General features: G+C 47.9%; 2 protein-coding genes, 2 long non-coding RNA genes, 1 other non-coding gene and 1 pseudogene across 7 annotated transcripts; 4 read left to right on the top strand and 2 right to left on the bottom strand.

Annotated features, from left to right (window-relative positions):
• Positions 1-41583: 41583 nt before the first annotated feature.
• On the top strand, positions 41584-89900 carry LOC140427312 (uncharacterized). Its single transcript, XR_011948462.1, has 5 exons — positions 41584-41639; positions 55278-55530; positions 71548-71601; positions 88264-88351; positions 89023-89900. It is a non-coding gene; the product is annotated as an uncharacterized lncRNA (long non-coding RNA).
• A 108030-nt stretch (positions 89901-197930) lies between these two features.
• Positions 197931-1036110, top strand: hmcn1 (hemicentin 1). 2 transcript variants are annotated; one of them, XM_072511250.1, is made up of 107 exons: positions 197931-198520; positions 312898-312968; positions 327400-327558; positions 331786-331908; positions 389955-390126; positions 401824-401930; positions 428992-429112; positions 429642-429905; positions 436076-436220; positions 445440-445561; positions 468131-468406; positions 505740-505881; positions 518087-518214; positions 521081-521194; positions 538671-538829; positions 539938-540132; positions 542476-542571; positions 571667-571794; positions 575521-575665; positions 587066-587178; positions 592670-592829; positions 597066-597237; positions 601028-601155; positions 614653-614922; positions 628202-628297; positions 634628-634819; positions 641437-641567; positions 643900-644047; positions 649766-649892; positions 652351-652505; positions 663151-663429; positions 675580-675864; positions 676800-676908; positions 682202-682365; positions 683179-683333; positions 683528-683651; positions 687137-687238; positions 691234-691410; positions 692417-692568; positions 703360-703483; positions 723493-723668; positions 734693-734789; positions 737421-737543; positions 745689-745850; positions 759926-760207; positions 761680-761847; positions 775658-775771; positions 778358-778444; positions 787381-787572; positions 788378-788551; positions 796240-796353; positions 796508-796653; positions 810346-810496; positions 812203-812409; positions 824346-824459; positions 824874-825061; positions 826001-826097; positions 826331-826492; positions 833091-833204; positions 840496-840698; positions 845900-845981; positions 856186-856317; positions 871197-871346; positions 873317-873476; positions 879296-879420; positions 879631-879814; positions 884288-884385; positions 888959-889237; positions 889752-889948; positions 891206-891287; positions 910508-910644; positions 912695-912836; positions 914902-915046; positions 919994-920121; positions 921285-921441; positions 923793-923914; positions 926158-926322; positions 927029-927136; positions 942912-943049; positions 943675-943809; positions 945861-946130; positions 947165-947355; positions 949353-949566; positions 951823-951957; positions 953200-953390; positions 953910-953991; positions 962718-962984; positions 975000-975170; positions 979460-979630; positions 981422-981592; positions 984748-984918; positions 986107-986277; positions 988456-988626; positions 995253-995402; positions 996357-996494; positions 1000782-1000903; positions 1005276-1005513; positions 1007681-1007743; positions 1007854-1007973; positions 1009845-1009979; positions 1011046-1011159; positions 1011472-1011597; positions 1013138-1013266; positions 1028390-1028746; positions 1029784-1029903; positions 1033170-1033296; positions 1035309-1036110. In XM_072511250.1, the coding sequence occupies exons 1-107, from the start codon at positions 198241-198243 to the stop codon at positions 1035673-1035675; spliced, it is 16929 nt and encodes a 5642-aa protein (XP_072367351.1). In that variant the 5' UTR covers positions 197931-198240; the 3' UTR covers positions 1035676-1036110. The 2 variants fall into 2 exon arrangements, with proteins under 2 accessions (XP_072367351.1, XP_072367352.1); XM_072511251.1 differs by lacking the exon at positions 1028390-1028746.
• On the bottom strand, positions 289823-323851 carry LOC140426453 (uncharacterized). 2 transcript variants are annotated; one of them, XR_011948205.1, is made up of 3 exons: positions 323624-323851; positions 320635-320706; positions 289823-290047 (listed from the first exon to the last, which is right to left on the bottom strand). It is a non-coding gene; the product is annotated as an uncharacterized lncRNA (long non-coding RNA). The 2 variants fall into 2 exon arrangements; XR_011948206.1 differs by lacking the exon at positions 289823-290047 and adding an exon at positions 310855-312012.
• On the top strand, positions 351048-351211 carry LOC140427536 (U1 spliceosomal RNA). Its single transcript, XR_011948555.1, has one exon. It is a non-coding gene; the product is annotated as a U1 spliceosomal RNA (small nuclear RNA).
• LOC140427538 (5S ribosomal RNA) lies at positions 664073-664190 on the bottom strand (annotated as a pseudogene).
• A 45519-nt stretch (positions 1036111-1081629) lies between the features above and the next one.
• On the top strand, positions 1081630-1097732 carry LOC140426451 (toll-like receptor 2). Its single transcript, XM_072511249.1, has 3 exons — positions 1081630-1081973; positions 1082679-1082737; positions 1092861-1097732. Exon 3 carries the CDS (start codon positions 1092943-1092945, stop codon positions 1095376-1095378), a length of 2436 nt encoding a protein of 811 aa, XP_072367350.1. The 5' UTR covers positions 1081630-1081973; positions 1082679-1082737; positions 1092861-1092942; the 3' UTR covers positions 1095379-1097732.
• Positions 1097733-1153433: the final 55701 nt, after the last annotated feature.

Raw genomic sequence — 1153433 nt, 5'->3', positions numbered from 1 at the left:
GGCTTGAAGAGGGGAGGGCTTTCAGGGACCCCATAACAGGATGCCCTTACTTGTGGGGTATGGGGTATATTGCCCTTGGGTGGGGGGGGGGGGGTGGTGGACCCACAAGCTCAGTTAGAGATCGGGGCACCACTTAAAAATTAGTTCTCTGAGTTCAGCTCCCCAGTGCTGAAGAAATTTGTGGACTAAACCGGTGAGAAACTCCCCAAGGCCCCAAAAAGTCACTAAGGGCGTGATCTTCCCAAAAGATAACAAAGTCCCGGAGCGAGTGCATTTAGAAACGTGTTTCCCGGCACTCGCAGTGCAGAGAAACACATGGCTGTTCAATGCAACTCACTTTGAATAAGGGCCCTAGAAGGGAACGCACGACCAAGGCCGCATATAGCCTCGGTTTTTACAATGGGGAGCTCCGCTTGCCAGAGCTCCCTGTTGTAGCGAGAGATCTACGAGGCCCCGAAAAGGATCCCCGACCTCCCCCCAAGCATAAAACGCAACATGGGACGATCCCCCGCCCTTCCCCGCACTCCCATGGCTAGCAACCCTTGCCCGCTTGTGTGCAAGAAATGGCAGCTGGCCACCTTAGCAGTACCGACCTGGCTGTGCCCCTGCCAGCTAGGAGTACTACCTGGGCACCTTGACAGTGCCAGGCTGGCACCCAGGGCGGGAGTGGGGTACTGTACAGCACATTAAACACCTTTTTCCACAACCATTATGATATCTCTGTTACTTTCTTCTGCAATGTAGGCTGACCTCCAAATCAATTGCCCATCTCTCCAGGAATCCCCCCATGCCTCGTGGCCATGGCATCCACCCACCCTCCAGCCGTGGGCATGTCCCCGGAGCTGTGTCCTATCTCCTGGGTGTTCAAATATTGCATGTGTGGTGTTGCCTCCCTCATTGTTCAGGCACAGTGTCCAGACATCATGGTGTGATTGGGATGCTAGGCAATGACCCCCATATGCTACATGGCCCACCCACCCACAGACCATAAGCCGCTATTGGGACTCTTTGAAGAAGATAATGCTATTCCACCCATAGCATCGGCCAGAATCCAGAGTGGGCGCTCCTATTGGCGGCATATGCCGCGACCAGCATAGCGCCGGCAGAACCCCTGATGGGCCACAGACTTCGGACCTGCCTCAGCCTTGCTTTTCCAGATATTGGCAGGAAATTGTGTCACAGTCAAGAACAACAATGGTGTTGCTCAGATAAGCATAAACAGACCAGACAGTTTGTACCAGGTGCCGGAGTCTACATTAGGAACTTCGGTGATGGTGCTAAGTGGGTTCCAGGCATGGTAGTTCAACAAACCAGGTTTGGGTTCAGGACTGCAAAATGAAGAGGCACCTGGAGGCACCTAGATCATCTCCGCACCAGGAGACCAGCGATATGCAACACAAATCCAGAGGAGCCAGCTTCGGCTCAGACAGCCCCGGCACCAGCAGCTTCGACGGCTTTGCCCCAAGGGGGATCCGATGCAGAAGTGAAGGAGGTCAAGGATAATGACTCTGACATGGAGACCCAGGCATCGGACCAATGAACAGATCAATGAGCGGCCACCAGTAGTCTTCCAACCACGTCGATCAACAAGGAAGCGACGTTAGCCATCTAGATGTACCGAGATGATCCGGCTCCACATGAGCATGCAGCACAGCAGCAGGTGAAAAGGAATAAGGCCAGCAGAAAGTTGTTCCACGCACAATTACTGCAAATCATGTTGAGGGTAGTTGGCCATTTAGCACAGAGCTAAAGAGCTGGCTTTTAAAGCAGACCAAGGCAGGCCAGCAGCACGGTTCAATTCCTGTACCAGCCTCCCCGAACAGGCGCCGGAATGTGGCGACTAGGGGCTTTTCACAGTAACTTCATTTGAAGCCTACTTGTGACAAGCGATTTTCATTTCATTTCATTTTTCATTTCCAAGGTTAGATGGGGTTACAGGGTAACAAGGATAGGGCGGGGGAGTGGGCCTAGGCAGGGTGCAGGCCCAATGGGTCAAGAGGCCTCCTTCTGCATTGGAGGGATTCTATGGATTCTATGGACAGAGAAAGGCTGTCGTGGTTATGATCTGTAGCATTTTGCTACATTCCACTTTCCACATTTGTTGCATTGTTTACAAATGCGAAACAAACTTTCCTGTTCTGAGGGTGGTGGCCATTGCATTTGGAGCAGAGTGCGCCCTATGTTGTGAATACTTCTGTTTCCCATCTAAAAGCTCTGCTTCTTTTTTCCGATTGTTCATTTAACTTGCAGATGCTAATGGCAGTTTGTAATGTTAAATCTTTCTTACATAGCAGCTGCTTATGAATTAGACCACAGACTATTCAATCCCTGACTAGCTCATCAGTGAGGGCACCAAATGCACATTGTTTTGCTAAGATTTTCAAGGTGGCCATATAAGATAATATTGATTCACCTGCTTTTTGGTTTGTTGTATTAAATGAATGCCTGTCAATGATTATGTTTTTCACTGGAAGACAAATTTTCTCTAATTTTTTTTGAATTATTTCATGTTTCCCGTTTTCCTCCTCCATCTGGGAAACCAGCAACTTGAATTTCCCAATGGCCTCGGTGGCTGCTACGTTTAATAAGGTTTGACTTGTCAGAGAATGCAGCACCGTGGTAAATATACCATTCCTTCTCGAACCTTTCCCAACTCTCTGCATTGTTTGCATCAAAGGCGAGTGGGTCGATTTCCTTAAGTCCTTGTTCCATACTGCCAACTCCTGACACCATGTAAATGTGTTGGGTTCCTGAAACGCTGACAACAAGGACTTATGACAATTAGTAGTTTATTCACTAGCTGAGCAACTGCTTCATGTTTGTACTCTGTTGCACTCCGACATGTGGCTGTTTTAGTAGCCGTGTCATCACTTCATCATGTGACCTGACCTAAATAAAAGTGACTGTGCTGCTATAATACCTTTTTGGAGACTATATAGGAGTCATCAGAAGAAAGAGAGTGGTTGGTTATGACATCTTGCTAGGGCCCCCAACCTAAGTCTGGGGGAGCAATGGTAGAAGGACATGAGGCCAAGCAGTGCAGCACATGCGCAATACTGTAAAATGCATGGCTCTAATAGAAACAATAATCAAGAAGTTGTTTAAAGAGAGAACAAACCAATGTCATTTATTTTGCACTGTTTCCCAAAGTCAAAATTACACCTTAAGTATTTGATTATAAAGATAAGAAATGTAACCAGGTTCCACATAAGTTGAAATCATGTAGCGACTTCTAAACTTGACAGTTTGACCAGGGCCGTAAATCTCTGGCTGTTGGGATTCTCTTTTCCCACCGGCAACATACCCCAGCCCGCTGGTTTCCTGGTGGCGTGGGATGGCTTCAATGAGAAATCTCATTAACAAGAGGCGGGAGTAGAGAATCCCTCTGCCAGTAAACGTCGCACTGCCGGGAAACATGCGCTGGCAGACCGGAGAACCCCGTTGCAGAATTGAAATGTCGAGCAACCTTGTCCACAGCACACCCCTAAATATTTTGCACAAATGTGTCTATATGTTCAGCAGATTGGAACCTCTGTCAACATTGCTGTGTTTCCTTTTACTGTAATAAGGCAGGATCTTTGGATCATTTATTCCACTATGATGAAATCACCGTTGAAAAATGTATGTTAATTTTTTTATACATTAACCCTTATTGGACTTCAAAACATTGATCATTCTTCTCTTGGACTAGTATGGAATATGATCCTTCTGACAAATAGACAAACATGAATAATTGTCATTTCTGCAATCTGATGAAATGGCAAAGAAGTGTAGATTTGCACGGGGAAGTTGGACTGATTGAACTGCTCAGCAGGGAGCTGGCATTGGCTCAATGGGCTGAATGGCCACCTTCGGTGCCCTAAATAACTTCCTCGATAAAATTGCCACAATTATGTTTCATTTTGATTTTCTACAACAAAATCTTTTAATTCTACCCTGCATTGAGAGGCCTTAAAGAAAATGTGTCACAGGCGAATGAGGTGATTGAGTTCAAACTTGTTATCCACTGCTTTTGCCATGTGCAAATCATTTATAGGCAGTGAATGCTTTGTTACTTAACCCTCACGCCTGTCCTTGGAGTTAATAAGTAAATGGTTATTGTATAATCCTGATAGTGCCAGTCTGGATATGTACTGTTAAATGGTTCTGGATGTGGCAGTCTGCACGTTTCCCACATTGACCCTGGAAAGGAGCTTCAATCATCAGCACACTGTGTGGGAAATCTACTCCTGATTGAAAAAAAGTTACTTTTTTATCATTAAACCAGAAACAACATTTGTTTTCTCTGGTGTAACAGTGGAGAATTGCATAAATGTTTTGAATAGAGCTGAGTTGCTGTTTACAAGGATTATTGTAATTCAATGTGGGTTCAAACTACTTCACAGGGAGGTAGCAAATTGGCTTTTAATATGGCTGGCTCACTACTATTTAATAAAATGTGGCATTTCTTATGCACTCCCCTGTTGTGTGACCTTAATTTCCAACCCTTTATTTCACTTCCTCAGGCTTAAGTGAGAAGCACACTCCCGTCTGGTCAGAAAGTTCTGGGTTCAAGTCCCATTCCAGGATTTGAGCACAAAACTCCTCCACTGCATCGAGGGAACGCTGCATTGTTACGTTTCTAAGGTGATTGTAGAACTTTGTGTAACTCATCAACTGCAAGGACTTCCGACAAAAGTAGTTTATTTCCAAACTTAACAGCTATATACAATATTTGTTCTCCCCCTGTGCTCTTGGGAATAACTCCCGCGGTCCTGCCATGCGACCTGTAATATAGTTGCATCATCAAGTTCTCATGTAACCACTAGGTCTACACCTTCTCCCTTTAAATAAATAAATAATCTTTATTGTCACAAGTAGGCTTACGTTAACACTGCAATGAAGTTAGTGTGAAAAGCCCCTAGTCGCCACATTCCGGCGCCTGTTCGGGTACACTGAGGGAGAATTCAGAATTGTCAGCTGGTACAGGAATTGAACCCGAGCTGCTGGCCTTGTTCGGCATCACAAATCAGCTGTCTAGCCCACTGAGCTAAACCATTTAGTTGGCACAACTAATGGCATGAGATGTAACAAGAGTGTGCACAGTAGGACACTGTGTAAAGACCATTGTGTGACATGCAATTAAACAAACTGACAATCCATAACTATTTACATGTATATATTGAGGCACAGGTTAGGCTGTACCCACTGGTGCATTGCTCATCATGTCTCCTTCTGCCTCTCCCCCTGCCCCATCCCCCTTTTCTGTGGGAAAGAAAGCTGAACTTCCACAGTCAGGCTAAGTGGCAATAAGGCCCTGGAGTCTTGTGTTCAGCCAGCTCAGGCGCCCTGACGTGTGATTACACCAGTAGGTGGTGTTACACTCTTTCTGTGCCAGTGTGCTCACTGTTAGCGACATGGGACATTTCACCCGTGCATTTGTCAGGTGCAGGATTCTCTGCATTGATCTCTGTAGGAGTCGGCATGTACACTGATGCAGGGGGCTGGTGCCATAGGCCGGATGAAGTGCTGTGTTATCTGTTGGTACAGGATCCGCTACTTGCAGAAGGTGAAAAGAATTCTCAACTGTACCATTCTGGGCTGCATTCCAATTTGGATGTGAAAGGTCCATGCCTATCGCTTGAGTTCTAATGGTTTTTTCTTGCAAATGAAAATGAATGAAAATCAATAACATTTACAACGAACATTGCAAGAAATTGTAGCAAAGTGAGGACTGGGTCGGAGTGCCACCAACTCTGGTAGGTTTAATCCAATGATCCTCCCACCAACCTACTCCAACGTCCCTGGCACTGTTGCCCGAGACTCCCTTCCACAAGGAACATTGCCTCCTATGTCAATTGTTTACCTGGTTGCATGATTTCTGATGGTTAAAATAGCCTTTACCCTCTGAACTAACAAATTAAAGTGGAAATTGGAAAAAAACAGTTATTTTAATGCCTCTAGGGTTTTTCACTGAATCGTCCAGGTTAATCTTTAATTCCTAGGAACTCCATAAGAGCCCTGGAGGGTTGACAACATTCATATTTGTGGGTGGGTTTGGGCGGAGGTTGAGTGGGAAATGAGAAACTAGTATTTTTGGTTTTGAATGGCAAATTTGCATCTTTGAAATATCCAAACAGTGACTCAAAAATAAATGTTGATTGCAAACCTGCATTAATTTCTCCAGGAATGTTATTAGTGCTCTTGCCTCATTCAGCAATGAATCCATGACTGATTCAGGATCTGCAAGGTTTTCTTTCTGCCCTCACCCCTGAGAAGCCGTTCCTTGTTAACAGTGCAGATTGCCACCTGGAAGCTTGACCAAGAATTAACAAAATAATTCAGGCCAATATAATTTGTGTGACAGGCAATTCCAACATGTGACATGTTGTTTGGAAGTTTAAAACATAAGGTCATCTCTTGAAGTGATACAGTAAGAAATCATACAACACCAGGTTAAAGTCCAACCCATTAGAACAGCCTGCTCTGAAGGCTGGGTAGTTTGCTGCAAACAATGGTTTGTTTCAGGTTGTGGGGTTGTTTGAAGGCAAGTAGTGGGGAGTAGAGATGACCTTGGCAAGATGTTCGTCTTCATCGATGACGTGTTGAAGGCTGCGAAGAAGATGTCGTTGTTTCTCTGCTCTGGGGAAGTACTGGATGACGAAGGGTACTCTGTTGGTTGTGTCTCGTGTTTGTCTTCTGAGGAGGTGGTGCGGCTTTTTGCTGTGGCGCGTTGGAACTGTCGATCGATGAGTCGAGCACCATATCCCGTTCGTACGAGGGCATCTTTCAGCGTCTGTAGATGTCTGTTATGCTCTGCCTCGTCTGAGCAGATCCTGTGTATATGGAGGGCTTGTCTATAGTGGATGGCTTCTTTAATGTGTTTACGGTGGAAGCTGGAGAAGTGGAGCATCGTGAGGTTATCCGTGGACTTGCGACAAAGCGATGTGCTGAGGTGTGATCCAGAATGTAGCGGAGATTGGCAGTGTTGAGTATTGAGGCTGTTGCAGCAATGCCATCGTCATGGGGGATGCCGAGACGTCCATTGTGACGAGGAATGTTCCTGGTTCAACTGGTCCATGGGTGCTGAGTTTCTGTAAGAAGTCCGTCGTATCGCGACAGAAGCTGGGCATTCCTTGTACGATGGGTTTCAAGATGCCCTCGATGTAGCCAGAGAGTTTCTCACACAGGATCCCATTGCCTGACACAATAGAACGGCATGGTGTGTTGGCCTTGTGTATCAATTCTGAATCACAACGTCTTCACCTTCAACAACAAGTTCTTTATCCAGGCACATGGAACAGCCATGGGGACCAAATTCGCACCTCAGCATGCCAACATCTTCATGCACAAGTTTGAACAAGACTTCCTCACCGCACAGGACCTTCAACCGACGTTATACATCAGATGCATCAATGACATTTTTTTGCCTCTGATCTTCGGGTAAGCGTTCTCCAAGGCAGCCTTCAGGATGCGCGACAACGCAGAATCACCGAGCAGAAACTTATAGCCAAGTTCTGCACACATGAGTATGACCTCCACCAGGACCTTGGATTCATGTCGCATTACATTCACCCCCCACCATCTGGCCTGGGCTTGCAAAATCCTATCAATTGTCCTGCATTGAGACAATTCACACCTCTTTACCCTGGGGTTATCCCTCTCTCTGGCTCTGTAAAGATTTAATTACCTGCAAATGCTCGCACTAAAAGTATCGTCTTACATCTTTGACGTTGTGTATATATATGTTTCTGGAACCTACCTCTTCATTCACCTGAGGAAGGGGCAGTGCTCCGAAAGCTAGTGATTTGAAACAAACCTGGTGGACTTTTTAGAAAAATATTTTTTATTCTCCTCCTTTTTCACATTTTCTCCAAAATTTACACCCAACAATAAACAATAATCAGTAGCGAATGTAATGTCATTCCCCATATCAATAACAACGATCCCATCCTCCCATCAAACCCCAGACATTAGCCCGCATGTTAATATAAACAAATGACAAAAAGGAATCAGGAATCACCCATAGTCACCATTAACACATACAGTCCCCCTCCCCCCAACCCTCCCAGCCCCCAACCCCCCTAATGTTCGGTGTGATCCAATTCTCGAAAATGCATAATGAATAAAGCTCATGAATTGTAGAACCCCTCCACCCTGCCCCTCAGTCCAAATTTGACCTTTTCAAGCGTTAGGAATTCCACCCCCCCCACCCCCCCCGGGCCACACCAGGGCACAGGGTGGAGTGGTTGATCTCCACCCTAACATGATCCGCCTTTGGGCAATCAACGAGGCGGAGGCTACAACATCTGCCTCCGCGCCCGTTTCCAACCCCGGCTGGTCCGACACCCTGAATATGGCCTCCCGAGGGCCCGGGTCCAGTTTCACGTGCACCACTTAAGAGGTTACCCTAAAAACCTCCTTCCAGTAATCCTCCAGCTTTGGCCCAAAACATATGAACGTGGTTTGGGGGGGCCTCCCCCGCAATGTTCACACACATCTTCTACCCCCTCAAAGAGCCGGCTCATCCTCGCCCTTGTAAGGTGCGCTCTATACAGTACCTTCAGCTGTATCAGCCCCAACCTGGCACACGAGGTAGAGGCGTTCAACCTCCAGAGCACCTCACACCAGAACCCTCTCCCAACTCTTCCTCCCACTTTGCCTTGATCCCTTCTAGTGGTGCCTTCTCCTCCTCCAAAATAGCCCCGTAAACCACCGATACTACCCCCTTCACCAGTCCCCTTGTCGTCAGCACCTCCTCCAGCAATGTGAAAACCGGCTCTACTGGGAAGCTCTGAATCTCCTTTCTGGCAAAGTCTCGAACTTGCATGTATCTAAATATTTCCCCCTGCCCCAGCCTATACTTCGCTTCCAGCTCCTTCAATCCTGCAAAACAACCCCCAAAAAATAAATCTTTTAGTGTCCTAATTCCTTTCGCCTCCCATTTCCAAAAACGTATTGGACTTTAACCTGGTGTTGTAAGACTTCTTATTGTGCTCACCCCAGTCCAAAGCCGGCATCACCAGATCATCGAAATTATAACCATAGGTCTGAAAGAATGCAATGTAACAAGTAGCTTATCAACGGGACAACCTTTTTCAGCAGCCTAGGTTTTGACTCCACTTGTAGAATTAAAAACAATCCTGTAAAGACGGAAGAAGTTGATTTTGATCTTTTTAGTTCACGTGGTTTTAAGTTCTCCAGTGTTTGGGAAAAGCTCTGTCTGGGTTTTTTTCTAATTTCTGTCCCATCTTCCATCAGCCCACCTTTGCTTTTGTGGGTGGGCAACTTGAAATGCTACCATTGGAAGCGTTTCAAGCAATCACCTCTGGTTGCCTTCTGTATGCCAAAGGGACCTGACAAGAAAGTGGCGTTCAGGCCACAATCAAATCAGCTCTAATCTTTTTGAATGATGGAGAAACTTGAAGGCCAAATGGTCTATTCCTATTCCTGTTTTTTATAATCCTTAGGTTTTTTATAATCCTCACATTAAGCCTCTACTTACACTGCTCACTTCAGCAATCCAATCATAGTGATCTTTTTTTTTTACTAAATATTTTTATTAAAGTTTGCATTTTTACACTGTAAAGAAATGGATGAAATGGTTATAATTTACAATTTACACGTTTTTCCTTTACAGTACCCCTCCTTCACTTTCCCTTTGCACCCCTGCCACTCCCCCCTTCCCTTTTCTGCTGTCTCTGGGTCCACTCCTAGGCCCTTCCCTTTGTTTTACTCTTATACCTTTGTGAGGGGCTCTCTGGTCCCCGTTCCCCCCACTCCTCCCCCCGTTCTATCCATTGTTGCTTCGAACAGGTCTTGGATCAGGCTGATGAATCGCCCCCATGCTTTGCGGAAGCCTTCTTCCGACCCTCAGATGGTATATTTGATTTTCTCCACATGGAGAAATCCTGATAGGTCTGCCAGCCGGCCTGTAGCTGTGGGTGGTGCTGCTGATCGCCAGCCGAGCAGGAGTCTCCAGCGGGCTATTAGGCAAGCAAATGCAAGCACATTGGCCCTCTTCCCCATATGAAGTTCTGGCTGGTCCCATACCCCGAAGACTGCCACTCTCGGGCATGGCTCCACCCTCACCTCCACTACCTTGGACATCGCCTCAAAGGAGGCTGTCCATAACCCAACAAGTCTGGGGCAGGCCCAGAACATGCGGGTGTGGTTGGCCGGGCCTCCCTGACCTCTTTGGACCTGAAAGACCTGAAAGCAGCCCCCCCCCCCCCCCCACTCACCAGCCAAATTCTCAAGAAATACCATGGTGTATTGTGCCCTTTAACAGCATTGTGTACGAGTGAGGGTTGGAGCTGAGGGAGGAATAAAGTATTGGACAGTCATCTACTGTGGAAAAGCCCAAAGAGGAGGAGAGTGAAAGAGAAAGATTGTGACTCCAATGAGGCAATGACTCCTCACATTGCTACCTGGGATGGCAGTGATCCCTTTTAGCTGTCAGGCTGAATTAGTTAGCACCATTGGACTCATGCAACAATCATATCCAGTGGCTATTCCTCCCCACCAATTGCACTGGCCCGAAGCAGACCTATGACCAAACATTTAAAAATGGCATATTTTCCTGCTGGTCTTCATCAACTTATTGCCACACACAAAGTCCTGAAAGCTTTCTAGTATTCCTACCCAATAATCATGTGCCATTGAGTTATTATTTAGGCTCATATTGCATTACACAGGACAAAATAGTTCTCAGCTGTATTTAATTAAGCTACAATGAGCCTGAAACAAAGTAAGTTTCTGTGGTTCCAGAGCCACAATTTGGCACAATATGGTACCTAGGGGGATGGCCTGGGGGGCACTCATTTGACCCTTGGCGCGAAGTTCCCAGTGGGCAGTCAGCAGTGTTGCAGGCTGCGGCAATGTTGTCTGTGTCCGGCCACCCCGACCCCTTGGCCCAACTCCTAACCACCCTCCGCTATTCCACCCCCCGCCCTGGCAGGCACCCCCTACCAGTGGCACAACTGTCAGCACACTACAGCGATGTTGTACATTGTTTGTACCCCCTGCCGTACACTCAGCAGCCATGTCGCCTGTTTCCCATCGGTAATTCCTCCTGGCGGAGGCGGAGCATTGTGGAAAGCCTGGAAAATACCAGGTCGGACGCATTAATGGTATGCTAACAGCCTTTACTGTACAATTTGCATGTCCATGGAAGCGTGCAGCATAGAATACGTTCACGCCGCTGTCAAGGACACTGAAAATGGCATTCCGTTTGGCGCCCGGCAGATGGTTGAGCATGACTAGCGCCTCGATACTGGGGATATTGGCCTGGGAGAGGGCGTTCATGTTGGTATGCCTATCCTGCCAATGGATATCACTCCAAGGATTTGAGGTGTCTGCTGTACATTGTCCATGTTTTTGATGCTTTGGAGGTTGGGGACAACAGCTGCTCTGTAGATCATGAGTTTGGTGTTGGGGTTGAGGTCTCAGTCTTCAAATGCTGTTTTTCAGGCGTCCAAAGACTGCATTGGCACATGGAGTCAATGCTGCTCGCACCATGGTATTTCTGGAGAATTTGACTGGGGGGGGCAAGTCCAGATCTGTCCAGGCACCTTGAGTATGCTGGTCACTTGCTCAGTTTCACTTCTGGTTGTCATATGGCTCTTGTACCATTCTTGAGTTCCATTGGTTACATTTCTCATGCGTGTGATCACCAAGTTTGAAGGGGGTATTCTTTATCTCCTAGCGAGAGGAGGCTCCCAAGGTAAGGGAAATTATCCACATTGTTCAAGGTCTCACTCTGGATCTTGATGGTTGGGGGGCAGTTTTGTGTGGCAGGAGTAGGCTGGTAGAGAACCTTTGTTTTCTGGATATTTAGTCTGAGGCCCATTCTCTCGTATGCCTCGGTGAATGTGTTGACGATGTTTTGTAGCTTGGTCTCTGAATGTACACACTCACACAGGGGTCATCTGCGTAGTGCAGCTCAATGACAAAGGTTGGGGTGGGCTTGGTTCTGGTCTGGAGGTGTCGGAGATTGACAGTTTCCCGCTTGTCCGGTAGGTTAGCTCTTCTCCAGCGGACAGCTTCAGGGTGACGGGGTGGAGTGTTGCTGCGAGGAAGATATAGAAGAGCGTTGGTGTGATGATGCAGCCCTCTGTGATCCCAGTTTGCACATGTATTGGTTTTCATGGTGAAGATCACGGCTTGCATTCATTGTGGAGCAGGTGGAGAATGGTGACAAATTTCTGCGGGCAGCTGAATTTAAGGAGGATGTTCCACAATCCCTCACGGTTGACAGATCCGAGGGTCTTTGTAAGATCAAAGAAGGTCATGTACAGAGGTTGATGCTGCTCCCTGCACTTTACCTGGATTTGTCACCGGCTGAAGATCATGTCCATTGAGATTCTTGATGGGTGGAAGCCGCTCTGAGACTCAGGAGGATCTCTTCCGCCACTGGGAGGAGGCGGTTGAGGAGTATTCCTACCCTTTGTTTCCTGTCTGCCAACCAGTTTTCTATCTATCTTAATCCACTACCCCTAATCCTATGTGCTTTAATTTTACACACTAGTCTCTTGTACAGAACTTTGTCAAAAGCCTTCTAAAAGTCCAAATAAACCTCATCCACTGGCTCCCCCTCATCAACTCTGCGATACATCCTTGAAGAATTCCAGTAGATTTGTCGAGCATGATTTCCCTTTCATAAATCCATGTTGACTCCGTCCGATTCTGCCACTGATTCTAGAATTTCCCCCAATATCGACATCAGGCTTACTGGTCTATAATTCCCTACTTTCTTTCCACCTCCCTTTTTAAATAGTGGAGTTACATTAGCTACCCCCCAATCTGCACAAACTGTTCTCGAGTCTATAAAATCCTGGAAGATGACCACCAATGCATCCACTATTTCTCAAGCCACTTTCATAAATACTCCGCAATGTAGATTATCAGGCACCATTTTACCATTTCTCCATAATATTGATCTCCCTGCATTCCCCAACATTTCTGGCATCTTATTTGTGTCCTCATTTGTGAAGACAGAACAAAGTATGCATTTAGTTGCACAGCCATTTCTTTGTCCTCTATTCTTCAGTCCCCTGGTTCTAAATGTAAGGGACCAACATTTTTCTTCACCAATCTTTTTCTCATCACATACCTATAGAAACCTTTACAGTCAGTTTTTATGTTCCCTGCAATCTTACTCTTGTACTCTATTTTCCCCTTCTGAATATCCCTTGGTCCTTCTTTGCTGAATCCTAAACTGCTCCCAATCCTCAGACCTGTTATTTTTTTTAAGGTGCCCAGGTGCCAGGTTGCCCATGTCAGGGATCGGACCTGAGGGTGCCATGACCTTAAGAGGTGGGGCGAGGGGGGACCCAAGGACCCCCCTAAGAGGTAGGTTGGGGCAATGGGGAGGCCCATAGGCTGCGGTGGTGGTTCTGAGCTTGTCAGTGCAGGAAATGAGGTGAGTGTGGCCTCAGCAGGCATTCTAGACCAAGGCCAAAGAAAAACGCCACAGTCTTGTTGGATAGTGGTGTCGTTCTCGGCGCTGCCCAATACGGATCTCTGTTTTTTGCCCCTTACTATGAATCATAGAATTTACAGTGCAGAAGGAGGCCATTCGGCCCATCGAGTCTACACCAGGCCCTGAAAGAGCACCCTACCTAAGCCCACACCTCCACCCTATCACCCTAAACCAGCAACTCCACCTAACATTTGTACACATTAATTTAGCATGACCAATCCACTTAACCCGCACATCTTTGGACTGTGAGGGGAAACCAGGGCACCCGGATGAAACCCACTCAGACATGGAGAGAACGTGCAGACTCCGCACAGACCCAAACCAGGAATCAAACCCATGTCCCTAGTGCTGTGAAGCAACAGTGCTAACCACTGTGCCACCATGCCGCCCCATTGTCTCCTCCCAAACCTTTCCTTGTGTTTTAATTAAAATAAATTTAACTCTGTGAGAATGTGGTCACTATTTAGAACACTAAGTCACAGGTGCTTTCCCATAACTCTCTCTTGTGGAAGTAACTGGGAAGCATGTGACTAAAAACTTAACCAAATTCAAAACTGTAAATAAAGTGTAAATTTACCTTTTAAAAAAAATGGACAGATACCATACAAAACATTTTCAGACACACATTTCCTGCATTACATCGCAAATAATTAAGATCTTACACATTCTCATACTGACTCTCAGATAGCACCATAGGAAAAAAACTTGTTCATTCTAAGAATTTGAGCGCCAGACACAAGGTAAAAATGTGTCAATAACATGTTTGCGCTCAATATTATGGTGGCAGGAATCAGGATTTTATTTCTGGAGTTCTGAGTACTGTTGCCTGTGAACATTCCCACAGCAAAACAATTTCCTGTTTAAGGTCTAAACATAGGTTTAAGACATAATAATATTTGTAAACAGAACACAAACATTAGTCATTGCCAAGGCCTGCTTTCAAAATACTGTTATAAACCAAAAGAGAGAGTTCTTGAATCCTTTTTAGGAATATTACTGGAATATATTATAAGCAAATGTTTCCCTTCATCCCTGAATTTTCTTGTGTTACACACCTTTTGTCGGCACACTGGAGAGTGAGGCTAGATTTGACTATATGGCAAGGGCCGACAGGGAAAAACACACTGGTTCAGCCAAGCTGTGCCTTTGGTGGACAACTGGAGACCTGAGGGCAAATTTTCAATATGTTTGGGCATAAAACAAACATTGTGTAATGGCTGCCTGTTATGCAAATCACCCAATTGTCATATTCTATCATTTTTATAAGGGGCAGTCAACCCTTAGCATCCGTTTTTGTTCAGCCGGAAAATTGAACATGTATTCCTGATTGCTAACATCTTATAAGATGTAGATATAGGAGCCGAATTAGGCTTTTTAGCACATCTAGGCTGCTCTGCCATTCGATCACAGCTGACCTCATCCTGGCCTCTACTCCAATGTCCTGCCCGTTGTCCATAACCCTTCAACCCATTACCAAATAAAAATCTGTCGAACCCCTCTGTGGTATTATCAGGTATTGCGGTACCTAAGAGGCTGATGACCATTGGTTAAACCTAGGAGTTTACCATTGGCTGTTGATACGTAGCGCCGTCCTGACAGGCGGAGTATAAGAACCAATGCCGTCCCAGCAGCCTTCACTTTCTGTACCGAAGCTGCTGGGGAACAAGTCCTAGTCGATTAAAGCCTTCAGTTATAAAATCACTTTGTCTTGAGTGTAATTGATCGTGCATCAATTTAATCGACTAGACTTAAGCTGGAAGGATGGATCTCCGAATCAAACCGAAGTGCCTACAACTCAGCCCCCACGCGGAGAACTCGGCTGCAATATTTAAACACTGGCTGGCGTGTTTTAAAGGCTACCTCGAGATGGCCGGAGGCACCCCTTCAGAAGGACAGAAAATGCATCTCCTGCGCTCAAGGATCAGCCCTGGGATCTCCACCTTTATCGAGGAGGTGTAGGACTATGATGCTGCGATCGTCCCAGCATCCACCGCACTCTGGGTTAGTGAATTCCACAGATTCACAACCCTCTGGGAGAAGTAGTTTCTCCTCAACTCTGTTTTAAATTTGCTGCCTCTTATCCTAAGACTATGACCTCTCATTCTAAAATCTGCTCCAGAAGCTCTCACACTGACAAAAAGACCTGAACAGCATGGGTGAGACAATCCAACATTATGTTGAGCCCCAGTAGGCCACGATACCGTTGAAATGCCTGTCATATCCTTGACATTCGTTTCCTTTCACATCAACTCACTGCAATGCTGCACAGCTGTACAATTACAGGGTAAGGCAAATAATTAGTTGTGGCAAGTTGTAAACCGTAGAAATATCCTTGGAGGACATGGAAAAATCAACCAATGTTCCAGTTTCTGACAGTTACCCAATGTGGGTAAGGATGAGTTTACACTGGGATATTGTATCACCTTCCCCACCACAGTGTGGGATCACACAGGAAGAATGATGACTTGGGTAAGGTAGTGGAAGTCTGCCAAGTTAGGAGACAGAATAAAAGTGGAACAAAAAAAAAGATTTCAACTTGCGTGTGAAAAGTAGTATTACTTATCATAGAATCGTAGAATCTCTGCAGTGCAGGAGGCCATTTGGCCCATCGAGTCTGCACCAACCCTCTGAACGAGCATCCCATGTAGGCCCACTCACTGCCCTATGCCCATTACCCCACCTAATCTTTGGACATTTAGCCTGGCCAATCCACTTAACCTGCACATCTTTGGATTGTGGGAGGAAACCAAAGGAAACCCCACGCAGGCACAGGGAGAAAGTGCAAACTCCACACAGGCAGTTACTCGAGTCAAAATTAAACCCGGGCCCTTGGCACTGTGAGGTAGCAGTGCTAACCACTGTGTCACCGTGCCGCCCTGTGGCAGTTGCTGTCATATGTGCAATCATAATATCGCAATAAATAGATATGAGCATTCAATAAATAATCTTATTATGAGCACAAGACAACTTTGTTGGTTCTTCTTGTGCAGGCATTCAGGTTTGAAAGTGAAACAAGGAATTTACTCAACACTTCTGAAATATTGTTGTGTTGTTATGTAACTGCTATGTAGTACAACAGCGGCGTCTCTGATTCCAATTGTAATGTAAATAATGTCTTTAAAAAACCTACTGTCCTTTCATAGGAGCCAGTTCTTGAGACAACAGTTCTGAACAGCCGGGAAATGGCACTACACAGTAAATTAAAATGATAAAGTGTCAACACTCTTGCCTCTGAACTAGACGATTGTGGATTCAAGCCTTGCGTTTGAGCACACAATCAAAGCAACGCTGAGGAAGTGCTGAAAACTCAGTGTTGTGCTTTTCAGATGAGACATTAAACCAAAGCCTGGTCCATGCTTTTAGGTGGATATAAAAGATCCCATGGCACTGTTCCAAGAAGAGCAGGACTCTTCAGTGTCCTGACCAATAGTTATCACCCAACCATCACTAAGAAGGCCAGATTCCTTTGTCACTATCACATTGTTGTTTGTGAGATCTTATTGGATGTAGCTTGCCTGCCTCATGTCCTACATTAAAGTAAGAAGTCTTACAACAGTCCAACAGGTTTGTTTCGATGTCACTAGCTTTCGGAGCGCTGCTCCTTCCTCAGGTGAATGAAGAGGTATGTTCCAGAAACATATATATAGACAGATTCAAAGATGCCAGACAATGCTTGGAATGCGAGCATTAGCAGGTGATTAAATCTTTACAGATCCAGAGATGGGGTAACCCCAGGTTAAAGAGGTGTGAATTGTGTCAAGCCAGGACAGTTGGTAGGATTTTGCAGGCCAGATGGTGGGGGATGAATGTAATGCGACATGAATCCCAGGTCCCGGTTGAGGCCGCACTCATGTGTGCGGAACTTGGCTATAAGCTTCTGCTCGGTGATTCTGCGTTGTCGCGCGTCCTGAAGGTGGCCTTCAGGCCTTCAGGCCTTCAGGACGCGCGACAACGCAGAATCACCGAGCAGAAGCTTATAGCCAAGTTCCGCACACATGAGTGCGGCCTCAACCGGGACCTGGGATTCATGTCGCATTACATTCATCCCCCACCATCTGGCCTGCAAAATCCTACCAACTGTCCTGGCTTGACACAATTCACACCTCTTTAACCTGGGGTTACCCCATCTCTGGATCTGTAAAGATTTAATCACCTGCTAATGCTCGTATTCCAAGCATTGTCTGGCATCTTTGAATCTGTCTGTATATATGTTTCTGGAACATACCTCTTCATTCACCTGAGGAAGGAGCAGCGCTCCGAAAGCTAGTGACATCGAAACAAACCTGTTGAACTTTAACCTGGTGTTGTAAGACTTCTTACTGTGCTCACCCCAGTCCAACACCGGCATCTCCACATTATGGCTACATTAAAGTGATTGCACTCAAATTTCATTATATTTCATGAACTGTAAAGCACTTTGGAACATCCTGAGGATATTAAAGATAGTGGCTGGGATTCTTCATTTGGAAGACTATGGGCGGGATTCTCCTTTCCCTGACGGCGATTTCGTAATCGGCGACCGGGCGGAGAATCCCTTTTTATGATGGAATCGGCGGTGGTGCCTGTTTTCGCATCCTCCACCCTTTCCAAAACAGCGTCATTGCGGCGCATGCTGCATGCCGTTGGTACGGCCTCAGGATGTCACCTGAAGGCCCTCCCCGATGCTTCGCCCACGGTGGGCCAAGTTCCCGACTGCACCGCGCGGTTAACTCGTGGTCTCAGCAGTCGGGAAATCGGCATGGCGGCTGCAGACTGTGTCCAGCACTGCCACAGTCGTGTGGGAGCCGTGCTGCTGGCCGGGGGGGGGGGGGGGGGGGGCCTTGGCGACGGCTGGGGGGACTGGTGGAGGGTGGCCAGGGGGTATCCAGGCGGGCACTGTCTGGCAGGTCGGGTCTGCACACGGCCGGCGCCATGTTGTACTGCACGACCGTTGCAGGTTGTCACTGCGCGCATGTGTGGCCACGGACCTGGCAATTCTCCGGCCGTTTATTTCGTGGAGGCCGGGCATTTTATGTGGCGCAGCTGCTCGCCCCTCACCATTTTGAATGGGTGGTCCAATAGCGAGGTCCTGCAGCTGCCACCCAGAACCCCTGCATCAGGGATCAGCACCCCACCCCCCCCTCCCCTACCACCACCCCTCTTCCTCCTGGTACAGGAGTGACCCAATCTTCCAGCCCCCAGAGACTCCCTAAATAGGGAGACGGACATGTCAAATAAATTATTCAGTACAAATGTGGGGGAGGGGGGTTGGCAGTTTCCTTTGGTGACTATGGGCGTCATTCTCCGACCCCCCAGAGGGTCGGAGAATGGCCGTTGGCCGCCGTGAATCCCGCCCCCGCCGAAGTCTCCGAAGGGAGAAAAGTCGGCGGGGCGTTAATGGCGCCGCTGCCGCGGAGAATGTCACGGGACTGCGCAAGGCAGCCGATTTTCGGCCTGCCGATATTCTCCCTCCCGGATGGGCCGAAGTCCCGTCGACGTGATAACCGTTCACGTCGACGTGAATCAAACCTCCTTTTCATCGGCGTGACCCGGTGCTCCAGGCTCACGCCGACCAGCGAGGAGGTGAGTGACGGCCTGGGGGGTTGGCTCTGGGCAGGAAATGGCGTGGCTGCAGACTGATTGCGTGAGGAGAGGTGTGTCTCGGCTTGTGTGTGTGTGTGTGTGTGTGTGTGTGTGTGTGGCGGGGGGGGGGGGGGGGGGCTGGTGGTGGTGGTGGGGGGGGGGTTAGAGTAGGCTGGGCTCCGGGGGAGTGCCGGGAGGGGGTCCGTGCCGGAGTGGAGGTTGGGGGTTGGGGGGGGTCCGTGCTGGGGTGGAGGTTGGGGGTTGGGGGGGGTCCGTGCTGGGGTGGAGGTTGGGGAGGGGGTCCGTGCTGGGGTGGAGGTTGGGGAGGGGGTCCATGCTGGGGTGGAGGTTGGGGAGGGGGTCCGTGCTGGGATGGAGGTTGGGGAGGGGGTCCGTGCTGGGGTGGAGGTTGGGGAGGGGGTCCGTGCTGGGGTGGAGGTTGGGGATTGGGGGGGGTCCATGCTGGGGTGGAGGTTGGGGAGGGGGTCCGTGCCGTGGAGGGTGATGGGAGGGCAAATGAGTTGGTCCACCTGGCCAGGTGCCAGCCTCCAACAGTTGGACCCATGCGGTCCATGCCACCTGGCTGGGGGGAGGAGGGAATATGGGCAATGATGACATGTCGTCGTTTCCCTCCCCCCCACCAGGCCGTCATGTTTTCAGACCATCCAGCGATGTTGGCCGCCGTGGTGGCAGCCGCTCATGTCTATGTTGCCCTGGATGAGGAGGAGGAGGAGGAGGAGGAGGAGGAGCGTGCCAGAGAGGCGGCGCAGGCTGCCGCAGAGGGGCAGGCGGCAGCCGCCCAGGCTGGAGGGACACCTGACCGACAGGACGAGGAGGGGGAGGAGGACGTCGCGGCCCCACGGCAACGGAGGCACCCGAGGGCGCCCCGTGTGTACCGGCCCCGGCAGTCATACCAGGACCTCACGGACCGGGAATGCAGGAGGAGCTCCGGATGAGGCGGGAAACCGTGGCACACATCTGCCACCTGCTGGCACACCTGTCACCGCGTGGCACTGGCGGGGGACACCCTCTCCCCGTGTCCGTCAAGGTTACGGTGGCCCTGAACTTTTATGCAACGGGGTCATTCCAGGCACCGAGTGGGGACCTGTCCGGCATATCGCAGACATCGGTGCACCGGTGCATCCGGGCAGTGACAGATGCCCTTTATGCCATGGCGCACCGCTACATCCGCTTCCCCGTGGACCGGGCCAGCCAAGATGCCCGGGCCGTGGGCTTCTCTGCCGTGGCCGGGTTCCCCATGGTCCAGGGCGCGATCGATGGGATGCACGCCGCCGTGCGGCCACCTGCAGATAACAGGGCCGTGTTCACTAATAGGAAGGGGACCTATTCGATGAACGTACAGGTGGTCTGCGACCACCGCATGATGATCCTGCACGTCTGCGCCCGTCACCCAGGCAGTGTACACGACTCATTCGTGTTGTCGCGGTCATCCATCCCCGGCATGTACGAGGGACGCCATCCCCGGCTGAGGGGCTGGTTGCTGGGCGACAGGGGCTACCCATTGCGATCGTGGCTGATGACACCTATACGGAGGCCACGCAATGAGGCGGAGAACCGCTACAATGATGCCCATGTAGCGACAAGGGGAGTGATCGAGAGGTGCTTTGGCGTGCTGAAGATGCGTTTCAGGTGCCTGGACCTCTCTGGGGGCGCCCTCCAGTATCGGTCAGATAGGGTCGGCCGCATCATTGTGGTGTGCTGCGTCCTGCACAACATAGCCCAGCAGAGGGGCGATGTGCCGCAGGCAGAGGAGGGCGGAGTGGAGGAGCAGCAGGAAGAGGCACAGTCCTCCCCAGATGAGGGGGATGGGGGCAATGGTCAGGGCAGACGGGGTAGACACAGGCGGGTGGCTGTCCACCGTTACCGGCTGGCCCAGCGGGCACGGGACAGACTGATAGACGCCCGCTTCACTGACTAGATGGGCATGGGAATCGGGTAGTATGGCCACAGACCGCACACCATGGCAACAGCCGACCACCCACACCCCCCACCCATCCACCCACCCAGCACCCTCACCCCCCTCCCCAACCCCACCCACCCCACCCGCATGCACACCACCCCCCCCCCCATTGCCGATCCACCGGCGGCACAACGGGCCGGGCTCACACAGTTGCGGGTGGACGCGTGTCTATCGCAGGCCATGGAGGATGATGACAACCCGCCCTGCGATGAACTCCTGGCTCTACATCGTTGGACTATGTCTGACCCATGGCCACAGTACCACCATCCACCCGGACCATCCCTGCATGCGGCTGTGACACTGCAGCGCACGGTCCCGTCCTCTGCCCGGGGGATGTTGATGGCGGCCCAGGGGGAAGGGGGCAGACTCACCTGGGGCTGAGGTAAGACCACCCCTCACACACACACTTGCGCTCAACGTACATGACACGCCCGCACACTTTGGACAGAGCACAAAGGCAGCTTCGGTAGGTGTAACATTGACTTTAATAACCAAAGGAGTTCATGCACGTGCCCTAGCCCCTAAAACTCATCTGTGCCCTGCACCCATGCCAACTTACTCAGTGTCTAATTGTTTGGCCTTACGGGCCCTTTGACTACGTCTACGTGGTTCCCCAGACGGTACAGCAGAACTGGAGGTGGACTCCTGTGATTCCTGCCCTCTGACACTGGATCCCTTTGGCGGCCGTTTCCTGGGGCGTCCTGGCCTAGATGGGCCAGGCTGCGGCCCGGGCGACTGGGATGGCGAGCTGCCAGCCTGTCCTGCCCGTTGCCCACCCGATGCACCTGGGACGGAAGGGGGGGAGTCCGAGGTGTCGCGGTGTACCGGGACCTCCCCTACAGAGGGAGCCGGGACGGACCACACCACCTCCTCCTCCTTCGGGGTGCCCGATGGTCCCCAGGCCTCTACATGGGTGGGGGATGCGAACGGACTGGCCATCCGACGCCCCCCCGACATCTGGCGCTGCCAGTCCTGGAGGCCCGTGCTGGTATCGACAGGGGTCTGCAGGTTTGCAGCCATGGAGCCCAGGGTGTTGGCCAACCCTGTCTGTGACAGTGCGACGCCGGCTCGCACATGGCCACTGGCGCCGATGCCCTCAGCGATGGCCTGCTGAGACTGGGCCATGGCCTGCAGAGACTGGGCCATGGCCTGCTGTGACTGGGCCATGGCCTGCAGAGACTGGGCTATGGCGTTGAGCGCCTCTGCCATCTGGCGCTGGCACTGGCTCATGGCCTCCTGTGAGAGGGCAGCCATTTCCTGGCCACAGACGCCACCTGCACGGAAGGCCCCAGGCCTCGCAAACCGTTCCCCATGTCTGACACCGTCGCAACCATTGCCTCCACCGCGGACGCCACCCGTGCGGTGTCAGCCTGGGTGGCACGCATGACCGGGACCACTCCCAGCTCCTGGACGCGGGTGGACTCCTCCACCTGTGACCGCAGCCGCCGCAAGCCGCCCGTCACCCTCTTCGCTCGTCTCCGGGTCGGTGGTTGCATCGGATCTATGTGTGGGTGTGGTAACTGCAGGAACCCGGGATCCATCTGGGCGGCAGATGTTCGCTTGGCCTGGGCTGCCCTCCGACCGCCCGGTCCCTCTGCTGCTCCTACCTCCACCTGCTGTACCGGGACGGCTGTGTTGTGCGCACCAGTGGGTGTACCAGACGCCTCATCACTAAAGTGCCCAACCGTGGTGAGTGTTTCTGCGATGGTGGAGGGTGTTGGTGACAGCAGTGGCGTTGTGTCGTGCTCTTCGTCCCACTCTGACTCCATGGCACTTTGGGGTGGGGGTTCGTCTCCACCCATCCACTCTGAGTCACTGTCCGGTATTTCGTCTTCACGGGTAGGGGTGTCCTGGGTAGTGCTGTCCCGGGTAGGGGTGTCCTGGGTAGTGCTGTCCCGGGTAGGGGTGTCCTGGGTAGTGGTGTCCCGGGTAGGGGTGTCCTGGGTAGTGGTGTCCTGGGTAGTGGTATCCTGGGTAGTGGTGTCCTGGCTCGGATGTGACGGGGGCCTGTGGCTGCCCCCCTCATCGCTGGGTGGTCGCTCCCGCACGTGACGGGGGTGTCGTCTCCCGTGGTGTGCGAGGGGCATCCTGCGGGTTTCGCATGCTGGAGGGTCCGGGTCTCTCCGTCTCCCGTGGTGTGCGACGGGCATCCTGCGGGCGTCGCATGCTGGAGGGTTCTCCCGTGGTCTCCGAGGGGCATCCTGCGGGCGTCGCATGCTGGAGGTCCGGGTCTCTCCGTCTCCCGTGGTGCTGCGAGGGCATCCTAGCGGGCGTCGCATGCTGGAGGGTCCCGGGTCTCTCCGTCTCCCGTGGTCTCCGAGGGGCATCCTGGCGGGCCGTCGCATGCTGGAATGGTCCGGGTCTCTATCCGTCTCCCGTGGATGGTTGCGAGGGGCATCCTGCGGGCGTCGCATGCTGGAGGGTCCGGGTCTCTTCCGTCTCCCGTGGTGTGCGACGGGCATCCTGTGGGCGTCGCATGCTGGAGGGTCCGGGTCTCTCCGTCTCCCGTGGTGTCGCGAGGGTCCATCCTGCGGGCGTCGCATGCTGGAGGGTCCGGGTCTCTCCGTCTCCCGTGGTCTCCGAGGGGCATCCTGCGGGCGTCGCATGCTGGATGTCCGGGTCTCTCCGTCTCCCGTGGTGTGCGAGGGGCATCCTGCTGGGCGTCACATGCTGGAGGGTCCGGGTCTCTCCGTCTCCCGTGGTCTCCGAGAGGGCATCCTGCGGGCGTCGCATGCTGGAGGGTCCGGGTCTCTCCGTCTCCCGTGGTGTGCGAGGGGCATCCTGCGGGCGTCGCATGCTGGAGGGTCCGGGTCTCTCCGTCTCCCGTGGTCTCCGAGGGGCATCCTGCGGGCGTCGCATGCTGGAGGGTGCGGGTCTCTCCGTCTCCTGTGGTCTCCGAGGGGCATCCTGCGGGCGGTGTGCTTCTGCGGGGATGGGTGCCTGGACGTTTGGTCCTGCGATACACAATGAAGCATGCATGGTTAGACATCAGGCAGTGATCAGGTGATACGGGGAGGGGGATATAGGGGAGGGGGGATATGGGGACGGGCTGTCGGTGGCTTACTTGCTGGTGGGCCCCCGACCTCTGCATCAGCAACCTCCTGGTCCTCAGGTCCGCCAGCCAGTTCCAGGGCCCTTTCCTCGTGTACGGTCAGTGGCCTCTCATCAGCGGGCCCTCCTCCAGTCCTCACATGCTCCCTATTGTTGTTGTGCGCGCTTCTCCTGTGTGGAGGGGGGGGAGGGTGGTGGCAGGGGTAAAAGGCAACAGTGTTAGGCAGGTATATGAATGCACGCCATCGGTTGCGCGTGCATTGCAGAGGTTAAGGTTAGGGCTGGATTCACTTGGGGATATGGGGGATATGGGGGATATGGGGGAGGGGGGATATGGTGGAGGGGGGATATGGGGGAGGGGGATATGGGGGATATGGGGGAGGGGGGATATGCGGGGATATGGGGAGGGGGATATGGAGGATATGGGGGAGGGGGGTATGGGGGAGGGGGATATGGGGGAGGGGGGATATGGGGGACGGGGGATATGGGGAGGGGGATATGGGGGATGTGGGGAGGGGGGATATGGGGGATATGGGGGAGGGGGGATATGGGGGATATTGTGAAGGGGGGATATGGGGAGGGGGATATGGGGGAGGGGGGATATGAGGGAGGGGGGATATGGGGGAGGGGGATATGGGGGAGGGGGGATATGGGGGATAGGGGGAGGGGGATATGGGGGATATGGGGGAGGGGGGATATGGGGGATAGGGGGGAGGGGGGATATGGGGATATGGGGGAGGGGGATATGGGGGAGGGGGGATATGGGAGAGGGGGGATATGGGGAGGGGGGGATATGGGGAGTGGGGATATGGGGAGGCTCACCCTGCCTGCTCTGACGAGGTCGTTCACCTTCTTGTGGCACTGGGTGCCTGTCCGTGGTGTCAGGGCTACAGCGGTGACGGCCTCTGCCACTTCCCTCCACAGACGCCGGCTGTGGCGTGGGGCAACTCTGCGGCCGTGCCCGGGATCCAGGGCGTCCCTCCTCTGCTCCACCGCGTCCAGGAGCGCCTCCACATCGCGTGACTCGAACCTCGGGGCTGAGCGACGGCCAGCCATCCAGTCGGGTGTTCCGGTCGGGTGTTACGGTCGGGTGGGAGGGAGCTGCGCGGCCTTATGAGCCGTCACACCATGCAGCGCGTATGACGCTGCACGGAGTGAACCACTGCGCAAGCGCGGATCCCGTTACGTCGCTGCTAGCCCATTTCGGGCCGGAGACTATCGTCCCATTTTTATGACGTGACGCAAGTGGGATTTGCGCCGTTTTTTGCGCCGATCGGCGGACTTTCCGCCGATAACGGAGAATTTCGCCCGATGTATTAACAACATTGCGACTATAATAGGAATATTTCTTCAGTTTAATTTCTAAAATAATCTTTGTTAGAAATCGTGATTGGACGGAATTGATTGCTTATTTGTAATGTTGTTGCACAAATGATTTGATTGTACACTGCTGCAATACTGAAAGGGCCATTATCAAAGTCACAAATGGCCATCGTACATGACTGTGAGCATGGTAAACTATCCAACAATATCCTTCATGACCAGTTTGCAGCCTTTGACCAGAGTTGACCACACTGTTTTCCTCCAATGTCTCTCCACTGACACTCAGCTGGGTGGGACTGCACACACCTGCTTCCATTTATATCTAGCCAGCTAAAGCTAGAGAATCACCTGCAATGGCTTCCACTTCCTCTCCTGCACCATCACCTCTGGAGCCACCTAAAGATCTTTCATATTTCCCTCTCCCTGTTGCTCTTGCTGCCATCATCTGAAAATACATTTAGAAATTGACACCTTGGGCGGGATTCTCCGTAATCGGCGCGATGTCCGCCGACCGGCGCCAAAAACGGCGCGAATCAGTCCGTCATTGCGCCGCCCCGAAGGTGCGGAATTCTCCACATCTTGAGGGGCCGAGCCCTTACCTTGAGGGGCTAGGCCCGCGCCGGACTGATTTCCGCCCCGCTAGCTGGCGGGAAAGGCCTTTGGTGCCCCGCCAGTCGGCGCGGAAATGACTTTGCCGGGCGGCGCATGCGCGGGAGCATCAGCGGCCGCTCACGGCATCCCCGCGCATGCGCAGTGGAGGGGGTCTCTTCCGCCTCTGCCATAGTGGAGACCATGGCGAAGGCGGAAGGAAAAGAGTGCCCCCACGGCACAGGCCCACCCGCGGATCGGTGGTCCCCGATCGCGGGCCAGGCCACCGTGGGGGCACCCTCCGGGGCCAGATTGCCCCGTGCCCCCCCCCAGGACCCCGGAGCCCACCCGCGCCGCCGTGTCCTGCCGTCTCAAAGGTGGTTCAATCCACGCCAGCTGGCGTGGGTTGACAGCGGCGGGACCCGCTGTCCCGGTGTTGACCCCGGGTTGACCCCGGTGTGGGGTCGGAGAATCGCGCCCATCGTTTTCACTCAGGAACAAGGTCAAATATTCATACGTGCAGATCAAGGTTCTGTACCACCCACCTCCCTGACTCAAGATGCTCAGTTGCTGTTCCGAAGCATGTTTACTTGGGCCTGAATTTCAAGCGCGGTGTTCACCATACATTGAGGCGGGTTGGAGCAAATATGAAACCCACTCCCACCTGAGATTGCGTTGTTTTTTTTTGAAAATATGTTTATTAAGAATTTTTAACAGAATTTTCAACCATATAAACAAACCCCCCCCCCCCCACCCCGTAACAAAAAAGAAGAAAAAACTCGCATAGCAAGACATAAACATGGCAAATCAATATGATACAGAACTTTGTACATTGGATTCCTCCTGTACACATCAGTTTTCCGGATCGTGTATGTACTTTCTTGCACAGATGCCCCCCCCTGAAGAACCCCCCTTCCCTATCGCTCCCTCTTCCCCCCCCCCCAGAAAGAGATATCCCCCCCAAAACATATGGGCATGGTTCGCCGGGCTTCCTGCGCACTCCCACATCTGTCCTCCACCCCAAAGAATCTACTCAGCCTCGCCCCCGACATATGCACTCTGTGGACAACCTTAAATTGTATCAGGCACACGAGGAAGAGGAATTAACCCTACTTAGGGCATCAGCCCATAGACCCTCCTCAATCTCCTCCCCCAGCTCCTCTTCCCATTTACCCTTCAGCTCCTCTACCAAAGCCTCCCCCTCTTCTTTCATCTCCTGGTATATCGCCGACACCTTGCCCTCTCCGACCCATACGCCCGAAATCACCCTGTCTTGAATCGCCTGTGCTGGGAGCAGCGGGAATTCCCTCACCTGCCGCCTCACTTGCATGTACCTGAAGGCATTTCCCGAGGGTAGTCCAAATTTCTCCTCCAGCGCCCCTAAGCTCGCAAACGTCCCATCGATGAACAGGTCCCCCATTCTTCTAATCCCTGCCCGATGCCAGCTCTGAAACCCCCCGTCCATCCTTCCTGGGACAAACCGATGGTTATTCCTAATCGAGGACCACATCGAGGCTCCCAACGCTCCCCTGTGTCGTCTCCACTGCCCCCAGATCTTTAGCGTTGCCGCCACCACCGGACTCATGGTGTACCTTGTCGGCGAGAGTGGCAGTGGTGCCGTCACCAGCGCCCCCAGGCTCGTTCCTTTGCAGGACGCCATCTCCAGTCTCTTCCATGCCGCACCCTCTCCCTCCATCACCCACTTACGGATCATCGCCACGTTGGCTGCCCAGTAGTAGCCACTCAGATTCGGCAATGCCAGCCCTCCTCTATCTCTGCTACGCTCCAGGAACCCCCTCCTTACCCTCGGGGTCTTACTCGCCCACACAAATCCCATAATGCTCCTGCTTACCCTCTTAAAGAAGGCCTTGGTAATCACAATTGGGAGGAATTGGAATACAAAAAGAAACCTCGTGATCACCACCATTTTAATCGACTGTACCCTACCCGCAAGCGAGAGTGGCAACATGTCCCATCTTTTAAAGTCCTCCCCCATCTGTTCCACTAGCCGCGTCAAATTAAGTTTGTGCAGTGCCCCCCAGCTCCTAGCTACCTGGATCCCCAAGTATCGAAAGCTCCTTTCCGCCCTCCTCAGCGGTAGGTCGTCTATCCCTCTTCCCTGATCCCCCGGATGCACCACAAAGAGCTCGCTCTTTCCCACATTGAGCTTATAGCCCGAGAAGTCTCCAAACTCCCTTAGGGTCTGCATGACCTCACCCATCCCCTCCACTGGATCCGTCACATACAGCAGCAGGTCGTCTGCGTACAGCGATACGTGATGCTCCTCTCCCCCTCGGACCACCCCCCTCCATTTCCCCGACTCCCTTAACGCCATGGCCAAAAGTTCAATTGCCAATGCAAACAGCAGGGGGGGGACAGGGGGAACCCCTGCCTCGTCCCTCGGTACAGCCGGAAATACTCTGACCTCCGCCGGTTCATGACCACACTCGCCACCGGGGCTTTATACAGGAGCTTAACCCAACTAATAAACCCTCCCCCGAACCCAAACCTCTTCAACAGTTCCCAGAGATACTCCCACTCTACCCGGTCAAAGGCCTTCTCCGCGTCCATGGCTGCCACTATCTCCGCCTCTCCCTCCACCGATGGCATCTTAATCACATTCAGCAGCCTCCGCACATTGGTGTTTAGCTGCCTGCCCTTTACAAACCCCGTCTGGTCCTCGTGAATCACCCCCGGCAAACAGTCCTCAATCCTCGTAGCTAACACGTTTGCCAGCAACTTGGCATCTACGTTGAGGAGCGAGATCGGCCTATACGACCCACATTGCAGCGGGTCCTTGTCCTGCTTCAGGATCAAAGAGATCGTCGCCTCCGACATTGTCGGGGGCAGGGTCCCCCCCTCCCTTGCCTCATTGAAAGTCCTTACCAGCAACGGGGCTAACAGGTCTACATACTTTCTATAGAACTCCACCGGGAACCCATCCGGTCCCGGGGCCTTCCCTGCCTGCATGCTCCCCAGTCCTGTAACCAGCTCCTCTACCCCAATTGGCGCCCCCAAACCAGCCACCTCCTGCTCCTCCACCCTCGGGAACCTCAGTTGGTCCAAGAATCGTCGCATCCCCTCTTTTCCCCCTGGGGGCTGGGACCTATACAGCTCCTCGTAGAAGGCCTTGAATGCCTCATTCACTTTCCCCGCACTCCGCACCGTAGTTCCCCTTCCATCCTTGACTCCACCTATTTTCCTCTCTGCCATCCTCTTACGGAGCTGATGTGCCAGCATCCGGCTCGCCTTCTCCCCATACTCATACATCGCCCTGTGCCTTCCTCCACTGTGCCTCTGCCTTCCCTGTGGTCAACAGGTTGAACTCCGTCTGGAGACTTTGCCTCTCCCTGAGTAGTCCCTCATCAAGGGCCTCTGCATATCTCCTGTCCACTCTTAAAATCTCCCCCACTAACCTCTCCCTTTCCCTACCCTCTCTCTTCTCCCTATGAGCCCTGATGGAGATTAACTCTCCCCTGACCACCGCCTTCAGCGCCTCCCATACTACTCCCACCTGCACCTCCCCATTGTCGTTGGCCTCCAGATATCTTTCGAAGCACCCCCGCACCCTCCCGCACACTTCCTCGTCTGCCAACAGTCCCACATCCAACCGCCACAACGGGCGTTGGTCCCTCTCCTCCCCCAACTCTAATTCCACCCGGTGCGGGGCGTGGTCTGAAATGGCTATGGCCGAATACTCCGTTCCCTCTACTTTCGAGATCAATGCCCTGCCCAGAACAAAAAAATCTATCCGGGAGTATGCCTTGTGTACATGGGAGAAAAAAGAGAATTCTCTGGCCAAAGGCCTGGCAAATCTCCACGGATCTACTCCCCCCATCTGGTCCATAAACCCCCTGAGCACCTTGGCCACAGCCGGCCTCTTTCCGGTCCTGGATCTGGAGCAATCCATCGCTGGGTCCAGCACCGTATTGAAGTCCCCTCCCATTATCAAGCTTCCTACCTTCAAGTCCGGGATGCGCCCCAACATACGTTTCATGAATCCAGCATCATCCCAGTTCGGGGCGTATACATTCACCAATACCACCCCCGTCCCCTGCAACCTACCACTCACCATCACGTACTGGCCTCTGTTATCCACCACTATGTTCTTGGCCTCAAACGACACCCGCTTCCCCACCAGTATTGCCACCCCTCTATTCTTCACATCCAGCCCCGAATGGAACACCTGTCCTACCCATCCCTTTCTTAACCTGACCTGATCTGCCACCTTCAGATGTGTCTCCTGAAGCATGACCACGTCTGCCTTCAGTCCCTTTAAATGCACAAACACTCGGGCCCTCTTAATCGGCCCATTTAGGCCTCTCACATTCCACGTGATCAGCCGGATTGGGGGCTACCCCCCCCCACCCCCCCTCCCCCCCTGCTGACTAGCCATCTCCTATTTTAGGCCAGTCCCGTGCCCCCGTCTCCCGCACCCTCCAGTCCCCCAGACAGGGAACCCCTGCCCCGACCACCTCTTCCATTTTCAGCCTCCCCCTCCCCCCCCGGCCATTGCAGCAGCAACCCAATTGCCCCCCCTCCCCCCCCCCCCGCTAGATCCAAATCCCGCTCTTTTGCTCCCCCCATAATACTTCCGTAAGTTAGCTGACTCCTGCTGACCCCGGCCCCCCCCCCCCGTCTAACCGTTGACCCCCCCGTGTGGAAATCCCTCCTCATCCTTGCGCTCCTCCCTCCCCCTCTCCCTAGCGTGGGAAAAAGCCCGCGCTTTCCCAAGCCAGCTCCGTCCCCTGTGGCGCAGCTCCTGTTGCGGCCTTATCCTAATTCCCCCATCCCCGAGTCTCACCTCCCTCCAGTACCGATGCCCACATTCCTCACTGTCTCTTCCCCCCATCCCCATTCATCGTCCCACCCATGAAACATTCTTTACCCATATTTACAACCCTGTATACAATCAACATCTCCCCCACTACCACAGCCCCTCAGTTCGAGTCCAATTTTCCCGTCTGGATAAAGGTCCAAGCCTCTTCTGGCATTTCAAAATCGTGTTGTCGGTCCTGGTACGTGACCCACAGTCGCGCTGGCTGCAGCATTCCGAATCTCACCCTTTTTTAATGCAGCACCGCCTTGGCCCGACTGAAGCCAGCTCTCCTTTTTGCCACCTCCGCGCTCCAGTCCTGATATAGTCGGATCACCGCATTCTCCCATCTGCTGCTCCGCTCCTTCTTGGCCCATCTCAGGACACTCTCTCTGTCCGCGAAGTGATGGAACCTCACCACTATCGCCCTTGGCGGCGCGCCAGCCTTGGGTCTCCTCGCCAGGACCCGGTGAGCCCCTTCTAGCTCCAGGGGGCTCGGAGAGGCCTCCGCACCCATCAGCGAATGGAGCATCGTGCTCACTTACGCCCCAGCATCAGCCCCCTCCACTCCTTCGGGGAGACCTAGAATCCGAAGGTTCTTCCTCCGCAACTTGTTCTCCAGGACTTCGAATCTCTCGGCCCACCGCTTGTGCAGCGCCTCGTGCGCCTCCATCTTCACCGCCAGGCCCAAGATCTCGTCCTCGTTCTCATTGGTGTTTTCCTTCACCTCTCGGAGCTCTACCGCCTGGGCCTTCTGGGTCGCCTTCAGCCTCTCGATCGCCAACAGCATTGGCGCCAGCATCTCCTTTTTAAGCTCCTCTACGCAGCGCCTGAGAAACCCCTGCTGGTCCGGCCCCCATGCTGCTCGATCTCCGCCCTCCGGCATCTTGTTTTCTCCCCCTCGTTTCTGCCGCTGCTCCAAAGCTTTTTTTGTCCCTCCACTTCTAGTCCCCTCCATACACGATGGAAGGGGGACCTTACTTCACCTTCCCACACGGGATTCGATCAAAAAAGTTCCGTTGGGGCTCCTCCGGAGAGACCAAAAGTCCATTCTAGCGGGAGCTGCCGAAATGTGCGGCATAGCTCCGCATCGCCGCAACCGGAAGTCGAGATTGCGTTGTTGTGGTGGTATGTATTAGGGGTAATACGGTACATGCCCTGACCGCTCACTTACAACAATGAAAAATGCGTGTTCCGCACCGATCGTCTAGCCATCCTGGGCTACGTAGTGCGTAATGGAGTGATAGGCCCCGACCCTGAACGCATGCGCCCCCTCATGGAGTTCCCTCTCCCCCACTGTGCCAAAGCCCTGAAACGTTGCCTGGGCTTCTTTTCTTATTACGCCCAGTGGGTCCCCCAATACGCAGACAAGGCCCGTGCACTAATCCAGTCCACTACTTTTCCCCTGACGACAGAGTCATGCCAGGCCTTTAGCCCCATCAAAACGGATATCGCAAAGGCCACGATGCGCGCCATCGACGAGTCCCTCCCCTTCCAGGTCGGGAGCGACGCATCGGATGTAGCTCTGGCGGCCACCCTCAAACAAGCAGGCAGACCCGTGGCCTTCTTCTCCCGAACCCTCCACGCTTCAGAAATCCGCCGCTCCTCAGTGGAAAAGGAGGCACAAGCAATAGTGGAAGCTGTGTGACACTGGAGGCATTACCTGGCCGGTAGGAGATTCACTCTCCTCACTGACCAACGGTCGGTTGCCTTCATGTTCGATAATGCACAGCGGGGCAAGATCAAGAACGACAAGATCTTGCGGTGGAGGATCGAACTCTCCACCTTCAATTATGAGATCTTGTATCGTCCCGGAAAGCTGAACGAGCCGTCCGATGCCCTATCTCACGGCACTTGTGCCAATGTACAAGTGGACCGTCTACAAGCCCTCCACGAGGACCTCTGCCACCCGGGGGTCACTTGTTTCTACCACTTCCTTAAGGCCCGCAACCTCCCTTACTCCGTCGAGGACGTCCGAACAGTCACCAGAAACTGCCAGATCTGCGCTGAGTGCAAACCGCACTTTTTCAGGCCAGATAGAGCGCACCTGGATAAGGCCACTCGACCCTTTGAACGCCTCAGTTTGGATTTCAAAGGCCCCCTCCCCTCCACCGATCGCAACGCGTACTTCCTGAACGTCATTGACTAATACTCCCGTTTCCCTTTCGCCATCCCCTGCCCCGACATGACAGCGGCCACGGTCATTAAAGCCCTCGGTACCATTTTTACACTGTTCGGTTTCCCTGACTATATCCGTAGCGACAGGGGGTCCTCCTTTATGAGTGACAAACTGCGTCAATTCCTGCTCAGCAGGGGCATAGCCTCGAGCAGGACGACCAGTTACAACCCCCGGGGGAACGGGCAGGTAGAAAGGGAGAATGGAACGGTTTGGAAGGCCGTCCTGCTGGCCCTCCGGTCTAGGAGCCTCCCAATTTCCCGCTGGCAGGAAGTCCTCCCGGATGCCCTTCACTCTATCCAGTCACTGCTGTGCACCACCACGAATCAAATGCCTCACGAGCGCCTCCTCCTCTTTCCTAGGAAGTCCTCCTCTGGAACGCCACTTCCGACCTGGCTAGCAGCTCCGGGACCCATTCTGCTCCGGAAACATGTGCGGGCGCACAAGTCTGATCCGTTGGTGGAACGGGTGCATCTCCTTCACGCCAACCCGCAATACGCCTATGTGGAGTACCCCGATGGCCGACAAGACACGGTCTCCCTGCGAGATCTGGTGCCCGCCGGAGCTACCCACACCCCCCCCCCCCCCAATGCCAATCACCACCTCCTCACTCCCGCCGGTTCATCCCGCAGCCACCCCCTTCCCGGGGTGTTCGGTTCTCCTCCCAGACCCGCCCAGGAGTAAGGACACAGGGGACAGCGCTACGCTCCCAGAGTCGACGGGACTCGAGCCAGCGCCATCACCACCACGCCCGAGACGATCGGAAAGGACGACCAGGGCGCCCATCCGGCTCATCGAATCACTTTAACTCTCAACGTTTTCAGTTATTGTGTCTTGTTATAGTTATGGCATCATGCCGACCCTGTTTGGCCCGTTGACCCAGTTGTCAGTTATTGTGTCTTGTTATAGTTATGGCATCATGCCGACCCTGTTTGGCCCGCTGGCCCAGTTGAAGCGATAATTTTGTGTTTTGTTCAAAGTTACGGCACAGTACCGACTCTGTAAACCCCTACCACCATGCGAACCACCATCCCGACGGGTTTTTCTTCAACAAGGGGTGAATGTGGTGGTATGTATTAGGGGTAATACGGTACATCACGTGTCGACAGGCTATTGGTGGAGGGATGCCAGGTCCTGATAGGATCTGCCACCTACTGAACTCCACCCAGAAATGCCGGTATAAGAACCCAGTTTTTCCCTCCATTTCCCTCAGCAGCTGCATTCTGTAACTACGCTGCTGGGGATAAAGTTCTGCTTAATAAAGCCTTCAATTGACATTACCTCAACCTGCCTCGCGTCATATTGACGGTGCTACAGTTGTTAATGTGATATTATGCTGGGTGGCCAATTAAACCCACCCCAGCATGTAACACATCCACCGGTTGGCTCCATGAATGGGCAGGAGACGGGAATGCGTTGGGAAATGGGACCTATGGGGACCCGGATTGGGGAAGGAGTTCTAGTTTAAAAGGGGAGGAGGCAGCTCCCTGAAGGCTGCCAGGAATTGTAGGGGAGGCTAAGCATGCTGTGTGTAGCGCAGCTATTCAGAGTAATGTCAACAGCGCCAGGAATGGTTCTCAAGGAAGATGGAACCCTAATGAGCCTTTCTATTTCCCATCAGCAGAAGGCAAGCCGCAATGCTATGGAGTGCAGCCAAACCTCTGGGGAAATCCCCACTCTGCTGCTGCTGACAAGGAGTGAGAGAGATGCTATTGAGCTGGAGTGCCACTGATCAGCTCGCTCACCCAGTCCTGGTGAGATAGGGGTCTGGGGCGAAGGTAAGTGTGTGGGTCCCAGATGTGTGTGCGACAGATGTGGAGAAGTCATGGCCCCTCTTATGAGAAACTGAGCTGCCCCAGTCAGAGTGCCCTTTAAAGCTTCAATGCAGGTGGCACCATGCAGCACCTCTCCATTCTCTCAGCAGGCCACCAGCATGCTAGCATGTATATTGATGATGATGATTGAATTCACTGGTATTGTGCCTTCCTTTCACAGATGAGCCAACCACAGCGGCCGCAGGTGACCCTAGGGACTCCCATTACACACCCAGGAAGCCATAACTCCTGCACCTATGTCACCCTGTACCTCGGAACCAGGCGCCAACACTGGAACTCACATGTCAGTGTGCATTAATTTGTCGCCTCCGTGCGTAGTACACAATGGTTCTGGCACCTCACACTCGCATGGGGAGGTGACAGAGGCAGAGAAGTCCCAGGGCATTGACAATGGGAGCACTGCTGGAGACCAGGACCATGTTGAGTCAGAGGCAGATGAGGATCCTCTGGAGATGTCCATCAGGTGGCATATGCTGTATGTATCATGGGATGTACAGGGAAATCTGGCAGAGATCCATGAAGGACTGCATGCCATGGCTTCTGTCGTTAAGCAGTGTATGCAGAACATGATCAGTGCATTAACCCTGAGCACTGAGCACGTTTCCTCCATTGAGCGAGTGACAATTTTTGTGGAGAAGCTGTTTCAATGACACCCTCAGGGGTTCCACGGCTCATGCGCGGAGCTGCAAGTCAGCACACTGGCTGTGCCCTCTGGAGGTCACTCCCAGTGTGAGATGTGACTGAAGCACCTAGTTAGTCTCTTTGCTGGGTGCCCGTCCATCAATGGTTAGCAGGTAGGTGCAGACGCACCTCATGCTGGCAGACAAGCTGTTTGCAATCTCTGTGAGAACCTCTCAGGGAGTTTGGAGGAAGGCAACAGCTCCTTCACCCCTTTACTATGGCTGCTGAATCTAATGATGCTGCAACATCTGCGGTGTACCCAGCATTGGGGCTGGATGCTCCTCCCCAGTATGAGTAAACTCAGGCACTGGGGCCAAAATCGCCAAGGCCACCACAACAGCAAAGTTAGCAGACTTTGTCATTGGATTGAGTTGGCCTCCATGCCTTGGATGCATAGCTGAATGATCGCTGGATCAATATATCCTTCATGTCCCAGCCCCCCTGAATGTTCATATCGTCTGCCCAAAAACCTGTGCAGGCCCACCCTCAGACCCATCACTGTAGTCATCCTCCCTGGCCTATGGTGCTGCCTCACTGTCCTCAGCCTTGATTGAATCTCCCTTGTCAGAGCTAGATTGTGTAGAGTACAGCGCCCTGGATACAGGGAAACCCAGCCTTTGCCGCAATCCCTCGTGTTCTCTCCACCTGACTTCCCTCATCAGTCCGGTAGTGGTTGACCATGTAGACATGTCTAAAGGTGGTAGCAGTTACCTGTTTGACACCTCTGTGCAGGCATCGCATAGATCCCTCACAGAGGGGGAAGTTGAGGGTCTCCGGCATGGGGTGACCCCTCCTTGCAGTCGGAGGCAATTTCGGACCTATCATGTTGCAAATTGATATCATTGTGTTCCCGGAGAGGCAAAGCCTCTTGCGGACTGGGCCTTGGACATCTGGAGGTAGTCGGTGTGCTGCCTGTATACTGTTGCCGCTGGGTAGTGGCGTCCCTTCCTGCCTCAGTCTCCCTGCTGGCCCTGCACCAACTGTACCCTCATCTCTTCTCTTACAGGTCTCTGCCTGGCACGCTGTGTGTGTTTTACCTTGCCTTCTCTCCCTCCTGCCTCTCTCTTTCTCTTCACAGGAGGTACCACCAGCAGGGCACTCTATCCGGAATGGATCAGATGTAGAGGATCAGAAACGGAACACTGTCCTCCAATCTTCAGGAAAACCTTCCAGGAAAATCCTCAAATGCTGAAAGTCACACTTCAAATGCTAAGCAATAACAAGCAAACCCAAACAAAGCTCCATACTCACACAGCTATGGACACTGTTACAGAGAAACTCCTGCTGCTCCAGGGACTTTTATCCCACCCTTGGATGTGGAAATGTAAAAACATAATTGGTGGCCAGCACCATACACACTGCGACCCCAGGTTGATGTAGAGCTGGATCATCTGGAATGCTTGGGGATCATCCGCCCTATCCATTGGGCTGTGCCAGTGGTCCCGATGCTTAAACACGAATGGTCCATACGTCTGCGTGGGGACTACAAGATGACGGTGAACTGGGTCCCATGCATTGAGGACCTGTACGCGAAACTCAGCAATGGAGCAGCATTCAACAGGCCGGCATCCGTCTCCGCATTCACAAAGCTCGACATGCGCCATGCATACCTGCAGCTGGTCTTAGATCCGGACTCTCAGAAGTACGTGACAGTAAACACCCACAGAGGATTGTATGAATACACCCGACACAGCATGGTGGCCTAGTGGTTAGCATTGCTGCCTCATGGTGCCGATGTCCGAGGTTCGATCCCGGCCCTGGGTCTTTGTCCGTGTGGAGTTTGCACATTCTCCCCGTGTTTGCGTGGGTTTTGCCCCCACAACCCAAAGATGTGGAGGGTAGGTGGATTGGCCACGCTAAATTGCCCCTTAATTGTAAAAAATAAATTGAGTGCTCTAAATTTATTTTTAAAATTAATACACCCGACTGCCTTTCGCGTTTCATTGGCCTGTGCGATTTTCCAACACGTGATGGAAAACATCCTGCGGTGGCTGTATACCTGGATGACATACTCATCAACGCGGCCCCGAAAAAAGAACATTTGGAGAACCTAGCAGAAGTCCTCCGGCATTTTGAACAGGCCGGCGTCCGCCTCCGCAGACATAAGTATGTTTTTAACACCCCCCAAGTCACTTATTTAGGTTACTGGGTTGCCAGGAAGCGACTTCACCCAGTGGAAGACAAGGTGCGGGCCATCTGGCAGACTCCAATCCCTAAAGGCCCATTCGAGCTTCGGTCCTTTATAGGACTTATCAGCTACTACAGGAAATTCATCCCCAAATTAGCGACACTGCATCATCCGCTTCACCAATGGTTAAAAAAAAGGACACCGGTGGGAATGGAACCCCCCACATCGGAAGGCATTCCAAGAGGTAAAAAGGCAGTTGGCATCCGAGAAGCTGTTGACACATTTCGACCACATCTCCTGAGGTGTGACGCTCCTTGCTAGGGTGTACAAGCCGTCTCGCATACCGGATGTCACACGGGTCAGAGCGACTGATAGCTTTCGCGCCGTGCACACTGGCCAACGCCAAACGGAACTAAGTCTAAATTGTGAAGGAGGGTCTGGCAGTTGTAGTTGGTGTAAAGAAGTTCCACCAATATGTCTACGGCTGTGCATTTACGGTCTATATCAACCACAAACCTTTACTTGGGCTGTTCAAAGAGGATCGAGTGATTCCCCCAATTGCATTCCCCAGGGTCCAAGGATGGGTATTACTCCTGGCAGCATACGAGTACACGCTGGAACACCGCCACGGGGATCCCACATGCCGATGCATTGAGCCGCCTGCCCCTCTCCACCAAACCACCGGCTCCCTCCTTGGCCGCAGTAGTAGTAGCTGTCACCTCACTTCATGGATTCCTTTCTGGTCGCAGTACTTGCGTAAAAGAGTGGACCCAGACGGACCCACAGCTATCGAGGGACCGACACATGGTGCAGTATGGGGGCCAACACAGAGATTTGCCCGAAGATCCGTTGGCCTATAGGTCCAAGGTCCCGGAGCTGAGCGTGGAGGAATGGCTTCTTAATTTAGGGGACATGGGTGGTCGTTCCAAAATGCGGTCGTGCTCTCTTGTTACAAGATCGCCACAATGGACACCCGGGAGGTATCCAAGATGAAGATGCTTGCATGCAGCTATGCTTGGTGGCCTGGAATCCTCTCAGACATTGAGAAGGTGGCCCAGTGATGCGGCACATGCCAGGAGAACCTGAAGCTACCGCCAGCTGTGCCAATACACCCTTGGGAATGGCCAGGAAAACCGTGGTCCCGTGTCCACATAGACTTCGCCGGCCCATTTCGGGGGCCGACAGTCCTCGTGATGGTAAGCGCCTACTTGATGTGGCTCGAGGCCCACAAGGTGCAAACCATGACCACAAAGACTAAAGTAGATAGGCTGCGATGCACATTCAGCACCCATGGCACACCCGAAGTGTTTGTTCGGATAATGGCGCTGCGTTCACCAGCAAGGAGTTCAAAGCGTTCATGGCCCCGAATGGAAATCAGCATGTACGGATCGTCCCCTATCACGCAGCATCAAACAGTTTGTCCGAGTGGGCGGTCCAAACTTTCACAAGGGCAATGAAAAAACTGACCGAGGTTCTTGGGAGACACGGCTGGCCCATTTTCTATTCAGTTACCGGACGACCCCTCATACCACTATGGGTGTGGCACCAGCAGAGTTGCTGATGCGATGTCAGCTTCTGGCCCGCCTCAGCCTGGTCAGCCTGGTCATAGGTGTTTGGATCCGCAAGTGACAGAACCACTCTGAGACAGACACAAGTTGACGCTTGCAGCGGCGCAACTTCAACTTCAAACTAGGGGATGCTGTATTCGTGCCAGCGCCACATTGGTCCCGGCAACTGGTTCGGTTTCCTATTCGGTTCATCCACAGGGTCATGAAGCCAGCTGCCACCTGGGCCACGCGGGAGTCTCCAGAACAGACTCCGGAAATGCCAGTCCAGGTCCGCCCATGGTCCCTGTTGCCACCTAGGTTGCCACACCGGTTGCCGTCGCCTCCGTCCACCGAAGTCCAAGAAGCCGAGATGCCTCATCAGAAGGCTCCGACACCGACTAGGACATGGACACAGGCCCGCCCGTCATGGTCGTCCAACACTGGCACCATTGCCGGCCACACTGCTCCCGACTCGACACCCGGCCCATAAATGTTGGTCACCGGTGTGTTACACTCCTCCCGGACCCGACCCGTCAATGCGCACCACAGTCCACTCGCTAAATGAACACTCAGCCTGAAGACATGGACGTTTCTCCGAACTTGTGGGGGGGGAGGTGTTATGACCCCCATACACAGTTGAATATGAACTCCCCCGGTAATTGGGGATGAGGTTTCCCCTTAACAAGGGAAAACTACTCTGTATAAAAACCTTGGCCTGGGTGTAGGTCAAGGAGAGTGGCCCTTCAGGGAGAGGAGTAGTAGTTTTTGTGAACTTGTGTATATCGTAATAAACCAGTCATCATTTTTACCCTACCATGGGTTCCTGTTGTCTCTCCTGTTCGAGTTCTACCTGCACCATATGCTATTAAACCAAAAATTAAAGAAGAACTAGAAAGACAAGTCCAAACAGGAACATTGAACCAGTTTCTACAAGTGATTGGGCAAGCACCAATAGTTGAAACGTGATGGCTCAGGGAGAATATGTGGAGATATTAAAACAAGTACCACCTACTGAAGGAAAGGCCTCGCGTAACCAGATTCTAGAACGTTGAATTCTACCCAAACCGAAAAGATGTCCACGTGAGCGACTTTATATATGTGTATAAAGATAATACATCAGTGGATCTGTTGTTTCAGTGTTAAATCATTGTTGTTGTACTAATGAAGTAAAACGGGAGAGGTGTTACCAGCAGGAATACATCCCTGCTGGTAAAGCGTCACGTGATGTGTTGTGAAGCCAGCAGAATGCTTGCAAGGGGTTTGCCGTCCTCCATCCTAGATTATATGAGCAACACCTCTCAATAAAACCTCTCATCCTACTTTTAAGAATCCACAATGTGGGCACCTCCGTACCTTTTACATTTTCTCTTTGTGGTTAACAAAGGACTATAACAGGTGCTCACCCATTTCCGCCTAAAAATTGCACGGGCAGCGTAAAATCACTGTCGATTAGACTTTTAATGGCCTTAATTGCCCCTTTAATTGTCGGTGGACGCGCATCCAATTCAGGCAGACACCTGCTGACCTAAAAATCACACGCGTGCACAATGGTATTCAGAAATGTTCTTGCGTCTTCTAAGATTGTACTTGTGCGTCCAACCCATAACATAAAGTTCTGGCCCTGGTGAATCTTTGTGTTTCCAAACTTATTCTGAAAATTTATATTTCATAATATTATTTTGTTGCTATTATTACTTTTTTTTAATAACTGATTGAGTACAAAATTCTGGAATATTTTGGTGAAAATCGGATAACAGGCCTTGATGGGAAAACAATTCTGACTTAGAACATTTCAGCTTTAGGCACTGGGTGCGCTTTAACGGAATTGAAACAGAGATCCGTGTCGGGCGCCTTTAACCGGGTGTTTTCCAGCACTTGCAGCACCTAAAATGACTCCGCCATTTTAAATGGCTCCTTGATCTTTGAACCCCACACTGCAGCCCCTGGACTCCCCAAGTTGTATTCTGTTTTATTGCAGCTTCCTACAGTCTACCCTTTCGGAAAGGCAGGATTGCTGAATTTACCCTATCAGGCCGAGTCAATGACTGCACTGTAATATCTCAGTGCTCTCACTCATATTAGATCATCAGAATTATTCATTAGTTGAACTTCTAAAGTGGGAATTCAGGCATTCTAAATGCCTTTGAATATTGGTGCCAAGGATTGTGACTGTTTTCTAGTTTCAGCTCTTTGGGTATCTGTGTTTCTGCAGATATATTGGTAACCACACAGAAGTCAGGTGCTGTGCTTCTTTGCCGTAGGCTAGTACACAGAATTAAAGTGCCAACCGTAGGAATCTTTCTTCAAACGATAAGATACGAGTATATTTTTCTCAAGTTTCTATTGAAGGGTTACAGACAAACAGAACTTTGACATTATTAATACTCATGTTACCCTGCAGACTTGATGATCTGACACAATTCTTGTGGAATTCCAGAACTTAGTTCCATTGTTCCATCGAGAGTCAGGGCAGCCAGAATTTTGAAAAGGTGAGGAAATCGCTTCAAATAAAACAGAGATATTCATGAAGTGCATTTGAATGAAAGTACAGTTGGGACCTTTGATTGTTTATCAATTTTGATTATCCACTGAAGCAGCCTCCTCACTGTGGTGGATAATTGAGATTGCATTGTAATTGTGCTGTTGCTTAAGTGTTTTTTTAAATCCAAGGAACCTCATTCATTCTCTTATATGTACAATGAAAAGGGTAATATTAAATTAAGGGCTATATTTGTTACCATCACCATGCAGGTGCAGTTTTAGCACTTTACTCCATTACATCATTGTGAGTGACAGGGTAGGCAGTAGCCTAACTTGTACAGGTTTAGAAGTATTTTTGTAATGGCGGAAGTAAAATCTCTAAAAGGGGCAAAAAAATAGGAGGGCCCTATTGCACTGCCATTTTATCCTTGTACGAAGTCTTACAACACCAGGTTAAAGTCCAACAGGTTTGTTTCAAACACTACCACTTTAACCTGGTGTTGTAAGACTTCTTACTGTGCTCACCCCAGTCCAACGCCGGCATCTCCACATCATTTTTTCCTTGGAGGCAGTAAAAATTATTTTGAAAAAATTAAATTTTTGTAAGACTGAAACATTTGTGTGGGAGCTGTGTCAAGTTAGCCAGAGATTTACAACTTGTATGAAGCGACATAAAAGGCTTCAACTGGTGTTGCACCTTGATTCATGGAACAGTACACAGAGAGCAATCTCGTACTCTTTCAGTTTAACGCGATGAGTAAGGTGATAGAATGAATTTCTACCACGGGAAATGTCTGAGGAACATAATCAAGGTGCAGCAGTGTCTTTGCATACCTCTGGCTGGGCAGACCAGCACTGGTGTGCAGACAGATATCGGTGACCATCTTGCGTGTCCATGTTCCATTGGCACCAGACACAGTATTAACTTAATGTCTGGATTTGCAGCCCACACACAGCATGGGAGGTAGTCCAAATACAAGCACTGTATCGAAGACACCAGTCATCGGGATTCACTTTGCCTGCTAGCAGTGTACCCCTGCCAGCAGGTTTTGTGGCTGCATGAGGTGGTTTCACCGAGAAATCCCTTTGACAAATGGCGAGAAGGTAGAATTCTGCCACCAGCGAAAGGCTCGTCGCCAAGCAACACGGGACTGGGAGACCGGAGAATCCCAGCCCAGTTCTCTGGTGATTCTGTCAATGGGCTGGGAGCAGTGGTTACTTATTGCTGTATTTTGTGAATAATTAAGCTGGTTATTAGCCAATTAACTGGCAACTGGTTATTTAAACCGTTACTCCCACCATGTGCTATGAGCCTGAAGACAGAAAGAGGAGTAACACATAACAAAGAAGATAAAAAGGCCAAATGCTAAAGATGCTAGAAATCTGAAATAATACAAAGAATGCCGGGAATACACAGCCGATCAGGCAGCATCTGTGGAGGGAAACAGAATTTACGGGTGGAACCGTACCACATTTTTTCCAAAGTGTCAGGCTCAAACTGAAAAGTGATGCCTAGCTCTCCAATTGCACAGGCCAGTTTTCACTCCAGGTCTTCAAACACTTTGAAAAAGAAAATGAATGGCGTGGTTTACGCCGTCACTCTGGCAGGGTTGGGCCTGATAGAGCTGCCATCTGGCTCCATGGCAATTGAGGCACCATCTTTACAGGGCGCCCCAATCAGAAATGATCATCGACTCCCCCTCCCCCACCTCCCGCCGATGTGTCCCGCTTCTTTTCAGATTTTCCGCCCGCGTTGTTGTTCTTAGCGATTGCGGGCTGAAAAATCATCCCCAACCTTGGATGGGGACCTTGGAAAGGACATCTGTCCTTTCATCTCAACCTGTTTCTCGCCACAAAAAAAGTTTGTTCAAATCAATACAGATTTGTACAGTGTAAAATTAAAGTTAGAAATAGAGATTGAAGAGGAAAGGAGACAATAACAGTGAATTTAAGTGTCAGAAAAGTAAGCAGAGGTAAAAATGTTACTTTTATGCAAAATTGCATTTTAAGTCCTTCTAACAGTCATTGAAAATTAATTTTATGGTAATTAGACTATTCCTGATGTTTCAATGGCAACCAAAATTGTAACATCTGTGGGTATTTGTGTAGTGACATGATGTGTACTTTCTGACTGCTGGTTTATCCCCATCAACATAAACATGTGAGTTGGGGTTAGGGAATCGGAAAGGGAAATGTTTTTGCAGATTCTTTCCTGATTCGTGCAGCACATAAGGAGACGCAGCATGCTTTCCCATCTGTTCAGGATGTGCAGTGGGCAGAGAAAGCAAGCTCCATGTTAGGGTGCAGATTTAGAGGGACAGGTCCATTTTTCCCTAATATTTAAAAAGTTATTTTCTCCAATACATCTTTGTTCCTATTTTAAATTTTTTAGGAAAGATATTGTTAAACTAGAAAGAGTGCAGAAGAGATTTACGAGGATGCTACCAGGACTTGATGGTCTGAGTTATAAAGAGAGGCTGGGTAGGCTGGGACTTTTTTCCCTGGAGCATAGGAGGATTAGTGGTGAACTTATAGAGGTCTATAAAATAATGAGGAGCATAGATAAGGTAGATAGTCGACATCTTTTCCCAAAGGTAGAGGAGTCTAGAACTAGTGGGCACAGGTTTAAGGTGAGATGGGAGAGATACAAAAGAGACCAGAGGTGAAATTTCTTCACACAGAGGGCGGCAATGCCAAGCCGCCTGGCAGTCTTTCCCTCTGAAGGACTTCCCTACAAATCCTTGTGGTCCTGCCCGCCCATATAAAGGATGTAATCAACTTCTCGACCCTTCCAAAAAAGGATTTAGGAAGGCAAACCAGCAGACAGAGGAACAGAAATAAAAATTGTGTCAAATGTTCACCTTGATCGCCTGGAGCCTGCCAGGCAAGGACAGGGAAAGATTATCCCACTTTTGCAGGTTGGTCTGGACTCTACCTACTAAAGTAGTATAATTCAGTTTAAGAAGTCGGACCCAATCCCAAGCCACTTGGACCTCCAGATATGTAAAGTCAGAACCTGCCATGCGAAATAGGAGCATCCCTAGATTGGCTCCCCTCAGGGGGTTCACCGAAAAACACCCTTTCCCAAGTTTAGCTTAAATGCTGAAAAGGAGCCAAAGCATCTCAGTATTTCCATTAAATCACCCATGGTGTGGACTGGGTCCGTGACATAAAATAACAGATCATCAGCATACAGGGACACCCTATGCTCCACACCTCCCCTCAGTATCCCTCTTCACTTACCCGAAGCTCTCAAAGCGATTGCCAAAGGCTCTATCGCCAATGCAAACAAGAGGGGGGACATGGGCCACCCCTGTCTTGTTCACCTATTTAATTGAACGTACCCTGAGCTTGTGATATTTGTTTAGACACGAGCTGCGTGGGCTTTGTACAACAAGCATATCCATGACATGAACTTGGGCCCCAACCTGAACCTCTCTAGAATTGCAAAAAGATACTTCATTCTACCCTATCAAATGCCTTTTCGGTGCCTAACGAGACGATTATCTTTGGATCAGGCCCATCAGACGGAGAAAGCACCGCAGTTAGCAATCAACCGCACATTGGACGGCAATTGCTGGCCTTTGGTAAAACCTGTCTGATCTTCTCCAATCACTTGAGGAAGGGATGGTTCCAACCTCAATGCTAACACCTTAGCCAGTATCTTGGCATCCACGTTAAGTAATGAAATAAGGTGGCATGGTGAACATTCCACGGTGTCCTTGCCCTCTTTTAACAGAAGTGAAATTAATGCCTGCATCAGCATCTCAGGCAGGGAACTCCTTGTTACCGAGTTCTCAAACATTCCCACTAATAATGGCACCAGCTGTCCAGAAAACCCTACTGCTGCTAAGGCCTCCTTTGCACACAGTGGCTCCTCCAAACCCTCATGCTCTTCCTCCCACACTTTGGGAAATTCTGAGCCCTCCAAAATCTCCAACATACCTGACTCTCCCCCGACCACTCCGGCCTATAAAGGTTCTTGTAAAACATTTCAAACACTCCATTAACTTTTTGTGGAGTGGACACCAGCCTGCCACCCAAGTCTTTGACCTTGTCATGCGTGAGTGCCTTTAAGAGCTGGATGTTTAAGCAATGTACCTTTAAGAAAACAGCGATGTCATAGAATGGGTGGAGCTCAGTTCAGGTCAGCCATTTTGGTGGTTTTTAGTTGCAGTTTAAAAAGCAGTGTGTGTGTGTCTGTGTGTTTCCAGAGAGCTGCAAGTTTTGCAGTTTAGTTTTGCAGTTGGAGAAAGCAGGTTGTGTGTGTCTGTGTGTGTCCAGAGAGCTGCAGGCAAAAAACAAGGTGCTGGAGCTGAAATCAACCAAGCTAATATATCTCTGCCATTCTACAGAAAAAATATATATCCTTTAACCTGATGTGATACTGTTTAAAGGTGTGAAGTCTCTTGGAAGTTTGAAGGAACATTTTAAGGAATTATTTACTGTTGCAATATTTTCTGAGTTATCTTTGAAGTAAGGGGTGTTAAGAGATCCAATGTTTATTTAAGATGTTAAGTTGAGTTCATGGAATAAAGAGTGTTTTGTGTTTAAAAACCCACGTGTCCATAATTGTAATCCCACACCTAGGGAAAAAGCCGTGTGCTAGGAAAAGCAACAAATCCATTAAAGGGAGAGGTTGGTTGAACTCCATGATACAATTTGGGGTTCTGAAAACGCCTCGCCCATAACAACCTAGATAATCTCCCGGGAGGCTGCCTGCTGCCTCAACTGGCAAGCCAAGGCACGACTGGGCTTCTTCCCGTATTCATAAGTAACTTTCCTCGAGTGCGCAACTGGGGCGCCGTTTTGTCCGTAGACAACAGGTCAAACTGCATCTGCAGCTTTTTCTTGCTTGCCAGGAGCTCTGGGGTTGGGCCATTCAAATACTTGCGCTCTACTTCTAAAATGTCTTCCACCACCTTCTGGCATTCCTCCCGAGCCTCCCTATCAATATGCGCTTTGTGATATGGCGCCTATGCTTTCGGCAATTGAAGGACTCGGGATCACGCAGAAGGCCCACGAAGCTAAGATCCAGGAGGTACAGAAAAGAGTCAGTCAGAACGAGGACGAGCTCGTGGGCCTGGCGGTGAGAGTGGAGCAGAACGAGGCGCTACACAAGAGGTGGGCGGGAAGACTCGAAGACCTGGAGAACAGGTCGAGGAGAAAGAATCTGCGAATCCTGGGTCTCCCTGAGGGAGTGGAGGGGGCTGATGCCGGGGCATACGCGAGCACGGTGCTCGAGGCGATGATGGGCTTGAAGGCCCCTTCGAGGCCGCTGGAGTTGGACGGGGCACATCGGGTGCTGGCGAAGAAGCCCCAGGCAAATGAGCCGCCAAGGGCGATGGTGGTGAGGTTCCACCAGTTCACTGACAGAGAGTGGGTCCTGAGATGGGCCAAGAAGGAGCGGAGCAGTAAGTGGGACAATGCAGAGATCCGAATATACCCGGACTGGAGCACGGAGGTTACAAAGCGGAGAGCGGGTTTCAACTGGGCCAAAGCGGCGTTGTACCGGAAAGAAGTGAAATTCGGAATGCTGAAGCCAGCGCGACTGTGGGTCACATACAAGGGCCAACACTATTACTTCGAAACGCCTGAAGAGGCATGGACCTTTGTACAAGCCGAAAAGTTGGACTCTAACTGAGGGTTTGTGAGGGTGGGGGGGATGTTTTGGGGTTTGATGTGTGATGGTTGTTGTATATAGGGGGTCAATCACGCGCAGGAAATGTTACATGGGCTGGGGGAGAGAGACAAGGCCACAACAGGAGCTGCGCCAGAGGGGGCGGAGCGGGCTTTGGAAGGCGCGGGGTGTTTTCCCGCGCGCGGGAAGAAAGGCGGGAAGGGGAACGAAGGAATGCATATGGATTGGGAGACTCCCACGCGGTGAGGTCAATGGGACGGCGGGGGAAGCCGGGGTCAGCAGGCATCAGCTGACTTACGGGAGTGACATGGGGGGAGCAAAAAAGCTAGACAGGGGTCTAGCGGGGGGGGGGAGGGGAGGGGGGGAAGGGGGGGAAAAAGGGTTGCTGCTGCACTGGCCGAAAGGGAATGGGACACAGAAGAGGTGGTCGGGACGGGGGTCTCCCCTCTGGGGGACTGGAGGGTGAGGGAGGCGTGGTCACGGGACTGGCCCAGAAAAGGAGATGGCTAGTCGGCGGGTGGGGTGTGTGTGTGTGTGTGTGTGTGTGTGTGTGAGAGCCCCTCCAATCCGACTGATAACGTGGAATGTGAGGGGCCTGAATGGGCCGGTGAAGAGCGCTCGAGTGTTCGCGCACTTAAAGGGACTGAAGGCGGACATGGCCATGCCCCAAGAGGCACACCTGAAGGTGACGGACCAGGTCAGGCTAAGAAAGGGATGGGTAGGACAGGTATTCCACTCGGGACTGGACGCGAAGAATAGAGGGGTGGCAATATTGGTGGGAAAGCGGGTGTCATTTGAGGCCAAGACTATTGTAGTGGACAATGGAGGGCGATATGTAATGGTGAGCGGTAAGCTGCAAGGGATGTGGGTGGTGTTGGTAAACGTATACGCCCCGGACTGGGATGATGCAGGATTCATGAAGCGCATGTTGGGGCGCATTCCGGACTTGGAGATAGGAGGCCTGATAATGGGAGGGGACTTCAATACAATGTTGGATCCAGCACTGGACCGCTCCAAATCAAGGACTGGAAAGAGGCCGGTGGCGGCCAAGGTACTTAGGGGGTTTATGGATCAGATGGGGGGAGTGGACCCATGGCGGTTTGCAAGGCCGCAGGCCAGGGAATTTTCTTTCTTCTCCCCTGTACAAAAAGCCTACTCCCGGATAGATTTCTTTGTTCTGGGTAGGGCGCTCATCCCGAGGGTGGAGGGGACGGAGTATTTGGCTATAGCCGTTTCGGACCATGCCCCGCATTGGGTGGAACTGGAGCTGGGAGAGGAAAGGGACCAACGCCCGTTGTGGCGGCTGGATGTGGGACTGCTGGCGGACAAGGTGGTGTGTGGGAAGGTGAGGGGGTGTATCGAAAGGTACTTGGAGGCCAACGACATTGGGGAGGTGCGGGTGGGGTGGTATGGGAGGCATTGAAGGCGGTGATCCGGGGAGAGCTCATTTCCATTAGGGCTCATAGGGAGAAGACAGAGGGTATGGAAAGGGAGAGGTTAGTGGGGGAGATTTTGAGAGTGGACAGGAGATACGCAGAGACCCCGGAGGAAAGATTACTTGGGGAAAGACGACGGCTCCAGACGGAGTTTGACCTGTTGACCACAGGGAAGGCGGAGGCACAGTGGAGGAAAGCGCAGGGGGCAACCTACGAGTATGGGGAATAGGCTAGTCGGATGCTGGCACACCAGCTCCGTAAGAGGATGGCAGCGAGGGACATAGGGGGAGTCAAAGATGGAAGGGGAGCCACGGTTCGGAGTGCGACGAAAATAAACGAGGTATTCAAGGCCTTTTATGAAGAGCTGTACAGATCCCAGCCTCCAGCGGGGGAAGAGGGGATGAGACGATTCCTAGATCAGCTGAGATTCCCGAGGGTGGAGGAGCAAGAGGTGGCAGGTTTGGGGGCACCAATTGGGTTGGAGGAGCTGAGCAAGGGTTTGGGGAGCATGCAGACGGGGAAGGCCCCGGGACCGGACGGATTCCCGGTGGAGTTCTACAGGAAGTACGCAGACCTGTTGGCCCCGCTACTGGTGAGGACCTTTAATGAGGCAAGAAAGGAGGGGACCCTGCCCCCGACAATGTCGGACGCGACAATTTCTTTGATCCTAAAGCGGGACAAGGACCCACTGCAATGTGGATCGTACAGGCCGATCTCGCTCCTCAATGTGGATGCAAAGTTGCTGGCATACGTGCTGGCCACGAAGATCGAGGACTGTGTCCCGGGGGTAATCCACGAGGACCAGACGGGATTTGTAAAGGGCAGGCAACTAAACACCAATGTGCGGCGGCTCTTAAACGTGATAATGATGCCATCGGAGGAGGGAGAGGCGGAGATAGTGGCAGCTATGGACGCGGAGAAGGCCTTTGACCGAGTAGAGTGGGAATACCTCTGGGAGGTGCTGCGTAGGTTTGGGTTCGGGGTAGGGTTTATCAATTGGGTTAAGCTCCTTTACAGAGCCCCAATGGCGAGTGCAGTGACAAACTGGTGGAGGCCGGAGTACTTTCGACTGTACCGAGGGACGAGGCAGGGGTGCCCCCTGTCAGCCCTGTTGTTCGCATTGGCGATCGAACCATTGGCCATGTCATTGAGGGAGTCTAATAAATGGAGGGGGGTGGTCCGAGGGGGAGAAGTGCATCGGGTGTTGCTATATGCGGATGACCTGTTGCTGTACGTGGCGGATCCAATGGAGGGGATGGTGGAGGTCATGCAGACTCTAAGGGAGTTTGGGGAGTTTTCGGGCTAGAAGCTCAATGTAGGGAAGAGTGAGCTCTTTGTATTGCAGGCGGGGGACCAAGAAAGAGGGATAGGGGACCTACCGCTGAGGAGGGCGGAGGGGAACTTTCAGTATCTGGGGATCCAGATAGCCAGGAGTTGGGGGACCCTACATAAACTGAATCTGACGAGGTTGGTGGAGCAAATGGAGGAGGATTTCAAAAGATGGGACATATTACCGCTCTCGCTGGCGGGTAGAGTGCAGTCGGTCAAAATGGTGGTCCTTCCGAGGTTTCTGTTTGTGTTTCAGTGCCTTCCCATCGTGATCACTAAGGCCTTTTTTAAGAGAGCAGGCAGGAGTATTATGGGGTTTGTGTGGGCGAATAAGACCCCGAGAGTAAGGAGAGAGTTCCTGGAATGCAGTAGGGACCGAGGAGGGTTGGCGCTGCCAAACCTGGGGAGCTACTACTGGGCAGCAAATGTGGCGATGATCCGCAAGTGGGTTATGGAGGGAGAGGGGGCAGCATGGAAGAGGATGGAAATGGAATCCTGTAAAGGAACGAGCCTGGGGGCGTTGGTGACGGCACCGCTGCCGCTCTCGCCGACAAAGTATACCACGAGCCCGGTGGTGGCGGCAACGCTAAGGATCTGGGGCCAGTGGAGACGGCACCGGGGTGCAATGGGAGCATTGGTGTGGTCCCCGATCAGGGGTAACCACCGGTTTGTCCCGGGGAAGATGGACGGGGGGTTCCAGAGCTGGCATCGGGCGGGGATTGGAAGAATGGGGGACCTGTTCATCAACGGGACGTTTGCGAGCCTAGGGGCACTGGAGGAGAAGTTCGAGTTACCCCCGGGAAATGCCTTTAGATATATACAGGTGAGGGCTTTTGTGAGGCGACAGGTGAGGGAATTCCCGTTGCTCCCGGCACAAGAAGTTCAAGATAGGGTGATCTTGGGTGTATGGGTTGGAGAGGGCAAGGTGTCGGAAATACACCAGGAGTTGAAAGAAGAGGGGGAAGCGCAGGTAGAAGAGTTGAAGGGTAAATGGGAGGAGGAGCTGGGGGAGGAGATCGAGGAAGGTCTGTGGGCTGATGCCCTAGGTAGGGTTAATTCCTCCTCCTCGTGTGCCAGGCTCAGCCTGATACAATTTAAGGTGGTTCACAGAGCTCACTTGACGGGGGCGAGGTTGAGTAGGTTCTTTGGGGTGGAGGACAGATGTGGAAGGTGCCCAGGGAGCCTGGCGAACCATGTCCACATGTTTTGGTCATGCCCGGCACTGGAGGGGTTCTGGAGAGGAGTGGCGGGAGTAATATCTCAGGTGGTGAAAGTCCGGATCAAGCCAAGCTGGGGGCTAGCAATATTTGGAGTGGACGAACCGGGAGTGCAGGAGGCGAAAGAGGCCGGCATTCTGGCCTTTGTGTCCCTCGTAGCCCGGCGAAGGATCTTGCTAATGTGGAAGGAGGTGAAGCCCCCCAGCCTGGCGGCCTGGATAGATGATATGGCTGGGTTCATAAAGTTGGAGAGGATTAAGTTCGCCTTGAGAGGGTCTGCGCAGGGGTTCTACAGGCGGTGGCAACCGTTCCTAGACTATCTCGCGGAGTGTTAGTGGAAGGTCGGTCAGCAGCAGCAGCAACCTTGGGCGGGGGGGGTGGGGGAGACGTCCTGGGAACGGTGGGGGGGGGAAAGTGGGGACTGCCTCGGAGGGTGGATGAGCAAGAGATAACATGAAGGGTTGGGGAAACTGGCACGTACGGGTGAGGGCCAGTGTACAAAGCTGTGTAAATATATCATTTTGCCATGTATATATCTTGCTCTGCGCGATTTCTCGTTTTGTTTTGTTTTTGTTACGAGGTTATTGTTTGTAAGGGAGAAAAATTGTGTTAAAAAACTTTAATAAATATATTTTTTAAAAAAAAAGAATTGACAGTGCAGAAGGAGGCCATTTGGCCCATCGAGTCTGCACCAGCTCTTGGAAGGAGCACCCTACCCAAGCCCACACCTCCACCTATCCCCGTAACCTCACCTAACCTTTTTATTTGGGCACTAAGGACAATTTAGCATGGCCAATTCTTCTAATCTGCACATCTTTGTACTGTGGGAGGAAACCGGAGCACCCTAAGGAAACACACGCAAACACGGGGAGAATGTGCAGACTCCGCACAGACAGTGACCCAAGCTGGGAATCGAACCTGGGACTCTGGAGCTGTGAAGCAACAGTGCTAATCACTGTGCTACCGTGCTGCCCACGGTCTATTTAGGGGAAATAGACCTACAACAGGGTACACATCACCTCTGTCTGGGCAGGATGCTATTCTATCCTCTGTGAGGTATTGCTTCGGTGCTCTGTAGTTCCAAACAGGCCGTTATATCCAGCAGGGAGTTTGGGTACTCCACTGTTTTATCATTTGCATACCCTTGAAGGTTCTTCCTTGATGTTTGTCATCTACTTTTTATTTTGCCAGCCACACCTGTACTCTAGAAAAACTGAAAATTAACTTTAAAAAATTGTGCTTCTTTTGGCAAAGCTAAAACCAAACAAATATACAGAAGTGGCCAATTACTTCCAACTGGCTATATCACTTTAATAGTGGCACGCAGCGTTTTAAGACCTGATGGTGACTCAGATTTCCTGTTCCACTCCCTCTTTGGGCAGCCTTCTAATTCAATTAGCTTGGGAATTCGCTTTGAATATAAAATGAGGACCGTCCCTGGAAGATCCAACAGCCTGTAAACTCATCGTCGGGATCAAAAAATATACTGGCGGTGTACGAAGATGAAACTTGCCCAATTGGCAGTCCCAGGGATTCAGAAATTTAACCCAAGGAGCAAACAGAATCAAAGCTTCCTCGCTGGTCTATTCTGAGTCACCTGGTCTCACCTGGAATGGCAGAAGGCGAATTACCATTGGAATTACTGTCTGGGTTTGGCAAAAGAGAAAAAAATTCAAATTAGGTTCACATTCCAGATCATTACTACTCCTGGAATGTGCATATCCCTGCACATATTAAGGGTAACATGACTTAAGGTTGTTAACCCCATTATCTGTTAACAGACGATCTGCCTGAGCTCATGATTCAGGTTTATACATGAAGAAAAGTTAGTGCCGGTGGAACTACATACTAGTTTGAGCCAGTGTTTTCAGGAGGGGGGTGCGGTTTAGCTCACTTGGCTGGACAGCTCGTTCATGATGTAGAGTTAGGCCTGCAGCATGGGATGGGTTCAATTCCATACCAGCTGAGATTATTCATGAAGGCCCCACCTTCTGAACTTTGCCTCTCACCTGAGGTGTGGTGATCCTCGGGTTAAATCACCACTAGCCAGCTCTCCCCCTCAAAGGGGAAAGCAGCCTATGGACATCGTGGACTATGGCTACATTTCTAAATACACCTGGAGAGGGAAGGAGGAGGAAAAACTTATGTTTTTCTCCAATTTCTGCAGCTCATGAAGCCTCGCACCATCAGGAGACTGATTCAACAAATGTAATGAAGTGTTCACCATGGTATGGCATCCACATACAGTGTGTTCCACAAAAGTTACATCACGCCATTTTCTGCCTCATTTATTGTGGCTCATTCATGCCTCAGTGCTAAACATCCAGTTGATCCCTGGTATATTTTTATGCAGTTTGACAAATTAAATGCTTTTCAGACTGTAAGAAGAATAAAAGCACACAGTCATCAGCGCCTCGATGCCACTGATGCCCTAGTTTCGGCTGAAAAGTGTTTATTATTCAACTTACAACAATACACACACAAACCACAGCAGTGTTCATTCTACTGATGTAGGTTTTGTTAAACTGTACGATGCTGTGTGTTTCTAACATAATCATGCGTCGCACTCATTGTATTCAGTGAATGGAACTGTCACATCCTGTAATAAACGCTTGTATGGATTGGTTCTGCTGAATTAAATGAAACAAGGCATTTGGGATTATGGCAAATTACAATTGGCAGGTTGACAATCACAGAAAACCAGCAACAAATTCTGGACAAAATTACAAGTTTCCACTGGTTTAGAATTGCAGCATAAAAAACATTCGATGTAGATATATAGGATGCGTTGGGGGAAGGATTGGCCAAACTGATTGCCATAATGAATATATTGCTCAATTGCAATGAAAGGGTTTTGCAAATTCAAAGATCGGCCATTGGTAAACACATTATGGGCCATGTGGGGCTTTGTTTAAAATGAGTCATTCCCTTTCTAGGATGATCTGGGCATTGTTTTCCGACAGCATTGTCAGACGTTTTAGATTGCGGTTGCAGTGTCGCTGAAGCCCCAAGACTAGTAATTGTCAATTGCTGCACAATTGACAGACTTCAGTTATCATGCAGACAGTATTAATGAATCTTGAATTGGCACCAAGGTGCAGCAAAAAATGTGCTACCCAGCACCTGAGCTTTGATTGCAGGAGATGCAGACTGAAAATAGATAGTCCAATCAATGTTTTAAAGATCCCTGGAGGTTCAGTGGACAGTCTGGGAAATTTTGAAGGAGGCTTTGCACTACACTGGAATTTTACAACAGTGTGAACTCAAACGTCAAAACATTTAGCTTCATAGTGCTGCTGCCAGAAATACAGAAGCCTGAAACATTAGAAATGTTGACTGGGGTGCTTCCGACCCATTCTGACACAATGCGCACAGTGTGCCGAGTGTAAAGGTGTGAATGTGGGCATGCCATGTGTGCACCATGTGGGCAGATTGTGACGTCAAACAGTGTCTATTGCTGAGTTGCCACCTGATCTTCTATTTTGGACCGTGCAGGTCCTGTGGACGTCCCAGCCGAACACAGGTTCAGCTGTATAAGGGACACACGGTTAGCATTATTTAAAGTCTCTCAGGGGGACTTCTATGTGAGGCGCTTTTGACCTTCTATTGCTGCTGCAGAATGAGTGGAGGTATCGTGCTGGCTATTATTGGGGGAGTCTGGAAAAAGTTTTGGCTTCACAAGGGAATGTTGCTGGAATTTGACAAGGAGGACAAAGAAGCCATGTGCCCTGTCAAGAGAAAGCCAGCTTTCAGTAACTGGAGCTATAGTTTCAGTTCTTCTTTGTAATGTAATGGGTTAATGGAATAGTTATGGTAATGAGTCATGTAGACCATGATGCAACAGTGACAATAGTCATGTGCTAAAGATTCTGCAGCAGATGGAGTAGTCAGCACTCAGAAGAGATGTGCCTACTTTGTAGCTCATCAAGTACAGTGTACATAATGTCAATGAACCAGTTTGTAGCAACTACCTCAATCACTACTGTTTCTCTAGATCAATGATTTTCAAACTTCTTTTCGCAGGACCCACATTTGCCAAGAGGCTGACCTTTGGGATCCACGCCAGCTGACCTTTGCGATCCATGCCAGGCGACCTTTGCGACACATGTCATGTTTGCTTACTGTTAACGTGAAAGGGGAGCCTGCTTGTCCTCAGGATCTCACTCAAATCAGGTTCACAGGAGAAGAGTGAAATGCGCATATCAGGTGTAGACTTCAGCTAGTTCCTTTGTGCCGTCTTCATCTTTGTGAGAACGGAAAATCCAACCTTGCACATGTAGGTCAATAGCGACAAAATGCTTGTTTTACTCAGCACTGGACACTCCTGTTCCAGAATGCTGACAGCCTCATGGACTTTTGGCTTGTTTTTAATATGCTATGACAGGTCAGGTACAGTAGCAGAGTTTTCTCATTTGGAGTCAGCTGTAAGTTAAGAACAGACTCTGGAGTCTCAATCTCAAAAGGAAATTTTCACCCACCACTTCTCCATCAAAATCTGAAACTTCTCTCATTTTTCAGTACTTCTGTGCATATAACACACATGAGCTTTGCATCCTTATTTGCACTGGCACAATTGGCAAAACCATACCTCAAGAAATATTTTTTATACTGCTTTCATTCCCGAGTTAAGTTTAATCTTTGTAGGCTGTTAATCAGAGGTCCTGGAGCTCAGTACAGAACTAACACTAGCACTGCCTGTCCTGTCCTGGCATCTCTTATCAGCTCTCTCCAGCAGGTTCAGATGTGAGATGCTGGCCAGTTGGTAAACTGCCTATTTGTGTCTCTGGCTGTGTCTTACATGTGAGAAAATGATTCACTTTCACAGTACTCTTGCCTTGCTTGCCAGCAGTTAGAAAATGGAAGAAGCTCTCCTCCATGATTTGGAGCCAAAAGCATGTACAGAGAGGGTGTTCGACATCAAGTGCACATGCAGAGCGCGTGACCTGCTCAACAATCTGTAAATACACCTAAGAAGGAGGCAAATGGGAAAATGGTAGTGATGACAGCACCATGCAGGCAGTCACTGCCCCTACCTCACTCAGCCTTGAGGGCCCACATAGAGGCCTACATTGGAAGTTGTGGCAAGAGAAATTGCTAAACTTTAGAGCAGTCTCAGGTCTCCTTACCAAAAAGCAGAAGCACCAGTTTAATTCATTTGTCTACCCCATGGGGCCCCCCTGAGAGGGGTAATTGAAGAGACCTTTGTAGACTTTGAATCAGTTCTTAAAGCCTTAGATGTGTGTTTTTTACTCTAAAACACAACCTCGCTGTTGGGCAAGCCTGATTCTTTTTCTTTCAAATATGTTTTATTGAAATTATTTTCCCAAACAACAATTTTTCCCCTCTTACAAAGCAAACGCAACAATAACAATACAGAAATTTTTAACAATACACAAGTAACAAAACCCCTTTATCTTTGACCTAAACTAAACTAAACCCCCCCCCCCCCTCCCCCTCCCCCCCCCCTTCCCCCTGGGTTGCTGCTGCTGGTCATCTGTCTTCCCTCTAACGTTCCCCTAGGTAGTCGAGAAATGGCTGCCACCGCCTGGTGAACCCTTGAGCCGATCCTCTCAGGGCAAACTTTATCTGCTCCAGTTTAATGAACCCCGCCATATCATTTACCCAGGCCTCCAGTCCGGGGGGTTTCGCCTCCTTCCACATGAGTAGGATCCTGCGCCGGGCTACTAGGGATGCAAAGGCCACAACGTCGGCCTCTTTCGCTTCCTGCACTCCCGGCTCTTCCGCAACTCCAAATAGAGCTAACCCCCAGCCTGGTTTGACCCGGGCCTTTACCACCCGCGAAATCACTCCCGTAACTCCCTTCCAATACCCTTCCAGTGCCGGGCACGCCCAAAACATATGTGCGTGGTTTGCCGGGCTCCCGCCACACCTCCCACATTTGTCCTCCACTCCAAAGAACCTGCTCAATCTTGCTCCCGTTATGTGTGCTCTATGTAGCACCTTAAATTGAATCAGGCTAAGCCTGGCGCATGAGGAAGAGGAATTTACCCTGCTTAGGGCATCAGCCCACATACCCTCCTCTATCTCCTCCCCTATTCTTCTTCCCACTTTCCTTTTAGTTCGCCCACCGACTCCTCCCCCTCTTCCCTCATCTCTCGGTAAATCTCTGACACCTTGCCCTCTCCGACCCACACCCCTGAAAGCACCCTGTCCTGTATCCCCTGTGTCGGGAGCAACGGAAATTCCCTCACCTGTTGCCTAGTAAATGCCCTCACCTGCATATATCTCAAGAAATTTCCCCGGGGCAACTTATACTTTTCCTCCAATGCTCCCAAGCTCGCAAAAGTCCCATCTATAAATAAATCTCCCACCCTCCTAATTCCCAACTGGTACCAGCTCTGAAATCCTCCATCCATTCTTCCTGGGGCGAACCTATGGTTGTTCCTGATTGGGGACCCCACCAGGGCTCCCCGCACCCCTCTCTGTCGCCTCCAATGTCCCCAGATATTCAATGTTGCCGCCACCACCGAGTTCGTGGTAAACTTTTTAGGTGAGATCGGTAGCGGCGCCGTCACCAGCGCCTCTAAACTCGTCCCTTTACAGGACTTTCTCTCCAGTCTTTTCCACGCCGCTCCCTCACCCTCCATCATCCATTTACGTATCATTGCCACATTGGCGGCCCAATAGTAATCGCCCAAGTTCGGTAGTGCCAATCCTCCTCTGTCCCTACTACGCTGAAGGAACCCCCTCCTTACTCTCGGAACTTTCCCTGCCCACACGAAGCTCGTGATGCTCCTGTCTATTTTATTAAAAAAGGTCTTGGTGATTAGTATAGGGAGACATTGAAATACAAATAAGAACCTCGGGAGGACCATCATCTTAATTGCTTGCACCCTGCCCGCCAGCGATAGAGGCTGCATGTCCCACCTCTTGAAGTCCTCCATTTGTTCTACCAACCGTGTCAGATTAAGTCTGTGCAAGGTTCCCCAGCTCCTAGCGATCTGAATCCCCAGGTATCGGAAGTTTCTTTCCACTTTCCTTAGAGGCAAGCCTTCTATCTCTCTACTCTGGTCCCCTGGATGTATCACAAATAATTCACTCTTCCCCATGTTTAGCCTATACCCCGAGAAATCCCCGAACCCCCTCAAAATTCGCATAACCTCTATCATCCCCCCCGCTGGGTCCGACACGTATAACAATAGGTCATCCGCATATAACGAGACTCGGTGTTCTTCTCCCCCTCTAATCACCCCTCTCCATTTCCTGGAGTCTCTCAATGCCATGGCCAGAGGTTCAATTGCCAACGCGAACAACAATGGAGACAGCGGGCATCCCTGTCTTGTTCCCCTATATAGTCGGAAATACTCCGATCTATGTCGACCTGTAACTACGCTTGCCGTTGGAGCCCCATAAAGAAGTCTAACCCAGCTAATAAACCCGTTCCCAAACCCAAACCTCCTTAACACTTCCCATAAATACTCCCACTCCACCCTATCAAATGCCTTCTCTGCGTCCATTGCCGCCACTATCTCTGCCTCCCCCTCCACTGGGGGCATCATTATCACCCCTAATAGTCGTCGCACGTTAACATTCAGTTGTCTCCCTTTTACGAACCCTGTCTGGTCTTCGTGCACCACCCCCGGGACACAGTCCTCTATCCTCGATGCCAGTACCTTTGCCAACAATTTGGCGTCCACGTTCAATAATGAAATGGGTCTATAGGACCCGCACTGCAACGGATCTTTATCCCTCTTCAAAATTAACGATATCGTCTCCTCCAACATCGTCGGGGGTAGAGTCCCCCCTTTCCTGGCCTCATTGAACGTCCTCACCATCAACGGGGCCAACAAGTCCACATATTTTCTGTAATACTCCACCGGGAACCCGTCTGGTCCTGGGGCCTTCCCTGCTTGCATGCTTCCCAGTCCCTTAATAACCTCGTCCACCCCAATCGGTGCCCCCAGGCCTACCACCCCCCGCTCCTCCACTTTCGGGACCTCAATTGGTCCAGGAACTGCCGCATCCCCTCCTCTCCCTCTGGGGGTTGAGACCTATACAGTTCCTCATAGAAGGTCTTGAACACCTCATTTATCTTTCCTGCCCTTTGCACCGTGTCTCCCCTTTTGTCTCTAATTCCTCCTATCTCCCTCGCTGCTGCCCTCTTTCGCAATTGATGAGCCAACAGGCGACTCGCCTTTTCCCCATATTCATACCTCCTCCCCTGTGCCTTCCTCCACAGTACCTCCGCCTTTCTGGTGGTCAGAAGGTCAAATTCCGTCTGGAGTCGTCTCCTCTCCCTGTACAATTCCTCCTCCGGGGTCTCTGCAAATTCCCTATCCACCCTTAAAATCTCCCCCAGTAATCTTTCCCTTTCCTTGGCCTCTGTTTTCCTTTTGTGGGCCCCAATGGAGATCAGCTCTCCTCTGACCACCGCTTTTAGTGCTTCCCATACCACTCCCACAGGGACCTCGCCGTCGTCATTGACCTCCAGATATCTCTCAATACACCCCCGCACTCTTGCACACACTCCCTCATCCGCCATCAGTCCCACATCTAATCGCCAGAGTGTTCTCTGCTCCCTTTCCTCTCCTAATTCCAGGTCCACCCAATGTGGGGCATGATCCGAAACCGCTATGGCTGAGTACTCAGCTTCTTCCACCCTAGAGATCAACGACCTTCCCAAAACAAAAAAATCTATCCGGGAGTACACTTTATGGACATGGGAGAAGAAGGAAAACTCCCTAGCCCTAGGTCTAAGAAATTGCCATGGATCCACTCCCCCCATTTGGTCCATAAACCCCTTAAGTACCTTGGCCGCTGCCGGCCTTCTTCCGGTCCTTGAGCTGGATCTATCTAGCCCCGGGTCCAGCACCGTATTAAAGTCCCCTCCTAAAATCAAGTTTCCTACCTCCAGGTCCGATATACGCCCCAGCATCCGTCTCATAAATCCCGCATCGTCCCAGTTTGGGGCATACACGTTAACCAACACGACCTCCATTCCCTCCAGCCTGCCACTCACCATTACATATCTACCTCCGCTATCTGCTACGATGTTCTTTGCTTCAAATGCTACCCGTTTCCCCACCAAAATGGCCACCCCTCTATTCTTTGCGTCCAGTCCTGAGTGGAACACCTGTCCCACCCATCCTTTCCTTAGCCTAACTTGGTCCGCCACCTTTAGGTGCGTCTCTTGGAGCATAACCACGCCTGCCCTTAGTCCTTTCAAATGCGCGAGCACTCTGGCCCTTTCTATCGGTCCGTTCAGGCCTCTCACGTTCCACGTGATCAGCCTCACTAGGGGGCTACCTGCCCCCCTCCCGTGTCGACTAGCCATTACCTTCTCTAGGCCAGTCCCATATCCAGCCTCCGCGCTCCCGCTCGTGGCAAGCCTGATTCAATCAAAGATTTTAAAAAACCAGGGGAATCTGTCGAATTGTTCCATACCGGCGTATACTTGTTATCTAGTTCTGGCAAACATGGACATTGAATAATGATCTCACACTCAGTCGGCTGCTTCATTGTGTTATCCAAGCTGAACGAAGGGAGTGGAATCGGCCTCTTGTCCGTTGACACACCGAGGTGTCACAAAAATCCACCAATTTCTGAGGCTCAAGGCGATAGCTCCACCCACTCAAAAGCACACTCAAAATGGCCAAAATGGCAGAAAACCTTGTAATAATGTCCTTGAAGTGCTTGTAGTACGACGCAAAGAAGCAGCACAGACAGCAAGATTGTCCAGCAGTGGGTGCATTGTGTTTCTGATGTGGGAAGCCAGTGATTCTGTTCATTAAAAAATTCCCCAAGGGAAGAAAACAACAAAACAATTGCAGCACACTCAAAACATCGGCCATAAGCAAACAAATGCCACCACAGATTTACAGGGAGAATAAAGAACTATCAACATGATTTCTCCTAATATAATAATCTTTATTAGTGTCACAAGGAGGCTGACATTAACACTACAATGAAGTTACTGTGAAAATTCCCTAGTTGCCACACTCCGGCACCTGTTCGGGTACACTGAGGGAGAATTCAGAATGTCCAATTCACCTAACCAGCACGTCTGTCGGAACTTGTGGGAGGAAACCGGAGCACCAGGAGACGCAGGGAGAACGTGCAGACTCGGCACAGACAGTGACCAAGCCGGGAATCGAACCCGGGTCCCTGGCACTGTGAAGCAACAGTGCTAACCACTGTGCTAACATTCAGTCCAAGAGAGGGGGGCCGAGAGAGCGAGGGGGGGAGGCTGAGAGAGAGGGGTTGGGAGAGAGAGAGAGCGAGAGAGAGAGGGGCAGAGAGAGAGAGAGGAGCCAAGAGAGGGGGGTGGCAAGAGAGAGAGAAGGGCCAAGAGAGAGAGGGGAACCAAGAGTGAGAGAGCGCGGGGAGGGGGGGGGGGTTGGCGGTGAGAGGGGCCAAGAGAGAGGGGCTGAGAGTTAGAGAGAGAAAGGGGCCAAGGGGGGGGGGGGGCAAGAGAGAGAGAAGGGCCAAGAGAGAGAGGGGAGCCAAGAGAGAGAGCGCGGGCGAGGGGAGGGGGGGGGGGGGGAGAGAGGGGGGCCGAGAAAGAGAGAGAGGTGCTGAGAGAGAGAGAGAGACAGGCAGACAGAGAGAGAGAGAGGGTTCAGCGAGAGAGAATTATGGGGGTGGGCTGTGACAGAAAGAGAGAGAGGCAGGGAGAGGCTGAGAGAGAGAGAGAGGTGCTGAGAGAGAGGGGCTGAGAGAGAGAGAGAGAGAGAAAGAGAGGGGGGGGCGTTGTGACAGAGAGAGAGAAAGAGAGATAGGGTGAGAGAGACAGAGAGAGGGGCTGAGAGAGAGAGGGGCTGAGAGAGAGAGAAAGAGAGAGAGAAAGAGAGGGGGCTGTGACAGAGGCTGAGCGAGAGGGGCTGAGAGAGCGAGGAAGTGAGACAGAGAGAGAGCGATGTAACAAGCAAAGTGAATAATGGGTATCCTGTAGATGTGGTATATCTGGACTTCCGGAAGGTGTTTTATAAGGTGCTGAACAGAAGGTTAATTCACATGGTATTAGGATTAATTTATAAGTTTGGATCGAAGGCTGCCTGACAGGCAGGAGACAGAGTCGGGATAAATGGGTCTTTTTCTGGATGCCGAGATGTAACTAGTGGAGTGCCACAGGGTTCGGTCCTTGTGCCCCAGCTATGTACAATCTTGTAAAACAATTAACAACTTGGATACAGGGATAGAAGGTTCTCTAGCCAAATTCACAAATGACACAATAAAGTGATGGACCAAACTGGCCCATCACTTAGGAATTCAAATGTTTTAAAACCGACTTTAAGATTGATATTAGAGGGGCGGCATGGTGGTGCCGTGGTTAGCACTGCTGCCTACGGCGCTGAGGATCTGGGTTCAATCCCAGCCCTGGGTCACTGTCCGTGTGGAGTTTCCCCGTGTCTGCAAGGGTTTCACCCCCACGACCCAAAGATGTGCAGGGTAGGTGGATTGGCCGCGTTGGGTATTCTAAATTTAAAAAAAGATTTCTATACTGGCTAATAATTTAGCATGGCCTAAAACAATTCCTGTCCAACCATTAAACATCAAACTTCAAGGTCCAGGTGGAATGAATCTGCAGGTGAAATGTCAGATCACAGCCAAACATCACCACAGATGGAGACAGATCACAGAGAACCTCTGTATTTTGTGTTATCAAACCATTTCTTTATTCGGCAGTAATGTATGCATGCAATTAGTATTCTACAAAAAGTGGGCAAAGTCCTACAACCAGACAACAGAACTAAATTCCCACAGCTCTTTCAGGGGCTTGGTAAGCTCAAACATGAATACCACATTATATTGCTTCCAGTTATTGTGCCAGCGTGCCAATTTAGTTAAGGGTGTTATGGTGGCACAGTGGTTAGCACTGCTGTCTCACAGCACCCGGAACTTGGGTTCAATTCTGGCCTTGGGTGACTGTCTGTATGGAGTTTGCACATTCTCCTCGTGTCTGCATGAATTTCCTCCGGATGCTCCAGTTTCCTCCCACAGTCCAAAGATGTGCAAGTTAGGTGGATTGGCCATGCTAAATTGGCCCTTAGTGTTCAAAGATCTGCAGGTGAGGTGGGTTATAGGGATAGAGCTGGGGAGTGTGCCAAGGTAGGGTGTTCTTTCAGAGGGTCAGTGCAGACTCGATGGGCCAAATCGCCTCCTTCTGCACTGTAGGGATACTATAATTCTTAGTCCCAGGAGGATACTGTAATGTTCTTGTTGGATGGCCTGATTTATATTACAAGAACACTTGTAGCTAAAGCTATAAATGGTTGATGAACATTAGCTGTGGGTAAACTATATACAAAACAACAGATGAATAACAGTAAAATGAAGAACAAACAACCTCTCTTCAGCTTCCTCCAGCCAGTCTGAGGGGTCACTTGACTCTAACATTCACTTACATACTAATAAGACTCCTAGTGGTCAGCCAGTGAATTACACCGCAACCATGATATCACTGCAGATACCACGGCCGGATCGGAGAATCAGTGGAGGGGTGCGAGAATCGCACCACGCCGCTTCGGCGCCGGGCCGCCGATTCTCCGGCGCGCGTGGGGTCGCCGCCGCGCCGGTCGGGGGCCATTTAAAGCGCCCCCAGGCGATTCTCCGCACCTCGACGGGCCGAGTGCCCGCCGAATTCGGCCAAGTTCCGCCGGCGTGGGCAAATACCCTAAAGCAGATTCCAGTCTGTTAACATTGATCATACCATCTGGATGCTTTTGCTTAAATCACATTCCCTTCGGGATATCATCAGCTCCGGAGATATTCCAGTGAACCATGTCCAGTAAGAAGGTAAACAAGGAGTCATTTGTGACATGGATGACATCCTCACCCATGAGGACACAGGGAGGTTATCAAAGCCCTACAAGAGGTAGTTCTCATTTCAAATCAGAAATTAGAATTTGCCAAAACCACTCTCAGTTTTCTCAGCCACAACATTCAAAGACATGGGGCTGGATTCTCCGATTCTGGGGCTATGTCCCCAAGGTGGCGTGGGATCGGTGGCGTTTTATGCCAGGACAACTGACGCAAAAAGGCCATCAATTCCCCGTTTTGCGGGGGGCTAGCAAGACGGTAGCGTAGAGCACCCGGCCCTAGCTGCTGATACGCGCCAGAGAATTGCCACGGCCGTGGGGACGCATGCGCACGCCGGCGGCCTGCTGCGGCTGCACCATGCTTCATGGCGGAGGCTGCTCGCGGACCCGTCCCGCAAAATAGTATCCCCCTTCGGCCGGCTCGCGGACCCCGGACCACCCCCCACAGTGCCCCCGCCCAGAATAATATCCCCCCAGCCCGAGGATCGGACCTCCCCTGACTGTGACGGTGCTGGACTGAGTCCGCAGCCACCCCGCCGAGTTCCCGACGGATGAGACCATGAGAGACCCACGTCGTCAGGAACTCGGCCGATCGGGGGGTGGGCCTCAGGCACCGCCTCCAATCAGGTCATCAACTTGGATTCTGCGGTTCTTCGCCGAATGCGATTTTGCCATCGGCGACCGGAGAATCCAGCCCAGGATATCATGGTGGATCCTCAAAAAATGAAAACCATCAGTGACTTTCCACAATCAAAGTGTGTCACTGACGTCCAGAGGTTCCTCAGATTGATTGATCAGATGGGCAAATTTATTGCAAATCTAGCTACCATTACAGAATCTTTGCGAGATATTCTAATTAAAGGGCAAACCATGGTTCAGAGGCAGTTTTGTTTATCAAGGAAAGGCTGGAATCTTCAGCTGTGCTGGCAAATTACAATCCAACAGTATTCACTGATCCATCCACAACAGGCATTGATGCTGTGCTTATTCAAGTCCAGGAGAATGGCAGAAAACCTGAATAATTTGCTTTAAGAGCATTGACAGAAACAGTGCAATGCTCTGCAACCACAGAGAAGGAGGCATTGGCAGTGACATGGGCAATAGAGAGGTTCTCCGACTACCTGGATGATCTTATATTTCCACATTGAGATAACCCAGAAACCATTAATTATCCTCTTGAATTCCACGGAGATTGTCAAAATATCCCATCTCATTCAAAATATCAGGCTCCGGTTGATACATTACCAGTACACAGATGTGTATGTGCCAGGAAATCGTGGCCCACGACTGATGCCCTATCCAGAGCTGTGGTGGACCAAGCTCGAGTTTTTAAATTGTTTCTGAAGTGGAAGCATTCTCGGAAACCGTAATGAACTCGATGCCAGTCTCCGCCAGAAAGCTGAAAGACCATAAGACACAGGAGCAGAATTAAGCCACTCGGCTAATCGAGTCTGCTCCGCCATTCAATCATGGTTGATATTTTCTCATCCACTTTCTCCTGCCTTCTCCCCATAGCCCCTGATCCTCTTATTAATCAAGAATCTATCTTATCTCTGTCTTAAAGACACTCAGTGATTTGACCTCCACAACCTTCTGCAACAAAGTGTTCCACAGATTCACCACCCTCTGACTGAAGAAATTCCTCCTCATCTCTGTTTTAAAGGATCGTCCCTTTAGTCTGAAATTGTGTCCACTGCTTCTACATTTTCCTACAAGTGGAAACATCCTCTCCATGTCCACTCTATCCAGGCCTTGCAATATCCTGTAAGTTTCAATAAGATCCCCCTCATCCCTCTAAACGCCAACAAGTACAGGCACAGAGTCCTCAACCGTTCCTCATACGACAAGCTCCTCTTCCAGGGATCATTCTTGTGAACCTCCTCTGGACCCTTCCCAAGGCAAGCACATCCTTCCTTAGATATAGGGCCCAAAACTGTTCACAATACTCCAAATGGGGTCTGACCAGAGCCTTATACAGCCTCAGAAGTACATCCCCGGTCTTGTATTCTAACCCTCTTGACATGAATGCTAACATTGCAAGTGCCTTCCTAACAGCCGACTGAACCTGCACATTAACCTAAAGAGAATCATGAACAAGGACTCCCAAGTCCCTTTGTGCTTCTGATTTCCTAAGCCTCTCCCCATTTAGAAAATAGCCTATACCTCCATTTCTCCTTCCAAAGTGCAAAACCTCACACTTTTCCACATTTTATTCCATCTGCCACTTCATTGCCCACTCTCCTAGCCTGTCCAAATCCTTCTGCAGCCCGCCTGCTTCCTCAATACTACATGCCCCTCTACAGATCTCGGTATCATCTGCAAACTTAGCAACAGTGCCTTTAGGTCCTTCTTCCAGATCATTAATGTACATTGTCTGAAGAGTATGGAAGAAAGTCGTGCAATGTGCCCAAGTCTGACACTTATGGCCAAGGAGGCTGATCTAAATCCTGTGCTGCTGACCAAATATCCTGAACAACACAGAAATATAACAATGGTGGATGATCTCCTAGACTTTTACCACTACTTCTGGGGCGAAATTCTCCGGTATCGGCGCGATGTCCGCCGACTGGCGCCCAAAACGGCGCAAATCAGTCGGGCATCGCGCCGCCCCAAAGGTGCGGAATGCTCCGCATCTTTGGGGGCCGAGCCCCAACCTTAAGGGGCTAGGCCCGCGCCGGACGAATTTCCGCCCCGCCAGCTGGCGGAAAAGGCCTTTGATGCCCCGCCAGCTGGCGCAGAAATGACATCTCCGGGCGGCGCATGCGCGGGAGCGTTAGCGGCCGCTGACGGCATTCCTGTGCATGCGCAGTGGAGGGAGTCTCTTCCGCCTCCGCCATGGTGGAGACCATGGCGAAGGCGGAAGGGAAAGAATGCCCCCACGGCACAGGCCCGCCTGCGGATCGGTGGGCCCCGATCGCGGGCCAGGCCACCGTGGGGGCACCCCCCGGGGCCAGATCAGCCCGTGCCCCCCCCCCCAGGACCCCGGAGCCCGCCCGTGCCGCCTTGTCCCACCGGTAAGGTAGGTGGTTTAATCTACGCCGGCGGAACTTCGGCCCATCCGGGCTGGAGAATCGCGGGGGGGGGGGCCCGCCAACCGGCGCGGCGCGATTCCCGCCCCCGCTGAATATCCGGTGCCGGAGAATTCGGGAACCGGCGGGGGCAGGATTCATGCCAGCCCCCGGCGATTCTCCGACCCGGCGGGGGTCGGAGAATCTCGCCCCAGGTCTTTTCAAAATTGATGCAGAAGGACATGCTCCTCGGGCTCCATGGAAACTATCTGGGGCTTGCAAAGTGTAGAGCATGTGCATTGCAATCTTTGTGGTGGCGGGGAATATACAAGATATCCAGGATTTTGTTTATAGAATCATAGAATTCCTACAGCGCTGAAGGAGGCCATCCAGCACATTGGGTCTGCACCGACCTTCTGAAAGAACATCCCCCTGTGGCCCAAGCCCTCATCCTATCTCCATAACCTCACCTAGGGGCAATTTAGCATGGCAAATCTACCTAACCTGCACATCTTTGGGCTGTGAGTGTAAACCGGAACACCCGAAGGAACACATGCAGACACGGGAAGAATGTGCAAATTGTTTACTCCTGCCGCACTTAGAAAATGAACAACCAGGCATGTGGAGAACCCCTAGGACCAACCTGAGTCCTAGACAGACCTTGGCAGAAACTGGGACTTGTCCTCTTTGGTTTCAGGGCAAAATATACCTTGTTGTTATTGACTACAAGTCTAGGTGTTTGGAAGCGGCTAGACTCCCTACCACTACAGCTGAGTTTATGATCAGAGCGCTGCAGACTATGTTCTAGGCACATGAGTTCCCAAACGAAATTGTCTCAGATAACACGGCACAATTTGTCAATGGCCACTTTAGAAACTTTACCAATGGCAATGGAGTCACCCATGTCACTAGTTCTCCTCCCACTAACGGAAGGCCTGAAAGAGGGGTAAGAACCATTAAGATCTTAATGGTTAAGAATTCTGACTGGAATGCAGCCCTGTTGCACGACAGAACCACTGTTGATGATTGGTGGTTTCTCACCAATGGAAATGCTCATGGGCTGACAACTGAAGACATGTCTCTCTGCTGCCAAGCAATCTCCAACCTAATGTTACACTAGCTGACCGCAATAGGGTAAGGATCATAGAAACTGGCTCTGTGAGGAGCAGCAGCACTACTACAACTCTAGACATAGGGTCAACACTCTAGCTCCCTTAACACTGGGCCTGTGGGTTTCAATTCAGGATCATAATCAGATGGTGTGGTCTTTCAAAGAAAAGAGCATCCACTGTCGTACCTGGTTCAAACACCATCAGGTACTTTCAGACGCAACAGGAGAGCTCTGATTTCATTGCTGCCCACAAGAACACAGATTTTCGATTACCACACGATGTGGGGTGGAGGCCCCAAGGACACTTCGAGCAGCCTGCGAGATGTTGACCCCCCATTGACCCAGCTCAAGACCACCTACCCTGCTCAGTGGTCACAACAAAATAGTCAGGGGGAATTGTAAAGGCACCACAAAGATTCTGATTGTTGGACTTGGTGGGGAGGAGGTGATAGAGCAAATGCAATATAGTTTTAAAAATGGTTAATACTGTTATTAAAGAAGTTGATAGTATACTTTGGGGGAGGTGTAATTGTAGTGATCTGTACATACATCTGCACATACACCAGGGACTGCAGACAGATATAACAGCCACAGCATCACTAGAGGGCATCAGAGATGGGTATAAAGGGTCCAGCCCAGGGTAGGATTCGCCTCTTTCAGAACCACAGGGCTAGTGAGCAGCAGCAGACAAAGACAGCTCAGCATAGGCAGCTTACCTTAGCTTCACTGGTCATACCTCTTGACTATATTATATATAGTTAAGCTCTGGAAACAGAACAAACCCACTGAATAAAGTATTTGTGTTAACTGGAAGTCTACAATCTTTATTCAGACTTAGAGAATAACAGTAATGTCATGGGTTAATAGAATTGTTATGGTGTTAAGTGATATCGACCATGGTGCAACAGTGACATCACCAGACATGTACAGCAGAAAAAAATAGTTGGCACTCAGGAGAGATGTGCATACTTAATAACCTGTCATGTATATAGTGCACAAAGTTTAAATACACCAGTTTGAAGGAGCTATCTGAGTCAGACTACTGTCTCTCTACATAGGATAGGCCTTGCAACTAGTGTATGAAATACTCTTGGGCTGTAACATAACTTGGAGATGGAAGGGGAAGCATGTGGTACAGTGGTTAGCACTGGGACTGGGGCGTTGAGGACCCGGGTTCGAACCCGGCCCTGGGTTACTGTCCCTGTGGAGTTTGTACATTCTCCCCATGTCTGCGTAGGTTTCACCCCCACAACCCAAAGATGTGCAGGTTAGGTGGATTGGCCGTGCTAAAGTGCCCCTTAATTGGACCAAAAAATAATTGGGCACTCTAAATTTAAAAATAAACTTGGAGATGGAGCAGAGGAAGCAGGGAGGGAAAGCTATACCAAAGGGAGAATGATGAAGAAGAGGACGATGAGGAAGGGGAAGAGGACGTGGAAGACATGAGGAGGGATCTGGAACCCATTTGCTCTGTACGAGATGTCCATGGCTGGCTAATCAGACACAAATTCCCCTGAACCATCCCCACAATCACTATTGCTTCACAATTTCCCGCATTTCCATTCCTCGGCTGTGGATCATCACAGTATCTATTTGGACAAAATCTTGAAATAAAAGATGATACAAAAAAAAATCTATAACATACTAAACTGAATATTCACCTTTGTGAATTCCCTGACTGCAAGGGCCATTGCCTGCCCTAGTGCTCCTAAGTAATGCTACCACAATTTCTGCATCATGGCAGGAGGAAAGATGGGGACTCTGCTTGAGGTGGATGGCAGATGATCTTGCAGGACAACATCTCACAGTTATGGACAGAGGGCCCAGCAATGAACTGCACCACCGATGCCAGGGCGGCAGCAAACTGGGCTGGCTGGGCTGACAAGCAGCAACAAGAGCACTGGCAGAGTGATAGTAGTGGGAGATTGAATGCTGCCATCTTGAGAGAGAACTGCAGGCTCATGCATCACAGAGCCACTATCACTCCCCCAAGGCAATGTCTCAGTAATTTTCACAATCAGTTGGAGAACAGATTGCTGGACTGCTGTGAGATCCTTCAAGAAGCTGTAAGCACTGACATCCATAGCCATGATGCCAGCTGTCTGGGCCTCAATGGCACCAAGCTGAGCTTGCATGGTAACAGGCATGGACCTCATGACCTCAATCTAATCTTTCACTGCAGCAATAGGATGTTGGGTGGCTTCTGCCTGTGTGCAGTGGGAACTGAGACGTAGGTCATCAGGCCTTCCATCACACCTGGATCTGCAAGTACTGTCATGGAGTTGACCACTACCATACTGGAAAAGAGGGGCTCGTAACCCTGTTCCGAGTTGGTGCTGTACTCCTTCATGCTCCTTGACAGTGACATGAGGCTATGTGACAGGCTTGCCAATGCACCAAGCATTTCTGTATGCATTCCCATTGGCATCCTCCTGATTGCCACCCCATCAAAGTCCTCATCTGTTGCCTCTGCAGCATAACTCACGTGTGACCTTGCCATCCACTGGCAGATATGACACAAGCTTTCCTTCCGTCCTGAGCTGGCCTTAACCCACTAGTCCTCGATGAGTCACCATGTGCGCGTTCTGACTCCATACTATCCTTTAAGGTATGGGAAGTGCCAGTATCTGAGTGTCAGTTCAATTGACAGTGCTTCCTCATCACAAGTTGTTGTTGACTGTCGCCCTTCAAAGTGAGCAGGCAAAACATCTTGGGTTTCTGAAAGCAAAAATGCAGAAGGGGAGGTTTGAGTAAGGGAAGTGGAGATGGGATGGATAGCAAGAGGTTCATGGTCACACATTCTGCAGCTTGCACTTCATGTTAGATAGCAGCAAAAGGGTAAAGCATCTTCATAATCAGACAGCACAGAAATGTTTGTGCTACCTGCTTCAGAAAAAGGCTTGTCCCGCATTAAGAACTCCCCTCCCAATGTTGAGCTTAATTGGACTGTTTCCCCAAAGTGATATAAGGAGACCTCTTGGAGCAGACCTCATTTGTTTGGCTTTAGTGTGGCCAGGCACTGGGGACCAAGTCCTGACTCCAGAATTATACCCTCCTTCGCTACAGTGATGTATCATTAGAGTTCAAAGACAAGGTTGCACACATCTGTATAGAGCTGGAGGCATGTTCCATACAAGTACAGAGCTAGGAAGTAAGGTCAACATCCTGGAACAACCTCCCTAACAGCACTGTAGGTATACCTACACCCCAGGGACTGCAGAGGTTCAAGCAGGCAGCTCACCACCACATTCTGAAGGGCAACTAGGGATGGGCAATAAATGCTGGCCTAGCCTTCGATGCTCACATCTCATAAATGATTTTTAAAAACATATAAGTCTTTTTTGTCTATGAATTTATTTTTCTGCCACGATGCACATTCTGATTTGTTTTAGCAGGAAATTTCCGAATACCTGCAGACTCCAGACAACAGACTAACGTGGAATTCACAGGTATTTTCTTCTCCCACAACACTTGACGTACGTCCACAGCCCAGTGCTCAATATATTTTTATGTGTATTAAAACTGCATTGGACATAACCCTACAGCTTGGAGATAACTTGTGTAAGACAGTGGCAGATGAACAAACTCACATATTCACAATTTTAATGGGGGTCATTACCCATTAATGTTTACCAATTTTAAGTTAATATCTCCATTAAAATAGTGGGCAAAGGCATGCAAAGTAGAAAAAACTGGAGGGAAAATATATATAGGAATTAAGTTAGTCTGGTTATCAAGTACAAAACATCCACCAACAGGGCTGCCATTCATTGCAGCAAGTTTTCAAAATAGCCTTAAATGAATAACCTATCTAGAATTTGTGGGAGTTGTGCATCCAACCAAATAATATAAATAACAATAATAAAAGCCAAATATCTTCCCTCAGTGAATCATATTGTGGCAATTACTGCCTCAGCGGTTCTGGAGCCTGGGACAGGAAATTGTGTAATGGTCCTTTTTAAATCAAGCTTTGTTCAGCCCACTTCCAACCGAAAAACCTCCTTACATTCCTCCAAGAAATTTCCATATCTTTCTGCCAACATGCATTGCTTGGCCAGCAGAAAAATAAGCTCCTTCCTTTGAAATCCAGTCAAGTCAGAAAAAACAAGTTCCTGAGGCAGAGCTTCAGACTGCCAATGCAGATGGGCAGGCTTGATTACCATTGGAATTTACACCGCCTAAAATAATTCAGCGAGATGGATCCCCAAGCAGAACGCGCCATGTTAGCAAAAGGAAAACCATCAAGATGGAGTCCTCGCGATTAGAATCATAGGCTGTGAAATTCATTCCTGTGACAACACTGGTGCCGACATTATAGCAGCCCAAAACTGAAAGAATATGTCTGTTGGAACGCCTCTGGCATGCTTGTACATCCTGACTGTTAGAGAAGGGGCGTGCCATGCGTGTGCTGAAAGTTTATAGAAAGACTGTGATGTCAAATAGGTTTGAACATTGCTCATTGATGACAACATTGTAAGTATAAGCATTATCTGCTCTAATGGTTTTCAATGCTTGTTCATTTAGCAGGACAGCTTGGGGCTGGTTTAGCACAGGGCTAAATCACTGGCTTTGAAAGCAGACCAAGGCAGGCCAGCAGCACGGTTCAATTCCCGTACCAGCCTCCCCGAACAGGCACCGGAATGTGGCGACTAGGGGCTTTTCACAGTAACTTCATTGAAGCCTACTTGTGACAATAAGCGATTTTCATTTCATTTCAGTTTGATAGTACATTACTCATGGGGTGAAATAATTAAGGCAGGTACGACTGCCTGTGACAACTGCCTGGGAATTTAGAGTTCACATGTAGGAATATCTTCCTGTGTCGCACACGACCTGAGCATTAATAGAATGGAACATCTTCTGATTTATGAGTCTCTCAGGTCTGTCAACGGGTGCCCTGATTGCCACATGTGTGGAATCAATTATCCCCTGTACCTGGGGCAAGTTGGAGACTATTACGCTCTGCACCCGAGAGGTCTGTATCTGTCGGAAAGGTGATGAAGTCCCTCATCTATGCAGACAGTCCATCTGTCACTGTGGTTATGCAATGGTGGGCTGTCACTTGTAAAGTACCACACAGGTCTGCAACAGAGCCCTGAAATGAGCAAGACTCAAAATATATTAGCACTACCATAACTTTGACTGCTATTGGCAGGACCTGTCAGCTGTTGGTTTGAGGTGCCAGTTTGCCCTGCACTATGGGCCGGATGTCTGTTATCTTCTATTTAGATATTCTCAGCCTTGTCCTACACTTGTTCTCCAACATGTCCAGATGGCTGCACCTAACATGATACACCCGGTGCTAATACTGTCCTTCTTGGTTGTGCCTCCTGAGGTTCTGCCTTCTGATGCCTGGGGACCCTTACTCCTGTGGTACATATCTGCCGCTGTTCTGCTTCAATGGCTTGAATGGTGTAAGAGACCTTTACCCATTTTATAATGCCAAACTGTTATTAGTTTGAGAAAGATACATACAAGATACTCCTTGAGAAAGATACATTTTCTGTGTTAGCCTGGCAATACTGTTTGCTGTCTGCGGAACTGCTGCTTGCAGTATTGTGCTGCCAGGTAGCGTTGCAGCACCAGGGGTGACCCAGAACTATTCCCTCCTTCTTCCCCTCTCCCAGATGTAAGGCCAATACTATGAACAGTGATGATCAGGTGACGTTAACAAACTAATAACAGTTTGGCATTGCTATTTAACAGAACAACACTATTGGCTGGTGTAATGTCACATGTAGCACTGACATCATTGGAGCATTCGGTGGGGCTTTGTGGAGTTCACCATTATCCCCTGTTTGAACAGCATCTTGTAAATAAACCCCTTGCACTATGTTATACAAACTCAAAGTGTGCCACCTCTAATTCTTTCACTTTGCGACTACAACAAAGAACACGATAGGCATAACATTGTGTGAAAACCTCCAACAGCATTGCTGAGGATGTGTTCCTGAAGTCCATCACTCCAGCAAAAGGAACGATGAAAATCAGGTCTGAAAACTTTTTCCACTACTTTTTATCTCTGAACTCAGATGCGAGACATGCCCTTCCCCCTTTCCTGTGCAGCCGGGATTACACAAAACTGGAAATGGGGGCAGGCCTTCTGCATCTAGGTCCCATCTGCTTTCCTGTTCAGCCCACATGGAGGCATGAATGCCTGGACTTCAGACTTTGTTTCCTCTGAGATTCCATTCCCTTATTACCATTAATCATTATTACCATTAACCATTATTACCCTTATTACCATTAATCCATAATGGAATGCTCTCCACTTGCCTGGATTAGTGCAGCTCCAACAAAACTCAAGAAGCTCGACACCATCCAGGGCAAAGCAGCCCATATCCATAACTGTACTTTACACTCTCTCACTGCTCCTCTCCAGCCTTCTCCCAGAAGCCTATGAGTCAGTGCTTTATATAGTTCTGAATCTAGCTCCATCTAATGGTTAATTATGATATGACATTAACCCTTTGTATTCTGAACATTTCACATAATGTCACAGGTACTAACAGTTTTAATGAGGAAATCTAGATTGCTGCTGCCCAATAATCATGATTTGTTGCATTCCAGTGGTTAAGGACCTATGTATTTTCGAAAGCCGTTAGTGGACCGAACACAATAGATATCAGGCCCAGAATGCACAACCTCTCATTCTAAGAACATAAACTGCTACCCCAACAATCAGGAAATCTAATGTTTGGAACCTCCAGGGCCGGGATTCTCCGTCGGCCGACACTGAAATCGGGAAACGCGATTGGGTGGAGAATCCGTTCCGTGCCAAATGGCAATTCTCTGTCACCTCGACAGCAGCGTCAATGCAGTCCGGAACACATGTACAATAAACACAGTTTGCATATAATTATAAGGCCTGACCCGGTATTCTCCGGGCCTCTGCGATTCCCCGCCTCTGAAGGGCTGAGTTACCAACGGCACGGTTCACTTGTGCTTTTAAAAATCGTGAAAGCAGCGTTGTAGCTGATGAGGGAGAGAGAGGCGGTAGGGCAGAGGGAGGCACGACTGGGGGCTGCCGGGTTGGACACTGGCTGGGCTGGCTGGGGTGGGGCAACCCTGCCAGGGCCAGGGGGGTGACGGGGGAGCAGCCGAGTGTCCGGAGTGATCCCCACTGGACTGGTGCTGAGTCCAGATGAGGACCACCATTGCCACGGCCTGCAAAGCAGCCATCTTTCTGTGTACCCCACTGCCCACCCACCTTGGCCCCTTGTTCTGCAGAGTGACACTGGCCACATGAGTGCCCCGACCCCCGCACCCCCTCAACCCACCCTCCGCCATACCCCCCACCACCTGCTGGGGGGCATCAGGCAGTCCACTTAAGGGCAATGCCCACTGTAGCCCCTACGGGGGCGCGGGCGGTAGTCGGCTGGCAAGGGCAGCACCAGCTGACGGTACCACTGTCATCAGGGATGGGTGCCAAGGCCAGAGGCTAGGGGCATGAGACACCGAATGGACCAGCCCCATCACCAGCAGGTCCTGTGAGACACATGACAAGACGCATGATTAGAATGCGGGCTGGGGGGTGATGTGTTAAGAAAGTTGGTTCAACGTTGACTGCAACTGGATGCAGTGAAACTAGAAACAGGCTTCTGACACAGGAGATGGTCCAACACTGTTTTATTGAACTTCCTGATTGCTGTACATAGTCTGCTGTGAGTTGACACTCTATCAATCTAACTGATAACCTCCTACTGGCTTGACCAAACTAACTCTCTACCTCATGGTGATAGTGCTCACTGGCGTGTGCACTCTTACTATCTCAGTAGCTGTGTCCTGTAGAGAGAGGTGTCATAATATACACATCAGTATATGATGGTGCAGAGACACACACTGACTGACACACTGCAAGACCAATCAACACACACAACACAGCAGCCAATCACCAGTTAGGGCACGGTCACTATAAAGACAGAGGGCACTCGTTTTCCCGCTCATTCGGGATGCAGCCTCTGAGACAGACAGCCCGCAGTCAGTAGGACAAACATCCACCATGTGCTAGCAGTATAGGCTGGTCAAGTTAGGCCTAGGTCTTCAGTCAATCTAACATAGTGTCGACCCACAGTACAAGTATGTTTAACAGCTCTTAGTTAAATAAAATAGAGTTGTACTATTACAAGTGTTGGTAGCCTGTCTATGTTACTGCTAAGGTAAACGCAGTCTCCACAGATCCAGAGTACCCAACACATCAAGAGGGAGAGTCTTAATGCCCTGTGTGCTTTATAGTGGTGGTATCCTGCCTGGTGATTGGTTGTTATGTGTCGTGTGTGTTCATTGGTTATCCTGTGTGTCAATCACTGCCTGTCTGCATCTCATTATATACATGAGTGGGGTTGGTGGGGGTGAGGGTGCTGTGGGGATGAGGGTCAGGATGAGGGCAATGCCGAGCGTGAGGATATGGTGGGGGTGAGGATATGGTGGGGGTGAGGGTGGTGTGGGGGTGAGGGTGTGGGTGGTGTGGGGGGGGGAGGGTGGTGTGGGGGTGAAGTCGGGGTGAGTGTGAGGGTGATGAGGGGGTGGTGTTGGGGGGGAGGGGGTTGACCTCTGCTCCGGGACCTCCCTTTCCTCCAGGCCACATCCATGTCCAGGGCCCTCTACTCTGCCATGGTGAGGGGCTAAGGCCTGGCAGTCCTTCTCCAGTTTTCTCCCGCTCCTCGTGGTTGTTGATTGATTTGATTTATTGTCACATGTACCGAAGTACAGTAAAAAGTTTTTTTCTGCGGCCGAGGGAACGTACACAGTACGTACACAGTAAACAAAAAGAATAATCAACAGGGTACATTGACAAATGGTACATCGATTGACAGTGATTGGTTACAGTGCGGAACAGGGGCCAAACAAAGCAAATACATGAGCAAGAGCAGCATAGGGTGTCGTGAATAGTGTTCTTACAGGGAACAGATCAGTCCGAGGGGGAGTCGTTGAGGAGTCTTATAGCTGTGGAGAAGAAGCTGTTCCTACGTTTGGATGTGCGGGTCTTCAGACTTCTGTGCCTTCTGCCTGATGGAAGGGTCTGGAAGAAGGCAATGCCTGGGTGAGAGGGGTCTCTTATAATGTTGTCTGCCTCCCTGAGGCAGCGGGAGGTGTATACAGAATAAATGTGAGGGTGGCAAGCTTGTGTGATGCGGTTTCTTGCGATCTTGGACCGAGCAATTGCTATACCAAGCTGTGATACAGCTGGATAGGATGCTCTCTATCGCACATCTCTAGAAGTTTGTGAGAGTCGATGCAGCCATGCCGAATTTCTTTAGCTTCTGTAGGAAGTAGAGACGTTGTTGGGCTTTCTTGACTGTTGCATCGAAGTAAGTGGACCAGGACAGACTGTTGGTGATGGTGACCCTCAGGACCTTAAAGCTATCGACCATCTCCACTTCGGAGCCATTGATGCAGATGGGAGAGTGTCTCTTGATACGCTTCCTGAAGTTGATGATCAGTTCCTCGGTCTTTCCGACATTTAGACAGAGGTTGTTTTCGGCACACCATGCAACCAAGTGATTTATCTCCCTTCTGTAGTCTGATTTGTCGTTGTTTGAGATACGATGATGTTTGGCGGCCTTCTCCGCAACAGAAAACGACAGTGTTAGACAGTCCGATGCATGCAGCCCAAGGGGTTGTAGTTGGTAGCCTCAGTGGCCAGGGCACCAGGCCATCGCGGCCCGTATGGGTGCTGGCATGTGGTGCAGAGTGGGTGTTCAGCCGCCCTCCGGGTTGGGTGGTGGGGGGTTACGGGTGTGTGGGACGTGGGTTAGTACCAGGGGCACAGTGCTACCTACTCACTTTGACCCCCTGAGTAGGTTGTGCAGTTTTGTATGGTACGGCTGGCTGGTCCAGACAGTATTGCTCGCGGCGCTGACCAACTCTGCCACCTGCGCCCAGGCACGGCGAATGACGGCGGCGAGCAGCCTCATTCCCAGTGCTAGCCCCTCAACACCCGCTGAATCAGTCCAGGTGTGGCGCCAGTTTTGCTGTCTTTGAACTCCACGAATCCTGCGCCGGTGTCAACGCTTCGCCTCAGGAATGAAGAATCCAGTCTCTGTTGCATGGAAATTCTTTTAGCAGCCCCTCAACGTCAGCAACATAATTTTAGTACAGCATTTTGGAGTGGAAGCATGAAAAATACAATACTTGGATAAGTTAAAAAAAATATTTAAAATTGCAATCTTTTATAAGCTTTATCATTCAAGTAAACATTTATATCTACAGTGTTTCCCAATTCACACACTTGTGTTTCATCCATTTAATAATCCAGAAGATTCAAAAACCCAGAAATATCTTGGTCCCAATCATTGGACTGGGGAGGTTAAAGTGACCTTTATTTTTCCCTAATAATTAAAATTGGTCTCATCCTAAAAGAAATTTACAAGTTTGGGAGTCCGGCAGTAAGTAATGGGCTTAAATCCCTTACATGTTCTAAAATGACAGTTTCCCAATTTACCTCTTCAATTTCGCCCATTACCTGCTGGAATTTACCTCAATATTTTATACCCTCTTACCTATTCTGCTGCATGGGGAGTGAAGGAAAAGACTTAGCTGAAAATCTTAAAATCACAGTGAAAATATAAGCTTTATGTTACATTTTTACACTCACGCACATTGTTTCTCTCCTCTAATCTTCCCCCTTCTCTACTGCTTGCCTTGCTCTCGTCTCCCGAGGGTACTCCGTTATCTTGGGATATTATTCTGGGGTGATGGACAATTTTTGTAGTTGATCCAATTTCGATGCTTCATGTGTTCAATAACTTTAGTTGGAAGTATTTATGGATATTGTGGTTTGCCTGTGGTAGCACATGAAGCCAACTTGGGTGTCAACTGCCGTTCACTTGGTGGCACTCTCACCTTTGAATTAGAAGGTTCTGGGGTTTGAGTCCCACTCCAGGGCTTCAGCACGAATATCTAGGCCGACACTCCAGTGCAGGACTGAGGGGTTCCTGCTGCACTGTTGGACATGTGTCTTTCAGATGAGACATGAGACTGAGGCCCCATCTGATTGCTCAGGTGAATGTAAATGACCCCTCGGCTCTATTTCAAAGAAATATCCCATGGTATCCTGGCCAATATTTACCTCTCAGCATCACATCAACAAATTAGCTGATCATTATCACCTCATTATTTGTGGGGATTGCCGTGTCCAAATTGGCTGCCATGGTTCCTACATTACAACAGTGACTACACTTCAAAAGCACTTCATTGCCGTTAAGCACTTTGAGACATAATAATAATCTTTATTGTCACAAGTAGGCTTACATTAACACTGCAATGAAGTTACTGTGAAAATCCCCTAGTCGCCACATTTCAGCACCTGTACAGGTATACAGGGGGAGAATTCAGAATGTCCAAATTACCTAACAGCATGGGCGAAATTCTCTGGTATCGGCGCGATGTCCGCCGACCGGCGCCCAAAACGGCGCAAATCAGCCGGGCATCGCGCCGCCCCAAAGGTGCGGAATCCTCCGCATCTTGGGGGACCGAGCCTCAACCTTAAGGGGCTAGGCCCACGCCGGACTAATTTCCGCCCCGCCAGCTGGCGGAAAAGGCCTTTGGTGCCCCGCCAGCTGGCGCGGAAATGACATCTCCGGGCGGCGCATGCGCGGGAGCGTTAGCGGGCGCTGACGGCATTCCTGTGCATGCGCAGTGGAGGGAGTCTCTTCCGCCTCCGCCATGGTGGAGACCGTGGCGAAGGCGGAAGGGAAAGAGTGCCCCCACGGCACAGGCCCGCCTGCGGATCGGTGGGCCCCGATCGCGGGCCAGGCCACCGTGGGGGCACCCCCCGGGGCCAGATCGCCCCACGCCCCCCCCAGGACCCCGGAGCCCGCCCGTGCCGCCTTGTCCCACCGGTAAGGTAGGTGGTTTAATCTACGCCGGCGGGACTTCGGCCCATTCGGGCCGGAGAATCGCGGGGGGGGGGGGGGGGGGGGGGGGGGGGGGGGCTCGCCAACCGGGCCAGGCCACCGTGGGGGCACCCCCCGGGGCCAGATCGCCCCGTGCCCCCCCCCCCCCCACCCCCACCCCCCAGGACCCCGGAGCCCGCCCGCGCCGCCTTGTCCCACCGGTAAGGTAGGTGGTTTAATCTACGCCGGTGGGACAGGCATTCTAGCAGCGGGACTTCGGCCCATCCGGCCCGGAGAATCGCAGGGGGGTGGGCCCCGCCAACCGGCGCGGCGCGATTCCCGCCCTCGCCGAATATCCGGTGCCGGAGAATTCGACAACCGGTGGGGGCGGGATTCACGCCAGCCCCCGGCGATTCTCCGACCCGGCGGGAGGTCGGAGAATCTCGCCCCATGTCTTTCGGGATTTGTGGGAGGAAACCGGAGCACCTGGAGGAAATCCACGCAGACACGGAGAGAACGTGCAGACTCCGCACAGACAGTGACCCAGCTGGGAATCAAACCTGGGACCCTGATGCTAACCACCGTGCTACTGTGCTGCCCCTACCGGCAGTCATGCAAAGTGTGAGATATATCTCGCGGAGCGTTAGAAGAAGGTCGTTCAGCAGCAGCAACAACCCTGGGGGGAGAGGGGGGAACGAGAGACTGTTTGAGGGGATGGACGAGCGGGAGATAGCATGGAGGGTGGGGGGAAACGGTACGCGCGGCCAAGAGCCAGTGTATAAAGCTATGTAAATATACCATCTTGCCATGTATATATCTTGCTCAGGGAGAATTTGCGCTATTTTGTTACGGGGGGGGGGGGGTGATTGTTTGTAAGGGGGAAAAAGTTGTGTTGTTAAAAAGCCTTAATAAAAAATATTTAAAAAAAAGAAAAGTGTGAGATAAACGCAAGTATTCTTTTCCTTTTAATTAGGCCCTTAAACACATGGGATGGTGGGATTGGAACAACCCATTTTACACCCTTCTAAATTTCCATTTCAGTTGAAGTTAGTAGAGAGGAATAGTGGATGAGTTATAAAACCAGCATCCAAACAGAATCTTCTGGTTTATCGGGACAAAATGATTTGCACCCAAAATTAATGGACATTATTATTTAATTTAGTCAAAAAAATTCAACTAAAACAGCATTAATTATTATTAATTTGCAAAAATGTTAACATTTTGCTGCATGTTCAGGTTTCTCTAACAACAGTTTAATACTGCACTGACCTCTACTGGATGTATTACTGCATATTTGTGGAAATACCACTCGCAATCTCTAACCTTGCTACTGACATTCAGCTGGTACTTTGAGCAGTGAATGTCGTCTTCTTGGACAATGCAAATTAGCGTACGATGGAACGGAATCTCAATGAATATGAAGCAACAAAGCCAAACATCCACAGCCTTGTCAGCAAAACACGACAGTTGCTCCTCCTATTTCAGTCCACAAATATCCCCACGGATCTAGCAGCTAGATTCCACATATCATTCATCCTTCACCTGCTGGCTGAGCTTTCTCTCAGACCCCATGTGTTTGCTATTCTAACTGGTAGAAATGGCAGGGTTTGGCAGGTAATACAATGGGTGAGCTGTCTATATATTGCCGATCAGCACTGGCAGCCCACCATAGCCCAAGAAATCTGATGGTTAGGATGCTACCTAAGGGCAGCCTGCAGCTCCTTAAAATGAAGAAATATTTTCCAATGGTGGGTAGTGGAACACAGGGCCTCCAGATTCCCTGATGCAGCAGTGAAGGTACTCATAAAGCATGTCAGCAACAAACAACAGGTCTTCTTTCTCTCCAAGAGGTAACAAATCCTCAGGCAAGCTTCTCAGCAGCAATGGAGGGAGTTGACAGAGCAAATAGATACCACAGGTATTGTCCCCAGAACCTGGTTGCAGTGCAGAAAAAAATGTAATGAGCTCACAAAGACCATAAGACCATAAGACATAGGAGTGGAAGTAAGGCCATTCGGCCCATCGAGTCCACTCCACCATTCAATCATGGCTGATTTCAACTCCATTTACCCGCTCTCTCGCCATAGCCCTTAATTCCTCGAGAAATCAAGAATTTATCAACTTCTGACTTAAAGACACTCAACGTCCCGGCCTCCACCGCCCTCTGTGGCAATGAATTCCACAGACCCACCACTCTCTGGCTGAAGAAATTTCTCCTCATCTCTGTTCTAAAGTGACTCCCTTTTATTCTAAGGCTGTGCCCCCGGGTCCTAGTCTCCCCTGCTAACGGAAACAACTTCCCTACATCCACCCTATCTAAGCCATTCATTATCGTGTAAGTTTCTATTAGATCTCCCCTCAACCTCCTAAACTCCAATGAATATAATCCCAGGATCCTCAGACGTACATCGTATGTTAGGCCTACCATTCGTGGGATCATCCGTGTGAATCTCCGCTGGACCCGCTCCAGTGCCAGTATGTCCTTCCTGAGGTGTGGGGCACAAAATTGCTCACAGTATTCTAAATGGTGCCTAACTAATGCTTTATAAAGCTTCAGAAGTACATCCCTGCTTTTATATTCCAAGCCTCTTGAGATGAATGACAACATTGCATTTGCTTTCTTAATTACGGACTCAACCTGCAAGTTTACCTTTAGAGAATCCTGGACTAGGACTCCCAAGTCCCTTTGCACTTCAGCATTATGAATTTTGTCACCGTTTAGAAAATAGTCCATGCCTCTATTCTTTTTTCCAAAGTGCAAGACCTCGCACTTGCCCACGTTGAATTTCATCAGCCATTTCTTGGACCACTCTCCTAAACTGTCTAAATCTTTCTGCAGCCTCCCCACCTCCTCCATACTACCTGCCCCTCCACCTATCTTTGTATCATCGGCAAACTTAGCCAGAATGCCCCCAGTCCCGTCATCTAGATCTTTAATATATAAGGAGAACAGCTGTGGCCCCAACACTGAACCCTGCGGGACACCACTCGTCACCGGTTGCCATTCCGAAAAAGAACCTTTTATCCCAACTCTCTGCCTTCTGCCTGACAGCCAATCGTCAATCCATGTTAGTACCTTGCCTCGAATACCTTGGGCCCTTATTTTACTCAGCAGTCTCCCGTGAGGTACCTTATCAAAGGCCTTTTGGAAGTCAAGATAGATAACATCCATTGGCTCTCCTTGGTCTAACCTATTTGTTATCTCTTCAAAGAACTCTAACAGGTTTGTCAGGCACGACCTCCCCTTACTAAATCCATGCTGACTTGTCCTAATCCGACCCTGCACTTCCAAGAATTTAGAAATCTCATCCTTAACAATGGATTCTAGAATCTTGCCAACAACCGAGGTTAGGCTAATTGGCCTACAAAGAGTGCAAGGGAAGACACCCATGTACAGTTCTTATACTCTCAACATAGACCAATACACTCTCCTATAGCCCCAGCCTTCGCGCTCCTCCGCTCCTCCATCTATCATCCCTCTCCTTCAGTCAGTGCTATTTTGATATTCATAACCTCAAGATGTCCTCCTGCTCTCAGAATTACTTTTTTCTCTTGGCCATACTGTTGCTCTTTCTAGCTTATTCTATTTGCTCTGTTTCGGTCACCTTTGCTCATGAGTTGCCAGGTATCTTTATGATACTGCCACGTGGTTCAAGTTTAGGTTATGATTAATAACACAGCACACCGCTTAGTAAGGATTAAAACAACGGTCATTTATTATATACAACAAGCAATATTAATACCCTAATACTACTTTCTATATAACAAACCTATCACTACTGGCCAATACTTAACTTAGGAAGAGCCCACCAGGTCAGGGAAACGAATGGCTTGTCCAATCAAATCTGGCCCGCGGGATTCAAAAGGCTGCTACAGGTCGGTGGCTAGGTGTCTCGACCGGATAGCGATCGTTGGATTCAAAACTTACTGCTACCGGTGGCTGGTCTTCCGAAGGTCTCGAGCAGGCGAAGATGAGAGAAAGAGAGATCTGAACTTGGACCTTTACTTTTATAGGGCCCAGGGGCTTCCCGCCTCCCGGGGCGGCCCTTGACCCTGAGTCCCAAGTGATTGGATTCTGTCCCCAATCTCTGGGGTCGATGTGTCCAATGGTGAGGCGATTCCTCGATCGGGGGTTGGTCGCTCACCTGTCTTTGTTTCGGCCACTGCAGGCGCCTACAGGTGTGGCCCGGTATTCAATTGCTAATATGTTGCAATTGTTCCCGGGGATAGCCGATTTAACTGTGGATGTCCGAGTTGATTAGGTGTAAACAGTCCTGAATGAAACTGCGGATACCTGGGTTGAAGGGCTGTTGATAGCCCTGAGTATCGATCTGGGCTACGTTCCCAGAGCTGAATATGCAAACCTGTCTGCAGCTGCCTGCTTGTGACTTCTTGGCTGCTTTTCCCAGCAGTCTTTCGGGTTAGCCATTTTAAACTGGGTTTTGGCCAGATTAATCGGAACGCAGCCATTTTACATGGCTACAATACTTGCTGCTTCTTCCTGTTATCATTCATAGCGTACTAAGCTGTTGCAGGCGTCTTGAAAAAGCCTCAACTGGGAACACTCTTACTTCCTTTATCTGTTCTGCTTGCAGGAGAAGTTGGCACACAACAGAAAGGAGAGTATGAGAACAAGAGAAGGATCTTCTCTAATACCCTGCTGACATTAATGGAAGAGGCAGCCGTCTGTATAATTGACAAATATATGGTACAGGCCATTGCAGATCAAAAGCTGGAGGCCATACACGGCAGACACATTCGACACCTTCCCTTAATCCTGTTTTTCTTCAGCTTAACTCTCTTGTACGACAATTTGGGTTAATCACCTGGCCTGTCCAGCCAGTGGATTTGTTTCTAGAGGGCTCCAGTTGTTCACTTGATGAAATTGTCAGTTAACCCATGGATGTGATCGTGTTGCAGTTCAGCTACTGAGTACAAGCTCCTGAGAGGAGTCACGAGCGAAGGGTGCAGGAGGGAGCTGGTATGTGGAAGCAGCCTACCTCACATTCACAGTATAGGGACAGAGAATGAGGGGATGGAGGATTGATGCAATCTAAAGACATCATGGCAGCTGCCAGGAGAGTTGGCGCAGCCTTCTCTAATGTGCTGGAGGTCATCACACCAGCTACACAATAATGAAGTTGGAACCTTTGTAAGTTACAAAGGGGCAGCACGGTGGCACAGTGGTCAGCACAGTTGCTTCACAGCTCCAGGGTCCCAGGTTCGATACCTGGCTTGGTTCACTGTCTGTGCGGAGTCTGCACGTTCTCCTCTTGTATGTGTGGGTTGCCTCCGGGTGCTCCGGTTTCCTCCCACAGTCCAAAGATGTGCAGGTTAGGTAGATTGGCCATGCTAAAGTGCCCTTAGTGTCCAAAACAAAAAGTTAGATGAAGTTATTGGGTTGCGTGGATAGGGTGGAGGTGTGGGCTTCAGTGGGGTGCTCTTTCCAAGGGCCAGTGCAGACTTGATGGACCGAATGGCCTCCTTCTGCACTGTAAATTCTATGATTCTATGATTTGGAAGAGTCCATATTGCTAATGTGGATGCAAGTCACTGTTAGACCATAAGACCATCAGACATAGGAACAGAATTAGGCCATTCAGCCCATCGAGTCTGCTCCGACATTCAATCATGGCCGATATGTTTCTTATCCCCATTCTCCTGCCTTCTCCCCATAACCCTTGATCCCCTTATTAATCAAGAACCTATATATCTCTGTCTTAAAGACACAAAGTGATTTGGCCTCCACAGGCTTCTGCGACAAAGAGTTCCACAGATTCACTACCCTCTGGCTGAAGAATTTGTTCCTTATCTCAGTTTTAAAGATGATGTGGAGGTGCTGGCGTTGGACTGGGGTGAGCACAGTAAGAAGTCTTACAACACCAGGTTAAAGTCCAACAGGTTTGTTTTGAATCACTAGCTTTCGGAGCACAGCTCCTTCCTCAGGCGAATGAAGAGGTGGGTTCCAGAAACATATGTATAGGCAAAGTCAATGACACAAGACGATACTTTGAATGCGAGTCTTTGCAGGTAATTAAGTCTTTACTTAAATCCCGCCGTATATTTTTTGAGACGGACTCTTATTAAAAGGGAAACTGAAAAGAGAAGCTAAGAAAGAAAACTGTCTCTCCCGGTTCCTAAGGAAACTAAGACTGAATCTGAGCTGACTTCTAGGAGGCTGAACCTGGTTGAAACCATCTAAAAGGACAAAGAGTGCTTCGAGCCCTGATGGTGAAGATGATTCTAGTGATGCTATACAGCAAGGCTGAAGAAGACAAAGGCTAGATCCAGAAGCTGAGAATAGGCAAATGTACAGTTGTTGCAGCTATTTGTGTAACTTGAAGATAGCATGGGTGGATCTTTACACACAAGCCACTGTTATGGGCCAGGGTTTAGAGAACCCCAAAGTGTATCAAGGTGTTCACCTGACCCACAACTTTTACTAGATTGTGTTATGGGGAGCACACAGTCCACTTTACAGGTGTGGTACAGCAGAAATGGAAAAGTATTTTTTAAAGCAAATCAATGTTTATCCTATGAACTCAAGTTAACCTTTTTAAAGCACACAGTGAACATCTTAGCAACCATTAATTCAAATACAACCCCCAAAGAATACAACACTAAGTAATCCTTGAGCTTTCCTTTTAACATCCATAAGACTTAAAACAAAACCTTTAACAGAAGCACCTCAGGTTTAACTTCACTACTGAGAACAGTTACCACGTTGAAATCAGCAAATGGACATTCATAAGCTTGCAGAGATTCACACACATCCTGCTGTGATTGCAGCGTCTCCAAAACTAAAATGAAACCAAACCCACCCTGCAGCAAAAAAGCCTAAAGCGAAAGTAAAAAGCTGACAGACAGCCCAGCTCCACCCACTCTCTGACATCACTGCAGTAATAAACACCCATTTCTTAAAGGTACTCTCAATACAGATATTTATATACACACCCATTTATAAACACCCATTTCTTAAATGTACTCTCACATGACACCACCATAAGCAGAGTTGACATGGTTCTGCAGGTATGTACCGGTTTTCATGAAGACCGTGCCTATGGAACTCAATAATTGTGCGCTGCTTTCGGCTGGAGATCTGGCTTAAAAAAAAATGTTTTAATTAAGGCATTTGTATATACACATCAAACACAACCAAAACCAATAAGAGAACAAACAGGAAATCTCATAACAAATAAATAACCAACACCCCCGCACCCCACCCTCCCTGCCATTACCCTGCAACCACTCTGCCACTCTGACTTCATAACTATCCTCGAAGAAATCGATAAACAGCTGCCATATCTGGGCAAATCCCTCCACAGTCCCTCTCCAGACGAACTTGATTTTTTCCAACCTAAGGACATCCGCGAGGTCGTTCCCCCACACAGCTCCCCCCCCAGGTTTCGACGGCCCCGAGTCTCTCCATTCCAAAAAGATTTGGCTCTGGGCTACCAGGAAGGCAAAAGCCAAGATGTCGGCCTCTCTTGCCCCCTGGACTCCTGGTCTTCAGACACTCCAAAAATCGCCACTTCTGGAGTCAGCAAACCCCTGCCAAACTCTCACCAGCTTCGGACAGGCCCAAAATATGTGGACATGGTTCGCTGCCCCCCCCCCCCCCCCCCCCCCCTGCACCGTGCACCACCCACACCTATCCTCCACCCCCTCCCACACCTATCCTCCACACCCTCAAAAAACCTACTCATTGTGGCCACCGTCATATGCGCCTTGTGGACTACTTTAAATTGAATGAGGTTAAGTCCAGCGTACGAAGAGGATGCATTAACCCTCCTCAGAGCCTCCTCCCATAACCCAGCCTCCTACACCCTCCCCAGCACAGCTGAAATTCTTCATGACAATTTTGTAGCACTTTATGAGATTGATGATATATAGCCTGAGTGGACTATTGCGCCAATCTTTAAAATCTGTTTTAGTTATATCTGCTTGCGTGGAATTGATAGCTTGTCAACTTGGCTAATTGTCAAATATCTGATTGTGTTACAAGACCTCAAGGCCAACCCAGTCAAAGGGACTGGAATAGTCATCCTTAACAAGTGTGAATTTTTCAACAAAATGCACAGTGTTTTTAATGACAGCTGGGATTTTCCACATCCATTCACAGCGGGCTTCACAATAGGTGCTAGCGGAAAATATCACAAGGAGGCCAGGAATTTATCGTTTCTCAATTGTGTGCTCCAATCATCAATGGCGTGCCGCATTTCGCACCACAGCACATCAGGAATGCCTTTTCAATATTTTGCGTCTCTCTATCAGGACTCGTCACTGGAATCGTCCCCTCACTCTGGATCAACAGGGCACGTCAGCATACAATTGGAACAACGTGATTCACAACGGTAATTAGGTGACGTATACATGGGGACCTGTACTTTGCTCGTGATTTCGACGTTTGTTTGACTACCTTATATTGCTTTGCAGGCAGCACCATATTATTTTCAGGGGATTGGCACAGGCAAGCCTCTAGCTACCAGGCCAGCGGTAAGGCGGCAATGACTTCTAATAGGCTGCAGGGAAGGTGGGTAACTGGCCTCAGGCAGGAGAAGGGGCTGCAGGTCTAGGGCTGCACTGCGTTTATGTATGGAGAATGTTCCACTCAGACACATGACTGGGGGGAGGATGGGTGAGGGTTAGCGTCCTCGGTACCAGGATGGGGAGAGAAAATGCTACAGATTAACAAAAGGCACTTGGGGCCATAGTGGCAAGAGGGCTGAGTGAAGACGCTCTTCAGTTCCATGCTCACACAGGGAAGGTCCAAGCTGGTCTGGCAGTGAGGGTTTAGCACCACCATCTTCTAACTTGCAACGATGGCGCAGTACAAAATGAAAATGAGGCGAAGCGCTGCTGGTGAGGGCTTTGCAGGTGTGTTGGAGAGCTGGTGCATGCACAGGGGAGGCTGATTAAAGGGACACCCAACTGGACTGTGCAGTCACAAATGAAAGAGGCACAGGTAAGACATGTTAAGAGTGGACCTTTGAAGACTAACATTGATTTAACCGTTTTTCATTGATACTGCAGTGAGGAGGCCTTCAGGAAGATGGATCATGGATTATCACTGCCTGCATGATTGCGCACAAACAGGGGACAAGATGAAGATTGCCCCAGAGGCACCTAGCTGACCAAAGGAATGAGTAAATCAATGCCTGACAATGGGGATGTCATTTTAGTGGTTAGATTCAGCTCCTTCAGCTCCTGACAACTCCTAGCAGCCTTCAGAGAGCTTCATCTTCCAATTTTGAACTCCCCCCCACTGGGTCCCCATTGGAATCGTTGCCCAAAGCCTTCCCACCCCCTGCTCAATGTGAGTCCATCCAGCAAACCCGTTCACACAGGACAGGCCTTATTTGATTGACCAGTGTAATATCATGTTGACAACTTAATAGAAAGATAGAATTTACAGTTCAAGGAGGCCATTCGGCCCACCGAGTCTGCACCAGCCCTTGGAAAGAGCACCTTATCTTGGCCCACACCTCTACCCTATTCCCATGACCCAGTAACCTTACCTAACCTTTTGGACACGAAGGGGCAATTTAGCATGGTCAATCCACTTAACCTTCACATCTTTGGACTGTCGGAGGAAACCAGAGCATCCGGAGGAAACCGACACAGAGAGAAAGTGCAAACTCCACACAGTCACTCGAGGCCGGTATTGAACCCGAGTCCCTAGAGCTGTGAGGCAGCAGTGCTACCACTGTGTCACCGTGCAACTTGATCTCAGGAAGGTTTCCCATCCACCCCTATCTGCGCTGATTTCGGACACACCCCAAGGGTAAAATTCAGGCCATTGTCTTTTTTTTCAGCAATTTATACTTTGTAATAGAATGCAACTTGGATGCTAATTCATGTTTAATTTATGTTGATTCTATGTTTTAGATTATAGATGGTTTAGTGTTTGTTTTGATTGACTCTTGTACAGTAAAAATTATTTTGGTTTAAAGCGTTAAATCTCGTGCCTTCATTCTTTCAGTAAATAACTGGGTCTTTGGATCTCTTTAAAATAAAATTACTCACCTCAACCAAGATCATAATAACTTTCAGTTAGATCCCAGCAACCTGTACCTCAATTCCATTTTCCTATATGCACTTAATTAAAACCTATCATCCTCAGTCTTGAACACTTCAATTAAGCTACCAAAATTTGTTTCCTGATTTCGTTCCTGAACCGTTGTGCTCTAATTTTCAGATACTTCAAGGAATTTTAACCACCGAGTTAGGTGGGTTTTGGTCAGGTGGAAGCTTAAAGTCTTAAAAGTGAGAACTCTGACCCAAACCTGCCTCCAACTTCTAGCAGCCTTCTAGCTTCAAGAGAGGGGGGAAGGGGTTGGGTGGCCACCCCGCTCTGAGACAGTTTGGTACTTCAAATGTTACAACGAGGTGTTGAGCCTTATTGTTCTATTTGTTTTCAAAATTATCTGTGGGTGGCCTGGTTTCCTGAGCATCGGAAAGCCTGGTAGCTGCACCCAGGTGAGAGCTGCCACCAGATTCAGAGATAAATGACTTTATACCTACCTACTGGATCCAGCGTGCCTGTCTCGGCAACTCCCATGATTAACCATTCCCACCGAGGCTTGCCATCTCTCAAAAATTATACCCCATCCTCCAATTCCCCCCTCCAGGCCTCCAATACCTTTCCAAGACTTTCAGTCCTCCCACTGAGGCATCTGACACACCGATCCCCCAGGAATCTGCAGGTTCAATGGAGTTTCCACTGATACAACTTCCATCCTAGAATTGATAGGCTCCTTCCCTAAAATCAACCCCTACTTTCTCCGTTTCCTACATTGTGAGCTCTGGACACAAGAGAGGGAAAACCAGACAAAGTTTCCCACTCTTAATCAGTCTCCAATGACTCCTGCATGTGGTGGACAATAAGGACAGGATAAGTTTGGTCATGATGCCCTCAGTGTCGCTGAATTGTGCATTAGACACACTCTTCCCTTGTGAAATAGAGTGTAATGGCAAAGGCAAGTTTCCAGAAATGTTATGTTCTGCTACAATGATTAAAGTAGATTATACAGTACACACAATGATTACTAAACGTTCGGGTGTTTTTTAGCACTGAATCAAGAGATTCCTCCTCCACATTTATAAATCTACATCTCGTAAGAGAAAGCCAACGTGTCCCTGTTTAAACATTAAGCCTTTTCTCAAAGATATTTTGTTTTTATTTTACTCTATAGGAATTTGTAAAGATGTAGCTATGTTTGTCCCCAAATCATACTTTGAATTGGGTAGGAAAGGCAATTTAAATTTGCTGCATCGTTATATTCATAACATACACTAAGATAAAGCAAAATAGGCAAAACAATCTACAGTGTTTCTAGTTATTTGAATGAAACTTATTTCATTTTCTGATAGTCATGTAGCGAAATAAACAAGAATATGCGTCCTTTTTTAAAAACTATTTCATCCTTATTGCTTTTAACTGCTGTTTTCTGTCCCCTGCTGGCATCCATTTGTATTGCATCACTCTGTGGGACATCAATTCGGTAACTTAAATGAGAATGCACTGTTTTGAGAAATGTCACAGAGGTCTAATATTCCCTTGGAGCTGTACCAGAGGTGAGAAACATTAGAGCTTTTCTTAATATGAGGCAATTACACCTGAATGCTCTTATGTGTTAGAATTTGGAAGAGGTAGATCTGTGCAAGGTTGAAAACCTGCTTTTTTTGTTACAGTTCTTTAAATGTAATATTAGGCCACAGATCAGTTGTAGTCATGACTTTAATATTTCAGATTCTGCACCTGACAGCACGGCTGCAACTGCCAGCCCTGACTGGCAGAAGGGCTGGAAGTCAGGTAATTGTTTCTGCTGGAGATAGACACAAAATCAGAACCAGAGAATCAAAGCGGAAGCAAAAGAGACCGGGCTGGATTCTCCAATTCTGGGGCTATGTCGCCACACCGACGTGGGAACGGTGGCGTTTTAGACAAAGTTGCGTAAAACGGCCACCAATCCACCGTTTTGCTGTGGGCTAGCATGCCAGAAGCGTAGAGCACTCGGCTCTAGCTGCTGATAAGGCCTGGAGAATTGCCAGGTCCCTGGCTGCGTAAGTTCACGGTGGCGGGCTGCAGCGGCTGCGCGGGGGCGCGGAGGCCATTGAATCCCATGGGTGGTCAGGGATTAGCATTATGGACCCGCGGGCGCTGAGACACCCTCCACCTCCTGCCAGCCGAAGCAATGTGCAGCTACTCCCCTGCACCGCCCCCCCCCCCCCCCGGATGGTGGACCACCCTGCCCGAGGCTGGCCCCCCGGGGGCACCCCATTCCCCTTCGAGCACCCTGGGAAGAAACCCCATTGTCCCCTGGGCACTTTGCCTGTAAGTGGCTACTCACCTCCTCAGGTCCCCACAGCAGCCCTTCCGCTAGCTTCATGTATTTAAAGAGGAGTACTGAGCGACCATCGCGTGACCACTTGCTGGCGAGGCTGTTAGATCACGGAGTGCTATTAGGTAGGGGGTCGCTCCCATTAATTGTATGCAGATTAGGCTTAAGTGGTGATTATTGGTTTCTTGCTACGCTACAGTGGGATCCCGATTTCGCCAATGGAGCGAGTCGGTTAGATCATAAAGATTGGCGCCCGGCACGATTCTAGTTTTTGGCCTCTCTCATGATTTAGCAGCACATGGCCATTACGCAATGCCAATTGTCACCCTTGGGAACCTGGGGAGTTTCCCACCAGTTCAGACCATGCATTGGGTGGGATTTAACTAGATGAAATGAAATGAAAAACAAAATGAAAATCGCTTATTGTCACGAGTAGGCTTCAATGAAGTTACTGTGAAAAGCCCCTAGTCGCCACATTCCGGCGCCTGTTCGGGGAGGCTGGTACGGGAATTGAACCGTGCTGCTGGCCTGCCTTGGTCTGCTTTAAAAGCCAGCGATTTAGCCCAGTGAGCTAAACCAGCCCCTCTATGAGAACAAAGTCTCATAGCAAAGTTCTGGGGGCCCCCCTCTTCAGTCCCCCCACACTCCCTTACAGCCACTCCCTCTGGAACCTCCACCCATTACCCCTGAAACTTCCAAAGATCCCTACTTACCTGCCTTGCACCCCCCCCAACCTTCATACCTACCCTCCACCCTCCTTTTATGGCATGGTCCCCCTCAGGCTCTGGCCCTTGGCGTGCCACATTAGCAACTGCTCACCATTGCATTGCCACCCTGGCATCCTGGCAGTTCCAGGCTCCTGCCAGCTTGGCAGTGCTAGGGTGGCAGTGCCAAGGTGCCTGCATTCCAGGGGGAGGACCACCCTGCACTATCCCGGCGTCTAGCAGCCTCCAATGGCTTGGGAGACCACTGGGGGGGCATTCTGCCTGGTCCACTTTTGTGTGGACCAGTACTGAATGGTTCCCGGCTGCAGTCTCCCTGCTGAGGTTGGTAGATCCCGGGAGGCTGGTAGATCCCGGGTAAGCTTGCCTATGTATGTTTAAAACCTACGTAGGTGCACGCTGTCTGGCCATCCCTCTTTTGGATGGGATTCTGATTCTGGCGCCTCGCGGGACTCGGATATATCCTGCGAGTCATAAAGGCTGCCGGAAAGCCCGAGGGAGGCCGCCCCCTGCATCTACCGGCCTTTGCGCACTCGTTCAAGTGCAATGTGAGCGGTAGATCGCGCCCATAGTTTTGAAAACTTTTAATAAATCTCCTCAACCTCACTACTCCACTGAAAATAGTCCCAGTATCTCAATGCCCACTACATAACTACTTTTTCTCATTCTAGTGAGGGAGTGCTGCACTGTCGGAGATGCTGGCTGCAATTCCCCGGTCGTCAGAATTCATTTTTCTCACTGTCAGTGCACCCCCACCAGCGGGTCTTGTGAAGACGTGGGGTGGATTCCGTTGGAAAATCCCATTACAAGCGGCGGGGGATAGAATCCCACCGCCAGTGAGCCACGCACGGCCGAGAAACACGGGCTGGGGGGCCGGAGAATCCAGCCTGCTGTCTTTCACACGAGCTGTTAAACCAAGGCCCCAGCTGCCTGCTCGAGTGGATGTAAATGATTCCATGGCACTATTTCAAAGTAGAGCAAGGGAATTATCCCTGTGGCATAGCTGATATTTATCCTCAATCAACATCACAGAAACAGATTATCTGGTCATTATCATATTGGTGTTTGTGGGAGTTTGTTGTGTGTGAATTGGCTGCTTCGTTTCCTGACTAGACTTCAAAAGTACAAAAGTACATCATTGGTTGTAAAGCGGTTTGAGATGCCTGGTATCATTCTGGTGAATTTGTTCAGGATGTTCTCTGTGGATTCAATGTCCTTCAAATAATGGATTCCCACGAATGAATACATTAAATAACTTTATGAATGCTTTTTTTACTTTTGTACTCTGTGTTTCTATTTATAAAGGCCCAAATTCCAAAGTTCTATTTTGTGGCTTTCGAAACATACGCTAAGTCCATGGAATTAAATATTAGAACAACTTGGTTACTCTACATTCCTTGTTTTTTTCTTACTGAAATATATCACCTCACACCGCCACATTAAACTGCATCAGCCAATCTGGCTGTACCTTGTGCTAACTTTGTCTTTGTCTTTCACAATCTTTTACCGTTTTCCTCACTGTTCGCCAAGGCTCACATTGCGCTTGAACGAGTGCGCAAAGGCCGGTACTTTTGTGTTGTCAGCAGATTTCAAGTTTGTGCTTTCTAGTCCCAAGTCCAATTCATTTACATTTACACAGGTCAAAATGGATCCAAGGCTGACTCCTGGAGCATTCCATTCCTTCCTTTCCCAGGCAATGCGTCACCCAGTAACCTGCTTTACTGCCTATCAACTTTGGATCCACGCTATTGATTTCCATTCATAATTTTTTTCAAATAATCCCTTGATGAGACTGCAGAGTGTCTTATGAAAAAGCTATTGTTACTGCACTCCTTTTAAGCAGCTAATTGGGCACTTCTTCACAAAAATTCCATGAAATGCATCAACCAGGATGCAATTTTGACAAATCTGTGCTGGCTGTCCTTGAATAAAGCATGCATTTTGAAGAGCTGAATAATTATATATTGACCTGAGGAGGTTAGTTGTAGGAAGATTAGCAACCTTCCACTTAAGGGTAAAGAACTTAAAATGGCCTATAACTTCTGAGCTCCCTTGTGTCGAATTGGAATGGTAGGCCAAAGATGTGCTGAGGAACCTTTCACGTAACTTCACAGGTAAGGTATCACAAAGTTCCCCTAGGCAATTGCCCTGTGCTGGGAACCATCTGAAAATGCGATTTAAATCACAAACTCGGGATGGTTCTGACAGGGCTACACAAACAGTTGCCCAGAAAAGGGTAGAAGAATTAAAATCTCATAGAACCCCTGGGTAACTATTGTACAGACCCAGAACAAATTCTCAAGGGAGTCACCCCACACCCCTGATGCCCCAGGGGACTCCCTCCACTCCCTGACCAAACCCTTCACCACGCAGACCACCCCATGATGTCCCAGGGGTGCGCCACCCCCCAACCCGACTTGGATGCACAGGGAGCAAAGTGTTTTGTGTTTAAACAAAGGAGATTACAATGGGATGAGAGAAGAGCTAGCTAAGGTAGGCTGGGAGCAAAGACTTTATGGTGAAACAGTTGAGGAACAGTGGAGAACCTTCCCAGCGATTTTTCAGTGTTCAGCAAAGGTTTATACAACAAAAAGGAAGGACGGTAGAAAGGGAAAATCGACCGTGGATATCTAAGGAAATAAGGGAGAGTATCAAATTGAAGGAAAAAGCATACAAAGTGGCAAAGATTAGTGGTAGCCTAGAGGACTGGGAAATCTTTAGGGGGCAACAGAACGCTACTAAAAAAGCTATAAAGAAGAGTAAGATAAATTATGAGAGTAAACTTGCTCAGAATATAAAAACAGATAGTAAAAGTTTCTACAAATATATAAAACAAAAAAGAGTGGTCCTTTAGAGGATGAGAAGGGAGATTTAATAATGGGAGATGAGGAAATGGCTGAGGAACTGAACAGGTTTTTTGGGTCGGTCTTCACAGTGGAAGACACAAATAACATGCCAGTGACTGATGGAAATGAGACTATGACAGGTGAGGACCTTGAGATGATTGTTATCACTAAGGAGGTAGTGATGGGCAAGCTAATGGGGCTAAAGGTAGACAAGTCTCCTGGCCCTGATGGAATGCATCCCAGAGTGCTAAAAGAGATTGCTAGGGAAATTGCAAATGCACGAGTGATAATTTACCAAAATTCACGAGTCTCTGGGGTGGTCCCGGCGGATTGGAAATTAGCAAATGTGACACCACTGTTTAAAAAAGGAGGTAGGCAGAAAGTGGGTAATTATAGGCCATTTAGCTTAATTTTGGTAGTAGGGAAGATGCTGGAATCTATCATCAAGGAAGAAATAGCGAGGCATCTGGATGGAAATTGTCCCATTGGGCAGATGCATATGGGTTCATAAAGGACAGGTCGTGCTTAACTAATTTAGTGGAATTCTTTGAGGACATTACCAGTGCGGTAGATAACGGGGAGCCAATGGATGTGGTATATCTGGATTTCCAGAAGCTTTTGACAAGGTGCCACACAAAAGGTTGCTGCATGAGATAATGATGCATGGCATTAAGGGTAAAGTAGTTGCATGGATAGAGGATTGGTTAATTAATAGAAAGCAAAGAGTGGGGATTAATGGGTGTTTCTCTGGTTGGCAATCAGTAGCTAGTGGTGTCCCTCAGGGATCAGTGTTGGGCCCACAATTGTCCACAATTTACATAGATGATTTGGAGTTGGGGACCAAGTGCAATGTGTCCAAGTTTGCAGACGGCACTAAGATGAGTGGTAAAGCAAAAAGTGCAGAGGATACCGGAAGTCTGCAGAGGGATTTGGATAGGTTAAGTGAATGGGCTAGGGTCTGGCAGATGGAATATAATGTTGACAAATGTGAGGTTATCCACTTTGGTAGGAAATACAGCAAAAGGGATTATTATTTAAATGATAAACTATTGAAACATGCTGCTGTGCAGAGAGACCTGGGTGGGCTAGTGCATGAGTCGCAAAAAGTTGGTTTACAGGTGCAACAGGTGATTAAGAAGGCAATTGAAGTTTTGTTATTCATTGCTAGAGGGATGGAGGTTAAGACAAGGGAGGTTATGCTGCAATTGTATAAGGTGTTAGTGAGGCCACACCTGGAGTATTGTGTTCGGTTTTGGTCTCCTTACCTGAGAAAGGACGTACTGGTGCTGGAGGATGTGCAGAGGAGATTCACTAGGTTAATCCCAGAGCTGAAGGGGTTGGATTACGAGGAGAGGTTGCGTAGACTGGGACTGTACATGTTGGAATTTAGAAGGATGCGGGGGGGATCTTATAGAAACATATAAAATTATGAAGGGAATAGATTGGCTAGATGCGGGCAGGTTGTTTCCACTGGTGGGTGAAAGCAGAACTAGGGGTCATAGCCTCAAAATAAGGGGAAATAGATTTAGGACTGAGTTTAGGAGGAACTTCTTCACCCAAAGGGTTGTGAATCTATGCAATTCCTTGCCCAGTGAAGCAGTTGAGGCTCCTTCATTAAATGTTTTTAAGATAAAGATAGATAGTTTTTTGAAGAATAAAGGGGTTAAGGGTTATGGTGTTCGGGCCGGAAAGTGGAGCTGAGTCCACAAAAGATCAGCCACGATCTCATCGAATGGTGGAGCAGGCTCGAGGGGCCAGATGGCCTACTCCAGCTCCTAGTTCTTATGTTCTTATGTTCTTAAAGCAGCATCCCAATTTAGTGATGCATCCCTGATGCATAAGGGGTGCAGAGAGTCATAGGGCGCGATCTACCGGAAAAGTTTCTAAGTGTGGTAGCGAGCGGAACAGCCGACGGCCGACCCAGCAAGGCCGTCACCGATATCTAACATTAATTAGGGCACTGGCTTCACATCGGAAATGACTGTCCCGCCAACTGATTTGCCTGGACCACACCTGGCAGCCCCCCCATTAACAAGGGGAAGCAGCTCTTAAACTGATCCGGTAGAGCAGCCGTGCTACCAAGAAGACCCGCACCACATATTGGTGATGCCCACCTGGCCCGACTGTTGGATGAGGTGGAGTCCAGATGGGATATTTTGTTCCCCCTAGGGTTTGGAGGGTCAGCCACCGGGCAGCCAGTGCCACCTGGGAGGCAGTGGTAACAGCCATCAGCACGGGGAGTGTCACCAGGAGGACCACCACCCAGTGCCACAATAAGCTCAACGACCTCCACCAGGCCGCACAGATGAGTTGGCACTGGCTCCCTGGCAATGGTCCCACCTGGCACTTACCCCCCCTGCAACCTGCGGTTGGCACCGCACAGCCCACCCACCCCCCCTCCCCAGCACAATATTGCACCTGTCCCTCAGCAAACCCTGGCACCCACCTGCACACCCCACCCATGCCTAATGGCTGTACTCACGCCTGAACCCTACCATAGCCCTCCCTCCACCCCATGGTGCATGAAGCATGTGGCTCACAATGTCCTCTCCTTGCCCCCACTGGAGATGTTGTCCCACAACCAACGGAAAAAGACACAGACGGGTGCCAGATTTCAGAGTCCTAACCCCCTACGAGGAACAGGCACTGGAGGTTGCAGAGGTGGCCAAGGACAGATTGGTTGTCGAGGACGAGATTGGCCTGTGTCGCAGAGGTGAGTATCCACTGGCCTGCACCCAGATGACCTGGCATACATGAGTTGTTCATGCCAGGATAATGATGCTTCTCTCCCATTGATCGCCTGTCCATTCTTCCGCAGGATCCATCCGATGGTGCCAGCCTATCCAGGATGGTCTCCCCCTGCCTTCAAAGAGAACACCTCGGAGGAGAGCTGCGAGGATGCACTGTCGAGGCATCACGGCTGTCATGCCCAACCTCGACCAGTGCCGACACACTCCTCAGTGGATGACAGTAGTGGCCAGGACACAATCTGGTGAAGTGATCACTACACAGTTGCTGATGCACATCAGGTGGAGACAGGAACATCCAGGGGGGGCAGAGGTCGGAGGCCTGCTGGGCCCTAGGACCCAGCTGGGTCCCAGTCTGATGTCGAGCCTCTGCAACAGATTTACCCGGAGCTGATGCAATCGATAGGGTGCGGGCGTGATATTCAGAGGGGAATGTCACCAACACTCCAGGGGGTCCTTAGCCGATTGGAGGAATCTCAAAGGCTACAGGCGCAGGACACGGTGCCGGGCAATGCATGGCACTGAAGCCAACACTAGGGTAGCTACCGGAGTGGAGAGTCTGGAGCATTACATCAGCTGCATGAATGGAGGTGTCCAAGGCTCAGTCAGTGATGGCCATGGCTGAGCATCTCGACTGCATGTCTCAGTCACTGGGGGACGTGTCCATAATGCAGGTGGACCTTGCTGAGACACTGCGAAGCATGTCCGAGTCTCAGGTTGGCAATCCAAGGCATTCAGAGCATTTCCCAGTCGCTGGGGGCCGTCCCAATCACAGGTGACCTTGTCGGAATGCTGCGGAGCATGCCCCAATCTCAGGTGGACATTGGCAAGGCACTGCAGAGTGTGGCTCATTCACAGAGGGCACCAACATCAAGGTGCAGACAATGGGGAGCATCCAGGGCTGGAAGAACAGATGATGCAGGGGCTTCTGAGGCACAATCCGGCTCCATTCCAAGGTGATCCGAGGGCCCTACGGGAACCAACCAGGAGGAGGGAGCAATGGAGGCCAATCGGGAGTTGTCCTCAGGTAGACGGCAGCAGTCACCAGCTCTCCTGAGTCCCCCCTCTTTTTAAAAAAAATATATTTATTCAAATTTTTCAACAAATTTTCAACAACCCCCCCCCCCCCAACAAAAAGAAAGAAACAAGAACACAACAATCAGAAATTATACATTGAATTTCCCCCATATACAATAACCCCCCACATAACATTTAAAAACACAAATAGGGAAAAAAAAACACCTTCACCCAAACGCCATCCCAAAAGATGGCTCGTCCGATACCCCAAATAATGCCAATCCCCAGCTCGACTTGACCCGGGCGTTCACCACCTTGGACATAGTCCTCGCAAAACCCCTCCAAAACCCATCCAGCGCCGGGCACGACCAGAACATATGGACGTGATTTGCCGGGCTCCCCGAGCACCTCCCACATCTGTCCTCCACCCCAAAGAACCTACTCAACCTCGCCCCTGTCATATGCGCTCTGTGAGTAACTTTGAACTGTATTAGGCTGAGCCTGGCGCAAGAGGAGGAAGAATTAACCCTACTCAGGGCATCAGCCCACAGACCCTCATCTGTCTCCTCCCCAAGCTCCTCCTCCCACTTGCCCTTTAACTCCTCTACGAGGCCTCCTCCTCTTCCTTCAGCTCCTGGTAAATCGCCGAAACCTTGTCTTCTCCAACCCATACACCCGAAATCACCCTGTCCTGAATCCCACGTGGCGGAAGCAGTGGGAATTCCCTCTCCTGCCGCCTCACAAACGCCCTCATTTGCATGTACCTGAAAGCGTTTCCCGGGTGTAGCCCAAACTTCTCCTCCAGTGCCCCTAGGCTCGCAAACGTCCCATCGATGAACAGGTCCCCCATTCTTCTAATCCCTGCCCGATGCCAGCTCCGAAACCCCCCATCCATCCTTCCCGGGACGAACCGATGATTCTCCCGAATCGGGGACCAAACCGAGGCTCCCACCTCGCCCCTGTGTCGCCTCCACTGCCCCCAGATCTTCAGCGTCGCCGCCACCACAGGACTCGTGGTGTACCTTGTTGGCGAGAGCGGCAGCAGTGCCATCACTAGCACCCTCAGGCTCGTGCCCACACAGGACGCCATCTCTAGCCTCTTCCACGCCGCCCCCACTCCCTCCATTACCCACTTACGGATCATCGCCACATTGGCTGCCCAATAATAGCCACACAAATTCGGCAGTGCCAGCCCCCCCATGTCCCTGCTACGCTCCAGAAACACTCTCTTCACCCTCGGGGTCTTATTGGCCCACACAAATCCCAAGATGCTCCTGCTTACCTGTTTGAAAAAGGCCTTAGGGATCATAATGGGAAGGCACTGGAACACAAAGAGAAACCTCGGGAGGACCATCATTTTGACCGACTGCACCCTACCTGCTAGTGAGAGGGGCAGCATATCCCATCTTTTAAAATCCTCCTCCATCTGCTCCACCAACCGCGTCAAATTGAGCTTGTGCAGGGCCCCCCAAAACCTAGCTACTTGGATCCCTAGGTACCGAAAGCTCCTTTCAGCCCTCTTCAGCGGTAGCTCGTCTATCCCCCTTCCCTGGTCCCCTGAATGCACCGTAAAGAGCTCACTCTTCCCTACGTTGAGTTTATACCCCGAAAAGTCCCCAAACTCCCTTAGGACCCGCATGACCTCCATCATCCCCTCCACTGGATCTGCCACATACAGCAACAGGTCGTCAGCATACAACGACACCCGGTGTTCCACTGCCCCCCGGACCAGTCCCCTCCATTTCCTGGACTCCCTTAGTGCCATGGCCAGCGGCTCAATTGCCAGTGCAAACAACAAGGGGGATAAGGGGCACCCCTGCCTCGTCCCCCGGTACAGCCGAAAGTACTCCGACGTCCGCCGGTTCATAGCCACACTCGCCACCGGGGCTCTATATAGCAGCCTGACCCAACTGATGAACCCCTCCCCAAACCCAAACCTCTGCAACACTTCCCAAAGACACTCCCACTCCACCCGATCAAAGGCCTTCTCCGCGTCCATAGCTGCCACTATCTCCGCTTCCTCCTCCACCGAGGGCATCATAATCACATTGAGGAGCCTCCGCACATTAGTGTTTAGCTGCCTCCCCTTCACAAATCGCGTCTGGTCCTCATGAATCACCCCCGGGACACAGTCCTCAATTCTCGTAGCCAGCACCTTCGCCAGCAACTTAGCGTCAACATTGAGGAGCGAGATCGGTCTATACGATCCACATTGCAATGGATCCTTGTCCCGCTTCAAGATCAAAGAGATCAGCGCCCTGGACATTGTCGGGGCCCCCCTCCCTTGCCTTATTAAAAGTCCTCACTAGCAACGGGCCCAACAGGTCCACGTATTTCCTGTAGAATTCAACCGGGAACCCATTCGGCCCCGGGGCTTTCCCCGCCTGCATGCTCCCCAATCCTTTAACCAGCTCCTCCAGCCCAATCGGCGCCCCCAAACCAGCCACCTCCTCCTCCTCCACCCTCGGGAACCTCAGCAGATCAAGGAATCGTTGCATCCCCTCCTCCCCCGCTGGGGGCTCAGGCCTGTACAGATTCCCATAGAAGTCCCTAAATACCTCGTTTATTCTCACCGCACTCCGCACTGTATTCCCCCCTCTATCCTTAACTCCACCAATCTCCCTCGCTGCCTCCCTCTTACAAAGCTGGTGTGCCAGCATCCGACTCACCTTCTCCCCATACTCATACGCCGCCCCTTGCGCTTTCCCCCACTGTGCCTCTGCTTTCCCCGTGGTCAACAGGTCGAATTCCGTCTGGAGGTTCCGTCGCTCCCTAAGTAGCCCCTCCTCGGGGGCCTCTGGATTCCTCATGCCTACCCTTAGAATCACCCCCACCAACCTCTCCCTCTCCCTCCCCTCTCTCTTCTCCCTGGGGGCCCTAATGGAGATTAACTCTCCCCTGACCACCGCCTTCAACGCCTCCCAGACTACGCCCACCTGCACCTCCCCGTTGTCGTTGGCCTCCAAATATCTTTCAATACACCCCCTCACCCACCCGCATGCCCCTTCATCCTCCAACAGACCCACATCGAGGTGCCACAGCGGGCGCTGGTCCCTCTCCTCCCCCAACTCCAGCTCCACCCAATGTGGGGCGTGGTCCGAGATGGCTATGGTCGAATATTCCGTTCTCTCCACTTTCGGGGTTAGCGCCTTACGCAAAATGAAAAAATCTATCCGGGAGTAGGCTCTATGGGCGTGGGAAAAGAAGGAAAATTCCCTGGCTAGAGGCCTGGCAAACCTCCATGGATCCACTCCACCCATCTGGTCCATAAACCTCCTGAGCACCTTGGCCGCAGCCGGCCTCTTACCCGTCCTGGACCTAGAACGGTCCAGTGCTGGGTCCAGCACTGTGTTGAGCCTTCAGTCCCTTTAAGTGCGAGAACACCCGGGCCCTCACATTCCAAGTTATCAGCCGGATCGGGGGGCTACCCCCCCCCCCCCCCCCCCGCCCGCCGACTAGCCATCTCCTTTTCTAGGCCAGCCACGTGCCCGCGCCTTCCGCACCCTCCAGTCCCCCAGGTAGCGGACCCCCGCCCCGACTACCTCTCCTATTTCCAGCTCCCTTTTGGCCAATGCAGCAGCAACCCAGTTCCGCCCCCCCCCCACCCCCCTCCCCCCCACTAGATCCTCATCTAGCCATTTTGCCCCCCCCCCATGACACTCCCAGAAGTCAGCTGACTCCTGCTGACCCCGGCCTCTCCCGCCATTCCATCGACCCCCCAGTGTGAGAATCCCCCCACCCCTTGGCAGTCAGTGTGCGCTCCTCTCCAGCACCGCCCTTCCCCCCCGGCCCCGCCCCAATCCTTCCCTAACGCGGGAAAAAGCCTGCGCTTTCCTGAGCCGGCCCCACCCCCTCTGGCGCAGCTCCTTTTTTCGGCCTTACCCCAACTCCCCATCCCCGGGCCTCCAACCCCCCTCTTCCTCCGTGGGGCCCTACCCCTCCAACACCGACGCCCACACTCTCCCACAGCCCCCACATCAAATCCATTCACCCATCCCCACCCAGCACCAAAACAAAAAGAACACTCGCCAAACGCAGTAAACACAGTAAACATCCCCCACGACAAACCCTCAATTTGAGTCCAACTTTTCAGTCTGCATAAAGTTCCAAGCCTCATCAGGCGTTTCAAAATAGTGATGCCGATCTTGGAACGTGACCCACAATTGCGCTGGCTGCAGCATCCCGAACTTCACCCCCTTCCTATGGAGCACTGCCTTAGCCCGGTTAAAACCAGCCCTCTTCTTAGCCATCTCCGCACTCCAGTCCTGATAAATTCGGATCTCCGTGTTCTCCCACCTGCTGCTCCGCTCTTTTTTGGCCCATCTCAGGACACACTCTCTGTCCATAAAGCGGTGGAACCTCACCACTACACCCCTTGGCGGCTCGTTGCTTTGGGGCTCCTTGCCAGGACCCGATGAGCCCCATCCAGCTCCAGGGGCCACGGGAAAGCTCCCGCGCCCATCTCGTCCTCGTTCTCCGAAGATTTTTGCCGCACCTCCCGGATCGCCACCCCTTGGGCCTTCTGAGTCTCCACAAGCTTCTCAATCGCCACCTTCATTGGTGCCAGCATGCGACCACTGCGCCCACGCTGCTTGGTCACCACCCGCCGCCATCTTGCTTTTCCTCCCTCGCACTTTTCGCTGCACCAGGATCACTTTTTTAATCGCTCCACTCTTGGTCCAATCCATATAATGTCGGGGGGACCTTGCTGTCACCTTCCCACACTGGAAGCCGTCGAACAACTGCCGTTGGGGCCCCTCTGGAGAGCCCAAAAGTCCGTTCCCGGCAGGAGCTGCCGAACGTGCGACCTACCTAGGCATAGCCGCAACTGGAAGTTCCTGAGTTCCCCCTCTTGACAATCCAGTGCTCAGCGGGGCATGTGGGACCCTCGGCTGGGTGTGGGGGACCCTCCGCAGGGGTGGGCTGCCATGAGAGGGTGTGGTGGAGGCACTGGGGGAGACAACTAGGGGGTCAATTGCTCACGGCACCACCATGCCAACCCTTGGATCCCAACCCCATGTCGGGGGCAACCCCTGTACCTGCCGTCTGCTCCACTGATCACCCATAACCTCCACCGACTCCTGAGGCCTCTGGCTGCGTGGCTGAAGGCTATCGCTAATAGAGAATTGGCAATTGTGATTAAGTGAGCACTTGACTCATGCCAAGTGGGTTACCATGGATAGGCGGGCCATGTAGCATGTAGGAGTCATTGCCTAGCATTCCAATCGGACCTTGATACCTGGACACTGGGCAGGGGGTCAACATCACACAGGCAGCAGCCAATATCCGAACAGCCAGGGGATGGGGCACAGCTCCCGGGACACGACCATGGCCGGAGGGTGGGTTGGTGCCATGGGGAGGGGGGATTCCTGGAGAGACAGGGAAAGGGTCCGGTATTCAGCCCACATTGCGGACGAATGTGACAGAGGCATCATAATTTTGTGCAAAGAGTTGTTTAATGTGCTGTACAATACCCCATTCCCGATAGTAACGCCCCCACCACCCAGCCCCTAACCCCACCCCCCGAACCTCCTACCTAACCCCTCCCCCATACCCGAGTGCCCTCAGTGACCCTCAATGTGCCCGGCCCTCCTAGCTCCATCACTACGCCTTGGTGTTTCCCCAGGACGCACATCTGAGGTGGGATAGCCATCTGCTTACCTCGTCCCATGGCCTTTGATGCCCCTGGCGGGCGTCCTCTGGGGGGGTCTGGGGCCGGAGGGCCATGGCTCACTTGTCGGCGACACATACACAGCCATACTGCCCCATCACGTGTGCTGACCCCGAGAGGCGGCCTTACCAGAGGGGTGAAACTCTGGAGTGCTGGTGGCCACCCTCGCCGGCCCATGACACGGGCCCAGGTTGACGCTAAGCTCCCCCTCCTCCTGGCTGGTGCCCATAGGGCCCTGGGGTTCACTCCGGCACAGTGGGGCAGCTGGTTCGGGCCCCGGCTGCCCCTGCATCATCTGGCTCTGCTAGCCCTAGGGGTTCCCCATAATCCGCAGCCCTCGGCAATGCTCCTCAGTGATTGGGACACATCCCCCAGTCACCGGGCCATGCTCTGCAGTGCCTTAGCCATGCCTACCTGCGACTGGAAAAAGCTCCGAAGCTCCTCGGCCATTCCCACCTGAGAGCGGGACATGTCCTGCAGAACCTTTCCAAGGTTGACCTGATACTGGGTGACATCCTCCAGTGAGGCAGACATACTGTCGAAACCCTCAGCCACGGCCATCACCAACTGTGCAATGCCTTGGACACCTTCACTAATGGTGCCGACTTTGTACGCCAGGCTCTCCACTGTGGTCGCCACCCTAGCAGTGTTGGCCTCAGTGCCACTCATTGCCCGTGCCATTTTCTTTGTCCGTAGCCTCTGGGACTCCTCCAAATGGCTATGGATCTGCTAGAGTGACGCTGACATCTCCCTCTGAACATCATGGCCACACCCTAACATCTCCATCAGCTACGGGAAACTCTGTCCCTGGGGCGCAAGCATCTGGCTGGGGCCCAGCTGACATCCAGCAGACCACCGACTGCTGTCTTGCCTGGGATTTTCTGCTTCTACCAGATGAACATCAACAGCAGTGCGGTGCTCACCAGATTGTTCCCCCAAAGCCGGTCTAATAATGTTTCCCACTGAGGTATGTGTATCTGCACTGGTGGAGGGTGGGGATGACAGCTATGCTGCGTCTATATCAGTTGCATCCTCTGAGGTGTTCTCCTCGGAGTCACGGGAGGGGGCTGCCCGGGATGGGCTGACTCCGTTGGCTGCAGGACCTGCAGGAGAATGGACATGTGGTCAGTGGGAGAGATGGATCAGTCAATCAGTAAGGCAATAACGTCACGTTTGATATGTCCTCCGGGTGGAGCCCCGTGGTTCCTCACCTCTGCGGCGTCCTTGGCCACACCGGTCATCTCCAGGGCCCGCTTCTCAAAGGAGCTGAGGATTCTCAGGTCCGGCACCCCATCGCCAGTCTGGGCCATCTCCCACCGATTATGGGAGAGCTTTTCCTGAGGGGACACAGAGAGGGCATCGTTAACCACACGCATGGTTCACATCTGTGGGGGAGGGGTGTGAAGGGAGGGTTGGAGTGGAGGGAGGGTTGAAGGGGTGAGTGGAGGGAATGCTGAAGGGGGAGGGGGATGGAGGGATGGTTGGTAGTCGCCAGGGTGGTTGTTCCGTTGGTGGGGGAGTGGGACGTTGGTGTCTATTCACTCTGGCTGCCAGGTGTAGGTCGTTGACCTTCTTCCGATACTGGAGGTCAGTTCACCTGGTCACACTGCCCGAGCTGACTGCTGCCGCCACCTCGCTCCAGGCAGCACTGGCTGCCTTGTGGCTCAACCTCCGGAACCCTCAGGGAAACAGGACATCTCTCCTGGTCTCCACTGTGTCCTAGAGCCTCCCCAGGTCAGCATCCCTGAATCTTGGGGCTGATCTCCTCGGCGCCATTGTTACGAGCTGGCTGGGGTTGGCTGAGCAAGTGCAGCTTAAGTGCTGCTCGACCTTGTTATCAGGGGGCTGGCGAACGCGATCCTGGCGAATCAGCTGGCGAGCTGGCATTCGGGGTGGGAAGCCCGTGAGACCTCGTTAAGTGGACCAATTAACATTGAATAGTGTTGCCAGCCTCGCCGTGCTGAGCGCCGGGACACTCGCGGCAATTCCCCCTCGCTACAGCACTTGGAAATCATTCTGGAGAACCCCGCCCATTAAATCTGAAGGAAAATTACACGGCTGTGAAAAGGCACTAATTTTAATCCAGTCATCAGCTCAACTGATACCCGTGTTGCCCACCCTCCTGCACTAATGATGACGCTGTGTCCAGTGAACACGTTTGTGGTAAACCACGTTATTGTCTTATATTCACTGTGCTGTATTGTCCATGCCTGGGATTGTCCAGGTTGGCTCCACCTGTGGCTCCTCCCCTCGGGCTTCTGTATAAAAGTGGCAAGTCACCGCCTCCGGACCCAGTTCGGGTCCACAGGCAGGAGGCTTGCTGTTTAGTGTATTAAAGCCTCAGTTACGTTTATCACTCATCGTCAATTATTGATGGTGTATCAAAGTTATTCACACACAGCCAAAGACGCTTCAGTGAAATTCAGAAGTCAGTTCTTTGGAGCTAGGTCGCAGTTGTGATTTTTCGTCTGCTAAATTTGACTGGCCACCAGCTCTCAACTCATCAGTTCTTTCCTGTTAAAATGATCCTCCATTCAATGTTTTCTCTGTAACGCTATTAAATTCAGCTCTAGACCTATATAAATGATTTAAAAGAACTTTCCACTCTAGTGTCACAACAGTGTTTCCCTCCCATTAAATTGATGGGCAGGTTCCTTATACTTCAAAGAAAAAAGGGGGAAAAAACTGCAAAGGCTGAAATTCAGATATAAAAACAGAAAATACCGGATTTGCACAGCATCTAAAAGCCAAGTTGACATGGTGTACACAGATCCTTTGTCTGAATTTGGTCAGCTGAAAAGCCTCTGTCAGAAACATTAACCGATCATCTTTGCTGCAGATGCTGACAGATGGTTCTGTATTTTCAGGATGTTCTTTAGTTATTGCTTTGCATTTAACCTTACTTTAAACAACAGTGGGCTCTTCAGGGTGATTCTCCAATGCCCGACGGCGGAATGGGATTTCGGATCACATGGAGAATGGAGCGCCGAGGGAAAAACGGCGACGTCAAACCCTTTGCCATGCTCCCATCCCCCGCTGGCGGCCTCAGCTGATTAAAGGGCTGGAGGCCCAATTCATCCAGTCTGCCAATGCCAAGGTGCCCAGTGCCAGGGTGCCTGTGTCAAAGGTTGAACCCGGGGGGCGCTGCCCATAAGAGGTGGGGAGAGAACCATGAGTTTGAGCCGGGGAGGGGGGGGGATGGATAGTGTATCCAAGAGGTGGAGGGAAGTTGGGCTGGTCAAGATGAGGGATCTGTATTTGGAGAACGGGCTCGCCAGTCTGGAGGAGCTAAGGGAGAGGGTAGAGCTGCCGAGGGGGAGTGAGTTCAGGTATCGACAGGTTAGGGACTTTGCGCGAAAGGCCTGGAGCGGGTTCCCTAGGTTGCCGGGATACACCCTGCTGGAGTGACTGCTGCTTCTGGATGTGGAAGGGGGGGGATGAATTGGGGATATATATAAGTGGCTGGGGGAGCAGGGAGGCAAGCGGGTGGTAAAGATCAAGAAGAAATGGGAAGCGGAGTTGGGAGGAGAGATCAATTGGGGAGTATGGAGTGAGGCACTGCGTAGGGTAAACGGGACCGCCTCTTGTGCAAGGATGAGCCAGATACAGTTTAAGTTGGTGCACAGGGTGCATATGACTCGGGCGAGAATGAGTGGGTTCTTTCAGGGGGTAGCAGATGAGTGTGAGCGGTGTGGGCGGAGGCCAGCGAATCATGTGTACATGTTTTGGGGTTGTGAAAAATTGGGAAGATTCTGGGCGGGAGTGTTCGCGGTCTTAGCCAGGATAGTGGAGGAGGAGGTGGACCCGGACCCTTTGGTGGCGATATTTGGGGTTTCAGAGAAGCCGGAGCTCATGGAGAGGAGGATGTCTTGGCCTTCGCCTCTCTGATTGCACGGCGGTGAATTTTACCCTCACCCCAACCCAACCCGCACCCCCAAACCCACCATGCCCACAGCCCCCCGGCCCGCAGTCTAATCGTGCGTCGTGTCTTGTTTCTAGCAGGACCTGCTGCTGATGGGGGTGGTCCCTTTGGCGTCCGCCGCCCCCACCAAGTGCCACAGCCAGAGCCCCTGGTGCCGAGCAGGGCCGAGTAGAGCAGAACGGACGCCAGCAATGGACCTGTGACCCAAGGCCCCCCAGAGCTCGAGTATGAGGATGACACTGATTTCCAGCACCCTCCACCATCCCAGAGACATTCACCTCGGTTGGGCACTTTAGTGAAGAGGCTCTTGGGACACTCTCTGCTGCTCACCACATTGCTGATCCGGTACAGCAGGTGGAGGTCTCTGTCCACCCGAGAGAGTGGACAGTCGGTGGGCAGGTCAGTCCCAGTGACTAGCTGCCGTTCAGATGGGTTTCGGGCTTCTGCAACGAACAGTCCCATCGATTGTGGAGATGCAGTCGCAGAGCCAGTGACTACATGAGGGGTTGTCGGCGAATATGCAGGAACTGCAGGTGCAGGTGGAGGAGTCCAACCACGTGCAGGAGCAGGAGGTAGTGCCGGCCATGCGTGCCACCCAAGCCAACACCGCACGGGTGGCATCCGCGCTGGAGGCATTGGGGGCGAGTGTTGTGGCTATGGATCAGCATGTCCAAGGTCTGGGGCAATCTGTGGAGGTGCTGGCTGAGGCCCAGAGCAGGGCTGCCACCTCACCTGGACATCGTAGCGGCACTTCTGAGCATGGCCCAGTCACAGCAGGCCGTGGCTGGGAACATTGGCAGTATTGTCCAGGCACTGGCCGTTATGGCGCAGACACAGAGGGAGGTGGCACAGACATTGGCTGATGTAACACAGATCCAGAAGGTGGTGGCACAGTCAACAGGTGATGTGGTGCAGTCCCAGACAAGGTTGACCACTCCCTGTGCTCCATAGCCACGAGCATGCAGACCCTGGTTTAGACCAGAGCGGGCCTCCAGGACTGGCAGCGCCAGGTGGTGGGGGAGCCTCAGGAGATAGCTCCACTTGCACTCCTGTCCTATCGAGTAGACCGGGGGCCATTGAGCACCCCGAGGGAAGAGTGATGGGGCCTGTGCAGAGACTCCCGCACGGAGGTGCCAGAACATCACAGCACCTCGGACACCCCCGCCCTCTGCCGCTGGTGCATCTGGTGGGCAGAGCACCACAGCACCATGCCACCAGGGACACTGGAGCAGCAGCCAGGCCCATCCAGGCACCAGATCAGAAGACGTCCAAGAACTGGGTCCCAGGTCGAAGGGTGGGAATCGCAGCAGGCTGCCTCCACTCCGGATGGACCATCTGGGGAATCACCAAAAAGTAATAAGAACATAAGAACTAGGAGCAGGAGTAGGCCATCTTGCCCCTCGAGCCTGCTCCGCCATTCAATGAGATCATGGCTGATCTTTTGTGGACTCAACTCCACTTTCCGGGACATCCGGGTGCGGCTATGCAGAGCTAGGTCGCATATTCGGTAGCTCCTGCTTGGAACGGACTTTTGGGCTCTTTTACAGGGCCCCCACGGCATTTGTTTGACATTTCCCGGTGTGGGAAGAAGGCTGCAGCATTCCCCTGACAGTGTCCCCAGGAATGTTGTGTCTTTTGGCTACCAGACCCGGCAGAAACAGTGAAAGATTTGGCTTGAGCTGCAGCAGTAGACGAGGGCCTCTTCCAGCATGCAGGCGGGGGAAGGGCAAGCTTAAAGCTGCAATCTGGCTTGACTCTATCAAAGGTGAATTCTAGCAGCAGAGGGAACAACTGTGAAAAAGGGCCATTGAAGAAGCAGGGACGGGGCTTCTGGTGACGGCCATGGAGGAGTAGGTCGCGCATTCGGCAGCTCCCGTCTGGAGCCGACTCTCAGACCTTTTTCAGGAGTTTCCATAGACTTTTTGGGGCAGACTGGTGAAGCAAACACTGCCAACTTCTATGAAACGGACCAGAAGTGTAACGGCCAAAGGAGCGGCACTGGAGCAACGGGAGAAGCGAGGGAAAGAAAACAAAATGGCGGCGGCCAGGGACAAAGGGGAGCTGCAGGAGTTCATCAAGCGCTGCTTCGAGGAGCAGCGCGAGGAGATGCGCAAAGAGATGTTGGCGCCTATGCTTTCGGCAATTGAAGGACTCGGGATCACGCAGAAGGCCCACGAAGCTAAGATCCAGGAGGTACAGAAAAGAGTCAGTCAGAACGAGGACGAGCTCGTGGGCCTGGCGGTGAGAGTGGAGCAGAACGAGGCGCTACACAAGAGGTGGGCGGGAAGACTCGAAGACCTGGAGAACAGGTCGAGGAGAAAGAATCTGCGAATCCTGGGTCTCCCTGAGGGAGTGGAGGGGGTTGATGCCGGGACATACGCGAGCACGATGCTCGAGGCGATGATGGGCACGAAGGTCCCTTCGAGGCCGCTGGAGTTGGACGGGGCACATCGGGTGCTGGCGAAGAAGCCCCAGGCAAATGAGCCGCCAAGGGCGATGGTGGTGAGGTTCCACCAGTTCACGGGCAGAGAGTGGGTCCTGAGATGGGCCAAGAAGGAGCGGAGCAGTAAGTGGGAAAATGCAGAGATCCGAATATACCCGGGCTGGAGCACGGAGGTTGCAAAGCGGAGAGCGGGTTTCAACAGGGCCAAAGCGGCGTTGTACCGGAAAGAAGTGAAATTCGGAATACTGCAGCCAGCGCGACTGTGGGTCACATACAAGGGCCAACACTATTACTTTGAAACGCCTGAGGAGGCGTGGACCTTTGTACAAGCCGAAAAGTTGGACTCTAACTGAGGGTTTGTGAGGGTGGGGGGGATGTTTTGGGGTTTGATGTGTGATGGTTGTTGTATATAGGGGGTCAATCACGCGCAGGAAATGTTATATGGGCTGGGGGAGAGAGACAAGGCCACGACAGGAGCTGCGCCAGAGTGGACAGAGCGGGCTTTGGAAAGCGCGGGGTTTTTTCCCGCGCACTGGAAGAAAGGCGGGAAGGGGAACGAAGGAATGCATATGGATTGGGAGACTCCCACGCGGGGAGGTCAATGGGATGGCGGGGGAAGCCGGGGTCAGCAGGCGTCAACTGACTTACGGGAGTGACATGGGGGGAGCAAAAAAGCTAGGCAGGGGTCTAGCGGGGGGGAGGGGAGGGGGGGAAGGGGGGTGGGGGGGGGAAAAGGGTTGCCGCTGCACTGGCCGAAAGGGAATGGGACACAGAAGAGGTGGTCGGGACGGGGGTCCCCCCTCTGGGGGACTGGAGGGTGAGGGAGGCGTGGACACGGGACTGGCCCAGAAAAGGAGATGGCTAGTCGGCGGGTCGTGGGGGGGTGAGAGCCCCTCCAATCCGGCTGATAACGTGGAATGTGAGGGGCCTGAATGGGCCGGTGAAGAGGGCTCGAGTGTTCGCGCACTTAAAGGGACTGAAGGCGGACGTGGCCATGCTCCAAGAGACACATCTGAAGGTGGCGGACCAGGTCAGGTTAAGAAAGGGATGGGTAGGACAGGTATTCCACTCAGGACTGGACGCAAAGAATAGAGGGGTGGCAATATTGGTGGGAAAGCGGGTGTCATTTGAGGCCAAGACTATTGTAGCGGACAATGAAGGGCGATATGTAATGGTGAGCGGTAGGCTGCAAGGGACATGGGTGGTGTTGGTAAACGTGTATGCCCCGAACTGGGATGATGCGGGATTCATGAAGCGCATGTTGGGGCGCATTCCGGACCTGGAGGTAGGAGGCCTGATAATGGGAGGGGACTTCAATACAGTGTTGGATCCAGCACTGGACCGCTCCAAATCAAGGACTGGAAAGAGGCCGGCGGCGGCCAAGGTACTTAGGAGGTTTATGGATCAGATGGGGGGAGTGGACCCATGGCGGTTTGCAAGGCCGCAGGCCAGGGAATTTTCTTTCTTCTCCCATGTACACAAAGCCTACTCCCGGATAGATTTCTTTGTTCTGGGTAGGACGTTCACCCCGAGGGTGGAGGGGACGGAGTATTCGGCTATAGCTGTTTCGGACCATGCCCCGCACTGGGTGGAACTGGAGCTGGGAGAGGAGAGGGACCAACGCCCGTTGTGGCGGCTGGATGTGGGACTGCTGGCGGACGAGGTGGTGTGTGGGAAGGTGAGGGGGTGTATCGAAAGGTACTTGGAGGCCAACGACAACGGGGAGGTGCGGGTGGGGGTGGTATGGGAGGCGTTGAAGGCGGTGATCAGGGGAGAGCTAATTTCCATTAGGGCTCATAGGGAGAAGACAGAGGGTGTGGAAAGGGAGAGGTTAGTGGGGGAGATTTTGAGAATGGACAGGAGATACGCAGAGGCCCCGGAGGAAAGATTACTTGGGGAAAGACGACGGCTCCAGATGGTGTTTGACCTGTTGACCACAGGGATGGCGGAGGCACAGTGGAGGAAGGCGCAGGGGGGCGACCTACGAGTATGGGGAAAAGGCTAGTCGGATACTGGCACACCAGCTCCGTAAGAGGATGGCAGCGAGGGAAATAGGGGGAGTCAAAGATGGAAGGGGAGCCACGGTTCGGAGTGCGACGAAAATAAACGAGGTATTCAAGGCCTTTTATGAAGAGCAGTACAGATCCCAGCCCCCAGCGGGGGAAGAGGGGATGAGACGATTCCTAGATCAGCTGAGATTCCCGAGGGTGGAGGAGCAAGAGGTGGCTGGTTTGGGGGCACCAATTGGGTTGGAGGAGCTGAGCAAGTGTTTGGGGAGCATGCAGGCGGGGAAGGCCCCGGGACCGGACGGATTCCCGGTGGAGTTCTACAGGAAGTACGCAGACCTGTTGGCCCCGCGACTGGTGTGGACCTTTAATGAGGCAAGAGAGGAGGGGACCCTGCCCCCGACAATGTCGGAAGCGACAATTTCTTTGATCCTAAAGCGGGACAAGGACCCACTGCAATGTGGATCGTACAGGCCGATCTCGCTCCTCAATGTGGATGCAAAGTTGCTGGCAAAAGTGCTGGCCACGAGGATCGAGGACTGTGTCCCGGGGGTAATCCACGAGGACCAGACGGGATTTGTAAAGGGCAGGCAACTAAACACCAATGTGCGGCGGCTCTTAAACGTGATAATGATGCCATCGGAGGAGGGAGAGGCAGAGATAGTGGCAGCTATGGACGCGGAGAAGGCCTTTGACCGAGTGGAGTGGGAGTACCTCTGGGAGGTGCTGCGTAGGTTTGGGTTCGGGGTAGGGTTTATCAATTGGGTTAAGCTCCTTTACAGAGCCCCGATAGCGAGTGTAGTGACGAACCGGCGGAGGTCGGAGTACTTTCGACTGTACCGAGGGACGAGGCAGGGGTGCCCCCTGTCTCCCCTGTTGTTCGCATTGGCGATCGAGCCATTGGCCATGTCATTGAGGGAGTCTAATAAATGGAGGGGGGGTGGTCCGAGGGGGAGAAGAGCATTGGGTGTCGCTATATGCAGATGACCTGTTGCTGTACGTGGCGGATCCAATGGAGGGGTTGGTGGAGGTCATGCAGACTCTAAGGGAGTTTGGGGAGTTTTCGGGCTATAAGCTCAATGTAGGGAAGAGTGAGCTCTTTGTATTACAGGTGGGGGACCAAGAAAGAGGGATAGGGGACCTACCGCTGAGGAGGGCGGAGGGGAGCTTTCGGTATCTGGGGATCCAGATAGCCAGGAGTTGGGGGACCCGACATAAACTGAATCTGACGAGGTTGGTGGAGCAAATGGAGGAGGATTTCAAAAGATGGGACATATTACCGCTCTCGCTGGCGGGTAGAGTGCAGTCGGTCAAAATGGTGGTCCTTCCGAGGTTTCTGTTTGTGTTTCAGTGCCTTCCCATCGTGATCACTAAGGCCCTTTTTAAGCGAGTAGGCAAGAGTATTATGGGGTTTGTGTGGGCGAATAAGACCCCGAGAGTAAGGAGAGGGTTCCTGGAACGCAGTAGGGACCGAGGAGGGTTGGCGCTGCCAAACCTGGGGAGCTACTACTGGGCAGCAAATGTGGCGATGATCCGCAAGTGGGTTATGGAGGGAGAGGGGGGCGGCATGGAAGAGGATGGAGATGGCGTCCTGTAAAGGAACGAGCCTGGGGGCGTTGGTGACGACACCGCTGCCGCTCTCGCTGACAAAGTATACCACGAGCCCGGTGGTGGCGGCAACGCTAAGGATCTGGGGCCAGTGGAGACGGCACCGGGGTGCAATGGGAGCATCGGTGTGGTCCGCGATCAGGGATAACCACTGGTTTGTCCCGGGAAGATGGACGGGGGGGTTCCAGAGCTGGCATCGGGCGGGGATTGGAAGAATGGGGGACCTGTTCATCGACGGGACGTTTGCGAGCCTAGGGGCACTGGAGGAGAAGTTCGAGTTACCCCCGGGAAATGCCTTTAGATATATGCAGGTGAGGGCTTTTGTGAGGTGACAGGTGAGGGAATTCCCATTGCTCCCGGCACAAGAAGTTCAAGATAGGGTGATCTCGGGTGTATGGGTCGGGGAGGGCAAGGTGTCAGAAATACACCAGGAGTTGAAAGAAGAGGGGGAAGCGCTGGTAGAAGAGTTGAAGGGTAAATGGGAGGAGGAGCTGGGGGAGGAGATCGAGGAAGGTCTGTGGGCTGATGCCCTCGGTAGGGTTAATTCCTCCTCCTCGTGTGCCAGGCTCAGCCTGATACAATTTAAGGTGGTCCACAGAGCGCACTTGACGGGGGCGAGGTTGAGTAGGTTCTTTGGGGTAGAGGACAGATGTGGAAGGTGCTCAGGGAGCCCGGCGAACCATGTCCATATGTTTTGGTCATGCCCGGCACTGGAGGGGGTCTGGAGAGGAGTGGCCGGAGTAATATCCCAGGTGGTGAAATTCCGGGTCAAGCCAAGCTGGGGGCTAGCAATATTTGGAGTAGTGGACGAACCGGGAGTGCAGGAGGCGAAAGAGGCCGGCATTCTGGCCTTTGCGTCCCTAGTAGCCCGGCGAAGGATCTTGCTAATGTGGAAGGAGGCGAAGCCCCCCAGCCTGGAGGCCTGGATAAATGATATGGCTGGGTTCATAAAGTTGGAGAGGATTAAGTTCGCCTTGAGAGGGTCTGCGCAGGGGTTCTACAGGCGGTGGCAACCGTTCCTAGACTATCTCACGGAGCTTTAGAGGAAGGTCGGTCAGCAGCAGCAGCAACCTTGGGGGGGTGGGGGAGGTGGTGGAGGGGACGTCCTGGGAGGCGGTGGGGGAGGCGGGGGGGGGAAAGTGGGGACTGCCTGGGAGGGTGGATGAGCAAGAGATAACATGAAGGGTTGGGGAAACTGGCACGTACGGCTGAGGGCCAGGGCACAATGCTGTGTAAATATATCATTTTGCCATGTATATATCTTGCTCTGCGCGATTTCTCGTTTGTTTTTTTGTTATGAGGGGGGGGGGGGTGGTTATTGTTTGTAAGGGAGAAAAATTGTGTTAAAAAACTTTAATAAATATATATTTTTTTTAAACTCCATTTTCCGGCCCAAACACCATAACCCTTAATCCTATTATTCTTCAAAAAACTATCTATCTTTATCTTAAAAACATTTAATGAAGGAGCCTCAACTGCTTCACTGGGCAAGGAATTCCATAGATTCACTACCCTTTGGGTGAAGAAGTTCCTCCTGAGCTCAGTCCTAAATCTATTTCCCCTTATTTTGAGGCTATGCCCCCTAGTTCTGCTTTCACCTACCAGTGGAAACAATCTGCCTGCATCTATCCTATCTATTCCCTTCATAATTTTATATGTTTCTATAAGATCCCCCAGCATTCTTCTAAATTTCAACGAGTACAGTCCCAGTCTGTTCAACCTCTCCTCGTAATCCAACCCCCTCAACTCTGGGATTAACCTAATGAATCTCCTCTGCACTCCCTCCAGCGCCAGTACGTCCTTTCTCAGGTAAGGAGACCAAAACCGAACACAATACTCCAGGTGTGGCCTCACTAACACCTTATGCAATTGCAGCATAACCTCCCTAGCCTTAAACTCCATCCCTCTAGCAATGAAGGACAAAACACCATTTGCCTTCTTGATCACCCTGTTGCACCTGTAAACCAACTTTTTGCGACTCACGCACTAGCACACCCAGGTCCCTCTGCACAGCAGCATGTTTTAATAGTTTATCATTTAAATAATAATCCCTTTTGCTGTTATTCCTACCAAAATGGATAACCTCACATTTGTCAACATTGTATTCCATCTGCCAGACCCTAGCCCATTCACTTAACCTATCCAAATCCCTCTGCAGACTTCCGGTATCCTCTGCACTTTTTTCTTTACCCTTCATCTTAATGCCGTCTGCAAACTTGGACACATTGCACTTGGTCCCCAATCCAAATCATCTATGTAAATTGTGAACAATTGTGGGCCCAACACTGATCCCTGAGGGACACCACTAGCTACTGATTGCCAATCAGAGAAACACCCATTAATCCCCACTCTTTGCTTTCCATTAATTAACCAATCCTCTATCCATGCTACTATTTTACCCTTAATGCCATGCATCTTTATCTTATGCAGCAACCTTTTGTGTGGCATCTTGTCAATAGCTTTCTGGAAAACCAGTTTTACCACATCCATTGGCTCCCCGTTGTCTACCGTACTGGTAATGTCCTCTAAAAATTCCACTAAATTAGTTAGACACGACCCTAATGTTAGGGTCCATAACACCAGAAAGTTAGACACCAGTTAAGTTGGCACGGGTACAGAGCACGGTTCAGTGATAGGGTCTAGGGCATGACTCTGTGTATACGTTGTCACATTAAACACGTGTTCACACTGTTACAACCTGCCTCTGTCAGGTGGATTGGATGGAATTGAATTGTTTTATTGTCACATGTACCGAGGTACAGTGAAAGTATTTTTCTGCGAGCAGCTCAACAGATCCTATGAAACTAAAATAAAAGAAAATACATAATAGGGCAACTCAAGGTACACAATGTAAATACAGAGACACCAGCATCGGGTGAAGCATACAGGAGTGTAGCATCAGGTCAGTCCATAAGAGGGTCCTTTAGGAGTCTGGTAACAGTGGAGAAGAAGCTGTTTTTGAATCTATTCATGCGTGTTCTCAAACTTTTGTATCTCCTGCCCAAAGGAAGAAGATGGGTGTGAGGGATGAGCTGGTCTGAGCTGGCCAGAGAGGGGGTGCGGGTGGGGTGAATGGCCGGATGTTGTGTGTGGCCCAGGCTCTGCCCCCGGGCTCCCCCCCCCCCCCCCCCCCCCCACAGGGGCCCCCGAACTAAAGGCACCACCCAGAGACCTAACTAAAGGGACCCCCCCACAGGGATCTCCTAACTAAAGGGACGCCGACTTCCGTTGGCGACTATGCTGTGAACAGTCGCACATTTAGCATCTCCTGCTCTTGGCGGTTTTTTAACGGCTTTTAAGCTGGATTTTCACAGAAATTCTTTCTAAAATAAGTGGATAAAAGTGAAAGGAGAAGAAGGCGACCCCTATCCATGGAATTATGCTCAATAAGTAATCGCAAAAGAAGGATTCAAAAGCTGGTTGGAAGTGAGGATCAGAGCTTGGTGGCTGGCAGCCACCATTAAGGAACTGGAAAAAGCCGTGACTGACATGAGCAACCGGATAACGGCCCTGGAGAAGGAGGTGGTGAGACTGGTCACAATGCAGGGAAGCCTGGAGGGCAGAGTGGATGATCAGGAAAACCGCTTGAGAAGGCAAAATGTAAGGATAGTGGGCCTACCAGAGGGGATCGAGGGTAGAAACCCCACGGCATACATGGCCGAGATGCTGGGCAACTTAGTGGGGAGGAAAACTTTCCCCAACCCACCAGAAATGGCAGAGCACAGCGGTCGCTGCGCCCGAAGTCCAAGGCAGGGGACCAGCCGAGGGCAGTTATAGCTAAACTGCACCGGTATCAAGACAGGGAAACAATCCTGCGCTGGGCCAGGAAAAACAGAACCTGCAAATGGGAAGGACACTTCATTAGAGTTTACGAGGACATTGGGGCAGACCTAGCCAGGACATGGGCCGAATTCAATAGCACAAAAGCAGCTCTTCACAAGAGCAACATGCGTTTTGGTATGCTGTACCCAGCAAAACTCTTGGTCACACACCAAGAAAGAGAATACTTCTTCACAGCCCCCGCTGAAGCAAACAAGTTTGTCGTGGAACACGAGCTGGAAAACCAATAGCAAGGGTAGAAATAATGGGCCCCTGGCAAGGGGCAACAGCACGCCAAGGAGGGGGGGGGGCGGTGTGGGGGGGAGGGAGGCAATGCCAGGCCGCCCCCCCTCCCCCCCTCCCCCGCCATGGCAAGTGCAGCCTGGACAAAAAGCAAACCACTACCCGAGGGACCGCTTCAGGTGGGAGACCAGGTCCCAGCACGAGGGAACGAGAGTAGCGGAGAAGGGAGAGCAAGCAAGAGGATGCAGGGTAGGATAGGGGAAGAGCGGGCAGAAAACCGTGGCGGTTGGGCGAGGGAGAAGTGAGACAGTAGCCCCCAAGAGGGGGCCACCACACTAGCTGGAAAGCTAGTGCCAGGGACATGCAAAAAAGCAGGGCCGCAGCGCGCCCCCAACAGGGGGGAAGGCGCCAGGCAGGGGTGGGGAGGGGGGAACCACTTAACAGAGACAGGAGAGAAAACGGGGATTGGAGCAGGGGAAAGAGGGACAAAAGAGAGGTATATGGGAAAGGGGAGATAAAGGGGGGAAAGGGAGTGACCGCCGGGGGGGGGATCACAGGGAGGGAGGGACCGGGGGGGGGGGGGGTGGGGGGGGGGGCACGTTGAAAGAGGGGCAAACAAGGCTAGAAAGAGAATAACAATAGGGCTACAAAGTGCCACAACCAAGGGCTCGGAACAAGGAATCGCTGCAAGCATCCACCCAGTATGGCCTCTGGACAAAGGGAAACCCCAGAGCGCAGGGACCCGACCGTATGGAGAGAGCAGTGACAGCGGCCATCTCGGACGGTCCCCTAACAAAGGGGAACTCCGGACGGCAGGGGCGCGTCCACCAGGTAAATATGGTTAATCCCACAGGAGCGGGGGGACAGAAGCCCCCCACCAGGATAGTCACCTGGAATATAAAGGGACTCAATGGCCCTGTGAAAAGATCCAGAGTCCTCACCCACCTAAGAAATATGAAAGCCGACATAGCCTTCCTCCAAGAGACGCACCCGAGAGAGCAGGACCGACTGCGGGTAAGAAAGGGCTGGGTGGGGCAGACCTACCATTCCTGCTATGGAACAAGGGCCAGGGGGGTGGCGATACTGATCGGGAAGAAGATTATGTTTAGGGTGACAAATACGGTTATGGACCCAGGGGGATGGTACGTCATGGTCACCGGGGTCCTGGATGGGGCAGCGGTAGTACCAGTTAAAGTGTACGCGCCCAACTGGGATGACACGAGCTTCATCAAAAAGACCATGGCAGAAATCCCCGACATAGCGACGCACCGACTAATCATGGGGGGGGGGGGGGGGGGGGGGGGGGGGGGGGCTGGCGGGGACTTTCAACTGTGTACAAGACCCAAAGACAGACAGATCAAACCCCAAAACAGGGAAAACCTCAAGCATGGCAAGGGAACTCGGTCACTTTATTGAACAGGTGGGAGTGGTGGATCCCTGGAGGTTCACCCACCCAGGGGAGGAGTTCTCCTTCTTCTCCCCAGTGCACAACGTATACACCAGAATTGACGTCTTTGTGGTGGGGAAAACGGTGCTTCCGGGGATAGACAAAGTGGAATACTCCGCAATTGTGAAATCCGACCATGCCCCACATTACATGGACGTGAGGCTGGAGACGGGCAGGGCCCAACGCCCCACATGGCGGTTGGACATTGCCCTAGTAGCAGACAAGGCCTTCAACGAAAAGATATCGCAGGCCATAGCAGAGTACATGGAGATCAACCAAAACGGGGAGGTCTTACCCTCCATGTTCTGGGAAGCGCTAAAGGCCGTAGTAAGAGGGGAAATTATCGCTTTCAAAGCGTGAAGATATAGGGAGGAAAGGGCAGCTAGGCAGCAGCTGGTTGACTCCATACTGGAGGTAGACCATGTATTAGGGGTATTACGATACCCAGGTTGATGCTGTAAGACCATTGGTGTGGGAGGTATCTGAGACAGCAATATCATTGGTGAAGCCTGCCTGCTGGTTCCGCCCAGTAAGGCGGAGTATAAGAGCCTGTGTCTCCCCAGCAGCCACATTCTGTACCTGCGCTGCTGGGGGAAACATCTAGTCCAATAAAGCCTTCAATTGTCATCCAATCTCGCTTCTGGAGTTATTGATCGAGCATCATACCGTAAATACTCCGAGGCCCCGACCGTAGAGCTCCTGGCGGCGAAGAAAGCTACAGAGGAACTTTGATCTGCTCTCCACCAGGAAAGCAGTGCACCAACTCCGCCAGGCACGTGGGACCTTATATGAACATGGAGACAAAGCCAGCCGCCTGCTGGCACACCAGCTGAGAAAGCAGGCAGCCACCAGAGAAATTGCACAAATCAGGGATACCAGAGGCACATTAGAAACAGAACCAGAAAAGATTAACAAAACCTTTAAGGCCTTCTACCAAGGGCTGTACACCTCAGAGCTCCCAATGGGGGAGTCCTGGATGAAATGGTTCCTTGATGGATTGGACATACCAGTCGTGGGGGAGGGCAGAAAATGGGGCCTGGAAGCACCACTAGCACTGGGAGAGATCATGGACAGCATTAGTTCCATGCAGGCGGGGAAGGCGCCGGGACCAGACGGATTCCTGGTGGACTTCTACAAAAAATTTGCGACACCCGCACCTGCAGGAGATGTTCACAGACTCGCTAGCGAGGGGCGCACTGCCACCTACGTAGCACAGGCCTCAATCTCGCTGATACCTAAGAAAGATAAAGACCCAACGGAATGTGGGTCATACAGACCCATCTCACTGCTGAACGCAGATGCCAAAATACTGGCCAAAATCCGAGCCAAAAGGCTAGAAGACTGCGTGCCAGAGGTGGTCGCAGAGGACCAGACGGATTTTGTCAAAGGTAGACAGCTAACCTCGAACATCAGGCATCTGCTAAACGTGATAATGACCCCATCCGGGGAGAGAATACCGGAGGTGATCGTCTCCCTAGATGCAGAAAAGGCCTTCAACAGGGTCGAATGGAAATAGCTCATAGAGGTATTGGAGCGGTTCGGGCTTGGAACAGGGTTCACCTCCTGGGTAAAGCTCCTATGCAACGCTCCCACGGCGAGCGTACGGACCAACAACACCAACTCCCGATACTTCCAGCTGCACAGGGGCACCAGACAAGGACACCCACTGTCCCCGCTGCTGTTCGCTCTAGCGTTCGAGCCATTAGCAATCGCGCTCAGAGCAGCAAAAAGCTGGAGGGGGATCCGAAGGGGAGGCAGAGAGCACAGCGTCTCACTCTATGCAGATGACCTGCTCCTCTACATTTCGGATCCACAGAGCAGCATAAACGGAATCATCGCGCTCCTGAAAGAGTTTGGCGCCTTCTCGGGCTATAAAATCAACATGAGCAAAAACGAGATCTTCCCGGTCAACCCACAAGGAGGGGGGCGGGGCAGCACTAACGGGACTGCCGTTTAAACAAGCCTGACACAAATTCCGCTACCTGGGGATCCAAATAGCCCATGACTGGAAAGGGATCCACAAATGGAACCTCACCAGTCTGACAGAGGAAGTAAAAAAGGACCTGCAAAGATGGACCACACTCCCACTCTCCCTCGTGGGGAGAGTCCAGATGATCAAAATGAACATGCTGCCCAGGGACCTCTTCCTATTCAGATCCATCCCGATCTACATCCCCAAGGCCTTTTTCAAAGCACTAGACAAATTAATCATGGCATTCGTATGGGGGGGGCGGGAAGAATGCTAGGATCCCAAAGAAGGTCTTACAAAAAACAAAATCCAGTGGGGGGGGGGGGGGGGGGGGGGACTAGCCCTCCCAAACCTACAATTCTACCACTGGGTTGCGACGGCCAAGCGAATAAGGGGATGGATCAAGGAGTCAGAAGCCGAGTGGGTGCGCACGGAAGAGGCCTCCTGCATGGGGACCTCCCTCTGGGCCCTCGCCACGGTGGCGCTCCCATCCCCACCCAAAAAACACTCCAGCAGCCCGGTGGTAATAGCCACCCTCCAGTCCTGGAACCAACTACGGCAACAATTTGGCCTGACCAGAATGTCGGGTAAAGCTCCCATCTGCAACAACCATAGGTTCATACCAGCGCTGACATACCAGGACGGAGGGACACTGACAGTCAGGGACGTATATACAGACGACAGGATTGCAACACTGGACGAACTGACAGAGAAATTCCAGCTAGCCAGGGGGAACGAGCTAAGGTACATGCAACTCAAAAACTTCCTACGAAAGGAGACAAGGACGTACCCAAAACCACCACGATAGACATTACTGGAAGAGTTACTGGACGCAAGCATCCGAGATAAAGGGAACTGTAGTGACATGTATGATCGACTGGTAGAAGAGGCCGACACCGTATTGGACGCAACAAGAATGAAGTGGGAGGAAGACCGGGGGATCGAAATAGGGTGTGGACTCTGGAGCGAAGCACTGCATAGGGTCAACTCCACCTCCACGTGCGCAAGGCTCAGCCTGACGCAACTAAAAGTGGTACATACAGCCCACTTGACAAGAACCCGTATGAGTAGGTTCTTCCCGGAGGTGGAGGATAGATGTGAGCGGTGCCAAGGAGGTCCAGCCAACCACGCCCACATGTTCTGGTCCTGCCCCAGACTTGCTGGGTAATGGACAGCCTTCTTCGAGGCAATGTCCAAAGTGGTGGGGGTGAGGGTGGAGCCATGCCCGAAAGTGGCGGTCTTCGGGGTATCAGACCAGCCAGATCTATTCCTGGGGAGGAGGGCGGACGCCCTTGCCTTTGCCTCCCTGATCGTCCGCCGTAGAATCCTGGTCGGCTGGCGGTCAGCAGCACCACCCAAAGCTGCAGACTGGCTGTCCGACCTCTCGGAATCTCTCCAAATGGAGAAAATTCGCCATCAGAGGGTCAGACGACGGCTTCCACAGAACGTGGGAGCCATTCACCCAACTGCTCCGGGACCTGTTTGTGGCCAACGAACAAGCAGAAGAATAGCCAGGTAGCCAAGAATCAGGGGAAAGTAGGCGAGGTGGGGGAGGGAGGGATAGACCGGGGGAGGGGAGTAACAGCTAAACCTAAGATAAAAGAAAGGCGAACCACAGGAGAAGGGGAGTGGGGGAAGGCTGCAGAAGGGGGAGGGAGGGGGGGAAGATGGAGGTGACAGGGAACAATAGAGGGGAACCAGAGAGGTGGGGGGGGGGAAGCAAGGGCATGATAACCGGAAGGAGGGCACGGGAAACGATAACAAACTTGGCATCTGCAGGGACAGCGAACAAGGAAAATCCTGGCGAAAGACGGGACGAGCAGCTGAAGTGGAGGTGAGCGCGAGACGACAACGGCAGCGAAACCCATCCGGGAGAAGCAAGTGACAACACCAGCACCAGATCCATTCGCGTATTGCCCTCTGTAATTGTTCTGTAATTGTTTCTCCGGCACCCCTCCCTATCTCTGTAACCTCCACCAGCCCCTACAACCCTCCCTATCTCTGTAACCTCCTCCAGTCCCTACACCCCTCCCTATCTCTGTAACCTCCTCCAGCCTCTGTAACCTCCTCCAGCCCCTACAACCCTCCCTATCTCTGTAACCTCCCCCAGCTCCTACACCCCTCCCTATCTCTGTAACCTCCTCCAATCCCTACACCCCTCCCTATCTCTGTAACCTCCTCCAGCCCCTACAACCCTCCCTATCTCTGTAACCTCCTCCAGCCCCTACAACCCTCCCTATCTCTGTAACCTCCTCCAGCCCCTACAACCCTCCCTATCTCTGTAACCTCCTCCAGCCCCTACACCCCTCCCTATCTCTGTAACCTCCTCCAGCCCCTACAACCCTCCCTATCTCTGTAACCTCCTCCAGCCCCTACACCCCTCCCTACCTCTGTAACCTCCTCCAATCCCTACACCCCTCCCTATCTCTGTAACCTCCTCCAGCCCCTACAGCCCTCCCTATCTCTGTAACCTCCTCCAGCCCCTACAACCCTCCCTATCTCTGTAACCTCCTCCAGCCCCTACAACCCTCCCTATCTCTGTAACCTCCTCCAGCCCCTACACCCCTCCCTATCTCTGTAACTTCCTCCAGCCCCTACAACCCTCCCTATCTCTGTAACCTCCTCCAGCCCCTACACCCCTCCCTATCTCTGTAACCTCCTCCAGCCCCTACACCCCTCCCCATCTCTGTAACCTCCGCCAGCCCGTACAACCCTCCCTATCTCTGTAACCTCCTCCAGCCCCTACACCCCTCCCTATCTCTGTAATTTCCTCCAGCCGCTACAATCCTTCCTATCTCTGTAACCTCCTCCAATCCCTACAACCCTCCCTAGCTCTGTAATCTCCTCCAGCCCCTACACCCCTCCCTATCTCTGTAACCTCCGCCAGCCCCCCCACAAACAGATGCCAACTTATGTGCTAAAAATAATATTGCCAATTCTACAGAGTTGCTGTTGTTGAGCAAGCGCATAATACCCTACCAGTTATTTAATTCTAATTTTTTTGTTGTTTTTTTGTGCATGTTCCCGTCTCTTCTATGTATATATATATATATTTTATTCTGTGTACATAATGGTAAATATACATTGTTCAAAAACTCAATAAAAAACATTTATAAAAAAAAGGAAGTGAGGATCTGAGCTTGATGGCTGCAATGGCAGAGAAGCGAGGTCCGGCCCCGCCGGCTCAATAATCGATAGATCGGTTGGTTACATACCTGGATGAGAAGTTCACCCGGCACTGTAAGGAGTGTGCGGAGGACCTGACCAAGATGGTAGCCTCGAAAAGGAGGCTGTCGATTGGATGGAGGTGACAGTGACGGCCCAGGACACTCGAGCCAAAAGCTACAGGAGCAGGCGACGGAGCAAGAGGAGCAGTCCACTGGGGTGGCACTGCAAATTGGCATTTTACAGGATCGGCAAAAGCGGCTGCTGGAAAAGATGGAATTCCTGCAGAATCGTTCCCACAGGCAGAACATTCGGATTGTCGGTCTGCTAGAGGGAAAGGAAGGATCGGATGCCGGTGCATATGTTGTGAAGATGTTCGAGAACATGGTGGGGGCAGAGGCATTCGACAGGCCGTTGGAGGGGGACCGGGCTCACAGGGCACTTATGCGCAAGCCCCAGGGTCGTGAGCCCCCGAGGGCGTTGGTGGTGAGACTACACTGATTCCTGGACAAGGAACGCATCATGAGATGGGCTGGGGAGACAAAATGGTTCGTATGGGAAGAAGCTGAGATCCGGGTCTACCAAGACTCGGGAGCAGAACTTGCGAAGAGGTGGGCGAGTTTTAATAAAGTTAAAGCGCCGTTGTATGCGAAGGGAATAAAATTTGGACTGCTCTACCCGGCCTGTCATTGGGTAACCTATGAGGACCGGGAACTATATATTGGCTCGCCGGAAGAAGTGGTGGTCTTTATGAAAAACAACAAACTGGGGGACCCATAAGGACTTTAAATAAAACTGGTCGGTAGTGATTTAAATCAAAAAGTTCTGTGGTGCACTATAACTTGAGTTGGGATGACCGGGAAGAGAAGGATTTCTCTGCGTTATCTAACTTTGACCTTTCAGTGTACGTACTAAGGTACTGTTTCTTCCTTTTTTTGTGTGTTTGTAAAAAAGAAAAAAGAAAAAAAATGGAGGGAGGGAGAAGAAAAGTTCTCATTGAGATGTTCTAGGAGGGAAAGACGCCTGTTTCAGTTTTGCATGCATAATTTTTTCTGTCTCTCCATTTATCCTGTTTGATTTCACGTCCATGTTTTGGGGCTCTGTTTGAAGGTGATGGGATCTATAAGATGTTGTAAAGGGGGAGGGGTGGGCCATTAAGCCTAGACCTTAAGTGGACGGTTGTTTTGCTTTCTGTGTTTGGTGCTATTGTTTTGAAAACTTATGTTAAGAGTTGGGGGGTAAAGATCCAGCAGGTGGTAGAATCCTCGGCACCAGGGGCGCGACCTGCTAGACTAGCTGGTAAGGCTGGTTCATGGGAGCGAAGTGGGGGGTGAGCTGAAAAGTGACAGGGGAGGGATTTGGGGGGGGGGTACTGCTGACGATTAGGGGACTTCCAGGAGGCTGGAGATGGAGACTAGATGGCGGTTGCTGCCGAGGGGCGGATCTGGGGAGGTGCGGGACATGGGCTAAGGGCTGGCCTAGGAAAGGTCATGGCTGATCGACAGGGGAGGGGGAAAGAGCCCCTTCGACCAGACTGGTTATGTGGAATGTTCGTGGCCTGAATGGGCCGGTCAAGAGGGCCCGTGCGTTCGCACACTTGAGACAGTTATAGGCAGACGTGGCCATGTTACAGGAGACACACTTGAAGCTGAGGGATCAATTTAGGCTGAAAAAGAATGGGTCGGACAGGTGTTCCATTCAGGATTGGACTTTAAAACAAGAGGGGGTGACTATCCTGATTAACAAAAGGGTGGCATTTGAGGTGGGAAAATGGTGACAGACCCGGGAGGCAGATTTATTATGGTTTGTGGGAAACTGGAGGGAATGGCAGTGGTGCTGGTGAATATATATGCCCCAAACTGGGATGACGTCGCGTTTGTTAAGAAGATGCTGGGAAAAATCCTGGACCTCGACTCACACCGGTTAGTTATGGGGGGGTGATTTTAACACGGTCTTGGATCCTCGGATGGACCAGTCGAGTTCTAGGTCGGGGAAAGTATCAGCAATGGCGAAAGAGCTGCGGGGGTTCATGGAGCACAAGAGAGGTGTTGATCCATGGAGATTTGAGAGGCCAAGGAGCAAGGAATATTCATTCTACTTTCATGTGCACAAGGCATACTCCAGGATCGCTTATTTTATACTGGACAAAACATTGTTAGCGGGGGTGGTGGACACAAAATATTCAGCAATCGTTGTATCGGACCATGCGCCACATTGGCTAGACCTACAGGTGAACACGGGGAATTCTCAGCGCCCACAGTGGAGGCTAGATGTAGGGCTGTTAGCAGACGACAAGATATGTGAGCGAGTGAGGGAGGCCATTTGGGGGTATATAAAAACCAACGACACGGGAGAGACCGCGGCTGGGGTGGTGTTGGAGCTATTGAAAGCGGTCATCAGAGGGGAATATATTTCGATTCGGGCCCATAGGGTGAGGGCCCATAGGGAGAGGGCTGAACGGGCGGAGCTGGACAGGCTAGCAGGAGAAATCTTACGTGTCGATAGGAGATAATGAGGAGCACCTGAAGGAGCGTCAGAGACTTCAAATGGAATTTGGGCTCCTTTCCACAGGTAAGGCGGAGGGACAGCTGAGGAGGGTAAAAGTGTACGAATATGGGGAGAAAGCTAGCAGGATGTTGGCACATCAGCTGAGGAAGCAGGAGACAGCGAGATAAATAAGGAAAATTAAGGATGTGAGGGGGAAAGTAGTGATGGACCCGGGGGCGTTAAATGACGTGCTTCGTGAATCCTATAGTCATTTATATGAGTCGGAACCCCCTTCGGGGGAGGAGGGAATGAACCAATTCCTGGGGAGGCTGGAGTTCCCAAAGTTAGATGAGGGGCTGGTGGAAGTCTTGGGGGGTGAAGTTAGAGGCGAATTGGGGGCAATGCAATCAGGTCAGGCCCCGGGACCTGACGGATTCCCAGTGGAATTTTATAAAAAGTTTTGGGGGCTAGTGGGACCGCTGTTAGTCAAGGCTTTCAATGAATCCAAGGAGTTGGGAGTGCTTCCCCCAATGCTATCACAGGCATCAATCTCTCTCATCCTGAAGCGAGACAAGGACCCAGAGAGCTGTGGATCGTACAGACCAATTTCCCTTTTAAATGTAGATGCTAAATTACTGGCAAAGGTCTTGGCCACCAGAATAGAGGATTGTGTCCTGGAGGTAATAGGTGAGGATCAGACGGGGTTTGTGAAGGACAGGCACTTGACATCCAATATTAGATGGCTTCTTAATGTTATAATGATGCCAGTTGAGGGGCGTAAGCCTGAGATGGTAGTAGCCATGGATGCGGAGAAGGCTTTCGACCGGGTGGAGCGGACATACTTAAGGGATATTTTAGGCAGGTTTGGGTTCGGGGAGGGATTTGTGGACTGGGTCCGGCTGTTGTATCAGGCCCCGGTGGCAAATGTGAGAACCAACTGAACCCGGTCAGAATATTTTAATCTCGGGAGAGGGAAAAGGCAGGGATGCCCGCTCTCCCCATTACTGTTTGCCCTGGCCATAGAGCCTTTAGCAATGGCCCTTAGAGCATCGAGTGCGTGGCGGGGGATAGTGGGGGGGAGGAGGGGGGGAAGGGGTGAAGCACAGGGTTTCTCTCTATGCAGAAGACTTGCTGCTTTATGTTACAGACCTGGTGGGGGGGGGGGGGGGGGGAGGTGACCGAAATCATGGAGGTACTGGGAGAATTTGGGCGATTTTCAGGCTACAATCTGAATATGATAAAGAGCGAGATGTTTGTGATCCAGGCACAGGGCAGGAAAGGAGACTTTTAAAGTGGTGGCGGGGAGTTTTAGATATTTAGGGATTCAAGTGGCTAAAGAGTGGGGGCAGCTCCACATGTTAAATCTGGGCAAAGCGGTCGGCCAAATGAAAAGGAATTTCCATAGATGGGACATGCTCCGCTGACGCTAGCGGGAAGGGTCCAGACGGTGAAGGTGTAAGCCCTCCCAAGACTGCTTTTCTTTTTTCAATGCCTTCCGATTTTTGTCCCAAAGGGTTTTTTAAGAAAAATAAATGTGGCGATTACAGGTTTTGTGTGGGCGGGGAAAACCCCGAGAGTTGCAGGAGGGGGGCCTGGTCCTCCCGAGCTTTATTAATTATTACTGGGCGGCCAACATATCGATGGTCAGGAAGTGGGTAGTGGGGGAGGTGTCGGCCTGGGAGCGAGTGGAAGCGGCATCCTGTAAGGGCACGAGTTTGGAGGCTTTAGGAACGGCGCCCCTGCCATTCTCGCCAGCTCGGTAATCTACAAGGTCTGTGGGGGTGGCAGCCCTAAGAGTGTGGGGGCAATGGACGCAGCACATGGGATTGGAGGGGGCGTCAGTGTGGTCGCCGATTTGTAACAATCACCGGTTTATCCCGGGGAGGTTGGATGGGGGCTTCAGGAGATGGCAGCAGGCAGGGAATGAGAGATTTGGGGATTTATTTATCCAGGAGGGCTTTCCGACCTTGGAGGCACTAGAGGAGGAGTTTGGGCTACCGGGCGGGAATGTGTTTTAATACCTTCAGGTCCAGGACTTTGTACAAAGGCAGGTTTCAGACTTCCCTCGCCTCCCGCTGAGGGGACTACAGGATAAGGTGATGTCAAAAACTGGGGTTGGAGAGGGGAGGATTTCGGAGATATACCAGGAGTTGATGGAGTGGGAGGGGGCCTCGATCAGGGAGGTGAAGCAGAAGTGGGAAGAGGAGCTAGGAAGAGAGCTGGAAATGAAAAAGCCTTGAAGAGAGTTAATTCATCCTCGTCCTGTGCGAGACTTCGCCTGATCCAGTTCCAAGTGGTCCACAGGGCTAACATGATGGTTGCCCGGATGAGCAGGTTCTTTGACGAGGTGGAGGACAGATGTGGGTGGTGTGGGGGTAGCCCGACAAACCATGTACATATGTTCTGGGCATGTCCAAAGTTGAGGGGATTCTGGCAGGGATTTGCGGATGTTGTGTCAGAAGTCCTGGCAGAGAGGGTAACTCCGAGTCCAGAACTGGCAATATTTGGGGTATCGGATGATCCGGGGGCCAAAGGGGGGGAGGGAGGCCGATGTTCTGGGCTTCTCCAACCTGGTGGCCCGGAGACGGGTTTTGCTTCGGAGCCCCCGAAGTCAGGTGCGTGGATCAGCGACATGGCAGGGTTTCTCAGTCAGGAAAATATCAAGTTCGCTTTGAGAGGATCAATTCATGGGTTCACCCGGAGATGGCAGCCGTTCATCGATTTCTTCAAAGAAATTTGAACGTCAGCAGTAAGGGGGGGGTGGTGTGTGGAAAGAAGGGGGGTGAAGTAAACAGGAGGCATGCAGTGTTAGATAAGGACAGGCAACTCAGTATACGGGTAATTAGGAAATAGGGCGGGCGTAGTAGGGGGCACTGTTTTTTTAGGTTTTGTGCGTGTGTCGGCCCGCGCGGTTGTTTAAGAAATGTTAATGTGTCAAACTGTGAAAATTACAAATGCTTCAATAACATATTTTCCAAAAGTAAGTGCATGATAAAATAGGACTGAGTCAACATGGTTTTGTCAAGGGGAGTCACGTTTGACAAATCTGTTAGAGTTCTTTGAGGAAGTAACAAGAAAGTTAGACAAAGGAGAAACAGTGGACGTGATTTACTTAGATTTCCAGAAGGCCTTTTGTAGTGATCTGTCCATCTGTACATACATCTGCACATACACCAGAGACTGCAGACAGATGTAACAGCCGCAGCATCACTGGAGGGCGGCATCAGAGACGGGTATAAAGGGTCCAGCCCAAGGAAGGATCCGCTTCTTTCAGAAGCACAGGGCTAGTGAGCAGCAGCAGACAGAGACAGCTCAGCATAGGCAATTTACCTTAGCTTCGCTGATCATACCTCTTGACTGTATTATATCTAGTTAAGCTCTGGAAACAGAACGAACCTACTGAATAAAATATTTGTGTTAACTGGAAGTCTACAATCTTTATTCAGACTTAGAGAATAACATATGATACCAGGAGTGATTTCACAAAGCTAGCCAGACACCAGCAAGAGAAGAAAAACTTAAACCGGATATTCGACTGTGGAAGACTTCGCAGCAAATGGATCCTCGACGACTAACTGATTCGATGGAACTTGTTGGACCTCCATGGCAGTTGGTAATTTAAGTTATAACTGGAAAATGTTTGAACAGCTGTTCCAAATATTTATCACAGCTAATGATTTAAGCACTGCCTCTGATGCAACACAAATAGCCCGACTACTCTCAACAGGAGGGCATGAAGCTAGAGAAATCTACAATTGCTTTAATTACTTAGAAGGTGAGGACAACACCAAAGTAGAGGTAATACTCAAAATTGTGCTAAACGCTGTAACAGCCAGTCTGGTGCGATGCTGGAAAGATTTAACTCTTCTCAGAGAAACAGAGGGCCCATCTCTGATTTTATTACAAATTTCAAGTTAATGCCACAAGGCTGTGATTATGCTGATTTCAGAGACACTGTGATAATGCATCAATTAATTTCTGGACTATCTGATAAAAGTTTGAGGGAAGAACTTTCACAAAATAAGTATCTAACTCTAGAAATCGCTATACAAAAATGCCTTGCTTGTGAACAAAAACAAAATCAGTACTTTGAGCCTCTACAAACACAGAATCATCATTTAGAAAACAAAAGCGGTAAAAATGGCACGAACACTCACCACGAGGCGGACGCAGGGTTGAATCGGAGGAAGACGGAGGTTCTGAGCGGCAGCCATCTTGGGAAAGGAGCCGCACATGTTCAGTTGCGAAAAGAGCGCACAGTACAGGAAACTCGGTGTGCACATGGGCATTTGAGTCCTACGCATGACATCACGAGCGTCATGATGTCAGAGGACCAGGACCATGCCCACTTAAAAGGGAAATGCACAAAAATTAACAAAAATAAATTTAAAGCTGCAAAACCCAATTTTCTTGCCTCAAAAGACAGAACAATGCCCGGACTTACACCAGCAGTTGAAAATAACTTTCACAACATCCTGGAACAAGCAGTTAGCACCGCCCTACAAGATGATATGGTCCTTGTAGACTGTGACTCAGGTGAAGATTTCATCTTGGGACAGCTGCCCCAGTACCAAATCTGAACCGCAACTAGAGGAGTTGTACCGGGAAGACCTCGACGATGAGTTCTTCGGAATGGGGAATCTTCAGCCCATCATATATGACATCCCGACTCGTGAGTGCAGGATTATGCTGCGGCCTGATGTCAAGAAACAGAAAGTGGTCCACGCACCACGAAGGGTCCCAGCTTCCACATAAGAAGATGATTTGTTCATTGAACATGAAGAGAACGATCACAACTCTGAAACAAAAAGCAATGATTTGTCTATCGAACAATACACACAATACTGCTCAGACATTCGGAGATCCTGATCACAGGATCAACAACACGGTTGAAAAGCTCAGTACGACTCTTCTCATGGTAGATGTATCCAATACCATGGTGCCATGGCAGATCGTCGATACATGGGATGACAGCAACACCCAAGAAGAAGACGACGCCACACAGAGAGCACAGAACGACTCTGTTGAGACAGTACAGCGAGAACACTGCACGACTCCACAAAGAGAGCAATGACAAACTCCACAGAGAGAGCGCTGAAGTACTCCACAGAGAGAGTGACGCAAGCCTCCACAAAGAGAGTGACGTAAGCCTCCACAGACAGCTCGGTGACAGACTCAAAAATGGAAACAAGCAAACACTCCAGAGGAAACGCCATGCATGTACAAGACCATGAAGATCTATCAAGCTTATTTGAGCCACCAGAAGAAGACACTGAATGTCTACCCACTGTATGTGAGCCAAGTGACGAATAAATCACAATTCCCATACAGGATGTGCAGGACCACAGCAAGACTGACATATCTCAGCTCATCTGCACAGAAGCACTCAATAATCAGAGGACGGCCACCATGAGTCCAGAGAGACCATGTCAATAGAAATCCTGAAGATTTTGACTCCAGAAGAGGAGCACAAAGAGATCAATGATGATTCAAATGAACCTGAAATGATTCCAAAAGAGGAGCACCAAGAAATCAATGATGGTTCAAGTGAACCAGAAATGACTCTAGAAGAGGTGTACCAAGTAAGCAAAGAAGAGGAATCAAATTCACCACAAATGACTGATGTCACCAACATCAATGCAACATCAGATCATTCTCACAATTCTCAAGAAGACACGCTCAATGTAGCAGATACCACAATGGACACTGACACCAATAACTATGACAAGGACTCAAATCATCCACATGGCACACTCATTGAGCGCAACAAGAACAACAAAAACCGCAAGAGGCACAGCAGAAACAAGAACAACAACAGCAACGACAAAAACAACATGCAGCGCAACAAGATGGACAAAAGCACCAAGAAGCATCCCAGAAACAACAAGCATGACAAGAAAAAGAACAAGAATAAAAGCGAAAACAACTAAAACAGAATCAACAAGCGCGACAAATAGACCAACAAGAACGGCAACGAAAACAACGAAGACAGAAAAGACAAAAACAACAACAAGAACGACAACGAAAATAACAAAGACAGAAACGACAGAAACAACAGCAATGAAACAACGACCTGTACAACATGGTACAACTCTGCACGTGAAGGACAATGCCGCAGCACACTGCGAAACAATGACAAGGCTACAAACATGCCATGGCAGATAAAGAATCTCACGAATTCACATCTGCTCCAGAACAAACAAGCAAAACAGCTTTCACGAACGATGACCACAAACACAGGAAAAAGTCGAGGTCAGACAACGGTGCGACACAGAATCGCTACCCGCAATCAAATGGAACAGGGAAAAAAGGTGTCCACATCATTAAACGACTCATCAGCAAAGCAGCCGAGTCACGTTCCGACATCAACTTAGCTCTATTATCATACCGAGCAACCCCATTGAGCTCAGGACTGTCGCCAGCGCAAATGCTCTTCGGCAGAGACATCCGGACAACCATACCGGCAAAGTAATTCCGAGACCCTGGCAACGTACCGATTCTCGACAACATGCAGGCACTATGCTCCAAACAAAAACTATACTACGATCAACATGCGATCCCACTCAAGCCACTGACAATAGGTGACACCATCAGAATCAGGGACCCAGAAGGCGGATGGTCTGAGCCAGCCACGGTGATCAGGCAGGAGGCACCGCGGTCCTACATTGTCAAATCACCTGCGGGAATACTTTTTCACCGTAACCGCCGGGATCTATTAGAGATTCGACCTACAACGCCAGTATTTCCCACACTGGACTTGACCGAGTCCATTTGTCCACAGAAGGTTCCTCGCCACACAATGCCAGACAGTACTCTTGATGACATCAAACCATCATCCCTACTACCACCGTTAGACGATCCAGCAGAAGCCGTAAGGTACCCGACCGGCTAGATTTGCAACAACACTTCAACACACGCACAAGACGAATATGGACATTTCTCACGATGGACTAACAACACAGTTAATTGTTTCTATATTACTTTTGTCATTTTCAAAGTGCGCAGATTTGCATATTGTCACCACTTGTTATGTACAGTTTTCTTGAGGCCAGTCTAGAAAATATGTCCAATAAAAGGGGGGGGGGAGATGTAGTGATCTGTACATCTGTACATACATCTGCACATACACCAGGGACTGCAGACAGATGTAACAGTCGCAGCATCACTAGAGGGCAGCATCGGAGACGGGTATAAAGGGAGGATCAAGGGAGGATCCGCCTCTTTCAGAAGCACAGGGCTAGTGAGCAGCAGCAGACAGAGACAGCTCAGCATAGGCAATTTACCTTAGCTTCGCTGGTCATAGCTCTTGACCGAATTATATCTAATTAAGCTCTGGGAACAGAACAAACATACTGAATAAAGTATTTGCGTTAACTGGAAGTCTACAATCTTTATTCAGACTTAGAGGATAACATAGGCCTTTGACAAGGTGTCGCACAGGAGACTGTTTAATAAGTTAAGAGCACATGGTGTTAAGGGTAAGATCCTGGCATGGATAGAGGACTGGCTGACTGGCAGAAGGCAGAGAGTGGGGATAAAGAGGTATTTTTCAGGATGGCAGCCAGTGACTAGTGGTGTACCTCAGGGGTTGGTGCGTGGACCACAACTTTCATAATATACATTAATGATCTTGAAGAAGGAACTGAAGACGCTGTTGCTAAGTTTGCAGATGATACAAAGATCTGTAGAGGGACAGGTAGTATTGAGGAAGCAGGCGGGCTGCAGAAGGACTTGGACAGGCTAGGAGAGTGGGCAAAGGAGTGGCAGATGGAATGCAATGTGGGAAAGTGTGAGGTTATCCACTTTTGAAGGAGAAATGAAGACACAGACTATTTTCTAAATGGGGGGATGCTAAGGAAATCAGAAGCACAAAAGGACTTGGGAGTCATTGTTCACAATTCTCTTAAGGTTTTTTTTTCTTTTTAAATTTAGAGTACCCAATTCATTTTTCCAATTAAGGGGCAATTTAGCGTGGTCAATCCACCTACCCTGCACATCTTTGGGTTGTGGGGGCGAAACCCATGCAAACACGGGGAGAATGAGTAAACTCCACACGGACAGTGACGCAGAGCCGGGATTGAACCTGGGATCTTGGCGCTGTGAGGCTGCAGTGCTACCATTGCGCCACCGTGCTGCCCTCGATTCTGTTAAGGTTAACGTGCAGGTTCAGTCGGCAGTTAGGAAAGCAAATGCAATGTTAGCATTTATGTCGAGGGGGCTATTATAGAAGACCAGGGATGTACCTCTGAGGCTGTATCAGGCTCTGGTCAGACCCCATTTGGAATATTGTGAGCAGTTTTGGGCCCCGTATCTAAGGAAGGATGTGCTGACCTTGGAAAGGGTCCAGAGGAGGTTCACAAGAATGATTCCTGGAATGAACAGCTTGTCGTATGAGGAATGGTTGAGGCATCTGGGTCTGTACTTGTTGGAGTTTAGAAGGATGAGGGGGGGATCTTATTTAAACTTACAGGATACTGCGAGGCCTGGCTAGAGTGGATGTGGAGAGGATGTTTCCATTTGTAGGAAAAACTAAAAGCAGAGGACACCATCTCAGACTAAAGGGACGATCCTTTAAAACAGAGGCGAGGAGGAATTTCTTCAGCCAGAGGGTGGTGAATCTGTGAAACTCTTTGCCGCAGAAGGCTGTGGAGGCCAAATCACTGAGTGTCTTTAAGACAGAGATAGATAGGTTCTTGATCACTAAGGGGATCAGGGGTTATGGGGTGAAGGCAGGAGAATGGGGATGAGAAAAATATCAGCCATGATTGAATGGCGGCGGAGACTCAATGGGCTGTGTGGCCTAATTCTGCTCCTATGTCTCATGGTCTTATTCCCCAGGGCTGTGGTGACTAACAGGAAGGCCACCATTACTGGTTGAATTCCAATACCATTGCCTGCAGGAGGTGAAAGGCTGAGCATAGTGTGTATGCCCAACCGAGCATGGTGTGTACGCCCATGCCTATCAGGCTACATGGCACTGCCCGCTCTGCCCCCGCATGTCCCCCACTTCGCACCCCTGGCCCCATCATTGCCCGGCACCGTGGGGGCCTCTGGCTCTCGCTCCCATCCCTGATGCCAAGGGCACTGTCGGCAGGCCCTGTTCTTGTCAGCAGTACACTCCACGGCCCCCGCCCGGTGTCCCCGTAGGGGTTGCAGTGGGCTTTGCTCTTGAGTGGGCTGTGTGATGCCCCGCCGGCGGGTGGTGGCCGGGTGGGGGGGGGGGGGCTGTATGACGGAGGGTGGGGTGTTGGAATGGGGGGGTGGTGGCACCCATACAGCCAGTGTCACTCTGCAGAACCAGAGGCCAAGATGGGTGGTCATTGGGGCGCGCAGCAAGATGGCTGCCTTGCAGGCCACGGCAATTCGGTCCGTGCCTGGGCACCGCCCCAGACCTGTGTGGGGTCACATTCCCCCGTCACCACCCGGCCATGGCAGGGTCCTCCCCCACCCCAGCCAGCCCGGCCAGTGTCCGACTTGGCAGACCTCGGTCGTGCCTATTTTATTCCTCCTCCTCTCTCTCCCTCAACAGCCATGACGGCGGTTTCACGATTTTTAAAAGCACAAGTGAACCGCTTCGTTGGAAACTTGGCCCAGCAGAGGCGGAGAATCGTGGAGGGGCCTGGGTCAGGCCCACTAATGATATGCAAACGGTGTTTACTGTACGTGCATTCCGGACCTCTTTGACGCTGCTGGAGAGGTGACTGAGAATTGCATTTTGGCGTCAAATCGGTGCTCGCCGCGATTTCGGCGTCAGAACTGATTCTCTGCCCAATTGGTGCGTTTCCCAATTTCAGCGTTAGCCAGCAGAGAATCCTGCCCTTGTCCTGAACAATACAATGTGAACCTACTAAGTGATGCTGGTTCAGCGCAGGTCTCTCTCCATAACGAGTTGGACAATTTTTAAACAGAGTGGTCCGTTGATATTCCAATCATTGCAAAATTTCTGGGGTTTTATTTTCCTAGGTGTAGTAGTATGTATTAGGGGACATGTGGGACTGGAAGCCCTAATGTCATTGGCTGACAGATCCCGGGTCCTGGTTGGCCGTTGACCTCTAGCTCCGCCCTGAAGGCGGAGTATAAGAAGCCGGAGTCCTCCCCCGCATGCCATTCTACTGTCGAGCTGCGGGGGAACAGACACGCTTAATAAAGCCTCATCGACTTCACTCTATTCGTCTCACGGAGTCTTTGTGCGCTACAATTTATTAAGCGTGCCTAAAAAGGACTATGGAGTTCAGGATCATCCCGGAATGCCTGAGGATCAGCCCCACGCAGTGAACGCGGCAGCAGCCTTCAAGCACTGGCAGACTTGTTTCGAGGCCTACCTCAGAATGGCCACCGGCCGGATCACAGAAGACCAAAAACTACAGGTCCTGCACTCGAGGTTAAGCACGGAGATTTTCTCCCTCATCGAAGACGCGGAGGATTTCCAGACGGCGTTCGCAGCACTGAAAAGTCTCTATATCCGCCCAGTTAACCAAATCTACGCTCGCTACCAGCTCGCGACGAGACGGCAAAGTCCCGGAGAATCGATGGACGAATTCTACGCCGCGCTGCTGATTTTGGGACGAGCCTGCAGCTGCCCTTCGGTGAACGCAAATGAACACACGGACATGTTAATGCGCGATGCTTTTGTGGCAGGTATGAATTCCTCGCAAACCCGCCAAAGACTTCTAGAAAAAGAGTCGCTAGGACTCTCAGAGGCACGGGCCCTAGCAGCCTCCCTAGACGTGGCCGCGCGTAATACCCGCGCCTACGGCCCCGACCGCGCGGCAGCCCATTGGGCTCCGTACGTACCCGTCGCAACAAACCCACCCCCCCCCGGACACCCCACAGGCTTGCGCGGTCAAAACGCCAAGTCGCACCGGGGGCGCCCGCTGCTATTTCTGCGGCCAGGCGAAACACCCCCGGCAGCGCTGCCCGGCCCGCGCAGCAATCTGCAAGAGCTGCGGGAAAAAGGGCCATTTCGCGGTTGTGTGCCGGTCCCGCGAGGTCGCCGCTGTCCCGGGAGAACAGGGAGCCCTGCACGCCGCTTACGCTCCCCAACCCCCCCAGCGCCCCATGTACGACCCGCAGGCGCAGCCACTCTGGGTTCCGACCATCGCGGTCCCGGGAGAACAGGGAGCCCTGCACACCGCTTACGCTCCCCAACCCCCCCCCCCCCCCCCGTCCCACCGGCGCTACCAATTTGGGTCCCGACCACTGCTGTCCCCAGAGATGAGGGAGCCCCGCGCGGTCCTAACGCTCCCCAACCCCCCCAGCGCCCCATGTGCGACCCGCAGACGCCGCCATTTTGGGTCCCGGCCACCACGAGGGGAGGAAGGGCGCCGCCATCTTGGACCACCCCAGACCTGTACGACGCATGGGGGCGGCCATTTTGTCCACCCCCGCCGCCATCTTGTGACCCCCGAGCCATGTGCGATGTAAGGGGGCAGCCATTTTGTTCATCCCTGACGCCATCTTGGACGGCAACAACGGACCCCAGTGTCGACGGCTCCACGGGGTTCGAGGAAGACGCTCCACTACTACAACCACGTCTCGCTTCAATAACGCTCGATCAAGCTCGGCCCCGGACACTCCAGACGACGACGACAACGGTACTAATAAACGGGCACGAGACACCATGCCTAGTCGACTCCGGGAGCACGGAGAGCTTTATCCACCTCGACACGGTAAGACGCTGTTCCTTGACCACCTATCCCAGCGCACAAAAGATTTCCCTAGCTGCAGGATCCCACTCCGTACAGATCAAAGGTTTCTGCATAGTTACCCTAACGGTGCAGGGGAGGGAGTTCAAAAACTACAAATTACACGTCCTTCCCCAACTCTGCGCCCCCACATTACTGGGATTAGATTTCCAGTGCAATCTACAGAGCCTTAAATTCAAATTCGGCGGCCAAATACCCCCACTCACTATCTGCGGCCTCGCAACCCTCAAGGTGCAACCCCCGTCATTGTTTGCGAACCTCACCCCGGATTGCAAACCCGTCGCCACTAGGAGCAGACGGTACAGTGCCCAGGACCGGACCTTCATTCGGTCCAAAGTCCAGCGGCTACTAAAGGAAGGCATAATCCAGGCCAGCAATAGTCCCTGGAGAGCACAGGTGGTAGTAGTGAAGACAGGGGAGAAACAAAGGATGGTCATAGACTATAGCCAGACCATCAACAGGGACACACAACTAGACGCGTACCCTCTCCCCCGCATATCCGACACGGTCAATCGGATTGCCCAATATAAAGTCTTCTCCACCGTGGACCTCAAGTCTGCCTACCATCAGCTCCCCATCCGCCCAAGTGACTGCAAGTACACAGCCTTCGAGGCAGACGGGCGATTATACCATTTCCTAAGGGTCCCATTTGGCGTCACAAACGGGATCTCGGTCTTCCAACGGGAGATGGACCGAATGGTTGATCAACATGGGTTGCGGGCCACGTTCCCGTATCTCGACAATGTAACCATCTGCGGCCACGACCAGCAGGACCACGACGCCAACCTCCAAAAATTCCTCCAGACCGCCAAAGCCTTGAACCTCACGTACAACGAGGACAAGTGCATTTTTAGCACCAACCGGCTAGCCATTCTGGGCTACGTAGTGCGCAATGGGATAATAGGCCCCGACCCCGAACGTATGCGCGCCCTCATGGAATTTCCCCTCCCGCACTGCTCAAAAGCCCTGAAACGCTGCCTGGGGTTTTTTTCATACTACGCCCAGTGGGTCCCCCAGTACGCAGACAAGGCCCGCCCCCTAATACAGACCACGACCTTCCCTCTGTCGACAGAGGCTTGCCAGGCCTTCAGCCGCATCAAAGAGGATATCGCAAAGGCCACGATGCATGCCATCGACGAGTCCCTCCCCTTCCAGGTCGAGAGCGACGCCTCCGACGTAGCTCTAGCGGCCACCCTTAACCAAGCGGGCAGACCCGTGGCCTTTTTCTCCCGAACCCTCCATGCTTCAGAAATCCGCCACTCCTCAGTGGAAAAGGAAGCCCAAGCCATAGTGGAAGCTGTGTGACATTGGAGGCATTACCTGGCCGGCAGGAGATTCACTCTCCTCACCGACCAACGGTCGGTAGCCTTCATGTTCGATAATGCACTGCGGGGCAAAATCAAAAACGTCAAGATCTTAAGGTGGAGGATCGAGCTCTCCACCTTCAACTACGAGATCTTGTAACGTCCCGGAAAGCTGAACGAGCCGTCCGATGCCCTATCCCGCGGCACATGTGCCAACGCACAAATTAACCGCCTCCAAACCCTCCACGAGGATCTCTGCCACCCGGGGGTCACTCGGTTTTTCCACTTTATCAAGTCCCGCAACCTCCCATACTCTTTAGAGGAGGTCCGTACAGTCACAAGGGACTGATACATCTGCGCAGAATGCAAACCGCATTTTTTCAGGCCGGATGGTGCGCACCTGATTAAGGCTTCCCGCCCCTTCGAACGCCTTAGTCTGGATTTCAAAGGGCCCCTCCCCTCCACCGACCGCAACACATACTTCCTTAATGTGGTGGACGAATACTCCCGCTTCCCATTCGCCATCCCCTGCTCTGACATGACCGCGGCCACAGTCATTAAAGCCCTGAACACCATCTTCACACTGTTCGGTTGCCCCGCATACGTCCACAGCGACAGGGGGTCCTCTTTCATGAGTGATGAGCTGCGCCAGTTCCTGCTCAGCAAGGGCATAGCCTCAAGCAGGACGACCAGCTACAACCCCCGGGGGAATGGGCAAGTAGAGAGGGAGAACGGCACGGTCTGGAAGACCGTCCTACTGGCCCTACGGTCCAGGGACCTCCCAGTTTCACAGTGGTAGGAGGTCCTCCCGGACGCTCTCCACTCCATCCGGTCGCTATTGTGTACGAGCACTAATCAAACGCCTCATGAGCGTCTCCTTGTCTTCCCTAGGAAGTCCTCCTCTGGAACGTCGCTGCCGACCTGGCTGGCGGCCCCAGGACCCATCTTGCTCCGAAAGCATGTGCGGGCACACAAGGCGGACCCGTTGGTCAAAAGGGTTCACCTCCTCCACGCGAACCCGCAGTACGCTTACGTGGAGTACCCCGAGGGCCGACAGGACACGGTCTCCCTGCGGGATCTGGCGCCCGCCGGCAACACACACACCCCCCCGACACCATTCACCCAACCCCCCCCCTTCCTGCCACCGCCGCACCCCGCGACCGCCCCCTTCTCAGGAGGATCGGTTCCCCTCCCCTCAGGCCCGACCAAGAATAAAGCCCGAGCTGAAACCGTAAGGCCCCCGGAGACGACAACACCGGAACAAGCACCACCACCACCACCGGGGCCGAGGCGATCGACACGGACGACCAGACAGCCCGACCGACTCGTGGCGTTGATCTAAATCAATATATGGACTTTTCACAAGAACATTTTGCTTTTCTCCCGATACCTTCTGTAAATAGTTGAAACAGGACAAAATTGTCCATACTGTATTGCCATATGAATGTTTTCCTCCCAGGACCAGCCCTGTAAACCCTTACCACCATACGAAGCATCACCCCACCGGGTTCATTTTTGACAAGGGGTGAATGTGGTAGTATGTATTAGGGGTCATGTGGGACTGGAAGCCCTAATGTCATTGGCTGACAGATCCCGGGTCCTGGTTGGCCGTTGACCTCTAGCTCCGCCCTGAAGGCGGAGTATAAGAAGCCGGAGTCCTCCCCCGCAGGCCATTCTACTATCGAGCTGCGGGGGAACAGACACGCTTAATAAAGCCTCATCGACTTCACTCTATTCGTCTCACGGAGTCTTTGTGCGCTCCACTAGGCATCCTGCATTGAGAGCTGTCTTGAGAGAAAATACTTTGCTCATGGGGACAAACATACGTCAAATAAACACTTATGTGAAATGGTCTGACTAACAGGGAGTGAAATGATGGCTCTGTTAAGGTTGGATTCTAAAATCTGGGATCTCTAAGCCTGTAATTCACCTGAGTTTGATTTTTATTCAGCTCAGTCTGGAGCCCAACCACAAATTCCCATTGCTCTAATGGCTATAAACTTCAAAGAACTTCGACTTCTTCAAATTAAAGGCCTTACATGCAGACTTTGCAGAATAGGCTGAATTTGTGTTTACCGCTCTCCTTTATTCTTATATGAGAACCAGAAATGGGAATTTATTCTGTGGTAAGTTTCCAACAAAACACAAGTTAAAAGCACTATGTGGGAATAAAGCAGTCTTCTTTTCCTGGCTCATAAATTTATTCTGTTGACTTGTTTGGGAGACAATGTAGATTTTAGCAGCTGTTCTACACCCTGAGGAGCATCATACAGGTCCCTCTGTGCAACTTCTAGAAAGAACTTCACAATTTGTCAAATAGCTTTAGCAGCTGTAGAATTTGCTTTTAAACCTTTTATTCTTTACTGCTTCCTCTTTCCCTCCCCACCTATACACATTAAATCATTTCTAATGTTAACTCTAATACTAACTGAGATGGCAGATGGAAGATGTTTGGATCATGTAAAAAGTCAATTCATAAACTGCTTCTCAATTTTTCATTCTAAATTATTTTAGCTCAATTTTGCGATGTCAAATTCAAACAGGAACAGATCCAGGTGTTTGGGAATAGAGATGGTGGGCACGATCTAATGGACTGTGTCGGGTGCGAATCCTAGCGCCGGTTAGATCACAGGAGAGTCTGAAACTGGGAACTGCGCCGAGTGCCAATCGGTTTCCGATCTAACCGGCCCACTACCGTTGACGAGATCCGGATCCCACCACGGCATGCCGGAGAAACAATAATCACCAATTAAGGCCAATCTCCATCACATTAATGGGAAGGACCTCCTATTTAACAGCGCCCTGTAATCTAACTGGCTCGCCAGCAAGAAGTCTAGCGGGAGCCCTTCAGCACACTTATTTAAAACCATGAAGTTAGCAACATGGCTGCTGTGGGGATTGGAGGAGGTGAGTAGCCATCTTGGGAGTCGGGCAATCAGTCCAGGGGCACGGGGCCTGGTGCCTGCACTCTGGGGGGGGGGGGGGGGGCGAAGACAAACTATGGGCCCGGATGGGGGGGGGGGGGTTTGGTCACCATCAGTGGGGGTCGCCCCTGGGCTGGGGGACGAGGGGCTCAGTGCCCGCAGATCTGACAAGCCACCCCCCTCATTGTGTATACTCATACTAGGGACAGCTCCAGCTGTTGCCCGTCCGCCCCACTGATCACCCCCAGGATAGAGCCCTGTCCGTGGTGCAGGTCACTTTAACCCCCTCTTAGCATGGCAGCCTCTGGCCACACAGCTGAAGGCTATCGGTAATGGGGAATTGACAATATCAGTTATATGAGCACTTCACTGCTCCCAAGTGAATTCCCGTGAGTAGACGTGCCTTGTCGCAGGCAGGTTTTACAATCAAACACCAAAGAGCTGGGCTTCAACATTGGGGGCATCCCCACGGCCTGAGGTGTGTGGTCCGGGGAGGGGGAGGCGGTACTGAGCCCTGTCCCAGTACTGTTCCTGGTGCGGGTCTGAGTTCCTGGGTCTGGGGTCCAGTGGCCAGGGACCCTGCTGTGGCCCGGGTTGCACATGCAGGGTGGGGTCCCCAGAACAACCGGCTCGTTGGATGGCACCCTGAGAGATGGCAGGAACTGTAAGGGCGGGGAGGCTTGGGGGATTTGAGTGTATTGGGGTGGAAGCCAGAACTGACTATCGGTCTCATACCACCTCCAATTCCTTACAGATTATCACAGTATGGATGATATTGTGGGCCCTGAATCAGCTGCCTTCGCGGTGGTGGTGGCAGACCAGATGGCCAGACGCCGGAGAAGGCAGCAGGGTTGACAGAGGCTCGAGGAGGCAGCCCATGTGGAAGGGCCCGCCCCACACCCTGAGAACCTGCCCATTCATCAGGCCAGTGAGAGACCTGGAGGGGGAGGCTGGCGTTAAAATTGGCAGACGTAAAGGGAAACGTACAGTTGGATGATAATGATGAGGATAGTGAGAAAGAGCGTCATAGTCGAAGGCTTGGTGGGAATCTATTTAAATATGTCCAAGCATTGCCAATGTTTGACGAGAAGGAAGTGGAAACCTTTTTCATTTCATTTGAGAAGGTAGCTAAACAAATGAAATGGCCACAGGACATGTGGGCGTTACTGATTCAAACAAAGCTGGTAGGTAGGGCTAGTGAAGTGTTTGCATCACTATCAGAGGAGGTATCTGGAATGTATGAGGAGGTGAAGAAATCCATCTTAAGTGCATTTGAGCTAGTGCCTGAAGCTTACAGACAAAGGTTTAGAAATTTAAAGAAAGAATTTGGTCAAACATACATGGAGTTTGAAAGGCTTAAACAGAGTAATTTTGATAGATGGATAAGGGCTTTGAAAATAGACCAAACGTATGAAGCTCTCAGAGAAATTATACTTTTGGAGGAGTTTAAAAATTCAATTCCTGATGTAGTGAGAACTCATGTGGAAGAACAGAGGGTTAAAACTGTGAGCTTAGCAGCGGAAATGGCAGATGATTATGAATTAGTTCATAAATCAAAGATTGGTTTCCGACATCAGTTTCAGCCGGTGAGGGATAGAAACAGGGGACATGAGAAATACTCAAGTGGTAAAGGTAAAGGTGATTTGATGGGAGACAATAAAGAGAGTGTACCTCAGATTAAAAAAGAAATCCAGGAGGGTGGAAAAGAAATGAAAAGTTTCAAATGTGTTCACTGTAATAAACAAGGCCATGTAAAGTCACAGTGTTGGTGGTTGAAGAAAAGCACTGGGAAGGCTGATGTGGTAAAACAGGATAAGACAGTGGGGTTTGTTAGCCCAAGGGAAGTGAAGGAGGTGCAAACGATTGTACAGCCTGTTTATGAAGTAATTGTTAAGAAAGTGCCAGATGTATTTAAAGAATTTACTTGTGTGGGTAAAGTTTACTCATGTGTATCAGAAGGAGCAGGTAAAGAAGTCACAATTTTAAGAGATACAGTGGCTAGTCAATCTTTAATGGTAAGAGATGAGGAATTATGTAGTTTGGGAAGAATGTTGCCAGAAAAGGTGGTGATATGTGGAATTCTGGGTGAGAGGAGTAGCGTTCCATTGCATAAGGTAAGGTTGGAAAGTCCAGTGAAGAGTGGTGAAGTGGTAGTAGGAGTAATAGATAAACTATCTTGTCCAGGAATACAGTTTATCTTGGGTAATGATATAGCTGGATCACAGGTGGGAGTGATGCCTACTGTGGTTGATAAGCCATTGGAAAATCAGTCAACTGACGTGTTGAAGGACGAATAAGGGGATTTTTCCGGATTGTGTAGTAACAAGGTCGCAAAGTCACAGGTTAAGACAAGAGGAGAAATCAAAGAGTGAAGACGAAGTTGAAGTGCAATTATCAGAAACGATTTTAGAACAGGTGGAGGGTGAGGCAGATATTTTTAGTTCAGGAAAATTGGTGGAGTTACACCAGAAAGATGTAGAAATAAAACGGATATATCAGAAAGCATATACGGAAGAGGAATCTGAGAGTATACCAGAGTGTTATTCCCGTAAAAATGATGTCCTGTACACATGCAGGCGGATGAAAAGTGGGCAGAAGTTCATCAAGTAGTATTGCCGGTAGGGTATAGAAAGGAGGTGTTGCGAGTTGCACATGAGGTACCAGTGGGAGGTCATTTGGGAATAAGGAAACATTTTTATTGGCCTGGACTACATATGGATGTAGTTAAATTTTGTCAATCATGTCACACATGTCAAGTGATAGGGAAATCTCAAGCAGTGATAAAACCAGCACCCTTAATACCCATTCCAGCATTTGAGGAACCTTTTACAAGGGTCCTAATCGATTGTGTAGGACCGCTTCCTAAAACAAAAAGTGGGAATCAATATCTTTTGACTGTAATGGATGTGTCTACTAGGTTTCCAGAGGCCATTCCAGTACATAATATTACAGCTAAAAGGATTGTGGAGGAGTTACTTCAATTCTTTACTAGAAATGGACTACCCAGAGAAATTCAATCGGATCAAGGAACAAATTTTACTTCAAAGTTATTCAAAGAAGTTATGGATAGCTTAGGAATAAAACAATTTAAATCAACTGCATACCATCCAGAATCGCAGGGAGTGTTAGAAAGGTAGCATCAGGCATTAAAGACAATGTTGAGGGCGTATTGTCAAGATTATCCAGAGGATTGGGATAAAGGAATCCCATTCGTATTGTTTGCAATTAGGGATGCACCTAATGAGTCTACCAAATTTAGTCCTTTGGAACTAATTTTTAGCCATGAGGTAAGAGGATCACTTAAATTGATTACGGAAAAATTGGTGGGTGAGAAATCGAAAATTACACGATTGGATTACATGTCAAATTTTAGGGAACGATTAAATAGAGCAGGTGAATTGGCTAGACAACATTTGAAAATTGCACAAAATGTAATGAAACGGGTAGCGGACAAGAAATTCAAAGTTCGTAGTTTTGCCAGTGGGGATAAAGTTTTAGTGTTGTTACCAGTGGTAGGGGAGCCTTTAAAAGCTAGGTTTTGTGGACCGTATCAGATTGAAAGGAAATTAAGTGAGGTGACTTATGTGGTAAAAACACCAGATAGAAAGAAGACTCACCGAGTGTGTCATGTGAATATGCTTAAAAGGTACTTTGAAAGGGAAGGAGAGAAAAAGGAGGCTTTAATTATTCTAACTCAAAGTGACGAACCAAATCCAGATGACTGTGAATTTGACATACCTCAAATTAAATTGGAAAATGAGGATTTCTTAAAAATTGGGATGAGTTGTTAAGTTACCTTCCAGAGGACAAACGAACTGACCTGAAAGAGTTATTGATATCATATGGGCAAGTTTGTAAAGATAAATTGGGAAGTACTAAAATGACTATACATGATGTAGATGTGAGAAATGCTATTCCTATCAAACAACATCCATATAGGCTTAATCCTTTAAAATTGGCACAGGTTAACAAAGAGATTGAGAGTATGCTTAAAAGTGGCATAATTGAAGTGGGTTGCAGCCAATGGAGCTCACCCATAGTGATGGTACCTAAACCAGACGGTACCCAACGGTTGTGTGTGGACTATCGAAAGATGAATGCAGTTACAAGAACGGACTCTTATCCTATCCCACGTTTGGAGGTTTGCATTGAGAAAGTGGGTCAATCTGCTTTTATTTCCAAATTGGATTTACTGAAAGGTTACTGGCAGGTACCTTTATCCGAAAGGGCGAAGGAGATTTCAGCTTTTGTGACTCCAGATGGTATATACCAGTTCAAAGTTATGCCATTTGGCATGAAAAATGCCCCAGCCACATTTCAACGGTTAACTAACAAAGTTGTTTCAGGATTACCCAATTGTGCGGTATACATCGACGATCTGATAATTTTCAGCCAGACATGGAAAGAACATTTAAAACATCTGATGGAGTTATTTGATCGACTTCAGGAGACGGGTTTGGTGATAAACCTAGCCAAAAGTGAATTTGGAAAAGCCCAAATCGCTTTCCTTGGTCATACAAACGGACAGGGTCGACTGCCCCCACGGGTTGTAAAAATGAAAGTTATTGGGGAGTTTCCGATACCCTCGACACAAAGGGAAATAATGCGATTTCTTAACATGAATGAATTTGATCGAACAGCTGTGCAAATGTTTTGTGGCATGATTACTCCACTGATGGACTTGCTAAAGAAACGTAAAAAATTTCAATGGACAGCGGACTTTCGACAGGTGTTTGACTGCCTGAAAGCTGTGATCACCAATGCTCCTGTATTGGAGAATTGCAAGGGACTCTGTGGTCAGATTGAACTAAAGTATCTGATTCTAAAGAGAAATGCCGAGGAGTAGAGGAATGGATGGATCGTGCAGAGGCTTTGTTCAAAGAGACTGTCAATCGAGAAGGATTTTGGTTGGAGGAAGAAGAGCAAAGAAAAATGGACTATATTATTATACCTGTTTGCGTGTGTTTTTTTTTTGCTAAACGGAAAAGGTATATTTACTGTGCACATTTCTTAGTGGATGGTGCAAAAGTGAAAATTGAAACCATCTTGACGTTGATGGGTTTTTGTTTCTTGGGGGAGGTGTATTTAAGAAATGGATGTGTAAGCAATGTACCTTTAAGAAACAGTGATGTCAGAGAGTGGGTGGAGCTCAGCTCAGGTCAGCCATTTTGCAGGTTTTTAGTTCAGTTTAAAAGCAGTGTTTGTGTGTCTGTGTGTTTCCAGAGAGCTACAAGTTTTGCAGTTTGGTTTTGAAGCTTAAAAAGTGCCTGGCTGGGTTTGCTGAGAGCTGTTTAAAAGTGCCTGGCTGTTTTGCTGGAGCTGAAGGCAACCAAGCTAATATGTCTCTGCCATTCTACAGAAAATATATATATTTTCTCTTGGAAGTTTGAAGGAATATTTTAAGGAGTTATTTACTGTTGCAATATTTTCTGAGTTATCTTTGAAGTAAGGGGTGTTAAGAGATCCAATGTTTATTTAAGATGTTAAGTTGAGTTCATGGATAGGCATAGGTCTTTAGTTTAATCTCACATCGTGTTAACCCACAGTGAAAGTATGTTCAACAGTTTCTAGCTTAATAAAATAGTACAATGCTATTTTAAGTGTTGGTGGCCTGCATCTGTTCCACGGATCCAAAGCACCCAACACATCATGGTACCAGTAGTTGAGGGATGTTAGAACTTCTTAGACCTACCTGCAAGTGATCTGCCTTCCACCAGCATACAGCCATCCTGCAAAATGGACCGCGCCCGCCCGCCGCTGCCGCTCCGCATCACCGGTAACCTAGGGGCCAACTGGAAGATATTCAAACAACGCTCCCAGCTCTACCTTGAAGCCACAGACCGGGAAGCTGCCTCAGACACCAGGAAGATCGCTCTCTTCCTATCCACGGCCGGGGAACATGCCATCCACATTTTCAATTCTCTCACCTTTGCTGATGGTGAAGATAAATCAAAATTCAAGATGGTCCTCCTTAAGTTTGACACTCACTGCGACATCGAGGTGAATGAACGTTTCGACCGCTATGTATTCCAACAGCGTTTGCAGGGTAAGGATGAACCTTTCCAGTCCTTTCTCACCCACCTCCACATCCTTGCGCAGTCCTGTAATTACAGGTCCACCTCCGACTCCATGATACGCGACCAGATCGTTTTCGGTGTTCAATCGGACCCCCCACGCCAGCAGCTCCACAAGGAAAAGCAGCTCACCCTAGCGATTGCCATCGAGACCTGCGTGCTACATGAACACGCCACTACTCGGTATTCCCACATCCAAGCGGCTGAAACGGCGTGGCAAGGTCCCCACAAGGCAGAACGGGTCCAAGCAATCGAGCAACTCCAGGGCCTCAGCCTGGATGAGGGCGGCCATTTCGCGCGCTTTTCGCGGACTCCCGCGCCTGTGCACACCGAACGAGGGGATGTCGACGAATGTACTGCGCAGGTGCGCACCACGTATGACCACATCGCGCATGCCGGTGGCGAAGTGAATGTACTGAGGCTACAATGTGCGGCAACAGTGGCTCCGCCCACTTAAAGTGGCAATGTCCTGCCATATCCCGACGATGCCTGCGATGTGGCAAACTTGGCCACTATGCTGCTTTATGCAGATCAGCTCAGCCTGCTAACTCTCGTCGCTTCAGCCAGCCTTGCAGGAATGTCCAGGCCATTCAACACGCGGTCACCGAGCCCGATGCGGACCTGCTACCCGATATTGACACCAAGGACCCGAAGGCGCCTTTTCGAGTCGGTATCATTACAAAAAACAGGGTGACTCCGAAGCAAAGAATCCAGCTTCTATTGGTATACAGCATCGATCCGGACGATGAGTGGTGTGCCACCCTTACATCAACCGGTCCCAAATATGATTCCGCCTGGACACCGGTGCCTCCGCCAATCTTATTGCGCGGTCTGACCTCCAAAGCCTTTGTGTCAAACCAGCCATCCTGCCAGCAGCCTGCCAGCTATTAGATTATAATGGCAATGCCATTGCTGCCAGTGACTCATGCCAACGCGAAGTGACGCACAGGTCACGCAAAGCCATCGTGGGCTCCTCGAAAGCCTCTCTGCTTGGCGCGCAGGCATGCAAGCTGTTGAACCTAGTTCAGAGAGTTCACTCTCTCTCTCCTGCTGACGCGTCTGCCTTTCAGGACACTGACTTCAGGGCGCAGCACGACACCATTATCAACTAGTACCACGACGTCTTCGAGGGCATGGGCACGCTCCCGTACACCTACAAGATTTTATTAAAACCGAATGCCACGCCTGTGGTGCACGCACCTCGCAGGGTCCCAGCACCCCATAAGGACTGCCTCAAGCAGCAGCTGCAGGACCTCCAGAACCAAGGAGTGATTTCCAAAGTCACGGAACCGACCGACTGGGTCAGTTCCATGGTATGTGTAGAAAAGCCTTCCGGCGAATTGAGAATTTGCATTGATCCCAAGGATCTAAATCGCAATATTGTGAGAGAGCACTATCCAATTCCCAAGCGCGAAGAGCTCACATGTGAGATGGCTCGCGTCGAGCTCTTCACCAAACTCGACGCCTCAAAAGGATTCTGGCAAATCCAGCTCGATAAATCCAGCAGGAAACTCTGCACGTTTAACACCCTCTTTGGAAGATATTGTTACAACAGGATGCCGATTGGGATCATCTCTGCTTCAGAAGTGCTCCATAGGATTATGGAACAAATGATGGAAGGTATTGAAGGTGTTCGCGTCTATGTCGATGACATAATCATTTGGTCCACCACCCCGCAGGAGCATGTTAGGCGCCTCCAGCGCGTATTCAGACGTATACATGAGCATGGCCTCCGCCTCAACAGGGCCAAATGCTCTTTTGGTCAGACAGAACTTAAGTTCCTCGGGGACCACATCGCCCAATTGGGTGTGCAGCCAGATGCGGACAAGGTAGCTGCCATCACAGCTATGAAAACACCAGAGGACAAGAAGGCGGTCCTCCGATTTCTGGGCATGGTCAATCTTTTTGGGAAATTCATCCCTAACCTCGCCTCTCATACCACGGCTCTCAGGAACCTGGTCAGGAAGACGACAGACTTCCAATCGCTCCCTGCCCACGAGCGCGAATGGAGGGAACTCAAGGCAAAACTGACCACGGCCCCGGTCTTAGCCTTCTTTGATCTAGCAAAGGAGACCAAAATTTCGACCGATGCCAGTCAATCCGGCATTGGGGCAGTGCTCCTTCAACGCGATGAGGCCTCATCATGGGCCCCCGTTGCATATGCGTCACGTGCGATGACCCCCACGGAGCAGCGCTACGCGCAGATAGAAAAGGAGTGCCTGGGCCTTCTGACCGGTGTTGTTAAATTTCACGATTATGTCTACGGACTTCCTCAATTCACCGTCGAGACCGACCATCGCCCGCTGGTCAATATAATACAGAAAGACATGAACGACATGACGCCTCGCCTCCAGCATATTCTGCTCAAGCTCCGGCGATACGACTTCCAGCTGGTATACACCCCAGGCAAGGACCTCATCATTGCTGTTGCTCTATCCAGGGTAGTCAACACTCCATGTGACCCAGCGGGATTCGTCTGCCAGGTTGAGGCACATGTGGCATTCGCGGCCTCCAATCTACCTGCCTCGAATGAACGCCTCATCCAAATTCGCCGCGAGACTGCGGCTGACCCCTTGCTACAGCATGTCATGCGCCATCTAACGGACGGGTGGCTCAAGGGCCAATGCCCTCAATTCTATAATGTCAGAGACGATCTGGCGGTAGTAGGCGGGGTTCTTCTAAAACTGGACCGCATTGTCATCCCGCATAGCATGCGCCAGCTTGTCCTGGAACAACTACACGAGGGCCACCTTGGCGTGGAAAAGTGCCGCCGACGGGCCCAATAGGCAGTGTACTGGCCCGGCATTAATGAGGACATAGTCAACACAGTGCTCAACTGCCCCACTTGTCAGCGCTTCCAGCCGGCCCAACCACGTGAGACCCTGCAGCCCCAAGAGTTGGTCACGTCACCATGGACCAAGGTGGGCACCGACCTGTTCCACGGGCTGGGTAAAGACCATGTCCTGATCGTGGACTACTTTTCGAATTACCCGGACGTGATACAGTTGCATGACCTCACCTCGTCTGCAGTCATTCGTGCATGTAAAGAAACCTTTGCTCGACACGGCATCCCGCTCACGGTAATATTGGACAATGGCCCCTGCTTCGCCAGCCAAGAATGGTCCAACTTTGCCAGGCGGTACAATTTTGCCCATGTGACGTCCAGTCCCCTGTACCCCCAATCCAATGGCAAAGCAGAGAAGGGAGTACATATCGTCAAATGGCTCCTATGCAAGGGTGCCGATGCTGGGTCTGGTTTCTACCTTGCCTTGCTGGCCTATCGCTCCGCCCCACTGTCCACTGGCCTGTCGCCAGCCCAAATAATCATGAGCGCACCCTGAGGACAATGTTGCCGTCCATCCATGTCCCAGACCTCAACCACGTTCCGGTCCTTCACCGGATGCAGCTGTCTCATGCACAGCACAAGGCGGCACATGACTCCCGTGCAGCTGATCTCCCTGCTCTGGCTCCAGATGACAATGTCCGCGTCCATCTTCCGGATGGTGGCTGGTCTGCAACCGCTGTTGTCCTTCGGCAGGTGGCCCTCTGGTCGTTCCTGGTTCGTCTACCGGATGGCTCTATTCCGCGCCGCAATCGACGCGCCCTTCGTCTCGTTCCACACTCGCCACGTGATCCTCCAGTGTCGCCTCGCCCTCCTGCTGACCCTGCCACAGACTATGCAGAGCTCCCTGTCACTCTGCCTCCCCCTGACTTTGACACAGTCCAGCCCGCTCCTGAACCGGCGGCTCTCGACCCACCCTTGAGGCGGTCAACCAGAATTCGTCGCCCACCTCCGAGACTAAATTTATGAACTTTTCGAATTTATGGACTCTCTGAATTGTTTTGTTGCTTTGTTTGATCGTTTCCCTGGTTTGTATATAGTGTTGATCTTGTTAATCTTGTTGCAGACTGCTTCTCTGCACCAGGCACCTTCCCATGTAAATAGCTTAGTTCTCATGTACATCGTCCTGTAAATATGTCTTCACACCCCACACATAGTTCGGAACATTATCACCACACATTATTTATTGCTGCACACATACATTTTTTTATAAAAGGGGGGATGTCATGATATACACCAGTATATCATGGTGCACACACTGATGGACACACAGCAAGACCAATCAACACACACAACACCGCAGCCAATCACCAGTTAGAGCACACTCACTATAAAGACAGAGGGCATCAGTTTTCCCGCTCATTCGGGATGCAGCCTCTCAGAAGGACAGAGCTTACAGCTTACCGCACAGATCTTCACCATGTGCTGAGTGCATAGACTGGTTAGGATAGATATAGTCTTTAGTTTAATCTAACATCGTGTTAACCCACAGAGAAAGTATGTTCAACAGTTTCTAGCTTAATAAAATAGTGTTGTTCTATTTTAAGTGTTGGTAGCCAGTATGTGTTCCACGGATCCAAAGCACCCAACACATCAGCGACGGCCCAAGGTGTGCAGGCATCGCTGGCTGTTTGAAGAGATCTCGGGCAGCATGTGCCACAGGAGGCTCCACCTCGACAAAGGGACGGTGCGACACCTGTGCCATGTCCTTGTGGTCTTGGCACCACATGGAGGAGGAGGACACCCACTCCCAGTGGCCATCAAGGTCTCTGCAACCCTGAACATTTACGTTTCGGTTCATTCCAGGGCTTGAGGGGGACTTGTGCGGCAATCCCAGCTATCAGCCCACAAGTGTATCTGTGAGGTCACAAATGTCCTGTTTGCCTGAGCTGCTGACAACATAAACTTTGACCTGGACCAGGCCCATTAAGATGCCCAGGCAGCAGGATTCTCCTCCATCGCTGGGTTGCCCCAAGTCCAGGGGGTAATTGGTGGCACGCATGTCACCTTGCACACACCGCGCGGTCCGGGAACACCCTTCATTAAGAGGAAGGGGTTCCACTTCCTGAACGTTCAACTTGTGTGTGACCACCACCTCAAGATCATGTACGTGTGTGGGCGCTTCCCTGGAATTGTGCATGACAGCTATATCCTGGAGCTACATTTGACTGGGAACCAGCTGGGTCCTAGGATCCAATTGACCACTGACTGCTGTCCTTGCTGGATGTTTTAGCACAGGGCTAAATCGCTGGCTTTCAAAGCAGACCAAGGCAGGCCAGCAGTGCGGTTCAATTCCCATACCAACCTCCCCGAACAGGCGCCGGATTGTGGCGACTAGGGGCTTTTCACAGTAACTTCATTTGAAGCCTACTTGTGATAATAAGCGATTTTCATTTCATTTCATTTCATGTTCCTGCCTCCGCCTGATGTGCATCAGCAACTGTGTGGTGCTCACCAGATTGTGCCCCAGAAGCCTGTCCACTACTTTCACCCATTGAGGTGTGTGTCTCTGCGCTGGTGGAGGGTGGGGATGACAGCTGTGACGACTCAACAGTCGCATACACGGAACTCTCCTCCCAGGTGTTCCCTTGGGAGGTGGGGGTTGGGGGGTAGTGGGGGGGGGGGGGGGGCGCAGCATCAGTTGAGGTTCCTGCTGGAGAGTGGACATGTGGTCAGTGGGAGGAAAGGATCATTATGTCTGGCATGAACAACAGACGTATGACGTGCATCTGGGTGGGGGCTGTTGGATACGCAGCTCTGCGGCGCAGGCCATGCTCTATGTCGGTGACTGCTCTGTCCTCAGCTACCCCCGTGAACTCCAAGACCCATTCTGGGTGAGGACTCTGATATCCATAACCCTGCCGCCTGCCTGGGCTCTTTCCCATTCGTTGTGGGCCAACCTCTCCTGCGGGGATAAAGAGAGGGGCATTGTGAGCCACACGCTTCATACATCGTGAGGCAGGGGGGCTTTGAGGGGGGACTGGTGTGGACACTACTGCACAGCATGGGTGGGGTGCTCAGGTGGGTGCCAGGGTGTGCTGGGGCCTAGGCGCAGTATTGTGCTGGGGGAGAGGGTGGTGCAGTGGCAGGAGGGACCGGTGCCGGGGGCCAATGCCAACTCACCCGTGTGGTCTGCTGGAGGTCGTTGAGCTTCTTGTGGCACTGGGTCCACCTGGAGACACTCCCCATTCTGATGGCCACTGCCATCCAGGCAGCACTGGGTGTGGCTGACCCTCCAACCCCCTTGGTGGAACAGGCTATCCTGTCTGGACTCCACCGCATCCAACAGTCTGGCTAGGTTGGCATCTCCGAACCTTGGTCTCCTTGGTGTCATGGCGACAAACTGTCTGGGTTTGCTCTAAGGGATCGATTTAGGTGCCAAGCTAGCATTTTCTGCACGTGCGTGATCAGCCCGGGGATGCCTTGCGTGGGTGTTGGGGAGGGGGGGGGGGGCGGGGGGAGGGGGTTGGGACCCTCGCATAGTGCCTTCGGGCTTGGAGGGTGTCATAATATCTACTCGTGTATATACTGAAGTGCAGACAGGCAGTGATTGACATACAGGACGACCAATAAGCACACAACACAGTGCAGCCAATCACCAGACAGGACAGTACCACTATAAAGCCAGAGGGCACTAGGTTTCCCACTCTCTCGGGACCCAGCCACTGAGACAGTCAGAGTCCACGAGCTAGCCAGTGCAAACACCATGCGGTAGCTAGTAAGTCTGGTCAGTCTAATACAAAGTCTCCAGTCAGTCCAGTACAGTGCCGACCCACAGCTGAACATGTATATCAGTTCTATCGTTGAATAAAACAGTGTTGGATTTTCTCCAGTGTTAGATGTCTGCTTCTAGCTTCCCTGCATCAAGTGCAGTCCACATCGAACAGTCTGCCTAACATATCATGGTACAGGAGTGATACTGATATTGACGGACTTACTTCGAGTGAATCAGCCATCCGGCGAAATGGAAAACATCCAGCCTCCTCCGCAGCTCCGCATCTCCGGCAACCTCAGTGCTGTCCAGCCTCCTACGCAGCTCTGCATCTCCGGCAACCTCGGCGCCAATTGGAAGATCTTCAAGTAAAAGTTCCTCTTGTACATCGAGGCCTTCGACATCGAAGTCGCATCAGATGCCAGAAAGATCGCACTATTTCTCTCAACAGCGGGGGCCAACGCCATCCACATCTACAACTCCCTTACGTCCGCTGAAGGCTAGGACAAACCAAAATTCAAAACAGTCCTGCTGAGGTTCGACAGCCACTGCAACATTGAGGTGAATGAGAGCTTTGAACGGTACATTTTCCAGCAGAGGCTTCAGGGTAAGGATGAACCTTTTCAATCCTTTCTGACCCATCTCCGCATCCTAGCGCAGTCATGTAACTATGACTCGACGGCTGATTCCATGATCCGGGATCAGATCATTTTCGGGGTACACTCCGACTTCCTTCGGCAGCAGCTCCTGAAAGTCAAACAGTTGACTCTCCCTCTCGCTATCGAGACGTGCGTTGTCCATGAGCATGCTAAGAATCGTTACTCCCACATCAGGGTGGCAGAAACTGTGAAGCTGGCCTCCCAAGAGGCGGAACGGGTACAGGCCATTGCACAGATGCAGGGCCTGAGCATCGAGGAGAGTGGCCGTTTCGCTTGCTTTTCCCGGATCCCTGCGCATGCGCACCACGACCGAGTGGACGACAAGGCCGACAACCCGACTGCGCAGGTGCATACGTCAACCGACCGCACTGCGCATGCGCGATGGCGCAGGGAACGCGCTGACGTCGGCATCATGACGTGTCCGAATTATGGCTCTGCCCATTTAAAGCGGCAATGTCCGGCAAAAGGACGCCGGTGTCTACAGTATGGCAAGTGTGGCCACTACACAGCCCTTTGCACATCTGCTCCACCGATCAGCAGCCAGCGATCCCAGCTGCGGCGCAGAAGTGTCCGCTCAATACAACAAGGCATGCCAGATTCCGATCCCGATAACCCAACAGACCCGATGCTGAGTGCCTCAAGTCCCCGCACCGGGTGGGCATCATAACTACACATGCGCTGCCTTCCACCACAACGGCGCAACGACTAGCCATCCTCAGTGTGGATCCTGACGACGAGTGGTGTGCTGTTCTCACAGTTAACAAGGCTCACATCCGGTTCAAACTGGACACTGGCGCATCGGCGAACCTCATCTCAAAATCCGACCTCTACAACATCCGCGCCAGACCAAGCACTCTTCCACCGGCCTGCCAGCTCCTTGACTACAATGGCAATGCCATAGCTGCCAGTGGCTCGTGTCAACTAGGGGTATCCAACAAGGCAATCAAGGCGATGCTGCGGTTTGAAATCGTCGGGCCTGACAGAGCGTCCCTGCTCGGTGCTCGCGCCTGCAAGCTCCTGAACCTGGTTTAACGAGTCCACACCATGTCATCATCACCGGCGACGGCCTCGCCTGATTGTAACTTGCAAGCCGACATAGATTACATTATCACGCAGTACCACAGCATATTCGATGGGATGGGCACACTCCCATACCGATATTAAATCCTGCTCAAGCCGAACGCCACCCCTGTAATTCATGCACCACGCCGGGTGCCGGCGCCCCTCAAGGATCATCTGAAGAAGCAATTACAGGACCTCCAAGTCCAGGTCATCATATCGAAGGTCACAGAGCCCACAGACTGGGTCAGCTCCATGGTTTGCGTAAAGAAGCCGTCAGGGGAGCTTCGCATTTGCATTGACCTGAAGGATTTAAACCGCAACATCATGCGGGAGTATTACCCAATACCAAAACGTGAAGAGTTGACCAGTGAAATGGCTCATGCCAAATTCTTTACTAAGCTGGACGCCTCCAAGGGTTTTTGGCAAATACAGCTGGACGCGTCCAGTCGCAAGCTGTGCACGTTCAACACCTCGTTCGGTTGCTACTGCTACAACTGGATGCCTTTCAGTATCATATCTGCCTCCGAAGTGTTTCATCGCATCATGGAGCAGATGATGGATGGCATCGAGGGGGTGCGAGTATACGTTGACGATGTAATCATCTGGTCCACAACGCCCCAGGAACACATCGCTCGCCTCAAGTAGGTATTCCAGAGAATTCATGAACATGGTCTCCAGCTCAACAGGGCCAAGTGCTCATTTGGTCAATCAGATATTAAGTTCCTAGGTGATGGTGCCAACTTTTGGTTGGCTCTTATTTCGTAATTTGCTCTGCTTGTTTAACCTTTGCTCTAGAGTCGCCAGGTATCTTTATGAGACCGCCACGAGGTTCAAGTTCAAGTAATGATCAATAACTCAACACACCAAATCAAATCAAAACACATTTATTATACACAGTAAATCACTACTCATGCATAAACTCTACTTTCTAGACTATTCCTATCACTAAAAGGCCTATACTTAGCTTCGGAATTGGCCCACCAGGTCAGGGGAACAAAAGGCCTTTCGTTCAGGTCCTGAGTCTGCAGGATTCAAAAGCTGGTATGGACTTGTAGCTAGGAGCGCCTATCTCGTAGCGAGCGTTGACTGGAGACTTACTTGGTTGGTGCGGCAGCTTGGACAGGTCATTCTCACGGGTTGATTCAAGTTGCTGAGTGACTCTGCCAAAGAAGGACGATTTGAACTTGGGCCTTTACTTTATAGTCCCCAGGGGCTTCCCGCCCTTCGGGGCGGACCCCGTACCTGGTTCCAAATTATTGGACTGCGTTCCGATCATTTGGATCGATTTCTCCAATACTGGAGTTGTTTCCTGATCGCTGGGCGGTCCCTAAATGTCCGTTGGCCTTCCTTTGTCTTGGCTCCTGCTGGCGCCGAGGAGTCTGGCTTGGCCTTATTCACCTTAACTGTTGCAATTGTGCCTTGGAATTGTTCATCACTATGCATGTGGCTGCTGGTTTCAGTGCTGTCTGTTTTTTTTACAGGTTTCAATACACATGATTTCTGTATTTGCTAGTCTTTGCCTGTGTTGGCTGAATTTCCCTTTAGTCTTTGCTGTTCTCCATTTTAAGTCGGGAAGTGGCCAACCCAGATGGCTACAATTACCACATCTCGCGGCAGGGCGTGCGGCCAGATGCCGACAAGGTCTCGGCGATCAACACAATGAAGACCCCGGAGGACAAGAAGGCGGTCCTCCGCTTCCTCGGGATGGTCAACTTCATGGGGAAATTCTCTCCCAATATGGCATCCCACACCACAGCCCTCCGCCATCTCATCAAGAAGTCGACAGAATTCCACTGGCTGCCCACGCATGAAGAGGAATGGCGTGAGCTGAAAGCAAAGCTCACCAGAGCCCTGGTTCTAGCGTTCTTCGACCCAACCAAGGAAACCAAGACATCAACTGATGCAAGCCAGGACAGCATTGGGGCGGTGCTCCTTCAGCGAGATGACTCCTCGTCCTGGGCTCCAGTGGCGTATGACGCCCACTGAGCAACGGTACGCTCAGATTGAGAAGGAGTGTCTGGGCCTCCTGACAAGGATAGTCAAGTTTCACGACTACGTTTATGGCCTGCCAAAATTCACGGTAGAAACGGACCACAGGCCTCTAGTCCACATAATCCAGAAGGATTTAAATGACATGACACCTCGGTTACAGCGAATTCTTCTTAAGCTACGCCGCTACGATTTCGAACTTGTCTACACGCCAGGCAAAGAGCTGATCGTTGCAAATGCCCGATCCAGGTCCATTACCACACCGTGTGAACAAAGTGACTTCATCTGCCATATAGAAGCGCAAGTGCAGTTGTGTGCCACCAACCTTCCGGCCTCTGACGAACGGGTGGTCCAAATTCGTGAGGAGACGGCCAAGGATCCTCTGCTGCAGCGTGTGATGCAGCACCTTACCCATGGCTGGCAGAAGGGACAATGTCCACAGTTCTATAACGTAAAAGACGACGTGACAGTGGTGGAGAGAACCCTTCTGAAACGCGACAGGATCGTAATTCCTCAGAGCATGCGGGCTATGGTGCTGGGCCAACTCCATGAGGGTAACCTTGGGGTCAAGAAATGCCGACGCAGAGCTCGGTAGGCGGTCTATTGGCCGGGCATCAGCCAGGACATTGCTGACACAGTCCTCAACTGCCCTATCTGTCAGAAGTTTCAGCCAGCTCAACCCAAAGAAACGTTGCAGCAGCACGAGATCGTGACCTCTCCGTGGTCCAAAGTAGGTGTAGACCTTTTCCACGCCAAGGGGCGTGACGACGTACTCCTGGTCGACTACTTCTCCTGTTACCCAGAAGTGGTGAAACTGTCCGACCTCACGTCGAAGGCGGTAATCAAAGCCAGCCAAGAAACGTTCGCAAGGCATGGGATACCGCTCACAGTAATGAGCGACAACGGTCCTTGCTTTTACAGCTGGAATGGTCTGATTTTGCACAGTCCTACAACTTCCGTCACGTAACCTCCAGTCCCCACTACTCGCAGTCAAACGGGAAGGCCGAGAAATGGGTCCATATTGTCAAGCCGTTGTTGTGCAAAGCTGCAGACTCAGGCTCCGACTTCAACCTGGCGCTGCTGGCATACAGAGCATCCCCACTGTCCACTGGGTTGTCTCCAGTGCAGATGCTCATGGTTCGCACTCTGAGGACCACAATTCCAGCCATCCATGTTCCAGACCTTGACCACCTCATGGTCTTACAAAAAATGCAGCAGTCACGGGCCCAACAGAAAGCCACGTACGATGCCCATGCCACGGATCTACCCGAGCTGGCCCTCAATGATCATGTTCGTGTCCAGTTGCCTGAGGGCGGCTGGTCAGCCACAGCTGTTGTGATCAAACAAGTGGCCCCAAGATCGCTCCTTGTCCACATGGCTGATGGCTCCCTGCTACGATGCAACAGACGGGCAGTGCGAAGAGTTCCACTCCCGCTACCTGACCGACGTGCCCCGCCGCCTACGATGCTTCCTCCGGCCATACCCTGCCACGAGGCCACTGATCTACCAGCAATCCTGCCGGCCCACTCGACCACTGCAATGGCAGCGATCCCGCCTATCCAAGTGCAGGCGGCTCCTAATCCACGTCTGCGGCGACCGACAAGAATTTGTCGCCCACCACAAAGGCTAAATCTATAGACTGAACTCTTGTACATTTTGTGACTTAATCGCTTTAACCTCTGTAAATATTGTTTTATTTGCCATGTAGCTGCACTATCGACACCTTCCTATGTATATACGTTCATCTAGACACCTTTTGTATATAGTCAGGCACATATATATATATATATACGCTCACACACCCTCGTATTTATTTACCTAAAAAAAAAAGGGGAGATATCATAATATCTACTCATGTATATACTGAAGTGCAGACAGGCAGTGATTGACATGCAGGATGACCAATAAGCACACAACACAGTGCAGTCAATCACCAGACAGGACACTACCACTATAAAGCCAGAGGGCACTAGGTTTCCCGCTCTCTCTGGACCCAGCCACTGAGACAGTCAGAGTCCACGAGCTAGCAAGCACAAACACAATGCGGTAGCTAGTAAGTCTGGTCAGGCTAATACAAGGTCTCCAGTCAGTTCAGTATTGTGTCGACCCACAGCTGAACATGTATATCAGTTCTATCGTTGAATAAAACAGTGTTGGATTTTCTCCAGTGTTAGACGTCTGCTTCTAGCTTCCCTGCATCAAGTGCAGTCCACATCGAACCAGCCAGCCTAACACATCAGAGGGGGCATTAGGGATTGTTTCAGGAGCCTTGGAGATCGGGACACCATTTAAAAATGGCGTCTCGATCTTTCACTACACTGGGAGAGTTCCAGCGAGCAGAGCTCCCCTACGTACAAAACGGGGCGATGTGCATCCTCGTCCACTCATTCCCCACTGAGGCACCTTATACAACGCAAGTCGCATTTAATAGCCACGTGTTTCACGGCGTTGTGAACGTCGGGAAACACGCGACTAAACAAAATCATTCTGGGACTTTACTCTCATTTAGTTGACCGGTAAATAGGGGGAGAGGTCGAAAACGGGAACCGTGCCGGGTGCTAAAAGTTTGCGGTGCAACTAGCCCGCTCCCAGAGACTGAATCGGGGTCTCGCTGTAGTGTGGCGAGAAACCAATTATCATCACTTAAGCGCCAATTCCATACAATTAACGGGAGTGATCCCATATCCAAAGGCCTCCCGTGATTCTTTGGCCTCCCCAGCAGGTGGTCATGCTGGCACCAATTAGTATTCCTTTTAAAAAACGTGAACCTTGTAGAAGGGCTTCTGTGGGGAGCCAAGGGGTGAGTACCCATCTTTGCTCACAGGCAAAGAGCCCGGGGGGCGCTGGCCTTGCCCCCCCAGTGCTCGGCGGGGGTGGGGGCCCCTTTGTACCCATTCAAGGGACAACACTTACCTCTGCCCGTCTACTCCACTGATCATCCATCATCCCCATTGACTGCCGAGGCCCTGGCTGTGTGGCTGAAGGCTATTGCTAATCTGGAATTGGCAATCGTGGTTCACACAACCCAAGTGGATCCCCATGGGTAGGCGAGCCAAGTAGCATGAGGGAGTCATTGCCTAACATCCCAATCACACCTTGGTGCCTGGACACTGTGTCTGAACACTGCGGAAGGCAACACCACACACGGAGCAGCCAACATCCGAACACCCACGGGATGGGACACAGTTCCGGGGACATATCTACAGCCGGAGGGTGGGTAAGTGCTACGGGGAAGTGGGGAGGATGCCTGGAGTGATGTCCCAAGGGATCCAACGTTTCTGAGGTTGGCCCGCATTGCGGAAGAAAGTGACAGAGGCATCATACTAGTTGTGGTTAAGGGTGATAATTATGTAGAACAATCCCCCACCCTCAGTCAGTGGGAGGGACGGGTCAGTCAGTAAGGCAATAACAACTCACATTTGACAGCTCTTTGGCAGGGGTCTGGTGGTTCCTCACCTCTGTGGCGTCCGCCAGCCTCCACGTTGGTGACCGCTCTGTCCTTGGCCACCCCAGTCACCTCCAGGGCCTGTTCCTCGTAGGAGGTGAGGATTCTTATCCGGCACCCTTGGGCCAGTCTGGGTGTTCTCCCGCCAATTGTGGGAGAGCCTTTCCTGAGGAGACACAGGGAGGGCAACGTTGGCTACATGCGTGGTTCACAGTGGTGGGAGGGGGCGTCGTGAAGGAAGGGTTAGGGGGGGTTGAAGGGAGGGGGTGAAGGGAGGGTTGGGGGTTGCATGCCCAGATCTCAAAGTGAGTTTCAGGGTCCCCCACCCATGGACATTGCGACCCTCCGCAGACATGGGCAGCACCCCCAACCTTGTCCACGGAGCGGTAAGCTGGCCCCATCACTAAAATGCTGCATGACACACATGCCACCCAGACATGAAGGTGACCTGATCCCACACCAATCCATCCTTGTAGGTATCGGGAAATCGCCTGCTCCTCCCAAGTGAACAAATCCCACTATGAGGTTGTGAGGGCCCCCCAACTTTTAAGGTTCCCTCCCTTTAAATTTACCCCCCTTCAGACTCCCACCCTTCAAATCCCCCTTCATAACCCAATCACCCCACACTCTTTATACCCCCCCATCACCCATGGGCATGGCTCCCCTCAGGCCTTGCCTCTTGGAAGTGCAAACCTGGTACCTGGGCACTGTCTCAGCATCCTGGACTGCTGACCTGGCTCTCCTGCTAGTGCCCTGCTGGGCAGTACCCTGCCCTGTCCTTGACCACCTGGGGACTCCAATAGTCTCCAAGCCCCTCTGGTGTGGCTATCACGTCCGGTCTCCATTTTTGGAGACCAGTATTAATTTGAGCTGGGGTGAGGCCTGGAAGGTACGGCTGGTGAATACCCAGAGACGGCATGATCCAGATCACATCGGGCGTAGCAGGTTGTGTGCATTGCGCGCAGCACAGCACCTGGCATAGGCTCTCGTAACGGGATTGGCGCCGGGTGAAACTTGATGGGAAAATCACGTCCATAGTCTAAATATTAGCTGCAAGATCACTTTAATTGAAAAATAAGGGACGGGATTCTCCCTTCTGGGGACTAAGTCCCCATGCCCACCTGAAAATGGGCGGGAATCACTCCGAACTTTTTCCTAGAAAGTCCGGGGTGATTCTCCGTCTTCAAGGGGGCCAGCAGGGTCCAGGCATGTGTCCCGCAGCTCCCGCTGCCGGCGGGGCCTTGCAATCGCGGCCACGCGGCCGCGCATCTGCACGGCGGCCAGCAGTGGTTCTGCGCATGTGCCTGGCGGCCGCTGCGCAACATGGCGGCGCCCTACCGGGGCCCGGCGCGGAGGAGCATAGGCATCCCCCCCCGGAATGCACGCACCCGCCGATCGATAGCCACCGATCACAGGCCTGGCCACCGTGGAGGCCCCCCACAGAGTCGGATCCCCCCACCCCCTCACCAGGACGCCAGCCAGAATGCCGAGGTCCCACCAGGTGGGACCACATGTGGATCACGCCGGCGGGACCCGGCGGAACTCAGCGGGCACTTGGCCCGTCGAACATGGAGAATCACCACGGGGGCCGCTTTCAACGGCTCCCGACTGACGCCGCATCGATCTCGCGTGGGCGCGCGACTGGCGGCGATTCTCCAGTCGCCGTATAATCGCGTGCTGGCGTGGGGGCCTATTTTGAGTAATTCTCCTCCCCTGCACCAAGCGCGATTTCGGCACGGAGCGTCCCAGAATCCCGCCCAAGGTCTAGAAAGAGAGGACACTACTTATTATTGGTTAATTAATCAAAGTACAATCACAGCTGGGTTAAGATCAATGCCTACCAAATAAGATTAAATACAAAATGAGTATTGGGGGGTGGGCCTCAGGCAATGTCGAGACGGCACGCGGGAGGGGGCGGAGCATCGCGGTCGTGAACGGGGATTCTCCAGCCGCTCGTGATCGTGATTTCGACATTGGCGACCGGAGAATCCAGCCCAATGCCTCAAAAACAGAGAATCCTGCCCATGCCATTTTCCTCTGATTTCTTATGAGGTATTTCCATTGCTACCTTGTTCTGAAGGCTCTTTTGGTCTGGTAATTCTATTGGAGAATTTCTGCTCATTGCAGCCCTCAGTGCACAGGGCAGTGTCATCTGCATTTCAGCAGATTGGGAGTGTGTATTCTGCTGGGGAAATCCTCTCTGAGGAGGAAGTGAAGGGCTGAAGAGGGAGAAGGTCAAATTACCACAGGAAGCATCACAGGGAGAGACTTTTGGGAGGAGAGGTGCAGGCATATGGGGTGCAGGGCCAGCGGGGTGAGCAAAGCGGACTGGCCCACAGAAGACTCCGCTATCCAGCTGCTAGGGTGCACAGGCAGTGATCTAACTGCCTCTGCATGTCCGACATCCAGTGCCACAGGGGGAGCTGTCTCTCTAGCAAAGCCATGACATCATTATGACACATGATTGGCCTGGAGATCATCTCCAACTGTGTGGTTTGACATCCAATGCCAGTGGCTCTGAAGTTCACAGTTGTCCTCATGTTTTATGCATCCGGACCTTTCCAGGGGTCAGTGGAGGATCTGTGTGGGTTGTCCCAATCAGCTATCCATGGTTGCACCAAGCTCTGTTCAGATGCATCCTCACATTTGCCAGATGGACCAAGCCAGCCAGGCTGAGTGAGCCAGAGGCTTTGCAGCTATTTCAGGGTAACTTTGCAGGGGGAGCTATTGACTGCACCACTTGGCCATCAAGGTGCAGTGGGTCAGCCGAGTACCTTTGTGAATAGCAAGGGCTATAATTCCATGAATGCCCAGGTGGTATGCAACCACAGGCCCCAGGTTCTGCAGGTCTGTGCAAGATACCCTGGCAGCTCCCATGCGTTATACATACTGCAGCACTCCCAGGTGCCAAGGCTGTTTGTGGTTCCAGCTCAGCTGGATGGCTGGTTGCTCGGTGACAAAGAGTATCCATTAAAAAGGTAGCTCATGATGTCACTCTGGCACCCTAGGACAGAGGCAGAAGAGAGATACAATCGGAGTCATGCCTACACCTTGGTGGTAGCTGAGAGGACAATAGTGCCACTGAAGGTGGGGTTCCGCTGCCTGGACCATTCCAGGGGTCCCTGCAATATCCTCCAGCGCACACGCTGCTTCTTGTCATGTTATGCAGTGTTCTGCACAATCTGTCACTGACAACAGGGGACCCACTCAAGGATGAGGCCACTGAGGGAGCTCCACACACTCCAGAACGTGATGCCTGGGCACTGTGCCTGAACACTGCAGGAAGCAACAACACTGATGCAGCAGCCAACATCCAAACACCCAGGGGCTGGACCCCAGCACCGGGGACATTTCTGTGGCAAGAGGGTGGGTGTGTGCACTGGGGAGGGAACTAGCGCCCAGTCCAGGTAACGTTACGTGTGGGTGTCCGGGGTACAGGGTCTGGGATCTGGTGACCAGTAGTCCCTGCTGAGGCTGGGGGTGCATGGACAGGGCGTGTTAGATGGCAGGGGCTGTGGGGTGGGGAGGGGGGGGGGAAACTGGGTGTATCGAGGGTCCCGGGGTGGGGGACACCGCTGGTTGTCAGTCTCTCACCATCTCCAATTCTTTACAGATATTACACAAGGTGGATGATATCTTCGAACCCCCCCCCCCCCGGATAGACGGATGACAGAAAGTGTGTGCCGCAGGAGGCTCTGCCTCAACAAAGGGATGGTGTGGCACCTATGCCATGGCCTTGCGGACATGGGCCCCGCATCCCTCGGTGCGAGCCTTCTCCTTCTCCTCAGTTCTCCCCCACCCCGTCCCCTACTTCCCTTCTCAGATTGTTTCTCCCTTTGCCCCCCCCCCTTCTAACCCCTTTCCCCCCTCACCTCGTTCCCTCCTGCCCCCGTGCAGCTGGTCATGAACAGGTCTTCAAAGAGGGTGGTGAATTGTTTCTAGTTTTAAAAGCTCCACTAGGTTGGATAGCCAGTCTGAGGCCTTGGACGGCAATGCCGACCTCCATCCGAGCAGGAGAATCAGGGAAATAAATGCCAGGGCGTCAGCCCCCCTACCCACAAAGAGCTCTGGATACCCTGAAGACTGCCACCAACAGGCATGGCTTGACATGGCCTCGTGCAGGTAGTCCAGAACCCGATGAGTTTGGGGCAGGACCAGAACATGTGGGTGTGGTTGGCTGGATTCCTCCTGACACTGCTCGCACTAATCCTCCACCTTTGGAAAGAACCCACTTACCTGTGTCCTGGTGCGCCCTATGCCTCACCTTTAGCTGCATTAGGTTCATGAGAAGGTGGAGCTTATCCCATGCAGAGCTTCGATCCAGAGTCCTCCTCTCATCTCCATGTCCAGTTCCTCCCCTATCTCTCTTACATCTTGTCCAGTGGGGCCCTAATCTCTTCTAACAATCGTTTGTATATATCGCCACATTTACCTTCCCCTAGCAAGTCCACTGCTAGCAGTCTATCCAGAATGGTGTGTTCGGTTACCTGGGGGAAAGCTGAGGTTTCCTTGTGGAGGATGTCCTGCAGATGAATGTACTGGAGCTCATTCCCTTTCGGGAGCTGGAGCTTCTCTGTTAGCTCCCAGAGGATAACTATTCTGCCATCCACGTACATGTCTCTTACTGTCCGTACCTCTCTGTTCTCGCTCCATGTTTTGAAGGTGGTGTCTATTTTCGCTGGGATAAATTTATGGTTCCTGCAGCTGGAGGCTGCAGCAGGCATGTCACCCAGTTTGAAGTGGTGCCTGAGCTGGTTCCAGTTCCGTAATGTGGCTACTACCACTGGGCTCCTCAAGTGCTTGGTTGTGGGGAATGGGAGTGAGGCAGTGGCCAGCATCCAGAGGGACATCCCAGTACAGGAGGATTCCTCCATCTGCACCCATAAGACAATAAGACATAGGAACAGAATTAGGCCATTCGGCCCATCGAGCCTGCTCCGTCATTCAATCATGGCTGATATTTTCTCATCCCCATTCTGCTGCCTTCTCCCCATAACCCCATATCCGCTTATTAATCATGAACCTATCTGTTATAACCTGCCTCTTTACTACTGGCTGGAGACTAATGGCAATCAAATAATCCTTAGTGAGTATGAGCTTCCCCAATGAGGTGGAGCGGAGAAATCATTAGCAGAGTCACCTGCATAAATAGAGCTGGCCAGTGTGGAACCAGTCAGAGAGGAGTGAGCAGCAAGGAAGTACTGCTGCTGTTGTATGTATGTAATTGTAAATAAAGTTATTTCTTTTGATTCTACAAACTCGTACTGGATTCTTCGCAGCCCTCACAAAACTATCTATTACTGTCTTAAACGCACTCAGTGACTTGGCCTCCACAGCCTTCTGCAGCAATATGTTCCACAGATTCACTACCCTCTGGCTGAAGAAATTCCTCCTCATCTCAGTTTTAAAGGATCATCCCTTCAGTCTGTTCCCTTGGGTTCTAGTTTCTCCGACTAGTGGAAACATCCTCTCCACATTCACGCTATCCAGGCCTCTCAGTATTCTGTAAGTGTCAATGAGATCTGACCGCATCCTTATAAACTTCATCGAGTACAGACCCAGAGTCCTCAACCGCTCCTCATGCAAGTCCTTCATTCCGGACATTATTCTTGTGAATCTCCACCGATTTCACCTATGGCTCACTCAACCACATCCTCTGTGTTTGCTGCCCAGTGATAGAACTGGAGGTTCGACAGAGCCAAACCCCCCATGTGTTGCCCTCTTTGTAGGGTGGTTTTCCCTATCCTCGGGCTCTTTCCCGCCCAGATGAATGCCATGATCAGTTTATGCACCCTGGCGAAGAAGGGTTTGAGGTTGAAGATCGGGAGTGATCGGAATAGGAAGAGGAACCTGAGCACCTTAGCAGCACCTTCATTTTTACCATCTACACTCTTCCCACCAGGGAGAGTGGAGTGTGTCCCATCTTCATAGGTCTCTCTTCAGCTCCTCCACCAGGCTGGACAGGTTTCACTTATGGAGCCGCACCCAGACGTGGGCTATCTGTATCCCCAGGTATCTGAACATGGTCTGGGTCAATTTGAACAGCAGCGTCCCCAGCTCTGCTCTCCCCACCCGTGGGGGGATTCAGTGGGATGATTTTACCTGCTCAGGTTTAGTGTGATCTCAAAAAGGCTCCGAACTCCCTCAGGAGTTGTCTTGCCCATGCTGGCTAGGGGATTCGAGCTGTACAGAAACAGGTCATTTGCATAGAGTGAAACTCTGTGCTCACTGCCTCCTGCCTGGATGCTCGTCCATCCCTTCGCTGCCCTCAGAGCATTGACCAGTGGCTCAATTGCCAGCGAGAACAGTAGCTGGAGCAATGGGCACACCTGCCTCATGACTCTGTGCAGCCATAAATATTCAGAGCTGGTGGTGTTTGTCCATACGCTTGCCATGGGACCACTGTACAGTATTTTCACCCACAAGGTGAACACTGCCCAAACCCAAACTGTTCAACCACCTCCATGAGGTACCTCCATTCTACTCGATCAAAGGCTTTCTCAGCGTCCAGGTAATCGATCATTCTGGTGTCCCCTCCCCAAGTGGGGTCATAATCATGTTCAGCAGGTACCTGATGTTCGCTGTTGGCTATTTGCCCTCGGCAAACCCGTCTGATCTTCCGTGATCACTTCTGGCAAGCAGCTCTTCAGTCGCCTCGCCAGAGGTTTCACCAGGGCTTTGGCATCAGGGTTCAGGAGTGAGATGGGTCTATATGACCCACACTCCATCGAGTCTTTGTCTTTTTTGGGGGTTATGATATCGAGGCCTGTGGTAGCATGGGCGGCAGGACCCCACTTGTTAGCGAGTCATTGAACATCTCCCGCAGGTGCGAGGCCAGTGTTGCCGCAAACGTCTTACAGAGGTCTACCGGGAACCCGTCCAGTCCCGGTGCCTTCTCTGACTGCATGGAATTAATGCATTCCATGATCTCTTCCAGCCCTAGCAGTGCTTCCAGACCCTGTCTCCTTTCCTCTCCTGCCACTGGTATGTCCAGCCTTTTGAGGAACTGTTTCATCTTCGAGTTCGGAAGTATACAATCCCCGGTAAAAATTCACGAATGTCCATTGATCTCGCCTGGAGCTGTTACCACCCTACCGTTCCCGTCCCTTACTTGTGCTATCTCTCTTGAGGCAGCCGGTTTCCTCAGCTGGTGTGCCAATAGGCAGCTGGCCTTGTCTCCCTGCTCATAAAAGGCCACCCATATCTGCTGGAGCTGGTTTACTGCTTTCCCAGTGGAAAGCAGGTCAAATTCCATTTGTAGCTTTTCCTCTCCGCCAGTAGTTTCCATGGTCAGGGCCGTGGAATACTGTCAATCCACTTCCGGTATGGAGTCGATCAGCTGCTGCCTAGCCGCCCTTTCCTTCCTGTCTCCAAGAGCGTATGCTATTATTTCCCCTCTTATCACTGCCTCAGGCGATGGTGGCCATCTTGATGACTCTTGAACAAAGGGAAATCCCGAATCAGGAAAGGCAAAGGAATTAACCAACTTTATGGAGCAGATGGGGGGAGGAGTGGACAGATGGCGCTTCAACCAACCGAGGGAGAAGGCATTCTCTATCTTCTCCCACATACACAAAGCCTATTTCCGTATAGACTTCTTCATAGTCAATGGGTAAGTATGGCTGACTCCATCGTGGGCTGGGGGGGGGGTTACAGAAACCCCCCATGAGAATAGTTACCTGGAATGTGAGGGGTCTCAATGGGCCGGTGAAAAGATCCAGAGACTTTGCCCATCTTAAAAGCCTGAGGGTCGAGATAGTCTTTTTACAGGAGACATATTTAAGAGAGAAGGACCTTCTTGAGGGTAAGGAAAAGATGAGTAGGACAGACTTATCAGGCGTGTTTTGACACAAGGACGAGGAGGGTGGCCCAACCATTTAACAAAAAAGTAACATTTAAAGCGACGAATACTGTGACGGACCCAGGGGGACGATAAGTCATGGTTAGCGGGATCCTGGAAGAACATAAGAACATAATCAGGATTCTACCCCATGGGCCTGGTCCACCTCTGGACTCTTGGCACAGCCCTCCTCCCCAACAAGCTTTCCAAGCATTGATGGCACTAACTCTGTCGGGTTCCCCCCTCTGTGCCCTCCGGTAGCCTGACGATCCGTAGGTTGTGCCGACGGGACCTATTTTCCTGGTTGCCTCCCTTTTATTTCAAGGTTGGTCGTCACCAACCTTGCCGCTGCGGCTTTGAGCGAGGCGATCAGCTTCCCCTGGTCCATGGCTGCCTTTTCCAGGTCTCGCCCCATTGTCTCCTGGGCCCCCAGTCTCCGCTCCACTCTGCCCATTGCTTCCTTTATGGGGGTCAACGTGGCCTCTGCTGCTGACCTCATTGCCGCCATGAGGCCCTCTTTCATCGTTTCTCTGTGCTTCTGGAGTTGTGTTGTAATTAACACCATCAGCTTCTCCATTATCACTGAGCCGGTGTTAGCTACCCTGTTGTGTCCGCCATGCTCGGTTCTGGGCCACCCCGCGGGTCTCCCTGTTCTGGGGCCGAGGTTTTCCTTTCCCTACCTTTGCTGTTTTTGTGGTCTGGTTGCTAGCTCCTCGGCACCCTGGTCAGTTGAGTGGTAGATGGAGAACATTTGCACTTTTGCTGCCTGTTTGACAGAGGTAAAAGGTCGAAACAAAAGTTTCTAGGAGAGAGCCACCTTTCGTGTGACCGCTCAGCTCATGGCCTCCACCGGATGTATCTTGTGTTTTCTTACATTTTGCTTATCTTCTCAGGCTATATACACAAAACCTGTTTTAAGTGGCTGCTGTTTTCCTTCATCTTTTTCCCTCATTTTTTACTTCTTGTTCTTTGTATTTACAAGTATCTTGGTGACCTTTTGTTTACTTTTACTTTCCACTAACTTCTTCTTTATTCTTTACATTCACTTCTCTTACTCAGTCCAGGACCCTACAGATAGTGCTCCCAACAATAGATGAGTACCAGCAATAGGGCTGACATCTGCTGAGATTCTTAGACCAACTCCATGTTCTTTGCACTTTCTCCAGCCATTCTTGTGGTTCTTGGGAAACTACACAGAAGAGAGTTTACAGCTGTTTTATCCTGAAGTATCTCCTTGAGTGCTGGAAGCCCTGCAGAGAGGGGAGCACAGGAATGCATGTGCTGAGAGACAATTACAATGCCTCATAAAACGTCCCCTTTTCATCACAGCATGTAATGCCTATAACGGGATTGACACTGGCAACAGCAACGATGCAGTTGTCAGAAATATAATTCAGGCAGAAAGATAGAGGTAAAAGCACCTTCAGGCAAAATGCAGTAATTTAAATGTAACAGTGAACCCCTTAAATTTAAACTGAAAGGTAACATTTTAGCTTTCAAATGGAGATATTGACCAGTTCATTAAAACACCTGGATTAAATTTACTTTCTAGAGTTACTTTCCTGACGAGCTTCAAAATTGTTCCCCAGACAGTTCTCTTGATAATGGTATTATACTCAACCATTAAAGAGAAAAAGGTCCCCCATCTGTAAAAATTGAACTGCGAGAAAAAATGTTGCGAAGGATTTTAGAATGTAAGGCAGTCTGGAGGGAGGAAAAGTTATTGTCCAGTAATCCCTGAGTATGTGTATTACATAAGAACTAGGAGCAGGAGTAGGCCATCTGGCCCCTCGAGCCTGCTCCACCACTCAATGAGATCATGGCTGATCTTTTGTGGACTCAGCTCCACTTTACGGCCCGAACACCATAACCCTTAATCCCTTTATTCTTCAAAAAACTATCTATCTTTATCTTAAAAACATTTAATGAAGGAGCCATAATGCTTCATTGGCAAGGAATTCCATAGATTCACAACTCTTTGGGTGAAGAAGTTCCTCCTAAACTCAGTCCTAAATCTACTTCCCTTTACTTTGAGGCTATGCCCCCTAGTTCTGCTTTCACCCGCCAGTGGAAACAACCTGCCCGCATCTATCCTATCTATTCCCTTCACAATCTTATATGTTTCTATAAGATCCCCCCTCATCCTTCTAAATTCCAACGAGTACAGTCCCAATCTACTCAACCTCTCCTCGTAATCCAACCCCTTCAGCTCTGGGATTCTATTCTATTCTATCATCAGCTTCTCTTTCTCACCACCAGTTGATCCCCTACTTCAAAGAATATACGAAGGTACAAGCAAAGACCTGTAGCATATTAAAGTTAGACGAGGGGACTGATTCTCTGGCCTCGTTAAGCTATCGCTCAAGCGAAATGAGGCTGATGAATAACGGGAGAGGTCAAATATGAGAGCTGTGCAGGTGGCAAACAGTTTGTGATGCAATCGGACCGCTCCCATAGGCGAAATCGGGATCTCGCGTTGTATGGCGAGAAACCAATTATTACCACATAAGCCCCATTACCAACCAATTAACGGGAGCTACCCCATATCTAACGGCCTCCCGTCATTCAGCGGCCTCCCCAGCAAGTACTTCTTTTTTAAAATGTGAACCTGGCGGAAAGGCTTCTGTGGGGAGCAGAGGAGGTGAGTAGCCATCTTTGGTCACAGGCAAAGAGCCTGGGGATGCTGGACTTGCCACCCCAGTGCTCGGTCCGGGGGGTGGGAACCCTCCGCAGGGGTTGGGGACCCTCTGCAGGAGTGGGCCGCCATGGGAGGGAGGGGGGTGCGCTGGAGGGGCAACCGATTACGGCACCACCATGCCAATCCCTGGATCGTGTTTATCCATTCCAGGGACAACCCTTGCCCCTGCCTGTCTGCCCCACCGACCACCCATAACCTCTGCCGATTGCCGAGGCCTCTGGCTGTGCGGCTGAAGGCTATTGCTAATAGGGAATTGGCCATCGTGGTTAAGTGAGTGATGCACGATCAATGACCACTAAAGCGAGGTTGTAGTCCAACTGAAGGCTTTAATAAGCTAGATGTTTCCCCCAGCAGCTCAGGTACAGAATGAAGGCTGCTGGATCGGCACGGGTTCTTATACCCCGCCTATCAGGGCGGAGCTATCATACATTCTACCAATAGAAAGCATACAGTTTCCACCAATGGTGTTTTAGCCTATCAAGTACCGTAATACCTATAATACCACATTCACCCCCTGTTAAAAAAGAGTCCGGCGGGGGGTTGGCCTGAAACTACAAAACATAGCAACATGGTATAATTAGTTATGGAGGTACCGTAATACCTCCGTACAGTGTTTAGTAAATATTTACAATTCTGAAAGCTATGTACAATTGATGGTTTATATTTACAGATTACAATTAAAATGAAGCAATCAGTCGATCGGGGGCCCTGGTCGTCCTCTGTGATTGTCGGAGCTTCGGTGGTGACTCCGGTGGAGGCTCGGGCATAAGACCATAAGACATAGGAGCGGAAGTAAGGCCATTCGGCCCATCGAGACCACTCCACCATTCAATCATGGCTGATATCAACTCCATTTACCCGCTCTCTCTCCATAGCCCTTAATTCCTCGACAAATCAAGAATTTATCAACTTCTGTCTTAAAGACACTCAACGTCCCGGCCTCCACTGCCCTCTGTGGCAATGAATTCCACAGACCCACCACTCTCTGGCTGAAGAAATTTCTCCTCATCTCTGTTCTAAAGTGACTCCCTTTTATTCTAAGGCTGTGCCCCCGGGTCCGAGTCTCCCCTGCTAATGGAAACAACTTCCCTACATCCACCCTATCTAAGCCATTCATTATCTTGTAAGTTTCTATTAGATCTCCCCTCAACCTCCTAAACTCCAATGAATATAATCCCAGGATCCTCAGACGTTCATCGTATGTTAGGCCTACTATTCCTGGGATCATCCGTGTGAATCTCCGCTGGACCCGCTCCAGTGCCAGTATGTCCTTGCTGAGGTGTGGGGCCCAAAATTGCTCACAGTATTCTAAATGGGGCCTAACTAATGCTTTATAAAGCTTAAGAAGTACATCTCTGCTTTTATATTCCAAGCCTCTTGAGATGAATGACAACATTGCATTTGCTTTCTTAATTACGGACTCAACCTGCAAGTTTACCTTTAGAGAATCCTGGACTAGGACTCCCAAGTCCCTTTGCACTTCAGCATTATGGATTTTGTCACCGTTTAGAAAATAGTCCATGCCTCTATTCTTTTTTCCAAAGTGCAAGACCTCGCACTTGCCCACGTTGAATTTCATCAGCCATTTCTTGGACCACTCTCCTAAACTGTTGAAATCTTTCTGCAGCCTCCCCACCTCCTCCATACTACCTGCCCCTCCACCTATCTTTGTATCATCGGCAAACTTAGCCAGAATGCCCCCAGTCCCGTCATCTAGATCGTTAATATATAAAGAGAACAGCTGTGGCCCCAACACTGAACCCTGCGGGACACCACTCGTCACCGGTTGCCATTCCGAAAAAGAACCTTTTATCCCAACTCTCTGCCTTCTGCCTGACAGCCAATCGTCAATCCATGTTAGTAACTTGCCTCGAATACCATGGGCCCTTATTTTACTCAGCAGTCTCCCGTGAGGCACCTTATCAAAGGCCTTTTGGAAGTCAAGATAGATAACATCCATTGGCTCTCCTTGGTCTAACCTATTTGTTATCTCTTCAAAGAACTCTAACAGGTTTGTCAGGCACGACCTCCCCTTACTAAATCCATGCTGACTTGTCCTAATCCGACCCTGCACTTCCAAGAATTTAGAAATGTCATCCGTAACAATGGATTCTAGAATCTTGCCAACAACCGAGGTTAGGCTAATTGGCCTATAATTTTCCATCTTTTGCCTTGTTCCCTTCTTGAACAGGGGGGTTACAACAGCGATTTTCCAATCCTCTGGGACTTTCCCTGACTCCAGTGACTTTTGAAAGATCATAACTAACGCCTCCACTATTTCTTCAGCTATCTCCTTTAGAACTCTAGGATGTAGCCCATCTGGGCCCGGGGATTTATCAATTTTTAGACCTCTTAGTTTCTCTAGCACTTTCTCCTTTGTGATGGCTACCATATTCAACTCTGCCCCCTGACTCTCTGGAATTGTTGGGATATTACTCATGTCTTCTACTGTGAAGACTGACGCAAAGTACTTATTCAGTTCCTCAGCTATTTCCTTGTCTCCCATCACAAAATTACCAGCGTCATTTTGGAGCGGCCCAATGTCAACTTTTGCCTCCCGTTTGTTTTTAATGTATTTAAAGAAACTTTTACTATCATTCCTAATGTTACTGGCTAGCCTACCTTCAAATTTGATCCTCTCTTTCCTTATTTCTCTCTTTGTTATCCTCTGTTTGTTTTTGTAGTCTTCCCAATCTTCTGACTTCCCACTGCTCTTTGCCACATTATAGGCTTTCTCTTTTGCTTTGATGCATTCCCTAACTTCCTTTGTCAGCCATGGCTGCCTAATCCCCCCTCTGATAACCTTTCTTTTCTTTGGGATGTACCTCTGTACTGTGTCCTCAATTACTCCCAGATACTCCTGCCATTGCTGTTCTACTGTCTTTCCCACTAGGCTCTGCTCCCAGTTGATTTTCGTCAGTTCCTTCCTCATGCCCCTGTAGTTACCTTTATTTAACTGGAACACCTTTACATCTGATTCTACCTTCTTTCTTTCAAATTGGAGATTGAATTCTACCATATTATGATCACTGCCTCCTAAATGCTCCCTTACTTTAAGATCTTTAATCAAGTCTGGCTCATTACATAACACTAAGTCCAGAATAGCCTGTTCCCTCATGGGCTCCATCACAAGCTGTTCCAAAAAGCCCTCCTGTAAACATTCAATTAATTCCCTTTCCTTGGGTCCACTGGCAGCATTATTTACCCAGTCCACCTGCATATTGAAGTCCCCCATGATCACTGTGATCTTGCCTTTCTGACATGCACTTTCTATTTCGTGGTGCATTTTGTGCCCCCGGTCCTGACCACTGTTAGGAGGCCTGTACATAACTCCCATTATGTTTTTTTTGCCTTTGTGGTTCTTCAACTCTACCCACACAGACTCCACATCATCTGACCCTATGTTGTTTAGTGCTATTGATTTAATTTCATTCCTAATTAACAATGCAACCCCGCCCACCTCTCTGTCTTTTCGATAGGTTGTGAATCCCTGGATGTTTAAATGCCAGTCCTGAACCCCCTGCAACCATGTCTCTGTGATGCCTACCACATCATACCTGCCAGTCACAATCTGGGCCACAAGCTCATCTACCTTGTTCCGTACACTGCGCGCATTTAAATATAGCACCTTTAATTCTCTATTGACCGTCCCTTTTTGTTTTCTTAGTGTGGTGGACCTTGGTTTACTGAGCCTTTCCATACACTGTGTCATATTTTGTGGGATGGGGACAATCGTAACCACTCTTGAGTTTTGTCTTTTCGTGCTTTTTTGTATTCCTAAGCAGCTACGCTCCCCGCTGATTACTTCACCTCTTTGTTCCCTGACTTTCCCTTCCCCCCCAATCTTTAGTTTAAAGTCCTATTGACCACCTTATTTACTCTTTTCCCCAGAACACTGGTCCCAGCTCGGTTCAGGTGGAGACCATCCCAACAGTATAGGTCCCCCCTGTCCCAAAACTGATGCCAGTGACCCATGAAAGGGAACCCCTCATTCCCACACCACTCTTTCAGCCACGTGTTAACTCCGTGAGTAGACACCATAGCACCCCCCCACTGCCCCCATCCCGCCAAGAGACTTCTCAAACCCCCCACTGGAGAGTCTATCCCACCTCCCCCTTCAGCCCCCCAACTCTTCCTCCATCTCCTCCCCCTTGAACACCTCAACCGTTCTTTCACACACAGCCCTCCCAACACTGTCCACATCTGTGACTCCGGGAGCATGGCTTCGATCTTGGCAGCTTCGGCACCCCTAGATGGCGCTGGTGGGGAAAGCGGTTGACCTGGGAAGGGAGCGCCTGCGGGGGGCGGGGGGGGGGGTGGTGGCGTCAGTGGGTGGGGGGGCCTAGGGGGCACCAATGGTGCTTTAGCCTGTCAGGTACCGTAATACCTATAAATACCACAGTGAGCACTTCACACACCCCAAGTGGTTTCACGTGGGTGGGCGGGCCATGTGGCATGTGGGAGCCATTTCCTGGTATCCCAATCACACCTTGAAGCTTGGACACTGTGCTTGAACACTGCAGGAGGCAACACCACACACGCAGCAGCCAATATCCGATCACCCAGGGGATGGCACACAGACCACGGCCGGAGGGTGGGTGGGTGTCACGGGGAGGGGGAGATGCCTGGAGTGATGGGCCAAGGGTCCGGAGGTCAGCCTGCATTGAGGAAGAAAGTGATAGAGGCTACATATTGGTTGTGCACAAAGCTGTTTATTGTGATTGACAATTCCCCACCCTTGCGATGGGTGCTGCCCCCTCCCTCACCCCCACCTCCAGCCCCCTCACTCAGGCTGGGACCCAGCTGGGTCCTGAGATCCAGCAAACCTCTGACTGCTGTCTCGCATGGGGATTCCTGCCTCCACCTGATGTACATCAGCAGTAGTGTGGTGCTCACCATATTGTGCCCCAGACACCTGACCACTAACATTTCCCACCAAGGTGCGTGTATCTGCGTTGGTGGAGGGTGGGGATGACAGCTGTACCGCGAATATTACGGTGGCATCCTCGGAACTCTCCTCCAAGGTGGTCTCTTCAGAGGCTGGCGCTGTCGGCTGGAGGACCTGTGGGAGAATGGATATGTGGTCAGTGGGAGGGATGGGTCAGTCAATAAGGCAATAACAACTCACATTTGACAGGTCCCCCGGGTGGAGTCCGGTGGTTCCTCACCTCTGCGGCGTCTGCCAGCCTCCATGTTGGTGACCGCTCTGGCCCCAGTCACCTCCAGGGCACGCTCCTTGAAGGTGGTGAAGATTCTTACGTCCAGCACCCCACCGCCAGCCTGGGCCCTCTTCCGGTGATTATGGGAGAGCTTTTCCTGAGGAGATACAGAGAGAGCATCATTAGCCTCATGTGTGGTTCACAGTGTTGGGAGGGCTGTGCGTGAAAGAACGGTTGAGGTGTTCAAGGGGGAGGAGATGGAGGAAGAGTTGGGGGGTTGAAGGGGGAGGTGGGATAGACTCTCCAGTGGGGGATTTGAGAAGTCTCATGGCGGGATGGGCGGGGTGGGGGGCTGCTATGGTGTCTACTCACTCATGCTGCCCAGTGTAGGTCATTGAACTTCTTCCTGCACTATAGGCCAGTCCTCCTGGTCACACTCCCGGCACTCACAATGCTGCCGCCTCATCCCAGGCAACACTTGCTGCCCTACGGCTGACCCTCCGAGACCCTCGTGGAAACAGGACATTCTTCCTGGCCTCCACTGCATCTGTGAGCCTCCCCAGGTCAACGTCCCCGAATCTTGGGGCTGGTCTCCTCGACGCCATTGTTGGAGCTGGCTGGGGTTAGCCGAGCAAGTGTTGCTTCACTGCTGTTCGACCTTGTTAGCGGGAGGCTGGCGAGCGCAGTCCCGATAAATCACTGGCGAGCCTTCATTTGCGGTGAGAAGCCCGTGGGGCCTCGTTAAGTGGACCAATTAATGTTGAATTGCGTTGCCGGCCTCGCTGGGCCGAGCGCAATTCCCGATCGCTACAACACTTAGAATCCCGGGAGCAGGGTCTTATGGCTTCTATCAGCCATGTTGTGCTGCGGCGAGCTGCTCTTCGGCGCAGCGCGGCTATTAATTTGCGCCCTAAACCAAATTACTTTCTACGGCTCTATGGCATTGTGATTTTGTTAGCTCCCATAAAGCACCTCCTCTGATTATCATTCACTATTTATTCAACTAATTTGAAGCAAAATGCGTAAACAGCTACAGAAATGCATGCAGAAGAATAGTCATAGTAATTGTTTGATTTTTATAAGGGCACCGTTTCTTTTCGAAGAAGAGAATCTCTAATTGGCATCCAAATAATAAAAATTGGTTTGTACGTGTTTTGGGTTCCTTCTTATCAGTGCAAATGGTAAGCATTTTTCTTGTAATCATATTCCACTGTTTAAAATAAAATTAATTACTTCAATGATTTTGGTGGTTAGTGGAAAATAAAAAGGCATGCAAATTCAGCCAAATCGTAATGTATGATATGCAGCAGCCACTTTTGAACATTGTAAGGTCACACAAATACAATATAAAATAACAACCAAATAATCTGTTTTAATGATGTTGGTTGAGGAATAAATATTGATCAGGACAACAGGGAAAGCTCCATTGCTCTTCTTCAAAGTGCTTCAAGGATCTCTTACACTCACTTGAAAGGGCAGACCTGGCCTTGGTTTACACGTCATTCGAACGACAGTGGTTGGAACATTCCAGCCCTATCTTGCTGGCGAGATCTTCCAGTGCCAACGAAGGTGATGCCCCCTTTGGCGGGTTACCTGGCGGCACAGGTGGCGAGCAATGCAAATGGGCATTTACTTCGGCAGCACTGGAAGACCCCACTGGCAGCCAATGGGGAGCCGCCTCCACCATTAGAAAACCGCTACTGGGGGGAGGGCAGGGGGTGTAGAAAATCCCGGCCAATATACTTTTAAAAATTGTGTTCTGTAATCTTATTTGGTTATCTTCCTGTGGCCACATGTAGAAGAGCAGTCACACACGAGGTGGGTCCCGCCAGAGAACTTTTATTTAAGCCTTTTTGGGCTGGAGTTTGGTTAGATCGGTGGGTTAAGATTCCCATGTCAAAGGGACACCCAATAAAGACTAGAAAAATAAGGAAATGTCATTGAACTTGGAAGCCTCGAGAGTTGTGGGTATGAGGAAAATGGCAGGGGCTCCTGCAGCACTCCACTAACCGTTGAGATGCTTCCAGGCATTCTAGTGGGGGATCTTCAGATACTACTGTGAGAGGTCTCTGAGAATCATGAAAGAGCGATTGAAGAGGCATTGCCCTCTATTCGAGCGGCCTTGACAAAAGTCGATGAAGTGGTAAAGGGTACGCAGAGCTAAAAGAGGTGGAGATGGCTCTTTCAAGACAAAGTGACCAGATCACCTCTCTGTAAGTGCCTGGTGATAATAAGGATTTGAAAATAGCTCCAGAAGACAGAACTTGAGGGTGATTGCATTGTCAGAGGGCTTGGAGGGTCCGATTCCGACAAAGTTTATGTCACAGTTGGTTTGGAAGACGGTGGGGGAGGGGGAAATGGCATCACCTCCTAAGTTGGATCAGGCCCACAGACCGTTGAAGCAGAAACCAACTGTTGGTGAGCCAATGCGTGTGATCATCATGCGCTTTCACAGTTTTCAGGATAAAGAGTTCTGGGATGGGAAAAAGATAATTGGGGCTCCAGATGGGAGGGCCATGTTGTGAGGATCTAACAAGATATTGGAGAGGAGCTGGTCAAGAGGCATGCAGTATTCAAAAAGGCCAAGGCTGTGTTGCGTTGGAGCAATGTTCGATTTGGCGTGGTTTACCCTGCGTGCCTCCAAGTGACTTATCAACCAAAAGATCACTACTTTGAATCTCCGGAGGAGGCTGAAGCGGTTGTGCAGAAACATGGACTGGGATCGAGATAACTGCGAATTATATTGGTTGGGAGATGTATGTCTGGGGGTGGGACTGTGTATTTGGGGTTTTGGTGGTGTGTTTATTGGGCGTTTTGAAGCTTTGTACCTGGATTTGTACTGTGGGTTTTGTGGGATGGCTGTTGTTTATTATCTTTATTTTTTTCCTGGAACAATTAAAGTTGAATTTGGGTGGGGGCTGGTTGTTGTTCTTATGCTTTTTACTCGGTGTGGGCACCATCCTTGCTAGCTAAATAGCTAAATAGTTAGTTAACAGGAACCAGGGGATGGGGGTATCTGCAGCTTATATTGTGGGGGAAGGGTTTAGTATGAGCTCCGGAGTTTTGTTTGATTGGGGGTTGGGAGGGCGAGGGGGGAGGACAGGAGTCTTTGTTTGCCTTGTTGTTTGCTGGGCTATTTGGGTGTGATATTGATGGGAGGCAGGGGGTAGGGGGACGGGAGGGGTATTTCCTTGACGGTGGCTCAAAACATTTATTTGTTCTGTCTTGACGGTGGATTTTAGCGGTCATCTTGGGTGGGCCTGGTGTCAGCTCTGTTTGAGTAGTTGCTGCATTGCCCCACATTGCGGGAATGGCTGACTTTGGGTCGGGGGTGGAGTGGTAGATGACCCCCTATTCGGCTGGTCATGTGGAATGTGAGGGGTTAAACAGCCCAGTAAAAAGCTCTAGGGTGTTGCACACCTAAGGAGTTTGAAGGCTGATGTGGTGTTGATGCAGGAGACCCATTTAATGGTTAAAGATCAGACAAGGTTATGGAAGGGCTGGGTGGGGCAAATATATCATTTGGGATTTGACAGTTGGGCCCAGGGGTTACGATTTTGATTCATAAGGAAGTATCTTTAATGGTGGCTAAGATTCTGAGAGATCCGAATGAGGGCTATGTAGTGGTCAGTGGGTCGTTGGTGGACACCCTGGTGGTCTTGGTCAATGTATATGCACCAAACTGGGATGATACGGATTTTGCAACAAGTTGCTGACTTCAATTTCTGATCTGGACTTGCACCAGCTAATCCTGGGAGGGGAGTTTAACCGTGTACTGGATCCTCGGCTGAATAGATCGAGGCCTAAGTCTTTGAGTCCTTCTGGGGTGGCAGAGGCACCTTTGTCCTTTATGGAGCAGATGGGGAGGGGGTGGGGCAGACTCGTGGAGATTTTTGCATCCAAATGATTTTTCCTCTCAGGTACATCAGGACGTCAGATCTACTCTTGGGTCGACTTCTTTGTCAAGTGTAGGTTTCTGCTTCCTCGGGTGGCTGAGGCAGGGTATTCAGCAATAGTGATTTGTGGTGGGATTGGGCCCCTTGGAGGTTGGAAATGACATTGTTGGTGGATAAGAGATTCTGTGAGAGGGTTTCTTCTGCCATTGGAGAGTACGTTGATTTTAATAGGATGAGGAAATTTTGCCTTCCACAAGGTGGGAGGTTTTGAAGGTGGTCATTGGTGAGAGGGGGGTTGATAATCTCTTACAGGGCACATAAAGAGAAGAGTGAAAGGGTGGAGAGGCAGAGGTTGGTGAAATCTATCCTGGAGGTGGATCACCAATACTCGCTTGCCCCCATGCCAGATGATAGTATTCAACTATTTCCTGATAGATCTGATAGGTAAAAAGGCTATTTTAATGTAAATATTAAGGCCCAGTTTTAATACCCATTTTAAAATGAGGATTTCAGCACCCATAACCCCAGGTTATGACAAAACATATAGCTTCAACAGAAGCACAAAAGCCTGACACATGCATAAACTAATTGCAGAGAAAAACAACATTTTCACTGAGCAAGATGAAAAAGCTATTGTTCTGATGAACATATTTTCAAAGTCAGTTTGACATTAATGAAATGAAAATCGCTTATTGTCACAAGTAGGCTTCAAATGAAGTTACTGTGAAAGGCCCCTAGTCGCCACATTCCGGCGCCTGTTCGGGGAGGCCGGTACGGGAATTGAACCGTGCTGCTGGCCTGCCTTGGTCTGCTTTCAAAGCCAGCGAAATAAGCTGTCCCAGTAATTGAGATCTAGGCCAAGTAAGCACCATAGCAATATGAAGGCACCATTGTCCAGAATGTGGATAAAGCAAAGTCAGCAGAAAACCAGCAGAAACCAGTCTTGATAAAAGCACAGAATCACATTCCATAGCAGACACAAATATTCAAACATGGAACATTCAGAACTTATGTTACACATTAAGGATTGACAGTTAATCATCGAATCAAATGTATTTGATTCTCACCCAAACCAATTAGGACAACGTAGAGGTGTAGACAGATGGCTTCAGACTGATAAAATTCTCTTTAAACATGATGGTCCGTATGGCTATCTTTATTCCGGGATCATCCTATACTTTGATCTAACTTCGCTATCCTTATTTTCATATTTTCACTTTTCTACTCTAACTCTTGAAGTAAATGCAAGCTGTTTTGCCGTAAGCAAGAAACCATTTCTGTATTATTTTGAAAGTTAAATTGTTTATCAGTTACTTCTCTTTAAGTCCTTTTGCTAACCGGACTTTATTGAGAATAGATTTAAGTTTCTCTCAATTGCAATCAAATAGAGGCAATAAAGATTCTTGTTTGCATTCGAGAAGTTTAACTCCAATTTCTACTGAGTTTTAGTGTTGCAAGACTTCACTAATTCCAACAATCAGAATGATTCACACTAACCCCACTGCACCACTATTAGATGAAATAGAACTGCAATAATATTGTTGAAATGTTATTGATCAATCAATTATTTGACTGTATTATTAACATATTGCTAATAGATTAACACTGAATCAGTATTGGGATTAATACTGACTCACGTTGTGGGAGGTTTTGAAGGTGGTCATTCGTGAGGGAGGGGGTTGATAATCTCTTACAGGGCACATAAAGAGAAGAGTGAAAGGGTGGAGAGGCAGAGGTTGGTAAATGCCATCCTGGACGTGGATCCCAATACTCGCTTGCCCCCATGCCAGAGTTGTTAGCAAGAAAGAAACTGCAGTTGGAATTTGGCTGCTTTCAATGGGCAGGGCGGTGTGGACACAGTACGCAGCCACCACGTGGGGTCCATGAAAAAAAATACCATACGTGTTCTGCACTGTCGGGAACTCGACCAATCGGGGGCGGAGCATCGGGGGAGGGCCTCAGGCGGCGTCCTGAGGCCGTCCATACGCCATGCAGCGTACTCCCCGAGTACGCCATTTTTGAGGGGGCGGAGCATCGCTAAAGCGGCGCCGCCCCTGATTTCGGCGCAAACGGGGATTCTCCGGCCGCGTTGGGTTGAGTGCGGGGTAGGAGGGAAGGACCGGGGAGAAGGTCTGGAGAGAAGCCACGGGGATGTGTGTGCAGGTGGAATGGATAGAGTGGGTGGGATGGTGGGTTTTTGGGTTAGGGCCTTCAGTTGGGAGTCGCCATGCTAGGAAGAAATGCTAGTGAATGGAAGTGATGTGGGGGAGGTGCTCAGGTTGTAGGCAGTGTGGGAGGAGGGGAAGTGGAGGGGAGGGGCTTGGGGTGGGGGGAGGGGGAGGCGACGTGGCAGTTATGGAGAGTGAGTTCGGACATGGACGGATCTTGGGTGGGCCCAATTCAGAATGGGGATGGCGGGGGGTGGGGGTGGGGGGGCGCAGAGCCTAAGGGTGATGGCGGACTCTAGAGGGGAAGGGAATGATATGCCGGAGATCTGCCGGAGATCTGCCAGATCCTAGGACCAAGCCGGGTCCCAGCCTGATGCTGAGCCTATGGACCAGGCTATCCCGGAGCTGATGGTGACGTTAGGGAGCAGCCGGGACATTCAGAGGGAGATGTCAGCAACACTCCAGCAGATCCATAGCCTTTTGGAGGAGTCCCAGAGGCTACAGTTGCAGGAGATGTCGCCAGCAATGAGTGGCACCGAGGCCAACACTGCTAGGGTGGTGACGGCAGTGGAGAGCCTGGTGCACGATGTCGGCACCATTAGTGAAGGTGTCCAAGACATTGTGCAGTCGGTGACGGTCATGGCTGAGGGACTCAACAGAATGTCGCCTCGCTGGGGGATGTCACCCAATACCAGGCTGACCTTGATAAGGTTCTGCGGGACATGACCTGCTCTCAGATGGGAATGGTTGAGGCACTGCGGAGCTTGTCCCAGTCGAAGGTGGGCATTGCCGAGGGCGTCGACACGCTGGTGAGGACCATGGGGAACCACCTGCCCTTCCATCCCATGTGAACCCCAAGGCCCGATGGGCACTGAGCAGGAGGAGGGGGTGCTGAGTGCCATCCCAGACCCATCCCATGGAGTGGGGATGGTGGCCATTAGCTCCCCGGGTTCTGCCGCTTTGATGAAGCTGCGTCTCGCAGCCAGCACACGGGACAGGGTGACACGGCTGTGCATGTGCCATCGACAAGTGTGCCAGGGCGCTCCGGTCCCAGATCCCCCAGAGGATAGCGGACAGGGGCTTCGAATGCCAAGGGATGTGGTAAGCAGCTGGCTGCTTCCACCTCTGATGTGCATCCTGGGGAGACAACTGGATATAGTGGTGGAGCTAGGAAAGCCAAGCACATCTAGGATCACTGAGGGCACCAGGGGAGGGGGGAAAAGCGGCTGGGGGTGGTGGGGGCGGCACCATCTGGAGAGTGGGGTATTGTGTTACACATTCAACATCCTTGTGCGCAACCAGCATGATGACTCTCTCACTTTCCTCCGCTATGCAGGCCAACTTCTCCAGGCATCCCCCCCTCCCCGGGCACACCACGTGCAGGTGATGGGTGTGAGCGAGGACTCAGCAAACAGCTGGCCCATCTCTCCAGGCATCCCCCCCTCCCCGGGCACACCACGTGCAGGTGATGGGTGTGAGCGGGGACTCAGCAAACAGGCAGAGGTCAGACGATGGCATAGCCTGAGGAACACCAGCGCTCAGCTCTCTGCGGGTTATCACCAGCCCCCTGCCCTCGACAGTGACCCGCAGACGGTGCCGACGTAATCCAAGCACTCTGGAGTGATGAGACACAGACCACAGACCCTGAGAGGGTGGGAAATGGGAGTGGGGGGGTGATGGACCAGGCCACATCCTCAGTGAATCGGGCGAGTATGAGGCCTCCCTGGCCCTCTGGGCTTGGCGGACCCTCACTGCTGTCACCTGTCCTGCAGCCTCCTGCTGCTCCGGAGCCACCTCATCATCCTCATCCTCCTCCTGTTCCTCGGAGGTGGCTACATGGTCCTCATCACCAACATCCAGCACGTCACCCCGCTGCTGTGCGAGGTTGTGGAGGACACAGTGGACCACCACAAAATGGGTGACCCTCGGGGGGGGGGGTTTATACTGGAGGGAACCTCCGGAGGGATCGAGGCATCGTAACTGCATCTTGAGGAGTCCGATGCACCACTCAATCACAGCCCGACTGGCCACATGGGCCTCGTTATACCAGGTCTCCACTTCAGTCTCCGGCCTTCGTACTGGCATCATTAGCCTAGTCCTCAGTGGGTACCCCTAATCCCCCAAGAGCCAGCTGCCCATCCTGGGGTGCTCCTCGAAGAGGCTGGGGATGACCGGCTGCTCAAGGATGTAGCTGTTATGCACACTCCCCAGGAAGTATGCATACACGTGCATTATCTTCATCTGGTGGTCACACAAGAACTGTATGTTGAGGGAGTGGAACCCCTTTCTGTTAACATAAGGCAGCCCAGATAACCCGGTGAACCCAGGGCAACATGCGTGGCGTCTATGACCCCTTGGACCTGGGGCATCCCAGCGATGGAGGAGAAACCTGCTGCCCGGGTATCTTGTCGTCTTGGATCATGTCAAAGATGATGTAGCTTTCCACCTACAGGCATACAGGGCATCCATGACCTGTCAGACGCATCTGTGGGCTGGGGCCTGTGAGATACCGCACAGGTTCCCGCTCGAGCCCCGGAATGATCCCGAGGTGTAAAAGTTCAGGGCTGAGGTGACCTTGATGGTCACTGCGAGCGGGTGACCTCCTCCTCCATGTGGTGCCAAGTCTTCGAGGGATTGACACAGATGCCACACCGTCTCCTTGTTAAGGAGGAGCCTCCTGCGGCACGCCCTGTCCGTCAGCTGTTCAAATGACCAGCGATGCCTGTACACCCTGGGCTGTTACAGGCCTCCCCCTCTGTTTCCCTCCCTGGCCTGATGGACGGCTGGGTCCTCAGGGTGTGGGGCGGATCTGGCACATGGGTCACCGCCTCGAGCATCTCCAGATGCTGTTGCCGCTTTCTCCGGCGCCTGGCCGCATCGCGTGGCAGTAGCATCACTCGGGCAAATTCTGTGTCCAGTATCCCTGCCATAGCAGTCAATATCTGTAAGGCATTGGGAGAGGGTGTTAGATTGACAAACAGCGGTGGCTCCCACCCCGGGACTTCCATTCCCCCATTGATACCCCCCTCCACCCCACCCAGAATGCCAAGGCCATGCACATCCGGCTGCAGCAGGCCCCCCTCACTGGATCCCAGGTGCTGAACTTCGGACACCTGCTCATAACGTCACCTGGACCGGGTGACGGTCACCTTCCCGTGGCACTCACCCACCCTCCGACTGTGGACAAGTCCCCAGAGCTGTCTCCTATTCCCTGGGTGTTCAGATGTTGACTGCTGTGTTTGTGGTGTTGTTTTCCACATTGTTCAGGCACAGTGTCCAGGCATCGCGGTCTGATTGGGATGCTAGGCACTGACTCCCACATGCTATAAGGCCCGCCCACTCACGGGAATCCACTTGGGTTGTGTGAAATGCTCACTTAACCACGATTGCAAATTCCCTATTAGCAATAGACTACGGCCGCACAGCCAGAGGCCTCGGCAGTTGGTGGGGGTTATGGGAGGTCATCGGGGCAGTCGGGCAGGGACAAGTCTTGCCCCCAGAATGGGTAAACATGATCCAGTGGTTGGCTATGGTGGTGCCGCGAGCGGTTGCCTGCCTGGTTGCCCCCCCCAACACCAACCTCATGTGGCCAACCCCTGCAGAATGTCCCCCATCCCCAGTCAAGCACTGGGGCAGCATGCCCAGTGCCTCCGGGTTCTTTGTCTGTAAGCAAAGATGGCTATGCACCTCCTCGGCTCCCAACTGAAGCCCTTCTGCCAGGTTCACATTTTTCAAAAGGAGTACTAATCGATGCCAGCATGACCACTCCAACTTCCATTAGCTGGGAATCCAGGTGGCCCATGATTGGACCTCAATAAACTAAAATTTTGCAAACCTGGTAACTGGGGTCAAGTTGGACAAAAGGAAGTGGGATCACCTCCCTCTGTCCCTGGCAGGCAGCGTCCAGTCTGTAAAGATGAATGTCCTCCCAAGGTTTCTATTTTTATTTCAGTGTCTTCCAGTTTCCTTCGCAAATCTTTCTTTGTGAAAGTCAATAAACCGATATCTTCTTTTATTTGGATGGGTAAGACCCCATTGATTTGCAGGGTGTTTTTGCAGAGGGAAAGGCAATCGGGGGTGGGGGCTAGCATTGCCCAATCTGTTATTTTATTACAGGGCGGCAAATATTGAGATGGTGCGGGGGTGGTTTATGAGTATGGAGTCCATGTTGGGGCGGATGGAGAGGAGTGCCTGTACAAGCATTAGTTAGAGGGTCTTGGTTATGGCTCCTCAATCACAAGGACCCCTGACATGGTGCTGAAGAAGGAGACCCAAAAGCTCACAAGTTTAGGTCAGACCAGAACATATGCATGTGTTTCGCCGGACCCCTCTTCCGTTTTCCCCTGCAAAGTGGACTTCAAGTAGGTGGCTGTGGCCACTCTGAGAATATGGAGACAGTTTAAGCAGCATTTCAAGCTGGGTGCCATGTTATTGTTAGCCCCATTTGTTCCAGCAGCCTTGGACTCGTTGTTTGGGGCATGGGGGGAGGAGGGGTTGGAGCGGTTCAGGGATATGTTATAGAAGGGAGGTTTGAGGGTTTTGAGGAATGGTTGGGCAAGTTCCAGCTTCCAAGAATGAATCTGTTTAGGCATTATCAGGTGCGTAACTTATTGTGTAAGGAGATTCCTTCCTTCTCCTTGGCACTCTCGCCCTCACTGATGGAAGGAGTTCTTTGATGGTTTTGCTGGTGGAAGGGAAGATCGCCAACATTTATAGTCGGCTTAGGTCTGTGGAGAAAGCTCCATTGGATGTGGTTAAAAGTAAGTGGGAGAAGGAGTTGGGTCAGGTCTTTGGGTGGGGGGAGAGAGTGAAACTATACACAGGGTCAACTCCACCTCCTCATGGGCTAGGCTCAGCTTGATTCAATTCAAGGTGGTGCACAGGGCACATCTAACCAGGGCACAGATGAGAGGGTTTTTTCCGAAGGTAGAGGATAGGTGCGAGCGTTGTTCATGGGGTCCGGCGAATCACACGCATATGTTCTGGTATTGCCCTAAACATGTGAGCCTTTGGTTCTCCTACTTCAGCACCATATCAGGGATTCTTGGGATTACGTTGGAGCCTTTCCTTTTGGTGGCTGACTTTGGGGTCTCGGACTCTCCGGAGCTGCTGATGGGAGCGAAGGCGGATACTCTGGCTTTCGACTTGCTGATAGCCCGAAGGAGAGGCTTGCTTGGGTGGAGGACTCCGGTTCTGCCCAGTGCTTCATTGTGGTTAAGTGACCTTATGGAGTTCTTGCACTGAGAAAAAGGTCCAATCCATCAAGAGAGGTTCGACAGAAGCCCTCCATTTTCTATTTCAGGGAGGGGGGTCAGAATTTGTTTTGGGTTTTGTCTTGGTTATGTTTCTTTGTGGGTATTGTGGGGAGGGGTGGTGGAGTCTAGAATTGTAATTGTACTTGTGTGATATGGTTTTTACGGTGTTATGTTGAAAAAGATTTCTCAGTAAAAATATGTTTAAAAAAATATTATTTGTTTTTTAATTATTTTATGTTTCTTGAATGCTTACCTTTGAATTAATGTTGCCAAATGCTTTTCCCAGCAACAACGAACTATAGCTACAGCACTTCCTTCAGGCCAAATTTAGATTAAAATCCAAGGGTGGGATTTTCCGGATCGGGTTTCCTCACAGCGGATGTGCCAAACCAGCAAAAGGTCTATTGACTTCAGTGGGACCGGGAGATCTTGGAAAATTCTGACCAAATTGTGTGTCAGTGATGCACTGTTATAAATATACAAATTTGATTTGATTTATTGTCGCATGTACCGAAGTACAGTGAAAAGTATTTTTCTGCGGCCAAGGGAAATTGACCAGCAGCCTGCAGTGGAGAAGAGATACCCATGCATTGTGAATCACTACAAATTACTGGCTCATTTGCCCACTCCATCATCACACTTGTGAAAATGACTTCTTGCACTTAAGTTTCCTGTGCTTTCCATCAATTGCTGCATTTGCAAATTAATTTTTACTAAGCCTCACAGAAAGTTAAGCCTAGCAATTAACAACATAAGTACCATTTTAATGCTGTGCCAAATATTAATGACTGCCAATAAACCTCTCACCCAGAAAATAAACACTTATTAGTGTGACATTACACCCCTCTAGGTTGTGAACTGTTTTAAGAAATTAAAAAATTACATTTCTTTCTCTCTTACTTCTGTTACTTTTCCCTCCTTTTCTCTGAAATCAATGTTTCTTCCCCTCTTGTTATATACTTTCTTCTCCTTCATTTAACATTGAATTCATGCACACTAATTTACCCTGCCTTTCAATCCTTCATCAGTTTATTTCCAAAATCTTTAATTTAATTGAATAAGGAGATACAAAATTTGTCTACAATTTGTCCTCAGATGGCCCACTGCCCTCCTGTAACTTTGTGGACATGAAGTGTAAACAAAATTAAACATGCATTAAAATGTCTAACAGAGCATGCTATGAAATGCCTAACTCCAGCAAAATTTGATCCTTTATCTTTAATATACTGTAATAGTGTGAATTTAACAGTACCTAACTTGTCATATAGTACCACTAGGGGGAGTCATATATCTTCAGATACTCTTCATGGCAACAGATACTTGATGAATTCAATATACCAGGTAATTTGACACGAACATTGACAGTCAATACTTTACAGGGCAGGGTAAAGTCCCAAAGCTTTATCAAAAAATGAAAACAATTCCCAATTTCTTCATGATAAACAACTATTATTTTCAGGACATTCCAGCACAATAAGTTATGGGTAAGGACTTGAAATGAAAAATGAAAATCGCTTCTTGTCACAAGTTGGCTTCAAATGAAGTTACTGTGAAAAGCCCCCAGTCGCCACATTCCAGCACCTGTTCGGGGAGGCTGGTACGGGAATTGAACCGTGCTGCTGGCCTGCCTTGATCTGCTTTAAAAGCCAGCTATTTAGCCCTGTGCTAAACCAGCCCCTTGCTAAACCGACTTGCTCTGAAAATGAACCTCAAAATTAATTTTGCTATAGTGTGGAAGATAAACCTGCAGTACTCTGAATTGTATTTTCTTTCTGCCAACCTTGACATACCCAAGTTTAACCTTAAACATTTTTAGAGGCATGGTTATGCCAACCTTTGGGTTATCATCTATATTTACAATTGAATTTATAAATGGAGGCGTGCACAATTAAGTGTTTTTGGAAAACACTCTATATCGTACAACAGTATTTCTTTAAGATTTTACAGCGGTGACAATGATGACAAAACTGTCGGCATTTGCTGTGATTGCTCCACTGAAACTGATGCCGACATCTGGAGTCTGCACATACACACATTAATACAAAAATCCAGAAATTGCTGTCTAATTCTACGCTAATCCAGAGGGTGCGTATTTGAGAACCCCTCAGAAATCGATGAACTGGCTCTTACGCCAATAGTTTTAACAAAGTTACACCTCGTTGAATAAAGTGTATCATTGTTTTTAATAGCATATTAACTTCTCAACTACTGCTAAACACCCTCATCGCTTCTGAAAGGCTTATTTTATATTTGTGGAATATCAAATTTATTCTGATAAAACTATTAAAACATTATTAATTTCTCAAAAGTTTACTTATCTTCAATTTACCTTCTATCTTAATGCAATCATGAATAATTAACTTTGATATGTGAAATTTTAAATTAAAAGTAAAGGGATTCAGTGATTTTAACTTCCTGCTTTCCCATTTATAAGACCATAAGATATGGCAGTAGGCCATTTGGCCCATCGTGTCTGCTCTGCAATTTCATGAGATCCTGACTAATCTCATGTGACAAGCCTCAACTCCAATTTCCCACCTTAACCCCATAATCCTTGGTTCCGTTACTGATTAAAAATCTGTCTATCTCAACCTTGAACATACTTAATGACACAGCCTGTACAACCCTCTGCGGTAAATAATTCCACAGATTCACTACCCTCTGAGAGAAGAAAGTTCTCCTCATTTCTGTCTTAAATAGGCAACCCCTTACTCTTCCTTTATACCCTCTGGTCCTAGACTGTCCCACAAGAGGAAACATCCTCTCAGCATCTACCCTGACAATCCCCCTCAGAATCCTATATGTCTCAATTAGGTCACCTCTTATTTTTCTGAATTCCAATGAGCACAGGTCCAGCCGACTCAACCTGTCCTCATAAGAAAATCCCTCCATACCTGGGACCAACCTCATGAACCTTCTCTGGACTGCCTCCAATGCCAGTATATCTTTCCTTAGATAAGGGGACCAAAACTGTTCACAGTATTACAGGTGTAGTCTAACTAGTGCCTTGCATAGTTTTAGCAGAACGTTCCTATTTTTATCCTCCATTCCCTTTGAAATAAAGGACAACATTCCATTTGCCTTCCCTATTACCTGCTGAACTTGCATGCTAGTTTTTTGTGATTTTTGCACAAGGACCCCCAAATCCCTCTATGTTGCAGCTTTCTGCAATCTTTTTCCATTTAAATAATATTTAGCTCCTTTATTTTTCCTATCAAAGTGTAGGGTGGCATGGTAGCACACTGGTTATCACTGTTGCTTCTGTTGCTAACTTTTGGTTGGTTCAATTGGCTCTGTTTTATAACCTTTGCTCTAGAGTCGCCAGGTATCTCTATGATACCGCCATGAGGTTCAAGTTCAAGTAATGATCAATAACTCAACACACCAATTAGTAAGATTCAAATCAATACACATTTATTATACACAGTAACTTGCTACTCATGCATAATCTCTACTTTCTAGGCTATTTCTATAACTAACAGGCCTATACTTAGCTTTGGACTGGCCCGCCAGGTCAGGGGAACAAATGGCTTTTCGTTTGGGTTCTGAAACTGCAGGATTCAAAAGCTGGTATGGACTGGTAGCTAGGAGCGCCTATCTCGCAGCGAGCATTGACTTGAGACTTACTTCTTTGGAGGCCGCCAAATAGGTCACTCTCAGGGGTTGCTTCGCATTGCTGAGTGACCCTGTCAAGAAGGACAATTTGAACTTGGGGGCTTTACTTTATAGTCCCCAGGGGCTTCCCGCCTTTCGGGGCGGGCCCCGTACCTGGTTTCAAGTGATTGGACTTTGTTCCAATCGTTTGGTTCGATTTCTCCAATACTGGGGCTGTTCCCTGATCGTTGGGCGGTCTTTAAGTGTCCATTATCCTCTTTCGTGTTGGCTCCTGCTGATGCCGAGGAGTCTGGCTTGGCTTTGTTTACCTTAAAATGTTTCGATTGTTCCCGGGGATCGCTCATTACTATGTAGGTGGCTGCTACATTACTATGCGGATGGCTGCTTGTATCAATGCTGTCTGGGTTTTTGCAGAGTCAAATACACAGTAACTTGCGCCTGCTAGTTTTTGCCTATGTTGGCTGAATTTCCCTTCAGCCTTTGCGGTTCTCCATTTTAAGTCGGGAAGTGGCCAACTCAAGTGGCTACACTTCACAGTGCCAGGGTCCCGGGTTTGATTCCCGCTTGGGTCACTGTCTGTGCGGAGTCGGAACATTCTCCCTGTGTGTGCGTGGGTTTCCTCCGGGTGCTCCGGTTTCCTCCCACAAGTTCCGAAAGACGTGCTGTTCGGTAATTTGGACATTCTGAATTCTCCCTCTGTGTATCCGAACGGGCGCTGGCATGTGGCGACTAGAGGCTTTTCACAGTAACTTCATTGCAGTGTTAATGTAAGCCTACTTGTGACAATAAAGATTATTATTATAACGTCACATTTTCATACAATATATTCTTATCTGCCAACTTTTTGCCCTATATCCGTTTGTACACTCATTATGCCACCCTCACCACTTGCCTTCCCATCCATTGTTGTGTCATCCGCAAACTTGGTAATAGTACATTCACTGCCCTCATCCAAGTCATTAATATGTATTGTAAATAATTGCGGCCCCGGCACTGATCCTTTTGGCATTCCGCTAGTTGCAGGTTGACATCCTGAAAATGCTCCTCTTATCCCAACTCCCTGTCTTCTATTAGCCCGTCCTCTAGTCATGTTGACATACTACCCCCAACACCATACCAACAACAAACTACCCCCAACAACATATTAAGTTGTCTTTTGTGTGGTACCTTATTAAATACTTTTTGGAAATCCAAGTATATTACACCTACTGGTTTCCCTTTATCCATCCTGCTTGTTATCACCTCAAAGAATTCTAATAAAATTGTCAGGCATGATTTCCCCTTCATGAAGCCATGCTGACTCTGCTTGATTATATTATGTGAACACTTCAATGTGATTGGCTACTTAACCTGCATGCTGACATCATTTTAGCTGCATGCCTGCTTCACATGGTGCCGTGTGCTCCCCAGAGATCACTAGATCTTTTTGGCCAGCTTTCTTTGAAGTCAGTGACAAACACTACAGCAAAATCCAGGCTTTAGTTTATTTACAATAACAGCACCATTTCTGGAACATATTCTTCTCAACTGGCCTATTTTAATTGGCATGTTAACATTAAATAGCACTGGTGGGAGAGAAGTGCAGTGAAACCAAGAAAATAATCCCTGTAAATATAAATATGAAGTGAGATGATTGACCATTTATACTACAATCAAGACTGAAATGTAAATTCATTTGAAGTTTCCCAGGCTGCTAAAATTCACTGATCCACTGGCTTAATAGAAAACTGTACTCTCCACCCAGCCAGGTATCAACTCAAATTCCATCTTTTCAGCAAACTGCGGATCGCGAAATTTCCTGGAACACCTCGTAATTACTGTGCTTACACTGGCAATAATGTGATGGAGAATTGAACAATTACCACTTGAACGTAATGGCTTATGCTTTAACCAGCCACTTCATTGGGGTGTTTGAATAGGATGAATTCCAGGAAAAAAAACTTTGCCTGAATACTACATAGTTTGTAGTAAATTGGTGCTTTGTTAGAGTTTAGAATTAACATATTGCATTAAATTAATTATTCCCTTTTGATCATAGACTAATACAACAAGCGATGGCATGGTGGCACAGTGGTTAGCACTGCTGCTTCACAGTGCCAGGGATCTGGATTCGATTCCCGGCTTTGGGTGACAGTGCGGAGTTTGTACATTCTCCCCATGTCTGCGTTCCTCCCACAATCCAAAAATGTGTCGATTAGGTGGATTGGCTACGCTAAATTGCCCATTAGGGTGGGGTCACAGGAATAGGACGGGGGTTTGGGCCAGGGTAGGGAGGTCTTTCAAAGGGTCGAAGCAGACTCGATGGGCCGAATGGCCTCACTCCACACTGTAGGGATTCAATGATTCTATGAAGCTTCCCTGAAAGTTAACAGGGAATATTTGAACACATACGTTAACTGCCCATTTAAGTAGTTTATGCTCAAATAGTTGCTCATGCAGTCAAATGTGACTTCGTTTCTTATCTGATACCAGAGAAAGGACTTTTAATGGAAGAAAGTGCAGGGGAAAACAAAGAATGTTGCTTTCCACCTCAAATCTGGAATTTGAATTATATTCTTATTTTAAAGGTGACGGTAGCCCTGCTGTGAAATGATGGCATTCGGTCTCCACAAGTGTCACCGATCAAAAATGTCCTTGAAAATGTTTTTCAATGACAAAGGCCACCGAGGGAATTGAACAGTCGGTTCTGGGGGAGAACGTTGCACAGTGGAGGTGGAGCAAAGATCAGTTCCTCCTATTTTCTCTCTGTTTCTGTTAAGTAGAAGCTCCGATTTTCTGCATCATCAATTACCGAGTGCTAATCTGTTTTCTTGTAATTACTTCGGTTCTGTAACTAGTGATGCAATTAAATGTCGGTCCCCAGCACAACTCTATCAACTTTAATCACAAACATACTTGTAATTACCAAACTCGCTTTAGAGAAAAAGAAACGTTAAAAAGTGCTGAGCTCGCCGTGCATTTTCCATTGATCCCTGGAGTCAAAAGTACTGAGGGCTGACCTTTAAACTTAACACTCGCCCCAAAGGGGGCCCCTAAAAATCCTAATGACTCCAGAGCAATGTGCTCCAATCGGCACACAGCACTCTCCAGGGTATCATCTTGCCTGCTTGAGGAAAGGAGGCTGACCAAAGCGGCGAAGCTGTAGTCTGAGGACAAATCCTCCAACAGCTAGGCTGCTGGCTGCTTCAGAGGACATTAGGCAGCGTAACTGTACAGCAGAGAAACGGAATCGAGGGAAAGGGGGAGATCCGGCTATCTGCAGCTTCGACTAATCTCTGTCTGCCTTTGGAGACCAGAACCAGACGAGATACAAGTTTTATAAGTGATTCTCAGATCAAAGTTGTTGCAAAACTTTTTTTTTTCTTTAAATGCATCGTTTAGCTTCAGACGCCTTCTAACTTTTGAAGGGGGTGTCTTTTATTTTAAAGTTGTACTGTCCTTATTTAAAATGACTGTGCCAATGAACTTTAAATGGTTGTTTAAAATCTGCACAGTGTGCTTGGTACTGCCTTCACAGTCAGCAGCTCAAGATGCTCCTGCGAGCGTGGGGAAGGCGGAGGACATCCCGGAGGGAGCCTCGACCCTAGCCTTTGTGTTTGATGTGACCGGCTCCATGTATGATGATTTAGTTCAAGTTATTGAAGGAGCCTCAAAGATTTTAGAAACATCCCTAAGTCGACCCAAGAAGCCCCTCCATAACTTTGCCCTTGTGCCCTTCCACGACCCAGGTAAGACCCCGAACCTTTTTCATTGTCTAATCGTTTTTTTTTTGTGGGCACACTTCCTTTTTTGTTTCGGTTCTTCGCACGGCCCTTGTTTGAGACATGTCCACGTTGTTATTAACTTGTTTTGCATTGTCAGCTGTTTTCAATGTGGCACGAATTGGGAACTCTTTTCCCGACGTTTGGCCGGCTGAAGATAAAACATCTTGTCATTTTCTTTGCAAAAAAGTGAACAAGGAAGGACCCGTTCTTTTCTGAGGACAGAACCAGTTCCACTTGATTGCTTGCATTTTTACTGGGACTAACCTATTTTGAGACTGTCCCTATTCGTCTTAGCGTGGCTTTCCTGAACGTCAAGAGTTCGGGGCACAGTGACAGAACACCGACACTGGGACAAATTAAATGGAACATCTCGACAGGGTAAAATCAGGAGTACGTGATGAGCACTGCATAGAACTGGTCAGCCGCAGAGGAAATGTGATCCATGCAATTCCCTGTCCACTCGGAAATATTATAATTGGCAGAGATTTAGTATCGAGGTCCTGGCTGAAAATATGCATCCTACTTTGAACAAAAAGCAGGAGAATGTCTGTTTATTTTTAACCTGCTGAGAAATCACATTCTCAAATCCTTTAATTGAGGTAGTGGGTCTTTTTTTTTAATGAGAGGAAAAAGGATCATCGTCTCAGCTACATAGAGGAATCTTAACCCATTTTATAAGAGCATGTTCATGTATATTCACATAGCAAATCTCCATGCATTGGAGAGCTTGTTTTATGACCGTAGATGTGCCAATAAATGACTGGAAAACTGTTAAACAAGTATGACCCACAGTATGTTATCCTTTTTAACAGGCGACATGGTGGCACAGTGGTTAGCACTGCTGCATCACAGCGCCAAGGACCCAGGTTCAATTCCAACATCTGGTGACTGTGTGGAGAACTGTATGTTCTCCGTGTCTGCGTGAGTTTCCTTCCACAGTCTACAGATGTACAGGTTGGGTGAATTGGCCATGCCAATATTAGTGGGAAGCCAACAACAGTAACTTGTATGTATATATTCAAAGTTTTGAGAGAAAATCACCATCCCTTTCTCTGCACCACGTGAAGCCAATGATTGTTACTGTCTTGAGAGTCTTTGATACAATTGTTTCCTAAACATGTTGGAAGCAATACTAACTTTCCTTGCGGATACGAGTAAAACAATTCCCTGACTTTTTTTTTTTAAATCATTTTATTGGCATTTCTCATTTATAAACAGTTGTTACTTATATACATTACATTTTTCTTGCCCGCGCTAATTTGCTTTATTTTACAGAGGGGTTTGTTTTGTCCTTCATTTGACTAACTGTACGTACATTTTGCTGCCCTCTGGATCGGTCTATGATATCTGCCCCCCCCCCCCCCCCCCATTGGTTTCAGCACCCTTCCTCTTCTCTTGTGGGTTCTCCATTTCCCCCCCCGGGTTGCACAGTCCTTTTGCTTCTTAATCTTTTTTTTTTTTTTCCCCTGGCTTACTCCTCGTTGCTGGCCTGGAACAGGCCGACGAACTGCCCCCCAGTATCCAGGAAGCCTTCCTCTGACCCTCTGATGGCATACTTAATCTTCTCCAGGTGGAGAAATTCTGAGAGGCCAGCGAGCCAGTCTGCAGCTGTGGGTGGTGCTGCCGATCGCCAGCCGAGCAGGATTCTCCGGCGTGCGATTAGGGAGGCGAAAGCAAGGGCATTGGCCCCGTTTCCCATTTGTAGCTCTGGCTGCTCTGATACCCCAAAGATTGCCACTATTGGGCATGGCTTCACCCTCACCCCCACAACTTTGGACATTGCCTTGGAGAAGGTTGTCCAGAACCCAGCAAGCTTGGGGCTAGCCCAAAACATGTGGGTGTGGTTGGCCGGGTCCCTCTGGCACCGTTCACATTTGACTTCCACCTCCGGGAAGAACCTGCTCATTCGGGTGCTCTGTGCACCACTTTGAGCTGCATTAGGCTGTCTTGAGCAGGAGGAGGTGGAGCTCACCCTGCTCAGTGCTTTGCTCCAGAGTCCCCATCCTATCTCTGTCCCCAGTTCGTCCTCCCATTTTTGTCTGGTCCCGTCCAGTGGTGTTCGGGCTCTGTCCACAATTCCCTGACTTGATGCCACTTCTACCGATGAAATTGAAACATCATTTTGGTTGGTATATGATGCCACGTTGTGGCTTTGGAATTCCTCTTGAATACATTTACAATGTCATTAACACAGCCACCAGAGCAATACTTCTCCCCCCAGGAAAATGATAAATCAATTTACCAGAATGGGATAACTCTCAGTTTAAAAATGTAGTGGTGCAATAAATCATTTAAGTCCTCAGCTGGTATATTTACCTCCGAAGATACTACTTCACATTGTTTGTTTTAGTTTTGATATGAGTTCTGGATTACATTCCTACTGTTAACCATTATGCCCTGGGCAATTTGATTAGCTTGCAGCCTTGTAACTCCTTCCAGGAATCTGTTCCATCACTTAAATGCACATTGTAAGCACTGTAACTCCTTTATTTAAAAGTTGCATTTGGAATACAAAATGCCGTGAGGCCAGCATTTCTTGTCCATCCAGAATTGGCCTTGAGAGGGTGGTGATGAGCTGCTTTCTTGAACCACTGCAGTCCATGTGATGTAGGTACACCCCCTGGGGATCGGTTAGCTCAGTTGGCTAGTTTGTGATGTGGAGCGATGTCAGCAGCGCAAGTTCAATTCCTGTACCGATTGAGATTAGTTATGAAGGCCCTGCCTTCCCTCTCCCCTTGCCTGAGGTGTGGTGACCCTCAGGTTAAATCGACATCCTTCGGCATGTTCTCAAAAGGGAGAGCAGTTTTATGACTAACGGACTATGGTGAGTTGCGTTTCATAGATGCACCCCCACAATGTTGCTAGGAATAGAGTTCCAGGATTTTGACTTGCGACAGTGAAGGAATGGTGATGGTGTATGCCTTGGAGGGGAACTTGCGGGCATTGATGTTGGAGTGCATCTTCTGGCCCTTCTAGGTGGTATAAGTCATATTCTGGTCACCCAAGTTATAAGATGGTATAGATGTACCAGAAAGGATGCCGAGAAGATTCACAGGAATGCAAGGTTCACATGAGAAATGTTGAAAGGCTCATTTCAAATGGAAAGTAGACAAAAACAGACCTTATAGTAATACCTGTGTATTAAAAAATCAAAACACTCTTTTTAGAATCTCTTGGATCATGAGCTGTATTATTAATGTGCGGAACTTAGCAAATAACAGTGTCTGCAATGTTTAACATCTAAATCTCTGATTTAAAAAAAATAAATAAAAATTAAGGATTACAGGCTGCTGCACTTTTTTCGGAATTGAGAAGTACTCCAGAAATAGGCACTCTGTGGTGACTAAATACTGTTCCAGTGGACAGATTTCTGTTCAAACTGTGAATGAACAGTGTAACTGGTGGAAGTGTTTTCAATAACTGGTCGAAGGTTATACGTTTTGGTTCGGGAACAGAGCCAATGTCCAAAGACAATTCAACCATATATCCTTCTAAAGGTAAACCTGTGCAGCTTCCGAGAATTGGATTCCATGTAAATTGAAATTAACACTAACCATGAACCTCGACATTGAAATGCGTGTCTGTTCGCACACACTGTCAACATCAGTAGAACTGAAGGCAATGATTTGCACATGTACTCTTTTGTATCTACAGTGATATCCAATTATGTTGATTTTATCTCCCTGGGTCTCATTGCTTTAATATTGGGTCAGCTTTCAGTGCAACATGGGTGAGGAGGGTGAGTAGGAAAAACAGTTTTCAAATTTGTCCATTTGCTTTGCAAACATTAACTTGATTTGAGGGAAGGCAAATCAGACAGTTGCGTTCAGATATTTATGTCGCAGAATTTACAACGACAGGAGAAGGCCATGCAGCTCCTCTTATCTGTTCCATGATTCAATCAGCTGATTTGTTGCTCAACTCCTTCCCTTGATGCTCTAAGATGATGATGATGGATAAAAAATTTCAATTTTACAAATTTGAACTGACCCAACAGTAGCAATCTCTTGGAGCAGATTCCAGTTTTTCATTAACCTTTGTGTGCTAAAAGGCGGTACGGTAGCACAGTGGCTAGCAATGTTGCGTCACTGCGCCAGGGTCCCAGATTCGATTCCCGGCTTGGGTCACTGTCTGTGACCCAAGCCATGTTCTCCCTGGGTCTGCGTGGGTTTCCTCCGGAGACGTGCTGTTAGGTAATTTGGACATTCTGAATTCACCCTCCGTGGACCTGAACAGGTGCCGGAATGTGGCGACTAGGGGTTTTTCACAGTAACTTCATTGCAATGTTAATGTAAGCCTACTTGTGACAAAGATTGGTATTTTTTTTTAATAAACAATTTTATTGAGGTGTTTTTGGCATAGTTAACAGTACAAAACAAATTAGTATATTTTTAAATAAATTTAGTGTACCCAATTCATTTTGTTCAACGAAGGGGCAATTTAGTGTGGACAATTCCCCATACCTTGCACATCTTTGGGTGTGGGGGTGAAACCCATGCAAACACCGAGAGTGTGCAAACTCCACACGGACAGAAACCCAGAGCCGGGATCGAACCTGGGACCTCTGCGCCATGAGGCAGCTGTGTTGACCACTGCGCCACCGTGCTGCCCTAAAGATTATTATATAAAATACTTCTTGATTTCATTGAGATCAGAACCGTTTTGTTCAGGACTTCATCCAGCAGAAGAAATATTTTTTCTGTATCAATAACTTTCTTTTATTAGTTCAACTACAATGATTAGATTCCTCCAGTTTCAAAAAAAGTTTTAAAAATATATTTTCTAAACGTGTATATAAAAGGTTACAAAACATAAACAATTCGGGACAGACTTCCCAACACAACTGTACAGTTTGTACAAATTTTTCCCTTTTCTCATGCCCCACCCCCCCAGCGACGTGCCACTCCTCAAACAAGGCCACGAACGTCCCCCACCTTGCCTCAAAGCCCTTCCCTTAAACTGAACCCCTTAATTCGTACTTAATCTTTTACAACCGAGCCACTCCAGCAAAATTCATCGCCAGGCAATCCGAGGTGAAGGCCACAACATCGGTCCTCCTCCCCTCCATCAGCTCCGGCTTCTCCGATATCCCGAATATCGCCACCAATGGGTCTGGCTCATCCTCCACAATCCTTGTTAGCACTGCGAACACTCCCACCCCGCCCAAAATCTCCCCACCTATTCACAGTCGGCTTCTCTGATATCCTGAATATCGCCACCAATGGGTCCGGCTCGACCTCCACCCCCACTATCCTTGATAGCGCTACAAACACTCCCGCTCAAAATCTCCCCCCCCTTTTCACAGCCCAGAACATGATTCGCTGGTCCCCGCTCACACTTCTCACATTGTCACTCCCTGGAAAAACCCACTCATTCATGCTGAATCATGTGTACCACCTTGAACTGTATCAGGCTCATCCTTGTGCACGGGGAGATCATATTTACCATTCTTTTGCCTCATTTATCTCCCCTCCCACCTCTCCTTAATCTTCACCCCCTGCTCTCCCAGCCACCCATACATGTCTCCGATCCTGCTCTCCCCTTCCACATCAGCGTTAACACCGACACCCCTCAGCTGGTTTCAGACCTTCACACTGTGGACTGCACTACAGGGCTCTTTTGAGTGTTTCCTTGATGCCATTGGCAATGCCCTATCACCACAGCTCTCAGGCTGGACCCCTGACAGAATTCTTCCTCAATCCTAACCCATTCTGCCCCCTCTCCTTCCCACCATCGCCTCACCTTCTCCACGTTCATCTCCCAATAATAATGTAGCAGGGTCGGCAACACCAACCCTCCCTTCTGCCTCGTCTCTGTAGCAGGGTCCTCTTAACCCTAGGCACCTTCCCTGCCCATAAAAGTCTGAAATAATCATGTCCGGTTTTCAAAAGAAGGCCTTCGGTACAAAGATCAGGAACCTCGGCAGAATGTTCATCTTCACCACTTGGACCCTCCCTGTCAAGTGCACCCATGTCCCACCTCTTCAAATCCTCCGTAACCTCCTCCACCAATTTTGTTAAATTCCATTTATGTTGCATCGCCCATTCCATCGCTACCTGAATTCCCAGGTATCTAAACCCGTCTTTGGCCACTTTAAATAGCATCCCCCCCACACTGCCCCGGATTGGCTCACCGACCCAACTCATTCACCGGGAACACTTTGCTTTTCCCTACATTTAGCATATCCCGAGAATGCCCCAAACTTCCCCAACAGGCCCATGATCCTCTCCATGCTTTCCAGCTGGTCTGAAACATACAATAGTAGGTCATCCACGTATACTGACAGCTGATAGACCCTTTGTTCCCTCGCCACTCTGCTGACCCCCTCGCCACTCTGCCGACCCCCTAAGAGCCATTGCCAGAGGCTCTATCGCTAGTGCAAACATCTGTGGCGACAGCTGGCACCCCTGCCTTGTTTTCCTGTGCAATTCAAAATTCCGTGATCCCCTGTCATTGGTGCGCACACTTGCCCTCGGTACTACATATAACAGGCGCACCCATGTCACACACTTTGGCCAAAACCCGAACCTTCCCAGGATCTCAAACAGATACTGCCACTCCACCCTGTCGAATGCCTTCTCTGTATCCATGGACACCACTACATCCGACAACTGGGCTCTCACCAAGATCATGATCCCGTTTAACAGCCACCTTCTATTACTACAAAGCTTCTGGCACTGTACGAAGCCTGTTTGGTCCTCCACAACCACCCCCAGGACGCAACCTTCCCACCACCAACTTAGCCAGTGCTTTCATATCCGTATTTAACAATGATATGATCCTATAATACCGCCCCCCCCCCCCCCCCCCCCCCCCCCCCCCGGTCTGTCCTGTACAGCTCCTGATTTGAGATTACTATCCCTGCATACTCTGCCCCCTCCACTCCAACCAAAACCTCCAGGCTCACCACAAATAGTTGATTCTTGAATGCACCCTATACACATGTGAAAAAAAGGGATACTCCCTTCTTCCTGGGTTCATGAAGTGCCACTGGTCCACCATACCCATGATTTCCATAAACCCGCCCAGTTCCTTTGCATTCATGCTTGACCTATCTAACCTCGGCTCTAGGACACAATTAAAATCTCCTCCCATAATCAACTGGTGCGTGGCCAAGTCTGGGATTACTGCCAGCAACCCACTCATAAAACCTACATTGTCCTAATTCGGTGCATACACATTCACCAACACCACCGGCGCCCCTTCTAATTTCACCCTGTACCTGGCCCATCCATATGGCCCCCTTTCTCCACCCCCTCACCATGTTTCTTCTCAAACCTCACCCCCACGGCCACCTCTCGGTCTTCTCCCCCCCCCCCCCCCCCCACCTCACTTCACCAGTATTAACTGCCAGCATGACAACTCCTGCCCAAAGGCTCCTCCTGCTGAACCCCCCCCCCCCCCCTCGCCTCTCTGTTCTGTGAAGAAGGCTTCCTGCTAACCGACCCCTCCCCCACCCAAACAAAGACTCATCTCGAACCACAGGGGACCCCCCCCCCCCCCCCCCCCCACTGCAAAAGAAGAACAAAAAGAAAAAATGCAGCAGGAGTGGGTTGGGGGTAGCTGTCCCCTTACAAACTTTTAATCACTGCTACCCTTTGTTGACCCAACAGTAAAAAGAAGAAAAAACCTTCCATGTCGGAGGAAAAGAATCCCAACCCCACTCTACCCATGTTCTCAATTATTTCAAAGTGCCAGCATCCTGTATCCCAAAACTGTTCAGTTCTCCGTCTCCCAAAATTGTTCAGTTCTCTCAAGTTTATGCTCCTGGATAAAGTCATTGGCTGCTTCTTGGGTCTCAAAGTTGTATTCCCGGCCTTCATAAGTCACCCATAGCTTTGCTGGATTGAGCACCCCAAACGTGATCTGCTGTTGATGCAGCACAGCCTTGGCCATGTTAAACCCTGCACACCATTTTTGCCAGCTCCGCTCCAAGTCCTGGTGTATTGAGACGTTGTTCCCCTCCCATTTGCAGTTGCGCTTTTCCTTGGCCCAATGTAGAATCTTCTCCTCCTTCATGAACTTGTGGTGCCTCGCGATCACTGCCCACGGCGGCTCCCCTGCTTTAGGCTTCTGCCTCAGAGACCTGTGCGCTCTGTCCACCTCTGGAGCCTTATCCAATACCCCCATCAGTATTGTCGAAACGTACCTCGTGACACTCGCACCTTCCACTCCTTCAAGCAGGCCCACTATCTGCAGACTCTGCCTTCTCGACCTATATTCCTGCTCCTCCACCTTTGTTCTCAACGGCTTGCAAAGGTTTTCTAAGAGCTCCGCCTCCAATGCCACATACCACTCCCGGGCGAAATTTCTCCTCTGACCTTCAGCTACACTTTTCTGTCGAAGTTGCACCCAATTTCGGGTAAAAAAGAGCTCTTTACTGCACCTTCAAGCAGGAGCTGCCTTGTGTGCGACCACTCACACCTTGGCCGCCACCGGACGTCTTAAGTATGCAATCAATCTCAGAATAATTTAACTACTTAAAACCTGTTTTTTTTTTTTTTTTTTTTCCCTGATGAATCTCAATTGCACCTTTCCCAGGTCGTTGTATCTTTCTGAAGTTGTGTCCAAAAGTGAATCCAGTGCCTCAAATAGGGATTGACTGGGTACAACTGAAGCATGTCTTCCTCATCTTTTGAATTCTAGCCCCTTTGGGAACTTTTTGATTACTTTTGAATCTGTGAACTAGCTTTTGGAGATATTTGTACCTGGACACCAAAATCACTTTGCTCGTGCGCAGCTTCTAATCTCTCGCCACTCTGATTGCCTTTCTTAGATACAAAGTAAATGCCTTCCCACTTGCCCATCTGCCATAGTTCTGTCCATTCACTTAATCTACCCATGTCCCTTTGCAATTTGCTGTATTTAGACTTGTCATCACAACAGTTTCTCAATCCTTCCACAGGTAGTCAGTATTTTTGAATCAATATCTGCCTGTCAATCAGCAGTGTCCTATCCAGCTGGGATTGAATCTTGCTTTGTGCAGAATTTTTGCAATAATATTGCAAGATTAGTAATTACCATTCATGAGAGTTTCCTCCAGAGCTATCCAGTAGAAGCTGTGAACGTTGGTGTGGGGCAGGGATGAAAGGTGCCATAGTGAAGTAGGGGAGGGAGATGACTGTCGGCACAGTGGTGCACAGGAGGAGAATGACTATTTGATTTCAGGAAGAGGGGAAAATGAGTGCAGCTCTTCAAGGGACTGTTGGATATGCGAACAAAGCCCCAAACATTTTCAGTTGTGTTTTGAGTTTGGGTAAAGGAGGAGTGTTCATTTCTCTCCTGCCCCCTGTGGAGGGGAAGACCTGCCTTCCTTCCACTGCAATATTTTTGACCCCTAACTGCTCTCTGAAATTGTGTGACAAGCAATTGTTTCTAATTTACGCCGAGGAAAGTAAATCACTGGATGTATCACTATCTTCTTAAGGGCAGTTGGTGATGGGCAATGAATGTTGGCTTTGCTTGTGACACCGACATCCTATGAATAGAATTTTTAAAAAAATATCCATTTTCTCCTGGAAAAACTGGAGGAAAATTTACATTTTTTTATTTGCCGCAAACCTGTGCACAAATTGTTAAATACTGCGGATGAACCTGCTTCATAGCGAGGGATAGGTTTAGGTATTTGAGGATTCTGGTAGCGAGGGAATGAACGGGGCTCCACAAGTGGAACTTAACGAAGCTGGTGGAGGAGGCCAGGGAGGATCTTAAGAGGTGGGATACACTGCACTTAACGTTGGCAGGGAGGGTCCAAGTGATGAAAGTGAATATTCTGCCGAGATTCTCGAACTTTCAAGTTCTCCCCGTCTTTATACCAAAGGCCTTTCTTCAGAAAGTGGACACTATCATTTCTGACTCTTTGGGCGGGGAAGTGCCGAGGGTGGGGAGGACCCTGCTACAGAGGCAGTAGGGAGGTTGGTGTTGCCGAACTTGCTTCATTATTATTGGGCAGTGAATGTGGACAAGGTGCGGTGGTGGTGGGAAGGAGAAGGGGTAGAGTGGGTGAGGATGGAGAAGGAATCTTGTAAAGGGTCTAGTTTGAGGGCTATGGTGACAGCAGCGTTGCCAGTGGCTCAGAGTAGGTATTCAAGGAGCCCGGTGGTGCAGTCCACAGTTAAGATATGGAATCCGTTAGGGAGGCATTTTAGGATGGAAGGAATGTCGGTGCTCACGTTGCTTGTGAGAATCATGGGTTTGAGCCGGAGTGGATGTATAGTGTATGCAGGAGGCGGAGGGAAGTGGGGATGGTCAAGGTGAGGGATCTGTATTTGGAGGAAGGGTTCGGCAGTCTGGAGGAGCTAAGGGAGAGGGTAGAGCTGCCGAGGGGGAGTGATTTCAGGTATCTGCAGGTTAGGGACTTTGCGCGAAAGGTCTGGAGGGGGTTCCCTAGGTTGCTGGGATACACCCTGCTGGAGCGACTGCTGCTCCTGGATGTGGAAGGGGAGGGAAGAATTGGGGATATATACAAGTGGCTGGGGGAGCAGGGAGGCGAGTGGGTGGTGAAGATCAAAGAGAAATGGGAAGCGGAGTTGGGAGGGGAGATCAATTGGGGAGCATGGAGTGAGGCACTGCGTAGGTTAAACGGGACCTCCTCATGTGCAAGGATGAGCCTGATACAGTTTAAAGTGGTGCACAGGTTGCATATGACTCGGGCGACAATGAGTGGGTTCTTTCAGGGGGTAGCAGATGAGGGTGTTTGGGGGGCCAGCGAATCACGCGCGCATGTTTTGTGGTTGCGAAAAATTGGGAAGATTCTGGGCGGGAGTGTTCGCGGTTTTAGCCAGGATAATGGAGGAGGAGGCCGATGTCATGGCCTTTGCCCCTCTGATTGCACGGCGGCAAATTTTACTGGAGTGGTGGTTGGCATCGCCACTGGGGGCAGCAGCATGGTTGGGTGACCTGTACGACTTCCTGTGATTAGAGAAGATAAAGTATGTATTAAGGGGCTCTGCAGGGTGGTTTGTGAAAGCTGGGGCATGTTTGTGACCGTGTTTGAGGGGCTGTCTGTCGTGGGGCGGGGGGGGGGGGTGGTGAAAAAGGGGAAAAATCTGTACAGACTGTATAGTTGATTGTTGGGAAGCTTGTTTCCCGGGGTGTTTGTTCGCTGTAACCTGTTTTGATACATGTTTGTAATAAAATATATATATTTTTAAAAGAACCTGCTTCATGCTGCACTTGTGACACTATCATACATTCATGTTTTGAGTCATCTTTTTCAAAGTTTTTGCTCAATTTTTACTATCTGTGTAGGTTAGTATCTGGTGAGTTCATGGAGTGGGAGAGTGAGAACACAAAGGTCTTCAATACATATTAGCATTTGAATTTTTGCTCCCATCCATTCTATTTGCACATTGTACAGAATTGTAGATGATCCTACAGAAAATAACCCTTTCTTCTAAACATTTTAATATGACATGTATTGCACATATTGTGATGGAGCCAAAACAAACTCCTGATGATTTTGTAAACAGCATATAATGTACAGCTAATTGGGACTGGCTCTAATTGTACAATGCAGAGCTAATGTCTGATACTTCAAGATCATAGGACTGCCTGATTGGAGGGGCTGCGTATAGCAGCTTGGGAATGTCTGGCAAACTAGTACAGTTTCTTCAAGGCTGAAATATGAAGTGCTTTGTATATCCAGTCTTGTGTATGATTAAAATAACTAAAACGCTCCAGACGTAGACAGATAGCCCATTCATTTGCAGTGACAGAAGTAGATGGGCACTTTGTTGGCCCACGTGCTGGAATACTACCATTTTAAATTTAAATTAGTAGCAGTGTGTGAGCAGGAAAACATTCCAATATTCATGCCTAGATGTCTGCGTACTTTAGCTGAGTTCAGCCCTAGTTTCTCAAGAGACCCCAATGTTGCTGAATCATTTCCTGAGCATATCAATGTGGTGAGCTAGCAACCTTGTCTACAATAAGTTGTTTACAATAAGTAAAGATGTATGTAAAAGCTGTTTCTGTGCATGGAAATGATTAATTTAGTAACTGAAGGCAACAGGCATTTTCTTGTTAAATCACTAAGTGGTGAGGCAATTTGTCCTTTACGGTACAGTACGATAATGATTATACATACTTCGCTCAAAGTGAGGACTTAGTACTCTGGGAAGGCATTTGTTTCCAACCAATAATAAATAAAATCTACTTAATACATGAATTCCCAATGACATTAATGTAAAATGTGTAAATAAAGATGTAATGGGTGAGAAATTGGCAATGGTTGCACCCGTTGTTTGCAACCTTGAGTGAGTTCCAAAATGCTATGATGTGGAGATGCTGGCGTTGGACTGGGGTGGGCACAGTAAGTCTAACACCAGGTTAAAGTCCAACAGGTTTATTTGGAATCACTAGCTTTCGGGGCACGACGCTCCAAAAGTTAGTGATTCCAAATAAACCTGTTGGACTTTAACCAGGTGTTGTAAGACTGTTCCCAAATGCTGTCCATGGTATGCATGCACTTGGGGTGGAATATGGTGATTGTCAGATAAGTGAAGGTGTATTGGTGCATGTAAATTGCATGTAGAGTTAAATAGAGCAGATGGATCAAGTCAACTTGCAGTGCTGCTCTAATGCCAGTGATGTACTATTTTGGAGCTCCATGCTTCATCTAAATATCTCTCCTAACTTTACACAGTTGAACATGCATTCAGCAGCAGAGAGGGTGTAATTGTTTTAAATTGGAAAATCCACCAGGAATGGTGTGGCAGATGTTTGGAGCAGTTTTACCAGTTGCTACCAGACATGTGTAGCCAGTAGGCATTCTCCCTGGAATTCAACATGACTTACATAATGAACATGCAGAGTTTGAAAATGCTGGAAGGAGGAGGGGTGTTTGGGGAGAAATTCTGCCATCTATACTTGAGGAAGAATATGAGAAATGTCTGCACTTCTCACTGAAATCAGCCACCTGCTGCAACCTCTGAGCAAGGCAAGGGTCACCATGGCTGGTGGCCAACAAGGTGATGAATGTGTAAGTTTGGCTTCTCCCAAGCCAGAGTTGAACTTGCAATATTGTCCATTATCATGTTTTCATGGTTGTTCTCCATTCAATGAACGCATCAGGTGGAATAAATGCACATGGTTTTGCTAGGATTGCAGGCTTACTCCTGGTGGAGAGTGCCATGGATTGTACCCTCCATTGCTTTGGGTCCACTGCATGTGAACTCTGCCCAATGTTGGAACTTTAAAAAAAAAAATTAAAAAACTTATCTCACCCAATTATTTTTTCCAATTCAGGGGCAATTTAACATGGCCAATCCACCTAACCTGCACATCTTTTGGGTTGTGGGGGTGAAACCCACACAGACACTGGGAGAATGTGCAAACTGTACACGGGCAGTAGGCTGGGATCGAACCTGGGTCCTCAGCACCATAGACAACAGTGCTTGCCACTGTGCCCCCACAAATGTTGGAACCTAAAGGGATTCACATTGTCACCTGTTCAGCTGATGTGTGAGCATAAGCAGTGAAGCATGCAGGATCACATGGGTCAATGTAGTCCATTGTGTGAATTCCATTTGCACCATCATGGCAAACCAAAAGGTGGCTTCTTGGTGACAAAAGTCGATCCTCTGACCACCTGGATAATACCTATGCTGCTGGACCCATGCACATGTGTATAGTATATATTCTGCTGTCACAAAAATGTGATTGAACAGTCTGTTGACATACTGATGTGTGTTCCTGCTGCCTGGACCCCTCCGGAGGAAGGCTGTCAACATTTATGGTGGTCTCCTGCAAGGCATACAACCCCACCATCCTTGGGGAACAGCTGTTCAGTGAGCCGTTGGTGAGGAGGAAAGGAGGAGACAACATTTCTAGCTGGTGAATTCATCTGACTGATACCAGTAACTTCATCCCCATTCACCAATAGTTCTCCACCTTTCTTTTGACAGTGGCCACCACAGTGCCCACTTGGAATCCAATTTCATCACATAAAATCATGCTTTATTACATACAAAAGTGAATAATCACTCCCGTCTATTCTGTTGGTGGCTGTCTTCCTGCCTTTGCCTGTCCTACCGCCTCTGTGGTGTTAGCCCAGTGGCTTCTGCATGGTTGCTGGGTCTTTCAGTGGAGGACACTGCATTATGGCCTTAGGAATACCTGAAACATCTTTGGCTGCTGACTGCACCATCACTGCATGGGCAGGGACACTGGTGGAGTGGGAAATTAATGCTGACTTCCTGAGAGCGAGGACATCTGGTGCATGCTCTTATGAACCCACTGCCACTCCCGCTGGACTGCTGTGCCATCCTGCCAAGTCCTATTGCACACTGATCCACAGACATGTTGGCAGCGGTTTGAGCTTCTGCTGCAGTACTGATGTTGCATGGCTTCTGCTTGCGCTGCAATGGAAATTGCAACATCAACCATCAGAAGCTCTGTCTAGATACCTCGCCATTGAGCATTTCTGCCAAATCTCTACTCTCACCTGCTCTTCGCTAAGAAGAATCAGTACAGCTTCACTAACCAGTCAAATGTACAAAGACACTCCCCACAACTGAGCTAAACCATTGCTACCAACCCCTTTTCTCACCATATTAAACTGCAATCCATACACAAACCTTCTCTTGCAGAAGAACCCCCTCCCATGGAACAGAAATCAATTTCATTAACTTTTTCTTACATGCTCATCATATCACCTCTGCTATAAGACAGACTTGACCATCCTCGTTGAGAAGAAAAATAACTTTGTCCCATCATCCTCCTACACCACCAACATCCCTTTCCCCTTATTCCCACCCCAGCTAATCTGAAATTTGACCTGACCTTCGAGAAGCCTATTCTGTCCTAATACGCTGTAGTTCATTCCAATCCAAATGAAACCATGAATCAAGCACCTATTAATCAACAATGCCCACATGTGCAACAAAAATCACTCCGCTCACATGGACCTTAATTTAGTTTCTGGTTCCGTGCACTTTCCCCCTCTTACTAGAGGAAGATTAGCCACTCCTGGTTGGAATTGTCTTGTGTAATTTTTGTTTCCAGTTCAACAAGGTTCCTCTTGCACTGAATCACTTGGACGTGGGCTATATAAAGTTTTTTTTTTTTGTTTGTTTTTTTCTCAAACTATTTCCAACCAAGATTGCCGGTAAAAGGCATTACTGCCTTTACACACTGTTCTGTGGCTATCTGCTCTGATATGGTTACATCACAAATGTCTAAGTAACATAACAATTAATTATGTACCTCTTTTCCTTTCTCTTTCTGCCACCCCCCCTTTATATTAAAAAAAAAAAAGTGAAATCTCAAAATATTTTTAAATTATTCAAATACGCGAATAGAGGGATACGGACCCGGATGTGTCAAGGTTTTGGTTAGATGGTTAGCGCAGGCTTGCAGGGCCGTAGGGCCTTTTCCTGTGCTGCACTTTTCTTTGTTCTTTGTTCTAGGTTATTTACATTCTCACCATCTCCCCATAACTCTTAATATTGCAAGTTGTGCTTATCTGATGCTCTTGCAACTCTTCCTGTTCCTGATCCTATCTTTCAGTACTTTTGGTCAAGGGTATGGTCTGTGCTTGGTTCTTGAACTCTAGTGACTCTTGAGGTGTTTGTGTAGAGTCTGTCAAGTCAACCCGATCATGGTAGCACTCAAATAACTTTTTCCTTCTAATAATATCTGCATTTTTATTTCTCTGGAGAGCTCAACTGTTGCCTAAAGGAGGGGAGGCAGTGATGTAGTGGTATTGTTGCTGGACTAGTAATCCAGAGACCCATGGTACTGTGGGGTCCCAGGTTCAAATCCTGCCTCTGCAGATGGTGAAACTTGAATTCAATAAAAATCTGGAATGATAAGTCAAGTGATGAATATGAAACTGTTGTTGATTGTCGTAAAAAACCACCTGGTTCACTAATGTCATTTTAGGGAAGGAAATCTGCCGGCCTTGCCTGGTCTGGTCTATATGTGAATCCAAACCCATAGCAATGGGTTGACTCTTAACAATTAAGGATGGGCAATAAGTGCTGGCACCGGCTGCGACACCCATGTCCCATGAACAAATAAAATAAAAAATACGATTGCAGATGAGTGTTTTCTCTAAACTGTACCTTAAAGCTTGGCAGTCTCTTACTGTATCTTTTTTTTATATTCTGGCACTACGTGGATAGTAGTTTCATTTTTATTTTCAAGCTTCTGGCTTCTTTGGTTGAATCTTATCTGCTCAATTTTCAGATTTTTCTGATGGTTGGAATAGCTATCAACATCCTTCAGAACCCGTCTCCATACAACGCTTCAGAAAATATTTTATTTGAAGCATTTATAATTTTAACCTTTTTAAACAGCAAAGAAATCCAACACCTACAAAACCCCCCAATCTCTCCGTACAATGCTGAGGCCTCATTGACTCCTTGCCTCGCCAGGGCATGACCTGCTATGGGCCTGATGGCATACAGAAGGATACTGACCTGGAGTATCTGTGTTCTCCTGTATGTCCAAAGCTGTCCAGTACCTTCCAAATTGGTGCCTCCAGAGCTCCCGTATAGGTCCTTTGCTGTAGACCCTCTGTTTTTATTGAAGGGCAGTAGAATGGGTGGTGACTGTTCAATCGAGCAGGTATCTTCTCTTGTTCACTTTCTGCCTCCTACCTATGTCTTTCTCTCTTTATTCCTCGTTGCAAAGTTGAGCTTCCAATATTTTTGTTGGGTTTTCCCATTTTTTTTTTTTTAAACAACCACAAAAATTGATGCAAAACAGGTACAGACCGAACAATTATGGCCAGCATAAATACAAGCAAAACGGTACAGATTCAGAACCGGCCAGCTGAGGAACCAGAGCCGCTTACTTAAATACAGGATCAATCCAACAACAAGATACCACTGAGTGGGGAAAAGAGGGCATGGTCATAGTAATACAGACGGATAAAAATACAGGTCACTCACTCCAGTATGTCGCAATTGAGACTAACAACTTGAAATGGATTAAATAGAGTTGAATGAAGATGAATTCACTCATGGAAAACCAACCCAGCAAAAGCAAGTCGACCAAAGTGGAGTCTATAATTTTCTAGGGGGCCCATACTTTACGGAGCGTGTCTGATTTGGAGAGGACAGCAGGGGTCAAATTCCATGGGGATGTTTTCCAGAATTGGCCTATGCCAGTTTTGGATGAAGGGATATTTGTCACTATTCTAGGAGCAGAGGATATTCTTACGAACAGCAATGGTCAGGATATGGCCTTGAATCTGTGAATCTCATCTCCTCTCCGGGAGACCCAGAAACTGAAATATGGGTGGATTCTCTTCTCTTCTCTCAACTCCTCTCCAGTTCCCTGATCACACTTGACCGATCGGAGTGAATCTTGATAAAGGCCCATCGACAATGTATGTAGTCGTCCTTGACTAACTGGCCCATCAGTGCAGGAATAAACCTGTGTCTAAGACTAGGTGTGATATGTATACGGTGTAGACTCTTGAACCAGGTCTCTGTTATCTTATTGCAAACTGAAATTTTATCGGCATAGTCCCATATGTTAGCCCATGTTTCCTCATCAACCTTGATAGCCAAGTCCTTTTTTTATTTATCCCCTGGCCTCAAGAATACGATGTGCCTTTTCTAAATTGAAATGCCCAGCATGTGTATCCAGCTTGATGTGGCAGCAAGTTCTCTTAAGAACTTAGCAGGGGTCTTGCATTCCACACCTTCCAGTAGACTGAAGATTGGGATATTCTTTCTCTGACCTCGGTTCTCCCATGTCCTCCAGGACGTCTGCCACGCGACTCAACCAGTTTTCCAAGGATTGAATTTGTGCCTCCGCAGAGGAAGCATCCTGATTCTCTCCTCCATGTGACTTTGGAGTGAGTGGTCACACACAGCAGCTCCCTGTTTGAAAGCACAAACAAGACCTCTGGAGTGGTATGTCTGCTGGTTCCCAGACCTGGCAGAAAGCCGGAAGAGATTTGGCTGACCAGTTGGAACAGATTTGTGCTGCAGCAACAACCACTTTAGACATGCAGGCGGGGGAAGGGCTGATGCAAGCTGGAAAGCTTCAACTTGACTTGATGGCCTTTGCTGCTGGAATTCAGCTTTAATAGAGGAAACAAATGCGGGAGGATCGTGCAAAGGCCATCGAAGAAGCAGTGGCACCCATGAAGAGTTCTTTGGAACGTGTGGAGAAGTGTTTGGAGGTGCAGGGTCACAGATTTGGGAGATTGAAGGAGTGATCTCGGACCACAGCGATTGTGTGGTGGCTGTGGAGGCGGAGATGGGCCTCCTAGGAGACCTCTGAAACGTTAAAGGCAAAGGTGGAGGAGCAGGAGAATACCTCAGACAACCTGCGAATAGTGGGCCTGCCAGAAGGTGTGAGTGCCACGAGGCACGTCTCGAAGATGCTGGCGGCAGAAGGGGTGCTAGATAAGGCGCCTGAAGTGGACCAATTGCATAGGTACCTGAGGCAGAAGCCTAGAGCTGGGGAGCCGCCACGGGCGGTGATCGTGAGACTCCACAAATTTGTAGAGCAATAAGATTCTGCAATGGGCAAGGGAGAAGCGAACCTGCGATTGGGAGGGGTATAGCGTCCGAATTTCAGGGCATTGGAACCGAGTTGGTGAAGTGACTGGCATGTTTCAACAAGGCCAAGGAGGTGCTGTACCGGCGGCAGATTAGGTTTGGGGTTCTCTATCCAGTGAAATCATGGGTGATGATTCTCTCCTCCGTATCATCAAGCCTCTTCTTTACATATTTATATTCAGGATATTTTCACTGGATAAACAACCCAACACACATTAAACATTCATACAATTCTCATTATAAACAATGCACCTACCATACCGCACTAAATGCCCTGTTTTATATCCATAGTACACCTGCACCCCCCCCCCCCCCCCAACTGATGGTTACCAACTCTTGAAGAAGATGAACTGCCTCCACCTCAAGTGGAACCCCTCCTCCGATCCCCTAATGGCAAACCTTATCTATTCCAATTGCAGACATTCTGACAGGTGTCACACCCACATCTCCCTTTTACAGCTCCTTAGCCTGCCACCCTAGCAAAATCTTTCCCCAGGCTATCTGGGTGGCAAAGGCCAAATTATCAGCCACTCTCCCCTCCTGCACCCCAGGGTCATCCAATATTGCTACCCATGTTCCCGGAGCCACCTTTACCCCCAAAGTCTCCAACATTGCCCCTGAAAAGGACTCCCAATTTTGGACAAGACCAGAACGTGTGTATGGTTCACCAGCCCCTTAAATACCACTTGCATCTGCCCTCCACCTCTGGAAAGAATCCGTTCATGCGGACCTTTGTCATATGTGCTCTGTGCAACACTTGAAATTGAATGAAGCTCACTTCACATCCTTTTTTTTTCTCCTCCCACTCCAGCGAGGCCCCCTCCTTCTCTATCAACTGCACATAAATATTGAAGATCTTACCCTTTCCTATCTCCTCCTCAGAAGCTGTCTTTTCTAGCAACAAAGGGGGTGGAAACATGGCCAGCTCATTCCTCACAAAATTCATAACTTGCAAGTACTGGAACCCATTCCCCATGGCAGCTGAAATCTTTTGAGGTACCCTCAATAATGATGCTTAGAGATTAAACAGTAAAGAAGGCTTTATTAGGCTAATAACTATACTACAGATTTGGACGAGAGCTGACTGCTATACAGACCATGAGGCAGGCCTTTATGTATCGCTCCCAGATGGGCGGAGCCAAAGGCGGAGTCCCCAGGGTTCCAAGCCTGGTCTTAAAGGGGACATCACCTTACATGATGATAAGGCAGTAACCGTTCATCACACCTTTCTAACCCCCCAGCCCTGCAAATTTACCCTCCAAAAACAAATCTCTGTCCCCTCCTGTGTGTCGAATCCAAGCTGGAATAAGCCTGATTTCCACATATCAGTGCCTACAACAACATTCCCTTCAGATTAAAATGTTGCCTAAATTGATAACTACCAGACTTGTATACAATATTTGTCCAGCGGGATCAAAAGTGGAGCCTTCCACTGTCCCTATGCATTGAGCTTCCTCCATCCACCCCCAAACCGACCTTCCCTCCACAACCCATTTCCAAATCTCAACGTTTGTTGCCCAATAATAACCAAATTCGCCATCGCACCCCCCCGTCCCACCTGATTGCCTGTTCCTCTGCAAAAAGGCTCTCCGGATCCTGCCCCCACAGGCCAAAACCATCCTATTAATCCTCCCAAAAAACGATTTGAGTAGGAGAATCTGGAAAATAAACACAAATTTCAGAAGGATTGTCATTTTCTCTGTTTGAACCCGCCCTGGCAACAAAAACGGGAGAACATGCCCCCCGCCCCCCTTAAATCCTCCTTCACCCCTTCTACCAGGTTGGCCACACAACTTGTGTAACTGCTATGTGTCGCCCGTATTCCCAGATGCTGGAAACTCAACCTGACCATCCAAAACAGCAACTTCCCCAGGCCACTAACTTGTACCTGGGAACCCACCAGAAACGCCTCCCTCTTTCCCATGTTTAATCTGTACCCTGATAAAGAGCAAAACTTATTCTGCATCTCCATAATCCTGCTCATACTGGTGATCGGGTCCGTCACATTTAACAAGTCATCCGCATGTAGGGACACTGTTCTGTACCCCCATCCCTTATTCCCCTTCACTCTGTCCATGCCCTTGGCTCAATTACCAACTCAAAAAGTAACTGGAAGAGTGGGCATCCTTGCCTTGTACCCCTTTGCAAATGGCAATACCCCATACCTATTGTATTAGTGTAAACACTGCTGTGGGGGCCCTATACAACAGGGAATGAACCTCTGAGCAAACCAAAACTGCCCCGATACCTATACTCCCATTTCAAGCCGGTCAAACGCTTCCTCCTAGTCCATGGAGATTATTACCTCCATTTCCTGACCAGTCAGGGCATCATCACCACATTCAATATCCTCTTAATATTTCCCCTTCACAAACCCTGTCTGGTCATAAGCCATCGCCCCCAGCAAACTTACCCTAAGCATGTTGCCAGCACCTTAGCATCAGTATATATTGATGAGATGGGCCGATGAGATCTACGCTACTCACGATCCTTATCCTTTTTCAAAATTAGCCAAATTGAAGCTTGTGCCAATGTGGGTTGTAGCTCCCCCCTGGGCTACAGATCATTGCACATTTCCATTAGATGCGGTCCCAGCTCCGTTGCAAACTTTTAATTAAAATCCATCTGGGCCCTGAACCTTCCCAGATTGCATTGAACCAATGCACCACATCACTTCCTCCAGCCTCTGCCGTTCCCCTCCTCCACTACCAGGAAATCCAAACCATTCAAGAACTGTTTAATGTCTGAGACCCTCTTTCCCCCCCCCCCCCCCCCCCCCTGCCAGCAACCTGTACAACCCCTGATAAAAGGCCACTTTACCTGGGTCAGAGACCACCCCCGCCCCAGGGTCTTATTTTCCCAATCTCCCTCAAAATGGCCAGCTGTCTCAGCTGGTTTGCCAACAACCGACTGGCTTTCTCCCCATGTTCAAACTCCATCTGGAGCTGCTTCCCCTACAACTCCTCCTCAGGTGGCTGAATACTGCCGATCCACTGCCAAAATGGCCTCCTCCGACCTCTGACTTTCCATCCTCCCCACCTTCTCCCTATGCGCCTTTATCGAAATTAGCTCTCTCTGATTACCACCTTAACGCCTCCAAGAACATGGAGGGAGAAACCTCCTTGTTCCTACTGAATTCACCATGTGCCTATAGCCACACCAATCCTCTAAACATGCCACCTTGTCTGCCAATATTGTCACATCCAACCTCCACGGCGGCTGCTGGGTGCCCCTTCTCCATGCACCGATCCACAAAAGTGTGCCATGTGGTCCGATAGTGTTAGCGTACACATTTGCTCACACCACAGGAACCCACTCCAACCTTCCACTCACAATCACGCATTTTTCCCCCGGATCCCCCACTTCACCGAATCACCGCAAATCTTATTTGAGAGGGGATCTTAGTGAAACTTCCAAGTTACTGCGAGGCCTGGATAGAGTGGACGTGGAGAGGATGTTTCCACTTGTAGGAAAAACTAGAACCAGAGGACACCATCTCAGACTAAAGGGACGATCCTTTAAAACCGAGATGAGAAGGAATTTCTTCAGCCAGAGGGTGGTGAATCTGTGGAAATCTTTGCCGCAGAAGGCTGTGGAGGCCAAATCACAGTGTCTTTAAGACAGATAAGATGGGTTCTTGATTAATAAGGGGATCAGGGGTTATGGGGAGAATCGGGATGAGAAAATATCAACCATGATTGAATGGCGGAGCAGACTCGATGGGCCGAGTGGCCTAAATCTGCTCCTAAGTCTTATGGCCTTATAGTGTGTCCCCTCATTTTCGTGTCCAGTCCGGAATGCAACACCCACCCCATCCTTTCCTCCACCTCGCTTAATCTCTAATCCTCCGATGAGTCTCCTGTAAAAAGCCCATGTCTGCCTTCAAACCGCGAACATCCGAGATAGTTTAACTGGTCCATTCAATCCCCTCTCATTCCATGAGAGCAGTATGGTCGACACCTCCCCAGATCAGCCATCACTTGATCTTAATAGACTCCCCAGGTACCATAGCTCACCTGCCTGCCTGGCCCACCCAAGATGGACATTGACACCGCCTCCATCCAATGTCTGCACAAAGAAACCTTTGTCGTCAGCAATCCCCAGACTCGTTTACCCCCCTCCCTAAACTTCGCTTCTGTTAATCAGCATTTCTGCTAGCAGGATATCATCAAGCCTCATAATGGTGCTTTGCAATTCTGCCTCTTGAGCACAACAGATTTTGGGTCAACACACCAAGTCTTTGGCCAATCACGCCGATAATGTCAACAGTCATTTTAACCATGCCAAGAGAATCCTGAAGAGCGCGGGCTCGAGAGACCTCCTGAGGATCAGGCCGCCATGTTGAAAGGGCAGCTCTGCTCCTGCTAAATCTGGTTGCCCAATTTTTATTAACTGATTTGTTGACCTTTTTTGGCATGCTCCTACCAATACTGAGACTTTGGGATAACAGCAAATATTCATTCCAGGATTAGGTAGATAAATGTCAGGCAATCTGAATAAATGAGATTAGAAGCAAGTGGTGCCAGAGTCTGCGGAAAAGCAGCTACTCCCGTGCTTGCATCGCTTGGTTTCCTGAGCTGTTACTTTTAGGAATGTTCCTCCGTTTTCTCTTCTGGTTTTCAAATCCATGACATAAGTTATTTTAAACTGCTGTTTCCACTGCCACTATGGTTTGGATCATTGAACTATGCTCCATGTTGGTTTTGCATTAGGAGCAACTCTGACTTGCGCTGTATAAGTTTTTACTAAAAGTATTTATTTACAGCCAATAATGCGCAGTGGCGCCGACACAACATGGCGCAGGGCTACAGGGGCCGGCGCGTAGGAAAGGAGACCCTCAGCCAGAGAGGCCGGCCCGCCAATCGGTGGGCCCCAATCGCGGGCCAGGCCCCAATCGTGGGCCAGGCCACATCGGAGCCCCCCCCCCCCCCCCAAACCCCCCCTGGGGTCCAGAACCCCTCCCCCACCGGCCACTACCCGACCTTTTGACGCCGAGGCCCCACCGGCTCAGAGTAAGTTGCGACGGCGGGACTCGGTTTTGTTTCTTACGGCCGCTCGGCCCATCTGGGCCGGAGAATCGGCGGGCTGGCTGCATAGAGTGGCCCGTGACTGGCATCACGCCAGCGCCAATGGCGCTGATTCTCGGCTCTGCGGAGAATCGTGGGGCGGCGTGACCCTGATGCGGGGATTCTCTGGCCCGGCCCAGGGCTAAGAGAATCCTGCCCCTTATTCTTTTGTGACCTCCTTTGGAATCCCTTGGTTATCTGCTCTGAAGTCATGCTTACATCATCATTGTCTAATTAACATAAACATTAGTCCTTTACTTCCCTATCCACTCTTTTTTCGCACTTCTCCACTTTCTGTCCCTCCTATTGTTTTCCTTTTCTATTCCCTTTCTTCTCTTTCATCTTCTGATGGTCCTCTTCACCTACTTCATCTCCCCACCATGTGGATGAAGAAATGGATATTGGCACTGTGCCACCCACCTTTTGTACTGACTGACCTTCCTTCCACTTCCCTCACTCTGGCCTCTCCTCACTCCTGCAGTCTGCCTCTCCTTCACAACTATCTGCCTGCGACTCCTGCCTTTTCCACCTGGATGAGTTTCCCAATGCCTGCTAATCTGCTTTTCCTAAATTCTCGACCCAATCTCCATTACCCATGTGCTTATATTAATTATAGTACATGGGGCATGTGCTACATTAAAACATGCACAGTTCCTGTTGCTCCTGTAGGTGGCGCATTGATGAGCATTTCCAATGATAAAGAGATGCACGAGCTGCTATTTTCTAGGTGAGTGTACCATATCCATGATTGTACAGAGTCCCACAAGATGCTGAAATTTCTTTCTGAAAATGTTTCAGTGGCTATGTTTTTTTTTCAGTAAGCAATATTTCTAACATAGCTTTAACAAGGCAATTGCATATGTTACTTCACAAACCATTGTTAAATTGGCCCATTAGATTGTCTTCTCTGTTTCAAGGCTTTGTTTTTCCCCCCAAAATCCAGGTCATGGAATAAATAATTTGGCTTGTTGTAATATTGAGTTGAATTTGTGTTGCTCTGTCTCCCAATAGCTGTCTCTGATTTTCAGAGGCGAGTGAAATAGGTGTCCGGGAGGAAACGAACGTGACTTTTTTTTTTGTGTAATGTTACTTAAATTTAAGAAAATAAATCCCTGGTTAAATATTGAAGTTTGCTAATTACCTCACCTATATTTTATTGGTGATTAACAAATGTCACCTTGCACCTGTGGGCCAGAGACTGCGTTCCAGCAGCTGTGACAGAAAGGGCAGGGAAAGAAAGTTGAACTCTGAAAACACGGCCTTTTCGAGGGGAAAGGTGAAAGGCCCTGTGGCCTCACCACCTGCCGTACAGCAAATGACTGGGGTCATATAGAGGGAAGGATGTTGAGTAAGTTCAAAGCAGAAGTAGTGGGGTTGTTGATGTAAGGGTAGACAGAGGGGTACTGTTGGGAGTGAGGGTGCAGTATGCAGAGGAGTAGGGATCTACAGCCATAAAGAAGAAGAAGAGTTCATGGCCGAAACACAGAAGGGAATGAAGACTGATGCAGAATCAGAGCAAGAGAGGCCGTGATGCAGAGACTGGTCTGAAAGACCATGGGTGGGATTCTCCGAACCCCCTGCCGGGTCGAGAGTCCCCGGGGGAAGGGGGGCGAATCCCACCCTGCCACTGGCTGCCATACTCCAGCGCCGGTTTTGGGGCGGGGTTCACACCACACTGGTCGGGGGGCCTTTGGCGGAGAATTTCGCTACTTCCGGTCGGCCCGACGCCGGAATGGTTCACGCCATTTTGACGGTGGCGTCGGGCTATTGTGCCGATTGCGGAGAATCCTGCTGCATATTCTTGTCGTACTGTGCAGAGTGCCATAATTGACAATCATCCAGATAAAAAGTCTACTCCAAAATGTTGGAAAATGCACCAAATAATATGTCAATATCCACATTATATGGGGACTATGTTTTCAGATTCCTTAGAAAGAATCAATGCATTCATTTTTGAATAAACCTCAATCTGTTTGGGAATAAAAGAACATTTCTATTATCTTGTGACTTTCCAATAAGGTGGTGGAATCCCAACTGCTGGCATGAGAGCCAGCGAGAACCCGGAGTCATCTGTTTCGGAAGACCAATGTGATATACCATCAATTCACTGAGAGACTGTGAGAACAAGTGAACATGAGGCTTTATTATCCAGGAACTTGCCAGCCAGTGTCTGCTGTACAAATGAGTGCCGTCCACAGGTGGCCGGTCTATATATCGCCCCGGGGAGGGCGGAGCAAGAGGCGGAGCCTACCGGGGTTCCAGTACAGTACCTGGAAGTAGACCGTATTATCATTTCCTGGTCATAGGTCACAGTATTATTCAGACAGTTCATATTCCGGTGAATACATTCACCACACTATGTCTTGTGCCACTCGGGCACAGGCCAGTGGCAGGCTTCTCCTCTGACCCCAGGTTCGAGGATTTTGAGGGCGGAAGTTCCGCCGCTGAGGACCGGTAGCTCTTCTGTACTCTGCAGCTACCAGGGAGACAGTGGCTACAGCTGGTTGCACCCATCTGCACCTTGGATTGAGGAGGAACCCAGGAAGAGGGGATCCTATGGCATGAGGAAGTCATGTGGGAGTTGGGTGTAATGGGCAGGGGGTTGGCTATTGGCAGGAGCCCCTCTATTACGATTTTGAGTTTCTCATTGAGGCACTGATTGGTATTGAATGAGGGACTTCCAACCCCTGGGGAGCCTGCAAACAAACCTGCCAGAGTTTGCTTGTCATGCTCCCCACATGAGAATGTTCTGTACACTGGGTTGGGTTATTTTGTTTTTAGCTCGCCCATGCCTGCCGCAGAACAATTTTTACCATCCACTGTGGTGGAATTAGAGCCTGGAACCCCAGAGCATCGTCCTTGGCAGTTTTGACGTATACCACTAGGCCATGGGGATGTTACTAGCGGTGGTGGAAAGAGGCACTGTGGGCATTAATTGCCCACTTGGGGGCCTCAATTGGCAGTGCTGCGGGAACTCCATCCACAGGCCTTCCTGTCCTGGACTTAACCAGGGCAGAGGTGGGAAGGTGGTGGGATTGCCACCACCTCACCCAATTGCACCCCCTGTCACCAAATTCACCACCTCTGGGAGCACAGGATTTTGTCCAAGGTTTCAGGACGACAATTAATGAATGACTTGGGCGGGGCGGGGGGGGGGGGGGGGGGGGGGTCTGCAGGTGGTGATGTTCTTGTGGGGCTGTTGCCTTTGCCCACCTAGGTGGTAAGAGATCACCGGTCTGAAAGGGGCCTTGGTGAGTTCCTGTAGTTCATCTTGCAGATGTAGATTGCAGCCACTTGGCTTGCTAATCAAACAATTGATCAATGAATCCACAATGCTGTCAATTGCCTCCTTCGTAGAAGTGCCAGGTTCCAGGATCTCATGAAAGGTAGGGTGGGAACAGGAGTGGGAATACCTGGCGTGTTGCTTACCAGCAATTTATTTTGGTCCCAATCATGAAAATCTGGCTCTCAACTTCCATGTACCTCCTCTGCTCACTGTGCAACTGACTGCAAATTCTATCATCTCATGAGAAAGAATAAAAGCAGAAAATGTTGGAAATGCAGGTTTGGCCGAATCTGTGGAGAGAAAAGCAGAGTAAACCTTTTGAGAAACAACCATGGAACTGAACTGGGAAAACCTTCCTTGGCATTCCTTCTCAAAATGTTGCAGAGGGAGCAGCAGCTTGGGGAATTTCCAGCTGCTTACAATTCCCAAGACTTTTTAATGAGTAAGTGGAGCTGGCAGATCAGAGGCCCAGGAGGGATTGTTTTGAAGGAAATCAGTGATTTGAAAACCCAGAGGAGGATGGCGCAGGCTGTCAGATGGGAGCTGGCAAAGGCAGCTTCCATCTTCCCAAGAACTGCCAGAAAATGCAGGCAATATTTTGATGATTTTACAAATGCATTTGAAGTAAGTCCAGGCTACGGTGCAATATACATTCTCCGCCACTCCTACGATTTCATCCATCACATTACCTATCATGACACTGACCAATAGCACTTCAGACAGTAAGCAGTGGATGTAGATGTTATTGTCTGTTAATGTCCATGAGTTTATTTCCTCTCAATATCCCCTCCACTTTAATTGGTTGTCAAACTTGGCTCAGTAGCAGCACTTTAGTTGGGAGGTTGTGGATTGAAGACCTAATCTAGAGAATTGAGCACAAAATCTAGGCTAACACTAGTACAACATTGAGGGAGGATGTGTGCACTGATGAGATGCCATGTTTTGAATTAGTTGGCCAACTAATATTCTATATCTTGAAGGTGGATATAAAGAAGAAGAATATGTAAGTGTTCTGGCATATAATTGTTTAATTATATGCCAGCACGGTAGCATTGTGGATAGTACAATTGCTTCACAGCTCCAGGGTCCCAGGTTCGATTCCAGGCTTGGGTCACTGTCTGTGCGGAGTCTGCACATCCTCCCCGTGTGTGCGTGGGTTTCCTCTGGGTGCTCCGGTTTCCTCCCACAGTCCAAAGATGTGCAGGTTAGGTGGATTGGCCATGATAAATTGCCCTTAGCATTGGGTGGGGTTACTGGGTTATGGGGATAGGGTGGAGGTGTTGACCTTGGGTAGGGTGCTCTTTCCAAGAGCCGGTGCAGACTCGATGGGCCGAATGGCCTCCTTCTGCACTGTAAATGCTATGAATTCACATCAATTAAAACAGTTTATCTAGTTGCTTTTAATGGGAGCTTGCTGGGTTAAAAATTGACTTGCTCTGCAGCGTATGTGATTTACAATTTTCCCACATTCTCATTCCATGCAGGTGGACAGCATGTAAACCTGGTGCTGCCACATGATTGTAGCCGAAGGCTGCTTCTGTGTCCTGCAGCCTTGTGCTGTTTGCACATAATACAGCCAAACGTTTGCTCTTTAAGATGGTCTGTCCCTCCTCAAAGACAGCTGCACTGTATACGATTGCTGAAATTTAAAACATGGACCGCCAGGGCAGAAACCGGATTTCAGCCTGACGACTGCTGTATTTGAACCACAAGTGGTTGAGGTGTGTGTGGGAGGCCAGGAGACCCATGAGGACCATCCCGTCAATGGAATAGAAGCGGACGAGGTTATTTTGTGGCATCTGCGCCTGAGAATCTGCAACAGTGTCACACACTCTAATCTCTCAAAGGTGGTGAAAGTCGGTCTTCACAGGACATCTACCCACTACACCACAGCCCTACTCTTCATCCATCAGCACTCTCTGGTACTCGGGACTTCAGTGTACCATCCAGATACCCAACCTTGCCCTCCAATACTCAATGCTGTCAGTCTCCAGACCCATTTCTCCAAGCCATGACAGGCACATTGCCAAAATGCAGTGCAAAGCAATTTGACATTCTGCTCCTTCTCTTGCAGGATATGGTGGCACACAATAGAGGAGAAGAACAGAACTGGTGGAGGACAAGAACACTTCTGAGTCAGTGACATCAAACATTACTTGGAGCAGGATGATGTCGTGATCCTGCTTACTTTCAGCACATCCTCATCTGAGATCTTGCAAGATGAGCTAGCTGCTGATGATGTACACATGGACCTCTTGCTTCTCACTCCAACCCTCCCCTATCACAATCTTCTTCTGGGTTTCTGCTTTCAGATACCCTTGACATGCTGCTTTGCCAGTCACAGCAGCCCCAGGAGAAAGAGTTGGAGTATCAGCATGGCACTTATGATGCAACACCATCACTTGATCTGGCATCACGCTGCACAAATCTTGGTCATGAGAGTAGGAATCAGAAAAAGTCAACTATTATGCTCCGTTGGGCTCTAATACATTTCCGGGGCAAAATATTATTTGTGGTCCAGGTCACTGGACAGCAAGGTCAAAGATGAATTCTGTTGAGGACCTCAATGAGAATAGAATAAAGGAGCATGCTGATGGACAAGGGCACAGAGATCCTGAGTGCATTGGCTGCCTTGTGATGTAGTCTTCTGTGGCTGTCTAGGAGCATAGGAGGAGCCCAGCTCCAACTTGGTGGAGGACATGATGCAGATTGTCATCTTCAATTTTTCCACTCCATCTCCCTGTTCTGCTAACCCAAAGACAGTGCAACTGTAGCTCCCTACCTGTTGATCCTTTTCAGTGGATGGATCACCTGCTTCTCTGTGATCTGTGAGGATGCAGCAGTACACCCTGGCAAATCGGGAACTTGCTCCATGCCTCCAGAAAAACTCTATGGTGTTTCCAGATACTTTACAATAGCCAAAATACTTCAAAGTTACCTTACTTGCAATTTGGCCTGACCTTTTAAATAACATTGATTCAAGGCCCATCTTGCAGCTCAAAATACTTGTTTGTTGCAGTGATGTGAGATTTGTTATCTATGTTATCCAAATGAATGAATCCAGCATATAGCACCGTGGTTAGCGCAGTTGCTTCACAGGGATTCCTGGCTTGGGTCACTGTAGAGTCTGCACATTCTCCCTGTGTCTGTGTGGGTTTCCTCCGGGTGCTCCGGTTTCCTCCCACAGTCCAAAGATGTGTAGGTTAGGTGGATTGGCCATGCTAAATTACCCTGAGTGACCAAAAAAAGGGTAGGTGGGGTTACAGGGATGGGGTGGAGGTGTGGGCTTAAGTAGGATGCTCTTTCCAAGGGCCAGTGCAGAATCGATGGGCCGAATGGCCTCCTTCTTCACTATAAATTCTATATATGGACCACCTGCTGAATGCCCATCTCAAAGGGGGCTCTGCTGGAAGCAAGTGGCAGCACAGTGTACTGCTCAAGTAGAGTGCAAAAGCTCATGTCCCTTTCAGCAACTCACGGAATCCAAATGTGCAAATTGGCTGCTGTGTTTCCTTGCCTGACAACTATGATTACACTTCAAAATTACTTAATTAGCTATAAGGTGCTTTTGTGAAGCCACGTGGCAGGGGGGTTCTGGGGCCGGTTATGCCCCGGCGCACTTGTCGGTGGCACATGCACAGTCGTGCCACCTTGTTCCGGGTGCTAACTGCGAGACACGGCCACAGAGGGGTGGAACTCTGGGGAGCTGGTGGCTAGGGTAGCCAGTCCATAGGATGGGTACAGGTTGCCACTTTCTCCCGGTCAGTGCCCATAGGGTCCTAGGGTTCACCTCTTGGATTGAGGGGCAGGCGGTTCGAGTCCCGGCTGCCCCTGCATCATCTGGCTCTGCCAGCCCTGGTGACTCCCCAATGTTTGGGCCATGCTCTGCAGTGCCTTGGCAATGACTGCCTGCAACTGGGACAAGCTTCTCGGCCATTCCCACCTGAGTGGGACATGTCCCACAACATCTCATCAAGGTCAGCCTGGTACTGAGTCATGCCCCCCAACTACGAAGGACCTCCGCATTGGCTGTCACCAACTGGACACTTGCACTCATGCTACCGCTGTCATGCACCAGGCTCCACTGCGGTCACCACCCTAGCAGTGTTGGCCTCAGTGCCACGCATTGCTGGTGATATTCCTGCACCAGTAGCCTCTCAGGCTCCTCCAATTGGCTATGGACCTGTTGTAGTGTCACTGGCAGTTCCCTCTGGATGTTCTGGCCGCTCTCTAACTTCTCCATCAGCTCTGGGTAAACCTGTTCCAGAGGCTCCCCATCTGGCTGGGTCTTGGGATCCAGCAGCCCTCTGACTGCTGTCTCATCTGGGGGTTCCTGCCCTCCCCTGATGTGCATCGGTGACTGTGGTGCTCACCAGATTGTGCCCCAGAAGCCTGTCCACTAATGCTGTCCACTGAGGTGTGTATTTGCTGGTGGAGGGTGGGGATGAAAGCTGTAAAGCATTGATGATTGCATCCTCTGAGCTCTCCTCCAGAGATGGTCGTAGAGGAGGGGCCACCCCGTATGGGCCGGCACTGTCGGCTGGGGGACCTGCCGGAGAATGAACACATGGTCAGTGGGAGAGATGGGTCAGTCTGTCTGGCATTAACAACTCGCGTGCGACAGTCTATCCGGGTGGGGCCCAGTGGACTCTCTCCTCTGCAGCATATGCTGACCTCTGCTCTGTCCACGCCCCACCCCCCCCCCCCCCCCCCCCCCCCCCGCCCCTGTAACCTCCAGGGCCCATTCCCCTAAGGATGAGGATTATGTCCAGCACCCCTCTACCAATCTGGGCCAACAAATGTGGGAGTGCTTCTCCTGTGGCGATAGAGGGCATCGTTAGCCGCAAGCAGGGCTCACATGGGACAAGGGTGGGTTAGGAAGGGCGGGGTTGGGACGGGGGTGTGGAAGGGCGGGGTTGGGACGGGGGTGTGGAAGGGCGGGGTTGGGACGGGGGTGTGGAAGGGCGGGGTTGGGACGGGACGGGGGCGGGGTTGGGACGGGACGGGGGTGGGGTGGGGTTGAGACGGGGGTGGGGAAGGGTTGGGACGGGGGTGGGGAAGGGTGGGGTGGGACGGGGGTGGGGAAGGGTGGGTTGGGAAGGGGGTGGGACGGGGGTGGGGTAACTCATACGTGTGGCCCAGTGTAGGTCCTCCTTGCGGCACTGGAGGTCAGTCCTCCTGGTCACGCTGCCCAAACTGACGGCTTCTGCCACTTCGCCGCAGGCAGCACTGGCTGCCCTCTGGCTCACCCTCCAAGACCCTCGGGAACAGGACATGCCTCCACTGCATCTAGGAGCCTCCCCGCATCTCCAAACCACGGGGCCGGTCGCCTCGGCATCATGCCTACGAGCTGAGTGGGGTTGGTTGTGCAAGTGCGGTTTGTGTTGCTTGACGTTGTTAGTAAGGGGCTGGCGGGCCCGGTCCTATCGGTTGGTGAGCTTTCATTTGCAGTGTGAAATTCATGAGGCCTCGTTAAGTGGACCAATTAACGTTGAATAGCATTGCCAGCCTCACTGGGCCAGCGCCTGGAAGCTCGCGGCAGATCCGGATCGCTGCCACACTTCAAAATCTTTCCAGCCAATCATGTCCCAGAACTGTGGTTAACCACCCCATGAGAACAACACTCACACCTGTCCTCCACCCCAGAGAGAAAAAAAATCATCCTCGCCTTGGTCAGATGAACCCTGTGCACCAATGTGATTGGATCAAACTAAGCAGAGCATAAGACGATGTGGAGTTGACCCTGTGAAGAACCTCTCCACACCTAGCTATCCAGAATAGGGCTAAATACACAAACAAATTTCCTTTTTAAATCTCATTCAACAGAGTCAACTCCACTGATAGTATCGGGCTGTGCAAGTGCAAATATCCGAAATACTCCCCTACCAGATCCTCTGGCTGTGCAAGTGCAAATACCCAAAATACTCTCCCTACCAGATCCAACCAAAGAGAAAATCCTCTTCAACCGGGAGGACGCCAAAGGAAAATCCTTACACAAAAAAAATCATGAATCTGAAAATATCTAAACTGATTGGTCCCAAGGAGTTGGAATATTCCAACAGCTCCTCAAAACGAACAAACCTTCGCACCACGAACAAGTACCGAAAGCTCTCCAAGCTCTTCCCCACCCAGGACTTGGAAGAGTCTAAGCCTGCTGGCATAACGAGGTGATTAGTACAGATAGGGGCCAGCAAAGACATGGAGCTAAATTTAAAATGCTGTCTGAATTGCTTCCAGATTCTCAGGGTGGACACAACTACTGGATTCAAAGATAATCTTGCAGGAGAGAACCTGCAAGAACTCTCATCCATTTGCCCCCATATGGAACTCTGATCACTAAACCACCCCAGTACGTTCTCAATATTGGCTACCCAATAACAAATTCAGTCAAGCTAGACCACCTGACTGTCCATCCTTCTGGAAGAACGATCTACAGATCCTTGGTCTTACTCTCTCTTCCCCCCCCCCCCCCCCCCCCCCCCCCCCCCCACCACCACCAAAAAAAATTGTTAACTCTTGACAAAGAAGGATTTGGCAAGAAGTGGGGAGACCGAGTGCTGCCGTATAGCGCCAGGAACCTTGGTTCAATTCCAGCCTTAGTGACCTGTGTGACCCTCTCAAGGCTAACTTAATCTTCTCCAGGTCGAGAAAGCTCACCTTGTCGGTTAGCCAGGCCTCTGACTTCGGGGCTTTGAGTCCCTTCAAGCTAATAATATCTGTCTCCGGGGTACCAGGGAGGCAAAGGCCAGAACATCTGCCTCTTTCTCCTCCTAGACTCCCGGATCTTCCGACACCCCAAAAATCGCCACCTCTGGACTCATTGCCACCCTCGTCAATACTCTGGACACAACGTCCGCAAACCCCTGCCAATATCCCCAAAGTTTTGGACACGCCCAGAACATGAGGACATGGTTCGCTGGTCCTCCGCACATTTTACACGCCTGTCCTCCACCCCAAAGAATCTACTCAGCCGGGCCACTGTCATATGGGCCCGGTGTACCACCTTGAATTGGATCAAGCTGAGCCTTGCACATGTAGGGGTCACGTTGACTCTGCTCAACGTGTCCGCCCATAAGCCGTCCTCTATTTCTCCCCCAAGCACCTCCTCCCACTTGCGTTTCACCTCCTCGGTCTGCATTTCCTCCGCCCCCATTAGTTCTTTGTAGATGTCTGAGATACTCTCCTCCCCCACCCATCCCCTAAACACTACCCTATCCTGGATCCCCCTTAGTGGCAGGAATGGGAAGGATGATACCTGCCTGCGCAGAAAGTCCCACACCTGTAAATATCTGAAGTCGTTCCCTCTTGCCAACCCAAACTTCTCCTCCAGCGCCCTCAAGCGAGGGAAGCTCCCTTCCGGGAACAGGTCCCCCATCCTCTCAATTCCCACCTTTCACCATACTCAAACCCCCAATTCAGGCTTCCTGGGGCAAACCGGTGGTTGTCACATATTGGGGACCAGACCGATGCTCCCACTGCTCCAACGTACCTCCTCCACTGACCCCAGATCCTCAAGGCCGCCACCACCATGGGACTGGTGGAATATCTCGCCGGCGGGAACGGCAGAGGTGCCATTATCAACGCCCCCAATCTGGTGCCCCTACATGAAGCTGCCTCCATCCGCACCCAAGCCGATCCCGCCCCCACCACCCACTGCCTTATCATAGCAATATTGGCCGCCCAGTAATAATTACAAAAGTTTGGCAGGGCAAAACCCCCGATTCCTCTCGAGCATCCCCGCCTTTATCCTATAGGACTTACCCGCCCAGACAAAGCCCAAAAGGATTTTATTAAACCTCTTTAAAAAAAGGACCGCGGGATGAAAATTGGGAGGCATTGGAATACAAATACAAATCTTGGTAGGACCGTCATCTTAACCATCTGCGCACTCCAAGCCAGCGACAGCGGTGGCGCATCCCATCTCCGAAACTCGCCCCTCATCTGCTCGACCAACCGGGACAAGTTCAGCTTGTGTAACCGGCCCCAGTTGCGCGCCACTTGTATCCCCTAGGTACCTAAAACTGTCCCCCACTAAACTAAATGGTAGCTCCCGCAGCCGACCCTCCTGACCTCTTGCCTGGACTACAAACATCTCGCTCTTTGTCATGATGTTCAGTTTATATCCTGAAAACCGGCCAAATTCCTCTAAACGCGCCATGATCTCACCCATTCCTGCCCCTGGATCTGCTACATATAAGAGCAGGTCGTCCGCATACAGCGAGACCCTATGGTTTCTGCCCCCCCCCCCCCCCCCCCCCCCCCGCGAACCAGTCCCTTGAAGCTTTCCGAGTAATTGCCAGCGGCTGTATAGCTAACGTAAACAGCAGTGGGGAGAGGGGGCATCCCTGTCTTGTCCCCCGGTGCAGTCTAAAATAGTCCAAGGTCGTCCTACTCGTCCTTACACTAGCCTCCGGGGCCTGGTACAACAGCCTAACCCAGTCAATAAAGCCCCTACAGAACCCAAATTGTCACAACACCTCCCATAAATAGTCCCACTCCACCCGGTCGAACGCCTTTTTCGAATCCATTGCCACAACTACCTCAACCTCCCTACTGTGCGGTGGCATCATAATCACGTTGAGCAGCCTTCTTGTATTGGCCACCAACTGCCTGCCCTTGACAAACCTGGCTTGATCCTCCATAATCACATCCAGCACACAATCTTCAATCCTGGAGGCCAAAACTTTGGCCAGCAACTTGGCATCCACATTAAGCAGGGAGATCGGCCTATATGACCCGCATAGCTCCCGGTTCTTGTCCCGCTTCAATATTAACGAAATAGTGGCCCGTGACATTGTCGGGGGCAGCACCCCTCTATCCCTCGTCTCATTGAAAACCTTGACCAACAACGGCACTATTATTCCAGAGAATTTCTTGTAGAATTCCACCGGATACCAGCCCGGGGGGCTTACCTGACTGCATTGCCTTCAAGCCCTCAGCTATTTCTTCGGCCCTGATCGGGGCCCCCAGCCCATCCACCAGCTCCCTTCCCACCCTTGGGAAGGTCAGTCCGTCCAAAAAGCGCCTCATCCCCTCGGGCCCCGTGCGGGGTTCCGAGCGATAGAGCCTGCTGTAAAAGTCCCTGAACAACCTGTTTAGTCCAGCCGAGTCCCCTACCAAATTCCCATCCCCTTCGACCACCTTTTCTATTTCCCTGGCCGCCTCCCTCTTCCTAAGCTGCTGTGCCAACATTCTGCTGGCCTTCTCCCCATGTTCATAAAATGCCTTTATAAGCTGCTCCATTGCCTTGCCTGTGGACAACACCCCAAACTCAGCTTGCAGCCTCCGACGTTCCCTTAACAGCTCCACCCTTGGGGTCGCCGTCTACCTCTATCTATCTGTAGGATCTCCTCAACCAGTCGGTCCGACTCTGCCCTATCCGTCCTGTCTCTATGAGCCCGGATCGAAATCAGCTCCCCTCTCGCCACTGCTTCCAGCGCCTCCCAGACCACCGCTGCTGAGACTTCCCCCGTGTCATTGACCTGCAGATAGTTCTGCATGCACTTCCTCAGCCTCTCGCACACCGCCTCGTCTGCCAACGAGCCCATGTCCAATCTCCATTGCGGTCGCTGGAAGCTCTCCTCACTAACCTGCAGTTCCACCCAATGTGGGGCATGATCCGAAACAGTGATGGCCGAATACCCCGTGTCCACTACCCCCGCCAGTAAATCCCTGCTCAGAATGAAAAAATCAATCTGGGAGTAAACCTTATGCATATGCGAATAAAAAGAAAACTCCCCCGCCCCACCTGCTCCATGAACCCTATCAGTTCCTTTGCCATTGCTGGCACCCTCCCCGTTTTTGAACACGACCAGTTCAGGCCGGGGTCGATGACCATATTAAAATCCCCTCCCATCATCTATTTGTTCGAGTCCAGGTCCGGTATCTTCCCCAGTACCCTCTTTATGAATTCTACATCATCCCAGTTTGGCGCGTACACGTTGACGAAGACTACCTTCCTCCCCTCCAGCTTGCCGCTCACCATGATATGACGCGCCACCCCCCCCTGTCCGAGACTATACTGCCCACCTGGAGTTGCACCCACTTATTGATTAAAATCGCCACCCCTCTAGTCTTGGCGTCCAGTCCCGAATGAAAGACCTGACTGACCCAAACCTTCCTTAGCCTGGCTTGATCCACCACTTTCAGGTGTGTCTCCTGCAACATCACCACGTCCGCCTTCAGATGCACGAACACACGTGCCCTCTTGACCAGCCCATTCAGCCATCTAACATTCCAGGTGATCAGTCTGGTTGGGGGCGCCCCCCCCGCCCCCCCCCCCCCCCCCTGCCGATCAGCCATCCCCTTTCCTGAGCCCGCCCCCAGCCCATGCGCCGCGCTTCCATCGGCCCGCCTCTTGGCAGCCCCCACCCCCGACTTCCTCTGTCCCAAAATCGAAGTCCCTCCCTCGTCAGCAGAGTGTGAACACTAACCGTGGCGGAGCCTATAATAATCTTCATTAATGTTGCAAGTAGGCTTACATTAACACTGCAATGAAGTGACTGTGAAAATCCCCTAGTCACCATACAGTGGTGCCTGTTCGGGTACACAGATGGAGAATTCAGAATATCCAAATTACCTAACAGCACGTCTTTCCGGACTTGTGGAAGGAAACCGGAGCACCCAGAGGAAATCCACAGGGAGAACGTGCGGATTCTGCACAGATAGTGACCCAAGCTGGGAATCGACACTGGGACCCTGGCGCTGTGGAGCAACAGTGCTAACCACTGTGCTACCATGCCGCCCACATATAGTAAACTAATCCAGGATATGAATTTTTTTGCCCAAAACCAAACCTCCCACGTATCTTGTGAAATTCCCACTCCAGCCCATCAAGTGATTTTTCGACATCTGTGGAAACGATCCACTCTAGTTTGGGAGGGAGAAAGGGCCACATATTTATTGGCTGACGATTGCTGATCCGTTATGAAACCTGTCCCGTCTTCTAAAATCACCTCTGGGAGGCAGTTCTCCAACCGCAGTGCTAGCATTTGTGCAGATAATTTCGTATCCAGATTCAAAAGCGAAATGGGTTGAATCAACCCATATTCCGTAGATCCTTGAGGATCAGGGAACTGGAGGCCTGCGCAAGTATAACAGGCAATAAACCACAGGACATGGAGTCATTAAACATATCTAATATTCGAGGGTTCAATTGTCCTGCAAACATCTTCTAAAACTCAATGGGGAATCCAACAGGGCTGGGAGCTTTACCCGTCAGTTTAGCTCCGTTCGCTGGACAGTTGGTTCGTGCAGAACGAGGACAGCACTGTGGGTTCAATTCCCGTGCTGGCTGAGAATATTCATGCCTTCTTAACCTTGCTGCTTGCCTGAGGTGTGGTGATCCTCCGGTTGAATCACCACCAGTCAGCTCTCAAAGGGGAAAGCAGCCTATGGACAACTGGGACTATGGCGACTTTATTTTGTACACTAGTGCTTTCAGTCCCACCTGGTATTTTGGGAATCCTGGTATTCCCCTCGAATGTATCCTGTTCTTCACAGCCCTACCGAGAATCCCCCCGCCCCCCACACACACCGGACAGTATTGGCTGCAAGGAGCTGAGTCCCAGATGCAACATGTGTGGCCTTTACAGGTGCCATCTTCCGCAGAACCATCCCAGGAATATAAAGCCCTCCCTCCTGCACCATTTTTCCTATTTCGGTACTTGCTTTCACATGACACTGAGAATAATCCAGGGATTGCTTCTCTTTTGAGGTCCTTCTTAATTTTCTGCCCAGCTACCTAAATTCTGATTGCAGGACGCCATCTACCTTCCTACCTAGGTCATTGGTACAAATGTGCACTCACCCTCTGGCTGTCCACCCTCTCCCAGAAGAATGTCCTGCAGCTGCTCTGTGACATCCTTGACCCTGGCATCAGTGAGGTAACACACCATGTTGGAGTCACCTCTACAACCACAGCAATGCCCTGTCTGTTCCCCCAACTTCTAAATGCCCCATCGCTATTGTGCTTCCTTTCTTCTTCCTCCCTTCCTGTGGAGCTGAGCTGCTCAATGTTACAAACCTGGCTCTGTCTGTACACCTGAGGAACCAGCGTCCTCACCAGTTTCCAAAATGGAAATCTGATTTCTGAGCAGGACCCCAGGGGACTCCTGCACTACCTGCCTAGTTCTTTTGGACTTCCTGGTGGTCACCCATTCCTATCTCCAGGCCCTTGAGCTGCGATGTGACCATCTTTCTGGACATAATATCCATGTGGCTCTCAGCCTTGCAGATGGGCCACAATGACTCCAGCCACCGCTTGAGCTCTGAACCTGGAAATCAAGTACCTGCAGCTGGCTGCACCTCCTGCACATATGATTGTCTCGGACACCGGTAGCGTCCATGGCTTCTCACATTATAGGGTACACATTACACTCGACTGAGCTACCCTGCCATACCTTAAATGCACTCTATTCTATTTTTGATTACTTTTTTGCCTTATTGTGTAGGACCTTTATTTCATACTCTAGTTTTTCCACACACTGCCCTTTCCACTGAGCATTTACTGGTCAATCCACTTGCCAGTTTCCTGTCTTGTCATGGTTGTCTTTTTGTTCAACACTGTTTCCTCACAGCAGCTGAAATACTCAACAAATAAAAAGCCTCTATTGCTGTGGCAGGGCAAGACCACTTTTAGAGATGAAAACGTTCGAAAGCAATAGAGCACAAATTTCCCAAATATATTCCCTCAGACTCTCACTCAGGTGATGTCTCTCCCAGTACTTGTGTGCCCACTTACTGACCAAGTCATCTTTTTGTTTATTGTTAGTTTGGAAACTTGTGCTTGCCTTGTTCAGGCAGTTGGTCACTTGCTGTTCCCCTTTGATTCCTCCTTTTGTACCCTCCATTTTCTGTGGAGTTGCGCAATTAAAGTTTCTTGTTCTGTAGATCCGGTTGAGTGAAGTGCAATTTAGGAAAGAAATACAATTGTTGATGTGTAATCTGAAGAACCTCCAATCTACTCTACCATTCTCTTTATAATTTCAAAATAATGCACTCAGACCATGTTTAGAAAGTGTCAAAGGTTACTCTAAGCAGGGTAAAAGTAGCAACATGGCACAGTGGTTAGCACCGCTGCCTCTCGGTGCCAGGGATTGGGGTTCGATTTTCACCTTGGGTGACTCCGTGTGGAGTTTGCACGTTCTCCCCGTGTCGTCATGGGTTTCCTCCCACAGTCCAAAGATGTGGTTAGGTGGAATGGCCTTGATAAAATTGACCCTTAGTGTCCAAAGGTGTGCAGGTTAAGGTGAGGCTATGGATATAGGACAGGAGACAGGCCTAGGTAGGGTGCTCTTTTTAGCGGGTTAGTGCAGACCTGATGGGGCAAATGGCCTCCTGCACTGTAGAAATTTCAAGGTTCTTAACACTGACTCCAGCACCAAAGCTCTGAAAAAGGTGGCTTTGCAGACAAACACCATCCTTCAGTAGCAGTGTACAATGGTATGCTCGTTACAGTATTTCTTCTGACTAAACCACCCTAATTTGATATAATTCTCCTTTGTTTATGATTACTTCTAATCTACTGAAGTGGGTAAAGGAAAGTAATCCAGTCTTCGGATTTATATTGTTAATAAACAACTGGAACTTCATGCTTGTGGTTTATAATATTATTGTAAAGTTTATATACGCTTCAAATAGTTTTAGATTCACAAATAAATTCTTAGAGTGCCTGCCTATCTTTTACAGCAGTTTTCATTTTTGTACTGTTAACCCATTCGAAATTGTGTGGAAGAATTATGCAAACTCTAAGCAATTATATGAGAGTTGGGAAGAAATGACTGGAGGCACATTAGTTTTTTGAGCAGAATTATAAATGGAGGACAATAAGAAGCAAGTTGGAAATATTTACGAAGGGAGTTCCAGAAAGAAGGTCCGAGGTAGTCCAAATCTCTGCCATTTGTTAGAGTACAATTGACAATATCTACATCAGGTCTGAGAAAGTTGACTTGAAATAAAGTTGGTGTTAGTATATGTGAATCGGAAAGCATTACGATTATCGGATTATACCTCAATTCTGAAAAGAATGCAATGTGGGAATGACTGTTACATAAATCATGAGGTTCATTAGATGGCAAACCTTGAACTACACTGCTGAAATTTTGTGGATTTCTATAAAACCCTTGATTATTTTCTTCCAATCACAATCTCCGCCACCGCCCCAGAATTATTCTTGCTGAACGATATCCATAATTTGGGAATATTGCAATATAACATGTGGAGGGAAAAAGTAGTTTTTCTGTACAAAAATCATACTTCATTGTCCAACCAAATTGTTTTCATCCAAAATAAGAGGCTGACTGTGGAATAAGGCCTCACTGGAGCAAGTCGGAGATACATTTGTGCTGAGCAAAGCTTCCTGAAATTAAAATTCCAAAATAAGTTTATTCCATTCCCTGTTTCGAGCAGCTCTCCTTTTGTTTTAAAAATTTAAATAATGAATGCATCAAATTACTAGGTCATGAATATTTCTCTTTGCATGGAGCTGCTGCTTGTGCAAATTTCTTGCACTATCAAAATACTAACTAATAAATCATAATTTGGGCTTTTGCAGATCAAATAGAATCCTATAATTTTCTTTCTCTGCCATCATTCATCCATTCACTTCAGCTGTGTCGTCTAATCACTAACACCATATAGGGCATCTTTTAATGTAAACAATGCAACTTGATGTTTAATTGATGATATTATAAGATTTCGAATCGTAGCTTTGGTATACCACAGAAGGAACCATTTGGCCTATTGAGTCGCTGTCTGCTCTCAATAGAATCATTTAGCTAGACCCACTACTCAGCCCTTTCTTTGCAGCCCTGCAAGTTGGTTTTTTTTTCCCTATCAAGTGCTTATTCAATTTCCTGACTGAATAAGCATCTCCATCCTTTGAGGCAGTGTTTTCCAGATTGTAATCCCTTGCTGCAAAAACTGTACATTGCCTTTGGTTCTTGACCCTTCTGCAGATGGGAACAGTTTCTCTCCATCTACTCTGTCTGGACTACTCATAATTTTTAACACTTCTGTAAATCTCCTCTCGGCCTTCCCTAGGAAGAACAATCTCATCTTCTCCAATCTAACCACTTACCAAAGTTCCTCATCCCGGAACCCATTCTCAGCTTTATCCCTCTATAGGCTTCCATTCTTCCTAAAGTGTGGGAGAGGATTTTCATTCCTGGGGAGGATGTAGGCTGTCATGATATTCAGGTAAACATCACAGCACATACATACTGATGGACAGATCAACGGACCAATCAACACACACACAACACCACAGCCAATCACGGGCAAGAGCATACACAGTACAAAACAGGGAACAGGACGCTTCCTGAGCATTCCAGCAGGAGTTAGCTCAGGGCACAGAGCTCCTAGCAAGCCACTCTGACATCCACCATGTGCTGAGTGCCACTACAAGATAGTATTAGGAATAGGTCCACAGATTCTAGGGTTATGATCGAACCTCAGTAACCAGTTTACCTCTGTAAATAAATGTTAGAAATATAGCTGAGTTGTACCATTCACAACAGTGTTGGTTCGTCTGTGTAGCAGAGTACCCAACACATCATCCATTCGTAGGCTCAATCGCCGGGCTCTTCGCCTACTTCCACGCTCGCTACGGGAACTTACACCAACACCGCGCCCACCTGTTGTTCCTGATATTTACTTTGTGGAGCTTCCTGCCACCATGCCCCTTCCGTCGTCGCCCGTGGCCAGGCCCATTCCTCAGTCGGTGGATCCAGACTCACCCTTGAGGCGGTCAACCCGAATTCGTCGCCCACCTACTAGACTGGACATATGAGCCTGTTTGTACATTGAACTCCTAATACCACTGCATTAATATGTTTCTGTTCTTCCTTGTCGTTACAGGAGTTTGTTTTTGTCGTTCAACATTTCCCCGTTCTTTGTTTATGTTACAACCTCGTTGTTATGTCACGCCCAACATCGCCCCTTGTATATAGTTTAGCCCCATGTACATGCTGTAGATATTGCACACACACATTCAGCTGCACTCAGTACACATCTCTATTTATAACCACATAGGCACATGTCCTTGTACAAAAGGGGGGATGTCATGATATTCAGGTAAACATCATAGCACATACATACTGATGGACCAATCAACACACACATAACACCACAGGCAAGAGCATACACAGTACAAAACAGGGAACACGACACTTCCTGAGATTCCAGCAGGAGACAGCTCAGGGCACAGAGCTCATAGCAAGTCACTCAGACATCCACCATGTGCTGAGTGCCACTACAAGATAGTATTCGGAATAGGTCCACAGATTCTAGGGTTATGATCGAACCTCCGTAACCAGTTTACCACTGTAAATAAATGTTAGCAATAAAGCTGAATTGTACCATTCGCAACCGTGTTGGTTCATCTGTGTAGCAGAGTACCCAACACATCAGGCTGGAATCTGGCAAGCCAGCCCAAGACGTGCAGAGGTAGCCACAGGCAGCTATGTAGAGAAGAATGTTGTTTTAAAGGTCTGACTTGATGCCATGGACTTTGTCCCTGTTAAAATAAAAAAAGGCCCTCCATCTCCCACCTCTTAACCCTTCTCATCTGCCAAGCATCCCTCCTATTCCCTACACCAAGCACAGCTTTCCATCTCCTGTCTCTCAGACCTCTATGATAAGCTCTACCTTTCTACTCACCACTATGATCTTTTATGCCCCCATGCTAAGTTCTGCCCTTTCACCCCCTGTGGCTGTTTGTGCCCCTTGTGGTAAACTGGACACTTCCATCCCACTGGCCACTCTACACTTTCTTGAACCAATTAACTCCATAGTGTATAGTGGTTTGTGTAAAAAATAAAGCCTTGGAAGAATGTTACTTTTTTCAATGTTTGGAATAAAACAAGCTAATAAGTGTCAATCATCCAGCCCTTTAGAAGTCTCCGAAAGTACAAACCTTTGAAACTACTTAACCTGTGTAAATAAACATATGAAATTAAGTGCAGAAATCGGAGAACTCTACATCAAAGAATGTTTCCTCTGGTGAGCAGTGGTTCTGTTATCCTAATAGCTATCTGGGCTCTCAGCCTAGATTTGAACTTCGCTTTTAAACAGCCCTCTCATGCAAACTATAGTTTACAGATCCTCTTTTTAAAAACCTGGCCTGACTCCATGTAAATTCCAGAGCAGTAGGACATGCCTATGTGGGCTTCTTACAGTGTCACGTCTTGGATGAGATCCCATATGTAATTTGTAAAACTGCCCCAGTTATCATATCAGAGTGATGACCCTGACCAGCATAACTTTTATGTTTAAAATAAACTTTTAATTTAAATACAGAATTAATCACATTAACAACAAGAAATAGCTTTACAGTTAAAACAGTTCTTTAAGTTTCTAAAAAAAACAACAACTTTACTTCCACTATATATATTCCAATTAAGCAAACCAATACAGTTCAGATATCACTTCAACAATTTGGTTTACTTGCTTTTCTCTGTGCAGAGACATTGGAGAGAACCTTTCAGGAGCAAACTGGATGACACTTCTTGGCTGGCTGACTCAAATCCTATGGTAAACTGAAACTACAAACAGACCTGGCTCCTTCCCTTGTATTATCAGTACTACAAGCACAAGGCATTCTTCTGTCTCCTCCCACAAGATGTCCCATGATCTGTTTAACCAGGACTGAATACAATATATTTCATAAATTATCGACACCCCAGGGACTTCCAAACCAAAACAATATTCCATTAGCCAGATATCTGTAAACAAGTAAATGCTTCTCAAATATATCAGCCAAACACTTCCCCTTCAAGATCAAGAATACCTCACTTTTACAACACACAATCACAGCTTCAGCAGACATACTGGCTGTATGCATCTTAAACCCATGTTTTAATTACATTACTGCAATAAATAGAAAATATAACAATTTCTTCGATTCATCACAGCAGGAATCTATCTGTACCCTGGGAATGGGGTTAGGAATCCTGGAATTGGGCCCACTTGCCATTTTTGAAGGGCCCCAGGTCAACCTGACTTGGTGAAATTCGAGGCAATATGCTGGTTGAAGCCAACCCAAACCAATGTTTTATAAAGCATATTCATAACATACTTCTGTACTGTGTCTTTTTGTTAAGCTATCTCTGTAACCACTCTTCAACATTCCCTGCCGCCTTCAACTATTTTAAGCATTCATTCTCCTAGGTCTCTGTTCCTGCATACCCTTTAGCATTGTGTCCTTTAGTTTATGGTACCTCGTCATATGCTTCCTACCAAAATGTATAATTTTACACTTCTGTGCATTAAATTGCATCAGCCATTTGTCCATACATTCCAGCAGCCTGTCTGTCCGCTTGAAGGCTATCACTATCCTCCTCCATTCACAACACTTCCAACTTTTGTGTTATCTGCAAATGTTGAAATTGTGCTCTGTATACCCAAGTTTTATGTCATTAATACATACCATGAGAAGCAGTGGCCGTGGTACTGATCTCTGGTGAACCACACTGTGTACCTTCCTCCAGTCCCCCAAAAAATAACCGTTTGACCTGATTCTGTTTCTTGTCAGCCACCCAACTTTGTATCCTTGCCACGACAGTCTCTTATTGCATACGCTTCAACTTTCCTGACGGACCTATTATGTGACACTTCATCAAATACTTTTTAGAAGGCCATATACATTATATCAACCACATTACCCTCATTAACCCCTTTATCAAGTTAGTTACATACAGCCTTTGCTTTCCTTAATTAATCCACACTTGTGGTATAACACTTTCAATTCTCCAGTCCTCTGGAATTACCCCTGTATTGATTCAAGTTAGGGCTAATATCAAGTATTGCAATATACACGTTTTACTTCTCTCAGCATCCTGATATGCATCCCATCAATCCTGGTGACTACTCAATTTTAAAATGATGTCACCGTTTCTCATATCTCAATTTTATCATTATTTAACAGATCTAGTCCAGCAGCTCCTCTCCACTGCTGTCTGGTAATGCAAAATTACCAGCATGCCCAACTCCACTGTAGAATAAATATCCAGCTGCAATGAACAGAAAATATTAGTACTCAGTGCTACGCTTTTTCTTAGCTCGCTCTCTCATTGCTGTGACATATTCCCATGTGGCTATCTGCAACTGCAGCTTCCTTTTGGTTTGGACTTACTGCATGAATCGGGTTCTTGGTCAGCGGAGAGTTTTGTGTGGATTAAGCTGAGCTGCCAATGTCAGGGAATGAAATATTTTTTCACTTGAACAATCAGCTTAAGCCAAACGTTTATATATAAAAATATTTTAAAAATGGAATTTCACATGATCATCTCTCTAGTTAAGCAGCACCAATCTCTCCCCCTGTAAGCGTACCTTGCATTTTCTCGGCGCACAGTGGGTAGCACTGTTGCTTCATAGCGCCAGGGTCCCAGGTTCAATTTCCGGCTTCGGTCACTGTGTGAAGTCTGCATGTTCTCCCTGTGTCTGCGTGGGTTTCCTCCGGGTTCCTCCCACACGTCCCGAAAGAAGCGTTGATAGGTAATTTGGACATTCTGAAATCTCCCTCCATGTACCCGAACAGGCACCGGAATATGACATGGGGCTTTTCATAGTAACTTCATGCAGTGTTAATTTAAGCATACTTGTGACAACAAATATTATTATTAAGTTTTGCTGCTGAATATCTTATTGGATAAGATCCCCAAGTAACACTAACATCAATATTTGCATGTAAACTCTAAATGACCTTCCCAGGTGTTCTGCAGTCTTTGTAGAAGGAAGACCAAAAAGCATTCTACCGACATTATAAACCAGCGAAATGGTTCATTTAATTAATAATAATCGTTTTTGTCACAAGTAGGCTTCAATGAAGTTACTGTGAAAAGCCCCTAGTCGCCACATTCTGGCGCCTGCTCGGGGAGGCTGGAATTGAACCCACGCTGCTGGCCTTGTTCTGCATTACAGCAACACAAATAAAACCAGTTAACATGAGATGTCAACTGGTTTTATTTGTGTTGCTGTTGCAGGCTGCACATCAATCACTAAAAGATGCCCCACTGGTGCAAGGGCATTATAAAAAGCAAACCTAAGCATTGGCTTTTATTTCTTGAAGGAGAAAAGTAGGAACGTTCTACCATACTTGTATCGTGTTATGGGTCAGGGTTTAGCGAATCCCAAAGTGTATCATGGAGTTCACCTGGCCCACAACTTTTAATAGATTGTGTTATGGGGAGCACACGGCCCACTCTACAGATGTGGTGCAGCAGAAATGAAAAAGTATTTTTTAAAGCAAAACTATGTTTATTCTACAAACTCAAGTTAACCTTTTTAAAACATAGTGAACAACTTAGCAACCATTAATTCAAATATAACCCCCAAAGAATACAACACTAAATAATCCTTTTAACATCCATAAGATTGAAAAAAAAACTTTAAACAGAGGCACATCAGGTCAAAGTCACTACTGAGAGCAGTTATTAATTTTAAATCACCAAAGGATCGATTTACAGTCTTTAGATTACAGCGAGAGATTCACAAACCTTCTGGTTGTGACTGCAGCTATCCAGCTCTGAAAAACGAAACTAAAACACACCCTGCAGCAAACAGCCTAAAACGAAAGTAAAAAGTTGACAGACAGCCCAGCTCCACCCACTCTCTGACATCACTGCAGTAATAAGCACCTATTTCTTAAAGGTACTCTCACTACAGATATTTATATACACACCCATTTCTTAAAGGTACTCTAACATGACAATCATTAGACCATGCTTGGAGCACTGTGCCATTCTGTCACCATATTATAAAATCTTTCCAGGCACTGGAGAGGGCGCAAAGAAGATTGACAAGGATAATAGCAAAAATGCATTGCTGTACATATCCGGAAGGATTGACGGGGGGGGGGGGGGGGCTTCTTGTGAATAAGTGATCTAATAGAGCTCTTTAAAGTTAGAAACAAATTGTGATGAATAAAACAGCAAATGTTTCCTCTTGTGGGGCGAGCATAACTAGAAGCCATCAACATTGGAGTCATCAACATATTCAACCGGGAAATCAGAAGAAATTATTGGAGTCATCAACATATTCGACAGGGAACTCAGAAGAAATTATTTTTACCCAAAGAGTGGTCAGAATGTGGAACTTCCTACCACAGTGATTTTTGGAAGCAAACATTATGCATGTATTTAGGGAGAAACTAAAGGGGGGAAGGGTTATGATGGTAGATTTAGTTGAGATATGATATAAGGAGGCTTGAGAGAATCCGACACTGGCTTGGGCTTGTTGGGCAAATGGCCTGTTCCCATACCATGGACAGGATTCTCTGTTTGGAAGACTGTTCCTGCTGGGACTGAATAGTGTGTGATTCGTGTTTCTGTTGGGGGCGATATCCGTTTTGCGATTCAGGACATGCACTGCAGCGCGGGTTGAAAGCAATTCCCAGCTGAGCAGGCAGTGTAACCGCTGGTGGTGGAATTAGCGCTAAAGCTCCTGACAGCTGGAGCTTTAAGCGCTCCACTTACCACCTACTCATTGCAGCCACTAAGTTGGCTCGGAGAAGACCTGCCCACCCCGAGGTCGGGAGTCAGAGGTGAATCCACTGCTTCATGCCAATGAACAGAGGAGGGACATCCTCTTTACCAGGGTGGGTTGCAGAATAAAGGCCACGCTCCTGAATGCCTGGGAGGTGGTGGCAGAGGCATTTAGTCTGCCAGCCTCACCAGGAGGAGGCAGCTTGTAATCCTGAGGTGTGGGGTAACTGGTGAGGCCTCTACTCTGAGAGGGACAGAGAACCAGGGAGGGTTCCAAAGGCCATGGTGCAGGTGTCCTTTGGTTTAGGTGAATTCTACTAATCCCTTTCTTCCTCTGCAGTGGGGCAGTGCTTCTGAGGACTGTCAACACCTGGTGGGCCCCTAATTGAGCTTGACCATACCTATCCCCTTGATGATGCAGCTGGGATATGAGGTTTTCTAGAGGGGTGGCCTGGGTGACTTTCCACATCACCAGAGGCGCTCTGAGCATTTAGAGGACGCAGTCAGCAGTGATAACAGCAAGGAGCCTGTAAGTAACATACTGCAACAATGGTGGCCTGAGCAAGGCCATCTTGATCCCGAGATGATCAAGGACTTGGCACCATGTTGTTCCTGCTACTGTCCCCAGCCTGAACAGTCACTCCTCAGCAAGCCCGACAATTTGAGGTTTTTTTAAGCTTCTCGCTCCTCCCTTAGCAGTCATGGCACCCAGTCACTGCTTGTGAATACTTGCACCAATTCGCGCCCATGTGACTGCCTAAGAGGGGTGGAGCATCGCAGACGGGTGGTGCATGAAGTGTCCGAGCTGCTAATATTTAAATCCATGCAAATGACAGTTTAGCTTGGATCCGCTGGCGCAGGGCGCAAACATTGCTATCACCACCAGTGAGGAGCCATGGCATTTGTCGCCGCTGGATGTAAACTTCATTTTTTCCATTTTGTGTGATTCTCTGCCTGATTGTGATTCTCGCCACTGGTGTCGTGAAGCGGAGAATCCAGCACCGTATATACTATGTAATCCTAAGGAGTTCACACACACACTTCCTCCTGATGTTTGAGAGAGAAGCATAGTTGGATCACCAAACCTTTTTAATCTTCATGTTCAGAGAATTGGTCTGAGCTGTCAGACATAGTGCTTCCCATGTCACAGGAGGCAAATCTCATCATTATACAATACATTTTTAAAAATCTCAAATATCGTTCCCCACACCAGCTATGATTATGGATTCGCCAAACAAAACAAAATTGCTCAATTGCACCAAGTTACTTGGAGCAATCGTGCTCAATGGGTTGACGCTGTTTAAGCTAATTTTAACTCGAGGCACATACAATCATGTCCCACTCAGTTTGGTTACCATAAAACAGTAGCAAAGCTTCAAAATCAGAAATTAAATCATTTGAACACCAGCCTAGAAAACATTAGGGGACGGTAGACAAGACATATCTCATTTATTAAGAATAATGTAATGCTTGCAATGAGGTTAAAGTAGTCTGAATTGTGGATTTTTGTTGAAGCTTCTGAAGTTTTTTAAAATTCGTTTATGGGATGTGGGCATCACAGGCTGTGCCAGCATTCATTGCCCATCCCTAATTGCCTTTGAGAGGGCAGTTAAGAGTCAACCACATTGCTGTGGGTCTGGAGTCACATGTAGGCCAGACCAGGTAAGGATGGAAGATATCTTTCCGTAAAGGACATTAGTGAATATTTTGTTTATGGGCCAGGGCTTAGAAACTCCAAAGTATATTATGAAGTCCACCTGACCTACACCCTTTATTTTGAATTTGGCTAGGATGAGCACAAAAGTCTTCCCATCAGGTGTGATTCAACAGTCTTCCTGGACACTTTAATCACAATATGCCTTATTCTAAGAATTAGTTAACATATATATCAACATCAGCAAGAATTGTTATCAATTACAAACATTAACAACGCCATACATCTCCAGTAATCTATGTATAACACTTAATGATTCCCCCTTAACTGTTCCAATTCAAAAACAAAATCCCATAAACCAAACCCCCTTTTCAAGGTCGTGGCCCAGCACTCTGCATTCTCACTTGAATAAGACTGGCTTTCCCTGCGATTCTGACCTCATCTCACCAGGTGTAAACCCTTCCGGAAAGCAAACTTCTATCTTTTAAATTATCAACGCAGGTAGCTCAATGTTTGTTTTTTACTGGAACAGATATTTTAAATGAAAATAGAGAGACACAGGCCAAAACACTTCTTTTCTCTGTCTGTAGTCCACAACAGTCAAAACTGAAAGCAAAAGTAAAACAAACCTCACCGCCACCGCTCGGCTCCATCCACAAAATGGCATCACTGAAGCCATGTGATAAGACAAAAACCTTTCCTAAAGGGACACTCCCATGACACAGTGAATTGCTGAATTTTTGATGTGTGTCAACTATACGTTTTCCTTCATATATTCTGTGTACTCTTATTAAACATATCTCTTCAGCACATAATGTTTGGGCACTCCTGACGTCATGTGAAAAAGAGTATGATGATGTCGGCAGGTGTTCCAGATATCATCCCGCTGCATCACTATATTACACTGGGTGCACATGCCCGAATGTCGGAAGCCCACCTGACGTCAATTAAAGGGATAATGCACTACAGTTATGAAAGTAATTTTTATTGTCGGCAAACAGGAACAACGAGCTAGCCGGGATTTTACATTTACACTTCATGTGCAGGGCAGGATAAAAGATTCTGGAGGAATGGTTGAGTGAGGAACAGGGGGGGGCACATGTTACTTGAAATTCTGGACAGTCCTGTTTAGTCAGTGAACTACCCTGCTCATTTCTTATAAGTTGGGTGGCTTGAATCCTTCTTTAAGCTTTTACAGACTTCTCACCACATCATGAAGGTTGAACCTCTGCAAAGCAGAAGATGAAAAATGGGCATTGTCATTTGAGGTGGAGGCACTTGCTCAGGTGAGGAGAAGAAGGGTGAGGAAGCCAGCAAGCTAGACACATAATCACAGATTTTAGTCAAAAACCCAAGCAACACAACTTTAAGGCGTTAGATCAGGGCTTGCAGTGGAGGAGGGGGAAGGGGAGGCGGATATCTTCAATATCCTCTGGAACGCATGATACATATTGTGGCTGTAGCTCTCTTGGGGGAGATCAAATGGAGGGTGAAGACTGCCATGTGCTTCCACAATCCATTGAGGAAGATTTCAACATAGACTGAGGAAGAACCTACTCGGCCACGGGGTTATGATGATGACCCAGTAATGAGGCAGGTTTTGGGGGTCAAAAGAGATTTTGGTAGTCCTCCAAAGTCAACGTTCCAAAGCATTGAACAGATACAGTTATGCGAGTGCTTGAAGCTCATTGAATCTCTCCTGACAACCTCCTTTCTCTTACACATCCTTCAAAATAAACTGTCGTGCCCAATCTCTGTTGTGAGTTTGAAGGCTTCCTATCCAGTGGCAGGTTTAGAGATAGTGCCGCCCCGTGCACAGCTCATTTTTGGCTCATCGTCCTCCTCCTCCTCCCCGGACCAGACCCCAAATAGGATATTTGACAGGAACCCCAATATTTGATTTGATTTGTAAGACCTGTGAGGAAAGGATACTTTGCTTCAGGAGTGATTCCACGCACAAATGGGGATATAGTATATAGAACAAACTTTATTACGAACACACTATTAAAATATCTTTAACATCCCACAAGAAAATAGCTTACAATTACCAGTTAAACAATACCTAACAATGTCAATGAAACCCTAAATCTGTTATCTTTTATATCCACTCTAGCAAACCCCATCTCTGGTTGCTGATTCAGGAATACTTGCTGCAAAGAGATGTCTTTGAGAAAGAGATCCTCCAGTAAACAGCTTGCAGATTCCTTCCTGTCAGACTACTGTTTAACCTGCCAGCCTTTTCAGACCCGCTGTTCTGTTCCCGGACACAATCTTTTAACTAAACCGCTTTGAGATAAACTGTTAGTCTATTTGCAGACAGATTAAAACTGAAGTCAAACCGCTGACTGCTTCAGCCCCTGGCTCCTCCCAGTAACTACATCGTCTTACTAAAGCTGAACACAATGAGTGCAACCTATTGGTTGTTCACGCTGGCGGGATATTTCGATCCCACGCCAGCGCACAGGGTTCCGGGGACGTCACTGGGAAATTCCATTGACAATGGCGGGGTCAGTAAATCCCGCTGGTGGGCTGCCTCCAGCACTGAAAATCACACAGCGGAACATGTCTCTAATTATCTATTCCCCAGGAGTATAAGCAAAATGCCATTACTCCAACTTTTACGATGCATTAATTGCTGCTTTGTACCCATAAATACCTGTCTTTTAAACCAGGACTTAAAAAAAAAAAAAAAATTACTGTAGCAATCATACACAAACTAACCCAGGCTTTGAACCCTTGCTGTACCAAATACATATAACACAGTATATTTGAAGTTCCTACATTCACCACACATGCCTAACTTCACTTCCTCTTTTGTGCTTTTAAACCCCCTTCCTGCAGCTGATTCAAATGAGGCCCCTGCACCAGCAAGGCTGGCTTAGTTTTTGTTTTTTGTTGGCAGACTGTTGGCCAGCCAGCACGTGATTGCTGACCGTTGCTGGCGTCCGGCAGCAGCAGAATTCCCATTCGCTCCCAGGCCTGTCCATCCCACGTGAGCATTGAGGGAAAGGTTCAGGCTGTGAATTTGTTCTGGCTTGATTTCCTGTTAAAGCACTTGCAAGGTCCCTAGGGGGACTGATGAAGTACAGTGCTTTAATCTGACCACAACAATCTGTGTTAAATATTTTTGATTTTCCATTACGTAATTGTATAATTTCCAAGTATTAATAGCAAGGCATAAATTACAGAATTGATAACTGGAATTTAATTTGTCACTTAGCAAATATTTTGAGAGAAGAGGAGAGACTATAATAGTTTGCTGGGGCCAGTTTAGCTCAGTTGGCTTGACAGCTGGTTCATGATGCAGAGCGAGGTCAACAGCGCGGGTTCAACTCCTGCACCGGCTGAGGTTATTCATGAAGGCCCCGCCTTCTCAACCTTGCCCCCTAGCCTAAGGTGCGCTGATCCTCAGGTTAACTCGCCACTAGTCAGCTCTCTCCCTCAATGGGGAAAGCAGCCTATGGTCATCTGGGACTTTGGCAACTTTACTGTAATTGTTTGCAAGCTGAATCCCATCTAAATTAGTATTGGTGGAGACGAGGCAGTGTTGTAAAGTTCATGATGAGCTTTTTGTGGTCTTTCCTTACTCTTGAAGTAAAACAGTTAGTTTCACTGTCAGAATCTGTATATGAATCATGTGTGTTGAAGAAAATTGAAGTGCAATGGAACCACAGTTAAACCTCCATGTGGAGAAGGCTCCCTCATCTACCAGTGTACAGTAGAACTTGGTGGATAATCTAATCTGTCCAAATTGCCATTCAGCAAGTGTTTCTAAGAACTTCAAAAACTGCTTGGTTTTACAGTAATTCATCTTTAATTGAAATGAATTTTGACTAGCGCAATTATTTCTGAAAACCCTGGTCAACCATGTAGAGTTCAGATCATCAGGGTTTGTTCCATGGTACAATCATTCCGAGCTCGGGTAGATTTTGGGTGATGCAGTAACAGTGAAGAAACGGCGATATATTTTCAAGTCACACAATTCGGTATTGAGGTTCACACTTAAAATGTAGTTAATTGGACAGATTACCATGTTGCAAACGCTGGGTAACCTTACCTGCGCAAGAAGTCTTTTTTAAGACCGTTAAAGGGGATTGGAAGCAAAAAAACATGGAATGTAATCTCCCAATGGTGAAGAAACTTCGAAAATCTTCCAACGAACAATATGAAGGAAGCCAAAAGGACAGTTTCTTCTCTGTTCCGTACGATAATCTCCCTTCAAAAAAAGTAAAATAAATAGACTTGTGCTCTTCATCTACCTTCATTCTAATATTCTTTGATAAGTCCTTACTCAAATTAATGCATTGGATTACTCGTATCTGTTCTGATAAACATTGTGTGCTGAGCTTGCAAATCTTAGTCAGGGCAATAGAAGGATATGTGAGTATTTTTGATTTGCTCATTGGGCTGAGGAAGGGAGAGGTTACTCTTGAGAACACGGGATGATACAGAATTGGTTCAGTTGTGATACCTTGTCCAAGGTGTCATAATATACACCAGTATATCATGGTGCAGACACACACACTGATGGATACACAGTGGGACCAATCAACACACACAACACCACAGCCAATCACCAGTTAGAGCACACGCACTATAAAGACAGGGGGCATCTGAGTTCCCGCTCATTCGAGCTGCAGCTTCTTAGTAGGACAGAGCTCACAGCCTGCAGCACAGACATTCACCATGTGCTGAGTGCATCGACTGGTTAGGACAAGGCTAGTTGTCCTAACCAGTCTTTAGTTAAAGCTAATATCGTGTTAACCCACAGTAAGAGTATGTTAAACAGTTTCTGACTTAATAAAATAGTGTTGCACTATTTCAAGTGTTGGTGACCTGTATGTGTTCCATTGATCCAGAGCGCCCAACACAACACAAGAGACTTCACTATTCAGTCCCACAAGGTGCTAGGCAGAGGTTTAGTGCAGTTCGTGGAACTGTGCTCCAGTTAAGTGGTTAATATCCTCAAAAGAAGACCAAATGCAAGTTTGTTGGTATCATCAACTAGTCGGAAAAGTAAACTATGAGGAGGGTGTAAAGAAGTTGTAAAGGAATTTAGGCAGGTTAACGGAACAAGCAAGAACGTGGCTATGGAATATAATGTGGAGAAATGTGAGGTTACCAATTTGGTTAAAACATAGAAATGTAGACTATTTCTTCAAAATGGAATATATTGGTATTGAGAGGGACATGGGTGTACTTGTGCATTTAATCATTAAAGTCAGCATGCAGGTAGAGCAAGCAATTAGGAAAGCAAATGGCATGTTGGCCTTTCTTGCAATTGGAGTAGAAGAGTAAAAAAATCTTACTGCAATTCTGTAAAACTTTGGTGAGAGAACACCTGAAGTACCAGAGTTTGGCTTAATTACCTAATCAAGGATATTTGCCACATAAAGAATGCAACAAAGGTTCATTTTATGGTGTGAATAGGATCATCCTATGAGGAGAGGTGATATAGAATGGATTTGTATTCCCTCGTGTTTAGAACGAATGAGAAGTTATTTCATTAAAACATATAAAAGTGCCTAATGGACGTGCCAAGGTACATGTTAGGAGAACTTCCCTTGGTGGAGGCACAGAGTCACAGTCTCACAATAAGGGATTAGCTATTTAGGACTGAAACTTGCAAAAAATTCTTCATGTGCGTCTTGGGATTTGTCTACCCCAGAGGGTGGATGCTCAGTTGTTGAGTATATTCAAAATGGAGATTGACAGATATTTGGATGCTGCCAAAATCCAAGGATCTGGGAATTAGTCAGGAAAGATGAAGCTGAAGTTTGTGTAACAGATTCAAAGGGCCGAATAGCCCACTCATGTTCCTATTTCTTACATTCTTCTGTAACAAGAAGGACAAAAACACCCAGTTACTTAGGGATTTCAAGCTACCATTTTGTGATAACATTCTTCTGCCAAACAGCTGTTTTCTATACAAATTCCTCTGAGCGTGATTTACACTGAGAAATGTAGCAATTTCCTCTGGATATCTTGTACAAACATATTAGTAATGTCTCGATTGTGTTTTTTTTCCATGAATGAGAATATTTTGCTGACTAACTCATTATTGAGGTTGTGCAAAATATACTTATTGCAACATTCTGTCTGCCTGCCACCCTTTTTGTAGCAAGGACCTCCTGACTTGAAGGTTTGTTAGTCCAAAGTTCTACCTTTTATGAGCCAGAATTTTGGAGTCACATAGTGAGTGGCCTTTGGATGTGAAAATCCATTTAAAGGATCAGCACAGAAGATGCAGAGATTTTGCAAGTAGTTTACCATTGCTTGTCACAATGGTAACCATGACAACAAAACATTGCCTTAGTGATGCTGGGGGATCAGTTTTATCTCCTGTAGATTCAATGCTTTTCCACAGTTAATCAAAAAGTCAATTAAAGCCTCTATTTACCCTCCAACTCTCTACAGATTAGGTGGATTGGCCATGCTAAATTGCCCCTTAGTGTCAAAAGATGTGCAAGTTAACTGGGGTTATAGGGCTAGGACAGGAGAGTGCGTCTAAGTATGGTGCTCTTTTGGAAGGTCGATGGGCCAAATGAACTCCTTCTGCACTTTAGAGATTCTATGGAGATGCTGGCAGCTCCAAAGTACTATGTCTAAGTGGCTAGATTTCATGGCTGAGTATGAATAGGCTATTTGAGCTTCAGTAGTCATATCCAATCCTCTCTCTACTTGATGTACGTGTGTGTAACACACACATTCACACAAAGGTTGTGGTGTCAAATCCCACTCCATGGCTTGAGTACAAATACCAGGCCTTGTGCATGTTATATTTGTTCCTCAGAGAAAAGGTATGGAGGTGCCCACACTCTGGATTCTTGTAAAACATAGTGAGAGGCTTAAGTGAGAGGGTGTTGCTCAATACATTCAAAATGGCGATCTGCCCAAAGCCTGCGCAAATACTCTGCTGACGTCACTACACATCACATTATGCAGAACCAGCAAGAATGTATTCCCAGATACATTGCTCACTCTTTACTTCATTAGTGGAATGACAACAATAGATCCCGATTTGTTATTTCTGGACATGTATACAATTCAATAAGACAGGACGTCTATTACTTTTTGGTAGAATTTGGCGTCAATTGAACTTGCATACTTGTGACCTCTGAAGTGTCCTCATTCCTTTCTGTAGATGGTACTTCACGAGTAGTCACTTCAGTATCTGTCACTATAAGCATTGAAATGGCTTCAGAAACAGAATCTGAACTTGTCGCTGTCTCTGGTCTCAAAGTAAAGGTCTCCAGATCTTCTAAAAGTAGAATCTCTTGCGAAGTTTCTGCAAACTCACATCATGCAGCAAGTCACTGATCAACATGACCTCACCAAACTCTTCCATTGTCTGTCTGGACAGTGTATGTTATTAGACCTGTCTTCACTAAGATCAGAGCTAGTACCCATTTCTCGTTAGTGGTATAGTTTCTAGCTAACACACACTCTGCCTGTCTCTTTTCCTCTTAAACAACAGCTTTGCCGGTAAACTTTGTGTGGTAGCATGTATATTAGTTATTTGACAAGATATTAGAAATTAATTTATTCTTCTTGATAATGTTACCTGGTCCTTCAGTGTTTTGATAGAATGCTTTAATGATTGCACAAAATGTTCACCTAATCCATATCGTTGCTGGATGATATGCAGCTGACTTGATATGGTGTACAGAGTTTAAGTAGTCTTCAAACTCCTTTGACGTAAACTCCATACCATTATCACTGACAATCTGCTCTGGTGTTCCACATGTTGCGAATACTTTGTCCAGTTTCTCAATGGTCTGTTCAGTCGTCGTTGACTTAATTATCGTGGCTTCTGGCCATTTCGAGTGTGTGTCCCCAATCATCAAGAGGAGGAGGCGGTGGCATAGTGGTATTAACACTGGACTAATAAATCAGAGACCAAGAGTAATACTCTGGGGACCCAATTTCAAATCCCGCAATCTGTAGATGGTAAAATTTGAATTCAATTTTTTTTAAAAATAAATAAAAAATCTGGAATTAAAAGTCTAATGTCATTTTTATGGAAGGAAATCTGCCTTTCTTACCTGGTCTGGCCTACATATGACTCCAGACCCACAGCAATGTGATTGACTCTTAACTGCCCCTTCAAGGGCAATTAGGGATGGGCAATAAATGCTAGCAAAGCCTGCGAGGCCCATCTCCCATGAATGAATAAAAAAACATGTTACCCTCCAATGGACCAGCATATTTGATGTGTAGTCTCTGCTATGGCTGTGTCGGCCATTCCCACGGATGTAATGATGGAGCGTTTCTTAGTTTTACACAAGATTGGTATTACCCAACTTTCCCTTGAATTTGAGCATCAAATCCTGGCCACCAAAAGATAACAGATTGCAAATTCTTTCATCCCTATCACAGCAGGATGTCACTCATACAGTTGGTCAAGGACTCTAGAAATAATTTCTCATTCTCCATAATTCTGTACTGTCGACTCAAGTCTTCGTGTGATGTAGGGCTTGAGCTTTGGATTTTTCTCATGAACATCTAAAATCGTTACTTTTTGGACCAAGTCCATCACCTTCCCCATCACTTGATTGCTTCTTATGTTTCTTTGAACTTGAAATGAAGTCACAGATACACTATCTAGGAGTGAGAAACACAAAATATTCTGGGTCATGCTTGACTTGTAATGGTAATCGTGGTAAAGTATCAGCTTTTGTATGTTGCTCTTACTTGAGATACTGTATATCGTAAGTGTGTGCTGACAATATCAATGTTCTACTAGCTGCCAAAGAAGGTACACATTTATATGGCCCAAAGATTGCAGTCAAGGATCGATGATCCATCAAAAGGGTAAAATGATGCCCATAAAGGTAATGCTGTAGATACAGAACAATGCTCCAAAACAGTATTGAGGCAATGTTGCACCGACTTCTTCCGGATGAAATTTTAAATCGAGGTTCCATCTGCCTTCATTCCACAGCACTATTTTAAAGATAAAATAGGGGTATTAACATAGGAACGCAAGACTTGGCAGATGTTTCCTAAATTGGCAGCTAATTTAAATAGGAATCCCAAATCATCATTCAGCCTTTAAATAATAAAAAGAGGATTGGGCTAATGAGGGAACAAGTGAGATTTATGCTTACAGGCAGGGGGCATAGCTGAAGTGTTAAACAAACACTTTGCATCTGTCTTTACCGAGAAAGATGTTGATGTGCTGGTTATGCTGAAAGAGGAGGTAATTCAGACACCTGAAAGATTTAAAAATGATGAGAAGGCATTGGGAGATTTGAGCTGCAGGTGGAAATTACAGGGGCACTGACCATAACATTGTTAAACTGAGGGATTTGGCCAGAGGACTGGAGAATTGCAAGTGCTACACCCTAATTCAAAATAGGGTGTAAAAATAAGCTCAGCATCTACAGGCCAGTCAGTTTATCATGGGGAAGCTTCTAGAAACCATTCTGAACAAAAGTAATCATTACTTGGGGAAATGTGGGTCAATTAAGGAAAGCCAGGACAGATTTGTTAAGGGAAAATTGGGTTTCACTGCTGGAGTTTTTTGAAGAGTTAACAATTTGATGAGGGTAATGCTGTTGATGTGGTGTGCTTGGATTTACAAAAGGCATTTGATCTCATGCCACACAACAGACATGTGAGCAATAAAAGGAACAGTAGCGTCACGGATATGAGCTTGGCTGAGTGATGGGTTCATGGATGTTTTTCGGACCGAAGTAAGGTTTGTAGTGGAGTTCCCCAAGGGTCAGCGTTGAGACCCTTGCTTTTCCTAATTTATGGTAATGACCTGGACCATGGTACAGGGCACAATTAAACAATTTATGGATGATCCGAAGCTTGGAAGCATTGTGAATTGTGAAGAAGACAATGGTAAAACTTCAAAAGAACATTACGTTGGTGGACTGTGCGGATATGTGGGTGATTCAATGCAGAGATGTGTAGGGAGAACGCGGAGATACAATATGAAGCCAAGGGAGTGCAGGAGCAAACGGACCAGAGTGTATATGTGCATAAATGGCAGGGCAGGTTGAGACCGTCGTTGGGTTGCGTTTGCTGTTCATTCTATGTACACGCAGTTGTATTGTTTTACTCTGACGTATTTATGATGCCACAGTAAATTTATTTATCAGACTAACTCGATACATTTAAACAGATGCTTTGTCGAATAAGGGTTTTGAAATTAGATTTTTGTAGACTGCATATTTCTCCATCATACAGATTTTAAAAATGCGAACACACATTTAAACAACAAAAGTGTCTTTAAAGTTTACTTCCAACAGCTAGGATCTTGTTCTTTCATGATTTTGCTTCAGATTTGCTTGCAGAGTAGGCTTTTTTTTTTAGAAAAGACACTAATTGCTGCTCCCACCTAAAATGAAATTATTCCTGCCATATTGGCATTGTCCACAACTTTCCATAGCAGGAATGTACACCTTTTCAAGACAATCTGTGTTGAAATGCTGACCAACTCACTTTTAAACATCACTGCCGTGTTTCTCCGGTATCCGGCGGGCGGGCAGTTCCGGCGCCAAGGAGTGGCGTGAACCACTCCAGCGCGGGCCGCCCGGAAGGTGCGGAATCCTCCGCACTTTTGGGGGCTAGGCCGGCGCTGGAGTGTTTGGCACCGGCCCAACCGGCGCCAAAGGGCCTCCGCCAGCCGGCGCAAGTTAGCGCATGTGCAGGAGCCCCAGCGTGTTCCCATAACCGCTGGTGTGATTCCTGCGCAGGAGATTTCTTCTCCGCGCTGGCCATGGCAGAGCTTTACAGTGGTCGGTGTGGAGGGAAAGAGTGCCCCCACAGCACAGGCCCGCCCGCGGATCGGTGGGCCTCGATCACGGGCCAGGCCACCGTGAGGGTCAACCCCCGAAGCCAGATCCCCCCACACTGCCCCGAGGACTCCGCAGGCCGCCCGCAGAGCCAGGTCTCGCCGGTAAGAACCTTGTGTAATTTACACCGGTGGGACTGGCCGAAAACAGGCGGCCGCTCGGCCCATCGCGGAGCGGAGAACCGCCAGGGGGGGCCACTGCCAACAGCCCCCAACCGGCGTGGCGTGATTCCCGCCCCCGCCCAAAAAATGGCGCCGGAGAATTTGGCAGTCGGCATCGGGGCGGCGGGGCGGGATTCACGCCACCACCCGGCGATTCTCCAGCCCGGCGGGAGGTCGGAGACTCCCACCCCACTGATTTCTGCGCACATGTGCGGACCAGTGCACATGCGTAGATGTGTATCGGCCATCTTTGCAAACATCTTGCATTGACAGACGATGTGGAGCAATTAATAAAGCATTGTGTTCCTAGGCTTATTAATTGGGGGCATAGAGTACTGGCTCTGCCTCAACTGGAGTCTTGTGCCCAGTTCTGGGCACCATATTTTAGGGAAGATGTACACACATTATAAAGGGGACAGGAAAGATTTACAAGGATAGTTCCAAAGATGAACAACTTTAGATTGGAAAAGTTGGGACCATTTTCCTGGAGGAGAGAAGGTTTTGAGGAGCTCTGATAAGAGATATTCAAAACCATGAGGGGATCTGAACAGAGGAGGGCACAGATTTGATGTAATTGACAAAAGAAGCAATGGAGACCTGAGGAAAAACTTTTTCATTGTAGCGAATAGTCTAGATCTGGCAAATGCTTCCTGAGAATTGTGGTGGAAGCAGGTTCAATAGTGACACTTGAGGGTTTTAGATTATTATCTGAAGAGGAATAATTAAAAGAGAGAGAATGCATAGGGAGAAGCAGGGACAGTACTATCGCTCATTCTGAGAGATGGCACAGATATGACTGGCTGAATGGCTGCCTCCTGCACGAACAATTCTGTGATTACAACAGCAGCTATACTTAAACAGTACTTCATTGGCTGTAAAGCACTGTGGAACATGAAAGATGCCATTCATGCAAATAATATCACCAATGTTGAAATCGGCTAAAGCTACTTTTATATACTGACTGTCATAGCAATCAAATTTCAGGAGATGGGTGTCCGAGATGACTCAATGCCTTTATACCAGTAAATCCTGCTTCATTATCTCGGCGGTAGGCTATTAATCCTGATTTTCATGGAACTATGAATCTGCTTCCTGGACAAGGGTGGATAGAATTATTACATAGAATTTACAGTGCAGAAGGAGGCCATTCGGCCCATCGAGTCTGCACCAGCTCTTGGAAAGAGCACCCTACCCAAGTCCACACCTCCACCCTATCCCCATAACCCAGTAACCCCACCCAACACTAAGGGCAATCTTGGACACTCGGCAATTTATCATGGCCAATCCACTTTACCTGCACATCTTTGGACTGTGGGAGGAAACCGGAGCACCCGGAGGAAACCCACGCACACACGGGGAGGATGTGCAGACTCCGCTCAGACAGTGACCCAGCGGGGAATTGAACCTGGGACCTTGGAGCTGTGAAGCAATTGTGCTAACCACCATGCTACCGTGCTGTAACATAAATGATGGATATCAGTTCACTGAGGCCATTCTCCCCAAATGTAATCTATAGATAGCACCTGAATAACCATTGCACCTAATCCTGGAAAGGCAGGCTGGTGTGTGGAGGGGCGAAGGAAGGGACAAGCTTGCACAGGGGTACTGGCGTGTCACCGGCCATTTTACATCAAGTCTCCTGACCAAATTTGATGAGAGTCCATTCCCTGGCTAGTGAGCAGGAGAGGAATTCCTGGTTGTAAGATGCCTGAACCAAGCACCTCTGGGGATGGTCCCTAGCTCTCGGGCAAGGGTGTGGTGGAACGATGGAGTGATGTTGAGACATGATCGTGGTCATGTGAGGGCAAAGATGTCTGGGGAATTGAAGGCCAAATGCTTCCTTGTCGGGCCTTGGGTAAGCATGTCTGTTCCTCATTGCCGCCATGGAAACACTTAGACATTTGATTAATCTTACCTTGTTTGCTCATATTTTGGTCCTGGATCCACATTGCGGTTGGTATTGTGCACAACTTACCTGGCTGCAGAAAACGCCTCACAAACCTGCCAAAACCTGAGACATGTAAAGCAGCCATCAGGAATACAGTACCAGTGGAAAGTGACTTGTAAAGCAGCCAGCAGGAATATAGTGTCAGTGGAAAGTGACTTGTAAAGCAACCAGCAGGTATATAATGTCAGTGGAAAGTGACTTGTAAAGCAGCCAGCAGGAATAGTGTCAGTGGGATATAAAGTACTGTGCCCCTATTTTAATCCCCACTTCTCATCAGGGGTGGGAGCTAAATCTGGAACTTAACTCACCTGAGAGGCTTCGAGTCTGTTTTAAAAGCTCTCCCAAGCGCTGTAAATCAAGTGATCTACAGTCATTTTTTACACTTCATGATACAAGATGAAAATCTCTCGTGCAACCAGGTTTCAGTTGATCCAGATATGTAGCTGGGCCCAGAATTTACAGATGGGCATCTTTATGAAGATTAAGGGACTGAAAATACACCATTTGTTATTACTATTTTAAGGAAGGCTTTAATCAATTGGTTTTAAACTGGTTAATGCTAGAATAGGAGAATAATGAATTTCAGAAAAATTCTTCAATTAGTTGCATGTTAATATTTTAGACCTTCATTTTAGACCCTCATCATTTACTGCATTGCATGTTTGCAGCTGCTCTTTGACTTGGAAACCAGTTCTTATATGCAGTTCATGTATATAGCTGCACATTCACATTGGGTTAATAGCTAGAAGCCATCACTCGTGTTCAGCTGTTTTAACCTATTTATTTCTTTGTACACTTTGAGGAAGTTTACTAAATTATCAAAGTCAAGATTATTCCCTTTAGGTATGACAACAGCGAGTGGACCATTTGTGGTCCCCGGCCCTAGAGGTCTGGCTGCTATTGTTACAATCCCAGTTGGTCTTATAGCTGGATGTGAAGATCCCAGAATAGAACCCTGGCTCAAAACTCGGTAACATTTAATTTTTGTTATTAAACGTGGAGGAACAGAGTCATAGAACTGCTAATTAGTTTTAACGACAAGAGAAAAACATTTATGAAACAATGTCGCTGCCGAGCGTGCGACTTAGCTCAGCATAGCCACAACCAGAAGTCACATAATTTAAAATTAACACTGATTACAAAGTACATCTTAACCTGTAATGGGTCTCATTAACCCACAAAGTCCCTTTTAAGCACACAGGATGACTGTGGAAAGACACACTCCTCTCTGAATCCAAGTGAATGTATGTGGATCTCCTCAAAATCCCCCCAAATTATTATTGTACCATGTGCCACTGTCCCACTGAACTCTGGCTTCCACACGAGTAATTTCAAATTCGGCCTTCAAAAGCCACACCTTCAAATCTTCTTTTAAATTCTGCTTTCCCTCCACTTCTTCCATCAAGGTTTAATTTTCAGGTTTTGTACCTCTCCCTTCAGGTTTCCTTTCTCTTAAAGGTTTTTTCCCAAACTCCGAGGTCCAGCCATAGATCTCCATAATGATTTCAAATAATGGGCGGGATTCTCCGTCGGCAGGTTTCTCCATTTTGCCGGTTCCCGGGAGTTTCCCGACGACGTGGGATTGCCCCGCAATGGGAAACTCCATTGACAGGCCGACGTAACGGAGAATCCCGCTGGCGGGACGAGGCAGAAATGTGGCGGAGCACAGAATCCTGTCCAATGTCTCCCAAACTGCAGTAGTTTCTCACAAACCTTAACAATGCTGCAGATATTTTTCTGGCCTCTCACGATCTAATACCTTTTCAACTCTGACTTTACTGAACAGTAATCTGTTCTGGCTCCCATTTTGCTCTGTTCTATTAAATCCAGACTTCTACTTCTCTTCATTTCTCTAGTTTCCTTAACTAGCTGGACTTTAGATTTCTGGCACCTCTTTTCTTAACCATTAATCCAAAGCATGACTTTTTTTTTTCCAGCAAGGCTGAGAGAGCTATTCCCTTTTTGGTCTTCTAAAACCAACTGCTTCTGGCAGAGTGCTGCCTTCTCTCTCACTACCTGGGGGCGATACTCCGAGCCCTGCGCCGGGAAATCGGCGCAACCACGCCCCGACGGCACACGTGATTCTCCGAGGTGCGGAGAATCGGCGCCATTTGCACCGGCGCGTTTGGCGTGGCGCCGGTGGCGGGCCGCTGGAATCGGCAGGGCCGCCAATACGACAGAGACCCGCTGACACCATTCACCTCTGGTCGCTGCCGGCTGGTCGGGGGACAGCCTGGGGAGGGGGAGAGGGGGGGGGGGGGGGCTCCTTCACCGGGAGAGGCCTCCGATGGGGTTTGGCCCGCGATAGGGGCCTACCGATCGGCGGCCCGGCCTCTTTCCCCCACCCCCCCGGGCCTACTTTCTGGCGCGGCCGGCCCCTGAACACCGATGCCATGTTGAGTCGGGCTGGCGCGCTAAAGAAGTCCCCCACGCATGCGCAGGTTGGCGCGGCCCAACTGCGCATGCGCTGGTTGGCGCCGCACGCATTTGGCGCCGCAAAAGGAGGCTGGAGTGGCGTGAACTGCTCCAGCACTGTGCTGGCCCCCTGTGGGGGCCAGAATCGGTCATACCCGGGCCTGGTTTGCGCCGTCGTGAAACGCGACGGCGTTCACGACGGCGCGAACACTTGGGCTCCATACTGGAGAATCGCTCCCTGTTGCTCTCTTTGGTTGTTTCTTAATTTAGCTCTGTTTAATTAAGTTCGCTCAAGAGTCACCAGGTATCTTTCGACACCGCCACAAGGTTCAGAACTGAATACTGATCAATGACTCGATACACCAATTAGTAAGTTCAAAAGCAATGCTCATTTATTTACACACAGTCAAATCTACTCATGCATAAACTCTACAAACTATGCTGCCACTATTACTAAAGTTTATACTTCGCTTCTGGTGCCCACTCAGTCAGAGGAACAATGGCCGTTGCTCGGTTCTGAGGCTGCTGGGTTGAGCTGTTTAGAGGGTAGCAACTAGGAGCGTCTATCTCGTAGCGTGCGTTGACTTGGAACTTACTTGGTCTGATGCAGCTGCTAGGCTGGTCTCTCTCTTCACTGAGAGCCAAAGCCAAAGAAGGAGGATTCTCCCTTGGGGAATACCTTTTATACTAAAAAGGGCTTCTTGCGTTTTTGGGCGGGCCTTGAACTTGGCCTCACCTAATTGGGTCTTTCCCAATATCCGGATCGATCTTCCTCCAATAGAGGGGTGGTTCCCTGATCGCTGGGCGTGCCCTAGTGACCGTTGGTCTGCTTTGTTTTAGCTTCATCTGGCGCCGGGGAGTCTGCCTTAACATTGTGTCTCTAAATGTTTCCCTTTTGTCCCCAGAGATGGCTCATTAGTATCGCAGTTTCTGGCCTGTCTGAGAGCTTAAGGTTCTAGTCTACAGACAGAGCTTGCACCTGCTTGTTTCTTAGTATTGTCCAATTTTCCCTGCATTCTTTGCAAGTGTCCATTTTGTAATCGGGACGTGGCCATCCCAGATGGCTACACCCCCCCCGATCTCCAACTGTAATCAAATTAGCTAAACTAAAACTTAACAGCTTCTCTATCTTGCAAGGCCCCCAGTTGCTCAGCAACCATTGCTGGTTTATTTACCCTTCACAGTGTAGCCCTCTCTCAGTGCAATAGAATCTTTGTTGGAATTGAAACCAACCCCACACATAGATTCATGCTGGACACATGAATCTAACTATAGATTTTATCCTTCCTGGCACAGAAACAATAAATTAACCCCACTTAAAACTATACCTTATTTCTAATATTTACTAAAATGTATATCCCTTAAAATTAGCTTTGTTTTCTTATTTGTACTTATTTTCCCTTGGTTTTTATTCTTTGTATTTTGGAAAGCGTTGTTTTTTGTGCCTGTTATGGGTCACAGTTTAGAGAAACCCAGAGTGTAGCATGGAGTTCAACTGACCCACAACTTTTAATACATTGTGGTGTGGGGAGCACACGGCGCACTCTACAGGTGTGATACAGCATAAATGGACAAGTGTTTTTTATAACAAAACAATGTTTATTCTATCAACTCACGTTAACTTTTTTAAAACAACCATTCAATATCTTAACACCCATTAATTCAAAGATAACCCCCAAAGACTAAGTAATCGTTTCAGCTGTCCTTTTAACATCCAAAAGACTTAACCAACCTGCAAACAGGAGCACATCAGGTTACATTCAATATATATATATATATATATAGTGAGAAAGGGTTCAACTGTGCTGCTGCTTTTGGTTACTTCAGCTACAGCCCCTTTGTTTTCTTCATGCATCTCACTGGAAACACACAGACACACCCAAGCTGCTCTCTCAAACTGAAAATCAAAAAGCAGAAGTGAGCTCAGCTCCCCCACTCTGACATCACTTCAGTAACATGAGCAGTTCCATTTCTTAAAGGTACATTTTTTAAACACCCATTTCTTAAAGGTACTCTCACATGACACCTCCCCACAAGAAAAAAAACCCCATCAACTTCAAGATGGTTTAATTTTTCACCTTTGCACCATCAATTAAGAAATGCACACAGTAAAAATACTTTATCAGTTCAAAAAAAACAATACACGCAAACAGGTATAATAATATAGTCCATTTTTTCCCCGTTCTTCTTCCTCCAACCAAAATCCTTCTGTTCATCACATTCGTGACAAAGCATCGGCTATCACGTTTTCTTGTCCTGCCACATGTAACAATAAACTCCAGCAAAACAGCCTTGCATTGTTATCCCGGAACCACTCCAAAAACGTCAACGGATTATGATCAGTATATATAATGGTGTCAGACGGATGGCTGGTCACATAAATGTGGAAATGTTGCAAAGCCAGCACAAAACTCAGTCTCCTTCTCAATCGTCGAATACCTTTCCTGGTGAGAATTCAATTTCTTTGAAAAATAATCAATAGGTCGCTCGAGACCTTCGTTGTCATCTTGTAGAAGCACCACACCTTCGCCCACATCACTCGCATCAACAACCACTTTGAATGGTTTGGTATAATTTGGGTGACGAACACAGGAGCAGTGGTTAACACAGCCTTCAGGCCGTCAAATGCCTGTTGACACTCCGCTGTCCACTGGAATTTGTTATGCTTCTTGAGCAAGTCCATCAGTGGAGCAACCACACTGCTAAAATTTGGTAAAAATTTCAGGTAAAATCCACTCCTACCAAGAAATTGCATTATTTTCCGTCGTGCCGAGGGTATCGGAAACTCCCCAATAACTTTTGTTTTCACATCCCATGGGACCATTCGACCCTGTCCGATTGTATGGCCAAGGAAAGTGACTTGGGCTTTTCCAAATCCACTTTATCACCAAACCCGCCTCCTGATGTCGATCGAATAACTCCATCAGATGTTTTAAATGTTCTGTCCATGTCTGGCTGAAAATTACCAGATCGTCAATGTATATCGCACAATTGGATAATCCTAAAACAACTTTGTTAGTTAACCGTTGAAATGTGGCTGGGGCGTCTTTCATGCCAAATGGCATAACGTTGAATTGGTATATACGATCTGGAGTGACAAAAGCTCAAATATCCATCGCCCTTTCGGATAAAAGTACCTGCCAGTAACCTTTCAGTAAATCCAATTTGGAACTAAAAGCGGATTGTCCCACTTTCTCAATGCAATCCTCCAAACGTGGGATAGGATAGGAGTCCATTCTTGTAACTGCATTCACCTTTCTATAGTCCACACACAACCGTTGGGTACCATCTGGTTTAGGTACCATCATGATGGGTGAGCTCCATTGGCTGCAACCCACTTCAATTATGCCATTTTAAAGCATACTCTCAATCTCTTTGTTAACCTGTGCCAATTTTAAAGGATTAAGTCTATATGGATGTTGTTTGATAGGAACAGCATTTCCCACATCTACATCATGTATAGCCATTTTAGTACTTCCCAATTTATCTCTACAAACTTGCCCATGTGATATCAATAACTCTTTCAGGTCAGTTCGTTTTTCCTCTGGAAGGTAACTTAACAATTTATCCCAATTATTAAGGACATCCTCATTTTCCAATTTAATTTGAGGCATGTCAAATTCACAGTCATCTGAATTTGGTTCGTCACTTTGAGTTAGAATCATTAAAACCTCCTTTTTCTCTCTCACTTTCAAAGTACCTTTTAAGCATATTCACATGACACACTCGGTGAGTCTGCCTTCTATCTGGTGTTTTTACCACATAATTCACCTCACTTAATTTCCTAACAATCTGATAAGGTCCACAAAACCTAGCTTTTAAAGGCTCACCTACCACTGGTAACAACACTAAAACGTTATCTACACCGGCAAAACTACGAACTTTGGATTTCTTGTCCGCTACCCATTTCATCACATTTTGTGCAACTTTCAAATGTTGTCTAGCCAATTCACCTGCTCTATTTAATCGTTCCCTAAAATTTGACACGTAATCCAATAATGTAATTTCCGATTTCTCACCCACCAATTTTTCCTTAATTAATTTAAGTGGTCCTCTTACCTCATGATCAAAAATTAGTTCAAAAGGACTAAATTTGGTTGACTCATTCGGTGCATCCCTAATTGCAAACCGTACGAATGGAATTCCTTTATCCCAATCCTCTGGATAATCTTGACAATAAGCCCTTAACATTGTCTTTAATGTCTGATGCCACCTTTCTAATGCTCACTGCGATTCTGGATGGTACGCAGTTGATTTAAATTGTCTTATTCCTAAGCTATCCATAACTTCTTTGAATAACCTTTGAGGTAAAATTTGATCCTTGATCCGATTGTATTTCTGTGGGTAGTCCATATCTAGTAAAGAATTTAAGTAACTCCTCCACAATCTTGTTAGCTGTAATATTACATACTGGAATGGCCTCTCGAAAACTAATCGACACATCCATTACAGTCAAAAGATATTGATTCACACTTTTTGTTTTAGGAAGCGGTCCTACATAATCAATTAGGACCCTTGTAAAAGGTTCCTCAAATGCTGGAATGGGTATTAAGGGTGCTGGTTTTATCACTGCTTGAGGTTTCCCTACCACTTGACATGTGTGACATGATTGACAAAATTTAACTACATCTTTAAGTAGCCCAGGCCAATAAAAATGTTTCTGGATTTTAGCTTGAGTTTTCCTTATTCCCAAATGACCTCCCACTGGTACCTCATGTGCAACTCGCAACACCTCCTTTCTATACCCTACCGGCAATACTACTTGATGAACTTCTGCCCATTTTTCATCCGCCTGCATATGTACAGGTTTCTCATCAAGACATCACTTTTACGGTAATAACACTCTAGTATACACTCAGATTCCTCTTCCGTATATGCTTTCTGATACATCCGTTTTATTTCTACATCTTTCTGTTGTAACTCCGCCAATTTTCCTGAACGAAAAATATCTGCCTCATCCTCCACCTGTTCTTGTTCATTTTCACTCATCTGATCAAAAATCGTTTCTGATAATTGCACTTCATCTTCACTCTTTTTTTAAAATAAATATTTTATTGAAAATTTTTGGTCAACCAACACAGTACATTGTGCATCCTTTACACAATATTATAACAACACAAATAACAATGACCTATTTTATAAACAAAAAAAAAAATGAATAAATAATAAATAACAAAAATGAAAACTAACCCTAATTGGCAACTGCCTTATCACAAGTAACACTCTCAAAATATAATTTAACAGTCCAATATATAATTATCTGTAGCATCGACCTATACATATTATACAGTATATATTAACAACCCTGAGAGTCCTTCTGGTTCCTCTTCTCCCCCCCCCCCCCCCGATCCTGGGCTGCTGCTGCTGCCTTCTTTTTTCCATTCCATCTATCTTTCTGCGAGGTATTCGACGAACGGTTGCCACCGCCTGGTGAACCCTTGAGCCGACCCCATTAGAACGAACTTAATCCGCTCTAGCTTTATAAACCCTGCCATGTCATTTATCCAGGTCTCCACCCCCGGGGGCTTGGCTTCTTTCCACATTAACAATATCCTGCGCCGGGCTACTAGGGACGCAAAGGCCAAAACATCGGCCTCTCTCGCCTCCTGCACTCCCGGCTCTTGTGCAACCCCAAATATAGCCAAGCCCCAGCTTGGTTCGACCCGGACCCCCACTACTTTTGAAAGCACCTTTGTCACCCCCATCCAAAACCCCTGTAGTGCCGGGCATGACCAAAACATATGGGTATGATTCGCTGGGCTTCTCGAGCACCTCGTACACCTATCCTCCACCCCAAAAAATTTACTGAGCCGTGCTCCAGTCATATGCGCCCTGTGTAATACCTTAAACTGAATCAGGCTTAGCCTGGCACACGAGGACGACGAGTTTACCCTGCTTAGGGCATCTGCCCACAGCCCCTCCTCGATCTCCTCCCCCAGCGCTTCTTCCCATTTCCCTTTTAGTTCATCTACCATAGTCTCCCCTTCGTCCCTCATTTCCCTATATATATCTGACACCTTACCATCCCCCACCCATGTCTTTGAGATCACTCTGTCCTGCACCTCTTGTGTCGGGAGCTGCGGGAATTCCCTCACCTGTTGCCTCTCAAAAGCCCTCAGTTGCATATTCCTGAATGCATTCCCTTGGGGCAACCCATATTTCTCGGTCAGCGCTCCCAGACTCGCGAACTTCCCATCCACAAACAGATCTTTCAGTTGCGTTATTCCTGCTCTTTGCCACATTCCATATCCCCCATCCATTCCCCCCCGGGGCAAACCTATGGTTGTTTCTTATCGGGGACCCCCCCAAAGCTCCAGTCTTTCCCCTATGCCGCCTCCACTGTCCCCAAATCTTCAGTGTAGCCACCACCACCGGGCTTGTGGTGTAGTTCCTCGGTGAGAACGGCAATGGGGCTGTCACCATAGCCTGTAGGCTAGTCCCCCTACAGGACGCCCTCTCTAATCTCTTCCACGCCGCTCCCTCCTCCTCTCCCATCCACTTACTCACCATTGAAATATTAGCGGCCCAATAATACTCACTTAGGCTCGGTAGTGCCAGCCCCCCCCTATCCCTGCTACGCTGTAAGAATCCCTTCCTCACTCTCAGGGTCTTCCCGGCCCACACAAAACCCATGATGCTCTTTTCAATCCTTTTTAAAAAAGCCTTCGTGATCACCACCGGGAGGCACTGAAACACAAAGAGGAATCTCGGGAGGACCACCATCTTAACCGCCTGCACCCTCCCTGCCAGTGACAGGGATACCATATCCCATCTCTTGAAATCCTCCTCCATTTGTTCCACCAACCGCGTTAAATTTAACCTATGCAATGTGCCCCAATTCTTGGCTATCTGGATCCCCAGGTAACGAAAGTCCCTTGTTACCTTCCTCAACGGTAGGTCCTCTATTTCTCTACTCTGCTCCCCTGGATGCACCACAAACAACTCACTTTTCCCCATGTTCAATTTATACCCTGAAAAATCCCCAAACTCCCCAAGTATCCGCATTATTTCTGGCATCCCCTCCGCTGGGTCTGGCACGTATAGTAGCAAATCGTCCGCATACAAAGATACCCCGTGTTCTTCTCCTCCTCTAAGTACTCCCCTCCACTTCTTGGAACCCCTCAACGCTATCGCCAGGGGCTCAATCGCCAGTGCAAACAATAATGGGGACAGAGGGCATCCCTGCCTTGTCCCTCTATGGAGCCGAAAATATGCAGATCCCCATCCATTCGTGACCACGCTCGCCATCGGGGCCCTATACAACAGCTGCACCCATCTAACATACCCCTCTCCAAAACCAAATCTCCTCAACACCTCCCGCAAGTAATCCCACTCCACTCTATCAAATGCTTTCTCGGCATCCATCGCCACTACTATCTCCGTTTCCCCCTCTGGTGGGGCCATCATCATTACCCCTAACAGCCTCCGTATATTCGTGTTCAGCTGTCTCCCCTTCACAAACCCAGTTTGGTCCTCGTGGACCACCCCCGGGACACATTCCTCTATTCTCATTGCCATTACCTTGGCCAGGATCTTGGCATCTACATTTAGGAGGGAAATAGGTCTATAGGACCCGCATTGTAGTGGGTCCTTTTCCTTCTTTAAGAGAAGCGATATCGTTGCTTCAGACATAGTCGGGGGCAGTTGTCCCCTTTCCTTTGCCTGATTAAAGGTCCTCGTCAATACCGGGGTGAGCAAGTCCACATATTTTCTATAGAATTCGACTGGGAATCCATCCGGTCCCGGGGCCTTTCCCGCCTGCATGCTCCTAATTCCTTTCACCACTTCTTCTACCTCGATCTGTGCTCCCAGTCCCACCCTTTCCTGCTCTTCCACCTTGGGAAATTCCAGCCGATCCAAGAAACCCATCATTCTCACCCTCCCATCCGGGGGTTGAGCTTCATATAATTTTTTATAAAATGTCTTGAACACTCCATTCACTCTCTCCGCTCCCCGCTCCACCTCTCCTTCCTCATCCCTCACTCCCCCTATTTCCCTCGCTGCTCCCCTTTTCCTCAATTGGTGTGCCAGCAACCTGCTCGCCTTCTCCCCATATTCGTACTGTACACCCTGTGCCTTCCTCCATTGTGCCTCTGCAGTGCCCGTAGTCAGCAAGTCAAATTCTACATGTAGCCTTTGCCTTTCCCTGTACAGTCCCTCCTCCGGTGCTTCCGCATATTGTCTGTCCACCCTCAAAAGTTCTTGCAGCAACCGCTCCCGTTCCTTACTCTCCTGCTTCCCTTTATGTGCCCTTATTGATATCAGCTCCCCTCTAACCACCGCCTTCAACGCCTCCCAGACCACTCCCACCTGGACCTCCCCATTATCATTGAGTTCCAAGTACTTTTCAATGCACCCCCTCACCCTTAGACACACCCCCTCATCTGCCATTAGTCCCATGTCCATTCTCCAGGGTGGGCGCCCTCCTGTTTCCTCCCCTATCTCCAAGTCTACCCAGTGTGGAGCGTGATCCGAAATGGCTATAGCCGTATACTCCGTTCCCCTCACCTTCGGGATCAATGCCCTTCCCAGCACAAAAAAGTCTATTCGCAAGTGGACTTTATGGACATAGGAGAAAAACGAGAACTCCTTACTCCTAGGTCTGCTAAATCTCCACGGGTCTACACCTCCCATCTGCTCCATAAAATCTTTAAGTACCTTGGCTGCTGCCGGCCTCCTTCCAGTCCTGGACTTCGACCTATCCAGCCCTGGTTCCAACACCGTATTAAAATCTCCCCCCATTATCAGCTTTCCCATCTCTAGGTCCGGAATGTGTCCTAGCATCCGCCTCATAAAATTGGCATCATCCCAGTTCGGGGCATATACGTTTACCAAAACCACCGTCTCCCCCTGTAGTTTGCCACTCACCATCACGTATCTGCCCCCGTTATCCGCCACTATAGTCTTTGCCTCGAACGTTACCCGCTTCCCCACTAATATAGCCACCCCCCTGTTTTTCGCATCTAGCCCCGAATGGAACACCTGCCCCACCCATCCTTTGCGTAGCCTAACCTGGTCTATCAGTTTCAGGTGCGTTTCCTGTAACATAACCACATCTGCCTTAAGTTTCTTAAGGTGTGCGAGTACCCGTGCCCTCTTTATCGGCCCGTTCAGCCCTCTCACGTTCCACGTGATCAGCCAGGTTGGGGGGCTTCCTACCCCCCCCCCCCCCGATTAGCCATCCCCTTTTTCCAGCTCCTTACCCGGTTCCCACGCAGCTGTATCTCCCCCAGGCGGTGCCCCCCCGCCCCCATCCCCTCCCATACCAGCTCCCCCCTCTCCCCAGCAGCAGCAACCCAGTAATTCCCCCCTCCCACCCCCCCCCCCCGCTAGATCCCCCGCTAGCGTAATTACTACCCTCATGTTGCTCCCAGAAGTCAGCAAACTCTGGCCGACCTCGGCTCCCCCCCCCCCCGTGACCTCGGCTCGCACCGTGCGACGCCCCCTCCTTCCTGCTTCTCTATTCCCGCCATGATTATCATAGCGCGGGAACCAAGCCCGCGCTTCTCCCTTGGCCCCGCCCCCAATGGCCAACGCCCCATCTCCTCCACCTTCCCTCCTCCCCCCATCACCACCTGTGGAAGAGAGAAAAGTTACCACATCGCAGGATTAGTACATAAAACTCCTCTTTTCCCCCCTTTTTAACCCCCCTCTTCGCCCCCCACATTCGCCCCACCACTTTGTTCAAACGTTCTTTTTAATAACCCGCTCATTCCAGTTTTTCTTCCACAATAAAAGTCCACGCTTCATCCGCCGTCTCAAAGTAGTGGTGCCTCCCTCGATATGTGACCCACAGTCTTGCCGGTTGCAGCATTCCAAATTTAATCTTCTTTTTATGAAGCACCGCCTTGGCCCGATTAAAGCTCGCCCTCCTTCTCGCCACCTCCGCACTCCAGTCTTGATAAACGCGGATCACCGCGTTCTCCCATTTACTGCTCCGAGTTTTCTTTGCCCATCTAAGGACCATTTCTCTATCCTTAAGACGGAGGAATCTCATCACTATGGCTCTGGGAATTTCTCCTGCTCTCGGTCCTCGCGCCATCACTCGGTATGCTCCCTCCACCTCCAACGGACCCGCCGGGGCCTCCGCTCCCATTAACGAGTGCAGCATCGTGCTCACATATGCCCCGACGTCCGCTCCCTCCGCACCTTCAGGAAGACCAAGAATCCTCAGGTTGTTCCTCCTTGCGTTGTTCTCCAGTGCCTCCAACCTTTCCACACATCGTTTCTGATGTGCCTCATGCGTCTCCGTCTTCACCACCAGGCCCTGTATGTCGTCCTCATTCTCGGCTGCCTTTGCCTTCACGACCCGAAGCTCCCGCTGCTGGGTCTTTTGTTCCTCCTTTAGCCCTTTGAACGCCTGTAGTATCGGGGCCAACAGCTCTTTCTTCATTTCCTTTTTGAGCTCTTCCACACAGCATTTCAAGAACTCTTGTTGTTCAGGGCCCCATGTTAAACTACCACCTTCCGACGCCATCTTGGTTTTTGCTTGCCTTCCTTGCCGCTGTTCTAAAGGATCCACTGTAATCCGGCCACTTTCTCCTCCTTTTTTCATCCGTATCCAGGGGGGATTCCCTTCTGGTTTACCGCACAGTGTTTTTAGCCGTCAAAATTGCCATTGGGGCTCCTATCAAGAGCCCAAAAGTCCGTTTCACCGGGAGCTGCCGAAACGTGCGACTCAGCTGGTCATCGCCGCACCCTGAAGTCCTCTCATCTTCACTCTTTGATTTCTCCTCTTGTCTTAACCTGTGACTTTGCGACCTTGTTACTACACAATCCGGAAAAAATCTCAGGATATTCGTCCTTCAACCCTTCAGTTGTCTGATTTTCCACTGGCTTATCAACCACAATAGGCATCACTCCCACTTGCGATCCAGCTATATCATTACCCAAGATAAACTGTATTCCTGGACACGATAGTTTCTCTATTACTCCTACTACCACTTCACCACTCTTCACTGGAATTTCCAACCTTACCTTATATAATTGAACGCTACTCCTCTCACCCTGAATTCCACATATTACCACCTTTTCTGGCAAATTCTTCCCAAACTACATAATTCCTCATCTCTTACCATTAAACATTGACTTGCTCCCGTATCTTTTAAAATTGTGACTTCTTTACCTGCTCCTCCTGATACACATGAGTAAACTTTACCCACACAAGTAAATTCTTGAAAGAGATCTGGCACCTTCTTATCAATCACCTCTTGATCAAGCAGTACAATATTTTGCACCTCCTTCGCTTCCCTTGGGCTTTCCTTTACCATTCTAACAAACCCCACTGTCTTATCCTGTTTTACCACATCAGCCTTCCCAGTGCTTTTCTTCAACCACCAACACTGTGACTTTACATGGCCTAGTTTATTACAAGTGAAAACATTTGAAACTTTTCATTTCTCTTCCACCCTCCTGGATTTCTTTTTTAATCTGAGGTACACTCTCTTTATTATCTCCCATCAGATCACCTTTACCGTTATCACTTGAGTATTTCTCATGTCCCCAGTTTCTATCTCTCACAGGCTGAAACTGATGTCGGAACAAAGCTTTGATTTATGAACTAATTCATAATCATCTGCTATTTCTGCTGCTAATCTCGCAGTTTAAACCCTCTGCTCTTCCACATGAATTCTCACTATATCAGTAATTGAATTTTTAAACTCCTCCAAAAGTATAATTTCTCAGAGCTTCATACGTTTGGTCTATTTTCAAAGCCCTTATCCACCTATCAAAATTATTCTGTTTGAGACTCCATGTATGTTTGACCAAATTCTTTCCTTAAATTTCTAAACCTTTGTCTGTAAGCTTCAGGCACTCCAGATGCACCCAAGATGGATTTTATCACCTCTTTATACATCCCAGATACCTCCTCTGGTAGTGATGCAAACACTTCACTAGCTCTACCTACCAGCTTTGTTTGAATCAGTAATACCCACATGTCCTGTGGTCATTTCATTTGTTTAGCTACCTTCGCAAATGAAATGAAAAAGGCTTCTACCTCCTTCGCGTAAAACCTTGGCAATGCTTGGACATATTTAAATAGATCCCCACCACGTCTTCGACAATGACGCTCTGTCTCACTATCCTCATCCATCTCATCCAACTGTACGTTTCCCTTTACGTCTGCAAATTTTAACTGACTGTCATGTTTCATGACCATTTTCCGAAGTTCAAACTCTCTCTCTTTACCTTTTTCCCTGATCTGTATCTCCTTTCTATTTCTTTTTATTCTGCTCGGGCTATTCTTTCTTTTTCTTTTTGTTCTGCCAGGGCTAAACTTTCTTTTTCTCTCATTGCATATTCAAGCTGCTTTAATTCTTTTTCATGTTCAAGTTGCTTTCATACTTTTTCATGTTCAAGTTGCTTAATCTGCAACTGGAGCTTTGTCATTTCTAATGAGTCAGAATGTATCTCAGGCAAATGTAAATGCTCAGCTACCACGGTAAGTAGCTCATCTTTTCACATTTTGGCAGGCAATGTTAACTGCAAATTTTTTTGCCAAATCTAACAGTCTGCTTTTAGTCACTGTCCGTAAGGTACTGCGTGTTACCGTGTCCACCCCCAAAAACTTCTGAGCCTCTGAAAGAGCCATTATCCACAACACACTCCCCATATAAACTAAAATACCACACCTGAAAAGCAACCACACTATATGCTCACCCCTCACTGTCTTATGTTCACTAAGCCAATCCAATAGATAGGCTTTTATCCCCCTCGAGCCCCAAATTGTTATGGGTCAGAGTTTAGAGAACCCCAGAGTGTAGCATGGAGTTCAACTGACCCACAACTTTTAATACATTGTGGTGTGGGGAGCACACGGCGCACTCTACAGGTGTGATACAGCATAAATGGACAAGTGTTTTTTAAAACAAAACAATGTTTATTCTATCAACTCACATTAACCTTTTTAAAACAACCATTGAATATCTTAACACCCATTAATTCAAAGATAACCCCCAAAGACGAAGTAATCGTTTCAGCTGTCCTTTTAACATCCAAAAGACTTAACCAACCTGCAAACAGGAGCACATCAGGTTACATTCAATATATATATATATATATATATATAGTGAGAAAGGGTTCAACCGTGCTGCTGCTTTTGGTTACTTCAGCTACGGGCCCTTTGTTTTCTTCATGCAGCTCACTGGAAACACACAGACACACCCAAGCTGTTTTCTCATACTGAAACTCAAAAAGCAAAAGTGAGCTCAGCTCCCCCCACCCTCTGACATCACTTCAGTAACATGAGCAGTTCCAATTCTTAAAGGTACTCTCACATGACCGTGCCATTGCCTCTTAATGGGTAAATCCTAAATCAGCACTAAGACCCGTTTGTGTCACAAACCTGCAATGTTATATTACAATAAATGTGAAGATGAAATTTCATGTTTTTTGTTGTTCCTGAGGTCCTATGATGTGCACCAATGTGTTTCGCAAAACAATTGGATACCTCTGCTCTATACCATGAATCTGATGCTTCTGTACTCTGTCATCATAGTGTTGCCAATTTGGCTCGGAGACACTAATAATGTTGCTCTTTTAATGAGTGGAATACTATCCCAACAGCATCACCAATAATGTTGCCATGTCTGGGGTATCTACTTTACTGAGATATTAGTCAGACCGTTATTAATGAGGATATTGCTTTCAGAGACACCAGGTATCAAATGATATTACCACTAGGTTCAACCGGATAGCAATCAAAGACCCAACAACCAGTCAGTTAGTTCAAGTTCAATAATAGTTTATTTACATACAAGAGTAACTCACGCATGCAACATAAAAACACTACAAGCTAAATTATACTTAACACTACAACAACCTGTACTTAACTTCAGGTACCCGGCTTTGGCAGAGGAACAAGTCCTTTGTTCGGATCTGGAGTGGCTGGGTCTGGAGAAGTAACTTCAGTTTTGCTGGGCTCATCCGTCTGGTAGCGATCGTTGATCTTGAACTTGCTTCTGGTCGGGGTGCTGCAGTTGGCTTCAGGTATAGGCTGGGCCGAAGAGTGCTGGTGTGCCAGGGCCAAAAAAGATCGAACACATGGCAATGTCTCTCTTCATCCTTTGGATAAATGGGGTTTTGTGCTCTTTTGGGCGGCCCTTAGCTTTGGACCCAATAGTTCGGCAGGCTTCGATTACTGCCTTTGATTTGAGCCAATAAAGGGACGGGTGCCTTGATGGCTGGGCGTGTCCTGAGCGGTCATTGACTTTGGCTGTTTGGGCTTCCTGGGTGAAGGGAGTGGTGCCGATGTGTCTGGAATTGTATCTGATACCTGAGTACCAGTCCTTTGTCCTGGGGAAATGGACCATTAGAATGCAAATCGGCTAGGGGTTTTGATACTGTCTGGTTCTCTGATAGCAAATATACATTAAGGCTCTGAGTTTGCCTGAATCCTGTATTAGCCATATTTCTCTTGAGTCTTTGCAAGTGTCCATGTTTCCTGTGTAAATGGCCATCCCAGATAGCTACAATTGCTCATCTACCTTATATTTAACATTAGTCTTGTTGATCTTCCTGTAAATGGTTACAGATATTAAAAACAATAGCATCAACCATTTTAGAAAAACAATGAGGTTATGTCTGTAACCTCTGTCGTGCATTCTATATATTTTCTGGATCTGAAATCTCTCCATGATGCATATGATTTAAAGAAAATATGCAATTACTGATCTAAATTCCATTCCAATTAGATACAAGTAGATTCATTATCATTGTGTGTAAGAAAAAACTGGACTCTGATTAAATTAACTTGGAAATGAAATTGTGGCACATTATTATACAAGAGTTTAATTGTAAATATTATTTAGTGTAATTTATTTTGGCCTTTAAAATAGTGGACAAAAGAGTGAGAGAATCATAGAATGGTTACAGCACAGAAGGAGGCCATTTGAATCATGTCTGTGCCAACACTTTGCCAGTGCAGCTCATCCAGTTTCAATCCCCTGCCTTTTTCCCTGTCACCCTTCAATTTCTTTCTCTTCAGATAATTATCCAATTCTGTTTTGGAGGCCTCGACTGAATCTGCGTCCATCACTCGGGCTGTGTATTCCAGATCTTAACAACTCTGCGCCTGGAAATGTTTTCCCTCATGGCATTGCTCCTACTTTTGCCAATTCCTTAAATTGGTGTCCTCTGCTTCATGTTAAGGATTTGTATAAAATATCACCCAGCATCATAGAACATAGAACATTACAGCACAGTACAGGCCCTTCGGCCCTCAATGTTGCGCCGACCTGTGAAACCACTCTAAAGCCCATCTACACTATTCCCTTATTGTCCATATGTCTATCCAATGACCATTTGAATGTCCTTAGTGTTGGCGAGTCCACTACTGTTGCAGGCAGGGCATTCCACGCCCTTACTACTCTCTGAGTAAAGAACCTACCTCTGACATCTGTCCTATATCTATCTCCCCTCAATTTAAAGCTATGTCCCCTCGTGCTAGACATCACCATCCGAGGAAAAAGGCTCTCCCTGTCCACCCTATCCAATCCTCTGATCATCTTGTATGCCTCAATTAAGTCACCTCTTAACCTTCTTCTCTCTATCGAAAACAGCCTCAAGTCCCTCAGCCTTTCCTCAGAAGATCTTCCCTCCATACCAGGCAACATTCTGGTAAATCTCCTCTGCATCCTTTCCAATGCTTCCACATCCTTCCTATGATGCGGCGACCAGAATTGCACGCAATATTCCAAATGCGGCCGCACCAGAGTTTTGTACAGCTGCAACATGACCTCATGGCTCCTAAACTCAATCCCTCTACCAATAAAAGATAACACACCGTACGCCTTCTTAACAACCCTCTCAACCTGGGTGGCAACTTTCAGGGATCTACGTACATGGACCCAGTATGACTGTTGTATTGCAAGCGACGATGCAGTGCTAAACTACAATGGTGATTTATTTAACTAAGAGTAACTTTATGTACAAAACAGTACAACTACTACACAGGTCTAGTCCGCTCGACTCCCAAGCATAATCTGACCAAACTCCAAAAGCCGGGTCTGCACCTAATCACCCGATAGGCTAACGTTTGCGCGCTCCATCCCCATAGACTCCACACTGGTCATGTGGCCGGTGAAGGATCGCCCCTTAAAGGGGCCATGCTACCACAGTGACTCTAACCTTTTTTGATAAACCAATACTTTTGTCACTTGGCATTAAATTACTGTCATCTTCAATTTATTTATGTCAATAAAGTAGAATTTAAATAAATGCTTGAAATTAATTTTTTTGTTTTTAATGACTGCTAAAGTAAACAAAAATGTACTTCTTTGACAAAAGATTCTGTAATAATAGCCTTTAAATTATATATTTAAATCTAGTTTTGTCAAGGCAGGACAAATGAACAGAATAAGATTTGTCTCGATCGTATTTTCAGTAATGGGTCAGTGGAAGATACGTGATCTGCTAATCCTACCTTCACTCACTATGTTTCCAGGTCGATCCATTAAGCAGCTGCACCAAACATGTTGGAGAATTCAGCTCAAGATTAACGAAACCTTAGATAGCATCTGGTGCTCCTTTGTGGCTTTACCATCTGAGCTCTTGACCCACCCTTTGTAAAGTGCACTTATTGAGACTTTGTAGCAATTGCTATCAAACAGTCCTTGCCTTGAAGTTTCCAAATAGGCTTTTTTAACTGGGATCAAAGCCACATTGACTCAGAGAGCCCACACGGTGCAATGTCGCAGCCTGCTTTTCATTAGAGAAGTGAGAGTATTGTAGCTAAACTGTATCTTAATCTGATTTTGTTCTGAGAAAACACTGGAGTGAGCTATTCATCTGCTGTTGGTTAGCATTTAGTGTGAGGATAAGGAATTGTCCTGCAATGAATAAATGCTGATTACCTCTAAAACTAAAAAAGCTTTCAACTCGCATGTGCTTGTATGAACAGATAAGAGCTACTAGGAATCTTCTGAAATCAGTATTTGTCTGAGAAGGCAGGAATAGAATGAACAGTCTGTTCATCCTTTTCCATCAATAGAACAGACACAAAAAATCACATTGATTGTTTGCCAGACTTGTGTTAGGTTCAAACTGTTGACATTTGGAAAATGCTCTTGAAGATGGTTTAGATGTCAAGTTAGCAGGATCAGCTATTTTGTAGAGATTGCTGGCCATGAGGTTCACTGAGTATTACAATAGTTATGATGTGGAGATGCCGGCGTTGGACTGGGGTGAGCACAGTACGAAGTCTTACAACACCAGGTTAAAGTCCAACAGGTTTGTTTCGATGTCACTAGCTTTCGGAGCGCTGCTCCTTCCTCAGGTGAATGCAGAGGTCGGTTCCAGAAACACATATTTCTGGAACAGACCTCTGCATTCACCTGAGGAAGGAGCAGCGCTCCGAAAGCTAGTGACATCGAAACAAACCTGTTGGACTTTAACCTGGTGTTGTAAGACTTCGTACTATTACAATAGTTGTTCAACCTATACATTCTTGGGAGTGTAGATGCTTTTAGCTGTGATTACGTGCCAACATACCTGCCTCCAGCCAACTAAAAAGTGTTAAAATACAATGTCAGCAAAATCTATTGGGCCAGATTTTACACTCCAAATAATGGTGAGTTGAATGGTATTACTGTTGTATTTGTGCAAATGGCACAGAAGCGATACATGGTTAAATGCATGTATAATATGTTTTCTATCTTGTCATTCCAGCTTAACTTTGCCAAAACGGCCTCTTAGTGTTTGCCTCACCATTGCAATGCATTAAATGGTGTGAAATAATTGGAATTTCTTGGCCAATATGAACTAAATTAACCACACGTTTAAGCCTGGTTATTTGAAGTCTAGGTTGTCTTCCTCAGCAGTTCTTCGGATTGAGGATAACTTGTTTTCATTCCGGTTTGATGAGATCTGAGGTGGCTGATAAGTCCAATGCATGATCTGTAGACTCTTGTCACATGCAGTGCTTGAAGAGTTGAGTTGGATGTTTGGAGGATTGTGTGCTCTGTCCAATGCTTTTACTTAGCTTCTGCAAGTTCCCAACAAAGTCTCTCAATGTATGGTGGCTTCCTTAATTCACATTTTGGTTGGTCACATGCCAGGGACTGCCATGAGTTGGTGGGGATATTAGACCTTATCAGAGAACATCCCTAAAGTGTTTCCTTTGTCCTCCTGGCACTATCAAGTTGAGTAGAGTGGTTGCTTCTGAAGTCTGGTGTCATCACGTGGAGCTGGTTTTGAGTGATTAGCACCTCAAAGCTGTGCATGTGGCTTGGGAAGGGTTGCTGCTATTGGGACATTCTATTTTGCCACCAGATTTAGAGGGTCCTGCGAAGACACCATTGGAGGCACTTCTCCAGTGCTCTGAGTTGCCTCCTGTTGGTTGTTCAATTCTCTGAAAGGAGCATGGAGATCACTGCTGCTTAATATATCATGACCTTGGCCTCGGGTTTGAGATCCTGGTCTTCAATTACTCTATTCCTAGGCTGGATGAAGGCTAAACTGGCACATTGGAGGCAATGATGAATTTAGCTTTTTATTTTATAAATTTAGAGTACCCAATTCATTTTTTCCAATTAAGGGGCAATTTAGCATGGCCAATCCACCTACCCAGCACATCTTTTGGGTTGTGGGGGCGAAACCCACGCAAACATGGGGCGAATGTGCAAACTCCACACGGCCAGTGACCCAGAGCCGGGATCGTACCTGGGACCTCAACGCCGTGAGCCTGCAGGGCTAACTTACAAATTTAGCTTTTTAATAAGCACACAGGAAGTCCACGCCAAGTAAAATAAAGAACTTTTTGATTTATTTACAATTGGGGTATATATACTTCCTGGTAGAACCCTACCAGGTCTCTTTCTGGTCAGTGGCTGACCTTTTATACACCACTAAATGGAGGTCCCCCACCCTCAGCGGGGAAGCCCATACTCTGTGAGAACCATGGGAAAGAGGACCATTCCCAGCCCGTAGTCACATGTGGGATACTACATTTTGCCCCCTCCCACTCCCCTGCCCAAAGGTCCGAAGACCCCCTCGACTGATGAGGAGAAGCAAATGGAAGACGTCAGACTATTGGGTTCCGGTAAATCATCGAACACCTGGTGCGTGGAAAAATTGCATATACCTCGCAGGAGAAATTCATCTGCGGCACAGATGCCATGGTGAACAATCGGCAGGAGGCGGCTGACATGTTGAATTTGCATCTGAGACCTCGGACGTCTGTCTCAATTTCTGAATCCAATGATACAACATTGGGCATGTTGGCGTCGACACATACTCGAGTCCGCCACAGCAGACTGGTTCGGCAATGGGGTCAGTGGATCCAGGACCGGTTTCTTCCAAAGAACCTCACGGCGGATCAACCTCCATGAGCGAGTATGATCAAATTGCCGTCGCATCAGTTGCCCTCTCACCCAACCTCGGTAAGAGACTGGTTCCGTTTGATGGACGATAATCCCAGAGAGCCAACGAGTGCATCGTTCACTCATGCAAGTTATGAATGAACACTGCAATGTCGGAGAGGTCGACATCGAACAGGGCGATGCTCTTGCAACTCCTGGTTATGGCGCAACTTTGCACTGATGTCTGGGGAATCGACCTCAGCCAGGTACGAAGCCTATGGCCCATGTGCATCTCAGCAGTGGCCACCTCAGTTACAGCTTGCGGCGTAGTCCTGTACAAGAATAAACAACATGCCAGCCTGGTGTTCCTCGAGCCCGAAGTCTGCTTCTTTAACTCCTGTTTAATTGTCTTCACGACTCTCTCTGCTAAGCCACTTGATGCCGAATGCAATGGGGCAGTGCAGACAGGCCGAATCCCGTTGCCTTTCATGAAAGCGGCAAATTCTTCACTTGTGAATGAGGCCCCATTACCTGTCACGAGCACCTCCGGGATTCCATGGATGGAAAAAGAAATGCACAATTGCTCGATCGTCACCATCTTGTGACTCTCCAGCCACTGGAATGGGTGGTCCACCAGAATGAGGAACATCGAACCCGGGAATAGACGGGCTAAATTTGTGTGTACACTAATCCAAAGGTAATGCCACAGGGAGATTCTGGTGCTTTTGAAAGATGGAGCACTATTAAGCCAACAGCTCTAACACTGTCCAAACCCGGCCATCAGACACAACCTCTCGCCAGCATCTTCATTTTGGACAATCTGGGGTGCCTGTCGTGATTGTCCTTCAGCATGATTGTCTGCCCCTTCGCCCAAACAACAACCCTTGCGCCCCACAGGAGGACACTGTCTTCTACGGTCAGCCCCGAGAGCTTGAACGAGGAAGCCTTCAACTCCCTCAATAGCTGTCAATCCTGGCCACCATATCGCACCATTTGCCACATGTTGGCAAGGACAGGGTCATTTTTCTCCAGTCACAAATACACAACGCAGTGAAGGGCAAGGAAACTACAAAATTCAGGACAGGGACCACTTTGCCTGCTGTAGGGGGGTTTTGTGGATTGGGTCTGTAGGGGAAGACAGCTCAACGCATCAACATGCGCAATGTGGGTATCTATGTGGTGCTCAGAAGAGTACTTTAAAGCAGCTAATAATGAGGCCCAGCACTGAATCCTTGCGGAAGCAATCGGTAGGATCACCTTGTCCTCATAGAAGAGGCGCAGCAACGGCTTGTGACCTGTGACGATAAAGAAGTGGCGGCCATATATGTACTGACAAAATATACTCCAAATACGACTGCCAGACCTTCCTTTTTCTATTTGAGCGTACTTTTGATCGGCCGCAGCCAGAGGCCGTGCGGCAAAGGCGATCAGATGGTCATTGCCATCGCGGTGAGGCAGGACGGCCCCAATCCCATACGGTGATGCATCACATGATGAATAATGGCTTTGAAGGACAGAAATGCGTCATCACCCCCGAAAGATGACAACCGCCGTTTCACTTCTTTAAACACCTTATCCTGGGCCTTGCTCCAGACCCAAGGCTGGAGCTTCTTGAGGAGCAAAGGAATGGGGGCCAGGATGGTTGCCAAGTTCGGAATGAACCTGTCATCATAATAACTGAACCACGGGGAAGACACTCATTCTCACCCTTCAAGTCCTGTGTGGGATACAACTGTTTTCTTCTGTTTCTGATTTGACATGGAATTCACACGCACTAATTCACATTTCTGTGCTGTTCACAATCCTTCAAACTAATTGGTTACACATTTGGTGCCCTATTCACTCGGGACCCAGGTGCCATGTTTGCCTCACTGCAGTATCAGCAACTTACCACACAACATTTAAAAACCCAAGGACTAGTGTAACTACTGTCCAGTGCTGTTAGATGCCCCACTGTAGTAAAAATCCAGGCCACTGTTCATGACTCTCTGCAGTTTCTTCCAGTCTTGGGCCGAGCAGTTGCCATACCAGGCTGTGATGCAGCCAGATAGGATGCTTTCTATGGTGCATCTGTAAAAACTGGTAAGAGTCAATGTGGACATGCCGAGTTTCCTGAGGAAGTACAGGTGCTGTTGTGCTTTCTTAGTCTTAGCGTTGACATGGGTGACACCAGCTGACAATGCCGCAGTCAAAAGTGGACGAAAAAGGACAACCTGGACAAACCAAGAGGCTCTGCATCAAAGCCAGAAAATGCCTGTCCAGCTCCATTGTCATTACATAAGTCTTGTTGAGGGCACAAAGGTGGAACAGATGTTTTTTCAAATTTAAATTTAACTTGTAAATATTTCTCATTCCAGTGGATTCATTTTATTCATATGTGTATCTTTGTTATTTTTTTAAATTTATCGCTTATTGTCACAAGTAGGCTTCAAATGAAGTTACCGTGAAAAGCCCCTAGTCGCCATATTCTGGCGCCTGTTCGGGGAGGCTGTTACGGGAATCGAACCATGCTGCTGGCCTGCCTCGGTCTGCTTTCAAAGCCTGTGACGAGCTTAGTCAGAGGGCTAAACATACTGGCATGCCTCTTGGTTGGCATGTTTTAATAGTTACCAGGGAATGAGGGGCATTTTTTTATAGTGGAAAAAAACAATGTGTTTTTATTCATGTTTTATTAAATGTTCATGTTGGTGTCAATTGTTGCGCCTGCGTTCTGTGGGACATGCTGAACTTGCAGGCTTAGCTGGCCCTCACTTCTATGCATTATAAAATACATTTTCTGAGATCAATTGTGTTCAATTGAAATGTTGTAGGTGAATACCAAGCCCTATAAGAACTCTGCCAGTCAATACCCTGAGCTACACCCACATTTGGATAGTACTGACACCGTCCTTTCGATCCCTCATTTTTTTACATTGACCAACTGTTCCAACCAGGCCCTTCCCACTTCACTCCTCCATGCTCCTGGCCACACCCTCTGCTCTCCCTCAGATCCCACTTTGTCTTCTCCATTCCCCTGGCCTCATTCCACACTCCCCGATCTCACTCCACACTCAACCTAGCCAGTCTTGACTCTCTATGCAAGCAGCCATTCTCCTGCTGCTCACCCTTGTGCAATAGAGTTCAACAAGTAAAATAGCTGACCTCAAACATAGCTGCACAAATCTGCCTGGTTCTTGCCACCTTTTTAACAAACATGGCAGATACAATTAGATTCTCATGTGCCGTTGACTTTACCTTGAAGTTCGGACTTTATTTTTAAGAAGTGTTTAAGTATTCATGGCATGCAAATATATTACAAGTATGAATCTGCCACAGGATGGCGTTGAGGCCTTAACCACAAACCTGTCGCTGACTTTAATCTCTTCATTTCAACCTGCCATCGGGAAATTGAAATTTTGCATTTAGCTGAATCCAGTTACCTGCTTGTTGCATTTTCCAATCTTGTGGGCTCCATAAAATCTCCCCCAGAGGATGAGGAGGAGGAAAAGCAATATGAAAGGGGGATTCATATGTGGAATCGATGTTTCTAGATGACTGCCTGGTTTCAGACTCTACAAAGGAGAGTTTCATAGAATTATAGTAAATATAGTACAGGAGGAAGCTATTCGGACCCCAATCCTTAGGTCAGCACTGTCTTAGCTACTTATAGTGAAGCGATGCAAAACGTTTCCTTATCTGATGCCATTAGTGATACGTATTGGAAGAAAAACTGGGCAGAGGGGACTATTTGAGATCTGATATTAAACAAGTTAATAGGGTTCCCAACTCTGGTTGAATGTAATCACATGATCATTTTGCCTTCAACCATGCACCCCAAACAGTCTTTTGTTCCCCATTTCCAATATTTTATAACAAATAAATTGAAGAGTACTCAACACGTGTTCCCTGTTTCGGCCCCTTATTCAACATGAGTCGTGTTAAATAGCCATTTATCTCTCAGCATTGCATGTTTTCTGTATAATGAAGAGCAAAAGCAGTTGAAGATGGTTTTAAAATCAATGTAATCAAAATAACATGGAAACTCATCTAGATTCATTGTCAGTATGCTATTGCCAGTTCAGTCGATATAATTACAGAGGGAAGGACAGAATTGAAGAAAATAACATTGATAAAATGCACAGTATCTGGAGGGGAAAATAGTTAAATTTTCCAGGAGTAAAAAATGAAAATGCTGGAAGTGGACTGTTGGTTGAAAGAGGAATTTTAAAGTTAACATTTTGAATGAGGCCCTTCATTTACGATTGATCTGATTATGAATATTGATGGAATCATTCATTCTGTCCCTCTCTGGATGCGATTGACCTGTGTTGAATTTCCAGTGTTTCAGCTTTTACCCCCTGGATTCAATTTTTAAAAATCTGTGATATATTTTCGTGGTTCTTTGTGTTTTTTGACAGTCCTGGGTCTGTGACCTCGTACAAAAAAAACAACTTAAAGCAATCTGGATTTATCACTCAAATTAGCATGCCTGCTTCCTGTGAGATAACTAATAACCCACTGGAGACACTATTAAATCGTTCATGTCTATTATTGAGGTTCCAGCAGTGTGCCTTCAGCGAAATCCCTGGATTTCCTGTATGCTAGCACTATTAGCATCCGATTTTGAAAGGAAATTGTGTTTTATGACTGTGTAGAGTCAGTTCCTGAATCTAATTTTACAACCAAAATTATTTGCAGCTTGAGTGAATGAGGTTCTATAAAGTCTAGGCTGAAGGTGAGAGATAACCTCTGGGGACTCCAAAAATGCTGCAATTTCAGTATAATGGCACGGTGGTTAGCACTGCTGCCTCACAGTTCCAGGGATCCAGGTTCGATTTCAACCTCCGGTGACTGTCTGTGTGGAGTTTGCACTTTCTCCCCATGATTGCATGGGTTTCCTCCGGGTACTCCGGTTTCTTCCCACAGTCCAAAGATGTGCAGGTTAGGTGGTTTGGCCATGCTAAATTGCCCATTCGTGTCCAAAGATTAGGTGGGGGATAGGGCCTAGGGGGTGCTCCTTTGAAGAGTCAGTGCAGACTTGATGGGCCGAATGGCCTCCTTCTACACTAGGGATTCTATGATTCTATGATCTGTAACTTGGAGAAAACTGTCAATAACTTGCTGCCAGTTGGAGAGTGATGGAATATTACATGAAATGTAAAGCTCAGGAGCAGCCGATTCAACCCAACACAATCACCCATCCTCCCACCTGACTTCTACCCCAAAGCAAAACCTTCTATTACTTTCTCCCTTCTGTTTATCTAGCTGCCCCTTGAATACATTTATGCTTTTTGCCATAACGACTCTTGGTAACAATTCCATATTCTAACCACTGTTTGTTTAGGCAAAAAGCTTCCTCTTGAATTTCCTACTTAATTCTTCAGTGATTTAATGGTGATGTAACTGCTTATTTCTGTGTATAGAATTGTAATTTCGCAGACTGTTCTTTGGCCATCTCCATATGTAGTAGTATTGAATATGATGGTGGTTTGCGGATTATTTCTGTCTTTTGGGGTATCGGTTCTAGATTGTGGCGTAGGACTTCGACCCTGTGATTCATTATTTATAGGAGTGTTTGACCTTCACTTGAATTCAAATGATGTTCAAACAACACTTGATCTACCTCAGGATGTTTCTTTACATTGCAATTGATTCTAGGAGAATCGATTACAATTGCAATGCTGCACTCCAGGGCAAGGCCAAAAAGCCATTGTCGAGAACTAGACTGACCAGCAATGTACACTTCTACAAACCCTTAAGTTGGTTTTGATTTGCATGAAATGAAGACTGACCATCTGTCGTATTTATTTGTATGTATAAACCATGAGTCTGGAATTCGCTGCCCGAGTTGGTGGTGGAGACGGCGACCCAGATCTCTTTTTAAAAAGTATCTGGATTTGCACCTTAAGTGCTCTAAGCTACAGGGCTATGGACTGGATGCAGGAAGATGGGATTAAAAAGGGCAACTGGGTGTCCTTGGGCTGGCATGGACAAGAAGGGCAGAATGGCCTCCTTGTGCTGTAACCTTTCTATGATTCTATGACAGTCTTCAAATATAATGAAAACATTCTGGAATTAGAGCTCATAAAGGAAATCCTCTTTCAAGGAACAAAATATGTGCGACAACACAAGTTATCATCTATGCAAGCCCAATATTAGCAAGTAATTGAGATGCTGCATCCCACAATGAAGTGTGTAGCACCGTTAAGTGCCATGGTGCCAATATCATGTCCAGTTCCATTGTGGCCAGTGTTATTCGCTAACTTTTTACTGCCGTTCACATTCTGAAATTAGTACCTTGATTGAGAGCCACCCTCGGGATGCTTCAACACATTAGAATTGCAACGCATTACGCTGTAGTCTGTGCCTGTGATTTCTCAATGCGCAGTAAACTCCTGATTTCAGTTGCCACTCCAGCTAATTGCTGAGTGGAAGCCAGGCACAGCCCCATTGGAAGGGGAGAGCGATGGTTGAAAAACCGACACCAACAGTTTTACTAAAACTGAGACCAACAGTTTTAATTGAATGTTTTATTTCAGGTATAAATGAGAACCTTGTCTCCTAAAAGTATTTTGTTGCATTCTCAAACTGGATATTAAGAGGAATGGGAACGACAGTGAATTCCCAAACAGAGAACTCTGGAAACACTCTGGGCAGGCAGCATCTGCCAAAGGAAGCCAAATTAATTATCCGTAAATGAACCCTTCTTCATAAATGCAAAATATTACAAAGCATTTCTCTCTCTTCCTCTGGAATGAATGCCTTTGTCACTCACATGTATCAGAGAATGCTCTGCTCGTACCTTCAGCTCCATTCATGGCATCCTTTATCCTTGGGAATCTCTGGAGTTGTTGGCTCTGTGCCTGGAGGCTGTGGGAGTGATAGCAAAATTAATTTGGCTGCTCCATAAAATGGGACATTTGTCACCTGGTGGACTGATGTCCCAACAGTTTTTGGTTAACGTTAAACAGGTGCCCTGCATCAACCCGAAAGATCTGTGGTCTTAAACGTTGATCACTTGGTGATCATTTTAATCGTCATGGACATAACAGTGAAGTGAGTCGACAGATCCTCATGATAACATTAGTGGTGTCCTTAACAGAAAATCCTAGCCATTGTGTGCAATGGTTTGATTCTCTCTTATTTGGGCATTTGCCTTAAACTCCTATTGGAGTGGGTGATACTTGGTGGGTTGCTCATCTCTGCCAAACTCCGAGTCTCTTGGCCTAACTATGCTGCTACTGTGACACCGCCTCCATTTACATTGGCACAGAGCAGTGTTGTCAATAGATAGTAGTGGTCGTGGGTTTGGAAGATGCTGCCTCGGGTGAGTTCCTGCAGTACATCTTGTAGATGGTACATACTGCAGCTACTGCGCATCGGTGGTGGAGGGTTTGAATGTTTGTGGAAAGGGTGCCAATCAAGCTGGCTGCTTTGTCCTGGATGGTGTTGAACTTTGTTGAGTACTGTTGGAGTTGCACTCATCCAGGCAAGTGGGGAGTATTCCATCAAACTCCTGACTTGTGCATTGTAGGTGGTGAACAGGCTTTGCGGAGTTAGGACGTGAGTTACTCGCCACAGGTCTCCTAGCCTCTGACCTGCTTTTGTAGCCACTGTGTTAACGTGGCTACTCCAGTTCAATTTGTGGTCAATGGTAAGCCCCAGGATGTTGATGGTGGAGGATTCCGTGATGGTAATGACATTGAATGTCAAGGGGCGATAGTTTGATTCTCTCTTATTGGAGATGCTCATTGCATGGCACTTGCATGGTGCAAATGTTACTTCTCAGCCCAGACCTGGGTATTGTCCATGTCTTGCTGCATTTCCACATCAACCCCTTCAGTGTCTGAGGAGTCGCGAATGCTGCTGAACATTGTGCAATCATCAATGAACACCCCCACATCTGAACTTGGGTTGGAAGGTCATTGATGAAGCAGCTGAAGATGGTTGGGCCTAGGACACTAATTTGAGGAACTCCTGCAGTGATGTCCCGGGAATGAGATGACTGACCTCCACACCCAGCACCATCTTCCCCTTGTGCTAGGTATGACTTCAATCAATGGAGAGTTTTCCCCCTGATTCCCATTGACTCCAATTTGGCTAGGGCTCGTTGATATCATATTTGATAAAATGCTGCCTAGATGTCAAGGTCAGTCACTCTCCCCTCAACTGTGGAGTTGAGATCTTTTGTCCATGTTTGAACCAAGTCTGTGATGAGGTCAGGAGCTGAGTGGCCAAAACTGAGCATCAGTGAGCAGGTTATTGCTGAGTAAGCGCTGCATGATAGCACAGTTGGTGACCCCTTCCATCCTTTACTGATGTAGACTGATGGTACGATAAGTGGTTGGATTGGATTAGTCAGCTTTTTGTGTACAGGATATACCCGGGCAATTTTCCACATTGCCGGACAGATGTCAGTGTTGTAACTGTACTGAAACAGCTTGGTTAGGGAGTCTAGAGCACAGGTCTTCAGTACTATCGCTGGAATATTGTCAGAGCCCATAGCCTTTGCAGTATCCAGTGCCCTCAGCTGTTTCGTGATATAAGAACATAAGAACATAAGAACTAGGAACAGGAGTAGGCCATCTGGCCCCTCGAGCCTGCTCCGTCATTTAATGAGATCATGGCTGATCTTTGTGGACTCAGCTCCACTCTCCGGCCCGTACACCATATCCCCAAATCCCTTTATTCTTTAGAAAGGCATCTATCTTTTTCTTAAAAACGTTTAAAGAAGGAGCCTCAACTGCTTCACTGGGCAAGGAATTCCAGAGATTCACAACCCTTTGGGTGAAGAAGTTCCTCCTACACTCCGTCCTAAATCTACTTCCCCTTATTTTGAGGCTATGCCCCCTAGTTCTGCTTTCCCCGACCAGTGGAAACAACCTGCCCGCATCTATCCTATCTATTCCCTTCATAATTTTATGTGTTTCAATAAGATCCCCCCGCATCCTTCTAAACTCCAATGAGTACAGTCCCAGTCTACTCAGCCTCTCGTCATAATCTAATCCCCTCAACTCTGGGATCAACCTAGTGAATCTCCTCTGCACTCCCTCCAGTGCCAATATGTCCTTTCTCAGGTAAGGAGACCAAAACTGAACACAATACTCCAGATGCGGCCTCACCAACACCCTATACAATTGCAGCATAACCTCACTAGTCTTGAACTCCATCCCTCTAGCAATGAAAGACAAAACTCGATTAGCCTTCTTAATCACCTGTTGCACCTGCACACCAACTTTTTGCGACTCGTGCACCAGCACACCCAGGTCCCTCTGCACAGCAGCATGTTTTAACATCTTACCGTTTAAATAATAATCCATTCTGCTGTTATTCCTCCCAAAATGGATAGCCTCACACTTGGCAACATTGAATTCCATCTGCCAGACGCTAAACCATTCACCTAACCTATCCAAATCCTTCTGCAGACTTCCGGTATCCTCTGCACTTTTTGCTTTACCACTCATCTTAGTGTCGTCTGCAAACTTTGACACATTGCACTTGGTCCCCAACTCCAAATCGTCTATGTAAATTGTGAACAACTGCGGGCCCAACACTGATCCTTGAGGGACCCCACTAGTTACAGGTTGCCAACCAGAGGAACACCCATTTATCCCCACTCTCTGCTTTCTGTTAGTTAACCAATCCTCTACCCATGCTACCATTTTACCCTCAATGCCATGCATCTTTAGTTTATGCAGCAACCTTTTGTGTGGCACCTTGTCAAAAGCTTTCTGGAAATCCAGATATACCACATCCATTGGCTCCCCATTATCTACTGCACTGGTAACGTCCTCAAAAAATTCTACCAAATTAGTCAGACACGACCTACCCTTTGTGAACCCATGCTGCGTCTGCCCAATGGGACAATTTCCATCCTTAATGATAGATTCCAGCATTTTCCCTACAACCGAAGTTAAGCTTACCGGCCTATAATTACCCGCTTTCTGCCGACCTCCTTTTTTAAACAGTTGTGTCACGTTTGCTACTTTCCAATCCTCTGGGACCACCCCAGAGTCTAGTGAATTTTGATAAATTATCACTAGTGCGTTTACAATTTCCCTAGCCATCTCTTTTAACACTCTGGGATGCATCCCATCAGGGCCAGCAGACTTGTCTACCTTTAGCCCCATTAGCTTGCCCAATACTGCCTCCATAGTGATTACAATCATCTCAAGGTCCTCACCTATCATATCTTTATTTCCATCAGTCACTGGCACGTTATTTGTGTCCTCCACTGTGAAGACTGACCCAAAAAACCTGTTCAGCTCCTCAGCCATTTCCCCATCTCCTATTATTAAATCTCCCTTCTCATCTTCCAAAGGACCAATATTTACCTTAGCCACTCTTTTTTGTCTTATATATTTGTAGAAGCTTTTACTAACTGCTTTTATGTTCTGAGCCAGTTTACTTTCATAGTCTACCTTACTCTTCTTTATGGCTTTTTTAGTAGCTTTCTGTTGTCCCCTAAAGACTTCCCAGTCCTCTAGACTCCCACTAATTTTTGCCACTTTGTATGTTTTTTCCTTCAATTTGATACTCTCCCTCACCTCCTTAGATATCCACAGTCGATTTTTCCCCTTTCTACCGTCTTTCTTTTTTGTCGGTATGAACCTTTTCTGAACACTGTGAAAGATCGCTCGGAAGGTTCTCCACTGTTCCTCAACTGCTTCACCGTGAAGTCTTTGCTCCCAGTCTACCTTAGCTAGTTCTTCTCTCATCCCATTGTAATCGCCTTTGTTTAAGTACAAAACACTAGTGTTTGATTTTACCTTGTCATCCTCCAACTGTATTTTAAATTCCACCATATTGTGGTTGCTCCTTCCAAGAGGATCCCGAACTATGAGATCATTAATCAATCCTGCCTCATTACACAGGACCAGATCTAGGACTGCTTGTTCCCTTGTAGGTTCCATTACATACTGTTCCAGGAAATTATCCTGGGCACATTCTATAAACTCCTCCTCAAGGCTGCCTTTACCAACCTGGTTAAACCAATCGATATGCAGATTAAAATCTCCCATGATAACCGCTGTACCATTTCTACATGCATCTGTTATTTCTTTGCTTATTGCCTGCCCTACCATCCTGTTACTATTTGGTGGCCTATAGACTACTCCTATCAGTGACCTTTTCGCCTTACTATTCCTGATTTCCACCCAAATTGATTCAACCTTGTCCTCCATAGCACCAATATCATCCCTTACTATTGCCCGGATGCCATCCTTAAACAACAAAGCTACAGCACCGCCCTTGCCGTCCATTCTATCCTTTCGTATAGTCTGATACCCTTGGATATTTAACTTCCAGTCGTGACCATCTTTTAACGATGTTTCAGTAATGGCCACTAAATCATAGTCCTTCATGATGATTTGCGCCATCAACTCATTTACCTTATTTCGTATACTACGAGCATTCAGGTAAAGTACACTTATCCTGTTTTTTATGTCTTTGTTATGAATCCTAACACCTTGATCAGTAACTTTTCGCAATTTATTTTTCCTCTTACCCTTTCTCCTAATTTTCCTTGTCGTTGAACCCATATCTCTACATAATAATCTGTCATGTAACCTGCTGCCTTGATCTCCATTAACCATTATACTGTCCATAGCTTTACATTTCCCTTATGTGGGGTAAATCGTATTGGCTGAAGATTGGCCTCTTGTGATGCTGGGGACTTCTGGAGGAGACCAAGATGGATCACCCACTCAACATTTATGGCTGAACATTACTGCGAGTGTTTTAGTCTTGTCTTTTGTACTGATGTGCTGGACTGCTCCAGCATTGCGGATGGGGATATTTGTGGAGTCGCCTCCTCCAGTGAGTTGTTTAATTGTCCTCCACATTTATGACTGAATGTGGCAGGACTGAATGGTTTACATCGGATTCCTTTGTTGTGGGATCACTTAGCTCTATCACTTTCTGCTTTTGTTGTTTGGCACACAAGCAGTCCTGTGTTGTAGCTTCACCAGGCTGACACATTTTTCGGTATGCCTGGTGCTGCTCCTGGCATGCCCTCCTGAACTCTTCATTGAACCAGGGTTGATTTCCCTAGAGTGGGGGAATAGGTCAGGTCATGAGGTTATGTGGCTGAGGACAACTCTGCTGCTGTTGATGGCCCACAGCACCTCATGGATGCCCAGTCTTGAGTTGCTAGATCTGTTCGAAGTCTGTCCCATTTCACACAGTGGTAGTGCCACATAACATGATGGAGGGTATGCTCAATGTGAAGACAGGACTTCATCTCCACAAGGACTGTGCAGTGGTCACTCGATGCTGTCATGGACAGATGCACCTGTGGCAAGATTGGTGAAAATGAGGTCACTTATGTTTTTCCCTCTTGATGATTTCCTCACCACCTGCTGCAGTCCCAGTCTAGCAGTTATGTTCTTTAGGACCCGGCCAGCTCGGTCTGTGGTGTTACTACTGAGTCACTCTTAGTGATGATCATTTAAGTCTCCCACCCAAATAACATTCTGTGCTCTTGCCACCCTCAAGCATTTCATCCAAGGAGTACTGATTCATCAGCTGATGGACGATGGTATGTGGTAATAAGCAGGAGGTCTCCTAGCCCATGTTTGACCCGAAGCCATAAGACTTCATGGGATCCAGAGTCGATGTTGAGGATTCTCAGGGCAACTCCCACCCGACTGTCTACCACTGTGCCCCCACCTCTGCTGGGTGTGTCCTGTCGGTGTGACAGGGCATAAGCCAGGGATGATTCTGTGTGTAAGACTGTGTCAGGCTGTTGCTTGACTAGCCTGAGAGACCGCTCTCCCAGTTTTGGACAAGCGCCCAGATGTTAGTAAGAAGGACTTTGCAGGGTCAACAAGACTGGGATGCCATGGTTTCCAATGTCTAGTTCGATGATGGGTGGCCTGTCTGGTTTTGTTCCTATTTATTGACTTTGTAGTGGTTTGGTTTGGCTGAGTGGCTTGCTAGGCCATTTCAGAGTCAAGCAACCACATTGTTGTGGATCTGGAGTCACATGTAGGCCAGATCAGATGAGAACTGCAGAATTCCTTCCCTAAAGGACATTATTGAACCAGCTGAGCTTTTGAAGTCAATGAACAATAGTTTATTAGCCATCATTAGACTTTTTAATTCCAGATATTTATTGGATTTAATTTCCACCATCTGCCGTGGTGGTATTCGAACCTGGGTCCCAGAGTATTACCCTGGATCACCAGTCCAGTGACAATACTACTACACCGCAGTTCAGTGCACGGTGTCAGTAATGGGTTAACAAGGGGCAGAATTCTCCCAAACCCTCCGCCAGCAATTTTGATAGTGGGCATGGGGGGAGAATATAGCAGGAGATCCAGAGATCAGTTTCACGCGGGCAAGAATTTAACTGTGGGGTCTTCGCTGGCACTCGCCATGGTGGGTCAGAAAACCCGCCAGATGCCTGCATAAACCTCATTTGCACCCCCGCCCCCCCCCCCGGTCGGGACCATCTGCAAGTGGACCTCCCAGATTCTGTGTCCTGGAGGGGGTCCATTTAGCAGCCTCTTAATGAAGAGAGATGTCCAGGAACATTATCGCTAGGTCCACCTTCGTTCTTCATTCAGCATGGTAGCACATTGGTTAGCACAGTTGCTTCACAGCTCCAGGGTCCCAGATTCGATTCCCGGCTTGGGTCACTGTCTGTGCGGAGTCTGCACGTTCTCCCCGTGTCTGCGTGGGTTTCCTCCAGGTGCTCCGATTTCCTCCCACAGTCCAAAGATGTGCAGGTTAGGTGGATTGGCCATGCTAAATTGCCCTTGGTGTCCATAAAGGTGAAGTTGGGTTACGCGGTTACGGGGATAGGGTGGAGGTGTGGGCTTGTGTAGGGTGCTCTTTCCAAGGCCCGGTGCAGACTCGATGCGCCGAATGGCCTCCTTCTGCCTTGTAAATTATGATTAGTGGGTTGGTGATGCTGGGTGCCTTTTCAATATGGCACCCAGACACGATCGCAGACTACATGCCTTCCAAGCCTGACCTGCCATTGAAAACAGCGTGAAACACTGTTGCGTGTTCGGAGCTGGAACATTTGACTTGTTTTGCCACCAGCCTCCGCAGCGGGAATGTTCCATTTTACAGCCCCCACCACAGCATTTAGTCTCAAAATGGGAGAATAGGTTCCTCAGAAGCCTGAAATCAGTAAGCAAAGTTAGAACCTACACCAACTTTTCACTCGTTCTTCTCTGAAGAAATTCCTGTATTTAAACAGTAAGGCAATTAGCCATAGACCAAAAGGGCATGTCAGCCTGTTTGAGAGACGTGGCTATACAGCCAGAGGGCAACCACCCCGCATCAAGCATGGGGTAATGCAAGGAGGAAGCCCTCCGTGAACTATTAAAGCCAGTACACACACTGAATCCATGCCATTGGCTTGATTTTGCATACAATAAGCGAATATTATTATTATGCTTGGGTCAGCTAACCAACTGAGCTAACTGACTGCACATTTAAATAGCACAACTATGCAAATAAACCTTGATAGATGCAAGATTTGCTTTGCCAAAATTGCAGTTCTTAAGAGGTGCATTTCTTTGATCTTTCCAGTGCAATAATGGTACAACAGCTTCACCGCTGAAGATAGTGAGGAAATTCATATTTTTGTTGAATACTAATGGCTGAAGTTTTCCTTTAACATGTTGCTTCTTCTGTTACTCCATCAATTTTGAGCTCCTTTTCCTCGATATGCCATTCCCCAAAACTCAGGATTAGCACCTCACTGAATTCTAAAGTTCTCGCAGTGCTGACTGCATGTGTAATCAGTCCCTACAAGGCATTACAAAAGTCTCTTTGAAAAGTGATGCTACACTCAAATAGTCCATCAGTCTGATAGAGTTTGAAAGGGGGGGGGTGGGTGTGGAGTGGGGTTGGTGGCAGCTGTGAGGGTTTGGGGCAGTACGAGTGTGTGCTTGAGATGAACATCACTGCTCCACATGCATTCATAAGTGTATATTAAATATAATTTACAGATTATCATTATGACTATCCCAATATCAATTGACACTGGCTATATTTAACAACATGACGGTATTATAATTTTGACACAGCCGATTTGTAGCTTTTTGCAAATATCTTTTTGAAAAGGATTTTGGACACATGTTGATTACTAAAAAAAAAAGAACTTTGGGCTGGGGTCTGTTTGAAATAGGATAGAGAATTATGAACATATGCTTGACATGTGTTGCACATTGAACTGAGATGAAAATTGTACATTAAAAGTCCGCAAGCTGTACTAGAAGTGTGAGCTGTTATTACAGTCAGCTAAATATAAAACATTTTTAATCCAGTACTGCTATCATAACAGCAACCAAGGCAGGACTTTTCTGATGTCTCCTTTTGTTAAGAATTAATAATCAAAGAGGGAGAGGGTTGTAAGTAATGTACAAACTCCAACCAAAGGATTCCATCTGTGAAGTAACACTTTAACATGCTTGAAAACCTGCCGTAAAAGGACCTTGTTACTTATTCAGTGTAAAGAACACTATTTAAAAGCTTTTTCGTGAATTGTAAATTTTCATTAAATAGGAAGTGAATTTGGGAACAGTATGCAAGCGGTGTATTAAAATCACGTATGTAAAACCCATCTCCTTCCAGTAAATGTGACTAAATGCAGTTGAGTGATTTGGGGTTAGCAGTCCATCTGGACCATCACCGTTGCAACCTTGAAGCACAAGGCCAGTCCATTTCAATAACCTAGGCAAGTTACTGCCGATTGCTCGGCCTCCTCAGGAAGCTCGTTCATTTGAAAAAAGCTGAATTGGCTTCTAGCCTCACCAACAGTGGCTCAACGCAAATCCTGTGGGTAAGGGTTGTAGTGGCAGTGGGTTGGGAGGTCACTTGTGAGTACTGCGAAGTCTGTGATCATCCTTGCCCCTCCCTGTTCCATAGAAATGTTTACTGGTAAGAGTTTTAAAAATAACTTGAATTTCTTTGGAAAGGGGACACTGAAGGTTCCTCAGCAGGGTCCTCCTGGAGCCTGTGTTGGTGAGGGGACCTAAAATACATGCAAGTGGCCCCACACTTGGTTTAGGTGGCTGCTGGGAATACTAATGTGGTAATTTTCAATGTGACAGGTCCATTACCTGAGGTGTAGATCAGCTGCAAGGCATTGTGTCCTTAGATTTGTGGTGTTGGGTGCTCTGGTGCACAGACGAGCCAACACAGTTGTATGTGGTACAACTCTATTTTATTTTAACTCTTATAATACAGTTCGTTCTGGATACTCTGCACGTGCTGTCTCCCTGAGTGTTTCGTGTAGCAGGTCTGTCCTGGTCCTCCTCTCCAGCTAATACTGACCACAAGGTGTCGTGTTTGTGCTTTTATATCTTTCTGTGATTGGTTGTGGCGGTGTGTGTGTTCTGATTTGTCTGTTGGTGTGTCTATCATGATGTGTGTGTTTGAATATCATGACATCCCCCCTTTTTACAAAGATATGTGCCTACGTGGTTATAAATATAATCGTGTCGTGAGTGCATCTAAGAGTGTGTGCGTGTGTTGTGTACAGCATGTGTATATGACGTAACTATTTACATGGGGCGATGTCGGGTGCGTCACACTAACAAGGTTGTACCATAACAAAACATGAATGCGAGAGAAAAAAAAACCAACTTGAACAGTGGTCTGGTCAGACGATATCTTGGACTGTTGGAGGTGATGCTGTTGCCGAAGTCTCTACTTTTCCATTTGTTGTACTTCGTGCAGTGCTTGGTTTTTCATTCGTGCAAATATAACATTCAACATCTTTGTTAGTGTTGCCTTGGCTGTGGTTTGGTTCTGGTGGCGATGGAAGGGGCATGATCCGTGGCATCTCCACGAAGTCATCCTTGGGAACCAGTGGAGGATCCGGCGTGTGCGTACGGTTCAGTTGCGAGCGTGGAAGGCGGCGCAAAACTCGCTGATTGCGCCTACGCACCAATCCATCCGCCCTGCATGCCAGGAACAAGGTGGAGTCTTTTTTCTTTTTATGTTTGTGGTGGACGGCATCTTGTAGCCGATGGGTCGTTGCCATCGAAGTAGCACCATCACTAATATCATGCAAGGCGATGACTGTGCCAGATGTGGAAGTTGGCTGAGACCGTGCACGCTGGTTCCGGCCACCTGCTGTGCCGGAAGGGCGACTCCGCAGAGAAACGTCGAAGCATGTCGCCTTGGAGAGAGAATTGTTGCTCGCATCAACGTCTGGCGATGGCGCGAATTGGTGTGTCCGTCTTGGACCGCCGGTGCTGGTCGCCACTGCCGACCCAGTGGGACTGCCACGCGATCCATTCCCTGTCGCCGTGGCATCCGCCGTCACCCTGAGCGTGCCATCACCGAGGCCGCGACACCGCCCGTCCGGAGCAAGGTCTGGCATGCGCGAATCACAGTCGGCGCTTGGCTGCTCCCCATCTGGAGTCATGTCTGCCTTCCGTCGATGCTCCCCGTCCGGAGTCCCAACAGGTTCACTGGAGGCAGCCGAGATTCCCTGAAGCTGCACTTCTGGAGTCGGAACATGCAGGAATGCACCAACCAGTGGAGAGGCTCGAGCCATCGAGGGTGGAAGCGGTGCGCCGCCACCGCAGTCGTCAGTGGTCCCACCGTGATCGTCGAGTGCCTCGGTACGCACTAGGCGAGGTCTGTCACCTTGCACCTTTTGCATGGGAAGTGGGATGCTGTCGTCACTCGTCTCACATCCCGTGGATAGATCCTCATTAGCAGCTTGCTGTTCACTAGGGTTGGGTAAATTGTCAGAGTTTTCATCTGGTGGTGCACACCATGTCGGTGGACTGTCATTGTCTTGCCGTTGTCCTTCATTTGGGCTTTTCTTCTTTGGAATTTTAAATCTTCACACAGACATTGCAGAACCTTGTTTATTACCCCCAAATTCTCCCATATGTATGGTCTCGAATATAGGATCCAATGTTTCTATCGACATTGTACTATTTTCCAAAGAACATTCCGTTTCACTTTTCTTCTCAGGTACCTCATATGTATCTTTGTCTAATGTACATGCCTTCATGGTCTCTGGGTCTGATTTTGCTGGGACTGGCATGGTCACAGTCTCTCTCTTACCCACATTATACTCCCCATACATAACTGCTTAATCACTGGGGTTAGTGTGGTACAATGGATAATCGGGTCGACCTTATCTGCATCTTCACCATTAGTGGAAAGCACACTTGGTTCACTTGAAACTGCTGCGGGTTATAAATTCGTTATCTGGCTCTCGATGTCGGTGTCCTCAGGATTCTTGCTCCAATGTTCTGCTCATTTATCAGTGGAGTGTGTATAGGTTCAATGCAATTAACATTCCCCTCAAGGTTTGAAGAGTCATTACTGACTAACTGCTGGTCTCCGAAGTTGGGACTTTGCGGCGTTGTGTTGAAGGGAGACATTTGTCCCTGCTGTAGATATGATTCAGGTTGTGTTATTTCCATTACCTGAGGATCAATGTCTTGTCCATTTTTTCGATCCGTACTAAAACACTGGCAATTCTCAGTCTGCTCCTTGCAAGTTAAACATTCAATTAATTTCTTTAGCAAATCCTCAGCATCCTTCTGTGACCGTGCAGCATTATTAATCTCTGTTCGGCTATAATGATCCTGAAGGTCAGCGCATAAACCTTTTTTCTTCGGGCTTGGAAGAGGCGATTCCTTTGGCTTGTCTTCAGTTGGGCTTGAACAGTCTTCAGCGCTGTGCCCTTCATTGTAGCATGAGAGACCGTCATGGTCATGCTGATGTGTAGTGGAGCATGGTAGGCTGTTATAGCCTTCTTGCTGTTCACGTGAGCATGGCAGACTTGCATCGTCTGCCGCTGGTTGGTCAGGAGAGGTTGCTAGACCCTCATGGTCTTGTTCCTGCAAGGACCGCACATTGGAGTCTTGCGTTTCTGCAATTGTGGAGTCTGTCCACAAGCTTGCTGTGGAGGCTTGTGACACTGGAGTCACTTCTGGTTCATGCGAGGACTGCGCTCTGGAGTCTTGCATGTCTTCTTTCATAGAGTCGGGAACGTTGAGCGGGACGTGGACCACGCTCTGTGTGGCAGCAGGGCGGTCTCCGTGTGCTTGCAGCGCTCCCTGTCTGTTAATGTCAGGCTGCAGCATCATCCGGTACTGATAAGTTGGGACGTCATATCTGCTGGATTGAAGATCCTCAAATCCGAAAAATGAATCCGCATCTGCGTCGGATTCAATGTGGGGGCCGCCAATGTGCAACACGAAAGGTTCGTCCGAGTCATAGTCGTATAGGACCACGGAGCTATCATTGGGCTCGCGAGGTCCGGAAACACTGTAAAGATCGTCATCGAAGTATTCAAGGTCGGAATCATCGGCTTGTGCGTAGGTAACTGCTTGTCGGAGGGTTCTTCGGAGGTCAAATTCATCTCCTGGGTCAATTTGCGGCAATGTGCTGTCATTCCAGGTGAGGGAAGGTTGTTTTACAGCTTTAACAGATTTTTGTTTTTTTGATTTGGGACGTTTCCCTTTTAAATTGGATTTGGGACGTTTCCCCTTTAAATTGGTGCGGTCTGGGGCCTCTGACATCCTGACGCTCAGTATGTAGCACGTAGGAAGCGACTGCGCATGCTCAGATCGCTGTTCCTTTACCGATGGCCGTTTTCTTGACTGCGCATGCGCAAACGAAACTTCCGGTTCTGCGCACTGCTCGCGCAACTGTGCTAGCGTGATACCTTTAGCAAGATGGCCACCGACCTCGACCCAGCCCTCTCTCAGGCCCGGGATTTCGGCCTCTGGGAATTCGGGCTCCGGGATCCCAGCCACGAGGTGAGTACTGCCGCTTTTCTTACCTTTACTTGCCGATTGGATTGCGTTTTCTTCACAGTATTTAGAGAATTTGTCCAGGACTGCCTGGTAATCATACCTTTGCTGCCTCCTGAAGAACCTGAACCTTGTGAATATTTCTCTTGCCCTTGCACCGGCGATGGTGAGGAGAAATTCAATTTTTTCGCTATCATCCAGGTCTTGGAGTTCAGCTGCCACCAGGAACAATTCGAACACTTGCCGGAATCGCCACCAGTTTTCGCAGAGATCGCCATGGCAATGGAGCGGCTGCGGAACCGGGAGCTCTATCATTTTGCCTGGGCACTGCTGGTTGTCTGTGTACACTGAGGTATGCCGGCAGGTATCGATCCACTCCTGTACCATGTGGTGTTGGGTGCTCTGGTGCACAGATGAGCCAACACAGTTGTATGTGGTACAACTCTATTTTATTTTAACTCTTATAATACAGTTTGTTCTGGATACTCTGCACGTGCTGTCTCCCTGAGTGTTTTGTGTAGCAGGTCTGTCCTGGTCCTCCTCTCCAGCTAATACTGACCACCAGGTGTCGTGTTTGTGCTTTTATATCTTTCTGTGATTGGTTGTGGTGGTGTGTGTGTTCTGATTTGTCTGTTGGTGTGTCTATCATGATGTGTGTGTTTGAATATCATGACAAGATTGTTTCTTCTCGCCTCCGTTTTCTGCCTGGAAAACAGGTGTGACCAACACCAATTTCTATCCCATACAAAGCTTGCCAATAGGAGCACTGAATAATGCACTCAAGTAATAAGTGGACACTTCCTCTTGAGCCTGATTGCAATCTGTGTCAAATACTGAATTCAAATTGCCTCATTTGTATTCCAAAATTAGACACATGGGTCTGGGTAAGAAACACCAATTCATTAATTTTATCATGATGTGGAGACTGCTGAACAAGAATTCAATAATAGGTAAGTAACATATTCCTAACCAAGCAAAATTTTGGTTGAATCAATATGCGATACATGCAGTGGAATTATATGGCCCTGTTACAGCAGAGGTGGGGCTAGAAAATGAGTTGAGCCATTTAAAAGTCCATTGACTTCGACAGGACTGGAAGATTCTGTCATCAGGAGGGGATGTAAAATGACACCCATAAAATAATGGGATGATTTGATTCTCAAGCTGAGCCAAATTTCTGATGCAGATACTGTCTTGGGCCTCTGTTATAGACATCTCAACCATAAAAATAGGGCACAGTCAGTGATTTATTACCAACCTCACTGAAAATTCTGACAGTTGATTATATTGTACACGGCAGAAGATTCGATTGCCTTTTCTGTAAAATGGAAGGTGAAGTGAGGAGCTTAGTTTAGTGAAGGGTAGCTTTGAACATTATTCAGTTCTAGTGTAGTCTTGATAGTTTGGAATTTTGCCTGAATCTGGAGCCAAGTGCACCAAGCTTCTATGTTAAAATGTCAGATTTAATTTTGGCTAATGACTTAGAAAGATTCCAGTAGTACACAATACAAGCATTTGTGAAGAAATGTGGTTACCCTGTTTTTTTTTTTTTTTTTTGCAACTATTTTAAAAACTAGAGAGTAAATAAGTTGAACCCTACATTAACAGTTTGTTTTTTTAAATTTAGAGTACCCAATTCATTTTTTCCAATTAAGGGGCAATTTTAGTGTGGCCAATCCACCTAGCCTGCACATCTTTGGGTTGTGGGGGTGAAACCCACGTAAACACTGGGAGAATGTGCAAACTCCACACGGATAGTGACCCAGAGCTGGGATCGAACCTGGAACCTCGGCGCCGTGAGACAACAGGGCTAACCCACTGCGCCACTGTGCTGCCCTAAATCCTACGTTAGCAGTTGCGAATGACCAAACCTTCAATGAAGATTGATTGGATTTACTTATTTTTATATAATTGATTGATTTGAGACAACTGTGGATCGGGGATGAAAATTGCATTTTTCTCATTTCATCCTCCACCATTACAGTTCCAGCTAAAATCAATGTAGTCCAGGTTTTGGTGCTATTAACTATCTCCTATAGAGTTATCCAGAGAAGTGGAGATATCACATTGACAGTTCATAAGATATAGGAGCAGAATTAGGCCATTCGGCCCATCCAGTCTGCTCCTTCATTCTATCATGGCTGATATGTTCCTCATCTACTACCTACAATGTTACAGACCAAGAGCTGGATTGTGAAATCAGCCAGAGCATCTCCTCCCTAGAACACATGGCTTAGGAGGAGGAGTAGATAATTTAGCCTCCAGAGCCTAACGCCATCAATGTGATCATGGCTGATCTCATCCTCGCCTCTATTCCATCCTCCTGCCCGTTCTCCATAAGCTTCAACCCATTACCAATTTAAAATCTGTCTAACTCCTCCTTACATTTACTCGGTGTCCTAGCATCCACCGCACTCCGGGCTTTATTGATAGGAGCATAGAGCAAGGAGATTATACTGAACTTATTTAAGACATTGATTAGAGTTCAGCTGGAATATTGTGTATGTTTCCGGCCACCACACTAAGGAAGGACGTGAATGCATTGAGGGATTGCAGAAGAGGTTTGTAAGGATGATTTCAAGGATGAAACTTCAACTTTGAGGATAGATTGGAGGGAAGAAGACAAAGAGGATATTTGACCGAGGTGTTCATAATCGTAAATGGGCTGAACAGCGTAAATAGGGTAAAGCTGTTCCTAATTGTAAAAGGATAAAGAATGAGCGGACACAGATTTAAAGTGATTTGCAAAAGAAGGAAATGTGATGTGAGAAAAATCTTCGAGGGCATTATTATTGGAATAGAAATAACGTGCAAGGGTATGGGAAAAAGACAAGAGAATGGCACAAAGTCATGGGTAAGGATGAGTGCCCGTGGGTTAGGGTGCTTAATTGGGCAAAGGCTAGTTACATCCAAATTATACAGGAACTGGGGAATGCAGATTGGGAGCGGCTATCTGAGGGCAAATCCACATCTGACATATGTCAGGCTTTTAAAGGCCAGTTGATTGAAGTGTAGGACAGGCATGTCCTGGCAATAATGAAGGATAGAAATGGCAGGATTGTGGAACCATGGATGACCAGGGAAATTGTAAGCTTGGTCAAAAGGAAAAAGGAAGCATATGATGGGGCTAGGCATTGAAAAACTGATGAAGCCCTTGAGTACAGTGAAAGTAGGTAGGAACTTAAAACGCAAAAGGGGCCAGGAAATGTCTTTAGCAAATATGGTCAAGGAGAATCCAAAGGCGTTTTCTTTATATATTAGGATCAAGAATGTAGCAACAGAAAGAGTAGGCCCACTCTCGGATAATGGAGGGAAGTTATGCGTGGAACCACAGGAAGTGGGTGAAATCCTTAATGAGTACTTTGTATCACCAGAGAGAAGAACATAACGGATGTTGAGGATAGGTTTGTGAACTCTCTTGAGAACGTCAATATGTCAGAGGAGTGTTGAGTATCATAAATTGCATTAAGGTAGACAAGTCCTTGGGGTTGGATGGGATCTATCCCAGTTTACTGCAGGAGGCAAGGGGAGAAATAGCTGGGGCCTTAAAAGATATCTTCACATCCTCTTTGACCACAGAGATTCCAGAGAACTGGGGAATAGCCGATGTGGTCCCCTTGTTTAAGAAAAGAAGCAGGGATAATCCAGCAAATTATAGGCCAGTGAGCCTGACATCAGTGGTGGGAAGCTTTTGAAAAAGATACTGAGGGACAGGATATATGCACATTTGGAGGAATATGGACTAGTTAGTGACAGGCAGCATGGTTTTATATGGGAAGGTCATGTTTCACCAACTTTATTGAGGTTTTTGAAGAGGTGACAAAGAAAATTGAGGGAAGGGGTGTGGATATAGTTTGTCTGGACTTTAGTAAGGCGTTTGACTAGGTCCCACATGGCAGACTGGTACAAAAACTAAAATCACATGGGATTTGCGGTGGGCTGGCTAGATGGATACAGAACTGGCTTGGTTTTGGAAGCCCGAGTAGCAGTGGAAGGGTGTTTTTCAGAATGGAAATCTGTAACTAATGGTGTTCAGCAGGGATCAGTGCTGGGACTTTTGTTTGTAGTATGTGTAACTGATCGGGAGGAAAATGTGGGTGGTCTGATTAGTAAGTTTCCGGATGACACAAAGATTGGCAGAGTTGCTGATAGTGCCGAGGATTGTCAGAGGATGCAACAGAATAGAGATAGGTTGGAAACTTGGGCACAGAAATGACAGATGGAGTTTAATCCGGACAAATGTGAGGTGATGCATTTTGGAGGATCAAATCTAGATATGAATTATACTGTAAATGACAGAACCCTTATCGTGCAGGTCCACAGTTCCCTAAAAGTGGCAACACGGGTAACCAAGGTGATTTAAGATGGCATATGGCATTCTTGTCTTCATCAGCCGGGGCATTGAGTTCAGGAGTTGGGAAATCATGTTGCAGCAACAAAAAGCCTCAGTTAGGCTGCATTTGGAGTATTCCATACAGTTCTGGTTACCGCATTATCAGAAGGACGTGGAAGCTTTGGAAAGAGTGTAAAGAATGTTCGCCAGACTGGGCTGCCAACATATCGATGGTCAGGAAGTGGGTAGTGGGGGAGGGGTCGGTTTGGGAGTGGATGGAGGCAGCATACTGCAAAGGGTATGAGTTTGGAGGCTTTACTGATGGCGCCCCTGCCGTTCTCGCCTGCTTGGTACTTTACAAGTCTGGTGGTGGAGGCAGCCCTAAGGGTGTGGGGGCAATGGAGGCAGCATATGAGACTGGAGGGGGCATCAGTGTGGTCACCGATCTGTGACAATCACCGGTTTGCCCAGAGGGGCTGGATAGGGGCTTTAAGAGATGACAGCGGGCAGGGATTCAGAGGTTTGGGGATCTATTCATCGAGGAGGGCTTTCCGACCTTGGAGACATTAGAGGAGGAGTTTGATTTGCCGGGTGGGAACGGATTTCGGTACCTTCAAGTGCAGGACTTTGTACGGAGGCAGGTCCAAAGCTTTCCTCGCCTCCCCCTGAAGGTACGACAGGATAAAGTGGTGTCAAAAACAGGGGTTGGAGGTGGGAAGGTTTTGGAGATATACAGGGAATTGTTAGATTGGGAAGGGGCCTCTATCGGAGAGGTGAAGAGGAAGTGGGAAGAGGAGCTAGGAGGGGAGTTGGAAACTGAACTGTGGGGAAAAAGCATGGAAAAGGGTAAATGCATCCTCGTCCTGTGCTGGACTTAGCTTGATTCAGTTCAAGGTAGTCCACAGGGCCCACATAACGGTAGCCCGGATGAGTAGGTTCTTCGAGGAGGTGGAGGACAGATGTGGACGGTGTGGTGGTAGCCCGGCCAACTATGTTCATATGTTTTGGGCATGTCCAAAACTGAGGGAACTCTGGCAGGGATTTGCGCATGTTATGTCGTAAGTCCTGGGAGGTAGGGTAACTCTGAGTCCAGAATTGGCAATATTTGGGGTGTCGGAGGATCCGGGGGCAAAGGGGGGGGAGGGAGGCCGATATCCTGGCCTTCTCCTCCCTGGTGGCGCTTTAGACGGATCTTGCTGCGATGGAGGGACTCAGAGCCCCCAAAGTCAGGAGTGTGGGTCAGCGATTATGGGAGGGTTTCTCAGTCTGGAGAATATCAAGTTCGCTCTGAGAGGATCAATACAGGGATTCGCCCAAAGTTGGCAGCCGTTCATCAATTTCTTTAACAAAAATTGAAAATCCGCAGTAAGAGGGGAAAGGGAAAAGGCGAGGTAGGGGGTGGGGGAGGAAAACAGGAGGCATGGTAATGTTAAATAAGGACAGGGAGCTTATTATACGGGTAATTGGGAACAGGGTGGGAGAAGTGGGGGACATGGTTTATTGTTTGTTCTTTTAGGGGGTATTTTGTGCGTCGACCCGCGAGGTTGTTTTAGAAATGTCAACATGTTAAATTGTGAAAATTGCAAATGCTTCAATAACATTTTTTCTATTAAAACAAAAGAATGTTCACCAGGATGTTGCCTGGTCTTGAGGATGTTGGCTATGAGGAGAGGTTGAATAAACAAGGATTGTTTTCACTGGAAAGATGGAGACTGAGGGGAGACCTGATACAGGTCTACAAAATTATGAGGCATAGACAGGGTGGATAACCAAAGGCTTTTTCCAAGGGTGGAAGTGTCAATTATGAGGGGGCACAGGTTCAAGGTGAGAGGGGGAAAGTTTAAGGGAGATGTGCAGGGTAAGTTTTTCATAGAGAGTGGAACGCGCTGCCAGAGGATGTGGTGGAAGTAGGCACATTAGCAACATTTAAGATGTTGGAATGGAAACATGAATCGGGAGGAAATAGAAGGATACGGATTGAGTAAGGGCAGAAAGTTTTTTTTTAGTTAGGGCACCATGATCGCCACAGGCCTGGAGGGCCGAAGGGCCTGTTCCTGTGCAGTACTTTTCTTTGTTCGTGTGATGCAATCCAATGACCATGCTGCACTGAAAAGCGGCTCGCCGCAACGATGCATGGCCAATAAAAGCCAGGAGACCCCGCTCCTGGGATCTACCCAGATCGCAACACCTCGCGAGATCCAACGCAATGTTGAGAGACATTGCGATTTAAATCACGCCCATTGTGGGTGGGAACACTTTTCGGCAAATCTGCATGTTAGAGCGAGACAGCTAGTCAAAATGGGGCTATGTGTGTTCCGCGCTGAGGTTCTTGTACAAAGCGAACCCCATTTGAATAGCCCTATATTTCTTGGCGCTCCAAGCGCCGGGGAACACATGGCTAAACGCGCTTGCTATGAGACTTTGGTCCCATTTAGTTGAATCGAGCCCAAGATGCTCATTTGGTGCCCGGTGCAGACGCAATTGGCCAAATGGCCTCCTTCTGCACCATAACAATTCTGTGAAGTCGGGCAGGCCCTGATTAAATGGGATGATGATTTGCTGAAAGAAGGTAACTCGATTGTCTCCAGGCAGCGGGCTGGCTGCCTGCTGGCAAAATGGCATGGTGGCAGGAAGGTATAAGGCAATCTTCTCATCTTGTTTCCCAAAGGGCCTGTCAAATTTAGCCTGAAATGTTGTAGCTGTTAAACAACATCTAATTGGGAGTGAATTTTGAGCAGGTGGGAGTAGAATGATTTGAAAGAGAGCAGGTAAGTGTCAGACCATATTCAAAAGGCGGCTAGATATAGCACTTGGGGAGAATGGGATTGAAGGCTATGTGGATAAAGCAGGATTAGACTATTGAGTTGGATAATCAGCCATGATCATGATAAATGGCGGAACAGGCTCGTAGGGCCAAAAGGCCTCCTCCTGCTCCTATCTTCTATGTATCTATGAAACCATTGGTTAGAAGCTCACGCTATTTTACATTGCATCCACTGACCAGTTTGTGATTTGATGAGGGAGCTACCCTCTGAAAGCTTGTGGTTCCAAATAAACCTGTTGGACTTTAACCGGGTGTTGTAAGACTTCTTCCGTCTCCGATTTGGAATGGGATGGATAGGTCACTGGTACCGAAGTAAGTCTTAAGAGTGGTGAGAGAAATTGGGGCCACTTTATGGGTGGCCAGGGGAAAGCTCAGGGAAACACTTCCATTAAGAGGCCAGAAGTATTCCTACTTATTGCTTGACTGAATTAGAAGGTCTGGGTGTCCCATTGTGTAGGCCATATAAAGTTGCCCAGGTGGGATGGTGTTGCTCTTTTTAGCCTTAGTTTATTAGCTCTGATTATGTCACCTTTGCTCACGAGTCACCAGGTATCTTTCTGATACCGCCACGTGGTTCAAGCTCGAGTTATGATTAATACGTCAGCACACCGCTTAGTAAGATTGAAATCAACGGTCATTTATTATATACAACAAATAATGCTTACACAATAATCCTACTATCTATATAGAAACCTATCACTACTGGCCAATACTTAACTTTAGGAAAGGCCCACCAGGTCAGGGAAATGAATGGCTTATCGAATCGGATCTAGCCCGCGGGATTCAAAAAGGCTGATACAGGTCGATGGCTAGGAGTCTTTATCGGGTAGCGATCGCTGGAGTCAAACTTACTTTATCTGGTTGATGTTCTTGCGAAGGTCTCGAGCAGGAGAAGAAGGGAGAGAGAGAGATCTGAACTTGGCCCCTCACTTTATAGGGCCCAGGGGCTTCACGCCTCTCCGGGCGGCCCTTGACCCTGAGTCCCAAGTGATTGGACTTGTTCCCTGATCACTGGATTCGATATATCCAATAACGGGGCGATTCCCCGATCGGGGGGTGGTCGTTCACCTGTCTTTGTTTCGGCCACTGCAGGCGCCGACAGGTCTGGCCCGGCATTCAATTGCTAATATGTTGCAATTGTTCCCGGGGATAGCCGATTAAACTACACATGTCTGGGTTGATGTGCTGCTAATGGTCTTAGGTATCGATCTGGGCCGACTTCCCCAGAGCCGAATATGCTATTCTGTCTGCAGCTGTCCGTTTGTGTCCTGTTGGCTGCTTTTCCCATCAGCCTTTCCGGTTAGCCATTTTAAATCGGGTTTTGGCCAAATTAATAGGGAATCAGCCATTTTAGGTGGCTACAATGGTGATGGGCAGGAATTGAGCAGGTAAGTCATTTTGCATGGTTATTGAACTGTGCGCCTGGCCAGCCTACACTTACCACCCAGTGTATCACAGCCAGCCCAGCTGGCCTGATGAGCAGCAAAGTTTTATTAGTGAGCCCTTTCAGCGAGTAAAATTACTACTGTGGGAAGGACTTTCCAATCAATTGTAAGAAGCTTAACAGTGCTTTACACTTTCTGAAAAGCTGAAAGCTGGACTCGAGTGGAGATCACACCAGATATGCAAGGTATAAAGTTGCCTTTTCTTTTACAGACTGACCCATGTGTGTGGAATTTTACAACAGGCTCAAGAATACAGGCTGTGTGTTCTCTGCTAAGTACTGTAATTCAATCACTCTGACAAATTATCTTTTCCAAAACCCAGGGTGTCTTTGTCCAATAAAGCTACCTAATAAAATAGCAAACATGAACACTTCAATTTCCTGTCAAGTCCATTGCCTGCTTAGTGTGAAACATGATGCACTTGGTCTCCGCTGGACAGGACTGAGCCAAAGGGGCAGACAGTCTGTTGATGTAGATGGATGAGGCTGTGGAAAATGATAACATTTGTTACTGCCTGATCCTTACTCTGTGCTGTGGAACAGCTGACATCAATTGGGTTTGGCAAAAGTGTGCTTTGTAGAGTTGAGCAATGAAGGACAGCTTGAGAACGTCTTAGAATTCATTTTCCGGGACTGCACAAGATTTCATACATGGAAAACATGTCTGTAAAATCAGCTTGTAGCTTTGTGCAGGAAATATTAATGCTCTGTATTCAGCACTGACATAATAATTGCTATCTGGAATTATAGTTTAATATTTAGAATATATCTGAGGCTGCACTCCTTCCTCTTTAACAGCTAATTACTTTACATCTTTACATACAGGAATTCATGTATGTATGAGAGCGGTGCGTTTATCCATTTAATAATAATCTTTATTGTCACAAGTAGGCTTACATTAACACTGCAATGAAGTTACAGTGAAAAGCCCCTAGTCGCCACATTCCGGCGCCTGTTCGGATACACAGAGGAAAATTCAGAATGGCCAATTTTACCTAACATCACGTCTTTCGGGTCTTGTGGGAGGAAACCGGAGCACCCGGAGGAAACCCACGCAGACACTGGGAGAACGTACAGACTGCGCACAGACAGTGACCCATGCTGGGAATCAAACCTGGGACCCTGGAGCTGTGAAGCAACAGTTCTAACCACTGTGCTACTGTGCCACCCTTTATTTGTAACTGGTATTAATTCATTCATTTTCTAGGAAGGAAAAGAAAACTAGTCTCCAGTAATGTACCTGGAATTAAATTCATGCTGAAATGTAGATAAACTGGGGTTTCATTCAAGGGTGGAATTAATAATCTTGCTCACATGTATCAAAATGGTTCCCTCTGATATTATTTCAAATTTAAACTTTTTTTTCTACAGAGGTTGGCCCAGTCACCATTACGACAGATCCAAAGAAGTTTCAATATGAACTCCGGGAACTATATGTACAGGTAAGATAAAAGTTACTAAAACTTAACAACAGCCAACATTTGAATTTGATCTGAAATGCATCCTTGGGTGGCACGGATTCGAGCACCGAGTGTAAAAACAACTTAAGTCATAATTTTTTATAACGATTAGTAACACAGCATAAAAATATCAAATGGAGATCTAGGCTGGATAACTGCTGTGCAAGCAGCTCACAATTGCTTTAACTCAAGTTCCAGACTATATTAAAATAGCATCAGACATTTGATTTACCTTTCAAAGAACAAAGAACAATACAGCTCAGGAACAGGCTCTTCAGCCTCCAAGCCTCTACCAGTCATGATGTCAACCGTGGACAAAACCCTCAGCACTTCCATGTGCCGTAGCCCTCTTTATCCATGTATTTTGCCTTTTGAATACCGTTAATGTACCTGCTTCCACAACCTCTCCTGGCAACGCGTTCCAGGCACTCACCACCCTCTGCTTAAGAAACCTGCCTCGCACATCTCTTCTAAACTTTGCCCCAGGGACCTTAAACCTATATCCCCTGGTTACTGACTCCTCCATCCTGGGAAAGAGTGCCTGCCCATCCACTCTATCCATGCCCCTTATAATCTTGTAGACCTCTTATCAGGTCACCCCCTCAACCTCCGTTGTTCTAATGAAAACAGTCCGAGTCTATTCAGCCTCTCCGCCTATCTAACACCCTCCAGACCAGGCAACATCCTGATAAACCTCCTCTGCACCCTCTAAAGCCTCTAAATCCTTCTTGTGGTGTGGCGACCAGAATTGTGCGCAATATTCCAAGTGCGGCCTTACCAAGGTTCCATACAACTGTAGTATGACTTGCCAGTTTTTATACTCGATGCCCCATCCAATGAAGGCAAGCATTCCGAATGCTTTCTTGACTACCTTGTCCACTTGTGTTGCCACTTTCAAAGATCTGTGGATCTGCATGCCCAGATCTCTCTGACTTTGTATATTCCGAAGAATTTTGCCATTTACTGTATATTTCCGCTCTGTTAGACCTACCAAAATGCATTTCTTGACATTTGTCCGGATTAAACTCCATTTGCCATTCCTCTGCCCAAGTCTCCAACCTATCTATGTCCTGCTGTATGTACCCTCTGACAATCTTCAACACTTTCTGCCACTCCGCCAACCTTGGTGTCATCCGCAAACGTACTAATCAGACTGGCTACATTTTGCTCCAAATCGTTTATGTACACCACAAACAACAGAGGCCCCAGCACAAATCCCTGTGGAACACCACTAGTCACAACCTCCCATTCAGAAAAACACCCTTCTTCTGCTATCCTTTGCCTTCTGTGACTGAGCTAGTTCTGTATCTATCTTACCACCTCACCTCTGATCCTGTGTGACTTCACCTTTTGCACCAGTCTGACATGAGGCCCCTTGTCAAAGGCTTTACTGAAGTCCATGTAAACAACATACACCACCCTCCCCATATCAACCATCTTTGTCACCTCCTCAAAGAACTCGATCAAATGAGTGAGGCACAACCTCCCTTCAAAAAACCATGCTGTCAATCGCTAATGACAGCAAATGGGTATAAATTCTGTCCCTGAGAATTCTCTCCAATAATTTACCGACTACCGATGTGAGGCTCACCGGCCTATCGTTTCCAGGATTATCCCTGCTACCTTTCTTAAACAGCGGTACCACATTAGCTATTTTCCAGCCCTCTGGGATCTCATCTGTAGCCAATGAGGATACAACGATGTCAGTCAAGGCCCCAGCAGTTTCCTCCCTTGCTTCCCTCATTTATTCTGGAGTAAATCCCGTCCAGCCCAGGAGACATATCTACCTTAATATCTTTTAAAAGACCCAATACCTCCTCCTTTTTGGTGTCAACATGACCCAAACTGTCCACACACTCTACCCAAGAATCATCTTCCACACAGTCCTTTTCTTTGGTGAACACTGATGCAAAGTACTCATTTAGTATCTCCCCCATTTCCTCTGGCTTAATACATAGATTCCCCCCACTGTCCTTACGTGGTCCAATCCCTTTCCTGTCCACCATGGAATTCATATTCCATATGAATAAAAACTTTGGGATTCACCTTAATCCTACTTGCCAAGGACTTTTTATGACCCCTCCTAATTTCCCGCTTAAGTATCTTCTACTTTCTTCACGCTCTCAAGGGTTTTGACTGTCCCCACCCTTCCAGATCGTACAAAAGCCTCCTTTTTCTTTTTGACAAGGTTCACCATATCCCTCGATATCCAAGGCTCCCTAAACTTCCCATACTTATCCTTTGCTCTCTCAGGAACATGACTTTCCTGAATCTTAATCAACTGTCGCTTGAAAGACTCCCACATTTCCGATGTTGATTACCCTCCAGCAGCCGACCCAATCAGGATTCTTCAATTCCCGTCTAATGTTGTTGTAATTTTCCTTTCCGCAGTTTAGCACCTTAACGCGAGGGTTACCCTCATCCCGATCCAAAAATACCCTAAACTTACTGAATTTTGGTCACTACTCTCAAAATGTTCCCCTACTGAAACCTCAACCACCTGTCCGGGCTAATACCCCAATACCAGGTCCAGTACTGCCCCATCCCAAGTTGGACTACTACATATAGCATTAAGAAGCCTTCCTGGATACACCTGACAAACTCTGCCCCATCCTAGCTCCTAGCACTAAATGAGTACTAGTCAATATCGGGAAATTAAAATCCCTACCACAACAGCCCTGTTACTTTTGCACCTATCCAAAATCTCTCTATCGATCTGCTCCTCTATCTCTCGCTGGCAGTTGGGGGGCCTGTAATAAATGGCCAACATTGTGATTGTCCCATTCCTGTGATTGTCCCCTTCCTGTTCCTAAGCTCTACCCAGATTGCCTCATTGTATGAGCCCTCCGAGGTGTCCTCCTGGAGTACGGCTATAATATTCTCCTTAACCAATAATGTTATTCTTCCACCCCTTTTACACCCCCCTCTATCTCTCCAGAAGCATCTATACCCTCCAACGTTCAGCTGCCAATCCTGCCCTTCCTTTAACCATGTCAAGATATTGGTGCCCTTCCAGTTTAGATGCAAGCCGTCCTTCTTGTACAGGTCCCACCTGCACCGGAAGAGATCCCAATGGTCCAGGAATCTGACACCCTCCCTCCTATACCATCAGTTTAGCCACATATTTAGCTGCACTATCCTCCTATTTATAGCCTCACTGGCTGCTGTTTAACTTCAAATCTAGTTACCGCAATTGCCTCTTTAACACAGAACACTTTGTTAACTCTGCCTTGAAATCTTCTGAACAATACTTTGGTCTCTGTTCACTTAACTCCAGTCATCTTAAATGTTGGTGCAATCTAAAGGCTGTGTTGCACCAGGTGTGGATCTGTGCGAGCTGGTTAGATCACTGGAGAGGCTGAAATTAGGATTCACGCCAGGCGCTGATCGGTTTCCGATCTAACCAGCCCGCTCCTGTTAGCGGGTTCTACACCCTGTCTAGATGTGGTGAGGTTCCAATTAAAAATTGAGAGCAATCTCCATTTCATTAATGAAATGGCCGCCCAAGCTAACGGCCTCCCGAGATCTATCCAGCTCCCCAGTGGGAGGTCACGCGAGCACCCTTTAGCACACCTATTTCAAAACTGAAAGCTAGCTGGTGTGGGGATCGGAAGAGGTGAATAGCCATTTTTGTAACTGGGCATGCAGCCCAGGGGCACTGGAGCTGCAGGCAGGGAGTTGGGGGGGGGGGCAGGTTGGCGAGCTGGGCGTCATCAGTGGGAGGTCACCCCTGGGCTGGGGTTTAAGGGGCTCAGCACCCGTGGGTCCTACCAGCCAACTCCCAGATTGTGTATACCCATAACAGTGGCAACTTCAGCTACTGCCTGTCTGGCCCACCAAACACCGCCAGGGCAGAGTCCTGTCTGTGTAATATGGTGCAAGTCACTTTAATTCTCTCTGACTGTACAGCTGAAGGCTATTGCTAATAGGGAATTGGACTTGTTAATTATATGAGCACTTCACAGCTCTTGAGTGGAATTTCGGGGGTACACTTGCCATGTCGCAGGCAAGTGCCTAACATCCCACTCAAACTGAGGCCTGGACACTTTTGCCTGAAACTGAAGGGGTCAACCTGGAGGCATCAACACCAGGAGGGGTCAACACCATAGAGGCAGCAGCCAACAATCAAACAAAGAGCTGGGCTTCAGCGCTGGGGACATCCCCACATTCAACGGGTGAGTGTGTGTGGATTGGAGAGAGTACCCCAGCCTGGTCCTCGTAATGTTGGTAAGATGTACGTAAAGCCATCAGGGACGCCAAAAGGCAATACTGGATCAAACTAGAGTCTCGGGCCAATGGCGCAAACCCAAGATGTCTATGGCAGGGCTTAGAAGAGATTACGGGCTACAAAGCAAGGCCAGGCGGAATCTCTGGGGCTGGAGCATCCCTCCCCAATGAACTGAACAAGTTCTATACCCGCTTTGAACAGACAGCCAATACTTCAGTGCCACCCGCCCCAACAGCCCTGGAAACACCCATACCCACTATTACAGCTTCAGAGTTAAGAGCTGTCTTCTTGAATGTGAACCCGTGGAAAGCGATGGACCCGGATGGAGTCCCTGGACGAGCACTGCGCAGACCAATTGGCAAGTGTATTCGCAGATATCTTCAACACCACACTTCTCTGCTCCGAGGTACCCACCTCTTTCAAGAAGACCACCATAATACCAGTACCAAAGAAGAATATGGTAGCGTGCCTCAAAGAATACTGACTGGTGGCCCTACATGAAATGCTTTGAGCGGCTAACCATTAGACGGATCAACGTCCGCCTCCCAGACGGTCTTGATCCATTGCAGTTCACCTATTGCAGCAACCGGTCCACAGCAGATGCTATCTCCCTGGCACTACAATCAACACTCAAACACCTCGACAACAAGGGCATCTACATCAGACTGTTGTTCACAGACTACAGCTCTGCCTTCAACACCATTATCCCAACAAGACTAATAACTAAACTCCGCAATCTTGGACTTGATCCCTCCCTGTGCAGCTGGATCCTTGACTTCCTCACCAACAGACCACAATCTGTCAGGATAGGCAACAGCACCTTCTCCACAATAGTCCTCAACACCGGGGCCCCGCAAGGATGTGCGCTCAGTCCACTACTGTACTCCCTATACACACATGACTGTATGGCAAGATATAACGCCAATTCGACCTACAAATTTGCGGATGGTATGACTGTAGTGGGTCGTATCTCAAACAACAACGAATCAGACTAGACCACTTGGTTGCATGGTGTACCGAAAACAACCTCTCTCTAAATGTCGGAAACACCAAGGAACTGGTCATCGACTTCAGGAAGGGTAGCACGACCTGACCCCCCTGAATTGGAGATGGTCGATTCCTGGGGGGTCACCATCACCAACAGTCTCTCCTGGTCCACTCACGTTGATGCAACAGTCAAGAAAGCTCAACGTCTCTACTTCCTACGGAAGCCAAGGAAATTCAGCATGTCTGCATCAACTCTCTCTCAAACTTCTATAGATGTGCCAGAGAGGGCATCCTACCCTATCCGGTTGCATCACAGCCTGGTATGGCAACAGCTCAGCCCAAGATCGCAAGAAACTGCAGAGTGTAGTGAACTCAGCTCAACGTATCACATAAGCTTGCCATCCTTCCATTGATTCTGTATACACCTCCCGCTGTCTCAGGAAGGCTGGCAGCATTCAGACATAGGAACAGCTTCATCCCCACAGCTACTGGACTCCTCACTTCCCCTCGGACTGATCTGTTCCCTGTAAGAACACTATTCACGATGCCGTATGCTGCCCTAGCTCATGTATTTGCTTTGTTTGGCCCTTGTTCCGCACTGTAACCAATCACTATTTGTCTATGTACTTTGTCGACTATTCTTTTTGTCTACTGTGCAAGTTCCCTTGGCCGCAGAAAAATACTTTTCACTGTACTTCGGTACATGTGACAATCAATGTTCCCGGCCATGGTCAGGGGTCCAGGGACCCCTGCAGTGGCCTAGGGTTGTGTGCAGGGTGGGGTCCCCCAGCACAGGCGGCTCTTTGGCACCCTGGTTTATGGTGGCAGACAGGCATGGGCTGCTGGGCATGAAATGAAAATGAAAAATGAAAATGAAAAGCGCTTATTGTCACAAGTAGGCTTCAATGAAGTTACTGTGAAAAGCCCCTAGTCGCCACATTCCGGCGCCTGTTCGGGGAGGCTGTTACGGGAATTGAACCGTGCTGCTGGCCTGCCTGGGTCTGCTTTCAAAGCCAGCGATTTAGCCCTGTGCTAAACGGCCCCTGGTTTGGGGGGGGGGGGGGGGGGGTTGTGCTGGTGGGTGCCAGGGTGTGCCTGCGCACAGGCGCAATATTATGCATGGGGAGGTGGGGGTGGTGCTGGTGTGGTATGTGGCACCAGCTGCTGACTCATTGTGGGGGGGGCAAGGTCTGTGGGGGGGGAGGGAGGCAGATCTGGGGAAGTGGCAGGCAGGACCGATGTCAACCTGACCCGTGACGGGTAGAGGTCATTAAGCTTCCTGCTATGGACTCCTCGTGATGCTGCCTGAACTGATGGCCACTGCCACTGCCTCGCAGGCAGCACTGGCAGACCTGTGGCTGATCACCGACCCGCTCGGGGGAACAGGGTGGCTCATTCCGACTCCACGGCGTCCAGCTGCCCGGTCAGGTCGCCATTTCCGAAGCGTGGCACAGGTCTCCGTGTTGGCAGGCTGTGTGCTGTTTGGAGTGTATTCGGAGAGAGCAGCTTATGTGCTGCTCCCCCTTGTTAGTGGGGAGCTGCCGGGCGTGGTCCAGATGAATCAGCTGACGGGACAGCCATTTCCGCTGTGAAGCCCATGGGGGACCATTTCTGACCCTAATTGACGTTAGAGATACCGGTCGTGGTCTTGCCGGGTCATCTGTCAGGAAGCACCTGGCAAGTCGATAAGACATAGGAGCAGAATTAGGCCACTCGGCCCATCGAGTCTGCTGTGCCATTCAATCATGGCTGATACGTTTCCCATTCTCCTGCCTTCTCCCCATGACCCCTGATCCCCTTGTTAATCAAGAACCTATCTATCTCTGTCTTAAAGACACTCAGTGATTTGGCCTCCACAGCCTTCTGCGGTAAAGCGTTCCACAGATTCACCACCCTCTGGCTGAAGAAATTCCTCCTTATCTCTGTTTTAAAAGATCATCTCTTTAGTCTGAGATGGTGTCCTCTGGTTCTAGTTTTTCCTACAAGTGGAAACATCCTCACCACGGCCACTCTATCCAGGCCTCGCAGTATCCTGTAAGTCGCATTGGCTATCGTACTTGGTGCTTCTCCTGTTAGATCGCGGCCATTATTTCTGTCCTAATTTCCTTATTATCTGGAATGTAACTTGTACTTTAGGAAGCGAGATCCTGTCTCCAACTGCCACTAAAACTTAAAAGCTTCTCTACCTTGCATGCCCCACACTGCAAATGTTTGCTGGCCTACTTATTCTTCATGCCAAAGTCCTCTCTCTAAGCACAATAGAAACACATTTGAATATAGCCAACTCCCACGCATACAAATACCTTTGTCCAGCATGAATGCAATTATTGGTTTCACCTTCCAGGCACAGAAATATTAAATAAAATCCACTTAAAACTTTACCTTTCGAATGTTTACCAATACAGATATATATCCCTTCAAATGTTTTATTACCTTAGCTACCCAGCTTCCCAGCTGATTTCATGGCTTTCTGCTGGAACTCTGTAGAACATCATCTTGTTGTTACTGTAAAAAGCAGACAGCAAAAAATTAGGTGGTGTTGATTACACATCCTGTGTTTGGCACCTTACAATTTACCCAGTCTAATTTTGGATGAGGGATTATCCTAATACAATGGAAGGTCAATGGGACCATTCTCAGTTGTCTAAAGCACATGTTTCTTTGGTCCATAGGAAAACAGAGTAAAGGGATGGCTGGAATGCTATTGTTCTTTTGTTGATGGTCGGTGTTTAAACAAACGAATATGGGACATCCCTGTAGGCTGTAAATGTCCATATTTAATTGAGACTCAGATTGTCGGGAGCTCAGAATGCCAAAGGCCACATGGTTTGCAGCAGCCATTTGAATGGTCTGAGTCAATACTTTAAAATTTTGAACACAAAGAAAGTTTGGAATGTACTGGAACATGGACAGTGTTTTGTTTTCAGGCACAGCTGTCCTTTATTCTGCCATTGATACTTAGTCCAAACCAATGCTTTGTTTCTTTACTCCAACCATGACCACTCCCTTTGTTTTTGTTCCATTTACATCTTTGTTATTTAATTTTTCCTCTCCTCTAACCTATCCTTGGCTTTCCATTTTGTTCTACTTGACCCTACCCACTTTAGCAACAGCATAAAACCCACCATAATTCTACCTCCCCTCATTCCGAAGAAGTTGGACCTGAAACATTAGCCCAGATTCTCTGTTGCGAGGATGGAGAATTTGGTGCTTAGGCTTAGCCATATCTCCCATTCACTGCAGTGGGACCAGAGAATTTCACTGCAGTGAATGGACGGAGAGTACCGCCCCGAACTCTACAGATGCTGCCCGGCCTGCTGAATTTTTCTCACACTTTCTATTTTTACTATGAAGGTGATACATATTCTGTTCGATAGATATGTGCTCTGTATGTTACATTATGAAATAGGATTCCGTAGTTTCCACAGGATTTTCATACTCCATTAGAATTTCTGGAATATTCAGTGCTTGAAGGCCATCATTTTTGTTTTGTAGAGCGCTCTCCACTGCAGACATTTAATTGGATTACTTCTCTTTTTGGTCTATCTGACTTTTTTTTACAAGTAAAGTGAGGCAGTAGGTAACTGTTTTAAGTTCAAGGTTCAAATACAACACCAAATTTGCACAATTCACACAATTAATATTGTCTTGACATATTTAATAACATCCAATAAAAATTACGTGTATCTTGGCTCCCCTCCACATTTATGATTTGGCTGAATACAATTTGGTGTAGCACGTTTTATATAGATGAGCAAAGAAATTTCATGGTACGTTAGCACAGTGGTTAGCACTGTTGCTTCACAACTCCAGGGTCCCAGGTTCGATTCCCAGGCTTGGGTCACTATCTGTGCAGAGTCTGCACATTCTCTCTGTGTCTGCGTAGGTTTCCTCCGGGTGTTCCGGTTTCCTCCCACAAGTCTCGAAAGTTGTGCTGTCAGGTAATTTGGACATTCTGAATTCTCCCTCTGTGTACCCGAACAAGCGCAGGAATGTGGCGACTGAGGGCTTTTCACAGTAACTTCATTACAATGCTAATGTAAGCCTACTTGTGACAATAAAGATTATTATTAAACATATTTGGTCTATGTGAAGTTACTTGATGTGCTATAACTGGGTTAATAATTGGAACTAGGGAAGAACATAAATCCCACACTACTGCTCCTATTCACTGACTTGTAGCCTCTGGAGGGCTGGGCTAGGTTCAACTGTGATACTCCTTGTGAAATAATAACATTTACTATCCAGGTTCACTAATGAAGAATGGCTTCTTGAGCAAAGTACTGTAAAGTTGCCTTCCGCAGAACTGTAGCTCAGCTTAGAGCAGGACAAGAACAGAAAATTGGAGGGAAAAGTTGAAGCTGACAAAATCCGTCTCCTGTTTTGATAGGGCAAAGAAACGGGATTACTAATTTTGGGAAGCTCAAGTCACTGAAGTACAAGAAACCATGACTCATAATTCCTCTAAATTTTTATGTTGAGATTTACATAGAATTTACAGTGCAGAAGGAGGCCATTCGGCCCATCGCGTCTGCACCGGCTCTTGGAAAGAGCACCCCACCCAAGGTCAACACCGCCACCCTATCCCCATAACCCAGTAACCCCACCCAACACTAAGGGCAATTTTGGACACGAAGGGCAATTTATCATGGCCAATCCACCTAACCTGCACATCTTTGGAGATTAGATCAGTTAGACCAGCTTTCCCTTATCACTTTGTCATCAAAATAATGCTGATGTATTAAAATGAATATTGAAACCCATAGCTCTGAAACTCCCTCCCCTAACCCCTCTGCCTCTCTGTATCCCATACTTATTTTAAGGCCCTCTTAAAATCTGCTTCTTTGAACATTTTTTATACACCATATCTAATATCTCCTCCTTTAGCTTGGTATCAATTTCCATCTCATTGTGGCCCCACTAGTGTTATGGGGTGTTTTCTTCATCAAGGTGCTATATAAATGCAGGGTTTGTTGCTGCCAAGAGGTGGGCAGCTGGAAGCAGGGAAGCTGAAGGAGTGAATTGGAGTTTTGTGGAGCAAACTATTTCTTCAAGGTAAGGTTTCGGTAAATCCAAGGCCAATATAACCTTCCTGATGAGTAGTGCGCAGAACTAACCACAACACTCTGGATGGAGTCTGATTTGTTTGAGAGGATGATTTTATTTGGCAGTGCGAACATGGTTTAGGTAGTGGAAATGCCTGAAGGTGGTATAATCTGGAGACTGGTAGGGTGAACGGGGGCGAGTGAGCAGTGAGGACCAATGTAAATGGAACTGACTTGATTATGGGTCTTGTTGACCACAGCAGAGGGGAGTCCTCAGGAAAAAGGAGCACATTTCAGAAGCTCTGGTGTGGAAAGCAGAATCATCAAAGTAAATGCATGTTTTGTTCTCTTCAAAGTAAAAGAATTGTTGTACATACCATTCGCTTAATTTACAAATCCGCTTAATTTACAAATCCAAGTCTTCTGTCGCTACATGTTTTTACATGTCTTGGTTGTCCTTAGTTATTTGGTTTTTGAAAACAAGTGGGCCAGTTGCAAACATATGGGCCAATTTGGCTTGGTGTTGTAATCGTTAAGACACTTGTTTCACACACACAATTGTGATTTTGAGTCCCAGCAAAGATGGACTTCAGGCCTTCTACCCCTGTATGTGACCAGTTATATGGATTTGTCCACGACTAAAGTAGGAGCATAGGTAGGAATTGCTATTTCCTGTGGTCTTCACAGAAGCCTATTCATTCTTGAAACAGCGCTGGTAGCAGCAAAGAAAATCTCAGCCTGGTTTCCTGATGATAGGTAGATTGATGGCAGTATGGAGCTCAAAGTGGAAAGAAAAATAAAAGACCGTTATTTATAAAGAGAAATGCAGTTTTCATTTTTTTTCTCTAACTTAATGTGAGCTTGAATGGACAGTTTTGTGCTAGAACAGCGGGAAGAAATTAACCACTAACTGTAGTACTGATCTACAAACACTAGTCAGTTCCCCTCTCCTCCATACGATACGCTTCTCTGTCAAGGATGAATGAGGACACAAGTGAATACATTCTTTCCATGTAATTGAAGTTACCTTCATAACTTTCTGTCTGTCTGCAGTCTTCCCTATGAACTCTTGCTGGGAAAGTCAACTGCTGCATTTCTGTGTTGGCCTCTGTGATTAAGGAGGGCAATTCAGCAACCCTCTAACTGTCACATTGCTAATAATGTTGGAGATGCAGGAAATGTTACTTCTTAAAGGGGGAGTATATGTTGGAATGATTTTCAGCTGGTGCTTGAGGGCTTTTTGTTCTTGCCAAATGCTGTTGCTAATGGGGAAGAGGACAATTTGCAGCCAGCATTCCATTCATTTTGATATAGATATCTTGATTCCAGATGTGCCCTTCTGTTGAGCCTGGAAGCCATGTTGTGTATCAATTGATACATTATTAGGAAAAATATTTTATATGATGCAGTCTTATACTGGTTCTAAAGCAAAAACTACCCGCTACCTTGCATGTCAAAGAGTAAATAACCATTATAAAATAACTACTTAGATTTTATTCAAAATGTTGGGGAGGGGGGCCCTCTGCAGATCTCCATGGGAGGGTTTTCCATGTTTGTCGGAAGCGGGACTGTGGTGGTCCTGATTTTTTTTTTTCAAAATCGGGCCGAGCTTTAAAAGTGATGCCCGTTCTTTGGATTCCCAGCTTTTTCCAGCCCTGCCCTACCAGCCTGACTGTGTGGGCCATGCCTCCATTTGTAGTTACACAGAGTGCACTCTGTACAAAAAAAGGTAAAATTCTGTCCATAATGTATATCAGAGTTAATGTTTTTTTAAAAAATAAATAGCAAAAACACTTCTTCACCTCTATGTTGAGTCTTAGAAACAAGAAATTTGGACACAGTTTAAATTGGGCATCTCTTATTTGGCTTTTCTCTCACAGGATCTTAATCTTCAACAACTTTGTATTATTAAAGTTAATATTATTAAAGGCAAATTTCATAATATATAAACACTTCAAGGATGGAATCTGTGAAGAAACATTTATTTGTTTACATAGGTTTATCTTGCCAGGAGGCAACCTCTGTCTGAAATTAGAGATGTGATTTAGAGATGTGGATCAGAAATTGGCTAGCTGAAAGAAGACAGAGGGTGGTGGTTGATGGGAAATGTTCAGAATGGAGTTCAGTTACAAGTGGCGTACCACAAGGATCTGTTCTGGGGCCGTTGCTGTTTGTCATTTTTATCAATGACCTAGAGGAAGGCGCAGAAGGGTGGGTGAGTAAATTTGCAGACGATACTAAAGTCGGTGGTGTTGTCGACAGTGTGGAAGGATGTAGCAGGTTACAGAGGGACATAGATAAGCTGCAGAGCTGGGCTGAGAGGTGGCAAATGGAGTTTAATGTAGAGAAGTGTGAGGTGATTCACTTTGGAAGGAATAACAGGAATGCGGAATATTTGGCTAACGGTAAAGTTCTTGGAAGTGTGGATGAGCAGAGGGATCTAGGTGTCCATGTACATAGATCCCTGAAAGTTGCCACCCAGGTTGATAGGGTTGTGAAGAAGGCTTATGGAGTGTTGGCATTTATTGGTAGAGGGATTGAGTTCCGGAGTCAGGAGGTCATGTTGCAGCTGTACAAAACTCTGGTACGGCTGCATTTGGAGTATTGCGTACAGTTCTGGTCACCGCATTATAGGAAGGACGTGGAGGCTTTGGAACGGGTGCAGAGGAGATTTACCAGGATGTTGCCTGGTATGGAGGGAAAATCTTATGAGGAAAGGCTGATGGACTTGAGGTTGTTTTCGTTGGAGAGAAGAAGGTTAAGAGGAGACTTAATAGAGGCATACAAAATGATCAGGGGGTTAGATAGGGTAGACAGTGAGAGCCTTCTCCCGCGGATGGAAATGGCTGGCACGAGGGGACATAGCTTTAAACTGAGGGGTAATAGATATAGGACGGAGATCAGAGGTAGGTTCTTTACGCAAAGAGTGGTGAGGCCGTTGAATGCCCTACCTGCAACAGTAGTGAACTCGCCAACATTGAGGGCATTTAAAAGTTTATTGGATAAGCATATGGATGATAATGGCATAGTGTAGGTTAGATGGCTTTTGTTTCGGTGCAACATCGTGGGCCGAAGGGCCTGTACTGCGCTGTATCGTTCTATGTTTTATGAAATGCCTGCTCCACCAGCATACAGTACAAATGTGAAGCAAAGCATTAACCAAGAGCAGATCATCAAAAATTAAATGAAGCAAGTGATTGAAAGTAATGAGATTTGTAGGTGCTACTGATATAGATGAAATCAGAACATGTATGACTGTGAAAACAGCTTGGGAACCAAAAATGCATGGCGGTTCCAGCAGAACCCTGAGAACTTTGAGAATCTGCCAATATAGCTAAGAACTTGAACATCCTCAAAATCTTCTTTTCCAATGCTATTGTCAATTAAGGCTTCTGGCCATAGCTTTTTTTTCCTGACTGCATTGAATTTTCCACAAAATGAGTAATTGGCAAGCTGCCCTCGGCCAGACCAGTAATTGTGCTTGCGCTAATTTTGAAACTCTTAGACTATTTTTCCAGTTCTTGAGTATATACTTTCTATTTAATTGAAACTTGTATGTTCATAAGTTCGTACGATATAGCAGCAGAATTAGGTCATTTGGCCCATCAGGTCTGCTCCGCCATTTGATCATGGCTGTCTCATCCTGATCTTAACTCCACCTGCCCGTTCTCCACATCCCTTCAACCCATTAACCAATTAAAAATCTGTCTGACTCCTCCTTAAATTTATTCGCTGTCCCAGCATGCACCACACTCTGGGGTAGCGAATTCCACAGATTCACAACCCTTTGGGAGAAGTAGTTTCTCCTCCACTCCCGTGTTAAATTTGCTACCTCTTATCCGAAGATTATGACCTCTTGTTCTAGACTGCCCCACAAGAGGAAGCATCCGCTCCACGTCTACTTTATCCATAGCTTTTATCATTGTGTACACTTCCATTTGAAAAATAATTAAGCTGAAATGTTTATTCTGTTTCTCTCTCCACTGATGGATGTCGGTCTGCTGAGTTTTCCCAGCAATTTTTGTTTTTATTTCAGATTTCCAGCAGCCACAATATTTTTCTTGTCCACCAATTAAGTTAGCTTCACTGACCCTTGTAGAATGCTGGAGTTGTCGGTGTTAACGCAAGTTTTTTTCTTATTGATTCAAAACAGGGTGGTGGCGACTGCCCAGAAATGAGCATTGGTGCAATCAAAATTGCTTTGGAAATTTCTCTTCCTGGTTCTTTCATCTACGTCTTCACCGATGCACGATCGAAGGACTACAGGCTCACTCATGAAGTTTTGCAGCTCATCCAGCAGAAACAATCTCAGGTGAGTCATGGGTCGAGGACACACAGGGTGGAATCTTCCATTCTCTTCATGCAGCTAGCAGGCTGCACAGCTGGATTTTCTTGCCAGATATGGTAGTTTGCCTCCCTGGTGCCAGGGTCCTGGATGTCTCGGAGTGGCTAAAATGCATCCTAAAATGTGAGGGAAATCAGACTGAGGTCATTGTCCACATTGGCATGAATGACATAGGTAGAAAGAGTAGCAAGGTCCTGCAATGGCAATTTAGGGAGCTAGGTAGAAGATTAAAAAGCAGGACCTCTAGGGTAGTAATCTCAGGTTTACTTCCCATGCCACGTGCTGGCGAGGCTAGCAACAGGGATATAGTGCAGTTGAACATGTGGCTAAAGAACTGGTGCAGGAGGGCGGGCTTCACTGGGATATCTTCCAGGGAAGGTGAGGCCTGTACAAGAAGGACGGGTTACACCTGAACTGGAGAGGCACCAATATCCTGGCTGGGAGGTTTGGTGGTTTGGTTCGGGTGGGCTTAAACTAATTTGGCAGGGGGATGGGAATCAGGGCAGTAAGCCAGCAAGTGCAGAGACTGGGGATGAGCATGGTACCAGTGTCAGGCTGGCTAAGAGGAAGGGTAGGATTGGGGAGGTCGAACTTAAGTGGGCCTGGAGGTCTGGAGTATATCTACTTCAATGCATGGAGTATAACCAGGAAGGCAGATGACCCTGGGAGAGTAAGGTGGCTGAAAAATGCAAGGAGCAGGTGAAGCTAGCCATTTCCCACTTCTACTACACGGTAGCAACACTAGTTGTATTCACCACTAACAGGATGCTGCCATCAAGGAAAATAGGCATTCTGCCTATCACACAAGTGGTATATGAATTTCAATGCCGGTGTGATGCTAGGTATGTAGGATGTAAGTCCGATTAAACAGCATATCCCTTCAGCTGTTTGCAATAGACAAAGTACAGACTGCACAAAACCAGCCCAGGCTTGCAAAACTCAAAACATAGGCCTGAATTTTCAGAGTGGTGGGGGCTTGGCCTTCTGAGGAGTCAGTGGGGAACGCATCGTCACTTCAGCAGGCATGATGCCATTTCTCACACTAATGAGTTGATGGGATTTCTGCTCATCACGAGGAGGAATTCCTGCATTGGAGAGCTGCCGGCCAATCTGATTGGCCGATATCTACCCAGCCTTTCCAGGCACAGTGCTGCAGTGGTGGAAGAGGCACTACAATATGCTGTCTGGAATGAAGTTGTGGGAATGGGAGGAAAGGTAAGACATGGGTCAGGGTGGGTAGGCAAGGCCTGGAAGGTCATGAGGGGAGATTGGGGTATAGGCAGTCAGGTTGGGGAATTCAGGGATGGGGGAAGGCCATTAAAGTGTCCACTTAACAACTGTAATTTGAGCAAAGATGGACTTTCTGTCTGAGGCTCTGTCTGCCCTAGTGTAAAGTCTGAACAAGTTCGAGCGGGAGGGATACAAGACCGAATCACGTCCATGTAATTTCTCCCACTCACCCCCCGGCATCGAGAAGTCTAAAATTCTGGCCATTATGTCTAACATTAGATATGATTCCGTGTTTGGACAGTACTTACCAAAAAATCCTGAATGTGCTAAGAATTGCACTGAAAACCAATTTAAGCTTATCAATTGAGCTCACAGTGTGGTTCACTTATACTAGAAGCTATGTATATATTCATGCACGTGGCCCATTCTTTGCAAACAGAAGTAGCATGTCCATGCATTGTGCCTGGTTCATCCCTCACAGCAATGCATTGACCAAGCAGTCAACATGCATGCTTTACATTTGCACTAAAAGCTTGGCAATTAACTGTTCCCTGGTGGATTCTCTGTGGCAATGCCTCTATTGATCAAGAGTCCACTGGCAGCCAATCGGCATGCTCTTCTCATGCAGTATAAATTGTTGTTCCTTTTAGGGTTCGTTTTCTTGCGAACTGTCCTGATGTATGCAAGACGCATAACTTGGACAGCATGACTCTATTTTTTAAATCCAATTTCAAGTGAGAGTTTCCTGTATAGCCGATGAGAAAAATTGTCAATTTGGTGCCAGTTTGGGTAGATTTGAACCATGGAATCTCTCACTTGAGAAACCTGATTCAAACTGCTGAAGCTAAATTCAGTAAGGACTTTTAAGCCAGGAGGGCAGGAACTATTCATCCCATCAAATCCCATTTCATCGGATAGAATTTACAGTACAGAAGGAGGCCATTTGGCCCATCGAGTCTGCACCGGCCCTTGGAAAGAGTCCCTACCTAAGCCCATACCTCCATCCTATCCCCACACCTCCACCCTATTCCCGTAACTCCATCTAACCTTTTTGGACACTAAGGGCAATTTAGCATAGCCAATCCACCTAACCTGCACATCTTTAGACTGTGGGAGGAAACCCACCCAAACCCAGGGAGAACATGCAGACTCGGCACAGACAGTGACCCAAGCTGGGAATCAAAACTGGGACCCTGGTGCTGTGAAGCAACTGTGCTGCCCACTTGAACCCTGATTGCTCTCCCATTCAGACCCTCATATTTGGAGTCGTAGAGTCATACTGTCTGGCTTAATAGCTAAGAAACCAGAAAATCTGACATTTGTTGTTCTATTTGTTTTTACATTTGTCTGAGTGAGACAATGCAGAGCTAAGTTTGTTTACCCAGAGAGCCTTCAGTTGTTCTGAGGAAACAGAAGTGGTTAATGCAAAGACCGGAAATCTGTACTACTGAGGTACATCAGTTAAAACGTTCACAGTGTTGAAATACAGAATTGTGCTGTAAACTCAAAGTCTGTTGGCCAAGAAATATTATACTTGGACCAGAAGCAAGATATTTGCAGATTATTATATATAAAAGTAATTGAGTTATCTTTGCCGATTCACTGGTTAATCCTCGAGTTCACTGTGCTGGTGGAAGAGCAAAGCTTGGGGGAATATGTTTTGTTGCCACCTCAGCCCAAGTTCAGGCCCAGGAGGATGGGCAGTATATTTATTTTAAAATTAGAACTGAGGGAAATGTAGTGTTGCCGTGGGACTGATTTGGAAGTGATCTGCACAGGAGAATTCTGCTGAGCTAGTTTATATGATTATCTGGAACTTGTTGAACAAATGAAATTCCCAAGTAATTTATAAAAAAAAAAAAATGTTTTTGGAAGTTGTCAGCCAGATGATTTGGTTGGCCATCCCACCATGGAATAAATAATAACCTTGTCTGTTTTCTCTGTGCCTCTCATGCATTCGCAAACTAATCCAGGAAACAGAGTTGTCATGTCTAAGGGCCCACACATTACTCACTGCTGAATAGGTTCAGTGTTCCGGGATACTTAGAAGCAACATGTCAGTTTGGTGCTCGTGCAGTTCTGGCCTATCAAGGATCAGCTCTTACTCATGACTTATGATATAATATGAAATGAAATGAAAATGAAATTTGCTTATTCTCAAGTAGGCTTCAAATGAAGTTACTGTGAAAAGCCCCTATTAACTAGAGGCTGTAAATAGTAAAATTCACCTTGTGTTGAAACGCATTTCATGTATTAGACATAAGAACATAAGTGATAATGCATATATAGTTATTTTTAAAAATCCCCTTGTCGTCCTCCCAGTTTCCATACAAGCTGTGCACGATTACATAATTTCAACATGGAGAATGGTTGTGTTATATTTGCCGATGTCTCTTGTGCAGAAGGATGATCAAGCAAGGTTCCCACTGTTGGTTGTTAGCTGAGAACCTTCAAATTTGGATGCTGATTTTAATTTAACAGGGAAGGCAGCCCATGATCGTACTTATTTTCTCGACTCTGATATGAAGGACTGATCAATTATCATGATCCTAGAGGGCTGCTGGTGCCTGTCAAATCATAACATCCAGGATGAGTCACTGTTTTCTGGAAAGGAGATTAAAGGAAGATGACTGAGGACCATTTGAGGGGAGATTGGGGTCTCCTTTCAGAGACTTTAATTCCTCCTTAACCTTTTCATCGTGTCAAAATTGTTGAGAAATTTGCAATGTGTCATAATTACATTTTAGATCCCAACATCAGGCATGTAGAAACAAAAATCAGGAAACAGCAGGGTATTGATAAAAGATGATTACACTGACCTATTCAATCAGCCTCTTCACTTTTCATAGTAATAGATCATCTGACCTGGCTGTTGCTACCCAGTAGTAGTGATGGAAGTGAATGCAATTAATACAAAACAACGTACACTTACTGAGATTTTTCTTACATTTTCCTTTTTTACAGGTTGTATTTGTGTTAACTGGGGACTGTGGCGATCGAAGCCATGTTGGTTATAAAGTATACGAGGAAATTGCTTCCACAAGTTCTGGCCAGGTGTTCCACCTTGACAAGAAACAAGTGAATGAGGTAAAGTGGCAAATAGATGCACTTAATGTCAGGGTTAAATGCCCCTTCCATCAAAAAATATAACTTTTAAGAGAATATTTCTCAAGATCAGTTGGTTAACAATAGTCAACATTTATATTGATATTAAACAGCCATTTTAACTGGATTTCCTCTTTGTTTCTATCCTTGCTAAGTTGAAATCGAGACTCACCATACCATCTTCTAACTCATTTCTCCCTGTACCTGAAAATGTTCCTCCCTCAATCTTACCCTCCTTCTACCTATGGATTTTCAAATTCCAGTTTGGATCACATTATTAGATTTGCCTTGTTTTTTCACTATTGGTAGCATTCAACAATTGGCTCTTAGCTTGAATAATAAAGAAATCTTGTAAGTATTGTATGTTTCAGAAGCTATGTTAAGCAGAAGAATAGGAGCAGTATTTGTAAGATGACGTTTAAAGTAGAGAGTCAACACACCAGATGACCAAACCTATTAAATTAAGCGTTCTCTGAAATGGGCCAGAACTTAAGCCAAATATGATTCTGGTGGCATACAATGAATGCATGCCAGAACACAGGCTCAAGAACTGTCCTAAAATTTTCCTTGGGCTTCATCATCAGAATTCAAAGAGATGATTGGTATTCTGACGCAATCTACCTGTTGGGCCTAACTAATCTTCACCCATACAAAGGCTCACGGGTAACTCCAAGGGGGTTGCTGGTTGGGAGGTTAGGAGGTGGAGGTGTGCATGGGAGGAAGGGATGAGGCAATCGAGAAGGGGATGAGATCAGGTGTGTTTGAGAGGGTCACCAGTGGTCCTAACTGCCGGCTCGGATGATAAGGATCTGGACATATTGGTTGGTGTTTGCAACTCACAAGCACACGGACCAATCTAAACAAACTAGAATGCAGATCTAAAATGGGTGCATGGATCTCATTGTACAACAACTTGTACAACAATGCTGAACCTTGATTTCATTCAACCCAATTCAGATTTTCTTTCAGTTTTCCCTGTTTTCTTTCACTCCATGTGGAATACAGCATATCATTCCACTTCTGACGAAGACTGATTATTTATTCATCATTGTCCACAGTTAATTAGGCCGTCTATAGTTCCACACATATATGTGTATTCTGAGGACTCAAAAGATTCTTGCTGAGATTTTCTAGTTGAACTTTTAAGGCTAGGATATTTTCCTGACTATTCTGAATTTCATTTTGCTACCATGATTTATTGACCTACAACGCAGGCTCCGGCAGTTAAATGATTTTACTGTAATGTGCTGGGAAAAGACCAACACTGAGTGAAAGCAATATTCCATTGGCAGCAGTACTCCATCTAGTTAAGTGGATAAAGACTTGATGAGCATTGTTTCTTTTGTAATTTACATACCACAACATTCCTTCAACAAATGAGTCAATCAAAAAGTAGCATTCAAAAGTAAATTTGAGCTTCTTTCTATGCAGTTAAAAATCCTTGTGTATGATGCATGTCACATTTTAAATATGAACAGACGTTCTCTTTTCTTTCAGAATCTCTTAACTATAGACAGAATGGAAAAACTGACAGTTGCCATATTTCTTCCTCATCCAGTCTTTATTTACCCCTGCAGACAATATTTTAACATAATTAAAGAACTATGAAAAGCAAACTATAAGTTTGCCAGTACAATTTATTTTCCTGCCTAGACTCTCTTCACACTTTTCCCCTACTCCCATGGGTTCTGTGACTTGCATGCCATCACTGCCACTGACCAAGAGCACAGTTGTCTGATATTTCCCACAGTGAGCAGCATCATGATATGGCAGTTTACACAATAAAGACCACACTTTTGAAGTGAATCATTGATTGTTAACAAGGTTTAACAGTGCATTGAACGTAATTGGTCAGCTCTGAATTTAAATACATTTGAGTGAGAGGTCATTTGGTTCAATAGAATTCTATATATTTGGGGTAACTGGAAAAAAATTCAATTCATTTAAACTCCATGTTTTGTTGAGGCTGCGTACATTCAGAGTGGATCCAAAATGAACCTACCCCATGTAGGTCCCTATGTGTGGCACCTGAGAAAGGTTCACCACATAATTCCATTGTTAAATGTTCTACAGTTAGAGACTTCCATCAGTTGGCTAAATGACACAGCATGTAGCCTATTTGAGAAAGAAGGAGATAGCAAACCGAAATCAGTACACATTTTATAATGTACCTCTGCTACCAGAACCAGTAGAGATGAGAGAATTATACCTGACAATTACTTGTGGGGTTTCTCTCATCTAAGCAAATGAGTTACTCTGGGCGCGATTCTCCACTCCCACGCCGGTTGGGAGAATCGCCTGGGCCGCCAAAATTTCCAGGGACGCCGGTCCGACGCCCTTCTGCGATTCTCCCAAGCGGCGGGAACGACCCGGTCGAGTTTCGCAGGCCGGAGAATCGCCGGAGACACCCAAAATGGCGATTCTCCGGCACCCCAGCTATTCTGAGGCCCGGACGGACTGAGCGGCCAGGCCAAAACGACGGGTTCCCCCCAGCGCCGTCCACACCTGGTCGCTGAAGTCGTGGGCGGTGCGTGAACGCTGGGGGTGCGGCCTGTGGGGGGGGGGGGCGAGTGGGGATCCTGCACCGGGCTTCACCTGCAATGTGGGGTGGCCCGCGATCAGTGATCGGTGCCCACCGATCGTCGAGCCGTCCTCTTTGAAGGAGGACCTCCTTCCTTCCGCGGCCCCGCAAGATCCGTCCCCCATCTTCGTGCGGGGCAGATTTGGAGAGGACGGCAACCACACATGCGCGGGTTGGCGCCGGCCAACCCGCGCATGCGCGGATGATGTCCGTTATGTGGCGCCGGCCGCGTCATCTATGCGGCGCCGCTTTTACGCGGGCGACAAGGCCTGGCGCGGGTAGATGACGCGGCCCCGATACTGGCCCATTGTCAGGGCCTGAATCGGTCGGGACCGGGGCCGTTCCGCGCCGTCGTGAACCTCAACGGCGTTCACGACGGCGCACCCACTTCGGCGTGAGAGTGGAGAATCCCGCCCTCTGTCTCTGTGGGAATTTACATTACCGTTGAACTGCACATGCTTTTTACGGGGTGAAATGAAATGAAAATCGCTGATTGTCACAAGTAGGCTTCAAATGAAGTTACTGTGAAAAGCCCCTAGTTGCCACATTCCGGCGCCTGTTCGGGGAGGTTGGTACAGGAATTGAACCGCGCTGCTGGCCTGCCTTGGTCTGCTTTAAAAGCCAGCTATTTAGCCCTGTGCTAAACAGAGTCAGCATGGATTTATGAAAGGGAAATCATGCTTGACAAATCTACTGGAATTTCCAAGGATGTAACTAATAGAGATGATGAGGGGAACCAGTGGATACGGTATATTTGGGCTTTCAGAAGGCAAGTAAAGTTAAAGCATACAGGATTGGAGGTAATGCATTGAGATAGATAGCAAAGTAATTGGCAGACAGGAAACAAACAGTAGGAATAAACTGGTATTTTTCCAAATGGCAAGCAGTAACTAGTGGTGTACCACAGGGATCACTCCTGGGACCCCAGCTATTCACAATATATGTTAATGGTTTAGATGAGGGAACTAAATATATTAGCTCCAAATTTGTAGGTGACACAAGGTGGGAGGGTGAGCTGCGAGGAGGATGCTAAGACCCTTCAGTATGATTTGGTCAAATTGAGTGGGAAAATGAATGGCAGATGAAGTATAATTTGGATAAATGTGAGGTTATCCACTTTGGTACCAAAAACGGGAAGGCAGACTATAATCTGAACGGCCATAAATTAAGAGCAGGGAATGTGCATCGAGACCTGGATGTCTTCATACACCAGTCACTGAAGGTAAGCATGAGGGTGCAACAGGCAGTAAAGAAGGTAAATTGTATGTTGGCCTTCATAGTGAGAGGATTTGAGTATAAAGAGCAGGGATGTCTTTCTGCAATTATGTAGGGCCTTGGTGAGGCCACACCTCGAATATAGTGTACAGTTTTAGTCTCCTTTTCTGAGGAAGGATGTTCTTGCTAGAGAAGAAGTACAGAGAAGGTTTACCAAACTGTTTGCTGGCATGGCAGGACTGATGTATGAGGAGTGATTGAGTCAGTTAGGACTGTATTCACTGGAGTTCAGAAGAATGAGGGGGGAAATCTCATAACCTATAAACATCGAACAGGGCTGGACAGGGCAGATGCAAGAAGGGTGTTCCCAATGGAACTTGAAAATGTAGGTGGTCAGAAAAACTTGTGCTAGTATAAGGAATTAAAAATGTTAACCTTTTTTGCAAGGGGATTTGAGAACAAGAATAAGGACATCTTGGTCCAATCTGATCAGATTTTGGCGAGATCACCTGGAGAATTCTGTGCGCAGTTTTGGTCTCCATATTGAAGGAACGATTTATTTGCCTTGAGGCAGTACAGTGAAGGTTAGAAACATAGAAAATAGGAGCAAGAGGAGGCCATTCAGCCCTTTAAGCCTGCTCCAACGTTCATTATGCCCCAGGGATTTTGCACCCAGCAGAACTTGCCCTGATGGTGCTGCTGCTAGGCCGGGCGGCCAGATGTTGGAAATCGTGGGGTCACTGTCGAGGGCAAGGGGGGTGGTGATGACCTGCAGAGAGCTGAGCACCAGTGCTCCTCAATCCATGCCATAGTCTGGCCCCTGTCTATGTGCTGAGTGCTCGCTCATGCGCATAAGCTGCACGCGGTGCGCCCCGGGAAGGGCGGGGGAGGGGGGGGGGGGGATGCCTGGAGAGATGGGCCAAGGGTTCGGATGTCAGCCCACATTACGGAAGAAAGTGAGAGAGACATCATACTGGTTGTGCTCAAGGGTGTTTAATGTGGTGTACAATTCCCCACTCTCCCGATGGTGCTGCTTCCCCACCACCCCTCCCCGGTGCCCGCAGTGATTCTCGATATGCTTTGTCCTCCTAGCTCTACCACTATGACTAGATATCTCCCCAAGATGCACATCAGAGGTGGAGGCAGCCAGCTGCTTGCCTGGTCCTGTGGCCTTTGATACCACTGCGTCTTCTGGGCACGGAGGGCCCCGCGGGGCACCCTTGTTAGCGGCACATGCACCGTTCTGCTGCCCTGTCCCTTTTTTTTAATAAACTATTTTAATGAGGTATTTTTTGGCATTGTAAACAGTAGAATTACAGAATGAGAAAACAAAAGGACTGTACAGTAAACAAAGTATATAGTGCAATTGCCGTAGCCCGCCCCACCCAGATCTCCCAAATTGACCCCCCACCCCGCTGCTGATTAATTCTCCGCAAAGAAGTCAATGAATGGTTGCCACCTCCAGGTGAACCCTAACAACGATCCTCTCAAGGCGAACTTGATTTTCTCTAAGCCCAGGAAACTCTCCATGTCTGACAGCCAGGCTTCCGACTTCAGGGGCTTTGAGTCCCTCCAAGCTAGAAGTATCCGTCTCCGGGCTACCAGGGAAGCAAAGGCCCAGACGTCGGCCTCTTTCTCCCCCTGGACTTCCGGGGCCTCTGAAACCCCAAAAGTCACCACCTCTGGACTCATTGCCACACTCGTGTTCAGTTCTCTAGCCATGACGTCCTCGAACCCCTGCCGGTATCTCCTAAGTTTTGGACAAACCCAAAACATGTAGACATGGTCTGCCGGTCCTCTCAGACACTTTACACACCTGTCCTCTACGCCGAAGAATCTGCTCATCTGAGACACTGTCATGTGGGCCCGGTGGATAACCTTAAATTGAATCAGGCCAAGCCTGGCACATGTTGCAGTCCCATTGACCCTGCTCAGAGCATCCGCCCACAGGCCTTCCCCAATCTCCCCTCCCAACTCCTCCTCACATTTATGCCTCAGCTCCAAGGTCTACGTCTCCTCCGCCCCCATGAGCTCCTTGTAAATATCCGAGACACTTCCCTCTCCCACACATCCTCTAGACTCTACCCTATCTTGGATCCCCCTTAGTGGCAAGAGTGGAAAAGATGGCATCTGCCTACGCAAAACGTCCCGCACCTGAATATACCGGAATTCATTCTCCCCCCCCCCCACACCACCACCCACTTCCTTATCATGGCTATGTTAGCCGCCCAGTAATAGTTGTTGAAATTCAGCAGTGCAAGTCCCCTTCCCTCCTGTTCCGCTCGCGCATCACCCTCTTCACTCGTGGGAACTTGTCCGCCCATACAAAGCCCAAAATGATCTGGCTTATCCTCTTAAAAAAGGAATGTGGAATGAAAATGGGGAGACACTGGAACACGAATAAGAACCTCAGGAGGACCGTCATTTTAACTGTCTGTACTCTCCCAGCTAACGACAGCGGGAGTGCATCCCACCTCCGGAACTCCCCTCGCATTTGATCTACCAGCCGGGACAGGTTCAGCTTGTGCAGTCGACCCCAATCCTGCGCCACCTGTATTCCCAGGTACCTGAAACTGTCCCCAACTAACTGGAACGGCAGGTCCCTCAGCCGGTCCCCTTGGCCCCTCTCCTGAACTACAAACATTTCACATTTTATCATATTCAATTTGTACCCCGAAAACCGGCCGAATTCCCCCAGGGTCGCCATGATTCCGTCCATCCCTGCCATCGAGTCCGAAACGTACAAGAGCAGGCCATCTGCATACAGTGAAACTCTATGCTCCCGCCCCTTCTGAAGCCCACAGAGCTATTGCCAGTGGCTCTATAGCTAGCGCAAACAGCAGTGGGGAGAGGGGGCACCCTTGTCTCGTCCCGCGGTGCAGTCTAAAATAGTCGGAAGTCGTCCTGTTTGTCTTCACACTCGCCTCGGGGGCCTAATCTAGCAGCCTGACCCGGTCGTTGAAACCCACCCCAAATCCAAACCGTCCCAGCACCTCCCATAAGTACTCCCACTCTACCCGGTCAAACGCCTTCTCTGTGTCCATTGCCACCATTACCTCCACCTCCTTTCCCTCTTGGGGCATCATGATCACATTGAGCAATCTTTCGCCACCAGTTGCCTACCTTTACCGAACCCTGTTTGATCCTCCCTAATAACACTCAGCACGCAATCCTCAATCCTAGTGGCCAAAGGCTTTGCCAGCAGTTTAGCATCCACGTTCAGAAGGGAGATTGGCCTATAAGACCCACACGACTCCGGGTTCTTGTCCCGTTTTAAAATTGTAGCACAATCAATCACTCCCGAGACGAGTAGAGAAGGAGTCAATCGATGGCTTTATTACGCAGACTTGTTCCCCAGCAGCACAGTTACAGAATGCGGCTGCTGGGAGAACCCGGGCTCTTATCCTCCGCCTTACTGGGTGGAGCCAGTAGACGGCTGATCCAATCGGGACCTGGCGTCTATCCACCAATAGCCTCCCAGCATCACAGGGTACCGTAATACCCCTAATGCATACCACCACATTCACCCCTTGTTAAAAAAGAACCCGGCGGGGGTAGTGGGCCATATGGTGGTAGGGGTTTACAGAGTCGGTACCTGGGATGCCACTAACACAGCGGCTATGCTCCGATATCAAATTACTAGCACTATTTACAATGCCGCTTTTACTGGGCAACTGAATTATTTACAGAGGCATTTCTTGCTTTGTTATAAAGATTCAATCAGTCGAATGGGTGCCCTGGTCGTCCTCCCCAATCGTCTCAGCCCCGGTGGTGATGCAGGTGATGGCTCGGGCACCGTCGTCTCTGGGAGCGTAGCGATGTCTCTTCCTGCTTCACTACCCCTAGGCGGGGCCGGGGAAAGGACCGATCCACCCGGGAAGGGGGCATCTGTGGGGTGCGCCGGTGGGAGGGAGGGGGTGATTGGTGTTGGAGGGGATGTGTGGAGTTCCGGCGGACGCCAGGTCCCGCAGAGAGACCGTGTCCTGTCGGCCGTCGGGATACGCCCCGCGTACTGACTGTTCGCGTGGAAGAGATGAACCCTCTCGACCAACGGGTCCGATTTGTGCACCCGCACATGTTTTCGGAGCAGGATGGGTCCCGGGGATGCCAGCCAGGTCGGGAGTGACGTTCCGGAGGAGGACTTCCGTATCGGGATGTATAAAACTCTCCGTGCTCCCAGAGTCAATCAGGCCGGGCACCTTGTACCCGTTTATGAGCACCGTCATTGTTGCCGTTTGGAGCGTTCGGGGCCGCGACTGATCCAGGGTCACCGAAGCCAGTCGCTGTTGCTGCATCGGGGCATTTTACTCCGGCCCCGTGGGGCTGTCCATCCCGGGGTCCTTAGCCGTCAGCCAAGATGCCGGCGTCCACGGGTCGCACACGGTCGGGGGTGGACACGATGGCGCCGCCCATTGATCGCACGTGGCCGGAGGAGCACAAAATGGCGGCGCCCATCCCTCCCGCATGGAGTCTGGGACCCAAGATGGCGGCGCCCGTTGGCCGCACATGGATCGTTGGGGGGGGGTTGAGGTTGGGGTCCTGGTTCTCCCCGGAGATTGTGGCGACCACCCGGGCCTGGCACACTGCTCGGAGGTATCCTTCAAAACACGCTAACCAGTGTTTAAAAGTGGCCGCTGAGTTTGCCGCGTGGGGGCTGATTCGCAGACACTCCGGAGTGATTCAGAGCTCCATGTTCTTTAAAGTTTGCGTAATAAATTGTAAGCACAATCAATCACTCACGAGACGAGATGAGAAGGAGTCAATCGATGGCTTTATTATACAGACTTGTTCCCAAGCAGCACAGTTACAGAATGCGGCTGCTGGGAGAACCCGGGCTCTTATACTCCGCCTTACTGGGTGAAGCCAGTAGGCGGCTGATCCAATCGGGACCCGGCGTCGATCCACCAATAGCCTCTCAGCATCACAGGGTACCGTAATACCCCTAATGCATACCACCACAAAAATCAAGGAGATGGTAGCCTGCGACATCGTCTGGGGCAGCACCCCTCTGTCCCTTGCCTCATTAAAACCCTTGACCAGCAGCAGCCCCAATATCCCGGAGAACTTCTTGTAAAATTCTACCGGGTACCCATCCGGCCCCAGGGCTTTACCTGATTGCATGGCCTTTAACCCTCAAATATCTCCTCGGCTCCGATCGGGGCGCCCAGCCATTCTACTAGCTCCCTACCCACTTTTAGGAATATCAGGCCGTCTAAGAAGTGTCTCATCCCCTCCAGCCGCGCGGGGGGCTCTGAGCTACTGAGTCTGCTATCAAAGTCCTTGAAAGCCCTATTCACACCTGCCACATCCCCTACCAAGTTACCACCTCCATCCACCACTTTACCTATTGCCCTAGCGCCTCCCTCGTTCTGAGCTGCTGAGCCAGCATCCTGCTGGCTTTCTCCCCATGTTCATATACCACACCCCTCGCCTTTCTGAGCTGCTCCACTGCCTTACCCGTGGACACCACCCCAAACTCCGCCTGCAGCCTCCTCTGTTCCCTCAAGTGCTCCGCACTCTGGGTCCCCGCATACCTCCTGTCAATCTGCAGGATCTCCGCTTTCTGTCCTGTCCGTCTTGTCTCTGTGAGCCCGGATTGAAATCAGCTCCCCTTTCATCACTGCCTTGAGCGCCTCCCACACCACCGCTGCTGGGACTTCCCCCATATCGTTGACCTGCAGGTAGTTTTGTATACACTTCCTCACCCTCTCGCACACCCCTTCATCCGCCAGCAGTCCAACATCCAGCCTCCACTGCGGGCGCTAGAAGCTCTCTTCACTCACCTGTAGCTCGACCCAATGCGGGACATGGTCGGAAATGGCGATTGACGAATACTGCGCATCCACCACCCCTGTCAGTAGATCCCTACTCAGTATGAAAAAATCGATCCGGGAGTAGACCGTATGGACGTGCGAGAAAAAGGAGAACTCATTCCCTGTCGGCCTGCCAAACCTCCATGGGTCGACCCCCCCCCCATCTGCTCCATGAACTCCCTCAGCTCTTTTCCCATTGCTGACACTCTGCCTGTTTTTCAGCACGACCGGTCCAAGCCCGGATCAGTAACTGTATTGAAGTCCCCTCCCATGACCAGCTTGTGGGAATCCAGGTCGGGTATCTTCCCCAGCACCCTCTTTATGAAATCCGCATCATCCCAGCTTGGCGCATATATGTTGACCAGGACCAGCTTCCTCCCTTCCAGCTTACCGCTAACCATAATGTAGCGCCCTCCCCCGTCCGAAACAATACTCCCCACCTCAAACTGCACCCGCTTGTTCACCAGAATCACGAATCCCCTGGTCTTAGTATCTAGCCCTGAGTGGAATACCTGATGAACCCAGCTCTTCCTCAACCTAATCTGGTCTGCTACCTTCAGGTGCGTCTCCTGCAACATTATCACGTCCGCCTTAAGAGTCCTAAGATGCACGAACACCTTTGCCCTCTTCATCGGCCCATTTAGCCCTCTAACGTTCCACGTGACCAGCCTAGATGGGGGGCAACGCACCCCCCCCCATACCAGTCAGCCGTCCCCTTTCCTGGGCCTGCCCCCAGCCCCGGCCCCGCACCTCTGTGGCCCCGCCTCATGGCAGCGCCCATCCCCGACTTCTTCTAAAATCAAATCCCTCCCTCGGCAGCCGAACAACCCCCCCCTTCCCCCTAGCTTCAACACTCTGTAACCTAACCCCATCCCTAATCTGATTGTATACACCCCCGCCCCACTGTGCCAGTATGTCTCCCACCTACTGTTGCCTACCTGCCCTCCCCCCGCCCATCGAAATCATCGCCCTCCTCAACCCAGCCCTGACAACTGCCCACTTTAAGAAACCAACGCCAACCAAAGTCCGTGTAAAGAAAAACAAGGCCAAACTCTCGCCATGGTACAGATCAAAGTAATACTACTCAAACTAATACAAAGTCAGAAATCCCCACCACCATCCCCCTCACAGCCCAGAAAACCCACCGAAATCGAATAATTTTTTTAAACTACTTTCCCCTTCTTCAACAATCGAAGAGAAAAAGCCAAGAATGAAAATGAGCGAACAAATAAATCCGTGCAAACAACATTTAAAACGAACAGGAAAAACAGCTTCTCAAACTTAGAGCAGAATGTTCTCAAGTTGGCACCAGTCCGTTCCTCCTGGTGAACTCCATAGCATCCTCGGGCAACTCAAAGTAATGATGTTGGTCCTCATGAGTAAACCCAAAATCGCGCCGGATACAACAGTCCGAACTTTACCTGCTTCTTGAACAGGATCGACTTGACTTGATTAAAGCCTGCCCTCCTCTTGGCCACCTCCACGCTTAAATCTTGGTACACCTGCAAAATGCTGTTGTCCCACTAATAGCTCCGCATGCGCTTGGCCCACTGGAGAACGCGCTCCTTATCCAGGTACCTGTGGAACCTGACCACCATCGCCCGAGGGGGGTCTCCCTGTCGCGGCTTCCTCACCAGCGCTCTGTACGCCCGATCCACCTCCAGCGGTCGGGGAAAGCCCCATCTCCCAGCAGCTTCTGGAACATGTTCACCACAAACTCCCCGGCATCAGCCCCCTCCGCCCCCTCCGGGAGGCCGACAATCCTTAGGTTCTGCCCACGGGACCTGTTCTCCAAATCTTCTACCTGTTCCAGCAGCCTTTTTAATGGTCCCTCAGCAACCCCACCTCCATCTCCACCGCCGTCTGGTTTTCCTCCTGTTCAGCTAGCTTCCGCTCCATCCTCTCCACCGTTTCCTTAATCGGGTCCAGACATTCCCGTTTCTGTCTGGCGAAGCGTTCCCGGATGACCTGCGTCAGCTCCTCCGTTGAGGGTTAGTTTTGTTTCTTCCCTTTCAATCCCTTCGGGCTCTCTGTTCCATAAACCAATATAGACAACAGACACTTGTTCACTGCTTCTTCAGGTCCAGCGCTTAAAAATGCAAAAAACTTCGGGGGGAAAGGTCCGAATGTCTAGCCAGAGCGGGAGCCACCAAATGAGCAACCTACTCCCTCATAGTCACCACCGGAAGTGTGCCGCCCTGTCCATTGTTCTGTCTGTGAGACGTTGTTTCATCAGGGAGGTGGAACCCGGGGGAGCTGGTGGCCACGGTCGCCACTCCATGGGACAGGTCCAGTTTGGCACCCAGCGCCCCTCATCCCGGTCGGTGCCAATAGGGCTCTGGGGTTCACCTTGGGACAAGGGGCAGCTGGTTTGAGCCCCGGTTGCCCCTGCATCATCTGGCTCTGCCAGTCCTGGCGGTTCCCCATCGTCCGCACCATGGTGTTGATGCCCTTGGCGATGCTCAGTGACTGGGACATGCTCCACAGTGATTGGGACATGCTCTGCAGTGCCTCAGCAATGATCTCCTGTGACTGGGACAAGCTCCGCAGCATTTCGACCATTCCCATCCGAGAGCGGGACATGTCCCACAGAACCTCATCAAGATAACATCCCCCAGTGAGTAGGACATTCTACTGAGAGCCTCAGCAATGGCCATTACCACTGTGCAACGCCTTGGACACCTTCAATAATGGTGACAATGTTATGCACCAGGCTCTCTACTGCGGTCTCCACCCTAGCCGTGTTGGCCTCGGTGCCGCGCATTACCGGTGACATCGCCTGCCTCTGACTCCTGCAGTGACGCTGACATCTCCTTCTGAATGTCCTGACCGCACTCTAACATCTCCATCAGCTCTGGGAATACCTCTTCCATTGGCTCTGCATCAGGCTGGGTCCTGGGATCCAGCAAACCTCCGACTGCTGTCTCGCCTGGGGGTTCCTGCCTCCACCTGATGCACATCAGCAGCTGTGTGGTGTTCACCAGATTATGCCCCAGAAGCCTGACCCCTACCGAGGTGTGTGTATCTGTCCTGGTGGAGGGTAGGGATGACAGCTGTGACACCTCGATCCTGTCTTCCTCGGAGCTCCGCTCCCAAGTGTTCTCCTGGGAGGTTGGAGAGGCGGCTGTCCGGGATGGGCCATCGCTGTCAGCTGGAGGACCTGCGAGAGAATGGACATGTGGTCAATGGGAGGGATGGGTCAGTCAGTAAGGCAGTAACAATTCACGCTTGAGTCCTCCGGATGGAACCCATTGGTTCCTCATCTCTGCGGCTTCCGCCAACCTCCGCGTGGGTGACCGCCCTGTCCTCGGCCACACCAGTCAGATCCAGGGCCCATTTCTCGAAGGAAGTGAGAATTTTTGCGTTCGGCACCCTGCCGCCAGTCTGGGCCCTCCCCCGGCGATTGTGGGAGAGCTTTTCCTGAGCGGAGACAGAGGGCATCATTAACCACATACGTGGTTCACAGTGGTGGGAGGGAAGGTGCAAAGGGAGCGTTGGGGGTGGGGTTACAGGGAGGAGGGTGAAGGGAAGGTTGAGGGGAGGGGAGATTGAAGGTAGAGGGCAGGGGTGGTGGATGCTTGCGTGGCGGTGGAAAGGTCTCATGGGGGGCCTTGGTGTCTCCCCACCCGTGCTGCCCGGTGTAGGTGTTTGACCTTTTTTCGGCACTGGAGGCCAGTCCTCCTGGTCACGCTCCCAGAGTTCTCAGCTGCCGCCACCTTGTCCCAAGCAGCACTGGCTGCCCTGTGACTGACCCTCCTGGACCCTCGGGGGAAAGGACATCTCCCCTCGCTTCCACTGCATCTAGGAGTCTCCCCAGGTCTGCATCGCCAAATCTTTGGGCTGGGCTTCTCTGTGCTATCGTTGCGAGCTGACTAGGGCTGGCTGAGTAAGTGCTGCTCGACCTTGTTAGCGGGGGCTGGCGAGTGTGGTGCCAGTAAATTGGCCGGCGAGCCCTCATTTGCGGCGAGAAGCCAGTGGGGCATCGTTAAATGGATCAATTAACGTTGAATAGCATTGCCGGCCTTTCTGGGCCAAGCACCGGGAAGTGTGCAGCAGTTCTTGCTCGCTACCGCACTTCTAAATCTTTCTGGAGAATTGCACCAATAGTTTTCTTGCCGTGTTCACGCACACGTGACTTGGATCTCTAAATTCCAGCAACTTCGGTCCAAAAGGCCATAGTAATTAAATGGGCAAGGACAGGACTAACAAATGCTGGATGCCTTTCATTCAGCAGCAACAGTAAATTCTGGCTCAATACTTACCCTCTCATTCAACTAATAGTGCTATAGATTGAACTGATAGTAGCTCTTCCTTGTGATTCTCCCGATATCGTGAATTGCACATACATTAAGACATACTTTCCTGTTGTTGCAGAAACTGGAAACTGCTTTTTTTTCATTATTTCACGATAGTTCTCTAATAGCAGACATTAATACTCTTGGGGTGTCCTGAATTATTGCACAGATGTGTATAATATGCTGCAGTTTTTTTAAGTTCACTATTTAGTGACACATGAAGACTTGTTCTTAAGGTTCTGTAAAAGAATGGAAAGGTCATTGAACAAAACCTTTGGGAACCAATGTTGGTATGTTTGATACAATCTGTAATTGAAGAAATGTGTTGAATAAATCCAGAGAAAACATTATTCTTTCAGTATTAGTGGTTCACATTTTGTGGACAAAGAATGTCACTTTAGTTAGTTTGGCAGAAGTTTGAGGCTGAGGTATGGTATATACTTTATCAAAGTACCCTGAAGTACAAATGCTTATCACGTTAAGGTACTTTATATGTTTTCAATTAAAGCCATATTTGTTTTCTTCTGGCAAAGTGAGTGGAAACAGAAAAATAAATGCAATCAGAAACTTGGAAGTAATTAATATGAGGTCATATGAAAATGTTCAGGTATTATTTACAAAACAATGGGTATGAACAAGTGTCAAAAAATGTAGCAGAGAAATATTGCTTGTTTCCAAAGATTAGGTCCTATATCTGCCAGTCAAGTTCATAATTTCTTGTACATTCTTTTTAACCTTGTTCCATTTCTGTGAGGTGCGTAGATCGCTGTAAGTACAGCGGTCACAGTATGATGTGGTCCTTTGTTTCAACTCTCTTCAGATTTACAGTGAAATCGTTCACAATTGATTTGTGGAAAGTTTGCACTTACCATATTATATTAATTAATTCCACAATTGTTCCCTTTAACTATGAGCTTCAAAGTGCTTTCCAAATCCCAACTAGGCCAAGTTGGAGCAATTTGGATTTAGTTGGACATTTCCCAAGTTTCCAAGTTCACATCAATCTTGACTCTCGACCCTACCCCTAGCCATTCAAGGTAAATATTTGATGGTTTCTTGTCAAAATTAACAAGCTTACATTCCTTACTTGTGTGATCACACCATTTGAGGAATGCATATTCTGAGACTGAGATTTAGATTCAGGTATAGATTTCCTCCAGTTCAGTATCTATGACTGCAGGTCAAAAAGACTTTCTGGCTTCATCACAGTCTGGCCACTGCACATCTCTTCATTCAGAGAGACAGCCATGTATAATGTGTAATGGGGGCAGGGCGGGGGCGGGGGGGGGAGAATGCATGCCAAAAAGAAAATGGCAGCGTGGAGAGCATGTTATTCTGATTTGCCCTCCACAGTTTCAGCATTGCTGTTTTCATACAACCATGTGCATGTCGACACAGTCAGCGAGGAGCATGTGTTTTAACTCTGAGGGTTACTTGCTTATAATATTAGGCAGTAAGAAGTCTTAGAACATCAGCTAAAGTCCAACAGGTTTGTTTCGAATCACCAGCTTTCAGAGTACTGCTCCTTCCTCAAGTGAATCTCCTGAGGAAGGAGCAGTGCTCCAGAAGCTAGTGGTTGGAAACAAACCTGTTGGACTTTAACCTGGTGTTGTAAGACTTCTTACTGTGCTCACCCCAGTCCAACGCCGGCATCTCCACGTCAATATTAGGCAGGATATCAGGCTGACGCAATCCTGATAGTTTGTCACGTGCATGGGCAGGACTGGATAATGATGGGCAATATCATTTGCTTGTTAAGTTGATGAGTTTGATATGTATAGCTACATAAGTCTACCCAAACAGGTGCCAGAATGTGGCGAATAGGGGCTTTTCACAGTAACTTAATTGCCAATAATGATTATTATATATAATTTACCACAAATTGAGCTTAGTGTTGTCCCCAAGGGGTCAGTACTAGGACCATTGCTTTTCTTGATACAAAAGAATGGCTTTTACTTGGGTGTGAAGAAAACAATTAAAATGCCGTAGGGGATCAAAGGACGGAACCCCATGGACTATGTGGCCCAAATGCTGGGCAACCTGGTGGGAAGGGCGAGCTTCCCCAGCTCATTGGTCACTTTGCCCAAAGACGGGGAACAGCCGAGAGAGATAATCGCCCAAATGCATCGGTACCAAGACCAGGAAAAAATCCTGCATTGGGCGAGACAAACCAAGAACTGTTACTGGGAAGGTCACCGGATTTGGATCGACCAGGACGTTGGGGCTGACCTGGCCCAGTGCCGGACAGAATTCCACAGGGTGAAGGCCACGCTGTAGAAAAGCAGCGTAATATTTAGGCTGTTGTACCCAGCCAAGCTCGGGGTCACATTCCAAGGCAAGGAACACATTTTCACAGCCCTGCAGTTGCAGGCAAGTTTGTCTCCGAGAACGGACTCTAGAAACGGCAGCAGGGACAGTGATGAAGAGTGCATCGGACGAGACTTTTACTTTCTACTTTCTGACTTGCCAACTGTGAACCACCACGTCAATCACTTTGTGCATCATTGTATTGCCTCATTCTGGGGACGAGGGATGGAAGAGAAGAAGGTAAGAGTGAGGGCAGCAGAGTGCAGGAGATGGTGAGCGGAATGGCAGATAAGCTCAGGAAACGGGTGACGGGGGATGCACAACCAGCCCCGGGAGGGTGGCCACCACACTAGCGCGATAGCTAGCACAGGGAAACGTACAGAAGAGAGAGGCCACAGCGCATCTCCCGCAAGGTGGAAAGCGCCTGGCAAAGGGTGGGGGGCAGACATTGGTAACAGGGGGACGATTGGGGAAAGAAACAGAGGGAAGAGGGTCCAGCTACATGGAGTGGGGGGGGGGAGGAGGATGGTGTTGGGGGGTGGGGAAACACCACACTGGGAACACTGGAAAACAGGGTGCAAGGGCAGTAGACTGGCTACAACAAGCCACATGTGGCAACTTGGAACAAAATGGAGCTGCAAGCAACCATTTTGGAGGGTCCCTGGACAAAGGGAATTCCTGGATGCAGGGGCTCACCCACATGGCGTACTCAACAGTTGGCGGCCATGTTGGGTGGCCCCTGGACAAAGGGAAACCCCAGAGAGAAGGGACCCGACCTTTCTATGATTTAGAGTTAAGGCTCGTAGAAACTGCTTTCAAATTGAGTAAAAATTGACTTTTTACAGTTCCTGACCAAGCTTACTGGGTTGGTTACTATATTGTACCAAACTAGAATCACATACATTAAACCACCATTTCTGTTGAGACAACATCACGGGTGAACATTTTTAATAGGTTTCCTTGATTAAATTTGAAGAAATATGAGGGGTATTCGAAAATAGTGAGAACCGACTCCAGTGGGAAACGGGATCACTTCTCATTCGTTTTGCTTTGTTGAAGGAATGTAAAGGAAGGTTGGTGGAATAAATTGTGTTTTGGCATTTCTTGGGAGTACTGGTTGGAAGTTAATTGAACCTGCACGAGTGGACATGAGGGTGAGGCATTCCGGGAGAACTGGGCAGAAGTACCCGCATCATATTCCTGGAATTGAAAAACTGTCCGCAATTAAATTGGAGATGTAAAGTCTGATGTGGGGGAGAAGAGGGGGGTAGGAGGGGGGGGGAGAGGGGAGGGGAACCCACTTACCCACTTACCCACTTACCCACTTACTCCAGTGGTGGGATGTTAATTATGCCCATTAATGAGCCAATTGACACCAATTATCCCTGAGCCCACATGATCAAGTGGTGGCTCATGGATTAACTGGGAGCTGCATGGCTCTCCTGCACTTCAGGTGGGCCACCCTGCAAACCTTTTGGGTTTCCCTCTGGCCTCTTAGTGGTGTTGGGGGAAACAGGCACTCGATGCCTGATGAATGGACCCTACATTGGGGAATCAGAGGGCTGATTAAAGCAATTCCCCTGCCCTTGTCTCTGATCTTCCTGTCCCCCTTCCTCTGCAAGCTTCTCCCACTACCCCTAACCCACCCTCACTCACTTTTGGCCTGAGGCCCCTCGATGATCCTGTGTTGGTGCACTACCAGCAGATGTTGCCACTTCTGGTGGCACCAACAGCAATGAGGAGCAGCCAGCCTCTGATTGGGCAGCACGGTAGCATTGTGGATAGCATAATTGCTTCACAGCTCCAGGGACCCAGGTTCGATTCCGGCTTGGGTCACTGGCTGTGCGGAGTCTGCACATCCTCCCCGTGTCTGCATGGGTTTCCTCCCACAGTCGAAAGATGTGCAGGTTAGGTGGATTGACCATGATAAATTGCCCTTAGTGTCCAAAATTGCCCTTAGTGTTGGGTGGGGTTACTGGGTTATGGGGATAGGGTGGAGGTGTTGACCTTGGGTAGGGTGCTCTTTCAAAGAGCCGGTGCAGACTTGATGGGCCGAATGGCCTCCTGCACTGTATATTCTATGATAATTCGCGGATGTGGGGCAGCACGGTGGCACAGTGGTTAGCATTGCTGCCTCACGGCACCGAGGACCCAGGTTCGATCCCAGCTCTGGGTCACTGTCCGTGTGGAGTTTACACATTCTCCCCATGTTTGCGTGGGTTTCGCCCCCACAACTCAAAGATGTGCAGGGTAGGTGGATTGGCCACACTAAATTGTCCCTTAATTGGAAAAAAATGAATTGGGTGCTCTAAATTTTTTTGAAAAAAGTAATTCTCGGATGTGATTTCCATTTCTGATGTCGTCAATTTGGGAACAGGCCCAATGGTGGTGACTTAAGTGCCTGATTAGTGCACAATTCTGTCAGGCCTCCCCCATGGAACTGATAGAGGCTCCCCAATGGTTCTCCAACAGATGGAGGAGATTCCTTTGGGCACATTAAATAATGCCCATTGTCTTAGACCATAAGACCAGAAATATAGGAGCAGGAGTAGGGCATTTGGCCCATCGAGTCTACTCCGCCATTCGTTCATGGTTATGTTTCTCATCGCCATTCTCCTGCCTTCTCCCTGTAACCCCTGATCTCCTTATTAATCAAGAACCTATCTTTCTCTGTCTTAAAGACACTCAGTGACTTGTCTTGTAACATGTATGCCAGATATTAGGTGTATCATAGCCACCCATTTATACTCATTTTACTGACTTAAAATATAAAATATGTCACTGTACAGGTATGAACACGTTTCTTGCATTATAAAGAAATAAAGACTTTGATTTATGTAGGATCTTTCATGGCCTCCGTTTACCCCAAGTGCTTCACAGCCAATGAAGTACTTTAGAAGTGGAGCTTTCACACTTACCTGGCAGGGGTGAAACCATGATCAAAAAGGTGGTTCACCCAGGACGAGGCTAGCCCATTGCACTTCGGGCGTGCTGACGCCTGCGATGTCCCCAAATGCGGGATACTCGACTGCAAAATTTGTGGTAGTGGGGGACTGCGTTCGCGCTCTCCCCTATTTAAAAAAAAAAGAAGTGGAGCTTTCACAACGTAGGGAACACGGCAGCCAATTTGCACAGAACAAATTATTAAATATGCTTTACTAGCTCCTACAATCAGCAATTTAATAATGACTGGGTAATGTTTTTGTGATGTTGTTTGGAAGATAAATAATGGCCAGGATACTGGGGATAACTCTCTTGTTCTTTTTCACAATTGAGTCACGGGACCTTTTCCACGCACTTGGCCAGGTAGAAAGGGGCCTCGCCTCTCAATCAAAAGATGACACCTCCAGCAGTGCAGAACTGTGATTCTGGAGTGGAATTTGAACCCATGACGTTCTGGCTCAGAGGCAAGTGCTGCTAACTGAACCATGGCTGACAACTATATTGCCATGTGTGAAGTACTATAACCATGTGTGAAGTAATATAACCATACTATTGTGGCTAACAAAAGATTTTTAAAATGTTTACTGAGCAACTTTTCAGATATAGGAATTCTGGACACACCTTCTGGAACCCCTCCATCCCGAGTGATTTTTCAACTGAGTCATATTCAACTACTTACAACATGAAATACATTGCTGTCAAGTGAGCACTAAACAGGAATATTTTGTGGGTTGTTTGCATTAGTTACTCTCAGATAAGTACAACAGGCTTTTGAATTTTTTTTTCAGTATAGGTTAATGAGCTCTCCATTATCTACTGATGAGTAGATCAAAATTACCAAATAATAATTTGATTTGCTTGGAACTTTGAATGCAACCTACTATATATGGGGGTGGCATGGTGGCACAGTGGTTAGCATTGCTGCCTCACAGCACGAGAGACCCAGGTTCAATTCTGGCCCTGGGTGACTATGTTGAGTTTGCACTTTCTCCCCATGTCTGCTTGGGTTTTCTCCGGGTGCTCCTATTTCCTCGCACAGTTGACAGAAGTGCAGGTTAGGGGGACTGGCCATGCTAAATTTCCCCTTAGTGTCCAAAGATGTGTAGGCTAGGTGCGGTTATGGAGTTACGGGGATAGGGCAGGGGAGTGGACCTAGGTAGAGTGCTCTTTTAGAGGGTTGGTGTAGACTCGATGGGCCGAATGACAGCCTGCTGCACTGTAGTGGTTCTATGGTTGTATATATGATTGACTGATATGCTTCAAGCAATGACTAAATAATTGGTTTACATTCAAGATTAATATGTCCCGAGTAGCTAAGCTACTGCTGCAGGAAAAGTGGAATGGAGAACTCCACTTCTAGATTTCTAATAAAAGTCAGCTGCTCGACCAGTTTGCCAAATCGAATGTGCGTGATATGTATAATACTTCAAAATATTAGCTGAACTTTAGGAATGCAAGTGTTCTAATTACGAATACTTGTGGCTGTGTTCAGGAACATTGTGTTATTTAAGTGAATTATGTGAATTTGAGGTTTCGCCAATTGTCTTTAATTTTATTGTTACTTCTTCCAGAACAAAAACCAAGCAGTAGCACGAATATACTTTTAGAAAGATTAGTTTTATGCTGTGAACAATTCTAGTAATCGGTTCAAGGAGATGAGAAACAGCTTTTTGCCACGAACATCATATTTTGTTTCATGATTAGCATTCTTGTTTTTCATTTATTTTTAATGATGCTGAACTCCATTTGAAAAGCACATTTAACGGAGTTGGTATGAGCCGCTTTGAAGCACAGAAGAGTATTTCTGAAAAAAGAGACATTTTGTCAAAGCTTTTCATCTTGCACTCATCAGGACATTCTCAAGAATGCAATGCAAGTGAAAACGACAAATTTATACCAAAAGAGAAGAGACTACTCATTGGGAAGTAAGTAGACTCTGATACAGATGTTGCTTGGAGAATGCACCAGTTGATGGTGACTAAGAGTTAACTGCCAAGCATTATTTGAAATTTAAACTGGCCAGCTTGCCTCTGGTCAAGGAAATTCCCTGAGGAATGAACTAGCAAATGGCTGTTACTCATTTTGTTTAGCTGAAACAGGTGCAATGTGTTCAGGAAAGTTAGTTATTGACCAAGAGACACAAGAAAGTGGGTAATCCAGAAGTACATGGTCAGATGATGGACAGTGGTGGAGATATCATTTGGATATGGTCAATGGAGGAAATGAAATTAAATGAATGAAATGAAAATCGCTTATTGTCACAAGTAGGCTTCAAAATGAAGTTACTGTGAAAAGCCCCGAGTCGCCTGGTGCCTGTTCGGGGAGGCTGGTACAGAAATTGAACCGTGCTGAACTAAATGACAAAGAGGGAATTGAGGAATTGACGAAGTAGAGTGGATAGATATGTATTCAGATCCAAAGCAAAGGGGATACAAAACATTTATCATACAAATTCTGCTTTTTAATTAAGCACATTCAACATTACATAAATAAATAGTGGATGCTTGCTTAAATACTCAAATCTGAAACAATTTCCCTGTTTAAAAATGAATTTAAAATCTTCAATGATTCTCTGGTGGAACCTCCACTTTCAACTTTTAAAAAACTGCACTGCTGAATATCTGGTGAGGCACCATGCAAATGCTGCACACATTCCTGTCTGCCCATACCAGCAGCAGTGCAAGGCAGAAGGGTCCACACTCATGTAGTCATTGATCAGAAAACTGCATGAACGGCCAAGTGCAATATATAACATTTGTCCATGCATAAATGTGCACATGAGCAGATGTGACTTCCAATCTGCTGTCAGGAATGATGGTAGTCGTTAAAAGGGTCCTTGGACTTGCAATGTACAAGGAATTACATTTTTTGTTGAGTTTGAGTTTAGTTCAATGGCTCAAATACAGCAACCTCATGCCACTCAATGCAATTCAATGGTGAGCCAGACAGTGTGCCCTGAATGCCTTAGTAAAAATGGGGTAGGAGCTCTGGTTCCAGAGGTCTCATCCCCGAATGTGGCATAGTCATTTTCACGTGGGGGGGGGGGGGGGGGTTGTTGGTTGTAGTTTGAACATGTGTGGTTCACAGAGGGGATTGCTTTGAAACTGATTCAATTTTCATCACCTGGTATTTTCAAAACATGACTTGTCAGATTTTGACATTTGAGGGAAAGGTCTAAAGCTGCTAAAGTTACTTGGAGAAGTATGGTACCCGTTTGGACAGGTCCATGTACCCCTCCTGGAGATGTCCGGTGCCCTTTGGGATTGTAAAAAGTAGACATAAATGTGTGTAAAAAGTGGATGAAGGTCAGTGGAGCTGTTAAGATGTTAAGTCATTTAAATCCCCACACCTTTAAACTTTTGAGAGAGAAAATGCCTGTGTGTCAACACATGTGTGTTGACAAAAGCCTGCGAGTTACCATCATAGGATTTCATAGAATCCTATCATAGAATTTATAGTGAAGAAGGAGGCCATTCAGCCCATCGAGTCTGCACCAGCCCTTGGAAAGAGCACCCTACTTTCACCCACACCTTCACCCTATCCCCATAACCCAATAACCCCATCTAACCTTTTTGGGCACGACGGGCAATTTAGCATGGCCAATCCACCAAACCTGCACATTTTTGGACTGTGGGAGGAAACCATGGCAGCCGAAGGAAACTCACGCAGACATGGGGAGAACGTGCAGACTCCGCACAGTCAGTGACCCAAGCCGGGAATTGAACCCAGGTCCTGCCGCTATGAAGCAACAATGCTAACCACTGTGCTACCGTGCTGCTTCACTGCTTCTGCAACCTTTCACAGTGGGGGATCTGTAAATTCACAATTTGATTGACCGCTACAGGTGGTTATAAAGAGATGTGCTGTCTTTGTGGGATATGAATACAAATGTTTGCTTCATAAGTGATTAACTGTTATTTGTTTTGTAAGGGATTCAGTATTTAAGGAATTTAAATGTATCTAATTTATTTTTGATTTTTAAAAACGTGCAATAGATACAACTTTATTTTATTTCATCTTCGCATCGCTCCTGAGATCTGTCCATGATGGATACCAAGTGAGTTGGCATAGAGTGTGTAAGGGCAAAGGTGGATGAATGGAGGGACGGACGAATGTTAGATTAGACAAAGTCAGCATGGAGGTATGAAAAGAAATCATGTTTGACAAATCTACTGGAGATTTAAGTATGTAACTAGTGAAATGAATAAGGGTGAAGGACAAGTAGATGCGGTGCATTTTCATTTTTGGAGTTTTTGATAAAGTCCAAGATAGAAGTTAGTGTGCAAAATTAAAGCACATGGGATTTGGGGGTAGTATACTGGTATGGGTTGAGAATTGGTTAGCAGACGGGAAATCGAGAATATAAATAAATGGGTCTTTTTCGAAGTGGCAGGCAGTGACTTGTGGGGTACGCAGGGATCGGTGATTGGGACCCCAGCTATTCACAATATATATCAACAGTTTGGATGAGGGAATCAAATGTAATATATCCAAGTGTGTTGACAACACAAAACTGGGTGGAATTGAGTGCTGAGGAGGAAGTAATTTAGACAGGTGATTTAGAAAAGCTGTCGGAGTAGGCAAACACATGGCAATTGCAGTATAATATTTCACATAGGTAAATGTGATTTATCCACTTCGTTACTAAAAACAGAATGGCAGAGTATTATTTAAATAGATTAGATAGGTGATAGATTGGGAAATGTTGATGTAGAAAGGAACCTAAGTGTCCTTGTGCACCGGTCACTGAAAGCCAGCAAGCAGGTCCAGAAAAAGGTTAGGAAGGCAAATGGTATGTTGGCCTTCATTGCAAGAGGATTTGAGTACAGGAGCAAGGATGTCTTACTGCAGCTGTACAGGGTCCTGGTAAGACCACACCTGGATTATTGTGTGCAGTCTTGGTCTTATTTGGTCTCTAAGAAAAGATGTACTCATCAGAGAGGGAGTGCAGGAAAGGTATATGGGATGGCAGGATTGTCATATGAGGAGAGATTGAGTCAAGTAGGCCTGTATTCATTGGGGTTTAGAAGAATGAGATGGGAACTTATTGAAACTTTTAAAATTCTGACAGTTCTGGACAGACTGGATGCAGAGATGATATTTCCCCTGGCTGGGGTGCGGGAGGCATCTAGAATAAATGGCGTTCAGTGATAAATTACCATAATTGCTGAAACTGTGAAGACATTCATCAAATGTGTCAATGAGATGCCTGTAGCCTGCAGGAAAGTATCAAGAGAATATCACACAGGGTGGACGTTTCTGTTTTTTTGACCAAGTGTCAACTCGGGTGGGAAAAGCTATGTGTAGCCCACTGACTCCACTCCAGCTTTTCCCACCATTTTGTTTAACACTTGGTCAATAAAAATCCGGGAGGCAGGTCCCATGGTGCCACAGTGGCTCGGATTGAGCCCACTACACCAGCAATGTCCAGCATTCAAAGGCCCCCTGATCCAAACAACATAAAAATGAGAGCGGTTCCCCCAGTACGGGCACTGGGAGCCCCTCCAACCAATGAGCTCCTTTTTGGTTGCACCCCCTCCCTGGCAGGTGGCGTACTGCCCATGCATGGCTCTCTTCCCCATGGGTGCTGTACTTAACCTATGCACCCCTTGTGGGTTCTCTGACAAGTCCCCGTTTGTCAAAGGTTTTTGTAAACCCTCCAACATGACGTCACGTTGGTTGGGGGCAGGGTGGAAACGTGAGGGATAATGGAGCACGGGAGCCTACTAATGATATTAAAATGTATGGTAAATGGGGCTTCCGACTTTTCATGGCAGGCACCCCATTACATAATTGGCGGGAACAATCGGAATGGGAAATCCTGATGGTGCGAAATTCACCTTGGGACTCCCGTTGGATTCTCTTCCCCACCACCTGCCAAAAACTGGGGCAGAAAATCCCGGCCAAAGAGTCTGTCGAGGGATAGAGACAGGTGGGAAAAACATTGCAGATGCACTTTGGTAGGAAGAAAAAAGGAGCTGAATATTATTTAAATGGAGAAAGACTGCGGAAAACTACACACCAGAATTAGCGGGCCCTTGTGCATAAATCACAAAAGCCAGCATGCAAATTCAGGTAATAGGGATGGCAAATGGAATATTCACCTCTATTTCAAAGGGAATGGAGATTAAAATAGGGAAGCCGTGCCAAAACTGTACAAGGCACTAGTTTGACCGTGCCTGAATACTGTGAACAGTTTTGGTCTCCTGAATTAAGGAAACATATGTTGACGTTGGAGGCAGTCGGTCCAGGGGAGGTTCACGAGGTTGATCCGGGTGTGGAAGGATTTGCTTATTAGGAGAGGTTGAGTAAGTTGAGCCTGTTCTCATTGGAGTTTAGGAGAATGAGAGGTGACCTTGTTGAGACATATGGAATTCTCAGGGGGCTTGACAGAGTAGATGCTGAGAAGTGGTTTCCCCTTGTGGGAGAATCTAGGACCAGAGGGCATAATCTGAGTAAAGGGGTCACCCATTTAAGACAGAGATGAGGAGGGTTTTCTTCAGAGGAATCTGTGGAATTCTTTACCGCAGAGGGCTGTAGAGTCTGGTTGTTAAATATGTTCAAGGCTGAGATAGACAGATTTTCAATCAGCAAGTGAATCAATTTATGGCGTGTTGCCTTTTTTACCTGCTGTAAATATGGCAGTCAGTGAGGTTGCCCTCCTTTCTTTGGATATCTATATTCTAATGTTCAGAGTCGCCAGGTATCAAATGATACCACCACAAGGTTCAACCGGCTCTCGATCAAAGACCCAAACACCAGTCAGGTAGTTCAAGGTCAAGGGTACTTTATTTACACACAATTAATCATGCAACATAAACACTACTAGTTAAACTACACCTATCGACTAAGACAACCTGTACTTAACTTCAGGCACCCAGCTTAGATCAGAGGAACAATGGGCGTTGTTTGATTCTGGATCTATCGGGTCAGTAGAAGTAACTGCTGCTCAGCTAGGCTCATTCATCTGGTAGCGGGCGTTTGGTAGCGGGCGTTGAACTTGAACTTGCTTCTGGTGGTGCTGCGATTGGAGATGGACGTTGCCAGGGCACCAGGGCCAAAAGAGGCCGACCACATGGTGGACTCTCTTCTTATGCTTGGGGGTTTTCGCGCTCTTTTGGGCGGTCCTTCAGTTTGGACCCCACTAATTGGGTGATCCCTGAACATTATGTTCGATTCGAACCAATAAATGGGCGGGTGCCTGGATGGCTGGGCGTGTCCCAAGCGGTCACTGACCCTGTTGTTTACGTTTCCCTTGAACAGGGTGTGGCGCCGAAATGTCTGGGACTGGGACCGGTCGCTCAAGTACCAGTCCTTTGGCGGAGATGGGCCATCAAATGCTAATCGGTTGGGGTTTCGATACCATCTGGATTCCTCACTCGCAAATATACATTCAGGCTCTGAGCCTGCCTGAATCTCGCATTGTCCATTTTTCCCGCTATGTGTTGCGACCTTCCCTGTTCCTAGTTATAAGTGGCCATGCCAGATGACTACAGGGGATAAGGTAGGAAAGTGGCATTGAGGATTATCAGATCAAATCATGGTCACATTGAATCATAGAATAGTTTATCATAGAATTTACAGTGCAGAAGGAGGCCATTCGGCCCGTCGAGTCTGCACCGGCTCTTGGAAAGAGCACCCTACTTAAGGTCAACACCCCCACCCTATCCCCATAACCCAGTAACCCCACCCAATGCTAAGGGCAATTTATCATGGCCAATCCACCTAACCTGCACATCTTTGGACTGTGGGAGGAAACCGGAGCACCCGGAGGAAACCCACGCACACACGGGGAGGATGTGCAGACTCCGCCCAGACAGTGACCCAAGCCGGAATCGAACCTGGACCCTGGAGCTGTGAAGCAATTGTGCTTTCCACAATGCTACCGTGCTGCCCAGCTGGCTACAGGGGATAAGGTAGGAAAGTAGAATTGAGGATTATCAGATCAATCATGGTATCATGGTGGAGGAGACTTGATGGGCCAAAAAGCTAGCATGCAAATTCAGGTAATAAACAAGGCAAATCGGATATTCACCTTTATTTCCAAGGGAAAGAAGAATAAAAATAGGGAAGCTTTGTTAAAACTTCTGCTCCTAATCTTATGGGTCACAGCCTCAGGATTCAGAGTAGGCCATTTAGGACTGAGATGAGAAATCTCCTCACTCGGGCTAGTGAACCTGTGGGATCTTCGACCACATGCGGCTGTGGAGGCCGAGTAACTGAATGTATTTAAGAAAGAAATAGATTTCTTGACACTAGAAGTGTCGAGGGGTGTGGGGAATAGTGGGAGTATGATAAGATGGAGGATCGGCTATGCTCGCATTGAATGGCTGAGCAGACTCGATGGGCCTAATGGCTTACTCCTATTTACTGTTTCTATAGCTGTAAAATATATCATGGCACTAAATAGTAAGGAGGATAGCCTTAAGATTACAGGTGGATATAGACAGGCTGGTCAGATGGGCTGATCAGTGGCAAATGGAATTCAATCTGGATAAATGTGCGATGATGCACAAACAAGGCAAGGGAATGCTTGATAAATGGCAGAACCCCGGGAAGCATCAAGGATCAGGGGACCTCTGTGTGCATGTACACTGATCCCTTAAGGTAGCAGAAGACATAGATACAGTGGTTACAAAAGCATATGGTATGCTTGCCCTTATTAGCCGAGGCATAGAGTTTAAGAGTATGGAGGTTATGCTGGAACTGTATACAACCTTGGTTAGGCCACAGCTAGAGTATTGTGTTCAGTTCTGGAATCCACATTATAGGAGGGATGTGATAGCACTGGAAAGTGTGTAGAGGAGATTTATCAGGATGTTGCCTGGGCTGGAGAGTCTTGGCTGTGAAGAGAGATTGGATAGGCTGGGGTTGTTTTTCTTGAGCAGAGGAGACATGATTGAGATGTATAAAATTACGAGGGTTATAAGTAGACATAGAATTTACAGTGCAGAAGGAGGCCATTCGGCCCACCGCGTGTGCACCGACCTTTGGAAAGAACACCCCACACCTCCACCCTATCCCCATAACCCAGTAACCCCACCTAAACTTTTGGGACACAAGGGCAATTTAGGGAAGCCAATCCACCTAACCATATCTTTGGACTGTGGGAGGAAACTGAAGTATCCGTCGGAAACCCATGCAGACACGGGAAGAACATGCAGAGTCCGCACAGACAGTGACACAAGCCGGGAATTGAGCCTGGGACCCTGGAGCTGTTAAGCAACTGTGCTAACCATTGTGCTACCATGCTGCCCACAGAGTAGACCGGAAGAAGCTTTTCCCCTTGGTGAAGGAATCAATGACCAGGGGGGCATAGATTTAAGGTGAGGGGCAGGAGGTTTAGAGGGGACGTGTGGGAAAAACCTTTTCACCCAGCGGGTGGTTCGAGTCTGGAACTCACTGGCTGAAAGGATGGCGGAGACAGAGATCTTCATAACATTTAAGCAGTATTTATATGTGCATTTCGAATGCCAAGGCATACAAAGCTCTGGGCCAAGTGCTGGAAAATGGGATTAGAATAGATAGGTTGTTTTTGACTGGTGCAGCCACAATGGACTGAAGGACCTTTTCTCTACTGTTGACCTCTGACTCTGACTGACTGTTTAGAGAAGTTCACAGAGTTCTCGTGGTGCCTTGACCAATATTCATCTCTTCACCAACACACCACCAAAAATTAATTCGCTGGTCATTCATTCATTCATTTGTTATTTATGGGATCTTGCTGTTTGCAATTTGTCTACTGTGTTTGCTTACATAGCAATGGTGACTGCATTGGGTTGTAAAATGTTTCATGCTTTTCTGAGGATAAGGCATTTTATAAAGGCAAGTTCCCCTTTTAAACAAACTTGGCAGTTTCAGTATTGGCAGCTAATAATCAGTTATGTTTTAAAATCTCTGCGCAATAAATGAAAAGAGTGTTTTCCTCTGCATTACACAGCCAGTGAGTCACCACCGATTGTATACATTTTGTTCCAGCCTGCACTTTGCCACAGAAGCCAAATTCCTTTTTGATTTGACAAATTATTTAGTTTGGTGAAAATTATGGCCTAATTTATTGTTTAATAAGATCATTCATGATACTTTCCTGCAGGCTACAGGCATCTCATTGACACATTTGATGAATGTCTTCACAGTTTCAGCAATTATGGTAATTTATCACTGAACACCATTTGCGTTCTAAATCCCATGTTGATTACTGCAAGACGTTTACGAAAACAATGACTAGTTTGAAGGAAACATCATGGATAAATTTGACGCACCACACCAGATAATCAAAAGCAAACGAGCAATTTAATTTGTTTAAAATGAGAAATTATTGGATTGATTTTCTTAATTATTTTAGTAGGTAGTACATGACTGTTACTTTCTCAGAAGGAAAACATGTCAGCAGAGATTGAGAAATATCACAGTACTTTTTAAAAAAAACAGGTGATTCTAACAACCAAAACTAAGAGGTTTAATAGACAATTCTATCTTCATCAAGGACATTTTCTTACATATTTTTTAAAATATTTTTATTCAAATAAGGATGATGTTATGGGCCAGGGTTTAGAGAACCCCAAAGTGTATCATGGAATTCACCTGACCCACAACTTTTAATAGATTGCGGTATGGGGAGCACACGACCCACTCGACAGGAGTGGTACAGCAGAAATGGAAAAGTATTTTTTAAAGCAAAACAATGTTTATTCTATGAACTCAAGTTAACCTTTTAAAACATCCAGTGAACATCTTAGCAACCATTCATTCCAATACAACCCACAAAGAATACAGCACTAAGTAATCCTTTAAACTTTCCTTTTAATATCCATGCGACTTAAAACACCTTTTTACCAGAAACACATCAGGTTAAAGTCACTACTGTTATTATTTTAAATCACCAGGATTGATTTACAGTCTTCAGATTACCGAGAGAGATTCGTGCACCTTCTGGCTGTGAGCTGAACAACCTCTTTTGCAGAAGGTTGGCAGATTCCGTATTAATCTGACAAACCGGGATCTGCTAGCTGTTTACTGAAAGGATCTCGCACTCCCTTGCACGCGCTCTCGCTCTCTAAGCAGTCATTCAAAGACAAAGAATGGCAAGTAATCCTGTGTTTGCTAAATTTGTGGGTTTAAAAAATCTGTGATGGGTCTTGCTTGATTGGAGATCGAGAAGGTACCAGTTAGAAGTTAATGTTTCCTTTTATTGTTTAGCATTGGTTAACTGGTAATTATAAGCTACATTTCTGTGATGTTAAGGTAGTTTAGTACCGTGTTCAGAATAATGTTTGTATTAAGACACCATATCCCTATTTGTGTGTAGAATCACTCCTGGAACGAAGTATCCTTTCCACAGTTTTGCAACGTTTAAAAAAAGGATTAGTGCTTATGTCCAGTATCCTCACAAATATTGGGGTCAGCTCTGGGATCTTGATAAGGTGCATTTGTCAAAGGTGGTATTGGTAGGAATGACCACCATGTGGTCCTTGTGGGTACAAGTCCTGTCTTTACATTGAGTATACTCTCCATCGTGCTGTGTGGCATTACCTGTGTGCTAAACAGATCTATTAACTCAAAACTGGGCACCCGTGAGAGGCTGTGGGCCATCAGAAGTAGCAAAATTATATGCAACCACAATCTGTAATGTGATGATCTGGCATCCTACCATAGCTAACAAGCCAGTGGATCAACCCTGGTTCAATGAAGATTGCAGAAGAGTGTGCCAGGAGCAACACCAGGCATACCAAAAATGAGGTGTCAGCCCGGTGAATCTACAACACAGGACTACTTGCATGCCAAATGGCAGAAGCAGCAAGAAATAGACAGGACTCAACAATCTCACAGCCAAAGGATCAGATCTCAGTCCGACAGACATGAATGGTGGTGGACAATTAAACAACTAACTGGATGAGAAGGCTCCACAAGTATCCCCATTTTCAACGATGGGGAAGCCCAGCACAATAGGGCAAAAGACAAAGCTGAAGCATTCGCAACAACCTACAGCCAGAAGTTCCAAATGGATGATCCATCTCCGTCTCCTCGTCTGAGCCCCAGCATCACAGATGTCAGTCTTCAGCAAATTTGATTCACTCCACGTGATATTGATTCACTCCACATGATATTAAGGAATGGTTGAAAGCACTGAATACTGCAGAGGTTATTTCCCCGACAATATTTCGGCAATCGTACTGAAGACTTGTGCACCAAAACTGGCCATGCGCTGATTCAGTACAGCAACAACACTGGCATCTACCTGGAAATGTGGAAAATTGCCTAGATACATCCTGTGCAGATACAGCAGGACAAATCCACCCCATTCATCTACTCTTGAACATCAGCAATGGGAAATGCCATCAACAGTGCTAGTGGCACTTACTCAGCTTAAACCTGCTCACTGATGCTATTTGGGTCCTGGCAGGGCTACCTAGCTCCTGACCATATCACAGCTTTGGTTCAAACATGGACAAAAGAACTGAATGCCAGAAGTTATTCGGTGAGAGTGACTGCCCTTGACATTGATGCAGCATTTGACCAAGTGTGGCATCAAGGAACTGAACAAAACTGGAGTCAATGGGAATCAGGAGAAAACTCTCCTTGTTGGAGGCATATCTCGCACAAAGGAAGATAGTTGTAGTTGTTGGAGATCAATCATTTCCATCCCGGGACTTCACTGCAAGAGCACCTCCTGGGGCCAACCAACCAGCCATCTTTGGCTGCTTCATCAATGACCTGCCTCCTATCATAAGGTCAGAAGTGGGGATTTTCACGGATGTTTGCAATGTTCAGCACAACTCACGACTTCTCACATACTGAAGCAATCCATGTCCAAAAGCAGCAAGACATGGACAATACTCAGGCTTGGGCTGATATGAGGCATGTAACATTCATGCTACACAAATTCCAGACAATGACCAACAAGAGAATTTAATAATCTCTCCTTGACATTCAATGACTTAACATTGTTAAATCCTCCACTATCACCATTCTGAAGCTGAACTCGACTAGCCATATAAATAATGTGGCTACAAGAGTATGTCAGGCTGGGTATTTTGTAGATAGTAACTCACCACCTGACTCCTCAAAGCCTGTCCTACCATCTACAAACATACGTCAACAGTGTGATGAAATGTTCTCCACTGTCTTGGATGAGTGCAGCTCCAACAACACTCAAGAAAGTCGCCATCATCCAGGACAAAGCAACCAACTTGATTGGCACGTCACCATATTAAACACTCACTCCTGCCACCGATGCACATTGGCAGCAGTGTATGCCATCTACAAGCTGTATTGCAGCAACTCTCCAAGGCTCCTTTGACAGCACCTTCCAAACCCGCAACTGCGACCACTTGAAGGACGTGGGCAGCAAATGCTTGGGAACACCGTCATCTACAAGTTCCCCTTCAAGCCATAACCATCCTGGCTTGGCACTACATTGCTATTCCTTCACTGTCACAGGCTAAAATCCTGGAACTCCCTTCCTAACAGCATTGTGGTTTTTCCTTCAACACCATGGAGTGCAGGGGTTCAAGATGGCAGCTCACCAGCACCTTCTCAAGGGGAATTGGGGATGTGCAATAAATTCAGGCCCAGCCAGTGACACCCACATCCATGAACAAATAATAAAAGAGTGGGTTAGGTCAGGTAGAATCAGATCAGGCCCAAATTTTGTTTTAGCCTGAACTGTATGGTTCTGATTTTAAATAGGTGTGCTTGGTGGTAATGCACCAAATGTTGTAGTGCAGAACATATTGCCAAAACCCTGAGGATCTTCCCTAGGCCAGTCCAGGAACCTATGTTTGATATGCAAAATGAGGTCACATGGCAGTTGTACACAACTTGATCACTGCTTAACTGCTTTTTAACTTGTAAGCCATTGTAATTGCAACAGTATCAAATGCAAGCTGTGTACCTTGAGTGCTCTGCATTTTGTTGTCGGTATTGATCAGCCCAACCAACAGTCCTTAAAGAGACCACTTGAGACTCCCCAGAAAACCAGTAAAGAAAGGCTGTGGCGGACTTGGACTTTGTTGGGCTCCACGCTCCTTTTCATTTTTGGGACCCTCCCCCACCTCACTCCACAGCAAAGGCACAATCCACAACGATACCCAACTTGATCACTGCTTAACTGATTTTTAACTTGTAAACCACATCTGTATGAATAATCGCTAAATTGAAATCCAAGCTTACTACTTGTCAGAATGCTGATAAAGATGGTCAGTATTGCGATGTGTGTCTTGTGGTGAGCAAACATGGAACTCGCTGATGTGCAATGAGATGGAAAAATGAGCCGTTGACATTACTGCAGCACAGAATGAGCCAATCCAGTGCAGGAGTTAATCCTCCAATCAACAAGATGCATATGCTGCCATTCAGTACATTTTGCAGAGTCTCATTTCTTCAAAAGTATCTTCCTCTTTCAAAATCAAATAGGTTATTGCTAAATTTGCATGAGTTGGGTGTCCAGTGACTCCAAGTCCAATATCAGTGGCTGTTGACAGGATTCCATTGCCTGAAGAGACTTTTTGAAGGCCAGTATTGAGATTTATGGTAGTTAGAACTATGAGCATTTGACCAGCTGCCATTCCATTAGACAAGCAATGGTCCATTTTGAAAAACAGAATTTAAGCAAGAGAATATGGAAGACTGACAGATTTTAAAGATTTTCTTCATCCCTATTTGGCATGGCAATTTAGACGCCTTTTTTTTCCTATAAGTTTTCTTCACAAAATCATCAATTACACCATTGCAGGTAAAATCCTGTAAAGACGCAGTTTCGTCAACATTGCTGAACTTGTCAAATGTTCCTGATTCATTGTTTTTTGCAAATAATTTTAAACTGTGACCAGTATTGTTAAAAAATATTTTCAGAATGGTTTCCACATTGGAAAGGTTGCCTGCAAACCATAATGTACAAATCAGTTGGTCATCTCGAAGCACGGAGGTCATAATCAATTACTTTCAGCATTCTCATCCAAACGTCTGCTGAAAGCTTTGCAAACTTAATCAACAGATGTTATCAGAGATTCATTTTTACTTGCTATTGCACATTGTGTCATAAATAACATTGACAGTCCCAACGGTGATTACCTTTTTTGAAGTGATTTCATTGTCTCTAGTTTCATCGAAAATAACTTCCCTGTGTCTTGTACGCTTCACATTAGAGAGACCTGTATTTTTTGTTAATATTAGTATCTCTGCTTTCACCAAGCTATAAACGTTTTGACCTTCCATGACAACTTTTAACAGAGGCTAACAGTTGTGCAGCATTCAATAAAGTTGTGTCAACATTTTGCAGTGATTAGCTGATGGCATTAATTCCTTGAAGTAAACGGTTCCATAAGACAGTTCAAGTTAACTTCTCGGCTAAGAATTTTGCTTCAGCTTTCACACATGGTTTTTCTGAATTTGATGTGGTTGTGTCTGTTAAACTTTCCTTTATATTAACAAAGTTAATTTTCAACGCCAAAACAGCATCTGCACGAGCAGACCACCTGATGTCACAAATTATTTTGACTGTCAAATGTTTTCCGTTTACCTGCTCAAAGTGCAACATATTCCACTGATACATGGAAACTGAAAAATAGGCAAAGTCAAAACAAGTGTCCAGCTCCCACACAGAATTCAGCTGCAGCATTGCAGACTAAGTTCAAAGAGTGACTGGAACATGGGATGGCTAAGGCACAGGGGCTTGCATTGTTGATCCCTGTTTGTGGACCCAAATATTTTCCTGCCATATTCGCAGCATTATCGAAGCTCTGCCAGCGACAATTTGTAATGTCCAAATCAAATTTTGCAATGATCTCCAAATAGTTGTCTCCAGACACACGAGTGTGGGATTGTAGCTAGGCAAAATTCTAAAACATCACCATCGCTGGTTAGATATCTTAAAATTAATGTTAATTGGGCAACATGACACATCTGGTGTTGAATCAATTATTATGGAGTAGTATTTGGCATCTTTTACTTCAGTAGTGCAAAGGTTTCTGAGCCACTGTACCATTGTAGCGATTAAGTCAGCGTAGGTTCTGTGCGTTTAAAAAGTTAGTCTTCCCTGAGCCACAATATTGATATCTTTTCAGATGCTCTTTGAGGAGCTCGTCAGATTCACTGAGATATTCAAGGTAGTTGAAAATTACCTCTTGGAGTTGACACTGATGACTCATTTCCTCTTGTAAATCATAAAGAAGACAGCAGTTTGACTGTGGCAACAACACGTCACAGCACTTTTCTCCAGTAAGAACACGCCTTTTCAAACTGAGCTGATAATGCAGAATCAATTCTTCCAGATCATTTACATCTTTGACTGAACATGCACACAGCTTTAAAATGAGCTTTGGAAGTTTCATGATCAGCAACACTTCTCTGTTCAGAGTACCCATCGGAGAATGCTTGTTTCCCTTTACAAGGGTCAGGGAATAATTTGCAAACAAAGCAATAAACTGCCGACTGCCTGAGGTTTCTGAAAAAATCAACCATTTTCTCCTTTCTGTCATTGCATTTCTCTTCACCCTCAGAAAATGGGACCTATGAAGACTACTAGTGTGCCTTCAGCATGCGACCTCAAAACTCTTTTCTCAAAATTTCCATATCATCTTTCCATATCACCTATGTTTTCTGGTTTATTTAGTATCAAATATTCTGTTATATGCAGTGGAACTGATTTCGTCCGTAAGGCAATGTCTTCAAGGTAGGCATGTTCCCTCACTTCAACAGAAGAAATATCTTGTATTTCCAGTGATGTTTCAGCTTCCACTTCTTGTTCAACTTTTTTATATTTGAAAAGTATTTTTATTCAACATTTTTACTTTTTTACAACAATGCACTGACTTTCCCCCCTCCCCTCGACAACAACCAGGTCCCCAAAACGTAAACCAATCAAGCCCCATCTCTAGTGGACGTCTCATCCACCCCTCAGAGCAAATTTCACCTTCTGCAAATACAGGAACTCCATTAGATTCCCCCAGCCACTCTGAGGGACTGGGGGAGGGGGGGGGGGGGGGCGGGGGGAGCTGACCTCTGTTGTGTTGGGTGTTCTGGATCCGTGGCACACATACAGGTCACCAACACTTGAAATAGTGCAACACTATATTATTGAATCATTAACTGTTTAACATACTCTGACTGTGGGTTAACACGATACTAGCTTTAACTAAAGACCTTTGCCTTGTCCTAACCAGTCGATGCACTCAGCACATGGGGAATGTCTGTGTTGCAGGCTGTGAGCTCTGTCCTCCTAGCTAGCTGCAGCTCGAATGAGTGGGAACACTGATGCCCCCTGTCTTTATAGTGCGTGTGCTCTAACTGGTGATTGGCTGCGGTGTGTGTGTTGATTGGTCCCACTGTGTGTCCATCAGTGTGTGTCTGCACCATGATATACTGGTGTATATTATGACAACCTCCACCCAACAGGACCCGTCTGCGAGCAATCAATAAGGCAAAGGCTAAAACATCTGCCCCCGCTCACATCCGCAGTTCCGGCAGGTCTCCCTGAAGGGCAGCAGGGCGGCACAGTGGTTGGCACAACTGCCTCACAGCGCTTGAGGTCCCAGGTTCAATCCCAGCCCTGGGTCATTGTCCGTGTGGAATTTACACATTCGCCATGTGTTTGCGTGGGTCTCACCCCCAACCCAAAAAATGTGCAGGCTGGGTGGATTGGTCACACTACATTGCCCCTTAATTGGGAAAATAATACAATTGGATACTCTAAATTTATTTTAAAGAATGGTCTGACACCCTGAATATGGTCTACAGCGGACACGGCTCCAATTCCATATGCAGAACCTCTGACACGGTGCTGAAAAATGACCCCAAATATCTCTTCAACTTCGGACAGGACCAGAATCTATGGACATGATTGGCTGAGCCCTTCCTACACTGCTCACAGCTATCCTCCACCCCCTCAAACAACTGGTTCATCCTTGCCTTCGTTAAGTGCGCCCTGTATAGCACTTTTAACTGAATCAACCCCAGCCTTGCACATGAGTTTGAAGCATTGGCCCTAGGCAACACTTCACACAATAATCATTCATCCAGCCCCATCCCCAACTCTTCCTCCCATTTGGCCTTAATCCCTTCCATAGACCCCTTTATCCTCCAGCATAATCCTGTGCTAGATCGCTGAAATGACCCTACTCTCCAACCCCTCCACCGATAGCACTGGAACCTCTCATCCATCCTCCCTGGCTCAAACCTGTAATTCTTTCTTATTGGCACCTTGCCCCCAACCTGAACTGCTGCCGAAATTGCTCCCAAATCGTCAGCGTGGCTACCACTACAGGATTTCCCAAATACCTCCCCGGGTCAAAAGGTAGTGGTGCCTTTGCCAGGACCTGCAACCCTGACCCTTTACACAGATCCGTCTCCTTCTGCACCCATAGAGCCTCCATCTCCTTACCCCAGTCCCACATCTTTTCCGCATTTTCCACCCAGTAATAATGCAACAAATTCAGATGGGCCAAGCCCCCGACTGCTGCCCCCTTTGGAGCACCACCGTCCTTATCTGTGCTACCTTTACTGCCCACACAAATGCCGAGGCCAGCCTATCCACCACTCAAACAAAAATGCCCTTGGCAAAAAGACTGGCAGACACTGTAACAAAGACAGAAACAGTGGCAAAATATTCATTTCAACTGCCTGCACCCAGCCGGCCAACGACAAAGGGAGACTATCCATCTTCCCAAATCCTCCTTCACCTTCCCCACCAGGCTTGTGATATTTAGCTTACCGAGTCGTGCTCAGTCCCGCACTGTCTGCACCCACAAATGCCTGAAGTGAGTCATCGTTACCCTAAAATGGCAACCCTCCCACTCCCGTCCCTGCACCGAGAGAAGACACGACAAAATGCTCATCTTCCCTCAATTCAATTTATACCCTGAAAACTCTCCAAATTTCCCTAGCAACCTAATTATATTCCTCGCCAATGAGCCTGGATGTGAAATGTACAACAGCAAATCATCTGCGGACAGAGACACCCTATGCTCCACCTCCACCTCCCCTCCAGAAGTCCAAACCTCTCAGCGCAATAGCCAAGGGCTCAATCGCCAATGCGAACAAAAGGGGGAGACATGGGGCACCCATGTCTCGTTTCCCGGAACACAGTGGGAAGTACCCTGACTGCGTCTCATTCATCCACATACATGCTGTCGGATCCTTGTATAATAATTTCACACAAGCCACAAACTTAGCGTCAATCCCAAACTCCTCCAGTACCGCAAACAGATATCTCCACTCCACTCTGTCAAACGCCTTTTCCGCATCTAACGTCATCACCATTTCTAATTCTTCCCTCTGCTGGAGAAAGCATCACATTCAGCAGCTGCTGCACATTTGGCGACAACTGCCTTCCCTTGACGAACCCTATCTGATCCTCTCCCACCACCTTCAGAAAACATTCCTCCAGCGTCACCGCCAACATCTTCACCAGTATCTTGGCATCCACATTCAGTAGAGAAATGGGCCTATATGACCCACACTCCACCGGATCCTTCTCATTTTTAAGTAACAATGAAATGGATGTCTGCCTCATTCCCATATCATTGCATCCTCAAACATTTCCACCATCAGAGGCACAAATTTCTTATAAAACTCCACCAGGAACCTATCCGGCCCCAGTGACTTACCTGACTGCACTACCTCCAAGCCCAAAGGCTCCTCTAACCTGACGCTCTCCTCCTCTTCCACCTCCGGAAACTCCAGTTGCTCCAGAAACTCCCTCATCTCTGATTCATGCTCCGACTTGTATTAACTTTGTAAAAGTCATCAAACACCTTTATTTACCTGCTCTCTGGCCACCACCACCACCACCCCCATTCCATCCCTAATCTGCATCATCTCCCTCGTCGCTGCCTGCTTACAGAGCTGGCCCACCAGCAATCGACTGACCTTCTCACCATCCTCATAGACAACTCTCTGTGCTCACCTCAACTGCTGACTGCCCTCTCCATGGACAGGCGATCAAGCTTCGCCTGCAACTCCTTCCACCTCACTCCAGCCCTGGAATTGTCTGCATATCTTACATCAACCTCCAAAGTTTCCTCTATCAAGTACTGCTACTCCTCCTGCGCCTCCCTATCCACCTTCACCTTGAATGAGATGAGGTTCTACCTCACCACTGCCTTCAGTGCCTCCCAAACCACTGACGGCAAAACCTTCCCAATTCCGTTAAACGCTACATACTCCTCAATCACCTTCCCCAACTTCATGCAAAAATTCAGGTCTACCAACAAACCGACACCTAGCCTCCACGCTGGCCTCTGTACGGGACCCTTAACCAAGACCACATTCGGCAAGTGCGGAGCATGGTCCAATTATCACAATCACCAAATACTCTGCCACAGCGCCTTCCGAACCACACAAATGTTGATCCTCGAGTACATCTCATGGACTGGTGAAAAGAGTGAAATATTCCCTATCCCGCGGGTGCAAAAACCTCCATCCCCTTTGTAAACCCGGTTATCCCCCCACCCCAACGGGATCAGCGAGCGCGGACAGGACCTGTCCAACTTCGGGTGCAACACCATATCCAGTCCCAGGCCTTCTTCCCTCACAAATGCCTCCGCTGCCGTTTCAAATTAATAGTCCCTGCTATCGTGACCCATAGCTTCACTGGGTAGATCACACCCAGGTTGCGCTTGTACAACGCCGCCTTGGCTTGCCCAAAGGCCGCCCGCCTCCTTGCGCATACCGTTGCTGTCCCACTTCATCTCCCGCTTCTGCTTTGCCCACGTCAGCAACTTCTTCACTTGCAAATTGTGAAAACAGACAACAACAGCTCTTGGTGGTTCATTTGTTCTCAGTTTCGGCCGGAGCAACCAGTGGGCCCTATCCAATGCATACTGGGAGGGATCCTCCCCCCTTCCCCCATCAACTTCACTAGCATATCAGCCAAGTATTCTGTAGGCCTCTGGACCTCCTCCTTGGGCACACCGACGATCCGCAGATTGTCTTCGCGACCTGTTCTCCAGGTCTTCTACCTTGGCTCTCAGCCCACTGTTGATCTCTGCCACCCTCCGCAGCTCCTCACTCATCGAGGTGAACTGGTTGCTGTGTCACGACAATACCTCCTCCACCCCCTTCATTTTCCCCCCCTGCTCCCGCACCGTCGTCGAAGTTCTCACCAACTCCTCTCTCTTTTTTTTTAAAGTACCTAATTATTGTTTTTCCAATTAAGGGGCAATTTAACATGGCTAATCCATCCACCCTGCACATCTTTTTGGATTGTGGGAGGGGGAGACACGGGGAGAATGTGCAAACTCCACATGAACAGTGACTCAGGGCCTGGATCAAACACGGGTCCTCGACCAACTTCTCTCACCGGGGCAAGGGTCTTAGCCACCCACGCCTTAAGCAAGGCCATCATCTCCATCCGACACCTTTCAAAATGCTTCAAAAATAATCCCCCGAACTCTCCAGCTATCACTTCAGCCATCCTCGCCACCGCGATGGGTGCGGCCTCATTCAACGGGTTCTCTCCCGCCATCTTTCCTCCTACTGGACCCCTCACCACACTTGACGGCTGACTTTTGCTCATTGCCTTTTTTCAGTGGATTCTTCTTTCCGGTTTTTGATATTCTATAAATGCCCCAAGCCTTCCCACAGCTTCTCACAAACAAATCTTCCCTTAAAACGGGGCCAAAGGGTCTAAACGAGACAGCTCTCGCAGGAGCCACCAAACATGCGATCTCCACCTACATGCCACAACCGGAGGCCCCTTGTTCAACTTCTTGAGGCAATGTGGTTTCTCCGGAAACCAGCAAGTCTAAGTCGCCAGATAATTCACCCATACTTTTTGGTGTATGAAGATGAATGTGCAGTTTGTGCACTATTCAATTTTAAGTAAAATGACAAATGTCTTTCTGCCCATCTTCATTCTCTTGCCATGCCTTCAATTTTCTGCCTTTAGACTGCCAGATTGTGTCGCTTCATATGAACTGATCTTTCTTGATTCTGCTGAATATGGCTTTTCTGAAAGAGCAGGCTTTTTTTTGCCTTCCTCAGTCCTGGGGGTCAAGTTGCCCCTGCTCCCTTTGCTGCTCGACAATAACTACCCAGGCTCCTGACCGGCTAGCTCACTCACTGCCTCCCGCCTGGTTGTTTTTGCCAATTTGCCTGGCCCTGGTGATGCCACGCGGCTCACCCTTGACAACCTCATTTCACTGCTGGCTCGGCTGCCTGTCTATTGCCAGCCCAGCTCTGGCCTGGAGGTCGAGTCGCCCCCTGTTGCCCTCAACAACGGCATGCTTCTGAGTCCCCACTGGCTGGCTATGATTCACCACCTTTCTCCCTCTTGGCTTTTTTTCACCAAGTCGCCTGTTTCCGGCGCGCCTTGCACCTCACCTCTCCTCATTACTGGCACGGCTACCCGGATATGGACTGGCCAGCCACCTTCCGTCCCGGACTGGGGGTTGAGTCACCCCTGCTCCCCTTGACGACGGTCTCTTGCGAGTCCTGGCTGGCTGGCTCACCACCTCGCTGCCTTGTGGGTTTTCTTACCCATTTGCAAAAAAGTTTAAGTAAATGCCGGAGATCTTTGCTTTGACTGCTGCCTCTCTCCCTCCCAGTCACCTCCATATTCACCAGTGTTTTCCCAGTCTAAGGGGACTAGACCAATCAGAGTTTGGTGTCTCTTTGCATTGCCTGCTGATGGATTACTATTCATTGAGCCTTTCAGCAAATGCGGAGCTATCAGGTTCTGGTTGGTGCCCACAGAGACCGGCAGGCACGGGCACCCCCGGTGGTTAGGGGCGTGTGCCTAGGTACAGTATATTTTATTTTAAGTCTGCCTCTGAAGAAAGGTGGTTTATTTTAAAACCTTTTTGAAGCCATGGGGAGTGGGAGTCAAACAAAAATATTCCAAACCGCTGCCAGTCACTCTGGAATGTTTCCCTTGTCCCACCTTATTAACATCAGAATCTGTCTTGACTCCGGAGGAACCCTCAAGGTTTCCCATCCTCTGCCAGCATTAAACCAATGCTGTAAATAAAGTGAAACTATTTTCTGTGGCAAATTTTTCACTCAATTCTGTAGGTAACAGGGCCGGGATTCTGCCTTCTGGGGACTAAGTCCCCACGCCGGCGGGAGAACGAGAGGCAACAGCCCCCAAAGTGCGGAACGCTCCAGCCAGCGCCAAAGAGTTCGCGCATGCGGCGAAGGGCAGCATGATCTCGCGGCATGATCTCGCGGAACCGCCGACGTGATTCAGCGTATGCGCAGACCGGCCGGCGCATTTCGGGGGGTTCTCTTTTCCGCGCCGGCCATGGCGCAGCCCTACAGAGGCCGGCGCGGAAGAAAGGAGTGCCCCCATGGAACAAGCCCGTTCGCAGATCGGTGGTCCCGAATCGCGGGCAAGGCCACCGTGGGTCCTCCCCCGGGGGTCGGATTCCCCCGCGCCCCTCCAAGGACCGCCCCCGCCGACTTAACTGCCGGTACACGAGTTGAGTGATTCATGCCGGTGGGATTGGCCAAAAATGGACGGCCGCTCAGCCCATCGCGGCCCGGAGAATCGCCGGGGGGGCCGCTGCCAAAGGCCCCCGACCGGCGTGGCGGGAATCCCACCCCCGTCCGAAAAATGGCGCCAGAGAATACGGCAGCGAGCGGCGGGGCGGGATTCGTGACACCCCCCGGGGATTCTCCAACCCCCATAAGACATTAATTTTAAGGTTATTTAAGGAAATTTGTTTTACACATGTTGTTATGCTGTGCAATACGCTGCCTATATTGTTGGTTGGAGCAGATTCAATACTGACTTCCAAAAGAGAATTGGATAAATACTTGAAAAATATTGGGTAATGAGGAAAGAGGACGGCATTGGGACTAATTGATAGCTCTTTCAAATAACATGAGGAGCCAAATGGTCTCATTCTGTGCTGTATCATTCTATGATCGGACTTCATGAATGTACGAGGGTAAAGTAGATTCCGCTTTTGGACTGCCTTTGTTAAAACTGACTTTGTCATCTGATACTAAATCAGACCTAACTGCCTGTATATCAGAAAGGTTATTGTAGTGTATTGTAAAATGGAAAAGGGAATTCATAAAATATGTGTCACTCTGTTTTCTGAATGATCTTTAAAAATCGAAAATGTTAAAATCTGAAATGTAAATGTTAAAATGCACATTCCTGGACTTCCGGTTGCGGCGATGCACTGCTAAGCCACACGTTTCGGCAGCTCCCGTTCTAACGGACTTTTGGGCTATTTTTGGGAGCCCCAACGGAAATTTTTTGTGACCAAACCCAGTGTGGGGTGATGAAGTAAGGAGTCCCCCCTGGTGTGTATGGAAAGGATCGGTGGTAGTGGCCAGATTGTGAAGGATCCTTTGGAGCAGCGGCAGAGAAGAGAAGGAAGAAGCAAGATGGCGACGGATGGAGCCCAGACAACATGGGGCCCGGACCAGCAGGCATTCCTCCGATGGTGTGTGGAGGAATTAAAGAAGGAGGTGCTGGCGCCGATGTTATTGACAATCGAAGGGCTAAAAGAAACGCAAAAGGCCCAGGCGATAGAGCTCCGTTGGGTGAAGGCGAAGGCAGCTGAGAACGAGGATGAGATTCTGGGCCTAGCGGTAAAAATGGAGACGCACGAGGCGCTACATAAGAGGTGTATCGAAAGGCTCGAAGTCCTGGAGAACAGCTCGAGGAGAAAGAACCTCCGGATTCTGGGTCTCCCCGAGGGAGTGGAGGGAGCTGATGTTGGGGCTTATGTGAGCACGATGCTCCATTCGCTAATGGGAGCTGAGGCCTCCTCGGGCCCCCTGAAGGTGGAAGGGGCTCACCGGGTACTTGTGAGGAGACCAAAGGCTGGAGAACCACCAAGGGCGATAGTGGTGAGATTTCACCGCTTCACCGACAGAGAGGCGGTTCTGAGCTGGGCCAAGAAGGTACGGAGTAGCAGGTGGGAGAATGCGGTGATACGAGTGTATCAGGACTGGAGCGCGGAGGTGGCGAGAAGGAGGGCGAGCTTTAATCGGGCCAAGGCGGCGCTTCACAAGAAGAAAATAAAGTTTGGGATGCTGCAGCCGCCGTGATTGTGGATCACGCACCAAGATAAACATTACTACTTTGAAACGTCGGATGAGGCATGGACCTTCATCCAGGAAGAGAAATTGGACCAGAACTGAGGGACTGATGCTGTGGGGGAGACGACGATGTTGATGTACAGAAATGTAAATTGGGGAATGGGAGGTTCACAGTATCGGGACGATAGGCGGGGTTTTTTCTCTTCCTGACGGAGGGACACTGAGAAATGTGGGCGCCGGTGGAAAAAGGGACTGAGGTGGGGGATGGGGAATGGGGGAGCTGCGCCATGGGGGGGCGAGGCCGATCCAGGAAAGCGCGGGTTTTTTCCCGCGCTATGGAGATGATGGCGGGAAGATAGGCGCAAGGAGGATGAGAGTTCCACACACGGGGGGGGGGGTGGGTCAAGGAGAGAGCGGGGGAAGCCGGGGTCAGTTGGAGTCAGCTGACTTTCGGACGCATCATGGGGAGAGTAACCATGCTGGATGGGGATCTAGCGGGGGGGGGTCAACTGGGTTGCTGCTGCTGGGAGCGAGAGGGAGCTGGCAAGGGAAGAGGTGGTCGGGACGGGAGTGCGCCGCCTGGGGGACGGGTGGGTGCGCGGGACCTGGCCTAGAATAGGGGATGGCTAGTCGGCGGGGGGGGGGGGGGGGGGGGGGGGGGGGGCAGGCGGCCCCTCAATCCGGCTGATCACGTGGAATGTGAGAGGCCAAAATGGGCCGATTAAGAGGGCCTGAGTGTTCGCGCACTTAGAAGGACTGAAGGCAGACGTGGTCATGCTTCAGGAGATGCATCTGAAGGTGGCAGATCAGCTTAGGTTAAGGAAAGGATGGGTGGGACAGGTGTTCCACTCAGGGTTGGACGCGAAAAATGGAGGGGTGGCGATATTGGTGGGGAAACTGGTGTCGTTCGAGGCTAGGAATATAGTGGTGAACAACGGGGGTAGATATGTGATGGTGAGTGGTAGATTGCAGCGAAAGGAGGTCGTGCTGGTAAATGTATAAGCCCCAAACTGGGACGTGGGATTTATGAAGCGGATGCTGGGACGTATCCCGGACCTGGAGTTGGGAAGCCTGGTAATGGGGGGGGGGGGGGGGGGGGGATTTCAATACTGTACTGGATCCAGGGTTAGATCGGTCTAGATCCAGGACCGGATGAAGGCCGGCAGCGGCCAAGGTGCTCGGGGGGTTATGGAGCAAATGGGGGGAGTGGATCCGTGGAGATTTGCCAGGCCATTGGCCAAAGAGTTCTCATTTTTCTCCCATGTTCATAAGGTATACTCCCAGATAGATTTCTTTGTTTTGAGCAGGGCACTGATTTCGAGGGTGGCAGGAACGGAGTATTCGGCCATAGCCGTTTCAGACCATGCCCCGCACTGGGTGGATCTGGAACTAGGAGAGGAGAGGGAACAGCGCCCACTCTGGCGACTGGATGTGGGACTATTGGCGGATGAGGGGGTCTGTGGGAGGGTGCGGGGATGTATTGAGAGGTACCTGGAGGCCAATGATGATGGTGGGGTCCAGGTGGGGGCAGTATGGGAAGCGCTGAAGGCGGTGTTGATCTCCATTAGGGCTTACAAGGAGAAAAAAGAGGGCAAAGAAAGGGAGAGATTAGTGGGGGAGATATTGAGTGTGGATAAAAGATATGCGGAGGCCCCGGACGAAGGACTATATAGGGAGAGGCGAAGACTTCAGACGGAGTTTGACCTGCTGACCACCGGGAAGGCAGAGGCACAGTGGAGGAAGGCACAGGGGATGAGATACGAATATGTGGAAAAGGCGAGCCAGCTGCTGGCCCACCAGCTTCGTAAGAGGATAGCGGCGAGGGAAATAGGGGGAGTTAGGTTGTCATTCATCTCAAGAGGCTTGGAATATAAAAGCAGGGATGTACTTCTGAAGCTTTATAAAGCATTAGTTAGGCCCCATTTAGAATACTGTGAGCAATTTTGGGCCCCACACCTCAGGAAGGACATACTGGCACTGGAGCGGGTCCAGCGGAGATTCACACGGATGATCCCAGGAATGGTAGGCCTAACATACGATGAACGTCTGAGGATCCTGGGATTATATTCATTGGAGTTTAGGAGGTTGAGGGGAGATCTAATAGAAACTTACAAGATAATGAATGGCTTAGATAGGGTGGATGTAGGGAAGTTGTTTCCATTAGCAGGGGAGACTCGGACCCGGGGGCACAGCCTTAAAATAAAAGGGAGTCACTTTAGAACAGAGATGAGGAGAAATTTCTTCAGCCAGAGAGTGGTGGGTCTGTGGAATTCATTGCCACAGAGGGCGGTGGAGGCCGGGACGTTGTGTGTCTTTAAGACAGAAGTTGATAAATTCTTGATTTCTCGAGGAATTAAGGGCTATGGAGAGAGAGCGGGTAAATGGAGTTGAAATCAGCCATGATTGAATGGCGGAGTGGACTCGATGGGCCGAATGGCCTTACGTCCGCTCCTATGTCTTATGGTCTTAGGGATGAAACGGGAACTACGGAGCGGAGAGCAGGGAAGGTAAATGAGGTGTTTAAGACCTTTTATGAGAGGCTGTATAGGTCCCAACCCCCGGAGGGAAAAGAGGGGATGCAACAGTTTCTGGACCAACTAAGGTTCCCGAGGGTGGAGGAGCAGAAGGTGGCAGGTCTGGGGGCGCCAATTGGGGTGGATGAGGTGACTATAAAGGGCTGGGGAACATGCCGGCAGGGAAGGCCCCGGGACCAGATGGGTTCCCCGTGGAATATTACAGGAAATATGTGGACTTGTTGGCCCCGCTGCTGGCGAGAACCTTTAACGAGGCCAGAGAAGAGGGGACTCTACCCCCGACAATGTCGGAGGCGACGATATCATTAATCCTGAAGCGAGATAAAGATCCACTGCAATGCGGGTCATATAGGCCTATCTCGCTCCTGAATGTAGACGCCAAGTTGCTGGCAAAAGTGCTAGCGACGAGGATCGAGGATTGTGTCCTGGGGGTGGTGCATGAAGACCAGACAGGGTTTGTAAAGGGGAGACAATTGAATGTCAACGTGCGACGGCTGTTGGGGGTGATAATGATGCCCCCAGCAGAGGGGGAGGCAGAGATAGTGGCAGCGATGGATGCAGAGAAGGCATTCGATAGGGTAGAGTGGGAGTATTTATGGGAGGTGTTGAGGAGGTTTGGGTTCGGGGAGGGGTTTGTCAGTTGGGTCAAACTCCTCTATGGGGCCCCAGTGGCAAGTGTAGTCACAAATCGGCAGAGATCGGAGTATTTTCGGTTACATAGGGGAACAAGGCAGGGGTGCCCCCTGTCCCCATTACTGTTCGCGCTGGCAATTGAACCACTGGCCATGGCATTGAGAGACTTTAGGAAATGGAGGGGGGTGGTTAGAGGGGGAGAGGAACATCGAGTGTCACTCTACGCAGATGACCTTCTGCTGTATGTGGCGGATCCTGTGGAGGGGATGACAGAGGTTATGCAGATACTGAGGGAGTTTGGAGATTTTTCGGGATATAGGCTTAATATGGGGAAGAGTGAGCTTTTCGTAGTACACCCCGGGGATCAGGGAAGAGGGATAGACGCCCTGCCGTTAAGGAGAGTGGAAAGGAGCTTCCGATATTTGGGGATTCAAGTAGCCAAGAGCTGGGAAACTCTACACAAACTCAATCTGACACGGCTGGTGGAGCAGATGGAGGAGGATTTCAAGAGGTGGGATATGCTGCCGCTCTCATTGGCGGGCAGAGTGCAGGCGGTAAAGATGATGGTCCTCCCAAGGTTTCTTTTTGTGTTTCAATGTCTCCCCATTTTGATCACTAAGGCCTTTTTAAGAAAATAGATAGGAGTGTTATGAGTTTTGTGTGGGCAGGGAAGACCCCGAGGGTAAGGAGGGGTTCCTGCAGCGCAGTAGGGACAGAGGGGGACTGGTGTTGCCGAACCCGGACAACTACTACTGGGCCGCCAATGTGGCGATGGTTTGTAAGTGGATGAGGGAGGGAGAGGGGGCGGCGTGGAAGAGGCTGGAGATGGCGTCCTGTAAAGGATCGAGCCTAAAGGCGCTGGTGACGGCGCCGCTGACACTTTCCCCGAAAAGGTATACCACAAACCCAGTGGTGGTGGCAACCTTAAGGATCTGGGGGCAGTGGAGGCGACACAGGGGGGTGACGGGTGCCTCGGTGTGGTCCCCGATCAGAAATAACCATAGGTTTGTTCCAGAAAGGATGGACGGAGGGTTCCAGAGCTGGCATCGGGCAGGAATTAGGAGATTGAGAGACTTGTTTGTTGACGGGGAGTTTGCGAGCCTGGGAGCACTGGAGGAAAAGTATGAGTTGCCCCCGGGGAATATCTTTAGATATATGCAAGTGAGGGCGTTTACGAGGCAACAGGTGAGGGAATTTCCGCTGCTCCCGACACGGGATCCAGGATAGAGTGATTTCGGGGGAGGGCAAAGTGTCCGAAATATATCAGGAGATGAGAGACGAGGGGGAGGCGCTGTTAGAGGAGCTGAAAGGAAAATGGGAAGAAGAGCTGGGGGAGGAGATTGAGGAGGGTCTGTGGGCTGATGCCCTAGGTAGGGTTAATTCGTCCTACTCGTGTGCCAGGCTTAGCCTGATACAATTCAAGGTTCTACACAGAGCACACATGACGGGAGCAAGACTGAGCAGGTTCTTCGGAGTGGAGGACAGGTGCGGGAGGTGCTTGGGAAGCCCGGTGAACCACACACATATGTTCTGGTCTTGTCCGGCACTGGATGAGTACTGGAGGGGAGTGGCAAGAGTGATCTCGAAGGTGGTGAAGGTCCGGGTCAAGCCAGGCTGGGGGTTCGCTATATTTGGGGTAGTGGAAGAGCCGGGAGTGCAGGAGGCGAAAGAGGCCGATATTCTGGCCTTTGCGCCCCTGGTAGCCCGGCGAAGGATCTTACTTATGTGGATGGAAGCGAAACCCCCCGGCGTGGAGGCCTGGATAAACGACATGGCAGGGTTCATAAAACTGGAACGGATGAAGTTTGCGTTGAGAGGATCGGTTCAGCGGTTCTCCAGGCAGTGGCAACCGTTCCTTGACTATCTCACGGAATGTTAAGGGAAAATAGATCGTCAGCAGCAGCAGCCCAGACCGGGGGGGGGGGAGCACAATTTTTTGTTACTTTGCCAGTTCACTATTTTATTTAAATAATGTTACTTATTAGTTATTGTGTTATGTTGATTTGTAAAGTGGAAAAATTGTGTTTGAAAATCTTTAATAAAATATATATATTTTTTAAAATGCACATTCCTATTTTCGGAATATAAAGAGCTCAGACAAACTAAAAGAACAATAACTACCAAATGCTGTATTGGAGTCAGACTTAAGGCATGTTATCTGGAATATCATGCTTGACTGTCACTCAGTTTAAGCTATCACTGGGGAAAGAGCCGTCCAGACTTGATAAATGGTCTGGGGAAAGAAGAAAATGCCAGCTGGGTATCATCTTGTATCCATCAAATATGTTCTATGTCAAAACAGCTGGAAAGTTTGGGGGGAAATAGCTGGCGGGTAAACTACTCTGATTGGGGCTAGCATGAATGCAGAGAGGAGACAAACGAGGAAAATGAAAGTTGTATTAGGCTCCTTGGTAAGTCTTCCGATTACCCCTGCTTATAGGTCACTTTGCTAGCAGAACCATTCAATGGATAAGAAAATGCTTAGCCCAAACAGTCTGACACAAAAATAAGGGTCGGGATTCTCCAAGCCCGCGCCAGCTCGGAGAATTGGAGGTGACGTCGAGATGGCCCGGAGAATTGTCGCCTGCCGCGTGCGCGCGATCAATGCGGCACCAGTCAGGGGCCATTGAAAGAGGCCCCACGACGTTTCTCTGGGTCGACCGGCCGAGTTCCCACCGGCGTGGTTCTAACGTGGTTCCACCCGGCAGGAGCTCGGACCCGTGGCCGTCCTGGTGGGTGGGCGGGGGGATCAGACTCCGGGGGTGGGGGGGGCACCAATCGGCGGGCACGTGCGATCCGGGGGGGACCTTCCTACCTTCCGCGCCGGCCCACTGCGTGGCTCCGCCATGTTGCGCAGGCCCGGCGCGGAAGCAGCCGCTGCACACATGTGCGGACCCGTGGCTGGCAGTGCAAGCTGTGTATCGGCGCCAGTGCTGCGTGGAGAACTCCGGCGCCATGCTGGCCCCCTGTGGGCCACGGATCGCTGGGCCAGGAGGCCCGTTGACGCCAGCGTGAAACACTCCGATGTTTACGTCGGTGTCAACACGTAGCCGCCGTATTGCAGAATCCGGCCAAGACTTGTGAAGTTGCCATCAATTTTGTAAGTATCTGTTTTTGTCTGTCAGCAGTTGCTTCATCAATAACCTTCCTTCCAACATAGTGTCAGATGTGGGGATATTCGTTGATGGTTGCACAATCAATTGATGGTTGCACAATGTTCAGCACCATTCGCAACTCCTCAGACACTGAAGCAGTCCTTGTGCAAATAATCTTTTATTAGTGTCACAAGTAGGCTTACATTAACACTGCAATGAAGTTACTGTGAAAATCCCCAAGTCGCCATACTACGCTGCCTGTTTGGGTACACTGGGGAAGAATTCAGAATGTCCAATTCACCTAACAAGCACATCTTTCAGGACTTGTGGGAGGAAATCAGAGTACGCGGAGGAAACCCACGCAGACAGGGGGAGAATGTGCTGACTCCGCACAGTAACCCAAGCCGGGAATCAAACCCGGGTCCTTGGCGCTGTGAAGCAGCAAATGCTGACTATATCTAGATTTGAGCTGACAAGTGGCCAGTAACATTGTGCCACACAAGTGCCAGGCAATGACCATCTCCAAGAGAGCATCTAATCATCAATATTAAATGGCATTACCATCACTGAAACCCCGAGTATCAACATTCTGGGGTTACCATTGACAAGAAACTGAACCGGACTAGCCATATAAACACTGTGGCTACATGAGTAGGTGAGAGGCTAGGAATCCTGTGGTGAGTAACTCCCCTCCTGATTCCCAAAAGCCTGTCCACCACCTACAAGGCACAAGTCAGGTGTGTGATAGAATACTCCCCATTTGCTGGCACCCCTTCAACAAACATTCACTCCCTCCACCACCGATGCACAGTCGCAGCAGTGTGTCCCATTCACAAGATGCACTGCAGGAACTCAGCAATGCTTTTAGGCAACCTTCCAAACCCACGAGCACTACCATCCAGAAGGACAAGGGCAGCAGATACCTGGGAACCCTGCCACCTGGAGGTTCCCCTCTAAGTCTCTCACCATCCCGGTTTGGAAATATATTGCCGTTCCTTCACTGTTGCTGGGTCAAACTTCGGGGACCCCCCCCCCCCCCCCCCCGCAACAGCACTGTGGGTTGTGGGTGTACCTACACCACATGGACTGCAGCAGTTCAAGAAGGCAGCTCACCATCACTTTCTCATGGGCAATTGGGGATGGGCAACAAATGCTGGCCTAGCCAGCGAAGCCCACACCCCATAAAAATATATCTGAGCTAATATTCTTCAGCTTGTTACCCATAATAACATCTTAATCTATAGAATTCCAGATTGTTTGTCATGCTCATCTGCCAGTGGTAAATCCAACATGGCATTACCATTCCCACATCACTTCCATCAATGGGTTAAACAATGGTTATCAAATATTATAGTTCTTAAAGCTACAGTATCCATCACTAGAATGGAGAAATACTTGGGGCTGGTTCAGCTGAACAGCTGGTTTGTGATGCAGAGCAAGATCAACAGCGCGAGTTCAATTCCTGCACTGGCTGAGGTTATTCATGAAGGCCCTGCCTTCTCAACCTTGTCCCTCGCCTGACGTGTAGTGATCCTGCGGTTAAATCACCCATGTCAGTTCTCCCCCTCAAAGGGGAAAGCAGCCTATGGTCATCTGGGATTATGGCGGCTTTATTTTTTACCTGCAGAAATACTCTGAAGTATGTTTTAGAAAGCTATGAAAAAGTTGGCAAATGCCAAAGGGAGTTTCATGCAGATTACATTTAGAAATATTTGAATGTAGCCTGTACTGCCCAAAGACTTGTGTTACTACAGCTAGTGATAAAACCATTTTAAAATCAAAATGCATGACTAGCCTATTGAAGCCCCTTACCCAAAATCTGATAAAGATGTGTCTAAAGCTGTTTCAGTCCTTCCTGTGGTTATGGGGAAATGGGTGAATTTCTGACTGTTCTAATTTATTCTTTAAGGAGCAGTGAATGAGGAGTTCAGATCACTGGGTCTGATGCACATGTTAAATTCACCATGTTAATTTATTGAGCTATCTTGCTCAAGGTAAAATTGAAAGAAGAATTATGGGTTTGATATGACTACTTTTTCTTGAGAGGTGATGTCCTGTATAATGAAAGTCACAAGCAGTGCCATTAAACATCACATTTACTGTGCCATTTTTTGAATTTGATGACTACCAGGTAAATGTTTCCACAAACCAAAGTGATATTTATATGAGCAGTCATCTTTCAGATTTTAAAAGCAGTGACTAGTTAATAATTCCGAAGGTATAGAAAATTATGAAATTGTTACTTTGTACTGACATTTAATTTTCTTAAAATGTTAAAATTATTCCATTCATGGTTTTAGTGGGGACAGTTGTTATAAGTACAAAAGAAGTTTAAATTGACATTTTAATCCTCACCGAGAAATGAAAAATTGCCCTGGTTGTTATGTGTAACCATGTCATATGTTAATGTGTTAATTGTATTCTTAAGATTGAGTATAAACAGATGGAGGGTATTGATTAAGTACCCTGAGCACATACAAAGGGATCTTATTTGTTTTATTAAAAGTATATAAAAAAGGAATATATCGCCTTGACGAGTTAGTGTTCCACGTTTATGTAGGTTGCACAAGGTTGCAGCTTCTTTTTGACTATACTTAGAAACATATATAAAAAATAGAAGCAGGAGGAGGCCATTTGACCCTTCAAGCCTGCTCCACCATTCATTATGATCATGGCTGATCAGGTTCAATACCCTGATCCCTCTATTTCAGAGGGCTGCTCCTCCGTTTTTGGTTCCACTTCAGCTCCACGCTCCAGATCTTTGGCCATCCAGGGCGGGAAAGCGACACACAGGTCAGAAGACCTCCTCATCGGTCTACTGCTGGGTCTGGCCAAGGTGGCGATATGTAGGTTCAGGCAGCGGGTGGTTGAGGAGGTAATTTCGCCCAACTATCTGCCTCTTCTGTGTTTATGTCCATGCCTGGGTGTCCTTGGAGAAGGAGCTTACCTTCTGTGACCAATGGGAGCCATAAGGACTGGGCTCCATCAGACTCCAAAATATAATTTAAATTCACTTTTGATGAGTTCTTATTGAAGCTTTTGCTTTGTTTATAGTGTCCCTTTAAGGGACTGTCGATTTAAGGGGAGGGGGTGGATTGCGGGTACGGGTTGTGTTGGTGGATGGATTGGGGGACCTCTTGCTCCTGGCCTGGCTAAGATGGCCATTAACTGGTCCAAGCAATTGATTGTTGAGATAGTCATTTGACCTGATTGTCTGCCTCTCTTCCACAGTGACTTTGAAGTCCAGGTATTCTTGGAGAAGGATTATCCAATGTCTGTCAGAACGCTTGAGGCCTCTGTGACTGGTGGGCTCCACATGGGCTGGGGTACACACTAATGTAATTAGCTAGGTTTCCTTTAAAAAAATTTTTGTACCCGTGCCTCTTTAAGCAGTGGTACTTGGCCAGGGAAAGTGGATTAGTTTGGGAATTTGAGGAGATTTGATAGAGGTACCCTACTTCCATTCTCCTGATCTGCCTATCACCATTCCCAAAAGGTTCTGTGAATAGAGCAACCAAAACATCCACTTGTGTAAGGATGCAATTCATTTAGTCGTAGAAGTCAGGATGCTTTGACATACATAGGACCTGCTGTAATTTTCAGGTGTCAGTTATGAAGTGTGTGACATGTATGCTCAGCCACTGTTACACAGCATTGAGCAGGCATTGATGTTTCTCTGCTTCTTCTGGCCTTACAACAATCTTCTGACTCACTTCTGGTCCTTTTGTGCCTGACTAATTGCTTCTATCCCCTTCCAGTTTCAACTCTTTACTCAATTCCTCAGTGAAGCTGCCAGATGTTGCCAACCCTAACCCCCCAACCACCATCAGCATCAGCCTGTGAGACCCAGTTCATCACAGCTCACCAATCAGTTACAAATGAGACTTCTTCATTAAAATTGCTCGGGTTTCTTGCTGAGGGCATTGGGTGAGCAGCATGATTGATCGATCCACTGATGAGCAATAATGAAAATTGACCCTGATATTTATGAATGAAATGCTGCATGACAGACAATTTCATCCGCGTTTGTCCTGTAGAGTGCCTGGCTATGGAACGGTAGGGTTTGTTCTATCATCAATTCAGATGAAAGCTTAATAAAGGATCATTACAGGGATTAGCAGCTGCTGACCCATTACTGTTCCTTATATATGTTCCTGACGTCCTTTATGTTAACGTGATACTTGGTTTAAATGTTTTTATGACCTAATGCCGTGACTTTCTCACCTTCCCCAGAGTAAATCAATTGTTGACGCACATCTGGGTTGGGAATAAATTAGTAAAGAAGTGAAAGGGTGGTCATTAGGATCAATTTAAGTTGTCTACAAATTGAGTTAATTGTCCTATTAGATTATGTATTTTCTTTCGAAAAGGTTAGCGGTCACAACCAGACATTAACTTTAATGTTTGTTCTGGTTGAAAAAAAGTTTACCAGCATGAAGTCAGTCTTGCACTCTCATGTATCATGCCAGATACGTTGAATGGTCCGATAGCAATTTCTAGTGGATGCTAAACTATTTTGTCTAATTTAAGACCCCAAAAAATAAACAATCAGCATTTTAAAAAAATGCAGCAAAATCCATTTGGTAATTTATGAGTCCGAGTAAATGGTGGTGAGTTTTGAGGTTAGCAAAGTTTACATGGTGATGGCAGGGATATGCTTATGATACTGGGTTACTGATGATTACCAACTCGCAACAGAAAGGGGAGCAGATATTGCATTTCATGCTCTAATCACATAACATTGTTCATTGGGCTTTTCAAAATGCTCAGTTGGTTTTGGCATGCCATTCGTAACCAAATCATCCTTATTACAGTGAACTGTGCTTTAAATGGAGGCATGTTCAATTTTGTTGAATGTAACTCATGACTGATATAATTCAAGCTGAGGTTTGAAGTGTATTCATGGAAAAGCAGACATAAGTCAGGCTAGTTAAAAGCATATGTCTGGGCTGAATTCAGTTTGGAATTTAAAAAAGAATTCTGCTTATTGACATAGTAGCTGAAATTCCTCGATCCCTGATCCTGGTGGTTTAAATGTGTAGCTCGGTGATGGGGTTTGCGGAGTCAGTTACCCGACCCCAGGGGACAATGTGCAGCCCGTACAGAGTTACTTGTCATTAGGTTTGCCAACTGGCTGGTCATATTCCAGAGATGTTGGTGGACGTGATGTCACAGAAAGACTGACTTTAGGAAACTGGGTCTATTTTTCTACCGAGATCCGCTTTCCTAAAGAATGGAGCCATTGGACAGAGATTAATGGCCCCATGTAGTTTGATTGATATTCACTGAAGGATTTCTCTATGAAATTGGGACTATTTTAAAGTAAGTAATTTTTTTAAAGATGAAACACATTTACCAGATCATCGCAGGCATGGGATTTTGTTTACTTGCGTGTAGTGGTTCAATGCCTCTCTCTGAACTGGGGCCAGAGGGTTCTAGACATAGACTTTGCCTTCCTTGCCGGGATCATGAGCTGTAGCATGGCAATGGCTCTCAACCATGGCAGCGGTTAAAAACACTCACTCTTTTTTTTTTTAGCCACTGCGCAGAAAGAGATGCAAGTGCTACTGACACCCAGTATCATCAATCCAACTCTCTCCCCACTCCACAACCAATTGGTCAGTGCTGTCGGGATTGGGCAGAGGCCCCACAGATTCCCTCCTCGTGTCGCGATCCCCATATCGAATAGGGAGAGAGCCACCTGAGCGTGCTCCATCTCTGGGACAATGGCCTCTCACCCGGTGCCTGCTTCCTGCAGATGTGCCAATTTCCCCCACCCCCTCACCCCGCACTCACCCCAGGGGAGGCTGCTGAGCAACCCCCTGAGCCTCCCACCCAACAGCCAGCAACTCGACTAGTCGCCATTCTGTCTCTCTGCATTACTTCTGCAGCTACTCCTGCAGCTTGTTCACTGTGCCAGCCAAGGCATTCTGGGATGGGGGATTCACAGTTTGCACCAGAACATTTAATTGGTGCAATAGGGTAGCTAGGACTGACTGAGAGACAAATTAGTTGGGAAAAGCCCGGCTATTACATTTGAGTGCAACACGTGTGCGTGATCCACGTCAGTACTGGTTTACATCTTAGCCACCATGCTGCCAAACACACCATCAGGTCCCAATTCTATAATGAACCATGTGAGCTTCTCTGTATGAATTACTGTACATATTCATTTATTTGTTTAAAATAATGCTTTAAAATCTCCCAGATTGCTTTCAGTAATAAATGAGAGATTGATTGTTGCAGGAGACTCCTGAACAGTCTGGGAGGGTTGGCAGCCCTACTTGTGATGCTCCCTGCATGTTGTCCAACCTGTCCCAACTGGTCAATACTAGCAGCAGCTGGATGATGCTTGTAAGTGGTTATGAATTGTCAAGGACCTCAATTGACAACGGGACATAAAGTGTGGCATGGACCTTCCTGCCACAGGTTTCATCAGTATGGAGGTGGAAGGTGATGTGGTCCCCAACCTCCTGCCTTGCCTCCAAACACATCACTGGAGAGAACAGAGGATTCTGCCCACAATTCATAACATTTTGGAATAGTCATGGATAGAGGAACAAATGATAACATTTTGTCACATTCTGATTTGTTACTAAGCAAGGGCCTTCGAGAGATAGAGTTTACACTGCACAAAAAGAGGACCTTGGGCCCACCGTGTCTGTGACAGCCGTCGAGCATCTATCTACTCTCATCCCATTTTTCAGCACTTGGCTCAAAGCTTTGTATGCGCATCTCAGTCCTTCTTATATGTTGAGGGGTTTTGCCTTTCCCACCCTTTCAGGCAATGAGTTCCAGATTCCAACCACCCTCTGGGTGAAAAGAGTTTTCCTCACAGCCCCTCTAAACCTCCTGCCCTTTAACTTGAATCTGTGCCCCCTGGTTATTGACCTCTCCACTAAGGGGAAAGGTTCCTCCCTATCCACCTATTTATGCCCCTCAATCAGGTTCTCGCTCAGCTTTCTCTGCTCCAAGGAAAGCAACCCTAGCTTATCCAGTCTATCTCAATGGTGAAACGGTCCAGCCCAGGTAACATCCTGGTGAATCTCCTTTGCACCCTCTTCTAGTGCGATCAATTCCTCGCTATAGTGCACCAGAACTGCACAGCATACTCCAGCTGTGGTCTGACCAGCGTTTTATACATCTCCATCATAACCCCCTGCTCTTGTATTCTGTGCCTCGGCTAATAAAAGCAAGTATCCCATATGCCTTCTTAACCACCTTACCTACCTAATCCTGTCTTCAGGGATCTAAGGACCTGCACACCAAGGTCCCACTGATCCTTTGTACTTCCTCGGGTCCTACTGTTCATTGTGTCTTCCCTTGCCTTGTTAGTTCGCCCAAAATGCAGCACCTCGCACGTTTCGGGGTTCAGTTCCAATAGCCACTGTTCTGCCCTTCTAACCAGCCCTTGACTAAGACAATGTATATCCATTTTAAGAAGAATTCTCTGAATGTTTTTCTCTTTGTAGCCTGTAATTGATCTTCCTTTAAAAGAGAGGCCAATAAAGAAGTTACAGTGTTGGGCAGCATTGTTTTATTTCTTCCCAAACATTCACACACTGTCACTTCCTTTTGGAACGTTGGTCTCATTTTACCTTATCCTTTCTTTGCAGGTTTTGAAATGGGTAAAAGAAGCAGTCCAGGCATCCAAAGTCCACCTGCTTTCCACAGACCATGTCACCCAATCTGTAAACATCTGGCAACTACCCTTTGATCCAAGTCTAAAAGAGGTCACAGTGTCTCTTAGTGGCCCTGCCCCCTTTATTGAAATCCGTGATCCCACAGGTATGGTTTTCAAGCATTAAAGAGATTGTTGAAAAGGTAATGATATGTAGTGACTGGCAAATCCTGGCAGTTATTGATTGTACTTCTTTTGTCAATGTCATAAGATATTGACATTCCTTTGTGAACATGGTCGCCCATCAGAGAGAAAGCACAATGTAACTGAAAAACGGACCACAATGTTAAAGTGGTTGTTTGTCATTATTTTTCTCGCTTTCGCTCTTCTCTTTCTATCTTTCTTTTTGAAACGACCTAACAATCCATGTAGTTATAAATAATAATTGCTAGACATCACAAGGGTTCCGGTTTTTCAGGGCAGCTGTGATAGGCAGTGAATGGATTCAGTATTTTCACCCTGATGCGACCATCAATTCACACGAGATGATTAGTAGAAGTGAACAGTGGTTTTAATAAGCTAGATCTGTGCCTTCCTGCAACTGCTTTGTACTGAGTGCCGCCTACAGGCTGCAGATTTATATACCACTCCCAAGGGGGCGGAGCCACAGGCAGAGCCCACAAGGGCATCAACATAATACAATGCAATACAGTGGTGAATTGTAGTAGCAACACGTTCACCACATTCACCCCCTGTTAAAAAATTGAAGTCCGGCGGGGGTGAAGTGGGCTCACAGATCAAGTCTGTCCGGCGCCTTGATCGTTCTCTGTGATCGCCTCAGCTCCGGCTTCGCTGCGGGCACGGGTGTTGAACTCATCGCTGCGGGTATGGGTGTTGGGCTCGTTGACTCTGGGAGCGTGTCGTCTGGAGCTTCATCACGGTGGGTTGGCGATAGGGGGAGGGGGGGTGTAGGCCATGAAGGGGTGGGGGCAGTGTTTGGTGTAGGGAGGGCGGCATAGGTGATGGTCACTGAGGAACCGGCGGGTGCCAGGTCCCGGAGGGAGACTGTATCTTGTCGGCCGTCGCGGTGCGCCACGTAGGCATACTGAGGGTTGGCATGTAGGAGCTGGACCCTCTCGACCAGGGGGTCGGACTTATGGCTCCTCACGTGCTTCCGGAGGAGGACGGGTCCCGGTGTTGTCAGCCAGGACGGAAGCGAGACCCTGGAGGTGGATTTCCTGGAGAAGACAAATAGACGGTCGTGAGGGGTCTCGTTCTTGGCTGTGCAGGGGAGCGACCGAATGGAGTGGAGCGTGTCGGGGAGGACCTCCTGCCAGCGGGAAACCGGGAGATTTCTAGACCATAGGGCCAGAAGGACGGCCTTCCATACTGTCGCGTTCTCCCTCTCCACCTGTCAGTTTCCCCGGGGGTTGTAGCTGGTAGTCCTGCTCGAGGCAATGCCCTTACCGAGCATGTACTGACACACCTCATCGCTCATAAACGAGGAGCCCCGGTCACTGTGGACGTAAGTGGGGAAAACGAACAGGGTGTAAATGCTGTGCAGGGCCTTAATGACAGTGGCCGCAGTCATGTCGGGGCATGGGATGCCAAAGGGGAAACTGGAGTGCTCGTCAACGACGTTGAGAAAATACACGTTGTGGTCAGTGAAGGGGAGGGGCCCTTTGAAATCGACGCTGAGGCGTTCAAAGGGGCGGGATGCCTTCACCAGGTGGGCCTTGTCTGGCCGATAGAAGTGCGGCTTGCACTCCGCGCCGACTTGGCAATCCCTGGTCATGGTCCTGACCTCCTCGGTGGAGTAGGGCAGGTTGCGGGCCTTGATGAGGTGGAGAAGCCGGGTGACCCCCGGGTGACAAAGGTTATTGTGGATGGCCCGAAGTCGGTCATCCTGCGCGCTGGCGCATGTGCCGCGGGACAGGGCATCTGGGGGCTCATTGAGCTTCCCAGGACAATACACACTATCGTAATTATAGGTGTAGTGTTCGATTCTGCACCTCAAGATTTTATCATTCTTGATCTTGCCCCGCTGTGTGTTGTTGAACATAAATGCTACCCACCGTTGGTTGGTGACGAGGGTGAACCTCCTACCGGCCAGGTAGTGCCTCCAATGCCGCACAGCTTCCACAATGGCTTGAGCTTCCTTTTCGACAGAGGAGTGTCGAATCTCGGAGGCGTTGAGGTTACGGGAAAAGAAGGCCATGGGCCTGCCTGCCTGGTTAAGGGTAGCGGCCAGGGCGACATCTGACGCGTCGCTCTCCACCTGGAAGGGGATGGACTCGTCCACCGCGGCCTTGGTAATGTCTGCCTTGATGCAGCTGACGGCCAGGCGGGCCTCAGTCGTCAGGGGAAAGATGGTGGCTTTGAGAAGTGGACGGGCTTTGTCCGCATAGTTGGGGACCCACTGGGCATAATATGAAAAGAACCCCAGGCATCTTTTCAGGGCCTTGGGGCAGTGGGGAAGGGGGAGTTGCAGGAGGGGGCGCATGCGGTCGGGGTCGGGCCCTAGGACTCCGTTTTCCACGGCATAGCTGAGGATAGCTAGTCGGGTTGTGCGGAAAACGCATTTCTCCTTGTTGTAGGTGAGATTGAGGGCTTGGGCGGTTTGGAGGAACTTCTGAAGGTTACGTCATGGTCCTGCTGATCATGGCCGCAGATGGTGATGTTATCCAAGTACAGGAACGTGGCCCACAGCCCATGCTGGTCAACTATTTGGTCCATCGTTCTTTGGAAGACCGAGACCCCATTGGTGACGCCGAAGGGGGCCCTGAGGAAGTGGAAGAGGCGGCCCTCTGCCTCAAAGGCCGTGCAGTGGCGATCTTCCGGGCAGATCGGAAGCTGATGGTATGCAGACTTCAAATCTACCGTGGAGAAAACCCGGTAGTGTGCAATCTGATTAGCCATGTCCGCTATACAGGGAAAGGGGTACGCATCGAGTTGCGTGTACCGATTTATGGTCTGGCTGTAGTATACAACCATCCGTTTCTTTTCCCCGATCCTGATGACCACCACTTGGGCTCTCCAGGGGCTAATACAGGCCTCGATGATCCCCTCCCTCAAGAGCCGCTGGACCTCCGACTTGATAAAAGTCCTGTCCTGGGCACTGTACCGCCTGCTCCTGGTGGCGACGGGTTTACAGTCGGAGGTGAGGTTCGCGAAGAGCGAGGGAGGGGCGACCTTAAGGGTCGCGAGGCTACATACGGTGAGAGCGGGTAGGGGTCCGCTGAACTTCAGGGTCAGGCTTCTGAGGTTGCACTGGAAATCCAGTCCTAACAAGAGAGGAGCGCAGAGATGGGGAGGACATAGAGTTTAAAATTGGCGTACTCGGCGCCCTGTATCACGAGGTTCGCGACACAATACCCCCGGATCTGCACTGAATATGACCCGGAAGCAAGGGAGATTGTTTGGGATGCGGGGGAATCTGGAGGGAACAGCGGCTTACCATGTCCGGATTTATGAAACTCTCCGTACTCCCAGAGTCAAACTGACAGGGCATTTCGTGCCCATTGACCCGGACGATCATCATGGAGTCCTTGAGGTGCTTGGGCCGTGACTGGTCGAGACTGGCCAAGCTGCGGGTAGCTGGCATGGTCGGTAGTAGCGGGGTGGTCCCAAGATGGTGGCCCACGTCGGTCGCACGTGTCGGGCGGCGTTGAAGATGGTGGCCAAGATGGCAGCCCCCATTAGTCGCACGTGTCGGGTAGAGTTAAAGATGGCTGACCCCACGGATAGCACAAGGCGGATGACACGTCAGAAGGGGGCGGTACCGGCAGGCACGCAGCCACACTGCGGGGTCTGCAGGCCTGTGAGTCTGTGGGTCAGGCCTGTGATTTTGGAACTTTGGGTTGGGCCAAGCAGACTTTGGCAAAATGTCCTTTCTTGCCGCAGTCGCTGCAGGTTGCATTCCGAGCTGGGCAATGCTGCCTGGGCTGCTGGTTCTGACCGCAGAAATAGCAAGGTGGCCCCCCGGGTTGGGCGGGCAGCCGCGCGGCACACGCCTGGGTCACCTTCGGGTCGGGTAATGGTCACGCCTTCGCCGCCCATGAGGAAATCGCGTGGTCGGAGGGGAAAGCATTTAGGCTCTGGAAGGCTACCTCTAATGAGGTGGATAGTTTTACCGTCTCTTCTAGGTCGAGGGCGCCCTTTTCGAGCAGGCGCAGTCTGACATAGTTGAATCGGACTCCAGCCTCATAGGTGTCCCGGATGGCGAGTTCCATGTGCTGCGAGGCCGTGACGTCCTTGTAGTTACAGTTTCGACGAGTACCTTCAGGTCGCGTAGATATTCCCCCAGCGATTCTCCGGGGCGTTGACGACGTGTGGTGAGGAGATGCCGCGCGAATACTTCGTTCACCGGCCTCACGTAATGTCTTTTCAGGATCGCGACCGCGTCTGCGTACATGGTCGCGTCTTCGATTAGTACAAAGCAGTCGCAGGCAGGCACAGATCTAGTTTATTAAATTGATGCGACCATCAATTCACACGAGACGATGAGTAGAAGTGAACAGTGGTTTTAATAAGCTAGATCTGTGCCTGCCTGCGACTGCTCTGTACTGAGTGCCGCCTACAGGCTGCAGATTTATATACCACCCCCGAGGGGGCGGAGCCACAGGCAGAGCCCACAAGGGCATCAACATAATACAATATAGTGGTGAATTGTAGTAGCAATACATTCACCACACACCCACATTACCTTAACAAACACCCCAAATTCAGCCATTCCTGGACACTTGTGTTGTTCACACTTACATTTCTTCAATCTCTCTGAAGGCAGATCAAGCAAACCTTTTATTTAGACTTCCTGGTTCCCCAGCATTGCATTAAAGTGGTATCCCAATGATTCGTTGGGGAATCCCTGTAAGACGTTGCCATGGAAGGGTTAACCTGCCAATTACCCAGACGTGTGAACTTCCTCTGGACAATTGCGCTGGGCTGGGAACCATCTGACAGAAGTGATTTAATCGTTGACATATGGATGGTTTTGCCAGTTTTACCCTGATAGTTACCCTGAAAGAGTTAGAGGCAAAAAACACTTCTAATTACAGAGTAGCTATTTAAAATCGCAGACTGAGCCTTGCGAAGGATACTGCCCCCCCCCCCCCCCCCACACACACACACACACACACATGACCTCCCAGGGTACACCACCCTCCAAGACCATTGTCTGAACCGCTTACCTTTAATCGTCCCTTTACACAGCTCTTTCACGGTAGCTAGTAACCTAACGAGGAGAAGTTTCTTACCTCTCTACTCCCAAGTTACTCCATGCCAGTGCAGCCGGGGATGCGCTTTGCTGCTTCTGTCGCACCCAGCCTGAGTGAGGAAGGTTGGGCAAGACAGATGCTTTGGAATTACAGCGTGGTTAAGGCCATTGTGAGTGGCAATCCGCCGGAGATTGCCACTCTGAAGAAGTTACGGGCCATAACGCTCATGAACAAAAATGGCAGTCAGGAAATGCTTGATAATATAATAATCACTTATTGTCACCAGTAGTCTTCAATACTTTTACTGTAAAAAGCCCCTCGTCTCCACATTCCGGCGCCTGTTCGGGGAGGCCAGTACGGGAATTGAACCCGCGCTGCTGGCATTGTTCTGCATTGCAAGCCAGCTTTTTGCCCACTGTGCTAAACCAGCCCCATAATGGTTCAGATGTCTGAACCATCACAGGTAAACACTTTGTCCTCCTGCCCCACCCTGAAACTCCAACTTTCCCACCTCCTGCTGTCCCCCCCCCCCCCCCCTCCCCCACTACCCTGGCCCCGCCCCTTTAGGCATGTAATCATCTGGGAGAGGCAAATAAGCAGAAAACGCCCAAGGTCACTAAGAGAACAAGTATTGTGTGATACCTCCCCACCCCCGCAGGTAATAAAAATCAGTCCAGGAGATCACATGAAACACATGTTGTAGTATTTTAAAAGAGAAGCTTGCAGACCATGAAGGTTCCAAACACAAAACGAGCTTTGTTAGGAAGGTGTTGTGAACACAGGCTGTTAGTGTCGACTGACTGTTAGCCCACCCAAATGGCTGATGATGTCATCTGTACATCATGTGATTAAACTCTTAAAATGACCCCGTTCTCACTAGGAACAACATGACTACATAGCATTTTCTACCTCGCTTACACGGAGATGCCGGCATTGGACTGGGGTGGGCACAGTAAGAAGTCTTGCAACAGTTAAAGTCCAGCAGGTTTGTTTTGAATCACTAGCTTTCGGAGTGCAGCTCCTTCATCAGGTCATTCACCTGACCTCTTACGGTACCCCCCCTTACATCAGAGATTCCTGCAATGAAACACAATATAATGCAAATAATCAAAATTTACAACATGTACAATTAACAAACACAATAGTCAATAAGTTAGGCATTTTGGAGGATGTCGATTCCTATGTGTTTGTCAGCGAACTTCAGGCATCTGCTTTTTCATGTTGACAGTAACCTCTGGTTGAGGCAACAATGGACAAACGCGAATAAAAACACCAGAGTCAACGTTGCGTTGGCAGGTTGACTTGATGTTGAAGTGTCCTCACTGGGGTACTGTCTTCCACAGTTGTTTCTGGTATTGCCAGGTTCTCAGGAATGTCTAGGTCTTCGTTTGGCAGTTGATTGTGGACTCTCGGCTGACTCCGACTCTGGAAAACCAGTTCTAGTTGCTAAAAGTTGATCAGCGCTTCTCCACACTACATCATCCCAAGTGTGAATGGTGTAGTAGACTGTGCCAAAATAATGGCAGGTATACACATCTTGCTGGTAGTGTAGTTCTTTGCCAACACTTCCTGACCTTTCTGAAAAACACAGCATTTAGTCCTGTTTCCCCCATCGCAAAACCTGACTTTGCTGTTCCGTCTTGACAATCTCTCTCGTCTCAGGAAGCTACAACAAGTCAAACGCTACGCATAACTGATGTTTTATCATAAGTAATGCCAGAGAACTTTAGGTAGTCAAATGTGCTGTATTCCTGTATATAAATCAGGAATTGGCTCAGTCGTTTAGACAATGATCCTTGCTCACAAGTTACCTTCAATGAATGCTTCATTGTCTGAACAAACCTTTCAGCCATAAAGTTATAGGTCCCATTAATTGTCCAGGTACAAAAATTGAAATAGCAGAAAACAGAATTTAAAAGGAGAAATAAGGGACAGACCGGGATTGAAAGTAGGATCCTTACCGCTTTCAGTTTAGTGTACTGTATTCACAATTCACGATGTGGTTCCCTCAACTCTGGGAATGCAAAACACTAATTGAGTGATTGCTTTGTTCAACATCTCTGTTTAGTCTGCAAGTGTGACCCTGAGTTTCCAGTCGGTTGTGTGTTCAATCCTCCATCCTGCTCCCAATCCGCTCTCTGTCTTCCGCCTCCGACACTGTTTCAATGCAGTTCAATGCCATCTCGAGTATTAGTACCTCATCTTTTGATTAGGCATTTTACATCAAATTCAACAATTTCATATCAATTATTTCATACGCAGATGCTGATAATGATTCCGCTTGTTGCCATTTAGTGCTCCTCTGGACAAATTTTGCACTTGGCTTACCTCATTACTGTTACAATCTCTGTAGAGGCTGATAACTTTTAAAAATGAATTTGAACTTAGTTAATAACTAAAAGGATAACACAACTAGAAATGTACATTTGAAAGATCTTTACTACTACAAAAGCTCTGTTGACTAAACAACATATTTATAGGCAACTTATATTTGAAACCACAGAACAGAACTTTGTCCTTTTTACTTCTAGCACAACCAAAGAAAGGCTTCACAGATATAATTTATACTGTCCTTTAAGTACACATGCAATTTACCTGTAACTTGTTGAAAGTGATTAGCTCCCATAGGCTTACTTCTCTTTTCCTTGCTCAGCCTTGTATTGTTTAATCTCAGAACTGTCTTTCATAATGAAGTTTTTCCCTGCAGATTTTTCCTCTAGTACAAGCTAGATGAATGTTCGAGCCACATTTCACTGCCTCACAAATATGGGGCGGGATTCTCCCATCCCGCGGCAGAGTGTCCACGCCGTCGTAAACACTGTCGCATTTTACGATGGCGTGAACGGGCCACGGCCAAGAGTAATTCAGGCCGCTACAGGGGGCCAGCATGGCACTGGAGCGGTATGCGTTGCTCCAGCTGCCGATCCCGGCGTGAACTGTGTGCCGCGGGATCCACGCATGCGCAGTTGTGCCGGCACCACCGCAGACATGCGCAGTTGCACTAGCACCAACTCAGACATGTGCAGCGGCGCCAACGCATGCATGCGCAGTGGCCTCCTTCAACGCGCTGGCCCCAAAGCAACATGGTGCAGGGCTACAGGGGTCGGCGCGTAGTAAAGGAGGCCCCCAGCTAGAGAGGCCGGTCGGTGGGCCCCAATCGCGGGCCAAGCCACATCGGAGGCCCCACCCCAATCTTTCAATGCCGAGGTTCCGCCGGCTCATGTCAGGTTAGAATGGCGGGACCCGGTCTTTTTCTTACGGCAGCTCGGCCGATCCTGGCCAGCGAATCGGCAGGCCAGCGTAGAGCGGCCCGTGACCGGTGCCGTGCCAACCAGGCCGGCGCCAATGGCGCCGATTCTCCGCTCTGTGGAGAATATCGTGCCGGCGGTGTGGCGCGATTCGCGCGGCCCACTACCGATTCTCCAACCCGGCGTGGGGTCAGAGAATCCTGGTCTTTCCAATCCAAATGCCAGCTCCCATCTCTTTCCTGGATCCTGGCAGACTACCCAAACTGTGTATATTTTCAGAAAGCCTGTAACCTGATATCATACCCTGTGCACCCTTCACCTCTGAAATACTATCACCATCGCAATGTGCGTCACATGGGCCTTTGATCAAGTTAGAAATGCTGATTAGCCATTCATTAGACCCCAACTCTATTCTATCATGGAACCAAAAGCACAAACTGTTTGTTTGTTTGTTTATAACCTGATATTTTAGATCATAGATCGTAGAATTTACAGTGCAGAAGGAGGCCATTCGGCCCATCGAGTCTGCACCGGCCCTTGGAAAGAACACCCTACCTAAGCTCACACCTCCAAGCTCTCACCTCCACCCTATCCCCATAACCCAATAAACTAACCTAACCTTTTTGGACACTAAGAACAATTTAGCATGACTAATCCACCTAACCTGTACATCTTTGGACTGTGGGAGTAAACCGGAGCACCCGGAGGAAACCCACACAGACACGGGGAGAAAGAAAACTCCGCAAGTCACCAACACAAGAATTGAATCCGGGTCTCTGGCGCTATGAGATAGCAGTGCTCACTCATATATATAAATTATTGATAGTCACACAAGTTGCAGATGCGGCACTGACATTACCCTTTGGGTTTGAAGCAGGTCATTGACCTGTTTCCTGCACTGGACCTAGGTTCAGTATGTGACCCTATTATTGCCATCCTTTCCCTAATGACCTGGAGAAGAACATGCAGAGAGGTATTGCTGAACTGAGGATCTGGTCTGCTTTGGCGGTCACTCGCCCATCTTTTCAAAGAATATGGTACTCTCAAACAGTGGGGCATCCTGGCATTAATGCACAGACTCCCTGTTTGAGCAGGAGGCTCATTAATAGGCAGTATGTAGATGCAACATTACCAGTAATGAAAAACGTCCCCCACCATTAAATTGCATACATTTTGCATGCACACCACTATAATCATTGTAATATTTTGGGGGGAAAAGTGGAAGTGGCACTCCATTCTGGTTATGGTGTCAGGGATGACTTGCTGTTGAATCCAAGCTATTGCATCCACTCTAGCTCCGTATTAATCAGATAACGAAAGTTCCTTTTAATTTCAGTGGGATTATGGTTGGTTGACAGGTGGAGCATATTCAGTGCTAACAAGTTTGTTGGCATGAGGCCTGAACCATTCTGGGGCCCAGGCCCAGGCTTCATTCACAAGCCGTCAACAAGATGTCGAGCTGAGCTACAGTCAGTAAACTGTGGATGGGGGGGGGGAGGAAGATGATCCCAGGACCGGGTGCAGGAATGCAGTGCGCTTGTACATTTTGTGTCCAGGAAGAGCACTTGTGTTCCTCAAGGTCGCTCAAGGAAAAAACAAATAATCATATTTTGGACTATTTTCTGAGGAACCTCCTACATTCCCTGCAAGTAAATTTTAGTTCCCTCCCCCTGCAGCTCAAAACCTGCTCTTTCACCACTGGCCAGCTATTACTCCATGCTGGGTTCAGGTGGGAGACTGACAACACTGACACAGATGTTGCCTGGGGGTTATAATCTCACCAGGCCTCATGCTGCAGTAGGCTGGACATGTTGCTGTCAGCCTGCTCCCTGCCACATGACTCCCACCAGAAATTCCACTTTCTACTCCTGAGTTGAGAAAACATTTTGGAGATATCATATTTTGTAGATAATACATATCTACATATTCATATGTGAAGATGTCATATTTTATATTTATATGTATATTCATATATGTGAAGATATATTTTACCCATTTCTTGGACATTAGGTATATGTGTCCTGTACTGCCTCAGCAATTATTTCTATTTACAGTGTTAACGATTAAGTATATATTAACTACTGCCTCTTCTTGTTAGCCTTAAACCTTTCGACCCAGAAACTGAATTACTCTGCCACCTGTTTGCATGGTAGCACAGTGGTTAGAACTGTTGCTTCACAGCACCAGGGTCCCAGGTTCGATTCCCGGCTTGGGTCACTGTCTGTGCAGAGTCTGCACATTCTCCCCATGTGTGCGTGGGTTTCCTCGGGGTGCTCCGGTTTCCTCCCGCAAGTCCCGAAAGACGTGCTGTTACGTAATTTGTACATCCTGAATTCTCCCTCTGTGTACCCGAACAGGCGCCAGAATGTGGCGACTGGGGCTTTTTCACAGTAACTTCATTGCAGTGTTAATGTAAGCCTACTTGTGACAATAAAGTTTATTATTATGATTATTATTATTAAAGTGGCCATCTGATGGCCCAATATTCTGCGTCAACTGTCTTATTAGTAAAGGCTGCACATTAATATGTGAGCCACTGTAGTTCACAATTCATCTCCCTCCCAATTGACTCAACCCTGCTTCCTAGACACTCATTATAACCTCAGTAAGTGTCTGAGCTCCTGGGACTGGTTTCCCTAACTTGGCAACAATAAGACAGTGAGACTGACCTCATAAGGCACTACTTTGAAGCTGTACCCAAATTCGGGGGCAATTCAATTGCGAGGTCATGGTTTTTGTAACTAACATTCAAAACATCTGCCTATTTTAAATTAAGAAAGTTAATTACTCAACTACTTAATTTCAGATTTAAAATGAAACCCAGTTCTCTGCCTCTGTTTTCCTTAGGTGACTTGTAAGGTTTGTCATAGGTTACACTGATGTTGCTCTACATTTGGCAGGCTACTGAACTTTGTAACTCTGCTAAGTGGGGTAGGTCTTGCATCTTCAAGCCGGTAACTATGGGAACAGTCTGACAGTCGTGGTAGTATTGTGATGGTCTTCGAACCAAAGAAGTGGCAAAATCAAATCCCAGCCTTGGCTAACCTTCAAACTCAAGAGCCCGTGGTGACCTGACTGGTCCTGGGCCTTTGTTTGAATTTTGAGAGCCAGAATAATGTTGGCCTTGCTCAGCTGAGTGGCAAAAGACCAGAGAAGAACTCATTGGGCCAAATTTAACTCTGTGCCAATGAATGGATTTTGGATGAGTTAAAGTTTCACCCATTGAATGTACTACCCAAGCAAAACTTTTCCAGATTGGGGCGAATTTTAAAAAATATAACTTTTGTTTTTACAAAAAGCTGGCATTTTTGAAAAAAACCTTGCAGAGAATTTTGTTTTTAATGCAATTTTGCAGCAGTGGCAGGTTATGATTAAAAATGTCTTTTCTTTTGACTTTCAGGAAAGTTGATAAAGAAGGGATCTGGTCTTAATGAGCTCTTACACATTGCAAACTCTGCCAGGGTGGTTAATGTAAAAGATCCAGAACCAGGACTGTGGACCATTAAGGTAAATATTTATGAAAATAAGATGTTCAAAGTTCTCTGAAGACAGACAAAATTCTATGATTCTACATTTCACCCTCACACCCTAACTTCAACAAGAAACCAGCAGAATGTCCTGAGGAAATATGGCAGCACAAAGACATGCTTTGACTCTGCTAATTTTGTGAGTTTCTATGTGGCCTTGTAATGGGCGGAACTTTCAATGTCATCAAGGTTAACTTTATGTACCAAACAGAATATGATGTTGATTAAAAAAACTGGATTTTTTTCCCCCCTGTTTTATTCCTTCATGTGATGCATCACTGGCTCGGCAAGCATTTATTGCTCATCTCTAATTTTGCTCACTAAGGTGGTGGTGAGTTGCCTTCTTGAACCGCTGTAATCCATCTGATGTAAGTACACCCACAGTGCTCTTAGGAAGGAAGTTCCTGGATTTTGACCTCGCGATGGTGAAGGGACAGTGCTATATTTCTAAATCAGGTTGGTGAGTGACTTGGAGGGGAACTTCCATTATGGTACTCCCATGTGTCTGCTGCCCTGCTCCTTCTAGATAATAGTGGTCATGGGTTTGGAAGGTGCTGCCTAAGGAGCCTTGGTGGGTTCCTACAGTGCATCTTGCAGCTGGTATGCACTTCTGCACTACGCTTCGATGGTGGAAGGAGTGAATGTTGTGAATGAGGTGCCAATCAAGAAGGCTGCTTTGTTCAGGATGGTGTCATGCTTATTGAGTGCTTCATTCATCAAGGCAAGTATTCCATCACACTCCTGACTTGTGCCATGTAGATGCCTTGTAGATGCTGGACAGGCTTTGGGGAATCGGGAGGAGAGTTACTCACTGCAAGATTCCTAGCACAAACCTGGGCAATTTCCACATTGCCAGGTAGATGCCAGTGTTGTAGCTGTACTGAAACAACTTGGCTAGGGGTGCCAATTTATGGAAGAGTTCAATGTCAATTACTGGTCATTCTGTTATATGTAATCTGAAGTGAGTTGTATCAACTTTTCCCACATAAAATTTGAATACACAAACTTGTGCATGCAAGGTCAAAGTGTTTCTCTTATAAGCATTTTATGCTCTGTGTTTCCTTTTCTAGTCCAATGTAGCTTGTTCCTGGTGATCCAAGTGTGAGGACACTCTGGAGCTAAGTGTTCACCAGTTAACTCCTACGGGTGGGGTTATGTGGGAAAATTACGTGGTCAGTCTTGCTACAATCTACTCCCCCTACACTCCCTGAAGCAACCCTGAAATCTACTTGCCATAAAATTCCTGGACCTTCGAATTTCCATGTGCTGCAACAGTGCTCGGCCCAGGAATTTAATGTACCATAACACTGTTGTGGACCATGGAAGTGCTATGTGGCATAGTGATGTTGGATCCTTGCAGCGCCATCTACAATAGCAGTGTAGGGCTGAGAGACACTGCAATAGCTACACAGGGCTCTGGACTCTCATCGTTCATCGCATACATTGTTACTGTCGCAGGCAGGAAGGAGCCGAGCTGTTAAAATCTGTCCCAACCTCTGAGCAACTCTGCATGAATAAGAACGTGTAAGAGCAACAGCTTTAACTTGCGTTTGTGTGCATGGTTAGAATATGTAGTCATTCTGGTCTAGCTGCCAGTCACCCTGCTGTGTAACCAGGCACGTGATTGAATACACAATATTGCAGCACCCCGAAAAGGTTCTGGAATGTAAATTGATTATTCTTTTTGCAAAAGAGTATTTCTTGTCTAAAAATTCATTGATCCATTCTTCTTTATTCTGATTTGAAAGCGAGCAGATGATTATGGTTACAAAATATCCACTCAGTAGAGTTGAGTAAAGCTTTTGCTGTTATGACAATAGAGCACATGATTTCCTGAAACAAAGTAACACACAGCATGGTGCTAATTCATGATTGAAACCAGAATGTTCAGCTCTTGTATTACTCTGGTGCCTTTGGCTTCTAGTGCAGGGGTGTCACGCAGCCAACAGAAAAACTAAAGCAAGCTTGCTTGCTAAGCTGAAGTTAATCGTTAAGAGGAGTTCTTTTTGACTTGGTCGTTCCAGGTCTCAGACTTTGTCAATTTGGCCAGTTTACTTCAGTTTTGCTACCTCTGTGAGCAAGAACTGTATATTGGGAAATACTACAATTAATGTATTTTAATTAAAAAAACGCTTTTCATTTGTAAAAGATCAGGCTTCATTACGGGAGACCTGTAGATACCATTGTTGCACACTTTTACTGCAATGTTTGGCTTTTCACAACTGGATTGCTGAATGTAAGTTAACTATCAAAACTTGATGTTCTCGTCCCCATTTTCTAGCTTTGTACTCAAAGGCACGTTCTGCTCATTTCCCCACACTTCACAGTCTTGCACTATTCTCTTCACTTGTTAGAGCCTCCTGTTTTCATCTTCACTGAGCAATGAACAATATGACTTGGGACAGACTGACAAAGGAGCATAAAGGAAACACAGATCCCAAAGGATCTTTTGCTTTTAAGAAGCCATTGTCCCTCTAGGTTCTAGCTCATTCATCATAATCACCGAAAATGTTCTGGTCCCACCGTTGACCATGGCTCCTAAACCTGAGCATGGGACCCCCACTGGCAGACTCACAAAAGGGCAAGGACCTCAAATGACCCTGCTACCTTGTATTTTATAAGCACAACAAATTAAAAACTGAACAAATGTCCCAGTACCATAGTTGACAATGTCAACCTCTGTATTTGATCAGAGGTCACGATATTGAGGTCACGATATGAAACATGTAATTCCGAATTAAATTCTCCACAGCCTGGTGAAAATCTCCAGCTTTTGATAGTTTCAATTGGCATAAATGGAATAATATAAATCAAACCTAATTAATTTAACTCTATTTTTAAATTAAGTGTTCCTAATCTAATGTGATATTGCAGCATTTACTTCAAATTCATTTACTTGCAAAATCATTTCTGCACTTCTTACGTATCGGTGAGATTTTTTTAATGTCCTTTGTCGTGAATTGCATTTTACTCTCTAAAAGGTGATACCAAGGACATGTACAAGAGTAGGTAATGTTGCTATGCCCTATATCGTTTTGCTGCTTTACTGTTAGTTTTTCCTTTCCCCACCCCTCCCCCATAACCATGGTTATACCCTTGAAGTTTGTAATTAATTACTCTTTTGAGGTCAGTCAAATAACAAGACACGGCAATTAGGCACATTATGAGTGTGGAGAGATAAAAAGGCCCTCCTGTAAAGGCAGTGGAAGACAGCCATAATGACACGATGTGCTAGTGCACTCTGCTGAGAAGCATGTGGTTATTGTAGTTTTGTTCAATTGTGCTGCAAGGCATTTGCCATTTGGCGATGAAAGGGTTGTGACTGCACATTTTCAGGGAGGATGTATTTGGTGCCACCCTGCCTGGAAAGGTTAAGTGTGGGCCAGCATGTAATTAGTATTAAGGAGACCCACTGTGGTGTAAGAACTCCTTATAGAAACCATTGTAAGCTTTCAGTACACAAATGGCATTCAAGAATGGTCAGAAGAAAATAACCATATGAATAGGTTTCTGACAGAAAGGTTTAAAATGTTGAAAAGTCTGAATAGATGGTCTCTTGGTGAGCAGGACACAGAAAAACATGTCACTTCCATTTAAAAGATAAATGGGGATGAAATTGGTTGATGCCAACCCAGCAAAATGGGCTTGCAGCAAATCGGTAGCCAATTCTTCACCAGGGCAACTTTATTTTTCATTGTCTTGGAAAATATTGCCAATATATTTAATTTCAAACCAAATAAAAGTGGCACTGAAAGTGTGATCTATCGTTCTGTGAAGCACCATGGAAAGAGGATCATGTATGATGAAATATTCATTGACCATTCTCTGAACCTGGCTTTCACAAGTTGACATAGACCAATTTCACCCCTAATGTCTTTATATTGTGTAAAAAAAAATCTAAGTTCAAGAAATGCTGATTTGCTCAGGTTGTAATGCATTGGAATCCGTTTCCTTCATCATGGGACAGGTGCAGGATAAGACACAAAGGGCAGGATTTTCCGTTTTGGAGACCCTGTTCTTCCGCCGGAGCTCAATGGCCTCTGGTTTGCATGGCGCTGGGAGTGGCGCACAGAGGTGATTCAGTGTCCTTTACCATGCAGATTTATGCACGGGGGTTGCATTGTAATCCCGCTGTTGGGCCCCATTTTGAGCAGCCGGCCCGATAGAGAGGTCAGGGTGCTGGCCCCTCCCCCCAGCAACGCAATTCTGCCCCCCCCCCCCCCCACCCCCCGACCACGGGAATTGGGGAATTGCTGGGTCACCCTCAGCCGCCCACCCTCACCACAGAACACATTTGACCCAACTCCCCCACCAGAATGCCCCCACGTCCGAGAGACGCCCCCACCCCACATCCACTTTTACATATGGTGGAATCTTCTGCCCCCCCTGCTAGAAGTGAGTAAAGAAGCAGGAGGGCCTGAAAATGTGTGGGTTGCATTGGAAGCAATATATGACACATTTCTGCCTCCACCAGAAGTGATTTCATGGCGCGGGGGGGGTGCCCATGGGCGATCTTCCCGCCCTGCCTCTGGCTCGGCACCTTTAAGTGGCCAATTAATGACAATTTAACTCCTCTCCTCCGCTGCAACTTTGTCAGCTCCAAGTGGCCTGCTGATGTGTGGCCTGCATAACTGGAAACTGTCTGAGTCACTAGTGGGTACGTGACAATACCTATGATGCCCTTTCTGAATGCTCAGTGTTATTCAGTGAAACACCTATAACAATGTTAATTTACGACACGTCATTAATCCTGATCTCTTACTTTAAAATGTTGTAAATCCAAACACTTTAGTTAAAATAGGGTACATTGTATTTTGCCTCTGCCATTTAGTCACTTATTTGCTTTCATAGCTACTGATGTGTTGGGTGTTCTGGATCACATACAGGTCACCAACACTTGAAGTAGTGCAACACTCTTTTATTAAAAGGTTAACTATTTAAACATACTTGAACTGTGGGTAAATACGATACTAGCTTTAACTAAAGACCTTTGTCTTGTCCTAACCAGTTGATGCACTTAGCACATGGTGAATGTCTGTGTTGCAGGCTGTGAGCTCTGTGCTCCTAGCTAGCTGCTACTCAAATGAGCGGGATCTCTGATGCCCCCTGTCTTTATAGTGTGTGTGTTCTCACTGGTGATTGGCTGCGGTGTTGTGTATGTTGATTGGTCCCACTGTGTGTCCATCAATGTGTGTCTGCACCATGATATACTGGTGTATATTATGACAGCTACAACACTTCTTTCCAAGAAAACTACAGATTCAAAATTCCACCTATTGATTCCCCAAAAACCATATCAAAGAGGTATGAAAGCAAAATACTGGACAGATGGTGAAAATCTGAAATAAAAACAGAAAAGGCTGGAAAATCTCAGCAGGTCTGGCAGTATCTGTGGAGAGAGATAGAGAATTAACATTTCAAGTATATATGCCTCTTCCTCAGGGCCCCTCATCTTCTCGGCCCCGCTTCAAAGGGACTTCAAAGTACACTTCTACTTTGCATGTGCCAGTCATTTCCATCTACTCCTTTTCATACATTTAAAATTGGAAGAGCTAAAAGCCCACATCCACTTTTAACAGCTATCATAGTGATGCCAACTGGTGTCTTGCCAGGTACAGGAATTATAGTGAATTTCAAACAAAAGTCAAATTGGCTAATTTATAAGCCTAGAAGAAAAAATGAGTGACATCCTAACTATTTATGGCTGATGGAAATAAAAAATAGGTTGATCAACAATGGTTGGGAAAATGGTGGAATGTGTTGTAAAGCTAAAAATCAATCAATGCCGCACAAACTTCACGTGCCAGGCCACATCAGGGGGGCAAGCCAGAATGGGCTCATTTTTCACAGCTGCACAGAAAGTCCTCATTATCGAAAATCCTTTTCACTTACAAACAATACCTTACACGCTGTGTGAGATTGTCTCTACGCAGTAACCATCTACAATCCAGCCAATCCGATGGAATCAAATAAATGAACTGTATGACTTACAGTGCTGCCAAACTGTCCATTACAACATTGCACAAACATTAAATATGGTTCACAGATGTACAATGGCTGGTTAGCGTTCTGCAAGCCACAGACTCGAGTGAGAACAAATCAACATGACATGATAATCAGCTCCAATGATTACCAATTAAAACTTGGTTAGAAAAATCAAGGAACTCCAGTATGTAATTATAAGACATGAAACCAGAGTTTGATACACTCTTACAGAAGGATAGTTACAGCAACCTAATCTACCGGATGCATAATTTGTCCCAAGTCTTTCAGAGGAGTGGGTCTAGAGCCTCCAGATTATAGGTCATGTATTGAAAGTACTTGCACATGTGACGTTACAGTCCATTTTTTTCTGATCTTAAATAGAGCGAATTGGGAATTATTAAAATTGCTAAGAGATGGGCTGACAAAGTTTTTCATCTTACAGTCAGGTGGCACAGTGGGCAGCACTGCTCCTGCACAGCGCCAGGGACCAAGGTACGATTGGACCATAGGTGACTGTCTGTGTGAAGTTTACATGTTCTCCCTGTGTCTGCATGGGATTCCTTCAGATGCTTTGGTTTCCTCCCGCAGTCCAAAGATGTGCAGGCTAGGTGGATTAGCCATGCTAAAATTCCCCCTAGTGTCCTTTAAGGGTCCTTACTGTTGATTCCCTTTCTTTATTTTTGTTGTTTTCATTTTTGATCAGTGGAAGCTTACTAGACCTATATCTTTAAGTCAAGCAGCAAAGAGAATGAGGAATTCAAGAGGTTGCAACACCTCGCTCGCTCGGTCTCGCGCGTGCTTGCTCTTGCGCTCTCTCTGGAACCAATCATTAAGTAGGAGATGACTGACCATTTGGAAAGACGAAGCTCAATCCACCATTGTCAGCATGGTTTTATGAGGGGTAAGTCATGCTTGACAAACTTGCTTGAGTTCTTTTGAGGATGTAACCAGAAAGGTGGATAATAGGGAACCTGTGGATGTGGTATATCTAGACTTCCAGATGTTGCATAAAAGACTGAACTAGGAGGTGAGATCACAGGGGTTTGGGGGTAGAATACTAGATTGGATCGAGGATTGGCTGACTGACAAAGCAGAGGGTGGGGATAAATGAGTCCTTCTCTGGCTGGCGAACTGTAACTAGCGGGGTGCTGCAGTTGTCAGTCCTCAGTCTTCAATGATACTAAAATAGGTGTGAAAGCAGACAGTGAAGAGGAGATAAAGATTTTATAGATGGATATAGATAGGCGAGGAGATTGGGCCAAAATTTGGAGATGAAGTTTAATGTAGATAAGTGTGAGATTATCCATTTTGGCCCCAAGAATAGAAAGGCAAATTACTATCTAAGTGAAAATAGATTCAAGATGTGTTTGGGCAGAGGGATCTGGGTGTATTTGTTCATGAATAATAATAATCTTTATTACTGTCACAAGTAGGCTTACGTTAACACTGCAGTGAAGTTACTATGAAAATCCCCTAGTCGCCACACTCCAACGCCTGTTCAGATACACAGAGGGAGAATTCAGAACATCCAATTCACCCAACAAGCACATCTTTCAGGACTTGTGCAAGAAAACTGGAGCACCCAGAGAAAACCCATGCAAACACGGTGAGAACGTGCAGACTCCCCACAGACAGTAACCCAAGCCGGGAATCGAACCCAGGTCCCTGATGCTGTGAAGCAACAGTGATAACCACTGTGCTACCGTGCCATCCAATCACAGAACATCTGTATGCAGGTGTAATAAGAAAGGCAAATGGAATGTTAGAGTTTATTGCAAAAAGACTGGAGTATAAAAGTAGAGAGTGTTGTTATAATTATACAGAATTTGGGTGAGACCACACCTGGAGTATTGTGTCCAGTTTTGGTCTCCTGATTTGAGGAAAGATGTGGTGGCATTGGAGGCAGTTCACAGGAGGCTCACCAGATTGATTCTGGGGATGAAAGAGTTGACGAATGAGGAGAGATTAAACAGTTTGGGCTTATACTCGCTAGAGTTTAGAAAGATAGAGGAGATCTGATCAAGGTATATAAAATACTAAATGGGATTGATAAAGTAAACGTAGATCAAATGTTTCCCCTTGTGGGGAAATCTGAAATGAGAGGTCACGGATATAAGTTGAGAGGCGGTAGATATAGAACTGAGATGAGGAGGAACTACTTCTCGCAGAGGGTAGTGAATTTGTGGAATCACTGCTCCATAGTGCGGTGGAATCTGAGTCATTAAATGTTTTCAAGAAAGAGAGATATTTTTGATTTAACCCCCCCCCCCCCAAAAAAAAACGGGTTAAAGGTACATGGGCAATGGGGCAGCACACTGGCACAGTGGTTAGCACTGCTGACTATGGCGCTGAGGACGCGGGTTCGATCCCAGCCCCGGGTCACTGTCTGTGTGGAGTTTGCACATTTCCCCCTGTCTGCAAGGGTTTCAACCCCACAACCCAAAGATGTGCAGATTAGGTGGATTGGCTACACTAAATTGCCCCTTAATTGTAAAAAATAATTGGGTACTCTAAATTTGTAAAAAGAAAGGACAGGGTCAACAAGCGGGGAAGTGAATTTGAGACCAAGAAGAGATCAGCCATGATCTGACTGAATGGCAGAGCAGGCTCGAAGAGCTGGATTGCCTACTCTGCTCCCAATTCCTATGTTCCTCTCGCCCGCCCCCCTTTCTCGCCCGCCCCTCTTTCTCGCCCGCCCCCCTTTCTCGCCCGCCCCCCTTTCTCACCCGCCCCCCTTTCTCACCCGCCCCCCTTTCTCGCCCGCCCCCCTTTCTCGCCCGCCCCCCTTTCTCGCCCGCCCCCATTCCTCACCCGCCCCCCATTCCTCACCCGCCCCCCATTCCTCACCCGCCCCCCTCGCTTGCTCTTTTTTGTGCACTCTCTCTCTCTGCATATGAATATATATAGCTTCTAGCAGGTGTAAAGGAGCCACATTGCGAGCTTGAATAATTTAATCTCCCTTAGAAATTTGACATTCTTGTGTCTGTCGTGATGAGTGCAAGGTGAAATGCTCTAGCAGCATATTTTTTTCTGCAATGCTCAAGCTCTGTGCTGCAAAGGAACAGTCATTAAAGTCTTGCCCTTTATATATTTTTCTCTATGATGTATGGTCTAAGGAAAGAAGTTGGATTTAATAATGTGAGGCTACCATCAAGTTTGACAGCCACCATTACACTAACGAACAGAACAGGAAAAATGTGCATGTAAAACATTTCTTTATTATAAAACATTAAATACAAGTATTAGGTAGAAATTATAGCACGTAAGTAAGACATTCATCCCAAATGGTTCATGTTGGTGATTATGCTGCAGATGAACCTCCTCTCACCCTAAGGCATATCCTCCTATTTCTTTTTCCCTCTTGTAATTATCTCACTAGCTGTTAAATACATCTCTGCTCTTTGCCTCAATCTCTCCATGTGGTAGCAAATCTCATATTGTAATCACTGTCTGGGTAAAGAATTTTCTCCTAAATTCCTTGCTGGATTTATTAGTTAGTTTCTTCTATTTCAGATCCCGAGTTTTGGGTTCTGCATTAAACGTACACATTTTCTCCACCTTTTTATCCTCCCAATTTCCTTCAGTATTTTAAAGACTCTATCAGGACATCCTCATCCTTCTCGGGAAAGGAGACTAGAGGGGGGCGATTCTCCAAAACGGGGATGAAGTAGTTGCGGCGTCGTGAACGCCACTGCCGCTCCAGCCTCCCTTCCCGGCGCCAAATGGGCACCGCGCCAACCTGCGCATGCATAGGGGACTTCTTCAGCGCGCCAACCCCAACTTAACATGGCGTCGGTGTTCAGGGGCCGGCCACGCAGGAAAGTAGGCCCGGGGGAGGAGAGGCCGGCCCGCCGATTGGTGGGCCCGATTGCGGAACTCTTGTCGCATCCGCGCGGCCGCTCGGCCCATCCGGGCCGGAGAATCGGCGGCCCCGCCGATGCCTGCGGCCGGCGCTGTATCAAACGCGCCGGCGCAAATGGCGCCAATTCTACGCACCTCAGAGAATCGCGCACCGGCATCAGTGTGTCGTGGCACGGTTGCGACTATTCTCCGGCCCGGCGTGGGGCTCAGAGAATCACCCCCAACGTGTGTGCAGCCTTTCCTGATGGTTATAGTATCTCTGTTATCATGTTTTGCACTATCTCCAATGCTTCTCGATCATTGTTTTATTATGGAGACCAGAACTGTGCACAGTGTTCGTGTGGTCGAACCAAGGTTTCTTCATAAATTTAACATAACACAACATTTTGGCTTTTCAATTTTATTGTTCTAGGGGCCAGTTTGCTGTAACTATCCATTTGTTAGAATTGATCGAAGTCTGGTATCAGAATTAGCATTTTTGTAGTCTTGTTAACCTGCTCATGCTGATCAGCTCTTAAGTATCGAACAATAAATCTTAAGCATGGAAGATTGAGAAATTACATTGAAGAATTTAATTGAGGCCTGAGAAATCTGGTGAGTCTTTTTCATGTATACTTGCTGCCCACACACGGTAAACAGATCCAGAGCTAAAATCAGGGCTTCAGAGTGAAACTTGAGAGCTGTGAGAGAACATTTACATCAGTATTTGATTTAGGAAATATATATGGCAGCGCTTCACACACTATTTTCCAATATAACCCCATAACACTTCAAGATTAATGTGACCTTAGCCATCAGCAAAAACAAAATAGCAAATAAAGCAGGACACTTACATTCAGTATATAATTAGTAAATTAAAGTTTGTGTATTTTGGATCAATAAATATATAAAACTGAAAATTTGTGTTTTAAAGTACTTTGTAAATATTGTGTTTTGTTAATATTATATGGACTCCTGTAACTTTCAGCCAAGTTCTCCAAATTCCCCAGTGAAAATCCTCTTTCCCCCCCACACACAGATAATCAGCCGATTTTCCATCCACCCCCACTTTTGCTTAAATCATCACTCCCCTTCCTTGCTGAGCAGCATAACTTCCCTGTTTTATCCCATACTCAGTCAGTGACTGAGTGACATTTCCCTACCTCTGCCTACGCCAACATATGCCTACACAAACATACCAGGACCACTTGGCACTTGCCACTAAAAGTGCTTTCCGAGATTAAAGAGTGCTTTTGTCTCATCGTTTGCCCCTTTGTTGTTTGCAGCATCGGTTCAGTGTGCCCAGGACTGCTCCACCAGTCTCCTATCCACAGTTGCCATTGCTACCTCAGAGGGAGGGCTCCCAACCACAAACATTGTCTCTGCAACCCGATGGGGGTTCGCAACCTGCAGTTTGGGAACTCCTGATATATAGATTGGAATGAAATAGACTGATATATTAGAACTTTATCAAATCACTTAAGAATATCCCAAAACACTTCACATACAATTAATTACTTTGAATTACAGCCATTATTGTTAAGCAGGCAAAAGCAGTAGCTATATTACACACAGCGAGTTCCCATGAACAGCGGTGACGTCAGTAACCAGCTAATTTATTTTGATATTAGAAATGAAAACATATTGACTAGGATACCGGGAGAATTTCCTGCTCTTCCTTGAACTAGTGCCATGGGATTTTCTTTTCTTTAAAATTTAGAATACCCAATTATTATATATTTTTCCAAATTAAGGGGCAATTTAGCGTGGCCAATCCGCCTACCCTTCACATCTTTGGGTTGTGGGGGTGAAACCCACGCGCACACAGGAAGAATGTGCAAACTCCACACGGACAGTGACCCAGGGCCGGGATTCGAACCCGGGTCCTCAGCGCCGCAGTCCCAGTGCTAACCACTGTGCCATGTGCTGCCCGCCATGGGATTTTCTGAACCAGCGAAGGCAACTGAGACCGCGGATTAATGTCTCATTCAAAGCAGTTACACTGGACTCAGAATTATTCCAATCCACCAGGGTGAATATTTGACATTATTGAGGAATTGTACCGTTTTTTCACTACAGTTTGTGCAGCTGGTGTATGCAAAGTGGAAAGGGCAGCACAGTGGCGCAGTGGATTAGCACTGCAGCCTCACGGCGCCGAGATCCCAGGTTCGATTCTGGGTCACTGTCCATGTGGAGTTTGCACATTCTCCCCGTGTTTGCGTGGGTTTCAGCCACACAACAACCCAAAAAGATGTGAAGGATAGGTGGATTGGCCACGCTAAAATTGGCCCTTAATTGGAAAAATGAATTGGGTACTCTAAATTTATAAAAAGAAAAGAAATTGTATGCAAAGTGGAAAATGCGTGGGAATTAACAAAAAAAAAATTAGCGTCACCCAACACAACTGGAAATCAGAACTTTAGGTTCAACAAAACAAGAAATAAACTCGGGAAGGGAACTGTGATAAAGCCAGGGGAGTCCAACGAGCTTCTGAAAAGTCCTTTATTTCAGCAACAGCATCATACATGCACAGGGCCCGGTTTCCTTTCACCGGGTCCTCATTCCTTCTTAGCTGGCTCTACAGCTGCCTGCCTTTTATGCTAGTGCTGGGTTAACTCAGTCCAATTGAACACAGGGAACAATCATCCCCAGGTGGATGAGTCCTGTGCAGGTTATTACACCCCTCCCCCGCCCTCAAAGCCCGAAACCCCTCACAAGGACGGCCATTTAGAAGGAGTGGATAGGAGAGGACCAAACGGGTGCAAACCCCACAGTGACCAGACAACAAACCTAAAAAATAATTGGTTCGGATAAGGCTCCACCGAACGGGGAAGCAGGACGGGCAGCCGTGTATTCCACCAAGCATTACGTCCAGCCCAACACCCTCACCAGTCACACCGGGGGCGAAGCTGCCAACAGCCGAACCCGGGGACGGCGCACGCCACAGCATCGGACCCATCAACCCAAGGCCCAATCGGCATGGCATGCCTTCCAGCTACAGAGGGAACAGGGGGGGGGGGAAGAACATCAGACAACGTCCACCTCAACGTCCCGCAACTCCCCTTATTTTTAATATTGGGCACTCTAAATTCTACCCCCAAAAAATAAAACAGCTACCAAAATGCCCAGAGAGCTGTTGCCCCGACATTCGTACAGTAAACAGGCAAATAAACACACAGCGCAAATAAAAAAAACAGCAGGGTTCCGTGCCAGCTTCCACAGGACCAGAAGTCACATATGGAATGTCCAGTCAACTCCACACCAGAGTCTTCAGGCACAAAACCTACAGTCGTACAATGACTGTCAGGTCGCAGGCAAAACATCACTGTTGCAAATCCCACAGTCCAAGCTGCCGCAGAACAGTCTTCCAAACACAACGCTGCACTCACGACCAGAATGATGTTCCAAAACGGTGGCGGCAACTCGAGAACGGACTCCCCGGTGGACCACTCTGCCAGCATCAGGAAACAACAGCAGACAGAGATGGACGAAACGCTTCGCGACCCACACCAGAATGATACCGCATCTGGTACTGCCGGACACATCAGACTCCAGATCACTCCCAGAGGACACACTTCACAAGCCGGCAGCAAAAAAAACTTGACCCGGCTCTCGCCTTCCATAACATTAGAGGCTCTAAAAAAATTTTTAAAAACGCAGAAACAAACTCGGACCGTAGTCCACTCTTTTATATAAAAAAAAATTTTAAAAAATTCCCAGGAGGTAGCTCAGCCGAACAAGCAGCACGCCGACAGCACCAATTCATCATCGTCGCCAATGTGATAAGGTCAGGGGAGTCCAACGAGCTTCTGAAAAGTCCTTTATTTCAGCAACAGCATCATATATACACAGGGCCCGGTTCCCTTTCACCAGGTCCTCATTTCTTTTTAGCTGGCTCTACAGCTGCCTGCCTTTTATGCTAGTGCTGGGTTAACTCAGTCCAATTGAACATGGGGAACAATCATCCCCAGGTGGATGAGTCCTGTGCAGGTTATTACAGGAACCCAAGGAAAGACATTCTGTAATTAATGGTAAATCCCATGCAGCACTGCAGAGTCTGTGACATAGAATGAGCATACAGTGTCTCATTAGCAACCTGCTAATCTTCCTTGAAGCTGAAGGAACAAACTAGTTGAAGATTAGATGAGATGTTGTTTGTCTTCCACAACACAAATGGTTCAGTGTAACTTCTTTGAATGAGACATTAATCCGAGGTCTCGATTGCCTTCACTGGTTCAGGAAATCCCACGTCTTTTGCCCAATAAGCATTGATTAATCATTGATCAATCTCCAATTAAACGTCATCAATTTTCAAGATTGACTTTGTTTCTCTTTCCTCCACAGATGGATTTTCTGATTTTTATCTCCCATTTTCAGCACCTGCAGTATTTTACATTTGTCACATGCCTTTGTTTAGCAATTGTTTGTGTAAGGAAAATACATTGAACACATTTCAATTTTGTAAAATTGATATGGCTGGGAATTGTTGTGTTATGGTGTTGCAGTTGAGCACCATGTGGCGTTATGGGTTCATCTGTGTTGGCTCAAGTTTAAGATCTTGAGACTTGTATGTTTAAACATGAACCGTTTATTGTTGATCTTTAAATATTTAGAGATCCCAGCATGGTGCTGCTCCATGCAGGCTGCTCCCAAAGTGTTCTGAGTCTATTATCCTGTGGTTCTATAATCATACCTTGGATGGTACTATTATCTAGTCCCTTAACCCGTGCTGTGCCCAGAACCTTTACATTACAATGGCACATAGATGCATAATACTACACAAATCCCTTCAGAACTGCTGCTGCTTAGTCACTGTAACTTGGAGTTGCAGGCATACCTCTGCTTCACTTTCAGCCAAGTTGGACTCCTGGTGCAGAAGCAACTCTGAGGAATTTCCAAGTCTATGGATTGAATTCTTCAAAAAAATGTCTAGGTGTAATTTTGGGTGAGACAATTGGTGCAAATCCCCTCCGGAGCTCTCCCAATGGGTCTCCCTTCAGACTCCCCCACCCCCTCCTCACCGACATCGGTCTCGTCCCGCCCCCCCCCCCCTCCCTGGTGAGCTATGGGGTTGCCCAATGCCCCAACCCTCTGCTGTGCCCCCTGGCAGTGCCAACCTGGAAGTGTTCGGTTGTCACTGCCAGGGATCTGTCATGTCCCCGACCACCCTGGGACTCTAATGTCCTCAGAGCCCCATTGTGTGGTCATGTATGGCCCCTGGTGCTGGGACCATGCGCTGGCATGGGGAGAATACAGGGAGCTGAGAGAATCCGACATCAAACTGTCTCGGCGTCCAGCTGTCCCAGCATCATGCACTGTTCAGCGCCTGCCGCAATAGGGGCTCACCTGCTATTCTCCCGACAGAGCGGGATTTGTACCACGCACAACACGGCCGGAGAACCACCCCCTGTGTCTGTGTTGAAATGGACATATCAATTATGAAATGCTTAACACATTTGTTTGAAATACCCATCTAGTATTTCAACAAATATATAATCAATTTCATCTTTTGTCGTCGGTTCCTGCTAAAACACCATTTCTTTGCCACCAAACTCCATCCCTCTCACAGGCAACTTCCTGAGGCTGAATCAGACTGTTTGTGACCTTGGTCTTTTGAGCTGAGCTTCTGATCCCATATCCTTTCCATCTCCTTCAGTTGCGCTTCTTTTGCCTTCCTTTTGCACTGTCACTGAGAGATATCAACTGCCTGTCACACATGCCAGCCAAGGCTGTGTACATTAGTGGTGTAAGGCCGAGCCAGGACTTGGGGGCAGTCAAGGGGTAGAGTGGAAGAGTAAATTGCTGTCTGGGTTCGAATATGGCGCCTGGCGATTGGACCCGATGAAGTGACGACTGGGTCAGCCACTTCCTGCCCACCCGTCCACAAGATTTGATGCGGCTGCATAATTAATAAGTTGAACAGCACACGAGCTCACGTGTTCAGCCATCCTGTTCGTCAGTGAAAGTATTTCTGACTTTCGATGCTGCCACCAGACTTCGTCTCCGGAATGGAAAATCCCTGTCTTCAATTGGGGCCTTCAATCAGCTTAATACTCCAATTTAAATGATAAAATTAGGCAAGCTCTATTTTTGACATCTCACTGGTTGTCCATTTCAAGGTTTGCTCCAAAATGGAGTCAGGTAGGCCTCCGGATGGTGGATGATTTTCACAATTTTCTGTCTGCCCGCTGGCCTATTTTTCTGTGTGACTAGGATTTTATGCTGGTGGAAACTGCCTCTACCAGTTTACATTCAATGTTTTAAAAAGGTTGTTATGAAGTTGTTACAAAACTATCAGGCTCAATCCTTTACAAATTCATTTATGTTTCTCCTGGCAGGATTGAATTTCCGTGGCTCGTAATTTTGGAGAACAGGTTAACACATTCACGTCTGCTGGCACAGTTTGCTTGGGATTTAACAACTGACTAATTCAATAGCTTTCTCAGAAATAACATTTCAAATTGCACGTTGTTACAATTTTGATTGTGGCTCATTAATTACAGAGGCAACCCGGCATTCTTATTGTTTCTGCTCGGGTGAATTTGGCTCTACCTTGGTCTTAAAGGAATGTATATGTTCATACTGTAACTTGGAACTATTAAACTGCTTTGGGGAAAATTAATTCCCATTGGAATAATTCCAATTCTAAACATTTCCTGTGGGGAAATATTTACCTGCCCTTTCTATGCTACAGGAGTCCGTGACAAATGAATTTCAAGAGTTTTCACAGCAATGAACAAGGAGGAACCACATGTTTTTATTTGAAAGTTTTGCCGATGATGGGATTTTGAGCATTTTGGTAGATGTAGTGGTCCTCATAGTTTTTCATCACTGGTACAATCATGGCATATCTATCTATGGTTTTAATACACCTTCACTATTTGTATGGCTTAAACTGCTACAATTTACTGTGGTCAATTAATTGAAATGTACCAATTTATTGTAAATTCTTTGCTCATGTATTATTTGTCTCTATTTCTAAAATCTAAAATACTTTTAGACTTTTTTTGGCTTAATTTATCTGCACTTGCAGTGAATTCTGCAATTGAATTATGAGCTCTGATGAAAATGACTACCACAATAATATTGGCTCTCATATTAGTTCAGGCCCAAGACCCTGGCACGCTGCAGGCTAACATTGATTTTGTGCCAATATTGGTAAAGATGCAACGTTAGTATTCACAGTACTAGTATTAATTCAATACCGGTAGTCAGGCTGATTCTTCAATTAGATGATGATAATTTAGTGCCTTTCACAAACGCAGGCTGCCCCAAACCATTAATTACCTGATTGAAATGTGGGGCGCGATTCACCCAAAAAATTACTTGAGCGTTATTTTGGGCAGGTTTGGTGGGGTGATTCCTGCCGGCTTTTTGGGTGCCATCCAGACCTGTATTCACCCACACTTAGTCATTTTTGGGATTTGGGAAGTTTCTCATTGGTCAAGCCCACACTTAGGGCTGGATCCCCCCCCTCCCCAAGAATGCCACGGCGAATTGCCAACAATGGAAAAATCCATTGACCTCAGGTGGGATTCTCCAGTCGCTGGGCGAACAGGGCTGGAGAATCCCGCTCTCAGTTTCAGCAATGGGGAGTGAAACTCGCCAGCCAGACCTTCTCCTCCGAGATCAGGATGCCATTGTAAAAGGGTGCCCCGATCTCTAAATGAGCTTGAGAGTCCCCCACAAACAAACAAAATGACTCCCTGCAGACATGGGCAACACCTTCAAGTGAGCACCCCCTGCTAAGTGGGCCCCCCTACCGTTCGGAACCTTCTTTCATGGCCCCCTTCAGGCCCTAAACCTTGGCAGTACTCTGGCACTGCCAATCTGGCACAGCACTGCCAAGGTGCCAGGAGGAGTGCCAGGATACTGCCCTGCCTTGTCCCTGCCACATGGGAGGCTCCAATGGCCTCAGAGACCCTGGAGTGGTCATCATGTGTCTCGCACGTGATTTTGTGCCCGCACAAAACCTGATTTGGGCCTTTCCCGGGATGCTCCTGGTGCAACGAGATCGGTGTTGGATGCAACACAGTGGGAAAATCGCGCTCGATGTCATTGTTTTATATGCCCAAATGGCAGCCAACTTTGCCCATAGCATGTCCCAAATTAAATGATTAGTTAATATCTTTCTGGTGGTTTTGGCTGAGGCTCGTGTTAGTCAGGCTGTCCTCCACACAGTGTTGTTAGATCCTTTAAATTCACCCCAGCAGGTCACAATTTAATCCCTTGCAGGGATACTTGTGACAATAAGCGAAACAGTACCTCCAATACTGAACTGTCAGCCTAGGCATGAAGGCAAAGATTGAGCCCTTTGGCACCTGATTTCTGGGCAAATACCCCTTTTTTCCACCGCTACCAACCCCCATGCTCCTTCCCCACCCCTACCACTCCATTCCATGAGCCGGAACTGCCTATTGGCTTTCAAGTGTCTGAAACAAATATTAGGCCCCTTGATTATGCTACTGCTGGCTTCACAGAAAATTCCAATAAACCCGTAATCCCAACCTCCCATCCTGCTAACCGCAACCTCCTCCCCCCCCCCCCCCCCCCCCCAAACCCCCACCACCAAGAGACTCACTGTGGCAGACACACCCAGGCAGCCAACCGTGTGACCTTCTAGCCACCAGTACAATTCAGTATGAATATGAATGTAGGAATAGGTTTGAATAACATACAGTGAACATATTTTTTCAGAGGTTTTCACAGTGTAATAACATTCACTCAGCAGCTGCGTTTCATTTTGTTTTCAATTTTAGTAAGCCCTGAAAGACGTGTCCCAGGAGTCCGTCACTAATTAAATCATTTGTCGTGTCCCTAGTTACTTTACAGATCACGTTCTTGTAGGTAGGGACAACTAAGCAGAAACAGCCTCCAAAATTAAATCAATGAAACCCTGGGATCTTTATGGGTCTGAAGTGGGCAGACAGAATCAGAGCTACAGGAGCCAATCAAGTGCAGCTCAATGCTGGTAAATGCAAAATTCACCATTTCTGTAGATAAAATATCTTTTTAAGTTTTGTCTACAGCCCATTCTATCATCCTTTCAACCATTCGATCTAATTTAACACAGAGGGTGCAATTTCATCTCCAAACGCCTTGCATGTTCTGCCCCAGTTAAACTTGAATTTGGGATGTCACTGATGAAACAAAATCCCAATTTGTAGAAATTCATGAGGCTCCTGACTGCTTTAGGTTGGAACCGCATCGATCTGCAGAACCCTTAAGAGATTAAAATCAGAAATGCTTGAGGTTCTGAATGAGTAAGTAACTATGCTATCGCCAAAGCACCTGCCAGGCAACAGGATTCAAAACAAGCCCGAGAATCATTTAGAATCAGTAATAACTATTTTTATTTTAATACTTTCAAAATGACAGAATTAGAACTGGTCTCTAATAAAGTGCTGTGAATGCCTGCACCTTTATTTCAGTAGCCTTTGCAGTTTATGCAGTTGTGATCTCGTAAGCTATTTCTATGGAGGGGGAAACATCACCGTACAGTCTCATTTAATGGCCACAAGTATGTGCTTCCTGGCAAGAAGAAACTGGCTTATCCCCACCAAACCTGGGAAACTGATATTAATACTAACTCTTCACCTGCATCCACCCTGACTAAGATCAGCTAATTTAGTATAGATTGAGGATTGAAAGTAGAACCCTTTGGGATTCTGTGGTTCAGTTCCAAACTGGTCCACATATTTTACGCCAGTGTGAAGATGCAATATAAATGCAGTTGATATAATGCTCAGAAATGCTGCATTTGGTACAATGGGCTTTTCACAGTAACTTCATTTGAAGCCTACTTGTGACAATAAGCGATTTTCATTTTCACGAAACCGAGGGCAGCTTTGTTACTGTTGGTGCTCTAGAACATACAGCAGCAGTGGTGAGAAAAAATAATAATGTGCTGAACAAAAAGCCCTTCATTTACAATTTTTCACATTGTAAATTGATATGTGATGGTTAGAAATCTTTGGTCCTATAAAGATGTCAACAGCAGTAATTACATAAAACAATTAAATATAATGATTCCTTTCTGGACACAGACCACCATTATCTGTCGGATCACTTTTAACTGGCTGCTTGACCTGTTTTGATTGAACCAATTTGTGAGGGTATGTGGGTAGGCATCTCTTAACAAACCAGTAAGAGGATAGTAGCACAAATGTGGTATGACAACATATTTCACTTCATTCCCTTTGCCAACATGGAGCTTTTATAGTATTGTTCATTCTGTGAAGAATACAACTTTTTCACTGTAAACATGTAAAATGATGAAGCAACTTCACAGCAAACCATTGGGACATTGCGATATGGCTAAAATGAACCTCGGTTTCCAATCTGTTTTACTTGCCATTAATTGTAGTGCCAGATTCAACCTGGTACAATTAAATGTAACTTCACAAAGGCAAGTACAACAGGTGTTTAAAGACTGCTGATGGAAATGACAATTACCAGCTGGAAGAAGCACGGGTATTGGGAGCGAGGGCGGAAACTGGTGTAAGAACAGAGTAAACTTGAAACAAATTATTTGCCAAGTGCTGCAGACGCTCACAACTGTGATTTGGGGGCGAGAGTAGGCCACTTGACCCCTGAAGCCTGCTCAACCATTCAGTAAGCTCATGGTTGAATTGATTATAATCTAAACTCCAAATTCCTGTCTACCCCTGATAACCTTTCACTCTCTTGCTTATCACGAATCTATCTACCTCTGCCTTAAAAATATTCATAGACTCTTGGCGGGATTCTCCATCCCTGGGACGCCCAGAATGCGTTCCCTGTTGGGACAGAGAATCGGGCAAAATAGGGATAGGCGCTGGGCGCCAATGCGAATGCCATGCTCCAACCCCTCGCTGGCGGCATGAACGGGTTCCACACCGCATGCCAGTGGGAGCATGGCAAACCACTTGCATATATTTAGCGGTCCCACCGTCCTACGATCCGCACGCCCATGATGCTCCGGTCCCCGCGGCCAGGAATCATGTGGGCGAGGTTCACTTATGGAAACCATCTGCACCCCCCCCCCCCCCAAACTGCCCACACTGCAAATCAGCCCCCAATGTCTGGATTGCTTGGGCACCTCCCCCCTCACTGCCAAGTATGGGGATGCCCCTACCTGCCCCCAGGGATCCCTGTAATAGGGGGACTCCCTGTGCCGAAAGGAGACCCCCTGAGTGGTCCCCCTATTACAGGAGTCCCGGATGGGGCTGTGGGTTGGGTTGGTTCACCCCATTTTTGGGGGTTGGGGGTGGGTGCGATTTGGGGGTTGGGGGGGTGGGGGTGCCAGCCACGGGACTCTGCTATGGCCCACCCCCTCATGATGGTGGCTCACTGTCCTGTATCCCACACCATGCATAAAAAATTTGCATGGCTAGGAATATGGAATTGCATCCTGCTTTAGGACCACAAAGGGACTGTGTAAAACTAGTGCAATTCAATTCTGCCTGGAAAACATAGGGTTGGATTCTCCGATTCTGGGGCTGCGGCTCTGTCCCCATGCTGGCGTGGGAATGGTGGTGTTTTACGCTGGACAAACTGGCGCAAAACGGCCACCGATTCCCCATTTTGCTGGGGGCTAGCAGGATGGCAGCGTAGAGCGCCCAGCTCTAGCAGGATGGCAGCGTAGAGCGCCCGGCTCTAGCAGGATGGCAGCGTAGAGCGCCCAACTCTAGCAGGATGGCAGCGTAGAGCGCCCAGCTCTAGCAGGATGGCAGCGTAGAGCGCCCGGCTCTAGCAGGATGGCAGCGTAGAGCGCCCAGCTCTAGCAGGATGGCAGCGTAGAGCGCCTAACTCTAGCAGAATGGCAGCGTAGAGTGCCCGGCTCTAGCAGGATGGCAGCGTAGAGCGCCCAACTCCAGCAGAATGGCAGCGTAGAGCACCCGGCTCTAGCAGGGTGGCAGCGTAGAGTGCCCGGCTCGAGCAGAATGGCAGCGTAGAGTGCCCAGCTCTAGCAGGATGGCAGCGTAGAGTGCCCGGCTCTAGCAGGATGGCAGCGTAGAGTGCCCGGCTCGAGCAGAATGGCAGCGTAGAGCGCCCGGCTCTAGCAGGATGGCAGCGTAGAGTGCCCGGCTCGAGCAGAATGGCAGCGTAGAGCGCCCGGCTCTAGCAGGGTGGCAGCGTATAGCGCCCGGCTCTAGCAGAATGGCAGCGTAGAGCGCCCGGCTCTAGCAGGGTGGCAGCGTATAGCGCCCGGCTCTAGCAGAATGGCAGCGTAGAGCGCCCGGCTCTAGCAGAATGGCAGCGTAGAGCGCCCGGCTCTAGCAGGATGGCAGCGTAGAGCACCCGGCTCTAGCAGAATGGCAGCGTAGAGCGCCCGGCTCTAGCAGGATGGCAGCGTATAGCGCCCGGCTCGAGCAGAATGGCAGCGTAGAGCGCCCGGCTCTAGCAGAATGGCAGCGTATAGCGCCCGGCTCTAGCAGAATGGCAGCGTAGAGCGCCCGGCTCTAGCAGGATGGCAGCGTAGAGCACCCGGCTCTAGCAGAATGGCAGCGTAGAGCGCCCGGCTCTAGCAGGATGGCAGCGTATAGCGCCCGGCTCTAGCAGAATGGCAGCATAGAGCGCCCGGCTCTAGCAGAATGGCAGCGTATAGCGCCCGGCTCTAGCAGAATGGCAGCGTAGAGCGCCCGGCTCTAGCAGGATGGCAGCGTAGAGCACCCGGCTCTAGCAGGATGGCAGCGTAGAGCGCCCGGCTCTAGCAGGATGGCAGCGTAGAGCGCCCGGCTCTAGCAGGATGGCAGCGTAGAGCGCCCGGCTCTAGCAGGGTGGCAGCGTAGAGCCCCCGGCTCTAGCAGGATGGCAGCGTAGAGCACCCGGCTCTAGCAGGATGGCAGCGTAGAGCACCCAACTCTAGCAGGATGGCAGCGTAGAGCGCCCGGCTCTAGCAGGATGGCAGCGTAGAGCACCCAACTCTAGCAGGATGGCAGCGTAGAGCGCCCGGCTCTAGCAGGATGGCAGCGTAGAGCGCCCGGCTCTAGCAGAATGGCAGCGTAGAGCGCCCGGCTCTAGCAGGATGGCAGCGTAGAGCACCCGGCTCTTGCAGGATGGCAGCGTAGAGCGCCCGGCTCTAGCAGGATGGCAGCGTAGAGCCCCCGGCTCTAGCAGGATGGCAGCGTAGAGCGCACAGCTCTAGCAGAATGGCAGCGTAGAGCGCCCGGCTCTATCAGTATGGCAGCGTAGAGCGCCCGGCTCTAGCAGGATGGCAGCGTAGAGCGCACGGCTCTAGCAGAATGGCAGCGTAGAGCGCACAGCTCTAGCAGAATGGCAGCGTAGAGCGCCCGGCTCTATCAGTATGGCAGCGTAGAGCCCCCGGCTCTAGCAGAATGGCAGCGTAGAGCGCCCGGCTCTAGCAGAATGGCAGCGTAGAGCGCCCGGCTCTAGCAGGATGGCAGCGTAGAGCACCCGGCTCTAGCAGGATGGCAGCGTAGAGCGCCCGGCTCTAGCAGGATGGCAGCGTAGAGCGCCCGGCTCTAGCAGGATGGCAGCATAGAGCCCCCGGCTCTAGCAGGATGGCAGCGTAGAGCGCCCGGCTCTAGCAGGATGGCAGCGTAGAGCGCCCGGCTCTAGCAGGATGGCAGCGTAGAGCGCCCGGCTCTAGCAGGATGGCAGCGTAGAGCGCCCGGCTCTAGCAGGATGGCAGCGTAGAGCGCACAGCTCTAGCAGAATGGCAGCGTAGAGCGCCCGGCTCTAGCAGGATGGCAGCGTAGAGCGCCCGGCTCTAGCAGAATGGCAGCGTAGAGCGCCCGGCTCTATCAGAATGGCAGCGTAGAGCGCCCGGCTCTAGCAGGATGGCAGCGTAGAGCGCCCGGCTCTAGCAGAATGGCAGCGTAGAGCGCACAGCTCTAGCAGAATGGCAGCGTAGAGTGCCCGGCTCTAGCAGAATGGCAGCATAGAGCGCCCGGCTCTAGCAGGATGGCAGCGTAGAGAGCCCGGCTCTAGCAGGATGGCAGCGTAGAGCGCACAGCTCTAGCAGAATGGCAGCGTAGAGCGCCCGGCTCTATCAGAATGGCAGCGTAGAGCGCCCGGCTCTAGCAGGATGGCAGCGTAGAGCGCCCGGCTCTAGCAGGATGGCAGCGTAGAGCCCCCGGCTCTAGCAGGATGGCAGCGTAGAGCGCACAGCTCTAGCAGAATGGCAGCGTAGAGCGCCCGGCTCTATCAGAATGGCAGCGTAGAGCGGCCGGCTCTAGCAGAATGGCAGCGTAGAGCGCCCGGCTCTAGCAGAATGGCAGCGTAGAGCGCCCGGCTCTAGCAGGATGGCAGCGTAGAGCACCCGGCTCTAGCAGAATGGCAGCGTAGAGCCCCCGGCTCTAGCAGAATGGCAGCGTAGAGCGCCCGGCTCTAGCCGCCAATACGCCCCAGAGATTTGCCGGGTCCGTGGCTGCGCGTGCAACATGGTGGCAGCCACTCGCAGACCCAGCCTGCAAAATAGTTTCCCCCCCCCCCTTCGGCTGGCTCGCGCGCCCCGGACCACACCCCCACAGAACCCCCAGCCCCAAATAATGCGCACCCCCCCTGCCTGCGGGTCGGTCCTCCCCCGACTGTGGCGGCGAGTCCGCAGCCGCCACAGCGAATTCCCGACGGGTGAGACCATGAGAGACCCACGCCGTTGGATACTCGGCTGGTCGGGGGTGGAACATCGGGGGATGGGCCTCAGGCAATGTCCTCAGACCGTCAATACGTGGCGAGGCGTACACCGCTTTGGAGGGGGTGGAGAATCATGAAAGCGCGCCGTCCCCCATTTTGGCGGAAATTTGGATTCTTCGTTAGGAAATTTGGATTGCCAAACGCGATTTCGGCGCCGGCGACCAGAGAAACCAGCCCATAGTGTCACAATTGGAGTATCCTGGCCTCCATTCTTCAAAAGGCAGTTGAAGCAGAGTTCCGAAGACTCTCAACCCTCCGAGGGAAAAAAAATCTACTTGGGGGGATTCTCCGATATCGGCGCGATGTCCGCCAACCGGCGCCAAAAACGGCGCGAATCAGTCCGGCATTGCGCTGCCCCAAAGGTGCGGAAGTCTCCGCATCTTGAGGGGCTGAGCCTCACCTTGAGGGGGTAGGCCCGCGCCGGACTGATTTCCGCCCCGCCAGCTGGCGGGAAAGGCCTTTGCTGCCCCACCAGCTGGCGCGGAATGACTTTGCCGGGCGGCGCATGCGCGGGAGCGTCAGCGGCCGCTCACGGCATCCCCGCGCATGCGCAGTGGAGGGGGTCTCTTCTGCCTCCGCCATGGTGGAGACCATGGTGAAGGTGGAAGGAAAAGAGTGCCCCCAAGGCACAGGCCCGCCCGCGGATCGGTGGGCCCCGATCGCGGGCCAGACCACCATGCGGGCACCCCCCGGGGCCAGATCACCCCGCGCCCCCCCCGGACCCCAGAGCCCGCCCGCGCCGCCATGTCCCACCGTCCCAAAGGTGGTTCAATCCACACCGGCTGGTGTGGGTTGACAGCGGCGAGACTTCGGCCCATCGCGGACCGGAGAATCGCCGGGGGATTCCCGTCGACCGGCGCGATTCCCGCCCCCGCCGAATCTTCCGGTGGCGGAGAATTCGCGACATGGTGGGGGCGGGATTCACGCCGGCCCCCGGCGATTCTCCGTCCTGGTGGGGGGTCGGAGAATTGTGCCCCTTATCTCTGTCTTAAATTGGCGACCCCTTGGGCGGGATTCTCCGAGCCTCCGCACCGAAATTGCCATCGGCGAGGGGGCAGAGAATGGGCATCAAGCCCGACATCTAGTTCGACGCCTATCCCGCGATTCTCTGGTCATCAGAGAATCGCCACCAATCGGTCATGCGCGGTCAATGTGCCGCCGGTCGGGGCCAGCGTGGTTCTCTTATGTTTCCACCCGGCGGGACTCAGCGTGGCGGCTGCGGACTCAGTCCACGGCCGCCCTGGTGTGGGTCGGGTGGGATCATTCACGGGGGGGCCTCCAGGATGGCCAGGCTACTGATCGGGACCATCGATCCATGAGCACGCGCGATCTGGTGGGGGGCTATCTTCTTGGTGCCGGTCCGTGGTATGGGTCGGCCATGTCTTGGTCACATTCTATTAGTTTTCCTTAAGACTTGCTGTACCTATACACTAGCCTTGTGTGATTCATGCACTGGGACACCCAGCTCCATCTGCAATTCAGAGCTCTGAAGTCTCCCACCTTTAAGATAATCTGCTTCTTTATTGTTTTATTTGCCAAACTGAACAATTTCACATTTTTTCCACATGATACTCCATTTGCCAGATCTTTGCCCACTCACTTAACCTATCTATATTCCTTTGTAGCCTCTTTATGTCCTCTTCACAACTTACTTTCCTACCTGTCTTTCTGTCATCAGTAAATTTATTAACCATACCTTCGGTCCCTTCAAGATATTTATTTAAATTGTAAAAGGTTGCGACACCAGCAGTCATCGATGTGGTATACCATATGATACATCTTGCCAGCCAGAAAAACATCCATTTTTGCTTACTCTCCATTTATAGGGTGAAAACACAATATATAGGATGTTTATGCTATTTCAGTAATGGAATATCCTACAGCTTTATGCTCTTTGAATTTTGGGAACCAAAATCCATGAATGTTGCTGTTTTGTAGCATTTTTGAAGATGTCCCACTTTGTAATGGTGTTGGGTCAAAAATTAGATGAATTTGTGTGGTGCATCAAATTACATTTATGCAATTAACTACTCCAAGCTACTAATATCATAAATGCAATTAAATCTGATTAACAATAAAAGCGAGTATGGAAAAATGTGTTCTGAACCCTTTATTAGATTTGTCCTGAAGCCTGATAGGAGGAACTGCATGGGTAGGTGTAATGTAGACCCAAGCTGTCTCTACATCCCACCTTAACTTGTGTTGGTTGTATGGAACCAAATTCAAATAAAACTGAATAATAGTCTCTTCATTCACAGGGTAGCTGTGTCATCTATGTGAAGTAATTTTAAACTAACCCACCCAAGCAGGAAACCGGTATGATCTTATTGCCCACCTTTTTTACACTATAAATGGTATTCTACTTGAATGAGACCTGAATTGCAGCTACCAGGTATCTGAAACGGATGGATACAGTGTCAATGTGTGCTTAAATCCAAATCTCCAACAACTGGGACTTCTGCTTCGGAAGATGTTTGTGTCTAGTGTCTTACAATACATGCAGTACATTATTGTTGGAATGTGCTGCCCTGGTTTTAATTTCTGACCTAGATCTTTGTGTGTTTTATTTCCTCTAGACAGCAAGTGCTGGAAGACATTCAATTCGAATCACAGGACTCAGTACCATTGACTTCCGAGCTGGATTTTCCCGAAAACCAACAATGAATTTTAAAATGATTAGTAACAGACCTGTGCAAGGTCAGTTTGCAACAAACTTGTTTTAATCCCACTGCAGTGAGGGTGAACTTTCATTATCCTACACAATAAGGTACAAGGAACTGCAGCTGGCAAATGTTGTTTGCTGTTGGGTTCATGGTGTGAGCATACAAATATTCAGAATTAGAAGTGTTAAGTTGTTAACACTGTGGGACCCACTTCCCAAATGAACAGCAAAATAAGAGGCATTCGTGATTTCATTGTTTTGTTTCATTTAATATTTATTTACTATATTTCAGTATTGTAGGTTTATTATTTTTTTTAAATGCACTTGACTGTTGAGGTAATTTGATGTTGGTGTTTGTTTTGACATGAGAGTGAGTTGAAGAGTTTTCAATATAAATTCCACCTAGAATTTCCCCCATCTTGTACCAGACTAAAGGCTAAATCATTTGCACTGCAATTTCATATTATTTCAAATGGTGATATTTTCCTATTGTATTTTAACTCTGACACGTTTTATTTAAAATTATTTTTTGCCTTATGTGCCCCATATTGTTTGCACTTGTAGGTATACCAACATATTTACTATTGAATACAACTGGACTTATTCCTCCTGCCAGAGTGGATCGAGTGGAACTTGTTGGCATCTCGGGTGTTGCATTGAAAACTATTCCTGTGAAGTATAACCCTGACCGTAAGCCTTACAGCATCCTCAATGTGACTGACTTTGTTCCACCTGATGAATCATTCTTTTTGAAGATATCTGGCTACGACACAGAGGATTACCTCTTCCAACGAGTATCTGGTGTGTCCTATTCCAACATTGTTCCAGGTAAGAGATGATGAAGTTCTGCTACAAAGCAGAATAAAGTACACTAATGCTGTAGACAAATGTTCCCCTTCTTTCTGCTGCACTTTGGTGAATTTACACTGCATGATATTAGTAATGGACCTATTACTTTCCATATGAATATCCTCTCAACTGTTTTACTGAATAGGTTAATACCTTATGAAGAATGTATTCAAATGTGTCCTATATGTTTTTTTGAGTACCACAGAAAGCAGTTTCAATTCTTATTCATTATATGTGTGGAGGTTTTGGTGGTGGTGGTGGTGGGTGGGTGGGTGGGGGGGGGGGGGGGGAGAAAGAGAGAGAGAGAGGGTGGAGAAAGAGAGAGAGAGAGGGTGGAGAGAGAGAGGGTGGAGAAAGAGAGAGAGAGAGAGGGTGGAGAAAGAGAGAGGGTGGAGAAAGAGAGAGGGTGGAGAAAGAGAGAGAGAGAGTGGAGAAAGAGAGAGAGAGAGAGAGAGAGTGGAGAAAGAGAGAGAGAGAGAGTGGAGAAGAGAGACGGGGGAGGAGAAGGGGGGGAGAGAGAGAGGGGGGGAGAAGAGAGAGAGGGGGGAGAAGAGAGAGGGGGGGAGAAGAGGGAGAGGGGAGAAGAGAGAGAGACGGGGGAGAAGAGAGAGAGAGAGAGGGGGGAGGAGAGAGAGGGGGGAGGAGAGAGAGGGGGGAGGAGAGAGAGGGTGGAGAGGAGAGAGAGAGGGGGAGGAGAGAGGGGGAGGAGAGAGAGAGGGGGGAGGAGAGAGAGAGGGGGAGGAGAGAGAGAGGGGGGAGGAGAGAGAGAGGGGGGAGGAGAGAGAGAGGGGGGAGGAGAGAGAGAGGGGGGAGGAGAGAGAGAGGGGGGAGGAGAGAGAGAGGGGGGAGGAGAGAGAGAGGGGGGAGGAGAGAGAGAGGGGGGAGGAGAGAGAGAGGGGGGAGGAGAGAGAGAGGGGGAGGAGAGAGAGAGGGCGAGAGGGCGAGGAGAGAGAGAGGGCGAGAGGGCGAGGAGAGAGAGAGAGAGAGAGGGCGAGGAGAGAGAGAGAGAGAGAGAGGGGGGGAGAAGAGAGAGGGGGGGAGAAGAGAGAGAGGGAGAGAGGGCAGGAGAGAGAGGGAGAGAGGGCAGGAGAGAGAGGGAGAGAGGGCAGAAGAGAGAGAGGGGGGAGAAGAGAGAGCGAGGGGTGTGGTCCTACCAGGTATTGCGGGTACCAGAGAGAGGAATGACCATTGGCTAGACCGCGGGGTCTACCATTGGGCAATGTACATATACACCGCCTCTCAGGGCGGGGCTAAGAACCACTGCCGTCCCATCAGCCTTCACTTCTGTAACTTCGCTGCTGGGTACTGTTCTATCTGATTAAAGCTGAATCGATATGACTCCACGTGGACTCAAGCGTATTGATTGCGTAACAATGGGAGGGGAGAGAGCGAGGGGGGAGGGGAGAGAGCGAGGGGGGAGGGGAGAGAGCGAGGGGGGAGGGGAGAGAGCGAGGGGGGAGGGGAGAGAGCGAGGGGGGAGGGGGGCGAGAGGGGGAGGAGAGAGAGAGGGCGAGAGGGCGAGGAGAGAGAGAGAGAGAGAGGGCGAGGAGAGAGAGCGAGAGAGAGAGGGCGAGGAGAGAGAGGGCGAGGAGAGAGAGGGCGAGGAGAGAGAGGGCGAGGAGAGAGAGGGCGAGGAGAGAGAGGGCGAGGAGAGAGAGAGAGAGAGAGGGGGGGAGAAGAGAGAGGGGGGGAGAAGAGAGAGAGGGAGAGAGGGCAGGAGAGAGGGCAGAAGAGAGAGAGGGGGGAGAAGAGAGAGCGAGGGGTGTGGTCCTACCAGGTATTGCGGTACCAGAGAGAGGAATGACCATTGGCTAGACCGCGGGGTCTACCATTGGGCAATGTACATATACACCGCCTCTCAGGGCGGGGCTAAGAACCACTGCTGTCCCAGCAGCCTTCACTTCTGTAACTTCGCTGCTGGGTACTGTTCTATCTGATTAAAGCTGAATCGATATGACTCCACGTGGACTCAAGCGTATTGATTGCGTATCAATGGGAGGGGAGAGAGCGAGGGGGGAGGGGAGAGAGCGAGGGGGGGAGGGGAGAGAGCGAGGGGGGAGGGGAGAGAGCGAGGGGGGGAGGGGAGAGAGCGAGGGGGGGAGGGGAGAGAGCGAGGGGGGAGGGGAGAGAGCGAGGGGGGAGGGGGGGAGAGCGAGGGGGAGGGGGGAGAGCGAGGGGGAGGGGGGAGAGCGAGGGGGGGAGAAGAGAGAGCGAGGGGGGAGAAGAGAGAGAGAGAGGGGGGAGAAGAGAGAGAGAGAGGGGGGAGAAGAGAGAGAGAGGGGGGAGAAGAGAGAGGGGGGAGAAGAGAGAGAGGGGGGAGAAGAGAGAGAGAGGGGGGAGAAGAGAGAGAGAGGGGGGGAGAAGAGAGAGAGAGGGGGGAGAAGAGAGAGAGAGGGGGGGGAGAAGAGAGAGAGAGGGGGGGAGGAGAGAGCGACAGGGGGAGAAGAGAGAGAGAGGGGGGGAGAAGAGAGAGGGGGGAGAAGAGAGAGGGGGGGAGAAGAGAGAGGGGGAGGAGAGAGAGAGGGGGGACAAGAGAGAGAGAGAGGGGGGGGAGGAGAGAGAGGGGAGAAGAGAGAGGGGGAGAAGAGAGAGATGGGGGGAGAAGAGAGAGAGAGAGAGGGGAGAAGAGAGAAGGGGGAGAAGAGAGAGAGAGAGGGGGGGAGGGAGAAGAGAGAGAGAGGGGGGAGAAGAGAGAGGGGAGAGAGAGAGAGGGGGGGGAAGAAGAGAGAGAGAGAATGAATATCCCCCTCTCATAGAAGACATTGGCCTGTAACGTCCTGACTCCCCAACACCTGAGATGCCAAGGATTCATTCCAAAAATGAGCATTTGGGAAATTCCCAGATAAGGGCTTACCGGCGGCGAAGGAGTAACTTCCCCTGGACTGGGAACCATCCGACAAAGCAACTTAAATTGCTAACTTCGGATGGTTCTGCCAGCTAGACCCTCTTGGTTACTCTGAAAGAATTGAAGGGGGAAAAAACATTTCTAACTTCAGAGTAACAATTTTAAAGACCCAGAACTAGCCGCGCATGAGTCAACCCCCCCCCCCCCCCCCCACCCCCCAGCTAAGCACCACTCCACCAACCCTCCGCTCGCACGTGATTCCCCATCCCCGACATGACTAGACCTGATCCCACATGGCCCAGACACCCTCTCCCTTGGGCCCACCCATCTGCCCTTCCACCCGGTCCTAGCCCATCGATGTCTGGGATGCCCGAACCCACATCGCATTCCCTTCAAAACCTCTCCACTTCAATGGGACCTTTAAATTCACCTGCTTTACATCCGGTGCCCTCCTTTGCTCCACTCCTTTTACAGTTCGCCGCTGGAGCTGGGAGTCTCACCCAGCCTGAGTCGGGGGTCGGGCAAGACGGGTGCTTTAGAATTTAAGCACAGTGAATTGGTATGGAGTGACAATCCACCACTGAATACCACTCTGAGGAAGTTAAGCCCATCATCTTCCAAACATTGCACCCAAATGGAAATTGTTCACTTAATGTTCTGTATAATAAGCACCAACAGGGACCCTGATCATGGCCCAATCTATCACTTAATCTCCATGTACCCATCAATTTTCTACCAGGAATCACTTGACAGTTACTGGAGCAAGGACATAGGTTGACATTTCCCCTCCTCCGTATGGGACCACTGAGGCCACCTATGGTGCCCTCTCAGTTGTTGATACGTCTTCAAACAGAACATGATCAGAAATGTCTTTTAGTCTTTTTGGTCCAATTGATTTTATCAACTGAGCCGTTAGGCAATCTAAAGTTCACGCTTTTAAAAAATGTTTTGCATCGGTTAAATCAATTGCAGTATTCTAATCCTTTGATGTTTGTTGAAGTAATCTTTGCTGAAAGCATTAAGTGCTAGATTGATTAAATGCTACAAGTCCTAACAAATATTTCCAATTTACATTCAAAGAACGGTTTTCAGTCCCATATGCACTCATTTAGTAAAAGGGGAAAAAAAATCCCAGTTGAAGAACACATCAGTGGCAAAAGAAATTCCACGTGCCTAATGTAGTGTGGTAACATCATTACTGCCAGTGATGGATCAGTGCAAAGAATCTTGGAGCGGCACTGGCATTCCAGTGCCCAGCTGTGAGCGTAGTGCTACTTCACAGCTCCAATTGCACCAATGGCCTTTTGCTAGATGGGAGCCTGAATCATTTGTAACTCTTGCTGCCTGCAAGGTGAAGTTTGGTGTTTTCATCCTACAGTTAAAGTAACAGACCACCACCTCTTTTTTTTTTTTCTTATTCGACAGGCAGTTTGTTCTAATGCCTGATCAAACGATATTTAGATTGACAGTAGCACAGTCCCACAGAAGTTGCAATCCATGTAAAACTCAAGCATAGTTGTCAAACAGAAAGAAAATCTACAGCAGAAAGGAAAAGAAAAGTTAATCTTTCATGTACAGGCCTTCCATTGGGAATAAATAGAGCTGTTTTGATGAAGAGTCTCTGAGAGGTTGATCTGTCATTTATATATTTCCATCTTATAATTTTGGATGTACAAAGGTTTCTTTTATTATATTTCTTATTTGTGGATGATTAACTATCATTCAATTTTTAGCATATACCCCTCCCGGACAAATAGGGAAACCTCTGAGCAGGACAATATTATGACCAATAATTGCAATTGTACCTATTGTTATGGGCCAGGGTTTAGAGAACCCCAAAGTGTATCATGGAGTTCACCTGACCCACAATTTTTAATAGATTGTGGTATGGGGAGCACACGGCCCACTCTACAGGTGTGGTAAAGCAGAAATGGAAAAGTATTTTTTAAAGCAAAACAATGTTTATTCTATGAACTCAAGTTAACCTTTTTAAAACATACAGTGAACATCTTGGCAACCATTAATTCAGATACAACTCCCAAAGAATACAACACTAATTAATCCTTAATAACTTCCCAAACAACATCCAGAAGACAAAAGAAACACCTTTTAACAGAAGCACATAAGGTTTACATTCACTACTGAAAACATTTATAATTCTGAATTCACCAAATGATCAAGGGACAGTCTTTTCATGGCAGAGAGATCAACAGTACAGCTGCTTTGTCTGACTTCAGCTCCAACACTGAAAAATAAACTAAAACACACCCTGCAGCAAACAGCCTAAAATGAAAGTAAAAAGCGGACTGACAGCCCAGCTCCTCCCACACTCTGACATCACTGATAAACACCCATTTCTTAAAGGGACATTCCTTAAACACCCATTTCTTCAACACCCATTTCTTAAAGGTACTGTCACATGACACTACGTGTGGGTACATGCATATTTTCATTGATGTAAAATGGAGAGATACAGCTTTTGGATCAAGCTTATTGTAAGATAATGATCAGGACAAAGCTCCAATGCCTACAGCTTATTGTCCATGCCTTGAAAATGATTTTACTTGGGCATTAAATTACAATTATATACAATGGTTAGCAGAAGGTTCTTTCTTTTTCAACAAATGGCATCTACTTAGATTTTGCACTCCAGTGATTATTCGGGCTAAGTCTCCAATGTGTGTTGCCCTCCATTTTGAATATTTTGCACATTCATGTTTTGTAGCTACTTATTATTCCAGTATGTGTTGTATCCCAGTGTTTCAAACTTGCCCTTTTGTGAATCACGATCCAGAACACAATTCGGCACTGAAAAGCGACTTAATTATGCTTCATTGTGCAAATGTACAAGTCACATTTGTCACTTTTACTTGCAGGCTGTGGAGCAGCCCCGCTGGGAATTAAGGTCCGTGCTGGCCAGCATTGAAAACAAAATATTAATTATTAGACCATGCCTGAAAAATATCATTTATTTCTGCCGGTGATGCCAATTGAATGATTTGAGATTGGTTTTGTCTGCCTCCACTGGCGAGTGTACCATCTCCTTTCATTTTGCCTCTGGCAAACGGGCGTTGGAGGTAGTTTTATAACATTAAATGGAAGTGTGAACATTTGGGTGGTGTTGGAATGTACATGTTATCACTTTATAAGATTCCCGAGGAACCTGTAGCCAGGAAGCAACAGCTGCAGATTTGCAATTTGCTGCAAATCTAGCAGAGTCAATTCAAAGTCGGTAAGAAAATCCACTGACTGCTCTTTCTTGAGTTAATTTAAAATGAAGAAACAATGCTTATTTTTTCATTAGGTGCTCCAAAGGTCACAATGCCAGCACAGACTCCAGGATACTACCTCCAGATGGGCTACATTGTATGTACAGTGGACAGCCTCATCCCCTTCACATTGCGTTTCACCAGAGCTGGTACAAAACTTGGAACAGATCAGTTTTTCAAGTACGTATAATTTACTTCTTAACTCTTTGATATATGCTAAAGTCAGGATTCTGACTTTTAACCATACAAGCTTGAAAGACTAGATTACAACATGTATTCTTTGGAATACATTCAGAAATGAAAAACCTTTGGGAAAGTCAATGTTCAGATTTCCCCCTCCCCCACTGTTTGGGTGTTGATTTTTAGTCTTGCTGTACCTCCTCGTTCACCAAAGATGCACTGGGGAACATTCCCCAGAAATTCCCATATAAGGTTACCTCAGCAATTGCCTGCAAGTATTGCCTCGGGCAAATGTCCTGCACTGGGAACTGTTTAAAAATCTGATTTGGATTGCATACTTTGGATAGTTCCAACTGTGTTATATCCGTGGTTACCCAGAAAACGTTAGAAGGACTAAAACACTTCTAACTTCCAGTTGACTATTCGACCAACCCACACTCATCCCCCAAGGGACTTGTCCCACACTCCCCAAACCCCCTACCCGAATCTCCCCACCACTTTTCTTCTCGCCCCCCCCCCTTCAATCAGGACACCCCGCCCAAGACTCCACTCCTGGCTTTCACCTTCCCAACTCCTTCCCGAGGCCTGACCCGTACACTTAACGTCTCCCAGACCTGTCAAGGACCTTTAAACTCAGCTGGACCTTCAACCAGCACGGTGGCATAGAGGTTAGCACTATGGCTTCACAGCGCCAGGGTCCCAGGTTCGATTCCCTGCACGGGCCACTGTTTGTGTGGAGTCTGCACGTTCTCCCCGTGTCTGCGATGGATTTCCTCCGGGTGCTCCGGTTTCCTCCCACAAGTCTCGAAAGACGTGCTGTTTGGTGAATTGGACAGTCTGAATTCCCCTTTCGTGTACCCGAACAGGCGCCGAAATGTGGCGACTCGGGATTTTCACGGTAACTTCATTGCAGTGTTAATGTAAGCCTACTTGTGGCAATAAAGATTATTATTATTATATTGTTATTATAACCTACCTGCTGTAACGCCTGGATCTCGCCTGGCCGAAGACAGAAGATCAGGTGACATGGGATTGAAATAAATTTGAGGTTTAAAAAAAAAAAACTAGGGGCAGAGCACAGTGGCAACCGGACTCTGATTTGCCATTCCATGGAAGTTCAGACCCAATCCTTTAAATGGCCTTAATGTTCCCATCGATGTACATTCACTGAATCCACAACCCATATTCATGGACACGATGCTGTCTCCTGCGGTCTTGTTATTCCCATTGGATCAATGACAGACGAGGCCATCTCTGATCACTTCCTTGTTTCACACATCACCCCCCGCCACATCCTAACATTACCACCTTCTGTACTCGCCCTGTAAAAGCTGTCCTCTAATTGTCAGCTTTGGTTGCCCTATTCGGGGCAACATTTCTGCAGCTACTGATTACACTCTCTCTTCACCTTTGATGCTCTTATCCTCAATAAACCCATTACTCGCGCTCATCCTAACCATTCCTCTGCTACATCCCTAATGCCTGCGTCCTGAAGTCTGAGGAACGCAATCTTGAATGGTTATGGCAGACAAATAGTTTAGTTATTCACTGCGGGGTTTACCTGGATGACATAAAACAATATCAGGTCCTGCTTCCATTTGCTAAAAATATTCATTATTTCAGGATCAACCTGGCATGCAAAGATTTTTTTAATTTTTTTTAAATTAAATATTTTATTGAAAATTTTTGGTCAACCAACACAGTACATTGTGCATCCTTTACACAATATTATAACAACACAAATAACATTGACCTATTTTATAAACAAAAAATGAATAAATAATAAATAACAAAAATGAAAACTAGCCCTAATTGGCAACGGCCTTGTCACAAGTAACACTCTCCAAAAATATAATTTAACAGTCCAATATATAATTATCTGTAGCAACGACCTATACATACTATACAGTATATATTAACAACCCTGAGAGTCCGTCTGGTTCCTCTCCCCCCCCCCCCCCCCCCCCCCCCCCCCCCCGATCCTGGGCTGCTGCTGCTGCCTTCTTTTTTCCATTCCGTCTATCTTTCTGCGAGGTATTCGACGAACGGTTGCCACCGCCTGGTGAACCCTTGAGCCGACCCCCTTAGGACGAACTTAATCCGCTCTAGCTTTATAAACCCCGCCATGTCATTTATCCAGGTCTCCACCCCCGGGGGCTTGGCTTCTTTCCACATTAGCAATATCCTGCGCCGGGCTACTAGGGACGCAAAGGCCAAAACATCGGCCTCTCTCGCCTCCTGCACTCCCGGCTCTTGTGCAACCCCAAATATAGCCAACCCCCAGCTTGGTTCGACCCGGACTCCTACTACTTTTGAAAGCACCTTTGTCACCCCCATCCAAAACCCCTGTAGTGCCGGGCATGACCAAAACATATGGGTATGATTCGCTGGGCTTCTCGAGCACCTCGCACACCTATCCTCCACCCCAAAAAATTTACTGAGCCGTGCTCCAGTCATATGCGCCCTGTGTAATAACTTAAACTGAATCAGGCTTAGCCTGGCACACGAGGACGACGAGTTTACCCTGCTTAGGGCATCTGCCCACAGCCCCTCCTCGATCTCCTCCCCCAGCTCTTCTTCCCATTTCCCTTTTAGTTCATCTACCATAGTCTCCCCTTCGTCCCTCATTTCCCTATATATATCTGACACCTTACCATCCCCCACCCATGTCTTTGAGATCACTCTGTCCTGCACCTCTTGTGTCGGGAGCTGCGGGAATTCCCTCACCTGTTGCCTCGCAAAAGCCCTCAGTTGCATATACCTGAATGCATTCCCTTGGGGCAACCCATATTTCTCGGTCAGCGCTCCCAGACTCGCGAACTTCCCATCCACAAACAGATCTTTCAGTTGCGTTATTCCTGCTCTTTGCCACATTCCATATCCCCCATCCATTCCCCCCGGGGCAAACCTATGATTGTTTCTTATCGGGGACCCCCCCAAGGCTCCAGTCTTTCCCCTATGCCGTCTCCACTGTCCCCAAATCTTCAGTGTAGCCACCACCACCGGGCTTGTGGTGTAGTTCCTCGGTGAGAACGGCAATGGGGCTGTCACCATAGCCTGTAGGCTAGTCCCCCTACAGGACGCCCTCTCTAATCTCTTCCATGCCGCTCCCTCCTCCTCTCCCATCCACTTACTCACCATTGAAATATTAGCGGCCCAATAATACTCACTTAGGCTCGGTAGTGCCAGCCCCCCCCTATCCCTGCTACGCTGTAAGAATCCCTTCCTCACTCTCGGGGTCTTCCCGGCCCACACAAAACCCATGATGCTCTTTTCAATCCTTTTAAAAAAAGCCTTCGTGATCACCACCGGGAGGCACTGAAACACAAAGAGGAATCTCGGGAGGACCACCATCTTAACCGCCTGCACCCTCCCTGCCAGTGACAGGGATACCATATCCCATCTCTTGAAATCCTCCTCCATCTGTTCCACCAACCGCGTTAAATTTAACCTATGCAATGTGCCCCAATTCTTAGCTATCTGGATCCTCAGGTAACGAAAGTCCCTTGTTACCTTCCTCAACGGTAGGTCCTCTATTTCTCTACTCTGCTCCCCTGGATGCACCACAAACAACTCACTTTTCCCCATGTTCAATTTATACCCTGAAAACTCCCCAAACTCCCCAAGTATCCGCATTATTTCTGGCATCCCCTCCGCCGGGTCTGCCACGTATAGTAGCAAATCGTCCGCATACAAAGATACCCGGTGTTCTTCTCCTCCCCTCAGTACTCCCCTCCACTTCTTGGAACCCCTCAACGCTATCGCCAGGGGCTCAATCGCCAGTGCAAACAATAATGGGGACAGAGGGCATCCCTGCCTTGTCCCTCTATGGAGCCGAAGATATGCAGATCCCCGTCCATTCATGACCACGCTCGCCATCGGGGCCCTATACAACAGCTGCACCCATCTAACATACCCCTCTCCAAAACCAAATCTCCTCAACACCTCCCACAAATAATCCCACTCCACTCTATCAAATGCTTTCTCGGCATCCATCGCCACTACTACCTCCGTTTCCCCCTCTGGTGGGGCCATCATCATTACCCCTAACAGCCTCCGTATATTCGTGTTCAGCTGTCTCCCCTTCACAAACCCAGTTTGGTCCTCGTGGACCACCCCCGGGACACATTCCTCTATTCTCATTGCCATTACCTTGGCCAGGATCTTGGCATCTACATTTAGGAGGGAAATAGGTCTATAGGACCCGCATTGTAGTGGGTCCTTTTCCTTCTTTAAGAGAAGCGATATCGTTGCTTCAGACATAGTCGGGGGCAGTTGTCCCCTTTCCTTTGCCTCATTAAAGGTCCTCGTCAGTACCGGGGCGAGCAAGTCCACATATTTTCTATAGAATTCGACTGGGAATCCATCCGGTCCCGGGGCCTTTCCCGCCTGCATGCTCCTAATTCCTTTCACCACTTTTTCTACCTCGATCTGTGCTCCCAGTCCCACCCTTTCCTGCTCTTCCACCTTGGGAAATTCCAGCCGATCCAAGAAGCCCATCATTATCTCCCTCCCATCCGGGGGTTGAGCTTCATATAATTTTTTATAAAATGTCTTGAACACTCCATTCACTCTCTCCGCTCCCCGCTCCATCTCTCCTTCCTCATCCCTCACTCCCCCTATTTCCCTCGCTGCTCCCCTTTTCCTCAATTGGTGTGCCAGCAACCTGCTCGCCTTCTCCCCATATTCGTACTGTACACCCTGTGCCTTCCTCCATTGTGCCTCTGCAGTGCCCGTAGTCAGCAAGTCAAATTCTACATGTAGCCTTTGCCTTTCCCTGTACAGTCCCTCCTCCGGTGCTTCCGCATATTGTCTGTCCACCCTCAAAAGTTCTTGCAGCAACCGCTCCCGCTCCTTACTCTCCTGTTTCCCTTTATGTGCCCTTATTGATATCAGCTCCCCTCTAACCACCGCCTTCAACGCCTCCCAGACCACTCCCACCTGGACCTCCCCATTATCATTGAGTTCCAAGTACTTTTCAATGCACCCCCTCACCCTTAGACACACCCCCTCATCTGCCATTAGTCCCATGTCCATTCTCCAGGGTGGGCGCCCTCCTGTTTCCTCCCCTATCTCCAAGTCCACCCAGTGTGGAGCGTGATCCGAAATGGCTATAGCCGTATACTCCGTTCCCCTCACCTTCGGGATCAATGCCCTACCCAGCACAAAAAAGTCTATTCGCGAGTAGACTTTATGGACATAGGAGAAAAACGAGAACTCCTTACTCCTAGGTCTGCTAAATCTCCACGGGTCTACACCTCCCATCTGCTCCATAAAATCTTTAAGTACCTTGGCTGCTGCCGGCCTCCTTCCAGTCCTGGACTTCGACCTATCCAGCCCTGGTTCCAACACCGTATTAAAATCTCCCCCCATTATCAGCTTTCCCATCTCTAGGTCCGGAATGCGTCCTAGCATCCGCCTCATAAAATTGGCATCATCCCAGTTCGGGGCATATACGTTTACCAAAACCACCGTCTCCCCCTGTAGTTTGCCACTCACCATCACGTATCTGCCCCCGTTATCCGCCACTATAGTCTTTGCCTCGAACATTACCCGCTTCCCCACTAATATAGCCACCCCCCTGTTTTTCGCATCTAGCCCCGAATGGAACACCTGCCCCACCCATCCTTTGCGTAGCCTAACCTGGTCTATCAGTTTCAGGTGCGTTTCCTGTAACATAACCACATCTGCCTTAAGTTTCTTAAGGTGTGCGAGTACCCGTGCCCTCTTTATCGGCCCGTTCAGCCCTCTCACGTTCCACGTGATCAGCCGAGTTGGGGGGCTTCCTACCCCCCCCCCTTGTCGATTAGCCATCACCTTTTTCCAGCTCCTCACCCGGTTCCCACGCAGCTGTATCTCCCCCAGGCGGTGCCCCCCCGCCCATCCTCCCCCATACCAGCTCTCCCCTCTCCCCAGCAGCAGCAACCCAGTAATTCCCCCCTCCCACCCCCCCCGCTAGATCCCCCGCTAGCGTAATTACTCCCCCCATGTTGCTCCCAGAAGTCAGCAAACTCTGGCCGACCTCGGCTTCCCCCCCGTGACCTCGGCTCGCACCGTGCGACGCCCCCTCCTTCCTGCTTCTCTATTCCCGCCATGATTATCATAGCGCGGGAACCAAGCCCGCGCTTCTCCCTTGGCCCCGCCCCCAATGGCCAACGCCCCATCTCCTCCACCTCCCCTCCTCCCCCCATCACCACCTGTGGGAGAGAGAAAAGTTACCACATCGCAGGATTAGTACATAAAACTCCTCTTTCCCCCCTTTTTAACCCCCCTCTTTGCCCCCCACATTCACCCCACCACTTTGTTCAAACGTTCTTTTTAATAACCCACTCATTCCAGTTTTTCTTCCACAATAAAAGTCCACGCTTCATCCGCCGTCTCAAAGTAGTGGTGCCTCCCTCGATATGTGACCCACAGTCTTGCCGGTTGCAGCATTCCAAATTTTATCTTCTTTTTACGAAGCACCGCCTTGGCCCGATTAAAGCTCGCCCTCCTTCTCGCCACCTCCGCACTCCAGTCTTGATAAACGCGGATCACCGCGTTCTCCCATTTACTGCTCCGAGTTTTCTTTGCCCATCTAAGGACCATTTCTCTATCCTTAAAACGGAGGAATCTCACCACTATGGCTCTGGGAATTTCTCCTGCTCTCGGTCCTCGCGCCATCACTCGGTATGCTCCCTCCACCTCCAACGGACCCGCCGGGGCCTCCGCTCCCATTAACGAGTGCAGCATCGTGCTCGCATATGCCCCGACGTCCGCTCCCTCCGCACCTTCAGGAAGACCAAGAATCCTCAGGTTGTTCCTCCTTGCGTTGTTCTCCAGTGCCTCCAACCTTTCCACACATCGTTTCTGATGTGCCTCATGCGTCTCCGTCTTCACCACCAGGCCCTGTATGTCGTCCTCATTCTCGGCTGTCTTTGCCTTCACGACCCGAAGCTCCCGCTCCTGGGTCTTTTGTTCCTCCTTTAGCCCTTCGATCGCCTGTAGTATCGGGGCCAACAGCTCTTTCTTCATTTCCTTTTTGATCTCTTCCACACAGCATTTCAAGGACTCTTGTTGTTCAGGGCCCCATGTTAAACTGCCACCTTCCGACGCCATCTTGGTTTTTGCTTGCCTTCCTTGCTGCTGTTCTAAAGGATCCACTGCAATCTGGCCACTTTCTCCTCCTTTTTCCATCCGTATCCAGGGGGGATTCCCTTCTGGTTTACCACACAGTGTTTTTAGCTGTCAAAATTGCTGTTGGGGCTCCTATCAAGAGCCCAAAAGTCCGTTTCACCGGGAGCTGCCGAAACGTGCGACTCAGCTGGTCATCGCCGCACCCGGAAGTCTCCTGGAATGCAAAGATAACCCCTGGTTTATTTTAATTGTTACAAACTGATTTTAAATCTCTTTCCCTGTTTCTTCCAACCTCGTATCCAACAATACGTACAAGAGATTCATAAGAGTTGTTTGTCACTAAGGTCGGGACCATTCAATTAGTTGTCTCCACCCATTCCCAGCCGTACTAGCTCACCTGGCCATACTTCCTGTGAAGCGCTTCCTTGCCTTAGCCCTGAGCTCACATCTGCCTCTAGTTTCTATCTATCTCCCTACATACCCTCTGTGAGCTCATCTTGTCCAGGAGATCTACTGCCTGCTCCCTTGATTGATTCCCACTGACTGCTGACCACTTAGCTCCCTTTCCTGATTCCCATGTTAGCTAACATTGTTAATGGTCCTCTATCTATAAGTACAGTCCCTCTTTCCTTGAAGTCTGCTTTCGCCACCCTTCTCCTCCTCAGAAAACTAGCCCTCGACCCCCACTGTCCTTGCAAACTATTGCCCCATCTCCCAACCTTCCTTTCCTCTCAAATCCTTGAAAGTGTTTTTGCCTCCCAAATCTGTGCCCATCTTTCCTGGAACTCCATGCTTGAATCTTTCAAATCCCATCCATGTCACAAAACCAAACAACTCTTAACAAAGTGACAAACTGCTTTGATAAAGCTAAACTATCCCTCCTCACCCTTTTTGAAGTATTTGTATCCTTTGACAAGGTCAACTATATCATCCTCCTCCAGTATCTCTCTCCACTCAAATTCAGCTGTATTCACTTGACCTCATTCTTATTTATCTAATTGTTTCAATGGTTTCTCCTCCTACTCCTGCACTGTTATTTCTGGTATCCCCCAGGGATCTATCCTTGGCCACCTCCTATATCTCACCTACAAGCAGCCACTTGGTAACATCATCTGGAAACATAGCATCAGTTTTCACACGTACACTGACAACATACTGCTTTATCTCACCAACCATTTTCTTGACTTCTTCACAGTTTGACATCCTGTACTGCATGAGCCACAATTTCAATTTGTTCCAGTTGCGGTGCACACTTCATTCCCTAGTTACTCACTCCATCCTTCCCCAGGGAACAGCCTGAAGCAGAACCAAAAGTTCTCGACCTTGATGACGTTTCTGACCCTGAGTTAAGCTTTCAATTATATAACAATGGCATCACTGTCCATTTGCATCTCTGTGCATCACCTGACTTCGCCTTTGCCTCATCTGGTCTCTTTGCCAAAACCCTAATTTGATACCTCTAGTCTTGTCTATCTCAATGCAACCCTGGCTAGCCTTCCCCATTCTATCTGCTGTAAACTTTTAGTCATCCATAACTCTTCTGCCTATGTCCTCACTTGTGCCATCCCATTCACCCCTCTGCCCACTGACCTACATTGGCTCCTCATTAAGCAACGCCTCAAATTTAACATTTCCAACCTTGTTTTCAAATGTCTCCACAGCCTCAATTTTTCCTATTTCCAGCTCCATAACTCTGAGATGCCTGTGCTCATCTAATTCCTCTTGAGCATTCGTGATTTTAATTGTTCCATGGTGTGTGTGCTTAATTTCAACTCTGAAAATTCCTCCTTAAACTTCTCTGTGTCTCTCTCTTTTCTCCTTTAAAACCATTCCTAAACCCCACCTTTTTGGCCAATCTTCTGACCATCCGCCCTAATATTGACCTATGTGGCTCGGTCTCAAATTATGCTTTATAAAGAGCCCGTGAAGCACCTTGGGATGTTTTATTACATTGAAGGCACCATGTAAAAATGAATTGTGGCTGATTATTACTGCAGTTCTATTAGATTAACATTTTTTTTCTCTTTCAAAACAGATTCTTGTTGGTACAATTGTGGATTTTGTTATAGCTCACCTGAATTTACCTCTGTTTTTCTCTTAAAGGGAATCTGCCACTGCAGGTTTGGAGATCCCTCGTGTTTCTGCAGTACACGAAGGGCTTTATGAATGCATAGCAATTAGTAGTGCTGGCACTGGGCGTGCCCAAACCTTCTTGGATGTGTCAGGTCAGAACCCTTTCATACATGTCTCAGTTATGCATTTTGTTAACGGTTCTGCTGTTTCTGAACAAAAAAATAAATGCAATATTGTACATGTTTTTAGTATTTAGAAGTGAATACAAAATTGTTTATTGTCTATTTTGAGATGGTGCAACACACAGCTTGTCGTATGAGGAACGGATGAGGACTCTGGGTCTGTACTCGTTGGAGTTTAGAAGGATGAGGGGGGATCTTATTGAAACTTACAGGATACTGCGAGGCCTGGATAGAGCGGACGTGGAGAGGATGTTTCCACTTGTAGGAAAAACTAGAACCAGAGGACACCATCTCAGACTAAAGGGACGATCCTTTAAAAGACAGATGAGGAGGGATTTCTTCAGCCAGAGGGTGGTGAATCTGTGGAACTCTTTACCGCAGAAGGCTGTGGAAGTCAAATCACTGAGTGTCTTTAAGACCGAGATAGATAGGTTCTTGATTAATAAGGGGATCAGGTGTTATGGGGAGAAGGCAGGAGAATGGGGATGAGAAAAATATCAGCCATGATTGAATGGCGGAGCAGACTCGATGGGCCGAGTGGCCTAAATATGCTCCTATATCTTATGGTCTCATGAAGAGTCAGCATTCCTGAGTTGTACCATCAGTGCCTTCTTCACTTTCACCAAGTGACACCAAGCAATCAACAATAACTTTCACTTATGTAGTGCATTTAACATAGTAAAACACAATGTGGAAAACAAGAATGATATCAAGGGAAAACATTTTTGATACTTTTTGACATCGAACATTAGAAGGAACAATTGGAAAACATGACCAAAAAGCTTGATCACGGGTAGGCTTTTTAGGAGCATCTTGAGGGAATTCCAGATCTTAAGAGCTAAACAGCTAAAAGCACAGTCGCCAATGGTGGAGCAATTAGTATCAGATGTGCAGGAGGTCAAAATTGGAACCACAAAGATCTCGGAGGGTTGTAGTGCTCGAGGATGTTTCAAAGGTAGGGAGGGGAAAGGCAGTAAAGGAATTTGAAAACCAAGGTGAGAATCTTAAAATGGAGGCAATGTTGGATCGGGAACTAGTGAAGATCAGCAAGGATCGGGTGATGGGTGGGTGGGATTTTGAGTGTAATGAGATATGGATAGCGGAGTTTTGGATGAGCAATTTATGTAGTGTGGGTGATGAGGCTGGTATTCAAATAATCAAGTCGAGAGTTTCAGCACCAAATGGGTTAAAGGAAGGTTAGAGTTGAACAGTTTTATGGAGATGGAATTATCGTCATAATACTCAGCTTAAGGCAGTTACAAGTGATGATAAATTGCAGGCAGGGGATGGAATTTGTAGTAGGATCAAAGGCAATAGGCTGGATTCTCCAATTCTGGGACTATGTCCCTACTCTGGCGTGGGAACGGTGGCATTTTTATGCCAGAAAAATGACATAAAACGGCCACCAATTCCCCGTTTTGCTGGGGGCTAGCAGTAAGGCAGCGTAGAGCACCCGGCTGTAGCTGCCGATACGGCCCAGAGAATTGGCGGGTCCATGGCAGCGCAGTGCCCCAAGGCCCTGATGAAGTCCCCCCTGCCCGCGGATCGGCCCTCCCCCGACTGTGGCGGTGCTGGACTGAGTCCACAGCCGCCACACCGAGTTCCTGACGGATGAAACCACACATGACCCATGCCGTTGGGAACTCGGCCGGTCGAGGGCGGAGCATCGGGGGGGGGGCGGGCCTCAGGCAATCTCCTGAGGCCGTCGGAGAGTTTGCCGCTTTGGAGGGGGCAGAGCATCGCGAAATGGCGCTGCCCCCAATTTGGTCAGGAACTTTGATTCTCCGACCGATCGCTGAACGCGATTTTGGCTTCGGCGACCCTAGAATCCAGCCTCATGGCTTCCGTCTTTCCAATATTTAACTGAAGGAGATATCTGTTACTATTGGATGTCAGACGTACAGTGTGCCAAATTAGTTGAGGGGCCCAATCAGATGGTGGTGAAATACAGCTGACAGCCAACAACACACGTGTGCAACCGGATGCTTTCAGTTGATATCACTGAAGGGTGATAAAATAGAAGAGAGCCAAGGAAGGATCCTTGGGTAACTTTAGAGTGGGAAGAGAATCCATTGCGGGATGTTCCCTGGCTATGATTTGAAAGGTCAAAATGGAATGAAGCTAGGACCGTTCCACCCACCTGGATGATGTAGGGGCATTGGGGTGATGGTGTGGTCAACTATGTCAAAGGATGAAGAATGATGGTTTATCATGCTCACAGTTACAAAGAAAGTCATTTTTTTACTTTAGCAAGTGCCATTTCTGGACCACGGTCAGGCCAGAAACATGATTGGAGGGATTCAAACATTTTGTGGGAATGATGAACACTGATTGGAAAGCAAGAATCGGTTCAAGGACATTGGAAAGAACAGAGAGGTTAGAAATTGGGTGGTCATTTGCAGGTATGAGGGATAAAGAATAAGTCTTTTCAGGAGTGGTGAATGATAGCAGATTTGAAGGGAGAGGTAACAGTATCTGACGAAAGGGAAATATTAACTAGATCAGTTCACATAAGGTCCAATACAAAAGTTGAGTGGCAAACAATTAGGTTCGGATTGAGAAAGCAGAAGGTCTCTTGAACATTGTAAGTACAGAAAGAGCATTGCAGGAGATGGAATAGAATCTAAACAAAGACATGAGTTGGGCAGTGGGGAACCTTTGGGGACATTTGACCCAAAGGTAAGTGGCAGAGAAGTAGCAGAACAGATTATCTTGATTTTTATAGTTAAAGAAATCATGAGCTCCTTGCACTTACTGCTGGAGGTCAGAGTGGAAGAGACAGCGGAGGGTGGATATAAGGATGGTTTGTAGTTGAGTAAGAAAGGCAGTATGATCTTTCTGTATTTGGACAATCATTGAATAGTGATCTGTCTTTGTAATGGAAAACATTGTCCAATCAAGCAGATTTCAAATGATACTTCAGTTTTGATGCTAATACAGAGGTATTGGAAGTAATTTTAACCAACCTTATCCAGCAGGTGTGGGAAATGGAGCATTTAGAATGGAACATATGCCTTACTGTCTTGTTCACACTGGCCATCATTTTAATGACTCATTGCAGTTTGGTAGCGGCTGGTTTAGCATAGTGGGCTGAATAGCTGGCTTGTAATGCAGAAAAAGGCAGCAGCGCGGTATCAATTCCCGTACCGGCCTCCCCGAACAGGCGCCGGAATGTGGCGACTAGGGACTTTTCACAGTAACTTCATTGAAGTCTACTTGTGACAATAAGCAATATTTATTAGTTGAGTCAACCAAATGCAAATTTGTAATAAAGTGCTGGAAATACTCAGCAGGTCAGGCAGCATCTGAGGAGAGACCAATTGAATTGAAGTTTCGAGTCGTATATGGTTCTTCGTATCATATTTGACTTGGAACATTGGGGGTGATTTTTCCACCACGTTGCACCCGGCCCTGTTCCCGTTAAGTTTGGTCGATAGCGGGAGAGGCCAAAAACCGGTTTCGCACTAGGGGATGCACCCAAACCGCTATGCCTGAAGCAATCTGAATCATGCCCTCACTGGGCAGTGCCAATGTGGCGCTGCCTGGGTGTCACTATGGCAGTGCCCTGGTGCCAAGGGGCGGGGCCTGAGGGGGTCCAGGCCCATGAAACGGGGATATGAAAAGTGGGGGTTGAACGGGTTTATGAAGGGTGGGTGGCCTGGAAGATGGAGCGGCCTCAGTGACTCCATAGCAGGACATGCTCACTTGGGGGGTGGGGGTGATGCCCTGATGCTGATGAGGATAGATGGGTGTGGGACTGGGTCACCCTCCTGCTTCGATGGTGTGGGTGGGGGATGGGTTGGGGGAGGCTATACAGACATTTGGCGATTAGAGGGGGGAGGTTGCCAATCTGGGGTTGGGAGTTGGGGGTGTTGCCCATGTCTGCGGAGGGTCACGATGCCGGTGGGTGCGGGGGTCCCTCAAACTAACTTTCAGATCTGGATATCCTTCGATAAATGGCGCCCTGATCTCTGAAGAGCCGGTCTTGCCACGTCTTTAGTTCCCCACTGTAGAAAAAAATTCTAAGGGTGGGATCTACCGGGCACGCTGCTCCCGAAAACGCACCGGCTGGTAAATGGCAGGAGAACCTGCTGCCCGGATCTAACGTGATCTTGCGAGACGTCGCAATGTAAAACTTGCCCATTTCATTTTTGCACGTTTTGCAAATCTGCATGTTAGTGAGACCGCTAGTCTCGCTTTAATATTCAGTTCCCTGAGGTAACCAAGGCGTTGCAATCTATTCCCTTCACCTTGGAGACCTTGTCTGGTTGCCGTACAGTACTGGTCTCCACAATGGGGACTAGATAGAACACCACTCATGGGGGTCCCCCAGGGGATTGGAGGCCCCCAGGTGCATGCCGCCATTTCAGGGTGGTATCCTACCATGTCGGGGGCTCATGAGATCAGGGACGCCATTTAAAAATGGCCTCCCAATCTCTTCCTGCACTGAGACGTTTCAGCGAGCGGAGCTCCTCAGTGCAGGAAACCGGACTAACTGCGGCCTTGGCCACATGATCCCCGCTGAGGCCCCGTATCTAACTGGAGCCACATTAGATAGTGTTGTTTTTCTCAGCACTGCGAGCTCCAGGAAACACGTTGCTGAACAAGCATATGATGCGATTGTGGGTTTTTCAGTGAGAATCTCCCCAAGCTCAGAAAAAGGGAGAGAGATTTGGATCATGCCCAACACTCGGCAGGAATCCTGCCCAAAATGACACTAGTCATTTTTTGGGTGAATGGCGCCCATTAATCGTTTCTCCAGGAGATGCCACCAGACCTGCGGAGTATTTCCAGCATTTTATCTTTTTATTTCTGATTCTGGAATTCACAATATTTTGCTTTTACTTGAACACAAATCAGGATCTTATTCTCTGAATGAGACCCTGATTGGATATTTAAAAAAGTAATTTCTTTAAAAAAAATATATATTTATTAAAGTTTTTTAACGCAATTTTTCTCCCTTCCAAACAATAACACCCCCCCCCCCCCCCTCGTAACCAAAAAAACCCGAGAAATCGCGCAGAGTAAGATATACACATGGCAAAATGATATATTTACACAGCTTTGTACACTGGCCCTCACCCGTACGTGCCAGTTTCCCCAACCCTTCATGTTATCTCTTGCTCATCCACCCTCCCAGGCAGTCCCCCCCCCCCCCCCCCCCCCGGGTTGCTGCTGCTGCTGACCGACCTTCCTCTAACGTTCCGCGAGATAGTCTAGGAACGGTTGCCACCGCCTGTAGAACCCCTGCGCAGACCCTCTCAAGGCAAACTTAATCCTCTCCAACTTTATGAACCCAGCCATATCATTTATCCAGGCCTCCAGGCTGGGGGGCTTCGCCTCCTTCCACATTAGCAAGATCCTTCGCCGGGCTACTAGGGACGCAAAGGCCAGAATGCCGGCCTCTTTCGCCTCCTGCACTCCCGGTTCATCCACTACTCCAAATATTGCAAGCCCCCAGCTCGGCTTGACCCGGACTTTCACCACCTGAGATATTGCTCCCGCCACTCCTCTCCAGAACCCCTCCAGTGCCGGGCATGACCAAAACATATGGACATGGTTCGCCGGGCTCCCTGAGCACCTTCCACATCTGTCCTCTACCCCAAAGAACCTACTCCACCTCGCCCCTGTCAAGTGCGCTCTGTGGACCACCTTAAATTGTATCAGGCTGAGCCTGGCACACGAGGAGGACGAATTACCCTACCTAGGGCATCAGCCCACAGACCTTCCTCGATCTCCTCCCCCAGCTCCTCCTCCCATTTACCCTTCAACTCTTCTACCAGCGCTTCCCCCTCTTGTTTCAACTCCTGATGTATTTCTGACACCTTGCCCTCCCCGACCCATACACCCGAGATCACCCTATCTTGAACTTCTTGTGCCGGGAGCAACGGGAATTCCCTCACCTGTCGCCTCACAAAAGCCCTCACCTGCATATATCTAAAGGCATTTCCCGGGGGTAACTCGAACTTCTCCTCCAGTGCCCCTAGGCTCGCAAACATCCCGTCGCTGAACAGGTCTCCCATTCTTCCAATCCCCATCCGATGCCAGCTCTGGAACCCCCCGTCCATCTTCCCTGGGACAAACCGGTGGTTACCCCTGATCGGGGACCACACCGATGCTCCCATTGCACCCCGGTGCCGTCTCCACTAGCCCCAGATCCTTCGCGTTGCCGTCACCACCGGGCTTGTGGTATACTTTGTCGGCAAGAGCGGCAGCGGTGCCATCACCAACGCCCCCAGGCTCGTTCCTTTACAGGACGCCATCTCCATCCTCTTCCATGCCGCCCCCTCTCCCTCCATAACCCACTTGCGGATCATCGCCACATTTGCTGCCCAGTAGTAGCACCCCAGGTTTGGCAGCGCCAACCCTCCTCGGTCCCTACTGCGTTCCAGGAACCCTCTCCTTACTCTCGGGGTCTTATTCGCCCACACAAACCCCATAATACTCCTGCCTACTTTCTTAAAAAAGGCCTTAGTGATCACGATGGGAAGGCGCTGAAACACAAACAGAAACCTCGGGAGGACCACCATTTTGACCGACTGCACTCTACCCGCCAGCGAGAGCGGTAGCATGTCCCATCTTTTGAAATCCTCCTCCATTTGCTCCACCAACCTCGTCAGATTCAGTTTATGTAGGGTCCCCCAACTCCTGGCTATCTGGATCCCCAGATACCGAAAGTTCCCCTCCACCCTCCTCAGCGGTAGGTCCCCTATCCCTCTTTCTTGGTCCCCCGCCTGTAATACAAAGAGCTCACTCTTCCCTACATTGAGCTTATAGCCCGAAAACTCCCCAAACTCCCTTCGAGTCTGCATGACCTCCACCATCCCTCCATTGGATCTGCCACGTACAGCAACAGGTCATCCGCATGTAGCGACACCCGATGCTCTTCTCCCCCTCGGACCACCCCCCTCCATTTATTAGACTCCCTCCAATGGTTCGATCGCCAATGCAAACAACAGGGGGGACAGGGGGCACCCCTGCCTCGTCCCTCGGTACAGTCGAAAGTACTCCGACCTCCGCCGGTTCATCACTACACTCGTCATCTGGGCTCTGTAAAGGAGCTTAACCCAATTGATAAACCCTACCCCGAACCCAAACCTACGCAGCACCTCCCAGAGGTACTCCCACTCTACTCTGTCAAAGGCCTTCTCCACGTCCATAGCTGCCACTATCTCCACCTCTCCCTCCTCCGATGGCATCATTATCACATTGGTGTTTAGTTGCCTGCCCTTTACAAATCCCGTCTGGTCCTCGTGGATTACCCCCGGGACACAGTCCTCGATCCTCGTGGCCAGCACTTTTGCCAGCAACTTTGCATCCACATTGAGGAGCGAGATCGGCCTGTACGATCCACATTGCAGTGGGTCCTTGTCCCGCTTTAGGATCAAAGAAATTGTCGCTTCCGACATTGTCGAGGGCAGGGTCCCCTCCTCTCTTGCCTCATTAAAGGTCCTCACCAGTAGCGGGGCCAACAGGCCTGCGTACTTCCTGTAGAACTCCACCGGGAATCCGTCCGGTCCCGGGGCCTTCCCCGCCTGCATGCTCCCCAAACCCTTGCTCAGCTCCTCCAACCCAATTGGTGCCACCAAACCAGCCACCTCTTGCGCCTCCACCCTCGGGAATCTCAGCTGATCTAGGAATCGTCTCATCCCCTCTTCCCCCGCTGGGGGCTGGGATCTGTACAGCTCTTCATAAAAGGCCTTGAATACCTCGTTTATTTTCGTCGCACTCCGAACCGTGGCTCCCTTTCCATCTTTGACCCCCCCTATGTCCCTCGCTGCCATCCTCTTACGGAGCTGGTGTGCCAGCATCCGACTAGCCTTTTCCCCATACTCGTAGGTCACCCCCTGCGCTTTCCTCCACTGTGCCTCCGCCTTCCCTGTGGTCAACAGGTCAAACTCCGTCTGGAGCCGTTGTCTTTCCCCAAGTAATCTTTCCTCCGGGGCCTCTGCATATCTCCTGTCCACTCTCAAAATCTCCCCACTAACCTCTCCCTTTCCATACCCTCTGTCTTCTCCCTTTGAGCACTAATGGAAATTAGCTCTCCCCTGATCACCGCCTTCAACGGCTCCCATACCACCCCCACCCGCCCCTCCCCGTTGTCGCTGGCCTCCAAGTACCTTTCGATACACCCCCTCACCTTCCCACACACCACCTCGTCCGCCAGCAGTCCCACATCCAGCCGCCACAACGGGCGTTGGTCCCTCTCCTCTCCCAGCTCCAGTTCCACCCAGTGCGGGGCATGGTCCGAAACTAAAAAAGTATTTTCAATGAAACACTAGGCATATTGTTACGACACCCTGGGCGGGTGTACGGTCAGTTCTAGCCCCACAGTCCCCGGAGCCCCAACATAAATGAATTAACCAATTATAGTGTATTTTCCTGAAATCTTTAACCTTTGGCAGCTCCAATGAATTATAGGCATCAGCTTTATAAGTAAAACATAAACAAACTATTTATTTATAACAAAAGTAAAAGATGAACATATAATCAAAATAATGGAACAATGGTCTACTAGTCTCCCTATTCACAAAACCCTGTCCCACCCTCCACCCAGACACACACAAGACAAACATATGGTAGGGGAAGGATTAAAGATAACGGGGATTAAAAGGGCATGAAAGATTGGAGGATCTTTGCTGCTGAGGTTGAGGTCCTTGTAGGCGGTGATCACTTCAGCATGCAAGGTAGTGCAAACCATCAGTGAGTTTGGATCTTTTAAGGGCTACCATCCATTGAACTCCCAGACAGTAAGGGCGCGGTTCTCTGAAATGGAGACAGAGTGTTCGCGCCATCGTGAACGCCGTCGCGTTTCACGACGGCGCAAAACGGGCGCGGGGACTAACGATTCTGGCCCTGGGTCGGCGCTGGAGCAGTTCACGCTGCTCCAGCCTCGCCTTCCCGGTGCCAAAAGGGCGCCGCGTCAACCCGCGCATGTGCATTTGGGCCGTGTCAACCTGCACATGCGCGGGGGACTTCTTCAGCGTGCCGGCCCCGACGCAACATGACGTGGGAGTTCAGGGACTGGCCGCGCAACAAAGTAGGCCCGGGGAGGGAGAGGCCAGCCCGCCGATCGGTGGGTCCCGATCGCGGGCCAGACCCCATCGGAGGCCCCCCCCCGGGGACGGAGCCCCCCTCCCCACCTCCACCCCCCCACAAGCCGCCCCCCGACCCTTCGCGCAGAGGTCCTGCTGGCAGCGGCCAGGTGTGAACGGCGCCAGCGGGACTCTGCCGTTTCCGCGCGGCCGCTCGGCCCATTCGGGCTGGAGAATCGGCGGCCCCGCCGTGTGCAGTGGCCCGCAACCGGCGCCGCGTCAAACGCACCGACGCAAATGGCGGCGATTCTCCGCACCTCACAGAATCGCGGCCGGCGTCGGGGTGGCGTGGCGCGATTCCCCGGCCCAGCGTGGGGCTCGGAGAATCGCGTCTTTCACTGGGAAATCACCTCTGCACAGGAGATTCAGGTCTGTGCAATTCTATCATGTGACCACCAGATGGACGCTCAGTCTCCCTGAGATATTACTGGAATTTTCTATCTGAGAGTTTACGGAAGATTTTACATCCACTCTGCTGTTCAACTGCCTGCCTGATATTCTGTGCAGAGATTCTGGCTGTATCATGAAGAGAGTTCTCAGACTGAGCTTTTCCCAGCCATTCAGACAAAGGATTGAATTGTTACAGACCTGGTGAGAGAACCTATTTGCAGCCTTTCAAACCAGTCGTTCCCTTCACAGGTCTGCCTGGTCCACAGTCTTTTAAATAGGAGTGCTTTCCACATGTCTGGCTGGGAGCCTCTTAAATCGCCTGGCAGAGAGAAACCTGAGAGAGAGTCCCTTCAAGTTACTTCCTGTCTGTGTTTCCACAGGACTGACAAAATGGGGCTTGCTTCTTCTGATCCAGAAGTTTGTGAAAAGCTCCACCAATCCCAAGTGAGAATGGGTCCAAGGCCCGGATTGCAAATGGGCTGGTTAGCCGCTTGAGTCGATCAGCATGACATCATGGACTATGCCGCAGAGCATACTGAGTCGGAGGGGATCTGCCAGATCAGTCCACATAGCAGCTTGCAGTACGGGGGGGTTTCAGTTCAAAACCAGAAATTGGTGATTTTAAAACCAGTCAGCAAGATGGTGATTAAATGAGAAACATAAAACAGACAAGGATTTTAGCAAATTCCTTACAATAGGAACAGTAAGCTCCAAATGGTCATTTACAACAACCATACTATTAACTATATACATGCTACCCAATGGCATTAAAACATACCATTAAGGCAACTATTAGTTGCCGTGGCAGTATCAATAGGTTTGTATCCTCCTTTGGTCCCTCTGTACTTGCTTTCCTTGCACTTTGTTGCCTAAGGCTCTCTTCCCCCTGAAACAGAAACTCCTGCTTTTAAGATCCAGCTTGCTGCTGCACCTGCTTTGCCAGTCTGCTGCGACTTCTGGATGCAAAAACTGAACTGATGCACGTTATCAAGTCAAATATTCCAAATTCCATAGGTAATCATGTCTATTGATCAGGAATAGCTATCGCATCAGGTCATTAAAATGTACAGGTGGAGGCAGCACGGTGGCGCAGTGGGTTAGCCCTGCTGCCTCACAGCGAAGAGGTCCCAGGTTCGGTCCCGGCTCTGGGTCACTGTCCGTGTGGAATTTGCACATTTTCCCCGTGTTTGTGTGGGTTTCGCCCCCACAATCCAAAAATATGCAGGTTAGGTGGATTGGCCATGTGAAATTGCCCCTTAATTGGTGACTGTGTGGAGTTTGTACATTCTCCCCATGTCTGAGTGGGTTTCCTCCGGTTTCGTCCCACAGTCCAAATATGTGCAGGTTAGTTGGATTGGCCATGCTAAATTGCATCTTGGTGTGCAGGGGTGTGCAAGTTATATTATGGGGTTATGAGGATCGGGCAGGGAGGACATAGTAGAGTGCTCATTTGAAGGATCGATACAGATTCAATGGGCCGAATGGTCTCCTTCTGCACTGTAGCAATTTTGTGGAATGTCGAACATTTCATCTTCATTTTTGAAAAGATATGTGGTGAGGCTTAAGAATCTTCGGGAAACATAAAATGCAAAACAGCGTCAGAAAAGAATGCTGTTTGGCATCGAGTCTGCATGGAACTTAGGCCAACTGACCCATAACCAGCTTTATTTAATTTAGCAAAACCTAGAAGCTATGCTCAGCCAATGCACTTTTCATACCCATGTGTTATAACCCTGCATGGGACTCATTCAGCTGGGGATGATTGTTCCCTTGTGTTAACTGGGCTGTGAGTTAACCAGCACTAGTATAACAGGTCAGCTGTAACAGTTGGCAGAATAGAGTGAGGACCCTGAGATGTGTAACTGGGTCCTGTGTCCATACTGCTGTTATGCTGAATAAATGTCTTTCTTCTGAACTCTTCGGACTCCCCTTTGCCGTTTACTTCACCATGTAAGCTTCATCTCTCAAAATGTCACTGAGCCAAATACAGAGGTTTGCAGATATGGTGGATGTCATTGTCCCTGGATTATGATGGAACTCAAACTTGTCCCAAAGTAGTAAATCCAGTTTGAATAATGCTGAATTAAAGTGAAAGCTTAAAATGTTACTGCAAGTGTAACGGCAAAATCTTGCTAATAGCACTGTCTTCCCTAACATTCAGTTCCACTCAGGAAGGCATTCATAAAAATGTTGTTTGACAACTAGTTTTGCATTGGTTGTGTTATGATCTAACTGAAGGGTTGAGAAGGATTTGATATTAGGGCTGGTTTAGCTCAGTGGGCCAGACAGCTGATTTGTGATGCATAACAAGGCCAGCAGCGCGCGTTCAATTCCCGTACCAGCTTACCCAAACAGGCGCTGGAATGTGGCGACTAGGGGCTTTTCACAGTAACTTCATACCTGTGACAATAAAAGTGTATTATTATTATTAATAATATTATATAATTTTAACTTTCAATTAGAAAAGAGCCTGTTGTGTACCTGTATAGGGTTCTGGTTAAGGGCCATCCATTGCTTGGTGGTCGATTCCTGTGCTGGTCTAATCTGCTTATAAATCAAAAATACCTAAAATTAACTTCACTGCATTATCTCAGTGAACATGATGTAAGCCATATGTGGATTATGCTTTGTGGTGATTTCATCTCAACCTTCAGGCATTCCCGAACACTGTTGGAGATTCCTTGAGGAGGAGAAGGTCATGATAATTGACAAAAAAGATGCAATTAAAATGTTGCAGTTGATTCAGCTAAAATTAAATCATCTTTGATAAGGGAACCCGTCCAATGTTTCAAATAAGTATTTAGAGATAGGTTTCCTCTCCCCTGAAGTTGTCACTCAAAAGTATTTCTTCAGTGTAAATTCTATATTTCAAATGTCTATTATACATAGGTTTGGATTCTTTCCCATTTTCCAGTTGCAGATTCTCAGTCTCCTGCTTCTTCCTTAAGCTGCAATTTTGGGATGGACTAGTATTTGTACATTTCAGTGTTTCTCAACCTGATTGGTGGAGAGAAAGCACATGTTTTTGCAGCATTTGGAAATTCCAGGAGTTTGTCTTCTGCCTGAGGAAACTTGTGACTGCCTCATTGAATGTACATCACAGTGAGACAGAGCGTGGGGTTTTTAGGATCAGATTCGGACACTTGGGGGTTTGTTGGGGTTCGGAGATTAGCTCCAGCTGGGGATGAATCGCAAAACGTTAGGATGCTGGGACAGAAAGTGATTAGGAAGGCAAATGGAATGTTGGTATTTATTGCAAGGGGAATGGAATATAAAAGTAGGAAAGTTTAACTGCAGCTGTAAAGGGCCTTGCTGAGACCACATCTGGAGTACTGTGCACAGTTTTGGTCTCCTTATTTGAAAAAATATATAATTGCATTAGAAGCAGCTCTTTCCTGGGATGAAGGGCTTATTTTATGAAGAAAGGTTGAACAGATTGGGCCTATACCTGTTGGAGTTTAGAAGAATGAGAGATGATCTTATTGAAACATATAAGATCCTGAGGCAGTAGGATACGGGGAGAATGTTTCCTCTTGTGGGGAAGACTAGAACTAGGGGACCCAGTTTAAGAATAAGAGGTCGCCTTTTGACAAAGTAGATGAAGAGAATTATTTTCTGCCTGTGGACTTCTCTTCCCCAGAGAGCAGTGGAGGCTGGGTCGTTGAATTTACTCAAGGCTGAGTTAAATTGATTTTTGATAGACAAGGGAGTCAGGTTTATTGGGGAGGGGGGGGGACAAACAGAAAAGTGGGTTGAACCCACAACCAGATTAGCTATGATCTTATTGAATGGCAGAGCCAGATTTATGGGTTGAGCGGTCTATTCCTGCTCTTGGGTCTTATGTTTCTATGAATGATAGGTGGGCAGTTACAATTGGCCAGGCTACCTTGCCTTATGTCATCTGAATCCCATCGTTGGAAATTTTAACTCCGGCTTCTGGGCAATTAGTTAAACCACCTATTCAAAGCTGACAGGCTATTACATTAGGTGCATCAATTAAAATCTGAAGTTGTCAATCAGACTCCCAACGGAATTTTTCCTGCTAAGCAAAACCAAGTCAGGGCTTCCTAAATAGGAGAAAAGACCACAAAAGATACATTTTAAATTTTCTTTCGTCGGGGCAATGGCATGGTGGTCACAATGGACACAGGGGATTGTCAGTGGATCTCCCCGTGAATCTCATGAAATACAAATTCCCCTATTAAGCGGGCGGTAGCTTGCCCAATAGGAAATGTATGGCGAGAAGTTAGAACCGCTGCCCCAACCTGGACCGGCATCTCCATAGGTTCTTGGGCTTGGACGTGTGTGTTGTAAGCTGTGGCAGTGGCCTTTTTCATTACCAGAATAAAAGGGTTTGGTGTTGGACGTCTCGCCTTGGCAAAGTTATTTCATTGGCGGCAAGGAGTAAAGACAAGTTTTCCGAGCAAACTTTCTCGAAAACTAAATGGAAAATAAATGCCTTTCTTCGGTAAGCCTGAACCCTGTGACATTAATGGAGAAGACTGGGCCAAATATGTGGAGCACATGCATTACTTCTTGCAGGCTAATAACACTGTGGGAGAGGAGAAGCAGAAAGTAATCATGCTGACAACATGCAGGACCTTCTATTCAATGTGATAAAAAGCCTGACCTATCCAGATACCCCGACTCAAACTTTTGATGACCTAGTGGACCTAGTATGAAATCACTATGACCCGAAGTCCTCTATCATCCTCCAGAGATACCACTTCAACACAACAGGGGGAACCCTAGGAAATGTGTGACCAGGTTGCAAAAACTGACAGAACACTCTGAATTCTAACCTACATGTTGCGAGACAAATTGGTGTGGGGAATAAACAAACAATGTGACAACTCAAAAGAAGTTACTGGCAGGACCCAATCTGGATTTTTTGAAAAGACATTGGAATACCTCTATCACTGTAAAATGCAGAAAACGGGACCAAGGAGCTCCCAAGGAACATCAGACAGCAATGCTCTCCAGTTAAGAGGACGTGTTTCACGTAAAAGTGACCATTCATGGAACATAAAACACACACTGCAGAAGGACGCCATTCAGCCCATCATGTCCGCACCGATCCACTTAAGCCCTCACTTCCACCCTATCCCTGTAACTCAATAACCCCTCCTACCCTTTTTGGTCACAAAGTGCAATTTATCATGGCCAATCCACCTAACCTGTACGTCTTTGGACTGTGGGAAGAAACCGGAGCACATGGAAGAAACCCACGCAGACACGGGGAGAACGTGCAGACTCCGCACAGACAGTGACCCAGCGGGGAATCGAACCTGGGATCCTGGTGCTGTGAAGCCACAGGGCTATCCACTTGTGCTACCATGCTGCCCAAACTAAAGGTGCCTGTGTAAATACTTCATCACCAAATCAGACCTCAGCTCGTGTCCCCTGGAAGTTAAAGTAGTATTATGACTATGACAGTCCTCAGGATTAGGAAACCTGCTATAGAAGGTTGCAGATGTCAGACGATTGACTATGGTAAGCACTGTAAAAGGGCACAGCCAGGATGAAGCTATTGGAATAGGCAATATGTGTGTTACCCTGGGAAGAATCCAAGGCTAGCACAGGTCCACACCATGCAGGTATACCCACTCCCAGAAGCAGAGATAATGCAACTAAACTGTATCAACCAGACCAATGTCGCCCAATAATGGTGGAACTGCCGGTAAATAAATGGTCACTCATTGGAAATGGAGGTCGACACAGTAGCTGCGGTCTCTGTCATTGCGGAGCAGACATTTGATCGCCTCCAAGCTATCCAACCCTTGAGTTTAGAATACAAAAGGGCCAGGCTAGCTATCCACACAACTACCGTTAACAGATTAAGGGACACCACAACGACCCCAGTGACCTACAGGCAGCAATCAGCCCGACTTCCACTCATTGTTGTGCGGGGGCAGGGACCAAGTCTTCTAGGGAGAGATTGGCTCCAGTGGACCTGACCAAACTAGCTGGAGATCTTCAGGCTGGGCTTGGGAGGACCGTGTGAAGTTATCAGCAAGTCTTCCAGGAGAGCTTTGGAAAAATAAAAGGAACCAAAGCCAAAATTTATGTCGACCCTGATGCTACGCCTATATATTTTAGACCAAGATGTTGCCACATTCCCTGTTGGGGAAGACTGAGCCTGGGCACCTGGAAAACTTGGGTATAATAAGAACGTGCAATTCGCAGTGTGGGCAGCATCTGTCGGCCCTATCCTTAAACCGGACAATCTCTGGAGATCATAAACTTACAGTCAATCGGGTTTCCAAACTGGATAGGTACTTCGTATCGTGACAGAAGACCTATACACCAATCTAGCAGGTGGCCAGACATTCATTAAATTAGATATGAGATATGCCTATCTTCAACTCTAATTAGCTGATCTTTCCCACAAGTATGTTCTGATCAACACGCACAAGAGCCTATATGAGTCTACTCGCTTGCCCTTCGGGGTCACGCAGTGCGCCATATTCCAACGGGTCATGGAGAATATACTTCAAGGGTTACTCCAAGTGGCGGTGTACTTGGATGATGTTCTGGTCATGGGAATCTCAGAACAAGGCAGCTGACAAACCGAGAAGAGGTCTTGGGGTAATTTATGAAAGCTGGGGTACTTCTGGAAAGCAAACCGAAGTGACCTATTTTGACTATCAGGTGAATGAAAAAGGGTTACATCCAGTGGAGGACAAGGTGAGGGCCACCAGAGAAGGACCAATTCCAAGACGCATCACAGAATTGAAATCCTTCCTGGGATTAGTAAATTACTATGGGAAGTGTATCTCCGATTTGGCCTACTTATTGACTCGCCTACACTACATACACTACTGCGAAAGCACCAAAAATGGCCTTGGGAGGCGTCACATGTGCACACCTTCAGGAAAGCAAAACAACAGCTGCTGTCATCCAATTTATTGGCCCATTTCAACTGCAAAAAGGAACCCATCCTGACATGTGATGCTTGGGGTGGTACTTTCACACCACTGGAATAGAAAAGCCCATCGCCTATGCATCCAGGACCCTCCCGGATGCCGAACGAAGGTATTCTCAAATCGAGAAGGAAGGCTTGGCGGTCATGTTTGGTGTAAAAAAGATTTTGGCAGTACATTTATGGTAGGTGTTTCATAATTAGTGACTAACCACAAGCTCTTATTGGTACTTTTAAAGAGGATAAGGCAACCCCCCCCCCCCCCCCACCCCCCGCCCCCCCATTGCCTCCACCTGGATACATCAATGGGCCCCGTTAGTTGCGGCTTGTGAATATCTCTCGGAGCACCATCCAGGAACGCACATAGCTATTGCTGATGCCTTGAGTTGCCACCCAGTGCCCACTAGCCCGGCTCCCTTGACCGCATTGGAAGAGGTTGTGATGACCCTAAATATGTTAGAGGCGTTACCAATGCCTGCAAGGCAAATCAAAAGGATACAAGAGGATACAACAGTGTCAAAATTGAAACACGTGATCCTGAACGGCAGAGTCCGAGGACAATCCTCAGAAGAAATTAAACCTTAAAACCTTATCTGACCAAGAAAGATGGTGTTGAGGATGGATCATTATTTGGTTGTTCTGGGTAGCTGTCCCCTGCCCAGGGCGGCGCCCGATAATAATGGAATTATGCATGCCAGAAGATATGTCTGGTGGCCCGGCCTTGACTCAGGCATCACGGTCTTGGTGAAGCTGTGCGATTCATGCCAGCGAATCTAAAACTCCCTTCTTCAGCCTCCCTATATCCATGGGAATGGCCAGGCAGGCCATGGGTGTGAGTGCACATGGACTTTGCTGGACCTTTTACGGATTCAATGTTTTTGATCCTGGGAGATGCACACTCCAAATGGGTGGAGGTACACTGAATAGATTCCACAACCTTCCACGCTACAATTGAGAAACTACGACAGAACCTTCGCACACTTGGGATGCCAGAAGTCCTGGTTTCCGACAATGGTACTGCCTTCACCAGATGAGTTCCAAAGCTTCATGCAATCCAATTGCATCAGACACATCAGACCTTCACCATATCACCTGTCGTCAGATGGGCTGGCAGAACGGGCAGTGCAGACGTTTAAGATCATCATGAAGAAACAACTGGCAGCATTCCATAGAGACCAAATTGGCACGGTTTTTATTCGATTATAGGGCTACTCCTTAACTACAACAGGAATCGCCCCAGCAGAACTGTTAATGGGACGGTAGTTTGGTAGGAGACTAGGCCTACTATTCCCAAACCTGGCAGAGAGGGTGGAGTCCCAACAAGAGAACCGGAAAAGAAATTGACACTCTGCGAGAACCAAAAGAATATTCAAGAGGGGTGATCTGGTCCAGGGCAGGCGCTTTGGAGATGGTTCCAGCTGGGTCCCTGGAGTTGTAGAAAACGGGACAATGTCCTACAAAGTGACGGTCCAGGATAAGGTCGAGAGGAAACACCTGGATCACCTCCCATCATGGGAATCCAGCCTCACTACTGGCCACAGAGGTGGCCACCGTTAGTACAGGGCAACAGGCGAAGCAAACTCTGCGTCCGTATCCTCACATGATGAGGACACGGGTTCCAAGATGGAAGCAGAGGAAGCTGGTGTTCCAACTGCAGTAGACATTGGTAACTCTTCAATGCTTCCTCTGGAAGTGAAGGTCTCCAATTCGGTTCACCCCTCCAGATCCAGTTCCACCCTCGACGGATCTCCGACTGATTGCGAAGCTGTGGGAGTGCGGAGTGGGAAACTGACTTGACGAGGGAGGGATGTTATGGTGGCCTTGAAGGATATGGGGGATCATCAATAGATCTCCCTGTGGGCCTCATAGAATATGAATTCCCCTATTAAGCGGGCGGTAGTTCGTCCAATAAGAAATGTATAACAGGAGCTTAAAACCCGCTATTCCAACCCAGACCAGCATCTCCGGAGATCCCAGGGCTTGGACGTGTGTGTTTTAAGCTGCGGCAGTGGCCTTTTTAATGAATGCAATAAAGAGGCTTGGTGTTGGAAGACTGGCCTTGGCAAAGCTATTACAGACGGGAAGAACAGGAGTACTTCACTGGGCCCAACAAAGGAAGTTGAGGTTTTACAGCTTCCCAGCCTCTCATACCTGGACTACACAACCTCTGCCCCCATCCACAACCACCTCATACCACTCTTTATCGTGCACCGTGGACATTTAAGATGAAGATAAGGAGCCATTTTTTTTCCTCTTAGGGTTGTTAATCTGTGGAATTCTCTTCCCCAGAATAATGGATGGGTTAGGTAGATTTTAATAGACAAGAGAGTCAACGGTTATGGGGGGGGGGTAGCTGGAAAATGGAGTTGAGGTCACAACGAGATCAACCATCTTATTGAATGGTGGAGCAAGCTCGAAGGGCAGTTTTGTCTGCTCCCTATCCAAAGTTGCAGGTGTCAGCTGGTGACATATTTACAATATAACAGTTGTTTTCTGTCTGTTCGGAGCACAAAATGTACTGGTGGCATTTTGGTAAAGCTTGAACGTTATAATCGCTGAGACTTCATATTGCTCTGAGCAATGGGAATCTAATTCAAACCAGTGACACTAAACCAGTTAAAGATTTAAATGGCCCAACAACATGAATAAACACACACTAACATTAAAATTGACTTAAATTTTAATATCACTTATTAAAATTAATAAGTATGTAAGTTTTCATGGGATTACTGGTTGAAACTTCAGTCTTCTCACACTGAGGTTAATTGCTTTTGCACCCTCCCCCACCCCTCCCAACGAGTATATTCAATTCCTCTCAACGCTTTTGGTAACTAATACGTTAGTGCATCAGGATTCAGTATGAAATAAAAGCTAAGCCTTTAGAGAGCAGATTTTTCATAGTTGTTATTTCCTCTGGATCAGACACAATTGGCTTGATCACTTGGACGAACCAGCTCCTAGGTAAACACAGTTTGATGGACAGAAATATAGCTCTCTCTAATTGTACAGGAAACTTTTTAAACTTCACTCGGAATAAACTATGGTTGAAGCATCGCAACAGTTTGTCAATGCATTTTTAAAATCACGCAGTAAATAAAAGTAAACATTCAGTGCCATCTTTGATTTGTTATGTCATTCTGTTTTGATTCACCATTGAATGATACTCAACTCTTCAATCATTCCTTTAGATAAGAAAAATAAAACTGCTTTGACTGTAAAGGTCCTGGTGGCAATAAAATAAACACTTTAAATCTTTCTGATTTGGTGATTCTGTCAAATTATGTAAATTATACATGGGCGCCAGAATGTTTAAGAGAAATGTACCACTGCTGGGATTTAGCACTCGATTAATAATGAAAATTGGTCTTTCATTACAGTGCCAGGAACATTCCTGCTGGCCCAATAAATTTATGAGACGAAAGCTAAAATATTTAAGAGTTAAGCTGTTGGCTTTCTGTTTCCACACAAGTTGGAATAGACTGTTGAAAAAGAACTGACTCATAGGAATAAATCATAGTTGTACCATAGTCATATCAGTCGATCATTTGAAGAATTAAAAATCCACACCTTAAGAGGTCAAAAGATTTTATAAACAGTACAAAACAACACAGAATATAAAGTAAACAAAAAACATATGTTTTATGAATATGTATGTCCTCCAGGATACTGGTGGAATAACCTTTCAACATGTGGAGGATTGGCACTAACCTATGGCTTTTTAGTCAATTTGTCAGTATTCTCAAGAAAATAAATCCGCTTGTTTCCACTATCATTATTGATTGTATTAACTAATCAGATAAAATGGAAGCTGGGGTCCCGAGTTTGTTTGCAACAAATAATGGGGCAGGACTGGAACCAATAAACATTACTTTGCCCAATTATTTAAGAGCACAAAATTGAGACAAAGTTTTAAAGTTAACTGTTAGTTCCTGAGAGCCCTAACTTACAGGTGTGGCCATTTAGGTTACTGTGAAATTCTTGTGAAGAAATAGTAATATTCAGAATCGGGAATGCGGCATGCTATTCAACATAAATCCCTGTAATTTCTTCAGACTCTATCCAATGGTACATGTGTGTGTATGTGTGTATGGAGCCTTGAGAGTGCACAATGCAGTTTGCAACACACAACATCCCTTTCTGTAATAGTAAATGAGAGGCATAGAATCTGTCTGTATTATGTTTCCAAAAGTGTAAACGATAAACTGAAGCATAACTTGAACATTCAACTTCATCAGCAACACTATTTTATAACATAATCACTTAAATACGGTTGATGTTTAAAGCCATATTTATCAGTGTGTGATCATGGATCCAGCAACGAGTTTCTTTCTCTGTAATGATCCAAGATTTATTTTTTGATTGGATGGTTATTTTTGCAAGATGAGTGTGCATACACCATGCAGGCTTTCTTGTTGCTAATCCTAATCTCCAGTGTATGTCAAACATGGCCTCAAAGTATTTATAAATCTCCAATTTAAAATGCTGTGCTGTCTGCAGAAAGTAGACAAACATCTTCCAAACATTGTGGGCGGGATTCTCCACTCCCACGCCGAAGTGGCCGCGCCGTCGAGGTTCACGACGGCGCGGAACGGCCCCGGTCCCGACCGATTCAGGCCCTGACAATGGGCCAGTATCGGGGCCGTGTCATCTACACGCGCCAGGCCTTGTCGCCCGCGTAAAAGCGGCGCCGCATAGATGACGCGGCCGGCGCCGCATAACGGACATCATCCGCGCATGCGCGGAATGGCCGGCACCAACCCGCGCATGCGTGGTTGCCGTCCTCTCTAAGTCCGCCCTGCAGGAAGATGGGGGACGGATCTTGCGGGGCCGCGGAAGGAAGGAGGTCCTCCTTCAGAGAAGACGGCCTGATGATCAGTGGGCACCAATCGCGGGCCACCCCACATTCCAGGTGAAGCCCGGTGCAGGATCCCCCCTCACCCCTCCACAGGCTGCCCCCCCCCCGCAGTGTTCACGCACCGCCCACGACTGCAGCGACCAGGTGTGGACGGCGCCGGGGGGAACCCGCCGTTTTGGCCTGGCCGCTCAGTACATCCGGGCCTCAGAATAGCGAGGGTGCCGGAGAATCGCCATTTTTGGTATCTCCGGCGATTCCCCGGCCTGCGGCCCGTGAAACTCGACCGGGCCGTTCCCGCCGCTTGGGAGAATCGCGGGAGGGCGTCGGACTGGCGTCCCTGGAAATTTTGGCGGCCCAGGCGATTCTCCCAATCGGCGTGGGAGTGGAGAATCGCGCCCTGTATACCTGTAAGCAATGTTTGCTATTTTTTCACCATCACAGTTGCCAGTGTTGGGAGGAAACAGTAATATCTGGTCAAAAGCATTCAAAATCAGAACTGCATGTGCTGTGAATCATGGATTCCTTTAATCCCTTTCCGGCTCCATCTGGTGGTACATATGTGTATGCTGTGGGGGACAAAATGCACAATACAATTTTCAATACACAACACATACTTGCCTAGTTTCTGCCAAATAGGTAGGGTTAAAATTGCTGTCGAGTGCAGTTCATTACCATCTGCTAGAAGGCTCCATTACATGGAGGTCAGGTGAGAATAGGGTTATACTCAGTTGTGATGTTCTCCACAGTGATCTGCTCACTGACTCTTTCTGCATCATCATTGGGAAAGGAATCTGTGGTAAGATGTTGGAGACTTCCCAGTGCCAATGGAAATAACCTGTGCCTATAAATCCAATGTTGACATGAGCTATAATTGTTGGGAGTGGATGGAGTGTCAGTTATACCCCCATCCGATTTTCTTTTTTACTCTATGGTGAATCCGCTATCATCCATTTTATAATCCCTGTCAATATTGAATTCCAAAATCAGTACCTTAATGAAAAAATGATGATAAATTTGAAAAATGTTATCATATGTTTTAATTCAGGAAAATCTGATTGCATCACTCAATTATGGAACATGTCAGGAGATTTTGCCATATGGTAGAAAAAGATAACATATTCCTTGCGTATTTTAAGGCAGGTTATTTAGAAAACATTTAGGCCGTTGCTTCAAATGGTAACCTTGATAACCATTTGAATTGAGAGGAAAGGGGCAGAACATCAGTTCCTCCTTCACATTTGATATATTTTACCCATTTTCTCTCTTTAAATTTATAGAACCCCACCCAACGATTCAAGTGCCCAACAATGTGACTGTTATTCCGGGTGAGAGAGCCATATTGACCTGCTTGACACTCAGCACAGTGCGCTACAATCTCACCTGGCAAAAAAATGGTGCTGACCGGAGATTGGCCGAAAGGTACAGGGTCCAAATAATGAGAAACTTGTCTCTGGAGATCAAGAATGTGCGACCAACAGATGCTGGACAATATAATTGCATCGCTGCAAATGAAGGGGGTACCACCCTTGCTTCTGTGTTCCTGATAGTGCAAGGTAAGCTGTACAGTTACATGGCTGCAAAATGAAGGTCTTTAACCAAAGTTTGCATTGTGGGATGAATGTATGATCGTCTTTGAAATATAATCAGCCATTGAATTCCACCCCCAATATTTTAGCGTAAAAGTGATTGCTAACTTTTACAGTTTAAAAATAAAAGCAAATTTAAATTCACAAATATTTGAATGAATCTCTAAATCATGGAGCATGCCAAAAGATCAATTAGTTATGTAAAGTTAAACAAACCTCTTACACGATGAACGTGGCAATATACTGGGCGGAGATTTCCCCCACATTTGTCACAGTGTCAGGCTCTGACTGAAAATTGATGTGTATCTCTCCAGAAAGACATCTGAGAATTCTGGTCAGACTTTCTGAAACTTGGTGCACAGAAAATCTGGGCCGTGGTTTGTACCGTCACTCTGGCATGGCAGGGCCACAGCGATCAGGATGCAATATTTAAAGGGTGCCCCAATCTACGTTTAAAGTATAGTCCCCCACCCCAAGCATCGGGATAACCTTATAACCACAAAATTATTGGGGCACTCTTTCTCTGTCCCACTCCCACACCACATAATTATCGGGGGGGTACCTGCCTCTCTGCCTGCCCACCCACACTACCATACAAGGACAGGGGAGCACTCTACCACCCCTTTTTTCTCCACCCCCTCTCCAAATCACCACGCCACCACTCACCCATCTCTTCTTCCCCTCCCTTCCACAGGCAACATCTCCCCCCCCCTTTCACAAGCATCATTTTCCCCCCCTCCCCTTTCACAAACATTGTCTCCCCACTTTCATGAACATTGTCTCCCCCCCCTTTCATGAGCAATGTCACCCTGCCTTCACCAGCATTATCTTCTCCCCCTTTCATGAGCATTGTCTCCCCCCTTTCACAAGCATTGTCTCCCCCCTTTCACGAGCATTGCCTCCCCTCTTTCACAAACATTGTCTTCCCCCCCCCTTTCTCGAGCACTGTCTCCCCCCCCTTTCTCGAGCACTGTCTCCCCCACCTCGAGCACTGTCTCCCCCCCCCCCCCCCTTTCTGCGTCCTTACGCAGTGCCAAATGGGCGCCGCGCCAACCCGCGCATGCGCAGTTGGGGCAGCCCAATCCTGTGCATGCACAGTTGGGCCGTGCCATCCTATGCATGCGCGGGGAATGTCTTACGCACGCCGGCCCTTCACCAACATGGGGCCGGTGTTCTGGGGCCACGTGCGGAAGGAGGTAGACCCGGGGGGGAGAGGCCGGCCTGTCGATTGGTGGGCACCGATCGCGGGCCATACCCTATCAGAGGCCACCCCGGTGAATGAGCCCCCCTCCCTCCCCCACAGGCCGGTCCCCCAGCATTTCCGCAGAGTTCCCGCCGGCAGCGACGAGGGGTGGACGGCACCGGCGGGAACCTGTCATATTGTAACGGCTGCTCGGCCCATCTGGTTGGAGAATCGCAGCTCGCCAGTTCTCCGAGCGGCCCGGTGCGAATCGCGCGCCACTGGTTTCCTGGGGGTGGGAGAATCACGTGCGGGGGTCGGGGCGGCGTGGCGCGATTCGGTGGCGCCCCGGCGATTCTTCCACCCTGCGTGGAGGGGGAGAATAGCGCCCATTGTTTCCCTCCCTTTCACGAACATTGTCTCCCTCCTTTCATGAACATGTCTCCCTCCCTTTCACGAACATGTCTCCCTCCCTTTCACGAGCATTGCCTCCCCTCTTTCACAAACATTGTCTTCCCCCCCCCTTTCTCGAGCACTGTCTCCCCTCCCTTTCTCGAGCACTGTCTCCCCCACCTCGAGCACTGTCTCCCCCCCCCCCCCTTTCTGCGTCCTTACGCAGTGCCAAATGGGCGCCGCGCCAACCCGCGCATGCGCAGTTGGGGCAGCCCAATCCTGTGCATGCACAGTTGGGCCGTGCCATCCTATGCATGCGCGGGGAATGTCTTACGCACGCCGGCCCTTCACCAACATGGGGCCGGTGTTCTGGGGCCACGTGCGGAAGGAGGTAGACCCGGGGGGGAGAGGCCGGCCTGTCGATTGGTGGGCACCGATCGCGGGCCATACCCTATCAGAGGCCACCCCGGTGAATGAGCCCCCCTCCCTCCCCCACAGGCCGGTCCCCCAGCATTTCCGCAGAGTTCCCGCCGGCAGCGACGAGGGGTGGACGGCACCGGCGGGAACCTGTCATATTGTAACGGCTGCTCGGCCCATCTGGTTGGAGAATCGCAGCTCGCCAGTTCTCCGAGCGGCCCGGTGCGAATCGCGCGCCACTGGTTTCCTGGGGGTGGGAGAATCACGTGCGGGGGTCGGGGCGGCGTGGCGCGATTCGGTGGCGCCCCGGCGATTCTTCCACCCTGCGTGGAGGGGGAGAATAGCGCCCATTGTTTCCCTCCCTTTCACGAACATTGTCTCCCTCCTTTCATGAACATGTCTCCCTCCCTTTCACGAACATGTCTCCCTCCCTTTCACGAACATTGTCTCCCCCCTTTCACGAGCATTGTCTCCCCCCTTTCACGAGCATTGTCCCCATCCTTTCACAAAAATTGTCTGCCCCCCCCTTTCTTGAGCACTGTCTCCCCCCCCTTTCTCGAGCACTGTCTCCCCCCCTTTCACGAGCACTGACTTCCCCTCCCCTTTCGCGAGCACTGTCTCCCCCCCTTTCACAAGGACTGTCTCCCCCCCTTTCACAAGCACTGTCTCCCCCCCTTTCACGAGCATTGTCTTCCCCTTTCATGAATATTGTCTCCCCCCTTTCACGAGCATTGTCTAGCCCGTTTCACGAGCACTGTCTCCTCCCCTCTTTCACGAGCACTGTCTTCCCCCCCTTTCACGAGCACTGTCTTCCCCCCATTTCACAAGCACTGTCTCCCCCCCTTTCACAAGCACTGTCTCCCCCCCTTTCACAAGCACTGTCTCCCCCCCTTTCACAAGCACTGTCTCCCCCCCTTTCACAAGCACTGTCTCCCCCCCTTTCACGAGCACTGTCTCCCCCCCTTTCATGAATATTGTCCACCCTCTTTCACGAACATTGTCTCCCCCCTTTCACGAGCATTGTCTCTCCCCTTTCACGAGCATTGTCTCCCCCCTTTCAAGTGCATTGTCTCCCCCCTTTCACGAGCATTGTCTCCCCCCTTTCACGAGCATTGTCTCCCCCCTTTCACGAGTATTGACTCCCCCCTTTCACGAGCATTGTCTCCCCCCTTTCACGAGCATTGTCGCCCCCCTTTCACGAGCATTGTCTCCCCCCTTTCACGAGCATTGTCTCCCCCCTTTCACGAGCATTGTCTCCCCCCTTTCACGAGCATTGTCTCCCCCCCTTTCACAAGCACTGTCTCCCCCTTTCATGAATATTGTCCCCCCTCTTTCACGAACTGCACACAGTACTCCAAATGTGGCCGTACTAAGGTTTTGTACAGCTGCAACATCACCTCACGGCTCTTAAATTCAATCCCTCTGCTAATGAACGCTAGCACACCTTCGGCCTTCTTCACAGCTCTATCCACTTGAGTGGCAACTTTCAAAGATCTATGAATATAGACCCCACGATCTTTCTGCTCCTCCACATTGCCAAGAACCCTACCGTTAACCCTGTGTTCCGCATTCGTATTTGTCCTTCCAAAATGGACAACCTCACACTTTACTGGGTTAAACTCCATCTGCCACTTCTCAGCCCAGCTCTGCATCCTATCTATGCCTCTTTGCAGCCGACAACAGCCCAATATCCACAACCCCACCAATCTTCGTATCGTCTGCAAATTTACTGACCCACCCTTCAACTCCCTCATCCAAGTCATTAATGAAAATCACAAACAGCAGAGGACCCAGAACTGATCCCTGCGGTACGCCACTGGTAACTGGGCTCCAGGCTGAATATTTGCCATGCACCACCACTCTCTGACTTTTTAGCCAGTTCGTTATCCAACTGGCCAAATTTCCCACTATCCCATGCCTCCTTACTTTCTGCATAAACCTACCATGGGGAACATTATCAAATGCCTTACTAAAATCCATGTACACTACATCCACTGCTTTACCTTCATCCATGTGCTTGGTCACTTCCTCAAAGAATTCAATAAGACTTGTGAGGCAAGACCTACCCCTCACAAATCCGTGCTGACTATCCCTAATCAAGTAGTGTCTTTCCAGATGCTCAGAAATCCAATCCGTCAGTACCCTTTCCATTACTTTGCCTACCACCGAAGTAAGACTAACTGGCCTGTAATTCCCAGGGTTATCCCTATTCCCTTTTTTGAACAGGGGCACGACATTCGCCACTCTCCAATCCCCTGGTACCACCCCTGTTGACAGTGAGGATGAAAAGATCATTGCCAATGGTTCTGCAATTTCATCTCTTGCTTCCCATAGAATCCTTGGATATATCCCGTCAGGCCCGGGGGACTTGTCTATCCTCAAGTTTTTCAAAATGCCCAACACATCTTCCTTCCTAACAAGTATTTCCTCGAGCTTACCAGTCTGTTTCACACTGTCCTCTCCAACAATATGGCCCCTCTCATTCGTAAATACTGAAGAAAAGTACTCTTTCAAGACCTCTCCTATCTCTTCAGACTCAATACACAATCTCCCGCTACTGTCCTTGATCGGACCTACCCTCGCTCTAGCCATTCTCATATTTCTCACATATGTGTAAAAGGCCTTGGGGTTTTCCTTGATCCTACCCGCGAAAGATTTTTCATGCCCTCTCTTTGCTCTTAGTTAATATGGTTTTGCTCGCCTTGTACCTTGCCTTTGAGATACATCCATATCATTTTTCAGAGCTCTCGCCTACACTCCACTCAACATTGCTTTCCCATCAGATTGTTTGTTTCAACTGCATTCTATTGAATTATCTTAACTGTCCACCGTTGAGTAAAACTCAAGTGTAATTGAAACATCACAAAGCGAATATTACTTCGCTGTGCACAATGTTATCTCACTTATATCTATAAATTATATTCTATTGAATGATAAAACAAATTTTAATAGCCTTTACTCCAACCTTCATATCAAGTCAATTTTAAACTTGACTATTAAAATCTCTCCAGTATTGTAAAATTACTTTTCTATAAAAATGTATACATGTATATAATTGCAATCACATCATCTATAAATGCAGAAATGTATACAATCAGAAAGACCATTCTGGTTCATCTGGTCAGTCAAAAGTTAAAAATACAATACTCTTTTGAATCACTGACTGGAAGATACAATGCTTCTCCAACTTGCCAATGGTGTACATGGCCACTGACGCAAGTTTAGTCTATTCTGCACATTCACAACAGCGAATGAAAAATAACTAAATTTAACTAAGTTAGTTGCTAATTGTGTATGGAAGTACTTGTGGACAGGGGTGATGTAACTGACTGCTCAGCCAGAATTTGTTGTTATCCTGTGGTTGCATTGTCTCCCCTTTCACAATCATTATCTCCCCTATCACGATCATTGTCTCCCCCTTTTACAAGCATAGTCTCCCCTTTCACAAGTATCGTCTCTCCCCCCTTCACGAGCATCGTCTTCTCCCCCCCCCTTTCAGGAGCATTGTCTTTCCCCCCTCCTTTCACGAGCATCATCTCCCCCCTTTTCTAGGTGTTGCCCCCCACCCTCCCTTCGCAGGCATAGGGCCTGCACCGGCGCTGCCAACCTGGCACTGCCGGAGCACAGGTAAGTATAGCACCAGGTGGTGAGGGACATAATGCCAACTGACTGGTGCTCTGGCAGTGCCAGGCTGACACTATGTCCCTCACCACCTGGGGCTATACTTATCTGTGCACCTCAGTAATGATTCGAGCTGTCGTGATGTCACGCGGCTGAGTGGGAAGATACAGTGGGGGACAAAGTAGCGGTGTTAGGCCCTATAATTATATTTAAATTAATTTTAAAATTTGCTAATCAAGCTCATGCCTTTCCTGGGGGTGAACCTGACCACATCTTCGAAAGGGGCGGGGAAGATACTAAACTGAAACTCAGCCAGTGCAAATCCAATTTTTGGCGCCTCTCGAGATTTAGCAGCCATTACGGGATTTGCGCTTGTTGTCAATGGGGCTGTTATATTGTGGCCACTGTTACAACAATTAGTGAAAGAAAGATTCAGCGTGAAAGAAGGCCATTCAGCCCATTGTGACTACGCCAGTTCTTTGGTCGAGTTATCCCACTTCATAAGGATTCAGGGAAAGACCATTTTGTGCATTATTTTGGCCCATTGAAGCTTTGCTACACTTCATTTCAGCAACATGTTTCTTTTCAAATTAACCAAAATATTTTCCCAGCTATTATTTCTCGGCCGGTTATTCTAAGTACGAATCATTTTCTGAGTAAGTTTAAAGATCATTTTACAGCAAGAAAACATATGGGTTCAGCAGAGTCTCTTAAACCCAGGTAGAACACATTTAAAAGATGATGCTGTACATTATCTCCACCTTCAGGATAATCTTAAAAGGAAAGTTTTCAGTTTATATTTTTTACAATGATGTTCTGAAGGAAAATATCCCAGGTTGAAGGAAAGAGGACAACCATGATGGGAGTGTTAAAAGAGGTGACTGAAGGCTTTTGCAAAAGATTGTAAACTAATTTTTAAAGACTGGGCAAAGTACAAAGAATGGTTCAGAAAAAGAGAGTTCTCCAAAATAGGCCCTACGTGGTTGAATTAATAGAATCATAGAATCCCTGCTGAGGGAGGCCATTCAGCCCATCGAGCCTGCACCGACCCTCTGAAAGAGCACCCTACCTAGGGTCAGGCCCTCACCCTATCCCCGAAGCCCAGTAACTCCACCTAACCTTTTGGACACCAAGGGGCAATTTAGTATGGCCAACCCACCTAACCTGCAACATCTTTGGATTGTGGGAGGAAACCGCAGCACCTGGAGGAAACCCACGCAGACATGGAGAATGTGCAAACTCCACATAGGCAGTCATGCGAAGCTGGAATTGAACCCGGGTGCCTGGTGCTGTGAGGCAGCAGTGCTAACCACTGTGCTGCCATGCTGCCGATTGTGGCGTGAAAAAAAGGGCTGCCCACGTCAGATTCAAAGTATTGAAGGGTGTGAGAGATCGAAGACTGGGTGAGGCTGCAGAGGGTTTTAAAGAAAAGGGTGATGAATTTAAATTGAATGTGTTGGGAAGCAGGGACCAGGATAGTTAAGTGAGGATAAATAAGGCTTAGTAAAAAGTAAATGTGGTAGTTCAATTCTAGACAGCCTGTACCTGATCCTTACACCAAAGTATTTCTGGATTGATACTTTACTTTTACTGCTAATTAATTCATGAATGCTGGACAATATAGAGGGATGAGCGAGGGAAATTAGCAGAAATTATATTTTCTTTACACATTCTTTGGGCCAACTGAAAAATACAAATGTTTCTACAGTATTGACAGTTGGTTTCAGAGTGGAGGGCACACCTTGCTCTTTTTAGCTTGAGTTGATCATAACGATTAGGGAACACCTTTTGCCATGTGATATTGCGATCTCTTTGTACAGTAAACCTTTGTTGTGTGTAGTTTATCTCTTGAATACCGGAATACCCTATTTTTGCAAACAGCTGTCAGGATGGCCTAAAGACAGTTAATTGCCACCCACTGCAGGTTCAAACACGGTCATTAAATCCCCTTTGATGTAAGATCACTAAACAGGAAACTGAAAGATGTTTAAAGTTGGGAGGTCATCTTGGAGGTAAGGTTAAGTAAATATAATTTAATATTTGCACAAGGCTACAAAGGAAAGAGAGGATTTTCATTCTTAAAAGGAATTAGGCAAACCCATAAATCTAAATTAAGACAAAATGCATTTATAAATTTTCCTGAATGTCTATTTTTAACATGGCATCAGATGTGACACCAAAAATAAATTTAATAGAAAACTACTTTTTAATTCCTCTCATTTCATCAATTATGAACATAGAGGTGTACAGGAATTTAAAGATTCTGTAGACCAGCTGGCAAGTCCCAAATTTCCATTTCTCCTTCCCATAACTTTTTAAACTTAGGTTGAATTTCTTAACCATTCATCTCTTTTTCCAACTTATCAATCTTTGAGTTTGGGTATCTCTTAGATCTGTCCTAAATACGTCCATCCTCAAATGAAGGATGGAATGACTAGTTTGCAGATTATTTTATGCTAGGCTTGCCCAATCTTTTTGCTCAGGGGCTCACATTTGCATATTTTGTTCACTCAGGGAGCCCATGAGCAAATTTCAGAAAGATAATGGAGAACAGGCAGGACGGTGGAGTTGAGGCCATGATGGGATCAGCCATGATCACATTGAGGGTGTTAGGCCTGGTAGACTAAATTGCCTACTCCCACTCCTAGTCATGTGTTCTAGGGAGGAGGTGCTCTGGCTGATTTTGCAATCCAGCTCTTAGCCTGTAACATTGTAGATAGCAGATGAGGAACATATCAGCCATGATAGAATGGCAAAGCAGACTCGATGAGCCGAATGGCTGAATTCTGTTCCTATATTTTATGAACTATAAGGGGCTGAATTCTCTGCTTCCCACAGTGAGAATTGCGATTGGGTGGAAAATAGCGCGCAAGTGAAAATTCGCGATTTGCGCCCGGTGCTGATTTAGACGCAATACTCCGGTCCCCTGTAGGCGATGTTAGTGACATTATTGCCCCATGCTGGCGGGTCTCTGCAAAACCATAATTTGCATTGATTTAAATCTCGTAAGCGGGTTGGACACTTTATGCTCCACCCCTCCGTGATACTCCACCCCCTCAGGTGGAAGTCACGCAAATTGGTGCAAGTGTTTACAAGATGGGCACCATCGTTGTTGAGGGGGAGTGAAGGGCTAAAATGCTCTCAAAATCTCTGAAAAATTGTCGACGTGGAATATGGCCATCTGGGCTGGGAAATAGCTGGTCAAATTCATGGACTCGGTTGTCCCCCTCGGGATCGGGGTTGCCTGGCTCAGCCGCCATTGCTGCAATATGTGACTTAAACACACCTGTCTGGTGCTACTTCCAAGCTCCTGGCTACTCGCACTGCTGACTGCTCAGTGTCTCCTGTAAATTTTCAGAGAGCCACTGTTGATGTACGAGCCCACCCAGGCGGGTCCTCTGGAAACCCTCATACCCCAGCAATATCATCAAGGAGATGGGCGTGGCCATGCTCAATCACCGGCCTACCAGGTGTTGGCACTCCTCAGAAGCACGACTGCAGAGGGATCGGGGGATTAGCAGAGCTCTCCCCAACCAAAGGACAACTGCACTTCTGGCCTTTGGATCCATCCACTGTGGCCTTCGGAACCCCCCCCCGGCACACTACCGCTCCCAGGGCAGAGGCCTCACCAGCGATCGCCATTCCTCAGGATCACGAGCTGTCTCCGACTGGTGAAGCTGGCAGCCCTGAGTGCCTCTGCCACCTCCACCCAGGCACTGTTCAGACTCGAGTTTGCGGTGGACCCTGGGGAAGGAGGTGTCACCCCTATCATCATTGGCATCTAGCAGTGGGTGCATTTCAGACTCCCAAAATCAGAGGGCTGCAATAAGTGTGTGGTGAGTGGAACACTTAAAAGCAGCTCCAGCTTGTCAGGCTCATCAGCACTAATTCCGGCCTTGGTGGTTCCACCGCCTGCTGGGCTGGGAACTGCTTCCAGTTCAGGCTGGCAGACTGCTGGCTCATTTGCATGTCCTGAATTGCAGAATGAATAGCGCCTCCAATGGAAATGTGAGTCGCATGCTATTCAGTTCCGCAGGAGCACTTAGTCTCCCAAATGGAGAATCCAGCACAAGGTTTGGCACAACAAACAACTGAATTTTTAAAAAAAGATGAAGTTTTAAGGAGAGAAACAGTTGTTGAACAAAAGTAGAATCCCTACAGTGCAGAAGGAGACCATTCGGCCCATTGAGTCCGCACCAGCCCTTGCTCCGATAGAGCACCCTACCTAGGCGCAACCCCTGCTCCTATCACCGTAACCTCACCTAACATTTTTGGCAATATTAGCATGGCCAATTCACCTAACCCGCACATCTTTGGATTGTGGGAGGAACCGGAGCACCCGGAGGAAACCCACGCAGACACTGGGAGAAAGTGCAAACTCCACACAGTCACTCAAGATTAGAATCGAACCTAGGTCCCTGGCGCAGTGAGGCAGCAGTGCTTACCAATATGGCACATGCCGCCTTAATGTCATAGCAACAAATTGTGAAGTTAAAAATAGTAAGTAATAAAAATCCATAGGGTGTGAGAGGGTCAATGAGAGTGAGTGGGTGCGTGTACCTGTGTTGATGTGTGGTGGTGAGAGTGAGTGGGAAAACTGAGATTGGGCTGAAGGCCCTCTCACTCTCATCCCCGCACACTCACTCAGTGTCTCGTACTCACTCCACACACTGACTCAATATCGTGGACTGCCCTCCACTTACTTGGCCACACTGACCCCCACTCCTGCCTTCCGCTGGCTCTCACACACGTTCCCTCATACTTGCCTGCTCCCTCATGCAAGTCCACTCCCCCATGGCCGCCCATGCACTCTCTCCCACAGACCCATATCCTCTTTCAGACATCCCACTAGAAGCCCCTTCCTCTCCCACTCTGGTCAAGAAGGTAAGAGCCAGGCAGCATGTGGTGCAGTGGTTATCCCTGGGATTGTGGCGCTGAGGACACGGATTTGAATCCCGACCCTGGGTCACTGTCCGTGTGGGGTTTGCACATTCTCCCCATGTCTGCGTGGGGTTCACCCCTACAACCCAAATATGTGCAGGTTAGGTGGATTGGCCACACTAAATTGCTCCTTAATTGGAAAAAAATAATTGGGTACTCTAAATTTATGTTTTAAAAAAAAGGTCACTTCCGGTGGCGGCCATGGAGGAGTAGGTCGCACATTTGATAGCTTCCGTCTGTAACGGACTTTTGGACCTTTTCCCCCTGTTTCTTTCTGGATTTTATGGGATAAATCGGTGAAGAGTGAGACAGTAAGGAGAAATCCCTCTCCGGTGTGTGGAGAGTTGGACCAGAAGTGGCCGTGTGAAAAGACAAAGTCCTATAAGGGAGACGCAAGTAGAGCTGGTAACACGGGGCAGCGTGGAGGGGCACCAGGGCAGTGGGGAGACGACACAGTGGTCGATGGATCAGCTGGTGAGGTTTTTCAAGGATTGCTTCGCAAAGCTGAAGAAGGACACGCTGGACCTGATTAAGGCTTCGATTGATCAAGTGGTTCAGAATCAGGAACCCACGGGAGAGCGATCCAGGAGGTAGAACAATAGTTGTCTGAGCACGAGGAGTATATAACCGTGCAGGAAAACAAGGTGGGGATGATGAACGACCACCAGAAAAGAATGCAGGAGAAGCTGGAGGACCTGGAGAATAGGTCCAGGAAGCAGAATCTCAGAATTATTGGCCTCTCTGAAGGCAGTGAGGGATCAGATGCGAGGGCTTATGTGACGCACATGTTGGAGAAGTTGATGGGGGCTGGGGCGTTCCCTCGGCCCCTGGAATTGGACAGAGCGCACAGAGCCCTCGCGAGGAAGCCCCGAGCGAACGAACCGGCGAGGGCCATGGTGGTACGTTTTCACCGTTTCTTGGACAAGGAACACGTTTTGCGGTGGGCCAAGAAAGAACGGAGCAGTAAGTGGGAGAACTGTGAGTAGCGCATCTATCAGGACCGGGGAGCGGATTTGGCCAAGAGGCGAGCTGGGTTCAATCGGGAAAAAACGACCCTCTTTAAGAAGGAGGTGAAGTTCGGGATGCTGTACCCAGCCCGTCTGTGGGTCACACGTGAGGAACAGGACTTCTACTTTGAAACGCCAGACGAAGTATGGACTTTTATTAAAGAAATGAATCTGGAGGCGAATTAAAAGACACTGAAACCTTGGAGAAGCACTGGTGGCGATTTGTTTTGCTGGATTGTATAAATTTAAGTAGCGCTATGTGAAATAATGGGCTGTGTGGATGGTTAAAGGTTGCTTAGTCTTGCAGGGAGCTGGTTAGAGGGAGGGATGGGCTTTGAATTTGGTTCTGCTTTTTGGGTGATTATTTTTCTAAAGTGACTTGTTTCTTCACTGTTTTTTTAAATGTTTGTTCACTGGGGAATGTGATGCTTTTAAAATGTTTATTCATGTGGGGGGAGAGGGGAGAGAACAATGGGGAGACGGACTGCTTGGTGCCAGGGGCAGGCGCTATCAAGTCAGCATGAGTCAGCTGACTCTCAGAAGCGCAGTGGGGGGTGAGCAGGTGTTAAGCTGGAGCTTGACTTGAGGGATTGATTTTTTGGTGTTGTTGCTGGGGGGGGGGGGGAGCTGGGGAGCTGCTTTGCTGACTGGAGGAACTGTTACTAGGGGACAAATGGGAGGCCGGGAACGGCGACTGCCCGAGTGGGGACTCGAGGGAACGGAGGGCACGAGCTCGAGGCTGGCCTAAAAAGGGTGATGGCTGGTCGGCAGGAGGGGAGGGTTGGAAGCCCCCCCATCCAGGCTGATCACATGGAACGTTAGAAGACTGAATGGGCCGGTCAAGAGGGCTCGCATGTTCGCTCATTTGAGGGGGCTGAAGGCGGACGTGGCAATGCTACAAGAGACACACCTAAAGATTACAGACCAGACGAGATTGAGGAAGGGGTAGGTCAGCCAAATATTCCACTCAGGACTGGACTCAAAGACCAGGGGGGTAGCGATCTTGATCAGCAAATGAGTGGCATTCGAGACAGGGAGAATCGTGTCAGACAAGGGGGGTAGGTACATAATAGGTAGTATATATAAATGATTTGGAGGAAAACTTAACTGGTCTGATCAGTAAGTTTGCAGACGACACAAAGGTTGGTGGAATTGCGGAAGGCGATGAGGACTGTCAGAGGATACAGCAGGATTTAGATTGTTTGGAGACTTGGGCGGAGAGATGGCAGATGGAGTTTAATCCGGACAAATGTGAGGTAATGCATTTTGGAAGGTCTAATGCAGGTAGGGAATATACAGTGAATGGTAGAACCCTCAAGAGTATTGAAAGTCAGAGAGATCTAGGTGTACAGGTCCACAGGTCACTGAAAGGGGCAACACAGGTAGTCAAGAAGGCATACGGCATGCTTGCCTTCATTGGCTGGGGCATTGAGTATAAGAATTGGCAAGTCATGTTGCAGCTGTATAGAACCTTAGTTAGGCCACACTTGGAGTATAGTGTTCAATTCTGGTCGCCTCACTACCAGAAGGATGTGGAGGCTTTAGAGAGGGTGCAGAAGAGATTTACCAGAATGTTGCCTGGTATGGAGGGCATTAGCTATGAGGAGCGGTTGAATAAACTCGGTTTGTTCTCACTGGAACGACGGAGGTTGAGGGGTGACCTGATAGAGGTCTACAAAGTTATGAGGGGCATAGACAGAGTGGATAGTCAGAGGCTTTTTCCCAGGGTGGCGGGGTCAATTACTAGGGGGCATAGGTTTAAGGTGCGGGGGGCAATGTTTAGAGGAGATGTACGAGGCAAGTTTTTTCACACAGAGGGTAGTGGGTGCCTGGAACTCGCTACCGGAGGAGGTGGAAGCAGGGACGATAGTGACATTTAAGGGGCATCTTGACAAATACATGAATAGGATGGGAATAGAGGGATACGGGCCCAGGAAGTGTAGAAGATTGTAGTTTAGTCGGGCAGCATGGTTGGCACGGGCTTGGAGGGCCGAAGGGCCTGTTCCTGTGCGATACTTTTCTTTGTTCTTTGTTCTAGAATGGTACTTGTGAACATGTATGCTCCAAATTGGGACAACGTGGAATTTATGAGGTGGGTTTTAGGTAAGATCCCAGACTTAGCGTCACATAACCTGATCATGGGAGGGGACTTCAATACAGTCATTGATCCGGAATTGTACCGGTCAAAATCCAGGACGGGAAGGAGGCCAGCTGCGGCAAAGGAATTGAAGGGTTTTATGGAACAGGTGGGGCGAGTAGACCCATGGAGGTTGGCACGGCCGAGGACGAAGGAGTTTTCCTTTTTCTCACGTGTCCACAAGGTATACTCTCGCATCGACTTTTTTGTTCGGAGCAGGGCGAAGGATACTGAGTACTCGGCAATTGCAGTGTCGAATCATGCCCCGCACTGGATGGATCTACGGGTTAGTGTGGGGAGAGGGCAAAGGCCGTTGTGGAGACTGGATGTGGGGTTGCTAGCGGACGAGGCGGTCTGTGGGCAGGTTTACGAGTCCATCCAGAACTACCTGGAAACAAATGATACGGGGGAGGTCTCTGCACCGACGGTCTGGGAAGCTTTGAAGGCAGTGGTAAGAGGGGAATTAATCTCGATACGGGCCCACAGAGAAAAGGTGGAACGGGCTGAGAGGGACAGGTTAGTTGAGGAGATACTACAGGTGGACAGGAGATACTTGGAGACCTCGGACGCGGGGCTACTGAGGGAGCGGCAAAGGCTACAGGTGGAGTTTGGGCTGTTGGCCACAGGGAAAGCGGTGGAACAGTTGAGGAAGGCAAGGGGGGGGTGCGCTTTGAGGACGGGGAAAAGGCAAGCAGAATGTTGGCGCACCAGCTCAGGAAAAGAGAGGGGGCGAGGGAGATAGGTAAGGTAAAGAGTAGATGCGGGAATACTGTCCTGGACCCAGCGGGGGGGGTGAACGAGGTGTTTAAGGACTTCTATAGTAAATTATACGAGTCGGAACCCCCGGCTGGGGTGGAGGGAATGGGGCAGTTTTTGGATCAGTTGAGGTTCCTGAGGGTGGAGGAGGACCTGGTGGAAGGACTGGGAGCCCCAATTGAGATTGTGGAAATAATCAAAGGGCTGGAGGGCATGCAGTCGGGCAAGGCCCCGGGGCCTGACGGCTACCCGGTGGAATTCTAGAAGAAGTTTTCAGAGATATTGAGCCCACTGCTGGTGAGGACATTTAACGAAACAAGAGAGAAGGGAGTCCTCCCCCCAACAATGTTGCAGGCCTCGATTTCATTGATCTTGATACGGGAGAAGGATCCGGAGCAATGCGGGTCATACAGGCCGATTTCTCTACTGAATGTGGATGCCAAACTGCTGGCTAAGATACTGGCCACAAGGATAGAGGACTGTGTCCCGGCGGTGATGGGGAAAGACCAGACAGGATTTGTTAAGGGCAGGAAACTCAAGGCCAAAGTTCAAAGGCTTCTCAATGTTATTATGATGCCCTCAGACGGAGAGGAGGCGGAGGTGGTGGTAGCCATGGATGCGGAGAACACTTTTGATCGGGTGGAGTGGAATTACCTGTGGGAGGCACTGGGAAGGTTTGGGTTAGGTGAGGTCTTCATTGACTGGGTGCGGTTGTTCTATCAGGCACCAGTGGCGAGTGTGCGTACGAACCGGCTAAGGTCGGGGTATTTTAAATTACACCGAGGGACAAGGCAAGGGTGTCCCCTCTCCCCGTTACTGTTTGCTCTGGCCATACAGCCATTGTCCCTGGCATTAAGAGCCTCTAGGAACTGGAAGGGCTGGTTTCGGCTGGGGGGGGGGGGGGTGGGGGAGGCACGGAGATGGAGCACCGGGTCTCGCTCTACGCAGATGACCTGCTCTTGTACATTTCAGATCCACTGGAGGGGATGGGGGAAGTTATGCGAAACTTGGGGGAATTTGGCAATTTTGCGGGGTATAAATTGAACATGGGGAAAAGTGAGATGTTCGCGATCCAGGCAAGAGGGCAGGAGAAGAGACTGGGAGAGCTGCCGCTTAGAATGGTAGGGAAGAGCTTTCGGTATCTGGGAATCCAGGTGGCCCGGAAATGGGAGGTACTGCACAAGTTAAACCTATCCCGGTTAGTAGAACAAATGGAAGGGGACTTTAAGAGATGGGACACGCTCCCGCTATCGCTGGCGGGGTGGGTACAGACCGTGAAAATGACGGTCCTCCCCAGATTTCTGTTTGTCTTTCAGTGCCTCCCCATCTTCATTCCTAAGGTCTTTTTCAAGCGGGTGAATAAGATTATTACGGGCTTTGTGTGGGCGAGTAAAACCCCGTGAGTGAAGAAAGTGTTGCTGGAGCGCAGTCGGGGGAAGGGTGGGTTGGCACTGCCAAACTTCTGCAACTACTACTGGGCGGCTAATATCGCCATGATCAGGAAGTGGGTAGTGGGGGAGGGGTCAGCATGGGAGCGGATGGAGGCGGCATCATGTGAAGATACGGGGGCACCGGTAACGGCACCTCTGCCGTTCTCGCCGGCTCGATACTCCACAAGTCCGGTGGTAGTGGCGGCTCTGAGGATCTGGGGGCACTGGAGGAGATAGAAGAGAGTGGAGGGAACATCGATTTGGACCCTGATTTATAATAACCACCGGTTTGTACCGGATAGGCTAGGTGCCGGGTTGTGGAGTTGGCAGAGGGCAGGAATTAGAAGGATGGGGGATCTATTTATAGATTGGAGCTTTCCCAGCTTGAAAGCTTTGGAGGATAAATTTAAATTGCCAGCAGGGAATGGTTTTAGGTATGGCAGGTTTGCGACGTCCTGAGAAAACAGATGCCGGCCTTTCCGCTGCTGCCGCCACGGGGGATACAGGATGGAGTAGTCTCCAGTACCTGGGTGGGAGAGGGGAAGGTATCGGATATTTACCAGGAGCTTTCGGAGGCGGAGGAGCTTAAGGGCAAGTGGGAGGATGAGCTAGAGATAGAGGCGGGTCTATGTGCGGATGCCCTAGGCAGGGTTAATACATCTTCCTCATGTGCCAGGCTTAGCCTGACACAATTTAAGGTAGTCCACCGGGCACACATGGCAGCGGCTAGGATGAGCATGTTTTTTGGGGTAGAAGATAGGTGTGCGAGGTGCGCGGGAAGCCCAGCAAATTATGTCCACATGTTTTGGGCATGCCCGAAGCTTAGAGGGTTTTGGCAGGATTTTGCTAAGGCAATGTCCACGGTGCTAAAAACATGGGTGGTGCCGAGTCCGGAGGTAGCGATATTTGGAGTGTCGGAAGAGCCAGGAGTTCAGGGGGCAAAAGAGGCTTGGCCTTTGCCTCCCGGGTAGCCCAGAGACGGATCTTGTTAATGTGGAGGGACTCAAAGACCCCGAGTGTAGAGACCTGGGTTAGTGACATGGCTGGGTTTCTCAGTCTCGAGAAAATAATGTTCGCCTTAAGAGGGTCAATGTTAGGGTTCTCCCGGAGGTGGCAGCCGTTCGTCGACTTTCTTGGGGAAAATTAAAATGTCAGCAGATGCAGTATTCCAAGTGGGGGGTTGCGGATTGTTGTTGTATGGTTGAGGTGCGTGAAGATTGGGTTGGTGGGGGGGGGAAATGTTTATTTTACCATGTTGATGTCATTGTTTATGTCACGGTTATAAAAATCTTCAAATACCTCAATAAAATATATTTTTAAAAAAGGTTAGAGCCCATGTGGTCCAAGGCAATTTGGCAAATTAGATCCAAAATTAACTTAGCGCAGGAGGCAGAGGCTGATGGTCGAAGGTGGTTTTGTGACTGGAAGCTTGTGTGCAGTGTTGAACCGCAGGAGTTGGTGCTGAGACCCTTGCTGTTTGCAGTGCACATTAATGATCCAAATGTGGTTATGGGGGTATGACCAGTAAGTTTGCAGATGACATGAAAATTGGCGGTGTGGTAAATAGCGAAGAGGAAAGCCATAGATTACAGGACGATATAGACGGGCTGGTCAGAATAGTGGCAAATGGAATTTAACCCTGAAAAGTGAGAGGTGATGCATTTTGCGAAGACTATCAATGCAAGGGAAGACACAATTAACAGTAGGATCCTAGGAAGTACAGAGGATCAGAGGGACCTTTGGGCGCATGTCCACAGGTCACTGAAGGCAGTAGGACAGGTAGACATGGTGATTAAGAAGGCTAAATGGGATACTTGTCTTTATTAGCTGAAGCATAGAATGTAAGAGCAGGGAGGTTATGATGGAGCTGTATAAAACTGTACTGTTGAAGTTCAGGTTGCCACGCTATAGGAAGGATGTGATTGAATTCGAAAGGGTGCAGAGGAGATTCACCAGGATGTTGCCTGGGCTGGAGCATTTGTTATGAAGAGAGGCTGGTTAGGCTGGGATTGTTCTCCTTCGAGCAGTGAAGGATGAGGGGGAGCACTTGACATGCCATAGCATACAAGGCTACAGATCAAGTGCTGGAAAATGGGATTGGAATAATAGGTGCTTGATGGCCAGTGCAGAATCAATGGGCTGAAGGGCTTCTTTCTGTGCTGTATGACACTATGACACCCCACCAACAGCCACTTCCCTTCCCTCCCCACCAGTGCCCACTTCCTGTTTCTCTCCTCTCTTTCCCCCACAGCCACCCTCCCCCACATCTTGTACCGACTGACAGAAAGTCCACTCCAATCTTTTGTTCATGATGTGGAGAGTCCAGTGTTGGACTGGGTTGGACGCAGTAAGAAGTCTTACAACACCAGGTTAAAGTCCAACAGATTTGTTTGGAATCACTAACTTTCGTAGCGCAGCTTCTCCATTTCACAATATACATTAATGACCTGGAGGAAGGAGCTGAAGGCACTGTTGCTAATTTTGCAGATGATACAAAGATTTGTAGAGGGACAGGTAGTATTGAGGAAGCAGGCGGGCTGCAGAAGGATTTGGACAGGCTAGAAAGTGGGCAAAGAAGTGTCAGATGGAATACAATGTGGAAAAGTGTGAGGTTATGTTGTGGGAAAAATCTTGGAAAGGTTTATAAGAGATAGGATGTATAATCATCTGGAAAGGAATAATTTGATTAGAGATAGTCAACACGGTTTTGTGAAGGGTAGGTCGTGCCTCACAAACCTTATAGAGTTCTTTGAGAAGGTGACCAAACAGGTGGATGAGGGTAAAGCAGTTGATGTGGTGTATATGGATTTCAGTAAAGTGTTTGATAAGGTTCCCCATGGCAGGCTACTGCAGAAAATATGGAGGCATGGGATTCAGGGTGATTTAGCAGTTTGGATCAGAAATTGGCTAGCTGAAAGAAGACAAAGGGTGGTGGTTGATGGGAAATGTTCAGACTGGAGTCCAGTTACTAGTGGTGTACCACAAGGATCTGTTTTGGGGCCACTGCTGTTTGTCATTTTTATAAATGACCTGGAGGAGGGTGTAGAAGGATGGGTGAGTAAATTTGCAGATGACACTAAAGTCGGTGGAGTTGTGGACAGTGCGGAAGGATGTTACAAGTTACAGAGGGACATAGATAAGCTGCAGCGCTGGGCTGAGAGGTGGCAAATGGAGTTTAATGCAGAAAAGTGTGAGGTGATTCATTTTGGAAGGAATAACAGGAAGACTGAGTACTGGGCTAATGGTAAGATTCTTGGCAGTGTGGATGAGCAGAGAGATCTCGGTGTCCATGTACATAGATCCCTGAAAGTTGCCACCCAGGTTGAGAGGGTTGTTAAGAAGGCGTACGGTGTGTTAGCTTTTATTGGTAGAGGGATTGAGTTTAGGAGCCATGAGGTCATGTTGCAGCTATACAACACTCTGGTGCGGCCGCATTTGGAGTATTGCGGGCAACTCTGGTCGCCGCATTATAGGAAGGATGTGGAAGCATTGGAAAGGGTGCAGAGGAGATTTACCAGAATGTTGCCTGGTATGGAGGGAAGATCTTATGAGGAAAGGCTGAGGGACTTGAGGCTGTTTTCGTTAGAGAGAAGAAGGTTAAGAGGTGACTTAATTGAGGACATACAAGATGATCAGAGGATTGGATAGGGTGGACAGTGAGAGCCTTTTTCCTCGGATGGTGATGTCTAGCACGAGGGGACATACCTTTAAATTGAGGGGAGATAGATATAAGACAGATGTCAGAGGTAGGTTCTTTACTCAGAGAGTAGTAAGGGCATGGAATGCCCTGCCTGCAACAGTAGTGGACTCGCCAACACTAAGGACATTCAAATGGTCATTGGATAGACATATGGACGATAAGGGAATAGTGTAGAAGGGCTTTAGAGTGGTTTCACAGGTCGGCGCAACATCGAGGGCCGAAGGGCCTGTACTGCGCTGTTATGTTCTATGTTCTATGCTTGGGAGAATTGGAGGCATAGACTATTTTCTAAATGGGAAGATGCTGAGGAAATCAGAAGCACAAAGGGACTTGGGAGTCCTTGTTCAGGATTCTCTTAAGGTTCAGTCGGCAGTTAGGAAGGCAAATGCAATGTTCACATTCATGTCGAGAGGGCACGAATACAAGACCAGGGATGTACTTCTGAGGGTATTTAAGGCTCTGGTCAGACCACATTTGGAGTATTGTGAGCAGTTGTGGGCCCCGTATCTAAGGAAGGATGTGCTGGCCTTGGAAAGGGTCCAGAGGAGGTTCACAAGAATGATTCCTGGATTGAAGAGCTTGTCGTATGAGGAACGATTGAGGACTCTGGGTCTGTACTCGTTGAAGTTGAGAAGGATGAGAGGGGATCTTATTGAAACTTACAGGACACTGCGTGGCCTAGATAGAGTGGACGTGGAGAGGGTGTTTCCACTTGTAGGAAAAACTAGAAGCAGAGGACACAATCTCAGACTAAAGGGACGATCCTTTAAAACAGAGATGAGGAGGAATTTCTTAGCCAGAGGGTGGTGAATCTGTGGAATTCTTTACCGCAGAAGGCTATGGAGGCCAAATCACTGAGTGTCTTTAAGACCGAGATAGATAGGTTCTTGATTAATAAGGGGATCAGGTGTTATGGGAAGAAGGCAGGAGAATGGGGATGAGAAAAAGATCAGTCATGATTGAATGGTGGAGCAGACTCTATGGGCCGAGTGGCCTAATTCTGCTCCTATATCTTATGGTCTTCATCAGGTGAGTGAAGAGGTGGGTTCCACAAACACACATATGGACAACGTCAATGATGCAAGATGATACTTTGAATGCGAGTCTTTGCAGGTAATTGTCTTTTGTTAAGAAGTAGCAGGGAGGCTGGAAGTGAGCAGTATTGCAGAAGGGTAACGCCTTAGGCTTTGTATTTTCCCTATCCTCCTCAGATTTCCGAATAAAGTAAATAGCATTGCTTGAGCAAAGGACGGGGCATTTTTATTTAATCCCTAATGTTGTAGGCTTGTTTTTCTTGCTGTCTCCTTTTTTGTGGGCATAAGAAATAGGTGCAGGCTATTCAACCATTCAGTACATTCATTGGCAGATCACTTGTTACAACCAACAATATTTACATCATTTCATGAACAAAGTCCCATGCAACTGGCCCATGCCAAACGCTTTAGCTGCCTATGTGTCAACAACTTCACTCTGCTGACGCTGGAGTATTGCATGTTCCTTGTTCCAATTGTTCCAGGGCTAATTGTTTCACCATTGAATCACTGAAAGCCAAGTCCTCCGTCCTTTGTGCTAAATTCATTGGAGAATGGCTGCCAACACAGAACCTTTTAGGTTAATACTTTTGAGCAAATCTAGAATAAGGCCATATTACTTTTCAGATTTACCTTCTCAATGCATTTGTAATAGAGACATTCTTAAATTCACCAACTAGCCAATGTGTAAGTAAATAGAGCAAAACTCCAATCACTTAACTGTTCTCCCCAATAAATATATTTGCTCTGATTTCTGGCGGTATCATAGAGGTTTGAATTGAATCAATTACTAAACAGTTTGATCATAATAGATGTTGCATTGCCAGTTATGGAAGAGGGAGCAGGCAATTTTGAAATAGCAATTGGTGGACTGGAACAGCAAATGATTATGAAGAGGTGAGGCACAGGTGGCTGTGAGACAATAGACAGGCGTTTGTACAAAACATAAATATGATGGGTGGCACGGTAGCACAGTGGTTAGCACTGTTGTTGACAGCACTAGAGTCCTAGGCTCGATTTCCGGCTTGGGTCACTGTCTGTGCAGAGTCTGCACGTTCTCCCCGTGTCTGCGTGGGTTTCCTCCGGATGCTCCGGTTTCCTCCCACAAATCCCAAAAGACGTCCTTATTAACTAATTTGGACATTCTGAATTCTCCCTCCATGTACCCGAACAGGTGCCGGAGTGTGGCGACTATGGGTTTTTCACCGTAACCTCATTGCAGTATTAATGTAAGCCTACTTGTGACAATAACAATTATTATTAGACCAGGTCAACGATATAGGGTAGCATGAGAGAGGTAATAGAAAAGAGTATTAAACTACAGTGGACTTTTGGGCCTTTTATCAAGAGTTAATTGAGAATAGTATCTAGTATCTCCTGTTGCTATCACCGACAACATAACTCCAAGTTTTTCATGAATGTCTATGAGCACTCAGTTGTGAACAGACAGACCTGTTGTTAAAATTGTGCAGTCTTCAATTACATGAGCTTTTCGCCCACTTTCAAAGTTCTCATGAGCCTCATTGTGTTTTTTAAGTGCCCCGATGCCATTAGGGCAGCATGGGAGCACAGTGGCTAGCACAGTTGCTTCACAGCTCCAGGGTCCCAGGTTTGATTCCTGGCTTGGGTCACTGTCTGTGCGGAGTCTGCACATCCTCCCCGTGTGTGCGTGGGTTTCCTCCGGGTGCTCCGGTTTCCTCCCACAGTCCAAAGATGCGCAGGTTAGGTGGATTGGCCATGATAAATTGCCCTTTGTGTCCAAAAAAGGTTAGGTGGGGTTACTGGGTTACAGGAATAGCGTGGAGGCATGGGCTTAAGTAGGATGCTCTTTCCAAGGACCGGTGCAGACTCGATGGGCCTAATGGCCTCTTTTTGCACTGTAAATTCTATGATTCTATGATTAGAGCTATAGAGTCATTTATGGAACAGATGGCGACCATTGAGTCCATGTCAGAAACCCTTTTAAAAAGAAAAACATTTTATTGAAGGCATTTCCAAATATCTACATAACCTAGAAACACAAAAGCCAACCGTGGCAACAGGAAACAACCACCCTCTTCCTACATCCCGCAATCCAAACACAAAAAACAATCAGCACCGGGGGCGGCAGCATTGGAAACGACGACCCCTCATTCCTCATGAAGTCCCTAACCTGCAGGTACCTGAACCCATTCCGCTTCGGCAACTGATACGTCCCTCCAACTCCTCCAAGCCTGCAAACGTCCCTCCAACAAACAAATCCCTGAAATATTCTATCCTCACCTGTCGCCACCCCCGGAATCTTGCATCCAACCCCACCGGTGCAAGCCTTTGATTATCGCAAATCTGCACCCACAAAGACATACCTTCCATTCCAAAGTGCTGCCGACACTGGTTCGACACCCTACGAGAACGGAAGGGGCGCCAACAACAGTGCCCTCAAACTGGTCCCCTGACACGAGGCTGCCTCCATCCCCCCCCAAAACCCACCGTTCCTCCACTGCCCATTTGCCAACCATTGCAATGTTGGCTACTCAAAAGTAGTTTAGCAAGCTCGGCAAAGCCCACACCATAGTCGCTCCCTCTCCAAGAACACCCTCCTAACCCACGGAGCCTTCTCCGCCCACACAAGCCTCAAAATTATCCCATTAATCTTACCAAAAAAAGGGCTTGGGCACAAATATTGGAAGGTTCTGGAACACAAACAAAACCTTCGGCCACACCGTCAACTTTACCGTCTGGACCCGACCAGCCAACGACAATGGCCACACATCCCACCTCAAAGTCTGCCTTCATTCCCTCCAGCCGCGCCAAGTTCAACTTGTGCAGCTGGGCCCAACTCTGCACCTCCTGTATCCCAAGGTAATGAAAACTTCCCCCTACCAACTGGAGCGGCAGTTTCCCCAACCTCCTCTGTCCTCGTGCATTAATTGGGAATATCTCACTTTTCCTCCATGTTAAGCTTGTACCTCGAAAAGCGGCTAAATTCCCCCCAAATTCCCATGACACTGTCGAAGGTCCCAACCGGGTCCGAAATCCTATAGCAGGAGATCATCCACATACAAAGAGAAACTTGGTGTTGACCCACCCGCGCCCCCCCTCCCTCGGCACAACACCCCCCACACCCCCCGAGTCCCTAAGTGCCATTGCTAGCAGCTGAGCTGCCAGGACAAAGAGCAATGGCAAGAGCGGGCACCCCTGCTTTCTCCGCGTCCATCGCCACAGCCACTTCAATTTCTCGGTCCACCGAGGGCATCATAATTACATTAAGTAACCTCCGTGCATAGGCCGAAAACTGCCGCCCCTTGACAAATCCTGTCTGGTCCTCACCTATCACCTCCGGCACAATCCTTTATCCACGTCGCCAGCACCTTCGGCAACAACTTTGCATCGACATTCAACAGCGAGATTGGGCCGGTGCAATCCACACTGCTCCGAGTCCTTGTCTTTCTTTAAATAAGCGATATCAAAGCCTGAAACAGTCTGTGGGGGGGGGGGGGGGGGGGGCGGGGGGGTGCTCGCTCTCCACTCTCGATCACTTATTAAACTGTTCGACTTACAGGGGCCCCGGCTCCAACCCAAACCTCTTCTAGAACGCGACAAAGACTTCCTTCCCCACCAACTTCTCGAACATATTCGTCACGTACTTGGCCGGTGTTCCCTTAATCCCTTCAGGCAGCCCCAATGACCCAGAGATTCTGCCTCGTGGAGCGATTCTCCAGGTCATCCACCTTCTCCCTCAGCCACTTCTGGCCCCCCACCACGAGCACCATCTCTGCCTCCAACGAGGCCAGCCGGTCCTCATGTTCCTCCACCTACTGGAGCACCAAACTCTCTGCACCTTCAGCCTCTGCTCCACCACCTCTGAGGCCTCTTGCTTCTGCTGCTAGAACTTAACTTTCAAGAAGTCCACCAGTTGCTTAGTAGACCACTGGATGGTAAACGGCGCCCCAGAGCCCTCTGCCACCTTTTCTTCTGTCGCACTTAAAAAACCTCCTGGCCAGACAGCTGCCTCTTGCTCGTTACACTCCTCGTCTGAGAAACCATAAACCAGCCCCACTGGGGGAGCACTTCTACCTCTCAGTGCTCATGCACCACACACCAGCAACTTCCCCTTAAATAGGTGAACAAGGACCAAACTATTCCGCATTGAACGGGAGCCAACAAATGTGTGATCACTCACTCCATGCCGCCACTGGAAGTCCCCCTATGGAGAAATCCTGTCACTCCCACTCCCCCACATAATCCCCATAGACCTGCGTTTATTATTTATTTTATTCAACTGCCCATCCAATTTCCTCTTGAAATCAAACACCTTCTGAAAGGCCCTTGGTGGCATCTAACTGGAATCCTCCTATCTGAGTTGATAGGGTTTGAAGAAGTGGTGAACCAACAGGGCAAGGCCAGACAGATCATGTTGTGGTTCATGTGCACATGCACTTCATTTTGAGCCACCACTACCCTGAATCCACATCAGCTGTACATGCACCGCTGTGTTTGACGATTAGTACATGAGGAGGCTCATATTCCTAAAGCACGTTGATGACCACCACTAAAATATGTAAATACTTGATTGATTGAATACTTTGTTGGAAGCAATACCATCATAGCAAGTTATGAGGTCATATGAAATGGGAGCAGTAGTCGGCCATTCGGCCCATTAGGCATGGTCCACCGTTCAATAATATCATGGCTAATCTGATTCTGGCCTTAACTTTATTCTTCTGCCTACCCCATAAACCCCTCGCTCCTTTGTAGGCCACATGTCTATCAGATTTGTACATATTCAATACTCAGCCATCCCTGTGTGCTGGGCGAGAGATTTCCAAACACTTAAGGAAATTCCTTCAAATCTCTCTCTTTAAATGGGAGATATCTTATTTTTAATCACTGCCCACCCCCCTAGTTCTAGAGTCTCTCATGAGTGGAAACGTTCAACCTTTCTTGTCAAGCCCCTTCAGTATCTTGGGCGGGATTCTCCGACCCCCTGCCGGGTCGGAGAATCGGCGGGGGGGGGGGGCGGTGTGAGGCCCGCCCCCGGACATTTGGCGGGGCGGGAATCGCGCCGTGCCGGTCGGCGGCCGCTGGCAGCGGTCTGTCTGGCCCGCGATGGGCCGAGTGGCCGCCCGTATACGGCCGGTCCCACCGGTGTAAATTACAACAGGTACTTAGCAGCGGGACCTGGCTCCACGGGCAGCCTCTGGGGTCCTCGGGGGGGCATGGGGGGATCTGGCCCCGGGAGGTGCCCCCACAGTGGCCTGGCCCACGATTGGAGCCCACCAATCCGCGGGCGGGCCTGTGCCATGGGGGCACTCTATTCCTCTGCGTTGGCCGCTGTAACAGTCCGCGATGGCCGATGCGGAGATGAACCCACCTGCGCACGTGCTGGGATGATGCCTGGCGCTCCCGTGCATGCGCAAACTCGTGCCGGCTGGCGGAGACCCTTTGGTGCCAGCCGGCATGGTTCCAAGCCCCTTCCGCGCCCGTTGGCGCGGCGCTAACCACTCCGGCGCCGGCCTAGCCCCTGAAGGTAGGATTCCGCACCTTCGGGGCGGCTCGATGCCGGAATGCTTCACACCACTCCTTCATGCCGGAGTTGCCCGCCCCGCTGGTTTGCGGAGAATTCCCCCCCTTGTATGCATCAATAATATCACCTCTCATTATTTTAAACTCAGAGTATAGGTCCAACCTGCCTAACCTTTCCTCATAAGACAACCTTTTCATCCCAGGAATCAGGCCAGTGAACCTTCTCTTCAACTACTTCCAATGCAAACATATCTCCCTTAAGTAAGGAGGCCAAGGTCGGAATTCTCCCATGGCCCTACTGGCAGGTTCAATGGCTAGCGTTGAAAGGGAGGGGTGGAGAATTTGGCAGGAATCCGAAAATCAGTTTTACACCAGAATGAATTTTCTGTGGGATTTTTCACTGGTGCCTTCCATAGTGGATTGGGAATTCCTCTGGAGACTGGAGTGAAACTGATTTGCATCCCGCTAATGGGATACAGATAAAAACCTGACCGGAATCTTCCACCCACAGTAATGTGATGCCACAAGGAAAACATGTTGGTCTATGACATGTCTGGAAAAACGTGATATACAAAAGTCATGATTTACCTGAAAAATGCCTGGGATAGCATCTGGAGTTTGGGATGGAAACCACTCGCAACCTTGGACCTTGGTACACTACAGCAGTGGGTGCGGGATGCATCAACAATGGTGGCTCTTCCAAATTCAGCGTCAATTAGTAGGTCTTTTCCAACCTCTCAATATTATTACTGGAAGTCCATCATCTTTTGCAGGAGGTCCACCTTCTTTCTTCAACAGTGGCCAGTGATGTTGAGCACGTTTTCAATCTGATACCTAGCTATGATGGAGGTCATCCTCCATGCAACTTGCCCTGCCACCATCTGGTCTCTGGCATAGGCTGGTATTTACCAATGTTCCCAAAATGCAAAATGTAAAAGTGAACATTCTAATTTCTCACAAGGTATTTAATTTGGCGGGAGAACTTAATTCCAGCGGGATGGTCTTTTAAAGTGCGAGCATGACATGCTAATGCATGTAAAAGGGCTTCCTGACATTGTTCAATGGGAACTGGATCCACCTGTAAAATTCCGAGAACAGAATTCCTAAATGTTAGTGTCATTTTGAGTACAAAGTATTCTTAGAATCCTTTCTCCTATGTAATTGTTTTACAGGCATCTGTGGAGGGCTCTGAGCATGTGCGAGCTTTGGACAGGCTCTGCAGTCTGCAAAAGGGTGGCCTGTAAGCGAGACTTGTTTTACTGGAGCTCCTGTTTTCATTATTATTACTGTAAACTGCTGAGTCAGTTATTGTTAAATTTTGATCTTTATTTATATAAAAAATATTTTTCTTTTAAACAACGAATTGAACTATCTTTTTTATGGTCTCATCCCATGGTTACCATCCCACCATTGCGGAACTGATTCTTGGTCTGGTACCAAATTGGGTTCCCCTGCCTACCAAGTTTTCTGCTGCTGACAGGACTGGAAGATTCTGCCCTTTGTGTCCTCATAATTTGCTTTCCTATCATTTGGCTATAATACAGTCAGTCCCTCCATCCAAGACATGAATATAGATTGTAATTAGTTGAGGACCCAAAATTCCAGTTTGCCAACCCGAAAATGATCCATTTATCCCAACTCTGTTTCCTGTTAGTTAGCCAATCCTCCATCCATGCTAATCTATTACCCCCCCAACACTGAGCTCTTATCTTGAACAGTAACTTCCTATGTGGCACCTTATCAAATGTTTTTTCAAAATCCAAATAGACTATATCTACTGGTTCCCCTTTATCCTCTCTGCTTGCTATATCCTCAAAGACCTCGAATAAATTTGTCAAACGTAATTTCCCTTGCACAAAACCATATTGACTGCTATTTCTTCCTCAATTATGGATTCTCATGTTTTCCACATGACAGATGTTAGACAAATTGACCTATAGTTTTCTACTTTCTGTCTCCCTCTCTTGAATAATGGTGTTAGATCTGTGGTTTTCCAATTCACTGAGACCGTTCCAGATTCTAGGGAATTTTCAGGGAACATTTTCTGTATGAAGAAGGCCTTTCTGGGTGATCAGCTGGCAGCATGTTGTGATTGGTTGTACCCACCAAGATGCCAACATGTTTGCTTTATCGAGATTGTTCCTTTTATACAGGACAATCTATTACATCCAACATTATATATCCTGAGCAAATACTGCTTTTGGCAAGTCTAGTTCAATGGACCTAGCTGGGTAGGGCCCGTTATGTTCCGCAGCATTCTTTTACTTCCATCTGTGATAATCTTTTAAGGATTTTTAAAGCTTTTCAAACATTTACTTTGTTTATCAGCAGTTTGATGGTAAGCCAAAAAACAACATTGGGGTGGGTACTTGTCTGGGTTTCTTTGAGTTTGTTATATTTCCTGTTCTCCTACAGTCCCATGACATTTTTCAAAGACATCTGGGAAAAATGGCATTTATAACTGATATTCTGGCATGATAAGCTCATAAATTATGTCCTGAGTTGAGACCCCATTTTAACCAGGCTCCGAGATGGAACTTGATAATTTCAGCAAGAACATTAGCTTAGTTCAACTTTCAGCTACAATTCTTAAGTTGTAACTTTATTTTTTTATTTTCCTTAATTCATTTGTTAGTTTTGACATGGCATGGCAATGTAATGAGTGGTTGTTATCTGTATTGAGTAAAGAATGTTAGTCTCTGGTTTCTTTGGTCCTTGCTAACCATATGGCTAATAATAGCACCATGAATCATACATTAATAAAAACATACTGTGTAACAAATATGTGAGTCGATGACATATAAATGAACATTCCATCATTCTGTCTAACTCGCTGACGTTAAAGTGATATATTGGACACCAGACTAATCTTCTCACATCTCCACAATAAGATTTTCCATGTGTACGTACCTCCAATTTTTCGATGGGTCATCATCCAATAGTAACTTCAGCATTTGGGACACGTTTGGAATTGAAGGCGAACTGAAAATGCAAATGTACATATTCTGAAATTTGTTGATTAATTTCATGTGTGCACAACCATTAGTTTCTCCATGAAGGATTTCCAAGATTTAATTACATATCATGTTTCTGTAATTCTTCTGCTGTCTGACTGGAATTATAGCTTATCATTAATTAATTGAAAGCAACAAAAAGTACGGAGATTAGATTGTGATTGAAAATTGTACCTTGACACAATAGCTGAGATTAATTGAATTGCTCGCTTTGTTATTATACAACTCTGAATTACTAATAAAGACTTGTACTTTTTCAAAGCAGGAACTAGACAAGCTCATTGCAAAATAGTTTAACAATTTTACGATGCTCTGGAAAGTCCCAAGTGGTAGTTGTGAGAATGTCACCTATGTTACCCTGAAGGAGATATGTTTGGCTCTGGTTGAAACCCATGATCTCTGGGTAATATATGTGCTAATATCTCCCGAGTGGATGAGCGATAATAGACAACAAAACAGTGTATAAAAATAATTTACCTCGGCGCTCCCTCTTCTAGGAATTTTGGCAGTAAACTGGAAACCCATTTCAAATGTCTTTATATTGTCTTGAATAAAACTAGAATATTGATAACATCTGTACTTTGAAAAATAGCCTTTAGCTGACCTATTAATTGCCTCATCTACCTGCACAAATGATATGATAGTATTGAGGGGCACTCAAACTAGCATTTTCATGGTGGTGCGGTGCTGTCTTTCCACGTTTCTGTGTCCCGCACTCTGACACACCCAGCGCTAGTCCACACTGACTAGGTTTGCAGCTGGCTTTTTATTCCACTCTCCTATGTATTCCTTGTTGCGTTTCAGAGAATATATCCCCACTGGTAAAGCTTCACATGATATATGGTGATGACAACGGAGTGTTTGCACTGGCTTCACCGTTCTCCATCTTGGATTGTATGAGCAACTCCTCTTAATAAAACCTCTCATAGTTTTTGAAAGAATGCAAAGTGTGGGCACTTCCATACCTTTTTTATTTGTGGCTAACAAAGAAATAAAACAAAAGAGAAAACTGGCAATGAGGATTGAGGCATGAAAAATTTGCTGAAGAGGAAATTTATTGGCAGACATAGTGGAGAAGGCATCGGGAGCAAAGGAAGATTCTCTGGAGAGGACACACAAACAGACACAACACATCAGGTGAACTACAGTCACCGCGGTGTGCTGAAGGTTTATTTTTTGACTACAACCGTGAGTAAAGAAAATCAGCAGTTTGGGGTAACCTTCAACTAGGTAGCGTCTGGGCAATAGAGACCACACACGTGGCGAAGCTAAATGGGTTGCGGGTAACAGGGATTTAGAAGTCTTCCGATTCTATACATGTCCTACTCGGGGAAAAATTCATATTGCTTGCGAATAAGGGGATCATTTGTACTATACCTTCGAAAGAATCAGAAGGGAGGAAGTTGATTGATGACTCAACCCGAAGAACTGGGATCCGAAAGGCAGGAAAATCAGGCGCCATGGATGCATTTGATCAAGACTGAGACTTTGAATTCCTATGAGGGACGATTCCAATTATACCTCATAGCAAATCAAACACCAGGGGACCTAAAGATCACAACATTTCTCAGTTGAGTAAGGCATAAAACCTTTATGCTGCTACAAGATTTAGTTGACCCAGCAACACCTGGAAAAAAGGACCTTCACCGAACTAATGAATATTTTAGAAGGGAATTTCTCTCTCAGTCCATTATTGAGTTTGTTTCACTGCCATAGCCAGGAAGCAGGTGAAAGCATTTTACAATTTGTAGCAACTTTGCTGTGGAAGTTGCCACATCTATGGAGCTAGCAACGAAAGAGCTTCACAGACAGGAGTTGGAGCGAAGAGCCACAAAATGGATACCACAAGGATGCAAGAGTACAACCATGTTACCAATGTGTATAGGTTGGACACAGCAGGGGAATTCTGGGGTAAAACAAATACATGCAAGAACTCTGGCAAGAAGGGCCACATTGCCAAGGTATGTTGGGCTCTGAAAATGTCTCCTACACCAAAGATATACAAGAAAAAGAAGACATCTAAACAGACTAGCCGTGCCTATAAATTAGTAGACAAAGTTCAAGACCACTCAGAAGGCATCATACTCGAGCTGCTGCAGGGGCTGAAACTAGGGTTGTTTTTGGTGCGGGGCAATCAACCACATATTTGGATATATCCCAAACTCAAAAGTCAAGAACTCAAAACAGAAGTGGATGTGGGTGTAGCTGAATCGTTAATACCTGAGACAATTTATAATCAAAAACTGAAGCACCTGCTTTTAAAACCATCAAATGTGACCCTAAGGATATACACTGAAGAGGTAGTAGCATTTAAAAGGAGGCATTGTGGTGAAAGTAGAAGCAAATGGACAGACGCTGAAGTTGCCTCCTTGTGTTGTCCGTGGAACTTGTCCTGCTTTATTTGGTAGAGCATGGTTGGCGAAGATTAAACTCAACTGGGAAACGGTAAATCAACTGGTGGATTGAAAGAGCAACTTACACCAACTTCTGGTGAAGTATGAGAAGGTGTTCGAAGATTCACTAGGCTAAATGACTGGAGTTGAGGTGCACTTAAAAATCAATCCAAACAGCACAAAATATCTGAAAGCTATAACCCTACCATATGCCATTAAGCCAAAATTTAAAGAAGAGCAAGAAAGACTAGTCCAAACAGACGTCATTGAGGCAGTTGTTACAAGTGAACACCAATAGTTCCTGTATTGAAATATGATGGCTTAGTGAGAACCACTATTAACCCAGTATTGTGAGCAGATCATTATCCACTGCCGTTGATTGAAGACTTGTTTGCTGCACTTTCTGGAGGGCAGAAATTCACTAAAATTGATCTTTCACCGGCATATCTGCAGATGAATGTAGCTGCAGAATCACCGCCGCTACTCACCATTGTGACACACCAAGTCTATTTCATTACAGAAGACTTCCTCGTGGAATAACATCTGCTCCTGCTTTTCTTTCCTCAAAGATCCATGGATCAAATTCAAAGTGGGCTGAGGGGGTGCATTGCTATTTGGATGACATGCTCATCAAGTGAACAGAAACACTTGAAGAATTTGGAAGCTCCTCAGAAGTGTTTAGAGAGACACAACCTGAGGGTTAAAAAGACTTTTTTCAAGTCATTCAAAATTACCTTCATCATATCATTGATAAAGATGGCTTACACAAGGGGTGGAAAGATGTCAGCAATCTTGGAAGCACCACGTCTTCAAAATGTGACACAATTAAGGTTGTTTTTAGGCTGGATCAATTAGTATAGTAAATTTGTGCCAAATTTAGCAACGCGATCAAATCCTTTATACACTTTGCTATGTGCCAAACAGGCATGGCACTGGTCAGAAGAATGCAAAAGTGCATACAATGAGGTAAAAGATGCCTTCCAGAAGTCAGAGCTGTTGGTTCATTATCCTCCCAAACTGAAGTTGCAACTTGTGATGTGTCACCCTATGGGATTGGTGCATTTGTCTCTCACATAATACCTTCAGGACCTTTGCTTCACAAACTCTTACTAGTGCAGAAACAAATTACGCTCAGCTAGAAAAAGAGGCTTTTAGCATCATTTTCAGGGTAAACAGGTTCCACCACTAGCTCATTTGACTGATCAGCGACCTTTCATGACAATCTTTGGGCCTCAAAGGTTTACCTCCTTTGGAAGCTAGTAGGTTACAAAGATGGTCATTGATATTGTCGACGCACACATACAGTATCCAATATCGTAAGTCAGAGCAGCATGAGCATGCTGATGCTTTGTCAAGATTGCTGTTACAAGTCGAGCATGAATCTGAAGAAAAATTTTTCAACGTCCTGCATTTCTCGTTCATGGATAATGTATCTGTGACTTTGTCTCTAGTTCAGAGAAACATCCAGGGATGGGGAAGGTGACGGAATAGGTCCAAAAAGGAACGGTGTCAGACGTTCATGGGAAAATCCAGACATAAAGCCCTAAAGTTTTATTATGGGGAATCCATGTGATTATTCGTCCGTGCTTGTGTAGTGAAGTCCTTGGTCAACTACATGAGGGACATGCTGGTGTGGTGAGGATGAAGAAACTGGCACAGTTATCTTTGATGGCCAGGATCGGGTGCTGAAATTGAAGAGAAAGTTGGGCAATATCAATCCTGTGCAAAACTAAGGAACACTGCATTATAACCATTACGTCTGTGGGAATGGCTGACACAGCCATGGCAGAGAATACACATTGATTATGGTGGTTACATGTTTTTAGAAATTGTAGATGCACACCCTAAATGGCTGGAAGTCGCAATCATTAAGTCAACGATGACTGAGCGGACCATTGAAAAACTGGATTAAATATTCGCAAGGTTTGAAACACTAGCGCAGAGCAGATTGTAAGTGACAACGGTACTCAGTTCACTTTGAAGGAGCTTGAGGACTACTTAGAGGGAAACGCTATACACCATATTAAAGTCAGCTCCTCATCATCCTGCAACATATGGATTGGCCAAACGTTTTGTTCAATTATTGAAACACTCCTTGAAGGCATCAAAGGACCAAGGTACATTGACCAGAAGAATGAACAAATTCTTAATGTCCCACTGGAACACTGCACAAGCAACAAAAGAGTTCACCAGTAATGCTGCTGTTCAAAAGGAAACTGTGAACTCCGTTGGATTTGTTAACTCCCCCGATACTTCAGCGACTGTGAAACAAAGATAAGCACAATTTGTTAGGAGGGAGCAAAACTATGGAAATAGAGTTTTCAGCCAGCGAGAGAAGGTGCTGGCCAGAAGCTACATCACCAAAAAGAAATGGGTACCTGTGGTGATCCTGGCAAAGACGGGTGCAATTTCATACACTATGCAGACAGATGATAAAGAGTTTGGCAACTTCATGCAAATCAGCTACTAGCTTCACAAAGTGAAATCGCCAAGACTTCTCCAGAGGTTCTAGCTTAGAGAAATCTACACAGCGATACTTTGGAACAGAGACAAGTTCCGAATCTGTTTGAGGACTTTCCAATACCTATAGTGACAGACACTGGAGAAACTTCTCAGGAAGCACCACCGACTGAAGGGAAGTCTCAGGAAAAGGCATCCACCTGAGAGACTGCTTTATTGAATTGTTATAAATGTGTATAAAGAAAATGGGATCCATTGTATAAAAGTTATATCATTGTTGTACTCATGAAATAAAGGGGGAAGATTATGTGTTAGAGAACACAACCCTGCTTGTAAAGCGTCACGTGATATTGCGTGACATCAGAGTGTTTGTACAGAATTTGCAGTTCTCCTCGTGGTTGGTTATATTCACTTAAAGATTAGCTTTTGTACCACGATCTCAAAGTTCTGGATCTTAACGTCATCATTGGTTGTTAGCCACGTGTGTGACCTTGCTGCGATGCTGGACTAAGTACCATCAGTGAGCATTGGGTGTTTTACTTGGCTATTAGCTCCCAGATTGCTAACAACATGTGGTCTTCTACAAAGGCTGTTGCAATGAAAATTTGTTTGGCTGATGGGCTGACCTAGTCTGATCCGGCTTAACTCTTTACCGACTCCTGTAACTCCTCTCTTTGCGAAATGTCTGCCTGGAATGTGATCTTCTTGCATTCCTGTTCTGTTCTGCATCTTTCGGGATACCTTCACACACAAGGGTTGGGCTAGCTTCATCTTCTGTGCCTTGTAGCTCTTCAATGAAGTGGGGCCCTGGCCGATTTGGGAATTTCCATGTTTCCATTTAAATTCGCCATGAAGCCATTGATTAAATAGAACACTGGGCCATTAGTATCCTCTGTCCTGGGAATTAGCGTTCCCTTAACTCGTTCCATTCTTCTTGGAAAATTATCACCTCCAAGTGGATGTTCAGCTCCTGCTGTACTCCCCTGTGGCTCTTCAACTGCATGAGGAATTTCCATCACCGTCTGCTTCTTGGCTTGGTGACTCCCTTGTCCCCGTTTAAACCTGCCATGAAACTGCCTGTCAAACAGAACATTGGCCTACTCCTGTCCTTTTTAACCTTTACTGTCCTTCAGGCACCTCTTTTATTGCTGCTGGCCTGTCTTTGGTTCTATTACCTTCCAGTGGCTCTGCAGCTAGCTGTGTGCCCCTCTCATTTTCCCCTCACTGGTCTCCGAAGTCACCAGATCCTTGTTTAACTTTAGAAAAAATGTATCTACTAATTCATTTTCCAGGACATCCACTTTGCCTAATTTAAATTCCACCAGTCTCAGCTGGACCTTTGACAACTTCACAGACCTAACCTTGGCCCTTTTAAATTCCAGAAGCTGTTTCTTACCTCCAACCCTCACTAGTTCTATTGCTTTGTCTGGGGCTCCTGAACACACTCCAGCTCTCTGCTTCGCTGCAGACTTTGGCTGCATGTTCCTTGAATTTTTTGGTTGCAAGTAGTTCTTGTCCAGCTACTTTCAGAGAATTTCATAGAATTTACAGTGGAGAAGGAGGCCGTTTGGCCCATCGAGTCTGTACCAGCCTTTGGAAAGAGCATCCTCCACTCGAAGCCCATGCCTCCACCCTATCCCAGTAACTCCATCTAACCTTTTGGACACTAAGGGAAATTTAGCATGGCCAATCCACCTAACCTGCACATCTTTGGTCTGCGGGAGGAAAACAGAGCACCCGGAGGAAACTCACACAGACACGGGGAAAAAGTGCTAACTCCACACAGACAGTCACCCATGGCCAGAATTGAACCTGGGTTCCTGGAGCTGTGAGGCAGCAGTGCTAACCACTGTGCCTCTTACTGGCTCTTCTGCCCTCTTTAAGACCTCTGAACCATTCTGGGTTCCTTGTATTCCTGCAAATCCCGGCTGGCTTCTTTCAGCCCTTTCAGTTTCTTCTGATGGAGCTTAGCTGGCCACCGATTGGGTGACCAAACAGTCGGGGAAAATGCCAGCCACTTCCTCTTGCAGATTTTCCATCTCCCTGACCTCGGAGGCTTCTCTGAGACCACTGGGGTTGCTTTACGTTTAATACCACCAGCTCATTGTTGAGGAGCATGTAGGCCCATGTATCTCTCTAGGTTCACTCGTCTCACCCTTTTGGAAATGTCGGAACTCTTCATACAGATACAAAATTCCAGTAACTCTTAGGGATTCAATTAACTTCATTCACACTCAGTGCCTCTCCAAGGATTCACAGCTGTCTGGTCTGCTGTGCTCTGTGACTCCCCAGTCCAGAAATTGGCCCAGACATGTTCTTTTGGTAGTTAAAACACACCAACTTCTTGACCTCACTCGGCATTCCCCAACCCCCCCCTCTCTCTCTCTCTTTCCAGTTGGTTTGTGGTAACGAGGGGAGGGTCTCTCCTGGAATGAGGGCTTGTGGATCAGCTCATAATGAATTGCCAGTATGCCTGCATGGTCCCTGTGACCACCTTCTACTCTTGGAATGTTCTGCATTTTCAGCCTGAAGCAATCACTTGGGAGGTGGGAGAGAGGGGGGAACCCTTGCACAGAGCAACCTGCAGTTGCTGCTCTGCCCAGGTAGGTGGAGGAAGCCTTCATGCTGGCTCCAGGACTACTGCTGGGAAATCACTTGCAGGTAGCTCTCCTTTCCCTTGCAGCCTGTGGAGCCTTTGAAAATAACCAGTTGGCCTCTGACAATAGACTCAGTAGACCTTGAATTAGTTCAGTTGGCAACCCACTATTTCGGACTGGTAATCCTGCTGCGCACCTCCAACTCCACTATCTTGCCTACAGGAAAATAGCCCAGGGGCTGGGAGGAGCCAGGAAACTGGCACACTGGCTGTTGACCATATTTTTTAGCCCCTGTCCCCAGCATTGCATTGACCAGGAGTGAATCTCTTATCTGGGGAGTTGGAGTCTTTTTGAATGTATTCTTAGCTTATTCCTAATCAAAAATATAGACGAACAAAGGTCCTGGAACTACTGGACCAAGTTGGAATATTTTTTGAGTAGCTGAATTTGAAACCTGACACTGTATAGCAGGATATGAGGGTACAGTGGTTGTATAGCAGGATATGAGGGTATAGTGGTTAAGTGCTGGATTAGTAATCCAGAGAAGGTAAATACCGTGAAATAAAACCACCTGGTTTTTTCGGCAAACTGGTGTTCAGATTTATAATGTTTGCATGTTTTTCTGTGGACTGGTCTAACTTGTCTGAACCTTCTATTTCTGCATGATTTGTGAATTTATTTTACTGTAAGTAACTGATAATCTTGTGCTTTAAATCAGAACCTCCAAGAGTTACCGTGTACCCCAGGAACCAGACGTTCACTGAAAGGAAAGAAGTGCGAATCAGCTGCTCTGTGACAGGCTACCCCCAACCACAGGTAGTCTGGACTCACAATGATATGTTCATAATGGGAGCAAGCAGGTACAGACTGTCACTAAGTTACACTTTCAATAATCGAATTTTTCATTGTGCCTCCCATCAGTTATTTAAATAATCCATAAAGCAATTCAAGATGTTAATCAGCTGGTGAATGTGTTGCTTGGTGTAGAGCTCCACCAGATACAAAGGATAGTGAGATTGAGATGTTAAAGAGAGAATATTTTGCTTGGGTTTTTTTTATTTCTTATGGTCCTTGCTGGGAAGTGAAAGTACGGATATCAGGTGATGGTAAGTCCAGGACTGGATGTCATATACCTCCTCACCAAATAGATTGCTGGCCATCGCTGCCTAAACTGCCACGAAAGATGGCCATTTGATGAGATAGCTGGGAGTGGAGCCAGTGAAAGTGGACAAACCATGAGAAAAGTGAAGGTTATAGGTTTTATTTGTTTCTGATAAGAGTACACCTGAAAGAGAACTTTGATATAAGTGAGACTTGCTTATTAACTAGGATTGTTGGAGCATGCATTTAGCTAAGCCACGGTAAATCTGTGGTTTGGCATTTGGTACCCCAATAGAAATTTGCTGGTCCACCATGGAGATCTGGTTATAGTTGTCTCCAGCTTCACACGTCACTTGTTCACAAAATGTTTAAGTATCTATCCTGAAATAAATCACATATTTTACCGAATTAGCTTTTGTATGTTCACATAGGCATGTCACTTGATTCATTCATCTCAGCTGTCAAACTTTGGAGTGGGTAGTCTGTGGTGACATCTCTACCTAGGTTTCTTATTGTAAGAAGTCATACAACACCGGGTTATTAACGTCCAACAGGTTTGTTTCAAATCACTAGCTTTCGGAGCACTGCTCCTTCCTCGGGTGAATGAAGAGGTAGGTGTCATAATATACACCAGTATATCATGGTGCAGACACACAAACTGATGGACACACAGCAAGACCAATCAACACCACAGCCAATCACCAGTTCGAGCACACTCACTATAAAGACAGTGGGCATCAGTTTTCCCGCTCATTCGGGATGCAGCCTCTCAGAAGGACAGAGCTTCCAGCACAGATTTTCACCATGTGCTGAGTGCATAGACTGGTTAGGATAGGCATAGCCTTTAGTTTAATCTAACATCAACAGTGAAAGTATGTTGAACAGTTTCTAGCTTAATAAAATAGTGTTGTTCTATTTTAAGTGTTGGTAGCCTGTATGTGCTCCAAAGATCCAAAGCACCCAACACATCATGGTACCAGGAGTTGAGGGATGTTAGAACTTCTTAGACCTACCTGCAAGTGATCTGCCTTCCACCAGCATACAGTCATCCTGCAAAATGGACAGCGTCCGCCCACCGCCGCCGCTCCGCATCACCGGTAACCTCGGGGCCAACTGGAAGATATTCAAACAACGCTTCCAGCTCTACCTTGAAGCCACAGACCGGAAAGCTGCCTCAGACACCAGGAAGATCGCTCTCTTCCTATCCACGGCCGGGGACCATGCCATTCACATTTTCAATTCTCTCACCTTTGTTGATGGTGAAGATAAATCAAAATTCAAGACAGTCCTCCTTAAGTTTGACAGTCACTGCGACATCGAGGTGAATGAAAGTTTCGAGCGCTATGTAATCCAACAGCGTTTGCAGGGTAAGGATGAACCTTTCCAGTCCTTTCTCACCCACCTCCGCATCCTTGCGCAGTCTTGTAATTACGAGTCCACCTCCAACTCCATGGTACGCGACCAGATCGTTATCAGTGTTCAGTCGGACCCCCTATGCCAGCAGCTCCTCCAGGTAAAGCAGCTCACTCTAGCGATTGCCATCGAGACCTGCGTGTTACATGAACACGCCACTAGTCGGTATTCCCACATCCGAGCGGCTGAAATGGTGTGGCAACGTTCCCACGAGGCAGAACGGGTCCAAGCTATCGAGCAACTCCAGGGCCTCAGCCTGGATGAGGGCAGCCATTCCGCTTGCTTTTTGCGGACTCCTGCGCTTGTGCGCACCGAACGAGGGGACAGCGACGTCGCCGAACGTACTGCGCAGGCGCGCACCACGTACGACCGCACCGCGCATGGGCAGTGGCGCAGCGAACGTACTGACACTACAATGTGTGGCAACTGTGGCTCCGCCCACTTAAAGCGGCAATGTCCTGCCAAATCCCGATGATGCCTACGATGTGGCAAAACTTGGCCACTATGCTGCTTTATGCAGATCAGCTCAGCCTGCCAACTCTCGTCGCTTCAGCCAGCCTCGCAGGAATGCCCGGGCCATTCAACCCACGGTCACCGAGCCCGATTCGGACCTGCTACCTGATATTGACACCAAGGACCTGAAGGCGCCTTTTCCAGTCGGTATCATTACAAAAAAAGGGTGCCCCCGGAGCAAAGAATCCAGCCTCTATCGGTATACAGCATTGATCCGGATGATGAGTGGTGTGCCACCCTCACGGTCAACCGGTCCCAAATACGATTCCGCCTGGACACCGGTGCCTCCGCCAATCTCATTGCGCGGTCTGACTTCCAAAGCCTTCGTGTCAAACCAGCCATCCTGCCATCAGCCTGCCAGCTATTACATTACAATGGCAATGCCATTGCTGCCAGTGGCTCATGCCAACTTGAAGTGATGCACAGGTCACGCAAAGCCATCCTTCCCTTTGAAATCATGGGATTCTCGAAAGCCTCCTGCTTGATGCGCAGGCATGCAAGCTGTTGAACCTAGTTCAGAGAGTTCACTCTCTCTCTCCTGCTGACGCGTCTGCCTTTCAGGACACTTGACTTCAGGGCGCAGTTCGACGCCATTATCGACCAGTACCACAACGTCTTCGAGGGCATGGGCACGCTCCCGTACACCTACAAGATTTTATTAAAACCGAATTCCACGCCTGTGGTGCACGCACCTCGCAGAGACCCAGCACCCCTTAAGGACTGCCTCAAGCAGCAGCTGCAGGACCTCCAGAACCAAGGAGTGATTTCCAAAGTCACGGAACCGACCGACTGGGTCAGTTCCATGGTATGTGTAAAAAAGCCTTCCGGCGAATTGAGAATTTGCATTGATCCCAAGGATCTAAATCGCAATATTATGAGAGAGCACTATCCAACTCCCAAGCGCGAAGAGCTCACATGTGAGATGGCTCGCGCCAAGCTCTTTACCAAACTCGACGCCTCAAAAGGATTCTGGCAAATCCAGCTCGATAAATCCAGCAGGAAACTCTGCATGTTTAACACCCCCTTTGGCAGATATTGTTCCAACAGGATGCCGTTTGGAATCATCTCTGCATCAGAAGTGTTCCATAGGATTATGGAACAAATGATGGAAGGTATTGAAGGTGTTCGTGTCTATGTCGATTACATAATCATTTGGTCCACCACCCCGCAGGAGCATGTTAGTTGCCTCCAGCGCGTATTCAGACGTATACATGAGCATTGCCTCCGCCTCAACAGGGCCAAATGCTCTTTTGGTCAGACAGAACAGGGGACCACATCTCCCAATTGGATGTGCAGCCGGATTCGGACAAGATAGCTGCCATCACAGCTATGAAAACACCAGAGGACAAGAAGGCGGTCCTCCGATTTCTGGGCATGGTCAATTTTTTCGGGAAATTCATCCAAACCTCGCCTCTCATACCACGGCTCTCAGGAACCTGGTCAGGAAGACGATAGACTTCCAATGGCTCCCTGCCCACGAGCGCGAATGGAGGGAACTCGAGGCAAAACTGACCACGGCCCCGGTCTTAGCCTTCTTTGATCCAGCAAAGGCGACCAAAATTTCGACCAATGCCAGTCAATCCGGCATTGGGGCAGTGCTCCTTCAACGTGATGAGGCCTCATCATGGGCTCCCGTTGCATATGCGTCACGTGCGATGACCCCCACGGAGCAACGCTACGCGCAGATAGAAAAGGAGTGCCTGGGCCTTCTGACCGATGTTGTTAAGTTTCATGATTATGTCTACGGACTTCCTCAATTCACCGTCGAGACCGACCATCGCCCGCTGGTCAATATAATACAGAACGACATGAACGACATGACACCTCGCCTCCAGCGTATTCTTCTCAAGCTCCGGCGATACGACTTCCAGCTGGTATACACCCCAGGCAAGGACCTCATCATAGCTGACGCTCTCTCCAGGGCAGTCAACACTCCATGTGACCCAGCGGGATTTGTCTGCCAGGTTGACGCCCATGTGGCATTCGTGGCCTCCAATCTACCTGCCTCGGATGAACGCCTCATCCAAATTCGCTGCGAGACGGCGGCTGACCCCTCGCTACAGCGTGTCATGCGCCACCTAACAGACGGGTGGCTCAAGGGCCAATGCCCTCAATTCTATAATGTCAGAGATGATCTGCCAGTAGTAAACGGCGTTCTTCTAAAACTGGACCGCATTGTCATCCCGCATAGCATGCGCCAGCCTGTCCTGGAACAACTACACGAGGGCCACCTTGGTGTGGAAAAGTGCCGCCGATGTGCCTGACAGGCAATGTACTGGCCCGGCATTAATGAGGACATAGCCAACACAGTGCTCAACTGCCCCACTTGTCAGCGCTTCCAGCCGGCCCAACCACGTGAGACCCTGCAGCCCCATGAGTTGGTCACGTCACCATGGACCAAGGTGGGCATCGACCTGTTCCTTGCACTGGGTAGAGACTATGTCCTGATCATGGACTACTTTTCGAATTACCCGGAAGTGATACGGTTGCACGACCTCACCTCGTCTGCAGTCATTCGTGCATGTAAAGAAACCTTTGCTCGACACGGCATCCCGCTCACAGTCATGTCGGACAATGGCCCCTGCTTCGCCAGCCAAGAATGGTCCAACTTTGCCAGGGGGTACAATTTTGCCCATGTGACGTCCAGTCCCCTGTACCTCCAATTCAACGGCAAAGCAGAGAAGGGAGTATATATCATCAAACGGCTCCTATGCAAGGCTGCCGATGCTGGGTCTGATTTCAACCTTGCCTTGCTGGCCTATCGCTCCGCCCCACTGTCCACTGGCCTGTCGCCAGCCCTATTACTCATGAGTCACACCCTGAGGACGACGGTGCCGTCCATCCATGTCCCAGACCTCGACCATGTTCTGGTCCTTCGCCGGATGCTGCTGTCTCATGCACAGCATAAGGCGACTCATGACTCCCGTGCAGATGATTTCCCTGCTCTGGCTCCAGATGACAATGTCCGTGTCCATCTTCCGGATGGTGGCTGGTCTGCAACCGCTGTTGTCCTTCGGCAGGTGGCCCTCTGGTCGTTCCTGGTTCATCTACCGGATTGCTCTATTCTGCGCCGCAATCGACGCGCCCTTCGTCTTGTTCCACGCTCGCCACGTGATCCTCCAGTGTCACCTCGCCCTCCTGCTGACCCTGCCACGGACTATGCAGAGCTCCCTGTCACTCTGCCTCCCCCTTACTTTGACGCAGTCCAGCCCGCTCCTGAACCGGCGGCTCTCGACCCACCCTTGAGGCCGTCAACCAGAATTCGGCGCCCACCCCAGAGACTAAATTTATGAACTTTTCGAATTTATGGATTCTCTGAATTGTTTCGTTGCTTTGTTTGAACGTTTCCCTGATTTGTATACAGTGTTGATCTCGTTACTCTGCATCAGGCACCTTCCCATGTAAATAGCTTGGTTCTCATGTACATAGTCCTGTAAATATATCTTCGCACCCCACACCTAGTTAGGAACATTATCACCACACATTATTTATTGCTACACACATACATTTTTTTATAAAAGGGGAGGATGACATAATATACACCAGTATATCATGGTGCAGACACACACACTGATGGACACACAGCAAGAGCAATCAACACACACAACACCGCAGCCAATCACCAGTTAGAGCACACTCACTATAAAGACAGAGGGCATCAGTTTTCCCGCTCATTCGGGATGCAGCCTCTCAGAAGGACAGAGCTTACAGCACAGATCTTCACCATGTGCTGAGTGCATAGACTGGTTAGGATAGGCATAGTCTTTAGTTTAATCTAACATCGTGTTAACCCACAGTGAAAGTATGTTCAACAGTTTCTAGCTTAATAAAATAGTGTTGTTCTATTTTAAGTGTTGGTAGCCAGTATGTGTTCCACGGATCCAAAGCACCCAACACATCAGGAGGTTCCAGAAACATATATATATATATATATATAGACAAAGTCAAAGATGCAAGACGATCTTTGACCTACCTCTTCATTGTACTGAGGAAGGAGCAGTGCTCCGAAAGCTAGTGATTTGAAACAAACCTGTTGGATATTAACCTGGTGTTGTAAGACTTCTTCCTGTGCTCACCCTAATCCAATGCTGGCATCTCCACATCATAGGTTTCTTATCACACTGCCGAGAAGCAAACATCTTCTGAGAAGATCTCCACAACTGATGTTACATCAGTGCATCTGCTCTGTTGCAATCACATTTGATGTTACTACTGGATGGGAAGGTCCCAGAATGGAACCCTGGCTCAAAAGACCTTGTTTAGTTTTTTTCGAAAACATAGATGAACAGAATCACAGAACTGCCAATTTTACCAACAGAAAAAAAACATTTATTAAACTTGAAAAGGTTGACTATAATGCAATACTCCTTCACTCCCACTTATCTTTACAAATGTGCACAGATTTTAAGCATAACATCGGTCATAAAATGTATCTTATGCTACAAACACACATTTCCTGTAGCCCAAGTGTGGTCAGACAATACCACACTCTGAAACCAAGTGGTACATGTCACCCAATCGGACTTCTGTGGATTGCTCCTCCAATTCCCGGCAGAAGAGGGTTTCTAAATTGCACTCTCAAACAATATGCTTTAGAACCTTCTTCCAAAAAATGCTTTCCCTCCGTTGTTTTCAGCGAGGATCCACCTCCAGGATTTCTAACTCTTCTTTCAGCATTCCTTTGTCTTAAATAGCCACAAGCATTCAAGTTTTTCACACAATCTCTCCGGGATCCGACCACCAATAGCTTCAACTTTTACTTCACAGGCTTAGAAGTGCTTCAGATATCTCTGCTTTTCATAAGGTTACTTCACCAGGTCTGCCCTTTTCAGCTCTGACTTTAACTTCAATGAACAGTACCCTGTTCTAATTTCAGTTCCTCTTGTTCCTTTGACTACAAACTTCCTGGAACTTCTCTTTTCATCCCCAGGCTTATAGAACAAACTGTCCTTTAGTTTCTCTGGAACTTGCTTTCTTGCCCATTACCCCGTTGTTCTGCTTCTCGCAGAGATGAGACACCTGCCCCCTCTCTTGCTGCGACTGGGTTCAGTTAAGTTAAACTTATAGGGTATCACTAACTTAAGTGGCCCATGGTTGCTAAGCAGCAGCTCATTCTTACTCCAAGCACTTATTCATCTTCCATACCATAAACACTCTAAGCCCAACAGCGACACATTTTAAAATGAAAACAAAAACCCCCATTCGTGCTAACACCTTTGTTTAATATTAATCCAACTAGAGTTTCAGCCTTATTCACGCAGTAACACTAATTTAAACACAAATCTATACGTTATTTATAATATCCAATAATACAACCATTGAGCACTTAAAACTCCCTCTGCTTCCTTTTTGTAAGTGCCCAGTTCTTTTTTTTTTTTCAATTAAGGGGCAATTTAGAGTGGCCAATTCACCTACCCTGCACATCTTTGGGTTGTTGGGGTGAGACCCATGCAGACACGGGAGAATGTGCAAACTCCACACGGACAGTGGGCCGGGATCGAACCCAGATCCTCGGCGCTGTGAGGCAACACTGGAAACTACCTCTGCTTCCTGACAGCTCCACTCAGCTCAGATGGGATGAATACAATCTCAAATGATAGGTGTATGTGTTGGCAAATTATTTTCATTGAAAATTTACCTTGTGAACTTAATATCTTAATGTTCTGAACTGAAGTCACACTTCTATAAATAACTTGTTATCTCTCCCCATGGCCTTATTGGTAAGTTAGATGGCCTGAATGGAAATAAGCCATAAAGACCAAAGACTCCCAAATTCAACACCTGCAGTTTCAACTTTACTGTGTTACAACTGGTGGTTGTTGGACTTGAGGAAGGAAATAATAATCCATCAACATTTACAGACCTGATTGAATCCAGAAACCATTGCTGGAAAATCTGGGAGATGTTGGGAAGAAAACAGCATCAGGTTCAGCTCCAATATTGGAAAGGCAGCCAACACTCGGTATCTAAGATTAGTTGTGAAGAATGGACCCATGGGAGAGCTTCAGGTCAACTTGCATCGATGGAACTGTACTGTAGCTGGAGACAAAGAGGACAAAAAATAGAAACAGAAACAGTTGTTACTGAATGTATTTTGGCAAGATGAGAGGAAACTGTAGCTTAACACTCCTGAAACCCTAATGTCCCTGACCGGAGAATGATGTTGTGCTAGCTCTGTGGCCTAGCAGCATCTAGTGGTAGAGGTCAGGGATTGCAATACCACTTGTTTTGCACGATGAATGTGCAATTTGGTTCTCAACCTTAAAAGTATTTTGCTTTGTGCTCCTGTTGGCTCAGGAGACCAATACAGTGTGCAGAATTATAATCAACAACACACTGAAATTTATCGCCATTGAGAATTGATGTGTTAGGCAGGTAGGTTCGATGTGGACTGCACTTGATGCAGGGAAGCGAGAAACAGACATCTAACACTGGAGAAGATCCAACACAGTTTTATTCAACGATAGAACTGATATACATGTTCAGCTGTGGGTCGACACTATACTGAACTGACTGGAGACCTTGTAGTAGCCTGACGAGACTCACTAGCTACCACGTGGTGTTTGCACTGTGCTAGCTCGTGGACTCTGACTGTCTCAGTGGCTGGGTCCAGAGAGAGCGGGAAACCTAGTGCCCTCTGGCTTTATAGTGGTAGTGTCCTGTATGGTGATTGGCTGCACTGTGCTGTGTGCTTACTGGTCATCCTGTGTGTCAATCACTGCCTGTCTGCATCTTATTATACACATTAGTGGATATTATGACAAGAATATTTGAAAGAAGCCAGTTCAAAAATGAAATAACCCAAGCTTCATAACTCAGTTAATACATGCACCTCTACTGCTGTTGTCTGTCTGTTCATCAAACTAATCGTATGTTAGACCACAGAGGAAATATTATGGAGCTCACGAGAGGAGGAAATGTTGCATGTGGAGTGATTAATTAAGCAGAATACTATATTTTGGTTTCCCAATGGTGGGTTGCAATGCAGAGATAAATAACACAATGGCGTTTGATATTTGTGGTGTATCAAACGTTACGCCAGGGCTTGAGGTGGGGATCACATGACGTGAGCGCGGGAGCGGCTGCGTTTACGCGAGCTCAACTTTCATCCGGTGTGCACATTTCTTTTTTGTCTTTTCTTGGTTCACATTGGAGAATTGCTAGTTTGTGTTTTTGCAAGACAGAGCCGAGTTAGAATGTTTAAATCCTTGCGTGTTCGTGATGGCTGGAAGGAGTCGGGGTTGGGCCCTACCATTGATGACGCAGTTGCTTTTGAGCGGGCTCCCTCCTTGACGGTGCAGTGTGCATTGACGGATTCTGGCTGTCAACAAGGAGACTGTTCTGGCTTGAAATCCCGGCTCTGAGGTGCGTCAAGGCCCAATTCCAAGAGTTGAAAGGTGTTTATGTGGAGGTAATGGGGGCACATTAGAAGGTTCTTGCAATAGAAAGAACACCGTCTCTGTACAGTTGAGTTCCTGCTGCATGGCCTGTCATCCAACCTGATGGAGTTGGAAGAGAGCGGAGGAGAACTGGAGAGGAGTGTTGCTGAGTCTGCTTTCCGAGGCGAGGCACTGGAGAAGTTCCCAGTTGAGTTCGAGAATTGGGTGCGATGTTTCGGGAATCCTGATCTCAAAACTGGGCAACTTAAATTTGATCAAGCACACTTAATCCTGTCTTCTAGACCTGGGGTTGGTGTGGCCTTCCATCCGCTGGCTTTGTTCTGACCTGTTCCAGATGTCAGTCATGAGGGGTTGGAGGAGACTGAGCCGGTCACCCCCACCCCTCCCAAAATGGGCCGGAGCCTAGGTTGTTCACTGCTTGGCTCTGGTGAGACAGAATGGTGGAAGTAATCACAAACAAAGTGCTTGAAAATCTCAGGAGATCTGATGGCATCTGTGGAGAGAGAACAGAGCCTAGGCTTCGAGTCAGGGTGACTCTTTGCCAGAGCTTCGTGGAGTAATGGTGTCTTGTGCTTCGATTGTTGGATCCTGCTGAGTGCTTGATGATCTTGATGCTGCTTTACCCTTGATTATTGGCCTTTTTTGTTTACCAGTGAAGACGTCCTTACTCTGAGAATTGTCTTGCATTTCCGCATCTCTATCAATCCCTGAGCTTTCTTCCCAATTTGTATGTACCTTCTTCGTGGGTGGCGGGTGAAGTGCCGAGTCCTGGGGCGGGATTCTCCGACCCCCCGCCTGGTCGGAGAATCGCCGGGGGCTGCCGTGAATCCTGCCCCCGCCGGTTGCCGAATTCTCCGGCACCGGATATTTCCGCCCCCGCCGGTTGGCGGGCCAACCCCTGGCGATTCTCCGGCCCGCGATGGGCCGATGTCCCGCCGCTGTCCACCCACGCCAGCCGGCATGGATTGAACCACCTTTGGGACGGCGGGACACGGCGGCGCGGGCGGGCTCCGGGGTCCTGGGGGGGGGTGGGGGTGCGGGGCGATCTGTACAGACAGCGGAGGGGTGGGGGGTGGGCAGAAAATGACAGTGTTAGTCAGTCCGACGCATGCAACCCAGGGAGTGGGTAGCTGGTGGCATCAGTGGCCAGGACACCTGGCCATGGCGGCCTATATGGGTGCTGGCATGTGGCGCAGTGTGGGGGTTCGGCCGCTCTCTGGGTTTTGACTGGGGGTCGGTCGGGTTACAGGTCTGTGGGACGTGGGTGAGTGCCGTGGGCACAGTGCTGCCTCCTCACCCTGGCCACCATGAGCAGGTTATGCAATTTGTTCCGGCACTGCTGGCCGGCCCGGACAATGTTGCTGACGGCGCTCACTACCTCTGCCACCTGCGTCAGGTACGGTGGTCGGTAGCCTCCTTCCCAGGCTGGGGTACAGGGTGGCCCGCCTCTCCTCTACTGCATCCAGCAGGGTCTCTCGCTCACCGTCTGTGAATCTTGGGGCCACTCTCCTCGCTGCCATTTTGTTGGCTGGGATGGTGTGTGTGGGGAGTGCAGTGTGTATATACGGCTGCAGCTTGGCAGCCTACTGAGTGTCAATCGTGAAACTGGTGAATCCGGCACTGTTTCGCATTAGAATCGATTGTGTTCCATGTGGCTAGCCCCTGAACGATAGCTGAATCGGTCCAGGTGCAGCGCCAGTTTTGCTGTCGTGGAACTCCACAAATCCTTTGCCGGCGTTAACATTTAGTCTCAGAAATGGGAGAATTCCACCGCATACCTTTGCCCCTTGCCTAAAGCAAGGTGATCCTCAGTAATGAAATCACCACTAGTCAGCTCTTCCCCTCAAAGGGGAAAGCAGTCTATGGTTATCTGGGACCATGGTGACTTTACCTTACTTTACTATTTCTTAACTGCTGGCTTTCCTGTTTGAATTCTGGGGATGCAGTGGTTGTTCTTAACCCCATTAATGAATAAACCTTAAACCAGAAAACATTGATCTGTTTGTGTCTGAAACTGTTGGGAGTGGCCTCCCGAATGTCTGTAGTTTCAACCATTCACACTACGACGCTGAGTTTTTTTGCATCCCAGGTTAGTAAAAGGCTCCACCCAATTTGATACTAATCCATGCAGACTAAAGAAGCCCCCAGTTCAACATTTAATCTGTGCTGAGGTAACTAATTCTGGGTGGGCAGAGTCAAAGGTTCAATAAATAAACACTGCCTCCCAGGATCTTTGGAGGGGGAAATGTGTCATTCATGGTTCATTGCCATGTGGGGAAGTATACATGTGAATGAGAATATTGGGTCACAACAGAATCAAAGTCAGCTGTAATGATACATACAGACCCTATTGCCAAGGTGAATTCGCCTTTCATGTTCGATATCCAGGACAACAAATAAATAATGACCATTGAACCAACATCATCAATGAAACCATGTCACAGTTTGTATCAACACCTTCAGAAGGTGATAGAGAATTTAAAGAGGATATAATAGTCTGTTCACTGGTTTATGGAAGTATTATTTGTCATCTGTAGTCGGTCTATATTTTAAGTTTTCAACTTTCAACATTAATAACACCACCTATTCTAACAAATATATGTCTAAGGTGTCTCTCACTGTGCTTTGTGTTTTGAAGGCATATGCTGAGTAAAGGTGGAAGTCTAATCATTAGACATGCTTCCCAGAAGGATTCTGGAGTTTATACTTGCCTGGCCAGTAACTCTGCAGGGACAGACCGAGAAGCATCCATTCTCACCTACCTAGGTTAGTGCAAAAATCCTTCTGCTTCTCCGTGTAACAGTGTAAAGAGATGAGGAGGAAACGGACTCGTAAATTACATCAATACTAGCTATTATTTTTTAGTCCAAGTGCCTACGATGTTAATCCAACAGATTGGTGATTGTGATTGACTGCAATAAAGGGAGCTGAGAGCAAACCTCTCTCTGCTTAGGCAAGAGTCTTGGTAGTGAATGCATTGCTGCTGACACTGGCTTCACCGCGGTCATTTAACTGGAAGTACAGACAGTCCCTAGAGTTTAAGTCCTAGGAGTGCAGGAGACTGGATGGGAAATGGCCCTTAGTGGTCATTAACTGGTCACCTAAGGGCCTTAATTGGGGTGGATGGAGGTGGGTGTGAGGGTGGGGTTGGGGGGGGGGGGGGGGGGGGGGGAGTGGCTGTGGCAGCCTAAGGCTCGCCCATACCACTATAAAATCGTCCTGAAGCCAGGCCAGACGATGGTAAGGCCATCCAAAGAATTTTGCCTGCCTACAAACCCACCAGCAGGGGAATGTAAAATTCTGCCCCATGCCTCCTGGCTCACATTGAGAGGAGCAATTCACCCTCGGAGTCTCCAGTGACCAGCAGCTGTCTTGCCGATGTAAGCCTCATCCAATAATCAATTCAGGTCTTCCGTCCCAAAATTCTGTGACCATTTCTTCTCATCCTTTTTCCTGACATTCCCATAGAAAGGATGTTATGCAGAGGCTGGAAAATACTGTCCGCAGCATTTTAACATTTTTTAATAGTTAACTTAAGTTGATTCCAGATGTTGCAGTTAATTTACCTGAGTGCCAAGCCTTAGTCTGAGTTTATGGCCTCTGTTCTCAGCTGCCATGCTGCTGATATGCTGGATATGCCATTGGCTGCACCAGAAACAAGACCTTAAATTCATTATTAAACTATTGAACTCATTGTGCCAGAGCCAGATTGGTAAATCGCCACATAAATATAATGCCAGATGAACAGAGTGTGCAACTGTTCAATTAACGGCATAAGTTACACTTCATATCATTCCAGGAAATTCCAGGCCAATGTTGTTGTAAAGGTCACACTGGAAAGTTATGCTTGACTTTGCAGACATCTGAACTATTTCCTCTTCTGAGAGAAATTACTCAGTGTGCCCAAACAACATCAAAGCAAAATATTGCAGATGCTGGAATATAAACTGAAAATGCTGGAAAATCTCAACAGATCTGGCAGCAACTGTGGAGAGAGAAACAGAATCATCGGGCTGTAACTTCCGAGCTCCCCAGCATCCGATTGGGAAGGTACCTCTCGGCTGCACTGGGTAACCCCTCTTGGCTCTTTGCAAGTAAGGGTTTGCATGGAAATTGCCCAGCAGGGCTAACTTCCTCTGGACAAATGCCCTGTGCTGGCAACCATCTGAAAATGCGATTTACATCGCAAACTTTCAATGGCTTCACCTGTGTTACACAAATAGTTATCCAAAAAAGGTGAGAAGGATTAAAACCTCTTCTAACTTCTGGGTAACTATTGTAGAGATCTAGAACTAGCCCCCAAACAGGACCCATAGCCTAGAAGCTCCCAACCCTGACTATCCAGTCTATCATTTTTTTCACCCACACAGGAATAGCCCCTCCAGGTCCCAATCCGATCCCCTCCTGACCTGACTCAACCCCCCCCCCCCCTCACAGGCCCGACACCCTCTCTACCTGACCACACCTGATCACTCCTCACGCCTGACCTGATGCGCTCTCCTTCATACCTCCACCACCTGACCTGACCCACTTGCCACCGGCTGAGATACAACCCTCTCCTCTCCACCGGAGGTTCAAGCCCTAACTCGCGACCATCCCCTCTGATCTTTGATTTCTCACCCTCTCCTGCAAACCTCTCCCAACCTCTGATCCTCTCCATTCCTCTAAATCCTATGTGCTTACCTCCTCCCTTGCCTGTCCATTTCAATGAGACCTTTAACTTGGCTGGATTACGGCAATGAGTGTCCTAAATAAAGTGTGTGCTTCAATCCAGTGAATCTGAGCTTTGATGCTGGGTGCACATTTCACCCAACCCGATTCGGAAGGTCAGGGGAGTCTGGCACGAAAAGAAATTCACAAAGATAATTGGTTACGGCCCAATGTTTCAAGTCCGTTAGACTGCTTCAGAGCAGGCAAGGTAGAAATGGTGATACATTTTCTCCTGTTGAAGAGGGATTAGAGCAGGTGGAGCAAAACAGAAGGTCAGGAATAGATGACAGCTCTGGAGAGATGGGATTGCCAATAGTAGTATTAAAGACCAAAGAAGGTGCTATTAGGGGCGTAAAGATGAGATATCACGTGTTAATAACACATTCCGTTTAAGGGCCTCAATAGGTCCAAGGGCAGGCATGTCGCCTAACACCTCCCTGCCCATTCTGTAAAGATTCAGACAGGCCAGAGGTTTGTTGAGCATTCCTGGCTTCCAGTATTCATAGATTTATTAGGCGAACAAAATTTGCAACAATTCCATGTTTGATGTCATGTTTTAGTTTTGGATTCAAGATGTCAAAAAATGTCAGCAAAAGTATTCAACCCTATAATGAGGAAAATTCAATTCTTGATTTTAATTTTTCATTTCAGATTCAAAGTTGGTTTATGTAGTTTTAGTTTAAAAATGACTAAATCAATGTGAATACTTAAACTGAGATTCAAATAATCTGGAATGCCAGAAGGCAGTAATGGCAACTGCATTATTCAGCGGTCTTGTCCTTGTGCAGGTTTATACAAGAGTGAGTCCAGATTTACGCAGTATAAACTATTTGTTTTGGGTCAAAACAGGCATGATTTTCATTGTATATTCTGATAGATGTTCATGCAGATGTTGTAATTTATAATTTTCTTTTCTCCTCAGAGGCTCCAAAGGTCACTGTTGTCCAAAAGGAAATCCTCATTGGTCTCGGTGACACTTCAGTTCTGGAATGCAGAACCACTGGTGTTCCAGAGGCAAGGGTCAAGTGGTTCAAAGGTGAGAGGAACATCTGGATTAGCTGGATTGAAATGTCCAATTGAATTCTGCATTTTGGAGAAACTAGGTGGAAGTGCGGACTTGAGAGTTGCTTGCACTGCTAGTACAAATGTCATTATAAGTCAGGAAATAGCATGTGGTAATTGTTTATTCATCTGTAAATAAGAGCTTTGGGAATTTTGAAGATCTTTGTGTACTTTCAGTTATGTGTACTTTACTCCAGACTTGTTCTTAGTACTTTTGATTTAATTTGATGGACACTTACGCCACTAAATCAAAGACTGTGCAAAATGAGTCTGTTGGATCAGTCCTCGCTGTGAATAGAATAGAATAGAATAGAATAGAACATTACAGCGCAGTACAGGCCCTTTGGCCCTCGATGTTGCGCCGCCCTGTGAAACCACTCTAAAGCCCATCTACACTATTCCCTTATCGTCCATATGTCTATCCAATGACCATTTAAATTCCCTTAATGTTTGCGAGTCCACTACTGTTGTTATAAATCGGGGTCCAAACCGATGCTCCCTCCACTCTATCTCCTGCATTGCCCACCACCACCGAACTTGTGGAGTATCGGGCCGGCAAGAACGGAAGAGGTGCCGTTATCAGTGCTCCCAAACTTGTGTCTTTACATGATGCCGCCTCCACCCGCTCCCACACTGCCCCCCCCCTCCCACTATCCACTTCCTAATCATGGCTATATTAGTCGCCCAGTTGTAATTGCAGAAGTTCGGCAGCGCCAACCCACCCTCCCCCGACTGCGCTCCAGCAACACTTTCTTCACTCGTGGGGTTTTAATCGTCCACACAAAGCCCAAAATAACCTTATTCACCCGCTTGAAAAAGGCCTTTGGGATGAAGATGAGGAGGCACCGAAAGACAAACAGAAATCTGGGGAGGACCGTCATTTTCACGGTCTGTACCCTCCCCGCCAGTGGTAGTGGAAGCATGTCCCATCTCTTAAAGTCCCTTTTCATTTGTTCTACCAGCCGGGATAGGTTTATCTTCTGCAGTGCCTCCCATTCCCGGGCCACCTGGATTCCCAGATACCGAAAGCTCTTTCCTACCATTCTAAGCGGCAGCTCTCCCAGTCTCTTCTTCTGCCCTCTTGCCTGGATCGCGAACATCTCGCTTTTTCCCCCGTGGCGATCCCATTCGCGAAAATTCACGCGCAACAGCCACAGCAGCTGGCTTTTTTTTTTAAAAATACATTTATTCAAATTTTTCAACAAATTTTCAACAAAACCGCCCCCCCAACAAGAAAAAGAAACAAAAACACAAGTAGAAATTATACATTGGATTTCCCCCAAATACAATAACCCCCCATATAACAGTAGAAAACACAAATAGGGAAAAAAAAAAAACACCTTAACCCAAACGCCACCCCAAAAGAACCCCCCCCCCCCCCCGGGCTGCTGCTGCTGACCTCCTCCTAACGCTCCGCGAGATAGTCTAGGAACGGTTGCCACCGCCTGGACAACCCTTGCACAGACCCTCGCAAGGCAAACTTTATCCTCTCCAGCTTGATGAACCCTGCCATGTCATTGATCCAAGCTTCCACACTAGGGGGCTTTGCATCCTTCCATAATAGCAAGATCCTCCACCGGGCTGCCAGGGACGCAAAGGCCAGGATACCGGCCTCTTTCGCCTCCTGCACTCCCGGCTCGTCCGTTACCCCAAATAGTGCCAACCCCAAACTCGGCTTGACCTGGACTTTCACCACCTTGGACATAGTCCTCGTGAAACCCCTCCAAAACCCATCCAGTGCCAGGCATGATCAGAACATATGGACATGATTTGCAGGGCTCCCCGAGCACCTCCCATATCTGTCCTCCACCCCAAAGAACCTACTCAACCTCGCCCCTGTCATGTGCGCTCTGTGAGTAACTTTAAACTATATTAGGCTGACCCTGGCACAAGAGGAGGAAGAGTTAACCCTACACAGGGCATCAACCCAAAGACCCTCATCTATCTCCTCCCCAAGCTCCTCCTCCCACTTGCCCTTTAACTCCTCCTTCGAGGCCTCCTCCTCTTCCTGCAGCTCCTGGTAAATCACCGAAACCTTGCCTTCTCCAACCCATACACCCGAAATCACCCTGTCCTGAATCCCACATGCCGGAAGTAGCGGGAATTCCCTCACCTGCCGCCTCACAAACGCCCTCACTTGCATGCACCTGAAAGCGTTTCCCGGGGGTAGCCCAAATTTCTCCTCCAGCGCCCCTAGGCTCGCAAACGTCCCATCGATGAACAGGTCCCCCATTCTTCTGATCCCTGCCCGATGCCAGCTCCGAAACCCCCCATCCGTCCTTCCCGGGACAAACTGATGATTCTCCCGAATCGGGGACCAAACCGAGGCTCCCGCCTCGCCCCTATGTCGCCTCCACTGCCCCCAGATCTTCAGTGTCACCGCCACCACCAGACTCGTGGTGTACCTTGTCGGCGAGAGCGGCAGCTGTGCCGTCACCAGCGCCCTCATGCTCGTGCCCACACAGGACGCCATCTCTAGCCGCTTCTACACCACCCCCTCTCCCTCCATTACCCACTTACTGATCATCGCCACATTGGCTGCCCAATAATAGCCACATAGATTCGGCAGCGCCAGCCCCCCCTGCCTCTGCTACGCTCCAGAAACACTCTCTTCACCCTCTGGATCTTATTCGCCCACACAAATCCCATGATGCTCCTGCTTACCCGTTTGAAAAAGGCCTTGGAGATCAAAATGGGAAGGCACTGGAACACAAAGACAAACCTCGGAAGGACCGTCATTTTGATCGACTGCACCCTACCCGCTCGTGAGAGGGGCAGAATATCCCATCTTTTAAAATCCTCCTTCATCTGCTCCACCAACTGTGACAAATTGAGCTTATGCAGGGCCCCCCAACTCCTAGCTACTTGGATCCCCAGGAACCGAAAGCTCCTTTCCACCCTCTTCAGCGGTAGCTCGTCTATACCCCTTCCCTGGTCCCCTGAATGCACCACAAAGAGCTCACTCTTCCCTACGGTGAGCTCTTCCCTACGTTGAGTTTATACCCCGAAAAGTCCCCAAACTCCCTAAGGATCTGCATGACCTCCGCCATCCCCTCCACTGGATCTGCAACATACAACAACAGGTCATCGGCATACAACGACACCCGGTGTTCTCCCCCCCCCGCCCCCCGAACCAATCCCCTCCATTTCCTGGACTCCCTCAGTGCCATGGTCAGCGGCTCAATTGCCAGTGCAAACAACAAGGGGGATAAGGGACACCCCTGCCTCGCCCCCCGGTACAGCCGAAAATACTCCGACCTCCGCCGGTTCGTAGCCACACTCGCCACAGGGGCTCTATGTAGCACCCTGACCCAACTGATGAACCCCTCCCCGAACCCAAACCTTCGCAACACTTCCCAAAGGTACTCCCACTCCACCCGATCAAAGGCCTTCTCCGCGTCCATAGCTGCCACTACCTCCGCTTCCCCCTCCAACGAGGGCATCATAATCACATTGAGGAGCCTCCGCACATTAGTATTTAGCTGCCTACCCTTCACAAATCCCGTCACATCCTCATGAATCACCCCCGGGACACAGTCCTCAATTCTCGTAGCCAGCACCTTCGCCAGCAACTTAGCGTCAACATTGAGGAGCGAGATCGGTGTATATGACCCACATTGCAATGGATCCTTGTCCCGCTTCAAAATCAAAGAAATCAGCGCCCTGGACATTGTCGGGGGCAAGGTCTCCTCCTCCCTCGCCTCATTGAAAATCCTCACTAGCAACGGGCCCAGCAGGTCTACGTATTTCCTGTAAAATTCAACCGGGAACCCATCCGGCCCCGGGGCCTTCCCCGCCTGCATGCTCCCCAATCCTTTAACAGATCCCCATAAAAGTCCCTAAATACCTTGTTTATTCTCACCGCACTCCGCACCGTATGCCCCCCTCTATCCCTAACTCCTCCAATCTCCCTTGCTGCCTCCCTCTTACGAAGCTGAAGTGCCAGCATCCGACTCGCCTTCTCCCCATCCTCATACTTGCACTTTCCTCCACTGTGCCTCTGCTTTCCCCGTGGTCATCAGGTCGAATTCCGTCTGGATGTTCCGTCGCGTCCTAAGTAGCCCCTCCTCGGGGGCCTCTGCATAACTCCTGTCCACCCTTAAAATCTCCCCCACCAAACTCTACCTCTCCCTCCTCGCTCTCTTCTCCCTGTGGGCCCTAATGGAGATGAGCTCTCCCCTGACCACCGCCTTCAACACCTCCCAGACTACCCCCACCTGCACCTGCCCGTTGTCCAAGCATCTTTCAATACCCCCGCACCCGCCCGAACACCCCCTCATCCGCCAACAGTCCCACGTCGAGGCGTCACAGCGGGCGCTGGTCCCTCTCCTCCCCCAACTCTAGCTCCACCCAATGCGGGGCGTGGTCCTAGATGGCTATGGCCGAATATTCCGTTCCCTCCACTTTCGGGATTAGCGCCCTACTCAAGATGAAAAAATCTATCCGGGAGTAGGCTCTATGGGCGTGGGAAAAAAAGGAAGATTCCCTGGCCAGCGGCCTGGCAAACCTCCATGGATCCACTCCCCCATCTGGTCCATAAACCCCCTGAGCACCTTGGCTGCAGCCGGCCTCTTACCCGTCCTGGACCTAGAACGGTCCAGTGCTGGGTCCAGCACCGTGTTGAAGTCCCCCCCCCCCCCCCCCCCCCCCTGCTCCGTTCTTTTTTGGCCCATCTCAGGACACACTCTCTGTCCATAAAGCGGTGGAACCTCACCACTACAGCCCTTGGCGGCTCGTTGGCTTTGGGTCTCCTTGCCAGGACCCGATGAGCCCCATCCAGCTCCAGGGGCCTCGGGAAAGCTCCCGCGCCCATCAGCGAATTGAGCATCATGCTCATATATGCCCCGGTATCGGGCCCCTCCACTCCTTCGGGGAGACCCAGAATCCGAAGATTCTTCCTCCTCGACCTATTCTCCAGTTACTCAAATCTTTCCTGCCACCTCTTGTGCAGCGCCTCGTGCGCCTCCACATTCACCGCCAGGCCCAAGAACTCGTCCTCGTTCTCCGAGGCTTTTTGCCGCACCTCCCGGATCGCCGTCCCTTGGGCCTTCTGTGTCTCCACAAGCTTCTCAATCGACGCCTTCATTGCCGCCAGCATTTCTGTCCTCAGCTCCGCAAAGCAGCGTTTGAGGAACTCCTGTTGCTCCTGCGGCCACTGCGCCCACACTGGCGCCATCTTGCTCCTCCTCCCTCGCACTTTCCGCTGCACCAAAATCACTTTCTTAACCGCTCCATTCCTGGTCCAATCCATACAGTGCCGGGGGGACCTTGCTGTCACCTTCCCACACTGGGACCGTCGAACAATTGCCGTTGGGGCCCCTCTAAAGAGCCCAAAAGTCCGTTCCTCGTGGGAGCTGCCGAACGTGCGACCTATCTCGGCATAGCTGCAACCAGAAACTCCAGCAGCCGGCTTTTAACAATGCCGGCTGCGAGCGGCCGCGACCATAAAAAAAAACGCGGAGGCATGGCGCTGCGTGCCCGCTCATAGGTGCGCTTGCACAGAACCACGTTCCTAACATGTCTTCTTATAACGAAAGACTTTGATATGCATTGTGGATGTTTATGCCTTGTAACTGCTTGTTGGGTAGGTTTTTCCTGTAAGCTGATTGAATTGACAAGACAAGAAATTTTAATTGATTGTGGGATACAACCTCATTACACTCGATTTTGTCAGGCAGCTGGAGATGGGCTGGGAGGCAAGATGGCCCATATATTGATGTCGGGAGGCGGGAAGGATGCACATTTGCGGGGCGGGGTGGTGGAGGCATACCTATAATTTTCACGGCAGCAAGCTACCTTGCAAGAGCTCAATTGAGCTGCTTGAGCGGCCAATGAAGGGTCTCTTCCTGCCTCTGTCGTTGATAAGGTGGAGCCCCAGCTCCCGCTGACTGCAAAGCAGGGTCACGCCAACAAGATGTCTTCCTGCACTGAGGAGCTCCGGCGATTGGAGCTCCTCAGTGCAGTAAACGGGATTAAGTGCGGCCTCGGCAGGGCGTCCCTCGCTGAGGCCCCGAATCTCAGCAGAGTCCTGATAGAATGGTCTTTCCCAGCACTGCAAACTCATCCTGGGACTGTTTCAATTTGCATTTATGCAGCACCTTACATATGTGTCGCACCTTTCATGACCTCCAGGATGTTCCCAAAGTGCTTTACAACTGAGTAAGTACTTTTGAAGTGTAGTCACTGCTGTAAGGTAGGAAATGCAGCATTCAATATGTGCACACAGGCTCCCACAAACAATTGCCAAATCATCTCTTTCAGTAATGTTGGTTGGGGATTAATGTTGAAGGTCGGCCCACGTGAGTCGCGAAGGTCGGCCGGCGTGGGTCCAGAAGGTCGGCCGGCGTGAGTCGCGAAGATCGGCCGGCGTGAGTCGCGAAGGTCGACCGGCGTGAGTCGCGAAGGTCGGCCTGCGTGGGTCCCAAAGGTTGGCCTGTTGGTAAAAATGGGTCCCCGGAAAAAAAGTTTGAAAAACACTGCTCTAATTACTCAAACAAACTCAAGAATTGCATCATTTGACCTTTTGACGACAAGGTTAACTGTTAAATTTCTGCCCAATATCAAAAATATTTGCATTATGAAATTGACCAGCGAGCCCATTACATTAGCCCCCTTTTGACCGCTGTCACTTTTTGGGGTTTTTCACCCCAGCAAAAATGATAGGCTGGCATCAAAAACAGGCCTGGATTTCTCAGAAGAATGAGACTAAAGTGTATCCAAAATGGCGCAGGGAATCTGATTCTGGAAGTCCAACCCACATTTCTGACGGATCTGATTTTTACTGGTAAGGGAAGGGAGTGTGGGAAACCATATGGGAAATTGGAAATCAGCGGGCTCCTAGGCTCCGTTTTCACTGGAGGGGAGGATCTTATCCTGCAGTGTGAGAGTTACAATTATTTTAGAATAAGCATAAAGTATTGTAAAGGGCGGATAAGGTTTGTGGAACTGTTATGCTATCAAGTTATTTAAGTAGTCTTGTCCTTTACAAATCAGGGGAAGCAGCCTGCCTGTGTTTCTGTATTTTAAAAAAAAATGGTACTTGCAGTTTCAATAGCCGTTTGTTGAAAAATATTAAATGCTAGCCTTATAGCGTAATTACAGCTCGACTTCTTCCACAACCTATCATTATCACAGTAGGCGGATGTAAGTTCACAGTTTGATTGACACATACAACAGATTATTAAATGATTTGCAGTTCTTGATGTGGGAATATGAATACAAATGTTTGTTATTATAAGGGATTAGTTATTTGAGGGCGCTTAAATGTATTGAATGGGTTTTCACGAATGACCTTTTTTTATATAATAAAGTCTCTAATAGTTATTTAGAACTTTGTCTTATTTTGTTTCAATATGAGGTCTGTCCATAGTGAATATTGCATGAGTCAGCATGGATGGTGTAAGGACAAAGGGTGATTGATGGGTGAGGGACATGGGTTGGCATGAGTTGAAACTGTTGGCGTTGGGACTATAAGGGACCATGGAGGTGGGTTGGAATTTATGTTGGCATGAGTTGGCACTAAGTTGTTAAAGGGGTTATAAGTGTTGGGTGGGAGTCAGGAATTGCATGTATGGGCACAGAGATTGGGTGAATTGTGAAAGCAAGGAGGCCTAATCTTTAACAACGAAGACAAAGTCCCAAAAAGCTGAGTCAGGCCTTTTCAGCAGTACACAACAGCTCCTGTGGCCGCCTCTGATCTGTGCCCAGGAATTGATGGTCGCAACTCTATCCCATACCAGCTCTCTCCGGAATAAAGATTTTTCCATTCATGACACTTTCCAGAGGTGGGTGTGACAAGCTAGGAGATTTCCTGACTGCGCACCCCACTCAAGGGCAAAACTCCAGGCCATTGTATTTTCAGCACCACGATCGTGTAGTCCAATGCAGCCATCATGATGGGACTGGGTGTCCGGTTTACAAAGGCTCTTTAGAGGAGTGCAATGCACTATAGGATGCCTGATTAAATTCCTGAAACTTGTGATTTTGTTCCCCCTAAACCTGCCTTCCTCATCAGCTGTTCTACTTGGTTGCTGCAGGCACACAAAACCATGCATTCAGGATCATTGCACCAGTGCTGTGATTGACAAGGCCCTCAAACATGTTCATCCCATTCTCCTCACTTTTTTCCTCACCCCTTTGCTTCCTCCCAAAACCATGATAGGGATCACTTTGCCCTCAGTTTCCACCCCCTCCTTCCTCCGCATTCAATGAATGAATTTTCACCATTTTCACCACCTCCAGCATGATGCCACCACCCAGCATGTCTTACATAATCCTCTTAGCTTTCCAAAGGGGCCATTCCCTCTGTGACACCCTAGACCATTCTTCAGTCATGCACACCACTTGCTCCCCTTCCTGCACCACGTGTTCATACTTGTGCAGGAGCTGCAGCACCTGCCCTTTCACCTCCTCTCTCGCCCCCAGCCAGGGCCCAAACGGGCCTTCCAGGCTAAACAGTGATTTTTTTTTGCAGTCAGAATTTATTGTACTATGTCAGCTGCCTAAAATGTTGTCTCCTCTACCTTCGGGTGACCAAACACAGAATGAATGATCGCTTTGCTGAACACTTTCACTCAGTCTGCAAGCATGACCCTGAGCTTTTGGTTGTTGTCCATTTGAATTCTCTGCTTCACCCTTATTGATCTGTTTGTCTCCAGTCTGCACCAATAAAACGAAACATAAGCTTGAAGGGCAGCATCTCATCCTCCGTTTACAGTCTTGCAGAATCAACATACATTTGAATAATTTTGGATCATGACCACTGCTCCCATTTTTTAAGCTGTTGGGAATGATTCTGCTGTTCACATTCACACCTCCACCAGAACCGTCATTTGTTTCTCTATTTGTCTCATTACCTGGCCCTCCTTTTGCCGTGCATCATGGCATATTTATCATTTCACCATTCCTTCAACCTATCACAACTTTTCCCCACGTTCGGGTGCGCGTGGGGTTCCGGGGGGCGGCAGGTCCCGGAGGGAGACTGTATCTTGCCGGCCGTCAGGGAACGCCACGTAGGCGTACTGGGGGTTAGCGTGCAGCAGGTGGACCCTCTCGACCAACGGGTCCGACTTGTGCGCCCGCACATTCTTCCGAAGCAGGATGGGTCCGGGTGTTGCTAGCCAGGTTGGGAGCGAGGTCCCGGAGGAGGACTTCCTGAGGAAAACAAGGAGACGTTCATGAGGTGTCTGATTGGTAGTTGTACAGAGCAGTGACCGGATGGCGTGGAAGGCCTCCAGGAGGACTTCTTGCCAGTGGGAGACTGGGAGATTCCTCGACCGTAGGGCCAGTAGAACGGTCTTCTAGACCGTTCCGTTCTCCCTCTCTATCTGCCCGTTTCCCCGGGGGTTGTAACTGGTCGTCCTGCTTGAGGCGATGCCCTTGCTGAGCAGGAATTGACGCAGTTCGTCGCTCATAAAGGAGGACCCCCTATCACTGTGTATGTACGCGGGGAAACCGAACAGTGTAAAGATACCCTGGAGGGCCTTGATGATGGTGTTTGCGGTCATGTCGGGGCAGGAGATGGCAAATGGGAACCGGGAGTACTCGTCAATCACGTTCAGGAAGTACGTGTTGCGGTCGGTGGAGGGGAGGGGGCCTTTGAAGTCCATGCTGAGGCATTCAAAGGGATGGGAAGCCTTTATCAGGTGCGCCCTCTCTGGCCGGTAGAAGTGCGGTTTGCACTCCGCGCAGATTTGGCAGTCCCTGGTGACTGTCCTGACTTCCTCGATGGAGTAGGGCAGGTTGCGGGTCTTAATGAAGTGGAAAAAACAAGTGACTCCCGGGTGGCAGAGGTCCTCTTGGAGGGCTCGGAGGCGGTCCACTTGTGCTGTAGCACACATGTCGCGGGACAGGGCATCGGAAGGCTCGTTTAGCTTCCCAGGACGGTAAGATTCTGGGATTCTCCATCGTAAGATCTTGTCGTTCTTTATCTTGCCCCGCTGTGCATTATCAAACATGAACGCCACCGACCGTTGGTCAGTGAGGAGAGTGAATCTACTGCCGGCCAGATAATGCCTCCAATGTCGCACAGCTTCTACTATGGCTTGCGCCTCTTTTTCGACCGAGGAATGGCGAATTTCTGAAGCATGGAGAGTACGGGAGAAGAAGGCCACGGGTCTGCCCGCTTGGTTGAGGGTGGCGGTCAGAGCTACGTCGGACACATTGCTCTCGACCTGGAAGGGGAGGGACTCGTCAATGGCGCGCATTGTGGCCTTTGCAATGTCTGCTTTGATGCGGCAGAAGGCCTGGCGGGCCTCCGTCGACAGGTGGAAGGTTGTGGACTGGATTAGGGGTCGGGCTTTGTCTGCGTAGTTGGGGACCCACTGTGCGTAATAACTGAAAAACCCGAGGCAGCGCTTCAGGGTCTTGGGGCAGTGAGGGAGGGGGAATTCCATAAGGGGGCGCATGCGTTCAGGGTCGGGGCCTATAACTCCATTTTGCACCACGTAGCCGAGGATGGCTAGGCGGTCGGTGCTAAATACGCACTTATCCTTATTATACGTTAAGTTAAGGATTTTCACGGTCTGGTGAAATTTCCGGGGGTTGGTGTCGTGATCCTGCTAGTCATGGCCGCAGATGGTGACGTTATCCAGATACGGGAACGTTGCGCGTAAGCCGTATCGGTCAACCATTCGGTCCATCTCGCGTTGGAAGACCGAGAACCCATTAGTGACACCAAAGGGAACCCTTAAAAATTAGTAGAGCCGCACATCTGCTTCGAAGGCAGTGTACTTGCGGTCACTAGTGCGGCGGGTTAGCTGATGGTAAGCGGACTTGAGATCCACCGTGGAGAAGACCTTGTATTGCGCGATCCTGGTCACCAGGTCGGACATGCGGGGGAGAGGGTACGCATCCAGCTGTGTAAACCTGTTGATGGTCTGACTGTAGTCAAGGACCATCCTATGTTTCTCCCCGGTCGTCACCACCACTACTTGAGCTCTCCAGGGACTGTTGCTAGCTTCAATGACCCCTTCCCTCAATAGCCTTTGGACCTCTGACCTGATGAAGGTCTGGTCCTGGGCACTGTACCGTCTGCTCCTGGTGGCGACGGGTTTGCAATCCGGGGTGAGGTTCGCAAACAGGGAAGGCGGGTCGACCTTAAGGGTCGCGAGGCCGCAGACAGTAAAGGGAGGTATAGGGCCACCGAATTTGAAGGTCAGGCTTTGCAAGTTACATTGGAAGTCCAACCCCAGGAGTGTAGCCGTGCAGAGGTGCGGCAGGCCATAAAGTCGGAAATTGTTGAATTTCCTGCCTTGGACAGTGAGGTTTGCTAGGCAGAACTCCTTTATCTCCACCGAGTGTGACCCGGAGGCCAGGGAGATTCTTTGGCTTACAGGGTGGGTAACAAGTGAACAGCGCCTTACCGTGTCGGGGTGTATAAAGCTCTCATGCTCCCAGAGTCGATCAGGCAAAATGTCTCGTGGCCGTTGATGAACACCGTTGTCGTTGTAGTTGCGAGTGTCCGAGGTCGGTTTTGGGCCAGCGTCACCGAGGCCAGATGGAGCAGTTGCGGGTTGTGATCGGGCAGCGTGTAGTCGGCCGTGCCGGGGGCCTGGGGCCCCATCCAAGATGGCGTCTCCCATGGATCGCACATGGTGGTCGAGGATGGACAAAATGGCGGCGGGGATGGACAAAATGGCGGCGCCCATCCGTCCAGCGTGGTGTCTGAGGGGCAAGATGGCCGCGCCTGTGGATCGGACGTGACCCTAGGATAGGGGGGTGGCGGTGAGTGCTGGCCGCCTGGGGCCCGAGGGGAAGATTGCCGCGGCGGTCCGGAGTCGCTGGAGACTGTGGCCACGGCTCGTGCCTGGCAGACCCCCACAAAATGGCCCTTCTTGCCGCACCCTTTGCAGGTGGAGGTGCGGGCCGGGCAGCGCGTGCGGGGATGCTTCGCCTGCCCGCAGAAGAAACAGCGGGGCCCGACGGAGTTAGCGGGCCGTCTTACAGCGCAGGCCTGTGGGGACACGGGGAAGGTCAGTGGGTCTGCCGCTGCGGGATGCCACGCAGCCCAGGGGGCCACCGCGCGGTCGGGCACATAGGACTGTGCGTTTCTGGAGGCAACATCCATGGACCCTGCCAGGGCCCGTGCCTCTCTCAGTCCCAGGGTGTCCTTTTCTAAGAGTCTATGGTGGATCTCTGAGGAGCTCGTACCTGCTACGAAGGCATCCCGGATTAGAAGTTCTGTGTGCTCGCTCCCCGAAACTTGCGGGCAGCCACAGTTTCGGCCCAGCACCAGTAGCGCATGGTAGAAGTCCTCCAGCGATTCCCGGGGCTTTGCCATCTAGTTGCGAGCAGGTGACGCACGTAGACCTGGTTTACAGGGCGGAAATAATGTCCTTTTAACAGTTCGATCGCAGCATCGTAGTCCTCCGCCTCCTCGATGAGGGTGAAGATCCCAGGGCTTGCTCTCGAGTGCAGGACATGCAGTTTCTGTTCTCCTGAGGGGGTGCCTCTGGCTGTCTCGAGGTAGCCTTTAAAGCACGCCAGCCAGTGCTTAAATATCGCCGCTGAGTTCTCCGCGTGGGGGCTGAGTTGTAGACTCTCCGGCTTGATTTGGCGATCCATTCTTTCAGCTTAAGTGTAGTCGATTAAATTGATGCACGATCAATTACACTCGAAGACGAGGTTGTAACATAACTGAAGGCTTTAATCATCTAGAACTGTTCCCCAGCAGCTTCGGTACAGGAAGTGAGGGCTGCTGGGACGGCACCGGTTCTTATACCCCGCCTGTTAAGGCGGAGCTACATACCAACAACCAATGGTAAACTCCTAGGTTTAACCAATGGTCTTTGGCCTCTTGGGGTACTGTAATACCTGATAATACCACAGTTACTCTCTCCTCTCTCTCTCTCTGACTCTCGCTCTCATGATACTGACTAACCATGCTGATCATTTGCAACATTTTCTGTTATTTAATGAAACAGGCTTGTGTGAGAAGCTAATGGTTTCCTATTTTGCATTGTGTGATTTCTGCCTGCCCACGGCCCCCTAAGCAAGAAGTGTCACATGTCCTGGGTGACAGATAAAACAGCTGCTGTTAAAGGGATTAATGGAGATAATAAAACCTGGGCAGTATGCGTTGGATTTGTTCCAGTTACATGAAGAAAAATGCACTCATATGGATAGACTAGAGAAGCGGGGATTATTCTGCTTATATCAGAGAAGGCTAATTGGAGATTTGGTGGAGATGTTAAAAATCATGGGGTGTTTAGTAGAGTAGTTAAAGGAAAATGGTTTCCAATGGTTGATAGTCAGAGAGCACAGATTTATGGTGATTGGCAAAAAAATTAGAAGCTACATGAGGAAAAATGTCTTTATGCAATGGGTGGTGAGGATTTGGAATGCCTGCTCAGATGGGCTGTTTGTTACATAAAATAGTCAATAGTAGTCTTCAAACAGGAATTGGATAAACACTTAAAGGAAACAAAATGCTGCAGGGATATGGGGTGGGAATAAAAGGGAAATGGAATAATTGGATTGCTCTTTGAAAGAGCTGGTGCAGACTTTGTGGGCAGAATGCCCTCCTGTGCTGAACCAGTCTATGATTTCCCCACGAGGTGAAATGTGTATTTACCTGCATAATTAGTGATAGCATTTTGATGAGAATGGAATAAATTTCATTCCTTGTGGTGAAGTGAAAGACGTCATATTGGGTCTTCAGTGTGGTAGTCAACTACTTGAACCGTTCATTAGCTTCATAAACTTAGTTAAACAAAATCAGAAGTAAATGACCACGTTTCACTGACACAAATCAGCATAATATGAAAATATAATTACTTGTCTAAAGAACTGAGTGAACTGTGGGTTAGATGTTTCACTGTCGGTGGAGGCAGGAACAGGTATGCGTGGGATTTGTAAATTGCGTTCCTGAGGGTTGGCAATGATTCGCCACCTCCAAGATAGACTGTAATTTTCAAAAGACCTGCTTGTAGGTGAGAATGGGAAACCAAACATGTCGCCAATCAACGGCTCCTTAAGGAGCTTGTGAAGGGGCCTGTCTGAAACAGAAGGAATCTTCAATCTTTTTTCCACACAAAGTCAAACAGTCTTGTACATGTTCTGGTGTTCTTTGTGTTGCTAAATTCAGGATGGTTGGCGTAGTGTTCACAAAGACCACACAATAACTTTAACTTGAAAAAGCTACACATTTATTAACACTACTAATTTGGATTCAACACTTACTCCTAGATAATACACAGTTGATAATGAACATATAATCTACACTCATCTACTACTAACCTCTACATTATAAAATTAACTATCATCTGCTCTCACTCACACTATCTTTCCTTCAATCTGCCCTCTAGCCTTCTCCTCAACTTCTCATCCATAAGGCTTAGCGTCAATGTCTTCTATATTTGTCCATCTAGCTCCCTCTAGTGGTTGAGTTATACATTTCATTAACCCTTGCAGTTCTTACATTTATGATAAGACCACACATGTGTTGCTGATTAGAGGGATGGTAGGGTGAAGGAAGTTCATTTTTATCTTTGCTCTTTTTGTGTAATGTGAATGATCAACTAGTGCCAGGTTCAGCGCTATACCTTGATTTGGCATCCATGACCACCTTGCACCAACTTTATCCTCCAAGAACTCCTTCCTTTCTTTGGTAACATTGCAGCAGTCCCCAACATGGCTGCCTTTGGCACTGGACAGATGGCTCCTGTCTTCTGGAGGTGCTTTCGGCCACTAATTAGGCACTAAGCTCCACTCTTGCCAATCAGGGCATTTATGTATTAAAATTGTGGACCCTGAACGTATCTGGTTGTCAGGTTTCTCACCCAACTTTGAAAATTCGTCCCCATATATATCAATATTAAAACATTATTTGGTACAGCTTCTGAAATGTATTATTTTTTTAAAAATTTAAACTGTTACAGAAACAAAAATACTGCAGATATTGGAAATCTGAAATTGAAACCAAAAATGCTGGAAGAACTCAACAGGTCAGGCAGCATCTGCAGCGAGCAATGGAATTAATGGGGTGGATTCTTCATTGCCCAACGCCCCATGGGGCGGAGAATGGCGGTGATGGATCTGTACTTTGTTAATATATTTATGTGTCGCCGCACTATATATTAATCGACAGAACTTGAAACTGAGCTTCTTGGGGGAAGTAAAGTACAGCTTTACTTGTGTCAGTTTTAAAGTCTACTGATCAAGTCAAATTTTATGCGAGTACAGAATCTAGAAAGTTGTTTGTCCAACGCAAATACAGATGGTTGAGTTGAATTCAAAATACAATTCAGTTTGTGGTAATTTCTTCAGATCAAAATGCACAGTACAAAAATGAAACAAAAGGAAATAGCTGTTTGCAAAGCAAAGTAAAGAATAGGTTTCAAAGATTAGGTTAAAGATGAATTCAGAGAGAGAGATGATTTTGGAGAAAGCAAAAAAGGTTCTCTCCCGGTCTCATAAGGAAATCATAATCTTAAAGGTTCTGTCCCCTTTCTGACTGATTGGGTTAAAATAATTATAATTCATCTAATTTGACCGAAATGTCTGCCTATCAAGTTTTAAGAGATAATGTGGCATGAGAGAATTTATATATGTTTCCATAATATGGTGTGATCAAACCACCTGTTTCCCACCATGTTTTCTGGAACTGGGATTTTTGCCCAGTAATGATAACAATGAGTTTAGTATAGTCAGTTTTCAAATTGACTTCCTTATCTGATCTTATCCCATGATCTCAGCCTTTTCTGCTGTCATGGCTAATATATGATTTTTAATAGTATAATGTAACTAAATCATTTCTTCCTTTAAACTTTTATTACCTATAAGAAAAGTAGATTTCAACCAGGTGGGTAACCCAAAAATGTGATCAGTGCCGAGCACCAGACCCATTGCAATGTTCCGCTACCCCGCCACCAACCTCTGTGAACTACTGGCCACACGCTGGTGGAACCATGCAAATCCATGCCTCCCTGGCAGTCAGCCCCTCTCAGAGTAGAAGCCTCACCAGTGACACTATCAGCTAGCCCACACCTGAGGATCACGAGCTTTCTCCAAGCCCTGCCTGTGAATCACACCCCTGATCTCATTCATCCCACCCATGACCAGGAAACCTGACCAGCTCCCTGTCACAATCTGAGTGTAAAACCCAGGCTACACATACACTGCCGCTAATACCCAGAAAACATTCTCATCACTCGCCCATATCTGTAGGGTCTGCCCCCAAAACAGGCTCTCAACATGGAGACAAATGGCTGCACAGTATGAACATCTCCACCACACAACCAGTGGCTACCCTCCTGGCAGGAGAACACAAGGCTCACCCAGTGAGGACACCCAGAGTAGACCATGTTGGGAGAAACTGTCCAGGGACCGCAGAGCCTATCGCTAATGCCGGTTGTGACAGCCCGGTACCGGTAGCTCTGTTAGCAGGGACTGGTGGTGAGGATAGAGGCTCCTCACATCAAAGACCGAGTGCTAGTCACTAATGGGGACAAGGATGCGGTGTGGACTACATCACCTTGAAGGGGCCGGGGGAGCGTACATGTTGAGGGTGGTGCAGCTGACCATATAACCTGGGCAGAATATGTCTCCCATTAGTTAAATGGGAGGTAGTGGAGAATTGGCAGCATACTAGTCCATCGTTGCAGGTCCTCCCTGCTTCAATAGGTTACTGGTTCCTGTCAGTAACCCACCAAAAATACACAACTATTTCATTATCATAACATCACAATTTCTTGATCTTAAAATTTGTTTGGTTTGCAGAACCGCAATTTGCCACGATTTTTATCTCCTACCATTCTTCATAAATTTGAGGATTTTCATTATAATTTATATGCGTTTTTGAAAGACCAAAGATGTGTGGGCTAGGTGGATTGGCCATGCTAAATTGCCTCTTGGTGTCCAAATATGTGTAGGTTAGGTTAAGGAGCTGCAGGGATAGGGTGGGGGAGTGGACCTAGGTAGGGTGTTCTTTCGGAGGGTTGGTGCAGACTCAATGCGCCGAAAGGCCTTCTTCTGCACTGTAAGAAATCTATGATTCTATGTTATTATGAAAATATGACCGTTCTGTATCTGTTTTAAGCAGTGGCAATTTTGACAGATTTGCTTGCCAGTTGGATGAAACGTTGGCCTCACTTTAATTGCCCAAATATTGTATTCATCTGTCCACTGAGATTTGTCAAATACTAGTGCTGGAGTCCTGCAGCCTGAACTTTGCAAACTGCAACGATAGACTAGTATGCTGCCAATTCTCCACTATCTCCCAGTGCTGGTTTAATTAATGCGAGGCATATGCTAACCATACAGCAGATAGAGTTTAATTATTCTTTGCGAAAAGAGGCTCCTCACTGTTGTCCAGGTAAGGAAGTGCAAAATGCTAATGATGCAATTGCATTAGTGTGTCCAAAAAAGGTTGAAAATAGTGGGTGATGTTTCTCTGCTGTTCTGTATTTATTTGTTTCTATTTTTTTAACCTACGTTTTCTATGACCTCAGGTGACCTTGAGCTGAGTCCTTCCAATTTTCTGAGCATTGATGCTCATCAAGGTATTCTGAAGATTCAGGGAACCCAAGATCTGGATGCAGGAGACTATACTTGCGTAGCCATAAACGATGCAGGAAGAGCATCTGGTCAGGTTACATTGGATGTTGGGTGTAGGTTTCTATAACAATTCATTATTTACTTTGAGGTTTTGGTGTTGCCATACTGCTAGCAATTTTGTTTTCTTCCTCCTTCCACTTTCACCTGTACTGATTTAAAATTTCAAAGATTATTTCCTGACAGCTACTCTTTCCATCCATCACCCAAGAATACATTTCCCACTGCTTGCTTGCAAAGGGCTCCTATGATATTCAAACTAGCATGTGTAATCTTTGTGTCGGCAGTGAAGGAACAAATCGTGAAATTTTATGAAAAATCCACTTTTCCAAAGAATATTGTCCAGTATGAAAAAAACAACCTCATGTCTGGAAGAAAGCAACCCCGAAAGTAAACTAGATTCTAGAACCACCACAGTTTATGTTGAGATTAAAGATACTTGAGAGTGTTTACATGAAAAAAATGTGCTGTAAATTTTGTAAATTAACATTGGCATTTGATTGTATGAATGGAAATGAGCATATTTGCATTCATCATTTTAAAACAAATGGAGGCTTTGAAATGGCTAGGCCTCGCGAGGGTATAAGGCTGATTTCTGAATTTGGGGGGACCCTGGTGATGCTGGAATTGGCTATGCTGAAGGGGTGGATCCTTGTGATACTGCAATTTGAGTAGTAATGTTGTAGCAACAGGCCAGCTGAGCAGCTAAAGATCACAACTAGACTTCACACAGCCATAGGGGGAGCTATTAGTTGCAAAAGGCGATACATGAATGAGAAAAGGTAATCTGGCTCATCAGATCTTATTCTTCCCAGTATACCATCCGTTTTCATTGGAACATCCTGAATATTTATAGCAAACGGTAAATATTCGTCGCACCTCTGTCTCATCATGAGCAATGCCAAGGGTGATTCCCAAGTAGTTCCTTACAAACATAAAGTCGATTTTATTGAAAAGCATTATTACATTGCTTACATACGATACCATCAGAACAAAAATTACATTCATCCCTCCTGGTTAGTCTGTATATGCGGAGGAAGAATGCATGTGAAATACTTTTTATCAGGATAATACTGGCCCTTCACTTTTACTGATTATTTTCTGCGTGAATAGTCATACACTCATTAAATTTAACTCGGTAACTGGTTTCATCTTTTTCCACAGCGTCTCCTGTATTCTCACAATCCCCACTGGATATTTCCGCGGACATTGGTTCAAACCTGACTCTGCCTTGCCAGGCGCAGGGTTACCCTAAACCACGAATCAGGTGGCAGCGGTTGGATGGCGAGTCCATCTTCTCTAGACACACCGGAATCAGCTCAGTGACTCAGCTGAGAATAGGAAGTCTTTTCTTCAATAGTAAGTCACTTGAAGTTGTTGCATGTTATCTCCAAATATTTCCTGAACTATTAAATCTGTTCATGTAAGCAGAAAAACAGTGCATATGTGAAATCCTGAATGGATCTGTAACTCACTCTAACAATTTTCTTTTAAGGATGAAATGCTTAATTTTACGGAAAAGGCAACATAAGCAAAGATAGGATTATCCATTTTTTACCTGTGCCATCAGCTGAAACAAAATCCTAATTAATGTTACAAGCGTCCTTTTAGGTTGAACCTCTATAGTCAATAGTTTCGACCCTAAATATGATAAACCCTCACGACTTACTAAATCAGAATTAAATGCAGTTTGCTGAGTAGGTCCTAGGATCTTCTGTGTTATTCCCCTTTTATATCCTCAAATTCTATTCGGACCCCAAGAATTAGTGGTAATGGTGCTTAATTGTACTTCATATTTATGTTTTTCTTCGCTTATTTGATTATTCTCAACTAGTAAGATTTTTAATTGTGAAAATTATTGTTCAAATAACGTGTTAAACTTGAAGAGTTTGTCTATTTGGAAAACACCCCTATAGTACTATCATTCTATTCTATATTTTGTGGCTGCTAATTTTGACAGCCATTAACATTCCGGTGCCTCCATCCTGCAGCTAGTATATTAACTATTAATGTACTTTGAGGAAATCAACAAATTTAGTACTGGCTGTGATTTCCAATGGATCATGTAATGTTGTGCAAGCCAAGATCTGTATTCTAAGATAGCCCACTTTGTTTTACATACATAAACAATTCTGTTATTGAATTATATTCAAACATTTCAGAATAAAGAGAGGACGTTATTTAAATTCCCAATGAAATTATGCCATATTTTCTTGGCCATGTGGTGGCAGGTTTGAAGGCCCAGGGATGTATGAACATTTTGTAAGTTTCAATGACATCCTGCCCACCTGATTGTCTATCTTATTGACTGTATTATTACAATGTAATGATTTGATGCCTGCACTTGTGTGTATGTATGTAAATGAAAGTATTAGTTATTAGTTGTGTTGATCTTCGAAGTAAAGGGGGAGAAATGTTATATACGTGGGTTATTATAGTTGTGTGCTATGTCTCTTTAAGAACTGGGTCATGTGACATGTGTGCCATCATCGGGTACTCCATGGGCTTTTGCCCCTTTGTCTAGCCCAGCATTTGTACAGTGAAGACCTATTTACTAAATCTCTGTTACTGTTGCTTTAAACCCATGTGCATCTGCAATCTATTTATTTTGTACTGTTTGTCTAAAGATATAACAATCGCCTTTCATTCTTCTAAACTCTGGAGAATACAGGCACAGTTTCCTCAATCTCTCCTCATAGAATCATAGAATCCCTACTGTGCAGAGGGAGGCTATTTGGCCCATCGAGTCTACACCGATCCTCTGAAAGAGCACCCAACCTAGACTCATTCTCCCGCCCTTTCCCTCTAACCCCATAACCCCACCTAACCTTTTGGACGCTAAGGGACAATTTAGAATGGTCAATCCACCTAACCAGCACAATTTAGGACTGTGGGAGGAAATCGGACCCACGCAGTGACAGAAATAATGTGGAAACTCAACACAGACAGTCACGCAAGGTTAGAATTGAACCTGGGTCTCTGATGCTGTGAAACAGCAGTGCTTGTCGCTGTGTCGCCCCGCCATCCTAGGCTCCCAGCAAGTACGAGCATGGAACTCCCATTCAGTCCTGACATCGGTGTATTGATATCTATATAGTCAGGTTAGTGAAGGGTTAATAATTACATCTCTCTGTAAATCAAACACTAGAGGGCGCTACCACTTCTCTGTATTTAAGTCAGATTCTGAGGGAACTCTGGGAGTAGCATAAGGAGAAAGCATGGTGACGGCATTAGAAGAAGATTAGAATAGATATATTAGAATAGATATATTAGAATAGAATAGATTAGAATAGAATAGGTTAGAATAGAGTTAACATGAGGTTAGATCATAGTGTAGTTAGTGACTATTTAGATTATTGAGTACTGTAGGACAGATTCAATATTACTTAATCATTATCTGTAGCTCAGTAGAGTTTGTGAACTTCATTTAATTAGTAGTGTAATAATAAATTAGTTTTGTTTCAATCTTTTGATTGGTATATTCTTTGTCAACACTGCATCGGATCATTCTGGAAGAAAGGACAAAGACTACAATATATTACCAAGCATGTTAATGTAACAATCGGGATCCTGAATATTATGGCAAAAGCCAGCCCAGAGTGTCAGAAATATAAATGTTGGAAGTAAATTTTGTTCTTGCCTCCATTTATATAAATTGGTAGAATTGAGTTAATTAATAACATGTAAATCCTATTGTTTCAGATCTGTGGGTGGATGATGAAGGCACATACATCTGTGAAGCAGAAAACCAGTTTGGAAAGGTTCAGGCTCAAGCCTCAGTAACAGTCACAGGACTTGGTAAGTGTTCAAGTAGTGGTAAGAAACCAGTTATTGACTGGGTTAGGGGTCACATCTTATAAAAAGTATGTCAATCATTGGGTAATAAAAGAGTGGTCAATGAGGCCCACATCTGATTTTCAGTCAATTAAGAAGGTTGGAATGGACTTCCGGTGATGGCGGGCGGGAGGCAGCCGCACAATGGAGAGCTCCCGCTCGGGAACAGCATTTTCGGGGCTTTAAGCCCGGTCCCAGGGTCCACGGAGGCGGCAGAAGCAGGGAGAAGGCACGGAGGAGGCACAGTGAAGACACAGGAGGGAAAAAAACCCAAAGAAAAATGTCGAGGGTGAGCAACAAAATGGCCGGAACAAAACCAGCTGGAGGTCCGTCGTGGAGTGGAAAGGTCACCGCGGGGTCACCAGGAAAAATGGAGGCTGGAGCACCAGGGAAGGCCGCACTGCTTACGGCTGAAGAAATAACCAAGGTGATGGTTGTGGAATTTGAAAAGCAGTTGGCGCAGATTGCGAAATGCATGGAGACGGTGAGGAAGGAGATGAGGGAGGTTTTGAGTGTGCTGGTGGAGGAGGGGGTTTCCCCAGTGAGGACGGAGGTGGCGAGCGCAGTGGCGGAGGTGCGAGAGGAAGGGGAGGCGCTGAAGGAAGTGAAGGAGACGTTATTGCAGCACGGTGATCAACTTGCCTCGATGGGGAAAGAGATGTGGAAGGTGATGATACTAACAAGGATCTGCGAGGAAAAATGGAAGACCTGGGAAATAGATCCAGGCGACAGAACTTGAGGATTGTGGGGCTGCCCGAAGGAGTTGAAGGGCCGAAGCCGACTGGGTATTTTGCCGCGATGCTGGCAAAACTATTGGGGGAGGGGGAGAACCCCTCCCGATATGAACTGGATCGGGCTCATCGGTCGTGGCGGCCTGTACCAAAGGTGAGTGAGCTGCCAAGGGCAGTGACTCTGTACTTCCGTAGGTACAGGGTGAAGGAGAAGGTCCTGAGCTGGGCCAAGCAGAAGCGGGTGGTGCAGTGGGCTGGAGCTGGTATACGTGTATACCAGGACTTTACGGTGGAGCTGGCAAGGAGACGGGCTGCCTTCAACAGGGTGAAGAGGGCACTGTACATTAGCAAGGTGCGGTGCGGCATTGTATATCCAGCGAAGCTGAGGGTGACTTACAAGCTCAGGGACTTTTATTTTGGAACGGCGGAAGCAGCGGAGGAGTTTGCGAAAGCAGAAGGACTGTGGCAGAATTGACAAATTGAGGAATGGCCATGTGCCGATGTAACCTCATGACTGTATTTTCTTCTTTTTTGTATCACTGCGCGCGGGTGTAGAGATTAAAGGAGCCAAGGTGGTATATATTTGGACAAGGGAAGGGACGGGACTTTCACTCGAAATGTGAGTTCTTTGGGGTGTAGGTGGATATGCGGGGTTTGTGTGCTAAAAGGGGATCTTTGGGCTTTCCTGGGGCCAGGCAAGTGGGAAAGGGACCCGGTCGGGGGCCTCCACGCTGGCCGGTTTGTGCCGGCCAGTGAACGGGAGTGAGGTGGGGGAGGGGCTGCGGCCATCGGAGCCTGGTAGAACAGGGTCCGAGTGTCTAGCCGGGGTGGAAAGTTGGGGGGGAAGGAACCAAGGGTGGGGGGAGGAGTTTTACAAGAGGCCGTGGACGGGAGGAGCTGGAGACCTGGGGGGGGGGGGGAGAAGCTGTGTAAGATTAAGGGTGACTACGTGTAATCCCTGATTCCTTTTTGTCATTTGTTTATGTAAACATGCGGGTTGAGGGGTAGATGGGATCGTTGTTATTATGGGGACTGACATATCTTGCTGATTATTGTTGATGGATGTAAATGTGGGAGAAAATGTGAAAATGGAGGAGAATAAAACATTTTTTTAAAAAAAGGTTGGAATGGAACTTTCTGGATATTTTTATCATAGATTCTATCATAGAATTTACAGCACAGAAGGAGGCCATTCGGCCCATCGAGTCTGCACCAGCCCTTGGGATGAGCACCCTACTTAAGCCCATGCTTCCACCCTTTCCCCATAACCCAGTAACATCACCTAATCTTTTGGACACTAAGGGGCAATTTAGCATGGCCAATCCACCTAACCTGCACATCTTTGGACTGAGGGAGGAAACCGGAGGAAACCCATGCAGACACAGGAAGAATGTGCAAACTTCAAACACAGGCCGGAATTGAACCTGGGACCCTGGAGCTGAGAGACAGCAGTGCTAACCACTGTGCCACCATGCCGCCCATACCCAATTATGTAACGACCATGAGCTTTTATGGGTTTTTTTGCTTTTCCTGAAAGATTGATTATTGTTGGGTAGGCATGTCTGTTTATGGTGCTTCACACATGGCGCTGTGGGCAGCCTTGATGAACCAGATGATCTTTCCTTTATGTTTATATGTTTGTAAAATAATCAGCTGAAAACTGCATATCCAATGGGTGGGATTCTCCGGCTGCGTCGCCCAGGGATCGGAGAATTCCACCCGAGGTCAATGGACTTCTCCATTGTCCGTGCCTCGTCCGCAATGTTCTTGTGGCATCCGGGGCGGACAAATTCAGTCCAATATCTGCTATCAGGTTTTAGTAATCAAGAGTACTGATTTCTCGTGTGGTACAGAGATTTGACATACAAGCACATCGGGATATTCAAGCTTGTCTCGTAGTGATACTTTAAAAAAAATCTGTTTTATTCCAAACAACCTCGACAAAACATCACATAGCATCATCAAAACATAGTACATATAGTTTATTCAATTTCCCCCCTTTTGATTCTCTCCCCATCCGCCCCCCCCACCCCGCAACAAACAAATCCTCAAACATGGACATAAACCGCCTTCACTGTACTACAAACCCCTCTTCTGAACCCCTGAGAGCAAATCGTATTTTCTCCAACCTGAGGAACTCATCGCCCCCCCACCCACGCCGTGACCCCTGGTGGTGCTGCCGACCTCCAACTCTGTCACCAGGCAATCAGAGAAGCGAAGGCCATGACATTGGCTCCCTTCCCCTCCTGCTCACCCGGCACCTCTGACACCCCAAGGATCACCACCATCGGGTCCGGTTTAAACTTCACCCCCACAATCCAGACTCTCATACCCCCCTTCCCAGAAGCTGTCCAATTTTGTACACCCCCCAAAACATGTAGGAACGGTTCGCCGGCCCCCTCACAAATCTCTCGCACTCATCCGCCACTCTTGGGAAGAACCTACTAATCTGGGCCTGAGTTATATGGGCCCTCTGCACCACCTTGAACTGTATAAGGCATGTCCTTGCACAGGAGGAGGTTGAGTTGACCTGGCCCATTACTTTGCTCCAAACTCTTCCCCTTACTTCCACTTAATCCTTTTCACTAAGGCTGCTCCCTTCTCCCCCAACCACCCATATATATCCCCAATCCTTCCGTCCCCCCCAGACATCTGGAAGCAACAACCTCTCCAGCAGCGTGGACTCTGGCACCTGGAGAAATGAGGGCAGTTCCTTCGATGCAAAATCCCCCACCTAAACTCTCTCCCTCTTGGTAACTCAAACGAGTTTAAAGTGCCTCCTCAGCTGATTCCAAATTCTACTTGATGTCTCCACCACTGGGTTACTCGTATGCTTCCCCATTCAGGAGTGCCAGCCCCCCATCCCGCCTCTGCCTTTGCAACAGGGCCCTACTAACCCTCGCCGTTCTGCCGGCCCAAACACACTCCAATATCAATTTGTGTAACCTCTGAAAAAAGGCCTTCGGGAGAAAGATTGGGAGGGACTGAAATAAACAGAAATAGCACTTCATTTTTACCACCTGTACCCTCCCTGCCAGAGTCAAATGCCGAGCATCCCACCTTTTAAAATTCCTTCCAAGCTTCTCTACCAAGCCCGTCAGGTTCCACTTGTGCATAGTGGCCCAATCATGTGTCACCTGAATCCCCAAATAAAAGAATCTAGCCCCCGCCACCTTAAAGGGCAATGCCCCCAATTCGCCCTCCTCACCGAAGCATTAAAAGACCTCACTTTTCCCAACATTCAATTTGTACCCTGAAAAGGCCTCAGATTTCCCCAACAGGTACATGATCCTCCTCATACTCTCCAACAGGTTCGTCACAAACAACTATAAATCGTTGGCATACATCGACATCCTGTGCTCCCTACCACCCCTCCCAGTCACTCAATGGAGGCAGTCAAAGTTATCGGCAGGGGCTCAATTGACAGCGGAAACAACAATGGTGCGGACATGCCTGTCTCATCGCCTTATGCAACCCAAAATATCCCAAATTCATTTCATTTGTCCTTGCGCTAGCCATGGGGGACAGGCACAATAGTCGCACTTACGCCACGAATTTCAGCCCAAGCCCAAACCTCCCAAGGATTTCAAACCTGCATTGTCACTCTATTCTATTAAGCACCTTCTCCGCATTCATTGACATTATCACCTCCGGCTTCCGCCACTCCGAGGGGGTCATCGCCACGTTTAACAACCTCCTGATATTACTGGAGAGCTGCCTCCCCTTCACAAACCCCGTCTGATTCTCTGAGATCACCTCCGGTAGCCCCCACACCACCACCACCACCTCATTGAACATATTCAGAAGGTGGGGGGGGCCAATTCTGCTGCAAACGTCATATAAAACTCCTCTGGGAAGGTGTCCGGCCCTGGCACCTTCCCCGACTGCATCATGCCAATGCACTCCATTACCTCCTGTAACGCCAGTGGTTCCTCCAGTGCCTGCGCTCCCCCTCCTCCAGCTCAGGAACAACCCTCAGGAACTGATCCATGCCTGCCTCCGCCCCTCCAGGTTCGGCCCTGTGCAGCCCTCCATAGAAGGCCTTGAATACCTCATTGATTCTCTCCAGCTCCAACACTACCTCTTCTCCCTACCGCCTTCACTGGCATAATTTCCCTCGACACTGCGTATTGCACTTCGACCCACCATAGCTGCCCCACCGCCTTCCCTTCGTCAACCGATTACACTGTCCCTGCAGCTTCTTTCCTGTAGTAACTAGTAACTCCCTAGTTGAGGCCCCAAAATATCTCTCATCCACCTCTTATCTCTTCCATCAACCTTCGTCTCCCCTCCCTCTCCGTCCTATCTCCGTGGGCCTCAAATAAAGTGACCCCCCCACCCTCAAACCTCCCAAAATATGGCCACCGAGACAGCCCCGTTTAGATTAAGCTCCACGTAGTTCTTGATCCGCCCTATCACCTTACCGCATAACTCCTTATCCACCAACAGCGCTGGATTGAATCCCCCCTCCCTTATCTACCAACAGCGCCGGATTGAATCCCCCCACCCCTCCACCCCCGGCCTCTGTGCATGCCCCGACATAAGCCTAACATGCAAGAAATGTGGAGTGAGGTCCAAGATCTCGATTCCCGCATATTCTGCTGCCACCACCCTCGGTAAAACCACCTTGGCCACAACAAAAAGTCGATACGGGATATGCCCGTTGAGTACTCCTTCTCCCCCGTGTGCCTAAACCTCCACAGGTCCACCAGCTCCATCTGCTCCGTAAATGCCCCCAATTCCCTCGCCATTCCAGACCTCCACCTTGACTTTGAACTCGACCTGTCCATCCTCAGCTTCACTGCACAATTAAAATCCCTACCCATAATCAATTGGTAAGAGTTGAGGTCCTCACAAACTCAACATCATCTCAGTTGGGTACATACACATTCACCAGCACGACCGGCACTCCCGCTAACACCCCACTCACTATCACAAACCTACCCCCCCGGATCCCGCACCTCCCTTCCACCACAAACCCCGTTTTCTTGCTACAAAAGATTGCGCCCCACCCACCCCTTCCGCAGCCGCATTTGGTCCTTCAACCGCAACTACCTCTCCTGCAGAAAAATCATCTCTGCCCTTAAACTTTTTAGGTGTGCCTGGCCCATTCAGCCCACGGACATTCCACATCACAAATCTTACTGGATGCTTCTGTCTTCCAGCTCCCCTAGGATCCATCATTATCACCCAACTCGGCCTCTATCCAGCCTCCCCTGTTCACTCCCAACTCTATCCACTATACCAATCATATCCACCATACCAACTGGCTACTGCCTGTTACAAACAGGTACAGCAAGCATAGGACATACAAATTTCCTCAAACAAACGAGAGAACACGTGAAGTTATATATAACTGGTACAAATGTCCACCCTTCAAATCTCCCTCAACCTATGCTTCTTGATGAAGTCATTCGCCTCCACCAGGCCCTCAAATGTTACCCATAGTTTAGCCAGGTCCAGCACCCCAAAATGGATCTTGTGCCGATACAGCGCCACCTTGGCCTTATTGAACCCCTCCTGTCTCTTAGCCAGATCAGCACCAATGTCTTGGTATATCCAGACCCGGCTTCCTTCCCAGCTGCAGTCACGACTGTGGTGATATCATGGTTGTGTCGTAATTCACCGACTGACCACTAGGAGTCTCATTAGTTTATAAGTGAATGTTAGATTCAGCTGACCTCAGACTGACTGGAGAGCTGGAAGAAAGAGTTTGCCTTGATAATACTGTTAGTCACCTGTTGTTTTGTATATAGTTGACCCACAGTTCATGTTAATAAATCATTTGTAGCTTTAGCTACAAGTGTTCTTGTAATATAAATCAGCCCATCCGACAAGAACATTACAAAGACTTGCCCTGGCCCACCTCAACCTGTGCATACGCAGAATCACTGCCTGCGGCGGCTCACCCGCTCTCGGCTTCTGCTTCAAGGAACTGTGGGTCCAGTACACCTCCTGGGCCTTGTTCAGGACCTTCTCCACCAACTTCGCAAATATCTTCACAATATAACTTGTGGCGCTTGTCCCTTCAACTCCCTCCAGCTGGCCCACAATATGCAAATTATGCCACCGGGATCGATTCTTTTGCTCCTCCACCCTCACCCACAGCATCTGGCTAATGTCCGCCAGGATTTCCATCTCCTCTTCCAACAATATAGTTCCTTAGCTCAATATAGTTCACCATCTTCTTCACCTCTTGGATTGTTGCTCCTTGTGTCTCCAAGCGCTTCTCCACCCGATCCAAGGTCCTGTGATGAGTTTCAACTGCCCTTTCAATCACCATTGACTAGTTCCCCTGCATTTCCTTCCATTGCTGCCGAAATTCCTCCTTGATGAAGCCCATCAACTGATCCAATGGCAACTTCGCCATTGCTGACGACCCTTCCCCCTACGCCCTCATCTCCGCTTGTGCTGTGCCGCAAGTCCCCTCCAACTCTTGGTGCAGAGCTCTGACCGTCTTTAACCGGGCCTGATGTCCCATTGACATCCCAGTCCGGGAGACAACTGATCATCTTCCACTCACCTCACAACTTTCCACCAAAGTCCCCCAAAAATCAGGTAGAAAGCTCCAAAGTCAACGCCTCAAGCAGGAGCTTCCCGGTGTGCGACCGATCACACCATGCCGCCACCAGAGTTCCGCCCTAATAGTGATATTTAAGTAATTATCTTTTTTTAAAGAAAAAGTTAAGCGATGCCAAGCTTTGAAAAGCCTAATAATTGTAGGATAAATGAGATACTGAAGGAGGTAAGGGTTTCCCCATCTGCAGCAATTTTGTGCATCTTCTGTCTCTTCCTTAGCTTCATTCATTTACACTCCACACTTGGAATTTCCTCTCTAAAACCCTTTGCTTATCTAACCACCTTCCTACTTTAAGACCATCCTTGAGACTCTGCTCTGATCAAGCTTTTAGTTACTTAATATGCCTTTTTTTAACTTAGCATCCAATCTTTGCTCATGGTTCATGAAAACGTCTTGGGGCATTTTTCTATGTTAAAGATGCTGTTTGTATGTTGTGGCATTCGTTTCAGATTTGATATTTGCAAAAATAGTGCATTTTTTCAAAAACTCTTTTTGTATTTAAATTGCATTGACCGGAGAGTTATGATCACATGAAAACCATGATAACACTTTAAAAAAAAAATACATATGCAGATAAGAATAGAAAACTTTGAATAAACTCAGCAGGTCTGGCAGCATAGTCCCACAGTACAGAAGAGGTTCATCAGCCCTTCACGTGTATACCGACCAAACTGCTCTAACTTTGCACTAATTCCACTTTCCAGCACCTGGCCCATAGCCTTGAATGTTACGACAATTCAAGTGCTCTCATCCATGCACTGGATCCCTGGCTCATTACCCTGAGTCTTTAGATTGCTAGTGCAGCAGCAATACCACTCTGCCATTGCCTCCCCAGCATCTGTGGAGAGAAACAGAGTTAACGTTTCAACTCCAATGACCCTTCTGCAGAAATGTAATTATATAGTCGGAGAGGTGGAGCAGAATAGAAGAACAAGGGTAGTTTGGAGCAAAGGAGAGATTGCTGGATGCAGGGACCTTGAGTAAATTTAAGGAGGAGTTAGACAGATTTTTAATTGGTAAGAGGTTGAAGGGTGATGGAGAACGGGCAGGATGGTGGAGTTGAGGCCAGGATGGGATCAGCCATGGTCACATTGAGGGTGTTAGGCTCGGGAGGCTAAATTGCCTACTCCTGCTCTGAGGTCATGTGTTCTAGGGAGGAGATGCCCTGACTGATCACGCAATCCAGCTTTTTGTCTGTAACATTGTATGTAGCAGATGAGGAACATATCAGCCATAATAGAATGGCGGAGAAGATTTGATGGGCCAAATGACCTAATCCTGCTCCTATATCTTATGAATTAATGACAAAGGTGCCATGAACAGAAGACAAAAGGGTGTGTTAATGGTGCCACTAAGGGATGAATGTGCTAATAACAGCGAAAGGTAAGATAACAAAATGTGTTAATGGGGGCAAAACTGAACAGCAAGGGACAGGTGGCCATCTGGGGGAAGGGTGGGATTATGTTGGGGCAAGCCATGAGAACTGAAAATGACAAACTACAAAAGGGGGAGGGGATCAAGATAGAGAGAGTCCAGAAGGCTGCATCGGACCTAATCGGAAGATGAGGTGTTGTTCTTCCAGTTTACGTTGAGTATCGCTGGAGCATTGCAGTGGCCTAGGATGGACATGCGGGCATGAGAGCAAGATTCTGAGTTAAAAAGGCAAGCTTCAGGAAGGTAGCGGTCGTGCTGGCAGATGGAGCGAAGATGTCTGCAAAGTGGTCACCCAGTCTACGTTTAGTCTCCCCAGTACAGAGGAGACTGCATTGGGAGCAGTGAATACAGTAGATCAAATTGAAGCAGATGCAAGTGAAATGTTGCATCCTGAGAGGAGTGTTTGGTCCCTCGACAGAGAAGAGGTAAAAGGGCAGCTGTGGCATCGCAGGTGTTGCATAGAACATAGAACAATACAGCGCAGTACAGGCCCTTCGGCCCACGATGTTGCACCGAAACAAAAGCCATCTAACCTACACTATACCATTATCATCCATATGTTTATCCATATCTTTTGCAATTGCATGGGAAGGGGTTGTGGGAAGGGATGAAAGGTTCAGGGTGGAAGAGGCGTGGGTCTAGGTGTCATGGAGGGAGTGGTCCCCGTGGAATGCTGACAGAGGGGCGAGGGGAAAATGTGTTTAGTGGTGGCATCATACTAGAGTAGGCGGAAATGGCACAGGATGATCCTTTGAATGCAGAGGCTGGTGGGGTGTAAAGCGCAGACAAGAGGGGGACCCTGGCAAGGTTCTGGGTGAAGGGGAAGGAGTGAGGGCAGAAATTGGACACCGTTGATTGCCCTGTCAACCCCGGCCGGGGGGGGGGGGGGGTGGTTAGTGCGGGGGATCGGGAATCCTCAGTTGATGAAAGAGGCAAACATGTCTGAAGTGCCTTTTTCGAAAGTGACATAATTGGAACAGATGGCGGAGAAACTGGGAGAATGGGACAGAGTCCTTATAGAGAGTGGGGTGTGAGGTAGCAATGGGAGTTGGTCGATTTGTAATGAATATTGGTGGTCCCTCTAGCATCAGAAATGGATACAGAGGTCAAGGAAGAGAAGTGAAGTTTCAGTGACCGACCATGAGAAGATGAGAGGAGTGAAATTGGAAGCAAAATCGCTACATTTTTCCAGGTCCAGAGGAGAGCATGAAGTGGGAGCGATGTTGCCATAGATGTAACGGAGGAGGAATTGTCGGAGAGGGATTGAATAAGACTGGAACAAGAAACGTTCCACATTCCCCACAAAAAGCACGGTAGCACAGTGGTTAGCACTGTGGCTTCACAGCGCCAGGGTCCCAGGCTTGATTCCCCTCTGGGTTACTGGCGGTGCGGAGTCCGCACGTTCTCCCCGCGTCTGCGTGGGTTTCTTCCAGTTGCTCCGGTTTCCTCCCACAGTCCAAAGACGTGCAGGTTAGGTGGATTGGACATGCTAAATTACCCTTAGTGTCCAAAAAAGGTTAGGAGGGGTTATTGGGTTATGGGAGTAGGGTGGAAGTGAGGGCTTAAAGTGGGTTGGTGCAGACTCAATTGGCCTCCTTCTGCACTGTATGTTCTATGTTCTGTAACTGGGGCTCAGGAAGTGAGACAAGTTAAATGAGAAATTATTTAGTGAGAGAACTAGTTACTCTAGCAGAGGGGAGTGGTGATGATTGTTCTGGCCTCTGCCCAAGGAAGAAGCAGAGAGCCCTAAGACCCTCCTGTTGGGGGATGGAGGCATCGAAGAATTGGACGTCCATAGTGAAGAGGACGTGGTTAAGGATGGTTAACTGGAATTTGTTGATGTGATGTAGGGCATTGGAGGAATCACCAAATGTAGTTGGGAAGGGACTGGACAAGGGGAGTGATGATGGAATCGAGGTAGGAAAGGGTGAGTTCAGAGGGGCAGGAACAGGTTGATATGATGGGTCAACCTGGGCAATCCTGTTTGTGGATTTTGGGAAAAAGGTAGATGTAAACTCGGTAGGGTTGAGGGATTATGAGATTGGAAGCTTTGGAAGGAAGATCTCTGGAGGCAATCGGGTCTGTGACAGTTCTGGAAACAATGGCTTGATGTTCAGTGGTGGGGTTGTGGTCAAGGGGGGGAGGTAGGAGGTAATGCCTGAGAGTTGGTGCTCTGCCTTCATGAGGTAAAGATCAGTACGTCAGACAACTACAGTACTAGCCCTGTCAGCAGGTTTGATAACCAAGTCAGGGTTGGACTTGAGAGAATGAAGTGCAGTAAGTTCTGAAGGAAACAGGTTGGAGTGGGTAAGAGCAGCCGAGTAATTGAGGTGGCTTTATATGTACATGTAACTGATGAAAAGCATCTCCCATGTTCATCAACGTCAATATTCACATGCTGCCACCATAAATTTTGTTAGCCGGCCCACTTTCGTACATAGCAGATTGTACTAATGCCTAGATATACACAAATATCTCTGGTTCCTCATGTCCAACCATTTTAACATATTTAAATTGCCAGTTGTGATACGATTGAATTCACCAGGTTTATTTGGAATCACTAGCTTTCGGCACAAAGTACCTTCATCAGGTAACTCGCCTGATGAAGGACCTGCGCTCCGAAAGCTAGTGATTCCAAATAAACCATTAGACTTCAACCTGGTGTTGTAAGGCTTCTTACTATGCCCACCCCAGTCCAACGCTGGCATCTTCACATCATGTTGAATTCATGCTGGAAGATCAGTGAGTGATTCTCTGTGAAGTTGTGTATTTCCTACTGGCATCACAATGGTTCTGAAACAATCCGTACACACACAATTTGTCTATTACTGTTCAGTAAATACATGTTAATACAGATTTCAGGATCAGAGTTTTTACAACTTGCCTTTTTTGCATGTCAAATACAGGATCGGCATTTAGTTTACATACACACATCATACAGGTTGAGTTTGCATCTATGTTTTAAAAAATATATATGTTTATTAAGAATTTTAAACAAAATTTTCGACCATACAAAACAACCCCCCCCCCCCCCCCCCCCCCCCCCCCCGGAACACAAAAGAAAGAAAGCTCGCATAGCAAGACATGAACATGGCAAGTCAATATGATACAGAACTTTGTACATTGGATTCCTCCCGTACATATCAGTTTCCCGGATTATTCATGTATTTACTTGCTCAAATGGCCCCCAGAAAGGCCCCCCTTCCCCCTGGGTCGCTGCTGTTGCTGTCCGACCTTCATCTTACGCTCCGCGAGATAGTCTAGGAATGGTTGCCACCGCCTGTAGAACCCCTGCGCAGACCCCCTCAAGGCAAACTTTATCCTCTCCAACTTGATAAACCCTGCCATATCATTTATCCAGGCCTCCACGCTGGGGGGCTTCACCTTTTCCACATTAACAAGATCCTTTGCCAGGCTACTAGGGACGCAAAGGCCAGAATGCCGGCCTCTTTCGCCTCCTGCACTCCCGGCTCGTCCACTACTCCAAATAGTGCTAGCCCCAGCTTGGCTTGACCCGGACTTTCACCACCTTAGATTCTGTTCCCGCAACTCCCCTACAGAACCCCTCCAGTGCCGGGCATCATGACCAAAACATATGGACATGGTTCACCAGACTTCCTGAGCACCTCCCACATCTGTCCTCCACCCCAAAGATCCGACTCAGCCTCGCCCCGTCATATGCGCTCTGTGGACTACCTTAAACTGTATCAGGCTAAGCCTGGCACACGAGGAAGAGGAATTAACCCTACTTTGGGCATCAGCCCACAGCCCCTCCTCAATCTCCTCCCCTAGCTCATCTTCCCATTTACCTTTCAGCTCCGCTACCAAAGCCTCCCTCTCTTCTTTCATCTCCTGGTATATCGCCGACACCTTGCCCTCCCCGACCCATACGCCCAAAATCACCGTCTTGAATCCCCTGTGCCGGGAGCAGCAGGAATTCCCTCGCCTGCCGCCTCACAAATGCCCTCACTTGCATGTACCTGAAGGCATTTCCCGGGGGTAGTCCAAATTTCTCCTCCAGCGCCCCTAAGCTCGCAAACGTCCCGTCGATGAACAGATCCCCCATTCTTCTAATCCCTGCCCGATGCCAGCTCTGAAACCCCCCGTCCATCCTTCCTGGGACAAACCGATGGTTATCCCTGATCGGGGACCACACTGAGGCTCCCATCGCTCCCCTGTGTCGTCTCCGCAGCCCCCAGATCTTTAACGTTGCCGCCACCACCGAGCTCGTGATGTACCTTGTCGGCGAGAGCAGCAGTGGTGCCGTCACCAGCGCCCCCAGGCTCGTTCCTTTGCAGGACGCCATCTCCAACCTCTTCCACGCCGCCCCCTCTCCCTCCATCACCCACTTACGGATCATTGCCACGTTGGCTGCCCAGTAGTAGCCACCCAGATTCGGCAACGCCAACCCTCCTCTATCTCCGCTACGCTCCAGGAACCCCCTCCTTACCCTCGGGGTCTTGCTCGCCCACACAAATCTCATAATGCTCCTGCTTACCCTCTTAAAGAAGGCCTTGGTAATCACAATTGGGAGGCATTGGAATACAAAAAGAAACCTCGGGAGAACCACCATTTTAATCGACTGTAGCTGCCCGCCAGCGAGAGTGGCAACATGTCCCACCTTTTAAAGTCCTCCTCCATCTGTTCCACCAGCCGCGTCAAATTAAGTTTGTGCAGTGCCCCCCAGCTCCTAGCTACCTGAATCCCCAAGTATCGAAAGCTCCTTTCCGCCCTCCTCAACGGTAGGTCGTCTAACCCTCTTCCCTGATCCCCCGGCTGCACCACAAAGAGCTCACTCTTTCCCACATTGAGCTGATAGCCCAAGAAGTCTCCAAAATCCCTTAGAATATGCATGACCTCAACCATCCCCTCCACTGGATCCGCCACATACAACAACAGGTCATCTGCGTACAGCGACACTCGATGTTCCTCTCCCCCTCAGACCACCCCCTTCCATTTACCCGACTCCCTTAACGCCATGGCCAAAGGTTCAATTGCTAACGCAAACAGCAGAGGGGACAGGGGGCACCCCTGCCTCATCCCTTGGTACAGCCGGAAATATTCCGACCTCCGCCGGTTCGTGACCACACTCGCCACCGGGGCTCTGTACAGGAGCTTAACCCAACTAATAAACCCTCCCCCGAACCCAAACCTCCTCAACACTTCCCAGAGATACTCCCACTCTACTTGGTCAAAGGCCTTGTTCGCATCCATGGCTGCCACTATCTCCGCCTCTCCCTCCACCGATGGCATCATTATCACATTTAGGAGCCTTCGCACATTGGTATTTAGCTGCCTACCCTTTACAAATCCCGTCTGGTCCTCGTGAATCACCCCCGGGACACAGTCCTCAATCCTTGTAGCCAACATTTTTGCCAGCAACTTAGCATCTACGTTGAGATCGGTCGATACGACCCGCATTGCAGTGGGTCCTTATCCCGCTTCAAGATCAAAGAGATCGTCGCCTCCGACATTGTCGGGGGCAGGGTCCGTCCCCCCCTCCCTTGCTTAGTTTGCATCTATGTTTGCTGGTCGTCTCAACTTTACAAAGATTTAACAGATCCTCGTGAGGATGTAAAGACACTGGGAAAATGCATTTAAACCCAACCAAATAAGAACCTGCATCCAATCCCTTACATTATTTTATTTAGTTGGTTAGAGCTAGGATAAGATTTGAAAAGATTTAAACAAGAAACTTTTCACATTCTTGTTGGGTTAAGTGGGTAAGCATGCAGATGAGATGTCAAATTCTTTCTCCATGAAGGCTACCACATGAACCAAACAAGTGTTGATACATCTGATTAGAGCTATGGGCTATGCTTTCAGTAATGTCTGCTGTATCTGCTCCCAAATTGAAAAGTTCTGGTTACCTTGTTGGAAAAGCTTATTGCAACTCTTCAAAAAGCAAAATGCCTTCAACACTAGGGATTTCTAGTTTGGAAACCTCTCTCAAGTAAACAAATTGGATGGTTAGTTTTATCCAATATGGGAGTAGACTGCAACACTGAAGAAACCGACTCGGTAACATTGATTTTTACATGAGCCATTTCTTGGGAAAATTCTCCTTCCCGCCCCGCCACATTTCTGCGCCGACCAGCCGGCGGGAGTCTCCGTAACACCGGCCGGTCAATGGGGTTTCCCATTGTGGGGCACCCCCACGCCGTCGGGAAACCCCCGGGCGCCGGCAGAACGGAGACTCCCGCCAGCGGAGAATGATGCCCCTTATTCTTAATGTAGTGGAGTCCACCTCTGTGCTGAGTACTCCCACACTAAGTTATTTCTATAATATGTCATTTTGTTCAAATCCTAAACTGTGTTTCATTAAAACAATACCAATAAGTCTTTTTGTTCCAGCAAAATGCAGTGCATTGACCCATCTGGATCGCATTAGGAGATTGTGTTTGTAGCCAAGACCAATTTGAAAGGTGGGAAGTATTTGCAAACTGGAATTGTAACTTGCCTCAACTAATTAGATGATAAATTATTGTTCAGCTTGGTGACAAATAAAATATTTTAAAAATAGGTTTCAAAACTAAAGCTAAGGACAGTAACTAATGTGTTATATGACTGGGCTATCTTTAATATGTGACATGAATGAACATATCATGAACTCGAGTGGGTGAATGGGAAAATCCATGCAGTACTTCAGCGACCTGAAGACCGATCCATAGCTGGGGTCCCCTATGACAGAATCAATCAAGCCAGGGAAAAGAAAACAACAAATTCACATGTGATTACTGCTGATATGAACAGATTCTTATTCCTTTAATTAAGTCTGGCAAATGTTAGTGAGATGAAGACCAGAGCTTGAATGGAGAGCTAGATTAGAAAGCTTGACCAAAAGAAATACAACATGAAACAAGCTTGTGTGAGGGCCACGAAGAATCCAGCACGAGTTTTAAGGATACAAAGAAATAACATTTATTTACTATAACATATATATATATATATATATATATATATATATATGCAACTTTGCTTGCTGATCACTCCTTCCTGCTGGTTCCAAACTGGCCAGCTTTATTTATACAGGGAGTCTGCTAATGATTTCTCCGCCCCCCTCATTGGGGAAGCTCATACTCCCCCAGGATTGTGGGATTGTCATTAGTCCCCAGCCAATGGTAAGCAGGCAGGTTATAACACAAGCCTTTTTAATATGATAGCTGTAAATAGAATAGAACTGGAGGGATTTAAAATGGAAAAAAACCTCAATTTTTATTGCTCCCTCAATTTTTTCCTCAAATACGAAGATCATAAGAAATAAGAATAGGAGTAGGCCATTCAGCCCATCAAACGTTCTCTGCCATTAAATCAGGTCATGACTAATCTGATGGTGGCCTTACTCCACTTTCCTGATTAATAAAGGGACCCCTTCCTGATGATGCAATCTCTATCCCAGTTAGGAACCAGTGCAGCTCCCCTTGAAGACTGAGTCAGTACACACCATACCAACTGCTTATTTACCCCAGGAGCTGTCAATTCTCTAAAATAACTACCTAAAATTCTGGTTATTTCTGCTCTTTCATAGTTTAAACTCCAAAACATGACTGGTGCACTATAGATCTTTTGAGGAAAAGGTCTAAAACAGTTGGAGCTATTTGGAGAAGTAGGGTACAACTTTGGATAGGTTTAGGAGCCCCTTGGGAAAGGTCAGGGGTGGAATTCTCCAATAATGGGGCTATGTCCCCATGTCCGCGAAAAAACGCGGGCGAATCACCCTGGACTTTCCTGAAGAAGGTTCAGAGCGATTCACTTACCTGGAGGGGGCTAGCAGGGCCCCGGAGTGCTCCTCACAGCTCCGGCTGCCGATACGGGGCCCTGCACTTCCGCTCAGGGTCCGCGCATGCGCACTGCGGCGGTCGCTCTGCGCGACATGGCGGAGCCACACCACGGACTGGCACCGAAAACACAGCCATAGCCCCCCCCACCCCCCCAACATAGCACGCGCGCCCACGGATCTGTGGCCCCCGATCGGAAGCCTGGCCGTCCTGGAGACACCCCCCCCCCCCCCACAAAGGATCCCACCAGGGCGGCCGCGGACTGAGTCCGCAGCTGCCACGCCGAGTTCCCGATGGGTGTGACCATGAGAGCACCATGCCATCAGGGACTCAGCCAGCAGCACTTGGATAATCGCCGGGGGAGCCTCTGCCAATGGCCCCCGACCGGCGCGGCGCCGACTGCACGCGCGGTAACAGCTTCGGACCCGGGGCGTCATTCTCCGACCCCACGCCGGGTCGGAGAATGGCCGTAGGCCGCCATGAATCCCGCCCCCGCCGAAGTCTCCAGTACCGGAGATTGGGCAGGGGCGGGAATCGGGCCGCGCCGGTTGGTGGGACCCCCCGCTGGATTCTCCGGCCCGGATGGGCCGAAGTCCCGCCCAGAAATTGCCTGTCCTGCCGGCGTAAATCAAACCTGGTATTTACCGGCGGGACCAGGCGGCGTGGGCGGGCTCCGGGGTCCTGGGGGGGGGCAATCTGACCCTGGGGGCTGCCCCCACGGTGGCCTGGCCCGCGATCGGAGCCCACCAATCCGCGGGCGGGCCTGTGCCGTGGGGGCACTCTTTCTCTTCCGCCTCCGCTACGGCCTCCACTATGGCGGAGGCGGAAGAGACTCTCCCCACTGCGCATGCACGGGAAACTGACAGCGGCCGCTGACGCTCCCGCGCATGCGCCGGGAAACTGTCAGCGGCCGCTGACCATCACGCGCATGCGCCGCATTTGCGCGCCAGCTGGCGGGGCAACAAACACCATTTCCGCCAGCTGGCGGGGTGGAAATCCCTCCGGCGCCGGCCTAGTCCCTCAATGTTGGGGCTAGGCCGCCAAAGATGCGTTCCGCACCTTTGGGCCGGCGCGATGGCCGTCTGATTGGCGCCGTGTTTGGCGCCAGTCGGCGGACATCGCGCCGTTGGGGGAGAATTTCGCCCCCGATCTCGGGTTTGACGCTCATTCTCCGCCCCCACGCCGATCGCATATCATCGCGGAGGCTCGTACAATCCATCCCAAAGTTCCCTTTGGGATTGCTATAAGAGTAGACGTGAATATGCATAAAAATATGTTAAGCTCTGTGGAACTGTCGAGCTTTCCAATCATTTAAATGTCATCTTGCCCTTTAAATTAGAAAAGGTTTGCAGTTTAAAAAAAAAAGCCAGTTGATTTAAGTCGGAGAGCTATCATTATAGGATATGTGTTGCATGATTAATTCCACAATCTATCATCATCACAGTTTGATTGACAGCACCAAGTGATTATAGAGACTTTGATGTGATACAAATACTTGTTTTTATATGGAGTAAGTACTTGAATTAAATGTTTGTCATTATGAAAGATTAAGTTGCTAAAGGAATTTAAATGTATTAAATGTTTTTTCATGTATCCATATTTTCTTCAAGTGAAATCTATAACAACACTTTTGAAATTACATCTCACCATGGCTCCTGAGGTCTGCCATTAGTGGATATGGGTGAGTCAGCAGGGAGGGTGTAATGGTAAACGGTGGTAGGTAGGGGCATTGGTTAACACGAGTTGACACAATGGCATAAGGGGTATAGGGGCATAGGTTAGCATGGAGGTTATGAAGGCAATGTGGACTGCATAGAGGGGTGTAGTTTGGCATTGGAAGGTATTAAGAACCATGGGGCCAGGCAGAGTAGGTTGGTATGAGCACTATGAAAGGCCACGAGGAGCAGAGAAGCATAGGTTGGCATGGAGGATAGGTGAGGGCATGAGTTGGCATTTGGCATTGACAGAGCATGGGAAGTTGGTGGAAGGATGGGGAGTGAGGGGTAGGGGGCTGATTTGTATTATTTCTCTTGCAAGTCCTGGAGCAGTGAGGCACGCCTTTCGCAATGCTTGCTTCTGAACCTGGCAGCCCTTGTGGCTGCACCTAAACGTTTCCTGGGCCAGTAGACCTAATCCCGAACAATGCCACCCCCCCTCCCCCCCACTCACCTTCCAGAGAGCAAACATTATACGAGTTGGAATTGGGAATTTTACCGATTCGGCGCTAGATAGCAACTGTTTTGCCCTTTGACACTTAGCCTCTCTTCATCTCTAGACCTTGTCATTCTTTGAATCCTTGAGGTATTTCTACCACTTTAACTGCCCTGCTGCCTGTTCTGGTGTTATGACAATGGTTCCACGAGAGCACTGCCAGGAGTTTGCAACCAGGCGGCAGGAATGTCACCTGGTTTCTGCTCTGCTGAAGTGATTGATCCTAACTCAGGACACTGAGTTGAGATTCGGCAGATTGAAGGGTTAAGGCAGAAGTGTTGCCTGGCACAACCACCATGACTGGAAGAATAATCATTGCCTCTATTTGAAGAATATATGCAGTGTACCTTTATAACCAGGCATGGCGGGGGCGGGGGGGGGGGGGGGGGGGGAATAGTTCCATAGACAGGCATGTGTCAACAATTTAAAATAGCTGCTTTTAAGAAGATTGTGTTGCTGACTTACTCCAAATCTCAATAAGGGGAGCCCAATCGGTCGTGACAAGGCTGTGACAACAATGGGATTCAGATGACTATGGACCTGTGTTAAATTTGAATGTTTTCTACAAATCTTACATATTCATGCAAATTTCAGCAGAGGACTGGTTCATTTAATCATTTGGTCATTGTGGCTGTGTATGGGTGTTTCTGTCCACATTACAGCTTTTTACTTTAATCCCTTAACCCTCATCTTTCTCCATACCCTTTTGACATTTTCGTCTTCAATTAGTCCTAGTTAAATCATGACTCAGATATATAGCCATTAATGTTAAAACATTCCAGACGCCAATGACCCTGGAGAATCGTAACCCAGCAGCAAGATAGGCAAAGAGGACCAAAAACCTTTTTAAAATTGTAAATAGTTTTGGACTATAATGCAGTGATGTGGTCAGATGAGCTGATTTTAAAATCATGAAACTTATAAGCACTTAAACAGGCTTCTCAATAAAACTGTTTAGGTTATTTGTTTTAAACTGTCTAGGTGTGCAAAATTATGAGGGATGATGGATAAGGAAGTTGGGAAGGAACTTTTCCCCTTAGTAAATGTGCCAATAATCAGGGGGCATCGATTTAATACAAGGAGTAGGTAATTTAGAAGGGATTTGAGAAAAACCTGTTCACCCAGAGGGTGGTGGGAATCTGAAACTCACTGCCTGAAAGGGTGGGAGAGGCAGGAACCGTCAAAACATTTCAACATTAAGAAAAGCTATAGTATACAAGGCTACATACCATGTGCTGGAAGATAGGATTAGAATAGATAGGTGTTTGTTGGCCAGCGCAGACACGGTGGGCCAAAGGGCCTCTTTTAGTGCTGTAAAACACTACCTGTTATTTGGTTAAAATTAGACAAATAGAGAAGACGTAAGAGAAAAGACATAGTTTCATAACTATAAATATGCCATGATCCATGAGTAAGAATAATCTGTTTAATGTAGACCAGGGATACCTAGTACAAACATCTCACACTTCAAATCTAACCTTTTGCATTTTCAATTCCTTATTTCAAATTTAGCCTAATTTGGTTAGTGCAAAGAGTTAGAAGACGGCTTTCAAGCTAACGATTCCTGTTAAGCAATGATGAGTTTAATAAGGGCATTTTGGGACTGTTTCAAAGGTTTTGCATGCAATGTTTACAACTTTTGGAACTGTTGGTGAAACATCTTTATGATAAAATAAAAACTATGCTCGCTGACACATTTTCTATTTAAGGACAACGTGACTTGTCTCTTAGGTGCAGTTAACTAGCACCACACCCGTCACAGTTTGACAGGTCAGTAATGGGGCACAGTGAAAGGACTTGCTCGTTGGAATGTTCCCCTTGAGTGCCATACATATGGAAGTAGGACAATCTCCATTAAATGTTCTCAGTTAAAATACCCCCAAGAGGGGATTGCTAAAGGACGGAGTATGCAGGCATCCAGGGGAAAGAGTTTCGGTTATATTTTAAGTGAAACAACAAAAATAATAAATTCTTGTGGCATTTGGCCAGTTCTAAATGAGAGGAAGAATAAATCTTTACTGGTCATCACCATTTAAAGTACCTATCAAAATATACATTGATCTTAGAATATATATTATCAGTTGGGGTTGGGGGTTTTGTTACCTGGCCATATGTTTTTTCCAGCTCTTATTGACTTGCTATTTTCCTTATTAATAATAGCTGAGATGAGTAGACCCAAATAACACTGCTGTACAACAGAAGATCTCCTGTGGGAACAGAGTTCAACTCTGAGCCTCAACTAATACTCTAATTTGGTTATCTCCCTGATTGCCAGTTCTTCGACCAGGAAACCAGGGGCGTCATTCTCCGACCCCCCGCCGTGAATCCCGCCCCCGCCCCCGCCGAAGTCTCCGCTCCCGGAGATTGGGCGGGGGCGGGAATCCGGCCGCGCCGGTTGGCGGGACCCCCCGCTGGATTCTCCGGCCCGGATGGGCCGAAGTCCCGCCCAGGAATTGCCTGCCCCGCCGGCGTAAATCAAACCTGGTATTTACCGGCGGGACCAGGCGGCATGGGCGGGCTCCGGGGTCCTGGGGGGGGGCGCGGGGCAATCTGACCCCGGGGGGTGCCCCCACGGCGGCCTGGCCCGCGATCGGGGCCCACCGATCTGCGGGCGGGCCTGTGCCGTGGGGGCACTCTTTCCCTTCCGCCTCCGCCACGGCCTTCACCATGGCGGAGGCGGAAGAGACTCTCCCCACTGCGCATGCGCGGGAAACTGACAGCGGCCGCTGACGCTCCCGCGCATGCGCTGGGAAACTGACAGCGGCCGCTGACGCTCCCGCGCATGCGCCGCATTTCCGCGCCAGCTGGCGGGGCAACAAACGCCATTTCCGCCAGCTGGTGGGGCGGAAATCCCTCCGGCGTCGGCCTAGCCCCTCAATGTTGGGGCTAGGCCGCCAAAGATGCGGAGACTTCCGCACCTTTGGGCCGGCGCGATGCCCGTCTGATTGGCGCCGGCTTTGGCGCCAGTCGGCGGGCATCCCGCCGTTGGGGGAGAATTTCGCCCCAGGTGTTCTGCAGGAAGCAGAGAACTGCCTCTTGTCCAAAAGAAAGGATCACTCATATAGTCACAGCTAACACCATTGTATATGAGGGATGAACAGATAGCTTAAATAATGAAAAATGGATTGGTCATTTGCGTATTTGCACATTTTTATATGGTATATCTGTCTTTACATGCTTGTAATTTCGGTTATGTAATCTCAGAAATTGGGGCAGCAAGCAGAGAGCAGGAAGATCAGTTTTCTATGTATGTTCTTCTACATTCTCCTGGAGCTTGCATAACTCCTATGGAAAGCATTGTCAAAATGGTATGAAATATTGTAGTAGCTAAAAGTTGTATGCAAAAGTTGTCATCAGTAGTTTGGTAATGTTTAATAATATACATCAAGGTGACTTCCGGGTGCGGCGATGACCAGCTGAGTCGCACGTTTCGGCAGCTCCCTGTGAAACGGACTTTTGGGCTCTTGATAGGAGCCCCAACGGCAATTTTAACGGCTGAAAACACCGTGCGGTAAACCAGAAGGGTGTTCCCCCGGACACGGATGGAAAAAGGAGAGGAAAGTGGCCGGATTGCAGCGGATCCTTTGGAACAACGGCAAGGAAGGCAAGCAGAAACCAAGATGGCGTCGGAAGGTGGCAGTTTCATATGGGGCCCTGAACAACAAGAGTTTTTGAAACGCTGCGTGGAGGAGATAAAAAAGGAAATGAAGAAAGAGTTGTTGGCCCCGATATTACAGGCGATTGAAGGGCTGAAAGAGGAACAAAAGACCCAGGAGCAGGAGATTCGGGTCGTGAAGGCGAAAGCAGCAGAGAATGAAAACGATATACAGGGCCTGGTGGTGAAGTCGGAGATACAGGAGGCACACCAGAAACGATCTGTGGAGAGGTTGGAGGCACTGGAAAATAACGCAAGGAGGAACAACTTGAGGATTCTTGGCCTTCCTGAAGGTGTGGAGGGGGCGGACGTCGGGGCATATGTGAGCACGATGCTGCACTCGTTAATGGGAGTGGAGGCCCCGACGGGTCCGTTGGAGGTGGAGGGAGCATACCGAGTTATGGTGCGAGGATCGAGAGCAGGAGAAGCTCCCAGAGCCATAGTGGTGAGATTTCTCCGTTTTAAGGATAGAGAAATGGTCCTTAGATGGGCGAAGAAAACTCGGTGTAGTAAATGGGAGAACGCGGTGATCCGCGTCTATCAAGATTGGAGTGCGGAGGTGGCGAGAAGGAGGGCGAGCTTTAATCGGGCCAAAGCGGTACTTCACAAAAAAAAGATAAAGTTTGGAATGCTGCAACCGGCAAGACTGTGGGTCACATATCAAGGGAGGCATCACTACTTTGAGACGGCGGATGAAGCGTGGACTTTTATTGTAGAAGAAAAATTGGAATGATTGGACTACGAAAATGAACGTTTGGACAAAGTGGTGGGACGAGTGGGGGGGGGCGAAGAGGGATTGTATGATTAATCCTGCGGTATGGTAACTTTTCTTTCTCCCACAGGTGGTGATGGGGGGAGGTGGGGAGGGAGAGGAGATGGGGCGTTGGCCATGGGAGGCGGGGCCGAGGGAGAGGCGCGGGCTTGGTTCCCGCGCTATGATAATTATGGCGGGAATAGAGAAGCAGGAAGGAGGGGGCGCCGCACGGGGCGAGCCGTGATCACGGGGGGAAGCCGAGGTCAGCCAGAGTTTGCTGACTTCTGGGAGCAACATGGGGGGAGTAATTACGCTAGCGGGGGGTCTAGCGGGGGGGGAGGGGGGAGGGGGGAATTACTGGGTTGCTGCTGCTGGGGAAAGGGGGGAGTGGGTACGGGAAAGGATGGGCGGGGGGGCACCGTCTGGGAGAAATACAGCTGCGTGGGAACTGGGCGAGAAGCTGGAAAAAGATGATGGCTAACCGGCAAGGGGGGGGGGGGGGGGGGGGGGGTGGGAAGCCCCCCAACTCGGCTGATCACGTAGAACGTGAGGGGGCTTAACGGGCCGATAAAGAGGGCACGAGTACTCGCACACCTTAAGAAACTTAAAGCAGATGTGGCCATGTTACAGGAAACGCACCTGAAACTGATAGATCAGGTTAGGTTGCGCAAAGGATGGGTAGGGCAGGTGTTCCATTCGGGGCTGGATGCGAAAAACAGGGGGGTGGCTATATTAGTGGGGAAGCGGGTAATGTTCGAGGCAAAGACTATAGTGGCGGATAACGGGGGCAGATACGTGATGGTGAGTGGCAAATTACAGGGAGAGATGGTGGTGTTGGTAAACGTGTATGCCCCGAATTGGGACGATGCCAATTTTATGAGGCGAATGCTAGGACGCATCCCAGACCTAGAGACCGGAAAGCTGATAATGGGGGGAGACTTTAACACGGTGTTGGAACCAAGGCTGGATAGGTCGAAGTCCAGGACTGGTAGGAGGCCGGCAGCAGCCAAGGTGCTTAAGGATTTTATGGAGCAGATGGGAGGGGTGGACCCGTGGAGATTCAGTAGACCTAGGAGTAAGGAGTTCTCGTTTTTCTCCTATGTCCATAAAGTCTATTCACGCATAGACTTTTTTGTGTTGGGTAGGGCATTGATCCCGAGGGTGAGGGGAACGGAATATACGGCTATAGCCATTTCGGATCATGCCCCACACTGGGTAGACTTGGAGATAGGGGAGGAAACAAGAGGGCGTCCACCCTGGAGAATGGACATGGGACTAATGGCGGATGAGGGGGTGTGCTTAAGGGTGAGGGGATGCATTGAAAAGTACTTGGAACTCAATGACAATGGGGAGGTTCAGGTGGGAGTGGTCTGGGAGGCGTTGAAGGCGGTGGTTAGGGGGGAGCTGATATCAATAAGGACACATAAAGGGAAGCAGGAGAGTAAGGAACGGGAGCGGTTGTTGCAAGAACTTTTGAGGGTAGACAGACAGTATGCGGAAGCACCGGAGGAGGGACTGTATAGGGAAAGGCAAAGGCTGCATGTGGAATTTGACTTGCTGACCACAGGCACTGCAGAGGCACAATGGAGGAAGGCGCAGGGTGTACAGTATGAATATGGAGAGAAGGCGAGCAGATTGCTGGCACACCAATTGAGGAAAAGGGGAGCAGCGAGGGAAATAGGGGGGGTGAGAGACGAAGATGGAGAGACGGAGCGGGGAGCGGAGAGAGTGAATGAAGTGTTTAAGACATTTTATAAAAAATTGTATGAAGCTCAACCCCCGGATGGGAGGGAGAGAATGATGGAGTTTTTGGATCGGCTGGAAATTCCCAAGGTGGAAGAGCAGGAAAGGATGGGATTGGGAGCACAGATCACGGTAGAAGAAGTGGTGAAAGGAATTAGGAACATGCAGACGGGAAAGGCCCCGGGACCGGACGGATTCCCAGTTGAATTTTACAGAAAATATTTGGACTTGCTCGCCCCGCTACTGACGAGGACCTTTAACGAGGCAAAGGAAAGGGGACAACTGCCCCCGACTATGTCAGAAGCAACGATATCGCTTCTTTTAAAGAAGGAAAAGGATCCGCTACAATGCGGGTCCTACAGACCAATCTCCCTCCTCAATGTAGATGCCAAGGTCTTGGCCAAGGTAATGGCAATGAGAATAGAGGAATGTGTCCCGGGGGTGGTTCATGAGGACCAAACTGGGTTTGTGAAGGGGAGACAGCTGAACACGAACATACGGAGGTTGTTAGGGGTAATGATGATGGCCCCACCAGAGGGTGAAACGGAGATAGTAGTGGCGATGGATGCCGAGAAAGCATTTGATAGAGTGGAGTGGGATTATCTGTGGGAGGTGTTGAGGAGATTTGGGTTCGGAGAGGGGTATGTTAGATGGGTGCAGCTGTTGTATAGGGCCCCAGTGGCGAGTGTGGTCACGAATGGACGGGGATCGGCATATTTTCGGCTCCATAGAGGGACAAGGCAGGGATGTCCTCTGTCCCCATTACTGTTTGCACTGGCGATTGAGCCCCTGGCGATAGCGCTGAGAGGTTCCAAGGGATGGAGGGGAATACTTAGGGGAGGAGAAGAACACCGGGTATCTTTATATGCGGATGATCTGCTACTATATGTGGCGGATCCAGCGGAGGGGATGCCAGAAATAATGCGGATACTTGGGGAGTTTGGGGATTTTTCAGGGTATAAATTGAACATGGGGAAGAGTGAGCTGTTTGTGGTGCATCCAGGGGAGCAGAGTAGAGAAATAGAAGACCTACCGTTGAGGAAGGTAACAAGAGACTTTCGTTACCTGGGGATCCAGATAGCTAAGAATTGGGGCACATTGCACAGGCTAAATTTGACGCGGTTGGTGGAACAGATGGAGGAAGATTTCAAGAGATGGGATATGGTAGCATTGTCAATGGCAGGGAGGGTGCAGGCGGTTAAGATGGTGGTCCTCCCGAGATTCCTCTTTGTGTTTCAGTGTCTCCCGGTGGTGATCACGAAGGCTTTTTTCAAAAGGATAGAAAAGAGTATCATGGGTTTTGTTTGGGCCGGGAAGACTCCGAGAGTGAGGAAGGGATTCTTACAGCGTAGTAGGGATAGGGGGGGGCTGGCACTACCGAGCCTAAGTGAGTATTATTGGGCCGCTAATATTTCAATGGTGAGTAAGTGGATGGGAGAGGAGGAAGGAGCGGCGTGGAAGAGATTAGAGAGGGCGTCCTGTAGGGGGACCAGCCTGCAGGCTATGGTGACAGCCCCATTGCCGTTCTCACCAAGGAACTATACCACGAGTCCGGTGGTGGTAGCTACACTGAAGATTTGGGGACAGTGGAGACGACATAGGGGAAAGACCGGAGCACTGGGGGGGTCCCCGATAAGAAACAACCATAGGTTTGCCCCGGGGGGAATGGATGGGGGATATGGAATGTGGCAAAGAGCAGGTATAACGCAATTGAAAGATCTATTTGTGGATGGGAAGTTTGCGAGTCTGGGAGCGCTGACCGAGAAATATGGGTTGCCCCAAGGGAATGCATTCAGGTACATGCAATTGAGGGCTTTTGCGAGGCAACAGGTGAGGGAATTCCCGCAGCTCCTGACACAAGAGGTGCAGGACAGAGTCATCTCAAAGAAATGGGTGGGGGACGGTAAGGTGTCGGATATATATAGGGAAATGAGAGACGAAGGGGAGACGATGATGGACGAACTAAAAGGGAAATGGGAAGAAGAGCTAGGGGAGGAGATTGAGGAGGGGATGTGGGCAGATGCCCTAAACAGGGTAAACTCGTCGTCCTCGTGCGCCAGGCTAAGCCTGATTCAGTTTAAGGTATTACACAGGGCACATATGACTGGAACACGGCTCAGTAAATTTTTTGGGGTGGAGGATAGGTGTGCGAGGTGCTCGAGAAGCCCAGCGAATCATACCCATATGTTTTGGTCATGCCCGGCACTACAGGGGTTTTGGATGGGGGTGACAAAGGTGCTTTCGAAAGTAGTAGGAGTCCGGGTCGAACCAAGCTGGGGGTTGGCTATATTTGGGGTTGCACAAGAGCCGGGAGTGCAGGAGGCGAAAGAGGCCGATGTTTTGGCCTTTGCGTCCCTAGTAGCCCGGCGCAGAATATTGCTAATGTGGAAAGAAGCCAAGCCCCCGGGGGTGGAGACCTGGATAAATGATATGGCGGGGTTCATAAAGTTAGAGCGGATTAAGTTCGTCCTAAGGGGGTCGGCTCAAGGGTTTACTAGGCGGTGGCAACCGTTCGTCGAATATCTTGCGGAAAGATAGATAGGGAAGAACAAAGAAGGCAGCAGCAGCGGCCCAGGACTTGGGGGTGGGGGGGGGGATGGGGGGGGGGGGGGATGGGGGGGGGGGGGGGATGGGGGGGGGGGGGATGGGGGGGGGGGGGGATGGGGGGGGGGGGGATGGGGGGGGGGATGGGGGGGGATGGGGGGGGGGGGATGGGGGGGGGGGGGGATGGGGGGGGGGGGGATGGGGGGGGGGATGGGGGGGGGGGGGATGGGGGGGGGATGGGGGGGGGGGATGGGGGGGGGGTGGCCTGAGACAAGGCAGTTGCCAATTAGGGCTAGTTTTTATTTTTTGTTATTTAATATTTATTTATTTGTTGTTGTTTTTGTTTAAATTTAAAAAGGTCATTATTATCTGTATTGTTACAATGTTGTGTAAAGGATGCACAATGTACTGTGTTGGTTGACCAAAAATTTTCAATAAAATATTATTTAAAAAAAAAAAAAAATAATATACATCAAGTGGTATTATGAATCATTGCCTGGTATGGCACGAGGAAATATAAAAGGGAGACTGACAACTATATCTACTAAACAGAATTACAAGTGCTTCCTGTACTGCAGGCAAAGCTTTGTGCGCATGCTTTGACTTGCCGCTATAAATCTGATTGGTTATTATAGATACCCTGCATTCATAACCTTCCCTCCTTCCATAATCTCTCATTGTATTTCCTGAAAAGAGACAAGATTACGGTATTGGAAAAGGAATTAAAAGAACAATTTGAAAATATGATTTTAAACAAAATGTGGTTAGAATGTGGAATTCTATGCCACAAACTATTGTTGAAGCAGAATCCCTGAATTATTTTAAAATTGAATGAAATTCCTTGAAAAAAGTGGAACGTTGAAGGAAAAATGAGAGTGTGCAGGAGAGCGGGATTAAGCTCGGTGGGTCAAAGGGTGGAAAACACCGGCGTGAACCTGATGGGTTGAATATTTTTTTCTGTGCTCAAAAATCTGTAATTCCACAGCATCAAACAGAAGAGGGAGGTGGGGAAAATCCAATGAGCTCAGGAGTAAAAAGCAGTTTTTTGTATAAAAGTAAACATTAGTCTATTAAATGAAATGTCAATGGAGGGTTGTTGAGTTGTATTTAAACTCTCACAGGGCAAAGTTTTCCAAAGACTCTGGAAGTGAACCAATTTAAAGCACATTCTCGCGCGCTCTCTTTCGCGCGCTCTCTCTAGCTTGTTTTGTCCTGGAACAGGTCGCCAGCCTGAAACCAGAAGCTAGAATCTGAAGGGTGCCGCTCTGTGTCAAGCATAACTGATCAGAGGTCTCTTCTGCTCTTATTGCCTACCATAGGCGGATAGGAAGGATTTGCAGTTTGTAAATCAACCTGTTCAACCACACTATGAATGCACCTTCTGTGCCCAAGTCCTCAAGTGAACTCATCAAACCCAAAACCTTTGGCTGAGAGGCAGGAAACCTACTCACAGCACCACAAGACCTCCATTAAAGCACTATTAGGAAACCAATATCTTATAGTCGAGCTCTTTATTCTAACTGGTTATTAAACAATTGTTTGAGCTTTACAAAGTCTTTTGCTTTACTGATGTGAATATAACGGTTATCATTACATAGTTCAGTCAGTTGGTTTTTTTTCTCCCCACAGTTACGCCACTAATTGGAATCAGACCAGCAGTTGTCAACATCATTGAGGGACAACCACTTACTTTACCATGTGTACTGTTGGCTGGAAATCCACTCCCTCAGCGACGTTGGATAAAAAATAATTTCAAGGTGAGTAAAGGGGAAAAACACAGTTGTTAAATGGGGAAATGGTTATTACTTTAATGTCTTTTAGTTGAGCTTGGGGCTGGAATGTACTTCATTAGTAGAAACGTATTGAAAAATACAGTGAAGGTTGGTCCACTGGCTGCAATACCAGGCCATTGAGCTCCCAATTAGTGGACTCGAGACTCGGGAATTAGGAGACAAAGGGATTGTTTTTGCTTTAGGCAGGACATGGAGGTTTTCCTGTTGGCTCAGCTGAGACACTGGCATGATGGCATTCTTGAAGATTCTGAGGTTGGAATATCCTACACTCTGAATCAAAGAGAGTCATGCAGAGGCACAGAGTCATCATGTAGCACCATGACCATGGGCCCACTGGTCTTGTGTAAAGCTTTACCATTCTGCCACAAAACTCTGGGATTGTACATTAACATAAGACGGATTGGAATTGAACCATATCAAGATCCTATCAATGCAAAGCATGGCTTTGGGAATTACTTTAACTTATAATTATTTTAATGTCCGAGCAGAGCGCGTTGGGTTCAGGTGCTCAACTTTTTAAAGTAGGGGGAAAAGTTGGATAGGCTATGTAAGCATATTTTATAAATGAGAATAAGGTACAAAAGCAAAGAAGTCATACCATATTTGGACAAATCTTTTTTAGGTTGCTGTTAAAATTGTGTGTCCAGTTTTAAGAAGCCTCCTTTAGGGGGGAGAAAATAAGTCTTGGAGAAAGTACACAATAATGTTCTCTGGGCGATATTAGGGGCAAGAACCTTGTTTATGACGAGAAAGTAGGATTATTTTCATTACAGCTGAGAAAGCCAAGGAGAAATGTGTTAGAGGTAATGGATATTGATATGGTAATAGAGGTAAAACTGTTTTCGTTGGTCAGGGCAAGTATATGGCAAGTAATGTAAGATCATCAATGTAAGTGCGAAGGAAGGGAGAAGTTGGATAATTTATTTTCATGTATAGTTTTTTTGGATATGAAATGTCTTGAAAAGAAATGTTTGTGGAAGCAGGATTAAAAATCTGTTTGGAAAGGGAAGTGGATAAATATTTGGCAAATAGATAATTAACAAGGTATGGTGAATTCTCGGGGAGTGAGACTAAGTTGATATCTTTTTCATAGAACCAACATAAGTGTAAGGGGCTTAATCATTTTTGTTGTAAAATCCCATAACTCTGCGGTGGGTTTTACTGAAACAAGTGGCCAGTAATCGTTACTAGGCCACATTAAAAGCAGTGTAGGTTTCAACATATAAAAATGGCAACATATAGTTGTACTTAGTACATTCATAAGCCTGTGTGTTCTTTAATTTCAGACATCTTTGCTACAATATAATGTATTTGGGAACCCTGTCCTCTGGTGGGATTCTGTCATACTATAGATTTCAAGCCTGAATATGAGTGACAAAAGCAAATATATTCCTTCCCTCAACACTGCTATCCACAGCCCAGTTAGCAGGTATAAAATGGAAGAGAGACAAAGAACTGGGACAAAGGCAGCAAAGGAAATAAACTTATTGTTTCCACACTTGTACAAATCTAGATATCCAGTGTTGGCACTAGACCAGGCACTGGTAACGTGTGATACCAAATATGATTATTAGTATTTTATTGAAATTATATGTGGTATTATTTATGTTAAAATAATATTATACTTTGCGAGCATCATAATAGTTTGGGGGTTAAATGCAACTTGATTAGCACGTTCCTATTACAATGGTTTCTTCAGACTACAAGCAATCTTTAGTTAGGAAAACCACAATAAGTTGCTGTGTACTAATTGAACTCCATTTTTAGTTTAATTGAAATACACTGAGGTGAAGTGATGCACACTAAAATGTATAGCCCCAAATATTTTGAAAGACCCCTCCCTCAAAGTTTTGAGGATCTAGCCCATAAAGTCACTACCATAGCTATATATACTAGTCAGAGTTCAGTGAACAGGCGATATGCACTCAACGGAGGACTATTCTTGCCAGATGTTCTACCTCCCAGACTGAGCACTCTGCTATGGAACTAATGGGAATAATTAAAAGGTATGTGTTACTGTACAAATAACTATGAGCCAAACTTAGCTCCTGGAGGATCTCACCCCAAACATTCCACTGTGGAGCAGCAAGATTCAACATAACATTTGGAGATTGCAGTAAACACTACAGATTGATTTTCCTTCCTTTTCTGCCCTTCCCCCTCCTCACCCACAATGCACCTTTGAAACACACCAGACTTGAAAATGCTTTAACCCAGCTGAACTTTTGGGTTCAGATAATTTGAATTGGCTATTGACCTAATCAGCAACCTTTTAACATACTTTTCTTTACTGGCAATCCTCTTCTTAGATGTCTGCCCGTGGGAAACCCAGGAAAATTCATATGCTTCCACCTGTTTAAGGCAAGATATTACTGCACATCCCAGGGATGAGTCTAGGAATACACATTAAATGCAGTGGAGATGGAAACCTGGCTAAGTGGGCCTCTACTTCAATTTCCTTTACCAATGTTCCAGAAACAGACAAATATGGGGCATTAAACAATGGTAACGTAAACAGTGTGGTAGGTTACTGCCTGTCCTTTCAAATTAGGGATGTGGCCTTATCCTGATCGTGGTTGAAAATGGAAACAGAAGTATATTTCTGGGATAGAGTAAATGGGGTTCTTACAATGTGCCAAGTTGTGCAAAGTCTGATCTCAGATTGTGTGATGCAAAGTGAATGAAGTAAGAAAAAAAGGTTTGATTTTGTAACATTGGCATTCTGTTAAAAATATATGCTTAATGGAAGAAGAAAATTGCTTCTTTAGTGGCTGCAGATGGAATCAGCTATAACATCATTTGTGTAAGATCCTTTAAAGACTTTGAATGATGATTACTACCCACCTCCCCTCAAAAGTTGCTTAATGAGTGAGTGTGTGTATAAATATGATTGGGGACCGAATCTAAATTTCAAAAGTAAAAGACAAAAAGGGAAAGGTTGGAAATTGAAAGCAGAAAAAGTGGGAAATTCACCAATAGCTGGTCAGAATTTAAAGGTGAAAGCAGGTCAGTGATTAATATCCCTGAGACATCAGTGGTCCCAAAATAGGAAGCTTGAAATTTCAGAATAGGCAGAAAATGGAACCAGTGACAGATGATCTTTATTAATAATCTTTATTATTGCCACAAGTAGGCATACATTAACACTGAAATGAAGTTGCTGTGAAAATCTCCTAGTCGCCACATTCTGGCGCCTGTTCGGGTACACGGAGGGAGAATTCAGAGTGCCCAATTCACCTAACAGCACGTCTTTGGGGATTTCTGGGAGGAAACCGGAGTGCCCAGAGGAAACCCACGCAGACACTGGGAGAACGTGCAGACTCCGCACAGACAGTGACCCAAGCGGGACTTGAACCTGGGACGCTGGCGCTGTGAAGCAACAGTGCTAACCACTGTGATGCTGCGGAAAGAGAATTTTTTACGGGAATGATGTTTGTCAAATTCATACCTTAATGCAAGAAGAGAAAAGGACATCAGTGACAACTCTTCCAATGAAAAAGTTACAAACAAAATTGTAACCTTTCTTCTTTTTCGTTTCTGTGAACTGTCATCATTTCCTGGTAGCATTTAAACGCCAGTACTCACTTTCCACCACTGAATTAGAAATCTGATGTCTTAGCATTAAAATGACCAACGAGTGCATGAGCTGGTTAAATAATATTGCTGAAAAGTTCACCATCTCTTTGCTAGGTGACATCAGATGGGTATGTGACTATACGAAGGGATGGAAGTCTTCATATTGAAAGGATTCGCCTACGCGATGGTGGAAAGTACACATGTGTGGCCAGTAATGTGGCTGGAACAACTAACAGAACAACTACTGTGAATATATTTGGTGAGTGCTATTCAACTGCTTCTCGCAGGAGATTATATGATGGGATAGTGGGAGGAAACATTGAAATCTCAATGCTTTGTTGTCGTGGCACAACTGTTCGGGACTGGCTCAATAAACCGGTCAATTTTTTACCTGACTTGTCTGTTTATGTTTTAAAACTACTGATTGACTTTGTGCTATATCGTATAGTGTTACCTGTTAAAGAAAATGTTGCAAAATTATTTACATTATTTGTAAATACTTGTGCAGTGCATTCACTCGAATCATCACGGGCAAGAATAGAAAAGTACTTAATGTTACAGGAAAAGTGTTCTAGCTAGGTTCCCTTGTACCTTTATTCATTTATAACTTACCTTTGATAATTGTATGTTGATAATATATTAAACTATTTTATGCCTGAATAGACTTTCTTTACTTTCTGCTATCATATTTGTACATACAAACATTGGAAAAGAAGTGAACTATTCAACCCCTCAACCCTATTCTGCCATTGATTTAGAGCAAGGGTGATCTGTACCTACATTCCATTTATCCATCCCATATTCCATGATTTTAATTGTGAAGTTTTTAATTGACCCAGCATCCAAATCCTTTTGGAGGAGGGAGTTTTAGATTTTCATTGCCTTTTGTTTAGTGCAAAATGCACATTCAGTTTATTCCTAAATGGTTTAGCTCCAAATATAATATTTTTTCTCTTGTTTTGTATTCCCATCTATTCTATCCAATCCCTTTCTCATTTTAAAGACTTTTGATTCAATCACCCCACTAACTTCTAAATTCAAGGGAATTCAAGCCATGTTTGTAACGTGCCCTCGTAATTTAACCCTTTAAGTTCTGGTATAATTTTGGTGACTTGGTACTGTGACTACTCCAAGGCTTTCATTTGTAGTCCAAACCCCTAAGATAAAGGTCAACATTCCATTAATATTTTGATTACTTTCAGTAGCCTGGTTGTGGTTATTGGTGACTTGTGTACCAGGATACCAATTCCCTTTTATTCCTCCTACCCTTCCATGATTACCATCTTTTTAATGTCAACATTGCTCATTAAAAATCCCTTTGACCATATTTAAAATAGATTCTCCCAATGTGAATCCGTTTGTATAATAACGCAATCGAGCCAGAATTTCAACTAATCATTGAAAATGCATTCATTTTTTTTTTCAATCTACTTTTTCTTCAGGAGCATACACTCCCACCATTCAAAATAAGGGGATATGGATCTTCAAAGTATAAAAATAACATGACTTTCTTATCATTTTGGAGTTCCATATTTAGTCACTTTTAAGTTCCTGTCTCAAGCATTATTTTCAAAGCTGGAACAATTGACACTGCACATAAAATTAGTTTCTATACATTCTTTAGGTTTTATCCTCTCTACAGTTCAAAATCAAAGCTCCCAGCAAACTATGGGAGGAGATTTCATGAAGTAATTATCAACTGAGAATAAATTCATCATAGATTTTCCACACTAATGCATCACTGCATCAAGCTTTCTCACCAAAAAGAGACCAGAAAGTTAGATTTTATTTTAAAATTTAAGTTTCTAATTATATTTTTGGAACATTCTAACGATCAAGTTTGTTAATGACAAACACCATGAAATCAGATTAGCACTTGCCCAATGCAAGCTGCGGTGTATTTTTGCCAGGCAAAAAAAACCTTTCCTTTCTATATAACCGCTTCATTCAGCAAATATTGAGTTCTCAGTGGGGAGCTCACAGCTCAGCCAGCGTCCTTTTGATTTAATGAGGTTTTCAGAATGAAATCATGTATTTACAGAAGAGAGTTAAAGTGGCAGACACTTTTTTGAGAGAAAGCCACATTTTTGTGTCAGCTATTCCATAGAAATCCATTCAAATTTGATTCATATATATATAATGAGAATTCAAATTTGCTGCTCCACATTAAAAATAGTTCTTAATAATTAAGAGCATTATTTTTAAAGCCAACTTCCTCAATACTTAAAATGTACTTGTCATTGTAGTTTCTTTCCATATGAGATCTGCCTGCTAAAACTGTTTATTTCTCCAGAACATTTTGAGATGCACTTAAGGCATGTGGAGTGGAACATGCCTTAACTACACCAGGACAAATTAGGGCATGATCCAATTTCTAAGTCAACTTATCTACCTTATTTATGAGTAACACCACAGATTTAATAGCCCCTTTAAAGCCAACGAGGAACTTTAAAATGTTCCACATCATATAAGTCTTGTAACAGGTAGAATATTTCTCCTTATTCAAGTAGAGGAAGACAGTAAAATATAAGTAGGCAGATAGTAATATATAATTGGACCAGTCAAACCAGTTAATTAAAGTGTATAGTACAGAGCAATGGTTCATCCCATTTTGATTCCATTCACATGTAGAATTAGCCCCAGAACAACTAGGGGGAACCCACATTATTGAAGTGAAGACAAACTTAACCTGTAATGCAGTTATATTGTCTGGCCACTTATAGTACTAGACTCACTTTGTCTGCATGTAAACATGTAGAATACTGACTTCATCCTTGTATAAAGCAAAACTATGGCTCATGGCTTTGATGTGACACAGTTGGATATTTGTAATTCTTTGTAAGTGTCATTTTCCTTGAAGGTAATGCATTTTGTTGATCTAGGTCCACCATTTACTCCCTATTCCAGGACCTTTCATAAGGCCTTTTGACATTGACAATTTAATTAGCATCTGAGAACAAATTAGTCACTTTTACATTATCTTTATACTTATATTTTATTCATGACAATTCGTGCAAGAGCTAGCTGAAACACCTATGCTCTTATCCACCAAACTATAATCTCCACTGCTGGAACCCATGAGGCATCTGATATTTAAGGAAGAAAGATTTTGCATTTATATAGCATCTCTTGCATCCTTAAGATGTCGGAAAAACATTTGCTTGTCAATTACATACCTTTTGAAGTGAACCACTGCTGTCCTATAGCGAGAAGTGCAAGGTAATTTGCTCAATATGACAAATAACCAGGTTAGTTTTGATATTGGGCGTGACAATACAAGAACTCCCCAACTTAACTTTGAACAGTGCTGTGAAATCCTTTGTGCTCATTTGACCCTTGGTTTAATGTCTCATCTGAAAGATGGCACTTTTGACATTGCAGCACTCTAAAAGACTCTTGAATGGGCTTGAACTATTGAGCAACTGTTTCAAAGGTGGGGGTGCAACCACTGAGCTAAGGTTTCTTTCTTGCATAACCACTGCCAGCACTCAGTGCTACCAGATGTATAGGCAAAATGTTGTGTGGTCAATATTTACCCCAAATCAAATAATTTAGTCTTTTTACTCATTATTCTTTCTGGAATTTGCAGTGCACTAATTAGCTCCACAAATTCCCTCTGATGACTTGACATCAAAAATACGTTATTGGCTGTAAGAAGCATGGGACCATTCTATAAAAAGTTGTTTGTGGGTTGATCTCATCACGAGCAGGGCTAGTATTTATTTCCCAATGCCAGATGCCCTTATGAAGGTGGTGCTTAGCCATCTTGTTCAAGTGCTATTGTCCATGTGGTGACAAAAGAGTTCAGGATTTTCAGACGTGCAGAGTGGGAGAGCTTTTAATGGCAATAGTGCATCATATAATTTTGCTCTTAAAGGCTCTTTATCAGAATATCTGAAACATTTGCAATAGAACATAGAACATAGAACATTGAAAATACAGCACAGAACAGGCCCTTCGCCCATGATGTTGTGCCGAACCTTTGTCCTAGATTAATCATAGATTATCATTGAATTTACAGTGCAGAAGGAGGCCATTCGGCCCTTTGAGTCTGCACCGGCTCTTGGAAAGAGCACCCTACCCAAACTCAACACCTCCACCCAACACCAAGGGCAATTTTGGACATTAAGGGCAATTTATCATTGGCCAATTCAACTAACCTGCACATCTTTGGACTGTGGGAGGAAACCGGAACACCTGGAGGAAACCCACGCAGACACGGGAGGACGTGCAGACTCCGCACAGACAGTGACCCAAGCCGGAATCGAACCTGGGACCCTGGAGCTGTGAAGCAATTGTGCTATCCACAATGCTACCGTGCTGCCCTTAAGAACAAATAAATCTACACTATATCATTTTACCGTAATCCATGTACCTATCCAATAGCTGCTTGAAGGTCCCTAATGTTTCCGACTCAACTACTTCCACAGGCAGTGCATTCCATGCCCCCACTACTCTCTGGGTAAAGAACCTACCTCTGATATCCCTCCTATATCTTCCACCTTTCACCTTAAATTTATGTCCCCTTGTAATGGTTTGTTCCACCCGGGGAAAAAGTCTCTGACTGTCTACTCTATCTATTCCCCAGATCATCTTATAAACCTCTATCAAGTCGCCCCTCATCCTTCTCCGTTCTAATGAGAAAAGGCCTAGCACCCTCAACCTTTCCTCGTAAGAACTACTCTCCATTCCAGGCAACATCCTGGTAAATCTTCTTTGCACCTTTTCCAAAGCTTCCACATCCTTCCTAAAATGAGGCGACCAGAACTGTACACAGTACTCCAAATGTGGCCTTACCAAAGTTTTGTACAGTTGCATCATCACCTTACGGCTCTTAAATTCAATCCCTCTGTTAATGAACGCGAGCACACCATAGGCCTTCTTCACAGCTCTATCCACTTGAGTGGCAACTTTCAAAGATGTATGAACATAGACCCCAAGATCTCTCTGCTCCTCCACATTGCCAAGAATTGTACCGTTAACCCTGTATTCCGCATTCATATTTGTCCTTCCAAAATGGACAACCTCACACTTTTCAGGGTTAAACTCCATCTGCCACTTCTCAGCCCAGCTCTGCACCCTATCTATGTCTCTTTGCAGCCGACAACAGCCCTCATTACTATCCACAACTCCACCAATCTTCGTATCGTCTGCAAATTTACTGACCCACCCTTCAACTCCCTCATCCAAGTCATTAATGAAAATCACAAACCGCAGAGGACCCAGAACTGATCCCTGCGGTACGCCACTGGTAACTGGGATCCAGGCTGAATATTTGCCATCCACCACCACTCTCTGACTTCTATCGGTTAGCCAATTCGTTATCCAACTGGCCAAATTTCCCACTATCCCATGCCTCCTTACTTTCTGCATAAGCCTACCATGGGGAACCTTATCAAATGCCTTACTAAAATCCATGTACACTACATCCACTGCTTTACCTTCATCCACATGCTGGGTCACCTCCTCAAAGAATTCAATAAGACTTGTAAGGCAAGACCTACCCCTCACAAATCCGTGCTGACTATCCCTAATCAAGCAGTGTCTTTCTAGATGCTCAGAAATCCTATCCTTCAGTACCCTTTCCATTACTTTGCCTACCACCGAAGTAAGACTAACTGGCCTGTAATTCCCAGGGTTATCCCTAGTCCCTTTTTTGAACAGGGGCATGACATTCGCCACTCTCCAATCCCCTGGTACCACCCCCGTTGACAGTGAGGATGAAAAGATCATTGCCAACGGCTCTGCAATTTCATCTCTTGCTTCCCATAGAATCCTTGGATATATCCCGTCAGGCCCGGGGGACTTGTCTATCCTCAAGTTTTTCAAAATGCCCAACACATCTTCCTTCCTAACAAGTATTTCCTCGAGCTTACTAATCTGTTTCACACTGTCCTCTCCAACAATATCGCCCCTCTCATTTGTAAATACAGAAGAAAAGTACTCGTTCAAGACCTCTCCTATCTCTTCAGACTCAATACACAATCTCCCGCTACTGTCCTTGATCGGACCTACCCTCGCTCTCGTCATTCTCATATTTCTCACATATGTGTAAAAGGCCTTGGGGTTTTCCTTGATCCTACCTGCCAAAGATTGTTCATGCCCTCTCTTAGCTCTCCTAATCCCTTTCTTCAGTTCCCTCCTGGCTATCTTGTATCCCTCCAATGCCCTGTCTGAACCTTGTTTCCTCAGCCTTATATAAGTCTCCTTTTTCCTCTTAACAAGACATTCAACCTCTCTTGTCAACCATGGTTCCCTCACTCGGCCATCTCTTCCCTGCCTGACAGGGACATACATATCAAGGACGCGTAGCACCTGTTCCTTGAACAAGTTCCACATTTCACTTGTGTCCTTCCCTGCCAGCCTATGTTCCCAACTTATACACTTCAATTCTTGTCTGACAACATCGTATTTACCCTTCCCCCAATTGTAAACCTTGCCCTGTTGCACGTACCTATCCCTCTCCATTACTAAAGTGAAAGTCACAGAATTGTGGTCACTATCTCCAAAATGCTCCCCCACTAACAAATCTATCACTTGCCCTGGTTCATTACCAAGTACTAAATCCAATATTGCCCCTCCTCTGGTCGGACAATCTACATACTGTGTTAGAAAAGCTTCCTGGACACACTGCACAAACACCACCCCATCCAAACTATTTGATCTAAAGAGTTTCCACTCAATATTTGGGAAGTTAAAGTCGCCCATGACTACTACCCTATGACTTCTGCACCTTTCCAAAATTGTTTCCCAATCTGTTCCTCCACATCTCTGCTACTATTGGGGGGCCTATAGAAAACTCCTAACAAGGTGACTGCTCCTTTCCTATTTCTGACTTCAACCCATACTACCTCAATAGGGTGATACTCCTCGAACTGCCTTTCTGCAGCTGTTATACTATCTCTAATTAATAATGCCACCCCCCACCTCTTTTACCACCCTCCCTAATCTTATTGAAACATCTATAACCAGGGACCTCCAACAACCATTTCTGCCCATCTTCTATCCAAGTTTCCGTGATGGCCACCACATCGTAGTCCCAAGTACCGATCCATGCCTTAAGTTCACCCACCTTATTCCTGATGCTTCTTGCGTTGAAGTATACACACTTCAACCCATCTCCGTGCCTGCAAGTACTCTCCTTTGTCAGTGTTCCCTTCCCCACTGCCTCATTACACGCTTTGGCGTCCTGAATATCGGCTACCTTAGTTGCTGGACTACAAATCCGGTTCCCATTCCCCTGCCAATTTAGTTTAAACCCTCCCGAAGAGTACTAGAAAACCTCCCTCCCAGGATATTGGTGCCCCTCTGGCTCAGATGCAACCCGTCATGCTTGTACAGGTCCCACCTTCCCCAGGATGCGCTCCAATTATCCAAATACCTGAAGCCCTCCCTCCTACACCATTCCTGCAGCCACGTGTTCAACTGCACTCTCTCCCTATTCCTAGCCTCGCTATCACGTGGCACCGGCAACAAACCAGAGATGACAACTCTGTCTGTCCTGGCTTTTAACTTCCAACCTAACTCCCTAAACTTGTTTATTACCTCCACACCCCTTTTCCTCCCTATGTCGTTGGTACCAATGTGCACCACGACTTCTGGCTGCTCCCCCTCCCCCTTAAGGATCCTGAAGACACGATCCGAGACATCCCTGGCACCCGGGAGGCAACATACCTTCCGGGAGTCTCGTTCGCGACCACAGAATCTCCTATCTATTCCCCTAACCATTGAATCTCCTGCAACTATTGCTTTTCTATTCTCCCCCTTCCCTTCTGAGCCCCAGAGCCAGACTCAGTGCCAGAGACCTGGCAGCTAGGGCCTTCCCCCGGTAGGTCATCCCCCCCAACAGCATCCAAAACGGTATACTTGTTTTGAAGGGGAACGGCCAGGAGGGATCCCTGCACTGTCTGCCTGTTTGTTTTTTTTCCCCTGACTGTAACCCAGCTATTCTTGTCCTGTACCTTGGGTGTGGTTACCTCCCTGTAACTTTTCTCAATCACCCCCTCTGACTCCCGGATGATCCGAAGTTCATCCAGGTTCAGCTCCAGTTCCCTAACACGGTCTTTGAGGAGCTGAAGTTGGGTGCACTTCCCGCAGGTATAGTCAGCGGGGACACCAGTGGTATCCCTCACCACCCACATCCTACAGGAGGAGCATGCAACTGGCCTAGCCTCCATCCCCTCTTACCTTACAGAATATAGCTGCCGTGTGGACTAACTAGATCTCCGCCCTCCGACTCTGCTCCCAGTCACTTTCTGTAAACTCCTGGCTACACTTTCTGTAAACTCCTGGCTCTCTTCGCACTCTTTGCGGAAATGTCGGAAACAAAATGAAAGGAGCACCTTACTCCCTCCTCACCTAACTCCCTCGGTCACCAAACTCTTACTATAGCACTCAAAAAGCACCAAATTCAGCACTCCCTCGGTCACCAAACTCTTACTATAGCACTCAAAAAGCACCAAATTCAGCACTCAGCATCAATGAACTCTTAATATGAATAGAGATGAATAGTGTAGATCTAATTGTCATTAAGGATAAATGGGGCCAGATTTTCACTGGCAGATAGGAATGTCAAGTCAGGAAATTCCCCAACATGACCTGTCTCATATAAAGGGTTCCGGTACATTGTATTTTCACACTGGGGAGGTGGGGTGAGGTGGTGTCAGGCCCACCATCTCAGGAGATGGGCCAGAGACTGCGATGGAGGCTGGCACATGGCCAGGCTAGATTTATCACCTCTGCTTACTGGAACATCAGTCCAGTTTTAATGATGAATGTCAGGCCTTCAATCCCTCACCCACTAATCCAAACTCTAGCCCCATTCATGGCCCCTCAAATCTCCATAGGGACATAGGAGTTAGGAGCAGAAGTAGGCAATTCATCCCTTTGAGCCTGCTCTACCATTTAATCAGATCATGACTGATTTCTCCCTGGTCTCAAATCCACCTTCCCACTTGTTGCCCATGTCCCTTTAACCCGTATTTTATCAAAAATCTATCTCTTTCTTGAAACCGATGACTACGATTCCACCGCACTATGGGGCAGCGAGTTCCACAAGTTCACCACCATCTGTGAGAAGTAGTTACTTCTCATCTCAGTTCTAAATCTATCATGCCACTTCTATGTCCCCTCAGATCCCCATGCCTTCCCATGACTCCACAATTCTCCCTCCATGCAACCTCCATAGCCAATCACCCAGTATCCAATATGGACAGACCTCAGGATGCTTATGGAATGAAATTTTACAAATAAACTCTAATCTCATTCAAATGCCTCACAGTGAAAAAACCCTCCTTCAAAAAAGCTATTCCAAAAATGTAATTCCCCTCAAATGCTCAATCTGTTGTTAAAAACAAACATTTATTTCACTCATTACTTCAAACACTTCTGATTCTTTAATAACCCCTTAAAACTGTCAGTTAAACTTTGTATAGATCCTCCTGCTGAGATAAGTGGTTGTGGACCTTTTGAAAGCAATGGGAAAGAGACATATGCAAAGCTGTTGAATCTAATGGTCAACTTACCTTTGCAGGCCAGAGTCCTATTATAAATTGCTATAGTGAAAACACAACTACCTTATAATATAGCATCTAATTATTGAAACAGATTTTTTTTTGTATTTCAAAGCCTGCCAATGAAGGAATTTCCGGATCAGGTGACTTTTATTTTCTTTCCCTACTTTGGAATGGTGTTCCTTCATGGATCACATCTCCTGAGAGTCAATGTACCCAGAGTTCCCGACTCCATAATAAATGCTCACCCCCCACAATTGTGCCAGAAAGGGCAGGAGAGTTGTATGTGGGAAGACAAACATATAGCCAAAAACTGCAATGGGGGTGAGAATCCCCGGAGTTTGGCGCACACCATTTTTAAAGGACTCCTGAACTGGTACAACTCAGTGCCATGGTTACAAGTTAACTAAGTTTGAGAAAAAAAATTGTTTGGTACATAACATTTTGAAAATACAGACAAAATAAGACACCAGGAGAAACAGGTCTGGTCATAAAGGATAGTATAAGTAGTGTGTAAAGATCTTGGTGCAGAAGATCAGGAAGTAGTATCGGCCTGGGTGGACATTAGATATAACAGGTGTCAGAAAAAATGTGCTGGGAGTAATTTGTAGGCCTTCTAAAAGTAGTTATGCTATTGGACAAAGCATAAAGCAAGAAATAATTGGAGCTTGCAACAAATCATATCAATTGGCGCAATCATTTTATTAAGGGTGCTCTGGACAATGAGATTGTAGAATGCTTTTGTGATCATTCTATGCAACAATACATTGCCCAACTAGGGATAAACTATTTTAGATCTAGTTCTGTGCAATGAAGCAGTGTTAATTAGTAATCTCATAGTAAATGATCAACTGGAAAAAGTGATCATAGTACAGTTAGAATCCATATTAAGTTTGAAAATGACATACTCCAGTCCTCAACAAAAATCTTAAAGTTAATTATCTGGATTTGAGGATTTGAGGGGAGACCTGGTTACTATTGATTGAGTAAATAGACTGAATTATGAGGTGATAAATCAATAGTTGGAAACATTTAACGAAACAATTCAAAATGTTCAACAAAAATCGTTCTATTAAAAACAACATTTCAATGAGATCTCACGGAACATTGTGATGTAAATCCTGCCTATTGTGGGGCGGGTTCACATTAAAATGCAGATTCTCAAGGTACCTCAGGATTTGGGATTTAGCCCCTTCGCCTTGGAGACCTCGGGCAAGTGCAGTTCAGCACTGCTCCCTCCCGACGGATCAGATGCTCCCAGCTGCACGCCCTTTGGGCAGGGTGGTGCCCTGGTACTACGGTGCCACCTGGACACCCTGGCAGTGCCAATCTGGCATCTTGGCAGTGACAGCCTGGCACCCTGGCAGTGTCACCTTGGTGCCAGCCTGACACTGTCAAGGTGCCAAGGGGACATTGCCAGCTGGCAGGGGCAAAGACAGGGTGCCAAGCTGACATTATTTTTGCATGCGCGATTGGGCTGAGGTACCCTGTCTGGGTGTTTCGGGGAGGGGGGAGAGAGAGAGAGAGAGACCCTCCCATTGTGCTTTGGGGCTGGAGGGGGAAGGTGGGGGATTGCTTCGGGTACCATTTTCTCGCTACATTGGAAAGTTCTGGCGAGTGGAGCTCCCCGGTGTACAAAATGGAGCTATGTGCAGCCTTGGCCGCACATTCCCCGTTGAGACCCCCTATCCAATGTGAGTCTCGGTGCATAGCCATGTGTTTCTCGGCCCTGCGAGCGCCGGGAAACACCTGGCTAAATGCGTTCTCATTTGGCTGAATTGAGCCCAATGTCTCCTCAAGTAGCTTGTTGCCAAATTTTGTTTGATAAGTCTTCTGCAAAGTTCTTTGGAATGTTTTATTATGTTAAAAGGTCCAACATAAATGCAAGTTGGCCTCTTCAGTACTTGAATAAATGTAAATCTATATGCAATAATATGGATGAGAAAATTTAATAATCTAGTTCCTTTCATTATATCATGTGTTGTGATGTTCAAAATGTCCGATTTGTTGTTTAGTGCTTACTTTATCATCAACATAAAATTTTAAAAAGCAGGTTATTCTTGCTGATGAATAATAGATGTACTTATACTCCAACCCTGCCAAAAATTGCATATCCAAAAATTAATGATGCACTTTGTCTCTTTCAGTTCTCCCCACCATCCAACATGGACCTCAAGTATTCAGTACCATTGAGGGAGCCCCAGTAAAGCTACCTTGCAAAGCACATGGTGTTCCCAAACCTTCTATAGTCTGGTCTAAGGTACTCAACTATTATGTAAACAAGTTGGCAGATAACCCGCTTCCAAAAATTCCAGGAGAATAATTTCCATCTTTGGCTTCAAGTGCCATCAACTGGGAAGTTGGAGAAGGATAATGGCAGTCTACTGTTATCCTGTTTGTGTTTAGCCAAGTAGGTCATGGCTGATTGGTGTGCCGATATTGTAATTAGTCATTCCCCATTGCTATGCTAATTATGTTATTTTTTATTCATACAACTAAATTTAAGCTGACCTATCATGTCCACCAAATTCGTATCGCCTTATCACTAATATGAAGTTAGAGCACAGTAGATCTTCATTACAGTTTGTTTAATAAACTCAAATTGTCAGCATTTTTAAAATTCCTATTCCTCATCTACATGTGGTAATGTCCTTATAAAAACATTCCCAAATGAAACACAAACTATCTGGTATAAAACTTTAGCAAAAGGTTTGAGGAGTACAATCATGTTGCAGATTTCCCCATGGTCCTGCAAAAGGCACTCAAGGTATATAGCAGAACTTGCTCTTAGCATTCATAAAATGAAATCACATTTTGCAACACTTAGGCTGAATCACCTTAACATAGTGTGAATCATATCAATGTATTGCATAGCAACATTACCCCAGGATGTAATAATGTTAAAATGCCTTGAATGTTGTGTGTTTAATACAAAAGTGTACCAAATAAAAATTTTAATTGCCACACCTACTCTGCAAGGCTAAAAAGTGACACTGTGACATTAATACAGTGATTATTTTCCTCATTGAACAAAAATTGTTTATCAGTAGCATTTCTACCAATTATTCACCTTTTTTAGTGTTATGCAGATTTTAATTTGATAGCTCATTTGTAGACGGTTGGAAGTTCATGTCTATATAAGATGGATATAATATACATAGAACAATAATTGATAGAAAATGGAAAAGCAAACCCCAGGGGGGCGATTCTCCGAAATGGAGACTAAGTGTTCACGCTGTCGTGAACGCCGTCGCGTTTCACGACAGCGTGAAACGGCCGTGGGCAGTAGCGATTCTGACCCCCACAGGGGGCCAGCACGGCGCTGGAACGGTTCACGCCGCTCCAGCCTCCCTTCCTGGTGCCAAATGGGCACCGTGCCAACCCGCGCATGCGCAGTTGGGCCGCGCCAACCCGTGCATGCGCGGGGGACTTCTTCTGCGCGCCGGCCCCGACGCAACATGGCGTAGGGGTTCAGGGGCTGGCCGTGCAACAAAGTAGGCCCGGGGGGAGAGAGACTGGTCCGCCGATCGGTGGGCCCCGAACGCGGGCCAGACCCCATCGGAGGTCCCCCCCCTCGCGAAGGAGCGCTATTCCCCGCCCCACAGACCGCCCCCCGGCCCTTCGCGCGGAATTCCCGCCGGCAGCGACCAGGGGTGAACGGCACCAGCGCAAATGGCGGCGATTCTCCGCACCTCGGATAATCGCGCGCCGGGGCGTCGTGGCGCGGTTGCGGTGATTCTCCGGCCCGGAGCGGGGCTCGGTGAATCGCGCCAGAGGTCTTTGTCTAAGAAGTCACTCTGTATCAGTTAGGAAGAACTTTTTTAAAATAAATTGAGTATCCAATTCATTTTTTCCAATTAAGGAGCAATTTAGCGTGGCCAATCCATCTAGTCTGCACATCTTTTTGGGTTGTGGGGGCGAAAGGTGGTGCAGTCCAAAGCCAGGCTTTCCAGTGTCAGAGTTGCTGCAGGTGCATTCTCCCCTATTGTTTGTTGGTAGCTTTAACAGCTGCTGAATATTGCTGTGCTCCTCCAGAACAACCCAGGCGATGAAAACTGCGTTAAGCACCACAATGGGCTGCTCGCTGTTACTTTCATGTGACAGCATGTCTTTCATTATGTGCAAAAGGCCCATTTGTGCATGGGTTGTGCACCCGAGTCATGTACCGATAGAGAGCAGACGGCGCCCGTCACCCAGCAGCCACCGTTTGATTAGCCTTGGTGACTCAAATGTTGATGATACAAGTAGACTTTTGCAGAATCAAGGTATCTTGAATGCTGCCAGAATACCTGCATGATGTGCTGAGTATGGTCACACGCCAGTTGGATAGTGAACGAGTGGAATCTCTGTGAATTGGGGTACATTTCATATTTTACATGCGGCACCTGTAAAGTGATGCTTGTACAGTCAATGGCAGCCAGGGAAAGCTGTAATCCTGGTGAAACTGTGTGCTCGCTTCATTTAATTCTCTCCAGCAAGTGAGAATAAAATGCCTTCAATTTCCTTTCTTCCAAGGGCCTAATAATGACTCCTCTGTTGTAGCAGTGGATGGCAAACTGGAAAATATCACCTGCTCCAGCCTGAAGGTGCCTGACAAACAAACGTTCATGCTCATGGTCATCTTCACAGCCGCTCATAATGTGCCTCACCCGCACTGCACGAGGCTGTATGTAAACAAGTGGCAAATTTCCCTTGGTGAAAGTGCAAATGTTTTATGCACTTTCCTCAATTGAGCTTGAGATAAAATGATAACTGTTTGAAGCTCCTGGGTGGATGAGGCCTCCCACTGAGTACACGCCTCTCCCTCTTCAAGCAGCTTTGTCCTCTGTGTCAGAGGTGGATTTATAATGAAGCACACCATACCTAGGCAGAGGGCCCCAACTAATGGGGGAAGCCTGTGTTGGCTGGTGCACTGGGCATCCAATCAGAGCCTGATTGGATACGGTGAGGTCAGCCACCGAACGGAGCAAGTGTGGTGTGCAGATCAGTGAGTCGACCATGACAAGCCAGTAACAGCGAGGCGCCGAAAGCCACCACGTGGTGAGGTCAGCTGCCGAGGGGAACAGCAGGCGACTCGACCCAGGGCTGAGGGCAGGCCAGCAATAGCAAGGCGAGAAAGCCATCACGATGTGAGGTCAGCAGCCGAGCGGAGCAGGCGAGGCGAGTAGGTTTGGACTTGACCAGGGCAGGCCAGCAACAGCGAGGTGCAAAACGCCGAAATCAAACCATCATGTGGAGAGGTCAGCCGCCAAGCAGGAGAGGCGAAAAGGTTTGAGAGTCGACCAGGGCAGCATTCCGAGATGAAGGGTTATGGCAGGAAGGTGGAGATGAGATCAGCCATGATCATAGTGAATGGCTGAAGGGGCTAAATTGCCTACGCCTGCTCCTAATTGTTATAAAGGAATAAAAATAAATAAAATGCTGTCCAGCACCAGAAGCACGCAAGTGTCATGGACAACATTTTGGACAAAAGAAATGACCGCTACACAGTGAATTTTGCAGCCAAAGAGTATAAAACATAATAACACCTTCTTGCCCGCTCCCCATAACCCATCATCCCGTTTCTAATTAAAAACAGATCTAACTCCTCAAATTTGTTTCGTGTTCTGACGTCTACTACATTTGGAAGTAGAGAATTCCACAAATTCAGAACTTTGAGTGAAGTAATTCCTCCTAATTTCTGCTTTATATCTGCCACCTTTTAGCTTAAAACTGTGGCCTCTTGTTCTATAATGTCCAACAAGACGAAACATCTGTTCCAAATCTATCCTGTCAATCCCCTTTAGCAACTTGTATACCTCATTTCGATTTCTTCTCATTCTCCGAAACTCCGAGTATTGCAAACAACATAATTAAAAATGTTAATACCCTGGGAAGGTTCAGTTCATTTCTTTCAACCAACTATCTATATTTTTGAAAACCGTCACGTCAGCTAGGTTTTGGTTCCACAAGCTCTGGCAAAGTCCAATACCTTGTTCAGTTCATGTTTTATACATTTTAAGTACAAATGAATGACTTAAAGTGCATTTAGTGTTGCACTTTAATTAACATTGATTATTAGCAAATTTTTATTGTGACATTCTGTGCTTTACTTAAGTTCGTCCTAACTGGGCAGCATGGTGGCGCAGTGGGTTAGCCCTGCTGCCTCACGGCGCCGAGGTCCCAGGTTCGATCCCAGCTCTGGGTCACTGTCCGTGTGGGGTTTGCACATTCTCCCCGTGTTTGTGTGGGTTTCAGCCCCACAACCCAAAGATGTGCAAGGTCGGTGGATTGGCCACGCTAAATTGCTCATGGACGACTGCCTCTTTCTCCTCCTGGACTCCCGGGTCTTCCGACACCCCGAAAATCGCCACCTCTGGACTCAGTGCCAGCCTTGTTTTTAACACCGTGGACATGACATCTCCAAACCTCTGCCAAAACCCCCTAAGCTTCAGGCATGCCCAGAACATGTGGTCATAGTTCGCTGGTCCTCCCGCGCATTTTGTACACCTGTCTTCCACCCCAAAGAATGTGCTCATCCGGGCCACTGTCATGTGAGCCCGATGAACGACCTTAAATTGTATCAGGCTCAGCCTGGCACATATTGCGGACGCGTTGACTCGACTCAACGCGTCCACCATAGACCATCCTCTATCTCTCCTCCCAGCTCCTCCTCCCACTTGCGTTTCAGCTCCTCGGTCTGCGTCTCCTCTGACCCCATAAGTTCCTTGAAGTTTGTGTTCTTTAAGCAACAGAACAGTTGGCTCTTGATGGAGGAAATCACAGGTTTTGGAACTGAACTCATTTGTCGTTTGAGCTTTGCTTTCAATAGGTTGTAGTGGAAAAATATATATATCCTCTAGTGTATTGTGCCATTTCACAGACGCTTTAAAGAACTCCTTCGGTCCTGTGTCGTTCACCCACTTGGACCACAGAATTAGCTAAATGTATTATTAAAAAAAAACACAAGGGGGGGGCCCGCCAACCGGCGCGGCACGATTCCCACCCCCGCCGAATCTCTGGTGCCGGAGAATTCGGCAACTGGCGGGGGCGGGATTCACGCCAGCCCCCGGCGATTCTCCGACCCGGCGGGGGGTTGGAGAATCTCGCCCAAGGTCTTTACACCAGAATAAAATTAAATTTATACAGAAGTGTATGTATTTCAACTGAATCATGTTAAATACAATAAATGACATGTATAAGATATTGACCTCCATAATAGTGACCAAATTGCAAGCTGAATGATATGAATGTTGATAAGGTTCATGAGTTCCAGAAACATCTTACCATTTCTGCCATGCTTTATACTGACTTGACTTAAAGTCGTGATAGGGCATCACCGTGGCGCAGTGGTTAGCACTCACGGCCCCGAGGACCCAAGTCACTGTCCGTGTGGAGTTTGCATGTTTTCCCCGTGTCTGCGTTGGTCTCGTCCCCCACAACCCAAAGATGTGCAGGGTAGGTGGATTGGCCACACTAATTTGCCCCTTCCTTGGAATTTTTTTTCAAAAGAAAGAAAAAGTTTGTGTCACAAAGATATCAAATCTTTGTGACACAAAGATTCATCAAGAATCTGCTAAAAGATTTTCGGGAGAATTTTCTATAAAGTCAAAATTAAGCTGGTCAACAAGTTTAATTTCACACATGATCAATGATGACACTGTAGGGTTGTTAGTATACGAGATGCTGCCAAATAATGGTTAGGAATTGTCCATATTGTGAACAAGCAGGTTAATCCACTTTGCAAATAATTTCTATTTTCTTTTTTACAGAATGGTGAACTCATTAGCCAACGTATGGGGAAAATCAGCACAGAGTCCAATGGTAGTTTATTGATATCTTCACCAACTGGTGAAGAAACTGGGGAATTTGTGTGCACAGCAACAAATGCAGCAGGCTACGCCTCGCGCAAAGTTCAACTGACCGTTTACGGTATGAGTTCATATTTAATCTTAATTTAGTACAAAAAAATGTTAATTTGTTTATAGACCTCACTCTAGCTGGAAGATTGTGTGTTCAGGTCTCTTCATAAGATGAACATTCAGAAATTAATAGATGGGGTTGGTATTTTGATTCATGGCAAACAACATAATTTTTCCCCAAATGGTTAAAGGATATGGAAGAAGCAGTTGTTTATTTATATTTAAAAATGAGGCTACATAGTTATGCATTCTCAATTTTTACATTTATTTTTGTTATTCTGGCACATCCCTGCACACCAGCTGGCCTTGCACTCACGCAAAGCTCAGCATTGGCTGACACGATAGTGAGACAATAGCTTTCTGGCACTATCCAACCTACAGATTTGAATAAACAGGCCATAACACGCTTGTCCTTTGCCCATACCGTTCATGTTGACTGGTAATTTCAACCCCGCAACATTTTAAATTAGCAGCATTGGTGAGAAAATGTCAATATTAGTGATTCTTATGCTAACAAACTTGAGACTAAAGTGCAGCTCTGTTAAAGAATATTGGAATTTTTAACTATTCCATACCAAACAGATCACTCGTTGCCCAGAAATTGAGGCCCACATGTCCTGTGACATGCAGTCACTATCCCTTTAATCCTTGTGATTTCAGAGTAGTAAGGAATTCCTCCTCAATGGCTTGCACTTCAAATTGTTGGAGAAATTGCAAAGCAACTAGAGTAGATTTCTTACAAATATGTTAACTACTTTACACAGAAAAACTCGATTTGATCAAAAAATAATTGAGAAGAGCAGTATACTCTTTATGATTTAAAATCATTCCCGGTGCAAATATATGTTTGAATTTAATCAGTAATTTGAAAGAAGCAAAATAAATAGCACAGAAACGTGAAATTTTGGGCCAGATTTTCAGCTCGAGGCGGGAATCGGGAGACGGGACTAATTCCGCATTGTGATCTTGTCTTTGTCGTCAGGCTGCCGGAGAACAGGATTTTCTGGCAGCCAGAGGGATGAGTCTCATGAGATGGGGACAAAAGCAGGATATTTCTGGAGCTGGCAGGTTAAAAGGTCACCTCGATCATTCTCAAAAACAATCAGCCTGGTTCTTCCAAGGGAACCAGTGACAACGTTTGAGCTGCAGTGGGGAGAGCTCACTATTTATGGAATTTTAAACCTTCTGATCAATGTAAACTTCCCCTCATCATCTCCTTCAAGCCATCACTCCCTCAACCTTTTTCGCCTTTTATCAACAAAACTCACAAGTCCTATTTAAAAAAAAAAAAAAAAAAAAAATTTAGAGCACCTAATTATTTTTTTTTCAATTCAGGGGCAATTTAGCGTGGTCAATCCACCTAACCTGCACCTCTTTGGGTCGTGGGGTTAAACCCACGCAGACACGGGGAGAGTGTGCAAACTCCACACGGACAGTGACCCAGGGCCGGGATTCGAACCCGGGTCCTCAGCGCCGCAGTCCCAATGCTAACCACTGTACCACATGCTGCCCCCACAAGTCCTATTATAACTGTTGGAGGCCATTGAACAGCCCATTAAACTCTCCATGCAAACAAACTGACCTCAGAACTATTTCAGCAGATGTCTGAAGTGAAAACATAAAAATAATGGGAGAAGATTAAACATTTAAACTTTGTTAGCATTCTCGGCCACCGTTTCAATATCATGAAATGTGCTTTACCTTTTTATCCATTAGGTGAACATTATTTTACTCATCTGATGACTTTGGCCTGAATTCTCTGCCGTTGGGATTCTCCATTTTGCTGGCAACCCAGGGATTTCCCGATGGCATGGGGCTGCTCCACAATGGGAAACCTCATTGACCAGCCGGAGAAACGGAGAATCCCGCCCTTTGTCACATTATAATGTTGATCCTTTACTTGACGACTTGCCAGTTGGCAGAAGTAACCATCTGGCAAACATTGTTTTTAATGGTTAGTTACATCTTCCAATCACGGCACTGCCACGACTCACCTTAATGATCACAGATACAACTCATTTAATGATGAACTATGAAGGAGGCAAAACCTTTTTACTTGACTGTTAAACTTTTCCCATCTCCAAATCGGAGTTTATGCCTCCATGCAGCTAGTATAAAACCTGACCGTTTCTAAAATCCAGCTACTTCCTTGAAAATTAAAAGAAATATCTGGGGTGGGCTCTTAATAAGTCCATGATGAGCTAAAGTGGTGATTAATAGGCATGGATCTGGTTTCCGTTTGCATCCTTTCCCGCGGTGCATAGAATGACGCTAGCCAGAAAATGGAGACGTGATTCCTAACCGTTCTACTTGGCAGTCATTCTTTTTGCAATCCCTGTTTTGTCCTATTTTGTGACAACAATATCCATCCATTAGCATTTAAAAAAAAAATAGCTCTTCTCAATAGGGCAACCTTTTAAATTAAAACACTGACAATGTGTTTTTGGCAGTGGAGAGGCAGTGGCACAGTGGTATTGTCAGTGTACTGGTAATCCAGAGACCCATGGTAATACTTTGGGTTCAAATCCCAGCATGAGCGGATGGTGAAATTTGAATTCAATAAAAATCTGGAATTAAAAGTCTGATGATGACCATGTGTAAAGACCCATCTGGTTCACTGATGTCCTTTACATCTGCCATCCTTACCCGGTCTGGCCTATATGTGACTCCAGACCAACAACAAACCATTCAGTTTAAGGGCATTTGGGGATGGCAAATGCTGGCCCAGCCTGCATGCCCACATTCCATGAATGAAAAAAGGAAAGCATCTGGAATTCTTTCCTTCCTGCTTTTATTTCAGATTTCCAGCATCTGCAGTATTTTGCTTTTATTTCAGCCTTTTACTCACCCTACAGAAAGAAGGAATTATGAACAAATAAATAAGTGATTTTTGCTCTAAAGTTTACTGCTTTGACCTTGTATATATTGTTGTTGAATACCTCCATAATACATGTTGAGCATAAAATGTAAGCAACTAATTAGGAAACTTTCCATGCTTTGATCAAAAATTTACATTTTGCTTGAAGTCAATGAGTAATTCTGCCATGCAATTATCTGACATTGAATGCATACTATATATTTGTTTCTGAAAGGAATTGTTTCTGGAGCCCTTAGGTTCCTGTGAATAGAATGTCAGAAATGGATTTAGTCCATGTTTTCAGATGGCTTTATTTTATTTGTTTTATGGTATCACTGGCAAGGTCATTATTTATTGCCCATCCCTGATTGCTGTTCAGAAGGTGGTGCAAGCCATCTTCTTGATCTACTGTGATCCACATCCATACACCCATAGTGCTACTAGAGAGGGAATTCCAGAATTCTGCCCAGTTACCGTGAAGGAGCAGTGATGTAATTCCAAGTCAGAATACCATATGACTTGGAGGGGAATTTCCAGGTGCTGGTATTCCCATGTGCTTGGGGGGTGGGGGCACCGGGGGTGGTTGGGGGGGGTTAAGGAGGGGTGGTGGGGGTGTGGGCGGTGGGGGCGGATGGTGCGGTTTCCACCTCCATGAGGATGGCCTGGAAACTGTGACCATTGTGAAGTAGCAAGATTTTAAATGTGTTGAGAGTGTGACTGCACCTTGAGGAACCATCTCACTCCCCTGCCTGTGTCAACAGGTTCAAACTCCTTCCCTGCTGTGGAGAACCACATATTCGATCCCTGCTCCACAACTCATTATGATCATCCAACTCAATAGCCAAAGCCCCCCACCCCCACCCCCATATCCTTTAATCCCCTTCACTGCAAGAGGTATTTCTAACTCCTTGAAAACATACAATATGTTGGCTTCAACTGGTTCCTGTGGTAGCGAATTCCACAGGTCACGACTCTCTGGCTGAAGAAATTTCTTCTCATCTCAGTATTAAAAGATTCAGACTATGACCCCAGTTCTGGACACCCTCCTTCCTGCACCTACCCTGTTTTGTGCTGTTAGAATTTTATAGGTTTCCATGAGATTCCGCCCCATTCTTCTGAACTTCAGCGAATATAATCCCAAACGAAATGGCTTATTCTTTGTGTTCAATTTTACGGTTAACATTTTGTAAGTAAATACATTTTTAGGCCGAACTAAATTGGTGTCTTATATTTGCATCCAGCATATTTGAATTGCAATTTACAATTAATGGCACTGGTAAAGGGAATTTGTTTTACAATCAGTATAATGCTTGAAAAAGTAATGTGTTGATGCATCTCCATCAATTCAAATGGTTTGAACAAGTTATTAAAACTGATTTAAAATTTTAGTTAAACCAAGAGTCATGACTGAATCTCGAGGAGGATCTGAGGGAAGACGCCCGAAGGAAATATCAGTGATAAAAGGAGAGGATGTCACGTTGCCGTGTGAAGTGCAAAGCTTTCCACCTCCTATTATCAACTGGGCCAAAAATATGCAACTTATCTCTCCTTTTTCACCAAGGTAACGCAAGTTTTAAGATGAAAGAAAATTACTGTGGAAGCTGGAATTTGAAACAATAACACATAATACTGGACATTGGCAGCAGGTCTGACAGCATCTGTGGTGAGAGAAGGGAGCTAGCATTTCGAGTCTGGATGACTCTTGGTCAAAGCGCTTGACAAGGAGTCATCCAGACTCGAAACGTTGGCTCCCTGCTCTTTCAACAGATGCTGTCAGACTTGTTGCAATTGTCCAGTGTTTTCAGCTTTTGACTCAAGTTTGTTTCCTCATATTTTACTATTGTGCGTACCACATGCTGCTGTAGATGAACAGATCTATTACACTAATAAAGGGAGATGTCACACTATGTCTTGAGCACAAAAGCCTTATTACTGATTGTTACGACCCCCTAATGGGTCAGGATCTACATTGCATCAGATTCTCCCCCTGCACCTTGGAATACGAACTCCCCAGGAGATTAGGGGTTGGAGCTTCCTCCCAATTGGCGGAACCCCCATAGGATATAAACCCCGACCTGGGAGCAGGTCGGGGAAGAAGACCCCGAGGGAAGTGAGTAGAGAGTTATTGTATTCTGGAGCAGTAGAATAAACCTTGTTGTATCCTGTTTATCTGGCTACATGTGGAGTCCTTGCCTTCAACGTTGATATAGCTAATTTTTAACTTTTGGCTTGTTGGTAGATTTCAGATAAGTTCCAGTTTCCATTGACAAGCCAGATTTTCACATTTTGGCTCACATTCTATAATATTGGAACCAAACTTAATATTATTCAAATGAAAAGATTCATTATTTTATATTGAAATATCAATCCTAAGCTACAAAAATTTAAAATTGGTTAATTATTTACATTTTGTACTATCTGCTTACCTTCCCTCAACATGCCCCCAAATAGCCCTCCGTTGATGTTGGGGTAATGTGTACTCCAACATCGAAGGAGAACTGAAACACTTCAAGTTGTTGTTAAGGTCCAAAACAATTTAATTTGCAGTATCAATCATGAGCTCCCATTAGCTTACAAATTTCATCTTACAGCCTTATTGTTTGTCAACAGGTAGCCTTACTGCAAAATTGCTACAGCAGCTATTGCTGATATGAGAACTTCTACAAATATACAGTCAAAAAGATGTATCATGACATCTTTCAAATCTCACTTCTCCATTCTCTCTCTTTCTAATTTTTATTATTCATCAATTTATATTCGCCTATCTACTCCAGCCATTTAGGTTTCAAACAACTTTAAACATTTCTTCCAAGCACATGCCATCTATTTTAAATACGGTGACAACTTTAAAAAAACTCTATAAAGTAGGGAAAGGTTGGTCATTAGCATTGAGCCTTTGTGGCAATGTTTACATAATTATATTTCCTTTGCATTGCATAACTTGAAGATAGTTGTAGGAAGCATGTTGGTAAGCCAAGAAAATAAGCAATTGTTTTTCACATAAATCATTCAAAGTCAATTTAAATATTGATGTGAAGCACATCTTCACCAGTTTGCAACGTAACACCAGGAGTCCAAAATAATGAGCTCAAATAACAAGTTACACTTCTTTTTTTGTTTAATATCCCGTATTTCCTTGGCATTTTCATTGGGTGTGCCTCCTGCTGTCTCATAGATTTGAACACTCTTTTGTTTCCTAATTTCTTCCTGACCGAAATAATCTCTTATAGAATCCAACTAACTTGGGAGGAAGCAGGACCTATCACCCATTAACTTGTTATGCTTGACATATATTTGAGAATTTATTCTCCCTCCCTCTCTTTTTATTGATTTTATTAATGTGCTCAATTGTATTTTATTTTTCAATTGTTAAGTACTGCCATGGCCAAAATGTTGATTCATCTTTTTCCTGTGGATATTGAATGATGTGGTTTGTTTCCAACATTTTCGGGTTATGCTTTTGTACAATAATCCATCAATTTACATTCATATTATAAACTATTCAGCTAAGATGCAAGTATATTTTTCTATACTTCAATAAAGGCATCTAGAATGTTCCATGAGCAGTTGGTCAATATATAAATGTAACAAAGTGAAAATGAAGTTCAAGGAAACAGAGTAAAGATATCTTGGAGAGAGTTCTCCCTCTACCGGTAGGAAATTACCTCAGAACTTTGATTACCATCCTCATTCCCCTGACTGAGGCTATGAACCCGTCAATAGTTACCTTCAGTGGTGTTCTCTGCTGGTTTGAGGATCAAGATTACATTGGGCTTGAGATGGAGCACAGTCATGAAGCTAATAGCCCAGTGAGCTGGTAAGATTTGGCCAAACTTGAATGCAGGATCGCCTTTTGTCATTAGACCATTGGTTGATTTATTGTCGTGGCAGGTGCTGAGTTGTGATGACGATACAAATAAAACAGGTAATCAGAATTCATAACACAGTTATAGCCAATCATTAAAATAAAAATATAGTGTACAACGATAAAAGGATTGCACAATTATGAACATATCAGCGTTCATAATTACAATGATGCAAAATGTTGGTCTCCATAGTTTCCAGAGTAAAACTGAAAGGTTATCCTCATCCAGGTGCCACTTTTAAAGGGTGCCCAGCTGTCAAATGAGGGTTCCACAGCCCCCGCGCATGGACATTGTGACCACCACCCCCCCTGTGCAGACATAGGCAAAAACCCACCCCTGGAGGGGCAACCTTCCGCATGCCCCCCCCCTCCCCTGCCCCCGGTTACTAATAATCCGTGTGACCACCCCCCACACCACCCAGGCATGAGGGTGACCCACCTTTCAAGGCCTCCTCCTCCCCACCCCATCGGCTGAAAAATTCTTCCTGCAGTAAACTAATTTACATTATTGTTTCCAAAGATAAAGTATTGCAGATGATGCAAATTGAGGGGACAAAAGCAGAAAATTCTGTTCTGGCAATAATCAGCAGGTCAGCCAATATCGGTGGAAAGAAAAATGGAGTTAAATATTTGTGGTTGATTAACCACAAGTCAGAGCTCAAAAATGTAATGGGTTTTGAATAAGAACAGTGGCAGGGAGAGATAGTGTGGGTGGGGGACGGGGCAGACGGCAGAACAAGAGAGAAAGTCTGATAATGTGGAAGGCAGCAGGGATTAAAATGGGATGATGGTGCAAGGCAATAGGGCATGATAATGGTGTCGTGTTATTCATTCTGGGATAACACGGACTGCAACTGGATGCAGTTGTACTGGAAAGCAGACACCAAACTTAGACGTTGGTTCAATACAATTTATTGAACTTCTGCAACAGTGCACACAGCTTGCTGTGGGTTGACACTCTACTAATCTAAGTGTGCTAACTCTAACTAACTAGACCAGACTAGCTCTGAGCCACGTGTAGAAGGTGCTAACTGATATATGCACCCTGACTGTCACTACAGTTGTCACCAGTGGAACGAGGCGGAGTTCTGATGCCTCGTGTGTTTTATAGTAGAAAACCCTCCTCTAGTGTTCTGTCTGGTGATTGGTTGTGTTCTGTCCTGTGTGTTGATTGGCTAACCTGGGTGTCTGTCACTGCCTGTCTTTACCTCATTATGTGCATGAGTGCATATTATGACAAATGGAATAGATAAATGTACAAACGACGAGTCTACAGGAGCTATAAGTTGACAGCAAGATCATGGATCTGCTGTATGGAAAAATAAGAACAGTGGTTTTGATCTGGAATTGATAAGACTCCAGGTTGTCGCTTACATCAGTCTCTTAAATCTGAAAGTATTATATAGTTTTGACTGCATACTTTAAAATGTTGGTGCTTGTTACTTGTTGCCGATTTTTAAAATTTACAATGTATTTTATATTTCAGACACACTCAACTTTCCTCTGGCTCGATGAAAATAATTGAAACCAGACTTTCCGACAGTGGGCTCTATCTATGTGTTGCCACAAACATTGCTGGGAATGTTACTCTATATACTAAACTGAGTGTGCACGGTATGTTTCCATTTCGGTGCAGATCAATGTCAGTGTGATTTCTCCTCTTGGGTGTCAAAGGTCAGAGACCCTTGGAACGAATTCTCTGAGGACCACTAATCACTGTTTAAACACCACGAGCTCAATAAGCCTGAATGTTTTGTAATTGCTCACAGGGGAGTGCCGTAAGCTTACACACTCTCCAGAAAAAAAACATGCGCAATCAGCCTTTGATAAATAGCTTGCAAATATCACACACAGCAATTCTAGACATGGCTTCTCTCGGTCCAATTTAGGAATGGGGTTTGTTTCAGAGTTGTAACGTCTATTTGTTTGTGCCTTGTTATGGACTGTATTGTGTGTAGTCCAGCTTCATTTCTGTCATGAAGTAACCCTGTTAAATACATTGAAACAAATCTTATGTTTTAGATTACATCAATTACATCAGTCGCCTTTGCAGATGGATTAAGGGGTCAAATAGTTCGCAAAGTATGAACACTAACTCTCGTTTAACAAAAATGCAAGAACATGAACATGTTATGATAGGATGATATGGATTTAGAATATTTAAAGTGGCACCTACATTTTGAAAAACTACTATCAATATTTTAAATGCTGCAATGCAGTACCTAATTCATAGAATCATACAGCATTAAACAAGACAATTCGACTCACCAGGTCTGTGCTTGTACATTGAAAAAGCTAACTAATTATTCCTATTCCCCTACTCTTTATCCATATCCCTGAATTCATTTTATCCTTTATACCCAGTTCACTTTTGCAAGTTTATGTTGAATCTGCTTCTGAACCGTGCACTCCAGATTATAACAGCTCAGCTCATCTCATCACATTGTGTCTTTGTGAAAAGCCATGGTGACTTATCTCCTACCTAGCCAGTAAGAGGAAGCCTGTTTTAATTGAGAAATTGTTGCCTGACGCATAACAGGCAAAATCAGATTTTTAAAAGGCACTGGAAAAGCAAAATCTGCAAGACGTAGCTGATTCTTTTACACAGTCAAAATGGATGTACTGCTGAAGCACCTGAACTCACCGGCTATGATTTAGCTTCCTGACATTGTTGAGCCCCAAATGAATGCCTCAAAATTGTTCGCCTTGTGGTGTTCTTTGTGTTGTTAAATTTAAGATGGTTGGCACAGTGTTCACAAAGACCACAAAATAGCTTTAAATTGAACAAAGCTATAAATTTATTAACACTAATTTGGATTTGATACATACTCCTAGATAATACACAATTGATAATAAACATATAATCTACTCATCTACTAATCTCTGCACTATAACGTTAACTGTGATCTGTTCTCACTCCCACTATCTTTCCTTCAGTCTGTACTCTAGCTATCTACTTCACTTCTCTCCCCACAAGGCTTAGCATCAATGTCTGAAATACTTGTACATCTCGCTCCTTCTAGTGGTTGATTCAGACATTTCATTAACCCTTGCAGTTCTTGCATTTATGATAATGTCACACGCCTAATTTTACAAACACTATTGAGGGGATGTCAGATGGAAATTTATCTCTGGTCGGTGTCACAGACCAAATATGAACTAGCTTAGGGGAGGGAAGAGGCCAAACTCCTGTTTCTTGGAAACAAAGTTCACTGACCTTGTATTTTCTTTGAAACTATTCCTCATCTTTCCTGGTTCAGGTACCATTGCCAGCTAAAAATACTTCCTGAACATTGCAGCTTTTCTCTTGACCTGCTGCAGAGCAGTTACCCAATTTCAACGACAATGCGCACTAGTCTGGAAACACTGTGTAGCATTGTTGTATTATTCATAAAGAGCTAAGAACTAATAGTTATGCGAAGGTAGCTTCAGGGTGCCACATTTCACTGTTGCACTGCAATCATGTGCTGAGTAACAATGGGCGAGACTCTCCGGCCTCCCCGTGGCGTGTTTCTGGGCGGTAGGAGGCGGCCTGCTGTTGGCCAGTGGCGGGATCTTTTAGTCCCACTGCTGTTAATGGGATTTCCCATTGAATCCATCCCACACCGCCGGGAAATCCACAGTGGGTTCTGCCTTTGGCGGGACCGGAGGATTCCACCGGTGTTGCTCTCTTTGGTGTTGTCTCTTAATTTGGCTCTGTTTAATTCCGTTTGCTCAAGAGTCGCCAGGTATCTTTCAACACCGCCACAAGGTTCAGAACCGAATACTGATCAAAGACTCGATACACCAGTTAGTAAGTTCAAAAACAATGCTCATTTATTTACACAGTCAAATATACACATGCATAAAATTCTACAAACGAAACTATCATTATTACTAAAGCCTATACTTAGCTTCGGGTGCCCACTCAGTCAGAGAAACAATGGCCGTTGCTCGGTTTTGAGGCTGCTGTGTTGAGCTGTTTACAGGATAGCAACTAGCGTCTATCTCGTAGCGTGCGTTGACTTGGAACTTACTTGGTCTGGCGTAGCTGCTAGGCTGGTCTCTCTTTGCTGAGAGTCAAGGCCAAAGAATAAGGATTCTCTCTTGGAGAATAGCTTTTATACCTAAAAGGGCTTTGTGCGCTTTTGGGCGGGCCTTGAACTTGGCCTCACTTAATTGGGCCTTTCCCAATCATTCTTATCGATCTTCCTCCAATTGAGGGGTGGTTCCCTGGTTGCTGGGCGTGTCCTAGGTGGCCGTTGGTTTGCTTTGTTTGAGTCTCCTCTGGCGCCGGGGAGTCTGCCTTAACATTATTTATCTAAAGGTTTCCCGTTTGTCCCCGGAGATGGCTCATTAGTATGTAGATGGCTTAGCAGTTTCTGTCCTGTCTGAGAGCCAAGGCTCTAATCAACTGACAGAGCTTGCACCTGCTTGTTTCTCAGTATTGTCCAATTTTCCCTGCATTCTTTGCAAGTGTCCATTTTGTAATCGGGACGTGGCCATCCCAGATGGCTACACCGACATGAATAACCGGATGATCTCTGCCAATGTATCAGTCTGTCAGTCCACCAGCCACGTGGAGAGCTGCAAGAAATACACTCGATCAAGCTTCAGCATTTTTAGTCGAAAGAATGACTCTTTCTAATTTATGGGAACCAGAAGACATAAGTGTTTGAGAGGTATTATATTCTCCAGTTATGAAATCAGCACTTTAAAAGATAAAAGTTACACATCAAGTGATCAACAGGAACCACTTTCTTTTACATTTAATCTTGGGATGTGGTTTCACTTGCAAGAATAGTATTTATTGTTTGGAGAAGATGGTGGCCTTCTGCTGGAACCACTCGTGGTTTGATACAACTGAGTGGCTTGCTGGACCACTTCAGAGGACAGTTCAAATACAATCACGTTGCTGTGGGACTTATAGGACAAACAGGGTGAGGATGGCAGATTTCTTTTTACAAAGCTGCATAGTCAGCAAGGTTTCTGTGCACATGTCCATGCAGTAATTTGGAAAGTACCATACAGGCAATTTACAACTTGTCCCTTTTAGGTGACCATATGGGCAGCACGGTGGTTAGCACTGCTGCCTCACAACACCAGGGTCCCGGGTTCAATTCCAGCCTCGGGTGACTTGTGCCGAGTTTGTACATTCTCCCCGTGTCTGCAGGGGTTTCCTCCCACAGTCCAAAGATGTGAAGGTTAAGTGGATTGGCGTTGCTGAAAAGATTGCCACTCAGTGTCCAAAAGGTTAGGTCGGGTTAGAGGGACACAATGGGGGCGTGGGCCTAGGTAGAATGCTCTTTCAAAGGGTCAGTGCCAACTTGATGGGCCGAATGATCTTCTGCACTGTTGGGATTCTATTAATTCTATGAACTCTATATGTGTATGGCCGAGAAGAAATATTCAAATAAACAGGTTGCAAGTAACAAAAACTATTTAGAGGGAATAGTGGGCGCGATTCTCCGCTCCCGCGCCGATGGGCCCATGCCGTCGTGAACGCCGTCGAGGTTCACGACGGCGCGAAACGGCCCCGATCCCGACCGATTCAGGGCCCGAAAATGGGCTAGGATAGGGGCCGCGAGAAACTCGGGGGGGGGCGCGTGTCGCGAAAGCCGCGTCGTCACCACGCGATGCCCGAATGACGCGACGCTGCGTCATAAATGGCGCGATCCACGCACAAAGGACCCGGAGGAGAAGAGAGAGAAAGAGATGGCTGAGCCCCGACGAGACGCACCAAGGTTCCGGGACATGGACCTGGACACCTTGCTGGATGAGGTCGAGCAGAGAAGGGACACCAGCTGGCCAAGACGTGGGCATCGCCAGCCATCCAGCGCGGTGAGATTGGCGTGAGGTTGGCACCGCTGTGAGTGCTGTGGGGCAGACCCCCCGGACGGGGGAGCAGTGTCGGAAGAAGCTGCACGACCTCACTCGGGCTGCGAGGGTAAGTGCCATGAGGGTGCCCCCAGCCCCCCCCCCCCCCCCCCCCACCGGCACGAGGGGGGGAAGTGGGGTGGTGGGGGTAAGGGGGGCTGGGGGTGGCAGGGGGGCATTGGGGCATCAGGGTTGATTGGGGCATCAGGGGGGGTTTGGGGGGGTTGGGGCATTGGGGGGGTCAGGGGGGCGTTGGGGCATCAGGAGTTGATTTGGGCATCGGGGGGGTTGGGGCGGGGGGGGGTTTGGGGGGGCCGGGGGGGTTGGGGCATCAGGGGGGGCTTGGGGGGGGTCAGGGTGCCCAACGATTTACTCGACCCACATGAGCCCCGGGACCCCCCCCCACTGGAGCGATGCCGTGGCGTGCTGTCTCCTGAACCAGCAAAAATGTAGTTTATATCTGCACGCCCTGATGATACCCGCCTAATTGTGATGCTTTGTCCAACCCCCCCCTTCCCAGAACAAGACAGCTCACAACCAGCGTGAGCGTATGAGAACCGGAGGGGGTTCTCCTGTGCTGCACCCCCTAAACATTAACGAGCAGAGGGCCCTGGACCTCACTGGGGGATCCGTCACCTGGGAGGTCGCGACATGCCAGCTCGGAGGCGTGGAAGCAAGTGAGACAACCCTGCAGGTCCTCACCCCCCCCCCCCCCCCCCCCCACAACCCGTCATCGTCTCCCTCACACATTGCCCACTGCAGCCTCGATCCCCTCCCCCCTCACACTCATGCCACTGCACCCTCTCTCCCCTCCCCCCCCCCTCACACTGTGCACCCAACACCACCATACACCCGGGCCACCGTGTCTAACGAACCCCGAATCTTTATGTTCCCCAGGGCCAACCGGCGAACGTCCAGGGACGTCTCGGCCAAGAGACAGCGGAACATCGCCAACCACAAGTGCACCCAGGGACGCACGCCAGAGGTTGTCTGTCGGTCGGACAGGAGGGCAAACCTCTCAGTATGGGACGCAGGACCGGGACGCTCACACCTCCGAGAGAGACAATACTGAGGGGCACAGGGCAGACATTGAAGATGAATCGCACATCACGGCCACACACTCGGTGGAATCACCTGGAGGTCAGCACGACATGGCCGGCATGGAGCTTGCGCCGCGCCATGAGTGGGAGAACAGACCAGAATTCCTAACGGACGATGACCTCGAGCTTGCGGCACTGCTGTCTCCGACACCATACACCATCACAGAGACACTCACCTCGGTTGGGCATATAAGTGATGAGGCTCCCGGGTCACGGTCTAGTGCGCATCCCACAGCCGAGCCGGTACAGCAGGTGGAGTTTGGAGCAGCCGAGGGGCTGGACGGTCGGAGGGCAGCCCAGGCCCAGCAAACAGCTGCCACCCAGATGGTTCCCGGGTTCCTGGATGGACTTGACCCACCCGGACAACCGATGCATGAGGACACCGAGGGACTGAATAACGGGATGAGGGCCATCTTCCAGGACCTACACACGCAGTTGGAGGAGTCCATCCGCGTCCAGGAGCAGAGAGTGGTGCCGCTCATCGCAGCCACCCAGGCCGACACCACACGGGTGGCGTCCGCGGTGGAGGCAATGGGTGAAATGGTTTCGGCCATGGGTCAGGTTCTGCAAGGCGTTGGGCTTAACGTGTACGCGTCATCCATGGCCCAGGAGAGGGCTGCCCACTCACAGGTAGCCATGCGCCAGAGCCAACATGACATTGCCGCCGCTCTCCAGGCCCTGGCCGAGTCTCACCATGCCATGGCCCGGTCCCAGCAAGCGATGGCACAGTCCCAGCAGTCAGTCACGGAGAGCATAGACCATCTGGCGCACGTGATGGATGGCGTGGCGCAGTCACAGGTTGAGATCGCACAGTCCTTGGCAGGAATGTCGCACTCCCTGGGCTCCGTCTCGGCGAACATTCGGACCGTGGTCGATCCCGCTGCAGGCCTCCAGGACTGGCAGCGCCAGGTGTCGGTGGTGCGACGGGGCATGTCTCCGATCGAATCTCCGTCCCACAGTGAGGCCCGGGGGCCACCGGGCTCCCCGAGGGAGGAGGAGGTTCTGGGGCCCGTCCCGGTAGCTCCATCAAGGGACGTCCCGGAACACTCGGCCTCCCCCCGTTCCGTCCCTGGCGCATCTGGTGGGCAGCGGGCAGGTCAGGGTGGCACCACGCCATCCAGCACGCCCGCCGAGCAGCCTGGCCCATCAAAGCCGGGCCGCCCCAGGAAACGCGTGCCGACGGGGAGCCATGTCGAAGGCCGTGATTCTCAGCAGTCCACCTCCACTCCTGCTGTACCATCTGGGAACACACCTAGACGTAGTGGTAGGGCCCGTAAGGCAAAGAAGTTAGGCACGTAAGAAGTTGGCATGGTTGCAGGGCACAGTTTAGTTGTAGGGAGTAGGGCACCTATGTTAATCACACAAATAAACTCACTGTTGAATTTGACTTGTAAGTCTCTGTGCTATGTCCGGTGCCAGGGGGCTCGTGAGGGTGACCGAGTGGCGTAGTGGTATACAAGCCGTTCAAGGCCTGTTCCGGATGTGCTGACCCTTTCCCCCCCTGCCTCCCATAATCGGACACCGTTGTCATCGGTACACCGACGCCAGCCACCCCACACGGGCATGTGGTGAAATGTCCGTCACGAAGGCTCTGACCACCCGAGTTCATGGTTCAGCTATAGCCATGAGTCAGACCTCGGCTGGCAAATCTGAGCACACAGCTCATCGCAGAGCGAGCTGTCATCATTCAACATGGCACTGATCACACCCGCTTACCCAATCATCACTGTTGTGCAATCCCGTAGTGCCGCAGTGGTACGGTGATGTGGAATTGGTGCCGTGAACGCGGTGCGGGGGTGTGTGGTGGGTGCTGTGTGGTGCCCGTGTGCAGGAGTGACGGTGCAAGTGGCAGTGTTCAGCGAATCCCACCCCCACAGTGCGTGAACCGTGCGGCCACCAACGCGTCGCATGCCCGCTGTCCCCGGCGGTGCCGTCGTGCAGCCTCCTGGACGTAACCAGCACCCGGGCAGTGTCTGTGTCCTGCACCCCTCCCCCACCCTGATGCGCGGCACCATCCTCCTCCTCCACATCCTCCTCTTCCCCATCCCCCTCATTTGCGTTAGCTCCGTTGCCGTCGGGTCCTCCCTCCGACTCCTCCACCAGGTCATCTCCCCTCTGCATGGCAATGTTGAGCATCGCACAGCAGACCACAACCATGCGACCGACCCTGTCGGGCCGGTACTGCAGGGCCCCTCCGGATCGGTCCAAGCATCCGAATCGCATCTTCAGCAGCCCGAAGCACCGCTCCACCACACCCCTGGTTGCTGCATGGGCCTCATTGTATAGGCTCTCCGCGTTGGTCTGAGGCCTCCGTATTGGCGTCATCAGCCATGACCTCAACAGATCGCCCTTGTCGCCCAGCAACCAGCCCCTCAGCCGGGGGGGGCATCCATCGAACATCGCGGGGATGAATGACTGTGCCAGAATGTAGGTGTCATGCACACTCCCGGGGTACTTTGCACACACGTGCATGATCTTCATGTGCGGGTCATACACCACCTGAATGTTCATGGAGTATGCGCCCTTTCTGTTCATGAACACGTCCCTGTTGTCTGCAGGTGGGCGCATGGGGACGTGCACACCATCGATGACACCCTGGACCATCGGTATCCCGGCCACCTTGGCGAGTCCACGTGCCCGTGCTTCCTGTTGTGCTCAGTCCTCGGGGAATTTTATGTACCTGTCCGCGATGGCGTACAAGGCATCGGTGATGGCCCTGATGCACCTGTGGACCGATGCCTGTGATATCCCGGAGAGGTCCTTGCTCGGCGCCTGGAAGGAACCGGTCGCATAAAAGTTTAGGGCCACCGTCACCTTGACGGAGACTGGTATCGCATGTCCTCCACCAGTTCTAAGTGGTGCGAGGTGTGCCATGAGCTGGCATATATGTGCGACTGTCTCCCTGCTGAACCGTAGTCTCCTCCTGCATGTGATGTCCGGTAGGAACGACATTCTGTCACGGTACACCCTCGGCCTTGCTGGACACCTGTGGCGCCCTGGCACCACCATCAGTGGATCCTCCTGCTCCACCTTCTCCACCTCCTCCTCCCCCTCCTGCTCTCCCCCAAGCACTTCCTCTGCATTCCTCGCCGTCTGGCGGTCAATGTTCCCCTCGGCATCCCCCTGTACATTCGGGTCCTGAGCGCCTGCGGCCTGCGCGGCGACGACGGGCCACTCCGCGGCCATCCCCTCTGCTGCACCGGCAACCGCTGCATCTACAGCCACTGTGGGCCGTCTGACTCTACGCTGCCGGATGGCAAACTCCAGAGCTGCGATTCCAACCACGGCAGTGAACATCGCTGTCTGGTTGGCATACATGGTGACCTGCAGGAGGGTGGTGGGGGGGCAGAGAAACGACATGCTACACGGAGGTTCTTCCACACCTCGCCAGCCGGGTTGCATGGGATACCTGTGTGCCCCGGTGGGATAGACGCGCTGCAGATACGCACCCAGCCTAACACCTGGTCACTGTCTGCGTCCAACGGTCAGTTCACACCATACTCCTCACCAGTGTGCCACTCGTCTGTGCCCATCAGCCACACGCTGCGGCCGTGTCCTCGTCACCGTCCTGCCATATCAGGTCGGCTGACATGTGGCATCCGCGGATGGACGATACCATCCACACTCTCCTTCACCCCCCTCCCACCTGCACACTGTCCCGCATCCCACCCCCCTCCCACCTGCACACTGTCCCGCATCCCCCCTCCCACCTGCACACTCTCCCTCACCCCCCTCCCACCTGCACACTCTCCCTCATCCCCCCTCCCACCTGCACACTGTCCCTCATCCCACCTGCACACTCTTCCTCATCCCCCCTCCCACCTGCACACTCTCCCTCATTCCCCCTCCCACCTGCACACTCTCCCTCACCCCCCCTCCCACCTGCACACTCTCCCTCAACCCCTCCCACCTGCACACTCTCCCTCACCCCCCTCCCACCTGCACACTCTCCCTCAACCCCCTCCCACCTGTACACTCTCCCTCATCCCCCTTCCCACCTGCACACTCTCCCTCATCCCCCTTCCCACCTGCACACTCTCCCTCATCCCCCCGTTGGCCGCAGCCTTCTCGGGGAAGCCGACCCGGTCTCCAGAAGCTGCGGAACAGTCCGCTCACCTCCTCACTGGTCAGCGTCAGCCAGCACGACTGGCTGACGACTTTAAATAGCAGGTGTGAACGGTGACGGCGTGAACTGGGGTCACGCCGTCGGTACTTCGACCCATCCGGGCCTGAGAATAGCGGGGGTGCCGGAGAATCGCCATTTTGGGTGTCTCGGGCGATTCTCCAGCCTGCGCCGCGCGGAACTCGACGGGGCCGTTCTCGCCGCTTGGGTGAATCGCGGGAGGGTGTCGGACCGGCGTCACTTGAACATTTGGCGACCCAGGCGATTCTCCCAACCGGCGCGGGAGCGGAGAATCGCGCCCATTAAGTCAGCTTTTTATTTCCTTTATTCACAAGCTCTTACAATGGGATTTGAACTCATTTTCTCTGTATTCTAAATCTCTGGATTACAAGCTAGCATTATTATAACTATTATAATACTGTACCCCTATGAAAAGGACATCTCAGCACACAAGGTTTCACAGCACACCTTGCAATTTAAAAATGTTGTTGATTCAACATTCCTATATTTTTTAAATTAATCTCTTTAAACTACTCATTTCCTTCCTGAGGCCTAAATATAATGCTGTCTGGCTAATGTGAAAAACTACCTTACACGAATGAGGAAAAGTGAGCCAAAGAACATTCATTACATGAAACACTGAATAAAACTACTTTTACAGTTCACAAGACCCAGCTAGTGCTGCTGGAAGTACTGGGTTGCACAATCAGATGCAAGCTGGATACAAAGTTATTGGTTTCACTTCAGCGCAACAGTCAAGAAAAGCCTTGTATATTTTGCCAGCTGACATATTCTTAACAATTACTGGAAGTAACACACTTGATTTTCAGAGATTAAGAAACCGTGGAACCAATGGCACAGGCATTTCTGTCATATAATGCACGAGCAGTTTAAAGCGGCTCCAGGTATTGTAACGCATGATGGATTCAGACTAACATACGCAGAGCAAGCTGCTGTGGATATATGCAGGATTACTCCTGTAAGTTTAATATATAAACTGAGAAGTCTCTGTTGTGCTCAGTGAATAACATGGTTTTGCAATAAACTTAGTGTGGCAATTTCAGTAAGGTTGGGTGATACAGAATATATGCTTTAAGAATGCAAGATTGTTTTAGTAACAGGAAGATTCAATGTAGCCCCAACAAGCCTGTGACTTTATCAGTAATCACCACCTATATATCTGAAAATACATCCCCAATGCCTTCTCTTTCCTGAAGCACATAAACCTGGAATCTACTCATACGTACCACTTCAGAACCTTCCCTCCTTACTTATTATACATGTCTTTCGGCAAAAAAGTTGCATCTGACATCCTTTCTTGTGTCTTAATTGTTAACCGTGTAATTTCATCCATCCATATTGAAGCCCCCTTCATAAAATGCAGTTGAGCTAAAATTGTAAAGTTCAAAATTAAATCCTAATTAGTAAGTGCTGCTCCTTGCCTAGTAGTTCTTGAATATGATATTCTTTAGATTTTCTCCTTTTGACCTATAGTGCCCTAAATTAGTCTCGGCGAGATTGCAAAGGTTATCCCCACAGGGTAAACAATCCAGGCAACAGGAAGGGTTAAGGAGGGTCAGACCTTTGACAGTAATTATCTGACAGGAACACCATGTGCGCCATCTAAATATGTAACATGCCACAGATGTGACTCATGGGTTTTACTAGAGGGATCATAAAAATGAATTCCATTTACCATTGCATACCAACATCATGATATAGTCAACCCCATTTCATTTTCCTGGAAAACAAATCTTGTAAAATTCTGCTAAAAAATGAATTCTTGCTGCGTGTTAATGAATGTTCATCAGAATTTCATGGTGAAGATTGTAGCTAAAATTGTTCACAAAAAAAAAATGTAGCCTCCGGAGATTTATTTTTGGAACAATTCTACAATTGATTTTGCAAATAGTTGTGAAGGAACAAAACTGTATTGGTGAAGACTGTTACACCCTGTGGAGTAGTAGGGTATCACTGGCGACAACTTCTGTGTTTTCACATTTAATCATGCATCTGTACAATTGCTGAATTTTCTCCATAATAACAGCCTTACTTTTATTCCTATTGCAAAATCTGGGCTGCACATATTTTTCATTCATTCGCGAATAGTTTTGTAAACCAGAGCCTCATTATAACAAACTCTGGTAGGACAGACTTTCCATCACAGTATATTGCTAATACTCCGGCAGTCAATACAAATCTTAAAGAAGGGGCAAGAGTTGTTTGAAGGAAAAGCAGTCAAAGAAATATAGAAACATACCAAGGTGTGATTTAGTGATGAGGACCACAATGGGGCGGCACGGGAGCATAGTGGTTAGCACTGTTGCTTCACAGCGCCAGGGTCCCAGGCTTGATTCCTGGCTTGGGTCACTGTCTGTGCGGAGTCTGCACGTTCTCCCTGTGTCTGTGTGGGTTTCCTCCGGGTGCTCCGATTTCCTCCCACAAGTCCCAAAAGATGTGCTTGTTGGGTGAAATTGGACATTCTGAATTCTCCCTCTGTGTACCAGAACAGGTGCCGGAGTGTGGCGACCAGGGGATTTTCACAGTAACTTCATTACAGTGTTAATGTAAACCAACTTGTGACAATGATAAAGATTAATATTATGAAATAAAATGAAAATCACTTATTGTCACAAGTAGCCTTCAAATGAAGTTACCGTGAAAAGCCCCTAGTCGCCACATTCCGGCGCCTATTCAGGGAGGCTGGTATGGGAATTGAACCGTGCTGCTGGCCTGCCTTGGTCTGCTTTAAAAGCCAGCAATTTAGCCCTGTGCTGAACCAGCCCCTGGCCCTGTACTAAACCAGCCCCTTATTATCCCCTTATTATCAACATCGCTGTGTTGGTTTAAGCAGAGCAGGTAGTGGAAAGTATAGACAGGCGTTTTGGAGGGGTGGGGGGGGGGGGGGGGGGGGGGGGGTCGTTAAGGACAAGGATCTTCCAGTAGGAGGCAAGATCTCTTCACGTGTGAACCACATATTAGCCAAAGCTAGGATGTCAATACAATCATTTACAATAAGGTTATTAATGGCAGTTAATATAATGGCCTGGATCTTCCAGTCTCCATATCATCAAAGACTAGACATTCCCCAAGATGATACTCAGAAGTCATAATGTACTGATTCCATGGGAATTGCCTGGGATGTTTGAACTTCCAATGGTCAATTTCCCTGTTCCCTGGGACCCTCCAAAAAAGACTCCGTTCTAAGCTAAGTTCGGATATTTTGGTAGTTTCAACTTCTTAACTGGATAGTTACCCAGAAAATATTAAACAGATAAAAACATATTCTAAATTCTGGGTAACTGTACAAGTGGCCCTCCACCAGTAACTCACCTCCCCCCCCCCCCCTCAAACCCTGCACTTATTGAGGCACTACCTACAATTGAACTGATCTGACCAGCCCACAACCTAATTGCCACCGACCAACCAATTTCTCCCACTGATCCCCCAACTCCTCTCCAACCCAACCTCACCACCCTACCCAGCTATCTCCCTTATCCTGCTGCCACCTCGTCCCTTCCCTCCCCCACCATCCTATCCACTTCCTGGGATATTTAACTCTTTACTTACCAAAATACACCAGCTAGTGCCTTAAAAAGGGGCCGTGGCTTCTGTGTGGTACCATTCACTGATACCTCTGAGGTTTCCTGTACTTTCTTTCTGGAAGATTTGGGGCAGTATCATTGAAGAGCACAATTCTGGTGCACCTGTCTTTCGCTGCCTGTCTGGAGTGAGCATTACTTTAAATTGAAATTGTGTACAATTAAAAATAGGCAAAGCTTTGAACTTTACGTCAGATGTGCATCATGTGAATTCATTTATTAATGACTATTAACGTTTTCCTTGGAACCACTGGATCACTTCAATTATATCTTACTGACGTGGGTGAGTAACTAACTAACAAATCCGATAGCACAAGCCAGCAAACAATCTCAGTTTAAAGTCTAATCTGTTTAGTACTTGGAGTTGAAGTTAATGTGTTGCACTGAAAGAAATTCTACCATAAATCTCATGTACATTATTATTTTTTAGTTCCTCCACAAATTCAGCCTGGACCTCGTATTATGAAAGTTCAAGCAGGTCACAGGATTGACATCCCATGCAATGTACAGGGAGTACCGACTCCCACTATAACCTGGTATAAAAGAAGTAACAACATTCTGCCTGATGAGCAGTACAGTGTGGGTGCTGAAGGAACGCTGACTATTAAGAGGGCCCAACTCACCGATGATGGAGTTTATAAGTGTGTCGCCAAAAATGTTGCAGGCCAGCATGAAGTAAATACAACTGTACAAGTTCACGGTAGGTAATGATAGAGGCATAAATAAAAATCTAGTTTTGACCACGTGTTGAAGGAATGATTGGCTGATTCGGTGAAATACTAGCCTCTAATGTGTGTGTTTGCAAAACATTGATCGTCACTGACGTGATAAAGCCACATTTTAACAATCCGCATCTTGAGCCAGCGTTCTCATTTATGATCAAATTTAGAAGTATAGGGCATTACTGCCTCACGGCGCCAAGGTCCCAGGTTCGATCCCAGCTCTGAGTCACTGTCCGTTGCGTTTGCAAATTCTCCCCGTGTTTGCGTAGGTTTCACCCCCACAACCCAAAGATGTGCAGGATAGGTGGATTGGCCACGCTAAATTGCCCCTTAATTGGAAAAAATGAATTGGGCACGCTTAAATTTTTTTTTTAAATTTAGAAGTATAAATAAAGATGGGAGTCAGGAGTCTCCTTGATTAAACCAGGCAGTAACAGCAAAACTATACTAAAAATAGATCGTAAGTATATGCAGTTCTCATTTAGTTTTTACAACTCAGAAGGAGGCTATTTGTTTTAGCACTGCAAGTCCTAATAGCTTCCTATGTGCACAAAAAACAATTCTTCAATTTATGCCCTCTCAAACTATCACACCAACCACTTGAAATAGTTTTCTTCGTTATAATGGACTGTACCTAATGGGGTCTCAAATCAAATCCGAATGACTATTATTGTTTTCATAGAACAGAATAGAATCATAGAATCCCTAGTGCTGAAGTAGGCCATTTGGCCCATTGAGTCTGCACTGACCCTCAAAGAGCATCCTACCTAGGCCCAATCCCTACCCTATCCCTGCAACCCCACCTAACTTGTGAACACTTAAGGGACAATTTAGCATGGCCAATCCACCTAACCTGCATATCTTTGGACTGTGGGAGGAAACCGCAGCACTGGGAGGAAACCCCCGCAGACACGGGGAGAATGTGCAAACTCCACACAGACAGTAACCCGGGGTCGGAACTGAACTTGGATCCCTGGTGCTGAGGTAGCAGTGCTAACCACTGTGCCACCCTGCTGCCCCATGCATTTAAAAAACACCTCTTAATGTAAAGAAACGTCATGTAGGTCTAATCAGATAAGAATGGATGCAGAGCATGAGTGAAGATATTAGGAGTGGTTATCAAAAGCTGATGGGCTTTAAGGACAATCTTCAAAAGAAGAAAATGAGGTTGTCAGGGTGAAGTGTTTTCAGAAAGAAATTTCAAAGCATGGAGCCTTGATGGTGCCATTTGAAGCTATGGAGGGTTCAGGGCGGAGACGAGAATGGAGGAATGCAAGAGCATGAGAATTCTAAATTGAGATGTTGGGAAGACCTTGAATCGGTGTCGCTCAGCAAGGCCAGAAGGGATGAATGAGAGTTACCAGCTACGATATCCGATACAGACAGTAGGATTTTGAATGAGCTGCAGTTTTTGGAGAGTAGAAGATGGGAGGGCCAGTGGAATAATTGGCTTCAGACAAGACAATGGCACGGATAAGAGTTTCAGAAGCTATCAGATGATGCAGGAACAGAGGCAGGGATTGCTTTGAAGCTGGAACTGAGTAGTCTTTGTGATGGAAACTCAGTTTGCGGTCAGATAGAGTGTCAGGGCTGTACATCGTCTGGTTCAACCAAACAATAATGGAGTGGATGGAATCAGTAACAAGGCAAAATAAATTGTGGTGGGGACACGGGGTCAAATGCTTTGGTCTTCCCAATGTTTAACTGGAGAAAATAGCATCTATAAGAACATAAGATGTAGGGGCAGAAGTATGCCACTCGGCCCATCATATCTGCTCTGTCATTCAATGAGATCATGGCTGATCTAATATAATCCTCAACTTCACATTCCTGCCTTATCCCCATAACACTTGATTCCCTTACTGATTAAAAATCGGTCTGTCTCAGCCTTGAACATACTTTAATGACCCAGATTCTACAGCTCTCTTCAGTAAAGAATTCCATAGATTCCCTACATTCTGAAAGAAGAAATTCCTCCTCATCTCTGTCTTAAATGGGAGGCTCTTTACTCATTGATTATGTCCTCTAGTGCTAGACTCTCCCACAAGGGGAAACAACCTCTCGGCATCTACCCTGCCGAGCCACCTGAGAATCCTACATGTCTCCATAAGGTCACCTCTCATTCTTCTAAACTTCAATGAGTACAGGCCCAATCTACTCAACCGCTCATCATAACACCCCCCTCCCCTTCGATAAGGGGACCAAAACTGTTCACAGTATTCCAGGTGTGGTTTAGCTAGTGCTTTTATATAGTTTTAGCAAACCTCCCTATTTTTATCCTTCATTCCCTTTGAAATAAAGGCCAACATTTCATTTGCCATCCTTAGTACCTGGTGAACTTGCCTGCTAGCTTTTTGTGATATATGGACAAGAACTTCCAAATCCTCTGTGTTGCAGTTTGACAGCCTTTCTCCATTTAATCAATATTCAGCTCCTTTACTCTTCCTATCAAAGTGCACACATTTACATTTTCCTATATTATATTTCATCTACAATGTTTTTGCCCACTCACCTAACCTGTTTATATGCCGCTGTAGACTGTCTCCTCCCCACTACTTGCCTTCCCATCTATTTTTGTGTCATCCACAAACTTGGCAATAGTGCATCTCGTTTGCAATTGGATACCTGACAAGACGTTTAACCCCCCCAGAGATAACAAAAAGGTTAATAGAGATGGAGGAGAGGTAGAACCTGGTGTTATCAGTGTCCATGTGGAAGTTGACCCATGTTTCTAGCTGATGCCACCAGATAGTAAATGGAAAGGAGGCGGCCAAGGATAGATTCACTAGGAATTCATGAGATAATATTGAGAGCAGAGGGGTAAGGTCGAGGATAGAAAGCTGGAGTTGCTCTGGATATATTTTAATAGAAAAGACTGGAACAAATCAAGGACCGTTCCATTTAGATGGTGGATGGAGGAAAGGGATTAAAGGATTATGGTGTGTGTTGTACCATCAATATGACGCAAGGCAGGTTGAAGCAATGTCAATTAAAGGCTTTATTAAGCAGAACTTGATCCCTAGAAGCTTGGTTACAGAATGCAGCTGCTGGGGGAAATGCCGGGTTCTTATACCGGCATTTCTGGGCGAAGCCCAGTAGGCGGCCGATCCTATCAGGACCTGGCATCCCTCCACCAATAGCCTGTCGACACGTGGTGTACCATATTACCCCTAATACATACCACCACATTCACCCCTTGTTGAAAAAGAACCCGGCGGGATGGTGGTTCGCATGGTGGTAGGGGTTTACAGGGTCTGTACTGTGCCGTAACTCTGAACAAGAAACAAAATTGTTGCTTTAACTGGGCCAAAGGGCCAAACAGGGTCGGCATTGTGCCGTAACTCCAAACTATAAACAAAATCATCGCTTTAACCGGCCAACGGGCCAAACAGGGTCGGCATGATGCCATAACTATAAACTATCTACAATAATGCCGCATTTACCGGGCAACACGGGCTAAAAAGCGGTCGGCATTGTGCCATAACTACGACAATACACAATAACTGAAAACGTTGAGATGAATTAAAGTGATTCGATGAGCCGGATGGGTGCCCTGGTCGTCCTTTTCGATCGTCTCGGGCGTGGTGGTGATGGCGCTGGCTCGAGTCCTGTCGTCTCTGGGAGCGTAGCGTTGTCCCCTGTTTCCTTACTCCTGGGCGGGTCTGGGAGGAGAACCAAACCCCCCGGGAAGGGGGTGGCTGCGGGCTGAGCCGGCGGGAGTGAGGAGGTGGTGATTGTCATTGGGGGGGTGTGGGTAGCTCCGGCGGGCGCCAGGTCCCGCAGGGAGACCGTGTCCTGTCGGCCATCGGGGTACTCCACATAGGCGTATTGCGGGTTCGCGTGAAGGAGATGCACCCTTTCCACCAACAGTGCTGACTTGTGCGCCCGCACATGTTTCCGGAGCAGGATGGGTCCCGGAGCTGCTAGCCAGGTCGGAAGTGGCGTTCCAGAGGAGGACTTCCTAGGAAAGAGAAGGAGGAGCTCGTGAGGCGTTTGGTTTGTGACGGTGCACAGCAGGGACCGGATAGAGTGAAGGGCATCCGGGAGGACTTCCTGCCAGCGGGAAATTGGGAGACTCGTAGACCGGAGGGCCAGCAGGACGGCCTTCCAGACCGTTCCATTCTCCCTTTCTACCTGCCCGTTCCCCCGGTCGTCCTGCTCGAGGATATGCCCTTGCTGAGCAGGAATTGACGCAGTTCGTCACTCATAAAGGAGGACCCCCTGTCGCTATAGACATAGGTGGGGAAACCGAAGTGTAAAAATGGTACCGAGGGCTTTAATGACCGTGGCCGCTGTCATGTCGGGGCAGGGGATGGCGAAAGGGAAACTGGAGTATTCGTCAACGACGTTCAGAAAGTAACGTGTTGCGATCGGTGGAGGGGAGGGGGCCTTTGAAATCCAAACTGAGGCGTTCAAAGGTTCGAGAGGCCTTAATCAGGTGTGCTCTATCTGGCCTGAAAAAGTGCGGTTTGCACTCAGCGCAGATCTGGCAGTTCCTGGTGACTGTTCGGACCTCCTCGACGGAGTACAGGAGGTTGCGGGCCTTGAGGAAGTGGTAGAAACGAGTGACCCTCGGGTGGCAGAGGTCCTCGTGGAGGGCTTGTAGACGGTCCACTTGTACGTTGGCACATGTGCCGCGAGATAGGGCATCGGATGGCTCATTAAGCTTTCCGGGACGGTACAAGATCTCATAATTGAAGGTGGAGAGTTCGATCCTCCACCGCAAGATCTTGTCGTTCTTGATCTTGCCCCGCTGTGCATTGTCGAACATGAAGGCAACCGACCGTTGGTCAGTGAGGAGAGTGAATCTCCTACCGGCCAGGTAATGCCTCCAGTGTCGCACAGCTTCCATTATGGCTTGTGTCCTTTTCCACTGAGGAGTGGCGGATTTCTGAAGCGTAGAGGGTTCGGGAGAAGAAGGCCATGGGTCTGCCCGCTTGGTTGAGGGTGGCCGCCAGAGCTACATCTGATGCGTCGCTCTCGGCCTGGAAGGGGAGGGACTCGTCGATGGCGCGCATCGTGGCCTTTGCGATATCCGCCTTGATGCGGCTGAAGGCCTGGCATGCCTCTGTCGACAGGGGAAAAGTAGTGGACTGGATTAGTGCATGGGCCTTGTCGGCGTATTGTGGAACCCACTGGGCGTAATAAGAAAAGAAGCCCAGGCAGCGTTTCAGGGCTTTGGCACAGTGGGGGAGAGGGAACTCCATGAGGGGGCGCATGCGTTCAGGGTCGGGGCCTATCACTCCATTACGCACTACGTAGCCCAGGATGGCTAGACGGTCGGTGCGGAACACGCATTTGTCCTTGTTGTAAGTGAGGTTCAGGGCGTGAGCGGTCTGGAGGAATTTTTGGAGTTTGGCGTCGTGGTCCTGCTGGTTGTGGCCGCAGATTGTGACGTTGTCGAGATACGGGAACGTGGCCCGTAAACCGTGCTGGTCAACCATTCGGTCCATCTCTCGTTGGAAGACCGAGACTCCGTTCGTGACACCGAATGGAACCCTTAAAAAGTGGGAGAGCCGCCCGTCTGCTTCGAAGGCAGTATAGTTGCGGTCACCGGGGCGGATGGGGAGCTGGTGGTAGGCGGACTTGAGGTCCATGGTGGAAAAGACCTTGTACTGTGCAATCCGATTGACCATGTCGGATATGCTGGGGAGAGGGTACGCATCTAGCTGAGTGTACCTGTTGATGGTCTGACCATAGTCGATGACCATCCTGTTTCTCCCCGGTCTTAACGACTACCACCTGGGCTCTCCAGGGACTGTTGCTAGCCTGGATGATGCTTTCCTTCAGCAGCCTCTGGACTTCGGACCGGATGAATGCTCGGTCCTGGGCGCTGTACCATCTGCTCCTGGTGGCGACGGGTTTGCAATCCGGGGTGAGGTTCGCAAACAAGGAAGGTGGTTCAACCTTGAGGGTCGCGAGGCCGCAGACAGTCAGTGGGGGTATAGGGCCGCCAAATTTAAATGTTAAACTCTGGAGGTTGCATTGGAAGTCCAACCCCAGGAGTGTGGGCGCACAGAGATGGGGGAGGACATACAGCCGGTAATTTCGGAACTCCCTCCCCAGCACCGTTAGGTTAGCGATGCAGAACCGTTTGATCTGAACGGAGTGGGATCCCGCCGCCAGGAAAATTTTCTGGGTGCTTGGCCGAATTACGAGGGAACAGCGCCTTACTGTGCCCGGATGAATGAAACTCTCCGTGCTCCCAGAGTCGATAAGACATGGCGTATCGTAGCCATTCACCAGGACTGTAGTGGTTGCAGTCTAGAGCGTCCGGGGTCGCGACTGGTCGAGGGTCATCGAAGCCAAACGTGGTTGTCGAAGTTGATCATCGTAGTCAGGCAGTATGGGGCCGTCTGTGTCGGGGTCCTTTCCTGACAGCCAAGATGGCGGCGTCCATGGATCGAACGTGGTCGGGAGTGTACAAAGTGGCGGCGCCCATCTCTCCCTCATGGCGTCCGGGGTCCAAAATGGCGGCGTCCGTTGGTCGCACGTGGATCGCTGGGGGGGCTGGGTCTGTGGTCCCGTTTCTTCTCCGGAGATAGCGGCGACCCCGCGGGACTTACACACCGTTGCATAGTGGCCCTTCTTTCCGCAGCTTTTGCAGGCAGCCACGCGGGCCGGGCAGCTCTGCCGAGGGGGTTACGGCTGGCCGCAAAAATAGCAGCGGGGCTCCCCCGGTTGGTCTGGTGTTTTGGTCGCGCAGGTTTGCTTGGGTGGGGGGGGGTTGCCGGAGAGTCAATCGCAGCAGGGGTCCACAGAGCCCAAGGGGCTGCAGTGCGGTCGGGGGCGTAGGCGCGGGCGTTACGCGAGGCCACATCGAGGGATGCCGCCAGGGCCCGAGCTTCTGAGAGACCCAAAGATTCTTTCTCCAGAAGCCTCTGGCGGATCTGGGAAGAAGCCAAACCTGCCACATACGCATCGCGGACCAGGAGCTCTGTGTGTTCATTCGCCGTTACCGCTGGGCAGTTGCAGTTTCGACCCAGGATCTGTAGGGCGTTATAGAACACGTCCAGCGATTTCCCCTGGAAATTGCCGTCGTGTGGCGAGCTGGTAGCGAGCAAAAGCCTGGTTGGCGGGCCGGATGTAGATATCCTTCAGCGCGGCGATGGCATCGGGAAAATCGTCCTCGTCCTTGATAAGAGAGTAGACGTCGGGACTCACCCTGGAATAGAGGACCTGCATTTTTTGTTCGTCAGTTGGTTTGTCGGGGGCTGTTCGGAGGTAGCCCTCAAAGCATGCCAGCCAGTGTTTGACGATAGAGGTCGAGTTAGCTGCTTGGGGTGCGATGCGCAGGCACTCCGGGGTGATGCGGAGCTCCATATTCCTACATCGTTTTTTTCTTTAATTTAAGTCTGCTTAATAAATTGTTGTACCGTCAATATGATGCAAGGCAGGTTGAAGTAACGTCAATTAAAGGCTTTATTAAGCAGAACTTGATTCCCAGCAGCTTGGTTACAGAATGCAGCTGCTGGGGGAAATGCCGGGTTCTTATACCGGCATTTCTGGGCGGAGCCCAGTAGGCAGCCGATCCTATTAGGACCCGGCATCCCTCCACCAATAGCCTGTCGATACGTGGTGTACCGTATTACCCCTAATACATACCATCACAGTGTGGTCAGGAAAAAGGGGCATGGATTTGGGAGATGACGGTATGTTCAAGAACTCTGGAAAGAAAAGGGTGGTTGGAAGGTGACAGTTTTCAAGGTCACAGGCCCCAAAGGATATGTTTTTTTGAGACAGGTGGGCACAACAATTCTTTTGAAAGGGGTGGGAAGGAATAGCTGAAGTGATTAAACCATTTACATGTTGGGGGACAAAAGGTGAATTAATTTAAACAGCATTAATTTCTCCTCTCGCCACCTGTAAGATGTTTTGTTTCCCTCTTTATAATCAGTGGTGTATTTCCCAACCCCTTAGTTTTTGGTGCAATCCAATTTTTTATTAATAATGCCACAACAAACTCAAGGTAGAATTAACTCAAAAGGGTTAGTTTACTTGCACACTAAATTTTTTGCAATGTCCCCCTCACATTCAAATAGTAAAAGGAGGGATAGAGAAAAAGAAAATTATGGTACAGAGATTACAAAGAAAATAAATTGTTTCACATGGGTTTCAAAGTCCAGAATCAAAATTCAACGAGGTATTCCTTCACTGAGGTCAGTAGGTTGAAAACCGATGCTGGATATTTCACTTTTCCGGTGATGTTGACTTCATATTATAAGACAGGCCTGCAGCGATTAATCAGTCTTGTGGGCGATGCTACAAAATTTCCAGCAGAAGCAGTGTCGACCCAGGCCAGGTATTCCACCTGGACAGAACTCCTTGTCTGTGAGGATGCTAGTTAAATGGTAAGTAGCAGACTGAGCTCTGCAGTTCAGCAAGGCAAAATTAGTTGTTCCACGAGCCAGCGGTCCATGTTACATGACTCCCACCTCTCCATCATATCTTTGACAAACGATGTGCATCTATTGTCTGGATCCAAAAAACTTAAATGTCTCAACCATTAGAAATTAAAAGGTAGGGTGCAGAGCTTTAGTCTTAACAGACAATCCATCTCCGTCTGGCCAACCTGGATTATTAAAAGTAGATGGCCTTTATGTAGCTTTCTTTGAATATGGGCTGTTCAGACCTCAGATGATTGTTATTGGCACCTTGGAGATAACGAGGTACAAGTTTTCCAAAACTGCCAAACAGTTTCTTTTGATTGGGGGGGGGGGGGGGGGGGTTGGAGCACCAGGTCTCGCTCTACGCAGATGACCTGCTCTTGTATATTTCAGACCCATTGGAGGGGATGGGGGAAGTAATGCGAATCCTGGGGGAATTTGGCAATTTTTCGGGGTATAAATTGAACATGGGGAAAAGCGAGATGTTCGTGATCCACGCAAGAGGGCAGGAGAAGAGACTGGGAGAGCTGCCGCTTAGAATGGTAGGAAGGAGCTGTCGGTATCTGGGAATCCAGGTGGCCCGGGAATGGGAGGCACTGCACAAGTTAAACCTATCCCGGCTGGTAGAACAAATGAATGGGGACTTTAAGAGATGGGACATGCTCCCGCTATCACTGGTGGGGAGGGTACAGACTGTGAAAATGATGGTCCTCCCCAGATTTCTGTTTGCCTTTCAATGCCTCCACATCTTCATCCCAAGGGCCTTTTCCAAGCAGGTGAATAAGGTTATTTTGGGCTTTGTGTGGGCGGGTAAAACCCCGCGAGTGAAGAAAGTGTTGCTGGAGCGCAGTCGGGGGGGTGAGTGTGTTGGCGCTGCCGGAATTCTGCAATTTCTACTGGGGGGCTAATATAGCCATGATTAGGAAGTGGGTAGTGGGGGAGGGGTCAGCATGGGAGCGGATGGAGGCGGCGTCATGCAAAGACACCAGCTTGGGAGCACTGATAACGGCACCTCTTCCGTTCTCGCCAGCCCGATACTCCACAAGTCCGATGGTGGTGGCGGCTCTGAGGATCAGGGGGTAGTGGAAGAGATATAAGAGAGTGGAGGGAGCATCGGTGTGGACCCCGATTTATAATAATCATCGGTTTGTAACGGGTAGGATGGATGGTGGGTTCCAGAGTTGGCAGAGGGCAGGAATCAGAAGGATGGGGGATCTATTTATAGATGGGAGCTTTCCCAGCTTGAAAGCTTTGGAGGATAAATTTGAATTGCCAGCAGGGAATGGTTTTAGGTATTTGCAGGTGCGCGACTTCCTGAGAAAACAGGTGCCGGCTTTTCCGCTGCTGCCGTCACGGGGGATACAGGATAGAGTAGTTTCCAGTACCTGGCTGGGAGCGGGAAAGGTATCGGATATTTACCAGGAGCTTTCGGAGGCGGAGGAAACTCCGGTGGAGGAGTTTAAGGGCAAGTGGGAGGACGAGCTAGGAGGAAAGATAGAGGCGGGTCTATGGGCGGATGCCCTAAGCAGGGTTAATACTGTCATGATATTCAGGTAAACATCATAGCACAAACATACATACATACTGATGGACAGATCAACGGACCAATCAACACACACACAACACCACAGGCAAGAGCATACACAGAACGAAACGGGGAACACGACACTTCCTGAGCATTCCAGCAGGAGACAGCTCAGGGCACAGAGCTCCTAGCAAGCCATTCAGACATCCACCATGTGCTGAGTGCCACTACAAGATAGTATTAGGAATCGGTCCACAGATTCTAGGGTTATGATCGAACCTCAGTAAGCAGTTTACCACTGTAAATAAATGTTAGCAATAAAGCTGAGTTGTACCATTCGCAACCGTGTTGATTCGTCTGTGTAGCAGAGTACCCAACACATCATACTACCAGGAGTAACTGTGGGATGTACCTACGAATCCTCCAGAATCTGCCATCCTGCGCCATGGACACCGTCAGCACACCGCAGCCGCTACAAGTCGCTGGAAACCTCGGCATTAATTGGAAGTTGTTCAAACAGCGCTTCCAGCTCATCCTGGAAGCCAACGAAAAGGAGCGCGCTTCGGACACCAGAAAGATCGCCATCCTCCTCACCACGGCAGGTCAATACGCCATCCATGTCTACAACTCCCTGGTGTTCGCGGAAGGTGAGGACAAGACCAAGTACAAGACGGTCCTTCTCAAACTCGACCAACACTTCAACGTCGAGGTCAACGAGAGTTTCGAGAGGTATCTCTTCCAGCAGCGCCTGCAGGGTAAGGATGAGCCCTTTCAATCCTTCCTTACGCATCTCCGTATCCTCGCGCAGTCCTGCTGTTACGACACCACCTCCGATTCCATGATTCAGGACCAGATCGTTTTTGGGGTCACCTCGGGTACCCTACGCCAGCAGCTCTTAAAAATTAATGGCCTCACCCTAGCCTCCGCAATCGAAGCCAGTGTCCTTCATGAAAGCACGACTAGCCGCTACTCCCAATTTCCCGCGGCTGAATCGGCGCGGCAGGGGTCCTACGCGGCCGGATCGGCGAGGCAGGCGTCCTACGAGGCCTAACGGGTCCAGGCGATCGAGTTCCTCCCGGCTCACGGCCCGGACGCGGATGGCCATTTCCCACGTTTGTGCAAGCCAAAAATGACGTCGACACTGAGGGACGTGATGCACAGGCGCGCTCGACGCAAGACCGAACTGCGCATGAGCGGTGGCGCAACGAATGCCATGATGTCACGACGTGCGGCAACTGCGGAGCCGCACATTTAAAGCGGCAATGTCCCGGAAGAAACCGACAATGCCTCCGCTGTGGCAAGATGGGCCACTACGCTGCCTGCTGTCGAGTAGTTCAACCTGCCAATGTTCCCCAATTCCGTCCTCGCAGGGACGTGCGGACCATTCAGCCTCCTTACTACGAGTCGTACCCAGACGATATCCAGACCAGTGACACAGACGACTGGGACGCCTTCCGTGTTGCGGTCATTGATGGGAACCAGATGTCTCCAGCCAGGGCCCACCAGCCGTTGCAAGTGAACACTGTCAATCCGGGTGATGAATGGTGTGCCACCCTAAGGTCAACCCGAATTCGGCGCCCACCTACTAGACTGGGTATGAGCCTGTTTGTACATTGAACTCATAATACCAGTGTTAATATGTTTCTGTTCTTCCTTGTCGTTACAGGAGTTTTTTTTGTCGTTCAACATTTCCTCGTTCTTTGTTTATGGTACAACCTCGTTGTTATGTCGCACCCGACATTGCCCCTTGTATTATAGTTTAGCCCCATGTACATGCTGTAGATATTGCGCACACACACACATTTAGCTGCACTCAGTACACATCTTATAACCACATAGGCACATGTTCTTGTAAAAAAGGGGGGATGTCATGATATTCAGGTAAACATCATAGCGCAAACATACATACATACTGATGGACAGATCAACGGACCAATCTACACACACACAACATCACAGCCAATCACAGGCAAGAGCATACACAGTACAAAACAGGTAACAGGACACTTCCTGAACATTCCAGCAGGAGACAGCTCAGGGCACAGAGCTTATAGCAAGCCACTCAGACATCCACCATGTGCTGAGTGCCACTACAAGATAGTATTAGGAATAGGTCCACAGATTCTAAGGTTATGATCGAACCTCAGTGACCAGTTTACCACTGTAAATAAATGCAATTAATAAAACTAAGTTGTACTACTCGCAACCGTGTTGGTTCGTTTGTGTAGCAGAGTACCCAACACATCAAATACCTCCTCCTCATGTGCGAGGCTTAGCCTGATACAATTTAATGTAGTCCACTTGGCACACATGACAGCGGCTAGGATGAGTAAATTTTTCGGAGTAGAGGATAAGTGTGCGAGGTGCGCGGGAAGCCCAGCAAATCATGTCCACATGTTTTGGGCATGCCCGAAGCCTAAAGGGTTTTGGCAGGGTTTTGCTAATTCGGTGTCCACGGTGCTAAAAACACGGGTGGTGCCGAGTCCGGAGGTAGCAATCTTTGGAGTGTCGGAAGAGCCGGGAGTTCAGCGGGCGAAACAGGCTGACGTCTTGGCCTTTGCCTCCCTGGTAGCCCGGTGACGGATCTTGTTAATGTGGAGGAACTTGAAGCCCCCGAGTGTAGAGTCCTGGTTAGTGACATGGCTGGGTTTCTCAGTCTCGAGAAAATAAAGTTTGCCCTAAGAGGGTCAATGGTCGGGTTCACCCGGAGGTGGCAGCCGGTCGTCGACTTTCTCAGGGAAAATTAAAATGTCAGCAGATGCAGAGAGGGCCGGATTGTTGTTTTATGGTTGGGGTGTGTGAAGATTGGGATGGGGGGGGAAATGTTTATTATACCATGTTGATGTCATTGTTAATGTTATTTTTATAAAAATTTTCAAATACCTTAATAAAAATATATTTTTTAAAAAGAGCAGGAGGTGGATCTCCTGGACAAGATGAGCTCCAAGTTTAAGGGAAGTGAAAAGAAAGAAATTAGAGGAAGACTAAGTTCTGGGCTGAGGGGAAAGCTTTGATGATGTATAAAAGTAAGTAGAGGCAGTGAGGGGAGTAGCTGAAGAAGCTGCCTTTGATCTTAGTGATAATGGAGTCCATGAGTTTCTTAAACTTAGTGATGAGGGAGCAAGGGAGAGAAAACGGTTGGTGGAGAGAAAAGAAGGGTGGGACTATCTTTACGTTCCAAATTGTTCAAAAAGTAGCCGGTGGTTTTACAGGAGGAAGGTCAGGCCCTATAATGCTTGACGTGGTGATGGATGGACAAAAAAAGTGGTGGGTCAGACTTGCTCAAGTTCCTGCCTTTTTGACTTGATGATTTCAGTGTTGATGTTGTTTCCATCAATGTTACAGAACCTCCTACCGTTGAAGACCCAGGACCTCCATACAATAATCCCTTCCAAGAGAGAGTGGCAAACCAACGTATTGCATTCCCCTGTCCGGCTAAAGGTAAATCTGTAAAATATGTATATTGCATTTTGTAATCTTTTGGGACCTATGATATATTATATTCTAAGTTATACACTGGTATAACAGCCAGAGAGATAGAGACTATACTCTCATGGATAGTGGAAGTTGGATGATAATTGAGAGCCACCAAACTTTAGGTTTGCACATATAGTTCAATGATCCTAGCAAAAGAAGGCGCTACTATAAAAATAATCAAACAATATTGGGTGATATTTAATGGAGATGATGGTAGTCTCACCCACTGGCTGGAATGTGAGCGAGAGCCCCAAGTTGCTTCCTTCGGGAGACCCCACCATATTAAGAGTCAACTCGAAAGCTGCGGACAGTCATTGGCCTGCTGTTGTGCAGCGCCACTGGGGAGATGGTGGCTCATGTCATTAATGCACCCACCCAAGATCCAGGATCACCAAGGGACTGCGTTCAGATGTGAGAAATGGCAGGGTGGAGATCGCAAGGGAACAGGGGGAGAGAGTCCGACTATTGGGTCTCTCCATCAGGCACTGAGTGCCTTTGAACAAGGGCCCCCGTCCACTCTCCGCTGGAAGCAAGCAAGCAATCCTGACAAGTGTGTTTGATTTTTGTGCCTCCCGCAACTCACCGCTGCTGGCTGAATACCAGTGGCAGTGGGATGAGACATTTAAGTGGGCATTGTTTGCCCACTTAAGGGCCTCAATTGTGGTGGGGTGGAAAGGCTGTCCACAGGCCTTCTGGCCACAAACCGAATAAAGGCAGAGGCAGGAAAACGACAAGCTAATTAAATTCCCCCCACTCAACTACCAAATTAGCTGTCGAGGAAGGCATTAAATTCCTGTAGTGTTTTTTATTCATGAAATTAAGTGATAAAATGTAACTAAGACAAATGTATATGAAAGAAACATTAGTGAGTTGCGCAACAACTTAACAGCTTGTACAAGGTTTTTTCAAAACTAATTGAGTGAATATTTGGAAATGTGGATGATTATACTTGGTTTCATTCAAGTTCCACTGTATACCTGGAGTGATGCCATGTACAAAGAACAAGAACAAAGAAAATTACAGCACATGAACAGGCCCTTCAGCCCTCCAAGCCTGGACCGACTATGCTGCCCGTCTGAAGTAAAACCCCTTACCCTTCCGGGGACCATATCCCTCTATTCCCATCTTATTCACCAACGTATCTGCTTCCACTACCTCCCTCCACAGTGAGTTCCAGGCTCCCCCCACCCTCTTGTGTAAAAAAACCTTGCCTCGTACATCTCCTTTAAACCTTGCCCCTGGCACCTGGGAAAAAAACATCTGGCTATCCACTCTGTCCATGCCCCTCATATTCTTGTAGACTTCTATCAGGTCGCCCCTTAACCTCTGTCACTCCAGTGAGAACAAACCAAGTTTCTCTAACCTATTCTCATAGCTAATGCATCCATACAAAGCAACATCCTGGTAAATCTCTTCGGCACCCTCTCCAAAGTCTCCACATCCTCTGGTAGTGTGGCGACCAGAATTGAATACTATATTCCATGTGCGGCCCAACTAAGGATCTATAAAGTTGCAGCATGACTTGCCAATTTTTAAACTCAATGCCCCAGCCGATGAAGGCAGCATGTCGTATGCCTTCTTGACTACGTTCTCCACCTGCGTTGCCACTTGCAGTGACCTGTGTCACCCAGATCCCTCTGCCTATCAATACTCTTCAGGGTTCTGCCATTTACTGTATGTTTCCCATCTGTGTTAGACTTTCCAAAATGCATTGCCTCACATTTGTCCGGATTTAACTCCATCTGCCATCTCTCCGCCCAAGTCTCCAACCAAGCTATATCCTGATGTATCCTCGGACGGTCCTCATCGCGATCCGCAATTCCACCAACCTTTGTGTCGTCCGCAAACTTACTAATCAAACCAGTTATATTTTCCTCCAATTCATGTATATATAAACAGCAACGGTCCCAGCACTGATCCCTGAGGAACACAACGAGTCACAGCCCTCCATTCAGAAACGCACCCATCCACTGCTCTGTCTTCTATGACCGAGCCAGTTCAGTATTCGTCTTGCCAGCTCACCTCTGATCTTGTGCGACTTCACCTTCTTTACCGGTCTGCCATGAGGGACCTTGTCAAAAGCCCTACTGAAATCCATGTAGAAATATCCACTGCCCTACCTTCGTCAATCATCTTCATCATTTACTCGAAAAACTCGATCAAGTTAGTGAGACATGACTTCCCCTTCACAAAATCATGTTGTCTCTCGCTAATATGTCCACTTATTTCCAAGTGTGAGTAAATCCTGTCTCGAAGAATCGTCTCCACTAATTTCCCTACCACTGATGTAAGGCTGACTGGCCTTGTAATAGGTCCACGGAGGCAGAAGTCCTTTCACCAGAATTCCTTTTATTTACAAAACCAACAGCAGAACAACCAGGAGCATTCAGTTTGCTGTCTACACTGGGAGTGCAGACGAACTGACACTCCCTTTATATACAGAGAAAGGGGTTTCCTGATTGGGCGACTAATCAGGGATCTCATATTCTAATTGGCCAATCTCATAAACCTGGCCTAAGTCATTATAATCCCCTCCCCAAAATCCGAGGAGCCCCCGTGGTCCTCGTGACTGACTGGTCTCCTGTTTCATTTCTGCGCAGGGTCCAGACCCTCCACTTTGGCCTCTGACGTTGGGGGGGGGGGGGGGGGGGGGGGGGTGTATAACGCCTAGGCGCCCGTCTTTTCCAATGAGAGCGCCTGATGGGCATTTCACCCCCTTCCTCCGGCGGCAGGGGGACAACCACGGCGTCATCCATGGTGTCCATAACCGAGTCCAATGTCCTCACCAGTGGTGTCGGAGGGGCGTGAATAGTTTGTCGGGGAGGACTCTCCATGGTCCTCGGTATGCTGGTCTGAGTCAGCTCCGGGGGAGGAAACATATCTGAGGCCCTTACTTGGTCCAGGTGCTTTTTTGCTAAGTGTTCTCCCACACGTATCTCATACACACACGTCGTGTCCTGGCCTTGACCATTCCTGCTACCCATGTGGGGCCATTGGCATAATTTCTGACCCATACCTTTTCACGCGCGTTGAACTGCCTTTCTCATCGAGTGTTGTCGTTGCCCCTGCATTGGGCCTCTTGGTGTCGTTCTACTCTTCCACCTAATTTTGGGAATAGTAGACTTCGTCTGGTTCGGAGTCGTCTGCCTATGAGTAGCTCCGCTGGTGCTATTCCCGATGTGGCATTATCCATTATCTGAAACTAACACCTCCGGGATACCATGTGTTGCAAATGAGCTGCAAAGCTTTTCGATGATTGCTGTTGTATTTGCCGAGTTCATTTTGTAGACATCTAGCCATTTGGAATGGATGTCTACTATCACAAAAAACATTGAACCCATAAATGGACATGAAGTCACGACCCTGGTCTACCCGGCCATTCCCAGGGTGCAGCAGGGCTGCCGGTGGCACCTTCTGCCCTTGTTGGCATTCTTGGCACCAGGCTACTAATGCCACTATGTCTGTGCCAGGCCCGGCCACCAGACATAGCTCCAGGCCAGCATCTTCATTTTTGAGACTTCAGGGTGCCAATGCTGTAGTTCAGCCAGTATGGCTCGATGACCTTGACTTGGAACTATTACTCGAGGTCCCCATGGCAGTATCCCGTCCTCGTCACCACTGTAATAAGTCCACGGAGGCAGAAGTCCCTTGACCAGAATTCCTTTTATTTACAAAACCAACAGCCGAACAACCAGGTGCATTCAGCTTGCTGTCTACACTGGGAGTGCAGAGGATCTGGCACTCCCTGTTATATACAGACAAAGGGTCACTAATCAGGGAACTCGTATTCTAATTGGCCAATCTCAAACGCCTGGCCTAGGCCATTACAGTTCTATAATTACCTGGATTATCCTTGCTACCCTTCTTAAACAAAGGAACAACATTGGCTATTCTCCAATCCTCTGGGACTTCCCCTGTAACTAGTGAGGATACAAAGATTTCTCTCAAGGCCCTTCAATTTCCTCCCTTGCCTCTGTCAGTATTCCGGGGTATATCCCATCAGGCCCTGGGGATGTCTATCACATGTGTTTTTCAAGACCCCCAATTTCTCCTCCTTTTTGATCTCATCATGACCCAGACTATCTACACACCCTTCCTCAGACTCATCAGCCACCAAGTCCTTCTCTTTGGGGAATGTCATAATATACACACAGGTATATGATGGTACACAGACAGGCAGTGATTGACACACAGGGTGACCAGTGAACACACAGAACACAGCAGCCAATCACCAGGCAGGACACGACCACTATAAAGCCAGAGGGCACTAGTTTTCCCGCTCTCGTGGGATCCAGCCTCTGAGACAGTCAGAGCCCGTGAGCAGCAACTAGAACATTCACCATGTGGTAGTAAGATAGTCTGGTCAGGTTAGCCTCAGGTCTCCAGTCAAGTCAGCATAGTGGCAACCCACAGTTAAAGTATGTATGATAGATAAGAGTTCAATAAAACCGAGTTGCATTTCTTCAAGTGTTGGAAGCCTGTCTCTCACTGCTGCAGTAAACGCAGTCCTTGCAGACCCCAACACATCAGGGAATACTGACGCAAAGTATTCATTTAATACCTCGCCCATTTCCTCTGGCTCCATGCATAGATTCCCTCCCTTGTCCTTGAGTGGGCTAACCCTGTCCCTGCTTACCCTTGTGCTCTTTATATATGTATAAAAGGCCTTGCGATTTTCCTTAATCCTGTCAGCCAATGACTTTTTGTGACCACTTTTAGCCCTCCTGACTCCTTGCTTAAGTTTCTTTCTATTTTCCTTCTATTCCACACTTGCTCTGTGTGTTCCCAGCCTCCTAGCCTCGACAAGTGCTTCCTTTTTCTTAATCTAGGACCCATAATGCCCTGCCCTTCTAAATGAAGGAGGCCAGATAGAGCAAGAAGGTTACTGTGACTCAAAGTTCTTCACTTATTTATTTCCTGGGTACTGGTGTTTTGCTTACTGTGTTGAATGCAATGCCAATTATCATGGCCAGTACCAATCCTGCAGTGCATGCTAACCAGAGTCAGTGATAGTGCAATGCAACCAGTGCGTGAATCCAGTTGCTCACTTTGACTCTGGCCAATCCCTAGTTGTCATGTTATCTCATCACCTGCAGCAATTCTGGACTATGTATCCAGGAATCCGCAGGAGCAGGAAGGTGCCCAATGGATATGCCAGTATACGAATTGAATTTTTTTAAAAGGCAAGATTGGCAAAATATGAATAGTCAAAATTGATTAAAAGTTCAGTAAATGGATGTTTGATATAAATTTAAAATATATTCGGCATACAAGAAGAGAATACATAAGCATAAGAATATAATGAGAGAAGCACCAAAGTGCAAAGGTGAACATTACCAAGAACATTCAGGAAATAGGGACAATACTTGTAAGCCCATTTTATTAAATGATCTTCCTGTTAAACTGCCCATCACTCAAGACCCACCTTCAGTAAGTCTTCAGTTCCAACCTCATTGCTCATTGAACCCCTCTGCCAAGAAGTTACCTCCACCCCCACTCCCCACCCCATCAGTGATTAATACCACTAATGTGTACTGAACTGGGCCAGGGCCTGAATGCATATATTTAATTGTGTCGTATAATTTGTAATGTATCTTGACCCAAAAAATGTAAACCTTGTACATTCCTGTTGAAACCTAATGTGGTAGGATCACAGTTTTTAGAATTTGAAGATAATCCAAGTCTAACGACAGAAATATTTGAAGTCAAGCCATCGCAATACACTTTAAAACCTTTCTATTATTATCATGAAAGCATGTTTGAATATATTACTCGTCGGCTGTAAAAACATTATAAAATTGCATTCATGGGAAACCTTTGTGGGTTAGGGATTCGCTGCACCGCACTAGCATTCACCTTTCTTTCCTGGACCAGTTTGATGTAACTTCATATGCCTATTGCACAGTGCAGGCACTATCAATTTGCCCATAAAGATTATTCCAGGATAACTACCAGGTCCTCTTTAGATTTGTGGCTCGAGGCCATTTAATACACAGTAATTTTTAAAAAAAAGATTTAGTGTACCCAATTCATTTTTTTTTTCCAATTAAGGGGCAAATTAGCGTGTTCAATCCACCTACCTTGCACATCTTTGGGTTGTGATAGGCAAAATCCACGCAAACAGGGCAAGAATGTGCAAACTCCACACAAACAGTGACCCAGAGTCGGGATCAAACCTGAGACCTCGGCGCCGTGAGGCAGCAGGGCTAACCCACTGCGTCACCGCGCTGCCCTATACACAGTAATTTTTAATTATTTTTTTAAATCAAGCAAGTTATAATTTTCTGTTATTAGGTATTCCAAAACCTGTAATTAAGTGGCTACGCAATGGAAGAGAGTTGACTGGGAGTGAACCAGATGTTTCCATTTTGGATGACGGGACCCTGCTCATTGATACTGTTTCACCACATGACAATGGCGAGTATGTCTGTGTGGCGGTCAACGAGGCTGGAACAACAGAACGAAAATATCAGCTCAAGGTCCATGGTATGTACTGTAAGGTTACAGACCAATACAAATAAAATGTTAACCTTATCCAACCCAAAGAGTCTAAAACCTTACTTGTGAAGAACACAGACTTCTAAAAATTATTCATAATTGTTATGGGTGTTTAACTGAAGCCCATTTAATTTTATTTTCCATCTCACCCACATTTTCTAGACTCTAACACAACTTTAAAATCACATTGTGCAGGATCTATCAGTGCTTGAAGGTGTACCCCTGGGTTTTCTAGCAGACCCCCCACCTGCTGGGATATTACACTCCTGCAGAACTGAAGACAAATTTAAATGGCTCGCCTCATCCACTGGGGTGAGACAGGCTGGAGGAAACCCTGACCAATGAATTAGCCCCATGTTGATGTCAAACTATTCAATTGGCTGATGTACTACCAGGATTCAAAATTTGGACAATGCAGATTCTGGCACTCTGTAATGATGACCATGAAAAAACTCATCTGGTTCGGCATTGCCCTTTATGGGAGAAAATCTGTGGTCCTTATCTTATCTGGCCTACATATGATTCCTTCCCACAGCAATGTGGTTGATTCTTACATGTCTTCTGGGATGGTCCAGCAAGCTACTCAATAACACTGCTACAGAAAGTCAATAAAGGACTAAACCGTACGTACCACCTAGGCCTCAGAAGTGACACAGCATACCCAACCATGTCGACCCTGTGACGTCCTCTTTGCTATCTCCCCCTCAACTAATGTATCAGTAGTCCTCCATGTTGAACACCAAGGGGAAATAGCACCTAGGGTGGCTAGGGAATAGAATGTACTCTGGCTGGGGAGTTCAATATCCATTGCCAAGAGTGGCTCGGTAGCACCATGACTGACCAAGCTGGCCAAGTCCTAATGAACATAGCTACTAGACTGCATCTGTAGCAGGTGGTGAAGTAACCAACAAGAGGGAAAACCTATTTGATCTTGTTCTCCCCAATATACCTGTTGCAGGTGCATCTGTCCATGACAGTATCAGTAGGAGTGACCACAGCACAGTCCTTGTGGAAATGAAGCCACGTGTCCACATTGAGGATATCCTCCATCTCTCCATTGTGTTGTGTGGCACTACCACCGTGCTAAACAGGATAGACTTCAAACAGCTCTACTAACTCAAAACAGGGCATCTGTGAGGCACTGTGGACTATTAGCAGTAGTAGAATTTTATTCAACCACAATGTGGTCTTGAGCCCAGCATATTCTTACTCTACCGTTACCATCAAACTGGTGGATCAGCCTTGGTTCAGTGATGAGTGAGAAGGACATACCAGGAACAGCACCAGTCATATCTGGTGAAGGTGCAACTCGGGGCTACTTGCATGCCAAACAGTGGAAGCAGCATGCAATAGATCGAGTTAAACTATCCTACAACCAATGAATCCGATTTGGTCGCAGGAGGCCAGCTACATCCAGTTGTTGACGATGTTGTGCAATTAAACAACTAACTGGAGGAGGAGGCTCCACAAAATGAGGATGGGGGTGCCCAGAACTTCAATACAAAAGACAAGGCATTTGCAACCATCTTCAGCCACAAGTGCCAAGTGGATGATCCATCTCGGCCTCCTCCTGAGGTCTCCAGCATCACAGATGCCAGTCTCCAGGCAATTTGATTCATTCCATGTGATATCAAGACACGGCTGAAGGCACTGGATACTGCAAAGACAATGGATCCTGACAACATTTCAGTAATAGTACTGAAGATTTATGCTCCAGAACTAGCTGTGCCCCATACAGGTACAACACTAACATCTACCCAGCAATATAGAAAATAGATTCTGTCTTAAAAAGCAGGATAAATCCAACCTGAACAATTACAACCTCAGCAATCTACAGTCAATCATCAGCAAAATGATGGAAGGGCGTTTTTAAGTGGCATAATCTGCTTGCTGTTGCTCAGTTTGGGTTCCATTAGGACCCCGCAACTCCTGACCTCATTAAAACCTTGGTCCAAATATGGAAAGAAGAACTGGATTCCAGAGTTGAGGTGAGAGTGACTGCTCTTGGCATCAAGGCAGTATTTGACCGAGTGTGGCATCAAGGAGTCCTATCAAAATGGGAGTCAATGGGAATCGGTGGGAAACTCATTCCTAGCACAAAGGAAGGTGGTTTGGGTTGTTGCTCGTTAGTCATATAAGTCCCAGGACATCACTGCAGGAGTTCCTCAGGGTAGTGTCGCAGTTGCTTCATCAATGACCTTTCCTCCATTATAAGGTCAGAAATTGAGATTTCAATGATGAATGCACAATGTTCAGCACCCTTTGCAACTTCTCAGAAACTGAAGCAGTCTGTATGTTCATAGAAAGCACGTCTTGGACAATATTCAGGTTTGGGCTGATAAGTGGCAAGTAAGATTTGTGCTACACCAGTGCTAGGCAATGACTATCTCCGACAGAAGAGAATCAAACCATCTCCCCTTGACATTTAATGGCATTACCATCGCTGAACCCCACATTATCAACGTGCTGAGACTTGCCATTGACCAGAAGCTGAACTGGACCAGCCAAAAGCATACTGTGGCTACAAGAGCAGGTCAGAGGCTTGGAATTCTGTGGAGGGTAACTCACCTCCTAATTCCCCAAAGCTTGACCACCATCTACAAGTCTCAAGTCAGGAATGCGATTATGTTCTCTCCACTTGCCTGGAGGAATGCAGTTCAAATACCATTGAAGAAACTCAATACCACCCAGTACAAAGCAGTCTGTTTGATTGGCACCCTATCCACCATCTTCAACATTCACTTCCTCTACCACTAACACAGTTGCAGCAGCTTACAAGGTGCACTGCAGCAACTCATCTAAGCTCCTTTGACAGCACCTTCTAAACCCATGACCTCTACCACCTTGAAGGACAAGGGTAGCAGATTATTCAGAACACCATCACATGCAGGTGTCCCTCCAAGCCACACACCACCCTATATCTATATAACTGTTTCTTCACTGTCGCTGAGTCTAAATCCTGGAACTCCCTTCCAAACGTAACTGGGTGGACTGACAACACATGGATTGCTGTGGTTAAAGAAGGCAGCTCATTACCACCTTCTCAAAGGTAATTTGGGACGGGCAAGAAATGTTGACCCACACTTGTGAAAACATTTTTTTAAATTTGGAAAACGATTCTTCCAAACCTGTTGACACTGACAGGAAGCTGTCTGGCAGGTCAGTCAATGCACCCAGAATCTTGGTGTGTATATCCATTCAGCGCTCTCCAGTATGCTGCCCCATTTGAAGCCCTCATCTGAGTCCTCTACCACAGTACTCATCTGCCACGTTGCTCTCCTTTGAGCTGATAAATGAATCATACTTTACCTTTAACCTGGTTGCAACCCATTCATACCCAGTGACTCACCCTGTGCTGATCCCAATTCTATTCTAGTCTCCAAAGTGCAGTTTCCATGTCTGAGATGGTGGTTGAGAGTGTCATATCAAATGATGGGGCCAATTTGCAACTTCCGTGCTATTTCTCTGGGAATCCCCCAGCTGGGAAGGTAGCAGTTTTGAGTGTCTGAAAGCAGGAACTCAGAATGGAAAGGATGGTGTGAGGTGAAGTGTGTGGTGGGATGGGGACAGGGAGACGCATGACCACAACATCAGCAGTTTGCTTCTCAAGCTAGATAGTAAGATGAGGATGAGCTGGGATTTGAGAAGGGGCATAATGAAGGAAGATGTTATCATCACTGTTCTCCGTGATATTAGGTGCTACGGTCCCTGTGGCAGCCAACATTGTGAAGCAGAGGGCAGCACGGTGGCACAGTGGTTCGCACTGCTTCCTCACGGCACTGAGGTCCCAGGTTCGATCCCGGCCCTTTTGCAAGATCGCTGCTGAATTCCAAACTTCATTAATTGTTACTCACAGAGAAATATCACCGTGGTTACCAGTGATGGAAATCCAAACTAAGTGAATTAAGATGTAAAATAACAAGATTTAAGAATTGTCCAACGCCCTGTCTCATACACACGATAAACAAACTTTAGTGACTGTTAATCTTTGAACTCTGATAACATAAACACCCCAAGTAATAATCAGTATGTTATTTTACTCTGTTTCTATCGGGGGGTTTTTTTTTGTATTTTTATATTTTATTTGCAATGATTGATTGTAAAACTTACCTCAATTTGGCCCTTGGCCATGACAGGAGTTCATTTTTAAATAAATAAACCAAGGAAATATTAGGTCAGATGACCAACATCTTAGTCAAAGAGATATGTTTTAAGAAGTGACTTAATGGAAGAAAAAGAGGCAAAGAGGTGTAAGAAGAACTTAGGGCTGAGGTAACTGAAGACATGGGCACCAATGGTGGGACAGTTATAATTGGGAATGCAGAAGGATTATGGGTTTGGAGAAGGTTACAAAGGTAGGAAGGGGCAAGACCATGGAGGAATTTGAAAACAAAGACAAGAATTTTAAAATCAAAACATTGCTTGACCAGGAACCAATGAAGATCGACAAACATAGGGGTGATAGGTGAATGTGATTTGCTGCAAATTAAGACATGGGCAAAAGCTTCTTGGATGGCCGTCAGTTTATAGAAAGTAGAACATGGGAGACGAGTCAGGAATGTATTGGAATAGTCAAGTCAAGAGGTAACAAATGGATGAGGGTTTTGGCAGCAGATCAACTGAGGTGGGCAAAGCTATGATATCACCAAGATGGAAAAAAAGTGGTCTTAAAGATGGCACAAATTTGGAGGCTCTTCTCAGGATCAAATGTGACAGCAAGGTTGTGAACATGCTAAATTTCAGGCTGTAGCCAGTGAGGGAAATGGAGTCAGGAGTTGGGAAATGGATTTTTGCGTGGAGACTGAAATAATTAATGTAAAGTCTCCTTTGTCGGTTTCAGGAAATGCGGGCATGTTTGTCCCATGCCAGCTCTGACCTCCTTTGCCATTTTCTGTTTTGTCTCACTTGTTCTGTAAGAGAGGGGTTGTGCAGCACCTGTACCTGCCATAGCTGAATAATTACATGTTTGTGGAGGAAGTGAGAGGTGGGTGTGAGGATGGCAGCATTGGCAGATGTCTCAGGGTGAGGTGGAGTATCTGGGTGTTGGGTGTTAGCCCTTAATGCCCGGGATTGTGCTGGGTGAGTGATGGGAATGTGGTTCATTGAGCAGCTTGAGAGGCCTGGGGTGTGGTGTCACGTGAAGTTGCATTCATTGCTGACTATCTGCACAAGGTTATTAGACTTCTTGATGACAGGTCCATGGGTTCAGACTCTGAGAGCTGACCTCCTTCTTCTGACCACCTGCTCCAACCCCTTTATGAGGGTGATGACTGTCCTCCTGCCCACCTCCACCGACACGTCCATCAGTCTGGATCGATCTGACTGCCCAGGCATTGACTTTGCAAGAATTCACATTCCAGCAATCATATTGCACAGTTTTCCTTTAAGAGACTGCCTTTACCACTCATTCTGCAGCCTGGATCTTCTGTCACTACCAGTGCGACGTGCAGAGTTTACCAGCAGCATTGATGGTGAGAAAGAGCTCTGGATGCCTACTAGAACCAAAATCATTCAGCTGAGTTGGGTAGATGAATTTTGTGTCTTATACTCCTTTATGGTGGCCCCAGTGAACAAAACCTGGGGCAGATGAATTAACTCAGTGGTAGCTCTTATGCATTTAAACACTCCTCCAAACATCTTCGGCACAGAACTAAAGGAGTACTGCACCATCAAAGGTGCAATCTTTCAGTCAAAGCATCAAACAAAGCCCAGTCTGCCTGTTTAGATTAATGTAAAATGTCCCGTGCCACTCTTTGAGGAAGAGCAAGGGAGTTATCCCAATGTCTTGGCCTTATTTATCCTTCAACCAAGGTTAGTAAAACAAATCATAAATTCATTTATCTCACTGCTGTTTTGGGGATCTCAGTGTGTGAAAACTTACTGTCACATTTAGAAAAGACATTAATTGGCCCTGAAGCACATTGAAATACCCTGAGGATATGAAGAGCAAGTTTGTTCGTTCTTTACTTGTTTAATTTACGATTGCTCCCTCTTGGTTCCCACTGCCAATTTTGGAAGTAGAAGCAACTTCTCAAAAAGGAGTTTTAATATACTGAAAAAGGCTAATTTTCAAGCCAAACTAGTTTAAAAAACAATTAAAACTGGAAGTGTCAAACTATGACATGTATGAATATGTTGGAGCAGGAGGGAGCTTTGCAAGCACTGTAAGGATTTGCTTGTTATAGTTTAATGACTGTAATCTATCTTGGTACAGTAACATTATAATCTATTCTAAATAAATACTGCACGGGATTTACCAGCTGTTCACACTGCCGGGAAATTCTAGTCCCACGCCAGCGCACAGGTTTCCAGGCAACGAGGGGTGCAGTCAATGGGACATCCCGTTGATAATGACGGGACCAGTAGATCCCGCTGGCGGGTCGCCTCCGCCACCGAAAACACGCGGCGGGGTGTTCGGTAAATCCCACCCATTAATTCAATGGAACAAATTAACATCAACGTTAGCAAGCACTGTTACTGAGAAATTTACACAAGTTGTTAACTAGCAATATTTAGTTCCATAATTATGCATAAGATAGTATAAAATTTGATCACATTTTACTGAGAATAATGTTCTTAATTTGTGCAATGTATTTTTTTTTCAGTTCCTCCTGAAGTCCGGGATAATGAAAAGCCAGCCAACATATCAGTGGTCGTGAACCAGCCCATCAGCCTCTTCTGTGATGTGTCTGGTCACCCTGTTCCCATCATCTCTTGGTACAAAGATGGAATACCTGTATGTGGTGTCAATCCTTATTGTCTTAGAAAAATTAGAGAACTGTCAAAATATTTGAAGCACAAAGGCAATTGTCGAGCATTCTCAAGAAATTAGAATTGTAGTCTAATAGATAATATTGCCTGTTGTGTTTGGTATCTAGAAAGGAATCTACCAAACAACTTGTGACTTGTCCAAACCAGGATCTTGATTAAATCACACATGGTAAGAAAGCGATCTGTTACAGAACAAGTTATCATGGAGTTTCTTTGTACTTCCCTGGAACCACCCCTAGGTGCGACTGTCCTCATGTACATCTTATAACCATCTCTCGATCACCGGGACTGCCTGCACTTCTTTCTGAATGCCTTGTCACATGACCACTGTCTTGCGATCGCATTGTGGTTCTGTACCGCCACCTGCTGTTTGGGGCTCGCACACCAGCCATCTACAATATTGCTTACAGGCATGTCACCACATCCCCCTTCCTCAGAAAACATTAATATTTGTTTACAACCATTGTTACTATATTAACTTTATACATTTGTGATATGTTTAAACAATGTAAACAAGTTTGACCAGGGTGTCCATAAACATGATGTGCCTGTCCAGTGTCCGTCTCTTTCGTACAGGTCATTGTGCCTGCCTCACGGGATCACCCCTGTGACCATTTGGGCTTTTGCCAGCATTTTCGAAGACTGGTTTATGTGCTGGCCTCTTACTTCGTCTCCTTTTTACTCTGACCTTTGGAAGGCATGTATCCGTGATTGCCACCCGTGCGTCAACAGTTTCGTTCTTTTTCACTTTTTGCCACAACGCTGTTTGCTGCTTCTCTTTGTTTCTGGTTTGTCAGTCATGACCTCACCTTTTGTTTTTTACTTTTGTCAGTGGGATGAGCTAGCTCTTCCAGTCTTCTCCTTTTCCTCCTTGTTTTGACAATTGGTTTGCAAATTCATTTGTGTTTATGTTGAGGCTTGGCAACCTTTGGTTAGGTGCTGGTCTGCTCCCTGTAGAGTCTCAGGTTGATCCTGAGTCACCGCCACATCATCCCTGGGTTCTATGGCCACGCCCACTTTTGCAGCCTCAACGGAATGTTGGAGCGCCTTGGTTTCTGGTGGCTGGGTGGAGGTTAGATCTATGGCAACAGGTGCCGCCCCTTCTTGGCTCGCTGGAGCATCGCTCAATGGCTCCTCTTCACTTAAAGTAACTATGCTGACATTCTCTGGTCATGACTTTGGGTCATCATGGTCTTGCTCGAGAATATATGATTGATCCATTGAGCTGCATAGCGAGATAGTCATCAGCTCCTCCCCTGTTTCACTCTTGGAGTTGTCAATCTCTTCAACATCAGAGTTGCTATCATCGTATTCATCATCAATGTCTTCCCACTCATCCTCAGTGTCTTTGAGGAATATCCGCTCTTTCACTCTCGGTGTCGTCGATCTCTTCAACAGAGTCGCTATCCTCAGAGACCTGAAACAATTCATCAAGTACCTCAGGAGCAAGATTCTCTAAGATTGGGACAGTGTCGTCTGTCTCGAGCTTGTTCAGTGGCCGGTCCTCCGTGGCACCAGCAACTTCGATTTCAGTTTCTATTTTTGAGTGCGCCATCTCTGAGCTCCTGCTCTTCTCAATGTCCAGCGCAGTCTGGGTGCCCCCCGTGACAACCTCGTCATTCCTTCCAAACCAGCAGAGTTGCACGTCTTGGACCTTTTTATTAAGTCCATCCTTGCTCCTGCGAATAAGATCTATGAGCAGTTCATACTGTTCTTAATCTGTCTCACCTTCCACACCATCACTTTCCGCACCCTCTTCAAAATCATCATGTATATATTCATCGTACTCATCATCGGATGCAGCATCGTCTGCAATGATTTCACCTGTAAAGTACACCATTGCACAGGGAATTATATGTTCAAGCAGGAGGCCGGCAAGTTCAAAGTCAGTATTGAGTTTGGCTGCCAAATGTTTGCGTAACATTCCACGCTGTGGAACTTTAGGAGGAACAAAGAAATTAAAGAACAATTCATTTGGTACAGTTTTCGTAACTGTTCTGCGAGTGTTTCGACCTTTGTGCTTCTGTTTGGTTTTAATTGTTTTCAACATGACATTTTTGCCTACCTCCAGCCAATTTATGTGTGTAGAAATAAATAAATATATAATCTATGGCACCTTGTACTTCTATATGTATATATTTGTTTTATTATATATATTTGTATATATATATATATATTATATATATATATTTATTCTTACACATATGACTTAAACGTTATTTTAAGTTATCTGGGTAAAAATCTAAACATCAAACTTGTAATAGTAAAATACCTTTCCACAATACTTTGCTCACCAGATTGGGGGCAGTAGGATCATACAGATATTGAATGCAGGAAAAACACTAAAAGTGCACAAGGCTGTGACTGGTGACACAGGAAGGTACACTTGTCGAACAATCAACATTGCTGGAACTGCAGAGAAGAACTTCATCTTGGAAGTGCTAGGTGAGATGATTTAAAACAAAAAAGAATAATTGTTATTGAATTTCTCCATCTGCAACCAACACTTTTGGGGCTGGTTCAGCAGACTGGGCTAAATAGCTGGCTTTTAAAGCAGACCAAGGCAGGCTAGCAGCACGGTTCAATTCCCGTACCAGCCTCCCCGAACAGGCGCCGGAATGTGGCAACTAGGGGCTTTTCACAGTAACTTCATTGAAGCCTACTTGTGACAAGCGATTTTCATTTCATTTCAAATGTTCCTTCAAACCTCCAAAAGACTTCACCTTTAACAACAGACATGAGGTTACATTCAATATACTTATAGTCTTTGGATTTGCAGACATCCACAGACCAGCTTGGTGTTTTTCTCCCTGTAACTCTTTTCAAAACACACAGACACTCCCAGCTTTCTCCTCAAACTGGCTTTCTCCTTTCATGCAGCTCTCAGCAAACCAGCCAGGCACTTTTCAGCTGCTCTCAGCAAAACACACAGACACTCCCAGCTTTCTCCTCAAACTGAAACCAAAAGCAGAAGTGAGCTCAGCTCAGCTCCCCCCACCCTCTGACATCACTTCAGTAATATGATCAGCTTCATTTGTTAAAGGCCCGGCTTGGGTCACTGTCTGTGCGGAGTCTGCACATTCTCCCCGTGTGTGCGTGGGTTTCCTCCGGGTGCTCCGGTTTCCTCCCACAGTCCAAAGATGTGCGGGTTAGGTGGATTGGCCATGCTAAATTGCCCATAGTGTCCAAAATTGCCCTTAGTGTTGGGTGGGGTTACTGGGTTATGGGGATAGGGTGGAGGTGTGGACCTTGGGCAGGGTGCTCTTTCTAAGAGCCGGTGCAGACTCGATGGGCTGAATGGCCTCTTTCTGCACTGTAAATTCTATGATTCTATGAACATTTCCTAAACATCCAATTCTTAAAGGCACTCTCACATGACACCTCCCCCCAAGAAAAAAAAATAAACTATCAACTTCAAGATGGTTTCATTTTTCACTTTTGCACCATCCACTAACAAATGTACACAGTAAATATATATTTTCATTTAAAGAAAACAACACACTCAAACAGGTATAATAATATAGTCCATTGTTCTTTGCTCTTCTTCAGTCTCTTTGAACAAAGTCTCTGCACGATCCATCCATTCCTCTACTCCTCGGCATTTCTATCAGATAATTTAGTTCAATCTGACCACAGAGTCCCTTGCAATTCTCCAATACAGGAGCATTGGTGATCACAGCTTTCAGGCAATCAAATGCTTGTTGAAAGTCCGCTGTCCATTGAAATTCTGGATGTTTCTTTTGCAAGTCCATCAGTGGAGTAATCACGCCACAAAACTTTTGCACAAAGGTTCGATCAAATTCATTCATGCTACGAGATCGCATTATTTCCCTTCGTCTTGAAACTCGGAAACTCCTCAAGGAAAGTGATTCGGGCTTCTCCAAATTCACTTTCGGCTAGGTTCATCACCAAACCCGCCTCCTGTAGTCGATCAGCTACAAGAACGGACTCTTATCCTGTCCCACGTTTGAAGGATTGCATTGAGAAAGTGGGACAATCTGCTTTTAAATGTTCTTTCCATGTCTGGAAGTTGGAAATAAAAGCAGATTGTCCCACTTTCTCAATGCACTCCTTCAAACGTGGGACATTTTTAAGCATACTCTCAATCTTTTAAAGGCTCCCCTACCACTGGTAACAACACTAAAACTTTATCCCCACTGGCAAAACTACGAACTTTGGATTTCTTGTCCGCTACCCGTTTCATCACATTTTGTGCAACTTTCAAATGTTGCTTGAGGTTTCCCTATCACTTGACATGTGTGACATGATTGACAAAATTTAACTACATCTTTATGTAGTCCAGGCCAAAGAAATGTTTCTGGATTTTAGCTTGAGTTTTCCTTATTCCCAAATGACCTCCCACTGGTACCTCATGTGAACTCGCAAAACCTCCTTTCTATCCCCACCGGCAATACTACTTGATGAACTTCTGCCCACTTTTCATCCGCCTGCACATGTACAGGTCTCCATTTTCTCATCAAGGCATCACTTTTACGGTAATAACACTCTGGTATACTCTCAGATTCCTCTTCCGTATATGCTTTCTGATATATCCGTTTTATTCCTACTTCTTTCTGTTGTAACTCCGCCAATTTTCCTGAACTAAAAATATCCGCCTCATCCTCCACCTGTTCTTGTTCTTTTTCAACCATCTGATCAAAAATCGATTTTGATAATTGCACTTCAACTTCATCTTCACTCTTTGATTTCTCCTCTTGTCTTAAACCTGTGACTTTGCGACCTTGTTACTACACAATCCGGAAAAATGCCAGGATATTCGTCCTTCAACCCTCCAGTTGTCTGATTTTCCACTGGCTTATCAACCACAATAGGCATCACTCCCACCTGCGATCCAGCTATATCATTACCCAAGATAAACTGTATTCCTGGACAAGATAGTTTATCTATTACTCCTACAACCACTTCACCACTCTTCACTGGACTTTCCAACCTTACCTTATATAATGGAACACTACTCCTCTAACCCTGAATTCCACATATCACCACCTTTTCTGGCAACATTCTTCCCAAACTACATAATTCCTCATCCCTTACCATTGAAGATTGACTAGCACCTGTATCTCTCAAAATTGTGACTTCTTTACCTGCTCCTCCTGATACACATGAGTAAGCTTTACCCACACAAGTAAATTCTTTAAAGACATCTGGCAGCTTCTTAACAATTACTTCTTGAACAGGCTGTACAATCATTTTCACCTCCTTCGCTTCCCTTGGGCTTTCCTTTACCACTTTAACAAACCCCACTGTCTTATCCTGTTTTACCACATCAACTTTCCCAGTGCTTTTCTTCACCACCAACACTGTGACTTTACATGGCCTAGTTTATTACAGTGAAAACATCTGAAACTTTTCATTTCTTTTCCACCCTCCTGGATTTCTTTTTTAATCTGAGGTACACTCTCTTTATTGTCTCCCTTCAGATCACCTTTGCCTTTACCACTCGAGTATTTCTCATGTCCCCAGTTTCTATACCTCCCCGGCTGAAACTGATGTTGGGAACCAATCTTTGATTTATGAACTAATACATAATCATCTGCCGTTTCTGCTGCTAATCTCGCAGTTTTAACCCTCTGTTCTTCCACGTGAGTTCTCACTACATCATGAATTGAATTTTGAATTTTTAAACTCCTCCAAAAGTATAATTTCTCTGAGAGCTTCATACGTTTGGTCTATGTTCAAAGCCCTTATCCACCTATCAAAATTACTCTGTTTGAGCCTTTCAAACTCCATGTATTTCATAGAATTTACAGTACAGAAGGAGGCCATTCGGCCCATCGAGTCTGCACCGGCTCTTGGAAAGAGCAACCTACTCAAGGTCCACACCTCCACCCTATCCCCATAACCCAGCAACCCCACCCAACACTATGGGCAATTTTGGACACTAAGGGCAATTTAGTATGGCCAATCCACCTAACCTGCACATCTTTGGACTGTGGGAGGAAACCGGAGCACCCGGAGGAAACCCACGCACACACGGGGAGGATGTGCAGACTCCGCACAGACAGTGACCCAAGCCGGAATCGATCCTGGGACCCTGGAGCTGTGAAGCAATTGTGCTATCCACAATGCTACCGTGCTGCCCTTATCTTTCAGGCTCTCCCGATCTTTATACCAAAGACCTTTTTTGGGAAAATGGACACGATCATCTCGGACATTGTGTGGGCCGTGTATGTTTGACCAAATTCTTTCCTTAAATTTCTAAACCTTTGTCTGTAAGCTTCAGGCACTAGCTCATATGCACTTAAGATGGATTTCTTCACCTCCTCATACGTTTCCGATACCTCCTCCGGTAGTGACGCAAACACTTCACTAGCCCTACCTACCAGCTTTGTTTGAATCAGTAATACCCACATGTCCTGTGGCCATTACATTTGTTTAGCTACCTTCTCAAACAAAATGAAAAAGGTTTCTACCTCCTTCTCGTCAAACCTTGGCAATGCTTGGACATATTTAAATAGATCCCCATCACGTCTTCGACTATGACGCTCTGTCTCATTATCCTTATCCATCTCCTCCAACTGTACGTGTCCCTTTGCGTCTGCCAATTTTAACTGATTTTCATGTTTCAGAGCCATTTTCCAGGTTCAAACTCTCTTTTTCCCTTTCCTCTCTATCTCTTTCTTTGTTTCTTTCTTCTCTCTCCTTTTCTTTTTCCTCTCCATCTCTATCTCTTTCTTTTTCTTTCATTGCATATTCAAGCCGCTTTAATTTTTCTTCATGGTCAAGTTGCTTTAATTCTTTTTCATGTTCAAATTGTTTAATCTGCAACTGGAGCTTTGCCATATCTAATGAGTCACAGGCAAACGTAAATGCGCAGATACCGCGTTAAGTACCTCATCTTTTTGTATTTTGCTAGGCAGTGTTAACTGCAATGCTTTTGCCAAACCTAATAGTCTGCGTTTAGTCTCTGTCCATAAGGTATCACGTGTTACCGTGTCCACCTCCAAAAACTTCTGAGCCTCCGAAAGAGCCATTGTTCACAACACTCTCCCCACTTAAACTAAAATACCACACCGGAAAAGCAACAATCCTTCAATGTCTTTAAGTTCACAAAAGCCAATCCAATAGATCGACTTTTATCCCCCTCGAGCCCCCAATTGTTATGGGCGAGGTGTTTTCAGAACCCCAAAATGTATCATGGAGTTCAACCCCCCCCCCCCCCCCCCCCAAATGGATTGTTGCTTTTGAAACACACGGCTTGTTCCCCAGGTGTGGTATTACAATTATGGACACGTGGGTTTTTAAATAAAACAATGTTTTTCCATGAACTCAAATTAACCTTTTAAATAAACATTGGATCTCTTAATACCCCTTACTTCAAAGATAACCCTGAAAATAATACAACACTAAATAATCCCTCAAAATGTTCCTTCAAACTTCCAAAAGACTTCACCTTTAACAACAGACATAAGGTTACATAGAACATACAGTGCAGAAGGAAGCCATTCAGCCCATCGAGTCTGCACCGACCCACTTAAGCCCTCACTTCCACCCTATCCCCGTAACCCAATAACCCCTCTTAACCTTTTTGGTTATTAAGGGCAATTTATCATGGCCAATCCAACTAACCTGCACATCTTTTGACTGTGGGAGGAAACCGGAGCACCCGGAGGAAACCCACGCAGACACGGGGAGAACGTGCAGACTCCGCACAGACAGTGATCCCAGCGGGGAATCGAACCTGGGACCTGAGGTTACATTCAATATACATATAATCTTTGGATTTGCAGACATCCACAAACCAGCTCGGTGTTTTTCTTCCTGCAACTCTTTTCAAAACACACAGACACTCCCAGCTTTCTCCTCAAACTGGCTTTCTCCTTTCATGCAGCTCTCAGCAAACCAGCCAGGCACTTTTCAGCTGCTCTCAGCAAAACACACAGACACTCCCAGCTTTCTCCTCAAACTGAAACCAAAAGCAGAAGTGAGCTCAGCTCAGCTCCCCCCACCCTCTGACATCACTACAGTAATATGATCAGCTTCATTTGTTAAAGGTACATTTCTTAAACATCCAGTTCTTAAAGGCACTCTCACATGACATTATTTACTTTTTAAAAAAACTAACCATCTCTGAGTCTCTGTGTTCATACCATTTTAAATGCATTCTGCATTGATGTTTCTTCATTTTCCTTACTCCCCAAGTCCCTCCAAGTGTAAAGGGCGCTGGCAGTACAAGTGAAGTTTCGGTGATTCTGAATCAGGAAACCACACTGGAGTGTAAAGTCAACGGCATTCCCTTTCCTAACATTCAGTGGTATAAAGACAACAGGTAAGCACCTTTTCTTACCATGTCCAACAAACATCATCCAGAGCTCTTTAATACCCATTGCTTTACTGCTGGTTCCGAGGAAGAATGGTGGCACTTATATTTTTCAACCTTATAGCCTTGCTAACTGCCCATTTCAACTCCTTCAATCTAGCGCTCGGTATTAAGGACCTCTAATTGCATTTGTCACTCCACTCAGACCCTCAGAAAGCATTATTCTCATCTCATTTGCACAGCCTTAGGATGTTTATGTCCACTCCCAACACAAACAACCAGCCCCCTCATCAAGGATATCTTATAGATGAGATAGATGAGAAAGTCTAGATGAAATTTAAAAGACATACTCAAGCCCATGAATGATTTTGACCGAGTCAATAGGGAAAACTGTTTGCAGTGGTAGAATGTTTAATAGCCACAGGGCACAGATTTAAGCTAAATGGGAAAAGAACCAAAGGTGACATGAGGAAATATATTTTTACACAGCAAGTCATTGTGATCTGTAATGCACTACTGGAAAGAGTACTGGCAGCAGATTCAACAATAATGTACAAAAAGTAATTGGATAATTATTAAAAGTAAAACATTTGCAGGGTTTTAGAAAAAGAGCAGGGGTGTGGAATTAATTACATGGTTCTACTGGGAAACTGATTCAGCACGATGAGTTGAATTACCTCCTTCTGCACTTCATCATTCTATGAAACCATGGAAACATAAAGACAAGACAAAGGAGCTGAGATACAGTTTAATGATCTCCACTCCTTCTCTAATACTAAGGAGCAAGTGTTCCCTGGGCACACAGAAGAGGAAAATTAACTCCAGGGATTCAGTCTATAATCCCATTCCCTGACCTTATATTGTTAGTTAACTTTGGATATGATGGATAAAAGTGGATATACCTGATATGCTTCAATGCCAAAACCATTTACTTGTCAAATCCTAAGACTTACTTCATCAATCTCGCCTGGTTAAAAAAATTCAACTTCCTTTTTTCCGACGTCCTCTTGTCTTACAGTTTGCAGGTATAAATAATTTGGTTTGTAAGAGCGAGAATAATAAAATAAAACTGCGAGTAACATCCGCCAGGTATTGGATTTGTTAGAATTGGCAGTAAGGTCTTTCTGGAGTTAATTTTGTGTTCTGATCCATCCGTTCACAACTGTGCTTTAAAGAAGAGAATTGTTATCAAAGCAATATAATTGGGCAATGTAAAAAAAAAAGTACCACTAATTCTGCATTTCCATTGAGTGTTAATTGAAACTGCATCGGTAGGTGAATTCAAGAGGTTTTGTGATTTTTTTTTTCTCAGTAGGTAGAACCAGTGGTCTGGATTTGAATGGTTTTCAGCAAGTTGAGGGAGGTGGAATAGACAATGAGAGTTCTGCCCTGTCGCCTGAGCAGGGCGAATCAACTGTCATATTACAAATTAGTGGCCTCCAGGTGGGAAGGTAGTCAATTAGCGGTGTGAAGGGGGCTCCATTTCCAATCAACTATCTCGGCCACGGCATCAGGCAGGAGAGGCGTTATGCCATGAACAGTATGTCGGTCACAGCCGCCAATTTTAAGGTCTCTCTTCCCACTCAATCTCTCTTTGTTTCTTATGGCAGGCTCAAAGCAGCGAATAAATGAAGGCAAAAAACATACAAACCCAGCTAACTTCAACAGCCGAATCTGCTGCTGCATGCAGACATGATCCCAATTGGCAGGCATTGTTTTCTGCCTTTCTGCCACTGCCTCATATCTTCAATAAAGCACTTCCAAATGTTTTGCCTTCCAGGCCTGGAAAATCGAGTGGGCAATGAAAAATTGAGCACAGTTGGGTCTATAACAAGTTCAATAGTTTGTTAATTGGTTATTTCAAAACTGTGGGCGGGCTTCTGACTTCCACACCTGCCCATCTTTGTAATATCGGAGAATGAAGAGATGATATTGTATTCCCAACCTAACATCACCACTGTATTTTACATACCCGCACAATCTGATCAAGACAGAACATTTAGTTTGGACAGCTGCTTCAAAAATTCAACCTTCAAAACAGTTATTTGGTCATCTCAGTCATGACTTTAGCTGTTAGCCAGGGATGGCCCATGTGGATCAGTGAGTGACACCAGTATCGCTGTGCAGAGTAAAAAAATAAATCCAGCGTTTCAACTTAACATTTGCTGCCTTTGAAGGAGCAGTCAAACAACTTTTGAGGTGTTTGTGTGCTCCTCTAGCAGCAACAAAACTTCCTCACCTCTGCTGAGTTCTACGTTAAAAGTCAGTGCTGTAATCTGCAGCAGTGCTACAGTTTAAATGAAGTGCAATTTTAGCAGATATGTCACATGATGAATCTTAATTTTATCCTTGGATGTTTTCTCTGTCCTCCATCCAGTAGAGTCCACATATATTATGAAATTAACATTTGTCTTCAGTTTTCACTCAGTACAATAATAATGAATAAAATGCATCATTCGCACGACAGGCTTCTGTTCCTCGGTGACACTAACATGGAGATGAAAAACAGAGGGCAGGCATTATACATAAAGAGTGCCCACCTAGCTGACCAGGGTCACTACCAGTGCAGTGCGGTGAATGCTGCAGGAAAACGATTCAAAGAATTCAAGCTCAGTGTCTATGGTAAGTACAGAATTTTTAATAAGACCATAAGATGTAGGAGCAGAATTAGGCCATTCAGCTCCTCCATTTGATCATGGCTGATATGTTTCTCAAGCCCATTCTCCTGCCTTCTCCCTGTAACCCCTGATCCCCTTATTTTTTTAAAATAAATTTAGAGTACCCAATTTTTTTTCCAATTAAGAGGCAATTTAGCATGGCCAATTCACCTAGCCTGCACATCCTTTTGGGTTGTGGGGGTGAGACCCACTCAGGCATGAGGAGAATGTGCAAACTCCACAAGGACAGTGACCCGGGGCCGGAATCGAACACAGGTCCTTGGCGCCGTGAGGGAGCAGTGTCAATCCCCTAATAAAGCAAGAACCTATCTATCTCTGTCTTAAAGACACTCAGTGATTTGGGCCTCCACAGCCTTCTGCGGCAAAGAGTTCTACAGTTTCACCACCCTCTGGCTGAAGAAATTCCTCCTCATCTCGGTTTTAAAGGATCGTCCCTTCAGTCTGAGGCTGTTCCCTCAGGTTCTAGTTTTTCCTACTACTGGAAACATCATCGCCACGTCCACGCTATCTAGATCTCTCAGCATTCCGTAAGTTTCAATAAGATCCCCCCCCCTCATCCTTCTAAACTCCATCGAGACCCAGACCCCTCAACCGCTCCTCATATGACAAGCCCTTCATTCCCAGGATCATTATTGTGAACCTCCTCTGGACCCTGTCCAAAGCCAATAGATACGGGACCCAAAACTGCTCACAAGGTGGAAACCAGGTGATTTCGTCTGATTCAACTTATAGCATCTTGTGTTATACTCAAAATCTAGGAGGTTTCTGTCAATTATCTACTTTATATTTTTGTTGACTGACTGAAATGCAAAGCTGACATTATTACATTTCTGTGCAATTGTTAAACTCTCTCAGAAGTATGTCACAAGAGTATGGGAACTGAAATCCAGCTATCTGGCTGGTCATTTCAAATCTAAAGTACAAAATTATTCGCCAGAATTTTCATGACCTACTCTGCTCAATGTGTTTTTAAGGAAATCTGGCATTGCTATTTGCACTGGAATGTTCTCGCAATTCGTCAGATGATGTGCTGTTTCAGAAAGAAAAGAGCACCGTCATATACAGCCCACAGTGTAGATTTTGTTGCTACAATTGCTCTATGTTTAATTAGCCTTTTCCTCTGAGGTTGCAAAGACTCAAGCCAGGATGGGGCAGTGAATGGCGCACCGACATTTTCAAAGACCCTCACTCTCACCCAATGAGGAGGGGGACAGCAGATTAAAATTAGCTACATTAGCAGGATGAAGTACAAACCCTGCAGGGAGAAAGGGAACTGGTTCATCGGTATAAATATAGAAACATTGAAAACCACATCAAAAGAGTAATCAGAAGAGCAAAGAAACCTTGGAAAAAAGTGGCATGGTTGGGGCTAAACACAACAGTAAAACTATTCTTCCAATAGCCCATTAGAAAAAATGCAGCTAGAGAAATAATGGAAATCATATAAGATGCTAACAGGCCAAAAACTGGTATTGGAACACAGCACACAAAATATGAAGTATTGTAAATGATTACTATTTCTGATTTTCCACAAAGGAGGAAGTAAGCAACACACAATCTCCCCAAACGGGAAACCACAATAAGATCAATGGGCAAGTTTTTTGCACAACCAGCAGAGGCCGTCCGTCATTGGCTGGCGGCACGATCTTCTGGTTCTGCCATTGGCAATGGGGTTTCCCAGTGAATGCATCCCTCGATGCCAGGAAACCCATGTTGGGGGTGCACCGTCAGTGGGACCAGAAGATCCTGCTGGAATGAGCAGCCTATAAATCCCAGACAGTGACCAAATATTAGTAATCCTAGAATGACTAAAATGACTCAGATAATTAAATCACAGATATAGATGGTATTTACGTCCAAATGCTAAAACAGATTAGTGAGATTTTTGAGACACCAATGGTCATTATGAGGAATCAATGGAGATTGGAGAGATAGAACTGGATGGAGGCTAATGTAGTACAAATATTCAAAAATTATGAAAAAAAGAACATAGGCAAATGAAGACTCATTAGTCGGACTTGCATCCATGTAATTTAATAGAATTGATTACTGGGAGTCATCAGAGATCAGCAGAAGATTCTGCTTGACTTGATCTTGGACTGCTTTGTAGAAGTGTCAATAAGGGGACTGCAAAAAACTCCACGGAATGCTGTACCTTTAATTTAAAAAGCTACCAGTTAAACTAAAAGCTGTGAAATTTCAGTGTAAATGTTGCGAACAGATGCAAAATTGGTTGAAAGATGAGAGCTAATTGGGGAATTTAGGTTAGAGTTGGGGAAGGTATGGGGGAATTTATATTCAAACTAGTAAATTGAAGGCCAGGATTTTTCAGATACGAGGTGGGATTCTCCACCGGCAGGATTCTCCATTTTGCCGGCGCCCGGGGGTTTCCCGACGGCGTGGGGCTGCGCCACAATGGGAAACCCCATTGACCGGCCGGCGTAATGGAGAATCCCGCCGGCGGGCCGGGGCAGAAATGTGGCACGGCGGGCGGAGAATCCCGCCCGGTTTCCCAGCCGGTCACCTGAAGAGTCTGTAAAGAACTCATGCTACCCTTATTAACGTTCAGAGAATAGGCTGGAGTGAAACTTCTGCCCCTCACCTGGGCGGAAGCGCTGCCTCCGAGAGCTGCCAGCCAGTCTGATTAGTCAGCAGCTGTCTAGTCACAGCAGCGCTAGAGGGTGGAGTGGCCAGGACCGAGATTACAAACGGTCGCCAGAGCCAAAGTTCCAGGGCCAGGTAAGGATGTGGAAGGGAGGTAAGGCCCAGAGATTAGCCAGAGGAGATTTGATAGAGAGGCAGGGATGGGGAGGGGGGTTAGTGGGGGGACCTGCAGGGACCAGAACTTGTGGGTGGGTTGCTTGATGTTGAAAGGAGACCATGGATGGTGCTGCCCTCCCCCTTACCTCGGCCGAGGCCAGATCAGGATCACTTCCTGTGCTTCCGTCCTGCCCCTGAACTCTTCCCACCCTGAAAATTGAAGCTGGGCAGGAATCAACTGCTAAACAGTCATTCATTGGGTACTTAGGGGCCTCAATTGGGGAAATGGTGGATGAGCCAGCTTAGGCCTCACGTATTCCACCATACAATTGTGGAGAGTTCGGGGTGAGCCTGGTGTCCAGTAGAAAACGTACCCGAGTAATTGTATGGTGCCACCCCCCCCCAACCTGAAAACCAGCTTGTGGGGGAACGTAAAATCCTGCCTATAATCACAGAGCTGGTCTTCACACACAGCGACTAATCAACATATGAAATAGTAGACTAATTGAGACAAAAGTTCTGGAGTTATTTAAGACTCAATCAGATTCTACAAATGGTAAGACATAAGGAGCAGAATTTTCCTAAAAAATGGCAAAGTGTCAGGTTCTGACTGAAAACAGGCATGTTTCTCCCCAGAAACAGAGCCAGGTTTTCACTCCAGATCTTCTGACACTTTGTAAAAAAAAAATGCAGTTAAAGTCCCTCTCCCCCACACACTCCCTAGATATTGGGCCCACTGGCAGACAAGAGGAACGCCCCAGCCCTCCAAATCAGAGGGCCAAGCTTTCCCCTCACCGCTCATTGGTTGAATCACTGCTCGCCCTCCCCTCCCCCACACACCACAAATAATGTTTCCTAGAGACCCTGCCACCTCAGCCATGTCAGGTTAGCAGGGCACTGCCCAGCCATGTCCCTCACCACCCAAGGGCTATACTCCCCTTTGAGTCCTCGGCGTGGTCATTACGACTGGCTTCCTTTTATGGCAACCAGTAATGATTCCTGCCACCATTATGCACGCCGGTGGGGTGGAACATCTAACTACTCAGAAGCAACACCGTTAAGCCGGTATTTAAAATAATTTTAAATTCATGGCAATCAGGTTCACCCTCACTGGGCATGAACCTGATTACGTCGCCAATGGGAGACGGGGAAGATTTTAAACTGGGATCCTGCTGTTGCAAATCCCATTATGGTCCTCTCACAAGAGTTAGTAGCCATAATGGGATTATGCACCCTTGGCGAACGGGCCCAGAAAAGTTTGCTCAAGACTTTTTCCAGATGGATGAAGTAAGATGGACCGAATGGCTTTGTTCACCTGTAATTGTATTCTGATCCAATGGACGTGATTCTCCAACCCCCCTTTGGGGCGGCCTGACGCCAGAGTGGTTCCCGCCACTCCGTTACGCCGGATTCCCCCGCCCCGCCGGGTAGGGGAGAATCCCGGCCAATATCTTCCACCCTTCCATGAGTATTTCCTATAGAGATCCACAATAGTTTCTTAAATTAATAAATTCATACTGACTTAATTTAGTTACACATGATTGACAGCAAAAGCAATGCTGATAGAAGTATACAGTCAAAATGAAATTAGTAATGCATATTGTAAAACTTTACGTATATCATTGAATCATTTCATATATTAGTTTGATCAGAGCAATATATAGGCAGGCCTCCCATATAATAATCATTGCACGACAAAATGGAAGTAATCTGAGAGACAGTTATAATGTGACAAAGCACTATGGAAATGGATTCTGCAAAAATATGAATTGGTGGAGAAAGCAAGTGGGAAGAACAGGGGATGGAATTTAACCTGCCCTTAAAACCAACTCCCCAATACCCTCCTCACTGAGGCCCCACTGTCTGGATGTGGCCATGGCCATCTTATCTACCCTTCTTCCAGGGTACCAGCACCGATCTCCAGCCTGTGCCAACTGCATTACTGACATAGCCACTGTTCCCAGTGATACTGCCTGTACTGAAGAGCAGCCCGCCTCGGACACATGTCGGATTGGCAGACAAGACTCTGAAGGGATGCAGCGGGGTTGCCACTGGCTCCCCAGACAGACCAGCGCTGCAAGTGTTAAATTCCGCCCCAAATAAAAAGAAGCAGTTAAAGAGAGAAATAAAGGAAACTGGGAATACCCAATGATCCCTGAGACTATGAAAATCGCATCCATTTCTTTCAGAAGCACTCATTCTGTAGATATTCTAAATAGTGCATCAACTGTGAATAATGCTCCCACCCACTATATGATTGTCACTATATCATGAATCAAGTTAGACATGTACATATATAGGTTGGAAGTTACAAGGACTTTTTAGGATTTAGTGAATTAAATTGTAAGCTTATGCCGCTATTACGTTATGTTCAAAAGTTTCCAAGAACATGTTGTGTAAGTATTACCATGTAAGCATGGGAATGAGGGAAATTTTGCAAATCCACAAAATGCCTCCCAGACAGTGCGAGAAAGGGTTAAAATGTAAATTTAATTGACTCTGTAGATAGATGCAGGTCCCCTTATGCGAAGGTCAATGACAACAGTTATAAGCAAATGTTAGGAATGATGCAGCGAAAGCAAACAAATTAGTCATTCCATCCACAGTTTTTTTACAAGGTACATGTATAGAAATAGGAAGACTGACCTCTGTTATGCTGCAGAAAGCTTGCCTTGCATTATGAAGGAAACCAGATGTTGGTTGTGAAGAATAATAGTCACAGCAAATTAGCCAAACACCAGATGAAAAGCAGATGGATAAATATACAATATGAAACATACTAAATGACAAAAATAACAATTGCTTTTGAATCATTGTGCTCCGAGCTGAAGTCCTGTCAAAGCTTGATAATTCATGTTTTAACTAGAATACTGTGCTATTGTTTAACCATGTTTTAATTCTGTTTTCCTTTTTCACTAAGGATTGATACTCAAACTTAGTAATGTCATTAAGACCAAATAAAGAAAAACAATCCTTTGAGAAATTAGATGTATTTGTTGTGATCCCTGCAGACCAGTCCATTATGAACAGTCCCCCTCTGAATGACGGACGGATGGTTACAGTTCTGACCGATCAGGTTACATCACTGCCAGCTGCATGTTGGTTCACTGTCAGCATTAGACTACACTGATATTGCTGTTACTTCTGTTTCCCTTTTCAAAAAAATCATTAAATTCCTTCCATTTCCAGGGCATGAGCATTGGAAATAGAACGCTTTTCACATTTTTTCAGCTTCCATCAAGTGCTCTTACAATTATGTATAGGGTTGACTAGAAATTAAACCAAGGCCATATCTATCTGTTAAGAGGATCAGATTGCTATTAAAAATTGTATGGCATTATCTGAGAACAGTAGGTCACTCCCCTGATGTCCTGGCCAAAGTTCCTCTTGCAACCAATGCCAAGAGAAGACTAATTAATCATTTATCCCATTGTGGTTTATGGTATCTTACTGTGTGCTGAACAACTGGCATTAGCACCTACCCAATATTCACTACATGTTAAAGCAACCTATTCTCCATGAAGCCTTTAGGGATGATTTGGAAGTCTAAATACAAGTCTTTTTTCTCAAATGATAGGTAAAGATTGCTTCACACTGTGCCACCAATGTACTTAACCTTATTCACAGAATAGTGCCTTCCACTGCAATAGTGTGAAATTTCAATTTGCTTGATCAGCAAGCATTGCTGCCACAGATGATTAATGTGGTGCTAGTTTCTGTCCAATTATATTTAATGTGGTACCGAATATTAAACTACAGCTTGGGGCTAACTAGGAACTGTGGACAGAACGCTCAAACATTATTATTAGGCTCTTAGCAGCTGTCAGAGAGAAGAGGCTTTCAATCCACTTTGGCCCCAGCCAGAACCCAGTGTGGATACAGAGGGAGTAGGTTATAATCTAGAAATTCCTATTCTGATATCACATATTGGAGCAAACATCCATTCACTGACATGGCTGCAGGGCAGAGAATATCTGTGACCAAAGACCAAAATACACTCGGGTAATACATTAACATTTGGCCTACTTACTTACATATCTCAATACTTCCCACAGGACAACAACAATCCCCATTATCATGACAACTATCCAATTTATCTATCCAAGGGAGTTGAATTAAATGCAGGTACTCAAACAAGTGAGTTTCCTTGATTTTGAAATGCAACTAAGGATGGATTCATGCATATTAATCTAGTAATTAATTTACAACCACTATAACAAGATAACTTACATTTTGAATCTGACAAAATAATCTGATTATTAGTATTTTTTTCTATCCGGTATTTAAAAATGCAACAAAATATTATCTGTAAATAATAGTTAGCAATGAATGTGCTGACTGTACGAGTGAGATATAATTTTTTCAGAAGTGGGATGCTTTGATGTGTCTTGGTCTCAGTGCCGTGCAGGAGTCCAGCAGTACCGGTGGGTGGACATTTGAGGGAGGTTTCAGACTCATGCTGCAGTATAATATTGTGGGCAGCCGCTGGACTATCTGTAAAACTGTATTATAGATTCAGAGAATCTTACAACACGGGACCATTCAACCCATCATGCTGTGTCAATTCTTTGAAACAGCAATTAGTCCTAATTCCTTGTTCATTTCTATAGCCCTGCAAATGTTTCATTTTTAAGTAAATATCTAATTTTCTTTTGAAAATTGTTATTGCATTTGAAAAATGAAATGAAATGAAAATTGCTTATTGTCACAAGTAGGCTTCAAATTAAGTTACTGTGAAAAGCCCCTAGTCGCCACATTCCGGCGCCTGTTCGGGGAGGCTGTTACGGGATTTACTTTCTAACCTGACCGATCAGGTTACATCACTGCCAGCTGCATGTTGGTTCACCGTCAGCATTAGACTACACTGATATTGCTGTTACTTCTGTTTCCCTTTTCAAAAAAAATCATTAAATTCCTTCTATTTCCTGGGCATAAGCATTGGAAATAGAACGCTTTTCACATTTTTTCAGCTTCCATCAAGTGCTCTTACAATTATGTATAGGGTTGACTAGAAATTAAACCAAGGCCATATCTATCTGTTAAGAGGATCAGATTGCTATTAAAAATTGTATGGCATTATCTGAGAACAGTAGGTCACTATCCTGATGTCCTGGCCAGAGTTATAGGGACGATCACAATAACTTGTAATGAACAGTGGACTTCTGCTCTGGTGGGAAATCAAATAAACAGAAATGTTATTGGGGATGCAGAGGAATGCATCCCTTTGTAATTTTCCACTCTGGCAGACAGAGATCATGGGCGGGATTCTCCATTGGTTGAGGCCGAAATCGGGAAATGCAATTGGGCGGTGAATTGGTTCCAACGCCAAAATTGCTGCAGGCGCCGATTTGGAGCCAAATCGCAATTCTCCGTCATCTCGACAGCAGCGTCGATGCGGTCCAGAACGCACATACAGTAAACACCGTTTGCATATCATTGGTGGGCCTGACCCAGTGTTCGCCAGGGCCTCTGCGATTCTCCACCTCCGATGGGCCAAGTTCCCAACGGCGCGGTTCATTTGTGCTTTTAAAAATCATCAAACCGGCGTCAGGCTGCTGAGGGAGAGGGTTGGGGTACGGAAAGTGTCCAACGTTGCTATAGTTTGCTGACAGTTGTGCTGCTGGCTGGGGGGTTTCTGCACAGATGGGGAGAGTAGTGGAGGGTGGCCAGGAAGTGGGCTGTGGGGTCGGGGTGGACGGGCACGGAACACCATTGCTGCAGCCGGAAACGCAGCCATGCAACTGCGCACGCCGTTGAAAGCCTACTATGAACTTAGGGCCATGGGTCATATAGGTGTCCAACCAGGGCACTCCCCTAGGTGCCTTCTGGGACCCATCAGCAGGATGGTCGTGTTCCAGCCCAACCAGTGCCACCTTGTTGGCGGGGATGAATGTGTGTGGGGATTGTAATGTGTATATGTGGCTGCAGCTTGTTAGCCTCCCGAGTGTCAATCATGGACCCGGAGAATCCCACATCCTTTTTCATTGGAATCGATCGTCCTCCACGTTGCGCCGGTGCTAGCCCCTCCACAGTCACTGAACTGGTCCAGGTGAAGCGCCAGTTTTGCTGTTGTGAAGGTCCACAAATCCTACCATGGCGTCAACAGTTAGTGTCAGGGCGGAAAATCCAGCCGCATGTGCTTTGCATATTCAATTTACATACAACAGCTCATTTACATGAATGTCCAAAGGTTTCTGCGGTTTCTTTAATAATTCTGGACCAATAAATATCCACGCATACTGTAAATATCCACGCATATTAAGAGCTTAACACCACATTTACAGAAATGAATATCAGTTAATGGTCAGGCCCAAACAAATACATCTAATTTCTCAAAGGATTGTTTTTCTTTATTTGGTCTTAATGACATTACTAATTTTGAGTATCCATTGTTAATGTTAGCTTAATGTACTGCTGTTGGAGCTTAGCTAACAATGAATGGGATTTGGTCCACTCAAACGGTCAGTTTCTGATTTCTCTTACCTAACCCAGGGGCACTAAGACCCATCAGCTCTGCCTCACCTGAGTTCAGCCAACACAGCAGAAATGAAGAATTCGACCTGAGACTTGCCTGGTCTTTAGGAATCAGTACCATCCCATATGGTACAATTACTTGCTGAGCCATCAGGCCATATCAACTGTGCCAGGATTTCCCTCCTGAGACAGAGGGCGCGATCTTCTGGCCACGCTGCGCCGGAAAAGCAGATCGCCCCAGCGCAGCTTAGCCCGTGAAAGGCGGGAGATCCTGCTCCAGGGATTTACCTGGCTTGAGATGCCTCGCGAGATTTAATGCAATCTCGCGAGATGTTGCAAGGGAAATTCTGCCCACAATGGGCGGGATCAGGTTTTGTCAAATCTGCATATTAGAACGAGCAAGAAGCAGATTCCCAAGGTACCTAAGGCTTTGGAATACAATCCCTTCGCCTCAGGGAACACAGGCATGCGCCGTTTGATACTGGTCCCCACAAACGGGGCCCAGACGGAACGGCACTCATGGGGGTCTCTAAGGGGATCAGGGGCCCTCAGCTGCATGCCCTTTGGGCAGGGTGGTGCCCTTGCATTGCTGATGTCACCTGGGCACCCTGGCAGTGCCAGCGTGGCACCCTGGCCTTGCCCCAACCACACTGGCAGTGCCACCTGGGTGCCAGCCTGGCAATGCCAAGGTGCCTGTGTGGCACTTCCAGCTGGCAGGGGCACTGCCAGGGTGCCAGGTTGGCACTACCATGGTGCCAAGCTAACATTTTTGCACGCACGTGATCAGGCTGGTATTGCCCGCCGTGGGTGTTGGGGGGTGCGGGCAATCCTCCTAGGTTGTGTTCAGGGTGGGGAGGTTGGGGATTTTTTTTTGTGGGCCTCAGAGATCGGGATGCCTTTTAAAATGGCATCGTGATCTCTTGCTACAACGGGGAGTTCCGGCAAGCGGAGCTCCCTGTTTAAAAAAGGGGGCAATGTGCAGCCTTGGCTGCGCATTTCCCATTTAGGCCTCTTATTCAACGTGAATAGCCATGTGTTTCTCAGCACTGCGCGTGCCAGAAAACACATTGCTAAATGCGCTTGCTCGGGAACTTTGTTCCCTTTTGGGAAAATCGCACCCTGAATATTCATTTCCAACGTCAAATAACTAAATCACGATCTGGGAAAAATTCAACCAATAATATCTGATGATTCTCAATATGCATAAAAGCTGAAGTATGACACTGTCTGTCTTAAAGACTGGAAATCTAATATTCTATTGCTGAAGTTTCTAGGTATTACAAAATTGTAGATGATATCTATATCAATTTGCCTATTATTACATTTATACTGTTTTCTTATCATTATTCCAAAAGTCCCACCAAGTATTAAAGGCGGTAACATCACAACTGACCTGACAGTTCTGCTGAATCACCCTATGACCATGGAATGCGAGGCTCATGGTGTTCCCCTACCTGCGATAACTTGGTACAAAGCTGATCGACCAATCATCTCCAGTCCACAAGCTACATATATTAATAGAGGGCACTTCCTCCAGATTCCTCGGGCCCATGTATCGGATGCAGGCCAATATACCTGTCGTGTCACCAGCGTCGCTGGAATTGCTGAAAAGCTCTATGTGTTGGATGTGTATGGTAATAATTTTACTCTTATTTATGTTTATATTTGTTTCTTTTATCTCTCCTTGTTGTTTTGCAAGAGAAAATAACAAAAGTATAACAATTTCTGGGTGTAATGAAAAATCGAGATTTAGACCACAGCAAGCCACAGATCAGTTTATATATAAATTTATTGTTCAGGATAATTAAAAAGCTCAATTGCAATAAATTAAAACATGTTGCCACATTTAAGTGAATGCCACATCTTTGAATATGAATTGCTCAATGTATTTTTGTATTGCCTTCCATTTTTCTTCCTTTCTTTTCTGAAGATGGTGAATCAGAGTGGAATATGGCTCCACAGGTACTGCCTACTCTTTCTATAATATCTCAACCAAGTTTGAACCTATGAGCAGCAGCAAGCTATTCACCACCAAATGCCATCAGAGTCTAGGATTGCCTTATTCCCACATGTCATGCTCATATAGGACAGGCAAGATTTTCATCTAGGAAGCACCTTTCTCATTCTCACCAACATCAGAAGAAAATTAAATGGCCATTCATCTCATTGTTATTTCTAGGATCTCCTACTGCTGTGTTTACCTAAAAACAACAGCAATTCAAAAGTACTTTGTTGTGTGGAGAGCAGGTGGCGTGAGCAGTCTCTGCTGGCCGTAAAAGCCTACGCACCTGGTATTCCCAGGCAGTCTCCCATCCAACTACTAACCAGGCCTGTGTTTGCTTAGCTTCCAAGATCAGACGAGATTGGGCGTTTTCAGACTAGAATGGACATAGGCCAAAAGCACTTTGTTGGCTGTAAAACATTTAAATCCATGCCGACATGAAAAGTGCGATTATAAAAGCAAGTTCATTCTGTCAGGATGTTCCAGAGTGAAATATTGTGAAATAGTCGAAATATCGCCAATTTTCACGAAGCAAATCAGATTAATTTTCTTGATGTTATTTGAAAAATAAATATTTGCAAAGGCATAAGGAGACCTCTCCATTCTGAAGATGGTTTCAAATTAATTATCAGAAAAAAGAACAATGGCTGATTTTTACTCCTCTCCGTAAGCTGGAAATAATAAGGCTAGTTGTAACATTCCAGCTTTTATCAGTTTCTTCACCCAGTTGAGAGTTCAGAACCATGATTTCTATCTGCCATGAGGGAACTGACACAATGGGCTGGATTTTTGCTGCTTGATTCAGCCGACTCACCAGAGTTTAAAAGGCCCTGTTAGACTTAATTTTCGCTCCGTGGAGGCGAGAGTGGGAGCCTGCCGGCCCTAGGTGAGTGCTGATGCAGGCTGGTTAGAAGGCCCAGCTTAGACCCATGGGACTTTTGTCCCATTTGTTTTGGATATTGTTAGGTCCGCTTTCCCTCATCCCTCACAACTCCTCATTTGTCCACCCCCTAAGCCCCCATGGTCTTCACCCCCCCCATGGCCCCTCATATCTCCATACCAACCATGCACCATCATATGTCCAGTGACACATGTTCAGCAACTTACCCAGTATCCAAAATGTGCAGACCTCAGGAAACAAGTGGAGATTTTTTAAAAAAGCCTTGTCCTACATGCTTTACAGTGATGAAAAAACTCTCACTAAAGCTTTTAAGTCTTCTCAAGTGGTTAATCTCTTATGAAAAACAAACTTCTATTCAGACCCCACATGAAATCCCTTAATAACCTTTTTAAACAGTCAGTCAATCTACTAACTCAGAAGCCTCAGCGGAGATAACAGTAGCTTTTGAAACTCAGCCAAGCATTCATAATTACATAATAATAACCCTTGGTGGAATTTCAGGGAAAATCTCTATTGAAACCACACGGTGTTACAGTCCCAGTTGATGTTAGAACTGGTTAGGAAGGTCTCAGAATGCAACCCTGGCTCAAGCTTTTACTTTTTCTAATCAAACGTGGAAGAACAGAGTTACTGGAATGCTTATTAGTTGTAACAACAAGAAAAAATACATTCATTAAACATGAAAAAATGGGTTATAAAACAACACTCCTTTGCTCCCTCCTTAGATTAACAATTACACACAGGTTTTAAGATTAACATGGATGACACAGTACATCTGAAGCTACAATTGTCTGATTAGCACAAAAGTCCTTTTTTAAAACACACTCCACACTAAAACCAAGTTAATTTTGATTTCTTCCTCAGAATACCCCCAGATGAAAGGACTCTCTGAACAGAGCTTTCACTCTAACTTTACCACAGAATCTTCTTTTAAAAAAGATTTTATGAAAGATTTTTCAAATTCAACCACCGTTATAACCCCCCCATGTCCCATAACTATACTCTACCACCCCCCCCCCCCCCACACACACACACAGCTGATGGTAATTAATTCTTTGAAGTATGAAGTAAATGGCTGTCACCTCAGGTAGAACCCCTCCACCCACCCCTAATGGTGTACTTGACCTTTGCCAGGTATAAGAACTCCATAAGGTCACCCAACCAGGCCGAAGCACTAAGCGGAGAGGAAGCTCTCCATCCCGGCAGACCTCACCTCCAGGCTATCAGCAGGCAAGACATCTGCCTTCACCCGGTCTGTAACCCCGGTGAGTCTGATACCCCAGAGGTGGCCACCAATGGACAAGGCTCCAGATCAATGTAAGAACTGCATGGTGCTAAAGAAGGAGACTCAAAGGTTTAACATCTTCAGACATGGCCAGAGCATGTGGGTGTGACTAACGGGCCCACAAGAGCACCGCTCATACCCATCCCCGCTTCAGCAAAAAAACCCTCATCCTAGTTTTAGTCAGGTGAGTTCTGTGTACCACCTTAAACTGGATCAGGCTGAAACTGCACAGGATGGGGTGGAATTTACCCTTCATGGGGTTTCATTCCACAGGTTCACATCTAGAATGGGCGCCAGCTCCTCCTCCTCTTTCGCCCTCACCTGATCCAATGGCGGAGATTCCACTGAAATGATCCCACCATAAATATTTGAAATGTTCCCCCCCTCCAAACCTCGTAAACAATAAGATTCCCCCAGCAGGGAGGGTTGCGATGCTGCTGGAAAAGTAGGGCCAGCCCCACGGAATAAGTCGCGGAACTGAAAGTATTGGAACAGGTGTGCGCCTGATAATTTAAGTTTCATCCAGATGTCAAACTATCCCTGAATAACCCCTTCCCTTCCCATACCTTGAAAGTTGCATCCAAACACAATGATGCAAATAAATGCTTACCACAGATAGGGGTAAACAATGACATGGTGCTTGTAATGTTGCCTGAACTGCCTCCATATCTTCAAAGTAGAAATCACCATCGGGCTCGAGATATACTTTGTTGGGGAGAATGAGAGTGGCGCGCCATCAGAACCCATAAGCCCGATCCCTCACACGAACTTGCCTCCATCCTCCCCCGTATGGTATTCAACTCTCTATACCAACCCAGCACCTTCTCCACATTGGCAGCCCAATAATACAGGAGAAAGTTGTGTAACGCCAAGCCCCCAGACTGCCGGTCCCTCTGAAGGTACACTGTCATGGAAATTATAATAAAGACAAATTCCTCGAAATTCGATTTAAGGAAATTTATTTACACAAATATATTTGCGGGAGAGAGTGTTCTGGCTGAATAGCCAGTACACTGCACTCTGAGATTCGATTGAAGAAAGCATATCTTTATAGTCTGAAATAACAGCTTGAAGTAAACAGCCATGTTTATTTTAAATAGACCTTGGAAAGTATGTAAGATGAAATACGTAGTACGTATGTTCTTCCCCTTGGCCAAAAACAATTCGAGTACACATTTTGTCATCTTTCGGAGGACAATGTGTTATCATAATAAGGCCGAGACCAAAATATTAAGTAGTATTTTGTTTATGTTACCTGACCTACTTATTTTCTTTCAAAAGCAGTATTAAACTATATAGTCAAGCATTTCCCAGCATGCTTCTAAGTTGGCAACTCATTAATTTCCCTTCCACAAGTCCCTGCTTGTTGATCTTTTGATCAACAACTTTTAGTAAATTATCGTCTCCTCCGTAGAGAAGGGTGGTTTATAATGTAAGGGGAACAGACGTATGACAGTTCCCTGCGTGTTATGAGCCTGTTAGCAAGGAGGCAAGGTGGCTAGGGCTGTTCCCGTGTTTGTGCAATAAAAATATATCTTGCGCAACATTAAAACAGTAACCATACGACAATCAAGATTATAATGACAATTATAATCCAGAACACAATCCCCTGTCCTAATGATCCTACCATCCAAAGCCAAAGTCCCATCCCTCATTTTCATGTAATCTTGTTACCTCTCTACGAATGTGATCCACCAGATTATCAATTTTCTCTGAGTTATCAGGGATGTACGTGCAACAGTCACTGCCAATCAGGGCACAATTGCCTCCCTTTTCAGCTAACAATAAATCAAGAGCCATCCTATTCTGCAATATCATTAGCTACCTGCTCAAGGCTGTCTCATAGTTTGCGTAGTTCGTATGCATTAGTGGCTATTCCTAATGGTGGTATCATTATTCCCAGCATTTGTGCCCATGTCATAATACTTTGTGTCGTCCTGTGATGGGGATAGTCCTGCAATTGCTGAACGGGATGCACATGAGGGACTACGTATCCCAAATAGCAGGAACTTTGCCAATTTTCTGGTAACCTTATGGCCACAGACAGAATACGTGCCGTTATATGCAGTCAGGTTTCCTTTAGTATCAGTCATCATTAGTCTAATCGGATCCCCTTCCCAGGAGCCTCCACTAGTTTGATTTTCAACTCCTGACCAATCAAAAATGAATAGTCCTTAACTGTAAGGTGGAACATAGGGCGTTGCCAATTCAAGGTCTGATCACATTGACTTGAATTCCTGGTGCCTTATCTGTCCACTGCTGAGGGGGCAAGCAGGCGCGGAAAGGCTGGCATTCTGAAAGCTGGTTACGTCACTGAGCACTACTTCCTGTTATCGGGAGTGGCGCGATGCATGGCCCTGCGACTCTCCCAACATCAGCCCGTGACCCACCCACGGGTCGCGTCGCTGGATTTGAAAATGACTGCTCTAAGCTGCAGGGCTCTAGACCGAGTTTAGGAAGGTGGAATTAGAAAGGGCACCTGGGTGTCCGAGGGCTGGCATGGACATGATGGGCAGAATGGCCTCCTTCTGTGCTGTAACTTTTCTATGATTCTAATTGTAATTGCGCAAGGAATAGCAATGGAAAAGTTATCATTTGTGCCCGACGCCATGCTCCAATCTCCCACTGACGGCATTAATGAAGTTTGCGCCCCACGTTAGCGGGCACATGCAAAAATGTAATTTGTATGGATTTAGATATCATTAGCGGGTTAGACACTTCATGCTCCACTCCTCTGCAATGCGTCACCCCTCGCGGGCAAATGTCTTGTGGGTGCGAATTGTTGCAAGTATTTACAAGCTGGGCCTGGGCACCATGCCACCAGTTACCGAGAGGGAGCAAGAAAAGTCTCAGAAAATCGCAAAAATTGTCAGGCTTGCTGGGAGGCGACTGCCTGGCCTGGGGAAAATAGCGGAGAATGACTTGGTCCATGGACTCGGAGTGTCCCCCTTAGGATCAGGGTGGCCTGTCTCTGACTGCCATTGATGCAGTATGTGATTTAAACGCATCCCTTTGTGGTGCTACTAACAAACCCCTGACTGCTCGAACTGCTGATTGCTTGACCTGTCCTGCAGGTGTTCAGAAGCTTCTGGTCATGCGGGGAACCCACCCAGCCAGCCACTCGGGGAAACCAGAGACCCCAGCAGTGTCATCAACAAGGAGGACATGGCCATGTTTAATCACTGGCACACCAGGTGCTCCTCAGTGCAGCTTCACAACACAGGAAGCAAGGAATTAGGAAAGCTCATCCCAAACAAAGGACACATGCATTGTGGCCTTTGGAACACTCCCTGGTACCCAGCCTCTCTGAGTGAAGCCTCAGCAGTGATACTATCAGCGAGCCCACCCCTCAGGACCAGGAGCTGTCTCCAAGTGCTGCATGTCCATCGTGCCCCTGATCCCATTCATCCTGCTCCCGGCCAGGAAATATGACCAGTTCTCTGTCCCAACCTGGTGGCTTTGGATGGTCAAGGCAATACTCCCTGCCGCCCCAGGGAGTCCAGCCAGCTATGCCTGCTACAAATCTGGCCGCTGCTGATATTTCAGACACACCTGAGGCTGGAGGAGCAGCGTCAGCTCAGGGAGGACCCTGCACAAGAGAAGCCTGCCCCAGAAGAGCAGGAGTCAGCTGGTGAGGCACGTGCAGGCCATCCAACAGGCCAAGGAGGAGGTGCGATGGAGGCACCACATCAGGGCATGTATATACCATCAGCACCTGTCCTTTCAGGAACTCCGGCTCAGCAGAGAGACCGTGCACCACCTGTGCCAGATGGTGGCACACCTAGCACCGCGGGGACCTAGGGGATCGAACCTGCTCCGGGTGGCTGTCAAGGTCTTGGTTGCCCTGAGCTTTTATGCCTCGTGATCATTCCAGGGCTCAAGTGGGGACCTGTGTTGGAGTTTACAAATGTCCACACACAGATGCATCCATGTTGTAACGGATGCCTATGTGCCTGGACATAGGACTATATCACCTTTCAGGATGCCCGAGCAGCAGGCTTCGCCACCACTGCTGGCATGCCCCAGATCCAAGGGGTTATTCATGGAATGCATGTCCCCCTCCGAGCACCGGTTGATCAGCAGGTGTACTTCATCAATAGGAAGGGGTTCCACTCCCGGAATTTGCTGTTGATGTGCGACCACCAGCTGCAAATCATGCATGTCTGCACCCGATATCCAGGCAGCATCCACAATGATTTTATCCTGGCGCACAAGGTTCCCGGCACATTCAAGACGTTCCCTAAGGTGAGGGGTTGGCTCTTGATCGACAAGGGTTACCTGCTGAGTTCATAGCTGATGATGTCTTTGCGGAGGCCCCAGACCCACCTGGAGGCCCATTATAATTAAGTGGCAGATGGTGAACGGTTAGGGCTCACTCACTGGGTAAGCTGTTGTACAAGACGGGCTCACACTTCTGGCCTCGTGCCCTGCCACTTCTCGTTGAGGGTGGTGCCATGTGGGACAGTCATGTGTCATGGGGGTCCTGCCCCACCCCCACTGCAGGAGGCACCGCATAAGCCCCATCACTTCCTCCTCCCTCGGGTTCTCGCTGGCCCCCAGGCTATTCCATGGGATGGAAGTGAGGCTTGAGTGAGCTCCAGAGGCTCCACCATCCCCTAGCGCTGCCAGTGCTGGAGGCTGGCGCTCCTCTGAGCCATGGAGCACGGAGCCTGCCATGTGTCCCTCTGTGACTGGCTAAGGTCAGTCAGCACCCTGCCAATGCCCTCAGCCATGGTCCTTTGTGATTGGCCACGCTCTGGAGCATTGCAGCAGTGTCCATGTGGGCTCAGTACATGTCTGCCTGTGACTGGACTTCCCTGTCCTGTGCCTCAGCCATTGGCCGCACTATGTGTCCCATGCCTTGACATCCTGACCCATGGCTCTGACCTCTTGCCCCAGGTCTTCCACTCTGGATGCCACCCGTTCAATGTTAGCCTGGGTACCATGCATTGTGAGTACCATCTCCTATGCCTGATGGTGGTTGGACACCTCCGGCTGTTACTGCAGGCGTTGTATCTGCATCTCTACCAGTGATGGGATCAAACTTTCCGGAAACTCAACATCTGTCCAGAAGACAGCTGTTCCTTGGGATCGGACAGCCCTCTGACCTCCTGCTCCCTCGCGAGTCCCTGCTTCCACCTGATGTGCTGCAGCATGTATGAAGTGTGCACCAGAAGGTGATCCAGGAGCCTCCTCACCAAAATGCTCGTCCATGGTGATAGTCTCAGCGATGGTGTGGGTTGCTGCTGACAGTAGTGACAAAAAGAGTGATGATCTGAGGATGTGGCTGGGGGCTGCGACCCCAAATAGCCTGGCCTTATCTGATGGAGATCCTGCAAGACAAAACTCATGGGATGAGTTCTTGGGAAGGACTGGTCTGTGGAAGAAGGTTGACTTACTTTCTGTAGGGACATTCGCTTTGCATTGGGCTCTCACTTGTTTGCCACATGCCAACCTCCATGTCAGCCACTGCCCTTTCCCCTGCCTCGCCCGCTAGCTGCATTGCCATCTCCTGGGATGAGGACTTGCAATTCAGGAATACTCCATCCAGTCTTCTTCCTGTCACGCCTGTTATCCTTGGGGACCGTGAAATGACATGGTGAGACGCTGGGAGGTGAGTTCTACGTGGGGGGGGTCGGTAACTGGTGGCATGCGTGTGCAAGGCTCCTGGCCAAAGAGGACAATGCATGTGGTGGGATTTGGTGGAAGGTGGGTTGTAAGCAAGATGCAGGTGGGTGGGGTATGGTTGGCCTCTCCGGGATTGGGTGGTAATGTGAGGAGTCTTCCCAGGGGCACAGAGATGGTGACTCACCCAAGCTGTCCAATTGAGGTCATTCACCTTTTGTGGCATTGAGTTCCGGTCCTTCTTGTGAGGCACGACCGCCCCTGCCTCCTCCTCCCAGGGACTGCTGACTATAGTGGGCTTGAGTCTCCACCCCACCCTGGGGGAGAGGGTGGATTGCCCTTAAGTGTCCAGGGATGTGCAGGTTAGGTTAGGGGATAGAATGAGTAGACTTGTGTAGAGTGCTCTTTTGGAGGGTAAGTGAACACTGGGGTCAAATGGCCTCCTTCTGCACAGCAGGAATTTTATGATTAATAACCTTGACTCCCCTCCTCCCTCCCCCCCCCTCTCCACGATGTCCACTTCACTTTCACAAAATAGGAGACAGGTCTTCTTTGAACCATCTTCTTGGCTGTAATGCGAATGTGCAGTGAGTGCAATGCTTAGAAGCAGCTCTAACTTGTCAAATTCTTCAGTGAGAATTTTGGCTCCAGACAATCTGATGCTGCAGGGAATGGGAATTGCTCGCAATTCACGTGGGCCGAGTGCAGGCCTATTTGTATGTCCTGAATTGGGGAACAAATACTGCCCCCGACGGAAACGGGAATCGCATGCTATTCAATTACGACAGTAACACTTAGTTTCCAAAATGGGGAATCCAGCCCATTGCAAACTTTAGGAACCACTCCAGATATATGACTGACTCCTCACTAGCCAGTTCCTTTATACTTGTGTGACTTGAAATTATCAGTTCTGCTCCCAGTTCCTCTTTGTTCCTTTAATATCAGGCTGTCTGGAAACTGTTCTTCACTTCTCTAGTTTCCTGAGGACAGTAAGAAGTCTTACAACACCAGGTTAAAGTCCAACAGGTTTGTTTCAAATCACTAGCTTTCGGAGCACTGCTCCTTCCTCAGGTGAATGAAGAGGTAGGTTCCAGAAACATTTATATGGACAAAGTCAAAGATGCAGGACGATACTTTGAATGCAAGCATTTGCAGGTAATTAAGTTTTTACAGAGCCAGAGAGAGGGTAACCCTCTCAAGCCAGGACAGTTGGTAGGATTTCGCAAGCCCAGGCCAGATGGTGGGAGGTGAATGTAATGCGACATGAATCCATGTCATGAAACTGGCTTTCTTAGCCATTACTCCATTGTATGGCTTGTCTTCTAGCAAAGCTGAGAGAGATGTTCTCTCCAGCTGCCCATCCCCAACTCCTGTAGCTTCCAGCTAACACCAAGGAACAAAGGAAAGTTTTTTTCTCTTACAATGGCCTCTAAATTCATATAGCAACTACATTTATTTTTTATGCCGTAGCTCTCTTTATCACAATTGAATCCCAGTTGGAACTGAAACCAATCTCCACACATACAAATACCGTTATCCAGAATAAATCGGGTCCCTTCCAGACATAGAAACGTAAATTAAACCCACCTAAAACTGTATCTTATTTCTAATGTTTACCAATACAAATATAAATCTCTTAAAACTACTTTTTATTGTCCTAACAATGGCCAAATGGTATTTTTTTCTAAACTACACCAGATGGCTTGTCAAAGTAGTCCAGCAGAGTTTTAAAAAAACTTCTACTGGCAGCTTCAATCTGTTTTTTTTCATGTTTAATTGGAAGAGGAATTTGTAAAAATTTAGAATACGACACTTAAATAGACATTATCTGCCCTTCAAGATCAGTTACATCTACTGCATACATTTGTGACTCCAGCAATGCAGGTTAAGTACCTTGGACTAGCCAAAGTGGGGTATCTTTAGCACCAAGTTCAAATGGCATTGCTGAGTTTGGATCTCCGCTTGTGAGTCACACCCTGCCGTACTCCTTCTGGCAAAAATTAGACTGCCTGCCATTTTTTTTTTTTTTAAACGTGTTTTATTACAAACATGTATCAAAGCAGATTGCAGCGAATAAACAACCCGGGAAACATACTTCCCAACAATCAACTATACAGTCTGTACAGATTTTTCCCCTTTTGCACCCTCCCCCCGCTCCCTGCGATGAATAGCTCCTCAAACACGGTCACAAACATCCCCCACCTTTCCTCAAACCCCCCTGAAGAGCCCCTTAACTCATACTTTATCTTTCTAACCACAGGGAGTCGGACAGGTCACCCAACCAAGCTGCTACCCCCGGTGGCAATGCCGACCACCACTCTAGCAAAATTTGTCGCCGTGCAATCAGAGAGGCGAAGGCCACAACATCAGCCTTCCTCCTCTCCATGAGCTCTGGCTTCTCTGAAACCCCAAATATCGCCACCAAAGGGTCCGGGTCCACTCCCTCCTCCACTATCCTGGCTAAGACCGTGAACACTCCCGCCCAGAATCTTCCCAATTTTTCACAACCCCAAAACATGTGTGCATGATTCGCTGGCCCCCGCCCACACCTCTCACACTCATCTGCTACCCCCTGAAAAAACCCACTCATTCTCGCCCGAGTCATATGCACCCTGTGCACCACTTTAAACTGTACCAGGCTGATCCTTGCACAAAAGGAGGTTCCGTTTACCCTACGCAGTGCCTCACTCCATACTCCCCAATTGATCTCCCCTCCCAACTCCGCTTCCCATTTCTCCTTGATCTTTACCACCCGCTCACCTCCCTGCTCCCCCAGCCACTTATATATATTCCCAATTCTTCCCTCCCCTTCCACATCCAGAAGCAGCAGTCGCTCCAGCAGGATGTATTTCGGCAACCTAGGGAACCCCTCCAGATCTTTCATGCAAAGTCCCTAACCTGCAGATACCTGAACTCACTACCCCTTCGGCAGCTCTACCCTCTCCCTTAGCTCCTCCAGACTGGCGAACCCTTCCTCCAAATACAAATCCCTCACCTTGACCAGTCCCACTTCCCTCCACTTCCCATATACACTATCCATCTCCCCGGCTCAAACCCATGATCCTCTCACAGCGGCGTTAGCACCGACATCCTTTCCATCCTAAAATGCCACTTCAGCTGATTCCATATCTTCACTGTGGACTGCACCACTGGGCTCCCCGAATACCTACTCGGAGCCATTGGCAATGCTGACGTCACCATAGCCCTCAAACTAGACCCCTTGCAAGATTCCTCCTCCATCCTACCCACTCTACCCCTTCTCCTTCCCACCACCGCCGCACCTTGTCCACATTCGCCGCCCAATAATAGTGAAGCATGTTCGGCAGCGCCAACCCCCCCCTTCTGCCTCTGCCTCTGTAGCAGGGTCCTCCCCACCCTCAGCACCTTCCCCGCCCACACAATGTCCAAGATGATCGTGTCCATTTTCCGAAAAAAGGCCTTTGGTATAAAGACCGGGAGAGCCTGAAAGATAAGGGCAGCACGGTAGCATTGTGGATAGCACAATTGCTTCACAGCTCCAGGGTCCCAGGTTCGATTCCGGCTTGGGTCACTGGCTGTGCGGAGTCTGCACATCCTCCCCGTGTGTGCGTGGGTTTCCTCCGGGTGCTCCGGTTTCCTCCCACAGTCCAAAGATGTACAGGTTAGGTGGATTGGCCATGATAAATTGCCCTTAGTGTCCAAAATTGCCCTTAGTGTTGGGTGGGGTTACTGGGTTATGGGGATAGGGTGGAGGTGCTGAACATGGGGAGGGTGCTCTTTCCAAGAGCCGGTGCAGACTCGATGGGCCGAATGGCCTCCTTCTGCACTGTAAATTCTATGATAATCTATGATAAACAAGAACCTCGCTGCCTGCCATTTTTGAGGATCGGCGGGATCATCCTGACGAAAATCCGCTCTGATGTTTCCAATAAGAGTATAATATTTTAAATATATTAGTTGCATATTTATTTTGATTTCTTTTTATTTTCTAGTTCCTCCCAACATTGAAGGAGGAAGACCTGGTGTTCCTCAGCATAAGAAGGTTACTGCCAGTAGCTCGGTGGTTCTGGAATGTGAAGCTTCTGGCTACCCCCCTCCTGTTCTCACCTGGTTGAAGGATGGGGTACCTGTGGAAGCGAGTGATAACATCCGTGTCCTTCAGGGAGGTAGAAAGTTAGAGATCCTCAATGCAGCTGTATCTAATGCAGGTGGATACATGTGCGTGGCTAGCAGTATCGCCGGAGAAAGCAAAACCGAGTACACGATCATTGTTTTGGGTAAGGAAATATGAGTGTATGGTTAAACCACCACACACAGAGGGCAGAGATGGGGTTCAAACACTGGCATGAGCACAAAAGTAACCATATACTGTAAATATCTGACTCATCATTGCTGGGAAACATAACCTCTTGAAAATGAATAATTTTAGTGGAATATTATAATTACATCCAGCCAGCCTGGTACATAAAGATGTTTCAATATATTTTTCACCCAGTTAAAATGTTCCTAAAAGGGTGTTAAGATTATGATATATACCAAGAGAAAACATTTTCAGCTCAATTGTTCCCGTGCTTATCTTTTTTTATTTCTCTTGCTATTACAAGCATTTGCAACATTCCATAATTTCAGTGAATGTTGAGTTGAATTCCATGTACGTGCCCCAGGTAGGATATGAGTCTATAATTCTTGGAGCAACTCTAAAACCTCAGTCAGTGTCATTTATACAATGGGCCTAATTTCTGTAACGTGAAAGGCTTTTATTTCTCTCACTCCTTGAGGACTACAGCAGCAAATCTGTGCAAAAACCAGGCTAGATCATATTCATTCTCATTATTCAAGGCATATTTTAAAAAGCAAAATGTGTTCTGGTATTTATACTTCTTTCCAATTCTTCTTTGCAAGCTTGATCAGATAATTACAAAGAGTGGTCTCTGTAACTATGTGCAAGAAAATATCAACATTTTAAAAGGATAATTGATGCATAATTTTAGCAGAGGTTAAATGGACAGTGAGGTTTGTTTGCTTCCCGAGAATACAAATGAAATTGCAGCTTGAACAAACAACGATGTGCAGTATTCTGCTGCACGCAATGGAATGAAGACAGTACTCCAAAAATGCATGGGAGGTAGTTGATTGTTTGCTTTGTGCTTGCACTGTGCATGTATCTTGGATGCACCAAATCTCTCAGGCTATTTTTTCTGTGTGTGTACAGTGCCACCAATCATAGAAGGGAGTGATGAAGCCAGCGACAGACACGTACTTGTCCATAATCCACTGGAACTCGAGTGTGTTGCAGCAGGAACTCCTCCTCCACATATCACGTGAGATTTTATTGCAAATGTTTGCCTTGCAAAGTAAGCAATACCAGTGGTGATGATAGAAACCATAAATGATTCCCTCAATAGGGAATCAAGCCATGACAAAGACTTCTAATTGACATTTTGCTATGTGCCTCCATTTCTGCTGGGCACAAGTTGACATCAATAGAGATAGTGATACTGACCCTCTGGCAAGTACCTTACCTGCATTAGCTCCCAAGAAAGTAAAAAAGGGAGAAACTATAGGGAGCTGTAAGGCTGAATCGCCTCCTCATTTAATCAGTACACTGAAGCATATAAATGTTAAGTAAATTATACAGAAGTGGCATTCTGTTATTTTCTTTCAGGGATTTCACCAAGTAATTACTTAGCCGTGGAAACTGGATGTTTGGTGTTGCAGGACTGCCCTATAATACAGAACATTTATAAAGGAATACCAGAAACTTTTACTTTGATCTAGGAAAATAAATGTTTTGGATCCTGAGGGCAGTAGGGTTGCATTGCAGGGATGGGAACCATTTGACTGTGGCTGGCTGGCACCCAAGGCCCGAGGATCATGGAAGGTGCATGGGAATGCAAATGAGCAAACTGAGGATACCTGTGTCTAAATCCCTCTGTAGGCCACTGGCAGCGAGAAACCTGTTTTTAAAGACCCAACATTTTGAGGATATTTTAGACCAAAATATTTTCCTGTTCCGTTTTATAACAGTGAATGCATTGAAAATAAGTTGCCCAGTTTACACTTTGGAATCTTCTAACCCAGAGAGGCTATAAATGCTCAGTTAATCAGCATATTCAAGTCCGAGATTGATAGATTTTTGCTCACTTGAGGCAATCGAGGAATATAGGAATAGGGTGGGTTGATGTAAAGGTTTGACCATGCTCTTATTGAATGGTGGAGCAGGCCAAAAGGGCCATGTGGCTTACTCCTAGCTGCTCCAATTTCTTAAGTCATTATATTTGCAGAATTTAATACCTAAAATCTAAATGCAGGTAACAAATATTTTTCTGAATGAGTTCCACATTTGCCTAGTTTAGTAACAGGAAAAAGGAGACTTCCGGTTGCGGCTATGCCTAGGTAGGTCGCACGTTCGGCAGCTCCCGCCGGGAACGGACTTTTGGGCTCTTCAGAGGGGCCCCAACGGCAATTGTTCACCGGCTTCCCGTGTGGGAAGGTGACAGCAAGGTCCCCCCAACATTATATGGATTGGACCAGGAGTAGAGCAGTTAAAAAAGTGATCCTGGTCCAGCGGAAAGTGCGAGGGAGGAAAAGCAAGATGGCGGCGGGTGGAGACCAAGCAGCCTGGTTGCAGGAGCAGCAGGAGTTTCTTAAATGCTGCTTTGATGAGCTGAGGACAGAAATGCTGGCACCAATGAAGGCGGCGATTGAGAAGCTTGTGGAAGCCCAAGGGGCGGCGATCCGGGAGGCATGGCAAAAAGCCTCGGAGAACGAGGACGCGATCTTGGGCCTGGTGGTGAAGGTGGAGGCGCACGAGGCGCTGCACAAGAGGTGGCAGAAAAAATTTGAGGACCTGGAGAATAGGTCGAGGAGGAAGAATCTTCGGATTCTGGGTCTCCCTGAAGGAGTGGAGGGGCCCGATGCCGGGGCATATATGAGCATGATGCTCAATTCGCTGATGGGCGCGGGAGCTTTCCCGAGGCCCCTGGAGCTGGATGGGGCTCATCGGGTCCTGGCAAGGAGACCCAAAGCCAACGAGCCGCCAAGGGCTGTAGTGGTGAGGTTCCACCGCTTTATGGACAGAGAGTGTGTCCTGAGATGGGCCAAAAATGAGCGGAGCAGCAGGTGGGAGAACACGGAGGTCTAAATTTACCAGGGCTGGAGTGCGGATGTGGCTAAGAGGAGGGCTGGTTTTAACCGGGCTAAGGCGGTGCTCCATCGGAAGGGGGTGAAGTTCGGGATGCTGCAGCCAGCACGTTTGTGGGTCACGTTCCAAGATCGGCACCACTATTTTGAAACGTCTGGTGAGGCATGCAACGTTATCCAGACTGAAAAGTTGGACTCACACTGAGGGTTTGTCGTGGGGGGATGTTTACCGTGTTTACTGCGTTTGGGGAATGTTCTTTTTGTTTTGGTGCTGGGTGGGGATGGGTGAATGGATTTGATGTGGGGGCTGTGGGAGAGTGTGGGTGTCGGTGTTGGAGGGGCAGAGGAAGGGGGGGGGGGGTGGAGGCCCGGGGATGGGGAGTTGGGATAAAGTCACAAAAAGGAGCTGCGCCAGAGGGGGCGGGGCCGGCTCAGGAAAGCGCGGGCTTTTTCCCACGTTAGGGAAGGATGGGGGCGGGGCCGGGGGGAGGGGAAGGGCGGTGCTGGAGAGGAGCGCACACTGACTGCCAAGGGGTGGGGGGATTCTCACTCTGGGGGGTCGATGGAATGGCGGGAGAGGCTGGGGTCAGCAGGAGTCAGCTGACTTACGGGAGTGTCATGGGGGGAGCAAAATGGCTAGATGAGGATGTAGCGGGAGCGGGGGGAACTGGGTTGCTGCTGCATTGGCCAAAGGGGAGCTGGAAGTAGGAGAGGTGGTCGGGGCGGGGGTCCGCCGCCTGGGGGACTGGAGGGTGCGGGAGGCGCGGGCACGTGACTGGCCTAAAAAAGGAGATGGCTACTCGGGGGGGCGAGTAGCCCCCAGATCCGGCTGATAACTTGGAATGTGAGGGGCCTGAACGGGCCGGTCAAGAGGGCCCGGGTGTTCTCGCACTTAAAGGGACTGAAGGTGGAGGTGGTTATGCTCCAGGAGACACATCTGAAGGTGGCAGATCAGGTTAGGCTGAGAAAGGGATGGGTAGGGCAGAATGCGAAGAACAGAGGGGTTGCAATACTGGTGGGGAAGCGGGTGTCGTTCGAGGCACTGAATATTGTAGTGGATAATGGAGGTCGATATGTGATGGTGAGGTAGGTTGCAGGAGGTGCGGGTGGTACTGGTGAACATATATGCCCCGAATTGGAATGATGCCGGATTTATGAAACGCATGCTGGGTCGGATTCTGGATCTGGAGGTAGGAAGCTTGATAATGGGGGGGGACTTCAACACGGTGCTGGACCCAGCACTGGACCATTCTAGAACACTGGGTGTCGTTGTCTGCCGATGACCTGTTGTTGTATGTTGCGGATCCAGTGGAGGGGATGGCGGAGGTCATGCGGATCCTTAGGGAGTTTGGGAACTTTACGGGGTATAAACTCAACGTAGGGACGAGTGAGCTCTTTGTGGTGCATTCAGGGGACCAGGGAAGGGGGATAGACGAGCTACCGCTGAAGAGGGCGGATAGGAGCTTTTGGTACCTAGGGATCCAAGTAGCTAGGAGTTGGGGGGCCCTGCACAAGCTCAATTTGACGCGGTTGGTGGAGCAGATGGAGGAGGATTTTAAAAGCTGGGATATGCTGCCACTCTCACCAGCGGGTTGGGTGCAGTCGGTCAAAATGACGGTCCTCCCGAGGTTTCTCTTTGTGTTCCAGTGCCTTCCCATTTTGATCCCCAAGGCCTTTTCCAAACAGGTAAGCAGGAGCATCATGGGATTTGTGTGGGCGAATAAGACCCCGAGAGTGTAGAGAGTGTTTCTGGAGCATAGCAGGGACAGGGGGGGGCTGGCGCTGCCGAATTTGTGTGGCTATTATTGGGCAGCCAATGTGGCGATGATCCGTAAGTGGGTAATGGAGGGAGAGGGGGCGGCATGGAAGAGGCTAGAGATGCCGTCCTGTGTGGGCACGAGCCTGAGGCCGTTCTCGCCGACAAGGTACACCACGGGCCCAGTGGTGGCGGCGACGCTGAAGATCTGGGGGCAGTGGAGGCGACACAGGGGCGAGGTGGGAGCCTCGGTTTGGTCCCCGATTCGGGAGAATCATCGGTTCGTCCTGGGAAGGATGGATGGGGGGTTTCGGAGCTGGCATCGGGCAGGGATCAGAAGAATGGGGGACCTGTTCATCGATGGGACGTTTGCGAACCTAGGGGCGCTGGAGGAGAAGTTTGGGCTACTCCCGGGAAATGCTTTCAGGTACATGCAAGTGAGGGAGTTTGTGAGGCGGCAGGTGAGGGAATTCCCGCTGCTTCCGGCATGTGGGATTCAGGACAGGGTGATTTCGGGTGTATGGGTTGGAGAAGGCAAGGTTTCGGCGATTTACCAGGAGCTGAAGGAAGAGGAGGAGGCCTCGGTGGAGGAGTTGAAGGGCAAGTGGGAGGAGGAACTTAGGGAGGAGAAAGATGAGGGTCTGTGAGCTGATGCCCTGAGTAGGGTTACTTCTTCCTCCTCTTGCGCCAGGCTCAGCCTAATACAGTTCAAAGTTACTCACAGAGTGCATATGACAGGGGCGAGGTTGAGTAGGTTCTTTGGAGTGGAGGACAGATGTGGGAGGTGCTCGGGGAACCCGCCAAACCACGTCCATATGTTCTGGTCGTGCCCGGCGCTGGATGGGTTTTGGAGGGGTTTTGTCCACTATGTCCAAAGTGGTGAACGCCCGGGTCAAGCCGAGCTGGGGATTAGCATTATTTGGGGTATCGGACGAGCCGGGACTGCAGGAGGCGAAAGAGGCCGGTATTCTGGCCTTTGCGTCCCTGGTAGCCCGGCGGAGGATTTTGCTACTATGGAAAGATGCAAAGCCCCCTAGTGTGGAAGCTTGGATCAATGACATGGCAGGGTTCATCAAGCTGGAGAGGATAACGTTTGTCTTGCGAGGATCTGTGCAAGGGTTCCTCAGGCGGTGGCAACTGTTCCTATACTATCTTGCGGAGCGTTAGGAGGAGTCAGCAGCAGCAGCCCAAGGGCAGGGGGTGGAGTTTGGGTGAAGGTGGGGTTTTTTCCCTATTTGTGTTTTTAAATGTTATATGGGGTGTTATTGTATATGGGGGAAATCCAATGTATAATTTCTGATTGTTGTGTTCTTGTTTCTTCTTGTTTGGGGGGGGGGGGGGGGGGGGTGGGGGGGTGGGCGTGGTTTTGTTGAAAATTTGTTGAAAAATTTGAATAAATATATATATTTTTTAAACCAGGAAAAAGGAGTCAATTGAGTAACAAATGGTACTTATTTATTAACACAGTAGTATGTACAGAAGGGACCCGGCTGAGAGTCCGGTCCTTTCTCTCTGTCACTGTTACATTCTGGCCGACCACGTAGTTAGCAGGGGAGTTCATCCTCCTCGAGCCACACGGGGAATATTAGTAAGTTTGCCCTATGTGTCCTTGCGGATTACTACACTTAAAATGTGATTTTAAATGGTGATTCGTACTAAATGGACTGACAATAAATAACTGGAAATTATATTGTTTTTTTAATGTATTATTTTAGGTGGATGAAGGATGGCCAAACTATTAAAAGCCTGGCCGGCATTCTAATTTCAGCCAATGGCCAGAAGCTAAGCATCCTTCAAGTGTCTGATGCAGGCAGATACCAATGTGTAGCCACAAATGAAGCAGGCAATCATCAACGGGAATTCAACATCATAGTTCAGGGTAACTCTTGCATTTCTGGAACAGGTTGTTTCAATGCTTTTCATTTATTTTAAAAACGTTTATTTTAATGTACTTTATACTGGGGCTGGATCATCTGTTACAACACCGAACAGAGGTTGGGTAGTTAGTACTTGAAAAGAAGGAAAGGATCAGAAGGATTTCTATCTCAAGTTGCATTTTGGCTTCATTCCTTCACATTATTAATTGAAAAGTGCAACACTGCCAGGGGCCAAGGAGATATTGCAAATCACCCACCATCTCAGCTGAAGCCCATTATGCATTGGCCAATCCATAATGGGCTTCAGCTGAGATGGTGGATTGGCAATATCTCCTTGGCCCCTGGCAGTGTTGCACTTTTCAATTAATAATGTGAAGGAATGAAGCCAAGATGCAACTTGAGATAGAAATCCTTCTGATCCTTTTCAAGGACTAACTAGCCAACCTCTGTTAGATGCTGGAACAGATGATTCAGTCCCCAGTGTACAATCTGCTGTCTGAATGAATCTGAGTCTGCATTTTATAAACTAGATCTTCCTTAATAAACTAAGATCAAAAACCATGTTGCTTTCATGATTTCCTAATTAGTTGGCATTAGTTGCTATTCTCTCATTAAAATAAATAATCTACAAGGTAATCTATTTCATTACAATGCTCCAGTCCCCCAAACCCCACCACCACCTTTATTTCCTGTAACTGTTTATTTGGCTTTGTGAGAATAATTTCTACTGAATGAGTTGGTTTTCTGCCATTAATTAGCAACTAAAAGTTAATTTATATTTCTATATAAATTGTTTTTTTCCCACATCAATGCAGTCCCACCAACAATTAGATCAACAGGACCTTCCGAAAGATCAGTCGTGGTTCATAAAACTGTAACCCTGCAGTGTGTAGCCAACGGCATTCCAAACCCTGCCATTACCTGGCTTAAATATGGACGGCCAGTAAACACAGCAAGAGGAAACATTAAGGTATGTTCACTGAAATATGCTAGACACATTACGCTCATTCAAATATTTTAACTTGTTTAGAATCATGTGTTAAAAACGCTACATTGGCAAGGAACTAGTGGCTCCAAGTTCCAACTGTACCTCAGCAGAGGGAGAACAAAGCGTAGTTCCAAATCATTCATAAAGTTGAAGCATATCACTGTTTCTCTTTGTAGCTGGAGTCTGCAGGTCGCATGCTGCAGATTGCGAATGCCTTGCTGGAGGATGCAGGCAGGTATTCGTGTGTAGCAACTAATGTAGCTGGAGAAGCACAGCAGCACATCAGGCTCAATGTACATGGTAAGAATTGCACAATGACACTTAACACCAATTATTCAATTTAAAGGAAATTCTATTTGCAACAGTACGATGTTAATTACTTGCACATAACACATTTAATTTTCTACATATTTCCACCCCCCCTTTTTAAAATCTCACCCCCCCCCATCCTTCCCCATCTCATCAATGTTAAAACTTTTCTTCAACTGAGAGGCATCAAGTGATTTGACTCAGTCCGCTGCCTTTCCATGCTGTTGGCTTGATTGCCACGAGATGAAAGAAACACCTGGATAGCTCAATTAGTTGTTCTTCCCCCTCCTGCCTGTGAAAAGAACATCCATCCTCTATCCTCTATCCATAGTCTTGCCTAATGGTACAGTTAGGGTTATGAGTATATTATAGGAAGGGGCATAAGTAAACCTGTACTCAACGTCTCTGAAGTATAACGTTAGACTACCACCTTTCCCACGCCAATAGATTGAAATATGGGCAGTGTACGAACTGCAGTGCTGCCTTCTCATTAGAATAGTTCATTTGTGCAACCAATGCTAACCAGGTCCCACAATCATAACACCTTTGGACCACTGAAAGATAGTCTGCCCTGCTTAAAGCCGTTAAAGGAGCAATGCATTGTGGCGGGGTGTGGGGGGGGGGCGGTCATGCCCTAATTGTGCAGGAAGTGCATCTGTCATGGGAAAAAGTGATAAATGGCATAACATGAGAGAGAGGGTTCCAAGGTTTTTCAAATCTACACTGGAGGTGCCTGCACCAATCCCTGTCACCTCCTACAGCCCTCCAAGGTCACTGCTCTTATTCTGGCTTCTTGCGCATTCTGGATTTTAATCACTGCACTGTTGGTGGCTGTGCCTTCTGCTACCTGAATCCTAAGCCTCCCTGTCTCTCTGCTCCTTTAATGGGCACCTTAAAACCTACTTCTTTCTCAAGCCTTTGGTCACCTGCCCTATTAAATGGTTCAGTGTTAAGAACATTCTAATGGAGCACCTTGGAATGTGGTACTGCATTGAAAACACTCTAAAAATGCAAGGTGTTGTTCAGTGGAAGTTGATGTATAATCAAAGGTAAATAAAATTTAGATACCATATGTTACAATACATTAGCCTGAGGAATAAAGAATAGTGTATTAGAAATAACGGAATGCGTAATGGCCAAAAAATAAATAAAATGTGAATCACAGAAAATGTTGTGGAAAAGGTTTACATCTGATACAAGGTTTTGTCTCCAGAATCTTTGGCAGGTAATGAGATGAGGATGGTAGATTAAATTGTATTTTTCAAGTGTGGCAGCCTTACTGACAAATGGCCTCAAGCAGCATATGTTATGATTTGTATATAATCCTCCTCATATTTTGGGATTTTTGATAATTTCCCCATGGGAAGGATCATGGTTCACTTCATGCTAAGAATGTTAACCAAAGTTAAGCCCAGCTCTTGAAGGATTATAATTACCTCAGGAGCCAGCAGATGGGTATACGTGTAAAAGCTTAACACAGCCGTTTGTGGATGCTCGTCCATTTAAAACTAAGACTTTAACTGAAGAGGGAATCGGGTATATGAGGGTGGAAGTAAGCGGCAAACTCCCTCAGCTGTGTGAGGCCCAGGCAGTTTTAACTCCTGGGGTTTACCTGCACACTGTCAGTCAGTTGCCTGCACAACACTGATGGGGAAGCAGAGGGTGCAGCAGCTAGCTGCTGTGCAGCAATGTCATTTTGAAAGGTACCTGGGTAAGTTGTGGGAATGGGATTTTGGAAGGGTCTCAAGCTTCTGAGGCACCTGGAGGAACTCTTGAAAATATATCAGATTGGCCATCCTATGGGCCGAGCTCCTCTTCCTGTTGTTTTCACCTGAAAGGTAAATCAGAGCAGCTTAATTGAAATAATTATCATTGCTCGGTGACCTCATCAGACCTCAATCTGCATATCTGAAGAAGAACCCCACCAGTTTCAGACCTGCAGACGTCCTGTCAAATTAGAAGACAATGGGAACAGGATAGGCGGTCTACCAAACAATTTTAACTGGCCGTGCATCAGGCTTCCACCAGGCAGGTAGGGTTAAAATTGCAATTTTTATGCGTTTTCTACTCGACTTGAGCTCAATAAGCCAAGATGACTCTAGTATTGAAAAGAGCATAAAACATTTAGAGACTTGAGGGGTACAGGTCAACAGTTGGTTCCCCACTGACCATTCCATGTCCATGAGGAGAGGGTCAGAAGTCAGCTGATAATTTCCTGCCCTGAAGTGGGGCAGAAGAAAGATACAGGTGTGTGTAGAATGGCTTTCTAAAAAAAACCTCAACTTTTATTATGATTATTACCCACTCTGTAAGACCCTGTAAACTTTGATTTGTTCCAATGCTAAAATGGACTAAAATAGGACATGAATGTATTGTTTAGTTTTTATATTTGTGGGGAGGGGCGGGAAGGATGGCTTGGAGACTAAATGAGTACTTGAGTTTTGACTATAAAAATATTTTAGAGATTCATTTGTAATCTGTAAAATAAAGCAGCTTAACAATTTGTAGTGTGGTAGTGTTTTTAGTTCACCCACAAACACTTTGAAGAAACTGGGGCTGGTTTAGCACAGGGCTAAATGGCTGGCTTTTAAAGCAGACCTAGGCAGGCCAGCAACACGGTTCAATTCCCGTACCAGCCTCCCCAAACAGGCGCCAGAATGTGGCGACTAGGGGCTTTTCACAGTAACTTCATTTGAAGCCTACTTGTGACAATAAGCGATTTTCATTTCATTCATTCATTTCATTTCAAGAAACGTGCTTGAGGTCCAGAGTTTGCTGGAGTGGGGCATCTCACACGGTGCCCTGTGCATTAACTTTTTCCTCCACCTTCAGCTCTTTGTGCTGCAAATTGCAGGAAGGCACCATATTCAGTGTATCTCTTCCTTGCCACAAATCACTGTCCTTCCAATTGCAGCATGCACATTAAACTCATTGCAAATGCACCACCCAAAGTTTGGGCCAATATTTAGTTCAGATCACAAGGAGTGCTCTTATGTTAAGAATATCATGTATCAAATTCGGCTGTCTGGACACATGCCTGAACATAGGGTGCAGGGATCACTTTTGGGAGTGCACATCACTACGGAACCCCAGAAAATATCTAAACAAATTTGAAATTTGTAATAATTCTATGACAAACAAAACTGACTGAAAAAATATTAACGTTGTGTATTCCTTTCAAGGGAAAAATACCAGAAAATATAATACCTTTATATAGAATTACATTGGGACCAAAACATAGAATCAGGCCTTTCAGCCCGACTAGTCTAGGTCGGTGCTAAAATCCACCATAGCTTTATCTCACTAATTACTTATTTGCAAATGGAACCCTCCACCCACTCCCAACCCTAATATTTCTCTGTTCTCTTCACCCACAGTTGCGCATCAGGCCTCCCATTAAATGCATAAATGCTTCATATTGGCAGTACATTCTTCTGAACCATTACCCATGAGAATCTATTTTATTTGACTTATAGAACCTCCAAGCATTGAAGATGGAGGCCTAACTCTCAATGAGACAGTGATTGTGAGAAATCCAATAGAACTGAATTGCAAAACGTCAGGAAATCCAATACCAGGTATGTCTGAGAAACTGTACACCTACTGCTGTCATATAGCTAACTCTGTAGCTGTTAGCTTATTACCTGCTTGTCAATACCATGCTAATAGTATCAGTAGTTCTATTATTGTGTTTAAATTTTACTGCATGCCTTTGAATTTTTTTTTAGTGTGGCATCGCTCATTGTATAATAATCATATTTCCAAACTGACACCAAAGATGATGATATGGGATGCAATGTGTACCATCAATGTAAATGCATCCAAAATGAACACTTTTTTGCTTTTGTCCCAGGTGATGGTTGGGTCAGGCTGAGTCACTATAGAGCCTTAGTTAAAGACAATATTAAACTCAAAGAAAAAGCGTATTGTTACGTTTCCCAGTTGATGTTATAACTGGATGGGAAGCTCCCAGAATGGAACCCTGGCTCAAAAGACCCTGGGATGGATTCGTTGCAGCCCCGCGCCAAAATCGCAGCCGGCGCGGGGGCGGAGAATCCACTTTCACGCCGTAATCAGGTCCGGCGCCGGTCTGGCAATTCTCCGGGCCACGAAAATCGGCGTGACCGCAGAGTACGCCGCGCGGCCAGGGGGCCATTGCCAGAGGCCCGCCCAGCAATCCTCCGCTCCCGACCGTCCGAGTTCCCGACGACGCGAAACTAACCACCTAGACCACCATCCTGCTGGCGTGGCGGCTGCGGACTCAGTCCGCAGCCACCCTGGTTGGGATCGGGGGGATCGGAGGCCAGGGGGACCTTATAGATGGTCAAGGATTAGATCTGCGTGGTTTCAGGCTCGAGCGCGCGGTTGACCGGGGGGGTCTCCATTCCCTGTGTAGCTCCGCGGACCGAGTCCGCCATGGAGTTCGGCACATCCGCTGAAGGCCGCCGCCGTGCACATGCACGGACTCCGAACCGGAAATGTGGAGTAAGCTGCAAAATTTACTCCGGGTTCCTGCCAGCCCCCTGCCGGGCATTGAATTTGTTCAACTTTTTTATTAGGAATTTTGGGAGTAAAACTCGATTGTTTTTACGCCGGCGTGGGGACATAGTCTCATTTTGGGAGAATCCAGCCCCCTAACTTTATTTTCTTTATAAAACATGGAGGACCAGTGTCACAGGACCTCAAATTGGTTTTAACAAGGAAAAAAGTTATTAAAAATGAAAAATGGATTATTATACACAACATCTTTACTCCCCCATTATTTTAACAAATACACACAGATTTAAAGATTAACATGGATTACAAAGTACATCTTAAGCTACAATGGTCTCATTAACACAAAAAGTCCCTTTTAAGCACACCAGATAATTGTGGCCAAATGCATGCACTCTGCTCTGAACCAAGTTAGTGTCTGTGGTTTTTTTCCCTCAGAAACTGCCCCCCCCCCGTGCACCGAGATGATTGTCACCTGAGAGTTTCCAAACTCCACCCCCAAAACTATCCTTTAAAATCTTCTCTCACAATAATCTCTTGGCAGTTTACACTCTGAAATCCAGTCCATGTTTACAAATGACGTTTTCAAACAAAACTTGCATTTCACTTGTAACAGTGAATCCAGTATAGGATTTTACACCAACCCCGTTTGGATTTCTTGGTCTTAGCTGCTGTGCAAACTGCTCGCAATTGCTTTACCTCTCGATGTCCAAACTGTATTAAAATAACATCTGTCATGGGAAAAATATTAGAAGCCATGATTAAAGATGTTATAGAAGGTCACTTGGAAAATTCAAGGCAATCGGGCAGAGTCAACATGGTTTTCGAGGTGTAAAGGGTAACATATTGGCATGGATATAAGATTGGCTAACTAACAGAAAACAGTGAATTGGTATAAATGGGTCTTTTTCTAGTTGGCAAGATGTGATGAATGGTGTGTCACAGGGATCAGTGCTGGAGCCTCAAGAGTTTGCAATTGATATAAATGACTTGGATGAAGGGACTGAAGGTGTGGTTGCTAAGATTGCTGATGACACAAAAATAAGTAGGAAAGTAAATGATGAAGAGGATGTAAGGAGGCTACAAAAGGTTGTAGATAGGTTGAGTGAGTGGGCATAATTCTGGCAAATGGAGTATAATTTGGGAAAATGTGAAATTGCCCATTTTGGCAGGAAAAGTAAAAAGAAGCTTATTATCTGAAGGCTGAGAGATTGCAGAACTCTGTGGTGCAAATTAATCTGGGTGTCTAGTGCATGAATCACAGGTGAAGCTAATAAAATGTTATCATTTATGATGAGGGGAATTAATTACAAAAGTAGAACGGTTATGCTTCAGTTGTACAGGGCAGTGGTGAAACCGCATCTGGAGTATTGTGTACAGAATTGGTTCCCTTATTTAAGGAAAGATGTAAATGCATTAAGAGCAGTTCAGAGTGATTTACGAGTCCAATAGAAGGAATGGGTAGGTTGTCTTATGAGAAAAGGTTGGAGAGGTAAGGTTTGTATCCACTGGAGTTTAGATGAGTAAAAGGTGACTTCATTGAAACCTTTAAGATCCTGAGGGGTAATAACAGAATGGCTGTGAAGAGAATGTTCCCCCTTGTTGGAAAATCCAGAACTAGGGGTCACTTTTTTAAAAAACCAGTGGTCGGTCATTTAAGACTGAGATGAGAATTATTTTCTCTCAGAAGGTCGTGAGTCTCTGTAACTCTTCCTCAAATCGTAGTCTTTGCTTATTTTTAAGGCAGAGCGAGATAGTTTCTTGATTAACAAGGGGTGAAAGGTTATCATGGGCAGGCAGATAGCAGATCAGCTTGATCTTTATTGAATGTTGGAGCAGGCCTGATGGGCAGAGTGGCCTATTCCCGCTCCTAATGTGCATGTTGTCGGTATCAATACTGATCATGCTGACTTGCATCCAAGTTACCACTGAGAGCATTGTTGCTTACGGAAATGTATCCCATCATGAACTATCAAAAGGTGAGGAGTAAGGGTGAACAATTGAGAATTGGAAGGAAAAATAGATGATCAGAGACCAGGACGATTAGCTGATATCGTAGACCATTGGTAAATTTGAACATCACAAATGGATTGCCTCAAATATGAGGAATTTTGGACATTACAGACTTTTACTGTAAAACTTGTAAAATATACTGTTAGGAGGGAGTTATCCAGGATAAGAACAACTGGAATAAGGAGTTTTATACCTTGCTGGAATTTTGGGGGTGAACAACAAGTGGAAACCTGACAACAAGTGGAAAATCGAGGAAAACCCTGTCCCATTTAGCTCTGGTAGCCCTGATTGCAATTTATATTCAGCAGGTAATTATCGGTCTGTAGTTGAGACTCCCATTGTTTTAGGAGATGGGGTCCTGCCTCCAAGATCTGTTGGCCAATCAGACAGCCGGCAGCTCTTCAATCCCAGTAACCAATCCCAGTAACGCCTCTGGGCGATGTGACCACTTTTTGGATTGCAACCAGACAGCAGTACCACAATGGAGGCGGCCCTGGAATGGAGCCAAATTAGTTGAGCTCACAGGGGCCATTCAGGCAGTGAGGTGAGGGGGACTGTTGCTAATGAGGGCAGGGCGTTTCTTTCTGAGAGGGTGGCCCTTGGTACCAAAGAGTGCCCTCCATGGGCTCCAGAGTGTCCAATCCGAAGTGTTTCCCCCACCAATTATGCAAAGAGGCCACCAGGGTTTCCCTGGTCATCTGCCCACGTGGTAGCATGTCCACCTGCCACAGTTAAAATACCAGCAGTGGAGGGAAGAAGCCCTAAGTGCTGCTGAATTGGCCTCTTCAGGGCCAGAATTGAACTCAGTGCTGGGAGGGCCATCCTTCACATTCCCCTCCACTGGTAGAATGCTAACAGTGGTGGGAAGGTGATTAACGTGCCACCCTCCTATCATCCCACTGGATTTATTGCTGTCCAAATCCCCACATGCTGACGAGGGACCCGTAAAATCCTTGCTCTTGGGGCAAACATTTGTTTCAAAACTTTGATTCAAAATCTCAGCAGCAGTGATTTTGGGTTGTCAAATAACTTCTCATTCAAACTGTCTTTTAATTTTTCAATGCAGCTATAACATGGTACAAGGACAACCAGCCAATCAGCACAAGCTTTCGAGCTTCCACACTGAATAGGGGTCAGCTTCTGCAGATTGCCAGTGCTCAAGTAGCAGACAGGGGCATATATAGATGTACAGCTGTCAATGAAGCAGGTTCTGCTGAGATATTCTACAGTGTGAAAGTTTATGGTAAGTGAGGCGACATTGTGCATTCGTAAAGTTAGTGCAAGTGCTAATATATTAAAATAATTGAACCTTAATGGAAATAGGTTCTATTATGTAAAAGATCCATTAAACTTATTAAAAGAATTAAAACTTTTATAACTTGCATATCTATCATAAATAATGCGGTAAACATATTTTAATAGATCTTCAGTGAACTAATAAACAACTTGTATTTTAATACTAAACGTTTAAACCCAACTTAAAATTATTAGAATGCAAAACGGCTCACTGAATGCATATTTTGCACATAGACAGAGTTTTAGAACGCCGTAATTTAGATATTTTCAATTGAAATTAAACCGACAAATGAAGATATCTAAAATTACATAATAATTAAGGAGAGGACGAGTTAACCATCAGGGTAATGTCATTAACATGCAGGGCTGAATCGCATCCCTCTGTGAAATCAGTTTTACTGCACATCAGGAATCCATTTTTTCTGACCTAGCTGAAATATCTGTGTGATGGAGAACCTTTTACAAAATAGTTCAATGCATTTGATACACAGTGAGGGTAATTTTTAGTTAGTGTGATTACGGTGGAAATAAGAATCTGGAGCGATGAAATACAAACTGCACTATTCACAAAGTCAAAGTTACTTCCCATTGTCGTTTTGAACTGTTATGAAGGAAAAAAATGAACCATTCAGCAGAAAAATCCCACAAACCCCAACAAGAAGATGTACTTTGGGAAGGCTATTGAAAGATCAATGCTTGACAGCACAGGCAAACCAAACAGCACAAAGTGCTCTAAAATAGGTTGCAATGCATCAGGAGTCAGATTGGCCAGTTTGGCAGATTTAAATGGACATTGAATCACCCTCTACAATAAAAGTAGGCCATGAAAATAGGATGGATCAACCAATGTGCAGCAAAGACAACTAATACACAATGCGTTAATAATATGAAATGAATGATGTTTCAACATTGTGAACAAATTTTGTTTTTTCATTGGATCATTTCACTTGTAGTTCCTCCAGCAATCCTTGGCAGGAGTGACATGATGGCAGTGGTGGTAAATAACCCTGTTAGACTGGAATGCGAGGCCAGGGGCATCCCAGTACCAAACCTGACATGGCTGAAAGATGGCAGCCCCGTCTCCAGCTTTTCCGATGGTATTCAGGTATTGTTAATTCAGTTTAGTACTAGTTATGACATTAAAGTATATATGATTGTGTCAAGCGTGGCAAGCATCCAACTCTGTAAAGAAGGATAGATCTTTTCTTCATAAAGCATCTTTCATGTTCCTAAACTGTCTCAAAGTGCTTGTCAGCCAATAAATTATTCTTTGCATGCAATTACTCTTGCCGGCAATGCGGACGACAATCTGCAAAATGCAAGATCACTAAAAAAGCAAACAAAATGAATCATCGACTAATGCATGAATTTTGGAATTGGTCGAGGCTTACAAGAACTTTCTCGCCTTTGTTGAAAATGCTTCATCGGATATCTTATAAGTGAGCAGGCACGGCCCTGTTTTAATGTCTCATCAAAGATGGCACCTTCAACAACGTAGCATTCTCTCAGTGCTACATCATAGGGCTGAATTTCCCTGGGGGTGTTGGATCTCCAAAGTCACGATTGAATGTTGGTCTCTCAACTCCTCGTGGCCTCGGTGTGTCCAATGGCGTTGAGTTTTAAGGTGGGGTGTGTCACGATATACAGACATGCAGATAATGATATACAGACAGGCAGCTAATGAACACAGAACAGGATATGACCAATGGGTAGGGAGGACACTCAGGGGTGGTATCTCACTATAAAAGGCACGAGGCTCTCACACTGCACCTCTTTCCACTGATGAACATCTACAGAGTGAGTCAGGGTGTATGTACAGTATCACACTCCAGCACGTGGCTAAGAGCTAGTCTGGTTCAGTCAGACAGAGTAACCACACTTAGGTTAGCAGAGAGTTAGCTGAGAGAACTCATAGAGTAACTGTGCTACTGGTTCAATAAATCAGCTTGAACTAACTTCTAAGGACTGGAGTATCTTTTTGTTAAAGCTGCATCCAGTTGCAGCCTGTGTTATCCCCGAGTACATAAACACAACATGCTACCAGGAGACTGCTTAAACTAGGTGGTTTACCTCAGTCCGTTCCGTGACGACCAGCGAATGTATCCCGGTACCGTGGAGAAGATTCAGGCTCCTCACCAGCTCAGGGCCCGGCAATCTCAGTGCCAACTGGCGGACATTCAAGCAAAAGTTTCTGCTGTGCATCGAAGCTTCAGACCTCGTGGGTGCACCTGAGGTAAGGAAGATCATGCTTCTCCTCTCAACAGCGAGCGATCAAGCCATCGAACTCTTCAGCTGTTTTCACTTCACCGGAGGCCAGGACAAGTCAAAGTTTCAGACCATCCTGGACAAGTTTGACAGTCACTGTGAAGTCGACACCAATGACATCTTCGAGCACTACATATTCAAACAGCATCTACAAGGTAAAGGTGAATCTTTCAACTCTTTCTTAACTAACCTCCGCCTGCTAGTGCTGTCCTGCAACTTTGGTGATATTGCTGACTCCATGATCAGAGACCAAATCGTTTTTGGAGTTCACTCTGATCCTCTGAGAGAGCAGCTACTGAAAATCAAGCATATGACCTTGCCAGTCGCGATTGAAACATGCACAGTGCATGAGCACGCCAAAAATCGCTATGCCCAGTACAAATAGGCTGAAAATGAGAAACTTGCCTTCCACGAGGCAGAGAGTGTGCAGGCCATCTCCCGGATGCAGCGCCTCAGCATTGATGAAAGCAGCCATTTTGCACGCTTTTCCCAGGGCCCCACGCATGCGCAATGCGAACGGGATAACGAAGTGGCCGGCACTGCGCATGTGCGGCGACGTGCGGAGCGTCAGGACGCCGACGTCATGACGTGCTCGAACTGCGGCAACGCCCTTAAAGAAACACTGCCCTGCAAGAGGCAGGCGATGTTTAAACTGTGGGAAGCCTGTACACTATGCAGCCTTGTGCAGGTCTTCGCCACCAGTCAGGGGCCAGTGCTCCCAATTCCGACGACGGCGTGTTCAGAGTGTGCAACAATGATTACTGGATTCTGATCCTGGTAGCACAACGGATCCAGAGGAAGATTGCCTGGACTCCGCCTACTGTGTGGGCATCATTACCAAATGGGTATATGCCACATCCAACTCATCTCAAATTCAATCCATCCTCGCTATGGATTCTGCGGACGAATGGCGTGCGGTGATGCAAGTCAACCACTGCTCCATCCAGTTTAAGCTGGACACAGGTGTTTCTGCCAACCTCCTCTCACAGGCAGATTTCAAACGCATCAAGAAGCCCCCCAAGGTCCTTCCAGCAGCCTGTAGGCTCCTGGACTACAACGGAAATGCCATAACGGCACTGGGATCCTGCCAACTACTCGTCTCCAACCGGAGCACCCATGCACGGTTACGTTTTGAAATTGTCAAGCCAGACAGGGCGTCCCTACTTGGTGCGCATGCCTGCAAGCAGCTGAACCTCGTGCAGCGGGTTTACACAATGACATGCTCCACATTGGATCTTCAGGCCGGCAACATTCTCGCTCAGTATCCGGATGTGTTCGACGGGATGGGCCGCTGCCATATCGATACGTGATTCTGCTACGACCTGATGCCAAGCCAGTGGTCCACGCACGACGCCCGGTCCCTGCTCCGCTGAGGGAGCGCCTGAAGGCACAGCTCAAGGATCTTCAGCAACAGGGCATCATTTCCAAGGTAACCGAACCGACTGACTGGGTATATGTTAGAACGCCTTCGGGAGACCTGCGCATCTGCATTGATCCCAAGGATCTCATTAAGAATATAATGCGTGAACACTACCCCATCCCGAAGCGGGAGGAACTCACCAGTGAGATGGCACACGCACATTTTTTCATCATGTTAGATGCGTCACATGGATTTTGGCAAATCCAGCTGGTTGAGTCCAGCAGAATGCTCTGCACCTTCAACACACCGTTTGGCAGATACTGCTATAATCGTATGCCGTTTGGCATTGTCTCGGCATCGGAGATCTTCCATCGCATCATGGAGCAGATGATGGAGGGCATTGAAGGGGTTTGAGTGGACATGGACGACATCATCATGTGGTCCACAACCCCTGCAATGCATGTTTCCCAACTCCAGCAGGTATTCCGCCGTGTCCATGCCAATGGCCTGAAGCTGAACAGGTCCAAATGTTGCTTTGGCATGTCGACACTCAAGTTCCTAGGTGACCAGATCTCTCAGCAGGACATGCGCCCAGACACAGACAAGGTCAAGGCCAACGAAGCCATGAAGGTCCCTGAAGACCAGAAGGCGGTGTAGCGCTTCCTGGGCATGGTCAATTTTCTGGGCAAGTTCATCCCAAGCCTGGCCTCACACACCACGGCCCTACGAAACCTGGTGAAAAAGTCCACTGCCTTTGAGTGGAAGGCAGCACATCAGGCAGAGTGGTTGGAGCTGAAAGCTCAGCTCACCACTGCACCCGTCTTGGCATTTTTCGACCCAGACAGGGAGACGAAGATTTCGACAGATGAGAGCCAGGATGGCATCAGTGTGGTACTGCTTCAACGCGATTTCACTTCATCCTCGGCACCTGTAGCCTACGCATCGAGGGCCATGACGCCCACCGAAACAAGGTATGCGCAAATAGAGAAGGAATGCCTGGGTCTGCTCGCTGGCATTCTCAGGTTTTATGACTATGTCTACGGCCTGCCGACATTCACTGTTGAGACGGATCACAGGCCTCTTGCCCACATTATCCACAAGGACCTGAACGACATGACGCCTCGGTTGCAGCGCATCTTCCTCAAACTCAGAAGGTATGACTTTGACTTAGTGTACGCCTGGCAAGGAGCTCATCATTGCTGATGCATTGTCCCGCTCCATCACATTGCCTAGTGAACCGCTGGAAATCATCCGGCAGATTGAATCACAAGTGCAGCTGTATGCTAGCACCCTCCCGGCGTCTGATGAGACGGTGGTTCGTATCTGCGAGGAGACAGCCAAAGACCCCTCTTGCAGCGTGTCATGCACCACCTCGCCAATGGCTGGCAGAAACGGCAGTGCCCTCAATTTTACAATGTAAAGGAAGACCTGACGGTGATTGATGGTATCCTCCTCAAGCTGGACCGGATTGTCATTGCACTCAGTCTCCAGAGCTTGGTGCTCCGCCAAATCCATGAGGGACACCTGGGCGTTGAGATGTGCAGAGCAGAGCCAGGCAGGCTGTCTACTGGCCCGGTATTATCCAGGACATCTCGAACATGGTCCTCAACTGTGTGACCTGTCAATGCTTCCAGCCAGCGCAGAGCAAGGAGACGCTCCAGCAGCATGAAATCGAGACCTCCCCTTGGTCCAAGGTTGGCATCGACCTCTTTCGTGCGAATGGTCGTGACTACGTGTTGATTATTGACTATTTCTCCAATTACCCTGAAGTCGTGAAGCTCTCAGACCTCACATCTCGGACCATCATCAAGGCCTGTAGGAGACTTTCTCCAGGCATGGTATCCCACTCACTGTCATGAGTGACAATGGCCCGTGCTTCAACAGCCACGAGTGGTCTATGTTTGCCAAGTCATACCATTTCAAACATGTCACTTCCAGCCCACACTATCCACAGTCCAATGGGAAGGTTGAAAAAGGGGTGCACATTGTGAAACAGCTCATCTGCAAGGCCACGGATTCTGCTTCTGACACCTACCTCTCGCTGCTTGCGTACAGGGTGACCCTACTGCCCACTGGCATGTCGCCGGCTCAACTCCTGATGAACAGGGACCTGCGGACGACACTTGCAGCCATACACTTGCCCAACCTGGATCACCTCCCGGTGCTGCAGAAGGTGCAGCAGCTCCGAAACCAGCAAAAGCAGGGCTATGATGATCATGCTACCGATTTGCCCGTGTTATCCCCGGCAGACACTGTCAGGATCAAGATACCGGATGGTGGCTGGTCTGCTCCAGCTGTCATTGTTCGACAGGCTGCGCCCCACTCATATGTTGTACTTACGGCTGATTGTTCTGTTGTGCGATGAAACAGACGGGCACTGCGCAAAGTTGCCTGCCCGCAACTGCTTTCTTCTCCGTTTCCGTCCGTTGTTTTGCCACCTCCTGATACCTCAACCTACGAGGCCACCAGTCAGGCTTCCATCCCGCCTGTCAAGGCGCCGTCGTCTCCACCACCACCTCTCCGGCGGTCGACAAGGATCAGACGCAACCCCCAGAGTCTGGACTTATGAACATTTGTTTTGTTTGCTATGTTCTGTTTTCTCACATTAGACAGCTGTCTTCACATATAAATACATTCACATATGCCACCGCTTGTAAATATGTTAATATATGCCAACACATGTAAGTATATTCCCATGTGCCAACAAAACATTTTTTAAAAAGGAGAGATGTCATGATATGCAGATGATGATATACAGCCAGGCAGCTAATGAACAGAGAGAACAGGACATGACCAATGAGCAGGCAGGACACTCAAGGGTGGTATCTCACTATAAAAGGCACGAGGCACTCACACTCCGTCTCTTTCCACTGATGAACATCTACAGAGTGAGTCAGGGTGTATGTACAGTATCACACCTCCAGCACGTGGCTAAGAGCTAGTCTGGTTCAGTCAGACAGAGTAACCACACTTAGGTCAGCAGAGAGTCGAACTCATAGAGAACTGTGCTAACTGTGCTACTGGTTCAATAAATCCGATTGAACTAACTTCAAGATCTGGAGTATCCTTTGGTTAAAGCTGCATCCAGTTGCAGCCTGTGTTATCCCAGAGTACATAACACAACAGGGTGCTTGCAAAATGCAGCACATGGCCTTCTCGTTGCTGAACTGCCTGCCCCAACATGTCTCTCATTTTACAGGGTTGAGGGGGGAATCCGGTGGCAGTGGAGGCATCTTATGGCCTACTCCCCCTTGGGCCTATTGAGGACCTAAATTGCTTCATCCTGTGTGAGGTGGCCTCCTGATTGACTAATTTCCTTTGTATTCACCATACAATTAAAGATAGCAGGTGGACAATAAAGTGGGAGGCTTATTAGAAATGTTGGCAGCAGTGATTAGACAGCAGCCCCATCTAAAGATGTGAGTGTATTGGACAAGAGAGAGAGATGCAGTGGATATCACAAAATGAAGGTGCACACAAATGCTTCCCTCTTCAGTAATGAGAAAACTGACAAAGTGCCACGAGACACCTCAGGTGGATGCGTTGATCCTCCAGAAAAGTGCCTATGGTCACTCCTAGACCTGCAAAAGCATTTTAGTTCCCTGATGCTGCGGAACAGGTTGCTGATTCCTGTGCCAGCCGACCTTCCTGGCTGGAGGCAGGATAGTGTTGGGGAGCTGCCAGTTGCCCAGGCTCTGTCTTTATATAGCTTGGAAAATTCAGTTCAGAGTGTGAATGTAGATTTTTGTGTTCAAGACCTGGGGCATGATTGTTCAGATGGCATCCCTGCCGATACCAGCTGCCTTGCAGCCATTTTAGATTTGGCAGGGTGTTAGGGCGGCATGTGGCACAGTGGTTAGCACTGGGCCTACGGCACAGAGGACCCGGGTTCGAATCCCGGCCCTGGGGTCACTGTCCGTGTGGAGTTTGCACATTCTCCCCATAGCTGCGTGGGTTTCACCCCCACAACCCAAAGATGTGCAGGTTAGGTGGATTGGCCACGCTAAATTGCCCCTCAATTGGAAAAAAATTAATTGGGTACTCTAAATTTAAAAAAAAAAGATTTGACAGGGTGTTAGTTGGCTACGGGCGTGTGTTCCATTGCCAACTGAGAAAATCCCAATTAAGAGAGTTGCTGCCTAATTGGATGGCTGTCAATTGAGTCCCAGCAGTGACAGGTTTGAACAGTGGCCATTGCTGACTACAGACAGGTCCCGAAGAGGAGGAGATAATGGAGGCTGGACTGAAGGCAGGACTATGGTACTGGCAGGATCTGGCTAGCAAACCCCAGAGAAGGTTGAGCAGGTTTGGGTGCTAGGTTTGAGAGGCCAGGGGAAGGAGGGTTAAAGGAGATATTGCCTTGAGGAGGGTGCCTACAGTGGGGCCCCCAAATGAGATATCCTCCCTCTTGCCTGACACTAATCTGTGCAGCTAAAGCTGCTGGGCTACCTACTTGTTGTGAACCCTCTGTCCACTGGCAAAATAGCAGTGGGTATAGGACATTTTTAAGGACCTCAATAGGCCCAAGGGTGAGTGGGCTGCATGATGCCCCCACTGACCGTCTGTAAAATGGGAGACAGGTCGAGGGCAGATGGTTTGCTGGCAAAATGGCCAGGTGCTGCATTTTACGAGAACCCCAGCTTCAAACCCGTAGGTGGGGGACTGCAGAGTTCTGCCCCTGGTATGGAGTTTTAACCTGCAGCCTTGTGCCCCAGACAAAAGGATGACTACTGAGTCAATGCAGATCTGGTATTATTTGTTAGAAAGAATTGTCTTCTCCCCAGTATTGTTGCTGCTAGTGATTTTTTCATGACCTTATTATAATGTAAAGGGGTGATATTGTTTGGTACGTGGTTATGATGCAACATTCCCCACTCTCCTGAGTTTCCAAATACAATTCGAGAGTAAATTGACGTGATCAAAGAATGCAATATTTTATGATGTATTTTGTTAATATTTTTATTGTTCTAGAGAATTTTACAATAGGAGATTTAATTACATATTGATTAGACAACAGGTACAGGAGGTCCCAGGTTCAAATCTATTCTGTGTTGAATGAGCATTATTTAGGGCACTACAATTAGCCTCATCATTCCTGGGCTAAAAAGCACATTGATCCATCAGGGTTTCCATTCATGGAAGCTCTAGTGAGAATATGATAAGTTGGATACTCTTGTGATGTCTTCCACAGTCAAAGTGTTACAGACGATGACCTTTGCTTCCACCTTGAAGGGCACAAAACCTGTTGATACCAGCTTAAGAACTGAGCCATTTTTCTCCTGAATCTCTTAAACTTGTCCAGTAGGGAACCCAGTGCAGATCACCAATTGCGACAAAGCGAGAAATTATCCATTTCCTGCCATGTAAGGTTTTGGGTGGCGTTCAGTAGGGCACAGTACACTGGATTTTGGTTGGTGTGTGTGTGTGTGTGTGTGGGGGGGGGGGGGGGTAGGTGTAGAGGAATTGGGACAAACGGGTGTGTTCCTGTTGGGCCCATCATCAAAAATAATAGAAATATCCTGGGATTTTATTTGCATAACCTCCATTGATCCTTCTAAGGAGCGCTGCATGGTTAGGTCACTCAAAACCTGGCACAAATGTCAGTATGTGTGCAGTTCAGCCTCCAGCCATTTAGATCTGAAGATTATAATTAAGGTTTCACCAACCGTGTGGGACCCTAATTTGCATTGTTGAGCATCCCCCCACCCTGTTTCAGGCTGTTCTTCTGAAGCCCCTTATATTGGCATCAGACAAGCCTTGGTGAGATACCCTTATTATTTTAATTTACTGGCTGTCCATTTTGCCTCTCAACTGCACTCCACTCTGTAGTCTCACAGGTGACAAAAGGCCACTTGGACATATTACTGGAGGGCAACTGACACTTGTGGACTGTTTTCTAGTATTACTAACATATTGTGGAATTTAGTAGAGGCCACTGGAGCGGGCGGGTTGGCAGATGGGCCTGGAGAATTGTGTGGGAGGTTATGGGAGGGGCCCGATTCCCTAGGTGACGGCGGAAAATTGTCCCACATTTAGTGAGTGACCGGAAGAGGCTAATAGGGGAAATCCATCCCCTAGCGGTGTTGTTCTTGTTAATGAGCCACTTAAAACAAATTATTTCTGAGCCTTCTAGGATTTAATGGTGGCTCAGAGATTTAATGGGACTCGCACAGGTCTGTGCTTCCAGAAAGCCTTTGGGTTTGCCAGCCGCTTCGCGCATTGACAGACACTCCATGCCTGATCGAGAGATGTGCGTCTGGATTCTCCAATTCTGGGTCTATGTCCCGTCTCCGGCGTGTGAATACTGGTGCCTTGTGCCAGAAAAATGGAGCAAAACAGGCACTGATTCCCCATTTTGCTGGGGGCTAGCATGCCGGCAGACTAGAGCATCTGGCTCTAGCTGCCGATACGCCCCAGAGAATTGACGGGTTCGTGGCCAAACATGCGCACTGCGGCAGCCTGCAGCGGCTGTGCCGTGCTACAAGGCAGAGGCCGCTCGCGGAACCGGCCCACAAAATAGTGCCCCCCCCCCCCCCCCCTCGGCCAGCTCGCCCACTCCGGATCACCACCCCACAGTGCCCCCAGCCCTGAATAATGTCCCCCCCCCCGCTCGCAGATCGGCCCTCCCCCGACTGTGGCGGCGCTGGACTGAGTCCGCAGCCGCTAGGCTGAGTTCCTGAAGGGTGAGACCGCACGCAACGTACGCCATCAGGAACTCGGCAGGTTGGGGACAGAGCATCGGGGTCGGCCTCAGGCAATGTCTTGAGGCCGTCAATAAGTGGCGCGGCGTACTCTCTGAATACGCCGCTTTGGAGGGGGAAGAACATCGCAAAAGCGGCACCGTCCCCAATTTGGTCGGATCCCGCCCGTAGTGTGGGAAGGGTGGGGGGGGCCTTGAGAATGCCTTCCTGCCCCCAACCTCTCTACCAACCCCTCCTCACCCCCGAAAATAAATCAGCAACCCATTCCCTACATCCCCATCCTGCACCATTTGCCCCACTTCAGGGATTCAGTGATGATTTCTGGTGAAGGCCCCAGTGTGTTACCGGCAGTGGCCAGCATTCCTGGTGGCGCTGCCAGTACTGGAGAGCAGCCAGCCTCTGGTTGGCAGCTCTCGGGGATGAGATTTCCACCCTATTGGGGATTTAACTGGTGGCTGACAGCAGTAAACGACAATAAATTACCATAGAAAACAGACCATTAACGTGACCTCAGCTATAGGTGACTGTGTAACCTTAAAACGTGAAAATTGACCATCAGTTTTTTTGACATGCTGACAGTGTACCCTGATTTTCTGCCATTTCTACTGATGGATTGACCATGGCCACCCCTCGGTAGATAGCTACTCTTCTGGGGGATTTTTCAGATAACAGTTCAGCTACTCTTATGGCCTTTACTGGACAGGTAGACATGCCTATTTCACTCCATGAACATATTTAACTAGGTTCATTGGCAGGAGACTGTTTAATTTTTGATCTATTGGGGTCCATAACTGGCAGACTTGACATGCTCCAAATGAGTTGGCTACAGTCCATGGCTGAGGAGATACTTATATAATATTATGTTTTCCTTATAGTTTTCTTTTCACTTAAAGGAGACGAGTATTCTTCTGAATTGTTTGGTAATTGCAAATCTTGTGGATTCTTTCTTTAACAACAGTTTTCTCAATTGCCTATGTTTCCTGCTGCAGAGCTGATGACGAAAGGCAGATGGGAGATGTTTATTTTGTACAGACCTCCCCCTGGTGTGACATGGTGCAACTCTGCTCCTGTGATGTCAAGAAATAGGGGGTGGGGGATGCAAAATTGCCAGGAAAAATGGCTGCCCAGCATCATGCATTGCCCCCACACTGGCCCCCACCAGTTCATTGAGGTACCTGCTCAATGAACAGCTAACCAACGGGATTCGAATGAGATCTGAAACTGAAGTGGTTTGTGTTTTCACTAAATCCATTCGGGTGAGTGTCATGGACACACCACAAACCAGTCAAAAGTTCAAAATTGCCCCAGAGAAGTCATGGGCAAAGCCCACTGTTCCTCTTCATAATGCCATCTTGTAGAACAGAACGTGAAATGTCCCACACAAAATGTTTGACTGTGTTCTTTAGTTTTAAAACATAGAAAGAAGGAGCAACCTGACCATACCAACAAGTTTACATGAAGCATTTTTTGATAATTATGTACAGTCTTTTCCTTTTAACTTTACTTTTGCTTGTGAACTCGATCCTCCTATGCTTGTATCACAACATGCTGTGGATATCCTTCCTTGCAGATTCTTTCGGGAGGCCGAGTGCTGGCTATCACCAGCACTCAGATCAGTGACACTGGCAAATACACATGTGTAGCAGTAAATGCTGCAGGAGAACAACAGCGGGACATTGACCTCAGAGTTCATGGTAACATTATTATAAATCTTTCCCCTATTTCTCCAATCTGTTTTGCATGTGTAGTGATCTGTACATCTGTACATACATCTGCACATACACCAGGGACTACAGACAGATGTAACAGTCGCAGCATCACTAGAGGGCAGCATCAGAGATGGGTATAAAGGGTCCAGCCCAAAGGAGGATCCGCCTCTTTCAGAACCACAGGGCTAGTGAGCAGCAGCAGACAGAGACAGCTCAGCATAGGCAATTTACCTTAGCTTCACTGGTCATACCTCTTGACTGTATTATATATAGTTAAGCTCTGGAAACAGAACGAACCCACTGAATAAAGAATTTGAGTTGACTGGAAGTCTACAATCTTTATTCAGGCTTGGAGAATAACATAGCATGCCTTCCCCAAGAGGATGCATTTTGGCGAAACTGAGTCATCTGTACACAAGAAAACACTAACCTAACTGTCTGGAAATGTTTCTTGCTTTCCAGCAATAACACTATAACACAACCACAACTGATGAGTATTAATTTCCCATTTATTTGAATAGTCTACATTAGTCATACTCCATGTGCATCTTCAGCTAATTACAGATTCTTTCTTGATCCTTTCCATTGTGTTTATTGTAGATGTAGTGTTTTGTCCAATACAGCAATAACTTCTATAACATCTTTAACATAACAAATGCTTTACAGGAGCATTATAAAACAAAATACGACACCGAACCACTTAAAATGTTAGTCTTTCAGGCATATATGTTCATCAGAATGTAGCAAAATCATCAATAGTGCTTCATAAATGACAAGTTTAACAATGGCAAGTATTATGTATGTTTTTTAAAGTAATGAAAGACATTTATTTGAAAATATTATGTTTTACTATGTTAAGTCAAAAAGTTACCATGTAAACTTTGTGTTATCCGACACTCTCTCAATCAAATTCTTTAGGAATTTTGGATGTTCCCCGAATACAAATCATTACTTTATCAACTGGAAGCGAGGGAATCTGTACCTGTATACTATATTAATTTATACTTTAATTTATGTTTTAATCTATTGTTGAAGATTAAAAGTAAAAAGAATACTGTTCTTGGTTTCCTGAGCAATTGCGTATTAGTTCATGCTACATGTATTGCAATGTATTCTATTGGTAAATGGAACTCTCCGTCAACCAGCATTTTTTATTAACTGGCAGTGCCCATTCCCCATGCATGGTGGATAATAAAGGTTTTGTTGTAATAGCATTGACATTGTGCAGACGAATTAACCTTCAACAAACTGCCTTCAAAGCCACCTACAATCTGGGTCCTGTGTCCTTCTTGGAAAGGTACAAACCAAAAAAAAGGTGACAAATGGGATTCAAAGTGGACATATAGCATAGGCAATGGGCGGGATTCTCCAATCCCACGACAGAGTGACCGCGCCGTTGTAAACGCCGTTGCATTTTACGACGGCGTGAACGGGCCACTGCCAGTACTAATTCTGGCCCCCTACAGTGGCCAGCATGGCATTGGAGCAGTTCGCACCGCTCCAGCTGCTGATCCCGGCGCGAACTGTGCACCGCGGGATCCGCGCATGTGTAGTTGCGCCAGCGCCAACGAGGCCATGCGCAGTGGCACCGGCGCCAACATGCGCATGCGCAGTGGCCTCCTTCGATGCGCCGGCCCCGGCGCGTAGGAAAGGAGGCCCTCAGCCAGAGAGGCCGGCCCGCCGATCGGTGGGCCCCGATCACAGGCCAGCCAACATTGGGAGGCCCCCCCCCCCCACACACACAGGCCGCCACCCGACCCTTCCACGCTGAGGTCCTGCCGGCCCAGAGCAGGTTAGAACGGCGCCGGCGGGACTCGGCTCTTTTCTTACGGCCACTCGGCCCATCCAGGCTGGAGAATCAATCGCGTGCCGGCGTCCGGCCGGCGTGGCCCATTTGTGGGGATTCTCTGGGCCGGCCCAGGGCTGGGAGAATCTCGCCCAGTACCTGGTGCAGACAAATTAATTTTCAACAAAATGGGGGAAGAGGAGGTGTTGTGTTGGGAACAAATGCAAAGCAGAACAGGTTCAAATCAGTTTTAGATCTGTCAATTTTCGCCATAGTTTCTTGCAAATTAACATGATAATGAAGAGTGCGACTGTTACATTGAATGGTTCGTGTTGTATCTCATCATGAATGGCTTGGAGTTACTGAGTGTACATGATGCTCCTCAGACTCAAGAGTGCCCCCCCCCCCCCCAAAGCTCTTGGGAATTGCAAATGTTTACAGCCTTGTTCAAAAAGAGTATAAAGATAAGCTCAGCAACCCAGGCCAGTCAATTTAACCTCCGTTCTGGTGAGGCTTTTAGAAATGATAATTTGGGCTAAAATTAATAGTCACTTGGGCAAATATGGATTGATTAGGGAAAGCCAGCATTAATTTGATAAGGGAAAATCATGTTTAACTAAATTGTTTGCGTTTTTGATGAGGTAACAGAGCGGGTTGATGAGGGTAATTCAGTTGGTGCGGTGTACTTGGACTTTGAGAAGACATCTGATAAAAGTGCTGTGTAACAAATCTATGAGCAAAGTTCAAGCTCATTGAATGAAAGGGACAGTAGCAACATGGATACAAAATTGGCTGAGTGACAGGAAACAAAGAGAAGTGATGGACATTTGATTTTTGAACTGGAGGAAGGTTTGTAGTGGAGTTCCCCAGGGATCGGTGTTAGGAACCAGACTCTTCCTCATATGTATTAACGATCTAGATCTTGGTGTACAGGGCACAATTTCAGAATTTGCAGATGATAACCTTGGAAGTATTGTGAATCATAAGGAAGGTACTGTAGAATTTCAAAAGGACATAGGTTGGCGGAATGGGCATACAAATGCAAAGAAATGTGAAGAGATTTATTTTGATAGGAAGAACACAGAGACAATATAAAATAAAGGGCACAATTCTAAAGGGGGCAGAGAAACCTAGATGTGTATGTGTATAAATAATTGATGGTGACATGACAGGTTAAAAATGCAGTTAATAAAGTATACAACATCATGGACTTTATCAGTAGGGTTATAGAATACAAAAGCAAGAAAGTTATAATAAACCTGCAGAACATTCTAGTTTGGCCTGAACTGGAGTATTGTGTCCAATCTGGGAACCGTACTTTAGGAAGGATGTGAAGGCATTGGAGAAAAGATTTCTGAGCATGGTTCCAGGGGTGAGGGACTTAAGTTATGTAAAAAGATGAGAGAAGTTGGAACTGTTTGCCTTGGAGAAGAGGAGGTTGAGAGGAGTTTCGGTAGAGGTATTCAGAATTATGAGGGTTCTGGGCGGAGTAGATAGTCAATTGTTCCCATTGGTGAAAAATCAAGAACCAAGGGAGCCAAGGTAATTAGCAAAAGAATTAATGATAAAATGAAGAAAAAAAGTTTCATGCAGTGAGTGGTTAGGATACTTATGTACTGCCTGAGAGTGTGGTAGACGCAGGGTCCACATTAGCACCCTGCGTGCTTGATCCACCTCCAACGGCCGTACAAACAGACCCTCTCCGAGCAGCATTTCAAGCATCCTCCCCACATACGCGCCAGCATCGGCTCCGTCACTCCCCTCCGGCAGGCCCACGATCCTGATATTCTGCCTGTGTGACCGGTTCTCTAGGTCTTCAACCTTCTCCTGAAGCCGTCTCTGTCGATCATGCATCAGCCCCATCTCCGCTGCCATCGAGACAAACTGCTCCTCGTGTTATCCTGCCACCTCCTCCATCTTCTGGATTGCCTGACCCTGGGCTGCCAGCTTCACTCCACCGCCCGGGCCAGTTCCTCCAGACTCTCCTTCTGTTGCTGGGTGAACTTCTCGTTCAAGAAGCTCACTAGCTGGTCCGTCGACCATTGAGCCGGCAGGGCCGCGCCCTGCCCCTCCGCCATTTCCACGTGCGTTGCAGGCGCTGCACTAGCTCCAACCAACTGATTCCGTCTTTTTCAACCGGTTCTGGCTCTCAGCTCCATACAGCAGAGGGTCAATCTCTTCCACTCAGTTTCCTGTACCTTTATTCCGCCTCACATCCACCTGTTAACTGGGGGAAAAGGCGCTAAAAAACTGCCACAAGCGGGAGCCACCAAATGTGCGACCACTCACTCCATGGTCGCCACGGAAGTCGGTAGAGGCAGGGTCAATTGATACTTTCAAAGGGTATAGGCTCATTATCTGTAAAGGAAATATTTGCAAAGCCATAGAGAGAAGGCAGGAGATTAGCACTAGAATCATAGAAAAGTTATAAAACAGAAGGAAGCCATTCAGCCCATCTTGACCATGCCAGCCGAAGGACACCTAACCCTTCTAATCCCAGCTTCCTGCACCCGGTCCATAACCCTGTAGCTTGGAGCACTTGCGGTGCAGGTCCAGGTACTTTTTAAATGAGTTTAGGGTCTCCGCCTCCACCACCAACTCAGTCAGCGAATTCCAGACACTCACTACCCTCTGCGTAAAAAGGTTCTTTCTCATGTCTCCTCTACACCTTCTGCCTTTTATCTTGAATCTATGTCTCCAGGTTCTAGAATTCTCCAGCAAGGGAAACAATTTTATCCTGTCCACTCTATCTCTTACCCTCATAATTTTGTACACCTCGATTAAGTCACCCCTCAACCTTCCTTGTTCCAAGGAAAATAAACCTAACCTCTCCTGAAAGCCATACTTTTCTCGCTCTGGCAATATTCTTGTAAACCTCTTCTGCACTCTCTCCAGAGCAATTATTCCTTCCTGCGATGTGGTGACCAGAACTGCACACAATACTCCAGTTGTGGAGTCACTACTGTCCTATACAATTCCAACATTCTATTCTTACTTTAATATTCTATACATCTGCCAATGAAGGACAGCATTCCATATTCTTTCTTAACAACCGTGTCTACTTGAACTGATGTCTTGAGGGACCTGTGTATTTGTACATCAAGCTCACTCACTTCAGGGCAGCACAGCGGCGCCATGGTTAGCACTGCCGCCTCACGGAGCCGAGGTCCCAGGTTCGATCCTGGCTCTGGGTCACTGTCCGTGTGGAGTTTGCACATTGTCCCCGTGTTGGCATGGGTTTCACCCCCACAACCCAAATATGTGCAGGGTAGGTGGACTGGCCACGCTAAATTGCCACTCAATTGGAAAAAATGAATTGGGTACTCTAAATTTATATTAAAAGAAAGATCTCTCACTTCATCTATCTTTCTTTGTATATTCCTGTTTATTGTGTACTCCCTATAACTGTTTGATCTCCCTAAATGCATGGCCTCATACGTCTCAGTGTTAAAATTCCATCTGCACTTCCACCAATCCATCTATATCATTCTGGAGATTGTAGCTATCCTCTACACTGTCCACCACTAGGCCAATCTTTGTGTTATCTGCAAATTTCCCAATCATGTTCCCCACATTCATGTCCAAATCATTAATATACAACACAAACAGTAAGGGTCCAAACACCGAGCCCAGTGGAACATCACTGAAAAAAATTTCCAAATCGATCCACTAGCTGAATTGCTCCTTCAGAGGGCCAGCAGAGACATGATGGACCAAATAATTTCCTGTTTTTAAAACCATTCTATGATTCTATATTGCAAATAACACACAGGTAGTGGCTGCTCTACTGAATTCAAAAGGAGCATACTGTTGAATAGCACAAAACTTGGTTTCACCAGTGTTAACGATCCCCATAGAGACTGATCACTTTTAAAACAACTAAAACTCCCATGCCACAGTAGTACTTTACTCTGTTCCTCACGTGGTGGCACAGTGGTTAGCACTGCTGACTCATGCCGGGGACCTGGGTTCGCTCCTGGCCTTGGGTGATTCACTGTCAGGAGTTTACGTATTCTCAACATGTCTGCATGGGTTTGATCTAATTTCCTCCCACAGACCAAAGAGGGGGGACAGGATTCTCTGTAGCCCAACAACGAAATCGAAAAAGGCGATTGGACAGAGAATTGCTTCCGATGCCAGAATCTGGGCTGACGGCGGTTTGACGCCGGTTCATGATGCTCCGCCCCCACAAAATTGGCATCATCGTGATGCGCACTGCGCACAGCGCAACGTCATTGGTGTGTCATCAGCCAGCCCACCTGCGATGCTCCGTCTCCCGATGGGCTGAGTTCCCGACGGCACAGCCCACATGTGGTCCCAGCGGTTGTGAGCCTGGCATGCCGGCTGCAGACAGTGTCCAGCACCGCCACACTCAGACCGAGATCTGTTCCTCTGGCCGTGGGGGCTTCTGCTTGGGCTGGGGGGAGTGGTGGGGGTGGCCAGGGGGTGGGCTGTTGGGTCGAGGTTGGCGGGTATGGGTCCAGCATGGCCGGCGCCATGTTTTACGGCGCGACCAGTGTAGGTGTAGGTGTGTGCGGCTGCAGCTCTCAGCCCTGCGCATGCGTGGCCCGGCACCTGGCGATTCTCTTGTGATCTGCGGGTGTTTCACGCGGCTCTGCCGCAGCCCCTCGCCGGTAACGGAATTAGTGACAGGTTCGCGCCGATTTTCCCGTCGTGAAACACCACGGGTCCTTCATTGCCGTTGGCACTTCGCCGCAGGAATGGAGAATCCAGCCCATGCAATTTAGGTGGATTAGCCATGATCAATTGTCCCTTAGTGCCCAAGGATGTGAAGGTTAGGTGGAGTTACGGGGATAGGACGTGGGAGTGGGCCTAGTTGAGATGCTCTTTCAGAAGGTCGGTGCAGACTTACTGGGTCAAATGGCCTTCTTCTGTACTGCAGGGATTCTATGGATTTATTCTTTCAGAATCAGTCCAGAAAGTTTTCGTTCCCAAAGGTTTGCCTCTATTCTCCATTACAAATGCCCTGTTTTCTTTTTTCCTTTCCCAGTCACATATACTTACCTAGGCCTCCAACCCGGATCTTCTGAAAAATATGTAGAGTAGCTGCTAAGGTAATCCCTTCTGTGCAATGTAGGCTGGTCTGGGAAATCACACCAGGCCCCACTTTTAAGTCATTAGCTGCTATAAACCCTCAAGTTAAAATATCCCAGTCATTTTGACAGGAGAGAAGATAAGTGTGTAAGGTAAGGGGGTTGGGGAGGGAATGTGGTCAGGGGGTGTCATCTGGTCATGTTGGCATTCGATCATTTGGCGTACTTGATGGGGTGGGGGGGCTAGTCAAAAGTTGGGGTTTCAGGTGGTCGGGGGTAATCGGGGTTCGGATTGGATTGGGTGCTCTGGGTTAGTTGTATGGTGGGGAAGTGGGTTGATGAATTGGGGGATCAGGTGGTTGCAGGAGTGGGAGAAGTTGGGTTGTGGGGGTAGTCTGAAGATGGGGAGGTCAGGTACTTAAGAGTTTGGCCGATCAATGGGACAGTTGAGGGGTGGGAGTGTAGGCTGGAGTGAGGGGGTAGTCTGGGGCTGGACAGTCAGGTGTTCAGGATGATTAGGAGGTTGGCGGGGTAGTTTGGGCGTGGAGGTGTGATTGGTCGGATAATCCGGATTGGGGGTGGTTAGATGTTTAAGGGATAAGGGAAAGTGGTCATGACAGGGCTAACCGGGGATCCAGGGATCCATTTGGAATTCAGGGTCAGTATCATAGTTATCATGTGTTAGAAGTGGTTTTAAATCTTCTAACCCTTCCTGAGTAACTATTCTTCCAAGAGAGTCGGAACCATCAGAAGGGGGTTGCAGCGTAATTGCCCATCCTGTTCAATTCCCATACAGTTTTTGCGTGGAAACTTCTGTGGAAGTTCCCCAGTGCATCTTCCGGGCACCTCTGGGGTAAGACCACCCCTCCCTCCAGAGAATTGAACATCTGGGCCAATTTTGACCTGATGTAAATGTCATTGGCAACTTGGGCTTCAGCACAGTCAAAAAGCAAACCACCTGTTGAACTGGAAACTTATCAATTCAAATTGCATGTATGGAATCAAGTCAGGTTTAAAGACAAAGTGGGCATATGCATTTGTGATCTTCCTGATGTAAATTAGATAGGGGCTGGAGTGTGAACAAATTTCATGTCAGCTGTTCCCAACATGAGCCAGCACTGCACAAAACCTGTTTGAACATGCTCCAGATCCCATGGGAAGCAATGGGAGGTATATAAACCGAGAGCATGTTTGATGGAAAGCCTTTTCTATAAAAAGTACAGGTTCATATTGTAAAAAGAACAGAAAGTACTTTGACCATTTTTTCATACATCAGCCTTATGCAAATCTGGACTTTAAGCCAAATAGTGCCATGTTACATCAGTCTACTCATATTCTACAAACTTCTAACACTGGAAATGGCATAATACAACAGATTAGAGCACTTCACCTGAATAAACCAACAATTTTCATTGGGAAAGCGGATATCTCCGTTATAAATGCACGAGCTGGAGCTAACCAGTTTGCCAATCCAACTACATGGAGGCAGTTTCATACCCACAACTACGTTCTTGACCTCAGTTGATTGAAACCAGTTCATACTATCTGAGTGTCACATCGGAAATATCATAGTTAGCGCCTAAATAAGTGGCGGGTGAAATGCAAGATACATTGAAGATGCACGATCCCTTGTGCTTGTGGGTTCTCACCTTGTATATTATAGTTGTGCGCTGGTATGTGCAGTTAAAATTTACATTTGTTTTAGTTTTTTAATGATTTAAAATGGGAACTAAACTGACACATTGGTAACAGACTATTTTGTTGTAAAATGTTTTTTTCCACCTTTCTCCTTGTTTTCCATCACGTCATGATTTCCATAGATTATAAAAAGAAAATGATTAAAGATGAAGACATTGCATTTGTTTGAATATTTTTATAATTACAGCACGCATTTTGTGAATAGTATTTCACAGCTTCATCTCGCACCTGTGGCAACAGTGCAAAACTTTGACGATTTTTATTTTCTATTCTGATCCATTATCTCTGGTACTCAAAGGGTTAAGGTGCTCAGGATTACTAATAAAACATGACTTGCTATTGTAATTACGAATCGTTTTTGAAAAAAAAACATTTAAGCTTTTTTTCGAATAATTTCACACAGCTGTAGTTTGGAAGTCTGGCAGACACATTCAGTGCAACCAGATATTGCTTGTACTGTTCTCCATAATATTTAGAAGAGCACGCGCCAACTCAGTATTGATTCATGTGGCCAACATAGTATACCTTGCCAGCTGTTAGAACTCCAAGCCAATTGCTCTCTTTGTTTGCTGACAAATCCAGAATGCTATAATCCTTTGAACCTTCTGATGATTTGCTATATTCCACTTTAGTTGCTGGCAGTGCGCAAAGAAGCATAAATTTACTTTAGGAAGTACTTTCTTACCAAAAACTGGAACATGTTTTGCAGTTTTATTACATATCTTACTTGCGTCTATTTATTGCAGGCTTTAAAATCGTTTCTAACTTGCCCCGAAAGATAAATATTATCGCTAATAAATATATAACGGACATAAATATTGGGCGCGATTCTCTGTTTCAGTGACTAAGCGCTCCCACCAGCAGAGAATCGGGACTGGTCCCCGCTGGTGCTAGGAGCGACACCAAGGTGGTATTCACATTCCATTGCTGTGGTAAATTATGGGTAGTGGCAAGCACGCCAGTTTCCCTTCACTTGCCATTCTTGGGCTGACATTCGATGCCCCAATCCCAATGTCCAGATACAAGCTTCCTCCTCCCCCCACAATGTGAATGTTTATCCCACCCACTGACAAGGGGAGTATCCCCGACCTCTCATCATGGAGGGGAGCCTCCCCCCCCCCCCTCAACCACAGGAATAACAGGTCACTCCCACCATTGAGTGACCTGCAATGTTTATAAACATTCTTGTTCTGATTTACAGCTGCTGGCCACTTCAACAGTGGTAAGTACTTTCTGCTGTTATAAATGAGGAAGCTGCTTTGAAATGGCTTGCATCTGTCATCAGAACAAGAATGTTTATAAACATTACGGTTAGGATCAATGGAGTGTACTTCAGATGCATTCAAGCTTAATGGGAAAGGTAAATAAACAAGCCTCCTGGCAGCTGAGTTTAAACCATTGAACTATCAAAGGCTAGCTAAAGGTACTGCACTGTGAGATTGAACAAATGCCAAGCATGTCAAAGGAACTCATGGAATTTCCTGGCTTCAATCTTCAATGAACTATCTGATTTGCTCATTAGCTGTCAGGCAGAGCAGTTCAGAATGAGAAGGCCCCTTCAGAATTTAGACTGGTCAGAACAGGATGATTATTTTGAACAGAGGGCTGCCTGAGACCACCATGCCAAGAGTGATCTTCAGGTTACCCAGAGCTGGAGGGACAGTCCAAAAACAGGATCCCCATCCTGAGGTCAACCTCTCATCCACAGCTGAGCCCCTCAACTCCCAGTATTCTTGGGGGACCCTCCCTCTGCAGCCTGACAGCAGCAGAGGGGCACAGGAGCAATGGGATCACCTCCTTGATCCCCCTCTGCGTCCATCATGCCAGGACTGTCCTTGTCAATACTTGCACCAAAGCCAGCCTGCTAGGAGGTGGGGGGGGGGGGGGGGGGTGCTGGTGATAGGGGAGGGTGAAGATTCAGTCTTCTAACCCATTAATCGCATTCTAATGACTGCATGTCAGCTGTTTGCATGCTCCCGCTCGCGCATGGTACGAAGCCCGCTATGACCAGCAGGGCTGGACCGGAGATTGGGGACAGGTCTGCCGCCTTGTGCCGATCCCGTTTCTTGGCCGACGGAAGATTCTCCATCCGATTGTGATTCCGGATCTTAGTGGATGGGAATGGAGAATCACCCTACCCATCCCCATTGTTGTATACTTCAAGCTAAAGCAATTGACAATTAAAGCTAGTATTGCAATGGATGCGTTTTTGTGATTGAGACAAAACTCCATCAATGGAATTCGCTTTAATTTTTGAGTTGGTTTGGGGAATGCTCAGTCAAACTATGAGATGGTGGAACATGCAGCACTGAAAGGTCTGTATATAACGAGAAGGAAGTAATTGCATTAGCAGATCTTTCTCAGTTAGTACTTCCAGATGTTTGAGCACAGACCATCACTGGCATTAGTTACGGAGAAACCTGCAACCCCTTTGTTTGGTTAGTCGGCTAAATGGCCTCCTTCTGTGCCATAAATTTTCTATGGGTGGCAGTTTCCCACAAATAGGCAGAATGGGACAATAGGCAAGGAAAACAGCGAGGAAGCTGTCAGCCCCAAAGGTGGCTTTCCCTGCCCTAATGTTTGACTCATTGCCGTAAAGAAAATGAAGGGCCGGTTGCCATGACGTCATGCTGGTGGAGTGCTGAATCAGAGCCAGCAACTTCTGTTTTAAAAGATCAGGGTGCCCTTTAAAGGTAGTGCTCTGGTATAAGAAATTAAAAATAGAAAGCTCCTCCCCGAATGCCCCCACCCCTCAACATCTTCCTCCCCTCATCCCCATGATAACTGCCCCTGCTAGTGCCAGGGGAAAGTGCACAGATGCAAGCCTCAGGTGAATCATAGATCAAAGAATTTACAGTGCAGAAAGAGGCCATTCGGCCCATCGAGTCTGCACCGGCTCTTGGAAAGAGCACCCTACCCATGCCCACACCACCCTATCCCCATAAGCCAGTAACCCCACTCAGCCAACACTAAGGGCAGTTTTTGGACACCAAGGGCAATTTAGCATGGCCAATCCACCTAACCTGCACATCTTTGGATTGTGGGAGGAAACCGGAGCACACATGGGGAGAATGTACAGACTCCGCACAGACAGTGACCCAAGCCGGGAATCGAACCTGGGACCCTGAAGCAATTGCGCTAACCACAATGCTACCGTGCTGCCCCTACTGGAAGGTTCTGCTTGCCTAGAACTGTGGGGAATGCTGTGGGGAGATCTGTCATGATTCATGTCGGTGTGCCCTCACATTGACATAAATGGATGATGCGGGGGGAAATGGACAATCTAACAGGGGGTAGGAGAGGCTCTATCAGGTGTAAAGGCCTGATCGTTATATTTAAATGTATTCACATGGGAATGCTGATGTTCTACGTTGGGATTCCCATTACATCATTGGGGAGGGGGAGATGGGTCAATCGCATTTTGGGACTCACAGGATTTCCTGCTCCCGCCGCCAATCCTGCACCCCGAAAACAGGAGTGCAAAATCCCACCCTTATGTGGCTGTCATTAACCTCAAAGGTTTGAAAAAAAGGGACAAAAATTAGGAGAAACAAATAAAAAGGTTTTGTTCGTATTGTAGTCCAGACTTGCAGATTAAGAGAAAGGATGTTTGTTTTGAAAGCCTGCTTGTGAAGATTAGTTTATCAAGGCTTTGGTCTGAAAGACAGAGTGAAACGTACATAAAAGTAGAAAAGAGTTTTCTGCCCTAGATAAAGTTAACACTGCAAGTGAGGCCTTTTACAAGAGCCTTTATTGGTCGGAGCCCTCAGTGGGAGAGGGTGGATATCTCAACATTTTTAGATTGCTTGGAGTTTCCTGTGGCGGGGGATGAGAGACGGGAAGAAGTTGCAGGCCCTGTTAGGCTCTGAGGAGATTTTCTACGGTATTGGGCGGATGCAAGTGGGTAAAGCACCTTGGCCAGATGTGTTTCCAGTAGAATTCTATAAGATGTTTACGGATCAGTTGGTCCTGTTGCTGGTAGATATGTTTAATAACTCTCTGTCCTGGGAATCACTGCTGGCTACATTGTCACAGGCCTCTATTTCACTACTGTTGAAGAGGGATATGGACCCAACGCAGTGTGGGTCACATTGGCTTACCTTGCTGTTAAATATGGACGCCAAGATACTGGCTAAGGTGTTGGCAGTAAGGCTGGAGCACTCTCTCTCTCAGGTGATTGCGGGGATCATATTCAGCCTTTGTCAAAGGCCGGCAATTGTCAGCCAATATTCGGAGGCTGTTGAATGATTTCTCCCTGTTCAAGAAGCCTGAGCCGGAGGTGATTGTGTCTTTAGATGCTGAGGAGGCATTTGACAGGGTGGAGTGGATGTACCTTTTCAAAGTTCTGGAGAGGTTCCATCTAGTGCCAAAATTGATTTCATGGGTATGGTTGTTGTATAGCGCCCCCTCCTACCAATTCCTTGTGTCCAGGGTACTTCAATTTGAATAGGGGACTAAACAGAGGTATTCAATGTCTCCCCTCCTATTTGCATTAGCATTTGAGCCCTTAGCCATAATGTTGAGGGCTTTGGCGAGGTGGAAGGGAATAAAAAGGGGAGGGGTAGAGCATAGGGTGCCCCTATATTACGACAATCTGCTGCTTTATGTTACGGACCCGATCCACACCATCGGTGATATTATGGAGTTATCGAGGAGCTTTCGTTCATTTTTGGGTTACAAGTTGAATCTGGAAAAGAGTGAATGTTTTCTGGTTAACCTCCCAGGAAGGAGAGTCAACTTGGGGGTGTTGCCTTTCGCTTGGCCAGCTCTAGCTTCAGGTACCTGAGAGTCCGGTAGCCCATGATTGGGCCCGGCTTCATAAATTGAATGTCACAAGTCTGGTGGACAAGGTTAAGTCCAATCGGCAAATATGGGACAACCTTCCCCTGTCCCTGGCAGGCAGAGTCCAGTCCAGTAAAATGAATATTCTCCCAAAGTTTTTGTTTTTGTTTCAAAATCTTCTTATCTTCCTCCCTAAATCTCTTTTTTGTGAGGGTTAATTGGCTGATCTCATCCTTTATATGGGCAGGCAAGACTCTGAGGAGCCGTTGAGTAATTCTTCAAAGGGATAGACTAGCTTTGCTGAATTTGTTTTATTATTATTGGGTTGCCAATGCTGAGAAGATGATGGTGTTACCCAAGTCATTATCGTGACTCAGTTTTCTTATGGGGACAGATAGAAGTGATGTCATGTATGGTTCTGGTCTTGATGTGTTGATGATGGCCTCCAGCTTCCATTGTCTCCAGCTAGGTATTCTTCAAACCAGGCGGTCGTGTCTAGCTTAACGTTATGGAGACAATTCAGGCAGCATTTTAAGTTTGGATCCATGTGGAAGTTGGCCCTTATCTGTGCCAATCACTTATTTGAGCCATTGAGATTGGACGCCACGTTTGGGGCCCGGGAAGGGAAGGGGCTGGAGAGATTCGGGATTTGTTTGTGGAGGGGCGGTTTGCCAGCTTGGAGGAACTGTCTGTGAAGTTTGGGCTTTCGGTGTCGAACCTGTTCGGGTACATCCTGATAAAGAATTTTGTATCAGGGGCCTTCCGAACATTTCCCATGGCACCGCGGAAGTCTCTATTGGAAAGGATCCTTTTGCTGACGGGGTCAGAGGAGGGGAGCACATTTGGTATTTATGGGCAAATTATGTCTGAGAACTTGGACTTGGCGGATGGAGTGAAGGCGAAATCGAAGAAGGAGCTGGGGTCTATAGTGAATGTTGAGATATGGAGTGAGGCCCTGTGTAGGGTGAAATCCACGTCCTCATGTGCGGCCCTGGTCTAATCCAGCTTAAGGTAGTGCATAGGGTGCACCTGACCAAACCTAGGATCAATGTTTTTTTTTCTTGAGGTAGAAGACAAATGCGAGCAGTGTTCCAGGGGGCCAACCAATCTCTCACATGTTCTGTTCTTGCCCCAGACTAATAAGCTTTTGGGTCTCCTTCATGCCAGCAATTCTGAATATCGATCTGGAGCCTTGTCTTCTGGTGGCTGGTGGCCATTTTTGGGGTGTTGGATTTGCTGGGGCTGCAGATGGGAGTAAGGCAGATATCCTTGCCTTTGCCTCGTTGATTGCCCGAAGGTGAGTTCCGTTGGGATGGAGATATTCTACTCTGCCCAGGGCCTTGTTTGGGTGACTTAATGGGATTCTTGTACCTGGAGAAAGTCAAGTGCACCATTAGGGGGTCTGTTAAAGGGTTCTATCGGAGATCACCGCTATTTACAGCCTACTTCAAGGAATTAGTCACCGTCAGTTGTTGTGGGGTGATGGTTTAGGGTTTTGTTTTGTTTGTTTTTTGGCTTGTTTTCCTTCTCTTGGTAGTGGGGTGGGTATGGTTGGTTGGGGATTTTGTTATGTTGATTTTGTGTGGGTTTGTGGGCAAGAGCTATGCTGAAGCTGCAGCAGGAGACAGCATGGCCGAGGACTGGACCCCTGGCATGTCGGTGCAGCGATCAACGGAGCAGTTGATGCAGGTCATCCAGGATGGCTTTGCCAAGCAGAAACGGGACTGCCTGGACCCGATTAAAGAGTCGATTGATCGGCTGGAGCACAGGTTGAATGGCCAGGATCGGGCGATCCAGAAGGTTGAGAAGGCGCTGGCTGAGCAAGAGGAGCATCAAACATTGGTGGAGCTGGAGGTGGGGATGCTGCGGGACCAGCAGAAAAGACTTCTGGAGAATGTGGAGGACCTAGAGAATAGGTCCCGTCGGCAGAACTTAAGGATTGTCAGGCTCCTGGAGGGGTCTGAGGGAGCTGATGCTGGGGCATATGTAGCCGGTATGTTTGAAAGGCTGCTGGGGGAGGGGACATTCTCCCGACCCTTGGAGGTGGACAGGGCGTACAGAGCACTTGCGAGGAAGCCGCGAACGGGGGACCCTCCGAGGGCAATGGTGGTGAGATTCCACAGGTTCCTGGACAAGGAATGTATTCTTCAGTGGGCCAAGCAAACGCGGAGCTGTAAATGGGACAACAGTATCCTGCGAGTGTACCAGGAACTGAGTATGGAGGTGGCTAGGAAAAGGGCAGGCTTCAACCAAGTTAAGTCAATCTTCTTCAAGAAACAGGTCAAGTTTGGACTGCTGAATCCGGCATGTCTCTGGATCACATATGAGGACCAGCATCATTATTTTGAGTCGCCCAAAGACGCACTGGTTTCGCGAAAAGAAAAGGACTGGTGGGGGGCTGAGAACTCTCGAACTTTGATACAACTTGTTGGCTTATATTGGGCCTCTTTTGTATTTTATCTCGTCTGTTTTTGAGTTCTGTTTAAGAAGGGGGGGGAAAAAGTTTTTTTGTTTTCGGGTTTACATTTTGCTGGATGTTGGCAATGTCTTTTTCTTTGATGTGCACTTTTGTGGGATGGAGTTTCGGTGTTTTCTTTTCAGCTGGATGATTGTGTGGGGATTGTTAGATGAGGGAATTTGTTTGTATGAGCGGGGTGGGGGGGGGGGGGGGGGAGTGAGGGGACAATAGACTTTTTGGTGCCGGGGGCAGGGGCCACCAAGCTAGCTGGGTGAGCTAGCTCACGGAAGCGCAGTGGGGGGGGGGGTGCATATGTTTAGTTTATTGTATGAGTTAGGTTTCAGAGTGGTGTTGCTGGGGGGGGGGGGAGGGGGGGTAGTTGTTCTGCTGACGAGGGAGGGACTTCGGTTGAGGGACAGAGAGGGGGTCGGTGGTGGGGGCTGCAGGGGGGCGGGCCAGAGGTGGTGCGGCGCATGGGCTGGAGGCGGGCCTAATAAAGGGGATGGCTGATCGGCGGAGGGGGGGAGCACTTTGCCCCCCAACTAGGCTGATCACCTGGAATGTGCGAGGGTTGAATGGGCCGGTTAAGAGGGCGCGTGTGTTCGCGCACCTGAGGGGACTGAAGGCGGACGTGGTAATGCTGCAGGAGACGCACCATCGAGTAGCGGACCAGGTTAGATTGAGGAAAGGCTGGGTCAGCCAGGTCTTCCACTCGGGGCTGGATACAAAGACCAGAGGGGTTGCGATCGTGATTAATAAGCAGGTGATATTTGACGTGGGTAGTATAGTTTCTGATGTGGGGGGGTCGATATATTATGGTTAGTGGTAAGCTGGAGGGGATGATGGTAGTGCTGGTTAATGTATATGCGCCAAATTGGGATGGCGTGGATTTTACAAAGAGGATGTTGGGGAAGATACCGGACCTGGACTCGCACAAGCTGTTCATGGGAGGGGACTTTAATACAGTTATTGATCCCGGCCTGGGTCAGTCATGCTCGAAAGCGGGCAGGGTGCCAGCAATGGCAAAGGAACTGAAAGGGTTCATGGAGTAGATGGGGGGGGGGGGGGGGGGTGGATCCATGGAGATTTAGGCAGCCGAGGGTGAAGGAGTTCTCCTACTCCCACGTGCATAAGGTATACTCTCGGATCGATTTCTTTGTTTTGGGTAGGACCTTGCTGGCAGTGGTGGTGGACACGGGGTACTCGGTGATCACAATCTCGGACCATGCTCCACACTGGGTTGACCTGCAGGTTAATAAAGATAGCAATCAGCGCCCGCAATGGAGGTTAGATGTAGGGCTATTGGCGGACGAAGCGATGTGCGAGAGGCTGAGGAAATGCATACAAAATTACCTGCAGGTAAATGATACGGGGGTCTCAGCAGCAGTGGTCTGGGAAGCGCTGAAGGCAGTGGTGACAGGAGAGCTGATCACGATCCGGGCTCACAGGGACAGGACGGACAGGGCAGAGACGGACCGACTGGTAAAGGAGATTCTACAAGTCGATAGGAGGTACGCGGAGACTCCCGAGATAGGGCTTTTAATGCAACGGTGGAGGCTACAGGCGGAGTTCGGCTTGTTAACCACAGGGAGAACAGTGGAACAGCTCAGAAAGGCGAGAGGGGCGATCTCCGAGCATGGTGAGAAGGCCAGCAGGATGCTTGCACAGCAGCTCAGAAAGAGGGAGGCAGCTAGAGAAATAGGGACCGTTATTGACGGGGATGGGAATTTAGGTGGGGACGCGGCAGGGGTGAGCAAAGCGTTCAGGGATTTCTAGAGCAGGTTGTACAGGTCAGAATCCCCTGCGGGGCCGGAGGGAATGAGGCACTTCCTGGAAGGGCTGACTTTCCTGAAAGTGGACGGGGAGCTGGTAAAAGGACTGGGGGCCCCGATCGGGTTGGAAGAGATCGTGGAGGGCTTGAAGGCCATGCAGTTCGGGCAAGGCCCCGGGACCGGACGGGTACCCAGTGGAGTTCTACAAAAGGTTTTCTGGGATATTGGGAACGGTGCTGATGAAGGTGTTTAATGAGGCAAGGGAAAGAGGGGTTCTGCCCCAGGCCACGATTTCGCTTATCCTGAAACGGGACAAGAATACGGAGCTATGTGGGTCTTACAGGCCGATTTCCCTATTGAACGCAGATGCCAAACTGTTACCCAAAATTTTGTCCTCCAGGATTGAGGATTGTGTACCGAACGTCATTATGGAGGATCCGACTGGGTTCGATAAGGGCAGGCAACTGGTGGCCAATGTAAGAAGGCTGTTAAGCACGATCAAGATGCCCCTCGCTGTACGCGGACGACCTGCTTCTGTATGTTTCCGATCCAATTGAGGGGATGGAAGAAATCATGGGAATTTTACCGGAATTCGGCTGGTTTTCAGGGTATAAGCTTAATATGGAGAAGAGCGAGATGTTTGCGGTCAAGGCAAGGGGTGAGGAGAGGCAACTGGGGGAACTGCCGTTTAGATTGGTAGGGGACAGTTTCAGGTACCTAGGTATCCAAGTGGCGCGGGATTGGGACCGGCTACATAAATTGAACTTGGCCCGGTTGGTGGATCAGATGAAAGATGATTTCCGGAGATGGGATGCACTCCCGTTGTCTCTTGCAGGTAGAGTCCAAATGGTGAAAATGACTGTCCTCCCAAGATTCCTGTTTGTATTTCAGTGTCTCCCCGTCTTCATTCCGCGGTCCTTTTTTAAGCCGGTCAATAAAATTATAGTGGGCTTTGTATGGGAGGGCAAGTCCCTGCGAGTGAGGAGGGTAATGCTGGAGCGGAGTCGGGGAGAGGGTGGGCTGGCGTTGCCGAACTTTAGTAATTATTACTGGGCGGCTAACATAGCCATGATTAGGAAGTGTGGATTTGTGAATCATCTGCTATGAGTAATATGGGTTTTGTTGTAAAATTTATTGTGAAATGGAAAATCGCCAATAGAAATATATTTTTCAAAGAAGTAGAATGGAGTCGTTTGAGTGAATCTTCAATGTTACTTACCTCTATTTTTTCTTGGGAGCACGAGTGATATATTTAAGTGCACAGCTTCTTATATTTGTTGAGTGGCTGAATATATATGGTAATTTAAAGGGGCTGACATGTGCGATGTCCTTTCACATTGCACAGCTTGTCGGGACCGTTGATCTGAATCTCATGATGGGTTGAATCACCTTATCTCGTAACTATTATTGTATAACTTGTATTTATATTCTGCCTTAAATGTAGTAAAAGATCCCAAGGTACTTCACAGGACTGTTCGCAAATAAGATTTGACACTGAGGCACAAAGGAGATATTAAGTCTGGTGACCATTGTAATTGTTGCAGCCTGCAGCTCGACAACGAGCAATATCACCTGAGCCTTATCTTAAGCAGCTCTTTAAATACAGTCGACCCCATATAATCGCAAGTCATTTTTTGTGATTTTATCCAATGATTCAAATCAAACACCTTTAAATTAAAAGGAGTTATTCTTAATTTTAAAATTTGAGCACAGATTTCCCTCCTCAAATCACCTCTCCCAAGTTATAAATAGTGAAAAACATGCAACTCAAATTTTGCACTTTTATGTCAATGAAGCAAATCAGACAGAAAAGTTTGCCAGATCTGTAACAGCTTTCTCCCTGACTGCTAATTAAGGCTTGGTTCCACTAAAACTGACTTAGCAGTTTTTTTTTTCTATTTTGTTCTGGTTACATTTCGCCCCTCAAAATTATACACCTCTTGATACCTTCTATTCAGAAAGCAAGGGGGAGCAGGTCTTAAACTTCTCTCAAGTCTCTGCTGGTCAATTATTGGCCATCCTAGGCTAATAGAACACAGATATGCTGCTGGATCCAGCAACACCAGTCATTTTGTTTGCACCCGCCCAAGCGAGAACATCTGCAGGCGAGAACATCTGCCCATTGACTATGAATGAGCAACCAATTTTTCTCTTCTCTGTAAGATAATGATGTTTCACAATGTATAGGCTAGAGTTTAAATGAATGAATAAATGAAGGACATATCTTACTATGTCCTAACATGCAAACATATAAAACGCTCATTATTGTGAACGTGTTAGTCAGGCACCTACTGTGTTGCATTTTAGACCTTTTGCTTTTACTTCCTGAGTACAAAATAAACATGTTGCGTTTATTCCTACAGATCAATGCTGCAGATTTATTTCTGGAACATAAAGCAAATGTATAAGTGCAACCCAGAGAGTAACACAATTTTGTTTTTCAGTTCCACCAAATATCATGGGAGAAGAACAAAATGCCTCGGTCACTATCAACCAAGCAATTGTGCTCAAGTGTCAAAGTAATGCAATCCCTCCTCCAACTCTCAGCTGGCTGAAAGATGGAAAACCTCTGCTCAAGAAACCCGGGCTGACTGTTTCGGATGATGGGAGTACTCTAAAGGTGAGTAACAGAAGACTCATCTCCTGCAGAGATCTTTTCTGCACGTTTTCCTTTTCTGGATGTGCTCTTGCAGTAGATATTTGTGAATAGCCTTCCATTGATGGTAATAAGCAATGAAAAGAAACTTCCTCATATAGTGTTACCATTTTACCTTGATGGCACAACTATCATTAGCTCTGATTATTGCCCTCACTAGTTGGGAGTCACCAAGTTCATGTGAAGGCATGGAATCGCGCACCTATAAGAATGTTGCAGTAAATTTGGGAGTGTTGAAAGAACCTACCGGATCATTGCATTTCAATATTCTGCTTGACTGATCCTTCGGACGGGCTATGGTGGCATTGTATAAATACAACGTGCGATTTGGTGTAGTCTATCAGGTGAAGCTGAGGGTCACGTACAATGGCAGAGATTATTACTTGGACCACGTACAATGGCAGAGATTATTACTTGGAGGCGGAGGCATTTGAGAAGGCAGAAGGCCTGGGATTAGACTGAATTTTGACTTTTGGCGGCTTTTGGTTGAGCTTTGTTTTGGCTTTCCTTGTTTCTCTTTTTTTCTCTTCAGAGCTGGGTTATTTTTCTTGTATGGATGTCATGGATAACTTGGTTTTGGGGCACGGTTGTTTTTGGATGTAATGTGGTTTGGAGGGGTGAGGGCGGCATTGGGGTTGCTGCGGGGAGGTGGCAGTGGCTAGGGCTGGGGCAGGGTCCTGCTTGTGGGGCAGGGCTGGGAAAGATGGTCATGGTGGGTAGGAAGGGCGGGAGGGTCGGTGGGAAACCCCCGATCAGAGTGGGGATGTGGTATGTACAAGGGTTGGGGGGGACTGGTGAAGAGAGCACGTATTTTCTTGCATCTGAAGACCTTGAAGGCGGACATGATGCTGTTACAGGAGACTCATCTAAGGGTAAAGGACTAGATGAGGCTGAGGAAGGGCTGGGTGAGCCAGGTGTTTCATTCTGGCTTCGATAGAAGGGTGCGGGGTTTGGCGCTACTGGTGGGCAAACGGGTGATGTTCCAAATGGAGAAGGTGGTTGCAGATCAGGGGAGCAGGTACATAATGGTGACCGATGAGTTGGAGGGGAGATTGGCGATGTTGGTTTGTGTGTATGCCCGGACTGGGATGACGCAGGGTTTGTGAGGTGGTTGCTAGCAGCCATACTGGACCTGCATATACGGTAGTGATAATGGTGGTGGTGGGGGGGGGGGGGGGGGGGGGGGGGGGGGGGGGATTGGGATATGATGTTGGACCCGAGGATGGATAAGTCAAGGCCAGGCTTGCTGGCCCCTCGGAGGTTGGGGTGTGAGGGGAGTTTATGAAGGAGATGGGAGGGGTGGACCCTTGGAGCTTTGCACACCCACGGGTGAGGGAGTATTAATTTTTCTCCTCTATGCACAAGGTGTACACCATGATTGACTTTTTTCTGGTAGGGAAGGCGTTGCTGGCTGGGGTGAAGAAGTGTGATTATGATATTGGATCATGCGCCGCACTGGATGGATGTGGTCCTGGAGAAGGGGCTGGCCCAAAGGCAGGTGTGGAGGCTGGATGTGGACTTGTTGTATTAAAACTTTTGTATTAATATGGGGAGGGTGTTGGAGGAGTATGTAAGAGTTTAATCAAAATGGGGAGATCTTGGTGAGGGCCTGGGAAGGATTGAAGTGAGAGGGGAGTTATCACATTTAAGGCGAAGGTGGATAGGGAGGCGCAGGAGGAGCGGCTGATAGAGGAGATTTTGGAAGTGGATGAAAGATACACAAAGGATCCAGATCTGGGGTTGTTGATGAAAACGAAGGAGTTCCAAGCGATGTTTGACCTTCTGTCCACAGGCAGGGTGGTTTGGCATTTGAGGCAAGTGTAGTGGATTGTGTATGAATATGGTGAGAAGGCCAGTTGATTGTTAGTGGGCCAGCTCTGCAGGCAGGCAGCAACAAGGGAGATTGTGTGGATTAGGGATGGGACAGGAGGGGTGGTGGTGGCTCCAGAGCAGGTGAATAGGGTGTTTGAGGACTTTTATAGGGGGGTTATATAAATCGGAGCTGCCAGAGGATGAGTCGGGGATGAGGGAGTCTTTGGAGCGGTTGGAGTGGCCTGAGGTGGGAGAGGCAGACAGGGCCAGAGGAGCCATTAGGTCTGGAGGAAGTGAAGGCAGCGATAGGGAAGTTGTAGTCTGGTAAGGTGCCGGGCCGGATGGGTTGCTGATGGAGTTTTATAAAACGTTCATAGAATTTACAGTGCAGAAGGAGGCCATTCTACCCATCGAGTCTGCACTGGCTCTTGGAAAGAGCACCCTACTTAAGCCCACGTCCCACCATATCCCACTAACCCCACCTAACTTTTTTGGACACTAAGGGCAATTTATCATGGCCAATCCACCTAACCTGCACATCTTTGGACTGTGGGAGGAAACCGAAGCACCCAGAGGAAACCCACGCAGACACAGGGAGAACGTGCAGATGCTGCACAGACAGTGACCCAAGCTGGGAATCGAACCTGGGACCCTGGAGCTGTAAAGCAACTGTGCTAAGCACTGTGCTATCGTGCTGTTCAAGGACAAGTTGGTGCCACTGATGGTGGAAATGTTTGTGGATACGATAATGGGGGGTTACAGGAGACTGAGGCAGGCATCTATTTAATTGTTATTGAAAAAGGATAAGGACCCGGTGGAGTGTGGGTCGTGTACGTTCATTTCTCTACTGAATGTGGATGCGAAGGTACTGGCGAAGGTGACGCTGGAGGAGTGTCTACCGAAGGTGGTGGGGGAGGATCAGGCGGGGCTCATTTAAAACAGGCAGTTGTCACCGAACGTGTAGCGGCTGCTGAATGTGTTGCATTCTCCGGAAAAGGGGAAGGAATTATAGGTGTTGGCAGCATTGGATGCGGAAAAAGCTTTTGACAGAGTGGAATGGAGGTATCTGTTCATGGTAGTTTGGGATTGGGCCCAAGTTTGTGGCTTGGATAAAATTGGATAAAGATCTGACAGCATGTGTGCAGATGCAGTCGGAGTACTTCCCTCTTTTCAGTGGAACGAGGCAGGGGTGCCCCATATCCCCCCTCTTGTTTGCGTTGGCAATTGAGCCCTTGGTGATTGCGCTGAGGGACTTGGGCTTATGGAAAGGAATAATGACGGGAGGGCATTGGAGAATAGGGTGTCTCTGTACGCAGATGATTTACTGCTGTAAATCACGGACCTGGGCTCTTCGGTGAGGGACGTACTGAAACTCCTACGGAAATATGGGCCGTTTTCAGGTTATAAATTGAATTAGGGACGAGCACGTGTTTTGTTGTCTCCTTCGTGTGGAGGGGTGGGATTGGAGGAATTGCCATTTAGGGTGGTGACAACTCACTTTAGGTACCCTGGGGGTGTAGGTAGCATGGGATTGGGTACGGCTCCGTAAGCTGAATTTCATGAGCCTGGTAGGGAAAGTGAAGGAAGATCTGGGAAGATGGGATAGTCTCCCGTTGATGGCTCACCGGGTGCAAGATGAATATTTTGCCACGGCTTCTGTTCCTATTCCAGTTTTTGCCGGTCTTTTTGCCAAAGGTATTTATTAGAGGGATGCATCAGTTGGACTCGACGTTTGTGTGGGCAGTGAAGATGGCAAGGATAAGGAAGGCAGTGTTTCAACGCGGACGGCAGTCGGGGGGCCTGGGTCTCCCGAACTGTTGCATTATTATTGGGCGGCGAATGCGGAGAAAGTGCGGGGTTGGAGGAAAGAGTCGGAGGCTTTGTGGGTGTGGATGGAGGTGGGGTTCTGTAAGTGGTTGGGGTTGCGGCCGCTGGCAATGGCGCCACTATCGTTCGATCCAGGGAAGTACTCGGGTAGGAAATTTGCTCGGAGAGGGGCAGTTGAGGGATTCCACCAAAGACAAAGTTTGTACATCTTGCACTTTGGAGACCTGGTTGCTGCCATGGTGGTGGGGGGGGGGGGGGGGGGGGGGGGGGGGGCTTTGTTTTGTTTGTGCAAAAATGTTGAATAAACTAATTTTTAAAAAAAAGATATAGCTGCATTTCCAAAGTAGTAGTGTTGTTGCTATTTATTGTAAACTGTTGTCTTGTTGCCTAAAAATCAGCAAACTTGCCTGGAATGATCAGGAGGGAGATTTCTTCAAATTGGAAAAAAAGAAAATCCATGTATTTAACATCTTTGCATGAAGTCTGGCAATCATTTCAAATGTTGGCTACTTGGGTCATAATTTATTGTGACAGATTATGAATGTATGCTGTTAATTAATCCTGCCCTTGCACATTTCATTTTTAGGTTTGTTTGAAGTGTGTACTAATAACATTGCAGTGAAGGGAATTTGGCATTTGGGGCCTGAATAAAAAGTGCAACTGTATTTCTCCTCAACCGATTAGATTGAATGGATTGAACTTGATTTTTTTTTTTTTACATCTCCGACAGCAACATAACCTAAAGGAATGAGATTCCACACCTGGTAATTTTCACTAGGAGCAAAGTAGTTGGCTGTCTCTACTTGACACATATCATGGCCAAGATTCTCCGAACCCCCACCGGGTTGGGGAATCCCCGGGGGGGGGATCCTGCCCCACCGCCCCGACACCGGCTGCCGTATTCTCTGGCGCTGTTTTGGGGCGGCGGCGGGATTCCTGCCACGCCAGTCGGAGGCCGTTGACAGTGCCCCACCCGCCCCCCTCCTGCGGCGATTCTCCGGGCTCTGATGGGCCAAGCGGCCATCCAGTTTTGGCCAGTCCGCCGGCGTGAATTACTCACCTCACGCATGACGGGACCTGGCAAGTGAGTGTGCGGGGGAGGTCCTCGGAGGGGCGCGGGGGGATCCGACTCGGGGGGGGGAGGTGGGGGGGGAGGTGGGGGGGGGGGGGGTGGCCTGGCCTGGCCTGCGATCGGGGCCTACCAATCTGCGGACGGGTTTGTTCCATAGGGGGACTCCTTTCCTCCGTGCCGGGCCCCTGTGGGGCTCCGCCATATTGCCGGGGGCCGGCACAGAGAAGAGAACCCCACGCATGCGTGGATATACACCGGTCGGTCTGCACATGCGTAGAAATACACCGGAAAGTCCTCGTATGCGTCAGATCATGCCGGCCGTTCCGCGCATGCGCGAACCGACGCCGGCCCTTCGGCACTGGCTGGAGCAGCGAGGACGACTCCGGCAGCAACCTAGCCCCCTAGAAAGGTGAGAAGTCCGCACCTTGTGGGGGGGATGTTGATGCCGGAGTCGTTGGCGCCGATTTTCTCGCTGGCATGGGGGCATAGCCCCATTTTCAGAGAATCCCACCCCATGTCACTAAAAAAGTTTTAAAATTGAAACAGGCAAGAGTTATCTTTCTGTGGCGATTCTAGTTATTCCTGTTGCTCTTTTTAGCCTTAGTTTATTAGCTCTGATTACGTCACCTTTCCTCACGAGTCGCCAGGTATCTTTCTGATACCGCCACGTGGTTCAAGTTCAAGTTATGATTAATAAGTCAGCACACCGCTTAGTAAAGACAGGGGGTGGCACATTTCAGTTTTGTTTTCTCCCTCAAGTGGCTGATGATCAAATTTTGGTAATATAAGGTTTCATACAAAATTAAACATGAATTTAAAAATATCAATGTCACAGCAATGAATTTCAAAAATTAGTAGTTAATAAAAATATCCATTAAAATGTGTCCAGCAGTAGAATTCACCAATAAAACTTTTCTTTGCCTTTTCACTTAAGAATCAGAGCTAGAGAGAGACAGAATCAGGCCCCAGGGTCACCAGCAAACAAACTCCTCTTGGTGGCGTGATTCTATCTTGCTGCAGCTTGTGAATGGGATTTCCCATTATAACCATCCCACCGGCGCCGAGATCCCAGGTTCGATCCCAGCTCTGATTCACTGTCCGTGTGGAGATTGCACATTCTCCCCGTGTTTGCGTGGGTTTCACCCCCACAACCCAAAGATGTGCAGGCTAGGTGGATTGGCCATGCAAAATTGCCCCTTAATTGGGAAAAATTAATTGGGTACTCTAAATTTATTTCAAAAATATTATAGCCACCCCACGGTGCCACGGGAAATGTTGGCGGGGGTACATGCTGTCAGGAACATTGAACTGCAATGACTTGAAAATTCCAGCCTTCTCTCTCTCTCTCACATGCGCAAACTCTCGGTTTCTCACAAGCAGTTTTTCTCTCATGCGCACAGAATCTCTCTCTCGCATGCACAGACTCTCTTGCACAATCCCTTTCTCGCGCGCACAGACTCTCGCATGCGCAGACTTTCTCGCATGTGCAGACTCTCGCACATGCAGACTTGCATGTGCAGTCTCTCTCGCACGCTCACTCTCGCACGTGCAGACCCTGGCACACGCAGACCCCGGCACGTGCAGACCCCGGCATGCGCAGGCTCACTCTCGCACGCGCAGGCTCACTCTCGCACGCGCAGGCTCTCGCATCTGCAGACTCTCGCACGCGCAGTCTCTCTCGCACGCGCAGCCGCTCTCACGCGCGCAGCCTTGCATTCGCACGCACAGCCTCGCATTCGCACGCGCAGCCTCTCTTGCACGCGCAGGCAAACTCTCTCTCAGACGCACCATCTTACGCTCTCTCATACACAGTTGCTTTCTCTCATGCACTCACTCATAATCACAGTCTCAATGGCAGGGCTCACTCTCATGCGCAGGCCCTCATACTCATGCGCAGGCCCTCACTCTCATGCGCTGGCCCTCACTCTCATGCGCAGGCCCTCATTCTCATGCGCAGGCCCTCATACTCATGTGCAGGCCCTCATACTCATGTGCAGGCCCTCACTCTCATGCGCTGGCCCTCACTCTCATGCGCAGGCCCTCATTCTCATGCGCAGGCCCTCATTCTCATGCGCAGGCCCTCATTCTCATGCGCAGGCCCTCATTCTCATGCGCAGGCCCTCACTCTCAGGCGCAGGCCCTCACTCTCATGCGCAGGCCCTCACTCTCATGCGCAGGCCCTCACTCCCACGTGCAGGCCCTCAACTCTCATGCGCAGTCTCACACACAAACACACTCTTACTCACACAAACACAGAGAAGTAGTTGAAAGAATCAGTCTATGATAAGAAGTGCAGAGCTTTGCACATCTTTCATTGAATTGATCCGTAATTTGAACAGGAGGCCTTGGGCCGGATGCAGATATTTCAGGAGCCGGGTTGTGGGCCACAGGCCCACTTCATGCGGGTTGGACCCGCATGAAAGTGCATGAAATAACAGATAGCTGAAACTGAACGGACCTGAAAACTTTATTTTAAGTAAACTTTTGTGAGGGCCATGAAGAATCCAGCACGAGTTTTAAGGATACAAAGTAATAACATTTATTTACAATAACATATATATATATATATATATATATATATATATATATATATATATAAAAAACAGCAGCAGCAACTTCCCTTGCTGCACACTTATTCCTGCTGGTTCCAAACTGGCCAGCTTTATTTATACTTGGGAGTTTACTAATGGTTTCTCCGCCCCCCTCATTGGGGAAGCTCATACTCCCACAGGATTGTGGGATTGTCATTAGTCCCCAGCCAATGGTAAGCAGGCAGGTTATAACATAAACATTGTGCAATTGACAGAATGGATCAGAGAGCAAAAGCTATTAATCAAGCAATGTTTTCCCTGGGGTGCATTTGTTTCAATAGTTTAATGGATGCCTAGACTCATGGTCAAGAACCCATAATGAGGCTTGGCTTAGAGATTGAGAGGTCATGGGGGTGCATTCAGGGGCACAGCTTAGCATAGAAGGTATGAAGGTTCATAGGGGCACGAGTTGACATGGATGGGCATGAGAGTGTGTGAGGTGAGGGCTAGAGAATGGTTATTTGTTTTCCTGTCATTATTACAGCTGGAATGAAGCCTGGGCCAGGGAGGGCCTTTTAAACAGTCAGCCTTCAGACTCAGCAGTCCCTGTGGCTGCCTCCAAACACTTTTTGGGGGTGGCAGGCCCAGCGCTAGTTAGCACCCACCGCCACCCCAAAATGAAATCTGTCTTTGCCGGCACTTTCTCATGAAGCAGGTGAGCCGTGCCGGGAAAGTTACCGACTCCCACTATCCGCCTATAGGATGGAAATACAGCGCTTGGTGTCCTCTGTATTTGTGTAGGAGAACACGATTGTTATTGGTCCAGATTTTCCCATCAAAGTATCAATTGGGTTAATGGTGCTCACCTTTATTTGTGATTAAATGGTACAGCAACTTGAGCGACAGATGTGCAGTTAAATTCAAATGTTCAAAATGTGCGATGCTAGTTTTGCCACTTTGCTTTCAACTTCACAAACACTGCCTCTATACAGTGCCTTACCATTGACGGGCATTGAATGACTTGAAGTTATTGCATTCATGCAGTTGATATTATTTAATCATGCCAAATAAAGTTAAGTCTTGGTATCAACAAAACACCGTGGATGCTGGAAATCTGAAATAAAAACAGAAAATACTAGATCATTTAGATCCAAAACATTAACTCTGTTTGTTTCCACAGATGCTGCCAGACCTGTTCGAGTTCATCCAGCATTTTCTGTTTTTATTTAAGTCTTGGTAATTTTAGTCAATGTAGCTCTTAATAGCATTGATCTTGTAGTCCAAACTTGCCGCACGCTGAGAAGCTTGCCACTGAGTGCTGCTTAGTGCTTCCAGGGAACCCACGTACACTCAAATATGTAGCATGTAGATGTTGCAGTGAATGGGCCCTAGAGGAGCCCACACTGATGGTTGCACCAGGAACTGTCATTTGGGCTCATTGCCCAGCAATTACACTTTTTACACTGAATTCTTTGGGACTGTTCTCGTAAACACAGTGCCACCACGGGAGCGCAACCCTTCAAACCAAGAGTGTTAAAACTCTCCCACTCCTTCAGTTCCTCTTTCCCCAATCACCAGGGCTCCTTTGCCTCCATTTCCCAGCTTCCCGCAGTTGGCCTTGTCCCGCTTTCCCAGCACCCTGGCTTCTCATACCCCAATTGTCCAGCTCTCCCAACATCATGGGACTCCTCCCCTCATGCCCTCTGCTCCACCTACACCCTGCTTTCTCTCTGTCGACACCTTCTCCCCCACCACCACAGCCCCAACCAAAAAAACCTCTTCCCCATGTGCTGTTTCTGATGTTGGTGACTGGGGAGCCGAGGTGAAGGGGATCCATAGAATTCCTACAATGCAGAAGGAGGCCATTCGGCCTATGGCTTCCACACCATCCCTCTGAAAGAGCACTCTAGCTAGGTCCACTCTACCGCCCTATCCCCGTAACCCCACCTAACCTACATATAGGGGTAATTTAGCATGGCCAATCCACCTAACCTGAACATCGTTGGACTGTGGGAAGAAACCGAAGCACCCGGCCGAAACTCGCGCAGGCACGGGGAGAAAGTGCAAACTCCAAATAGACAATCACCCAAGGCCAGAATTGAACCCGGGTCCCTGGCGCTGTAAGGCAGCAGTGCTGACCATTATGCCGCCCATCTGGAGTCACAATTTGGAGGGAGCCAGTGGGTGCTTGGGAAAGCTTGATGGGTGAGGGGGGAGCTTAATTAAAATTACATTTAATAAGAAATTGCAAAGTATCAAGAAACACGTGTCTGCCCCTGAGCTGAACACAGACCTCAAGGACACATCTTCAGTTCATGCCATTAAAAGGCAGCACAGCTTTGGCAGTAATGTGTCATTAGGCTTCTCCGGTCACTTAAGTATTGGATCCATGTTGCAGTTTATTGGACCCATGCTACAGTTTATTGGACCCATGCTACATACAGCTGGAGAGCAAGTTCATATCGCAGTCCATTACCAGGACAGGGGCATACTACTTCCTGCAATCAGTGGCGAACTCCTCAGCATTGCAACTGAACACAAAATCCACTAAGTATGACTATTATTTACTGCCAGGCAACCTCTCTGAAATTTAATTATTACAAGTTTGGGGTCACATTCCTTCCAGATTTCATTGTTGTTGAAGATTATTGTACTTTACTTTTTTTCCTTGCTTTTTTTGCTCCCTCTCTGTCCAATCTCTTTCTCTCTCAGTATTTCTTTCTGTATCAGATTTGACAATGAATCCACTCAATTTAATTTATGCTTCCTTCTCAGTTTTTAAACTATTCATTTCATAGTCCTTCAATCTGATTCATTTAGAATATGTACCATTACTTGCCCTGTTCACTCAGGTCCCTCTCAGTGCTCACTTTCAGCAACTTACCATACAAAAACAATTTAAAACCTGAAAGCGTGCAATGCAAGTTCAAACAACCACAAGCACTGTTAGATGCCATGGTACCATGAACAATTCTGGTTCATTTATGGAAATAAGGCCATTGTTTCAATGCACTTTCAAAGATTTGGAATTGTTTCCTCAAAACGTTAACGGGAAAGAAGGAAGTCTGAAATACTGGTAGTGAACATAAGCCATAAGTGACCGTGTTTGAAGAGTCCATTATTTTGATTGTTAGTGCAGAGGAGCCTTTGTTGTTTTTGCTATTCCAGCAAATCCAGTTTTTGTACCTGTATAGATTCACTGTTCAATAAATCTGATCAATAATTTATAGCCTAAGTCACAGTCTGACAGCACCTTTATTCATCCTCTTACTGCAAAGTCAAGAAATTCACATGAGGACAGGTGTTGTATTTAGTAAATGGATAATTCTTTGGCTCGTTTATCTAGATATTGGTCCAAAAATGCACTTGAGTCAAAGGGAGCACAGGCTCACTTCCAAGCATAATCTGTAATGTTGAACAAGAGGACAATATCGAACGTAAAAACTGAACACTAATTAAAGCCTTTTTTAACAAAGTCGTGTGCAAACTGAACATGCACCATCAGACAGAAGCAGTCTCTTTTTGAGTTGGAACTCAAAATTATTCCTCCAAAATGTTTCTTCATTTCTGCGCCATCGTCATTAGTAGGAGAGCCAGTCATGATAGAAGAGGGATCAAGAAAGCTGTAACGCTTTACAACAATATGCTGCAGTGCTAATTCGCTTAAGTAAAAATGTCAAAATGTTCATAAAGTGTACATTGCACATATTCTAATAGCATTCTAACTTTATTTTCCTAACTCATAGATTGAGGCTGCTCAAGTCCTGGACGCTGGTCGTTACACATGTGAAGCCACAAATGTGGCCGGTAAAACAGAGAAGAATTACAACTTAAACATTTGGGGTATGTTGGCATTACTATTGCATAAGAATGGATATTTTTTTTAATTCTTCTGAATAAGACTTATATATACTTTGCAAGTCAATATTAATATACATTTCAAAACTAAATTGTAATTTTTATATTTTGCCTAACTTCTGCATAATAATTTTGCAATATAGGAAATTCCCTTCCACTGCCTGCAAGAGCAGCTATTTTTCCCCATTCGCAGGCTGGAAACATTGGCTTAAAAACATAATTGTGTGCTTTGGCTCCCATAACCATTGCCAACAAACAGGGTGGCTTAAATTTAGAAAGATTGGAGTACATTTGCGAAGCAGTTTGCAAGAAAAGCCCACCCTCCACCCCCGGCCACAAAAATGTGCAGTTGTTGGAGGAGAGTTACTGTCTGTGAAAGTTGTTTGGAGCTAGGACAGAGAGGCTTGGACCAGGGGAAAGGTTTAAACGGAGTTGCTGAAAGCTGTGGATAAGGCCGAAGGCTGTCAAGGTAGATATGTCAGGGAGAAATAAAAAGTTTGCCTATAGTCAGTAACAGACAACTGACTTTCTGGCACAGTCTTACTCAACTGATTGTGACTTTGAATGGGCCTCCATTTATCTATCAGTCATAAACGCTGTCTTTTTTTCAAACTTACCTCAATGTGGCTCCATTAGTGCTCCGACTGGCTCCAGAGCAGTACTGTGGGCAGCTGCCAGCCCATGCTCACATCACTCTCCCCTGTTCTCCCCATTCCTATTCCAGGGATTAACTGCGACCAGGCTCCGTGTTCGTGTCAGTTAATTTGAAAAGGTTCAAACTGGAAAGCTTCTTCAAGATGCTTGACGGGGGTCTACAGCTTGCTGGCTTTATTGAAATCAAGCCCAATTAAGTGCAGGCCTCAGGTCTTCGTTTTCAGGCATGTCTTCTGGGGAAGATTGCAGCAAAACCTGGCAAAAGAGTTCCTCGGCTGTTGCACATATTTACAAGGCTCAATATCAGACTCTGATATCTATAAACCAATAATTCTACTCCCAATTGTACTGAACCTCACATTAATTAGATACTAAATTCAATGTTACGCTCCCTCTTGTTGGAAAAAATGGCCTTTGCCTGGCATATATGTGGCATAAATGTTACTTGCCACTTAACCCAAAACTGAATGTTGTCGCCGCATGCAGGCATGGGCTGCTTCATTATCTGAGTATTTAAATGGAGCTGACTGACCACTGTGCAATTATCAGCAAAGAGCTCCACTGCTAATGTTCTAATGGAAAGAAGATTACTGATGATGCAGGTGAAGATGATTGGGCCTTGGGCATCTTAGGACTGTGATGATTACCTGTCAGTTGTCACAGCCATATTCCTGTTCCAGATCTGACTCCAACCACTGGGGAACTTCTCCCCTGATCCCATTGACTTCAATGTTACTAAAGCTCCTGACTGCCTCGATGTCAAGGGAAGTAACTTTCAGTTCATCCATGTGGTGATTTGCAGAGAAAATGTTTCTCATTTATTATTGCTAAGGATACCATCATCAGTCAGGAGCCTATTGGCCCATATATGTCAGACAAGGAAATAAAATCCAGGTTGATGGAATAATAATCTAATTTAATAATTCCAACTGAAATGAGTCAGAGAACTTTTAATCCAATTTCTAATTTTCTAATTTCTAGTTTTGAATTCTTACTCAAAGAAGCACAAGGGTGATGAGTATGGGAAATCAGAATTCAGTCTCTAGTGAGGTGTAGGTTTACTTCTCCGAGGTTAGATTTCAAGCACATTGTCAGTGTGATATAACAGGGAATTTTTACTCTTGCCTGGCTGGACGATATCGCACTCAGGGACGCTTGATCCTAATATTGATGCCAAAAGCAGAGAACAAAAGCACATCCTGGTTGGGATGGATACAAAGAGACATACCTTGACAACCTCTTCAAATGCACATTTCCAATTTTTAATTTCCATGTTTATGTGCAAGATGATATTTAAGGACCTGGGATATCGATGGCATCTTTGGAATTACCTGACTAGTGACTGGATTAAAATGCCAGACTTCACTTTGCGTGCAAGTAACCAGTGCAACTATTTTTAAGCTTATTGTGAACTTGGCAATAAGAAATTAAACATGGGAACAACTGTTGACCCTTTAATAATTTAACCTCGTTGCTCTTATTTTTGGAAATCTGTATCCAAAGCGATTGTTCTTCAATTTTGAATCACCGAAAATTATGAAAAATTGACCATATGTCTCCTGAAAATTATAATTTGTATCAGTTTAAACTAATACAATTATTGAACATATACCAACTAATCTGGACTGGGGCCAGTTGAAGCTACTTGGACTGAACTTCATTGAAATTAGAATATTTATTAAACTATTCAACCTAAACTGAAGCAGCATCAATTCAAAATTGTCTTTATTTCAAAATTTGCCACTAAATTTTCCAGAGAGTTCCATTTTATAAAATCATTTTATGAATATGCTTCATGTGAATGTGCTTCATTCATTAAAAAAGACTCAATTGTTCACAGTTAATTAACTTTTTGACTTGTATTTTTTATGCCTTCTCAGAAAATATGGCTTAAAATTACAACCCAAAATGTTTGTTTATGTGCATCTTGTTACGTAAACAAACTTGTATTTTATTGTTTAGTTCCACCCAGTATTCGAGGGTCAGGTGAATTATCCAAGCTGACAGTCATAGAAGGAAGCCTAATCAGCTTGATTTGTGAATCCACTGGTATCCCACCACCAAGTCTGGTCTGGAAGAAAAATGGTGAGTGATTAACATCTACTGTAAAATAGAATTGAAAGATGTATACTATTAACTATAACATAGAGAGACATCAAATGCTGCAAAGCATCAGATCATTTCTATATGATCCTTGAAATGCAAAAATACAATCCTCTATCTAGAATAGTAATATTATAAAATTACAACCACACTTAACTCCCAATTTAAAACTTTTTCCAATTATTTTTATAAATGTTTTTATTGTTATTTTCTTTCTTTAAGATATTTTATTGGGGTTTGTATTTTATAAAAGGTGATTGTCATCTATTTACATATGTATAGCCCTTTTCCCCCCTGTCTCTTTCCCCCCCATACTTTTGTTCTTTCTTTGTGGTCTTGTACTTTGTGGCCTTGCTCTTTGCCCCCTGTTGTCTATTCCTGCCATTCCAAATTCTCGCTCCTCTCTCCCTGGCTCTTCCCCACTCCTTCCTCTCCCCTCTATCTGTTCCGTGGTGCCTTGTTGGCTCCTGTGTGGTCCCCCCACCCCCTTCCCTCGCTCTATTGACTGTTGGTTTCAAACAGGTCCTGGTACCAGTTGGTGAATGGCCGTCACATTGTGTGGAAGCCCTCCTCTGACTCTCGGATGACGAATTTGATTTTCTCCAGGTGGAGAAATTCCGTCAGGTCTGCCAGCCAGTCTGTAGCTTTGGGTGGTGCTGCTGATTACCAGCTCAGCAGGACTTTTTGGCGGGCGATTAGGCAAGCAAAAGCCAGGGTGTCTCCACCTCGTAAAGGTGGCATCTAGCATGGCTGGCACGAACCTGTGGTTGCCGCAGATGGGGGCCATAGTGGACATTTCGGTTAAGCCGAAGTGCTGTCTCATTTAATTCCAGGTTCAGAGTGTGGCTACCAACTGGGCTTGTTGAGTGTTAGGCTGGTGGGGACGCTGTTGGGGATGGGAGAGCTGCCAAGGTGAGGGCCCGGAGATTCATCCCTGCACATCCCTCCCCTTGCTGCCGCACAAACGTCATCATCATTTTATCGACCGAGTTAAAGAAGGCCTTGGGGATGTAGATCGGTATGGATCTGAACAGGAAGAGGAACTTAGGCAGCATGTTCATTGTCTGCACGCTCCCTGCTGGGGAGAGTGGGATGTGTCCCATCGCTGCAGGTCCTTTTTGACCTCCTCAGCCAGACTGTCCAGGTCCCACTTGTGGATCTGTGTCCAGTCATGGGCAATCTGGACGGAATTTGCTTTGGGCTAGTTTGAATGGTAGTCCTGCCTGCCCCTCCCCATTTCGGGTTCACCTGGAAGAGTTCACTCTTGCTCAGATTGAGCTTGTAGCCTGAGAAGGCTCCAAACTCTCTCAGGAGATTCATGATCCCTTCCAAACCGCTTTGCGGGTCCGAGATGTAGGGGAGCAGGTCATCCGCATAGAGTGAGACTCGCTACTCTCTGTCTGCTCTTCAGATTCCCTTCCAGCTTCTCACCGTTCTAACGGCGATCGGCAGCAGCTCAATTGCCAGCGTTAATAGGAACGAGGACAATGGGCATCCCTGCCTTGTTCCTCTGCAGCTGGAAGTATTCAGAGCTGGCGGTGTTGGTCCATACACTCGCCATGGGGCATTGTACAGGAGTTTCACCCAGGAGTGAACCCTGGCCCCAGACAAAACCGCTCTAGTACCTCAATGAGGTACTTCCACTCAACTCTGTCGAAGGCCTTTTCTGCGTCCAGGGAGATGATCACCTCTGGTGTTCCCTCCTTGATGGTGCCATTATCACGCTTAGCAGTCACCTGATGTTCGCTGTTAGCTGCCTACCCTTAAAAAAGCCCGTCTGGTCTTCTGCGACCACCTCCGGCACACAGAAATTCATCTTCATCTCCAACTTAAATGGGAGACCGCTGGGGCAGGATTCTCCATCAGTCGACGCTGGAATGTGGAACGGTGGTTGGGCGGAGAATCGTGTATCAGCCAAAAATCAAGACCATCACCGGGCGCCCGACTGAATGCCATGCTTCGGTGCTTCGACAGCAGCGTGGTGCACATACAGTAAATGCCGTTGGCATATCATGTTGCTGTGTCCTGTGCCTCAGCCACCACCCACACACACAGTGCTCCAGTCCTTGGGCATCATGACCCATGGCCGATATTTTCGCCCCCAAGGCCTCCACTGCGGATGTCACCCATGCGGTGTTGGCCTGTGTGGCACGCATGGTCGGCACTGCCTCCTGCCCCTTCAGGCGGTTGGACTCCTCCAACTGCACCTGCAGGTACTGGATGGTTGTTGATATCCCCTCATGCAGTCACTGGCTCTCTCTACATCTCCAGCATCGATGAGACTGCCATTCCTAGAAGCACGAGAAATGTCTGGATGGCAGCTATGTCCCTGGAATCGAGCCGCTCTCCAACCGTCCACCCCCTCAGGGGTTCCGACCTCCACCTGATTTACCGTTGCATGTGTGTGGAGCATGGCAGATAGTGCCCCAGGAGCCTCTTCACTAACATGCTCAACCGAGGTGAGTGTCTCTGGGATGTTGGAGGGCATTGTAGACAGCTGTGCCAGGAAGTCGGTGTCATCCCCGGACTGGTGCTCCGGGGGTCACGGACTGGTGTTTGGGGACTCATGTCGCTATCTGTTGCTGCCTCCTCGCTAGACATGTGCTGGGGTTGTGGCCGTGTGCGGGGGATATCAGAAGGGCCCGCCTTGTCTCCAGGTGATCCTGCAAGACAGAAGACACAAGGCGTGACACATGGTTGGATCGTGGGTTGGGGTGGTGATGCAGGGGAGGTTGGGTGGTGGGGTGGTGTAGAGATGGTGGGCTGCTGTGGTTGGGATGGTGTGGGGGTGGTGAAATGCTGGTGTGGGGTGGTTTGGGGGTTATGCCACCCAACTCAGCGGGGGTTCACCTGGTTCCCCGATGCCGACCTCCGCTTCGGCAACTGCCCTCTCTCCGGGCCCACTGACCAGGCCAGTGCCTGGCGCTCCGCAACAATGAGGGGCCAAAGGTCCAGCGGGCCTCCAGTTTTCTCTCTCTCCCTACGGTTATATGCCGCCTTCTCCTTTTTGGGGTGGGGTGGTGTGGTCGTATGTATTGGGGGTCATGTGGGACTGGAAGCCCTAATGTCATTGGCTGACAGATCCCGGGTCCTGGTTGGCCGTTGACCTCTAGCTCCGCCCTGAAGGCGGAGTATAAGAAGCCGGGGGCGCCCGCTGTTATTTCTGCGGCCAGGCGAAACACCCCCGACAGCGCTGCCCGGCCCGCGCAGCTATCTGCAAATGCTGCGGGAAAAAGGGCCATTATGCGGTTGTGTGCCGGTCCCGCGAGGTCGCCGCTGTCCCAGGAGCACAGGGAGCCCTGCAAGCAGTTTACGCGCCCCAACCCCCCCAGCACGCCATGTACGACCCGCAGGCGCAGCCGCTCTGGGTCCCGACCACCGTGGTCCCGGGAGAACTGGGAGCTCTGCACGCCGCTTACGCTCCCCAACCCCCCTCCCCGCAGCCCATGTATGACCCGCCGCCGGCGCTACCGCTTTGGGTCCCGGCCAACACTCTCCACGGAGAGGAGGGAGTTTTGCGCGTCCCTAACGCCACCCTAACCCCCACCCCGCGCCCCACGCCTGACCCGCCGGCGCCACCTACTTGGGCCCCGACCACCGCTGTCCCCGGTGAGGGTAGCTCCGCGCGGTCCTACGCTCGCGGTCCTAGCGCTTGCGGTCCTAGCGCTCCCCAGCCCCCCCAGCACACCATGTGCGACCCGCAGACGCCGCCATTTTGGGTCCCGGCCACCACGAGGGGAGGAGGGGCGCCGCCATCTTGGACCGCCCCAGACCTGTACGACGCGTGGGGGTGGCCATTTTGTCCACCCCGCCGCCATCTTGTGACCCCCCAGCCACGTGCGATGAATGGGGGCGGCCAATTTGTCCATCCCCGACGCCATCTTGGACGGCAACAACGGACCCCACTCCACTACTACAACCACGTCTCGCTTCAATTACGCTCGATCAAGCTCGGCCCCGGACACTCCAGACGACGACGACAACGGTGCTAATAAACGGCCACGAGACGCCATGCCTAGTCGACTCCGGGAGCACGGAGAGCTTTATACACCCCGACACGGTAAGACACTGTTCCTTGATCACCTATCCCAGCGCACAAAAGATTTCCCTAGCTGCAGGATCCCACTCCGTACAGATCCAGGGATTCTGCATAGTTACCCTAACGGTGCAGGGGAGGGAGTTCAAAAACTACAAACTAAACGTCCTTCCCCAACTCTGTGCCCCCACCTTGCTGGGATTAGATTTCCAATGCAATCTACAGAGCCTTACGTTCAAATTCGGCGGCCCAATACCCCCACTCACTATCTGCGGCCTTGCAACCCTCAAGGTGCAACCCCCGTCCTTGTTTGCGAACCTCACCCCGGATTGCAAACCCGTCGCCACTAGGAGCAGACGGTACAGCGCCCAGGACCGGACCTTCATTCGGTCCGAAGTCCAGCGGCTACTAAAGGAGGGCATAATCCAGGCCAGCAATAGTCCCTGGAGAGCGCAGGTGGTAGTAGTGAAGACAGGGGAGAAACAAAGGATGGTCATTGACTATAGCCAGACCATCAACAGGTACACACAACTAGACGCGTACCCTCTCCCCCGCATATCCGACATGGTCAACCGGATTGCCCAATATAAAGTCTTCTCCACCGTGGACCTCAAGTCCGCCTACCATCAGCTCCCCATCCGCCCAAGTGACCGCAGGTACACAGCCTTCGAGGCAGACTGGCGATTATACCATTTCCTACGGGTCCCTTTTGGCGTCACAAACGGGGTCTCGGTCTTCCAACGGGAGATGGACCGAATGGTTGATCAACATGGGTTAACCATCTGCGGCCACGATCAGCAGGACCACGACGCCAACCTCCAAAAATTCCTCCAGACCGCCAAAGCCTTGAACCTCACGTACAACGAGGACAAGTGCGTTTTTAGCACCGATCGGCTAGCCATTCTGGGCTACGTAGTGCGCAATGGGATAATAGGCCCCGACCCCGAACGTATGCACGCACTCATGGAATTTCCCCTCCCGCACTGCCCAAAAGCCCTGAAACGCTGCTTGGGGTTCTTTTCACACTACGCCCAGTGGGTCCCCCAGTACGCAGACAAGGCCCGCCCCCTAATACAGACCACGACCTTCCCTCTGTCGACAGAGGCTTGCCAGGCCTTCAGCCGCATCAAAGCGGATATCGCAAAGGCCACGATGCGCGCCATCGACGAGTCCCTCCCCTTCCAGGTCGAGAGCGACGCCTCCGACGTAGCTCTAGCGGCCACCCTTAACCAAGCGGGCAGACCCGTGGCCTTTTTCTCCCGGACCCTCCACGCCTCAGAAATCCGCCACTCTTCAGTAGAAAAGGAAGCCCAAGCCATAGTGGAAGCTGTGCGACATTGGAGGCATTACCTGGCCGGCAGGAGATTCACTCTCCTCACGGACCAACGGTCGGTAGCCTTCATGTTCGATAATGCACAGCGGGGCAAAATCAAAAATGACAAGATCTTAAGGTGGAGGATCAAGCTCTCCACCTTCAACTATGAGATTTTGTATCGTCCCGGAAAGCTGAACGAGCCGTCCGATGCCCTATCCCGCGGCACATGTGCCAACGCACAAATTAACCGCCTCCAAACCCTCCACGAGGACCTCTGCCACCCGGGGGTCACTCGGTTTTACCACTTCATCAAGTCCCGCAATCTCCCATACTCTTTAGAGGAGGTCCGTACAGTCACAAGGGACTGCCACATCTGCGCGGAATGCAAGCCGCATTTTTTCAGGCCAGATGGAGCGCACCTGATTAAGGCTTCCCGCCCCTTTGAACGCCTCAGTCTCGATTTCAAAGGGCCCCTCCCCTCCACCGACCGCAACGCATATTTTCTTAATGTGGTGGACGAATACTCCCGCTTCCCTTTTGCCATTCCCTGTTCTGACATGACCGCGGCCACAGTCATTAAAGCCCTGAACAGCATCTTCACACTGTTCGGTTACCCCGCTTACGTCCACAGCGGCAGGGGGTCCTCTTTCATGAGTGATGAGCTGCGCCAGTTCCTGCTCAGCAAGGGCATAGCCTCAAGCAGGACGACCAGCTACAACCCCCGGGGGAACGGGCAAGTAGAGAGGGAGAACGGCACGATCTGGAAGGCCGTCCTACTGGCCCTACGGTCCAGGGACCTCCCAGTTTCACGATGGCAGGAGGTCCTCCCGGACGCTCTCCACTCCATCGGTCATTATTATGTACGAGCACTAATCAAACGCCTCATGAGCGTCTCCTTGTTTTCCCTAGGAGGACCTCCTCTGGAACGTCGCTGCCGACCCTGGCTGGCGGCCCCAGGACCCATCCTGCTCCGAAAGCATGTGCGGGCACATAAGGCGGACCCGTTGGTCGAAAGGGTTCACCTCCTCCACGCGAACCCCCAGTACGCCTACGTGGAGTACCCCGATGGCCGACAGGACACGGTCTCCCTGCGGGATCTGGCGCCCGCCGGCAACACGCACACCCCCCCGACACCATCAAGCCAACCCCTTCCTGCCACCACCGCACCCCGCGACCGCCCCCTTCCCAGGAGGATCGGTTCCCCTCCCCTCAGCACCGACTAAGAATAAAGCCCAAGCTGAAACCGTAAGGCTCCTGAAGGCGACAACACCGGTACAAGCACCACCACCACCGGGGCTGAGGCGATCGACACGGACGACCAGACCACCCGACCGACTCGTGGCGTCGATCTAAAACTAAATATGGACTTTTCACAAGAACATTTTGCTTTTCTTCCCATACCCTCTGTAAATAGTTGCAACAGGACAAAATTGTACAATACTGTATTGCCTTGTGAATGTTTTTTTTCCTCCCAGGACCAGCCCTGTAAACCCTTACCACCATACGAAGCGTCACCCCGCCGGGTTCATTTTTGACAAGGGGTGAATGTGGTAGTATGTATTGGGGGTCATGTGGGACTGGAAGCCCTAATGTCATTGGCTGACAGATCCCGGGTCCTGGTTGGCCGTTGACCTCTAGCTCTGCCCTGAAGGCGGAGTATAAGAAGCCGGAGTCTTCCCCCGCAGGCCAGTTTACTATCGAGCTGCGGGGGAACAGACACGCTTAATAAAGCCTCATCGACTTCACTCTATTCGTCTCACGGAGTCTTTGTGCGCTACAGGTGGGAAATGAGAGAACAGAAAATGCGCAGTGGTAGGCAGTGAGACGTGGGAATATCCGAGGGTAGGCAGCTGGTGGCCCTAATGAACAGGACACCCGGCCATGATTGGCGGAATGGGTGTTGACCTGTGGTGCAGGGAGGGATGTGAGCAGACTGCCAGCAGGTGGGGTTCGGTCCTCTGGGTGGGGAGGGTTACAGCTGGGTGGGGTTACGGGTGTGTGAGATGAGGGTTGGTGCCAGGGGCACAGTGCTGGCTATTCACCCTAGCCGTCCTGAGGAGGTCATGCAACTTCTTACGACGCTGCTGGCCGGTGCTGAGAGTGGGGCCCACGGCGCTCATAGCCTCTGCCATCTGCGCCCACGCCTGGTGTACAGTGGCGGGTGACAGCCTCCTTCCCACCCCAGGGAACAGGGTGCCTGGCTTTTCCTCCACAGCATCCAGCAGGGTCTGTAGCTCCACATTTGTGATCCATGGTGCCACTCTTTGGGCTGTCATCTTGTTGGCTGGAATGAGTGTGTGTGGGAAGTGGAGTCCATACATGCGGCTGCATCTTGTCAGCCTCTCGCATGCCAATCACAGACCTGCTGAATCGGACATCGTTTTTGATTGTTGTAGTTCCACAAGGCGTCGGTGCTAGTCTATTAACGGATCCTGAATTGCTAGGGACAGGCACCGATTCCGTGGTTGTAGAACACCACCAATTCAGTCCCGGCGACTGCACTTAGTCTCTGAAATGGAGAATCTAGCCCCTTATTTTGAAATAGAATATCCAAGAAGTGATGTACTGCTTCAAGAAGACATACTTCAAAGTGCACGGAGTAGGAAAGAGCCAAATGAATTGTGCAGATCTTCTCAAATTCTTCTCCATTAAGGCTGAGTAAACCTGTAACCTTTCAGATGCTAATATGGAGTAATGAAGTCATTGTGTATTATATTTCTATAAAACTTGCAATAATGTTTTCATGGCATTTATTTTGTTCCTTATTACTTGACAGGTTCTCCATTGTTGAATGACCAATCTGGTCAAGTTCGTGTTATCTCTGGTGGGCGACAGTTGCAGATCTCGAATGCTAAAATATCTGACAGTGCATCCTACACTTGTGTGGCATCTAATGTTGCTGGGAATAGCAGAAAGGAATACACATTAGAGGTCTATGGTAGGTAACACAACGTTTCCTTAACTGAACTCTTTCTGAATATAAATCATCTTTGCCTTGTTAACAACAATATACCAGTCCGTATATCAGGATATATCCTCATTATTCTTTACCTTTGCTAAAGTAAGTTGTAAAACAGCAAATCAACAAAAACAACAATTTATATTCATATAGTGTCTTCAACACAAACACAAGCTGCCTCACAGGAGCATTATAAAACAAAATATAACACCATAAAAAATAGGAGCCTGCTCCATCATTATCTCTGTAACCCTTAAGAAATATCGATTTCAGCCTTGAAAATGTTCAAGGAAGACAGCACGGTGGCGCAGATTTAAGCTTTGGTGCCTCACGGCGCCGAGGTCCCAGGTTTGATTCCGGCTCTGGGTATTGTCTGTGTGGAGTTTGCACATTCTCCCCGTGTTTGCGTGGGTTTCGCCCCCTCCAACCCAAAGATGTGCAGAATAGGTCGATTGGTTACACTAAATTGCCCCTTAATTGGAAAAAATGAATTGGTACTCTAAATTTATTTAATAAAAAGAAAATGTTCAAGGACTACACCTCCACAGCTTCCTAGGATAAAGAATTCCAAAGAGTCACCATTCTTTCAGAGAAGAAATTCTTCCTCAATTCTGTCTTGAATCTCATATTCTATGACTATGCTCACTACACTCTCCCATGAGTGGAAACATCCTCCCAAACTTTACCCTGTCAAACTCTTATTTGTTTCAATCATGTCACCCCTTATTCTTCTGAATTCCAAGGAGTACAGACCCAATCCATTTAATGTTTCCTCATATCCAGTCCCCCCATACCTGGGATCAGCCTAGTAAACCTCCTCTGTACTATCTACAGCGATAATATATATCTTTCCTTAAATAAAGGGACCAAAACTGTACACAATATTTTAAATGTGGCCTCATTATTACCTTGAGCAGTTGCAGAACACCTCTACTTTTATACCCCAGCCCCCTTGAAATAAACAATAACTGACCCAGTGATAGGAAAGATGATGGATTTGCTGCAAAAAGGGACGCTATCAGACGTTCACATAAAATCCAGACCTCAAACCCCACATTACACAAAGACTTGAGTTGATAATGCAGAATGGAGTTTTATTATGGGGAATCCGTGTGATTATTCCTCTGTTCTGGTAGAGTCCTTGACCAGCTACATGAGGGCCATCCTGGTGTGGTGAGGATGAAGGAACTAGCACATTGTTATTTTTAGTGGCCAGGATTAAATGCTCAAATTGAAGAGAAGTTGGGCAATGTCAATCCTATGCATAACTAAGGAACACTCCACCATTGCAACCATTACATCCGTGGGAATGGCTGATGCAGCCATGGCAGAGAATACACATTGATTATGCTGGTCCAGTGGAGGGTCACATGTTCTTAGTGACTGTAGATGCACACTCTAAATGGCTGGAAGTCACAATCATTAAGTCAACGATGACCGAGCAGACCATTGAGAAACTGGATGAAATATTCGCAAGGTTTGGAACACCAGTGCAGCAGATTGTAAGTGACAACGGTACTCAGTTCACTTTGAAGGAGTTTGAGCACGACATGGAGGGAAACGCTGTGCAACATATCAAAGTCAGCTCATCATCCTGCAACAAATTGATTGGCCGAATGTTCTGGTCAATCTTTGAAACACTCCATGAAAGTGTTGAAGGACCAGGGGATATTGGCAAGAAGAATGAACAAATTCCTAATGTCTTACAGGAACACTGCACATGATACAACACAATGCTATTGTCTAAAAGGAAACTGCGAACACAGTTTGATTTGTTAACTCTTCCCTCATACTTCGGAGATTGTCAAATTACAACAACAAGCACAAATTGCTAGGAGGGAGCAAAACTCTTAAAAAGTGAGTATTCAACCAGGAAGAACGAGTGTCAGTGATAAGCTCCACCACCAATGAGAAATGGATACTTGCTGTGATCCTAGCAAAGTCCAATTTCAGACACCGTGCAGAGGGATGATGAAAGGGTTTTGCGACGTCATGCTGATCAGCTACTAGTTTCACGATGTGAAATTGCTAAAGTTTCTCAAGAAGCTCTACCTTTGGGAAATCTAGACCACGATACTTCGGAACAGTGACAAGTTCAGATTCTGTTTCTGAGGACCCTCCAATACCTTCAGGGACAGACACTGGAGTAACCTCCCAGGACATACTACCTACTGAAAGGAAAGAGCATACTTCCAATGTCTCGAGTAGCCAGATTCCAGAACGTCGAATTCAGCCCAAACAGAATAAACGTCCACCTCAGAGTGTCTTATTGAATGTTATATATGTTTAGAACCATAATGCACAAGTCGGTCTCTTGTATGAATGTTAAATTGTTGTCATTGCACAAATAAAGTGAAGGGGGAGGGGGGTTATGTGCCAGAGAATACATCCCTGTTGGTAAAGCATCACGTAATGTGTTGTGACATCAGCAGTGTGTTTGTGTGGGTTTTTGGATTGTATGAGCAACACCTCTTAATAAAATCTCTCATCATATTTGAAAGAACCCAGAGTGTGGGCACCTCCATACCTTTTCTCATTGTGGCTAACAAAGAAATATAACAATATGAATGGTCTAGAACTTGATCTTATCTACAAGATCAACTGGAGACATTTATTCTAATAATCTTTATTGTCACAAGTAAGCTTATATTAACACAGCAATGAAGCTACTGTGAAGAGCCCCTAGTCGCCACATTCCAGCACCTGTTCGAGTACACAGAAGGAGAATTCAGAATATCCAATTCATCTAACAGCACGTCTTTCGGGAGGAAACTGGAGGAAACCCACGCAGACGCAGGAAGAACGTGCAGACTCCGCGCAGACAGTGCCCCAAGCCGGGAATCGAACCTGGGATCCTGGCACTGTGAAGCAACTGTGCTGACCATTATGCTACAGTGCTGCCCTATATTCATTGTTGAGTTATTTGCCAGTAAGTAAGTATAGTTTAGGCAATTTATTCCCACCTTGGAAACAATTGACTTTTGTGCTTCTTGGTCAACCTACCTCTTATCAGCTGAACATCATAATGGTTTTCTAAAACCTAGGGACAGGATTTTTCTGTGGGATTCTGAACCCCACCGTCAGGCACAGATGAAAATGAAAATCGCTTATTGTCACAAGTAGGCTACAATGAAGTTACTGTGAAAAGCCCCTAGTCGTCACATTCCGGTGCCTGTTCGGGGAGGCTGGAACAGGAATTGAACCGTGTTGCTGGCCTGTCTTGGTCTGCTTTAAAAGCCAGCTATTTAACCCAGTGTGCTAAACCAGCCCCTGATGGAGTCAGAAGCCAGAACATTATGGGATATCAGCCAGAACATTGGGGCAAAAAAAAACAAGGCTGAAGCATTTAGCAATCTTCTTCAACCAGAAGTGCCAAGTGAATGGTCCATCTCTGGCCTCCTCCTGAGGTCCCCAAGACCACAGTCTTCAGGCAATTCAATTCACTCAATGTGATAGTAAGAAAAAGGCTGAATACGACACTTCCGGTGGGACTATGAAGGTGTAAGTCGCATATTTCGTGGCTCCTGCTCGGGTTGGACTTTTGGACCTTTTCCCCCGATTTTCTACCGGACTTGAACTGTAAAACTGAAGACAGAGACAATTGTGTACTGAATTCCCACTTCGGTGCATGGAGAGAAGGACTAGAAGTGTTTGTAAGGGCAGAAACAAAAAGACAGAGAAGGCTTGGGCTGTAGCTGCAACAGAAGACAGCATGGCGGAGGTTCAGACCTCGGGCTTGTCGACACAGCAGTCTATGGAGCAGCTGATGCAAGTCATTCAGGAAGGCTTTGCTACGCAGAAACGGGACTGCTTGGACCTGATAAAAGAGTCGATTGAGCGGTTGGAGCATAGATTGGATGCCCAAGATTGGGCGATCTAGAAGGTGGAGAAGGCACTGGCTGAGCAGGAGGACAAAGGAGCACATTCTACAGTGGGCCAAGCAGACACGGAGCTGTAAGTGGGACAATTGCATCCTGCAGATTTACCAGGACCTGAGGGTAGAGGTGGCCAGGAGGAGAGCAGGCTTCAACCAGATTAGGTTGATCCTTTTTAAGAAAAAGATGAAGTTTGGACTGCTTTACCCAGCCCGTCTCTGGGTCACGCATGAGGATCAGCACTTCTACTTCGAGTCGCCTGAGGACGCGTTGGACCTTGCGAAAAAGAAAGGGCTGGTGATGGATTGAGAACTTTTGAACTTGGCTGCAACGTTTATGTTTTTGGGTTCTTTTTCTTTTTGTTTCTCTGCGTTTGTAAAAAGTTTCTCGTTTTGCGTTTTATGGAAGATGTTTGTGATGCCGTTTGCATTGATGTGGAACCAGCGGTAGAGCTGAGTGAGTTAAGGTTTTCACTTGCACTGTTGGGGGATGGAGTTGTGCTTGTTTTTGATCTTGGTGTTTTTTCTATTGGGCAATTGTGTGGGGATTGTTTGATGTTGGAGTTTGTTTGTATGAGCGGGGGGGAGGGGGGGAGGGAACAATAGATGGGAGACTATCTGGCACCGGGGATGGGGGCCACCCAGCTAGCAATGAGCCCCCGAACTAGGCTAATCAAACTGGAATGTTCGAGGGTTAAATGGGCCGGTCAAAAGGGCACGTGTGTTCGCGCATCTTAGGGGATTGAAGGCAGACGTGGTAATGTTGCAGGAGACGCACCTTAGAGTAACGGACCAGGTTAGACTGAGGAAAGGCTGGGTCAGTCCGGTCTTTCACTCGGGATTAGATTCAAAGACTAGAGGGGTCGTGATCCTGATCAATAAGCGGATGGTGTTTGAGGAGGGTAGAATAGTCTCGGACGTGGGAGGTCGGTACATTATGGTCAGTGGGAAGCTAGAGGGGGAGCAGGTGGTATCAGTAAATGTATATGGGCCAAATTGGGATGATGTGGAGTTTATAAAGAGGATGCTGGCGAAGATACCGGACCTGGACTCGCACAGGTTGGTCATGGGAGGGGACTTCAACACAGTTATGGACCCTGGCTTGGACCGGTCAAGCTCAAAAATGGGCAGGGTGCCAGCAATGGCAAAGGAACTAAAAGGGTTCATGGAGTAGATGGGGGGGTGGATCCATGGAGGTTTGGGCAGCCGAGGGGGAAGGAGTTCTCCTACTCACACGTGCATAAAGTGTACTCCCAGATTGATTTCTTTATTTTGAGCAGGGCCTTGCTGGCTGGGGTGGTGGACACGGAGTACTCAGCGATTACAATCTCAGACATGCTCCGCACTGGGTTGACCTGCAAGTTAGCAAAGACAGTAACCAGCGCCCGCAATGGAGGTTGTATGTGGGTCTTTTGGCAGATGAAGTGGTGTGCGAGCGGATGAGGAAATGTATTCAGAGCTACCTGCGGGTCAATGACACGGGGGAAATTTCAGCAGCGGTGATCTGGGAAACACTGAAGGCGGTGGTTGGGGGGGGAGCTGAATTCGTTCGGGGCCCATAGGGAGAGGGTGGACAGGGCAGAGGCGGACCGACTGGTAAAGGAGATACTACAGATTGATAGGAGGTATGCGGAGACCCCAGAGGCAGGGCTTTTAAGGGAACGGCACAGGTTACAGGCGGAGTTTAGCTTGCTGACCACAGGGAGGGCGGTGGAGCAGCTGAGAAAGGCGAGGGGGCGATCTATGAACATGGAGAGAAGGCTGGCTGAATGCTTGCACAGCAGCTTAGGAAGAGGGAGGCAGCTAGGGAGATAGGGAAAGTAAAGGACGGAGATGGGAACCTGGTTGGTGATTCAGTAGGGGTGAATAAGGTGTTTAGGGTTTTCTAACGCAGGCAATACAGGTCGGAACCCCCTGCGGGGCCGGAGGGAATGAGGCACTTCTTGGAGGGGCTGAATTTCCCAAAGGTGGACGGGGAGCGGGTAGAAGGGCTAGGGGCTCCGATCGGGCTGGAAGAGATAGTGGAGGGCTTGAGGGCCATGCTGGCGGGTAAGGCCCCGGGTCCGGATGGGTACCCAGTGGAATTTTATAAAAGGTTCTTGGGGATATTGGGGCCGGTGTTGTTGAGGATGTTCAATGAGGCAAGGGAAAGAGGGGTGCTGCCCCCGACGATGTCACAGGCAACAATTTTGCTGATTCTTAAGCGGGACAAGAACCTGGAGCTGTGTGGGTCCTGCAGGCCGATCTCCCTGTTAAATGTGGATGCCAAATTGTTGGCCAAAATCTTGTCCTCCAGGATTGAGGATTGTGTTCCGGCCGTTATTGGGGAGGACCAGACGGGTTTGTTAAGGGCAGGCAGTTGGTGGCCAATATAAGAAGGCTGTTAAATGTGATCATGATGCCCCGGAAGGTAGGGAGGTGGAGGTAGTGATCGCAATGGATGCAGAAAAGGCTTTTGATCGGGTAGAATGGGACTATCTGTGGGAGGTACTGGGACGGTTTGGATTCGGGCAGGACTTGATCGACTGGGTCAGGTTGCTGTATCAGGCTCCCGTGGCAAGTGTACGGACGAATAGGACTACATCGGACTATTTTTGACTGTACCGGGGGACGAGACGGGGATGCCCCCTCTCCCCACTGTTATTTGCGCTGGCTATAGAGCCGTTGGCAATAGCTCTGAGAGGGGGGAGTGTTGGAGCACAGGGTTTTGCCCTAAGCGGATGACCTGCTTCTGTACGTCTTGGACCCAATAGAGGGGATGGAAGAAATCATGAGGACTTGAGGGGAATTTGGCCGGTTTTCGGGGTATAAGCTCAATATGGGAAAGAGTGAGATGTTTGTGGTCCAGGCGAGGGGACAGGAGAGGCGACTGGGAGAGCTGTCGTTTAGGTTAGTAAAGGGAAGCTTTAGGTACCTAGGTATCCAAGTGGCGCGTGAATGGGACCGGCTGCATAAATTGAATCTGGCCCGGCTGGTGGATCAAATGAAGGACGATTTTCGGAGATGGGACGCGCTTCCGTTGTCTCTGGCTGGGAGGGTGCAAACAGTGAAGGTGACGTCCTCCCGAGATTCCTACTTGTATTTCAGTGTCTCCCCATCTTTATTCCGCGGTCCTTTTATAAGCGGGTAAACAGAGTGATCATGGGCTTTGTCTGGGTGTGCAAGACCCCGCGAGTAAGGCAGGTAATGCTTGAGCAGAGTCGAGGAGAGGGCGGGCTGGCGCTGCCAAATTTTAGCAACTATTACTGGGTGGCTAACATAGCCATGATCAGGAAGTGGGTGGTGGGGGAGGGGTTGGCATAGGTGCGTATGGAGGCGGCTTCATGTAAGGGCACCAGTTTGGGGGAGTTGGTAACTGCTCCTCTACAATTCCCGCCGACACGGTACTCCACCAGTCCAGTGGTGGTGGCGGCCCTGAGAGTTTGGGGCCAGTGTAAGCGGTATGTGGGAGCAGTGGGGCCCCAATCTGTGATAATCACCGGTTTGACCCAGGGAGTATGGACGGGGGGGGTTCCAGTTATGGCGGAGAGCGGGGATTGAGAGGATGGGGGATATGTTCATAGAGGGGAGCTTGCCGAGTGTGAGGGCGTTGGAGGAAAAGTTTGGGTTGGCGAGGGGAAACGAGTTCAGATATCTGCAGGTGCGGGACTTCCTTCGTAAACAGGTGTCAACCTTCCCGCTCCTACCGCTAAGAGGGATTCAGGACAGGGTAGTTTCCAGAGGGTGGGTAGGAGAAGGGAGCGTCTCGGACATTTACAAGGAACTTATGGGGTCAGAGGAGACTCAGACCGAGGAGCTGGGAGGTGAGATAGAGGATGGTTTATGGGTAGAAGCGTTGAGTAGAGTCAACGCGTCCGCAACATGTGCCAGGCTCAGCCTGACACGATTTAAGGTTGTTCACCGGGCTCACATGACAGTGGCCCGGATGAGCAGATTCTTTGGGGTTGAGGACAGGTGCGCAAAATGTGCGGGAGGACCGGCGAACCATGTCCACATGTTTTGGACATGTCCAAAGCTTAGGGGATTTTGGCAGGGGTTTGCAGACGTCATATCCACGGTGTTAAAGACAAGGGTGGCGCTGAGTCCAGAGGTGGCGATTTTCGGGGTGTCAGAAGACCCGGGAACCCAGGAGGAGAAAGAGGCAGACGTTCTATCCTTTGCTTCCCTGGCAGCCCGGAGACAGATACTATTGGCATGGAGGGACTCGAAGCCCCTGAATTTGGAGACCTGGCTATCGGACATGGCTAGCTTTCTCTGTTTGGAGAAAATCAAGTTCGCCTTGAGAGTGTCACTGTTAGGGTTCACCCGGAGGTGGCAACCGTTCGTTGACTTCTTTGCAGGAAATTAATCGCCAGCAGACCGGGGGGGGTGGGGGGGGGGGGGTGGGGGGGGGTGTAGTTTAGATTAGAGTATGGGGTCAATAAGGGTGGGACCTGTACGAGAGGCAAATGGCTTCTGCACTATGTTTATGGTTTCATATATATTGTTTATTTTGTTGTTGTTACTATACCGAAAATACCGAAAATAAAATGTTTATTTTAAAATAAAGAAAAAGGCTGAATACACTGGATAATGGAAAGGTTACAAGTCCTGACAATATTCTGGCAATAGTATTGAAAATGTGTGCTCCAGAACTAGCTGCACCCCGAACCAAGCTTTTCCAGTTCAACGACCTAGCAATGTGAAATATTTCCCAGCTTTGTGTTCTACACAAAAAAAAGGACAAGTCCAACCCTCTACTGATCATCGCAAAGTGATGGAAAGCGTAATTGACTGTACTATCAAGCAGCACTTACTCGGTAATAACCTGCTTGGTGATGCTCAGTTTGGATTCAACCAGGACCACTCAGCTCCTGACTTCACTACAGCCTTTATTCAAACCCTGGGCAAAAGGGCACTCCAGAGGTGAGGTGAGCCTGGCTGCCCTTGGCATCAGGGCAACAGTTGAACGAGTGTGGCATCAAGGAGCCCAGGCAAAACGGAAGTCAATGGGAACCAGGGAAAAGCATCCTGTTGCTAATTTTGCCTTAGTTCAATTGCTCTGTTTTATTACCTTTGCTCTTGAGTCGCCAGGTATCTTTATGATACCGCCACGGGATTCAAGTCCGAGTAATGATCAATAATCCAATACACCGATTAGTAAGATTTAAATCAAAGCACATTTATTATACACAGTAATCGCTGCTCATGCACAAATTCTACATCTAAGCTACTTCTACAACTAACAGGTCTATACTTAACTTGGAACTGGCCCACCAGGTCAGGGAAACAAATGACCTTTCGTTCGGGTTCTGAGCCTGCGGGATTGAAGTTGGTACAGATTGGTAGCTAGGAGCACCTATCTCGTCGCGAGCGTTGAATTAAACTTACGAGTGCGATCTTCACTGCTCCGGTCACGGTCAATGTTGGTTCGTTGTTGTTGGGTGACCCGGGCACGACGAAGAGCGCGAAGAGGTGGAGAGGAAGAGAAGAGTGAAGAGCGCGATTTGTACTTGGGGCTCAATTCTTATAGTCCCCAGGGGCTTCCCGCCTTTCGGGGCGGACCCTGTACCTGGTCCCAAGTGATTGGACTTTGTCCCAATCGCTTGGTTCAATTTTCTCCAATGCTGGAGCGGTTCCCTGATCGATGAGCGGTCTTGAGGTGCTCGTTCACCTCCTTTTGTGTAGGCTCCTGCTGGCACCGAAGAGTCTGGTTTTGCTTTGTGTGTCTAAATGTTGCTTATTGTTCCCGGGGATTGCTCATTGGTATGCAGATGGCTGTTGTTTTATTATGCTGATGGTTGCTGGTATCGATATTGTCTGGCCTTTCCAGAGGTAAATTCACAGCCAACCTGCAGCTGCTGGTTTTTGTCTTGTTGGCTGACTTTCCCATCAGCCTTTGCCGTTTGCCATTTTGAATCGGGAGTTGGCCATTTTAAGTGGCTACAATCCCTCAGGTTGGGGTCACATCTGGCACAAAGGAAGATGGTTGTGGTTGTTGGAGGTCAATTATCTCAGCTCCAGCACATCACTGCAGGAGTTTGACATGCTAGTACCATAGGCACAACCACTTTCTGCTGCTTCAAATGATAATGTGTAATATGTGATCCAAGTTTTAATGCAAACAAGACAAGTTAAAGTTTCTAATGTTCCTTGATCTTTGTTCATTTGTGCAATGCCTTAGAACAGTTTTTACACTTAAAGTGCTGTCTTTTTCCTCCTTCTTGGTATGTTTAGGGACCTGTGAAATGAGTTAGGATGGGCAAAATCCAGTTAACATCAGGGTGGAAATGCAATTACCTAAAATTGGGCATTAATTTGTGGAGGATCCTCAATCGTCAAGTGGATATTGACACCACCCAGTGTTACACTGAGCCATTTAAATCAGAGGGTATGTCTTCTGTTCAATCAAAAGAACAAAGAACAAAGAAATGTACAGCACAGGAACAGGCCCTTCGGCCCTCCAAGCCCGCGCCGACCATACTGCCCGACTAAACTACAATCTTCTACACTTCCTGGGTCCGTATCCTTCTATTCCCATCCTATTCATATATTTGTCAAGATGCCCCTTAAATGTCCCTATCGTCCCTGCTTCCACTACCTCCTCCGGTAGCGAGTTCCAGGTACCCACTACCCTCTGCGTAAAAAACTTGCCTCGTACATCTACTCTAAACCTTGCCCCTCTCACCTTAAACCTATGCCCCCTAGTAATTGACCCCTCTACCCTGGGGAAAAGCCTCTGACTATCCACTCTGTCTATGCCCCTCATAATTTTGTATACCTCTATCAGGTCGCCCCTCAACCTCCTTCGTTCCAGTGAGAACAAACCGAGTTTATTCAATCGCTCCTCATAGCTTATGCCCTCCATACCAGGCAACATTCTGGTAAATCTCTTCTGCACCCTCTCTAAAGCCTCCACATCCTTCTGGTAGTGTGGCGACCAGAATTGAACACTATACTCCAAGTGTGGCCTAACTAAGGTTCTATACAGCTGCAACATGACTTGCCAATTCTTATACTCAATGCCCCGGCCAATGAAGGCAAGCATGCCGTATGCCTTCTTGACTACCTTCTCCACCTGTGTTGCCCCTTTCAATGACCTGTGGACCTGTACTCCTAGATCTCTTTGACTTTCAATACTCTTGAGGGTTCTACCATTCACTGTATATTCCCTACCTGCATTAGACCTTCCAAAATGCATTACTTCACATTTGTCCGGATTAAACTCCATCTGCCATCTCTCCGCCCAAGTCTCCAGACAATCTAAATCCTGCTGTATCCTCAGACAGTCCTCATTGCTATCCGCAATTCCACCAACCTTTGTGTCGTCTGCAAACTTACTAATCAGACCAGTTACATTTTCCTCCAAATCATTTATATATACTACAAAGAGCAAAGGTCCCAGCACTGATCCCTGTGGAACACCACTGGTCACAGCCCTCCAATTAGAAAAGCATCCCTCCATTGCTACCCTCTGACTTCTATGGCCTAGCCAGTTCTGTATCCACCTTGCCAGTTCACCCCTGATCCCGTGTGACTTCACCTTTTGTACTAGTCTACCATGAGGGACCTTGTCAAAGGCCTTACTGAAGTCCATATAGACAACATCTACTGCCCTACCTGCATCAATCATCTTAGTGACCTCCTCGAAAAACTCTATCAAGTTAGTGAGACACGACCTCCCCTTCACAAAACCATGCTGCCTCTCACTAATTGTCCATTTGCTTCCAAATGGGAGTAGATCCTGTCTCGAAGAATTCTCTCCAGTATTTTCCCTACCACTGACGTAAGGCTCACCGGCCTGTAGTTCCCGGGATTATCCTTGCTACCCTTCTTAAACAGAGGAACAACATTGGCTATTCTCCAGTCCTCCGGGACATCCCCTGAAGACAGCAAGGATCCAAAGATTTCTGTCAAGGCCTCAGCAATTTCCTCTCCAGCCTCCTTCAGTATTCTGGGGTAGATCCCATCAGGCCCTGGGGACCTATCTACCTTAATATTTTTTAAGACACCCAACACCTCGTCTTTTTGGATCACAATGTGACCCAGGCTATCTACACCCCCTTCTCCAGACTCAACATCTACCAATTCCTTCTCTTTGGTGAATACTGATGCAAAGTATTCATTTAGTACCTCGCCCATTTCCTCTGGCTCCACACATAGATTCCCTTGCCTATCCTTCAGTGGGCCAACCCTTTCCCTGGCTACCCTCTTGCTTTTTATGTACGTGTAAAAAGCCTTGGGATTTTCCTTAACCCTATTTGCTAATGACTTTTCGTGACCCCTTCTAGCCCTCCTGACTCCTTGCTTAAGTTCCTTCCTACTTTCCTTATATGCCACACAGGCTTCGTCTGTTCCCAGCCTTTTAGCCCTGACAAATGCCTCCTTTTTCTTTTTGACGAGGCCTACAATATCACTCGTCATCCAAGGTTCCCGAAAATTGTCGTATTTATCTTTCTTCCTCACAGGAACATGCCGGTCCTGTATTCCTTTCAACTGCCACTTGAAAGCCTCCCACATGTCAGATGTTGATTTGCCCTCAAACATCCGCCCCCAATCTATGTTCTTCAGTTCCCGCCTAATATTGTTATAATTAGCCTTCCCCCAATTTAGCACATTCATCCTCGGACCACTCTTATCCTTGTCCACCAGTACTTGGCTTTTGTGTTGAGATACCTGACTTCAGTGTCGTCAGTAGACATTAGAACTGACGTCAGTGTACCTGGGAGAAACAAATCTGTTGTATTCCCCATTTGTGACCATTGTTAGCACTGTTGCTTCACAGCGCCAGGGTCCCAGGTTCGATTCCCGGCTTGGGTCACTGACTGTGTGGAGTCTGCACGTTCTACCTGAGTCTGCGTGGGTTTGCTCCGGGTGTTCCGGTTTCCTGCCACTAGTCCCGAAAAGACGTGATGTTAGGTAATTTGGACATTCTGAATTCCCCCTCCGTGTACCCGAACAGGTGCCGAAATGTGGCAATTAGGGGATTTTCACAGTAACCTCATTCCAGTGTTAATGTAAGCCTACTTGTGACAATAAAGATTATTATTATTGAATACTAACCCCAACAGTGAGTAGAAAAAGAGAAAAGAGGACATGACGTATTTAATCTCCAAAAATTAAAACCTCCATGTTTAAGGAGCTGGACTCATAGCTAAAGAATGAGTATTTATGGGTGAAAAAATAGAAAGTTACAGATATTTGTGATTTCCATGGCTGATCAGTGGAGAAGTATTCAGATTTCCTGCATTATCAACTTGATCTCAATAAGTGTACAAGCATCTGAAAAACATTCAAACAATGTTTGGCACTTTCCCAACAAAAGTAGGGGTAAGTGTGGTGCATGTCTATTCTGAAACGGAAAACAATTGAAGCAATCTCTTCTAATTGCAGTGCAGGAAATATGTCTTCTGTTCTTTTCCTATATCTACTCAGTCTGCAAAAAACGTGCTAAGGTTTGTGATTCATATGGAAAATTTATACTACCTGTATGAATCAATAACATAATTCATGGGATTTATCAGTGAATTGTCATTTGGATTGCAGTTATTCCATTCTCCCTTGGTAATCAGGACAATGCTTCTTTAAGCAGACACTTGGGTAAGGAGGTGAAGGAAGGGACATTTCCTATTATAGGCTCATTTAAGATGCAGTTTTATAGCCTATTATAAAACACTGGAAACGTTTAGCTTTGTAACTGGTGAGGACTTCAAAAATATACAAGTTTATCCAAAATCAATTCCATATTTTTGAGTGAAACAGGACATTGGCAATCTTTGTGCCGATGGTGTCTTTTATAATAATGGTGACCTTGCAATGAACTACAAAATACAGAAGAAACTGACAGACCCCCTGATACAGTCTGAGGAATTAGACCTTGGTGAGATCATTATTAGCCAGTGTGAATTAAGAGTTAAACAAATAGATTTTCTACTGTCTATCTTGCCTTGTTCTACTTTGCAGTTAGCTAGCAAAAATTAAATTGTACATATGTTCTGTAGGTTCTTCACTCTTCCTTCTTTGAAGAGCCATGAGTACTTTTCTGTTGTAGCTAATTAAAATACTCAGAATAAAAAGTTGACTTATATTATGTAGTTGTACGCCATGTAGCTGTAACATTAATTAAGCTTTCTTCTGGAGCTTAATTTTATTTAGTTGTTGAACTCTTTTGTTTTTTAATTTTTTTTTGCGTCTTTGACAGTCCGACCAACTATTGATAACACTGAAAACCGTCTGACTGAAGTAATCGTTATTCGAGGGAATGACGTTACCTTAGAGTGCAAGGCCCAGGGGGTTCCTCGTCCTGCACTGACATGGCTGAAAGATGGTCGCCCTCTTGTGAATGGCAGAGGAGTAATCATCCTGAATGATGGACAGCTACTACAGGTTACAAATGCACAGATTTTTGACACTGGGCGATATTCGTGTGTGGCTGTGAATGTAGCAGGACAGACTGATAAGAAATATGACCTCAATGTGCATGGTAAGTAGTAGCAGAAAACATCAATTTAAATGATCCTGTGATCTATAAATTTAAAATCAGATGGACAAGGCTCGCTTATGGTTTTCCACCATTTGGTGAACCGAACAAGTTGGATTGCAATCCACCATTCCATTTTAGCCTATTTCTGCATGGTCATAACACTCGATGAAATTTAACAATATTTGTTTCTCACATAATTATTTCTCATTTTTCTCAAGCAAATTTCCAATTGGCTTTTTTTTTGAAGAAGATGAAAAATTAGTGTGTACATTTAACCAGTTAGTTCTTAGCAGCCTGTAAGGAGCAATGGCAGCAATATCCGTTACCTTTATTTGTACATCATTGTTTCTGGAAGTTAAACTCCTAACAACTCTCAATTTGTCACTGTTTTGCCAATATTTGTGACAAATTTCAGTAGAAGCTGTATGATGAGGAGCAAAGTCAGTTTGTTTTCAATTTAGGAAAATTAAGGACCAATTTTGGCAAAAAGTAAAGGTGAAAGTAACTTAATTTTTCTACAACATAGGATGAATTCAGAAAATAAGAGCCTGACTTGTCGCTGCTGGCACTCGAAGAGAGTAAATTGGAAGCAGTGGAAAGTGTGCATCTGTTTGTCATTTGCCCATGTATTAGATTAATGGGACAATTATACGGTCGTAATTCAGAGAATGGTGTTGACTCTGATGAAGAGTTAGATGCAATACATTTAAGCACGGACTTTCATTTACATGTCCACATATCTAACAGCTGGCCAAATTCAAAACTTTCTCTCGTTAGAATGTGATCATTATACGGTAAATTACCAATCTATAAAATCCATAGAGTCCTTACAGTGCAGAAGGAGGCCATTCGGCCCATCAACTCTGCACCAACCCTCCGAAGGAGCACTCTACCTAGGCCCACTCACCTGCCCTATCCGTGTAACCCTGCATATTGAGCATGGCCAATCCGCCTAACCTACAGAACTTTGGCCTGTGAGAGGAAACTAGAGCACCAGGAGGAAATTCACGCAGAGACAGGGAGAATGTGCAAGCTCCACACAACCCTGCAAGATCGGAAATGAACCCAGGTTCCTGGCACTGTGAGGCAGCAGTGCTAACCACTATGCCACCGGTTGGCCAGGTGGCAGTGCCAGAATGCCAGGCTGGCAATGCTAGGGTGCCCGGGGGCCAGGTTGCCACTGCTAGGGGCTGGGCCCGAAACACCACGCTAAATGTGCCCAAAGGCAGACGTTAACATTTGGCCGCTGAATCGCGCCCAATATTAACTGGTAATCCAATTTGTTCCAATGCGGTCAACTTGTAAGGCTGTTTGGAAAAGCATGGAAGTATTCATTGTTCATCAGTTTTATTTACTTTGAAACATGTTTATAGGGATAGGATTTTGGTTTCATTATGATTGATAAGCTCTTAATTGGAAAAATGTAGTTCCAATTTATTTCCATCAATTGATTTTCAAATCTTTTCTCTTAGTTCCACCAAGTATTAATGGAGCCCTTGGATTGCCAGATAACATCAGTGTTGTGGTCAACAATCCTGTTGTATTGAACTGTGAAACCTCAGGCATCCCGCTTCCATCGATCACCTGGCTGAAGGATGGACGTCCCATAAGCCTGAGCAATTCTTTGAGAATACTCTCAGGTAAACACACTATAAGTGACCATTAATTACATTTGTACACTTCTACAAAAGGATACTTACAAAATGATACAAGTGATTGCTACAGCTATGCAGTGCACAATAACTGAAAAATTCAAAATCTAATGCTTTACACATCAGAGAGAGCAGTGGAATGGGAACATCAGCTGGTATAGGCTGTGGTCAGTAATGCAATAATGTTCTGTTTGGAGAACAAAATCAGGATCTTTGAATTTGATGTTTTGCTAATTATTTTCCGAATCAAACTGCCTATGTCGCTTCAGTTATTGTTTCTTATTTGCCCTGTTGAAAAAAAATGAGAAGCAAAGAGGGTATGAGAAGAGATTGGCAGCAAACATAAAATGAAATGCAGAAGTCTTCCAAATGCACATAAATAGTAAAAAGGCATCAAAGGAAGAGTTGGCTGATTGGGGGACCAAAAAAGAAGAATCATGCATGGAGGCAGAGGACATGACTGAGGTATTACAAGAGTACTTTGGCAGCATTTTCTTCCTTGGTAAAGACAGATGTACAGTCATAATGAAAGAGGAGATAGTTGACAAGCTAGATAGACTAAACATTGAAAAAGAGGATCTATTGTATAGGCTAGTGTACTTAAAGTTGATAAGTCACCAGGACTGGATGAGACACATCCGAAGATACTGGGGGAAATAAGGGTGGAAATCAATGGCCATGATATTCCAATTCTCCTTAGACCCAAGCATAGTGTCACAGGATTGGAGAATTGTAAATATTATACACTTGTTTAAGAAAATGTGCAAAGGTAAACCAAGCAATTACATGTCGGTCAGTTTAACTTTGGTAGTGGGAAAGCTTTTCGAATTTATGATTTGAGACATAATTAACCTTTACTTGGACAAATGTGGATTAATTAAGGAAAATCTGCATGGATATTAGGGAAAATCATGTTTAACTAACCTAATTGAGTTTTTTAATGAGGTAGCAGAGTGGTATGATGTGAGGGTCATGCTGGAAGAGCTGCACATGAACTTTCAAAAGGCATTTGATAAAGTGCCACATAACAGGCTTGTCAGCAAAGTTGAAGCCCATGGAATAAAAGGGACAGTAGCAACATGGAAATGAAATCTGCTGAGTAACAGGGAAGGGAGTAATGGGGAACAGTTGTTTTAGGACTGGAGGAGGTATATAGTGGGGTTCCTGAGGAGTAGGTGTTGGGACCACTACTTTGCTTTTTCTATATTAACAGGTGTACAGGGGGAAATTTGCAGATGACACAAAACTAAGAAGTAGCATGAACTATGCAGAGAATACTGATAAGCTTCAAGAGGGCATCGACAGGCTGGTGGAATGGGAAAGCACACAATAGATGAAAATGAATGCAAAGATGTGTGTCAGGAAGAATGAGGAGAAGCAATCATCTTCGGCGATCATCAGACCATAAGACAGAATTAGGCATTTGGCCCATTGAGTCTGCTCCGCCATTCAATCATGGCTGACACTTTTCTCATTCCCATTCTCTGGCCTTCTCCCCATAACCCCAGATCATCTTATTAATCAAGAACTTATCTATCTCTGTCTCAAAGACACTCGGTGATTTGGACTCCACAGCCTTCTGTGGCAAATAGTTCCATAGATTCAGCACCCTGTAGCTGAAGAAATTCCTCCTCATCTCTGTTATGAAGAATCGTCCCTTTAGTCTGAGATTGTGTCCTCTGGTTATAGTTTTTCCGACAAGTGGAAACATCCTCTCCATGTCCACTCTATCCAGACCTCGCAGTATCCTGTAAGTTTCAATAAGAACCCCCCTCATCCTTAAAACTCCCAACGAGTACAGATCCAGAGTCCTCAACCGTTCCTCATATGACAAGCTCTTCATTCCAGGGATCATTCTTGTGAATCTCCTCTGGACCCTTTCCAAGGCCAGCACATCCTTCCTTAGATACGGGGCTCAAAACTGCTCACAATACTCCAAATGGGGTCTGACCAGAGCGTTATACACACTGCTCTTGTATTCTAGCCCTCTCGACATGAATCCTAACATTGCATTTGCCTTCTTAACTGCCGACTGAACTTGCACTTTAGCCTTGAGAATCTTGAACAAGGATTCCCAAGTCCCTTTGTGCTTCTGATTTCCTAAGCATTTACCGATTTAGAAAATAGTCTATGCCTTCATTCCTCCTTCCAAAGTTAATAACATTCACTAACGAGTATGATTGTCCATCCAAGAAACTCTGTGTCACTGGTCACGGGTTCTGTGGGTCTTTGCGAGATTGATGAGCCCGATCCTAGAGCCGCATCTTCAATCACACATTTGGCAGATGTTTCCAGGAGGTGGGATTAATCCTTGACTGCTGGCATTTCTTTGTCAGGCTCCTTTTCCACACCACCTCTTCCCGTTGGGTGTTCTCAAAGAATTATGATCCTGCAAACAGCAGATTCCTCCAGGTAGGTTTCTTTGAGGAAGGGTCTACCAGGCATTGACATCAATGTTACGTTTCTTGAGGTAAGCCTTCAGAGTGTGTTTGAGGCGTTTCCTTTATCCTCACCTAGTTCGGATGCCATCATTGAGCTGGGCAAAGCAGATTTGCTTTGGCAATCGGGACTCTGACATCCTAAGCATGTGGCCAATCCAGCAGAGTTGGTTTTGGATGGTGATGACCTTGATGCTGATGCACTTGGTATCTACAAGGGTGCTGATGTCAGTATGCCTGTCCTCCAAGCTGATGTGGAGAATCTGTTTCAGACAGCATTAATGGTCCAGGGCCTTAAGATGGCATCTGTACGTAGTCCAGTTTTCTGAGCCATATTGAAGATTTGGGAAGATGATTGCCTTGTATCAGCACCAATGTCGCGGTGTCGAAGACTCTCATCCTTCAACGTCTGAAGACAGTGCTTATGGATTGGATGCAATGTTGAATCTCCCAATCTATGTTCGCCTTAGATGAAAGGTGGCTCCCAAGCACGGGAAATGTTCCAAGTGTGGGAGGGTTTCTCCATTGATCTTGGAACGAGAGACCGGATCTTGCCCGGGGGTGGATTGGTAAAGGACTAGTCTTCCTGAGGTTGAGGTTGAGACCGATTCTGCAGTTATGCTTCCTTAAAAGCGGCAAACATGGTTTAGAGATTCTCTTCAGAGAGAGCGGAGTTGGCATTGTCATCCACATACTGAAGTTCCAAGTGCAATGTCACTGTCGCTTTCTTTTTGGATTTCAACCGAATGAGATTGAAAATTTTCCTGTCCATCCCATACACTATGTCCACTCTACTGGGGAGCTTGTGCTTGAAAATGACAGAACAATGACGCGTCCCTGCTGGACTCCAGTCTTGACCTCAAAGGTTACTGTCATATTTCCATTGTTGAAGACTGTCGTCAACATTTTTGTTGTGGAGAAGTTGGAGGATGCTGATGAATTACTCTGGACACCCAGCCTTTTACAGCGTATTCCATAGCACTTCCTGGTTGATTGAGTCAAAAGCCTTGGTCAGATCGATAACGGCCATGTTGAATGGTTGATGTTGCTCCTGGCATTTCTCTAGAAGTTGTTGAGCAGTGAAAATCATGTCCGTTGTTCCCTGGTTTGGTCAGAAGCCGGAAGGCTTTCCCAAAGGATTTCTTCAGAGATTGTGAGGAGGTGGCTAGCCAGGATTCAGGCGATGATCCCCCCCCCCAATGATGGAGAGTGGCGAGATTCCTCGATAGTTCCCAAAGTCCGCTTTGTCTCCTTTTCTTGAAGATGGTGGTGATGGCTGCATCACTGAGGTTGGCAGGGATTTCGTCTCTGACCCAGACTTTCAGAAATAGCTGATAGAGATGACGGGTGCTGACTTCTCCGTTTGACACTCTCTGCTGGAACCTCATTCACTCCTGTAGCTTTTCCATTCTTAGTGTGTTTAATGGCAGCTTTGACTTCATCCACGCTTGGTGGGAGTCCTAGATCATCATCTACGATTGTATCATGGGTTAGGGGTTCTTTAAAGTGTTCTGTCCATCAAAGATTGATGTTTTCTCTATCTCTTAAAAGGGTTCTGTCCTTATTCCGCATCAGTTTGAGGCCTATGGTGTTGGGTCCATATATTGCCTTGGTGGCACTGAGGAAGCCCCAGGTGTCATGGTTGTTGGCAAGGAGTTGCAACTCCATAGTTTCTCAGTCCACCATTAGTTCTTGATTTCCCTAGTTCATATTTGTATCTTCACTATTGCTGTTTAATGTGTTCTTCTCTTTGCCATGCTGGTGATGCCATTTTGTCAGGTGTGGGAAGCTTTCCTCCTCTTGTCGATGAGATCTTGGGTGATGTGGCTGTTCTCGTCGAACCAGTCTTGATGTTTCCTGGTCTTGTAGTTGATGGTTTCTTCGAGCTGGAGATGATTGTTGTCTTTAGCTCTTTCCAGTTTTCCTCCATTCCATTAGAATGAATGGTTTGGAGATTTGGATGAAACATTGTCGAAGGTTTGCTTGCATGCTTGGCTCTTGCAGCTGCTCAACATTGATCTTACGTTTGAGCTGTTTCTTCATCTTCTGCTGCTTCTGGTGGAGTTTGATGCATATAGAGGAGCAGGTGGTCTGTCCAGCAGTCACCTGCACTGGTCATCAGGACATCCATTTTGTCTCTGGATTGGATGATAATGAAGTTGATCATGTGCCAGTGCTTTGACTATGGATGTCTTCCAGGAAGTCTTGAAGTTGTCTTTTTGGTGGAACAGTGTGTTAGTGATTCCAAGCTGGTGTCTTATCTTGTCTTCCCTAGGAATGTTGGAGAATATAGTGTCCAGTGTGGAGTAGAAGTCTTTTGACTCGTCATCAGCATCAAGGGTTGGGGCGTAGGCACACACGACCATTGCCTGCTGGTTCATAGCAAGTTGTAGACGAAGAGTCGTGAGATGCTTATTGATGCCAACAGGGAGCTCCCAAGAGTCAGTTCACAAGTTTGTTCTTGATGTTGAATCCAATTCCATGCATCCTGGGCTTATCCTTCAGTTTTCCTCTCCAGAAGAAGGTGCAACATTGTCATCTTCCTTCAGCTGTCCTTTGCCTGCTGTTCAGACCTCTTGCGGGGCAGCAACATCAATGTTGAAGTACCTGCATTCACGGACAACAAGGGCAGTTTTCCATTCTGCCTATTGTCCAGGGCACCCTTTTCTAGCTGCTTCCCATGCGGGGTGAGCAGAGTGGATCCTGAAGAGGGCGGTTCAGTCATGAAGAAAGCTGCCGAACCGCGCTCCTGTTCCTATTCCAAGAGCGAACAACTGAATCAAAGTCCACCAACTATGTGCCGGTCCAAACCTAGGGACTTCCAGATCCACGATACTGCCCCCAGACCTCTCACTGATTGCCGCAGGACTTATTGTGGGTGTGGGGGGGGGGGGGGGGGGGGGGGGGGTTGTTTTCCCTCTAGGTAGGCGCCTTGTGCAATGCTGTTCCACATCAGCAGACACATTATGCTTGACAGAAGGTAGGTCCAGTTCCAGTAGCAAGGGAACCTCGAAGACTGGGGATCTTCAAACTGCTGCAGCCTGTGGATCTTTGAACTGCTGAAGCCTTCATCCACCATTGAGGCATTTGATATCACATGGGTATCTTCTGCCTGATCCACCGTTGAGGACTTGTTTTGGATTGCGCATTGTCTGTTTCCTCCCTACCCGCCCTTAACCGTCATGGGTGACCGTGCCAGGAGTTAAAACTCCGACAGCAGCACTCTCAGCACAACAGAATGCTCAAACCTCTCCAGCACAGCAAGGTGGCAAGCCACAAAAAGGAGAAGCAATATGAAATAAAAGATACATTTCTATAGGGGATGCAGGAGTTGAATAACCTGGGGGTGTATGTGCACGAGTCTTTGAAGATAGCAACGCAGATTGAGAAAGCAGTGAATAAAGCACATAGGTCCTTGGACTTGAACAATAGGGGCAAACAGTACAAAAGCAAGGATGTTATGGCAAACCTTTACAAAACATTGGTTTGGCCTCAACTGCATAGTGTATCCAATCTGGCCATCACACTTTAGGAAGGATGGAAAGACTTTAGATAATGTAGAAAGGTTCTCCAGAATAGTTCTAAATATGAGGGACTTCGGTCAAATGCATAAAATGGAAATTCTAGGGCTGTCCTCCATAGAATTTCCTTCCATAGAATCTCCTTGGAGGAGAGGAAATTTTAGGACTGTCATTAGATTAGAGAAGACTGAGAGGAGATTTGATTGTGCTGTTCAAAATCATGACAGATCTGGACAGAGTGGATTGGGAGAAACTGTTGGACAAGAACCAGAGGTCACCAAATAAAGGTAATTGGCAAAATAAACAAAAGATTTATGAGGAAGAGCTTTTTCATGTAACCATAACCTGGAATTATCTGCCTGAGAGCGTTGAAACATGTGATTCAATCATGCCTTTCAAAAGTGAATTAGATAATTGTCTGAAGAGAAAAATGCTGCAGGAAAAGACAGGGGAGGGGACTGGGTGAGTTCCAATAGACAGCCAACCAAATGGCCTCCTTTTGTGCTGCTAAGATTATGGGCGGGATTCTCCGAAATGGAGGCAGAGTGTCCGCGAAGTCGTGAAACACGACGGCGCGAAACGGGTGCGGGCACTACCCTGGGGCCAGCATGGTGCTGGAGCAGTTCACGCCACTCCAGCCTCCATTCCCGGTGCCAACTGGGCGCACGCCAACCAGCGCATGCGCGGGGCACTTCCTCAATGCGCCGGCCCCGACGCAGCATGGCGCGGGGGTTCAGGGGCCGGCCGCATAACAAAATAGGGCTGGGGCTGGAGAGGCCCGATCGCGGGCCAGACCCCATCGGAGGCCCCCTCCCCCCCCCACCCCCACTGGCCGCCCCCTGACCCTGCGCGCAGAGTTGCCGCCGGCTGCAATCAGGTGTGGCCGGTACCGGTGGGACTCTGCCGTTTCCGCGCGGCCGCTCGGCCCATCAAGGCCGGAGAATCGGCGGCCCGCGCCAAACGCACCAGCGCAAATGGGGGCCGGTTTAGGGGGCTGGTTTAGCACACTGGGCTAAATCGCTGGCTTTTAAAGCTGACCAAGGCAGGCCAGCAGCACGGTTCAATTCCCGTACCAGCCTCCCTGAACAGGCGCCAGAATGTGGCGACTAGGGGCTTTTCACAGTAACTTCATTGAAGCCTACTCGTGACAATAAGCAATTTTCAAATGGCGGCGATTCTCCGCTCCTCGGAGAATCGCTTGCCGGCGTTGGGACGGCGTGGCGCGGTTGCGCCGATTCTCCGGTCCGGCACGGGGCTCGGAGAACCCCGTCTTAGGTATCTGCTCCGTGGTTCCCAAAGATAATGAAGCAAAATTATTCATCCATCATCATATCACCAGTATTCAACTCTGCCCTGCTGTTTCCTCCTTCATCTCTAGACCCATTATGGAGTCTTTGATCATCTCCAGTCTATACTTATCCCTTTACAACCACCTATTATAGCCAGATATTTATCCAGCTTCTCATTGAGGAAGTTAATTAACTCAGTCTGAACTGCTCAACTGGGAGCCCTCTGTTCTTAAAGGAATATATCTTTTAATCTCTGGTCATAATACCGGTTCAATTATTTTACTCCCTTTTTCCTATGGTTACATCCATACCATCAACATCTCTCAGCTTTTTAAATCAATCTTCATTTATCTACTTGGGGGAAAAAAGTAACCTGCGGACGTGCCTCCTCATAACTTGGAGCTTGAAATCCCAGAGAATTGTTGGTTGCTCTACTTTGAACCTTCTCCAGTGTGTCATAGAGCCAGAGTTTGCTGCAAAAGTAACCATGTCTTAACAATGCGTGCCGTTATTAATCTGCAAACCTTGTGGCAAGGAAATGATGCCATGTATATTGTCAATCATCACATGTTTCTGGCTCATTCGTGCCACTCTGTTGCTGGCCTCATGAATGGCATCCTGCCATTCACCTGCTTGTGATTTCCAGTAAGTTCCTGCTTTTGCACGTAATTGGCCCATCAAGCTCACTTATAGGAGGTTAAGTCTAATAATTATGTTTTGTTGTTAATATGATATATTATTAATGATTTAAAATCAACCTCTTGCCCAGAAAGGGAACAATTGAAAGTATTGAGTCTCATGCCTTCAACTTGAGGCTGTTTTCGTTAGAGAGAAGAAGGTTAAGAGGTGACTTAATTGAGGCATACAAGATGATCAGAGGATTGGATAGGGTGGACAGTGAGAGCCTTTTTCCTCGGATGGTGATGTCTAGCACGAGGGGACATAGCTTTAAATTGAGGGGAGATAGATATAAGACAGACGTCAGAGGTAGGTTCTTTACTCGGAGAGTAGTAAGGGCGTGGAATGCCCTGCCTGCAACAGTAGTGGACTCGCCAACACTAAGGGCATTCAAATGGTCATTGGATAGACATATGGACGATAAGGGAATAGTGTAAATGGGCTTTAGAGTGGTTTCACAGGTCGACGCAACATCGAGGGCCGAAGGGCCTGTACTGCGTTGTTATGTTCTATGTTCTACATGTGAATTGTCGCTGGAAACTGAATATTTGAGATATGTGCTCCCATGCCCACATGTCTGCCCTTGGCCTGCTGCAATGTTCTCGTGAAGCTCAACCCAAACTGGAGGAACAACATCTCATCTTCCGGTTAGGCACAGTACAGCCTTCCGGTCTCACCATCGAATTCAACAACTTCAGATGATTAGCTCTACCCCACCTTGACCTATTTGTTTTCATTCCATTTCATTTTAACTGTCTTTTACCATTTCTTTCTTTCTTGTCTTTCTTAATATCTATTTAACCCCCCCCCCCCCCCCATAATCTTATCCAACTATCCTTACCATTTCTCCTCTTTGCTTCCCCCTTCCCCTCCCCCCACATCTACAGTTCATCTGCTGATGTTAGTTTCTCTGCTGTTTGGCCTTTCACATATTTTGTCCTCTCTAGGGACTGCCATTAGCACTCTTTCCCCTTGGCTTCTGTAGCCATTAGCATCCGGTTTCCCTGGGTTTCTGTGGCTATGACTCATCTTTAATTCTAAGTCCACAGTATAAATATTTCCCACTTTCTCTGTCTGTTAGCTTTGAGCACAGTAAGAAGTCTTACAACACCAGGTTAGAGTCCAACAGGTTTGTTTCGATGTCACTAGCTTTAGAAGCGCTGCTCCTTCCTCAGGTGATTCACCTGAGGAAGGAGCAGTGCTCCGAAAGCTAGTGACATCGAAACAAACCTGTTGGACTCTAACCTGGTGCTGTAAGACTTCTTACTGTGCTCATCCCAGTCCAACGCCGGCATCTCCACATCATGGCTCTGATCGTTAGCTTTGACAAAGAGTCATCGGACTCGAAACGTTAGCTCTTTTCTCTCCCTACAGATGCTGCCAGACCTGCAGAGATTTTCCAGCATTTTCTCTTTCGTAACTGAATATTTGTTCCTGGTTTTTCTTCCTGTCTGTCTCTGTGTGTGTGTCTCTCTCCCTCTCACTTCTCTCTCTGCCACTTCTCCCTCACTTTTCTCTCGCTCTCTCTCTCTCTCCCACTTCTCTCTCTCTCTCTCTCTCACTTCTCTCTCTCTCTCTCACTTCTCTCTCTCTCTCTCACTTCTCTCTCTCTCTCTTTTCTCTCCCTCTCTCACTTTTCTCTCTCTCACTTCTCTCTCTCTCTCACCTTTCTCTCTATCTCTCTCTCTCACTTCTCTCTCTCTCACTTCTCGCTCTCTCACTTTTCTCTCGCTCTATCTCTGTCACTTCTCTCTCTCACACTTCTGTCTCTCTCACTTTTCTCTCTGTTTCTCTCTCTCTCACTTCTCTCTCTCCCTCTCACTTCTCTCTCTCCCACTTCTCTCTCTCATTTCTCTCTCTCTCACACCTCTCTCTCTCTCACTTCTCTCTCTCCCACTTCTCTCTCTCTCTCTCACTTCTTTCCCTCTCACTCCTCTCCCTCTCACCTCCCTCTCACCTCTCTCTCGCCCACCTCTCTCGCGCCCACTTCTCTCGCGCCCACTTCTCTCGCGCCCACTTCTCTCGCGCCCACTTCTCTCGCGCCCACTTCTCTCGCGCCCACTTCTCTCGCGCCCACTTCTCTCGCGCCCACTTCTCTCGCGCCCACTTCTCTCGCGCCCACTTCTCTCGCGCCCACTTCTCTCGCGCCCACTTCTCTCTCGCCCACTTCTCTCGCGCCCACTTCTCTCTCGCCCACTTCTCTCTCGCCCTCTTCTCTCTCGCCCACTTCTCTCTCGCCCACTTCTCTCTCGCCCACTTCTCTCTCGCCCACTTCTCTCTCGCCCACTTCTCTCTCGCCCACTTCTCTCTCGCCCACTTCTCTCTCTCTCACTCACTTCTCTCTCTCTCTCTCACTCCTCCCTCTCTCTCCCTATTTCTCTTTTCATGCATTAATTTTTTTAATTTATTCTTTCACCGTTTTTGGCATTGCTGGCTAGACCAACACTTATTTCTCATTCCCAATTTCCTTGAACCACTGCAATCCATGGTGCAGGTTGATGAATCTCTGTGTCTATTTGGAACTCTGTGTATCCGTTATCCCTTCTCAGTTCCCAAATAACAGAGGTCAAGTCTGTGCTTTTTGGCAAAGTCCACTTCTACTTTGTTTGTCAGCTGTGCCAATGGTAAACTTATTTTCAATACAAAATTTAGAAAGTTCCAACTAGCCCTGCAGCAAGCTAGTCAGATGGATTATCTTTAGCAAATCCAGTAGTTGAGTTTTCATTCAATTACAGATCGTAGTATTTCTTTAAATCATAATGCACAGGATAAAATCACTAAGCAATTTAAACAAAAGAAAGATGACGATTAGCAAAATCAAGCAGCAAAGGAAATAGGTTTCAGAAATATCGATAGGGTGATCCCGGGATGAGTTTTTCCATCCCGGTAAGTGATTCTTAAAGGGGTTATTATTTTAAGGCCTAGCCTTTTTACATCTGATTGGCTTTAACTAATTTATAATTTACTCAATTCGGCCAAAATGTCTGTCCATCAATTTAGGAGATATGTTATTTAAATTTATTCGTGCAAATTTCCCATACCATCGCTTGCCAATTTTCCAAATTATCCACACCTGCATCTAACATTAATTAGAGAGAAACAGTTTTCGTTAAGGCATTATCACCCGAGACTGGCTGTTACAATAGCAACAGGACTACTCGTACTGTACAACAATGGGGCCTTTTAGCTAGTTGACATCACTAACCTTGTAGCCTCAACCAATTTGCTGATGTGAAACCTAAGAAATTACAGAAATTAAAGTGTATGATCTGGAGTAACCCTTAGTGGATTCCCAGCTATTGTTGCACTCACGTAATGCTTAATATGATTATAGTTAATTATTCTTAATGAGTTCTCATTTAACCCTTTTACCTCTATCATCTCCCCTTACTCTCATGGTTATAGCTGACAAAAAAGTCAATTTCTATCAAGGTACACCCACTATCCTGTTAGGAATGGCATTCCAAGATTTTGACCCAGAGATGGGGAAGGAACAGTGATATAGGAACAGGATGGTGTGCAGCTTGGAGGGGAACTAGCAGGTGATGGTCATTGTAGTATGGTTAGCATAGTTACTTTTGCTGGTCATTGACTTCAGGAAGCAAAGTACTGTACACACCCCATCAATGGGGCAGAGGTGGAGATGGTTAACAGCTTCAGATTCCGAGGGGTGCACATCACAAAAATCTGTCCTGGTCCACCCAAATCGACGCTACCACCAAGAAAGCACAACAGCGCCTATACTTCCTCAGGAAACTAAGGAAATTCAGGGATTCTCTGCCCGATCACCGATTATGAAATCGCCGTCGGCAAGCGGAGAATCCCGCCCATTATGTCTATGGAGGTTGCTCACAGTGCAGATCAGCCATGACCTCAATGGATGGCTGAACAGGCTCAAGTGGGTAAGTGATCTAGTCCTGTTTCTATAAAATCAGGGCCATTAATATTATTCCTGCATCTGGCCTGTAATGCTTCAAGTGTCACACGTGGCCATGCAATACACCAACCTTTATGAGCATTTACGATTTAGGGAACAGTTCTACAGTCCTCATTCAGCTAAATGTGAAGTTTACAGATCTTAATCAGTCTTTAGATCAAGCAAACAGTGACTGCGAACTCACCAAAGCTCTCTCTACTGCAAAAAACATATATAATTATGTATGCAGTCTTAAATACTAGAAATCCTCTGTTCCTATTAATCCTCACAATTGGTATCAATCTATAAGCAGATTTTCTTTACATGCCCAAGGAGACAGATGACAACAAAGCAGGGTCAATTTTCTTCTGCCTGAATTACTAGACCTTCTGTTGCTGTGACCTAAGCAAACCATTTAATTTGTGTAGAGTTGAGTAATAACACCACTGGTCCCATTCTCTGAGATCAGCCTCACTCAGCCGGCCCCCGGAGACCTGCTCCCCTCGGCCGAATCCTGGAGAGCTGCTCCCCTCGGCCGGATCCCGGAGAGCTGCTCCCCTCGGCCGGATCCCGGAGAGCTGCTCCCCTCGGTCGGATCCCGGAGAGCTGCTCCCCTCGGCCGGATCCCGGAGAGCTGCTCCCCTCGGCCGGATCCCGGAGAGCTGCTCCCATCGGCCGGATCCTGGAGAGCTGCTCCCCTCGGCCGGATCCCGGAGAGCTGCTCCCCTCGGCCGGATCCCGGAGAGCTGCTCCCCTCAGCCGGATCCCGGAGAGCTGCTCCCCTCGGCCGGATCCCGGAGAGCTGCTCCACTCGGCCGGATCCCGGAGAGCTGCTCCACTCGGCCGGATCCCGGAGAGCTGCTCCCCTCGGCCGGATCCCGGAGAGCTGCTCCCCTCGGCCGGCCCCGGAGAGCTGCTCCCCTCGGCCGGCCCCGGAGAGCTGCTCCCCTCGGCCGGATCCCGGAGAGCTGCTCCCCTCGGCCGGATCCCGGAGAGCTGCTCCCCTCGGCCGGATCCCGGAGAGCTGCTCCCCTCGGCCGGATCCCGGAGAGCTGCTCCCCTCGGCCGGATCCCGGAGAGCTGCTCCCCTCGGCCGGATCCCGGAGAGCTGCTCCCCTCGGCCGGATCCCGGAGAGCTGCTCTCCTTGGCCTGATCCCGGAGAGCTGCTCCCCTCGGCCGGATCCCGGAGAGCTGCTCCCCTCGGCCGGATCCCGGAGAGCTGCTCCCCTCGGCCGGATCCCGGAGAGCTGCTCCCCTCGGCCTGATCCTGGAGAGCTGCTCCCCTCGGCCGGCTCCCGGAGAGCTGCTCCCCTCTGCCGGCTCCTGGAGAGCTGCTCCCATCGGCCGGATCCCGGAGAGCTGCTCCCCCGGCCGTGCTTACCTACAAATGTAGCTTCCACTGCAGTAATCCGAGCACTGATTTAGTGTAAAATGAGCCCATCGGGTTTTATGAAATATCCATAAAGAAAATATCAAATACTTAAAATACAGCCAATTGATTGAAATAGCCAAGCCCACTTGTTGATACAGACAACTATTTAAACAAGAGCAGACAGGCATGGCTATGTCTAATGGTGGTGACCTTGTACCTGTGCCATATCTAATATAAGTCATTGTTTGTCCAGAGTAAATTATTTGGTTATCCCTATGTGACAATTTAACTGCATATTGGGATTAACAAAGAACAAAGAAATGTACAGCACAGGAATAAGCCCTTCGGCCCTCCAAGCCCGTGCCGACCATGCTGCCCGACTAAACTACAATCTTAAAGAACAAAGAAATGTACATTAACAGAAATTAACTAAAATAATTACATTCCTAAATAACAGTGTAATTGTTTGTTACTTTACCCCAACTCCACTTTGTGACCAGTTGTACAAACATTGTGCTGTATTTCAGTTATTTCTGTTTAATTAGCGAACTTATGTAACATTTGAACTCTTATTTTCCCACAGGTGGTCGCATATTGCGTTTGGTCCATCCTGCATTGGAGGATTCGGGGACATATTCCTGTGTGGTCACAAATGCTGCTGGAGAAGAGAGCAAAGACTTTGAGCTTGATGTTTTAGGTAAAATTATCGGAGCCAAAATATTTCAACAGGTTACATTCCACAATGATGTAACAAAGTCACGATACATTGTCGCACTCTTCCATCACGATATACACTAAACAAACCTCGTTTTCCTGTGGTTATCCACATCTAAAAAATTCATACCTTCATTTTTGAATACTTTTAGCCTCAAAAATGTAATTATCATCTACTGATAGTTCCAAATAAGTTGAACAATCAGGATGAAAATAATACAATCAAACAGAGAGCACTTCCACAAGGATTCCTTTCTCAAAATCGAAAGACCCAAATGTGCTCAGTTTTTCTGTCAGCAGCGAAGGAATAGCAATATCCAGGATAAGGGGCGAGATTCTCCGACCCCCCGCCGGGTCGGCGAATCGCCGGGGGCTGGTGTGAATCCCGCCCCCGCCGGTTGCCGAATTCTCCGGCACGGATATTCGGCGGGGCGGGAATCGCGCCGCGCCGGTTGGCGGGCCCCCCCCGGCGATACTCCGGCCCGCAATGGGCCAAAGTCCCGCTGCTGGAATGCCTGTCCCGCCGGCGAGAATCAAACCACCTCTCTTACCGGCGGGACTAGGCGGCGCGGGCAGGTTCCGGGGTCCTGGGGGGGGTGCGCGGGGCGATCTGGCCCCGGGGTTGCCCCCACGGTGGCCTGGCCCGCGATCGGGGCCCACTGTTCCGCAGGCGGGCCTATGCCGTGGGGGCACTCTTTTCCCTCCACCTTGGCCACAGCTTTCACTGTGGCCGACGCGTAAGAGACAACCCCCCACCCCCCTGCGCATGCACGGGGATGACGTCAGCAGCTGCTGACACTCCCGCGCATGCACGGACTTCCTTTTGGCCCAGGCTGGCGTGGCGCCAAATGCCTTTCCCGCCAGCTGGCGGCGCGCCAACCACTCCAGCGCGGGGCTAGCCCCTCAAGGTGAGGGCTTGGCCCCTAAAGGTGCGGAGAAATCTGCACCTTTGGGGCGGCCCGACGCTGGAGTGGTTCACGCCACTCCATCCCGCCGGGTAGGGGAGAATCCCGGCCAAGGAATCTGTAACTGTCATGCTATTCTGGAGCTGGATTCTCCATCACTGGTAGTGGTGTTCCCAATGTGGCGGAGAATCCAGCATCGGGGGAAAAATAGCAGGCGCTGATCCGTTTCCAATGCTTGGCTCCCCCACTGGCAGCGGCATCCAGGTTCGCACCCCTCGCTCGCCGGAGGATGCAAATCGGTCAAAATGACCCATTTGCAGATCTATTAACGTGCTGGGCACCAGAACCTCCCCGCCTGTGTGATTCTACTGAATTCATGTGGGTGCGGGTTGGTACAAATATTTCCCAGTGTGGCCCTAATGCGGTGGAACTCCTGGTAGGCCAAGGGCGTAAATATTTAACGTAAGTGCCCCCCCTCCCCAAGTCCATCGGAGGGCCCCCTAGACCCTCCCCCCCCCCCCCCCCCCCCCCCCCCCACCCCCCATACCAGACCTCAAAATGGCAGCCCAATTATGGGATTTGTGATGGAATCCCTTGCAATCCCCGCCATGCATAAATTTGCATGCCAAGGGACACTGAATCGATTCTGGGCACCGCTTCCAGCACCAGCGAAACAGAAGTCATTCCGCTCCGGTGGGAGAACATCTGCTGAATGGAGAATCCTGCTCTGATCGCTATTCACCGTATCATTCTTCACCTCTCACGTATCATCCCAACAATCTAACCCCGCACATCACCCCACACACTATCCTCTCGCGCTACCCTACCCTACTATCCACCATTCCAGCTCACCCCATGCTAGTATTCTTCTCCATCTCACTCCACTCCCACACTACCCCCGCCCTTCATCACCACACGATTCCCTGTCACCGCCACTCTAACCCACCCCAGTACTAATATGGCTGAAATGAATACATACGGATGTGAAAGAAGGTAATCTATTTGCTCAAAAATAAAAGTAATCTACCACTTATGTTCATGCTTTTTTGTTAATTGGTAGATTGAAGTAATATACCGATCACTTCTCTGACACCGTCAGACTGGCAGCAACTCCAATAAGTTAGGACAGGGGAATTATTCCTAGCGTCCAAGCTGATGTTCACCCCTCAATAAATGTCACAAAAACAAATTTACATTATTACCTTGCTCACCATGGGAGCTTGCTGTGTGAAAATTAAGTACTGTGGTTATATTACAACAATGCTTAAATTTCAAAAATACTTCATTGGCTGCAGTATCCTTTGAGATGGTCCGGTGGTCATGAAAAGTGCCATATAAATACCTTTTATTTAAAATAACCCGATGATTGTAATGTGCTTTGAGATGTCCTAACAATGTGTGAAAAATATTGACAACTGAAAATAAAACCCAATTATCCTTTGATATTGTTAAGAAAATCCTAATGCACCTACAACATTTGTGTGCAAGACTGAATTTTGTATGTCAATTGGAATGTAGTTAATTCACTTTGCCTCTTTAAAATGGGCCAGTTGGAATGTTCCTCATTTTATTTAAATTGTCTATTTTTAGACCTTTTGACTCATCGAGGCGAGGTATTTTGGTTGTTATGATTTTATTTCAATATATATTTTTTATATAAATAGTACCACCAAGCATTGTTAATGGAGATAAGATGGAGGATGTGAAAATCAAGGAGAACCATAATATTACACTCACCTGTGAGGTTTCGGGTAAGAGCGCAGTATTAAAAATCGTATAATTGTGAAATAGTTCACACTTTTCTCTCACAGTGTAGTGATGTTAGTTGAATGATGTAATATGATGCCCAATAGATGATTGATAGCCTTTTATAGTTAAGAAAGATAAGTGCTGAAGACAACGTTGAATGCCAGACATCATCCCTGTGACCCCAGGTCTAACATTGTGGCCCTACTGTATTAAAATGTAGTTTTAATTGATCAATTTTCAATTGCAAATTGGTGATCAGCAGTGATTAATGTTTGCCCTCCAGAGACATCGTACTGTTTGATTTTTATCTTTTATGATTTGTGTGATTATAACCTCCCAGAGTGAAGAATCAGGGGCGAAATTCTCCGTTATCGGCGGAAACTCCGCCGATCGGCGCAAAAAACGGCGCAAATCCCACTTGCGTCACGTCATAAAAATGGGCCGATAGTCTGCGGCCCGAAATGGGCTAGCAGCGACGTAACGGGATCCGCGCTTGTGCAGTGGTTCACGATGACGCTGCACGGCGTGACGGCTCATAAGGCCGCGCAGCTCCCCCCCACCTGACCGGAACAGCCGACCACAACACCCGACTTGATGGCTGGCCGTCGCTCAGCCCCGAGGTTCGAGTCACGCGATGTGGAGGCGCTCCTGGATGCGGTGGAGCAGAGGAGGGACGCCCTGTATCCCGGGCACGGCCGCAGAGTTGCCCCACGCCACAGCCGGCGTCTGTGGAGGGAGGTGGCAGAGGCCGTCACCGCTGTGGCCCTAACACCACGGACAGGCACCCAGTGCCACAAGAAGGTGAACGACCTCGTCAGAGCAGGCAGGGTGAGCGTCCCCCATATCCCCCATATCCCCTCTCCCCCAAATCCCCCCCTCCCCCATATCCCCCCCTCCCCCATATCCCCCCCTCCCCCATATCCCCCATATCCCCCATATCCCCCCTCCCCCATATCCCCCCTCCCCCATATCCCCCATATCCCCCATATCCCCCATATCCCCCCTCCCCCATATCCCCCATATTCCCCCCTCCCCCATATCCCCCCTCCCCCATATCCCCCATATCCCCCCTCCCCCATATTCCCCATATCCCCCCCTCCCCCATATCCCCCCTCCCACATATCCCCCCTCCCCCATATCCCCCATATCCCCCCTCCCCCATATCCCCCATATCCCCCCTCCCCCATATCCCCCATATCCCCCCTCCCCCATATCCCCCCCTCCCCCATATCCCCAAGTGAATCCAGCCCGAACCTTAACCTCTGCAATGCACGCGCAACCGATGGCGTGCATTCATATACCTGCCTAACACTGTTGCCTTTTACCCCTGCCACCACCCCCCCCCCCCCAGGAGAAGCGCGCACACAACAATAGGGAGCATGTGAGGACTGGAGGAGGGCCCGCTGATAAGAGGCCACTGACCGTACACGAGGAAAGGGCCCTGGAACTGGCTGGCGGACCTGAGGACCGGGAGGTTGCTGATGCAGAGGTCGGGGCCCCACGAGCAAGTGAGCCACCAACAGCCCGTCCCCATATCCCCCCTCCCCTATATCCCCCTCGCCCGTATCACCTGATCACTGCCTGATGTCTAACCATGCATGCTTCATTGTGTATCGCAGGACCAAACGTCCTGGCACCCATCCCCGCAGATGCAGACCGCCCGCAGGATGCCCCTCAGAGACTACGGGAGACGGAGAGACCCGCACCCTCCAGCATGCGACGCCCGCAGGATGCCCCTCGGAGACCACGGGAGACGGAGAGACCCGAACCCTCCAGCATGCGACGCCCGCAGGATGCCCCTCGGAGACCACGGGAGACGGAGAGACCCGAACCCTCCAGCATGCGACGCCCGCAGGATGCCCCTCGGAGACCACGGGAGACGGAGAGACCCGGACCCTCCAGCATGCGACCCCCGCAGGATGCCCCTCGGAGACCACGGGAGACGGAGAGACCCGGACCCTCCAGCATGCGACGCCCGCAGGATGCCCCTCGGAGACCACGGGAGACGGAGAGACCTGGAGCAACAGGGAGACGACACCCCCGTCACGTGCGGGAGCGACCACCCAGCGATGAGGGGGGCAGCCACAGGCCCCCGTCACATCCGAGCCAGGACACCACTACCCAGGACACCACTATCCAGGACACCCCTACCCGGGACACCACTACCCAGGACACCCCTACCCGGGACAGCACTACCCGGGACAGCACTACCCGGGACAGCACTACCCAGGACACCCCTACCCGGGAAGACGAAAAACCGGACAGTGACTCAGAGTGGATGGGTGGAGACGAACCCCCACCCCAAAGTGCCATGGACTCAGAGTGGGACGAAGAGCACGACACAACGCCACTGCTGTCACCAACACCCTCCACCATCGCAGAAACACTCACCACGGTTGGGCACTTTAGTGATGAGGCGTCTGGTACACTCACTGGTGCGCACAACACAGCCGTCCCGGTACAGCAGGTGGAGGTAGGAGCAGCAGAGGGACCGGGCGGTCGGAGGGCAGCCCAGGCCAAGCGAACATCTGCCGCCCAGATGGATCCCGGGTTCCTGCAGTTACCACACCCACACATAGATCCGATGCAACCACCGACACGGAGACGAGCGAATAGGGTGACGGGTGGCGTCCGCGGTGGAGGCAATGGGTGCGACGGTGTCAGACATGGGGAACGGTTTGCGAGGCCTGGGGCCTTCCGTGCAGGCGGCGTCTGTGGCCCAGGAAATGGCTGCCCTCTCACAGGAGGCCATGAGCCAGTGCCAGCGCCAGATGGCAGAGGCGCTCAACGCCATAGCCCAGTCTCAGCACGCCATAGCCCAGTCTCAGCAGGCCATGGCCCAGTCTCAGCAGGCCATGGCCCAGTCTCAGCAGGCCATAGCCCAGTCTCTGCAGGCCATGGCCCAGTCTCTGCAGGCCATGGCCCAGTCTCAGCAGGCCATCGCTGAGGGCATCGGCGCCAGTGGCCATGTGCGAGCTGGCGTCGCACTGTCGCAGACAGGGTTCGACAACCCCCTGGGCTCCATGGCTGCAAACCTGCAGACCCCTGTCGATACCAGCACGGGCCTCCAGGACTGGCAGCGCCAGATGTCGGGGGCGCGTCGGATGGCCAGTCCGTTCGCATCCCCCACCCATGTAGAGGCCTGGGGGCCATCGGGCACCCCGAGGGAGGAGGAGGTGGTGTGGTCCGTCCCGGCTCCCTCTGTAGGGAAGGTCCCGGTACACCGCGACGCCTCGGACTCCCCCCCTTCCGTCCCAGGTGCATCGGGTGGGCAACGGGCAGGACAGGCTGGCAGCTCGCCATCCCAGTCGCCCGGGCCGCAGCCTGGCCCATCTAGGCCAGGACGCCCCAGGAAACGGCCGCCAAAGGGATCCAGTGTCAGAGGGCAGGAATCACAGGAGTCCACCTCCAGTTCTGCTGTACCGTCTGGGGAACCACGTAGACGTAGTCAAAGGGCCCGTAAGGCCAAACAATTAGACACTGAGTAAGTTGGCACGGGTGCAGGGCACAGATGAGTTTTAGGCGCTAGGGCACGTGCATGAACTCCTTTGGTTATTAAAGTCAATGTTACACCTACCGAAGCTGCCTTTGTGCTCTGTCCAAAGTGTGCGGGGGTGTCATGTACGTTGAGCACAAGTGTGTGTGTGAGGGGTGGTCTTACCTCAGCCCCAGGTGAGTCTGCCCCCTTCCCCCTGGGCCGCCATCAACATCCCCCGGGCAGAGGACGGGACCGTGCGCTGCAGTGTCACAGCCGCATGCAGGGATGGTCCGGGTGGATGGTGGTACTGTGGCCATGGGTCAGACATAGTCCAACGATGTAGAGCCAGGAGCTCATCGGAGGCGGGTTGTCATCATTCTCCATGGCCTGCGATAGACACGCGTCCACCCGCAACTGGGTGAGCCCGGCCCGTTGTGCCGCCGGTGGATCGGCAATTGGGAGTGGGGGGGTGGTGTGCATGCGGGTGGGGTGTGTGGGGTTGGGGAGGGGGGTGAGGGTGCTGGGTGGGTGGATGGGTGGGGGGTGTGGGTGGTCGGCTGTTGTCATGGTGTGCGGTCTGTGGCCATACTACCCGATTCCCACGCCCATCTAGTCAGTGAAGCGGGCGTCTATCAGTCTGTCCCGTGCCCGCTGGGCCAGCCGGTAACGGTGGACAGCCACCCGTCTGTGTCTACCCCGTCTGCCCTGACCATTGCCCCCATCCCCCTCATCTGGGGAGGACTGGGCCTCTTCCTGCTGCTCCTCCACTCCGCCCTCCTCTGCCTGTGGCACATCGCCCCTCTGCTGGGCTATGTTGTGCAGGACGCAGCACACCACAATGATGCGGCCGACCCTATCTGACCGATACTGGAGGGCGCCCCCAGAGAGGTCCAGGCACCTGAAACGCATCTTCAGCACGCCAAAGCACCTCTCGATCACTCCACTTGTCGCTACATGGGCATCATTGTAGCGGTTCTCCGCCTCATTGCGTGGCCTCCGTATAGGCGTCATCAGCCACGATCGCAATGGGTAGCCCCTGTCGCCCAGCAACCAGCCCCTCAGCCGGGGATGGCGTCCCTCGTACATGCCGGGGATGGATGACCGCGACAACACGAATGAGTCGTGTACACTGCCTGGGTGACGGGCGCAGACGTGCAGGATCATCATGCGGTGGTCGCAGACCACCTGTACGTTCATCGAATAGGTCCCCTTCCTATTAGTGAACACGGCCCTGTTATCTGCAGGTGGCCGCACGGCGACGTGCATCCCATCGATCGCGCCCTGGACCATGGGGAACCCGGCAATGGCAGAGAAGCCCACGGCCCGGGCATCTTGGCTGGCCCGGTCCACGGGGAAGCGGATGTAGCGGTGCGCCATGGCATAAAGGGCATCAGTCACTGCCCGGATGCACCGATGCACCGATGTCTGCGATATGCCGGACAGGTCCCCACTCGGTGCCTGGAATGACCCCGTTGCATAAAAGTTCAGGGCCACCGTAACCTTGACGGACACGGGGAGAGGGTGTCCCCCGCCAGTGCCACGCGGTGACAGGTGTGCCAGCAGGTGGCAGATGTGTGCCACGGTTTCCCGGCTCATCCGGAGTCTCCTCCTGCATTCCCGGTCCGTGAGGTCCTGGTATGACTGCCGGGGCCGGTACACACGGGGCGCCCTCGGGTGCCTCCGTTGCCGTGGGGCCGCGACGTCCTCCTCCCCCTCCTCGTCCTGTCGGTCAGGTGTCCCTCCAGCCTGGGCAGCTGCCGCCTGCCCCTCTGCGGCAGCCTGCGCCGCCTCTCTGGCACGCTCCTCCTCCTCCTCCTCCTCCTCCTCCTCATCCAGGGCAACATAGACATGAGCGGCTGCCACCACGGCGGCCAACATCGCTGGATGGTCTGAAAACATGACGGCCTGGTGGGGGGGGGAGGGGAACGACGACATGTCATCATTGCCCATATCCCCTCCTCCCCCCAGCCAGGTGGCATGGACCGCATGGGTCCAACTGTTGGAGGCTGGCACCTGGCCAGGTGGACCAACTCATTTGCCCTCCCATCACCCACCCCGGCACGGACCCCCCCCCCAACCTCCACCCCGGCACGGACCCCCTCCCCAACACCCACCCCAGCACGGACCCCCCACCAACCTCCACCCCGGCACGGACCCCCTCCCCAACCTCCACCCCGGCACGGACCCCCTCCCCAACCTCCACCCCGGCACGGACCCCCTCCCCAACCCCCAACCTCCACCCCAGCACGGACCCTCCCCAACCTCCACCCCGGCACGGTCCCCCTCCCCAACCCCCAACCTCCACCCCAGCACGGACCCCCACCCAACCTCCACCCCGGCACGGACCCCCTCCCCAACACCCACCCCAGCACGGACCCCCCCCCAACCTCCACCCCAGCACGGACCCCCTCCCCAACCTCCACCCCGGCACGGACCCCCTCCCCAACCTCCACCCCGGCACGGACCCCCTCCCCAACCCCCAACCTCCACCCCAGCACGGACCCCCCCCCCAACCTCCACCCCGGCACGGACCCCCTCCACAACCCCCAACCTCCACCCCGGCACGGACCCCCTCCCCAACCTCTACCCCGGCACGGACCCCCTCCCCAACCCCCAACCTCCACCCCAGCACGGACCCCCCCCCCAACCTCCACCCTGGCACGGACCCCCTCCACAACCCCCAACCTCCACCCCGGCACGGACCCCCTCCCGGCACTCCCCCGGAGCCCGGCCTACTCTAACCACACCCCCCCCCCCCCCCCCCCCCCCGCCGCACACACACACAAGCCGAGACACACCTCTCCTCAGGCAATCAGTCTGCGGCCACGCCATTTCCTGCCCAGAGCCAACCCCCCAGGCCGTCACTCACCTCCTCGCTGGTCGGCATGAGCCTGGAGCACCGGGTCACGCCGATGAAAAGGAGGTTTGAATCACGTCGACGGGACTTCGGCCCATCCGGAAGGGAGAATATCGGCAGGCCGAAAATCGGCTGCCTTGCGCAGACCCGTGACATTCTCCGCGGCAGCGGCGCCATTAACGCCCCGCCGACTTTTCTCCCTTCGGAGACTTCGGCGGGGGCGGGATTCACGGCGGCCAACGGCCATTCTCCGACCCGGCGGGGGGTCAGAGAATGACGCCCCAGAACTCCCAAGATACACCAGTCAAATTCCCATTTAGCTTTTCCTAATAGCTCATAGATTTGCCAGTTAGTCAAATCTCAGTCAAAAACAGGGAGATCATTGGTATGGTCCATAGACTGTGCTGAGATGACCATTCCCCGCCAGGATGGCTGTTAAAGTGCTTGTAACTATTCTAGACTCTCCTAGACTAGTTCAGGTAAAATGGCCACTTGGGCAAAATACCAAAGTGCCAGTGCCTGTGGAACCATACCTAGCATGAGTGTATGACAGGAGGGATAAGGAGACAAAAGGAATGTAATTATCAAATGGAACAACTCCACAAATTAGCACAGAGCAAAGGCGGGATCCACCGACCATGTTGCACCCGAAAGACGGCAGTGCGGGTAGATGCGGGAGATCCCTCTTCCGGGTTCTACCTGGCTCGCCACGACTATTGAGATCTAATGCGATCTCACAAGATGTTGTGATCTGAATCCTGCCCATTGTGGATACTCTCTGGCAAATCGGCACGTTAGAGCGAGACAGTTAGTCTCACTCTAACGTGCACTTGCCTGATCTACCAAAACTCTGGGATCTAACCCCTTCGCCTTGGAGACCTTGGGTGAGCTCTGTTCATTGCTGGTGTCCACAAATAGGAACCAGACGGAACGGTACTTGGGGTGGTTCTCCCAGGGGATCGGAGGCCCACAGGTGGTTGTCCTCTGGGAAGGGTGGCAACCTTGCACTGCTGGTGCCACCTGGACACCCCTGGCACCGTCAGGTGAGCGGAGTTCCTCGGTGCATAGAATCATAGAATTTACATTGCAGAAGGAGGCCATTCGGCCCATTGAGCCTGCCCCAGCCCTTGGAAAGAGCACCCTATCTAAGCCCACATCTCCACCCTATCCCCGTAACCCAGTAACCCCACCAAAACTTTTTGGACACCTAAGGGCAATTTAACATGGCCAATCCACCTAACCTGCACATCTTTAGACTGTGGGGGGAAAGGGGAGCACCAGGAGGAAACCGACGCAGACACAGGGAGAACATGCAGACTCCGCACAGACAGTGACCCAAGCCGGGAATCGAACCTGGGATCCTGGAGCTGTGAAGTAACAGTGCTAACCACTGAGCTACTGTGCGGGAATGGGACTCGGTGCGGCCTCAAATTGCAGTAGAATTCTAATAGATAGCATGGTGTTTCATGGCCCTGTGAGCGCCGGGAAACACCTAGCTAAATGTGTTTGTCATGGGACTCCGTTGCGATTTGGTTAAATCGCGGCCCAAGTTTCTTGGATGATTAACAAAAAATCCTGAACTTGTTTTGCAGATTAATATGTGTAATCAACAGTGTGGTTTGGCAGATGTTTCCATTCAGAGGTGTTGATTATATAATTGTAATCTGTGACGTATGCATTAAGCCTCACTTGTAGATAGATGTGCAATCCTATTCTGGTGGCTGCAGTGTATTACTTTATACAATAGACAATATATTAACCAACTATTTCTAAGAATGTAGCAAAATAGGCACCTTGAACCCCATGCAGGTAAGTGATATACTCAAATTCTACTTGCGATCAAGTGATAATACTCCTCCACATTTTGTTCCCATTCAGTCCTATGCCAGTGAATTTCTAGATACGAGTGATTTGCTGAAAAACACAGTATAGTAGCCCTACCCTGTGTCTGCAGGGATAACGGTGTCATTCATTGCAGGAGACACAAGCCAGATTGGGAACATACAGGCACTTTTCCCATTTTGGGTGCCCCTGGTGCCGAACATAGTTGAGAAGATGTCTTGAGAAATCATGTTCTCATATGTACCCTGCCCTGCAGGGGTGTTTAGCACAGGGCTAAATCGCTGGCTTTGAAAGCAGGCCAGCAGCACGGTTCAATTCCCGTAACAGCCTCCCCGAACAGGCGCCGGAATGTGGTGACTAGGGGCTTTTCACAGTAACTTCATTGAAGCCTACTTGTGACAATAAGCAATTTTCATTTCATTTCAATATGTCATCCATTACAGATGAAAAATCATGGGCTGCATGTAATGTCCTTGTATGTACTCCTGGTGGGCATAGCTCTGTCAGGAACACTCAAATGGAACATTTATTCTCTGATAACAAAGTAATATTTTAATGTCAGGAGTAGATCTTTTTTAATTCAACCAACCCATCCAACTTCCCACAAGATTACCATACGCATTTCTAAAGCAGTAATAATTTTCAGGTAAGAGTAGATCATTAATCCAACTGCTACAGTTAGGACAAAGAATTCAAGTTGTCAATTACATTTCATACTAAGAAAATGAATTCACAGAAATAGTTTTTTTTCCTGCGAAAAGGCAATCCTGTTCCACAAATAAGATGGGTGAAAGACGGTCAACCTCTGACTGAAGACCAGCAGCATCAGATTCTGCCCAGTGGGCGCATTCTTCAGATTGTGAGTGCACATGTGTCTGATACGGGTCGATACACCTGCATTGCCTTCAACACAGCTGGAGACAAGAACAAAAACTTCAATGTAAATGTATTAGGTATGAGTTCTAAGTAGTACCTAATATTTTAAGCCCACAATGCTGAATTATTCCATTAGAATATTAAACAATTGTAAACGTTGATCTCCAGGAGTGTTTTTACAATGTGCCAAAAAATGTTGAGTCAGGTGATATTGAACTATCTAGCCCTGGACATTCCATTTCTAAAGCAAAATGCAGGGGACAGGTAGCAGGGTGTGGAATAGGGGCTTCAGAAGAACGGGAGATTGGTGAATGGGAGTTGACAAATCGGACTCTGTGAGAGACAGGGAGATGGGATTCTTGGGGGGTGGGAGGGGGGGGGGCGGGGGGGTGGGGGAGTGGAGGAGAATTTTCCAAGTATGAAGTAAGCCTCAATACTATGTGTTGAGAGAAAGGATCCAGTATATTTACTGTGCATGATCTTCCATTAGAGCCGTTCAACTTACCTGCAGTGACACATTTGGGTCTCAAATGATCCTTCTCAAAGGTCATGCTGCCTTGCATGTGCCTGCAGCGGTTTACTCACTCTTGGAAATGGATACCCCATGCTTTCACCTCACAGCCTTCCAGTACATCTTGGGCAATACTCTGGGAATAATAGTCAAATAAGTTGACCTTTATTATCTGCCATAATTATGCCAGATTTACACAACGCTTGCTATGAGTAGCAGTTTAGGAATCGTTGTTCTGGGACCATATTTTTACCTCCGTGTTTTGATGCAAAAATATATTCCATGTTTGCTGTAGTTTATTTTTAGTTCCAATGTTATTCGAATTTGAACCAGTTTTGGAACTCATTTGTGTTTTTCTTTTTGCCATCCAGTATCTCCAAAAATTCCTGGTGTTGACAGTCAAGGTACTCCAGAGGATGTCACTGTCATTCTGAATAGCCCCACCTCCCTCGTGTGTGAGGCACAATCATACCCTCCTGCAACCATCACTTGGCTCAAAGATGGAGCACCTTTCGATTCGAACAAAAATGTCCAAATCCTTCCAGGTAAATTTCAAATGTAACCAAGAGAAAAATTATGATTTTAATTGAGTTTGATATCACAGACACCATAAAAATTAGATGGATTTAAATTGAGTACAAAATATTATTTGAAGCTTTCTTAATAGGAAAGTATAAGTATATTATTTTAAATCTGCGAGTTGGTTCATGCCCACGAACCAGGCTCACATATTTAAATTAGCATTTAAACTCATTTAAATAAGATTTCCGGGTTTTAACTGGAGTCTCCCGGCTCCCGGGATTCATCGCCCGTCCCGTCCCGCCGGCTCAGTGTGAGGCTGGCGGGACTCACTACTGGTCTCCATCAACAGAGACTAAACGTGATGACCAAGCTGGGGGGGTCGGAGGCTATTGTAGCCCCTGTGAGTGGTCATAATCAAGAGGATTCTGAGTTTAAAACGAAGCTTGGGATTGAATTGAACACCAAGATAGGAAACATTCTGACTCAGTGATCAGACAGTGGTCTGCAGGAGGCATGCATCAGCAGCAAGTGTATCAAATTTATGTGGGGACCAAAGACTTTAGTCTTCCCAATGTTTGACTGCATGAAGTTGGGGCTCATCTAGGGATACATGTTTGGCAGCAATCTACCAACACATATATAGTGGGGAGTCTAGGGATGATTGATAAATGAAGCAGGGTGTCAGTGTACATGTGAAAATTTGACCCATGTCTTTAGATAATATAACCTAGAATTTAATATAATAAAATGTAAATAATTGTTTATTTTTTAAATAGTAATAAGGATTACCGAGTTATAGTTTACTTTAATTATCTGAAGTACAGGGTAGTAACTTATTCTTTCATGTTGTCTGCTGTGCCAAAAGCAATTGTTAATTAATCACTCCTGTTTAAAAGCCCAAAGGCTCCAGTAACTGAAAAATTCATTCAAATGAAGAAAATCAGTTTTTCTATCTTTTGAGAAGGATAAAATTGAAAAAAAACAATTAATATGTCAGGACTCTCTGATTTAAGCATTAATTTAAAAGACTTTTATCTACAGCCTATTTCTACAATAAATGGTGGTAATGTTATCCTTTATTGGTCCAGAGGTTGTTTTCAAAGATGTTTAACTTTCTTTTGATTGGTCTTGATTTGGTTGATTAAACAAACTTTTACTATTGGTACTTGCCCCCTGGATTTCAAATAACTTTTCACAAATTTGATACTCAACATGGGGAAACACCAATATTCAAGCGTGCTGATATTTTGAGGAGCAGGCTGAAACTGTGGTTGATGGCTTGGAGATGCCCAATATGTAACATGTGTCCCTGTAAATAAAAACATGTAGTTGGATAAAGGCTCCAGTTCTATTCTTTACCGCCTGGCTAACTGAGTTGCAACACCAAGTACTGCAGGGTTCCCGCAAAATAGTTCAGTCAATGGTTCAGTATGCCAGTGGACTCCTGGCAGAATAGCTTTCATTGTGTGCAAGCAGCATACATGTCTGTGGGTTACATATCAAGAGTCAGCAGATAGCTCCTTGCCCAGCTGTCACCCTTTGGTTTGCATGGTAGATTAGGTGCAACTGGCACAGCAGACCACTGCAGAATGAAGGCAATATGACTACTGCCAGAATATGGGGCATTGATCTGCAACATTCATTGTGTATGGTCACATACCAGCTGGCAGTTGAGGGAGTGGAATTCGTTTCAGTTTCAGTAAGGGGTAGAGTTGACAAGCAATGCCCGCAAAGCAACGTGTGTGCAGTCAACACTACCCTGCACTGTAGGGAAGCCCGCATTCCTAGCGAAGCCATATATTTGCCAAGGGAGAACAAAATGGAGTCAGCTTTCATTTGATAGACAGCCTCAGTACCCTCCCTTGGGTAGCAATAGATAGAAAACTGAGAGATGCTACAAATATCATCAACTCCAGTGTGAAGGGAGCCAGACACACAAATGTCCAATGCTATGGTCACCTTCACAGCTATATGGTTACAGTTATGTTAGCAACAGCTGGCAAATGCATAGCATTTTTGTGAGACACAGATATCTGACACACTGGGCGGATTCCGATTCTCCGACCCCCCGCCGGGTCAGAGAACCGGCGCGAGGCCACGCCACCCCGACGCCGGGACGCAATCCTTGCGGAGAATCGGTGCCGACATGGTCGGCACAGCGCTGGTCAGGGTATACGCCGACTCTCCGGCCTGGGCTGGCCTGGGCCGGCACGCCGATTCCCCGGCCCGCTTGGGCCGAGCAGCCGTCATCAAAAAGCCGAGTCCCGCCGCCGCCGTTCTAACATCCTCTGAGCCGGCGGGACCTCGGCCTTGAAGGGTCCGGGGGCAGCCTGTCAGGGGGAGGGGGGGGGTCTGACCCCGCGGGGGCCTCCGTAGTGGCCTGGCCCGCGATCAGGGCCGACCAATCGGCGGGCCGGCCTCTCTGCCCCCCAGCCTCCTTTCCTCTGCGCCAGCTCCTGTAGCCCTGCAGCATTTGGCATTGGGGCTGGCACGGGGAAGAAGGCCACTGCGCATGCACTGGTTGGCGCCGGCCGAACTGCGCATGCACGGACCTCGCGGTGCTGCGTTCAGGCCGGGATCAGCAGCTGGAGCGGCGTGGGCCAGTGCCATGCTAGCCCCCTGTGGGCTGCAGAATGGGGTCCCAGAACGGGCGCTGACGCCGGAGTAAAACACTCCCGTTTTTACGCCGGCGTCGGCACTTAGCCACCCGATGGCAGAATCCCGCCCACTGTTTTTCCACTGAGCTTGAGGTAGGTGAGTTGCTTTCTGAAGCAGGCATAGTCTCTGGCTAAGAGTCTTTTTAACAACCCCCTCCCCTCCTCCCTCTTCCAGCAGCTTGTCCTACTCTACATGACCTTGCTTCATTCTCCAAATCATGTTGATGTAGGACCAAAAACGTTTGGAGGAAATTAATCTAATTTCTCACCAATAGCTCCAGGATTTTCCAGTCCTGCTCGCCATGGGAATCATCAAAATGGAAAATTTGATGAGCCGGCAAAAGGTAAATTGATATCAAGTGAGAATTTTCAGCCCAACAGTAGGCAGGACCGGAAAATCCCACCTATGTCTTTTCATGTGCAGAGATGGGTCTAATGTTGGCAACAAACTTATCTGTCTTCTGCCAAGCCTTGGAGCCTGAGAATTATGTTGTTAGTGCTTTTTGAATTGCGATTTAGGCAAACTGGTGCTATGGTCTACCAATCTATGCATGCCACTGTCAGCATTTGGCTGTTTGGGTGGAATGTGGCATTTTGCAATAACAAACGTAATCTGCTTGATCCATTTCAATGCACTATCCTCTCGAGGAGCTCTGAGACCTGTATAAACACTGTTGTATATCTCTTTTTTCAATCAGGTTGAAGAATCCTTACTGCAATATGCAGAGTCTGAGAGATGAACAGTAAATAAGGATCCTTAATTCAATGGCAGAAAAATATAAAGAAAGTGAAATAAGGAGAGGGAAATAAAGATGGTACTAAGAAATAGAAAAGAGAGACAGAAATGAAAAGTTTCAAAAATTATTTACCTCCTTTCGCTTTTCTAAATTTCAGTCAATGACTAAAATCTGAAAGAATAAGGTTCCACGCTTGTAAAAGTTAATTTTCAGTGCCAGAGGGGCTGTTTGGCAGCAATTTAAACTGGTCACATCATTATAAAATGTACTTACACTGGAATGGAAAAGCGCTAACCGTTTCTAATGAATTTGGTGGGCACATATCACAAAAGTACGACAACTTGATGCCGTGCCTTTTCTTTTTCAAAGCTGAGTTTCTCAGTGGAATGTAGGTTATTAGCATAGCTTCTGGAGTGGCAGGGCCAATCAGATAATGGATTGCTGTTTTCTGCATTTAACTGTAATGTGTGGCCACCAGAAATTGCTGTAGGGTTGGCTCTTTAATAATGTTGAGCATTGAAAGCCTTACCATTAACTTTATGACAATACCCTGGCTATTATGTTGGAAAATGAGGGGTCTGGCCAACGTGTACACATGTATTGGCCATTTATCTCCATGAGAGCTTTACGTCTTGAAAGGGTATGGTGCTGAATGTCCTCTGGAATATGATTCAAGTAACCACTTTCTCTATGGGCACTGAGAGAGTGAGTGCCAGCAGGCTGTTCTACTCTGGGCAGTTTCAAAGCTGAATTCTGCTTGCTAGCCAAATATCCATGCACAAATCCCAGTTGAGTTTTCCAGTCACTAGTCCAGGGATAATAGGAAAGTTGTAATAATAAATTGCATTTCTGACTCTGATTAGCTAACTCAGTAGAGAGTAGTATCATAGCTGAGATGCACTGCTCTGAATGAATAAAGTGGACTACTGGATAGTCTTTATCTATTAAGTTATTGATGAGCTCTTACAATCCAATTTTATGGGCAGGGTGATTGCTGAAATCCCCGTTCCCACCCCAACAGCTTTTGAGAGGAAGATGTGTGTGTGTTTTTTAAACTCATAAATGTTTGGACAAATAATTGAGGGTAGAACAGTTGAAGAACAATAGCGGATGTTCAGGGAGATATTAAATATGTCTCAATTAAAATATATTCCTGAGAGGAAAAGGAATTGTAAAAGGGAGAAAAACGTTCCATGGCTAAACAAGGAAGTCAAAGAGGGCATAAAGGCAAAAGTAGGGCATACCATACTGCAAAAGCTAGTGCTGAGCTGGAGGATTGGGAGAACTTTAAGGTTCAGTAAAAGGCTACTACAAATAAAATTAAAAGAGCAAAGATGACCTACGAAAGGAAACTAGCAGAGAACATAAACACTGATACCAAAACCACTATAAGTATATATAGAGGAAGAGAATTGCTAAAGTAAATGTTGGCCCGATAGACAACAAGGTAACAATGAGGAACAGAGAGATGGCGGAGGCACTGGACGAATATTTTGCCTCTGTCTTCACGGTAGACGATAATAACATTTTTCCAAAACCTGCAGTTAATGCAGAGGAACTTGGTGCAATAACCGTCACGAGGGATAAGGTATTGAATAAACTAATGGGAATAAAGGCAAATAAGTCTCCGGGACCTGGTGGCCTGCACCCTAGTGTATTAAAGGAGGTGGCAGCAGAGATAGGGATGCATTAGTTATGATATTTCAAAATTCCTTGGATTCTGCAAAGGTCCCGTTGGATTGGAAACATGCTAATATGATGCCCCTATTCAAAAAGGGAGGGAAGCAAAAAAGTGGGAAACTATACACTGGTTAGCTTGATCTCTGAGTTGAGAAGTTGCTGGAATCAATCATTAAGTAGGAAATGACTGAACATTTGGAAAGACAAAGCTCAATCCACCATTGTCAGCATGGTTTTTTGAAGGGTAAGTTAAGCTTAATAAACTTGCTTGAACTCTTTGACGATGTCACCAGAAAGGTGGATAATGGGGAACCTGTGGATGTGGTATATCTAGATTCCAGAAGACATTTGACAAGGTGCCGCATAAAAGACTGATCCAAAAGGTGAGATCACAGGGGATTGGGGGTAGAGTATGAGATTGGATTGAGGATTGATGACTGACAGAAAGCAGCAGGTCAGGATAAATAGCTCCTTCTCTGGCCAGAGAACAGTAACTAGCGGGGTGCCGCAGCGGTCAGTCCTCGGACATCAACTGTTTACAATCTATATAAATGATCTGCAAGCAGGGACAGAATGTAACATAGCAAAATTTGAGGATGATCCTAAAATAGGTGGAAAGCATGCAGTGAAAAGAAGATAAAGAGTTTACAGACAAATATAGATAGACTAGGAGAAGGGGCCAAAGTTAGGCAGATGGAGTTTAATGTGGATAAAGTGTGAGGTTATCCATTTTGGCTGAAAAAATAGAACGGCAAACTACTATCCAAATGGAAAGCGGATTCAAAATGCATCTGGGTGTCTTTGTTTATGAATCGCAGAAAGTCGGTATGCAGGTACAGCATGTAATAAAAAAAGCAAATGGAATTTCATAGATATTTCATAGAATTTATAGTGCAGAAGGAGGTCATTCGGCCCATCGGGTCTGCGCCGGCACTTGGAAAGAGCACCCTACTCAAGGTTAGTGTTTATTGCAAAAGGACTAGAGTATAAAAGTAGAGAAGTGTTGTTGCAATTGTATAGAGTGTTGGTGAGACTACATCTGGAGTATTGTGTCCAGTTTTGATCTCCTTATTTGAAGAAGGATGTGGTGGCATTGGAGGCAGTTCAGAGGAGATTCACCAGATTGATTCCGGGAATGAAAGGGTTGGCATATGAGGAGAGATTAAACAGTTTGGACTTATACTTGCTGGAGTTTATGGAATGATAGGCATCTGATCGAGGTATGTAAAATACTAAAAGGGATTGATAAAGTAAGCATGGACCAAAGCTCCCCCTTTTAGGGCACTCTAGAATGAGAGATCATGGATATAGGTTGAGAGGTGGCAGATTTAACATGGAAATGAGGAGTAACTACTTCTTGCAGAGTGTACTGAATTTGTGGAACTCGCTGCCCCATAGTGCGGTGGAGTCTGAATCATTAAATGGTTTCAAGAAGGAGATAGATATATTTCTGATATAAAACGGGTGAAAGGGATACGAGGAACAGGTAGTGAGGTAGATTTGAGACCAGGAAAAGATAAGCCATGATCTGATTGATCAGGCTCACAGGGCTGAATTGCCGACTCCTGCTCCCAATTCTTATGTTCATAATATGAATAGCAGGTTATTTTGTGGGTTTAAATAACAAAAGAGAATTTTTTTATTTACGTGTTGACCCCAAAGTCTAAGCTAATCACTCTTTTGCACAACCAGACAAACAAGCAACTCAAGGAAAGTACACTTCAAGAGAAGAGTGCACTTTTACAGGTTATAAAAGTCATTGTTCACATAATTGTCGTATTCTAAAAAACATGGGTCAGGCCTGATGAAGAAGACATCTTTATTGCGGAAAGGTAGTTTAGGTGAGTTCAACAATTGAAGTAATTTCAGGATTCTCTTAAAGGGATGGACTTCCTGCAGGTCACAAAGTTAGTTGATTGTAGTCTTGTTACCAAGAAGTTGTTTCGTATATCGGTAGATGCCAAGTGCATGGGGACCTTACATTGCCGGTTCTTAAGGTATAAATGTTATTGCCCGTTCTGCAGACAGTGCTTTTTGTGATTTTCTAACTGGGGGTGTCATCATTCATTGGAACTGATATAAGAACAGTCAGCAGAAGAAAGCTCATAACTAATTTGAACTTGAGCTAAGTCAAACATTTAAAAGGTCAATTTCAAATGTGTTGGTATAAATCAAAATTGCAAATATTAAGAAAGCTACAAGATTGACATGGGCAGAGCTGATGTGCCTCTATCCTCAGAACGAAATGGGAACAGACAATTTGTGTAGTCCGATCTGAGATGTTGAGGCAATGCATGGGACAGCTTGAATGGAACAGTGACATAGCTGTGTGAGTTGACAGAAGATAGCGCATCATGTATTTTATGGCACCAGTATGTGATCGCCTTAATCATGATTAACTGACTGGAGCTACCAATCAGTTAATACCATATCAAATGCTAATCATTTGACCTGATTATGTTTTCGTGAAATTGGTTAACATTATGATCAAAGTGCAGGATTTCTAATGAATTTGGGCTCCAAATATAGAGGACTTGAGTTGAGCCCCTTCACTTGGGCTGATATTGAGACGATGCAAATCTCACTTGAAATTTCATTAACGGTATCAATTCTGTCCCTTTTCCTTCCGATCTTCAGGAGGTCGAACTCTTCAGATTCTGAATGCACAGGAAAAGGATGCAGGAAGATATACCTGTATTGCCACTAATGAAGCTGGAGAGACACTAAAGAATTATGAAGTAAAAGTGTACAGTAAGTGCTTTCAATGTAGTTCAGTTATTCTGAAATTCTGTGTAATGCCGAATAGATTAGTTCCATTTAGTGGGTCTTTTAATGGTGAATATTGCTACCACCTGATCGGCAAGCTTGGAGTTTAATGGTTTGTTGTTATTTTTTGTTTGCCTAGTCCCTCCTACTATCAACAAAGATGATGTTCCAGGTTTTGGTCTGTCGCCTAAAGAAATTAAGATCAAAGTAAACAACAGCCTAACTCTTGAATGTGAATCTCACGCAATCCCAGCAGCTATCCTTCGCTGGTACAAGGATGGACAGGTGTGTATAGTCCTTCAAGTACAATATCAAATGAACATTTGAAGTTAGACAGTTGTGTTGTGGAAAAGATAATTCTAATGCCATTTATAGCGTCAGAGTTTAACCGTTTACATGCCACAGTGAAACTGACAGATAACAAAGGCTGCACAGATTTGGAGAATTCCAACTCGAGAAGGGATTTGTGAAGGGAAAATGTGTCTAAACTGTGTATTAAAAAGGAGTCATTATGATTTACGATAACTTGAATGTCCAACTAAGTGCATTCCTCTCACTTTCTGAATAGCTTTGAGAAATCTGACCAGCTGGCTGGGAACTGATCTTTACATTGGAGACAGTATAAGATCTTTCTCTGAATAGCAACTGAAGTGCCAATGAATACTAAGCTTTTCAAACTGGGCTCCGAGACATCCTTTTCTTTGAAAATATTTTTTATTGAGCTTTTTAGATTTTATATCATAAATTCACAAAAGCCAAACAAAACCAACACATATATCAACAAAAGAAGTAGTTCCAACCGACGACTGTAACAGTAGCCCCCTAAAAGAATATACTTCTCTTGGGGACTCCACGTTGCCAGACTTGGCCAAAACACACATTTACAGTGGTTTATGTACAATGTGGTTCAGGCATTAATTTGCCAGCAAACTGGTCTCTTGCAGTTTTCTTCCCTGCTGCCTGTCCCCAGGATCCTCTTGGATGTGTTAATCCCCCCCCCCCGCTCTGTGTCCCTCTCCACCCAACCCCCCGCCCCCCCCCCCTACTTTATTGGTTGCTGGCTACAAACAGGTCTTGAAACAAGTTGGTGAACGTCTTCCACGTCCCGTGAAAGCCACCTTCCGACCCACGGATAGCGAACCCACTGATTGGGTGGTGCTGCCGACTGTCAGGCAAACAGGAGTCTCCGGCAGGCGATAAGGAAGGCAAAGGCTAGGGCTTCAGCCCCCCTCTCCTTGAAGAGCTCTGGCTGCTCTGATACCCCGAGCACTGCCACTAGTGGGCATGGCTCCACCCTCTCTCCCACAACCCTGGACATGGCCTCAAAGAAGGACGTCCAGTGCCTGACAAGTATGGGGCATGCCCAGAACATGAGTGCGGTCGGCCAGGCCTTCATGGCACCGTTCGCATTTGTTCTCCTCATGCGGGAAGAACCCGCTCATTCGTGTTCTCGTTAGGTGCATCCCATATACCACCTTTAGTTGCGTTTGGCTCAGCCCTGTGCATGTGGAGGTGAAGTTTGCCCTGTGCAGTGCTTCGATCCAGAGTCCTCCCCCATACCTCCCTGCTTAGTTCTTCCTCCCACTTCTTTGTCTCGCCTGGGGCTGAGCATACCTCTTCTAATAGTCATCCATACATGTCCAAACAGTTCCCTCCCCTAGGTCGCCCACATTCAGTAGTCTTTCTGGTAGTGACTGTCCTGATATCGGGAGTATGTCATTGTTTCCTTGCGGAGGAAGTTTTTAACCCGGAAGTACCTCAGGTCATTGCCTCATGGGAGCTGACACTTATCCATGAGTTCCTCCAGAGTCGCTACTCTACCGTCGGTGTACATGTCCCTAACTGTCAGTGTCCCCTTGTCCTGTCTCCACCTCTTGAAGGAGGCGACCATTATTGTGGGAGTGAACCTGTGATTATTGCAGATGGGGGCCATGGTGGACATTTCGGTTAGTCCGAAGTGTTGCCTCATTTGAGTCCACGTTCGGAGCTTGGCTACTACCACTGGGCTTTTCAAGTATCTGGCCAGGGGAGATGGGAGTGCAGTTGTGGCTAGCGCTCAGGGATGTCCCTGCAAGGGAACATTTCTCAATCCTTACCCACTCTGCTCCTAGTTCCTTGACCTATCCCCGTACTCTTTCTATGGTGGCCGGCCAGTGGTAGAACTGAAGGTTTGGGAGTCCCCCCCCCCCCCCAAATGATTAACTTTCAAGCAACGTTGAAAAAGTGAAAAATTAACTTTCAAGCAACGTTGAAAAAGTGAAAAAGGCCTTGGGGATGCAGATCGGGAGGGAGCTGAACAGGAAGAGGGACCTGGGCAGTACTTTCATCTTCATTGCCTGCGCTCTCCCTGCCAGCGAGAATGGGAGTGTGTCCCACCTCTGCATGTCCCTTTTAACTTCCCCCAGCAGATTTGGCAGGCTCCGCTTGTGCGTACATGTTCAGTCATGGGCTATTTGGACCCCTAGGTTGTGAAGTTTGGTCTGGGCCAGTTTGAACGGCAGTCAAACCCCAGCTCTGCTTCTCCCTCCTGCGGGTTCACAGAGAAGATTTTGCTCTTGGATTGGATTGGATTGGATTTGTTTATTGTCACGTGTACCGAGGTACAGTGAAAAGTATTTTTCTGCGAGCAGCTCAACAGATCATTAAGTACATGAAAACAAAAGGGAATAAAAGAAAATACATAATAGGGCAACACAACATATACAATGTAACTACATAAGCACTGGCATCGGATGAAGCATACAGGGTGTAGTGTTAATGAAGTCAGTCCATAAGAGGGTCATTTAGGAGTCTGGTAACAGTGGGGAAGAAGCTGTTTTTGAGTCTGTTCGTGCGTGTTCTCAGACTTCTGTATCTCCTGCCCGATGGAAGAAGTTGGAAGAGTGGGAGGGGTCTTTGATTATACTGCACACTTTCCCCAGGCAGCCGGAGGTATAGATGGAGTCAATGGATGGGAGGCAGGTTTGTGTGATGGACTGGGCGGTGTTCCCGACTCTCTGAAGTTTCTTGCGGTCCTGGGCCAAGCAGTTGCCATACCAGGCTGTGATGCAGCCCGATAGGATGCTTTCTATGGTGCATCTGTAAAAGTTGGTAAGAGTCAATGTGGACATGCCAAATTTCCTTAGTTTCCTGAGGAAGTATAGGCGCTGTTGTGCTTTCTTGGTGGTAGCGTCGACGTGGGTGGACCAGGACAGATTTTTGTCCATCTTACTCAGGATAAGCTTGTAACCTGAGAAAGCTCCGAATTCCTTCAGGAGTTTCATTATCCCTTCCATGCAGGCCAGGGCGTTTGAGATGGAGAGGAGCAGGTCATCTACATAGAGTGAGACCCTATGCTCTCTGTCTCCCCTTTGGATACCCCTCCACCCCTTTGCCATTCAGAGGGGGATCGGCAGTGGTTCAATTGCCAGAGCAAACCGCATCAGGGACATTGGGCATCCCTGCCTCGTGCTTCTGTGCAGCCAAAAGCATCTGGAGCTGGTGGTGTTTGTCTGTACTCGCCATGGGAGCACTTTATCGTAATTATCCCAGGAGGTGAACCCTGGCCCAAACTCAAATCGCTTCAATACCTCTATGAGGTACTTCCATTTGACCCCGTCGAAGGTTGTTTCTGCGCCTAGGGAGATGATCATTTCTGGTGTTCTCTCCCTGGATGGGATCATTATCACATTCAGGAGGCACCTTATGTTCGCTGTTAGCTGCCTGCCCTTGACAAAGCGCGTCTGATCTTCCGCAACTGCCTCTGGCAAACGGCTCTCCAGTCACCTCGCCAAGGCCTTCGCCAGAACCTTGGCGCTGGTGTTGAGGAGTGAGATGGGTCTGTAGGACACGCACTCCATTAGGTATTTGTCTTTTTGGGGGATCAGCGATATGGAGGCTTGAGTCAGCGTTGGTGGCAGGATTCCCCTTGCTAGTGAGTCTGTGAACATCTCCTGCAGGTGCGGGGCAGTGCAAATATTTTATAGAAGTCCACAGGGGATCTGTCCAGCCCCGGCGCCTTCCCCACCTGCACGGAGTGAATGCTCTTCATGACTTCCCCCAGTTCCAATGGTGCTCCCAGGCCCCGTCCCCTATCTCCCCTCAAGACCTGCGTGTCCACTTCGTTGAGCTTCATCTTTGAGTCCCCCACCGGAGACTCGGAGATGTACAGCTCCCAGTAGAAGGTTACAAAGGTTTCATTGATTTGCTCTGACAATGCGACTAGCTTGCTGCTCCTGTCTTTTACCTGGGTTATTTCCTTCGTGGCTGCCTGCTTCCCCAGCTGATGGGCCAGCAGGCAGATGGCTTTGTCTCCATGATCGTAAAAGGCCACCGTGTCTGGCAGAGCTGGTGCACTGCTTTCCCAGTGGAGAGCAGGTCAAAGTCCATTTGTAGCTTTTTCCTCTCTGCCAGTATTTCCATGGTCGGGGCCGTGGAGTACCACTGGTCTATCTCCCAAATGGAGTAGACTAGCCATTGCCTAGCCACCCTCTCATTCCTACCCTTATGTGCCTTGAATGCAATAATTTCCTCCTTATCGCCACCTTCATTGCCTCCTAGAACGTGGAGGGTGACACCTCTCCATTCTGGTTGTCGGTAACGTACCCATCTATGGCTTCTGATATCTGTTCCCTGAAGGCCTTGTCGGGAGGGCCGTGTCCATGCCCTCCATGGGGGGGCATTGTGCTCGTCCCATCCCGAACTTTACATCCACTTAGTGTGGATTGCGGTCAGGGACCACGGTTGCGGAGTACTCCGCTCCTATTATCCTTCGAAGCACTGCTTTCCCCACAACAAAAAAGTTGATTCTGGAGTAGACTCTGTGTACCTGGGAGAAGAAGAACTCCTTCTCCATGGGTTCACTGCCCCCATCTGTTCCATGAAGGTGTCCAACTCTCTCTCTTGATACTTTGCCCGATTTGGGGCTGGATCTGTCCGTCCATGGGTCCTGTATGCAGTTAGAGTCTTTCTCACCCCCCCCCCCCCCCCCAAGCTAACCATGACACACTATCCCCCTGGATCTGTGACCGTCTTTGTGGTCGTGAAGGCTGTCCTCTTGTTGAATAATATGACCACCCTCCCAGCCCTTGTTCCGTGACACGATTGGTATGTCTGCCTTACCCAGTTCTTTCTTACCCGCAGTCGGACATTCTCCCTCGAGGAAGATAACATCGGCCCTCAGACTTTTCAGGTGGCGAAGACTCTGTATATTTTCACTGGGCCCTTTTCAGTCCCCTGACGTTCCAGCTGACTATCCTAATGGGGGTTTCTGTGTTCAACCCCCCCCCCCCCCCCCCCCCCTCCCACCCCGGTGTCAACCATATTTAACTTATGGCTTCGCTCCTGCACCCCGGGGCTTCCCTTTGTTTGGGGGCCATCCAAGATGGCCATTGTCGCCATGTGGACAGGCCCCTGCACTCCAGGGTTTCCCTTTTTTAGGGGCCGTCTAAGATGTTAATTCTTGGTGTTCTTGTTTCTGCTGTTACCTTGTGCGCCCTGTCGTAGCCTGTGTTCTACCCCCCCCCCCCGCAACTCCTGGATCTCCCCCTCCCCTCCCCCCGCCCTCCCACCTCCCCATGCCCCTGTGTGCCCCACCCCCCCGCCTTATGCCGTGCACTCTCTCCCCCTTGGGAGCAGTGCTGCGGCCCTCTCTTCTTCCATAATTCCCTGCGCTAGCTTGCTCGCTAGTGTCATGTGCCCCCTCACCCCAGGAGTGATCTTTACCTTCCCCTACCTGTGTGATCCTTCCACCCACTCCTCGTCCTCCCCACACATATCCACACCGTACCACTCTCACCCCCTCCTTCCTGGGACTTGTGGCAGACCGAAAATGAGGCAGTTCTAACCCCTGCAATTGTCCATTTTTCAAAAAAAGTTCGGATTCAGTGCTGTTGCTACTGCCTTCCCAGCCCGTGCCTGCGCACAAATTCGTCCACTTCGGACGGTGTGGTGAGGTAATGCTCCTTCCCCTGGAAGGTTACCCAGAACTAGGCTGGGTACAGTATCCCAAATAGCACCTTGCTCTTGTATAGAGCTGCCTTGGCTGTGTTGAATTCAGTTCAGCACTTGGCCAGGGCTGCCCGATGTCCTGGTACACATGGATCGAGTGTCCCTCATACTTACAGGACCGTGTATGCCTTGCCAGTTCAGGCTGCTTCCCTGTTTTGGGCCTCGGCCTTTTTGTCTACCTCTGGGTGTTTGGGGACGTTTCATACCGCCGTCCAGTTTCCCAAGCATCTGGGCCATGTACATTGAGGGGCTCCTACCCTAGATGCCCTCCGATGCAGAGATTCTGGCATCGTGACCGATTTTCCTGGTCCTCGACCTTCCCTTTCAGTGTCCCCTGGGTCACCACCAACCCTTGCCACCTCTGTCTCAAATGAGGCGATCTGGTTGCTCTGGTTGGTGGCTGTCTTCTCCAGCTCCTTGATGGTGCCTCCTGTGCCTTAAGTCATTGCTCTGTCTTTTCCAACGCCACCTTGAAGGGGGCCAAGGCGTCTGCGATTGCCACCTTCACTGTTGCCATCATCTCTAGCTTGATGGCGTCTGTGCTTTCGGTGCCCCTGAGATGGAGGTCCATCCACTCACTTATCGGGGGTACTCCAGCATGTGCTTCAGCGACTTGGCCTGTTTGGATACAGCCAGCTCTGTCCTACTACGTGTGTACATCATCACGCCATTCTTTCTTTCCAGGCTCGTACTGATTCTGCCATCTTTTCAGCCCCTAGAATTGTTCGCAAGCATTTTCCGGTAGCTGTGGTGATCCTGAAGGAGGATTGAGGTGGGGGGGGGTTCACAGAATTAGCATCCTATTTTTGTGCTAAAAGTGCCAAATTCCAACTTCCAGAAGGAGAATTACCTTTCCCACATCCGCTCAGCACATCCCTTCACCGGAAGTTCCTCCAGCCATCATTGTAACACTGCTGGAAACCTGACCCATTTTGTTCAGTCAGTGGTCATTACCACTGCATGATGATCCCCTGACAGAATTCCCACTGCCTTTGCCCAGTTATTAAATCCTGTCAGTGCTACAGAATAGGAAACCAGACAGTTAAAAGAGCTTGCGGTTACCTTCCTCATTGTGTCCCAGGAATTAAGTTGGACAAATGGAAGGGAAATTCATTGGGAATCTGGGCTGGAAATCTTTGGCCATTGGGATTCTCTCTTTCTGTGCACAGCGCACCCCTGCCCGTGGTTTCCCAGCGGCATGAGGTGAATTTAATGGGAAATCCCATTGACAAGCGGCGGGAGTAGAGAATCCCGCCACCAGCGATCAGCATACTGCCGAGAAACACAAGGCTGGGGGGGAAAGGAGAATTCTGCCCCTGGTCTTGCACATCCGCACTGGAAAGTGGAGAGATACAGCCAGCGGTAGTCCCAGCAGAGATGCAAAGCATTGCTTGGTGGGTGACTTACTGTCAAAATTAGTCATCAGTAACCAACACAATCCCAACTGATTTTGGGTAAGATTGCAGAGGGAAACCAAAGTCAGAATTAGATAAATATTAGAAGCAGCGGAAGGTACAAGGCTATGGGTTGAGAACAAAGCAGTGAGATTAGCTTTGGACCCAACTAGTAAAGTGTCAGCATGAGAGGCAAAATGGCCTCCTTCTGTGTTGCAAACTTCTATGCTTCTGTCGATTACATTATTATCTAGAAGTAATCCCCAGGGATCCATTATTCTTTATATTTAATAACAGTAAGAAGTCTCACAACACCAGGTTAAAGTCCGATAGGTTTGTTTCAAATCACTAGCTTTCGGAGCGCTGCTCCTTCCTCAGGTGAATGAAGAGGTAGGTTCCAGAAACATATATATAGACAACGTCAAAGATGCAGGACGATACTTTGAATGCGAGCATTTGCAGGTAATTAAGTCTTTACAAATCCAGAGAGAGGGGTAACCCCAGGTTAAAGAGGTGTGAATTGTATCAAGCCAGGACAGTTGGTAGGATTTCACAAGCCCAGGCCAGATGGTGGGAGATGAATGTAATGCAACATGAATCAAAGGTCCCCGTTGAGGCCGTACTCGTGTGTGCGGATCTTGGCTATAAGTTTCTGCTCGGCGATTCTGCGTTGTCGCGCGTCCTGAAGGTCGCCTTGGAGTTTGATGACCAAATTCATCATCAAACCAGCAGACAAAGGAGGGGCCACCGTCATATTAAACAGAACGGAGTACTGCAAAGAAGTGTACCGACAATTCAACAACCAGGAACACTAAACAGTTACCCGCAGATCCGACCAAGGAACACATCCACCAACACAACAGACTGATCAAGACCTTGGATCCAGACCTTCAGAGCACCCTACGTGCTCTGTATACCACCTTCAGCTGTATCAGCCACAACCTCGCGCACGAGGTGGAGGCATTCACTCTCCGGAGCACCTTACACCAGAACCCCTCCCCCATACCCTCTGCCAACTCTTCCTCCCACTTTGCTTTGATCCCTTCCAGCGGTGCCTTCTCCTCCTCAAATAGCTCCGTAGACCGCTGACAATACCCCCTTCTCCAGTCCCCCTGTCGTCAGCACCTCCTGCAGCAATGTGGAGGCCGGCTCCTCCGGGAAGTTCTGTATCTCCTCTCTGGCAAAATCTCGAACCTGCATGTATCTAAACATTTCCCCCTACTCCAGCCCATATTTCGCTTCCAGCTCCTTCAATCCTGCAAACCGACCCCTAAGAAACAAATCCTTCAGTGTCTTAATCGCCTTCTCCTCCCATTTCCGAAAATTTCCATCCCACTTCCCTGGCTCAAATCTGTGGTTCCTCCGAATCGGCATTTCCCTTGACCCTGCCCCCAACCTGAAGTGTTGGCGAAACTGCCTCCAGATTTTCAATGAAGCTATTATTACCAGACTCCCTGAGTATTTCCCCGGAGCTATCGGCGCTGTTGCTAGTGCTTTCAATCCCGACACCCTGAACAAACTCTCCTCCATTCTGACCCACGGGGAATAAACCCCTCTTACCCAGCTCCGCACTTTCTCCACGTTCGCCGCCCAGTAGTAATACATCAGGTTCGGAAGACCCAAACCCCCTGCCTGCCTTCCCCTCTGTAGTAGCACCTTTCTAACTCTGGCCACCTTCCCTCCCCATATGAACGAAGTAATCCTTCCCTCAAACTCTCTGAAAAAAGCCTTTGGCAGGAAAATCGGCAGGCATTGAAAAATAAACAGAAATCATGGCAGCACGTTCATTTTAACCACCTGTACCCGACCCGCCAGTGACAGAGGGAGACCATCCCACCTTGCCAGATCAGCTTTCACTCTCCCCACCAAACTAGTGATGTTGTACCATGCGGAGCCCCCCCCCCCCCCCCCCCCCCCCCGCACCCCCCCCCCGGGCAACCTGCACCCCCAGGTACCTAAAGTGAGTCCCTGCCCTACAGAATGGCAGCCCCCCCCACCCCTGCCCCCACCCCCGGCCGAGATACCACAAAATACTCACTCTTGTCTAGATTCAGCTTGTACCCCGAGAAAGACCCAAACACTCGAAGCAGCTCCAATATTCCCCCTATCGAGACACTCGTTTCCGACACGTATAACAGCAAGTCATTGGCATATAGGGACACCCTATGCTCTATCCCCTCCACCCCCCCCCCCTCCCCCCCCCCCCCCCCCCCCGGCACTATTCCTTTCCATACCCCCGAACTTCTTAATGCAATGGCCAACGGCTCAATCGCGAGTGCGAACAGCAGGGGGGACATGGGACATCCCTGCCTAGTCCCCCGGTGGAGAGAAAAGTATCTCGAGCTGATGTTGTTGTGCGGACACTCTCCCTCGGCGCCTTATATAGTAACTTTACCCAAATCACAAATCTTGGTCCTATCCCAAACCGCTCCAGAACTGCCATCAAGTACCCCCATTCTACCCGGTCGAACGCCTTCTCAGCGTCCAATGCCACAACCACCTTGGTTTCCTTCCCCTCTGCCGGTGCCACAACGACGTTCAATACCTTTCTAATGTTTGAAAATAGCTGCCTCCCTTTCACGAACCGCGTCAGATCTTCACCTATCACCTTCGGGAGGCACTCCTCCAGCCTACCCGCCAGTACCTTCGCCAATACATTTGCGTCCACATTTAGAAGTGATATGGGCCTATACGACCCACACTCCGTCGGATCCTTATCTTTTTTTAGCAACAGGGAAATTGATGCCTGCCCCAAGGTTTGTGGTGACATCCCCTTCCCTATCGCCTCTTCAAACATCCCCACCATCAGGGGTGCCAGCTTAGAATATAGAACATTACAGCGCCATACAGGCTCTTCGGCCCTCGATGTTGCGCCGACCTGTGAAACCACTCTAAAGCCCATCTACACTATTCCCATTTCGTCCATATGTCTATCCAATGACCATTTGAATGCCCTATGTGTTGGCGAGTCCACTACTGTTGCAGGCAGGGCATTCCACGCCCTTACTACTCTCTGAGTAAAGAACCTACCTCTGACATCTGTTCTATATCTATCTCCCCTCAATTTAAAGCTATGTCCCCTCGTGCTAGACATCACCATCCGAGGAAAAGGGCTCTCACTGTCCACCCTATCCAATCCTCTGATCATCTTGTATGCCTCAATTGAGTCACCTCTTAACCTTCTTCTCTCTAACGAAAACAGCCTCAAGTCCCTCAGCCTTCCGTCATAAGATCTTCCCTCCATACCAAGCAACATTCTGGTAAATCTCCTCTGCACCCTTTCCAATGCTTCCACATCCTTCCTATAATGCGGCGACCAGAATTGCACACAGTACTCCAAATGCGGCCGCACCAGAGTTTTGTACAGCTGCAAGATGACCTCATGGCTCCGAAATCCTTGAATTATCCTTGAATTTTTTATAATATTCCACCGGAAACCCATCCGGCCCTGCCACCTTCCCCGACTGCATCCTCCCAATCACATCCTTTATCTCCTGCTCCACTATTGCTCCTTCTAATGTAGCCCTGTCCCCCTCCCCTAACCTCGGGTACTCCAACCCATCTAGAAATTTCTGCATCTCACGACCTCCCCTGGGTGGCTCTGACCTGTACAACCCCTCATAAAATTCCTCAAAAACCTTGTTAATCAGATCCGGCGCCACCACCAACTTCCCTGCCCTGTCCCTCACCTGCACAATTTCCCTTGCCGTTGCTTCCCTCTGGAGCTGACCTGCTAACAGACGCTTTAACTCCATGTTCTTAAACTGCACCCGTTGCTCGTCTCAGTTGGCGCACCGCCTTCCTGGTAGATAGTCGGTCAAAGCTCGCCTGTAGTTCCTTCCTCTTTTCCAGCTTTGCTGGGTCCCCATCCTGTGCATAACTCCTATCTACCTCCAACATCTCATCTATTACCCTCTGCCGCTCCAACCTCTCCTCTTTGTCCACCCTGGCCTTAAACGAGGTCACCTCCCCCCTCACCACCGCCTTTAGAGCCTCCCAGACGACCGCCTTCGACACCTCACCCATACAGTTGAAACCTACACATTCCTTAATTACCTTTTCAATTTTGTCACAGAGAGAAAGTCCCACATCTAACTTCCACCCCGGCCTCTGCGCTACCCCCTTCTCCAGCACCATATCCACCCAATGCGGAGCATGATCTGACCCTGCAATTGCCGAGTATTCCAACCCCTTAACCCCAGCCAACAAAGCCTTCCCCACCACGGAAAAGTCAATCCGCGAATATACCTTATGGACAGCTGAGAAAAAAGAATACTCTCGCTCCCTCTTGCTACATCAAGGGCATTTTGAAACCCATTGTACAAGGAATGCCCAGCTTCTGTCGCAACACGACGGACTTCCGACAGAAACTCAGCACCCATGGACCAGTTGAACCAGGAACATTCCTCATCACAATGGGCACCTCAGCACTCTATACCAGCAACCCCATGACAATGGCATTTGCTGCAACAGCCTCCGTACTCAACACCGACAACTGCCAATCTCCAGACGGAATTCTGCAACTCTTCCGTTTCATGCTGGATTACAACGTCTTCACCTTCGACAACAAGTTCTTCATCCAGACACATGGAACAGCCATGGGGACCAAATTCGCACCTCAATATGCCAACATCTTCATGCACAAGTTTGAACAAGACCTCCTCACCGCACAGAACCTTCAACCAACGTTATACTCCAGATACATCGATGACATTTCTTTCCTTTGGACCCACGGCAAAGACTCACTGAAACGACTGCACGATGACATCAATAAGTTCCATCCCACCAACAGACTCACCATGGACTACTCTCCAAAATCGTTTGCATTCTTGGACACACTCATCTCCATCAAGGACGGTCACCTCAGCACTTCGCTTTACCGCAAGCCCATGGATAACCTCACGATGCTCCACTTCTCCAGCTTCCACCCTAAACACATTAAAGAAGCCATCCCCTATGGACAAGCCCTCTGTATACACAGGATCTGCTCAGACAAGGAGGGGCGTAACAGACATCTGAAAGATGACCTCATACGAATGGGATATGGCGCTCGACTCATCGAGCGACAGTTCCAACACGCCACAGCAAAAAACCTCACTGACCTCCTCAGAAGACAAACACGTGACACAACCAACAGAGTACCCTTCATCGTCCAGTACTTCCCGGAGCGGAGAAACTACGACATCATCTTCGCAGCCTTCAACACGTCATCGATGAAGATGAACATCTTGCCAAGGGCATCCCCACACCCCCACTACTTGCCTTCAAACAACCGCGCAACCTCAAACAAACTATTGTTTGCAGCAAACTACCCAGCCTTCAGAACAGCGACAACGACACCACACAACCCTGCCATGGCAATCTCTGCAAGACGTGCCAGATCATCGACATGGGTACCACCATTACACGTGAGAACACCACCCACCAGGTACGCGGTACATACTCGTGCGACTCGGCCAACGTTGTCTACCTCATATGCTGCAATGTCCCGAAGCATGGTACATTGGCGAAACCATGCAGACACTGCGACAACAGATGAACGGACATCGCGCGACAATCACACGACAGGAATGTTCCCTTCCAGTCGGGGAACACTTCAGCAGTCAAGGGCATTCAGCCTCTGATCTCTGGGTAAGCGTTCTCCAAGGCGGCCTTCAGGACACGCAACAACGCAAAATCACTGAGCATGAAACTTATAGCCACGTTCCACACACATGAGTACGGACTCAACCGGGACCTTGGATTCATGTTGCAATACATGCATCCCCCACCATCTGGCCTGGGCTTGCGAAATCCTACCAACTGTCCTGACTTGAGACAATTCACACCTCTTTAACCTGGGGTTACCCCTCTCTCTGGATCTGTAAAGACTTAATTACCTGCAAATGCTCGCATTCAAAGCATTGTCTTGCATCTTTGACTTTGTCTATATATATATATATATGTTTCTGGAACCTACCTCTTCATTCACCTGAGGAAGGAGCAGTGTTCCAAAAGCTAGTGATTTTAAACAAACCTGTTGGACTTTAACCTGGTGTTGTAAGACTTCTTACTGTGCTCACCCCAGTCCAACGCCGGCATCTCCACATTATATTTATAAATGAGAGGATACAAATTGTACGTTTAATTGCCAGCAAAATGCTCTAGTGTTCTCAGTGGAATCAGTTCATAGCTGAATGGAATATTGAAGTGTACACAAACACATCATCCAGTTATCATTCTCCTGCAGGGAAGTGAACATGACATTAGGTAAGGGCAGGTGTGAGCAGAGCAATAAAATCCATCATGGTCACATGGTCAGGTCACTGATATCGAGAATGGCCACTGGAGGGCATTTACAGCACATAGAACCATACTGACAAGGATCAACCTCTTCGGAGAAGGGGGGGGGAGGGGGTGGCGGGGAAAACCTTTTAATAAATGGCATTCAGTGGCATCTGTTTCCTTCTGACCAATACATTAATCTGTTCAGATATCAGCAAGAGGTTCAGTTCAGTCTTCCCAAAGGGCACAGTTCGATCAGCTTATTGTAAAGTAAATAAAGAGTGAAAAGTTTCCATTTTTATGGGAAGAAAACAACTGTTTATATTTCTAGCCTCTCAAGAAAGATGATCACATCACAATCACAGCAAATGGCCATATCGTTCAAATCAAGAAGACCCAGATTTCAGATACAGGACGATATACCTGTGTTGCCACCAATATCGCTGGAGTGGATGAAAAAGACTACGATGTGAATGTTCAAGGTTAGATTGCATTATCTTCTTTTTCCCATAAATAGTTGATGATACAGTCATCGCTTGAAGAATGGTTGACTCGAACAAAATCTCCCAGATATTAAAGCTGGGATGATTTATAACTCTTGACCCTGTCAACCACACAACCAACAAATAATTCAATCAAATCTTCACCAATGAGTCTTACCTGCAAATAGTAAGAAGTCAACATTTAGGTTTCAATTTTCACCAAATCGGGATAATTCAGGTACACTTTAAAAATGGTGGGTGGATCCCGATTCCAGGATTCCCAACCACATTCCAGAATTTCTGATTTTCAGCAGTGCCTTTAAAGGATGTAGGATGATTCCTGCCAAATTCCCGGGCTTTTGACGAGAACCAGCCCGGACCTGACCATCCCAAACTGGCTGGTTCCATTAAAGGCGGGATAGGCATGTCCTACTCCTCTGCAATTTTCATGCAGTCAAGCCAGATTTTTAAAAGTGTCCTGGTTCATGGCCCCACAGAATAGTTGTGAATTCTAGTCTACATGAAGGGGCCTTTTATAAGGTGAGTTCCAAAGGTCCTCCTCATGCCCCCTATGCTAAGCTATGACTCACCACCCACTACCCATGTCTCCTCATGCCCACATTGCAAAGCTTTGCTCCTCCACCCACTCCATATGGCCTCTCATGTCAGGGTATGGCAGTTCCATGGCCATTGACCAATAACACACTGTATAAAACCAAAGAATCCATGGCGACAGTAGGACATGTTAAAAAAGCTTTTTTAAAAAGTAATTCATTCATACCTTTCCACTATGTTTTAAAGTATTTTTAACTACAAGGCCCCGAGAGTATTGATCATCCAGACACATTAAAGTATAAATAATAAAAGCCACAAGCCCGAGAAACACAATCTTGTGCAGATAAACATTTGAAATTGACCAGAGAGATCAGCGAGCCAGAGCTGTCGAGCAATTATTTCTCTGGGGCGCATCTGTTTCAACAAGAATTATGGATGTCTGAGCTCTCAGCCAGCTTGGCATTGGGGCTATGAGGGAACATAGGAGGTGGGTGGAGGGGCAAAGCTTGGCACTGGAGGGATGGGAGCCGTAGGATAGAAGGGGAATGAGTTGTATGGATGGGGCATGGAGAGATTGTGAGGGGTGATGGGGTATGAGGGGTGCAGGGCCTTTTGTGTTTTTATTTTAACTGGGACAAAATCCCACATGCCTTTTAAACAGCCAGCCTCTGTGACTGGCAGCTCCTACAGCTGCCTCTGATCTTTGGGCACTTTCTCCCGAGGTGGGGACAACCCTGGAATTTTCCTGACTCAAGGATAAAACCCCAGGTCTTAATCACCAAAACACTGGTGAAGGCTGACATTTATATAGACATAAAAGGTCTGGCAACTTGCTGTTGGCTTGGGTAAATCTAGTCCCCCCCGAGTTCACCTTGCTCAACTACCTACTAAACGAAACATAAAAAAGCTAATTTTAATGAATCTTTCCCATAAAATTTCAGATTGCTTTCTGTCTGTTATGTAATTCCCTTATTTGTACTCTTAGCCTACGCTAAAGTTACCTTTTATATTTATTAGATACTGAACTTGTTCTATATTTGCTCTTTTGTTGTGCCTTTTAGCGTATAGCAATTGTGTTCATATAATGTGAAAGCGATTGGAAAAAAGATGTATTTTTTATCTTATGACAATGTTTTTAATCCTCTCTTTAGTCCCACCAAGTTTTGTGAAGCCAGTACATGTCCGCGATACAAAGGGAGGTGCACTGGAAGGAAGCAGGAATGTTGATTTCAAGGATGTAGTCATGAATAACCCCATCTCCCTGTACTGCGAGACCAATGCTGTCCCACCACCATCACTCAGTTGGTACAAAGATGGCAAACTGTTGACTTCCAGTGACAAAGTTTTGATATTGCCAGGTATGAACAAATTCCATTGCCTCAGGTGGAAGAAAATTGTTTGTCATGTGAAGTCACGGATAGCTACAATCATGCCAACTCTGCAGGTTAATCCTTGGTACTACGGATTGTTTGGTTGCAGATTATTCATGCTGGAAATTGATTTGCTGATATCCAAGAATGTTAACACTGTGTAATCCCATAGCTGTGTAGAAAAGTGCAGAAAGATTAGCTAGAGGTAGATGGAAAAAATAGGCGAGAAGCTGTTGCAGAAAATGCAGAGTGGAGGGGGCGAAGTGCTTGGTGATGGGATCATTTACATTCACCTGGGAGGGCAGACGGAGCTTCAATTTCATTCTCATTTGAAAGACAGCATCTCTGGCAGTCCAGCACTCCCTCGGTTATGGAACTAGTCTTGATTTTGTGTTCAAGTCCTGCTACCAACCGAGCTAATGAAAGGAGAAAGAACTTGCATGTATATAGAACATTTCATGACCTCGAGGCATCCCAAAACACTTCACAGTTAATGAAGCACTTTTGACATGTAGTCACTGTTGTAGTGTAAGGAAATACGATAGTCAATTTGCAAATAGCGCAATCCCGACTGGTAACAGCAATAAACAAATTAACTTTCTTTAAATTACAAGATATCTATTCGGTCGGATACAGAGTTGAAAATCCTATAAAGTGTATAATTTTCAGATGATATAAAAGGTTGGCTTATCTCAAAGAACAAAAGAATGTGTAAATATTAAAATTATTTTCAGAAAAGGAGTGACCCACTAAGAAAAGTTAGAAAATGGAAATTGAAAAGAAGTTGCAATTACAGAAAGTCTGAAATGAGACCCGACAATCTTGAAATGAACTGTAGGTCTGTCGGTCTAAAGGCAGAATAAACAGACTAACAGGCAAAATCACAGGGAGGCCCAGATCACTCCTCCTGCTCGTCAATGGGATTTCCCATTGAATGCACCACATGCCATTGGGAAACCCCTGATCAGATGGGTCTTGAGATGGGTAATAAGTCCAGTGTGCACTGCCAACAGGAATAGAGAATTCCAATGGCTGAAGAATTCCAGCCCATACATCTGGAATAACAATGTGTTGTGTTGGGTGCTCTGGATCCGTGGAACACATACAGGTCACCAACACTTGAAATAGTGCAACACTATTTTATTGAATCATTAACTGTTGTAATATACTCTGACTGTGGGTTAACACGATACTAGCTTTAACTAAAGACCTTTGCCTAGTCCTAACCAGTCGATGCACTCAGCACATGGTGAATGTCTGTGCTGCTAGGAGCTCTGTCCTCCTAGCTAGCTGCAGCTCGAATGAGCAGGAACTCTAATGCCCACTGTCTTTATAGTGCGTGTGCTCGAACTGGTGATTGGCTGCGGTGTTGTGTGTGTTGATTGGTCCATCAGTGTGTGTCCGCACCATGATATACTGGTGTATATTATGACATCCCCCCTTTTATAAAAGAATGTACCTGTGCGGCGATAAATAGTGTATGGTGAGAATGTCCCTGACTACGTGTGTGCTAAATATTTACAGGACTATGTACATGAGAACTAAGCTATTTACATGGGAAAGTGCCTGGTGCAGAAAAACAGTATGTCACAAGAATAACGAGATGAACACTAGATACAAACCATGTAAACGATCAAACGGAAGAACAGAACAAATCAGAAAGTCCATAAGTCCACAAAGTTCACAAATTAAGTCTCTGAGCTGGGCAACGAATTCTGGCTGACCGCCTCAAGGGTGGGTCGGGAGCCGCCGGCTGAGGAGCAGGCTGGCTGCGTCAGAGTGAGGAGGATGCAGAGTGACCGGAATCTCTGCATAGTCCAGGGCAGGGTCAGCAGGAGGGCGTGGCAATGGTGGAGGATCACATAGCGAGCGCGGAACGAGACAAAGGGCGCGTCGATTGCGGCGTAGAATGGAGCCATCCGGGTAGACGAACCAGGAACGAGCGGGGGGCCACCTGCCGAAGGACCACAGCGGTTGCAGACCAGCCATCATCCGGAAGATGGATGCGGACGTTGTCATCTGGAGCCAGAGCAGGGAGATCAGCTGCACGGGAGTCATGAGCCGCCTTGTGCTGTGCGCGAGACAGTTGCATTCGTTGAAGGACCGGAACGTGGTCGAGGTATGGGACATGAATGGACGGCACTGTCGTCCTCGGGGTGCGACCCATGAGCAGCTGGGCTGGCAACAGGCCAGTGGATAGTGGGTCGGAGCGATAGGCCAGCAAGGCGAGGTAGAAATCGGACCCAGCATCGGCAGCCTTGCAGAGGAGCCGTTTGACTATGTGGACGCCCTTCTCCACTTTGCCGTTGGATTGGGGGTACAGGGGACTGGATGTCACATGTGCAAAATTGTACCGCCTGGCAAAGTTGGACCATTCCTGGCTTGCGAAGCAGGGGCCATTGTCCGACATAACCGTGAATGGGATGCCATGTCGAGCAAAGGTGTCCTTACAGGCACGGAACACTGCAGACGATGTGAGGTCGTGCAACCATATCACCTCCGGGTAATTTGAAATGTAGTCCACAATCAGGACATAGTCTCTACCCAGCGCGTGGAACAGGTCGATGCCCACCTTGGTCCAAGGTAACGTGACCAACTCATGGGGCTGCAGGGTCTCACGTGGTTGGGCCGGCTGGAAGCGCTGACAAGTGGGGCAGTTGAGCACTGTGTTGGCGATGTCCTCATTAATGCCGGGCCAGTACACTGCCTCTCGGGCCCGTCGCTGGCACTTTTCCACGCCAAGGTGGCCCTCGTGTAGCTGTTCCAAGACGGGCCGGCGCATGCTATGCGGGATGACAATGAGGTCCAGTTTCAGGAGAACCCCGTCTACTACCGCCAGATAATCTCTGACGTTATAGAACTGAGGGCATTGGCCCTTGAGCCACCCGTCTTTTAGGTGGCGCATGACACGCTGTAGTAAATGGTCAGCCGCCATCTTGCGGCGAACTTGGACGAGGCGTTCATCCGTGGCAGGTAGATTGGAGGCCACGAAGGCCACATGGGTGTCAACCTGGCAGACGAATCCCGCTGGGTCACACAGAGTGTTGACTGCCCTGGAGAGAGCGTCGGCAATGATGAGGTCTTTGCCTGGGGTTTATACCAGCTGGAAGTCGTATCGCCGGTGCTTGAGAAGAACACGCTGGAGGCGAGGCGTCATGTCGGTCAAGTCTTTCTGTATTATATTGACCAGCGGGCAATGGTCGGCCTCGATGGTGAACTGAGGAAGTCCGTACACATAATCGTGAAACGTAACCACACCGGTCAGAAGGCCCAGGCACTCCTTTTCTATCTGCGCGTAGCGCTGTTCCGTGGGGGTCATGGCACGTGACGCATATGCAACGGGGGCCCATGATGAGGCCTCATCGCGCTGCAGGAGCACTGCCCCAATGCTGGATTGACTGGCATCGGTCGAAATTTTGGTCTCCTTTGCTGGATCAAAGAAAGCTAAGACCGGGGCCGTGGTGAGTTTGGTTTTGGGTTCTTTCCATTCGCGCTCGTGGGCAGGGAGCCATTGGAAGTCTGTCGTCTTCCTGACCAGGTTCCTGAGAGCCGTGGTATGAGAGGCAAGGTTAGGGATGAACTTCCGTAAAACGTTGACCATGCCCAGAAATCGGAGGACCGCCTTCTTTTCCTCTGGCGTTTTCATGGCTGTGATAGCAGCCATCTTGTCCGCATCCGGCCGCACACCCAACTGGGAGATGTAGTCCCCGAGGAACTTGAGTTCCGTCTGACCAAAAGAGCATTAGGCCCTGATCACGCATGCGTTTGAGCACGTGCTGGAGGCGACTGACATGCTCCTGCGGGGTGGTGGACCAAATGATTATGTCGTCGACATAGACGCGAACACCTTCAATACGTTCCATCATTTGTTCCATGATCTTATGGAACACTTCTGAAGCTGATATGATCCCAAACGGCATCCTGTTGTAACAATACCTGCCAAAGGGGGTATTGATGTACACATTTTCCTGCTGGATTTGCCAGAATCCTTTTGAGGCGTCGAGTTTGGTGAAGAGCTTGGCGCGAGCCATGTGATCTCTTCGCGCTTGGGAATTGGATAATGCTCCCTCATGATATTGCGATTTAGATCCTTGGGATCAATGCAAATTCTCAATTCGCCGGAAGGCTTTTTCACACATACCATGGAACTGACCCAGTCAGTTGGTTCCGTGACTCTGGAGCTCACTCCTTGGTCCTGGAGGTCCTGCAGCTGCTGCTTGAGGCGGTCCTTCAGGGGTGCTGGGACCCTGAAAGATGCGTGCACCACAGGCGTGGCATTCTGTTTCAGTATGATCTTGTAGGTGTATGGGAGCATGCCCATGCCTTCGAAGACGTCGTGGTGCTGGTCGATGATGGCGTCGAGTTGCGCCCTGAAGTCAGTGTCCTGAAAGGCAGACGTGTCATCAGGAGACAGGGAGTGAACTCTCTGAACTAGGTTCAACAGCTTGCATGCCTGCACGCCAAGCAGAGAGGCTTTCGAGGAGCCCACGATTTCAAAAGGAAGGATGGCTTTGCGTGACCTGTGCGTCACTTCAAGTTGGCACGAGCCGCTAGCAGCAATGACATTGCCATTGTAATCCAATAGCTGGCAGGCTGATGGAAGGATGGCTGGTTTGACACGAAGGCTTTGGAAGTCAGACCGCGCAATGAGATTGGCGGAGGCACCAGTGTCCAGGAGGAATCGTATTTGGGACCGGTTGACCGTCAGGGTGGCACACCACTCATAGTCTGGATCGATGCTGTATACCGACAGTGGCTGGTGTCTTTGCTTCGGGGACAGCCTGTTTTTTGTCACAACACCGATTCGAAAAGGCGCCTTCGGGTCCTCTGTGTCACTGCTGTGTGGGAGGTCCGCAATGGACTCGGTGACCGTGGGTTGGATTGCGAGGCTGGCTAAAGCGATATGAATTGGCAGGCTGAGCTGCTCGGCAGAGTCTGCCACATCTTAGGCATTTGGCAGGGCATTGCCCTTTTAAATGGGCAGAGCCACAGTTGCCGTGGTGGCGTGGCGTCAGCACGTTCGCTGCGCCACCGCGCATGCGCAGTGTGGGCGTGCATGGTGCGCGCCTGCGCATTACGTTCTTCGACGTCGCCGTCCCCTCGCAAGCGCGGGAGTCCGCGAAAAGCGTGCGAAATGGCCACCCTCATCCAGGCTGAGGCCCTGGAGTTGTTCAATCGCTTGGACCCGTTCCGCCTCGTGGTGACCTTGCCATGCCATTTCAGCCGCTTGGATGTGGGAATACCGATTCGGGGCATTTTCGTGTAAGACACAGGTCTCAGTGGCGGTCGCTAGGGTGAGCTGCTTTACTTTGAGGAGCTGCTGTCGTAGGGGGTCCGACTGAACACCGAAAACGATCTGGTCGCGTATAATGGAGTCGGAGGTGGGCCCGTAGCTGCAAGACTGCTCAAGGATGCTGAGGTGAGGGAGAAAGGATTGGAAAGGTTCATCCTTACCCTGCAAATGCTGTTGGAACACGTAGCGCTCAAAACTTTCATTCACCTCTACGCTGCAGTGAGTGTCAAACTTGAGGAGGACCGTCTTGAACTTTGTTTTATCTTCATCATCCGCAAAGGTGAGAGAATTGAAAATGTGGATGGCATGGTCTCCGGCCGTGGAGAGGAGGAGAGCGATCTTCCTGGTATCCGAGGCGTCCTCCCTGTCTGTAGCCTCAAGGAAGAGCTGGAAACGCTGTTTGAATATCTTCCAGTTGGCCCCTAGGTTGCCGGCGATGCGGAGCGGCGGCGGCGGGCAGATGTTGTCCATGTTGCAGGATGACGGAATGCTGGCGGAAGGCAGATCACTTACAGGTAGGTCTAAGAAGTGCTAATATCCTTCCACTCCTGGTATCATGTTGTGTTGGGTGCTCTGGATCTGTGGAACACATACAGGTCACCAACACTTGAAATAGTGCAACACTATTTTATTGAATCATTACCTGTTGTAACATACTCTGACTGTGGGTTAACACGATACTAGCTTTAACTAAAGACCTTTGCCTAGTCCTAACCAGTCGATGCACTCAGCACATGGGGAATGTCTGTGTTGCAGGCTGTGAGCTCTGTCCTCCTAGCTAGCTGCAGCTCGAATGAGTGGGAACACTGATGCCCCCTGTCTTTTTAGTGCGTGTGCTCTAACTGGTGATTGGCTGCGGTGTTGTGTATGTTGATTGGTCCCACTGTGCCCATCAGTGTGTGTCTGCACCATGATACACTGGTGTATATTATGACACAATGTACTTGCACTTACTCACATCTAGCATACATTTGCTTCTTCATAGGCAGTCCCTCGGGATTGCGGGTGATTTACTTCCGCTCAGATGGGTTCTGAGATGGCTGATAAGTCCAGTGTGTATCTACAGACGGCCACAGTGGGCAGGTGGCGCTTTCAGGGTTTGTATAGATGAGCTGTTTTGAGGTTTGTGCTCTCCCAATGCATCGACTTCACGTCCGTGTACTCCTGATGAAGTCTCTCGATGTGCTCAGTGTGTTCCCAAAAGAATCTTCTCCACACAAGCCAAGGTTTGCCATTAGTCGGCGGGTTTGTTTGACCTCTTCAAGGATGCTTTCAAGACATCTCTAAAATGTTTCTGCTGCCCTCCTGGGAGTGCCGTGCCGCAACTGAGCTCGAAGTAGAGCAATCACTTCGGGAGTCTGGTATCAGGCATTCAAATGACATGAAATAAAAGCAAAATACTACAGTTGCTGAGGAATTTCAGCAGATCTGGTAGCACCTCCTGCAGAGCGAAACAGAGCTAACATTCCAAGTCGTCATCCTCCAAAGAAGAGTCAAATTGTACTCAAAATGTTAACTCTCTGGCACTCGAGCGAGAGCGCAACGCAGCCGGTAGATCTCTGGAGAGGCTTCCTATGGGCTTCCCGACAATCTTTACGCCTCGCGGAATATACCCAAGTCCCATGAGGCCGTCGGAATCAGAATCCCGTCCAAAGCGGGTGTGAACAAATGGCACCCGCCTAAGGTTTTAAACCTACTTCGGCGAGTTTACCCGGAATCTACCGACCTCTCAAGATCTACCAGCCTTCCCAGCGAGGCTGCCGCTGGGTGGGAGACCCCGGTCCATCAGAGGCCACTGGGTGGCCTTCGCCCTCTGCCTGGAAGGCAGGCACCTTGGCACTGCCCAGCTAACACCTAGGCACTACCACCCTGACAGTGCAAGGATGCCAAAGTGGTACTACCAAGGGTCAGGGCCCAAGGGAGGCCATGCCCATGAAAGGAGGATGGAGGTGGGATATGAAGGGTGGAGGTGGGGGCGATGCAGGGCAGGTAAGTAGTGGCCTCTGGGAGATTGGGGGGTGACGGGTGGGGGTTCTGGAGGATGGGACCTGTAAAAGGGGTGTGGGGGTGCCTGAAGAGGGTGGCATGTGCTCACTTGGGAGGGTTGGGGTAATGCCCATGTGTGTGAGGGGTGACATTGCCCATGGGTGGGGGTTGTGGGGGACCCACAAGCTCAATTGGGGATCAGGGCACCCTTTCAAAATGGCAACCTGATTTCTGAGTTCAGCCCTCCAGTGCTGAAAAAAATTGTAACTGTGGGCTAAACCGATGAGAAGCTCCCCAAGGCCCAGAAAAGTGGTTAACTGTAGTTTGATAGCGGTGGGGTGGGAAATGCGCTGCAAAACCCACCACAAATGAACTTAATTTTTCAGATAAAGTCCCCCCAATATTTCTCTCAGCAGATGCTTCCTAACCTAAGGTACTGAGCTCTTCCAGCACATTCTGTTTGCAATTCGAAAGATATGTCCTGCCCAGCAGAGCTGGTTTTGAGTGACTAGCACCTCGAGGCTTGAAATGTTGCCTTGGGAGAGGACACTGCTGTTGGACCGCTTTCTTGTCACCAGATTTCAAGGACCTTGGACAGCACCGCTAGTGATACTTCTCCAATGCTTGGAGGTGCCTGCTGTAGGCTGTCCAATCGCCGTGGGCGGCACGGTAACACTGGTTAGCACAGTTGTTTCACAGCTCCACGGTCCCAGGTTCGATTCTCGGCTTGGGTCACTGTCTGTGTGGAGTCTGCACGTTATCCCCGTGTGTGCGTGGGTTTCCTCCTATGCTCCGGTTTCCTCCCACAGTCCAAAGATGTACAGATTAGGTGGATTGGCCAAGCAAAAATTGCCCTTAGTTAGGTAGGGTCAGGGGGAAAGGGTGGAAGTGTTGGCTTAAGTGGGGTGACTCGATGGGCCAAATGGCCTTCTTCTGCACTGTAAATTCTATGATTCAATGCATATAGGAGCGCTGGGGTCACTGCTAACCAGCGAACTATGACCTTCATCTCAGGTTGAGACCGTAGTCCTCAAATACCAAATAGCCTTTTCCTCAATCGGCCAAAGACTGAGCTGATACATTGGAGGCAATGATGAATTTCATCATTTATGTTTGTCTTTGTCAAGTGATATGGAAAATGATCCACATTTTCCAGGATCTCACCAATGATTTTAATCGATGGGGAGAGGTGTTTTACTGGTTAAAAGAGGACCTCTGTTTTCCAAGTGTTTTGTGAAAGGCCCATTTTCTCTTATGCTTCGGAGAGGAGTTGACAAAGACCTGGAGATCTGAGTGCACACACTATCGTCATCTGCACACTGAAGCTATATGACTGAGGATGAAGTGGGAGTTGATTTTGTAATGAAGGGTGTGTACATTGAACAGTTTTGACTTGTTTTGTAGATTATCTCCACACCTGTGGTTAATTTTCTGGAGAGGCAGTGCAGCGAGGAAAATTAAGAGAGTTGATACTATGACGCAGCCTTGGGTTTGACCCCAAACAAGACTGTCATTGCACCAACTCTCTTCTAATCGAGTCTCCTGCTACCAGTGTGGTCCCCGCTAGCCTGGAGAGATCAAAAGCAGATTTAGGTGAAATGTTTGCCAAACATCTCTGTTTGACCACAGATGTGAGTTAGGCCTGCCCATGTTAATCTGTTTATTCTCTCTCCAGACCGACAGGCCTACTGTACATTTCAACTTTTGTCTTTTATCGTTTCAGACCGTCTGCATCTGCAAATTTTATTTTCTTTTTTCTTTTCAATTTTCCAATTTTTTTACTTCGTTGTGAGGCTTCTCCCTTTTTAAAAATTATTTAAGATACTTACACATTCTTTTGTTCTTTGAGATGAACTAACCTTTTATATAATCTAAAAATTTCCTATTATGCATTTTTGGAACTTTCAACTTTATATCCTAGCAACGAATTGGCCTGGAACTAAAATAATTAAAACAGGTCATAATTTCATTTATTTATTGCTGGTTTTGGGACTATGCTGTTTGCAACTTGGTACTGCATTTACCTACAATACAACAGTGACTACATTTCAAATGTCTTCATTAACTGTGAGGCACTGTGAAGGGTGCTATGTAAATGCAAGTTCTTTCTTCTCTTTCATTAGTTTATTTTTGTGTGCTGTGACTTATTTGGTAGCGCTCTCTCTGAGTAAGAGTGGCAGGGTGGGACAGTGGATAGCACTCCTGCCTCACAGCGCCAGGGTCCTGGGTTTGATTCCCACCTTGGGTGACTGTCTGTGTGGAGTTTACACATTCTCCCCGTGTCTGCGTGGGTTTCCTCTGGGAGCTCCGGTTTCCTCCCACAGTCCAAAGACGTGCAGGTTAGGTGGATTAGCCATGCTAAATTGCCCCTTAGTGTCCCAAGATGTGCAGGTTAGGTGGGATTACGGGTACAGGGCAGGGGAGTGAGCCTAGGTAGGGTGCTCTTTCAGAAGGTCAGTGCAGACACAATGGGCTGAATGGCCTCCTTCGTCACTATAGAGATTCTGTGGATTTGGGGTTCACGTCCCACACCAAAAGTGAGCGCAACAATCAGGACTGACGCTCAGTACAGTCCTGAGGGAGTACTGCACTGTCCGAGATGCCGTTTATCAGTTGAAATATTAAGCCATGGTCCAGGTAAATGCAAAATATCTCATGCCACTATTTTGAAGAACTGTTCAGGCCAATATTGATCCTCAATCAGCATCACAAAAAACAGTTTATGTGGAGTTTGCTTTGCAACATTGCAACAATGAAGACACTTCAAAAAGTACTTCATTGACTGTATAGCACTTTGAGATGCTCAGTGGCTGTGAAAGGCCATATATAAATGCACATCTTTCATTCTCTTTTTTGTGGTTGGATTATCCTACATTGACTTGCTTTTCCAACACAACCCAGCTTATCTTTTTGTTTTCAGCAGAACATCCTTAGGATGGTCAGAATCTCTTGCCCTTTTTGCACCTCTCTGCACTGTGGACCTCCTACAAGTTTGCACTCATCCTCCTCCTCCTTCTCAATTTCAGCCCCATTCTCTTTTTTCTCCTCCTACAGTTAAACCCTTTCCACTCTAATTACATAGCACTCAAATAACCCCTCCAATTTTACTTAAGTTGTGATTTTAGTTTCCTCTCCCCATTTTCCCAGTGGCTCTGCTATTTTTCATCCCATCAAACGTATCAATTTCATCAAGGCACTGTTCTCCTTTCAGCCAATTTTACTCTGGCACTCTGTAGTCCTGGGTATAGATGCTGCAAGCTGCACTCCATATATATGGAATTTATCCAGAACACAGGCCATTGTCTGAACACTCTGGCCTGGATTTTCTATGCAAGTTATGCCAATCACCAGACATAACGTAAGCAGGAAATTCTCGGACACTGTTCCTCTGCCACTTCGCTGTTCACCCTGTACAGTGGAATATATTCCCCCATCACTTTAGTTGGCTGCATTGTGATGATTTTAAGATTACAGAAATATGTGACTCTACATAATTTGTGCCAACAGTGGACACAAGTGCTGCATTATGTGCCTGGCCCTCTCATTGCTTTCCTCGGGAACTTGTTAGGATCCCAACTATTTGCAATTTGTAAAACTATGAGGAATTATTACTGCACCACAGGAATGATAACATTGACCAATAGGTATCTTTTATTTTAAAACAAATGTTAATTTAAACGTTAATTAACCACATTAGCAACAAATAAATAGGTTTAATGTTCACAGTTACAACAGTTTTTAAGTAAAAGAGAGAACCTGAGCTTACTTCCTAAACCTGCCACTATATTCCAATTAAGCAAACCAATACATTTCAAATACCACTTATGAATTAAGTTATCAACCAGGTTTCTACTTGCTTTTCTCTGTGTGGATCCTTTGGAGAGAGAACCTTTCAGGACCAAACTAAAACACCTTTGTTCAGCTGAAAGTTTTAGGACCAACTCATTTTTCAGACAGACCTGTCTCCTCCCATTAACTACATCTTCTGCACCCAAGGCATTTTATCTCTCCTTCCATTATGTCCCTTGACTTGTTTAGCCAGGAACAAACACAATATCCCTCAGAAATTATCTACACCCCGGCGGTTCTTCAAAATGAACAATATTCCAATAGCTAGCTATCTGTAAACAAGTAAATAGTTCTCAAGATTAATTAGCAGAACACTTCACCTGCAAATCAATGATTACTTCCTTTTTGTGACACCTTAATCACAGCTCTAGCAGTCATACTGTCTGCATGCAATACTGCAAAATAATATGAAATATGTCCATTTCTTGCATTCAACACAAATTGCTCCCTACTTTTCATTCCATCACCCCTGCTTCCAACTCTCCTTTCTCATGAGTTCAGATTTACCTCGGAAATCATTTAAACTTCTTCACTGAATGAATGAAACACTAAAATGATGACCTCAAAGGAGTCCAAGGGAAGGATAGCAACAGCTGAATATGCAAATGAACTGCAGAACCCAGAAAACCTGTGAGCAGCACAACAGTAAATCCATTAGTATTTATAGACTATGAGTTGACTTCCCGATTTAGGACACCATATGAATTCCTTCCAGTATTCTAGTATTAGAACAAAAGCAATATGTTCTTAAAGCTTAATCATTCAAGTACATAAATTTGTCTTCATTATCTATTAGGAGGACGTGTGTTACAGATTCCCAGAGCGCAAATAGAGGATGCTGGGAGGTATACGTGTGTGGCTATGAATGAAGCAGGGGAAGATTCAATTCAATATGAACTGAGAGTTATGAGTGAGTATCGAGTTTCGTGGCAGAATAATACTCAAGTTTATGAATTACATTAATTTTTTTAAAAGCTGAATCAATCTCCTTTTATCCTGCACCCTTGGTCACAATTATCAACCCCAATTAAATGGCTGAGCAAACTGTAATTTGTAATGAAATTAATAAAATAACAGCTGACCACCAAAATCCTGCTCCTTTACGCATATTAGAAATTGGAACTGTTTAACTAGAATTTGGTTCACTCGGCCCGATTATGATGTCAACTGAGCTGTTGCTGTAGGAACTCAGTGCAACTCATTTATTATATAAAGCAGGCCAAACAGATTATTTTCCATTGCTATAGTTTGTTAATGTTGCTGACATGAAGTTGAGAAAGATATTGTTATGTAATTTCTGACACCACTGTGCTTTTCCATCTAGCTCCTCCTACTATTAAAGGTGCTGACACTGATTTACCAGAAGAGGTAATCGTATTGATAAACAAGACTATTATGTTGGACTGTATGGTGAACGGAACTCCCACTCCCAGAATCTCCTGGCTTAAGGACGGACAACCATTGAAAGCAGACGATACCCACAAACTCCTGTCCAATGGACGAACTCTTCAGGTCTGGACCCCTGCTATCAACGATTGTATTTAATGGGACATTGTTAAGATGGTTCATTCAATTATCAAGAATCCATCTAACATTTCTTCTATCTAAGTATTTTCTCCGAGTTTTAAATACTTTCCTAAAACAGGCTATTGACGAGGTTGCAGAAGGCACATGAGGTACTTTTAACATGTCCAGTAGCTTGGCCTGTTGTTAGCAATTGGAAAATGGCATGTCGCACCAAATGAAAACATATAGTGCACATACAAAATTGCTCAACATTCAAATTTACTAATGATCCTGAAATTATTTTTCTCTACTTGAAATTAATGAAGGGATACTTAATTTTATACCATAATTTTGCCAATTGTGTTACTTAAAGCCAAGCAGATTAAAGCAGTAAACAGGAGACATTCGATGATGTGTCAGTAAAATGGTGTACAAGGTATATTTATAAAGGAGTACAGCAACTGTATGTGAGTTATTTTACAAATAAAGAAAACAATTAAAATTTCAGAAAACTGGATATGACCCTTCCTTAAAGGCTCAACGGATGAGTGCACGTTATTGTGAGGAATGGAGTTGTACAGGCCCGCATGGACCATGCCTGCTGACTTGGCCTGGTTCCAGCTGGAATAGCAGTAGCTTTCTGTAATTGGCCTGTGTCTCCCTGGTCTAGCAAGGAAAAATAAGCTACGTTTTTAGTCAGTAATGCCTGTTGGCAAGAGGGTGGATATCATGGCATCACCAGGCCTGGCTACAGTGCGCTTAAAATCAATAAGTTCACTGTCTAGAGTGCACTGGAAGCATACCTTAGCACCTTCCCAACAGGCAGAGAAGAAGTGAAGAAGAAAAATATTGGACAGGGTATAGAATGTCAAATTACAATTTAAATTGATTGTGCATTCCTGAGTCATTGCAAATGTTATTAAGATTTTGTTCTTCCACTAACAGGTCCTCAATGCTCACGTGTCAGATACAGGCAGATATGTTTGTGTCGCAGAAAATGTAGCTGGAAACACAGAAAAATATTTCAACTTGAATGTGCATGGTGAGTGACATTGTTATCACACCAATTTCATGTGATGCATTGGCAAAATCAGAAACCCCAAGAAATCTACTCTGAAGATATTCTACATTACCAGTAATAGCATGAAAACCATACAAATAACAAAATAAGGAAATAGTAAATTAGCCCCTGTTACATTCTAATCTGATCTGTATTGCTGTCATTGAGAAATTGCCTTTTCAAAGGAAAGATTAAATATTTGTTGTATTTCGCAGTGCCTCCCAGTATCATGGGCATCAACCCAGAGAATATGACTGTTGTTATAAGCAACTTCATCTCTTTGACATGTGAGGCCTCAGCATTTCCACCACCCAGCCTCAGCTGGCTTAAGGACGGGAATCCTCTGCAGTCCAACACCAACATTCTTATTTTGCCGGGTAAGAAATCGGATCATTTTTTTGCAGTTTTCTTTGGAATATTCACTTGACTGACAACTTGATTGGTCTTGATGGGTGAGATATTAGCACAGTCCACTCCCAACTGTTTGTAATATCTGCCACTCACGGTACTATGAATTCTTGAAAATTAGGCTCACATTACCATGGTCAGTACCCAGAGTCTTTAGCTGGATTCTCTATTGCTGGTGAGTGTGGGAATGAGTACGACATATTAATTCATGTCACCTCTGGGACAGTTTGAAATTTTCAAAGGGCTTGCAGGTGGGAAAGGAACAACACACACTCGTCACCAGTTAGGAGCTTGTTAAGGCCTGTCCAAAACCCACCTGCAAACTCATCAGATAAATACATCGATGGCAGACCCCAACATGGCTTCAACCTGCCTTTGTCACTGGCATCAGGCAGCTAGATCCTGTCTCCTATTGGGGCTCACAACACTTCTAATTAGGCAGCGAGCTTGCCTCCTTCAGTAGTGATGCAGTTCAGATGTAGGCTCAGAACTCGGAATTCATCTGGATATCTGGTTCCTGTCCCTGCTATGATAATCCACGCTTTGATGTTTGCATGTCATCTCATTATTCAAGGGAAATTCAGCCCTACTTAAAAATGATTAAGCGCAAACATTTGTTTTCAGGGATCGAGTCTATGTTTTCAGAATGGAAGTTGGGAGTTCATATATTTAGAACATAGAACATAGAACATAGAAAAATACAGCACGGAACAGGCCTTTCGGCCCACGATGTTGTGCCGAACCTTTGTCCTAGATTAATCATAGATTATTAGAGAATTTACAGTGCAGAAGGAGGCCATTCGGCCCATCAAGTCACCCCACTTAAGACAACACTTCCACCCTTTCCCCCTGACCCTAACTAAGGGCAATTTTTGCTTGGCCAATCCACCTAATCTGCACATCTTTGCACTGTGGGAGGAAACCGGAGCACCTGGAGGAAACCCACGCGCACACCGGGGTCAACACCTCCACCCTATCCCCATAACCCAGTAACCCAACACTAAGGGCAATTTTGGACACTAAGGGCAATTTATCATGGCCAATCCACCTTACCGGCACATCTTTGGACTGTGGGAGGAAACCAGAGCACCCGGAGGAAACCCACGCGCACACAGGGAGGATGTGCAGACTCCGCACAGACAGTGACCCAAGCCGGAATCGAACCTGGGACCCTGGAGCTGTGAAGCAATTGTGCTATCCACAATGCTACCGTGCTGCCCTTAAGAACAAATAAATCTACACTATATAATTTTACCGTAATCCATGTACCTATCCAATAGCTGCTTGAAGGTCCCTAATGTTTCCGACTCAACTACTTCCACAGGCAGCGCATTCCATGCCCCCACTACTCTCTGGGTAAAGAACCTACCTCTGACATCCCCCCTATATCTTCCACCATTCACCTTAAATTTATGTCCCATTGTAATGGTTTGTTCCACCTGGGGAAAAAGTCTCTGACTGTCTACTCTATCTATTCCCCTGATCATCTTATAAACCTCTATCAAGTCGCACCTCATCCTTCTCCATTCTAATGAGAAAAGGCCTAGCACCCTCAACCTTTCCTCGTAAGACCTACTCTCGATTCCAGGCGACATCCTGGTAAATCTCCTTTGCACCTTTTCCAAAGCTTCCACATCCTTCCTAAAATGAGGCGACCAGAACTGTACACAGTACTCCAAATGTGGCCTTACCAAAGTTTTGTACAGCTGCATCATCACCTCACGGCTCTTAAATTCAATACCTCTGTTAATGAACGCTAGCACACCATAGGCCTCCTTCACAGCTCTATCAACTTGAGTGGCAACTTTCAAAGATGTATGAACATAGACCCCAAGATCTCTCTGCTCCTCCACATTGCCAAGAACCCTACCGTTAACCCTGTATTCCGCATTCATATTTGTCCTTCCAAAATGGACAACCTCACACTTTTCAGGGTTAAACTCCATCTGCCACTTCTCAGCCCAGCTCTGCATCCTATCTATGTCTCTTTGCAGCTGACAACAGCCCTCCTCACTATCCAAAGCTCCACCAATCTTCGTACCATCTGCAAATTTACTGACCCACCCTTCAACTCCCTCATCCAAGTCAATAATGAAAATCACAAACAGCAGAGGACCCAGAACTGATCCCTGAGGTACTCCACTGGTAACTGGGATCCAGGCTGAATATTTGCCATCCACCACCACTCTCTTACTTCTATCGGTTAGCCAGTTCGTTATCCAACTGGCCCATTTTCCCACTATCCCATGCCTCCTTACTTTCTGCATAAGCCTACCATGGGGAACCTTATCAAATGCCTTACTAAATCCATGTACACTACATCTACTGCTTTACCTTCATCCACATGCTTGGTCACCTCCTCAAAGAATTCAATCAGACTTGTAAGGCAAGACCTACCCCTCACAAATCCGTGCTGACTATCCCTAATCAAGCAGTGTCTTTCCAGATGCTCAGAAATCCTATCCCTCAGTATCCTTTCCATTACTTTGCCTACCACCGAAGTAGGACTAACTGGCATGTAATTCCCAGGGTTATCCCTATTCCCTTTTTTGAACAGGAGCACTACATTCGCCACTCTCCAATCCCCTGGTACCACCCCTGTTGACAGTGAGGACGAAAAGATCATTGCCAACGGCTCTGCAATTTCATCTCTTGCTTCCCATAGAATCCTTGGATATATCCCGTCAGGCCCGGGGGACTTGTCTATCCTCAAGTTTTTCAAAATGCCCAACACATCTTCCTTCCTAACAAGTATTTCCTTGAGCTTACCAGTCTGTTTCACACTGTCCTCTCCAACAATATGGCCCCTCTCATTTGTAAATACTGAAGAAAAGTACTCGTTCAAGACCTCTCCTATCTCTTCAGACTCAATACACAATCTCCCGCTACTGTCCTTGATCGGACCTACCCTCGCTCTAGTCATTCTCATATTTCTCACATATGTGTAAAAGGCCTTGGGGTTTTCCTTGATCCTACCCGCCAAAGATTGTTCATGCCCTCTCTTAGCTCTCCTAATCCCTTTCTTCAGTTCCCTCCTGGCTATCTTGTATCCCTCCAGCGCTGTCTGAACCTTGTTTCCTCAGCCTTACATAAGTCTCCTTCTTCCTCTTAACAAGACATTCAACCTCTCTTGTCAACCATGGTTCCCTCACTCGACCATCTCTTCCCTGCCTGACAGGGACATACATATCAAAGACACGTAGTACCTGTTCGTTGAGCAAGTTCCACATTTCACTTGTGTCCTTCCCTGACAGCCTATGTTCCCAACTTATGCACTTCAATTCTTGTCTGACAACATCGTATTTACCCTTCCCCCAATTGTAAACCTTGCCCTGTTGCACGCACCTATCCCTCTCCATTACTAAAGTGAAAGTCACAGAATTGTGGTCACTATCTCCAAAATGCTCCCCCACTAACAAATCTATCACTTGCCCTGGTTCATTACCAAGTACCAAATCTAATTTGGCCTCCCCTCTGGTCGGACAATCTACATACTGTGTTAGAAAAGCTTCCTGGACACAAGGCTTCCACCCCATCCAAACTATTTGATCTAAAGAGTTTCCACTCAATGTTTGGGAAGTTGAAGTCACCCATGACTACTACCCTGTGACTTCTGCACCTTTACAAAATCAGTTTCCCAATCTGTTCCTCCACATCTCTGCTACTATTGGGGGGCCTATAGAAAACTCCTAACAAGGTGACTGCTCCTTTCCTATTTCTGACTTCAACCCATACTACCTCAATAGGGTGATACTCCTCGAACTGCCTTTCTGCAGCTGTTATACTATCTCTAATTAACAATGCCACCCCCCCCCCCCCATCTCATTTACCACCCTCCCTAATCTTATTAAAACATCTATAACCAGGGACCTCCAACAACCATTTCTGCCCCTTTTCTATCCAGGTTTCCGTGATGGCCACCACATCGAAGTCCCAAGTACCGATCCATGCCTTAAGTTCACCCACCTTATTCCTGATGCTTCTTGCGTTGAAGTATACACACTTCAACCCATCTCCGTGCCTGCAAGTACTCTCCTTTGTCAGTGTTCCCTTCCCCACTGCCTCACTACATGCTTTGGCGTCCTGAATATCGGCTACCTTAGTTGCTGGACTACAAATCCGGTTCCCATTCCCCTACCAAATTAGTTTAAACCCTCCCGAAGAGTACTGGAAAACCTCCCTCCCAGGATATTGGTCCCCTCTGGTTCAGATGCAACCCGTCCTGTTTGTACAGGTCCCACCTTCCCCAGAATGCGCTCCAATTATCCAAATACCTGAAGCCCTCCCTCCTACACCATTCCTGCAGCCACGTGTTCAACTGCACTCTCTCCCTATTCCTAGCCTCACTATCACATGGCACCGGCAACAAACCAGAGATGACAACTCTGTCTATCCTGGCTTTTAACTTCCAGCCTAACTCCCTAAACTCGTTTATTACCTCCACACCCCTTTTCCTACCTACGTCGTTGGTACCACTGTGCACCACGACTTCTGGCTGCTCCCCCTCCCCCTTAAGGATCCTGAAGACACGATCCGAGACATCCCTGGCCCTGGCACCCGGGAGGCAACATACCTTCCGGGAGTCTCGCTCGCGACCACAGAATCTCTTATCTATTCCCCTAACCATTGAATCTCCTATTACTATTGCTTTTCTATTCTCCCCCCTTCCCTTCTGAGCCCCAGAGCCAGACTCAGTGCCAGAGACCTGGCCACTAGGGCCTTCCCCCGGTAGGTCTTCGCCCCCCAACAGCATCCAAAATGGTATACTTGTTTTGAAGGGGAACGTCCACGAGGGATCCCTGCACTGTCTGCCTGTTTGTTTTCTTTCCCCTGACTGTAACCCAGCTACTCTTGTCCTGTACCTTGGGTGTGGTTACCTCCCGGTAACTCTTCTCTATAACCCCGTCTGCCTCCCGGATGATCCAAAGTTCATCCAGCTCCAGCTCCAGTTCCCTAACACGGTCTCTGAGGAGCTGGAGTTGGGTGCACTTCCCGCAGGTATAGTCAGCGGGGACACCGGTGGTATTCCTCACCACCCATATCCTGCAGGAGGAGCATGCAACTGGCCTAGCGTCCATCGCCTCTTACCTTACAGAATATAGCTGCCCTGTGGACCAACTGGACCTCTGCCCTCCGACTCTGCTCCCAGTCAGCTGCACTCTCTGTAAACTCCTGGCTCCCTTCTCGCTCTTTGCGGAGATGTAGGAAACAAAATGAAAGGAGCACCTTACTCCCTCCTCACCTAACTCCCTCAGTCACCAAACTCTCACTATAGCACTCAAATGCACCCAAATTCAGCACTCCCTCAGTCACCAAACTCTCACTATAGCACTCAAATGCACCCAAATTCAGCACTCCCTCAGTCACCAAACTCTCACTATAGCACTCAAATGCACCAAATTCAGCACTCAGTGCAAACAAAGTCTGCACTGTAGGTGGATCACTTTTACACTGTGAATCTAGCCTCTGAAAACTGGCCTAATCCAATTAACTAATTAACAAGCTGCAGCTGCAAGTACCTACAAGTAGAACCTTTGTTTAAAGCTGATTGAAAATTCACCTTCTTCTAAACCAAACAGCAACTTTTAAGTTAATTAACTAAATAAAAGAAAGACTAAACTTTAGATAAAAATGAACCCTTATACTCCCTCAGTCACCAAACTCTCACTATAGCACTCAAATGCACCAAATTCAGCACTCAGTGCAAACAGGAAGGTTAATAAACTTAAGATGGAGACCATCTGTATATCATTATTCATATGTAATGTTTTTGATGGAAATGAATACTTGTGGGCTCAATGCCACTCCAATCCTAGCTCTTTTTCCTTTTTGTTCCTAACCCTGCCAAATTTACTCATGAACACTATTGGTTGAGGGAACATTATAAAAGTTAAAGACAATGCAGCTCATATTTTCACTCACCTTTCAATCAAAATAAAATTTAAGATCAGCAAAGTGAGATCAATTTTGTTTACTGATAACAAACTTAGGAAAACAATAAACAAAAAAAAAAAATTCTGCTCACCTAGCTCATTTCTTCCACATCCCTTGCACAGTTCACTCTATCGTAAGCTTCATTCGTCCCTCAAGACTCTGGAAAAATGGTCTAATTTTCTTTATATCTTAAATTATACTTCTTGGCCTTTGTGGTTTTATAGTTCCATGATCATCAGAGCTCAGAAACCACACATAGTAAACCAAACAGACAATTGGCAAAAGTAATTATTCAAAAAGAGTAAAGAAATTGAGTGGGACAGAGGTATTAGGTGACAGCAACAGCTCTTAAAAATGTAAAGTTGCTGTCCAAACAAATATATTTTTGTGCAGAATTAATACTATTTTTCACTTTTGCTTTTCAGAGTTTAAAAGTTTTGGCATTATGTAGGAAGTGTTTTATCTTATCGCTGTGGGATTTCATAGACACAAGCATATATATATATATATTATATATATATATATATATATATATATATATATATAGCAACAACATAATTTGTCCAGCCATGCTCTTCAGTTTGATGAGCAGTGGAATCTGCTTTTGATTCTGAAAATCTTTCTGTCTCACAGGAGGCCGAACTGTCCAGTTGCCTCGGACTAAGCAGTCCGATGGAGGAAAATACACGTGTTTAGCCATGAATCAAGCAGGAGAAGCTGAAAAACAGATTTACCTCACTGTTTATGGTTTGTATATATCTTTACAGTCAGAATTAGGAGCATTGGAACCGAAGAGATTACAGAATATACAGCAATAATATATTGAGTTTTCATAAAAGAGCGTGTGAGAACTGCGCAGGAAACAGTATCGTCCATGTGAATTAACGAGTGAGGGTAAAATGGAATAAGCAAGGTATATATCGTCTTGGTAAGGAAGAGTTGAACTTCAGATTTGGAATTATTGTTTCAGTGAAACTTCTTCAGGGCAGATTTATGAACTGCTTAATTCTTTTAGTTATCTGGTATCCCAAGGCTCTGATCCAATTTAAAAAGAAAAATGAGTTGAAAGGAATCTCAAATAGCACAAAAACTTGTGGCAGTGCTGTCACTTGCCTTACTTAACACATTGTTGACCTTGAGTATTGTGTTTCACGTGTGATGCCTCGGTGGAAGGAAGAAAGGAAACTAAGGTCAAAAATGGGATTGGGACCCGAATTATGAGTAAAGGAGAAATATTCACATTATAAAAACATACTGTTTCAATCTAGAAGTGAAATTGTTAGAATTCAGCACTAGAAACAACGGAGAACTAAGAGAGTGACTCTTTTCATAAACTGTCCAGAATCTGCAGGCTTCGTTCCAACTCTCGCCCAGAGGCCCCTACCAATTATGATTCTAGCATTGTACCAGGAGATCTTTGGCTTCCAATGGTCATGCAGATAAAACGTTTGTGAATAAATATAGTTGGAGCAAGATACTTAAGCTCTTTTAGATTGATTCAGTCTTTTCATTTTTGAAATGTTTATATTTCTCGCCTCCTGGTGTATTTTTCCACTTCTGTGTAGTTATAATTCTTGTGGGAAAATTAGGTGGATAGTTTTACCCTGAAAGATAAATTCACACCCTAATGTTTTCTACATTGCGATCCCGAATGCAAAATCTTACAGTAAAATGCTTTTTATTATTTAGGAAATTTACCAGAACAGTTGCAGGATTGGGATGGGAGGGGTAGCTACAAGGTCAAATTGGAAAGACTTTCCTTAAAAGTAAGGGAAATTGGGGGGAAATTCGATAGAGATGTACAATATTATGACAGGCTTAGATAAGGGAGATGAGGAAAAACTCTTCCCATTAGCTGATGGTTCAAGATTAAGGAACACAGATTTTGGGCAAGAGGTGCAAGGGAAATGTGAGGAAGATTTTTTTTTTACAGGGAATCGTAATGACTTGGAATTCACTGCTCAAAAGGGTGGTGGAAGCAGAAACAATCAATGATTTTAAATGGACTAACTTGAAGGAATTAAGCTTGCAGGGCAACAGGGATCAAACAAGAGTGGCGATGACTGGATTGTTCCATGGAGAGCAGTATGGACTTGATCAACAGACTGGCCTCCCCCTGTGTTGTAAATAATTCTGACTGAATAATAGTGATCGCTTTGCAACTAATTTGAATTTGTTAACTAAATTCAAAATTGCAAAATTTATCATCTAATCTATCTATAAGATCATGGCTGGAATTCTCGAGCCATTTGGATTCTCTCTTCCCGTCAGCGTGGGGTTTCTTCAGTGGGAAATCCCATTGACAAGCGGCGGAAGCAGAGAACCCCCCTGCTAGAAAATGCGTGCCGCCGAGAAACACGCAGCTGGGGGAACAGAGAATCCCGCTCTGTATTTTCTTTAAATCCTGCCACCTTTAATCTTGCTAAACTCCTACTTACAGGATTTAAAACACCACTTTATTATCATTTAATCACCAATCTTAATTTATCTTCTTTTTTTAACCATTCTTTTCAACCTTGTATCCTGCACTAGTGGCCTAAAATTCTCAATTGAGATAATTGTTGAACTAGAGCTATTTAACTGTGATGAAGTATGGTTTGCTGTGATGAATGCTGAGATATAAGAACCAGTTTCAAATGTCCAGTCATCTGCAGTAGTGATGAAGACAGAAGCTTAAATGATGAATGTTCTATCACCAATAAATTCTGTTAATTTGGTTGGAAGATGTTTTCCGGTGCTTGTCAATCATGTAAAAAAGTTGCCACTTTTGCCTAGATTTTTAGTTTGAGAAATGTGATAAATACTGATGATATCTGATTTAGATGAATAACTGTACGCATTTAGAATAGATTAGTTGATCCGTTGTGACTTAGTAGTATGAATGGGAATTTGGATGAGATCAGATTCATATTTTTCTGCCCAGATGGAGAAAAGGAGAATTGAAACTGTTGACAAAGACATTGAACCATTGGATGTCAGCAGCTTTTAAACTGGTTGTTGATTTTCATATTTTGGGGCCCACACAAGCACTATAATGACAAATCTCAACAAGCCATGTTTGGATCGTGGCAAGAGAAGCTTATGGTTTTAATATCTGCCTTTAATTGAATATAAACCTTCTTGTAATGAAGCAAAGTTAGAGCTCCTTGTATAAACTGTCGACAATCTGCATGTGGCTGGCTCAAGTCCAACTCTCATCAGGAAGTCAATGCCAAACAAAATAAATACTTACAGATTGTTGACTCATGATTTAGATGAAAATGCATATTCAAAATAGGAAAAATTGAATATATACTGGAGGTGATTCTAATTAGAAATGGCAATCGCAAGAGCCACATTTCAGGAAATGATATACCTATACCTTATAGTTTTTCATGTTTGTATCTGCACTATAAACATTAAACATGATTTATTGTAAAAAGCAGTATGGCAAGCAATCTGTTAATAATAATCGCCTATTGTCACAATAGGCTTCAATGAAGTTGCTGTGAAAAGCCCCTAGTTGCCACATTTCGGCGCCTGTTCAGGAACTCATGCTGCTGACATTGTTCTACATTACAAGCCAGTAATTTAGCCCACTGTGCTAAACCAGCCCTTAACCAACATAACCAACACAATTCTCCCAAATGAGTAATGGAAATAATTACATTAATATTCCTGTAGATTTCTTTGTGTGTTAAATAACCCCTTTGCCCTACCCGATTAAGGAAGAATACTTACATATGTTACTAAATTATGCCATTCAATTTATCAGTATTTTGATATCACTGTACCTGTAAGTTATTTTCAAGATGTAGAACTGGCATGTTCAATCAGAATGCAGCAACAACCCCAGTTTTTGGTCCTCTATGAAGCCATGCAGTTAGTAAAAATATCAATTAGTTCTTGGAATACTTCAAAGCATTCTGCTCTGGAATGAACATTCTTAGTATTATAGCCAATAATTTCCGTGTCTAACTTTTCAAGCCAGTCTTCCCCCTTCCTTTCCCCTCCATACCAACCCAAATTATAGCAGCAAATGGGAAAATGGAGGCAGGTGACAATTTTTGAAATTCTTGTTTCACTATTTTGTAATTTACTCACAATCAATAAATTCTCTACAAACTTATTATTTCCCCTTAAACTAAAACCCAAATTCCTTCCCTCCTTTTATCTGCTCCCATGGTCTTGGGGTTCAATTTAAAGGTCTTTTTGCACCTGACCCGGTGATGCGACAAAGCTGTTAAATCTCGCGAGAGGCCTCTCATGAGATTTGCGATGTTGGGAAAGCCTCGCGAGATCTCGCAAAATGTCACAATCTGGATCACGCCCTCAGTGGCTGAGATCTAGATTAACAGATCTAAGTGAGCCATTAGTCTCGTTTAAATATGTCTACACTGAATTATCCCGAGGCCTGAGAGCTAATGGCTGGGTTCTGGGCAGGATGTTACCCTGGCACCTGTGTCCCTTGACACTGCCAGCCTGGCATCTTGACACTTCCACCCTGGCACCTTTAAATTGAACCCAAAGACCATGGGAGCAGATAAAAGGAGGGAAGGAACCAGGATGCCAGGTGGCACTGGCAGGGTCACTGCCAGGCTGGCAGTGCAAAGGTGCCAGGTTGCCCATGCCAGGGATTGGACATGGGGGTGCCCTACCCTTAAGAGTTGGGGTGAGGGAGGTCTCGAGGACTCCCTAAGAGGTAGGTTGGCGCAGGGTCCGAAGACCGCGGCGGAGGAGCAGAGGGTGGAGGTCGAACGATCGGAGCGGCATTTAAAAATAGCGCCCCGATCCGCAAGTCATCTTCCTGACTGGCAGCTGAGCTTGTCAGTGCAGGAAATTAGGTAAGTGTGGTACCAGCAGGGCATTCCCGACCAAAAAAAAGGTAGCGCCCTGTCAGATAGCGGGGTCATTCTCGGCACTGCAGACACCAAGAAACTATACATGCCCAAAATGGGACTCCGTTTTTTGTGTGTTTTTTCCATGTTATTGCAGCCTTGATCTCTAACGAGACAAATTCCAACTACTTTCTTGCATTCTTCATCTACGCACATGCCCAGAAATACCTCTTTTAATCCATCTCTTTCTGTACCTACTGTAATTTGGACTGTATGCTCTATGCTCCAAATGCCATGTTTTTGATCTTCAATTTGCTCGTCAGCTCTCCAATTGCTAAACCAGACCCGTACCCTTTTCTTTGACGTCGTTATCCCCAGCAATAAACTTTCTCATTTCCAATATTGGTTATTCCCTTTCCATCACCTTCTCTACAAATCCATCCTGTTTCCCAAATACTTGAGTAATCCATCATCAAAGTCTGGCTTCATCATATGAAGTCTATCAGGGCTCACTCTACCAAAACTGCCCACTACTCTAGGATCAACTTTTGTGAGAGACCCTTGTCTAGCCACCCTTAAACGACTCTCTTTTTCTCACTCCTCCCTTGCCTCTAGCAGCAAGTTTTTAAAAAACTATTTTATTACGATTTTACATTTTCTAAACAACGCAACAAAATTACAAAATAAATATGTTGCAGTAAGCAGGAAAAAAAAGCTGATCAACATCTATGATTACAGCGGGAACAGGAAAACAGCATTATCAGGGGCTCGGTTCAATCGTTAGACATAGCTAGATGCCTCTCTAAGCCCCACAAGGGAGAAACCGGATGAAGCAATGAAAACATGGGAAAGCAGTGCACACCCTCACATGACCCATCAGCTTGCAATTGCTAAGAGAGTTCAGGATACGTTTTCTAAGATGTGTTCAGGCATGCACCAATATATACCTGCCTCCCTCAACTCTAGCAACACCAAAGGCATCAATGACACACCACGCCCTCCTCTCCTTGGGTACCAACCCTGTCTGCACCCATGCAGGAACCAATCACAGATTCTTTATACTCACCCTTACAAAAGAAAAGGAAACAAAGAAAATATGCAAAAAAAATGCAATACTAGATGGAGTTACACATACCACACAATGCAACTTAACTCCAGTCTCGGGTCTGGTACAGAACCAACATCATTCCACACATTAATATAGGGAGGACCGGCAGCAATATGTTTGGATTATGATCAAGTCTTCAGGGCCTCCCAAGAAAAAGAGAGAGGAAACCTAACAGCGAGTTTAACAAGCTCATAAATGTCTTCATCGTTAAGATAAAGACCATCCAATTCAGCTGTCTCTGCTGCTTTTCATTTTCCTTGTTCATCTCCCTCCATTCCCAGCCCTGAATTCCTGTTAGCCTCCATCTTTTCTTCCATCTCATCTCCTCAACCATCTACATGAGAGAGAAGCGATTTTGGAAGGAAGAAGTAGGCACCGACATAGTCGTTGTGATGGAGAGAATTCAGGGTTAGAGAGTACATATATCCTTTGTAATCTACAGCCTTGACATATCCTGACCAGCATCCTATCCTCTGCCCTTTGTAGACTTCAATTCGTCCAAAGCTCTGCTGTCTGTATTCTATCACAAACTTAAGTTCTACTTATTCATAGATTACCCTTGTTAACCTACATTGCTTTCTGGAACCCCAAAGCCTCAAAGTTAAAATTTGCATCTTTAAAGTCTGTTTTAGCCTCATTCTCCCATATTTCTACAATCCCAATCAGTGCTACAGCCACCACTACTCAAATGCTGTATTCCTTTGAATTCAGCCACTTACTTGTTCAGTGCCCTTCCATTTGCCCCACTACTCATGAGTATATTTTCAGCTTCCCAAATTCCACATTTTTGAATTCCTTCTTTAAACATTTCTGCCTTTCTATCACCCTCTCTCCCTTTTAACATCGTCCTCCTTAAACATGGGGCACGATCCAATTGCCACTCTGTGCCCGGAAGTCAGCTCGCCACAGCACAGCATGGTCGATAGAAGCCGGGAAATCCCGCTCCCGGAATCTACCCGCTGGCAACGCCACACGAGACCTAACGCAATCTCGAGAGACGTTGTGGCGTAAATCCCACCTATTGTGGGTGGGATCACATTTTGGCAAATCTGATCAGGCCGGGGGCGCCCTGAGTGGGTGTTGGGAGTGCCAGGGACCTTCCAATAGTGCATTTGGGCTGGGGGGCGTCCTGATCTCTTGCTACACTGGGGGACTCCGTACAGAATGGGACTATATGCGGCCTAAGCTGCATGTTCCCCGCTGAGGTCCCTTATACAACGAGAGTCACATTGTATACCCATGTGTTTCTCGGTGCTGCGAGCGCTGGGAAACACACGACTAAACACACTCGCTATAGGACGTTGTTCCCAATTAGTTGGCTCGCGCCTCTAATCTCTCCTAATATTTCCTTGATGGCTCAGTGACTGTTTTTCCTTACTCCTCTGTGAAGTACTTTGGAACTATTTTTCTGTTGATGGTTCCAAAATTACATTGTAGTTGCTGCTATATTTCCTTCCAAAAGCCAAAGCTTGAAATCATCTAATTACCACTTTTTGGTTTATCTTTACTTCTTTCCTATTGTTTCCAAAATATGTGGTGCTGAGGGGATTTGACAGGGTGGATTTGGAAAGGATGTTTCATCTAGTGAGAGAATCTGTTTAAAAATAAGGGGTAGCCCATTTCAGACAGAGATGAGAATTATTTTTTTCCTTTGAGGATTGTGAGACTTTGGAATTCTGTTCCTCAAAAGGAAGTTGAGTCAAAGTCTTTGAATTAATTTTTAATGATAGATTATTGATGAGCAAGGGGGTGAAAGGTCATTGGGGGTAGGCAGGAATGTGAAGCTGAGGTTAAAATTAGACCAGCCATGATGCTATTGAATGGCGGAGCCAGCTCGAGGGGCCGAGTGGCCTATTCTTGTCCCTAATTCATATGTTCGTATGCTCCACTATGATTCTTAATAGAAAAGTAAAGTATGTTGCTATTACCACGGCACTCTGGGAAGTCTGTTTAAATGGTTTACTTCCAACATGTGTGAAAGGTCACTACAAGCAGCGATGTGATTGAATGCCAACCTGGAAGACCTTACATGTATTCTCTTTTTCATTTTGAGTTGAGGTGCAATGTGGTTCGTGTCACATTTACATATTTCAATGCTTTACTTTTCATACAGTTCCACCGACTATTAAGGACCGTGCAGGGGATTCCCCACACACAATCAGTATCCGCACTGGAAACACAGCAATTTTGGAATGTGAATCAAATGCTGTTCCACCACCTGTCATCACCTGGTTTAAGAACGGGCGGTCAGTCAAAGAATCCAACAACATTCGTACTCTGGCCAATGGGCAAATGCTGGAGATCACCGGTGCAGAGGTAAGATTTTCCGAAGCAAAATGTGTAGTACAATAGCCCAACAGACTTATAGGACTAACAGTCTAAACCGGTGACACAACAATATGTAAATCATATGTTAGGCACTTTGGCCGGAAACTCTGGATACATAGCACTCATTATTCTATCGCTCTGGGTACCCTATTCCCTCAAAAATATCTCCTGCAGAATTTGCGCAGGTTTGGTATGGTTGTGCTAGATGTTACCTAAACTCAGCAAGGGAGAATGTGTCAGACATCTCCACTTCATTCAGGGTAGGGTAAGGACAGCATTGCCAGCGGCTGTGAAGGTTGCAGTGGTGATGAACTTCTGTTGTCTGACTAATTCAAGGCTAGAACAGGTGAAATTCCAACAGTTCTTAATCCAATATTGCATGAGGGAGGTCATTGAGACGGGGGGGGAGGGGGCATGCTGCAACATAAAATGTGATAAAACATCTTTGGGGTGCTTAAGCTGTTGGGACTGTCTGAAGGAGCCCGGTTACACTTAACATGTATGTGTCAAGATTCAGCATGTTGTGCTGCATGCCACCGGGGGGAATAGCCCTTATCATCAAATGTACATCAACGAGCTGAGGTGGACCTTGAGGAAGTAGGCAACCTATGCATCCACTTGGTTCCCTAGGAGGCCACTGGGTTCTCCTAGGAGGCCTGACTTCAGATTGCACCACCTTGGCATGGACAGGAGCCTAGGCTGCAGTGGAAGTGATGGAGGACAAGTGCTATCATCCTAAAATGGAACAACATTCTCCTGGTTGGTTCCTGAGCAATCCTAGCAATGGATTAGAGAACAGATTGCTGGGCCGCTGTAACACCCTGAAAGCCTATACAAACACTGGTGTCCAAAACCTCGCTGCTAGCCGTGTGACTCTGAATGGCGGTAAACTGACCTTTGATGACTTCATTCAGAGCTGCCTTACTATGCAGGCATTGCCCAGCTTCTGTGTGTGCTGCAACATAAACCGTGGGTGGCACGGTAGCACAGTGGTTAGCACTGCTACCAGGGACCCGGGTTCGATTCCGGCCTTGGGTCACTGTCGGTGTGGAGTTTACACTTTCTCCCTGGGCCTGCATCGGTTTCCTCCGGGTGCTTCGACAGTCCAAAGATGTGCAGGCTAGGTGGATTGGCCATACTAAATAATAATCTTTATTAGTGTCACAAGTATTAATAGAATCCCTACAGTGCAATGAAGTTACTGCGAAAAGCCCCCAGTCGCCACACTCCGGCACCTGTTCAGGTACACAGAGGGAGAATTCAGAATGTTCAATTCACCTAACAAGCACGTCTTTCGGGACTTGTGGGAGGAAACCAGAGCACCCGAAGAAAAAACACACAGACAATGGGAGAACATGCAGACTCCGCACAGACAGTTACCCAAGCCGGGAATCGAACCTGGGTCATTGGCACTGTGAAGCAACAGTGCTAACCACTGTGCTACTGTGTCGCTTGCCCCTTAGTGTCCAAAAAAGATGGTTAGGTTAAGGGGTAATTGGGATAGGATGGGAGACTGAGCTTGGAGTGCTCTTTCAGACGGTTGGTGCAGACTCGGGCTGAATGGCCTCCTTCAGCACTGTAAGGATTCTCTGATTCTAACAGAAACTGACATATTAGCCATTTAATGCTGCATCATGATGGGCCTGCTTGTGCTCTCAGAGTTAACCATCACTTTCACTCTGGAGAGAATATTTTCCAAGGTCTACATGAAGCCTTGTACAAGGTTGGTGCCAGACTCATTCAGGCTCCATTACATTGCACACAGGCTTTTTGGCAGGTCTACCAATGCACTAAGCCTGGATTCCCAAATTCGGTGGTTCTGCAGGGGCTTTCCTGGGATTCAGCAGCAGGCCACACTGATCAATATCATTTGAGATTTGTGCTGCTTCCAGATCATCCAATCAGAGGTTGGCTTCTCCAGAATTGTCCATCGCCATTCATGACTGGATGTGGCAGGACTGCAGAGCTTAGATCTAATCCATTGATTGTTGGATCACATACTTCTGCCATTTGGTGTGGAAGTAGTCCTGTATTGTAGCTTCACCAGGCTGACACATTTTTCGGTATGCCTGGTGCTGCTCCAGGCATGCCCTCCTGAACTCTTCATTGAACCAGGGTTGATTCCCCACTGGATGGTTATGGTAGAGTGGGGATATACTGGGCCATGAGGTTGCAAATTGTGGTTGAGTAAAATGCTGCTGCTGCTGGTGGTCCACAGTGCCTCATAATTGCCCAGTTTTGAATTGCTCCATCTGTTTGAAATCTATCTTATTTAGCATGGTGGCAGTGCCACACAATACAACATAACAGTTTGAAGTGGTGTTAACCTCACATGGGCCCCATGTTGAGGGGCGCAGCCATGACTTTAGCACTGTCTCCACACTATTATCATTTAAATTACCAGGCAGCACATTGTCTGTATCACAATGAATGGGTGCAGGTTAGTAGAACATTGTGATTCCCGTGCCCTTTCTCAAGCCTTATTCAGTTTTTCTGCCCATGGGTTTGACTGGAGCTCCAACCCCTGCCCATCGCATTGTGTCCGCTTGCCACACTCACCCCAACCCATGCCAGTCTTAAAGTGCCGTGCAGCATTTTCTTTCCACTCTCTCAGTCCTGCACAGTATCAGCCTGCTAAGTTTAATTCTACATTATTGATGCTATTATTGTAAAACCACAGCACGTTTATGCCTGTGAATCCCTTCCAGTCTGGTCACAAAATGAGATAGTCTAGCCAACATGTGGCAATGAAACAGCAAAATGGCAGATTTTTCTGGGATATGTTACTTCTGTTTCAGGATACAGAATTCAAATTGACAACATGGAACATTTCATGTTTTGGGCATCCAGTATTAGCATCTCAGATGCCCAGGTCAATCTTGCTGCAGCGCTCTCCATTGTGTCTCAATGTCTACCTCAGCAGACCACCTTCTACTGCATCACCGTGGCTTGTTTTTTTAACCTATTTCTCGCTCCTGTCATTCTGCCTCTGTGGGTGATCCTGTTAATACTGAAATAAGGGCAGGGAAACTCTCCCTCTGGAAACTGGATTGAGACTGTTGAAACACCTTTCAAATAGTACACGCAGCCAGCAGATAGACCCACCAGACAGGCTGGAAGGCATTCACAATGATTAAAAATACCAGGTGTTGAAAAAATAATACCAGTACAGTAAAAATAAAAAATGTAAAATTTAGACTACCCAATTCTTTTCCAATTAAGGGGCAATTTTAACGTGGCCAATCCACCTACCTTGCACATCTTTGGATTGTGGGGGTGAAACCCACGCAGACACGGGGAGAATGTGCAAACTCTACACGGACAATGACCCGGGGCCGGGATGGAACCCGGGTCCTCGGTGCCGTGAGGCAGCAGTGCTAACCACTGCACCACAGTGCAGCTCTCCCAATACGGTAACATTAAACTCAGCAAACTGATACTATTCCATAAGTCTGGGCTGGAGTTGAATCCAGAAATTAAATTACCGTGCGAGTGGCACAATGGTTAGCACTGCTGCCTCACACTACCAGGGATCCAGGTTCAATTCCAACGTTGGATGATTGTGCGGAGTCTGCACATTCTCCCTGTGTCTGCGTGGGTTTTATCTGGGTACTCCTCTTCCTCCCACAGTCCAAAGATGTGCAGGTTATGTGGATTGACCATGGTAAATTGCCCTTTCGTGTCCAAAGGTTAGGTGGGGTTGCAAGATGAAGCGTGGAAATGGGCTTAGGGTACTCTTTTGGTGGGTCGGTGCAGACCCGATGGGCCGAGTGGCTTCCTTCACTGTAGGGATTCTGATTATAAATTAAATAACCCATAACTCTAACATTGCAGCAACTCCCTTGTCAGCAACTCCCAATGTGTCAACCCAGATTACATGCCCAGGAGTTGGATCCTGGGCTGTCTTTACTAAAGTAGCCAATGTAAAGCAGTTAATTCCTATTTTTGGAGAACATTTCTATTCAGTGGCTGTAACTTTTAATTTAGGAAGCCTATCTCTTTGTCCTGTTCAGTTTTCTGGCAGAGTTGAGAGATGTTCACGCCGCAAGATCCTGTCGCTGCGCCCACTCCCCTGCTTAACCTGCACATCTTTGGATACTCGGGGGAAATTTAGCATGGCCAATCCACCTAACCTGAACATCTTTGGACTGTGGGAGGAAACTGGAGCATCCAGAGGAAACCCACGCAGACATTGGGAGAACGTGCAAACTTCACACAGTCGCCCAAGGCCGGGTCCGTGGTTCTGTGAGGCAGCAATGCTAACCACTGTGCCACCATGATGTCCAGTTGGAACTTAGCCAACCCCACACATACAAACATTTTTGTCCAGCAAGAATCCAATAGTCAAGATAACAGGACCATTTAAACGATCCCCCCCCCCCCCCCGCCCCTCTGCACCAGGCAGCCGCTGTAGCTGTCTCCAAACTTTTTCCCAGGTCAGCTGGCCTGACTCTAGCCCGCACCCAATCTCCTGCAATGACAAAAGTAGGCACTTTCTCCCAAGGCAGGCCAAGCCAGGAACTTTCCTAACTCCCATTAGCTGCCTCAAGGATGCAAATTCAGGCCGTTAGTTCTGTTTTTCTCTCCGCAGATGGTGCCAGAGCCACTGAGTATATATACACAGCATTTTCTGCATTTACTTCAGATTTCCATCACTCGCTGCACGTTGCTCTTGCCACATAAATGATTCTGCCGATTTCCACCCCAATCTTTTCCTGGAAATGAGTTTTATGTGTTGAAGACGCTCTGTGTGAAGAAGAACCTCCTGACATTCAATCTAAATTTGCTTTTCACAAGATTTAACCTGTTCCCCTAGTCCTGAATTTGCAAAGTTTGCCTTCAGTTTATGCTTTGGACTGTTTATTTTAATGTACCCCTGAAGGACCCCTTATCAATCACTCCTGTTCACAAATGAATGGTTCAATTTGTCTGTTAAAGTCAACTAAATAATATGGATGAGCTTTACAAATATTAATGTATATATTTCTGGAATGACATTACAACTTACAGAAGGAATGAATTGGTGTTTGTTAATACATAATTATTTTCATATCGTGTCAGAGTAAATTTGTTACTGATGCAACCGTCATTGATAAATTACGAAGATGATTAAATCCCATCAAACGGCACTGTTTTCACTTATACTTTGGAAGAATTTTCAAGTTTTTTTTCCTATATTTTTTCACTAGGTTTCAGACACAGGCCAGTATGTCTGTAAAGTTACAAACGTTGCTGGGCAAGTGGATAAGAATTTCCACCTCAATGTACATGGTAAGCTGTTTTTTTTTTTTCACAGAAATATCAATTCTGGGGAGATGGTTGGTTATCCCAAATTTGGCTAACCAATTAAATATAATTTGTTTTCAGATGAAAATGTGACAACGGGGGAGAAATGGGTGGAATTTAATGCCTTTCCCCGACATGGGTTCGGCGACAGGGTGGTGTGCATTCAATCAGGCTAGAATCTGTGGGATGGGGACCACGCCACCTTGCCACTTCTATCCCGATTAAGTCCAGGTTGGGAAGGCTCATGGACATACTCCCTGCACCAACGCCAAGTGAGGCCCTTAAGTGAGTAATTAATGCCAGCTTAAGGGTCTATTTTGCCACCACTTCTGTTCAACCAGCGGTGGGCAGGGCAGTTGCCACATGGGGAGCCTGAAAACCAAAACCCTGGTGTGTTTGCTTGCAGACTCCCAGGGGGTGTCCCTCTCCCTCATTCAAAGGCACTCAGCACCTGATCAAGGGAGCCACCCACAGGAAGCAGGAGGGCCTATTGAGAGAGCTACACCCTGTCCTTTCTTGTGACTACTCTACACTGCTCCCCAGATAGAAACCCCCTCCCCACCATCCTCATCCTACCCTCACTCACCTGTGGCCTTGTTGACAAATGTGAAGGCTGATCCTCGGCCTATGGCGCATTAGCCCTGCTCCCCGTATTTAAAGTTGTTTTTTTTGTCACTTGATGTTAGTAGTTCAAAGTTTGAGGGCAGAATTCTCCCAAAGCATGACTAAGTGTCATTTCAGATAGGAAGTGCTAGAGCATTGCCTTGCTGTGGTAATACCAGGTATTGTGGTACCAGAGAGGTGGATGACCATTGGCTAGGCCCAGGAGTCTACCATTGGCTGATGTACATAGCTCCGCCCTGAGAGGCGGAGTATAAGAACCAATGCCGTCCCAGCAGCCTTCATTTTCTGTATCAAAGCTGCTGGGGAACAGTTCTAGCAGATTAAAGCCTATTAGTTATGACTCACCTTGTCTCGAGAGCAATTGATTGCGCATCACTTGCCATGTCCCCAACCACTGTCGGAGGACTCCAATGGACTCCGAGATCCCCAGTATGGTCATCATGTCTGCCCTCCAGTGGTGGAGACCAGTAGTAATTCCGGAAGACTCCGCCATGTAATGATCTGAGCTTATTTAAATGCCCATTTAAATATGCTCATCTGGTTCACGCCCACGCTGGACGTGCGCCCAGGTACCAGGGCAGGAACATCATGCTGTGTTCTGTGCGCGGTGCAAACCCTGTTTAGGGGCTCTCCCGGAACAGTGGGATGTGCATTAGGTGCAAAGTGGGTGGAGAATCGGCCATTGGTTTTGCTTTCCAAATCTAACTTCACTTCCTGGCACTTAGTCTGCTATTATAGTGTACACTTACAGAAGACATGTTTTATTCTACAAATATTTGTACAGGTGTTTAGATTTATTTGACCTCCAATTCATTTCTTATTGATATTCCCACTTTTTCCACTTTAAATAAACCAGAAGTAAACCACAAGTATCCAGTCCAAGTCCTATATACCCATCTTTGCTAGATTTCCACTACTTCACCAACAGTGTTATCCTCCGTAACTCCCTCCCTAAATAGATCGCACAGCACCTTTCTCCTTGCCTTCAAAAGCCTATTAAAGACTCTCCTCTTCCATTGTGCTTTGAGGTCCTCCTGAAAAGAATTAACTTACAGGGCAAGCCAGACTGTTTCACAGCCCATTGAATACCTTTGAAATATTGTCGTGAATTCTAGGTTAATGCAGGAAAACAATTTGCAGACAGCAAAGTTACACAAACCACAATGAGATAAATGGCAAAATAGGTGTGTTGAGGGTGATTGAGCAGTGGCCAAGACGTCACAGAGGGAGCAGTCCCTTCGAAATGCTGAGAGGGGAGAGGAGGTGAAGATGTGTTTGGTGGTGTCACCATATTGGAAGTGGCTGGAATGGTGGGTGATCATTGAATTTGGATGTTGGAATGCCCCTATCATGTTTCTGAGATGGAGGAAAGGGCAGAAGCAGAAACCGACATGGTCCAGGACCTTATCAACTAATGGCTTGGCTGAGCAATAAGAGGCATGATTTAACCACTGTGTTGCACCTGGCGAGGATCTGCGCGCCGGTTAAATAGTGGGAAAGGTCAAAATTGAAATTCGACCCAGGCGCGAATCAATCTGTTATCTAACCTGCCCGCTCCAGATGGCGACTTCTGGATCATGCCCAGATATGGCAAGCATATGATTAAGCCTCATTTGCATTAACTTCCAACTCATGAGCGAGAAGTCGAACAGAACCTCCTGGGAGATTTTCAACATCAAGCCACCTTTAAATATTGTGGATACCCATAACAGTTGCTGCCTGTCTGTCCTAACAAATACTTCCAGGACACAACCTTGCTCTTGGTTCCCCGCTGAACGTCACTTTAACTCCCTTTGACTGTGAGCAGTCTCTAGCTTCACTGCTGAAGGCCATTGCTAACGAGCAATTGGCCTTGTTACTTGTGATAGCACTTCACTGCTGCATGTTGTGTTTGCTGCTTGCTCCTGCTGGTGGCTGCAAATGCCTGGAGGCTGCTGTTGCTGTTTCCTTCCTTTTCTGTAGCTGGAAAGAAGGACAATTTTACCTAAGATAACTGAGTCCTGGAACACCGGGCTCAGGGGGACGTATAAGTCCAGAAGGCAATCCAGTTTGAAGCAAGAAGATGCTGCTGCACCTGGTGCACAATGTTGATTCAAATGGGTTATCTGATGATCCGTTGAAGAAATGCTTTCGCAGATTGCTGCTGCTTTTGTGGCTGGTGTGGGGAATGCTGTTTGTAACTAGCACGACCCCATAGGTGAAACATGCTGGAAGGATGTTCAACTGCACCTTGAGCACCAGTGGAATATGTGGATGCCAGGATTTGGTTCCGGTGAGATTGGACCATGTGGGAGGGTTTGCACAGCTGTGGCTCCTGGGTGGAGAATGGTACTGATACGTGGAACAATTAATGCGTTGATGGACAGATCATTTCTACAACAAAGGTCTGGACATAATAACACATTCTCAGGTTTCTCCTCCGTTTCTTTTGTGGAACCTGTGAGGGGTGATACCGTGTTTTTGTTTTTCTTTGTGAAAATGAGCTGATCTCGCTTTGTATTGATCCTTGCTGTTTAATGGTTAGTGTGATATGCAGAATGTTACACAGTTGATTTTCAAATCTTTGTTGACTGTTTAATAAACAAAATATTCTCAAGTGGATTCTTGTGGGTACACGAGCCATATCTCAGATGATGATTATTGCCTAGCATTTCAATCAAACTGTGAAGCCTGAACAGTTTGCCTGACTTCTAGAGGCATCAGTATCATTGAGGCAGCAGCCAACAATCAAACACTCAGGAGCTGGGATTCAGCACTGGGAATATCCTCACAGCCCTGTGCTAAGTGTGAATCACAGGAGGGCACCTGAGCATGGTCTCCCTCATGTTTCCAGCAGGGGTCTGTGGTCTCGGGGCTCCTGCTGTGGTCAGGCGTGAGTGTACAGAGCGAGGTTTTCCAGCACAATTGGCTCGGTGCATGGCGCAGAGAGAAGGCTGGAGAAGGTGGCAGCAGTGTCAATGTAGGCCGACGGTGGCACCCCATGTGCAGGGGGCCGACGGTGGCACCCCATGTGCAGGGGGCCACCGCACACCCTGAAGGTCTGGTCAAGAAGGAACCCAGAGGGGAACACAAGCAATGGCCCAAGGTGTGCAGGCATCATTGGTCATTCGAGGAAATGACAGACAGCATGTGCTGCAGGAGACTCCATCTCAATCTGTGCCATGTCCTCATGGATTTGGCACCCCGTGGAGGAGGGGGACACCCGCTCTCAGTCATGAAGGTCGCCAGAGCCTGAAATTCTATACAACCAGTTCATTCCAGAGTGTAAGTGGGGACTTGTCCAAATTTCCCAAGCTACAACCCATAAGTGCATCCGTGAGGTCACGGTTGCCCTGCATGCCCAGGCATCAGACTATTTCAGATTTGAGCTGGACCAAGATGCCTGAGTTTCAGGATTCTTTGCCATTACCGGGATGCCCCAAGTCCGGGAGTAACTGATGACATGCATGTCGCCTTGTGTGCTCCGAGTCATCAGGGAGCTCCCTTCATTAAAAGTAAGGGGTTCCACTCTCTGAATGTTCAATTTGTGTGTGACCATCGCCTCTAGATCATGCACATGTGTGCATTCTTCCCAGGAAGCGTGCGAGACAGCAACCTCCTGCAACAATCTGAGGTCCCTAGAGACATCGAGGATGGGATGGCTCTTGGGGGATAAGGGGTACACACTGATGTCCTGGCTGATAACCTCACTGTGGAGGCTGGAGATCGAGACGGAGATACGATAACTGGGTCCATGTTGCCATCTGTGCTGTCATTGAGTGGTGCAATGGACGGCTCAAAATGCAGTTCTGATATCAGGACCACTCTGGTGCTGTACTGCACCCCCAAAGGACCTCCCGTTTTGTGGTAGTCTGCTGTGCCCTCCACAACTGGGACAGCAGTGGGCCACATGGTGGAGGTTCATGAAGCCTCGTCTGAAGAGGCCCATTGTGGGATGGAGGATGAGCCCAGGAAGGACCTGCAGGCGGAGCTGGAGGTGGCTGACAGGCAGTGGCAAGAATCCAGCATGCCCGGTGGACCAGGGAGCCCCTCCTCAGAACCCACTGGTAACGATTCTTTGTCCATTAGCTCACCCTCCCCTCCTCATCCCTCCATCCCCGCAATCCCTTCCTCTAACATGTTCCACCCTCCAAGGGTCTGTGTAACATCACCTCAGGGTGATGGGCCTCTGTTGGCACTGTCAGTGGGTCAATATACAAGGTATGAGAGCGATGATAGCTCTCTGCGAGGTTAGCTCTGGTGCTCCTCATTTTATGCAAAAGTCTGACTCCTGTCTTTCTGCTGACAGCACGCTCACACCCATCCACTGAATGCGGTCTGCATCGGGGGTGACCTTGGACCACTGTGCCCGGGGTGGGGGTGGGGGGGGTGGAGCGAGCGGAGGGCAATGGGGTGGGGCTGCAGGCAGGCCCACTGAAGATTAATGTGACAGAGACTTCATATGTATCAGGATGTAACATGGCAACACGGTAGCATTGTGGATAGCACGATTGCTTCACAGCTCCAGGGTCCCAGGTTTGATTCCGGCTTGGGTCACTGTCTGTGCGGAGTCTGCACGTTCTCCCCGTGTGCGCGTGGGTTTCCTCCGGGTGCTCCAGTTTCCTCCCACAGTCCAAAGATGTGCAGGTTAGGTGGATTGACCATGCTAAATTGCCCTTAGTGTCCAAAATTGCCCATAGTGTTGGGTGTGGTTGCTGGGTTATGGGGATAGGGTGGAGGTGTGGACCTTTGGTAGGTTGCTCTTTCCAAGAGCCGGTGCAGACTCAATGGGCCGAATGGCCTCCTGCACTGTAAATTCTATGAATCTATGAATTGTGAACATTTGACATTTCCGTTCCCCTCTCTACGGATAATGCCTCCCCCCTCCCTGCCCCAATTGTCTGCACCATGCTGTCAACGCCCTCAGCGATGCTCCTCAGTGACTTAGCCATGCTCTGCAGTGTCTCAGTAATGTCCACCTGCATCTGGGACATGTCCCTCATTGACTGGGACATGATGTCAAGACCCTCAGCCATGGTTGTCACGGACTGAGCCATGCCTTGGATGCCACCACTCAAGACACTGACGTCATGCTCCAGGCTTTCCATTGCAGTCACCACCCTAGCAGTGTTGGCCTCAGTGCCATACATTGTCAGCATCAGAAACCTGTCCACTAATGTCACACATGAGGGGCGGGATTCTCCGACCCCCCGCCGGGTCGGAGAATCGCCAGGGGCTGGCGTGAATCCCGCCTCTGCCGGCCGCCGAATTCCCCGGCACCGAAAATTCGTCGGGGGTGGGATTGCGCCGTGGCGGTCGGCGGGCCCCCCAACCCTCGTTGATTCTCCGGCCTGCAATGGGCCAAAGTCCTGCTGCTGTCATGCTAGTCCCGCCAGCATGAATCAAACCACCTACCTTGCCGGCGGGACTAGCGGCGCGGACGGGCTCCGGGGTCCTGGTGGGGGCGCGAACAATCTGGCCCCGGGGGGTGCCCCCACGGTGGCCTGGCCCGTGATCGGGGCCCACCAATTCGCGGGCGGGCTTGTGCCGTGGGGGCACTCTATTCCTTCCGCCTCGGCCATAGCCGAAGGCCGATGCGGAAGTGACCCCCCCCCCCGTGCATGCACGGGGATGACGTCAGCAGCCGCTGACGCTCCCGCGCATGCGCTGACTTTCACCGACCGGCGGAGTCCCTTCGGCCCCGACTGGTGTGGAGCCAAAGGCCTCTCCCGCTGGCCGGCGGCGCGCCAACCACTCTGGCGCGGGCCTAGCCCCTCAAGGTGAGGGCTTGGCCCCTAAAGGTGCAAATCCGCACCTTTGGGGCAGCCCGACGCCGGAGTGGTTCACGCCACTCCCTCCCGCTGGGACACCCCCCCCCCCCCCCCCCGCCGGATAGGGGAGAATCCCGGCCCATGTGTGTGTCTTTGCGCTGGTGGAAGGTAGGGACGATAGCTGTGATGTGTCAATGGTGGTCTCCTCAGAGCTCTCCTCGGAGGTGGACTCTTGGATGGTAGGGGACAGAAATGAGTCCGGATGGCTCGGCCACACCAGATGGAGAGCCGATGAGATAATGGGCATGGGGTCAGTGAGAGGGAAGGATCATCTTGTCTGACATGAACATTTTGGGAGACAGGTCATCTGTTATCTGAGTGAAGGGGCAACGGATCCTAACCTCTGTGGCACAGGCCATCCTCGCTGTTGGTGACTGCTATCTCCTCAGACAACCTGCGATTTCCAGGGCCCGTTCCTCATAAGGGGTGAGGACTTAATTCTCTGCTACTCCCACCCCTGTGTTGATCCTTTCCGCTTACTATGGGCTATCTTCTCCTGCGGGGACAAAGAGAGGATGTTGAGAGCCACATGTTTGATGGGTTAGGTGGATGTCCATAGCACGTGGCATGTGTGGGCGCCTCACCTGGTCATGAAGGGGTACCAGTGGGTTCTGAGGAACAAACACATAGACTGGATATGGGAAGTGTGCGAGGTGCCAGCCAATGATTTGGCGGGGGGGGGGGGGGGGGGGGGGGGGGGGGGGGGGGGGGTCGGAATTGAAGGGGTGGGAGGTGGAACTGATGCCAAGAGAGAAGTGGTAACTCATCCTTGCAGCTCGGCGGAGTTCTTTTGTCTTCTTCTTACATTGGAGGGCGGTGATCTTCTTCCTACATTGGAGGGCGGTCCACCTTGTCATGCTGCCTGAAATGATATCCGCTGCCACTGCCTCCCAGGGTATTGGTGACCCTGCTGCTGGTCCACCAACCCCCACGGGAGAACAGGATGTCCCATCTCACATCCACCGCATCGCGAAGCCTGGCCAGGTCAGCATCCTCAAAGCGAGGAGCAGGCCTATGCGCTGCCATGCTTGTGTGTTGACTGGGAGTGAGTGATGAGGGAGTGTTTAAAAGCAGCTCCCTCTTGTTAGCAGTGAGATGCTGAGGTGCTAGCCTGGCCAATCAGATGGCGAAACAGCCAGTAATGGCAAGAAGCTTGTGGGGGCTCAAGTGCCATTAAAGGTGGCAACCTTGTTAATGCAGCCGTCAAGAAACGCCCCGCCAATTGCGCTCAAAATTTCACTTCGAAATGTTTCCATTAAACCACAGCCAACGATGACATATTGGAAGCACTAGTATCAAGGGTGGCATCACCAAAACAGATGCAACAGAGTCAATGCGGTGGGGGAAGAGAAGATTTGGAGATGAACAATGTGAAGTTGAGGGAAGGGTGAAAATTGAAAACAAAGGTGGCAAAATGTGGGGTTAGAGCAGAAAAATGACCAAAGGGATAGAACCTGAGTAGACTGGAGCAAAGGACATTTCATTTATCTCATGGAATGGTGCATTCAAGGAAGAAGCAGAGGGCCCTTCGACCTTCCTGGTGGAGGCTGGAGATGTAGAGAGGTTGGAAGCCTATAGTGAAAGGGAGATACTGACGACCAAGAAAGTCAAAACTGTTGAAGTGGTGGAGGGTGACAGTTGTGGATATGAGTGGGAAGAAACTGGACAAAGGGAGAAAGTAGAGTCAAGATGGGAAGAAATCAGTCCTGTGAGGCGAGAAAAGGCTGAAACAATGAGTCTTACCAGGGCATTCCTATTTGTGGACCTTGGGAAGGAAGTAGACATATATAATTTGTAGGGTTTGAAGTCTGAGATTGGAGGCCATGGGGAGATGATCTGATTAACGGCAGGGTATGCACATAGCAGTGCATGGCATTCCGCATGAATCTCAGCATGCAGCGAGAACAGCATTTCGAGGAACATGGTATGTCTAGGAGAAATTTGTAATCATGGGTGGATCCGAAACATGATGGGTGGAATTTTATTTGGGCTCCATTTGGGATACGTCGGAGCCAGGAACAGCTATAGGGGAAGGAACTGTGGAAGTAAATCAAACATGAGAAGGGGATAAAAAGGTGAGCAAGGCAAAAGGGATGAATAGAAATTCTTCAAAGTGGGTATTCCTGAAAGGAACATATTAGTGAATTAAACATTTCTGAAAGCAACTTGAAGTAAGAATACTATGGAGATCAATTTGAACACATCAAAATCCCACAAGCCATCTCTTATGGCGATGTTGCCTGAATATTGGTCAGGCACTAGGTGAACTCTCCTGCTGCTCTTCAAATAGTGCCAAGGGATTTTTACATCATCTGAAGGGACAGGTGCAGCATGCGAAAGGCAGCAGCACCCCCACACTGTAACACTCCTTCACTGAAATGCCAACCTCAATTAGGTGCTTTCATTTCTGAAGTAGGTCTTTGAACCCAAAACCTTCTGATTCAGAAGAGGAAGAGCTACCACTGAACTAAAGTTGCCATTTAATCTCTCACTCCCTCCTGCTCAGTGTCTGCTCATTATCCACAACGTAGAATACATTTTCAGATTTCTGTGTTCACAGAAATGTAAATTGTTGACAAGATGGTGGTATTTTTAAAGTTATGTCAATATGACTTCCATATAATAAATATCTCCTCTAAATAATGTTGTTCTACATATTTTAATGGAATTACAAATTAGACTATAAAACAAAATGTGCAATTCCAGACCTAACCTCTGCAATTTGTTGCTTTATTTTTGCTGGCATCTTAAAGAGCAATAAACTGGCTCAGTGCCAAAACCAAGGGAATGGGAGTAATGTGCTGTTTGCAAAAACCTAGCAATTAATTTATTGTATCTTCAATAAGATAATTCATTAACCTGCTCATTGAGCTTAGACCACTTTTATTTGGAATAAATAAAGTATGATAATGTGGTGTTTAATGGTCATCGTTGTCAGTAGAACATCGTTATCATTTCCCTTCTGAGTTTTGAGAACACAAAATGCATCATCAGTCCTGCCAAAGCATATCATCAGAGCATAAAATAACACACTCTTCTAGGCTGCTTATTTCCCCAAAACCTTTCATGGTATAGTTTAAAAGAACTATGAACCATTGCAGGAGTGTCCAAGTGTCCTCAGTAAGTGCATTCACTGAGCTTTATAGACCAGAAGCTTTAATCCTGGTTCAAGCAAGTTGATCACAGTCTTCAGGCTAGGTAGCATAAAAAATAAACCAGCTCATGTCCTACTGGTAAGTAGTGTGAGTGACAGGGGGGGGGGGGGGGGGGGGGATGGTATTGTGCCAGGGTAGAGTTGAGTTTGATTGTTATGGTACCACCGTTGAATATTCTTCTGACACTCGCCATGTTGACATGCAAATAAAGTTTGTGCGTTTGGGTGAGGTATTTCATGGAAACGTGTGGAAGAACCAGCACCCTGAAGTGAGGAGGGGATAAAATTGTGCGGCAGACTGAGGAATTCGGGACATTGTCTTTGCCGCTCTGCACATTTTCACCGTAATACCGCTTGTGAGTAGATGGACAATGTTTCTGCAATGCACTACTGTGTCTAAGTACAAACTACATTGTAGGAAATGCACATGTTTGTTGAGTGCCTCTTTTAAATGTGCGTAATACAGGAAGACGCATTGGAAATCTTGGCCGTTTTCCTGTGCAGGCAGATAAACTGAAAGCTCCAACTTACGCAAAGTATCTGCCAGGAAAAACATAAAGTTAGAATTTTGCACTATTCAATTGTTTTATTTCTCTTGCAGTGCCACCCAGTATTGAAGGTCTGGCAGAAGAAAGAATCAATGAGATCACCAGCAATCCTATTACTTTTGCATGTGATGCTACTGGCATTCCTCCACCAACATTAACATGGCTGAAGAATGGGAGAACCGTTGGTAAGCTACTGCTACTGTTGCATTTAATTAAATATATAAAAAGGATATTTTTGTTTCCATCAAGATGGGTAGGTAATGCCCCCTAGTGGTTCAACTGGAAGAACATATGTAATTTTCTCCGCTTCGCATCTTTCTCTTGGGAGGGAGTCTCAATTAATTCCAGTTAATCAAGTAACTATCGCAGCACCTGTAGATTTTATTTCAATCATGTTTTTGCAATTTTAGAAAGTATTATCTGTAAAGTAAATAGTAAAATGTTCATATTTACTCATTCCACACTGCAAGTTATAGTTGTAATGCTGTACCGGGTAGCATAAGTGATTAGCAGTGTGGCTTCACAGCGCCAGGGTCCCAGGTTCGATTCCCCGATGGGTCACTGTCTGTGCGGAGTCTGCACGTTCTCCCCGTGTCTGCGTGGGTTTCCTCCGGGTGCTCTGGTTTCCTCCCACAGTCCAATACTGGGTGGCACGTTAGGTGGATTGGCCATGATAAATTGCCCTTTGTGACCAAAATGGTTGGATGAGGTATTGGGTTACGGGGATAGGGTGGAAGTGAGGGCTTAAGTGGGTCGGGGCAGACTCGATGGGTCGAATGACCTCCTTCTGCACTGTATGTTCTAAAACAAAATGTGGTTGCAGTTGCCCGTTTGATTTCAGTTAGAGAATGAATGTCAGATTTCCATTTTAGTGCCCAACATGTCACCTGATGTGAGTTGCACTGCACCAGTGAAGAAATAGGTTATTCTGCTTTCTTTCTTTAAAATGTATTTTATTTCAAACATATTCACCAGTACAAAAACATAAATAATCTGGGGAACATTGTCCCCAACTCACAATTTTACAGTTTGTTCAAGTTTTCCCTCTTTTCACCATCCCCCCACCCCCACGACAAACAATTCCTCAAACATGCTCCTGATCAATCCCCACCATGTCTCAAAGCACTCCGCTGAATCCCTCAATTCAAACTTAATCATCTCCAACCGCGGAGAAGTCGTACTGGTCTCCTAGCCAGGCCGCCACCCCGGCCGCAGTTCCAGCAAAATTATTTGCCGTGCAAGCAGAGAGGTGAAGGCTATGACATCGGCCTTCCTCCCCTCCATCAGCTCCGTCATTTTCATTACCTCAAAAATCGCCACCATGAGCTTCAACTCCCACAATCTTTGCTCCCGCCCAGTATCTCTCTAACTTCTCACATCCCCCAGAACATATGTGCATGGTTTGCTGGTCCTCGCCCACACTTCTCACGCTCGTCTTTCAACCCCTAGAAGAATCCACTCATCCTCGCCCGAGTCATGTGCACCCTATGTACCACCTTGAACTGTATCAAATTCATCCTCTCACATGAGGAGGCTGTGTTTACCCTGAGTAGCGCCTCACTCCACACTCCCCACCCTTTCCTCACTTGTGTATATACCTAAATTTGCTTCCCTTCGGGAGCCCTATTCTCTCCCACAGCTCTTCCAGACTTGCAAACGTCTCCTCCAAATATAAATCCCTCGCCCCAACCAGCCCCACCTCTCTCCACTTCCAGTACATGTCATCCGTCTCCCCCGGCTTGTACCCATGGTTCTCTCACAGTTGGTTTAACACCGACATCCCCATTATCCTAACATGCCTCCTCAGCTGGTCCCACACCCTAATTGTGGACTGTACAACCGGGCTCTCCGTATATCTCCTCGGTGTCAGTGGCAGCGCCGCCATCACCATGGCCCTCAGGCTGGACCCCCTACAGGACTCTTCATTCTAACCCATTCCGACCCGACTCCTTCCCACCACTGCCTCACGTATTCCACATTCGCTGCCCAATAGTAGTGCAGCAAATTTGGTAACGCCAACCCCTCCTTCTGCCTCTGTAGCAGGGCCCTCTTTACCACAGGCACCTTGCCCGCTCATATAAACTCCAAAATCGCTGATCCAGCTTCCGGAAAAAGGCCTTCGGAATGAAGACTGGGAGAGTCTGGAATACGAATATGAACTTTGACAGGACATTTATTTTCACCACTTGGACCCTCCCCGCCAGTGTCAGGTGTAGCGTATCCCACCTCCTAAAGTCTCCTCCATCAACCTTGTTAGGTTCCATTTGTACAACTTCACCCACTCCCCCGTCACCTGGACCCCCAAATACCTAAATCTATCCCTGGCTATCCTAAATGGCAACATCCCTAAATTAGCTCCCAACCTGCCTCGTTCATCCGGGACCATCTCGCTTTTTCCCACGTTCAACTTCTAACCTGAGAAAGCCCCAAACTCTGAAATAAGCCCATAATTCTCCCCATACTCTCCCAACAGGTCTGAGACGTACAACAGTAGGTCGTCACCATACAGTGATACCTGGTGCTCCCTACTCCCCCTCATAATCCTCTGTCACTCTGCTGACCACCTAAGGGCCATCGCCAAGGGCTCAATTGCCAGAACAAACAACAGCGGCGACAGCGGACACCCCTGCCTCGTTCTTCTATGCAACCCGAAGGTCCGTGAGCTCATCTCATTTATCCATACACTCGCCACCGGGGCTACATACAGCAGACGCACCCATGCCACAAACTTCAACCCAAACCCAAACCTTCCCGGAACCTCGAACAGGTACCGCCATTCCACCTGGTCGAAAGCACTCTCCTTGTCCATAGAGACCACTAACTCCGGTATCCGTCCCCTCGATGGGTTCATGATCACATTTAATAACCACCGAATATTACGAGGGAGTTGCCTGTCCTTCACGAAGCCCGTTTGGTCCTCAGCAACCACCCCTGGAACGCATCCTTCCATTCTCCCCGCCACTAACTTGAACATCCGTGTTTAACAATGATATGATCCTAAATGACCCACACTCTAGCGGGTCCTTCCTTTTCTTTGGAATTAGCGTGATCATTGCCTGTGTCATTGTCTCCGGCAGCTCCCCCTTCTCCAGTGCCTCGCTAAACACCCCCAATAAATGTGGTGCCAAATCCGTCGCAAACCCGTTTTAGAACTCCGCTGGGGCCTTCCCCGACTTTATCCCTATTATGCGTTCTATCACCTCTCTCAACCCTAATGACTCCTCCAGTGCCTGCCTCCTCTCCTCAACTGTGGGAATTCCAGCCCATCCAAAAATCGCCCCATATCCCCTTCCTCACTCCCCCGATCGGCCCGATACAATTTCTCATAATACTCCCCGAATGTCTCATTTATCCTCCCTGGCTCCAACACTTCCTCCCCCTTCACTGTCCGTACTGTTAGGATTTCTCTGGACGCAGTATGCCTCCGTAACTGATGGGCTAGCATGTGGCTCACCTTCTCTCCATAATCATACTGCTCCCCCCTCACCCTTCATAGCTGCCCAACACCCTTCCCCAACGTCAGTCTGTCCCTGTAACTTCTTTCTCTTTCTCTTCACCAATCCCGCCAAGGTAGGGTACCTCGAATATTCCCTCTCCCCCTCGACTATCTCATCCAATAATCGTCCATACTCCTCTCGCCTCCTCCTATGTCTGTGCGTCTTGAACGAGATAATCTCCTCCCGAACCACAGCCTTCAATGCTTCCCGGAATGTGGATGCAGATACTTCCCCATTTTGGTTCAGCTCCATATAATGCTTAATCTCCGACTGAACCTTATCACAGAACCCCCTGTCCGCTAACAGCCCCGAGTCTAGCCTCCATCTCGACCTCTGTTCCTGCCTCGAGCTAAATTGAACCTCCAGCCAGTGCGGTGTGTGGTCAGAGATCGTGATTCCTGCAGACTCGACCTCCACCACCCCCACCAACACCTCTCGGCTCACCACAAAAAAAAATCAATTCTGAAGTAAACTTTGTACACGTGTGAGAAGGCATTATGCCACTGCCTGGCATATGATTATCAATTCTGCTTAGATGTATTCCAATCGCATGACATGATCATGCCAGACTCCCAGACCGTCCAGGAGGGCAGTCAATACAAATGCTACACTAAGTCATTTCAGGATAAATCTGAATTCAGGTACAATTAGTTGGCTAGCACAGTACTCATGGGCGAAATTCTCCGTTATCGGCACAAAATCCGCCGATCGGCGCAAAGAACGGCACAAAACCGACTTGCGTCACGTCGGAAAAATGGTTCGAAAGTCTCCGGCCCGAAATGGGCTAGCAGCGACGTGACGGGATCCGCGCTTGCGCACATGGTTCACGCCGTGCAGCGTCATACACGCCGCACAGCGTGACGGCTCATAAAGCCGCGCTGCTCCCCCCCACCCGACCGGAATACCCGACCGGAACTCCCGACTGGATGGCTGGCCGCCGCTCAGCCCCGAGGTTCCAGTCACGGGATGTGGAGGCGCTCCTGGACGCAGTGGAGCAGAGGAGGGACGCCCTGTATCCCGGGCACGGCCGCAGAGTTGCCCCACGCCACAGCCGGCGTCTGTGGAGGGAGGTGGCAGAGGCCGTCACCGCTGTGGCCCTGACACCACGGACAGGCACCCAGTGCCACAAGAAGGTGAACAACCTCGTCAGAGCAGCCAGGGTGAGCCTCGCCCATATCTCCCCTCCCCCATGTCCCCCATATCCCCCCTCCCCCATATCCCCCCTCCCCCATATCCCCCCCTCCCCCATATCCCTCCCTCCCTCCCATATCCCCCCTCCCCCATATCCCCCCTCCCCCATATCCCCCCTCCCCCATATCCCTCCCTCCCCCATATCCCTCCCTCCCCCATATCCCTCCCTCCCCCATATCCCTCCCTCCCCCATATCCCCCCTCCCCATATCCCCCCTCCCCATATCCCCCCTCCCCCATATCCCCCATATCCCCCCTCCCCCATATCCCCCCTCCCCCATATCCCCCCTCCCCCATGTCCCCCCTCCCCCATATCCCCCCTCCCCCATATCCCCCCTCCGCATATCCCCCCTCCCCCATATCCCCCATATCCCCCCCTGCCCCATATCCCCCCTCCCCCATATCACCTGATCACTGCCTGCGTGTCTAACCATGCATGCTTCATTGTGTATCGCAGGAGCAAACGTTGAGGCACCCATCCCCGCAGATGCAGACCGCCTGCAGGATGCCCCTCGGAGGCCACGGGAGACGGAGAGACCCGGACCCTCCGGCATGCGACGCCCGCAGGATGCCCCTCGCACACCATGGGAGACGGAGAGACCTGGAGCAACAGGGAGACGACAGCCCCGTCACGTGCGGGAGCGACGACGCAGGCGTGTGCCACCCAGCGACGAGGGGGGCAGCCACAGGCCCCTGTCACATCCGAGCCAGGACACCACTACCCAGGACACCCCTACCCGGGACAGCACTACCCAGGACACCCCTACCCGGGACAGCACTACCCAGGAAGACGAAATACCGGACAGTGACTCAGAGTGGATGGGTGGAGACGAACCCCCACCCCAAAGTGCCATGGACTCAGAGTGGGACGAAGAGCACGACACAATGCCACTGCTGTCACCAACACCCTCCACCATCGCAGAAACACTCACCTCGGTTGGGCACTTTAGTGATGAGGCGTCTGGTACACTCACTGGTGCGCACAACACAGCCGTCCCGGTACAGCAGGTGGAGGTAGGAGCAGCAGAGGGGCCGGGCGGTCAGAGGGCAGCCCAGCCCAAGCGAACATCTGCTGCCCAGATGGATCCCGGGTTCCTGGAGTTTCCACACCCACACATAGATCCGATGCAACCACCGACCCGGAGACGAGCGAAGAGGGTGGCGGCCGGCTTGCGGCGGCTGCAGTCGCAGGTGGAGGAGTCCACTCGCGTCCAGGAACTGGAAGTGGTGCCGGTCATGCGTGCCACCCAGGCCGACACTGCACGGGTGGCGTCCGCAGTGGAGGCAATGGGTGCGACGGTGTCAGACATGGGGAACGGTTTGCGAGGCCTGGGGCTTTCCGTGCAGGCGGCGTCTGTGGCCCAGGGCATGGCTGCCCTCTCACAGGAGGCCATGAGCCAGTGCCAGCGCCAGATGGCAGAGGCGCTCAACACCATAGCCCAGTCTCAGCAGGCCATAGCCCAGTCTCAGCAGGCCATGGCCCAGTCTTTGCAGGCCATGGCCCAGTCTCTGCAGACCATCGCTGAGGGCAACGGCGCCAGTGGCCATGTGCGAGCCGGCGTCGCACTGTCACAGACAGGGTTTGCCAACCCCCTGAGCTCCATGGCTGCAAACCTGCAGACCCCTGTCGATAGCAGCACGGTCCTCCAGGACTGGCAGCGCCAGATGTCGGGGGGGCGTCGGATGGCCAGTCCGTTCGCATCCCCCACCCATGTAGAGGCCTGGGGGCCATCAGGCACCCCGAGGGAGGAGGAGGTGGTGTGGTCCGTCCCGGCTCCCCCTGTAGGGGAGGTCTGGGAACACCGCAACACCTCGGACTCCCCCCCCCCCCCCCCCCCCCTTCCGTCCCAGGTGCATTGGGTGGGCAACGGGCAGGACAGGCTGGCAGCTCGCCATCCCAGTCGCCCAGGCCGCAGCCTGGCCCATCTAGGCCAGGACGCCCCAGGAAACGGCCGCCAAAGGGATCCAGTGTCAGAGGGCAGGAATCACAGGAGTCCACCTCCAGTTCTGCTGTACCGTCTGGGGAACCACGTAGACGTAGTCAAAGGGCCCGTAAGGCCAAACAATTAGACACTGAGTAAGTTGGCACGGGTGCAGGGCACAGATGAGTTTTAGGGGCTAGGGCACGTGCATGAACTTGTTTGGTTATTAAAGTCAATGTTACACCTACCGAAGCTGCCTTTGTGCTCTGTCCAAAGCGTGCGAGGGTGTCATGTACGTTGAGCGCAAGTGTGTGTGTGAGGGGTGGTCTTACCTCAGCCCCAGCTGAGTCTGCCCCCTTCCCCTGGGCCGCCATCAACATCCCCCCGGGCAGAGGACGGGACCGTGCACTGCAGTGTCACAGCCGCATGCAGGGATGGTCCGGGTGGATGGTGGTACTGTGGCCATGGGTCAGACATAGTCCAACGATGTGGAGCCAGGAGCTCACCGCAGGGCGGGTTGTCATCATCCTCCATGGTCTGCAATAGACACGCGTCCACCCGCAACTGGGTGAGCCCGGTCGTTGTGCCGCAGGTGGATCGGCAATGGGGAGGGGGGTGTGCATGCGGGTGGGGTGGGTGGGGTTGGGGAGGGGGGTGAGGGTGCTGGGTGGGTGGATGGGTGGGGGGTGTGAGTGGTCAGCTGTTGCCATGGTGTGCGGTCTGTGGCCATACTACCCGATTCCCACGCCCATCTAGTCAGTGAAGCGGGCGGCTATCAGTCTGTCCCGTGCCCGCTGGGCCAGCCGGTAAGAGTGGACAGCCACCCGCCTGTGTCTAGCCCGTCTGCCCTGACCATTGCCCCCATCCCCCTCATCTGGGAGGACTGCGCCTCTTCCTGCTGCTCCTCCACTCGGCCCTCCTCTGCCTGCGGCACATCGCCCCTCTGCTGGGCTATGTTGTGCAGGACGCAGCACACCACAATGATGCGGCCGACCCTATCTGACCGATACTGGAGGGCGCCCCCAGAGAGGTCCAGGCACCTGAAACGCATCTTCAGCACGCCAAAGCACCTCTCGATCACACCCCTTGTCGCTACATGGGCATCATTGTAGCGGTTCTCCGCCTCATTGCGTGGCCTCCGTATAGGCGTCATCAGCCACGATCGCAATGGGTAGCCCCTGTCGCCCAGCAACCAGCCCCTCAGCCGGGGGTGGCGTCCCTCGTACATGCCGGGGATGGATGACCACGACAACACGTATGAGTCGTGTACACTGCCTGGGTAACGGGCGCAGACTTGCAGGATCATCATGCGGTGGTCGCAGACCACCTGTATGTTCATCGAATAGGTCCCCTTCCTATTGGTGAACACGGCCCTGTTATCTGCAGGTGGCCGCACGGCGACGTGCATCCCATCGATCGCGCCCTGGACCATGGGAAACCCGGCCACGGCAGAGAAGCCCACGGCCCGGGCATCTTGGCTGGCCCGGTGCAGGGAAGCGGATGTAGCGGTGCGCCATGGCATATAGGGCATCTGTCACTGCCCGGATGCACCGATGTCTGCGATATGCCGGACAGGTCCCCTCTCGGTGCCTGGAATGACCCCGTTGCACAAAGGTTCAGGGCAACTGTAACCTTGACGGACACAGGGAGAGGGTGTCCCTCGCCAGTGCCAAGTGGTGACAGGTGTGTCAGCAGGTGGCAGATGTGTGCCACGGTTTCCCGCCTCATCCGGAGTCTCCTCCTGCATTCCTGGTCCGTGAGGTCCTGGTATGACTGCCGGGGCAGGTACACACGGGGGTGCCTCCGTTGCCGTGGGGCCGCGACGTCCTCCTCCCCCTCCTCGTCCTGTCGGTCACGTGTCCCTCCAGCCTGGGCGGCTGCCGCCTGCCCCTCTGTGGCAGCCTGCGCCGCCTCTCTGGCACGCTCCTCCTCCTCCTCCTCATCCAGGGCAACAGGAACATTAGCGGCTGCCGCCGCGGCGGCCAACATCGCTGGATGATCGGAAAACATGACGGCCTGGTGGGGGGGGGCGGGTCGGGGAACGACGACATGTCATCATTGCCCATATCCCCTCCTTCCCCCCAGCCAGGTGGCATGGACCGCATGGGTCCAACTGTTGGGGGCTGGCACCTGGCCAGGTGGACCAACTCACTTGCCCCCCCATCCCCCTCCCCGGCACGGACCCCCCATCCCCATCCCCGGCACGGACCCCAACCTCCTCCCCGGCACGGGGCCCCCCACCCTTCCTCCTCCCCGGCACGGACCCCCCCATCCTCCTCCCCGGCACGGACCCCCCCATCCTCCTCCCCGGCACGGACCCCCCCACCCCCCTCCCCGGCACGGAACCCCCCATCCTCCTCCCTGGCACGGACCCCAACCTCCTCCCCGGCATGGACCCCAACCTCCTCCCCGGCACGGACCCCCCCCCCCATCCCCCTCCCCGGCACGGACCCCCAATCCCCCTACCCGGCACGGACCCCCCCATCCTCCTCCCCGGCACGGACCCCAACATCCTCCCCGGCACGGACCCCAACCTCCTCCCCGGCACGGACCCCCCCCCCCCCCCATCCCCCTCCTCAGCACGGACCCCATCCCCCTCCCCGGCACGGACCCCACCCCATCCCCCTCCCCGGCACGGACCCCTCATCCCCCTCCCCGGCACGGACCCCCCATCCCCCTCCCCGGCATGGACCACCCCATCCTCCTCCCTGGCACGGACCCCAACCTCCTCCCCGGCACGGACCCCACCTCCTCCCCGGCACGGACCCCCCTCCCCCATCCTCCTCTCCGGCACGGACCCCCCCCCATCCTCCTCCCCGGCACGGACCCCAACCTCCTCCCCGGCACGGACCCCCCCCATCCCCCTCCCCGGCACGGACCCCCCATCCCCCTCCCCAGCACGGACCCCCCATCCCCCTCCCCGGCACGGACACCCCCATCCTCCTCCCCGGCACGGACCCCAACCTCCTCCCCGGCACGGACCCCAACCTCCTCCCCGGCACGGACCCCCCCCCCCATCCTCCTCCCTGGCACGGACCCCCCCCATCCTCCTCCCCGGCATGGACCCCAACTTCCTCCCCGGCACGGACCCCATCCCCCTCCCCGGCACGGACCCCCCCCCCATCCTCCTCCCTGGCACGGACCCCCCCCATCCTCCTCCCCGGCATGGACCCCAACTTCCTCCCCGGCACGGACCCCATCCCCCTCCCCGGCACGGCCCCCCCCCAATCCCCCTCCCCAGCACGGACCCCCCATCCCCCTCCCCGGCACGGACCCCAACCTCCTCCCTGGCACGGACCCCCCCTCATCCTCCTCCCTGGCACGGACCCGCCCCCCCATCCTCCTACCCAGCACGGACCCCCCCCCCATCCTCCTCCCCGGCACGGACCCCAGCCTCCTCCCCGGCACGGACCCATCCCCCTCCCCGGCACGGAGCCCCCACCCATCCCCCTCCCCGTCACGGACCCCCCCCCCCAATCCCCCTCCCCGGCACGGACCCCCATTCCCCCTCCCCGGCACGGACCTCCTATCCCCCTCCCCGGCACAGACCACCCCCCCCCCCCATCCTCCTCCCCGGCACGGACCCCAACCTCCTCCCCGGCACGGACCCCAACCTCCTCCCCGGCACGGACCCCCCCCTACCCCATCCCCCTCCCTGGCACGGACCACCCCCATCCTCCCCCCCGGCATGGACCCCAACCTCCTCCCCGGCACGGACCCCATCCCCCTCCCCGGCACGGACCCCCCCCCTTCCCCCTCCCCGGCACGGACCCCCCCATCCTTCTCCCCGGCACGGACCCAAACCTCCTCCCCGGCACGGACCCAACCTCCTCCCCGGCATGGACCCACCCCCCCCCCCCCCCCATCCTCCTCCCCAGCACGAACCCCCCCCCCATCCTCCTCCCCGGCACGGACCCCATTCCCCTCCCCGGCACGGACCCCCCCCCCATCCCCCTCCCCGGCACGTACCCCCCAACGCCCTCCCCGGCACAGACCCCCCATCCCCCTCCCCGGCACGGACCCCCCCCCATCATCCTCCCCGGCACGGACCCCAACCTCCTCCCCGGCATGGACCCCAACCTCCTCCCCGGCATGGACCCCAACCTCCTCCCCGGCACGGACCCCCCCCCCATCCCCCTCCCCGGCACGTACCCCCCATCCCCCTCCCCGGCACAGACCCCCCATCCCCCTCCCCGGCACGGACCCCCCCCCATCATCCTCCCCGGCACGGACCCCAACCTACTCCCCGGCATGGACCCCAACCTCCTCCCCGGCATGGACCCCAACCTCCTCCCCGGCACGGACCCCCCCCCCATCGCCCTCCCCGGCACGGACCGCTCATCCCCCTCCCCGGCACGGACCCCCCATCCCCCACCCCGGCACGGACCCCCCATCCCCCTCCCCGGCACGGAGCCCCCATCCCCCTCCCCGGCACGGAGCCCCCATCCCCCTCCCCGGCACAGACCCCCCATCCCCCTCCCCAGCACGGACCCCCCCCATCCTCCTCCCCGGCACGGACCCCAACCTCCTCCCCGGCACGGACCCCCCCCCCCCCATCCTCCTCCCCGGCACGGACCCCAACCTCCTCCCCGGCACGGACCCCCCCCATCCCCCTCCCCGGCACGGACCCCCCCCCCATCCCCCTCCCCGGCATGGACCCCCCACCCCCGTCTCCGGCACGGACCCCCCCATCCTCCTCCCCGGCACGGACCCCCCCATCCTCCTCCCCGGCACGGACCCCGACCTCCTCCCCGGCACGGACCCCAATCTCCTCCCCGGCACGGACCCCCCCCCATCCCCCTCCCCGGCACGGACCCCCCATCCCCCTCCCCGGCACGGACCCCCCCCATCCTCCTCCCCGGCACGGACCCCCCCCCCCCCCCATCCCCCTCCCCAGCATGGACCCCAACCTCCTCCCCGGCACGGACCCCCCATCCTCCTTCCCGGCACGGACCCCCCTCCCGGCACTCCCCCGGAGCCCAGCCCACTCTAACCACCCCCCCGCCGCACACACACACACACACAACCCGAGACACACCTCTCCCCACACATTCAGACTGCGGCCACGCCATCGCCTGCCCAGCGGCCAACCCCCCAGGCCGTCACTCACCTCCACGCTGGTCGGCATGAACCTGGAGCACAGGTTCACGCCGATGAAAAGGAGGTTTGATTTACGTCGACGTGAACGGTCATCACATCGACGTGACTTCGGCCCATCCGGAAGGGAGAAAATCTGCTGCCTTACGCAGACCCGTGCATTTCTCCGACGTCAGCGGCGCCATTAACGCCCCGCCGACTTTTCTCCCTTCGGAGACTTCGGCAACCGGCCTCTGGGGGGTCGGAGAATGACGCCCCATATATATTTGGTGCAATTCTTCGGCTGCGTTGCCTGGCGACCAGAAATTCCACCTGAGGTCATGTCTGTGGCGATCTTGGTGCGGGCGCGGCCGAAGAATCCAGCCAATTGTTTGTCTGTTGGGTTGTATATTACTAAATCAAATGTACAGAATGACATGCTTAGTGCACTTTGTGTCAAACAAATTTACTCTTTTTGGCGTTTATTTGTTCCGTGGTTAGTTTTGTACAGATTACTAATCTTTCTGTTGTAGGTTTAGATTTTCTGCACACTGCATTTCCAGTAAATAAGACAAATATTTTGGATTCAAATGGAAAATGAATAACGAGTTAAATAATTGATAAGATCACTAGTTATACAAGATCATTAGTAGAGGCAGCATGGTGGCATAGTGGTTAGCACTGCTACCTCACAGCACTAGGGACGCGAGTTCAATTCCAACCTTTTTTATAAAAAAATGTTTTATTAATGTTTTGCAAAGTTTTTCAAAATAAATAGTAATAATCCTAACACAGCAAAATAGAGTGAACATTAACATAGTGCAAAAAGAGAATATACAATAGCAATTGACTAGGTGTGACCCCCCACGCGCCTCAGTCTTCCCACACCCTCCCAACGGAGCACTCACCCCCACTCCCCTACGGGTCGCTGCTGCTGACGTTTTAATTTTCCCTGAGAAGCCATCGGACGGTATTATGCCCCCGCTCAACAGCAGCAGCTCTGTACACTTGGCAAAATTATTTACACACATAAGTAGGCATCTGTTCGTGGTGCTGTCGTCCCTTGCTTCTCCCAGACGGAGTTCGCTGCCATTATCGTCTCGTTCCGCTTCTGCGCACTTCCGCTTCTGCGGCCCCTGCCTCCCCCTCCCCGGCTCTCCTCTATTTTACGTCTCTTCCCTCTACCCCCCCCCCCTCCCGGTCTATCTCTCCCTCTCATGCTTTGGCTGCTCTCCCGATTCTTGGCTATCTGGCTATTCTTCTGCTTGTTCGTTGGCCACAAACAGGTCCCAGAACAGTTGGGTGAATGGCTCCCACTTTCTGTGGAAGCTGTCGTCTGACCCTCGGATGGCGAATATGATTTTCTCCATTTGGAGAGATTCTGAGAGGTTGGACAGCCAGTCTGCAGCTTTGGGTGGTGCTGCTGACCGTCAGCCGAACAGGATTCTACTGCGGGCGATCAGGGAGGCAAAGGCAAGGGCGTCCGCCCTCCTCCCCAGGAATAGATCTGGCTGGTCCGACACCCCGAAGACTGCCACTTTCGGGCATGGCTCCACCCTCACCCCCACCACCTTGGACATTGCCTTGAAGAAGGTTGTCCAGTACTCCACAAGTCTGGGGCAGGACCAGAACATGTGGGCGTGGTTGGTCGGGCCTCCTTGGCACCGCTCACATCTATCCTCCACCTCCAGGAAGAACCTACTCATACGGGTTCTTGTTAAGTGGGCTAAATGTACCACTTTTAGTTGAGTCAGGCTGAGCCTTGCGCACGTGGAGGTGGTGTTGACCCTATGCAGTGCTTCGCTCCAGAGTCCCCACCCTATTTCGATCCCCAGGTCCTCCTCCCACTTCATTCTTCTTACGTCCAATACGGTGTCGGCCCCTTCTACCAGTCAGTCATACATGTCACTACAGTTTCCTTTATCTAGTATGCTTGCGTCCAGTAACTCTTCCAGTAATGTCTGTCGTGATGGTTGTGGGTATGTCCCTGTCCCCTTTCGTAGGAAGTTTTTTAGTTGCAAGTACATTAGCTCGTTCCCCCTGGCTAGCTGGAATTTCTCTGTCAGTTCGGCCAGTGTTGCGATCCTGCCGTCGGTGTATAGGTCCCTGACTGTCAGTGTCCCTCCGTCCTGTCCCCACCTTTTGAAGGTGGCGTCAGTCAGCGCTGGTGTGAACCTATGGTTGTTGCAGATGGGAGCTTTACCCGACATTCTGGTCAGGCCAAATTGTTGCCGTAGTTGGTTCCAGGAGGGTGGCTATTACCACCGGGCTGCTGGAGTGTTTTTTGGATGGGGAGGGGAGCGCCACCGTGGCGAGGGCCCAGAGGGAGGTCCCCATGCAGGAGGCCTCTTCCGTGCGCACCCACTCGGCTTCTGGCTCCTTGATCCATCCCCTTATTTGCTCGGACGGCGCCGCCCAGTGGTAAAGCTGTAGGTTTGGAAGGGCAAGGGCCCCCCCCCCCGGATTTTGTTTTTGTAAGACCTTCTTTAGAATCCTAGCATTCTCCAACCCCCCCCCCATTCTCCACCCCCACCCCGATACGAACACCATGATTAATTTGTCTAGTGCTTTGAAAAAGGCCTTGGGGATGTAGATCGGGATGGATCTGAATAGAAAGAGGTACCTGGGCAGCACGTTCATTTTGATCGTCTGGACTCTCCCCGCGAGGGAGAGTGGGAGTGTGGTCCATCTTTGCAGGTCCTTTTTTACTTCCTCTGTCAGACTGGTGAGGTTCCATTTGTGGATCCCTTTCCAGTCGTGGGCGATTTGGATCCCCAGGTAGCGGAATTTGTGTCGGGCTTGTTTAAGTGGCAGTCCCATTAGTGCTGCCCCACCTACTTGTGGGTGTACCGGGAAGATCTCGCTTTTGCTCATGTTGAGTTTGTAGCCCGAGAAGGCGCCAAACTCTTCAATTCCAACCTTGCGTGACTGTCTGTATCGAGTCGGCACTTTCTCCCAGTGCCTGCGTGGGTTTCCTCTGGGTGCTCCGGTTTTCTCCCACTGTCCAAAGATATGCAGGTTCATTGGATTGGCCATCAAAATTGTCCCTTAGTATCCAAAGTTTAGATGGGGTTACAGGGATAGGGCAGAGTGCTCTTTCAACGGGGCAGTGTGGATTCGATGGGCCGAATGGTCTCCTTCTGCACTGTAGGGATTCTATGATTCCATGATGTATGTTGAGGGGATACAGATGCTGCTTCCTCTTCCTTTAACTATAATTGGTCTTAAAAGAACAAACAATTTACAACATGTGCTATAAATATGAGTGTTGTTTATTCCTTTTTCAAATAGTCCTTTTTTCTAAGGTAATGGAAATGGATAACAGACTTGAACAAAAGAACCTGATAAAGAATTTGCTATTGTATTCTTTTTACTTCAGCAAATGCCGAGTCCTTAGAGATGCACATTCTGTCTGGAGGAAACAAACTGCAAATTGCTCGTTCCCAGCTGACAGACAGTGGAACTTATACCTGTGTGGCATCAAACGTGGAGGGAACGGCACGGAAAAACTACATCCTGACTATTCAAAGTGTGTATGCGCTTCATATTTGGAATACTATTACTGTTGCTTTCGGAATATAGGGAGGTCTTTGCCAACATTCTCTCTAGGCTGTGTATCATCCACAATGTCCTGTGCAGTGAGTCAAAAAGGCCGTCCACAACAAACTTCCTTTTTAAACGTGACCGCGCAGAAATCTTAGACATCACAGAATGCAACAAACAGGCTGTGTACCACAACAAACAATTAACGGAAATATTTGTCGATGTATGCATCTGGCTGCTGTATTGATAATCCAGTTGTTTTGCTTGAATGGATAACAAGAAAGAATAAGTCAAAGCCAGTCGTTACAGCAGTCCAAACAAAAACTGGAAGAAATCCAATCTTCATAATTTTTAGCCTCTAGATGTTTCATTTATAAACATTTATGAATGATATCAGAGTGAGATTTTACAAGAGATATTAACTATAGCTTTCTCTATTGTAATAGCTACAAAACTGAAACTGTCCTTTTTGACAATGCACACCCTTTGCCCCCAATTTCATCCTCTCCTGTCTGAACCAGGAGTTCACACTCACTAGCATTGGGCTGAATCTCAAATCCTTATTCACTCCCAAAATCTGTAACATCACCTGTCTTCACCCTTGCCTCACAACGACTGCTGAAACCTCCACCTGTGCCTTTATTACTTCGAGGGACAACTTCTCCAATGCTCTTCTTACTAGCGTCCCAAGCTCCATCTTCACAAACTTTCTCCCAATCCAGAATGGTTCTGCACCCATCATATCCTGCACTCTTCCAATCCTTCATCCTCACCATCCTTAACTTTCATTAATTTCCTCAAGCAATTTATTAAGTTCAAAATATTTGTCCATATTTTCAAATTCCTGCCTGGTCTTTCTGCTTTCAGTCTCTATAACCTCACGTACAAAGGCCTCGATTTTCAACACTGAGGTGAGAAATAAGAATCGGGAAATGCCTGGCTTAGCCCCCTCGCTTTGGGAGGAAATGCCCACAAAGATGGGATCTTCATTGCTGGGGATGTGTGAAGGCTGGAATTGGACCAACAAAGGGAAATGAAGTCGGAGGCAGTCCCCGGGGTTGCCGGATGCAAAGCTGGGCTGCTGTCCCAGTTAAAATAAAAACAAGCCTTACAGATCTCGGCCCTCACACCTAGCTCATCCCCACACACTCTCCATGCCCAATCTATGCCACCTCATGCACCCAACCATCCCCAATAGTCCCTTATGCCCCCATGCCAAGAAAATGCCTTCAAAACAACTTCTATTGGTCCTTCATGCTTCCCATGCCAAGATAAGGCCCCCACCTCTCCTTATGGCCTGTCATAATGCCCTCCCCCCTCCACAAACAACCCCACAAGCCACATTTCGTATGCTTGGCCGAAAGCCCAACCTTCAATAAGAGAGGTTGCACAAGGGATTTACGAGAAAGATTCCAGAGATGAGAAACTTCAGTTACGAATTAAACGCCAAGTTAGGCCAATTGTTTACTATCGTGAAAGGTTCAAGTAACGGGCGACAACAGCTAGAAGTTAAGAAGACCTGGGCAAATGTATCATGGAAAGTTGCTGAAGAGTCATAATCAATGAGGTCAAGAGCTAACTAGATACATTGTTTTAATGGAAGAAGCAAGGTAGGAGAGGTTGAAATCTGGCAAAAAATCAACAGATTTGCGAGGCATAAAAAGCTTTCCCTGCTTTAGAAACCATCTTATTTTTATACAAAAACAAAATACGGTGAAAACTAGAAACCTTGAATAAAAAGAGAAAATCTCAGCAGGTCTCGCAGCATCTATGTAGAGGACGGCAAAGTAAACTTTTCAGGTCAATGACTGTGGTCAAACAAAAGGTCATCAAATTGAAACTTTATTTTGGTACCTTTGCTTTAAAGAGTTAATGAGATCAATGATTCTGGGCATCCACTTCTTTATAGAGTGGCTTATTAAAAATGATGATTATTCTGGATGTTTGCTGTTACAGTACCTCCTAGTATATTTGGTGCGGAGATGCCTAGTGAAGTCAGTGTTCTACTTGGTGAAAATGTGAGGCTGGTTTGCGCAGCTGATGGTATTCCCAGACCTTCTATACAGTGGCTCAAAGATGGGAAACCCCTTGTTGCTGATGATGATAAACGACTGAGGTAAATTTGGATCGGTAACTTTTTCTTTGTAACTTTGAAAGTCATCTAGAGGAAGTTATCAGAATCTTTCACATGTAGTTTTTGTCTGAACGTTATTAGATAATCTCAATTCCCATAGCAAACCACCTCTTTCACCCCCCCTCGCCCAATCTTTCCCCATAGTTAAGATTCTCTATTCTTGGGAAAGTCCTCCTAAATCTTCTCTGTACCCCTTGAAGTGGGATCAAATCCTTACTGTAATGTGATGACCAAAATTGTACACCGTATTCAAGCTGGGGCGTAGCAAAACGTCCTCGTCCTTGTATTCTATGCCTCGGTTACTAAAAATCTGCTGTATGTCTTCTTGACTGCCTTATTTACTTGTCTTGCCAACTTCATGGATCCATGGACACGCATTCCATGCTCCCCTAAACTTAGCAGAATTGTACCATTTAGCGTGTATTCCTTTGCCCTTTCTCCCCCCTGGAAATGTGATACCTCACACTTTTCCACATTGAACTCCATTTGGCACTTTTTAAAAATAAATTTCAAGCACCCAGTTCTTTTTTTCCCAATTAAGGAGCAATTTAGCATGGCCAATCCAGCTACCCTGCACATCTTTGGGCTGTGGGGGTGAGACCCACACAGACACGGGGAGAATGGGCAAACTCCACACGGGCAGTGACCCGGGGCTGGGATCAAACCCAGGTCCTCGGCACCGTGAGGCAGCAGTGCTACCTACTGTGCCACCGTGCTGCCCCATTTGGCACCTTTCTGCCCACCTGGCCATTGATATCTTCCTGCAGTCTATGGCTTTCTTCCCTTCTATCAAACACACAACCAATTTTGCATCTTTCACAAATTACTTAATTCATTTCCCATATATTTAAGTCTAAATCATTGATAAATGCCACAAACAGAAAGGGGTCCAGTTCTGAGTCCCGCAGTACCCCACTGGAAACTGTCTCCCAGTCACAAAAACCCATCATTCATTGCTCCTGCCACTGAGCAAATTTTGTATCAGACTTGCCACTTTCCCTTGGATTCCATGAATTGTTACTTTTCTGACCAGTCAGATATGCGGGACCAGGTCAAAAACCTGACTGAAATCCACGCAAACATGCTAGTCTCATTGACCCACTTTGATATCTCCTCAAAAATTAATTTGATTTACTCAGAGAGGGCCTTCTCCTAATAAACCTATGTTGATTAATCTGTGCCTTTTTAAATGGCAAATCACACTGTCCCTCAGAATGTTTTTGCAATAATTTGACCACGAAACAGGGGCTGGTTTAGCACAGTGGGCTAAGACAACTGGCTTGTATTGCAGAACAAGACCAGCAGTGCGGGTTCAATTCCCGTACCAGCCTCCCCAAACAGGCGACGGAATGTGATGACTAGGGACTTTCACAGTAACTTCATTGAAATCTACTTGTGACAATAGGCGATTATTATTATTGTTATTATTATTATTACTGTGGTTAGGCTGATTAGCTCAGTATTTACTCAGTCTATCCATTTCTCATTTTTCAAACAATAGTATAACTTTAACTGTTCTCCAGTCGCTCAGAGTCTCTACAATTCCCTTCCTTGCTTTTCCTGCAAACCTGAGAAATGATTTAATCCAAGTCTGGCAATGTATTCACTTTTAAAGATTTCCCTGTAAGAGTTCCCCTCTTACTCTGTTTTCCATCCAATATTTCACTCTCCTCATTGATGACAATGCTTCTAGCACACTCCTCTTTTGTAAGGGCATATGCAAACAATTCATTAAGAACTATGCCCATATCTTCCACCTTCACACACAAGTTAGCTAATCAGCTCTAATCTGACCAGAGATACCTCACGGTAATGGTGTGAAGTTATGCTGTACATGATGGCTGTAATGTCTCACTATTCCTGTCAATAGGGGCCGGGAGATTGGGTTTAGGTAGGGTGTTCTATTGGAGCAGGAGCCGGTGCAGACTCAATGGGCTGAATAGCATCCTTCTGTACTGTTGGGATTTTATGATTTCTATAATTTTTATGAATTTGGTGTCAATTGCTGCTTAATTAGTGCTGTAAATTGATGGCAACTAGGAAATAAATAAAACTCGCCAAACTTATTTCACATGGGGTGACTGTTGTTCCATTAGTACAGGTGTGTTTACATACAGGGCCCAGTAATGTTTATGCCTTCTGCCCCATTTTACTTGGAAAAGTATTTTGTACATTTCCAATAATGCGTGCTGTATACAGTAAAATAAATGTAGCTATTACTCCTGATTGTTAAGAATGCCACTGATGGGGCGGCATGTGGCACAGTGGTTAGCATTGCTGCCTACATCGCTGAGGACCCGGGTTCGAATCCCGGCCCTGGGTCACTGTCCATGTGGAGTTTGCACATTCTCCCCGTGTCTGCGTGGGTTCCACACCCACAACCAAAGATGTGCAGGGTAGGTGGATTGGCCACATGAAATTGCCCCTTAATTGGAAAAAAAATAATTGGATATTCTAAATTTATTTTAAAAAAAGAATGCCACTGATGTTAAATACAAGGGAATCCCAAAACTCAGAAGGGTAACTTGGAATATCGGTTATTGGTGGTGTATATTTTCAATTTGGTACACTGGGAGAAAAGATATTCCAACCACTCATTTTGTGATCAATTAGTAACAAATATTTATTAACTTAAAGGACAAACACACAAGAAGAAAGACTATTATACACTGCAGCAGCACACTTGCTCAGAATATAAAAACAGATAGTAAAAGTTTCTACAAATACATAAAACAAAAAAGAGTGGCTAAGGTAAATATTGGTCCTTTAGAGGATGAGAAGGGAGATTTAATAATGGGAGATGAGGAAATGGCTGAGGAACTGAACAGGTTTTTTGGGTCGGTCTTCACAGTGGAAGACACAAATAACATGCCAGTGACTGATAGAAATGAGGCTATGCCAGGTGAGGACCTTCAGAGGATTGTTATCACCAAGGAGGTAGTGATGGGCAAGCTAATGGGGCTAAAGGTAGACAAGTCTCCTGGACCTGATGGAATGCATCCCAGAGTGCTAAAAGAGATGGCTAGGGAAATTGCAAATGCACTAGTGATAATTTACCAAAATTCACTAGACTCTGGGGTGGTCCCAGTGGATTGGAAATTAGCAAACGTGACACCACTGTTTAAAAAAGGAGGTAGGCAGAAAGCGGGTAATTATAGGCCAGTGAGCTTAACTTCGGTAGTAGGGAAGATGCTGGAATCTATCATCAAGGAAGAAATAGCGAGGGATCTGGATGGAAATTGTCCCATTGGACAGACGCAGCATGGGTTCATAAAGGGCAGGTCGTGCCTAACTAATTTAGTGGAATTTTTTGAGGACATTAACAGTGCGGTACATAACGGGGAGCCAATGGATGTGGTATATCTGGATTTCCAGAAAGCCTTTGACAAGGTGCCACACAAAAGGTTGTTGCATAAGATAAAGATGCATGGCATTAAGGGGAAAGTAGTAGCATGGATAGAGGATTGGTTAATTAATAGAAAGCAAAGAATGGGGATTAATGGGTGTTTCTCTGGTTGGCAATCAGTAGCTAGTGGTGTCCCTCAGGGATCAGTGTTGGGCCCACAACTGTTCACAATTTACATAGATGATTTGGAGTTGGGGACCAAGGGCAATGTGTTCAAGTTTGCAGCCGACACTAAGATAAGTGGTAAAGCAAACAGTGCAGAGGATACTGGAAGTCTGCAGAGGGATTTGGATAGGCTAAGTGAATGGGCTAGGGTCTGGCAGATGGAATACAATGTTGACAAATGTGAGGTTATCCATTTTGGTAGGAATAACAGCAAAAGGGATTATTATTTAAATGATAAAATATTAAAACATGCTGCTGTACAGAGAGACCTGGGTGTGCTAGTGCACGAGTCGCAAAAAGTTGGTTTTCAGGTGCAACAGGTGATTAAGAAGGCAAATGGAATTTTGTCCTTCATTGCTAGAGGGATGGAGTTTAAGACTAGGGAGGTTCTGCTGCAATTGTATAAGGTGTTAGTAAGGCCACACCTGGAGTATTGTGTTCAGTTTTGGTCTCCTTACTTGAGAAAGGACGTACTGGCACTGGAGGGTGTGCAGAGGAGATTCACTAGGTTAATCCCAGAGCTAAAGGGGTTGGATTACGAGGAGAGGTTGAGTAGACTGGGACTGTACTCGTTGGAATTTATAAGGATGAGGGGGGATCTTATAGAAACATATAAGATTATGAAGGGAATAGATAGGATAGATGCGGGCAGGTTGTTTCCACTGGCGGGTGAAAGCAGAACTAGGGGGCATAGCCTCAAAATAAGGGGAAGTAGATTTAGGACTGAGTTTAGGAGGAACTTCTTCACCCAAAGGGTTGTGAATCTATGGAATTCCTTGCCCAGTGAAGCAGTAGAGGCTCCTTCATTAAATGTTTTTAAGATAAAGATAGATAGTTTTTTGAAGAATAAAGGGATTAAGGGTTATGGTGTTCGGGCCGGAAAGTGGAGCTGAGTCCACAAAAGATCAGCCATAATCTCATTGAATGGTGGAGCAGGCTCGAGGGGCCAGATGGCCTACTCCTGCTCCTAGTTCTTATGTTCTTAACTACAAGGATTGCTATACACACACATTAAGTTACCCTTTTGATCCCAACTACCTATGTTTCCTGAAATCTGGAACACCCCTTTTCATAAACAACACCCAATATTATATAACTATGAGCTAAATCCATCAGATAGTTGCCATGCCAAGGTTATTTGTCCATGTTCGGGAAAACCGTCTTCAGTTTAAGCAAAGGTGTAATCTACTCGGTTTGAGTTTTGGATTTTAACCCCTTTTATCAATGGGGAGACTGTTTTCTACAACTGGGTGTGATTGTGATGGTAGCTGCCTCTAATGTGTCTCTTTCTCCAGTTATTGTGCTGTGAATATATCATTCCTTCCCTTTGATGTTACCCAACCTGCGGACCCAGCTTTTAGCATAATAGTGCCAATTTCCTTATCTCTCCACCTTGAAGTTACCTCTTCTACACCAGTGTAGCCCCCTAGCCACATGGGTAAACCCTTGATTTGGGCAGCACGGTAGCATAGTGGTTAGCATAATTGCTTCACAGCTCCAGGGTCCCAGGTTCGATTCCCAGCTTGGGTCACTGTCTGTGCGGAGTCTGCACGTTCTCCCTGTGTGTGCATGGGTTTCGTCCGGGTGCTCCGGTTTCCTCCCACAGTCCAAAGGTGTGCAGGTTCGATGGATTGGCCATGATAAATTGCCCTTAGTGTCCAAAATTGGCCTTAGTGTTGGGTGGGGTTACTGGGTTATGGGGATCGGGTGGAGGTGTTGGCTTGGGTAGGGTGCTCTTTCAAAGAGCCAGTGCAGACTCGATGGGCTGAATGGCCTCCTTCTGCACTGTAAATTCTATGATGCTCACTGGTATGCGAATTTGCAACTCAAAACCCCATCAGATTGCTGCCCTTATCATTTCCCCTTTTTATTTTATTCTACCCCAATTTAATTTTTAAAATTTTAATTATCCCCAATTCTTAATATGTAAAATAGCTAAAATGATGCTGTGGATATAGTCAAATAATGTTTTTTGATAGATTTTGACAAGGACAGTTGCCTGTAAAATATTGTGGTCTAGAATTTTAGCTGCTATACAATCTCCCAATATCCTGCCATAAGTCTAGCAGAAGCCCCAGGGAAAAGATGTAAATCGTTGCTGATGTTATTTCTCAGGGGTTTCTGCCACTATTATGCTGGGAGAGATCAGGAGCCCCTGTAGAAATCTATTGCTGTATCTTTTATTTGTTTCATTGATGATTGTGTTTTATATATTTTTTGTGGCTCTTAGAGTGAGTCCAGATGGTAGCTCCCTTCACATTAATGGCACCGTGATTACAGACATTGGTAAATACACCTGTGTAGCCACCAATTCTGCTGGTGAGGAAGATCGCATTTTCAACCTCAACGTTTATGGTGAGTAAACCTATTAGCTCCATTCACTCAGAAATTCTCTGCAACTCTATTGGTTCTGGTTGTAACTATAGAACAAAGTTCGAGAAAAGAGCCTTTCAGATTGCGACAGTCTTATTTGTGTCATTATAGTTTCTAATTCACCTGCTGTACATAAAGTGGTAAGTCACAAAAGTTTATGAATGCTCCAACATCTACTATTTGTGTTTTCAGTTCCACCAACCATTCACAGTAATCAGAACGGGAATCAGGAACTCACAACCATATTGGACAACTCTATTAACATTGAGTGTATGGCTACAGGCTCCCCTCCTCCACAGCTAAACTGGCTGAAGAATGGACTACCTCTGCCCATTTCCTCTCAGATCAGACTTCTCTCTGCTGGGAAGGTTTTGAGGTTAGTTTTCCAGCATCTTTTTTAATTCAAAAACCTGACCGAAGGGCCAAGGCCCAGAAGGTGTGAGACATCAAAGCAGCCAGAGAGAGGATGAAGTAAGTGAAGAGATACTGGTTAGGTTATATCCAGTTTCTGTTTTAATACACTTTAGGAGAATGAGAAGATTGAGAATGGGAGAGATTGAGTTGCTGTTGGCAATGGTGTAATAAATCCTTTATTAAAACGAGGATACAGGAAGGAGCAAGTGTTATGGAGGCAGATTAATGATTATTCAGTGAATACGATGCAGTGAGGCATTAATAATAGCAAGACCATTTCACTCTAGTGAAATTCTCCACCATAAGCTAAAAAGAATGGATATAGAATTTAAAATAAAAATGGAAATTACTAAAAAGAGACAAAGTGAAACACTGGGACACTGACAGAGAAATACAGTTAACATTTGAGAGAGACCTACTCTGATGGTGGTTTCCTGAGTATTAATGGATCTTTCCTCTCTTCAAATGCTGATCGAATTGCACATCCATTTTGATTCGATTTGACATTTTCAAAGTTTCTTTCATTTAAATAGTAACTTGAAGTGACAAATATTTCAAACCACAGTAGATGAGGACAACTTGATTATTGTTAACTCAAAAAAATAAATGTGTCTAACTAGAGGTTTGGAAATGATCTCTGAGGAATCCATGAGCAATTGTCTAATAGCAGACTTCATATAATCGAGTTCAATGTAACGTTTGAAATGCGAAAAACATAAAAGAGCTACTAAAGTTCTACATTTAGTTAGGGCTGATTTCCCTGCAATGGAGACAGAGGCTATTTACAGTAATCTGGGCAAGTCTGGTTTTTTTATTCATTCATGGGACGTGGGCATTGCAGGCTGCATCAGCATTTATTACCCATCCCTAATTGCCCTTGAGGGTACAGTCAAGTGTCAACCACCTTGCAGTGGATCTGGAGTCACATGTAGACCAGACCAGATAAGGATTGCAGATTTCCTTCCCTAAAGGACATTAGTGAACCAGATGGGTTTTTATGACAGTCGACAATTGTTTCATTGTCATCATAATTCCAAATTTTTATTGAATTCAAATTTCACCATCTGCAATGGCGGGATTTGAACCCGTCTCCTCAGAACTTACTAGTCTAGTGACAATACCACTATGTTACTGCCTTCCCTAATGTATAAAACGGCTGAAGATCAGTGGGAGGTGTTCAAAAAATACATTAATGTGAGACAGAATTAGTTCATGTCCCTAAAGGGCAAGAACTCTTGCCAAACAAAAGCAGCTACAGACAACTAAAGATCTGAGAAACAATAAAAGAGCAATCATACAATAGTGCATGTAATGCAATAATATAGGACAGATCCTAGGGAATGGAAAAGATAGATATAAAGAACGACAGTGGGTGACAAATGGATAGGTAAAACTACAATAAGTATGGAAATAAACTAGCAAAAAATAAACTAAATCAAAAATAATCATTATTCCATTAAGCACAAAAGGGTGGTCAGGAGCAATGTGAGTCTCAAATCAGCATATTGGACATCCCAAGGAAATCTGTATTGAATCAGGGACAGTGACTCACCAAAATGAATGTATGCAAAACAGTAATAATGAAGAAACTAGTGGCACTAAAGATTTCCATCCAAGGGTTTAAAAGTATTGTGTGAGAACATTACTAACTCTAGTCTTCCAAAGTTGTCAATTCAGGAACAATTCCTTTAGAAAGAAAAATTGTGCATGTCACTCGTCTATTTAAGAGAGTCTAGCATCTTTGTCAGGAAATTGCTGGAATGTATAATTAAGAATAGGACGAGTGAAGGCATTGACATTTTTCAGTTGATCACAGTAAACCAGCATGGATTTTAAAGCAGAATACCGCAGATGCTGGAAATTGACCTCCTGGTATTTCTTGTTTTTATTTGGGAAGTTTGTGCCTGACCAAACCAATTGTTTTTGAAGAAGTGACTAAAATAGTGGACAAAAGAATTTTATTTATATGGACTTCCAGAAGGCATTTGATAAATTGCTCACAAGATGCTCTGAGCAAAAGTTGAAGCTCATAGAATTGGAAGCAAACTATTGACCTGGGAAGATTGGCTGAGCGACAGGAGACAGAAAGTAGGAGTACCTTAAATGGCAGAATGTAACAAAAGTGTCCTGTAAGGAGCTGTGTTGGGGCCTCAACTGTTCACTGCATCCATTAATGACTTAAATGATGAGATAGAAAACCACATAACCAATTTTCTCAATGGTACTAAGGTAGGCAATGTTGCAAATAACATAGATGGAATAATAAAATTATAAAGGGTATTGATGGGTTGTCATGACATCCTGGTCAATTTCAGCCCCACTAACGCGGAGTCACAACACAGGTGACATTAGATTTTGTTTAAAATACCCAAAGTCCATGGTTGAGTCCAATAAACTGCAGTCACTGGGTTTGTAACTTTAACACAAGTAACCTTTTATTACGTATAGTATTATAATTAAACTGACAGAAAACATAACTACCTAATCCCCCTTCCCTAACATCTCTCTATCTCTATCTATCTCTCTCTCTCTCTCTCTCTTCATCTATATATGTGTGTCACACACACACACAGACACACAACAGAAGGGAAAGGGTGCTGGAAAGGGAAAGAAAATATTAATAAAAATAAAAGGATAAAGATCTCTGATGCACTAGGACAAATTCTAGTTTGTGCCTTTCTGAAGTTCAGCTTTCGGTTTGATATTTTTTCCTTCTAGACTTGAGATGGTTTTCTCTGGCAAGGTTGCCTACCTACTTTGCATTGTTCCACATTCACAGCAAAGCATGTGCTGGGCACTCACTGCTTTCAGGACAACAAAGCAGTTCTTTCATTTCAGTGAACAGGACAGAGAGAATGTTCCTTTCACTTCCAAGGTCTAAATGCTTCTGCTTTGTTCTTTCAGAAAGCATCCCACAGGATCCAATCACTGACCATTGTCAGGCAGAACACCAACCCTGGCCGAACCACCAGTTGCCATTTAACCAATCGATCCAACTCGCTCCTAACCTGGTTCCGAAAGTTTACTTGGTGCCGAGTTGTCTGGCTAAAAGCAAAACCTGGGAACACAATGTCCTGTCAAGCAAGCTGCTTCAAGCTTGAGCCTTTCTTCTTCTTAAAGACACATCCCAAATATGGACTAAAATAATAAAATAATATAAAAGAAATAAGAACAAAGGAAATAATCCTCTTTCACTGAAAGAGTCTTTAAGTGAAAAACTGTGGCAAGTGTATTTCAATGTAGGCGAATCGATGTCGGTCATCCATTTTGGACCTGAAAAGGCAGAACAGGATACTTTCTATATGATGGAAAGCTAGAAACATGTAGTAAATAATCAAAAAGTCTAATTGAAATTTTACCTTTTATATCTGGAGGACTAGAATGCAAGGGAGTTAAAATCATGCTCCAGCTATACAAAGCCCTGCTTAGACCATTCCTGCAGCACTTCGAGCAGTTTGAGGTATCAAACCTGAGGACAGATATATTGGCCTTGGAGGGAGGTCAGCGTGGATACTGCGGACTCCAAAGATTAAATAACAAGGAGAGATTGCACAAACTAGTGTTATATTCCCTGGAATTTAGATAGATAAATGCCAATTTATCAAATTTTTAAAGTTATTAAGGACAACAGATAGAGTAGAAAAAAAGGAATTATTTCTGCTGGTTTGGGATTATAGGACTAGGGGCATAGTCTAAAAGTTAGATTCAGACCTTTTAGCCAGACGCCTAAGCACCAAGTGAGCCTTAGAACCAGGTTTGGAGTGAGTTGGATCGATTGGTTAACTGGCAACCGGGAGTCAGACAGGGACAGTGTTCTGCTTGACAATGATCAGTGATTGGTCCCTGTGCGATGCTTTCTGAAAGGAGCGTTTAGACCTTGGAAGTGAAAGGAGCATGAGATGAGGAACACACATAGGGTAATAGAGGTTTGGCGCTCTCTTCCACAAAGAGAAATTGATGCTAGATCATTGGTTACATTTAAATCTGAGATTAATAGATTTTTGTTCACTAAAGAAATTGAGGGATATGAGGCAAAAGTGGAAAAATGGATTTAGGTTGCAGATGTAGCATGATGTAATAGAATTGCAGAACAGATAGAAAGGTCTAAATGGCCTCCCCCCCTGTTGCTATGTTCTTTTACACTCTTCTTATTTCCTAATGCAAACTAGGAGATTGCTAATGGGTGAACTTAAGGAAAAGCTAAACATTCCCTGTAAGCTGCATCCATGCAATGAGCTATATTTAGTCATTGAGAGCCACATCTATATCCATCCAGTTTGAATTGTCACTATCAATCTTGTACTTGAAGAATAGCAAAAAATGTAACCACAACAATTGAAGTTAATCAATAATACTTCACCCAGCGCCCTGACCCCCTCCAATAAGTCTGGGGTGAAACTTGATACTTGTATACTTATTTGTTACTTTCTTACAGAATTGTACGAACACAGGTGTCAGATGCTGGTACGTACACTTGTGTGGCTTCTAATCGAGCTGGTGTGGATAACGAGCATTACAACCTAATAGTGTATGGTGAGTTTGTGAGCAAGGAAATGTTTTACAATATTTCCACAGCAGTTTGTGGTATCTCTGGATCTGCATATAATTAAAACTTTAGCCCAGATCTTCCAATCCGGATCCGAAACCCTGGTCAGGATTTTATGGTCCCAATACAGCATGTCTTCCTCTGGCACTTGTGACAGGCCATTTAAATTGCTGTTTACTTCAGCGGGATCATAAAATCCTGGCCATTTCCAACACTTGTTGCTCTTTTTAGCCTTAGTTTTATTAGCTCTGATTATGTCACCTTTGCTCAAGAGTCGCCAGGTATCTTTCTGATACCGCCACGTGGTTCAAGCTCGAGTTGTGATTAATAAGTCAGCACACCGCTTAGTAAGATTGAAATCAACGGTCATTTATTATGTACAGCAATCAATACTTACACAATAATCCTACTATCTATATCAAAACCTACCACTACTGGCCAATACTTAACTTTAGGAGATGGCCCACCAGGTCAGGGAAACAAATAGTTTATGGAATTGGATCTGGCCTGCGGGATTCAAAAGGCTGATACGGGTCGATGGCTAGGAATCTCTTATCGGGTAGCGATCGCTGGAGTCAGACTTACGGTTCTTTGTCGAAGGTTCTTGCGAAGGTTGCGAGCAGGTGAAGAAGGGAGAGAGCGAGAGATCTGAACTTGGCCCCTCACTTTATAGGGCCCAGGGGCTTCCCGCCTCTCTGGGCAGCCCTTGACCCTGAGTCCCAAGTGATTGGACTTGTTCCCAATCACTGGGTTCGATATGCTCCAATAATGGGGCGATTCCTCGATCGGGGGGTGGTCGTTCACCTGTTTTTGTTTCGGCCACTGCAGGCGCCGAAAGGTCTGGCCCGGCATTCAATTGCTAATATGTTGCAATTGTTCCCGGGGATAGCCGATTAAACGGCAGATGTCTGTGTTGATGTGCTGCTAATAGTCTTAGGTATCGATCTGGGCCGACTTCCCCAGATCCAAATACGCTATTCTGTCTGCAGCTGTCCGTTTGTGTCCTGTTGGCTGCTTTTCCCATCAGCCTTTTCGGTTAGCCATTTTAAATCGGGTTTTGGCCAAATTAATAGGGAATCAGCCATTTTAGGTGGCTACACACTGATCAGACAAAAAATATATATATACTTCCTCTGATTTTTCTGAGCCATTTCCATGGAGAATCCTTCACAGCCGACTCAGGACAGCAAATCTCGGAGGGGGCAGAGAAGAAAATCTGTTCCGAAACCACGCCTCCTTTGCGTACCGTTATCTGCCATATTCTGATAAGTAACCAGTTTAAATGTCGCAAAGCTTCTTTGAAAGCAGCTATGAAGAAGTGTGTAAGGGAGTAGGGTGGATTAGGGTGTGAAAGGTAAGTTAAAGTCATCATAGTCCCAGATGACCATAGGCTGCTTTCTCCTTTGAGGAGGAGAGCTGACTGGTGGTGATTTAACCAGAGGATCACCGCACCTCAAGGTTGAGAATGCGAGGCCTTCGTAAATAACCTCAGCCGGAACGGAAATTGAACCCGCACAATTGACCTCGCTCTGCATCATGAATCAGCTGTCCAGCCAACTGAGTTAAACCGGCCCCCAAAGGGGGTGAATGGATAGAGTGGGAAAGAGGGTAGAGTGACAGGTGGATAGCGTGGTAGGGTAGTAGGTGGGTGGGGTGACAGGTGTGTTAGTGCTTACATAGCTTGGGGGATAGTCAGATCAGATTAGGAAGGGTTGTCAGGACAGGAGCTGGTCATATTGGGTTGGGTTTAGGGCTAGTCAGGTCAGATCGGGGGCTAGTTGGGCATCAGCAGCTAGGAGGTCATGGATAGTTGGAATGTGGAAGTGGGGTCAGTGTGAGTGATTGGGGGGCCAACTTTATAGTTACCCAAGAGTTAGCCTAGACTTTTTCCTCTTTTTTTTCTTAGAAAATATTTTAACAACCGCGTGGGCCGACACTTGGAAAAAAAGAAAGAAAAAAACAACCACATGGGCCACCAGGGAGGAGAAGGCCAGAACATTGGCCTCCGTCTCTCCCCCCGCCCCCCCACCCCCACCCCCACCCCCCTTGGCCCCCAGATCTCCCGATACCCCAAATATTGTCAATTCTGGACTCGGAGTTACCCTTCCTTCCAGCACCTCTGACGTGCAGGCTCAATGGGCCGAATGGCCTCCTTCTGCACTGTAAATTCTATGATAATCTAGGACAAAGGTTCGGCACAACATCGTGGGCCGAAGGGCAAGTTCTGCGCTGTCTTTTTCTATAACATCTGCAAATCCCTGCCAGAATTCCCTCAATTTTGGACATGCCCAAAACATATGTACATGGTTTTCCGGGCTACCCCCACACCGCCCACATCTGTCCTCCACCTCCTCAAAGAACCTGCTCATCCGGGCTACCGTCATGTGGGTCCTGTGGACCACCTTGAACTGGAGTGCCTTCTTTACTCTCTGAGTTTTACCCGCCCCCACACAACCCGATATCGCCGCATTCATTTTCCTGAAATAAGCCTTTGGGCTAAAAATTGAAAAAAGAAGAGCAGTCTTGGAAGGACCGTCATCTTTACCGTCTGGACCCTCCCCGCCAACGTCAGCAGGAGCATTTACCATCTGCGAAAATCCCTTTCCATTTGATCCATTGTTTTGGTTAATTTATTAATGCGGCCACAGTTCTTAGCCACTTGAATCCCCAGATATCTAAAACTCCTCTCAACCACTCTGAACGGCAACTCCCTCGGTCTCCTTTCCTGCTCTCGTGCCTGGATCACGAACATCCCGCTCTTTCCCATATTTAACTTGTAACCTGAAAATCGCCCAAATTCTCCTAGTATCTCCATGATTCCGGCCATCTCCCCCCCCCCCCCCCCCCCCCCCCCCGGGCCTGTGACATAGAGCCACAAATCGTCCGCATATAGAGAAACTCTGTGCTCCACCACCCACACACACACACACTATCCCCCGCCAAGCCTTTGATGATCTAAGGGCAATTGCCAAGGGCTCTATGGCCAGGGCAAAAAGTAATTGGGAGAGCGGACATCCCTGCCTTGTCCCCCTGCAGAGACTAAAATACTCTGACCGGACTCGGTTGGTTCTTACATTCGCTACTGAAGCCTGATATAACAGCCGGACCCAATCCACAAATCCCTGTCCGAACCCAAACCTGCCTAAAATGTCCCATAGGCACTTCCGCTCCACCCGGTCGAAAGCCTTCCCCGCGCCCATGGCTACCACCCTCGTGCCCTTCCGTTGGCATCATTATGACATTAAGGAGCCATTTAATATTGGACGTCAGGTGCGTGCCCTTCACAAATCCCATCTGATCTTCCCCGATTACCTCCGGGACGCAGTCCTCTAATCGAGTGGCCAAGATCTTTGCCAGCAATTTAGTATCAACATTCAGCAGGGAAATTGGCCTGTACAATCCACAGTTCTCCAGGTCCTTATCTCAACAGTATGAGAGAAATTGATGCCTGTGATAGTGTTGGGGGGAGTACACCCACTCCCTAGACTCGTTAAAAGCCTTAACCAGCAGCGGCCCCAGTAAACCAGAGAACATTTTATAAAATTCCACTGGGAATCCATCAGGTCCCGGGGCCTTACCCAATTGCAACGCCCCCAACTCATCTACGATTTTTTTCCTTTTCAACATTTTCCAGGGAAGTAAGTCTCTGTCGCGAATACAGAGTTGGAGACTTTTTCGGAGGGTCCCAAGAAGCAGAAGAATTGCCCATCAGAAGTTCAAACTTCCTGACAATTCCCACTGAGTCCTTGCATTGTGACTTCCAAGAGGTCCATAGTGCATTTTCCAGGATACGTCCAGTCTCTGACAATCTGGGCACTGGAAGATCTGGGGTTATATAGCTTTAGATATTCTTCACTTTGAGTATGTTTACAATGCAACTTCAGCTTTACTGTACAGAAGTTTCTGCTTCAATTAAAGAGGTTGCAAACAACACTGTTCTTAGGATGAGCAGCATGAGGCTTCCCCAATGGAGGAAGTTTTTCACTGTCATGTTCATTTAAGTTCCAGTCTCTATCTCAATGGCCACTTGTGTTGAAGCATTCCATGATGTGCCGATCCTCAGTTCAAGAACCTTCCTTCCCCCTTGTGTTTTCTAATAAGAATGCTCAATCCATATCCCCTTGCTCGCCATTCACCCGACTTCCAAACGCCCTCGCCCCTAACCAACTCCTGTCTCTTGAACCCATCCACCATTCCTGCTCCTCCTCTTCCCCCACTACCTCTCCCATTTCTCAAGCCTCCACCTTAACTCTCAGTAACTCCAACCTAAGATCTTGATACGAGCGATGATTCTTCTTTGGATTTTATGGATTGGTTGCCATGTTTGTTCGGACTTTGCTTATTGTGGGTGGGGTGGGCAGCGGGGGACAGATGACAGATATACATATGTCACATGGAGGAAGGTCTCCCATAATTTGTGGTGCAAGTGTGAGAGCGCATTTACAGTTTTGTTCCTGACAGCAAGGAGGCATGATCCTGCAATTAGGGTACATTCACCATGAGCTGACTTTGATCAAATACTTTACAGTGTCTTAACTGGGCTCTCTTTGTCCCCCATAGTTCCGCCAAGGTTGGATGATGCTGGTGCTACTGAAGAACTCACTGTTGTAAAGGGAAATCCAGTTTCCCTAACCTGCATCACAGATGGAACTCCAACTCCATCACTAGCTTGGCTTAAAGAAACTCAGCCCCTCAAATTAGGCCCTCACATGACAGTTAGCAACCAGGGAATGTCGCTGCAGATATCCACGGCTGAGGTGGAAGACACTGGAAGATACACCTGTGTGGCAGCCAATGAAGCTGGCGAGGTCAACAAACACTTCAATTTGAAAGTGCTGGGTAAGTTGAAAAGATACTATCACCAATAATACGAAAAAAGCTAATACATTCTCCTTGGCACTGTCAGTAGTCAGGTAGGCGATGGACATACATATTTTTAAACAATATAGCCAAGATGGCATCTGGGAGAGGGAAACTTCGGAACGTTGTTCCAAAGAGCAAACTCACTGGCCAAACCTTGCAGGTACATCATAGCAACTGATTTAGCAATAAAGAATGGAAAATAGTGATGTTAAAATGTACAATGATAAATGTTGACACTAAAGCATGACCAAAATATTGACAACTGCAAATAAACTTGTAAACGGTAAGTATGCACCCTACGCTCTAGAATGAGTTTATTTTCAATCCCAAAACCGTTAACCCTTTTTCTTTATTTATTTTCCGTTCGAACCTAATTAGGTTTGGTCGTTTATTTTCCAGGTATTTTCCTTTTTTCTGTTCACTTCAGGTCACTTAGCTGAAAGAGTTAAAAACTATAACCTCAGGGTTTTTTTGTGTCTTCCCATTGCAGATCCGCCTCATATCAATGGCTCCAATTTCACAGAGGAAACGTCTGTAGTTGTGAACAATCCCCTAGAACTTCACTGCATTGCCATTGGCATACCAGCTCCCAAACTGACCTGGATTAAGGATGGACGGCCACTGCCACAAACAGATGCCATTCACGTCCTTCACAATGGTGAAGTGTTGAAAATAGTGAACGCTCAGGTGCACTAATACACCCATTTGTATAGAGAGAAACCTTGTTTTTTTAAAATATTTTTATTAAGGCATTTATAATTTTTGAGAGAAACCTTGTTGACTTTAACTATATCTACTTTTAGCTCTACTAATAAATAGAAATCAATATTATGCAAGTCTTCACCATAAGAACCCCTACTTTTATATTGGTGGTATTAATTCTACGTTAGAACATTCTTATGAGTGGACCAAGTGAGTAAATCATCTCCACTCCATTCTGTAATTAAGGAGGGTGTAATCAAATGTTTTTATTTTTGAAAAGATCTAACAACCCTGTCTGCTCTTCAGTGATATTAAAAGCTTACAGAGCTCCTGGGATTTGTTAAACTTTTAAAAATATAGCTTGCTTCATTTGCACTTATTCTAACACTGGTGCTTCCTCAAACCGATCTCTCACTGCTTATCTCAATTCAATCTGTCCTGATTTCAAACCACTCCTATACTGCACTTAATGCAGTGTGATTAAAATGCTTCATAAAACAACTCACCCCATCACTATAACAATACACTCTTGCAATTACTAAATATTACACTGCCCAATATATGGAGTAAATGTGAATCTAGCACCAAATTTTACACAACAGCGGTGCATACCAGGAATCCAGATGCAAAGGCCAAGGTGCCCACATTATTGTCCAACTATTGACATTAATAGATGGAAAATCCTGCACATTTGTGACCTTTGGTGCTCACATTTGGAACATGTAAAGCTTGGTTCTGAGAATGCTGACTCATAAAATTTACTCTATAAAGGTTATAATATGATCGTACCAAATCTGATCAAAGAGTTTAAATTTGAGCCGAGAGTAATGTAAGTCTTACCAGAACTGCTATGCTACAGGTATTAGTTTTGAGACCACTGCCTCTTTGCAGCTTAACCTATCCAGCATGACTGGTGATGTAATTAGTTCCGAGAACTGCGCATCATTCTCCGGAAACACGGAGATGTTTCCTCACGGAGTCTAAATGAGTAGTCGGTGCTTTAGTAAAATTAAAGAGTTATAAAGTTTTAAGAGTTTGCCTCAAGGACAGTTGTACTGAAATAATGTGAGACTATCTCCTCCAGGTGTTCTTATTACTTGGCAAAATTCAGCAACCTCCCCAGCTAGTATGGGTTTTGATGGAATGTAAAAATATTATAAAGCATCATGGCAAAGAAGTGATACCATTAAAAAAAAATGAATTGCAGTTTAGTTCAAGGCTTTTATATTCTTCCCTTGGCAGGTGCAAGATACAGGCAGGTATACTTGCCTGGCTTCCAGTACAGCAGGGGATGATGACAGAGAGTATTTGGTAAGGGTACATGGTAAGTCGACCAAACACATAGACTGGACATAACGTTTAGGTATAATTGACATTTCAGTTTCAGTTGCAAATTCTAAAAACATAAAGCAGCTGAATTGTTTTTCCTTGTAGCTCAGGTTTTTGACTTCATTTTAGTGTGTGTCTGACCAGAATCATTCCACCATCATCTTTGTACAGACATGGGCTGTTCTATTAATAAATACAGGAAACTTTACAGCTTCTTTTGTATTACAGTACACTTCAAGTAGATGCAATTCTGTCATATACTAGAGAACCTGGGGAGGAATCGTCTGCTCCGGGTCTAAGTTCCATGGCTAGGGCGGGAAGCAAGAATGATTGCCGCCGTGGAACCCAGCAGGAAATTGTGCTGGACTCATTATTTATGCAGTCGGGAGCTTCCCAACGTATCTCACTGCAGGGTGGGCAGAATGTGACGTTCCCACCCGTAACACCTGTAGTGATCTCTGTATGTGTTAATACATGTTTAGATAGTGTTAAGTCAGTACAGACAGATGATCACTAGATGGCAACACCAACAGGACCTATAAATGGAATTTCCCGCTGTTTCTTTAGTTAGTGTGTGTGGAGAACAGCTAGAGTGAAGACGTGATCAGATCAGAGTGTAGTGTATTATCATAATTGTTAGTTTAATCCAGTCTTACTTATTTGTTTTACTAGTCTAGTATTAAAGTGATAGAACTCGCGAGATTATTATTATATTAGGCAATAAATAATTTGTCAGCATTTGGAAGACTTCGATTATTTCGCATCAGAATTCAATACAACTCGGCAAGACAAAAAGAGTAATATTTGTATTACAATATAGTAATATAACAACACCCACCCTCTCCCAGGCCTATATTTAAAAGGCGCTGGGATGTTTACTTTTATCTCGCTCTTTACAACAGGCCAGGAGATGGCACGCAGAAGTTAAGAAGCACTAGCCCCCATATTCAGTGATACATCACTGGAAGTGCTGCTGAATGCAGTGGAGGACAGTAAGGATAAGGATGTTCTTTACCCGAGGGAAGGGCGGAGATGGCCCACAACACCCCTGCAAAGTGGCAAGTACCAATTCCCCTCACAAAAGGACTACCCCGGAGGGTGCTGCCAAAGAACCCAGGGATTAGCTGCAGTGCATTTTCATATGGCACGCAGTTGCAAGTGAGGTGGTGCTGAAGAGTGACAGCATGCAAACACCACCTGCATCCCAATTGCTCTCAAAGCATCTTTTTTCTTTGCTCAGGACAAATTAATGCACAGCAGGCATGAAAAAAAGGACAGGACAGGGATTGCCCAATCTCTGCCCCCTCACGCTATTCAAAGAGAGGGCTTCTGAGCTGGCAGGGGAGGATCGAGACCATGGATGTGGAGACAGCGAGGTCAGTGTCCGCCCATCTTCCAACAAGGAACCATGCTTTATGTCTTCACGTAGAAACCTAAATGCTCAGTGCTATGTTGGAGGCAACCCATGCAGTCACTCATTTTCTCCTCTTTCCGTTACAGAGGCCAGCAAGAAGAGGTTTATGCCAGACACCAAACTCCAGCCCACAGAGGAGGGAGGAGGAGGATGACAAAGATGATATTGCATCTGTTAAACCATCACAGCAGTCACCTGCACCCTCCACCAGCCCAGAGAGAGACACCCCAGTGGATACCAGAATTAGTTCAGGCATTCTCACATTCCAGTGGTCACAGCACACCCTAGGTCCACAGCAGCAGGAGGAGGCAGGGGTAGCCACAGTCACTGACACCCGGAGGACTTCTGGGTAAAAGGCCCATGCTAAGTATGAGTCTGATGACAAGCTTCTGGGAGTGGTCCTGTAAAATGTTAGAAGTGCAACGATAGGCAGGGGAACATCAGGCAGAGGGGCCGGAGGCATTCAGCAGAGACACATGTCAGGAGGAGGAGTCCATGCACCTGCTGGCTGATTAAGTGGTATCAACAAGTGCTTGCATCCAGATCTCTATGTGGCGGCTGGGGAATGCCTTGGAGAACCTCGAGCACACCCAGTTTCTGCTAGAAATGTGTGCAGACCTGCACTCCAATACTGTAACCGTGGGCGAGTGTTTGCAGTGGCTATGTGGAAGGGTGACCAGGCACCTCGACCTCTCTCCTGAGATGCACCTTTCTTTCAAGGAGTCAGTCATGGGCTCTTGGCCATCTTAAGATAGATAGACCACCTGGCACTTCTACTCAGGACTCTTAAGGGTGTCTGGCCCTTTCACATAGAATTTACAGTGCAGAAGGAGGCCATTCGGCCCATCGGGTCTGCACTGGCTCTTGGAAAGAGCACCCTACCCAAGGTCAACACCTCCACCCTATCCCCACAACCCAGCAACCCAACCCAACACTAAGGGCAATGTTGGACACTAAGGGCAATTTATCATGGCCGATCCACCTAACCTGCACATCTTTGGACTGTGGGAGGAAACCGGAGCACCCGGAGGAAACCCACGCACACACGGGGAGGACGTACAGACTCCGCACAGACAGTGACCCAAACCGGAATCGAACCTGGGATCCTGGAGCTGTGACATCCCCTTTGTCTGTGACCCCATCAGCTCCAGCCTCAGGGACTGAAGAGACTGCACCTGCTCTAGAGCAGGAGACCCAAAGTAAGCTGGGGCCCTCAGACCTCAAGGATCTGGAAGGCCCAGCCAAAGTCATCAAAGACAATGGGGCATAGTGTTCAGCAGACTGTTGCAGATGTTGGGGAACATATTGGCAAGCAATGTAAAATTAAGAAGTTAAAATTTCACTGTGGTAGCAATATCATTGTTCACTGTTGATGCATAGTTGTTAAGCCACTGCAGATGGTGAAATTTGAATTCAATAAAAATCAGGAATTAAAAGTCTAATGACCATGAAACCATTGTCGATTGTCATAAAACCCCATCTGGTTCACTAATGTCCTTTAGAGAAGGAAATCTGCTGTCCTTACCTGGTCTGGCCTACATGTGACGCCAGACCCACAGCAATGTGGTTGAATCTTAACTTCCCCCTCAAGGATAATTAGGGATGGCAATGATTGCTGATGCCCACGTCCCATGAACGAGTTTTCAAAAATGTACACTTGCACTGCAAGGAGATCTGGGGTGGGATTCTCCGACCCCCCATCGCGGGTCAGAGAATCGCCGGGGGCTGGCGTGAATCCCGCCCCCGCCGGTTGCAGAATTCTCCGGCACCGGACCGGATATTCGGCGAGGGTGGGAATCACGCCGCGCCGGTTGGCGGGCCCCCCCCCGACAATTCTCCAACCCGCGATGGCCTGAAGTCCTGCTGCTGGAATGCCTGTCCGGCCGGCGAGAATCAAACCACCTCTCTTACCAGCGGGACAAGGCGGCGCGGGCAGGCTCCGGGGTCCTTGGGGGGGGGGGGGTGGGATGGGGCGATCTGACCCCGGGGGGGTGTCCCCACGGTGGCCTGGCCCGCGATCGGGGCCCACCGATCCGCGGGTGGGCCTGTGCCATGGGGGCACTCTTTTCCTTCCGCCTTCGCCATGGTCTCCACTACGGCGGAGGCGGAAGAGACCCCCTCCACTGCGCATGCGCGGGGATGCCGTGAGCGGCCGCTGACGCTCCCGCGCATGCGCCGCACGGCAAAGTCATTTCCGCGCCAGCTGGCGGGGCACCAAAGGCCTTTCCCGCCAGCTGGCGGTGCGGAAATCAGTCCAGCGCGGGCCTAGCCCCTCAAGGTGAGGGCTTGGCCCCTCAAGATGTGGAGAATTCCGCACCTTTGGGGCGGCGCGATGCCGGACTGATTCGCGCCGTTTTTGGCGCCGGTCGGCGGACATCGCGCCGATTGCGGAGAATCCCGTCCCTGATGTGTTTTTATTGCATATGTCAGATTTAAAGCCTGTGCTTTATTTAAAGGGACAACCCAGCCCAGGCCTATAACCCCCAGAATCATGAGTGTGCAAGAAGGCAAGGATCTTGGCCAGGGTCCTTGCAAACCAGGTGCAAGAAGCCTTCCCTGCCCGCTGGTCCTTTGCCCTTCACATCGTCTTCAATCCAAACACTGTAGCATATTCAGAACTACATGCTGAGGTATCCAGTCAGTTGTCCAGTTGAGCTGACCTGCAGCTCTGCTCACCTGATCACCCAACTCCCATCCAGCATTTAGGTATCTGGATTTTGAGGCACTGGGTAGGTTCACGGCAGCCAATTTGCACATAACCTTTAAAGCCTGTAGCAATACCTTCTAGCCTCCCACCCCCATCACCATTAACCACCAATGTTGCAATTGACCTCCTAATGGTCACTCTTTAACCCTATTACCCTTTGGCTCATCACAATCCATGTCCATATCTCTTCCTCCCCAAAGAGCCCATCACAATCACCGTGGAAATGAAGGGGGTACCATAAGGGGGCTAGGGGTGTCTGAAGAGGGGGGGGTCCATAGCGGGGTGTCCTCACTTGAGGGGGGGGGTCGTGCCCCTATGTGTTGGGGTGACATTGCCCATGGGTGGGGGTACAAGCTCACTTTGAGATCGGGGAACCCTTTCAAAATGACAGTCTGATAGGAGTTCAGCTCCCGAGTGCTGAAAGTGTGGACTAAACCGGTGAGAAATTCTCCAGGGCCCAAAAAAGTGACTAAGTGTCATTGTATAGCGGTGGGGAACTTGCCGGTAGACCGGCGGGAAACTCCCGGAAAAACCCGCCACAAATTAACATTAGAAATTTTTTGAGAGCTATCAATCAAACAGTTAACTGGCAGGCACCCCACTGTAATAATAATAGGTTGTGAAATCAGTCATGTAGCACTACTGTAATGATAGACCTCAAGCTCATGTCAACTGGTAGAGTGAAATAATAAGCACTAATTTTTATGAAACACTGTAGATAGTTTTTTCCCCCCAAATATTTAAAGGGCATGACATTTAAAGAGAACCAGTTTTCTTAACCATTCCAATTTATTATGCACTGTTTAACACCCATTTATGCCTAATTTTGATAATTTCAAAGGGAGGGCAATTTACCTCTCACAAAGGGCACCTGACTGAAAAGCTGTCCCAGGACTATATCCAAAAGGGTACCCTACCTCTACAAAGAGCTCCGATAGCTTTAGGCCTTGTCTTAGCAGGCTGAAAGTGCACAAGTCATGTTTTGGACATCCCACAAGTGAAAATCAGATCTGACTGAGGCAGCTGCACTTTAACATGTACAGTTGCCTCCATGAACCATGGATGTATTACTTAGAATGCACCTTCATTTCTCCCTCTGTGAAAGTGCCGGGTTCGTCGACAGGACTTCCAGAATTGTCCCTTGGCAAACATTTTTGCTAAGTTGGAGAGCCTCTCTGCATGTAAATTCAGGCCAGAAGCATCCCAATGCATGTTAACATGTATATGACTGAAATTGAAAATACTGTACTCATTTTCACGTTTCTGACTGTTCTGATTACTGGAGCTTATTGCATTGGAGGAAGAAATGGCCATGTTTTAATTCGTATACCTTCCACAGACATAGGTTCTCCATCTGGTTGCTTGTTCTAATGCGAAAAAGGTGTTTCATAAAAATGCATGTATGTCTTGCTGCTGCAGATTCAGTTTATTTTCCTTTATACAGACACAGATTTTACTATATAGTTTTGTTACAGTGTACTGAAAATAAAATATATTAACACATTGGGCTGGGTTTTCCCGTTCCAAATCAGGATGGAACAGCCAAACAAACAGCCCAAGTACCAATCTAGTGTCTCCAATCCCGACTCTGCTGACCTTTCGAGAATGGGGAGAAGTGGGAAAGTGAAGTCACCCACCTCTTTGGGCATGTTGCAGTCATTATGCTAAAGTCAATATTTTCCCGCTTCTGTAGTAGAAAGATTCAACACACTCGTTAAGACAGAATAACAAAACTTTATTTTTGAAAAGACTGCATGCAGTACTGGCTGAAACTTGAAGTCAGAGAGCAGTCAACAAAACTGCTGAGTCTTTCGCAAGTTCCACACTTTCGCAGAGAATTATTTATACATTATCATTATCAAGATTGTGTGACAACAGTATAGTCAGGAATTTGATCGGAAATACAAACGGAAGCATAGAACAGACCTTTTTTGGTCACATCACTCATACCATTATCTTGTCCTTGGAGGCCTGAACTTATCTTGTTTAATTCCTATGGCCCTGGGTTATGACGAGTTAGTTTTACCAGGATTTGCCGAGGTCCGGTGTTTTGGAATGGCTCGACCTTCGCTGATCTTTTCAGACTTCAAGTTATGCAGAGTTGGCCTTATCAGTCTTACAGTCTGAAATGGTTAGGGCAGCATTTCTTACAGGGGTCTGGTGAACTGTGAGCATTCTTTACATGGGCCTGGTGAGTTGGAATGAGTAATTCAGCCTTTCTTACATTGTATCAAACATTTTGACCAGTCTTCCCATTGACCAGTTTTCCCATCATGCCATTACTTAATTCGTACCATATCACATTCCCTCCTTTTGTCATCTCATGACAACTAGTTAAATAGGTATATCCATGACTCGATTGAAAATTAATTTACACAAGCAACCAAGCCATCCTGTCCCTAGTAGCATAAGGAGTATAGAATGAAGGCCTTAAAGATCCAATCAAATAATCTGTGATCCAACCACCCTAGCCAACCCTGTGGGTTATAGTCATGAAATTCACTGCCAATCTCTTGAATTTGAGCAGCCTGTCTCTTAATATGGTCGGCCAGGTTAGTGATATTTTCAGAGCCATCTGGAATATAAGTACAGCACTCCTAACTTATGATAGCGCACGTTCCTCCCTGCGAGGCTAACAGATAATCCAAAGCCAGTCGATTTTGTAATGCCACGGTCCGGACAGCCACTAGCTCAGCTGAGACCTCAGCCAGTGCCTGTCCAGTTTCCCTGGCTTCTGCTGCCGTTACGTTCGCCAGTTGTTCCAGTGCTGAGGCCATGTTGATCAGTTCGTTGGCTGCCTTGCCCGTTCTATACAAGGGAAAGGCCATCATAAAGAACTGTTCCATTTTAGAAATAGTCCTTTTTGCTCGCGAGGGGGAGTGCTTAAGGGTGGGTAGGTGACGCATTTGAAGTACAACATATCCCAAAAATCAGGATCCTGTCCAATCAATGGGGAGCCATGGATATGTTTTAGTGCCGCATATGAAATAGGTTCCATTATATACCGTAAAATCATCAGCTAATGTCATCCAGGGGATTGGGGATGTCTGTCCCCATGAAATGTTAGAGGTTATATTCCATACCCTGGACCAATCACAGTTAAACATGCCCTTGCTGGATATGCCTGGTACTGGTCCTTGCCAGTCAACTGTAAGGTTGCACCTACTTTGCCCCATTAACTTTCCTTTCCCTGATTTATTAAAACACATGGAACCTTGAACATTATACGAGTGGACAGTGAGGGAGGGTGGAGTCAAGGCATGATTATAGGTAGGTTGATACGAAGCTGAAAACTTAGTCATGTCATAGCCAGCAGATCTCCATATTTCCATATCCCCCCTATCTCCCCTGCTCCCTGTTTGATTTTGTCGTAAAATCCATTCAACCGTCTCTGCGATATGAAAGGGGAGGGATTGGAGAGGTATTCCTTCCCTCGAATGGACGGGGATGTGGATACAAACCCAACACTTGCTTACGTTCAATTTTTCAGCATAAAGATATGACATATATAAATAGGTATTGGAAGGCAGGTCTCGTATAGGTCGTTTTTTTACTACCGAGTGGCCATTAAGGCTAAATAGTCCAGAGAGTCCAAAAATTATAATGAAGATCTTCATCCTGTGTTCTCGTCTGGGTTGGAGACTATCTTCTTGCAATCGGATAGATGTATCGAACTTGAACGTCCTTCAAGCTTGACGGAAGTCGGTGTAGTCAGCAGTACGAGGAAGGGTCCGCTCCAGCGTTGTCCTAGTTTCTTTCTGTCCCAGTTTTTTACCAACACGTGGTCTCCGGGTTTGATCACTGGATATCGAGGGACGGCTGTCCTTGCCATTACTGGGAGATGCGCCTGTTTTACCTGTGAGTGGAGGAACTTCAGAGAAAGTGTTAATTGCTTCAAATAGTTCTGCATTTGTTCCCCCATCACATGGAGGTCTACTCCCTCTAGGGGATTTTCATGGGCATCCCAGGGAGTCCTCATTGGCCGACCATAGACTATCTCTGCAGCTGACAGTCCGGTCCGCGAATGGGGAGTCACTCGCATGTGAAACAGTGCCAAGGGTAATACTTTTAGCCAATTTAACCCAGTTTCTTCAGTTAATTTAGATAATTTCTCTTTTAAAGTCCTGTTGGCTCTTTCCACAATCCCTGCTGCCTGTGGGTGATACATGCAGTGCAGTTGCTGTTTAATTACGAGTGCTTCGTACAATTCAGTATTGATCCGAGCTACAAAATGTGGTCCATTGTCTGAGCTCACCATTTTGGGTACCCCAAAACGAGGAATGACTTCCGTTAACAACAACTTCACCACCGTATGTGCCGTACAATTAGTGGTGGGGAAGGCTTCAATCCATTTACTAAACACATTGATTATTACTAAACAATATTTATAGCACTGTGCTTTTGGCAATTTGATAAAATCAAGCTGTATACAGGCAAAAGGGCCATCTGGCAAGGGAGTGGTTCCTGGAGGGCATTTACTGCCTTTACCCTTATTATATTTCATGCAAATGACGCATCGATCCAGCCGCGTTTGCTGCTGTATTCAAATCTGGGTGCCACCAAGTTTTTAGGAGTAGCTGTACCATTCCCTCCTTGCCAAGATGGATACAAACTTGACCAACAGGAGTAAGCCAGAGGTCTCGTGTTAAGGAGTGTGAACACCCCATTGACTTCCATAGTGTGCGCTCGGAATCAGAGGCGTCCCTCTGTAAATTTTGAACTTCAGTTATCTCTGGCATGCCCTTTGTTCCTAATGCAGGTACCTGGTTTAGAGCCTGATTAGCCCCACTGGGAACAATCAGAGAGGCTGACATAGCCGCAGCCGAATCAGCACAGGCATTTCCTAATTGAACAGGAGTGTTCCCCTATGTGGGCGCAGCACATTTAATAATTGCCAATTGATGGGGAACCTGAATAGCATTGAGGAGATTTTTGACCCAAAGAGCATTTTGAATGGGAACTCCCGCAGAGGTGAGAAAGCCTTGCTGTTGCCAGAGGCGACTGAAATCGTGGGTCACGACAAAGGCATACCTAGAATCAGTGTAAACATTAGTACTTTTATCTGTGGCCAAAATACATGCTCGAGTAATGGCAAATAGCTCGGCTTTTTGTGCAGAGACAGGGGTCTGGAAGGCTGCTGCTTCCTGCACATCAGTGTCAGTTACCAAGGCATATCCCGACTGTGGGATGCCAGTGAGAGAAATGGAGGAACTGCCATCAACATAAAAAATTAGATCTGGATTATCAATCGGCCGGTCCGTTAAATCCGGGCGAGGTGCGGTAAGGAAGTGATTCCAAGGCAAGCAATCGTGTGGAGGGTCCGCAAGGTTATCGGGGGGGCTGTTCGAGGAACTCAGCAGGATTTAAGGTAGAACAGTAATGAAAAGAGAGGTAGGGGTTTTGCAATAGTGAAACGTCATAGCGGCTCAAGCCGGCTTTAGTCAGATGCTGGGTTTGCTGAGACATTAGGAGAGCCACAATAGAGTGCGAGGTATGCACTTGTACTGGCTGGTGAAGGGTCAGATTAGAGGCTGCCTCTGCTAACAAATGAACAGCCGTAAGAATTTGGGTAAATTCTCCAGGCCCAGATTTGATATATCTCCAGGCCCAGATGGGCTACATCCTAGAGTTCTAAAGGAGACAGCTGAAGAAATAGTGGAGGCGTTAGTTATGATCTTTCAAAAGTCACTGGAGTCAGGGAAAGTACCAGAGGATTGGAAAATCGCTGTTGTAACCCCCCTGTTCAAGAAGGGAACAAGGAAAAAGATGGAAAATTATAGGCCAATTAGCCTAACCTCGGTTGTTGGCAAGATTCTAGAATCCATTGTTAAGGATGAGATTTCTAAATTCTTGGAAGTGCAGGGTCGGATTAGGACAAGTCAGCATGGATTTAGTAAGGGGAGGTCGTGCCTGACAAACCTGTTAGAGTTCTTTGAAGAGATAACAAATAGGTTTGACCAAGGAGAGTCACTGGATGTTATCTATCTTGACTTCCAAAAGGCCTTTGATAAGGTGCCTCACGGGAGACTGCTGAGTAAAATAAGGGCCCATGGTATTCGAGGCAAGGTACTAACATGGATTGACAATTGGCTGTCAGGCAGAAGGCAGAGAGTTGGGATAAAAGGTTCTTTTTCGGAATGGCAACCGGTGACGAGTGGTGTCCCGCAGGGTTCAGTGTTGGGGCCACAGCTGTTCTCTTTATATATTAACGATCTAGATGACGGGACTGGGGGCATTCTGGCTAAGTTTGCCGATGATACAAAGATAGGTCGAGAGGCAGGTAGTATGGAGGAGGTGGGGAGGCTGCAGAAAGATTTAGACAGTTTAGGAGAGTGGTCCAAGAAATGGCTGATGAAATTCAACGTGGGCAAGTGCAGGGTCTTGCACTTTGGAAAAAAGAATAGAGGCATGGACTATTTTCTAAACGGTGACAAAATTCATAATGCTGAAGTGCAAAGGGACTTGGGAGTCCTAGTCCAGGATTCTCTAAAGATAAACTTGCAGGTTGAGTCTGTAATTAAGAAAGCAAATGCAATGTTGTCATTTATCTCAAGAGGCTTGGAATATAAATGCAGGGATGTACTTCTGAAGCTTGATAAAGCATTAGTTAGGCCCCATTTAGAATACTGTGAGCAATTTCGGGCCCCACACCTCAGGAAGGACATACTGGCACTGGAGCGGGTCCAGCGGAGATTCACACGGATGATCCCAGGAATGGTAGGCCTAACATACGATGAACGTCTGAGGATCCTGGGATTATATTCATTGGAGTTTAGGAGGTTGAGGGGAGATCTAATAGAAACTTACAAGATAATGAATGGCTTAGATAGGGTGGATGTAGGGAAGTTGTTTCCATTAGCAGGGGAGACTAGGACCCGGGGGCACAGCCTTAGAATAAAAGGGAGTCACTTTAGAACAGAGATGAGGAGAAATTTCTTCAGCCAGAGAGTGGTGGGTCTGTGGAATTCATTGCCACAGAGGGCGGTGGAGGCCTGGACGTTGAGTGTCTTTAAGACAGAAGTTGATAAATTCTTGATTTCTCGAGGAATTAAGGGCTATGGAGAGAGAGCGGGTAAATGGAGTTGAAATCAGCCATGATTGAATGGTGGAGTGGACTCGATGGGCCGAATGGCCTTACTTCCGCTCCTATGTCTTATGGTCTTATGGGTGCAGGGAGGTAGACCGCAAGCTACAGGATCCAATTTCGTAGAAGAGTAGGCGACCGGGTGACGCCGGTCACCGTGTTCTTGTGTTAGAACAACAGTGGCACATTCATCAAGAACATTAACGTACAACTGAAAGGGCCTGTCATACATAGGTTGTCCTAGTGCTGGGGCGGTAGCCAGGGCGTTTTTAAAAAAATATATATTTTATTAAAGTTTTCAAACAAAATTTTTCCGTTTTTACAATTCAACATAAAAATAATACAATAACTGATAATTAACATTATTTAAATAATATAGTGAACTAACAAAGTGACAAAAAATAGTGCTCCCCCCCACCTCTTTTCCCTCCTCCCCCCCCACCCCCCTGGGTTGCTGCTGCTGTCGATCTATTTTCCCTTAACATTCCGCGAGATAGTCAAGGAACGGTTGCCACCGCCTGGAGAACCCCTGAGCCGATCCTCTCAGCGCAAATTTCATTTGTTCCAGCTTTATGAACCCTGCCATGTCGTTTATCCAGGCCTCCACGCCGGGGTGTTTCGCTTCCTTCCACATAAGTAGGATCCTTCGCCGGGCTATCAGGGACGCAAAGGCCAGAATATCGGCCTCTTTCGCCTCCTGCACTCCCGGCTCTTCCGCTACCCCAAATATCGCTAACCCCCAGCCTGGCTTGACCCGGACCTTCACCGCCTTTGAGATCACCTTTGCCACTCCCCTCCAGTACTCATCCAATGCCGGACATGACCAGAATATGTGTGTGTGGTTCGCCGGGCTTCCCAAGCACCTCCCGCACCTGTCCTCCACTTCGAAGAACCTGCTCATTCTTGCTTCCGTCATATGTGCTCTATGTAGAACCTTAAATTGAATCAAGCTAAGCCTGGCACACAAAGACGAGGAGTTTACCCTACTTATGGCATCAGCCCACAGCCCCTCCTCAATCTCCTCCCCCAGCTCTTCTTCCCATGTTCCCTTCAGCTCCTCTACCAGCACCTCCCCCTCATCTCTCATCTCCTGATATATTTCGGACACTTTGCCCTCCCTGACCCATACCCCCGAAATCACTCTGTCCTGGATCCCCTGTGTCGGGAGCTGCGGAAAGTCCCTTACCTGTTGCCTCGAATACACCCTCACTTGCATATATCTGAAGATATTCCCCGGGGGCAACTAATATTTTTCCTCCAGCGCTCCCAGGCTCGCAAACGTCCCGTCAATAAACAGGTCCCTCAGTCTCCTAATTCCTGCTCGTTGCCAACTCTGGAACCCCCCGTCCATCCTTCCTGGGACAAACCTGTGGTTATTCCTGATCGGGGACCACACCGAGGCACCCGTCACCCCCCTGTGTCGCCTCCACTGCCCCCAGATCCTCAAGGTTGCCACCACCACTGGGTTTGTGGTATACCTTTTCGGGGAGAATGGCAGCGGCACCGTCACCAGCGCCTTTAGGCTCGTTCCTTTACAGGACGCCATCTCCAGCCTCTTCCACGCCGCCCCTTCTCCCTCCCTCATCCACTTACAAACCATCGCCACATTGGCGGCCCAGTAGTAGTCATTCAGGCTCGGCAGGGCCAGTCCCCCTCTATCCCTACTGCGCTGCAGGAACCCCCTCTTTACCCTCGGGGTCGTCCCTGTCCACACAAAGCTCATAATGCTCCTGTCTATTTTTTTGAAAAAGGCCTTTGTAATCAGAATGGGGAGACACTGAAACACGAAACGAAACCTCGGGAGGACCATCATTTTTACCGCCTGCACTCTGCCCGCCAATGAGAGCGGCAGCATATCCCACCTCTTGAAATCCTCCTCCATCTGCTCCACCAGTCGTGTCAGATTAAGTCTGTGTAGAGTTCCCCAGTTCCTAGCTACCTGGATCCCCAAGTATCGGAAGCTCCTTTCCACTCTCCTTAACGCAGAGCGTCTATTCCTCTTCCCTGGTCCCCGGGGTGTATTACAAAAAGCTCGCTCTTCCCCATATTTAGCCTGTATCCCGAGAAATCTCCAAACTCCCTCAATATCTGCATAACCTCTGGCATCCCCTCTACAGGGTCCGCAACATATAGCAGTAAGTCATCAGCGTAGAGTGACACTCGATGCTCCTCTACCCCTCTAACCACCCCCCTCCATTTCTTAGAGTCCCTCAATGCTATGGCCAGTGGTTCAATTGCCAATGCGAACAGTAGTGGGGACAGGGGATACCCCTGTCTTGTTGCCCTGTGTAGCCGAAAATACTCCGATCTTTGCCGGTTTGTGACTACACTTGCCACTGGGGCCCCATATCGGAGTCTGACCCATCTGACTCCTCCCCGAACCCAAACCTCCTCGGCACCTCCCACAAGTACTCCCACTCCACCCTATCGAATGCCTTCTCCGCATCCATCGCCGCCACTATCTCTGCCTCCCCCTCCGCTGGGGGAGTCATCATCACCCCCAGCAGCCGTCGAACGTTGACATTCAGTTGTCTCCTCTTTACAAACCCTGTCTGGTCTTCATGCACCACCCCCCGGGACGCAATCCTCTATCCTTGTCGCCAGCACTTTTGCCAGCAGTTTGGCGTCTACATTTAGGAGTGAGATAGGCCTATATGACCCGCATTGCAGCGGATCTTTATCCCACTTCAGGATTAATGATATCATAGCCTCCGACATTGTCGGGGGTAGTATCCCCCCTTCCCTGGCCTCGTTAAAGGTTCTCGCCAACAGGTCCACATATTTCCTGTAGAATTCCACCGGAAACCCGTCTGGTCCCGGGGCCTTCCCTGCCTGCATGTTCCCCAGTCCCTTAGCCACCTCGTCCACCTCAATTTGCGCCCCCAGACGTGCCACCTCCTGCTCCTCCACCCTCGGGAACCTTAGTTGGTCCAGAAAATGTAGCATTTCCTCTTTTCCCTCCGGGGGTTGGGACTTATATAGCCTCTCATAAAAGGTCTTGAACACCTCATTTACCTTCCTTGCTCTCTGCTCCATAGTTCCCGTTTCATCCCTAACTCTCCCAATCTCTCTCGCCGCTATCCTCTTACAAAGTTGGTGGGCCAGCAGCTGGCTCGCCTTTTCCACATTCTCATATCTCACCCCCTGTGCCTTCCTCCACTGTGCCTCTGCCTTTCCTGTGGTCAGCAGGTCAAACTCCGTCTGAAGTCTTCGCCTTTCTCTATATAGTCCTTCGTCTGGGGCCTCCGCATATCTTTTATCCACCCTAAAAATCTCCCCCACTAATCGCTCCCTTTCTTTGCCCTCTTGTTTCTCCCTGTGGGCTCTAATGGAGATCAGCTCTCCGCTAACCACCGCCTTCAGCGCTTCCCATACTACCCCCACCTGGACCTCACCATCGTCATTGACCTCCAGGTATCTCTCAATACACCCCCGCACCCTTCCACAGATCCCCTCATCCGCCAATAGTCCCATATCCAGTCGCCAGAATGGGCCCTGCTCCCTCTCCTCTCCTCGTTCCAGATCCACCCAGTGCGGGGCATGGTCTGAAATGGCTATGGCCGAGTACTCCGTTCCTGCCACCTTCGAGATCAGTGCCCTACTCAAAACAAAGAAATCTATCCGGGAGTATACCTTGTGGACATGGGAGAAAAAGGAGAACTCTTTGGCCGACAGCCTAGCAAACCTCCACGGATCCACTCCCCCCATTTGATCCATAAATCCCCTAAGCACCTTGGCCGCTGCCGGCCTTCTTCCGGTTCTGGATCTAGACGGGTCTAGCCCTGGATCCAGCACAGTATTAAAGTTCCCCCCCCCATTACCAGTCTTCCCACCTCCAGGTCCGGGATACGTCCCAGCATCTGCTTCATAAATCCCGCGTCATCCCAGTTCAGGGCATATACATTTACCAGCACGACCGCCTCTCCCTGCAATCTACCACTCACCATCACATATCTGCCCCCGTTATCCACCACTATATTCTTAGCCTCGAACGCCACCCGTTTCCCCACCAGTACCGCCGCCCCCCTGTTTTTCGCGTCCAACCCGGAGTGGAATACCTGTCCCACCCATCCTTTTCTTAACCTAACCTGATCCGCCACCTTCAGATGCGTCTCCTGGAGCATGACTACGTCCGCCTTACTAAGGATTGTCGCTGGGTTTGGGACAATAGGATGTAAGGGTTCCACTATCTGATTAATACGTCGGAGGTCTTGGACCAAACGCCATTCGGATGGTCTTCCTATCTTAGGAACTGGAAGAATCGGGGTGTTACAGGGCGATTGGCATGGTACCAAAATTGCCTGTTGAAGGAACGATTGAATCATGACCGAGACTCCTTCTTCAGCCTTGGGGCGCAAAGGGTACTGTGAAATCGAGGGCAAGGGCATGTCAGTTTTAACTTTAATAACAACGGGAGGGACATTAGTGAGACCAACTTCGTGTTTGGAGGCCGCACATAAATTTGCGGGTAGTTCAGAAGTCGTAGATTGGACTGAACGATGGTGGTGCAGTGTGCCAATGAGGACAAATGGGCGTTGAAAATATTCTAAAGTGCCTGCGGGTAGGATTTGACTTCCATTAAAGAAAGGATCAGCTTGTTCTCGTAGTGCAGCTGCCAGAAATCCCAAGGACTTGGCACTGTAGCCTTCGTTCACAGAAAGGGTCACATGGGGTGACACAAGTCCCGACTGACGCCAGAGGCCATGGGGTAAATTGACAAGAAAGGCAGACCCTTCTTTTCCCTTAGCGAGGTCAACAAAGGAGACGGATTGTAGAGAACCGAGGGCGTCTTGGTAAATGCTCTCCAAATCAGGTGAGCATCCTGGATGATCGTAGCAAAGAGTGACATGTGGATCAGGAATATCTAAGGGAGGTGAAAAGTGTGAGGGATCAAAATCAACCGACCACCACTGTGGAATAGTGAGAAGGGGAAATTTTCGAAGCTGGGCCTGCGGGATAGCTGATATAGTAATGCCGTTATCAAGGCAAACAATTTCCACCTGCAAGGGACACAGCAAATCACGTCCGGCCAGGTTGACACCGAGGACGCGAGTAACCATGAAAGGGATGCAACATTCCCGGCCCTCAAATTGAACAGAGAGCGGCTTCGTAAGCGGAGAAACAGCACCTTCCCCCATGAAGTCCTAATTCATTTTTCCATCTTTCCCCTAATTCTGGGGGAAGGGATGAATAAATCAGAGAATATTGATCACGTGCGGTAGCACTGTACATGGTCGCAGTTCTCTTCAAAAATTCAGTGAACCCTTCTGGGTCATCTTTGCAGGAGTACATTGGGCCATGATCAAACATAGCTCATGGGGTTTAAAAGCCTGCCACACCTCAATGAATGGGTCGTCATTATCACCAGCGTGGGGATTAATAACACTCCTAATGGGATAATTTGCGGGGGGAGGTGGTGGCGGAAAAGTTTCCTCCTCCTTCGGTTGGAGTGATAAATCAAGAAAAGCCTGATTAACAGAGGTGAAGGGTTGTTCCATATTCACAGCTTGCGTATGTGACTGAGTGCGTGTTGCTACGAGGGATGCGTTAGCAGGAGTTTCATTGGCAGTGGCACCATAAGGGGGAGTCTGGACTTGGGACGGTGGAATTGTAGGATCGGGGAGTGCAGGATGAGGGTGGGGTCCAGGGGTCAAATCCTCCTCCTCTTCCGTAACACCTGAATAGGGAAACATCAGCATGCCAGAGCAACTGGGAGGATCCCCCTTTCGTTTAATATGATGGGCTAGCCCTCCCTGCCTATTGGTTGGAGATTTTTTATTTTCGCCTTGTTGTTTATGCTTTCTATCCCAAAGTTCACATTCCAATTTTAAAGTCTCCCAATTTTTTGCTTTACAATCCACACAATCATCAATCCCTTTTCCACGGGCGTTATCTCTCCAATTCATTAATAGTGATTGTTCGTGGCGATTAGTGGACTGTTTTTTTCCACTCTGAAATTAAAATTTCCATTTTGAAGCCGGCGTTGCTCTGCCAAATAATTTTCTCAGCAGAAATGCAATTATCGTAGTTCCAAGTGCCCCCTAGTGGCCAAATATCATGACCCAATTTATTGTTCAGCGCTGCAGATAATCTCCGGAAATTACGTTCTTGAGGAGGGTTTTCGGAACACATAAAAATAGAGGGGAATTGCCCCCGGTTTTGTCTAAACTCTGTCCCATAATGTCAATAAAATGTGCCCCTGGCAACAAAAAATAATAAAAAAAACATCCCTGGTACCAAATCAAATTGCAGGGTCCCTGACCCAAACTTAAGCCTGTATAACAAGAGGTCCCTGACCTAAGGCTAACCACAATTGGGGTCCCTGACCCTAAGTACTCTACTAACAGTACAATTTAGATTTGAGCACAGTCACCTGTTTAGTTACTTCCGTCAGGGATGAGGGGTCGAACCACCAATCCGAGAGAGACCAAGGTTAATCTTACCACGTGCCGGCGTCCGTCTCTTTCCCCCAGGTCTGGCTCGATCACTTCTTCAGTCCCCCACGGAATTCACTCAGGTTATTGGTAACTGCTCGCTTGCGTCAATTGCTGAAGTCAATATTTTCCCGCTTCTGTAGTAGAAAGATTCAACACACTCGGTAAGACAGAATAACAAAGCTTTATTTTCAAAAAGACTGCATGCAGTACTGGCTGAAACTTGAAGTCAGAAAGCAGTCAACAAAACTGCTGAGTCTTTCGCAAGTTCCACACTTTTGCAGAGAATTAGCTCAATATTTATACATTATCATTATCAAGATTGTGTGACAACAGTATAGGCAGGAATTTGATCGGAAATACAAACGGAAGCATAGAACAGACCTTTTTTGGTCACATCACTCATACCATTATCTTGTCCTTGGAGGCCTGAACTTATCTTGTTTAATTCCTATGGCCCTGGGTTATGACGAGTTAGTTTTATCAGGAGTTGCCGAGGTCCGGTGTTTTGGAATGGCTCGACCTTCGCTGATCTTTTCAGACTTCAAGTTATGCAGAGTTGGCCTTATCAGTCTTACAGTCTGAAATGGTTAGGGCAGCATTTCTTACAGGGGTCTGGTGAACTGTGAGCATTCTTTACATGGGCCTGGTGAGCTGGAATGAGTAATTCAGCCTTTCTTACATTGTATCAAACATTTTGACCAGTCTTCCCATTGACCAGTTTTCCCATCATGCCATTACTTAATTCGTACCATATCACAATTAGAGAGTTCATTCAGAACTTTCATTGTATTTTCTTGAGATTTTCATGAGGGATTTAGAACTATGGGAACCGGAGTGGCAGCACAAAGTTTTTTTTAATGGGGAAAAAGTGAAAGTTTGGAAAGTGGCAATGAAATGTTATGAACAAGAACCTTGTAAGCTCTCCATTCACCTGAGGCACATTGAAATTGAAGGAGCTCTCATTTTATTTTTGAGACATGCACAGACGATTCAGTTCAGAATGTAGCCTGCTTCCCTCGTGTCTCTTCTTCACTCCCGACGCTCCCCCATCTACTAGTTACCTGGAAGACTGGTCTTCTCGGATCATTAAGACCCTGACCCCATGAAAATCCCACCTCCTGGCAGACTGGCAAATGAGGCAGGAACACATGCCGGAATCAGTCCCGCCTCCTGATCCCCACTTGAACAGGGAAACCCAACCCATTGGTGCAATAAAGCAGAAGCAGAGGATCAAATGCTTTGGGAGTCGGGTCTATTTGTTGGCATGTCTCAGGTAGGGAAGGGTATATCTCGGGTCTTTCCTATAGAGCTTGTGACATTCCCCAAGTGTAACTAAGTTCTATGTCGAGCTACCCTTACCTGTCTAATGAACTGTGAGTGCGCGGTTTGCAAGCTCAGCTGTCCACGGAGTAGAGGCTGGAGAAACCAATCACAAATATCACTCCGTCAGTGACATCGTAATTTGTGTAATATCTTCCAAACATCAAGCAGACTCTGTTTTATGAGGAAGGGGGCGTTTATTTAAACATTGTTGCTTAGCTTTATCTTGGTTGCTGTCATGTTTTTTTTCCAGTCCCACCAAACATTGCTGGTCAAAGTGGGCCTCAGGACTTGGCTGTGCTACAGAATGGACAGGTAATCCTGGAGTGCAAGTCTGATGCTGTACCACCTCCAACCTTAACCTGGCTTAAGGATGGCAAGCCATTACAGGTAAATAGCCATCTTCCTGTCAATACTAGATAACTACATTTAGGGAGTGTTGCAAAACATTTTAACACTGAGTGTTATGGATTAAATAGATTTGGGGGCCATCCCAATACTCAAGTCATTGTACAAAATTGCTGCCGATATTACAAACAAAATATTGGGCAACTGTTTTGAAATCTCACATCTCCAGTGAATTACTTTTGGAATGCAGTGATTGGTGCAACAGACCCGGATTTACATAGGAAATTTGTATCAGCAAAATCGTACAATTAGATGAGTGATTGCCTCGTCTGTTTCCCAATATTGCTGAAAGACGTCCTGAAAACCAAATTAAAATGGAACCAATCTTAACAGTGGGTTTCCAAAGGCCGGCAGCAGATTGAGCCACTACAACAGTACAACAACAACTTTCATTTATATAGCACCCTTAATGCCCCAAGGTGCTTCACAGGAGCATGATGAAACCAAGTTTGACACCTGCCACCTCAGGCGATACTATGGTTTGCTCAAACAGGTAGGTTTTAAGGAGTGTCTTAAAGGAGGAAAGAGGGGTAGAGCATTTTAAAGAAATAATTCCAGAAATTGGGGGCCTTGGCAGCTGAAGGAGTGGCCACTAATGGTGGAATAGCTAAAGTCAGGGAAAGTCGAGAGGCCGGACTGGGAGGAGAGTAGATATCTCGTTGGGTTCTGGGACTGGAGGAGGTTACAGAGATAGGAGGGGCAATGCCTTGGAGGAATGTTAAAACAAGGGCCTGAATTTTACAGGAGGGCATACTGCTTGGTTACTGGAAGAAAGGTCCATCGGAAAACGACCCACCGACTTGATAAAAAGCCATCCCGCAGCAAATGCACGCTGCCAGGGGCCTAAGCAAGCTTAGGGTTGGACTTCTGCCCTTCAGTGGAAGGAAGTGCCTCAAGTGCTCTTGCAGACACAGCAGCACCAAAACTCAGTAGTGGGCATTGCATGGAGGCCCATGAGGTCCAAGGCATGGGCCGAACGATAGGGGTGGAAGACAGGTTTTGATGGCCAGGTGGGGGAGGTACAAAGGAGGATGTAACATCTTGGAGGAGTGGGTTGGTGTCCCTGATACACACAGGGTATACCACCTTCCGTCCCACCTTTTCACCAAATTTGTTAAAATACAGCCTTTCCACTTTCAACTCCCCAGTGCAGTATGGAGTGGAGGCAGATTAATGGCCTTAAGTGGGCATTAACTGACCACTTAAGGGCCTCAATAGGCCTAAGGGCAAGCTGACTAATGCGCACGTTACCCACCCAGTGTATCATAGGATGGGTCAGGGGTAGGTGGCAAAGTAATGGCCCAGCACCTGACTTTTTTTATTTGCGCACCCCCACCCCCTCCCAAACCTCCAACCCTCAACCCCCACCGAAAACACACCAAATGCTGTGGCTTTAAATTCCAAACCAAGAGTAAGAATATTAAAATCAAAGCGTTGCTTCATCAGGAACCAGTGCAGATCAATGAACACGGGTCTAATGAGTGAACTGGACTTGGTGTGAGTTGGGACACATGACAGCAGAGTTTACCACACACTGTGATAGCAATTAGAATTCATAGAATCATAGAATTTACAGTGCAGAAGGAGGCCATTCGGCCCATCGAGTCTGCACCGGCTCTTGGAAAGAGCACCCCACCCAAGGTCAACACCTCCACCCCATCCCCACAACCCAGCAACCCCACCCAACACTAAGGGCAATTTTGGACACTTAAGTGCAATTTATCATGGCCAATCCACCTAACGTGCACATCTTTGGACTGTGGGAGGAAACCGGAGCACCCGGAGGAAACCCACGCACACACGGGGAGGATGTGCAAACTCCGCACAGACAGTGACCCAAGCCGGAATCGAACCTGGGACCCTGGAGCTGTGAAGCAATTGTGCTATCCACAATGCTACCGTGCTGCTGTCAGAGCAGCTTAAGTGCATGATTGCCACCTGCTGACCTCAAGCCCTTGTATTCCGACTTGCGTCCCAACTAGCTTTTGAAGTATTGGACTGTGACTTCATGCTTCTTTGATTAAATCTGCAGGCCACCCCTCGTTTACGCATCCTCTCCAGCGGACGATACCTTCAGATTAATAATGCTGAACTTGCAGATACAGCCCAATACACTTGTGTTGCCAGTAATGTGGCAGGAAAAATGACAAGAGAATTTATCATAGCAGTAAATGGTAAGTTTACATTTTAAACCTTTCCATCTCTGGGTAAAATAAATGATTTTTTAAAAAATATTTTTATTAAAGTTTTTGCAAATTTTTATAACAATCATAACAAAAACAATAACAATGACAATAACATGGTAAAATAAACATTTCCCCACCAGACCCAATCTTCACACACCAAAACTATCTAACACCTATCCACCCGCACCCCCCCCGCCCCCCCCTTCGGAATGCTGCTTCTGCTGACATTTTACTTTTCCCCGAGAAAATCGCCGAATGGCTGCCACCTCCGGGTGAACCCCAACATTGACCCTCTTTAGGCAAACTTTATTTCCTCAAGCCTGAGAAACCCAGCCATGTCACTAACCCAGGACTCGACACTCGGGGGCTTCGCGTCCCTCCACATTAAAAGGATCCGTCTTCGGCTACCAGGGAGGCAAAGGCCAGGACATCGGCCTCTTTCACTCCCTGAACTCCCGGTTCTCCTGACACTCCAAAGATCGCTACCTCTGGACTCGGCACCACCCAGGTTCCTAGCACCGTGGACATTGCCTTCGCAAACCCCTGCCAAAACCCTCTTGAGCTTTGGGCATGCCCAGAACATGTGGACATGGTTTGCTGGGGTTCCCGCACACCTCACACATCTATCTTCTACCCTGAAAAACTTGCTCATCCTCGCCGCTATCATATGTGCCCGGTGGACCACCTTAAATTGTACTAGGCTAAGCCTGGCACATGAAGAGGAGGAATTGACCCTGCTTAGGGCGTCCGCCCATAGACCTGCCTCTAACTCTCCACCGAGCTCGTCCTCCCACTTGCCCTTAAGCTCCTCCTCCGGGATTTCCTCCGCCTCCAACAGCTCCTGGTAGATAGCCGACACTTTCCCCTCCCCCACCCAGGTACCGGACACTATTCTATCCTGTATCCCCCGTGGCGGCAGCAGCGGAAAGGCCGACACCTGTTTTCTCAGAAAGTCTCGTACTTGCAAATATCTAAAACCATTCCCTGGTGGCAGTTTAAATTTATCCTCCAGTGCTTTCAAGCTGGGAAAGCTCCCATCTATAAATAGATCCCCCACCCTTCTAATCCCTGCCCTCTGCCAGCTCTAGAACCCACCGTCCTGCCTGCCCGGTGCAAACCTGTGGTTGTTGCAATTCGGGGTCCAGACCAATGCACCTTCCACCTTCTTATGCCTCCTCTATTGCCCCCAGATCCTCAGAGCCGCCATTACCACTGGACTTGTGGAGTACCGGGCCAGCGAGAACGCCCACTGGAGTGAAGTACTCAACAGTGAACTCCCACTGAAACCCGCAAGCCTGCAAGCAAACCCAACAACGCTTTGTTTTTCAGGCTCCCAGTATAGCAACTCCCTACGCAACCCTGCCCCCCCCCCCCCCCCCCCGCCCGCCCCCCGCCCCCCGCCCCCCCCCCCGCCCGCCCCCCGCCCCCCAAATAGCAGTGGTGGTGAGTTGAGGCCTTTAAATAGGCATTAATTGCTCACTTAAAAGCCTCAATTAGAGCCTGAGTGGGAAAGCTGTTCCGAGGTCTTTCTGCCATGAAGTTAATCAGGCATAAGCCGGAAAGTGGCAGGGCTGCCACCCCACACCCTCCTGCGTAATTAAATGCCCCTGCCTGCAAACTCATTGCCAGGCCTTGGGGTACATTAAATTCCACCATTATTTCAAGCTTGCATTGTCAATTGGGAGCCTCAAAACCAGAAAAATATATTGGAAAATTGTAGGTATCCTGTACAAAATTTCCATTTGAAATTCCCCAATACTGTTGTGCATCGTGTGGGCAAGACGCCTACCAGGGTATGATTACAAGGCTAGGATTGAGTTGAAGTTACTTCCTGAACCATGAAATGATTAACTTCTGTGTATAAAAAGTTTAAACTAATTTGAAAATTCAGACACTTGCAGTCACTCTAATTGCTAATTATACAATGCGACTTAGAAACTTGTTAGCAATGAAAGGTCCTTGTTTTTTTCTCAACTAGCTCATTTATTTTTGATGCATATTGATGATATAACTGTACTAAATTAGTACTAATCCTGTTGTTTTGAACATACAGTTGCTCCAACAATAAAAGAAGGTTCGCAGACGGTGACTGTCCACGTGAATCAGCCAGCGGTCCTCAATTGTGTAGTAGGTGGGGTACCAGCTCCACAAGTCACCTGGAGAAAGGATGGAGCCATTCTTTCAACAAGCAACCTGCGGTCAGAAGCCTTTTCAAACACTATTTGATTTATTTTTTTGGGTGGACGTGGGAAGGGAATTTAGGGAAATGCTAATAATAAATGTTTTTAACTTAAAAAATCTACCAGGATTTGAAACTACTTTCAGTGGTCCTAACAAATCATAATACTGCCCAGGGATCACTTACAGCATGTCCCCGTCACCATAATAGATCATAATGCTACTCAAGCAATGTTTACACCCTGCTCCCATAACCTGGCTTTGCTAAACTGGCTGCTCTTGTGTCTCATGGCTTCTATTCATGATTTTGACAATTCAGAAATTGACCAACCGTAACTGGATAGGAGGATAAAGCGTATGAATACATGACTGGAGTGATAGTGTAGGAAAATGGGCTCTAGATTCTTGCAACATTGGGACTGGCTCTGGAGGGAGAAGGGACCTGCACAGGCCAGATGGGATGCACTGAGCTGGGGATGATTTTATGATGCTTTTGGGAGGGTTCAAAATAAATTGGCAGGGATGTGGGAACTAGGAGGAATTATCAGAGAGGACACCAAGGTTTGCACAAAATACTGGGTGAGATAGCACTAGAGTAGAATAGTAAGGGCGAAAGTAATAAAGCCTAAATCAGAGTTAATATGCATGTGTGTGAATGCACAGAGTATAATTAATAAGACCGGTGAGTTCTAGGCTCAGAATGATATGTGGAAAGAGGTGCCGTTACCAATGCCCAAAAGAAATGATTATTAACAAAGTCGCTTTTTTTTATTATTCATCTACACGCGCCAGGCCTTGTCGCCGCGTAAAGCCGGCGCCGCATAGGTGACGCGGCCGGCGCCTCATAAGTGGCGTCACCCGCGCATGCGTGGTTGCCGTCCTCTCTGAGTCCGCCCCGCAAGAAGATGGCGGACGGATTTTGCGGGGCCGCGGAAGGAAGGAGGTCCTCCTTCAGAGAGGACGGCCCGACGATCGGTGGGCACCGATCGCAGGCCATGCCACATTTGAGGTACCCCCCGGTGCAGGATCCCTCACCCCCTCGTCCCCCAGCATTCCCACGCTGTTCCCGATGGCAGCGACCAGGTGTGGACGGCGCCGGGGGGAACTCGCCGTTTTGGCCTGGCCGCGCGGCCCATCCGGGCCTGAGAATAGCGGGGGTGCCGGAGAATCGCCATTTTGGGTGTCTCCGGCGATTCTCCGGCCCGCGGAACCCGACGGGGCCATTCCCGCCGCTTGGGAGAATCGCTGGAGGGCGTTGGGCCGGCGTCCCGGGAAATTTTGGCGGCCCAGGCGATTCTCCCAACCGGCGCGGGAGTGGAGAATCTCGCCCAAAGTGTTCAGGAATGGTAGGAAAGGAAGAAAAGGGGCAGAATGGCTGGTATTGATTAACATATAGCATTACAGTGCTGCAGAGAGAGGATGTCACAGAGGTGCCAAGGACAAAATCTATTGGGCTAGAACTAAGCAACAGTGCAATTATATTTGGCGGGATTCTTCGCGATCGGTGCAATGGCCCAATGGCGCGTGAACCACTCCGGCGTCGGGCCGACCGGATGTAGCGGAATTCTCCACACTTCCGGGGGCTAGGCCGCGAGTTAGTGCATGCGCAGAACCGCCGGCGTGGTTCCGCACATGCGCAGATCGGCCGGCGTATTCTGGCGTATGCACAGGGGGGAGTCTTCTCCACGCAGGCCATGGCGGAGCCCTACAGGGGCCGGCGCAGAAGGAAGAAGTGCCCCCATGGCACAGGCCTGCCCGCAGATCGGTGGGCCCCGATCGCGGGCCAGGCCACCAAGCCCCCCCCCCCCCCTCCCGCAGGGTCGGATCCCACCCCGCCCCCCCCCGAGGACTGCACCAGCCAACTTACCTGCCAGGCGCAAGAAGTTATTTGTTCATATAATTAAAGTTCCCATTATAACTACTCTATAATTCTTGTACCTCTCTGTAATTGGATTGGATTTTGTTTATTGCCACGCGTACCAAAGTACAGTGAAAAGTATTTTTCTGCGAGCAGCTCAACAGATCATTAAGTACATGAAAAGAAAAGGAAATAAAAGAAAATACATAATAGGGCAACAAATGGTAACGATTGTAAGTCAAGTAAAAAGTGGATCTGTTAGGGAGAGCTCGCAGAGAGTCGCCATGCTCTGGCGCCATCTTCAAATGTGTTACGAGATAGTAGTAGTGTAAAGAGCAAGGATTCCTGGAGAGTGTTCACAAACTTTTTCCAGAGCACTGTATTTCCAGAGGGGAGGCACTGCTAGACCTTGTTGTTGGGTATAAGGTGGCTAAGTGGATCAAATAACTGGAGGAAAACGCCTGGGGAATAGTGATCATTGTATCACCAGCTTTAGGATAGTAAGGGCGAAAGTAATAAATCCTAAATCAGGGTTAATGTGCATGTGTGTGAATGCACAGAGTATAATTAATAAGATTGGTGAGTTCTAGGCTCAGATTGATATGTGGAAATATGATGTTGTGGCTAAAACAGAAACCTGGCACCATGCACGGAAAAGGACAAAGAACAATTTAGAATATGAAGAGACTTGAGAAGTCATTAAATATGGCCGGAGTGGATAATAAAGCATAAAGTATCCCAGGCTTTATTAACAGGGGTATAAAGTACAGAAGCAAGGAGGTTATGTTAAATTTGCATGAGACAAATGCCTCAGATGAAGTATTGTCTCTGGTTCTTGGTACTGTACTTTCAGAAAGATATTGAATCATTGGAAAGAGTGCAGAAAAGATTCATGTGAATGATCCCAGGTATGATGAACTTCAGGTTAAAGGTAACTTGCAGAGGTTAGGACTGTTTTCCTGGGGATGAGAAGGTTAAAAAGAGATTTTTCATCGAGGTATTCAAAATCATAAAGGGTCCAGACAGAGTTGATGGAAAAAGTTGTTTCCACACATGAAAGGATCAAGAACGAAAGGGCACACAGATTTTAAGTTACTTGCAAGAGAAGCAAAAGCAACACGATGGGAAGCTTTTTCACAGTGTCAAAGTAAAAGAAGAGGTGCTGTTTCTTGAGCTTGCGTTCAGCTTCACTGGAATTATAGCCAGTTCCAGTGAAGCTTAATTCAAACTCGAGGAACAGCACCTTATCTTTCAATTTGACACTGTACCGCATTCTGAACTCGCCATTAAGTTCAGCAATTTTGGACCGGAAACTTTGCCCCCCTCCCCATATTGTTTTTCATGATTTTGCTTCCGGAGACAGTTGTTCATTATTCAGAGCACCCGCTTTGGGCAAACGTTTTGTTTCTTTACTACAAACATTACCCCACTCTCTTTGCCTTGTGTAGCATGAAATCTTTTGTCCATTAATCTCTCCCATCCTCCATTCTATCACAGAACTCCCCTTTTGTTCTTCGGCTCTTCTTCCCTACCACTTCCTAAAATTCTATTACATCCCTATCATCCTTTAGTCCTGAAGAAAGATCCTTGACCTGAAATGTTGGGCTGGATTCTCCGATTCTGCAGCTATGCCGAGAGGAAGCATCTGGTCTTAGGACCAAAAGGTCAGCGCCGCCCCTGTACCGATGCTCCGCCCGGTGGGGGGTTGGCAGCCGCACCACGTAAAGCCCCCCGGCTTTATCTGCAGATACAGATGGAGAATGGCCAGGTCCTTGGCCGCGCATGCGCACAGCAGCGACCTGTGGCGGCTGCGCCGTACAACATGGCGTCGGCCGCTCGCGGACCCGGTGTGCCAGGTAGTGCCCTCCCGGACCACCTCCCACCAGTCCCTCCAGGCCCCAGCGGAATGGCTCCCCCCTGATGTGTTGGGTAGGCTGGGTCGATGTGGACTGCACTTGATGCAGTGTAGCGAGAGACAGACCTCCAATGCTTGATAAGATTTAACACCTAAACTATTATACATGTTCAACTGTGGGTTGACACTATGCTGACGTGACTGGAGACCTGATACTAGCCTAACCAGACTTACTAGCTACCACATGGTGTTTGCACTGGTCAGCTCACTAACTCTGACTGTCTCAGAGGCTGGGTCCCAAGAGAGCGGGAAAACTGGTGCCCTCTGGCTTTATAGTGGTCGTGGCCTGTCTGGTGATTGGCTGCTCTGTTTTGTGTGCTTACTGGTCACCCTGTGTGTCAATCACTGCCCGTCTGCACTCCATTATATACATAGATGTATGTTATGACCCCCCCCCGGACTGTGGCAGCGCTGGACACAGTCTGCAGCCGCCACACAAGGTCCCCAAAAATGGAGAGGAACCTCAACCGACTCCACCGGGAAGTTGGCCCATTGGGGGCAGAGTATCGGGGGAGGGCCTCAGGTGACTATCTGAGGCCATCCCGACGGTGTGCGGTGTACTCAGCAATTACGCCATTTTTGAGGGGGAGGAGCATCCGGAAAACGGCACCACCCCTGATTTCGGTGTAAAAACGGATTCTCTGGCCAAACTTGATTTCGGCATCGGCAATTGGAGAATCCAACCCGTTAACTCTGTTCCTCTCTCCACAGATTCTACCAGACCTGCTGGGTATTTCCAGTATTCTGCTTTTATTTACCGCTGAATTACTAGTCCAGTAACATAACCACCACACTACCGTCCTATCACTCTGCCACTGTTGAAATGAGAAAACACAATTTGATATAAATACCATAAGCTCCTTTTGAGAAGCATATGACATTTTCTCTTTTACTTAGCCAATTACTAACAAGAGCCCACAAAGGTATTATTAAAATAAAGGGCTCATTTTGCGAGAAATTACAAGTACAAGTCTGTATCTATCACTTTTGAATGCAGCATTCTTGAGAGCAGCCATTGGGCAAGACATGAGGACTATAAATAATTACTTACAGGGGATTGCGGCCCTCAACAATATGTTAGTGAGTAGCATTGATAGAACTGATACTGCAATCCAAAAGTAATGAATTATATGTGAAGCAATTTCAGACCTTTTTGCAATGTGTTGTATGAAGGTGATATTTTTTCCTCACTAGGTATTCATTCTTAGATGATGGTTCTTTGCATATTGGCTCAGCCCAAGTAACAGATACAGGTCGTTATCTGTGCATGGCAACCAACACAGCTGGAACTGCTCGAAAGCGAATTGATGTACAAGTCTACGGTAAATTCTGTGCGGACCAGAGCCATAAATTACTAACACATCTTGGTAATAGCGTCATTTGAGACTTCAGTGGGTGGCCACCTCGTCTCTTTTGCAGGAAAGGGCACAGGTAAGAGTCCCATGCCATGGCCAATGCTGGAACTACCAAATCTTCTGTAGTGATGGTGGAAAAACTTGATCCTTGAGGGACAATGCCACTTGCAGTCAGCAGATCTTTTGGGAAGAGGATCTGTGTTTCCCTCATGCACACATGACGAAGGCAATGGGAAACACCTCATGTACTCGTTTCCCTAGTCATATTACTCATGGAAATTGAAAATAGGAGACTCCTACAAGCAACTGAAGAGGAAAGTGCAAGATGACAAGATGTGTAGCAATGAGCAGTAGGCCAGCCCACAGACAAATCACCATGACTGATACATCCAGGAATCTTAACACCTAATTGCTTTTTCAGTGAGCAGCTTGAAAATTGCTGAACCTAACTAAAGGAAGTTCTGATTTTCAGACAGAAGACCATTTATGTCCATGATGTGGAGACATTAGTTAAGTTTTTCAATTCATTTTCATTGTCAGCAAAGCAAACTTTGGAACTTGAACACCTTACCTATTTTGACTTTATATGGTGTTGGACCGAACAACCTATGGCAAACTTCCTTACAAATATTATGCTATCCTTGTCATTTTCCCGTTAACTGTAACTACTAAAACTTGCAAAGGGTTAGTTCTGGCCAGCTTATTTATAGTAGGAGTTTCTCCGCCCCCCTCATTGGGGAAGTTCATACTCCCATAGGATTGTGGGATAGTCATTAGTCCCCAGCCAATTGTCAGTAGGCAGGTTATAACACTAGTATAGTCATAAAGAAATCTACTCTAATATAAACTAGGTAATTGATCAAGCTGCTCATAAACAAAAATGGAGTATTTGATAAAATGTCCAATCCACAGATAAACAAGGAAATACAATTGATGTCTGACTATTATACTATTGTACATGTAGTGTATAATGACCGTTATCAGGAGAGAATGCTGTTGCCCCACATATCAATTGTTACCTATTTATGCAGAAACTCAAAATGGAGCTATCCATCTCTAGATTTCTACTTTTCACACTTCTCAAATATTATTGTCCAGTGCACAACAAAGTTTTCTCTGATCTCTCCTAGTTCCTCCATCTGTTACTGCTGACCTCAACAATATCACCGTTCTTGTCAATGTGCAGACAACTTTGTTATGTGAAGCTACTGGAATCCCAAAGCCTACTGTAAGCTGGAGGAAGAATGGACAGCTACTCAACACTGATCAAAATCAGAATATGTACAGGTATTAGTGTTAGAACTTACAGCATGGAAACAGGCCCTTCGGCCCAACTTGTCCATGCCGCCCAGTTTTTACCACTAAGCTAGTCCCAAATGCCCGCATTTGGTCTGAATCCGTCTATACCCAAATGTTATATACAAGCTAAATGCTTTTTAAAAGACAAAATTGTACCTGCTTCTACTACTGCCTCTGGCAGCTCGTTCCAGACATTCACCACCCTGTATGAGAAGAAATTGCCCCTCTGGACCCTTTTGCATCTCTCCCCTCTCACCGTAAACCTATGCCGTCTAGTTCCTACCTTTGGGAAAAGATGTTGACTGTCTACCTTATCTATGCTCCTTATTATTTTATAGACCTCTATACGATCACCCCTAAGCCTCCTACGCTCCAGGGGAAAAAGTCCCAGCTATCCAGCCTCTCGTTATAACTCAAACCATCAAGTCCCAGTAGCATCCCAGTAAATCTTTTCTGCTCACTTAATAATATCCTTTCTATAATATGGTGACCAGAATTATAAACAGTATTCCAAGTGTGGCCTTACTAATGTCTTGTACATCTTGGTTAAAACTTATTATCTGAAAACACAATGATTTCTGGCATCGTCTAACCAAATATTTGAACATATTGGTCCCTCCAATACTCAATGGCACGGGCCCATTTCATTATTAAAGAGTTTAAATATAATGATAAAGTTTTACTGATCTGTTATGAAATGTTTAATAAAAGGTATAGAGCACATCACAGGCAGCCACCAACTTCTTGATTGATCCACCCGAAGAAACATTGCACTGCACTGAACAGAACTGAGCTGGCCCGACTTTGTGCCCTATTTGACATCTACAATTTAAAAAGTCATTGCACTAACACTGCAGGATTACAGCCTCTTGGTCCAGTAAGTGGTTAAACACATCACTATGCTTAAGGATCTCCAAACCAAATTTAATGAGCAATCCACACAACTAGAGTGTCTTTTTCCTCAATATGGATTACATATTCTTCCCCCTAAAGGACATTCTCTGTTTACTATATCTAGAAAGATTACTCATGAGTTGGCAAAAGCCAAGCTGAGATATGCACAGTTACACTTCAACCAGCTAAAGTCAACCAATTTAGCAGCATACTTCACTGGTAAATTTCTTGATTTGTGTCCCGTCAGGTTAACCCAACTAGCACGTAAATATTCTTGTTCCTAATGTTGTTTTTAATATGGCCTCCCTTTTTCCCAGAAAATGCCATTCCACATCACTAGCGAAGTAAATTGGTAAAATTCTTTAAAGATAATCCAATCACTTTGGTATACTAGTAATAACAAGCATGTTACAATGGGTTGGACTATAAACTCAGTAAATTGTTGCAAAATATCTTCCAGGACTCCCACATAAAGGTTCTAGGTTGAATCCTTGCCATGTGCTTAATTAAATGCTTTCTCTTTTGGATTTTTGTCAGACTGCACATTAGGTGGGAAAATTTACATTATCTGATCATTCCGAGTTGGTTACATTTTCTGGCAGCTACTTGCTGGGCACCATTGATGGTGGTTATGGAGATGTCTAGAATGATTGTACTCATAAAGTGACCCATTTCCCATTCATTTGTTGCCCTCAGCAAGAATGGTGCTCCAAGTATGAACATAGGAGCGGGAATGGGCCATTTGGCCCCTTGAGCCTGCTCCACCATTCAAAAAGATCATGGCTGATCTGATTTTGGCCTCAGCTTCACATTCCGCCTTCCCCTGATAACCTTTGACTCTCTTGTTAGTCAGAATACATCTACCTCTGCCATAAAAATATTCCATGACCCTGCTTCCATTGCTCTCTGGGGAACAGAGTTACAAATATTCATGAGAGAAAATAAATCTCTCATCTCCATCTTAAATGGGAGCCGCCTTATTTTTAAACTCTGTGACCTAATTCTAGTATTTCCCACAAGGGGAAATGTGCCTCTCAGCCTCCGTTCATTCTTTGACTGCTTATGGGATGTGTGTAAAGCTGGTTACCTAGATTGCCAGGATTGTGAATAACATATGGCTGATGGGCTGTAGCTTGGATACCTTTGCCATACAGCAAGTAAAATAACTCATCAGATCATCAGTTATTAAAGTTCAGAAGTATGTCCCATTAACTTGTGTTACAGTGTGCTGAGAAGTACTGAGTGGGCATTGAGCAACAGGATAAGCAACGCTGCCCTGGACAAAGCACCTTCCTGTTTAAAGGAGGATGACATTTATTACGTATGAGGGGGAAAAAAGTTAAAAGCTTAGGGCTTGATTTTAATCGTTAGCAAATTGCAACATGAATCCAGTAAGGAGAGCAAAAGCAATGTGAACAATTAGCTATTTTTTCTGATCTCTGCAGACTGCTTTCCTCTGGCTCGCTTGTAATCATCTCACCCACTGTAGAAGACACTGGACACTATGAGTGTAAAGTCTCAAATTATGCTGGGGAAGATCAAAGGACTATCAGACTCACTGTACAAGGTAGGTATTGATAGATTAAAATGGGCCTGATTCTTCATAAGGCGCAATTGTTTAATTTCCATTTGCAGATGTTAATTGTATATTAATTGAGTGTGTAATTGTTGGTAGACATTAATTGGAAATTCATTTGTACTACTACATGTAGGAGAAGGCTGAAATTGTGATTTGGTTTGGAGGTGCATGTTTATAACATGCGCTTCTGTAAATAGAAGTGTGTAAAAATTGGAATCCAGTTCTATCTTTCACAGTTGCTATCTATATTATACCACCATGTCATTTTGTGCAATATTTTAACACAGCTCTGTCTTAACCCATCTATTTTAAAAGGGGTTAATGGCTGTGTTACAGTAGCACACACAGCAATTTAGTGCACTAACAGAGGAAATTAGCCCCTTGTGTGTTTTGGTGAAAATCACAGATCATTGCTTTGACAAGTGTAAAAATAATCTGTAGACAGGTTATTAAAAGAAGTCAGTGGATTCCATTTTGGGAAATGCTGACAAAAATGATTTGTGCGTCCCTGTATCAGCCCATGACACACTTGTGTGGATTGTCATTTCTCTGTAGATTTGGGAAATAATCCCCCAAGAGCAATGCAGGACTCGCAGACTTGCATTATATCACGGGTTCTATGTTGCTTCCTGCTCAAGGCAGATTTAGTTCTGCATACTCTTGTGTTATCGAAATGCTGGCTCAATTTTTATATGGACATCAATACGAAAGTTAAGAATGAATTGTATGTTTCCAATTATTTCGAGACTTAAAACCTCTGTTCAGATTGACTGCACTTGTACTGTAGTCAGTGTAATAGTTACCTTTTGTGGTTGACTCCCCTTTTCATCTCTAATCTTCTAATTTGTACTATCAAATACTATTTGTAGTATTTCAATTCTTGAACTAGAGTGAACAATTTACTAGTATTAAATATTTATTTCTACATTTGGAATAATTATTAAGTTTAAAAATTATTTTGGAATAAAGCAACTGTGCATGAGTTTGTGTGCATGCATGTCTGTGCATATGTTTTTGTGTGCGTACATGTTTGTGTGTGTGTGTTTCTATTTGCAAATATGAAATATAATCATTTGGGTGAGTATTGCAATGTTAATGTCTGAAGGAAAGTGGAAAAGTTACTGAAGGGAGAGTTATACTTGGAGGTTTCATTCAGTAATATTGCACATTCTTATTAATCAGATCAATACAATAATAAGATTCAGGATATCAATGGGCAGGTGATGCAGGTGGACAGAAAAATGGCAGATGAAATTCGGTCTGGAGAAATGCGAGATGATGGGCCATGACCTTCTGGCTCCCCAGTGCTGCGTTTTGGGGAACCCCGAAGATGTGCTGGAGAATCCTTCTTGGAAGTTCCCATGGAAAGATTTATTTGTCAATTGTCCAAAGGGCTAACTTCCTCTGGACAATTGCGCTCAGCTGGGTGCCATCCATTCATTGCTAACTTCAGATGGTTTTGCATTTTTAGTCACTCTGCATGAGTTCGAAGGAGAAAAAGCACTACTAACTTAGTAACTACTTTAAAGACCAAGACCATGCCCCGTATGGGACCCCCCCCCACCCCAAACACCCAGAGGACCTCCCACACTACCTCCAACTGAACCTCCCCCCCCTCCCCCCTTCCAGAGGGCACCAACCCCATGACTCGAACAGCACCCCATCCCCCATGTCCAGACCCGACCTGACACATGAACCGTCCCTGTCGACCCAAAAACCCAACCCCCCCCCCCCCCCCCCGCCCCATCACCAATGTCTGAAGGCTCACACCCAGATCCCATTCTCTTACCTTTGAAACTTACTTTCTCCCTTTCAATTATCCTTCTAAACTCACCTGCTTTACGATGGCTAGAGCTTCGCTCCTTTTACACTTCGCTGCTAAAGCCCTGAGCTGATTCACTGTTTCAGTCTCACCCGGCCTGAGTCAAGAAGGCCGGTCGCGACGGGCTTTAGCATTAAAGCAAAAATGAGACGGCACGGAGTGGCAATCCGCCGGTGATTGCCACTCCAAGGGAGTTACGGGTCAATGCATTTGTGCAGAGCAAATGAAGCAAAGGAATACATAATAAATGGCAACATACTGGCTCGTGTGGAGGAGCAGAGTGACCTTGGAATGCATGTTCACAGATCCGTGATGTTGTGCATTTCTATGAATAAATTGACTGCACAGCTGTGCCAGCTGTCCGAGTTCTGCTCTGTTTATTATCCGTTTTAATTTTCTTCCTATTTAGTTCCCCCTTCAATTGCTGATGAAGCTACCGACCTGTTGATAACAAAGTTGTCACCAGCTGTTATTACGTGCACTGCCTCTGGCGTCCCAGAGCCAACAATTCACTGGATCAAGAATGGAGTCAAGCTGCCACCTCGAGGAGAAGGCTACCTTATTCTCTCCACAGGTAATGGGTGTTGAGTAAGCAGCTGGGTAAATGCATTCCTGGAAGGGAAATAATTTCTGGAGATGCACAGCAAAACAAGAAGTATCTAAAGAACAAAATGTCTTCACATTTATCAGAATTGATGAATGGCCAGACCAAAATTATTAACCTATCTTTTTTCTTTTAGATGCTAATCAGCTTGTATTTCTTTTTTCAAATTTCCAGTTCTTCATGTTGCTTGATTCAAAGCATTTCTGTATATTTAAAATGTGAGGCCTCTAATTTAAACTGATATACCTGTATGCTAATATCGAACTAGAGTTTACACATGCTGACCTTTTTACACAGATCCTATCTTATAGTGACTGTACCAATATATCACTGTTGGTCTTGTTTAGCATTGCTAACCAGTAAGTTGAGGACATTGTATGATAGGAATGTGGAGGAAATTTTCACTGCAGTCCCAGTAGTTCATGACTGACACAATTACAAGTAAGAGGTCAAACAGCCTGCTGGAAGATATTCTGCATAATTCAGATATTTGCAGGATATGTATGTGCTTAAATGATCATGTTATTTTGCAAATTGTCTTTCACATCTGTTGGTACTCTGTGCTGTAACAAGGAGATTATTATAGTTTACTTGTCACATGGTAAATTAATAAATACAGAGACTCGTTATAGATGTTGGCTATTCAGCACTTTTCTCCAACTTCTCATTAATTCAGGAACTATTGATATCAGCACTGCCCAGCTCAGTCATACAGGAAGGTACACATGTGTTGCAAAGAATGCTGCTGGCACTGCACACAGGCAAGTCAACCTCCGAGTACAAGGTAGGCACTCTGTTATTAAGAATAATTTGTCATTTGGTGCAAGTGATGAAATCCCTACGGTGCCCAAGGAGGCCATTTGGCCCATCGAGTCTGCACCGGCCCTCTGAAAGAGCAACCTACCCAGGCGCAATCCCCCGCCCTATCCCTGTAACCACACCTAACTTTTGGACACTGTAACGGGAAATTTACCATGGCCAATCCACCTAACCTGCCCATCTTTGGACTGGAAGAAAACCGGAGCACCCGGAGGAAATCCATGCAGACATTGAGAGAAAGTGCAAACACAACACAGACAGTCACCTGCGGTCAGAATCGAACTCGGGTCCCTGGCGCTGTGAGGCAGCAGTCCTAACCACTGCGCCACCGTGCTGTCTCAGAAATAAAGTTTGCTCATTGTGCTCCTGGACAAGAAAGAACAATGGCAAATCATTTAGTTGTTTAAGGAACAGTACAGAATGTGAGTGGTTCAAGGAACAGCAAGTCAGTAACATGTAGCATACAGCTGTTATAACCTGCCTACTTACCATTGGCTGGGGACTAATGACTATCCCACAATCCTGTGGGAGTATGAGCTTCCCCAATGAGGGGGGGGTGGAGAAACCACTAGTAAACTCCTAGTATAAATAAAGCTGGCCAGTTCAGGAACCAGCAGGAAGGAGTATGTAGCAAGGGAAGTTACTGCTACTGTTATGTATATATGTTATAGTAAATAAATGTTATTACTTTGTATCCTTAAAACTCGTGCTGGATTCTTCGTGGCCCTTACAAAACTGGCGACGAAGGTTAAAGTGAATAGCTGTCTACACTGCTGAAGCCACCTCCCTGGATTTTTGTTGGATACAGGCTGGAAGTTGTTTTCTATTATACCATGCCTCTGTACGGACGTTTGGATGTTTTTGATGCTGCGCTGGAAAGCTGGAACCAGTACACACAACGGATGCGTTACTATTTCCGGGCAAACAATATCACAGAAAACGAGCGCCAGGTGGTCATATTGCTCACCGCCTGCGGCCCGCATACGTTTGGGGTGATTAGGAGCCTTACGTACCCAGCTGCGCCGGACACCAAAACGTTTGATGAACTTGTGAATATAGTGGGGCAACATTTTAACCCAACCCCGTCCACGATAGTCCAGCGTTACCGGTTTAATACCGCTGAGAGGACCCCTGGAGAATCCCTTGCCGATTTTCTATCCAGGCTACGCAGGATTGCGGAGTACTGTGACTATGGTGAGACCTTGTCAGAAATGTTACGCGACCGTTTGGTTTGTGGTATTAACAATGCGGCCACCCAGAGAAAGTTGTTAGCGGAGCCAACATTGACTTTTCAACAGGCCATTCAAATAGTATTGTCCCGAGAGAGCGCAGAGCGAGGAGTACAGGAGCTACAGGGAATGGAAGTGCATGCCTTGGGGCGCAACCCCTTCCGTCCGAAAACGTCCCCCCGCACTCCTGCGGTACCTTGGGTGAGGCAACTTCCGGACCGACGCCAGTGGCCGTCGGACATTCCTCCCCGAAGGGAGCCTTCTCCAGAGCCAGTGGATGAGGAGCCATGTCTGTGTCAGACTTGTAGGCGCCGACCCCGTCGCGGACGGCGGTCCTGGGGGCGCCAGAGGCGCCGTCGTTCTGACCGAAACTGGGACCAGCCCAGGGGCCGTAACTGGGACCAGCCCAGAGGCCGTACCTTCCATGTGGATGAACCTGCGGCGACTACTCCTGAGGACGTGGAGACGGAGGACGACTGCCTGCAGCTGCATTGTGTGGCAGCTCCCCGTGTGGCCCCCATTAAGGTGACAGTACGGGTCAATGGCCACCCGCTTGAGATGGAGTTGGATACTGGCGCAGCGGTCTCCGTGATCGCCCAGAGGACATTCGACCGCATCAAGCAGGGTATACAGACCCTTACATTAACCGACTCACAGGCCAGGTTGGCCACCTACACGTGGGAACCACTGGACATTGCAGGAACTACAATGACCCCTGTTGTCTATGGACGCCAGGAGGGGCGTTTCCCACTTATCGTGGTGCGCGGCCATGGGCCCAGCCTGTTGGGTCGGGACTGGTTGTGCCATTTGCGGTTGCAATGACAGCACATCCTCCAAACAGTTTCTGAAGGGTTGACTGAGGTGCTAGGACGATACCCAGATGTATTCCAGCCTGGTTTGGGGAAAATAAAAGGGGCCGTAGCCCGTATCCAAGTTGAACCAGGAGCCACGCCGCGCTATTTCCGGGCGCGCCCAGTGCCTTGCGCCTTGCTCGAGATGGTAGAAGGGGAGCTCACTTGTTTGGAGAGTTTGGGTATTATCAGGCCTGTCCATTTTGCTGACTGGGCAGCACCAATTGTACCTGTAATGAAGCCAGATGCCACAGTTCGCTTGTGTGGCGACTATAAACTTACAGTGAATACGGTTTCCCGACTCGACCGATATCCAATGCCTCGCATAGAGGATCTCTACGCGAAACTTGCAGGTGGACTCTCTTTCACAAAATTAGATATGAGTCACGCCTACCTGCAGTTGGAGCTGGACCCTGCGTCCCGACCATATGTAACGATTAATACACACCGGGGCCTGTATGAATATACACGGTTGCCCTTTGGAGTATCCTCTGCCTGCGCAATTTTTCAACGTGTTATGGAGGGCATTTTGAGAGGTTTACCACGTGTGGCTGTCTACCTAGATGACGTTTTGATTACAGGGACGTAGGAACAGGAACATTTGGAAAATCTGGACGCTGTCCTTAGACGCCTTTCGGAGGCTGGAGTCTGTTTACGTCGCACAAAGTGCGTATTTCAGGCAAAGGAAGTAGTCTACCTAGGTTATCGGGTGGACCGCGAAGGTCTGCACCCCGTCACAGAGAAGCTGCGTGCAATTCAACATGCCCCTGCCCCGACTGACACTTCGCATCTTCGTTCCTTTCTCAGTCTCGTAAACTATTACGGGAAGTTCCTCCCCAATCTGGCAACTATGCTGACCCCTTTGCACCTTCTGCTAAAGAAAAATCACACCTGGGTTTGGGGTCAGCCGCAAGAAACCGCTTTCTGGCGGGTAAAGCAACAATTGTCGTCGTCTGGGTTACTAACCCACTATGATCCTGGAAAGCCTTTGCTTGTCACATGTGATGCATCCCCATATGGTATTGGGGCCGTCCTGTCCCACGAGATGGAGAACGGGGCCGAACGACCGATAGCTTTCGCCTCCCGCACATTGACTGCAGCGGAGAAAAAGTACGTGCAGATCGAGAAGGAGGGCCTGGCAGTGGTTTTTGCGGTGAAACGCTTCCACCAGTACGTGTACGGCCGCCATTTCACTATTGTGACTGATCATAAGCCCCTGCTGGGACTTTTCAGAGAGGTTAAGCCAATACCGCCCATTGCTTCTGCACGGATCCAGCGCTGGGCTTTGTTGCTTGCTGCATATGAGTATTCTCTGGAGCACAAACCAGGTACGCAGATAGCAAATGCCGACGCACTGAGCCGATTGCCTTTATCGACCGGCCCCATGTCGACCCCCGCGACCGGTGAAGTGGTTGCAACCCTAAATTTTATGGACACCTTGCCTGTCACGGCATCACAGATCCGTGAGTGGACCCAGACGGAGCCAGTCCTGTCAAAGGTTCGGCACATAGTCCTGTATGGTGGGCAGCATAGACAGCTCCCAGGCGAGTTGCGGGCATTTTCCTCCAAGCTGTCAGAGTCCAGCGTGGAAGACGGCATCCTCTTGTGGGGCACGCGTGTGATTGTCCCGGAAAAAGGCCAGGAGCTGATACTAACAGACTTACACAATGCGCATCCAGGCGTGACCAAAATGAAAATGTTGGCCCGGAGTTATGTCTGGTGGCCAGGCCTCAACACCGACATTGAGAAGGTGGCCCAAAACGGCTCCATTTGCCAGGAGCATCAGAAGCTTCCGCCGGCCGCGCCCCTACATCACTGGGAATGGCCAGGGCGGCCACGCTTGCATGCAGATTTCGCAGGCCCTTTTCAAGGATCCATGTTCCTTCTACTAATTGACGCCCAGTCCAAATGGCTAGAGGTGCCTAAGATGCAGGGGACAACGTCCTGCGCAACAATTGAAAAGATGCGTTTATCGTTTAGTACGCATGGCCTCCCCGAGGTGCTGGTCACGGATAACGGCACTCCATTCACGAGTGAGGAGTTTGCGAGGTTCACGAAGATGAACGGCATCCGCCATATCCGCACTGCCCCTTACCACCCGGCTTCAAATGGGTTGGCAGAGCGCGCAGTGCAGACATTCAAAAGAGGCCTAAAGAAGCAGTCTTCCGGATCAATGGACACGAGACTGGCTCGCTTTTTGTTTACGTACAGAACCACCCCCCATGCAGTGACTGGGGTAGCTCCCGCAGAACTCCTAATGGGCCGGAGACTTCGCACCCACCTTAGTATGGTTTTCCTGGACATTGGCGCAAAAGTACGCCGCACACAAGAACGGCAGGGACAGGGAATTTCTCGGCATCGGCCGATTCGGCAGTTTGCGCCCGGTGACCCAGTGTTTGTTCGGAATTTTGCTGGTGGTGCCCAATGGGTTCCTGGTGTAATCCTTCGCCAAACGGGCCCTATATCTTACCAAGTGCAAGCCCAGGGTCGTCTCCAGCGAAAACATGTAGACCACGTTCGGTCCAGAAGATCATCCCCTCAAAAGATTCCCCGCCCCCGGAGCTCATTTCAACAGCCGCAGAGACCAGAGACAATGGAAGGTAGTCCTCACAATCTTCCACTGGTGCCTCACTCGAAGCCTGCGCAGGTCGTTACAGAACCTAATGGAGATAGAGACGCTGACATGACGGAGGCAGCAGACTCTGACTCCGAGATGGAGACACAGGATGCATCAGAGGGGGAATCCTCGGGTCCACGGGCCGTGGATGTACAACCGTTGCGCCGTTCATCACGGAAGCGCTGGTCTCCGTCTCGTTACACGCCGCCTGATCCAGCGCCGTGTGCAAATGGTGTCCGGCCTGCGGCCAAACGAGTCCGACGCCCTCCTTTGCCAGGGTCTTCGATGGATTCCTTGGACTTTGGGGGGGGAGGGATGTTATAACCTGCCTACTTACCATTGGCTGGGGACTAATGACTATCCCACAATCCTGTGGGAGTATGAGCTTCCCCAATGAGGGGGGCGGAGAAACCACTAGTAAACTCCTAGTATAAATAAAGCTGGCCAGTTCAGGAACCAGCAGGAAGGAGTATGTAGCAAGGGAAGTTACTACTACTGTTATGTATATATATATATATATGTTATAGTAAATAAATGTTATTACTTTGTATCCTTAAAACTCGTGCTGGATTCTTTGTGGCCCTTACAAAACAGCATTAAGAACAAAAAGATTTTCTCTGCTAATCTGAATATTTTGACGTCATCAGACTCATTAACAGGGAGAATTGCCCATCTCTTCCTCTTGAACGTTCTACCCAAATGCATGATTGCTAGCATGGTGTTGAGACTAGCTGTTCCACTGATGATCGCAATGGTCACCTCTAGACCTCCGCTTATTGGATCAGCTTACCTTGAACATTTTTGGTTGGATCTGGCTTGAAGTATCAGAAATGGTCCCAGGGTGTGTTAACAGAGATCACAGGAAACAGGACATCCAGGAACTTCCAAATGTTTATTAACTATATACAATTATAAGCTGGAAGTGAAGTATGGGCTGGAGCAGGGGGAAATGTTTAGATACATGCAGGCTCGAGATTTTGCCAGAAAGGAGATACAGAACTTCCCGGAGGAGCCGCCCTCCATATTGCTGGAGGAGGTGCTGATGACAGGGGACTGGAGAAGGGGGTAGTGTCGGCGGTTTACGGAGCTATTTTGGAAGAGGAGAAGGCACCACTGGAAGGGATCAAAGCAAAGTGGGAGGAAGAGTTGGGAGAGGATATGGAGGAGGGGTTCTGGTGTGAGGTGCTCCGGAGAGTGAATGCCTCCACCTCGTGCGCAAGGTTGGGGCTGATACAGTTGAAGTTGGTGTACAGAGCACACCTCACGAGGGCGAGGATGAGCCGATTCTTTGAAGGAGTAGAAGATGAGGTGAACGTTGCGGGAGGGGTCCATTAATCACATCCATATGTTTTGGTCCTGTCCAAAGCTAGAGGATTACTGGAATGAGGTTTTTAGGGTAATTTCTAAAGTGGTGCATGTGAAACTGGACCTGGGCCCCCGGGAGGCCATATTCGGGGTGTCGGACCAGCCGGGGTTGGAAACGGGTGCGGAGGCAGATGTTGTAGCCTTCGCCTCGTTGATCGCCCGAAGGCAGATCCTGATGGGTTGGAGAGAAACCTCTCCACCCTGTGCCCTGGCATGGCGGGGGTATTTTTTGGAATTCTTGACTCTTGAGAAGGTTAAATTCGGGAGAAAATGTGAAAAAGGAGAATAAAGAAATATTTTTTCTGGAAAAAGCTATATACAACTAGATGCACAAGGACAAATAAGCACATTGAATTGGGCGAAATTCTCCGACCCCCGGCCGGGTTGGAGAATCACCCGCGGGCCGCGCGAATCGCGCCACGCCGCCCCAATGCCGGGATGCAATTCTTCGCAGAGCGGAGAATCGCGCCATTGGGGGCCGGCATGGTCGGAGCGGCGCCGGTCGCGATATTCGCTGATTCTCGGGCCTGGGCTGGCGCGCCGATTCTCCAGCCTGATTGGCCATAATCAAAAAGCCGAGTCCCGCCGCCGCCGTTCTAACATCTTCTGAGCCGGCGGGACCTCGGCATTGAAGGGTCCGGGGGCAGCCTGTCGGGGGAGGGGGGGTCCGACCCCGGGGGGCCGTAGAGGCCTGGCCCACGATCGTGGCCCACCAATCGGCGGGCCGGCCTCTGTCGGGGGGCCTGCTTTCCTATATGTTCGCCATATTCTTCCTGGAGCAGACCTGAATCAGTAAGCAGCGATTTCTGTTCCTGGTGTATAGCATACAGATGTTCTCTTTTTCTTCTTCCTTATGCTCCCTATTGAGGTCACGCTGGCTGCTTTTTCTTGAAGAATGAGACTTGGTCAGCTTCCATTTGAGGTTTATACAACTGTAGTGGGTCTGCAATCTTCTGATCCAGTAATTTCATTGCTTAAATACATTCAATGATTCCCAGAATGCAGCATTGTACACACACAATGTTTCATTCAGCAATAAATCCGATAGACAAGCAGAAGAGCTAACATGATTCTATTGGGTTTTGCCTTTCTGCTTGCAGCTGTTTGGCCTGTGCACCCTCTGCTTTTACATCAGTGTGAGTTTGCTGTTTACTGGCCATTGACATTTTGCGAACTGCAGCAGTCTAGGAAAAATCTGGAATGGAACTGAAGGACACCTTAGGTTCCATAACTATCTTGTCACTTATTGGATCAGTTTTCTGCACTGCCACTTCTACCAGATTTAGATAAATTACACTTCCTTGCGCCTCTGGTATGTGTCTGATATCAGTAGCTGGTATGTCAGCAGTTTCTGTACTTCCTCTTTGCTTTAACCTCAGAGTTTGAGGAGCCAGTTTTGTGTTTTGCATTTGTTTCACTGGCCATTGTCTGAGCTTCTGTCTGGTTTATCTTCATGAAAATAAGTGTTTGCATCAGGCTGTGTTATGTCATTGATGTATTTACCAGAATATTCAGAGGGATTGGCACCATAGTCACTTTCATTAGTGGTTCTCATCCTCATCCACTCTCTCTTCAAAATGAAGTGTGAGGTCCAGAATCTACTCTGGTTGGTCACTGGCCATTGCCCTGAGGGCCTCAAACAAGTGGGGAGGGATAGCTAGGGATGGTATGGAACACAGTGTGTCCCTATATGCAGATGATCATTTGTTGTACATGAAGGATCCAGGGCCAGCTATGGGAGACATAGGCTGGGATTCTCCGACCTCGCGCCGGGTTGGAGAATCGCCGGGGGGGGGGGGGGCGCGCGGGAATCGTGCCCTGACGACGGCTCACCGATTCTCTGGCGCCGATTTTCGAGTGACCGCGGGATCGCCGCCATGTCGGTCGGAGACCGTTGAAAGCGCCCCCCCCCGGCGGTTCTCCGGGCTTCGACGGGCTAAATGGCCACTGAGTTCGGCCGAGTTCCGCTGGCGTGGGTTACGTATGGTCCCACCCGGCGAGACCTCGGAGTTCTGTCTATGAGGGCCGTCCTGGTGCGGGGGTGGGGGGGATCCACGGTGGCCTGGCCCGCGATCGTGGCCTACCGATCGGCGGGTGAGCTAGTTCCGTGGGGGCCTATGTTCCTCCACACCGGGCCCCTGTAGGCCTCCGCCATATTGCCCGGGGGCCGGTGCGGAGAGAGGAACCCACACAAATATGCAAACCCGTACCGGCCGTGGCGCACCGGCTATCCGGCGCTGGAGGTGCGGAAACCACTCCGGCGCCGTACTAGCCCCCTAGGAAGGGGTGGATAGCTGCCAGTTGAGCCCGTTGACGCCAGAGTGGCTCACATCACTTTTCACACCAGCATCAGAACTTGGCCAGAGGATTGGAGGCTCCCGGCCATAATGTGTATACTGAAGAGCTTTGGCTCATTCACTGTATGCAATTTAGAGAAGAGCGAGTATTTTCTGGTCAGCACATCGGGTAAGGGAGCCGGTTGGAGTTACTGCCTTTCCGCCTGGCTGGGTCTAGCTTTCAGTATCTGGGAGTCCAGATGGCTCGGGATTGGGTGCGGCTCCATAAATTGAATTATACCAGCCTAGTGGTTAAGGTTAAAGCTGACCTGCAACAATGGACAGTCTTCCATTGTCAATCGCGGGCAGGGTTCAATCAATCAAGATGAACATCTTGCCAAGATTCCTGTTCCTATTAATGGGCTGGTTTAGCACAGTGGGCTAAATAGCTGGCTTGTAAAGCAGACCAAGGCCAGCAGCACGGTTCAATTCCCGTACCAGCCTCCCCGAACAAGCGCCAGAATGTGGCGACTAGGGACTTTTCACAGTAACTTCATTGAAGCCGACTTGTGACAATAAGCGATTTTCATTTCATTTTTCATTTCGGTGTCTTCTGGTATTTCTACCCAAATCATTTTTTCGAGTGGAGGGTCCAACAGCTTATATCAGGTTTCATATGGGTGAGAATAAGTTTGATGATTTGCTTCTACAGAGGGACAGCCAGTCGGGGGGGCCTTGCATTGCCAAATTTTATATTTTACTACTGGGCCACGAAGGCAAGAATGTGTTGGAATGGTGTGGGGAGCCGCGGTCTACCTGGGTGCATGTGGAATCTGGGTCGTGTAGAGGGTCCAGTTTGGGGGCACAGGTGGTGGCCTCTCTTCCATTTACATGTCAATGCTGATTGTTGTCACCACTTAAAAAATATTTGTGTTAACTACCTGTTCGAGCTGGCGTGGTTGGATGTTTGGGGTGTGGAAGGGAAGGGGCTGGAGACAGATTTTGGGGGAGGATTTGGTCTTGGTGGAGGGAATGAAGGCCAAATGGGAGGAGGAGCTGGGGCCTATATTGGGAAGAAATGTGGAGTGAGGCCCTTCATAGGATGAACTGCAGGTCATTGTGTGCGAGGTTGAGCCTGACCCTGCTGAAGGTAGTGTTTAGGGTGCACATTACTGAAACCAGAATGAGTTACTTATTTGCAGGGGTTGAGATCAGTGTGAGTGCTGCTCGAGGGGGCCCGCTAATCTCTCAAACGTTCTGGTCCTCTCCCAAGCTTGTGGGGTTTTGGGTCTCCTTTTTTGCATCATGTCGGCGATCCTAAAAATTGAGCTGGAGCCCTGTCCTTCAGCGGCTATAGTTGGGGTCTCTGATGTGCCGGAGCTGGGGGCGGGGGCAGATGCCCTTGCCTTCGCCTCATTGGTAGCTTGGAGGTGAGTCCTGTTGAGTTGGAGATTGATGACGTCACCTAGTGCCTTGGCATAACTCAGGGACTTGATGGAGTTTTTGTACGTCGAGACGGTGAAATACACAGTGAGGGGGTCAATTGAAGGGTACTACTGGAGATGGCAACCGTTTATACCATATTTCAAGGAATTGGTCACTGTTAGCTGTTAGAGGTGTGTGGGGGGGCAGTACAGAGAAGGGTGCTCGTTTCGACAGGGGGGGTTGCGTAGATTAGTTTATATTCTTTTTCGTTTTTGCTACTGTTGTTTGTGTATAAAATGACAAAAGCTTAGTAAGAATATTTTGGGGGAAAAAATCTGCAATGCCAGTTTTTGCAGAGTGCTGTTTCATCTGGACCTTCCACGTTGGGTAGAGGTAGGACTTTGTCTGTGATTGTCTGTGACTTTAATCTACTGTCTTGGGACTCCATTGGTGCTTTTCCTTCTGATTGGCAATCGTTCCCTTGCTGCTGTCTTCTCGATTGCTTTCACATTCTCACCACTGGCAGTTTCATCAGGGATCCTTGCGATTCGGTTAATTTACTGGTGCCACCATGAAGTATTGTCAAAAACAGTCCAAAGATATGCAAACAGACGACAGGAAATAAGTCATCCTGGAACCTCCAAACATTTATTAACGATATACAACTATGTGCAAGGACAGAAGAGAACTAGACTCCTTCCAAGGGCGTCAATCACTCTGAGTTCTAGAGAAATCACTGATGTTGTATATTAGCTATTAGCATAATAGTTATTAACCCTTTATACTACTCCATGGCAACGTGTATTTCTAAGTCATCATGGGCTGGATTCACCGTTTGTGACGCTGGAAGTGTGAATCGCAATCTGCTGGAGACTCGAGCAAAATTGAAACAGCGAGATTTGTGACTGGTGCTGATTCGGACGCCATGCCCCTGTTCCTCGGCGAAATCAAAGTTGTGCCCCCCACTGGTGGATACGTGCAAAACCGTTACTTGCATGGATTTCAATATCATTAGCAGGTTGGATACTTCATGCTCCACTCTTCCGCGATGCTCCGTCCCTCTTAGGCAGAAGTCTCGCAAGCACAAATTGGTGCAAGTATTTACAAGCGGGGCCTGGGCGCCATGGCTGTTGAGGGGGTGCAAGAAGGTAAGAAAATTCTTTAAAACTCTCCAAAATTGGCAGGCTTTCTGGGGGGTGGCTGCCTGGGCCGGGGGGACTAGCGCGGAATGACCTGCTACCAAGTGCGTAGACTCAGGGTGTCCCTCTCTGGATCAGGGTGGCCTGTCTCAGACCGCTCTTGCTGCAGTCTGTGTTTTAAACGCATCTCTTTGGTACTACTTATAGGCCCCTGGCTGTTCACCCTGTTGATTGCTCACCGTGTCCTGTAAATGTTTAGACAGCCTCTGGTCATCTGGGAACCCACCCAGGCCGCCTCTCTGGAAACACAGACCCCAGCAGCACCATCAATGGGATGACCGTGACCAAGCTCAGTGTCACACCAGTGCTGGCACTCCACAGTGACCTCATCAGAAGTGCTGCCCCACTGCAAGATAAGCAGGGAAATAGAAGAACCCACGCCCAAAAAAGGACACATGCACCGTGGCCTTTGGCACCCTCCCTGGCAGATTGCCCCCTTAGGTCAGAGGCCTCACCGTGACACTATCAGCTAGACCACCTCCCAATACCACCAGCTGTCTCCAAGAGCTGTCTGTTCTCCGCGCCCCTGCTCCCATCCATCCTGCCCATGGTCAGGTTGTCGCAACTTGTGTGTCACACCCAGCACCCACCTCACACTGCAGCTAAGCTTCCAGCAGAGGCACACTTCCCTCGCCCAACCCACCTATAGGACTTGGCAACACACATGTCTCCAAGCATGGAGGCGATTGGTGGTACATGGTGACCTTCTCCATCCAACACACAGGTGCCACCCTGCTGGCAGGATAACACACGCCCACCCAGTGAACAAACAGTAGACCCCACTGGAGGAATCAGGACAGTGGTCTCCGAGCCTATCGCTACCACAGGTTGTGGCAGTCTCGATGCCCTCAGCAATGGCCCTTTGTGACTGGGTCAAGCTCTGGAGCATCGTATCAATGTCCATGTGGGCCTGGGTCATGTCTGCCTGAACTGGGCTCCCCTATCCTGCGCCTCAGCCGTCGACCGCAAAGTGTGGCCCAGGCCTTGGAAATCTTGACCCATGGCTCTGACTTCTTGCCCAAGGTTTCCACTGTGGACGCCACCCGTTCAGTGTTGGCCTGGGTACCACGCATTGTCAGCACCATCACCTGTGCCTGAGGGCAGCTTGACTCCTCCAGCTGCACCTACAGGTGTTGGAAAGTTGCTGACACCCCGTCCTGTAAATCCTCTCTGTGTCTGCATCTCCACCAGTGATGGGATCATACTTTCCAAAAACACTCCACCTGTCCAGACTACAGCTGCTTCCCGGGATCAGGCAGCCCTCCAACTGCCCACTCTCTCGGGAGTCCCTACCTCCACCTGATTTACTGCAGCATGTGTGAAGTGTGTATCAGAACGTGACCCAGGAGCCACTTCACTAAAACGTCCCACCAAGGTGATAGTCTCTGTGATGGTTGAGGGTGCAGGTGTCGGCAGGGACGAGAGGTTGGTGTCTTCCCTGGACTGATGCTTCGAAGTGTGCTGGGATGTGGCTGGGGGTAGCAACCCCGGACGGCCTGGGCTTGTCTGATGGTGATCCTGCAAGAGTCATGGTGAGATCTTGGGATGGAATGGTCTGTGGCAGAGGGGTGACTCACTTGTTATAGGGACATCAGCTTTGCATTGGGCTCTTACTTGGTTGCAGCGTGCTGACCTCCGTTTCAGACACTGTCCTTTCCTTGGCTTCGCCCACAAGCTCCATTGTTCTCTGGGCCGCAGGAGTCTGCACAGGCAGGTCAGGTATGCCGCCTCCAGTCGTCTGGCACTCTCGCCTGTTATGGGCCGCCTTGGCCTAGGGAACACAGAAAGACTCATGGAGGCAAGTTGTACGAAGGGGTGTGGTGGGGAGAGACTGTAGTTGGAGGCATGTGTGTGCAAGGCATCTGGCAAAAGAGGACAATATAGGTGTTGAGGTTTGGTAGGGAGTGGGATGGAAGGGAGATGCAGGAAGGTGTGGTGTGCTAGGCCACTAGAGGAGTAGGGACGGGGGTGATGCCAAGAGCACAGGTGGTGATTCACCCAAGCTTCCCTGAAGAGGTCATTAATCTTTTTCTGCACTAGGTTCCAGTCCTCCTGGTCAGGCTGGCAGCACTGCCTGCCTCTGCCACCTCCTCCCAGGCACTGTTGATGACAGCCAGCTTTTGTCAACACTCCACCCTGGAGAAGATGTCCCTCCTCTCCTCCACTGCGTCTAGCGTTCTGTCCAGCTCACTCTCCGTGAAGCGTGGTGCATATCTCCGTGGAGCCATCATCTTGGCTGTAATGAGTGGGTGTAGGAAATGGAGTGCTTACAAGCAGCTCCATCTTCTCGGGCTCTCCACTCTGCAAAGTCCATGCAATTCAGTCACGGCAGCAACATTAAGTCTCCCAAATGGAGAATTGTGGCCCATATAATTTCTCATCAAGGTTCTGGAAATTGCTCGGTGATATCCATTCAAATCAGCCTATCCTTTCGATGACAGTTTCCTAGGGTTGCTTACCCTATTTACCATTTTCTTCAAATTGTTCACCTAATTACAGTCATTATCCAACCATATCCGACCAATTCCTGATCAATGCACTTTGCATTGATCAACTTCCTGTGGATTTCACACCTTCAATGCACAGAGCGTCCAATCTTTTTGCCGTAAGGTGATTTGCACCTTCCTCATTTCCTTTAGTGGGAAATGAACGTTTTAGTTCTGACTTGAAAAGCTTATTCAAATCTCTAGCACGTTTTAATGAAAAATAACCATCTCCTTTGACCTCTGGCCTTTGGATTCTGGGCCTCATCTTTGGCTTCAAATAAAACTCAATCATCATCATTGCAGCTAGCTCCACGAAGCCCAGTTTTCTCCTTCATGCAAAGCACTTGCTTTCTCATGCCAACAACTTTTAATACTCTACCTAAACCGCTGTTTATTCAAAACTTGAATGTTTATTTCCAAAACCCAGTGTGGCTGTTCTCACAGTTTGTTTGTGTACCTGTAGAAGGGAAAACTTGTCATCTGATTTACCAATCCCACTTGTCCTTATCAAAAATGATCAAAATCAATATCGCTGTGGTTGGTGCTCCTCTAAATTTTTTCTTTCCTTTTCGGCATTCACACACTCATTCATCTTCCTGTAACTTCATGCTAAAATCAAGGGGCGGGATTCTCCAGCGCCGGGGTTTTGGCAGGGGCGGGAAATGCGCCGCGCCAGTCGGCGGCCGCTGGCAGCGCCCTCCCCCCCCCCCCCCCCGGTGATTCTCCGGCCCGTCATGGCCCGAGTGGCCGGCCGTTTTTTGCCGGTCCCACCGGCGTATATTAGAGTAGGTCCATACCGGCAGGACCTGGCGGCGCGGGCGGCCTCCGGAGTTCTCGGTGCTGGGGGGGGGGGGATCTGGCCCCGGGAGGTGCCCCCACGGTGGCCTGGCCCGCGATTGGGGCTCATCGATCCGCGGGCGGGCCTTGCCATGGGGGCACTCTATTCTTCCTCACCGTCGGCTGTAGCGGTCCGCCATGGCCGGTGCGGAGACTAAGCCCTCTGCGCATGCGCTGGGATGACGCCAGCACACGCTGGCGCTCCCGCGCATGCGCCAACTCGTGCTGGCCAGCGGAGGCTCTTCGGCGCCGGTTGGCACGGCGCCAAGCCCCTGCCCCGCCGGCCGGCGCGGCGCAAACCACTCTGGGGCCAGCCTATCCCCTGAAGGTGCGGAGGATTCCGCACCTTTGGGGCAGCCCGACGCCAGAGTGGTTCACGCCACTCCTCCCCGCCGGAGTTGCCCACCCTGCCGATTACGGCAGAATCCCGCCCAAGATGTCTCACAACATTTATAATCTCTAACTTTCCCAGAATCTCAAAACGTATTTCTCTCAGTTTTGGTCCATTCTTTTCTTATTGGCATCACATGATTCTTAATTTAATTGTTCTCTCTTCTACTTTGGTGCCTGTGCAAGGGACTTTGGACTCTCACTTTGTTCCTGACAACAAGAACCAAAGATTTGCCTGCACACATTGATAATCGTACATGCTTTTCCACACAAGTTTCATTTACACCTTCTGAATACATTTTTTGCTTCCTAATTCTCACAGCGGAAACTGTGTCAAGCAGAATTTTACAGTCCTTTAAATAATTTATTGTTCCACAAATAATGAAGATGGGTGTGGGATAGATCTTTCCGTTAGAGACTGAATGTGGACTGTTTAAATGTATAGTTTGAACTGGAATAAAGCATATAACCATGTACGTTCTTAACCCGTGGACCTTTGATTACAATGTACATGCCAGGAACTGCCCTCAATGATTAACAGTAATGACCCCACCTAAGTGTTTGGGGTCAAGATGATCACCTATTTTACAGACTCATGATTCACAGGGGATACATCTTCACCAAAAGAGAGATGCCATGCCCAAGAACACAACCCTGTTACTTTGTTGACCTAAGTGGTGACCTTCTCCTTGATTCACATCAGAACTGTGCCAGAAGAACCAAAGATTTTATCCCCAGAATATTTGAAAGATAGCCATACTCACACTTTGCAACTTTTAAAACTTGGTCCTGGAAAACGGTTTGGACGACTCCAGGTCTATATTTTACTTTGAAACAACTTTGTATATAATGTGACAACAATTGCTATAAGTTTGTATCATCGTCCACTTTGTAGCAGAAGTAGCTTCGATTAGAACAAATCTGGTTTAGAATATAGGATAACTGTGAACATTAGAATATGAACGTACCCTATATCTGGGCTTTGCAGTTTAAAAAATTAGTATTATTACTTTGATTAGATTATAATTTTGTGGTTTTTAAATTGTGATTCTGTTTTCCACCCAGAACCTCCTGTCATTCAAACTCAGCCTAGCAATCTGGATGTGATTCTGAATAATCCCATTATTCTTCCATGTGAGGCGACTGGCACACCTAACCCCACTATTACCTGGCAGAAGGAAGGCATCAGCATTAACACAGCAGGTAAAATTGGTCAGAACTTGCGTCATTCCAAAAATACATTCAAATGCATTGAGTTTGGAGGATATTCAGAAGATTGGTGGTGTCAGGTAAACAGTACACCAAGGCCAAGATTCTCCGATCCGAATTCGCCCTGCCACCACTGCCAGCGAGAGCAGAGAAATTGGCGCTCAGCCAAAACTCCATTCACTGCACTGGGAACGGAGAATCCTGCCTCACATTTCTACTTGAGTTGAAACTTTTCCTTTCATCCTTGATAATAGTTCCAGAGTCAATAAAGTCAATGATTTGGTAACATTTCTCCACAAACCTAAGCTCAGTTTATTTTTTGTGAGTTGTGATTCAGTGCTTCGCTGGATAAAGCCTGTTTAGCTCACTTGGCTAGACAGCTTGTTCATGATGCAGACCAAGGCTAGCAGCTCGGGTTCAATTCCCGTCCTGGCTAAGGTTATTCATAAGGTTATTCATGAAGGCCCCGTCTTCTCACCTTGCCTGAGGTGTGGTGACCCTCGGGTTAAATCACCACCAGTCAGCTCTCCCCCTCCCCCTCAAACGGGAAAGCAGTCTATGGTCACCTAGGACTATGGTGACTTTACCTTGCCTTACCGCGATGCTTTTTCTTGTACAGGAGGGGATTACACGGTGCTACCCAGTGGGGGTCTTCAGATTACCCGTGCTGCAGTGAAGGATACTGGAACATACATGTGTGTTGCACAGAACCCAACTGGCACAGCCCTGGGAAAGATAAAACTGAGAGTGCAGGGTAAGTTGCAAAAAGTGTAATTATTAAGGTGGATTATTTTGGGAAGGGACAGGTTACCTTAAAAGAGGTCAGTAATCATTTTTTTTTCATGGATTACATCAAGAGTAATGTTTTTATTAATTTTCTTTGGTGTTTTCTTGTTAATGTCTATTTTTGAAGTCCTCTCTGTGCAGTGACACACAGCAGCTGTGGAAAGGGTGTAATGTTCTGTGAGTATACAAAGTTTGGTATTGAGAAGAGAGGAAGCCAAACAGAGTTGAGCATTGGCATATGCTACATGGGTTCCTCAGGCACAAATTTGTGATGTGCACATTTATTTCCAGCTTGGCAGAACGTCAGTTGCAGGAGTAGATTGAAGAAACTGGGGTTGTTCTCCATATAGAAGAGCAGCTTTGATGGGGATATTCTAAATCATGGGGGTCTGAACAAAGTATATAAGGAGAACTGTTCCCACTTCCAGAAGGGCTACGAGTTAGAGGACACCGATTTGGAATGACCGACAAAAGAATCGAAGGCGACACAAGGAAAAATTGTTTTATGTAGTGAATAGATACGATCTGGAATGCACTGCCCGAGCGTCTGATGGAGGCAGGTTCAATTATGGCTTTTAAAAGGGAATTGGATAAGTGCCTGAGGGGAAACAAATTGCAGGAAAAGGCATGGGAGTGGGGCAAACTAAATATGTCTTGCAGAGAGCCGTCACAGGCTCAAAGGCCCTCTTTAAGTAATGACACTCCAGTCGCTCCTGAAATTCCCTCGTTCCCCAACTCAAACATGGACAAAGGAGAGTTCATGTGGGAGAGAGACAGAGACAGTGCATGTGGGAGAGAGACAGGGTGCGCAGGCATGGGAGAGAGAGACAGGGTGCGTGGCATGGGAGAAAGAGACGGGGGAGCGCGTGCATGGGAGAGAGAGGTGGGGGATCGCGGTGGGATAAAGATAGAGAAGGGAGAGCGCACATGAGAGAGAGCCAGTGGAGCACAGGGGGGAGAGGGAGGGGAGAGCGCGGGTGGGAGAGGGTGGGGGAAGAGCGCAGGTGGGAGAGGGAGGGGGAGAGAGAGGGTGGGGGAAGAGTGGGAGAGGGAGGGTGGGAGAGGGTGGGGGAAGAGCGCAGGTGGGAGAGGGAGGGGGAGACAGAGGGTGGGGAAGAGTGGGAGGGGGAGAGTGAGGGTAAGAGAGGGAGGGGGAGAGTGCAGGTGGGAGAGGGTGGGGGAAGAGCGTAGGTGGGAGAGGGAGGGGAGAGAGAGGGTGGGGGAAGAGTGGGAGAGGGAGAGTGAGGGTGGGAGAGAGAGGGGGAGAGTGAGGGTGGGAGCAGGAGGGGGAGAGTGAGGGTGGGAGCAGGAGGGGGAGGGCAAAGGTGGGAGAGGGAGGGGGAGAGTGAGGGTGGGAGAGGGAGGGGAGAGCACGGGTGGGAGAGGGAGGGGGAGAGTGAGGGTGGGAGAGGGAGGGGGAGAGCGAGGGTGGGAGCGGGAGAGGGAGAGCAAGGGTGGGTGCAGGAGGGGGAGAGCGAGGGGGAGAGCACGGGTAGGAGAGGGAGGGGGAGAGTGAGGGTGGGAGAGGAAGTGTCTGCCTTACTCTCAGTCTCCGCTTTCTCAGTCATTCACTCTCACCCACTGTGAGGTGAGAATCACTGGGCACCCTGAGACTGGGAATGGCCCGTCACAAGTTGGTGTAGATATGGGCTTGCTTCACAGAGCTAGAGATCTCAACCATGATGTCAAGGAGGGAGGCACAAAGAAAAAGGGAAACACTGGCGGAAACACTCAACTCTCGCTTTCATTAATCTTCTTGAACTCAGCATCACTTTTTTTTCTCTCAAGAAGTTTTCATTTTCTTAGTACCTCAATTTTTTTTTTTGAAATTTAGTCTGCATTGTGCCATACCTTATTTTTCTGAAATTTGGTAATCAGACCACGAGTAAGAAAACTTGCATTTAAAATGTTTGGACGAGCCTGTCCTGCAATATAGAATAAAAACATTGTGTTACTATGTCTAAATGTTTCTGATACTTATGTAATTTAATTAAAGTTAGCTCTTTCTCTTTTTTCAAGTGCCTCCAGTTATAACAGCCCATCCAAAGAACTATGTTGTTGCTTTGGATAAATCGGTCACCATGATCTGTGAGGCCAAGGGTTACCCAATTCCTGATGTTACCTGGAACAAGGATGGCAAACAAGTTACAGAGAGCATTCGTCAGAGGATCCTCAGTTCTGGTGCCCTGCAGATTGCGTTTGTCCAACCTAGAGACACTGGACGATACACCTGTACAGCATCCAACCTTGCCGGTTCCAGCAGTTCTGTCATGGTTCTGACTGTTCACAGTAAGTGTAATGTTTTGTTCCACTATCCACATGAGCATCTTTTGGTTTTAGAGCATTTGGAGTTCTTTAATCAATCAATAAAATGGGGTTTTAAAAAAGCAGAATCTAATACTGTATTCCCACTCACACCAGAACCGCTATCATCTTCGTGGGTTCCTTGAAATGTGAGGATCCAATTATATCAGTAGGTCACTACTGCAATTTCAATGCACAAATGTGCAGACTGTGCGCCATGCAAGCTCTGCCCATTGTCGATGGCACTAACCCGCAGTAGTTAAAGGAATCACTGTGGGCTGGCCAACTAAAAACAAATTACTTTTGAAGTAATTTTTCTGGTCATAACAGGAAAATTAATCCTCCTCCTCACCCCACCAAACTTGACCCCAACCAATGCCGATCTGTCCTAGGATCTCTCTGAGGATTCCCTCATCTTCCACCTCCCCCTCGCCCTACTGGCATGGCTGGGCTCTGCCATTGAGCTATTGGATTTTTGTCTCTCTCGCTACTTGAAATGCACAAGCAGCTTGTGTGGAAATGAGATGTGGTGGAGAACCTTGGTTGAGCCTCGGTGGGATGTGTAAATTGGAATCAGAAAGCTACAAGTCCAGTGCACCCTTTCAGGTTTACAAGCTTGGGTGATTCCATGTCACAAGTTGGTGTAGATATGGACTTGCTTCACAGAGCTAGAGATCTCAACCATGATGTCAAGGAGGGAGGCACAAAGAAAAAGGGAAACACTGCCGGAAAAGCAAAGAATGAAACAAACTGCCCAGTTTTCAGTCTCCAACTCACAGTCAAAGAATGATATTAATACAGTACCAGTCACCTGACCGCATCCTTCAGGCTTGATGCATAGTGTAGGCAGGGGACTTTTATCAAATAAAAGAAAAATAAACTATTTGAGGATGGCATCAAAATTTGAAGCTCCAACGTATACCACAGTGATTTGCACCCAATATATTCCATGTGATGAGTTCATGATTTGCACCATGCTGCTTTGAGTTATATTTATTTATTCAATCTGCCTTGCACAGTCCCCCCAACTATCCGCACCATGGATACTAAGTACACTGTGATTGAGGGATCTAAGGGAACTTTGCCATGCATTGCCGATGGTGTTCCTGAGCCAGTGCTTACCTGGCAGAAAGATGGCATAATCCTGCACGACATGCCAGGAAAATACAGGTTGATGCTGCCAGGAGAACTCATTGTGGAAAATACTATGGTAAGGTCAGAGATAAACTTTAAAAATTGTTTTCTGCTGTTTGCAGGTTAAAATGTAAAGTCTCGCCAATGCATGAGATTGTTTTGATTAAATAGTTAGTAATCATTGATAATTTAATTTAAATTAACTGGAATATAATTGATTATGAAGCACAGGATTCCATCTCAGCTGGGGTTCAGTCTGTAAAACTCTCACCTCCAAGTACAAAGTTGGAGGTTCAAGACCCGGAGTCTAAAACTTGAACACAATAATCATGGCTGACCTCCAGTGCTGCACTGTCAGAGGTGCTGCCTTGCGAATGAGATATTAAACTGAGGTCCCATCTGTCCTGTCAGATGGATGTAAAAGATCCCATATTACTTTCAACGAATAACAAGGCCAATATCCCTGGATTCCTGGTCAATATTTTCCAATCAACATCACACAAACAGATTATCTGGTCATTATGAAGTTGCTGTGTGCAGATTGGTTGTTGCATTTCCTACTTACAGCAGTGACTACACATCAAAACCATTTCACTGGCTGTGAAGCATTTTGGGACGTCCTGTGATCACAAAGGCAGGATATACTTGCAAATATTTCTTTTCTCTTTTTCTCTTGAACTGCATATGTCTAGTTCAATTACTGACGCAATCCAAAAAAGTGTTTGCAAAATTTGCAATTTCTGAGGATGTTGTGTAATAGCTGTAATCTAATTTTAATAATAATAATCTTTATTGTCACAAGTAGGCTTACATTGCAATGAAGTTACTGTGAAAAGCCCCCAGTCACCCCATTCTGGCGCCTGTTCGGGTACACACAGGGAGAATTCAGAAAGTCCAAATTACCTACCAGCACATCTTTCGGGACTACTGGGAGGAAACCGGAGCACCCGGAGGAAACCCACCCAGACACGAGGAGAACGTGCAGACTCCGCACAAACAGTGGCCCAGCCAGGAATCGAACCTGGGATCCTGGAGCTGTGAAGCCACAGTGCTAACCACTGCGCTACCGTGTTGCCCAGCTGGTAATGCTACCAGATCAGGCAATTTTTAAAAAAACTACAGTTGTTAGCGCCTTGAAAATAGTGACATTTATACGAAATTGCATTTAGTATCACAATCTCAGAATTTCTAGCACCTATCTGGCCATCTCAATCTTCATTTCACCCGCAGTCCCTTGTTCTTTCTCCACGAGATATGTGTATAAAATTTTAAACGAATAATTCCATCGTCAACCATTGATATACAACTATATAAAAAAGTGTTGCTTTTTAGAACTAAAACCTATCAAAAAAGTTATGATTAGTCTTTGTATTGAACCAAGAAAAATATTCAGCATGTATTAATCAGATCTGTGTCAATATGTCAATGAATATAGAATTCCATCAAGCTTTCCCATTGGTCTGTGCTAATATGGCATTAACCATGACATGTTTAGCATGAATCAGTCAGAGCCTCACCAAGATAGTCTACAGCATGAATTTAAAAAAATATTTCCATGGTCTAATAGATTCATTTTGTTGGGTGTGATTAATATTTGGAATAATAATGGGGACAGATAACCAGGAGAGAGCACCAGAAATTAAAGCGGGGTGTTTCAATGCGCTTCATTGCTCCAACTGTGTTTGTTCGTTCCTTCACACTGTCAGCTCAGTACTTGCCAGCAGCCAGATCCCCCTTGTCCAATAGTAACCCTTTAGTTCCTTCAACAGTGACCGTTTTCGGGATTCATTTTTCTGTGATGTAATGCGAAGTCTATGTTGCAAATGTGTTACCAATAATATACACTATATAACATTCATTGGGTTTCAGCGAATTCCACCTGGAATAAATAGCAGGTCGTCAGTTGTGCTGATCATCAGCTAACACCAACAGTACTTGTGGAAATATCAGTAGCTCAGATCACGTCATTTCCTTGCCTGAAGGAGGTTGCCAGAGGAGCAAGAATGAGGAGAAACCATGATTTTCTGCTTGTGCCACAAAAACATGTCTCTAATTTTCTCTTATTCCCATCAGCCTGATGACACTGGTAGTTACACTTGTATAGCTGCCAATGTGGCCGGTCGAGACAGCAAGACCTTCAGCCTGACTGTCTACATCCACCCAGCTTTTACAGAACTGCCTGGAGATAAATCCTTAAACAAAGGGGAACACCTAGCATTGAGCTGTGCAGCAAGTGGTATTCCTACACCCAGAATCACCTGGGCATTCAACAACAACATTATACCCGGTAAGAATATGCTTTAGTGGTAGCACAAAATGGGTGATAGGCAAATTGTACAATTTGTCAGATTTTATTTCCCATTAATATCTATTTTACACTATAACCCAAGAGCAGTTTCAGCCCCATGATCTTAAAGCTGTGTACTTCTTCAGCATATTATACTGAAAACATTATTAGATGTACATGATCTTGTTGATTGCAACACATTAGCTGCTTCTCAATGAGATACAAACGGTTGGACATCCCATAAACTGCTCATTAAATGTGGGAATTCTAGTACCAGGAACAAGTGTCCAATCATGAAAAGAACAACTTACTGTGGTAATACCAGGTATTGCAGTACCTGAGAGGTGGATGCCCATTGGCTAGACCTAGGATTCTACCATTGGCCAATGTACATAGCTCCGCCCTGAGAGGCGGGGTATAAGAACCAATGCCGTCCCAGCAGCCTTCACTTTCTGTATCGAAGCTGCTGGGTACAGTTCTAGCTGATTAAAGCCGATTAGTATGACTCTCCTTGTCTCTCGAGTAATTGATTGTGCATCACTTACCGCAGCTGAATAGGAGAAATTGTTGAACTGTGGATTGATTTATCTGCTGGCGCATTAAAACCATCCTCCATATTTGTTTTTATATCTTCATTCGTGGGATGGAAAGGTCAGCATTTATTGTTCATCTGCAATTGCCTGTGAGAAAGTGGTCTGATCATCATGTGGCAGGAATATATTTGGCCTGTTGTGACTTAACTGAGCTCAGCCAGAGTGGGAGTCAAAGTGGGAGTGCTATAATTGGCTGAACGTTTATGGTCTTGGAAAGAGGAAAACCATGATTACTGTCACAATATCACAGTTGAAAATGAGGCAGGCCTTTTGGCCCATCTCACCCGCACAGAAAAGCATTTTATTTAATTGTTTTTAAAATGATTCCTGGGTTTTTCCTACGTGTTCTTTTTTCTGGTAGTTAATTTCAATTGTTGGTCACTTTTTTCAAGGTTTGCCATTTAGTAGTGTGGTCATGGGCTTCCTTGCCCTGCCGAAAACACCATTTAAAATTACTTTTTGTCCCCATTCTCTTTCTGTAGAGAAATTGGTTTATTTTGAACTATTAAATAATTTTTCAGCCAGCCACTCACATGCTCAACTTTCTGAAATGAAATGAAAATCGCTTATTGTCACAAGTAGGCTTCAATGAAGTTACTGTGAAAAGCCCCTAGTCGCCACATTCCGGCACCTGTGCGGGGAGGCTGTAACGGGAATTGAACCGTGCTGCTGGCCTGCCTTGGTCTGCTTTCAGAGCCAGCGATTTAGCCCTGTGCTAAACAGCTCCTCCTGTCGGGCTTCCCTTCTTTCTCAAACATTGGACGTCTACCAGCAAGCATTCCTTTACTAAGGACGACAATTGGAGTCTGCGGATGAATTTCAGATAAAGACAGGATAGGGCTCTGCTATGAAATCTCCATGTCAAATAAGTAGTGACTTCTTCTTGTATAGGCTGATGCACAAAAAATGACCACCGAAGTGAAGGACCAGAGTTTTGCTGCCACCTGTGGAAGAAAACTCCAGCGTGAGTCACTATCTTTAATAGAAGAGGAGAGACAATTGGGTGGAGAGGGAAAGACAAACTGGTTAGGCCTCAACTGGACAACCCTGAGCATCGCACTTCAGGAAAAATGTGTGATCTTCAGTAAGGGTACTGAGGATGTTTCCTAGGAAGTTTCCAGGGATGAGGGACTCCAGCTATGACAAGAGTTTGGAACAGAGAAGTTTTCAAGATGATTTTTCAGATGGCGAAAAATTACTCTCGCTGGGGAGTAGGTTAATAATCAGGATTTTAAATCATCAACAAAAGTTTGAGAGTGGAGCTGAGTTTTTTTTCACTCGAGGTGTCATATTCTGGAATGCTCGAACTGAAAAGGTGACAGACGTTGATTCCACAGATACTTTTAAAAGGAAACTAGGCAGCTCCTTAAAAGATGAAGAACTTACAGAGTGGGACTAAGCAGGACTGCTCATTCAAAGAGTCAACACAGGACCAAACAACCGTCCCCTGTAAGCTGATTCTGTGAAGATACAAAATTTCAAAACATCCATCAGCAAAATGTCATTTTTACAGAATGAAAAAACAAATCTGAAACAGTGTATCGAGTAGCAAATGTTGAAATCATAAATTCAGAATTGAAAATGTTGAAATCATAAATTTAGAATTGAGAAATAGACCGGATAACTTAATTCTCATAAATAAATGCATATTTTATTCCTACAGCTCAATATGACAATGTCAATGGACACAGCAAATTGGTCATTGAGAAGGTGTCAAAGGATGATTCGGGCACATATGTTTGCACAGCAGGAAATAAAGTTGGATCCATCAAAGCCATTGGATCTGTCTATGTCAAAGGTGAATTGAGGAAAGCCTCTGAATTCCTTTTGTTTTATTTGCACTGTCGGCCTTTTTAAGTACTGTTCACTTCAAAGAAATCTGTTTGAATTACATTTACAGAATTGGAAGTTGGATTTCTACCCAAATTGGCTTAAATATTGAAATGTCCACAGAAAATGCTGAAATTATGAAGCCGTAATGTATGAGCATCTATAAAGTTTAAGATGCACTTCAGGTTCTCAAAATTGATCTATCGGAGTCACTGGGTGCCTGCCAAGCTGAAAACATAAACAATTTTGTGAATGTTGTTTTTCTTTCCATTCCCGATGTGGGCATCGTTGACAAGGCAATAGATGGCTCATTTCATATTGAACGTATGAAAAAGACCAACTAGTTCATCTAGTCTATGCCGTAATAGTTGTTACGGAATTAAAAAACAAATCTGAAACTGTGCATTGAGAAATAGAATGATGTGTTGAAATCATTACACCTAATACTATTATTTCACTTGCTTTCTCAGTACAATTGATGCAAAATTACTCCATTACAGCATAGTTAAAAGGGGTTATGTAAGGTAATTGCCATGAGTTCTTGTATAAATATGAAAGCATTTTTAATGGGTGCAGAAAGCCCAGTTGAGTTGGGAGGGCAGCTTTACTGGCATTCTCAGGATTGGTTCTTCAATAATTCATATAGATAACATACATTTTTATGGGTTTATTTCCAACTCCACACTTCTCATACATTACAAACACATCGGCAATCTGTCCATTTAAATTATTGGTTAGGAAATCGTAAACAACAGCCTCTGAATTTCAAACAAGTCCCCTGTGTGTGAAAGACCTGCAAAGTTAGTAAAATTTTAAATGTTTGGTTTCAGGAAAAGTGTACAGAAAATGAACATGTCTCAGGCAGCGCACTGGTTAGCACTGCTGCCTCACCGAGCTGGGTCCCAGGTTTGATCCCGGCTCTGGGTCACTGTCCGCGTGGAGTTTGCATATTCCCCCGTGTTTGCGTGGGTTTCGCCCCCACGACCCAAAGATGTGCAGTGTAGGTGGATTGGCCATGCTAAATTGCCCCTTAATTGGAAAAAAAATAATTGGGTACTCTAAAAAAAATTTTTTTTTTAAACTGACCATGTCTCAGATGATGTGTTTTATCAGTGCTGCATGTGATGATTTAATTTCATGGTCTGTCAGTCAAGCATGAATTGCGTCATTATATTTGTTCAATATTAAACACTGACTATTAACTCCACAGAGCCTCCAATCTTTGACGGTGACTTCAACCCAAACCACATTGAGTCTCTTGGAGGCAATGCTATCCTGAACTGTGAGGTCCGAGGTGATCCATCTCCCACTATCCAGTGGAGTAAAAAAGGAATCCATATTCAGATCACCAACAGGATTCGCCAGCTCCACAATGGCTCACTGGCCATTTACGGCACAGTGGTAAGTCAGGCAATAGATATTGGAAGACTAAAAATGTGGATTTATTCCATCGAATTGATTGTTTAGTCAGTATGAAATAGTTGATATCATATCAACCTTAAAATTAATAATCATGCTAGATATTATGATCCTGACTGTAAACAGGATGTTGCATATATTAATGTAATTTTGGAAATCAACCTACCAGAATAAAACCCTTGCTTAAATTTGTAAGCACAATATTTCACTGCCGAATTTCATTGTGATACTCTGACAATGTAATCATTTTATACAGGCAGGTTTGCTATTGCACCATTCATGGATACCATTGAATCAGAACATATTTCCCCAAGAGGTTGTTCATCCAGAAAATAACTTTGTTAATTGCCATGAAATTATTCTTTATAAGGATAGTTAATCTATTGTCTCTGGTATCCGTGCTATTAGATTCGGGTTAAGATTTGGAGGGCAGTGTTTGTGTTAGAAAAGTGACAGCTCTGAATGTACATTCAAAATGCATACATTCTGTTCCATCTCTAGAATGAAGATGCGGGGAATTATAAGTGTATTGCTACGAATGATGCTGGTGTGGTTGAGCGCAGTGTGACCCTGACTCTGCAGAGTAAGTCTGTATTATTGCATTTACTTACAAGTAATTTGTACTTTAAAACATTCGTAATAACCATAAAAGTAACAATGGTTTTCCCATCATGAAGGAATTTTATTGTAAATGGAAGTTGTAATATTTTAGTTAAAAGCACTTCACTAACGAGGGAGGGGCAATTTTAAATCAGTCTGAGCTACAGTGGATAAATCTCACTCTGTTCAAGATTCATTCCATTGGGTTCGAGACATTCCTATTATTTAAAAGATGACTGAATCTTTCAATTATTTTTGCTTTATTACACGTCTTTGAATGTTGTCTTCCCATCACGCAAAAGACTTCTCCATGTTGAATAGATGAAACTGTTCTCTTGCAGGCTTTTAGGGCATTTCCAAATGACTCTGAAGAGTATTTTCTCAATCCCCTTACAAAATATCCAGATCACATGATGCATTCTTTGCCTAATGTCCCTGCATATTGAACCAGTGCACAAGTTGCATATTTTTTCATCTATGACTTTGGATCTACCACTGAATTGAATACAACACTGTAATCACAAACTGATGAGTCAATTCATATGGGGGTTTTCTATCAAAAATGTGAACATGGGATTAGATAATCAGAAAGTTGACGGAAAACAATTGGTGTGCATACAGGAATAACATTTTAAATGTGGGTTTCTTTTGTCTTAAAGGAATGTATATTTGTTACAAATTATGTACTAATTCTTTAAATACCCTCCATTGATTGTCTACATCACTTTGTTTAGCCTCCCAATCCACCTTAGCCAACAAATCCCTCAGTTGCATAGATTGCTTTACTTCAATTTAAAACACTAGTTTTGGGATTTAATAAATCATTTTCAGACTCAGTGTACAATTCTATCATATTATGGTGGCACTGCAAGCTGATGCTGGTGGTCAGTTTTCAAGCCTAGGCATCGATTTGTTTTCTCCCTTGTAAATGTCTTGTTGTGTTGATTGATTGATTTTTGAATAATGTAAAGCTAAAAGCCTTTTGGTAAATCTCCATATCTTTTTCTTAAAACAGTAAAAAATATATACAAGGCCAAATGGTACAAATACTATTTTTGTGTTGATGTTTCCTGTTAATTGCCCCCACAAGTATCTGGCTGATAAGTTCCAATCTATCCCCAGTCCAGCTGGCTGCCCTTCCGAAGCTAAACCATGTGAAGGCCCACACAGGGTTAATGTGGGACTGAGTATAGCTCTACCTACAGAGTGATGCAAGAAGGCACATGACCCAGACTTGGGGTTAGTGTGGTGTTGAGCAGTGTAGTCTTTAGACCTAAACATGGAGATCGCTCCTTTCGTATACCCTTTACTGTGTATATGTATATAGTTAAAAGTAGTTTAAAAATATGTTGATGCTACTACAGAAAACTACTGCATTGGAGCTATCAGTAGTGACAAACAAATTCATTAAAATGCAGATTCTGAATACAAGAGTCGGGCAAAGAAGTTAAACAATTGAAAGAACAGCCAATTGTCCTCCAAGATCAAATTCAAACATATTACATAACACTTCAGTAACATGATGAAATAAAGATTACCTTTGAACAACAGAATGGCAGGACAACAGAACAAGCTCTCTGAGACACTGGTATACTATAAGAAAACTCATGATGAAGTGAGCTTTGCAATGAAAAGGAAAACCTGTTGAAGGACCTTCGCACACTACAAACATCCCTCAAATCTGAGTTTGTTCCTCTGCAACATTACGAAGTGAGACAAAATGAATTTAATGAAAACTCTGGAAGAACTGAGCAACCAGTTTTCAGAGAAGACTCGGAAATCTTCAATATTCTGGGAAGAACCCGAGGTGCAGTAAAGGAACTGTGCTGAAGGAAAAAGTTGCACATTTGGACGGAACCTTGGAAAAATATTACATTCCCGAAGAGGTATACAAAGAGATGAAAATCCAGAACGTGGAATGGCAAGCAAAGGTAGAAAGTTCTTACTAAAGAGTGTTGAGGTGTTTCAAAAACAATTGGCAGACATACAATTACAGAATGAGAGTTTGAAGGTTAGCATGGAGGAATTATACTCTGCCACTGTCCAGTGTGGGGAATCAAATTTTGAATGCCAAAGATGAGTTTGTTAAGGAAAAACAATAGCTGATGGGAACACTGAATGCCGCTAATAGGGAGTACAACACTTGAAAGAGCACTTGAAACACTTAAATGATAAACTTGTACAAACAAAGTCAACAAAGATAGACCTTCAATTAAAACTCAATGAATTTCAAGCATATGTTGTCCCTATTGAACATAGTGAGAAATGCCTAGAATCACTGAGGTATGGCAGTAAACAGATCTTTAAGCTAATGTATGCCATTGTACCTAGCCTTTCGCTCTCCTGAGATGGTGGAGGATGTTAAAACTGCCACTGTCATATGGCCAGCTAGAACAGCACAATCCTGAGTCCTCAAACACTAAGAAGCATTCAGACTCGGATTTCACATCGATCTGTCTCCTCTCCTTGCAGAGCAAGTTTTTCCATATCATTCCAGGTCCTGGAAATTCCCAATGGTCAGACTAACCTACCATCCACGAGATTATCATGACATGACACCTCCAGTAAATGTAATAATGAAAATGAAAATCGCTTATTGTCACAAGTAGGCTTCAAATGAAGTTACTGTGAAAAGCATATCAGAGATTGCTTTTAGAATATCAGAAAAGAATATCAGAGATTGATCAACAGTCTGAGAAGCCTCTACCTCCAACTAAGACGATGGTACAGCTGGTTGACACAGCAGCCACTGTGCACACATTCCAACGTACAGGCATTATGCCACAGCCACAAGTGATACTGGAACTGGATACCAGTCTCTCACCATCGTCAACAAAACGCAAAGTTGAGCATAGCAAGGAACCATCCAATTGCCACAGGAACACGTCCTCAGCCTCCCAGAGGGCATTCAGCTGAGAAAGAAAAAGAAAAAGCCAAGGAGACACATACCATGTACATCTACTCGTCAAGAAGCGACCGAGAGCTTTACGATACCAGTTGATGTTATAACTGGATGTGAAGATCCCAGAATGGAACCCGGACTCAAAAGACTTTTGCTTTTTAAAAAAAAAAAATTGTGGAGAAACAGAGTTACAGGGCCGCTGATTAATTTTAACAAGAAGAAAGAAAACATTTATTAAACATGAAAAGGTGGATTATTATACAATACTGCTTCAATCTACCTATATCTTAAATAATTATCCACAGATTTTAAGATTAACACGGATTACAAAGTACATGTCAAATTACAATGGTCTCATTAACACAAAAAGTCCCTTTTAAGCACACAAGATGACTGTGCAAAGATACACCCCTCTCTCAACCCAAGTGAATGTCTGTGGATTTCTCCTAAAAATTCCCCCAAGATGGTTCTTATGCCATGAGCCACCCTTCTCATGGGTGTCTTCCACGCGAGTGATTTCAAATTCAGCCTTCAAAAGTCACAATTTCAAATCTTCTTTTAAATTCTGCTTTCCTTTCACTGCTTCCATTAAGGTTTCACTGTAAGGTTTTACACCTCTCCCTTCCGGTTTCCTTTGTCAACAAACTCTGGGGTCTAGCCATTGATTTCCACACTTATTTCAAATAATGTCTCCCAAACTCGAGTAATTACTCACAAACCTTAATGGTACTACAGATATCCTGCTGGCCTCTCACAATTTAATGCTTTTTCAAATCTCCATGACTTTACTGAACAGTTCTGGTCCCAATTTTCTCTGTTCCGTTAACTCCAGACTTCTTGGAAACTTCTCTTCATTTCTCTAGTTTCCATAACTAGCTGGACTTTAGGGTTCCGGCATCTGTTTTCTTAACCATTGCTCCAGAATATGGCTTTTCTTCTATCAAGGCTGAGGGAGATATTCCCTCATTAGTCTGCTAAAACCTTCTAGATGAGCTGTGAGTTACCTTCTCTCTGACTACCCATTTCCAACTGCAAACAAATTCAGCTAAACTTGAATATTTCTCTCCCTTACAAAGCCCCAGTTGCTAAGCAACGACTGCTGGTTTACTTACCCTGCATGATGAAGCCCCCTCTAAGCACAACAGAATTACAGTTGGAATTAAAACCAATCTCCACACATACAAACACCTTTGTCCAGCATGAATCTAACTATATGTTTTACCCTTCCAGGCACAGAAACATTAAATTAAACTCACTTAAAACTGTGCCTTATTTCTAATGTTTACCAATACAAATATAATTCCCTTATAACTACCTTTATTTTCCTAATAAGAGTAACAGCAAACATGGATCAACACAACAGCCAAACCAACCAACATGGTTCAACATAAAGCAATGGAATTAAAGATTAAAACATGCTCCAATCCAACAGTAAGAACCAGAACCAACAGAACCTACCACTCTCTCGACAGACAAGTGAATGAGATGTTGAAGGTTTATAAGGCCTCCAGACTGAACGTCGAAACTCAAGGGCTTGAATGGGGGAGATGGGTAATGTGAATGTTGTTAATGTTAATATAGTGACAGCAATAATGATGGAATAGAATTAATACTAATAACGATGTAAGACATAAAGTGAACTAGTGTAACTCTAAACCCATAAGATAAAGACTGGGGGGGGTTGTGGAGGGAGAAAGTCTTGCAATTAAGGGTTGATGTGGGCATGTGTACAATACCACCAATACAGTGATGTAAGAACACAGCCCAGGCAGAGGGTCAGTGTGATGTTGAGCAATAACATATTAAAAGATAGACATGGAGATAGCTCCTTTCCTGTATCCTTTACTGTATAGTTACAAGTAGTTAAGAAAGATTTGGTGTTAACTTAGTAAAGGCTAGGAAGATTTTTTTAAGAAACAGGTTCTGTAACCAACACCTTCTCAACAGCTCCTACCTTCCTTGAACCATCTGGCTCCTTTCCCCTTGAAAGTCTTTGTGCAGTAATTTCCATACAGTTCTCTTTCCCTCTTGTTTCCCCTGCCAAGGGTTTCTTACAACAGCCTTCAGAACTAGAGGTTTATTTTCACCCTACATTGTATTATTGAAGGCGACTTTCTCCGCAGTGGCTGCGATCCAACTACAAACCTTTGCTGGCCTTATCACCGTTTTACCATTAAGACGTTTTCAGTACTTCTAATGTGCACTCGAGCTGTGACCAGGATGAGGGTGGGTCAGAATAAGTAGGGAGTCTTTAAAGAACATTGGGAGAACAGAGGCTGCAGGAGACAGCAAAAATGATCAGTAAAATGATAATGCAATAACTGTGAGGAGGTTAGGCGTGATGACAGGCTAGAGTCGATGGCCTGACACCGTCCAGGCTCGAACCTCAAATGTAGCAAATTTTCTCCAGCTAAAGGTAACAATTTGCTCCTATGAAATATATAAATGAAAATAAAAATATTTATCTAGCTGAAAGGAAACGAAGATGGAAGGAACTCCAGCAACCAAAGGGCAGGGCGGTGGGATTGGGCGGCGGGGTTGGGGGGGGGGTGCTCCTTTCTACCATCTCGTAGTCGGTGCTTGTAACCGAGTTCCCATTCAAAGCAGTTCTTTTATTTTTTTCAATATTTGTATTCAAGGCATTTAATATATATACTCGGAATACAGAATATCAGAAGAACCCATCAACCCAACCAACAACCACAACCCTCCAACACCCCCTACACCAGTCCCCCACCATGTCCCACCTTCCCCATTTTAACCCCCTTACCTTAGCCCCAAGCCCCCCTCCCCCTTGATGACCCCCCAATCTCCCTTGAAGATGTCAATGAACGGTTTCCACTCCAGATGAACCCCTCTACCGACCTCCGCAGATCGAACTTGACCTTCTCCAACCTCCGGAATTCTGCCAGGTCACTCACCCACACCGCAGCATTCGGCTGCTCCCTGCCCTCCCAGCCCAACAAAATCCGTGTCCAGGATATCAGGGAGGCAAAAGCCAATCAAACTCCATCTGGTTTAAATCTTGCAATGGAGTCCCGGGTCTTCCGCCACCCCAAATATTACCACCTCCGTACTCGGAATCACCCCGACACCCAAACACCACGTCCAAGAACACCTGCCAGAACCCCCTCAGGCTTGGACACACCCAAAACATGTGGACATGATTTACACCCCCCTCCCCGCCACCACCCACACTTGCACCCCCCCCCCCCCCCCCCCCCCCCCCCACCCTGCAAAGAACTGCTCACCTTTGCAATTGTAAAGCAGTTCTTTTAAATATATTTGCTTATTCATGACCGGTCCATGTATTGCGCCTCTATGTTGAGCTGTTGTTCTGTGATATGTGCATGCACTTTGGGGTGAGTCACACCAGACGGCATATTGATGAGGGAGATAGCATACCTGCAGTGCAACTGCCAGAAGTATGCAGAATAGGCAGGTGATGGTGTCAATTAGCATGCAATGCTGGTTTGCCAGTGGTGTTTCTATTTTGGAGCTTAGCATTCTGGTTAACAATGTATGGTAATCAGTCTGCTGGATACAAGTTCAACAGCAGCAGGAAAAACCCCACTTCCACTCCCACCCCTCGATCACTGTTATTAAAGAGTTAATCTTACCATTTAAACGTTAGTTGCTGGTTGATTTATTCTGGTAGTTGCTCCTAGACATGGCTGCACTGGTAGGCATTCCTCTGGGGACACAGAATGACTTGGTGAACAAGCAGAGGGTACTCAGAGCAGGGCTAGCTGCTGGAACAGGGAGAAGGAGGAGAGGGATGAAGGACTCTCAGCAGCCAAACAACCTTCCTTTCCCGACCCTCAGCGACAAACAACATGTGAAGCATCTGCACCTCCATAAAGATGTTCTCACCAAAATCTGCCACTTGAAGCCACAGCTGCAACCTCAGAGAACAGCATGGACTTCATTGCCAGTAGCAGTGAAGGTAATTATGGAAATGGACTTTTAGGCATTTTCAGGCTGCATCTGGAAATTATTTCAGCATGTTGCTATTTGTCATCGCTGTTGTTTAAGGGAGTCACTATTCTCTCTATTCTATTGAGAGCTAATTAGATTTAATTCTCTCTTGCCAGAGAGAAGGAGAAAAAGTGAGGCGAAGGCTTCACTCGGATTGAAGGCGTCTCCATGGTGCAAGGTGCCATTAAATGCAAGCAGATCATTTTGTGGGCTCCACGTGTGAACTCTGTTGTATTGAAAGGGATTACATATCCTTAACATCCACTGGAGTGTGACCATTGGCAGAGAATTATGCAGGTTAATGTCTGGTGCCCTGACATTAGCGATGAAGCCATCGTTCTGCAGCAGTTATTATGTCTGCTGCATTTCACCCACCACAAAAAATAAGAAAGGGTGGCTACTGAACTACAAAGACCATCAGCTAATGACTCCAGCATGCAACCCAAACACGTGTATGTAGCATGTCTAAATTAAAGTTCATGTGCATTGAATCAATGCTTCTACTGCCTGATCATTCTGGAACAGTACTTGTCAGAGTGGATGGTTTCAAAATTTTAAAATGCAGCTGCTTTTTACCAGAAGCGATTTTCGTAAATGAGATTTCCAGACCTTGACTCATGGGACTTGCAAACCTCTGGGTAAAACCTAGCAGAGCTCTCTGGAGATGTCCAGTACCCTTTTGGAGGGGGTCAGGAGACTTGGATGACCAAACTCCTCAAAGCACTAGAGAAGTACCAGCAATGATGCCTGCACTAGATCGTCCAAATCCAGTGGCAAGAAAGGCAGTCCAACAGCATTGTCCTCTCCTCAGTCAACATGCGCAGCATCGAGGCAGTAATCACTCAAAACCAGCTGCGCTGGGCAGGGCATGTTGCTTGTATGCCTGACACCAGCATCCTAACGTGACTACACAGAACCTGGCCGCTGCAGGAGATGTCCAGGAAGACAGCGAAGACCCTTTAGGGATGTCCTCAAAGAGGTCAAATATCCCACCAACTCATCTGAGTCCCTGGCCTGTGATTGACCAATGTGGAGAAGGTTCTTTCAGGAAGGAGGTACCATAGACATCAAGGGACTTCATTAGGAACATGCAGAGGAGAAGCTGAGGAATCCGAGAGAGTGCACAAACCGCCATACAACTTGTGTACCTGCCTCTTCCAGCACCACCTGCCCAGCATGTGGCAGAGTCTGAAGATCATGCCCTGGACTTATCAGCCATGTCAGAACCATTGAACCAGAGTGGAAGCAAGTCCTACTCGATCATGAGGGACTGCATAAGAAGACTTCACAATATAATAATTTATTCCCTTAAAATCTCCATATGTGGCATCGTCACATAAATATTTGTCACTCACAGGTGCAACGTTGACATAGAATGAGCTACAGACTGTTCTATAGGAACACACAATGTATATTAAAGCATAGCTCTTCTGCCCTGGTACCAGATTTCAGTCATAATACTGTTTGAACATATCCTGTTCCATGAATCATTTTGGCTTTGAGGTTTTTCAATGTAATCACGTGCAACATTGTGAAATTATATCTATTATTGTATTCATAGTGTACCTCCTTGCACTTCCCTCTCTGCTGTCTCTTCCACATCTCTCCTCTTCTTGGGCAATTTATTTGGCTTTACCATTAACTTTTCTTCAGCAGTTGCCTTGCTCTGTACTCGATACACTGACAATGTGGCAGTTCTGTTAACTCATAACTCGGATTTTTCTATGGTACCCTGCAGTAAAAACTGTTGCTCATTACCATAGGTTTTGCCATTTTAAAAATTCTCTCAACCCTATGTTTTATCGTATTTTTGGTGTTTATCCCCGTAGGTTCCCCAGTATTCACTGTTGAACCCATGGATGCTATTGCTGATGCCGGCACCACAGTGATACTGAACTGTCAAGCCGATGGAGAACCAGTTCCTACTGTTGAGTGGACTCGTCAAGGTTGGCCACTAATGGGAAACAGGATCATAATCCTATCTAACAGCTCACTTCGACTTGCTGCTGTGCAGAAGGAGGACACATCAGAATATGAGTGTGTGGCCAGGAATCTCATGGGTTCTGCGCTTGTCAAAATCACTCTGACAGTACAAGGTATGTGCAGATGATCTTGAATGCTTTCACTAATATATATTGTTTAATATATATATTCAAAACAGAAACTCACAGGTACCAAAAATTATTTGTCCTCCATCATCTGAATCGTGGCTTTAGGGTCAAATACAGCCTAATGTATTCTCTGTAAAGCCAGAGAAGGGATGGGAGTGTGGTTCTGGTTTCTCTCTCACATGCCTCTTCGATGCTGTTTGAAGATCAATGTTGCTCGACATGTCGAACCCAAGTGCAGCACAGCTAAGGAATATGGGGGTTGTGGTAATCACCACTGTTGTATGTATTAGGAGATGTGTGGTAAGGCCCTGTACTACAGGTACGGGGGTAGTCCCTGCCTGCTGGCTCCGCCCAGTAGGTGGAGTATAAATATGTGTGCTCCCGTACAGCAGCCATTTCGCCAGCTGCTGTAGGAGGCCACACATCTAAGTGTAATAAAGCCTCAGTTTATTCAACTCTCGTCTTTGTGCAATTGATTGTGCATCAATTTATTACACTAAAGTTTTCAGAAGATGGACGTCCGCATCAAGCTGGATCTCCTGCAGCTGGATCCGCAATCAAGTTACGCCAAAAAGGACTTTGAACATTGGCGAGCCTGTTTCGAAGCTGACATCTGGTCCGTACCAGACCCAATTCCGGAAGCTCAGAAGATCCAGATCCTCTACTCGCGGCGGAGCTCCAACGTTTTTCCACTTATCCAGGACGCGCCAATCTATGATGAAGCCATGGCGCTACTGAAAGAGAGCTACACCCAGCGGACGAACACGCTCTTCGCCAGACACATACTCTCTACTCGTAGTCAGCTCCCTGGTGAATCCGTAGAAGATTTCTGGCGTGCTTTAATTCCCCTGGTCAGAGACTGTGACTGTCAGGCCGTCACGGCCACAGAACATTCGAACTTCCTCATGCAGGGCGCTTTCGTCACGGGGATAGGGTCAGACCACATCTGGCAGCAACTTTTAGAAGGGGCCACGCTCGACCTCGCGGAAACCAAAAGGCTGGCGCTATCGATGACAATCGCCTCGCGCAATATCCAGGCCTACACCCCTGGCCGCGCGGCCCACTCCTCCTACGCATCGTGGACTCCGCAGACGACCGCCCCACCGGGGACCCCACCCAGCCAATCCTACGTCTGTGCCACGCGCCAGCCGGCCAACCCCGGGGGCCCCAGATGTTACTTCTGTGGGCAGCAAAAACACCCCCGCCAACGCTGCCCGGCCTGCAGCGCCCTTTGCAAGGCCTGTGGCAAGAAGGGGCACATCGCCACGGTGTGCCAGGCCCGCTCAGTCACCGCGATCGCCCTGACACCCCCCCCCCACGTACGGACAGTGGGTGCCGCCATCTTCCCCTCCTCGGACCACGGGCGGCCCATGGGCGCCTCTATCTTTTTCAACCCCTGCCACTTACGGCCCATGGGAGCCGCCATCTTGTCCACCCAGGATCATCAGGTGCCGCCATCTTGTCTCCCCCACGGCACATGGGCGCCACCATCGTACCAGGACCCGTGCTCCCCGGGCACCCCATCATCCGACACCAGCGACGACCAGCTGCAACACACCTCGGTCACGATTGACCAGTTTCGCCAGCACAATCTAGCCACTGCCTCGACAAGCGTGAAGATCGATGGGCACGAGATCTCCTGTCTGCTGGACTCCGGGAGCACCGAAAGCTTCATCCATCCCGATACAGTAAGGTGCTGCTCCCTCACGGTACACCCCGCCAATCAAAGAATCTCCCTGGCCTCCGGGTCCCACTCCGTGGCGATCTGGGTGTACTATATAGCCACGCACACGATCGAGGGCGTAGAATTCAGCGGCTTCCGCCTCTACGTCCTCCCCAACCTCTGCGCTGCCTTGCTACTCGGCCTGGACTTTCAGTGTAACCTCCAGAGCCTAACATTGAAATTCGGCGGGCCCCTGCCACCCCTTACTGTGTGCGGTCTCGCGACCCTGAAGGTCGACCCATCTTCCCTATTCGCAAACCTAACCCCGGATTGCAAACCCGTCGCCACCAGGAGCAGACGGTACATCACCCAGGACAGAACCTTCATCAGGTCCAAGGTCCAGCGGCTGCTTCGGGAAGGCATCATCGAGGCCCACAACAGCCCCTGGAGAGCCCAAGTGGTAGTGGTGGAAACCGGGGAGAAAAACAGGATGGTCGTTGACTACAGTCAGACCATCAATCGGTACATGCAGCTCGATGTGTACCCCCTCCCACACATATCTGATATGGTCAATCAGATTGCATGGTACCGGGTCTTCTCAACTGTAGACCTAAAATCCGCCTACCACCAGCTCCCCATCCATAAGGCGGACTGCCCATACACTGCCTTTGAGGCAGATGGCCTCCTCTACCATTTTCTTAGGGTTCCCTTCGTCTGTCTTCCAAAGGGAGATGGACCGAATGGTCGACCGGTACGGGCTGCTGGCCACTTTCCTGTACCTAGACAATGTCACCATCTGCGGCCATGATCAGCAGGACCATGATGCCAACCTTGCCAAATTCCTCCACACCCCTAAACCTCACCTATAACAAGGAGAAGTGCGTATGCCACGACCAGCAGGACCACGACACCAATCTCTGAAAATTTCTCCAGACCGTGAATACCCTTAATCTGACCTACAATAAGGATAAATGCGTGTTTAGCACCGACCGTCTAGCCATCCTACGCTACGTAGTGCGAAATAGAATCACAGGTCCCGACCCTGAACGCATGCGCCCCCTCATGGAGTTCCCCCTCCCTCGCTGCCCCAAGGCCCTAAAATGCTGCCTCGGCTTCTTTAGCTATTATGCACAATGGGTCCCTAATTACGCCGACAAGGCTCGACCCCTGATCCAGTCCACAGCTTTCCCTCTGGTGACAGAGGCCCGCCAGGCCTTCGGCCGCATCAAAGTGGACATCGCAAAAGCCACGATGCGTGCCATCGACAGGTCCCTCCCCTTCCAGATCGAGAGCGATACGTCCGACGTAGCTCTGGCGGCCACCCTCAACCAAGCGGGCAGGCCCGTGGCTTTCTTCTCCCGCACTCTCCATGCTTCCGAAATTCGCCACTCCCCGGTCGAAAAAGAGGTCCAGGCCATAGTGGAAGCTGTGCGATACTGGAGGCATTACCTGGCCGGCAGGTGATTCACTCTCCTCACGGACCAACGGTCGGTGGCCTTCATGTTCGATAATGCACAGCGGGGCAAGATTAAGAACGACAAGATCTTGCGGTGGAGGATAGAACTCTCCACCTACAATTACGAGATCTTGTACCGTCCCGGGAAGCTGAACGAGCCTCCTGATGCCCTGTCCCGCGGCACTTGTGCCACCGCGCAAGTGGACCGCCTCTGAGCCCTCCACGAGGACCTCTGCCACCCGGGGGTCACTCGTTTCTTTCATTTCATTAAGACCCGCAACCTGCCCTACTCCATCGAGGAGGTCAGGACAGTCACCAGGGACTGCCAAACCTGCGCGGAATGCAAACCGCACTTCTACCGGCCAGAGAGAACGCATCTGATAAAGGCTTCCCGTCCCTTTGAACGCCTCAGCATGGACTTCAAAGGCCCCCTCCCCTCCACCGACCGCAGCACGTGCTTCCTGAACGTGATTGACGAATACTCCCGGTTCCCATTCGCCATCCCCTGCCCCGACATGACCACGACCACCGTCATCAAGGCCCTCCAAAGTATTTTTTACACTGTTCGGTTTCCCCGCATACATTCGCAGTGATAGGGGGTCCTCCTTTATGAGCGACGAACTGCGTCAATTCCTGCTCAGCAAAGGCATCGCCTCGAGCAGGACAACCAGTTACAACCCCCGGGGAAACGGGCAGGTAGAAAGGGAGAACGGAACGGTCTGGAAGACCGTCCTGCTGGCCCTTCAGTCCAGGAAGCTCCCAGTCTCCCGATGGCAAGAAGTCCTCCCAGTGGCCCTTCACTCCATCCGGTCGCTGCTCTGTAGTACCACAAACCAGACACCTCACGAACGTCTCCTTGTTTTCCCCAGGAAGTCCTCCTCCGGGACCTCGCTCCCCACCTGGCTAGCGACACGCGGACCCGTCCTGCTGCGGAAACATGTGAGGGCGCACAAGTCGGACCCGTTGGTCAAGAGGGTCCACCTGCTGCATGCCAACCCCCAGTATGCCTTCGTAGGGTTCCCCAACGGCCGCCAAGACACGGTCTCCCCTCGGGACCTGGCGCCCGCCGGAGCCCCACACGCACCCGCATCATTGCCCCCACCCCCACCCTCCCCGCAGCACCTGACCGGAGGGTCAGTACTGCCGCCGCCCCTACCCAGCGCCGAACAGGCACCGACGCCCCCTACAGGTGCCCCTCCCCCTGCCCACCTTTCCCCCCAACATCGCCGCCTAGGGGTGACGAAGCTGCCTGGGAGGAAGACACCACGTTCCCGGAGCCACAACCGCCGGGGCTCCCACCAGGATCATCGCCGAAACTCAGACGCTCCAGAAGGACGACCAGGCCACCCGATCATCTGATTGGTGCACCATAAACACTTCTTCTGTTACCCTCGACATCACGGTACCTGGTCCTACCATGCAAAAGGCGAGAGTAAAGCTGGCCATCACCCCGCTGGGTTCTTTTTAACAGGGGTGAATGTGGTAATACCAGGTATTGCAGTACCTGAGAGGTGAATGACCATTGGCTAGACCAGGAGTCTACCATTGGCTAATGTACATAGCCCCGCCCTGAGAGGTGGGGTAGAAGAACCCATGCCGTCCCAGCAGCCTTCACTTTCTGTATCAAAGCTGCTGGGTACAGTTCTAGCTGATTAAAGCCGATTAGATATGACTTACCTTATCTCGAGAGTAATTGATTGTGCATCAATTAGCAAGAGGACAAGGTTCACGGAAACCAAAACAGTCACGGACCCAGGGGGACAGTACGTCCTGGTCAGCGGAGTCCTGGAAGGGGCACCGGTCGTACAGGTAAATGTGTATGCTCCCAACTGGGATGACACAAAATTCATAAAGAAGTCCATGGTGGAAATCCCCGACCTTGACACACACCGAATGATTATGGGGGCAACTTTAACTGCGTGCAGGACCCTCTGACCGACCGATCAAACCCCAGAAGGAGGAAAAAAAATATGGCATGGCTAGGGAGCTAGGAGCCTTCATGGAACAGATGGGGGCGGTGGACCCATGGATGTTCCTGCACCCGGGAGAAAAGGAGTTCTCGTTCTTTTCGCAGGTGCACAAGGTATACACACGTATCGACTTCTTTGCAGTGGAGAAATCGGTGCTTCCAGGGATCACGGAAACGGAGTACTCCGCGATCGTTATCTCCGACCACGCTCCACACTATATGGATGTGAGGTTGGAGACAGGCCGGGAGAAGCTCCCAAGTGGAGGCTGGACACGGACCTCTTGGCCGACAAGGCCTTCTGCCAAATAATATCGCGGGCCATAGGCGACTACATTAGGAACAATCAAAACTGGGAGGCCTCACCCTCCACGTTTTTGGAGGCACTGAAGGCCATGATTAGAGGAGAGATCATAGCCTACAAGGCAAGCAGAGATAGGGAAGGGAGGGTGGCCAGGCAACATCTAGTGGACCCCATTCTGAAAGTCAATAGAAAATACTCCGAGGCCCCGACCGTAGGGCTGCTGGCAGAGAGGAAAAAGTTGCAAATGGAATTTAACCTGCTAACCACTTGAAAAGCAATGTACCAACTCCGTCAGACACAAGGGGAACTTCTATGAACACAGAGACAAGGCTAGCCACCTATTGGCTCGCCAGCTGAGAAAGCAGGCAGCCACGAGGGAAATAGCGCAGGTTAAGGATAGCAAAGGCAGACTGGTAACAGAGCCAAAGGAGGTCAATCGGGCATTTGAGACCTTCTACCGGGGACTGTTCACCTCCGAGCCCCCCAACGGGGACACGGGAATGAAACTGTTCCTAGACAGACTGAAACTACCAGTGGTGGGGGAAGACAGATGGGTGGAGCTGGAAGCACCAATCGGCCTGGGAGAAATCATGGAAAGCATCAGCTCCATGCAGGCGGGGAAGGCACCGGGACCCAATGGGTTCCCGGCGGACTTATGCAAAAAGTTTGCACCAATCCTGGCCCCACACCTAAGGGACATGCTTGATGACTCACTGGCAAGGGGCACCCTGCCCCCCACACTAGCGCAGGCCACAATCTCACTGATACCCAAAAATGACAAAGACCTGACGGAATGTGGATCTTACAGACTGATTTCACTGCTGAACGTGAATGTGAAAATACTCGCAACAGTCCTGGCCAAAAGGCTGGAGGGCTGCGTACCAGAGGCGGTCGCAGAGGACCAAACGGGCTTTGTCAAGAGTAGGCAGCCCACAGCGAACACCAGGCGGCTGTTGAATGTGATAATGACCCCCCGCCACCCCCCCCCCCCCCCCCCCCCCCCCCCTCTTGGGAGAGAACACCAGAGGTGATCGTCCACTGGATGCAGAAAAGGCTCAAATGGAACTACCTCCTCAAGGTACTGGAACGGTTTGGGCTAGGAGTGGGGTCCACCGCCTGGGTGAGGCTCCTGTACAACGCTCCCAAAGCGAGTGTCCAAACTAACACCATCAGCTCTGAATACTTCCAGCTGCAGAGAGGACCAAGACAGGGCTGCCCCCTGTCCCCACTCTTGTTCGCACTAGCGATCGAACCCCTGGCAATAGCCCTGCGGGATGCGTAAAGCTGGAAGGGAATCCGGAGAGGAGACCGAGAGCACAGAGTCTCACTCTATGCAGATGACCTGCTCCTCTGTGTCTCGAAGCCACAGGAGGGATTGATGGCAATACTGCAAATGCTGAAAGAGTTTGGAACTTTCTCGGGCTACAAACTTAACCTGGGCAAAAGCAAGGCATTCCCAGTAAACCCAAAAGGGGAGGGACAGAACTGGAGGGGCTCCCGTTCAAAACAGCCCAGAACAGATTCCGCTACCTGGAGATTCAGATAGCCAGGAACTGGACACAGATCCACATGTGGAACCTGACCAGCCTGGTGGAGGAAGTAAGAAAAGACCTCCAATGATGGGGCTCACTCCCACTCTCCCTGGCGGGAAGAGTGCAGACGATCAAGATGAATGTGCTGCCAAGGTTCCTCTTCCTGTTAAGATCCATTCCGATCTTCAGCCCAAGGCCTTTTTCCAAAATGTAGACAGTCTAATCATGGTGTTTGTGTGGGGGGATAAGAACCGAGAATCCCCAAACCAACACTGCAAAGAAGGAAAATCAAAGGGGGCTTGGCCTTACCAAACCTACAATACTACCACTGGGCAGCAACGGCAGGAAGAGTGAGGGGATGGGTACAGGAACCTGACACAGATTGGGTACAAATGAAGGAGGCATCCTCTAAAGGAACGACCCTCCGGGCCCTGGCCACAGCAGCACTCCCATCCTCCTTAACAAGATACACAATGAGCCCAGTGGTAGCGGCCACGCTGAGAACGTGGACCCAGTTGAGACAGCACTTTGGGATAACCAAAATGTCCCCCATGGCCCCCATCTGCGGCAATCACAGATTCCACCCAACCATGCTCGATACCACTTTCAAAAGATGGAGGCGGGACTGGGGCACACTGACGGTCAAGAACATCTACGTGGGGCGCAGACTAGCAACACTGGATGAACTGATGAGGAAGTGGAAACAAACAAAAGGACAGAAATTGAGACACCTCCAAATAAAACACTTCCTTCGCAAAGAGACAGTGGGTACCCCAGAGCCCCAGATAATACACTACTAGAGGACCTGATAGGCACAAGCAGCGAGAAGGGGGGCTATGTGGGAAAATATATGGACAGCTACTGGACAGAGCTCGAACACCACTGGACGAGACCAGACAAAAATGGGAGGATGAACTGAGTACAGAGGTAGGATGGGGACTCTGGAGCGAAGCACTAAGCAGGGCGAACTTCACCTCCTCCTGCGCAAGGCCAAGCCTAATGCAGCTCAAAGTGGTGCACAGAGCGCACCTGACCAGAACCCAAATGAGCAGGTTCTTCCCGGAGGTGAAGGACAAATGTGAGCAGCGCTAGAGGGGCCCGGCCAACCACACCCACATGTTTTGGGCTTGCCCCAAACTTGCTGGGTTCTGGACAGCCTTCTCCGAGGCAATGTCCAAGGTTGTGGGGGTGAGGGTGAAGCCATGCCTGATAGTGGCAATCTTCGGGGTATCAGAGCAGCCAGTTACACATGGGGAAGGGGGCCAACGCCTTGCTATCGCTTCCCTAATCGCACACAGGAGAATCCTGCTCGGCTGGCGATCGGCAGCACCACCCAAGGCTGCAGACTAGCTCCCTGACCTCTCGAAATTTCTCCACCTGGAGAAGATTAAGTACGCCATCCGAGGGTTGGAGGAAGGCTTCCTGGACACTTGGGTCAGTTTGTCGGCCTGTTCCAAAACCTGTTCGAGGCCAGCAACGAGGAGTAAGCTAAGAATAAAAAGAACACAACAACAAGATAGATGAGGAACCAAAGAACTGCGCAAACCGGGGCGGGGGGGGGGGGGGGGGGGGAAGGAAGGTGGGAAACCACAAGAGAAGAGGAAGGGAAAGTGGGGGCAGGGGTGGGAATGACGGGGAAGGGGGGGTATTATAGATCGATCTAGAGGGCAACAAAATGTACATAGTTAGTCAAATGAAGGACAAAATCAACCTCTCTGTAGAGTGAAGTGAATTAGCGCGGGCAAGAAAAATGTAATGTATACAAACAACTGTTCACAAAGAAGAGAAAAGCCAATAAAAAGATTTTCAAAAAAAAGATGAGGGCTCTTGAGTTGGGGTATTCCATATATTAGCATGGATAGAGGTCATTGTTAACAGGCAGGAAGCAGGCAGCAGTTGTAAATTAGGCATTTTCAAGTTGGCAGTTTATATCAAGTGCGATGTTTCGAGAGTAAGTATTGGAACCTCACATATTTAGATTCTGTACCTGTGACTTCGATGAAGAGACCAAGAGTAATGTACCAAGTTGTCTGATGATACAGAGCCAGATGAGAATGTAAGCTATGAGGAAGACACAAAGAGGTTAAGTGAGTGGGCAGCATGGAGTGTACTGTGGAAAATGTGAGGTTATTTGCTTCAGTAGCAAGAATAGAAAATCAGAATACCTTTGAAAAATTTAAATCTTGGATGTTCAGAGAGACTTGAGTATACTCGTACAAGGAACACTTAAGTTAGCATGCAGATATAGTGATGTACCATCAATGACCATGAGACGAATGGTGAACTATTGTGGCTTTATTGTGCTAGATGTAAAGCCTCCGGCAGCTGGACCCAAGAATGGGGGCAGTGCAGGAGAGCATACACTTTTTTACAGAGCCTGCTGGGTGGAGCCAGCAGGCCGGGATTTACTGTAATGACTGGAGTACACTGGCAGTGTACCGTAATACATGTAATGTATGTTCAGTGGTTTACCACATTTAGTGAATAAGTAGGAAGGTAAATGTTTATTTGGCCTTTATTGCAAGGGAACTGAAGCCTAAGGAAAAAATATTTCTACAATTTGATCAGGTTTTGGTGAGACAACACCAACAGTACTGTGCCCAATTTTGGTTTCTATATCTATTGAAGGATATATTTCTCTTGGAGGTGGTACAATAAAAATTCACTAAGTTGGTTCCAGAAATGAGATTGTTTCAATAATGAGTCGTGAAATAAATTGAGCCAGTACTCTCTCCCAAGGTGCGAAGATTGCAAGGCGATCTCATTGAAGCATAAGAGATTCTGAACAGGCTTGACAGGATAGATACTGAGATGTTTTTTCCCAGGCTGGGTAATCTAGAACACAGGGCATAGCATCAGGATAAGACGCCAATCAGTTAGAACTGAGAACAGGAGGAATCCATCACTCGGAGGATTGTGAATCTTTGGAATTCTCCATCCCAGTGGGTTACGGATGTAGATTGAGTATATTCAGGGACGGGGTAGATACATTCTTGATCTCACGGAGAATCGAGGAGCAGGTAGAAAAGTGGAGCTGAGACAAACAATTTGCCCTGCTTGTATTGAATGGCAGAACAGGCAGAAGGGACCACATTACAATCCCAGGCCATACCCCAATAGTGACTAGGATACTGGACCGAAACCCCAATATTTTGTGTTGTAAGACTGCCCGGAAAGAACGATTCGCTCCAGGAGTGATTGCAAGAAGAAATAGGGATTTGGTATTTTAAAACAAAACTTATATTATTAATACACTATTAAACTCTTTAACATCACACCAGAAATTACCCCTTAAACAATACTACACAATACAGTAAATACAATACTCTTAATTACTATCTCTATTCCCAATTAAACAACAGCTCTCAATTCTTCCCACATAATACTTCCCAGTAATACTTGCTCTTCAGAACAGATTTGGCTCCTCTTAGAACCCCTGCAGACTCTGGCTGGATGTCTTCAAAAGCAGTTTCAGTTGGTTTGTTTCAGCTCCTCGTCCTCAAATAAGTTTGCACTGCTTTAAATAATATTACTCTTTTTTTAACTATCCTACTGGGAGCAAAAGACCTTGTGTGGTGAATGTATTCACCATAATGCATGACACTGTAACCATGGTATCCACCTAATGTAACATTTGACCTGGAGGTGGTGATACGAGCTGCTTCCAGGTACTGTACTGTAACCCCGATGGGCTCCGCCTCTGGCTCCGCCCTCACCGGGGCCATATATAACCTGGCCATCCACGGGTGGCACTCATCTGCGACTCTGGCTAGGCACATTCACGACTAATAAAGCCTTATGTTCACTTGCTCTCTCGGCCTCTTGGTGAATTGAAGGTATATCACCTTGCTTGTGTTCCAAAAGGTTAGTCATATCAGAACACAACTCAAAAAGCTTTCTCAAGATGTCTGAATGCCTTAACTCCACCCAACAGTTACATCCCCAATCTGAAAACAAATGAACTCTCCAGGCTGAAAACACATTAATGCCCCAGGGACACCTCCTGGTCAAACAACATTGCATTAGCCCAGGCTGGAAACACATTGGCCGAGATTCTTTGACATGGCGCCGGGTCAGAGAATCCTCGGGGGGGGCGCGAGAATCACGCCCAGCTGCTGGCTCCCCCATTCTCCGGCGCCGTTTTTCGGGGGCCGGCGGGATTCCCGCCACGCTGGTCAGGGGCCGTTGACAGCGGCCCCCCAGCCGATTCTCCGGGCCCCGATGGGCTGAGTGGCTGACGCGTTTGGCCGAGTCCCGCCAAAGTGGATTACTCACCTCACACACGGTGGGATCTGGGAGGTGAGTGTGTGGGGGCCGTCCTGGAGGGGGGGGGGCCGGGGGATCCGACCCCGGGGGGGGGGCCACGGTGGCCTGGCCGCGATCGTGGCCTACTGATTGGCGGGTGGGCAGGTTCCATGGGGGTCTACTTTACTCCATGCCGGGCCCCTGTCGGGCTCCACCATATTGCCCGGGTGCCGGCGCGGAGAAGGGAACCCCCGCGCATGTGCGGAAATACGCCGGCCATTCCGCGCAAGAGCGGCCCATTCCGTGCCGGCTGGAGCTGTGGGGACCACTCCAGCGGCAATCTAGCCCCCTAGAAAGGGGAGAATTCCTCACTTTCGGCGGCCATTGACGCCGGAGTCATTGGCGCCGGTTTTCACACCGGCGTGGGGACATAGCCCCATTATTAGAGAATCTAGCCCATTATTCTGGTCAATTTCATTTCTGGCTACTTAAAAGCTTTCTGGTCTTGCAAAAAAAGTTTCTTTTTAAAAACATGACCACTGCAGTCAAACACACTCTTTAACCCCAGGCTTTTATTGCCTTAAATTGCCAAATGTTTATAATCCAATATATCTAAAATCCTGCATTTGTCACAGCTATATTGTCTGCTCCTTCTTCTTATGTTCGTATGGCCACAAGACATGAATTTTAACTCGTTCACAGCTAATGGAGAATTAATTGTTTTAGCCGAAACTTCTAGAAACATTTATGTGCAACAAAATGAAAAAGCTACCAATGTAATAAAAAAAGTACCAAGCATTAGAAATACAGGTATTGTCTACATTTTTCCCTTAGTACATGGTGGATATTCTGAATGGTTGAAGTGGGATCCATGTAGCGTTACGTGTGGACAGGGAGTGCAGAAACGACTGCGACTTTGTAACAATCCAGTGCCTGCAAATGGAGGACGGCATTGTGAGGGCACTGACTCCGAAGCACGCAGATGCCAATCCAAACCATGCCCAGGTACATTTCTACTATACAGTCTGATGGTTCATAGCTTTAAGTAATAGTTTATGTTTAAGGTTACGTACGTGGAAGAAGCAATGGAAATAAACTTAAAATATTTTACCTGTTAATATTTCCTACCTGAGATTTTTCATATCATTTGACAAATTTTGATTTCAACAGCTTTCATTTGATGATAACTGCACTTATTTTCCCATCATTTGACGTCATTTGTTCTCAAATCCTATCACTTTGTCATTTGATATTACTTGCAATCATCTGGCTATCATTCTAGTTCATTTTCACTCCAAACTGACTATTTAGCTATCATTTTCACACAAAACCATACTTGTGATATCAAAAGCTAGTTCTCAACTGACATAATTGTCATCAATTGACATCCTGCAGTGTTCACAACAAATTATCACTATGTACATGGAAGCAGACATAGAAAATAGAAGCAGCGGGAGGCCATTCAGCCCTTCGAACCTGCTCCGCTATTCATTGTGATCATGGCTGATCATCAAGTTCAATATCTGATCTCCCCCAACCCACCCCCCCCCCCACCCACTCCACCCCCCCATATCCCTTAACCCCTTTAGCCGCAAGAGCTATATCTAATTTCTTCTTGAAATTCCATAACGTTTTGGCCTCAACTACATTTTGTGGTAGTGAATTCCACAGATTCACCACTCTATGGGTGAAGACATTTCTCCTCACCTCAGTCCTAAAAGGTTTACCCTTTATCCTCAAACTATAATCCCTAGTTCTGGATGCCCCGCCATCAAGAACATTCTTTCTGAATCTACCCTGTCTAATCCTATTCGAATTTTATAAGTTTCTACGAGATCCCCTCTCACACTTCTAAACTCCAATGAATATCATCATTTATATGAATATCATCACTCCGCATATGACAGTCCCGCCATCCCAAGAATCAGCCTGGTAAACCGTTGCTGTAACACCTGCATAGCAAGAACATCCTTCCTCAGACAAGGACACCAAAACAGCAGACGATACTCCAGGTGTGGTCTCACCAATGCCCTGAACAATTGCAGTAAAACATCCCTATTCCTATACTTAAATCCTCTCGCTATGAAGGCCAACGTGTCATTTGCCTTCTTTACTGCTTGCTGTACCTGCGCACTTACTTTCAGCGACAGATGCACAACGAAAACAAGGTCTCCCTGAATATCCACCTCTCTGAATTCAAATAATACACCATTCAAATCATAATCTGTGTTCCTATTTTTGCTACTGAAGTGGAAACCATACATTTATCCACATTATGGTGCATTTGCCATGCATATTCCCACTCACTCAGCCTGTCCAAATCCCATTGAAACATCTCTGCATCCTCCTCATAGTTTACCCTCCCATCCAACTTTGTATCATCTGCAAATTCAAAGAAACTACATTAGTCCACCCCGTCCAAATCAGTAATATATAATATCAACTGTTGGGGTCTTAGCACAGATCCCTGCTATACCCCACTAATCACTGCCTGCCAATCGGAAAAAGACCTAATTATTCCAACGTTTTGCTTCCTGTCTGCTAACCAGCTTTCTTTCCATCTCAAGACACTATCCACTATCCCATGCGCTTTAGCTTTACATGTTAATCTGCAAAAGCCTTCTGAAAGTCTAAATAAACCACATCCACCAGTTCTCCCTGGTCAACTCTACTAGTTATATCTTCAAATAATTCCAGTAGATTTGTGAGCATGATTTTTCTTTCATAAATTCATGTTGACTTTGTCTGATTATACCACTGCTTTCCAAATGCTGTGCTATGAAATCCTTGATAATGGACTCTAGCAACTTCCGTACTGCTGATGTTAGGCTCACTGGTTTATAGTTCTCTGATTTCTCTCTATCTCCCTTTTTGAATAGTGGGGTTACATTCCCTGCCCTCCAATCTGTAGGAACCATTCCAGAGTCCAAAGAATTTTGGAAAATGACCGCCAATGGATCTACTATTTCTAGGGCCACTTTCTTAAGTATTCTGGGATGAAGATTATCAGGTCCTGAAGATTTATCTGCCTTCAATCGCATTAATTTCCCCCAAACTGTTTCTCTACTAATACTAAATCCGTTCAGCTACTCACTAAAGCTTGTGTTTCTCAGAACTTCCGGTACATTATTCATATCCTCCTTTGTGAAGACACAAGCAAAGTATAAATTTAGTTTCTCAGCCATTTCTTTGATCCCCATTATGAATTCTCCCATTTCTGACTGTAAGGGGCCCACATTCATTTTTATCAATCTTTTTCTCTTTACATTCCTACAGAAACCTTTACAGTCAGTTTTTATGTCCCCGGCTTACTTACTTTCATATTGTATTTTCCCCTTAATCTATCTCTTGGTCTGTCTTTGCTGAATTTTTAAACTGTTCCCAATCCTCAGGTCTGTTGCTTTTTCTTGTTAATTTGTAAGCCACTTCTTTGAATCTAATACTATCTCTAATTTCCATTGTAAGCCATCGTTTTGCCACAGTTCCTATTCTACTCTTGTGCCAAATAGGAAAGAATAACTTTTGGAGTTCACCTATTCATTCCTTGAATGCCTGTCCGCTGTTCTTCCTTTCATTAATATTTCCCAGTCCATCAGACCCAACTCATGCCTCATACCACCATAGTTACTTTTATTGAGGTTCAGGATCCTAGTCTCAGAATCATCTACCTCACTATTCACCTTGATAAAGAATTTTATCATATTATGGTCACTTATCCCCAACAGTTCTCTCACAACTAGGTTGCCACTAATCCTTTCTCATTGCACAATACCCAGTGTAAGATGGCCTGTTCCCTTGTTGGTTCCTCAACGTATTAGTTCAGAAAACCATCTCGTATACACTCCAGAAATTCCTCCTCTATTATACTGTGACTAATTTGACTCGTCCTATCTATGTGCAGATTAAAGTCACCCATAATCACAGATGTTCCTTTACCACATGCAATTCCCAAAATTGTCACTGCAGTATGGTGGTCTGTATATTACCCCTACGGATGTTTTCTGCCCTGGGGTGTTTCTTAACTCGACCCATACAGATTCCACATTGTCTTTGCTCATATCTTTCCTCAATATTGTATCAATGTTTTCTTTAATCAACAATGCAACTTCACCACCTTTTCCTTTCTTTGTGTCTGTCCTTCCTAAAATTTGAATAGCCCTCGATGTTTAGTTCACCTTGGAGCCATGTCTCTGTAGTCCCAAGTATATCAGACCCCTTTACATCTATCTGTGCAACTAATTCATCCAATTCAACTAATGCGTGCAGCCAAATGTTCTTAAGTCCCAGCTGAATATGTATGCAGTGTGCAGGTCACACTCTTCACCACCATCCCCCACCTCCACCCAACCTCTTTCTCAACATCCTCTCGCTCCATTCCATCTGACCACACTCCTTATGCCCTTTCCCAAACTCGTCTTTTTGCCTTCCACTCTTTCCTCCCCATATCTCCTTTTTTCCTCCTCTCCTCTCAACTGAAGATCTCCATTTACAGGGCCAGCCAGAGACAGGCTGTAATATTTTCCGGGGTGATCCTGTAAAGCTGGAAGTCGATGCGGGAGCAGCATTGTGGCATTGAGCCTTGGGGACGTTGGAGGGAATGAGTTTAGAGGCCCGGCATGGTAGTTCAAAGGCCCCAAGGCCTGGAGACTGGAAGGAGGGGAGGAGGAAGAGATGCTGGAGATGAGGGGTAGAGTGGCTACAGGGACATGGAGAGAAGCTGGAGATGAGGATGGTGATACTCTGGAGGGAGGGGGAAGAGATGTTGGAGGTGAGGGGGAAGAGACGCTGGAGGTGAAGGGAGGGGGAAGAGACGCTGGAGGTGAGGGGGGGAAGAGATGCTGGAGGTGGGGAGGGAAGAGACTCTGGAGGTGAGGGGGGGGAAGAGACGCTGGAGGTGAAGGGAAGGGGAAGAGACGCTGGAAGTGAAGGGAGGGGGAAGAGACGCTGGAGGTGAAAGGGGAGGAAGAGACGCTGGAGTTAAGGGGGTGAGATGGTGGAGGTTATTTGCAAACTCACTGCAAGTACCAGAGAGCAAGGAGGATCTGTCCAATCGTATTGCAACATGAGTCAATACCTTTAGGAAAGAAGCCCAACATATCAGAAAGGAAGGGAATGAATTTTAATTTTGGCATTAACTTGTCGTCTATGCTTTCCTTGCTTTACAACTACTTGCTTCAAAGTAATTCTGTGACTTAGGACAGTTTGTGTTTGTGTTACTTTGTTGAAATGTTGCTAAAAGAATTAATTAACATTAATTTCTGAAAAACATGATTAAAAACATTTTATGCCCTCAGTGGATGGCAGCTGGTCAGAGTGGGGGCACTGGGAGGAATGTTCTCGTACCTGTGGCCAGGGCAACAGGACAAGGACCAGGACCTGCACTAATCCGTCAACGCAATATGGGGGGAAACGGTGTGAAGGCAAAGCTGTGAAGACTATCATGTGCAACATCAGGCCTTGTCCAGGTATCCGAGACCATTCTAAAACAGTTCAATACATGACTGTAACTTTCTCTCTTACACAAAGACTTCTAATATAACATCCATTGCTTAGGACACCTGATCGGAGACATGACTCCAAGAAACATTTTAAAGGATTTATTGAATTTCAGTTTCTCTGCTCCGCCTTTGGCCTACCTACACGAGAGAGCAATGCCAAGATTTATTTTCTCTTAAAATATGCCCTCGCCTACCCAGGATCAGACCACTTCCCTGGCCTGGACTAGGTAACTTTGGCCTTTGTATGGGCTTCCAACCACACATAACCAACATAATGTTGTATTCAGAGCATTTTGAATCATCATGTCCTGTGCTTGTTACCAATGATAAAAAAGGCGAGACAGATGTATTCCCTTGGAAACAAGAGCACCTTAAACAACTTGGTTACTCATCTCTCCCCTATCTTGGATGATTTAAAGAAAAAAAGAAAACGATAATTGGTTTATTCATAGAATCCCTACAGTGCAGAAGGAGACCATTCAGCCCATCAAATCCGGTTTAAACCTGTCATTTTTCACAGGATAGGTTACGAAGGGAAAAGGTCACTTCCAATTTATGTTCAGTCATTCAGTCTCCCATCGTCTGTGTTCCTTTTCAGTTTTCCAGGATTTTTTCTGCCACTGACTCACCAAAGTCTGTCCACCATCTACAAGGCACAAGTGAGGAGTGTGATGGAATGCTCTCTGCCTGCCTGGATGAGTGCAGCTCCAAAAGCACTCCAGTAGCGTAACACCATGCAGGACCTAGCAGCCCACTTCATTGGCACCCCATCCAGCAACTCTAATATCCACTCCTTCCACTACCAACGCATACTGGCAGCTGCGTATACCATCTACAAGATGCACTGCTGCAACTCACCAAGGCTCCTTCAATAACACCTTCCAAACCCATAATCTATACCACCTAGAAGGACAATGGTAGCAGATACATGGGAATGACACAACCTGCAAGTTCCCCTCCAAGTCACTCACCATCCTAACTTCAAACTATATTACCATTTTTCACTATTGCTGGATCAAACCCCTTTCCCTAACAGCACTGTGGGTGTACCTAGGCTTTTTTTAAATTCATTCAATGAGATGTGGGCATCACTGGTTGGGCCCATCCATGGGGGCATTTTAACACTCAACCACTTTGCTGTGGATCTGGAGTCGCATGTAGGCCAGACCAGGTGAGGATGGCAGGTTTCCTTCCCTGAAGGTCATCAGTGAATCAGATGGGCTTTTAGACAATCAGTAAAAGTTTCATGAACATCATTAGATTTTTAATTCCAGATTTCGATTGAATTCAGATTTTACCATCTGTCATGGTGGGATTCTAACCCGAGTCCCCAGAGCACTACGCTGGATCACTGGATTACTAGTCCAGCAACAATACCACTGCACCACTGCCTCCCCTGCAGTGGTTGAAGAAGATGGCTCACCACGGCCTTCTCAAGGGCAATTAGAGAGGGGCAAAAAAATGCTAATCTAGCCAGCAACACCTATGCCTGGGAAAGATTAAGTAACCTGAAATTTTTTTTAAAACTTTCCTACTCAAGAGGCCCATTCCTCTTTTTATTACTTTCCTTTTAAGAGATCTAAATTTGCTTATTGCTAATATGAACCTGTGACCTTTTGTCTTATTTTCATTTAATGAAATACGTTAGAAATTTATCATCTTCCATCTGGTCTACTATTGTCTTTCTAAGGCATCCTCTGACTTTCATGTATTTATATACTGAAATATTCCTGTACCTTTTTATCAATCTCTCTTCAGTTGTTGGTGGCTGGAGCTCCTGGTTGCCCTGGGGACCATGCAGTGAGACCTGTGGTAAAGGGACTCAAACTAGACTAAGGCTTTGCAACAATCCTCCGCCATCATTTGATGGGGCCCGCTGTGAGGGGCAAGATGCACAAACACGGGTTTGTAAGAAAAGGCTGTGTCCAGGTAAGCAATTAGAAATTAGGGGCTGGATTTTCGCTGTGGAGGCGGGATACAGCAACCGGGTCTGTTTTTGTGACCGTAACCTGTCTCCACCAAGAAACTGACTGAAGTTCAAGGACTGGATTTTCTGGTTCCACAGCCATGTGTTTCTCGGCCACGTGCCATTCGCTGGCGGCAGGATTCTATCCTCCCGCCACATGTCAATGGGAATTTCCATTGAAACCAACCCACACTGCTGCAAAATCCGCTGGCGGATGTGTGCTGCTGGCGGGAAAAGTGAATCTCAACAACTGAAGAATTCCCGCCCAGATTTTTGCTGACATTATGTAGACCGTATGATTAAAGCGTGTGGGGCAGGAATAGAGGCAGCCTTCAAACACTCAAGGCAGCTGTAACTGAGGCTGCTGGTTGCCCTGAGGGAGAGAGTTTGTGCCAGAGCCTGCCGCTACACCACAGGGAAGTGAGATACCACAGGGCAGCTGGATTCCTGGCACCCATGAAGGAGAGAATGGAGGTCTGCTTCTCATACAACTGCAGGAGGAAGTTACCTTATCAAGCGGTAGGAGCAACTTTATGTTTAGCTCTGTCTCCAATGCCTCCTGTCTCACTGCCAGCTCCTCTCTCAATGAGCTGTCCCCTTCCATGGCCTCAGCATCCTCAAGGTCCATATCTTTCTGGAAGGCAATGTTATGGCCAGCACAGCAGACCACCACAATAACCAAGTCTCTTGCGGACGAGTATTGCAGTGCACCATCTGACTGGTCCAGCTACCAATTGTCCTCTGAGTCTGCGATGCCCTCGAAGTTATGAATTTGATGTGTTATCCAGCCTCCGTGAAGAGGGCATCTTTCACTGGCTGATGCACCGCCTGCGAGATGCCACAGAGGTCTGCACTGATGAGGACACAGATGTCCCCTCATTTAGTTGCAGTCTCCTTCAGTACTGGTTCTCAGTCATCCCCAGGTAGTTTTGCCTGCCCCGTAGGATGGAATTTTCCCTTATCGGTCTATTCGGTGCAGGGATGCAAGTGTAGGTAACTCCATCTGAGGTGTGGGACAACTGACCATATGTGATCTTACACTGTTCAACTCATCACTTATGGATCCATGTTGCACACGGTGAATCTTGTGGCAGGGGCAGGCAGAAAGTCACTCTCTCCACCATCACCCCATGGACTCTAAAGTCTGGGTACCATATTTAAAGAGCGCCTGAACAGCCTCACTCCTTTCTCACCTCAGCCTGCCTCTCAGGTTCTGCCTCTATTCCACCCTATCCCCAGCCCCCACCTCGCTCCAGCCTTCGCGCAGTTTGTGCTATTGGCACCCAATATGAGTGAAGCTATGAGCGGTTCCCAAGAAATCGAAGGCAGCTTCTACGGACCTCAAATTCGTGGATGAAGTGATGTTTCCCAGATGCATGCCACTTTATACACAGTTGTAAAAGTGAACCTTCTAATTTTTTGCTGGCAGGAAAGTTAATTTTTGCGAAATAACCTTTTAATGAACATGCACACCAGGCTAATTCATGCAAAAGAGCTTCCCGACATTGTTCATCGGGTAGCTCACCCACCTCTAAAGTCCCAAGAACAGAATTCCGACAGTTCATCCCTACATTGGGAAACTGATTTTTGGACTCGCACCAAATTAACTTGTCCTGCCCACCACGTTTCCCACTCCTGGCAGGACTAGAAGATTCCACCCGGAGATCCTGTGCTCAAGTTAATGTCTGCTTCTCCTTTGTGCCCCTCATCCCTCTTCCCTGGCCTCCTGATGCCCAGGTCTCTGCCCTTCCATTGCAGGCTGTCCAATGGCCTTGATTTTTGAGGGTGCAGCATCCATTTCCAGCTGTACCCTTTATGGTGCTCCGGTGGAGTCAAAACAGCCTCATCCACTGCTGTGGTGGCTATGCAGAAGGCTGACAACCCCATGAACTGGTAAAGTTCTTAATGCTGTCTCCTCCCTTGACCAGAGATGGGCTGTCCTATGTTTGACTTCAAAGCAAGTGAGCCCTTTATCCTATGGAGAGCCCGAATATTTTCCTTTTTAAACTTTCTCCCCTCCACATTACCCCTACCCCCCCCCCCCCCCCCCCCCCCCCCCTGATCCTTGCCTCCGCCATCTGGTCTGGGACAGACAGCTGCTGAATGCCGACCACCCCCAGGACGATTCAGAAAGTTTGCAGGGACGGGCTTTTAACAAACCGTTAACTACTTTAATTGGCCTGTTTAAGTGTGCAGGTGAAATCGGATGCACCCCCCCCCCCCCCACAATGCCCTTGGGGAAATTGGTGACCTGAAAACAAGAGGCAGAACGTTCAATGTTGCCACCAATTTTCAGCTGCCCACCATCCTTCTAGGCTGAATCAGACCATGAAAATCCAGCCCTGAATTATTAAAAGTACATTTTGTGAATTATGTTTAATGAACATATGTAAAAATGCTTCAGTGGCTGCATTATATTACAGAAAGTAATGTCCACATTATTCCTAGTCAAAATGTATACTCGCCACCTTCTTGGAGCAAATGCTTAATCTGAGTGTCAGTTTGGTTTAGTTTAGGAATAAAGTTGGGAGTATTCTCAGCTCTAAATTAGCTAATTCTGAGATCACGCTCCACTCCAGACTTGAGTACACAATCTAGACTAACATTGCATTGCGGTACAGAGGGAGTGCTGCATTGATGAAAGTGTCAGGTGAGCATAAAAACTCTCTTATTTGGAAAACAGCAGGGCGTTCTCCTGGTGTCCTGGCCAAAGTTCCTCTCTGAACCAGTATGACTAAAAAGCAACCAATAGGTCGCTTATCTCATTTACTTTTACCAGAGTTTGCCTTGTGTAAATTCTCATGGCTACAGTGATAAAAAGTGATTCTTTGGCTTTGATGCACTTTGGGGCATTATGAAGGCATGAAAGAATATGCAAGGATTTACTTTCTGAGTCTCGATCTGAAGTGAATTTCGATAGAAAACTATTTGAAAGCAATCGCAAAGCTAGTCGTGTTCACTGCAGCCCAGTGCATTAACCCAGCCTCTTTGACAAGTACAAGAGGAATGTTCTTTCCCCTTCTGTTCATGAGGATCATGAGCCTATTGTAGGTGAACAAACTACATCTCTTCTAATTATCTAATTAAATTCTAATCATTTGGCATTTCACTGTTTAAGTGGATGGAAAATGGACATCTTGGATCAGCTGGACAGCGTGTAGTGTGTCCTGTGGAGGAGGCACTCGTCAAAGAGCCAGAACATGTTCAGATCCAATGCCGCAGTATGGAGGGCGCTACTGTGAAGGCAATGATGTACAAATCGACTTCTGCAACAGTGATCCATGTCCAAGTGAGTATGGAAAGACAATTACTGGTCTTCAAAAAAAATGTGAATTGGTTGCTAATCCAGTTATTGCGATCCATTCATTGATTGAACCATTGCAGTGTCCACATTTTAGACGAAGATATTGGATTTTTAGAAATCCACCATATAATTGATTAAGCTATGATACAATCAGAATATACTAGAAACACATGACTAGTCCATCAACACCCAGAAGGATAAATTAATATCTTGAGGTCTCAAGCCAGAGGTTTGGGTCACAGTCTCAACCTGAAATATGATTCTGTCTTTTGTCTATTTGGATGCTGGCACTCATTTGTAATTTTCCTTTTGTCTGTAAGATGAGATTGACTTTACATAGTGTAACCCTCCTATCTATTGCCTAAATGAATAGCATTGTTCTGTGCTGAAATATTTCACATTCATTAAACTCCAGCAGTATCTTGATGCAAATGTGGGAATCTTTTGATATTACCAACTTGTGCTTAAACTCTTTGAATTTTTGTAAGAGGGGTTATGTCCCTCTGGTGTTGGCAGCATTTCCACCATGTTGTGCAAATATGCAATGGTGGCTTAGCTTTGCTATTTTTCACCACAACCCTCTGCACATTATGAATATTATACCCTTACTTTAGCCACACAGCCGAGTTGTCAGTTATTTTACTCTTCATTTACAAAATTCTAAGATAAATACAGAAGGAGCAAGTCAACTCTTTTTCACCCATTCATCCAGAAAAATGTTTCCTCATCACCTCATTACTTGAACAAATCTAATATTTTCACCATCATCGTACCTAAATGATTAATTCCAATTGTTGATAACTTGTTGCATGAAGAAATTCATCCTGACATTTGTCTTCCTCTGGGCTTTTGGGGCTTTTTTTCAGAGAAAGCATTTGAAGCAAAAGATATATTAAAATGTGACTAAAGCATACTATATTCATCAGAGTTTTTTTTCAAAATCCCAATAAATGGTTAATATGCCAATAAAAGAGGACCTGCCCAAAGGCTATAAAGAACAAATAATTGGTTAGCTCATTTTGGCAATTGATAAACTCATCAGACCTATTTGTCCGTGTTCTCAGGTGCACAGCAGGATGTCTTGTTTTCTCTATTTGTATATCTATGTTACAGCCCACAAGTTACAACATACTGAATAATGGTAAAATTGTTTTTTGTTCGCATTATCTTTAGTCCATGGTAACTGGGGTCCATGGAGCAATTGGGGAACCTGCAGTCGAACATGCAACGGAGGACAAATGCGACGATATCGTACCTGTGACAATCCCCGGCCGGCAAGTGGTGGTAGGGCTTGCTCTGGAGCTGATACTCGGGTTCAACGGTGTAGTGTTGATGTTTGCCCAGGTGAGCTGGTTGTTTTTACATTAGTATTTTGGAGCAGCATCATGGGACAGGGATTCCTGGTGTAACTGCATCTAAATAGCTGGCAGATCAGAGCTGAAAATAGTGATCAACATGTCAGTTTTCCAGTTTCTTTGTGTAGGCAGTTTCAGATAGATGCATTTTATAACCGTGAACAAATATAAAAGAACGAGCAAAGAACAGCTCATTCTCAAAATCTGATGTGATGTTCTTCCTGTTGAGAGAAGTGTTGGGTCCGAATATCATGTAAATATAAGATGAAACATATCTATCAGGCAAAACTGAAATGTACAGTGAGCTGCAGGCCAGATATAGGATGCATTATAGATATGGCATGAGATGCTGGTCAGGATGCAAATATGGAATAAGATGCAGTATCAGAACCAATACTGCGGTAGCTGTGAGACCTTTTCTGTGTGTAATTAAAGTAATATGGTTTCTGGGGAAAGAGTTCTGTTTCTTCATGAAGTGGTGATGTTTGTTTGGAAAATCATCTTCACCACCACCTGCAGAAGAATACTTCAGGGCCATCTCACAATAACTGATTATACCAGATTCCACCCTTGGCTCGCAAACACCTCTCATCACGGAGAGAGAGGAGATAATACCAGGAGGAGCTGTTGCCAGAGATGGTTACTTCTGCACTTATTTTGGTACTGACACTTTCATTGCAACAATCTGGAAAGCCATTTGTGCATTGATCAGCCTTGCAATCTGATGAAGCGTTTGCTTGTTTAATGTACTCACTAGGAGGCAAAACCTACAGTAATACACTGACATGTGCAACTATCACCAATATTCGCAGGCTGCGCATTTCTCACAGTGGTGGAACACCACCTTTCCCATAAATTTCACACTTCGCCTCCAACTGTGGGCGACATGGTAGCACAGTGGTTAGCACTGTTGCTTCACAGCTCCAGGATCCCAGGTTCGATTCCCGGCTTGGGTCACTGTCTGTGTGGAGTCTGCACGTTCTCCCTGTGTCTGCAGGGGTTTCCTCCGGGTGCTCCGGTTTCCTCCCACAAGTCCCGAAAGACATGCTGTTAGGTGAATTGGACATTCTGAATTCTCCCTCTGTGTACCCGAACAGGCGCCGGAATATGGCGACGAGGGGCTTTTCACAGTAACTTCATTGCAGTGTTAACGTAAGCCTACTTCTGACAATAAAGATTATTATTATTATTATTATTACGCCGTGCCCAATATATTCACACCATACCAACGATTTTGATGCACTAATGTATTCCTCTGAAAGTACCATGATAGACGATATAGAGACTTCATAAAATACACACATGTATTTGTTTAATTTTTTTTAAGTGAAAATTAGAATAGTAAAAAAATGTATCTTCATGTCTCCACTACTGAGTCACTGACACAAAGGTGAGGCTCGTCAGTCTGGTTGTTGCTTCTGCCTTCAAAGAGATTTGTTAAACATTTTTTCATGAATATAATGCTCTTTGTACAATTGCTTCCAAATGGCAATGTTTTAATTTGAGCACTTCAAGGGAATTAAATATGGATGAGATACAGTAAACACTGCTGATCTTATAATTGTTCTATTTTAAAACTTATTTGATTTGAGAGATGTTGATGTGCAGATTAAGAGGCTGAAATTGGGCAGCGGTTTTAAACAGGCAATAGTAAATCTATATTCTATTCAATTTCCCTTTCACCTGATGCCAGTCAGACTGAGTGTAAAATGGCCTACCCATTTGCTATCACTCATTGTGCACTACCACAAGACAAATTTCACCCAAGAGAGAAGTAAGAATAAATCAAGTTGTGCTGATTAGTCAACACCATGTTTGGACTTCTGTCCAAAGGGTCTGTACATCATAGATGAAAGGAATGGCTGAAGGAGGTAAAGCGATCTAGAGATTTGAAATCCCAGGGAAGAATGAGTTAAAACAGGCTACGAAAAAAAAATCTTGATTTCAATAAGGGAGGGATGCAAAGAGAATGGAGTTTGCAAAGTACGAGAGAAATGTTTATAAAAGTATGATTTTAGACACCGGAAAGGCATTTAACTTCTTGTAAAACCTAATGAAATAGTCTAATATATGGTAAAGCTCTAATGTTTCCTCAGACTCTTCCTTAGTGATATAAATAATATTATTACTAATTGTTCTTATTTATTCCCCCTGAATTTATGTCCAGTGGATGGAAACTGGGGACCTTGGCAAACCTGGAATGATTGTTCAGCATCTTGTGGAGGTGGTGAACAGAGGCGACTTCGTCTTTGTAACAACCCAGGGCCGTCCAGTGGAGGCCGCTCATGCCCAGGCGATGGCTCACAGGTGTCCAGATGTAAAGTCCAACCTTGTCCAGGTTTGTCAGCTGTTTTGTTGAATTCCTTAAGAAACTTCATCTTTGACTTTAATACAACCTTCATAATTCAATAAGAACCACTTTAAATAAGCCCCATCACCAGGAAAAGAGTTTTGCGAGACATTGGGCACGATTCAGCCACCGCGTTGACCCTTCATGGAGCCGGGCACAATGGGTGAATCCCACGAGAGCCCCAAATCAGGCTCCTCGCTGGGCATGAAACCTCTCACGCAAATCACCCGACTCGCTCCGCCATCAGCCTCAATTAAATTCCTGGGCACCGTTTTCGGCCAGTACCCAGGAGTCAATGGCCTTGTCTACGAAACCTCGACAGGGCACCATTTAACACTGGTTCCCACAATGTGGGCCAGGCCTGATGGCACCTTGGGGGGGTCTCACAGGCCTTTAGAGACCCACGGGTGGTAAGGCACAGGGCAAAGTAGTACCCTGGCATCTGGACACCTTGGCACTGTCAGTGGCACCCTGGCACTGCTATGCTGGCACTGCCAGGGTGCCCAGGGACTGCTAGGTTGCCAAGCTGGCAATGTCAGGCTGCCCAGGTGCCACATTGGCACTGCCAGGGGATGGGCCTGTGGGGGCTTTGCCCATTTGAGGGAAGGGTTGGAGGGGGGAGCTAAAAAGGCTGGGGGAGGTGCAGAGACCAGTGGTGCCAGTCAAAATGGTGCCCTGATCTGCAAGGAGCCATTCGTGAGCTCAACCCGTCAGCGGGAAATCGACTAAAGTGCAGCCTCGGCAGGGAGAAACTCCAAGGCCCAAAAAACCTGCAAAGTGACGGTGAATAGTGGGGATAATCTCAGCACTGCAACCAGCAGGAAACAATCTCTGATAAAAGTGCCCAAAACCTGAGTGTGTTTTAAGTCCGCTGAATCGCACCCGTTACCTTTTTCCATGAATACCAGTTTCTACCTTGTCGTTGTTGTTGACATGGGCACAGGCCTGATGATGCCTCCATCTGTGCTGTAATTTCTATGATGGGGTCAATCACTGAAAAACACGCACTTCGTTTTAATCTGAATGCTAGATTTATTTTGTAAAGATTCCTTTAAAATAGCACATCATCCAATGCTGACCAAAGAACTTATTTTCCCTGTAGTTTCCTTTTCTTCATCTACTGACCTGAAGTCATTGATTCCCTCCTGCTGTATAGTTTGCATGGGAATCTGACAACTCTAGTACTTCATGCAACTTTAATCATTTGACACGTGTTAGTTGAGACACTGAGTATCATCATGCATTAACTTGTATTCATACAATGCCTTTAACATAGCAGAATATTCCAAGTACTTCATAGGAGCAATTATCAATCAAAATTTGGCACTCAGCCATGTGAGGAAGTATAGCTTGATCAAAGAGGTAGGTTTAAGCAAGGCCTTAAAGGAGGGTACAGAGGTTTAGAAGGGGGATTTTACAACTGCCAATGGTGAACTGACACAAACCAGACACTCAAGAGGTCAGAAATAGCGGAGGGAAGGGATCTTAGAAGATGAAGGAGATTACACAGACAGGCAGGGGTGATTGCATGGAGGGATTTGAAAATGAGGATGAAAAGTTTAAAGTTGAGTTGTTGCCAAACTATAAGACATAAGAACAGAATTAGGTCACTCGGCCCATCGAGTCTGCTCCACCATTCAATCAGGGCTGATATTTTTCTCAGCCCCATTCTCCTGCCTGCAGCCCATGACCCCCAATCCCCTTATTAATCAAGAACCTATCTGTCCCTGTCTTAAAGACACTCAGTGATTTGGCCTCCAGAGTCTTCTGCGGCATAGAGTTCCACAGGTTCACCACCCTCTGTCTGAAGAAATTCCTCCTCATCTCTGTTTTAAAGGATCGTCCCTTTACTCTGAGATTTTGTCCTCTGGTTATAGTTTTTCCTACAAGTGGAAACATCCTCTCCATGTCCACTCTATCCAGGCCTCGCAGTATCCTGTAAGTTTCAATAAGATCCCACCATATTCTTCTAAACTCCAACGAATACAGACCCAGAGTCTTCAACCGTTCCTCATACGCCAGGCTCTTCATTCCAGAGATCATTTTTGTGAACCTCCTCTGGACCCTTTCCCAGGTCAGCACATCCTTCCTTGGATATGGGGCCCAAAATTGCTCACAATACTCCAAATGGGGTCTGACCAGAGCCAGATACAGCCTTGATTTGTTATGCTCTAGGTGTAACATAAGCGGCTTCCTTGTGGTGCACTTGACAAAGGAAGGTTCAGACGTGGAGATAAGTTCAACACGTTTATTAACCTATTGACACTTCTATTACTCAGGTTCGACATTACTGCTAATCCTACTATAGCTACCCAGACTGACTAACCAGTTGCTGCAATCCACATGGTGGGTGTAATATTGAATCAACCCTGTGTCTGTACTCACTGACTGTCTCCACTGGAAAGAGGCAGATCATGTGTGTGGTGTCCTTTATATATGGGTTGGTGTAATGCCCTCCTGTGGTGGTGTCACCTCTGTGTGTATCGTGAATGTCCATTGGTCGTGTCCTATCTAACTGATCTATTGGTTGAGTGTGTGTGTGTGATGTCTCCGGTGCTCCCTCTAGTGTCTAGCTAGCCTACATGCATTTACATTGATGCACATCACCACAAGCCTCAGAAGTACAACCCTGCTCTTGTATTCTAGCCCTCTCGACATTGAATGCTAACATTGAATTTGCCTTCCTAACTGCCGACTGAACCTGCACGTTAACCTTAAGACAATCATGAACAAGGACTCCCAAGTCCCTTTGTGCTTCTGATTACCTCAGCATTTCCCCATTTAGAAAATAGTTTATGCCTCCATTCCTCCTTCCAAAGTGCATAACGTCACACTTTTCCACATTGTATTCCATCTGCCACTTCTTTGTCCACTCTCCTAGCCTGTCCAAATCCTTCTGCAGCCCCCCTGCTTCCGCAATACTACCTGCCCCTCTACAGATCTCGGTATCATCTGCAAGCTTAGCAACAGTGCCTTCAGCTCCTTCGTCCAGATCATTAATGTATATTGTGAAAAGTTGTGGTCCCAGCACAGACCCCTGAGGCACACCACTAGTCACCGGCTGCCACCCTGAAAAAGACCCCTTTATCCCCACTCTCTGTCTTCTGCCAGTCAGTCAATCCTCTATCCGTGCCAGGAAATTATCCTTAACATCATGGGCTCTTAACTTACTTAACAGTCTCCTATGCGGCACCTTGTCAAAGGCCTTCTGGAAATCTAAGGCATTAGTTAGGCCTAATCTGCAGTACAAAGAACAAAGAAAAGTACAGCACAGGTACAGGCCCTTCGGCCCTCCAGGCCTCTGCCGACCATGCTGCCCGTCTAAACTAAAATCTTCTGCACGTCCGGGGCCCGTATCCCTCTATTCCCATCCTATTCGTGTATTTGTCAAGACGCCCCTTAAAAGTCACTATCGTCCCTGCTTTAACCACCTCCTCCGGCAGCGAGTTCCAGGCACCCACTACCCTCTGTGTAAAAAAATTTATCTCGTACATCTCCTCTAAACTTTGCCCCTCGGACCTTAAACCTATGACCCCTAGTAATTGACCCCTCCACCCTGGGTAAAAGTCTCTGACACATCCACTCTGTCTATGCCCTTCATAATTTTGTAGACCTCTATCAGGTTGCCCCTCAACCTCCATCGTTCCAGTGAGAACAAACCAAATTTATTCAACCTCTCCTCATAGCTTATGCCCTCCATACCAGGCAACATCCTGGTAAATCTCCTCTGCACCCTCTCTAAAGCCTCCACATCCTTCTGGTAGTGTGGCGACCAGAATTGAACACTATACTCCAAGTGTGGCCTGACTAAGGTTCTAGACAGCTGAAACATGACTTGCCAATTTTTATACTCAATGCCCCGGACAATGAAGGCAAGCATGCCATATGCCTTCTTTCTTTTTTTTATAGTAAAAAACAAAAGCAATAGATAGGGCACAAGCAACATTAAAACTAAAATCACTGGTGGAATTATTGCAGGGAATCATAGGCCATGAGCATGGAACTCAGGGTCAAGTTTGTTGGGCAGCATTCTGATGTTAAATAGAAAGGAACGGCAAACATACATATGGGTGCCTCTTTAGGTATCTAGGTTGTACCAAATAGAATTCGTATTTCAATCATTGGCCAAAGCAACATTGAACAAAACTTCTACACCCACTGTAATAAACAATGTGTGCTAATTTCAACGTGTTGCTTCAGTCAGACATCAGAATTTCCATTAATATTACCATATGCCTTCTTGACGACCTTCTCCACCTGTGTTGCTCCTTTCAGTGACCTGTGGACCTGTACACCTAGATCTCTCTGTCAATAATTTTGAGGGTTTTACCATTCACTGTATATTCCCTATCTGTATTAGACTTTCCAAAATGCATTACCTCACATTTGTCCGAATTAAACTCCATCTGCCATCTCTCCGCCCAAGTCTCCAAACGATCTAAATCCTGCTGCATCCTCTGACAGTCCTCATCGCTATCTGCAATTCCACCAACCTTTGTGTCGTCCGCAAACTTACTAATCCGACCAGTTACATTTTCCTCCAAATCATTTATATATACTCCGAACAGCAAAGGTTCCAGCACTGATCTCTGCGGAACACAACTAGTCACAGCCCTCCAATCAGAAAAGCACCCTTCCATTGCTACTCTCTGCCTTCTATGACCTAGCCAGTTCTGTATCCAATTTACTACATCCATTTCTGGGGCTCATATGTGATGAAGGACTTGAAGGCATTGAGAGACATGAGAGCACAGAGGAGATTCACAAGAATGAGTCCACGGATAAGCAACTATAGCAATAAGAATTGATTGGAGAGGTTGGGTCTGTTTTCTTTGGACAAAAGAAGGCTGAGAGGAAACTTGATAGAGATATTCAAGATCCTGAGGGGTATGGACAGGGTAAGGAATGAGAAATTGTTCCCTTTCAAGGGTACATCAAGAACGAGGGGGCATGGATTCAAAATAATGGGCAAAATGAGTAGAAGTTGACTCTGATTAGGGACAATCGCGTGTTTGAACCGGCTAGATTGGATGTTAGGTTTAAGGGATGTGAGCAAAAGGGGGTGGGAGTAATGGGGGATTTATTCCTGGAGAGGCGGTTTGCGAATCTGGGGGAGTTGGCGGAGAAGTATGGGTTTGCACAGCCGGAGGCGTTCAGATGCTTGCAGGATTTTGCTAGGGGGATTTTTCCGACCTTCCCTGTGTTGCTGCTGATGTCGTTGGTGGAGAGAGTGCAGTTGTTGGCAGGGGCGGAGGAGGAGAGTACTTCAGGCATTTATGGGAGGATTCTGGCAGAGGACATAGCGAGGCTGGAGGGGATTAAGACCAAGTGGGAGGAAGAGTTGAGGGGGGAAGTGGAGGAGGGGGGGTGGTGTGAAGCCCTGCAGAGATGGAATGCCACCTCATTGTGTGCAAGGCTTGGGTTCATACTATTAAAGGTGGTACATCAGGTACATTTAACAAGGGTTAGGGTGAGTTGAATGAGTAAGGCGGAGGAGGATAGATGTGAGCAGTGTGGGAGGTACCCAGTAAATCAGGTGTATATGTATATCGTTCGGCAGGTTTTATATGAGATGGCAGCCAATTGTCATGTATTTCAAAAAATGGGTCACCGTCAAAAGCTAGAGGGAGTGGGGTGTGTTGTTTGTCTTGGGATTGTTTATTTGGTTTGTATTTTTGTATTTATATATTAAAAAACATTCAACAAAAATATTTTACCAAAAAAAGGAGTAAAAGTAATGTGAAGAAATATGGTTGGAGTTGAAATGAACTTCCTGAGAGGGTAGTGGAGGCAGGTTTGGTCAAGGTATCCAAACACGAATTGGATTGTTATCTAAAACGAAAGAATATGCAAGGTTACGGGAACAAGGCAGGGGAGTGGGGCTAGGTAGAATCTTCTTTCAGAGAGACAATGCAGACTTGAAGGGGCAGGTTCAGTCGGCCTCCTTCTGCACTGTAAAGATTCTGTGAATGCACAGATCCTTTTTGAGCTCATATCCCATTATCCAATATGAGTACTCCGGTCTCACACTTCACAATTCCATTATGAATATCAATACATCACACTCCAGAATCCAGTATGCCTACAGCATAAAGTGGTTCACACAACGTTTATACTAATTCTACCTTTGTTCTCTGCATTTCATTACTAAACCAGAGTACAAAGATCCATTAAAGCCACGCGAGAAAATCACAATGAACCCAGAAAAATGCACTTAACTCTTTTCAATATCTTCTAATCATTCCATTACCAGTCCAATATTGTTCTATTAGTATAAGCGCAAGTGACATGATTAATATCTTCCAGACCACCAGAGGCATGATGAATGAAATTCATACATTCCATCAGTCCATTAATCTTAAGAAGAAGATACCTTTGCCTGAGGTTCACTTACACAAACTATTTCATTCTCAGCAGAAAGCTGTTTTGATACGTTGTACGCTGATGCCACAAACAGCCCAGGACATTGAGGTGCACGGGTAGTATGAATGCACGTTCAGACAGCGAGGTGATTGGTTAATTATCATGGAGCCAATTAACAGATCCTAATCTGTGCTCTTAAATTTTCTTTTCAAAGTATCAGGAAATGTACAGTATCTGTGTCTTTCCCTCAGGTGGTCCTCAGCGTGCCAGAGGAAGTGTTATAGGAAATATTAACGATGTGGAATTTGGTGTTGCTTTACTGAACGCTACAGTGTTTGACAGTCCAGAAACTAGTACTCGCGTTATACAAGCGCAAATCTCAAATATACCGAGGAGCATTGGTAAGTGCTTAGTGCCTGATTCACTAGTTCACCTTTTCCAGGTGTGTGCAGAACAGAAGGGTCTGGGCTATTTGGTGGGCTTCACCTTCACAACCTGGGTTTGATTCCAAAAGAGCTAATATTCACTTCAGTAAAAGTGAAATGTTATTAAAAACAGAGAAAAAAAAAGACACTTTGGAAATAGAAGAAATCGGGAGTAGGAGCAGAAATGCCTAATTCCCATCAGTAGCCAGGGGAAGGGTAGCACCTAAACTTGTAATTTAACGGTTTTCTTGTCCTTCCAGGCACAGGCAATCACATTAATATTATAACTCTGCCAAAGAACACTTACATTATAAATTAATTAATTTGGACATGCAGCAAGCAGCATAACCTCTTCATAATTCAGTACAGTAGCACAGTGGTTAGCACAGTTGTTTCACAGCTCCAGAGTCCCAGGTTCTATTCCCAGCTTGGGTCACTGTCTGTGCGGAGTCTGCACGTTCTCCCCATGTCTGTGCGGGTTTCCTCCGGGTGCTCCGGTTTCCTCCCACAGTCCAAAGATGTGCGGGTTAGGTGGATTGGCCATGCTAAATTACCCTCCGTGTCCAAAAAGGTTAAGTGGGGTTACTGGGTTAGGGGGATAGGGTGGAGGTGTGGGCTTGAGTGGGGTGCTCTTTCCAAGGGCCGGTGCAGACTCGATGGGCCGAATGGCCTCCTTCTGCACTGTACATTCTATGAATTCGCTCTGGTGAGCCACATGAGCTGTAACTTTCTTTTGTTTACAGCCCAAGGGCTTGCCATGTTCACTCACTGATGTACCTGCATCCCTAAATATTCTGGATTATTTTATGAACCCACCTTCTGTGCATCAGCAGTTAATCTATACAGACTGAAAAACTATTGACATTGTTGGTGCTTTATAACCTCCAAATATATCTTGCTATGTGTCTAGTATTCCATTGCTTTTTCTAGGCCCTGCCATGAGGAAACTCGTCTCAATCCTAAATCCCATTTATTGGACAACGGCAAAGGAAATCGGGGAAGCAGTTAATGGATACTCTCTTACAGAAGGGGTATTCAGACGGGAGACACAAGTCGAGTTTGCCACTGGTTAGTCATGATTAACTGTAGAACAAAGGAATCACGTATAAACCTATTTACTTGTTTCTTACTAATGCATGATAGCATTTCAACCCAGATTTTCTTACCAAGAAAGCTATTATATTCTGAGCAGCTTGACTTTGTTCTTAAAGTGAAAATCCAGATTGGATCAAATAGCATTGAATTTACAATGACATATAGAGAAATGATTGTGCTGGTGATCAAATATGCATGTTATATGATGTTAAAAATTAAATATTTAAATAATTTTCCCCAGCTCTTTTCATGGGTAACTACAAATTGACAGAAATTGTGAATTATTACAACCAAAAGTTTTAAGATCCCGTGCATTACACTTGTATTACATCCCTGTTTCTACCATCTGAACGCAGCGGTTAATCCATTTATTTTAAAGAGGTCAACGGCTGAATTAAAAGTAACACAGACAAAAATTTACTTTAACATATTAGTTGGCACATTATAAAAAGACAACATAAATTAAATCTCAAACACTTAATGGAGCATTTATGATGTAAGTAAATAAAATCAATTTTAACTTAAGACTAATATATATCGTAATGCTCCCAAGACGATACATCATCAAACACAAATTTAATACTAAGCCAGAATGTCTGCCACTTTATTGACTTTCCTACAACCAAAGCCAGGTTCTGATTTGCAAACTGCCAAAGGACATGTTGCTATATTTTTGTAGCTGTGGTTTACATGGACCCTGAAATTCCACGGAGGGTCTCCCCCTTCAGGAGGATACTGTCAAAACCGCAACAGAAATGGCTGGAAACAGCATGGAGAAATCCAACAGAATTTCAGGTCCATTGTATTTCACTACCCTTTACACCTGTCCTTGCAAAGCAGCATATCCTCCAACGATTCATCCACCAATCCGGCAAGAATACTGAAAAGCTGTTACACAAGCTTGAGGTAGACTCTCCGAATTCAAACAGAACCAGCTAACAAAGTATAGGTGCAAATAGGTGCTTCCTCGGTGTCAAGGGATCTCCTGGTCTAAGGAGCTGCATGCAGCCTTCAGGCCTCCGGTAGGAGCCCACTCTCCGAATAAGAATTTGTAAAGTGGAAATGTGAATTTGAAGAAAAAGCAGACAGTTATCAAGATTTTGATCATTTATTTTTGTTTTTGAAAATATTTTTATTTGCTTTTTAACATTTTATACATAAAGCAAAACAACCCCCAACGAAAAGAATAGCAACAGAATCCACCCCCCCCCCCCAACCAACTAACCCCCATCCAGCCCTAGTGCTTTACCCATTTGCATCTTCCCCATTCTGTCCGAACCTCCTCAATCCCACTCGCTCCTCCAACCCAACCCTATCCTCCCCCACTGTGGGACACTCGGGCGCCTCCAAAACCACCCTCATATCCAACTCACCCCCAGGGGCTTCGACCTATAAAATTCCTCAAATGCACTATTCAACTGCTCCGGCGCAGCCACTAGCCCCCTCACCCCAAATCGAACCTGAACGATCTCCTGGGAGGTCGCCTGCGGTGGAGCTGTCCCACCAGCAAGCGACTGGCCTTCTCTCCATACTCCTATAGCACACCCTTCACCTGCCTCACCTTGCGCACCACTTTCCTGTAGAAAACACGTCAAATTACGACTGCAGTTCCTTTCCACTGACCAAAAGTTCCAGAGTGGGATCTTCCGTATAGTTCCCATCCACTTCCAAAATATTGTTCACCAATCGCTGCCGCTCCTCTCTTGACTCCCTATCTGTCTGCACCTTAAAAAAGATGATCTTGTCCCTTACCACCACCTTCAATGTCTCCAAGACAACAGACGGTGAGACCTCTCCATTTTTATTGAACCCCACATAATCATCAATTACCTTTGCCTACCTCACACAAAAACTCAGAACCGTGACCAACCCCACATCCATCCTCCAAGCTGGCCTCTGTGCAGGCCCCCTCTCCAAGACCACATCCACCAAATGTGGAACATGGTCTGAAATAACGATCGCCAAGTGTTCCGCCTTCCTCACCCCCGCCATCAACGACCACCCTTTAATAAAGAAATCAATCCTCAAATATACATTATGCACTGGCGATAAAAAAGAATGTCCTCTACCACCTGGCCATGGATCCGCTCCCCCCGTCGCCCTCATAAACGTTGCCAACATCCTCACCCCTTTCGAAGGGGTCAATGAGCGTGGGTTAGATCGATTCTCCTTCGGATGCAACACTATTTCAATTCCCATCTAAAATTAACTGATGCGTGTCCAGGCTCGGGATGGCCGCCAACATCCTCTTCCTAAACACATACACGCTAACCAACACACCAACCTCCCTCCAAAGAGCCTGTCACTATAACGTATCTACCCCCTTGATCTGCCACCACCTTCTCCATCTGAAACCTAACTTTCTTACCAACCAATACTGCTCCCCCCGGGCCCTGTTATCAAAGCCCGAGTGAAACACCTGACTCACCCAACCTCTCCGAAGCCTAACCTTCACCCTCAGATGGGCTCCTGCAGTAGCACCACATTGGCTCTCAAGCTCTTTAAAGGCAAAACGATTCTCGTCCTTTTCACCGGTCTACCGAACCCCGGCATGTTCAACGTTACCGTTAGGACTAGAGGTCTCGCACCCCACCCCCCCTTCTATCAGTCATGTCTGTGCCAATGGGCATTCTTCCGCCTGCCCCCCATGGGCCAACTTCCCAAGCCCACCATCCTTCCAAAATGACTCCCGGCCCAGCACCAAGAATGAGACCAAGACTTGCCCCTTGTCACCGTCAACCGACTACCCCTACCCCCGAACCGCTTCCTCCCTAAATCACTCCTCTCCTCATACTCCCCATTCCCCCACCATTCACACCTCCTAGGTCCACCGAAACCTATCCACACAGACTCGGCCAACTGCTGCTCCTCCCCCCACCTCACTCCCGTTCACGGGCCAACTTGCGTTTGCCAGCGAGGCAGCCTCTACCAGAGTCCCATCCCCCACATACCTAACACAAAGACCAACAAAGAAACCCTCCCCACCCCCCCAACAGCAAGCCCTTCTAAACAACCAAACATGCTAAACACCCAACCAAGGGTGGAATACCCCGACCCAATATCCCACCGTCCCGAAACCATCCCCTCCCAACCACAACATAAAAAAATCAAAGTCCAAACTCAATTCAGTCCCAGTCCTTCAGCCCCATGAACGCCACCGGGACCTCTGGCGTCTCAACATAAATGGTCCTAGGAGTTGTCCGTAACTCCGCTTCGCTGGGTAGATCACACCGAACCGCACATCACTCTTGTACAGAGCCTTCACCCTATTAAAGGCCGCTCGCCACCTTGCCAGCTCCACAGTGATGCCCTGGTATATACGAATACCACTGCCTTCCCACATCGCCTCCCGATTCTGCTTGGGCCATCGCAAGACCCGCTCCTTCATCTGATAGCTGTGAAAACAAATTCTTGGTGGATCATCCGCCTTTGGCTTCGGCCGGAACTATCGATGAGCCCTATCCAGCTCAAAGTGAGAGCGTGTTCTCCTCCTCCCCCGACAACTCGGCGAACTTCCCCGAAATGTACTCCATCGGCCTCCACCCCCTTCAATACATCTCCATGCGCCCACACCGTCTCCAACATCTTTCCAAGAGCTTCCTTTATTGGGGTCAGCTGTTTGTGTTCCCATCATCTCCTTCCCATGCCACTCAAAACTCTTGGCAAACTGCTCCGCCACCCTACTTTTGACCAGGGTGTCCACCATAATGGGCTGAGGCCCACCCGGCATGCTTGCTCCTACCATCTTTCCTCCCTCCGAACTCTGCACTGAACTCAGACCTGCAGGCAGACTAGCACTCGTTCCTCTTCGTGCATTCTTCTTTTGTTGGGATTTCGACATCCTCTAATTCCCACAACTTTACTGAAGACAGCTCATATAAAAGTTCCCCCCAAAACTTTGTGAAAAGGACCAAAAAACGAGAACTCTAGCGGGAGCCACCCAACCTGCGACCTCCACCTACATGTCTCCACCGGAAGCCCCCCGTTTTTGATAATAGCTAGTGTTACAGCTAGGTTAGTTTTAAAATGTACCAGTAGCAGTGAATGAATTATAAAGGCAATAAAAATGCCATTAAACACAATGCTTCTTTGAAAATCTGAATAAAACTCCCATGCCAGAATGTTAATACTTAGTATTTTTGATGTATTCATGTCCTGTAATCTCTTGGCACTGAATTCAGTGCCACACAGTGGAGCATTGATAACAGCACAGGCTTCATTTGTGAGAATTCTTTTTGGTTTGATCGCTGTGGTTTCTAGGAGAGATACTACGAATGACGCACATTGCTAGAGGCCTGGACTCAGATGGGGCACTATTACTGGACATTGTGGTGAATGGATATGTGCTGCAACTACCATCATCTGTAAATCTTAATGTTAAGGTACTATAAGAATGTGTCTTTCAAAAAAAGGTTTAGTTTGAACTGCATGCAATCTCCATCTAAATTTCAGTACTGACACATTTTAAGATCTTGAAGTCTACCATGCTTGTGTACGTGATACTGCATGTTCCAATTTTAACGCCAGAAGTCTTAATGGAGCCAAAACTTAATTTCGCACTATACAGTCAATGAATAAGTGTCTTTTTGAGTTGCTATGGAATCACACTGTCTGTTAATAAAGTATCCCGCTTACCAGATTCTATAAAGATCTGAATGCATGCATGCATAAAGCTCTGCTGCTTTATATACAGCTCTAATCTCTGCTGACCAAATATATATACATATTACCTTGGAACAAACCCGTCAAATGCCGGTCCTCATTAAACCTCATATTATCATTACTCCAATATTTAAATATTCTTGTATTGACACAGAATTTGCTGGAATGAGGCATGTAGCAGGGCACCTTGATAGACTTGTTGCTGTAAGAATGGGTTTGAAACATTTTTGTCCACAAAATTGTTGCAAGTGTAAGCTGACTATGACATGGCAAAGTCCTAAGCACATCTGGGACTTGATGAGCATCAGCACAAAATGTGACCTCCTTAACCAATTACAAGATTGAGAAATAAGCTTGGGAAGTATTGGAAAGTGAATTAAAAGCGAATTATTTCAATGTCAAATCGGGTAAGGTAAGCGAGAAAGGCAAGAGATTAAAAAACAATAGACATGAAAATAACAAATTACTTTTTAAACTTAAAACTTGACATTTTTCAATCTCCAACAATATTTGACAACCTGTAGAAATGAGATTCTAGTCTACACTTTTAATTTATGGAGGCTTGATTGCCCATCATTAACAATCATTATGCCTTTGAAAGGGTGTTTGTAAAAATATATGGACCTGTTGGGCCCGCTGTTAGTTAGGACCTTCAATGAGGCAAGGGATGGGGGGGGCTTTGCCCCCGACGATGTCCCGGGCACTGATCTCCTTGATCCTGAAGCGGGACAAGGATCCCCTGCAGTGTGGATCTTACAGGCCGATTTCGTTGCTAAACGTAGATGCCAAGGTGCTGGCGAAGGTCTTAGCCACGAGGATTGAGGATTGTGTGCCGCAGATCATCCACGAAGACCAGACGGGGTTTGTGAAAGGGAGGCAGTTGAACGCGAATGTCCCGATGGCGAATGTGGCCACAAACAGGAGGAGGTCCGAGTACTTTCGGTTGCACCGAGGGACGAGACAGGGGTGTCCCTTATCCCCCCTGCTCTTCGCACTAGCGATTGAACCCCTGGCTATGGTACTGAGGGAGTCAAGGAACTGGAGGGGATTGGTGCGTGGTGGGGTGGAGCACAGGATGTTACTTTATGCGGACGACATGCTGTTGTATGTGGCGGACCCGGTGGGAGGAATGCCGGAGGTAATGAGGATTCTTAGGGAATTCGGGGACTTTTCGGGGTACAAGCTCAACATGGGGAAGAGCGAGCTGTTCGTAGTTCATCCAGGGGACCAGGAGAGGGGGATTGGCGAGCTCCCACTAAAAAAGGTGGAGAGGAGCTTCAGGTATCTGGGAGTCCAGGTGGCCAGGAGCTGAGGGGCCCTGCATAGGCTTAATTTTACAAGGCTGATGGAGCGAATGGAGGAGGAGTTCAAGAGGTGGGACGCGTTGCCACTGTCCTTGGCGGGTAGGGTGCAGTCAATCAAAATGACAGTGCTCCCAAGGTTTTTGTTCCTCTTCCAGTGCCTCCCCTTGTTTATCCCGAAGGCTTTTTTCAGGCGGGTTAACAAGAGTATTGTGTGGGCATGAGGGACTCCGAGGGTGAGAAGGGTGTTACTGGAGCGGAGTAGAGATGGGGGGGGACTGGCGCTGCCCAACCTCTGTGGATACTACTGGGCCGCCAATGCGACGATGGTGCGCAAGTAGGTGATGGAGGGGGAGGGGGCTGCATGGAAGAGGCTGGAGACGGCATCTTGTGTGGATACGAGCCTGGGGGCGCTGGCAACGGTGCCGCTGCCACTCCCTCCAAGGAGGTATACCATGAGCCCGGTGGTGGTGGCTGCCCTCAAAATTTGGGGACAGTGGAGGCGGCACAGGGGGGAAGTGGGGGCCTCAGCGCGGACCCCATTACGGGGGAACCACCGGTTCGCCCCAGAAAGAATAGGTGGAGGGTTTGCGGGGTGGCACAGGGCAGGGATACGAAAGTTGGGGGACCTGTTTGTGGACGGGAAGTTCGCAAGCCTGGGTGAGCTGGAGGAGAAGTACGGGCTTCCCCTGGGGAACACCTTCAGGTACTTATAGGTAAGGGCGTTTGCCAGACGGCAGGTGGCGGAATTCCCGCGGCTACAGCCACACACAGTACAGGACAGGGTGCTCTCGGGGGGGGGGGGGGGGGGGGGGGGGAGTGGGGAAGATCTCGGAAGCTTACCAGGTGATGCAGGAGGAGGAGGAGGCCTCGGTGGTGGAGGTAAAAGGTAAGTGGGAGGAGGAGTTGGGAGAGGAAATTGAGGAAGGGACGTGGGCAGATGCCCTGGTGAGGGTGAACTCTTCCTCATCGTGCGCGAGGCTCAGCCTCATACAGTTTAAGGTGCTGCACAGGGCACACATGACCGGGACAAGGATGAGCCGTTTTTTTGGGGGTGAGGACAGATGTGTTAGGTGCTCAGGGAGCCTGGCAAATCACACCCATATGGCATGCCCAGCGCTGAAGGAATTTTGGAAGGGCGTAGTGAGGACGGTGTCGAGGGTGGTAGGATCCAGGGTCAAACCGGGCTGGGGGCTCACAATATTTGGGGTGGCAGAGGAGCCGGGAGTGCAGGAGGCGAAAGAGGCCGGAATTCTGGCCTTTGCGTCCCTGGGCCCGGCGAAGGATTCTCCTTCAGTGGAAAGATACGAGGCCCCCAAGCGTGGAATCCTGGATCAGCGATATGGCGGGGTTTATTAAGTTGGAGAAGGTGAAATTCGCCTTGAGAGGGTCGGTACAAGGATTCTTTAGACGGTGGCAACCGTTCTTAGACTTCCTGGCAGAGCGGTAGACATTGGTCAATGGCAGCAGGACCACTGGGGTGGGGGGGGTCACTTTATTATTTTTTGTTTTTGTTATTCACACTGGAGGGTCTGAGGGGGTGTATATACTTGTTGTATTAAGTCGGGGTGTTAATGTTAATTTATTATTTATGTACAGGGGTGAGGGGGTATGGAGGGTTGTTTTTCTGGACTGTGTTTTGTACTTAACCCTGTTGGGTTCCTTTTTTATTTTGTTATTGATATTTTATGAAAACCTTTAATAAAAATTTTTTTTTTTTAGAAAAGAAAGGGGGCGCGATTCTCCACTCCCACGCCGAAGTGGCCGCGCCGTCGTGAACGCCGCCAAGGCTCACGACGGCGTGGAACGGCCCCGGTCCCAAATGATTCAGGCCCTGACAATGGGCCAGGATCGGGGCCGTGTCATCTACACCCGCCAGGTCTTGTCACCCGCGTAAAAGCTGCGTGCATAGATGACGCGGCCGGCGCCGCATGACGGGCGTCATCCGCGCATGCGTGGTTGCCGTCCTCTCTAAGTCCGCCCCGCAAGAAGATGGAGGACGGATCTTGCAGGGCCGCGGAAGGAAGGAGGTCCTCCTTCAGAGAGGACGGCCCGACGATCGGTGGGCACCGATCGCGGGCCACCCCACATTTCAGGTAAAGCCCGGTGCAGGATCCCCCCTCGCCCCCCCACAGGCCACCACCCCCAGCGTTCACGCACCGTTTTGGCCTGGCCGCTCGGCCCATCCGGGCCTCAGAATAGCGGGGGTGCCGGAGAATTGCCATTTTCGGTCTCTGGCGATTCTCCAGCCTGCGGCCCGCGAAACCCGACCGGGCCGTTCCCGCCGCTTGGGAGAATCGCGGGAGGGCGTCGGACCGGCGTCCCCGAAAATGTTGGCGGCCCAGGCGATTCTCCCAACCGGCGTGGGAGTGGAGAATCGTGCCCGGGGTGTTTGTATCATTAATTAAGACTTTAACTTTCTGTGCAAAGTTTAATCGATAATTATGTGCAAATGCAGCAATTTCAGTAAAATTAAAGGAAGGCTAAGGACAAGGTGCCAATTTTGTGCAGTCAGTGGCAGAGTGGCACTAGTTGGTCAGCAACCTATGGTGATTTCCAATTCATAGGATATCTCTTCATACTTTGCAGGCCAATTTGTACATTAATAATGCTGTGCATTGTTCACGTTCTGTTGTTTGTCCCACAACTCTGAGCCATTATGTAGCATAGAACTGATAGCAAAAACAATGCATCCTTGGTCACCCATCACAAATCCTTATGAATATTATTACTTTTAGACAGAGGAAATATACAAGCATAGTAATTTCATGCAATTTTCTGATGTGTTCAGGATTACACAGAAGACTACATTCAGATTGGACCAGGTCAGATCTACGCCTACTCTACCAGGATGTTTACAGTAGATGATGCCAGTGTGCCATATTCTTGGAATCACACCATAACATACAGTCCTAATCGAGGCCGAATGCCATACTTAGTAGAGACACTCCACGCTACATCCATTGCAGCAGAGTACAGTCCCCTGGATGAAATTCTAGAATACAAGATTCATGCTATCATCACTAAAGGTAATGAAAAGAAATCTCACTCAGAGGTTCTTTGCCATTGGAGGACTTAGGACTAGTCAGTGCTATATATAATACAGAACTAATCATTTAATAGTGATCAAAGCTTCATGGTTCAGAGTAGACGTTCAAGTGCCATCAGAAATCAGTGCAAAGTGTTTATTTTGTTATGCAATCCTGCACAAACTCAGGAGCAAGGGTCCTTCAACAGTGCCTCCCAAACCTGTAACTTCTACCACAAAGAAGAACAAGGGTAGCAGACGCATGGGAACATCAGCAGCAGCAAGTGCCTCACCACTACCTTCTCAAGCATAATTAGGGATGGGCATTAAATGCTGGCCTTGTCATAAATGTCCACGACCCCTAAATTAAGAAAACAAAATCTAATACATACAAAATACTGCAGGTGCTGGAAATTTGACATAAAAACAGAAAATGTTGGAAATACTCGGCTGATCTGGCAGAATCTGTGCAAAGAGAAATCAAGTTAATGTTTCAGGTGTTCAACATAATTTTCTGATTCTTCTCTAAAAATATCAACAGTTTTCAAAGATGGGTGCTTGGGTTTCAACAATAATTGGTTTATTATTATGACAATGTACAGTAGAGGTTTGGGCTATCAATTATAAAAAAGTAGATCCCACAAGCAGTCACAGTAGGGAAAAGATACTGGCTTTGTATCATTGATTAACAGCACAATGTTGCAATATAACTACTTGCTCCCCTGCTATGGGTTAACTACCATAGACTTTAACCACTCCAGTCCAGAATGCTGGACTCATTTCTGGACTTTGGAATGTTTTGGATCATAGATTTATATCAGAATCACGAGACACAGATGTGCGAAATGGAAAATGCTACAACTATATATATACCTGAAGCATAAAACATTATAAAACAGTGATAAAAATGGTTGAACTAATCCACAGACTGCATCTTGCATGTTTCCGCTCCCAAACTTCCCTTGGTCATTAAATTCACTTTTATGATCCTTGACTGACGATGCATCAGGTCTGCCTCTTAATTGAAAAATATATTCTTACACTGGCACCTACATACCAACATCTCCAGTTTGTAGAAAAATTACACTATTTGTTTCAATAAAATAACCAAAATTGCACTGTTCTGCTATCAAATATTGTGCGTGGTGATTTGAACAGAATCCCTATAGTGCAGAAGGAAGCCATTCGGCCCATCAAGTCGGCACCGAGGCTCTGAAAGAGGACCCTACCGAGCCCCATTCACCCGCCCTATCCCCATAACTCTACCTAACTACACATCTTTGAACTGTGGGAGTAAACCGGAGCACCCAGACGAAACTCAAGCAGACACAGGGAGAACTTGCAAACTGCAGTCACCTAAGGCCAGAATTGAACCCAGGTGCCTGGCGCTGAGGCATCAGCGCTTCCCCATTGTCTAATGGTCAAGTAACAGACAGAACCAGAACTGGAGATCAGCAGTAATTTTTCGTGGGCAGCTCAAAGTTGGTGCTGTATTGTGGTGTTAAAATAATGTCTTCCAGGAGGGGACAATCAATACTGATTATGTTCGATATAGCGTCATATCGACAAAAGTAGCCATTTTTTTAAGTAACCTATAAATAAATAAATTTGCAAATGCGGACAATCTGAAATATAAACAGAAACTAGGGAATAGCTCTATCAGTATCTGTAAAGAGCAAAGGCAGATTAGCTTTTGGATGTGTACCCTTCCTCAGAACTATACCGAGGGAGGATCTATCACTTTACAAAGCTGAAAGACCAACTGTGTTTCTCCATCATTTTCTGGTTTACTGTTATTTTTAAAAAACGACGGCTGGAATTTTCCAACACTTCTCACCGGCAGATTTTACCAGTCCTGCTGACGGTGGACCCCTGCCACAAGTTACCTGGTGGCAGGGGGCGCATAGAAAGGGAAACCCTGTTGACAGCAGCAGGATCGCCAATGGTGGGCGATCTCCATAAAACACGCCCCAAGTGTGCATGGAAAATCCAGCCCTATATATTTGTTTGGACTTTGTGCATTTCAACAGAATTACATCATAAAATTTTCACTTCTATCTCTGGGCCAGTTAAGTGTGGTTTTAATTTGGCTAAAGTAACATATTAGCAAGAAGAAAGTGTGCCTACAAGTGATTAAATCCAGAGTAAAAGTTATTTGTTTAATGCAGGTGACCGTAGTAACCAGTGTCCAAATGGCTTTGCTTTGGATTCGGTTGGGCCATATTGTTCAGGTGAGTTGGGTACTTTCATTCAAAACGTAACCAGTTTTTCTTTATAAATACTCCTTAAGTAAAATGATTGATGTAAAACCTTGTTTAAAACCTTTTATGATTCCATACAGATGAAGATGAGTGTGCTTTTCGGATGCCCTGCTCTCATAAATGCCATAATGCAATGGGAACATACTACTGTTCATGCCCAAAAGGCCTCACAATATCTGCTGATGGAAGAACCTGTCAAGGTGCCGCACTGGATTTCTACTGAATAAAATTTTATATCAACATTCAGCACAAGTGTTAATTCTTAAGCAAATTTTCCAGAAATGTCTGTGGCAAAATTCCTTGAACAAATTAAAAGCATAGCTTCTTTAAAGAGATAAAATAAAAAATATTAAAAATGATTCTCAAAGATATTTTAATAATCCAAATAGGTTAATTGGTTTTGGGTTCAATTAAAATAAATATTTAATGATATATAAGATTGTAGCCCGAATTCTCAGTACTACATTGACCACTGTTTAGACATTGCACCAGTTAATGCAACAGATGGTTGGGTGCCACGAACGGTTTGATTATCCTTTGCATTCCCATCCTAAATTTCTGACAGAAAATGTGAACAGTGAGGCCTAATGTCACCATACAGCCTTAAACTGAATTTTCCTTACTCTGTGATGAAGAACTCCATTAGCTGTTCTTTCCTCAATTGCCACATGCAAATTAAATGAGGGAACAGATCCGAAATGTGCCTCTTTCACCACCTGCAAAGGCAGTTATAAGGAAAGAGGTGGTAAACCCCGGAATGTGATGGTAAAGGCCCCAGGTCCACCAATGGAGGGAAAGGATTTTGTAGTAGCTTCCTGGTCCTTTCAGTTCAAGCCCAGCACTCCTGCTTACAATATCGGTCTGAGCAGGGGCTTTAGTGGGAACTTAATACAGGCCTCTTTAAAAGTTCCCACAGCCTTTCATCCGCATTGCATTTCATCACCACTGCACCACCATTTGGATTCTCCTCTGTGCCTTAGTGGGCCCTCTCCTGGCAACGGGAGTCATGCCAGGAACCAAATGTGCATCACAAATAACTTCCATTTCGGAAAAGTGGATCAGAGTGGATTTCGGGAGGTGGGTGGAGGTCAGTCTCCTGACTTCTGCCTCATTAAGCAGCAGCCCAGCCAATGTGTTAGCAATTAAAACAGAATATGTTGGAAGCACTCATCAGCAGGTCAGGCAATACCTGTGGAGAGAGAAAGGTAGGGTTAACATTTCAGGTCAATGGCCTTTTCTCAGAGGCCAAAATGTGTAAGCAGACATCTGATCATTTCTGGGATTTGGGTTGGAATAAACGCAAGCATGATGGAATGAACTCTCAAATTTGCTTCTCTAAACTCAGTTCTTACTGGGCCTGTAGACAGCACATAAGCAATCAAATTGCCAGTATCTGTCACTGGAATAATTTAGTGGAAAGTTAGATCTTCTAAGACTCAGAGCAAGTCACATTTCGAAGATAGGTTAGAGAGAATATTGCCCTATTTTAATTACAACCCCATTGTCCAGAGTTCTGCTGGTACAGCTGGCGTGTGAATGCTCCATGCTGATTGACAGGACAAAAACATGGGAAGGCAGGCAGCACGGTGGCGCAGTGGGTTAGCCCTGCAGCCTCACGGCGCCGAGGTCCCAGGTTCGATCCCGGCTCTGGGTCACTGTCCGTGTGGAGTTTGCACATTCTCCCCGTGTTTGTGTGGGTTTTGCCCCCACAACCCAAAAGATGTGTCGGCTAGGTGGATTGGACACACTGAATTGCCCCTTAATTGGAAAAAAATGAAATGGGTACTCATAAATTTATTTTTAAAAGCACATGGAAAGACATTGCATTTACCAGTATTATCACAGTATTATTCAATAGTAGCTCTGGTAATGGTTTGAAATGTAAAGTTAGATGACAAAAGTTTCAGAACCACGGTTAACTAGAAATACTAATTTAGTTACATGGACAAAATAGTCGTGTGCAGGTTCTGAAATTTTAATTATACTAAAATTGACAACTAAACAGGCATCTGAACTCTTTGCACATAGTTAATAGAATGTAAAAGTGCTATATCTGTCATTGTTTCTTCAGACATCGATGAGTGCACTTTAGGTGGCCACACATGTCATGCTGGACAAGACTGTGAAAATACCATTGGTTCATACCGCTGTGTGGTGAGATGTGGCATTGGTTTTAGACGGACACTCGAGGGATTAAGTTGTCAAGGTATTGTTACTGTTCCAAAAGCTCATGTTCCTTGAAATGAATTGAGGAATATTGTTACCTTCTGATATTTGTTCATCGCACATGCATAGGTGAAGGAAGATCAAAGAGGCATGGGGTGAGGATTGGAGAGGGAGGGGAGCCTGAATAGCTACAATAAGCATTAATCCAGGACGTGGTAAATCATTTAACAAGGCAGCTTTCTAAATCAACAAAAAGAGAGGAAAGTATGGATGGTGCAAGTTAGCCTCTAAACAGTTTGGACAAAGTGAAGCCCCATTCCCACTCTGGGAAAATCACCAGGGGGCAGGATCGAATCAGGAAAATGGCATACCTATCGGTGGTGGTCTTTTTTTTAAATTTAGAGTGCCCAATTAATTTTTTCCAATTAAGGGACAATTTAGCGTGGCCAATCCATCTACCCTGCACATCTTTGGGTTGTGTGGGCGAAACCCACGCAAACATGGGGAGAATGTGCAAACTCCACACGGACAGTGACCCAGAGCCGGGATTGAACCTGGGACCTCGGCGCCGTGAGGCAGCAATGCTAACTACTGCGCCACCGTGCTGCCCCTGACGGTGGTCTTTTTACACCCACCCGTTCCCCACCCTGGCATGGGGTGAGAAATCCAGCCTGTGCCTTTCCATCCCATCATCTAAGTTAATGGATACAGTGAAAAATTGTGAACTCCCTCCCTAACAGCACTTTAGATGTACCTACACCACAAGGGCTGCAGTGGTTCAAGAAGGCAGCTCACCACCACCTTCTGAAAAGCGATTATGGATGGGCAATAAATGCTGGTCCAGCCTGTGATGCCCACGTCCTGTAACTGAATACAAAATAGTTGAAGCCCTCACATAGCTCGCCTATTGGCCCTACTCTTTGTAGCCATTTTGCTAACCAGTTCTATGAGCTTCAACTTGAGAATTAATGATTTGTTCTGATTACTCATTCATGATATACTTTGGGCTCTTTATACATAAATATCAGTTCAGCCCTTTTGAAAGGGCAAGGTGTGCAAGCCTGATTATACAAACTACAATTAATAGTTTATTTTCTGTCTGCTAGACATCAATGAATGCCAAGAATCTCATCCATGCCAACATCGCTGTCTGAACACCATTGGGAGCTACCGGTGTGTATGCAATAGAGGTTATCAACTACGAGATAGAAGATGTATGGGTAGGTACTATGAGTAGGCAAAGATATTTGAGGTTAAACATAATTTATGCAATCTGCTTCCCAATAAGGTGCAATGTAATACTTCACTCTGTTACAGTAATCATGACTTGAGTAATGATGTTTTCAAATTTGTTGAAAAAGAAATGTACACCATTAGTTTTGTGTAAATAAGTTGGAAATGTTTAAATTTTATAACATTGTGAACCATTTAATATAAATCCAATAATATAAATTGCACAAAGAAGCTGTATTAAAATCATCAAAGTTTAACAACTGCAACACTGCTGAGTGTGTTCTGCATTTTATTGTTAGATATCAATGAGTGCAGACAGAATGTATGCCAACCTGATCAACAATGTAAGAACACGCGAGGGGGATTCAGGTGCATTGATCTGTGTCCTAGTGGAATGACCAAAGCTGAAAATGGGAGTTGCATTGGTAGGTTGAAAGCAATGTGGAGCATTCTTATTTCTTCATTGACAGATGTGTTTACTGATTATTTGTCATGAGGTTTTTGTTGCTCAAGGAAAAGGGTTCAGATTAGTTAAGGATCATAGGAAACCTATAACCAGTGCAGCTTTGTGTTAGAATAGAACTATCAATACCTCAAAAATAAGTCACAATAATCAGTTATTATAGAGCTGAGGAACAAAGCCAAATATCAAGTACTAAACATTTTTAACATCTTGCAGCACCCAGTAATGAAATCATGCTCAGCAAGAAGAAATATAAATTAATGTCCTCTTCCAAAGTTCACTCTTGCTACTTGCATGATTGGTTTAAGTGTTAAGATGGCATCCAAGAAAGTAGCAATCCCTCCTAGAGTTAATCAGTGATATCCTAGGGTAGGAGTTACAATTCTCTCATAGCTACAGCCCATTTGTATCCAAGTCCATTAAAAATATTTGAAGAGATTTTCTTCTTGGACATCAAATGGGTGCAAATATGATCCCACTCTCAGTGGTCGCAGATTTTCAGATTTTATCAGATTTTCCAGTAGGTTGTAACCACACTGCTGCTCAATGGTTCCTTGAGGCAGATTTGATTACGTTCATAGAATCATAGAGTCTACAGTGCAGAAGGAGGCCATTCAACCCATCTGCACTGGCGCTTGGAAAGAGCACCCTACCCAAGCCCACACCTCCACCCTATCCCCGTAACCCCACCCAACCCTTTTGGACACTAAGGGCAATTTAGCATGGCAAATCCACCTAACTTGCACATCTTTGGACTGTGGGAGGAAACCAGAGCAGCCAGAGGAAACCCTCGCAGACAGGGGGAGAACGTACAGACTCCACATAGACAGTGACCCAAGCCGGGAATCGAATCTTGGTCCCTGGCACTGTGAAGCAACTGTCCAACCACTGTGCTACCGTGCCGTCCATAAAGCAGCACAGCCAATCACAGATCTGTTAATATTTTATTTCTGACATCTGTATTCTGTATAAAATTGCCCAAATTAAGTTAGGTACAAGTCCATTTGAAAATCTGCATTTGAGCACATTCATCCCAATTTGGTTCAGATGGGAGAAATGAACAACTGATGGACTGAGCCACATATGCTGGGAAGAGCAGGTATGGCAAATATCTGGTGCATCATCCTCAGTGCTCAAATACTGCGTACTTTAAATTGTTTTTAACGTGTTCATATCAGATCAAGTTAAATAATCCAAATCATGATGTCACATAATATCTTGTGCCCAATGACAGTGCCACATTTGTCCTTTTTAAAATAAGTATGGAGTCCGTTTAAGTTCTTTGAACAAAGAGGGTGATTTTATTTTTTTTGTATATGTCCTGAGATGGGGCTTGATGTCTTTCTTGGTAATGAAACTGAATATTTGGCACACTTCTTATTCCCACATAAAGTCAAACATAATACTCTCCTCAATGAACAATGGAACCAGATCTATAGCAAGGCACAACTTGATAACATATGTTGTGCATTGGTGTGGTTTTGATAAATGTTTCTCTACAGATATCAATGAGTGCAGAGATGGTACCCATCAATGTCGGTACAACCAGATCTGCGAAAATACACAAGGGAGCTACCGCTGTGTCTGTCCACGGGGTTACAGATCTCAGGGGGTTGGAAGGCCTTGTCTTGGTAAGTAGCAGTCAGCTCCTATTTTGAGTCCTTTTCTACATGAAGTTGAAATGATAATTAAAATCTGACTTAGATCAAGGAAAGGCTAGATGATCACCTGAGGGAGAGATGAATAGAGATTAAATGATAAACTTTGATGAGATAGGTGGGGTACAGCCTATGAACATCACCAAAGATCATTTGAACCAAAAGGCCAGGTTCTGTTTTGTACTTTCTAAATAATCCATTTTCATAATGATATAATACCTGCCTAGAGTCTCAACTAAAAATATACACTTTTTCAAAATTGTATATGAATCAAATCCTTTTATTAGAACAGATACGAAGCATAATTTTCCTGAATTTTAGAAGGGTTTTTTTTGGAGTGGAGCAACAGGGAAGTCTGTGATAAATGTAAGAAATTGTTATATTTTATATTTGTTGCAGTAATATCATTTACAAATTTGGGTAAGATACATACAGACAGTATGTCTGCTAAAGCTGCGATTGAGGTGCCATAAAAGTGAGGTAATCCTTGGTTTTGCAGGGGGAGTGTTCTGCTGATAGATTTAAGAAGCATTTACATGTTTACAGATGCGTCGCTAATGGAACATTGTTTTAATTTGGAGGTCCCTGGAGTATAGATAACTTATGAGAGATATTATAGTTGGTCCTGGTTAAACAGGTCATGGGACATCTTGTAGGAGTAGATAGAATAATGTCCTCCTGTGCTTTGGGTACAGATGATGTAATTAAGGGGAGGAGCCAGGTCTGACTGGAATTGCAGTTTGCCATAGGATTTTAGTCTAACACGAAGTGTCTTTCAGTTTGCTCCTAAAAGGTTCTCTCCAAGGTCTCTGTACAGGGAGAATAGCAAGTAAAACCTGATTGGCTGTTAACTTTATTTATAAGTGATATTTAAACTATATTGGTTTGCTTATTTTGAATATTTAGTGGCAGATTTGGGAAGTAAAATTTAAGAACTGTAAAATGCAAAGCTATTTCTTTGTTGTTAATGTGGTTAATTCTGTGTTTATATTCAAGTTTGTTTTAACATAAAAGATACCTATTGTCATTATTATTGCTCACCTTTTCTCAGTTTTACAAATTGCAAATAGGTGGATTATCACCCGGGATCCTAATAAGTCCTTGCCATTGCTTTATTTAAAGGATCAGTTTTAGTTTGCTTTCTGCTTCAACATTATGGCATGATGCAGAGCTGAGGCCAATAGCGCAGGTCCAATCCGTGCACCGGCTGAGGCTATTTCTGAACCTTGCCCCTCGCCTGAGGTGTGGTGATCCTCAGCTTAGTTTAAATCACCACCAGTCAGCCTCCCCCTCAAAAGGGAAAGCAGCCTTTGGTCATCTGGGAATATGGCAACTTTGCTTATAGTTTATGTGAAGCACATAAAAACCATTAAAAAGTTATACTTCTGCTTTTTTTTAAATAATTATATGAAATACACTTATATTTCTGAACACTACATTGATTAGCTCCACACAGATATTTTAAATGGCAAATGGTAGTCATGTATTTTTTTCCTAAATTTCATGCCTGTTTCTATCTGAGGATAAGAAGTCTTCAGGATAAAATTAAATCCAAGATTGAAACTAACTGTGTTTTATGTCTAATGCAATATATGTCAATGTTGTTGACTGCATACGAGCAACTTGGCGTGTGGATACAAACTGGGAAGATGGAGAATTTTGCTTTAACAGTTCCCACGAAGTGGTTCTGAGTCTTGTATGGTTGAAAATTAAGTGTTTATTGATATAGCATAACTATGGACACGTATACAGGGTATAGCCCAAGCTATGAGCTAATTCCATGCTTGCTCCTACATAGATCTCTGTCCAGTTCACAACTGACCCATGTCTCACACTGTTGGGGGTTCTCAATTTCTTGTGTGTCTTCTATTCGAGGTACAGTGGTGATTATCTGAAAGTTTTTAGCTGGTCTGACTAAAGAGGAGCTTCTCCCGCCAACAAAGAAATTGGAAAAAAATGGCTCTGCAGCGAGAGATGACAATTCAGAACTGAAGCCCCAGCTGGGAGCCTCTTTACTAGTGGCTTCTCGGACACTTGCATTGCCATATAATTGATGACAGAAATTATCTTGACGTCTTTTGACATTTTAAGAAGGTCAAAGGCAACACCCAGGCATTTCTGCTCAAGAGAAAAAATGATCGGTTTCGAATGACCTACATGACTTTAAATATCTGTTTGTACCATATCTTAGTGGTTGGAGGGACATGCTTGTGGTTGGAAGTTGAATTTCTCCAGGCCTGTAGAATGGTGTGCCTGTTGTTCATGGTCAAGGTCTCTCAGCCACAGTTCCTCATCCGAGAGGACCATAACACTGGCTACTCTGTCAAATTTGAAACTGGGAGGTAACCATTTACTGAAATGTCAGCATTCCAAAAAGAGAATCCAGAATTCTTAACCTTCCCAAGAAGCACTCTTGGTCTCTTCCTGGTTTGATACTTCAATACCATGGATTGTCTTGGGGTCCTTTGCCCATCTGGGTGTCTTAGTTTTGCATACCTTTCCAAAGTAGTAGGTGAAACACTGCAGTGAGATTGCTGGACCTTGCCATCACCTGTGAGGTAATTTGGCTCCACAGAACTGACATGGTTGCCCAGCCTCTTGTGGTCTGTTTTGGTATTGCCTTCCTTGGCCTGGAGTGTCTCTGTCCCTTCGTTATTTCATTAGCTGGACATTTGCAGTTGCTCTGTACCATGGCTTACTTTCACCATATAAAATGGGTCAATGCTGTTGGCAGATTACAAATTTTCTGTCTATTTGGGTGTCAGATCTTCATTGGCCTATAGTATGTCTGAAAGGGCACCAACAACCACCCTGACAACAATTACATGTTTGGACTTAAGGTGACTGTAGCCAATAAGTCTTTGCTCACGGCGTTCAGTTTTTGGAATCTGCACTCTGTGGGAATTCACATTGGATCTCCTTGGGATCTTGCAGAGTCCTCAACTGCACAATGGTGCTTTCTTTCTATCTTTCTGCTCCCAGTTCTGCAATGTGGCTTCTTTTCGACAATCTCCTTCTGTGTCTTCATTTCAGGTCATAAATGCAGCTCCTTTAATGGTCCAGCTTTTGAATTTCTGCTCCAACTTCTCAGAAGTTCTGGTTTTGTTTTTTCAGTAGGTCTCACTAAGATTTTGACTCTTGGGTAGTTGAACATTTAAGTGTTTATCACTATGTATATATATATAATATTAATATATAATATTATGCATGTGTGCGTGTGTATAATATATTGTATGTGTGTGTGAATATGTGTGCGTGTATGTGTGTGTATATATATATATATATATATATATATACACATCCCAATCTGAGTTAACTCCATGCTTGTTTCTACACAGACCTATGTCCAGCCCATAACTGACCCTAGTCTCAGGCCATGTGTCTCTTTACATCACACTGCAGTTGATACCATTTCCCAATTCCACATTAGCCCTGCCGATGCCTGATACCCTTCTACTACTTAATGAAGGGCTGAGTCAGACTTCCTCCCCTTACTAGGTGAATACCCCGCCCTCAGGAGCTGCTGTCCAATTGGATTGACCAGCCACTCCTTCAGTAACGACAGCACTAAGAGTGTGTTTGTGGGCACTGCCAAGATTGCATAAGGAAGGGGAAGGCAGCCCAAATAGGTAAGTCAGGAGTCTTGCGCAAGCAGGATTTGAGCGGGTCAGGGAGAGGAGTGAAAAGGGTAGGCTTAAAGCTGGGGGGCTGGTAGAAGAAGGGGGTTTATATTTTGGGGGACCTCCCCCCAAATCAGCAAAGAGCAGTCCCGGAGATACAATCCCCTTTCCTTCCAGCCCTTTGAAGAGATTTTTTTTTTAAATCAGGTGGCCCACACCAATGTAACTGCCCATACCAAATGTTTTATGGTATGGACAATTCATTATCAGGGTCAATTGGCTAGGTAACCAGCCAAATTAGCCCTTTATTATCTATTTGACTGTGGTGGGCGGGCTACCAATTCACTGCCTGCCCAGTCCCAGATTATAGGGGTGAGCTCGGGGATGGGTGAGAAGGTGGCGGGATGGACACCAGCCTGATTTTACGTGCCTGCCACGCCTAAACACGGCCAGTGTGTGTTATGTTCTGGTGCTTGGCCGGTCGGAATTATGCGCAATAGGAATCTAGTTCTTGACTAGTTAAAGTGTTTTATTATAAAATAATGCGTGGTTCAGATAATTGTGAGAAATATATTACAAACTACTAATTATGACAAATTATCCTCGAGCTGCTGCAAGTATGACTATCCACTAGCACGACTGCCTCCAGACTCCTCGAGGTACAGAGACACATGGTAGATTTACACTGCCACCTGCTGGTCGGAGGTTGTTTACATCACTATTTACATGATTACTTATGCATATCATCACAGTGTGGACACATAAAATGCAGCCCAAAATGTTTCATTTTTAACATCTTACCCTTGAAAGTGTTCAGCAAAATATACGGAATTAAATAAAGAATGAAAACCCATTGTGGCTATGAAATCAGTGCATTAGGCATGTAATTAACACTCATGTTCTGTAGATGCATCCAGCACATTGCATAGCTCTTATTGAATATGCAACCTGAAACTTTGAATGGCAGTCTTGGCTGTTAAGAGTTCACTATGTTTTCAGCTCTCCATTCCAGCTGCAAATTGTTTAAAGGAACGGAATGAAAAGTGAGGAATCTCCTGCCAAATGTCTCACGAAAGCTTGTACATTGCTTTGAATGGATTGAAAAAATTTGCATCACCAAATTGATTAATTTTCAAATCTTCATTAAAAGGGACGGAACAAACTTAATTTCAAATTGTTCCTATCACGTCAAATCATTAAAAGCATTTTACCTTGGCTTTACTGTATGCTTTTTATGTTTTTCTTGCAATTTTAAGCATTGGAGAATCAGTCTTTATACCGCTTTCAGCAGTGAAGATGCATTTTTTCGAATGGGTTTTGTAACCCATTGTTGGAACAGAGCGTCTCCCACATAGCTGGCATAGCATGCCTGTCCAACTGTACAGAATTAATTCCGCTTAAATTTTCAGTCCTGCTGCATGATACAACACTCTGAAATTATGTCAGGACACCGTGCATTTGCAGATTGTGGCATGTTGCATTTGTGGATAAGTGTTGAAATTAATGTGTAGCTATTGCATTTCAAAGAACTTTCAACAGGGACAACGAACATTTGCACTGTACAGGAGATTCATGAGTAAACAGGAACAGGCATTTTAAAATTATATTGACCCAAAAATAGGGATGAGATTGGAACATGAAAGGTTTAAATATTTGGGAATCTGTGTTGAGAAATATTTAAAGACAATGGAGAAACAAGATGAAAGAGGCAAAAAGGGCATTTATGACAATTGGGCTTCAGTCATAGGGAGTTTCTGTGGGGGTAGTCCCACTGAAAACCAGCTCCTTTACGGAGTGTGCTGGAAATGTTTTGAAAGTCTTGCAATTGAAGAAAAGCAACCCCGGTTTTGGACCAGGAAAATATTTGTCCTGAGAAACAGTTGGTTTTGAGTCTCACTTTGGAAACCACATCAGATTTGTTCTCGGAAGTCATGGATTGTACTTCTGTTTAAAATGAAAGCAATTTCTCGGTTTGGGTAATATGTCCTGGATTTTGTGGTTAAGAATTTAGAAGGGCTGTTGCCAGAAACGATAATCATAGAATCTCTATAATGCAAAAGGAAGCCATTCAGCCCATTGGATCTGCACCAACCCTTTGAAGGAGCACCCTATCTAGGCTCAGGCCCCACCTATCCCCATAACCTAGTAACTCCACGTTCCCTATTGAACAATAAGGGACAATTAAGCGTGGCCAATCCACCTAAATTGCAATTCTTTGGACTGTGGAAGGAAATCGAAGCACCCGGAGGAAACCCACGCAGACACGGGAGAAAGTACAAACTCCACACAGACATTCACCCGAGGGCGGAATTCAACCAACTCCAATTCTTCCAAGCTCGGAAAGCCGCCATCAATGAACAGATCCCCAAACCGCTTAATCCCACCCAATGCCACCCTCAAAACCCCTCATCCAGCACCCCCAGAACAAATTGGTGATTCCCACAAATCAGTGCCAAACCGAGGCCCCCTCCAGCCCCAGGTGCTGTCGCCACTGTCCCCACATGCTGAGGGCCACCACCACCACCGGGCTTTTGGAGTACCTGGCCAGCGACAATGGCAGAAGCACCGTTAACAGTGCCCCCAAACTTGTATACCTGCAAGAGGCTGCCTCCATCCACTCCCACACCAACCACTCCCCATGTTTTGTGTACCTTTGATACGGCATTTCTGGGGGCTATTTTGTAATTTTTTCTAACAGCATATCTTTTATTTTGCATGTATAAGTTTTATCTTTTCTTCTAAGTGGGCTAAACAGCTGGCTTGTAATGCAGAACAAGACCAGCAGCGCGGGTTCAATGCCCGTACCGGCCTCCCCGAACAGGCGCTGGAATGTGGCGACTAGGGGCTTTTCACAGTAACTTCATTGAAGTCTCCTTGTGACAATAAGCGATTATTATTATTATTATTATTATTATTATTATTATTATTATTCAAGTCCTGTGTTTGTGTGCTCAATGGCTGACCCTCCTTATTTCTATAATGCTAAAGAAAATAGATTACAATAGACAAGATGGATTTCAATCTGAGATCTGGCTGGATCAGCATTGACATCGGTTGCAGTCATAACAAATTCGGGAGCTCTTTGTGAGATCAAAATTCTTTGCTAGGTTTGGAATTTGTGGATCTCAAAGATAGGAATACATGGAGGATACTGAACTCAGGAGTTTTTTAGTTGCAGGATATTAAAGTGGCTGCTTCTCAAAATCGCTTTAGCAGTTGCTAAGACTTATCTCAAGGCAAAATAAATTGAAAGCTCTCATGAAGGTTTATTTAATAGACTCAGCCCGTGCATTTGAAATAAAGTTAGAGACAAAGAAGCATAAGTATGAAGTGATTGAAATATTGCACCGCATTTGGAATTAAAAGATGTGAAACCTGAGGACGGTAGATCAGAGCTAGAACTAGCTAGAATTCAGTTGCAAATGAAAGAGCTAGAGTGAAAGAAAAGAATGAAAATGCTGGAACTGGAAGAACAGGAAAGACTTAAATGCTTAGAAATGGAATTTGGAAGAGAAAAGAACTAGAAGGGTGAAAGAGAGAGAGAAAGCATGAGTTCGCTCAAGAGAAGCTTAAGTTAAAGGGTAAAAGAAGAGATGGAGAATCAGGCAATTAATCTGATCCTGCTGAGAACTTTGATTTGACGAAGAATCTTCATTTATTGCCTACAATTGTGTCAGATGGAGTTTAGTAATATTCCATCTCAATTGAAAAGGTAGCTGTACATTTAAAGTGGCCAAAGATGCTTGGACTTGAATGTTACAAAGTATTTTGAGAGGCACTGCGATCAATGTGTATGCAAGTTCATCTTGAGGTGTCCAAATGATAGAAACATGGATAAGCATCTCCTAATATATAAGGCATGGGTATTGTGTAGGTGTGACTTTATTTCCTGTATAATTTCCCATCACACTTTGTTGATAAAGTTCCTATAATAATAGAGAAAAATTTCATCAGAGTCGGGGAGTTACTGCACTGGAGTTCCTATAACCTAAAACGATAATCAGGAACATTCGCACATAAATTATTAATTCAGTTCAATGATTAGATTATTCTGCTTTCACAGAATGTGCTGAGAACAAACAAAGCCCTTGAAGAGTATAAAGAAAGTAGGAAGAAACTTAAGCAAGGAGTTGTGTCCTGAATAGTAGCTGAAACTTTATACTTCACTGTGGTGAACTTGGCTCGGGTGCTAAATAAGCCACAATACAGATAGCCATCTAAGGAGTGAAAAGGTGCAACACCACATATACTGGGCGCATTGTGGGCGGGATCACTATTTTGAAAATCTGCATATTAGGGTGAGACAACTGGGGCGAAATTCTCCGGAAACGGCGCGATGTCCGCCGACTGGCACCCAAAACGGCGCAAATCAGACGGGCATCGCGCCGCCCCAAAGGTGCGGAATGCTCCGCATCTTTGGGGGCCAAGCCCCAACCTTAAGGGGCTAGGTCGGCGCCGGACGAATTTCCACCCCGCCAGCTGGCGGAAAAGGCCTTTGGTGCCCCGCCAGCTGGCGCGGAAATGACATCTCCGGGCGGCGCATGCGCGGGAGCGTTAGCGGCCGCTGACAGCATTCCCGCGCATGGGCAGTGGAGGGAGTCTCTTTCGCCTCCGCCATGGTGGAGACCGTGGCGAAGGCGGAAGGGAATGAGTGCTCCCAAGGCACAGGCCCGCCCGCGGATCGGTGGGCCCCGATCGCGGGCCAGGCCACCGTGGGGGCACCCCCCGGGGCCAGATACCCCCGTGCCCCCCCAGGACCCCAGAGCCCGCCCGCGCCGCCTTGTCCCGCCGGTAAGATAGGTGGTTTAATTTACACTGGCGGGCCAGGCATTTTAGCGGCGGGACTTCAGCCCATCCGTGCCAGAGAATCGCGCGGGGGGGGGGGGTGCCCGCCAACCGGCGTGGCTCGATTCCTGCCCCCGCCGAATCTCCGGTGCCGGAGACTTCGGCAACCAGCGGCGGCGGGATTCATGCCAGCCCCCGGCGATTCTCCGACCCGGCGGGGGGTCGGAGAATCTCGCCCCTGGTCCCACTCTACTATGCCCTCCCAAGATCCACCCAAGGCATTGGGATCTAATCCCTTCGCCTCAAAGACCTTGGTGAGCGCCATTCAGTGCTGGTCTCCAGATGGAACAACACTTGTGGGGATCACCTAGGTGATCTAAGGCCCCCAGGTGCTTGCCCTCTGGGCAGGTTGGCACCCTGACACTGCTGGTGCCACCTGGGCACATTGACACTGCAAGCCTGATACTCTGGCAGTGCCACCTGGGTGCCAGCCTGGTGCTGCCCAGGCAACACTGCCAGGATGGCGGTGCCAAGCTGGCATTTTTCCCATGCTGGAGATTGGGCCCAGGGGTGCCCTGGGTGGGTGCGATGAGGTATGGGGGGGCCCTGAGGACCCCTTTATCGGCGAGTTGAGGCTTTGGGGGAGTTCAGGGGTCACGTGGGCGAGCTGAGAGATCAATAATGCCCCGATCTTCTCCTGCACTGAGGGGTTCCGGTGAGCGGAGCTCCTCAGTGCAGGAAACTGGACTAAGTGCTGCCTCGGCAGGCATTCCCCGCTGAGGCCCAAATAGAACCAGAGTCTCAGTAGATAGGGTGGTGTTTCTCGGCACTGCGAGCGCTGGGAAACACCCAACTAATCACACGCATTACGGGATTCCTTCCCCATTAGGTTAGATCACGCCCACGATATTGAATATTCTACCCAGAGTAGTGTGAATAATTAGATTCCTGTTGTGTGTGTGTGTGTGTGAAGTGGGTTAATGAGAAAATGAAGAGCATATGTTTACCTAATTCCATGAGGTAATAATTATACTTGGAAGTTCAAAGTACATTAGTTTGATTATCTACTTTTCGCTCATTTGAATAGCTTGGGGGCGGAGTTCATATTTCTCCAGGAGACACATTTGCTAATTAAAGACCAGGGCTAGGTTACGAATGGAATGGGTGGGGCAAACATTCCATTCGAGATTTGACTATAAATCAAGGGAGGCTCTATTCTATTTGGTAAGGGGGTGTCATTTGTGCTGGCCGGTGTGTTGCAAGATCCGGGGGCTCGGTTTGTATGGTTAGTGGGGTCTTAGAAGGGGCTCCGTGGTCCTGGTAAGCATTTATGTGCCAAATTGGGATGTTGGCAAATTTGTTAAGTGGATGGTGAATAGAATCCTCCGGACATGGACTCTCCCAAATTGATCATAGTTAGCGACTTTAACTGTGTGATGGATCTTCGACTGGATCGGCCATGTACAAGGACATCAGTCAAGTTGGGAATGACAAAGGAGCTGGGGTTGTTTATGGACCAGATAGGGGTGGTGGATCCTTGGAGGTTTCAGAATCCAGGAGGGAGGGAGTTTTTGTACTTCTCCCATGTACATCGAATGTACTCTCGCATAGATTTTCCTTATGGTGGATAATTCAACTCTCCTGGGCATAGTTGGAGTGGAATATGGGGCAGTTGTGGTCTTAGACCACACGCCACATTCGATGGATATTAGGTTGAGAGGACATCTGTCTCAGGGACTCTCGTGGAGGATGGACTCAGCACTACTGGCAGATGAAAGATTTTGCGGAAAGATGACTTCGGTCATCGAGGAGTACATAGCGTTCAATCAGAATGGAGAGGTCTCGTCCTCCATGTTCTGGGAGGCATTGAAGGCAGTGTATGGGAGGAAGTGATCACATTTAAAGTGCATAGCGACAAGGTGGAGAGGTCAGAGAGGCAGCAATTGATTGGTGCCATTTTGGAAATAGTTTGGCGGTAGTCTGTGGCCCCTACCAGGGATCTCTTGGTGGAGCAGAAGAAGCTGGAAGGGGAATTCTATTTGATAACAATGAGGAAGGCAATGGGCCAATTTCGTAGAGCAAGGGATGCTTTATATGAGTATGGGGAGAATGTTAGCTGCCTGCTAGCCAACTGCGGCTACAAGTTGCTGCGAGGGAAGAGGGAGGAGAACTGGTGACGACACCAGAGCATATTAATAAAGTGTTTGAGTCATTTTCTAAGAGGTTTTACCTCTTACACCGGTAAGATATACCTTTATATACCTATAGGAGGGGGGAGGGAGATAAAATGGGGTGATTTTGTGAGGGACTGGTGTTTCGGAGGTTAAGCGGGAGAAGCGACAGGGACTGGAGGCTCCTCTGGGATTACAGGTGCAGGGCGAATTACCAATCATGCTGGCTCAGGCGTCTATTTTGTTAATTCCCAAGAAGAAAAAGGACCCAGTGGTGTGTGGGTCGTATAAGCCCATCTCCTTGTTAAATACAGATGTGAAAGTTCTGGCAAAGGAGGTAGCACAACGGCTTGAGGGGTGTGTTCAGATATGCTGTCAGAAGATCAGACAGGTTTCATGAATGGGAGGGAGCTGTCTCGTAATATCAGACGTCTATTAAATGTTTTTATGACACTGTCTTTGGGCAGGGTGCTGGAGGGTGTGGTGGCTATGGATGCGGAGAAGGCTTTCAATAGGGTGGAGTGGAAGCATTTTCTGGAGGTGTTAGGTAGGTTTGGATTTGGGCCAACATTTATCTCATGGTGAGATTGTTGTAGTCGGCTCTCACAGCTAGTGTTAGGACAAATTTGGTTAGCTCGGGGTATTTCCAACTAATAGGGGCACAAGGCAGGGCTGCCCTTTGTCCCCACTTCTGTTCACATTGGCGATAGAGCCTCTGGCTATTGCACTCTGGGTTTTTGGGGAGTGGTCAGTTATTGTGAGAGGCAGTAGGGAGCACTGAGTTTCACTGTATGCAGATGACTTGTTATTGTATATATCTAATCCGCTGTGGTGTATGGATAAGATTGAGTACATTGAAGAAATTTGGCACCTTCTCAAGCTACAAATTGAAGATGACCAAAAGTGAAGTATTTCCAGTAAATGCCCCAAGTAGGGCATTCAGGCTGGTCAGACATAGACTCAGGTACTTGGGTATTCAGGTGGCTCATGACTGGGTCACAATGTATAAATGGAATCTGATGGAGGGAGTGAAAGAAGATTTAAAAAGGTGGAATGTCCTTCCGCGTTCTGCTTGCATTAGCTGGGCAGGTACAGACAGCCAAGATGAACGTCCTGCCAAGGTTTTTGTTTGTGTTTCAGCCCCTCTCGATATTCCTGCCAAAGGTGTTCTTCTGTAAGATGGATAGAATAATTCTGTGTTTTTTATGATCTGTTATGATGCCATAGGTTCGGCAGGTATTTTTACAAAGGAAGTGGCGGGGGAGGCTGACGCTCCCTAATCTTTTGCATTACTATTGGGCAGCGAATGCAGAGAAGGTTCGACAGTGATTGGGAGGGGAAGAAGCGGAGTTGATTCAGGTGGAGGAGGCATCATGTAAGGGGGTTAGCTCGAGTGCTTTAGCTGCGTCCCACTCCCATTTGACCTAGGGAAGTATACAGGAAGTCTGGTGGTGGCGTCTTCCTTAAAGAACAGTTGAGGTGGCATTTTGGTTTGGGAGATGTGTCGTTGCTGACCCCTATTTGTGGTAATCACCGGTTCGCCCCAGCAGGGTTGGATGCAACATTTAAGCAGTGGCATAGGGGGGAATGGGATGGGTAAAACACTTGTTCTTAGAAGGTAGGTTTGCAAGCTGTGGGAGACCACAGTTCGGTTTAGCTGGGACAGCACGGTCGTGCAGTAGTTAGCACTACTGCCTCACCACGCTGAGGACCCGGGTGTTATGTTCTGTGTTGTGGTCATGGTAAAGATGCACACAGAACATCTAGTTCTTTGACTAGTAAGATAGTTTATTAACAAAATGAATATGTGGAAAGATAACTAACAAACTATAATACAAACCATAACAAATAAGTGAATTCTGCTGGAGCTACTTCTAATACAACTGTCCTCTAGTATGACTTACTACCAATTGCCCGATCTCTGGAGTCACATAGTGGACCTCTATCCCCACCTGCTGGTTGGAGGTCATATATTAACTATATACATTACTATGCATATGCATATCACCACACCGGGTTCGATCCCAGCCCTGAATCACTGTCTGTGTGAAGTTTGTACATTCTCCCCATGTCTGCGTTGATCTCACCCCCATAACCCAAAAAGATGTTCAAGGTAGATGAATTGGCCATGCTAAATTGCCCCTTATTTGGAAAATAAAAGAATTGGATATTTTAAATTTATAACAAAAAAAGAGGATCTGCGAGAGAAGCACGAATGGCCGATGGTAGCGGTGGAGGGAAGGGGAAGTTTAGATATCCACAGTTGCAGAATTTCATGCAGAATGAGTTGTCCTCATTCCCTTGACTGCCAGATCACAACTTGCTTGATACGTTGCTCTTGCCAGATGAGGGGGGATGGGAGAACTGAGGACATCTATGGATGGCTGGTGGACACCTGGAAAGCAGCAATTGAGGAGGTAAAGTTGAAGTGGGAGGGGTTGGATATGGAGTTGGGAGGAGCGGTGTGGAGTGAAATTATGCACCAGGTCAATGCTGCACCTTCATGTGCTAGGATGAGCTTGATACAGTTCAAGGTGGTGCATAGGGCCCATATGGCACAAGCACAAATATGTGGGTTCTTCGCTGGGGTAGAGGATCGGTGTGAGAGGTACCGTATCCACATGATCTGGTCATGTCCACGGTTGGTGAGGTTCTGGGGTTCGGTGATTGAGACACTAACAAAAATTGTGGGGATGGAGATGTTACCGGGTCCTCTTGAGGCAATATTTGGGATGTCAAAAGTGCCGGGGCTGATGGAGGGGAAGGGAGTCGATTATAGTGGCCTTCGCCACGTTGATCGCCTGGAGGCGCATTTTATTAGAATGGAGGTTGGGGGAGCCGCAGAAGATGTCAGCATGGTTGGGGGATGTTGCAGAATTCCTTAAACTGGAGAAGATATTGTTAGCCCTTCGGGTTCTGGACGATATGGAGGCTGTTCTTGTCTCTGTTTACAGATGTTTGTTGCCAGCGTGTGTGTGTGTGTGGGGGGGGGGGGGGGGGGGGGGGGATGTGGAGAGAGATGGAAATTGGGGAGGGGTTTAGGGGAGAAAAAGGTAAAAAGTGTCAAATTGTATTGTATTTTGTTATCGAATGATTGTTTGTACGTTATGTATACCCTGATTTGAATAAAAATAATTTTATATGTATATTTGGTTGCTAATTCTTGACAGTACAATTAGTGCTGTGCTTTGCGACTGTTTCTGGGCTTTTCATCACATTTGCTTCTTAACTTGCAAAGATGTCCGATCTTTTCTAAACAAAGCATTTGGCCTGGATCACATTTAAATCAATTATATGACTAGTTCCCCTGCTGCCTAACAGCATTATGCCTCACCACATAAATAGGCTGCTGTATCTAAGTGGATTGATGCTCCTTATTCCTATTCAGAAGTCACAGGCCAGGTTTCTCTGTTATAAGAATGCTGTTCAATGTTCCATTTGCCAGACAGCTTGTTCCAGGGGGGATATTTGGAGTCAAACTACAAAACTCTGTTAAGCATGCTTTAAAAAAAATATATATATATATATAACCTGTCATATTTTAACATTGGCTACACCATTACAACAGATTTATACGAGGATTGTTTTAATTTTGTTTTATAAATTTAGAGTACCCAATTATTTTTTTTCCAATTAAGGGGCAATTTAGCATGACCAATCCATCTAACCTGCACATCTTTGGGTTGTGGGGGTGAAACCCACACAGACATGGGGAGAATGTGAGGATTGTTTTAATAAGGGAGTCAACAAAGCTATGTACTTGCTCCATCAATAAAAGGTAGTAGATTTGATTGAACTGCATTCCTAGTCTAATGATAGCCAGCCAAAGCAAATAAAATTTCCAGTCTAGCTCCAGCTCGTATAAAAAGAAATGTTTTAATTGATACTAGTTAGCAGTTCCTTATTCAGAGTGGCTGATATTGGAAGTAGAAAATAAATGGCACGCACTGGTGTTCTTCTGAGGTTCAGGGTGGGGGGAGATTATGGTGGCATCTAACACTGCTGCATCTGACCATGGAGTATATGATACTGGATGTCAGAAATAGAAAGTATTCCATTCCTTATCTTAAATGAGCATCGTAATTGTACAAAGAAGTACTGAATGATTAAGCCAAGATACTCCCAACTTTGCTCCATGAAGGTAATATTCGCAGTTCCCCACCCGGGTGCATTTGTTAGATAAGACAGAACTCTGATGTTGACAAGATCTCTTCATTAGTTGCATCCAAAGTTAACTGTTCTAGAATTAAATTGTCAGCAAAACATGTGCCTCAGTCAAACAGATGTCTGTGTTGTAAAAATTGCTGTCAAAAAACTCAACAATAGCAATCAAATGTGATTAAGTATCTTTATCAAAATCCTGAATGGAGTAGCCACCCAAAATTGGATTTCTCCATGTGCGACAGATTTACTGTACGATGAGACCCTCATTGTATTATCCAAACTGATCCTCTTTTTCTGTGTTCTCTTTTCTTTCCCTTTCATGTTGTATTATGCTGCGGCCCATGTCATATGAGCAGACATTGACGAATGTGAACGGGTGCCTAAACCTTGTGCATACCAGTGCATCAACACCCCTGGCAGCTTCAAGTGTCTCTGTCCACCTGGACAACATTTGTTAGGTGATGGGAAATCTTGTGCTGGATTAGAGAGGTTGCCAAATTCTGAAAGAAATTATAACATTGCCCAGTTCCCCAGTATGAGTTACTTCAACCAACAACAGCCACAGCAGCAACAGTGGTATTTTAGTCAGTCCTCTCAGTATAGATCGCACGTGGGCTACGGAAACATTTACCGTGCAGCTTTCTCCAGGACTGGCAGGAGCATTAGAAAAACATGCCCTCGAGGCTATGAGGCAAAGAATGGCAATTGCATAGGTAAACATCAGCATTTATAAATGGACTCTGTTCTTTTTATGTAAAATACCTGAAATAAAATTGATTAAAATGTCTTCTCGGCTGTGATGCTGAAGTACCATTGCACAAGAATTTGTGTTCACGAGCGTAGCTCACTTCACACTTTCAACAGTTACTGGCAACATTCCCGAGCGATTTTGTAATTATTTACTCACGTCTTTGGGTTTTTTCAAGCCACAGTTTCTCTCTCTTAGTTTTAATGTTGATTTCAGTTCAATTTCATCTCCATCACCAAAACTGATCAACTAACTGAACACCTATCCCACTTCTAATCAGATTAAATTGCTGCCCAGCCAACATGGAAACACTTAATCATATATATGTAAGCCTGCCCTTCTCTACCATCTTTTGGTAAATCACAAAGGCTCAAACTTCTGGTTTAACAAATGATGGAGCTGGTTACTTCTAGGTTCAACACTATTTAACATGAGACAATTTAATAAGTATCTACAAACCAGCGGTACCAAGTCAATTATTTTCTTTTTAATATATTGACACTTTTACTGCGAAAATAAATAACATTCAAACTCACACAAAGCCAGCTCTTGGAAAAGGTAGCAATGGACAGCTTGTAGCTATGGACCCAAGCCCCAGCTTGGCTCCTTCAGGCAGGGAAGGCAAAGGAAACTCTGGGAAGGGCAAATTACCAAAATGCAATGAAGATGTACATTTTCTGATTTCAGACAGGAACTTAAGTGTTTATCAAGCATATATAATCCTCTTATTATGCTTGCTTCATTTTCTTAAGCAATTTTAAACTTGTCTTTGAACATATATTGTAACAAAGTTCATCAGATTGTTTTTCTAGCCTACTGTGTGTGTAGCCCTTTAATACAGCCCTTCAACTCTAACATCTTTTAATCTCATCTGAAATGTTGATTTTCTGCAATAATCGTCATTTAACACGACCTTTGTTTGTCAAAGAACAGATGTCAGATGAATCATTGCAAGTTTTTGCTAGTAAATAAAATACTTTGTCCTTTTTTTCTGATTGGCAGATATTAATGAATGTGGCAACAAGGAACCTTGTCAGCATGACTGCAAAAACACAGCAGGGAGCTACCAATGCCTCTGTCCCAGTGGATACCGACTCATGCCTAATGGGAAAGCATGTCATGGTAGGATAGAGGGTTTTTTTGAATTCTGAAAAATATTTCCAGAATTGTCAGTTCCCTGGGTTAATCACTGATTAATTCATGTGCACTAAAATAATGCAGCAGTTAACCTATTTATTTTAAAATACCACAAAAGGAATTTTACAGGGTACATTAACCTGTGCTCTGCTGGAACCTCCCATTCAGATTCACTTATTCTGAAGGGCACAGACTGTGTTCAAAACCGTGTGCCCGTTACAGCTACTTCTTAATAATGTTGAAGAAAGACAAAACAAAAAATATTAATAAAGTTTAGTCAGCACGGATTCCAAAAGAGAAGGTCATGCTTGACCTTATTGAATTATTTGAAAAAGTAACAGAAAGGGTAGATCACGGTAATGTAGTAGATGTAATATATTTGAATTTCCAAAGAAACTCATGACTATGGTCAGAAAACGTGGGGTTGAATTTAAGATGGACAGACACAAAAATTCAGGCAGCTGGCCAGCATCCCCCCCCCCCCCCCCCCTCCCCAAATTGGCCAATTTCCTGGAAGTGGGAAGTTAGCAAGAGCTACCCATCCACAAGCCAATTCGGGTAATTTAATGGCCAATTAAAAGAGGAATTCTCCTGTGGGTCGGCTGGCCCCCACAACATCAGGAACTGGGCCTGCTGGCTGGAAGCCGCTTCCTGGCAGTAGACCAGGGGACAACACTCCAAAACTGCCCTTGAGGCCCTCCAATGCTACCGCTGCAGTTAGAGGCCAACCTACAAAAGGTTTTCTCCTCAACCATGGTGACCCAGCAGCTGCTCCTACTTTTAAATTAAAAAGTTGCTGAGGTGGCTCCTCGGGATGGAGACGGCTTTGGTCTCCCTCATCTGAAAAGGCAGGCCTTCTGAACTGAAGGGCCTCCCATTGGCCCTCCAGCTTTGAAAGCCTATCCACTGTCCTGCATTGAATTGTAAGTGTCTCCTCTAGCCATTGGCCAATTCAGGGAAAATTACTACTGCGGGACTGTTCCCCACACAAGGTGGAGTCAGGTCTTCCATTTGACCCTGATGGTGGCTTTCTGACCCAGACCTCAAAATCCTGCCGGTAGAGTCAGGAGGCAAACAATAGAATGGACAGCAATAAACTAGCTACAAATCAAAAAGTGAGTAAAATTTAAAGCTAGTTACTCACATTGGCAGTGCTGATAAGTGGTGTTAAACTGGGATCAATGCTAGGACTATTTATGTGAACTCGAGAGTTCAAATTTGCAATGACAGCAAAGTGGGGGGGGGGGGGGGTGATTAATACAGAAGAGCACAAATACAGGAAGATAAGTAAACCTCAGAATAGGCATGTGATTAGTTTCAACGTAGATAAATGTGGAGCAGTAGATTTTGGTTGGAAGAATCAGGAGGCCACATACTCCTTAAGAGGGTGAAATTAGTCTATGCCAGCAGTGCAGAATGTGCTCACAGCAAATCAGCAGCTAATTCTTTCAATGCACCTGATATTTTTTCCACCGAAGCTCATAGAGAGTCCAAACTCTCTTTGGAGACTCATTTACGAGTCTCTCTGTTGCATTTAAATGGTTTGAAATTTAAAAATTTGACAATATTTTCCAAGTCAAGAGACAATAAAAACTGGCACAGCATATAACAGTCTCCCTATTTGCTAGCAACCTGTCTCACGCTGCTCGCAGCGAGTAATTTCACCTTGTATTTCTGAGTGAGCTGGAGTAAAGAGCGATCTGGGAATACCATTGCACAATCATCAAAAGTAGCAACACAGATTTCTAAAGGCTATTTCTAGAATTTAAAAGTTATGTTAAACTATTATAGAACCTTGATTAGGTCACACATGGAACACAGAAAACTGTTCTGATTTACAGCTTAGAAAAAATGGATTTAGAAGGTATTGCAGGAGGTGCAAAAAATATATTCTCGAACCATATCTGAACTGAGTTTTACCCATAATGTCACACTGAACTGGCTGGAACACTTTCTCTGGAAAAGGGAAGGCTGGAGAGTGACATGACTGATGTCTTAAGAATATGAAAGGGTAGACACGGAGGAGACTTCTCCACTTGTAAATGAGATCATAACCTGTAAATTCTATGAACCAGAAGCTAGAGTCATAAGATAATCAGTAATAAATATAGCAGGGAATTAGCAGAACCTTGACTCTTAGAGGTTAAGAAGAATGTGAAACGTGCTACAACAAGAAGTATCTGAGGCATAGATTCATTTAGGAGGAAACTAGAGAATAAATTGAGGGAGAAAGGAATAGAATGATCTATTGATAGGATCAGAAGAAGTGTGAGAAGAGGCTCATAAGCATTAGCATGGGCCTGTTGAGATGAATGGCCTTTTCCTGTGTTGTAAATGAATACTTACAGGAATTTAAACCAGCACTGCTATGATTATAATGTGTAGATAGGCGTCCATCTAATACACATACATTTTTCAGAATTGCCAAACAGTCATCAACTTAGAGCTTGCTCTCTGGTTGACTTCAGTGTTCTGTAAGCAGCCACAATTAGATAGATTTAACTACATAGTACATTTTAGGTCACAGGTTCTCATTTCCTGACTTAAAAAAAATACATTTTTATTTTGATCCTTTGCTGTGCTGATTTGCATACGAGTACAAGCCAGAAGAAATAGTCACCCATCTGTCTCTCAGTCATGTGGACAGGCTTCATGTGTTAACCTGGACATCAAGCAATGACAGTTCAACTATGCAGGAGACATCACCATTCAGATCACTCCTGTTCTCAACTATTGGCTTATCCGCATGTCCTTTACTGCTGGGATCACTAAATAACTATGGGGAGCTTAGCTTTTGTCAGATTTTGCCTGGCAGTTGAGGCGAAGGAAGCGTTCCAAATAAAACTGAAAATGCTGCAAATACTCAGCAGGTGAGGTAGCAGTCCATTCTAATGAGATGTCATTGACTCCTTGGGCTGGATTTGACATGTCCCTGCCCAGTCAACCACCACCTCGCCCACCCCTGAGCTCTCACGTAGGTGGGCAAGGCGCTGAAATCAACAGTCCTCCCGCCATGTTTAAAAGGATTAAGGGTCAATTGAGCTTGTTAACAAGCCAATTGATCCTGATAATGCCCACATCATATGATAGGGACGGGGCAGGCAGTATCTTTGTGTTAATGGCAAAAAACGATGTGTTCATTTATTTTCTTTGAAGTCTTGAAAAAAGGCACTCAAATTTTAAATGCCAAAAGAGGTGCAAATATATGGCCACAATTGTAACGATATTTCTTTTGTCCCTGAATTATCTAGATGTTGATGAGTGTTTGGAGCAAAACATCCACTGTGGAGCAAACCACATGTGCTTTAACATGAGAGGCAGCTACCAGTGCATAGACACTCCTTGTCCACCCAAATACCAGCGAGATCCAGTCACTAGGTAAGTATACCAACACCACCAGCTCTGTTCTAATACTGATGTTATTTTTCAGCTTCCCTGTTTAATGCACACTTAACTGTATCCAAGCAGAGAGTGCCAATTCACAAAATTATTTCCCATTGCATTTAATAATAATAAGAATCTTTATTAGTGTCACAAGTAGGCTTACATTAACACTGCAATGAAGGTACTGTGAAAAGCCCCTAGTCGCCACACCCCGGCGCCTGTTTGGGTACAGAGAGGGAGAATTCAAAATGTCCAATTCATCTAACAAGCACGTCTTTTAGGACTTGTGGGAGGAAACTGGAGCGCCCGGAGGAAACTCACGCAGACGCCGCACAGAACGTGCCCCAAGCCGAGAATTGAACACGGGTCCCTGACACTGTGAAGCAACAGTGCTAACTACTGTGCTACTGTGTCATAATAATTCAAAGTATAAAAAGTTTAGGAATGCATTGCTCAACACATTTGCATGCTAACATTTCTTACAAAATATTGGACGTGATTCTCCGGCCTCGTTGCGGTCTTGCTCGAATAATGGCAGAGGCCAAAAACAAGAACCACGCCAGGCACCAAACAGTTTGCGAGGCAAGCGGCGTGCTCCCGTAGACAAAATCAGGATCTCGCCGTCACGTGGCGAGAAGTTAATTATCACCACTTAAATCCTATTTCGATACAAATAACGGGAGCCACCCCATATCCAACGGCTTCCTGTGATTCATCGGCCTCCCCAGCAAGTGGTCACGCTGGTGCCGATTAGTATTCCTTTTGAAAAATGTGAACCATGCGGAAGGGCTTCTACAGGGAGCTGAGGAGGTGAGTAGTCATGTTTGCTCACAGGCAAAGAGCCACTGCCACCCAGTGTTAGGCGGGGGTGAGGGACCCTCAGCTGGGTTTGGGGGGTCCCTCCGGAGGGGTGGGCCACCATTGGAAGGGGGGGAGCAGAACTGCACGTGCCAACCCCAGTATCATGTGTACCCTCCCCTGGGGCAACCCGTGCCCCTGCCCGTCTGCCCCACAGACCACCCATAACCCCCACCAACTAACCGGTGGCTACGACCAAAGTGGGGGGCGGGGGAATCCGTCACCGGGGGGGGGGCCTCCAGGACGGCATGCGCGGACCCACGGCCGGAAGTGCAGAGCCTCGTATCGTCAGCCGGAGCTGCGGGGAGTATTCCAGGTCCTGCAAGCCCCCTTCAAAATGGAGAATCACTCTGGACTTTCTCCAGGAAAGTCCAGAGTGATTCGCGCCCATTTTCTCGTGGGCGTGGGGACATACATAGCTCCATTAACAGAGAATTCCGCCCAAGCAGTTTGGGTTCTTCTGTAGGGTCCTCCATTAAGCAGAAAATTATTGTCTTTCTCTTTGCTCAGTGGATTGAAAGAATAATATATGGGGCTGTCTGTCAACAGCAATTTACAATTTATAAAACAAGTAAGCATGTCATTGATGAAGGGCTAGATTCTTCAGCTGCACCCACCACAAGAGATCACCACGTATGGGAATTTCCAGTCACCGGGCGAGCGCGGCCAGAGAATCCTGCCTGAAGTGCTTAAAATGTTTTTATCTAATTTTGAATGACAATTTAAGTTTTTCCATCTGAGATACAAGATTATTGCGGCTTATATGGTGTGAGCTAAAAATCATACAAAACTAGTTGATCCAGGGAAGATGGTATTTTGCTGATCTATTGTAGGCCTGGTGTGAATACTCCTTCCAACACTCCCTTTCTCAAAAAAAACAACTCTCATTCACTGTCGGCGATTGTACCCCTTCCATAAGGTCGGAGACTGAGAATTCTGATTGACGCAATCTCACACTAAACCCAACATCTTTATTGAGAACTGAGAACAAAGAGAGATTAACGTGCGTAATGGGTAGGGTGGTGAATGCAGAAGTCGTGGAATAATTTCAGAGACTGTAGGGTCTTTCTGGTTCGATATGAAAAGATTTTCATCATGCTATATCTACTTTGTGAAGTCATGAATTGAAATTAATTTTTGCATTTTAGATTTTGCCTGAAGAACTGCCCACCCAATGATCTCGAATGTGCTCTCAGTCCGTATGCCTTGGAATACAAGCTTGTCGCTCTTCCATTTGGTATAGCTGCAAACCAGGATCTTATCCGCCTTGTGGCTTACACACACGATGGAGTGATGCATCCCCGAACAATTTTCTACATGGTTGATGAGGACTCAATGATACCTTTTGCAATTAGAGATGAGAACTTGAAAGGAGTTGTGTTTACAATTAGACCACTAAGAGAGCCTCAGACATATAGGATGAAAGTGCGAGCATCATCGTACAGTGTGGATGGAAATATTGAATACCAGACTACTTTTATAGTTTATATAGCAGTGTCTGCATACCCATACTAAAAGCACTTCAAGTATATTTTTTATCCACCCAAATAAGTAGCAGTCAGGACCACCGGATGCAAATATTTGAAATCTGCCATTGTCTAATACAGTTTTGTGAAAATGGTGCTATGTTTTGGCAGTATGCATATCTGAAGCTTGTGGACAGCAGGCACTGTTCTGGCATGTTATTTGAACAAGGCAGACAAATCATCATTCTCAGCAGTGCTTAACCAAAGACCAAATAGCCACCAGCCATTTCAAGTCAATACACTGTATAAGAAGATGACAAGTTCTGGGAGTCAGATATCAAGATGTATTCTATTTTTATGAAATGTATATATGAGCAATTCTCTGTATTTTCTATGCAGTTACTTATGGTTCATTTATTTTTTTTCCCAAAAGGCTGAAGTGTGACATCAGATAACAAAATAAAGATCACACCCTTCTAACCTCCTTATAAGTGAGCACTTCATTTTTTCCATCCTAGGATAACATTTATCAAAACTAATGCATCGACCTGAGGCTAGTGAAGTATCAATTGGATTATTGACCAGAATTTTACAGCCGTTCACGCTCGTGGGATTTTCCGGTCCTGCTGACAGCACAACCCGTCATGTGTTTCTCGGCAGCGAGGGATGCATTTAATTGTCAACCCCGTTGTCAACGGCAGGACCGCCGGCCAATGGGAGCCACCTCCGTTGCCGCGAAACGCACGATGGATTGCGCGGAAAATCCCACCACTATAATTTGAGCATTAGGAACCTAATTAGATTTTTTTTTTTAAATGCTCACTTCCTGCTCCACATTTTTCTTTATGCTTAAATATTTATCATTAAAGGTGAACATTTTCCTTTCCCCATACTTGCATGCATTTAAATCACAATATTGGTATATCCTAACCATTTCTTTTATCTCTTCTACATTCGTCAATTGTGGTGGTTCACTTCCTCATGGCTCTCAGACCTTCACCGAGATTATTTTTTAATTTGGAAAATAATGTTTAAATATTTCTTGCTTGGACAAAACGGATGCAGGATGTTCCAGACAATCCGACAAATCCTAAAACAAAATAAATGAGGCAGGATTCTTTGGTTCAAAACTAGGTGTTCCAGCCAGCGGAGAATTGGGACGGTGTCCTATTGCCGCTAAAGCGTCACTGAGATGGTATTCTCTGACCTTTACTATGCTAAATTATGCATAGCGGAGAACACACCGGATTCCCAGTGCTTTCTGGTCTCGGGCTGTCATTTGAATGGCCGTCCCGATCTCTTGTCCAGAGACAGGCCTTCCTCCCCCCACAATGCAAATGTTAACCCCCTACTGACCAGTGGAGCACCCCAATCCCTGACAAGGAGGGGCATCCTCCCCCTCATCACGGGAATAATGGGTCACCACCACCCCACACCACGCACACAGGAGGATGGCCCGATCCCCCCCCAACCAACCACCCCCTCTTCAGGCCCCGCGCCTTGACATTGTCAATGGTGCACTGCTGCATGGTACCATGGCACTGACACCTGGCAATGACAGCCTGACACACTGTACTTTGAGGGGGAGGTCAAGGAGTTTTTAACACATTCCTCATGTGCCCCTCTGCTGCTGCCAGGCTGCAAAGGGAGGGATCCCAAGGGTCCTGGGGTAGGTTCGGGCTTGGGTAAGGAGTTGACCATGGGATCCTCCTCTGGGATGGTGGTCCCTTATCTGCACAGTTCTTCCAACCCTGGGAAACCTGAAAATCACTCTTGGCAGGTGATCTCAAGTCGCCCTGCGTTCAAAATCATCATCCTTGCCTGACCTATTTAAACTTTGACGTGGTCTTCTCACTCTGAACTGTTCTGCCTGACAGCTGATGAACAGATCAGGCAGTTCAGTGGAAGATTCAAGCCAGGAAGACTTTCCCTTTCCTCAATCTGCTCCCTCATTTAAAAATGCCCTATGCATTTAAAGCTGCTGCTTTTTGAAGTGTCCCAGTCTTCCTGGGAAAGCCCACAACACTAAAAAAAATCTTTGAAATCCTCAGAGATCCTTTGAAATATTTAGTTTTATAGCCTTTAATTGATAGCTTAAACACAGCTGCCAGGAGGTTTGTTTGTTTCTCTTTCCCTTCACACTTGACTGCATCTGAAATAACCTCAATTCTATGGTATGGTTCCATTGATCCTAACTACAATGTTTATTTTTTTTTTAAATGTTTTTATTGGGTTTTTGAACAAAGTATATTTACTGTCATGTACACAGAATAAGATATATATATAAATATATATATATATAGAAGAGAAGGGCACACACAAACATACCAAAAAAATAAATAAAGAAATAATTTTTAAAGTAAAATAACTGGTAAGGTATTATGCACCAGCTCAACAGCAGGAACTCTGTACAATTGGCAATATTATTTATAACACATTAGTAGGCATCTGTTTGTGGGCGGGGGGGGGGGGGGGGTACTGGGGAGGTACATATACATTTGGGTGCCGGAGAAACAATTACAGGGGATAATACGCGAGTGGGTCTGGTGCTGGTGTTGTCACCTGCTTCTCCCGGATATTTCGCTGCCGTTGTCATCTCGCGTTCACCTCCGCTTCAGCCGTTTGTCCTGTCTTTCACCTGGATTTTCCTTGCTCCCTGTTCCTGTAGATGCCAAATTTGTTCTCGGATCCCGTGCTCTCCTTCCCCTATCGTGCTATCATTCCCCTGCCTCCCCCCCACCTCTCTGGTTCCCCTCTATTGTTCTCTGTCTCTTCACTCTACCCCCCCCCCCCTCCTGTGGTTCGCCTTTCTTTCCTCCTAGGTTTAGCTGCCTCACCCCCCCCCCCCCCAAAAGCCCTCCCCCGGTCTATCCCTCTCATGCCTTGGCTACATTGCCCTGATTCTTGGCTATCTGGCTATTCTTCTGCTTGTTCGTTGGCCACAAACAGGTCCCAGAACAATCGGGATAATGGCTCCCACCTTCTGTGGAAGCCGTCGTCTGACCCTCGGATGGCGAATTTGATTTTCTCCATTTGGAGAGATTCTGAGAGGTCGGACAGCCAGTCTGCAGCTTTGGATGGTGCTGCTGACCGCCAGCCGAACAGGATTCTACTGCGGGCGATCAGGGAGGCAAAGGCAAGGACATCCGCCCTTCTCCCCAGGAATAGCTCTGGCTGGTCTGATATCCTGAAGACCGCCACTTTCGGGCATGGCTCCACCCTCATCCCCACTACTTTGGACATTGCCTCGAAGAAGGTTGTCCAGTATCCCGCAAGTCTGGGGCAGGACCAGAACATGTGGGCGTGGTTGGCCGGGCCTCCTTGGCACCGCTCACATCTGTCCTCCACCTCCAGGAAAAACCAACTCATACGGGTTCTTGTTAAGTGGGCTCTATGTACCACTTTTAGCTGTGTCAGGCTGAGCCTTGCGCACGTGGAGGTGGAGTTGACCCAATGCAGTGCTTCGTTCCAGAGTCCCCACCCTATTTCGATCCCCAGGTCCTCCTCTCACTTCATTCTTCTTACGTCCAATACGGTGTCGGCCCCTTCTACCATTCGGTCATACATGTCACTACAGTTTCCTTTTATCTAGTATGCGTGCGTCCAGTAACTCTTCCAGTAATGTCTGCCGTGGCGGTTGTGAGTACATCCTTGTCTCCTTTTGTAGGAAGTTTTAGTTGCAGGTACCTTAGCTTGTTCCCCCTGGCTAGCTGGAATTTCTCTGTCAGTTCGTCCAGTGTTGCGATCCTGCCATCCGTATATAGGTCCCTGTCAGTTACCCTCCGTCCTGTCCTCACTTTTTGAAGGTGGCATCAGTCAGTTCTGGTGTGAACCTATGGTTGTTGCAGATGGGAGCTTTACCCAACATTTTGGTCAGGCCAAATTGCTGCTGTAGTTGGTTCTAGGACTGGAGGATGGCTATCACCACTGTGCTGCTGGAGTGTTTTTTGGGTGGGGATTGGTGTGTCGCCGTGGCGAGGGCCCGGAGGGAGGTCCCCATGCAGGAGGCCTCTTCCACACGCACCCACTCAGCTTCTGGCTCCTTGATCCATACCCTTATTCACTTGGCCGTCGCCGCCCAGTGGTAGAATTGTAGGTTTGAGAGGGCAAGCCCCCCCACCCCCCAACCACCATATGAATGTCATGATTTGTTTGTCTAGTGCTTTGAAAAAGGCCTTGGGGGTGTAGATCAGGATGGATCCAAGTAGGAAGAGGGGCAGTACATTCATTTTGATCGTCTGGACTCTCCTCGCGAGGCTTCCTTGTCTGGTGCCCCTGTGCAGCTGGAAGTATCGGGAGTTGGTATTGTTGGTCCGTACGCTCGCCATGGGAGCGTTGTGTAGGAACTTTACCCAGGAGGTGAACCCTGTTCCAGGCCCGAACCGCTCCAGTTCCTCTGTGAGGTATTTCCTTTCAACCCCGTCGAAAGGCCTTTTCTGATTCTAGGAAGACAATCACCTCTGGTACTCTCTCCCCGGATGGGGTCATTATCACGTTCAGCAGGCACTGGATGTTCGAGATAAGCTGTCTACCTTTGACAAAACCTGTCTGGTCCTCTGGGACCACCTCTGGTACGCAGTCTTCTAGCCTTTTGGCTAGGCGTTTGGCCAGTATTTTGGCATTTGCGTTCAGCAGTGAGATGGGTCTAGATGACCTACATTCCGTTGGGTCTTTATCTTTCTTAGGTATCAGCGAGATTGAGACCTGTGCTAGCGTGGGTCGCAGTGTGCCCCTCGCTAGCGAGTCTGTGAACATCTCCCGCAGGTGCGGGGCCAGTGCTGTCGCAAGTGTTTTGTAGAAGTCCGCCGGGAACCCATCTGGTCCCGGTGCCTTCCCTGCCTGCATGCAGCTAATGCTGTCCATGATCTCTCCCAGTGCTAGTGGTGCTTCCAGGCCCCGTTTTCTGCCTTACCCCCGCCCCCCCCCCCCCTCCACGACTGGTATGTCCAATCCATCAAGGAACCGTTTCATCCTGGACTCCCCCATTGGGGGCTCTGAGGTGTACAGCCCTTGGTAAAAGGCCCTGAAGGTTTTGTTGATCTTTTCTGGTTCTGTTTCTAGCGTGCCTCTGGTATCCCTGATTTGTGCAATTTCTCTGGTGGCTGCCTGCTTTCTCAGCTGGTGTGCCAGCAGGCGGCTGGCTTTGTCTCCGTGTTTGTATAGGATCCCACGTGCCTGGCGGAGTTGATGCACTGCTTTCCTGGTGGAGAGCAGATCAAAGTTCCTTTGTAGCTCTTTCCTCTCCGCCAGGAGCTCTACGGTCGGGACCTCGGAGTATTTACGGTCTACCTCCAGTATGGAGTCGACCAGCTGCTGCCTAGCCGCCCTTTCCTCACTATCTCTTCGCGCTTTGAAAGCAATAATTTCCCCTCTTAGTACGGCCTTTAGCGCTTCCCAGAACGTGGAGGGTGAGACCTCCCCGTTCTGTTTGCCCTCCGTGTACTCTGCTATGGCATGTGATATGTTTTCGTTGAAGGCCTTGTCAGCTAGTAGGGCAATGTCCAACCTCCATGTGGGGCATTGGGCCCTGCCCATTGTCATGATATGCAAACATGCAACCAATGGACACTCCGAATAGGACACAACCAATGGGCAGTCAGGACACTCAGAGGTGGCATCACTACAAGGGGGCATGACATAAACACTATAAAAGGGATGAGGCACTCACACCCTGCCTCTTTCCACAGACAGACATCTAGAGAGTTAGACAGGGTTGATCAGCAGCATCACACCCCAGCACGTGGCTTAGAGCAAGCTGGTACAGTTAGACTGAGTTACTACAGTTAGATTAGCAGAGAGTCGAACTCATTTGAGAACTGTGTTAATAGTTCAATAAACAAATTGAACTCATTTCGGAGTCTGGAGCATCCTTTAGTTAAGACTGCATCAAGTAGCAGCCTGTGTTATGCGAAGCAGCATAACACAACATGATACCATGAGTGACTGTTCAATCTATTTAGTTCAACTCAGCAAGATCCGTGACAACCAGCTACTGAATACAGGCACAATGGACAAGATTCAGGCTCCTCGTCAGCTCAGGACCACCGGCAATTTTAGTGCCAACTGGCGATCATTCAAGCAGAAATTTCAATTATACGTGGAAGCATCCGACCTCAGTGGCGCGACCTATGCGTGGAAGATAGCTCTTCTACTCACCACTGCGGGTAACCATGTGATAGAGATCTTCAACTCCTTTCACTTTTACGTAGGCCAGGACAAAACAAAGTACCAAACCATCCTGGACAAATTCGACAGCCACTGCGAGGTGGACACCAACAAAATCTTTGAGCGCTACATCTTCAAGCAGAGGAGGCAAGGTAAAGACGAATCCTTCAACTCCTATCTAACTAACCTTAGACTGCTAGCGCAATCCTGCAACTTTGGTGATATCACTGACTCCATGATCAGAGACCAAATCGTTTTTGGGGTCCACTCTGATCCTCTGCGAGAGCAATTGCGGAAAAGCAAGCACATGACCCTGCCAGTCACGATTGAAACGTGTACTGTGCATGAACACTCTAAAAATCGCTATTCACAGTACAAAACGGCAGAAAGTAAAAAACAAGCCTCCCACGAGGTGGTGTGTGTTCAGGCCATCTCCCTGAATGCAGCGCCTCCACATTGACAAAAGCGGCCATTTTGCATGCTCTTCACAGGGCCCGACGCATGCGCAATGCGATCGGGAACACAAAGCGTCCGAGAACCGCACCGCGCATGCGCGACGATGCACTGATGTGTGCGAACTGCGGCACCGTCCACTTTTTAAAAACCTGCCCTGCAAGAGGCAAACGCTGTTTAAACTGTGGGAAACCAAACCACTACGCAGCCCTGTGCAGATCTGCACCACCAATCAGGAACCAGCGCTCCCAATTCCGACAGCGGCGCATCAGAAGTGTGCAACACCGAATGCATGATTCTGATCCAGGCAGTGCGACGGATCCAGATGATGAATACCTGGACAACACTTACCGAGTGGGTATTATTACGAAGTGCAAATACGCCACACCGGACACATCGCGAGTCCAATCAATCCTGGCCGTGGATTCCGAGGACGAATGGCATGCAGTGATGAAGATCAACCACTGCCCCATCCAGTTCAACCTGGACACAGATGCCTCCGTCAACCTGATTTCACAGGTGGACTTCAAGAGAATCAAGAAGCCCCCCACAATCCTTCCAGCTGCCTGCAAACTCCTGGACTACAATGGAAACGCAATCATGGCACTGGGGTCCTGCCATCTGCAGGTAGCCAGCCGACACACACAAGCAAGCTTACGCTTCGAGATTGTTAAACCAGACAGGGCGTCCCTGTTAGGTGCGCACGCCTGCAAGCAACTGAACCTCATTCAAAGGGTCTACACCACAACGCTGTCCCATTCGGATGTTCAGGCCAGCATCGACGACATCCTGACACAGTACCCAGATGTATTTAGCGGGATGGGAACGCTGCCGTACGAGTACAAGGCTCTACTGCGGCCTGATGCCAAGCCAGTGGTCCACGCACCACGACGTGTCCCTGCTCCACTGAGAGAGCGCCTGAAGGCAGAGCTCACGAGTCTACAGCAAAAAGGCAGCATCTCCAAGGTCACTGAACCAACCGACTGGGTCAGCTCGATAGTGTGCGTAAAGAAGCCTTCGGGGGACCTACGCATATTGACCTCAAGGATCTAAACAAAAACATTATGCGGGAAAATTACCCCATCCTGAAGAGGGAAGAAATCACGAGTAGATGACACACGCGCGCTTCTTAACAAAATTGGATACATCCCAAGGATTTTGGCAAATCCAACTTGAAGAATCCAACAGAAGGCTCTGCACCTTCAACATGCCTTTTGGCAGATTCTGCTACAACCGAATGCCATTTGGCATCATCTCGGCATCAGAGATTTTCCATCACATCATTGAACAGATGATGGAGGGAATAGAAGGGGTTCATGTCTACGTGGACGATATCACAATCTGGTCCACAACCCCAGAGGAACATGTGTCGCCACTCAAGAAAGTATTGCGATGCATACATGAACATGGCCTCAAGCTAAACAGGTTCAAGTACTGTTTTGGGACATCCACGCTGAAGTTCCTGGGCGATCAGATTTCGCAACACGGTGTGCGCCCGGACACAAACAAAATTAAAGCCATCGAGGCAATGAAAGTCCCCGAGGACAAGAAGGCAGTACTGTGCTTCCTGGGAATGGTCAATTTCCTTGGCAAGTTCATCCCAAATTTGGCCACACACCCCACGGCCCGACGCAACCTGGTAAAAAAATCAACCGCCTTTGAGTGGAAGGCAGAGCACCGAACAGAGTGGCTGGAGCTGAAAGCCAAGCTCACCACTGCATCCGTCCTTGCATTCTTTGACCCAGACCGAGACACCAAGATATCCACAGATGCGAGTCAGGATGGCATTGGGGCGGTGTTGCTTCAAAGAGACAACACAACATCCTGTGTACTAGTCGCATACGCGTCTTGGGCAATGACACCCATTGAGACCAGATATGCGCAGATTGAGAAGGAGTGTTTAGGTCTTCTCTCCGGCATCCTCAAATTTCATGATTTCATGACGGCTTGCCAACATCTACAGTTGAGATGGATCATAGGCCTCTGGTCCACATCATACAAAAGGACCTGAACGACATGATGCTTTGTTTGCAGAGAATTCTGCTCAAACTCCGGAGGTATGATTTTAATTTGGTGTACACACCTGGCAAGGAGCATTGTCCCGCTCCGTCAACTCACCCAGTGAACCACTGGAGATTATCCAGCACATTGAATTGCAGGTACAATTGTGTGCAAGCACTCTCCCGGCAACAGATGAGAAGATCGTTCTCATCCGAGAAGAGACGGCCATAGACCCCCTGTTGCAGCGAGTCATCCACAACCTCAGCAATGGCTGGCAGAAAGGGCAATGCCCTCAATTCTACAACATCAAGGACAGCCTGACACTGATCGACGGCATCCTGCTCAAGCTGGACAGGATAGTCATCCCACTACGTCTCCAGAACATGGTGCTGCGCCAGATTCCTGAGGGACACATGGGCGTAGAAAAGTGCAGACGCAGGGCTGGCAAGCTGTCTACTGGCCCGACATCAACCAAGACATCACAGACATGGTCCTGAACTGCGAAACCTGTGATACGTTCCACCCAGCGCAGAGCAAGGAGACACTCCAACCACATGACCTAGAGGCCTCTTCGTGGTCCAAGGTTAGCATTGACCTATTCCACGCGAATAGTCACGACTATATCTTAATCATCAATTACTTTTCGAACTATCCTGAGGTGCTGAAGCTGCCAGACCTCACCTCACGGACCGTCATCAAAGTGGGTAAAGAGACATTTTCACGGCATGGCATCGCAAACACCGTCATGAGCGACAATGGCCCGTGCTTCCATAGTCGAGAATGGTCCACGTTTGCCAAGAGCTACAATTTCAGGCATGTCACCTCCAGTCCGCACTATCCGCAGTCCAATGGCAAAGTCGAAAAAGGGGTGCACATCTTTAAGCAGCTCATCCACAAGACCTCGGACTCCACGTCCGACATACACCTTGCACTACTTGCGTACCGGGCGACTCCCTTGTCCACTGGCATGTCGCCAGCTCAACTGCTGATGAACAGGGACCTGCGGACGACGCTTCCAGCCATACACCTGCCCAACCTTGATCACCTCCCGGTGCTGCAGAAGATGCAGCAGCTTCGCGACAGCCAGAAGCAGGGTTATGACGCACATGTCACTGATCTGGATGTGCTATCCCCGGTAGACACGGTCAGGATCAAGATACCGGATGGTGGATGGACTGCTGCGGCTGTCGTTGTTCGACAGGCCGCGCCCAGATCCTATGTCATACGTATGGCTGATGGCTCCATTGTGCGAAGAAATCGACGGCACTGCGAAAAGTTGCTTGCCCACAACCACTTTCCCCTCCATTTCCACATGTCGCATTGCCACCACCAGACACCACCAGAACCACAAGGCCACCAGTCGTGCCTCCCACTCGGCTGTCAAGACACCGTCATCCCCTCCACCACCTCTTTGGCGTTCGACGAGGATCAGACGCAAGCCTCCGAGACTGGACTTATGGCCATTTGTTTTGTTTGTTCTGTTCTGTATTCCTCAGTCAGTCACATTAGACAGACACATTCACATGTATATACATCTAAAAAACAAAAAGGGGGAGATGTCATGATATGCAAATATACAACTAATGAACACTCAGAATAGGACACAACCAATGGGCAGTCAGGACACTCAGAGGTGGCATCACCACAAGGGGGCATGACATAAACACTATAAAAGGGATGAGGCACTCTGCCTCTTTCCACAGACAGGCATCGAGAGAGTTAGACAGGGTTGATCAGCAGCATCACACCCCAGCACGTGGCTTAGAGCAGGCTGGTACAGTTAGACTGAGTTACTACAGCTAGATGAGCAGCGAGTCGAACTCATTTGAGAACTGTGTTAATAGTTCAATAATCACGTTGAACTCGTTTCAGAGTCTGGAGCATCCTTTAGTTAAGACTGCATCAAGTAGCAGCCTGTGTTATGCGAAGCAGCATAACACAACACCCGTCTCCAGCCTCATGTCCATGTAGTGTGGAGCATGGTGGGATATCACAATTGCGGAGTATCAATGTTCATAAACATCCTTGTTCGATTGACAGAGGCTGGCTACTTCAAAAACGCTAAATGCTTTCACTTCCCCTTTTCTAACTGCAGAATGCATTTAGCATTGTCGTTCAGCGCAGAGGGGCACTTGAGCAATGGGCTATTCTCCTTGACCCCCCCACTTCGGGGTCCAGCATGCCAGGACAGTACTTGTCAATACTCGCACCAAAGCCTGCCCAGTGGAATTCCCACTGAGGGATGTCGGTGCATAGCAGGTGGGAGTCTGCATGTTCATGCTGGCAGGGGGTGGGAAGCCTGCTATGGTGGTGGTGGGGAAACAGTCGTGGAGATGGATCTGCTGCCTGCCATCAGAACCACTTTCGGCCGATGCGGAATTCTCCCCCCAATCAGGATTCCCAATCTTTGCGACGGGGAGCGGAGAATTCCACCCATGGAGTGAGTCACCTCACAATTCTGAGGGTGGGTATCAGGCTGTCCACTCCATACACACCACCTTTAGTTCCCATTCTCTAGTGACAGAGGAGACTTCCGGTGGCAGCGTGTAGGAGGAGGTCATGCACTAGGTTGCTCCCACCAGTGTACTTGTTTTTGGCCCTTTTTGCCCGGTTCCCAGAGTTTTTTGGTGGACAAATTCTACCCATATGAAAGTAGAAGGAGCCTGGTGTTGAAGTATATCAGAAAAGGTTGGAATTAAGAAGTCTGTGGGTGGAAATTCTTTGTCTGATTTGGAGGTTTCGCATCGAGCCTCAGCAGGGAAGATGGCGGTTCTGGGCTTTGCTGCCGTCCCAATCATGGCAGACAGGATAACTGGGGTACTGGCTATGGAATTTGAAAAGCATTTTGTGAGACAATGGAGAGTGATGTATGACACTCTCCGTAAATCGACACAGGGTCCTGTCCGCGAAAAGTTGGAGAGAACATCGGAAGCTTTGAAGGAGCATGGCGAGGTGTTGAAGGGAGTGGAGGTGGCTCTGTTGAGGGACAGTGACCAAATTGTCTCACTGGAGGCTAAGATCCCATTGGTGGCGGAGAAAAATAAGAATCTGAGGACGAAGGTGGATGACCTGGAAAATCGGTTGAGGGGGCAAAACCTCAGCTTGTGATGTTTCCAGAGGGTGTGGAGGGCCCAAATCCTACTGCATATTTTTCACAGGTGTTCAGTAAGGTGATGGGGGAGGATGGAAGGCATCCCCTCCAGAGTTGAACAGAGCTCATCGAACAATCCGCAGAAGCATCGGGCAAATAAGCCACCACAAGCGGTTATAGTCAGATTTAGAACATAGAACATAGAACAGAACAGGCTCTTCGGTCCTTGATGTTGTGCCGAGCATTGTCCGAAACCAAGATCAAGCTATCCCATTCCCTGTCATTCTGGTGTGCTCCATGTGCCTATCCAATAACCGTTTGAAAGTTCCTAAAAGTGTCCGACTCCACTATCACAGCAGGCAGTCCATTCCACACCCTAACCACTCTCTGAGTAAAGAACCTACCTCGGACATCCCTCCTATATCTCCCACCCCGAACCTTATAGTTATGCCCCCTTGTAACAGCTACATCCACCCGAGGAAATAGTCTCTGAATGTCCACTCTATCTATCACCATCATCATCTTATAAACCTCTATTAAGTTGCCTCTCATCCTCCTCTGCTCCAAAGAGAAAAGCCCTAGCTCCCTCAACCTTCCATCATAAGACCTATCCTGCAAACCAGGCAGCATCCTGGTAAATCTCCTTTGCACCCTTTCCAATGCTTCCACATCCTTCCTATAGTGAGATGACCAGAAATGCGCACAATAAACAGCTACCAGGAGAAGGAGCAGGTACTGAAGTGGCCCACAGAGAACCTTGTTTCGAGATGGGAAGGTGGCCTCGTTAGAATTTATCAGGATGTCGGAGCGAAGCTTGTGATGAAGCAGACGGCCTTCAATAAGGCCAAAATGGCATCGTACAAAAGTGGTGTGCGGTTTGGAGATGTACCCAGCAATGCTGCGTGTTACCTTTGCGTCAAGGGACTATTACTTTGATACTTTGGAGGAGGCTGTGGCTTTTGTTACAGAGCACGTATTACGATCAAGTTAAATGGGTTCTGTGTGGACTTTTTATGGTTGTTTATGGGAAAGGGTTTTGGGGTATTTTGTATATATTCGTTATATCTTTGTTCTTGGGTTGGGTGGAAGTGTTTTGCATAAGTTTTATGGTGGGGGATGGTAGGTTAATGGTTCTGAGGAACATTGTTTAAGGTAGTATTTGTGGGAGTTTTCTTTGAAAATATATGGCTCCCAGTGGGATCTTGTTCTTTGTAGGGGTGTTGAATATTGTTGTATTTTGTAGCTGGGACGAGTAGGGGTGTTTCTTTCTTCTTTTTTTCTGCCCAGGGCAGGGGCTACCTCACTAGCAGTACATTTTTAGCCTGCAAATGGGATCGAGTGGGGGAGGGGCTGTGGCCAATTGGACCTGTTTTTCGTGGTTCACTGAGCCTAGCATCTTTGTTTTGTTGGAGGTTGGGGTTGGTTAGGAGGGGATATTGCTATTTGGAATGTAATCAACATGTGCATTTGGGTGAGCTCTGGTTCAAGGGAGGGGAGCGTGGAGGGAGGGTTAGTTTTCTGATGGTGACTATGGCATTTTCTTTATTTCACTTCATGGGTGGGTTTGGCAGCCACCTTGGGTGGGTCTTGTGCCTACATCCTCTGGGCGGGCGCTTGATAATCCTTCACGGTAGAAATGGCTGACTCTCGGTTGAAGGGTGGGTGGGAGGACTCTGCTTCGGTTGGTCAAGTGGAACATAAGGGGATTGCGGGGGGCCAAGAAAAATGGTCCAGTAGTTTTCTCTCCCCTAAAGAATCTGAGCGCTGATGTGGTGTTTTTGCAGGAGACTCATCTGCGGGTGAGGGGCCGGCCAGACTGCGGAAGGGGTGAGTGAGCCAGGTCTTTCACACGGATTGTGACCGTAGGGCTCGGGGGGGCGGGTGCATTCTATTCAATAAATGGGATCTTTTTTCAACGGCCAAGGTCATGGTGGACCAATACGGTAGGTACGTGATGGTCTTTGGCAGGTAGGTTGGTGGTATTGGTTCATGTATCTGCCCCAAATTGGGATGAAACCGCATTTATTAGGAAGCTGTTGGCTTCCATTCCAGATTTGGATACACAGTAACTGATTTTTGGAGATGATTTTATTTGTGTGCTTGGTCTTAAGTTGGATCGTTCTAGGCCAAAATCGTTGGCGCCCTCAGGGGTGCAAAAACGCTGTTAGCATTTATGGAACGGGTGGGAGGAGGCAGATCAGTGGTCGTTTTTGCACCTGGGGGGGGGGGGGGATAAAAATTCTCGTTCTTCTCCATCGTACATAAGGTGCATTGCAAGATTGACTTTTTTCTAGTGGGTACGTCTCTTCTCTTTTGGGTGAGGAAGGCAGAGTTCTCGGCCATTGTCATCTCAGATCATGCCCCTTTCTGGTGGACCTGGTTCTGGAGGATATGAGGTTCTGTTGGCGCATGTCTAAGATCATTGATGAGTATGTAGAATTAAATAGGCATGAATCTTTTTCGCCCTCCACATTTTGGGGAAGCCTTGAAAGTGGTGATTAGAGGTGGGATTATATCCTATAAGGTGGATATGGATAGGAAGGTAAGGGTGGAATGACAGAGGTTGGCGGATGATATCTTGGAGGTGAGTCTAGCCTAGAGCTCCTGGCGAGCAGGAAGAAGCTGTAGGCGCAGTTCGATCTGTTGTCCACAAGCAGGGTGGTGAACCAGCTGCGGCAGTTGAGGGGGGGTCTTCCATGAGTATGGGGAGTAGGCAACCTCCCCGGAGATTATTCAGGTTAGTGAAAGTTTGGTTTCTGTCCCAGATAAAGTTAACGCTGTGTTTGAGGCCTTTTACAGAGTCTCGACAGGTCAGAGCCCTTGGTTGGTTGGGGGGGGGGGGCTGGCGGCAAGTGGTGGTGGATTAGACTTGTTGATATTTTTAGACGGGTTGGAATTTCCAGTGGGAGACGAGAGGCAGGTAGAATTGGAGGCCCCACTAGGCCGTGAGGAGATCTTGACAAGCATTGGGCAGATGCAAACAGGTAAAGTTCCCGGGCCTGATCGGTTTCCTGTGGAATTCTACAGGAAGTTTGCAAATCTGTTGGTCCTGTTGCTGGTTGACATGTTCAATGATTCTTTGTCTTGGGGATGCCTGCCCGCTACATACTCGCAGGCTTCTATTTCCCCTTTTGTCGAAGAAGGATAAGGACCCCACGGAATGTGGGTCATACCGCCTATTCGCTGTTAAATGCGGAAGCCAAGATGTTGGCTAAGGTTTTGGTATAAAGGCTAGAGCCCTTTCTCTCTGAAGTGATTGTGGAAATCAGACAGCTTTGTTAAGGGTCGGCAATATTTGGTGGCTGTTGAATGTTGTTCCCTCCCCGCCTGATGGCCTGAGCCAAAGGTAATTGTGTCTTTGGATGCCGAGGACGCATTTCATAGGGTAGAGCGGAAGTATCTTTTTGAAGTTCTGGAGAGGTTTGGTTATATGGCCAAATTAATTTGGTGGTATACTTACCGAATAGAGTCTCCTCAGCTAGTTTTCATACGAACGCCTTGAGCTTGGGATACTTCCAATTAAATAGGGGAAGACGACAGGGATGTCTGCTGTCCCCTCCTATTTGTGTTAGCGATTGATCCCTTAGCCACAGCTGTAAGGGCTTTGGTTAAGTGGAAGGGGATAAGAAGGGAGGGGTGGAACATAAGGTGTTCCTATAAGCTGATGACCTGCTGCTTTATGTTACAGACCCAATTCCCAGCATGGGTCAAATAATGGAGCTACTGAGGAACTTTGGTTCATTTTCAAGTGACAAGTTGAATTTGGAAAAGAGCGAATATTTTCCGTTAATCCCCTGGTGAGGGAGCTAATTTAAGGGTGTTGCCATTTTGTTTGGCCAGCATTAGCTTCAGGTATCTGGGTATCCAGGTGGCCCACGATTGAGCCGTCTTCTTAAATTGAACTTTGCATATCTGGTGGGCAAGGTTAAGTCCGATTTGCAAAGTTGGGGCAAACTTTCCCTGTCCCTGTGGGTAGAGTAGAGTCTATTAAAATTAATATTCTCCCAAGGTTTTTGTTTTTGTTTCAATGTCTCCCTGTCGTCTTCCCTTTTGTGAGGGTTAATTGGTTGATCTCATCCTTTACATGGGCGGGCAAGACTCCAACGATCTGCAGGGCAATTTTTCAAAGGGAGAGGCAGTCGGGGCCTCGCGTTGCAAACTTTGCTTTATTATTATTGTGCGGGCGATAAGGTGCAGGAGTGGTGCAGTGACCCAGGTTCTGTATGGGAACAGATAGAGGCCATGTAGGGGATCTAGTCAGGGTGCATTGATAACGGCCTCGCTTCTGTTTTCCCCAGCAAGGCACTCCTCGAACCCAGTGGTCATGTCCACGTTAAGGATTTGGAGACAATTCAGGCAGTACTTTAAGCTTGGAGCCGTATCGAGGGTGGCCCATATTTGTATTAATCACTTATTTGAGCCATTGAGACTGGATGTCACGTTTGGGGTGTGGGAAGGGGCGTGAGAGATTCGGGGATTTGTTTATAGAGGGATGGGTGCCCAGCTTGGAGGAATTGTTGGCAAAGATTACACTTGCAGGGTCGAACTCGTTCAGGTACCTCCAGATAAGGAATTTTGTATGAGGGGCCTTGGAACATTTCACGCCGACATCTCTGATGGAGAGAATCCTTTCGTTGGCGGGGTAGGAGGAGGAGAGCACATCCGGTATTTATGGACTAATTCTGTCTGAGGATTTGTGCTCGGCGGATGTGGTGAAGGCGACGTGGGAGAGGGTGTCGGGACATATAGTGGATGATCGTGGAGTGAGGCCCTTCGCAGGGTGAACTCCACATCTTCATGTACACGACTTTGCCTGATCCAACTTAAGGTAGTGCATAGGACACACCTGACCAAAGCTAAGATGTGAGCCGTGTTCTGTGTGTGGGGGGGGGGGGGGGGGGGGGGGGGGGGGGGGGGGGGGGGGGGGGGGGCAATCACACAAACATGTTCTAGTCTTGTCCCAAAATGGTAAGCTTCTGGGTCTCCTTTTTTATTACCATGTCAGCGATTCTGAAAATTGACCTGGAGCTTTGTTCTCTGGTGGCCATTTTTGGGCGGTTATCTGTCGGGACTGAAGCCAGATGTCCTTAGCCTTCACCTTGTTGTTTGCCCGAAAGCAAGTTCTGCTGGGGTGGAAGTCTCCTACTCCGCCCAGCACCTCGATACGGTTGAGTGACCTAATGGAATTTTTGTACCTGGAGAAAGTCAAGCACACCGTTAGGGGGTGGGTTGAGGAGTTCTACCGGAGTTGGCAGCCATTCATTACCTACTTTAAGGAATTAGTTACCGTTAGTTGGTGGGGGGGTGGGGGGGGTTGCTTCTTTTTGTTTTCTCCTGTTTCTTTGTGGACGAGGTATGTATGGTTGGTTGGGTTTTTGTTGGTTTTGTGTAACTTCTGCTGTGGGGTAATATGGATTTGGTGACAAAATGTATTGTAAAATTGGAAAAGCTTCAATAATTTTTTTTAAACCTTTCTATAGTGATAGAGATGATTCCTATATAATTATATATATTTAAAAAGCCTTTATGTCATATAGCAGCTAAACTGTGACCTATCCGCCAAGTACCCAATTCTTTTGCATCAGCCTGTCTGTAACCTGTGAAGTTAACTGTTATCCTCTCACATTTCACAATACTTCCAAGTATTGCATCATCTTGAAATTGTGCCCTGAGCACCCAGATCTAGATTATAAATATAAATCGATAAATGCAGTAGTTCCTCCTTATACCATTCCCAAGTAAAGTCTTCTGTATTTCATGTTTTTAATAGATTTAATTAAAGAACTAAACTGTTTCTGAATTAAATTCTAGCTGTGCTAAATGTCACCTGGCTCAAAACAAACTGCCTCCTGGCATTAATATTTTTCACTTACAAAGCATAATGTTCCTGATGTTCGAGAACTAAAGTTAATACATAGGAAAATAATGTGGTAGTATGGGTTGCTGTTGCTGCTGTCCGACCTTCATCTAACGCTCCGCGAGATAGTCCAGGAACGGTTGCCACCGCCTGTAGAACCCCTGCACAGACCCTCTCAAGGCAAACTTTATCCTCTCCAACTTGATAAACCCTGCCATATCATATATCCAGGCTTCCACGCTGGGGGGCTTCGCCTCCTCCACATTAACAAGATCCTTCGCCGGGCTACTAGGGACGCAAAGGCCAGAATACCGGCCTCTTTCGCCTCCTGCACTCCCGGCTCGTCCACTACTCCAAATAGTGCTAGCCCCCAGCTTGGCTTGACCCGGACTTTCACCACCTTAGATACTGTTCCCGCAACTCCCCTCTAGAACCCCTCCAGAATTCTATGATAATCTATGAAAACATATGGACATGGTACGCCGGGCTTCCCGAGCACCTCCCACATCTGTCCTCCTCCCCAAAGAACCTACTCAGCCTCGCCCCCGTCATATGTGCTCTATGAGCCACCTTAAATTGTATCAGGCTAAGCCTGGCACACGAGGAAGAGGAATTAACCCTACTCAGGGCATCAGCCCATAGCCCCTCCTCAATCTCCTCCCCCAGTTCCTCTTCCCATTTACCCTTCAGCTCCTCTACCAAAGCCTCCCCCTCTTCTTTCATCTCCTGGTATATCGCCGACACCTTGCCCTCCCCGACCCATACGCCCAAAATCACCCTGTCTTGAATCCCCTGTGCCGGGAGCTGCGGGAATTCCCTGACCTGCCGCTTCACAAATGCCCTCACTTGCATGTACCTGAAGGCATTTCCCGGGGGTAGTCCAAATTTCTCCTCCAGTGCCCCTAAGTTCGCAAACGTCCCATTAATGAACAAGTCCCCCATTCTTCTAATCCCTGCCAGATGCCAGCTCTGAAACCCCCCATCCATCCTTCCTGGGACAAACCGATGGTTACCCCTGATCGGGGACCACACCGAGGCTCCCATTGCACCCCTGTGCCGTCTCCACTGCCCACAGATCTTTAGCGTTGCCGCCACCACCGGACTCGTGGTATACCTTGTCGGCAAGAGCGGCAGTGGTGCCATCACCAGTGCCCCCAGGCTCGTTCCTTTGCAGGACGCCATCTCCAACCTCTTCCACGCCGCCCCCTCTCCCTCCATCACCCACTTACGGATCATCGCCACGTTGGCTGCCCAGTAGTAGCCACCCAAGTTCGGCAACGCCAGCCCTCCTCTATCTCTGCTACGCTCCAGGAACCCCCTCATTACCCTCGGGGTCTTACTCGCCCACACAAATCCCATAATGCTCCTGCTTACCCTCTTAAAGAAGGCCTTGGTAATCACAATTGGGAGGCATTGAAAAACAAAACGAAACCTCGGGAGGACCACCATTTTAATCGACTGTACCCTGCCCGCCAGCGAGAGTGGCAACATGTCCCACCTTTTAAAATCCTCCTCCATCTGTTCCACCAGCCGCGTCAAATTGAGTTTGTGCAGTGCCCCCCAGCTCCTAGCTACCTGAATCCCCAAGTATCGAAAACTCCTTTCCACCCTCCTCAATGGTAGGTCATCTATCCCTCTTCCCTAATCCCCCAGATGCACCACAAAGAGCTCGCTCTTTCCCACATTGAGCTTATAGCCCGAAAAGTCTCCAAACTCCCTTAGGATCTGCATGACCTCAACCATCCCCTCCACTGGATCCGCCACATACAGCAACAGGTCGTCTGCGTACAGTGAGACTCGATGTTCCTCTCCCCCTCGAACCACCCCCTTCCATTTCCCGACTCCCTTAACACCATGGCCAAAGGTTCAATTGCTAATGCAAACAGCAGAGGGGACAGGGGGCACCTCTGCCTCGTCCCTCGATACAGCCGGAAATACTCCGACCTCCGCCGGTTCGTGACCACACTCGCCACCGGGGCTCTATATAGGAGCTTAACCCAACTGATAAACCCACCCCCGAACCCAAACCTCCTCAACACTTCCCAGAGATACTCTCACTCTACTCGGTCAAAGGCCTTCTCCGCGTCCATGGCTGCCACTATCTCCGCCTCTCCCTCCACCGATGGCATCATTATCACACTTAGGAGCCTTTGCACATTGGTATTTAGCTGCCTGCCCTTTACGAATCCCATCTGGTCCTCATGAATCACCCTGGGACACAATCCTCAATCCTCGTAGCCAACATTTTTGCCAGCAACTTAGCATCTACGTTGAGGAGCGAGATCGGTCTATACGACCCACATTGCAGCGGGTCCTTATCCCGCTTCAAGATCAAAGAGATCGTCGCCTCCGACATTGTCGGGGGCAGGGTCCCCCCTCCCTTGCTTCATTGAAGGTCCTAACCAGCAATGGGGCTAACAGGTCTACATACTTCCTAAAAAACTCCACCGGGAAGCCATCCGGTCCCGGGGCCTTCCCTGCCTGCATGCTCCCCAATCCTGTAACCAGCTCCTCCACCCCAATTGGCGCCCCCAAACCAGCCACCTCCTGCTCCTCCACCCTCGGGAACCTCAGTCGGTCCAAGAATCGTCGCATCCCCTCTTTTCCCCCTTGGGGCTGGGACCTATACAGCTCCTCGTAAAAGGCCTTGAATGCCTCATTCACTTTCCCCGCACTCCGCACCGTAGTTCCCAGCCATCCTTGACTCCACCTATTTCCCTCGCTGCCATCCTCTTATGGAGCTGATGTGCCAGCATCCGACTCGCCTTCTCCCCTTATTCATATATCGCCCCCGTGCCTTCCTCCACTGTGCCTCTGCCTTCCCTGTGGTCAACAGGTCGAACTCCGTCTGGAGACTTCGTCTCTCCCTGAGTAGTCCCTCATCAGGGGCCTCTGCATATCTCCTGTCCACCCTTAAAATCTCCCCCACTAACCTCTCCCTTTCCCTGCCTCACTCTTCACCCTATGAGCCCTGATGGAGATTAACTCTCCCCGAACCACCGCCTTCAGCGCCTCCCATACTACTCCCACCTGCACCTCCCCATTGTCGTTGGCCTCCAGATACCTTTCGATGCACCCCCGCACCCTCCCACACACTTCCTCGTCTGCCAGCAGTCCCACATCCAACAATGGACGTTGGTCCCTCTCCTCCCCCAGCTCTAGCTCCACCCAGTGCGGGGCATGGTCTGAAATGGCTATGGCCGAATACTCCGTTCCCTCCACTTTCGGGATCAATGCCCTGCCCAGAACAAAAAAATCTATCCGGGAGTAGGCCTTATGTACGTGGGAGAAAAAAGAAAATTCTCTGGCCAAAGGCCTGGCAAAATCTACTCCCCCCCCATCTGGTCCATAAACCCCCTAAGCACCTTGGCCGCAGCTGGCCTCTTCCCCGTCCTAGATCTGGAACGATCTAATGCTGAGTCCAGCACCGTGTTAAAATCCCCACACATTATACGCTCCAACATCCGTTTCATGAATCCAGCATCGTCCCAGTTCGGGGCATATACATTCACCAGTACCACCTCCGTCCCCTGCAACCTACCGCTCACCATCGCGTATCGGCCTCCATTGTCCGCTACTATGTTCTTGGCCTCAAACAACATCCGCTTCCCCACCAATATTGCCACCCCTCTATTCTTCGCATCCAGCCCCGAATGGAACACCTGTCCTACCCATCCCTTCCTTAATCTGACCTGGTCTGCCACCTTCAGATGTGTCTCCTGAAGCTTGACCACGTCTGCCTTCAGTCCCTTTAGGTGCGCGAACACTCGGGCCCTCTTAACCGGCCCATTTAGGCCTCTCACATTCCACATGGTCAGCCGGATTGGGGGGCTACCCCACCCCCCCCCCCCCCCCCCCCCCCCCCGGCCGACTAGCCATCTCCTATCTTAGGCCAGTCCGGTGCTCACGCCTCCCGCACCCTCCAGTCCCCCAGGTGGGGAACCCCCATCCCGACCACCTCTTCCATTTTCAGTTCCCCCTCGGACAGTGCATGGCTCTATGTTTCCTACGTTCTCCTCACAGCAGTATCAAACTGAGACACTTGACAGTTAGCATTTGTCTCCTAAGGATGACTCTTTGCCCAATCGTTGTCTGGAGCTGCCTCTCAAAGCCCACTGACTCCAGGATTCATGCCCTGACCACGACTTTGACACCCAGTCCTTACTTCTCATTCTGCTTTGGTGAAACCCCACACCACACGACCCAATGGCCACAGCTTTGCCCACTCTACTGCATCCTGAGCTCTCATATCAGAAGCAAGCACTCTCCCAAGCTTCACTCCAAGGCCTTGCAATCAACCTATGAGGGCACTTGTCAACACATACCTCAACACACAGCCAAGAGTTAGGAGCGCTCTCCTAAAGCATTGTGCCATTGCCAACTCTCTAAACTGATACGGTCGGGCAATGGTACAGGCAGAACATGGCAGTCATCGATTTTGGCAGTCCATACACCAAGGGTTAAATGCTGGGCAGCAATCAGTGGCACTCACACACATGAGTGGGCATAATGTCAATTGAATTACAGCTGAATGGTCTCTGCTGCAATGGGGTATTGATGAATGACAGGTTTTTCTCAATTAGCCTTGCCCTTGGCAACATGTCGCCTCAAGAGGCCATCACAAATTTGAGTGGAACCATCAGTCCGTGATGACTCCCAACCTCCCCATCACCCTCATCCAGGCTTCCCTTCCCTCTGTGAGGCCCTTCTAAGAAGCCCGTGGCCCTGCAACAGAGAGTATTCTCAAAAATGATGCTTCTCATGCTCAACAGTCTTCCAGAGTCAGCCCAGTGGTCTCACCCGACTAGGCACCCGGTACCTTGGAGTCAACCCCCTGGACTCCCTTCCAGTCAAACCCTAGTCGAACCTGGTGCCCCCAAGTCAAAACTTCAATACGCCCTCTCCCCCCTGATTGCGTGAAGCCACTCGCGAGTTCTGAGCTTCCCTCCGAGGTCTGCTCACCAAGTGTACACCTTTCTAGGCCAGTTATGCCTTGCACCATTCTGACATCACAGTGCTGTGAATGGATTTTTGATAGTGGTGCATGATTCCAGCATATGGGCCCAAATAATAAGATATAAATGTATGCAAAATTAGGTTCCCAACGTTTCACAGCGGGAAACATGCCCCACCACTTATGGGGGAAGGAGACGATTGCAGCAAGATTTCATGCCAATGTCAAACGCAACTTTGCATTTCCGCTCTTGTCGCTGAACCCGCCCGAAGCAAGCAGAGTGGAAAATGCCGGCCATTGTTTCATCAGAGGCTCAATATGCAAAAATATTTCCTATAGGCCCAGCCATTATGATATGAAGCTCCCACAGTTCCCTCAAAACATGTCTAATTCACTCCTCCTAGAACTTGGACTGCAAAAATTGCCTGATCTCTCTCCACTGGAGATTACAAAGAGAATAAAATACAGACTCAAGTCTAAGTCCAGGTTTTATTTCAGCCTTTTTTGCTGCAATGTCCTCAAGCTTGGGTGTTTCTAAGTCACAAAGTGTGAATCATCAGTAATGGAATGTTCCCAATGTATTTGTTTGTTGTTGAAAGATCTTAAAAACTAGGTTGGGCAGGATACCCTGCAGAAAATCAACTTCATGATTTTGCAAGGAGACAGCAACAGAAAGGATATTGAGCCATACTTTGCTGTAGAAGTGAATCTAAAGCCATCTGTTGTTAATTAAGCTTCCCCTTTTGGTTTATATAACTTTTTCCATGTTGGGATTGTAGAAGGAAATTAGCCAGCAGTCTGTTCGTTAATAGTTAAGCTTGTGTGACAACTGATGGGAAATTGGTCAACTGAAAGATACATAGATGGCAGCCTAGGCTAGTGAGCGGGCCCCATGAACCCATAAATAAAATTAAATGCATTTAATACACGCCAAATATTTAATAAGTTATAAAAAATGCTTGATCATTTATATACTAGAACTGTCATCAGGTTCAAGTGGTAAAAACAAAATAAATATTTTTGACTGGATGCAGAACGAGCACATAGTTCTCACGGTCTTTGTTGTGCGCAAACGGCTCGCACCTCACTTCATATGTCCTTGCTTTGCGTGCATATCATTTCAGTCATACCGGCAGGAAAAAAAGCTATGTGGATGGAAAGCGGAATGTGACAAATCAGTGTGTGGGCAACAGACAACAAAATGTCTCGTGGGGCACACTCTGAACCCCGATGTGGGCCTAATGTGGCCCCTGGGCCGCAGTTTGCCCACCACTGCTCTAGCAGAAGAAGCCACAAAGGAAGTTGATGCCAGATACATGGTAAAATTAGAATAGAATCAATCTGTTGAGACAAGATTATAATAAAATCAATTAGTTGAGGTTAGAATATGCAGTTAGTCATGCAGAAAATGGTATAAAGATTGAGTGCTCGGTAGCGAGAACCTGGGGCCAACACGCGAATGCAGAGCCCCAAGTCAGGGTGTCCGAGAACACCGACTAGTCTAAGACTGACCACCTTGGCTAGAGATGGGTAGTATATTGTGAAAATAGTGAAGTTTGCAGGATCTATTGTTCGTAACGTTTACGTGTTTTGTTACCCAAAACCCACATCATGGAGATTAATAAAATATTTCACCACTCATTAGTGTGTTTGACTATTTATCACTGCTTCATGTTGAATTCTGAATCATGTTGCCAGGTGTTCGTATAACAAGATGCTCAACTGCATAAGAGTTAATCCCAGAACCAGGATAGGGACCTCTTGTCCTTACTTTTCACCCCGCCAGCCTCTGCATTCAAAGAATCATTCCCTGCCAGTTCTGCCAACTCCAGCATAATGCCACCACCAAACACATCTTCTCCTCACTCCCCCATCAGCATTTCACAGGGATCGCACCCTTCAGGATACCCTGGTCCACTCCCCCACCACCCCCAAAACCCCACCCTCTTCCCATGGCACCTTCCCATGAAATCGAGGAAGTTGTAACATCTGCCCCTTTAGCACCTCCCTGTTCACCACGAAAGGACATAAACATAGGAATATAGGAGTTAGGAGCAGAAGTAGGCAATTCATCCCTTCGAGCCTGCTCCACCATTCAATCAGATCATGGCTGATCTCTTCCGGGTCTCAAATCCACCTCCCCACCTATTGCCCATTTCCCTTTAACACATTTTTAATCAAAAATATATCTGTCTCTTTCTTGAAACCATTTAATGACTCAGATTCCATCACACTATTGGGCAGCAAGTTCCCCAAATTCACCACCCTCTGCGAGAAGTAGTTCCTCCTCATCTCAATTCTAAATCGACCGCCTCTCAACCTACATCTGTAACCTTTCATTCTAGATTGCCCACAAGGGGGAACATTTGGTCTCAGTTTACTTTATCAATCCTTTTAAGTATTTTATTTTCCTCGATCAGATCCCCTCTCACCCTTCTGAACTCCAGCGTGTATAAATCAGACTGTTTAATCTCTCCTCATACGTCAACTCTTTCATCTCTGGAATCAATCTGGTGAACGTCCTCTGAACTACCTCCAATGCCACCACACTCTTTTCAAATGAGGCAGCATTTCACATGCACATCCTTCAATCTGATCTATTGCATTTACTGCTCCCAATGCTGCCTACCCTACATTGGAGAGACTAAACGCAGACTGGGTGACCGCTTTGCTGAACACCTTCAGTCCATTCACAAGCAGGGCCCAGATCTTTCTGTTGCTTGCCATTTCAACTCACCATCCTGCTGCACTTGCCTGAAGGCTTTGTTAACGGCACCTCTGCCATTCTCGCCGCTCGGTACTCCACAAGTCCACTGCTATTGGCAGCCCTGAGATTGTGAGGGCAATGGAGGCAGCATATGGGACTGGAGGGGGCATCGGTGTGGTTACTGATCTGTGACAATCACCGGTTCGCTCCGGAGGGGTTGAGAGATTTGTAGATCTCTTCATTGAGGAGCGTTTGCCGAGCTTGGAGGAGGAGTTTGAGTTGCCGGGGGAATGGGTTCCGGTACTTACAAGTGCAGGATTTTGTCCGGAGGCAGGTTCCGGGCTGGTTTAGCTCACTGGGCTAAATCACTGGCTTTTAAAGCAGACCAAGGCAGGCCAGCAGCACGGTTCAATTCCCGTACCAGCCTCCCCGAACAGGTGCCGGAATGTGGCGACTAGGGGCTTTTCACAGTAACTTAATTTGAAGCCTACTCGTGACAATAAGCGATTTTCATTTCATTTCATTCATTTCATTTCATTTCCTCGCCTCCCACTTCAGGGATTGCAGGATAAGGTGATGTCAAAAACAGGGGTCAGGGAGGGGAGGGTCTCGGAAATATATAAGGAACTGATGGAGTGGGAAGGGGTTCCAATAGGAGAGGTGAAGAGGAAGTTGGAGGAAGAGTTGGGGGGTTAGTTGGAAGTCTGGTTTTGGGAGAACGTCCTGAGGAGAGTCAATGCATCCTCATCGTGTGCCAGACTTAGCCTGATCCAATTTAAGGTGGTCCACAGGGCTCATTTGACTGTGGCCAGGATGAGTAGGTTTTTTTACAAAGTTCTTTGTTTTTCCGTCACCCTTGTCCCCCCCTTCCCCCCACCCCACCCCACTCGGGCCATCTCTTCCCTGTTTCTAGTTGTCCTTTGACACACTGCTTACCTTTGTTCTTCCAATGAACACATTCTAATCTCTTTATGTGCCACTATCATAAGAACATAAGAACTAGAAGCAGGAGTAGGCCATCTGGCCCCTCGAGCCTGCTCCACCATTCAATGAGATCATGGCTGATCTTTTGTGGACTCAGCTCCACTTTCCGGCCCGAAAACCATAACCCTTAATCCCTTTATTCTTCAAAAAACTATCTATCTTTATCTTAAAAACATTTATTGAAGGAGCCTCTACTGCTTCACTGGGCAAGGAATTCCATAGATTCACAACCCTTTGGGTGAAGACGTTCCTCCTAAACTCAGTCCTAAATCTACTTCCCCTTATTTTGAGGCTGTGCCCCCTAGTTCTGCTTTCACCTGCCAGTGGAAACAACCTGCCCACATCTATCCTATCTATTCCCTTCATAATTTTATGTTTCTATAAGATTCCCCCCTCATCCTTCTAAATTCCAACGAGTACAGTCCCAGTCTACTCAACCTCTCCTCGTAATCCAACCCCTTCAGCTCTGGGATGAACCTAGTGAATCTCCTCTGCACACACTCCAGCGCTAGTACGTCCTTTCTCAAGTAAGGAGACCAAAACTGAACACAATACTCCAGGTGTGGCCTCACTAACACCTTATACAATTGCAGCATAACCTCCCTAGTCTTAAACTCCATCCCTCTAGCAATGGAGGACAAAATTCCATTTGCCTTCTTAATCACCTGTTGCACCTGTAAACCAACTTTTTGCGACTTATGCACTAGCACACCCAGGTCTCTCTGCACAGAGCAGCAGCTCTGCACAGCAGCATCAATACCCTACTTAGGCTCGATTACCCCATTTATATTTCCTTTGTCTTTCTGTCCACGACACCTTTGTCAATCTCTACCTATTGCTGCCGCTCTATTCAGCCACACTGCTCCACGCCCCGCACCAGTACAAATCCGACCCTACCTCCATTCACTCCAGCTTTGACAAAGAGTCATCTAGACTCAAAACGTTAGCTCCCTTCTCTCTCCACAGATGCTGTCAGACCTGCTGAGATGGTCTGTTTTTGTTTCAGATTCCAGCATCTGCAGTCATTTGCTTTTTATCTACATAAATTCAAGTTTGTTGTTTCTTAGTGCTGTATTAGCTCGCCAATGCAGAATCCACACGCTGCCAATAAGATAATTCATACTTATTTGTATTGCGTTTATTATAATTTGGGACTTTTCTATACACTTTTCTCCAATATTCTCCTGAACCTTCTCCCATCCTCCGTACATCTGAGCTCATGTATCATCACTGGCAATTCCCTGAATCGACGATTATGTCTACTCAGTGTCTGCCATGGTCTTCATCTGACTAAACAGGCCGATTCTTGTCCCACACATTTTTGGACACATGGGATAGGACATCCCATGAGGTAGTGGGATCTGGAGTGTATGATTTGCTTTTTTTTCTTTCCTTCTTTGCAACCCACTCTGCATCATCATTAAGACACTGAGACTCACAACATGGTGCAGCTTGATGGACAGGTTGTTGCCATTTTGAATGATCTATACTCATCTATACTCTGTTGTCTGTATTCTAACCCACATCTAGCCCCATTCAGTCATCACCCTTGCTCTCACTGGTCAGCATTGGACTAGAGTGCTTCAGTTCTAAAATTTCCACTCAATTAGGGGCTGGTTTAGCACAGTGAGCTAAACAGCTGGCTTATAATGCAGAACAAGGTCAGCAACGCGGGTTCAAATCCCATACCGGCCTCCCCGAACAGGCGCCGGAATGTGGCGACTAGGGGCGTGTCACAGTAACTTTATTGAAGCCTACTTGTGACAATAAGCAATTATTATTATTTTTTAAAAAATATATATTTATTAAAGTTTTTTAACACAATTTTTCTCCCGTACAAATAATAACCCTCGCGCCCCCCCCCCCTCGTAACAAAAAAAAAAACGAGAAATTGCGCAGAGCAAGATATATACATGGCAAAATGATATATTTACACAGCTTTGTACACTGGCCCTCACCCGTACGTGCCAGTTTCCCCAACCCTTCATGTTATCTCTTGCTCATCCACCCTCCGAGGCAGTCCCCCCCTCCCCCCCGCCCCCCCCCCCAAGGTTGCTGCTGCTGCTGACCGACCTTCCTCTAACGCTCCGCGAGATAGTCTAGGAACGGTTGCCACCGCCTGTAGAACCCCTGCGCAGACCCTCTCAAGGCGAACTTAATCCTCTCCAACTTTATGAACCCAGCCATATCATTTATCCAGGCCTCCAGGCTGGGGGGCTTCGCCTCCGTCCACATTAGCAAGATCCTTCGCCGGGCTACTAGGGACGCAAAGGCCAGAATGCCGGCCTCTTTCGCCTCCTGCACTCGCAGTTCGTCCACTACTCCAAATATTGCTAGTCCCCAGCTTGGCTTGACCCGGACTTTCACCACCTGAGATATTGCTCCCGCCACTCCTCTCCAGAACCCCTCCAGTGCCGGGCATGACCAAAACATATGGACATGGTTTGCCGGGCTCCCTGAGCACCTTCCACATCTGTCCTCTACCCCAAAGAACCTACTCCATCTCGCCCCCGTCAAGTGCGCTCTGTGGACCACCTTAATTTGTATCAGGCTGAGCCTGGCACACGAGGAGGAGGAATTAACCCTACCTAGGGCATCAGCCCACAGACCTGCCTCGATCTCCTCCCCCAGCTCCTCCTCTCATTTACCCTTCAACTCTTCTACCAGCGCTTCCCCCTCTTCTTTCAACTCCTGGTGTATTTCCGACACCTTGCCCTCCCCGACCCATACACCCGAGATCACCCTATCTTGAACTTCTTGTGCCAGGAGCAACGGGAATTCCCTCACCTGTCGCCTCACAAAAGCCCTCACCTGCATATATTTGAAGGCATTTCCCGGGGGTAACTCGAACTTCTCCTCCAGTGCCCCTCGGCTCGCAAACGTCCCGTCGATGAACAAGTCTCCCATTCTTCCAATCCCCGCCTGATGCCAGCTCCGGAACCCCCTGTCCATCTTCCCCAGGACAAACTGGTGGTTACCCCTGATCGGGGACCACACCGATGCTCCCATTGCACCCCGGTGCCATCTCCACTGGCCCCAGATCCTTAGCGTTGCCGCCACCACCGGGCTCGTGGTATACTTTGTCGGCGAGAGCGGCAGCGGTGCCGTCACCAACACCTCCAGGCTCGTTCCTTTACAGGACGCCATCTCCATCCTCTTCCATGCCGCCCCCCTCTCCCTCCATAACCCACTTGCGGATCATCGCCACATTTGCTGCCCAGTAGTAGCTACCCAGGTTTGGCAGCGCCAACCCTCCTCTGTCCCTACTGCGTTCCAGGAACCCTCTCCTTACTCTCGGGGTCTTATTCGCCCACACAAACCCCATAATACTCCTGCCTACTCTCTTAAAAAAGGCCTTAGTGATCACGATGGGAAGGCACTGAAACACAAACAGAAACCTCGGAAGGACCACCATTTTGACAGACTGCACTCTACCCGCCAGTGAGAGCGGTAACATGTCCCACCTTTTGAAATCCTCCTCCATTTGCCCCACCAACCTCGTCAGATTCAGTTTATGTAGGGTCCCCCAACTCCTGGCTATCTGGATCTCCAGATACCGAAAGCTCCCCTCCGCCCTCCTCAGCGGTAGGTCCCCAATCCCTCTTTCTTGGTCGCCCGCCTGTAATACAAAGAGCTCACTCTTCCCTACATTGAGCTTATAGCCCGAAAACTCCCCAAACTCCCTTAGAGTCTGCATGACCTCCATCATCCCCTCCATTGGATCCGCCACGTACAGCAACAGGTGATCCGCATATAGCGACACCCAATGCTCTTCTCCCCCTCGGACCACCCCCCTCCATTTATTAGACTCCCTCAATGACATGGCCAATGGTTCGATCGCCAATGCGAACAACAGGGGGGACAGGGGGCACCCCTGCCTCGTCCCTCGGTACAGTCGAAAGTACTCCGACCTCCGCCGGTTCGTCACTACACTCGCCATTGGGGCTCTGTAAAGGAGCTTAACCCAATTGATAAACCCTACCCCAAACCCAAACCTACGCAGCACCTCCCAGAGGTACACCCGCTCTACTCGGTCAAAGGCCTTCTCCGCGTCCATAGCTGCCACTATCTCCGCCTCTCCCTCCTCCGATGGCATCATTATCACGTTTAAGAGCCGCCGCACATTGGTGTTTAGTTGCCTGCCCTTTACAAATCCCGTCTGGTCCTCATGGATTACCCCCAGGACACAGTCCTCGATCCTCGTGGCCAGCACTTTTGCCAGCAACTTTGCCTCCACATTGAGGAGCGAGATCGGCCTGTACGATCCACATTGCAGTGGGTCCTTGTCCCGCTTTCGGATCAAAGAAATTGTCGCTTCCGACATTGTCAGGGTCAGGGTCCCCTCCTCTCTTGCCTCATTAAAGGTCCGCACCAGTAGCGGAGCCAACAGGTCTGCGTACTTCCTGTAGAACTCCACCGGGAATCCGTCCGGTCCCGGGGCCTTCCCCGCCTGCATGCTCCCCAAACCCTTGCTCAGCTCCTCCAACCCAATTGGTGCCCCCAAACCAGCCACCTCTTGCTCCTCCACCCTCTGGAATCTCAGCTGATCTAGGAATCGTCTCATCCCCTCTTCCCCCGCTGGGGACTGGGATCTGTACAGCTCTTCATAAAAGGCCTTGAATACCTCATTTATTTTCGTCGCACTCCGAACCGTGGCTCCCCTTCCATCTTTGACTCCCCCTATTTTCCTCGCTGCCATCCTCTTACGGAGCTGGTGTGCCAGCATCCGACTAGCCTTTTCCCCATACTCGTAGGTCGCCCCCTGCGCTTTCCTCCACTGTGCCTCCGCCTTCCCTGTGGTCAACAGGTCAAACTCCGTCTGGAGCCGTCGTCTTTCCCCAAGTAATCTTTCCTCCGGGGCCTCTGCGTATCTCCTGTCCACTCTCAAAATCTCCCCCACTAACCTCTCCCTTTCCATACCCTCTGTCTTCTCCCTATGAGCCCTAATGGAAATTAGCTCTCCCCTGATCACCGCCTTCAACGCCTCCCATACCACTCCCACCCGCACCTCCCCGTTGTCGTTGGCCTCCAAGTACCTTTCGATACACCCCCTCACCTTCCCACACACCACCTCGTCCGCCAGCAGTCCCACATCCAGCCGCCACAACGGGCGTTGGTCCCTCTCCTCTCCCAGCTCCAGTTCCACCCAGTGCGGGGCAAGGTCCGAAACGGCTATAGCCGAATACTCCGTCCCCTCCACCCTCGGGATGAGCGCCCTACCCAGAACAAAGAAATCTATCCGGGAGTAGGCTTTGTGTACATGAGAGAAGAAAGAAAATTCCCTGGCCTGCGGCCTTGCAAACCGCCATGGGTCCACTCCCCCCATCTGATCCATAAACCCCCTAAGTACCTTGGCCGCCGCCGGCCTCTTTCCAGTCCTTGATTTGGAGCAGTCCAGTGCTGGATCCAACACTGTATTGAAGTCCCCTCCCATTATCAGGCCTCCTATCTCCAGGTCCGGAATGTGCCCCAACATGCGCTTCATGAATCCTGCATCATCCCAGTTCGGGGCGTATACGTTTACCAACACCACCCACGTCCCTTGCAGCCTACCGCTCACCATTACATATCGCCCTCCATTGTCCGCTACAATAGTCTTGGCCTCAAATGACACCCGCTTTCCCACCAATATTGCCACCCCTCTATTCTTCGTGTCCAGTCCCGAGTGGAATACCTGTCCTACCCATCCCTTTCTTAGCCTGACCTGGTCCGCCACCTTCAGGTGTGTCTCTTGGAGCATGGCCACGTCTGCCTTCAGTCCCTTTAAGTGCGCGAACACTCGAGCCCTCTTCTCCGGCCCATTCAGGCCCCTCACATTCCACGTTATCAGCCGGATTAGAGGGGTTCTCACCGCCCCCCCCCCCCCCCCCCCCACGCCCCGCCGACTAGCCATCTCCTTTTCTGGGCCAGTCCCGTGTCCACGCCTCCCTCACCCTCCAGTCCCCCAGAGGGGGGGACTCCCGTCCCAACCACCTCTTCTGTGTCCCATTCCCTTTCGGCCAGTGCAGCAGCAACCCCTTCCCCCCCCCCCTCCCCTCCCCCCCGCTAGACCCCTGTCTAGCTTTTTTGCTCCCCCCATGTCAGTCCCGTAAGTCAGCTGACGCCTGCTGACCCCAGCTTCCCCCGCCGTCCCATTGACCTCCCCACGTGGGAGTCTCCCAATCCATATGCATTCCTTCGTCCCCTTCCCCCCTTTCTTCCCGCACGCGGGAAAACACCCCGCGCTTTCCAAAGCCCGCTCCGCCCCCTCTGGCGCAGCTCCTGTCTCTCTCCCCCAGCCCATGTAACATTTCCTGCGTGTGATTGACCCCCTATATACAACAATCATCACACATCAAACCCCAAAACATCCCCCCCACCCTCACAAACCCTCAGTTAGAGTCCAACTTTTCGGCTTGTACAAAGGTCCACGCCTCTTCAGGCGTTTCGAAGTAATAGTGTTGGCCCTTGTATGTGACCCACAGTCGCGCCGGCTGCAGCATTCCGAATTTCACTTCTTTCTGGTACAACGCCGCTTTGGCCAGTTTGAAACCCGCTCTCCGCTTTGCAACCTCCGTGCTCCAGTCCGGGTATATTCGGATCTCTGCATTGTCCCACTTACTGCTCCGCTCCTACTTGGCCCATCTCAGGACCCACTCTCTGTCAGTGAACGGGTGAAACCTCACCACCATCGCCCTTGGTGGCTCATTTGCCTGGGGCTTCTTCGCCAGCACCCGATATGCCCCGTCCAACTCCAGCGGCCTCGAAGGGGCCTTCGTGCCCATCATCGCCTCGAGCATCGTGCTCGCGTATGCCCTGGCATCAGCCCCCTCCACTCCCTCAGGGAGACCCAGGATTCACAGATTCTTTCTCCTCGACCTGTTCTCCAGGTCTTCGAGTCTTCCCGCCCACCTCTTGTGTAGCGCCTCGTTCTGCTCCACTCTCACAGCCAGGCCCACGAGCTCGTCCTCGTTCTGACTGACTCTTTTCTGTACCTCCTGGATCTTAGCTTTGTGGGCCTTCTGGGTGATCCCGAGTCCTTCAATTGCCAAAAGCATAGTGGCCAACATCTCCTTGTGCATCTCCTCGCGCTGCTCCTCGAAGCAGCGCTTGATGAACTCCTGCAGCTCCCCTTTGTCCCTGGTCGCCGCCATAGCCGCAACCGGAAGTCGAGAGGGAATCCTTTTGGCAGTGTTCGCTTCACCAGTCTACCCCAAAAAGTCTATGGAAACTCCTGAAAAAGGTCTGAGAGTCCGTTCCAGATGGGAGCTGCTGAATGCGCGACCTACTCCTCCATGGCCGCCACCGGACGCCTCGTCCCTGCTTCTTCAATGGCCTTGGTAGATCTTTTCACGGTTGTTCCCTCTGCTGCTAGAATTCACCTTTGATAGAGTCAAGTCAGATTGCAGCTTTAAGCTTGACCTCCCCCCGCCTGCATGCTGGAAGAGGCCTTTGTCTATTCCTGCAGCTCAAGCCAAATCTTTTACTGTTTCTGCCGGGTCTGGTAGCCAAAAGACATAACATTCCTGGGGGACACTGTCAGGGGAATGCTGCAGTCTTCTTCCCACACCGGGAAATGTCAAACAAATGCCGTGGGGGCCCTGTAAAAGAGCCCAAAAGTCCGTTCCAAGCGGGAGCTACCGAATATGTGACCTAGCTCTGCATAGCCGCACCCGGAAGTCCAGCAATTATTATTATTAAGTGGTCAAATTCCTCCAACATTTCCTCTCTGTCTATCTCTAACTTGCTTCAGTCCTACAACCCTCCAAGAATTCGGCATTACTCGCTTCTGACATATTAGCCGGCCACTGCCATCGTCAACCACTGGTGGCTCTGTCTCCAGTTGCTGGTTTAGCACACTGGGCTAAATCGCTGGCTTTTAAAGCAGACCAAGGCAGGCCAGCTGCACTGTTCAATTCCCGTACCAGCCTCCCCGAACAGGTGCCGGAATTTGGCAACTAGGGGCTTTTCGGGGCAGCACGATGGCGCAGTGGGTTAGCCTTGTCACCTCACAGCGCCGAGGACCCAGGTTCGATCCCGGCACTGGGTCACTGTCCGTGTGGAGTTTTCACATTCTCCCCATGTTTGCTTGGGTTTCGCCTCCACAACCCAAAGATGTGCATTGGCCATGCTAAATTGCCCCTTAATTGGAAAAAATGAATTGGGTACTTTAAATTTTTTTTTAAAAACTAGGGGCTTTTCACAGTAACTTCATTGAAGCCAACTTGTGACAATAAGCGATTTTCATTTTTCATTTTCAGTTCCCAATGTCTGGAATTCCCTCCTAAATATATTTGTCCTGATTTATTTACAGATAAAATATACTTAAGAGAAAGAGCATAACAAACAACAATAACTTGTATTTATCTAACACCTTTAACATATCAAAAAGTCCCAAGTTGATTCACTGACATCAAAGAGGTAAGTTTCAAAGAATGGATTTAAGGAGGAAAACGAGATACAAAGGCAAGCAAGTGGTTTAGGGAGGGAATTGCAGAGGACAGGTCTTGGGCAGTTGAAGGCATGGCCACCAATGTTGGAGTGATTAAAATCAAGGATGTTAAAGAGGCTGGAATTATAGAACTGTAGATATTTCAGAGTTGTAGGACTGGGGGAAATATTTTTGTTCAATCTTGAGATGTGGGCGTCTCTGGCTAAGCCAGTATTTATTGCTCACCTCTAAATGCCCTTGATTACAGAAATAGAAAGGAGGCAGGTCATGAAAGTATTGAATCAAGGATGAGAAGTAAATTAAGGCACTGTTTATTCAGGAATCCGTGTAGGTCAGTGAGCATGGTGTGATTGGTGAGTGGGATTTAGTTCAATTGGGAAACAGATAGCAGAGCTTTGGATGACCTCAGGTTTCCAAAGGGCAGTATGTGGATGACTGGCTAGGTGTGTGTTAGAGCAGGCATTGTCAAAGTCGGGGACGTGACCCGCGGGTGGGTCACGCGCGGGTGTGGGGAGGGTCGCGGAGACGTCCGTCGCGGCACTCCCGATTGCACAAATCTGCGCGCAAAGTAGCCTTCAAAATGGCCACGAACATATGGCCCGATGAGCGGGCACGCATGCGCAATGCGGCCGCATTTTTTCAAATCTGGTCGCAACCTTTTTTGAAGGCCGCAGTAGCCGGCATTGCTGCAAAAAGTTTGGGGAGAATGATGTGATTAGTTGCTTTCTGAACATTGCTGCTAATGAAGTGGAAGTCTCTTACTCAAAAAATGGTGAGTGATCCAACGTTGGTTTCACCGCACTGTTAACTTCAATCAAGAGATGTCAACTTTTTTAATCTTGATTTTTAAACATTCCAAAACAAAGTGTCTGCAGGTCGTATTTGGAAGCTTTATCAATTAATTGACTTTTAAGTGTCGTTGATTTTTTTACATTTTTAATTGTAATGTTTGGGTGAAATGTGGTGAACCTCCAATTTCTAGAGGATGAAAACATTTTCAGTTTCTGCATTTTGTTCCTGTTAAACTTTATCAAATAAACCCGCCCTGAACTTGTTCAAAAAAGCCGGCTGCTGCGGCTGTTGCCGGCGAATTTGCGCGATCGGAGACACAGAAGATTTTTTTTAAATTCTATGTAATCTTCCTGCCTGAGGGGAGCCAGCGAGCAGGTCACGCCCTCCGAACATTAACATCATGTGCTTTGGGCGCGATTGCGATTCTTCCATTTTGTCAGCAGCAAACAAGGTAAGAGAAAACGGTGGGTCGCGAAGGTCAGCAGGCGTGGGCCGCGAAGGTCGGCCGGTGTTTGGTTGCAAAGGTCAGCCGGCGTGGCCCACAAAGGTCGGCAGGCATGGGTTGCGAAGGCCGGCCGGTGTGGGTCGCAAATGTTGGCCGGCGTGGGTCGCGAAGGTCGGTCGGCATGGGTCGCGAAGGCCGGCCGGCGTGGGTCACGAAGGCCGGCCGGCGTGGGTCACGAAGGTCGGCCGGCGTGGGTTGCAAAGGTCGGTCGGCATGGGTCACGAAGGCCGGCCGGCGTGGGTCATGAAGGTCGGCCGGTGTGGGTCGCGAAGGTCGGTCGGCGTGGGTCACGAAGGCCGGCCGGCGTGGGTCACGAAGGTCGGCCGGTGTGGGTCGCGAAGGTCGGTCGGCATGGGTCATGAAGGCCGGCCGGCGTGGGTCACGAAGGTCGGCCGCCGTGGGTCACGAAGGTCAGCCAGCGTGGGTCGCAAAGATTGGCCGGGTGGGTCCCAAAGGTTGGCCGGTTGGTAAAAATGGGTACCCGGAAAAAAAGTTTGAAAAACACTTAGTTAGAGTAGTCAAGTCTGGATGTAACAAAGGTTTGGATAAAGGTTTCAGCAACAAAAGAACTGAGGCTGATGCAGATAGGCAATGATAGGCCTGGGCCCTGCGCCCTTGTTATCTGGTGGATCTGCTCTGGGTAGTTCTAGTCCATTTTTTCTTCTCCTTCCATGGGAAACCATGGGTTTGAGATTAACTTGGTTATGTTGCCGGTCCTCTGTTTGTAATATTGGAGTGCTATTGATTCTGCCCTGGGCCTGGATTGAGGTTCGGTTGTGTTGTGGGTATATATGTAATTCCTCTTACACCTGGGAAATTGTATGCTGGTGCTCGCCCGATCTTGCGCGGGAAACGTATTCTGACTTCTGGTGATAGTTGTGGGCCAGTGTGGCATGGGAGGGTGTGCACCTTTTTAACCATGTATTTATGACTTTATCCTGCTTTTCCCCTGGGTCCTTGATGGGGTTATATGAGCATCATGTTTTGTCTAATGTTTGTACCGAGCCAATTATGATATAATTTTCCTCTTTCATTCCGTTTGTGATGCAGAACAAGGTCAGCAGCGCGGGTTCAATTCCCGTACCAGCTGAGAATTCTGAATTCTCCATGTGTACCCGAACAGGCGCTGGAATGTGACGACTGGGGGCTTTTCACAGTAACTTCATGGCGGTGTTAATGTAAGCCTACTTGTGACAATAAAGATCATTTACATTTACATTTATGTATGCTATGCTGTTTTTCTTTTCTCTTCGTGCTATGGTATTATTTTGTAACTTTGTTGCATCATTTTCTAAAATACACCCAAGAAAGAGAAATATTATAGGTTTTGAGCAAGTGACAGGAAGGATGCAGAACAACAAAAGAGTGTCTGTGAGAGTGGAGGGCAAGAGAGGTCAAATAATAAAAGTAATATAATTCTTCCCTCCAGGCAGGCTGTGGGCAGGAATAAAAATTGAAACCCAAGGCTCAGGGTGATGCACTCTCCTCTCTCACTGTCTTTGTATGTGCCTCTCTGTGTCTGTCTCAGTCTTGCTGCGTGTCTGTGCCCTGTGTTTGTCGCTCTCTCATTCTGTGTGCCTCTCTGTCTGTCTCACGCTTGCTGTGTGTGTGTGCACTCTGTATCTGTCTCTCTCTCGCTGTGTCTGTCTCACGCTTGCTGTGTGTGTACCTCTGTATCTGTCTCACTCTTGTTGCATGTGTATCTCTGACTGTCGCCCTCACTGTCTGCCTTTCTTTCTGTATGTGTGCGTGTGCCCCTCTCTGTGACTGTCTCTCTCTCTCTCACTCACTGTCTTGTGTGTGTGTGCCTCTCTGACTCTCTCTCTTGCAGTCTGTGTGTGTGCCTCTGTCTGCTTCTCACTGTCTGTGTGTGCTTCTCTGACTGTCTCTTTCCCACTGTCTGTGTGTGCCTCTCTGATTGTCTTTCAATCGCTGTCTGTGTGTGCCTCTCTTTCTCTCGCTGTCTTTGTGTGCCTCTCTGTGACTGTCTTTTTCTCACTGTCTGTGTGCCTCCCTGACTGTCTCTTTCTCACTGTTGTGTGCGCCTTTCTGACCGTCTCTTTCTCACTGTGTGCGCCTTTCTGACTGTCTCTTTCTCACTGTGTGCGCCTTTCTGACTGTCTCTTTCTCACTGTGTGCGCCTTTCTGACTGTCTCTTTCTCACTGTGTGCGCCTTTCTGACTGTCTCTTTCTCACTGGGTGTGTGTGTGCTTCTCTGACTACTAATATTCCACAGGGATTTGCGCTGGGGCCTCTGTTGTTTGAAGTATACATAAACGATTTGGAGGAAAATGTAGCTGGTCTGATTAGTAAGTTCACGGATGGTGGAGTGGCAGATAGTGTTGAGGATTGTCAGAGGAAAGCAGGACATGGATAGGCTGGAGATTTGGGCAGAGAAATGGAGTTTAATCCAGACAAATGTGAGGTCATGCATCTTGGTAGGTCTAACATGGAGGGGAAATGTCTGTAAATGGCAAAACTCTTAGGAGTATAGAAAGTCAGAGATATCTGGGCATGTAGGTCCACAGATCTTTGAAGGTGGTAACACAAGTGGACAAGGTAGTCAAGAAAGTATACAGTATGCTTGCCTTCATTGGATGGGACATCGAGTATAAAAACTGGCAAGTCATACCACAGTTGTACAGAACATTGGTACGGCCGCACTTGGAATACTGTGCACAATTCTGGCCGCCACACTACCAGAAGGATGTGGAAGCGTTGGAGAGGGTACAGAGGAGGTTTGCCAGGATGTTGCCTTGTCTGGAGGGCATTAGCAATGCAGAGAGGCTGAATAGACTCGGACTGTTTTCATTAGAAAGACGGAGTTTGAGGGGTGACCTGATAGAGGTCTACAAGATTATGAGGGGATAGAGTGGATGGGCAGGCACTCTTTCCCAGGGTGGAGGGGGTCAGTCACCAGGGGGCATAAATTTAAGGTCCATGTGGCAAAGTTTAGACAAGATGTGCGAGACTGGGTTTTTACGCAGAGGGTAGGGAATGCCTGGAACGCCAGGGGAGGTTGTGGAAGCAGATACATTAACAGCGTTCAAAAGACATCTTGACAAATACATGGATAGGATGGATATAGAGGGATACTGCAAGAGGAAATGTTGAGGGTTTTGGCCAAGGTTGGTATCATGACTGGTACAGGCTTGGAGGGCCGAAGGGCCTGTTCCTGTGCTGTGTTGTTCTCTGTCTCTTTCTCACTGTGCGTGTGTGCCTCTCTGGCCGTCTCTCTCTCACTGTCTGTATGTCCCTCTCTGTTACTGTCTCTGTGTGTGTGTGTGTGTGTGTGTGTGTGTGAGTGCCTTTCTGAAAGTCTCTCTCACACTGTGTGTTTATGTGCCTCTGTGTCTGTCTTTCCTTTTGTGTGTGTCCCTGTGTCTGTCTCACTCTTGTTCTGTGTATGTACATCTCTGTGCTGTTTCTTTCCTTCTGTCTCTCTCTGTCTGGGTGTGTGCCATTCTGTGTCTGTCTCTCTCTGTCTGGGTGTGTGCCATTCTGTGTCTGTCTCTCTCTGTCTGGGTGTGTGCCATTCTGTGTCTGTCTCTCTCTGTCTGGGTGTGTGCCATTCTGTGTCTGTCTCTCTCTGTCTGGGTGTGTGCCATTCTGTGTCTGTCTCTCTCTGTCTGGGTGTGTGCCATTCTGTGTCTGTCTCTCTCTGTCTGGGTGTGTGCCATTCTGTGTCTGTCTCTCTCTGTCTGGGTGTGTGCCATTCTGTGTCTGTCTCTCTCTGTCTGGGTGTGTGCCATTCTGTGTCTGTCTCTCTCTGTCTGGGTGTGTGCCATTCTGTGTCTGTCTCTCTCTGTCTGGGTGTGTGCCATTCTGTGTCTGTCTCTCTCTGTCTGGGTGTGTGTGTGCATTTCTGTGTCTGACCCTCCCTCTCTGTTTTCTGCATGTGTACCTTTGTGTCTGTCTCATTCTGACTGAGTGTGTGTATGACTCTCTCTCGCTGTCTGTGTTTTTTTATTAATTTATGGGATGTGGGTGTCACTGGCCAAGCCAGCATTTATTGCCCATCCCTAGTTATCCTTGAGAAGGTGGAGAGCTGCCTTCTTGAAGCGCAGCAGCCCCGGGGCACAGCACCCACAGTGCTGTTGGGGAGGGAATTCCAAGAATCTGACCCAGTGACAGTGAAGGAACGGCAACACATTTCCAAGTCAGGATGGTGAGTGACTTCGAAGATAATCCTGGTAGAGGTGTTCCCGGGTATCTGCTGCCCTGGTCTTTCTAGATGGTAGTGGTGGTTTTGAAAGGTGCTGCTTAAGGAACCTTGGTGAGTTACTGCAGTGCATCTTGTAGATGGTACACACGGCTGCCACTGTTCGTCACTGGTGGAGGAATTGAATGTTTGTGTAAGGGGTGGCAATCAAGCGGGCTGCTTTGTTCTGGATGATGTTGCACTTAGAGTGTTGTTAGAGCTGCACTCATCCAGGCAGGTGGGGAGTATTCCATCACACTCCTGACTTGTACCATTTAGACAGGCTTTGAGGAGCCAGGAGGTGGGTTACTCACCACAGGATTACGTGCCTCTGAACAGCCTGTCTACCATCTACAAGGCACAAATCAAGAGTGTAATGGGATACACTCCACTTGCCTGGATGGGTGCAGCTCCAACAACAGTCAAGAAGCTCGACAGCATCCAGGACAAAGCAGCCCACATGATTGCTCCCCCTTTCACAAACATTCAATCCCTCCACCATCGACGAACAGTGGCAGCCGTGTGTGCCATCTACAAGATGCACTGAAGTAACTTACCAAGGTTTCTTAGACAGGACTTTCCAAACCCATGACCACAACCATCTAGAAGGACAAGAGCAGCAGATACCTGGGTACCCCACCACCTGGAGGTTCCCCTCCAAGCCACTTGCCATCCTGACTTGGAAATATATCGTTGTTCCTTCACTGTCGCTGGTCAAAATCCTGGAGCTCCCTCCCTAAGAGCATTGTGGGTGTACCTACATCTCAGAGACTGCAGCAGGTAAAGAAGGCAGCTCACCACCACCTTCTCAAGGGCAACTAGAGATGGGCAATAAATGCTGGCCTAACCAGCGACACCCACATTCTGTAAATTATAATTTTTTTAAACCTGCTCTTGTAGCCGTAGTATTTATATGGCTGGTCTAGTTCAGTTTCTGATCAATGGTAACCCCCAGTATGTTGTTAGTGGAGAATTCAGCAATGGTGATGCCATTGAATGTCAAGGGTGATGGTTAGATCCTCTCTTGCTGGAGATGGTCTTTGCCTGACATTTGTATGGCAGAAATGTTACTTGCCACTTGTCAGCCCAAGCCTGGATATTGGTCAGATCTTGCTGCATTTGGACATGGACTGCTTCAGTGCCTGAGGAGATGCGAATGGTGCTGAACATTGTGCAGTTATCAGCGAACATCCCCACTTCTGACACCAGGATGGAAGGAAGGTCATTGATGAAGCAGCTGAAGTTGGTTGGGCCTCGGACCTGAGGAACTCCTGCAGTGATGTCTTGAAGCTGAAATGGTTAACCTCAAACCACCACAACCATTTTCTTCTGTGCCAGGTGTAGGAACACGGGAATTAGGAGCAGAAGTCGGCAATTATGCCCTTCGAGCAGATCATGGCTGATAGCTTCCTGGTCTCAAATCCACCTCCCCACTTCTTGCCCATATCCCTTTAACACATTTTTTTGTCAAAAATATATCTATTTATTTCTTTAAACCATTTAATGACTCAGATTCCACCACTTTATGGAGCTGGGAGTTCCACAAATTCACCACTCTCTGCGAGTCATTCCTTCTCACCTCAGTTCTAAATCTACCCCCTCTCAACCTATATCTGTGACCTCTCGTTCTAGACTTCCCGACAAGGGGAAACATTTGGTCTATGTTTACTTTTATCAATCCTATTTAGTATTTTATAAACCTCGATGAACATGCAAAAGAACATAAGAACTAGAAGCAGGAGTAGGCCATCTGGCCCCTTGAGCCTGCTCCACCATTCAATGAGATCATGGCTGATTTTTGTAAAGGCCCCGAAGAATCCAGCACGAGTTTTAAGGATACAAAATAATAAAGTTTATTTACTATAACAATATATACATAGTAGTAGCAGTAACTTCCCTTGCTACCTTCTCCTTCCTCCTGGTTCCTGGACTGGCCAGCTTATTTATAGTAGGAGTTTCTCCGCCCCCCTCATTGGGGAAGTTCATACTCCCATAGGATTGTGGGATAATCATTAGTCCCCAGCCAATCGTCAGTAGGCAGGTTATAACACTGATCTTTTGTGGACTCAGCTCCGCTTTCCCGCCTGAATATTATAACTCTTTAATCCCTTCAGCTTAATCCCTTTATTCTTCAAAAAACTATGTATTTTTATCTTGAAAACATTTAATGAAGGAGCCTCAACTGCTTCACTGGGCAAGGAATTCCATAGACCCTTTGGGTGAAGAAGTTCCTCCTAAACTCAGTCCTAAATTTACTTCCTCGTATTTTGAGGCTATGCCCCCTAGTTCTGTTTAACCTGCCAATGGAAACAACCTGCCCGCATCTATCCTATCTATTCCCTTCATAATTTTATATGTTTCTATAAGATCCCCCCTCAACCTTCTAAATTCCAACGAGTACAGTCCCAGTCTACTCAACCTCTCCTCGTAATCCAACCCCTTCAGCTCTGGGATTAACCTAGTGAATCTCCTCTGCACACCCTCCAGTGCCAGTACGTCCTTTCTCAAGTAAGGAGACCAAAACTGAACACAATACTCCAGGTGTGGCCTCACTAACACCTTATACAATTGCAGCACACCCTCCCTAATCTTAAACTCCATCCCTCTAGCAATGAAGGACAAAATTCCATTTGCCTTCTTAATCACCTGTTGCACCTGTAAACCAACTCATGCACTAGCACACCCAGGTCTCTCTGCACAGCAGCCTGTTTTAATAGTTTATCATTTAAATAATAATCCCTTTTGCTGCTATTCCTACCAAAATGGATAACCTCATATTTGGCAACATTGTATTCCATCTGCCAGACCCTAGCCCATTCACTTAGCCTATCAAAATTCCTCTGCAGACTTCCAGTATCCTCTGCACTTTTTGCTTTACCCTTAATCTTCGTGTCGTCTGCAAACTTGGACACATTGCCCTTGGTCCCCAACTCCAAATCATCTATGTAAATTGTGAACAATTGTGGGCCCAACACTGATCCCTGAGGGACACCAGTAGCTACTGATTGCCAACCAGAGAAACACCCATTAATCCCCACTCTTTGCTTTCTATTAATTAACCAATCCCCTATCCATGCTACTACTTTCCCCTTAATGCCATGCATCTTTATCTTATGCAGCAACCTTTTGTGTGGCACCTTGTCAAAGGCTTTCTGGAAATCCAGATATACCACATCCATTGGCTCCCCGTTATCTACCGCACTGGTAATGTCCTCAAAAAATTCCACTAAATTATTTAGGCACGACCTGCCCTTTATGAACCCATGCTGCGTCTGTCCAATTTGACAATTTCCATCCAGATGCCTCGCTATTTCTTCCTTGATGATAGATTCCAGCATCTTCCCTACTACCGAAGTTAAGCTCACTGGCCTATAATTACACGCTTTCTTAAACAGTGGTGTCTCCTTTTTTAAACAGTGGTGTCACGTTTGCTAATTTGCAATCCGCCGGGACCACCCCAGAGACTAGTGAACTTTGGTAAATTATCACTAGTGCATTTGCAATTTCCCATGCCATCTCTTTTAGCACTCTGGGATGCATTCCATCACGGCCAGGAGACATGTCTACCTTTAGCCCCATTAGCTTGCCCATCACTACCTCCTTAGTGATAACAATCCTCTCAAGGTCCTCACCTGTCATAGCTTAATTTCCATCAGTCACTGGCATGTTATTTGTGTCTTCCACTGTGAAGACCGACCCCAAAAAACCTGTTCAGTTCCTCAGCCATTTCCTCATCTCCCATTATTAAATCTCCCTTCTCATCCTCTAAAGGACCAATATTTACCTTAGCCACTCTTTTTTGTTTTATATATTTGTAGAAACTTTTACTATCTGTTTTTATATTCTGAGCAAGTTTACTCTCATAATCTATCTTACTCTTCTTTATAGCTTTTTTAATAGCTTTCTGTTGCCCCCTAAAGATTTCCCAGTCCTCTAGTCTCCCACTAATCTTTGCTACTTTGTATGCTTTTTCCTTCAATTTGATACTCTCCCTTCTTTCCTTAGATATCCACGGTCGATTTTCCCTCCTTCTACCGTCCTTCCTTTTTGTTGGTATAAACCTTTGCTGAGCACTGTAAAAAATCACTTGGAAGGGTCTCCACTGTTCCTCAACTGTTTCACCATAAAGTCTTTGCTCCCAGTCTACCTTAGCTAGTTCTTCTCTCATCCCATTGTAATCTCCTTTGTTTAAGCACAAAACACTAGTGTTTGATTTTACCTTCTCACCCTCCATCTGTATTTTAAATTCCACCATATTGTGATCGCTCCTTCCGAGAGGATCCCTAACTATGAGATCATGAATCAATCCTGTCTCATTACACAGGACCAGATCTAGGACCACTTGTTCCCTCGTAGGTTCCATTACATACTGTTCTAGGAAACTATCGCGGGTACATTCTATAAACTCCTCCTCAAGGCTGCCTTGACCGACCTGGTTTAACCAATCGACATGTGGATTAAAATCCCCCATGATAACCGCTGTACCATTTCTACACGCATCAGTTATTTCTTTGTTTATTGCCTGCCCCACCATAATGTTACTATTTGGTGGCCTATAGACTACTCCTATCAGTGACTTTTTCGCCTTACTATTCCTGATTTCCACCCAAATGGGAGCTGAGTGAACCTGGCAAAACCCAAATTGAGTGTCAGTGAGCAGGTTATTGCTCAGCAAGTACTGCTTGTTAGCACTGTTTATAAAAAAAAAGACATTCAACGGATTGAAGAGAGTTGGCAAGGGAACCAAAATCAGGAAATGAAATTTCCTTTTGCCCAGCAAGTTAAGGGGTGGGATTCTCTGACCCTCCGCCGGGTCGGAGAATCGGCGGGAGCTGGCGTGAATCCCGCCCCCACCGGTTGCCGAATTCTCCGGCACCAGATATTCGGCGGGGGTGGGAACTGCACTGCGCCGGTCGGTGGGCACCCCCCCACCCACCCCCCCCCACCCCCCACCCACCCCCCGGCGATTCTCTGGCCCACGATGGGCCGAAGTTCCGCTGCTGGAATGCCTGTCCCGCCGGCGAGAATCAAACCACTTCTCTTACCGGCGGGACCTGATGGCACGGGCGGGCTCCGGGCCCTGTGGGGGGCACGGGGTGATCTGGCCCCGGGGGTGCCCCCAAGGTGGCCTGGCCCGCGATCGGGGCCCATCGAACGGCGGGCGGGCCTGTGCCGTGGGGGCACTCTTTTCCTTCCGCCTCGGCCACAGCCTTCACCATGGCCGACGCGGAAGAGACACCCACCCCCCCCCCGCGCATGCGCGGGGATGACGTCAGTAGCCGCTGATACTCCCGCGCATGCCGGCCGGCAGAGCCCTTTCGACCCCGGCTGACGTGGCACCAAAGGCCTTCCACGCCAGCCGGTGGAGCGGAAACAACTCCGGCACGGGCCTAGCCCCTCAAGGCCCCTAAAGGTGCGGAGAAATCCACACCTTTGGGGCGGCCAGACGCCGGAGTGGTTCCCGCCACTCCATCCCGCCGGGACCTTTCCGTCCCGCCGGGTCGGGGAGAATCCCGCCCAAGACCTGAAATGTGCTGAGGAAAGTAGTTTCTCAGGAGGAGGAACTGCTTCTCGCAGAGGGTAGTGAATTTGGGGAACTCGCTTCCCCATAGTGGCGTATTGCAGTGTATCAAACCAACACTTAAAACTCCTCTGCAAAAATAACAGTTGTTAAACCATGTTTCCGTATGCTCAAACTGACCTCTAAATATTGCAAGGAAAGCAGATGAAAGGGTTTAGTTTGTTTTTTGCAAGTTGTGTGACTTTTGCAATCCACACACAAGGCAGGTCCTCTCGATTTCGCACATCTTCCGGAAGATCCGCCCCTTGTTTTCGGACTTCGCGCGAGGAACAGGACACACAGGTTCATCTGTGTGACACACACAGGTTCATTTGTGTTTTGAAGGGACGGCACTGCTACCGCCATCGCGGGGCCCCTTCTCTGGCAGCCTGTGCGCTTTATCTCTCCCTCTCTTTCGGGTTAACGACAAAGTAACTTTAAGTCAGCCACTCGCGCGAAATTAGCTTTAATGGCTGGAAAAAGTTCGCAGTGAGATCAATTTGAAATAGTCCCGCGTGTTACAATAAATGGTAATAGATTGACCCAGACATGATGGGTGCGGAAATGGAAAAGTCACCACGATTGGACAAAATTGTGTCCCAATTTTGAAGGACTGGACTTGGAAGTGAAGTGGAAGCTCAGAAAGGTAACGTTCAGAAAAGCAACTTTACAAATGTAACGCTCCAGGACAGTTCCAAGAGCCTAAGTGGGAAAACAGGAGTTGAATAAATAGCTGAAGTGACACCTTGACGCGAGCCAGCGGGAGGCAAAATGTTTGGAACTAAAGATACTCGTGAGGCAAAGAGAATAACAAAGGGAGAGTAGTAGGTCAAGTATAATTCCTGCAGAAGTACAAAACACTGAGCGGCAGCAGTAAAAGAAAACCAAGTCAACACTAAAGGTACAAACCCATCCCACACTGGCTGCGCTTCCCTAAATAGAAAGTGGGATTTATATTTAAATCCTTAAAGTCAATGGCTCAGAATTTCCTGCAAATTTGCACCATTTTAATTGTACGTCTACAACATTGGGTTCCATTTCCAGTGCAAAGGACAGGGAGTTATGGCATAAGTCGGAATGAAATGATAGCATCAGTCTCACTGCATTCCCAGGGCCGCCCACCAAAACTGTAAAGTTAATAGCAGCTCCGTCCACATTCAAGGGAGTGATGTTCACAAGTTTCCTGGATTTACATTGAAAAATAATTGGACAGATGGCCCTTGTGTAAACTTAGCAATCAGATTCAAGGCACTAATTTGCTTGTCTGCCTGGTAAGACCATATAAGTTGTGGAGCCTCATCCTTGCAGTCAGGCATCATGTGAATTGACTTTTATGTTTTTATACTAATAGGTTTTGAAGTTTCACCGTCAAGAATGAGATACTATTCATTCTGAAGTAGAGTTCTCCAGGCAAGTACACAAATCATGAGATCAATTTATTTGTTCTGTGTATTTGCATTTAATTTGCTGAAAATAATTTGGTAAATGTTAACTAAAATCTCACTTACATGATATATTTGTCAGGCAAAAAAAGGAAGCTTATGTCAGCTCCTGAGAGCTCAGCACTGCACAAAACCTAGAAGGGTATGGAAAATGCATGGGTGAAATTAAAAAGGAAATTGAGAAAGCAAAGAGAGGACATGAAAAATATTGGCAAATAAAATCAAGGATATTGTGTTAATACATAAAGAGGAGGAGGATAACTAAGGAAAGAGTAGAGTCTCTCTTGGACCAAAAATGTGCAGGTTAGGTGGATTTGCCATGCCAAAGTGCCTCTTAGTGTCCAAAAGGTTAGGTTGGGCTATGCGGATAGGGTGGAGTTGTGGCCTTAAGTAGGGTGCTCTTTCCGAGGGCTGGTGCAGACTTGATGGGCCAAATCGCCACCTTCTGCTCTATAAATTCTATGATTCCAAGAAGGAAACCTCTGATGGAGACAGGCGCGTAACCGTGGTTCTTAATGAATGCTCAGTGGGAAATTTTATGGAGCCTGCAAGAGCAGGAAGCGCGGTGTCCGGGGTGACCAAATTAGCCAGGAGCCAGAATTACCAACAGTGGATTGAGATGGAAAGATGTCATGTTTGTGACATATTTGGCTCTCCTGTGGCATGTTTGTACTTCTAATACATTTACCTTCCATGAATATTCATTAGTGTGAAACTTTGTGTAATGACGTACAATCTTCAAGATAAAGTCAGCAGTGCAGGAGAATCTCTTGGCACCTGGTTCCTGTTAGTTTAAAGGCGATGTGCAATTAGTCGGATTTGTGCCATTGTGTCTGAAGTCATTGGTTTTCTCTGCTGAACTCTGCGCAACAAGGGAGTGGAGCGGGAGGATGGAGTTTGCATGTAAGCTTGGGACTAGCAAGTGGTGAGGGTGGTGTTTACAGTAGGGGGCATGGAGGAGTGGAAGAAGCATTCAAGGAAAGTCTGTGCAGTCGATCGTACCAAGAAGTGGAAGAGGGAAATGACTATTGTCCTGATTGCGTTGAGAGGGGATCGGTGGGGCAAGCATGAAGGTGATAGGAGGAGCAGTGAGGGTAACAGGTTTCATCACAAACCTCACATGACCATCCTCACTACGTCTCCAGAAGCACGTATGGTGCCAGGTTTGGAGATGAAAGTGGGAGAGCCCAGTGTGAGAGTTTTGGTTGTGGACAATGGAAGATGTTGAAAAACTCCCTACTCATTCATTCTATGGATGAAATCCAGGGACACATATGATCTCATAAAATTGTCTGTCTGCATTAACCTAGTTCAGTTGCTAGAATACCAAAGGGTCTCATAAACCTATGAGACCTCCCGCAACCTCGGAAGCAGGAGGAGAGGATGCAACAAAGGACGGCTCCTGCCAGTCAACAACAAAGGCTGTACAACAACAGCAGCAGCAGGCAGCACCAGCAGGGCAGACTGGTCAGGTTGCAGCCATCCAGGGAAGGATTCATAGAAGACGGGCACTGGCATTTGGCAGCATAGTTGTGGCTGTGACGCAGAGCCTTTCTTTTTCTCCAGGAGGCCCTTTTTTTTTTTTTTAATATAAATTTAGAGTACCCAATTCATTTTTACAATTAAGGGGCAATTTAGCGTGGCCAATCCACCTACCCTGCACATCTTTTGGGTTGTGGGGGCGAAACTCCACACAGACCCTTTCCCAGAGCCGGGATCGAACCTGGGACCTCGGCGCCGTGAGGCTGCAGTATTACTCACTGCGCCGCCGTGCTGCCCTGAGGAGGCCCTTTTACAGCCTGCCAGAAGCAGCAGCATTGTCTGCTGATGTCAGGTTTGACCAATGCGAAGCTTCTCTTCCTTTTCCCATCCACACCACCAGCACATAGGCTTTTAATTAGGTCTGTGTGGGAGAGAGTGGAAGTGGTGCACAGTTGGGTTTACACCGTCAGAAGCAGCACACCACACTTAAAAGTCCACTTTCCGAAGAGGGTGCGGTGTTGCAGACATAGTTAAGAGGAAGGAGTGGGAAATATTGGATGGGATAAACATATTGCGAGTAGATAACTTGCCAAGCCCAGCTGAAATGTATCCCAGGCTACTAATAGAAGGAAATAATGTGGGGCAGTCGTGGTGGGGGGGTGGTAGGGGCTCTAACCACCATTTTCCAATCCTGTCTGGCTACAGCTGTGGTACCAGAGGGTTGCAAGGCTGGTAATGTTGTACCACTGTTTAAAAATGGAGGAAGGACAATGGAGAAATTGCAGGCCATGTTCCTTACCTTGGTGGTGGTACAATTATTGGACAAATATCTGAGGCGCATTATTAATCTTTGAGAAAGGCATGTATTGATCAAGGACAGTCAGCATGGATTTTTTAAACAGAAGGTTGTGTCTGACTGTTATGTTCCTAAGTCATTGCAAAGAGAAAAGTAATGGAGGTGCCTCATACTTGGATGTCTTCAGAACACGATGCAAAGTTTCTTCAGGAGATGTTGCTCATACAAGTCAAAGAGAAGAACTCAAAGCCCACGCAAACACTCTGCTGATGTCACCATAGATCAAATGGCATTCCACCAGCAGAGATGTACTACCTAAATACACAATACCCCTTTGCTTCTTTAGACCAAACAACAGACTTTATTAACATTTAAACAACAGACAAATTAAACATTAGATATAATGCATTGCACCATTTTGATTTTACATATAAGCAATTTAATAAGACAGTCTCTCAGATAGACATCTATTTGTTTTAGGTTCCATAGTATCCCTACAGTGCAGAAAGAGGCCATCCGGCCTTTCGAGTCTGCACTGACCCTCTGAAAGAGCAGCCTACTTAGGCCCACTTCCCCACTCTATCTGCAAAACCCCCTAACCCCACCTAACCTGCACATCTTTTGGACACTAAGGGGCAATTTATCATGGCCAATCCACCTAACCTGTACATCTTTGTGACTGTACACAATGTTGGACGCTCATTCTGGAATCTTGCTACTCAAGAGCTTTGAAGTGTCTTTTTCTTCTTTGGGGAATACTTCCTGTGAAGTTACTTTAGTGTCCATCTCCATTGGTGTTGACGATTCTTCAGAAACAGAATCTGAATTTGTCGCTCTGTCCGGTCTCTGTTCAGAAGTATCACTGCTTAGATTTTCCGATGGAAATACTTCTTGAGAAGTTTCAGTGATTTCACTTTGTGAAGTTGGTCAGTAAGATCTGTCTGTACGGTGTATGATGTTGGATCTGATTTTGTTAGGATAACACCAGGTAGTCATTTCCCATTAATCGTATAGCTTCTTGCTAGTACTCGCTCTCCTTGAGTAAATATTCTCTTTTTAGAGTTTTGTTCCCTCCTAGGAACCTCTGCTTGTTGTCGTTACTTGACAATTTCTAAAGTATCAGATGGTATCATAAGGTCAAACTTTGTTCTTTGCTTTCTTTTGAATAGCAGCATTGCTGGTGAATTCTTGTCTCCGTGTGTGTGGTGTTTCGGTATGACGTGAAGAATTTATTGACTCGTCTTGCCAATGTACCTTGGTCCTTTGATGCCTTTATTGAGTATTTCAGTGATTGTACAAATCACTCGACCAGTCCATTATTTGCAAGTATGGAGCCGACTTTATGTGCTGTATACCATTTCCTTTTAAGTAGCCTTTGAACACCTTGGAAGTGAATGGTGTTCCATTGTCACTTACGACCTGCTCTGGTCTCAAATATTTCATCCAACCTCTCAATAGATGGTCTGCTGTTGTGGATTTCATAATTACTACTTCTGGCCATTTAGAATGTGCATCTACAATTACTAGGAACATGTGTCCCTCAATTGAACCAGTGTAGTCTATGTGTATTCTCTGCCATGACCTGTGTCAGCCATTCCTACATATGTAAGGGTTGCAGCAATGGAGTGTTACTTAGTTTTGCACAGGATTGACATTGCCCTACTTTCTCTTTGATTTGAGCATCTAAACCAGGCCATCAAAAATAACTGCATGCCAGTTCTTTCATCCTCACCACAATAGGATGTCCCTCATGTCGTTGGTCAAGAATTCTATTATGCAAGCATGAAGGAATAATCACTCCGATTCCCCATTGTAAAACTAGACTCTGGACTGTCAACTCAAGTCTTCTTATGATGTAGAGCTTGAGATCTGGATTTTTACGCTGTATGTCTGTCATCGTTCCTTATAGGACCATTTCTATAACCTTCCCCACCACGGCATCGGTTCTTGTGTATCTCTGTGCTTGAGATGAAGTCACAGGTGTGAGAAATATAGGATGTTGACAAAATTGTCTTCAGGTTCGTGATTTTTATGGCAATCTTGAAAAGCATTCATATGTTGCTCAGATTTAAGATATTGAATATTGTATATTCGATAACATCAAAGACCATCTCTATAACCTACTAGCTGCTAAAGAAGAAATATCTTTATGGACCGAAGATTTTCGTCGAGGGTCAGCGATCTGTCAAGAGCGAAAAATCGCTTCCATAAAGGTGGTGATTAAACCTTCTTACCCCGAATATAATTCTCACCAAATCTTTTTACAACTGAGCATAATTTGCATCTACACTCGTAAGAATTCATGAAGTGAATGCTATCAGTAGTTCCTCTTCTGGGGCATTATGTGCAAGACAACTGCGTCAGCACAATAAGGTGATGTGTCACAAGCAAGCTGGAGGCTAAGCTTGGGATTGTAGTCGACCGAAAGCTCTAACTTCCTTCAGGCTTCTTTTACCTCTTCATATGCACTTCTGCATTCTTTTGTCCAGTGCCATACCAGTTTGGCACATTATGTAATTGCACCAATAGCGTTGCTAATTATAATAGCATATTATTCCCGGAAACAAACTCAGTTGCATCAATATTTTGAGGATGTGGTGCTTCTAAGATCATCTTTTTCCGTTCCTTATAACAAGTCAGCTTTATCAATGATGTGACCCCAGTTGTTCAAGATGTTTGAAAAAGTCAGTTTTCCTTTTTAACTCCGAGATTATGGAGATTTTATAGACGTTCCAGTGTCATTTCCAAATTCTTCAAGTGCTGTTCACTTGAGCCAGATGAGGATGTTATCAAGATAACATTGCACGCCATTTAGCCCACTCGGAATTTGATTCATGGACCTCTGAAATAGAGCAGGTGCAGATGTTATCCTAAATGAAAGTCTCCTGTAGTGAAACAAACCTTTGTGTGTCATGATAGTGAGTCATGGTTGTTATTTTAGCCCAATCACTTGTAGTAACTGATTCAAAGACTCCTGGTTGGACTAGTCTTTCAAGTTCTTCTTTGACTTATGGTCTGATTGCGCATGGTACAGTTCTGGCTTTGAGACATTTTGACATACTGTTTGGCTTAATTTTGACTTGGATGTCGACTCCTGTCATTGAGCCTAGTGAGTCTTCAAGCCCCTTTTTATACTTTTCCAGATGTTGCTGTACATCATTCTTTGAATAAACCAGGGTTTCACTGCTCCCCAGTTGAGTTTTCCCAACCATACTCTACTGAATAAAGCAGTTAAGTTTACCAGACAAGAGAGAGGCAACGCTGCTGTTTGTCTATATACATCCACTTTTACCATAATGTATCCTTTTCGTGGTACAACCTCTTCTATGTACGTCCGTAGAATATCATTTGACACTTTCCATGGCAGATGCTTTAACTTTTGGTTATACATTGTCTCAGGTATCAATGATACAGCCCCCACTTCCATTTTGACTTGGTTGCCATCAAGTTTTGGGAATATCAAGAAAAGTTGTTGATCACCCCATTCCAACAAGATGTCTTGGTTCAGCTCTGGAAGTTAATTGGGTACATCATCTCCTAAGGGGCCTTGATCTTTGTCTGTCAACTTGTAGACTTGACAAGTGAAAAGGTGTTTTCCTTTTCTTACACATCTTCGGTGAAGTTTGCCATGTCCATCATGCTTTGTCAATATGGGCCGGGATTCTCCCCGACCCGGCGGGGCGGGGGGTCCCGGCGGGATGGAGTGGCGTGAACCACTCCGGCGTCAGGCCGCCCCAAAGGTGCGGATTTCTCCGCACCTTTAGGGGCCAAGCCCTCACCTTGAGAAGCTAGGCCCGCGCAGGAGTGGTTGGCGCGCCGCCGGCCGGCAGGAAAGGCCTTTGGCGCGACGCCAACTGGGGCCGAAGGGACTCCGCCAGTCGGCGGAAGTCCACGCATGCGCGGGAGCGTCAGCGGCTTCTGACGTCATCCCCGCGCATGCACGGGGGGGGTCACTTCCACATCGGCCATCGCGGAAGGAAAAGAGTGCCCCCATGGCACAGGCCCGCTCGCGGATCAGTTGGCCCCAATCATGGGCCAGGCAACTGTGGGGGCACCCCCCGGGCCCAGATCGCCCCGCGTCCCCCCCAGGACCCCGGAGCCCGCCCGCGCCGCCAGTCCCGCCGGTAAGGTAGGTGGTTTGATTCACGTCGGCGGGACTGGCATGACAGCAGCGGGACTTCGGCCCGCCGTAGGCCGGAGAATCGCTAGGTGGGGCCCACCGACCAGCGCACCCCTGACAAATTTTCGGTGCCGGAGATTTCGGCGGCCAGCGGGGCTGGGATTCACGCCCCCCCCACCCCCGGCGATTCTCCGACCCGGTGGGGGGCCAGAGAATCCCGCCGATGGTCTTTTTTGCCACAGTCCTTGTACCTATTTCGCTTCTCCAGTATTCCTCTGCTGTGCAAATTGATGTTATGGTTGTACTCTTGTAGGCTTGTTCTTGGTGGTCTCCATCGTGTGGATCTTCACTCCAGCTCCTATCTGTGAAGCCTTTTTGTTATTGTTCCAGAGATGTGGCAATTTCTACTGCTGATTTAAGAGTTGAGGCGCTTTCCGCAAGCAGCTTTCTCTGAAAAGCTTTGTTGCAAAGTCCACATACCAGCCTATCATTGAGGGTATCGTCCAGTGTTGCACCAAACTTGCAGTGTTTTTCTAACCTTTGTACGGTTGCCATGACTATGGTGGTGGAACCAAAACCTTTCCACAATTATAAGTGAGAAATACTCTTCTAGAATCTTTATCAATTCATTGTAGATTGTATCCCCTGGCCTTTCTGGAGGGGCTAAGTTTTGCAGTAGCATTAATGTTTCACACCCTACCAAACTGAGAAACGTTGCAACATTTAGGTCCTCCGTTATTGGATTAGCTATGAAATCATGTTGAAATCTCTCTTCATACAAGTTCCAAGCCTCTCAGTCTTGATAAAATGTATCCATGGTGTCACCATTGCCCACCATTTCGGACAATGCCTCCCAGGGCCTAAACTTTCTTCAGCCTTCTTGCCTTTCTTTTTTGTTATATATGTATGAAGCAGGAGGTCTCCTAGTCCACAAAGCAAAATATTTTTTTTTGCCTGGACTGTGGTTTGTTTTATTCCAGTAGTAGCTTGTACAGAATTGGACAAACTTTTGAATCCCTGTTCCTGCAGCCCATTTCACTTCGCCACATGTGCAATTTCAAGTCTACCACTACTAACAATAAAGAACTTTTTAAAACCAAGGGGCGGGATTCTCCGCTCCCGCTCTGAAGTGGCCGCGCCGTCGTGAACGCCGTTGAGGTTCACGACAGCGCGAAACGGCCCCGGTCCCGACCGATTCAGGCCCTGACAATGGGCCAGGATCGGGGCCGCGTCATCTACACGCGCCAGGCCTTGTCGCCCGCGTAAAGGCGGCGCCGCATAGATGATGCAGCCGGCGCCGCATAACAGGCATCATCCGCGCATGCGTGGTTGCCGTCCTCTCTAAGTCCGCCCCGCAAGAAGATGGTGGACGGATCTTGCGGGGCCACGGAAGGAAGGAGGTCCTCCTTCAGAGAGGACGGCCCGACGATCAGTGGGCACCGATCGCGGGCCACCCCACATTTAAGGTACCCCCCCGGTGCAGGATCCCCCCTTGCCCCCCCCCCCCCCCCCGCAGGCCGCCCCCCCCCCAGCATTCACGCACCGCTCACGACGGCAGCGACCAGGTGTGGACGGCACCGGGGGGAACCCGCCGTTTTGGCCTGGCGGGTCGGCCCATCCGGGCCTCAGAATAGCTGGGGTGCCGGAGAATCGCCATTTTCGGTGTCTCCGGCGATTCCCCGGCCTGTGGCTCGCGAAACTCGACTGGGCCGTTCCCGCCGCTTGGAAGAATCGCGGGAGGGCGCCGGACCAGCGTCCCGGGGAATTTTGGCGGCCCAGGCATTCTCCCAACCGGCGTGGGAGTAGAGAATCGCGCCCTTTGTTTTCTGACTTAATTATGGTTGTACTTAGTTTTTTTTTCAAACCTCTTTGCGTGGCGGCTTTTTCCTCGATCAACATTTGAATCTTGTCCCGAGAATCTTCTCACTCACTCTTTTTACTTTTCTCGTCAATAGTTTTAAATACCTCAACCTCAATGTCCGTTTTCTCTCATTACATTCTTAAGTCGGCGCAAAGAGAAAATGTATGGAGGTGCCGCACACTTGGATTTCTTCAAAACAAGGTTTATTCAGGAGATGTTACTCCTACAAGTCCAAGAGGAGAACCCAAAGCCCGTGCAATCACTGCAGGTCACATGAGATTCCAACATCAGGGGTGTACTACGTAATACATAATACTGACTAAAATGATTGCATTTTTTAAAGAAAGTAACAAGGATGTAGGTGACATGTTTTATGTAATTTAGGACGCATAGAGAAAACCGATCAAAAAGTTAAAAGTCCCTAACTTCCAAGGGAAAGTGAAAAATTGGATCTGAAATTGCCTCGGGGGCAGGAAACAAAGAATAATGGTTGATGGGTATTTTTGTGGCTTGAAGGTGGTTTCCAGTCAGATTCTGGAGGGTTCTGTATTAGGTCCCTCGATTTTTGTGGTATATATCAATGATTTAGATTAAATGGAGGAGTCATGATTGAGAAGTTTGTTGCCAATATAAAAAAATGTCACTGTGCTGATGGCAAGGATGAAAGATGTAAACTGTCAGAAGATATAATTGGTTTGGGTCTGGTGAGCTAAAAAGTGGCAATTGACAAGCTAATTTTGTGAGGAAAGAGAAGGCAAAGGAGTACAAGATAAATGGTGGGATCCTGATAAGTGTAGTGGATCAGAGGGTCCTTGGATTGCAGGTGCACAGGTCCCGGAAAGTAGTAGGCCAGATAGATAAGGTGATTAAGAAGGCTTATTGGAATACTCATCTTTATCAGCCGAGACACAGAATGTTACAGAACTGTAGAAAACGCTAATCAGGCCCGAGCTGTAGTGAGTATACACTGGTCATCATATATAATGAGAGAGAGCAAAATGGTAGAGACGAGACTTATAAGAATGTTACCAGGACTAGTGAGGTTTAGCCACTTGAAAAGGTTAGATAGGTTGGATTGTTTTCTTTGGAACGGAGTTGGCCTCAGTGGTCTAAATCGAGCGCTAAATTCCCTTAGGAGTCATTAACAAAGGGCATAGCTTTAAAGTACTTGGCAGAAAGATCAGAGGAGAATTGAGGATAAACCTTTTCACCCAGAGGGCAATCAGCATTGAAATTAAATTACTGAAAGGATGATCGATGCAGAAACCCTATTGCGTCTAAAGGAACTAGTATGCAGTTGAAGTGCTGTAACCTAAATAATAATAATCACTTATTGTCACAAGTAGGCTTCAAATGAAGTTACTGTGAAACGCCTCTAGTCGCCACTTTCCGGCGCCTGTTCGGGGAGGCTGGAACGGGAATTGAACCCACGCTACTGGTCTTGTTCTGCATTTCAAGCCATCTGTCTTAGCCCACTGTGCTAAACCAGTCCCGATTCTCATAAATGGCTATGGATCAAGAGGTGGAAAGTGGGATAAAGCTAACAGATACGATGGCAATGGCCTCCTTCTGTACTGTAAACTTTCTATGTTTAAATCTTGGCTAAGACCACCCAAAATACTTTGTCATCAGCAACTTCCCATCTGTCTAGCCACCTAGAACCTAAGGCTCTGTAACAAGAAGATTTATTTATGGTGAAGCTATAGTAGTTTGGGTGACGGGTGTCTAGATTTTATTTTAAGTGGAACCAAGATTGCACTGAATATTGTGCCGCTGATATCTTCTTTGAGATCAAGGTCAGATTTCCATAATTCATATTTATCTTTTAACAGCGTGCATTTGAAAATTGCCAATGTGTGAGTGGAGAAGTTGCTACTTGGATACAGAATTTACTTCACAGATATCAAGGCCAAGATGACACGCCGAGGGGCAGTTGCTATATTGACGAGTACTCTATTTATGACTGTTTTTTGTGCAACCCAAAAGAGGATGGATACTTCTTTAGTAAATTGTTCAGGAATTGAATATCCATTTTCCCATTGCAACCTGAAACCAAATGTGGAGATGTTGGACTTGTCTCATAACAACATCACAATAATTCAACAGCAGAGTTTCCACAACTTTATCAAGCTGAAAGCACTTTTTCTTCAGTTCAATCGCATCACTGTGATAGAACCTGGATCATTTGCAAAAAATTCAGAACTAAGATATCTTGATCTTTCAAATAATTTTTTGAGTGATATTTCAGGCTTGCCATTTAACCATCTCCTGTCACTAACACATCTTGATATCACCAACAACATGTTTGATACAGCTGACTTTGGAGCAGAGATCAACAAACTACAAAAGCTGCATTCTCTACGCTTTGGAAACACTCGTCTTTCTTCTTTGAAGTCCAGCTCATTATCTGCACTTCGTGGAATCCCACTTAAGGAGGTTTATTTAATTACCGGACTCTTGCAGGAATATGAACCCGGGACACTTAATGCCTTGCAGAATGTAGAAAAGCTTTCCCTTGATTTACAGTTTGGGCAGAAAGCAGAGTTATTGATCAATATTTTCAAGGATATTCCAACAACGACCACTACACTGGAAATTCTAAATTCTGATTTAATTAAAAATGCAAGAAATATAAATGTATTTTTCCCTTTAAAGAAGTCAAATATCTTGACTCTAGTTTTGCAGAACATTACCATTGATGATTCTTTGACCACTCATTTTTTTAACTCTGTTCTCGGCTCAAAAATAGAAGAATTACTTTTGCACACAATAAAAATGGATGGCATTGGCAATTGGAAAATAATACCTGTACCATCTGATCAGATTAACTTGCGCAAACTCCACATAAGTAATGTAGATAATCCAAACTTCTACCATTTTTACTCACTTGAATATTTTCTTGATATATTTGCAAAATTGACAGAGTTAATGATATTAGAGGGAAATTTGTTTTATGTTCCATGTCAGGTATCACAAAGCATGATTTATTTAACATATTTGGATGTATCTACTAATTTGCTTCAAGAATTCAGCTTTATTCCTGAAAAATGCACTGCTCCTTTACCCAATCTTAAAACTCTCTTAGTAGATAGGAACAAATTTTCAAAATTACACAAATTTAGTACATTATTATCTAAAATGAAGAACCTGTCTAGTATACGTGCCTGTCACAATGATCTTAGACTACAGAAGGGACCTGCCTGCACATGGCCTCAGACTATGACGCATATAAATTTTTCACACAATAATCTGGAAAGCAATGTGTTTGGCTGCTTGCCGGTATCACTGGAATCACTAGACTTGAGTTACAATTCGATCACCACGGTTCCAAATCTCAAAAGGCTTAGAAATCTCCGTGAAGTGTTTTTGACAGCAAATATCCTAGTATCATTTCCCGAGATTCCAGTGGGTCACTCACTCAAAATCTTGCACATTGACCACAATAAAATTAAGAACTTAAACATGCATTCATCTCAGTCCTTAGATCTAGTTGAGCTCAAATTCAGCAATAACCCTTTTGAATGCTTCTGTGAAATTCAGACAGTCTTTAATTATGTTCAACAGGCACAAACAGCGATTCTTGAATGGCCAAACCAGTATCAATGTGACCGTCCACAAAAATTTAAAGGCCAAGCTATCCAATTCCTGAAATTTTCTCCTATTGAGTGCAAAATTCCCTTATTTGTTGGGGTCCTTTTGGCATGTGTAGTACTTTTGGTAGCTGTGTGTATAATGCTGTGTATAAAGTATAATGTTACCTGGTACATCCGCACACTCTGGCTCTGGCTGAAAGCTAAAAGAGCCGTAGACGTCAGTCTGGTTGAAAACAAATTTGAGTACAATGCTTTCATTTCATACAGTGAATATGACTCGTCGTGGGTGAAGGATGTATTGTTGGCACAGTTAGAAAATAGTGACCCGCCATGCCGCATCTGTATCCATGAAAGAGACTTCAAACCTGGAAAGTCAATAATCAACAATATCATTGACTGTATCTCTAAAAGCTACAAAACCATATTCATCCTGTCAAAGCACTTTGTGCAAAGTGAATGGTGCCACTATGAACTCTTCTTTGCCCACCAACAGGTATTTGATGACAAAAAGGACAGTCTTATCCTGCTCCTGTTGGAACCTATTCCAAAGAATTCCATCCCAGATCGATTTTGCAAACTAAGGAAATTGATGAACAGGAACACTTATTTGGAATGGCCTCAGAATGAGTTTCAACGGGGCTTCTTTTGGAAAAGATTGAAAGCTGTCCTGAATTTGGATTTCCATTCATGCAGTTCACAAGTAACCCAGCAAGAGATTATCCAAATACCTGATCTGATCCCTGAACATCATATGTAGATAAACACAACTGGGCAGTGAGGGAGTAAAAAGCAAGTTGTAGTAAAACATGTGAATAAGTTTCTTTCCTATATATATATAAATATTGTTGCTAATTTTTTTTCCCATTTAGATTTTCAACCAGCACTGATTTAATAAGTTAGAGATGTTAAGATAAGTAAAGTAACAACTAAGGGTGAGATTCTTTGACCTCCCCGTGGCGTCTTTCTCGGCGACGAGAGGCAGCCCAGCATTGGCCGCTGGCAGGATCTTCTGGTCCCACCATTGTCAATGGAAATTCCCATTTAATCCACCCCATACCACCGCGGGGGGTGAGCTGTGTGCATGAGCAGAAAATCTCACCCAAAATATCTAAAGTGAAGGGACTTTTACATGAAAGATTCAGTATTACTGATCCAAATTCACGACAGATGTAACTGTCTTTAACAGGGTTCTCCTGGTAAAAGCAAAGTATATTTTAGAGAAGATAGGATATTTTAATGTTCACCAACTGGCAGCTTGAGTTTCTGCCCAACTTTCAACCAAATTTCAAGTCTGCATGGGGCATTCTCTCAGTGCAGGAGTCTGTCCAAACTGACCAGTAACTTTTGGTGTAAATCCTTCACACAATGGTGTAACCTCATTCAACTGCCTCTTCAACAAAATAAAATAAAAAAACAACTACCTCTGTTCCAGTCAACAGACAAGATCAGTTATTTATGTGGCCATGTGTATTAACATTAGCACCATATATTAATCACTTCCAATGTTACCATCTGGAAGCTCTTAACACTATGCATTGTCCAAGCCTGGGAATCCTTGCACCATGCACCTTCTGAACTTTTAACACAGTGCATTGTCTGAACCATGGGAGCATTAGCACTACGCTAACTGTGGGGTTTTGTGCCTGTAGTTCCTCTCTATGTTGATAACCATCTCTGCAGAGTTTAAGTGCTGATCTGCCTGCCACCACCCTACTGACTGGATCGAATTGCACATTCCAGACAACATTTGTGACTGGTGTCCTGTTACACCTGTCCCTGCCCTACTTTGATCTGTATACCTACACACAGGAGGACACAATGGGGTTTTGTTGCTGTAAGTATGCTTTAGGATATGGGGGAAAGATAGATGATTATGTATAGTACTTGCTACACAACTGTTTCATCCATCTTTAGATATACCTGTTGGAATTTAATGCTAAACAATCAGCTCTCTGTACAAAATAGATCAAATGAAATTTTAAATTACACAATCAACTTTTCTCATCTTTTATATTGAGCAGTGTTTTTCAAACTTTTTTTCCTGGGGCCTACTTTTACCAACCTTCAGGGCTCATGCCAGTCAACCTTCACGAGCCATGCCAGCCGACCTTGTGACCCACACCACGTTCGCTTACCTTTAATGTGACAGGAGAGCTTGCTTGGTCCTCACGCTCTCACTCCATCAGGACCACAGGAGGAGAGAGCAATGCGCATATCAGATGCAGAGTTCAGCCAGTTCTTTTATGCCGTCTTCATCTTTATGAGAACGGAAAATCCAACCTCGCACATGTAGGTCGTTGTGAAGAGCAATAACAACAAAATGCTTGTTCTACTCAGCACTGGATACTCCTAGGAGATGCTACTCCAGAATACTGACAATCTTGTGGCGTGTTTTTAATATGCTGTTACAGGTCAGGTGCATTAGCTCAGTCGCCTCATTTGGAGTCAGCTGTAAATTAATAACTGACTCTGGGGTCTCAAACTCAAAAGGGATTTTTCACGCATCTCCTTTTCAAAATCTGAAACTTCTCTGGAAAGTAGTGACAAAAACTGTTGATCAGCTCAGCCAGATGCGACTGAATAAGACTTGTGGGTCTATTGACAGTTCCCTTGCTAACACTGTTTTCTTCGATGTGTCATAGCAGTGGAAAACATGTAATCGTTTTGGTTTTGTACTCGCACTTGCCAAACTTCCAATAACTTTTGGAAAGCATCTATTTCTTCATGGTGCTGAAAGCAATAACCCCTTGCAATTTGAGGTTCTGATCATTTAGAATTGAAGAGATGCCTGCAAGACAAGAAATAGTTAACATCCAACTTTCATCACCAAACAAATCAGCCAAAGGGGCTGATTTCTCAAGAAGGACAGCATGGATTTCATTCATCAGTTCGTAAATGCTGCCAAGCACCCAACACCTAAACAGCCAATGTACCGATTTGTGGAACAATAAAGGTGCGTGCTGGCCTTCATTTCGGAACAGAGCCTCAAAAACCTGGTATTGAGTGCGCTGCTTTAATGAAATTCTTGACTTTCACAATTCCTTTCAAGATCGGTTGGACTTCCTTTTGAAACCAAAGCCTCATGGTGAATAAAGGAGTGATTCTAAAGAATGTGCCGAGCAGTTGCTTTCTGAATCTTTATTACAACTCTGCTGTTTTTCCCAGTCATATTGACTGCTCATCATTTGTGATACATCTGCAATGGACCCAGTCAAGCCTGCACTTTCTTTTTTTTAAATATATTTTCTTCAAGATTTTTTGGCCAAACATAACAGTACGTAGTGTTTCTTTTAAACAACAATAAAGCAATATAAATAACAGTGGCCAGTTTTAAACAAATAAATAAATAATATATGAACAGAAACAAAAACCAAACTAAATGGCAACTGCCTGGTCAAGAATAAATACTCTCCAAAGATACAATCCAACAGTCCAATATACATTGCCTAAAACAAATGCCTATACATATACAATAACATCCCTGAGAGTCCATCCGATTCCTCCCCCCCTCCCCCCTGGGTTGCTGCTGTTGTCTTCTTCTTTTCCATTCCCTCTATCTTTCTGTGAGGTAGTCGACGAACGGTTGCCACCGCCTGGTGAACCCTTGAGCCGAACCCCTTAATACGAACTTAATCCGTTCTAACTTTATAAACCCTGCCATGTCGTTTATCCAGGTCTCCAAACCCGGGGGTTTGGCTTCCTTCCACATTAACAATATCCTGCGCCGGGCTACTAGGGACGCAAAGGCCAAAACATCAGCCTCTCTCGCCTCCTGCACTCCCGGCTCTTCTGCAACCCCAAATATAGCCAACCCCCAGCTTGGTTCGACCTGGACCCCCACCACCTTCGAAAGCACCTTTGCCACCCCCACCCAAAACCCCTGTAGTGCCGGGCATGACCAGAACATGTGGGTGTGATTCGCTGGGCCTCTCGAGCATCTCGCACACCTATCCTCTACCCCAAAAAATTTACTGAGCCGTGCTCCAGTCATATGCGCCCTGTGTAACACCTTAAATTGTATCAGGCTTAGCCTGGCACACGAGGACGATGAGTTTACCCTACGTAGGGCATCAGCCCACAGCCCCTCCTCAATCTCCTCCCACAGCTCTTCTTCCCATTTCCCTTTCAGCTCATCTACCATGATCTCCCCCTCGTCCCTCATTTCCTTATATATGTCCGACACCTTACCATCCCCCACCCATGTCTCTGAGATCACTCTATCCTGCACCTCCTGCGTCGGGAGCTGCAGGAATTCCCTCACCTGTTGCCTCGCAAAAGCCCTCAGTTGCATATACCGAAATGCATTCCCTTGGGGCAACCCATATTTTTCCGTCAGCGCTCCCAGACTTGCAAACGTCCCATCTACGAACATATCTCTCAATTGTGCTACCCCTGCTCTTTGCCATGCTCCAAATCCTCCATCCATTCTCCCCGGAACAAACCTATGGTTATTTCTTATCGGGGACCGCACCGAGGCTCCCGTCTTTCCCCTATGCCGTCTCCACTGCCCCCAAATTTTCAATGTAGCCACCACCACCGGGCTTGTGGTGTATTGCTTCGGTGAGAACGGCAGCGGCGCCGTTACCATAGCTTGTAGGCTAGTCCCACTGCAGGACGCCCTCTCCAATCTCTTCCACGCCGATCCCTCCTCTTCTCCCATCCACTTACACACCATTGAAATATTGGCGGCCCAGTAGTACTCACTTAGGCTCGGTAGTGCCATCCCCCCACCCCCCCTGTGCTACTACGCTGCAAAAATCCCCTCCTCACTCTCGGGGTCTTCCCGGCCCACACAAAACTCATAATACTCTTCTCAATTCTTTTGAAAAAAGCCTTCGTGACCACCACCGGGAGGCACTGAAACACAAAAAGGAATCTCGGGAGGACCACCATTTTAACCGCCTGCACCCTCCCTGCCAGTGACAGGGACACCATGTCCCATCTCTTAAAATCCTCCTCCATCTGTTCCACCGACCGCGTTAAATTAAGCCTATGTAATGTACCCCAATTCTTGGCTATCTGGATCCCCAAATACCGAAAGTCCCTTGTTACCTTCCTCAACGGTAAACCCTCTATTTCTCTGCTCTGCTCCCCTGGATGCACCACAAACAACTCACTTTTCCCCATGTTCGATTTATACTCTGAAAACTCCCCAAACTCCCCAAGTATCCGCATTATCTCTGGCATCCCCTCTGCCGGGTCCGCCACATATAGCAACAAATCATCCGCATACAGAGATACCCGGTGTTCTTCTCCTCCCCTGAGTACTCCCCTCCATTTCCTGGAACCCCTCAATGCTATGGCCAGGGGCTCAATCGCCAGTGCAAACAATAACGGGGACAGAGGACATCCCTGCCTCGTCCCTCTATGGAGCTGAAAATACGCAGACTCCCGTCCATTCGTGACCACGCTCGCCATCGGGGCCCTATACAGCAGCTGTACCCATCTAATATACTCATCTCAAAGCCAAATCTCCTCAACACCTCCCACAAATACTCCCACTCCACTCTATCAAATGCTTTCTCGGCATCCATCGCCACCACTATCTCCGCTTCCCCCTCTGGTGGGGGCATCATCATTACCCCTAGCAGCCTCCGTATATTCAGTATTCAGCTGTCTCCCCTTCACAAACCCAGTTTGGTCCTCATGGACTACCCCCGGGACACAATCCTCTATCCTCATTGCCATTACCTTGGCCAGAATCTTAGCGTCTACATTTAGGAGGGAAATAGGTCTATAGGACCCGCATTGCAGCGGGTCATTTTCCTTCTTTAGGAGAAGCGATATCGTTGCCTCTGACATAGTCGGGGGCAGCTGTCCCCTTTCCTTCGCCTCATTAAAGGTTCTCATCAGTATCGGGGCAAGCAAGTCCACATATTTCCTATAAAATTCGACTGGAAATCCATCCGGTCCCGGAGCCTTCCCCGCCTGCATACACCTAATTCCTTTCACTACTTCCTCTATCTCGATCTGTGCTCCCAGTCCCACCCTCTCCTGCTCCTCCACCTTAGGAAATTCCAGCCGGTCCAGGAAGCACATCATTCTCTCCTTCCCATCCGGGGGCTGAGCTTCGTATAATCTTTTATAGAATGCCTTGAACACCCCATTCACTCTCTCCGCTCTCCGCTCTATCTCTCCTTCCTCATCCCTCACTCCCCCTATTTCCCTCGCTGCTCCCCTTTTCCTCAATTGATGGGCCAGCAACCTGCTCGCCTTCTCCCCATACTCATACTGTACACCCTGTGCCTTCCTCCACTGTGCTTCTGCAGTACCCGTTGTCAGCAAGTCAAATTCTACGTGTAACCTTTGCCTTTCCCTGTACAGTCCCTCCTCCGGTGCCTCCGCATATTGCCTGTCCACCCTCAGAAGTTCTTGCAGCAACCGCTCCCGTTCCCTACTCTCCTGCTTTCCTTTATGTGCCCTGATTGCTATCAGCTCCCCTCTAACCACTGCCTTCAGCGCCTCCCAGACCACTCCCACCTGGACCTCCCCGTTACCATTGAGTTCCAAGTATTTTTCAGTGCACCCCCTCACCCTTAGACACACCCCTTCATCTGCCATTAGTCCCATGTCCATTCTCCAGGGTGGACGCCCTTCTGTTTCCTCCCCTATCTCCAAGTCTACCCAATGTGGAGCGCGATCCGAAATGGCTATAGCCGTATACTCCGTCCCCCTCACCTTCGGGATCAACGCCCTTCCCAAAACAAAAAAGTCTATTCGCGAGTATACTTTGTGGACATAGGAGAAAAACGAAAACTCCTTACTCCTAGGTCTACAAAATCTCCACAGGTCTACTCCTCCCATCTGCTCCATAAAATCTTTAAGCACCTTGGCTGCAGCCGGCCTCCTTCCAGTCCTGGATCTCGACCTGTCCAGCCCTGGCTCCAGCACCATATTAAAATCTCCCCCCATTACCAACTTTCCCACCTCTAGGTACAGGATGCGTCCTAGCATGCGCCTCATAAAATTGGCATCATCCCAGTTCGGGGCATATACGTTTACCAAGACCACCGCCTCCCTCTGTAATTTGCCACTCACCATCACGTATCTGCCCCCGCTATCCGCCACTATGGTCTTTGCCTCAAACATAACCCGCTTCCCCACTAGTATAGCCACCCCCCTGTTTTTCGCATCTAGCCCCAAATGAAACACCTGCCCCACCCATCCTTTGCGTAGTCTAACCTGGTCTATAAGTTTCAAGTGCGTCTCTTGTAACATAGCCACGTCTGCCTTAAGTTTCTTAAGGTGTGCGAGTACTCGTGCCCTCTTTATCGGCCCATTCAGCCCTCTCACATTCCACGTGATCAACCGGGTTGGGGGGCTTTTTACCCCCCCCTTGTCGATTAGCCATTCCCTTTTTCCAGCTCCTCACCCGGTTCCCACGCAGCTGTGTCCCCCCCAGGCGGTGCCCCCCCGCCCATCCCACCCCATGCCAGCTCCCCCCTCTCCCCAGCAGCAGCAGCCTAATAATTCCCCCCTCCCACCCCCCCCCCCCGCTAGATCCCCCACTAGCGTAGTTACACCCCCCATGTTGCTCCCAGAAGTCAGCAAACTCTGGCCGACCTCGGCTTCCCCCCGTGACCTCGGCTCGCACCGTGCGACGCCCCCCCCCTTCCTGCTTCCCTATTCCCGCCATGATTATCATAGCGCGGGAACAAAGCCCCGCTTCCCTTTTGGCCCCGCCCCCCATGGCCAACGCCCCATCTCCTCCACCTCCCTCCCTCCACCACCACCTGTGGAAGAGAGAAAAGTTACCGCATCGCAGGATTAATAACATAAAACTCATCTTTCCCCCCCTTTTTTCCCCCCTCTTCGCCCCCCATACTCGCCCCACCACTTTGTTTCAAACGTTCTTTTTTAATAACCCGCTTATTCCAGTTTTTCTTCCACAATAAAAGTCCACGCCTCATCCGCCGTCTCAAAGTAGTGGTGCCTCCCTCGATATGTGACCCACAGTCTTGCCGGTTGCAGCATTCCAAATTTTATCTTCTTTTTGTGAAGCACCGCATTGGCCCGATTAAAGCTCGCCCTCCTTCTCGCCACCTCCGCACTCCAGTCTTGATATACGCGGATCACCGCGTTCTCCCATTTACTGCTCCGAGTTTTCTTTGTCCATCTAAGGACCATCTCTCTGTCCTTAAAACGGAGGAATCTCACCACTATGGCTCTAGGAATTTCTCCTGCTCTCGGTCCTCGCGCCTTCACTCGGTATGCTCCCTCCACCTCCAGCGGACCCGCCGGGGCCTCCGCTCCCATTAACGAGTGCAGCATCGTGCTCACATATGCCCCGACGTCTGCTCCTTCTGCACCTTCAGGAAGACCAAGAATCCTTAAATTATTCCTCCTCGCGTTATTCTCCAGCACCTCCAGTCTTTCCACACATCGTTTATGGTGTGCCTCGTGCATCTCCGTCTTCACCACCAGGCCCTGTATATCGTCCTCGTTCTCGGCAGCCTTTGCCTTCACGACCCGAAGCTCCCGCTCCTGGGTCTTTTGCTCATCCTTTCGCCCTTCGATCGCCTGTAATATCGGGGCCAACAGCTCCTTCTTCACTTCCTTTTTAAGTTCTTCCACGCAACATTTCAAAAACTCTTGTTGTTCAGGGCCCCATGTTAAACTGCCACCTTCCGTCGCCATCTTGGTTCTTGCTTGCCTTCCTTGCCGCTGCTCCAAAGGATCCACTGCAATCTGGCCACTTCCCTCTCCTTTTTCCATCCGTTTCCAGGGGGGATTCCCTTCTGGTTTACCGCACAGTGCTTCTAGCCGTTAAAATTGCCGTTGGAGCTCTTATTAAGAGCCCAAAAGTCCGTTCCACCGGGAGCTGCCGAAACGTGCGACTTAGCTGGTCATCGCCGCACCCGGAAGTCCAGAAGCCTGCACTTTCTAACCATGTAACTATTCAATGCTTCAAAGATCTGTGTGCAAGTCATGCTGGTTTGTAATGTCAAGCAGCACAGCAAATCCTCAACAAATTAATTGTGCCAAACATACCTATTATAAACTAGCAAGGTTGCACAATTTAAAACATCTGTGGCGGGATTCTCCGTTTCTGAGACTAAATGTTGACACAGAATCCACGGAGTTCCACGACAGCAAAACTGGTGCCACACCTGGACCGATTCAGCAACTTTTAAGGGGCTAACACCGGCGCCACATGAAACACAATTTGTGTCCTGTGAGTCCGTCCCCTGTGTCGTTGTGTCCTGTGTGTCCGTCCCCTGTGTCATTATGTCCTGTGTGTCCGTCCCCTGTGACGTTGTGTCCGTCCCCTGTGTCGTTGTGTCCTGTGTGTCCATCCCCTGAGTCGTTGTGGTCCTGTGTGTCCGTCCCCTGTGTGGTTGCGTCCTGTGTGTCCGTCCCCTGTGTCGCTGTGTCCTGTGTGTCCGTCCCCTGTGTGGTTGTGTCCTATGTGTCCATCCCCTGTGTTGTGTCCTATGTGTCCATCCCCTGTGTCGTGTTCTGTGTGTCCGTCCCCTGTGTGGTTGTGTCCTGTGTGTCCGTCCCCTGTGTGATTGTGTCCTGTGTGTTCGTCCCCTGTGTCGTTGTGTCCTGTGTGTCCGTCCCCTGTGTCGTTGTGTCCTCTGCATCCGTCCCCTGTGTCATTGTGTCCAATGAGTACATCCCCTGTGTCATTGTGATCTGTGTGTCCGTCCCCTGTGTGGTTGTGTCCTGTGTGCCCGTCCCCTGTGTCGTTGTGTTCTGTGTGTCCATCACCTGTGTCGTTGTGTCCTGTGTGTCCGTCCCCTGTATCATTGTGTCCTGTGTGTCCGTCCCCTGTGTGGTGTGTTCTGTGTGTCCGTCCCCTGTGTTGTTGTGTCCGTCCCGTGTCATTGTGTTCTGTGTGTCCGTCCACTGAGTCATTGTGTCCTGTGTGTCCGTCCCATGTCATTGTGTTCTGTGTGCCCGTCCCCTGTGTCGTTGTGTTCTGTGTGTCTGTGCCCTGTGTGGTTGTGTTCTGTGTGTCCGTCCCCTGTGCGGTTGTGTTCTGTGTGACCGTCCACTGTGTCGTTGTGTTCTGTGTGTCCGTCCCCTGTGTGGTTGTGTTCTGTGTGTCCGTCCCCTGTGTCATTGTGTCCTGTGTGTCCGTCCCCTGTGTGGTTGTGTTCTGTGTGTCCGTCCCCTGTGTGGTTGTGTTCTGTGTGTCCGTCCCCTGTGTCATTGTGTTCTGTGTGTCCGTCCCCTGTGTCATTGTGTTCTGTGTGTCCGTCCCCTGTGTCGTTGTGTTCTGTGTGTCCGTCCCCTGTGTCGTTGTGTTCTGTGTGTCCGTCCCGTGTCGTTGTGTTGTGTGTGTCCGTCCCGTGTCATTGTGTTCTGTGTGTCCGTCCCCTGTGTCGTTGTGTTCTGTGTGTCTGTCCCCTGTGTCGTGTTCTGTGTGTCCGTCCCCTGTGTAGTTGTGTTCTGTGTGTCCGTCCCCTGTGTGGTTGTGTTCTGTGTGTCCGTCCCCTGTGACATTGTGTCCAATGTGTCCGTCCCCTGTGTCATTGTGTTCTGTGTGTCCGTCCCCTGTGTCATTGTGTCCTGTGTGTCCGTCCCCTGTGTCATTGTGTCCTGTGTGTCCGTCCCCTGTGTGGTGTGTTCTGTGTGTCCGTCCCCTGTGTTGTTGTGTCCGTCCCGTGTCATTGTGTTCTGTGTGTCCGTCCACTGAGTCATTGTGTCCTGTGTGTCCGTCCCCTGTGTCATTGTGTCCTGTGTGTCCGTCCCCTGTGTGGTGTGTTCTGTGTGTCCGTCCCCTGTGTTGTTGAGTCCGTCCCGTGTCATTGTGTTCTGTGTGTCCGTCCCCTGTGTCATTGTGTCCAATGTGTCCGTCCCCTGTGTCATTGTGTTCTGTGTGTCCGTCCCCTGTGTCATTGTGTCCTGTGTGTCCGTCCCCTGTGTGGTGTGTTCTGTGTGTCCGTCCCCTGTGTTGTTGTGTCCGTCCCGTGTCATTGTGTTCTGTGTGTCCGTCCACTGAGTCATTGTGTCCTGTGTGTCCGTCCCATGTCATTGTGTTCTGTGTGCCCGTCCCCTGTGTCGTTGTGTTCTGTGTGTCCGTCCCCTGTGTCGTTGTGTTCTGTGTGTCCGTCCCGTGTCGTTGTGTTCTGTGTGTCCGTCCCGTGTCATTGTGTTCTGTGTGTCCGTCCCCTGTGTCGTTGTGTTCTGTGTGTCTGTCCCCTGTGTCGTTGTGTTCTGTGTGTCCGTCCCCTGTGCGGTTGTGTTCTGTGTGACCGTCCCCTGTGTAGTTGTGTTCTGTGTGTCCGTCCCCTGTGTGGTTGTGTTCTGTGTGTCCGTCCCCTGTGTCATTGTGTCCTGTGTGTCCGTCCCCTGTGTCATTGTGTCCTGTGTGTCCGTCCCCTGTGTCATTGTGTCCTGTGTGTCCGTCCCCTGTGTCATTGTGTTCTGTGTGTCCGTCCCCTGTGTCATTGTGTCCAATGTGTCCGTCCCCTGTGTCATTGTGTTCTGTGTGTCCGTCCCCTGTGTCATTGTGTCCTGTGTGTCCGTCCCCTGTGTGGTTGTGTCCTGTCTGTCCGTCCTCTGTGTCATTGTGTCCTGTGTGTCCGTCCTCTGTGTGGTTGTGTTCTGTGTGGCCGTCCCCTGTGTCGTTGTGTTCTGTGTGTCCGTCACCTGTGTGGTTGTGTTCTGTGTGTCCGTCCCCTGTGTGGTGTGTTCTGTGTGTCCGTCCCCTGTGTTGTTGTGTCCGTCCCGTGTCATTGTGTTCTGTGTGTCCGTCCACTGAGTCATTGTGTCCTGTGTGTCCGTCCCATGTCATTGTGTTCTGTGTGCCCGTCCCCTGTGTCGTTGTGTTCTGTGTGTCCGTCCCCTGTGTCGTTGTGTTCTGTGTGTCCGTCCCGTGTCGTTGTGTTCTGTGTGTCCGTCCCGTGTCATTGTGTTCTGTGTGTCCGTCCCCTGTGTCGTTGTGTTCTGTGTGTCTGTCCCCTGTGTCGTTGTGTTCTGTGTGTCCGTCCCCTGTGCGGTTGTGTTCTGTGTGACCGTCCCCTGTGTAGTTGTGTTCTGTGTGTCCGTCCCCTGTGTGGTTGTGTTCTGTGTGTCCGTCCCCTGTGTCATTGTGTCCTGTGTGTCCGTCCCCTGTGTGGTGTGTTCTGTGTGTCCGTCCCCTGTGTTGTTGTGTCCGTCCCGTGTCATTGTGTTCTGTGTGTCCGTCCACTGAGTCATTGTGTCCTGTGTGTCCGTCCCATGTCATTGTGTTCTGTGTGCCCGTCCCCTGTGTCGTTGTGTTCTGTGTGTCCGTCCCCTGTGTCGTTGTGTTCTGTGTGTCCGTCCCGTGTCGTTGTGTTCTGTGTGTCCGTCCCGTGTCATTGTGTTCTGTGTGTCCGTCCCCTGTGTCGTTGTGTTCTGTGTGTCTGTCCCCTGTGTCGTTGTGTTCTGTGTGTCCGTCCCCTGTGCGGTTGTGTTCTGTGTGACCGTCCCCTGTGTAGTTGTGTTCTGTGTGTCCGTCCCCTGTGTGGTTGTGTTCTGTGTGTCCGTCCCCTGTGTCATTGTGTCCTGTGTGTCCGTCCCCTGTGTCATTGTGTCCTGTGTGTCCGTCCCCTGTGTGGTGTGTTCTGTGTGTCCGTCCCCTGTGTTGTTGTGTCCGTCCCGTGTCATTGTGTTCTGTGTGTCCGTCCACTGAGTCATTGTGTCCTGTGTGTCCGTCCCATGTCATTGTGTTCTGTGTGCCCGTCCCCTGTGTCGTTGTGTTCTGTGTGTCTGTGCCCTGTGTCATTGTGTTCTGTGTGTCTGTCCCCTGTGTCGTTGTGTTCTGTGTGTCCGTCCCCTGTGTGATTGTGTTCTGTGTGTCCGTCCCCTGTGTCATTGTGTCCAATGTGTCCGTCCCCTGTGTCATTGTGTTCTGTGTGTCCGTCCCCTGTGCCATTGTGTCCTGTGTGTCCGTCCCCTGTGTCATTGTGTTCTGTGTGTCCGTCCCCTGTGTCGTCGTGTCCTGTGTGTCCGTCCCCTGTGTCATTGTGTTCTGTGTGTCCGTCCCCTGTGTCGTCGTGTCCTGTGTGTCCGTCCCCTGTGTCATTGTGTCCTGTGTGTCCGTCCCCTGTGTCATTGTGTCCTGTGTGTCCGTCCCCTGTGTCATTGTGTCCTGTGTGTCCGTCCCCTGTGTCATTGTGTCCTGTGTGTCCGTCCCCTGTGTCATTGTGTTCTGTGTGTCCGTCCCCTGTGTCATTGTGTCCAATGTGTCCGTCCCCTGTGTCATTGTGTTCTGTGTGTCCGTCCCCTGTGTCATTGTGTCCTGTGTGTCCGTCCCCTGTGTGGTTGTGTCCTGTCTGTCCGTCCTCTGTGTCATTGTGTCCTGTGTGTCCGTCCTCTGTGTGGTTGTGTTCTGTGTGGCCGTCCCCTGTGTCGTTGTGTTCTGTGTGTCCGTCACCTGTGTGGTTGTGTTCTGTGTGTCCGTCCCCTGTGTGGTTGTGTCCTGTGTGGCCGTCCCCTGTGTCATTGTGTTCTGTGTGTCCGTCCCCTGTGTCTTTGTGTCCTGTGTGTCCGTCCCCTGTGTCGTTGTGTCCTGCGTGTCCGTCCCCTGTGTGGTTGTGTCCTGTGTGTCCGTCCCCTGTGTCGTTGTGTCCGTCCCGTGTCATTGTGTTCTGTGTGTCCGTCCACTGAGTCATTGTGTCCTGTGTGTCCGTCCCATGTCATTGTGTTCTGTGTGCCCGTCCCCTGTGTCGTTGTGTTCTGTGTGTCTGTCCCCTGTGCCGTTGTGTTCTGTGTGTCCGTCCCCTGTGCGGTTGTGTTCTGTGTGACCGTCCCCTGTGTCGTTGTGTTCTGTGTGTCCGTCCCCTGTGTGGTTGTGTTCTGTGTGTCCGTCCCCTGTGTCATTGTGTCCTGTGTGTCCGTCCCCTGTGTGGTTGAGTTCTGTGTGTCCGTCCCGTGTCGTTGTGTTCTGTGTGTCCGTCCCGTGTCATTGTGTTCTGTGTGTCCGTCCCCTGTGTGGTTGTGTTCTGTGTGTCCGTCCCGTGTCGTTGTGTTCTGTGTGTCCGTCCCGTGTCATTGTGTTCTGTGTGTCCGTCCCCTGTGTCGTTGTGTTCTGTGTGTCTGTCCCCTGTGTCGTTGTGTTCTGTGTGTCCGTCCCCTGTGTAGTTGTGTTCTGTGTGTCCGTCCCCTGTGTGGTTGTGTCCAATGTGTCCGTCCCCTGTGTCATTGTGTCCTGTGTGTCCGTCCCCTGTGTCATTGTGTCCTGTGTGTCCGTCCCCTGTATCATTGTGTCCAATGTGTCCGTCCCCTGTGTCGTTGTGTCCTGTGTGTCCGTCCCCTGTGTCGTTGTGTCCTGTGTGTCCGTCCCCTGTGTGGTTGTGTCCTGTGTGTCCGTCCCCTGTGTCATTGTGTCCTGTGTGTCCGTCCCCTGTGTCATTGTGTTCTGTGTGTCCGTCCCCTGTGTCGTCGTGTCCTGTGTGTCCGTCCCCTGTGTCATTGTGTCCTGTGTGTCCGTCCCCTGTGTCGTTGTGTCCTGTGTGTTCGTCCCCTGTGTCGCCGTGTCCTGTGTGTCTGTCCCCTGTGTCATTGTGTCCTGTGTATCCGTCCCCTGTGTCGTCGTGTCCTGTGTGTCCGTCCCCTGTGTCATTGTGTCCTGTGTGTCCGTCCCCTGTGTAGCTGTGTCCTGTGTGTCCGTCCCCTGTGTAGCCGTGTCCTGTGTGTCCGTGCCCTGTGTCGTCGTGTCCTGTGTGTCCGTCCCCTGTGTCATTGTGTCCTGTGTCTCCGTCCCCTGTGTCGTCGTGTCCTGTGTGTCCGTCCCCTGTGTCATTGTGTCCTGTGTGTCCGTCCCCTGTGTCGTTATGTTCTGTGGGTCCGTCCTCTGTGTCGTCGTGTCCTGTGTGTCCGTCCCCTGTGTTATTGTGCCCTGTGTGTCCGTCCCCTGTGTCGTTGTGTCCTGTGTGTCCGTCCCCTGTGTCGTTGTGTTCTGTGTGTCCGTCACCTGTGTCGTCGTGTCCTGGCTTGTATCGGGCGCAGGGCTGTTCAGACATCTGCCCTCCCTGGTGGTGCTTCCATCCCTGGGGGGCACCGGCTCGGGCACTGGCTGGGGGCGGGAGGCGCCGGATGGGCAGGGACCATCACCGGCTGATCCAGTAAGACACAAGACAGCACGTATGGTTAGTCAGACGGACGGGGGTGAGGGGGTGGGGGTTGGCACTCGTGTTGTGAGGTGCCGCAGCCAGGCAGCGGGGTCTCGCTTGGGTGGCATGCCGCCGACCTCGGCATCGGCAACCTCCCGCTCCTCGGGTCTGCCAACGAAGTCCATTGCCCTCTGCTTGGGCACGGTGAGGGGACGCAATTCAGGTGCTTCCCCCCTCCCCGGTCTTCTCCCGCTCCCTGCGGCTATGCACGGACTTCTCCTTGGGGGAGGGGCACACAAACATCAACACTGTTTGACGGTCCGACGCATGCAGCCCAGCGGTTGGGTCTATGAATATAATATAAGTGCACAGGTCACCCGGCCACTGCGGCTGGGATCGGTGGGTGCAGCAATGTTGGTCAGGGCGGGTTGGGACCCTCCCCCTGGGGGGTTGTTCACATGTGCGGGCGGGTAGGGGGTGGGTGCCAGGCCACAGTGCTGTGGACTCACCCTGGCTGCCCTGAGTAGGTCGTGCAGCTTCTTCCTGCGCTGTTCAGCTGTCCTGGCGACCGGCCCGACGGCGCTTACGGCAGCTGTCACATCCCCCCATGCACGGCAAATGATGGCGCCTGTTGTCCTGTGGCCGGGACCGGGGACCTCTCCTCCACGGCATACAGGAGGGTGTCCAGTTCGCGGTCTCTAAACCTGGGTGCTGCACGTCAGGTGGCCACCTTGCCTGTGACCGCTGTGTGTTGGGGGAGAATCTTTTTCAGATGCTGCGGCATCGCGTCAATGCGCAACCCGCGTATCATTGATTGGCGGGCGCTTCCTTGTGCGCTTCCCATGGCGCCCGTGTGGGCCACTGAATTGATGCACCCGGGCGCCCATTGACGCAGTCGTGAAAAACAACGGTATTTACGACGGCGTCAACACTTAGCCCCATTAGCTGAGAATCCAGCACCCTATGCTCCCTCCCTCCCTGCTCTATCCCACTCCACTTAGAAGATGATCTCAGCGTAATGGGCAGCGACTCAATTGCCAAGGCAAACAACGACAGGGTTAGTGGACACCCCTTCCTCGCGCCTCTGCTCAGCACAAAGTATCCCGAGTTCAGGACATTGGTACGGACACTCACAGTGAGAGTCCTATACACAAACTTAATCCAAGATATAAGTTTTGGCCCAAACACAAATCGCCCCATAATCTCAAAAAGGTACCTCCACTCATCCCAGTCAAAAGCTTTTTCCGTGGCAGCATGGTAGCATTGTGGATAGCACAATTGCTTCACAGCTCCAGGGTCCCAGGTTCGATTCCGGCTTGGGTCACTGTCTGTGCGGAGTCTGTACATCTTCCCCGTGTGTGCGTGGGTTTCCTCCGGGTGCTCCGGTTTCCTCCCACAGTCCAAAGATGTGCAGGTTAGGTGGATTGGCCATGATAAATTGCCCTTAGTGTCCAAAATTGCCCTTAGTGTTGGGTCGGGTTACTGGGTTATGGGGCTAGGGTGGAGGTGTTGACCTTGGGTAGGGTGCTCTTTCCAAGAGCCGGTGCAGACTCGATGGGCCGAATGGCCTCCTTCTGCACTGTAAATTCTATGATCTAAGTGGGCACAGGTAAATCTCATGTCAGATTCTGATTCAGGTCTACCCAAAATCTTGAAGAAGCATGCTTTCTCTTCATTGAGCTGGGAAGCATGAAGGATATCTCAGTAAAGCTGAAGGTCAAAGGAGAAAGTCAGGTGAGATGCTTAAAGTCTAGGTCAGTAACGTACATAATCAGACCCAAGGTGGAGGTAGAACGGCTGGTCAAGGCCAAAGTCCTTGAACCCATTAATGTGAGTGATTGAGCCACCCTGATTCAACCTTTGATGAGAAAAGACAGATCTGTATGCATTGGTGGTGATTTTAAAGTCACTATTAATCCTGTACTGTACAGAGCAGTACCTTCTGCCCTTGATTGATGACTTATTCACTGGGTTGGCTGGAGGCCAACACTGCAGTAAAATTTGTCTTAGTCAAGCATATCCTCAAATGAATGTGGAGCAAGATTCACAACATTTCTAAGTGATTGTGACACACAAAGGGTTACTTTGGTGTAAAAGACTACCATTTAGCATCACTTCCGCACCAGTGTTGTCCCAACGAGCTATGGATCAATTTTAAACAGATTAGACGGAGTCCAGTGTTACTTCGATGACATCTTGGTTACTGGAAAGAACGAGGAAAAACATCTGCTTAATCTGGATGCCACACTCCGGAGATTAGAAGATTATGGATTAAGAGTCTGAAAAGGCAAATGTGACTTTTTCCAATCTTCAATTGAATATCTGCGACATGTCATCAACGCCGTTCCCTTCCAAAGTCAAAGCCATCACTGAGGCACCCAAACCTCAGAATGTAAACTAACTTTGATCTTTCTTCGGCTAATTACAGAAAGTTTGTCCCTAACCTGGCTACTATTCTAAAAGCCTTACACAATTTACCGTGCCAAAATGCATCAATTTGAGAGATCATTCCTGCAAATCAAAGAAGCGTTACTCAAGTCAGAAGAGCTGACACATTTACCCAAATTTACCCCTGCAATTGGCATGGAACACATCGCTTAAGGGGTTACGGCAGTGGTTTCCCACATAGTGCCCACAGGTGAAGAGAAGCCAATAGCCTTTGAATTCTAAGAGGGGGGGGCGAATGAATAGGGTTAAATTACAATGATTTATTAGTGCAATTTTGTGGCAAAAAGACACTGACTGAATGTTTACCTCGCGCCTAGCGGTCAACACTACCTGCAAGACCCTCAGCAACATGTTTTTTAGTCTAACTGGTTCTTTAGTAACTTTAGCAAACTTTTTTCCCTAGATACCACCAGCAAGAAACCAAGACGAAGGGTCAATAACATGGTTTTTGGTTTAACTTGGTTTGCTAAGACCGACAGACCCAGACACAATCAACAGTGTTAGCAACAAGGGAAGAGATTAGGGAAAGAGCCATAGAAAGATGAGGATAAAAGTTAATCATTCTGCCTGGGTGAACACTTGTAACTTGTTTATAATAATAATAATCTTTATTGTCACAAGTAGGGTTACATTAACACTGCAATGCTGTGAAAAGCCCCTAGTCGCCACATTCCGGCGCTTGTTCGGGTACACAGAGGGAGATTGTTCGGGTACACAGAGGGAGAATTCAGAATTCACCTAACAGCATGTCTTTCGGGACTTGTGGGAGGAAACCGGAGCACCCGGAGGAAACCCACACAGACACGGGGAGAACGTGCAGACTCCGCACAGACAGAGACCCAAGCCGGGAATCGAACCTGGCACACTGGCGCTGTGAAGCAGCAGTGCTACTCACTGTGCCACGAATGTAAAAGTCTGAACCAGACAATACTCAAATATAAATAATGCCTTGCCTACGTGATCTACAGTGTATAAATGTTGCATGATTTCTCAGTTGGGTAGAGTCAGCTCAGGAGACCCTTCTCTGAGGTTGTGCTCTCTCAATGCGCTGGTTAATAAACAATCATTCTGTAACTGAGTCTTCTCCAAATATTTTAGATGTTAATTTAGCACTACAATAGCATCTAGGACCTTGAATAAGCCTGAAAACAATTACACACAGATAGAGAAAGAATCCCTCGGAATAGGTTTAGCAAAAAACAGTTCTGCCAATTCTTGTATGAGAGGAAATTCACTTTATTGATGGACCAGCACCCACTAACAGCGATTCTTGGATCTCTACTGGGATTCCACCACAGGCAGCGAGCAGGATACAGAGGTGGGCATTGCCCATGTCAGCACACACATACACAATCAAGTGGAGTCAATCAAGCCCTCATGGAACCACAAATGGAATCTGCAGACTACCCTTAGCAAATCAATTAGCAGTTTGTGTGAAAACATTTTCTACCTTGTGCAAGATCACACTCCTGTAACCGGAGGACAAGTTAAGAAACATACCAGGAATGATCCAGTCCTGTCAGAGGTTATGGGCACGGTGCTTCGAGGAAAGTCTTCAGGAGCAAAGCCATAGTCCACTCGAAGACTCAAATTATCCGTGCAGGCAGGTTGTCTCCCCTGGGAAATGCGAGTCATCATTCCACCACTACTCAGAAAACTTGTATTAAATCAATTACACAAAGGCCACTGCAGTATTGAACGGATTAATGAGAGTTTGGGGGGATTTAAGGATTAATGAGGTTTTTTTTGGTGGCCAGAGCTAGATGCCAAAATCGAGGAGAAGGTAGGGATGTCTTTGTCTTACGCAAACGTGCAGAACCTGCTGCCATTAGCCCGATTATATTCGTGAGAATGGTCAGAAGAGGCCTGGCAAAGGGTACATGTTGAGTATGCCAACTGTTTGAAGGGCCTATGTTTCTTATTCCCGTCAATACTTACTCGAAATGGCCTGACGTTACCATCATGAACATCAGCGGAGAAAACAATTGAGAGATTGGGTGAAACCTCCAGCAGATTTGGTTACCCTGAACAACCCATCAGCGATAATGGGCCGCAGTTCAATTCGCAAGAGTTCATACATTACTTGAAAGAGAATGGAAGTCAACACATCCAATCTTCTCCTGATTACCCTGCCACAAATGGGCTGGCAGAACGCTTTGTACAAACAATGAAACATTTGTTGAAGGTAACTAAAGAACAAGGTTCATTGTCTTAACACTTGAGCCAATTCCTGCTCACGTACAGGTGTACTGCGCATTCAACAACCGAGGTTTCTCCAGCATTGCTAATGGTTAGACATCAGGTACACACAGCATTTGATTTGCTTAAGCCACCCAAGACAAAAGAAAGTGTCAAAAAAAGCAGCAGGATCAGGTCAGACAGCGGGAGAACAGGTCTTAAATTGCGTTTTTCACCAGGTTCAAGGTGTTCTGGCAAGGAATTATACCACAAGTGAAAAGTGGACACCTGCCACCATTTTAACACAGACAGGACTGGTCTCCTACACCGTGCAAACCCAAGACTATATAATACGGAGGAGACATGCGGATCATCGTTTGGCGACAGGAACCAATCTGCCAGAAACATAACCAACGTCAGTGGTGCATTTAAGGAATCGCAAAAGCTTTGGCTAAATTTGGATTAAGGGAGTTCTCTGTGGAGTTAATTAGAATTCAGCTTGGTAAGATGCTGTAACTAATGGGAGGAGCTAAGGTATCAGACATTTTGAGAAAAGAAGTTTTAATTGAGTTTTAAATTGAGATGTGAGAAGTCAAGCATCTGATCTTAATGTAGTTCAGTTAAAGATATGTCTGTAAGGGCAGCACGGTGGCGCAATGGTTTATGCTGCTGCCTCATGACACCGAGGTCCCAGGTTCAATCCCCGCCCTGGGTCACTGTCCGTGTGGAGTTTGCACATTCTCCCCGTGTTTGCGTGGGTTTCGTCCCCATGAACAAAAGATGTGCAGGGTAGGCGGATTGGCCACACTAAATTGCCCATTAATTGAAAAAGTGAATTGAGTACTCTCAACTTTAAAAAAAAAAAGATATGTCTGTAGACACATCAGCAGTTTCTTCCCAAGCAGTTCAGAATTGTAGGATTGGAAGTTAAGCTGAAACAAGCTGAGAAACAGCTTCTGAAGAAACACTTCTGCATGGTTCTGCCAGGATTCATGTCTTTTCCTTAAAACAGACTCATTTAATATCCTTGTAAAGGGTCAGTATTTGAAAGTGGATTGAATCATAGAATCATAGAATTTACAGTGCAGAAGGAGGACATTCGACCAATCAAGTCTTGCAAAGAGCACCCTACCCAAGGTCCACACCTCCACCCTATCCCCATAACCCAGTAACCCCACCCACACTAAGGGCAATCCACATAACCCGCACATCTTTGGACTGTGGGAGGAAACCGGAGCACCCGGAGGAAACCCACGCACACACGGGGAGGATGTGCAGACATCCGCACAGTGACCCAAGCCGGGAATCGAACCTGGGACCCTGGAGCTGTGAAGAAATTGTGCTAACCACAATGCTAGCGTGCTGTGGATTGGGAGTGGAGATGGCTCTGTTGGTTGAGTAGAAATAAAGATTGCAGTTAAGGGGTATTGTGTCACTGTAGTCACGGATATAGGTTGAGAGGCAGTACATTTGGAACTGAGATGAGGAGGAACTACTTCTCGCAGAGGGTGTTAAATTTGTGGCACTCACTGCCCATAGTGCAGGGGAATCTGAGTAATTAAATGTTTTCAAGAAAGAGATTGATAAACTTTTCATTTAAAATCAGGTTAAAGGGATATGGCTAAAAGGTGGGGAGGGACTTCCGGTGGGGTGGGCGAGCAGGGCGGCCGCAAAAAAAAGAGCTCCCGCCGGTTGCCACGATTCGCGGCGATTCCGGGGAAATCCCCGAGACCCCACGCACTCCCCGAATATCGTCGGCCTTTGGGGCCGCCACGAGCAGCCAGCGGGGCTGGTTTAAAAGCCGGCGAAGAACACCGCGCGGGTGTCGGGCGGCGGGGGCTGAGGTGCCGGGCCCGGCAGGTCAGAGCAGCGGGGGCGGAGCTACGGAGAGGTCGTGGCGGCAGGCCCGAGCGCCATGTAGGGAGGATGCTCCACGTCGGATGGCTCCCACCTAGGAAGAAGAAGGTTGAAGCCTTGTCCCAGGTGAATGTAGAGGAGAAAGAAAGAAGATTTATGGAAGTTTGGTAAAAGTTTTTTTTTCTCTCTCAAAAAAGAAGAATGTCAGATTGATGAAGGGCAGGAGGGTGAAGGGGGAGAGAGGAGAAAGGAAAGAAGATAAAAAAACAATAAGCCGCTAAAAGTTGCGAAAAGCAGCGTCAAAGAAAGGAGGAAACGTGGGTTCGCCGCCGAAGGAGAAGACGAGCAAAAGCAAAAGTGTTGACAGGATGGCGGAAGCCGAACTGCAAGGCGGGACCGCACTACTTATGGTGGAGAAGATGACCGAGGTGATGGTGGTGGAGCTGGAAAAACGTTTGGTGAGGCACATGGAGATCCTGAGGAAAGAGATGGTGGTTGAGGAAAGAGATGGTGGTCGTGGTGAGGTCATTGTTGGAGGAGGCAATCGGCCCGATCAGGGTGGAGGTGGCAAAGGCATTGGCCGAGGTGAGAGAGCAGGGCGAGAAGATGAAGGAGGTGGAGGAGGCCGTGACACGACACAGCGACCAGGTCACCTCGATGGGGGACGAGCTGCGGAGGGTGGTGGAGGTTAACAGAGGGCTCCGAGCAAAGCTGGAAGACTTGGAAAACCGCTCAAGGCGGCACAATTTGAGAATTGTGGGCTTGCCCGAAGGGACAGAGGGCCCAAGGCCAACGCAATACTTCGCTAAGAAGCTGGCGGAGCTGATGGGGGAGGGTGAGAACCCCACCCTGTACGAGCTAGACCGAGCTCATCGGTCATTAAGGCCGAAGCCCAAAGTGAACGAGCCGTCAAGGGCAGTAATTATCTGCTTCCATAAGTTTTGCATGAAGGAGAAAGTATTAAGCTGGGCGAAGCAGAAGCGTGAGGTGCTGTGGGATGGTACTGCGGTTCGGATCTACCAGGACTGGACGGTGGAGTTGGCAAAAAGACGAGCGGCGTTTGGGCGAGTGAAGGTGGCTTTGTACAAGAAGGGGGTGCGATTTGGTGTGGTGTACCCGGCGAAGTTGAGAGTAACATATAAAGCCAAAGACTTTTATTTTGAGACAGCGGAGGCGGCTGAGGTGTTCGTGAGGGCAGAAGGCTTGGGACAGACGTGAAGAGCGGAACTGGAAGAAAGACTGTGGACTGTGTTTGAGCGGCTGGAAAATGTACAAATGTTACAACTTTCTTTTTACTGATTTGTATTGAAATTTGAAATTTACTTCTCTTTGCATTGTTACAGAGTTCAAGTTAATGGCGTTCTGTGTTGCGACGGTTAAATGTTATGTTAGTGAATTGTAGGGTTGGATTGTTGGGCTTGTTTTGGTGTTTCTTTCTCTGGGACTGGGCGGAAGGGGGCGAGAGGTGTTGGCGGGGGAGAGCCACCCGCGCTAGCTAAGTAGTCAGTTAGTGAACGGGGGTGAGGTGAGAGGAGGACTGCGGACATTGGAGCCTTGATAGCAGGCTTCAATGGGCCTACGAGGCGAGCAGGAGTGGGTGGAGGGAGGGATGTTGGGGGATGTTTTTGTAGGGGGTGTTCTTGGGAGGGGGGGAAGGGGTTCGTTGTTAACAATGGACAGGGGCGGGTCAGGCTTATGGGGCAGGGCCCGGTGGTACGGTGATGGTGGATAAGAAAGGTGGGGGGGGTGAGAGACCCCCAGTAAGGATGATCACGTGGAACGTGAGAGGGCTAGGAGGTCCAGTCAAGAGGTCAAGGGTGCTTGCACATCTTAAAAGTTTGAAAGCCGATGTAGCAATGCTGCAGGAGACTCACTTGTGGGTGAAGGACCAGGTGAGACTTAAAAAGGGCTGGGTTAGCCAAGTGTTTCACTCCGGATTTGATGGAAGGGCTCGAGGGGTAGCAGTGCTGGTCAGCAAAAGGGTACGCTTCCAGATGGAGAAGGTGGTGGCAGATCAGGGTGGTAGATATGTGATTGTGACAGGGGCATTGGAGGTGAGATTAGTGGCGCTGTTAAGTGTATACGGTCCCAATTGGGACGATGTGGGATTCGCGAGGAAGGTGGTTGGGGCTATTCCCGACTTAGACACGCATGAGCTGATTGTTGGGGGGGACTGGAACTTGGTGCAGGAGCCAAGGTTGGACAGATCACGGCCGCGCTCGCTGGTCCCATCAGGGGGGGCGAAGGCGCTGGCTGGGCTAATGGTGGAAATGGGAGGGGTGGACCCTTGGAGGTTCCTGCACCCAAGGGAACGGGAGTATTCATTTTTCTCAGCGGTCCATAAGGTATACTCGCGGATCGACTTTTTTGTGGTGGGGAAGGCTTTGCTGGCTGGAGTCAAGGGGTCGGAATACTCTGCAATTGCAGTGTCAGATCACGCTCCACATTGGGTGGATATGGTGCTAGAGAAGGGGGCAGCGCAGAGACCGGGGTGGAAACTGGATGTGGGGCTTTTGGGGAACCAAGTATTCTGTGAGAAAATTGAAAAGGTAATTAAGGAATATGTAGGGCTTCAATTGTACGGGTGAGGTGTCGAAGGCAGTCGTCTGGGAGGCTCTAAAGGCAGTGGTGAGAGGTGAGGTAATTTTGTTTAAGGCTAGGGTGGATAAGGAGGAGAGGTTGGAGCGGCAGAGGGTAATAGATGAGATGTTGGAGGTAGATAGGAGGTATGCAGAGGATGGGGACCCGGCAAAGCTGGAAAAGAGGAAGGAACTACAGGCGAGCTTCGACCGACTGTCCACCAGGAAGGCGGTGCGCCAACTGAGACGAGCAAGGGGTGCAGTTTATGAACATGGAGATAAGGCGGGGTAAAGCTAATGTTAGCAGGTCAGCTCCGGAGGGAGGCAGCAGCAAGGGTATTTCTTCAGGTGAAGGATAGGGCAGGGAAGTTGGTGGTGGCCCCAGTGCTGATTAACAAGGTTTTTGAGGAGTTTTATGAGAGGTTGTACAAGTCAGAGCCACTCGGAGGAGACCGTGAGATGCAGGAATTTCTCGATGGGTTGGGGTACCCGAGGCTAGGGGAGGGGGACAGGGCTACATTAGAAGGAGCAATAGTGGAGCAGGAGATAAAGGATGCGATTGGGAGGATGCAGTCGGGGAAGGTGGCAGGGCCGGATGGGTTTCCGGTGGAATATTATAAAAAATTTAAGGATAGGTTGGCATCCCTGATGGTGGGGATGTTTGAGGAGGCGATAGGGAAGGGGGCGTTACTGCAAACCTTGGGGCAGGCATCCATCTCCCTGTTGGTAAAAAAAGATAAGGATCCGACGGAGTGTGGGTCGGATCGGCCCATATCACTTCTGAATGTGGACGTAAAAGTGTTGGCGAAGGTACTGGCGGGTAGACTGGAGGAGTGCCTCCCGAAGGTAATAGGGGAGGATCAGACGGGGTTCGTGAAAGGGAGGCAGCTGTTTTCAAACATTAGGAGGGTTTTGAACGTTGTTATGGCACCGGCGGAAAGAAAGGAAACAGAGGTAGTTGTGGCATTGGACGCCGAGAAGGCGTTTGATCGGGTAGAATGGGGGTACCTGATGGCAGTGCTGGAGCAGTTTGGGATTGGACCAAGATTTGTGAACTGGGTAAAGCTATTATATAATGAACCGAAGGCGAGTGTCCGCACAAACAATATCAGTTCGAGATACTTTTCTCTCCACCGTGGGACGAGACAGGGATGTCCTATGACCCCCCTGCTGTTTGCACTTGCGATTGAGCCATTGGCCATCGCATTGAGAAGTTCGGGAGCATGGAAAGGAATAGTGCGGGGGGGATAGAGCATAGGGTGTCCTGATATGCCGACGACTTGCTGCTGTATGTGTCGGAGCCAAGTGCGTCGATAGGAGGAATATTGGAGCTACTGCGGGTATTTGGGTCTTTCTCGGGGTACAAGTTGAACCTGGACAAGAGTGAGTACTTTGTGGTGTCTCGGCCAGGGGTGGGGGCAGGGGTGAGGGGGCTGCCATTCCGTAGAGCAGGGACTCATTTTAGGTATCTGGGGCTGCAGGTTGCCCGGGAGTGGGGGAGGCTTCGCAGGTACAACATCACTAGTTTGGTGGGGAGAGTGAAAGCCGATCTGGCAAGGTGGGACGGCCTTCCTCTGTCACTGGCAGGTCGGGTACAGGCGGTTAAAATGAATGTGTTGCCGCGATTCCTGTTTATTTTTCAATGCCTACCGATTTTCCTGCCAAAGTCTTTTTTCAGGGAGATTGAGGGAAGGATTACCTCGTTCATATGGGGAGGGAAGGTGGCCAGAGTGAAAAAGGTGCTGCTACAGAGGGGAAGGCAGGCAGAGGGTTTGGGTCTCCCGAACCTGATGTATTACTGGGCGGAGAAAGTGCGGAGCTGGGTCAGAGTGGTGGATTCTCAGTGGGTCAGAATGGAGGAGAGTTTGTGCAGGCGGTCGGGGCTGACGGCACTTGCAACAGCGCAGCTCCCGATAGCTCCGGGGAAATATTCAGGGAGTCCGGTAATAATAGCTTCATTGAAAATCTGGAGGCAGTTTCGCCAACACTTCAGGTTGGGGTTAGGGTCAAGGGAAATGCCGATTCGGGGGAACCACAGATTTGAAGCAGGGAGGTGGGATGGAAGTTTTCGGAAATGGGAAGGGAAGGGGATTAAGACGCTAAAAGATTTGTTTCTTCGGGGTCGGTTTGCAGGATTGAGGGAGCTGGAAGCGAAGTATGGGCTAGAGCAGGGAGAAGTGTTTAGGTACATGCAGGTTCGGGATTTTGCCAGGAAGGAGATACAGAGCTTCCCAGAGGAACCGGCCTCCACATTGCTGGAGGAGGTGCTGACGACAAGGGGAATGGAGAAGGGGGCAGTGTCAGCGGTGTACGGAGCCATTTTGGAAGAGGATAAGGCACCACTGGAAGGGATCAGAGCAAAGTGGGAGGAAGAGCTGGGAGAGGTTATAGAGGAGGGGTCTGGTGTGAGGTGCTCCGGAGAGTGAATGCCTCCACCTCATGTGCGAGGTTGGGGCTGATACAGCTGAAGGTGGTATATAGAGCGCACCTCACGAGGGAGAGGATGAGCCGATTTTTTGAAGGAGTAGAGGATGTGTGTGAGCGTTGCGGGGGGAGGGGCATGAATCACGTTCATATGTTTTGGTCCTGTCCAAAGCTAGGGGAGTACTGGAAGGAGGTGTTTAGGGTAATTTCCAAGGTGGTGCGTGTGAAACTGGACCCGGGTCCCCAGGAGGCTATATTCGGGGTGTCGGACCAGCCAGGGTTGGAAACGGGAGCGGAGGCAGATATCATAGCCTTCGCCTCGTTGATCGCCCGAAGGCGGATCCTGCTGGGATGGAGAGCAGCCTCTCCACCCAGTGCCCTGGCGTGGCGGGGGGACCTGTTGGAATACTTGACCCTTGAGAAGGTTAAGTTTGAATTGAGGGGAAGCTCGGAGGGGTTCTACAAGTCATGGGCACTATTTATTATGCACTTTCAAGAACTGGATAACATCGAACATTAGTTGGGGGGGTAGGTGGGGGGGGGGAGGGGGGCTGTGTAGATTAAGGGTGACTATGGGTAATCCCTGATTCCTTTTTGTCATTTGTTTATGTAAACATGTGGACTGATGTTTGGGGGTTGGTGGGCGGATGGGATCGTTGTTATTATGGGGACTGACATATCTTGCTGATTATTGTTTATTGTTGATGGGTGTAAATGTGGGAGAAAATGTGAAAAAAGAGGAGAATAAAAAAATGTTTAAAAGGTGGGAGGTGGATTTGAGACCAGGAAGAGATCAGCCGTGATCTGATTGAATGGTGGTGCAGGCTTGAAGGGCTGAATTGCCTACTTCTGCTCCTAACTCCTATGTTGTGATAACATTGTTTAAGAGGTATTTGTAAGCTATTTTTCTTTGTGATGCTAAAGATATTGAATACTGTGTTAGTAATTAAGTTTGTTTTAATATACCATATTCCTATTTTGCGTGAAATCAGTCATGGAGCGAGGTATCCTTTCCTCAGTCTTAGAAAATTAAAATATAATATTGGGATTTCTGTCCAGTATCCTAGCCCCTGTTGGGATCTGGTCTGGCATTATAATAGCAGGCACCTGAGGTTTGCCGATAACTGCATAGAGAACAACACCCTCCGAAGCGTCTGATGTATTGACTATTGTTGTTGATTGATTGTTCATGTTGATTGTGTCAAGGACCTTTAAAGGGGAAAGAAAATGCTGTGTATTCATAGTATTTTCAGTGGTTCCTCACCAGCAGGCTTGCAGTGTAACAGGGGCACTTTAAGAGATTGATCATGTGATGCCTGATGCACAATCAATTACGAGAGTTGGATGAAATCGAGGCTTTATTACACTAAGATGTGTGGCCTCCTACAGCAGCTGGCGAAATGGCTGCTGTATGAGGAGCACACATATTTATACTCTGCCTACTGGGCGGAGCCAGCAGGCAGGGAACTACCCCCGTACCACTAATACAGGGCCTTACCACAAAGCAACTAATATATACATCAGTGGTGACTACCACATTCACCCCCTGTTAAAATTGAGTGCGGCGGGGGTGATGGAGAACTATATACAAGTAGATGTTTTAAAGTACAGAAACAAAATTGAGTCCAGCGGGGGTGGAGGAGAGTTATACAGAAGGATGATGGTTTTTTTTAAGAGTCCCGATCAAGTTACAGGTTCAGTCGGTCCGGAGCCTTGATCTGCCGTTGGGAGCGCCGCAGTGATGGCGGCGATTCCGGTGTCGTTCTGGTCTTTGGTGACTCCTGGAGCGTGCCGAAATCCTCTTCATCCTCGGGCGTGGGCAGGGGGAGGACGGATTGTCCTAGGGCGGGGGTTGCGGCTGGGTGCACCGGGGGAGGGGAGGGTGGCGCCGGGCTGGAGGGGGGTGTGTGTGTGTGGAACCAGCTGGTGCCAGGTCCCTGAGGGAGACAGTATCTTGGTGGCCGTCGGGGTATGCTACGTAGGCGTACTGTGGGTTGGTGTGGAGTAGCTGTAACCTCTCAACCAACGGGTCTGTCTTGTGGAGTCGTACGTGCTTACGGAGGAGTAGGGGTCCAGGAGCTGCGAGCCAAGTCGGGAGCGACACCCCGGAGGTGGTCTTCCTGGGGAAGGCAAAGATACGTTCATGGGGTGTGTCGTTAGTCGCAGTGCATAGGAGCGACCGAATAGAGGGCAGTGTGTCGGGGAGGACCTCCTGCCAGTGGGGGGCCGGGAGATCTCTGGACCGTAGGGCCAGCTGGACGGCCCTCCAGACTGTCCCATTCTCCCTCTCCACCTGCCCGTTTCCCCAGGGGTTAAAGCCAGACCGTCCTGCTTGAGGCGATACCCTTGTTGAGCAGGAACTGACACAGCTCATCGCTCATGAATGAGGATCCCCTGTCGCTGTGGACGTAGGCGGGGAAGCCGAACAGAGCAAAGATTGTGTTGAGGGCTTTAATGACGGTGGCAGACGTCATGTCGGAACATGGGATGGCGAAGGGGAATCTGGAATATTCATCGACCACACTGAGGAAGTACGTGTTACGGTCGGTGGAGGGGAGGGGCCCTTTGAAGTCCACGCTGAGGCGTTCAAAGGGGCGGGAGGCCTTCACCAGGCACGCACGGTCTGACTGGTAGAAGTGTGGTTTGCACTCCGCGCAGACCTGGCAGTCTCTGGTGATTGCCCCGACTTCCTCGACGGATAGGGCAGGTTGCGGGCCTTGATGAAGTGGTACAAACGTGTGAATCCCGGGTGACAAAGGTTGTCGTGCAGAGTCCGGAGTCGGTCCACCTGTGCGCTGGCACATGTACCTCGAGATAGGGCATCAGGGGGCTCGTTGAGCTTACCGGGGCGATACAAAATCTCGTAGTTGTAGGTGGAGAGTTCGATCCTCCACCTCAAGATTTTATCGTTCTTGATCTTACCCCGCTGTGTGTTGTTAAACATGAAGGCTACCGACCGTTGGTCAGTGAGGAGAGTGAATCTCCTGCCGGCCAGGTAATGCCTCCAATGCCGCACAGCTTCAACGGTGGCTTGGGCCTCTTTTTCAACGGAGGAATGCCGAATTTCAGAGGCATGAAGGGTTCGTGAAAAGAATGCCACGGGCTTGCCTGCCTGGTTGAGGGTGGCGGCTAGAGCGACGTCTGATGCATCGCTCTCGACTTGAAATGGTAACGTCTCATCGACTGCGTGCATCGCGGCCTTGGCGATGTCAGCCTTAATACGGTTGAAGGCCTGGTGAGCCTCGGCCGTTAGGGGAAAAAGAGTGGATTAAATAAGTGGGCGGGCCTTGTCCGCATAATTTGGGACCCACTGGGCGTAGTAAGAAAAGAACCCCAGGCAACGTTTGAGGGCCGTGGGGGAGGGGGAACTCCATGAGGGGGCGCATGCGGTCGGGATCGGGCCCCAGAACTCCGTTCTGGACCACATAGCCGAGGATGGCTAATCGGTTTGTGCTGAACACACACTTCTCCTTGTTGTAAGTTAGGTTGAGGAGAGTGGCGGTGTGGAGAAATTTGGCAAGGTTGGCGTCGTGGTCCTGCTGATCGTGGCCGCAGATGGTGACATTGTCTAGATACGGGAAAGTGGCCCGCAGCCCGTACCGGTCAACCATTCGGTCCATTTCCCGTTGCAAAACCGAGACCCCGTTGGTGACGCCAAAGGGAACCCTAAGAAAGTGGTAAAGGCGGCCATCTGCCTCGAAGGCAGTGTATGGGCGGTCCGCCTTACGGATGGGGAGCTGGTGGTAGGCGGATTTTAGGTCGATAGTCGAGAAGACCCGGTACTGTGCAATCTGATTGACCATATCAGATATGCGTGGGAGGGGGTACGCGTCGAGCTGCGTGTACCTATTGATGGTCTGACTGTAATCCACGACCAGTCTGTGTTTCTCCCCAGTTTCACAACTACCACTTGGACTTTCCAGGGGCTGTTGCTGGCCTCGATGATGCCTTCCCAAAGCAGTCGCTGGACTTCGGACCTGATGAAGGTCCTGTCCTGGGCGCTGTACCGTCTGCTCCTGGTGGCGACGGGTTTGCAATCTGGGTTTAAGTTTGCAAATAGGGAAGGTGGGTCAACCTTTAGGGTCGCGAGGCCGCACACAGTAAGGGGTTGTAGGGGCCTGCCGAATTTCAATGTTAGACTCTGGAGGTTGCATTGGAAGTGCAGGCCGAGTAGCAAGGCAGCGCAGAGGTTGGGGAGGACGTAGAGGCGGAAGCCGCTGAACTCCACGCCCTGGACAGTGAGAGTGGCTATGCAGTATCCCCAGATCGCCACGGAGTGGGACCCGGAGGCCAGGGAGATTCTCTGGTTGACGGGGTGTACCGCGAGGGAACAGTGCCTTACCATATCGGGATGGATGAAGCACTCGGAGCTCCCGGAGTCCAGCAAGCAGGAGATCTCATGCCCATCGATTTTCACATTGGTAGAGGCCGTTGCTAGGTTGCGTGGGCGGGACTGGTCAATCGTGAAGCTGGTCATCTATGGTGGCGGACGATGGGGTGCCAGGGGCCATGGGTCCTGGTACGATGGTGGCGCCCACGGACCGCACGTGTTGTGGGGGAAACAAGATGGTGGCGCCTGATGATCCTGGGAGGAAAGATGGTGGCGCCCACGGGCCACATGTGATGGGGGTCGAACAAGATGGCGGCGCCCCGACTTCCGGTTGCGGCGATGACCAGCTAAGCCGCACGTTTCGGCACCTCCCGTTTTAACGGACTTTTGGGCTCTTATCGGGAGCCCCAATGGAAATTTTTTACGGCCAAACCCAGTGTGAGGTGACAAAGGAAGGAGTCCCCCCGGGTGTGGATGGAAAGAAGCGATAGTAGTGGCCAGATTGCGGAGGATCCTCTGGAGCAGCGGCAGGGAAGAGAAGGGAGAAGCAAGATGGCGGCTGAGGGAGCCCAGATGGTATGGGGCCCGGAACAGCAGGAGTTCCTCCGACGATGTGTGGAGGAGCTCAAGAAAGAGGTGCTGGCGCTGATGTTGCTGGCAATCGAGGGATTGAAGGAGACGCAAAAGATCCAGGCGATGGAGCTCCGTGGAGTGAAGGCAAAGGCAGCCGAGAACGAAGACGAGATACAGGGTTTGGTGGTGAAGACGGAGACATACGAGGCACTTCATAAGAGGTGCACAGAAAGGCTGGAAGGCCTGGAGAACAGTTCGAGGAGGAAGAATCTAAGGATTTTGGGTCTTCCCGAAGGGACAGAGGGAGCTGATGTTGGGGCGTATGTGAGTACGATGCTCCATACTTTAATGGGAGCTGAGGCCCCGACGGGCCCCCTGGAAGTGGAGGGAGCATACCGGGTCCTCGTGAGAAGACCAAAGGCAGGGGAAACACCGCGAGCAATAGTGGTGAGGTTCCACCGCTACAAGGACAGGGAGATGGTCCTGAGATGGGCTAAGAAGACACGGAGTAGCAGGTGGGAGAACGCGGTGATCCACGTGTATCAAGATTGGAGTGCGGAGGTGGCGAGAAGGAGGGCGAGTTTTAATCGGGCCAAGGCGGTGCTCCACAAGAGGAAAGTGAAGTTCGGAATGCTGCAGCCGGCAAGACTGTGGGTTACACACCAGGGCAAACACCACTACTTCGAGACGGCAGAGGAGGCATGGACATTTATTCAAGAAGAGAAGTTGGACTAGATTTGAGGAATTGATGTTTGGAAAGAGGTAGCGAGGTGGTGGCAAAGAAATGCAAAGGGGGGAGAGGGGGAGGGTTTATCTGTAAAAATGTTAGACGGGAGAATTCCCCCCCCCCCCCCCCCCCCACCCCCCCCCCCCCACCCCCTGAGGGGGGGACACAAAGAAATGTGGGCGCCGGTGGGGAAGGGGACAGGGAAGGGGAATGAGGGAGCTGCGCCACTAGGGGCGGGGCCGAGAGGGAAGCGTGGGTTTTTTCCCGCGCTATGGAATTGCGGCGAGAAAAATGGGCGCAGGAAGGAAGGGGGCCTCACACGCAGGGAGGCCAAGGGTAAACGGGGGAAGCCGAGGTCAGCCAGAGTTTGCTGACTCCCGGAAGCAATATGGGGGAGCAATCCAGCTAGAAGGGAATCTAGCGGGGGGGCGGGGTGATTAACTGGGTTGCTGCTGCTGAGGGTAAGGGGGCGCTGATACGGGATGGGATGGTCGGGACGGGAGGGCGCCGTCTGGGGGACAAACGGGTGCGTGGGACCCGGGTGAGGAGCTGGTTTAAAAAAGGGGATGGCTAGTCGACGAGGGGTGGGGGGGGTTAAAGGGCCCCCCAACCCGGTTGATCACGTGGAACGTGAGAGGTTTGAATGGGCCGATTAAGAGGGCAAGGGTATTTGCGCACCTAAAGAGACTGAAGGCGGATGTGGTTATGCTTCAGGAGACGCACCTGAAATTGGCGGATCAGGTCAGATTAAGCAAAGGATGGGTGGGACAGGTATTCCACTCAGGCTTAGATATGAAAAATAGAGGGGTGGTAATACTGGTGGGGAAACGGGTATCGTTTGAGGCTAAGACCATAGTGGTGGACAGTGGCGGCAGGTACGTGATGGTGAGTGGCAGATTGCAAGGTGAGGCGGTGGTGCTGGTGAACGTATATGCCCCGAACTGGGATGACGCGGGTTTTATGAAGCGTATGTTGGGACGTATCCCGGACCTGGAGATGGGAAATTTGGTAATGGGGGGGGGGGGACTTCAACACGGTGCTGGACCCAGGGCTGGACCGGTCCTGATCCAGGACCGGGAGAAGGCCGGCAGCGGCCAAGGTGCTTAAGGGATTTATGGAGCAGATGGGAGGAGTAGATCCTTGGAGATTTGCCAGACCGATGAGTAAAGAGTTTTCCTTCTTCTCCCACGTCCATAAAGTATACTCCCGGATAGACTTTTTTGTCCTAGGAAGGGTGCTGATCCCGAAAGTGGCAGGAACGAATATTCGGCTATAGCCGTTTCAGATCACGCCCCACATTGGGTGGATCTGGATCTAGGAGAGGAGAAGGAGCAGCGCCCACTTTGGAGATTAGACATGGGACTGCTGGCGGACGAGGGGGTATGTGGAAGGGTGAGGGGATGTATTGAAAGATACCTAGAGGTCAATGATGATGGAGAGGTCCAGGTGGGGGTAGTATGGGAGGCGCTGAAGGCGGTGGTTAGGGGGGAACTGATTTCCAGAAGAGCCCACAAGGGGAAACAAGAGGGTAAAGAAAGGGAGAGATTGATTGGGGATATTCTGAGGGTGGATAGGCAATATGCGGAGGCCCCGGATGAAGGGCTATACAGGGAAAGACGGAGACTACAGATGGAGTTTGACCTGCTGACCACGGGTAAGGCGGAGACGCAGTGGAGGAAGGCACAGGGAATACAATACAAATATGGGGAAAAGGCGAGCCGATTGTTGGCCCAACAACTTAGGAAGAGGGGGGCGGCGAGAGAGATCGGAGGGGTTAGGGACAGGGAGGGAAGGATGGAGCAGAGAGTGGGGAGGGTGAACGGGGTGTTTAAGTCATTTTATGAGAGGCTGTACAAGTCCCAACCCCCGGAGGGGAAAGAGGGAATGATACACTTCTTGGACCAGCTGGAGTTCCCGAGGGTGGAGGAGCAGGAGGTGGCAGGTCTGGGAGCGCAGATTGAGGTGGAGGAGGTGATTAAAGGAATTGGGAACATGCAAGCAGGAAAGGCCCCGGGACCAGATGGGTTCCCGGTGGAATTTTACAGGAAATATGTGGACCTACTGGCCCCACTTCTGACGAGAACCTTCAATGAGGCTAAGGAAAGGGGGACACTACCCCCGACAATGTTGGAGGCGACAATATCGTTGATCCTGAAACGAGACAAAGACCCGCTGCAGTGCGGGTCATACAGGCCCATCTCCCTCCTAAATGTAGATGCCAAGTTGCTGGCCAAAGTGATGGCGACAAGGATAGAGGACTGTGTCCCGGGGTGGTACATGACGACCAGACAGGGTTTGTTAAAGGGAGACAATTGAACGCCAATATACGAAGGTTGCTGGGGGTGATGATGATGCCCCCACCGGAGGGGGAGGCGGAGATAGTGGTGGCGATGGATGCAGAGAAGGCATTTGATAGAGTGGAGTGGGACTACCTATGGGAGGTGCTGAAGAGATTTGGATTTGGAGAGGGGTTCATCAGATGGGTTCGGCTCCTGTACGGGGCCCCGGTGGCAAGCGTGGTTACAAATAGGCAACGATCGGACTATTTCCGATTACATAGGGGCACAAGACAGGGGTGTCCCCTGTCCCCGTTACTGTTCGCGTTGGCAATCGAGCCATTGGCCATAGCGCTGAGGGACTCTAAGAAGTGGAGGGGAGTGCTCAGAGGAGGAGAGGAACATCGGGTGTCATTATATGCAGACGATTTGCTGCTATATGTGGCGGACCCAGTGGAGGGGATGCCAGAGGTAATGCAGATACTCAGGGTGTTTGGAGAGTTCTCGGGATATAAATTGAATATGGGAAAGAGTGAACTTTTTGTGATGCACCCCGGGGAACAGGGCAGGGGGATAGACGATCTGCCGCTGAGGAGAGTAGCAAGGGATTTTCGATATCTAGGGATTCAGGTGGCCAGGAACTGGGGAACCTTGCATAAACTTAACTTGACGCGACTGGTAGAGCAGATGGAGGAGGACTTTAAGAGGTGGGACATGGTGCCCCTGTCATTGGCGGGTAGAGTACAGGCAGTTAAAATGGTGGTCTCCCGAGGTTTCTTTTCGTGTTTCAGTGCCTCCCCATCCTGATTACAAAGGCCTTTTTCAAGAAAGTAGACAGGAGTATTATGAGCTTTGTGTGGGCTGGAAAGACCCCGAGGGTAAAGAGGGGGTTCCTGCAGCGCAGTAGGGACACTGCCGAGTCTGAGTGACTATTATTGGGCCGCCAACGTGTCTATGATATGTAAGTGGATGAGGGAAGAAGGGGCGGCGTGGAAAAGGCTGGAGATGGCGTCCTGTAAGAGAACAAGTCTAAAAGCACTGGCGACGGCGCCGTTACTGTTCTCCCCGAAAAGATACACCACAAACCCAGTGGTGGTGGCGACTTTGAAGATCTGGGGGCAGTGGAGACGACATAGGGGAGTGACGGGTGCCTCGGTGTGGTCCCCGCTAAGGAACAATCACAGGTTCGTCCCGGGGAGGATAGATGGGGGATTTCAACCTTGGCAGCGAGCGGGAATTAGGAAGTTGAAGGACTTGTTCGTGGACAGGACATTTGCAAGTTTGGGAGCATTGGTAGAAAAATACAAGTTGCCACCAGGGAATGCTTTCCGATATATGCAAGTGAGGGCATTTACGAGGCAACAGGTGAGGGAATTTCCGCAGCTCCCGATGCAAGGGATCCAGGATAGAGTGATTTCGGGGGCATGGGTTGGTGAAGGTAGAGTGTCTGATATATACAGGGAGATGAGAGACGAGGGGGAGACGATGCTAGAGGAGCTGAAGGGTAAATGGGAGGAGGAGCTGGGGGAAGAGATTGAGGAGGGGCTGTGAGCAGATGCCCTAAGTAGGGTAAATTCCTCGTCCTCGTGTGCCAGGCTTAGCCTGATCCAATTCAAGGTTCTGCGCAGGGCGCATATGACGGGAGCAAGACTGAGCAGGTTTTTTGGGGTGGAGGATAGGTGTGGGCGGTGCGCGGGAAGCTCGGCGAACCACACCCACATGTTCTGGTCATGTCCGGCATTGCATGAGTTCTGGGTGGGTGTGGCAAGAGTGATCTCAAAGGTGGTGGGGGTCCGTGTCAAACCAGGCTGGGGGCTGGCTATATTTGGGGTTGCAGAAGAGCCGGGAGTGCAGGAGGCGAGAGAGGTTGACGTTTTGGCCTTTGCGTCCCTAGTAGCCCGGCGAAGGATTCGACTTAAGTGGAAAGAAGCGAAACCACCGGGCGTGGAGGCCTCGATAAACGACATGGCAGGGTTCATAAAATTGGAGCGAATAAAATATGCACTAAGAGGTTCGGCTCAGGGGTTCACCAGGCGGTGGCAACCGTTCCTTGACTATCTCGCGGAGCGATAATGGAAAACAGGAAAGACAGCAGCAGCAACCGGGGGGGGGGGGTTATTCCGTGTTTGGTTTTTTGTTCTTTTCTTTTTTTTCTATGCTAGTTGTTTATATTTACTTCTTCTGTATTATTATTTCTTTTTTTTTCTGCACTTGTTGTTAGTTTAATATATTATTTAAATAACGGTCAATGTATATTTTGTTACTAAGCTGTAAAAATGGGAAATTCTTTTTGATCGAAAAACTTTAATAAAATATATTTCAAAAAAAAAGATGGCGGCGCCCACGGGCCACACGTGGTCCAGGGAGGGGAAGATGGCGGCGCCCACTGGACGTACGTGGGGGGGGGGTCGGAACAATAGCAGCGACTGCGCGGGCCTGCACACCGCAGCGAAGTGTCCCTTCTTGCCGCAGGCCTTGCAAAGGGCGCTCCGGGCCGGGCAGCGTTGTTGAGGGTGTTTTGGCTGCCCACAGAAGTAACATTTGGGGCCCCCGGGGTTGGTTGGCTGCCGCGTGGCACAGTCGTGGGGTTGACTGAGTGGGGTCCCCAATGGGGCAGCCGTCTGCAGAGTCCACGATGCGTAGGAGGGGTGGGCCGCGTGGACGGGGGCGTAGGCCTGGATGTTGCGCTAAGCGACCGTCAGCGAGAGCGAGAGCTTTTTGGTTGCCGCGAGGTCGAGCGTAGCCCCTTCTAAGAGGCGCTGGCGGATGTAATCCGACCTTATCCCCGTTACAAAAGCATCTCTCATGAGCAAGTTCGAGTGTTCCGTGGCCGTGACGGCCTGACAGTCACAGTCTCTGACTAGGGGAATTAGAGCACGCCAGAAATCTTCCACTGACTCACCACGAAGTTGACTATGAGTGGAGAGGATGTGACTGGCATAGAGCGTGTTAGTCCGCTGAGCGTAGTTTTCCTTCAGTAGCGCCATGGCGTCTTCGTTGGTTGGCGCGTCCTGGATAAGTGGAAAGACGTTGGAGCTCAGCCGCGTGTAGAGGATCTGAATCTTCTGAGCTTCCAGAATTGGGTCTGGTGCAGACCTGATGTCAGCTTCGAAACCGGCTCGCCAATGTTCAAAGTCTTTTTGGCATTGCCTGATTGCGGATCCAGCTGCAGGTGATCCGGCTTGATGCGGAGATCCATCTTCTGAAAACTTTAGTGTAATAATTTGACGCATTATCAATTACACAAAGACGAGAGTTGGATGCAATTGAGGCTTTATTACATTAAGATGTGTGGCCTCCTACAGCAGCTGGCGAAATGGCTGCTGTACGAGGAGCACACATATTTATACTCCATCTACTGGGCGGAGCCAGCAGGCAGGGAACTACCCCCGTACCTGTAGTACAGGGCATTACCACAAAGCACCTAATATATACATCAGTGGTGACTACCACAATGTCATTGGCCGTTTGCACTGCCAAGCGGGCAATGTAGCACAGCCTGTATGTAGTGTTAACATCTTCGAATAAAGCTCTTCCTTTGTTTGAACGTCTGGGGCGAAATTCTCCCCCAACGGCGGGATGTCCGCCGACTGGTGCCAAAGCCGGCGCCAATCAGACGGGCATTGCGCCGGCCCAAAGGTGCGGAATGCTCCGCATCTTTGGCGGCCTAGCCCCAACATTGAGGGGCTAGGCCGGCACCGGAGGGATTTCCGCCCCGTCAGCTGGCGGAAATGGCGTTTGTTGCCCCGCCAGCTGGCGCGGAAATGCGGCGCATGCGTGGGAGCGTCAGCGGACGCTGTCAGTTTCCCGGCGCATGCGCGGGAGCGTCAGCGGCTGCTGTCAGTTTCCCGCGCATGCGCAGTGGGGAGAGTCTCTTCCGCCTCCGCCATGGTGGAGGCCATAGCGGAGGCGGAAGGGAAAGAGTGCCCCCACGGCACAGGCCCGCCCGCGGATCGGTGGACCCCGATCGCGGGCCAGGCCACCGTGGGGGCACCCCCCGGGGTCAGATCGCCCCGCGCACCCCCCCCAGGACCCCGGAGCCCGCCCGTGCCGCCTGGTCCCGCCGGTAAATACCAGGTTTGATTTACGTCGGCGGGACAGGCAATTCCTGGGCGGGACTTCGGCCCATCCGGGCCGGAGAATCCAGCGGGGGGCCCCGCCAACCGGCGCGGCCCGATTCCCGCCCCCGCCCAATCTCCGGTACCGGAGACTTCGGCGGGGGCGGGATTCACGGCGGCCAACGCCCATTCTCCGACCCGGCGGGGCGTCGGAGAATGACGCCCCTTAGGCCTGCACCGCAGTTCGCAGTTAGCTTTCTTCGGATGACACTATCTTTAAAGAAAACCAATGCTTTGATTTAATTGATGAACTGTATCTGTGGGGCAGAACGTCTGTAATGGAGGAAAACCTTTATTTTTTTTAACATTATGGTAGGAAGTGTTATTAATGTTTGTTTCTAATGGCCTTTGTATCTGTGAGACTTAGGTTACAATATATTGATGTGAATATTCACAATAGGTGTATTTTTCACAGTAACTTCATTGCAGTGTTAATGTAAGCCTACTTGTGACAATAATAAAGATTACTAAATAAAGATTATTAATGAGACGAGGTGTGACATTGTTTGTAACTGCTCTGTATCTAAACGATGTGTCATTGTTCACAATGGAATGTAAACACTGGGAACTGAAGGAATAAGGGGCGGGATTCTCCCATCGGGCGGCTAAGTGCTGATGCCGGCGTAAAAACGGGAGTGTTTTACTCCGGCACCAATGCCCATTCCGCGACCCGGTTCTCCGGACCACAGTGGGATAGCACAGTGCTGGAGCGGCCCAAGCCTTCTTCCCCGCGCCGGCAATAGCGCAGGGCTAAAGGAGCTGGCGCGGAGGAAAGGAGGCCCCCAGACAGAGAGGCCGGCCTGCCGATTGGTGGGCCCCGATCGCGGGCCAGGCCACTACAGAGGCCCCCCCCCCCCCCCACACCAGGGTCGGACCCCCCCCCCCCCCCCACAGGCCACCCCCGGACCCTTCAACGCCGAGTTCCCGACGGCTCAGAGGATGTTATAATGTCGCTGGCGGGACTCGGCTTTTTGTTGACGGCCACTCGGCCCATACGAGCCGGCGAATCAGAGTGCCGGCCCGGGCCGGAGAGTCGGCGCATACCGCGACCGGCGCCGTGCCGACCACGCCGGCCTCAGTGGCGCCGATTCTCCACTCTGCAGAGAATTGCATCGGGGCGGCGTGGCACGATTCGCGCGGCGCCAATTCTCCGACCCGGGGGGGGGGGGCGGAGAATCCCGTCCAAGGGATGGACATTTATCTTCAGTCTACATGACATTAGTTACAGCGATTGGGGGGGGGAACAGGACACACACACTAGATGACCTGCACACTAAACCAATGGAAGAAAGGGAATTTGGACCTTTTCCAAATAAGGGATGCGAATAATGGCCAGTGGGGATAAAAGTTGGAAAATCAGGGGGCTGTATTCTGCAAATTGGAGACTATGTCCCCACACCAGCGTGGGAACAGTGGCGCCAGGAAAACTGGCGCAAAATGGTCACTAATTCACTGTTTTGCTGGGGACTAGCAGGAAGGCAGCATGGAACTCCCAGCTCTAGCTGGCGATACGGCCTGGAGAATTGCCCAGTCCGTGGTCGCGCATGCGCATGGCAACGGCCTGCAGCAGCCGCACCATGCTTCCTGGCGGACGCCCGCTCGCGGACCCGGCCAACAAAATAGTCCCCCGCTTTGGCCGGCCCATGAGCCCCGTACAGCCCAACCACAGTGCTCCCAGCCCCAAATATGTACACCCCTGCCCGTGGATCGGCCCATCCCTGGCTTTGGCGGCGCTGGACTGAGTCTGCTGCCGCCACGCTGAGTTCCCGACGGGTGAGACCACACGCGACCCACGCCGTCAGGAACATCGGCCGGTCGGGGGGCGGAGCATCGGGGGGGGGGCCTCATGCAATGGCCTGAGGCCATGGATACGTGGAGGGGGTGGAGCATGCAGAAGTGGCGCTGCCCCCGATTCTGTCAGGAATTTGGATTCTCCGGCCCTTCGCCGAACGCGATTTCAGCGTCGGCGACCGGAGAATCCAGCCCAGGGTCTTTTTTGGCACAGTTTTACCATGGCTTCCGTGGTATTTTTCTTCTTTTCAACATCACTTCAGAGACAGAAGAGGGGAAAGACATTTCATGTGCTGGCAATGCTCAGGGAATCCTAGGACATGGACGACAGCATGACTTGAGGGTTAAAGCAGTTTTGAAACAACTATTTTAGGGCTTTTGTTTTAAGTACAGATGAATCATGAGTCACAGGCAACATTCTAGCTGCTTAAAGAATTCCAAGATTGCTCTGTCACAACATTGTGACATTGAGGGGGGCAGTACATGGCAGTAGTGGGCCAGAAACATGGGGACAGGATGCGGTTAGGGGGGTACTACTCAGTGAGAAGGAGTCCCGTAGTGGCAGGGTTACATCGGTGCGCACAGGCGTTGGATTGCACCACATGGGCAGTAGAGGCATCGTAACCAGTAACGCTTTTGGAACCTATCATACTCCACTCTCCTCACTCCATAGTGCAGCTACTAGATACAGCAAAGTTAAGGACAGATTCAGACAGCTGCTGAGCCAAGTGGGAGAGTGAGCATTCCCGGCGGATAAGTGTATACAGATAGTAAAGGCCTCAGCCCTTAATCCCGCTTCCCTGATACTTAAAGAAGGTACTTGATTTGTTCTGTTCTAGGTGTAACATAAGCGGCTTACTTGTGGTGCACTTGACAAAGGAAGGTTCAGACGTGGAGATAACTTCAACACGTTTATTAAACTATTTATACTTCTATTACTCGGGTTCGACACTACTGCTAATCCTACTATAGCTACTCAGACTGACTAACCAGTTGCTGTAATCCACGTGGTGGGTGTAAGATTGAATCAACCCTGTGTCTCTACTCACTGACTGTCTCCACTGGAAAGAGGCAGATCATGTGTGTGGTGTCCTTTACATATGGGTTGCTCCTGTGGTGGTGTCACCTCTGTGTGTATCGTGAATGTCCATTGGTTGTGTCCTATCTAACTGATCTATTTGTTGAGTGTGTGATGTTTCTGCTGCTCCCTCTAGTGTCTAGCTAGCCTACATGTATTTACATTGATGCACAGCACCACAGTACGGAACACAGTTGTTTAGAGGAGGTTGATGAAGGCGAGTGGCGGGATAGCAGAACAACCATAGGAAGGAGAGGACGTATTGGAACTATATGTAGATGGATCCAGGAAATGCCATGAGGGGGTCCCACGCACAGCATGGGTGGTAGTGGATAGAACAGGTGCTGTACTGAGAGGGAGCCAGATCCCTGGAACAAAGTCAGCTCCAGTGGCAGGATTACTAGCCCCAACTTAAGCATTGCGATTAGCTGCAGGGAGGAGGGTGAACATCTGCACTGACATCCGATACGCTTTCGGAGTAACAAATGATTGCATGATAGCTTGGGCTCGATGGAAGCACATAACCTCCTCAGGGGGGCATGTGCAGCACGAAAATCACACAAGGGAACTGGTAGAAGCTGCCAAAGCACCAGCAGAAGCTTCAGTAATTAAGATAAGCCCACAAAAGGATACAGACACCACAGCAGTGAGGCAATGATTAGGCAGGCAGGGCAGCTGAAACTCTTACAGAGCAGTCCTGGGAGGGCAGGAGGAAGAAATAAAGGCAGTTGGTGCATATGAACCAGATTCGGATAGCATAGGGAAGATACAATTACCAGCAGCAGAAGAAGTGGTAGAGGAATGGGAGCGAGAGGGAGCTGTAAAAGATTCAGACAACATTTAGAGAAAGGACGGGAGTGTAGTAGCCCTGCAATGTATAAGGCAAACCTTACTAAACATTTATATAAAAATAGCACACATCGGGGAGGCTAAAATGATTAAACAAATGAGCAGGTGGAAAGGTATGGAGAGAGAGATAGTCAGACACTGCCAGGAGTGCATAGGCTGTGCCCAATGAAACACCAGGCAAAATAATCCGAGAGGCCACGCACAGAACAACAGAGCTCGCTCAGGAGTATGCCAGACACTCTCAGGAACAGACAAGCAAGGGAAGGAACCAGGTGAACCGAGCAATTCAGACTATCACCCGGGTGGGACTCACCATTGGTGGGACGTCTTCGTTCCAGGGTTAGTGGGCAACCGATTAACAGGAGGGTGGGAGGTCATTAGAATAGGGATGACCATTATCACGGGCGTATTGCTGATATGAGCAACAATTGTGTGTTGACAGCAATGCAAAGGGGGAAATATTCTGACCGCCCCAGTGGTATCCCTCCACCTACAGGAAAGGGAGATATTAGTGGCTGATACTTACAGCAGGGCCGTTTAGGATACTTTCCGTGATCAGGAGGGCTGGCCACCCAAAGGATCCGGTACCATGTCCTCAACACTAACAGAAAGGAAGGAGGGCATCCGGGGGACCGGCAAGTGACATCCGCAAGGTAGAATTGTAATTACTATAATAAATACATCGACACCGAATGATGCCTGTAGTAGGGCAAATCCAGAGCGTGCCTGTGGCAGCAGGGAAAAATGGAAGGAAAGGGTTAAAAAGACAGTGTCCACACTCAAACTGTGGCCACACAACCAATTATCACACCTCAGATAGCAAACAAAGTGCACCCCAGGTGCGATCTTTGCGAGGCCCTGGCGACAATAGAAACAGTTTAGCCAGGCCCCACAATGTCTAGAGGAGCCATTGTGCCCCTGCAAACTAGTCAACTGTCAGGGAGATGGGACAATTACCACATCAGAATCTGCTAGTCAAACGCATTGTTTTTGTATTGTAAAACAGGTAAACAAGAGGTGCCCGGAAAACAATTAAAATATAGCATACAGGACATGGATCCGCATGATGTAACCGGAACACAACAATTCAAAACTATCAGTATTGATGACTTAATGTATTGTAACACTCTGTAACACCAAAAAGGTGTTTTCAGCAGAGTGAATTGGACACAAGTTGGAGCTTACAGCTTCCATTTCAGCTCTCCCTCATGCATGTTGAATAAATCCATTTTTACTGAAGTTAATAATAATAATAATCTTTTTATTGTCAGAAGTAGGCTTACATTAACACTGCGATGAAGTAACTGTGAAAAGCCTCTAGTCGCCACATTCCGGCACCTGTTTGGGTACACAGAGGGAGAATTCAGAATTCTCAGCTGGTACGGGAATTGAACCTGCGCTGCTGGCGTTATTCTGCCTCACAAACCAGCTGTCTAGCCCACTGAGCTAAACCAGACCCGGTCTCAAGGACTCAGTTTGTTTTTTCCCTCCAACACCTGGAGAATCGCTGGGGGGGCAGCGTGAATCCCGCCCCTGCCAGCTGCCGAATTCTCCGGTGCCAGGGATTTGGCGGGGCGGGAATCGCGCCACGCCAGTCAGGGGCCATTGGCAGCAGCCCCCCCGGCGATTCTCCAGCCCGCGATGGGCCGAGTGGCCGGCGTATGTTACGACAGGTATTTACCGGCGGGACCTGTCTCCGCGGGCGGCCTCTGGGGTCCTTGGGGGGGGGGGGGGGGCGTGGAGGGATCTGGCCCCGGGGGAAGCCCCCATGGTGGCCTGGCCCGCAATCGGAGCCCACCGATCCCGGGCGGCCCAGTGCCATGGGGGCACTCTATTCCTCCGCGCCGGCCGGTGTAACAGTCCGCGATGGCCGGCTCGGAGATGAACCCCCCCCAGCGCATGCGCTGGGATGACGCCAGCACATGCGGATGTAGTTAGATTTTATGCCTGCGACATAGGCGTCCCGGATCAGCAATTCGGTGTGCTTGACAGTCGATACTGCCTTACAACTGCAGCTCCGGACGAGTACCCGCAAGCCGCGCAGAAATTCAACTTGCGATTCTCCGGGGCGCTGTCGCCTCGTGGCAAGGAGATGCCTAGCGTACACCTTGCTGACTTCCTTAACATACTGCCCCATCAACAGCGTTATCACATCCTCGTACGAGGTAGTGTCCCTGATAAGAAGGAAAACCTGCGGGCTCACCCGGGAGTTGAGGACTCGCAGTTTGTGGGTCTCAGCGACGGCGGCGGCGGAGGAATCAAGTAAGATTCAAAGCAGCTTAGCCAGTCTTCAAACAGGGCAGTGGTGTCGGCTGCTTGGGGGTCCAGCTCCAGGCGATCAGGTTTGAGTGATGGGTCCATTTTAAAACTTTAGCTGATTAAATTGATGTACCATCAATGACGACAGACAAGAGTCAGAAGAGTAAACTGTGGCTTTAATCAGCTAAAAGACACCTGCTGGCAGCCGGTCCCAGAATGAGGGCAGGGCTGGAGGTTAGCTACCTTTATACTTGAGCCCGAGGGGTGGAGCCAGCAGGGAGAAACCCAGACATGGCACAAACAATAAGAACAGTAAGTACAATAAGTAAGAACAGTAAGTACAATATAATACAGTGGTTTACCACACCACAGACATTTATTTATTCTCCACCAGACGAGGGAAGTGTGATACTAAAAACAGGCTGAGAAGATACACGTAGGCCAGAAACAGAAACTGTCACATGAGGCACTGGCTGGAATCGATACCGGCCGTCTGCAAGAGCACTCAAGTAAGGCGGCACACGGTGGAGCAATGGTTAGAAATGCCGCCTCACAGCGCTAAGAACCCAGGTTCCATCCTGACCCCGGGTCACTGTCCGTGTGGAGTTTGCACATTCTCCCCATGTCAGCACAGCCCAAAAGATATGCAGGGTAGGTAGATTGGCCATGCTAAATTGCCCCTTAATTGGGATTTTGTTTTAAAAAGAGCATTCAAGTCAATACAAATTCATTATTACTATATGGACTTTGTGATTGCCCACTCATGTTTACACAGAATAACAAGACCATGCTATGAATATGTAACCGACTTTCAGACACAGGTGATCAACTTTGCAGCAGAACAAAGAACAGACAAAAAAAGCGATCAGACTCCATATTGAGCTGATGGGTGGTCAGCCGAGGGAGTTTCAGAGAACAATGGATCTTGATTGAATCACCCTGGACAAACAGGAGTATCCTGTTGGTGTCTGAATGGGACAATGGCCAGTTGTGGATGTATACCTATGACTCAATCCGAGTTATCCAGTATAAAGAAAAGAATGTCAGAACTGATCCTCAGCGATAACCTGAGTCCCCCAAGCACAACTATTGCAAGAAGAAAGGACCCTGGGTTTCAAAGCCCAGAGAAGACATCCACATCAAGTGATCGTAGCCTGCCAGCCTCCTTCACTAAGTGTGGGTAAAACCTAGAGCTCAGCTGTGAGTAGGAGCTATACTTTGTTGAGTTAAACTGTGAACCTGTTTTGCCCTTTGTTCATCTCGCAAATAAGGGCACCTGGGTAAAACTTTTGAGTAAGTAAACTGGACGAAAGTATCTGACATTTTACAGATACAACAGAGGTGAAAGATAATTATCTGGCACTGTGACTTTCCCCAAGGATAGTGAAGAATAGGTTTGATTAATGACCAAACTGACTGATGGAGGGAAGACTGGTAAAAACTATTTGTATAAATTTGCAGAGTTCTTTGCTAGCTTTTCTGAAAACAGGATGGACGAAAAGAGGGGCAGCACAGTGTGTTGATCCCCAAATTTCTTTCTCGGTCAGTCTGGCCTCAATAAAAGTTGAGATGGATTCGCACGTAAAAAGAAGTTATTTATTTAGCTTGCAAGCTTGATTCATTTCATAGAAATATAAGAGACATCCAGTTTCCTATATCCCAGAAAGCGAATGAACAAAGAAACAAAGGGATCTCTGCAAATCAATTCAAATGGTATCAAGTTTCACATACTCGACGGACATAGGTCAGCCTATGTCCCTCCTGACCAGTTCGATCTATTCTGATTGGCTCACTTCCAATCCCTTTCTCTGGCCCCTATCAATGCAGCATCACTCTCATAGACACACCTCTTCCTGCTTTTTCCATGCGGTCTCAAACCCCTTTGTCCCTAACTGCCAGAATCAAAGTGGCTTATTTCTACATTACATTAACTAGTATCTCTAAAGTAACTATTTTATATCACATTCGTCATTCCCTCCTTTTATCATTCCATGATAACCGAACTATCCAATCCATAGCTACGGTTCCTCATCTAAAAAGATCCGTCGCTGCATTTCCAATTCCTGCCTTAGCCCCCCTTCATCTGCCTCACCCTCATGGATTTTAACAGTTAAATTTTTTTTTCCGGTGATTGGGGCGGTGATCTGATCTAGTGCACCCGCATTCTACCCATCACACATTTAAGGATGGCCAGGCCCACAAAGATGCAGCCGATAGCTACCACTAGATACATGGCCATATTTATCAACCAGTCCTTCCATCCTCCAAATCCCCAGTTACCCCAAGAGTCAGGATCCTGCATCCCGTCCAAGTGATCCCGTATGCGATCCATAAATTTAGTAATGTTAGCGGTCAAGTCCTGAACACCCATGATACACTTGCCCTGTACTATGGCGCATACCCCACCCTCACGGGCCAGAAGATAGTCAAGAGCATGCCGGTTCTGCATTGCAAACAACCGTAGCTGAGACAACTCCTTGGTTATTGCCCCGAGGGCTCCCAAGGTTTACTACCCGGGTTTTCCTCAGTTTGGCCTTTAACTAACTTAAGTGTATCTCCCGGTAACCTACGTTCTAGCTGTACTTCCCTTCTCATACGCCCCGTCCTCTCTCTAGTCCCTTTCTCTTTCTCATGGTCTCTTCCTACACTCTTCTGACAGCCTGATTTTACCTTTATTGTACCACTTTTAACACATCCAAAATCAAATTTACATGTATTCCGAAAACAAGGCAATGTCCATATAATGTTCCCTTCCCATCGCCGGGACCGGTGCAGCTGCTTCATGACTCCTGCATTCTCCTTAACTTTGATGACCTTCCATGAGTCGATACCATGTCCTCGTATATGGGGGCAGCGAAGAACATCACCTTTGCATAGGTGATGTATCCTTGTAGATTGGTTGGGGCTACACAGATACATAATATTCCCCTTTTCCATATCCATCGCCAATAACACGCCAAGCGAAGTGAGGCCAAATATCAGACAGACGATGCGTAGCCACTCCATCATGCTCCACACCTGTAAAATAGCACTGGAGAAGGGAGGCAGGTTAGTATCCGACCTTTTACAGTAGTGGAGATGGACTCAATTTACAGTGATGTAGGTGGAACCAAGCACTTCGCCCCTCCACTTTAACTGCTGTGGGGGTGGTAAGGAGAACTTGGAAGGGCCCGTCCCATCGCGGCTCCGACCCCTTCCTAGTCCAATTTTTTGACCATGACATAACTACCGGGCTGGACTGAAAGTGAGCTAGGTACTGGGGCAATGGCTGGTGAGCCGCGCGGACTTGGCCATGGAGTTCCTTGAGCACTTGCGTAAGGGCTAGAACATAGGTGGTCATTTCTTCAGTCATCTGATGAAACTGAACCCGTCTGGGAACCTGCAGGCTCCAAGGAGTTCTAAGAGGCCTGCCATAAAGAATCTCGGCGGGAGAGAGCCGGGCTGGTCCCGCAGGTGTAACCCGCAGCTGGAAGAGGGCAACGGGGAGCAACTTAAGCCATGTCAGTCCCGTGTCTGCTCTTAATTTTGCCAATTTAGTTTTGAGGGTCTGATTGTGTCTCTCAACCAACCCGGCCGCCTGCGGTCTGTAAGGACAGTGTAACTGCTGGCGTATGCCCAACTGGGAGCAAAACTCCTTGTTAATTTGTCCAATAAAATGAGGCCCATTATCAGAACTTAACTGAGCTGGTATACCGTACCGGGGAATGATTTCCCTCATCAAGACTTTAACCACAGGAGCAGCTTTACTATAGATAGTCGGATACGCCTCGACCCATCTGCTGAACACATCCACAATGACCAAAACATATTTGTAACATTGACACCTTTCCAACTCAATGTAATCCATTTGGAGCGTCTCAAAGGGACCACTGGGCAACGGGGTTTGCCCCTTCCCACAAGGGATACCTTTTCCGGTGTTATATTGCTGACAAATCAAACACCGATTACTGATACTTTGGGCCAACCCCTGCATTTTAGGGTGCCACCAAGTGTCAAGCAACAAATCACTAGTCCCTCGAGCCACACAGTGAGTTGCAAAGTGTACACATTCAATGACCCATAAAGCCAGCGCATCAGACATACAAGTCTGATGTGCAGGCGTGGTCCATAAAGAGGAAACAGAATCATATGTACAACCTAACCGTTTCCACATTTGTTTATCACTCTCAGGAGCGTCCTCCTGTAACCTTATGACGTCTTGGATGGTTGGCATTCGCTTGTCAGAAGCAGACATATTCATAGTAGATCGTTTAGTCTGACTTAACATTTTAGGCACCATCACTTGCTGAATTTGTGCGGCTGTGCGCGCTGCACGATCTGCTCGTTCATTACCAACGTCAACTGGGGTTGTACCATTCGTGTGGGCAGCGCATTTAATAACGGAAATCTGCGCGGGCATAAGGAGGGCCTGCAGTAGGTCATTAACTAAACCCCGGTGGGATATTTGACCACACATAATCATGTCAGGTTGTTCTGACGAAATGTCACTCAAATCGCCCCTTATTGTGGTAGTTTCCTGAATCAAGGCTAAACAGTCGTGGCCAGGTGCGTCTTCATGGACAGGGGGACCACTAAGAAAACAGGCTGGATTGATAGTGGTACAGTATTTAAATGTCAGACGTGGATTGTTCAAAAGGTATATCTCATACCTATTCTGACGAGCTGCGGTAAGATGCTGACCATTCGCCCCATATCCCTGGCATGGTACTGGTCATGGACCTGACGTGTAATATGAGGGCTTACCGAAGCTGACTGTGGCCATAAATGTGGTGATATTGTAACAAAATCGGCTGTACCTTCTTTTCCCGTGACTGTGGCTGTAACCTTGACTGGCCATTCGGTCTCAAGTAATGGCCGGTATTTGTCCTCCAACTCCCTGTTTCGTCCAGTTCTGTCATAGGCCAGGGTAACGTGATGCAGTGACTGTTCAACGTCTAACGTCCACCACTGGGGGGGTGATAGAAATATAGCACTGTTGTCTCATCCTCCTCTTCGCTGATCCACCCACCCAAAGTCACTATATTGGAGCTCCTGCTGGTAAACTACCATTTCTGCCGCTTGTTGGGGTCGCAGATCATCCTTTTTCATTACATACTCAGTCTTAACCTTTGTAACTGAGCCTCCTTCTTGGCCTACACCCTCCTTCCAGTAAAATCTGACTGCCCTTGCCATCTGGGAAGGGTCGTTCTCTGTCCAATTCATGTTATTACATTTCACAGCAGTAACCACAGAAGGTGGTAGGCAATGCATTAACATAGCACAGTATTGAGGGGAATTCTGACCATTTTGATACAGCAAATCGCCTGACTGCCCCCGGTAGATTTCATTAAAACGCTCCAGAAATTCCTCTGGCTCGTCAATCTTCCTAGGTTTTAGGTCTAAGATAACAGAAAGATTTATGGGCCTTTGAAATGTGCTATTCAACGCATTCAAGATCTGTGTCCTTCTTTTCTCTATTTGCTCTCTTTTTTTTTTAAACTTAAAAATGTTTGAAAATTCAAATTGAATTACTGCAACTTGCAAGCTTAGCTCTGATCTCAACTCAGAACTAAATTTACAATTTGCTTAACACAAACTTGTATAACATTTACAACTTAATTATTTCTTTATCTTAACAATTTTTCTTTTAACAATTTTTTTTTCTTTTACATACACATAAGTATTAGCAAAATTAACTATCATCTCCAGATTGACACTTTTTAAAATGGTGTCCATGATCTTCTTTAAGTTTCTATTAATCTCCAGATAAAATGAGATAAACCTTATTTCAAGTAAGTAAAACTTAAGATTCTGGCAATTTCAATCAATTGCTTTCGAAAATAATAACTTTTATCAAAGAGGTGGAGAAACCCACTGGTTTCCTTTAATTAATTCAAAACGTAACTTTGCTGGTGTTCACTGACTCAAAGGAAAGGTATCCGATTACACTACGGCTGCTGCTGTTATCTCAAAGCCTGAGTGAGAAGCACTGTCTGTTTTCAACTCCGCCTGCTGCTGTTAACCCTTTGAGAGACTTCTGCTTCAACCAATATGCAGCATTCCTCACAATCTCAACTAGACCTCGGAACTTTACAGTCCAAGGAGACAATTTTAGCTTAATCAACTATATATTTAAAACACTCACACATAGAGTTGAACCATCTTCAGATTTAAAAACAGTTATACTGGACTGAACCTTCATTAATAAAGTCACATCAGCCTCTGAACCCATATAATAGACTGAACCTTCATCAATGAAGTCACATCAGCCTCTGAACCCTTATAATAGACTGAACCTTCATCAATGAAGTCACATCAGCCCAAAACCCTAACCCAAGCCGAAACAACAATATGAAATCCCATCAATTAAAGTGCTAATCCCCAGACTGACCTGTGATTTCGTCGAGGCGGTCTTTCTGTGCCAACCGCGAGTGACCAGACTAATCAGACGATAAGAAGAGGGGAACAATCAATGCGCGGTCGTTTTCCAGTTCTACATTGAGGGCCCTTTGTTCCCCATCCTCCTGTTCATAATCAGTCTAATTCTGATTTCGCAGTTGGATCAGGATCGCCCAGAGAAATCCCGGTTTTCGGCACCAAATGTTGATCCCCAAATTTCTTTCTCTGTCAGTCTGGCCTCAATAAAAGTTGAGATGGATTCGCACGTAAAAAGAAGTTATTTATTTAGCTTGCAAGCTTGATTCATTTCATAGAAATATAAGAGACATCCAGTTTCCTATATCCCAGAAAGCGAATGAACAAAGAAACAAAGGGATCTCTGCAAATCAATTCAAATGGTATCAAGTTTCACATACTCGACGGACATAGGTCAGCCTATGTCCCTCCTGACCTGTTCGATCTATTCTGATTGGCTCACTTCCAATCCCTTTCTCTGGCCCCTATCAATGCAGCATCACTCTCATAGACACACCTCTTCCTGCTTTTTCCATGCGGTCTCAAACCCCTTTGTCCCTAACTGCCAGAATCAAAGTGGCTTATTTCTACATTACATTAACTAGTATCTCTAAAGTAACTATTTTATATCACATTCGTCAAGTGGTGCAGTGGGTTAGCCCTGTTGCCTCACGGCGCCAAGGTCCCAGGTTCGATCCCGGTTCTGGGTCACTGCCTGTGCGGAATTTGCACATTCTCCCCATGTTTGCGTGGGTTTCGCCCTCACAACCCAAATGTGTGCAGGCTAGGTGGATTGACCACACTAAATTGCCCCTTAATTGGAAAAACTGAATTGGGTACTCTAAATTTATTTTAAAAAAGGATAGACGAAAAGAGCAGTTACTATACTATCATGGGAGAGACTGTTCCCATTTCCTTTGTTCTTGAACGCACTTCACTGATACCCTACATTTCAAGACGATATTAGGAGATAATATCCAGCATTGCAGATTTCAACATTTTCTGTAGTCTTAATCCATCTGGTGACGCTAGATTTCCATTGACAACTGAAGGTGAAGTGATGTGGCTGTCAAAGACAAGGGACAGGAATCTCCGGTCTCCGACCCCGAAATCGCGTTCCGCGATCGGCCGGAGAATCCCAGTTGGTGCTAAAATCAGGAGCAGCACCACTTCTGCGATGCTCCGCCCTCTCCAAAACGGTGTACACGGCGCACGCCGTATGGACGGCCTCAGGATGTCACCTGAGGCCCTCCCCCCGATACTCCGCCCCCCGTGGCCGAGTCCCCGACGGCGTGGGTCACTCATGTCATTTTGTTTCGGTAACCCGGCGTGGCGTCTGCGGATTGAGTCCAGTGCCGCCACAGTTGGGGGGGAGGGGGGGAGTTGACAAGCGGGCAGGAGGGGCTTTGGCAGGTACTGAGGGCACTAGTGGCCACTGCTGTGCGCATGTGCGGCCACGACCCGGCAATTATCATAGAATTTACAGTGCAGAAGGAGGCCATTTGGCCCATCAAGTCTGCACCGGCTCTTGGAAAGAGCACCTTACCCAAGGTCAACACCTCCACCCTATCCCCATAATCCAGTAACCCCACCCAACACTCAGGGCAATTTTGGACACTATGGGCAATTTATCATGGCCAATCCACCTAACCTGCATATCTTTGGACTGTGGGAGGAAACCGAGCACCCGGAGGAAACCCACGCACAAACGGGGAGGATGTGCAGACTCCGCACAGACAGTGACCCAAGCTGGAATCGAACCTGGGACCCTGGAGCTGTGAAGCAATTGTGCTATCCACAATGCTACCGTGCTGCCGGCAATTCTCCGGCGTACTCTACTGTTAATCCTTCTATAGCTACTCAGACTGGCGAACCAGTCTGCTACAATCCACGTGGTGGGTGTGATGTTCAATCAACCCTGTCTGTACTCACTAAGTGTCTCCACTGGAAAGAGACTGAGCATGTGTGATGTGTTCTTTTATATGGGTTGGTGTAATGCCCTCCTGTGGTAGTGTCACCTCTGTGTGTATCTTGAATGTCCATTGGTCGTATCCTATCTTACTGACCTATTGGTTGACTGTCTGTGTGTCATGTCTCTGGTGTTCTCTCTAGTGTCTAGCTAGGTGTAGCGTATGTACATTAACCCTTTATGTACTTACAGTGATGTATATCACCACACCAAGTACGTATGCCTTTCCAAATAAGGGGAGGCGGCGTCGGTGAGTCTGCTCCTGTTGCTATTCCTTTTTTTGAATCTATTGTCCTGGGGAAATCGGTGATTGACCTTTAACAGGTGCAAGTTTCAGTTCGGTCTGATTTTCCTTTGTCCAGTACACAGAGGCTGTGCACTGTCTGTGTCCCAACATGACCACAATTCCCATTATCCTTTGTGGGCGGCCATTTTAGATGGCCACGCTGTCCCCCTCTGCTGAGAATTCTTTTAAAAGTAAATTTAGAGTACTCAATTATTTTTTTTCCAATTAAGGGGCGATTTAGTGTGGCCAATCCCCTTAACCTGCACATCTTTGGATTGTGGGGGCGAAACCCACGCAGACACAAGAATGTGCAAACTCCACATGGACAGGGACCCGTGGCCGGGATCGAACCTGGGTCCTCAGCTCTGAAGGTAGCAGTGATGATCACTGCGCCACCATGCCACCCTAAAGTCCTGAGAAATTGAACAAGTCTGGGTGTTAAATTGCACTGGGTGGAACAGGGCTCCCTGGGGTCCCGTCTGACCCCGAAGCACCATCCTGTAAATATTGTTCTGAAGAACAGTAACCATTATACTTGTACAAGGCCAAACGGTACAAACACTAATTTTGTGTTGGAGAAACTGGGTACCCTCCCCTCTGTACCAACGTACGGGGAGGGGGGGTAGGTTATTCTGATTAATAAAACATAACCACAGGTGTACAAAAACAAACGGTACAAGCACTAAACTTTGCGCTGGAGAGACCAGATACCCTCACCTTTGTATCAACAGAAGGGGGAAGAAGAGGAGGAGGGAAGGGGGTGGTGGGCAGAGAGGGGAAAGGAGGGTGGTGGGGAGGAAGTGAGTTGGGGGGGGAGGTTGGTGGAGGGGGGCCCAATAGGGAACTGCCTGAACTATCCATGGAGGCAGAAAAAAAACCCTTCAATTATGATGTGACAGATTCCGGGAGTCCTCCAGAGGGGGTGAAGGGTGACACAGTGTCAGGCACGAGTGAGCCCTGCACCCTGCTGCAGAGAGCCTCCGTGCACCCTCCATTCCCAATATTGGGCAGCTGACAGAGTTCTGACAGTCACCCGCCGGGACTGGGTCCTCCACCACACGAAATGCGGCGGACCACCAACTAACCCAGGGCTGCCTCGATCCTGCCACCAGGATCAATGACAGGCGTGATCTCTTCAGGCTCCTCTGGGGATCCCGGGCGAGTGGGAGGCATTGGTGCAGATGCCTGCTCCACCCCCGTCGCCCGGTTACCCGAAGGCCCCGGAACCACTCCGGAAACAGCTCCGGGATGGTGGCAGAGGTGCCCGCAGACAACGGTCAGAACAGAGGGTCTTCCAAACCGTAACCCGCTAAGAACCCAAGAAGCAGGGAGTTATCGCTGCCCCCCTCCCCTGAGAAATCGTTCAAGTGCGGGGTGCTAAATTGCACCGTCCGACCCCGAAGCACCATCCTATAAATATTTTTATATAGAACAGTAACCATTGCAGTTGTACAAGGCCAAACGGTATAAACACTAATTTTGTGTTGGAGAAACTGGGTCTCCTCCCCTAAAACTGGGTCTCCTCCCCTCTGTACCAAAAACAGCTTCTTCCCCGCTGTTACCAGACTCCTAAACGACCCTCTTATGGACTGACCTGATTAACCCTACACCCCTGTATGCTTCACCCGATGCCGTGTTTATATAGTTACATTGTGTACCTTGTGTTGCCCTATTATGTATTTTCTTTCTATTTTCCTTCATTTTCATGTACTAAATGATCTATTTGAACTACTCGCAGAAAAATACTTTTCACTGTAACTCGGTACACGTGATAATAAACAAATCCAATCCAATCCAATGTACGGGGAGGGTGGGTAGGATATTCCGAGTATTAAAACGGTTAACAACGGTACAGAAACAAATGGTACAAGCACTAAACTTTGTGCTGGAGAGACCAGATGTACCAACAGAAAGGGGAGTAAGGGGAGGAGGGAAGGGGAGAGAGGGGAGAGGAGGGTGGTGGGGAGGGTGGGAGGGGGAGGTTGGTGGAGGGGAGCCCAAGGTTGGTGGCGAGGAGCCCAATAGGGCAGTGCCTGGACTATCTATGGAGGTAGAAAAATAAAAGAATCTTCAATTATGATGTGACAGATTCTGGTGCCACAGTGTCAGGCACGAGTGAACTCTGCACCCCAGTGCAGAGAGCCTCATGTGCACCCTCTGCTCCCGAATTCGGGTGATTGACTGCCTTCGGACAGTTGCCCTCCGGGCCCGGGTCTGCCACCACACTGAGTGCAGCGGACGACATGGGCCCACCAACTAACCCAGGGCCTGCCCCGATCCCATCACCAGGATCATTGATAGGCGGGATCTCCTCGGGCTCCTAACGGGATCTGGGGCCAGCGGGAGGTGCTGGTGCAGATGCTTGCTCCGTCCCCGCCGTCCAGTTACCGGAAGGCCCCGGAAACAACTCCGGATGCAGCTCCTGGATGGTGGCAGAGGTGCCCGAAGACAGCGGGTGAGACAGAGGGTCCTCCACGACCCGCTAAGAACCCAAGAAGCAGGGGGCTATCCCTGCCCTCCACCCCCGAGAACCTGAACAAGTCCGGGGTGCTAAATTGCACTGGGCGTAATGGAGCCCCCTGGGGTCCCGTCCGACCCCAAAGCACCATCCTATATGCTTTGGCAGTTCAACAGATTCAGACTTTTCAATCAGCGACGATTGCCATTTATAGTCTTCCATGGCCAGTGAGCAATCACCTGTTCATTTTTAAAGATTGAGTTCAACTGCCTTGTGGTGAATGTATAATTACTGATAATTCACCAGTGCACTGTGTTATGTTATTAACCCTGTGGGCTCTACCGATGGGCCATTGTGTGGCTTCACCCACAGGGGATATGTTGGGGCATGTACGGGCTCCGCCCATGGCTCCACCCCCTTTACAGGAAGTATAAGAGCCGCTGACCTGCAGGGCCGCCTTCAGTGTTGTACCGGTCACAGGCAGGCTCAGTTCTAAGCTGATTAAAACAACGGTTTACTTCTCCACGTGTCTTCGAGTGAATTGATGGTCGCATCAATTTAATCAGCTTAAAATACGACTATGGAATCAGCCCTCAAACCTGTCAGACTGGAACTCGATCCACAGGCTGCGGAGGCGAAAGACATTTTTTCATATTGGCTTTGATGCTTCAAGGCCTATCTCGCCGCGTCGTCTACGCCATCTGTCACTGACGAACAGAAGCTGAGCCTCCTCCACGCACGGGTGAGCCATCGCATTTCTGTCCAGCTCGACGAAGCCACTTCCTGTACAGAGGCCCTCGCACGACTCGAACGCCTCTACGTGCGGCCTGTGAACGAGGTCTAGCCGCGACACGTCTTCACCACTCGCCGCCAGCGCCCGGGGAGTCGCTAGATGATTACCTACGCGACCTCAAAGCCCTCGCGCGCAACTGTAACTACCAGGCCATTACGGCCACTCAGCACATGGAGCTCGCCGTCCGAGACGTTTACATGGCGGGGGTCCGATCGAACTATGTGAGACAGCTTCTGCTCGAGAAAGGGGCCCAGGACCTGGACGACACGGTAAAACTGGCTACACCTCTGGAGGCCGCTTTTCAGAGCCTTACTGGATTCCCGGCCGATCACGCGACCCGCTCGAGGGCCCCCGCGCGAGACTACCCCAGGCCTGTGCCGCGCGGCCGCCAGCCCATCATGAGGGCCTACCCTGCTACTTTTGCGGCCAGTCCCAATAGCTGCGGGCGAAAAGGACACTTCGCCAAGGTCTGCTTGGCACGTCTAAGAACTCAAACTCACAGACCCGATCCACAGACTCACAGACCCGCAGACCTGCAAGGTGGCAGCGTGTCTGCCGACTCCGCCTCCGCATAACATGTGCAACTCATGGGGGCCGCCATCTTGGCCATCCTCCCCCACGCGGCCTGCCAAGTGCGATCCATGGGGGCCGCCACCTTGGACGCCATCTTCCTCACCGCTCGACGCATATGACCTACACGGACAGCCATCGCGGGGCCGCCCCAGCACCTCCGATCACGCCGCCGGCTACCCACACCTCAGCGCGGTCACCCTGGACCAGTCGCGACCTAAGCACCTCCAGAGCGCCATGATGGCCGTCCGGGTTAACGGGTACGAGACACCTTGCCTTTCCGAATCCGGGAGCACAGAGAGCTTCATTCACCCGGACATGGTAAGACGCTGCTCGCTCCCAATATTCCCGACGCAACGAACCATATCCCTCGCCTCTGGGTCGCACTCGGTGCAAATCCAAGGGTGCACTACTGCAACCCTAGCGATACAGGGTGCTGAGTACGCTAATTTTCAACAATACGTGCTCCCAGACCTCTGTGCTCCTCTCCTTTTGGGACTCGACTTCCAGTGCAACCTCAGGAGCCTAACTCTTAGGTTCGGGGGGCCCCTGCCCCCTCTCACCATATGCAGCCTCGCGACCCTAAAAATCGACTCCCCCCCCACCCTCTTCGCAAACCTCACCGCCGATTGCAAGCCAGTAGCCACCAGAAGCAGGTGGTACAGTATGCAGGACAGGACGTTCATTAGGTCCGAGATCCAGCGTCTCTTGCAGGAGGGGGTCATAGAGGCCAGCAATAGCCCCTGGAGAGCTCAGGTGGTGGTCGTCAAGACGGGGAAAAGTTCCGGATGGTGGTTGAATACAGCCAGACCATTAACCGCTTTACGCAACTCGATGCGTACCCACTTCCCCGGATTGCAGACATGGTAAATCAGATCGCGCACTACCGCGTGTTCTCCACGGTGGTTCTGAAGTCTGCATACCACCAGCTCCCAATCCGCCCGGAGGACCGCCACTACATGGCGTTTGAGGCAGATGGCCGCCTTTTCCATTTCCTCCGGGCCCCGTTTGGCATCACGAACGGGTTTTCGGTGTTCCAACAAGCGATGGACCGAATAGTGGACCAGTACGGGCTGCGGGCCACGTTTCCGTACTTGGACAATGTCACCATCTGCGGCCATGATCAGCAGGACCACGACGCCAACCTCCACCGATTTCTCCAAACCGCCCAAAACTCAACCTCACCTACATCAAGGAGAAATGCATTTTCCGCACAACCAGGCTAGCCATCCTCGGCTACGTCGTGGAAAACGGGGTCCTAGGGCCCGACCCTGACCGTATGCGCCCCCTTCTTCCAACTCCCTCTCCCTCACTGTCCCAAGGCCCTGAAGAGGTGCCTTGGATGTTTCTCCTATTACGCCCAGTGGGTCCCCCAGTATGCGGACAAAGCCCGCCCGCTATTTAAGGCCACCCTCTTTCCATTGGCAGCCGATGCGCGCGGTGGACGAGTCCGTCCCCTTCCAGATGGAGAGCGACGCCGCAGAGGTCACTCTCGCCGCCACTCTCAACCAAGCAGGCAGACCGGTAGCGTTTTTTTCACGCACCCTCGCCACCTCCGAAATTCAACACTCCTCGGTCGAAAAAGAAGCCCAAGCCATCGTGGAAGCCGTGCGGCACTGGAGGCACTACCTCGCTAGTAGGTTTACCCTCGTCACCGACCAACGATCGGTTGCCTTCCTGTTTCACAATACGCAGCGGGTCAAGATCAAGAACGATAAGATCTTGAGGTGGAGAATCGAACTCTCCACCGATAACTACGATATAGTATATCGTCCTGGGAAGCTCAACGAGCCCCCAGATGCCGTGTCCCGCGGCACATGCGCCAAC

This window comes from Scyliorhinus torazame, chromosome 7 (assembly GCF_047496885.1).
Source record: "Scyliorhinus torazame isolate Kashiwa2021f chromosome 7, sScyTor2.1, whole genome shotgun sequence".
NCBI classification, from domain to species: domain Eukaryota; kingdom Metazoa; phylum Chordata; class Chondrichthyes; order Carcharhiniformes; family Scyliorhinidae; genus Scyliorhinus; species Scyliorhinus torazame.
The sequence above is the reverse complement of the archived record's forward strand: the minus strand, read 5'-3'. Positions and strand labels throughout refer to the sequence as shown.

Bases quoted from the DNA above. Each gene is read 5' to 3' on its own strand.
- LOC140426451 (XM_072511249.1), top strand. From the start codon at position 1,092,943: ATGACACGCCGAGGGGCAGTTGCTATATTGACGAGTACTCTATTTATG.
- hmcn1 (XM_072511250.1), top strand. From the start codon at position 198,241: ATGACTGTGCCAATGAACTTTAAATGGTTGTTTAAAATCTGCACAGTG. The intron at 737,544-745,688 runs GTGAGTGATTAA...ATTACTTGACAG, and splicing joins TCTGGTCTGGAAGAAAAATG to GTTCTCCATTGTTGAATGAC. The intron at 856,318-871,196 runs GTAAGCTACTGC...TTTTTACTTCAG, and splicing joins GAAGAATGGGAGAACCGTTG to CAAATGCCGAGTCCTTAGAG.